Here is a 1,153,433-nt window from a genome sequence, read left to right as displayed (position 1 = left end):
CTAGGATGATGGTGTTGATGTGTGTCATGACCAGCCTTTCAAAGCACTTCATACAGATGTGCTTTTAAATAGTCATTTAGGCATGTTACCTTGGAGTTCTTGGGAACAGGGACAATGGTGGTCATCTTGAAGCATGTTGGGATGACAGACTGGGACAAGGAGAGATTCTAAATGTCTATCAAGACACTTGCCAGCTGATCTGCACATGCTCTAGGAACGCTATTCTGTCTGGCCCGGCGGCCTTGCGAGTGTTTACCTGTTTCAAAGTTTTATTCACATCGGCCACAGAGAGTGAGATCACACAGTCATCTGGACAACAGGGGCTTTCATGTAAGACTCTGGGTTGTTTTCTTCAAAGTGAGCATAAAAGGCATTTCGCTCGTTTGGGAGTTCTGTGTCACTGGGCATCTCATAGCTGGGTTTCCCTTTGTAGTCCGTTATCAACTGCAAGCCCTCCCACATCTGACGAGTGTCGGAACCGGTGTAATAGGATTCCACCTTCCTCCTTTATTGTCCTTTTTCATGTTTTTTGTCTCATCGGCGGTCGTAGCGCGCTTTCTTGTATGTGTCTATGTCTGAGTCCTGTTCCTTGTAAGCGGTAGCTCTAGCCTTTATCCCAGTGTGGTTACTGCCTGTAATACATGGTTTTTGGTTTGGATACGTTCATATGGTCACTGTGGGGAAGACATCTTCTATGCATTTATTGATGAAGCCCGTGACTGTGGTAAACTCCTCAATTCCAATGGGTGAATCCCGGAACATGTCCCAGTCTGTACCTGCAAAACAGTCTTGTAGCCTTGTATCTGCTTCATCAGACCACTTCCTTATTGAGTGCATCACTGGTACAGGAGGATAGAGTTGTGGAAACAGGAGGATAGAGTTGTGGTCTGATTTGCCGAAGGGAGGGCAAGGGAGTGCCTTATATGCATTTCTGTGGGTAGAATAAAAGTGGTCTAGAGTTTTAGCACCCCTTGTGGTGCAGGAGACATGTTGGTAGAATTAATTTAGCATGGTATTAAGTCCCCTGGTGTTAAAGTCTCCGCCCACAAAAAATGCTGCCTCTGGATGTGCGGTTTCTTGTTTGTTTATGCCCCATATAGTTTGTAAGTGCTAAAGTGGTGTTGGCTTGTGGTGGGATGTAGAAAGTTGTGATAATTATGGATGAGAACTCTCTTGGTAGATAAAAAGCTGTGTAGCTTACCATGAGATATTCTATATCAGGTGAGCAAAAGCTTGAGATTTCTTTCACACTGAAATCAGAGCACCAGTTGTTGTTTATGAAGACGCACAACCCTCCCCCTTTGGACTTGCCCGAGAAAGCTGTCGTTCGATCGTGTCGCTACATGGAAAAACTACTTAGTTCTATGTTCATAGATTTAGCCAGCCAAGTATCTTCAAAGCATATAATATTGTTGTTTTCTAGTCTCTCTGATAGGAGACTCTTGAACGAAGCTCATCCATCTTATTCTCAAGTGACTGGACATTTGCCAATAAAACGGAGGGGCGTGTTGGTCGATTTACTCTTCGTCTCAGTCTCACCAGGACGCCAGCCTATGAAACAAAGGAATAGGGTCTGGTGTGAACAAGGGAACAGCTGAGTCAGAGTCGGATTTGCTGTTGAAATCGAGGTTAGTAACTGTAGATCTGATGTCCAAAGTGCTAGGCGGTCAAATGTGATAATAGCATTACCGATGTATTTTTTTTCTCAATAAACACAAAAAAGTCACTAAATAGCAAAGTCAGTTTGGAACTCGTCAAATGTCGACCTTCCCTGTTAGTGCCATCTTGTGTGGGTGTGTATGTGATGTGTTCATAAATGAGTGTGGGTATGTACAGTTGAAGTTGGAAGTTTACATACACTTAGGTTGGAGTCATTCAGACCTGTTTTTCAACCACTCCACAAATTTCTTGTTAACAAACTATAGTTCTGGCAAGTCGGTTAGGACATGTACTTTGTGCATGACACAAGTAATTTTTCCAACAATTGTTTACAGACAGATTATTTCACTTCTAATTCACTGTATCACAATTCCAGTGGGTCAGAAGTATACATACACTAAGTTGACTGTGCCTTTAAACAGCTTGGAACATTCCAGAAAAGGATGTCATGGCTTTAGAAGCTTCTGATAGGCTAATTGACATAATTTGAGTCAATTGGAGTTGTACCTGTGGATGTATTTCAAGACCTACCGTCAAACTCAGTGCCTCTTTGCTTGACATCATGGGAAAATCAAAAGAAATCAGCCAAGACCTCAGAGAAAAAAATGTAGACCTCCACAAATCTGGTTCATCCTTGGGAGCAATTTCCAAACACCTGAAGGTACCACGTTCATGTGTACAAACAATAGTACGCAAGTATAAACACCATGGGTTCATGCAGCCGTCATACCGCTCAGGAAGGAGACGTGTTTCTGTCTCCTAGAGATGAACATACTTTGGTGCGAAAAGTGCAAATCAATCCCAGAACAACAGCAAAGGACTTTGTGAAGACGCTGGAGGAAACAGGTACAAAAGTATCTATATCCACAGTAAAACGAGTCCTATATCGACATAACCTGAAAGGCCACTCAGCAAAGATGAAGCGACTATTCCAAAACCACCATAAAAAAGCCAGACTACAGTTTGCAACTGCACATGGGGACAAAGATCGTACTTTTTGGAGAAATGTCCTCTGGTCTGATGAAACAAAAATAGAACTGTTTGGCCATAATGACCATTGTTATGTTTGGAGGAAAAAGGGGGAGGCTTGCAAGCCGAAGAACACCATCCCAACCGTGAAGCACGGGGGTGGCAGCATCATGTTGTGGGGGTGCTTTGCTGTAGGAGGGACTGGTGCACTTCACAAAATAGATGGCATCATGAGGAGGGAAAACTATGTGGATATTTTGAAGCAACATCTCAAGACATCAGTCAGGAAGTTAAAGCTTGGTCGCAAAGGGGTCTTCCAAATGGACAATGACCCCAAGCATACTTCCAAAGTTGTGGCAAAATGGCTTAACGACAACAAAGTCAAGGTATTGGAGTGGCCATCACAAAGCCCTGACCTCAATCCTATGGAAAATGTGTGGGTAGAACTGAAAAAGCGTGTGCGAGCAAGGAGGCCTACTAACCTGACTCAGTTACACCAGCTCTGTCAGGAAGAATGGGACAAAATTCACTCAACTTATTGTGGGAACCTTGTTGAAGGATACACAAAACGTTTGATCCAAGTTTAACAATTTAAAGGCAATGCTACCAAATACTAATTGAGTGTATGCTAACTTCTGACCCACTGGGAATGTGATGAAAGAAATAAAAGCTGAAATAAATCATTCTCTCTACTATTATTCTGACATTTCACATTCTTCAAATAAAGTGGTGATCCTATCTGACCTAAGACAGGGAATTTTTACTAGAATTAAATGTCAGGAATTGTGAAAAACTGAGTTTAAATGTATTTGGCTAAGGTCTATGTAAACTTCCGACTTCAACTGTATATGCATTGTTTGCGACCGATCAGCCCCCCATCGACCCAACCCATCAGACCTCTTGCCCACAGCCCTTCAGCGTGTTTCTGGCTCTAAGCCCCTTGGCCTGGGGGTGCAGGCCCACTGATGTCTGTCCTCAGTGGATCACGTGAGAGTTTGTTTCTGCTGTGGACCACTGCTGTGTAGACATTGGGGCTCAGGGTTACAGTATATATAGAGACTGGATCTGACCCTGCTGTTGTTCCTCTGTCCTGAGCAGACTGCTATGCCACTGTGCGAGGGGTTGGGGAGGGGTTCAGGCTTCACAGACTTCAGAAATTAAAGTGATGGAGAACGCCAGAGATTCACTATTTTAACACTTTAACATGAACAATTGATCACCAATTCCAATTGTTATACCTGTATTTCAATCTTAAAACCAATACTTTCATTGTTAGCATATGGTTAATTTCTTCATATGTCATATAAAACATTATTATGTAGTAGGTATTCAGGTTATACGTAGGTATGTGCGACAAAGGTTAAATACAGTGCAATCAGAAAGTATTCAGACAATTATATATTTTCCACATTTTGTTACGTTACAGCCTTATTCTAAAATTGATTAAATAATATTTTTCCTCATCAATCTACACACAAAACCCCATAATGACAGTGAAAATATTTTTTGCAAATGTAAAAAAATAAATACCTTATTTACATAAGTATTCAGACCCTTTGCTATGACACTCGAAATCGAGCTCAGGTGCATCTTGTTTCCATTAATCATCCTTGAGATGTTTCTACAACTTGATTGGAGTCCACCTGTGGTAAATGTAATTGATTGGACATGATTTGGAAAGGCACACACCAGTCTATATATGGTCCCACTGTTGACAATGCATGTCAGAGCAAAAACCAAGCCATGAGGTCGAAGGAATTGTCCGTAGAGCTCCGAGACAGGATCGTGTTGAGGCACAGATCTGGGGAAGAGTGCAAAAAAATGTCTGCAGCATTGAAGGTCCCCAAGAACACAGTGGCCTCCATCATTCTTAAATGGAAGAAGTTTGGAACCACCAAGACAATTCCTCTTCCAAACTGAGTGATCGGGGGAGAAGGGCCTAGGTCAAGGAGGTGACCAAGAACCCAATTGTCACTCTGACAGAGCTCCAGAGTTCCTCTGTGGAGATGGGAGAACCTTCCAGTCGGACAACCATCTCTGCAGCACTTCACCAATCAGGCCTTTATGGTAGAGTGGTCAGACAGAAGTGACTCCTCAGTAAAAGGCACATGACAGCCCGCTTGGAGTTTGCCAAAAGTCACCTAAAGGACTCTTAGACCATGAGAAACAAGATTCTCTGGTCTGATGAAACCAAAATTGAACTCTTTGGCCTGAATGCGAAGTGTCACGCCTGGATGCAACCTGGCACCATCCCTACGGTAAAGCATGGTGATGGCAGCATCATGCTGTGGGGATGTTTTTCAGCGGCAGGGACTGGGAGACTAGTCAGGATCAAGGGAAAGATGAACGGAGCAAAGTACAGAGCGCTCAGGACCTCAGACTGGGCTCACATTTCAACAGGACAAGGACCCTAAGCATACAACCAAGACAACACAGGAGTGGCTTTGAGACAAGTCTCTGAATGTCCTTGAGTGGCCCAGCCAGAGCCCGGACTTGAAACGGATCGAACATCTTTGGAGCTACCTGAAAACAGATGTGCAGCTATGCTCCCCATCTAACCTGACAGAGCTTGAAAGGATCTGCAGAGAAGAATGGGAGAAACTCCACAAATGCAGGTGTGCAAAGCTTGTAGCGTCATACCTAAGACTCAAGGCTATAATTGCTGCCAAATGTGCTTCAACACTGAGTTCTGGGTAAAGGGTGTGAATGCTTATGTAAATGTGATATTTCAGTTGTTGTTTTTTTATACATTTGCAAAAATTTCTAAAAAGCTGCTTTTTCTTTGTCATTATGGGGTATTTTGATAGTGTGGATTGATGAGGGAAAAAAGCTATTTAATACATTTTAGAATAAGGCTGTAATGTAACAAAATGTGGTAAAAGTCAAGAGGGCTGAGTACTTTCCGAATGTACTATATACAGTATCTTATCACCCGTGATACAAGTCAGTATTTGACATCCATCTATGTCTGAGGACATTGGGAGATTGTGTGGAAACCAGCCACTAGGGGCAACAGTGAACACAGTTAACTTGATTTTGGTTTTGCTAGGACATGGTGGATGGGCTCCACGTGGTGGATGGGCTTAAGCATCTGCCTCTGATTTCAAAAGTTGCAAGTTTGAAATGAACGTTTTTGATATAGTTGTTTTTGCTATTTTTGTAATCCTATCCCAAACCTTAACACTTACCTTAAAAATGTACAGTTAATGCCTAAACTTATCCTTAAACAGTCCGAAATTTGACATTTGGAACAACTTTGAAGTTTGATGTTTGAGCAACATGGATGAACATCTAAATCTGACATGAAAATGTGAGGGCTGGTAGTTTAACATGCTATTGTTAACATGCTATTTACTCTGTCTATAGCTATTCAGTCAGTAAGTCGTTTTAGGTTATGTTGCCATGTTCCTCTTATGAAAAACAACGCACCTTAAAGGCAGCAAGAAATTACAGCCCTAAACTAGGTCTGCATCACGTCACCAGACAGCATCCTACATTCCGTGAAAAATTCCCCTTTATCATCAGGGTACAGGAAGCTCGGAAAATTGGAAAGCTCTGTCCTTATTATAACAAATTATCATGTTACATGTAGTAGGAAACCCATAAACATTCCCTTTAAGAGACACAATAGAAGGGAGTCCATGTGTTCCTGTAGGTTGTAATGGGTCTTAATTGCAGTTGGAGGGTTGTTTCAAAGCGTCACATGAGCCTGGCGTTGAGTGCTTTATGGTATGAAGGGGCCTGTAACATGAGGACCTCCTCTCAATGGCTAGAACCTCATCGTGTGTCTTCATTTGGAGATCCCCGCTGAAGACTATAGCGTGTGTGTGTGTGTGTGTGTGTGTGTGTGTGTGTGTGTGTGTGTGTGTGTGTGTGTGTGTGTGTGTGAGAGAGAAAGGCAGGCGGACAGATGCAAACCATATTCCCCTGTGTCTTTGGTCAGTAATGTGGAGTTATGACCTCTGGATTAGCTATTCCTACAGTAAACCCTGTCGGTAAATAGCAGGAGGCCTGGGCTGGCCTGACTTCCCCTCATCCTCTCTGGTTACTGGGGCAAAGCCTGGCAGACAGCTCCCAGGGGTTTGGGGCACCCTGGTTCTCATGTTCCCACACTAAGATTGAACACTTTATTTTGATGTTGCTGCTGACCCTACTGACCTCAATGGGATCTGGTCGTTGCACAAGTGTGTGTGTGTGTGTGTGTGTGTGTGTCCGTGCATTTGTGTATGTTTGTCAGCCTTGAGCGTCTGGGGCTTGGAGGTGGACAGGAGGCTACTAATGATCTACACAGACATACACATGTACATTGAACAAAAATATAAACGCAACAATTTCAACAATTTTACTGAGTTACAGTTCATACAGTATGAGGAAATCAGTCAATTGAAATAAATTAATCTGGCCCTAATCTATGGATTTCACGACAGGGAATATAGATATACATCTGTTGATCGCAGATACCTTGTAAAAAATGGGCCTCACAATGGGCCTCAGGATCTCGCAACGGTATTTCTGTGCATTCAAATTGCCTTCAATAAATGCAATGGTGATCGTTGTCCGTAGTTTATGCCTGCCAATACCATAACCCCACCGCAACCATGGGAAACTCTGTTCACAATGTTGACATCAGCAAACCACTCACCCCCTCGACGCCATACAAGTGGTCTGCAGTTGTGAGTCCGTTTGGACGTGTTGCCAAATTCTCTAAAACAACGTTGGAGGTGGCTTATGGTAGAGAAATGAACATTAAATTCTCTGGCAACAGCTCTGGTGGACATTCCTGCAGTAAGCATGCCAATTGTACGCTCCCTCAACTTGAGATATCTGAGGCAATGTGTTGGATGACAAAGTGCACATTTTAGAGTAGCCTTTCATTGTCCCCAGCACAAAGTGCACCTGTGTAATGATCATGTCGTTTAATCAGCTTCTTGATATGCCACACCCGTCAGGTGAATGGATTATCTTAGCAAAGGACAAATGCTCACTAACAGGGATGCAAAGAAATTTGTGCTCCAAATGTTTGATAAATAAGTGTTTTGTGTATATGTAACATTTCTGGGCCTTTTTATTTCAGCTCATGAAACATGGGACCAACACATTACATGTCGCGTTTATATTTTTGTTCAGTTTAGATACATACACTGAGCATTGTCTGTAATCATACTTTAGGCCAGAGTAGTTAGTACTTGTGTCATTTTCTGTGTACTCAGATAACGTTAATCTTTAGATGCTAGTTTACAGCATCTGTTGTTTTGTTAGGCATCCCAGTAGCTCTACTTTCAGTCACACCTTTAGCAGTGTCAAGGGAACTCGCCAGCTCAGTATCTGAACTCTGGCTATGATCAAAACACTACACAGGGTACAAGCAAACAGATTATGTGTGCTTTAGACTGGGATTTGTTGAATAGGTGGATAGGAGGCATTACAGCTTCAGTTTGACTTTTATTTTGTTTTAAGTTGGCACTGACCTCGACTATGTACACAACTCTTGGTTCAATAGCACAATTAAGTGCTTTTTAAGTCAGTGTCTGTGTTGTTATTCTCATTTGTCACTTTGAGACACAGGCAGAGGAAAGCAACTACTGTACCTAATGTATGGGGAAATGGGGAAATGGGTTCTCAATGAGACCATTGCAGAGAGAAGCACTTGTTTCTCTGTTTTTCAATTGTTTCAGTGCAATAACAGCCACACACACACACACACACACACACACACACACACACACACACACACACACACACACACACACACACACACTCACACTCATTGGTGTGCATGAACGCCCACACGTGCGTAAAGACACACACACACACACACACACACACACACACACACACACACCCACACACACACACACACACACACACACACACACACAGAAATCTCAACCTCCCCCAGGACAGTTTCGGACCAGCAGATTACCGGAGAATGACCCCTTCATCCACTCCTCCCCCTCTTTTCTTTCTCAGCCAATCAGAGACAGAGGGACTCAGGAAGTGTAATGTGACACTGGAGCCTATAGGCTTAGGCTTAGGCTTAATTGGGGCCAGGGCTACCAGACTGCTGTCACACTCTTTTCACACACAAACTCACGCACAAACACAACTTGGCTCTCTCACACATACTCACACATACACAGCGCAGACCACCCTCACTCACTCACACACACACATGCATTCACTCTCGGTCAGCCACACATTCACACACAGAGAGAGGCCAGGAGGCGGTAGGAGTATGTGCTGAGGTGCTGTTGAGAATTAGCCAGAGAGGGGGCTGGCTGTGTGTGTTACAGACTGGACTAGATACCCTTTACCTCTATCACATTGCATACTTTAGCCTAGGAGATAGTGGCACAGGAGGGACTAGTGGCTTTAGGGGCCCAGTGTGAGGCTCTAGGGGCCCATCTCTACTGTGACTGGGGAGACTGGATGATGCAGTGTGTGCTCTCCCTACTCTCCCTTCAGCTCAGCGCCGGATCCCCATGCAGCTGTGACGTTGGCCCCGACGGGTCCAAGAAGTCTAAGAAATCCAAGAACCTGTAAGTAACCAAACAACCTTTGATTTACTGTTTCCTGTCTTTGTTTTTTACCCTCTCTCTTCTCATCTTTGTAGTTAATATTGAGAATGTCTTTGTGTTGTGAATGGGTAATCCCATGTCATGTGTTCTAGCAGTGCAGACATTTGGTCAAACTAGCATTAGTAATGCTGCTTTATGGATTTTCCCTATTTTACGTAAATTGGATCCATGAACACTGTTGAATAAGAGAATGTCTCAAAAATTTGGGATTCTTTTGTTTCCCATTCTTGGCTGTGGCTGCTATGAACTCTAAATACACAGTTTCATTTGCTGTAGCTCTATTAAGCTAACCTTTATAATCCAAAGACAAAGAGTTTTTTGTTCATTGTAGGGGTAGTGTGGCGTAATGCAATAATTGTTTTTCTTATACTGCACATGGATGACCCTGCAGCATACAGTACAGTGTCTCCTCATGTCAATGTCTTTAGCCTTAATTCTATGGCCTCATGGCTATCAAACATGGCTGAAGCCACAAGCCCATACTTGCCATTCACTCTCCCACAGACTTGTAACAGAGGTGTCAGATCTAGGGATAGGCATTTGAAATGATTTCACAATTTGAATAATAGAATCAATATCTATCCAGCTAGTCGAAATACAAGTGTTTTAAAGAAACATTATTTTTTTTCAACTTCAATGGGGAGTCGGGACTCAGGAGAGGTGGTGTAATCTGTTGTTTCAGCACAGGTAGGCTGTTCATATTTAAACAGCCTACCTGTTGGGAGACCATTGTAGCCTACTGCTTCTCATTTTAGCCAACTTAATTCTGTAATTGTAAATCCATTTGCATTGATTAGAAATCTCCCACTTCACATGCGACACATGGAGCCTCTGACGGTGCTGCTGCTTCGATTGACTGACAATAACAAGCTACATGTGAAAAGTGTGTAGGGTACCGGTATGTCTTTTTTATGGGTGGCACTCATAAAAACTGTCATAAAACTGTTGTTTAATTAAAATGTTAAATGTCATGTTCGATCCTTGTATGTTTCAATGTCACATAGGTAATTTAATTTTAGACAAGCATTCTCAATAAAATAGCTAACAGCCTGTTTTGAATAAGATGTAAAATGGTGCGTGTGCAGTGCATTCGTAAAGTATTCAGACCCTTTGTCTTTTTCCAAATTTTGTTAATTAAGTTACAGCCTTATTCGAAAACAGATTATATAGCTATTTTCCTCATCAATCTACACACAATACCCCATAATAACAAAGCAAAAAAAAGTTTCTTTTTTTTAAACATTTTTGCAAATGTATTAAAAATTAAAAACGGAAATATATAATTTACATAAGTATTCAGACCCTTTACTCAGTACTTGGTTGAAGCATCTTTGGCAGCGATTACAGCCTTGAGTCTTCTTGGGTAGGATGCTACAAGCTTGGCACACCTGTATTTGGGGAGTTTCACACATTCTTCTCTGCAGATTCTCTCAAGCTCTGTCAGGTTGGATGGGGAGCGTTGCTGCACAGCTATCTCTCCAGAGATTATCAATCGGGTTCAAGTCCGGGCTCTGGCTGGGTCACTCAAAGACATTCAGAGACTTGTCCCGAAGTGATCGTTGGGTTCTTGGTCACCTCCCTGACCAAGGCCCTTCTCCCACGATTGCTCAGTTTGGCCGGGGGGGGACAGCTCTAGGAAGAGTCTTGGTGGTTTCAAACTTCTTCCATTTAAGAATGATGGAGGCCACAGTGTTCTTGGGGACCTTCATTGCTGCAGAAATCTTTTGGTACCCTTCCCCTGATCTGTGCCGCGACACAATCCTGTCTCGGAGCGCTACGGACAATTCCTTCAACCTCATGGATTGGTTTTTGCTCTGACATGCACTGTCAACTGTGGGACCTTATATACAGTAGACAGGTGTGTGCCTGTCCAAATCATGTCCAATCAATTTACCACAGGTGGACTCCAATCAAGTTGTAGAAACATCTCTAGGATGATCAATGGAAACAGGCTCCACCTGAGCTCTGAATACTTATGTAAATAAGGTATTTCTGCTTTTCTGTATTATATTTGCAAAAATTATAGAAACCTGTTTTCACCTTGCCATTATTGGGTATTGTGTGTAGATTGATGAGGGGAAACAACTATTTTATCATTTTTAGAATAAGGCTGTAACGTAACAAAATGTGTAAAAAGTCAAGGGGTCTGAATACTTTCCGAATGCACTATATGTGTTGACGGGGATTCCTGTTCCGTTATCGCCTCAGTGATTCATCAGCTGTTGATTGAGCCTTCGTCACACTATCACATGGAGATGAAAGGAGAATTCACAGCCAGAGGACAATGTCCATTTAAAGTGGCTGCTCAGCCTGAATGCTGATAACTACTCAGCAAATCAACAGCTGATGAAAATTGAAATCAGAAGCGTCAAAAGCCACATTTTAGCATAATTATTAAGTAAATACAATATGTATTTTCAGTTTAGATGTTAATGACGTGTCACTACTTGACATATTTTTTTGAGTTTACATTCAGATAAAGGTGACGCCCCTAGGCCATGTGTGGGTTTACCTGTCATGATCCCCCCTCCCCCTCACAATGGTATCCCTCGCCACTTTTTGAATGCCCCTGGATAGTCTGTTTATAGAGCTGAGAGTCTGAGAATGTAAATGTGCAGTTGTTGAGAGGGATGTACCACACCTCCTATGAGGAGTGAGTGAGTTTGCGTGTGTGTGTGTGTGTGTGTGTGTGTGTGTGTGTGTGTGCGCATGCGTGTGTGTGTGACTAAAGTGTCTGTTCCCAAGTCCTTAAGTGTCACCTCAATGTCACACTTCCTCTGAAGTGAGTCTACAGATGTAGGATCTTCATTTGAGCCAGATTGCTATAGTAGGAAAATAACCCTGCAGCATCAGGAAATGTGAATTATAATTAATGGAACTTTTTGTAAGGGTTGATACATTTTTCAATAGGGCAAATCAAGCCTGAAATGTCAAAGTGGAAATTACAGAATTTAGAAGCCTTTTTAAAACTCAAATACATTACAAGTTTGCATTTCTTGCATTGCAGGAAAAGTCTCAGCAACAAAAGACGGATCAATTTAAATCCTACATATGTACATGTTGAGTGGATGTGTATTGTTGTCGTCTCCTGGAGGTTTTTCCGATTAGAATTTTCTGTCTAGTCTCAATTGAGCCTAATGTGACTGACCCAATTCCAATGTATGTTCTCGATATTTACACCTAGTTAATAGGGACACCAGTTGACAACATCCAGTGAAATTGGAGGGCGCGCAATTCAAGTAAATAATCTTAATATTAAACATTCATGAACATTCAAGTATCTTATATCATTTAAAAGCTTAAATTCTTGTTAATCTAACTGCATTGTCCGATTTCAAAAAGGCTTTATGGCGAAAGCATACCATGCGATTATCTGAGGACGGCGCCCCACATCAACATGTTTTTCAACCAGCACAGGCTTCATAAAGTCACAAATAGCGATTTATTAAATCACTTACTTTTGAAGATCTTTCTCTGTTTGCAATCCCAAGGGTCCCAGCTACAACATGAATGGTCATTTTGTTAGATAAAATCCTTCTTTATATCCCAAAAAGTCAGTTCAGTTGGCACCATCGATTTCAGTAATCCACTTGTTCAACATGCAGACAAAGGAGTCCAAAAAGCTACCGATAAACTTCGTCCAAACAAGTCAAACGACGTTTCTATTTAATCCTCAGGTACTCTAAAATGAAAAATAAACTATAATAATAGGAAAGGAAAATTAGTAAGTGGGCACCGAAAGACAAAAACAAGCCTGAAACCTTGAATAAAGACTGTTGACATGAAGTGGAAGCCATAGGAATTGCAATCTGGGAGACAGATTTACATAGAAACAATAGGTTCCCATTATATTCTTGTTAATCTAACTGCATTGTCCGATTTCAAAAAGGCTTTACGCCGAAAGCATACCATGCGATTATCTGAGGACGGCGCTCAAAAAAAAAAATGTTCCAGTTGGATTTTCTTCGGATTTTTGCCTGCCATATCTATTCTGTTATGGTCTCAGACATTATTTTAACAGTTATAGAAACTTCCAAGTGTTTTCTATCCAATGCTACCAATTATATGCATATCATGGCTTCTGGGCCTGTGTAACAGGCAGTTTACTTTGGGCATCTCAGTCAGGCGGAAATTCAGGAAACTAGACTCTATCCCAGAGCGGTTTTAAAGGAACATACCACTCAAAGATCTACAGACTAACGAAACAAATAACAAAATATTGTTTTTGAGTGGTATTTTCCTTTAACACTCACACATACACAGATGCCTAATTATGGAACACACACACACACACACACACACACACACACACACACACACACACACACACACACACACACACACACACACACACACACACACACACACACACACAAACTGAGTCACTGAGTCACTGAAACACACCAGAGCTCTAACATCAAAGACCTTGTAGCTAAGTGCTTGTGTTGCTACCGCATCCATCCCCCTGGTGATACAGTACCTGTGTATGCTGTCTCGGGAATCTGGTCCTCTCTACAGGCTGATACCCCAGCCTATTCACTGTGAGATGGAGCTCCGGGAAGTTAAAACGTGACACACCAGATGTGGGGAATAATCATCTAAAACAGTATATGCAGTCACTTACACCATCAGGCATATGTGCGTTACAGCGCAGCGGGTTACAAGAACGTAGAATAGAGTTGTTGCTTTTGAGTCATCTCCCAAAAGCATAGGTAGGGAGGATATTGCTGAACCTGGGGATTGACGTGTACAACGGTTGGATTACAATTTAATTGCGTTTGGCTGGGGTTACAGGAGTATTTCCTTTAGGGTAATCACATTTATATCTCTAACATGTTTCCAGTTAGTGTGTGCTACATATACTACCTTGATTAAGCACTTTGCTCAAGATGAATCTACAATGTCCTTTATTCAAACCCGTGACAATCTACTGAGTTACTCAACTATGCAGCTGTAATCTGCACCTGTCCCTACTACCCCATTACCTCTTCTTTAACAGGAATTTCTCTCCTTTTCTCATCCATCCATCAGATTTCACTCTCTCCATTGTTTTCTTTTACCAGGAGACTGAGTTCAGTCTGAAACCTGAAGCCTTGTCTTTGTAAATCATGCCCCTTCTTTCCCCCCTGGCTCTGTCTTTCATTCTTCCCCCCTTCCTTGGTGAAGACCTCTCAACCTTCCCTCTGGGCCTCCGTATGTGTCTTGAGCCTTTCCAGACTTTATCTCCTCATGATCTTACTCCTGGTCCAATCACCAAAGAGTGTATACGCTATACAACCTTCAGTCTTCTCAGAGGCCCCCCATACATACATAGGAGGCCAGGTCAGGATACAAAGCAGGAAATCATTCCTGGGGCTCAAAGAACCCCGAAAGGCAGTCATTTACCGTGTGTGTGTACTTGGATGGAGTCAGATTTTTTTGAGCAATGCACGCCTTTTGGTAACATGGTCTGTGTTTTTTTTATTGTCTTCTCATTTGGGGTGAAAGCAAGGAAGAGTCGTCATCCCTTGCTAGCAGTAGCTAACTGACTTGAGCTTGACAAAAACATAGCAAGTTAGCTAGCCTTTAGTTTTCCACACCTCCATGTGAAACAATCAGATTTATAATTAAATAATATGCCCTAGCAATATTGTTATACTTGCCAGTGTGACTTACAGTAGTATCCCAGTTTAATATGCTGCTTCAATATGTTCAGTTCCATCAGATAAAAATAGAACTTCATATCAGGAGAAGGCACATGGCTACCAGCATTTTTAACATTTTACTCCTCAACAAAATACCTTTCATTGTTTAAACAGTCGCTGAGATTATATTTAGTTATCAATGCAAAATTCTACTTTAGATGCACAGCCTATTTCTGCATAAATTTGACATAAAATTTGATCTGATCTTTGTCTAAGTCACAACAATAGACAAACAGAGTGTGCTTAAACTAATAACACACAAATTATTGTATTTTTCTTGTCTATATTGAATACATAATTTAAACATTCACAGTGTAGGTTGGAAAAAGTATGTGAACCCCTAGGCTAATGACTTCTCCATAAGCTAATTGGAGTCAGGAGTCAACTAAACTGGAGTCGAATCAATGAGACGAGAATGGAGAATTTGGTTAGAGCTGCCCTGCCCCATAAAAAAACACTCACAAAGTTTGAGTTTGCTATTCACAAGAAGCATTGCCTGAGAAGAACCATGCCTCGAACAAAAGAGATCTCAGAAGACCTAAGATTAAGCATTGTTGCCTTGCATAAAGCTGGAAAGGGTTACAAAAGTATCTCTAAAAGTCAGTCCACGGTAAGACAAATTGTCTATAAATGGAGAAAGTTCAGCACTATTGCTACTCTCCCTAGGAGTGGCCATCCTGCAAAGATGACTGCAAGAGCACAGCGCAGAATACTCAATGAGGTTAAGAAGAATCCTAGTGTCTGCTAAAGACTTCCAAAAATCTCTGGAAGATGCTAACATCTCTGTTGACGAGTCTACAATACGTAAAACACTAAACAAGAATGGTGTTCATGGGAGGACACCACGGAAGAAGCCACTGCTGTCCAAAACAAACATTGCTGTACGTCTGAAGTTTGCAAAAGAGCACCTGGATGTTCCACAGTGCTACTGGCAAAATATTCTGTGGACAGATGAAACTAAATTTGTGTTGTTTGGAAGGAACACACAACACTATGTGTGGAGAAAAAAAGGCACAGCACACCAACATCAAAACCTCATCCCAACTGTGAACTATGGTGAAGAGAGCATCATGGTTTGGGGCTGCTTTGTTGCCTCAGGGACTGGACAACTTGCTATCATCGACGGGAAAATGAATTCCCAAGTTTATCAGGAGATTTTGCAGGAAGATGTAAGGCTATCTATCCGCCAATTGTAACTCAACAGAAGTTAGGTGTTGCAACAGGACAACAACCCAAAACACAGAACTAAATCAACAACAGAATGTCTTGAACAGAAGAAAATATGCCTTCTGGAGTGGCCCAGTCAATCCTGACCTCAACCCGATTGAGATGCTGTGGCACAACCTCAAGAGAGCAGTTCACACCAGACATCCCAAGACTATTGTGGAAGTGAAACAGTTTGTAAAGAGAAACGGTTCAAAATTCCTCCTGACCGTTGTGCAGGTCTGATCCGCAACTACAGAAAACGTTTGGTTGAATTTATTGCTGCCAAAGGAGGGTCAACCTGTTACTAAATCCAAGGGTTCACATACTTTCCTAACCTGCACTGTGAATGTTTACACGGTGTGTTCAATTGAGACATGAACAATTATAATTGTCTGTGTGTTATTAGTTTAAGCAGACTGTGTTTGTCTATTGTTGTGAGTTAGATTAAGATCAGATAACATTTTATGACCAATTTATGCAGATGTCCAGGTAATTCTAAAGGGTTCACATACTTTTTTCCAAGCAACAGCTTCATTGCCTCCACAATACTGCCCCCAAAACAGCATAATGAACTTTCCCTAGAGTCACAGATTTGGAGCTGTGCAAAAATCTGTTGATATAGCAACACTGTGATGTAAGCAGGACTATGTTCTACAAGGAGCCGCCCATTTTGTGATATGCGCAGTTTACGTAAGGTCTGTAGACCCCTTAAAGCCCCATGTTTAACACACATTTCCACATACGTACGTAGGGAGACAATCAACACATGAGATTGTTAGGAAAACTATGCAATATGGGCTCAATGCGAGTGGAACTTGATGTTTTGCATAAATTGTGCATTGATGTTGCTGGACATGTTTGAGTTGTGCATTCGTATCTTACATTCCAAATCGACCGGTCCTGAGTAGAAATAAACCAGTAACTCCTTGTGGAATGGAAAACAATTGCAACAATGTTTACTGGTATTTAATACTCTGCTATTCAAGACTATAATGGACATTAAGCTTGGACTGTTAATTGGCTAATAAGTATTAATGAATAGTCCTGGCTAAGGGCTAACTGGTGACTGTGGCCTTAGTGTCTGCTTTGAGGTGGTTGTTGTAGCTCGCACCGGTTGACCGTGCTAGATACTGGCCAGTAGGGGATTATAAGTGGGGAGGGAGCAGAAGTCATCAGTCATACTGTACCTGTGTTAAGTTTACGCAGTGGTGACACCCGGTTTTTGGATGGCCTATAGCGAGAGTCTGTTGTAGCCGAAACGTTAGGAGCCTCCGGAAGCAGAATGTGTAGGTTTTTGAAGAGCATATTTGATTGAATTCCAGACAAAGTTTGTAAGAGGGAACCTGAGTTTAATGCTGAGTAGGTATGGCCTTTATCCAGACAGGCTACTAGACAGGCCACTCTCTCTCCTCACCTAGCCCCCTCTCCCTCTTTCTCTCCTTCCCCTCCTCTCCATACACACACACTTACACACACACACCAGAAGAAAGGATAACTTTTCACCAGATGTGCTAGTATAATATCCACCTGTTGTTGTGCTTCATGACAGGAACAAAATGAAACGGTGGAAATTGATTTTTGAGTCATCTCTAGTTATGTCTGCTAGTGATAGTGAAGATGGTTGTCATATTGCTGTAGTAGTAGTAATAGCTAGTACTACCAGGTCAATATTAGTTGTTGCAGCATTTGTAATAGTCTAGTATTAGAGGGTTTACTACTTGCTGTTGCAGAGGTAATAGCATTAACAGGTGTAGTTGTAACAATAGTAGCTATTAAGTGGTTATATATTTGTGAAAATGAAAGCATTTCCTACCCCAAAAAACCCAGGCTTGTCCGGGCTTAGACAGAATGCAGCTCCATCCTCTCAGAATAACACCTTGTGATTGGGTGAGCCTTGAGCCCGCCTCCCCTGGCCCCTGGACTATATAAAGCTACAGCAGAACCTCTCCGGGTTAGAGGAATGTGACAACTGAATTACCCCTGCCCCGAGCACAGCGCTCTGACGCTCTGACACACACACTATACACACAGGACTACACACAGGACCCTAAAGACTTGTGCCCATGTTCCCCGCTATGGTTGACTTCTCGGAGAAGTACCTGGAAAGGTAAGAAGTTGGAACCCATGGGTGGTATGCTCTGTGTGCTCTCTGCTGCATTAGGAAGAAATAGGGAGAGGGAGGGAGAGAAGGAGGGAGATGATGTTTTAGGCTCTGTGGGGTACTACTGAAAAGCTGTTAGGAGGCCAGCTGACCTCTCTTCTGAATCTCATTTGCCAGTCGCTGGGTGAGAGGACTCCCGTGTGATTAAAACTATTTTGAGGAGACTTCAACTTGTAGCTAAAGATTGGCCTTGTCTTTTAATAATCGGCCTGGATTTCTTATGTGGTCTCTGTGGTTTGTTAGGTGGGTAATGTTGATAATTTAGATTTACATTTGGCAGATGGCAGATGGCTCAGTTAAGGGGGGATGGGTCCGTGCAGTGTTGATTTATACATACTGAACATTTGCCTTGGTTAGAAAAGAACGTACTACTGTATTTCCAGACAGAATTCAGATGCTCTCAGGCGCTCGTGCAAAGGCACATTTCTGTCCCAGTGTGTTTGCCTGCTCTGTTTTTAAACAGCCTACCTTTATGCCATAGAACGACTCTGGAAACCCACATTCTTATTTACTCTGTGGTAAAAGAATGTCAGGAGCCTACTGTCTCTTGCTCTGTGACATCTCCATGTTGTTGTTGTTGTTGTCCTCATAGTGGGGAATAACAGGGACATGTGCAGCTATGCCATGTTATGCAGACGCGCACACACACACACACACACACACACACACACACACACACACACACACACACACACACACACACACACACACACACACACACACACACACACACACACCTTGTTCATTTTAGTATGACATTGCTATTGATTATTGCATTGTTGGGGATAGAGCTTGCAAGAAAGGCATATCACTGTACTTGTGCATGTGACATTAAAACTTGAAACTTGAAACAGACACACAGAGGCGAGGTATGTGTGTGTTCTGTGTACACGGTGCAGGGCCAGGCACATAATCTACTGCAAACAGCCAGAGTGGCAGACGGGGCAAAAACAAGCCCAAAGGCTACCTCCTATCCCTCTACCCTCTACGCCCTCCCCTGGCTGTAGTGGATGGGGGCTGCCTGGAGGTGTCAAGAGGGGATCCAGTACACCGTGGGAAACAGAGCCACCGGGTGGAACAGGAAGGTGGGATGTATAAGGGATCCACTTCAAAGCAACAGCAGCTGTGTTTTAACAAGCCTGACGAACTGACATGGTGGAAACATCTAGTACAGTAGGTCAGTGCTGGACTGACTGTAGGCAGCAGACAATGGGTGCTGATAGGCAGGTGTTTTCTTTGATTCTGTAGTGGGACTTGACAGTAATATGCATTTGTGCATCTTTCATGCTCCTATACATGTATAACTGTGTAGTATACATTGGTGAAAGTCACCCTGTAAAATATTAGTTGAGTAAAAGTCTTAAAGTATTTGGTTTAATATATATTTAAATGTGCACTTTGCAGAAATCACTTCGTCATTTCCTCATTGCTAAAATTCTAATAGTTAGCCTAATTTCAGTTTATGTGACAGTACAAGCAATTATAGTGTAGAGAATCATTGTACCATCCTAACCGCTGTGAAATTTATTTTCAATTATCAAAAATATTGTTTTCAGCTGTTTGAAGCTGGTGTACAAAACCGGACGTAAAATACGCAAAAATGAAATTTAAGAATGGGGAGCATAGAAATAGCGCACATACTGCTTCTTAGACTTGCTTTCAATGAGAATGACAGACCTATAACTGATATTTCTATGTGAATTTGGTCCGTAGCCCAAAAAGTTACATATTGCAACTTTAAGTATCAAAAGTAAATCTAATTGCTGAAATATACTTGACTTCAACGGGATTGGTGTCCCGTCTAATGCGATTAGCATGAGGTTGTAAGTAACAAGATCATTTCCCAGGACATAGACATATCTGATATTGGCAGAAAGCTTAAATTCTTGTTAATCTAACTTCACTGTCCAATTTACAGTAGCTATTACAGTGAAAGAATACCATGCTATTGTTTGAGGAGAGTGCAGAATTGTGAACATGAAATGTTATTAATAAACAAATTAGGCACATTTGGGCAGTCTTGATACAACATTTGAACAGAAATGCAATGGTTCCATTGGATCAGTCTAAAACTGTGCACATACACTGATGCCATCTAGTGGCCAAAATCTAAATTGCACCTGGGCTGGAATAATACATTATGGCCTTTCTCTTGCATTTCAAAGATGATGGTACAAAAAAATACAAAAGAATGGTTGGTTTTTTCTTTGTATTATATTTTACTAGATCTTTTGTGTTATATTCTACTACATTCCTTTCACATTTCCATAAACTTAAAGCTGTTTCCTTTCAAATGGTATCAAGAATATGCATATCCTTGCTTCAGGGCCTGAGCTACAGGCAGTTAGATTTGGGTATGTCATTTTAGGTGAAAATTTAAAAAAAAATTATAATCCTGTATCAAAAGTAAAAATATAAATAATTTCAAATTCCTTATTTTAATCAAACCAGACGGCACCCTTTTCTTGTTTTAATTTATTTACGGATAGCCAGGGGCACACTCCAACACACAGACATAATTTACAAATGAAGCATGTGTGTTTAGTGAGTCCGCCAGATCAGAGGCATTATGGATGACCAGGGACGTTTTCTTGATAAGTGTGTGAACTGGACCATTTTCCTATCCTTTCCTGTCCTGGGTGCTAAGGAAAGTGTATGGAGTAAAAAGTTTGTTATTTTCTTTAGGAATGTACTGAAAAGTAAAAGTTGTCAAAACTTTAAATTGTAGTACAGATACCCCCAAATACTTCAGTAAAAATACTTTAAAGTAGTACTTAAGTGCTTTACAAATGGGTACTATACTATGTTATTACTTTGTTGTTGCACATTTCTAGTACATTAAGGCAGTTCTTTATCTCTCTATGTGATCTAATGTTGGTGTTGACATGCCCCCCTGTAGCCCCCGTGGTTGTTAGTCAGTCAGTCAGTCAGGCAGTCACACTCTAGCACATCTACAGTACATTTGCAGTGTGTCTCTCTGCACCTCCCCAGCGCTCCAGCTCTCCCCTTGAGTTCTTAGTGCTTAGCTAGCTAGAGATCCCTGGGAGCGTGGCCCAGTTTCACGGTACCAGTATTAGCTTGGAGAGAGGCTATTACTGTCTCTAATGTGAGCCAGGAGAAGTGGGAATAACACAGAGACCTGAGATAATTGCAGCGCCAAAGACCCTCCAGCCCCCTCTACACGGACACAAGCACGCACACACACACACACACACACACAGACATACGTCTCTGCCCGGCAGATAGGGAACATGGGAGGTAACAGAAGTATTTTCTGGATGGATGGGATTAGAGAGCATCTCCCATAGAGGGATGTGGCCATTTTTAAAGCAGATTACCCTGTCAGGGTTAGGGCTATGTTTAACGAAGAGAGGAACACACATAATGTCTTCCACTGCCGCTGGTGGGTGGGCGATTAGCTCTGTAGCAAGGGTATGTTATGCAGAGTTAGGAGTGGTGGGAGAGGGGTTGAGGGTTAAATGCAGGAGACAAAGAGATGAGACAAGGAGAGCAGACAATGCTGGGCTCTCTCTCTCTCTCTCTCCTCACATTCCCTTGATCCCCTCTTCTCTTGCCCCCTCACCTCTTTGCAGTACCAGTTGTTCTCCCAGCAGGTTGTTTGTTATCTTGGGGTAGCTAGCCTGGGGGCAGGGGGCCTGACGACACCCAGCCGTGTGGTGAACAAGCTAACTGAGCTGTGTAGAATGTGTCCCCTGCCTGCCCTTTGTGGATGTGTGGCTGTGGTGTCTTCCCTGTGCCGAATGGGAACTCTGATACTGGCCTTTGCTGTAGCCCTCAGCCCCTCAGGCCCAGTGTATGAGCTAATAATCACAGAAGCAACGTGATGGATGGCCGTGGCCAGAGAGCTGCCATGTGCGCAACCTCCTTCTCACTGCCTCAGCCTAAGACGCATTTCAGCAGCCTCACATGTGCTTGGCTCTAGATAACACATATAGACTCATGGCATAGGTTTATAGAATGGCATTAACACAAACAAGTAGAGATGGTTTGAATGGATTGTAGGATGGTCTGTTAAGCAAAATTACATTTTACTGTAGTTTTCATCACTATAGTGTAGTTTATTCCCCCCCAAAAACGGTGAGATTTGTAAATCAGAAGGGGATTTTTACTATCATCATCTTTTAATACCAAACAATTGAATGTTATTAGTTATTATTCTGCTACAGTACATTAAAATGTTGAGAATGCAGGGCCATATCTCTGTAGTACACTAATCCAGCCAGAAAGTGGCAATGTAGAGTTGTGAATTCAGATCCCTCTCCCAGTTCTCACTGACCAGTGTTCACAGCCCTGTGATATATTTCCACCCAGCTCGGACCAGCGGAGTTCACTCAAGTTGTATTGAAACCAGACCTGCATAATAAATGGTATCATTAGGCTTGCAAATATTTTCCAGGGCTCATAAAAAACGAGTCCCTTTTCTCACATACGTTGGCATGGCACCCCTATTCGGCTTTAACCTCACATAGTTATAATCCAAACGGCGATGGACACAAAAAATAGAGCAATCAAATACATTCCACTTCTCTATGATGATTTTATGCCTTTCTAAAACAGCTTTTTATTTGAGGTAGTGATCACTTCACACTGGTGACTGTGGGTTGTTGAGAGAAAAATTGTGCCAGAGGTAGAGTGTAATGTTTTTAATGTTTTTCACCACATCAACAAACCAATTTTACTCCACACTAGAGCTAGCTCCTCATCTGGATAGAGCATGGTTTAATACAGCCCTACTCTGGAATTTTTAAATCATGCCCATTGCAACACCTATAACCCTTTATGGTGCCGTGTTAAAGATCACCTTCTGTTTTTAGATGAATCACAATGGCTGCTAAGCCTGTCACCCAGATAGCCCTAAAAAAAATACACACTAATCAGGGACAGGATTTTAGAAAAAGATTGTTCACATTCCTGGAGGTCCGCCTTTTTTTATTTTTTACAATCAATTTCCTGATCTCGCTCAGTGAGAAATGCAGAGACATCCGGTGTCAGGGGGACGGGATGGAGGGGGTTGCACATGGTCCACTCTCTCTCTCTCTCTCTCTCTCTCTCTCTCTCTCTGGCTGGAGTATCACCCTCTCTCTCCCATCCTGCTGAAGAGATAGGAGAGGAGAGAAGAAGTTCTGTCTTGTAGCCTTCAGAGCCACTTCCAGAAGATTCGCCACGAGGAGACAATAACCCTTTAACCAGCCCCAGCTTGAGGACATGTGTATATATATATATATATATTAATTTTTTTATGGCTGGAAACCCCACATGATCAGGTGCACAGAGAGGGCCTTTGGATACTGGCAGAGAGAGGGTGAGGGTGTACATATGTACAGTATGCATGTGTGTGTTTAAATGTGTGTTAGCGTTTATACTGAATGTGTGTGTGTTTTCAGGCTCCAAATATTAAATGCTTTTTTTTTGGTTTGGTGGTCTCACTGGGGCTCTTGGTGGCATTAGGCCAGCTGACAGTGACTAGGACAGCGGCGTGTTAGCGCGTGAGCTAATAGCTAATACACAGTGGAAATCAACCAGGAAATGGGAATCGTGTGGGGTCGTGTCCCTTTGAGGAAGCATGTGAGGTCAGAGGGAGGAGCCAGGAGCCAGCCAGGGATTGTTGGAAAGCATGGAAGACTAGGGTCTCTGGGGAGATGGTGATGGGAAACGGAGTTGCAGGGTGTTGTTGATGGTGGGGGGTATAGTTTGGGTGATGGAGGTGAAGGGGGTGCAGCTGTGCACCGTGTCCCATCCCGAGGGCCCCGGCCCTGGGTTATCTCCCTCTCAGGGTCCCTTTCGGCACCTGGAGAATGGTGTGATCGCGCAGAGGAGTGAGTCTCTCCTCCTTCACTGCCAGATTCACTCACTCCCTGCATAAGGACCTGCCAGGGATAGAACTAGAGGAGAGATATATTGAAAGAAGACATTGACAACGGAGAGGGAGAGATACTAGCTGTCACTGTGCTATAACTTCCACTGGACACCACTCTACTCTACTGCACTTGAATATCCTGCTGAAGTCTGAAATGTATACAGCCCTGGCACTTTTTCCCTTTTCTGATTTTGAGCATACGGAACTGATCTGAACCACTGGAGTTTGTCTTTAAACTTGAGCTGTGTTTACCATGACTTGGATTGAATTGTTTTGTTTTTAATTTCTGGAAGACTCAACCCCCTTCTCCCCAGTTGGTCTCTCCACATCCCTTTCTTCATTTTCTCTGTTTTTCTCTCTCCATTTCTTTCTTTCTTTCTCTCTGTCCTTCCCATACTCAGGGCCAAAGACATGAAGAACCGGCTTGCTTTCCTGAGGAGGAGGAATGAGTCTCCCGGAAGCAACCCTGCTGGAAAATTCGACAAGTCCTTGAAGTCAGTAAAGTGAGTTTTTTGTTTGCAACTATGTGTGTTTGTCAGTGTGTTTGTCGTGTGTGTTTGTCACATGCCCGCTTTCTGGGTCTCACCCCAGCTGGTGATGACTTGGCACAGAGAGACAGACTATTTAGCACTGTGAAGAAGTGCTTGTAAAGCCACTGAGAGAAAGACAGAAATGAAGGAGGGAAGAAAGGAGGAGTGATAACTGATTAATTACGTCTCAATGTGTTTAACGATCTCTGGTTGATCCGTAAGCTAAGACGGATGTGATAGCCGTTACAGGTTAGGCAGATGTTATGGCTTTGGTTAAGGCAGCCATATAGTTCTTTTATGTTCCTATTTCTACCTGTTTAAATAGAGAACGTTTCAGAGAGTGTATCTCTATTAGATTTGATGTATGTGTTCTGGTGGTGGATTTTGAGTTGCAACATTGTGAAATATTGATGGATCAGTGATGGGTCAACTCTTGTAACAGAGCGATAGGTCCAGTCAGACTACAACAACATCCATGGTTACATGTCTATTTCTATACTGTATTTATACTGTAGCTATATGGCTAGTTTGATTGACAAAACTGATCCTGGTCCTGTTCAATGGCTAATGTATGTCTAATGTATAGTCTGCCATTGCGTCTTTAGAGTATGCTCGCTTGAACACAAGCTGCATCTACTCAACTGCTATTTAAAATAAATTCAAGCGTGCATAATGTAATAAATATCGCCCAGCAACTGTAACAGAGCGAGCAGGAGGTCCATTTGTTTGCATATGTGAAAGTAGTCAGTCATACATTATACTGCATTTTGCAATGTTGTAGAGAGAGACATACATGTTTTGTCCACACACACAGAGAGAGAGAGAGAGAGAGAGAGAGAGAGAGAGAGATTTAATTTATTCACAGAACCAGTTGCAACAGTAACTGATAAAAATGTAAATAAGGTAGAAAATGGAAACAAGGAACCAGTAGTGTCTCTGCATGTAGTGTTATTAGAATGGATTCAAATGGTTGGGTCCTATATTCCTCTGTTGCCATTTCAATAAGGCTGCAGATGTGTTGAAGGAGAAGAAGTTTATCCTGTATCAGAGAGCAGAGCGAATGAGGGAAGCAAGGGGCGGGCATAAAAGCTGGGGGGTGGACCCTCAGGTTCAAACCCTCTCCCCATTGGCTGGCTAAGTCCCTCCCCTCCCTGCCTCCTGAGCTGCAGTGAGAGGGAGTATAAGATGAGTAGTCTAGTGGAGGAAGTTAGACAGTTTTAGGCACACACACTCATACCGACTCACACACGCTTGCTCACACACAGCCCCAGAGCGCCAGAGAGTGTGAAAGAGAGAAAAACAAAGAAAGAGAGAATAAGAAGAAAGGAATAGTAATTGAACAGAGGACTAGCCGAAGGACCCCACTGACGCCCCTTACCAGTACAGTGGAGCACAGAGCTTCGGATGGGTCACACTATGAGAAACCTGGCAGAGATGGGCTTGCTAAAGAACCGCTCCGCTTTCATTTGCAGGCCCACCCCGGAGGAGGCACTCAAATGGGGGGAATCTTTGGACAAGCTGCTGGCCCATAAATGTAAGTTTGCCTTTCCTTCTTATCTTCTCCTTCTTTATTCTCTCCATCCATGTAATCAATCTAACCCAGGGGGATAAAGGAAATGACTAATGCCCATCTGGGTTGATTGCCATATGGTCCAATGTGGATCTGGTTTAAGTTGAACTGAAGCATGGGGAACAATTGCATTGATTATGAATAAGGAACAATGTGCATGTGTTTTTTTTTTGGGGGGGGGGGGTCTGGTACGGGTTGTAAATATGCTCATATTGACGTGCATTAAGCATGCATGCCTTGCTTGTGCTTGTTGCTTTTGCGAAGTGAATTCAGTGTGTGTGAGTTGTTGCACGCCTGGAGTGAATGGGCAGTCTGTTGAGGCACTCTGCTGCAGCTCTCCCACTAATCCCAGTGGATGAATAGAACCATGCATTAGTGTATGGGGAGAGCGACCAGATTATAGGCTAGGTGGCTGATAGAGAGAGGGAGAGAGAATGCTTCAGAGTAGTGTTACTATATTTATATGCTTCCATGATTCATAGCCTTGGTCTGAGTGCTGTGGGGTTGGTTGTTAAAATCCCTATTCAACTCCCTCTCTTAGCGGAACAACACTTTAGTGAGACAACACTTGAATCCCATTATTTTCCTCCCTTTGCTCTTAGTGTAATGTAATCAGCCCAGGGGGGTTCATGTGAACGGAAAGGTGTGTGCAACCAGGCAGGGTGGGAATCTGCTTCCTGCTATTCATATCCTGCTGATGGCTTTTCCTTAAGTAATTAAAAACACCAATCCCAATAGCCAAAGCAACAGAAATGTATTGACAAGCAAACTGACCCCACCTAGAACAAGAAAGGCCTCTCTTTGTTCAGAGACGACATTGAAAAAGGCTTTCCAATTACTGGTGTCGATGACAGGAAAAAGTAACAGAGTATAGTGTAGGGTCAGTGGGGTGATGCTGGATAATTGTTGCATATGGGAGGTGACTGGATAGGTGTCTTGGAGGTGACTGCATGCTGGCTTTAGTCCCCCTTTTAACAGCGTGATTCAATGGACTTGGCTACTGTGCTATTTTAGGTAGTCTCCCACATTGAGAGAGATGCCGCTGTGTTGCCATGGTTCTCCAGTCACGTCCACTAACCCACACCTCTGTCTTTCATCTTCCTTTCAGATGGCCTGGCAGCGTTCAGAGCTTTCCTGCGCACAGAGTTCAGCGAAGAGAATCTGGAATTCTGGCTAGCATGCGAGGATTACAAAAAGATTAAGTCGCAATCTAAGATGGCGTCCAAAGCCAAGAAAGTATTTGCTGAATACATCGCCATCCAGTCTTGTAAAGAGGTGAGCAGCAATCCCCATACAAACACAGACCCGTACCCACAAGGGATGGTGGAAAATACCATTAAACAGCCATTTACCCTCTCCAGCCATTAGGCAATGTTTATACCTAAATGAGCTCTCCATTTCCATTTTCCAAATTGTTTACTTTGACTTACTGGAAAAGACTTAGTCAGCGGCCCCTTAATTAAGATAGTGTTCTCTAATCCCAACCTCACTCATCTTGATTCAGCCTTTATACGAATGTCCGCTTCTAACTCCTGCCTGACAGAAACTAGGCCATGAATGAACTTGTTCCTGCTGTAAATAGAAAAAGCTGTGATTTTGGCAGGCCCCCTCAGCATTGTTCCCCTGCTAAAGATGTTAGGTGATGAATGTGTAATGCCTGTCAGAAGGTGCTCCCACAAGGGAACGAGTGAGCTGGAGAGGACGTGAGATCATTCCAGACAAACTGGCTTTCTTTGGCCGCCTGACATGCACCAAATAGACTCCCTCACTTTTCCCCTTTCCCTTTTTGTTTCAAACCTGGAGAGCTGGGTAGAAACTTCAAATCACAAATCATCCCCAACAGCTTGAACCAGTTGTCAGTAGCACTGAAACTAACCTGTTCTGCTGCTTCTTCCCTTCTCTCATTCCCTTTCTCAGGTGAACTTGGACTCGTACACCCGAGAGCACACCAAGGACAACCTTCAGAATGTGACGCGCTCCTGCTTTGACTTGGCCCAGCGCAGGATATATGGCCTGATGGAGAAGGACTCGTACCCCCGCTTCCTCCGCTCAGAACTCTACATGGACTTAGTCAACCAGAAGAAGGCCAGCACCACGTCCACCTCCTCATCGTCGTAAACACACAGAGAACGAGAGAGAAAGAGAGACGATGACGAAAGAGAGAAGACATTGACTTGAAAGCAGGGGGAGGTTGATTTTCTTATACGTTCGCTGTTTTGTTTCTGCCATCTTCCTGTCCCACTATAATTTGGGTGTGAGAGAGACAGCAAGCTAGGCTGTGGCATTGAGGGGGATGTTGTTTACACAACGACCATAATGACGGGCCGATGGTGGAAGGATGAAGGGATGGAGAGGAGAGCCCAGTCAGGACAGCTGGTCAAGTCATGTGACGGCTGGACGCTTCTCTGATCACTCTCATTGATAATTGATCACTGTTTGTGGTTCATAACGATATATGTTGGTTTGTCCGGACGTACTGTAGAAAGGATGGGGTGCTGAAACCTCCGCAGACATGAAGACAGTCCGGTACTGTTTTGGCGCTTTTGTTGATATTTTCCTTCTTTTTTTTTACACCCCCCATCCTCCTCCTCCTTTAGAGCCAGTTCAAATGCTGTTGGTACGACGCAAAGGTTTGTTTTGTCCTAGATTCTCAATGTCTCACAATGCATTCATGACCATTTCCAAACGGGCTTGCGAGAAAAAGGAGAAACGTGATAGCTGGATCAAAGTCTGGATGACTGGACGAAAAGCTGCTTTTTGTCCGGTTTTGTATCTTTTTTTCTGTTCAAGGTGTACACAACTCTCTCAAGCACAGTCAGCATCTGTTCTGTTCAGCACTCTCTCAGAGGGTCTCACCTTATCGCATTCATCCAAATAATACAGCAAAAGACACTGTGAGACAGAGGGAAAAGAGAGAGAGAGAAAGATGGAAAAATACCAACAATGGAACGGACCAAAACTGCAAAAGCAGAGATGTGCCACTCTCACTCAAAAAGACTTGCTGCCTGTCTCCAAAGACCGTCGAAAAAAGAGAAGTAACACTTGACTGTGTTCTGATAAGCAATTCATTGTAGCGCCACCTAGACTCAACGAGGCAGCATTCTCAGGACATTAAGGCACTTGACTATGAAGCTTCCAAGCTTGATTTTATTGTTATTCATTTTTGTTTTTACACATAAAATGTCTTTTTTTATCATTTTAAGTTCAAACCTGCACTCCATAAGTATACTGAGCAATACTGTTGGGAGGTTGCTCTTTTCATAGACATAAAAAATGTAATAAATGCTTCACCTGTACAAAGGTCTGCCTATTTATTTAGATATCTTGCTGGATGCTTCACCCATTGCACTCAGATGAAAGCTCTCCCTTCCCCTAACCACAAACCAGGTCCACCGCTGTCCTGACTTTAAGTGCAATATGTTTTTGTTTATTTTCCTTTTTTTCCATTTTTATCAGAAAGACAATGTCTTGAGCTCTGTATTATACACTTTATTTGTAAGAGTTGTGTTGCAAAATTCTGCTATAAAGTTGATTTACAGTTTAAGTAATTAATCAAGAATAGATACATTAATTAAGCAAGTCATTCTAACTGTGTACCCTGGCAGCAGGCAGCTAGGGGTTAAGGATGTACATATAATTCTTTAAGAAAATAAAGAAAAAACAAGAAAAAAACAAGAGGTTTCACTTGTATTGAGCTGGAACCTGGCTGTATCTATGTAAATATGAGAGACTCAAAGCTATAAGATGACATGTATTGTTATAAAATGAGGAAGGGTGGCTACGGTCTGCCCTTTCCTGGTCATACACTGCTTGTCAGGAGTTTTCTGAAATGTATTTGATCATTTTCATTGTTTACAATTCAAACGCATCTCCCAAGATAGCAAGCGAAAAAGACAATAGAAATACATTTGGTGTTATTGCTGAAAATAAATAAAACAACCAGCTGGTGAAATAATAAATAATGTCTCTGAATTTTAATTCGCTGTGAATTGTATGTCATATCAGTATGTCCACTTTGTTACATGTTGCTAATCCAAAACAATTAGCTGGAGAAGAAATACATATGCATATCCAACATCTATTACAGTATGAGCGCCAATGTACTAACCACATACTACACAACAGTATTAAAAGATAGCCTGGGTACCTGGGCTCTGTATATTGTGCACATACAGTACAGTGTGTACAAAAAGACTGCAAAAATAAACATCAATGGAAGAGGAGGCAATCCCTTCTTTAATTTTTTTATTTAACTAGGCAAGTCAGTTAACCTCCCTGGGCAAGGCGAGGTCCCACCTAGTCAACAGCCAGTGGAATCGTGTGGCGCGAAATACAAATACCTCATAAATGCTATAACTTCAATTTCTCAAACATATGACTATTTTACACCATTTTAAAGACAAGTCTCTCGTTAATCTAACCACACTGTCCGATTTCCAAAAGGCTTTACAGCGAAAGCGAAACATTAGATTATGTCAGGAGAGTACCCTGCCAAAAATAATCACACTGCCATTTTCAAAGCATGCATATATGTCACAAAAACCAAAATCACAGCTAAATGCAGCACTAACCTTTGATGATCTTCATCAGATGACACTCCTAGGACATTATGTTATACAATACATGCATGTTTTGTTCAATCAAGTTCATATTTATATCAAAAACCAGCTTTTCACATTAGCATGTGATGTTCAGAACTAGCATACCCACCGCAAACTTCCGGTGAATTTACTAAATTACTCACGATAAACGTTTACAAAATACATAACAATTATTTAAAGAATTATAGATACAGAACTCCTTTATGCAATCGCGGTGTCAGATTTTAAAATAGCTTTTCGGCGAAAGCACATTTTGCAATATTCTGAGTAGATAGCCCGGCCATCACGGCTAGCTAATTTGACACCCACCAAGTTTGGCCCTCACCAAACTCAGATTTACTATAAGAAAAATTGGATTACCTTTGCTGTTCTTCGTCAGAATGCACTCCCAGGACTTCTACTTCAACAACAAATGTTGTTTTGGTTCAAAATAATCCATAGTTATATTGAAATAGCTCCATTTTGTTCATGCGTTCAGGTAACTATCCGAGTGCATTTCGTGACAAAAAAATTCAAAATATTCCATTACCGTACTTCGAAGCATGTCAAACGCTGTTTAAAATAATTTTTTATGCGATTTTTCTCGTAAAATAGCGATAATATTCCAACCGGGCAACGTTGACTGAAAGACTGAAAGAACAAAATGGAGAATTCACATGAATGCGCATCTCCAGTGTCACTGTCCCCAGGCAGGCCAATAACAAACTCTGCTGCTGTTTTTCGCCCAGAGACTGCAGAGCTCTCATTCCACTTTCTGGCGCCTTCTGAGAGCCAATGGAAGCCTTAGAAAATGTCACATTATAGCAGATGCTGTATTTTTGATAGAGATAACCTAGAAGGACAACAAATTGTCAGACAGGGCACTTCCCGCATGTAATCTTCTCAGGTTTTGGCCTGCCATATAAGTTCTGTTATACTCACAGACACCATTTAAACAGTTTTAGAAACTTTAGAGTGTTTTCTATCCAAATCTACTAATTATATGCAGGAGTAGTAACCAGATTAAATCGGGTACGTTTTTTATCCGGCCGTGCAAATACTGCCCCCTAACCCCAACAGGTTTTATGAACAAATTCTTATTTTACAATGACAGCCTACCCCGGCCAAACCCTCCCCTAACCCGAACAACGCTGGGCCAATTGTGCGCCGCGCTATGGAACTCCCAATCACAGCCGGGATCCAGCCCGGGATCGAACCAGGGTCTGTAGTGACACCTCAAGCACTGAGATGCAGGTTTTAGGCCAGGATTCAATCCAATCAGCAATAGATAATACCGCGCTTGACACTTAATTTCTGATTGAGCCGATATACAGTACAAGTATAAAGTTTGGACACAGCTATTCCTTCAAGGGTTTTTATTTATTTTCTACATTTTAGAATAAAAGTGAAGACAACAAAACTATGAAAAAACAAATATGGAATCATGTAGTAACCAAAAAAGTGTTAAACAAATATATTTTATATTTGAGATTCTTCATAGTAGCCACACTTTGCCTTGATGACAGCTTTGCACACTCTTGGCATTCTCTCAACCAGCTTCACCTGGAATGCTTTTCCAACAGTCTTGAAGGAGTTCCCACACATGCTGAGCACTTGTTGGCTGCTTTTCCTTCACTCTGTGGTCTAACTCATCCCAAACCATATCAATTGGGTTGAGTTCGGGTGATTGTGGAGGCCAGGACATCTGATGCAGCACTCCATCACTCTCCTTCTTAGTCAAATAGCCCTTACACAGCCTGGAGGTGTGTTGGGTCATTGTCCTGTTGAAAAACAAATGATAGTCCCACTAAGTGATACCAGCAAAGCACCCCTATACCATCACACCTCCTCCTCCATGCTTCACGGTGGGAACCACACATGTGAGATCATCCATTCACCTACTATGCATCTCACAAAGACCAAACCTCAAATGTGGACTCATCAAACCAAAGTCCAGATTTCCACCGGTCTAATGTCCGTTGCTCGTGTATCTTGGCCCAAGCAAGTCTCTTCTTCTTATTGGTGTCCCTTAGTAGTGGTTTCTTTGCAGGAGCTATCGACCATGAAGACGTGATTCACGCAGTCTCCTCTGAACAGTTGATGTTGAGATGTGTCTGTTACATGACCTCTGTGAAGCATTTATTTGGGCTGCAATTTCTGAGGATTGTAACTCTAATGAACCTATCTGCTGCAGCAGAGGTAACTTTGTGGTGAGAGCCAGTTTCATCATAGAGCTTGATGTTTTTTTTGACTGCACTCTAAGAAACTTCCAAAGTTCTTGAAATTTTCCGCATTGACTGACCTTCATATCTTAATAGGGCTAGCGGGCAGTATTTACACGGCCGGATAAAAAACATACCCGGTTTAATCTGGTTACTACTCCTACCCAGTAACTAGAATATGCATATAATTATTGGCTTTGGATAGAAAACACCCTAAAGTTTCTAAAACTGTTTGAATGGTGTCTGTGAGTATAACAGAACTCATATGGCAGGCAAAAACCTGAGAAGATTTCTTACAGGAAGTGCCCTCTCTGACAAGATCTTGTTCTTCTTGTCTCTGTTTATTGAAGACTGAGGATCTTTGCTGTAACGTGACACTTCCTACGGCTCCCATAGGCTCTCAGAGCCCGGGAAAAAGCTAAATGATATTGAGGCAGCCCCAGGCTGAAACACATTTGCGCTTTTGGCAAGTGGCCGATCAGAGGACAATGGGCTTAGGCGCATGCAGGAGTCGACCCAGTGCTTTATTTTCTTTCGTCTTTTTACCTAAACGCAGATTCCCGGTCGGAATATTATCGCTTTTTTACGAGAAAAATGGCATTGATTTTAAACAGCGGTTGACATGCTTCGAAGTACGGTAATGGAATATTTAGAAATGTTTTGTCACAAAATGCGTCGTGCTCGTCACCCTTCTTTACCCTTTCGGATAGTGTCTTGAACGCACGAACAAAACGCCGCTGTTTGGATATAACTATGGATTATTTGGGACCAAACCAACATTTGTTATTGAAGTAGAAGTCCTGGGAGTGCATTCTGACGAAGAACACCAAAGGTAATCAAACTTTTCTAATAGTAAATCGGAGTTTGGTGAAGGCTAAACTTGCTGGGTGTCTAAATAGCTAGCCCTGTGATGCCGGGCTATCTACTTAGAATATTGCAAAATGTGCTTTCACCAAAAAGCTATTTTAAAATCGCACATATCGAGTGCATAGAGGAGTTCTGTATCTATAATTCTTAAAATAATTGTTATGCTTTTTGTGAACGTTTATCGTGAGTAATTTAGTAAATTGTTAGTAAATTCACCGGAAGTTTGCGGGGGGTGTGCTAGTTCTGAACGTCACATGCTAATGTAAAAAGCTGGTTTTTGATATAAATATGAACTTGATTGAACAAAACATGCATGTATTGTATAACATAATGTCCTAGGTGTGTCATCTGATGAAGATCATCAAAGGTTAGTGCTGCATTTAGCTGTCTTCTGGGTTTTTGTGACATTATATGCTAGCTTGAAAAATGGGTGTCTGATTATTTCTGGCAGGGTACTCTGCTGACATAATCTAATGTTTTGCTTTCGTTGTAAAGCCTTTTTGAAATCGGACAGTGTGGTTAGATTAACGAGAGCCTTGTCTTTAAAATGCTGTAAAATAGTCATATGTTTGAGAAATTGAAGTAATAGCATTTCTAAGGTATTTGAATAACGTGCCACAGGATTCCACTGGCTGTTACGTAGGTGGGACGATTTCGTCCTGCATACCCTAGAGAGGTTAAAGAAATGATGGCCTGTCATTTCTCTTTGCTTATTTGAGCTGTTCTTGCCATAATATGGACATGGTCTTTTACCAAATAAGGCTATCATCTGTATACCCCCCTACCTTGTCACAACACAACTGATTGGCTCAAACGCATTAAGAAGGAAAGAAATTCCTCAAATTAACTTTTAACAAGGCACACCTGTTAATTGAAATGCATTCCAGGTGACTACCTTATGAAGCTGGTTGAGAGAATGCCAACATCTGTGCAAAGCTGTAATCAAGGCAAAGGGTGGCTATTTTGAAGATTCTAAAATCTAAAAAATATTTGTTTAACACTTTTTTGGTTACTACATGGTTCCACGTGTTATTTAATAGTTTTCATGTCTTCAATATTATTCGAAAATAGTACAATTAAAGAAGAACCCTGGAATTAGTAGGTGTGTCCAAAGTTTTGACTGGTACTGTATGTAGCTTGAATGCGGTCTCTGCGAACAAAATAATGTTGCCTTTAAAAGGTGCCTAGTCGACAAAGTGCGATCGGATTGAATCCTGGCCTGTTTCCCGGCATATTTCCCTGATCTGCAAAGAAAATGTACAATAAAGTATATTAACTAAGGACTCTATTCAATCTGTATCCCGGAAGCGTTACAGATTGCACAATAGAAATGTAGAGGTAATTTCCGATTGAACAAACATATGCAGTGTTTACCGTGGATGCAGTCTTCACTAATGTGGGAACATTGCCTTTAAATTTCTGTAACTCTGTAATGCTGAATTCACGCGACACGGATTGAATAAAGCCTTTATTAGTGCAGAGAAAAACAACAAACATCACTGATTTAATGACCGTACACTATGAGGAAAATTAAGAATAAGGGCTCTATTCAATCTGTATTGCTGAAGCTTTACAGATGGCTTGCTAGAGATTTAAAGGTAATTTCCTACTGCATTCCGACATCTGCATTGTTAACAGTAAATGAAGTCTCCGATATTTCGGGAATATTGCCTTTAAATTTCAATAACTAAGCAATGTTGAATTTCAGCAATATGTATTGAATAAAGCCACATTCTGCTTCTGTAGCCTCTTTCTGTCCACCCAGTGGAAAAAAGATCTTGTGCCCACTTTCCAAATGGACCGCTGTTGTTGTCAGCTCACAGACGGAAGGAGAGGGGAAAGACAGAGGAAACGGTTGGTGGTCCATGATGAGTTTTAGGGTGGGGGTTGGGTGGGGGGTAAGTAGGGGTGGTATAGGACTTGTGGAAGGAAGGGGGGTGAGGAGGGTGTTTTTAGCATCTGAGCAGTTGGGGGTTTGAAGAGGCAGTTACTGTAGAGAGAGAAACTTTAATCTCCTTCACCAGCTGCCGTCTGTTTTTCACACAGACAAGCACTTGAACATGTGCTCACACACACATACACACTCGTGCAGATACGCACACACACGCACGGAAACATGCACGCACACACACACCACTTGCCCTCGACCTCTCTATCGCTCTTGTTTCCTCCCCTTGTCTGTCTTGTCTTTATTCTACTCCTTTCTATCTCCAGTCTTTTTTTCCTCCCACCATGGAGGCACTAGTCACGAGCCAGCCTCTTATCCTAAATCCTCTTCCTTCCTCCCAGATATCTGTTTCTGCCATATCCCCGCGTCAGTCATTCCCTAAAATGGACTGTTGTTTTAGCTACAGCAGAGCACTTCACATTTCCTGTCTATTGCCTCCTTTGTCCCAATTCAACAATGTATACCAGCGTCCCCTGGTAAATAGTGTCACGTCCTGACCAGTATAAGGGGTTATTTGTTATTGTAGTTTGGTCAGGACGTGGCAGGGGTGTGTTTGTTTTGTGTTGTAGGGGTTTTTGGGTAGTGTTCTATGTTTTGTATTTCTATGTTCTATTTTCTAGTTATTCTATTTCTATGCTTATTTTATTGTTTTGACCTTCAATTGGAGGCAGCTGTTCCTCGTTGCCTCTAATTGAAGGTCCTATTTAGTAGGGGTGTTTTTCATGGGGTTTTTGTGGGTAGTTGTTCCTTGTGTAGTTGTGTTCCTTACAGGACTGGTTCTTGTTGGTGGCGGTTTGTAGTAAGTGTTTTGTTTCGTTTTCTTCTCATTTAATAAAGAAGATGAGCATACACAGTCCCGCTGCGCCTTGGTCTAATCAGTACGACGAACGTGACAAATAGACTTTACATTACATTTTCATATGCTTGAAAACTGAAAATATTCTACCCAGTGAAGGAGAAGCCGTTTCGTTGGCCATCTGGAACAACAGACTTGGAGAAATGTGAAATGTGTTTCATATCTTGAGTGTTTATTGTCATGGTATCCATGTAACATCCTTACTTTACAAACAAACAATGACAAATCCTCTCAGAACATGGAAACTGAACCTCAACTAAGTTTCTTAGGTCGGGATTCAATCAAATACGCATTGTATACAAATGCACTGTACTTGACTTTTAAAGCTGATTAACTCTTGAGCCGACATTTGCAGCGTGCTCCGCAATGCGTTTGACCGCTTGTGTGCAATGCTCTTGACCGCTTGTCTGAAATACGCCTCTGATTGAATCCCGGCCAAAGTGCTGTGTGTCTCACATGCATATCCCCTTAGGATCATTTCAAATGGAATGCTCTGCTTGATGGAGTCACTCTGTTACCATATGACTGGTAATTTATGGTTCTGATCATGGTGACATGATCTGTTCCTAAACATCGTGTTTCAGATAAATTTTCCGTCTACAGTATAATTCCCTAATGTAAGAATTTACAGTCTTCTATCTGATTCCTCCTCACCATAAGGTAATTGTATCATGTTCTATAAATCATGGCATTGACTCACTGTAATACAGCAATTCTAATTCTGAGTGCATGCGGTGGAATATTTATTGTTCATGTGCTCCTATAGTCCATAATTAAACCTCACTGAGCCTTTGACAAGCTCTGCTTTGACATTAAGAAGCAGTCAGACTAGATGCATTTTGGTCCACAACTCAACAGAGTGCTTGTTGACTGCTCTCAAAATCTTCTCTCCCACACAGTGTGAATGCATATACTGTGTGTGCCATCAATAGGGGGCTTTAGACTTGGTTCATCCGTAATACTCAAACCAGCAATCCCACTGGCTCTTGGTGAGTTGCTTAGGAACTGCCACATCTCCCAGCTGCAATTACCCTAACCATGCGACCCCCTGAATCCTGGTTGGCCCGGGAGGGGGAGGAATTGTTGGAGAGAAGTGGCCTCACAGCAGCATGGCAACAGGGTGACTGGGGGTGAGTGGTGGCACTGTGTGTGTGTGTTTGTGTGTGCGGGCATTAGTGTGTGTACGTGCATGTGTGTATGTGTGTGTGTTAATGTCGGGAAGCAGCCTCTCTAAAACAGCTGCCCCCCCTTGAGTCTCAGCCAAAGAAGCCCAATTCCCTCCCACATAGCACAGGAAGGACCCAGCAGCAGGTGTCCTCTCAGTGCCCGTGCAGAATGAGCTGCAGCTTAATGGAACAAAGAGGACAACATTGAGTCAAGACAGCTCTGTTTTTCTCACTTAAGCACATTGTTAATCAAGTCTCTATCTCCCAGAGTTTGTGTGTTTGTGTGTGTGTCAGTGCTGACCAGCCCTATTCAGACAGCTCAGCATAACGTGAAGAACAGGACACGCTCATACACAGTCGATGTTCTTAGACACGCTCATACACAATCGATGTTCTTAGACTCGCTCATAGACAGTCGATGTTCTGAGACACGCACATACACAGTTGATGTTCTGAGACAGTCGATGTTATTTGTTTGTTTGTCTTTCTTTCAGGACTGGTAGATTTCTAGGGAACCATGATGCTAGTGGGGGATTGCATGGATGTGTTTTGCACACCTGTGCGAATTGGTGTGTGTGTATTTGTATGGATGTGAATGTTGTCAAAAACGTTTGTGAGTAATAATGTGTGTTGTCACCAATCCTGGTCCCAGATGGGCATGTGGCTCTGAGTGGGAAGTAGATGGAGGAGTGGGTTGGATTATGGGGCAGCGTAGAGAGGTCTAGGGGCATATAAGGCACCCCTCTGTGCAACCCTGGGACCCATTGGCTGCAGCAAGACCGGCACACTGTAAACACCTTTGAATTGTTTTGAGCGGGTTTCTCACATCCAGACTACTAGCGATGATGGGTTGTGTTTGGTTTCATGTGAGTGGGGCTGCTGTGATGTGCATTCAGAACATCCAGGAACACAATGGAGCTCTATCTCAGAATAGCTTCTCAGGTTATGCCAGTGAGGTTTGTGGAAGGATGTCAAGAGTGTGAAAATACAGTTCCTTAGGACCACACACAGCTCTGACACACACACTTATCCCACCAGACATGCCACCAGGGGTCTTTTCATAGTCCCCAAATCCAGAACAAATTCAAGAAAACGTATGGTATTATATAGAGCTTATATAGAGCCCTTATTGCATTGAACTTCCTTCCATCTCATATTTCTCAAATAAACAGAAAATCTGGTTTCAAAAAACAGATAAAACAACACCTCGTGGCACAACGCCTCTCCCCTATTTGACCTAGATAGTTGTGTGCATGCATTGATATGTAGGCTACTTGTGCCTTTTTAAAAATGTATGTATTTCTGTCCTTGAGCTGTTCTTGTCTAATGATGTTCTGTATTATGTAATTCTCTATTATGTTTTCTGTGGACCCCAGGAAGAGTAGCTGCTGCTTTTGCAACAGCTAATGGGGATCCTAATAAAATACCAAATGCCACAGTATCTGCTGGCACCTCTCTATGACATTTGATTAACTTATCTTTGTCTCAACACCTGACTACCAAGTTATGGATCAGTTGCATTTCAAAATAATAGAAATACATAATCGGCTGATTCTGCAGGACTGGAATCTACTGAAGGATAATGTTGTCTCTCTCTCCTGTAAAGTTGTATTTGTGTTTCAGTCTTGACCACAAAGGCACAATGTGTACGTAAAGAGAGAAAAGAAACCATAGAGGTAACACATCGACCACATCTCTCCCTCATGTAAGGTTTGAGTCAATGCACCACGCTGGATAAAACTAATATCCACCTCCTATCCTGGATGAAGTACAAGTACACCATGTGAACCACGGCTCCCACTGACTTGTAGGTCACAGGTTGACTGACAGACAGACAACTGGATGGGAAACACTGCTGGGGGTCAAAGGTCAAAAGCTGTGCTGATTCCCCTGCAGCTGTGGCCCACTATCCAATTGTATTCAATTTAACCGCTGGGATTTCATCCGTTTGTGGCTGGGGTTCGGCTTTCCCTCGGTGGGTATCTGGGGGTGTGTGTGCGTGCGTGTGTGTGTGTGTGTGTGTGTGGTGTGCACACGTGTGCATGTATGTTTGGGGGTAAGTTTACAGGATAAAGATCCAGGTCCAAGGCCGGCAGCTGCCCTGTCCAGCTGTGCTGAGTACACTACATGTCTTTTAGGATTTGAACGTGTTGCTCAAATGAATGGACCATTTTCTTTCTGTGGGGTTAAGGACCAGCACATTTAGAGACAAGTCTTATCTAGTTAATGCTGACTCAGAGAGAGGACGCATGTGGTTTAATGAGTTTCAGGAAATAGGAAATGCCTTACAGTGCCTTAATAGTCAGAATCTTATTAAAGTAAATGTTATCTCAGGGTTAAGTCAAGCTATAGCCTTTCCCTCTGAGAGTCTAAACTAGTCTCAATGCAATAATGAATGATAATGATCACAGTAATATCACGATCAGTGCTCCGGTCAAAGTTGCAGCGCATTTCAGGCCAGGTCTCTGTGTCATCGCCGTGTGTGTAGGTGGCAGGGAAGTCAGGCGCAGGAGAAACCAACTTGGTATCACTGGAGTTGTTTTAATAAAATAATAAACAAACAACGAACTCCAAAACCAAAACGTACATAAAATAACATGGGCAACAATACCCGTAGCACACTCCTACAAAATACACAACACAAAATAACATACAAACAATCTCGGATAAGGACATGAGGGGAAACAGAGGGTTAAATACACAACAGGTAATGAATGGGATTGGAACCAGGTGTGTGTGAAAACAAGACAAAACCAATGGATAATGAAAAATGGATCAGTGATGGCTAGAAGACCGGTGACGTCGACCGCCGAGCACCACTCGGGCAAGGAGGGGCATCGACTTCGGCAGAAGTCGTGACACTCTGTCTCTTGCTGGAAACATCATGGTTGATATAAAGTCATAGATCTATCCAGGCTGCCAACCTTAATTCAGCTCAGCGGACATCAACGTTTATGCTTGGCCAGTAGTCATCGTGACCACTGTCTCTTGAGAGGAAGAAACTCCAGTGTGGACATTTGTCATGGAGCATACACCAATAAAGTTAACTTCATAAGCGTGCTGAGTGACGCTAGCGAATATCCTGTTGTTGCGTCACCAATGTTCCAGTGCCAGAAGAGGATACAAGGTTAGCGTGGGAGGCAATAAAGGAAATAAATCAGCGATGAGAGATGAGAGATGAGAGGAGGAAGAGCATGTGTTGTGTTTGTGGGTGGACAACGTATTTTGTGTGTTTGATGTACTTGTATATGTGTGTGTGTGTTGGGGTCATGTCCTCATGAAATCCTTTGTTTTGGTTGTGTCTGTCCATCTGTCTCTCCGGGGCTCCTATTCCTAGAGGGAGGATTGTTTACTTCCTCAAATATCATACTGTCTACAAATCAACAGATACCAGACACCCCATTATGTATTCCAATACGAAGAATAAAAGCACAGCGGCATCCTCTCTACATGATACCCCCTGGGCACAGACTTCAGTTCAACGTCTAGTTTTGATTTACATTTGGTTGAGTTGTCAACGAACGTGAATTCAATGTGAAATCAACCCAAAAAAATGACCATGTTATTGGATTTAGGTTAAAAGTTCGGAAAAAATTAAGAAATTCCCTTACGTTGATGACTTTTTGCAAATCCAATCAGTTTTCCATGTTGACTCAGTCATCACATTGACATTTTTGGTTGAAATGGCATGGAAACAACGTTGATTTACCCAGTTTTTGCCCAGTGGGTATGATAAAAGCTAGCATGAGTTATAATGGAAGATATACACGGAGTGTACAACTCATTAGGAACACCTTCCTAATATTGAGTTGCACCCTCTTTTGCCCTCGGAACAGTACTCAATTCGTTGAGGCATGGACTACAAGGTGTCGAAAGCGTTCCACAAGGATGCTGTCCCATGTTGACTCCAATGCTTCCCAAAGTTGTGTCAAATTGGCTGGATGTCATTTGGGTGGTGGACCATGCACATAGGAAACTCGTGAGCCCTCGTGAGCCTACTACCATACCCAGTTCAAAAGCACTTCAATATTTTGTCTTTCCCATTCACTCTCTGAATGGCACACATATACAATCCGTCTCAATTGTCACAAGTCTTAAAAATCCTTCTTTAACCTGTCTTCTCCCCTTCATCTACACTGATGGATGTGGATTTAACAAGTTTCCTAGCTTTCACCTGGATTCACCTGATCAGTCTATGTCAATGAAAGAGCAGGTGTTCCTAATGTTTTGTTCACTCAGTACTTAGCTGGGCATACCAGAGCATACTGGAATTAGGTAATAATGTTAGTGGGCTAAATTGTAGCAACATGCCTGCCTACACAAAGGTATTGTGTAACACTTTTTAAAATAAAATATCCCCGTATGCTGTCAATGATTTCCCACTCTCCTCTACAATATGTGATTCCCGTTGTTAATTCATACTCTATGACCATAATTATACTGTATACTGAAAAGAGATTATGAGTTTAATCATGTATCAGGCCTTCAGGGCTGTAATCAGGGTGAGTAATCACAAGCAATATGTGGGTAGCAACTAGGGACAATCACAAAGGGGGCTATCATCAAGACACTTTGGGAGATTAATGTGGATGATCAATGCGCCGAATACAACAGGTGTAGACCTTACCGTGAAATGCTTACTTACAAGCCCTTAGCCAACAATGCAGTTTTAAGAAAATAAGAGTTAAGAAAATATTTACTAAATAACTAAAAAAGTAACACAAGGAAATTACAATTACTAGGCTATATACAAACGGGTACCGGTACCGAGTCAACGTGCAGGGTTACGAGGTAATTGAGGTTATATGTACATGTACAGTAGGTAGGGGTAAAGTGACTATACATAGATAATAAACAGCAAGTACCAGCAGTGTAAAATGCGAATAGTCCAGGTAGCCATTAAATTAATTGTTCAGTAGTCTTATGGCTTGGGGGTAGAAGCTGATGAAAGTTTCACTAAGCCACAGTCCACTGGTGACACAATTTTAATTGAACTAGAAACCCACTGACTGGAAGAGCTTAGTGACTAGGAAATCTTGTCTTCACATCCATGAACACTCACTTCACTTAAGGGCCTATACTGTGGATATTTTTTGTTTTTCATTTCCACCATTTTGTCCAAGAGATCAAATAAAATACAATTTTATTTGTCACATTCGCCGAATATAACAGGTGTAGACCTACATTGAAATGCTTACTTACAAGCCCTTAACAAACAAAGCAGTTTTAAGAAAGTATCTAAAAAAACAACATTTTAAAGTAAGAAAAAGGAAAAACAAATAATTAAAGAGCAGCAGTAAATAACAAAAGTGGGGCAATATACAGGGGTACCAGTACAGAGTCAATGTGTCAATGTGCGGGGGCACCGGTGTCGAGGTAGTTGAGGTAATTATGTACATGCAGGTAGGGTGTTTAAAGTGGCTATGCATAGATGATAATAGAGAGTAGCAGCAGCGTGGGGGGTGGGGGGGTGCAAATAGTCTGGGTAGCCATTTAATTAGCTGTTCAGGAGTCTTATGGCTTGGGGGAAGAAGCTGTTTAGAAGCCTCTTGGACCTAGACTTGGCACTCCGGTACCGTTTGCCATGCGGTAGCAGAGAGAACGGTCTATGACTAGAGTGGCTGGAGTCTTTGACAATTTTTAGGGCCTTCTTCTGACACCGCCTGGTATAGAGGTCCTGGATGGCAGGAAGCTTGGCCCCGGTGATGTACTAGGCCGTGCTCACTACCTTCTGTAGTGCCTTGCGGTCGGAGGCCGAGCACTTGCCATACCAGGCAGTGATGCAACCCGTCAGGATGCTCCCGATGGTGCAGCTGTAAAACATTTTGAGGATCTGAGGACCCATGCTAAATTTTTTCAGTCTCCTGAGGGGGAATAGGTTTTGTCGTGCCCTCTTCACGACTGTCTTGGTGTGCTTGGACCCTGTTAGTATTATACACCATTTTAAAGATAAACTTCTCGTTAATCCAACCACAGTGTCTGATTTCAAAAAGGCTTTACGGTGAAAGCACACCATGCAATTATGTGGTCAGCGCCTAGCCACAAAAAACCATACAGCCATTTTCCAAAGAAGGAGAGGTGTCACAAAAGTCAGAAATAGCGTTACAATTAATCACTAACCTATGATGATCTTCACCTGGTGGCACTCAAAGAACTCCATGTTAGACAATAAATGTTTGTTTTGTTCGATAAAGTTAATCTTTATGTCCAAAAACCTCATTTGAAATTGGCGTGTTATGTTCAGAAATGCATTGTCTCAAACAAACATACGGTGAAAATGCAGAGAGCCACATCAAATTACAGAAATACTCATCATAAACATTGATATAAGATACAAGTTTTATACATACGATTTAAGATATACTTCTTGTTAATCCAGCCTCTGTGTCCAATTTCAAAAAGGCTTTACGGCTAAAGCACACCATGCGATTATGTTAGGTCAGCGCCTAGCCACAAAAACCATACAGCCATTTTCCAACCAAGGAGAGGTGTCACAAAAGTCAGAAATAGCATTAAAATGTATCCCTTACCTTTGATGATCTTCATCTGATGGCACTCCCAGGTCTCCATGTTAGACAATAAATGTTTGTTTTGTTCGATAAAGTCAATCTTTATGTCCAGGCGCGGGCACTAAGTCCAGACGAAAAGTCAAAAAAGTTCCATTACAGTTTGTAGAAACATATCAAACGATGTATAGAATCAATCTTTAGGATGTTTTTATCATAAATCTTCAATAATATTCCAACCAGACAATTCCTTTGTCTTTAGAAATGAAAGGGAACGGAGAAAGGAACTAAAGGCTTTCAGGCTGACCACTGGTTCCAACAGCTCTTATTCGCTCCCCTTTTATAATAGAAGCCTGAAACAACGTTCTGAAGACTGTTGACATCTAGTGGAAGCCTTAGGAAGTGCAATCTGACCCCACAGACACTGGATATTTGATAGGCATTCACTTGAAAACTACAAACTCCGAATTCCCACTTCCTGGTTGGATTTTTCTCAGGTTTTCGCCTGCCATATGAGTTCTGTTTTACTCACAGACAATATTCTAACAGTTTTGGAAACTTTAGAGTGTTTTCCATCCAAATCTACTAATTATTTGCATATTCTAGCTTCTGGGCCTGAGTAACAGGCAGTTTACTCTGGGCACGCTTTTCATCCAAACTTCCCAATGCTGCCCCCTATCCTTAAAGAGTTTTAACATGATAGAAATAGGAGACAGAGAAAGTCGGGGTAACTTATAATTAAGACATTTGAGAGTGCCCATCCCTGCAAGTTAAAAATACATACAATTTAAATTCTGAATAATGGCACAGCATTTCATCATTTTTACAGCGGGAAATGTCATATGTTGATGTTCTTCAGTTTGCTGCCATATGACTAGTTTCACATTGTCTCCAGCAATTATAAGGTCAAATATATGTAAAACAGGTGTCATTTATATTTACAAGTCCCTTATCCAAACGGATTACTAATTTACCTAGCTCTTATCTATTTGTAAATTGCAGTGTATGGAGAATGGTGTTATTTCAATCTGAAAAAATAAAGTAGATGCTTTTTCCACTTGGAACCGGTAGGTTTGCTAGATTTAATTCATATTTTCGCCGCGCATAAAGGTGGTGGAATTATTTGGGAATTAAGTCAAGGTCAGAATACGGGTATCTGTAGACACACCTCTGCCACACCTTCATTTATTCAATCTCCACCCCAAGTGGATTGCGGGTGAATAGCATGCTATTTTCATGATTAAGTTAAAGGTCAGAATACGCACTGAGCGAAAATTGCATAAAAACGTATTCCATTCCATATACGGGCACATAACTCAGGTCAGAATTGCACATGAACTCTATCTGCACATGGCCTCTATCTGCACATGGCCTCTATCTGCACATGGTCTCTATCTACACATGGTCTCCATCTGCACATGGTCTTTATCTACACATGGTCTCTATCAGTACATGGTCTTTATCTACACATGGTCTCTATCAGTACATGGTCTTTATCTACACATGGTCTCTATCTACACATAGTCTCTATCTGCACATGGTCTCTATCTACACATGGTCTCTATCAGCACATGATCTTTATCTACACATGGTATCCATCAGCACATAGTCTTTGTCTACACATGGTATCCATCAGCACATAGTCTTTGTCTACACATGGTCTCTATCTACACATGGTCTCTATCTACACATGGTCTCTATCAGCACATGGTCTTTATCTACACATGGTCTCTATGAGCACATAGTATTTGTCTACACATGGTCTCTATCTACACATGGTCTCTATCAGCACATGGTCTCTATCAGCACATGGTCTTTATCTACACATGGTCTCTATCTACACAGTCTCTATCAGCACATAGAGACCATGTGTAGATAAAGACTATGTGCTGATAGAGACTATGTGTAGATAGAAACCATGTGTAGATAAAGACTATGTGCTGATAGAGACTATGTGTAGATAGAGACCATGTGTAGATAAAGACTATCTACACATGGTCTCTATCAGCACATGGTCTTTATCTACACATGGTCTCTATCCCCCCTCTCTTTCCAGACACAACATAATCAACACCATGTGGACACACCAGGTTCCTGTCTCTCCTTTTCTGTCCCTTAGCCTTCCCCTTCTCTATATATATCCCCCTCTTTCTCTCTCACTCTGCCGTCACAGCTGAGTGCATTTGCTGGAAGTTGTATCATGCACAAGAGTCACTGGCGTCAGCAGTGTGGCCAAGTGAGGATGATCAAACTCAGAGGCAGGGTACATTGTATGCATTTAGGAGTTCAATGGTGCACCAGTAGTACCTAGCTGATGCAATATGAACAGAGCTGACATAAACCAGGACCTAACAACCCAAAAAACAGACATGCAACACGAGAGAAGCTGTTGTTGGGCATATAGTCCAAAATCTATGGTATAGTCCATATTCTATTCTATTCTAAACTTCAGTGTGCATTTGTGTGCATGTGTACATTGTGTTGCAATAAACTAGGTTTTAATGGATACAGTGAGATCTCTCTTGATTAATATTCAATGAATGAGTCATTGGTGGGAATAGAAAGCAATAAGTCCTAGAATGAATGGTACAAAACTGTATCAGTAACAGTAAAAAAAAGTTGAGATAAGAGATATTGAGCAGAAAAACAGTTTGATACATTGCCTATGCATGAGCTTATCTCTGCGAAAGGATGCAGCTTCCAACAGAGTTATTATTACCTCATCGCTACCGGATGTAGACTGCAAAGAACAACATGAGAACAATACACACGATTTGTTATCACCTATCTGCCCCAATATCGTTACACAACAGAGTAGCAGCCTAACATTGTGAGCAGCTTTTTTTTATGTCAGCTGTTTAGTCATTTTCCACCATATAAGGTCCTTCCGCTGAGCCATAGCCCCTTTACATGGACACTCATTAACTCTACTGTAAAACCATTATTTGTCCTAATTGTGAAATTAGTTGGGAGCGGAAATGAATGCGCATGAATCAGCCTTGATGTCAGAGAGTCAGAACTACAATCTGATCATTACCCAACAGCCATTCTCACAGCGTAATTTCTAGTGTTGATTCAGGAGTTAAATAAACTCTGTAAGTGTTAAATGAACAATCATTGGTGTAAAAGAACCATAGTGTTGGTGCTAATAACCAGAGTTAAACCAAAACCACACCCATCATTATCATATATCCTGAGGGCACACACACTTACTGTGTTATATATTCTGTAATGAATGTATTGTAAAGTTTTTAAAATTGAATAACTGCCTTAATTTTTCTTTGGCAGCAGCTAATGGGGATTCATAATAAATACAAATACAGGACTGAAAATAAATTAATGCATCAACCATGGGCTCTATTTAAAAGGTATCGCTGAAGCGTTAAAGATTGTGTGATAGAAAGTTAAAGGTAATTTCAATTGAGCCTACATATGAAGCACTTACCGTGAATTTCAATCACGCTGTAACGTTGAACTCTATACAATATGGATTGTACAGAGTCCCATGTCTCTGTCACTAGCAAACACAGTCATGGGTGGTAACTCTACAATTCACTCGAAAGGCAAGGCACTTTAAGCAGTGTGTAAATTTAACACTGAAAAGTGTGGACGCATACAGACAAGGGAACAGTGTTAAATGTAACACTTTCAGGGAATTTGCTGTGTAGTATCAACAAAACAGTCTGAAGAGGGGATGCAGAAGCACGTACAACCCAGGAGCAGCCCAGAAATGGTATCGTAGCTACAGGACCAAACACCACGTAATGTCGGCAGCAGGAGCCAATGCTTACTTCCACTTCTGGGAAACAAACTTTTTCTCACTCCTAATCATGTGTTTTTCTTTTGCATTGGATAGCGTACACAAACAGAAGCAAAGCATGTTGCCATATACAGTATATAGTTTTGACTACTGGGATGCCTTGCTTATTATATTACAGTGACTTATTGGTGCTGTTTGACTGAAAATCATGTGAAACTATTTTAGTTAAGGGCTCTGTAGGAAACAACTTAACTCAGAGTTACGTTGGTCCAAAACCAGGAACCGAATAAAAGTACTGTAATGCTCTTTCCAGATAATTTATGTTGACATGGGAAGAGTATTTCCAATTTAATGCGTTGGCTTTGTAAGAAATCAGGTGGCCGTCCTTGAAGAATCTCATCTTCCTTTGACGTTTCTTCTTGGTATTAGCTACAGCATCCAAACCCAAGACCTCATCACCAGTGGTGTCAGCCAAAGGGTATAAGAGAATGGGCGAAACGAAGGCACTAGTAATGGAACTCAGAACCATGGCAACTATACTCCCTTGTATAAATAGTTTGCTGGAATTGTTTTGAAGAGTGAAATTAAGGCCATTGGTTGTGCCAATGGAGAGAAGGTCTGTGTATTACAATACTTTGATGTGACACACTGATACTTCACAGGTTCTTCCATGAGGTCTCTGATGTGCTTGGGTTAGTGAATGAAGCATGGGAACTGCGAGAGAGGAACATGACGCTGTTTCAAAATAGGCAGAGGTAGAAAGAGTGACATGCTCCATCTGTCCCTCTCACTCATTGGTTCTCTCTGGGGTTTTTTCTTCACTCATTTGTTTTCCCAGGTCCTCTGTAAATCCTACCTTTGGCGCTCTGTGTGTTGTGGATAGATCGTGTGGAGTGAGTGGGGATCGCTATGAGTGGCTTTTCTAAGACTGAGGGGAATCGTGGTGCAGCAGGAAAAACACAGAACAGCCTTTGAACATATGTCACTGTGGATTGATTGCCATTAGGAAAGCTGGAATCCAAAACATGGACAAAATTGGCAATTTGATGCATTCAGAATAACAAACTGAGTGCGCTTGGGAAGAAGGCTCTTTTACAAGGGCATAAAAAAGTAGTGTGTGTGTGCGTTAATGTGTATGTGTGTGTGTACAGTCTTGTATTCATATACATTACAGTGACCTTTGTTAAACAGCTAAACCATCGCAAAAGTTTTGGGATTTACAAACTATTTCTTACCTTTCCTGTAGGGTCGTGAGAGGTCCATTTACTGTTATCTAGTGAACTTTTTGCCCTCAGCTATGTCTAGACTGTCGTGGTCCGTGTTTTCTGTGTTCTAGTGTACTATAAAATAGATGGCTCTCCTATTCTTAGCACTTTCCAAGTCATATTCAAGGTTAGAACTACTTTCCTATGGGTTCTGATCATTCTAGCCTTGACTTTCATTTTTGATAACATAATTACAGTATTTCCCTTTTGAATGTGTATAGTATTGCTTACTAGGTAATGTCCAATGAATTCTGTAACCACTCCCTCTTCAAATCACGGTTGATTGGAAAAAGCTGTTCAAAAGAGGACATTGTATTATCATATCGATGTACTCCCTGACAAAGGCCATGCAGCCGAAACGAGTCAGAGTTTTTAAACTTTGTTTCCATTGAACATGCCATACAAATAAAGGCATTTTAATGTCCACTAATACACAACAAATACATTCACAGTCATGTAACCATGCGCACACAAACACACACACACCAGGGTTGGGCTCAATTCAATTGAAATTGAAATTGAATTGGCCCCACCCCACAGGATGTAGAATTTTTATTTCATTTTGAGTGACGGGAAGTAGAATTTAATTCAGTGCAATTCAAAGAAATTCTACTCAGTAATGAGTTTCATTGAATGTGACAGGCCTCACTTCCAGGTACCAAAGAATACGTCACTTTCCTCTGGTAACAATGTCCATATACTCTTTTAACCTTGGTGCTTAGAATAGCCAAATATATTTCCACCTTCTTGACGAAGGCCTCAGGGTCAACTTGAGGGTTAAACTAATGCCTTCTAGGAAATGTGGTATTTCCCGATATTGCAGAAAATTGAAGTGATTAATTTAATATCGTCCAAAAAGTTCTACTTTTGACTCATCTGTCCATAGATCATTCTTCCAAGTCTTGATGATCATCCAGGTGCTTCCAGGCGCTTTTTGGCAAACTTGAGTCAACTTTTTTGGATGAGATGGGTCCCATTATGTCTGGCGAAAACCAAACACTACATTCCACAGTAAAACCTCATACCAATGGTCAAGCATGGTGGGGGTAGTTTGATGGTTTGGGAATGCTTTGCTGCCTCAAGACCTAGACCACTTGTCTTAATAAAAGTAACCATGAATTCTGCTCTGTATCAGAGAATTCTACAGGAGAATGTCAGGCCATCCATCTGTGAGCTGAAGCACAGCTGGGTCATGCAGCAAGACAATGATCCAAAACACACAATCAAGTCTACATGACAATGGTTAAAAACAACAAATTAGACATTCTGGAATGGCCTAGTCAAAGTCCAGACCTAATCCCAATTGAGATGTTGTGGCAGGACTTGAAACGAGCAGTTCATGCTTGAAAACCCACAAATGTCACTGAGTTAAAGCAGTTCTGCAAGCAAGAGTGGACCAAAATTCCTCCACAGCGATCTAAGAGAGACTGATCAACAGCTACAGAAAGCATTTGGTTGCAGGCGTTGCAGCTAAAGGTGGCACAACAAGTTATTGAGTGTAAGGGGGCAATTACTTTTTCACACAGGAAAATTGGGTGTTGCATGATTTTGTTAATTAAATAGATAAAATAAGTATCAATTTGTTTTGTGATTTGTAAACTCAGGTTCCCTTTATCTAATATTAGATTTTGGTTGAAAATCCCAAAATAGAGAAAATCAGAAAGGGGGCAAATACTTTTTCATAGCAATGCATTTGTATAGAGTACACCTAATACAGAAAATAACAGGCATTTCAATTTCACTGAATTCAATTGTAATTAATTTCATTCAAATTTGAATTGCAATTCTTTATCCTGTTTACTGCTTCAATATCTTTATGGCATCATGAATTCAGCAATCACTCAGGTTAATGTCAGTAATTGCAAGAGCAATATGGCACTTCACACAGTAGAGCCCATAACTAGCCATGACAGTCTGTTTTTCTCTCTCAACAGATGTTTCTTGCAACACATCCCAGCTGTCATGTGTTTACACACACTTCGTTATGGTAATTTTGTCAGGGCACGTATAGCGTACAACACACAAAGAACACAGTTCAACAAGTGACAACTTATCTAAAATCTGAAATTGTAGTAAATTAAACATTAATTATATATTTTCTGGGGGGTCAGTGATAAACAATGGCAAAATATTCATTTGATTTAAATGAAATAAAAATACATCTCAGATCTGGTGACATGAAATTAGGAAAATTCAAGTTTCTACTTCAGTTTAACTAAGAAGAGGCATCAAGTGCAGCTAAACTCAGGAAGTCTATTTAAGGAGCAGAGTAGATTGCACAGCTGGAAGAAAGATAACTCAGGGAGAGAGGACAGACTTCATGAAGAACTACAAGCCATATACAATATATTTATATATATTTTTCGTACTCATCTTTTAAATCCAATTATGCCTTGCTACCTTTCTCAGGGGAAGAAGCTATAGGAATACAGAACATCTGCTACTGTTTTGTGGCTGGTTCGCGTGACGTCGGTCCCTTGAGCCTCGGTAATATTGTGCAACCGTACCCCATCACACCATGTACTTCTGTATCATCTACCTGTGAGTGGGAGACAAACATGGAAACATACAGACAAAAATAGGACCTATAGAAAAAAGCCTCCATGTCCCTCTGTCTGAAGCACCTCTTGGTGTATGCCCTACAATGATGCCCATTGATATCTACACCCCGGTAATGATTTACCTCTCATCACCCAAGTTTCTACTTCAGTTGACTCACTGGTGGTGAGTCAGACATGACCAAGTGAGCCCAGTTCCACCTCCACATATGTCAAACTTCTGCAGTCTACTTCTCTGCCCTCAGCGGGGACTTTTATTCCCGGCAGAGATAACTGTATTCTCTGTCTGTTCGAGATGGTGGCTGATAAATTGAATGTTAAGTGTTATTCCTGTGTAACAACGTGGGGATGTTATTTCCTGTAGTCTGGATTAGGTTTGTGAGTCACATCACCATAAAATGGATGAAATCACTGCTGTATATGAGACAACGACCATAAATATATAATACAGCTGTTTATGTGAATAAGGTTAAGGTCTTTAAGTGGAGGGTCTGAATGTTGCATCACTAAGGATGTGGGATAGGACAACTACATGATGTGTATTTTCAGGTGTTAAATACAGAAGCTACCTGTTAGAGTTACCGTAAAAATAGATCTGGACATCCAAAACGTATTGTCTTACACGTCCAGTTAATAAGCCCTTAATGGACTTTGAATGGTGTAGTACAAACCTTCACCGGCCACTAACTAGCATTTCAATGGGACTCCTCAGCACTTCAGCCCTCTTCACTGTCCCCACTCCCCTGAGCCTACATTGTATATCGGTGAATCAATTTCAACATCCATGTCCCTCCCAGTCTATTCCGGGGTTGCGTCGTGCTCTTCGAAATTCAGGTTGACCAATTAATAATAAATAAACACCTATTTCAACTATGACCTGTCAATGTCTGGAATATACAGTTGAAGTTGGAAGTTTACATACACTTAGGTTAGAGTCATTAAAAGTCGATTTTCAACCACTCCACAAATTTCTTGTTAACAAACTATAGTTTTGGCAAGTCGGTTAGGACATCGACTTTGTGCATGACACAAATCATTTTTCCAACAATTGTTTACAGACAGATTATTTAACTTATAATTCACTGTATCAGAATTCCAATGAATCAGAAGTTTACATACACTAAGTTGACTGTGCCTTAAACAGCTTGGAAAATTCCAGAAAATTATGTCATAGCTTTAGAAGCTTCTGACAGGCTAATTTACATGATTTGAGTCAATTGGAGGTGTACCTGTGGATGTATTTCAAGGCCTACCTCCAAACTCAGTCCCTCTTTCCCTGACATCATGGGAAAATCAAAAGAAATCAGCCAAGACCTCAGAAAAACAATTGTAGACCTCCACAAGTCTGGTTCATTCTTGGGAGAAATTTCCAAATGCCTGAAGACACCACGTTCATCTGTACAAACAATAGTACGCAAGTATAAACACGCAGCAATCATACCACTCAGGAAGGAGACGCGTTCTGTCTCCTAGAGATGAACGTACTTTGGTGCGAAAAGTGCAAATCAATCCCAGAACAACAGCAAAGGACCTTGTGAAGATGCTGGATGAAACAGGTACAAAAGTATCTATATCCACTGTTAAACGAGTCCTAATCGACAGCAAGGATGAAGCCACTGCTCCAAAACCACCATTAAAAAGCCAGACTACGGTTTGCAACTGCACATGGAGACCAAGATTATACTTTTTGGAGAAATGTCCTCTGGTCTGATGAAACAAAAATAGAACTGTTTGACCATAATGACCATCGTTATGTTTGGAGGAAAAAGGGGGGATTTGCAAGCCGAAGAACACCATCCCAACCGTGAAGCACGGGGGTGGCAGCATCATGTTGTGGGGATGCTTTGCTGCAGGAGGGACTGATGCACTTCACAAAATAGATGGCAACATGAGGTAGGAAAATTACGTGGATATATTGAAGCAACATCTCAAGACATCAGTCAGGAAGTTAAAGCTTGGTCGCAAATGGATTTTCCAAATGGACAAGGACCCCAAGCACTTCCAAAGTTGTGGCAAAATGGCTTAAGGACAACATAGTCAAGGTATTGGAGTGGACATCACAAAGCCCTGACCTCAATCCCATAGAACATTTGTGGGCAGAACTTAAAAAGCGTGTGTGAGCATGGAGGCCTACAAACCTGACTCAGTTACACCAGCTCTGTCATGAGGAATGGGCCAAAATTCACCCAAATTATTGTGGGAAGCTTGTGGAAGGCTACCTGAAACATTTGATCCAGGTTAAACAATTTAAAGGTAATGCTACCAAATACTAATTGAGTGTATGTACATTTCTGACCCACTGGGAATGTGATGAAAGCGAAATAAATAAATCATTCTCTCTGCTATTATTCTAACATTTCACATACATAAAATTAAGTGGGGATCCTAACTGACCTAAGACAGGTCATGTTTATGAGGATTAAATGTCAGGAATTGTGAAAAACTGAGTTAAAATGTATTTGGCTGAGATGTATGTAAACTTCCGACTTCCACTGTAAATATATGTGTGTTCTTCTCTGTGTAGCTGGGCAGCCAAGCGTCTAGTCCCCTCTCTGACCCACCAACTAGCAATCAATAGGAGTTTACTCATGGATTAGATGTACTGTACCACATCTGCAGGTGGTTATTCCAGATGAATGAACTCACTTCCCCCCACCCTACCTATCTGGGCCACTCGGTTATGTAACCAGAGAGCACTAGCCCTTCTCCATCCACTCTGTTTGTCCTCCATCTCTCCCTCTCACTTTCCCCTCTCTTTTCTGATATCTTATTGAGTCAGTGTACACATCATGCATCTTTGTGCTCCCAGTACATTTTAGACGTGGAGACGGAGACGTAACGGCATTTTGTCTGCCCTCAATACCCACTGTGTGAAGAGGAGAAAGGCAAAGGGAGGCAGGCAGGTAGGCGGTGCAAACATACAAAGTCAACCAGGAAGGAACATCTGAGTCAGTAATAGAGATAGAGGACTCATCATTATATCTGTGCCATTATAGCATCTGTGACAGCATGGACAGCGCCATTGAGGCTATTTGGTAAAAGACCAAGTCCATATTATGGCAAGAACAGATGAAATCACAGTCCATCATTACTTTGAGACATGAAGGTCAATCAATCCAGACAATTTCAAGAACTTTTCAAGTACCTTCAAGTGCAGTCGCAAAAAAAATAAAGCGATATGATGAAACTTGCTCCGACCGCCACAGGAAAGGAAGACCCAGAGTTACCTCTGCTGCAGAGGATAAGTTCATTAGAGTTACCATCCTCAGAAATTGCTGCCCAAGTAAAAAACTGACACATCTCAACATCAACTGTTCAGAGGAGACTGAGTGAATCAGGCCTTCATGGTCGAATTGCTGCAAAGAAACCACACCAATAATAAGAAGGGACTTGCTTCGGCCAAGAAACCCGAGCAATGGACAGTAAATTGGTGGAAATCTGTCCTTTGGTCTGATGAGTCCAAACTTGAGAATTTTGGTTCCAACCACCGTGTCTTTGTGAGAAACAGAATAGGTGAACTGATGATCTCCACATGTGTGGTTCCCACCGTGAATCATGGAGGAGGAGGATGGTGTGGGGGGTTCTTTTGCGTTGACACTGTCTGCGATTTTTTTTCGAATACAGATCAAATCAAATTGTATTGGTCACATACACGTGTTTAGCAGACGTTATTGCGGGTGTAGCGAAATGCTTGTGTTTCTAGCTCCAACATGTACCCAATACACACACATCTAAGTAAAGAAATTGAATTAATAATATAAATTCAGCAAAAAAAGAAACGTCCTCTCACTGTCAACTGCATTTACTTTCAGCAAACTTAACATGTGTAAATATTTGCATGAACAAAACAAGATTAAACAACTGAGACATAAACTGAACAAGTTCAAAAGACATGTGACTAACAGAAATTGAATAATGTGTCCCTGAACAAAGGGGGGGTCAAAATCAAAAGGAACAGTCAGTATCTCGTGTGGCCACCAGCTGCGTTAAGTACTGCAGTGCTTCTCCTCCTCATGGACTGCACCAGATTTGCCAGTTTTTGCTGTGAGATGTTACCCCACTCTCCACCAAAGCACCTGCAAGTTCCTGGACATTTCTGGGGGGAATTGCCCTAGCCCTGACCCTCCGATCCAACAGGTCCCAGACGTGCTCAATGGGATTGAGATCTGGGCTCTTTGCTGGCCATGGCAGAAAACTGACATTCCTGTCTTGCAGGAAATCATGCACAGAGCGAGCAGTATGGCTGGTGGCATTGTCATGCTGGAGGGTCATGTCAAGATGAGCCTGCCGGAAGGGTACCACATGAGGGAGGAGGATGTCTTCCCTGTAACGCACAGCATTGAGATTGCCTGCAATGACAAGAAGCTCAGTCTGATGATGCTGTGACACACCGCCCCAGACCTTGACGGACCCTCCACCTCCAAATCGATCCTGCTACAGAATACAGGCCTCGGTGTAACGCTCATTCCTTCAACGATAAACGCGAATCCGACCATCACCCCTGGTGAGACAAAACCGCGACTCGTCAGTGAAGAGCACTTTTTGCCAGTCCTGTCTGGTCCAGCGACGGTGGGTTTGTGCCCATAGGCAACGTTGTTGCCGGTGATGTCTGGTGAGGACCTGCCTTACAACAGGCCTACAGGCCTCAGTCCAGTCTCAGTCAGCTTATTGCGGTCAGTCTGAGCACTGATGGAGGGATTGTGCGTTCCTGGTGTAACTCGGGCTGTTGTTGTTGCCATCCTGTACCTGTCCTGCAGGTGTGATGTTTGGATGTACCGATCCTGTGCAGGTGTTGTTACATGTGGTCTGCCACTGCAAGGATGATCAGCTGTCCGTCCTGTCTCCCTGTAGCGCTGTCTTAGGCGTCTCACAGTACGGGCATTGCAAATTATTGCCCTGGCCACATCTGGAGTCCTCATGCCTCCTTGCAGCATGCCTAAGGCACGTTAACGCAGATGAGCAGGGACCCCGGGCATCTTTTTTTCTCACACTTCTTTTGGTATTTTTCAGAGTCAGTAGAACAGCCTCTTTAGTGTCCTAAGTTTTCATAACTGTAACTTAATTGCCTACCGTCTGTAAGCTGTTACTGTCTTAACGACTGTTCCACAGGTGTATGTTCATTAATTGTTTATGGTTCATTGAACAAGCATGGGAAACAGCGTTTAAACCCTTAACAATAAAGATCTGTGAAGTTATTTGGATTTTTAAGAATTATCTTTGAAAGACAGGGTCCTGAAAAAGGAACGTATCTTTTTTTGCTGAGTTTATAAATATACGGATGAGCAATGTCAGAGCGGCATAGACTAAGATAAAGTAAAATAGAATAGAATACAGTATATACATATGAGATGAGTAATGCTAAATATGTAAACGTTATTAAAGTGACTAGTGTTCTATTTATTAAAGTTGCCAGTGATTTTAAGTCTATGTTTAATAGGCAGCAGCCTCTAATGTGCTAGTGATGACTATTTAACAGTCTGATGGCCTTGAGAAGCTGTTTTTCAGTCTCTTGGTCCCAGCTTTGATGCACCTGTACTGAACTCGCCTTCTGGATGATAACGGGGGGAACAGGCAGTGGTTCGGGTGGTTGTTGTCCTTGATGATCTTTTTGGCCTTCCTGTGACATCGGGTGCATGAGGTGTCCTGGAGGGCAGGTAGTGTGCCCCCGGTGATGCATTGGGCAGACCGCACCACCCTCTGGAGAGCCCTGCGATTGCAGGTGGTGCAATTGCTGTACCAGGCGGTGATACAACCCGACAGGATGCTCTCAATTGTGCATCTGTAAAAGTTTGTGAGGGTTTTAGGTGCCAAGCCAAATTTCTTCAGCCTCCTGAGGTTGCAGATGCGCTGTTGCGCCTTCTTCACCACAATGCCTGTGTGGGTGGACCATTTCAGTTTATCAGTGATGTGTACACCGATGAACCTCCACTGAGGTCCTGTCCATGTGCATAGGTGGCTGCTCCCTCTGCTGTTTCCTGAAGTCCATGATCATCTCCTTTTTTTTGTTGACGTTGAGTGAGAGGTTATTTTCCTGGCACCACACTCCCAGAGCCCTTACCTCCTACCTGTAGTCTTGTCATTGTTGGTAATCAAGCCTACTTTTATTGTGTCGTCTTCAAACTTGATGATTGAGTTGGAGGCGTGCGTGGCCACACAGTCATGGGTGAACAGGGAGTACAGGAGGGGGCTGAGCATGCACCCTTTTGGGGCCCCAGTTCAAGGCACACTTAATCAGCATGGCTACCACAGCATTCTGCAGTGATACACCATCCCATCTGGTTTGCGCTTAGTGGGACTATCATTTGTTTTTCAACAGGACAATGACCCAACACACCTCCAGGCTGTGTAAGGGCTATTTGACCAAGAAGGAGAGTGATGGAGTACTGCATCAGATTTCCTGGCCTCCACAATCTCCCAACCTCAACCCAATTATGATGGTTTGGGATGAGTTGGACCGCAGAGCAAAAGAAAAGTAGCCAACAAGTGCTCAGCATATGTAGGAACTCCTTCAAGACTGTAGGAAAACATTTCCTGGTGAAGCTGGTTCCGAGAATGCCAAGAGTGTGCAAAGTTGTCATCAAGGCGAAAGGTGGCTACTTTGAAGAATCTAAAATATATTTTGATTTGTTTAACACTTTTTTGGGGTTACTACGTGATTCCATATGTGTTATTTCATAGTTTTGATGTCTTCACTATTATTCTACAATGTAGAAAATAGTAAAAAAAAAGGCTTCCCCCAAAAATTTATCTTTCGTCTCTCTGTGTCTCAGAATTTTCCTTCAATTCTCAGGAGGCTGAATGTATCTCACAGAAGACAGCATCCAAGTGAGCGAAACAGCGCCCCTCTGTCCTTCTTTGTGTAGGCCATCTATCTGATGCTGTCTGGTCCAAACGAGTATGACGTTGTTGCCGTAAGTAGCATTGAAGGTAAGGGAAGCCAGCGAGCATCTGGTCTCCCCTGACAAAATTGTCAAGGAACCAGCTTGTATTAGGCATCAATCCTATCAAATCCCGTTGACAGCATATGACATTGAGAGAATTGTTGCATCTCGCTGTGTTGTTGTCCTCCAGTGGCTAGCTAGCCAGCTAGGTAAAATTTGCCCTTTCCTCAATTAGCCATGGATGGAGACAGGGATTTGGACTTGTGGTTTTACTTAATTCTCCGAGACTGGCTAATGATTATAACGGAGATTCGGATCCAACCACTAATTCATACATTGTTATGCCCCTGGCCTGAGAGGATGGAAGTTCAGCATGTAGGTACTGTCGATGTTAACTCGCTAACGTTGCCCATGAATGGAAGTTAGGCTAGTGACCAAACATTTTAGTCAGGTAGCCTAGGACAACAAAAAATAAAATAGTGTACTGTATGACAGAGTGATAGACCATTTCGTCAACATGAAAGAGAGCAGGATGGCATTGCCGTTTCTTTACAAGTAGGGTGAGTCAACATGTTTTTCTACTTGACTTCCCCAGTGATTTAACCCACGCACCGCTACTGCATGTTCCACACCGTTTGATATGCTGTTCACTAATTTTTCTCTTAGATAATATGAAGGGCTGCTAGTCATCTAATTTAACCCTATCCAATTGATATGTACAAAACAGAGCGAACAGAACAGAGCAAAAATAACAGACTCTAAAATAGAATGGGTTTATGATCCTTTCAGTTTGCGAAGAAAAAGGACAGGAGTTTTCAAACACAACCAGGAATAAAAAATGATATCCAAAGTGTTGCACATCTGCACCGACAGAGCTTTGACGAGAATACAGGATTGCACTCACACTTCTCAGAAATACATCTGGCCCACCACCCCCTCTCCACCCCGCTGATAGAAAAACCTCCTTTTAGAAAGATAAATATTTGGAAGCTGCGTGCCAGCGAGAATCAATCTTTACTCAATTGTATAAAGTTTATCTTCCATCACTAAGAATGTGGTGAATGATGGTTTTGGACGGTGCTGAGGGCTCAAAGCGGAGTCCAACCTGGCAGGGAGGCTGTACTGTCATTGGCTCATCTTCCCCCAGAGGCCCAATCCAAATGGCTAACTGTCTCTCACAGTGTTGCTAGGAGATGAAAGGTCTTCGGGGCAGAGACTGTAATTACGTAATACAAATTGTAACATGTATCTTTCTGTCTCTGTCTGGGGTAGACTAATGATACAATGCATTCGGGAAGTATTCAGACCCCTTGACTTGTTCCAAATTTTGTTACGGATCTCTTTGTACTTTGCTCCGTTCGTCTTTCCGTCGACCCTGACTAGTTTCGCAGTCCCTGCCACTGAAAAACATCCCCACTGTATGATGATGCCACCACCATGCTTTACTGTCGGGATGGTGCCAGGTTTCCTCCAGACGTGACGCTTGGCATTCAGGCCAAAGAGTTCAATCTTGGTTTCATCAGACCAGAGAATCTAATTTCTCATGGTCAGAGTCATTTAGGTGCCTATTGTCAAACTCCAAGCGGGCTGTCGTGCATTTTACTGAGAAGTGGCTTCCGTCTGGCCACTCTACCATAGAGGCCTGATTGGGGGAGTGCTGCAGAGATGGTTGTCCTTTTGGAAGGTTCTCCCATCTTCACAGAGGAACTCTAGAGCTCTGTCAGAGTGACAATCGGGTTCTTGGTCACCTCCCTGACCAAAGGCCTTCCGCCCCGATTGCTCAGTTTGGCCGGGCGGCCAGCTCTAGGAAGAGTCTTGGTGGTTCCAAATGGTTTCCATTTAAAAATGATGGAGGCCACTGTGTTCTTGGGGACTATCAATTCTCAGAAATGTTTTGGTACCCTTCTCCAGATCTTTTCCTCGACACATTCCTGTCTCTGAGCTTTATGGACAATTCTTTTGACCTCATGGCTTGGTTTTTGCTCTGACATGCACTGTCAACTGTGGAACCTTATAGACAGGTGTGTGCCTTTCCAAATAATGTCCGATCAATTGAATTCAACACAGGTGGACTCCAATCAAGTTGTAGAAACATCTCAAGGATGATCAATGAAAACAAGATGCACCTGAGCTCAATTTCGAATCTTATAGCAAAGGTTCTGAGAACTTATGTAAATAAGTATTATGTATTTGTATTTTTAATAAATTTGCAAACATTTCTACAACCCTGTTTTTTCTTTGTCATTATGGGTATTGTGTGTAGATTGAAGATTGAACATTTTTATTTAATCCATTTTAAAATAAGGCTGTAACGTAACAAAATGGAGAAAAGGGGAAGGGGTCTGAATACTTTCCGAATGCAGTGTATATGTCAAAGTGTGTGACTATGTCTCCATAGGGACAGCATCAAGGCTCAGGCAATAATGTGAGAGTTGCGGTTTAGAATAGGATCCCCTGATTATCACAAGGATAATTTATGTGCAATTACTTATATCCATGACTTATGAGGAATCACACATCCTAGCGTCTGTATGACCTCTGAAACATTTGGGTCCTAATAAATATGGATAATTCCTCTTTAGGGACCAAGTCATGGCTGAGGCAATAATGTGACTTTTGTGTATCAGAATTAGAAGAATGTATATGTGAATACATGTTTTAGAATATATTGTACTTTATATGACATAATGGACAGGAAGGTCACTCTTACTTTTTGTTAACTGTGAAGTCTGCATGTACAGTACAAGATGTGCTTTTACTGGCGAGCTAAATCAGCTGATAAGAACATAGATCTGAATGGAAAAGGACAAGGAGCATCCATTACAAAGAGTACCACACTGACCAACACAAGATATATTAGTCTGTGATTATAGCAGTTCAAAATACTCAGAGAAGAGTAATCAGGAACACATTGTGAATCTGTATTTTTAAACCCCTAGAGTTGATAGTGTGTCAATCTAAGTAACATAATAAAAAAATCCCCATCAAAATCTTGGATGCCTCTCAATCCATCGCATCCGCCGACATCGCACTTCTGCATCTGCAGTGAAAGGTGGCAGAGCTAGAGCGGTGTTTGTAAGACCATGAGACGTCCCGAAAATCAGTCTTCTCACGAAAACGTCTGTAGCGTCCGAACGGTTTGGACTACAAACTATACTGACCCCACTATGGAAAGGGGAGACTCTCTACGACCCCCACAAGTGTCACGGATGGAAGTATGGAGGTAGTTTCTGCCAAAAAAAACTCTCTGGATGGTGTTCTCTGTTTTGCACTACGACCCCCACAAGTTCCAGGGGACTTGTCTGAAGTCAGCACCGTCGATGTGCCAACTTCGCTGTGTAGCTTCCGAACCCTTTGGGCTACAAACAAATGTGACACCACTGTGGAAAGGGGAGATTCTCACGAACAAGGTGGCATTCTCCGTTTTGCTCTACAAGCCCCAGAAGTGTCCCGGGACACGTCTGAAGGTAACCGGTACAGGTTTAAAAAGATTCATGGAAAGTAGTTAATGGAAAGTAGTATGAAAGTAATTTTGTGCCTACACAAAAAAAGGCTTAAATATATGTGAAGAAAAAACGCCTCACAAGTCCTCAACTGACAGCTTCATTAAATAGTACCCGCAAAACACCAATCTCAAATTCAACAGTGAAGAGTCGACTCCGGGATGCTTTTCATTTTTACATGAAGTGGATAAAGTTAGTAATCATTTTACGAGCAGAGCGGCATGGTTGGGAGAAGCTTCTTTTCAAGAAGTTTCAAGCGGTCGGAACCATGAATTTCTTTAGACAAGGGTGTCACCAAAGCTGTGTTGTCTTCATTAGGTATGTCGTAGGTCATTTTCAAAGATAAATAACATGCTGAAAACATTGTTCAAAAAAAAAAAACGTAATTTTCTTGACAATCAATCATTACCCCAAATTCCATATTCGTCACAGCCCTATCGGCACCACACTGCTTTCAGACGTTTTTAGCATGGGAACAAGGGACGCTTGTGAAGTAGCTTTTGGCGGTGACATCATCAGATGTGGCCCGGGACTGCTGGGGGATTTACAGGCTGTTGAGTGGATGTTGATGCTACACAGCACTCTTCCTGCCAAAACACTGCAGACCTCATGGCTGAAATATTTGTTATTAGCTTTGTATTTTAACCATCAAAGGTACATGCAGACAGGCAGCCTTCAGCCCCATTAAGAGCTGAGAGGGGTTTTAATCGTCTGTCGTACAACTTCTCCCACTGTAACTCAGCCTTTGTTGACATTGTTCAGTGTTTCTCTCAGCTGTTTTTGAATTTCGAAAGAACATTTACATTTACTGATCATTTCAAATAATGTTTCAGTTCTATCTTAAACCATTTAAAGATGGTTTTGTTTTCTGCCCACTTCATCTTTTGAATAAAGAATCTTCATTGAAAAATTATCAAATGAACTATTCAAATTCATATATGGGTCCATAACAGTTGGGTTAAAATAAAACATAATATCAGTCTTCCAAATAAACATTAACAGTAGATTCCCTTCAAATAAAGTATTGTAACTTAATTCCAAAATTTCTGACATGAGATTAGTCCCAAAATAAACAGTCAATAGTTTCTGGATCACAAGCACAAAACACACATTTGTCATCTATAGAAATGTTGAATCTGTGTACAATAAAGGTCTTTACAGGGAACACTCTGTGAATGAGTTTATATGATACTTCTTTCACCTTGTTAGATATACAATATTTGCTAGACAACAACAAAACGTTGTTCCAGTTCACTTGTCTCAGGGCTGCATTCCAGTACATTCTAGCAGAGGGAATAGTAACACCTTGACAGAGCTTTATTATACACATGTTATTACATTCAGAGTTTTAAATGTCAAATTGTTCAAGCTAAATTGAGGCTACAAATTCCTCAACAGTTGCAGTTGGAGTACCACTATATTATCCTCAGCGAAGAACCTGACTTCTAGGGGAAGCACTAACAATTATTTGAAACTCCTCAGGAGTGACTATAAGTGATAATATTCCAGATTGTATATCTATGTGGGGAAAAGTTATGTTTGTACATGATATTCCAAGTCAGAAGTTCTTGTTTATGAAAGTTGGCAAGTTTAATAGGGATTTTAGCCACATCAAAGTTGCACTTGAGTAAGAACTCTAGACCACCAACATGTTGGAATATTAAATTAGGGATTATATTCCAAATGAAATCCTTATTTCTCACTTTTGTATCCATTTGATCTTAAAGATTATATTAGCTGTTTTAAAATCCAGAGCATTCGGGCCAACTCCTTTTCGGGCCAAAATAGTTATGTGCATATTGGTGTTCAGCGGGTAATTTGTAGCTCAGTTATTCAATCCTGGTGTTCTATGTAAATTGTAATTTAACCACTAAAAAAATACAACACAAATGAATGATAATGTGTGTGATTGTTTGTTTGATGCGGTCTAACAAAGGAATGAACACGTGACACAGTTTCTACAAACGTTTTTGACACATTCTATACAAAAGTAGCCTGCATAATATGATTCATTTTCTATGATGTTCTGCAAGGGGAGGACTCCACATCATTTCCAACAGTGAGCTCATGTGAGGCTGTCAATAAACATTCTATACAACCTTTTGTGACACATTCCATACAAAAAGTAGCCTACTACATAATATTCATATTCTATGAAGTTCTCCACGGGCACAACAGCGTTGGTTGGGTAGGTGAGTCATCACAGTGTTGGGTAGGTGAGTCACCACAGTGTTGGGTAGGTGAGTCATCACAGTGGTGGGTAGGTGAGTCACCACTGTGTTGGGTAGATGAACAACCACAGTGTTGGGTAGGTGAGTCATCACAGTGTTGGGTAGGTGAGTCATCACAGTGTTGGGTAGGCGAGTCACCACAGTGTTGGGTAGGTGAGTCATCACAGTGGTGGGTAGGTGAGTCACCACTGTGTTGGGTAGATGAACAACCACAGTGTTGGGTAGGTAGGTCATCACAGTGTTGGGTAGGTGAGTCACCACAGTGTTGGGTAGGTGAGTCACCACAGTGTTGGGTAGGTGAGTCACCACAGTGTTGGGTAGATGAGCCGTCACAGTGTTGGGTAGGTGAGTCATCACAGTGTTGGGTAGGTGAGTCACCACAGTGTTGGGTAGGTGAGTCACCACTGTGTTGGGTAGGTGAGCCGTCACAGTGTTGGGTAGGTGAGTCACCACTGTGTTGGGTAGGTGAGTCACCACTGTGTTGGGTAGGTGAGTCACCACTGTGTTGGGTAGGTGAGTCACCACTGTGTTGGGTAGGTGAGTCACCACTGTGTTGGGTAGATGAACAACCACAGTGTTGGTTAGGTGAAACATCACCGTGCCACTCAGTGAATGAGTCATCTTCCAACCTGCCAGCCAGTGGTTGCTAAAAAGGTTACCTTCTGTATTTCCACAGTTTCCATTGTTACGCACTGTTATCATTCCTGTCCTTGGCAGTCTGAGAGAGGTCCATGCTCAACCTGTCTATGGCAATCAAAACAGCCAGAACACAACACAATCACACTGAAGTAAGACCCGCCTGCAAAACCCAGACAGCCAATGTAGGCTACTCCAAAATGCCTTCAGAGCCAAGAAATGAGTGTTGTGTTATATACGGTATGTAACCATAACAGAATTAGACATGTATGGCGATGATGTACTGTGATAATGTACTGTATGTGTGTGGTGGGTCTGAATTTTAAAGGCGGGTTATATGTTATATTTGTTTGACCTGAGCTATTACTTTGCTTAAAGGTCAGAAAAGTAAAAAAGATGGATTTGTTGTAAAAAAGCATATTTCTGTGTTTATTCATTCCCTGGCCTTTTACGAAAATGTATGTTTTCCCAGCTATATTTTGTAACCATGGTGACAGTGGTGTGGTTGGCAGAAATGCACAACAGTAAAGCAATTAATTTTATTGTCCTGGTGCCTCCAACACATTGAACTGGTTTATTTTCTCTGTATGTTAAGCCGGGAGAAGCTGAGGAACAGCTACAGCAAGAGAGAACATGTGGGATTTGGAATGTCAGCAGTCAAGGACACATCACCCCAAATCACCCTGACAAAATTATCCAGTAACATTACACGGAATTCCATAATACTCAGAACTATCCTTGTGTCATCTAATGTAATACAGTATGTTGCTAATTTGGTATATCAATTGTAATTTTGAAGTGACCAACCTTTAATAACAGAAAGTTACAATCTTTATGTCTAATGTTGCAGATTCAAAAAATATGTGGAAATAATTCTCTGAAGAACCTAAAATAGCTTTGTAGATGTTGTGTGTACACTACCAATGGCAGATAAATATCTCAGCAAACACTCGAGTCATCCACTAATGTGCTGCTAAATTCATATCGGAGACCTGTTGAACCTCTTGAACTAAGTGCATATTCATGTGATAGCTAATCATTGATGGGCATGGGAGAACAACAACAAGACCTGGTGACTTAGATGATAATAATGTATCTGTAAAACAGACAAAATTCAGATAAAAACACTTCAAAACAAGCTCATACTGCCACTTCCAATAGACCCTGGCCAAATTTGGTGGAAATAAGACTTCAAATGCCATCCAGATTATTTGTAGTAGTCCTGTGTTATGTTTTCCACTGTTGGATCACATTTTGTTGGTGGATAAGTTAATAAGAATATTATCACAGAGAATTAGCTTAATGCTGGCTATGCAGACTGAGGCAGATAGCTAAAGTAATACTGCAAAAAATGTGCAATACACTTTTTTCCCTGAATACAAAGTGTTATGTTTGGGGCAAATCCAGAGCAACACATTACTGAGTACTGCCATCCATATTTTCAAGCATAGTGGTGGCTGCATCATGTTACTGGTATGCTTGTAATTGTTAAGGATTGGGGAGTTTTTCAGGATAAAAAATAAACTGAATGGAGCTATGCACAGGCAAAATCCTGGAGGAAAAACTGGTTCAGTCTGCCAGACACTGGGAGATGAATTCACCTTTCAACAGGACAATAACCTAAAACACAAGGCCAAATCTACACTGGAGTTGCTTACCAAGTTAATGTTCCTTAGTGGCAGAGTTACAGTTTTGACCTAAATCTGCTTAACAATATATGGTAAGACCTGAAATTGTTGTCTAGCAATGATCAACAGCCAATTTGAAAGAGCTTGAAGAATTTTGAAAAGAATAATGGGCAAATGTTGCACAATCCAGGTGTAGAAAGCTCTTAGAGATTTACCCAGTAAGACTCACAGCTGTAATCGGTGCCAAAGGTGATTCTAAGATGTATTGACTCAGGAGGTTGAATACTTATGTAATCAAGATGAGTGTTTTTTTATATACATGTTTTACAAATGTTTGAATTTTTTTTCCACTTTGACACTACAGAGTATTTTGTGTAAATCGTTGACCAAGAATGACAATGAAATCCATGTTAATCCCACTTTGTAACACAACAAATGTGGAAAAAGTCAATGGGAGTGAATATTTCTAAAGTCACTGTACCTAACAGGGTTAGCGAGTAACAGATTACATGTAATCCGTTACATGTAACGAATTACAAAATATTGTAACTTTGATCCGTTACATTACCAACAAAAATATTGTAATCAGATTACAGATCATTTTGAAAAACTAGATGATTACTTGTTGGATTACTTTTAAATTCAGAAAAGATGTTTGCAAAAAAAATCTTAGACACCTTTCTGTTTTCTCAATGACATTCAAATCAGCATTGAAAAAACGTGCAAAAAAAGTGTCCTGCCTGAGCAAGTATGATCACAGGTCAGAGACCACTACAATGACACACCTGCGTTTGATGGATCGCAGGACAAGAGCAGGAGTAGGCTTTTGTAGGCTACAGTCCAAGCTATGTCTTTCAATGGTGCGACTGCTGTTGGCATCCAAAGATTATCCAACTTCAATAAACTCTTGGCGGTAAGGAGGACAGCAGTTGTGTAGCCTACAGGTGACATGGATATCACTTAGGGAGTGGTCGAAATTTACACAATTGTAACCTGGGAAAAATGTGGGAGGTTCATGCTTTTTCAATTTCATCAGGGGGAGGGATTAGAATTTTTGTATTTAGTCCAGAGGAGGGTCATGTAATTTTTTGTCGATGAAATGTCATATTGCTCAGGGTTTGAGAATTAGTTGCTTGGTATCTTGAGAATGTGTATCTTGATGTGTGCCCGATGATGCCCCTCATCCCTGGTTCTCTGTTGGGCACTCAATAATTGGCCCAGCGTCGTCTGGGTTTGGCCAGGGTAGGCCGTCATTGTAAATAAGAATTTGTTCTTAGTGACTTGCCTAGTTAAATAAAGGTTAAAATAAAAATATCAAGTGCACCTAGAGTGGTCTTAATCAAATTATCCATAGCCGATACTATAGGCTATAGGCCTATGCTATACGAAGATCATGCTGGGAGAAGCACAGGGCAAAGTTATATTTCTTAGAAAATGTACTTCCTTCCTGAGTTTTGCACTGCTGGGATGGTGTATATTAAACTAGGCTAAACTGCATTACACACTGCTTTGGGTAGGCGTTCACAATCAAGAGCCCCAGCCTGCCCTGCTTTTTCTGATGTAAACTATTTTGTGCTGCCTAACCAATGACTGTGCTGTGTACGGTGGCACTTCAGGAGGCGAGTCAAAGGCTTCTTCAGAAAAAAATATGTATATGTCAAAAACATTTAATATCGCTGAGCACCTACTGATGTCCTGTTCAGTTTGAGAGGGAGAGGGCGAAGATGAGAAAGAGGACTGCTATAATTTATTTGAATAAAAACAATGTTTTCTTGCCTGTAATGAAGCTATTTATCAGTTATTTACCTCAAAATAAGCCATTTTCGAGTAATTTACATAACTTAAATCACTATGAAGCAGCAACCACGGAGATGGACAGCACATGGGTGCTATAAGAAAGCTAATTTGAGAAGGCCTAATTCATTTAAACAGCCTTTATTTTAATTTCACATTAGGCTACTAATAACAAGAGGGCTTTGTGTTGGAGCCTATTTCTTCCTATTCAAGAAATATGAGGTTAGGCCTATCTGTTTGACAGACAAGAATTATAGTCAACTATCCATAGATTTTGTCAGCCAATTCCTTCAGTCACCATGCACTCCTTAGATATCTCAGTGTCATTGAAGAGCTTGGAGTGTTAAGTTCAACCAAGGAACGAATTGAGGGGGTATGTGATGGTATTCTGATTTTTGGAGACGTTTCCTGCAGTCAAATGTCCAAATTGCCCTCTAGTGGCCTCATGGGTGGAACGTTATTAATATTTTTCATGATTTCATAATAAATAAACAATATTTAATTTTTTTATGCAGAGAATCCGGTGTTTCTATGTCAAACAGTTTTGTAATATTCCAGTCTTCTTTTACGTATATAAAGTGTAATATTTTGTACATTTAAACTATTTCTGACATGGTATAGGTGTGTTCTTTTTTTAAGCCAACAACAAGCACTGCAACAACATGCATATACAGTACATTTCGCATTTAGGCTGTAAAAAATAATTATGTACAATTAAATAATAATTAAGCAAAAAAATGCCTTATTTGGCTATACAGTCATACTTCATTGCCTTTGAATTCACTTTTAGAAACACGAGTTTGGCCAGTCTTTGGTTTGAGGATCATGCAGTGAGATATGTTTGCATTGTTTATTAATTTAGCCAAGCAGATACTCTTGTATTCCAATGCCCACAGTCAACACAAATCTATTTTGTAACAACAATATCATGGAATAAAATACAATAAATTAGAAAGTCATAATTTCTCAAATGAGTGCATATGGGACTACTTCAGTTGTAACTGGTTCTGTAGTGCTACATTTTTACAGTTGATAGACAACTTTAGCACTCTTCCAAACTTAGACTATCCTGATTTTTAACAATAGCCTGTATAGAAATCAAAATGTCTTCGGTGCCGCAACATGTGCTCATTCGTTGTCATGCTCTGTTGTGATATTAAATAACATTGTCCTCAGTGGTCTGTGAATGCACAATCTTCTGTCTACTTTGCCATGTAATGCTTATAAAACGAAGAATAGTTTCTAAAACTATATATCTAAGGCTCTGGTCTGTCTTAGGAGTGACGGCAAATGGTAGGCATGTTCTCTGCTATACACTTTATGTTTGAATTATTATTTTGGGTATGGGGGAGTGTCCCTTGTTTTGTTTTTTCAAGCATTCAGGGAGGGTCAGGTAAAAATATATATTACTGAATGGAGGACCATCCATTTTCATTTCAAAGAGGAACAATTTTCTCAAGGTACCCCTCATTATAAATAACATATAGTCCCTTATTGATACAGTTTCTACATAGCACATTGATGTGAATCACTCTGCTGCTCTCTCATTTAACTATTTGCGCCTTACAGATTGTGGTTGCTGTGGATGGCTGTTAAAACATGCATATATGTATTTTAACCCAATAATGGTTGAAATGAAGAAGTTTAATAACCTTTTAGCATGATTATCAAATCAAAACAAATGTTATTTGGCACATGTGCCAAATACAACAGGTGTAGACCTTACAGTGAAATCCTTACCTACAAGGTTTTAACACAAACAATGCAGTTTTAAGAAAATACCCCCCAAATAGTAAGAGATAAGAATAACTAATAATTAAAAGCAGCAGTAAAATAACAATATGCTATGTACAGGGAGTACCTGTACCGAGTCAATGTATCAATGTGCGGGGGCACCGGTGTCGAGGTAATTATGTACATGTAGGTAGAGCTAATAAAGTGGCTATGTATAGATAATAACAGAGAGTAGCAGCAGCGTAGGGGGTGGGGGGATGCAAATAGTCTGGGTAGCCATTTAATTAGCTGTTCAGAAGTCTTATGGCTTGGGGGAAGAAGCTGTTTAGAAGCCTCTTAGACCTAGACTTGGCGCTCCGGTACTGCTTGCCATGCGGTAGCAGAGAGAACAGTCGATGACTAGGGTGGCTGGAGTCTTTGACAATTTTTAGGGCCTTCCTCTGACACCGCCTGGTATAGAGGTCCTGGATGGCAGGAAGCTTGGCCCCAGTAGTGCCTTGCGGTCGGAGGCCGAGCAGTTGCCATACCAGGCGGTGATGCAACCCGTCAGGATGCTCTCGATGGTGCAGCTGCAAAACCTTTTGAGGATCTGAGGACCCATGCCAAATCTTTTCAGTCTCCTGAGGGGGAATAGGTATTGTCGTGCCCTCTTCACAACTGCCTTGGTGTGCTTGGACCATGTTAATTTGTTGGTGTTGTGGACACCAAGGAACTTGAAGCTCTCAACCTGCTCCACTGCAGCCTCGTTGATGAGAATTGGGGCGTGCTCGGTCCTCCTTTTCCTATAGTCCACAATCATCTCCGTGTCTTGATCACATTGAAGAAGAGGTTGTTGCAGAGACACAGTCAGGTCTCTGACCTCCTCCCTATAGGCTGTCTCAATGTTGTCGGTGATCAGGCCTACCACTGTTGTGTCATCAGCAAACCTAATGATGGTGTTGGAGTTGTGCCTGGCCGTGCAGTCATGAGTGAACAGGGAGTACAGGAGGGGAATGAGCATGCACCCCTGAGGGGCCCCTGTGTTGAGGATCAGCGTAGCGGATGTGTTGTTACCTACCCTTACTAGCTGGGGGCGGCCCGTCAGGAAGTCCAGTATCCAGTTGCAAAGGGAGGTGTTTAGTCACAGAGTCCTTAGCTTAGTGATGAGCTTTGAGGGCACTATGGTGTTGAACGCTGATCTGTAGTCATTCTGTAGTAGAAATCAATAGGTTATAAGAAACCTACATAACCAACCCATAAATTAAAATGAAACGTCCATTTATGGCCAGCTATGTACACTCTAACATTGATTTATCCTGCAGTAGATGTCGTTGACTTTGGTGATATTCATTTGTCTTCTTCTAATGCCTCAAGGGGAAAGTAATCTAAAAGTAAATAGTAATCAGATTATGTTACTGGGTTTTGGTAATCCAAGAATTATGTTAACCTGTCTGGGGTATGTGGAATGCTAGCGTCCCACCGGCGGGACACACTGCCAACAGCCAGTGAAATAGCAGGGCGCCAAATTCAAAACAACAAAAATCTCATGATTCAAATTTCTCAAACATACAACTATTTTACATCATTTTAAAGATTAACTTTTCGTTAATCCAACCACATTGTCCAATTTCAAAAAGGCTTTACGGCGAAAGCATAGCATTAGATTATGTTAGGACAGCACCTAGACAAGAAAAAACACACAGCCATTTTCCAAGCAAGGAGAGGCGTCACAAAAAACAGAAATACAGCTGAAATTAATCACTAACCTTTGATGATCTTCATCAGATGGCACTCATAGGACTTCATGTTACACAATACATGTATGTTTTGCTAGATAAACTTTATATTTATATCCAAAAACCCCATTTTACATTGGTGTGTAATGTTCAGAAATGTTTTGCCTCCCAAAACTTCCGGTGAATGAGCACATCAATTTACAGAAATACTCATCATAAACGTTGATAAAATATTAAACTGTTATTCAAAGAATTATAGATACACTTCTCCTTAATGCAACCACTGTGTCAGATTTCAAAAAAACTTTACAGCGAAAGCACACTTTGCAATAATCTGAGTACAGCGTTCAGACACGAAACCAAACCCGCCATTTTGTGGAGTCAACAAAACTCAGAAATAATATTCTAAATATTCACTTACCTTTGATGATCTTTGACGGAATGCACTCCCAGGAGTCCCAGTTCCCCAATAAATGTTCATTTGTTTCGATAAAGTCCATATATATGTCCAAATACCTCCTTTTTGTTCACGCATTCGGTCGAGTACTCCAAATGCGCTGTGCTCGCGCATTAAGTTCAGACAAAAATTCAAAAAAGTTATATTACAGTTCGTAGAAACATGTCAAACGATGTATAGAATCAATCTTTAGGATGTTTTTATCATAAATCTTCCATAATATTGCAACCAGACAAGACCTTTGTCGTCAAAAAAGAAAAGGAACACAGCTAACTCTCATGTGAGCGCACGCCACTGAGCTCATGTAATTTTCTCACTCATCTACTTCCAGGAGCTCTTATTCTCTCCCTATTCACAGTAGAAGCATGAAACAATGTTCTAAAGAGTGTTGAGATCTAGTGGAAGCCTTAGGAAGTGCAATATGAACCCTAAGTCACTGTATACTGTATAAGCAATCACTTGAAAAACTACAAACCTCAGATTTCCACACTTCCTGGTTGGATTTTTCTCAGGTTTTTGCCTGCCATATGAGTTCTGTTATACTCACAGACATCATTCAAATCGTTTTAGAAACTTCAGAGTGTTTTCTATCCAAATCTACTAATAATATACATATCCTACCTTCTGAGCTTGAGTAGCAGGCAGTTTACTACGGGCACGCCTTTCATCCGGACGTCAAAATACTGCCCCCTACCCTAGAGAAGTTTAAGGATTACAATTTTGGATAGGTAATGGATTACAGTTAGATTACAGTTAGAAACCTACCTACCCAACAATGGATTACAGTTATAAACTGACCTACTCAAACCTGATACCTACCATTTTCTTTGCCTTCTTAACCCTCAGAGAAAAGAAAATGGGATTCATTTTAGAGGTTTAAAATAGCTCCTGAACTCAGTCCCCTGGCCATCTTCTGCTGTTTTTCAAAGGTATGCATACCTTAATGCAATCACATTAGACAGCAACTTAGCAATGGTGTGAATTTTAATGAATAGAGTTGGGAAGAGGGCACATTTAGAGACATAATAGTTCACTGATTTTAAAGGTTGCATATCAATGATGGTTGAGACTGGTGTCTCTTAGACACTGGCACAGGGGGTGAGTGGGGTTGACTGATCTTCACAAGCAGTTTGCAGCTATATCTGGATATAAGATTTTTAATTATGAAAGAAAATGTAGAGTATGGCATTTCCTTCAGTGGCCGTGTGTGCTGTTTAAGATGAGGGAGTACTATTTTATTTTTTCATGAGCATGGCCTTAATTCTATTACAGAATATTGGATGACTGTCATTCATATTCCATTCACCCAGTTCAACGTAATAGTGATAGGTTTAGGCTACTACATGATACTCAAATTTTCCATGTACCCATCATGAGGTTGCTACAACCTAGCCTATGAATGAAAGTTAACCACGTAGGTGCACACAGGTCCAGAGAAAAATGTAAGGTGACAGGGTGTAATCATTAGTCCAACAGATGCAAACAAGAGTTTCTATTGGACAAATTCAGGTATGTTTATCCCCGTTTTGTTCTGTTTGCTTCCATTTAAGAAATGTTTCTCAACAGAATCGGCGGAATGCTACACCCCTGATCATGCAATTACATAGTTCACTTTCATAGTAGCCACGTTGTATTCCTTCTTGCATCTATGCGCTCTCCTCCTCTCACCTTTTCCCTTCGCTTGTGGACTTCAATGCACAGCACATCATCTGTATGTGACGAGGCAACTAAACCTTTCCAAGCCAAACCATATCATAACCGCTACAAACAGCCTACATCGTTGTCACCATATTAGCTAAAGTAACGTCATAGTCAACATAGCTAATAGAACTAACGCGTTAGTAAACCCGCTACAATCATGCAGTAACGTTACAGTATAATTAATTAGTCAAATCTTACCTTAAAATCAATGGGCAAAAAACCTAGCTAAAGAACATTAGCTTACATGGGCTAGTTGATCTGGTATTTCTGACAAGTTATAAATAGCTCTCTAAGGTATGCAATGACCGACATGTCAACAGGAAAACTGATGATACACTACCCAATTTCGAAACGGCACCTTGTGCATTCTACTATTACAACTTGCAAGAGTAAGTTGAAAGCTGGGCTGAGTCCCACAGTTTGGGAACCACTGGTCTATGGGAGATGCTGTTTTAAAGGCAGCTCCCTGGATCACAGTTATTTACGACATGGAGCAGATGAGAGAGCGAGAGAGAGAGAGCGAGAGAGAGCGAGAGGGAGCGAGAGAGAGCGAGAGGGAGCGAGAGGGAGCGAGAGAGAGCGAGAGAGAGAGAGAGAGAGAGAGAGAAAGAGAGAGAGAGAGAGAGAGAGAGAGATGAGCGCGACTATATGGGATTGAAGCTCAGGGTCCAAACCTCAGTTAGCATGCATTAATAAAGCTATGTAAAAAAGCGATCACACTCCATACATGAAATATCCATGCTGCTTTTAGAATCAAAGCAACAACTCTCATTTAGAGAAAATCAACAAGCAGAGCAGAGTTTAGGGGTGGGTGGGTGGGTGAGGGAGGCATAGGGGAAGAAGGAGGGTCTATGTCCATATGGGAGGGTCTATGTCCTGATAACATAGCCTTACATCCTAACTTCAAAGTCCTTGTCCTTACTGACCTGCAAACAACGAGCATGTTCCCCTTTCTCCTCAATTTGAGCTGAAATAGGGCAGGCCAGATACAGTATACCTACTGCACACTCTCCAAGGAAAATGGAGTGCTGCAAACTGCAGCTGTAACTCCTGAAATACCTTCCCTACTTTGACCACCCACAGACAAACACAGGTGATACAGGCTGGACAGAGAAATAACTGTTTATGTGCATTGATAATATCAAAGCTTTTTTTTAAGCAGCCATTCCCTTTTTTTAGCTGCAGTGTATATTTTCATTGTGTTCATTCTCCAACTTCATTCTCTCTTAGATCTCATAAACAAAATGTGTTTGTTCATAATGTGAGTGGGATGTGTGTGTATGTGCGTGCATGTGTGTGTGTGTGCATTCAACTTGTAGAGCCTACAAGGTTCTCATGCGTGTGTTTTCTCTCACCTCCCTGTCACAGTTCAGAGGTGAAGGTAAACTGAGTTGACGCAGAGCTTTGCCAAAACAGGGAAACGTGACTTGGAGACATGACTCTACGTCCCTCAATGCACAAACCTGCTCCAAGACAGATCTTTCTCATCTAGAACAGTAGCTCTTAAGGTCAGTGCTGTGTGACCCATCTAATGCCTGATGGTTGTCTCGTGATCCACCAAACTGATAGAACAACGAATTGACAGACTCCTCGTTCACTCGACCACTTAACCGCTCGATCACAGAGGAGAGAGGATGGAGGAGAGAGGATGGAGGAGGGTCTTTTTCCCAAACGAGAAAACTCCTATGTTGTTGCACCTGTTTGTATGGGCTGACATGAGACTGGCACCTGGTTTTCCCATCTTCATTCACTTTTGTGCAGCCTGGCAGTTTGGCTCAGGGTCGGTCAGCTAGACTACACTGCTCCCCTCCACACCCTGAAAGGCTACCCTTCTGCTTCACTATGTGTCAATGGAGTAGTAGAGGTGTGTGTGTGTGCTTGCGCCCTTGTGTGTGTGTGGCGTGAGAAGTCAGTGTGTGAATAGTGTTTGTTTAAGATGGTGGGGTGGCGGTGTTCTAGGTCTAAGACATATTTTATTATTTTACAACATGATCGTTTGGTTATGTGTATTGAAGTCATTTCATATCATTATCATGCAATCTAAATGGAAGTTTTACCTTTGCTCTCAATTTGTTAATAACCCCTTGGTTTGCAGAGTGTATAACGCGTGAGTGTGTGTGTGTGTGTGATAGCCATGTGTGGTGTGTGTAGAGAGTGCTACAACAACCGTGTACATGAGTGCTGTGTGTTTTTAGCATGTGCGTGTTATGATGACAGTAGTGATCTGAAAACTCCCACTGTTCTTTGTTCGATAGCTCTGCGGTGGTCTATGATCACACTGTCCACTATGGACCTTTGATCAGAAACAGTCATGTGTGCTGCATGCACGGCTGAAGCATCAAACCGTAGCCTCTCAACATGAGAGACAGCTAGACAACAGTGTTTCTAAGAGAGCGCTGTGAGAGTGAATGGAAAGGCCATGGCCCTAGAGACAGACAGAGGAACAGAGTGGTGTGAAGAGACAAGGATCTGAATAGGAGATGAGAATGTGCTCTGTCTCTACATTTAGTCACATGTCATAAATGAACAAGCCAATTGTGTTACAGTTTTCTAGGTGTTATGATGATCATGTCAGGTCATGCTGGAAATGACTGTGTGTGGATGAATTTACTTGGATTGTTCTTTAACTTGAACTTTAACAGGATTATGTACTGCAAGCTTGTTTTATACATGATATACATCACATGTGACCCAGTAAGTTCACTCACCCTATGATCAGATACACCTGTTTTTCTTAGCCTGCTTTGACCTGACAGTGACGAACTGTAGTTCATACCGCATGTGGATGTTCAAATCAAATCTAATGTTATTTGTCACATGCGCCGAATACAACAGGTGTAGACTTTACCGGGAAATGCTTACTTACAAGCCATTATTAACCAACAATGCAGTTCAAGAAATAGAGTTAAGAAAATATTTACTAAATAAATTAAAGAAAAACAATAACGAGGCAATATAGAGGGGGTACCGGTATCGAGTCAATGTGTGGGGGTACAGGTTCGTCGAGGTAATTTGTATATGTAGGTAGGGGTAAAGTGATAATAAACAGTGTGTAGCAGCGATGTAAAAACAAAGGGGGGGGGGGGGGGATCAATGTAAATACTCCAGATGGCCATTTGATTAATTGTTCAAAAGGCTTATGGCTTGGGGGTAGAAGCTTAGACTTGGCGCTCCGGCACCATTTGCCATGCAGTAGCAGAGAGAACAGTCTATGCTTTGGGTGACTGGAGTCTTTGACAATTGTGTAGGCCTTCCTCTGAAACCGCCGAGTATAGAGGTCCTGGATGGCAGGAAGCTTGACCCCAGTGATGTACTGGGCCATACGCACTACCCTTTGTTGAGCCTTACGGTCAGATGCCGAGCAATTGCCATACCAGGCGGTGATGCAACCGGTAAGGATGCTCTCAATGGTCCATCTAAATAACTTTTTTAGGATCTGAGGACCCATGCCGAACCATGATAGTTTGTTGGTGATGTGGACACCAAGGAACTTGAAACTCTTGACCCGCTCCACTTCAGTCCCGTCGATGTTAATGGGGGCCTGTTCGGCCCTCCTTTTCTTATTGTCCACCATCAGCTCTTTTGTCTTGCTCACATTGAAGGAGAGGTTGTTGCCCTGGCACCACACGGTCAGGTCTCTGACCTCCTCCCTATAGGCTGTCTCATCTTTGTCGGTGATCAGGTCTACCACTGTTGTGTCGTCAGCAAACTTAATGATGGTGTTGGAGTCGTGCCTGGCCACGCAGTCGTGGGTGAACTGGGAGTACTTGAGGGGACTAAGCACACACACCTGAAGGGCCCCCGTGTTGAGGATCAGTGTAGCAGATGTGTTGTTGCCTACCCTTACCACCTGGGGGCGGTCTGTCAGGATGTCCAGGATCCAGTTGCAGAGGGAGGTGTTTAGTCCCAGGGTCCTTAGCTTAGTGATGATCTTTGAGGACACTATGGTTTTGAAAGCTGAGCTGTAGTCAACGAACAGCATTCTCACATAGGTGTTCTTTTTGTCTAGGTGGGAAAGGGCAGTGTGGAGTGCGATTGAGATTGCGTCATCTGTGGATCTGTTGGGACGGTATGCGAATTGGAGTGGGTCTAGGGTTTCCGGCATGATGGTATTGATGTGAGTCATGACCAGCCTTTCATAGCAATTCATGGCTGCCGACGTGAGTTTTACAGGGCGATAATCATTTAGCCCAGTTACCTTCGCTTTCTTGGGCACAGGGACTATGGTGGTCTGTTTGAAACATGTAGGTATTACATAGTTGGTCAGGGAGAGGTTGAAAACGCCAGTTGGTCTGCGCATGCTGTGAGTACACGTCCTGGTAATCCATCTGGCCCTGCGGCTTTGTGAATGTTGACCTGTTTAAAGGTCGTTCAGCCACGTCTCGGTAAAACACAAGATATTACAGTTTTTAATGTCCCGTTGGTAGGATAGTCTTAATCGTAGATAGTCCAGTTTATTTTCTAATGATTGCACGTTGGCCAATAATACGGTGGGTTGTGGTAGTTACTTACTTGCCGGCACCCCACCTTCCTCCCCCTTTTTCTCTGTCTTTTCTTTACGCGGATGACAGTGATTTGGCCCTCGTCTCGACAAAGCAGTATATCCTTCACGTCAGACTCATTAAAGAAAGAATCTTCATCCAGCTCTTTTCGGTCATAAGAAACGGAAGCAGCAACATTATGTACAAATGAATTACAAACAATGCGAAAAAAAAGAAAAAAAATAGCTCAGTTTGCTAGGAGCCCATAAAACAGCAGCCATCCCCTCCGGTGCCATTATCATTATCAGAATTCAAGGCAAAAGGGTGCGTGCGTGTGTGCATATACATGTGCATTATTTGTGTACACACACGTGAGCATGTGTGTGTGTGTGTGTGTGTGTGTGTGTGTGTGTGGGTGTGTGTGTGTGTGTTCAATGTGTGGGCGTGGGAAGAGCTGATAAATTACCACTGGTCCCACGGGGCGGCAGGTTGACCTTTGTCAAGGAAACAGCTTGCTGAGATAGATGAACTGAGCTCTGCACCAAGGCTGACTAGAACACATGTTCTCCTCTCCCACACACAGCACGCCTAATGACGGCTAACTGTCACTGTGTACAACAGGTGGCTGGCTGAATGGACATCCTATTTAAGGCACGTCAAAAATACCTAGAGTAGCAATGAAAAAGGCAATGGACTGAATAGGTTCAGCAGACCATGAGATTATTTCAAAAGCAAGGGAGTCTCAGTTATGTGGATGAGGAAGTTTGACCCTCAGCCCTCCCTCACTAACTGGTTGTTTTTTCTAGTATACACATGATACCAGGAACTGGTATCCCAAGAATAATTCATTATCTGATTACAAGTCAAGAATGAAAAAACAAAAACCTGTCCCAGCCTTACACACAACACAATGTCCCAGTCTGTCGCCAAGTGACATAGCCAGGCCCCTCTGGTGACATTTGGTACAATACAGCACTGATCTGAAAAGCACCAATGGATCTTTAATAGAGCCTGGAGGACCAATAGTGAGTATCAGACTTATCCAACCTACTAGTCTTAGTCTCACACTCTATTTATGGATCCGATCGATCTGGGTTGAAAGGCATGGATGGAGCTTCCACTGAGCTGATTAGGACTGCTACTGCCCCTGCATTTATATTACCCTCTCAATATACAGCTGATACCTTTCAGTCACACGCACACTCTATTTTCCTCAGCTCCCACTCTCTCTATTCAGGGCAAGCTATCTAACAATATGGTTTCTGAGTTTGGAGTCCAGTTGTTGTATTTTAAGCCCAGTGTTGTGGGCTATTCTTACTGCTCCCTGAGAAAGAGAAGACTAGATGAATTGGTTCAATCCAACCAGTCCCGTTTTGGCCAGAGGTTGTGTTTGGGTATTATAGTGGGCATGTGGTAAAGGAGACACACACACAATCCAAACGAAAGGGGAGGCATGTTTTGTAGACCCCGGAGTGGATGACATATTATAGAGTTTACATCATCATCATCATCATCATCATCATCATCAGAGAGATCAATATTATCACCGTTGGCTTCTGTCTCTCTCCGTAATAGAGTACAGGCAAGTCGTTTGGTGTTATCACTAGAACAGCCGATTAATGTATTAAACTGTTAAAATAGACGCCCCAATTGGCAATAATTGGTGTTTTTAAGGCCTGGCTATTCTAGTATTACATAAACGGGTGCAAACACACACACAGACATACACACTCCGCGGTCAGTGACTCATTCAAACCATTCCACTAACCATTGACTTTCATCAGTCTCTTAGCAACAACGGCTTGATCCCCAAGCAGCCACAAGGCATTGCATTTCTCTTTTCTTCTGATGTAAAATTAGAAAATAGTATTATTGAATGACTGGTACTGTAACTGTTTTAAGCTCTCTGTTGGCTGGGTTACAAGCCCATAGGCACCATTACAGATTGGACTTCATCGTGTCACAGAAGAAAATGCCTTCCAGGACGTACCAATCAAACGGCTGTGTTTTTGTTTACAAATTGCTCCCGACACATAAACACTAATAGAGCACACCCATATACTTGTGAAGGTAATCAAACATTTTAATCGTAACCTAAACCATTCTGGAATTTGAAACTAGGGTTAGGTTTAGGGTCAATGAAGGGTTGAAAAGGGAGGGTATATTACTGGTAACTTTCAAAGTTTACAAGTAAACTACTAGAATATTGCTAAATTACATCCAGTGGCCTTTTTTGGTTACTTCAGGTTATCACAGGTAATTGAACTCTGTAATTATCTCTGGCCCTCTGGGTTCCTTATCACATATAAAATATATAAAATAATATTATTTTTTTAAATGAATGACAAAGCCATAAAACATTATCCTAAATACAGTATAAACCATCAACTTAGTGAATACCATTGGTGTTTTATCCTTTATCCTTATCCTTATGTGCGTCAATCTAAGTAACAAAATAGAAGAAAAAACATGAAATATCCTTCTTTTTTTTTACAAACTTTTAGTTATTTTACTATGTCTAAATATTTCTTTGTTGTAAATGTTTTGTTGCCAAACTGGAGGCAGTTGTGAAAAAAGTCAATAGTTAGAAGACTTGCAGTGGTGTAAAGTACTTAAGTCAAAATACCTTTGGGGGGTATCTGTACTTAACTTTAGTATGTATATTTTTGACAACTTTTACTTTTACTTCACTACATTCCTAATGAAAATAATGTACTTTTTACTCCATACATTTTTCCTGACACCCAAAAGTACATTTTATATTGTTAGCAGGACAGGAAAATGGTCCTATTCAGGCAATTCTTTGGTCATCCTTACTGCATCTAATGTGGCGGCCTCACTAAACACCCACGCTTAGTTTATACTGTACATACCCCAACAAGAAGCCATGGATTACAGGCAGCATCCGCACTGAGTTAAAGGCTAGAACTGCCGCTTTCAAGGAGCGGGACTATAACCCGGAAGCTTATAAGAAATCTCGCTATGCCCTCCGACGAACCATCAAACAGGCAAAGCATTTGTACAGGACTAAGATGGAGTCGTACTACACCAGCTCGGACGCTCGTAGAATGTTGCAAGGCCTGCAAACCATTACAGACTACAAAGGGAAGCACAGCCGAGAGCTGCCCAGTGACACAAGCTAAACTACTTCTATGCTCGCTTCAAGGCAAATAACACTGAAACATGCATGAGAGCACCAGCTGTACCGGAAGACTGTGTGATCACGCTCTCCACAGCCGATGTGAGTAAGACCTTTAGATAGGTCAACATTCACAAGTCCGCAAGGCCAGACGGATTACCAGGACGTGTACTGCGAGCATGCACTGACCAACTAGCAAGTGTCTTCACTGACATTTTCAACCTCTCCCTGTCCACGTGTGTAATACCAACATGTTTTAAGCAGACCACCATAGTGCCTGTGCCCAAGAACACTAAGGTAACCTGCCTAAATGACTACTGACCCATAGCACTCACGTCTGTAGCCATGAAGTGCTTTGAAAGGCTGTTCATGGCTCACATTAACATCATCATCCCAGAAACCCTAGACCCACTCCAATTTGCATACCGCCCCAACAGATCCACGGATGATGCAGTCCCTATTGCACTCCACACTGCCCTTTCCCACATGGACAAAAGGAACACCTATGTGAGAATGCTATTCATTGATTACAGCTCAGTGTTCAACACCATAGTGCCCTCAAAGCTCATCAATAAGCTAAGGACCCTGAGACTAAACAACTCCCTCTGCAACTGGATCCTGGACTTCCTGGCAGGCCGCCCCCAGGTGGTAAGGGTAGGTAACAACACTTCCGCCATGCTAATCCTCAACACAGGGGCCTCTCAGGGGTGTGTGCTCAGCCCCCTCCTGTACTCCCTGTTCACTCATGACTACACAGCCAGGCACGACTCCAACACCATCATTAAATTTGCTGATCACCAACAACAATGAGACAGCCTATAGTGAGGAGGTCAGAGACCTGGCTTTGTGGTGCTAGGACAACAACCTCTCCCTCAATGTGATCAAGACAAAGGAGATGATTGTGAACTACAGAAAATAGAGGACCAAGCATTCCCCCATTCTCATCGACAGGGCTGCAGTGGAGCAGGTTGAAAGCTTCAAGTTCCTTGGTGTCCACATCACCAACAAACTAACATGGTCCAAGCACACCATGACAGTTGTGAAGCAGGCACGACAAAACCTATTCCCCCTCAGGAGACTGAAAAGATTTGTTATGGGTCCTCAGATCCTCAAAAGGTTCTACAGCTGCACCATTGAGAGCATTCTGACTGGTTGCATCACTGCCTGGTATGGCAACTGCTCGGCCTCCGACCGCAAGGCACTACAGAGGGTAGTGCGAACGGCCCAGTACATCACTGGGGCCAAGCTTCCTGCCATCTAGGACCTCTATACTAGGCGTTGTCAGAGGAAGGCCCTAAAAATTGTCAAAGACTTCAGCCACCTTACTCATAGGCTGTTCTCTCTGCCACCACAAGGCAAGCGGTACCGGAGCACCAAGTCTAGGTCCAAGAGGCTTCTAAACAGCTTCTACCCCCAAGCCATAAGGCTCCTGAACATCTTGTCAAATGGCTACCCAGACTATTTGCGTTGCCCCCCTCCCCTCTCCACACCACTGTCACTCTCTGTTGTCATCTATGCATAGACAAATCCAAGATGGCGTAGCAGTCAGACATCTTTGTCCTTCGTCTTGTCGTGTCCCATGTATATACCTTTTTACATATTTTTCTTCACATATCTTTTTATATTTTTCTAAACCTCAACTTCAAAATACTCTCCTTCAACCCGCCTCACCCAATGTGGTGTGGATCTGTTTTTTCTAAAGTATTTTTATTTACCTCAAAACCGGAATCCCACAACAGAAGCTAGCCAGCTCACTTGCTACCAGCTAGTAGTCAGCTAACCACCGCTAGCGGTCATCAGCTAACCTTTAGCTCAGAAAGCTCTCGCCAGTTTGTACAACGTGACTCAAACCAGAGCATAACGGACCTATTTCTCTCCATATCCCCAGATTCCTACCGCAAGCTCTGAACCTTTTCACCTGGATCTTCACAGCTAGCTAGCTGCTATCCGAGTGACTACTCCTGGCAAACGTCTGTCCCAAAGCAAGCACCAATTAGCCTAGAGCTAGCCCATGCTAGGCCCATTCTCCCGGCTTGCTGAAGAGGCCCATCAGCCACTCCTGGGCTACAATACCCGAACCCCTTCTACTGCCGGTACGGGGCACGGAACCCCGCCGATCCTTCACGGCTGGACTAGGACGTAATCTGCTCACGGGGGTACTCAACTGGCCCCTACATCGCGACATCCCCTGAATGCCCATCTGCTAGCCTGTTAGCCTGCTAGCCGCGGCACGCTAGCTGTCTAGAGCATATTGGACTGTTAGCTGAATAGATCCATCGGCCAATTTCTTGGGCCGCTATACCTATTTTGCCAATTGGACTTGGACCCCTTTGCTACTCGGAACCCTACTGATCCACCACGACTGGTCTATCGACGTCACCACACACAGAGGCTAAGAAAGACTTTCCACCGTCGAGACGTCTCTCTAAGGCCCTTCTGCCAGCTTGCTAGCCCCGGCCTGCTAGCTGTCTGAATGGCCGTTTCGCCAGCCCAACCACTCTCTGCACCCCTATGATCACCCGGCTATGCATGCCTCTCCCTAATATCAATATGCCTTGTCCATTATTGTCCTGGTTAGTGATTATTGTCTTATTTCACTGTAGAGCCTCTAGCCCTGCTCAATATGCCTTAACCAACCATTTAGTTCCACCTCCCACATATGCGGTGACATGTCCTGGTTTAAACGTCTCTAGAGACAATATCTCTCTCATCATTACTCAATGCCTAGGCTTACCTCCAATGTACTCACATCCTACCATACCTTTGTCTGTACATTATGGCTTGAATCTATTCTATCATGCCCAGAAACATGTTCCTTTTACTCTCTGTTCCGAACATACTAGACGACCAGATCTGATAGCCTTTAGCTGTACCCTTATCCTACTCCTCCTGTGTTCCTCTGGTGATGTAGAGGTTAATCCAGGCCCTGCAGTGCCTAGCTCCACTCCTACTCCCCATGTGCTCTCATTTCTTGACTTCTGTAACCGTAAAAGCCTTGGTTTCATGCATGATAACATTAGAAGCCTCCTCCCTAAGTTTGTTTTATTCACTGCTTTAGCACACTCTGCCAACCCGGATGTCCTAGCCATGTCTGAATCCTGGCTTAGGAAGACCACCAAACCCCTGAAATTTCCATCCCTAACTACAACATTTTCCGACAAGATAGAACTGCCAAGGGGGGCGGTGTTGCAATCTACTGCAGAGATAGCCTGCAAAGTTCTGTCTTACTATCCAAGTCTGTACCCAAACAATTCAAGCTCCTACTTTTAAAAATCTACCTTTCCAGAAACAAGTCTCTCACCATTGCCGCTTGCTATAGACCACTCTCTCCCCCCAGCTGTGCCCTGGACACCATATGTGAATTGATTGCCCCCCATCTATCTTCAGAGCTCGTGCTGCTAGGTGACCTAAACTGGGACATGCTTAACACCCCGGCCATCCTACAATCTAAGCTTGATGCCCTCAATCTCACACAAATGATCAATGAACCCACCAGGTACAACCCCAAATCCGTAAACACGGGCACCCTCATAGATATCATCCTAACCAACTTGCCCTCCAAATACATCTTTGCTTTTTTCAACCAAGATCTCAGCGATCACTGCCTCATTGCCTGCATCCGTAATGGGTCTGCGGTCAAACGACCACCCCTCATCACAGTCAAATGTTCCCTAAAACACTTCAGTGAGCAGGCCTTTCTAATTGACCTGGCCCGGGTATCCTGGAAGGATTTTGACCTCATCCCATCAGAAGAGGATGCCTGGTTATTCTTTGAAAGTGCTTTCCTCACCATCTTAAATAAGCATGCCCCATTCAAAAATTTTTGAACCAGGTTCGGTTACTAGTCCATACCTGACTACCCTTGACCAGCACAAAAACATCCTGTGGCGTTCTGCATTAGCATCGAATAGCCCCCGTGATATGCAACTTTTCAGGGACGTTGGGAACCAATATACACAGGCAGTTAGGAAAACTAGCTTTTTCAAGCAGAAATGTGCATCCTGTAGAACATCCTGTTGAACAAACTCAAAGAAGTTCTGGGACACTGTAAAGTCCATGGAGAATAAAAAAACCTCCTCCCAGCTGCTGAGGCTAGGAAACACTGTCACCACCGACAAATCCACAGCTGGCCATGCTTTCCACCTGGCTACCCCTAACCCACCACAAAGCAGCTCACCCAAACCTCCCCCTTCACCCAAATCCAGAGAGCTGAATTTTTTATTACCTTTATTTAACTAGGCAAGTCAGTTAAAAACAAATTCTTATTTTCAATGACAGCCTAGGAACAGTGGGTTAACTAGCCTGTTCAGGGGCAGAATGACAGATCTGTAATTTGTCAGCTCAGGCTTTGAACTTTGCAACCTTTCGGTTACTAGTTCAACACTCTAACCACTAGGCTACCGTGCGCCCCACACAGTAGGTTTACGTGTATTGTTCTGAAAGAGCTGCAAAACCTGGACCCCTACAAATCAGCCAGGCTAGACAATCGGGACGCTCTCTTTCTAAAGTTATCTGCCAAAATTGTTGCAACCCCTATTACTATCCTGTTCAACCTCTCTTTCATATTGTCTGAGATTCCCAAAGATTGGAAAGCTGCAGCGGTCATCCCCATCTTCAAAGAGGGAGACACTAGACCCAAACTGCTACAGACCTATATCTATCCTACCCTGCTTTTCTAAGGTCTTCGAAAGCCAAGTTAACAAACAGATTACTGAACATTTCGAATCACACCGTACCTTCTCCGCTATTCAACCTGGTTTCAGAGCTGGTCATGGGTGCGATATCATAACCGCCATCGATAAGAGACAATACTGTGCAGCTGTAATCATCGACCTGGCCAAGGCTTTCGACTCTGTCAATCACCACATTCTTATCGGCAGACTCAACAGCCTTGGTTTCTCAAATGATTGCCTCACCTGGTTCACCAACTACTTCTCTGATAGAGTTCAGTGTGTCAAATCGGAGGGCCTGTTGTCCGGACCTCTGGCAGTCTCTATGGGGTTGCCTCAGGGTTCAATTCTTGGGCTGACTCTTTTCTCTGTATACATCAATGATGTCGCTCTTGCTGCTGGTGATTCTCTGATCCACCTCTATGCAGACGACGCCATTCTGTATACCTCTGGCCCTTCTTTGGACACTGTGTTAACTAACCTCCAGACGAGCTTCAATGCCATACAACTCTCCTTCCATGGCCTCCAACTACTCTTAAATACAAGTAAAACTAAATGCATGCTCTTCAACCAATCGCTGCCCGCACCCTCCCGCCCATCCAGCATCACTACCCTGAACGGTTCTGACATAGAATATGTGGACAACTACAAATACCTAGGTGTCTGGTTAAACTGTAAACTCTCCTTCCAGACTCACATTAAGCATCTCCAATCCAAAATAAAATCTAGAATCAGCTTCCTATTTTGCAACAAAGCATCCTTCACTCATGCTGCCAAACATACCCTCGTAAAACTGACTATTCTACCAATCCTCGACTTCGGCGATGTCATTTACGAAATAGCCTCCAACACTCTACTCAAGAAATTGGATGCAGTCTATCACAGTGCGATCCGTTTTCTCACCAAAGCCCCATATACTATCCACCACTGCAACCTGTATGCTCTCGTTGGCTGGCCCTCGCTTCCTACTCGTCGCCAAACCCACTGGCTCCAGGTCATCTACAAGTCTCTGCTAGGTAAAGCCCGCCTTATCTCAGCTCACTGGTCACCATAGCAGCACCCACCCGTAGCACTCGCTCCAGCAGGTATATCTCTCTGGTCACCCCCAAAGCCAATTCTTCCTTTGACCATCTTTCCTTACAGTTCTCTGCTGCCAATGACTGGAACGAACAGCAAAACGTTACTGAAGCTGGAGACTCATATCTCCCTCACTAGCTTTAAGCACCAGCTGTCAGAGCAGCTCACAGATCACTGCACCAGTACATAGCCCATCTAACTACCTCACCCTCATACTGTATTTATTTATCTTGCTCCTTTGAACTTGGTATCTATGTGTTGGATTATGCATTTGTTTGAAATTGTTTCAAGTTAATAGGCGACATGGTCCGTTTTGCAATGGCTTGCAGATTTGATGACGATGACACTTGCGATACAATGTAGGTGACCGTTATCTTGTATTGTGTTCCCTTCCTTCCTGCATTAGCACTGACTGTTTGGTTTGTGGTTTGTTCAGGATATTGGATCCAGTAGTGAGGGTATAGTATTGCGTTTGTTTATTCTCCTCCATTTGCCAGGGCCTGCTGCCTTCTCCAGCGGCCAGAATTACTTTAGTTTTATGGTCTCTCAGGGTAATTGATCATGTCAAAGGCACACTTGGAAATGAAATATACATTTAACTTGCCTAGTTCATCGACAAAAGGTACGAACCACTAATACGCTCCCCTGCGCTTGACTGTGATTTTTATTTGCTGTGATAAGGAGTTTTACAGCCGAGCCGTGCAAGGCTGAATGAGAATCAGCATCACACACGTACACATGTACACACACACATGCACACAAATCTTTACACACACAGGTCTTACAGTGTTTTACAATCACTCAGAGTTGAGGTAGGGGAGGGTAGGAACCAATGATTTACACTAGGTGACTATGTAAGCTGTTTTGAAGCCACCATGCTTCCATCTAGGCACTCCCCCAACATTGTAAAAAAAAATTGGAAGCTATAGAAATGCATTTGTTACAGTTTTTTTCAATTGCTAACATGCATTGGTTGAAACTGAAGTCATATTGTCAAAACTCTTCACACAGTCAGCGAAACAGAAGTGTATGTGGACCAAACTGTGAATCATTTTTCATTGCTTTCACACAAAATGCATTCAATGACCACTTTCCCCTCGAAATCTATGAACTCTTTTCTCATTCATACTCCACCACCTGTAAAACTATATATTTGCAGCACATATTTTCAAATGCTAACACACTGTTTCCAAAACTGTTAAAAACACATTCAAAACAGAATGATGGCAAATGTCGTGCATTAATCAGATTGAAACATGTAGAAGATCTCAGCAGAATATTTAATCATTCCAAACACAGCTGATTGCAATTTCAGCTGGAACCCTACCTAAGTGTCCTGTTTTTAGTCTCGTTACCAAACCGACAAAATAGGACGGCTTCGGAATGATATAGTTTGGAAACATGGATCAAGAAAGACAGGTTGGTGGGGAAAGAAGAGTGTCAGGAAGAGGGAGAATGCGTGGAGGACAAAGGAGAGGAAGACCAAGAGCAGTGTTCTCTGATGAGATAAGGGCCACAATTATTGACCATGTTGTAAACCAATACAATAAAGTATGTTCACATTTTTACACGTGAAGGGGTTAAACCAAGGCCTCATACCTTTTAATGGGTTAATAAATTGTGTTATGATAAACTGTAAGGTCCCCTCTTCTAGGAGACCTCTGTGTGTGTGTTGTGCCATTCAGACACTATCAGAAGGCGGAAACCGCCTACGTTCATACATACTCCTCCTGTCTGGGCCCCAACTGGCTATCTGAGGTTCTGAGAATATGACTGGTTTTCTGAGAAAAGAAGGCTGCCGCAGGTCTGATGAAAACAGCCACTTGTCAGAAGATGCTTGGACTCGTTCACCTTGTTTTGACCCTATACTTGTGATGAAAGGTCAAGTTTCGATCAAACCCACTTCTGAGCTTTTAATTGCTGACAATATGGTTGCTGCTGTCAGGGGGAGGTTAGATTTATTAAAATGTTGTTGCCAGGGAAACTCATGCAAGGAGGACTGGGAGAGACTATATGAGTTACAAGATGTCTTAGACATTTTGCAGAACCTGGGGAGAGCTATTAGGTACTGTACTCTGTACCAACTTCTGCCTACAATTGTATTACTAAAGGAGTATTTTAATACTTAAACAAAGAGTCTGTGTTTCCTTTCCATTACTAATGTATGTTTGATAATTATATAGACCTGATCATTTGTTGAAGAAATTGACCAACACATGTACCGACATTTTGAAATATATTGATTGTTTTGTGTTTTTCAATAGGATCCAAAGGTTGCCTCCCACAGGAGGGAGAGGCAGAATATTATCAGATGCCATTGCCGTTGTTGACATGGTAATTGGCAACAATACAATAATACTGTGGGAAATTCAGGACGGAGTGCTGGCAGACAATATAACTTTTGAGAATGTGAATACGGTCAACACAACGACAATTGCCAGAGTCCTAGAGAAACATAAAATAAGGATGAAGCAGTTGTACATTGTACCCTTTGAGAGAAACGGTGAACGTGTGAAAGAACTCCGGTATCAATATGTCCAGGTAAGATGTCTGTTCAATAACCAAACAGGGTACATACACAGCTATGCATAATGTAAAGTACTGTAAAACTGTGGATGTACTGTATTTTACAGAGTAATCGAGATGGAAGCCAGGCAAACTGCACATACATTCATCTTTGTGGATGAAGTTGGATTCAACCTGGCAAAAACACGCCGCAGGGGAAGAAATGTGATTGGACAGAGAGCAACCGTGGATGTCCCAGGCCAGAGAGGAGCTAACATCACAATGTGTGCAGCACTGTCCAATGATGGTTCGCTGTTACACAAACCACTCATTGGCCCCTACAATACAGAGAGGCTCATTTATTTTATTGATGACCTGCATAATCGACTTGTGCCAGCGGTGGAGAGGGGCAAGAAACTCCCCTACCTTCGTTGTTGTGTGGGATAATGTGGCATTCCACCACTCTGATGCAGTCACAGACTGGTTTGCTGCACATCCCAGGATGTCAGTACTCTTCCTGCCTCCATACTCTCCTTCCTAAACCCAATAGAGGAGTTTTTCTCTGCGTGAAGGTGGAAGGTTTATGACCACCATCCAGATGACCAGATGTCCTTACAGGATGCCATGAATGTGGTGTGTGAAGACACTTCTCCTGAAGACTGCCAGGGTTGGATTAGACATTCCAGAAGATACCTTCCAAGATGCATCGCCAGAGAAGACATAAGACATGATGTTGATGAGAATTTGTGGCCAAATGCAGGAGAGGGAGAACTAGAATCTTCACAGTACTATACAGAATGAGTGATTATCATATACATGTTGATGCGAACTAGAACCCTCACAGTACTGTACAGTATGAGTGATTATACTATACAAGTTGATGAGAACTAGAATCCTCACAGTACTGTACAGTATGAGTGAGTGATTGATTATACTATACATGTTGATGAGAACTAGAACCCTCACAGTACTGTACAGTATGAGTGATTATACTACACATGTTGATGAGAACTAGAACCCTCACAGTACTGTACAGTATGAGTGATTATACTACACATGTTGATGAGAACTAGAACCCTCACAGCACTGTACAGTATGAGTGAGAATACTACACATGTTAAATGAGACCTAGAAACCTCAGTGCTGTACAGTATGAGTGATTATACTATACATGTTGATGAGAACTAGAACCCTCACAGTACTGTACAGTAGGAGTGATTATACTACACATGTTGATGAGAACTAGAACCCTCACAGTACTGTACAGTATGAGTGATTATACTATACATGTTGATGAGAACTAGAACCCTCACAGTACTGTACAGTAGGAGTGATTATACTACACATGTTGATGAGAACTAGAACCCTCACAGTACTGTACAGTATGAGTGATTATACTATACATGTTGATGAGAACTAGAACCCTCACAGTACTGTACAGTATGAGTGATTATACTACACATGTTGATGAGAACTAGAACCCTCACAGTATTGTACAGTATGAGTGATTATACTATACATGTTGATGAGAACTAGAACCCTCACAGCACTGTACAGTATGAGTGAGAATACTACACATGTTAAATGAGACCTAGAAACCTCAGTGCTGTACAGTATGAGTGATTATACTATACATGTTGATGAGAACTAGAACCCTCACAGTACTGTACAGTAGGAGTGATTATACTATACATGTTGATGAGAACTAGAATCCTCACAGTACTGTACAGTATGAGTGATTATACTATACATGTTGATGAGAACTAGAACCCTCACAGTACTGTACAGTATGAGTGATTATACTATACATGTTGATGAGAACTAGAATCCTCACAGTACTGTACAGTATGAGTGATTATACTACACATGTTGATGAGAACTAGAACCCTCACAGTACTTACTGTACAGTATGAGTGATTATTCTATACATGTTGATGAGAACTGGAACCCTCACAGTACTGTACAGTATGAGTGATTATACTACACATGTTGATGAGAACTAGAACCCTCACAGTACTGTACAGTATGAGTGATTATACTACACATGTTGATGATGTTCTTTTTGTAATTGTTATTGTAGCCCTGGAATTTCACGAATTTGTTTTTCGTTTCAACATAATGCTGCATTTCTGATTCATTCTTGTTACATAGACTTTAGTACTGTCAATAATGTGAAAATGTGTTATTTTTATTCTATAATGAAATACTGATTTATGTGAAAAATCCTTCAAACTTCAAGAGAAGTTCATCATTTATGTAATGCTCCCTGTTGTTAGTGTTTTGTAGGTCAGTGTGTTATGAGTGACAATGTATACTTTCTGAGTGAGAGTTGTTGCCAGTGTTATGGTCGAACAAGCTTATTTTGAGACACTTATGAAGTGTTTTGGTGGTTTGAGTGAGTTTTGGAGGTGAGATTAACTGTTTGGCCAAGATGTACAGTTGAAGTCGGAAGTTTACATACACCTTAGCTAAATACATTTGAACTCAGTTTTCACAATTCCTGACGTTTAATCCTAGTAAAATTTCGCTGTCAATTAGGATCACCATTTTTTTTAAGAATGTGAAATGTCAGAATAATAGTAGAGAGAATTACTTTTTTCAGCTTTTATTTCATTCATTACATCCCCAGTAGGTCAGAAGTGTACATACATTCAATTAGTATTTGGTAGCATTGCCTTTAAATTGTTTAACTTGGGTCAAACGTTTCAGGTATCCTTCCACAAGCTTCCCACAATAAGTTGGGTGAATTTTGGTCCATTCCTCCTGACAGAGCTGGTGTAACTGAGTCAGGTTTGTAGGTCTCCTTGCTCACACATGCTTTTTTGGTTCTGCCCACACATTTTCTATGGGATTGATGTCAGGGCTTTGTGATGGCCACTCCAATACCTTCACTTTGTTGTCTTTAAGCCATTTTGCCACAACTTTAGAAATATGCTTGGGGTCATTGTCCATTTGGAAGACCTATTTGCAAACAAGCCTTAACTTCCTGACTGATGTCTTGAGATGTTGCTTCAAAATATCCACGTCATTTTCCTTCCTCATGTTGCCATCTATATTATGAAGTGCACCAGTCCCTAATGCAGCAATGCACCCCCACAACTTGATGCTGCCACCCCCGTGCTTCACGGTTGGGATAGTGTTCTTCGGCTTGCAAGCCTCCCCCTTTTTCGTTGCTGTTGTTCTGGGATTGATTTGCACTTTTCGCACCAAAGTACTTTCATCTCTAGGAGACAGAACACATTTCCTTCCTGAGTGGTATGATGGCTCCGTGGTCCCATTGTGTTTAAACTTGCGTACTATTGTTTGTACAGATGAAAGTGGTACCTTCAGGCATTTGGAAATTGCTCCCAAGGATGAAGCAGACTTGTGGATGTCTACAAATGTTTTTCTTTGGTCTTGGATGATTTCTTTTGATTTTCCCATGATGTCAAACAAAGAGGCACTGGGTTTGAAGGTAGGCCTTGAAATACATCCACAGATACAACTCCAATTGACTCAAATAATGTCAATTAGCCAATCAGAAGCTTCTAAAGCCATTACATCATTTTCTGGAATTTTTCAAGCTGTTTAAAGGTACAGTCAACTTAGTGTATATAAACTTCTGACCCACTGGAATTGTGATACAGTGATTTATAAGTGAAATAATCTGTCTGTAAAAAATAGTTGGAAAAATGATTTGTGTCATCCACAAAGTCGATATCTTAACCGATTTGCCAAAACAATAGTTTGTTAACAAGAAATTTATGGAGTGGTTGAAAAATGAGTTTTAATGACTCCAACCTAAGTGTATGTAAACTTCCGACTTCAACTGTATGTTGGTAATGCAGACTGTGTGAAGAGTTTTGAAAAAGTGGCTTCAGTATTGACCGATGCTAGTTAGCAATTGAACAAAACTGTAATGTCAATATTTATTTTATCCACGTGTATTCTATTACAGACACGTTAATACATTCTTTTAAATTATGTTTTGCGGGCTAAACACAAAAAGGTTTACAGTTACTGTCCACACTACAACAACAAAAATACCTAAATACATGTAGTATTGTCCTTTAAATATTTCATTGACATACTGTGGAATTCCATTCGTTCCTATGGAGGACTGCTCCTACTGGGGAGTGCCAATATTACTGACCTGTGGTTCAAAGCTTTTAACTGGCCAATACACAGCATCAGTAATCCAGGTTTAATATACAGTACCAGTAAAACGTTTGGAAACACCTACTCATTCAAGGGTTTTTCTTTATTTGTTATATTTTCTATGTTGTAGAATAATAGTGATGACATCAAAACTATGAAAAGCACACATGGAATCATGTAGTAACCAAAAAAGTGTTACATTTTATATTTGAGATTCTTCAAAGTAGCCACCTGTTGCCTTGATGACAGCTTTGCACACTCTTGGCATTCTGTCAACCAGATTCATGAGGTAGTCACCTGGAATGCATTTCAATTAACAAGTGTACCTTGTTAAAAGTTAAATTGTGGAATTTCTTTCCTTCCTAATGCGTTTGAGCCAAACTTTGTGTTGTGACAAGGAAGGGTTGGTATACAGAAGATAGTCCTATTTGCTAAAAGAACAAGTCCATATTTGCCTAGTTGACTTGCCTAGTTAAACAAAGGTTAAAAAAGTATATATATATATATATATATATATATATATATATATATATATATATATATATATATATTTTATGACAAGAACAGCTCAAATAAGCAAAGAGAAACGATAGTCCATCATTACTTTAAGACATGAAGGTCAGTCAATCGGGAACATTTCAAGAACTTTGAAAGTTTCTTCAAGTGCAGTTGAAAAAAACCATCAAGCGCTGTGATGAAACTGGCTCTCATGAGGACCGCCACAGGAAAGGAAGACCCAGAGGTACCTCTGCTGCAAAGGATAAGTTCATTAGAGTTTCCAGCCTCAGAAATTGTAGCCCAAATAAATGCTTCACAGAGTTCAAGTAACAACATCAACTGTTCAGAGGAGACTGTTTGAATCAGACACCAATAACAAGAAATTTGAAATGTTTGGTTCCAACCACCGTGTCTTTCTGGTTCCAACCACCGTGTCTTTGTGAAATGCAGAGTACGTGAACGGATGATTTCCGTATGTGTGGTTCCCACCGTGAAGCATGGAGGAGGAGGAGGTGTGATGGTGTGGAGGTGCTTTGCTTGTGAGATTGTTGGTGATTTATTTAGAATGCAAGGCACACTTATCCAGCATGGCTACAACATAATTTTGCAGCAATACGCCATACCATCTGGTTTGCGCTTAGTGGGACTATCATTTGTTTTTCAAAAGGACAATGACCCAACACACCTCCAGTCTGTGTAAGGGCTATTTGACCAAGAAGGAGAGTGATGGAGTGCTGCATCAGATGACCTGGCCTCCACAATCACCCGACCTCAACCCAATTGTGATGGTTTGGAATGAGTTGGACTGCAGAGTGAAAGAAAAGCAGCCAACAAGTGCTCAGCATATGTGGAAACTCCTTCAAGACTGTTGGAAAAGCATTCCAGGTGAAGCTGGTTGAGAGAATGCCAAGAGTGTGCAAAGCTGTAATGAAGGCAAAGGGTGGCTACTTTGAATAATCTAAAATCTATTTGTTTAACACTTTTTTGGTTACTACATGATTCCATATGTGTTATTTCATAGTTTTGATGTCTTAACTATTATTCTGCAATGTAGAAAATATAAAAAATTAAGAAAAACCCTTGAATGAGTATGTGTGTCCAAACATTTGACTGGTACTGTTCATCATTGGTAGTAACTCAACAGTGTATGGAGGACTGCTTTTTTGTTTATCCTCAAAGGTTATAGGGTTGCTAGGCTATTAGATATTTTCTGGAAAAATGTAATACACAGAGAGAGTTTTCCCCCCTACTGCTTTCCCCCATAGTTATTTTGGTGGTGCATAAAGGCCTCTCCCTGGGCCTGAGCAAGTCAGAACGCTGTGACTCACCTGCTGGAACCGTCCAGACGTGGTTATCTCACTCTTCCATGGCACACATTTTCATAAGTGTGTTTTCGTATTATTTTTTGAAACAGAGAGGGAAAGGGAGAGGGAATAAGAATGAGAGCAAGAGGGAGATAGAAAGCAAGGGAGCAAAAGACAGACATTCACTCTTTTAAACTGTTGCATGTATATTGTCAACCGAGTGTAAAAAACTGTTCTGCACGGCAGATAAAGTATTGATCTCTACAGGAAGACATTTATCATAAGAGAGATTGAGTGAATGCACGCTAGAAGCCCTTCACTCCAAATTTTATTACAGTGTGACAGTGGATGACATTTTATTACACTGTATTCTCACAGCACTCCTATGCACAGGGGAGAGTGTTGAGTTTTGTGCACTTATGGAAAGCATCTTTGAAGCACTTTTTGAAGCTTTGACTTCATATTGAAAAGTATAACTTGATTGGTGAAACTGACACATCTGTTTGAGATATCACAACAACAAAGTTACTGCAAACGACAAACACTGTTTTTTATCCCCTTGGACATCATTGCACTCGCGAAAGAACAACAGAATATGTACTGCCATAATGCAGGTTAAATCTTTAAGGGAAGGATGCAGGTTTTACCAACAAAATACAATCTAGCATCTGGTAACCGGCAAACCATGACACGTTTTGTGCATCACACACTGAGTCAAATGTAATGGAGTCTGTTGTACATGTTTGGAATGGTTGTTGCTCATACAACAATATGTACATAGCTAGACACAAACACCTTGTTGACCTGATAGACTGAGAGGTGATACAGGTAGTCTCACCAACCACACACATCCATAAACATTATTGTGTAAGAGAAAGCTGGTTTGATGTTGACACTAACCAGGTTTCCATCCAACCTTTTTATGCAAGTAAAGTACATGTCGGATAAAAAAAAATGCCATGACAGGCCTGATGGAAACAGAAAAGGTGGGATCTTGTGTCGGTAAAAAATGTATTATGCAAGAAGTATCTGTGGAAATGCTTTTATGTGTAAATATTGATGTAATAACCATCATATCAAAGTAAACTTGGAAGTCACAAGACTAGGGCGGCAGCGTAGCCAAGTGGTTAGAGTGTTGGACTAGTAACCGAAAGATGGAGATCGAAAAAAATATATGTTTGCTAACTTAGGTAGTTAGCTAGGTAGGTAGATAGCTAAGTTAGCTAAACAACTACGGGTAGAAATAACAATGACAGAAAATAGAAGGGGGTTTACAGTCTGAGATCAACACTGAGTTTATCAAACATTGGGACCCCCTGTGGACCCCCTCAGTACCCCATCATGGACTCTACAAGGTGTCCAAAGCGTTCCAAAGGGATGCTGGCCCATGTTGACAACACTGCTTCCCACAGTTGTGTCAAGCTGGCTGGATGTCCTTTGGGTGGTGAACCATTCTTGATACACACAGGAAACTGTTAAGTATGAAAAACCCAGCAGTGTTATAGTTCTTGACACAAACCGGTGCGCCTGGCACCTACTACCATACCTCGTTCAAAGTCTCTTCCATTGTTTGTCTTGCCCCTTCACCCCTTGAATGGGACACATACACAATCCATGTCTCAATTGTCTCAAGGCTTAAAAATCCTTCTTTAAACCTTGAAGTGGATTTAATAAGTGACATCAATAAGGGATCACAGCTTTCACCTGAATTCACCTGGTAAGTCTATGTTATGGAAATAGCAGGTTATCTTATTGTTTTGTATACTCACTGTATTGCATCTTGATTGTAAAACCTCTTCTCTTTTTAGTTGTTGACATGGCTACTAATCAGGAAGCTACAATGTTACAACCAACCACCTAAAGCTAGGTTTACCAGCAAACATTAGCACTTGACTGGAGTCGGCTAGCTAGTTAGCCTGGCGCCTGCTAAATTGTTATGTGCCACGCCTCATGTTTGTAACTTTTACTAGCTAGTTATGTAACATAATTGATGAGGGTTGACATTGATTATGATTATGACAGTGGATGCATTTTAATAACACAAAATTATAAGCATGACGCAAGATAGAATTCCAAACAATTATGGCTATCCAGCTACCTAGCTAGCTAAGTTTTTACTAGCTAACAGTGAGGAGAAACATTGATACAGCAATTTACTGTTGTAAATATAAAACTGATCAGCTGGTTTTACTACATGTTATGCTGGCACATTACAATTGTTGTTCAAACTGTACAATCGAGTATATTCTATATTTTCTTGTCTTATTGGCGATATCATGTGATGCCTGGGCTTCTTCCTGAGTGGATTCCAGATAGGGCGAAACATAATTCCTCTGCTTTCCTGCGCCATTGTAGCAGAACTGTATCCCGTGATCTGTATCCCTCTGGATTGATTGGACATTATGTTGGATTTCAAGCAGAAAATGACTCTGAATGGCAGTTTGATCATGACAACACTCCTCCCACAGCTGTACAAGTATTTCCTGAACTTTACTACACCAATCATACTGTATTTTCTTACTGTATTTTATTTGTGAATGACAATTTCATCATGACTCTCCCATCATCTGCTGATCACCAGTTGTCTTTGCTACAGATTGTTACACAAGGTAATGTGATTTAACCACAGAGTTTTGGTATCCATTACTGGGAGTTACAGGATAGGTACTGTTTGGTGTAGCACAGAGAATTTTAGACCTACCTTGCAATTCTCTCTATGTCCTCGATTTGTGGAAACAGGAGTCTCATAAAATGTCCGTGTCCAATTGCAGGGGGTCAGTTTGAATTCAGAAGATGCTCCGTTATTAAAATGAATAACTTTTTTTTTGCTCCATGAAGTAATCCAAAAATGTGTACGCTGCTATTTCAAGTCTTCTCTCTTTGATCAAGACAGGCGTCTGTCATCATGACATGCAGCACTTTGGGGTGGACACCCACCTGTGAAAAAAAGATCAGAATTTGGCTGCCTGTGTAAACGCAGCTATAGTCCTTTATCTGGATTCGGTATACTGGCAATGGTGTTTGGCATGGTGTGCTGTGAAAGCAGAGACTATTTGTGCTTGTGGCGAATGGCCTTGTCCTGTCTGCGGTGTACGGCCAGTTGGATAAGACTCTGCGGTGTAGGGTGTAGGATGTGGTGTAGGGCTTCTAGACCGTAGCCCATTCCTGCAGTCAAATGGCCTAGTGGCCTCATGGGTGGAATGGTATTTTATAATTAATAAAATAAAAACATTTTAAACAGCCAAAAATCCAGTGTTTCTATGTCAAGCAGTTTTTGTTATATTTCAGTCTTCTGTGATGTATATCAAGTGTAATATTGTGACGCAAAAACATTTTTTTTAAAATAGATTTAAACTCTATATCTGACATGGTACAGGTGTCTTATTTTTTTAAGACCATAACCATGTGTGAGGTGTATACTTTTGTTTCAAACTAGATTTGTTTAAGACTACCAATAATTATTCTGTGTGACCCAGATTTAGCCCACTGCAGTAAAAGGTTAATCACCAACTGTTTGGACCTCTTGCAGAAGATTTGCTGGTACTGCAACTCTCCTGCAAAGACATGGTTGTGATGTTACCATTTAACACTTTTTGTGGAAGGGACGTAGGGCAACACATCTTTCTTAAAGGTATCAACCGATTCAGACCTAAGTGTTTAAAGACAGACTAGTGGATTGTTTATGGACAATGAGGGACATTGGGAGCTGCTTTTGAGAGGAAAGATCAGTCAACAAAGTAAATGGCTGGGGAGCTGCGGAACGTGTGAATAGTCTTACACAGCATGTATTCTTGTGTATGGGAGATTGAGGAGAAATGGCACCTTTCAATCGTTCTTATAAATAATAAAACATTTACTGACTCTAAGCACAACCCTGCACAACCAAAACGCCATTCCTCATCTCAAAGATCTATCTGTACACCTCCCTCAGCCCATTGACTTTGACAGATAATTGTTGTCAATAGTAGTCCTTTGCAGGGGATTTTTGTAGACATGTCTTTGCATTGTGTTTAAAGAATCTTCAGAAAGAAGAATGAGGTTGTGTCATTACTGTTGTAGTCTTGATTTTATATGTTTCAGTGTCCCTTGCTGGTTTTGTCCCACAATCCTGTTGTGCTCCATAACCGCGAGGTGTGTCCGCTCCCTTATACTCGTGTAGCCAGAATTCCACCGCTTTGGGTTATTTTTCAGCAGGGCCTTTGGAAGGACTCCAGATAACCTGAGTTTTACAAAGAGAAAAGGGGTAGACTAAATTGATTACATGGTCAGGAAGGTACTCTACGTTCCTCAGGCTATATCTAACCACCAGTAACCCCATAACACAAACACAAACCCATATAAACACTAGCCAATACATGTTTTTTTATTTTCTTTATTTCACCTTTATTTAACCAGGTAGGTCAGTTGAGAACAAGTTCTCATTTACAAGTGCAACCTGGCCAAGATAAAGCAAAGCAGTGTGACACAAACAACAACATAGAGTTACACATGGAATGAACAAACGTACAGTCAATAACACAATAGAAAAGTCTATATACAGTGTGTGCAAATGAAGTAAGATTAGGGAGGTAAGGCAATACATAGGCCGTAGTGGCAAAATAATTATGCCACGTTTATGCCATGCTTGGTTCACTAGCAGCCGAATACACAGGAAGTCGAAACGTACCAATTCTACCAGTGAAATTAAAATGCGCTCGCTCTAGTTTGTGGTTTCGATCATTTTTATGTTTATGACAAAAACGTAATGTTGTTAATATAGTAGCGACTATATGCCGTGGCAAAGCCAGGGTGAAATATCCCTTTAAGTCCCACAACATCAGCTCTGACCTAGGGTATTGGCTCATGTGTGGGGGGTTTTCTTAAACTAGTTTGATTTCAATGGTTATTATAAGTGACAAGAAATCATTAGATGAAATTATCCGTGGGCTGAGTCTTTGTATGGCTCAGCATGCAACCTGTTTTTTTTTCTTCTGTCTAATGAAACATAAAAAAACGAGTAACTTTATCTCAAATAGTCCATCTCTGTCTCTGGAGAGGAGGCCTAATGGTTTCCAGATGACCAGTAGAGTATTTATGAAGGGAGAGAGGCCAGTGTTAGGATGTAATGTTCCATTGGGCATAAATTATCTAACCGGGCCAGGCTTGTGTGGCTTGGCTGGGGAGGATCTGTGTGTGTGGTGGGATATGTGACGTGTGTGTATGTGTATGTGTGCATGCGTGCGTGTGTGTGGAGGTTTAACAGGTTGATACTAGCTGCTATTTCAGGATCTTTACCTGTTCATCTGAAACTAGACTTCCATGCTGACTGCGTCGGTGGATCTGTTGGCCATAAGACCACTTTTGTCTGACTTCCCTACGCCAAGGTCATATGGCTCTGATTAGGTACAGTATGTAAGTTAGGTATGTGAGTGACTGAGTAACTGAGTGAGTGTGGGTAGGCAATATGTGTGTGTGACACAGATCCTTGCCAATAGTGCATCAGTGGAAATGTGACTGGTTTCAGGCTAAATTGTGGATGGGGTTGATTATTGACAACTATGAAGTGGTCAGAAATACAGAGTATTCTGGTCTCTCCAAGATTAGACACTTGAAAAGAAAAACACTGGGGGGGAAATCCACCCGCTATGGCAGTGCAACCATTGGAATAGTGAAATGTTGACACCAGAACAGGAGTCCTGTATTTACATTGTCCGTTCCCTAATACACTATAAGATGAACGATTAAAACCCTACACAGTTCATATAAAATACAACATAATCTGTGATATTTCAGAAGGATAACATTAACCATTCATTTGCTGATTCATATCCAAGCTAATAGGAGTGGACACGTGTGCAGCATGCCAAATTACATATCGTTACCCTGTATCAACAGAGCTCTGGTGAAGAATTCAGATGTTACATACATACTTTCTTATTTTATTTGAGCTTTGAAAATGGGAAAGGCAAGGGAATCATAATGCACAGCTGTTCTACATCAATCTACCGGTGTGCAGTTTGATTTGTTAGGGAGAAGCGTAATGGGCTAAAAATAGAGCTGTTCATTTACCCAAGACCTCTGGTAGAGAGATTATCTTTGTTTCTGACAAACAAATGCATGTGTGACATTTGGGGGACTCAGTTGTGGAAAATAGATAAGTTTCCCTCTCTTTTGGATTATTGATATACTTCACACTGGCGGTCAAAGTTTCAGGGCCAAGAAACACCAAGTGGAACAGTAACTGTGAGAACTGTTTCTGGGGAGGAATACATCAAAAATTACTGAAAGACTTCCAAAATGTCCGCCCCATGTGTTTATTATTACCCCTTCTACATATTTCCAGAATCAGAGCTCCTCCAACAATAGTCCCACATCAGTAGCTCCAGCAGAATACTCTTGATTGATTTACAAGTTGCTGTGACAAGGCCAAAAATAACTCTTGACATTCTCTCTCCCTCTCTCATTTTCTCTCACACTTGTTGTTTCTCTCTCTTCTCTCCTCACACTCACATACAAACTTGCACAAAACTGCTTGACACACAAATACTGTAAAAAACAGAAAAAAGAGTGTGAGTAGCCCCCATGCAAATTCTCTCCATTACAATGCATTTAGTTAGGTGCAATTAGTTAGGTTGAGTATTATGCAGGTGGTAGTGCATACTTTTGGCTTCATGTACTTTAATTATTGTTTAGAGAAGGATGGACATCTCCACTCACCACCCGCTGGACAAAAACTGGTTGAGTTAACATTGTTTCCACGTCATAAAAAAAAAATCTATGTGATGATATTGAATCAATGTGGAAAACTGATTGGATTTGCAAAAAATCATCAAAGTAGGGGAATTCTGTATTTTTTCACCCAACTTTTAACCTAAATCAATGACATGACATTTATTTTCTGATTTCACGTTGAATTCATCCAAATGTAGATCAAAACTAGACATTGAAATGACGTCTGAGCCCAGTGTGCAGATGTTCTCTTTCTCTCTCAGCAGGCTGATCCCTCTGAACCACCTGAGACGCTATTCTACTGATTGGCTAATTCTCCTCAGGAAATGGAAAACAGATGCTACTGTTTCTATATTGAATTTTTAGGTTAGGTAGAGTATCTCCCATCGTTTTGGGACGTGTTCAAGAGCGATATTGGATTGGAACTGAATCTGGTCCATGGGGTCCACTGAATGTACGTTTTATCTCTGGGGTTCATTAAAATGTTTCTGTTTGGCCTATATTCCGAGTGTTGTTTTAGAGAGAGTGAGAAAGAGAGAAAAAGAGAGAAAGCGGGAGGAAGTTCAAGGTCTATTCCATGAGACTCCTGAAACTGTGGACAGTCTTTGCGGTCAATTGACCCTGAGCCTGTCTCACTCTGCGTGCCTCATCATGTGTCTCATGAATGGACTGAGCAAGTGCCAGCCAGCCCTACTCCCTCCTTGTCTGTTGTGCCTGAAATGCTCATTGTGTTTTAATTGCTGCCACCAATGCGACCCCAGAAACCAGGCTGACCACAGAAATCATAATTTCCTGTTTATTAGTTTGGACATATTTTTTCATGGCTTTAAACATGATGAGCTCACTAACTCAACAATGGAGAGTCTTCCAATTGCAAAAAAAAAGATTTTAAAGATTTTAAAAAATCACAAGCTGTCCAGATTTGGAAGATGACCGTGTTTAATTTCCTTTAGAAAAAGTAAATAAAGGCTTACTCTTCCATTTGGGTTCCAGTGGTCCCTTGACTTGACCCAATGATTTAAGTGGAGTAGTGGAAAAAATACATTTTGGATTGTGTTATTTGTGGGGAAAAGGGCTCATATAAAAAGGGTAGTAGGAGCACTTCACTGCATTCAACATCCAAGCTCAGACAGAGCCAAGAAATGTCTTTGATCCCACCAAATCTTGACAAGAAAAGCATCTGTGTTTTTCTTCAAAAATAATGGTACATACTGTTTGCCAAGGCTACCTCGGTGAACTCTAGGTGTCACCTACTTGTTGGCATGCTGTTGTTGTCGTCATTGAATAGAACAACACGTGTTGAGCCAAAAGCAGACACTGCCAGGCGGAGACAAGAGGTGTTTAAACTGAAATAACTGATCTAAGCTTTGTCTCACTGTCAGCTGGTTTTGATGAAGAAAGGGCAACGTAAATCTGTTTGTCATGCATTCAGAATGCACGGGGTGTGTCAGGAAGCAATACTACAGGCTGCAAGGGAAGGATCTATGGCATTAATCAAGTTCATTATCAAATGATTCCACTTCACACCACCAAGGTTGAGGCCCCAAGAGGAAGAGTGGGGCTTCTCATTGACAAACCCCTTCTGTCATTCACACCCATTCAGAGCTGCTACCCCTGTTGACGTGGACATACTGTATTGATCTGGTTCAGCTGGATGGTAAACATTGAGAGGCACATGCACACACACACACACACACACACACACACACATCAGATCATGAATTACACATAAAAAAGTATGGTAAGGGACTGATTGAAATTTACAGAATGGTTACCTGGAGGAAAATGGGGGAGGGGCATGCTTTTTCAATTTCAGTCAAGGGGATTTTTGAAATCTAGTCCAGAGCAGGGTCATGTAATTTGTAATTTATGAAAGTTCAGTATTTCTCAGTGTTTTAGAGTTAGTTGCTTATTAGGCTATATATTGATGTGTGCCCAATGCCGCCCCTCATCTCTGTGAGCCTATAGGCTATTTAGTGTGGTCTCAATCAAAAGACCCATAGCCTATAGGCTACAAAGTGCATGCTTGGAGAAGCACAGAGCAAAGTTATATTTCTAAGATAGCTGCTGGGATGGTGTAAATACAACTGGGCTGCATTACACACTGCATTGGATATTCCAGTCCTAAGCCTCTGCCTGCTCTGCTCTTACTGATCAAAAACACTTTGTGTGTTGCCTAACCAATGGCTGTGTTGTGTAGGCCTAAGGTGGCAGTTCAGGAAAAGAGTCAAAGACTGCTTCCAAAAATAATTATTGATTAGGCCCAGACCAAGAAATGCACCATCTTGCACTCAAGACTTGCCTATAGCCTATGTTCTGTTCAGTTTGAGAAGGAGAGCGTGAAGATGAGAAGGAGGACCGAAAGACAACAGAGTTATTGACCTCACAATAAGCCAGATTCTAGTAACTTACATTGTGGTGCTGAAACTTGAAGCAGCAGCCGCAGCACAATCAATCGGAAATGAACAGCTCATGGTGCTGAATGTAGGCAAATTTGAGTAGGCATAATTCATTTCAACAGTCTTCATTTTAATTAGACTTTACTAACAACAAGAGGGCTTTGTGTTAGAGCCTATTTCTTCTTATTTAAGAAATAAGAGTTAGGCCTACCTGTTTGACAGACTATATTAGGCTATAGGCTGCTATATCCATAAATCTGTCTGTCAATTTCTCCACCCACCATGCACTCTTTAAATAACAGACCTTTACTGACACTGAGGTAGGCTAAGTTAAAACCAAGACTTGAATTGAGGAGGTATGAGAGGGTATGCCGTATGCCTACCTTTTATTAAAGAAAATGTCAAAAAGCACAGGCCTGCCCCTTGTTAGCTTAAGATTTTGAAGAAAATAAACCGGATCTGATTATATAAAGTGATTTATAACAGCGCTTTGGTCCGCATTGCTTTATGCTAGAAACAAGCTGTAAAATACGCAGTCAAGATGTGACTCCGATGCATTTGGGAATATCATTGTTTCATTTATTTGACATTCAGAGGCTGAGCTACAACCTTCTATAGCTGAGGAGACAAACAATAGACTTTGCTTGGGACATAATCACTTTCTGTACAATAGAAGATGTTTAAACCCAGACAGCTTTTAGGGAAACATTTGTGAACTCTTCTTGTTGGGTTAAGCCACGGAAGAAGAGTAGCCAGCAGTTAAAGCTTAACATTTTCTGCGTTGGTAGGCAGACTCTGTCTGGATAAGTCAACATTTGTTATGTACCATACTCAGATTCCTGATGACATCTCAGATTTTATTATTTGCAAACAGGGACAGTTTCGTTGCAAACAAGACACACCGATTTGGCATTGGAGAAATATGATAAGATGAACACATAGGCCTATCTCTCTGTCCATTCTAAAACTGTCATTTTTGGTAATATGTGTGGTATTAAAATAGTTCTGCTAATATGTGTTATTAGGTAGAATTGCATGAAATGTTTATAAAAGGCCATTGTTTCCCGGACCTGCAAATATGGTGAAAGATTCATACAATGCTTTTACTATAAAGGAAATCTTTCCACCCTACTCTTGTCTACAGTGGTCTGCAAACCCACAACCTTCTGGTCCACTGCCCTGTATGCTATCAAAATTCCTGTATTGCCATGTAATGCTTACAGGACGAAGAACAGTTTCTAAAACTGCATATCGAAGGCTCTGGTCTGTCCAAGACGTGAGGGTAAAGGGTAGACATGTTCTCCGCTATCCACTTTGTTTAAATTATTATTTTGGTTAAAGGGGAAGATCACTTGTTTTTTTAAGCATTCAGGGAGGGTTTAGGCAAAATATATTTTGCTGAAGGGAGGGCCGTCCATTTTCATTTCAGAGAGGTCTGATTTTCTCCATGTAACCCTTATTATAAATAAAGGTTCACTCCTTAAGATTTAGGTGGCCAAGGCTGTGGGGAGGGGGATGTGTAGGGAGTAAGGTTTGTGTGTGTGGCTTATGACAAGGTGGGGGTCAGAAGTTGTGAAAGAGGGTACAGGCCGTGCAAACAGCCTTATCCCACGGGAGCTCTAATCTGCTGAGGGGTGAGGAGGAGATGGAGAGAAATAGTGAGAGAGTGAGAGCAAGAAAATGACATAACATCTGATGCCCGGTGCCCCCTGGGTCCCCAGCCAGACATCCTATCCCCACACACCACTTATACAACTGCATGCATGCACACACACACTGGCATGCACGCACACATGCATCCCACTCACAGATGCCCAGACACAGGCATCAAGATGTCCCCTTTATTCCAGTCCACCTCTGTTTTCTTTTGTCTGTCTGGATCCATCATGGCATTTTTCTCTATTGACATCAGCGGTGTGTGGAAATAAACTGCCTTAGCTTTGTATCACCAATGTTTGTCTTGGAAATGAGAAAGCAGCAGCCTTTTTTTGGGACCCCCAACATTACTAGGGAAAGAAACAGTATTTTTCGACTGATGTCCCAAAAGTTGGATTTGTTTGGCGAGGCCTCTCTATCTGTCACGGGTGTCGTATAGACGAGACCAAGACGCAGCGGGTACGTGAATACTCATACTTATTTATTAAAGTGAACACGAAAAAACAATAAACAAAGAACGACAGGAACAGTTTAGCAGGCTAACCAAAAGCAGTGCTAAAACAACTACCCACAAACAAACAGGTGAAAACAAGCTCTTTAAATATGACTCTCAATCAGGAACAACGATGAACAGCTGTTCCTGATCAAGAGCCACACAGACCACAAAGAAATATACAAACTAGAAACCTAGAATACAAAAAACAGAACATACACCAAAACACCACTCTACAATAACCATAACCCCCTAACCACATAAAACAAATACCCTCTGCCACGTCCTGACCAAACTACAATAACAAATAATCCCTATTACTGGTCAGGACGTGACATTACCCCCCCCCCCCCCCCCCCCCAAAGGTACAGACCCCGTATGCACCTTAACAAAAAATAAATAAAAATAAACCCCTAACTAAAGGGAGGGAAGGGAGGTGCCCAAGGCATATGATCGCAGACATTTCCTCCGGAAAGACAAGATGGCTGCTTGCTGCAGATGTTTTGGAGCCTCACACGGCTGGCGAGATGGGAACACTCACAGTGGACTCACAACAGCATCCAGAAACAAAGGGACAATGATACTGTACAGTCAGGGATTTTTTTGTGTCCCCTAAAGTTTTTTGTAAAGCATTATTATTGTTACTTATATATTTTTGTCAACAAAGAGTGTAAAATCACCAGGAATTCAGCTGAAAATCTGTTCAATTATATTTGACAAAATAAGAAATGTGATAATGTCTCAATGTGATATGAAATAATGTCTCAAGATATGAAATGGTTGTTATTTTCAAATACAATCTATTTTAGGGCTTAGATGTAGTCAACTTGCAGTGTACAAATTATAATAATTATGATCTGGCCCCCCCGTCCATCCAATCTGACAAAAATCAGCACGCGGCTGAATCTAGCTGCCACCCTGTTGAACACGCAGCACCACGCTTGGATGTCTCTTTTACATGAATGAATAAGATTATATGGACAGGGGGGCCTGATCCTAGATCAGCATTCCTACAATGAGACGCTTTGTGACTATGGGAACAGTCTCAACTCAAACTCTCAGTTCTACTGGAAGTAGCAAGGAAATTGAGAGGGATGAATGTCAAATATGACATGAAAATCTACAGTAGAGACATGGAACCAAGTGCACTGAGTCACAGTAGAGATGGAGTAATGTGTTTAGAATAACATATTTCCACAGGGGGAAGGATTTGCCCTTGGTTCTGTCATGGTGTTGGGAGATTACATCAAGATTTCTGACTTACAATACAAAAGGCTAAAGTGAGATGTGATTCAACCTCGCTCTCGCATTCCTGAGACCCGCCATGACGTTCCGTCCCTCAGGCCCACTGGCGTGAAACCCACAGCTCTGTGGCAGAGTTATGTCCCATGGCCGTACCATTAGAATTGAGACTTATTCAGACCTTTATGGGGGGCTGTGAGTAAACAAACACCCCATGTGTTTCCTCCACCCCCCTGTTCCTCCTCCTTGCCCACTACTGTATATTTTGGGCATTTAAGGTAGGCCCCAAAGCAGTGGCATAGGGGCGTGAAGATGGCGCCAGGGTGTAAGGTTGGCTGGCAAGTGTTGATTCTGGGACTGGAAATTCACTAGGGCACTATCTGAGGCTTAGCCTAGCAGCTGGGATGCTGGGCTAGAGAGGGCGCTCAAGGGACTGGGCTGAAAGAGTGTCCTCTTGGTGGAAATACAGTACATCCTCTTCAGGATGATGTTCATCCTTATCAGTAGTGCCCTTTCGACGGGCTTTCATCAGTCAAGAACATAATGTTTTATGGAAACGTACACCTGATTACATAAATGTGTTGAGAAACAACAGCAACATGATTTTCTACTGTCTCATTTCTGTTGGTCTTCTGGAGGCTATTGCTTTAAAAAATAAAGGGTTTTGTGGAAGACTAGACATTGTCGACATTTAAGTCCATATATTCACTAGGTACAGCCCATTTGCTGATGGTGTGAATATGTTTTGGTAACACTTTAAACTAAGGTCTAGTAATATTATCAATAAAGGACATTGTATTAATGATTTATTTATACATTTGTACTATACATGAAAACTATACAAATAGCATTGTTTATTGTAACTAACTGCAAATAATAATATATATAGCATATAGAAGATGCTTTTATCCAAATGACTAACAGTCATGTGTGCATGCATTTTACGTACGGGTGGACGCGGGAATTGATTTGAGGGTGTTAAGTGTTTGAGGGTGCTTCCAACTCACACCCTCAAACACTTAGATCCCCTAAACGCAGCTCACTTTCCAGCCCACTTTCCAGCTCACACTCTCAAACACCTAGATCCCCTGAACGCAGCTCACTCTCCAGATCCCAATCACCTGAATTCTAATCACCTGTTCACACACCTGTATGTCATTATCACACACTATTTAGTTCAGTTCTTTGCACCCCATCACTGTGAGGTATTGTTTGTTTTGTGACACACGGCTGTCAGAGCCCTCCCTCCCTCCCTCCCTCCCTCCCTCCCTCCATCCATCCATCCATCCATCCATCCAGTGTATGATAGTTTTTGCCTGCCTCACTAATGACACCTTTTTGCCTATTCCCAGCCTGTACTTTGGCCTATCGGATTTCCTGTTATCTACCTATTGCCTGATCTCCCGGACTACGTTACTAGCCTTTTCCCTGCCTGTACTGTTGCCCTTTTGGACCCCCTGTATATGACCTTCTGCTTGCCCCTGGTCCCAGCTACCTGCCTCCTCCTGTGGTCCTCTGTAATAAACACCTGCTGCACCCTGCAACCAGCTCTCTGTCTCCCCTCGTGTTCATTACAATTGAACCCACTATCCTTGTGTTGCAAGTGCCATGCTCTACCAATTGAGCTACAAATGCAAAATGCTGGGATAAAACAATAATTTTGCAGTAGCAAAATCTGATTTTCAACATAACCTTTTACTGTTTTCCTTTTCGATTTGGCAGTATTCTGAAGAACGATCTGAGGCTCGTTGGAATTCGGACAAATCAATATATATATACACTGAGTGTACAAAACATATTGACTTGCACCCCCCCCCACCCCCCCACCCCACACTTTTGTCCCCAGAACAGCCTCAATTCGTCAAAGCATGGACTATGCAAGGTGTCCAAAGCACTCCACAGGGATGCTGGCCCACGTTGACTCCAATGCTTCCCACAGTTGTTTGAAGTTGGCTGGATGCTCTTTGGGTAGTGGACCATTCTTGATACACACGGCAAACGGTTGAGCATTAAAAACCCAGCAGCGTTGCAGTTCTTGACACAAACAGGTGCCCCTGCCATCTGCTACCATACCCCGTTCAAAGGCACTTAAATATTTTGTCTTGCCCATTCACCCTTTCAATGGCACAAGTACACTATCCATATCACAAGGCTTACAAATCCTTATTTAACCTGATTAAAGTGGGTGTAAAAAGTGACATCAAATATGGATAATAGCTTTCACCTGGAATCACCTGGTAAATCTACGCCGTGGAAAGAACAGGTGTCCTTCATGTTTTGTACACTCAGTGTAAGTGATAATGTACAGCTATTGTTACATTTTAAGAGGAAATGTATTTTCCCAGTGCCATGTATCTTTTGGAAGTGAAAACATGAGCACTACAAGTGCAGTACAGATCAGCCTTGTCTTGTTAGCAGGAATTGTTCCTGAAGTCTTTCCGAAGGTCAGAGTCAGACTGTGGTTGCTGAGTGGTTGTATCATCACGTCGTCTGGGGCTTTTTTGTCAGGTGTGGCTTTGGCTTGGCAGGATGTTACATCATAGGATGAGTCAGGCCTGTGTGTTTCTAGCCGTCTGGCCTATCAAGTATGCAGTGAATTTCCTTTGCAACCCCCTGTTCCTCAAGCATTTCACACACCAGCTGGGAGTGTTGTCTTGTGTCACTGTCAGCTTCTATTCTCAGTGACTGTCTGTTTCCATTGCACACTGACTGACCTGAACTGTTCTGTAGATACAATCAGAGCACTTAGCACTGCAAAAGGCCTGTCACTCAATGCACTGAAGTGTTTGTACTTCACATGTGTTATCCATTCCCCTTCTGGTAAAACAAGAAAGTGGTTGGGGGGATAATATCTAAAATATCTAAATAGAATGTACATAGAGTGCAAAGATGATTTAACATGATGTTGAAAGATTGTATGAGTGAGTGTGTGTGCTTATGTGTGAGAGAGAGTATGCAAGAAGAGAGAGTGAATGAGAGGGGCTCTGTAGGGATTCAACTAATTATCTAATTTGCAGGTTATTCCGGGGACTTGATCTAGCATTTGCTGTGCAATTGGGTGTCCTGAAATCGATTCCCAATGCACCGCTGACTGCAGCCTGTGGGACTGGGGAATCTAGGGTTATCTGGATGTCACTTCCGCACAAGGGTATGGTCTTACATAACTGCTAAGCCAAGTATCCCCCTGAGTACACACTCTAGCAAAGATGAAAAAACATTTGCTTCCCACTCCTCACCCTTTATAGACGTCCATTTGCTGCTGCAATTAACTAAGCCGCCGATAACACCCACTGAGTACCTTCAGAAGTGGTTGGAAGGAGATGTGGCTGAGAGTTTATTTGAGAGGTGATTCCCGGTGCCTGATTCACTGTGGCCCCTGCTTCCTCACCTAACAGGGAAAATCTGTGGCAGCCTGATCAGGCTAGCTAATCATGAGTTAGCAAGCCACCAGACAGGCAGAAACTAAAATGATCTATAGTCATTCAGACACATTAAGTCGCCTGCGTTATTTTTGGCAACCCACAGTAAGTTTGTCAGCAGTCGGATGACTGAAATTGGTAAGACAAAAAGGGTGTTAAAGGATCCTTTGTATCCGGATGATCCCCATGAACAATAACACTCTTTGATACATCCTCCCTCTCTTCTCTCCATTTCCTGGGCCAGTAGTTTGCTAGGGGTGAGTTGGATGCAGTGTGTGAGAGAGAAACCATGTAAGATAGAGGGAAAAACAGAGGAAAGCAACTGCCAATGAGGCAGTGGGTGTGAGAGACACAAAGGTCTCATTGTTACATTTGCTACAAACATTGCCAACTGGGCCTGTACAGGCAGGATGGACAGGGGGTTATGAAATCTGCCGATATACACGCCTTCCTGCACCAAACGTCACTTTCAGCAAGGAAAAAGGAATCATTGTTGTTAGGATTTGGATTGATATACTCAAACCAGAGGTTTGTTTTGGGGGTCAATAGAGCAATAGGTCAGAGGTCAAGAAGACATAAATGTCTCTGAAGCCAGTGTGATTGAATATCTGTCATCTGAAAGCTATTCCTAGAATTGAAAAAGAGAAGAGAGTAATTTGAATTGGCCCAACTACCCAATGTGAATTTCAGGTTCCCATCCGACATTATTGTTTACTCAGCTAACCATATACAATATACTGTAGGTGTTCATCTCATCTCTACAGGTCTAGGTCTACAATTGTGTTACAATGTTTGGGTTCTCTATTATGGAATATCTGCTCTATTCCTTTTGAACATGTTTGACCTTCACCAAGTCCTGTACAATCACCATATTTTTCTGTCTGGGAGGTCCTTTAAATTCAAAGCCCACTGTCTGTATTGTAGATCTATGATTGCGTTTGAATTAAGTACTGTACACCCTCCATCAGTGCTTAGTTATAACCCTCTGAGACGTTTTGTCAATACATTGAATTTAATTCATTAAGACTGATGGAATTTGTTATTGTCTGAAATATGTCAACATGTACTGCAATATGATTAAAGGATTTATTAAAGGGATGTTGCTAACCTAAATGATCTTGTAGGAACATATAGGGTGACCACATTTAAAATACCCAAATGAGGTACAACAGAATGCCACATACACACACACACACACAAATAAATCTCCCTCCCATTCATGGTGTAGTGCAAATGTTTTAAGTGCCGGAGACCAATACAAATGTAAATTACGTCATCATTTCTCAACCTTTGTACAGACAGAATATCATTATAGGAATATCGTTATAGGATATGCATAAAATACATCCTCCAACTGTAACGTCTGCCTATGCCCACACACATACTGTTGGAGCTAGGAACACAAGCATTTCGCTACATCCGCCATAACATCTGCTAAATATGTATGTGACCAATAAAATTTGTTTTGATATTGTCTCAATATTTTCATATTATTTTTAATGCCCTCAAGCACCAAGATAGACATACCTAATTTCAAAATAGGCCTATGAATCATCACTGTCAATCGTGAATGATAATTCTTCACATTTTACCTGTGAAATGTCCCAAATCATCTGCCTGACATTCATTTGATCTCAATCAGTTTCACGTTAATATGCATTTAGATCTTCTTGAATTACTGTTTCGTGAGCAAATTAGAGACAATAGTGTTAACAAACTAGGTTATATAGCCTTCCTATTTTTGTTTCAATCCAAGCACCTTCTGCCTAGTGGTGCGCGCTGTTGAGTTTTGGCCGTATGATACATCATAAAATCAATTAAGAAATTAGGTCGTGTTTTTGGTGTAACAGTAAGGTTATATGCTTTTATATTTGGTTCTGTTACGTAGAATACTAACGAATCATTATGTGCTATTCCAAGACCTTGATTCAGCTTTGATCTAACTTTACTAAAAGAGCACCATTGTGAGAAGTGGTGGCTCAGGCAGCAATACACCCCTGCATTCCAATAAACACAACAAGCAACTGAAGCACACCTAGCCAACACTTTTGCCTCGTGCAAAATTTGGCTATGCAGAAACGAGAGACAACGTGTGGCTGTTTTTTGAAAATCTGGGAATATTTGGCCAAAGAAACATTTCTGGTTGGTCTCAGGGAAAGTAAAACTGTTAGGACGGGAGAGTTTTAAAAAAACAGGTTTGAGTAAAGTAGCGGCAAATATCTTAAATTAGCAACTAATGAGCATGGAGAGCCTCACAAGTTTGACGAAATTACCTTAATATCTCTCAATCTAATATATCTATTTACTTACTTTTGTACATCTTCATCAGAAGCATGCTAGTTAGGACTAAATATGACTCGTTTCAAGAACCTAGGCATATGTCACACGTCACTACTTCACAGGAGAGGCATTTGAATGTAAACATACATTTTTTTATCAAAATGCATTTTTTGGGCAGAAAGGCCTTCTGGAACAAGTGAACTTTCATGTGCCTTAATAACAAACTTGTATTCCATACGTAAATACAAATTAAATTGTTAAATTACGAGCCTAATTGGTTTAGCTACGGAAAAAGCCAGGAACCTTCCTCTAGCCATGACTGGCTGGAATAATGAATGCGCTTGTCACGTTCTTCAAAATGAGCGGACCAAGGCGCAGCATGTGTTGGGTTATATCAGTGAAACTAGAAACAAAACTTAGAAAGAACGTGAAGTTGTAGTGTCACAAGCACATACTCAAACAAACAATATGCCACAAACGCAGGTGGGAAAACGGCTACCTAAACATGATCCCCAATTAGAGGCAACGATTATCAGCTGCCTCTAATTGGGAACCCTACAAAAACACCAACATAGAAAATATAAACTAGAACACCCGCTAGTCACGCCCCGACCTACTACACCATAGAGAACCAAGGGCTCTCTATGGTCAGGGCGTGACAGCGCTGGACATGCCGGGAGAGGAGTTTGGATTGGTCTGCCATGTAGAATGCTTCTGTTTATAACGTGAGCTGCTCAGTATGTGTTGATAGTCCTTTCTACTACACCATCGAGAACTACAAAAGTTTTGCTACTTTTCTCAACAACATTGATGCCCTGAATTTAGCAGGCGCTATCGACAGATCAGTTGGTTATTGTGAACTGGAGTGACTTGACATTACGCTGGCCAAACAAGATGTAGCTACAAACAAAACTGAATTAAAATGGTTCCAGTCTGCCGGAAAGCATTCATCCATGTATACGGGTAAGAATCTAGGTACATTTTCAGATATTGTGATTGCGCCAGAGGGGAAGGCTGCCATCTTATCGGCTCTTAACCAACCATGTTATTTTGTTTGTTTTTCGCATTGTTCGTAACTTGTTTTGTACACAATGTTGCTGCTACCGTCTCTTATGACCGAAAAGAGTTTCTGGACATCCAAACTGCGATTGCTCACCTCAAACTGGATGAAGAGTTCATCTTCAATGAGTTGGACGGGAGAGATATAATACAGACACACGACCAGGCCCAGATCCCCTTCATTCGCTGGAGAAGGAAATGCAGATTTCGCAGAAAGAGATCAGGGTGCCTTGTGAGGATCAGGCAACGAGTGGCTAACCTGCCCATGCCTTCCGTCCTGCTAGCTAAAGTTCCATCACTGGAAAATAAATGGGACGAACTGAAAGCACGTTTATCCTACCAACGGGACATTGAAAACTGTAATATCTTGTGTTTCACCAAGTCGTGGCTGAACAACGACATTAAAAACATAAAGCTGGCGGGTTATACACTCTATCGGCAGGACAGAACAGCAGCCTCTGGTAAGACACGATGCAGGGGCCTATGCATATTTGCAAACAACAGCTGGTGCGTGATATCTAAGGAAGTCTCAAGGATTTCCTCACCTGAGGTAGAGTATATCATGATAAGCTGTAGAGCACACTATCTAACTAGAGAGTTTTCATCTGTATTTTTCATAGCTGTCTACATACCACCACAGACCGATGCTGGGACTAAAACCACACTCAATGAGCTGTAAACCGCCATAAGCAAACAGGAAAACGCTCATCCAGAGGCGGCCCTCCTAGTGGACGGGGACTTTAATGCAGGGAAACTTAAATCAGTTTTACCTCATTTCTATCAGCATGTTAAATGTGCAACCAGAGGGAAAAATTGTAGACCACCTTTACTCCACACACAGAGACTCGTACAAAGCTCTCCCTCGCCCTCCATTTGGCAAATCTGACCATAATTCTATCCTCCTGATTCCTGCTTACAAGCAAAAATGAAATTGCATGTCCAGGGTGGAGGTCCGAACAAAGGATCCACTTCGGGAAAGTCGTATTCCTGGTCGTAATGATGGTAAGTTGCCATCACTTTTATATCCAATAGTTCTTCCCGGTTGTATGTAATAATACTTGAGATTTTCTGGTCTAACAATATATGAAATAGTACATAAAAAAGCTTTATTTTCTAAGGACCTGAAGCAAGGCGACCATCTCTGTCGGCGCCATCACCCCAGGAGGCTGAAGAAATTTGTCTTGTCATCTAAAACACTCACAAACTTTTACAGATGCACAATCGAGAGCATCCTGTTGGGCTGTATCGCCGCCTGGTACAGCAATTGCACAGCCCTCAACCGCAAGGCTCTCCAGAGGGTAGTGCGGTCAAAACAATGCATCCCTGGGGGCAAACTACCTGCTCTCCAGGACACGTACAGCACCCGATGTCACAGGAAGGCCAAAAAGATCATCAAGGACAGCAACCACCCGAGCCACTGCCTGTTCACCCCGCTATCATCCAGAAGGTGAGGTCAGTACAGGTGCATCAAAGCTGGGACTGAGAGACTGAAAAACAGCTTCTATCTCAAGGCCATCAGACTGTTAAACAGCCATCACTAACAGAGAGGCTGCTGCCAACATACAGACTCAAATCTCTGGCCACTTAAATAAATTGACTTAATAAAGGTATCACTAGTCACTTTAAAAATCGGCACTTTAATAATGTTCACATATCGTACATTACTCATCTCAAATGTAGATACTGTATTCTAAACCATCTACTGCATCTTGCCTATGCCACACACCATCACTCATCCATATATTTATATATACAGTTGAAGTCGGAAGTTTACATGCACTTAGACATTTACATTTACATTTACGTCATTTAGAAGACGCTCTTATCCAGAGTGACTTAGGTTAGTGTAATTAAAACTTGTTTTTCAACCACTCCACAAATATCTTGTTATTAACAAACTATTGTTTTGGCAAGTCAGTTAAGACATCGACTTTGTGGATGACACAAGTAGTTTTTCCAACAATTGTTTACAGACAGATTGTTTTACTTATAATTCACTGTATCACAATTCCAGTGGATCAGCGGTTTACATACACTAAGTTGACTGTGCCTTTAAACAGCTTGGAACATTCCAGAAAATTATGTCATGGCTTTACAAGCTTCTGAAAGGCTAATTGACATCATTTGAGTCAATTGGAGGTGCACCTGTGGATGTATTTCAAGGCCTACCTCCAAACTCAGTGCCTCTTTGCTTGACATCATGGGAAAATAAAAAGAAATCAGCCAAGACCTCAGAAAAAAATTGTAGACCTCGACAAGTCTGGTTCATCCTTGCGAGCAATTTCCAAACACCTGAAGGTACCACATTCATCTGTACAAACAATAGTACGCAAGTATAAACATCATGGGACCACACAGCCGTCATACCGCTCAGGAAGGAGACGTGTTCTGTCTCCTAGAGATGAATGTACTTTGGTGAGAAAAGTGCAAATCAATCCCAGAACAACAGCAAAGGACCTTGTGAAGATGCTGGAGGAAACAGGTACAAAATACAGTAAAACGAGTCCTGTATCGACATAACCTGAAAGACCGCTCAGCAAGGAAGAAGCCACTGCTCCAAAACTGCCATAAAAAAGCCAGACTACAGTTTGCAACTGCACATGGAGACAAAGATTGTACTTTTTGGAGAAATGTCCTCTGGTTTGATGAAACAAAAATAGAACTGTTTGGTCATAATGACCATCATTATGTTTGGAGGAACAAGGGGGAGGCTTGCAAGCCGAAGAACACCATCCCAACCATGAAGCACAGGGGTGGCAGCATCATGTTGTGGGGGTGCTTTGCTGCATTAGGGACTGGTGCGCTTCACAAAATAGATGGCATCGTGAGGAATGGAAAATTATGTGTATGTACTGAAGCAACATCTCAAGACATCAGTCAGGAAGTTAAAGCTTGGTCGCAAATGGGTCTTCCAAATGAACAATGACCCCAAGCATACTTCCAAAGTTGTTGCAAAATGGCTTAAGGACCACAAAGTCAAGGTGTTGGAGTGGCCATATCAAAGCCCTGACTTCAATCCTATAGAACATGTGGGGCAGAACTGAAAAAGCGTGTGCAAGCAAGGCGGCCTACAAATCTGACTCCGTTACACCAGCTCTGTCAGGAGGAATGGGCCAAAATTCACCCAACTTATTGTGGAAAGCTTGTGGAAGGCTTATCTGAAACGTTTGACCTAAGTTAAACAGTTTCAAGGCAATGCTGCCAAATACTAATTGAGTGTATGTAAACTTCTGACCCACTGGGAATGTGATGAAAGAAATAAAAACTGAAATAAATCATTCGCTCTACTATTATTCTGACATTTCACATTCTTAAAATGAGGTGGTGATCCTAACTGACCCAAGACAGGGCATTTTTACTAGGATTAAATGTCAGAAATTGTGAAAACTGAGTTTAAATGTACAACTGTATATGCATTGTTTGCGACCGATCAGCCCCCCATCGACCGATCAGCCCCCCATCTAGCTAGCTAGATGTCTAAACAAAAGACTACATGTCTAAACAAAACACTTTGCCAGATGATTACATGACCATCAAGTTAGCCAGGTGTCTGGGGGTTGGTTATAGCATTTCCTTCACATGACCCACCAATTTAGACAACTGTGTGTCAGATAAGTGTCATCTATTCATTTTTAAATATTTATGAAATATTTTTATCTGGACACTTTCTGTTTTTGCTATGGCTACTATGCAAGTATCCATTTCACTGTACTGTTTACACCTTCTGTATCCTGTGCATGTGACAAATAAACTTTTAATTTGATTTGATATAGTGTGTGTTTACCAGAGACGTTGTTCTTCACATTACCATGACCTGCACCAAAGTCAGATTAGGATATAGGCCAAGGACTAAATAAAGTGTATTTTTACCTGCGGTTTTTCCTTATTATAGGCTACTACTTTCAGCACTTTTAGTCTTGAAATATTTTGTTGTTTACTACACTAATCACTCTGTTGCGAATCCTTAAGGTGATGGGTGGGGCTAAGGCTTAAAATGGGTGTAGACAAAGAAGAGCCTTCTAGTAGGTGTACCAAAACATTTTAGGGCCATTTTCTCAACAGTGGAGTTACAAGTTTATCTTTCAAAGCAGAATTACTTTCCCATTGTACTTCAACTGCAGTGTCTGATATAGCATTTTATAGCTCGGAGTCTATACTTTTATCCAAAGTAAAAAACACTGTTTCAAATTTTGCTGCATAAGATCGAATTGAGGCGGTCGGTCAAAAATGTCCTCTCCAGAATGGATTTGAGAAATACTGTATGATTGGTTGATGATAGGCCTATAGCATTGGCCTACGTCTCGTCTTGCGCAGAATATCAGATCTCAACAACGATTGGATACATATTTAACATCACCAGTAGGCTAGACTACCACATCCTTATGATATACTTTATATATTTTCATACGCATAACCTGACTGCAAGAGACAGGTTGGGATGTCTGACTGAAATATGGTAAAAATCTACTTTTTTCTAAATTAGTGGTGTTTGAATTCATTGATAATCATGTCCTACATTTTGTTTGGTTGCATGACGTGGGACAAAGGGCCAAAATGCAGCACAGTCTGGGACAGTCTGGGACATGTGGTCACCCTTGGAACGTTCAATATTACACTAACTGTATAACATCTCTCTGAGACACAGAATTTACGACTTTCTAATGAATGCATCTGCGTCACGTCAGGGGTTCTGTAAGCATGCTGGAGACTAGAGAAAATCACATTTCTAAATGCTTCACCTGTGGCTCCCTGTGGCTCAGTTGGTAGACTATGGTGTTTGCAACGCCAGCATGGTGTGTGCAATGCCAGGGTTGTGGGTTTGATTCCCACAGGGGGCCAGTACAAAAATAAATAAAATAAGTTTGCATGAAATGAAATGTATGCATTCACTACTGTAAGTTGCTCTGGATAAGAGCATCTGCTAAATGACTAAAATGTAAAAAATGGTTGCATTCCTCTCTTTAGCACAAAGACACAACAACGGCCCATGTGATCGTCCAATATCCTCTCTAGCGCCCTAGTAACAGTACAGGGCACATTACATTAACCGCAGGAGCGTCATATGTGTATAATATCCAGGAATGGAAATTGTTTCCCCGAAGTGAGTAGAAGGTAAGTTCTCTTCTGGCTCACAGTTCGTCTCTGCACTGTTTTCAATTGACCTAAAGCCATACTATGACACAGAAGCATACTGTGTGTCCTATTTAATCAAATCATTTTCCATATTAAATCTCAGCCTACCTTTCAGTGCAGTCCGAATATGATTTTCAGTAAAAGAAACAATGTCTCCTTAAATACGTTTTCCATAGATCCTATCCACAACCCTATGAAACTCCACAGATGATCCCAATGAAGCAGAATTTGGGAAGTGGGACTATTCCCAGTTACAGTTACCCACCAGGGTGCATCCATGCTAGCCTGCCATGGGGAGCCCAGTCACAGACACACACTGACAATAGGCTACTGAAAGACTGACAGACACGTCACATATGTGTCGCCACCTTAATTCGGGCTTATGTAGCAAAACTTGAAACAGTGTTTTTCACTTTGGATACAAGTAGAGACTCAGAGATAGAAAATTGTATACCATACACTGCAGTTGAAGAATAATGGGAAAGTAATTCTCTTTTGAAAGTAGATAAACCTGTTAACCCGACTTTTGGGAAAATTAACCTTTGGTACACCTACTGGAGAGCTCTTCTTTGTCTACACCCATTCAGCATCGTTCACACCCTCTTAAGCCTTAGCCCCACCCATCACCTTAAGGATTCGCATGTGAGGCATTTTCTAAACAGAGTGATTAGTGTAGTAAACAACTAAATATTTCAAGACTAAAAGCGGTGAAAGTAGCAGCCTAGGCAGTGGGGGTTTATTCGATCGCCTACGATTTCTCAGAAGGCAGCCCACCCTCCGGACCCTTTTTCTCCACCTTCTCTTCACGCAAATTACGGGGATCTGGGCTTGTTCACGGGAAAGCAGTATGTCCTTCACGTTGGGCTCGTCGGACTCGTTAAAGAAAAAAAAGGATTCTGCCTGTTCGTGGTGAGTAATCGCAGTTCTGATGTCCAGAAGTTATTTTCGGTCATAAGAAACGTAAACAGCAACATTATGTACAAAATAAGTTACAAACAACGCAAAGAAAGAAACACAATTGGTTAGGAACACGTAAAACGTCAGCCTTCTTCTCTGGCGTCATCTAACTTGTTTGGCCAGTGTTGTGTCGAGTCACAGTGGTTCACACTGACAGTGGCATTGGCAAAAAGTAGTAAATCACTTTTTCCAAATGATCTGTCGATATCGCCTGCTAAATTCAGGGCATCAATGTTGTTGTGAAAAGTAGGAAAACAACTTTTGAAGTACTCGATGGCTAACGTTATATATTTCAAAAACGGTGCGGTAGAAAAGACTATCAACACGTACTGAGCAGCTCACATTATAAACAGAAGCATTCTACATGGCAGACCAATCTAAACTCCTCTCCCGGCATGTCCAGCCCATCCATTATCTCAGCCAATCATGGCTAGCTGGAAGGTTCCTACCTTTTCCATGACTAAACCAACTAGGCTCGCCATTTAAATGTTTTATTTGTATTTACGGATGGAATACAAGTTTGTTATTAAGGCACATGTAAGTTCACATGTTCCAGAAGGCATTTCAGCCAAAAATTGCATTTTGATAAAACATGTTTATGTTCAAATGCCTCTTCTGTGAAGTAGTGACGTGCGACATACGCCTAGTTTCCTGAAACGAGTTCACATATTCCAGACATGTACGGTCAGTTTTTAAAGAGATTTACATGTGGTAAGGCCTGTGATTGGGGCGGTTTAGCATTTGCGCAATGGGGAGCCTCTTCCACGGAGTGGAATTACTTAAGTTATGTGGAATGAATGGAATGCCAAACATGCTATATAAAACAGAAGAGCTCCATTCAAAAAGCAGGCATTGTGAGTAACATAAAACCTATTTGTCTGGACCGCTTTGGAAAGGTCACCCATCATCCTTGCGCTCAAGGTGGTTCTATAAGCACCATGACGGTAGATAGTACTTACAGTATATTGCTGCCGCTGTATGTTTTTATTAAGTGTATGGGAATCATACGCCATAAACGTCTTCACTAATGTCTGTAGTGCTGGTAATGTTATTATTCAATTCAATTCTTAGAACTTTCCACATGTTCAAAATACTTACCTCCTTTTTCAATGGTCTGTCTCTGTCTCTGTCTGTTGGTCTGTACTTGCATGTGCTTAAAATGTGTGTGTCTATACGTGTGTGAAGTCTTTGGATAAGTGTTCGTAACCACACCATTATGTGTACTGTTTGTGTGTGTGTGTGTGTGCATGTGTGCGTGTGTGTGTGTGTGTGTGTGTGTGTGTGTGTGTGTGTGTGTGTGTGTGTGTGTGTGTCACGACTTCCGCTGAAGTTCGTGCCTCTCCTTGTTTGAGGGCGTTCCGCGGTCGTTGTCACCGACTTTCTAGCTGCCACCGATCCACGTTTCTTTTTCCATTTGTGATGTCTTGAGTGTTCACACCTGGTTCCCATCTCGTTATGATTATTTCCCTATTTAACCCTCTGGTTCTCATTATGTTTTGTGCGTGATTGTTTCTTGTCTTCGTGCCAGTTGTTTGTGTCAGGATTGTTATCCCTGCGTGGATTATTGGCTTATGATTGGCTTTTTGGCTTTTTCCGAGAGTAAAGTACGTTATTTTACTCAGTTCTGTGTCCTGCACCTGACTCTATCCGCACAACTGACATCTGACAGTGTGTGAAAGTGTGTGTGACCTTTTAGTGAGAGTGAGCCAGTCCTCATCTCTGATCTGATGTTGCTGTGATTCAAGTCCCTACGACATCACATCTGATGTAATCCTACTCTGGATTAGAGGACCATTCAAGCGCTCTCTCTCTCACTGTGTGTGTGTGTGTAGATGCACTCAGGCATGTGTGTTACTGTATGACAGATATGAAGGAGTCCTGTTGAGTATTTGACTATTATATTAAGGTTTAGTATATTGTTAAGGTGTACAACATTGGCAGCGAAGAGCTGAATTGCAGTCAATCTAAAAAAAAAAAATAATAATCCCATAAACAAATCAATGGTGAAAATCTGTGATAAATGCCTTTGTGAGGAAGGAGGGAGAGTCACGATCGGCCACAAATAGGTGAAAGCCACTAGAACCTTGGTCAGGGACAGAGTAATACAGATTTGGACTTGGCGCAACGATGACTGTGGTCAGCGGCACAACTGGTCTTTGTAGCCAGTAGCTAGCCAGCTACACCCTGACCACCACCAACCGTAGAGCTCACCACACATTGGTAATAGTCTAAATTAGCCTTGTAGTACTCCCCAGCTTCTGCAAACATCCTCTGCCATCTCAATTGTCCTCTCTGGGCTATTTCTTAAGGCTTCTCTGTTCAACCTCAACCTCGCATTTAAATAAAAAAATCCAGTTAGCCAGCTAGCTATCCAAACAAACCATCCAACCATTTGATTTGCTTGACAGTTTTGAAACACTGTGGTGGTTTCAGACAGTAATTGTTTTGTCAATTCTTAAAACAAAATATTAAAAAATGTAATAAAAAAACAAAGATGACTCATATTTGCACAATTTACAAAAGCGATTATGTGATGCTGCCTTCCAGAAGACCCCCAAAAATAACCAAGACAGGTCAAGGACAACCTGGTGTAGAAGTGAAGTCTGGGTCTGCATGCTCTAATTGAATGCAGTCAAAGCCTGCTCACCTACTCTGTGGTAGTACTGTACTGCAGAGAGATGACTCAGCCTCCTCACTGCGCTCCACCCATTACATGTAAAGGAACAGCACCCTGCAGACCACACTGGAAGACACAGGGCATTTGGAAAGTAATCAAACCCCTTCGCTTTTTCCACATGTTGTTACGTTTATTCTAAATTTGATTGAATATATATTACACACAATACTCCTTAACAAAAAAACAAAAAATTGCACATTTATTCCCCCCAATAAACAGAACTATTACATTTACATAAGTATTCAGACCCTTTATTCAATACTTTGTTGTGTATGACGCTACAAGCTTGGCACACCTGTATTTGGGGAGTTTCTCCCATTCTTCTCTGCAGATCCTATCAAGCTCTGTCAGGTTGGATGGGAAGCGCCTCTGCACAGATGTTCAATCGGGTTCAAGTCCGGGCTCTGGCTGGGCCATTCAAGTACATTCAGAGACTTGTCCCGAAGCCACTCCTGCATTGTCTTGGCTGTGTATTTAGTGTCATTGTCCTATTGAAAGGTGAACCTTTGCCCCAGTCTGAGGTCCTGAGCGCTCTTGATCAGGTGTTATCAAAGATCTCTCTGTACTTTGCTCCGTTCATCTTTCCCTCCCATCCTGACTAGTCTCCAAGTCCCTGCCGCTGAAAAACATCCCCACAGCATGATGCTGTCACCACCATGCTTCACCGTAAGGATGGTATTGGCGAGATAATAAGCGGTGCCTGGTTTCCTCCAGACGTGAAGCTTGGAATTCAGGCCAAAGAGTCCAATCTTGGTTTCATCAGACCAGAGAATCTTGTTTCTCATGGTCTGAGAGTCCTTTAGGTGCCTTTTGGTAAACTCCAAGCAGGCTATCATGTGCATTTTACTGAGGAGTGGCTTCCATCTGGCCACTCTACCATAAAGGCCTGATTGGTGAAGTGTTGTAGAGATGGTTGTCCTTCTGGAAGGTTCTCCCATCTCCACAGAGGAACTCTGGAGCTCTGTCAGGGTGACCATTGGGTTCTTGGCCACCTCCCTGACCAAGGCCCTTCTCCCTCGATTGCTCAGTTTGGCTGGGTGTCCAGCTCTAGGAAGAGTCTTGGTGGTTCCAAAATTCTTCCATTTAAGAATGATGTAGGCCACTGTGTTCTTGGGTACACTTCCCCAGATCTGTGCCTCGACACAATCCTGTCTCGGAGCTCTACGGACAATTCCTCATGGCTTGGTTTTTGCTCCGACATGCACTGTCAACTGTGGGACCTTATATAGACAGGTGTGTGCCTTTCCAAATGTCCAATCAATTGACTTTACCATAGGTGGACTCCAATCAAGTTGTAGAAACATCTCAAGGATGATCAAAGGAAACAGAATGCACCTGAGCTCAATTTCGAGTCTCAGGGTCTAAATACTTAAGGCATCTGTTTTTTATTTTTAATAATAAAATCTGTTTTCGCTTTGTCATTATGGGGTATTGTGTGTAGATTTATATGGAAAATGTTTTATTTATTCCATTTTAGAATAAGGCAGTAAAGTTTAAAAATGTGGAAAAAATGAAGGGGTAAGAGCTGGGCCAGTTTGAATTTTTTTGCGGGGGGGGGGGTTACAGATGAGGATTTAAGGAGGATATAATGATTCATGATCTGTGCTTAGAATAACCTTCAAGCTCCAGGACTATTACAATCTGGGATGAGATTCCTCAATGTCAGTGGTCAGCAACCTTTTCTGAGTCAAGATAACTTTCTGAGTCAAAATGCAAGCTAAGATATACCGCTCAGATTTATTTACACATGACTTAAATAATGTAAGCCCACGCAACATTAACCAATTAAAAAGCAATGAGGTTTGTGCACTAGGCTATCAGCCCAACATATTATCATTGCATATTGACTATGCTTCTCAGATCATTTTGGAATTATATATTTTTTAAATTGGGTATGTGATCACACTGGTAATAGATTATTTGTTGTTTTACTTGTGAGGCACAGCTAAGTGAGCATAATAATTTGTTTCTTATTTTTTTATTGGACTGATGGACCCCATCTGATGGTCAGTCTGAGGGGAGGGAGGGAGCAGAGGTGAGGCTGTCTCTCACCCGACTCACCCTCCCTCCATCCCTCCGCCCTCCAGGGAGAAAATGGGATACAGTCTTCCAGCTGATGATAAAACTCAAGTTGCACTGCATTATTTCTGCCTCATGCACCAATTAATGTTGTTACTGCTATGACCAGAGAAAGTGAAATATTCCTCGATATTAAAAAAGACACAAGCCGCTAATAAAACGCAAGCTTATCGGAAGGAATACTTTGCTATGCTCATTCATTGCATCTGCAGTGCTGGTGGCTTATAAAGCTTATAGGGGTTGAACCAAGTGCTGAATAACAACTTAAACACGAACTTACTGTACACACAAAAACAGCAGCTCTTTGCTGTTTTTGTTGAGTCTCTAGTCATGGTTTTAAAAGTTTTGAAATCTCACAGTATCAACTTTGCTGTGGATTCAAGTTTTTTTTTTACAGTCTATGGCTCGAGGAAACTGTGCAGACACAGTGATCTGAGCTATCTGATTGGCCAGTGGTAGGCCTATAGGTGCACTTGATTTGCTTTCTGGGCCTGCCGGGTAGGCAGAGTTCTACCTTCGGACACATGAAACGGTTAAAAATGGGGACACCTTGCCTTCCCGGCTTAGGGCTGCTGTCGCCCCGTAGCACTCACTTCTGTCATCATAAAGTGCTGAGAGACTAGTCAAGGATCATATCACCTCCACCTTACCTGCCAGCATAGACCCACTTAAATTTGCATACCACCCCAATAGGTTCACAGACGATACCATCGCCATCACGCCGCACACTGCCCTATCCAATCTGGACAAGAGTAATGTGTCTGTCTATCCCTGTTCTCTCCTCTCTGCACAGGCCACACAAACGCTTCACACCGCATGGCCGCTGCCACTCTAACCTGGTGGTCCCAGCGTGCACGACCCACGTGGAGTTTCAGGTCTCCGGCAGCCTCTGGAACTGCCGGTCTGCGGCCAACAAGGCAGAGTTCATCTCAGCCTATGCTACCCTCCAGTCCCTCGACTTCTTGGTGCTGACGGAAACATGGATTACCACAGAAAACACTGCTACTTCTACTGCTCTCTCCTCGTCTGACCACGTGTTCTCGCATACCCCGAGAGCATCTGGTCAGCGGGGTGGTGGCACTGGAATCCTCATCTCTCCCAAGTGGACATTCTCTCTTTCTCCCCTGACCCATCTGTCTATCTCCTCCTTTGAATTCCATGCTGTCACAGTCACTAGCCCATTCAAGCTTAACATCCTTATCATTTATCACCCTCCAGGTTCCCTTGGAGAGTTCATCAATGAGCTTGATGCCTTGATAAGTTCCTTTCCTGAGGATTGTAAAGTCACCCCGCACAATCCTGGGTGACTTTAACCTGTTTGGGATAGGGGGCAGTATTTTCACAGGTTAAGCTTGAGGCCCTGGGTCTCAACCCCGCCCTGTGCAATTGGGTCCTGGACTATCTGACGGGCCGCCCCACAGGTGGTGAAGGTAGGAAACAACATCTCCACTTCGCTGATCCTCAACACTGGGGCCCCACAAGGGTGCGTGCTCAGCCACCTCCTGTTCACCCATGACTGTTGGCCATGCACGCCTTTAACTCAATCATCAAGTTTGCAGTCGGTCAAACAGTAGTGGGCTTGATCACCAACAACAACAAGACAGCCTACAGGGAGGAGGTGAGGGCACTCGGAGTGTGATGTCAGGAAAACAACCTCTCACTCAACGTCAACAAACAAAGGAGATGATCGTGGACTTCAGGAAACAGCAGAGGGAGCACCCCCCTATTCACATCGACGGGACAGCAGTGGAGAAGGTGGAAAGTTTTAAGTTCCTCAGCGTACACATCACGGACAAACTGAAATGGTCCACCCACACAGACAGTGTTGTGAAGAAGGCGCAACAGCGCCTCTTCAACATCTGGAGGCTGAAGAAATTTGGCTTGTCACCTAAAACCCTCACAAACTTTTACAGATGCACAATTGAGAGCATCCTGTCGGGCTGTATCACCGGCTGGTATGGCAACTGCACCGCCCACAACCACAATACTCTCCCGAGGGTGGATCGGTATGCACAACGCATCACCGGGTACAAACTACCTGCCCTCCAGGACACCTACAACACCCAATGTCACAGGAAGTGTCACAGGAATGCCAAAAAGATCATCAAGGACAACAACCACCCGAGCCACTGCCTGTTCACCCTGCTACCATCCTGAAGGCAAGGTCAGTACAGGTGCATCAAAGTTGGGACCAAGAGACTGAAAAACAGCTTCTATATCAAGGCCATCAGACTGTTAAACAGCCATCACTGGAACAGAGAGGCTGCTGCCTACATACAGACCCGAAATCATTGGCCACTTCAATAAATGGATCACTAGTCACTTTAACAATGCCACTTTAATAATGTTTACATATCTTGCATTACTCATCTCATATGTATATACTGTATTCTATACCATCTATTGCAACTTGCCTATGCCCCTCGGTCATTGCTCGTCCATATAATTATATGTACATATTCTTATTCCATCCCTTTACTTAGATGTGTGTGTATTAGGTAGTTGTCGTGGAATTGTTAGATTACTTGTTAGATATTACTGCACTGTTGGAACTAGAAGCACAAGAATTTCGCTAACTGCTAACCATGTGTATGTGACCAATAAAATGTGATTTGTGCACCTACCGCTAACAGTGCGAAACAAATTTAAAAAATAGGAACGCAAGGCTTTATCGTTGGGTTTTTTCAGAAATGTTTGGTGATCGACTAGGAATGCCTTGGACATCGACCAGTTGATCACGATTGACCAGTTGGTGACCACTGCGTGACCACTGCTCTATGTTAATAACAGCTTAGAGCCGAGCGCTAATGTTTGGCCGACAATCCCCTGTCTCTGACGTCAGCAGGGAGGTTGGTTTTGGCTCCGTTTTAGATTATGATGATGAATTATGGAGGATTTTACCCACACAAGATAAAAGGGGATGATGGCTCTAGTTCCCTACATGTTGGTGTGTGTGTGTCTCTCAGTGTAAGTGTTTGTGTGTGTGCACACGTTAGCTCGCAATTCTGCAGCTGGACCATCAAAGTTATTTGATTCCTATTTTTAGAAACATTCGTAGAAATAATACAAGGGGATGAATAAAATATAATGTATTTTCTCATGACTATGCATACCCTTGCCTCAAGTTTAGTATGGCTTAGGGTTAATGTTTTACTACAAACAATTTTTTATGGTAAGACAATGAAACACAGTAATTGAGCTGTATCATGATGAATCCATAAGAATAAAGAGGATAATGCAGTTGTATCTCAATTGAAAACTAACTAACCTACAACGTTAGCAAGGTTAAAGACCTGTTGAGGACCCCTTCGCTATATCAATCCCGGTAACGGGATTCTTTGACAACATCCGGCGAAATATGACATTAAACATTCTTGAAAATACAAGTGTCTTACACCCTTCAAAAGATTAGAATATTGGTAATCAAACTCCGTTGTCCGATTTAAAATAGCTAATACAGTGAAAAAATGGCATGCTTTTCTTTGAGAAGAGCAATCAACAACAACAAACTTTTTCCGCCATGACAGGTATGACACATTCACATTTGACGGAAAAAATAAGACTTACATTCTGATATCTTGCTCTTATTTCTCATCCTGGGGGTCCCAGTGATCAAATGAAGTGCCGTTTTCTTTGATAAAATCCATTTTTATAGCCTAACACGAAACATTTCGTAAACCGCTTGTGTGAATTCCGTGTCTATCAACTTTTGACGAAGCGTTTGATGTAATTACACACACTAAGCAGACGTTTATCTAGTCATGGTTGATTTCATTGCAATCCTCTGGATGTTTGTAACACAGCCAAAACTGATGGGGTTTTTTGTGGGGCATATTGACCGAAATAATCTGATTTGAAGACAACGAGCAATGACGTCATTGCGCACCAATAATATTAGCAATGTTTCGTTGATTGACAGTATTTTTGTCCAATGGTCATTGATTTTCTTGAAATCTAGCTTGGTAGATAGCCAATGAGCTGAGGTAAAAGCCAGTATGTGATGGTTATGGGTTGGAACACCAGCCCTTATCAGTAAATGCACACGTAACGAACTTCATTCGTCATTGAAGATCAGACTTGTTGCAGGCATACACCGTTACGCACAGTTGTATTTTGTGAAGAGTAGTTTCAGCGATTTTAGCGATTCTAAAGAAAACATCATGGCGAATAAATCTGGAAAAGCGAAGTCTAAGGCTAACTTTACAGATTTGCAAATTTGAGAAGAAATAGATAGGGAAAGTGAGACTGAATATTTGCTTGACGATGAATCGTCATCCAGCCATAGCTTTGATTCGGAAGCTGAAGAACTGTTTCTACAGGGAGAGGACATTCTTCTGGATCGGTGAGTACGAATGCCATTGTTTGTAATATAAATATTTTGTTATTTTTTGGCAAAATGTTTTTTTTTGTGGAATTTGTTGGGGGGAGAACAGCAAACAAACACATGGCCACTGTTGGGGGGGGGCAGGCAGGCCCACAATGGCCGTAGTTGAATGAAACAGCACCATAGTGACTGCTCTATATAATACATATGACACATAACCTGTGTGTTTGTTTGGATGTAGGTATGTAGGTATGTATGTATGTATGTATGTATGTATGTATGTATGTATGTATGTATGTATGTATGTATGTATGTATGTATGTATGTATGTATTACATTTTTTATAAAAATAGAATGGGGTAGAACAGCAAACAAACACATGGCCACTGTTGGGGGGGAGGGCAGGCAGGCCAACAATGGCCGTAGTTGAATGAAACAGCACTTGACCATAGTGACTGCTCTATATAATACATATGACCCATAACCTGTGTGTTTGTTTGGGTGGATGTGTGTGTGTGTGTGTGTGTGTGTGTGTGTGTGTGTGTGTGTGTGTGTGTGTGTGTGTGTGTATGTATTACATTTTTTATAAAAATAGAATGGGGTAGAACATGTGTTTATTTTATGTGATGATACAAGGCTCATACATAACAAATATTTTTTGAAATGTTTTCTTTCACAGTGGTAGCGACTCTGACTGGGAGCCCCCGGTGTCAAGGTGCCCATCCCCCGATGAAGCTGGTTCATCCAGCCAAACATCTGCTGTCTCTGGCGCCACACCTACCCCCGTCCGGCCATCTAGAGGTGGGAAGACGTCAAATAAGCGGAGGAAGGGAAGCGTGGAACCTGCTGGCAGAGAGGTAGATGGGCGTTGGCACACTGTGCTGGAGGAGGATGAAGATCAAGTTCCACCAGTATTTTGGCCGAAAAGGCAGCCAGGGCCACAACTAGACATGACAGCGAAGTACAGCCCCCTTCAACTATTTCAGCTGTTTTTCACCCCGTCAGTTATTGATTCACTTGTGTCTAACACCAACAAGTATGGAGCAAAAAAGCAAGCAGGCAAGAAAGATGCATGGAAGCCCATTTTCATGCAAGACCTTTTCTGCTTCCTTTCGATTGTCATTTACATGGGGCTGGTGAAGCTGAAATTCCTCAAGGCTTACTGGAAAACATCCCCGCTCTATCAACTGCCTTTCCCACCCACTGTGATGTCCTGTAAAATGTTTTTATCTATCTGTGGCACCATTCGTACCAACAGAGTGGGTTTTCCGAAGACGAAGGTAAATGACATGCCTAAGCGGGCTGAGCGGGGAGCGATGCGATGGATTCGCCAAGATGGCCTGCTCTTCGTGAAGTGGATGGATACCAGAGAGGTGGTGATGTGCAGTACTATCCACAAGTCCTTCAGTGGCGATCACGTCGTCAGGCGTGTGAAGGGCGCTACTGGGGCATGGGCCACAAAAAATGTCCCCATTCCTGGAGCTATCAAGGATTACAACAAGGGCATGGAAGGTGTGGACCTTTTAGACGCACTGATCGGATCTTACAATGTTCTTAAGAAGACCATGAAATGGTACAAGACATTGTTTTATCATTTCATCGACATTGCTGTGGTCAATTCCTTCATCGTCCAGAAGGAAATGGCTAAGAGCTGTGGACAGCCCCCCATCTCCCAGCTAGCCTTCAGGGAGCAGCTCATCCAGGAGCTTGCCGACTACAGCACAAAGTCCACTGCATCACCTTCTGCCCCCTCTACCTCTGCCCCTTCTACTCCTGCCGCCAGTAGTGTTCACATGCCAAAGTTCATAACTGCAGGCATGAATGTGCCTCGGGGCCAAAAGGGCACAGCATGGAGGCGTCGTTGTGTTCTTTGCCGCATGAAGTCCCCCATCACCTGCAACACATGTTCGGTTTGCCTGTGCTTTACAGCAGAAAGGGACTGCTATGGGACATGGCACCAGCAGCAGAATATTGTGTAGAGGACTGAGGGTCTTCCAAGGGTCTACCTACCCCTGTTATTTTTTTGTAAATATTTGTTCAATTTTTGGGGGGCATTTTGTGTAGGTATTTGCATAAAAATGTACCTTTTTTTTGTCAATATTTTTTGCACATTTTCATTCAAAAAAATGGTTGGATTTGCATTTTCTTACTTTGTATATAGTTATTTGCACTAAAAATGAACCTTCTTTTGACAACTATTTTCTGACCAATATTTTTTGCACATTTTCATAAAAAAAATGTTTGTTGGATTTGTATTTTCTTACTTTGTATATAGTTATTTGCACTAAAAATGTACCTTTTGACAACTTTTCTGACCAATATTTTTTGCACATTTTCATTAAAAAAAATTGTTGGAATTGCATTTTCTTACTTTGTATATAGTTATTTGCACTGAAAATGTACCTTCTTTTGACAACTCTTTTCTGACCAATAATTTTTGCACATTTTTATAAAAAATTATTTTATATAGTTATTTGCATAACAATTTATAAAAAATATTAAAAAGTGCCACATTTTTATAAAAAGTGTTTTTTTATGATACAATTGCATATTGTTATGTTGTATATAGTTAGTGGCATAAAAATATATCACTTCACCAATTCGGCCACTTGGACACATTAGGGAAACTTGTGTGGGACACCTGGGTGACTTCATGCTAAATGTCATGTAGCTCACTCATTTTTGAAGTTATCAATCTGAAACTTTGCACAACTACAGTTGCCCTCGTGTTCGCCAACTAAATTGTCCCCGGCATCCTATCTGACTGTTTGGCATTTGTTGTACATTGAAAGATGATGCTACAACAATAACAAAACAGAATGTATGCTCTTTCTTTCTCTTTTCTTCTACCAGATCTATTGTGTTACATTCTCCTACATTCAAATTTACATTGCCACAAACTTCAGAATGTTTCCTTTCAAATGATACCAAGAATATGCATATCCTTGCTTCTGGGCCTGAGCTGCAGGCAGTTAGATTTGGGTATGTCTTCAGGCAGAAATTGAGAAGGGGGGGGGGGGGGTATTACCCTAAATGAAGCGCTGTGTGAAGTGTTATCTGGCCACAGTCACCCAATTACTGATCTGATCCATTCAATCATTTCACACACATCAAAGGTTGGTCACACTTTATTTAGTCCGGATTGTCCATCTGTAAATCCTCTACAGATTATCATACTATCAACAAACTATCTGTTGATAAGCAACTGCTTGCTAAGGTTACGGTTAGGGTTAGGTTTAGAATAAGAGTTAGGGTAAGGGTTAAGGTTAGGTTAACAGTTAAGTTTGGGTTAGGATAAGAGTTAGGGTTAGGGTTAGTAGATAGTTAGTTGAAAGGTTACTGATCGTCTGCAGAGCATCTACAGATGGACTAGCCAAATAAAGTGTTACCCAAAGGTTTAATAGGAAACCTATCCCAAGCCTGGCCTGTTGAGGAGTGACGGACTCCATCCTAGCTGGAGGGGTGCTCTCATCTTATCTACGAACATAGACAGGGCTCTAACTCCCCTAGCTCCACAATGAGATAGGGTGCAGGCCAGGCAGCAGGCTGTTAGCCAGCCTGCCAGCTTAGTAGAGTCTGCCACTAGCACAGTCAGTGTAGTCAGCTCAGCTATCCCTATTGAGACTGTGGCTGTGCCTCGACCTAGGTTGGGCAAAACTAAACATGGCGGTGTTTGCGTTAGCAATCTCACTGGAATAAAGACCTCCATTCCTGCCATTATTGAAAGAGATTGTGATACTTCACATCTCAAAATAGGGCTACTTAATGTTAGATCCCTCACTTCCAAGGCAGTTACAGTCAATTAACTAATCACTGATCATAATCTTGATGTGATTGGCCTGACTGAAACATGGCTTAAGCCTAATGAATTTACTGTGTTAAATGAGGCCTCACCTCCTGGTTACACTAGTGACCATATCCCTCGCGCATTTGGCAAAGGTGGAGGTGTTGCTAACATTTATGATAGCACATTTCAATTTACCAACAAAAAAACGACGTTTTCGTCTTTTGAGCTTCTAGTCATGAAATCTATGCAGCCTACTCAATCACTTTTTATAGCTGCTGTTTACAAGCCTCCTGCACCATATACAGCGTTCCTCACCGAGTTCCCTAAATTCCTATCGGACCTTGTAATCAGGGCAGATAATATTCACATTTTTTGTGAATTTAATATTCACATGGAAAAGTTCACAGACCCACTCCAAAAGGCTTTCGGAGCCATCATCGACTCAGTGGGTTTTGTCCAACATGTCTCTGGACCTACTCTCTGCCACAGTCATACTCTGAACCTAGTTTTGTCCCATGGAATAAATATTGTGGATCTTAATGTTTTTCCTCATAATCCTGGACTATCGGAACACCATTTTATTACGTTTGCAATCGCAACAAATAATCTGCTCAGACCCCAAACAAGGATCATCAAAAGTCGTGCTATAAATTCTCAGACAACCCAAAGATTCTTAGATGCCCTTCCAGACTCCCTCTGCCTACCCAAGGACGTCAGAGTACAAAAATCAGTTAACCACCTAACTGAGGAACTCAATTTAACCTTGCGCAATACCCTAGATGCAGTCGCACCCCTAAAAACAAAAAACGTTTGTCATTAGAAACTAGCTCCCTGGTATACAGAAAATACCCGAGCTCTGAAGCAAGCTTCCAGAAAATTGGAATGGAAATGGCGCCACACCAAACTGGAAGTCTTCCGACTAGCTTGGAAAGACAGTACCGTGCAGTATCGAAGAGCCCTCACTGCTGCTCGATCATGCTATTTTCCAACTTAATTGAGGAAAATAAGAACAATCCAAAATGTATTTTTGATACTGTAGCAAAGCTAACTAAAAAGCAGCATTCCCCAAGAGAGGATGGCTTTCACTTCAGCAGTGAACTTCTTTGAGGAAAATATCATGATCATTAGAAAGCAAATTACAGACTCCTCTTTAAATCTGCATATTCCTCCAAAGCTCAGTTGTCCTGAGTCTGCACAACTCTGCCAGGACCAAGGATCAAGGGAGACACTCAAGTGTTTTAGTATTATATCTCTTGACACAATGATGAAAATAATCATGGCCTTTAAACCTTCAAGCTGCATACTGGACCCTATTCCAACTAAACTACTGAAAGAACTGCTTCCTGTGCTTGGCCCTCCAATGTTGAACATAATAAACGGCTCTCTATCCACCGGATGTGTACCAAACTCACTAAAAGTGGCAGTAATAAAGCCCCTATTGAAAAAGCCAAACCTTGACCCAGAAAATATAAAAAACTATCTGCCTATATCGAATCTCGCATTCCTCTCAAAAATTTTTGAAAAAGCTGTTGCTCAGCAACTCACTGCCTTCCTGAAAAAAAACAATGTATACGAAACGCTTCAGTCTGGTTTTAGACCCCATCATAGCACTGAGACGGCACTTGTATAGGTGGTAAATGACCTTTTAATGGCATCAGCCCGAGGCTCTGCATCTGTCCTCGTGCTCCTAGACCTTAGTGCTGCTTTTGATACCATCGATCACCACATTCTTTTGGAGAGATTGGAAACCCAAATTGGTTCTGGCCTGGTTTAGATCTTATTTGTCGGAAAGATATCAGTTTGTCTCTGTGGATGGTTTGTCCTCTGACAAATCAACAGTAAATGTCGGTGTTCCTCAAGGTTCCGTTTTGGGACCACAATTGTTTTCACTATATATTTTACCTCTTGGTGATGTCATTCGGAAACATACTGTTAACTTTCACTGCTATGCGGATGACACACAGCTGTACATTTCGATGAAACATGGTGAAGCCCCAAAATTGCCTTCGCTGGAAGGCTGTGTTTCAGACATAAGGAAGTGATTGTTTGTTCTAGGTCCCAAGAAACAAAGAGATCTTCTGTTAAATCTGACAGTTAATCTTGATGGTTGTACAGTCGTCTCAAATAAAACTGGGAAGGACCTCGGCGTTACTCTGGACCCTGATCTCTCTTTTGACGAACATATCAAGAATGTTTCAAGGACAGCTTTTTTCCATCGACGTAACATTGCAAAAATCTGAAACTTTCTGTCCAAAAATGATGCAGAAAATTAATCCATGCTTTTGTCACTTCCAGGTTAGACTACTGCAATGCTCTACTTTCCGGCTACACGGATAAAGCACTAAATAAACTTCAGTTAGTGCTAAACACGGCTGCTAGAATCTTGACTAGAACCAAAAAATGTGATCATACTACTCCAGTGCTAGCCTCTCTACACTGGCTTCCTGTTAAGGCAAAGGCTGATTTCAAGGTTCTACTGCTAACCTACAAAGCATTACATGGGCTTGCTCCTACCTATCTTTCGAATTTGGTCCTGCCGTACATACCTACACATATGCTACGGTCACAAGACGCAGGCCTCCTTATTGTCCCTAGAATTTCTAAGCAAACAGTTGCAGGCAGGGCTTTCTCCTATAGAGCTCCATTTTTATGGAATGGTCTGCCTACCCATGTGAGAGACGCAGACTCGGTCTCAACCTTTAAGTCTTTATTGAAAACTCATCTCTTCAGTAGGTCCTATGATTAAGTGTAGTCCGGCCCAGGATTGTGAAGGTGAACAGAAAGGCACTGGAGCAATGAACCGCCCTTGCTGTCTCTGCCTGGCCGGTTCCCCTCTCTCCACTGGGATTCTCTGCCTCTAACCCTATTATGGGGGCTGAGTCACTGGCTTACTGGTGTTCTTCCATGCCGTCCCTAGGAGGGGTGTGTCACTTGAATGGGTTGAGTCACTGACGTGATCTTCCTGTCTGGGTTGGCGCCCCCCTGTTGGGTTGTGCCGTGGTGGAAATCTTTGTGGGTTATATTTATGCTGCAGTAGTTTGTGTCAGGGGGCTAGGGTCAGTCTGTTATATCTGGAGTATTTCTCCTGTCTTATCCGGTGTCCTGTGTGAATTTAAGTTCTGGTTCCTCTCTAGGTTTCTTCCTAGGTTCTGGCCTTTCTATGGAGTTTTTCCTAGCCACCGTGCTTCTACACCTCCATTGCTTGCTGTTTGGGGTTTTAGGCTGGGTTTCTGTACAGCACTTTGAGATAACAGCTGATGTAAGAAGGGCTTTATAAATACATTTTATTTGATTTAATCACTCTCTTGGGAATATCAATTATGGAGAGGCATGCAATATGAGTTCATGATTGACGTATGCTCTGACTATCACAAAAATGGCTGCAAAAAGTAGCAACTTATGATACACATTTTTTTTCAATTGAAAACATACACATTAGATGTTTCATTAACATGTATACAGTGCCAGTCAAAAGTTTGGACACACCTACTCATTCCAGGGTTTTCCTCTATTTTGACTATTTTCTACATTGCAGAATATTAGTGAAGACATCAAAACTATATGGAATCATGTAGTAACCAAAAAAAGTCTTAAACAAATCAAAATATATTTGATATTTGAGATTCTTCAAAGTTGCCACCCTTTGCCTTGATGACAGCTTTACACAATCTTTGCATTCTCTCAACCAGCTTCATGAGGTAGTCACCTGGAATGCATTTCAATTAACAGGTGTGCCTTGTTAAAAGTTAATTTGTGGAATTTGCTTTCCTTCTTAATGCGTTGGAGTTGTGTTGTGACAAGGTAAGGGTGGTATACAGAAGATAGCCCTATTTGGTAAAAGACCAAGTCCATATTATGGCAAGAACAGCTCAAATAAGCAAAGAGAAATGGCAGTCCATCATTATTTTAAGACATGAAGGTCAGTCAATCTGGATAATTTCAAGAACTTCAAGTGCAGTCACAAAAACCATCATGCGCTATGATGAAACTGGCTCTCATGAGTTAGCTAATCCAAGTTTATAATTTTAAAATTATCAAATTGGATTAGCTAACACAATGTGCCATTGTGATGGTTGCTGATAATGGGCCTCTGTACGCCTATGTAGATATTCCATTAAAAATCATCTGTTTCCTGCTTCAATAGTTATTTACAACATTAACACTGTCTACACTGTATTTCGGATCAATTTGATGTTATTTTGGGGCGGCAGGTAGCCTAGTGGTTAGAGAGTTGGGCCAGTAACTGAAAGGTCGCTAGATCGAATGTATCTCTGATGTTGCTAACCAAAACGTCAGACTATGTTTCCAATAAATTTTGTCCACCTCTTTGGTAATGTCCTTTTGCAGACATGGCTTAGTGCATTCTCTGATGCACCTGGATTAGGTTTTACTTTGAAAGAGACAAAAAGCTTGAAAATGTTATAATTTTTTTTATTAGAAAATTAGGATTGAATTGAAAATAGCTTATTTCATCAATAGCAGCTGATAAAATGATTTGCTTGCTTCATAGAACCACTACTTCATACTATCCTTAAAATGGCACAAAAACTATTGAAGGATTAGTGAAGAAAATGTTACATCATCTCTATCCACTCAATGCGCAAACATGAACTTTACTTTTTACTTGTTGGCACCATTTATATTTAGGTTGTCGGCGACCATAAGAAGGTGGATTTGGCTTCATGCGAAAATATAACACGGCATGCAATTCCCCAAGCCACCATTATGCAATTACACATATGATGAAGAAATATGCTTCCATATGTGTCTTTAAACCGGGCACGCCAGCAACACGGTTCATGCAAGTGGCAGGAGTTGGCCGGTATCCTTATTTTTTCCTTCACTCCAAAAAAAACGTTTTGTAGACAGCTTAATAACCTGTCGGAACCATTTTCCATGGGGAAGGAGGTTAAGACATGAGATATGCTCCAGGGAAGATTGCTACTGTTACGCCATGAGAAAACAAGGCCAAATGGGTTCACTGAGATAAATAGGAAATATTACTCAAAGGTAAAATTATATCATCTCAATATCAAATCATTTCTGGGTAACAATTAAGTGCCTTACTGTGATTGCTTTAAAAAAAAAAGAATGTCAAAAAGAAACTATGACTGCCTGGGAGTGGTCTGAGTAGAGAGGAGAAAACTGAAAACTAGCTATTATTGACAGAGAGGTTTGGAACTCTCTTTCTTATTGGTCTATTAACTAATTTACCGGCGGGTGATGTCACCAGACAGTCCAAAACTCCATCCCACCATAACAGGCAACATTTTCAAACAGCTCTTACACTAAAAGGGAATGATCATCATTTTCATTATTTCACAGTATTATTTCAATCTCAGTGTGGAAATATTTATAACACAGGAAACTCACATTCTTTGACTGCACTGGGCCTTTAAGGGGGAACACTGAGATAAAAAGGAAGTAGACAGAAAAATATCCACCATGATTTGGTATGTAATGATGAGGCTAGACCATTTTGAAAGTACAGTAGTCCTAGGCCATCTGGCCTGGCCACTTCATCCAAAACAGTCACAATCAATGTAATCGGTGGGGGAACTGAGGTAAGGAAAATGTGTTATTACATCAGAATATGACACCCGCAGTCGAAGATTACGAAATGGCCACCTTCACATGGCCAGAAAGGCTTCTGGAAAATGCACCACAAGGTGATTTACCTCAGACCAGGCAAGCAAGAAGGTGTTAGATGAACCCTGGCACTGGGAAGCTACATGTAGCAATTTATAATCCATTTACAAAAACACAAGGCTTTCTCAGAGGGATGGAAGCGCTTACCCTCACTTTCCCCTTCTCTCTCCACCACTCACTGTGTCCATTTTGACTGCTGTGGGCATTAGGCTTCCCCTGTCTGCTGGGAGATAGGGAAGCATGTAAGTAGTCTGGGTAGCCATTTGTGTAGGTGTTCAGGAGTCTTATGTCTTGGGGGTAGAAGCTGTTTAGAAGCCTCTTGGACCTAGACTTAGCGCTCTGGTATCGCTTGCCGTGCGGTAGCAGAGAGAACAGTCTTTGACTGGGGTGGCTGGAGTCTTTGACAATTTTTAGGGCCTTCCTCTCACACCGCCTGGTATAGAGGTCCTGGATGGCAGGAAGCTTGGCCCCAGTGACGTACTGGTTCGTACATACTACCCTCTGTAGTGCCTTGCTGATCGGCAAACTTAATGATAGTGTTGGAGTCGTGCCTGGCCGTGCAGGTCATGAGTGAACAGGGAGTACAGGAAGGGACTGAGCACGCACCCTGAGGGGCCCCCGTGTTGAGGATCAGCGTGGCGGATGTGTTGTTACCTACCCTTACCACCTGGGGGCGGCCGACAGTAAGTCCAGGATCCAGTTGCAGAGGGAGGTGTTTAGTCCCAGGGTCCTTAGCTTAGTGATGAGCTTTGAGGGCACTATGGTGTTGAACGTTGAGCTGTAGTCAATGAATAGTATTCTCACATAGGTGTTCCTTTTGTCCAGGTGTGAAAGGACAGTGTGGAGTGCAATTGCATCATCTGTGGATCTGTTGGGGCGGTGTGCAAATTGGAGTGTGTCTAGGGTTTCTGGGACAATGGTGTTGATGTGAGACATGACCAGACTTTCAAAGCACTTCATGGCTACAGACGTGAGTGCTACGAGTCGATAGCCATTTAGGCAGGTTACCTTAGTGTTCTTGGGCACAGGGACTATGGTGGTCAGCTTCATGAAATAACAGGATGTATGGCTTTCCCAGGCATTTCAGATAATCACATAATATCCCTGCTGGATTGTAGCCGTACTGTAATACAGCTAATGGTCTGTAATTTGGGGCTGTAGTGGGTCCTGGTGGTTTACTTTGTCCTTGTGATGGTGGCTGGGGTTATGGGTGATGAAAGACAATTGGACCACAGCTGCACTCTCCCAAAAACACCCTAAACGCACACCTCCCACTCAACATTGACCGCTGTGGCTGATTTCCCATCACCCCCTGGGCGCTGGCAACCGACTCATAACACTGCGGTTTCCTCGCATCTACCCCTATGCCGTCTCCAAGACAACCAGTTATATACAGTAAACACTGAAGTGTCAAAACATGATTCACTGGGGTTCTATGAAGAGCAGAGATACAAAGGGTCTATAACTTGACTAATTGGACCACTTTTAGGACTAATATGTTTATATATTTTTTTCTGTCGGGTCGTAAGGGAGATTAATTGAACTAGCAAGGGGGAAAGTTACAGCGGAGTAAAAAATGTTAGCATTGAGATGGCGGGCTTCCAGTTGGTCGTATGCCAACCTTCCAAAGTCGGGCTTTTCATTTATGTTTAATTTACTGACTGTTTACTCACAAACTCTCTTTCCACCTTCCATACATATATCTCTGAAAAGAACCCAGTTGGCAATAGTCCATGTATAGTCCTCCTTTACAGTATGGATGTGGGTGCTGTTTTGCTCTGTGCAACAAAAGCTAATAGCCATTCTTTCAGAACAATAACGAGCTAATATGGCTGTAGAACATCAAGTCGAAATCAGTTTTACCAATTCAAAAACAAGTGAAAGCCCTCTGACACTAGAGCCATTTTCGAGCAATTGCGAAGTATAGGTGGAATGCTAAAAATGAAATTCGGACAATTCACTCCAGAACACAATAACTTATTCTCCAAAGGATGAAAGGCAATATGTTTTTTTTATGAAGCTCAGAGCATGTAGGGCAGTGCAGCTAACGTTTTGGCATTACATGTCATATTGGGATTTGGAACTGACTTGCTTATTGTCTTTCTACAGGCTGGCCCATAACATTTAACTATGGCAGATTGGGATATTTTTTTATGATTAGACAGTCTGACAATGTTTACCCCAATACCCTGTAATATTGTTTTTGTTGGAAATAAAATGCTACTGCACAGGTACAAGCTAATTAAATAAGTACAAGTGCAACCAAATATATTGTTGATTAACACATTTTCTCTTTCTTTCTTTGCATTCTTGACTGAACACCTGCCTGGGCATTATGCAGCTATGCAACTTTCTTTTTCTCTATGAACCCTCAACGTAGCCTAACCAGCCTGAACGAAGATGAAGTCATCCCTGACCCCTGTCTTGGCTGTCACCACGGAACTGACCCTAAGAAGCCTTTCACTCTCCAGGTCAGACAGAAACCTGCTTGCCCCTCCATCCGCGTCCACATTCCTCAGGGTCTGTTAACTTCACATTCCTGACCAGCCGCTAAATGCCTCAGGAGACCTGCCCCACTGGCCCCCCACCTAGCCATCCCGACCCCCATCCTATCCCCTTCATCTCCCATCCCTCTTCTCTGGGCTTGTGGTTAGTGATCATACTACATCAGTCTGGTTACATAACCAGCTGTATAAATATTGCAAGTGCTATAGCTATCTCCATATTGTTTTTTCTGGGCTATTAATACTTCAGGGGCTGCCTGGCTAGAGATGAAGAACGAGGGGAGAGAAGAACAGGGCTTTAATGGAAGATGAGAGTGTACACAGTAACTGTCAAGAAAGAAAGAAAATCGGGGCAGTTCTATCAAATCTTTCCTGTCAGCCAGACAATAACACAATCTCTGACAGCCTCGTCAGACCCAGGTTTGAACTGGTAGCTTTATCATGCAGTCTATATTTACCGATACTGAGCGCGTTGCATTTCTCTTGAAACCTCAGTGATAATGAAGTTACAGTAAACTTCACAGTTCACTGAGCAAACCACTTAATGCTGACCATATTTAATTGTGGTTAAAGATTAACCCCAAGCTTTTGCGTGATCTTCTTGTGAGCGCTCGTGCTAAACTGATGTTTTCTTCAAAAAGGAACTTGATCTTTCTATCACGTTTTGTTATCACCCATTTAATCACACACAGACAAATATTTTGAGTCACTGAATTACTGAAGTCAGGTAGTAATAATAATTTGGAGGGTGCTTATATTTGGCCTGTTACACACAAATTCGTTTTTTTGCATATCCCAACTCCCCCTGAGACACCCGCAGGGAGTGGGGTCAAGGTCACCATTGTACAGCGCCCTTGGAACAATTAGGTTTAAGTGCCTTGCTTAAGGGAACTGTGACAGATTTTTTTTCTTCACCTTGTCAGTTACAGTATTGCAACCAGCAACCTTTCGGTTACTGGCCCAACACTCTAACCTCGAGGCTACAGCCGCTCTGGGTCTAAGAATGTAATGTTTTGGTAATTTGAAGCACTTAATAATTGACCAAATGTAGCTCTAGTCTTAAGCTATACCCCTGCTAACAACTCAAACAAGTGTTTTGTGAGTGTGTGTGCACCTGGACCTGCGTGTGTGTTTTGTTGTGTCTGTATAACTTTTTGTTTTTATTTGTTGCATTTATTTATTTTTTCAATCGTAAGTTTTATGTTGTTTTGATTTTTAGTTTTTTTATATATACTGTGAACTTCTTTGAAATGGAATTGCATGTTCTAGGTGTGTTTACCTATCTGTGGAGTCTCATTATTGCAACGTGCAATTTGTATATTTTCTCATGTCTGGCACAAAAACTAAAGCAGTAGAAATGTATTTTCTCTGTTGTCCAGACGCTAGATTGGACCAAGAGCCAATGAATAAATCCACTTATTCTCCCCCCTCAGGCTAGACTATATATAGCTCTGTCTGCATATGATTAGTTATGCTGTTAAAGTGAAAACACACCAAAAACGCTCATTTCCACCCACCAAGATGAGAGAAAAAATAACAACATATTTTCCATTCACACATCAAGGGCTGGACGGCATATATAAACTGAAAGCTAACATTTGGGTTTGTTTATTTTTCTCTGAAGTATTTCATTGTGGCACCTCTTCACTCAAAAAAAGACTGGGTTAAAAATAACCCACTTTTACATTTTAAATGAATCTAGAATCTGATAGAATGTTCATATTTCATGTACCAAGGTTCATATTTGTGTTATTTAAGCCATTGTGTAAAATAGGCCATTTTAACAAGTCAAATCCAGCATTTTACATTCTGACACCACAGGGCCTGAACCATTATGGCCTGTTGTTAGAGATGGAAAATTAATCTGCAAATAAATATATTTTCTTCTCCAAGAGCATATGAATGGAGGTTTTGTTAGGATTTAGCTTTGGCCATTTATGTAAAAATAATAATAAAACTTGTGAAAAGCACAAAATATGACGTCAATAAAATTCCATCCTGGCCTCCAGGATTTGTCTGGAATGTGTCACTGCTTGGATAGTAATTTTATCTCTGCACTTTTTACTAGCTTTGACAATTTCTTGGCAAATAACAACTTTTAAATCGATTGAATATGTGAATCATTAAACACATTCTCAGAAGAGACCAAAATACTACATTGTCCAAAAATAGGCATTTTTGGACTTTTTAATAGTTACGGGCTTAGTTGTGGATTCTCTCCTTGCGTTGGCTTGGTGTTGGCCTATGGTCGCAGGTCTGTTTGTTCTGTCCTGTCAACTACTATGGTCATTGTAACACCGAGACAGCACAAACAGATCTGGGACCAGGCTAGGTATTATCCTGCCCCCCTCTCACATGACTATGGTGACACTATTTACCAGAATGCCGCATCCACTACACTTAAACCTTTGGATGCAGTCTACCATAGCGCCCTTCCCTTTATTACAGGTGACAGTTTTAATACTCGTTACTGGATCTTGTATCAGAAGGTTGGCTGGACCTCACAAAAGGCCCGTAGATCACTTCATTACTCCTTTTTTTTTTACAAAGCTCTGCTCCACAAGCTTCCAACATACCTCACTTCTCTGGTGAAATATAACAATACAGGAGACCAAACTCATTTGCAGGGTTGGTTAACTCGAGGACCCACTTGTCTCCACAAAGTTTGGTAAATCCGCCTTTAGTTTTAATGCACCACAATTATGGAATAGCTTACAAAACAAATTACACCTTGATTCCCTGCTGCCGATAGGGCAGTTTAAATCTCTGTTGTTAAATGAGTTCACTGAAGTGTGCAATTGTTTCAGTTTATTATTATAACTTGTTATAATAACCTGATGTAATGTATTTAGAGCTGTTGAGTAGTTTATATTTTTGTTGTTGCTGAATTGGATGTAATTACTGTCCTCAGTGCACCATTTTAAATGAGACATTGGTCTCGATTGGGTTCCTCTGAATAAATCTAAGTTAATATAACAAAAAACAAAAACATTCCTTCACTAGAAGGTTAATCAATCCAGCCGTGCTGGTCAGTCCTGTTCTTTGAACCCGGGCATGTGGGTGGACACCCCAAGAGGAGGGAGGGACGGAGAGACTCACCCCAGGAAGCCAAGGATGGATATATTCACCTGGGAAGAGAAAAGAGCAACAAAGGACAGGATAAGGAAGACGAAGGGAGAAGTGAAAGATATGACATGGAGGAGAGAGAAAGGAAGAACTAGAGGATGAAGAAAAAGGGAAGAGGAGAAGGGGAATATAGAGAAGGGAGAATTGAAGAGGGCAAGAGAAGAAATAGGATGAAAATAGATCATGAGTGCAGGGGAAATAGCTCAGAGATGGAAGAGAGAGAGGGAAAATGGTAAATTCGTAAGAGAGAGGGCCAATGGCTTTATTTTAGCCTACCCAGACCCTCTTTGGTTCGGTCCAGCCGGCAGAGGATGACGCACAACAATACTCAAATTCAATTCAAGCTAGCGGGAAAAACATGAGAGGAGTCCCAGGGTAGTAGAGTGATCTGCAGTGCCCTGTGACTGGAACCCTAATGGAAGAAATGTAGACTGGGCAGCCAAGCGAGGAATAAACTCAGGGGAAGGAGAGTTGAAAAGCATGAGCTTTCTGTGTATGTGTGTGTACTACATTATGCATGGTCTAATTCAGCGGTAGTATGATTTCCTGTTAGCAGTCATTACTCTGTCTTGTTTCTCTGAGTTAAATGTTAAATACAGGGGGTCTTAACAGCATCTTTCATCTGTCAAGGCCTTATTGCTTAAATGGCCAGGCATTGGATTACCTGTTTATTTCAGGGTCCACAAGGCTCTAGTGATAGCATTTATAAGGAAAATGAAAGCACTTTTATCATGGGTATTCCCCCCACCCTCCTCTATTCTTAAACTCTTGTATTCGATACTTTATAGGAAGCATTAAGTGAAATCATTATCCTGGAATGTTTCGTAACTTTATTTCCTGGGGGAAACCATCTGGCCAATGTTTTGACAAGCTTCTAGGGGGGTTTCATAACTTTCTGACTCATCATTGGTTGTTTTGTTCTAGACGGGGACTTAACATATTTTTGTGTTTGGATAGATTACAATAAAAGGGCACTCTTCTCATTACAGTAGATCCCAGGCCATGTTGGCGTTGTCATGTAAGGACAGATCTTGGATCAGCTTATCCTTTTCAAAACGTAACCTTCCCATCAGGCACCATTGTTTTTATATACACTACCATTCCATGAAATCATACATGAAATGAGATGCAAAATGAATAGGAAATATAGTCAAGATGTTGATCAGGTTATAAATAATGATTTTTAATTGAAATAATAATTGTGTCCTTCAAACTTTGCTTTCGTCAAAGAATCCTCCATTTGCAATAATTACAGCCTTGCAGACCTTTGGCATTCTAGTTGTCAATTTGTTGAGATAATCTGAAGAGATTTCACCCCATGCTTCCTGAAGCACCTCCCACAAGTTGGATTGGCTTGATGGGCACTTCTTACGTATCATACGGTCAAGCTGCTCCAACAACAGCTCAATAGGATTGAGATCCGGTGACTGTGCTGGCCACTCCATTATAGACAGAATACCAGCAGACGGCTTCTTCCCTAAATAGTTATTGCATAGTTTGGAGCTGTGCTTTGGGTCATTGTCCTGTTGTAGGAGGAAATTGGCTCCAATTTAGCGCCGTCCACAGGGTATGGCATGGCGTTGCAAAATGGAGTGATAGCCTTCCTTCTTCAAGATCCTTTTTACCATGTACAAATCTCCCACTTTACCACCACCAAAGCACCCCCAGACCATCACATTGCCTCCACCATGCACCACCAAGCACTCCTCCAGCATCTTTTAATTTTTTCTGCATCTCACAAATGTTTTTCTTTGTGATCCGAACACCGCTAACTTAGATATGTCTGTCCATAACACTTCTTTCCAATCTTCCTCTGTCCAGTGTCTGTATTCTTTTGCCCATCTTAATCTTTTATTTTTATTGGCCAGTCTGAGATATGGCTTTATCTTTGCAACTCTGCCTAGAAGGCCAGCATCCTGGAGTCGCCTCTTCACTGTTGTACTACTTAATACTACTTAATGAAGCTGCCAGTTGAGGACTTGTGAGGCATCTGTTTCTCAAACTAGACACTCTAATGTACTTGCCCTCTTGCTCAGTTGTGCACCGGGGCCTCCAGTTCCTCTTTCTATTCTGGTTAGAGCCAGTTTGCGCTGTTCTGTGAAGGGAGTAGTACACAGCGTTATACGAGATCTTTAGTTTCTTGGTAATTTCTAGCATGGAATAACCTTCATTTCTCAGAACAAGAATAGACTGATGAGTTTCAGAAGAAAGAAAGTTCTTTGTTTCTGGCCATTCTGAGCCTGTAATCGAACCCACAAATGCTGATGCTCCAGATACCCAACTAGTCTAAAGAAGGACAGTTTAATTGATTCTTTAATCAGCACAAAAGTTTTCAGCTGTGCAAACATAATTACAAAGGGGTTTTCTAATGATCAATTAGTCTTATAAAATGATAAACTTGGATTAGCTAACACAATGTGCCATTGGAACACAGGAGTGATAGTTGCTGATAATGGGCCTCTGTACGCCTATGTAGATATTCCATTGAAAATCAGCCGATTCCAGCTACAATAGTCATTTACAACATTAACAATGTCTACACTGTATTTCTGATCAATTTGATGTTATTTTAATGGACAAAAAATGTGATAGTCTTTCAAAAACAAGGACATTTCTAAGTGACCCCAAACTTTTGAATGGTAGTGTATATATCTGATAAGTTTAACCTTCCTCCTACCCCTCTAGATGTTTCCAATCAAGGCTGTGCAGAAACAAAATCAGCACCATGCAGAGTCAACACACTTCCCGCCTCTCTCTCCCCAGAGCCACACACACTACACTGTACACTACTGAGGTCTGATCCCCATTAACCCTCCATTAAGCCTTATGACTGCTAATGACACCTAATGACCTAATGAAAGGCCTGGAATAGCACCAGGCTCCCTGGCTTCATACCCTCCATACCATACTATTACTATCCCACCACAGAGCCACATGCCTGGGCTAGGGACCTGGGCTGGGATCTGGGCTGCATACACAACCCAGCCTACCTCTGGCTAAGGGATAATGCAAAGCTCCTCAGGACTGGAAATAGCCCCTGTTAGAGGACTGGAAATAGCCCCTGTGTGTGTGTGTGTGTGTGTGCTTGCGTGCGTGTGTGTGTGTGTTTGTGCGTGCATGCGTGTGTGTGTGCATGTGTATGTACAGTACATGTTGGCATGCAAATCTCAGATGGACCATCAAGGTTATTTGATTCTTATTTTTAGAAACATACGTCAAAACATTACAACCCTGCATTTATTATCTATCCTGTTGCCTAGTCACTTTATTTGTAGTTATATGTACATATCTACCTCAATTACCTCGTAACCCTGTACATTGACTTGGTACTGGTACCCCTTGTATAAGTAAGTTATTATTACTCATTGTGTATTTATTACTACGTGTTTTACCTTTCTATTATTTCTTTCTCTCTGCATTTTTGGGAAGGGCCAGTAAGTAAGCATTTCACTGTTAGTCCACACCTGATGTTTATGAAGCATGTGACAATACAATTAGGTTGAAATTAGAAAGGAAAGGGGGGATACCTAGTCAGTTGTCCAACTGAATGTATTCAACTGAAATGTGTCTTCTGCATTTAACCCAAACCCTCTGAATCAGAGAGGTGCGGAGGGCTGCCATAATCAACATCCATGTCTTCGACACCCGGTGAACAGTGGGTTAACTGCCTTGCTCAGGGACAGAATTAAGATTTTTACATTGCCAGCTCGGGGATTCGATCCAGCAACGTTCCGGGTACTGGCCCAACGCTCTATCCACTAGGCTACTTGCCACCACAGAAAATGAGGATGAATGAAAGAGGATGAATGAAATAGCATGACTTTTCTCATGGTCATGCATACAGAAGCACCTTTGCATCAATGAAGAAGGCTTAGTCAAGCTTCGTATGGCTTACTAAAGTGTGCATTCGTGACTTAGTGCATGTGTGCTTTTGTGTGTGTCTGCACTTTTGTGTGTGTGTGCATCCTTTTGTGCATGCATGAGCACCCATTCTTTCCAACTTTTCAGCTGACTTCAGGTTTCCATCCTTTTTTGTTTTGTTTTTCTATTTCACAAACAACCCAAAAATAAATAAAAGCCCGTTATAGAAAACATTCCGCATACAATGAGTGCAAAACAATTAGGAATACATCTCTTTCCATGACACTGACCAGGTGAAACCAGGTGAAAGCTGTGATCGCTTATTGATGTAACCTGTTAAATCCACTTCAATCAGTGTAGATGAAGGGGTGGAGACAGGTTAAAGAAAGATGTTATAAACCTCGAGACAACTGAGACATGGATTGTGTATGTGTGCCATTCAGAGGGTGAATGGGCAAGACAAAATATTTAAGTGCCTTTGAACGGGGTATGGTAGTAGGTGCCAGGCGCACTGGTTTGAGTGTGTCAAAAACTGTTGGGTTTTTTCCGCTCAACAGTTTCCTGTGTGTATCTAGAATGGACCACAACCCAAAGGACATCCAGCCAACAGCAGGCCAGTGGTCGAAAACGAGTCATTGATGAAATAGGACAAAGGAGGCTAACACGAATTGTGCAGAGCAACAGATGGGCTACAGTTAGTCAACTGACAGTCCAGTACAACATAGGTGCACAAAGACCCATAAAAAAATGCACAACTCGTTGTACCTTGACACGAATGGGGTATGGAAGATGACGACCTTACAGAGTTCCACTTCTTTAAGCAAAAAAAAAAGAACCTGCATTTGCAGTGGGCTAAGGAACAAAAACACTAGACATTGGAAAACAATTCCTGGTCTGATGAATCCTAGTTCCTGCTGTTTCATGCTGATGGGACGACTAGGGTATGGAAACCTGGTCTCAGAGCATTTTGTATTATTCTGTACTTAAATTCTGACACTCCATTTAGTTTCATATGTTACGTTTCACAAGGTATTTTTTCATTTATGGATGTTCATCATCCATTTCGTAAGATATTGTCACGTCGGCATAAATGGTCGGGAGACAGGCGCAGCAATGCGTAATATGGGTTTTTATTTCCCAAATTACAGCGTGCCGTGTAAAGGCACGGGGACGAAGACCAAACAAACACATATACAAAACACAGGGTTGAGACCCAAACAAAAGGAGCAAGGAGTACCTTGAATAAATAACACAAGCGCATAATGATACCATACGGGACGAGACCCGTAATCATCTGCGCAACACACATGACACAAAAGCAAAACAGCACAGCATAGGTACTCACACGACCAACGGACATTGTAACAATAATCGACAGGACAATGGTAAACCAAGGACACACTTATACAATTACTAATCAAATGGGTTTGGGGACCAGGTGTGCATAATGACAGTTCCGGAGGGATCCGTGACAAATATGTTATGAAATACAATTCGTATATGTTATGAATTGCAAAATGTACAATATGTTTTATGAATTTGCAACGTATGATATGTTACGAATTCCAATTTGTTGTGGCTAACATTAGCTAGGTGGCAAATGCTAATGATAGCTAGCTGGCTAATGTTAGCTAGGTTAGGGGTTAGAGTTAAGGTTAAGAGTTAGGTTAAAGGGTTAAGGTTATGGTTAGAGGAAGGATTCGCTGAAATGGTTAAGGTTAGGTGAAGGGTTAGCTAACATGCTAAGCAGTTGCAAAGTAGATAAAAGTTGTAAGTAGGTAAAATGTTGTCCATGATGAGATTCGAACATGCAACCTTTGGGTTGCTAGACGTTCGGGTTATACGCCCCCCCATCCCCCCATTTAACCACCCTCCTTTTGTTTTTGCCTTGTGTAACCATCTGTCCTAACATAACATATCATAGAGTACCACATAATACCCATAAAACCTAGCAGTCAAACAAGGAAATGGTTCCAATCATTTTTTTCCACCATTCATTTTTCCCATAAGGGATTTTAGAAACACTTAAAATAAGGGCTGTGTTTAGTGTAGGCTTACCCTGGCGTGACATTTTGATAATATTTGCCTGTATTTACCACCAAAACATTAGCTGCTAATGTGGCTATCATAAAGAACTATAAATGTCATGATGATCTGGACGAGACTGCTGAATCGAGGAAAAGGTAAGAATCTCTGGATTCATTTTGTAATTAATAAATTGGTACATTTCTTTACATTGACAATTCTGTGAAATGTGTTGTGCAAGTTTTAAATTGACACAATACCTGTTAGCAAAGGTGTCAGCTAGAGATGATGTGCAGGAGCTTGCAGGGATTTGTAGTCGTGCACGATGTTTACTTTGATGCTAATTAGCATTTTCGAATCTGCGAGTAAATAGAGCCGAATATATTGACAAAAGTCACCTTCTCCGAGAGAGATTTACATGTTTATCAAAACGTCATGCCAGGGTAAGCCTACATGCAACACAGCCCCTATTTTAGGTGTTTCTAAAATTATATATTTTTCCCCCTGGTGCAAAAACTATTGGAACCATTTCCCTGTTTGACTGCTAGGTTTTATGGGTACTATGACACCTCCACTGTATGGGCTCTATAGTAATTTCAGTGTCCCAGATTTACATTTACTCTGTTACTTCTAATCTATGAGATCAGGCTGGGTATGGAGAAAACCACATGAATACACGCATCCATCATGCCACATTGCAGGCTGGTGGTGCAGGCTGGTGGTGATGGTGGAGGGTGTGTTTTCATGGCACACATTGGGCCACTTGATAAAAGTTTGAATGCCACAGGATATCTGAACATCACTGCCAATCAGGTGAATCCCTTCATGGCAGCAGTGTATACATCTGCAAACAGATTTTTTTCAGCATGATAATGCCCCATGCCACAAGGCTAGGATTATCCAGGAATGGTTCCACAAACATTACAGTGAATTCAGCTTACTGCAGTGGCCTGCCCAGTCACCAGATCTCAATCCAATTGAGCAACTGTGGGATGAGATGGAGTGAGCTATTCGAAGGAGAGATCCACTACCAGCTAACTTGAAATAACTGTGGGAAGCATTAACATGGGCCAGCATCCATGTGGAACGCCATCAACACCTTGTAGAGTCCATGCCCTGACGGATTGAGGCTGTTCTGAGGGCAAAAGTGTGTGCATCTCAATATTAGGAAGGTGTTCCAAATGTTTTGTACACTCAGTGTATGTCCTCCAAATTCTGTCAGTTTATTGTTTAACTTTATAATATACAATATCTAAAGGGATGTAACGAGATAGTTCTGTCCTCAAGTTTGTTATAGAGGGTGAGTACAAGACATTCCAATTGATGGCTATACATGTTTTTGCAGCAAATAGACCTAAACTCAGCAAAAAAAGAAATGTCAATTTTTCAGGACCCTGTCTTTCAAAGATAATTTGTAAAAATCCAAATAACTTCACAGATCTTCATTGTAAAGGGTTTAAACACTGTTTCCCAGGCTTGTTCAATGAACCATAAACAATTAATGAACATGCACCTGTGGAATGGTCGTTAAGACACTAACAGCTTACAGATGGTAGGCAATTAAGGTCACAGTTATGAAAACTTAGGACACTAAAGAGGACTTTCTACTGACTCTTAAAAACACCAAAAGAAAGATGCCCAGGGTCCCTGCTCATCTGCGTGAATGTGCCTTAGGCATGCTGCAAGGAGGCATGAGGACTGCAGATGTGGCCAGGGCAATAAATTGCAATGTCTGTACTGTGAGATGCCTAAGACAGCGCTACAGGGAGACAGGACGGACAGCTGATCGTCCTCGCAGTGGCAGACCACGTGTAACAACACCTGCACAGGATTGGTACATCCGAACATCAGACCTGCGGGACAGGTACAGGATGGCAACAACAACTGCCCGAGTTACACCAGGAACACACAATCCCTCCATCAGTGCTCAGACTGTCTCAGACTGACGCAAAGAGAAGAAGCTGGACTGAGGGCTTGTAGGCCTGTTGTAACCAGGTCCTCACCAGACATCACCGGCAACAACATCGCCTATGGACACAAACCCACCGTCGCTGGACCAGACAGGACTGGCAAAAAGTGCTCCTCTCTGATAAGTCGTGGTTTTGTCTCACCAGGGGTGATGGTCGGATTCGCGTTTATCGTTGAAGGAATGAGCGTTACACAGACGCCTGTACTCTGGAGCGGGATCGATTTGGAGGTGGAGGATCTGTCATGGTCTGGGGCGGTGTGTCACAGTATCATCGGACTGAGTTTGTTTGTCATTGCAGGCAATCTCAATGCTGTGTGTTACCCTTCCTGCAGGCTCATCCTGACATGACCCTCCAGCATGACAATGCCACCAGCCATACTGCTCGTTCTGTGCGTGATTTCCTGTAAGACAGGAATGTCAGTGTTCTGCAATGGCCAGCGAAGAGCCCGGATCTCAATCCCATTGAGCACGTCTGGGACCTGTTGGATCGGAGGGTGAGGGCTAGGGCCATTTCCCCCAGAAATGTCCGGGAACTTGCAGGTGCCTTGGTGGAAGAGTGGGGTAACATCTCACAGCAAGAACTAGCAAATATGGTGCAGTCCATGAGGAGGAGAGGCACTGCAGTGCTTAATGCAGCTGGTGGCCACACCAGATACTGACCGTTACTTTTGATTTTGACCCCTTTGTTCAGGGACACATTATTCCATTTCTGTTAGTCACATGTCTGTGGAACATGTTCAGTTTATGTCTCAGTTGTTGAATCTTGTTATGTTCATACAAATATTTACACGTTAAGTTTGCTGAAATAAACGCAGTTGACAGTGAGAGAACGTTTCTTTTTTTTGCTGAGTTTAGATTACAACACTTTTTCTGATATTGATCACCAATATTTACATTTCCTAACAGACATAATTGTGGCGATGGATGAATATAAATTCCTAGACGCAATGAAATGACAGCACATATAGTGCTTTAGGTTACGTTACTTTACAGCCTTAATCTAAAATGGATTACATAGTTTTTTTCCTCAATCTACACACAGTACCCCATGATGACTAAGCAAAAACAGGTTTTTAGACATTTTTGCAAATGTATTAAAAATATACCACTGAAATATCACATTTACAGAAGTATTCAGACCCTTTACTCAGTACTTTGTTGAAGCACCTTTTGGCAGCGATTACAGCCTCGAGTCTTCTTGGGTATGACGCTACAAGCTTGGCACACCTGTATTTTGGGAGTTTCTCCCATTCTTCTCTGCAGATCCTCTCAAGCACTGTCAGGTTGGAATGGGAGCATCGCTGCACAGTTATTTTCAGGTCTCTCCAGAGATGTTTGACCGGGTTCAAGTCCGGGCTCTTACTGGGCCACTCAAGTACATTCAGAGACGTGTCCCGAAGCCACTCCTGCGTTGTCTTGGCTGTGTGCTTAGGGTCGTTGTCCTGTTGGAAGGTAAACCTTCGCTCCAGTCTGAAGTCCTGAGCGCTGTGGAGCAGGTTTTCATCAAGGATCTCTCTTTACTTTGCTCCATTCTTCTTTCCCTTGATCCTGAGTAGACTTCCAGTCCCTGCTGTTGAAAAACATCCCCACAGCATGATGCTACCACCACCTTGATTCACTGTAGGGATGGTGCCTGGTTTCCTCCAGACGTGACGCTTGGCATTCAGGCCAAAGATTTCAATCTTGGTTTCATCAGACCAGAAAATCTTGTTTCACATGGTCTGAGTACTTTAGGGGCCTTTTGGCAAACTCCAAGCGGGCTGTCATGTGTCTTTTATTGAGGAGTGGCTTCCGTCTGGCTTCTCTACCATAAAGGCCTGATTGGTGGAGTGCTGCAGAGATGGTTGTTCTTCTGGAAGGTTCTCCCATCTCCACAGAGGAACTCTGGATTTCTCTCCGAGTGACCATCAGGTTTTTGGTCACCTCCCTGACCAAGGCCTATCTCCCTCGATTGCTCAGTTTGACCGGACAGCCAGCTCTAGGAAGAGTCTTGGTGGTTCCAAACTTCTTCTATTTAAGAATGATGGAGGCCGCTATGTTCTTGGGGACCTTCAATGCTGCAGCCATTTTTTGGTACGCTTCCACAGATTTGTGCCTCGACACAATCCTGTCTCTGAGCTCTACGGACAATTATTGCGACCTCATGGCTTGGTTTTTGCACTGACATGCACTGTCAACTGTGGGACCTTATATAGACAGTTGTTTGCCTTTCCAAATCATGTCCAATCAATTGAATTTACCACAGGTGGACTCCAATCAAGTTGTAGAAACATCTCAAGGATGATCAATGGAAACAGGATACACCTGAGCTGTAACGTAACAAAATGTGGAAAAAGTCAAAGGGTCTGAATAATTTCCGGACGCACTGTACATTTTCCCAGAATGGTGTCAGTTTGTCACAGGACCACATCATATGTAATAGTGTTCCTTTGTGCTTTTTTTCATCTCCAACAGAGAAGTGACATTTCTGGGTGCATTAGATGCATTTTGGCAGGGGTGTAGTAATTATCTTAAATTGCAGTAGTTTATGTCTTAGGTTGTGGGAGCAGGTATGAGCATTTTCACATATCTGTGACCAATGGCTCTCCTCACTTTCTTCCTTTAGTTTCCCATTTTTTCCTTGGGTTCTGAACCATCAGGTACTTTCAATCAACCCTTGATGTACTGTAACTCGGCAATCAACTTCTTTGGCGCAGCAGCTTCTTTCAGTATTTTTTATCTGCTAAATGCCTTAGGTTCATCCAGACTCTGTTGAAGTGATTAAATAACATTTCAGAGTTGTACAAACTTAAAGAAGTCGGCCTTGAATAATCCAAATGTTTCCTGTAATTGACTGAATGACAGTAATGATCCATCATAGCACATGCTCAAAATCATCAAAATATTTCCAAAAGGAAAGAAATAAACATTGAATAAAAAAGTGAATTTGGATCATGGGTTGCCCAGGGTAAATTGGACTGGTGACTGGTTTCTACCATGACATTGGACATTTGATTGAAGCTGGTTCTGGGTCATTGATCACCATGCTCCCCTAGGGCCGTGTATTTTATATGACCTGCTCTTTTCTCCACTTGTTTTCCTCTCTATTTCTTAGATGAACTGAATACCCTCTGTGACATATTTACTAAATCGGCGGACCTTGAGATTAAAAGGGAAGGAATATTAATATTTACTACCACACGAGAGGGGCTTCTCAGGATAACATCACTGTGCAAAAGGCATATTTCTTTCTAGCATCAGTACAATATTAGTTTGACTTTATTTTCCTCAGCAGACAACATTGACCTCTCTAATAGGTTGGCACTGAAATAGCAGTTGGCACTGAAAAATCATTTGGCACTGAAAAAGCCACGGTTTTTCCTATTTTTCCTTGAGTTGTCATGACAACGCTGCAATACCTTAGTTTATTTATCTGTTTGTTTTGGAAGATAGATGAATCATATTTCAAAACCACTTTTACTCTGATGAATTACTGTTCCTGTACATAGAAGTGCTAGATTACTGTCAAGATAAAGATTATTTGTGCATATGGGCTGGTTCAAACATACTCCAAAGAATTTAATCAAAGCATTGGATAGGGGTAGCAACATGCAGGGTAACATTTGAACAATGCTTAACAGAGTATGTCTGAGGGGTACATACTGAGTGGCGGAAAACAACCATTTCTTGTTTAACTCGGCTGGGTGTGACATCTGAAGGAGGTGTGTGTGTGTGTGTGTGTGTGTGTGTGTGTGTGTGTGTGTGTGTGTGTGTGTGCGCGTGTGCGTTCCTGAGTGTGTGTATGTGTGTAATATGTTGGAGAGTGCTGATGGAAGAGGGATGGATGTATGAATGAAGATGTGCTGCAGTGTTTTGTAACATTGCTCCCTGGGCAGCAACATCTCTGTCTCAGCCTCACCCTCAGCCCCTGCCTCCATCAGCACAAGAGGGGGGATGGAGATGGAGAGAGGAGGAGAAAGTAAGGGGAGGTAGAGAGGAAGGAGAGAGAAAGAAAGAATCGGGAAAGTGAAGGGAGAAAGGGGGTGGAGAAACGGAGGGTACCGGAGATAGGACACAGAAACAAAGAGGTGAGAGAGAAACGAAGAAGAAAAAAGAACAGAGGATAGAGAGAAAGGAAAAAGAGGGAAGGATGGGAGAGAGAAAGGGGAAAAGATAGAGAGAATCAGACAGGGGAAAGGAATGAGAGAGACAAAAACAGAGTGAAAAAGAGGAGGGAGGAAATATTGAGATCCTCAGAAGGCATTCAATCAAAAGTAAATTAGAACACTGTGTACCCACATGGCCCTCCACCGTCCCCTGCATCCCCATAACTTCAGACCCTGACCAAGCCCTGCAGGTCTCTACTCATTCAACGTCCCGAAATAAATCATTCTCTAAATTCTATTAAAGGCCAAGTGCAGCCAAAAACTTGATTTCCTGTGCTTTGTATACACAACATGACCAAAGTATTTGGACACCTGGTCTTTGAACATCTCATTCCAAATCATGGGCATTAATATGGAGTTGGTCCACCCTTTGCTGTTATAACATCCTCCACTCTTCTAGGAAGGCTTTCCATTAGATGTTGGAACATTGCTGCGGGGACTTGCTCCATTCAGCCACAAGAGCATTAGTGAGGTCGAACACTGATGTTGGGCGATTAGGCCTGGCTCGCTGTCGGTGTTCCAATTCATCCCAAAGGTGTCCGATGGGGTTGAGGTCAGGGCAGGCCAGTCAAGTTCTTCCACACCGATCTCGACAAACCATTTCTGTTTGGACCTCGCTTTGTGCACGGGGTCATTGTCATGCTAAAACAGGAAAGGGCCTTCCCCAAACTGTTGCCACAAAGTTGGAAGCACAGATTAATCTAGAATGTCATTGTATGCTGTACCATTAAGATTTCCTTCACTGGAACTAAGGGTTCTAGCACGAACCATGAAAAACAGCCCCAGACCATTATTCCTCCTTCACTAAACTTGACAGTTGGCACTATGCATTGGGGCAGGTAGCGTTCTCCTGGCATCCGCCAAACCCAGATTTGGCCGTCAGACTGCCAGCTGGTGAAGCGTGATTTATCACTCCAGAGAATGTGTTTCCACTGCTCCAGTGTCCAAAGGCGGCAAACTTTACACCACTCCAGCCGACGCTTGGCATTGCGCATGGTGACCTTAGGCTTGTGTGCAGCTGCTCGGCCATCTACACCCATTTCATGAAGCTTCCGACGAACACTTATTGTGCTGACATTGCTTCCATAGGCAGTTTGGAACTCGGTAGTGAGTGTTGCAACTGAGGACAGACTATTTTTACGAGCTACGCGCTTCAGCACTCGGTGGTCCCATTTTGTGAGCTTGTGTGGCCTACCACTCCTGGCTGAGCCATTGTTGCTCCTAGACATTTCCACTTCACAATAACAGCACTTAGAGTTTACCGGGGAAGCTCTAGCAGGGCAGAAATTTGATGAACTGACTTGTTGGAAAGGTGGCATCCTATGACGGCACCATGTTGAAAGTCACTGAGCTCTTCAGTAAGGCCATTCTACTGACAATGTTTGTCTATGGAGATTGCATGTCTGTGTGCTCAATTTTATACACCTGTCAGCAACGGATGTGGCTGAAATAGCCGAATCCACTAACTTGAAGTGGTGTCCACATACTTTTGTATATATAGTGTATATTTCCACAGTATGACATTCGAATAATACTATGAAATTGTGATAATTACTATAATGCCCTTTTAATGCAAGAGCTGTTTGAAAATACTGCCAGAAATTTCAGCCTGTTTCGGTGAGGTGGATTTTCAGCCCCTCCCCACTCAGGCCCCTCTCAGACAGTCAAAAAGTATAGTCAAAAGTATAGCTTTTTTTAGGAGGTAGATCAGCTTTAATATTGCAGATCAATTGTTGCTTCCATCAATGTAATTGTCTGCACCATTTCCAATCCCCCGTATATATTTTTTAATATATATTTTCCCCTAACTCTACCACCCCTTCTCGAATTGGAGTGAACTAATAGATATCAACACTTAAGCTTCTACTTCCATCTTACACATTCTATATGCTTTTTACGGACACAGTATTTTTAACTGTGCTGTTTCACAAAAGTTCTGAACCTATGTACATTTTATGGACACAGTATATATTTTTTATTGAATATTTAAAACATACAATACACTTGCAGTGAAGCCGCTCAACAACTACATCACATTAGTCATCTAACAGCCTCCCATCCAGAGCGACACACAGAAGCAACCAGGGTCAACGACCTGCTCAAGGGCACGTCGACAGATCTCCCACAAGGTCAAAAACGGGGACCCAAACCATCAGCCACCAGCCCAAGCTTCCAACAGCCAGGCCACCAGCCTTCCAAGATCCCCCCCACAGTTCCCCAAGAGCTGCCCCTCAACCATCCGAGACCCAACTCCCCTCCCACAGCCCCCCCGAGAAAATAAGATAAAAATAAAATACAAAAACAATTCCATTCCCCACCCCCAAGACCCCCCCCCCGCAATAACCAAGAAAATTAACAAAAGAGAAAGACAAAGGAAAACAACAATGCAAAAATCAAAACACATTAAGGACAACAAAAATAATAGCAGCAAGGCCAACTGAATATGTTTGAGTGCATGTATGGCACAATTTACATGTGTGTTATCTGTCTTTGTGTACCTGTGTGCATTTGAATGAGTGTGTGTGTATAAGCATGTGTACAAACACCTGCACGGCATCAGCCTCAGGCAAACTGGAATTAGCTGTAAAAACACTGCCCCTCAGTGTCATTCAAACTGACTTTTTATTATGTTTTATTTTGACTTTATTTTTTATACTTTTATCTTTGACCGTCATTCTATCCCCCGCCCAGCAACTTCACTCCCACATCCCAACCCTCAGCTTCCCTCAACCCATCCCACCTATCTCTGCTGGCCAGCCTCTTCAGATTTCTACGCACCGTATATCTTTCAACTATGCTGTGATGTTTAACATACAATTTCAATCTATCTATCGAATAGAATCCACAGATTGCGAGTTCAAGAAAAATACTTTTACTAAGAGTATTAATATATTAGTTATTGACTGACTCGGTCTCTCCAGATCTCCCAACAGTCCTATTTCCAGGGTCAATTTTAGATCCATGTTATGCATTTTCAGCCATTCCTGAACATGAGACCAAAAACAGGCTACCTGAGGGCAATACCAAAATAAATGGTCTATTGATTCTGTATCCTCACAACAAAATCTGCACATCAATGATTGTATGCCCCAAATATTCAACATTTTGTTGGTGGCAAAAATTCTAGGTAATAATTTAAGCTGAAAAGCACAAAGTCTTGAATCTTGCTTCATTTAATATATCAACTCATACACCCTGTACCATGGAATCCGTATATCAACAATCTCTTCCCAACTATTTTGCAATCTGTATGGCACAGCCTGGTCCTCAAATGAAACTGCTATACTTTCCTATTTATGCTATTTTTATTCCTCCACCAGTTTTGATACTTTATATTGGGCAGACAGACCAGTTCCCTACCTTCTCCCGCTGCCACTTGCCTCCTCCTTTTTTGGGTAATGCTGTAATCAATTGGTTGTACTCTTGGATTGAGCAGACCTTCCTGTACAATTCTGATAACTCCATGAAAGACAACTCTACCAGTCCAATTTACAATAGAATTTAACCTCTACGGAATCGGTGTCCCCCCTGCGGGAAGGTTGAGCTAACGTAGTCTAATGTGATTAGCATGAGGTTGTAAATAACCAAAAAAATCCCGATATGGGCAAATTTCTGATATAAGCTTAAATTCTTGTTAATCTAACTGCACTGTTCAATTTACAGTAGCTATTATAGTGAAATAATACCATTGCTATAGTTTGAGGAGAGTGCACAATTATGAACTTGAAAATGTATTAATAAACAAATTAGGCACATTTGGGCACTCTTGACACAACATTTTGAACAGATATACAATGGTTCATTTGATCAGTCTAACACTTTGCATATACACTGCTCCCATCTAGTGGCCAAAATCTAAATTGCGCCTGGGCTGGAATAATACAATATGGCCTTTCGCTTGCATTTCAAAGATGATGGAGAAAAAAAAAAGCATGTTTTTTTCTTTGTATTATCTTATTTTTTCACCTTTATTTAACCAGGTAGGCAAGTTGAGAACAAGTTCTCATTTACAATTGCGACCTGGCCAAGATAAAGCAAAGCAGTTCGACACATACAACAACACAGAGTTACACATGGAGTAAAACAAACATAATACAGTAGAAAAATAAGTCTATATACAATGTGAGCAAATGAGGTGAGATAAGGGAGGTAAAGGCAAAAAAGGCCATGGTGGCAAAGTAAATACAATATAGCAAGTAAAACACTGGAATGGTAGATTTGTAGTGGAAGAAAGTGCAAAGTAGAAATATAAATAATGGGGTGCAAAGGAGCAAAATAAATAAATAAATACAGTAGGGGAAGAGGTAGTTGTTTGGGCTAAATTACAGATGAGCTATGTACAGGTGCAGTGATCTGTGAGCTGCTCTGACAGTTGGTGCTTAAAGCTAGTGAGGGAGATAAGTGTTTCCAGTTTCAGAGATTTTTGTAGTTCGTTCCAGTCATTGGCAGCAGAGAACTGGAAGGAGAGACGGCCAAAGGAGGAATTGGCTTTGGGGGTGACCAGAGAGATATACCTGCTGGAGCGCGTGCTACAGGTGGGTGCTGCTACGGTGACTAGTGAGCTGAGATAAGGGGGGACTTCACCTAGCAGGGTCTTGTAGATGACCTGGAGCCAGTGAGTTTGGCGACATATATGAAGCGAGGGCCAGCCAACAAGAGCGTACAGGTCACAGTGGTGGGTAGTATATGGAGCTTTGGTGACAAAACGGATGGCACTGTGATAGACTGCATCCACTTTATTGAGTAGGGTATTGGAGGCTATTTTGTAAATGACATCGCCGAAGATCGGTAGGATGGTCAGTTTTACGAGGGTATGTTTGGCAGCATGAGTGAAGGATGCTTTGTTGCGAAATAGGAAGCCAATTCTAGATTTAATTTTCGATTGGAGATGTTTGATGTGAGTCTGGAAGGAGAGCTTACAGTCTAACCAGACACCTAAGTATTTGTAGTTGTCCACATATTCTAAGTAAGAACCGTCCAGAGTAGTGATGCTGGACGGTCGGACAGGTGCGGGCAGCGATCGGTTGAAGAGCATGCATTTAGTTTTACTTGTATTTAAGAGCAGTTGGAGGCCATGGAAGGAGAGTTGTATGGCATTGAAGCTCGTCTGGAGGGTTGTTAACACAGTGTCCAAAGAAGGGCCAGAAGTATACAGAATGGCGTCGTCTTCGTAGAGGTGGATCAGAGACTCACCAGCAGCAAGAGGGACATCATTGATGTATACAAAGAAAAGAGTTGGCCCAAGAATTTAACCCTGTGGCACCCCCATAGATACTACCAGAGGCTCGGACAACAGGCCATCCGATTTGACACATTGAACTCTATCAGAGAAGTAGTTGGTGAACCAGGCGAGGCAATCATTTGAGAAACCAAGGCTATTGAGTCTGCCGATGAGGATGTGGTGATTGACATATTCGAAAGCCTTGGTCAGGTCAATGAATACAGCAGCACAGTATTGTTTCTTATTGATGGCGGTTACGATGTCGTTTAGGACCTTGAGCGTGGCTGAGGTGCACCCATGACCAGCTCTGAAACCAGATTGCATAGCGGAGAAGGTGCGGTGGGATTCGAAATGGTTGGTAATTTGTTTGTTGACTTGGCTATCGAAGACCTTAGAAAGGCAGGGTAGGATAGATATTGGTTTGTAGCAGTTTGGGTCAAGAGTGTCCCCTCCTTTGAAGAGGGGGATGACAGCAGCTCCTTTCCAATCTTTTGGAATCTGAGATGACACGAAAGAGAGGTTGAACAGGCTAGTAATAGGGGTTGCAACAATATCGGCAGATCATTTTAGAAAGAAAGGGTCCAGATTGTCTAGCCCGGCTGATTTGTAGGGGTCCAGATTTTGCAGCTCTTTCAGAACATCAGCTGACTGGATTTGGGAGAAGGAGAAATGGGGAAGGCTTGGGCGAGTAGCTGTGGGGGGTGCAGTGCTGTTGACTGCGGTCGGGGTAGCCAGGTGGAAAGCATCGCCAGCCGTAGAAAAATGCTTATTGAAATTCTCAATTATAGTGGATTTATCGGAGGTGACAGAGTTTCCTATCCTCATTGCAGTGGGCAGCTGGGAGGAGGTGTTCTTATTCTCCATGGACTTTACAGTGTCCCAGAACTTTTTTGAGTTTGTGTTGCAGGAAGCAGATTTTTGCTTGAAAAAGCTAGCCTTGGCTTTTCTAACTGCCAGTGTATATTGGTTTCTAACTTCCCTGAAAAGTTGCATATCACGGGGGCTGTTCGATGCTAATGCAGAACGCCACAGGATGTTTTCGTGTTGGTTAAGGGAAGTCAGGTCTGGAGAGAACCAAGGGCTATATCTGTTCCTGGTTCTACATTTCTTGAATGGGGCATGCTTATTTAAGATGGTGAGGAAGGCATTTAATAAAAATAACCAGGCATCCTCTACTGACGGGATGAGGTCAATATCCTTCCAGGATACCCGGGCCAGGTCAATTAGAAAGGCTTGCTCGCTGAAATGTTTCAGGGAGCGTTTGACAGTGATGAGTGGAGGTCGTTTGACCGCTGACCCATTACGGATGCAGGCAATGAGGCAGTGATTGCTGAGATCTTGGTTGAAAACAGCAGAGGTGTATTTAGAGGGCAAGTTGGTTAGGATGATATCTATGAGGTTGCCCGTGTTTACGGCTTTGGGGTGGTACCTGGTAGGTTGATTGATAATTTGTGTGAGCTTGAGGGCATCAAGCTTAGATTGTAGGATGGCTGGGGTGTTAAGCATGTCCCAGTTTAGGTCACCTAGCAGCATGAGCTCTGAAGATAGATGGGGGGCAATCAAATCAAATCAAATTTATTTATATAGCCCTTCGTACATCAGCTGAAATCTCAAAGTGCTGTACAGAAACCCAGCCTAAAACCCCAAACAATCAGTTCACATATGGTGTCCAAAGCACAGCTTGGGTCAGAGGGTGGTCTATAGCAGGCGGCAACGGTTTTTAGAGAGATGGATTTTTAAAAGTAGAAGTTCAAATTGTTTGGGTACAGACCTGGATAGTAGGACAGAACTCTGCAGGCTCTCTCTGCAGTAGATTGCAACACCGCCCCCTTTGGCCGTTCTAGCTTGTCTGAAAAATGTTGTAGTTAGGGATGGACATTTCAGAGTTTTTGGTGGACTTCCTAAGCCAGGATTCAGACACGGCTAGGACATCCGAGTTGGCAGAGTGTGCTAAAGCAGTGAATAAAACAAACTTAGGGAGAAGGCTTCTAATGTTAACATGCATGAAACCAAGGCTATTACGGTTACAGAAGTCATCAAAGAGAGCGCCTGGGGAGTAGGAGTGGAGCTAGGCAGTGCAGGGCCTGGATTCACCTCTACATCACCAGAGGAACAAAGGAGGAGTAGAATAAGGGTACGGCTAAAAGCTATGAGAATTTGTCGTCTATGACATCCAGAATAGAGAGTAAAATGAGCAGGTTTCTGGGGGCGATAAAATAGCTTCAAGGTATAATGTACAGACAAAGGTATGGTAGGATGTGAATACAGTGGAGGTAAACCTAGGCATTGAGTGATGCGAGAGATATTGTCTCTAGAAACATCATTGAAACCAGAAGATGTCATAGCATGTGTGGGTGGTGGAACTGAAAGGTTGGATAAGGTATAATGAGCAGGGCTAGAGGCTCTACAGTGAAATAAGCCAATAAACACTAAGCAGAACAGCAATGGACAAGGCATATTGACATTAAGGAGAGGCATGCTTAGCCGAGTGATCATAAGGGTCCCGTGAGATTCAGACAGCTAGCAGGGCCATAGGTAGCAAGCTGGCAGAAGATGGAGGGAGGTCTGTTTTTAGCCACCTTGTGCGTTTCAGTCTGTAGATTAGTGGGGTTCCGTGTGGTAAGGGGGACCAGTCCAATTGGCAAAATAGTTATAGTTATAGTGGCCCAAGAAAATTGTCCGATAGACCTATTCAGATAGCAGCCGATAAGACAGCTAACGATTAGCGGGCCGCAGATGGGCGTTCAGGTTACGTCGTGACGGAGGGGCCAGTTGGATAACTCCCTCGGGCAGATAACATCAGTAGTCCAGTCGTGAAGGCCCGATGGGGCTCCGCATCGGCAGTAAAACGGGTCCGGATAGGCGATTGTAGCCCAGGAGTGGCTGATGGAACTCTTCAGCTGGCTAGCTCCGGAATAATTGATGTTAGCTCCAGGACCGACGTTAGCCAATAGTCACTCGGGTAGCAGCTAGCTAGCTGCAAGATCCAGGTGTAAATGTCCAGAGCCTGCGGTAGAAATCCGGGGATATGGAGAGAAAATAGGTTCGGTATGCTCTGGTCTGAGTCGCGCTGTACAAAACTGGCGATAGCTTTTCGAGTTAAGGGATAGCTGATGACCGCCAACCGTGGCTAACTGAACTCCAACGTTAGCCAGTGAACTGACCAACCTCTGGCTAGCTTCTGTTGAGGATTTCAGATTTGAGGTAAATTATACTTTTTTTTTAATTGGTGAGGCGGGTTGCAGGAGAGTGTTTTGAGGTTGAGTTTTTAGAAAAAAATATATAAAAAAGATCTGCAAAGAAAATATATATATATATATATATATATATATATATATATACACACGGGTGTTACGTTCCCCAGTTTCTGTGTTGTGGTTTGTGTATTATCATGTACAGTTTAGGCAGCGGTAATACAGTTTAGGCAGCGGTAATACAAGCACCTGCTCTTCTAACAATACATTTAACACTAGTTTCTTAACCTCCGCCTTAACTAAATTGTGCGAAATAGACAATGAATAATGGTCAGCCAAGGTCATTAAATCAATTTTACGACACTTATTAAACACCTCCCACGAAGGGTTATCCAAAAAGGATTTTACATCAAAAGTAGCCATTTTAAACTACTACTCCAAACACAAAAGCCAACAAATAGCAAACACTAATGCTATGACGCTCAACACTGAACTAGACCACTACAATAACTTGCATGAGCGGCATGGGTGTCAGTAATGACATATCCCGGATGAGCCCCCAGTTGTTACGTTCCCCAGTTTCTGTGTTGTGGTGTGTATTATCATGTATGTATTTCAGGAAATGGATTCCTGAAATTCTCTACGAGCAGCTGATTGCTGCGGTGTTAGCTACCTTAGTGCTGCGGTGTTAGCTACCTTAGTGCTGCGGTGCTAGCTACCTTAGTGCTGCGGTGCTAGCTACCTTAGTGCTGCGGTGCTAGCTACCTTAGTGCTGCGGTGCTAGCTACCTTAGTGCTGCGGTGCTAGCTACCTTAGTGCTGCGGTGCTAGCTACCTTAGTGCTGCGGTGTTAGCTACCTTAGTGCTGCGGTGTTAGCTACCTTAGTGCTGCGGTGTTAGCTACCTTAGTGCTGCGGTGTTAGCTACCTTAGTGCTGCGGTGTTAGCTACCTTAGTGCTGTGAAGACTGTTTTTTTGAAAGATTGCTTTTGTTTGTTGATATTGTGGGGACTTATAGTAAATACTTTGTTCGCAATCCCCCCTGGGGTTGCTCTTTTAAGGGTGGGAGTGTTACGGATACAAGTGTGTATCCTGTGTTTCTTTTCTCTCCTTCTCCTCCTCACAGGTGACAATCATCACTCCCCAATCAGTCATCAACCAGTCCCCAATCAGAAGACACCTGCTCCCCTTTCCTCACCCAATCACAGCCCCTTTCCCTTGGTTTAAAAACCCAGTCAGTTGTTTTCTCCCCAGCTCATTATCTCGCTAGCTCATTATCACTCTAAACTCATTCTCAATCGGAGAGCAATCTTTGTGTTCATTCTCTCAATCTCTCTCTCCGTATTGATCTCTTTTGTTTTTGCAACTGCATGTCACATTTGTCCGGTAATCCTGTGAGTATTGTTTTGTTGTTTGGTGGGAAAAGGGGGTACCAAGACAAGTCGCCCATGGGCATACATTACCCGTAGGAATACTGTGTCTAAGTAGCCTAGTTAGAACTGGGCGGACCACCCTCTGTATTTTTGGTTAGTTAGCTAACTGTTCTTGAAATAGGCTAGTCTAGCTTAGGGGTGTTTTTTGGCTTATTGTTTCTTTGCTTGGGTCCAGCTCAGCCCCTTTTCTCACACCCCATTACCGTGTGTTTATAAATAAACCATTAGAGTTTGACGGTAGATTGTAGTTGTCTGTGGTTATTGGTTCTCACTGTTTCTTATCACTATTATAATTTGCATGATTTATGTTACGGTCTCGTTGCCATCACCCCTAGACTGCAGGGCAAAAGGGATTCGTAATATAAGCTCCCACCCTTAAAAGAGCAACCCCAGGGGGGATTGCGAACAAAGTATTTACTATAAGTCCCCACAATATCAACAAACAAAAGCAATCTTTCAAAAAAACAGTCTTCACAGCACTAAGGTAGCTAACACCGCAGCACTAAGGTAGCTAACACCGCAGCACTAAGGTAGCTAACACCGCAGCACTAAGGTAGCTAACACCGCAGCACTAAGGTAGCTAACACCGCAGCAATCAGCTGCTCGTAGAGAATTTCAGGAATCCATTTCCTGAAATACATACATGATAATACACAAACCACAACACAGAAACTGGGGAACGTAACACGCCCACCACAAAAAAAATGCAAACATACAGTTTGCAATAATAAAAATCAACGCATCCCCAGTTACTAAACCCGTGATAGAGCGTCGGCAACCACATTTGCCGAGCCCTTCACATAGGCTATCTGTACATTATATCCTTGTACAATCAGAGCCCACCGCATAAGGCGGCGGTTCTGATTGTACATTTGCTTTAAGAACACCAAAGGATTATGGTCCGTGAAGACCATTACAGGCAAGGCACTGGAACCCACATATACCTCAAAGAACTGTAATGCTAGCAATAAAGCCAGCGTTTCCTGTTCAATTGTGGAGTACCTTGACTGACACGAGTTGAACTTACGGGAGAAGAAACTGACGGGTCGATCCACTCCATCTTCATCTTCCTGCAAGAGAACCGCACCCACCCCCACTATACTAGCGTCTACCTCCAACTTAAAAGGTTTGTCAAAGTTGGGGGCGGCAAGCACTGGGGCACTACAAAGTAGCGCTTTAGCGGACTCAAAAGCATTGTTACAGTCCTGGGACCACTTAAATGGTACCTTCGGACTAAGCAGAGATGAAAGGGGAGCTACTACCTTCGAGAAATTCTTACAGAAAGTACGATAGTAACCTGCCATCCCCAGGAATCTGCGCAACTGGCGGCGAGTCGTGGGAGCAGGAAAAGAAACAATTGCTTCCACTTTGCCAGTTACTGGGCGCACTTGACCTCGTCCCACTTGTTTCCCTAAGTAAGTCACTGTAGCCTTCCCAAACTCACACTTGGCCAAATTGAGGGTTAAAGAAGCATTCGCCAACCGCTGAAACACACTTTTCAAGGTGGCGAGATGATCAGACCAAGTAGACGAATGTATTACCACATCGTCAAGATAAGCAGTACAATTTGGTACATCGGCAAACACAATGTTAACTAACCGCTGAAAAGTAGCAGGTGCATTACACATTCCATAGGGCATCACAGAATATTGTACGAAGTTATCTGGCGTAACGAAAGCCGAGATGTCAGAAGCTCGAGAGGTCAGAGGCACCTGCCAATAACCTTTTAGCAAATCTAATTTACTAACGTAAGCAGCAGAGCCTATTCTATCAATGCAGTCATCTAAGCGAGGTAGAGGAAAAGAATCAGACTTTGTAACGGCATTTACTCGACGATAGTCCGTACATAAGCGAGACGTACCGTCAGGCTTAGGAACAAGAATACACGGGGAACTCCAGGAGCTGTTACTGGGTTTTGCCATGTCATTCTGTAATAAATAAGCTACCTCACTTTTCATTACCTCCCTTTTCTTTGCATTAACCCGGTACGGATGCTGACTTATAGGAACAACGTCCCCCACATCCACGTCATGTTCCAAGATGGACGTGCGACTTGGAACATCCTGAAACACAGTGAGAAAACTGTTTATCAATAAGATAAGATCCTTAGTTTGGTCTTTATCCAAATGTTCCATTTGAGATGGTAACTTTTTCAGCATCTCTGAATTACATAAGCGTTCACACTGCTGTAACGTATGACGTAACTCCAACCCATCCTCCTTATCCTCCTCTAGATACCAGCCAGGCTTCAGCACCACCGCAGCCACACTGGAAACGGCGGGCTGGACAGGCTTTCTTGAGGAGCTGTTGGGAGAATCACGCATATAATATGCTTTCAGCATGTTAACATGACACATTCGGGAAGAACGCCTCCGATCTGGGGTCTTTATCACATAATTGGTGTCACTGAGTTTCTTTTCCACAAGATATGGTCCAGAAAAACGTGCTGACAGAGATGAGCCAGGGATTGGCAACAAAACTAAAACTTGATCGCCTGGTGCAAAAGAACGGCCAACAGCCTTTTTGTCATAATGCAACTTCATGCGTTTTTGAGTAGAGGAGAGAGACTTTTGGGCTAATGCACATGCAGCGTGCAGTCTCTCCCGCATCTTACTGACATAATCCAACACATTTTTAGGGGCGCTACTGGGTGTAGGAGATAAGATATGCTCCTTCAAAATCTTTAGCGGACCCCGTGGGGTGTGTCCAAACACAAGGTCAGCAGGGCTGAACCCTAAGGACTCTTGTATTGTTTCCCTAATAGCAAATAGGACAAAAAGCACCCCCTCATCCCAATCAGTACTGGTTTCCATGCAATACTTGCGTAGCATTGCCTTCAGCGTCTGATGCCAGCGTTCGAGAGCCCCTTGACTCTCTGGATGATACGTACTGGAGACCTGATGGGAAATACACAGCGTCTTTAACACACTAGAGAACAGCTTTGACATAAAGTTGGATCCCTGGTCAGTTTAGATTACTTTAGGGAGTCCAAACGTAGAGAAGAACTTCACTAGTGCCTTCACCACAATCTTAGCCGTTATTGTACGTAGAGGAATAGCCTCTGGGTATCGAGTAGCACTGCACATTATTGTTAGTAAGAACTGGTTACCTGACCTGGTTTTCGGCAACGGACCTACACAATCAATTATCACTTTTTCAAACGGTTCCCCCACCACAGGAATCGGGCAGAGCGGCGCACGTGGAACTGTTTGATTCGCTTTCCCAGTGAGTTGACATACGTGGCATGTCTTACAGAATTGGACAACGTCAGACTTCAAACCTGGCCAAAAAAAATGTCGAAGGACTCGGTTATAAGTCTTCGTGATCCCTAAGTGTCCGGACCACGCCTGGTCATGGGCGAGTGACAGCACCTGCTGTCGGAACGGTGTAGGAACAACCACTTGACACACTTCACTCCAGTCACTAACAGTGTCCTGAGCTGCCCATTTACGCATCAAAACTCCTGATTCCATAAAGTAGGCAGTTTCTTTAGTTTTAGCTTCCTCAATGGAAATTACCGAAGCAAAACACTTGCGAAGACTGATGTCTCCCTTTTGACATTCAATCACCTTCTCGGGGGTGACAGACAAAAGAATGTCATGTAATTGGGGCGCGATTTCACTTCCCCTGGGCTGTTTGTCAGAGGTGATCAGCTTCTTAGAGGTAGTACACAACCCATCCTCTTGATCATCTTCTTTAAACAAAACAGTGTTTGACAAATCTATCACGTCACCCATTTGTCTTGCCTGAGCACGAGTGACAGCACAAGCGGGGAACACATGGGGATAACTCTGTGCCAACTCATTGGAGAGAGAGTGGTCACTTTTATCCAACACTTCCAATACGGGTACTACCTTTCCTCCAGCAATATCGTTACCCATTATAAAGGTCACACCTTTTACTGGCAACATAGGACGTACCCCTACTCTGAATATTCCACTGATTAACTCAGAGCGTACATTCACAAAGTGCAACGGCACTGGGACAAAACCCATTTCAATGCCCTGAACTAACACACTGGAACCACAGTATGTATTGTCGGATAAGGGCAACACAGACAATATGAATGACTGCGCCGCACCAGTATCTCTAAGGATTTTAACCGGGCGCTGAGATGCTTCGTCATTCGCTATGGACACAAACCCCTCGAAAATGAAAGGTTCGTAACTGCGGTCGGGTACTGAGACTTTCAAACTACATTTACCCTGAGGCACTTGTTTCATTTCAGACCGCACAACAGTACGAATTAGCCCAACACCTGTTGGCGGCTTGGCACGAATAGGCATCCCTTGTTTGCGTTTCAGTAGGAAGCAATCATTAATCACATGTCCCACTTTATGACAATAGAAGCAGGGACGCTCATTTTTCTGGCGTGCTTGATATACTGCTGGCCGACTAGGACTAAAAGTAGGCAACTCAGTAGCTCTACTCTCAGTATGAGCCGAAAACACACTCTTGTGCGTCAACACAAACTCGTCTGCCAACACAGATGCTTCTGACAGGGAGGATACTTTCTGTTCATTTAGGTATACTACAATGCGTTCGGGTAAACAATTTTTAAACTCTTCCAACAAAATTAACTCCCGGAGAGAGTTGAAATCAGTCTAGGGGTATGATTCTCGCTTGGGGTGTGAGAGGTCCCGGGTTCAGATCCCGGATGAGCCCCCACTTATATTACGAATCCTTTTTGCCCTGCGGTCTAGGGGGGATGGCAACGAGACCGTAACATAAATCATGCAAATTATAATAGTGATAAGAAACAGTGAGAACCAATAACCACAGACAACTACAATCTACCGTCAAACTCTAATGGTTTATTTATAAACACACGGTAATGGGGTGTGAGAAAAGGGGCTGAGCTGGACCCAAGCAAAGAAACAATAAGCCAAAAAACACCCCTAAGCTAGACTAGCCTATTTCAAGAACAGTTAGCTAACTAACCAAAAATACAGAGGGTGGTCCGCCCAGTTCTAACTAGGGTACTTAGACACAGTATTCCTACGGGTAATGTATGCCCATGGGCGACTTGTCTTGGTACCCCCTTTTCCCACCAAACAAACAACAAAACAATACTCACAGGATTACCGGACAAATGTGACATGCAGTTGCAAAAACAAAAGAGATCAATACGGAGAGAGAGATTGAGAGAATGAACACAAAGATTGCTCTCCGATTGAGAATGAGTTTAGAGTGATAATGAGCTAGCGAGATAATGAGCTGGGGAGAAAACAACTGACTGGGTTTTTAAACCAAGGGAAAGGGGCTGTGATTGGGTGAGGAAAGGGGAGCAGGTGTCTTCTGATTGGGGACTGGTTGATGACTGATTGGGGAGTGATGATTGTCACCTGTGAGGAGGAGAAGGAGAGAAAAGAAACACAGGATACACACTTGTATCCGTAACATGGGACACGACAAGACGAAGGACAAAGATGTCTGACTGCTACGCCATCTTGGATATAAGGATATATACACTGCTCAAAAAAATAAAGGGAACACTTAAACAACACAATGTAACTCCAAGTCAATCACACTTCTGTGAAATCAAATCAAACTGTGAAATCAACACTTAGGAAGCAACACTGATTGACAATAAATTTCACATGCTGTTGTGCAAATGGAATAGACAACAGGTGGAAATTATAGGCAATTAGCAAGACACCCCCAATAAAGGAGTGGTTCTGCAGGTGGGGACCACAGACCACTTCTCAGTTCCTATGCTTTCTGGCTGATGTTTTGGTCACTTTTGAATGCTGGCGGTGCTTTCACTCTAGTGGTAGCATGAGACGGAGTCTCATCCAGGATGGCACATCAATGCGAGCTGTGGCAAGAAGGTTTGCTGTTTCTGTCAGCGTAGTGTCCAGAGCATGGAGGCGCTACTAGGAGACAGGCCAGTACATCAGGAGATGTGGAGGACGCCGTAGGAGGGCAACAACCCAGCAGCAGGACCGCTACCTCTGCCTTTGTGCAAGGAGGAGCAGGAGAAGCACTGCCAGAGCCCTGCAAAATGACCTCCAGCAGGCCACAAATGTGCATGTGTCTGCTCAAACGGTCAGAAACAGACTCCATGTGGGTGGTATGAGGGCCCGACGTCCACAGGTGGGGGTTGTGCTTACAGCCCAACACCGTGCAGGACGTTTGGCATTTGCCAGAGAACACCAAGATTGGCAAATTCGCCACTGGCGCCCTGTGCTCTTCACAGATGAAAGCAGGTTCACACTGAGCACGTGACAGACGTGACAGAGTCTGGAGACGTCGTGGAGAACGTTCTGCTGCCTGCAACATCCTCCAGCATGACCGGTTTGGCGGTGGGTCAGTCATGGTGTGGGGTGGCATTTCTTTGGGGGGCCGCACAGCCCTCCATGTGCTCACCAGAGGTAGCTTCACTGCCATTAGGTACCGAGATGAGATCCTCAGACTCCTTGTGAGACCATATGCTGGTGCGGTTGGCCCTGGGTTCCTCCTAATGCATTTACATTACATTTACATTTAAGTAATTTAGCAGACGCTCTTATCCAGAGCGACTTACAAATTGGTGCATTCACCTTATGATATCCAATGCAAGACAATGCTAGACCTCATGTGGCTGGAGTGTGTCAGCAGTTCCTTCAAGAGGAAGGCATTGATGCTATGGACTGGCCCGCCCATTCCCCAGACCTGAATCCAATTGAGCACATCTGGGACATCATGTCTCGCTCCATCCACCAACGCCACGTTGCACCACAGACTGTCCAGGAGTTGGCGGATGCTTTAGTCCAGGTCTGGGAGGAGATCCCTCAGGAGACCATCCGCCACATCATCAGGAGCATGCCCAGGCATTGTAGGGAGGTCATACAGGCACGTGGAGGCCACACACACTGCTGAGCCTCATTTTGACTTGTTTTAAGGACATTACATCAAAGTTGGATCAGCCTGTAGTGTGGTTTTCCACTTTAATTTTGAGTGTGACTCCAAATCCAGACCTCCATGGGTTGATAAATTGGATTTCCATTGATTATTTTTGTGTGATTTTGTTGTCAGCACATTCAACTATGTAAAGAAAAAAGTATTTAGTAAGATTATTTCTTTCATTCAGATCTAGGATGTGTTGTTCAAGTGTTCCCTTTATTTTTTTGAGCAGTATATATATATATATCTTGGATATTTTGGATATTTTACCAGATCTAATGTTATATTCTCCTACATTAATTTCACATTTCCACAAACTTCAAAGTGTTTCCTTTCAAATGGTATCAAGAATATGCATATCCTTGCTTCAGGTCCTGAGCTACAGGCAGTTAGATTTGGGTATGTCATTTCATAGTTTCAGATTGTAAATTAAAGATAGACATTTTAGCTAAAAGTATTATTATATTATGGATGGATTGACTATGAGTTTTCAAATCACCCAGCAGTGCTATTTGCAGAGTTAGCTCCAGGTAAATGTTGCAATTCTTCAGCCATTCCTGGACCTGTGACCAAAAACAGGCTACATACTGTTTGGACTGTACCAAAACAAATAATCTAATGATTATGTCTCTTCGCAACAAAATCTGCAGAGCTGGGATTGTTGTATCCACCATATAACGTTCTATAGGTTGCAAGAATTTTGTAAAATAATTTAAATTGAAAAATGCAACCAGTGGTAATATTACACAGAAAAAGTATTTTGTTGACACAGTTTCTAAAATGGAGTATCAAGTCAAGTATTTAATTAACTGCAAATCCACTCATGTCATCTACAGATTGGAATGTCCACAGTGCAAGGTGTTCTACATTGGACGGACAAAGAAACGCCTTCTAGAACGCTTAGCGAAACACAAGTACACCATATGGGTAGGCAATGAAGACTACCCCATGGCAAGCCACTATAAGTCTTTACATCATGGCAACCTGTAACGCCCTGGCCATAGAGAGGGTTTTTTTGTTCTCTATTTTGGTTAGGCCAGGGTGTTACATGGGTGGGCGTTCTACGTTTATTTTTCTATATTGGTTTGTTTCTTTGGTTTGGCCGTGTGTGGCTCTCAATCAGGAACAGCTGTAGATCGTTGTTGCTGATTGAGAGTCATACATAGGCAGCCTGTTTTTCATTTGGGGTTTTTTGGTGATTATTTTCTGTCTAGGTTTGTGTTAATCCTGACAGGACTGTTTGGCTGTCGTTTTGTTTGTAGTGTTCATTCGTTTATTAAAATCATTTATGATGAACACATCCTCCGCTGCACCTTGGTCTCATTGTGACGACGGTTGTTACACAACCCTGCCTCCCTACAAGCTATGAGTATTGATCATCTTCTGGCCTCAATTCGAAAAGGGGACCATTTTAAACATCTAAACCACAGGGAAAGTTTGGGGATTTACAAACTACAGGCCACTAAGTACCCTGGTTTAAATGAAGATATGGATTTCTTACCTTTCCTGTACGGTCGTGAGAGGTCCATTTACTGTTATCTAGTGAACTTTTTGCTCTATTGCCTTCAACTATGTCTAGACTGTTGTGGTCCATGTTTGCTGTGTTCTAGTGTACTATAAAATAGATGGCTCTCCTATTCTTAGCACTTTTTCCAGTCATATTCAAGGTTAGAACTACTTTCCTATGGGTTCTGATCATTCTAGCCTTGACTTTCATTTTTGATAACATAATTACAGTATTTCCCTCTTGAACGTGTATAGTATTGCTTACTAGGTAATGTCAAATGAATTCTGTAACCACTCCCTCTTCAAATCACGGTTGATTGGAAAAAGCTGTTCAAAAGAGGACATTGTATTATCATATTGTTGTACTCCCTGACAAAGGCCATGCAGCCGAAACGCATCAGAGTTTTTAAACTTTGTTTCCATTGAACATCCCATACAAATGAAGGCATTTTAATTCACTATAAAAAGAGTGCCTTGGTCCTCCTTTCTTTTTGATGATCAATTTAGCCCTTTTACCAAAGAGCACCTTCTGTCTACAAAAATCTACTATTTGGAACCTTAGCAGCTCTTCCCTTTTTCTACAAGAAAAATTCTAAGTTTTGAATCCGGCGTCGTTTTGTATATCAGTTCATAAACCATATGCCATGGAATTGGTACATCAAAAATGTTTTCCCAACTATTTTTCAATCTATATGGCACAGCTATTAAGGAACTGCTAAGATGCTATTTTTGCTTATTTTTTTACATTTTAAATGAAAATATCACACTAAGGTACTTAATTGTTACCCAGAAATGATTTGATAATGAGATCAAACGGCTGCATTGGACCTTTAAGCTTTGTACCTTCCTCTGGTATTCTTATGGTCTTTGACTTTAGCTAGTACTGCTGAGAGAGAGAGGGGCGGGGGGGGGCATGCATGAGATCAATGCTGTTGTGTCCATATAATTATATGAAGGCTTGATGTTAACATGACAGCCCTACTAGAGACAAGAGAGAGGAATGTTCAGAAGGGTTTTGATAATGTGCAGACTTTTGGTCAGTCGGAGAAGACCTACATTAAAAGGACATTAAAGAAGGGAAGATGAATGGTACACAACCTTGTAATGAGGTGTGGGAGCCAGAGTGATTTTGATTTGATTTGTGGGGAGAAAGGAGAAGAAGAGTGCCTCTTAATTATTATTGTGGCTGCTCCTTGGTTCGGTAGGACCGTATAGATTCTTGCTGCTGTTAGTAGGCATTCTTGGTTTTCATCAAAATAATCTGGGCTATTTTTGCTCTCTTTCCATTACCGATCAGATTCACATCCCTACCGCTGAAGTAATCAGTGCTAAGACCAATCTTCAGAGAGGGAATTTACAGTTTAACTGCTCTTGACGGTCTCAGTCTTCATATATAAAGATGATGAATGGATAGTTGGAATATAGGACATGTTTAGATAGTGTCTATATAAACACAGTAGCATGGCTGATACCCATTTAGATAAATCTGATCCATTTAATTCAATTATAAATGGGTGTGACTGGACCTGCCTTGGCCTTATATTTTCTATTCCAATTCTCATTGACATCACTTTGCCCATTCTTAACAGGAGAGTATATCAACTTGATTCAGTCAGAAAATCAGAGGATTGATTGTGCCCAGTTTAAGGCCCTGGAAAATGCATTGTGTTTGTAGCCAGAGGTTTAAAGCTTTATCCCCTTAGTGAGCAAACAAACACAGGTGTCAGAGGAAAACTTCTGATGGCCAGAACTTCACTTTCTTTGGATGAAGATTTGAATAATTCCTCAAGAGCTTGTTGCAATTGACTCGAAAGTAACCTGAAGACATATCGCTTGTTTTCAATTAGCCAAAGCAGCCTCAATTGCCTCACTGTTTGTATCCAATAAGTAAATAAAGCTCAAAGGGCATAATTGACCAAATAAAATGAAGTCTTAAATTGATTGATAGATAGTATAATGATGCTGGAAACATAATTATTAGGAGGTCTTAGGAGGTCTCCACATTGCATCAAGAGTGAAACTCTTAATTCTCTGCTAAATTGTGAGAACAGTGTCTTAAGATGCTTGACCCACAGAGCAAATCACCAAGGACATTCTATTCTTCTTTTGTTTGCAACATAACTAAATTGATTCATGGTGTTGCCAGCTCTCTCTCTTTTTTTCTCCCTCTCTCCCACTTTTTGGCACTCTTCATATAAATGAAACAGACGCTAACTTTGTTGGCACTACTGTCAAACGGGCTATTTTGGAATTTAGCAAAGTTGGAATTCATGTGCAACAAAATGCACTCTTTGGCATGTTATTTGTCCCTATGAGAGCATTACCCAGATACTTTGGTTTGGGAGGAGAACAACATGCTCAGAATGTCATACAGATGTAGGATCATTCTTTTGTAGCTGAGAATTTTCCTGCACAACACGAAATGCAAATTTGTAGTGTATTCAAGGTTTGTAATTTCCACTTTAAAATGTCAGACTTGATTTGCCTAACAGAAAATAAAAAAAATGTCCATTATTTATAATCCACGTAATAATTAACATTTCATGTAGCTGCAGGATTATTTTCCTGTCGCAAACTGTCTCAAATTAAGATACTACATCTGTAGACATGTTTCATTGGCCCTCGTTTGACTCTCAAAAGAGCATGTCTTGCCAGAATAGAGAGTGACCCTTTTATAGCCATGATGATGACTTCTCCAAACGTTGCATCACCACTTTAAAAGAAATTGTCCTTGGACTCCTGAGATTGTTCCTCTCATGTCTCCACTTTTAACGGTCGGGGCTAATGAGCTTCCAATAATAGTTCAGTCATTTGGAAGATGTCAGTGTTCAGGTTACAGCTTCCTGTCTGCTAAACCTCACCGGACCGTATTCCTGATGGATCAGCGCTCTAATTTGCTTTACCTGACGATGAGCATCCCCTTTCCAATCTATAAATCCTCAAACTTTCGTCAGGGGTTCCTCTTGACCCAGAAAACCACGACGATTACAACACACCCCGGTAGTCACATTAGCATTTTCCCTCTTGTTTATACGGTGAGTGGGATTCAAGTATGAGGTCAAAGAATAATGAATCTATTAAGTAGGACACTGTGAAGGTTGAGCTATATATCTTCAAGAAGTGATTTGTATAGAAAGAGACTTGGAGGTCACTAGTGCCTGTGATAATAGATGAACAACCAATTCTTTCATTTTAGTAACTGTCTATTTTACGCAGTGCATACTGTGTGATGTGTTACATACAGTATGATAGAATCCTACTTATAACATCTACAGTACAGGGTAAGTGCATGTGGTAGAGGTAAAAAGACACATCCTTGGAGGATCAACTAAGGGTATACCTTCAACTATCTCCACAATACCCTCGCTCAACACACACACTTTTTTTTTATTTAACAAGGTAGGCTTGTTGAGAACAACTTCTCATTTACAACTGCGACCTGACCAAGATAAAGCAAAGCAGTGCAACACAAACAACAACACAGAGTTACACATGGAATAAACAAACATACAGTCAATAATACAATTGAAAAAGTCTATATACAGTGTGTGCAAATGAGGTAGGATAACAGAGGTAAGGCAATAAATAGGCCATAGTAGCGAAATAATTGCAATATAGCAATTAAACACTGGAGTGATAGATGTGCAGAAGATGAGTGTACAAGTAGAGATACTGGGGTGCAAAGGAGCAAAATAAATAAAATAGATAACAGTATGGGGATGAGGTAGTTGGATGGGCTAATTACAGGTGGGCTATGTACAGGTGCAGTGATCTATGAGCTGCTCTGACAGCTGGTGCTTAAAGCTAGTGAGGGAGATCTGAGTCTCCAGCTTCAGTGATTTTTGCAGTTCGTTCCAGTCATTGGCAGCAGAGAACTGGAAGGAAAGGCGGCCGAAGGAGGAATTGGCTTTGGGGGTGACCAGTGAAATATACCTGCTGGAGCGCCTGCTACAGGTGGGTGCTGCTATGGTGACCAGTGAGCTGAGATAAGGCGGGGCTTTGCCTAGCAAAGACTTATAGACGACCTGGAGCCAGTGGGTTTGGCGACGAGTAGGAAGCGAGGGCCAGCCAACGAGAGTATAAAGGTCGCAATGGTGGGTAGTATATGGGGCTTTGGTGACAAAACGGATGGCACTGTGATAGACTGCATCCAATTTGCTGAGTAGAGTATTGGAGGCTATTTTGTAAATGACATCGCCGAATTCAAGGATCAGTAGGATAGTCAGTTTTACGAGGGTATGTTTGGCAGCATGAGTGAAGGATGCTTTGTAGCGAAATAGGAAGCTGATTCTAGATTTAATTTTAGATTGGAGATGCTTAATGTGAGTCTGGAAGGAGAGTTTACAGTCTAACCAGACACCTAGGTATTTGTAGTTGTCCACATATTCTAAGTCAGAACCGTCCAGAGTAGTGATGCTAGGCGGGCGGGCGGGCGGGCAGGTGTGGGCAACGATCGGTTGAAGAGCATGCATTTAGTTTAACTTGCATTTAAGAGCAGTTGGAGGCCACGGAAGGAGAGTTGTATGGCATTGAAGCTCGTCTGGAGGTTAGTTAACTCAGTGTCCAAAGAAGGGCCAGAAGTATACAGAATGGTGTCGTCTGCGTAGAGGTGGATCAGAGAATCACCAGCAGCAGAGCGACATCATTGATGTATACAGAGAAGTGAGTCGGCCCGAGAATTGAACCCTGTGGCACCCCCATAGAGACTGCCAGAGGTCCGGACAACAGGCCCTCCGATTTGACACACTGAACTCTGTCTGAGAAGTAGTTGGTGAACCAGGTGAAGCAGTCATTTAAGAAACCAAGGCTGTTGAGTCTGCCGATAAGAATGTGGTGATTGACAGAGTCGAAAGCCTTGGCCAGGTCGATGAATACAGCTGCACAGTATTGTCTCTTATCGATGGCGGTTATGATATCGTTCAGGACCTTGAACATAACCACCCATCCACACACACACTTGGACACGTACGCACCCAAGCACACAGACACAAACGTGTGCATATACATGCACACACACACACACACACACACACTACATACATGCACAGATTCATTTAGGTCAGACATTATCCTGCCCCCACATAGAAAGGTGAAAGGTGAAAGATCAACGGAACAGAAGCATGCAGTATGGTCCACTGCAAATACTCCAAGCAATAGTACAATACACTGATAAACAGCTTCTCAAAAGAGATTGATGATCTCAGAAGAGCTACCCTGTTTAATTCCCTTTAATCCTACCTTCACATTCTTTCTCTTCAATCACTCCCATTGTCTTGTATTCCCTTGACTCTGCCTGTTTAAAGTGCCAGGGTCTTTTCTCTGAGCCTTCATATGAACGAGCAGATTGTTCTTAGTGAATATCTGAGTGATCCCAGAAGGGGTCTCTCTCTAGGCGCTCTTACATAAGCCAGACACCGCTGTGTAAAGACACTCTTGTTTCTCAAATAACTAAGCCACATCTTTCACTAGTTCTTAATTTTATCCCTTTAAGGCCCTAACCCATATATCCAGGCGTTGCCTGCCTGCCTCCTTGCACCACTTTAGCCTTCCATGAATGGAGCATTTTGGAAAAACTCAAATTCTGAATGGATTTGGGGCTGGAATTTTTTAACCAAACTCGTTTCCCTCCAGTTAGTGTTCCCACTGCCCTGGTTCTAAGGGGTATAAACGTGGCCAAAATGTGTGGTGGGAGTTGTTTCAGTTGTTGTTCTTTTTTTGTGGGGTTTTACTCTTTTCATCAAGAAGTTTTGGCTGCATTCAGAGTTGCGAGAGTTGGTTTAGGTAATTATTCCATGTCCCTGACATTATTTAATTCAGGTTGAGGAGGGTGACTGTGTACATGCACCTCTCTCCAAATAAACACTGTTGTCAAGAATTAATCAGTCTTACCTAAGCTCTCTTTTTCTCCCCTATGGGGGTTGTTCGAACTTGGACTGTGCCAGATAGTATTGCTTGCCGAGTTTTGGGATAAGATGTTATTTTTAAGCAATGCTTGCGAAGTTTACGTAATGGCACAATGAAAAGACTGTCTAGTAATGCAGTCCACTTTGAATCACATAGATGAAATAACAGAGTCTTAGCGCATACTGAGCCCTCCAAATCATCAAGAGGATGTATCCAAAAAGATCGTAGTCAGGCAGTTTTTCACTATGCACCTGAATACAGTTATTTGAGATGCTTTTATGCAATAGGCTACTGTAGGCCAGTGGCCCATTTTTTGTGCCATAATCAATTTACTGAAGGTCTGCGTAAAATGCTTGCTTTGCACTCAACTCAGCCTTGCAGTGTGTACATTGCACTGCATAGTGTAATGCTGAATGACTTATGAATAGGGTTTCATAGGGTTATTCCAACCCTATGAATCATAGGGTTGTTATGTATCCTACCAATACCTTTCAAAGCATGTTGATGCTTGGAATACTGTATCATTATGATGAGCAAACAAGCTTACACAAGTGAACCAGAGCTGGCATTATGCTTTGAGGTTAAAATGACTCATTCTCAAAGACAGAGGCCCTATTTGATTATTCAATATGTTCTATGAAAACAACATTCAGGAATAGATGCAATGATTGCATGTGATGAAGGATGAACTATTCTAATAATGGTATCATACATATTATGGGATTTTCAAATACATTACCACACAATATCACTGACTGCATCAAATGTGCTTGGAGGAATAGTGCTCTGAGTAAAGTGCACAGAATAGAATGCCGTAAACGAAGAGCATGGAGGCAGACTCAAGCCACTGTAGCTTATTATCCCCCCCTACTGGATAGAAGGGAGCACTGCAAGATGAACATCACTTCACTTATACACAAAAGCCTATTCATTTATTATTGATAAATCAACCATTGATATGAAACGCAATCTCAACTTCCAAACACTTCCCCATTGAGTGCTTTTTATGTGTCTTGTATCAGTTTGTTCATTCAGTATTGCTTTTCTGTGCTTCACTGTGTAACTACAATCACTGCTTCACTGTCTCAAGCTCCTCAGCTCATCAGACACGAGTCACATTCCTTCATTTGCCCTTTTGTCCTATTTCCCTCCAACTGTATGTGGAACTCACAAAGGGGAACACTCACACACTCAGACGCGCCTGGCAGGCCGTCCAGCTTCCGTTCATGCCATCCCTGCTCCCCCACTGCAGATACCCGTTTGGGGCCAAACCTGCCCCCTCTCCACCCCCGGCCTGGTTTCCCATGTGCTCCGGCTGCCAAAGGCGACCACGTAGACTCCTGTATGTGTCCAGACTCCTGTTCGACCTGGCAGCTAATCGCTGGCAGCCTAGGACTGTGTCCCTGTGTGACTCAGGCTGTTCTTGTGAATGAGATAGAGACAGACAGACTGTTACAGACCCATATCCTCTCCACACAAACAACCCACACAAATTCTCTTTGGCCATGACCCAGACACAGTCACACACTGTTTTAGGGGAGATGTGGGAAGGAGTTGACTGAATGACTGGAGTGATTGATGATTCAACACTTTTCATTACAATGGAGTTTGGGCTGAATATCAAGGGTACATTGTTTTGCCTCAACACTTAGAGATGCCACTCTCTAGATATCCCTGTCCGTCTGTCCGCCCATCTATCTATCTTTGTCCTAAGTATATGTGCTCTGTGTATGCTTCAGTTCCAGTCTTCCCCAGGTGTGTGTATTCTAATGTATGGTAATCTCCAGGTCTTCCTGCATCCTTCTCAGTGGCTGCAGCCTGCAGCAGTCCCAGACCAATTTCACATCCAGGTGCTGGGGAAATGGCAGGTGTGCTTCACATGCCTCTGTGCCCGTCTGTGTGTGCTCTGCTTGTCCTTCTGTGTTTGCACTGTAAGCTCTCCAGGCCCACGCGGATAAAGGCCCCTCTGTCTCTGTTCGTGTCTCTGGGACCTAGGATCAATGGCTGGCTCTGGTAGGAGATGGGAATAACTGAAGGAGGTGAAGAATGAGGAAAAGCACTGCAAAAAAACACAAATGCCCCCAAATAATTCACTCTCACTCTTCTAATTCAGTGTGTCCGTTTTTTCTCTTGTGGTCTTTTCTCCCACCTGGTTAACCTGGTGGTCTTTTCTCCCACCTGGTTATCCTAGTGGTCTTTTTCTCCCACCTGGTTAACCTAGTGGTCTTTTCTCCCACCTGGTTAACCTAGTGGTCTTTTCTCCCACCTGGTTATCCTAGTGGTCTTTTTCTCCCACCTGGTTAACCTAGTGGTCTTTTCTCCCACCTGGTTAACCTAGTGGTCTTTTCTCCCACCTGGTTAACCTAGTGGTATTTTCTCTCACCTGGTTAACCTAGTGTTCTTTTCTCCCACCTGGTTAACCTAGTGGTATTTTCTCTCACCTGGTTTACATAGTGGTCTTTCTCCCACCTGGTTTACCTAGTGTCTGTCTCGCGCTTTATTTTTATTCTCTCTTTTTGCCCTTATACCATTTGTAAATATTTTATTGTCACCAATGTTTGTCATTCAATAGTTCTGTATAACTCCTTGATTTTCTTCACTGACTTTATTTTAAATGTCTTTATTACATTTTTCAAAGAACATTGAAACTGCTTGATTTACGCCAAACTCGAACCAACAGTTACTCCTATTTCCAGACAAGGTCTGAGCGAATATGTAGGCTATGAGAACCACATTTTTGCTGAGACATGGCCATGAGGAATTCGAAGCAGCTTTGTTTTTGCTCAATTCTATGATCTCAGTACAATTCATTTTCCTTTGCTTTATTTTGCTTTATTTAAAATAAACGCAGACAGCATCCAGGGGCGGTGGATTTAGCCGACTAACGTGATATACACTAAGTGTACAAAACCTTTCTAACCCCCCCACCCCATTTTGTCTTCAGAGAAGTCTCAATTAATCTGGGCATGGACTCTACAAGATGTCGAAACTTTGTCAGGGCATGGACTCTACAAGGTGTTCCACAGGGATGTTGGCCCATGTTGACTCCAATGCTTCCCACAATTGTGTCAAGTTCACGGGGCACAACCCCTGTGCTATCTTGGAGCACAAGTACAGGACATTACAAGGCTGCTTCCTACCGTTTTACGACAGCTGCCGGGGGCTGATGCTGTCGTAATCCATGTGGGGTCAAACAACATTAGGAGGGCTAGCTCGGAACTGCTGAAGATGGATTTGAAAGAATTTATTCAAGATCTGAAAGTTTCCAAAAAGTGACAATTATTTCAGGCCCAGTCCCTCGCTGGTCCGCGGCTGTGAAAGATTCAGCAGGCTACTGGCATTACACACATGGTTAAAAGACTACTGTAGCTCTGTTGGCATACCTAAATAACTTTAACACCTTTTGGAAACAGAAGGTGCTCTACAGGAATGACAGAGTCCATCCAAATCATCTTGGCTCCTGGATGCTGTCAACGCATTTCAGGGCTATGTTGAGACAATGACTTATCAGTGACCCAAGCACTGCTCAGATAATCCCTACCATTGTGTTGCTGAGTTGTCGTATTGCTGCTGCAAATGTACCTTGTCCCAGGGCTTTGGCAGTCATAACGTAAGTAACCTAATTTATGTCCCTCTAACTCCCCTGAATGCCTCTGTCAATCCTACAGCTATTGTATGCAGTACATGCGCCTATGAACATGAGTTATATTGTTAGCACTGAGGCGGTCTGCCATACTAGGAAGTCCACTGTGTGCAGCTCACCCTGCATTATCTGCTCAAACATAAATAGCACTGTCATGTCTATCTCTAAGCCTCCCAGTAAAGCAATACAAACAATCAAGAATCCCAGAAAAGTGCAAAAAATAGCCCACATTAACATATGTAGAAAGAAACAAGGTTCATGAAATCGATAACTTGCTAGTAACAGATGACATTCATATACTGACTATCTTTGAAACTCACATAGATAATACCTTTGATGATACAGTGGGAGCAATACATGGTTTCAATATCTTCAGAAGAGACAGGAATGACAATGGTGGAGGTGTTGCCGTGAATGTTCAGATTTATATTCCTGTAAAGCTTAGGGAGGATCTCATGTCAAATGCTGATATGGCTACAGTAATTTGGCTACAGGTTCACCTGCCTCACCTAAAGCCAATTCTTGTGGGAAGCGGCTATATACCACCAAGTGCTAGCAGTCAGTATCTGGATAATATGTGTGAAATGCTTGATAATGTATGTAAAATTGTATACCTGCCTTAATTATTCTGGACCACAGGAAGAGTAGGGGATCCATAATAAATACAAATACAAATAGCCTCCACAATCCAGTGGAAGAGACACTGCTTAGACCGCAAGCTGAATTAGCTAAAGTTGGTCACATAACCGGATATCCCAGACTGGTTTGAGTAAGGGCCGCCTGAGCGTGCTCCACGCCGAGACAAAGTACACATTAAAAAAAATGACAAAATGTGGAAAAGGTGAATGGGTCTGACATGGCATGCACTGTGGCTAAAAATGTTTATGCAGGGAAATGCTTGCAGCACTGGTTTTAGCTCGAGAGCCAGAAACATGCTGCACTGAGATTGGAGTCAGACAGCTCTTTTTCTGGTTTCTTATGAAGCCTAAAGACTCAATACTTGACACTAGCATGGAAGTATGTAACGCTGCTTGCCCCCTCGACTCCGCCGCCACCAGCCAATCATTGTAATAGCCGGCGGCTCGTGAGCAATCTGAATTTGTAGACTCGGATGTGCTTGCTGAGGGCACATAGGTCTAGAATGGGATGCATGTTCCTTTTCCTAACCAGGAATACTCTCTGTACCAGCAGTCCCAGATCTTCGACATATGAACCACTCGGGTTTGGAGACGGGAGGATATTTCCTCCCTCAAAACGGGAACTGAGGCCTCGGGAACAGTCGACGTGATGACACTGCATGGGGGACGCACAACAAATTATAGCCTGTACCCTGACGTCACTGTTCACATGATCCAGGGTGACATTGGTTGGAGCAGACAGCAAGAGTCCCATGACATCCCTTCTGAAGGGATCAGTGACATACCCCGATTGGCCGTGCCAGCTGGGAGTAGTGTGGTCACAACGAGCCTCACTCGAGTAGGCGGTAAGATGCGTTCCGGTAACTGGCTGGCACCCGGCACTGGACAGCACACATTAAATATAAACCCAGGGAATAAACATTATCATGGAGGTTACGCTACTGACCAGTCATGGGTACCTAGCAGGGAATGGAATAGACAGTTATGAAAAACTGACCCCTTCTGTTGTAACAAACCGATAGGGGTGGTTCTTAATTTAATATAATTCCCAGGAATTAAAAACATTGAGCTGTAGACAGCTCATTTGAGGGCTCATATGAACCACAGAGACTGTGTGTGTCCGATAATAGCATGGTCGTGTCCAACCCTGCTCATTCCCTCAACTCCGTGTCCAACCCTGCTCATTCCCTCAACTCCGCCAACAACTAATCATCTATAAAGCCCATAACCTGTATCACTAGACAACTCATAGGGACTACTGATCTACAGGCAGGAATCAGCAATGAATCCCAATAATAAGCAACCTATGGGGAGCGGCGCCCCCTTGTCACTCTCACCCTGGGAACACCACGTGAACACTGTGAAACATGGGGTAACAGAGGGGACAGCATTAAACATGGACAAGCTTCCAACTTACGTTGTGCTTCCGTGAAACTTAATAGCCTGCATGAAGCCCGGCCCCTTTACGGCCACAGGGGGCTCTGGCAATGGCTGACGTAGCACCACGTTTGCCAAACGTGGGGTCACTGTTGTCATAGTAATGTTTTTGCGGAGGGGCACACTAGTCACTCAGACACGTGCCAAGGCCCTTCACTCCAGAGGTTACCCAAGCCAAGTGCTAGGGGTGCTGCTTCTTCATCAGAGGTGCATGCAAACCCCATTTCCTTCTCGTCCTAAAACTCCAGGAACTGAAAATAGGAATGGGGCTGCCATAACGCCGGGGGAATAAGTTTCACACACCAGAAGTTAAGCATGCTAGCCAATGTTAGCCAGGAGACTTTTTAGCATTAGCTCGGCTAGCTAGCCTCTTTGACCGCAGCATGGTCCATTTAGAATAACCAAGCGACTTAACACTACATGAGCAACTCCACTGTGGGAAGGCAGGAATAGCTAGTCATAGCTCGCCTTGGTGAGTTAGTCATAGCTCACCTCAGCGAGTTATCCAACCTGGCTAGCACGCTATGAAACACTCCTTTAGCTAGCCCAGTCTCGAAAGTCCACTGGGCCCTTCATCAACAAGTCTGGGAAGAGAGGCAACCAGTGCTTGATCGAGGCAGACACAGACTGCTGGGGGTACCCTCTGAATCTGGCCGCCCTCTCTCTTCAAGTAGCCTCCCGTAACCTGCGACAGATTTCACAGGAGCCAGGGTGGGCGCACTCAGTCACTCGCATACCCCACGCCCAGGGAGACAAGACATTTGCTCCGATCACCCAATCCATTTCCGCTTCCTCCAACTCGGTCCCAGCTGAGGTACCGGCATCTGGGAAATGAAAGTTGCCATTGGTAAATCCAAACTTTCTCAAGAATGCTACATGCCTTTCTAGGGAGTTTGTACGCAGTACGTGGCAATGCACACACGGACTGGTTCGAGTGAGGGCCGCCTGCTCCAAGCCGAGACAAAGTACACATAGAATGTGAGTATCTTTCAGAAAAATGCTATATCCGCATGCCTGGGGGCAGGATCTCGACCCCGAACCCAACATAGCCATCGTCGTATCAGTCGTTTTCTTAGCCATCTTACTCATTGCACTAACAAATTGAAGAATAACTAATTGTTTGTGATTAGAAAACAAGTACAACCTTCAGCTCACAATGTCCAGGGGGTGAGAACGTTCTACCACTATGGGCCAGTTTAGTTGGCGCAATGTAAGACAGTCTCGTTTTCCAATGGTTTGTTTAAGTAGCATGAATCGTTCCTGTTCACACCAAGGTGAAGAGTGGAATAATTGAAGGAATGAATTCGAGACTCATGCTTATCACCTGTGGAAGATGGAGCTTCTAGCAAGTCGAGGATTTCATTGACCTTGTCAGGCATGATTGTAGATCTTTCAACCGAAGTCACGAGAGTGAGACTCCCCATAGTATGTTGTACCGAAGTTGACTGACTGAGAGGGAACATTACAGCTGACGTTTGTTTGTGCACCTCTGGCTCTTTCAGGGTCATATGCTTTCCCTTTTCACATGGAATGATCTGCAGTGCTACACTGTGCATTTAGCATTATTAAGGACTAGGGGCAGGTCACATGATGAAAAAGTATGAATGGGCGAATCAATCAATTTCCTCAAAAGTAGCTAACTATTGGGACAGTGATATTTTTGTTTTTTTGTTTTGGCTCAGTACTCCAGCACTTTGATGCAATGACTATGAGGTTAAAGTGCAGACTGCCATGTTTATTTGAGGACAGTTTAATCCTTATTGGGCAAACCATTTAGAAGTTACAGTCTTTTTTGTACATAGTCCCCATTTTAGTGGACCAAAAGTATTGGGACAATTTCACCAGTCAAAGGTTTCGTATTTGGTCCCATATTGCTAGTACGCAATGATTACATCAAGCTTGTGACTCTACAAACTTGTTGTATGCATTTACTGTTTGTTTTGGTTGTGTTTCAGATTATTTTGTGCTCAATAGAAATTTATCGTACATAATGTATTGTGTCATTTTGGAGTCACTATTATTGTAAATAAGAATAGAATAAACACTACTAAATAGAATAGAATAAACACAACGTGGATGCTACCATGATTAAGGATCATTTTGAATGAAACAGGAATAAGGATGAGTGAGAAAGTTAGAGGCATAAATAATTCATTATTCACCATTCATCCATCTGTAATCATTGTAGCATCCACATTTATGTAGAAGTGTTTAAAAAAATATTATATTCTTATTTACAATAAAAGTGACTCCAAAATGAAACAGTACATTATTTACCATTAATTTCTATTGGGCAAACAGCAAATGCATCCAACAAGTTTGTAGAGTCACAAGCTTGATGTAATCATTGCATGCGAGGGGACCAAATACTAAACTTTTGACTAACACATGTAAGTTAATTTGTCAAAATCTTTTGGTTCCCTAAAATGGGGGGACTATGTACAAAAATAACTGTATTTTCCAAAAGGTTCACCCGATATGGCTGAAAATAGCCTCAAATTAAAGCTGTCAGTCTGCACTTTAACCTCATTGCATAATTTCAAATTCAAAGTGCTGGAGTACAGAGCCAAAACAACAACAAATGTGTCACTGTCCCAATACTTTTGGAGCTCACTAATTACCTTTTTAAACTGTGGAATGGTCAAAGAGCATGTGAGTGTGTGTTTTGCTTGTGGAAGGAAGGAAAACAAAACAAAAAGGATAAAAAGTATATTAATTTATATAAAAAGTATGTATGTAAAGAATGACACTATCTTAAGTGTTACACTATATGTAATGGTCTTTAAGTGGGTACAGTATATCAAGGTCAGACTGGAATACCTCATACCTCTGGAATGTAATGAGAGGATTTCATGGGACACCAGGAGCTTTAGAACAATGATGTGTCTAATAATGGCAGTGGGTCTCTCTCTCCCCTCTCTCTCTCCCCAACCATGAAACAGGCTCAGGAAATCTCTTTCATAGTGGTAGGATAAGCTTGCACTGGTTTCATCAAAGAATGGTGCTCTGACAAAATTACACTGCAAGACACAAGCTCAGTGTAGTAAGAGAATGAAAGGATGAATGGAATGATGGATGCCTCATAGGGAGAGGGGGAGGCAAAAAGGGGAGGACAGGTGTGGTTGGGGGTGTAATACATGTCACTGTTTGCCTGATCTTTGTGACAAGAACACGTAATGGGCTTTAAAAGTCCCTGTCGACCTGTTCCAGTGGAAGAGCTTCTCTGTGGTGCTACTGCAGAAACAGAGTGGGGAAGCACCGTCACTATCTCTCAACTGGGTTATGAGATGCACAGACAGACGTGTGTGTCAGGGGATGAGAGAGAGAGGGGAGACACTGGAGGAAGTGCTAATATTGACTCTGCAAATAGGAGATGGAACGATGGAAGGCTTCCGCTCGACTCTCTGCAAACGTGCACTCTCCAAGGCCACAGCAGAGTGTTTGAAGAGTGGTATGTGTGTGTGTGTGTGTGTGTGTGTGTGTGTGTGTGTGTGTGTGTGTGTGTGTGTGTGTGTGCGTGTGCGTGTCACAAGGGTTGTATTGAGTGGACCAAAACGCAGTGGGTAAAGTGCTCATCTTCTAAATTTTATTAAAGAAAACACTTAATCAAAATAAACAAATTACAAAAACAGTCCAGTAAGGTGAACAGACTATACTAGAAACAACCACCCACAAACACAAGTGAAAACAAACACAACTAAATATGGCCTCCAATTAGAGACAACAACAACCAGCTGCTTCTAATTGGAGGTCATTGCCAAAACTCACATAGAAATAGAAAAGCTAGATTAAACATAGAAATAGGAAAACTAGAACCTAAACCCACAATACCCAAAAACACAAAACAAACACCCCCCTGCCACGCCCTGACCAACTATAATGACAAATGTCCTGACCAGTAAAAGGGGTTATGATAGTACCCCCCCCCCAAAGGTGCATACACCGAATGCACCTCAAACAAAAACCCTACAAAACAACCCCAAACTTAAAGGGAGGGAAGGGAGGGTGGCCACCGTCAACAACGGTCCCTGTGCTACACCCCCCCCTCCTCCCAATCCTCCCACTACGGAGGTGGCTCTGGCTCTGGGCGTAGCTCCCGTTCCGTAGACTCCGGGCTGAGGAGCGTCGCTGGAGACTCCGGGCTGGCTGAGGAGCGTCGCTGGAGACTCCGGGCTGGCTGAGGAGCGTCGCTGGAGACTCCGGGCTGGGGAGCGTCGCTGGAGACTCCTAGCTGGGGAGCATCGCTGGAGACTCCTAGCTGGGGAGCGTTGCTGGAGACTCCTGGCTGGGGAGCATCGCTGGAGACTCCTGGCTGGGGAGCGTCACTGGAGACTCCTGGCTGGGGAGCGTCGCTGGAAGCTCCGGACTGTAGGCCGTCTCTGCAGGTTCTGGAGTGTAGGCCGTCTCTGCAGGTTCCGGACTGTAGGCCGTCTCTGCAGGTTCCGGACTGTAGGCCGTCTCAGCAGGTTCCGGACTGTAGGCCGTCTCTGCAGGTTCCGGACTGTAGGCCGTCTTTGCAGGTTCCGGACTGTAGGCCGTCTCAGCAGGTTCCGGACTGTAGGCCGTCTCTGCAGGTTCCGGACTGTAGGACGTCTCTGCAGGTTCCGGACTGTAGGACGTCTCTGCAGGTTCCGGACTGTAGGCCGTCTCTGTCGGTTCCGGACTGAAGGACGTCGCCGGAAGCACTGGACGGGGAACTGTCGCCGGAAGCACTGGACAGGGAACTGTCGCAGGAAGCTCTGGACGGGGAACTGTCACCGGAAGCTCTGGACGGGGAACTGTCGCCGGAAGCTCTGGACGGGGAACTGTCGCCGGAAGCTCTGGACGGGGAACTGTCGCCGGAAGCTCTGGACGGGGAACTGTCGCCGGAAGTCAGAGCAGGAGATGTTCACCCCTCCGCGTCCAGACTGCAAATGAATCGCTCATGCGGGAAGCCGCCGCTGGCTGATCCCGCTCTGGCTTACATATATATTTTTAACCTGAATTAGGGCCAGACTAGTTACCGTAATTTTCTCACATTGCCATTGACAGTTTTTTCTATTGTCTCTTTTCGAACCATTTAGACTCACGTTTTGTCTCTCCCACGACATTATTCCACTCTCCTACAGCATCCATCACAATTACATGCACATGGACAATTATGCAAATTAGGTGATGACGTCATTTAGCGACTTTTAGGACAGCCAATAGCTACTTTCCTTACTGAGGAGTTGGCAACACTGATCATTCAGCCCTAAGTCACAACGTGAGATAGAGTAGGCATGGTGGTTTCATGTTGAGTAGCTTGCCATAGCCAGCAACAGCGTATTTGAATAAGTAAATCATCAAAAGTACACTTCACCAAGCAAGCAGCCATGTCCTCATCACATTCTCACTTAGGTAACGATAGCTGGCTGGCTAGCCAGCAATGTAGTTAGGCTCTATCTAGCCAGCAAGGTAGATAGCCTAGCTAAATTAGAATGTGTGTTACTAAAACAAGTGCGGCAAGCATTTTCATGCATAAACGTTTTCAGCCATCAACGCATGCCATTGGCAGTTGAAATATATAGCTAATACATTTTGTATTGAAAAACACTGTAATTTACGTAATGGTTTCAGTAAGAAAACATTGTCTTAACGAACAGCTAGCGTGTGCTTGTCATAACACGTTTCTGACTTAGAATATGTGGACAACTACAAATACCTAGGTGTCTGGTTAGACTGTAAACTCTCCTTCCAGACTCACATCAAACATCTCCAATCGAAAGTTAAATCAAGAATTGGCTTCCTATTTCGCAACAAAGCATCCTTCACTCATGCTGCCAAACATACCCTCGTAAAACTGACCATCCTACCGATCCTCGACTTTGGCGATGTCATTTACAAAATAGCCTCCAATACCCTACTCAACAAACTGGATGCAGTCTATCACAGTGCCATCCGTTTTGTTTCCAAAGCCCCATATAGTGCCCACCACTGAGACCTGTACGCTCTCGTTGGCTGGCCCTCGCTTCATAATCGTCGAGAAACCCACTGGCTCCAGGTCATCTACAAGACCCTGCTAGGTAAAGTCCTCCCTTATCTCCGCTCACTCGTCACCATAGCAGCACCCACCTGTAGCACGCGCTCCAGCAGGTATATCTCTCTGGTCACCCCCAAAGCCAATTCCTCCTTTGGCCGTCTCTCTTTCCAGTTCTCTGCTGCCAATGACTGGAACGAACTACAAAAATCTCTGAAACTGGAAACACTTATCTCCCTCACTAGCTTTAAGCACCAGCTGTAAGAGCAGTTCACAGATCACTGCACCTGTACATAGCCCATCTATAATTTAGCCCAAACAACTACCTCTTCCCCTACTGTATTTATTTATTTTATTTTGCTCCTTTGCACCCCATTATCTCTATTTCTACTTTGCACTTTCTTCTACTACAAATCTACCATTCCAGTGTTTTACTTGCTATATTGTATTTACTTTGCCACCATGGACTTTTTTTGCCTTTACCTCCCTTATCTCACCTCATTTGCTCACATTGTACATAGACTTATTTTTCTACTGTATTATTGACTGTATATTTGTTTTACTTCATGTGTAACTCTGTGTTGTTGTATGTTGTCGAACTGCTTTGCTTTATCTTGGCCAGGTCGCAATTGTAAATGAGAACTTGTTCTCAACTTGCCTACCTGGTTAATTAAAGGTGAAATAAATAAAAAATAAATGAAATAAAAATAACAAGCTCATTGCAGGTTGCCATAAAGTGTTTGTTTGCATGAACTTCTGTACTCCATTGCATATACAGTTGAAGTCGGAGGTTTACATACACCTTAGCCAAATACATTTAAACTCAGTTTTTCACAATTCCTGACATCTAATCCAAGTAAAAAATTCCCTGTCTTCCCGGTCAGTTAGGATCACCACTTTATTTTATTCACATGTGAAATGTCAGAATAATAGTAGAGAGAATGATTTATTTCAGCTTTTATTTCTTTCATCACATCCCCAGTGGGTCAGAAGTTTACATACACTCAATTAGTATTTGGTAGCATTGCTTTTAAATTGTTTAACTTGGGTCAAACGTTTTGGCTAGCCGTCCACAAGCTTCCCACAATAAGTTGGGTGAATTTTGGCCGATTCTTCCTGACAGAGCTGGTGTAACTGAGTAAGGTTTGTAGGCCTCCTTCCTTGCACACGCGTTTTCAGTTCTGCCCACAAATGTTCTATAGGGTTGAGGTCAAGGCTTTGTGATGGCCACTCCAATACCTTGACTTTGTTGTCCTTAAGCCATTTTGCCACAACTTTGGAAGTATGCTTGGGGTCATTGTCCATTTAGAAGATCCATTTGTGACCAAGCTTTAACTTCCTGACTGATGTCTTGAGATGTTGCTTCAATATTACCACGTTATTTTCCTGCCTCGTGGTGCCATCTATTCTGTGAAGTGCACCAGTCCCTCCTGCAGCAAAGCACCCCCACAACATGATACTGCCACCCCCGTGCTTCACAGTTGGTATGGTGTTCTTTGGCTTGCAAGCCTCCCCCTTTTTCCTCCAAACATAACAACGGTCATTATGGCCAAACAGTTCCATTTTTGTTTCATCAGACCAGAGGACATTTCTCCAAAAAGTATGATATTTGTCCCCATGTGCAGTTGCAAACCGTAGTCTGGCTTTTTTTATGGCGGTTTTGGAGCAGTGGCTTCTTCCTTGCTGAGCGGCCTTTCAGGTTATGTCGATATAGGACTCGTTTTACTGTGGATATAGATACTTTTGTACTGGTTTACTCCAACATTGTCACTTGGTCCTTTGCTGTTGTTCTGGGAATGATTTGCACTTTTCGCACCAAAGTACGTTCATCTCTAGGAGACAGAACGTGTCTCCTTCCTGAGCGGTATGATGGCTGCGTGGTCCCATGGTGTTTATACTTGCATACTATTGTTTGTACAGATGAACGTGGTTCCTTCAGGCGTTTGGAAATTGCTCCCAAGGATGAACCAGACTTGTGGAGGTCTCCAATTTCTATTCTGAGGTCTTGGCAGATTTATTTTGATTTCCCATGATGTCAAGCAAAGAGGCACTGAGTTTGAAGGTAGACCTTGAAATATATCCACAGGCACACCTCCTATTGACTCAAATTATGTCAATTAGCCTATCAGAAGCTTATAATAAAGCCATGACATATTTTTCTGTAATTTTCCAAGCTGTTTAAAGGCACAGTCAACTTAGTGTATGTAAACGTCTGACCCACTGGAATTGTGATACAGTGAATTATAAGTGAAATAATCTGTCTGTAAACAATTGTTGGAAAAATTACTTGTGTCATGCACAAAGTAGATGTCCTAACCCACTTGTCAAAACTATAGTTTGTTAACAAGAAATTTGTGGAGTTGTTGAAAAACGAGTTTTAATGACTCAAACCTAAGTGTATGTCAACTTCTGACTTCCGACAACTGTATTTACAAATCTTTAAGTTCTATCTAAAAAAGTAAACTGAAGAATTGTTTTGTATTTAATTTCATATTTGTCGAGGATATAGTAGCCCAATAATGGACTAAAGGAGACTAACATTACTCCTTATAGTCCAAGGACCCTACATGTTCTGTTTAGAGGGCGAATTGGCTCTGTGTCACGACTTCCGCCGAAGCTGGTCCCTCTCCTTGTTCGGGCGGCGTTCAGCGGTCGATGTCACCGGTCTTCTAGTCATCGTCGCTCCACCTTTCATTTTCCATTTGTTTTGTCTTGTTTTCCGCACACCTGGTTTACATCTCCTCATGATTACTATGTGTATTTAGCCTACTGTTCCCTCCATGTCGATGTGGGATATTGTTTATTGTCTAGGTTGGCATGCATCCGGCTGGTTTGCGCCGGGTTTTATTTGTACCCGTGATTTGTGGCAGCCGGTACTTTGTACTTTGTTGTTATACTTTGTGCTGCCTCACTTGTTCTTTGGGCATTTGTTTTTGTGATGCGGTTGCGTTCTGTTCTTACAATTGCCTCAGTAAAGTGCTTCTTTGTTCACTCATCTCTGCTCTCCTGCGCCTGACTTCTATGCACCAGCTACACCCACCGTTTGACACTCTGGCAGCCATAACAGCCAAATACTCCATCTAAACATGAATCAATATTCGATTGTGGTACGGTTATAGAAACATAAAGCCCTGTACTTTCATATCACATCAAAATAATTTCACAAATGCTAAATATACACCTTACTGTACACTGTTTTAACCGTTTTTTTAGCTACCTTTTTCTCCCCAATTTTTTCTCCCCTACAGGCTCGGGAGAGGCAAAGGTGGAGTCCTGCTTGCTCCGAAACATGACCCGCCTAACCGCGCTCATTAACACCCGCCAGCTTAATAACCCGGAAGCCAGCCGCACCAATGTGTTGGAGGAAACACCGTTCAACTGGCAACCGGGGTCATTCTGCAGGTACCCGGCCCGCCACAAGGAGTTACTAGGGTGTCATGAGCCAAGTAAACTCTCCCGTAACCCGGATGACGCTGGGCCAATAAAGCCGGCCGGGTATGAACCAGGGTATGTAGTAACACCTCTAGCACTGCGATGCAGTGACTTAGACCACTGCGCTACTCAGGAGGCCCCAACCAGTTTTAACACAGTTGCAGCCGACAGTATTTTTTAGTGACAACACGTTTGTGGAGTCCGACTTCCATTTACAAACAGGTGTTCGGAGATGCATATAGCTAATTAGCCCAGGTAATCGACTTTGTTTCCATCTGTTTTCCGTAAACAAGCATTGTAACATGGACATATGTCCGTGTAGGAACCCTAACCCTGTAAAAAGTGTTTAGTAGGTTAACCTTTTTTTTATTATTCAGTGCTGATATGAAAGACACGTTCCTTATGTTTACATAAACGTACCATGAACGATGTGTATTAACATTTAAAGCAAGTGTCGGGGCACTAAAGCTAGTTAGCATCTATGAATGGGGTAGAGGATTTTATTTAACCTTTATTTAACTAGGCATGTCAGTCGACTATGCAGTGCCTTCAGGATATGCAGTGCCTTCAGAAACATTTTGTTGTGTTACAGCCTGATTTTTTTCACACCCATCTACACACAATACCCCATAATGACAAAGTGAAAACAGGTTTTTAGACATTAGTGCTAATTTATTGAAAATGAAATATCGCATTTACTTAAGAAATATCGCATTTACAGAAATGTAGCATTTACATAAGTTTTCACACCCTTGAGTCAATACATGTTAGAATCACTTTGGCAGTGATTACAGTCTCTAAGAGCTTTGCACACCTGGATCGTACAATACCTGCACATTATTATTTTTTAAATTCTACAAACTCTGTTGTTGGTTGTTGATTATTGCTAGACAGCCATTTTCAAGTCTTGCCATAGATTTTCAAACTGATTTAAGTCAAAATTGTCATCTTATTTGGCCTTGTGTTTTAGGTTATTTTCCTGCTGAAAGGTGAATTTGTCTCCCAGTGTCTGTTGGAAAGCAAACTGAACCAGGTTTTCCTGATGGATTTTGCTTGTGCTTAGCTCTATTCTGATTATTCTTATCCTAAAAAAACTAGCCTGTATTTTTGTAGTGACTGGGTGTATTGATACACTGTCCAAAGTGAAATTAATAAATGGTCATGTCTATTTTAATATTTATGTTTCTATGATTTCAATAGGTTGCCTTTGGAGGGTTGACAGTATAATTTAAAACAACAGATATTCCCATTCAAGTTAACATTTTCCGATGTGTGGACCTCCAACCATTTTTGTGGTACCATTTGAAAGTAGAAATGTCTATTTTTAGCCACAATATGCCCCCCCTGTATTCAAGAGCCTGTTGTGTCTCATCCGATGGTGGGCACAACACAAAAACCTCAGATATAGTAAAATATAGTCTACGCTACAACATATGTGAATATTTCAATATTTTTCGATAATTTATGTTCAATGATAGAAAATGCATTTTTTTAATTCAAAACTATGCTTGCAAGCTTTTAAATGATATTAATCTCAACCATTTATATTTTCCAGTGATGAAGACATGGATGTCTCATGGTATGGTGGGGTATGCAAAATAGGTCAACTTTGACCAACCTTTATCTCTTAAATGTTTTAGCATTCAGGTTTACAAAGGGAAAATACTGTATGTATGGAAGGTTTTGTTCAAATCAGAAGGTATGCTGACAAAAAGTGATTGAATTAGAATGGATTTACCCCATGTGTTCAGTACATGTAATGTCCCAGTAGTTGCTATCCGATATCATTTCCTGATGTCCAATCCTATACCAAGGGAGTTTTATTTCACACTGCAGTCTGTTCATGTGTAATAAGTTTGGATATTTTCCAGGAAAGTCCTTGTTCTTTTTCGAGAATAACACTCACCTATCTATGCTCAGTACTGTCCACGAATTTTTTATTGGTAGTCTTGTCTTGTTGGCTGAGTCTCAATAAGAACAGATAGATACTGGTGTAATCACAACATGGCATACAGGCTATAGCGAAAACTCAATTACCCAGGCTTGGGTTTTAGTAATGTATTGCTCAGTGTGCAGTTGCACAAGCTGCTTATCCAATGTTTTCCCATTACCAATCAAAGATAATCCTGGTTTCGGGAAGAAAGGAAATGAGATGGGGCATTTTCAGAAATTCCCTGGATGTGGATTTCTGGTGTTAATCCCTAATGTGTACCCTATTACCAAACATCTACAAACGCTTCCTGGACGTCTAGGGAAAATAAGTTGGGTGATCTTTAAACACGTATTGCCTAAAAGCCCTGGGGCAAATATTGAACTTGTAACAGCTGTGTGTAATTCTGGGCTGCTACCATAACATAATTAATCTTACTAAAGGCTGATCTCGGACCAGATTATACAATTGAGACATTTTCATCATCAAATCAAATCAAATGTATTTGTCACATACACATGGTTAGCAGATGTTAATGCAAGTGTAGCGAAATGCTTGTGCTTCTAGTTCCGTCCATGCAATAATATCTAACAAGTAATATAACCTACCAATTCCACAACAACTACCTTATACACACAAGTGTAAAGGAATGAATACGAATATGTACATAAAAATATATAAATGAGTGATGGCCGAATGGCATAGGCAAGATGCAGTAGATGGTATAGAGTACAGTATATACATATGAGATGAGTAATGTAGGGTATGAAAACATTATATAAAGTGGCATTGTTTAAAGTGGCTAGTGATACATTACATCAAGATGGCAATATGCAGTAGATGGTATAGAGTACAGTATATACATATGAGATGAGTAATGTAGGGTATGAAAACACTATATGAAGTGGCATTGTTTAAAGTGGCTAGTGATACATTACATCAAGATGGCAAGATGCAGTAGATGGTATAGCGTACAGTATATACATATGAGATGAGTAATGTAGGGTATGTAAACATTATATAAAGTGGCTAGTGATATATTGATAACATACATTTTTACATTATTAAAGTGGCTTGAGTTGAGTCAGTATGTTGGCAGCAGCCACTCAATGTTAGGGATGGCTGTTTAACAGTCTGATGGCCTTGAGATAGAAGCTGTTTTTCAGTCTCTCGGTCCCAGCTTTGATGCACCTGTACTGACCTCACCTTCTGGATGATAGCGGGGTGAACAGGCAGTGGCTCGGGTGGTTGTTGTCCTTGATGATATTTTTGGCCTTCCTGTGACATCGGGTGGTGTAGGTGTCCTGGAGGGCAGGTAGTTTGCACCCGGTGATGCGTTGTGCAGACCTCACTACCCTCTGGAGAGCCTTCCGGTTATGGGCGGAGCAGCTGCCGTACCAGGCGGTGATACAGCCCAACAGGATGCTCTCGATTGTGCATCTGTAAAAGTTTGTGAGTGTTTTTGGTGACAAGCCAAATTTCTTCAGCCTCCTGAGGTTGAAGAGGCGCTGCTGCGCCTTCTTCACCACGCTGTCTGTGTGTGGACCATTTCAGTTTGTCCATGATGTGTACGCCGAGGAACTTAAAACTCTCCACCCTCTCCACTACTGTCCCATCAATGTAGATAGGGGGCTGCTCCCTCTGCTGTTTCCTGAAGTCCACGATCCTCTCATTTGTTTTGTTGACATTGAGTGTTAGGTTATTTTCCTGACACCACACTCCGAGGGCCCTCACCTCCTCCCTGTAGGCCGTCTCGTCGTTGTTGGTAATCAAGCCTACCACTGTAGTGTCGTCTGCAAACTTGATGATTGAGTTGGAGGCGTGCATGGCCACGCAGTCGTGGGTGAACAGGGAGTACAGGAGAGGGCTGAGAACGCACCCTTGTGGGGACCCAGTGTTGAGGATCAGCGGGGTGGAGATGTTGTTACCTACCCTCACCACCTGGGGGTGGCCCGTCAGGAAGTCCAGGACCCAGTTGCACAGGGGGTCGAGACCCAGGGTCTCGAGCTTAATGACGAGTTTTGGAGGGTACTATGGTGTTAAATGCTGAGCTGTAATCGATGAACAGCATTCTTACATAGGTATTCCTCTTGTCCAGATGGGTTAGGGCAGTGTGCAGTGTGATGGCGATGGCGATTGCGTCGTCTGTGGACCTATTGCGGCGGTAAGCAAATTGGAGTGGGTCTAGGGTGTCAGGTTGGGTGGAGGTGATATGGTCCTTGACTAGTCTCTCAAAGCACTTCATGATGACGGAAGTGAGTGCTACAGGGCGGTAGTCATTTAGCTCAGTTATCTTAGCTTTCTTGGGAACAGGAACAATGGTGGCCCTCTTGAAGCATGTGGGGACAGCAGACTGGGATAAAGATTGATTGAATATGTCTGTAAACACACCAGCCAGCTGGTCTGCACATGCTCTGAGGACGCGGCCGGGGATGCCGTCTGGGCCTGCAGCCTTGCGAGGGTTAACACGTTTAAATGTTTTACTCACGTTGGCTACAGTGAAGGAGAGACCGCAGGTTTTGGTAGCGGGCTGTGTCAGTGGCACTGTATTGTCCTCAAAGCGAGCAAAAAAGTTGTTTAGTCTGTCTGGGAGCAAGGCATCGTGATCCGCGACGGGGCTGCTTTTTCTTTTGTAGTTCGTGATTGACTGTAGACCCTGCCACATACCTCTCGTGTCTGAGCCGTTGAATTGCAACTCCACTTTGTCTCTGTACTGACGCTTATCACAGTGTAAGAGAATACCCCGTCCAAGAATATGGCCTATATAGTTTTTAAGATGAGAGAGAGAGAGTGAGATTTAGGAAATAAAATAATTCAGATCCCAACTCATGTAGTTTGCAACCCACATCAGCCCCTTCTAAACTCTTGCCTTGCGTGTGTCCCGGGAGACAACAGGTCTGATATTCATACTGATGGACTTAAGAGAGTAATAATAACCCTTCCAGTGTATCCAGATAATGACAGGCCCCCAGTGTCCGGTCTGGAGCGTGTAGTCAGTAGCTCTGCTGTTCGGCTACTGTGTAGCAACCTAGCGGTGCCAAAAGCCTATGTAAATTACGATCACCAGAACGGCCAAACCCCCAAAAACATTGTTACCCGTTTTGGGCTCTAAAATTTGTTTCTTATGGTCAGGTTCGATCCCCATAGTTAATTATTTAAAAGTAAAAAATCAAGATATTTAATAAAAAAATATTAAAAAATTTATATTTAAAAAAATTCTGACTACAACATTTGTAGGAACCCCCTCCCCCTATATATATTTCTTGCACAGTTCCCAGAATAATTGTCCTGATCTTTGTCAAAGGTTGAGAACTTATGTCCATTTTGATGGGCTATCAACAAGTCTCCTCTCCTCCATTGGTGAAACCGCTGGTGTGTAGTGTGTACCCAAAGGACTCTGGGCCAATGGAGAAAGATGAGTACTTGGTGTGGACCTGGGAAACAGCAAAGTCGTCCATGTCCTCCCTCAGTTCATACCTCTTCCTCAGGCTGATTTGGAAGCTGTTGTCCAGTCCCAGCCAGTGCTCTCCTTCTGCATTCCCAAACCCTCTCTTGTAGTGACTCCAGGGTCTGTAGAAGTTCATCCTCCTCAGGAACACGGTCCACTTCCCCCCCATCAGTGATCATGTCACAGTACACCTTCACAGCCGACGTCAATCCGATGGGGTAGATGGTGTAGACGCCACTGGGTTGCAGGCACATGCGCATATAGGACTTTACATTTGCAGAGCACATGCCCCTTTGCCTTTCCAGTCTCCAAAGTGCTCTTTTGGGTAGTGGTATAATTTCCCCCAAAATGTTATTTTTTTGTATCATTTTTTTTGTCGTTGTTGTTCGGAACCCACTGACCGCAAGCCGTTGTCAAGTTCACCACCCCCCACCCCGTCCGTTGGTTGCACTCAGGTTGTGCCCTGCATAGCACTAGCCTGCACCTGGTTATGACTTTGCTCAGTCTGTCCTGTACGGAGATTGCGCGCACCCGCGTATCCAAACATGCATGGGTTGAGCGATGCAGTCACCGGTTGAGTGTGTATAGATAGCTAGCTATCTATTTGAAATTTCAACAGTACTGCCACAGCAGCAAAACATTTGATTAACCCTTGATTAAGCCTACATCATCATCAATATTCAGTCTGGTTGGCTTATATGGGCAGCAGAGGGAGGCAGAAAGACATAGAGAAGTAAATCACAATCAGTAAAAGAAATCAAGCTAGCTAACAGCAGATTTACATCAATCTTCAGCATCAATGATCAGCTGATAGCCCATCCTCTTTCCCGATAGCAAACATGTTTTTAGGAGGCACTGTAACTAGCTAGCTAACCTAAAAATAATTCAGGGGGAGGGGTGCCCTTTAACAATATATATATATTGCACCTGGCCCTGAAAGGTCTGTGCACGGCCATGCTGGTTTGGCCCAGGAGGTCACGTGTCTGGATGTGTAACTGCAGCTGTCCTTTGCAGCTGGGTAAATTATTGTTACAGTAAAAAAGGGGAAAAGCATCCATACATATGAAACATAATCAAGGGGCTTCTCTCTCATTTCCTCTGGGGGGATATGATTCACTGCCCTTCCTCCTCCCACTCATAAACCACCCTCTCCCACCGCCAACGCCCCGACTACTTCCAGCACCCACTTCCTTCCTCCTGAACCTGTGGAATTATTTGGGGACATCATCATCATCCACGGGTTCCAGGGAATGTGAGAATAGGATGAAGGGGATAGAAGGGAGGGGGGTGGGGTGGGGAGGGGAGGGCGGAAGTAAGGAAGCTGGCACTATGGTGAATTATTTATTTTACAATAAATATAGACTGAAGGCCTTATCATGGACTGAGATCATTATCTTTGTTGTCTCTGTTATGACAGTATGAGGTAGAGAGACTGTAGGACTAATTCTCAGGGACTTTTGATTGTTATCCTATTTGTTGTTGTCCTGTAGGCTACTTCTATTGGCTTGCTGTTGCAAAATAAAAACGTTCATCATCACTCTCATTACTAAAACAAATGTTTAGCTTCCCAACACAAAACTATATGAAAAGTCAGATTATACACTGCGTGCACAATTATTAGGCAAATTGTATTCCTTGGGATTAATTTTATTGTTGAACAAACACAATGCTCTCAGTCAATCCAAAATGTTATTGAACCTCAAACCTGAATGTTTAACAAAGAAAAAGTGAGTTTTGTCTTTCTCAGGGAAATATATAAGTGTGCACAATTATTAGGCAACTAAATTACAAAAATAATTTCTCTCAACTCACTTGTTTATTCTACATTTTTAGAGTAAGTGTAACAGATAAGTAACACAAAATGACAATTATATAACATTTTTGGCCTTTCAAAAATATTCAGTGACCAATATAGCCACCCTTATTTTCAATAACTGCCATGAGCCTTCCATCCATCTGTCAGTTTCTTGATCTGTTCACGATAAATTTTCACTGAAGCAGCAACCACAGCCTCCCAAATGCTGTTCAAAAAGGTGTATTGTCTTCCATCACTGTAAATCTCACATTTGAGAAGGGCCCACAAGTTCTCAATAGGATTTAAGTCAGGTGAGGAAGGGGGCCAGGTCATTACTCAGGCATCTTTGAGGCCCTTGCTGGCTAGCCAAGCAGTGGAGTACTTGGATGCATGTGATGGAGCATTGTCCTGCATAAAGATCATGGCCTTCTAGAATGCTGAGGACTTCTTCCTGTACCACTGTTTGATGAAAGAATCTTCCAGAAACTGGCAGTAGGTTTGGGAGTTGAGTTTCAGTCCATCTTCAACCCAAAAAGGTCCAACTACCTCATCCTCAATGATAGCAGCCCATACCAGTACCCCTCCTTCACCTTGCTGGCACCTGACTCAAAGTGGTGCCCTGTGTCCATTACTGATCCAGCCACGGGCCCATCTATTTGGTCCATCAAGAGTCACTTTCATTTCATCTGTCCATAAAACCTTTGAAAAATCTGTCTTCAGGCATTTCTTTGCCCAATCTTGACGCTTCAACTTGTGAATCTTATTCAGTGGTGGTCTTGTTTCAGTCTTCTTGACCTTGGCCATGTCTCTGAGCACTTGACACCTTGTACTTCTGAACACTCCAGGTAGGTTGCAGTTCTGGAATAGGGTGGCACTGGAGGATAATGGGTTCCTGGTAGTTTGACGTTTAATTCTTCTCAAGTCTTTTGCAGTTAATTTGCGCCTTTTCTTCCCCATGCGTTTTTTGCACCCCAGTTGACTATTCGCAACAAAACGTTTGAATGTCCGGTGGTCACACCTCAATAGTTTAGCTATTTAAAGAGTGTCGCATCCGTCTGAAAGGCATTTTACATTTTTGTCTTTTCAGTGTCAGTTAAATTTCTTTTTTGGCCTATTTTACCTGAGGTAATGAGGCTGCCTAATAATTATGCACACCTTGATATAAGGTGTTATTCACTTTCGCCACACCCTCTGTCACGATTGTCTAGGACCAGTAGATATGTGAAATCAGGAGCAGGAGACAGAGGGCCAGAGCAACTGAGTTTTAATAATAAATACAAGACGCAATAGCCGTTGGGCACAGGGCGCGTGGCGAAGTCCGCCAGGAGAGAACACTTTTCTCAAAACAAATAAGCGCACTAAAAAACAAACAGCGCGCGGGGCGCAGCCCGGCAATATAATGTCTACTTAATCGGATATAATTACAACTGTCCTGAGTGAACAAATGAACAATCCCGCACGAGAACCCCAACTGAAAATACACACTAAATAACCCCCCACTAATGACAAACATAAAACAGGTGCGGGATAGACAGACAAAACCAAAAGACACAGAAACAACGATCGGTGGCAGCTAATAGGCCGGCGACGACGACCGGCGAGCGCCGCCCGACCGAGGAGGGGCGCCACCTTCGTTAGATACTGTGACAGTAGCGCGCCGACGCCGGCCTCGGGGACGGCCCGGAGGGCGAGGCGCCGGCCGATCCGGACGGCGACGGTGGAATTCTTGTAGCATCGGTGGATCTAGAATGTCCGCCGCCGGAACCCAGCACCTCTCCTCCGGACCGTACCCCTCCCAGTCCACGAGGTACTGCAGGCCCCCTACCCGACGTCGGGAGTCCAGGATGGTTCGGACTGTGTACGCCGGGGCCCCCCCGATGTCCAGGGGGGTCGGGGGGACCTCCAGCACCTCATCGTCCTGCAGTGGACCAGCTACCACCGGCCTGAGGAGAGACACATGAAACGAGGGGTTAATGCGGTAATATGTAGGGAGTTGTAACCTGTAACACACCTCGTTTATCCTCCTCAGGACTTTGAACGGCCCCACAAACCGCGGACCCAGCTTCCGGCAGGGCAGGCGGAGAGGCAGGTTCCGCGTCGAGAGCCAGACTCTGTCCCCCGGATTATACACGGGGGCGTCACTGCGGTGGCGGTCAGCGCTCTCCTTGTGTCGTTCACCAGCCCTCCTTAGGCACTCCTGGACACCATTCCAGGTCTCCTGAGAGCGCTCCACCCATGCCTCCACCGCAGGAGCCTCCGTCTGGCTCTGTTGCCATGGCACCAGGACCGGCTGATACCCCAAGACCACCTGGAAGGGTGACAGGTTGGTAGAGGAGTGGCGCTGAGAGTTCTGGGCCATCTCGGCCCATGGCACGAACTGCGCCCACTCCCCTGGCCGGTCCTGGCAATATGACCGCAGAAACCTGCCCACATCCTGGTTGATGCGTTCTACCTGCCCATTACTCTCGGGGTGGAAACCCGAGGTCAGGCTGACCGAGACCCCCAGCCTCTCCATAAACGATCTCCACACCCTGGACGTGAACTGGGGACCCCGATCAGATACGATGTCCTCGGGCACCCCATAGTGCCGGAAGACATGGGTGAACAGGGCCTCCGCGGTCTGCAGGGCCGTAGGAAGACCGGGCAAAGGGAGCAGACGGCAGGACTTAGAGAACCTGTCCACAACGACCAGGATCGCCGTATTCCCCTGGGACGGCGGGAGATCCGTGAGGAAATCCACCGAGAGGTGAGACCAAGGCCGTTGCGGAACAGGGAGGGGCTGTAATTTCCCTCGAGGCAGGTGCCTAGGAGCCTTGCACTGAGCGCATACCGAACAGGAAGAGACATAACGCCGAACATCCTCAACCAAGGTGGGCCACCAGTACCTTCCCTTCAGGCCCCACACTGTCCGTTCCACCCCAGGATGACCCGAGGAGGGTAGAGTGTGGGACCATCGGATCAGTCGATCGCGAACACCAAGCGGAACGTATTTCAGGCCCACGGGACACTGCGGTGGAGTGGGTTCTGACCGACCCGCCCGCTCGATGTCCGCATCCACCTCCCATACCACCGGCGCCACCAGACAGGAGGCGGGAAGTATGGGAGTAGGATCGATGGTCTGCTCCTCGGTGTCGTAGAGACGCGACAGTGCGTCAGCCTTCCGGTTCCGGGAACCTGGAATGTACGAGAGAGTGAAGTTAAACCTCGTAAAAAACATGGCCCACCTTGCCTGACGGGGATTAAGCCTCCTCGCTGCCCGGATATACTCCAGGTTACGGTGGTCGGTCCAGATGAGGAAAGGGTGACGTGCCCCCTCAAGCCAATGTCTCCACACCGTCAAAGCCCTGACCACAGCTAACAGCTCCCGGTCCCCCACATCATAGTTGCGCTCCGCCGGGCTCAGCTTCTTAGAAAAGAAGGCACATGGGCGGAGCTTCGGAGGAACGCCCGAGCGCTGCGATAGCACAGCTCCTACCCCAGCCTCGGACGCGTCCACCTCCACTATGAATGGCAAAGAGGGGTCCGGATGCGCCAGGACAGGTGCGTTGGTAAACAGAACCTTCAGACGAAGGAAGGCTCTGTTCGCCTCTGCTGACCATCGTAGCCGCACCGGCCCCCCCTTCAACAGTGAGGTAATGGGAGCCGCCACCTGACCAAAACCCCGGATAAACCTCCGATAATAATTAGCGAACCCCAAGAACCTCTGCACCTCCTTCACAGTGGTTGGGGTTGGCCAATTACGCACAGCCGTCACGCGGTCACACTCCACCTCCACCCCCGAGGTGGAAATGCGATATCCTAGAAATGAGACGGCTCGTTTGGAGAACTCACATTTCTCCGCCTTGACGTATAGGTTATGCTCCAGCAGCCGCCCAAGCACCTTACGCACCAGGGACACATGCTCGGCGCGTGTGGCGGAGCAAATCAGGATGTCATCGATGTACACCACCACACCCTGCCCGAGCATGTCCCGAAGGACCTCGTCCACAAAGGATTGGAAGACAGCGGGAGCGTTCTTTAACCCATACGGCATGACGAGGTACTCATAATGGCCCGATGTGGTACTAAATGCGGTTTTCCACTCGTCTCCATCTCGGATACGCACCAGGTTATATGCGCTCCTGAGATCTAATTTCGTGAAGAAGCGCGCCCCGTGAAATGACTCCACTGCCGTAGCAATGAGAGGTAGCGGGTAACTGAAACCCACTGTGATAGCATTTAGACCTCTATAGTCAATGCACGGGCGCAGACCTCCCTCCTTCTTCTTCACAAAAAAAAAACTCGAGGAGACGGGGGACTTAGATGGCCGAATGTATCCCTGTCTCAAGGATTCAGTGACGTATGTATCCATAGCCACTGTCTCCTCCTGAGACAGAGGATACACGTGACTCCTAGGAAGGACCGCGTCGGCCTGGAGGTTTATCGCACAATCCCCTCGTCGATGGGGTGGTAATAGAGTCGCCTTCGTCTTACTGAAGGCGATAGCCAAATCGGCATACTCTGAGGGAATGTGCACGGTGGAGACTTGGTCTGGACTCTCCACCGTAGTCGCACCGATGGAAACTCCTATGCACCTACCTGAGCACTCCCTCGACCACCCCGTAAGAGCCCTCTGTCTCCACGAAATCTGAGGGTTGTGCGTGGCTAGCCAGGGGATTCCCAGTACCACCGGAAACGCTGGGGAGTCAATGAGGAACAGGCTGATACGCTCCTCATGACCCCCCCACGTCTGCATCACCAGTGGCACTGTGACCTCCCCTACTTGGCCTGACCCTAGCGGTCGACTATCTAGGGCGTGCACGGGGAAGGGGTGGTCCAGCTGAACCAGGGGAATCCCTAACCTCTTCGCTAACCCAAGGTCCATAAAACTCCCAGCTGCACCTGAATCGACTAGTGCCTTATACTGGAAGTGAGGGGAAAAATCTGGAAAACAAACCGAGGTGTACATGTGGTCGACAGGGGGCTCTGGGTGTGGCTGGTGCGGACTCACCTGGGGGTTCGAAGTAGTGCTCTGCCTGCCCTCCGAACTCCCGGGGGGACCACTCCAGCACCGGTCCACAGTGTGTCCTCTGCGTCCACATCGGGTGCAGGAGAGACCCCCCCCTCCGGTCCTCCTCGACGCAGCCCCCCCTATCTCCATGGGCTGTGGAGCGGGGGGACTGGGAGGCGGAACGAACAGGCCCCGACTGGAACGTCCCCGGGAAGCCAGCAGGTTGTCCAGTCTAATGGACAAGTCCACCAGTTGGTCGAGGGTGGAGGCGTTGTCCCTACAGGCCAGCTCCCGGCGGACGTCCTCGCGAAGGCTACACCTATAGTGGTCTATCAAGGCCCGCTCGTTCCACCCCGATCCAGCGGCGAGAGTCCGGAATTCCAGGGTGAAATCCTGAGCGCTCCTCGTCTCCTGTCTCAAATGGAATAACCGCTCACCCGCCGCCCTGCCCTCCGGGGGATGATCGAAAACCGCCCGGAAGCGGCGGGTGAACTCAGGGTAGTCGCCCCGAGCCGAGTCTGGGCCATCCCAGACCGCATTGGCCCATTCTAGGGCTCGACCCGTGAGACAGGAGACGAGGACGCTCACCCTCTCTTCGTCGGAGGGGGGGGGGCGGACGGTCGCCAGGTATAGTTCCAATTGGAGTAAGAACCCCTTGCACCCAGCGGCCGTCCCATCGAACTCCCGGGGAGGAGTAATCCGGATACCACCGGCGCCCGCTTCAGGGGGTGTGTGTAGGGGCGCAGGGTGAGGGACCGGAGCTGGTCCAGCTGGGGAAGCACCTCTCTCCCAGTTCTCCAACCGGGCCAACACCTGGTCCATGGCCGAGCCTAGGCGGTGGAGGAGGCTGGCGTGTTGAGAGACCTGCTCAGCCATGGACGGCGCTTCTGCTCCTGCTGACTCCATTTGAGGTGCGGGATTCTGTCACGATTGTCTAGGACCAGTAGATATGTGAAATCAGGAGCAGGAGACAGAGGGCCGGAGCAACTGAGTTTTAATAATAAATACAAGACGCAATAGCCGTTGGGCACAGGGCGCGTGGCGAAGTCCGCCAGGAGAGAACACTTTTCTCAAAACAAATAAGCGCACTAAAAAACAAACAGCGCGCGGGGCGCAGCCCGGCAATATAATGTCTACTTAATCGGATATAATTACAACTGTCCTGAGTGAACAAATGAACAATCCCGCACGAGAACCCCAACTGAAAATACACACTAAATAACCCTCCACTAATGACAAACATAAAACAGGTGCGGGATAGACAGACAAAACCAAAAGACACAGAAACAACGATCGGTGGCAGCTAATAGGCCGGCGACGACGACCGGCGAGCGCCGCCCGACCGAGGAGGGGCGCCACCTTCGTTAGATACTGTGACACCCTCCCTCATTACACAAATACATATCACCTGAAAATGATTAAATCCAATAAGCATTCAAGTTTATATGGTTTGGAGTTTGAAAATGTGAATAGAAACAATGATAAGATCAGAATACTCACTTGCCTAATAATTGTGCACGCAGTGTACATGCATTAACTCAACATGATGTAATATGTCTTCAAATACAGTATTTCAAATATCGTTTTTCCTCTAATCTATACTTGCTGTGCTTTTTGTATTTTTTTCTCTACGATTTATTCACTTAGCTTAAAAAAAGGAAAAGCTTTCAAAACTACGACATCTTCAAAAAGGTATTCCTAGAGAAGAACTAGCCATTTTTTATGTTTGTAGAGTGGAACAGGGAGAAGAAATGAGGAAGGCAGATGATTTCAAGACACTGCCAAAGACAGAAACAGTGACATGCAGTAACTTGAAGGACACTTTTCAATTGAACGGAAAGTTATTGACAAGGGCATAATTTAGGCCATTGTAAAAAGGACCAGAATGAGAACTGGCATGTCTTCAGAGAAAATAGAGCTCTGAAAAGCAACAGAGCTGGCATAATTTCTTCTGAGTCCCTCACTGGTATGGCCCAGAGATGCCGGACAACTCATCTCCTTGAAGGCAACATTATTAAACTCCCCCAAACTTCATAGAGGGGAGCAATAGACCTTGTGGAGGAACACTGTCTGCATTGAATCTGCACAGAAGAGGATTTCTATGATAGAGAATGAAACGAGACAAAGAAGTTAAAGGAGGGTTGTGTGTGCGTATGTGTGCACACACTTGCACAGATACACGTGATCATTATTTTCTGCAAAAGGCACAGTATGAAACTACAAACAAAAATGTGTTGCTGGATGAACAAGACTGTCATCAGTAGAGAAACAGATAAGACTGTGATGTGACAGGAAGGCACCCTTATTGATCATAGCAGATGTATCTCCTCTGACTTTCTCATTTCACTCAGAGTTGTCAGAGCCTATTTGTCCACAGTCTCCTGTCGCTCACGTTTCCTCTGGCCTCTGGCCTTCAGGGCTCAGTGACAGTCCTCTGAGGAGCCCATCACAGCCTTTAAGACCTATCTCTTAAGGATCAGACCCTTTTTTTCAATTTTCGCCTAAAATGACATACCAAAATCTGACTGACTGTAGCTCAGGACCTGAAGCAAGGATATGCATATTCTTGATACCGTTTGAAAGGAAACACTTTGAAGTTTGTGGAAATGTGAAATTAATGTAGGAGAATATAACACATTATATCTGGTAAAAGATAATACAAAGAAAAAAACATGTGTATTTATTATTTTTATCATCTTTGAAATGTAAGAGAAAGACCATCATTTAGGCCATAATGTATTATTCCAGTCCAGGCGCAATTTAGATGTTGGCCACTAGATGGCAGCAGTGTATGTGCAACGTTTTAGACTGATCCAATGAACCATTGCATATCTGTTCAAAATGTTGTATCAAGACTGTCCAAATGTGCTTAATTGGTTTATTAATATATTTTCAAGTTCATTATTGTGCACTCTCCTCAAACAATAGCATGGTATTAATTCACTGTGATTGCAGTGTTATGGTTCAGGACAGGTAATGTGTGTTGTGGTGTCACATGGAGAAGACTAGAAGGAAATTGAAAATGAAACCTGTTCTTTATGAAACTGTAACATGAAAACGGAAGACACTGGTCAATTTTAAGTAAAGCAAGTGTATACATGCAGAGTGCTCATATGCCAGATAATTGAAGTCTCAGGATAGCATTATTTTCCTTTTTTAGCTTTCACCTTGGGTTTGGAGAAGTATTTTTAGACGACCATTTGGGAAAACAAGGCCTGACTGGAAGGTAGCTTGGACAGCCCTACAAAAAGGTTCAGATGGCTGACATTAAGGAAAGAGCTGAGGGGAATGGCCCTGCTTCAACTATCTGACTACATCCTGGCTGACTATAGAGCCATAGTGCTATATGAGAGCTTCACTGAAGTCCATTTATTATCTGGTATTTTGAGAGAATCTAGCAAAGTGCACAGACAGCTGGTTTAGAGTGCATTATGGGGTATAAACAACTGAAGTAATGGCAGCTGATTACCGCTATCTGTGTGTTATTTAGTGGCTGAAAGGTTTCTGAGCAAGAAGTTTGTTCATAGTTTGAGGAATGTGCCCAGAGAGAAATTGAAAATCTAGGCTGTATTATCACAGTAGTAAAATAAACATATTTTTCTAAAGGTTTTGAATGTGTATGTATTATGTGTGTTGTTTCTAACACTTGAAGAGTATTGTGTATTGAATTATCTAATATTTTTCAGATAAAACCTCTGACTGATATGGATGAAATCCATACCCATCTGTCAGAACACCTAATACTAACGTGCACGCGGCAACAACTTCCTCATTTCCACTAATCTCTCAAGGATTTGTACATTTTGTTCTATTGGCTATTGGAGCAATTCCTTTTAGCAAGGATATTTTTTTGCCAAATCAGGAGGGACCCCCTAGTAGAGGGACCTCCATTTCAAATTAAAAGCTGAGTTTTGAGCCAAATGCAGACCAGTAGTTCAAGATATCATAACATAACTCATCCATTTTGCACCTCCAAATATTTGCACCTACTTTTTCTGTTTGAAAGTGTATTCCAATCTCCATAGCAATGATAACTCTCCATGTGTTTCGGCTTGGGTGCTAAGAAAACAGACAGCCTACTCGTAATCCCTAGTGGTGGTTAATATGTAGCCATAAATTCACAGACGATGATTCTCCCCCTCTTACTAAGACTAGGGAATGGGGGCGGCTGAGGTCATAGGAAGTCTTTGGTCTAATTGGGATAGCAGTGAGGGAATAGGCTATTCTACTACTGCTGACATGGTTCTGTTTCATCCTGGCCTTGAACACACAACCGCAGTGTGAAACAGTAACTTTGAGGTTCAATGAAAAAGGGAGGGAGGAAGGTTTTTTTCATATCCAGCCCGCCCATGGAGGGGTGGATGATGTCAGGTTGGGTTGTGTGGTATTGTTTAAAATGCTCACCACCAGGGTCAATAAACGGAATTGGGAGGCAGACAAAACAATGCATTCCAAAACAGGAAGACTGGGACTAACAGGAAATGCCATTTTTTTCATGTGTTATTTTTGAGACTGTTGAGTAATCAAGGGCTAAAATTACCTTATTTGGTGGTTACAGTACAACCAGTGGTAGAGGAGCTGTATCTTCCAAATTGTGTCCACAGTGTGATATTAGGGAGTTAGTGTAATGATCAGAGCAAGTTATTTACTTGAATGTGGGCCCTGCATGTAATAGTTCATACATGGAAAAACTAAGTACATGACACATGCAACTGCATAAAAGTACAGCTTGGCTTAACTTTGATCCTAGAGATTCTCTGTAGCTCAGTTGGTAGAGCATGGTGCTTGCAGCGGCAGGTTAGTGGGCTCGATTCCCAGGACCACCTGTACGTAAAATGTATGCACACATGCCTGTCGCTTTGAATAAAAGAGTCTGCTAAAAGGCATATATTATTATTTTAGAACAACCACTGTTTCTGACATGGGGCGCTACATCAAAGCTTGGCAGGCTGTCTCTTTTGAATAGATCTGCGCATTGGAGAGTATTGTCTTTGAACTGCTAGCCATCTGATCTGAAAATACCCATTCAGCAGCCCAGTGAGGGAGCCATCTCTGGTCTATTCAGGAGACCTTAAATGGTATTTCCTATTGTCACAAAGAAGATAAAAGAGGACAGATATTTTCAGAATTATTCTTGACCATTATTAATTGTCATTGATTTAGCTCTTGGTCTCTCCACTAAGCTTTTCAGGTAGTTTGCAATGTTGTGCAAAATGTGTCTGTGAATCAGAAAATGGGAGAGATGCTTTTTTCTGACTGTAAGATTAACCTAAATGTCGTCTTGGTAACAGGGACATGTGCTGCTATAGGACCACCGTAGCCACTATAGCCTTACTAGATGTACTGTATAAACCCATTGTTATGAACAGACAGGACCTGAAGTATGCCTTCATGTCTAAAATAATTTACCAAAGTGCATTAAAAACCAAACCTTCGTACATCAATCATTCAATATTCAAGGGATAACAATAGAGAACGATAGAGACTAGTGCTCAAAGCACATTTTAGCATGGGCAGTGGCATTGAGGACATTCAGCATTTTGAAGTGGTCAACTCGGTGGGCTTTCTATGGGTTAAGGAAGAATCATATAATTCCATTCAGGTCATCAGAAGGGATCAGGCAATTAATTATACTTGTGAGCAAACATTCCATAACTACAAGAGGCAATAAATTGCAAACCTTGGCTTTATACCAGTTCAAACAACACACACCAGGTAGGAGTAGGCACACTTTCAGTTTGTTTAAGTCATAAACGCAGTAGAATAAGAAAAGTGACTACTTCAAAATATAGATGGCCTCAATGGCGCTGCCCATGCACTCACAGACAACATTTATTTTATTTTAATTAACCTTTATTTAACTAGGCATAATGGGGCAGATACAAAGAGAAGTCCTCTATCCTTCTCTGCTGACAGCCGAATCAGCTCATTCATAGTTTTCAGCTTTCCATTCACAATTAACATATAGGAATTAGGTCATTTTAATGGGGTGTTTTACGCAAACCATGGTGGTAAACACGCCCTCTGTGGCCCTGGGGTGACATGGCAGTAGCAGTGGAGGAAGAGGATACCACCCATTGTCTGTCTGGCTGTCCCTTCTCTCCCTCACACTGTCTGAGTCTAGGCCTAAGGGAGGTCATAAGACAGTTGTGGGAGGACAATAATCATAAATGTGACATAATATAGACCCAGTAAACTTGTTATGCAGTGTTAGGATGTTGATTTTAGGTTGCGGTTGTACTTTGTTGGTAACAAAATTACTATATGACTATGACACGATACTACATGTCTAATTCGAGACCATTCATGACTGCAATTAACTCTAGAAAGTGCATGACTGTCATAAAAAAATCTGTTTTATCACTGTGGGAAGACTATCTTTACGTTCAGCCTCAATATCCTGTGTTTGTCCTAAACGTTCACAAAGCGGTAAAAAAGGGATATCATGTCATTCTCTTTTCATTCGGTTGCATTATTTTTAAATACAGTGCATTCAGAAAGTATTCAGACCCCTTGACTTTTTCCACCTTTTGTTACGTTACAGCCTTATTCTAAAATTGATTAAATAGATTTTGTTCCTAATCAAGCTACCAATAATGTGACAAAGCGAAAAAAGGTTTTTAGAAATGTTTGAAAATGTGTTAAATAACTTAAATATCTTATTTACATAAGTATTCAGACCCTTTGCTAGGAAACTCGAAATTGCATCTTGTTTCCATTGATCATCCTTAAGATGTTTCTACAACTTGATTGGAGTCCACATGTGGTAAATTCAATTGATTGGACATGATTTGGAAAGGCACACACCTGTCTATATAAGTTGACTGTGCATGTCAGAGCAAAAACCAAGCCATGAGGTCGAAGGAATTGTCCGTAGAGCGCCGAGACAGGATTGTGTCGAGGCCCAGATATGAGAAGGGTAACAAAAGAATTCTGCAGCATTGAAGGTCCCCAAGAACACAGTGGCCTCCATCATTCTTAAATGGAAGAAGTTTGGAACACCAAGACTCTTCCTAGGGCCGCCCAGCCAAACTGCGAATTCAGGGGAGAAGGGCCTTGGTCAGGGAGGTGACCAAGAACCCGAAGGTCACTCTGAAAGAACTCCAGAGTTCCTCTGTGGAGATGGAAGAACCTTCCAGAAGGACAACCATCTCTGCAGCACTCCACCAATCAGGTCTTTATGGTAATGGCCAGACGGAAGCCACAGTAAAAGGCACATGACAGCCTGCTTGGAGTTTTCCAATATGCACCTAAAGGACTCTCAGACCATGAGAAACAAGATTCTCTGGTCTGATGAAACCAAGATTGAACTCCTTGGCCTGAATGCCAAGCGTCACGTCTGGAGGAAACCTGGCATCCCTATGGTGAATCAAGGTGGTGGTAGCATCATGCTGTGGGGATGTTTTTCAGTGGCAGGGACTGGGAGACTAGTCAGGATTGAGGGAAAGATAAACGGAGCAAAGTACAGAGAGATCCTTGGGGGGATCCTTATTAAATACAAAATCCTTGAAGAAAACCTGTTCGCTCAGGACCTCAGACCATGGCAAAGGTTCACCTTCCAACAGGACAACGACTCTAAGCACACAGCTAAGACAACACTGGAGTTCCTTCAGGACAAGTCTCTGAATGACCTTGAGTGGCCCAGCCAGAGTCCGGACTATAACCCGATCGAACATCTCTGGAGAGACCTGAAAATAGCTGTGCAGCGACGCTCCCCATCCAACCTGACAGAGCTTGAGAGGATCTGCAGAGAAGAATGGGAGAAACTCCCAAAATATAGGCATGCCAAGCTTGTAGCGTCATACCCAAGAAGACTCAAGGCTGTAATCGCTGCCAAAGGTGCTTCAACAAAGTACTGAGTCTGAATACTTATGTGAATGTGATGTTTACGTTTTTATACACTGCTCAAAAAAATAAAGGGAACACTTAAACAACACAATGTAACTCCAAGTCAATCACACTTCTGTGAATTCAAACTGTCCACTTAGGAAGCAACACTGATTGACAATACATTTCACATGCTGTTGTGCAAATGGAATAGACAACAGGTGTAAATTATAGGCAATTAGTAAGACACCCCCAATAAAGGAGTGGTTCTGCAGGTGGGGACCACAGACCACTTCTCAGTTCCTATGCTTCCTGGCTGATGTTTGGTCACTTTTGAATGCTGGCGGTGCTTTCACTCTAGTGGTAGCATGAGACGGAGTCTACAACCCACACATGTGGCTCAGGTAGTGCAGCTCATCCAGGATGGCACATCAATGCGAGCTGTGGCAAGAAGGATTGCTGTGTCTGTCAGCGTAGTGTCCAGAGCATGGAGGCGCTACCAGGAGACAGGCCAGTATATCAGGAGACATGGAGGAGGCCGTAGGAGGGCCAAAACCCAGCAGCAGGACCGCTACCTCCGCCTTTGTGCAAGAAGGAGCAGGAGGAGAACTGCCAGAGCCCTGCAAAATGACCTCCAGCAGGCCACAAATGTGCATGTGTCTGCTCAAACGGTCAGAAACAGACTCCATGAGGGTGGTATGAGGGCCCGACGTCCACAGGTGGGGGTTGTGCTTACAGCCCAACACCGTGCAGGACGTTTGGCATTTGCCAGAGAACACCAAGATTGGCAAATTCGCCACTGGCGCCCTGTGCTCTTCACAGATGAAAGCAGGTTCACACTGAGCACATGTGACAGACGTGACAGAGTCTGGAGACGCCGTGGAGAACGTTCTGCTGCCTGCAACATCCTCCAGCATGACCGGTTTGGCGGTGGGTCAGTCATGGTGTGGGGTGGCATTTCTTCGGGGGGCCGCACAGCCCTCCATGTGCTCGCCAGAGGTAGCCTGACTGCCATTAGGTACCGAGATGAGATCCTCAGACCCCTTGTGAGACCATATGCTGGTGCGGTTGGCCCTGGGTTCCTCCTAATGCAAGACAATGTTAGACCTCATGTGGCTGGAGTGTGTCAGCAGTTCCTGCAAGAGGAAGGCATTGATGCTATGGACTGGCCTGCCCGTTCCCCAGACCTGAATCCAATTGAGCACATCTGGGACATCATGTCTCGCTCCATCCACCAACACCACGTTGCACCACAGACTGTCCAGGAGTTGGCGGATGCTTTAGTCCAGGTCTGGGAGGAGATCCCTCAGGAGACCATCCGCCACCTCATCAGGAGCATGCCCAGGCGTTGTAGGGAGGTCATACAGGCACGTGGAGGCCACACACACTACTGAGCCTCATTTTGACTTGTTTTAAGGACATTACATCAAAGTTGGATCAGCCTGTAGTGTGGTTTTCCACTTTAATTTTGAGTGTGACTCCAAATCCAGACCTCCATGGGTTGATAAATTGGATTTCCATTGATTATTTTTGTGTGATTTTGTTGTCAGCACATTCAACTATGTAAAGAAAAAAGTATTTAATAAGATTATTTCATTCATTCAGATCTAGGATGTGTTATTTTAGTGTTCCCTTTATTTTTTTTAGCAGTATATATATGTATATATATAAATGTGCAAAAATGTCTAAACCTGTTTTTGCTTCATCATGTAGATTGATGAGGGGGAAAAAACAATTTAATTAATTTTAGAATAAGGCTGTAACTTAACAAAATGTGGAAAAGGTAAAGGGGTCTGAATACTTTCTGAATGCACTCTATACACCCTCCAAAGTGATTTATCTTATTTGCCTTTTGATTATCAGATGTTTACGTTCTAAGTCAGTCTAAGTAAGTCCCCTTTATGCAGGCTTCTAATGACTTAACTGTCAATTAGGAATGGTATGCAGAATTAGAGCCTTTAATTGCCTGGGGTCATAACAACATCATCCCAAAATAAGTAGAGTGCTACTCTGTATCAGTCTTGGCCATAACCGCTTTGGGCTTTGTACCTTTAAAGCCTTTAAAGCCACATTGGCAGTTTGAAGTGACTCAAATACAATTTATTTGCATATCCGATTGGAATCGGTTCTTTTTCTTGAAGTCTGAACAGCCAAAAAGCACATGGAATTGGATATTTCATGCCACATACAAATCTGATTCATGAGGGGTATTTCTGTCTATAATGACTCCCTTTTGTGGGGAAAAAAACTAATTCTGATTGGCTGGGTCTGGCACCCCAGTGGGTGGGCCTATGCCCTCCCAGGCCCACCTATAGCTATGCCCCTGACCAGCAATGTAAAATCTATAGATTAGGACATTTATTTATCTCAATTGACTGATTTCATTATACGAACTGTACCTCAGCAAAATCTTTGAAATTGTTGCTTGATGTGTTTATATTTGTGTTCTGTATACATTGCATTTTTGTTGATAGCCCCAAGTATTGAATATACAGTAGGATAACATGTTTAATTATATATGATGGTTTGTATGCTATTGAAAATTATTAAAATCACTTATTCAACAACTGACAAAAAAGGCTTGGGCTAACAGTGTCAATTCACACTGTTTTTATTTGGATATCTTATTGACCCAATCAAATCCACTGAGATGCAGCAACTTGTTTCGGATGGTACTGTAACTGTGAATAAAAATGTTTATCCATTGTGAGTGTGAGGTTAAAATTTTGAAATTGGTTAGTTACAGTCTCTTGTAAATAACAGGTTACACCTGGGTCACATGTCATGTGTTAGCCGCTCTGCCCCCTAGAAAACCTGCAATTATTAGAGAAAGGGTATAGCTAATGATAGGGGGGCATTTACTCGCTTCTATTCACTCCCCCGAACCGATGGGTGAAGCTCAAATAGCTGGTCTTTCTCTTTGACAGAACGCATTACAGGAGGACAATACAGCTGGCAGTGAACCGAGATACAAAGCCCTCGCAGGCATAGCAGGTGAGGTGAAACCATGACACGTGCAATTGTGTGTGTGTGTGTGTGTGTGTGTGTGTGTGTGTGTGTGTGTGTGTGTGTGTGTGTGTGTGTGTGTGCGTACGTACGTGCGTGCATGCATTTGAAGCGGAACGGGGGCCTTGGTATGTGCACGTGGCTGACAGGGAGAAGGGCATTGCTGTCTTTGCCTGTATTTATAGTAGGCAGGGTCAGTTCCTTTGGATGCCCACCGCTCGTTAACGAACAGTCAAAGCAGGATGCTCCCAGTTGCCACAACAGAACAAGTGGCTTGTGAAAATACAGCAACACGATATGTGCCTCGTATCTGTTTATCAATAAATCCAATAGAGAATCAAACCACAGGCTGTCAATCTTTATTTGCACGAGTTGTTCTTTGTGCTTAAATTACATTAAATCACAATTCATTGCTGACTGTTTGTATAGTTGTTGTGTTTCTCTATTGCAAAGAACACGTGTTGTTTGTCATGTTGAAATGTCAAGAACAAATAAAATATAATCGAATGATTTTGATTTGATCCCTTCTAAGACTGTGTATTGTATGTGTGCTTTTGTACTGCAAAATACATTATGTGTATACATGTATATGTGTGTGTGTATGTGTGCCTGTGTATGTATGTGTGTGTGTGTGTGTGTGTGTGTGTGTGTGTGTGTGTGTGTGTGTGTGTGTGTGTGTGTGTGTGTGTGTGTGTGTGTGTGTGTGAGTGTACATGTCTATGTGTGTGTTTGTACATGACGATGTGTGTGTACATGGCTATTTGTGTGTCAATGTGTATGTGTGTGTACATGTCTGTGTGTGTGTGTGTGTGTGTGTGTGTGTATGTGTGTGTACATGTCTACGTGTGTGTGTTCCCACTCTACAGTATATGATTCCAGGTGTTCTGCCCTATTGAGATATTGCTAGATCACACGAGCTAAAAATGGTTCTCTAGCCAGCCAGCAAAATATAAGGGCTAAAATGAAGAGCACATTGGAGTCTCTCCTCTCCTTAGGAGCAAATGTGTTTTTCAATCACTCTAGTCTATTTATAGCCTCTGGAAGTATCTGATTGGCCAATCTTTGCTTTCATTCTCCTCACCCTGACTCCCACTCTGTTCTAAGGCTGCTAACTGAAACTGGCACTAGAGCACTGTAAAACACACTGGGTTACAAAACAATTTAGTAAGTAAACCCACATGAGGAATAGAATTTCACTCCCAGAAAGAAGGTGGTTGGTTTTACTGAAAGCTATTGATTGGGTCTTATTTGGAGAGCTTTAAATGAGTCTCTGGCTTTTCCCAGGATGTGGACTGTGCTGGACGTCCAAAATAGAACAATGCACTTGTATAAATTCTTATAGGGTTTTGGGCTAACAATGGTGACTGTTTTTCAGGACTCATTGGTTGGAGAGACTATCCTGATCACAGTTTCATTTTGTAACAACTGAGGGTTTATCAATGCCTGTGTGCGCATGCAGGCCTCGGCCCATCGATGCCTATTCCTTCTAAGTGTGTGATAGCATTTTTCTGCTTCCGTGTTTGTGTTTGTTTCTGTCTGAGTGGCTAGTGTTTGTGCATGTGTCTGTGTGTTTGTGTTGGGCTTTGAGGGATTCCTCCAGAGGACACATCGCAGTGAGACACAGATTGTACGCACTGTAAACACAGGAGACAGGAGACACAGTGGAAATAAGGCCTTTAGCCTATAACTCAGTCCATTTTGATGCTGATATGGAAATCCTTGTGATAGTGTAATTGCAGACATGGGTTCAACCTTAAATGTTTCAAATACTTTGAGTGTTTGCTTTAGACTGTCTAGAGTGTCAGCGGAGCGAGGCTAACAATTTTTGGTTATATTGCAAGAGGCAAGCCCAGTTTTTCTCAGTTTTTCACAATTCTTGACATTTAATCCTAGTAGAAATTCCCTGTTTTATGTCAGTTAGGATCACCACTTTATTTTAAGAATGTGAAATGTCAGAATAAGAGTAGACAGAATGATTTATTTCAGCTTTTATTTCTTTCATCACATCCCCAGTGGGTCAGAAGTTTACATACACTCAATTAGTATTTGGTAGCATTGCCTTTAAATTGTTTAACTTGGGTTAAACGTTTTGGGTAGCCTTCCACAAGCTTCCCACAATAAGTTGGGTGAATTTTGGCCCATTCCTCCTGACAGAGCTGGTGTAACTGAGTCAGGTTTGTAGGTCTCCTTGCTCGCACACGCTTTTTCAGTTCTGCCCACACATTTTATATAGGATTGAGGTCAGGGCTTTTTGATGGCCACTCCAATACCTTGACTTTGTTGTCCTTAAGCCATGTTGCCACAACTTTGGAAGTATGCTTGGGGTCAATGTCCATTTGGAAGACCCATTTGCGACCAAGCTTTAACTTCCTGACTGATGTCTTGAGATGTTGCTTCAATATATCCACATAATTTTCCTTCCTCGTGGTGCCATCTATTTTGTGAAGTGCACCAGTCCCTCCTGCAGCAAAGCACCCCCACAACATGATGCTGCCACCCCCGTGCTTCACGGTTGGGATGGTGTTCTTTGGCTTGCAAGCCTCCCCTTTTTTGCTCCAAACATAACAATGGTCATTATGGCCAAACAGTTCTATTTTTGTTTTATCAGATCAGAGGACATTTCTCCAAAAGTACGATCTTTGTCCCAATGTGCAGTTGCAAGCCGTAGTCTGGCTTTTTTATCACGGTTTTGGAGCAGTGGCTTCTTCCTTGCTGAGCGGCCTTTCAGGTTATGTCGATATAAGAATCGTTTTACTGTGGATATAGATACTTTTGTACCGATTCCCTCCAGCATCTTCACTAAGTCCTTTGCTGTTGTTCTGGGAATGATATGCACTTTTCGCACCAAAGTACGTTCATCTCTAGGAGACAGAACGCGTCTCCTTCCTGAGTGGTATGACAGCTGCGTGGTCCCATGGTGTTTATACGTGCGTACTATTGTTTGCACAGATGAACGTGGTACCTTCAGGCATTTGGAAATTGCTCCGAAGGATGAACCAGACTTGTGGAGGTCTACAATTTCTTTTCTGAGGTCTTAGCTGATTTATTTAGATTTTCCCATGATGTCAAGTAAAGAGGCACTGAGTTTGAAGGTAGGCCTTGAAATATATCCACAGGTACACCTCCAATTGACTCAAATGGTGTCAATTAGCCTATCAGAAGCTTCGAAAGCCATGACATAATTTTCTGTAATTTTCCAAGCTGATTAAAACCTGTTTGGGATAGGGGGCAGTATTTTCACGGCCGGATAAAAAACGTACCCGATTTAATCTGGTTACTACTCCTGCCCAGAAACTAGAATATGCATATAATTAGAATATTTGGATAGAAAACACTAAAGTTTCTAAAACTGTTTGAATGGTGTCTGTGAGTATGACAGAACTCATATGGCAGGCCAAAACCTGAGAAGATTCCATACAGGAAGTGCCCTGTCTGACAATTTATTGTCCTTCTGTAGCCTCTCTATCGAAAATACAGCATCTGTGCTGTAACGTGACATTTTCTAAGGCTTCCATTGGCTCTCGGAAGGCGCCAGAAAGTGGAATGAGAGCTCTGCAGTCTCTGGGCTAAGTACAACAGCTCTGTTTGTTACTGGCCTGCCTGGGGACAGTGACACTGGAGATGCGCGTCCACGAGACTACTCCATTTTGTTCTTTCAGTCTTTGAATGAATACAACGTCGCCCGGTTGGAATATTATCGCTATTTTACGAGAAAAATAACATAAAAATTGATTTTAAACAGCGTTTGACATGATTCGAAGTACGGTAATGGAATATTTTTTTTAAAATTGTCACGAAATGCGCCCGCGAGTCACCCTTCGGATAGTGACCTCAACGCACGAACAAAACGGAGCTATTTCAATATAACTATGGATTATTTCGAACCAAAACAACATTTGTTGTTGAAGTTGAAGTCCTGGGAGTGCATTCTGACGAAGAACAGCAAAGGTAATCCAATTTTCCTTATAGTAATTCTGAGTTTAGTGAGCACCAAACTTGGCGGGTGTCAAATTAGCTAGCCTGTGATGGCCGAGCTATCTACTCAGAATATTGCAAAATGTGCTTTCGCCGAAAAGCTATTTTAAAATCTGACACCGCGATTGCATAAAGGAGTTCTGTATCTATAATTCTTAAAATAATTTGTTTTTTGTAAACGTTTATCGTGAGTAATTTTGTAAATTCACCGGAAGTTTGCGGTGGGTATGCTAGTTCTGAACATCACATGCTAATGTAAAAAGCTGTTTTTTGATATAAATATGAACTTGATTGAACAAAACATGCATGTATTGTATACCTAGGAGTGTCATCTGATGAAGATCATCAAAGGTTAGTGCTGCATTTAGCTGTGGTTTTGGTGACATATGCTTGCTTTGAAAATGGCTGTGTGATTATTTTTGGCAGGGTACTCTCCTGACAAAATCTAATGTTTTGCTTTCGCTGTAAAGCCTTTTTGAAATCGGACAATGTGATAAGATTAACGAGAGTCTTGTCTTTAAAATGGTGTAAAATAGTTGATTGTTTGAGAAAATTGAATTGTGGTATTTTAGTTGGTTTTGTATTTCACGCCGTGCGATGCCATTGGCTGTTGGCTAGGGGTTCCGCAGGCGGAACGGTGTTCTTAACAGGTTGTCAGGTCATCTGTCCTTAACAGGTTTTAAAGACACAGTCACCTTAGTGTATGTAAACTTCTGACCCACTGGAATTGTGATACAGTGAATTATAAGTGAAATAATCTGTCTATAAACAATTGTTGGAAAAATTACTTGTGTCATGCACAAAACTATATTTTTTCAACAACAAATTTGTGGAGTGGTTGAAAAACAAGTTGTAATGACTCCAACCTAAGTGTATGTAAACTTCCGACTTCAACTGTATATAAAAGTATGTGGACACCCCTTCAAATTAGTGTATTCGGCTATTTCAGCCACACCCGTTGATGACAGCTGAATAAACTTGAGCACACAGCCATGCAATCTCCATAGACAAACATTGGCAGTAGAATGGCCTTACTGAAGAGTTTAGTGACTTTCAACGTGTCACCGTCATAGGGTGCCACCTTTCCAACAAGTCACTTTGTCAAATATCTGCCCTGCTTGAGCTGCCATGGTCAACTGTAAGTACCTTTATTATGAAGTGGAAACGTCTATGAGCAACTACGGCTCAGCCGGGAAGTGGTAGGCCACACAAGTTTACAGAATGGGACCGCCGAGTGCTGATGCGTGTAGCGCATAAAAAACATCTGTCCTCGGTTGCAACACTCACTATCGAGTTCCAAACTGCCTCTGAAAGCAACATCAGCAAAATTACTGTTTGTCGGGAGCTTCATGAAATGGGTTTCCATGGCCGAGCAGCCACACACAAGCATTAGATCACCAAGCACAATGCCAGAAGTCGCCTGGAGGTGTATAAAGCTTGCCAATGGACTCTGGAGCAGTGGAAATGCGTTCTCTGGAGTAATTAACCACGCTTCACTATCTGTCAGTCCAACGGACTACTACCATACGGGGTATGGTAGTAGGTGCCAAGCGCACCTGTTTGAGTGTGTCAAGAACTGCAACATTTTCCCCTGTGTATCAAGAATTGTCCACCAACCAAAGGACATCCAGCCAACTTGACAAAACTGTGGGAAGCATTGGAGTGAACATGGGCCAGCATCCTTGTGGAATGCTTTCGACACCTTGGAGATTCCATTCCCCAACGAATTGAGGATGTTCTGAGGGAAAATGGGGTGAAACTCAATATTAGGAAGATGTTCCAAATTTTTGGTCCGCTCAGTGCATAAAAACCACTCTAGCAAATTACTAAATACCAACAATCTCCATCATTTCTTTCCCTGCCGTCCATACATTTCCACTTTTGCCAGTGAAACCCATTTTTGCAAGTCAATGGACCTAGATCTGACCATGTGTGATATCCATGTCAGTGTTCATTTAGCCTACATTGTAAGACCCAGAGAGCAGCACATGTCCACTGATGGGTGGTGCGGTTAAGCATGCCGCCAAGGTCTGTCAGCTCGCAAGCTAATGTAGGACAGAGAGTAAGAAAATAGCACCCTTGTTGTCAGTCCCTCAAGTCAGTTGGCTTTGCAGCCACTTGAAGGAACATTACCATGAAAGTAGATTGAAGAGGTCGGAGCAAACTTGAGACCTGTTACAATGGGGGAAAAAAACTGAGACCGAGAGACTGCGAAACAGCTTCTACCTGCAGATCAGACTGTTAAACAGTCACCACAAGCCGGCCTCCACCCAGGACCCTGCCCTGAACCTTAGTCACTGTTCTAGCATGCTACCACCCAGTACTCTACCGTGCACCTTAGCGACTGCTGCCCTATGTACACAGAGTCATTGAACACTGGTCACTTTAATAATGTTTACATACTGTTTCACCCACTTTATATGTACAGTGCATTCGGAAAGTATTCAGACACCTTGACTTCTTCCACATTATGTTACTTTACAGCTTTACTCTAAAATTGATTCAATAAAACACATTTTCATCAATCTACACACAATACCCCATAATGACAAAGCGAAAACAAGTTTAGAAATGTTTGTACATTTATTAAAAATAAAAAACAGAAATGCCTAATTTACATAAGCAGTCAGACCCTTTGCTATGAGACTCGGTGGTAAATTCTATTGATTGGACATGATTTGGAAAGGCACACCTGTCTATATAAGGTCCCACAGTTGACAGTGCATGTCAGAGCAAAAACCAAGCCATGAGGTCGAAGGAATTGTCCGTAGAGCTCCGAGACAGGATTGTGTTGAGGTACAGATCTGCGGAAGTGTACCAAAAAAATTCTGCAGCATTGAAGGTCCCCAAAAACACAGTGGCCTCCATCATTCTTAAATGGAAGAAGTTGGGAACCACCAAGACTCTTCCTAGAGCTGGCCGCCCAGCCAAACTGAGCAATCGGAGGAGAAGGATCTTGGTCAAGGAGGTGACCAAGAACCTTATGGTCACTCAGACAGAGCTCCAGAGTTCCTCTGTTGTGATGGGAGAACATTCCAGAAGGACAACCACCTCTGCAGCACTCCACCAATCAGGCCTTTTTGATAGAGTGGCCAGACGGAAGCCACTCCTCAGTGAAAGGCACATGACAGTCCACTTGGAGTTTGCCAAAAGGCACCTAAAGGACTCAGACAATGAGAAACAAGATTCTCTGGTCTGATGAAACCAAGATTGAACTTGGAGGAAACCTGGCACCATCCCTATGGTAAAGCATGGTGGTGGCATCATCATGCTGTGGGAATGTTTTTCAGCGGCAGGGACTAGGAACCCAGCTAGCAATGAGGAATCGGCGCAGAAGTGGCCCTCTTTCGGGGGGCCGGAACTGATTGAATCCGCCCGGAATCGGGTGTCGGACTCGGCCCAGAATCAAAATGAGTGACTGCACAGAATCAGCCCAAGTACATCGGGCCGTTTCTGTCTACTGGCATTTTACCAGAATCCCCCCAGAAGTGGCTCGATGCAAATTTAAATAAATGTACACAAAATTACCCGATTTAGTCATTTTAAATATTACTATTATACATTTTATACATATAAATTATACCCAGCCACAAAGTTTTTCATGATGATCAATTGCCTTCAACAAAGTATCAAAACACTAAAATACTACTTAAACAGGAACGATTCAAAGAATTTAATTAAAATGTTCATTTTATTTTTGATCACAGAAACAATGAGAAGTAGTTTGATTTAGTCTATTTAAGATTTCTTTCTATTTAAGCTATGGTAGGCATTCAGTTTTCTCCATCACTCCTCCAAGGTCTGGCCACTTCTCACTCGCTCTCTACTTTTTCTCCCTCCATCTCTGTCAGGGACTAGCTGCATCCATCATTTTATGTATTTTTTTTATCTCCACAGGAACTTCAGGAACTTCAGAATGGCTGCGATGCACAGCACCTTTGTAAATATTAGATAGAGAGAAAATAGAACACTTATTGAAATATTGCCAGAAATGGCTCACTTTATGCAACCCCTATCCCTACAACACAGTTTTTTCAATGGCTTTTTGTCAAATATTTCCAGTTCATTATATACTTCCTGCCTTACACTGTGTTGTAATAATGAACTTCCTAGCTGACATTGAAATGGACATGCTGGCCTGTTTTATTTAATTAATCACTTGATGCCTCTCTGCCCCATGCAGTGGCCTTGAAAGCAAACTTACCGATAAGAACACTTTAAGGCAAGAGGTTCAAAAGCCTGTTTCCCACTGGCCCCTCCAATTCATTTTCATGGCCAGGCCATTTGTAAGGAGTTTTGAGAGGATTCTCCACACATTTTCCTTGGTGTTCATCCCTCCAGACAGTCCCAAATATATGGTCTGAAAAACAAAAACGCGTATATGATGAATATAATACTAATTTGAAGGAAGCTGGAATGGTACTCTTGGTCAGATTGTGGCTTGGTTGATTACTTTTCAGCTATACATGTAATGATATCTTGTCATACCAGGTTATTTTTTAAGTCTTGATCTGAAAGTTGACCCTCAACTCTCCTCAAGTCTTCCAGCGAGGACATTGGAAGTCGAAGTCTGTCAAATCTGGAACCTCATCCAGGGTTGATCTGTTCGCCTGAAGCTTTTGAAGCTGCAAAAAAATCAGCTTTTGCTGTTGCTTAATCATTTCTATGGAGGTTAAGATCTCACAAAGAATTGCTGCAAAAATACAAAACAGAACACAGTTGTGTTTTATCCCTCATATTCTTTCAGTAGTTAAAGTTATAAAGGAAAGATAAATATATACAACATAATCAACGCAATCTCATTATAGATCAGGGGTAGGCAACTTTGATGTTGGTGGTAGCCACAATATGTACCTTACATGTAACACTTACGATCACACACTGGCTGCTGTTGTTGAATGTTTGGCTCAATCCTTGTTGGCCGATCAGAATTCCCAGGTGTCTCTCTTCTGTCCAATGGAGGTCTGATAACTGGTGCAGGTGGCAAACCCTTAGAGGTGTTTGACTGGCCCTTGAGTGAAAACTTTTCCATTGGCTCCTCATCCTCACTTTCAGTGGCACTGAATATTTGCGTATTTGTGCCCCTGATGTTCAAAATATAAGGTTATTGAACTCATAAGAACGACCAGTGAAGTAAACATATGTTGGATATTTAGGCCATCCACTGAGATTTTTTATTTTTTTTAATCATATTTGTTATTGTTGTTATACCTTCCTTTTCTCTTCATATATGCGGGGCGGTCATCCTCCTCCTCAGTTTGAAGATCAGATTGGACCACAGCCATAGGATGCTTACGGCGAGCCTCTTCATATGTGTCTGTAAGAGAATATTAATGTATTGTGTTTAGATTGCAGATACATATTGTTGTCTCGGGAGGTTGATGTCAGTTATAAATCGTTGACTGCAAATATAACATTAACTCACCTTTAGTGTACCTGATGTTCACATCAAACAAGTCCCATGTTTCGTCAGGTGCTTCTTGCCGTTTCATTGTCCTTGTGCAGTGTTCTGCGGATGTACAATCAAGTATATGGCAATATCTGTTAGATTTTTATACAACCATTTACATACTGATGTTACAAAAAGCAATTTCTCAGCTCTGGCATCCAACCAAAATGCAGCAGTTTTATATATTATGTTTGTAAAATACAATCAAGTATATGGCAATATCTGTTAGATTACAGATTGCAGCTGTTAACCTTCAACCAAATGAAGAAGCAGCATACCCACAAATTTGTTTTTAAATGGCAAGAGCACATTCTTTAGAAGGCTTTCATCTACCTTGACACATTTCAGATTTAAAGACATATGACAGAAGGAAGACTCCCAAATGTGATGATTTAACTGGGTAGTCAAGTCTGTGACAGAAGTGAACTCATATATACAATATATATTAATCAAATTAATCAAAATTATATTTCTAACTAAACCTATACTGTCTTTGCTTTTGATGCAATTGTCACCAGTGACAACCTTGATGCAGAATTTGGCTAGATATATTTCCTTGTATTCACTGACTGGACAGGTAACATGTTGTGGGATAGGACCATCATTGTGACATTTTTTCACTTTAGGGTAAGAAATGTCACTACAACCATCAGAGGTCATACAGTATGTTCCAACTCTGATATTCGTTCTATAACTTGTGCCACAGGAAAGAGTGGACTTCTAACCATTTTTTAAATTTGACCTAAGTTCGTTTTCCATAGGAAAACCAGAGATAGTATCAACGTGACCGTGCTGTTTCACATCATCACTTAGATGTATAAGGTCATGCACATTGTATACCAAATTCTTATCCCCATAGAGCTGGCCAAAGTGCTCTACAAAAGACACCAGCAAACGTTTTAGTAAAGTCACACATCTGAACACATAGGGAAGGACTAGCAAGAATTGATATTGCAACTGAAAGGAGCATGAAATTATTGTACAGTACACCAGTGTACTCAAAACATTGTACAGCACAGCTGGCCTAGTGTACAACAAAAACTGTCTGAATTCAGTAGCCTTCCACCTGTGTCTTTCAGCAACAGCCCTAGACTTTCTTGCAAACTCAGAGTATAGCTTTTTAGAGAAAGTAGATTCTGAGAGTGAGTAACCCTCTGAGATGATTACCGGCATTGAAGTGGACCAGCGCTGCCACTCCATAGCTCTAGCAGTTTTATTGTCACTCCAAGACATACAAGGTGCATGTAGTCATGGGGAAATGCTGTTACCATACCAAAACTAAGTTTGCTTAGTAGGGATGTCTCCTTGTGATATTCCTCATCAGACTGTGCATTAAAGCTCCTATCAGTTTTTAGGGCACATTTAGTCTCAGGAAAGGTCATCATACCTTGAAAATGCAAACCATATTCTGTACATTTATCACACCCAGCATAGCCTGTGTGCGTCTTGATGCCTTTGATGAAATCCCATGCAGGGACATCACACATTACTGAACTAATTGTAATTACATTTACATTTAAGTCATTTAGCAGACGCTCTTATCCAGAGCGACTTACAAATTGGTGCATTCACCTTATGATATCCAGTGGAACAACCACTTTACAATAGTGCATCTAAATCTTTAAGGGGGGGGGGGTAGAAGGATTACTTTATCCTATCCCAGGTATTCCTAAAATGATGAAGAGTTGTTTCCCTTTAAAAGTAAAGCCAGAGTAATTGTTTTGCTTCTTCCACTAAATATTTTAGATACGCTGCCAATTAATTGGGGTTTAGATGTTCCACCAAAAAGTGCAATCAGAAAGGGTTTCTTAATGTTAAATCCTTGCATCAGTCCAAATATGGGCCACATCTGCATAGAATACCTTTTGAAAAGAGGAAGCTCTTCAAAATTGAGTTGTCATTTCAAGGTATACATATCTGTCAAAGTTTGTCAAGCTTGCCAGATAGAGAACTTAGAATACCAAAGTAAAAAAAAGTGCCACCAACAACCCTGTCACCTCTGTCGGTATTGAGGAGGGTCCTTGCATCTTTTGGCAAGGTTGGATGGTGGAACCTCAGAATCGAAAGCAGGGCTGTTAACGCAACTAATGTTATTCCATATTCAAGAGCCCAATTCACCAAGTAGCCTTTGAAACGGTCCGTTGGACTTTCAACCTCATCGTCAACCATCTCCTCGACATCATCACCCTCATCATCAACGTTCTCCTCAGCATCATCAACTTCCACCTTCTCCTACACCTGCAGTGTCCAACAAAGCATCCACAAACAGTTCATCCTCAAAGTCCTGACCACTGAACAACATTTCCTCAGCGGCCTCATTGGACATATAAAATGTCTGAGGAACAGCAGCATTTTCTGCATTAAGTGTAAACTGCTCTTGTTGGATAGATGTCAGAAATCTTGAGACGTTTGCAGTACACCTTCGCCGGATGTTTGAAGTAACACTATACTCAGAATACTTCTCAGTCATTTCTGGCTGACTTTGAGGGCCGGAGCTCTAAAACACACATTGATGAACTGAATTACTAAAGGGCAGCAACGTGCATTAATATTAATTCTTAGGAACCGTAATCACCTTCGTTGGCTGAATAGCTGGCAGGCTGCAGGAGGAAGAGCTGGGGCTACTACTGGAATTAGCTGGCAAGCTAGAGAGACAGAGCAAAGATTTTTAGGTGTCAAAGTGACGGCATTAACATTCAAAAACTTGTCATTTTCAGGGAATACTCACCTTGATTAATTAGAAGAGGTTGGTTAGCCGTTGCTGTAAGTTAACATCACAGACAACACATCTGATTGCTGACTTTGAAACTGGTAACTTAAGCAGCAGTAAAATAACTTACAGTTGAAATCGGAAGTTTACATACACCTTAGCCAAATACATTTAAACTCAGTTGTTCACAATTCCTGAAATTTAATCCTAGTAAAAAATCCCTGTTTTAGATCAGTTAGGATCACCACTTTATTTTAAGAATGTGAAATGTCACAATAATAGTAGAGGGAATGAATTATTTCATATTTTATTTCTTTCATCACATTCCCAGTGGGTCAGAAGTTTACATACACTCAATTAGTATTTGGTAGGATTGCCTTTAAATTGTTTAACTTGGGTCAAACGTTTTGGGTAGCCTTCCACAAGCTTCCCACAATAAGTTGGGTGAATTTTAGCCCATTCCTCCTGACAGAGCTGGTGTAACTGAGTCAGGTTTGTAGGCCTCCTTGCTCACACACTTTTTCAGTTCTGCCCACAAATTTTCTATAGGATTGAGGTCAGGGCTTTGTGTTGGCCACTCCAATACCTTGACTTTGTTATCCGTAAGCCATTTTGCCACAACTTTGAAAGTATGCTTGGGGTCATTGTCCATTTGGAAGACCCATTTGCGACCAAGCTATAACTTCCTGACTGATGTCTTGAGATGTTGCTTCAATGTATCCACATACTTTTCCTGCCTCATGATGCCATCTATTCTGTGAAGTACACCAGTCCCTCCTGCAGTAAAGCACCCCCACAACATGATGCGTGCTTCACTGTTGGGATGGTGTTCTTCGGCTTGCAAGCCTCCCCTTTTTTCCTCCAAACATAACGATGGTCATTATGGCCAAACAGTTCTATTTTTGTTCCATCACACCAGAGAACATTTCTCCAAAAAGTACGATCTTTATCCCCATGTGCAGTTGCAAACCGTAGTCTGGCTTTTTTATGGCGGTTTTGGAGCAGTGGCTTCTTCCTTGCTGTGCGGCCTTTCAGGTTATGTCAATATAGGACTCATTTTACTGTGGATATAGATACTTTTGTACCTGTTTCCTCCAGCATCTTCACAAGGTCCTTTGCTGTTGTTCTGGGACTGATTTGCACTTTTCGCACCAAAGTACGTTCATCTCCAGGAGACAGAATGCATCTCCTTCCTGAGCGGTATGACAGCTGCGTGGTCCCATGGTGTTTATACTTGCGTACTATTGTTTGTACAGATGAACGTGGTACCTTCAGGCATTTGGAAATTGCTCCCAAGGCTGAACCAGACTTGTGGAGGTCTACATTTTCTTTTCTGAGGTCTTAGCTGATTTAGTTTGATTTTCCCATGATGTCAAGCAAAGAGGCACTGAGTTTGAAGGTAGGTCTTGAAATACATTCACAGGTGCATCTCCAATTGACTCAAATGATGTAAGTTAGCCTATCAGACGCTTCTAAAGCCATGACATTATTTTCTGGAATTTTCTAAACTGTTTAAAGGCACAATCAACTTAGTGTATGTAAACTTCTGACCCACTGGAATTGTGATACAGTGAATTATAAGTGAAATAATCTGTCTGTAAACAATTGTTGGAAAAAGTACTTGTGTCATGCACAAAGTAGATGTCCTAACCGACTTGCCAAAACTATAGTGGTTGAAAAATGAGTTTTAATGACTCCAACCTAAGTGTTTGTAAACTTTTGACTTCAACTGTATTATTACAAAAATTACCCAGTTACTTAAAGTCCAAATTGGATAACAAATATTATTTACTGTTGAAGTTTAACGTTATATTGTAAACACAATCACAGAAACACATAACGTGAACGTACTCTGACTTCCCGATAATTTTACCAGACCATTTAGCAAACGATACCACAAACAAAATATAGTAAATAGTTTACCTTTAACGTTAGAACTGTCACAAAATAACAATAATTAGCTGGCTAGCAATTTTGTTTCCATCTTAACAAAAGGGGTATCTACAGTCTTGATGAGTTCTAGTGACAGATTATGACAGTTGGAATACCAAGCGCCTTATTAACTCATGCGCTGGTATACAGGTTGAAGTAGATCTGCTCAAGCGCAGGTGGTGGTCCACCGTGCTCAACGAGTAGCCATACTGAATACACGCAAATTACTTTCAAAGCTGAAGTCTAAAGGTATTTGTCTTCCGTATCAATTCTATTTGAACTACCATTTTATGGTAAAATAAATCAATAATGAAATGTTAATCATAAATTGTAATCATCTGTCAGAGAGTAGCCACAATCGGCCTGAGCCACAAGTAATATATTTTGGCCAGATAACTCACACCGGAATCGGCCCGAGCTCAATCCTCGCATCCTAGCCATAAGTAATACTGCCAAAGGCGGGCCAGACTCAGGCCACATGACGTGCCCCGACTCTCAGCTGGAATCGGCCCAGATCCACTGTGCTAGCTGGGAAACTAGTCAGGATCGAGGGAAAGATGAAAATGGCGAAGTTCAGAGAGATCCTTGATGAAAATCTCAGACTGGGGCGAAGGTCCACCTTCCAAAAGTACAATGAATCTACAGTAAGCACACAGCCAAGACAATGCAGGAGTGGTTTCGGGACAAGTCTCTGAATGTCCTTGAGTGGCCCAGCCAGAGCCCGATCAAACATCTCTAGAGAGACCTGAAAATATCTGTGTAGCGACGCTCCCAATCCAACTTGACAGAGCTTGAGAGGATCTGCAGAGAAGAATGGGAGAAACAGGTGTGCCAATGTTGTAGAAGACTCGAGGCTGTAATCATTGCTTCAACAAAGTACTGAGTAAAGAGTCTGAATACTTATGATATTTCTTATTTTTTCTAAATATACATTTGCAAACATTTCTAAAAACCAGTTTTGCTTTGTCATTATACAGGTATGTTGATGAGTAAAAAAACAATTTAACGTAATAAAATGTGGAAGAAGTAATGTGGTCTGAATACTTTCCAAAAGCATTGTATATGCTCTATTCTAGTCATGGCTCATCCTATATAACTACTGCTGTACACACTGTCCATACTGTCTATGCATTATTTATGTATATATATATTCATATTCCGGTCTCTGACATTTTTCTAGATTATGTGTGTATAGTTTGTTTTGTATTATTGCTAGGTATTACTGCACTGTTGGAGCTAGAAACACAAGCATTTTGCTGCTCCTGCGATAACATTATGCAAATCTGTGTACGCAACCAAATGTTGATTTGATTAGATTTAAGGAGTCCCAGGAATAATGATATAATCAAACACAGGCTTGTATCAAACACAAGAGAGTGTGAGATGACAACAACTAGATACAACGAGAAGTAACCCACTCAGGCTGCAGCTTTATGGGAGTTAACATGGATTTCTTCAGTTATCACGGCAGACCTACAGGATTTTGACAGGAAAGCTGTTCCTAGTAGCTGGAAATGTTATAGTTTGCTGCTCTCTACTGGGCAAGAACAATACTAGCTCAGCTGGATTGACTTGCTACAGTACTAAGGCCAAGATGTCAGCTCTGAGGCCTTAAGATTATTTCCCCACTATTTACACTAGCATTACATTATGATTTTTCACTGTCAAGCCACTGACATGCTTTCATAGGTTTGATGTAATCATTTCAATATTACAGCCGATGATTTAGGAAATCATAGTTGACAATCAGCACTGTGCTGTGATTTGGAATGAGCAATTCAAAGCATGTCAGCCGTAGCAATCTGCCATGACCATATGGAAACGTGACTTGTGTGTATTGATACAGTCCTATTTCAGAACATGACATACTTGGGTTTCTGGATTTTACTTACAGGATTTCAACAACCCTAGTCTACAGTAGATAACATGACTGAAGTATGAAGTTCTTACCTCAAAATTATTCTGGAGGTTCTGGAAGTGATGCCTTCTTAGACAGAGATACTCCTGTGATGTACTCTTCACATCCTGGAAAAAGACAAGACATGCAGAAGACACTGTTTTGATTGCCTATGTACTGTATGATATTTTATATTACCGTATGTTATTTACCCTAACTGTCATTGGCTATTGTAGCCAATACATGCATGGCTGCATTTCCCCCCCATTGTAGTACATGTATTAGCCAAAACACGACACCCACCCTGTATTCAAGAGCATGTTGTGTCTCAACTGATGCCGGGCACAACGCAAAAGCCTTCCATGATGTAAAATAGGGTCTACGAGGTTTTGGATAACAGATGTTAAAGGGGCAATCTGCTGTTGCTACATCCATTTGTGGACTAATACATTTATCATACGTACCCATTGATTCTTCAATAATATAACTTAGAAATGTCTCGTGAGCTTAGTTCAACTGCCTAGTCGTACAGGACCAAAAATATAAGCTTGTTTTACTCCAATGTTTGTAAACAAAGTAAATGTATACAAACACTATATAGCCTCAAAACATGGTTTCAACTATAATTTTGAGATGGTCAATCCATAGTTTACAAGTTTTTATTTGTGCCTAGGATACTATCCCATAGAGTATTAAAATTAGGGCTGGGAATTGGGACCTCACGATATGATAGTATCACGATACTTAGATGCCGATACGATCTGTATTGCGATTTTCATGATTCACGATTATGATTCTATACAGTATGTATACTGCAAATGTATTGTGATTTGATGTTAAAAACATATTGCTCACTATATGTCTGCTGCAGAGAGACGAAAGAGAGCATGAGAAAACAGGCTTTGATCAGTCAGGGGAATAAAAGGGCTGAAAACATGTTGGCTCAGTATTTAAAAAGAAGATGGAGAACACTTTTATTGTAAATAAAAACAGCAAAACAAATCTCTGCCCCATCCAAAATGTGTAGAATTGTGGGGAATTTCCTTTAAAACTGCAACATTTTCTTTCCACCAACAAGAGGGGTGTGAACAGTTTGGGGTCGTATGGGTTGCGGAAGACCCATTTCAGTTGATTGCATTCAGTTGTAGAACGCCGATAAATTACATTATCCGTCTGAATCTGTCATTCAGGGCAGGTGGGGCAGGGTTTGTTTTGAGCCCCACCTGTTTAGCCAAAAAAAGTATATAAACTCAGCAAAAAAAGAAACGTCCTCTCACTGTCAACTGCGTTTATTTTCAGCAAACTTAACATGTGTAAATATTTGTATGAATATAACAAGAGTCAACAACTGAGACATGAACTGAACAAGTTCCACAGACACGTGACTAACAGAAATTGAATAATGTGTCCCTGAGCAAAGGGGGGTCAAAATCAAAAGTAACAGTCAGTATCTGGTGTGGCCACCAGCTGCATTAATTACTGCAGTGCATCTCCTCCTCATGGACTGCACCAGATTTGCCAGTTCTTGCTATTAAATGTTACCCCATTCTTCCACCAAGGCACCTGCAAGTTCCCGGACATTTCTGGGGGGAATGGTCCTAGCCCTCACCCTCCGATCCAACAGGTCCCAGACGTGCTCAATGGGATTGAGATCCCGGCTCTTCGCTGGCCATGGCAGAACACTGACATTCCTGTCTTGCAGAAAATCATGCACAGAACGAGCAGTATTGCTGGTGGCATTGTCATGCTGGAGGGTCATGTCAGGATAAGCAGGGGTGATGTTTGATTGTACCGACCCTGTCACAGGTGTTGTTACACGCGGTCCTCCACTGCGAGGATGATCAGCTGTCCGTCCTGTCTCCCTGTAGCGCTGTCTAAGGCGTCTCACAGTATGGACATTGCAATTTATTGCTCTGGCCACATCTGCAGTCCTCATGCCTCCTTGCAGCATGCCTAAGGCACGATCACGCAAATGAGCAGGGACCCTGGGCATCGTTCTTTTGGTGTTTTTCAGAGTCAGTAGAAAAGCCTCTTTAGTGTCCTAGGTTTTCATAACTGTGACCTTAATTGCCTACCGTCTGTAAGCTGTTAGTGTCTTAATGACCGTTCCACAGGTGCATGTTCATTAATTGTTTATGGTTCATTGAGCAAGCCTGGGAAACAGTGTTTAAACCCTTTACAATGAAGATCTGTGAAGTGATTTGGATTTTTACTAATTATCTTTGAAAGACAGGTCCTGAAAAAGTTGATAAAAAAAACTTTATTTACAGTACCAGTCAAAGGTTTGGACACAACTGTTCTATCATTCAGTAGGCTTACAGTACAATTTCCATTTAACTCAACGTTGTAGACTACACCACTCTGTCATACTGAACGCAACCCAGTTCAACAGTTTGTCAGTAGCTAAACAATTTATATCAAGCAGAAAATCTGTATTCTCCAGCAGGTGGTGGTGTTTTGTTTCTTTTGCTCACCAAGTAAGGAGTTTTTGTATGGACGTCAATGAGTGTCGAATTTGGTCAACAAAAAATGTGATGGTTTATTTGCTACATGAGGTTTATTTGATCAAATAGAAGTTTCATAATGCTTAGGTTGTTAAGACTGTACTAATAAGTAGGACACGCAAGTGTCTTCACTGACATTTTCAACCTCACCCTGTCTGAGTCTGTAATACCAACATGTTTCAAGTAGACCACCATAGTCCCTGTGCCCAAGAACACTAAGGTAACCTGTCTAAATGACTATCGACCCGCAGCACTCACGTCTGTAGCCATGAAATGCTTTGAAAGGCTGGTCATGGCTCACATCAACACCATTATCCCAGAAACCCTAGACCTACTCCAATTTGCATACCACACCAATCCCTATTGCACTCCACAATGCCCTTTCACACCTGGACAAAAGGAACATTCAATAACTACAGCTCAGCGTTCAACACCATTGTGTCCTCAAAGCTCATCACTAAGTTAAGGACCCTGGGACTAAACACCTCCCTCTGCAACTGGATCCTGGACTTCCTGATGGTCCGCCCCCCAGGTGGTAAGGGAAGGTAACAGCACATCCGTCACACTGGTCCTCAACACGGGGGCCCCTCAGGGGTGTGTGCTCAGTCCCCTCCTGTACTCCCTGTTCACTCATGACTGCACGGCCAGGCACAACTCCAACACCATCATTAAGTTTGCCGATGACACAACAGTGGTAGGCCTGATCACCGACAACGATGAGACAGCCTATAGGGAGGAGGTCAGAGACCTGGCCGTGTGGCGTAAGGACAACAACCTCTCCCTCAACGTGATCAAGACAAAGGAGATGATTGTGGACTACAGGAAAAGGAGGACTGAGCACGCCCCCATTCTCATCATCGGGCTGTAGTGGAGCAGGTTGAGAGCTTCAAGTTCCTTGGCATCCACATCACCAACAAACTAACATGGTCCAAGCACACCATGACAGTTGTGAAGAGGGCACGACAAAACCTATTCCCCCTCAGCAGACTGAAAAGATTTGGCATGGGTCCTCAGATCCTCAAAAGGTTTTACAGCTGCACCATCGACAGCATCCTGACAGGTTGCATCACTGCCTGAAATGGTAACTGCTCGGCCTCCGACCGCAAGGCACTACAGGGGGTAGTGCGTACGGCCCAGTACATCACCGAAGCCAAGCTTCCTGCCATCCAGGACCTCTATACTAGGCGGTGTCAGAGGAAGGCCCTAAAAATTGTCCGACTCCAGCCACCCTAGTCATTAGACTGCTCTCTTTGCTGAAACGCACGGCAAGCGGTACCGGAGCGCCAAGTCTAGGTCCAAGAGGCTTCTAAACAGCCTCTACCCCAAGCCATAAGACTCCTGAACAGCTAATCAAATGGCTACCGAGACTATTTACATTGCCCCCCCCCTTCTACGCTGCTGCTAGTCTGTTATTATCTATGCATAGTCACTTCAATAACGCTACCTACATGTACATATTACCTCGACATCTGCACATTTTTTGTTTTTCAATTTTTTTATTTTATTTCACCTTTATTTAACCAGGTAGGCTAGTTGAGAACAAGTTCTCATTTGCAACTGCGACCTGGCCAAGATAAAGCATAGCAATTCGACACATACAACAACACAGAGTTCCACATGGAATAAACAAAACATACAGTCAATAATACAGTAGAACAAAAGACAACAAAAAGTATTTATACAGTGAGTGCAAATGAGGTAAGTTAAGGCAATAAATAGGCCATGGTGGCGAAGTAATTACAATATAGCAATTAAACACTGGAATGGTAGATGTGCAGAAGATGAATGTGCAAGTGGAGATACTGGGGTGCAAAGTAGAGATACTGGCGTGCAAAGGAGCAATTGACTCTGCACACAGCACCCTCTGTATATAGCCCATATTTTAGGTATTTTCTTAACTGCATTGTTGGTTAAGGGCTTGTAAGTAAGCATTTCACTGTTGTATTTGGCGCATGTGACAAATAACATTTTATTTGATTTTGATTTGAGTACTTTTTCCACCACTGATACTTTTGAAGTTGATGTTATCACATGCCCCGTGGACCTAACTATAAACTCCACTCCACATTTAATTCTAAATGTCTACTGCTTGCAAAAAACAACATTTTAGCTATAAGAATGTTTGTTTGCAGGAAAAGGATTGCCCTGACTTTCAAGAATGTGTGAATTGTTTCACCTTGCTTTTCTGGTTGGCTGGCAAGTTTCACCATCCGATTATTTCTGATCTATAGGAGTGCAAGTCTTACCATGGAACAGACCTTGTTGATATGTTGGCACGTGAGATTTATTAGCATATGGCAAATATTTGTAAATTATTGCATTCTATCCATGCTGGCTTTCGTGGCTATCTGAGACATGAAACAAATGCGTGGGAGGGCTTACAGGTTGTCGCCAATTTATTAATGTGTAATTTGTCTAAATGGGTAATGGAAACACTTCAACCACTACATTTTTATTCGACACTAGCTAAGTTTTCCTCCATTTGGTGACAAATTTTCATGCAAATATAAAACAAATCTGAATATAGAAAATGTGCCCATTTTCCCATCAGTGGTGTGTTTCCACCAAACTGACTTGTTGCAGATAAAAATCAGTGCGTGATGATGTAGTGCACACAATGTACTTTTTCGCTTAAGTTTTCATGTACTGAATAAAAATCTAAAGTTCAATGTATTTCCATTGCATTTTCAACCCTACCGATTTACTTTTGTCACACAAACTGTTGCATTAAATAGCAAATGTTCCTACTCTGGTCTTGGCACATGTGTTCTAGCCAACAGCTCAAAGAAGTGCAGGTAGACTAGTCTACATGATGAGACTGTTATGGATGAGATCAATGATATTTTTATTTGTCAAACGGCAGTCAAGCATCAATCATCATGCCACCAGAATAAAACCCTCAATATTTATTGGAAAGGAGCATCAAGATCAAGAATCTGGTGGCATGATGATTGATGCTTGACTGCCGTTTGACAAATAAAAATATCCTTGCTCTCATCCATAACAATCTCATCATGTAGACTAGTCTACCTGCACTTTGTATCACAACTAAAGTGGCCAATTAACTTCTTAAAATTAAACACATTAGTCTGTGCTAACTGGCACACATGAGCAGCACGGGAGTTTCAAGTTTGGGGAAGATCATTTTCACCATAAAAATGCACCATTATAATAAAAGCATTACATGCATAATTGCATTTGCAGTCACATTTGATAATGGTGTTTTCCCGCTAATGGAACATTTGCATTCATAGCCTACTGCCATGTGTGCATTGCTGCGCTTAAAATGTGAAGAAATATCCTAATAGTTAATCCAAATTTTAAGCTAAATGTTCTGATCTGTTGCGTCAGCCACATTGCATAAGAAATATTTTTTGATGCTAGTGGTTGTATTAATTTGGGATCTATTCCATCCCACAACTGTCCCAGACTGTTTGGAATATTTATTTCTCGCACAGAATAGAATAGGTTAACTTTGTACTATATTAGATTGACATAGGCTAGTGCTTTTGCTGTTCGTTAGGCCTACTCATCTTGTTGGCTGACGAAAGTAAATGTGGACAGTTCTTCCAAGAGCTTCAATATTTTTATTTTATTTTTTTATTTCACCTTTATTTAACCAGGTAGGCAAGTTGAGAACAAGTTCTCATTTACAATTGCGACCTGGCCAAGATAAAGCAAAGCAGTTCGACAACATACAACAACACAGAGTTACACATGGAGTAAACAACATACAGTCAATAATACAGTAGAAAAAAATAAGACTATATACAATGTGAGCAAATGATGTGAGATAAGGGAGGTAAAGGCAAAAAAATGCCATGGTGGCAAAGTAAATAAAGTATAGCAAGAAAAAAACTGGAATGGTAGATTTGTAGTTTGAAGAAAGTTCAAAGTTCAAATATAAATAATATGGTGCAAAGGAGCAAAATAAATAAAATAAATAAATACAGTAGGGGAAGAGGTAGTAGTTTGGGCTAAATTATAGATGGGCTATGTACAGGTGCAGTGATCTGTGAGCTGCTCTGACAGCTGGTGCTTAAAGCTAGTGAGGGAGATAAGTGTTTCCAGTTTCAGAGATTTTTGTAGTTCGTTCCAGTCATTGGCAGCAGAGAACTGGAAGGAGAGACGACCAAAGGAGGAGTTGGCTTTAGGGGTGACCAGAGAGATATACCTGCTGGAGCGCGTGCTACAGGTGGGTGCTGCTATGGTGACCAGTGAGCGGAGATAAGGGGGGACTTTACCTAGCAGGGTCTTGTAGATGACCTGGAGCCAATATGCACCTCGGAATTGGATCGTAGTACGAGCGTAGTTGCATCACCGATGTGTCTGTCCTCACTTGTAGCCTGTGAGAAAGCCCGATCACGTGATGGAGAGGCATGTGAGTGAGAGGTGCTTACGAGTGCGCAGCACTCAGGGAGAAGGGCACAATGCAGCACTCCAGGCCAAGGGCACAATGGCCACGGCGCAAAAGGCATGGATCTTTTTAGGGTGCATTACAGCCACAAAGGGGATCTCGCCGTAAAATTTGAGGCATTATCAAGTGCTTGTCAAGTTGTGAATGAGAGACTGATGAAGTGTGTACAGCCTGCTCAACAAACAAAGCAGAGCTCATGCCTTTCAAGCGAGTCGCATCATGCAGCCTTACAATGTATTAAAAATCAAAACATATAGCACAACAAATTATATTAACAACTCTAAATTAAGTGTGGAAGCCAGGAGATGATAAATGTGTTTATGTTAATTAACGGTCAATTACTGTGAGACTGACAGTTATTTGCTTGACAATCACTGGCTGACTAAATTTCATGATCTCAAATGTGTTCAACATGGTTGAGGTCAGGGCTCTGTGCATGCAGTCAAATTCTTCCACACCAATCTCGACAAACCATTTCTGTATGGACCTCACTTTGTGCATGGGGGCATTTGTCTTGCTGAAACAAGAAAGGGCCTTCCCCAAACTATTGCCATAAAGTTGGAAAAACAGAATTGTCTAGAATGTCATTGTATGTTGTTGATTTCCCTTCACTGTAACTAATGGTTCTAGCCCAAACCATGAAAAACAGCCACAGACCATTATTCCTCCTCCACCAAACGTCAAGTAAAAGCTTATTTCTCTCAAATTTTGTGAAGAAATTTGTTTACATCCCTGTTAGTGAGCATTTGCCTTTGCCAAGATAATCCATCCACCTGACAGGTGTGGCATATAAAGAAGCTGATTAAACAGCATGATCAATACATAGGTGCACCTTGTGCTGGGGACAATAAAAGGCTACTTTAAAATGTGCAGTTTTGTCACACATCACAATGCCACAGATGTATCAAGTTTTGAGGGAGCGTGCAATTGGCATGCTGATTGCAGGAATATTCACCAGAGCTCTTGCCAGAGAATTTAATGTTAATTTCTCTACCATAAGCCACCTCCAACATCATTTTAGAGAATTTGGCAGTACGTCCAACCGGCTTCACAACCGCAGACCACGTGTAACCACGCCAGCCCAGGACTTCTACTTCCATCTTCTTCACCTGCGGGATCATCTGAGGAAGGGTGGGAAGGGTGCTGAGGAGTATTTCTGTCGGTACTAAAGCCTTTTTGTGGGGATGAACTCATTCTGATTGGCTGAGCCTGGCTCCCTATGCCCTCCTGGGCCCACCAATGGCTGCACCCTTGCCCAGTCATGTTAAATCCATAGATAAGGGCCTAAATAATTTATTTCAATTGACTGATTTCCGTATATGAACTAATAGTTGCATTTATATTTTTGTTCAGTATATAACTACAAAGTGATGTTCAAGAATTAAAACCTCTTAAGAATCGGTCCCTTTTTTTAAAATTTTCGCCTAAAATGACACCCAAATCTAACTGCTCAGGACCTGAAGCAAGGATATGCATATTCTTGATACCATTTGAAAGAAAACACTTTGAAGTTTGTGGAAATGTGAAATTAATGTAGAAGAATATAACACAATAGATCTGGTAAAAGATAATACAAAGAAAAAAACATGCGTTTAAAAAAAAAGTATCATCTTTGAAATGCAAGAGAGAGGCCAAAATGTATTATTCCAGGTTAGGCGTAATTTAGCAGTGTATGTGTAACATTTTAGACTGATTCAATGAACCATTGCATTTCTGTTCAAAATGTTGTATCAAGACTTCCCAAATGTGCCTAATTGGTTTATTAATACATTTTCAAGTTCATAACTGTGCACTCTCCTCAAACAATAGCATGTTATTTTTTTAACTGCAATAGCTACTGCAAATTGGACAGTGCAGTTAGATTAACAAGAATGTAAGATTTATGCCCACATTTTAATGTCCTGGGAAATGTTCTTGTTACTTATAACCTCATGCTAATCACATTAGCCTACGTTAGCTCAACTGTCCCGCGCGCGGGGGGGGGGGGGGACCGATCCCATAGAGTTATAAAATGCTAAAATTAAGCTAATTAATGTAAATGCTGATTTGTTTGTCCTATAATTGTATAGAGTGGTTCTTCATGTTTCCAGGTCAAAGATGGTGACAGGCAATCGGAAGTAAGTTTGAGAGCTCAATATAATGTTTGGGGTTGATGCCAACCTGTTGATTGACCGGGTGAAATTGAAATGTTGGTATGTTCCATAGAAAATTATAGAGGCCTCTAGTGGCCAAAAGGCTGTATTAGCATGGGCAGTGCAATTGAGGGCTTCCACCATTTTAACTCAGTCAACTGGGTGGGACTTCCTACTTCATTGGTTGATCCCTCCTGGTGACCCTGTTGGAGTCTTGTCAAACCGGGTGGGAGGGATCAGCCAATCATTTAAAATTCTGTCACAGATGCTATAATGGCACAGATACATAGATGAGTCTTCTAGCTCTAGGGAATGTTACATTCTGAAATACATTATTGGGAAAAGGTCTTCAAATAATTCAAACCCCTCATTTATCTGGGGTGTAACCATTACTCCAGACTAGTGTTTCTATTGAACAGGTTCAGCAAACGGGAGGGACCTTTTTTCAACAGTTTGGAGTAATGATTACACCCCTGTAGTGGCCAGGCAGGGAAGGTTGGGTTGTTCCTGCTGTTGCGATTACTAAGGCAATGGTTGCGTTCCCCTGCTCAGATGTTGCATGCATCAACCAATGGTTGTGTGCCACTTCATTGACTGTGTCATCAACTGACTGATCGAGATGATGTGGTTAGCTGCTACCTAAAATACCTTCCAGGCGTTGTAAGATGTAACAGGCATCAGCAACGCCCGTGCAGAGGAACGCTCCACTTACTGAGGCCTTGCTAAGTTAGTTCAGTGCTTGGATACATAAATTGAATTTAGTAAATGTAAATTTGTTATGCGCAAATTGAATCATTAAGTTAATAAATTGAACTTGTATTTCATGATTTGAAACTTAATTAACTGAATGAATATTGCATTCAGTTTTAACAAGTAATTTTAATATTCAAATTCAATTAAATGTATATACTCAGTTTCAATATGGTCGATATTGCATTAATTCCAGGGTTTGAATGCAATACGCCCAGGGTGTTGCCTATGGTTTTGAATTTGAATTTAGAGAACTGAATTTTAAAACTGAATCTGAAAGCATGCATATTTAAAATTATGGAATTGATTGGTTTCAGTTTATTTGTCATGTTTATTGTAAATATTGTACTGTAAGTACTGTTGGCGCAGGCATAGTACTTTTAGGCCCAATGCTTTTAGGCCTATTTTATTCTTCACTTTGCAAATAAAAGCCCTCAGAGGTAGAGGAAAAAGTGAGGGATAGGGAGAGAGGGAATGGGAAAAGACAGAAACAGATAAGAGGATCAGTTGATCACACAATGGTGAAATCAAGTTTTTAACAATGCTGTGGTATAAAACAATGTGCATTAGTAATAATAACAATAATAGGCCTATATAGTGCCATAATAGACTATACATTTTTTTTGTGTAAAGGGTAGGCCTATTGTTAAATTGGGTCTTATTTCAGTTAGTTCCTGAAGTATGCAGCTAATTCTGGCTAGGCATGACTAGGCTGGTATATTACAAAGCCCTATGAGCATGACATCCTGGCATTTAAAGCACACAATATTTTGCAGCACAGCCTAGGCCTACTATCCTTGTACATTCGTGTGTGGCTTAGTTGGTAGAGCATAGCACTTGCAACGCCAGGGTTGTCGGTTTGATTCCCATGGGGGACCAGTATGAATGAATATGTATGCACTCACTACTGTAAGTTGCTCTTGATAAGAGTGTCTGCTAAATGACTAAAATGTATTTGTAAATGTACTTAGCCTCATTTGGACTGAAACTAATGCAGCATTCATAACTAAGTGGGAAGGTGGAAATTACCAGTTGGATGCATTCACATGCTTTAAACTTGTTGAGTAATGCCGTTTGGCTTTGGACAAGCTGTCATTCATCAACTAAAAGTACATGCTTGTAAAAAAAAAAAAATGGTGTTCAAAAACAATATTAATATATTGCTTTTTATAAATAATATTGTGTTGCATTTAACTGCCAAAAATGCTGTTATCAAGGTAAATTCCTTAGTAGGTGATGTCAGCATTGGGGAGAAGTCAGAGCTCAGGGATGTAATTACCAGTTGGGGCGTTCAAGTGGATATTTCAGTCATATGTTACAAATACCACCTTCCCACTTGGTTATGAATGCAGGGTCAGCATACTCTTTGAATTGGAAATCTTCTAAAGTGTTGGCCAACCAAGAAGTCAGCAATTCTCATCTAGTTTCATTAGCCTAGCAAGCTAATAGTATGTTTTTTTTCAACAGCAGTGAAAAAATACATCACTACACATACGTGTGTATGTATGTCTGAATTATATATATATATATATATATATATATATATATATATATTTATTTCAGACATAGACAACTTTATTGAATAAAGAAATGTCGTGAGGGACAAAATATACAACATAATATCCTAATCTGTTTTATGGATTTATAGACTATCATTTGGAAATACATGGACAAAGGGTGCAATTCACAGAATATTTAGAATATTCAACATAATTTGTAATCATGTGTGTCATGAAGCTGTTACTTGTTTCAACTCCAATACAACTTTCACATTATTAGATGCAGAAATGTTATTCTGCATGTGATTTCTAGTCTCTAATTCCCTGCGCAACTTTACAGTCGTTCGACCTTTTTTCACTCTGCCCAGAATCATTTTGATATAACTAGCAGGCGTAGCAATTTCGGAATCTGTCCTTGTATGATGGCGGACGGCGAAAATTTCCACTGGAGAAACCGCAACGCATAGCCTACCCTGAATACTGCAAAAGCTGAGCCTGAGCGGACTAGCCTGCACCTTCGTCAACACAATCATACACTCGGGTTCATGCCGGAAGATGTCAAGGTTGCAATCTTGAAAATAAAGCAGTTTTAGTTTAGATAATTTGAGAATTAATAACTAATTTGTATTTCAAAGCGCTAGTTGTGCAGTCACCTTTGGTGTCCGAGGAGGATTTTGGAGCTCGAGCTATCCTACTCGCATGTGCTGCATCATTTTGGGAGGTAACGTCAAACCATTCTTAATCGTTTTTTCTGATTTAGAAATCCAAAATTTGTAAATTTTATACAGGCCGCGGTTGTTGATAGTTTTCTAGACTGTCTTCATAATTAGTGAGGGTGTGTGTTTTCACCATTGGTTTTCACGCTAATGCATGTTTGGTGAGCTTTATCAAAAGCAAGGGTGCTGGCTTTAGTTTCCGTCGCAAATAATCTGTTGATTTTTAGACAGCGATTTCGAAGAAAGTTTGAATAAACTCAGTTGTCTACACTGGCTAATTAACCCAGTGATACTTTGTAAAATGTTGCTTTAAAAGCGCGTGGGAAATGAGCAGTGGTGGTTAAATGAAGGACGAAGAACAATCTGAAAACACAACCTTGCAGCCATGTTTTGGGAATTTTGCTTCAAATTTCTCTCACATTCTATAATCGCATCAATTGAGTCGTCAGTGTTTGTTGTGTTAAAGCGAAGGTAGGCTATTTGGTTCCGTTTCAATCGGTCGATATGAAGAATTTTCCCATTTCGAATATAATTTCTACTTCTGTTTTCAAAATGGTTGTAGGATTTAAATTCATTTCATTTTGAAATTGGCGCCACCTGTTGGCGGTTATTTTGTGAAATTAAGAAATTCCAATTAATTTGGCTTGTTTAAGCATTTTATTCGAACCTTTTAGTTTTGTGACTTTTTTGTTTGTTTGTCGAACGTGTTTAAAAAAAAAATAGGCTACATTGGTAGCCAATGATAAGGTCCCTTGACTGTTAGTTATGGACCCGTTAGAGCAACGATAGGAGTTGGCTACAGTTTGAATCAGGGTGTGTCAACTCATTTTAACGTCTTATCTCAGTTTGGACTATTTTGTTTAATAGTAACAATATGTCCATAATTCAAATACTTTACTAATTAGCAGGCGCCTACTTAAAATAATAAATAATAAATTCATTATATTACAGTGAAACTGTTGCCCAATCATAACCCAAGATCTAGGCCGTATTAATCCATTGTTGATGTGTTTGTCATTTGACAACAATGTAGGCTATAGCTTCAAAATCAGTTTAGAACTAATCCTTGTTTCTACAGTTTAGATGCATTTGAGTGGTTACATTTACCAAGTCCCACCCAGCTTTACCAAACAGTGGCAGGCAGGGCCTGGCTGTTGAGATGGTGGATTTTAAGCAATAAGGAGCTAAGGGCTGTTCTTACGCACAAAGCAATGCAGAGTGCCTGGACACAGCCCTTAGCCGTGGTATATTGGCCACATATCAAAACCCCCGAGGTGCCTTATTGCTATTATAAACTGGTTACCAACATAATTAGAGCAGTAAAAATAATTGTTTTGTCATACTGTGGTATACGGTCTGATATACCATGGCTGTCAGCCAATCAGCATGCGGGCTCGGACCACCCAGTTTATAATATGGCTTTAATACTACTAACATCCTCTCTGATGTTGCTGGTAACTGTGAAGAGGTGTTTAGTAGGCTACCAAATAAAGTAACAATCAGCCTAATCCGTCGGCTTGTTCTGCATTTCCATACTATTAAAGAAATGGTGACGGTGTATGACATATCTAAGCCCTTAGATGTACATTAGAAGAGGGGGTAAAGAGATGGAAAACACCACTGTACATTCAAGAGATTCTGCATGTCTCCCATTCTAAGATTCTTCTATAAGAATTCCCTTTGCCATAAACAATAGAAATGCATTGTTTGAAAGGTGAAGGTTGGTCATATTCAATTAGTTTTTTTTGTATTTTGAGAAATGATAGAGCGAATTCATGGCCTGCTCAAATGGTGAAACATGGTAAACAAGGAATGCACTGGACTTGTTATGCGTCTAAACTTAGGGGGGGAAGAAAACCCTGACCAAACAAAAGGGAACAGTACACGAAAGAGGACAAATGCAGAGGAGGACAGAGGTGACACGTTTTAAGAAAAGGAAAAACAATCATTACCAATCTCTGCTTTTTACAATCTTGTAGACGCGAAACAATTTTCTGTCTTGCGTGGTTTGCCATTGTAAGTAGATCTGGCCGAGCCATTTTACTTTGTTAATTTTGAAGCTGACCTTCAGAACTGTAGTATGAATTTGAAGTGTTGGTGGAATTTATTTGGTGTGTATGCTAAATTGGAACCCTGACCTTTTCCCTCCACATTCAGTGTAATCAAATGCAGGCTATGAATTACATTAGGAAATTCCATGTTTTTAATAGAAGACCATGAATGTATGAATGACAGAATGTTTATTATTATTTATTATTAAATGTCAGAGCAGCCAAGTAATAAAATGCATTTAGGATTTGCTTTGGAGGAAGGTTGCATTGAAGTGAAAGGCATATATAGTACCAGTCTCAGAAGTTTGGACACACCTACTCATTCAATTTTATTATTATTTTTTACTATTTTCTACATTGCAGAATAATGGTGAAGACCTCAAAACTATAAAATAACACATGGAATCATGTAGTAACCAAAAAAGTGTTAAACAAATCAAATATATTTGAGATTCTTCAAGGTAGCCACTTTACCTTTGCACACTCTTGGCATTCTCTCATCCAGCTTCACCTGAAATGCTTTTCAAACAGTCTTGAAGGAGTTCCCACATGTGGGGCACTTGTTGGCTGCTTTTCCTTCACTCTGCGGTCTAACTCATCCCAAACCATCTCAATTGGGTTGAGGTCGGGTGATTGTGGAGGCCAGGTCATCTGATGCAGCACTCCATCACGCTCCTTGGTCAAATAGCCCTTACACAGCCTGGAGGTGTGTTGGGTCATTGTCCTGTTGAAAAACAAATGATAGTCCCACTAAGCTCAAACCAGATGGAATGGTGTATCGCTGCAGAATGCTGTGGTAGCCATGCTTGTTAAGTGTGCCTTGAATTCTAAATAAATCAAGACAGTGTCACCAGTAAAGCACCATCACTCCACCTCCATGCTTCACGGTGAGAACCACACATGTGGAGATCATCTGTTCACTTACTGTGTCTCACAAAGACAGGATGGTTGGAACCAAAAATCTAAAATTTGGACTCATCAGACCAAAGGACAGATTTCCACCAGTCTAATGTCCATTGCTTGTGTTTCTTGGCCCAAGCAAGTCTCTTCTTATTGGTGTCCTTTAGTAGTGGTTTCTTTGGAACCATTTGACCATGAATGCCTGATTGACGCAGTCTGCTCTGAACAGTTGATGTGTCTGTTATTTGAACTCTGAAGCATTTATTTGGGCTGCAATTTCTGAGGCTGGTAACTAATGAACTTATCCTCTGCAGCAGAGGTAACTCTGGGGCTGTGGTCCAAACACTTAAAAGACACACCCTTGTCCACTTACCCTCGCCTTATGCCCTTGGGGAATCCCTGTCGCCATCTTGGAGGGCGGTCCAAATGATTAGCCAAGCAATGGAAATTTGCAACGTATGCCCCTCAGCCCTCGTTTTTAGTCGGCTTTGCGAGTGTACAATTATGTTCTCTCCGGGGCCCGAAACTCCCCATAATTCAGTTTGTGACGATTGTACATCAGCTAAGAAAAGTCAGCGAAACTTAAACAACATCAATGGAGAAGTCAACATACAAGTGTAAGTAAAAACAAATGCAAATAAGTTATAAATTGTGCTACTAATGCACATGACGGCACAAACGCGTCTCGTAAATATGTTTTTGTTTGGTCATCTTTTGGAAATTGTAGAAATAAAACATTTTCCTTGAAGTTCCAGCTAGGCAGGCTAATGTTAGTTACCTAATTAATTTGCTAGCTATCATACAGTAGGCGTATATTTACTATAAGTAGACCTGCATTCATAATTGACTGTAGTGCCTATAAAGCACCCACAAGCTACCGGTAGCTGAAAAAACAATCATCGCGGGATGGACGAGTGACGAATTAATGGCAAAGGGTGGTCCATTTTTATTTATCATTCCTTCCTTCCCTCTTCCCTTGCCCTACAAGTGTATACTCGTCAGACGTCATGATACGTCATCAGAAGTGTCCCCTTAATTTGAGGGCTGAGGGGATGGGGTGTGTTTTGACCGCAACCTGGGTCTTCCTTTCCTGTGACGGTCCTCATGAGAGCCAGTTTCATCATAACGCTTGATTGTTTTTGCGACTGTACTTTTTTTTGTTTTTGGTTTGCCTGACCTTCATGTCTTAAAGTAATGATGGACTGTCATTTCTCTTTTCTTATTTGAGCTGTTCTTGCCATAATATGGACTTGGTATTTTACCAATAGGGCTATCTTCTGTATACCCCCTTACCTTGTCACAACACAACTGATTGGCTCAAACGCATTGAGAAGGAAAGAAATTCCACAAATTAACATTTAACAAGGCACACCTGTTCATTGAAATGCATTCCAGGTGACTACCTCATGAGGCCGGTTGAGAGAATGCCAAGTGTGTGCAAAGCTGTCAAGGCAGAGGGTGGCTACTTTTGAAGAATTTCAAATATAAAATATATTTTGATTTAACACTTTTTTGGGGGGGTTACTACATGATTCCATATGTTTCATAGTTTTGATGTCTTTACTATTTTACAATGTAGAAGATAGAACACCAGGGTTTCTTTATTTTTACTAACTTTTGTGTGTGGATTCATAGTAGTTTGACACCTTCTCAGACCTAAACACTCTACCCAACCAGGTCACACTGGCTTGCGGGACTCTGCAAGAGGGGAGACCGAAGACTGAGCAGGACAGGGCTGTTTGCACCTTCAGGCACTGATCACCAAGAGGTAGGATGTCCTGGTCTGCTTGTGAACCAAAAAATATCTGCCAGCCCAATTAAAACAACTCAATAGGTCTGGAAAGAAAGATGGACAACGAGATAGTAAACCATCTTGTCAGTTCATAACAATACATGAAGGCCTCCCTAGACCATATATCACTAGCAAGGACTTGGTGTCATTTATTTCTATTGTCTAGAGTGCAGTCACAAACATTATGTAGGCATACCTGTCGTTCAGTAGACCTTGTTGGAATGCAGATAGATGTAATCCTTCTGATGTTCTTGCTGAGAGCTGCAAAAGTTAAGCAATTGTAGTTGATAGTGTTTATTTTTTGGCTTCCGTCCAAATCTGCTAAATGTATCAATATTTACCTTCCTTATATAAGCATTGTTGTCCTGATAAATCTCTGAAAATGATACCACTCAAATTAGGGCCAGCAGGATGGTATTTCAGGTTTGGACGGCTACATGAAGAGCTTTTGGCATTTGGTGGAATATGTGCATTCTGTGCATATTTCTCTCCCCTTCTCTACTTAAAATGGACCTTATTGGTCTCATGAATAATGCACAGGGACGTTCAATTGCTGCAGCAAAGATGATTTAAGGGCCGTCTTTGTGGTTATATGCACATAGGGTGTTTTTGTCAGTTTTCTAAATGTTTCAGAGCTCAATTTGCCTTTAAAAAATATATACATTTTTTACAAAGGAAAATCTAATTTCTGTGAAGGGGGGGTCTTCTCTTGCTCTAATGAATCCATAAATCACAAAGGAGCAGGTTTACCAGACCTCAGACTGCACTGCAATTTAGATTTTCACTAAAATAAAAAAAATCTGCCAGTGTGCAAGGGCTTAGCGGCAGACCGGATGCTGCCCTGAATTTCAAATTTTAGGGCTGCTCTTTCAGGATTTATTTTTTGTATAATTCAAGGCCACTTTTCAATATCTAGTTATTAAATTTTAATTCACAGCATTAACATATAAATTGAAAAGGTTTTATGGGGTTTCGGACTGCATGCGGATGTAATTTCAAGAGTTCACGCAGTTCTGTTTCTATACCTTTCCGGCTAATAGAAGGAAATGTAGGAAGGGGGGGGATATTCTCCCATTTCTCTGCATTATTGCTTTTTTGAAATCGTTGGTTGGAAGCAATTTTGAGAGACATTACACAGAGGAGGCTAGGAAAATGTGCTTCTGATTTTAAGGAGAGGGGGAAAGCATTCAGGCTGAAATAGGATTTGTTCATCCCTGTGGCAGATAATATTCTACTCTGATACTCCTCTCTGCATAGCAGGAATATAGCAAACCAATGTATTGATCTAATTTACATACGTATTCACACCCCTTTGCTATGACACTCCAAATTGAGGTCCGGTGCATCCAATTTCTCTTCATCGTCCTTTTAGATGTCTCTGCACTCTTGATTGGAGTCAAGCCAATTAAATTGTTTGGACATGATTTAGAAAGACAGGTGTGTTCCTATGTAAGTTCCACAGTTGACAGTACATGTCAGAGCAAAAACCGTACCATGAAGTCCAAGGAACTGTCCATAGATCTCTGAGAATTGTGATGAGGCATATCTGGGTAAGGGTATAAAACAATTTCTAGAGTGTTGAAAGTTTCCAAGACCACAGTTGTCTCAGTCAGTGGGAAATGGAAAAAATTATGGAACTACCCAGACTCTGCCTAGAGCTGGCCATCTGACTAAACTGGGCAAGAAGGACCTTGGTCAGGGAGGTGACCAAGAACCCAATGACCACTGACAGAAGTGGAGTTCCTTGGCTGAGATGGGAGAACCTGCCAGGAGCACCACAGTCTCTACAGCACTTCACCAATCTGGGCTATACAGTCGAGATGGAAGCCACTCCTGAGAAAAAGGCACATGACAGCACGTCTGGAGTTTGCAAAATGGCATGTGAAAGACTGAGATCATAAGGCATAAGATTCTGTGGTCTGATGAGACAAATGTCAATGGCCTGAATGCAAAGTGCTACGTCTGGAGAACCAGGCACAGCTCATCATCCGCCTAACACCATCCTTACTGTGCTGAAGCACAGTGAAGCATGGTGCTGGCAGCATCATGCTATGGGAATGCTTTTCAGCGGCAGGGACTGGGAGACTGGTAAGACTAAAGGGAACAATGAATGGACCAAATACGGCAAATCCTTGACGAGAACTTGCTTCAGAGTGCAAACGACCTTAAACCCCCCCGTCTATGCTCCAACAGGACAATGACTCTAAGCATACAGCCAAAGCAATGCTGGAATGGCTTTAGAACAAGAATGCGAAAGTCCTTGAGTGGCCCAGCCAAAGCCCAGACTTGAATCCCATTAGAAAATCTGTGCAAAGACTTGAAGATTGCTGTTCACCGCCGCTCCCCATTTAACTTAACAGAGCTTGGGAAAATCTGCAAGGAACAATGGGAGAAAATCCCCAAATCCAGATGTGCAACGCTTAAACGGACATACCCAAGGCGACTCAAAGCTAGAAATCACCGCCAAAGGTGCTTTACAAAGTATTGACTCAGGGGTGTGAATAGGTCTGTTTCATTTTCTATAAATGTGCACAAATTTCTCAACATGTTTTCAATTTGTCATTATGGGGCATTGTGTGTATATGGGTAAGAAAAAACATCTATCTAATCCAGAATTCAGAACCTTAACAAAATGTGGAATAAGTTAACCTCTCTGGGTAATGTGGGACGCTAGCTAGAAATACCACACAGCCATTTTCCAAGCAAGGAGAGGCATCACAGAAATACAGCTAAAAGTAATCACTAACCTTTGACGATCTTCATCAGATGACACTCCCAGGACTCAATGTTACACAATACAGGTATGTTTTGTTTGATAAAGTTCATATTTGTATCCAAAAACCCAATTTTACATTGGCGCGTGATGTTCAGAAAATGTTTTGCCTCCAAAACTTCCAGTAGAATGAGCACATCAATTTACAAAAATACTCATCATAAACGTTGATAAAATTTACAACAGTTATTGAAAGAATTATAGATACACTTCTCCTTAATGCAACCGCTATGTCAGATTTCAAAATAGCTTTACGGCGAAAGCACATTGTTCAATATTCTGAGTACAGAGCTCAGCCATCAAAGCAAGCTATACAGTTACCCGCCAAGATCTGTAGTCAACAAAACTCAGAAATAGTATTATAAATCTTCACTTACCTTTGCTGATCTTCGTCGGAATGCACTCCCAGGACTCCCACTTCCATAAGAAATGTTCGATAAACTCCATATTTATGTCCAAATACCTCCGTTTTGTTCGCGTGTTCAGATCACTATTCCAAAGGCACGATGCGCGAGCGCAAAACCCTAGACGAAAAGTCAAAGTTCCATTACCGTTTGTAGAAACATGTCAAACGATGTTTACAATCAATCCTTAGGGTCTTTTTATCATAAATATTCAATAATATTCCAACCGGACAATGGCGTATTCATTACAGAGGAAAAAGAAGGAACGGCGCGCCTGCGTGATCTCGCAGTAAACAACTCATTGGCCTCAGGCAGTCCATTTGTTGAGTCCGCTCTTATTCTCTCCCCAGTAACATTAGAAGCATGAAACAAGGTTCTAAAGACTGACATCTAGTGGAAGCCTTAGGAAGTGCAAAATTAACCCTAAGTCACTGTATAGGCAATCACTTAAACTACAAACCTCAGATTTCCACACTTCCTGGTTGGATTTTTCTCCGGTTTTTGCCAGCCATTTGAGTTCTGTTATACACAGACATCATTCAAACAGTTTTAGAAACTAGAGTTTTCTATCCAAATCTACTAATAATATGCATATCCTACCTTCTGAGCCTGAGTAGTAGGCAGTTTACTACGGGCACGCCTTTCATCCGGACGTCAATATACTGTCCCCTACCCTAGAGAAGTTAAGGGGTATGAATACTTTCTGAAGGCACTGTAATTTGTTCTGGTATTAGCCCATGTACTTTCCACATATTGCCTAGTATTTTTAAAGTATCTTGACAAATCAGTACTGTTAGAAATATTAATTTATTTAGTTCCCCTCCAATGTTGACCTTTCCGACATCGCTAGCATTGAGACTGATTCGCTTAGGGCTGTAGTCCAGCACAATATGTTTAATATCCATGCAATGACATTAACTGAACCACTGCCCTCAATATTAAGGAAAGCAGTCTATTCAAATGGTTTAGTTTCAAGCTAAACTATTTTCATAACATGCAGTCTCACATACACACAGTGCCTATTGCCCCCAAAAAACCTTCAGCTTGTATTAATGCTGCTTTTATCCAAGGAATTTCAGTTTGTAATAAAATGTTCAAATGACTATTGTATTAGGGCTGGGAATTGCCAGGGGCCTCACATGTTTATTTATTTTGTTAATACATTTTCAGAAGGATCTGGTCATGTGTTCCTATTTCATGGCCATTTTTCCTATCAGCCATGAAATAGAAACATTTTAACCATGACATATTTATTTTAACGTTTTATTAAATAGGAATATCATTGGTGTTTTGTGTCAAAACAAGGTTGAAAAACATTGATGGGGATTTTTTTTATAGATGCAACAGAAATAATTTATGATCAATAAAAGATGGTTGTTTCACATTTTCAATTCAATAAGATACAGCAAGCCATTTTGTTTGCAGGGTATCCATTCTATATACATGAGTTATACTCAATGGAAACGTTCTATGGGTGCCAAAACAATTCATCGAAATTCTGAGATTCCTGACAGAATTTGACCTAGTTAGAAGCCCAAAGCAAGCATTTGTTCAAGAATTTGAATGGGTAAATTCTTTAGTATTCATTTGATTCCCTTTTTCTCCTCTCAGGGTGAATTTACCTTTTTTAGTGTCCATTTTAGCAAAACCTTATGTAATGGGCTGTACTAAGGCATGAGAAATGTGCTCAATACCTGACCTTTTGGCCATTGATTGATTTTTCATCCATTTCAACCAAATTGGGGGGGGGGGATCAATGCTGCCTTGCCATCCCAGAATTCATTTGTCTATGTCCATGAATGCTATTTCCAGGCTGTGTTCAGTGTGCTTACCGACACCATGTTGGAGTTAGCTTCAATTCTGTTTCACAGCATTAGATTATTTGGACACATTCTGTGGTATGTTTTTGTTCCTGATATTGAATCTTGGAAAGGATATTGTCAAATTCCATAATGTGAATAGCAAGAGGTCTAAATCCTCCATTTTGAATGTAGAGGAAAATGTCATGTGACTATCATGCCTCTAGTTATGTGATGGAATTATTTAAACAGTGATGAAATGGAATAACCAAATTAGGCCTACATGAGGCCTATAAATTAGGTTATTTCTCATATTTATATATGCAGGTGAAAATAACTCATTGTGTGGCTTATGAGAGAAATTCCCTGAAATGGCATAATGTTTTGTAAAATGTGGTTTGTTTTGCTTTCCACCATGAGATTTCACAAGCTTGATTAGATTTATTACATGGTGGTTCCAGCACAGAAGCAAACACAAATAGACTGGGCTAACTCACAATTGCATAGCAGCCGAACAAGCAGCACAGCATTAATGCCTACGTGTGCTAAAAGGAATTTTGTGGAGAAATTAATCACATTCTGCCATTAGGGTATGAAATCCAATCATGTCCAGCTCTGAGAGGGATTTCACTTTTCTGCTTTTTCCTCTCGGCTGATATTCCCCTCCATGTAGCTTCCTGCCCCCACCTGTTCCTGATGGGGCTGTTTTTGTAAAAAAAATAAAAATAAAAAGCTCTTGTCATAATTTCCAACACAACATGGCGCATGGCCGTGACACGGCTGCTGCTGAAATGAACACTCAGCCGTTCCCTTCGCTTCCCAAATTAGCTTTTATGGCCTCCAATCTGCCCAGGCTTGTTGAATTGGCCTCTTTTGAGGGAGATTAGAATTTCCAATATTTACATTGTCGGCTAGCTATATTTCTTTGCATGCATCATTTTATCAAGTAGGCTAATAGATGTCTGAGGTGGTTAATCGTTTTGCATTTATTCTAATACTATATGAGGTTAGTATAGCATCAGCCCCTTAAACTGTTGCACCCATGCTGATATGAAAAACATGGAGGTTCTGCCATTTCTCTAGCAGATTAGGAACGTTTTCCCTACCACGACAAACCAATGTAGGCTAGATTGCAGAAATGGGGCATGAAACAATGGAGCAGGTAACACCTTTTTTTTAAAATTAATATTTAACAAAGTTGGAGTAACTGGGAATTGTTTAAGGTTTTAATGACTAGCCTACTTGCAAGGAGCTTCTTCCCTCCTACCACACATCATTCTATTGAACCAATACCCTTTTACGATATTGCCAGCTTTCTAAGTAACTCCTGACTAACTCATTGCCATCCAAAAATACTCCCTCCACAGCTTAGGAATCTGAAAGTTCTGCACAATCATATTTAGGGTGACAAACAAACATAGCAATGCTGTATTTTTGGGGACAACAGCTGTCCATGTAACTATGATCTGTTTTAATCATTAGTGCCAATGTCAATCAGTTATCCCTTCCAAGAAAAGGTGTTGCCCATGAAAGGTAATTTCTCTTTACACCAAAAATCTGTCATCCTGGTTATAACTCTGATTTGCTTGGTTGCATTTTACTTTATTTGAGCCCCTCATTATAGTCCTAGTGTACAATGGTACTTACTGTAGAAGGCTGGGTAATTTGGATTTTTCTGGAATTAGAACACCTGGGTGCTGTGGATTTATTGTCAACAAAGGTCACTCATACAAAATGAAGCACTGCACTGTAGGGCAGATAATGGGTAATAATGCATATCTCCCATCTATTCCCCTCCTATTTTGGACAAACAACATTTGTCACGAGTAGAGATATGGTATTGAAATATTGTTTTGTTTTTAAAATTTATTTAACTAGGCAATGTCCTAAATAATGTCCTTATGGAGACAATTTATAAACCCATTAAATTGCACTTTCTCTCATTGGTATGCCAGACTACCTCTAACCTTTTGATATACCTTGGACAGGCATATGGCAGTCTGAGTGTCAAGTGCCTTGCTTTAGAACTGGCTAAAGAGATGGTTTGTCAGAGTAACATTTCTTGATGTTATCCCTTGCTGTATTTGAACTGCACCCGTTTCAAAGGAAGGCTGCTGTTTCTTGAGAGTTGTATTAGTAATTTTGACTTGTTTTGTTTCGTCCTCCTTCTCCTACCTTTTGCCTGGCTGTCTGTTGCACTCACTCACAGTCCCAGGAGCGCTGGCCCTGAGCAGTCAGCCATGAGTGCTCAGGAGGTGCCCACCAATCCTGGACAGGAGCAGGTTGACGCGGGGGGTGCAGTCCCAGATGGCCCCTCCCCTACCACCACCGCCACCCTTACTGTCCCGGTAACGTTAAAGAAGGAGCCTGACATGCAGGGAGCCAGTAACGGGAAAGATGTGCCAGCCGAGATCTGTGTGGTCCTCGGAGGAGGAGCAGCAGCAGCAGGAGGAGGAGGAGGAAGGTCGCGCAATGACCAGACCCAGGGTACGACCCCCCCCCCCCCCAACATGTCACCTCCCACTCCACACACAATGGGCATGTTCATTTTGCATCGCCATCTGTGCTCCAGGTTGTTGGAGTTTGCACATTTTAGACCATGATGGAAAACCGGGTGATGCAAATCGAACGCATCCACTCTCTCCATCATGCACCTGTCATTTTAACTTCTCCCTCTGTATCTGTCTTCTTCCAAACCTGTGCACCTGCACCCGGCCATGCAGATGTCCTCATCTCAGCTGCTTCCTTTTTACCTAGTCCCAACCTCTGGGTTCGTTACACAAAACTGTTTTGCACCTGTCATTAGCTACCTCACCCCATTCACAGCCTGCCCTCATTCACACTGGCCTCCTGACATTGAATATTAACTATCTCAGCTGGTATTTACTGTGAAATTACATGCTAGGAAACCGGTACATTTCTGTACCTATTTAGAAGAAAGGGTAATTATTAGGACATTATGTCGTAACTGTCTGACCATGTAATGTATTGATAAATACATGTGAATCAGGACTGGTCACCTATTTTACAGTCTTAAATGATTGCACAAGGTTTGTCTTGGTTAAGTCTCATGTTGTTACACACCAATGTTATCGATGCAGTTAACTCTTGTAGCTTTTGCAGCGCTCTCTATTTTGCTTTTGCTCTCTCATACAGGCTCCTACGTTTGCGGGATTTGTGGGAAGAAATACAAGTACTACAACTGCTTTCAAACACATGTCCGTGCACACAGAGGTAAGGAAGGCCTACCCTGAAACACTAAGGCTTCTTTGTGTGGCGACATGGGAATTGTTTGATACACTACATGATCAAAGGTATGCGGACACCTGCTCGTCGTACAGCTCATTCTAAAATCATGGGCATTAATATGGAGTTGGTCCCTCCCCCCCCCCTTGGCTGCTATAACAGCCTCCACTCTTCTGGGAAGGTTTTCCACCTGATGTTGTAACATTGCTGCAGGGTCTTGCTTTCCTTCAGCCACAAGAGCATTGGTGAGGTCAGGTACTGATGTTGGGTGATTAGACCTGGCTCGGAGTTGGCATTCCAATTCATCCCAAAGGGTTTTGGTGGGGTTGAGGTCAGAGCTCTGTGCCGGCCAGTCAAGTTCTTCCACATTGATCTCAACAAACCATTTCTGTATGGCTCTTGCTTTGTGCACAGGGGCATTGTCATGCTGAAACAAGAAAGGGTGTGAGATTTTCAAAACCTCCCAACGAGTTTCTAGCCAGATGGAGGGTATTTTTTTGCTCCCCACGTCACCGTGAAAATTTGTTTTAACTTTTGATGTCATTGGGTAGAACCATTTTACTTTTATATTTTGTTCTACAAAACATAGAACTGTGGGGATTTCCCATATTTAGACACTGGTATGGTGAAGTTAAAATGGTGGAGTTGCCCTCTAACTTGTCAGCTGCATTCATCTGCTAATACTTTTCAAGTAGTCCCTACTTTCCTTTCTGAATCCATTATCTTTCATGTGATCAATGCCAAATGTTGTGTGTGTGTGTGTGAGAGATCTGAGTGAGTCAAGCTGTTAAGCGTTGGTGCCACGCCAACAGCAGATCTCTTATGCATGTGCCTGTCTATCTCTCCCCCCCCCCCCCCCCCCGCAGAGTCCGACAGCATGCCAGGAGAGGGGGCACCACCAACTCCCAACAGTGAGTACACGAATGTGTATGCACACTAGGGTTGTGAACGTTTAAATGAAATTGAATAGTTAACGTTAATAAAAAATCCCTAACCGAAAAACCATGTCGTCGTCCCCACAAAATGTTAATCACAGTGCAGTTATCATAAAGGTCCTCACAAATGGGGAAAAAATAACAAGTAGGCTTGGGCGGTATACCGAGGTATTTGGAAATAGCCATGGGTATGTTTTTCTATACCATTTAAAACAAGTTTTTCTAAGATTTCAATACATTTTAATATTTATAGCTACTTTTTAAGTTAATACCTGCAGTCAACTTGTGCATACACTAGGAGAAAGCAGATTGCGTTTATCTACCCCAAAAAAAGGGTGCGTTTTTCATTATTTTACATTATGAAGCTTACTGTAGTTCCCCAGAACAGTTGAGCCAGTCACGTGTGTGTTTGTAAATAACACAATGGGAGAAAGCAGGAGCAGGTGTGTCCAGCTGTGTAGTGTTTTTATTTTTTTAATATCTATTTTTTATTAATAGAGTGATCAGGGACGTGCAGCTATAGTTTTTCTTCAAAGAAAATGCATTAGTGCAACACATTCGGCAAAAAATAGCATCATTTTCATCCGATGACAATAAAGTGCAACGCTGTTTGGCTGGCAGCCACACGTAAATTCTTAATGAATTAGCAAGGTCTTGTTTATCATAGAAAGAATGTAGCCAGCTACATTTCCTTAAAGTTAATCTTGCATTTTACCGGTGAAAAGTAGGCTGGCTACACATCAGTCAGTGCTGTCTGCTGATAGATTACGCATTTGTGAGTTTAGAAGTGCAACTGAACAATGAATTGAGTCTGATTCCGAGTAGAAATTACAATGAGAAGCATTTTACATCTGCTTTTACAAAACGCAGCAATATATTTCTTGGTTGGTCTTTTTTCTTTTTTTTTGTGAAAAATGCGAAATTCTGCATTAACACGACCCCTAAATTTAACTTGCTAGTTAATTATGAGTAAGTGGCTGAAATAATGTGATTGCATCATATTGTCTTAGCTTTCTGCTGTGTTTTAGAAGTCAAAGCCCTTTGGATGAGTTATTTGTACAGCTGCCTCTCTTGATTTCTTTTCCTCTCTGTTCTCGACCCCCTCAGTCTGCTCCTCCCTCCTCTTCGCAGAGCAGGCAGGCCCATTGCCTTAGCACAGCATTCCCCAAACATTTGTGTTTTTGCCCTTGCATTACACAAGTGATTTTTAAATAATCAACTAATCAGCAAGCTTTGATTATTTGAATCAGTTGTGTAGTGCTAGGACAAAAACGGTCCCCAGGACCGAGTTTGGGAAACGCTATTCTAGCGAAAAAGAAAGATGCCCAGGGTCCCTGCTCATTTGCGTGAATGTGCCTTAGGCATGCTGCAAGGAGGCATGAGGACTGCAGATGTGGCCAGGGCAATAAATTGCAATGTCCGTACTGTGAGACACCTAAGACAGCGCTACAGGACGGACAGCTGATCGTCCTCGCAGTGGAAGACCACGTGTAACAACACCTGCACAGGATTGGTACATCCGATCATCACACCTGCGAGACAGATACAGGATGGCCAACTGTCCGAGTTACACCAGGAAAGCACAATCCCTCCATCAGTGCTCAGACTGTCCGCAGTAGGCTGAGAGATGGTGGACTGAGGGCTTGTATTCCTGTTGTCCTCACCAGACCTGCCTTACATCACCGGCAACAACGTTGCCTATGGGCACAAACCCACCGTCGCTGGACCAGAACGGACTGGGAAAAAGTGCTCTTCACTGATGAGTCGTGGTTTTGTCTCACCAGGGGTGATGGTCGGATTCACGTTTATCGTCGAAGGAATGAGCTTTTCTCCGAGGCCTGTACTCTGGAGCAGGATCGATTTGGAGGTGGAGGGTCTGTCATGGCGTGGTGTGTCACAGCATCATCAGACTGATCTTGTTGTCATTGCAGGCAATCTCAACTTTGTGCGTTACAGGGAAGACGCCCTCTTCCCTCATGTGGTACCCTTCCTGCAGGCTCATCCTGACATGACCCTCCAGCATGACAATGCCATCACGCACAGAACGAGCAGTATGGTTGATTTCCTGCAAGACAGAAATGTCAGTGTTCTGCCATGGTCAGCGAAGAGCCCGGATCTCAATCCAATTGAGCACGTCTGGGACCTGTTGGATCAGAGGGTGAGGGCCATTTCCCTCCAGAAATGTCCGGGAACTTGCAGTTGCCTTGGTGGAAGAGTGGAGTAACATCTCACAGCAAGAACTGGCAAATCTGGTGCAGTCCACGAGGAGGATATGCACTGCAGTACTTAATGCAGCTGGTGGCCACACCAGATACTGACTTTTGATTTTGACCCCCCCCCCTGTTCAGGGACACATTCCATTTCTGTTAGTCACATGTCTGTGGAACTTGTTCAATTTGTCTCAGTTGTTGACTCTTGTTATGTTCATACAAATATTTACACGTGTTAAGTTTGCTGAAAATAAACGCAGTTGACAGTGAGGACGTTTCTTTTTTTGCTGAGTTTATGTATACATATACGTGTGTGTGTGTGTATAACTTCATGAGCTGTATTATCGGTCTTTGCAATTTCTTTATTTTCATTTGCGCTTGTTAGAATATTTTGCTAGCAGCCTCTATTGAAATTTGCTCTTACTTGGTAGCTAATTTTGGTAGCATTCTGGTAATAGATGCCCAATGTTTTTTGTTTTTTGTTTTTTTTGGTGCCCCCTTTTGTACTAAGCTGGTAATGACGTATATCCCGGTATGAGAGAAGGACAGTATGATGAATTGAAAATCTGCATACCGCCCAGCCTTAATACCTAACGCAACAATTGCTGTAAGGTTAGTAAGAGAGGATATGCATCTTTAAAATTCTATAAGCACATTGTCATTAACAGTTGGAAAAAAGTGTTAATTACAGAAATGATTATAGTTGGCATACTTGAGTTGCGACGTAATTTTCTAATTGAAGGACTGCAAGTGCCATTTGAGCCGCGACTCACTACTGAAACACGTGCGTCTTTCTCATCAAAAACTCTTCACCATTTACTCCTGTTTCAACACAGTGTTATTCCCTTTTTATAATGGGAGTTGAGACATACAGTTTAACAGCATTAGGAAGCTAAAATCCTTCCATTTTTAACCAGTAGATGCCTGTATTTTTTTATTTTTTTTTGCCTTGTATTTGATTTGTGAGCTTTATACTTGGTGGATTGGCTTTTGTTAAACATGAAACAAAGTATGTCCCTAGACTGATAAATCTGTCGTGATTTGGCAAGGAATGCAGTGGTCGTATTGAATGAGACTCGTAACTGAGGGAAAAGAGAATGTAGGGAGAAGAGCTGTGATCACTTGGCTAGGTTTCTTTTTTGTTGTGAGTTGCTAATGCACATAAAAAATGGAAGGAACACTAAAGTCAATGTGAATTAAGGGTTGGCTTTGGGACAAAATTTCAGCTGTATGTTCAGGCAGCCACAAAGCAGATTCCAGATGCTTAAGCCTACTTACTGTATGACTGACAACTTCATTGTCCCTTACACTTCAGCTCCACTATAAGTGTTGTGTTGCTTTGCCATCAGCATTGTCAATCGTCGTAGGGGTGTTGAGGGTGCTGCAGCACCCCCTGAAAATCAACAAAATTATATAAATGCTCAAAATATTGAAAAAATGTATTTATGTATATCGGGTCCGGGTGAAAAAGCACCAGGTCCATTTCGGAACAGGTCCATTTCGGAAGGCCTTTACTGTTTGCACCTTCATCCTTCGATTTACACCAGAGATCTATATATAATGATGAGATGCTTATGTCTCCGCCCTAACAAGGGGAGTCATTGTTCCAAAGGTGGGAAGGCAGGCGACAAGCTTATGTCCAAAATAAACCCATAGAAACACATTGGGCTTGTTTTGGACAGATTTTGGCAAGAGTGAAACCTCTTCCTCTCTGTTAAAACACAGACACACACACACAACAAGCCCCTGCCACTCACAACAAAGTTGAGATCACTTCTTCACCTCTGACAAGCGGTTTCAGCTCGCTATTTGCATTGTAGGTTTGGTCCAACAGAATGGGTCACATGGACACAAACACAGACATTATTTTACTGTAATAGAGAAGTTACCTTTTCGAACCGTACCCTTTTTATTGGGTCTCAACTCCTTAAATTGCTCGCAGAGCTGACACTACTATAACAGTAGTATCAATCAACATTGATTCTGTAAAATCAATGCTCAGTTTGTCTTGTGCCCATTGCGGTACCACGTACCGCTAGCAGCATTTTAGTAAAGGATTCTTATACTTGCTGTCTAGTCTGTTTTTATAAATGAGCAATAAGCATAAACCATTTTATATAAGGAGTTGGCAACTCATTCTCATTCTGAGAAATAAGGTAGCTAAGCCACTTGATTTCAACATCTGAACAAAGTGGACAGGCCAGCATGCTGTTCAAACAGTTGGAGACGGACAGAAGGGTGTGCAAATAGATCCAAGTTGGCTAAACTTGAAATATGAAGGTTAGCTGGCTACTCACTAGCTCGTGGGCTTGTGCTTGAAAGATTGTTTGAGACCTGTGCTCATTTTCTATAATGCCTTCTATAAAACGTTTGTCATTATTAGTGAATGTGCACTATGCATGGTTCTGGTTGAATTTGTAACAAAAGGTAATTTTCGTAGACCGACTTGAAAGCCAGATCGGTGATCATTGCAAAAATCAGGTTAAACTACTGTATTGTGATTAAAAATATATATATTATGAGTGGGTCTTATGGTTGTGGAAGGCTTATATTCACCCTATATAATGTCACAAGCCCTGAATTCAATAGATTATTCCTGACTGTTTGAAATGTAGTGTATTTGACCTTTTAATGGTACAGTAAAGCTTATTTAGAGGGAACATTACAAAAAAATCAACATATGTATTATGAATCGCCCATAAGTTTGGGGGGGGGGGGGGGAATAGGCCATATCATCCAGCCCTATCCACAACACCATCTTAATAGTTTTCCCAGTAAGACATAGGGCTGGGAATTGCAAGAGACCTCCTGATGCAATATTATCATGATATTTTGGTGCCGATACATACAGAATGGCAATACCTATCATATCACAATTTATCAGGTACAAGAGAGAGCAATAATAAATGCTGGGAGTCATGGTAATAAGTGCTGAAAGCATTTTGTCTCACCATTAAAAAAAAAAAATGTTTTTAAGAAGATTGAGTCTTAAGCTATAAGATGAGAAATACTGAAGTCTTGGCGCAGGTACAGCCAACTAGCGCTAGTTAATATTAATTACCTGGCAATTTAAACCTTTTTGAGAATCTGTACTTTGAGTCATAGACCCAATATGTTGTCAAAAATACTGCAATACTCAACTGTGTTGATTCCATCCCTAGTAAGAGAATAGGTCACATCTAAAAACAATAGTTCATATTCTTCCTGTACAAAATGCCAACACTACAAGCAAGCAAAGTCGATGGACCCATAACACAGCAAACCATCCACTGATTTTTATACCTTATTGAGTGATATGAAACAAATCGGTGCTGTGCGCTAGGCTATGACCAGCGGGATGTGATGTCATTGAATGCCAGTGTGCCACAGACCAGACAATGCGATCTCTGTGTATCCGAATGCAGATAGCTTCCGCTACTCCTGTGACATCTGCGGGAAGAAGTACAAATACTACAGCTGCTTCCAGGAGCACCGCGACCTGCACGCTGTGGACGGTAACTGACTACCTACCCTCTTCTCATTTACTCTCCATTATTGCATTCCTACTAGGCCTTTTCTATTCTTTGTCTGTTTGGATTCGAATGGTAGCTTGTTCTGCCTTAGACCTGGCACTGCAGTCGGCATTCCAATTAATCCCAAAGGTGTTCGATGGGGTTGAGGTCAGCTCTTTGGAGGCCAGTCATGTTCTTCCATACAGATATCGACAAACCATTACTGTATGGACCTCGCTTTGTAAACGGGGGCATTCTCATGCTGAAACGGGAAAGAGCCTTCCACAACGTTGGAAGCACAGAATCGTCTAGAATGTCATTGTATGCTGAACCCTTAAGATGTTCCTTCAATAGAACTAAGGTGTGGGGGAAACCATGGTGTAGCCCGAGCCATGAAAAGCAGCCCCAGGTCATTATTCCTCCTTCACTAAACTTTACAGTTGGCACTATGTGTTGTGGCAGGTAGCGTTCTCCTGGCATCTGCCAAACCCAGATTTGTCCGTCGGACTGCCAGATGGTGAAGCGTGATTCGTCAATCCAGAGAACGCGTTTCCACTGCCCCAGAGTCCCCTGGCGGCAAGCTTTACACCACTACAGCCGACGCTTAGCATTGCGATCTTAGGCTTGTGTGTGGCTGCTCGTCCATGGAAACCCATTTCATGAAGGTCCCGATGAACAGTTCTTGTGCTGACATTGCTTCCAGAGGCAGTTTGGAACTCGGTAGAGAGTGTTGCAACTTTATTTTTTTATTTTTTCTTTTACCTTTATTTCACTAGGCAAATCAGTTAAGAACAAATTCTTATTTACATTGACAGCCTACTGGGGAACAGTGAGAACTGCCTTGTTCAGGGGCAGAATGACAGATTTTGCCTTGTCAGCTTGGGGATTCGATCCAGCAACCTTTCGGTTACTGGCCCAATGCTCTAACCTGTCACCCCTTACAGTTGACCGGGGCAGCTCTAACAGGGCAGAAATTTGATAAACCGACTTGTTGGAAAGGTGGCATCCTATGTAGGTCCCATGTTGAAAGTGACTGAGCTCTTCAGTAAGGCCATTCTACTGCCAATGTTTGTCTATGGAGATTGCATGGCTGTATGCTCGATTTATACATCTGTCTGCAACGGTGTTGCTGAAAAAGCCAAATACACTAATTTGAAGGTTTTCCAGACCCTAGTGGATTGGCTGTTAATACCTAGCACTGCCTAGCCTGCTTCCTAGCATCTACCTGATGGCGACGCTAACGTGGCTATCCAAATTATCTTGTTATGGAAATGTACTGTACACCATACCAAACGCGTGCATCCGCAAATTGATTTTGTTCCCCCCCACACCAAACGCGATCACAACACGCAGGTTGAAATATCAAAATAAACTCTGAGCCAATTATATTAATTTGGAGACGGGATGAAAAGCATTGAACTTTTATGGCAATTTAGCTAGCTAGCTTGCAGTTGCTAGCTAATTTGTCCTATTTAGCTAGATAGCTTTGTTACTAGCTAATTTGTCCTGGGATATAAACATTGAGTTATTTTACCAGAAATGCATAAGGTCCTCTACTCCGACAATTAATCCACACATAAAACGGTCAGCCGAATCGTTTCTAGTCATCGCTCCTCCTTCCAGGCTTTTTCTTCTTTGGACTTTATATGACGATTGGCAACTTTCATAATAAGGTGTATTACCACAACCGATCTCAAGTTCATCTATCAATCACCCACGTGGGTATGACCAATGAGATGGCATGTGGGTATATGCTTCCAAAAGCCAATAAGGAGTGGGAGAGGCAGGACTTGCATTGCGTTCTGCGTCACAAATAAAAGCAACTTCTATTTTAGCGCTTGGCAACGCAGACGCTTGTTGGTCCGCGCGAGCAGTTTGGGTGCCATGATTGAATAACATGTGTACATTTATTTTGTAACGCTCGCGCATGCGACGTGAGCGGTGTGGTCAGCATGTAAGCATAAGTATCATTGTTGCCCTAAAAACAGACTTAATTAACTTCCACTATCATGATTACTGCTGTTTTAAATAAAGTAACCTCTGTCAATTAACTTGACATCTTTCTCTCCGTATATCTTTGTCGCCCCCCTTTCACCCCAGACCCATACGAGCAGGTTGTTCTAGGACCTGTGGAAGACGTCAAGGAGGAGGAGCCAGTGGAACCCTTCCAGAAAGTAGGACCAAGTAAGGCTGCACTGTATGCTGGTCTACTGTTGCTTGGCAGATTAGGGGTTTGCGATTGGGCACATTGTACTTTGCTTTATATACACTACTGTTCAAAAGTTTGGGGTCACTTAGAAATGTCCTTGTTTTCCATGAAAACATACATTAAATGAGTTGCAAAATGAATAGGAAATATAGTGAAGACGTTGACAAGATTATAAATAATGATTTTTAATTAAAATATGAATTGTGTCCTTTTAAACGTTGCTTTCGTCAAAGAATCCTCCATTTGCAGCAATTACAGCCTTGCAAACCTTTGGCATTCTAATCTGAAGAGATTTCACCCCATGCTTCCTGAAGCACCTCCCACAAGTTGGATTGGCTTGATGGGCACTTCTTATGTACCATACGGTCAAGCTGCTCCCACAACGGCTCAATAGGGTTGAGATCCGGTGACTGTGCTGGCCATTCCATTATAGACAGAATAGCAGCTGACTGCTTCTTCCCTAAATAGTTCTTGCGTAGTTTAGAGCTGTGCTTTGGGTCATTGTCCTGTTGTAGGAGGAAATTGGCTGCAATTAAGCGCTGTCCACAGGGTATGGCATGGTGTTGAAAAATGGCGTGATGGCCTTCCTTCTTCAAGATCCCTTTTACCCTGTACAGATCTCCCACTTTACCACCACCAAAGCATCCCCAGACTGTCACATTGCCTCCACTATGCTTGACAGATGGTGTCATAGCACTCCTCCAGCATCTTCATTTTTTTCTGCGTCTCACGAATGTTCTTCTTTGTGATCCGAACATCTCAAACTTAGATTTGTCTGTCCATAACACTTTTTTCCAATCTTCCTCTGTCCAGTGTCTGTGTTCTTTTGCACATCTTAATCTTTTATTTTTATTGGCCAGTCTGAGATATGGCTTTTTCTTTTCAACTCTGCCTAGAAGGCCAGCATCCCGGAGTCGGCTCTTCACTGTTGACGTTGAGACTGGTGTTTTGCGGGTACTATTTAATGAGGCTGCCAGTTGAGGACTTGTGAGGCATCTGTTTCTCAAACTAGACACTCTAATGTACTTGTCCTCTTGCTCAGTTGTGCACCGGGGCCTACCACGCTCTCTATTCTGGTTAGAGACAGTTTGCACTGTTCTGTGATGGGAGTAGTACACAGCATTGTACGAGATCTTCAGTTTCTCTGTAATTTCTCACATGGAATAGCCTTCATTCTCAGAACAAGAATAGAATGACGAGTTTCAGAAGAAAGTTCTTTGTTTCTGGCCATTTTGAGCCTGTAATCAAACCCACAAATGCTGATGCTCCAGATACTCAACTAGTCTAAAGAAGGTCAGTTTTATTGCTTCTTTAATCAGAATGACAGTTTTCAGCTGTGCTAACATAATTGCAAAAGGGTTTTCTAATGATCAATTAGCCTTTTTAAAATGATAAACTTGGATTAGCTAACACAACGTGCCATTGGAACACAGGAGTGATGGTTGCTGATATAATTGGCCTCTGTACGCCTATGTAGATATTCCATAAAATAATCTGTCGTTTCCAGCTACAATAGTCATTTACAACATTAACAATGTCTACACTGTGTTTCTGATCAATTTGATGTTATTTTAATGGGCAAAAAATGTGCTTTTAAAAAAAAAAGGACATTTCTAGGTGACCCCAAACTTTTGAAAGGTTGTGTGTGTGTTTTTTATATATATATATATATATATATATATGAGATATAACACACAGTGGTTCTTCCTATAAAAGTTGTCGTACTGCTTGCAGGCTGCTGCAAAATTCTATGTTATGTTATTTAAGTGTCAGCTATTGTTGCCATTAATGGTAGTTAGTGATAGTTTGCCCACCAGAGGGCATCTTTGAGAAGCTAAGTTATTGAAATGACATGGAGCTGATGGCCTAAGAGTCAAAGGGGGCCTTGAATAGCACAGACTATATGGGATAGATTTTTTTGGATTGGATCATTTGATGAATATTATGTTTTTTCTATTCCAAGAAAACAAATGCATTTCTTACTGTAGCTGTTTTAGCGTAACTTATTTGCAGCAAGGCCTACTTAAATAGACAGTACATCAATCAATCATTCATTCATTTGTGCATGTCATCACACAGCATACAAGTCATCCATGTCTTTAAATACAGTCAAGCATTTTAGTTATAAAACTAAATAACAAAGGGAGCCTTGATTCATTTTACAATCACAGCTAAAGTGATTTAATTAAGGGTTTCAGTTAGGAAAATATGGTGCTGTACAACGTGACCGGTCGGAGTAGGCCTAGGCTATTAAGTGACTTTGTGAAGAACAAAATAATCCTTACATTTCCACATAAAAATCTGATTTTTAAAGACCAGTCCCCATGCTCTGTCATTCAGTGATTTTATTCCCATAGTAATTTGTTATGGATCCATCCAGATGTGGTTAGAAAACAGTGCATTTGGTGGGCTATGCAAAAGAGATGGGAGAATTGACATGCCTCGCAAACATTCATTAATACTGTACATTTAAAGTCCCTAAACTCGGCAAGAGTCTATTGTCCTGCTGAGAGCTCACAGGTGTGCCTGGAATGGATTGTGACTCAATCTTGTTCCTCGCCCTCTTCAACGTGTAATTCTCCGCCTGGCACTCCGCCAATGCCGCCTGGCTCTCCGCCAATGCATCAGCTGTAGCCCGTATCGCTGCCCTCAGAGAATTTCTCTTTTTGTAGATTAATTCATTTTATTAATATTATGGTGTTTCTATTCCATGAAAAACCTTTCTTATTGTAGCCGATGTAGGCCTAGGAAAATATGGCGCTGTTCAGTGACATTTATTCCCTATTGTCCTGCTGATAGTTGAAATAAACATCTGCATTTTGAAAGAGTATTTTTATAATTTTATTAACGATGGCATGAAGATGTTGATGAACAAATACTGTACAGTATATGCTTTATCCAACATTTTGCAGTTGCATGAGGTTTGGAGTTAGAAATGTAAAACTTTAGAGTACTTAATACATTGCAAGATTTTTTCCCCACACCTAGCTGAGCTATTAGCCTATCCTTTTGTAGAAGTATGAAGTCTTTTGTCCTGCTAATAGCCCATCATGGAATCGTTGTTTGCAGAATTCACAGCTTGCTACGCTTGTGAAAAACAAAATGCCTCCAGCTGTCCATCACTACTGTAAATAAAAACACAGCATCTACAGTGGTATATATATATATATATATATATATATATATATATATATATATATATATATATATATATATATATATATATATATATAATGGAATTCGATAAAAAGGTTAACGCACATCATTTTCAATTTTATACTAACAAGTGGTTGCCATGGTGAATAATCCAATAATAATTGGTATGACACGGTTCTCGGAACTCATTATGAGGCGGATTCTAAATGAAAATACTTGCAGATCAATAAAATGTCTCTGTAGATCTAATTAAATTGAGGATTGGAGGATTCTAAATTAATATCTAAGGGGCATTTTTCATTAGGGCAAATCTGGTATGTGATATTGAAATGTAAAACCTTAGAGAATATCTAAGGGGCTTTTATATAATTATAATGCAGGAATAATAATCATAATAATCCCAGAACTCATTAAGTGGCTACTATCTTCAATATAATCATTAATTCGGAAGGTTAAACCCATAGGTTTTAGACCTGCAGTAGGTTATAATAACCCCTGCCTTCTGGGAATGTTAAATCCAAAAGTTATGGGTGGAGTTAGAATTTTGGCTGTTAGAAGTATTAAAATCAAACAATGTCAGCCTTTTTTAAATGCTTTATTATCCAAATGTTTTTAAAGTGGGTGTGGGTGACGGAGAGAAACAAAATGGTGCAGCTTGAGGCCATGAGGTGGAGAGTGATGCGGGTGCTGGATATAAAATTAGTATAAAAAAATAAGGAAAAATAAAGCTTGCAACACTCATCTGATTATTCATTATGAATAGGATTTATTTTGTTTACATTCTTCATTGTAACCACAATGTCACAAATAATTGAACACACACATGAGCAGATTAATTTGGTCAAAACATTATTAAAGACTATCAGAAAGAATGTTGGTACTTATGTATTTTGATCCAAAGCCATGAATGAGTGAGTCACTCACTGACAAATCCTCACTGGACTCTTTCATTGCGTTTCTTCATCACATCAGCAAAGAAGGGCTGTTTCAGAAACTCCCTTTTATATATTTATTTTATTTAACTAGGCAAGTCAGTTAAGAACAAATTATTTTCAATGACGACCTAGGAACAGTGGGTTAACTGCCTTGTTCAGGGGCAGAACGACCCATTTTTACCTTGTCAGCTTTGGGATTTGAACTCGCAACCTTTCGGTTGCTAGCCCAACGCTCTAACCACTAGGCTACCCTACCTAGAGGGGCTATCACTCGTTCACACTGGTAAATAAAGCCAGTTTGTTATTTAGAATGATTTTTTTCTGTTTTTAGAGGAAGAGAAACCAAAACCTTTTTTTTTTCCGAAAATCAAGGGTTTTTCTTTATTTTGACTGTTTTCTACATTGTGGAGTAATAGTGAAGACATCAACTGTGAAATAACACATATGGAATCATGTAGTAACCAAAAAAGTGTTAACCTCTCTAGGGGAGGTGGGACGAAATCGTCCCACACTATTCAACAGCCAGTGACAAATCAGAGTGCCAAATTTAAAACCACAAAATGTCATAATTCAAAGTTCTCAAACATAGGACTATTTTACACCATTTTATAGATACACTTCTCCTGAATCGAACCACGTTGTCCGATTTCCAAAAGGCTTTACAGCGAAAGCAAAACATTAGATTATGTTAGGAGAGTACATAGACACAAAAAAAACACACAGCCATTTCCAAGCAACTAGCATGCATCACAAATACCCAAAACACAGCTAAATGCAGCACTAACCTTTGATCTTCATCAGATGACACTCCTAGGACATTGTTATACAATACATGCATGTTTTGTTCAATCAAGTTCATATTTATATCAAAAACAGCTTTTTACATTAGCATGTGATGTTCAGAACTAGCATACCCACTGCAAACTTCCGGTGAATTTACTAAATTACTCACGATAAACGTTGACAGAATACATAACAATTATTTTAAGAATTATAGATACAGAACTCCTTTATGCAATCGCTATGTCCGATTTTAAAATAGCTTTTCGGCGAAAGCACATTTTGCAATATTCTGAGTACATAGCACGGCTAGCTAATTTGACACCCACCAAGTTTGGGACAACCTAAACTCAGAATTACTATTAGAAAAATTGGATTACCTTTGCTGTTCTTCGTCAGAATGCACTCCCAGGGCTTCTACTTCAACAACAAATGTTGTTTTGGTTCCAAATAATCCATAGTTATATCCAAATACTGCCGTTTTGTTCGTGCGTTCAGGTCACTATCCGAAGGGTAACGCGCGAGCGCATTTCGTGACAAAAAATATTCCATTACCGTACTTCGAAGCATGTCAAACGCTGTTTAAAATCAATTTTTATGCTACTTTTCTCGTAAAATAGCGATAATATTCCAACCGGGCAACGATGTATTCATTCAGAGAGAGAAATAAAAACATGGAGAAGTCTCGTGAACGCGCATCTCAGTCTCACTGTCCCCAGGCTGACCACTCACAAACAGAGCTGTTGTACTTTGCCCAGAGACAGCAGACACCCCATTCCACTTTCTGGCGGCTTTAGAGAGCCAATGGGAGCCTTAGAAAGTGTCACGTTACAGCACAGATGCTGTATTTTCGATAGAGATGCAACAGAAGGACAACAAATTGTCAGACAGGGCACTTCCTGTATGGAATCTTCTCAGGTTTTGGCCTGCCATATGAGTTCTGTTATACTCACAGACACCATTCAAACAGTTTTAGAAACTTTAGAGTGTTTTCGTTCCAAATCTACTAATTATATGCATATTCTAGTTTCTGGGCAGGAGTAGTAACCAGATTAAATCGGGTACTTTTTTTTTATCCGGCCGTGAAAATACTGCCCCCTATACCACAACAGGTTAAACAAATTCTAGATTCTTCGAAGTAGCCACCTTGCCTTGACGATAGCTTTGCACACTCTTGGCATTTTCTCATCCAGCTTCACCTGGAATGCTTTTCCAATAGTCTTGAAGGAGTTCCCACATATGCTGAGCACTTGTTTGCTGCTTTTCCTTCAGTCTGCGGTCCAAATCATCCCAAACCATCACAATTGGGTTGAGGTTGAGTGATTGTGGAGGCCAGGTCATCTGATGCAGCACTTCATCACTCTCCTTCTTGGTCAAATAGCCCTTACACAGCCTGGAGGTGTGTTGGGTCATTGTCCTGTTGAAAACAAATGATACTCCCGCTAAGTGCAAACCAGATGGGATGATGTATTGCTGCAGAATGCTTTGATAGCCATGTTGGTTAAATGTGCCTTGAATTCTAAATAAATCAGTGTCACCAGAAAAGCACCATCACACCACCACTTCCATGCTTCACGGTGGGTACCACACATGTGGAGATCATCCATTCACCTACTCTTCATCTAACAAAGACACAGCGGTTGGAACCAAATTTGGACTCATCAGACCAAAAGACAGATTTCCACCAGATTAATGTCCATTGCTCATGTTTCTTGGCCCAAGCATGTCTCTTCTTCGTGTCCTTTTTATTAGTGGTTTCTTTGCAGCAATTCGACCATGAAGGCCTGATTCACGCCGTCTCCTCTGAACAGTTAATGTGTCTGTTACTTGAATTCTGACGCATTTATTTGGGCTGCGCTTTGAGGCTGGTACCTCTAATGAACTTATCCTCTGCAGCAAAGGTAACGCTGGGCCTTCCTTTCCTGTGGCGGTCCTCGTGAGAGCCAGTTTCGTCATAGGCGCTTGATGGTTTTTGCGACTGCACTTGAAGAAACTTTCAGTTCTTAATTTTCCGGATTGACTGACCTTCATGTCTTAAAGTAATGATGGACTGCCGTTTTTGTCTTTGCTTATTTGAGCTGTTCTTGCCATAATATGGACTTGGTCTTTTACCAAATAGGGCTATCTTCTGTATACCACCCACACAATGTCACAACACAACTGATTGGCTCAAATGCATTAAGAAGGAAAGAAATTCCACAAATGTACTTTTAACAAGGCACACCTGTTAATTGAAATGCATTCCAGTTGACTACCTCATGAAGCTGGTTGAGAGAATGCCAAGAGTGAGCCTGTCATCAAGGCAAAGGGTGGTTACTTTGAAGAATCTCAAATATAAAATATATTTTGAGAATTTAACACTTTTTGGGGGGGGTTACTACATGATTCAATGTCTTATTTCATAGTTTTGATGTCTTCACTATTCTACAATATAGAAAATAGTCAACAACAAAAAAGTGAAATCCTTGAATGAGTAGGTGTCAACTTTTGACTGGTACTGTATATTTTATTTATATTCAAAGTAGTTTTTTTATATCTGAACTCCTACTTTTGCAATGTGTTATTAAGGCAATGTTTTTAGTTTTGTCCTCATTTAAATCTTTACCTCGTACTTGCAATGTATTTTGCTCTCAGGATAGGTGTTATTAGTACATATAATTTATGACAGTAATAACATATTATTTAGATGTCTATCAATATCCCAACTACTGAAAACTAAGGAAACCATTTCAGTGAACCAAGGATGCTACTCTTACCATTGCAGAATGAGATTTTATATATTTATCGCATGCAAATGTGATATTTTAGGTAACCACTTTTCTCATTGTCCCCCACAGAAACGGGAAGCTACGAGTGTGAGTTCTGTGGGAAGCAGTACAAGTACTTTAACCCATACCAGGAGCATGTGGCTCTTCACCAACCAATGAGTAAGTAATCTCACAGGTGTACAAAAGGGACTAGTCGTCTGTTGTAGTCTATAACCTCCCTCTCTTACCTATCAAACTCACCAGCGTCCTCAAATCACTTGTGTTGTCATTGGTTCATGTAAAATAATGAACCACTATTTAATTGATGATAATGACAGAACTATCTTCCCACAGATTTCTCCTTTGATAATATGAAGTCGCCGCGATCACGTGGAAGTGTGGATGGAAACATGGACGTCAGCAAATACAGTGCCACTAAATTAGAAACAGGTATGGAGAACTGACCTGGGATCTGTGCTTAAGCAGCTCTCGCACTCTCACAACTGAGACTTTTGCAATCACTGTGTGTGAAAGAATACAGTATAATGTATACCACATAAAGATGTAAACTTTTAGACCATCAAATAGACTTGCAAATTTACCCAAATCGTGGGTAGGTTCAATCAAACCCCATAAACCGTTAGCTGTAACATCATTTGACATCACTGTAAACCCGCGGAACTATTCCCCTCACCCCCACCTATTGGTAGCTGGGTAAAAAAAAAAAGCTGACATTCAATATTTCTTTGAACATGAAGTTATTAATACTTTCTGAAGGCACTGTATCTAAACTTGTAGTATTCATGGTCAAATGACCAGGGCCCACATTGATTTTATTAGCCACTCTCACTGTGATGTCATATTAAAAACGTCAAACATTTCTCTTTGCCCCTTGGCAGAATGAGTAGAATTGCATGAAATTAGTTATACAATTGCAAAATCTTCTCTCTGCCCCATGGCAGAATGTGTAGAATGGCAGCGAACTTGCATTTAAACTAACTGCAACATTTTTTCTCTCTCCGCTGTTAAGAGGGGGGCTGCTAAAATGTTTTGCTGGAAAGGTGGGTTGGGGTGGGGCACTGCAGCCCCTCATGAGGAGTTCACATTTATTGTAGTCCCCATCCCTGCCATAAACCAAGGCTACAATCTCCTGCCAAAGATGATTTGGCTTTGCTTTGTCTGCTGTGATCTGAAACGCTGCCTTCGCGCCTCTTATCTATCATATCGCTCACCTGATCAGTTCCTATCTCTCTCACCTGATCAGTTCCTATCTCTCTCCACTGAGCAGTTTGTCTATAGAGAGCTATTCAAAGCTTGGCAATCTCTCCTAGTGCACAAATGTGGGTCAAAAGAGAGTGGAGAGTACTCGGACCCATATTTAAACGCTATGGGTGAATATTGATTTTATTTAAAAAAATTGTGATGGAAAGGGAGTGAATCATCCCAAGGACATGATAGAATTCAATACACAGAGTACAGTGGTCATTTCGCTATGGATTAGTATTGTGTAGGCTTCGGAAATCATCTATTGCGTCAATATCCCCTACTATTGTATGATATGTATCCACCTGCTTTTCACCCATGTGTTGTCAGTTACTCAAAAAATACAGTAGGTCTGCACTCAGGTATTTTTTGTGTATGTGGACTAACTGGTTCTACGCACCAGGTAGGAAACGTTTCGGGTGCGCGCCATGGTTTTCCTTTTTCCTTGTCAAACAATGTTTGAACTATCTTTCACAGACAGTTCCTTTAGTCGGAAAATGGAGAGCAAAACTCAGTCCAGCCTGGTGGACACCAACAGTTCCCAGAACTCAAGCGGTAAGCACTGAGGCACTTCTCATAAGCTGTGTGCCTATGTGTTTTATGAATGTCTCTCTGCACAGATGTGTTCTTACTGAGACCTGGGTAGAACACTGTGGTAGATGGAGAGTGAATCAGACAGGAGTGTGAGTGTTGCTTTTGTGTCCAAGTATATAACCACATTCAAATTGAGGCCTTAGTTTGATTCTCTACCCCGCTCCCTGAAGTACACACTCATTTTCTCCCCCTTGTTGATAAAAAAAAGAATTGATTGGCTAAGAAATATGGGGTAACATTCTCTAGTCAATGCTTACATCAATCGAAGGCTTTTAACTCCACAAGGGGAGGAGAACAAGTGCACACTCTGAAATTGGTGACAAGTAGGGAATCCTATCAAAAAATCCATGCAGTGTCTGTGATGTCACTTTCTCACACTCTCCCTCAGGTACTCCAAGCCCCCTGGTGGCCGGTTCGTTCCCTGCATCACAGAGTGAGTCCACCTCTCTCGCTGCCTGCCTGAACACAAATGTGACCATTTCACCCTCTCCGTGTTGTTTATTTTGACCATAATGAGATGCAGCTACTGCCACTGATATTTTCCTACTCACTTGTCATTTCTTATCAGTCTCCCTGTTAATTTGGGCTTGTCACAATTGCACCTCCATTTCGTCAATGTTTGTGACCCTGTAGTAGTTGATGGGAAGGTTTGGATTTAGGCATGTTACTCCATGGTGAATTGGAAGAGACTAGGTTGGCATAACTGTTTTTTTAGTGTTGTCGTGGCAGCAGATGACTTATACTTTACTTCAGCTGGCCATAATGCTTCTGTGCCCTTCAGCAATAACCTGTTACTGTTGACAACAAGCCAGTTGGGAAATGTCATGAAAAAGGTATTCAATTAAGCAAGCAATCAAATTATGTTTATTTATTTACATCTTTTTGCAAATGCATTAGTCACAAAGTGCTTCACAACAATCCGGGCCTACAGCCCCCAAAACCCCAAAGACAAGGCGACAGTGGCAGAGACCAAGTCTCTAGGTAGGAAGACTCAATCACTCTTCAATGGCATAGATAGATGATATTAAGTAGGTTTAACATGTGTTTTATATGTGATAAAATTAAACATCTTGTCACAGTGGCCTAGATCTTGCACCACTCAGGGGATAGACTGGGCAGGTCCACAGTGGATGTGCTCTTGTTACAATACGGGAACCCTTTTTTCTGGGCCTTGTGTTTCTAGAACCCTACACATGTGGCGCCTGTGGCATCCCGTTCCAGTTCTACAACAACCTGCTGGAGCACATGCAGTCCCACGCTGGTGAGTTACCTGCACCTCGAGGGATAGATACAGCACCAGACTGGCTGTACCCCCAAAGTGTAACACTAAAGTGTAACACTATCAGTCAAATGGGTTGGAGAGGGGCTTTTACTTCAGCTGGCCATAATGCAGAAGTGGAAATGTACTGTTGTAATGGCTGAATACTTCAGATACTGTATTTCCAACTATTGGAATTGTTTATTCCTTTGCACAAAGCTCAGCCAAATAGGTGGCCGAAATAGCTGCTGTACATCGCACTCCAAGCTAAAACGTACACATTTCTAGGAGAGAGAAGGGATATTTTCATCTACACTTTGATTTTTGCATTTTCTAATTTCATTTTTTGCATATTAAATTGAGTATGCTCTTTGTGTTACAACCATTTCACCCCTGTTGTTTTATAATGTGTAGCCACTATTAGAGGCTACCTGTTCGCTAGTGGTCGTTTCCTAACCCTATGTAACTATCTGTTAACTTTCGAGCTAGTAGCCAATAGCCAACCCTCTGGTTATTAGCTTTTAGCTTAATCCATTGTAGCTTGTTGCTAGCTGGCCCATTAAAAAATGAGTTAACCCTTTAGCCAACCTCATGTTATTATTAGCAATTAACTAACTTGTAGCTAGTAGCTGTTGACCTTCTCTATCACAGTATGCTAACCCTCTATCCCCCCAGCGGATAATGAGAACCACACCAAAGGGGGGTCTCCAAAGACATCACCGGGCCCAGCCTCACAGGACCAACTGTGGAGGTCCCCCCAGCCCCAGCATCAGGCCCAAGCTCAAATAGTTCAAGTCCAGATACAGGCTCAGCCCCAGCCTACACAGAGAAACCACTACACCAACCGTGAGTAGGCTACTATTCATCATCCCTGTCATAGTCATGCTGCTTAGAAATGAACACACTTAGGCCACACTGCCTATGAATACACACACTCAAACTCGTTCTCTCTCTACCTCATTCCCCATATTTTCCATCTATTTTTCTATTTCTCCTTCCATCTCCTTTCACTCTCTCCTCCTCTCCTATGCCTCTCTCTATCCACAGAGAACAGTGGTGGACTACCGGAGAAGGAAAGGCAGCAGGTGGCCGAGCGTCTCCTCAGGGTGATGTGTACAGACCTGGGCGTGCTCAACATGCTCAACAGCAAGGACTTCCTGAAGCTGGCCCAGACTCTGGTGGACACGGGCGCCCGCCACGGTGCCTACTCCACACGCGAAGCCCTGGGCAACATGAGCTCGCTGGCCCTGCGCCAGCTTCCCCGCATGTACAACCAGATCAAGGTGAAGGTGACCTGCGCCCTGGGCTCCAACTCCTCACTGGGCATTGCTGTCACCTGCCACTCCCAGACAGTGGGGCCTGACGCCTGCCTAGTGCTAACAGCCTACCAGGTAGAGGGGTCCAGGCTCAAGCGCTATGTTCTAGGTGTCAAGGAGGCAGACCTGAGGGAGGGACCCGAGCAGGTACACCAGTGGACCCAGAACGTGCTGTCGGAGTTCGTCATGTCGGACATCCGCACGGTGTATGTGACTGAGCCGAGAGTGTCTGCAGTGGGGGTGGGGGGCTCACCGCTGGGTGGAGGCGGGCGGGGGAGGGTCTGTCTGCGATGCGCCGGGTGCTCACTGGGTGTAGTGGTCCAGGCGGTGCTGGGGAAGCGCAGCCTGCAGGCGCGGGGTCTCCACGAATTGACTGAGCTGCTGGCTGCCTGCCGTGACATTGCTGCCTCCACCAGCCTCTCGTTACGTGACGACTCCACCAGCGCCACTATGGACGAGGGCACGTCTAACCCCTCCGCTCCCCCCAGGCCTAGCCCCACCCCTCCCTGCTGGGACCGCACGGCTGAGGCCCTGCTTCAGGTGCATGCCCACTTTGAGCAGATCTGCGAGGCGTACGGGAGGAGCAAGGCCACAGCTTCCACGCTGCAGGGCCTCAACAAACACCTGCTGGGGACCCTGGCCTGCCTGCTGGCCCCTCTACGCCTGGCCGCCCTGGAGCTCAGCAGTCAGAGGAGGCCCACCCTGCAGCAGGTGCTACCTGTCTACCTGCGACTGGAGAAACTGTTCACCTCCAAGGCTGGGGAGGTGGGAACCGCCAGCAAGCTCTGCCACTACTTCTTGGAAGCCCTGAAGGAGAACTTTAAGGTGGAGAAAGCCCACCAGGTAGCCATGGTCCTGGATCCTCAGCTGAAGCTGCGTCCCGTCCCAGCCTACCAGCATGAGGAGATCATCGCCCGTGCCTGCGAGATGGCCACAGACCCCCACGATGGGGGGCAAGCCACCGGCGGGGGTTCTGGAGGTGAGGATGTGGATGGACCCTCAACACCCAAACGGCTTCGAGTGAACGTCCCCGGGGGCGGAGTGAACGCCAGAGCGGTAGTAGCCATGTCGTCGGAGGCATCGTCAGATGAAAGCCAGACCCAGGTGAGACAGGAGGTTTTCCAGTATCTGGCTGAACCGCTCCTCCAGGGCACCACCCCAGACCTCTTCCACTACTGGAGCACCGCGGTGGGTGACCGCTTCCCCAGACTGGCACGCCTAGCACTGTGGCTGCTGGCCGTGCCCGCCGTGGGCATCCGCAGTGAGTGTGTGAGCGTGTGTGAGCAGAGCCTGGCCATGAAGAGGAGACAGCAGCTCACCACTGAGGAGATGAACAAACTCATCTTCCTGCGCTCCAACATGGCCTGAACGTTAGTCTTACCACCAACGCTGACCTAACCATGACCTCTCCACCAATGACTACAGACCATCTACAGAGGGATAGGGGAACACTGAGGGGCCATATTTGTGAACTTTTGCTTAGACCCAAGGTTTATACATGTAGTCTAAAATATCTAGCTGTTAGTGTTTCTCATAGGCCAACCTGGCACAATTAGCTATGATGCTGAGGACAACCAGCTGAGCACATTAAATCCTGTAAAAGATTCTGTATCGGCCTATTCAAGTCATTGACATAGTTGGACGTGATCCAGCTCATTTTCACGAAAGCGTCCTTACCAGAAGTCCACCGGCAAGTTAGTAACTAGCTAGTTCACAGTGTAGAGTGTCTAGTTGCTGACAATTGTCACAACTTGCGGCGTAGGTTCGAATCCCCCATGGGATGTTTTATTTTATCAAACACCTGGACTGGTTGGATACTGTTCAAGAAAATGAGGAATAGGGGGATCTTCTCAAGATGCTGATCTGGTTAGTGCCAAATGCAACAACCAATAATTATCAGCAGTTGAATGGCTTAAAATTCCTAGGATAAATGTCAAGTATGGTAAGGGTGTTGCATATGGTGCTAGCTAGTAACCTCTATTATTCGTTGAGCCTTAAAGATCTCTCTCTGTCTTTCGCTGAATCACTTCTAGCCTAGTCTCGTCCACCAGCCGGCTCTGCTTCTGTCGAACAGTCTGGTTTCACAGCGCCTCAGAATGAGACTTGACTGGAAGTCTATGGCAGTAGCGGATGAAACAAGCACTGGTTTTAATTGACTGGTCTCTTTCCATCACCATCTAAACGTTAGATCCTCCCCCCTACATAGTGCACTTCAAAGCATGAGCAGCGCAACTAATTTAAACAAGGAAGTGAGTTCAGAAAATCTGAAAGTATGCATCTTATAAATGGTTTTCACATATAAAAGGTATATGCCCGAACTCCGAATCAACTGGGCTTCCCAGAAGTAATATGGTCAATGTGATTACATTTTATATTGATATTTTTCAATGTCCAATGTAATACAGCTGTAGCGGCCCACTCGCTCTACATCGACATATAATTAATTTAGCAGACATTCTTATCCACAGTGACTTAGAGTACTGGGTGCATACATTTGTATACTTTTTTTTCATACTGGTCCCCCGTGGGACTCGAACCCCCAGTCCTGGCATTGCAAGTGCCATTCTCTACCAACCGAGCTACATGGGGACCACAGGACCTCTCCCTCCTCGATTTTAACCACACACTTTTCAAGTCCCACTTTATTGCACTGTGTTACCAGGCGAGGTTACTTCTGACCTTAGACATCATAGTCAACATCATGCCTTCACATTATCAAATTGCCTTCTTTTCACCGTTTCATCCATGGCTTAAAGTTGTCTGACTGTAGTAACTACTTGAAGGACTAAGCTAGGCATACATTAGACAACAATACAAATCTTTACGTCGTTGGCGCACTCACATTATGCAAATTGTCAGCATAATCTTGTCACCCTGATGTCTGCGACAGGTGTGCTCACATTACACCAGTTTGCTTCTCATGTCTAGACCCCTCCCTGTCCTGCTATTTCCAGATGTGTCATGGCCACCTCCTACGTTGCTCTGCTACAGCCACATAGGAGGACAAGTTGCAAGTCACATTGTAGCACCCCCCTCACTACACAAGATACGACTGAACATTTTGGGCAGAAAAATAACCGGGACCTAGAATGTGGATCGGGAAAGTGTAAAACCCATAATCGCACTTATTTCACCCAATCACATTATGCGACCTACGACATCTTGGTCAGAGCTTACGACATCACGATTTACCTGCGATTGTAGTGGATCCCAAATCGTGGCAAAATATCAGTTTATAATTGTATGATGTATGGTCAGCTTGAGGCGAGCGTGGCCTCCGGTGGTGTATGGCCTGGCCTCAGATTCGTTCTGGACAATGTTGCAATTAGACTCCACTGTGTTAGAGTGACTATACTGAATGACTTGACAGTTGGGGTGGGTATGTTTGGGATCTCGTTGGCCTGATTGCCCCTGGCTTGTTAGTGGCATCTTTCTACTTTTTCAATGTGGTGTCTTTCAGTCTGGTCCTCAATTGTCTTTAGCCATGTTGTTTTTAGACCGTCTTCCACTACACCAAACATCACGTGTCTTTATGTACTATGTCATTTTCTCATATTTATTAGTCTTTCTTAGACTTCATTTGTTGTTTGTAATTTTTACATCAAAGATAGACCCATGTGTTAATTTATCCAAAAGCAAATAGTCCAAAGAAACTTACTGGTGTGGCTGTTACGGTTTCATGCTTTTTAATTAATGCACTGGATTTGTTTATGATTTCGATTGAAGGATTAAATGTTTTGGCAATGTATGTTCATCCTTCCCCGCACTTGAATTTTGTCTGTCCTCCGTTCAGAGAGACATTTTCTAATTTAGGAGTTGTGTGTGTGAAATCGTTGTTGCCTTTGTACAAACTTGCACAAATTAGTTGGAATGTGCATAACATCTCAAATGGCTTGACCAATACTATATTGGAAGTGAGTGTCACACACCGAGGTACAGCTTGATAACCTTCCCATTCAGTATAGATAGTTCAGACTTTCCTCTGTCCAAAGCAATGGTGTGCTTTTTTTACCTCAAGTTCTATGACTGAAGGACATGCAGTAAAGGCTCTGGTCTGTCCGACATGATGATTTTTGGATCTGTCCAATATAATCAAATAGTAAGTGTAGCATATAGATAATGGAACTGAAATTGATGTTTTAGTTTAAGTGGTCTTTTTTTTTTTTTTTGCAACCGTTGTGAAGGGATTTTACCTGTAGATCTTAAATTAGGATTTCAAGCAAAAAATGATCCTGAACATGCAGTCAGTCGTTGATGTCGGTATCTCCAATACTACTACTACGATTGCCTCATATGCTTTCTTTGGTAAGATTAGAATTATTACAAGATATGCATGTAATCAATATTAGAGTACTATTCTATGCTATCATATAAGCCAGTGTGTTTCTTCTAAGACGGAACAGTTTCAGGGGGTTAGAAGTTGCTCCTAGACACAGATCTAAGATCTGCTTAACCTCCCCAAATCCTAGCTTTAAACCTAAGGGGCAGAGGCACAAAACTGACTTTAGCTCAGTCTAGGGGCAACTTTGTCGTACTCCTTTCAGGGGTGGCAGTATGTAAATACAAGAGAACTGCTGTTTTATTCCACTAGAGGGAGCAAGTGTTGCAGAAATGGGGAGCGCCGTTGATAACACCATACCTCTTTTTATAAACTAGCATTTCAAAGGTTTTGATACACACAACTCAAGCTAAATACTGTTATAGAGAACTAAATTCAAACTTAAAATAATTTAAAAAATTGCTGCTAACCTATGGCTTCACAGAAACACAGGTCGCAATCTTTTTCCATTGGGTGTGTTGAAAGAAGATGCAAATGTTAACTGTAAATACAAGATGGCTAACATGAATAGTCTTTCCCTCTTGTTCAGAATTTTTGATGCTCAATTGGAATTGAGAATACTGTTGTTTTATGGAGACTTGTCATTCTTTGTTCTTTTTATACTCTGCTGGGCTGCAAAAAAAATATTTCAAGTTTCTTATTTTGATTCCATAATTTGTCTTTTTATCACGCTTTGGCAAATAGTTTTGTTCCGTTTTTGTGGATTTGAGTTGTCTTATCGGTAGGCTTAATTTATACTTTTGTAGTGACACTATTTTTATACTACTGATAGGATCAAGAGTTTTTTGTCAGACGTGACAGCGCTGTACAATGTTCTGAAATACATTACCCACTGTAGTATGTGCTGTGTGAATAAACTGGCTGAAATGAACATCATCAGCCTCTGGCTGTGCTCTTATGTGCAGTGTCCATGCATTGAGTGGAGTGTGTGTGTAAGACAGAAAGGGCTCTTAACATATAGACCAAGTTAGTTAGCCCCTCCATTCAGATATGAACATGATGAGAGACTGGTGGCTGCTTTTCAGTGGCATAGAAAGAGAGGGCTCCCACATGGAGAGGGAGAGCAAGGCCTTACACAGTGGCTGAGTGAGAGACTGAGGGGGCGAATAGGCCTTACATAAAGGCAGAGTGAGAGAGAAGACTCACATGCAAGGAGAAAGAGAGCGAGGCCTTACAGAGAGGCTGGTTGGTTGGAGGTGCGTGCGAGGGTTCCCCGGGGGCCACTGGTGAGAGGGGGAGTGTGTGTCTCGGCCTGCTGTCTTTCCTCCTCCCTTCGCACCCGGGTCACTGAGCCCCTGAGGCACTGCACACTGCAGCCATGCAGAAACACCCGTGCTGGTTTCCAAGGTTACTTCCACCACAAGCCTACCCGCGAAAGCTAATTCACAGCACATGCGCCCATCTTGGTCACCCCTTCTCCCTCCCCGCCACACTGCTGAAGGTGAGTTTTTCCACACCGTTTAACCACAGTTGGATGTTTGCTTAAAGCACAAGTGTTGGGGAAACTCATTTTAAGTCATTTAGAAAGAAAAGGGGTGGAGAAAAAAACTACCCACCACTCATAAGACAATTATGTCCCATTATGTGCTAGTGAGAGAAGTTGTTGCAGATCAGCTCTTTCTAGGGGTAGTATCCAAGTACAGATAACTGCCAAAATAAAGGAACACCGTTCTTCCATGAGAAATTCAATAATTTGGTGTTTTGTTGTTGATAATGGTGGGTATATGGTGTCTTGGGCGCCGCTCCAGAATCTCCCATAAGTGTTCAATTGGGTTTTTTATACCATGATGGGATGTTTTAATCACTTAATTAACTCAGGAACCACACCTGTGTGGAAACTGCAGCTTTCAATATACTTTGTATCCCTCATTCAAGTGTTAACTTTTATTTTGGCAATTACTTGTATGTTGTGCACATACAATGCATTTTCACATTCATTTTAGCACCTCTATAACCTGTAGCTTTATAACTAATTTAACCGGACTAGTGCTTCATTACATTGGCAGGCAGGGGTTAGTTTTCCAGGACTCTGGGATTGAGGGGTTCCCCTGTTTACACCCTGGGCCAGCAGGTGGCAGTACTAGGCTTTAGCTCGACTTAGCTCAAGCCATTCTTCAGGGGTGAACTGGGAACACGTTGATAGATAGCCCAACTCCATGTAACCTTTGGCTTTGCTGAGCTGTGCTGTGCATTATGGGGCAGGAAAAGGCGCATGGATCCCTCTCAGACATGCATGTCAGGACTGGAAGCGGGAGGCAGATTTATTGAACAGGGAAACTGCTGCCAAGAGCGGAGGGCCAGCCAATCATAGTTGTTTTGGCTTTGTTTTGCAGCCCCTGTCCAGCGTGTGTGTGTTTATTTTATATTCCATATACATGGAGACAGGAGTGAAACCCGATAGCCAGGATGAGGGAAGTGTGATGGGTATAGGCACTCCTTCTGTGTTAACCTCTAGTTAAACGTGAGATTACTTTCTTTTTCAGCCAGTAGTAGTTTGATGAATGAGAACTGATTATTATTGCACCCGGGAACCGTGCAAAGTCTAATTAAGTAAGCAGCCCACACACTAGTTCAATCTGATGACTCTCTCTGGGCATTATGCCATGTCTTCTACAATACACAACCCTACTAGCCTTTCACACTCACTCTACACCATGGCTGTGCCTCAAGTTTTATGTTCGCTTATTCATCTGCGCTAACTTACTAACACTATCGTGTGTCCCATTGTCATTTTCTAATAAAGTGTTAGCCAGATCCTGCATCTCCAGTCGAAGGAGAGGAGAGGCACTTCAACTCACTCCAGGTCACATCCCAAGTGGACTTCTTGACTGCTACCCAAGCAGAGAGAGAACCACAACTTCAGCTTGTGTTCTGTACATGCATCTCATACCATGTGCCTGACAATGACAAGGGTGCTGGCATCTCCACCGGTGCCCACCTGTCCCTAGCTGTCTGTTCAGTGAGCGCAGGGAGACCGATGAGGATACAAGAACCAAAATATATAGAACTCCTCCTGTCCCTGACCGTGGCAGCAATGCTGTAGTTCTTCTTTACAGGTGCTGACTTTATCCGCGGTGACATGAATGTACAGAAGTGCCAGGGCGCATACACCCCACTGCTGTCAGGTGTCTCCCCTGTTAACACTCCACCTATCCCCCCCGACCTCACAGGCACCCAATGTACCTTCCTGCCTGCTTGCCTGCCTGCATCTCCCTCCCAGCACTCCAACACACACAGAAACACACACACACACCTTGGCCTGGATCCAAATAGCTTTTTGCAGACGATACAGTAAGGCAGAAAGATTGTCAGTGTCCTTTCTGAAGACACATGCAGGCTTTATACTCCTGGGTTACACACATTACTTCTACAACAAATGACAGAAGATGCAGTGTGTTACGCAGTCTTGTCCTATAAGGACACCGCATTCAGGTATCACTGTCATGTTTGCAATAGACACAGTGCTTCTAATAGACACATTATGCAGGTGTATCTACCAACACTAATAGCTACTGTCTAGAGGAAGCACACAGGTCTATCGCTGTCCAGTGATGAAATGCACAGGTGCTACTTTTCCCCCATCCAACCCACCCTCCAAACATACAGTATGCCGGTGTTAATATTTCATAGTAAAGAGGTGAGCGGAAGGTGTGAAAGAATGATGTAGTGGTCTTGGCTTGAGGATGATGACCGTGGTCAGTGTGTGAAGTGAGGTCAAGGTTGAACTGACTGTCTATAAATATAGCCGTGATCTCTACATTATTAATCATAGTTATAATTTGGGGACTCGGGCTAGCTCCCTGCATGATGTCTGACAAGGAAGGAGAGCGAGCGTAATTGAGGTCTCCGTGACCAAAGCTGCACAGATCATATCCCCAATCTTCATCAACATTAAATTTGAAAGTTACCTAATTTCCTACCCTTCCCATGTCACTGGAGGGTGTGCTGCATATGAAATGGTCCATTTTAAGCAAATGTATTATGGAATTCAGCCACTTGGCTTGTAGTGTTTCTTTCTATGTAGAAAAAATCTAGGGTAATTGTGAGTTGCTGTCAATGAGTCAGTCAAGTTTGACACACAATTAATGAAAATGCACAAGCATTTTTTTACTACTTGTTTTGTTGAGCTATACATGACTCCTGTCATTTTCTTGTTCCCCACGTCACCACGAATCTCAGTGTTCTTGAAATTCACTGTTTTTAAAATGTTAACTTTTTATGTCATCAGGTAGAAATGTATATTTTCTTCTACAAAACTTTGAAATGCATTGTTTTCATATGTACACATTGGTATTGGCTGAAGATAATGAAAGTGAGGTTGTAATGTGGAATTGCCCTTCAAGTCTTGATAAACCTTCATCTGACTTGAACTCACGTATGAGCCCCTGTCATAACACAAGTCTGCATCAAATAATTCAAACATTAATATTATAAGACAGCAAAACTGAAAGATGACCGAAACCCACTCAGAGCGATTTGTCTGCTTCCGTGATAGCGTCCGTGTTGTGAGGAGTGAAGGCGGTTAATGCCTTCCACCTTTAACTGCCCAGCTCTTGGCTCCCGTCCATATTATGTCATCCTAGGGTCCCGCTTTGGACTCAACGTAATGCAAGTTCATTATTAATGATTTAGCAATGAGTGGATTTTCTATTCCGTCATCTTATTTCTCTGATTTGTAACTACTGGTGCTCTGCAATTAATCTTTTGAGGAGCATAATTCATTCTTGGAACGAGAACACTGCCCTCAAAATACAACCTGTGCATTTTGTATTGGCAAAGATGCTGAAAAACAGCCCTTATCTGTCTTTTCTGATAATCAAAGCTGACAGATAATTTTGATAGTGTTTAGACAATCATCAGAAACTGAATATGAATCTGGACACATTTCATAATTCTGTCCATATGCATTAGCTAGCTCCCCATTTAGTTAGAAATCTACTTTGATAATGGTGATTTCTGGCTCTTCATTACATGCCAAATCTTTCCTGTGTGTGTGATTATCCCATTAAAATCAATGCCTTATTGGAGATTAATGTTCATTTTACACACACACACACACACTGCAGCTTTATTTGGATTTGGCCTTAGGTACTTACGCTGTACAGAATATCTCTGTTAGTCAAATAGGCTACCAATCTGGGTGAGAAACACAGCAAGTAAGTGTAAATGTCTGGAGATGTGGGTGTTATTGACATAAGGAAATTATTATCAGCTTGAGAGAGAAATCTCCTGTAAGACCCCTTTTTTAGTTCTACAACAAAAACAGCAGGACTCCATGGCAAGGCAGGTGCATCATGACGCACCGCTCTCATCAATGCCTAGTCCTTGACAATGTCAATCAAGGCTCAAATACTTTAGGGATCCTAGAGGGAGGAAGGGAGGAGGCCTCTCTCCCATTCCCCTGTCTCGTTCTATCCCCAGCTCTCTTGTTAAACAGTGAGCTTGTATCTGGTTGGTGGAGAGAAAAAAAAAAAAGGCAGTCTGATCGATCAGGCAGGAGGTTATTGATCAGTGATCCTCTATGGTGACCCCTGACCTTTGACAGCAGCCCCATAAGGACTTTTCTCTCCAGAGCGAAGGATGGGGATTTGGGATCAGCATTTGTGGGAAAGACCTGAGAGGACATGTATTTATTTTTAAATGCTGATTTAAAAACACAATCTGTCAAAATAAAGGAAGATATTAGGTCAGTGTTGACCTGGTTGGGATGAGGGGGAGGGGTTTTGTGTGAGTACTGCACATTTGATTGGCTTAAATGTTTTTGTTTGGAGCATTTCATTCTGTGGCCACAAAGGCGCAATCCTTAATTTCTTTGATGTTACAAATGTCAGTTTGTTCAAAGGTAGTACATTGTAGTCACACAACTCTTCAGACCTGTGGTTTGTCATGGTTTGGATGCAAGGCTGTAAGAAATACCTCAGAGTATATTGTAGATAGGCTATTGTTTTCACTGTTTATCCCTTCCCTCACTGCATACTATACATACCACCCTCATTCAAATACGCTTATTCTTACACAAACAAACACAGCCTACCAGCAAGAACACCACAGATACACAGCAGACGCAGGCATCTGGGTCCAGGCCTGGCTCCAAACCCCTGACCATTAAGAATGCACAGGCTTACATAACAAACCAGGGACAGTGACTTGACTGAATTCTTTTGGCACTCGGGGCTCTCAGGTGACTTGGTGGAAACCTTTCTGTTTGTCTCTTATGTTGCAGATGTTGTGGACGGGTAAGACAGAAATACTGTATACTGGCCAATTGCATTATGGAATATTGACAGGAATTTAAGTTAAATCATTGGTGGTGAGTACCGTAAACTAAGTCCACTGTTCGCACGCATGCACAAACACACTGCAATCTGCTGTGCACCTTGACTCAATTCCTGCACCCACCCTCTTGATGGGAATTTCTATTATTGCTTACGGGTCACACCGCCCCAGCCGGTCCTGTAGTACTTGTTCAAATACAGTGAAACAGGCACACGGCACTTGCTCCGGCGCCACTTATGTAATCGGATGCTTTGTTAAGTCGGCATTCAATTAATCTTTTATTGTTAGTATGAAGGGTAAAAATCTCCTGTGGGTCAAAATCCATCACCTCAAAGATATTATGCAATAACTTAAAAGGGTACTTTTAATCCATGTATATTGACTGGCTGACAGGTTCCTGTGTTGAACTCCACCTACTTTTGACAGCGACTGATTTACTAACTTGAATTCTTTAATCTGCTGGTAGACTGCGCACACAGTCACACATTCAATTTTGCATATGCACACATGGACATGCTTGCTTTGACAGATGTTCATACTTTAGGTGTGCACTCTCTTTCTTCCTGTCACACACATACAAACACCCATACACGTGTGGCTCGACATGCATGTACACACACACACACACACACACACACACACACACAATTGGCATCTGCAGGGAGTGGAAACGCCTCTCAATTGTCTGCGTTACATAGATATAACACCTAATAAAAAGTAAAGAGATCGCTTTAATGAGTCTGTTTTCTGCCATATATTTAAAAAATGTCAGTGGATACCATGTGGTGACCCTCTCACCCTGGGTGGGTGTGTGTTTGTGTGGGAGAAAACATTTGGAACAGTACTGAGGACGCCAGTATTGCAGTAATACCTCTGTCTTGACCCCAATTAGAACCTATTGTGGTTTTCATAAGTACATCTTTTATCTCTCTAGTGACTGAGGTTTTCACTTTTAATTGCCTTTGACAGTGTTACTATACGGCTCTGTGGTTTCCGTTATCCAACCGGATTCATCCAACAGCTTTTCCAACACCCCTGCACTTACAGTAGGACGGCTTATTCCATGTCAGTGGCGATACAGTTGATAATTTTGGCCAAATCGATGCAAATACATAGTTTTGTCTTTTGTTGTAAAGTTGCTCAAAGTTTATGGCTGTACAGTTGTGGCCAAAAGTTTTTGACACAAATATAAATTTTCACAAAGGCTGCTGCTTCAGTTTGAATGATGGCAATTTGCATATACTCCAGAATGTTATGAAGAGTGATCAGATGAATTGCAATAAATTGCAAAGTCCCTCTTTGCCATGCAAATGAACCCCAAAAAACACAGGTGTGAGTGTTGACGAGGACAAGGCTGGAGATCACTCTGTCATGCTGATTGAGTTCGAATAACAGACTGGAAGCTTCAAAAGGAGGGTGGTGCTTGGAATAATTGTTCTTCCTCTGTCAAACATGGTTACCTGCAAGGAAACATGTGCCATCATCATTGCTTTGCACAAAAAGGGCTTCACAGGCAAGGATATTGCTGCCAGTAAGATTGCACCTAAATCAACCATCTATCGGATCATCAAGAACTTCAAGGAGAGCGGTTCAATTGTTGTGAAGAAGGCTTCAGGGCGCCCAAGAAAGTCCAGCAAGCGCCACGACTGTCTCCTAAAGTCGATTCAGCTGCGGGATCGGGGCACCACCAGTACAGAGCTTGCTCAGGAATGGCAGCAGGCAGGTGTGAGTGCATCTACACGCACAGTGAGGCAAAGACTTCTGGAGGATGGCCTGGTGTCAAGAAGGGCAGCAAAGAACCCACTTCTGTCCAGGAAAAACATCAGGCACAGACTGATATTCTGCAAAAGGTACAGGGATTGGACTGCTGAGGACTGGGGTGAAGTCATTTTCTCTGATGAATCCCCTTTCCGATTGTTTGGGGCATCTGGAAAAAAGCTTGTCCGGAGAAGACAAGGTGAGCGCTACCATCAGTCCTGTGTCATGCCAACAGTAAAGCATCCTGAGACCATTAATGTGTGCGGTTGCTTCTTAGCCAAGGGAGTGGGCTCACTCACAATTTTGCCTAAGAACAAGCCATGAATAAAGAATGGTACCAATACATCCTCCGAGAGCAACTTCTCCCAACCATCCAGGAACAGTTTGGTGATGAACAATGCCTTTTCCAGCATGATGGAGCACCTTGCAAAAGTGATAACTAAGTGTTTCGGGGAACAAAACATTGATATTTGGGTCCATGGCCAGGAAACTCCCCAGACCTTAATCCCATTGAGAACTTGTGGTCAATCCTCAAGAGGTGGGTGGACAAACAAAAATCCACAAATTCTGACAAACTCCAAGCATTGATTATGCAAGAATGGGCTGCCATCAGTCAGGATGTGGCCCAGAAGTTAATTGACAGCATGCCAGGGCGGATTGCAGAGGTCTTGAAAAAGAAGGGTCAACACTGCAAATATTGACTCTTTGCATCAACTTCATGTAATTGTCAATAAAAGCCTTTGACACTTATGAAATGCTGGTAATTATACTTCAGTATTCCATAGTAACATCTGACAAAAATATCTAAAGACACTGAAGCAGAAAACTTTGGGAAATTAATATTTGTGTCATTCTCAAAACTTTTGGCCACGACTGTATAATATTTGTTTGGCAACAATTATTAAGATGAAAGGTGGGGCGGCAGGTAGCCTAGTGGTTAGAGCGTTGGACTAGTAACCAAAAGGGTGCAAGATCGAATCCCCGAGCTGACAAGGTAAAAATCTGTCGTTCTGCCCCTGAACAAGGCAGTCAACCCACTGTTCCGTGGCCGTCATTGAAAATAAGAATTTGTTCATAACTGACATGCCTAGTTAAATAAATGTAAAATAAATAAAGGCTCTCAATAAGAAATAACATGTTCTTGTTTCAAGTGAACTAGTAATGAGGACACGCATACACCATTAAAATTGGAGTGCTGTTTGATTATAAAACCTCTCAATAGCTCTGCATACTTTGTCCTGTTTGTAGATTTTACAGGGAGCGGCTTTAGGCCTCCCCTTTTGCATATCGTCAGCTCACCAAACAGATCAGAACTCTTAGGGTCTGAATCAAACAGCCCAGCACTTTTGGGTAACATTATCCAACCCTCAAACTAACATACTTTAGCCATAAAGCTTCCCGTATAGACACACATCCCTAACTTCAGAAGTTAGGGTAATTTGATGTCACCCGTTCAATACAGGTGAAATGTCACATTGTAGATGGTTTTTGCATGTAACCTCATCTTGTAGGCTTTTCTATTTTTTGGCAGAAAGTCCCATTGGTGGATCCTCATCTAGTTTTTAGACAGACAGAATTGCAAAACTTATTACGTCGATCCAGTGAAAGATTTTGCCTTCCCTCAAGCTAGACTTTCGTAATACCATATGTTTTGAGTAAAACCAAGTCATTTTTCTTTCAATGGACCATATCCCATTGTAGGCTACCATATATTTTTTCTGAAAATGTTCCATCCTTCCTCACCCAAAGATGGATGAGTCTACTCCAACAAAGGTTCCAGAAACCTTCCAAGAAAACGTCCTTCCTTCTCCTTTCTTGGAATGCGTTCAGGTTTCAGCCATCACTCGAGCGAACGTGGCCTGTGCCAAGTCTCTGGGGTTCGATGCCTCGACCTGGTTAATGCCACCGCAGAAACCACTCTACTTTGTGCTTTTATGGACAAGCGTCACTGCGACTGTATTTCAAGTAGGCCGACTAATGAGGCTTTTAACCATCTCCATATGGACGAGCCCTACCGACTAGACGGGGTATGGGGCAGACGCGTGTGTGCTGCTGACTGGGCCAAAGTTTGACTCTGTGCCCCTTACACATGTAGTTAATTCGCTACAGGCAGGAAAGTTAAACCGAGAGTAAGTCCTCGAGTATTACTGTATCCCACAGAGCACTACGGCGGTGGTGAAGTTGTAGTTTGATGACTAGAAACACGTTAGTTCTGTAGGTTCTGATTTAGAGATGTCACAATAGACACAGTATCTTCAAAGCAATATTAATCAATGATTGGTGAGAAAGTTCCTTTTTAGAATTGGACACACGAGACATTGAAGCATAACCATCAGCTTCCTTTTGTACTTTTGTGTCAACTTCAAACGGCTATCTGTGTTAGGCTTATTTCTGCATGTCTTTTGCCGTCACTTCAAACAAATCATAAATTCATCTAATTGGCACATCTGGTTACAGTCTGAGGTCCAAAATTTCCATCAAGGATAAACAGCAGTGACCCAACCAAGAATCTCCACTCCACCCTGTTACATTGTGAGCCTAATCTTTGCCCTCCAGTAAAGACAACCTCACTTCTGATGCAATAGGGGTCAAATTTGTCCTGTCATGGCACTGGCTTGCGAGAGAACTGATGGCTGAATGGATGGCGCTCACTGGATTTGTCTCTATCATGTGTTTGAGATTAGGGCAGCCTGGGAAGAGGTGAGGGTGCCAACAGTTGGGCCTTGTGATTCTGATTAGCTTGTTGATTCAGTGTTGATTGTGTCCAGGAGCAGATGGGGCTGGAGAGGGAGGGCGAGAGGATCGAGATCCCGCCCATACCCAAACGCCTCACTGAGTTTAACCGTTTTGCCAGCTCATCCTACAAAGGATCTCTCTTTTTGTCTGCCTTTTCCTTCTTTCTTTTTTTTGTTTTTTTTACATTTTTGTGTCTCTCGTGGTACCTCTTCTCATTTCCCCTCTACATTATGTCAGTCTATGTACAGTGTCTCTCTCTCTCTCTCTCTCTCTCTCTCTCGCTCTCTCTCTCTGCTATAAGGTGGAGTGTTTTATGCATCAGTCGTGCTTCAGTAACAGTGAATGATTTAAGGAAAGTATGTGGGCCATATTGTGAGGTAAAAGAGTGAGTGTGATTCTCCACTTCACCTGCCAGCTTCAATTCATTTCTGCAGAGTTGATGTTGACTGAAATGACACTGTGTTGGTTGGTCAGTTTCCAGAATTGTTTGAGTGATAAATGAGGTGCCCAATGATGGGGCACAGCAATCTAATAGTGCTTGTAATGAAAATGCATTTAATATGTTATGGGAAGCCAAAATGAGTATGATGGTATGTGTGTGGAGGCTATAACATTAAGTGTAACCTAATGAGAAAATGGAGCAACATTGGGTATAGGAATAATAGCAGCGTTTACCTCAGCATATTATGCTGTCATTGTGATCTGGTGAGCAGAGGACAAAATAAGAAAAGTTGTTTGTAAAAGACGTTGTCAAACATGATTTGTTTCCTTCAAATTGAGTTAGTGAGTGACTAAGCGGAAACTACGATTTCTGTATTAACCTTTAGGATGAGTTGCAATTCGCTGCCAAAAAAGCTTGGCCTTGTTTGGATGTGAGCAGGAAATGGGAGAGATATAATGTGATTGGAGTGTAGGATGTCAGGTATTCTCTCTGTGGCAGCCAAGATGAGAAGGAGATGGACAACGCAGTCCCTGTCGCTCTGAGGCTAGTGGCTATGACTAATAATTGATGCATCGCTTGGATAAGGAAAGGACTGGAGGAGTTTGTGGGAAAAATAATGAGAAATTGGTCAAAGTGAAGGGTTGCAATGACTGCAGTGGGCATCTCCCAGGACTCTTGGGGTGTAAATATGATCGTGTGATAGTCATAGGAAATGTCCAGATAAAGTAAAGTAATGAGTCATAACATAATTAGGAGTCATTCTTGAATTGCAGTGGTAAATGCTGTCCCTTGACTTTGACACCATTTATATAAGAACACTTTCAAATGAAAATAACTTTTTGGGAAAAAAATCTTTAATTTAACTTAATAAGAAAACATAAGTAATTTTTATACTGCAAAACATATATTTGTATGCATTGTGTAAACTACTGGGGGCTAGCAAATTGTCTTGACCCACTGGTGATGTCTGTGTAGAGGTGTAGTGACATGTTGGGATTTAGAGAAATCTATATTATTTTGAAGGCTAAGCAGTGAACTAAAGTATTTAATATACTGTATAGCTCAATAAAAGGATATTTAAAATGGGTTGCATGAGTTAGAATACCTCATGATAAGCTGCAGACCATATTTACCAAGAGTTTTCATCTATATATTAGCTGCCCATTTACCACCACAAACCGATGCTGGCACTAAGACCGGACTCAACAAGCTGTATAGGGCCATAAGCAAACAAGAAAATGCAGATTCAGTGGTGGCGTTTCTCGTGGCCGGTGATTTTAACGCAGGGAAACCGAAATCGCTTTTACCTCGCTTTTACCAGAATGTCACCTGTGCAACTAGAAGCGACAACTCTAGATTACCTTTACTCCACACACAGAAATGCGTACAAGGCCCTACCTCAACCTCCCTTTGGCAAATAAGACCATAACTCTATCCTCCTGCTTACAAGCAAAAAGTACCAATGACACGCTGAATGCGGGAGTAGTCCAATGAAGCGAATGCTAAACTACAGGATTATTTCGCTAGCACAGACTGAAATATGTTCCGGGATTCATCTGATAATTTTGAAGAGTTTACCACATCAGTCACCAGCTTAATTAATAAGTGGATCGACAACATTGTCCCCACAGCGAATGTGCATACCCCATCCAGAAGCCATGGATTACAGGCAACATCCGCACTGAGCTAAAGGCTACAGCTGCCACTTTCAAGGAGCAGGACACTAATCCGGATGCTTATAAGATATCCCGCTACGACTTCCGAGCCATCGAACAGCAAAGTGTCAATACAGGACTATGATCGAATCCTACTACACCGGCTCTGACGCTCGACCGATGTGGCAGAGTTTGCAAACTATCACGGATTACAAAGGGAAACCCAGCCGCAAGCTGCCCAGTTACTTGAGCCAGCCAGACGAGCTAAATGCCTTTCTATGCTTGCTTCGAAGACCAGCAACACTGAACCATGCATGAGATTACCAGCTGTTCCAAAAGACCTGATCTCGCGTTCCGTAGCCGATGTGAGTAACAAGGTCGCAGGGCCTTGTTACTCACGGAATACCAGGACACGTACTCTGAAAATGCGCAGACCAGCTGGCAAGTGTCTCCACTGACATTTTCAACCTATCCCTGACCTGGTCTGAGATGCAAAACGTGTTTCAAGCAGACCACTACAGTCCCTGTGCCCAGGAATTCCCAGGTTACCTGCCTAAAATGACTATCGCCCTGTAGCACTTGCATCTATAGCTATGAAATGGTTGGTCATGGCTAACATCAACGCCATCATCCCAGACACCCTGGACCCACTCCAATTTGCATAACGTCCCAACAGATCCACAAATGACTCAATCACTGTTGCACTCCACACTGCTCTCACCCACCTGGACAAAAAGAATGCCTATTTAAGAATGCTGTCCATTGACTACATCTCAGCATTTAACACCATAGTCCCCTCCGAGTTCAGGACCCTGGGACTGAACACCTCTCTCTGCAACTGGATCCTGGACTTCCTGATGGGCCGCCCCCAGGCGGTGAGGGTAGGCGACAACACATTTGCCACACTAACCATCAACATGGGGGACCCTTGGTGTTTGCTTAGTCCCCTCCTGCACTCCCTGTTCAACCACGACTGTGTTGCCGTGGTGCACGATTCCAACGACAACATCAAGTTTGCAAACGACGCGACGGTGGTAGGCCTGACCACCAATGACTGAGACAGCCTATAGGGAGGAGGTCTGAGACCTGGCAGTGTGGTGACAGGACAACAACCTCTCCCTCAACGTCAGCAAGACAAAGGCACTGATCATGGACTACAGGAAATGGAGAGGCGAGTACGTCCACATCGATGGGGCTGTAATGGAGTGGGACGAGAACTTCAAGTTCCTTGGTGTCCACATCATAAATTAATTTTTATTTTATTTATTTCACCTTTTATTTAACCAGGTAGGCCAGTTGAGAACAAGTTCTCATTCACAGCTGCGACCTGGCCAAGATAAAGCAAAGCAGTGCGACAAAAACAACAGAGTTACACATAAACAAACGTACAGTCAATAACACAATATAAAAATCTATGTACAGTATGTGCAAATGTTGAAGAGTAGGGAGGTAAGGCAAATATGCCATAGAGGTGAAATAATTACAATTTAGCATTAACACTGGAGTGATAGATGTGCAGGTAGAGATACTGGGGTGCAAAAGAGCAAGAGGATAAGTAACAATATGGGGATGAGGTAGTTGGGTGTGCTATGTACAGTGATCAGTAAGCTGCTCTGACAGCTGATGCTTAAAGTTAGAGAGGGAGATACAAGACTCCAGCTTCAGCGATTAACTTTTTTTTTTTCTTTTTTTTTTCAATTAGTTCCAGTCATTGGCAGCAGAGAACTGGAAGAAAAGGCAGCCAAAGGATGTGTTGGCTCTGGGGATGACCAGTGAAATATACCTGCTGGAGCGTGTGCTACGGGTGGGTGTTGCTATGGTGACCAGTGACCTAAGATAAGGCGGGGCTTTACCTATCAAAGACTTATAGATGACCTGGAGCCAGTGGGTTTGGCAACGAATATGTAGTGAGGGCCAACCAACGACAGCATACAATTTGCAGTGGTGGGTAGTATATGGGGCTTTGGTGACAAAACAGATGGCACTGTGATGGACTACATCCAGTTTGCTGAGTAGAGTGTTGGAGGCTATTTTGTAAATGATATCGCCGAAGTCAAGGATCGGTAGGATAGTCAGTTTTACGAGGGTATGTTTGGCAGCATGAGTGAAGGAGGCTTTGCGAAATAGGAAGCCGATTCTAGATTTAATTTTGGATAGAAGATGTGAGTCTGGAAGGAGAGTTTACAGTTTAACCAGACACCTAGGTATTTGTAGTTGTCCACATATTCTAAGTTAGAACCGTCCAGAGTAGTGATGCGGGAGGGTGCGGGCAGCAATTGATTGAAGAGCATGCACTTAGTTTTACTAGCATTTAAAAGCAGTTACAGGCCACGGAAGGAGTGTTGTATGGCGTTGAAGCTCGTTTAGAGGTTTGTTAGCACAGCGTCTACTGAAGGGCCAGATGTATACAGAATGGTGTCATCTTCGTAGAGGTGGATCAGAGAATCACCTGCAGCAAGAGCGACATCATTGATATATACAGAGAAAAGAGTCAGCCTGAGAATTGAACCCTGTGGCACCCCCATAGACTGCCAGAGGTCCGGACAACAGGTGAACCAGGCGAGGCAATCATTTGAGAAACCAAGGCTATTGAGTCAGCCGATAAGAATGCGGTGATTGACAGAGTCGAATGCCTTGGCCAGGTCGATGAAGACGGCTGCACAGTACTGTCTTTTATCGATGGCGGTTATGATATCGTTTAGGACCTTTAGTGTGGCAAAGTGGAGACGATACGGTGGGATTCAAAATGGTCAATGATCTGTTAATTAACTTGGCTTTCGAAGATTTTAGAAAGGCAGGGCAGGATGGGATATACAGTTGAAGTCAGAAGATCAAAGACACCCCCCCCCCCCCCAAAAAAAAAAAAAAAAAAAAAAAAAAAAAATGCTGAAACACAGCAAATATATCCAACAACTTTGTAGGGTCACAATCTTTATGTAGTCATTGCATGCTATGAAGATGGGACCAAATACTTAACTTTTTACTACTTTAATACACAAGTGAATTTGGCCAAATACTTTTGCTCCCCTAAAATGGGGGGGGGGGGGGGACTGACTGACTATGTACAAATACGGTTCACCTGAAATAGATGAAAATACCCTCAAATTAGTGACAAGTCTGAACTTAAACAATGACTGTGAGGTTAAATATCAAACATTTTGAAGTATAGAGCCAAAATAAGTAAAAAGTTGCTTTACTTTGCCAATAATACAGATTGCACTGTATATCTTAAAAGTATGCCTACATTCAGATATACTGTTGAAGTCTGAAGTTTACATACACCTTAGCCAAATACATTTCAACTCAGTTTTTTATAATTCCTGACATTTAATCCTAGTAAAAATTCCCTGTCTTAGGTCAGTTAGGATCACCACTTTATTTTAAGAATGTGAAATGTCAGAATAAGAGTAGAGAGAATGATTTATTTCAGCTTTTATTTCTTTCATCACATTCCCAGTGGGTCAGAAGTTTACATACACTCAATTAGTATTTGGTAGCATTGCCTTTAAATTGTTTAATTTGGGTCAAACATTTTGAGTAGCCTTCCACAAGCTTCCCACAATAGGTTGGGTGAATTTTAGCCCATTCCTCCTGACAGAGCTGGTGTAACTGAGTCAGGTTTGCAGGCCTCCTTGCCCGCACACACTTTTTCAGTTCTGCCCACAAATGTTCTATAGGATTAAGGTCAGGGCATTGTGATGGCCACTCCAATACCTTGACTTTGTTGTCCTTAAGCCATTTTGCAACAACTTTGGAAGTATGCTTGGGGTCACTGTCCATTTGGAAGACCCATTTGCGACCAAGCTTTAACTTCCTGACTGATGTCTTGATGTTGCTTCAATGTATCCACATAATTTTCCTGCATTATGATGCCATCTATTTTGTGACGTGCACCAGTCCCTCCTGCAGCAAATCATCCCCACAACATGATGATGCCACCCCCGTGCTTCACGTTTGAGATGGTGTTCTTCGGCTTGCAAGCATCCCCCTTTTTTCCTCCAAACATAACGATGGTGATTATGGCCAAACAGTTCTATTTTTGTTTCATCAGACCAGAGGACATTTCTCCAAAAAGTACGATCTTTGTCCCCATGTGCAGTTGCAAACCGTAGTCTCGCTTTTTTATGGCGGTTTTGGAGCAGTGGCTTCTTCCTTGCTGAGTGGCCTTTCAGGTTATGTCGATATAGGACTCATTTTACTGTGGATATAGATACCTTTGTACCGGTTTCATCCAGCATCTTCACAAGGTCCTTTGCTGTTGTTCTGGGATTGATTTGCACTTTTCGCACCAAAGGACGTTCATCTCTAGGAGACAGAACGCGTCTCCTTCCTGAACGGTATGACGGCTGCGTGGTCCCATGGTGTTTATACTTGCGTACTATTGTTTGTACAGATGAATGTGGTACCTTCAGGTCTTTGGAACTTGCTCTGAAGGATGAACCAGATTTGTGGAGGTCTTTGCTGCTTTCTTTTGATTTTCCCATGATGTCAAGCAAAGAGGCACTGAGTTTGGAGGTAGGCCTTGAAATACATCCACAGGTACACCTCCAATTGACTCAAATGATGTCAATTAGCCTATCAGAAGCTTCTAAAGCCATGTCATTATTTTAGGGAATTTTCCAAACTGTTTAAAGGCACAGTCAACTTAGTGTATGTACACTTCTGACCCACTGGAATTGTGATACAGTGAATTATTAGTGAAATAAACTGTAAACAATTGTTGGAAAAATTACGTGTCATGCACAAAGTAGATGTCCTAACTGACTTGCCAAAACTATAGTTTGTCAACATGAAATTTGTGGAGTGGTTGAAAAACAAGTTTTAATGACTCCAACCTAAGTGTATGTCAACTTCCGACTTCAACTGTAGGTCTATAACAGTTTGGGTCTAGAGTGTCTCCCCCTTTGAAGAGGGGGATGACCGCGGCAGCTTTCCAATCTTTGGGGATCTCAGACGATACGAAAGAGGTTGAATAGGCTAGTAATAGGGGTTGCAACAATTTCGGCAGATAATTTTAGAGAGGGTCCAGATTGTCTAGCTCAGCTGATTTGTAGGGATCCAGATTTTACAGCTCTTTCAGAACATCAGCTGTCTGGATTTGGGTGAAGGAGAAATGGGGAGGGGGGGGGGGGGCTTGGGCAAGTTTCTGCAGGGGGTGCTGAGATGTTGGTAGGGGTAGCCAGGTAGAAAGCATGGCCAGTTGTAGAAAATGCTTATTGAAATTATTGTAGATTTATCGGTGGTAAGTGTTTCCTATCCTCAGTGCAGTGGGCAGCTGGGAGGAGGCACTCTTATTCTCCATGGACTTTAATGTCCCAAAACTTTTGGGAATTAGTGGTATAGGATGCAAGTTTCTGTTAGGAAAGCTAAGGCTAGCTTTTTCAAACTGACTGAGTATATTTGTTCCTGACTTCACTGAAAAGTTGCATATCGCAGGGGCTATTCGATGCTAATGCAGAACGCCACAGGATGTTTTTGTGCTGGTCAAGGGTAGTCAAGTCTGTGGTGAGCCAAGGGCTATATCTGTTCTTAGTGCTACATTTTTTGAATAGGGCATTCTTATTTAAGATGGTGAGGAATTAACGTGGTCCACACACACCCACACAGTTGTGAAGAGGGCACGACAGTGCCTCTTCCCCCTTCAGGAGGCTGAAAAGTTTTGGCTAGGCCCTCAGAACCTCAAAAAGTTCTATAACTGCACCATTGAGATCATGTTGACTGGCTACATCACACCTTGGTACGGCAACTGCAAGGCTACTGACTGCAAGGTGCTACAGAGGTTAGTGAGTACGGCCCAGTAAATCACTGGGGCTGAACTCCCTGCCGTCAGAGGACGGTCCAAAAATATGTCAGACTCCAGCCACCCAAGCCGTCGACTGTTCGAACTGCTACCACATGGCAAGCGATACCAGTGCACAAATTTTGGAACCAACAGGACCCTGAACAGCTTCTACCCCTAAACCATAAGACTGCTAAACAAGACTGCTAAATAGATCATCAAATGGCTACCCGAACTACCTGCAATTTGTTGTCTCTTGCACTTGTTCTATGCACATACACTGGACTCTACCCACACACACACACACACACACACACACACACACACGTACTCTACCGGTCAAAAGTTTTAGAACACTTACTCATTCAAGGGTTTTTCTTTTATTTTGACTATTTTCTAGATTGTAGAATAATAGTGAAGAAATCAAACTATGAAATAAAACATATGGAATCATGTAGTAACCAAAAAATTGTTAAACAAATCAAAATTTTATATTTGAGATTCTTAAAATAGCCTCCCTTTGCCTTGACAGCTTTGCACACTTTTGGCATTCTCTCAACCAGCTTCATGAGGTAGTCACCTGGAATGCATTTCGATTAACAGGTGTGCCTTAAAAGTTAATTTGTGGAATTTATTTCCTTAATGTGTTTAAGCCAGTCATTTGTGTTGTGACGAGGTAGGTGGTGTATACAGAATATAGCCCTATTTGGTCAATGACCAAGTCTCATATTATGGCAAGGACAGCTCCAATAAGCAAAGAGAAATGGCAGTCCATGATTACATTAAGACATGAAGGTCAGTCAATACGGAGAATTAAGAACTTTGAAAGTTTCTTCAAGTGCAGTTTGAAAAACCATCAACCACTATGATGAAACTGGCTCTCATGAGGACTGCAACAGGAATGGAAGACCCAGAGCTACCTCTGCTGCAGAGGATAAGTTCATTCGAGTTACAAGCCTCAAAGTGCAGCCCAAATAAATGCTTCAGAGTTCAAGTAACAGGCACATATCAAAGTCAACTGTTCAGAGCAGACTGCGTGAATCAGGCCATCATGGTCAAATTGCTGCAAAGAAACCACTACTGAAGGACAGCAATAAGAAGAAGAGACTTGGGCTAAGAAACACGAGCAATGGACATTAGACCGGTGGAATTTGAATGAAGGGAAATAACATTGTGTGCAATCATTAATCATACCGTTAGTAAAAAAATTGAAATAATGAAGAATAGATTTGAGTGTTTGTGGCCTCCATTTCAGAAAATCAAAATTTTAACAAAAATGTCTCATTGGTGGTGTTACTCCTACTGGTGGCACAATGTTGTCATAATGGTAACAAATATTTAGTCATTAAGCTACCATATTAGTTGATTTAGAATGGGAAGTACCCAAATGCATTTATTTTTTATTTTTACAAGACTAAGTATTTTTTCGAAAAGGTCGAGCCCAAATGCCGCAGTAATTCAAGAACAACCCTTAGGCATTAAGACTGATGCACCAGGCACAATTACGAGCACGTAAAAATTGCTTTTCCTGAACACTTGTATAGCAAGGAGGTCATTCCACAAGTAGTGGCTTTTGTGTAATTTTGTTCATTTTCACCTAATTTTAACTTTGTCATAAAGAGCACGTGTTCAACTTCATTAAACATGTTTTCTGATTTCCAGAGGTTAAATTCATAAAAAATAACTAAAAGGTGATTAATTAACGTTTCAGGGTTGACTGTAACAAGGTTGACAATTTCATTTTAAATCAGCCATAACTCCCCTTGTGACCGGGGGTATGGAAGCTTGTTGTGTGCAATTGAATATATGCTTACAAAAAAACATTCACTTTAAAACAGAGTTTAATGGGTGTGATAGGAGAAAACAACTGAGGATGGATCAACAACATTGTAGTTACTCCACAATACCAACCTAAATGACAGTGGAAAAAAAAGGAAGCCTGTACTGAAAAAAGATTCAAAAACATGCGTCCTGTTTGCAATAAGGCACTAAAGTAAAATTGAAAAAGAAATAGAAATATTTATGTCCCGAAAACAAAGTTTTATGTTTGGCTTAAATCCAACACATCACTGAGTACCACACTTCATATTTTTAAGCATGGTGGCTGCATCACAGCCAGGTCACCCGTGATACAAGTATTCGACTCCATCCATGTCGGGAGATGACGTGGAAACTGGCCACTAGGGGCAGCAGTGAGCGATATCTTCAAGTTGGTTTTGTTTTTTTGTAGGACGTTGGGGACGGGGATGGTGGATAGGCGTAAGCCAAAGATTCGAATCCAGCAATAGAAAGTTGTTTTAGAGATTTTCATTTAAATCCAAAATTTTAACCCTTACCTTAACCATTCAGAGTTAATGCCTAACCTTAATATTTCGGAGTTAACCTAAACTTAAAAATGTGGAGTTAATGCCTTAACCTTATACTTCCAAATTTGACATCTGGAACAACTTAAATGTTACGTTTGAGAAAGATGGATGAACGTGAGACTGTGAGAGCTAGTTGTGCATCATGTTATGGGTATGCTTGTCATCGGCAAGGACTAGTAATTTTTGGGGGGGATAAAAAGAAACAGAATAGAGCTAAGCACAGGCAAAATCCTAGAAGAAAACCTAGTTCAGTCTGCTTCCAACACACTGGATGACAAAATCACCTTTCAGCAAGACAATAACCTAAAACACAAGGCCAAATATACACTGAAGTTGCATACCAAGATGACATTGAATGTTCCTGAGTGGCCTTGTTTTTACTTAAATCTCCTTGAACATCTATGGCAAGACTTGGAAATGGCTGTCTAGCAATGATCAACAACCAACTTGACAGAGCTTGAAGATTTTATTTAAGAATAATGTGCAAATATTATACAATATAGGTGTGCAAAAGCTCTTAGATTTACCCAGAAAGACTCAAAGCTGTAATTGCTGCCAAGGGTGATTTTAACATGTATTGACTCAGGGGTGTGAATACTTTATGTAAATTTGATATTTCTGTATTTCATTTTCAATAAATTTGCTAATTTCTAAAAACATGTTTTCACTTTGTCATTATGTGTATTGAGTGTAGATGGGTGAGAATTTAAAAAAATATATATATTTTAAATTCAGGCTGTAATACAACAAATTGTGGAATAAGTCAAGGGTGTCTATACTTTTTGAAGGTAGTAAGATGAAATGTCCTGCTGAACTGGCTGCCCTTAGATGCTAAGCATGCATAACTGACAGCTGTCATAAGCATTAGAAAAGATTTAGATATGACTTATGGTTGTATTTTTGTCATGTGAAATGGTTCTTTAGTGTATTCTTAGTTCATATGTAATACATAGTATAGTACATGGCATGGAATTCCATTTTTTTCTCCTTCACAGAAATAACGAAATGTTTTATGGCAATTCTCCATGTGCAATGGTTTTCATAGAAACATGTATGCCTGTTAGCCCTGGTATGATTTTGTAGGTGGCATGGGATTATATTCTTAAAGGCTTTAATGGATGTTCTACAGCATTATCATTTTTTAGAAGGATTCAGGTTCTTACAAGGTCCCAGCACGTATCAATTGTGGCTGCAGGTTTAGGACATTCTCACTTCATCGTTAATTACAATGTTTACAGCTGGTGTAACATTACCCAACTGAACTGTATGTCATGGAATGACATTTTCACCACCTCTTTCCCTAGCGGTGTCCGTGTAATGTATATATTTTTCCTCCTCTGGATCATCCTGAAAAATAAAGAGAGCATTTAGGTTTGCACTTTACCACAGTGGCAGATTAAGCCCAGTGCATTAATGGATTATGGTGGACAGTGACTTTTTCCTGTTTGACTTCAGTCAGTTGACCATTCAGTCCCTTGGATTACAAGTAGTATTCTCCCAGCAACAGTGGTAGATGGGGATGGTGGGGATATACTTTAGGTGGTGTATGCGCGCACACAGACACACACACTCGCGCGCACGCCTCTGCCCATGCTGTCTCTCTCAAAGAGGTCACTCCCCTCCCAGATTGTTCTGCTCCATGCAAGAATTAAGATGTAATCTGGCCATAACAACCCAAATGCCTTTGCATGCATTGGAAGTTGAATGGTAATGGTAATCTTAACTGCATCAGTTAACCGTATCAGATCTCCCAATATGCTTTTTCCAGACACAAATTATTATGCAATATAAAACCAGCGTTGCACCATTGCATTAAATTGCATGATGCTCATTGCTCTGACACAATGTGCTGGATACATGAAAGCATCTCCTATTTTTCCGTAGTAGTGGCAATATCCGGAACGGCAGCATTGTTATTTTTTATTTCCAACCCTGGCCCACCGTTGACCTAAACTACTATCCATGTAAGAGGGCTATTGCAGGCCATTGTTGCTAGTTTCAGTTACTAAATGGCACATGCGGAACAATGACTGACAGCATCACAGGTCATGGGTTTAAGATGGGATGCTATCATCCCTGTATAATTGCCAGGCGTAGAGCCAATTGTTTGATTTTAATGTGATTGATACTGCACTAGAAGCATGCCTGTTTTTTGGGGCCAAGTTATAGTGAAATTGAGAGGAAACGTCATACCTTCAAGCACACTGCCCTGGTTCTCCCCAGTTGATATGTAGTGTGGGATAAATTGAGCCAAAGGGTTAGTTGAGCCACCCCTTGTTTCTAGGAAACACACAATTTATCATGTGACCAAATATTTTGGAAAAGGCCATTTCATGGAGTCTGAAGGAAGAAACAACACTGAAAAATGTGTAAGCAAGTTAGTTAAAAAAAAAAAAATCCCAGTTATATTTTGTTTTCATGATACTTGTGTCTTAACCAAAGTAGATCGTTGTAACCCTCCTGTTGTGTTCGTTTCATATTAATTCTGTGTTCCCGGTCCAAAATGACCGCCCCATTATAGCTGATTATAAATCCATAATAATACATATATTATCACCTAATGTTGTGTTAAATATTTTTATCAACTTAAGTTCTTGTGAACATTACATTTGCTATTTATGGCCTGTAGGCCACATTGACATGAGCTCAAACAACTCGTTTTTGAGTTAAAAAAAAGCGTAATGTATGGATTATTTTGACTATAACAAATACTCAGATGAAACATATTGTGCTAGTTATCACAGACTACTTTGTGTCAAAGTTTAACAAGGACTCCTCCTCACCAGTGTCATGATCAAAGATATGATCAAGAGCCTCACATACAGTATATCGTTTGGTCATTGTGCTGCCGCAGAATGAATTGTGAGCATGGCCTCTAAAAAGCTTTATATCCCAGAGTTGCTAGAAAAGTTCTATATTATTGAAACAATGATGCGATTGTTTGTGAGAATGCCAACAGGTGTGGTTCCCGTGGGGGACAGATTCTATTGGGGAAAGGTTCCTGTGGGGGTTGCCATGGAAGCCAAGAAGGGGAGTGAGGTGTGTGTGTGTGTGTGTGTGTGTGTGTGTGTGTGTGTGTGTGTGTGTGTGTGTGTGTGTGCGCTCAAACACACATGTATGTGGGGGTCTGGGAGGGGAAGTGTGTCCATCTGATGAATGGGCATGTGCCTGAACTCAATTGTATACAGTAATTGTAGACTCACCCATTAATTTCTAACGACCAGTCATTTTTGACCAGAAACACCACAGGTGTACAAAAGTTAAATGAAACACATTTTATGAAAATATGCATAGTATTTTTTTACCACGTGTCATGCATATGATCTCAAGATAGTGTTACAGAGCAGACATCATGCCCTGTGTATACAAACATAAAACAAGCAGGAGTTTAGCCATTGAGGTTATTGAGAGAGCAGCCAAGGAAGTGAGAAAAGGGAAGAAGTCGATTTGAGCAGTAACAAGGGATGAAAAAAATAGACTGAATGACACTGAAGAGGTACATTGACAAAAAAGAAAACGAACATGTAGCCATGTACTTGCCTATGATTTGGCACAATCGAAACAACCTCCTTGTCCCAGACAAATGGTCAAGAAATGGCAGTGTAGGTGATATTGAACAAAGAGATCTACAGTTGAAGTCGGAAGTTTACATGCACTTAGGTTGGAGTCATTAACTTGTTTTTCAACCACTCCACAAATTTCTTGTTAACAAACAGTTTTGGCAAGTCGGTTAGGACATGTACTTTGTGCATGACACAAGTAATTTTTCCAACAATTGTTTACAGACAGATTATTTCACTTATAATTCACTGTATTACAATTCCAGTGGGTCAGAAGTTTACATACACTAAGTTGACTGTGCCTTTAAATAGCTTGGAAAATTCCAGAAAATTATGTAATGGCTTTAGCAGCTTCTGTTAGGCTAATTGACATCATTTGAGTCAATTGGAGGTGTACCTGTGGATGTATTTCAAGGCCTAACTTCAAACTCAGTGCCTCTTTGCTTGACATCATGGGAAAATCAAAAGAAATCAGCCAGGACCTCAGAATTTTTTTTTTTAGACAGCCACAAGTCTGGTTCATCCTTGGGAGCAATTTCCAAACGCCTGAAGGTACCACGTTAATCTGTACAAACAATAGTATGCAAGTATAAACACCATGGGACCACACAGCCGTCATACCGCTCAGGAAGGAGATGCGTTCTGTCTCCTAGAGATGAACGTACTTTGGTGCGAAAAGTGCAAATCAATCCCAGAACAACAGCAAAGGACCTTGTGAAGATGCTGGATGAAACCGGTACAAAGGTATCTATATCCACAGTAAAATAAGTCCTATATCGACATAACCTGAAAGGCCACTCAGCAAGGAAGAAGCCACTGCTCCGAAACCGCCATAAAAAAGCGAGACTACGGTTTACAACTGCACATGGGGACAAAGATTGTACTTTTTGGAGAAATGTCCTCTGGTCTGATTAAACAAAAATAGAACTGTTTGGCCATAATGACCGTCGTTATGTTTGGAGGAAAAAGGGGGAGGCTTGCAAGCCGAAGAACACCATCCCAACCGTGAAGCACGGGGGTGGCAGCATCATGTTGTGGGGGTGCTTTGCTGCAGGAGGGACTGGTGCACTTCATAAAATAGCTGGCATCATAATGCAGGAAAATTATGTGTATGTATTGAAGCAACATCTCAAGACATCAGTCAGGAAGTTAAAGCTTGGTCGCAAAATGGGTCTTCCAAATGGACAATGACCCCAAGCATACTTCCAAAGTTGTTGCAAAATGGCTTAAGGACAACAAAGTCAAGGTATTGGAGTGGCCATCACAAAGCCCTGACCTCAATCCTATAGAAATTTGTGGGCAGAACTGAAAAAGTATGTGAGCAAGAAGGCCTGCAAACCTGACTCAGTTACACCAGCTCTGTCAGGAGGAATGGGCCAAAATTCCCCCAACTTATTGTGGGAAGCTTGTGGAAGGCTACCCAAAACATTTGACCCAAGTTAAACAATTTTTAAAGGCAATCCTACCAAATACTAATTGAGTGTATGTAAACTTCTGACCCACTGGGAATGTGATGAAAGAAATAAAAGCTGAAATAAATCATTCTCTCTACTATTATTCTGACATTTCACATTCTTCAAATAAAGTGGTGATCCTAACTGACCTAAGACGGGGAATTTTTACTAGGATTAAATGTCAGGAATTATAAAAAACTGAGTTGAAATGTATTTGGCTAAGGTGTATGTAAACTTCAGACTTCAACAGTATATCTGAATGTAGGCATACTTTTAAGATATACAGTGCAATCTGTATTATTGGCAAAGTAAAGCAACTTTTTATTTATTTTGGCTCTATACTTCAAAATGTTTGATATTTAACCTCACAGTCATTGTTTAAGTTCAGACTTGTCACTTTAATTTGAGGGTATTTTCATCTATTTCAGGTGAACCGTATTTGTACATAGTCCCCCCCATTTTAGGGGAGTAAAAGTATTTGGCCAAATTCACTTGTGTATTAAAGTAGTAAAAAGTTAAGCATTTGGTCCCATCTTCATAGCATGCAATGACTACATAAAGATTGTGACCCTACAAAGTTGTTGTATATATTTGCTGTGTTTCAGAATTTTTTTGTTTTATGGGGGTGGGGGTGTGTATGATATTTGTGCGTCTAGCTTTGTCACTCATTATTCACAACTCATTCAGGATTATCCATAGCCGTGGTAGCATCCACATTTATGTAGAAGTGTTTAAAAACATTTTATTCTTATTTACTATAAAAGTGACTCAAATGACACAATATATTATTTACCATTCATTTATATTGGGAACAAAATAATGAAACACAACCAAATCAAACAACAAATGCATCTAACACATTTGTAGAGTCACACACTTGATGTATTCATTGCTCATAATCCAAAGTTTTGAAGTATAGAGCCAAAAGAAGAGAAAATGCTTCACTGTCCCAGTAGTTACACTGGGTCCTGTACAATATATCAAACCCCCATTCCATGAATTAAACTTTGACCTACCATCACCCACTTACCCCAGGGTGGCTCAATTTACCCTGTCCCATACTTGGGGTACATTGTACCAAGACACTCCTCTTTTGTTTTTTGGACAAGCTTTGTTTTTGAAACTTATGTTTACACAATGATTTATTTCCAGGGCTACCCAACATCCTGAAATATATGCAGATATCTTTGTTAGAAAGAAAACTATTTTTCCCTTGATGTAGTGATGCTGAATGTAAATAGTTTTTATCAACATACCCCTCTAAGGAGAGTCGAGTACAGGGTTTGAGGTCACTCAGTTTAGAATCTCCTGACCCAGACAAAAGATGAAACCGTACTCGCACGTCTCTACACCAACTGCTGGCGTCGTTGATAGAATTGCAGTGCAATCAATGTAAGTGCCAATCTGAGCTAGAGTACAGTAGGTCTTGCAGGCCAAGACCCAGACCGACACAGAACAAGACTGTTTATGAGGTCACTAGAGAGCCAGAAGAAAGGGTGTATATATCTAGTGTATCGGGGTTGGAGAGGTAGACACATTATCCGTCGTCTTTGGCTAAGAAGTTTTTACTTAACACTTAGTGGTCTACTTGAAACCTTCTCCCAGGGTTGCCCTCTCTCAACATATGTCATGTCCCCTTCCTAAGGCACAAAGGGAAATATGTGGCCACCTTGCCATGACAAAGTCACAACACTGTATGAAGAGTGAGGCAAATATTTAATGTTTGTTCCCTCTTTATGGTAGGTGGCAATTTCCAGCTGACCAAGCATACATTTACACCAAACAACCCACAGGGTGACAAAAGGGAAACATTGACATTCCTGACTGTCTCTGGGGAGAGCAATGAAAGGGTGCCATAAACATCGCATTTGTCAACTTAGGTGGTGGGAAAATATATTTCCAACTACCCAGTAAGCAAAATTACATTGCAAAGACATCTAAAAGACATTAAAACTTGCAGCAATAATACTCAAAGTTGTCCAACCAACAGAATAAACCAACAGACCACTTCAACTACAATAACATTCTCAGTAACGATTACAGAAAAAAAACAATATTGCTATGACTTATGTTGTTGATCTACCTTAGTTGAATGGACTGACTATAAGTCACTCTGGATAAGAGGGTCTGCTGAATGACCAACATTTGTATGTAAAAACAAACACTTGCAAAGTATGCTGAGTATTATTCTAATGAGCTCCGCACCCAGACAAGTACACATTTGGTCGGACCAGACCAAATCTGAACAAATCATAGATGTCTAGGCTATGTTTCACAAGTTTGAACAGAACAGTACCGTATGGCTCAGTACAGTAGAGTATGGTACAGGACAGTAGAGTTTTATTCAGTATGGTACAGGACAGAGTTTTATTCAGTACGGTACAGCAGAGTATGGTACAGTAGTTTAATTCAGTAGAGTAATTCAGAAGGGTAGAGCACAGTACAGTTAAGTTTGTAAAATAGGGTACAATACAGTACATTGTACTGTATTATACAATGTGTGGGTCTAATCCTGAATGCTGATTGGTTAAAACCACATTCCAGCCGGTGTCTGTTCCACAAGTTACCACCGGCTAACTCTATGCCATTGAAATGCCTATTTAATCTGTTCCATCTGACTGCGCAATCCACTGTCTAATCAGCCCAGCCAGTCAATTTATAAACTTGACTCCACTATAAAAAGCATCTAGTCATTATCTCACATTTCTTTTAGATTAACATTTAGTTTACAACAGCGTAGATTTTACAAACCTTGCTGTCTGACTTTACGACATTTGAAAAAAAAATCAATATTCAAATTCCAGCTGTCCCATAGTAATGAATGCCGGAACGAGACAGACAGGCAGGCTGTGTTTCTCAGCCAGTCAAAATCATGAATCAGTTGGAATCATTTTTATGGATATATACAAAGTTATGTAAATTGGAAAAAGGTCAAATGAAAAGAAGTGCAGCTAGTTTGCAGTCTTTCCAGCTTCAGTTTGAAGTGGAAGTGATTCTGTTAGCTGTGTTGTTGGCTAGCTCCTCTGAACAACAGTGTCCTGACGAGAGCACATTTTCTATGCCAGGCGAAATCGTGCCTCATTGGCTCATTGTTATGAATGTAACCAAATAAATGTCACTAGAAAACGGCTTAAACAAATGCAGATACTTTGTTGTTTTTCTGGCTGCACTGTTTGAGGTGACTGTAAGTTAGCCATAGTTGGCTGGCTAGCTAGCAAGCAAGGGATAAGAACGTTGCCAGCCATTATGGCAATGGAACATTTAGAACGACTGAGTCGCGTCCATAGATAAAGAACAAAAATACTGAATGACTGGGTCGCGTCTCTGGCAACCGAACCGATAGAACGAACGACCAGCCGGCTTTTGTAGCAACCCTAGATTTGTGTTGGGATTATATCTTGTGGAAGGATGAAATTCTATGAATAAATTCATCCGAATAACGTTTTTAATGATGTGGAGTATTTGTACACTAACATGCCACACTTCCTTCAGCAGAGAAGACCCTTGCTCCATCCAATGATTGCATCTTGCAACTCGCTGAACTGGTATTATCCAATAACTACTTCATTTTTGAGTCAGACTTTTTCCTTCAAATTCAGGGTGTAGCCATGGGCTCCCCTTTTGCCCCAAACTATGTGAACCTGTGTGTGGGACAATTTGAAAAAGCACTCATTTACAAAACAGAGACACACCCCCTACTTTCTAAAATCATCCTATAGAAGAGATACATAATGTATTTGTGCTCTGGGAAGGAAGTCGGCAGGAACTAAATGAATTCCAAACTCTGAAACGAGAGCACTGAATATCTCAAATTCACCATGCAGACTGATGAGAGAGAAATAAATGACCTGTACTTATGGATCATCAAAGAGAGTGATGCATTACATATAGACTTATACACAAAGCCCACAGATAGCAATACCTTGCTGTGCAGATAGTATGCATCCCCTTCCCCTCAAGAATGGTCTACCATATAGCCAGTTATGCAGGGTAAAACAAATCTGTGGCCACCAGTCAGATTTTGACAGCAATTCTGAGAAAATTACAGATAAATTCAAAATGAGAGGCTGCAAGGACAAAACTCTTAATGCTGCAATTATGAAAATATCTCAAAAACCAATAAATTAATTGCTAAAAACTAAACCAAATAAGAAAAATAACGCAACAGTGTTTTGCTCTAAGTACACCAGGTGTTCGGAGAAAATGAAAGCAATCCTGAAAAAGCACTGGCATATTCTGCAATCAGACACCTATTCAAGGAGCCCCCACTGGTGGGCTATAAGCATGGTCGCAATATTGGAGATAGCTTGATGAGATCTGACCTGCCCACTCAGACACTCTTGACACCCATTCCAAATGGGAACTACAAATGTGGATCATGCGCACAGTGCAATAGCACTACAAAAACATCCTTCAGACACCCACATACAGGTTGAAAAATCCCTGTTAGGGGTATCATATCATGCAAGACAAAGGGGGTAATCGATCTCATCACCTGTTCATTTGAGAAAGCCTATGTCGGACAAACGAAAAGACAATTAAAACAACGCATAGCTGAACACCGCAGCTCAATCAGGTGTAAGAACACAGACTATCCAGGATCAGCTCACTTTGTTGAAGCTTATCCATCCCATCTCCTCCCTTAAATACACAGGCATTGAGCATGTTGCTCTACCAAGGAGAGGAGGTAACATTGAGATCCTACTACTACATAGGGAGGTCTATTGGATATCCTGTTTAAAAACATTGACCCCTAGTGGTCTGAATATTGACTTTGATCCCAGGCCCTTCTCATGACCAATTATGCTTTCTGTGAAGAGGTCTTGTAAATGAATGTATTTTTTCTACAGCTTATCAGAGTACACCCAATATGTTTCCCCTGTTGATGATGCTTATTATGCAATATGGTTGAACCAAAAGATTACATGTAACAATTTTTTTTTAATGAAATTGGAAATATTTAAATATATAGGTGAAATTAAATGAAACAATAATGTATGTTGATGCTAATGCTAATGATAACAATGGCATAATATATTCAACATGCTCTGGGCTTTTAACAGTTTCACTCAATTCATTCCTGATCAACCTAGCAATTATGACACTCCCCTCACTATTGTCATTGGTTGCACTAATTGCACTGTTTGTGTTCATAACCAGGTTCAAGCATTCATGACATTGCCGGTGTTTTCGTCTTAGACCTAACAACACCTGTGCCAATATATCCTCCAAACACCGGCTTCTCGGGCATTATCACTTAACTATACTGTACTTTACTGTATTGAACTATACTTTACTGTACTATACTTTACTTGAATGTATTGTACACTGCTGTGTTCTACTGTACTGTGCTGTCCAAACTTGCGAAACATAGATATCTATGTTTGGGACAAATCAAAGCCGGTCCAGACTGCACCAAAGAAATATGTCTATGATTGGTTCAGATTTGGTCCAGTCAGGACCAAAAATCTACTTCCGTGGACTTTGAAATCAAGGCCAGTCCAGATTGCACAAAAGACAGACAAAAAATGGTCAGTTCTACGGCTTTGTTTCCTAATGCACAATATTTTACTACAGACATGGGAGGTTACAGTACAAGTGGGATATTAAACTGGAATTCTGGATGTAAGGTTTTTGGATGGCTTTGTTGCCCCCTGGCCTACTCTTGAAAGAGAATTCTCCAATCCTGGTTGGGTACACAATTTCATTGATGACTGCTGAACATTTAAGAGTTAAGACATGACATCCAACATTGGTTTCATATATTTTAAATAGGAAATCGTATAGGGATGTTATCCAACTGCATCAAGAGAACTCTTTGAGGGCTTGTCACTTCCCATTCTAAGTCCTCTGTTTTGCCTCAGAATCAGTGAAAGTGTAGAAAATGTGTTAGATTGTTTGAATTGTAGCCACTAGAGGGATACACATACGCTTTCCAAACTCCGTAAACACCGTCCCATCAGTGTGCCATGGAAAAATGGAATTGCAGTGAGTACCTGTGACTTCCCACTTCGGCTGAAAAAAAACACAGCCCGGAACATTCGAAACATCAGTTGCTCGCTCTTAAAAAGACTTTCAGAGTAATTGCTCTTAAAGCAGACGCCCAGTGCTGTCTCTCTCTCCATGTGTCTCTCTGTTTCAGGCAAATCAATGAGGATCGCAATGCTTATTACTTCTGCAGCTCTCTCTCGCTTTACAAGATGATGTTGTGCATTTCAACTTTTGAAAATCAAAAAGCAAGTCAAGGAATTTTTCTTTAATAAAATAATGACAGGTCGGTTTATTTTCACTTATTTTGAATTTTAATATGTGGCATTTTGTATACTGTTTTGCAGGTGGGATAAGGAAACAACAAAACGGTGTGACAAGCGTTTGGCGGACAATTGTGGGTTTCTGCGAGTAACTCATACAATCCAAGGAGTGATGGGGGGCACCATCAACCTCATCCCCCTCTGAATGAGAACTTATTAGTCATCCCTTTGGTTTAATGAGACCCATTGAAAAGACACCGTGGAACATATGCATGAATCAAATATTCCTGTGTTCATTGAATCTCTCCAGAAGAGTCTTACTTTTACATGGGCAAGGAAAGGGGGTCGTGGCTTAACATTATAAAGGGGGACATTACAGTATGCTTCATGGGTTTATTTAGACTGAATCTACGGTTTGACAAGCGGCGGTAAAGAAAAAAACAAAACAAAGCGAAACTCGGGAAGAGCATTGTGGACCTACGAATTTTAGCCTATATTTATCACATTTATTTCTATTCATTGCTATTTTTAAAAGTGGTACCACCTCTTCTCCTGAAAATGAAACTTTGGACTTTTCCCTGGCTGCTTTGCCTGGTGATACTCATCTTATGTTTTGGATCAGAGTGCGGGACTGTCCGGAGAAAGGGGAGATCCAAAAGAGACTTGGTGCGTATCAGGGAGGCGACAGCCACCTTTCCAGGGGCTTGTGCCACACGTCTGCCCCGGGGCAAACGCTCCTTGCCCGGCTTGGAACGACGTGTACCTCGCCAGCGCCGGCGCTCCTCCCAGGCGGAGGAGAACTCTCCAGGTCGGGGGAAAGCTGTTTATTTTACCGGCAGGGGTGACCAACTTCGGCTTAAACCGGGCGTAGAGATACCGAGAGGAAATTTTACGCTGGAGATGTGGATCAAACCAGAAGGAGGTCAACGATCTCCTACGGTGATTGCAGGTAGCCTACACAACTGTCTCAGTTCACAAATTAATGAAGGAATGGTTTTATTAGTCTTATGCGACCTAAAACGCAACAGCATATTTAAAAGTTTAGTGTGAAACCTGTATATTTTATTAAAACGCACACATGAAGCAATAAAGTATGCTATGTTAGTAAACCAAATGAAAGTCATAACTCACCTTTAGCTTTGTAGGCTATTATTATATAATTGTTTAGATCAAACCATGCACGGTTGTCACAGTAAAACAACATGCACTCATAAGTGAGTTGAGAGTGAGTTCATTTCAGAACTGATCCACACCAATGATGTAATGCCTTGAAAATAGCAGTATCAGAGATTTTATACCAGGTTATTCATACAGTATGTGTATAAAATCCATTCATTACAATGAGGACCTTTGTAGTAATATCACCTGTGAACGAAAATCCTATCTGAGTGATCATAACCAAGTATATGCATGCATAAGCCTATACTTGGGTATGATAATTCAGATAGGATTTTCGTTCACAGGTGATATTACTACAGAGTTCCTCATTGTAATGAATGGATTTTATACACATACTGTATGAATAACCTCGTATATTTTTTGAAAAATTCTTTCTATGAACTTTCATGCGTAAAATGACTCAAATATTGGGTATAACAATTGTAGATAAGCTAGCCTATTTTAAGGTTGTTCGATATTGGCATTTATACTGCATCACTTGATTGACAGGTGATGTCATCGTGCGTAGAAATTGTGTTATTTATGAGGCGTCTGGCTATTTTAAACTATGATGTAATGCTAGAAACGTTGAATTCGTGGGCACGTCACAGCAGGCAAAGGGGGAGAGTGAGAGAAATATGTTTTATTCTGAAGTGACTAGAGAGCACTGTGCGTGCCGCAAATCCAAAATGCTTCCCAAATCGACACTTCTGGATTGGCTGTGGAGGTTACGAGACCGGAATAGAGCCGCGGAGTGGCGCGCTATGAGCGTCCGAGATCCCTCAAACCCAGCCGCAGACATAGGCTATGCGCGTAACATTAGGTGACTCTAACTTTGACACAATTAAAACCCTCTAATAGATTGGGGGTCTTGGCAGTACAGTTTAGAGATTTTAGTATGTGGTTTAAGCGTTGTAAAGTGATCGGAGGGAGAAAGTAGCCTGCTTCATCCACGCACAACGCACCTTGTGAATGTTATGCGAGTAGTCTCGGATATCCGAGACCTTGCGCAACGTAAACTAGGCAACGGCACACGGTAGCCTACATTGCCGGAAAGAACCCGCCTGTAGAGACTATTATGTGAGCAGGCACATAACATTATTGAGAAGACACCGAGCTGGCAAAACTATTTTCATGTTACTCTGAAATCCACAATGCCAAATTTTTGACGGCATTTCTTTCCTATTTAGGTCTATGTACTGTTTATATATTTCAGTGTCTGTGCCACTGTTTCTGATGTAGATTGGTATGAGATTCGATCCCATGGGCTGCCAACAGGGAGCGTAGAAAGCAACTGATTGCTTGTGTGCAGATGCGTACTATTGTAGTTTACCCCTTGTGAGGCACTTACCCTTGAGAAGGGAGGGTTTCACACTCACAGACACACACACTTCTGCTAAGGCAATCTTGATTACTGTGTTGTTTAGCACAGTATGTTTATTATGATAGAGCTGTTATTGTACTTAGTGAAGGCCCCTCATGGACTGAGACACACATACTGTATATTCTGGTCTACTTACTGTACCATCCCTGTTTTTGGTGTACCTGTGTGCACGTGTGTTGTATATTTGTGTCTGGATGTGTGGCTACCCCAGCTTTACCCAAACTTGGTCCTTGGGACCACAAGGGGTGCACATTTAGATGTTTGCCCCAACACTGCACAGCTGGTTCAAAGCTTGATGCCTAGTTGATTATTTGAATCAGCAGTGTAGTGTAAGGGAAAACCAAAACGTGCACCCCTTGCCTCCCAGAGGACCAAGTTTGGGAAACACTGGTCTAGCCACTGGACACACTGGTTGAGTCAATGTTGTTTCCACATCATTTCAATGAAATCACGTTGAACCAACGTGGAGTAGAAGTTGAATTGAAGGCTGTGCCCAGTGGGTAGGAGTAGAGCAGGGACGATAAACCAAAAATTATTAACACCGACCACTTATTGTGAACATTTTGCTGATATCGTTCATTACGATAAATAACCTATAGTGCCCTACTAGAGAAATGTAAAGTTTCAAGTTAAATGTTAGCTAGTATGGGTGATTGTTGATGGGACAATTGATAGCTGCAATATTTCAAGTCGTAGTAGCAGTAGTTTTAAGGGTAATATGTTATAAACATAGTGTTCAATTTATCATTATAGTGATAATTCAGTCAATTTATCTGGATATAGATTTTTGCCCATATTGTCCAGGTCTATTAGCTACGCTCTTAGCTACACTCTTTGGCTATCCCCCCAGGAGAACCCTTTTTGGCTCCAAGTAGAACTCTTTTGCGTTCCACGTAGAACTACATGGAACTCAAAGGGTTCTGCCTGGAATCAAAAGGGTTCTACCTGGAACTATAAAGAGTTCTCCTATGGGGACAGCCGAAGACCCCTTTTAGGTTCTAGATAGCACCTTGTTTTCTCAGAGTGTAGGTTTGGCCTGGGGTTGGGGGCAGCCTAAGCCAGACCCTTATTCAATTCTCTCTAGGCATTTCAACTCTTTGGGTAATCTGTTGAGAGCTTTGTGATTCAGATGAATGTCTTAGCCCAACTGAGTAATGTTATATCACTTATATTCAAATCAAATCACATTTTATTTGTCACATGACGAATACAACAGGTGTAGACTTTACTGTGAAATGCTTACTTAAGAGCCCTTTCCCAACAATGCATATTAACCTCATTCTTGTCTTAGCCTATCCTATGCATGCCATTTTATTGTTTGTTTTCATAACATTAAGATTAGTGTGTTTGGGAAAAGACCCTTATAATGAAAAAAGAAAAGAAATTCCCAATCGACAAATATTATAATGCCTAATCTTTTAAATCCAATTGAGACCTCCCAACAATCCCAGGCCTAAAGCAGTCCCATCCTGTTGTTTTGACCCAGGCTTGTTTTCTACAGCTGTTTCACGCTAGTTGTTTTTACCCTGGTTTTTATCACTGTCACTGCTTTTTGATTGAGCGTGTCAACTCACCGTTTGATAATTGAGGGGAGACGAGTAGTACAGTAGTGTGGTATATACTTAGTGTTTACCATACAACACACACAGGGAGACTGCTGAGTGTGACCAAAGTGACTGGCGGAGGACCAGAGATAACTCCTGTAGAAATGTGTCTATGGTTCCTTTCTGGTCTTTATTGACTCTACACCCCAAAACAAGGGCTAGTAGAATACTTCATGAAGTCCTAGTCCAAACCACTTTCACAGCCAGCCAGGTGTTCCAGGGCTCAGGAACCAACATATATATGTACATATGTTGCATGGCTGACATATGTGGGGCCCACGATGTATGTATGTTGCATTGTTGACATGTGTACAGTATGACATGTACTTAGTAATACCTGTTTGTTTGTGGTAGCTAGTATGTAACCTTTGCTCTGAGACACACAGAGAGGCATTCATACGATGGGCACTTGCCAGGATAACTCACTACCTATTGACATGAGGAGATGTGCCCGCTGTCTGCTTACTGGTATCAATCAGTAAGAACAGCTGGGGATTTTAAACTGATCTGTATCACACACACACACACACACACACACACACACACACACACACACACACACACACACACACACACACACACACACACACACACACACACACACACACTTTGTCATTTGTAATGCAGATGTGGCCAATGGAACTGCAGGAGAATGATTCCAGCAGAACAACAAGATTCAGGACCATGAACAGCGCTGACAAAATGAGCATGCGCAAACAGGAAGTTGAAAGGACCACCCAAAAATAAGGGAAAAAAGGAAGCCAGGGTAGATTCCATGGTAGCAGTAATGGAATAGCTCAGTGTTGCGATTTCATTGGCTAGCTGATTTGATTTGCGCACTCGTTCAAACACGAGCAAACCCTATACCAACACCAGTCACTGAGCAGCCTTTCATTTTAGAAACAAGGACGAGGGTTTTTGCTTTAGCGTAGACACTTTGAGCTAACCCTCCAGTCAAAACAATCTGAGGAGCCTCTGTAACTTCTCTTCTCCATATTGTGACATGTTGACATGTGGTTACAATTGGTGTCCCGCTTTTGAAAGCTACATAAAGATGGTCTTTAAAGAGGAAGGGGACACTCAAACTGTAATTTAACTTGACTGAATGCTGCCATGTGCTTTACATCCTCATGGCAGTTCATGTCACACATGTTCTGTGTCCTAATGTGAGATGAATTTTACATCTGACCTTTTTGCCCTTTTACCAGGTCATGAATGTCTGTCCCGCATCAGAGAAAGGAAAATGCAAGACAGTGGATCAGAGTTTCTCTTCCATGACCAGCTGTAGACAATAAATGCCTGTGTTGGCAGATGCATCAGCAGTGATGCACTAGTGCTATGCAGATTTTAGTTGTGAGATGATATATAACTAATAACCAATGACATATAACATCTAAGAAGACATATAACATCTAAGAAGACATATAACATCTAAAACATATAACATCTAAGAAGACATATAACATCTAAAACATATAATATCTAAGAAGACATATAACATCTAAAACATATAACATCTAAGAAGACATATAACATCTAAGAAGACATATAACATATAACATCTAAGATGACATAACATCTAAAACATATAATATCTAAGAAGACATATAACATCTAAAACATATAACATCTAAGAAGACATATAACATCTAAGAAGACATATAACATATAAGATGACATATAACATCTTAGACATATAACATCTAAGACATATAACATATAACATCTAAGAAGACATATAACATCTAAAACATATAACATCTAAGAAGACATATAACATCTTAGACATATAACATCTAAGACATATAACATATAACATCTAAGAAGACATATAACATCTAAAACATATAACATCTAAGAAGACATATAACATCTTAGACATATAACATCTAATACATATAACATATAACATCTAAGATGACATAACTACTTTGGTTAAATGTCACCATTTTGACATACTGTATTTCTAATGAGATAGCTGGGTATTGAACTTGAATACCCAGATATCTAGTTATATAATACATTTGAGGAAAGCCACAGGGCATACAGCAAAAGGCTACATGTAGTCTCTTGATTTCAGACTAGGTAGATGAGCGTTGATGTTTCTGTTGAGATAATCTAAGGCTGGAAAATTCTAAATGTTATTTCCCCCAAGATGTCTGTTACTGTATAGGTTTGCCACGAGATCATTTGCATATTACACAATTCTCTTTTGAATCATTAAACGTAATGAGAAGGTTTCAAGTTAATTACATTGTTGAAAAATGTCTCCAGTTAGTTATAGAGCAAAATGAAATTGACTTGTAATTGACTGTCATTTGAATATTTAATTGAACCCCCCACTGGAGCCTGGTGCTGTTAGGAATTGTGTTTAGAGTCTAAGGATCAATGTACATTTCCAACATGTCAAATACACGGTGTGACGATCACTTGGGGCGGCAGGGTAGCCTAGTGGTTAGAGCGTTGGACTAGTAACCGAAAGGTTGCAAGATTGAATCCCCAAGCTGACAAGGTAAAAATCTGTTGTTCTACCCCTGAACAAGCCAGTTAACCCACTGTTCCTACGCCATCATTGGAAAAACGAATTTGCTCTTAACTGACTTGCCTAGTTAAATAAAGGTAAAAAATACAACTTCACTTTGTCTGAATGCAAAGTCCCTTTCCCTGACTTTCAGAGCCAGAACAGTTCAAAAGCACACACAATGGGCTAGCCTCCATTGTTCCCTCTCCCTGCTTTTCATCAGATTTCTCTGACATTTGTTTTCTTTTTTTTGTACCTTAGTGTGTTTTCCTTAGGGGAAGACAAATGGCAAGTGCAAGCAAGGTCGCCTTCTAAACTGACATGAATGGCTTTTAGCCTTAGCTTCAGTGTGTGTATGCAAATACCTGTGCATGTGTGTGTCCGTGCATGCGTGCATGTGTGTGCCCCATCTAAACACAGAACAGGTTGGGTCTGGAAAAGTGTACTATGTTAGATTAATTGAGCATGGCAGAATTATGACAGCTGTTTACACTAGAAGCCCAACACGCATTTTAACATACCTTTTAGCCTTGAGTGCACTAGCTGACAGATGGAGGAGTTTTTCCTTCCACTGTAGTGGAAACACTGAGGACGTCACACTAAATACGGCTGACCTTGACATTGAACCCCACCAAGCTCTTTGAATGGCTTGGCCATTAGAATATCCCCCTTTCAGCCAACGAAGACATCCTCCTACTTAATGTGCATCATGTTAAAGGGAGTGAAGACCTTGGTCGGATTTTAATCAGCATGATCATATTAATTAATTGAGGAACTGTGGGCTCCCGTACTCTCAGTGCTCGAGGTGTCACTACAGACCCTGGTTCGGTTCCAGGCTGTATCACAACCGGCTGTGATTGGGAGTCCCATAGGGCGGCGCACAATTGGCTCAGCGTTGTCCAGGTTAGGGCTGTCATTGTAAATAAGAATTTGTTCTTAACTAACTTGCCTAGTTAAATAAATAAGTCCTATATAGAGGGCGTAACAAAGATGGGTTGGGGATTGCATCGGATACTCCTACTTGGTTCACATTGTATGAAGAAGTCCTAGCTTGGGTCTCTTTATTGCATTATGTGGATTGGGAAGGAATGGAGATTTAACCTTTATTTAACTTGGCAAGTTAAGTTAAGAACAAATTGTTATTTACAATGACGGCCTACCCTGGCCCTATGGGACTCCCAATCACAGCCGGATGTGATACAGCCTGGATTTGAACCAGGGACTGTAGTGATGCCTCTTACACTGGGATGTAGTGCCTTAGACCGCTGCACCACTCGGGAGCTGCTTTCCCTCGTGCTTGTACATGTGAGTAACGTATGCCCCTGGCAGTGGTGGTCCCCAAAATATTTTGTGAGCACATGGATTCCCTCATGCTTGAGGGGCTCTGGTGTATGTGCATAGGCGTATACACATGAACTGTTCACACATGTATGCACGCATGAACACACACTCAAACACACACGCACACACACACACACACAACAAACACACTAAACATAAACATTTAGCATTCAGAGATCCCCTGGGAAGTGAAAACACATTACCACACTGAACTTGACATACTGTATGCTTTCCAAGTGCAACAGGAAAAAGGTGTTTTGGTGCCTCTAGCATAACAAGGGTTTTGCATGAAACTACATCTTCTGGTTCCCCAAAATGTTAAAATGGCCTCATAATCATGAAATATTCATTGTAAGAGTCTATGGGTCTCCCCAAGCTAAATACTGCATGCACCTTAACTCAATTTCCAGGACATTTTTCTGATGCTATCTTCAAATGTATCGTTTTAGTACATCTACCACATAATCTGTACCTTATTGTTAATGCCTACATCTGATGAATGAGAGAATGTGATTACGTGGCACACTGATGCATTTTACATTTTGTTGGATGAATTATAAGACAAACTTTACAGTAGAGTGTCTACATTTTACTGTTCATTTTACTGTTTCATTTCAAAATATGTCAAATGAACAGTAAATTGGATAAGGGTGACTCGAGGCAGACCTCCTAGGTTGATGATGTTCAGGAGACAAAGCCGTGAAGCCCCTGAGACTAAACTTTAAAAATGTTATTAACTGAGAATACAAATGCTGGCTCCCAGTGCTGCTCAGTGTTGATTAACATCTACTCTTTCTCTCTGTCCCAGAGGTGATCAGTGAACTATCCAATGCTCTGGCTCTTTCTCCCCCTCTCTTTCTCCCTCTGGCTCTTTCTCTCTCTCTCTCTCTCTCTCTTTCTATCTGGATTGTGTTGTTCTCTTTTAATTGAAGTTGCACTATGTAACCTTTTGAGCGACCCGGCCAAATTCACATAGAAATGTGAGTTATAGATCTATTATTCTACTTGAAAGCAAGTCTAAGAAGCGGTAGATCTGTTCAATGTGTGCTATTTCTATGCTTCCCGTTCTTTTGTTTTTGCCTCTCTTACTTTCGGTTTTGTACACCAGCTTCAAACAGCTGAAACAACAATATTTTTGGTTATGGAATATATATTTCACAGCTGTTTAGATGGTACAATGATTCTCTACACTATGCAAGCTTATTTTGTCACATAATTGAAATTTGGCGAACTATTAGAGTTTTAGCAACCAGGAAATGGTGGAGCGATTTCTGCATAGTGCAACTTTAATTGAAGGTGTCTCTTAGGTAACGTACTAAAGAACATCTGAAAGTCAAAGCTTCATTCTCTCTTTTTTTCTCTCTTTCTATCCTTCTATTCTCTGTCTCTCTCCCTCTTTCTTTCTTACCATGTCTCTCTATCTCATGTTAACTGACTCTCTCGCTCTCTGCTTTCTCCCAGGTCTGTATGATAAGTGTTTCTATGCCTCCAGCGACCGGGGCTGGCTGCTGGGCATCCGGGCGGTCAGTGAGCAGGGTAACTGCGACCCACGCTTCTTCTTCTCCTTAAAGACGGACCGTGCCCACAAAGTCACCTCCATCCACTCCAATGGCCAATACCTGCCCAACACCTGGGCCCACCTGGCAGTAACCTACGACGGCCTCTACATGAAACTCTACGTCAACGGCGCCCAGGTGGGTGTTAGCCGGGAACAGTCGGGCAACGTCTTCAGCTATCTAACCAAGAAGTGCAAGGTGCTGATGGTGGGCGGGAACGCTCTGAACCATAACTACCGTGGGGCTGTGGAGAGGGTAAATCTGTGGAGGGAGGCCCGGGGACAGAGGCAGATAATCAGGGATATGCAGGGTCACGAGAATCCTCAAGATGAGCCTCAGCTGGTGATCCGGGAGACCTTTGAGCACCCGGCCAGAAAGTGGCTGACTGTGAAGGATGGCAGCTTCCCCCAGCAAGAGGAGGGTAGCAGCAGCAGGGTGGGGCAGGCTGAAGGGGTAGGAGGAAGTGGAAGTGGAGGGTCCTTGGATACCACCCTGGAACCCCCAACCTGTGGTCAAACTATCTGCGATAACGTGGAAGTGGTGACCAACTACAACCGCACCTGGACCTTCCGGAAACCCAAGACGATACGATACCGTGTGGTCAACGTGTGGGACGATGCTGGGCGCAGGCCCACTGTCACGCCTCATCAGATCCAACTGCAACACCAGGACCTCAACAAGGCCTTCGCTGTCTACAACATCACCTGGGAGTTGAGCGTCCACAACGTCACCAACTCTTCCCTGCGCCACCGTCTGGTCCTGGCCAACTGTGACATCAGCAAAGTGGGCGACGAGGCATGTGACCCAGAGTGCAACCACACACTGACAGGCTTCGACGCAGGCGACTGTAAGAGGCACCGCAGCCGATGCCCCGAATACAAGCAGGGCAATGGGGTGTGCGACCCCGAGTGTAACTGGGACAACTTCTTCTATGACAACGGAGACTGCTGTAACCCCAATGTGACGGATGTGACCAAGACCTGCTTCAACCGCTCCTCTCCACACAGGTCAGCTCTCTGTCTGTGTTTATATCTCTGCTTCATGAGTCCTAAACAAAGATATAGCTTGGTGTTCAATTTTAAAAGTTTCTCACAGATCATGAGAGATTTGCATAGGCATTTGATACAGATATTCAAGACAGCTTAGCGCCAAAATCTCACAAATCATACATTGATGTCAAAGGGAGATTTTCATATCCATTTGATACATATCGTCAATTTACGATTTGCCCATTTGTCAGGGTCTAGTCAACAGTTTTGTGTCAGAAAATTGTTAAAGAAAAAGTAATTGTAAGTACAATCAAGTATTATATACACTGAGTGCACATAAAATTAGAAACACCTGCTCTTTCCATGACATAAACTGACCAGGTGAATCCAGGTGAAAGCAATGATCCCTTATTGATGTCACATGTCAAATCCACTTCAATCAGTGTAGTTGAAGGGGAGAAGACAGGTTAAGGGAGGATTTTTAAGCCTTGAGACATGGATTGTGTATGTGTGCCATTCAGAGGGTAAATGGGTAAGACAAAAGATTGAAATGCTTTTGAACAGGGTATGGTAGTAGGTGAAATGCGCACCGGTTTAAGTGTGTCAAGAACTGCAACGCTGCTGAGTTTTTCACGCTCAACAGTTTTCCATGTGTATCAAGAATGGTCCACCACCAAAAGGACATCCAGACAACTTCACACAACTGTGGAGAGCATTGGAGTCAACATGGGCCAGCATCCTTGTTGAACGCTTTCAACACCTTGTTGAGTCCCACAATGAATTGAGGCTGTTCTGAGGGCAAAAGGGGATGTTTTCCTAATGTTTTGTACACTCAATATATGTTCCTGACATGGCATTCTACCCTCAACAATGTTCTTATTCAATGCTGTGATCCACTGTCCATGATTGTGAGGTTTTGATACACAGTCAGTCAGTCCTACTGTCTCCTGGCTGGTCCTTTTTGAGCAGAGTGTAACTCTACCCCCGGCGGTGTGTGTGTCTGGCCCAGCTGGGTGTTCTCTGGGACTGTTAGTCCAATCTGGCTTTCACACAGGCTCAATCACCGTCCCACACTTGGGGGGGCCAGACAGATCTTTTCTCTTTTCATTTTTCAACCTCTTTTCTCTTCCTTGCTCTCTGTCTATACTCTGCAGCCCTAATTAAGCTAGATTGATTGGAGCGCTAGTGAGATTGGAAACAATGACACTCTAGACAGACCAGAAGGAGCAATTAGAGGTCAAGGAGAGCGGCCAGCATCACTCTGCTAGCGGCAGTAGGGACTCATTTCAGTGTAACACTACCTTCGAGAGACATTTTTGTGGGGGAAGTATATCTCCCTCGGCAGGGGAAAACGGGCGCCGATACGCCTTTGCACCGGTATTGCTCTTCTCCCCGGGAAGAATGTTATAGGACAGGGGTCTTCAACCTTTTCTTGCTCAGGGATCCCCTCCTAGGCAAACCAGCAAAACTAAGGACCCCCATCATATTACAAGTTAGCAACAAATACAGTACCAGTCAAAAGTTTGGACACACCTACTCATTCTTTATTTTGACTATTTTCTACATTGTAGAATAATAGTGAAGACATCAACACTAGATAGATTTACAATTTACAATTTTTCAAAGAGCCACCATTTGCCTTTGCACACTCTTGGCATTCTCTCAATCAGCTTCACCTGGAATGCTTTTCCAATAGTCTTGAAGGAGTTCCCACATATGCTGAGCACTTGTTGGCTGCTTTCCTTTCACTCTGTGGTCCAATTGTGGAGGCCAGGTCATCTGATGCAGCACCCTATCACTCTCCTTCTTGGTCAAATAGCCCTTACACAGCCTGGAGGTGTGTTGGGTCATTGTTCTGTTGAAAACAAATGGTAGTCCCACTAAGCGCAAACCAGATGGGATGGTGTATCGCTGCAGAATGCTGTGGTAGCCATGTTGGTTAAATGTGCCTTGAATTCTAAATAAATCACTGACAGTGTCACCAGCAAAGCACCATCCCACCACCTCCTCCATGCTTCCCGGTGGGAACCACACATGCGGAGATCATTCGTTCAGCTACTCTGTGTCTCACAAAGACACGGCGGTTGGAACCAAACATCTCAAATTTGGTCTCATCAGACGAAAGGACAGATTTCCACCAGTCTAATGTCCATTGCTCATGTTTCTTGGCCCAAGCAAGTCTCTTCTTATTATTGGTGTTCTTTAGTAGTGGTGTCTTTGCAGCAATTCGACCATGAAGGCCGGATTCACGCAGTCTCCTCTGAACAGTTGACTTTGATATGTGTCTGTTACTTGAATTCCATGAAGCATTTATTTGGGCTGCAATTTCTGAGGCTGGTAACTCTTATGAATGTTTTGTCTGTAGCAGAGGTAACTCTGGCTCTTTCTTTCCTGTGGCGGTCCTCATGAGAGTCAGTTTCATCATAACGCTTCATGGTTTTTGCGACTGCACTTGAAAAAATGTTCAAAGTTCTTGACATTTTCCGGATTGACAGACCTTCATGTCTTAAAGTAATGATGGACTGTTGTTTCTCTTTGCTTATTTGAGCTGTTCTTGCCATAATATGGACTTGGTCTTTTACCAAATAGGGCTATCTTCTGTTTACCACCCCTACCTTGTCACAACACAACTGACTGGCTCAAACGCATTAAGAAGGAAAGAAATTCCACCAATTAACTTTTAACAAGGCTCACCTGTTAATTGAAATGCATTCCAGGTGGCTACCTCATGAAGCTGGTTGGGAGAATGCCAAGCATGTGCAAAGCTGTCATCAAGGCAAAGGGTGGCTACTTTTAAGAATCTCAAATATAAAATATATTGATTTGTTTAACACTTTTTTTGGTTACTACATGATTCCACATGTGTTATTATTTCATAGATTTGATGTCTTCATTATTATTCTACAATATAGAAAATGGTAAAAATAAAGAAAACCTCTTTTGACTGGTACTGGTACTTTTGACTGGTACTGTATTTTTTGCACGTCTTGTCTTATCATCAGATGAATGATAATGGCAAGGAGAAGTAATCAACATTTTACAATAAATAGATCAGGTACTTAGTTTTAAATTATTTTGTTCTCCCCACATTTTAATTGGAAGAGGAAGTGTTAACTCTTACAAAGACTATAAACTGGAAAGGTAACTCCAATTTTGTTCTTTAAGAGCATGTGGTTAAACAAAGGTTAGCCATGTGTTGGCAAAAATGAATGTCCAAGTCAAGAAAGCTTACCAGCAGCCAGCGGCACTTGCCACACTGGTAGCCTATTCGTGGGTGCTTTTTCAAAGCCTATGTTAGATACTCCAGTGAGTGTAATTTATTCCATTTTAGTTGAGAAATAAAGTTGACATCATTAGAAAGAAGATATTCTCTTATTTTCTTCTGTAGGTATGTAATTCAAAATGTGTTTATTCTGTTGTTGCTAGTGGTATTCATAAAAACATTGAAATAAAATACATATTTTTTCCAGCAGTTTGTTAGGGTTACTGAGAGGAGATGCTGAGGCCTCAACTGCTCTAATACCTGCCAGTATGTGCAGGATTCCTACTCTGTGCCATGGAGGATGATTGAGCAGCAGTGAGAAAAACGGTTTCTGGTTCTCTCTGGAACTGCTTTTTGTCATGGACCTTGAGGGGCTCCAGTAGTAAAGGGTTTTTCTTGGCGGCCGTGAAACTCGAACACTGAGGACAGAGACATTTTGCAGCGGTTGTAGAGGGTCCTTGTGGTCTTGAATTTCTAGCGGTGACTGGAGAAAAAAAATCTACCAATGTCAGATGCTAGTAGATGTTTTTGGACAGCGTCATGCTAAAGAGAGGGGGGTGGAAAAAGCCCCAAATAGGGCTATTGTGGGGAATATTTGTGTCTTTCTGATGTAGCCAGATTCAAGGCACTAGGCTGTTTTCTATCATGCTCATTGCAAAGGCCTGGAAGCACTGTCTCGCTGGCACTCTCTGTATTTAACATGGCTGCTAAACAACTCTGTGTGAGGCGACATCAGAAAGAAGAAGCAGGTGGGTTTGCCATCTCTTTCCTCCCCTCCGTTTCAGTCATCATCACAAAGTCATTCATCAACAGTCAGCCAAGACGACGTCTCATAGAAATCAGCTATTGGCACACACTTACAGTCCCTTCCATTCAAATCTCCCTGCAGACATATGAAAGATGGGCTCTTAAAAGGGGGGATAAGAGAGATTGAAAGAGAAATGAAGAAAGAGAGAGAATTCTGAAGTTGAAAAGAGAGAGAATTCTGAAGTTGAAAAGAGAGAGAATTCTGAAGTTGAAAAAAGAGAAGCTCCCCGAGTGCTTCTTTATTTTGGTTTGATTATGGTATGTCTAGAGAACCTCATGGAGGGCCGCATTACAAACATTATTCGACATTCCTCCTTAATTGTGGAATTCTGGACGAACTACGCACTACATACGCAAGGGAACAATGGCTGTGAGGTCCTGCATTTATTTTTGTAGCCCTCATGCCTGTTACCACTTAGTGTGTTTAGGAATCTGGCTATGAGGGGACAGTGGTAGGCCGCTCGGCTCAGCAGCTCTGCATCGCTAGCTGCTCTTCTCTGCAGTCCACAGACAGAGGCTCCTCTGGAAATACCACTGATAATACCTAACAATCCCCTCGCATAAAAGGAAATATTTTGCATTGTTTTCACAGGCCTTTGTTGTTATGCTGTTTTACGGTTGTGCTGATATTTGATGTTATTGTCAGGGGATTTTTCATGGGATGACATTCTTACTTATGTCTGGTCCTGACTGTGCTTACCGGTATGTGAAAATCTGAGGTGAAACAACAGTAAGTATCCTTTGCAGAGAGTAAAAGGACATGGTAACTCTGACAGCTTTCTGAGAAAAATAAACTGATGCTTGTCTTTGAAACACTAAAAATAGACATTCGATCTTGCCTGGTTGGAAACTGGATAGAAGTTCAAGTAAGACTCAACTAAATTGAATACATTCTACAACCTATAGAAAAGTATTTCCTTCCATGTAGATGGTCCTACTTACATTTACTGATTGATCTGGAGGCCGTCATGCCTCTGGTCCAGCTTCATCAGGGGTGGAGGGCAATTTGTTTCCGCCTGGCCCCTCCGCGCATTACTGTCTCTCTGTGGTAGGTTAATGGCCAATTCTCTCTGTCTCTCTCTCTCTCTCTCTCTCTCTCTCTCGCGCTCTCTCTCTCTCTCTCTGTGAGTTCACCTGCACTCGTCTTTGTGGGTTCGTCCTCACATGTCATCAGCTGAGGTGGGGTGGGTGGCCCACAGTGGAGGGTGATGGGGGTCATTGGGTGGAAGGTAGACTTGTGCTTAGAGCGATGTGCCAGTAACCAACAATTTGCTGGTTCGAATATCGTAGCTGACAAGGTGAAAAATCTGTCACTGTGCCCTTGAGCAAGGCAGTTAACCCCAATTGCTCATGGGCCACTGGATAATGGTGACCCTGGCTGTGACACCACTCCCTGCGGGTGTCTCAAGAAACACATTTCCATTACACAAGTGTGTAACAGAACAAATATAAGCACACCCCCAAATTATTATTAATATTATTATTGAGGTCAGGGAAGGGGGTGGAGAGGTGGTACGTTTCCATCTACCTCCACTGAAGAGGAAAGACCGTTGAAGTACTGTATTGCTATCGCCTCCATAGAGTTAGACGTAAGGGATGAGTCTAACTCAACTACACAGCACAGGGAAGAAAAAAAACAAAACAAAACAAAAAAAATGTATGAAATTGTATGAAATGTATGCATTCACTACTGTAAGTCGCTCTGGATAAGAGTGTCTGCTAAATGACGTAAATGTAAGATCACAACAGGAATTTAATTGATTTGGAAAAGCTCCAAATCAGGAGTTGATTTGGAATTTACATGGGTGAGATAGTACAGAAATGTCATCCAGTGGCATTCACATGCAACACTGTCATGTTGAATTTGACCTGAGAATGCCAACACATTTTCAAGACTGTCCCACCACCTCTGAAACCCCACTTTAAGGTCATGATTGGTTGGTACGGACACACCACCAACACTATTAAGAGTCTCCACTTAAGATAAACAGATACACTACAAGCACTGGAAACTTTATCATGTCTTTCTATGCACATATTCTCTATACTGTACTTTAACTCTAACTCTGGAAGTCCCAGTTGTCTAGCTTGGGTGTCCAACTTTTGAATCCTAGTGTCAACACTTGGTCTTACGTAGGTTGTGTCCTCCATAGAGCGGGAAAAAGCACAAAAGATTAAGGATGGAGAAAAAGAGCGTGTCAGTGTGGTAATAACGGCACGGATGAATGAGGCCTTTAGGATCTGCAGTGTTGACCAAGCCGATGACAGGAGAGCTGAGGGGCCCACCGATTTAAAAGTGTTCTTGGCGTGAGGCCGCCATCACCATGCCAACTCACCGCAGCGTTTCACACTCAGCAGCCCCAGACGTATGTATACGAGGCAAATTTATGGGCTTATATGAATTATATATGGGTGTAAATGGATGAAGTCATAATCTTTCATTTAATATGTATCAGATATAAAAGCATTAACACAGTTTGAGCTCTCTTTGCACCCTGGACTGCCCCAGAACAGATGCCCGCTGACATCTGAATTTAGTGAAGTTACATTTTCCAATTTATTTTCGCCTCTTCTCTCGACTTCTCTCTCTCTCTCTCTCTCTCTCTCTCTCTCTCTCTCTCTCTCTCTGTGTGCGTCTTTCTAAGTGATCTACAGTATATGTTCTTCCCAGGGCATGCATGAAAAGTCTTCAAATGAATGGAAAATTGTCTCTCCCCTGTGGCTCACAAGGGGCAATGGATGAGGAATATGGGGCAAGGGGCGAAGGATAGAGGATGAAGGGTAAGAGATGAGGGGAGAGGAGCGCTGAGGGGGGTGAAACTGACCCATCAGGTCCTAATTTGGGTTAAACCAGAGACATCCTTAGAGAAGAGACTGGGAGCCAGGAAAGGGAGAGTGGGAGGGAGTATGGAAATAGAGAGAACTGGAGGGAGGGAGGGCGTTAGAGATGGGGAGAGCACAAAAGAGAGGAGGGAGAGACAGGGAAAGTGAGAGCGAGTGTTAGAAAGGGAGAGAGACAAAGTCAATTGCAGGACAGGCTCAAGACTGGAATACTCACTCCCAGAGGCCCCACTGGCTAAAGTAGTGCCAGACACAGTAGCGGTGTGTGGGTAAAATCATTGAGAAGGCCAAACCAGTAAAAAAGCCATATTATAACCTGTGTTGCGCTGTTTGCTCTATAACGCGTTCGTTCATACGCCATTGTGATATACAATTAGGCTGGCCCGTGATATCAAAAAGACAACAGTCACAGTGGCGGAATACATTCAACTACACATATGTTTGTTTCATCACATAACCGGAGAGCAACATCTGACCAGTGAAGTCCACAAAGCAGATATTGCATGTAGCAAACAGTTATGACCTGCAAGGTCAAGCAAGTTAATGTTTTCTACAGTTTACTAAACAACTAGTAATTTAGAACCACAGAGTTACCACAGAGTTACCACAGAGTCAGCACAAAGACAACAGGAGCACTGCCTCCTCTATTCCAGCACCATTTCAACTTAAACATTTCAAATCAACAAGGCTATATATGCTTTAATACACTGAAAATGAACTTCATTATACCAAAAACAATTTAGTCCTATGTTGCTAAATATCATGTGGCTGTCCATGGTACTGACTTCTGTGTGTGTGCACTCAAGCAAAACAGATGTTTGACTCACCTTACTGTACAATGCCATCCTCTCTTTCATGTTGGCAAAACGGTCTATGGTTCTGTCATGCAGTATGCTTTTAGTTTTTGTTATCACAGGCTACCTACAGTGCCTTGCAGAAGTATTCGCCCCCCTTGGCGTTTTTCCTATTTTGTTGCATTACAACCTCAAATTTAAATAGATTTTTATTTGGATTTCATATAATGAACAGACATAAAATAGTCCAAATTGGTGAAGCGAAATGAAAACAATAACTTGTTTAAAAAATAATAATAAAGAAAAAAAACTGAAAAGTGGTGCGTGTATATGTATTCACCCTCTTTCCTATGAAGCCCCTAAATAAGATCTGCTGCAACCAATTACATTCAGAAGTCACATAATTTGTTAAATAAAGTCCACCTGTGTGCAATCTAAGTGTCAAATGATCTCAGTATATATACACATGTTCTGAAAGGCCCCAGAGTCTGGAACACACTGGCAAGGGGCGCCACCAAGCAAGTGGCACCCTCAAGCAAGCGGCACCATGAATACCAAGGAGCTCTCCACACAGGTCAGGGACAAAGTTGTGGAGAAGTACAGTTCAGGGTTGGGCTATAAAAAAATATCTGAAAGTTTGAACATCCCACGGAGCACCATTAAATCCATTATTAAAAAATAGAAAGAATATGGCACCACAACAAACCTGCCAAGAGAGGGTCGCCCACCAAAACTCACGGACAAGGCAAAGAGGGCATTAATTAGAGAGGCAACAAAAAGACCAAAGATCACCCTGAAGGAGCTGTAAAGCTCCACAGCAGAGATTGGAGTATCTGTGCATAGGACCACTTTAAGCCGTACACTCCACAGAGCTGGGCTTTACGGAAGAGTGGCCAGAAGAAAATAAGCAAACATATTTGTTGTTCACCAAAAGGCATTTGGGAGACTCCCCAAACATATGGAAGAATGTACTCTGGTCAGATGAGCCTAAAATTGAGCTTTTTGGCCATCCAGGAAAACGCTATGTCTGGCACAAATCCAACACCTCTCATCACCCTGACAACACCATCCCCACAGTGAAGCATGGTGGTGGCAGCATCATGCTGTAGGGATGTTTTTCATCGGCAGGGACTGGGAAACTGATCAGAATTGAAGGAATGATGGATTGCGCTAAATACAGGGAAATTCTTGAGGGAAAGCTGTTTCAGTCTTCCAGAGATTTCAGACTGGGATGGAGGTTCACCTTCCAGCAGGACAATGACCCTAAGCATACTGCTAAAACAGCACTCGAGTGGTTTAAGGGGAAACATTTAAATGTCTTGGAATGGCCTAGTCAAAGCCCAGACCTCAATCCAATTGAGAATCTGTGGTATGACTTAAAGATTGCTGTACACCAGCGGAACCCATCCAACTTGAAGGAGATGGAGCAGTTTTGCCTTGAAGAATGGGCAAAAATCCCAGTGGCTAGATGTGCCAAGCGTAAAGAGACATACCCCAAGAGACTTGCAGATGTAATTGCTGCAAAAGGTGGCTCTACAAAGTATTGACTTTATGGGGGTGAATAGTTATGCGTGCTCAAGTTTTCCGTTTTTTATTTTATTTCTTGTTTGTTTCACACAAAAAAAAATGCATCTTCAAAGTGGTAGGCATGTTGTGTAAATCGAATGATACAAACCCCCCAAAAATACATTTTAATTCCAGGTTGTAAGGCAACAAAATAGGAAAAATGCCACAGGGGGTGAATACTTTCGCAAGCCACTGTAGCTAAAATGCTTGCTAGCTTAACTTTCTCGCATGGGCAACAATGAACCAGCTAAGTTAGCTAGCTAGTAACATGAGCCTACTAGGCAACATCTAGGCTACATATTGAACTTCAATCTCTCAGGCCAGTGGCACAACATATTAATTTTTGATTAAATCAGAATCGCTGTCATATTCATTGCCTGTACAGAGAATTAAGTCCAAATCCACATCTCCATCCATGGCTTAGAAAAGGGCCGATTTAGCAAGCTAGTTACTGCAGGACATCAGCACAAGCAGATCAGAAACAGACACGTTTTTCTGAAAATGACATTTTGCTTTGGATGTGATTTGATTGTGTGAATCCAAATCCAAACTGGCCTCCCTTGCAGGGCGTTTTGCTGAACCAGGACAACCCAAAGTTGAGCTCAGCTCAACGCTGATTGGCTAGATCTTTTATTTAAAAAATGCATCAAGGGAGTCCAAATTCTTGCTGGCATCAATCAATGAAATGCTACGGCGACAACGTCATACTCTTTTGCTCCAGACAGCATCAGATACATGGGCTACACATACTAAGAGGCGCTGGTTCCCTCGCTCTGATGATATCTCCGGTAAGATTCAGCCACTTGCGAATTTACATACAATTATGAAAACACAGAGAGATGAAAGATAAATTATTTTATAATTCATGTTTTTTTATTGGTCAAATATTTGGGGAAGCCTGGCTTCCCTTGGCATCCATGAATACAGGCCACTGGTCACACAGCCACTGCTCTCTACCCTTTTTTAACAGCCTCCCACTACATCAAGCAGTCAATTACTTTCGTACAAAGCTGATGACATGTATACACACAGAAGAGTGCAAATCCATGCACCCTGGCAGACACATTTGCAGCCGAGCCTGTTTTCATGCAGTCAAGCTAAAGCCTGCATCTGTCCATCCAGTCCACATCTGATGTGTGTTGTGTTGTTGTCACAGAGCCAATACATTAGACTTAATTGAACTCAGTTTAGATGGGTTCTGACCTACAATAGTACTGCTTTTATCTGTTGTTGATTTACTCATCTCACCATTAAACCCCCCTGACCCTTTTTTCCCCTCATGCACGGCCAAAAAGCCGGACAAATATTTTCCGAGGAAATAATGAAATTCCTGAAATTATTAGGAAGAAGGACCTTATATCATGTGCTCTCTGTAGGCCTGGCCCCTGTGCGCGCCTCCAGTTTCCCACAGGCCGAGCAGGACTTTTCCACTATGCCGTCTCTTATTCCAAACACACCTGGCCCAGATCCCATCCCAGGAACTAAGCCTATACAGCATCCTTATCCTTCCTCACCTACTGGTCTGGACTTATTTCTCTGAAGGAGCGGAGGGAAATCAATCTAGAAGAGCCAGATCAATAGTAGCAGGGGTCTAACTCTAGCAACTAACAGCAATAACGACATGTCCCCTGTCTGCACCACTTGATTCATCCTCTTTATTATTCTGTCCCAACGCTTAACCAACCATATCCTGACATGTCCCCTGTCTGCACCACTTGGCTCACCCTCTTCATTATTCTGTCCCAACGCTTAACCAACCATATCCTGACATGTCCCCTGTCTGCACCACTTGACTCATCCTCTTTATTATTCTGTCCCAACGCTTAACCAACCATATCCTGACATGTCCCCTGTCTGCACCACTTGGCTCACCCTCTTCATTATTCTGTCCCAACGCTTAACCAACCATATCCTGACATGTCCCCTGTCTGCACCACTTGACTCATCCTCTTTATTATTCTGTCCCAACGCTTAACCAACCATGTCCTCACATGACCCTGTATGCACCACTTGGCTTGGCTCACCCTCTTCATTATTCTGTCCCAACGCTTAACCAACCATGTTACCTGCCATGACCATTCACTCCAATTATGCTGCATGGCACCCCACTGTCGTCCACTTCTGCAGCACAGAGGGTGGTAGCTTAGTCTATATTTTATCCACTAAGGAGGTTTTTACGGCAACTTTTATTTCTTCTTCTTCCTTTTACGATGTCCTCATTTGTCAGCATGTTTATGGCTGCCCACTTCACCCTTGTGCTCTGTTGTCCTCCTTCCCCACTTACGGATTGTCTCCCAAACTGAGTCTGAGATCTCTCCTTCGCTTTGCTTTACTAGTAATTTGAAGCCGCTAGGGCTCTCTTTAATTAATCATCGATGTAATTACATAAAATATAACAGGTCAGTTTTCTGCCGTCGTCTCCCCCTTCATTTTTCTGGGGCCCTTCAGTTTTCCAGTTGCCCTGTGTGTATAACACAAATGTCTCTCTTCGCAAGACAGCTGACAAATATCAACTGAAGAAACTCAAATTTGTAACATATATCTCTCTCATCCAAGAATTCACTGATCTTGTCAATAGGATTTTCCAAGACCACCAGTTTGGCTATTGAATAAGGGCTTTTGACATGGGTAGAAGGAAGGGGACTGACAGTTTCATGGTGATTGACTATGTGTTGTCATTTATTCCCTGTCCACTTCTAGCATAGTATTAGCCAAGCACAGTAAACACATCTCATTCAGACCTGCTCCACTGGTCTCTTGACTACCAGCCTACATTCTGTCTCAATCTGCCTGTCTAAGCTCCAGGACTTTTCTATTCTGAAATGATTTCGCTACCTCTCTTCTTAACGGTCTTTTGTCTGAAATGATCACATTTTTGGGGAAATATCTTTGCTCTACTAACTATTGTGATGTGAAATGAACTGGCTCTTGTTCCTACATTTGTTTAAATCTCTCTCTCCCCCCTCTATCTCTCCCCCTCTCGCTCTCTCTCTCCCCCCCTCTCTCGCTGTCTCTCTCCATCTGGTCTCCAGAGCCTATTTGGATGTAAAGGAGCTGAAAGAGATCCTGAATCTGGATGGCTCCACTCACCTGAACGTCTTCTTTGCCAACTCGTCTGATGAAGATCTGGCCGGTGTCGCCACTTGGCCGTGGGACAAAGAAGCCCTAACACATTTGGGTAAAGACAGACACACACACACACACTCCTCCTTCTCAACAGCCCCCGTTGTTGATTAGGAGTAATTACAGTGTGAGCCCCGAGCAGTCTCGCCATCTCTACCTCCGCTCTGACAGGGAGGAAGGTGATAATGAAGCTGTGTGGGTCGATGAATAATGCATTATCTCAATCCTACTCCAGTTTCCAGTACTTTCTAGTGTGAATAGGTGTTTGTCTGTGTCTGCTCTCCATTCATAGGTGGTATTGTTTTGAACCCCTCCTTCTACGGCACATTTGGTCACACCCACACCATGATCCATGAGATCGGCCACAGTCTCGGGCTGTACCACGTGTTCCGGGGGATCTCTGAGATTGAGTCGTGTAACGATCCGTGTCTGGAGACTGAGCCCTCGTTGGAGACAGGAGATCTGTGTGAAGACACTAACCCCACGCCCAAGTACAAGTACTGCAGAGACCCTGAGCCTGGCAACGACACCTGCGAGCGTCGCCACTTCACACACACACCGTACAACAACTACATGAGCTATGCAGGTGAGATTTGTAACATACAGACACACACGCACAGACAAATAAAAAAACATAAAACGACATACAAACACGTGCACACTTTCTGACAAGCATAAACAGGCACAGACACATGCGTACACACTCAGATACATCATACAAACACGTGCCGATGTTCCCATAATCCATCACACGCTGCAGTCCCATCACTTTAGAAATAAACACACATAACATAGGAATGTCCTACCATACAGTAAGCTGACCCTGAGTGTCACATAAAGATGTAGGATCTTAATTTGAGCCAGTCTCCTGCACCAGGAAAATAATCCTGCAGCAACAGAAAATAATGAATGGATATTTTTGAAGTGGTTGATGCATTTTTCATAAGGGAAAATCAAGTGTGAAATTTCTAAGTGGAAATTACAAACTTGAGAAGCCTTTCTAAACCTCAAATACACTACACGTTTTAAATGCCCTGCAATACAGGAAATGTATCCTGCAACGGGGTGATCAAATTAAGATCCTACATCTGTGTGTGTGCCTTAGCAGGTGTGGAATGTAGACATTGCACCTGGGTAGATTCTACTGTATGTTCAGGTAACTGACCTGTGGAGACTGTATGAATATTGCTTCCCTTAATAACATTGCTACAGACTCTGTAGATCCGGGCCCTGTTTTTCTTCCTTTTGTACGTATACAGTATATGTACATTACTTCTCAGGCATTCCCTAACCATCCCCTATTGGCTAATGCAACCTATTAACCTGTATTCTGCTATAAAATATAAGGAATTTTAAATCCTACTTAAATCCCATGAATACATAATCTACATCATATTAAACTGTTTCTGATCATCTCTTCCACATAGATGACGACTGTACAGACTCTTTCACCCCCAACCAAGTGGCCCGGATGCACTGCTACCTGGACCTGATCTACCAGACGTGGCAGCCCGCATCCAAACCACCCCCTGTGCCCATGGCGCCCCAAGTGGTGGGGCAGGAGCATGACACCATTACCCTGGAGTGGTTCCCGCCTATCTCCGGCCACTTCTACGACAGGTGAAATGAGCTGGACGAATGGGGCAAGCAGCACAGTCAGGGTCTTTAGTATTTACTTCCACTCTGCAGAGTACTGGAGATATTTCAGACAAATGGGTTGACTGTCTGTTTTGATTGCATCAAAATTAGCACCTGTCTATTGGCCTGTATTCAAGTGAGTACCAGTCCAATTAGACTGTGTCTTAGTGAGTGTGTTTTATAAACTGTATCTAAGTTGGTTGCTGTGCCTGTCTGTTGGTTTCCTAGAGAAGTGGGATCAGTGTGTGATAAATGCACAGAGGGCCGGGTCCTGCTGCAGTACGCATCCAACTCCTCGTCCCCACGACCCTGCGCTCCCTCTGGACACTGGAGCCCCCGCGAGGCCGAAGGTAAGACAGCTCTATCCTGGCTTATTTATTACCACACGACTGACTAACTGACTGACTAACTGACCAACTGACAAACTGACTGAAAGCACTTCTCACCTCTCTGTCTCACCACTGAAACCTCTGTAACCTTCAAAGCTCAGCGCACTTCTCCTACTTACTTTACCCATTCATTTACTTTTACTCTCTTGGATTCTAACCACCCTACCCCAGAACATGCAGTACATACAGTAGCTACTGTAAACCACCCACCCTGCCTTGTAAGGCAGGCCCACCCACCCACCCCACACACATTCTCAATGTATCCCCACCCTGTCAATAACACACCTGAACTTCTTCCCTCCTCTTTCTCTTGCTGATAGCATCTTCACCACATCAGGAACTCTCACTCTCACTAGGCCAGTATGAGGCTCAATTTGGCTTCTGTGTCAACTCTCAAACATGCAAATCATTTGGTCTCTGAGTCAAGCCCCAAGCATGCAAATGATTCATCTGAGTCACGGCCCTTGACACGAGCTGAGGGACGCAGAGGGAGTCAAAGTTGAGCCAGTGTTCCCAACGGAATGGAGATTCCGTATCCCAGAAATACCAAACGTGGGCTCACAGCGACAGGCATGGTGGGAACTGGGAAGAGCTCTCCATGGATCATGTCCGTGACATAATTTCTCCCATTTGTTATCAGGGAATGTGAGGACAGTGAAAGCTTAAATCAACAGAATTCCCAAAATAGTATGCGTTTTTCTTCCCCTCTCTCCTCCATCTCTTGCAGAGGATTTTAGAACAACTGTAGAGGGACCAGCATTAGGGAGGTGGAATTTGGTCTTTATAAATAGTCTGCACAGCTGTGCACCTCTGACCGCTAGCTGGCTCTGGCATCTGCAGTATTAAGCATTGTTCAGAGTGTGTTGGAGTGTGTTTCAATGTATGTATCAGTGTGTCAGTATATCTGCCATTATGATGCCATTCTGCGTCTAGAGGAAGTTTGATGGCTAAATACACAGCTGATAATATCTGTACATCAGTCTATTCAGTCTAGTCTAGATATGGAGATACAGAGGTATCAAAACTCTGTCCAAGGTCTTCTGATAAACTGAAAAGGAATAGATTATCCCTACTGTGTTGGTATGTTGATAGAGATGCCAAGAAGGTACAGTTTCCCAAGATTCAAAGTTATTCCATTGTTATTCCGTGGTCTTTCAGGGTCAGAGCTGGAGTCTGTAGAATCTAGTGAGATCTGATCAATTTGGCAGCTGTCCGACAGCACATGGCTAATAATGAACCCAGTGACTCATTGGGCTGGGGATCAGACTGCCATTAGTGCTGTGTCTGTGTGCATGTGTGTGTGTATGTGCGTGCGCACGCTTGTGCACATGTCTGTGTGTGTGTCTGTTAGCATGGTCCTTGCTCCACACACAGTGTGTGTGAGAGGCAAGTCTGGGCTTGTCTGCGGCACTGTGTGTAAACCTCACTGTTTGGAAGTGCTCCCTGTTAGCAAGCAGCAGATTCCCACTCCCCTGTTTACACACCGATGCTAGTCCATCACAGGCTGCTAACAGCTGCATTCTTGTCTGTGTGTGTGTGTGTTGTCTCTATGGGAGCTTATGACAGTCAAGTAACCGCCACCCACAGACATCCCGACGATGCAAGCATGCAGAATGCCAATGCCATGAGTCTGTGTATGTGGGCATGTGTTAGCGTAGTGTGTATGTGTGTAGTTGAATGGATGAATTGGTGTGTGTGTGTGTGTGTGTGTGTGCGTGCGTGCATGCGTGCGTGCGTGTAGTGGACAGTGGGCATGTCCAGGCATGTGTTTGTGTGTGTGAATAGGCGTGTACAGGCTTATATGTGTGCGTGTGTGTCTGTAACACGCCTGACACCTGTCAGTCCCATGGCTCGTGTTCCAACACTTCTGTAGCTAGGAAACCCTGGCGTGGTCAGAGAGAGAGCTGGAGCACCCCTCGTAAATCTTTACTGCTCTAGACCCAGGAGAAATATGGCTGGGGGAAGAGAAACCAGAGGATGAAAAAAGAGAGGGAAGAAACCATGTGGAAACCACCCAAGATAGTTAAGCGAATTGCATGTGGTTTGTGACATTCACGAGGAGGATCCTGCAGCTGATTGGAACCAGGAGTGTGTGTGGATGGACGTGAAGGATCTGAGATGTGTGTATGCAAAGTCGTGCGTGTGTGTGTGGGGAGTGGGTTTAGTCAATGAGGGCCTTGTAAATTGTCTGTGTGTGTGCAAATACAGTATGTGCACGTGTGTGTGTTCACACATGGCATTTTTCTGTGTGCATATTTATGTGTATATGTGCTCGCTGCACCAAGCCGTGCATCGCCAAGTGTTCCTGTCTGACTGGCCCAGATGTCGGGCCATGCTTTCATTAACAGCGGCCTCCTTTGTAGGCGGGGCAGTGTCAAGCCTCTCTGCATTATGTGATGCTGTGTGTGTGTGTGTGGTGAGTGTGTGTGCTCTCTCTGTCTGTCTGGGAGAACAACACTCACTGGGCTCTACTCCATTGCTGTCAGGGCTGCACACTGCAGGGACTCAGGGCGACAGGGTTCAGACACAAAGTACCTGAAGAGAAAGAACAGCTTCCCCTGCTTTATCTCCACTAGCACTTTAATGATAGTCATGAGATAATGATTTGGTGATGGAGAGGGATTGGATAGAGACATGGATGCACATAGAGACTTACAGAGACATCCACAGTCATTCATGTACTGTACGCTCACATACTCACAAACACACTTATTCTGGAGAATATCAACCCTGACATGCGCTACCTCAACTTAAGGGATGCCCCCTTAAGGAAATACAATACAAATGACAGATCAGCCAGGAACTTGGCCAGGGCCTTGTTGCATTGTGTATGACGCAAAATATTGGAAAAGACTCCCCTGCCGCATGCCCGATTGCATTGACGGATGACCTGTTCCATCTCCAAAACTGTCCAATCCCTCAGTAGTATCTTTTCAAATCCAACAATGGTTTTACTGCTGCAATGCTCCAAATGTTCCAAAAGCTACTCACTATTTCAGAATGTCTTAATGACATTGCTTGTTTCTCTTGTTTGGCTTCTTGGCAAAACTCTTAGCAATAATGAATCACAGTGGAACCTAGAACCCAGAACATTCCAATTCAGTGTTCCGGTTCATTTCATTGTATAATGTCACAGGAATTCCCTCCGATATCCTATAAAAGAGTTGCACTATATAAAAGAATCCGCGCGCCAGGACAAGGTTGTGTTTTTTTCCCCAACATTGGGATGTTGAGTGGAGGCCAGCGAGGTTGATCTGGAAAAGAAGGAGAGGAGTGGTGGATGTGTGTTGAAGGAAATATCTGCAAACTCCCCGGGCGAGGGAGAGGAGAGGAGCCGGACTGTCAATCACCACTCCTCCTTCAGGCCCTCTGCTTTCCCCATCACTCACCCTTCCCGCCACATTCTCCATCCCTCACCCATGTCACCCACTCCAACTGTTTAGACTGCAGATATCATATGCAGAGAGATGGGATGAATGACTGACTGACGTTTATTGGCCTTCTAGACTATGAGGAATCGCTTGATTGATTTTAATGTATCAATTGAAAAATATATGCTGTCATGCAGCTATGACTGTGTTCACACAGATGACACAGTAAGGCTCTCAAGGGACGAAACACAAGTGAGCAAGACATATTTCCATTGTAGTTCCTCTCATGCCCTCTAGTTAGAGGTCATGGCATGAATTCAAGTAGTGAAAGTTACTTCAGTGCAAGTCAGTCAGTCTGTTGTGTGTTTGACTCCGTTCCATTAATTCCATTCCAGCCATTACAATGAGCCTGTCCTCCTATTGCTCCTCCCACCAGCCTCCTCTGAGGACAATGGTTACTTCAGTGCAAGTCAGTCAGTCTGTTGTGTGTGTTATAGAGAGTGTGACGTATGACGGAGAGGTAGGCCCCATTCTTAGAAAGCAGAGTGCATGCCCGGACATATCCCTCTATGTTTATCTATCCGTATCCCAGTTCATTCCAGTCCCCTGTTTCCAGCGCTCCACAATTCCACACCGTCTGATTCCCACATGATGGCGGAGGGCGAAACACTACACATTCAACCCTACAGCAATTAAGCTGGAATTCCTCCAAATGTCTCTTACCTCCTTTCCTAGAACAAGCGATCTCCTAGACAGGTTAATACCCCCATGGGATTAGCAAATCAAGTGAGAAAGCAAGGCCTCCTATTAAAAGGCCAGGTTTGGATTGTCTGAACACCTTGAGGGCCTTTCAGCAACCTGGGAGGCAAGGCTAGGTCAAATGCTTCAGAGCTGTTTTTATAACAGAGAGTAGAGTTAACCCTAATGAAAAGGTGCTGTCTTGGTTGGATTTTAAGGATAAAATCTGTAATACTCAAAATTACTGTACTGGTAATTCTACAGTGTTGAAAAACAGACATGGGTCTTGCCAAGGTTGCATATAATCTTTATGTATTTCTTTTACTTACTCTATAGATGATCTTATGATGGATGACATCCCCATCCTGTCTCATGGTAAATCTGGAACCTCTGGTATCCGCAGTAGGAGTTCTAGAGCAGGAGGACAGCCCATCATAACAGCTGACATTACAAAATATTTTCAGTGGCTAAAACTCCTTTCCTCAAAAAGTCAATGAAAAACTCACCACAGAATGTGAGGGGCACATTATGAGAGAGAGAGGCTGGGTGCAAAACTCTGAGTATCTCAGTTCCTCAGTTTCTTTTCTCTCCTTTTTTTCAAAGTTACCTCTACTCTGGCCACACACACACTTACAATAATAAATGTGTTGAGATAATGTGGCCTGGAAACCGAATTCAGTGCTCACTTGATTAAACACTGGAATTTTGTGCGGTGCCCAGAATTGAGGTTAGCAAATGGGTTTGTCGGTTGCCAGTTTGGAAGTGCACAAAAGGAAAACAGGGAGAACACAGTGTCTTCCATAATGCTGGCTTTTCAAAGCGCTTGATGAATGTTGGTATACGTCACTCTGGATAATACGAGGTAGCTGTGGAGTCCAAATATGGCTGGAGGAGCGCTGTTTGGTGTTGTAATGACTGCCACTGAAGTGAGAACCCTGTGCAGGGCCTCTCTCAAGAGGAACACAGGCAGCTTGTCTGCTGCCTCCCCTGCTTTACTGACAATGAACTCAGTCCCGTGTCTGTCGCATGTAGTCAATTGCTGAGAAAAGCCAACAGCTCATTCAGCCCTGACACTTCACCTGCAACAGCCATTTGTAGTCAGTCAGACCACTGTTCTATATACACATTATATATATTTTATTTCGACATGCACCTGCAGCTCTTCCCTGCATACAAACGAATTCAAACAACCACACATGGTCATGTTTGCAAATGCAATTACCTAACCTTTGTTTTCTATTGTATTTCATTTTCTCTCTGTTGGTTGTGTCTGAGTGTGTATTTACTTTATAGTTGTTTATATGTTATGTTTGATTTGCTGTACCTCTGTCCTTTTGACCCCCAGGACCTCCAGACGTGGAGCAGGCATGTGAGCCCAGCGTGCGCACCTGGAGCCCCAACGCCGGCATCGAGCAGGGGGCCGTGGGACTGTCCGAGTGCCCACTGCAGGGCTGCATGCTCCAGCTAGAGTTCCCCCACCCACTGGTGCCCGACTCCCTCACTGTGTGGGTCACCTTCTTCAGCCCAGAGGAGACGGCCTTTCCCGCCATCCACAACATCCTGCTCCTGACCGTTAGTGGAAACAACCTTTCGTTGGGCCCTAGTAACGTGTTCTGTGATACGCCACTGACGCTGAAGCTGGACGTGGAGGAGGAGGTGTACGGTGTGCAGTTCTTCACCATGGAGCAGCACCTGGAGATTGATGCTACCCTGCTGGCATCTAAGCCTAACTGCCTGCTGTGCCGCCACTGCAAGCCGCTCCACCACCGACTGCTGCGCCAGCCACCATTCTCCCATGCCCCCCACGGTGTGGTGTTGAACGAACCTGCCAGGCGATACACTGACAGGTGAGGGACCAGACCGGGATGGTTAGCGGTTAACTGTCAGTTACACGCAACTTTGAATGTCTTGACTGTGTGGGTTGCACTGTATTGGCCTAACGTAGGTTAATGATACACCAGGATTGCTGCGTTCTCTGCGCAATGGGTGAGACATTGCAGAGTAAGCATTATCTCTTCACACTGCAAATTAATCTGATCTTGAGCCCAATCTCCTCACTGACCTTGGGTCGGGGAAAAAAATCATATTTTTGCACCAAGTTGTTCTTGGTCAGGGGGTGAAGCGGAGCCAAAGTTAATATGCTGAGGCAAGCGCTGCAGCTGCAGGCTGATTTAAGCCTGGGCCCTGCCTGCCTGCCCGCCTGCCTGTGTCCAGAGGAGCAGCTGGTGTGGTCTTCTTGGCCCATACTCTGTCTACCCCAGCCAGGCACCAGAGATCTGGGCTGTGGGCTCCGTATATCTCCCCTCTGGGATGGGCCTCAGCCTACCTCCCCTCTCTCTGGCTCTCTGGCCAGTCCAGTCCTGGGCGGAGTGATACTTGCACCGGTAGAATTAAGTGTTTTTGACGATTTTGACGATCTCAGAAATGTTTCGCAGTTAAATCTTATGTATTTAGGGGTCGGAAGAAATGTCTTTTAAAATCCCAAATTAGAAACCTCTGTGAAAATGTTTCCTATAAAGATAAATGTCATGATGTTTCATTGTGTTCTTTTCAAACACCCTCAGGCGTGTTGGTGGGCCACCACCAGTTTGATGGTTTCAAATCCACTGCCCAACACCCACTTCTCGAATCAAAGGTCATTCATTGCTAGCCACATTTTTGGGGGGAGTTGCTGGGGAAAACAAATGTCTTGTTGACGGCATTATCTGTGCACGGTGGCAGAGTTTTGTGCTTTACTTTCATGGAATGTGCTGACTAGATAAAGGTAGCACTCTCAGTGGCGTTGCCATGTGTTGTGCAATTTCACTATCATGCTGTCAGCATGGTTCACATAAGAAGGAAAGTGGATGATAAGACACGATAGGGTGAGTATGCCTGTTATGCAAGATAGAGAGGGTATGCCTGCGCGTAGCACATCATAATAACACCTTGTAATAAAGCATTTATAATGAATTAGTAAATAGTTTATTCATGTATTAATCATTACTTCTTCATTTGTAAATATTTGTAAGCTAGTTATTCACACATTCATAAACACATTTTCAAGTATGTCATAATGTTTCATAAGATCATTCATAAGATGTTGAATATAGATCTTTATAAACCCGTTACTAATCATCAGTAAAGTATTTTCCCAGTATCTAAAGTGAGGGCTATTTATACTTTATAAATACTTTATAAATGTTTTGAATGCCCAGTGTCATTTCTCACAAAAAGATGGACATGTCATTGGTAGACATTCCAGCAGTACCTGATGCTCCATCATCAGGTCCTGCTCCATCCAAGGTCTCAAAATGGCCCCTGGAACATATCAATGGTTAAACAATAAGCACACAATACAGAGGATGTTTAAGAAAATATATTAAACATTTCATTCCAAAGCAGTCACACTGTTGTAGTAGTGTGATGTGTAACTTCATACACAGTCTATGCTGAGTAAAGTAATGTTTTTCTTCCGAAAATGCTTACATTACTGTTTATTACTGTTTAACTTTTCTACCAAAACCAAAGTTTGGATTGCAGTCACTCCTTCGAGCAGTTCATAGACTGCTTATGAAGTAAGAAAACAAATATCTGAACATCTGATTTTGCTGAACTATCCTAATTACATTTAAAGAGTTACTACCATTAAAAGACCAGTAAAAGTGCAGCCCCCCAAAAATTGTATGTGGTTAAAATACTGAAGCACTGGAAGCATTTAAAGGTTATACATATAACATTTCTATCTTCAAATACCTCTAAATGTCAATCACATATCAGTAGTAATGAAGGGATAAACATCCATTTGAGAAAAATTGTCTGGTCCCGCCAGCTGTTGGGTGCAGGCTACATCTCCCTGTTTAATGATTCGTTGGTTCGCGAGGTTGACAAAATTGGCAAAACATTGGCATTACAACTCTTCCTCATGCCCTTGCAACAGTTGTTTTACAACAGTTTTTGTGAAAATATGTTTCCTTAAACATCCTGTACTGTGTGCTTATTCTTTGATATGCTTGATATGCTCCAGGCTATTGGAATTGTTTTAAGATGGTCATACCAAGGACCTTTTAGATATTTGATTTTTGAATTTTAGGACCCCTGTAGGTATCAAAAAATATTCAACTAAATTATTTGATGAAACATTGAATTTGGCCTTACTGCTATTAGCCCCTAGAAACACATTGAATAACAGATTCATACATGGAACAAAAGATCATACATGGAACAAGAAATCAAATGAGTATGTTGTAAAGTGTCTGTCCTTTACCTGAGAGATATAAGAAAGGTCAGAAAAAAAATACAGTGGAATTATCCGTATACCTTTGACGTGTAAATGCCCCATTCCCTTCCATTCATTCTTCATCCCGGTACCGGATTACCTTCAGATGAGTCCTGTGGCACTTGTGGGGGTCGTAAAGCAAAACGTCAAGAAAAGCAAAACGGAGAGCAAAACAGAGAACACTCGTCTTTCCTTAGAGTGGTCATATTAGTTTGTAGCCCAAACCATTCAGACGCTACGTTTTCGTAAAAAGACAGATTTTTTGTCGTGTCTCCTGGCCTGACAAACAACGCTGTAGCTCTGCCACCTTCCACCGCAGATGCAAAAGGCCAACATTGGCGGATGCGGTGGTATGAGACGCAGCCCATACAAAAAACAGACATTTCTAACTTAAACAGACAGATTTTATTATGTTAATTAGATTTCGGACATCGATTAACGCGGACATCGATTAAGGAGCGTCAGGTACTGCTGGAATGTCTACCGATATTTTTGTGAGAAATGACACTGGCCGTTCAAAATAAAGTATAAATAGACTTCGCTTTAGATTAGACCCCACAAAAATACTTTACTAATGATTAGTAAATGGTTTATAAGGACCTATAATAAACATCTCATCAATGATCTCATGAATCATTACTACATACAGTTATAAATGTGTGAATAGCTAGCTTATTAACATTTACAAATGTGGGAGTAATGATTAATACATTATGAATAAACTATTTACTAATCCATTATAAATGCCTCATGACAAGATGTTATTGGAAGGTTCCTCCGCATGCACTGGTGTACTTAGTGGTATTGTGGCCACAGCAATTGCTCTTGGAGCTCTGAAGCTGGTAGAATGTCAGTTTTGAGTGTCTATTGGTGGTGCATTTTGGTCTATGGTCTTGGTGCATTTCAATGGTTTTAGTGGATTTCGATGGCCTTGGGTGGATCTTCATGGTGATGGTCAGTGTTGGCTTACTCTTTTGTTGTGTAAGAGGAGTTTGACGTCATTCCCAGAGAGAAAGGTCCAGGTCAACCCACAGCAAAGGATTCCTCATCATAGGAGTCAATCTAACACACACGCATGCATGCACGAACGCACGCACGCGAAGGCGCACTCGCGCACACACACACACACACACACACACACACACACACACACACACACACACACACACACACACACACACACACACACACACACACACACACGCACACACAAACAGATTAGATAGGGGTGGTTGAAGAACAGTTTGGGGGTCACCCAGATCTTTTGACATGTTTTGAAGTCGGCGGAAGTGTTGTGGTTGACCCAAGGTTTTTCTGCTGGAGTGTTTTGATTGACCCATGGTTAGTTTGCTGGATCGTCATGGTTCACTGGCTCCCCAGGCCTGTTTCCATAGACAGAGGGCTGACCTCCCACACTCAGCCCACTGCCCTTCCCCTGAAATGGGGCACGGAAGGGGGAGTAGAGGCCTCCCTGGCTCCCTATTCAAGGTTGGATGTATGAGAGGGTGAGGGGTGGGAGGTCAGGCTAGTGGGGGTGAGTTATGAAGGGGTGAGCAGGGGGTGGGATGGAGATGAGAGGGAGAGAGCTGGAATGTTGGACTGGTTGGGGGTAAACCATGGAGTGGTTAGGGGTGGGCTGAGAGGAGGGTTAGTGGGGGTGATGGGGGGACCCTAGCCTTCTGAGACCCCCTGGCCCATAGGCTAATCCTCTCCCTGACCTGGGTCCTCTGGGTCCTCTGGCCTGTCAGGGTCTCAAAACCTATTCAGCTCTGACGTGACGGGACCCCCCAGCCCGGGAGGGAGAGGGCAGCTGCCCCCTACGCTACCCTTTTCACTGGGACCCCTTCCCCCCGTTCTGGCCTTCTCCTTCACACTTTTATCCCCTATGTTCTCCTATGCTCTTACCCCTGTGGCCCCATGGCCCTGCTCCTCTCCTGTCAAGTCCACTGTTGCTCTAGCCCTGAGAAGACAACCTCTTCACCTCTACTCAGAGAACTCTGTTGTTTTCTCAGCTCTGACTGCTTGACTTGTAGGTTTTCTGTTTTCTTTTCGCCAGCAATACCAGATTGGGGATGTAGAATACACTTCCTAGGTATTTGTGAGAAATGTCTGTGTGCTCCAACGGTAATTGTTTTAGATCGCCTCCATGTGCGGATTATTTTCGAGGAGGTTTTTGGTTTTGTTTGTCACATATGCGTGCAAACATTTCAGACTTTTTTTCCTCCATGGCCTAAGCCCATTTTGTATAATACTGGATATGGTTTTAAAGACTCTGTCTACTGAAAATAAAACATACCACACCTCCCCCCTCCACCTAGTGGTTGAGCATTGGGCCAGTAACCGAAAGGTTGCTGGATCGAATCCCTGAGCTGACAAGGTAAAAATGTAAAAATCTGTCGATCTGCCCCTGAGCAAGGCAGTTAACCCACTGTACGCCGGGCGCCGAAGACGTGGATGTCAATTATGGCAGCCCCCCATACCTCTCTGATTCAGAGGGGTTGGGTTAAATGCGGAAGACAGATTTCAGTTGAAGGCATTCAGTTGTACAACTGACTTGGTATCCCCCTCTCCTCTTCACCTCTCTTCCTCCTCTTCTCCTCATAACACATTCTCTCTGTCTCCATGGCCCCCTCCACTCCCACAAAGCCCCACTGTGCCCTGCGCTCCCTCCGCCATCCTCTGCCTGCTCTCTGTCCATAAGGAGCAGCATTAGCACTGAGCCTTGCATAAGCTCTCTAATATGAACCATAATGGTGAGTGGCAGACAGAGGAAGTGGAGGAGGCAGCAGCGGGTCCCGGGATGTCTGGACGTCTCACCCGGATTTCCCAAGGATAAAATTGGGCCAGGTCCAAAAAGTAGATTTGGAGGGACAGTTAAGGTGGAATGTTCAGGAAAGGGTTAAGTTTCTCTTTGGGAAGCAGAGAAACCCATTTTACTGTAAAGTGCTAAATTGAAGTTTAAGGTCCATGCTGGTAAGATTCTAATGGTTGTTATGATAAAGAGGTTCCCTGTAGGGTTCCCACAATGGAGCTCCACAGGTATCTGCAGCCTCAGACTTGGGTCAAATATATACCGTATGTCAAATACTTTTAGGAACATCTATAGGGGATTTAAGGTAAAATGACTTAGCACTTTTTGTTTGACATCAATGGTTTCCATTGTTATTATTATCATTACTTATACTGTCTTTGCTGATATTCCTACTTTGGCACTGTCCATATGTTAGGTTTACTCTCCACTGTCTGATTTGGCAGAATGAGTGCACCACTCAGCAGTGAGTCACTGACGCTAGGCTAGGCCAGTGGAGCTCCTCGCTAAGTGACGTGTCAACATCTGAACCATAGGAGTGATGGAACTTCTCATACGTGTCATCAATGTGAGACAAACTGTTGGTTGACGGGGTGTCTACTGTGTAGATTGTTATTGTGCTGTATTGAGGTAATGTCTCATTCCTTATAATATAGCGGAAAATATATTGGATCTTATGATTCAAGAGAACAGATAGACGAGGCACTGCCGCCAACCCCTTGTTACTCTGTCTGAGGCTGTGCTAATATGAACATCGTCATTTGACATTGTAGAGTTACAGGACATTGAGTTAGGCTCATTGTACCAAAGAAAACAACATAAAGATGTAAGTCTGAGAGGTCCTACTGTGTAGCACTTGAATTTGTTGAAGACTTAATAGACAGGAAACCTCACATGTATGGCAGCTGTCACCATGACAAAAGGTATATTGCTTTATTTATTGTATTAAGGTTTAAACTAAGCATTTCTTCAACATCTCAGATTTTTCTGGCCTCTCATCTAATATCTTTACGGCACAAACACGCACACACACACAAACACACTTCCGCATCAATCAGGTGGTGATATCAAAAACACCTTTGAAAGGCATATTACTGTGCATTGTGCCAGACTCTAAGTCTGTGGTGAGATACGGTCTCTATTCTCACAAGGGCCTTAGGGAAGAATGTCTGGATGAACTGCAATGGAAACCGCCATGACGAAATCTTATCACGCGACAACTTGTTGGCCGTAGAACTAAAGACTTTGGAGTGGCATGGAGAATAGGAACTAGGCTTATATTGTCCCAAGAATACACATAGAATGTTTACCTACACTGGAGCTCAGTGGATGACTACAGGCTGAAATTAATCAGATGTGGTGTCACAACCACCATTTGTGTTCATCTCTATTTGCAACGATGGTATAGAATTCATCACAATACTTTTTAGAAACAAAGATATACATTGTTCTGATTACCTCTAAACAAAATATAAAGGCCCCAATCTGTTGAAGTCTTGGTCCCGCAATGTCATAAGGTGGTTTAGTGAGCTCACAAAAGCTATTTTGAAGCCCCAGGTCTGTCTGGATGGATCAGTGGTCCAGAATAGTCTCTGTGTGACCGAGTATCAGCCCAAAGTAAAGGGGCTCCCAGGGCCATAAACCACATATCTATCACCTGAATGTGTGTACACACATACACACAAATGCCTGAACCACTTCCCATCTAGATATCAGTGCTACAGATAGCCTTGAGTGATGTCAGAGTTTCCCCTCTGTGTCATGACAAAGGTGCTCTTCTTATGTAGGTCCCCCCGGAGTATATTTCACATGCAAGTTATTGTCCCTGCTGGCCCCTGGTGGCCCCAGTGTCTGTTCAGCCTCTCTTGACACTATTTGAATAGTATGTTTTATTTTCCTTTTACCTCCTTTTTTCCATTATCTACTGCATCCCAACGTTTTTTTCTCTTCGTCCTCTTCCTCCTCCTTTTTCTTTTCCCTCCAAGACCGAGGAGCATTTGGAGATGGGAGGCCGAGAGTGGTGGTTGATCTTGGCAGAGGACATGAAGGAAGCCTCAATGTGACCTGTTGCTCTGATATGAGACGCATAGTAAAAATCACCAGAGTTTGTGACGTGGCTCTCCGAGCATCGAGAATAAGTCGTCTGCCTCTCTGTCTCTCTGTCTTGCTCTGTCATTCTCTCTCTCTCCCTCTCTTTTGCTCTGTCATTCTCATCTTTTGATTCCCAGCCATCCTTCCCGCCGTTCCAGCCGATTGCCTTCTCCCGCATGGGTCACGTCCATCCGTTAGGCCCGAGCGAGAAATCACAGTGTGTGTATGTTTCTTGCCCTTGTCCCGTCCCGGGCCTGGCTTAGCCTATCACCCCCGGTGTTCTTGTCCCATCCCGGGCCTGGCTTAGCCTATCACCCCCGGTGTTCTTGTCCCATCCCGGGCCTGGCTTAGCCTATCACCCCCGGTGTTCTTGTCCCGTCCCGGGCCTGGCTTAGCCTATCACCCCCGGTGTTCTTGTCCCGTCCCGGGCCTGGCTTAGCCTATCACCCCCGGTGTTCTTGTCCCGGGCCTGGTTGGCCTATCACCCCCGGTGTTCTCTTTATGACAGATTCGGAGGAAGGGGAGAGAGAGGGCCATGGTTCTTGTTGGCGGCGTCACTCATTCTGTCGCTCCCTCTGCTCGCTCATGTGTCCTCCAGGCTCATGTCTCCCACAGCTTTCCTTTTCCAGAGGCTTGAATAATTCAATTAAGACTAAAGGATATTTGAGAATGACCCCGGAGTTGTCTCGAAGCGGGCCAAGACTGCGGAACACTGAGTAAAACAGAGCGGTAGGTCAGGTCAAACATCCCCTTTGATTGTTGATAATAATCCAGTCAAAACCCAGACCCTCAATCTCCTCCTCACTCCTACACAGCACCGGAGAACATTTGTAGGCCATACCTGCCTTTGTGTGTGTGTGTGTGTGTGTGTGTGTGGGTGTGTTTCCATTCTATCTGGGGCAGGACAGCCAATTGGAACCCCATGTTCTCTCTCCTGCTGTGGGGGAGTAGGAGAGTGACCGGGTCTTTGGGAAGAGAAGGCATGGAACACATTTCATACTGAAAACCACCATGGTAAAAAAGGCTTTCCTGCAGTAAATCTTTTGACACATTTCGAAGGCACGGGCTGTGTGTTCGGTCAGTGTGCTCTGTGCTGTGCATATGTGCGTGCAAGAGTGCATGTGTGTATATCTACGTCTGAGTGTGTGTCTTTGTCTGCATTGCGCCTCTGTCTATGTGACTGTGTGTTTGTGTGCATCTGTCTGCGCCTGTGCCTGCAATGAGCCTCCATCTGTGTGCGTGTCCGTGTGCATGTGTCTGCTTCCCTCCAAGTGTGTGTTTTATTGGATGTGAGCAACTCCATTCCCAGCAGTGTCCCGGTCAGAACAGAGCTAAATCCATGCATAAAAAGGCAGCCCGGGCCATTCATGTTCAGGGCTCATTTGAATGATTTGTTTTGCCACTTAATAAACGTGACTGCTTCCCTGGCCATTAGTGCCGACACCTCCTAAGTCTGCCGATGGCGGCTGGAAGAGAAGGGGAAGGGAAGGGGCGAGGAAGGGGAAGGCTCTGGCCTCGTGTGAACCCATCTGTGAGTGCGATGGATGCCACAGCCATTGCAGCGGCTCTGGAACACAGGGCCGCTACAGTGTGTGTGTGTGTGTGTGTGTGTATTGTTTTGTTGTCGGGGAGTTGCCCGTAATCAACAGGCAAGGACTTATGTTTCCCAGAGGGGGATAGACGTAAATGCTAATAATGAGGGAATTGTGAGTGTTTTTGTTTAACTATCCTTGTGGATACCAGAAGTCCTCACAAGGATAGTAAAACAAGGACAATTCGGACAAGTGTAATACTGTGTGTGTGTGTGTGTGTGTGTGTGTGTGTGTGTGTGTGTGTGTGTGTGAGCTCAGAGGTGTGAGTAATACCAAAGAAATTCAGAAATGAATTGGACTTGATGGTCTATGTGGTTCTATTAACTGGCATTCTATAACATCTTCCCTGTTATTCTGTCTCCTGGAAAATCCTCTCCAAACATGAACCAGCAACTCTCATGATGATAACTGACCATTAAATCAAGCACAATCAAAACCAAGGCCAACCACATGCATCCAGTATCTCCTGATTCCCTTGGCACATTCATTGTAGGTTGTCCAATCAAAAACTCATCTTTTGACCAATGGGTAAAATGATATGTTAGTTGTGTAGATAATCATCTAAGAAAACCAATGGTTCAAACATCATGTCTTTATCATAATCCGTTCAAAAAAAATTGGAGTGTCTACCCTTTTAGGATGGCCAGGATTAGGGTGACTAAATCAACGGAGGCCAGAGAAATAAAGTTGTAAAAAATCTGGAAAATAGCAAGGCGTCAGCTAGGCTGGAAGCTGTGTGAGAATTAAGGCTTACAGTTGAACTCGGTCTTTCTTCTCAAATCCAGAAGTCATAAAACTATATAGAGGTAAGATGGATATCGATTTTGAGACATGATATGTAATATTTTCATATTTTAGTATACCCTATTCATATTAATGCAAAGTTCCTGTTATTTTTTGAAGAATTCTCACATAAACAAACTTTTCTCTGAATTGTCAATGGAGCACAGAGCATACAGCAAGCTTTTTATTTTCAAAACCTTTTACATTTAATTCAGCTCGTGTCATGCTAATTTTGCTATTTGCAACCCTTGGAAACAACTTGGAAGACGACGACCACAAAATCTAAAATTCTCAAAAGTTTCAGCGAGAAAGCTGCACCGCTTTGTCAACAGAGCTCGGTGCTATTATCGAGTGCATTATGTTACGAAATCCGACTTTTTGCATACAATGTTAATGATACGTTAGAGAAAGACCCCACTGAACAATTCAGAAAATGAAGAATCATATTTGTCTTGGTAAAATGTATTTTATAACATAAGGAAGTGAAATGCCATCACCACTGGGCAGAGTGGGTAGACACCCTATTTATTGTATCGTAGGCTACAGTGTTGAGATATCCTGCTGGCTCGGACCGCAGAGAGCACACTGATGCAGAGCTATGCAGCTGGATGTTTTTTTAACTCCCATCTTGTTTTTGGCCTGCGCGGGCCATATTGTATTACACCCACTGAAAGCAGTGCTGAAGCCCCTCGCCAGATGTTTGTTTGTGTCCAAGTGTCCTCGGAGTGGGGCGGAAGGAGAGGTGTACAGCTGAGTATACTGTGGCCCCGTGGCTGTTCCCTCACCTCTATACCTAAACACACACAGATGCACAAAAGGCATACACACACACACACACACACGCATGCGCGCACACACACACACACCCGCATGCGCGCACACACACACACACACACACACACACACACACACACACACACACATGCTGCGGTCACAGTGACCAGCACGCCTTGACTTTTTATTCGAATGTGAACTCACTTTGTCTGTCTGTGTGGAGCGGCTCCATAGATATATCACTTACAGCACAACATAGTAGGAGGGGGAGAGGCAGGAACCCATACAGCCAGTAGGGACAGAGGTGTGGCGAAAGAGTGTGTGAATACTGTGCCATTTTCCTCAATATAATGCAATTGAAACCTACTGTAACAGTCATACCCATCCTCACCCTGCTCATTAATCAATCAATCAAATTGATTTATAAAGTGCTTTTTACATCAGCCGATGTCACAAAGTGCTGTACAGAAACCCAGCCTAAAACCCCAACAGCAAGCAATGCAGATGTGGAAGCACGGTGGCTAGGAAAAACTCCCTAGAAAGGCCAGAACCTTGGAAGAAACCTAGAGATGAACCAGGCTCTGAGGGGTGGCCAGTCCTCTTCTGGCTGTGCCGGGTGGAGATTATAACAGAACATGGCCAAGATGTTCAAACGTTCATAGATGACCATCAGGGTCAGATAATAATAATCACAGTGGTTGTAGAGGGTGCAATAGGACAGCACCTCAGGAGTAAATGTCAGTTGGCTTTTCATAGCCGATCATTCAGAGTTAGAGACAGCGGGTGCAGTAGAGAGAGAGTCCAAATCAGCAGGTCTGGGACAAGGTAGCACATCCAGTGGACAGGTCAGGGTTCCATAGCCGCAGGCAGAACAGTTGAAACTGGAGCAGCAGCATGACCAGGTGGACTGGGGACAGCAAGGAGTCATCAGGCCAGGTAGTCCTGATGCATGGTCCTAGGGCTCAGGTCCTCCGAGAGAAGAGAGAGAGAAAGAGAGAGAGAATTAGAGGGAGCATACTTAAATTCACACAGGACACCGGATGAGACAGGAGAAATATTCCAGATATAGCAGACTGACCCTAGCCCCCCGACACATAAACTATCGCAGCATAAATACTGGCGGCTGAGACAGGAGCGGTCGGGAGACACTGTGGCCCTGTCCGACGATACCCCCAGAGAGTGTACACCTACCCCAGGCAGGATATAACCCCACCCACTTTGCCAAAGCACAGCCCCCAAACCACTAGAGGGATATCTTCAACCACCAACCTACTACCCTGAGACAAGGTCGAGTATAGCCCACGAAGATCTCCCCCCACGGCACAAACCCGAGGGGGGCGCCAACCCGGACAGGAAGATCACATCAGTGACTCAACCCACTCAAGTGAAGCATGGACGAGCACCAGTAAGCCAGTGACTCAGCCCCCGTAATAGGGTTAGAGGCAGAGAATCCCAGTGGAGAGAGGGGAACCGGCCAGGCAGAGACAGCAAGGGTGGTTCGTCGCTCCAGTGCCTTTCTGTTCACCTTCACACCTCTGGGCTAGACTACACTCAATCATAGGACCTACTGAAGAGATGAGTCTTCAATAAAGACTTAAAGGTCGAGACCGAGTTTGCGTCTGTCACATGGATAGGCAGACCATTCCATAAAAATGGAGCACAATAGGAGAAAGCCCTTCCTCCAGCTGTTTGCTTAGAAATTCTAAGGACAGTAAGGAGGCCTGCGTCTTGTGACCGTAGCGCACGTGTAGGTATGTACGGCAGAACCAAATCGGAAAGATTGGTAGGAGCAAGCCCATGTAATGCTTTGTAGGTTAGCAGTAAAACCTTGAAATCAGCCCTAGCCTTAACAGGAAGCCAGTGTAGAGAGGCTAGCACTGGAGTTATATATTCACATTTTTTTGGTTCTACTCAACATTCTTGCAGCCGTGTTTAGCACTAACTGGAGTTTATTTGGTGCTTTATCCGTGTAGCCGGAAAGTAGAGCATTATGGTAGTCTAATCTACAAGTGACAAAAGCATGAATGAATTTATCTGCATCATTATTGGACAGAAATGTTCTGATTTTTGCAATGTTATGAAGATGGAAAAAAGCTGTCCTTGAAACATTCTTGATATGTTCATCAAAAGAGAGATCAGGGTCCAGAGTAATGCCGAGGTCCTTCACAGTTTTATTTGAGATGACTGTAGAACCATCAAGATTAATTTTCAGATCCAACAGAAGATCTCTTTGTTTCTTGGGACCTAAAACTAGCATCTTTGTTTGCCGCCATCCACTTGCCGCCATCCACTTCCTTATGTCTGAAATACAGGCTTCCACGGAGGGCAATTTTGGGGCTTCACCATGTTTCATTGAAATGTACAGCTGTTTATTGTCCGCATAACAGTAAAAGTTAACATTATGTTTCCGAATGATATCACCAAGAGATAAAATATATAGTGAAAACAATAGTGGACCTAAAACGGAACATTGAGGAACATCGAAATTTACAGTTGATTTGTCAGAAGAAAAACCATCCACAGAGACAAACTGATATCTTTCCGACAGATAAAACCAGGCCAGAACTTGTCTGTGTCGACCAATTTGGGTTTCCAATCTCTCCAAAAGAATGTTGTGATCGATGGTATCAAAAGCAGCACTAAGGTCTAGGAGCACGAGGACAGATGCAGAGCCTTGGTCTGACGCCATTAAAAGGTAATTTACCACCTTCACGAGTGCAGTCTCAGTGCATTGATCTGAGCCTTGATCGTACAGAGCCTTTATGGACCTCTCTTTGTAGGTTACTGGAATTTGTTCTTATAGGACTGAACTCAAACTGATGCGTAAAACACACATTTTGTCAATGGGACATGTGTGTGGAAAATCAAGTTCCACACACAGATCTTAAGTTAGGATTCGTCCTTAATTGCTCTTGGTTTTTTACATTTACATTTTTTACATTTTAGTCATTTAGCAGACGCTCTTATCCAGAGCAACTTACAGTAGTGAATGCATACATTTCATACATTCTTTTAAAAAAAAATTTTTTAATCTGTACTGGTCCCCCTGTGGGAATCGAACCCACAACCCTGGCGTTGCAAACACCATGCTCTACCAACTGAGCCACACGGGACCTTTTTCTAGGGCCGCTAGTCTTGGCCACTATATCACTACTCTAGGTCAGTGGGCTGAAGGTCTATTATCTGTGTATGTTTGTAGAGATGTGGTGCCAGCTAAAGGCTTATTCTCTGTGTACGTTTGTAGAGATGTGGTGCCAGCTAAAGGCTTATTCTCTGTGTACGTTTGTAGAGATGTGGTGCCAGCTAAAGGCTTATTCTCTGTGTATGTTTGTAGAGATGTGGTGCCAGCTAAAGGCTTATTCTCTGTGTATGTTTGTAGAGATGTGGTGCCAGCTAAAGGCTTATTCTCTGTGTACGTTTGTAGAGATGTGGTGCCAGCTAAAGGCTTATTCTCTGTGTACGTTTGTAGAGATGTGGTGCCAGCTAAAGGCTTATTCTCTGTGTACGTTTGTAGAGATGTAGTGCCAGCTAAAGGCTTATTCTCTGTGTATGTTTGTAGAGATGTGGTGCCAGCTAAAGGCTTATTCTCTGTGTACGTTTGTAGAGATGTGGTGCCAGCTAAAGGCTTATTCTCTGTGTACGTTTGTAGAGATGTGGTGCCAGCTAAAGGCTTATTCTCTGTGTGTGTTTTGAAGAGATATGGTGCCAGCTAAAGATTGCTCCCCTATATGTGTGTGTGTGTGTGTGCGTGCGGCTGCGCGTGCGTGTGCATGTGTTTCCATTTTATCTGGGGCAGGACAGCTAAAGTTTTCATCTGTGTGTGTCTTTAGGGACGTGGTACCAAGCAGTGTGTACACCTACCAGGTCCAAACCATCTCAGCCCGCAGTGAGAGTGAACCCTCCCCACCCCTCACCCACCAGCTTGGGGCACCATACTGCGGAGACGGACGCATCCAGAGGTAACGTGTGTGTGTGTGTGTTTGCATGTCTGCGTGCTTGCGTGTGAGTGTTCTCCCAGTAACAGTCTCCTGTCTGCCTGTCTGTCTGCCTGTCTGTCTGTCTGTCTGTCTGTCTGTCTGTCTGTCTGTCTGTCTGTCTGTCTGTCTGTCTGTCTGTCTTTTCTGTCTGTCTGTCTCTCAGGTCCCAGGGAGAGGAGTGTGATGATATGAACTCCATGAATGGAGACGGCTGCTCCAGCCAGTGTAAGAAGGAGCCTTTCTTCAACTGTGTCGGTACGTCCTCCTCAGCACCATCAACATGTCAAAATAGAGACATTTTAACCATTGTAGTTATTTGTCCCTAGAGTTAACATCTTAGTTATACGGTATGTCACTTATGGTGACATATTTTCTAAATGTCACGGACACACAACCAATCGAATATAAATAACTGTTATTTAACATAGTGGCTGGTTCTATGACTTAAAATGAATTATTGTCCACAACTGACACAGTATGCATGCTTCAAAAGGTGATTAATTGGTAAGACAGAAAAATACCATTTCCATCCCCATTGAGATCTCTATGAGGGCGGAACTACACAGACACATTTTGCTTTCCATTCCAATTTGACGATTTCATTGGTCCCTTGAACTTAGCAAGGTTATTTTGATTGGCCAGCTGTTACGGCAGTTCCTGTGCCTCTTATCGGTAGGAGGACTCTCCAGTGTGTGTGGTTGAGAGGCGTATGAGTTGTGGGGAGATGTGAGTAACATGCTAGTCACACGCTGGCTCTGTGAGTGACAGCGGCGAGGCATTCGCTAGTTTCACATCTGTGTCTGGGACTTGTCCAAGGGCTTGATGCGTTTCTCATAAGAGCAGATGCCATTGTGTATCATGGTCATGTTGATGTCTCGCTGAGAGTCTGGAAAGGATTGTCGTTTGAAGAGAGAATAAACAACTTCATTCAGTGGATTGGATTCTCTGGCGTCCTCGTCAGTCACTGTTTGGTCAATAGATGGATGATTTCCTGTCCTCCTTCGAGTGATTATTTTTCTCTTCCTCTCCTGTTTTTTCACACAATAAAAAGTCCCATTGTGTCATAGCTGATCTCGCCTCGTCGAGTGATGTGTTTGTATGTGCACGGCAGCGTTGTTTTCCATTGACCGCAGCGCTCTGGGATATGTGTGTGACTGCCTGACATATTCCTAGTTTTTGTGTGGAAATCGGACACTATAATGAAGGGACCTTCTGTCTGTCGGTTTGCCTGTTGAACGAGCGGCTAACACAGAGCATGGTGCAGCCTGACGTGCTCTCAGGCTAGGGAGAAGGGACAGATACTGTACACATACTGTTGCCATAAGGGAATAAATTAAATGTGTATAGGCTGAGGGAAGTTGACTGGGTTCCCTTGTTGAATAGAGTCATGGTACTGCTTCACAGAACAGCTCTCGTTCTCTCTGGCCTCCCCCTCTTTATCTATCTATTCCCAACATTATTCAGCCTCTTTCTACGTCCTTGTTTTCCTCTGTAACCCTTTCTTTCTTCTCCTCTCTCTTCTGGTTCATCAATTTTATCATCGTTTCCCTCCTGAACTCAATCACCTCTTCTCTCAGTCTCTCTCAGTCTCTCTTTCTCTATCTCTCTCTGTTTTTCACTCTCTCAGTTTCTTTCTCTCTCTTCCTCTCACACCTTTTCTCTCTCTACCTCTCATTCCCTTTCACTCTCCATCCGTTTGGAGTGGCAGAAGTGAATTCTATATGCCCCCTCTGCAGCCCCTCGTTTCAACATCGTCAGAGCAGAGTACAGCACTAAGCGGAGCAGAGCTGGGGAGGGCTGGAATTTCGAGGAGGCCCAGCCAACTTGGCACGGAATGCCGCCTTCCCCTTAACTGGAACCCCGACACTGTGAGAGCACACGCACATCCCAGCCTCCTCTAGCCCAGCTCCAGCCCCAACTCCAGCCCCAACTCCAGCCCCAGACCCAGCTCCAGCTCCAACTCCAGCCCCAACTCCAGCCCCAACTCCAGCCCCAGCTCCAGCTCCAGCCCCAGCTCCAGCCCCAACTCCGGGTGGGATGTCTTGAAAAGCCATACTGGTGTATCCTCCTGCCTGGTCTCTCTCTCTCAACTCTCTCTCTAAAATAAAACAGAAACGATCCTAATCTGTCAAGTTCATCAGATAGTGTTACGCTCCTGGAGGCCCTACTCTTTCCCAGCCTTCCCCTGCAGTAGAGGGCACCCCTTGAGTGTTACTTTATTTATGCAGACATCCCATTTCTGTCAACTGAAACGAAAACAATGATGGGAGACAAGCGAGGGAAAGCTGGAACTGCTGAGAGGGCAGAGAGGGCAGCCATGTTTACACTCTGTGAGAGGGGAGGGGGAGGAGGTGAGAAGAGGAGGAGGTGAGAGAGATGGATTTTAAAATACTGCCACTGTTGATACATTGTACTCTTAGAGAGAAACTGATTTTTAAGTTGTGCAGCAATGGAGTTGTATCTTGTGGGATGTGTTTGCCACTCACTGTTGGTCAGTATCTGAGAGATCTGTCTCCATGTTACCCAAGATGCCTTGTGTGCTTGAGGAAAAAGATCCCTTCGATAATGGACTCGTCCACTTACCAGTCCTCAAAGCACACACTCTAACAAATATATATATATTCCATTTAGCAGACGCTTTTATGCATGCATACATTTACATATGGGTGGCCCGGGGAATCGAACCCACAACCCTGGCAGTGTAAGCACCATACTCTACTAACTAAGCAACAGAGGACTACACAGTCAAACATTAAAAGTGTGATAAATGTACCTGTTTCTCAACTTTGTAAAGTGGGGTTCTTCCTTGTGTCACAGCTGGCCTATCAAAAGACTTTTAAAACCACAAATAGATCGAAAGTTCTGAAAAATCTATAGATATTTATTTTAAAACAGAGTATAAAATACCGACCATGCTAAAAGTGCGTATTTAAACAAATAAAAGCTTTTTATCCTAAACAGATAGCATGCCGAGCTTCCTCTATCCCCATGCTGAATGCTCTCTACCAAATAGTTTTGGGACCTCATGAATAAAGCAGGAATAATCATTGAGGTGTGGTACAGTAGTGAGTGTGGCCTAAACATCCAACACAAGACAAGACAATAAACCAAGACAAGATCAACTATTAGCAAATGCAGTTGATAGCTAAAGTGCAATGGATAAGCTATGATATATATATTGCGTAATCTGGGCCCAGTTCAACAAGTTCATTGACATCAACACTAACAGTTTTGAAACAGTATTCAAGTTCATTCAGATAAACACATTTACCTCCACACAATCCAAACGGTTTAAGAGCGAACATTAAGATTGAATCTCTTCACACTTCTCTCTTCTCTCCCTCCCTCCAGAGGAGCCCAGTATGTGTTACTTCTACGATGGTGACGGAGTGTGTGAGGACTTTGAGCGGGAGACCAGCGTGAGGGACTGTGGCCTGTATACCCCCAGTGGCTTCTTGGACCAGTGGGCCACAGCCGTGCACGTGTCCCACCAGGAGAGTCTCTACTGCCCTGGCGAGGTGGCCGCCGGCTACCCTGCTGTCACTAAGGTACTTCCTTAATGTTATAAAAAAAACGTTTACCCCTTTTTTGTGGTATCCAATTGGTAGTTACAGTCTTGTCCCATCCCATACGGACTTGGGACAGGCGAAGGTTGAGAGCCGTGCGTCCTCTGAAACACAACCCAGCCAAGTCACACTGCTTCTTGACACAATGCCCGCTTAACCCGGAAGCCAGCCGCACCAATGTGTTGGAGGAAACACTGCACCTGGCGACCATGTCAGCGTGCACTGCACCCGGCGACCATGTCAGCATGCACTGCACCCGGCCTGCCAAAGGAGTCACTAGTGTGAGAAGGGACAAGAACATCCCTGCCAACCAAACGCTCCCCTAACCCAGACAACACCGCCCCATGGGTCTCCCGGTTGCAGCCGGCTGCAACAGAGTCTGGACTTGAACCCAAGATCTCTAGTGGCACAGCTAGCACTGCAATTCAGTGCTTTAAACTACTGCTCCACTTGGGAGGCCCAGGTACTTCCTTAATGTACATCCATAATCTACGCCACACCACATTATAGGTAGTGTTCAATAGGGCACTCAACAGAAAACATTTTAAACACTTTGCAACAAAATTGGTGTTTGTTATTGGACTAGTCCAAGTAGTCCCTCCAATTTTTCAGCACCAAGTGGTTTTAACACTGACATGGTTTTCCATAAGTGGTTATGACAGACAGATAATGGTAGCCAATTTAATGTGTACATGCCACCTCACATTACCTCGTTGAATATTTTTGGTACAATTATTTAGCTACTTATGAATGTCTGTATCTGTTACTGTGAGCTGAGTCTATGTTCAGGGGCTTGTAAGGTCACGAAGACAACGGATGTCTACACTTCACCTTGACAGGACCCCATGATGTCAGCATTTTGTTTGGGAAGTTTATTGCGCTTTCTCATCTCAGAAGTCTCCAGCTTTTCTTTTTGGGGGGAGGAAACTGAGCCCGAAAAGCTCTTGAAAACGTTATCTGATTCATTTTTGGCCCCGGGGTGTTGTAAAGAGAGAGCTGTCTGTTGTCTGAGGTGAAGTTTATAGCTTTCATTAATGTAATGCTTATGGAGGACAGGAGAAGATATCATTGATTCCACTCAGAGACTCTGGGGCCATTGATCTGTTGCTGTCTTGGGACACAGGGAATCACTGAGTGCCAAAAACACACTACACAGAGAACAACTGCATTAGGTTCTGTCTTATTGAACCTCTCTCTGCTCTACAAGCCGTTACCACAATGTTATTAGATTGGATTTAATGATTAACAAAGTGTTATTTAATTGGAGGCAGGCTTATTAAAGGACCCCACCAAAGGGCAACGTAACTCATGTTCTAGAGTGGAAAAGCTTGATCAGGTTCCACCTCGGAAGAATGACGCAGGTTACTTATACATATTAATGAATTGGGGGTGGGAAGGAACGTCGTGGTGATTTCTCCCTTCAAATAGGGCACTGACAGCTATCAGTGTAGCTAGCTAGCATGCTAACCTTATCTAGCTAGCTAATGTTACCTGTTGTTGCTGTCTTGTTTATTTTTACTACACCATATTCAAAAGATTTGCCAGCTTGCTAGGGATATGGCTGGCTATGGCTGGAGCTGGGTTTGTCATAAGCATTTAAGGGAAAACTTTTCCAACAGATGAAAACTAGTATCTTTGACTTCACCAATATAGTTGTGGCATTTTCCATAAATTGTGACTGTGAATCAGCTAAAGAAATAGTAATAAGATGACTCTCCGGTAATATGGATAACTGTTGAAAGGTTGACATGCGTTTTTCTTCATTGTATTGGACACGGACGGTGCAACATTTGGTAGGTAGGCTGCTGGCAGGCTTTGGCTGCAGTACAGAAAAGCCAAATCAGCCCACGCTCATAGTTCTCATAGGGGAAGTGAAATGATAGTCTACAATGACTTTGCTCAAGATGCACACCGCAAATGACATGTAACATCACCCTGAGCACATCAGACACAAAACACCAATACAAATGTGACAACAGCACAACAAAATAGATAAACAAGTTCCTTGAATTTTCTTTTGCAGCTTCCTTTTCATTATAGGACAGACACTTGTGGTTTCTAGCTGCACCAATCAAAGCAGTGGAGTGTGTAGTGAAACAGTAGTGAATGGTAAAAACCATTCATCTTGGGGCGACGGGGGGAGAGGGGTTCCAAAATGAAATCATATCACGCAATTTTACAATTTCTAAAATGATCATATATATTTTTTAATACAGACTAGCAAAAAAATTATAGCAAATTGACAAATTATGCAATGGATTATGATAATTTTCTGGTAAAAAAGTGGAGGTGCAAAAACATGCGTTTGAATTTGCTCCATGGCTCAGGCGGCCAAGTGGACGCACGGCTGTTTGGCTCAGCTCAGTCGCAAAGAGGAAGAAGTTTGCAGCTGTTTCTGATTAATAAAAAATGTCATAAAATCCAGCCCTGAAGCGAAATTTAGTCTGGAAATTATTTTCACAGTATATCATAACAAAACGCGCGGCATTGACACGATTTCCATGAATGTCCCATTTCGGATTTCCCACTTCAAGCCCAAATATATCATACTTTGAATAAAACAATTACTCACTAGCTAGGTGTCCACCCAATTGGCGGCAGATTTTCATGCAAATATTCTAAAATCTTTAAACAAAATACATACATTTTCCCTCCAGAGATGTATTTACATAAAATGGATTTGTTGCGGATAAAAGTCTGTGCATGATGACGTAGTGCACAAGAAAATTACTTTTGCAGTTAAATTCCCATGTACTGAATAAAAAATACAAGTTTAATGGGTTTTCATCGCATTTTCAACTCACTGATGGTTTTGTCACACAAATGTTTGCGTTATATACATAGCAAATGTGCCAAAAGCTCAAAAGCTCATCACCTTGCACTTTCATCACCTTGTTAAGTTCATCATCATTTATTTCATCTATAGCCTAAGAAACTGTATGCTTTCCTGAGTCACAATGAGGAGAACCACGCAACATATCATATTACTTCGATATGATGGCTATTATATGTGTTTCCACTGATATTTCTCACATAATTAAGTTTACCGACACAATAAGAGCCCACTCTAGCATATTTTGTTTTGTTGACATTTTGAGGGAAACCTGGTTAGTGACTTAAATCGTTGTGTAGCATCGTGAGTAACTCAGACAACAAGTGCCTCTGTTGTGGTACTCTAATGTGTTATATGATTGGACATAGTACGGGGAAAATGGACTGGTATGTAACGGACATTTTTGTATTATTAGTATAATATTATACTGTAAGTATGTATGTGACAATTTCTGCCCGATTGACAGAGATCTTACTGTAAAGCCAAAACAACATTTCAAATAGACAGGAATCGTCTTACAGACTTCAAAAAGAGTGGCATATATCCCACTGAAAGTATTGGGACTAGAAGCACTTCAGTATGGTCCTTTGCAGCTCAGTTGGTAGAGCATGGTCCTTGTAAGACCAGGGTTGTGGGTTCAATTCCTGGGACCACCCATATGTAAAATGTATGCACGCATGACTAAGTTGCTTATGGATAAAAGTGTCTGCTAAATGGCATATATTAATGTTTTCAGAACAGTTTTTGCACAAAGAATGTAATTTAGTCTACGCAGTGTTTTCAATACGGAGAAAGGTGGCCTCTCAATACAAGTGTTGAGCTCCTTTTGTGACGTCAATGTTCATACTATCTACACGAGCTCACAGCTCGATGCGTGTGAGAGAGGAGACAAAGTGTGTTCCCACCAATGTAGTTGCATAAGAAGCTATTTTCCCTGAAGACCCAGCAGAGCAGCACACGTGCTCCATAAATGATTTCTACTGTGAAGAACACAGTGCCCTGGGTCAGCTTGAGATGGTATCACTGCCAAACTGCAAGGCCACCTACTGTAGGCTACACACACACCGTCACATACACACACACACTGTACGCATACACACGCATACACCATACAACAACATCTGAAGCTATCCAGGAACAGCAGCGGCTACAGTAACAGCATGTGTTCCCCCTGAGTTAAGGACCTCGTGGTTTCAGTGTTTTAAAACACTCGGATGGAAACGCTGGGTTTAGTTGAGTTCATCTGACATGCCTTTACTATTGATCGTTACAGTAATGCCTACTTTTCAGCACATGCCTCCTCAACCTGTCAGACTTCCCTCAGACTCCCCATGCCCTCCTGCCGCACCTTTAGGGAGATCCTTCATCCAGACGGGGCACGCACACACTCTATTTGATCCTGGCCTGTGCGCTCAGAGATAATATCTCCCCCAGTCAAGATGACAATAAAGCTGTCTCACAAAATTACAGTACCCAGCTACCTCTTTGTATGGACTGCACGCCCCACACACAATATCCCCTGCCTTCCGTTCTCTCTCCCCCAAAGGTGGGCACAGGAGATGACACGTTCTGATTTCCTGTCTACTGTAACCAGAGCACCTAGGGTTTATTGGTACCAGAAGCGACTTCCACAGACTTGAGTTTGCTCGTTAAAGTTTTCCCTCCATGCAAGGCTGATTGGGGCACTGTCCAGTTCTGCTTCCCGCTGAAGGTTGCTACTGCACTGTACCGAAGCAATGTTGTTCGTATAGGTGTTTTTGGCAATGTTATGTGCTGTAACTAGATAGTTACACACAGGTGTAACAGCTACTTTTCCAGCGATGTTGCTGATACATAGACTTTATTGTTTTCTTTCATGACTTTTCAATGTTTACTGTTTAGTGCAGATTTCACTTGGACATAACAGGTTTACCAGAAACCTACAGTTTCCCACTGTACTGTATACATTGTATGTACTATCTACGCTTTGAGGCTGAATTTCACATGTCATGGCTCAGAGCTGTGAGGTCATGGAAACGAGTTTGGAGCATGGAACCATGGGCACTTCTGATCTGGATCTTCAGTGGTAAACAAGGGCAAGGGCCGCCCACCAGCCAGCAGCCCCAGTGCATCGTGGGTAACTATGTTTGATGTCAGGTAGTGTGGGTGATGGTGGAAGGCTCCTGGCTCCAAACCCTCTTGTTGATTTCTACCACGCTTGTTGTGTCCCCCACCGTGGTCGGGGCGGTGTCGGGCCGGGTGGGGTTTCAACATTTCAAAGCACGGGGAGGCAGGGTGTGCGGGGACCAGAGGGAGAGAGCTAGTGATAGGAATCTGTCAGGATGCATGAAAGGAACAACAGACGTATGGAGGACGAAGGCACTTGGGATGAGTTGGACCTGGTTATTCACGGAATCTGATGTGGACTGGGGTTACGGAGGGTCTATCTACAGGCAGGCCAGACGCACACAGGCAAGCATATGTCTACACCTGGTTAGATACAGTAAATTAACTTCTTATAGGAAGTTCAGGGCAAACTTTTGCCAAGCAAGTCGATGGTGGATCATTCTCATCCACACATCTGCACCAACTGAGCTAAACTCTGGCAGCTTCCTCCTTCCCTCCGTTTGGGTGAGCAACAACCTTCCAGCACCAGGCCATACATAAGTACATAAGAAATGCATAATTTCCCCTGAAGACATATGCACTGTCAGTCTGGCCGTCAGGGCCAAAACCGGGCTGAGAAATGATATAACGCAGCATGCAAAGCCTTGTACTTAGGAAACAGTATATACACACTGCCACTGTGTGTAACAGCAGAGAGCTGAGTAGCCTGCAGTCTTTCTTCTTTCAAGAAGAAATCAGCGATTCAGAGAGACACGCATCTATCAATGGCTACTGGGTTCGCCTGTTGACTTTTCTAGCCCCGCGCGCTGTCGGAGGGCAGGGCCCGCGCGCTGTCGGAGGGCAGGGCCCGCGCGCTGTCGGAGGGCAGGGCCCGCGCGCTGTCGGAGGGCAGGGCCCGCGCTCTGTTTGATTTTCTTTCCTAGTTTTTTTCTTCGGTTGCACAGTGTGCCGGTTGTGCAGGAGGGTAACTTACTCCATCCAGAATTAATGTGGAGGTGGCGCTCCATTGAGATGTCTTGCACTCTGAGAATGTGCAAACGGGATGGAGGGACAGACAGAAGAAGACAGAAGGAGATACAGAGAGTGTGAGAGAGAACAGGAAAACAAATAAGGCACAGAAATAGGATGTGAGACAGAGACAGATAGAGAGAAATAGAGTAGGATTGAGAGGGAGAGAGACAGACATAGAGAAAGAGAGAGTAGTAAGAGAGAGACGGACAGAGAGAAATAGAGAGTAGGAAAGAGAGAGAGACGGACAGAGAGAAAGAGAGAGTAGTAAGAGAGAGACGGACAGAGAGAAATAGAGAGTAGGAAAGAGAGAGAGACGGACAGAGAGAAAGAGAGAGTAGGACAGATACAGAGAGAAAGAGAGTAGGAAAGGGAGAGAGAGAGACAGACAGACAGAGAGAAAGAGAGAGAGAGATGGACAGAGCAAAAGAGAGAGTAGGAAAGGGAGAGAGAGATGGACAGAGAGAAAGAGAGTAGGAAATAGAGAGAGAGACAGACAGACAGAGATATAGAGAGTAGGAGAGTGAGAGAGAGAGACAGACAGACAGAAGAAAGAGATAGTAAGAAAGAGAGACGGACAGAGAGAAAGAGAGAGTAGTAAGGGGAGAGAGCGAGATGGACAGAGAGAAGAGAGAGTTGGAAAGGGAGAGACAGACGGACGGACGGACGGACGGACGGACAGACAGACAGACAGAGAGAGAAAAAGAGAGTAGGAAAGAGAGAGAGACGGACAGACAGAGAGAGAAAAAGAGAGTAGGAAAGAGAGAGAGACGGACAGACAGAGAAAAAGAGAGTAGGAAAGAGAGAGAGACGGACAGACAGAGAGAGAAAAAGAGAGTAGGAAAGAGAGAGAGACGGACAGACAGAGAAAAAGAGAGTAGGAAAGAGAGAGAGACGGACAGAGAAAAAGAGAGAGTAGGAAAGGGAGAGAGAGAGACGGACAGAGAAAAAGAGAGAGTAGGAAAGGGAGAGAGAGAGACGGACAGAGAAAAAGAGAGAGTAGGAAAGGGAGAGAGAGAGACGGACAGAGAAAAAGAGAGAGTAGGAAAGGGAGAGAGAGAGACACGGACAGAGCGAAAGAGAGAGTAGGAAAGGGAGAGAGAGAGACGGACAGAACGAAAGAGAGAGTAGGAAAGGGAGAGAGCGAGGCGGACAGAGAGGAGAGGAAGAAGGCAGACAGTGTTTCTTTGTACTGTGTGCTTTGCTTTCGTCACCAGCTCTATTCCCTTCACTAAAGACCTCAGACAGTTTGTTAATGGATTATGTCTGCTGTCAATTTGATCCTAGCGAATAATGTCTACACCCAGTAACACAGGGAGGAGCAACGCTTCAGATGTGCATTTTATGGAAAATGCCATGGCTTAGAATTAACATTTCAGAACAAATAATGGACACTAATGCATAAATTGGCCAAACCCCAGTTTCACACCCCAAGGACAGCCCTTATTTAATTATTTTAAACAGATTCAAAGTCATCACAACTCTGCTTTTTTATTTAATTAAAATACCACACAGACACAAGAGATATAATTAACTTAAGCATTAAGACAATTTGAGGGTTGATAAGTTTTAATGATGATACAAATCTGCCTCCTTGAACATTTGAAATGTGTTTCTTGGCCAATTCATCTGTAGTGCTAGCTTCATCTTTCCATTGAGGAAGTGGTATGATGTTAGGGTTAGCCATGTATAGATGCATATAGAAGACCAGTGTTTGAGGGTCTGCTTTGGGAAGTTTACGTACATGAACATGTGTTTTTGCTTTCCCATGGAACACATGCACGCACGTTCACACACACACACACCACACACGTCACATACCGTCCGCACAGTCTGTCCAGCAGCAGCTACAGTAAGTCGGCCATGCTTCATGTAGGATTATAGTCGTGGTCCCCAGAGGATTCATTGTACCACTCCTGTCTTTGTGCAGCACTACATAATGTTCACACAGTAACACCATGGGATATTTATTTTAGCTGGGTTAATTGGTGAATTGGGCTTAGCACTAGCAACCAGCAACGCATATTACAGTAAACCATTTAATGGTGAGCCAGGTGATTTCTCAGGGGATGGATGCTGCCCAGCAATCTCTGACGCAACCCTGGTCCAGAGCCCTAGAGAACCCCAGTGTTTTATCATGGATCCCAGGCAGACTACAGGATAACATTAGTAGCAGTCCACCCACGCCACAAATAATCACCAGCATATGATTCTGAGCCCAGGCGTTTAGCATGTTAGACCATGTATGTGCACGGAGCTATGGATAGAGATTCCTTCTCTATCCATAGACAGTGTGGTCCCTCAGGTAACTCACCGTTTACTAGAAGAGGAAGAGAGAAGAACATGAGAGAAGAGGAGGATGGGCAAAAAGTGTCTGGCTAGTAAAAACAAGGAAACAATCACCGTGGTTTTGTTCAGAGTCCCAGAAGTGCAGTGTGCGCAGGCAGCAACACACACACCAAAGCCCATCCAGTAGCTAACAGCTCTGTGCTCTCGGTGAGGAACTACAAGGAAGGGCATGTTTCCCTCACACTATAAACCCACTCCAAACCACACTCCTCGTCAGGCTTGCGGCCAGTGACATAAGCATGTGGTAACATTAAAAAAGCCCCGAATGGCGTTCCGACGTTCTCCTGTTTCAATTATCATTAAGGGGACCATCTGGAATCCCCATCAGGTCGGGTTCTGGAGGTATCAGCAGCCCTCATTTACATTTCGAGCTGTTAACACGTAGGTTTTGGCCGCAGGGCCGAGTGTTGGACGTGTTGAGTGAGGGACATTTATGTGCCAATGGCAGCCTGACAGAGAAGGCCATGCCCAAGGAATCCATCGCCATTCTGAATCCATCTGCGATCGGCTGGTTGGCCTGGCACTGGTGCACCCACCCACCCTGGTCCTGTGGTCGTAGCACCAGCCACTGCTTAGGTCTTGACAGATGAGATCAGGGGAGTAGGTAGACCACACTATTACTTTGCCCTCAGCTCACTCGCTGGGCTGCGGCTAGAGCACGGCCTCCTCTCAGTAGGCCGTATAAGACCCGTTATTAGCTCAGTAGCCAATGGGACGGTGTGCCTGGTGGTAAGGGTGGGGCCGGGGAGCCGTTTCTCCTCGGTGACAGGACATTACCTCACACGTCAGGCGCTTACCAGCATTCCGCTAAATAATGGCGGTTTGAACCTCGCACAGGACTCGACCCGCAAATGTCTCACAGATGCTCGCTTCTTCTACCCTGATGGAGCTCTTATTTATGCTAACTTTCACAAAACAAAGCGGGGATGAAGAAAAAAGAAAAGAAAAAGAAGCCAAGCAGCTGTTTACTGGATGTGTTTCGATGAAATAAATAAACACATTTGGGAGCAGTGGCCAAATAAGAAACATCCGCTCCCCAAATGTGCCGTAATGTGTGTTGAATCCAGTGTACTTAGGGAGGGGCAGCCGGACGTAGAGGAAACCAGCGGTAGTCAGCTAGGGCGGACAAGCTCCAACAAACGCCGTGTTCCAAAGCTGCACTTTTCATGACCAATCCTGAGAGGCCAAACAGGGTCACCCCTCGCACTGAATAGGCCTTTCATAAGCTACGCAGTACACAGGAGCAGAATATGGACCATTCTGTTGAGAAGCAACATAGATGTTTATGGCTTGATTAGATGTCATTCATACTTATGAATGAAAATATTTGCAGAGAAGTGTATACAAGCATGGGCTATTTTCAACTCATAAACTGAGTCCTAGAGATGCTGCATGTACTCTCCTCTGCAGGATGGCCATGAGGTTAGAGAGAGAGGAACTGTGAGATCACCCTGCAGCCAGTTAACATGTTGTGAGTGGGCTGCTCTTGGGTGGCTGAGGTTACTGTTGGGTTTGGGGTTACGCTTGGGGCCTCTCCCTCTTTCTCTCTTCCAGCTAGCCTGACTGTGTGTTTATAGCTATAGACCTGGGGTTGGGGTTAGGGCCCTCTCTCTTCCATCTTGACTGTGTGTGTGTCTCCGTCTAAGGCTGAGGTTGGCTTGGGTTTGGTGTTACGGTCTGGGGCCTCTCTCTTCTCCCAGCCTGGCTGTGTGTGTCTGGTTGTAGAGGTTGGGTGTTATGGTCTGGGGCCTCTCTCTTCTCCCAGCCTGGCTGTGTGTGTCTGGTTGTAGAGGTTGGTGGTATGGTCTGGGGCCTCTCTCTTCTCCCAGCCTGGCTGTGTGTGTCTGGTTGTAGAGGTTGGGTGTTATGGTCTGGGCCTCTCTCTTCTCCCAGCCTGGCTGTGTGTGTCTGGTTGTAGAGGTTGGGTGTTATGGTCTGGGCCTCTCTCTTCTCCCAGCCTGGCTGTGTGTGTCTGGTTGTAGAGGTTGGGTGTTATGGTCTGGGCCTCTCTCTTCTCCCAGCCTGGCTGTGTGTGTCTGGTTGTAGAGGTTGGGTGTTATGGTCTGGGCCTCTCTCTTCTCCCAGCCTGGCTGTGTGTGTCTGGTTGTAGAGGTTGGGTGTTATGGTCTGGGCCTCTCTCTTCTCCCAGCCTGGCTGTGTGTGTCTGGTTGTAGAGGTTGGGTGTTATGGTCTGGACCTCTCTCTTCTCCCAGCCTGGCTGTGTGTGTCTGGTTGTAGAGGTTGGGTGTTATGGTCTGGACCTCTCTCTTCTCCCAGCCTGGCTGTGTGTGTCTGGTTGTAGAGGTTGGGTGTTATGGTCTGGACCTCTCTCTTCTCCCAGCCTGGCTGTGTGTGTCTGGTTGTAGAGGTTGGTGTTATGGTCTGGGCCTCTCTCTTCTCCCAGCCTGGCTGTGTGTGTCTGGTTGTAGAGGTTGGTGTTATGGTCTGGGCCTCTCTCTTCTCCCAGCCTGGCTGTGTGTGTCTGGTTGTAGAGGTTGGGTGTTATGGTCTGGGCCTCTCTCTTCTCCCAGCCTGGCTGTGGCTAAGGCTTCCCTCTGCAGAGGTGATCTAACTTCTACCACTGGCATCCGATCTGAACCGCAGCGGGAAATGCCATGGTAGAGGCAAATTAAGCAATTAAGACCATCATTATGTCTTTGGCTCTGTGTTTTTTTACCCTCTCCCTCCATCTTCCATTTGGTGGGGGGATCATTGTGAGAAACGGTGCTAATAGGCAGTCTGTTCTATTTGCTGCATTTGAGCGGAACCCTGCTCCATGCTCTCTGTCTCTCTGTCTCTCTGTCTCTGTTTCTCTATCTCTGTCTCTCTCTCTGTCTCTCTGTGTCTCTGTCTCTCTGTGTCTCTGTCTCTCTGTGTCTCTATCTCTGTCTCTCTCTCTTTCTTTCTCTCTCACTTTCCCTCTCTCTACCACCCTGAATGATTGCCCTGGCTGCAAGAGTCTTCAAATGGAGCCTTCTCACGTAGCTTGCTAAAGCGTGTGGGTTAGGGCAGCCAACATGTGTCTTGGGATCTGACTGGTCTAGGCTGATATGACTATAGGGCCAAAGGGGAAGTAGGGCTCTCTGCTTCAGCCAGACTGGGTGAACCCCTCCATGGAGGAGACACACAGGAGAATGGCCTCAATGGCCCTATCCCCCCTCCCCCACCCTCTCTCTCTCGCTCGCTCTCTCTCTCAATTCAATTTAATTCAAGGGCTTTATTGGCATGGGAAACATATGTTAACATTGCCAAAGCAAGGGAAGTAGATAATAAACAAAAGTGAAATAAACAATAAAAATGAACAGTAAACATTACACTCACAGAAGTTCCAAAAGAATAAAGACATTTCAAATGTCATATTATGTATATATACAGTGTTGTAACAATGAGCAAATAGTGAAAGTACAAAAGGGAAAATAAATAAACATAAAAATGGATTGTATATACAATGGTGTTTGCGCTTCACCTTTTTCTTGTGGCAACAGGTCACAAATCTTGCTATTGTGATGGCACACTGTAGTATTTCACCCAGTAGATATGGGAGTTGATCAAAATTGGGTTTGTTTTCAAATTCTTTGTGGATCTGTGTAATCTGAGGGAAATATGTGTTTCTAATATTGTCATACATTAGAGGTTAGGAAGTGCAGCTCAGTTTCCACCTCATTTTGTGGGCAGTGTGCACATAGCCTGTCTTCTCTTGAGAGCAAGGTCTGCCTACGGCGGCCTTTCTCAATAGCAAGGCTATGCTCACTGAGTCTGTACGTAGTCAAAGCTTTCCTTAAGTTTAGGTCAGTCACAGTGGTCAGGTATTCTGCCGCTGTGTACTCTCTGTTTAGGGCCAAATAGCATTCTAGTTTGCTCGTTTTTTTGTTAATTCTTTCCAATGTGTCAAGTAATTATCTTTTTGTTTTCTCATGATTCGGGTGGGTCTAATTGTGTCTCTCTCTCTCACACACCCACAATGAGATTGCTCTTCTGGCTGCCTGTCTGCTCTCGGCCCTCCTTCCCTCCTTTTACCTTAAGTGGTGATTTAAAAACAACAGCGTGTATCTGCAGACCGGGTGCTCAATGTTGTCTGCTCGTAAGCAGACAGCTGGTCTGAATTAAGGACTGATGGAGGGGTAGAGGGGGGAAACACAACAGTACAGATCTTAGAGCTCCTTCCCCGCTGTTGCTGCTGTGTTGTTCAGGGAACCATAGGCTTTAGGTGTTTTGCTTCTAACTTCCAAACACCCAGTTTGAGCTGTGCAGAGGCTGAAGGGACGCAGGGGGTGGAATGGAGGGGATGAGAGGGGGGTGCACTTTTGGTGTTTGAGGATGAGAAACGGGTGCCCTCCCTCCCTCCCTCCCTCCCTCCCTCCCTCCCTCCCTCTGTTTACTTGTCTAGCAAGCCCCCCTTGATGTGACAGTAGAAGGGGTCTGCAGCCACATGGCCTTGTCTTTAGGCTGCTACAAGGGTGAGGAAACCGCAGAGGGCTGACAACACTACTCTCACCTCTTTTATAGGGTTATTTTTCTTTCTTTTCTTTCTTTCTCTCGTCCTCTCTCTCGCTCTTTCTCTCTCACTCTCTCTCTCTCTCTCTCTCTCTCTCTCTCTTTCTCTCTCTTTCTCTTGTCGTCTCTCTTGCAACACAGAGACCTAAAATAGTCTCTGGGACTGTCTTTTGTCAACATCTCGTGCGATAATGTTGTAGCAATTCAGTTGACCGGCGCGGCAGAGGACTTTTTTACTACCATAACAAAGTGAACAAAAAAGGCTCTAAGTTTAGACTCAAGTGTTGTTTCTTCTTTCTCCTTTCTCCTTTCCCTTTTCCGACGTACTCTCTCAAACTGCGGTCTCCGGCGATTTATTGTCCGGCATTTGTTTTATTTGTTTATTTTTCCCTGTGTGTTGCTTATGTTAGAGACCTTGCTTGGCTGCTCTGTTGTGGTTCGCTCCGTGATGCAAGGCCCCTGCTATGTGGTCCTCTGTGGGCTCCTGCTTTACACACAAACACACAGGGTCAGTCCTTGGGGGAGGTTGGGGGTTGTATTTACAACCTCCTAATGACCAAATCAAATGAATGACCAATCTTACTTGGACTAGTCTGACTCTTGCCATTGTACAGGAGGAGGCTGGGGAGTAACAGAACTTTGGAGGCTGATGAACCCTCCTACCGGCATTGCTTTTTATAGGTGTTTGCTAGAGGGCAAGCTTGATGTGCAATTACAGTGTGCTAGCTCTGTCTGTCGAAAACTGTGGGGTGTTATAAAAACACCCGAGGGGGGTGGGGGACGACGACTCAGTGCTACCTGTGTTTACATAAATAAGTCATTGGTTGGCTGTCACCTGTGCTATACTCACTCACTGCTTCAGTCTGCAGCAGGGTGAGGAGCCATAGCAACTCTCAACACAAGACATCAGCAGTACCCCAGTGCATTGAGAGGGAAGCACCATGAAGAATATCACCAAACAACAACAGATACGCACAGGTAGCTGGGTCTTCGTCACCTCAGCTCCCTCCTCTGCCTATCCATAACTGTCACCTTGGCAGATCCAGGGGACAGATAGATTACTCCAAGAGCTTCTGGGTAGTTTCCACCACTGCGTCTGGTTCGTCTAGCTCTGGGTGGACGTCTCTGGTTACAGGTGTCTGATTTCACTGGCATCAGGCTCCGGGCGAAACTGTCTGTCCTTGTGCCTGTGTCTGTACACTCTCCCCCCAGGTAGGCAGGTAGCCTGGTGGGTAGGAGTGTTGGGCCAGTAACCAAAAGGTTTCTGGATCGAATCCCGAGATGACAAAGTAAAAATCTGTCATTCTGCCCCAGTAAACCCACTGTTCCCTGGGTGCCGTGGATGTCGATTAAGGCAGCCCCCGCACCTGTTTGATTCAGAGGGGTTGGGTTAAATGCGGAAGACACATTTCAGTGGAATGCATTCAGTTGTACAACTAACTGATGTAGGTATACCTACCTTGGCTCCTGAGTGGCACAATGGTTTAAGGCACTGCATCTCAGTGCAAGAGGTTGCCACTACAGTCGCTGGTTCAATTCCAGGCTGTATCACATTCAGTGTGATTGGTAGTCCCGTAGGGCGGTGCACAATTGGCCCAGCGTCGTCCAGGTTTGGCTGGGGTAGGCGTCATTTTAAATAAGAATTAGTTCTTAACTGACTTGCCTAGTTAAATAAAGGTTAAAAATAATAATAATTAAATACCCCTTTCCCATTGCTATCTCTAACATGGTTCACCAGCTTCTACTGGTCACAGATAACCTCTCTCCTGTGAAGAGAGACAGCAAACAACACAAACAACCTTCCATCTATGCCTGTCCCTAACTAAGCAGCCCTCATACAGAGGATGAAGTAGAGCTGTCAGGTAGAGGCATGGAAGTGTTTAGGCCTTATGAGTTGGCATCTGGCTCTCTGGTTCTGAGAAAAACATTAAAGATAGAAGAGTTAGAGGTGGGATAGAGAGAGAAAGAGAGTGGAGAGATGGAGGGATGGAGAGAGGGAACAAACGAGTGGTGGAGTGAAAGATGAAAAGGAGTAATGGAGAGTGAGATATTTAGAGAGAAAGAAAGAGAGGGGAACTGAAGCTCCCCTTTCCCCGAGACTGCCTGTTTTTTCACGGCGTAAACTTGCTTAGCGCGTTACACTGGCCCTCCATGTGTGCCGTGTCACCTCAGCCTTGTTTTCCCCAGCAACTTCCTCACACCATTAAATAAGTCCAGGTATTACCCTGTTGGCAGGGCTTTGAACACATCTCAACCTTCAAGGCAACAAAATAACAAAATAATCAGAAAAATACACTTTCTAATGATGCCAATACACATTGATTTGCTTCATAATCTGTAAATGAACTATCTTGTTTCAGAAAAAGAAGCAAAGATTATCTGACATTTTCAGAAACATTTTGTTTCCACAAAATGTGTGTGAATTCTATGTACAAATGTTGCAAACATATTTCGTGTCACTACGAATCTTAATTTCTCTCTGTGTCTCTCTGTGTCTCTGTGTGTGTGTTATCAGACATGCCAGTCCAAGGTGTTTGACCTGTCTGACGGGGTTTCCCAGTACGCCTGGTTCCCCTGCAGAGAGGCCCAGCAGTCCTCCTGGTACCCCCAGTACTGGCTCAAGGTATGTCACAGGCCATAGGTTAGAGGTCAGGAGTCATGGGATATGGGTGGGCAAAGGCTGAGACTGACCCCTGTGGACTCAAATATTTATTTTGAAGATTTACGCAAAAGCTGAAGTTACATAAACATATCTCCAGTTAGTAATATGCCCTATATGAATGTGTTGATAGTTTAGGGCACTAAATGTGAGTATTCCCTTCTCACCCAGGCCAACTTTTCCCACCCCATGGTGGCTGCTGCTGTGATTATCCACCTAGCTGCAGACGGGACAGGCTACATCGACCAGACACAGTGCAACATCACCGTTCAACTGGTGGACACCAAGGAGGTCATCCACAGCTTAGGTCTGTAAATACAACCTATGGAACTGTGGAAGCGTGGAACGATCTCTTATGAATCCCATATGAGCTATTTCTCTAACTTTCCACACCCCTCTTTGTCCCTCCTTTCCCCGTCTCTCTCCTTCCCCCCATCCCTCTCCCTGTTCCTTCCTTCTAGGTGATTGGCGTCTGACCTGCAGGACCAACCCCCTGGTAATCCCAGTGAGCCATGACCTGAGCGTGGCCTTCTACCGCACCAAGGCCATCCTGGTCCAGTTCCGCTCCCACCTGGTGGCCATCTCTGGCGTGGGCCTGCGCTCCTTCCAGTTCTTTGACCCAATCACCATTAGCGGGTGCCAGAGCAACGAGATCTACAACCCCATGGGTCAAAGGTGAGGAGGGAGCTGGGGGGCGCAAGGGGAGACACACAAAAGGTCACTGTTATGCATGTAGAAGTAAACGTGTAGAGAAATGTTAAAAATGAGCATGTGTATAACTGTGCATACGCACGCTTGCATGCGCGAACACACACACACACATGGGTGCGCACACACACACAGGCCTCAGAATTTGTCAGGGGGCTGTCATGACAAATAGGGCCATTTTGGCTTTTGTTGTTTGCCAGTGAAGCAAATGAGAAAAGCTAATTGGATGAGGAGGATTTAAGTATCTGCTCTTGTTTGGAAGTTGTTTGATGCCACAAACAAAGACAAGTTGCCCTCCTCAGAGTTGTCTTTGGCTCTGTGACCCATACCACTGAGCTGTCAAACTCAACAACTCACTTGGCGTTATTCAGCTGATATGTGTGGTGGCAATTCTTCAGTTTCCTATAGAGCAGAGATGGGAAGCTGGCAGCCCCCTTTTGTAGGCCTGTGGATCAATTCACAAGGTGCAATCTTAAAAATTTGGTTGTGCATCAGCAGTTTTACTCTTATGTCATCATTGTTAAATCTAGAATTGGCTTCCTATTTCGCAACAAAGCATCTTTCACTCATGCTGCCAAACATACCCTCGTAAAACTGACCATCGTACCGATCCTCGACTTCGGCGATGCCATTTACAAAATAGCCTCCAATACCCTACTCAATAAACTGGAAGCAGTCTTTCACAGTGCCATCCGTTTTGTCACCAAAGCCCCATATACTACCCACCACTGTGACCTGTACGCTCTCGTTGGCTGGCCCTCGCTTCATACTCGTCGCCAAACCCACTGGCTCCAAGTCATCTACAAGACCCTGCTAGGTAAAGTTCCCCCTTATCTCAGCTCACTGGTCACCATAGCAGCACCCACATGTAGCATGCGCTCCAGCAGGTATATCTCTCTGGTCACCCCCAAAGCCAATTCCTCCTTCGGCCGCCTCTCCTTTCAGTTCTCTGCTGCCAATGACTGGAACGAACTACAAAAATCTCTAAAACTGGAAACACTTATCTCCCTCACTAGCTTTAAGCACCAGCTGTCAGAGCAGCTCACAGATTACTGCACCTGTACATAGCCCATCTATAATTTAGCCCAAACAACTACCTCTTCCCCTGCTGTATTTATTTATTTATTTTGCTCCTTTGCACCCCATTATTTATATTTCTACTTTGCACTTTCTTCCACTGCAAATCTACCATTCCAGTGTTTTACTTGCTATACACTGCGTGCACAATTATTAGGCAAATTGTATTCCTCTGGATTAATTTTATTGTTGAACAAACACAATGCTCTCAGTCAATCCAAAATGTTATTGAACCTCAAACCTGAATGTTTAACAAATGAAAAGTGAGTTTTGTCTTTCTCAGGGAAATATATAAGTGTGCACAATTTTTAGGCAACTATTAGTGTGCAGAATTATTAGGCAACTAAATTACAAAAATAATTTCTCTCAACTCACTTGTTTATTCTCAATTTTTAGAGTAAGTGTAACAGATAAGTAACACAAAATGACAATTATATAACATTTTTGGCCTTTCAAAAATATTCAGTGACCAATATAGCCACCCTTATTTTCAATAACTGCCATGAGCCTTCCATCCATGGAGTCTGTCAGTTTCTTGATCTGTTCACGATCAAGTTTCGCTGAAGCAGCAACCACAGCCTCCCAAATGCTGTTCAAAAAGGTGTATTGTCTTCCATCACTGTAAATCTCACGTTTGAGAAGGGCCCACAAGTTCTCAATAGGATTTAAGTCAGTCTGAGGAAGGGGGCCAGGTCATTATTCAGGCATCTTTGAGGCCCTTGCTGGCTAGCCAAGCAGTGGAGTACTTGGAGGCATGTGATGGAGCATTGTCCTGCATAAAGATCATGGCCTTCTAGAATGCTGAGGACTTCTTCCTGTACCACTGTTTAACGAAAGAATCTTCCAGAAACTGGCAGTAGGTTTGGGAGTTGAGTTTCAGTCCATCTTCAACCCAAAAAGGTCCAACTACCTCATCCTCAATGATAGCAGCCCATACCAGTACCCCTCCTTCACCTTGCTGGCACCTGACTCAAAGTGGTGCCCTGTGTCCATTACTGATCCAGCCACGGGCCCATCCATTTGGTCCATCAAGAGTCACTTTCATTTCATCTGTCCATAAAACCTTTGAAAAATCTGTCTTCAGGTATTTCTTTGCCCAATCTTGACGCTTCAACTTGTGAATCTTATTCAGTGTTGGTCTTGTTTCAGTCTTCTTGACCTTGGCCATGTCTCTGAGCACTTGACACCTTGTACTTCTGAACACTCCAGGTAGGTTGCAGTTCTGGAATAGGGTGGCACTGGAGGATAATGGGTTCCTGGTAGTTTGACGTTTAATTCTTCTCAAGTCTTTTGCAGTTAATTTGCGCCTTTTCTTCCCCATGCGTTTTTTGCACCCCAGTTGACTATTTGCAACAAAACGTTTGAATGTCCGGTGGTCACACCTCAATAGTTTAGCTATTTAAAGAGTGTCGCATCCGTCTGAAAGGCATTTTACATTTTTGTCTTTTCAGTGTCAGTAAAATTTCTTTTTTGGCCCATTTTACCTGAGGTAATGAGGCTGCCTAATAATTATGCACACCTTGATATAAGGTGTTATTCCCTTTCGCCACACCCTCCCTCATTACACAAATACATATCACCTGAAAATGATTAAATCCAATAAGCATTCAAGTTTACCGTAATTTCCGGACTATAAGCCGCAACTTTTTTCCCACGCTTTGAACCTCGCGGCTTAACCAATGACGCGGCTAATATATGGATTTTTCCCGCTTTCATTTTTTTTTCTCCAAAATAATACATTCTGTGACGTGCTCAGTTTTTTGGCGGCATGAAGCTTTCATTAGACCAGTGAAATTGCCGAACGTGTTAAGGTCAAACAACTTTTTTGTTTACTGTTTAGATTAAATCGAGCGCTCTCAAACTTCCCATCCTGATTACGGTAGTCATTTTGTCACCCTCATCATGGCAAAGACACGGAGAAATGCATATGATGCAGCTTTCAAGTTGAAGGCGATTGATCTGGCTGTTGGAAAAGGAAATAGAGCTGCTGCACGGGAGCTTGGTCTTAATGAGTCGATGATAAGACGTTGAAAACAGCAGCGTGAGGAATTGACTCAGTGCAAAAAGACAACTAAAGCTTACTGCTAATGTTTTATTTTTTGTTACAAGCCGTGTTTTGTTAAAGCCTGTGTAAAGTGCGGCTTATATTCAGGTGCGCTCAATAGTCCGGAAATTACGGTATATGGTTTGGAGTTTGAAAATGTGAATAGAAACAATGATAAGAATACTCAGAATACTCACTTGCCTAATAATTGTGCACGCAGTGTATTGTATTTACTTCACCACCATGGCCTTTTTTACCTTTACCTCCCTTATCTCACCTCATTTGCTCACTTTGTATATAGACTTGTTTTTCTACTATATTATTGACTGTATGTTTGTTTTACTCCATGTGTAACTCTGTTGTTGTATGTGTCGAACTGCTTTGCTTTATCTTGGCCAGGTCACAGTTGTAAATGAGAACTTGTTCTCAACTTGCCTACCTGGTTAAATAAAGGTTGTCACAATTGTCGTAGTGGAGAGAAGACCAAAATGCAGCGGGAATGTGGATACTCATTCTTTTAATGAAATACGTAAAGCATCCACAGAAAAAACAAACAATAAACGATACTCACAACCAAACAGTGTGGCAGGCTAAACAAGCAGTGCTCACAAACAATTACCCACAAACACACAGACAAACACACCCTACTAATATAGGACTCCCAATCAAAGGCCACTCAACACACCTGCCTTCAATTGGGAGTCCAATCCCAATTAACTCTACATAGAAAACAAACCTAGAACCTATACCCACAACTAACTAACTAAACCTAGAAATACATAAACACAGAGCAGTGCCCAAAACCCCCGGAATACATAAATAAAACAACCTACTACCTACACCACCACCCCGAACCATATAAAACAAATACCCTCTGCCACATCCTGACCAAACTACAACAACACATAACCCTTAACTGGTCAGGACGTGACAAAGGTTAAATAAATACATTGACAGTCACTCAATTAGCCCAGGTCAGCTATATTTTTTAGATTGGTAAGTTAGTCTAGCCAGCTATCTAAACTAGTAGTAGTAATCACGGTCAAATTACTGACACTGCGGGCCCTCATGATGAATTCAGATTTTTTTGTGGCCCCAACCCGATCAAAGTTGTCCATCCCTGCTATAGAAGATTTAAGTACTAAGTTCTGATGTAGTAGATTTACTTAGCAAGCATTCTGCATGCTCTGTAGGCTATGCACGCTCCAAAACCAACTAGCATGCCAGACCTGGAGCTCATTTCATTGTCATAAGAAAGAAATCCTCCCTTGTCCATACAAGTTTGAATCAATAGTTTATTAACACCATTGTAATAGATTACATGCAAGAAACAAAATCAGTCAATTATATCTCTCTTGCAAAACACATTTTGATCTCATTGAGACAAAACCTGGGATGAATAAAGGGTCAAACCACTCTAAAAATGCACTAGTGCACTTTTCATGCCCTTCGGTTGCGCTAAAGCTGGTCTGCATCCCAAATTGCACACAGTTCCCTACATAGTGTACTATGGGCCCAGGTCAAAAGTAGTGCACTATATAGGGAATAGGGTGGCTTCTGGGACGCAGTCCTGGATTTTACTGTTCCAGTAGCAGAGCTTTGGTGGAAGGCTGGCGGTGGGAGTTTCCATGCCGACCCAGAGGAACAACGCATTCATTATTAATTAGTAATTGCCTACTATTACGGATCCTTGTATTGACATATTTGGGGTTTGTTGTGCTCAGCGGCAGCCGTATCCAAAGTGTAAATATGATCTATTTGGCGGGTCCCTGCTTCAACAGCTCCCGCCTGAGCCTCTAGAAGGGATTTAGTGCAGGGAGTCTTAAGCTAGAGCATTTCTCCTCCTCTTATTCCTCATACTCCCTTACCTTAATTTGTCCTCCTCCTCATCCTATTCCCTATCCTCCTCTCTTCTCCTCCCTCTCCATCCTTTTCCCTTCATTCCTCTCCTTCCATCTCTCTTCGCTCCCTGCCTTCTCCCTCTTTTCTTCTGCTTCCTCTTCCCTCTCCTCTTCCTCCTCCTCTTTCACCTCTTCTCATCCATGTTCTCTTCTACCCTCTTCTCCTACTCCCTCTACTTATCCCCCTCTCTTTGCTCTCTTCCCCCCTTTCCTCCTCTCTCTCTCAAGCCAAACTGCCGATAATAATAATTCTACCTCTACAAAACACAAAGTCCCTTATTCCCTAAGTTGTTAACAACACAAGCTATTAACGTGTCCCGGTTTTATGTTCCTTCTCTCTCTTCCTTCCCTTTGTCATCCCTTCTTTCAAATGTGAAGATTTGAGGGGTAATGGCAGATTGTCGGACTGTAAGTGTGGAGGCTCTAGAGTCTTTCTCTACATTTGTCCTCGTCTCCAGTGAAGGTTTAGTTTTTGAGTGATGGGACACTCGTCATAGCCCCTTCTAGTAGTCTTCAGACTATTGATCATTTTTCAAGTGTTTAAAAAATGATCCAGGAGACGGAGCTGAAACCACACCTATAACTTAATGCATACCTTATGGTTCATGTAAAGTAAAGTGGCATGAAAACAACAGTGTTAAGCTCTCTATAAATCCTGTTTCTTTCCACCTACCTAGCTAAGGATCCTAAAATGTAAACACTGTAGCTCAAGCAGGGAGTTTGGTTTTGTTGTGAGTGTCGGTTTGTGTTTGCTCTGCCTTCTCTCTATACGTTTAGAGGTTCATGTTAGGCTTTCGGAGTTTGTTGTTGAGGTGGAAGGAGAGAGAAAGAGGGGAAAAGAGAGGGAGAAAAGCACTACATTTACATTTTAGCAGATGCTCTTATCCAGGGAGACTTACAGGAGCAATAAGGGTTAAGTGCCTTGCTCAAGGGCACATCAGCAGTGTGGTTGTGTGTGTGTGTTGAGACAGTGTGGCTGTGTGTGTTGAGACAGTGTGGTTGTGTTGAGACAGTGTGGTTGTGATGAGACAGTGTGGTTGTGGTTCTTTGTGTGTTGAAACTGTGTGGTTATGTTGAGGCAGTGAGGTTGTGGTTCTGTTGAGACAGTGTGGTTGTGGTTGTGTTGAGACAGTGTGGTTGTGTTGAGACAGTGTGGTTGTGTGTGAGTTGAGACAGTGTGGTTGTGTTTAGACAGAGTGGTTGTGGTTGTGTTGAGACAGTGTGGTTGTGTTGAGACAGTGTGGTTGTGGTTGTGTGTTTGTTGAGACAGTGTGGTTGTGTTTGTGTTGAGACAGTGTGGTTGTGTTTGTGTTGAGACAGTGTGGTTGTGGATGTGTTGAGACAGTGTGGTTGTGTATGTGTTGAGACAGTGTGGTTGTGGTTGTGTTGAGACAGTGTGGTTGTGTTTGTGTTGAGACCGTGTGGTTGTGTTTGTGTTGAGACAGTGTGGTTGTGTATGTGTTGAGGCAGTGTGGTTGTGGATGTGTTGAGACTGTGTGGTTGTGGTTGTGTTTAGACAGTCTGCTTGTGTTGAGAGAGTGTGGTTGTGTTGAGACAGAGTGGTTGTGTGTTGAGACAGTGTGGTTGTGTTGAGACAGTGTGGTTGTGGTTGTGTGTTTGTTGAGACAGTGTGGTTGTGTGTTGAGACAGTGTGGTTGTGTTGAGACAGTGGTTGTGTGTTTGTTGAGACAGTGTGGTTGTGTTTGTTGAGACAGTGTGGTTGTGGTTGTGTTAAGACAGTGTGGTTGTGTTTGTGTTGAGACCGTGTGGTTGTGTGTGTGTTGAGGCAGTGTGGTTGTGGATGTGTTGAGACTGTGTGGTTGTGTGTGTGTGTTGAGACAGTGTGGTTGTGTTGAGACAGTGTGGTTATGGTTGTGTTGAGACAGTGTGGTTGTGTTTCGACAGAGTGGTTGTGGTTGTGTTGAGACAGTGTGTTTGGGTTGAGACTAGAGGTCGACCGATTATGATTTTTTTTTTCAGCGCCGATACCGATACCGATTGTTGGAGGACCAAAAAAAGCTGATACTGATTAATCCGCCAATTTTTATGGATATATTTGTAATAATGACAATTACAACAATACTGAATTAACACTTATTTTTACTTAATATAATACATCAATAAAATCAATTTAGTGTCAAATAAATAATGAAACATATTCAATTTGGTTTAAATAATGCTAGAGAGAGGTTCCAATCATGTAGCACAGTACAGTTTAATCATATGTCCTCAGCTGTGCTTTTTTTCTAATGTCCTCTCTCCGCTGCGTCCCAAATGGCACCCTATTCCCTACATAGAACAGTACTGGTCAACAGTAGTGTGCTGTATAGGGAATACAGCAGGCAAACTGTTGTTAAAGACAGCCTTGAGTGTCCCGGCATTCCTAGAACATTGAAGTCCTCTGACTGCTACCAACGTAGCGCTTGGCCAGACTCTCTCATTGTAGTCTGCTCACAATATCCCACTTCTCTTAATTCATTGACCACACTCCCACGTGTGTGTGTGTGTGTGTTTGTTTGTTTGTTTGTTTGTTTATTTGTGTGTGTGTGTGTGTGTGTGTGTGTGTGTGTGTGTGTGTGTGTGTGTGTGTGTGTGTGCAATCACAGAGACACACACAATCTGGACGCACAGACTGAAAAGCATGCCTACTACTTCTCTCTGACCATATGTGAAACATTTCTAGATTGATTAATTCAGCTTTTTTTCCCACAATGTGTGTGTTTGTGTCTTGTGGGCTTTCAAATACTGATACACAGCTACAAGGAATGTATCTATCTAGCCTACCCAGGGCTACAGTACACCTTGTTGATAACCAGTAGCTACTCCACCAAACCTCAACCCAGTCTGAGCGGAGCAGCTAGCCCCAGAGAATCTTACAGCAGCCCTATACTGTAGTGTGCTGACTCAAGACATTCACTCATCCATTTGTGTTGCTGGTTCTGGTAGCTTAAATCTGTTTAACAAAGTGTATCTCATGGAAAGAGGAGATATAGCACATTCTATGGATAGCTGTGTGTTCTCCATGCTATAATGAAGACATACTGTACTGGATGACATCAGGGATGATGTTCTGTGGGCATTGATTCATTGGTTGCGTCCCAAATGTCACCCTAATCCCTATATAGAGCACTACCTTGGACTAGAGCCCTATGGCTACCCTTTGGGCCCTGGTCAAATATAGTGCACTATATAGGGAATAGGGTGCCAATTGGGACGCTACCGTGGTTCCACTTCTAGGGCAGCCAGGTGAATGCCGTATGGCAGTGTGTGTTTTGAGGCAGTGTGGTTGTGGTTGTTGAGACAGTGTGGTTGTGTTGAGACAGTGTGTTGTGGTTGTGTGTGTGTTGAGACAGTGTGGTTGTGTGTGTGTTGAGAAATTGTGGTTGTGTGTGTGTTGAGACGGTGTGGTTGTGTTGAGACAGTGTGGTTGTGTGTGTGTTGAGACTGTGTGGTTGTGTGTGTGTTGAAACAGTGGCTGTGTGTGTGTGTTGAAATAGTGGTTGTGTGTGTGTTGACACTGGGGTTGTGTGTGTGTGTTGAAACAGTGTGGTTGTGGTTGTGTTGAGACACTGTGGTTGTGTGGTTGTGTTGAGACAGTGTGTGTGTGTGTGTGTTGAGCCAGTGTGTGTGTGTTGAGACTGTGGTTGTGTGTGTGTTGACACTGGGGTTGTGTGTGTGTTGAGACAGTGTGGTTGTGGTTGTGTTGAGACAGTGTGGTTGTGTGTGTGTTGAGACAGTGTGTGTGTGTTGAAACAGTGGTTGTGTGTGTGTTGACACTGGGGTTGTGTGTGTGTGTTGAGACAGTGTGGTTGTGTGTGTGTTGAGACAGTGTGTGTGTGTTGAGACAGTGTGTGTGTGTGTGTGTTGAGACTGTGGTTGTGTGTGTGTTGACACCGGGGTTGTGTGTGTGTTGACACTGGGGTTGTGTGTGTGTTGAGACAGTGTGGTTGTGTGTGTGTTGAGACAGTGTGGTTGTGTGTGTGTTGAGACTGTGTGGTTGTGGTTGTGTTGAGACAGTGTAGTTGTGTTGAGACAGTGTGGTTGTGTGTTGAGACAGTGTGGTTGTGTGTGTGTTGACACAGTGTGGCTGTGTGTGTGTTGAGTCAGTGTGGTTGTGGTTCTGTTGAGACGTTGTGGTTGTGTGTTGATACTGTGTGTTTGTATTGAGACAGTGTGGTTGTGTTGAGACAGTGTGGTTGTGTTGAGACAGTGTGGTTGTGGTTGTGTTGAGACAGTGTGGTTGTGTTGAGACAGTGTGGTTGTGGTTGTGTTGAGACAGTGTGGTTGTGTTGAGACAGTGTGGTTGTGTTGAGACAGAGTGGTTGTGTGTTGAGACAGTGTGGTTGTGGTTGTGTTGAGACAGTGTGGTTGTGTGTTGAGACAGTGTGGTTGTGTTGAGACAGTGTGGTTGTGGTTGTGTGTTTGTTGAAACAGTGTGGTTGTGTTTGTGTTGAGACAGTGTGGTTGTGGTTGTGTTGAGACAGTGTGGTTGTGTTGAGACAATGTGGTTGTGGTTGTGTTGAGACAGTGTGGTAGTGTGTGTGTTGAGACAGTGTGGTTGTGTTTAGACAGAGTGGTTGTGTTGAGACAGTGTGGTTGTTTTGAGACAGTGTGGTTGTTTTGAGACAGTGTGGTTGTGGTTGTGTTGAGACTGTAGTTGTGTGCCTGTTGAGACAGTGTGGTTGTGTGTGTGTTGAGACAGTGTGGTTGTGAGTGTGTTGAAAGTGTGGTTGTGTGTAAGTTGAGATAGTGTGGTTGTGTTTAGACAGAGTGCTTGTGGTTGTGTTGAGACAGTGTGGTTGTGTTGAGACGGTGGTTGTGGTTGTGTTGAGACAGTGTGGTTGTGTTGAGACGGTGGTTGTGGTTGTGTTGAGAGTGGTTGTGTGTGTGTTTAGACATTGTGGTTGTATGTGGGTTGAGACAGTGTGGTTGTTGTTCTGTGTGTGTTGAGACAGTTTGGCAGTGTGGTTGTGGTTGTGTTGAGACAGTGTGGATATGTTGAGACAGTGTGGTTGTGTTGAGACTAGAGGTCGACCGATTATGGTGCCGATTATTGGAGGACCAAAACAAGCCGATACCGATTAATCTGCGGATCTTTATGTATATATTTGTAATGATGACAATTACAACAATAATGAATGAACACTTATTTTAACTTAATATAATTCATCAATAAAATCAATTTAGTCTCAAATAAATAATGAAACATACCCAATTTGGTTTCAATAATGCAAAAACAAAGTGTTGGAGAAGAAAGTAAAAGTGCAATATGTGCCATGTAAAAAAGCTAACGTTTAAGTTCCTTGCTCAGAACATATGAAATCTAGTGGTTCCTTTTAAACATGAGTCTTCCATATTCCCAGTTAAGAAGTTTTAGGTTTGTCACACCCTGACTATAGAGAGCCCTTGGTTCTCTTTGGTGTTTAGGTCAGAGCGTGACTAGGGGGGTGTTCTAGTCATTCTATTTCTATGTTGGTGAGTTGTATGGTTCCCAATTAGAGGCATCTGGTAATCGTTGCCTCTAATTGGGGATCATATTTAGGAAGTCCTTTCTCCCACCTGCTTTGTGGGATATTGTTTCACTTAGTGCCTATGTGCGCACTGTACTTCACGTTGGTTGGATGTTTTGTTGTTTTTGTTGTTTCACTGTGAATTAAAATTATGTGGAACTCAACTCACACTGCGCCTTGGTCCACTCTGTACGACGATCGTGACAGAATATCCCACCTCACAAGGACCAAGCAGCGTGTGACGGAGGTAAAGGAGTTTTGGACCTGGGAAAAAATCATGGGAAGACACGAGACCCTTCCTTGGCGGGAGTCGCAGAGGACTCAGGAAGGACAGCGCCGACGCCGGGGCCCGTGGCCACAGAAACCCCAAGTTTCTTTGGGTGGGGGGCACGAAAGGTGGTCGGCCGAGCCAAGGAGAGAGCCAGATCCCGCCTGGGAGTTGATGGAGCAGTGTGAGGAGGGATATCGGAGAATGATGTTGGCTAGGAGTATGCTGCAGCGCAGGCGTTTTGAGGAGTGTGTTATCAGTCCGGTGCCATCTGTGCCGGCTCCACGCACCAGGCCTCCAGTGTGCCTCCCCAGCCCGGTACGTCCTGTGCCGGCTCCCCGCACTCGTCCTGAAGAGCCAGTGACCGTCAGGGAGGCGATGGAGAAGTTGGGAGAGAGAGAGAGGAGAGAGATGTTGTGCAGGTGTGTTCTGCACCACATTCGACCTGAAGAGCCTGTCAGCAGTCTGGTGAGTCCTGTGCCAGCTCCCCGCACTCATCCTGAAGTGCGTGTCACCAGTCCGGTGCCACCTGTGCCGGCTCCAAGCACCAGGCCTCCAGTGTGCCTCCCCAGCCCGGTACGTCCTGTGCCGGCTCCCCGCACTCGCCCTGAAGTGCGTGTCACCAGTCCGGTGACACCTGTGCCGGCTCCACGCACCAGGCCTCCAGTGCGCCTCCCCAGTCCGGTACGTCCTGTGCCAGCTCCCCGCACTTGCCCTGAAGTGCGTGTCACCAGTCCGGTGCCACCTGTGCCGGCTCCATGTACCAGGCCTCCAGTGCACCTCCCCAGTCCGGTAAGTCCTGTGCCAGCTCCCCGCACTCGCCCTGAAGTGCGTGTCACCAGTCCGGTGCCACCTGTGCCGGCTCCATGCACCAGGCCTCCAGTGCACCTCCCCAGTCCGGTAAGTCCTGTGTCAGCTCCCCGCACTCGCCCTGAAGTGCGTGTCACCAGTCCGGTGCCACCTGTGCCGGCTCCACGCACCAGGCCTCCATTGCGCCTCCCCAGTCCGGTACGTCCTGTGCCGACTCCATGCATTCGACCTGAGGAGCGTGTCATCAGTCCAGTGTAACCTGCGCCGATGCCCAGTCCAGGCATGCTGTCCAGTCCCTCTCCCTGGCAGGAGCCTTCCTCTGCACCGGTGCCCAGTCCAGGCACGGCGTCCAGGCACGGCGTCCAGGCACGGCGTCCAGGCACGGCGTCCATGCACGGCGTCCAGACACGGTGTCCTGTCCAGCTCCAAGGCCAGAGCCTTCCTCTGCGCCAGTGCCCAGTCCAAGCACGGCGTCCAACCCAGCTCCATGGCCGGAGCCCTCCTCTGTGCCGGTGCCCAGTCCAGGCATGGCATCCAGTCCCGCTCCATGGCCGCAGCCTTCCTCTGCACCCGTGCCCAGTTTAGGCACGGCGGCCAACCCGGCTCCATGGCCGGAGCCCTCCTCTGCGCCGGTGCCCAGTCCAGGCACGGTGTTCAGCCCGGCACCATGGCCGGATCCGGGGTCTGGGTGGGGGCTACGACCCGCACCGGAGCCGCCGCCGACACTAGTCACCCCCCCTACCCTCCCCATCCGGTTTCAAGTTTTGCGGCCGGAGTACGCACCTGTCACTCCCTGACCATAGAGAGCTGCGCCTTGGTCCGCTCTGTACGACGATCGTGACAAGGTTATAGTTATTATTATCCAAGATGGCGTAGCAGTTCAGACGTCCTGTCGTGTCTCGTGTATATATATATTTACATATTTTTTTCTTCACTTATCTTTTTACATTTTTTTTATTCAAATACTCAACCTCAAAGCACTCTCCTGCAACCCGCCTCACCAATTTAAAAAAAAAAAAAAAAAAAAAGTATTATTTACCTCATCTGAATTCCACAACAGAAGCTAGCCAGAGGTTAGCCATTTTCACTGGCTAACGTTGAAGTTCAGCTAGCCAAGGTTAGCCGTCCTCAGCTGTCCATTAGCTCGAAAAGCTATCGCCAGTTTTTGTACAGCGCGACTCAGACCAGAGCATATCGGACCTATTCTCTCTCCTTTCCCCGATTTCTACCGCAGGCTCTGGACATTTACACCTGGATCTTGCAGCTAACTAGCTGCTACCTGAGTGACTATTGGCAACGTCGGTCACGGAATTAACACACATTATTGCGGAGCTGGCCAGCTAGCCAGCTGAGGAGTTCCGTCAGCCACTCGTGGGCTGTTCCTGAGCTAGCCAGCTGAAGTGTCTCCTGGGCTACAACTCACCTATCCTGACCCGTTTTACTGCCGATGCGGAGCCCCATCGGGTCTTCACGACTGGACCACCGACGTTATCTGCCCGAGGGAGTTATCCAACTGGCCCCTCCGTCGCGACGTAACCTGATCGCCCATCTGCGGCCGGCTAATCGTTAGCTGTCTTTTCGGCTGCGATCTGAATAGGTCTATCGGACACTTTTCTTGGGCCACTATAACTAACTATTTTGCCAACTTGGACAGGTCCCCCCTTCCACACGGAACCCCACTAACCCACAGACGGAAACGCACGAGGTGGCTAAAAACAGACCTCCCTCCCATCTTCCACTAGCTTGCTACCTATGGCCCGGCTAGCTGTCTGAATCTCACTGGACCCTCTGATCACTCGGCTAAGCATGCCTCTCCTTAATGTCAATATGCCTTGTCCATTGCTGTTCTGGTTAGTGTTTATTGGCTTATTTCACTGTAGAGCCTCTAGCCCTGCTCATTATACCTTATCCAACCTCTCAGTTCCTCCACCCACACATGCTATGACATCTTCTGGTTTCAATGATGTTTCTAGAGACAATATCTCTCTCATAATCACTAAATGCCTAGGTTTACCTCCTCTGTACTCACATCCCACCATACCTTTGTCTGTACATTATACCTTGAAGCTATTTTATCGCCCCCAGAAACCTGCTCCTTTTTCTCTCTATTCTGGACGTCACAGACGACCAATTCTTATAGCTTTTAGCCGTACCCTCATACTTATTCTTCTCTGCTCCTCTGGGGATGTAGAGGTGAATCCAGGCCCTGCAGTGCCTGGCTCCACTCCTACTCCCCAGGCGCTCTCTTTTGGTGACTTCTGTAACCGTAATAGCCTTGGTTTCATGCATGTTAACATTAGAAGCCTCCTCCCTAAGTTTGTTTTATTCACTGCTTTAGCACACTCTGCCAACCCGGATGTCCTAGCTGTGTCTGAATCTTGGCTTAGGAAGTCCACCAAAAACTGTGAAATCATCATCCCTAACTACAACGTTTTCAGACAAGATAGAACGACCAAAGGGGGCGGTGTTGCAATCTACTGCAGAGATAGCCTGCAGAGTTCTGTCCTGCTATCCAGGTCTGTACCCAAACAATTTGAACTTCTACTTCTAAAAATCCATCTCTCCAAAAACAAGTCTCTCACCGTTGCCGCCTGCTATAGACCCCCCTCGGCCCCTAGCTGTGCTCTGGACACCATATGTGAACTGATTGCCCCCCATCTATCTTCAGAGCTCGTGCTACTAGGCGACCTAAACTGGGACATGCTTAACACCCCAGCCATTCTACAATCCAAGCTTGATGCCCTCAATCTCACACAAATTATTAATGAACCCACCAGGTACAACCCCAAAGCCGCAAACTCTGGCACCCTCATAGATATCATCCTAACCAATGTGCCCTCTAATTACACCTCTGCTGTTTTCAACCAAGATCTCAGCGATCACTGCCTCATTGCCTGCACCCGTAATGGGTCAGCGGTCAAACGACCTCCACTCATCACTGTCAAACGCTCCCTGAAACATTTCAATGAGCAAGCCTTTCTAATCGACCTGGCCCTGGTATCCTGGAAGGATATTGACCTCATCCCGTCAGTAGAGGATGCCTGGTTATATTTTAAAAATGCCTTCCTCTCCATCTTAAATAAGCATGCCCCTTTCAAGAAATTTAGAACCAGGAACAGATATAGCCCTTGGTTCTCCCCAGACCTGACTGCCCTTAACCAACACAAAAATATCCTGTGGCGTTCTGCATTAGCATCGAACTGCCCCCGCGATATGCAACTTTTTAGGGAAGTTAGAAACCAATACACACAGGCAGTTAGAAACGCCAAGGCTAGCTTTTTCAAACAAAAATTTGCTTCGTGCAACTCCAACTCTAAAAAGTTCTGGGACATTGTAAAGTCCATGGAGAATAAGAACACCTCCTCCCAACTGCCCACTGCACTGAGGATAGGAAACTCTGTCACCACCGATAAGCCCACTATAATTGAGAATTTCAATAAGCATTTTTCTACGGCTGGCCATGCTTTCCACCTAACTACCCCTACTGCATTCAACAGCACTGCACCCCCCACAGCTACTCGCCCAAACCTCCCCCATTTCTCCTTCTCCCAAATCCATTCAGCTGATGTTCTGAAAGAGCTGCAAAATCTGGACCCCTACAAATCAGCTGGGCTTGACAATCTGGACCCTTTCTTTCTAAAATTATCTGCCGAAATTATTGCAACCCCTATTACTAGCCTGTTCAACCTCTCTTTCGTGTCGTCTGAGATTCCCATAGATTGGAAAGCAGCTGCTGTCATCCCCCTCTTCAAAGGAGGTGACACTCTTGACCCAAATTGCTACAGACCTATATCCATCCTACCCTGCCTTTCTAAGGTCTTCGAAAGCCAAGTCAACAAACAGATTACCGACTATTTCGAATCCCACCGCACCCTCTCCGCTATGCAATCTGGTTTCAGAGCTGGTCATGGGTGCACATCAGCCACGCTCAAGGTCCTAAATGACATCGTAACCGCCATCGATAAGAAACAATACTGTGCTGCCGTATTCATTGACCTGGCCAAAGCTTTTGACTCTGTTAATCACCACATCCTCATCGGCAGACTTAGTAGCCTTGGTTTCTCAAACGATTGCGTCGCCTGGTTCACCAACTACTTCTCTGACAGAGTTCAGTGTGTCAAATCGGAGGGCCTACTGTCTGGACCTCTGGCAGTCTCTATGGGGGTACCACAGGGTTCAATTCTTGGGCCAACTCTTTTCTCTGTATACATAAATGATGTCGCTCTTGCTGCTGGTGAATCTCTGATCCACCTCTACGCAGACGACACCATTCTGTATACTTCTGGCCCTTCTTTGGACACTGTGTTAACAACCCTCCAGACGAGCTTCAATGCCATTCAACTCTCCTTCCGTGGCCTCCAACTGCTCCTAAACACAAGTAAAACTAAATGCATGCTCTTCAACCGATCGCTGCCTGCACCTGCCCGCCCATCCAGCATAACTTCTCTGGACGGTTCTAACTTAGAATTTGTGGACAACTACAAATACCTAGGTGTCTGGTTAGACTGTAAACTCTCCTTCCAGACTCACATCAATCATCTCCAATCCAAAGTGAAATCTAGAATTGGCTTCCTATTTCGCAACAAAGCATCCTTCACTCATGCTGCCAAACATACCCTCGTAAAACTGACCATCCTACCAATCCTCGACTTCGGCGATGTCATTTACAAAATAGCCTCCAATACCCTACTCAACAAGCTGGATGCAGTCTATCACAGTGCCATCCGTTTTGTCACCAAAGCCCCATATACAACCCACCACTGCGATCTGTATGCTCTCGTTGGCTGGCCTTCACTTCATAATCGTCGCCAAACACATTGGCTCCAGGTCATCTACAAGACCCTGCTAGGTAAAGTCCCCCCTTATCTCCGCTCACTGGTCACCATAGCAGCACCCACCTGTAGCACGCGCTCCAGCAGGTATATCTCTCTGGTCACCCCTAAAGCCAACTCCTCCTTTGGTCGTCTCTCCTTCCAGTTCTCTGCTGCCAACGACTGGAACGAACTACAAAAATCTCTGAAATTGGAAACACTTATCTCCCTCACTAGCTTTAAGCACCAGCTGTCAGAGCAGCTCACAGATCACTGCACCTGTACATAGCCCATCTATAATTTAGCCCAAACTACTACCTCTTCCCCTACTGTATTTATTTATTTTATTTATTTTGCTCCTTTGCACCATATTATTTATATTTGAACTTTGAACTTTCTTCAAACTACAAATCTACCATTCCAGTGTTTTTCTTGCTATACTTTATTTACTTTGCCACCATGGCATTTTTTTGCTTTTACCTCCCTTATCTCACATCATTTGCTCACATTGTATATAGTCTTATTTTTTTTCTACTGTATTATTGACTGTATGTTGTTTACTCCATGTGTAACTCTGTGTTGTTGTATGTTGTCGAACTGCTTTGCTTTATCTTGGCCAGGTCGCAATTGTAAATGAGAACTTGTTCTCAACTTGCCTACCTGGTTAAATAAAGGTGAAATAAATAAAAAAATAAAAAAATTATAGGACTATTTCTCGCTATACCATTTGTATTTCATATACCTTTGAATATTGGATGTTCTAATAGGTACTTTAGTATTGCCAGCCTAATCTCGGGAGTTGATAGGCTTGAAGTCATAAACAGCGCAATGCTTGAAGCACAGCGAAGAGCTGCTGGCAAATGCAGGAAAGTGCTGTTTGAATGAATGCTTACGAGCCTGCTGCTGCCTACCACCGCTCAGTCAGACTGCTCTATCAAATCATAGACTTAATTATAATATCATAAACACACAGAAATACAAGCCTTAAGTCATTAATTAATTAATATTAATTAATATGGTCAAATCCGGAAACTATCATTTCGAAAACAAAACATTTATTTTTTCTGTGAAATACGGAACCGTTACGTATTTTATCTAACGGGTGGCATCCCTAAGTCTAAATATTGCTCTTACATTGCACAACCTTCAATGTTATGTCATAATTATGTAGAATTCTGGCAAATTAATTACGGCCTTTGTTAGGAAGAAATGGTCTTCACACAGTTCGCAACGAGCCAGGCAGCCAAAACTGCTTGCATAGAACGCAAGAGAAGTGACACAATTTCCCTAGTTAAAAGAAATTCATGTTAGCAGGCAATATTAACTAAATATGCAGGTTTAAAAATATATACTTGTGTATTAATTTTAAGAAAGGCAATGATGTTTATGGTTAGGTACACATTGGTGCAACGACGGTGCTTTTTTCGCGAATGCGCTTGTTAAATCACCTGCTTGGCGAAGTAGGCTGTGATTCAATGATAAATTAACAGGCACCACATCGATTATATGCAACGCAGGACAAGCTAGTTAACCTAGTAATATCATCAACCATGTGTAGTTAACTAGTGATTAGTTAAGATAGATTGTTTTTTATAAGATAGGTTTAATGCTAGCTAGCACCTTACCTTGGCTCCTTGCTGCACTCGCATAACAGGTAGTCAGCCTGCCACGCAGTCTCCTCGCGGAATGCAATGTAATCGGCCATAATCGGTGTCCAAAAATGCCGATTACCGATTGTTACGAAAACTTGAAATCGGCCCTAATTAATCTGCCATTCCGAATAATCGGTCGACCTCTAGTTGAGACAGTGTGGTTGTGGTTGTGTTGAGACAGTGTGGTTGTGGTTGTGTGTTTGTTGAGACAGTGTGGTTGTGTGTTGAGACAGTGTGGTTGTTGTTGTGTGTGTGTTGAGACAGTGTGGTTGTGGTTGTGAGTTTGTTGAGACAGTGTGGTTGTGTGTGTGTTGAGACAGTGTGGTTGTGTGTTGAGACTGTGTGGTTGTGATTGTGTTGAGACAGTGCGGCTGTGGTTGTGTGAGTTTGTACTTTATATTGTACTGTATGGGTGTTCTACCCACTGTGAATTTAAGTTGGCTGTGTCTGGCTGTGGATGTAGCTACACTGCGATCCTGTTTCTTCTTTGTATGTTCTTCCCTGCTCTAGTTGTATCATTTATACTGTACAACATACTTCATATGGGCAGTTTATATTTAGCTACTATGTTTATGATTATACTGGTACTAAATAATTCATCCATGTGTTTGTGTGTACCCCTCCTTCTCTAGTTGTGTCCATTACTCATGTGAGGCCATCGACTGCCAGGAGCCGCTGATCCGCAATGCAGAGCTCAAGTGCAGCAGTCTGGGCTTCTTCAACGGAGCTCGCTGCACCATCACCTGTAACTCTGGCTACGTCCTGCAGGTCCACAGAGACGATGACATCATCAAGACCCAGGTATACACACACACACACACACACTAGCCATATTCTTCACCTGCAACAGCAGCTTGGCAGTGTAAACCCACTGGGAGGATGACATCATGTCAAGCCCAGGTAGCTAGCTAGACACCTCCTCCTTCCTTCCTTCTCCCTGCTTTATGCACACACACACACACAGATGGACAAAGGCACATGCACGTTCACGTGTATACACACACACACACACATACGCGCATACTCGCACACAGACACACACACACACACACTATATATGTTTAGTCTTTCTGCGCTGCACCATCACCTGTAACAATGGCTATGTGTTTCTGCTCCACTGGGACGATGATATCACCAGGTACTCTCTGCTCACTGCGGCCCCCTTCCTCCATCCCTCCCTCCCTCTCCGCCTTCCTGCCTGCCTGCCTGCCTGCCTGCCTGCCTCCCTCCCTCCTTCACTCCCCCCCCCCCACTCGCACAGTGAAGTCATGCTCACAGAGCACAGATACAACAACTAGACACAGCACTGTCCAGATACTCCATGTCTTTCTAACGTCTGTATGTGTGTGTATTTAATGGATATGTATGTGGTGTTTGCTGAGATGAATTACACTGCAGCTACTTTTCATTACGACACTGTGTAGCGGGCAAGAAAAAAGTTACCCTATGACATACGTGTTAACATTTCTCACATTACTGGAGAAAGAGCTTTCTGGTTACCAAGACATCTCAGCATCCACTTCATGTAGTATCAACCCCCACACACTAGACACTCAACAGATGAGGAGCACAGACATTGGCACACAAAACACTAAAACACAGAAGCATGCAGACACACAAAGCACCCCAAACAAACAGGTTAGTTCACAGGCACACAGCCAACCCATTCACTTCCACAGAGGGCTCTTAGTTAGTTCACAGTCACACAGTAAACCCATTCACTCTCACAGAGGGCTCATAGTCAGTTAGTTCACAGCCACACAGTCAACCCATTCACTCCCACAGAGGGCTCTTAGTTAGTTCACAGTCACACAGTAAACCCATTCACTCCCACAGAGGGCTCATAGTCAGTTAGTTCACAGTCAACCCATTCACTCCCACAGAGGGCTCATAGTCAGTTAGTTCACAGCCACACAGTCAACCCATTCACTCCCACAGAGGGCTCATAGTCAGTTAGTTCACAGCTACACAGTCAATCCATTCACTACCACAGAGGGCTCATTGTCAGTTAGTTCACAGTCACAGAGTAAACCCATTCACTCCCACAGAGGGCTCTTAGTTAGTTAGTTCACAGTCACACAGTCAACCCATTCACTCCCACAGAGGGCTCATAGTCAGTTAGTTCACAGTCACACAGTAAACCCATTCACTCCCACAGAGGGCTCATAGTCAGTTAGTTCACAGCCACACAGTCAACCCATTCACTCCCACAGAGGGCTCATAGTCAGTTAGTTCACAGCCACACAGTCACAACCCATTCACTCCCACAGAGGGCTCATAGTCAGTTAGTTCACAGCCACACAGTAAACCCATTCACTCCCACAGAGGGCTCTTAGTTAGTTAGTTCACAGTCACACAGTAAACCCCATTCACTCCCACAGAGGGCTCTTAGTTAGTTAGTTCACAGCCACACAGTCAACCCATTCACTCCCACAGAGGGTTCATAGTCAGTTAGTTCACAGTCACACAGGAAACCCATTCACTCCCACAGAGGGCTCTTAGTTAGTTAGTTCACAGTCACACAGTAAACCCATTCACTCCCACAGAGGGCTCTTAGTTAGTTAGTTCACAGCCACACAGTCAACAAATTCACTCCCACAGAGGGCTCATAGTCAGTTAGTTCACAGTCACACAGTATACCCATTCACTCCCACAGAGGGCTCTTAGTTAGTTAGTTCACAGTCACACAGTAAACCCATTCACTCCCACAGAGGGCTCTTAGTTAGTTAGTTCACAGCCACACAGTCAACCCATTCACTCCCACAGAGGACTCATAGTCAGTTAGTTCACAGTCACACAGTAAACCCATTCACTCCCACAGAGGGCTCTTAGTTAGTTAGTTCACAGTCACACAGTCAACCCATTCACTCCCACAGAGGGCTCATAGTCAGTTAGTTCACAGTCACACAGTCAACCCATTCACTCCCACAGTGGGCTCATAGTCAGTTAGTTCACAGTCACACAGTAAACCCATTCACTCCCACAGAGGACTCTTAGTTAGTTAGTTCACAGCCACACAGTCAACCCATTCGCTCCCACAGAGGGCTCATAGTCAGTTAGTTCACAGTCACACAGTCAACCCATTCACTCCCACAGAGGGCTCATAGTCAGTTAGTTCACAGTCACACAGTAAACCCATTCACTCCCACAGAGGGCTCTTAGTTAGTTAGTTCACAGCCACACAGTCAACCCATTCACTCCCACAGAGGACTCATAGTCAGTTAGTTCACAGTCACACAGTAAACCCATTCACTCCCACAGAGGGCTCTTAGTTAGTTAGTTCACAGTCACACAGTAAACCCATTCACTCCCACAGAGGGCCTGTAAAGACAACAGCACCAACACTTTATCCCCCTCCCAGGCTCTGTTAACAGACCTGCAAGCTAATCAATTAATGCTCCATAAAACACACACACACACACAGAGACCGAGAGGGAGATGTTTATTTCTTTTCCCTTTTCTACATTAACTATTTGCAGCACTGTATACATACATAATATGACATTTTAAATGTCTGTTATCTTTTGCAACTTTTGTGAGTGTAACGTTTGCTGTTAATTATTTGTTTATTTCACTTTTGTTTATTATCTTTTTCACTAGTTTTGGCTATGTAAACATAAATTTCCCATGCCAATAAAACCTCAGAGAGAGAGAAAGAGACAGAGACAGAGAGACAGAGAGACAGAGAGAGAGAGAGAGAGAGAGAGAGAGAGAGAGAGAGAGAGAGAGAGAGAGAGAGAGAGAGGAGAGAGAGAGAGAGAGAGAGAGAGAGAGAGAGAGAGAGAGAGAGAGAGAGAGAGAGAGAGAGAGAGAGAGAGAGAGAGAGAGAGAGAGAGAGAGAGAGAGAGAGAGAGACCCTACTAGAATCTGAAGTCAAATGTCTACAAAGAGGGCCTACAGCAGCACCTAGATCTTCTGTGCAGATTCTGTCAGACCTGGGCCCTGACAGTAAATCTCAGTAAGACAAACATAATGGTGTTTCAAAAAAGGTCCAGTTGCCAGGACCACAAATACAGAGCACACAAAAAACGATACATACCTCGGCCTAAACATCAGCACCACAGGTAACTTCCACAAAGCTGTGAATGAGCTGAGAGACAAGGCAAGAAGGGCCTTCTATGCGATCAAAAGGAACACAAAATTTGACATACCAATTGGGATCTGGCTAAAAATACTTTAATCAGTTATAGAACCCATTGCCCTTTATGGTTGTGAGGTCTGGGGTCCGCTCACCAACCAAGAATTCACAAAATGGGGTAAACACCAAATTGAGACTCTGCATGCAGAATTCTGCTAAAATATTCTTCGTGTACAACGTAGAACACCAAATAATGCATACAGAGCAGAATTAGGCTGATACCCGCTAATGATCAAAATCCAGAAAAGTGCCATTCAATTCTACAACCACCTAAAAGGAAGCAATTCCCAAACCTTCCATAACAAAGCCATCACCTACAGAGAGATGAACCTGAGAAGAGTCCCCTAAGCAAGCTGGTCCTAGGGATCTGTTCACAAACACAAACAGACCCCACAGAGCCCCAAGACAGCAACAGAATTAGACCCAACCAAATCATGAGAAAACAAAAATATGCACTTGACACATGGGAAAGAATGAACAAAAAGACGGAGAAAACAGAATGCTATTTGTCCCTAAACAGAGAGGACACAGTGGCAGAACACCTGACCACTGACTGACCCAAATTTAAGAAAAGCTTTGACTATGTACAGACTCAGTGAACATAGCCTTGCTATTGAGAAAGGCTGCCGTAGGCAGACCTGAGTCTCAAGAGAAGACAGGCCATGTGCACACTGCCCACAAAATTAGGTGGAAACTGAGCTGCACTTCCTAAACTCCTGCCAAATGTATGACCATATTAGAGACACATATTTCCCTCAGATTACACAGATAAACAAAGACAATTTTGATAAACTCCCATATCTATTGGGTGAAATACCACATTGTGCCATCACAGCAGCACGATTTGTGACCTGTTGCCACAAGAAAAGGGCAACTAGTGAAGAACAAACACCACTGTAAATACAACCCATATTTATGTTTATTTATTTTCCCTATAGTACTTTTACTATTTGCACATAATATGACATTTGTTATGTCTTTATTATTTTGGAACTTTTGTGAGTGTAATGTTTACTGTGAATTGAGATAGAGAGGGTGGGGGGGAAAGAGACAGAAAGAGAGAGTGGGGGGAAAGAGACAGAGAGAGAGGGTGGGGGGTAAGAGGAGGGGGAAAGAGACTGAGAGAGAAGGTGGGGGGAAGAGACAGAGAGAGGGGGGGGAAAGAGACAGAGAGAAGGTGGGGGGAAAGAGACAGAGCGAGAGGGTGGGGGGAAGAGACAGAGGGTGGGGGGGAAAGAGAAGGGGGAAAGAGACTGAGAGAGACGGTGGGGGGAAGAGACAGAGAGAGAGGGTGGGGGAAGAGACAGAGAGAAGGTGGGGGAAAGAGACAGAGAGAGAGGGTGGGGGGAAGAGACAGAGAGGGTGGGGTGGAAAGAGAAGGGGGAAAGAGACTGAGAGAGAGAAGGTGGGGGGAAGAGACAGAGAGAGAGGGTGGGGGGAAGAGACAGAGAGGGTGGGGTGGAAAGAGAAGGGGGAAAGAGACTGAGAGAGAGAAGGTGGGGGGAAGAGACAGAGAGAGAGGGTGGGGGGAAGAGACAGAGAGAAGGTGGGGGAAAGAGACAGAGAGAGACGGTGGGGGGGAAGAGACAGAGAGAGGGTGGGGGGGAGAGACAGAGAGGGTGGGGTGGAAAGAGAAGGGGGAAAGAGACTGAGAGAGAGAAGGTGGGGGGAAGAGACAGAGAGAGAGGGTGGGGGGAAGAGACAGAGAGAAGGTGGGGGAAAGAGACAGAGAGAGACGGTGGGGGGGAAGAGACAGAGAGAGGGTGGGGGGTAGAGACAGAGAGAGGGTGGGGGGGGAAGAGACAGAGAGGGTCGGGGAAAGAGACAGAGAGAAGGTGGGGGAAAGAGACAGAGCGAGAGGGTGGGGGGAAGAGAGAGAGAGAGGGTGGGGGGAAAGAGAAGGGGGAAAGAGACTGAGAGAGAAGGTGGGGGAAAGAGACAGAGAGAGAGGGTGGGGGAAAGAGACAGAGAGAGACGGTGGGGGGGAAGAGACAGAGATATAGGATGGGGGAAAGAGACAGAGAGAGAGGGTGGTGGGGAAAAAGACTGAGAGAGGGTGGGGGGAAGAGACTGAGAGAGACGATGGGGGGGAAGAGACAGAGATATAGGATGGGGGAAAGAGACAGAGAGAGAGAGAGGGTGGTGGGGAAAAAGACTGAGAGAGGGTGGGGGGGAAGAGACTGAGAGAGAGGGTGGGGGGAAGAGACAGAGAGAGGGTGGGGGGGAAAGAGACAGAGAGAGGGTGGGGGGGAGAGACAGAGAGAGAGGGTGGGGGGAGAGACAGAGAGAGAGGGTGGGGGAGAAAGAGACAGAGAGAGAGAGAGGGTGGGGGGGAAGAGACAGAGAGAGAGGGTGGGGGGGAAGAGACAGAGACAGAAGGTGGGGGGAAAGAGGAAGAGACAGAAGGTGTGGGGAATGAGACACACAGAGAGAGCTATATTGTAAGCTCCAAAAAATTGGGAAATTATATTATTTAATACTAATTCAATTGCTCAGATAAATATATTTTCTTTAGTAAGTTTAATTTGTAAAAAAAAAAAATGTTACGGTTAGGGTTCAAAATGGATAGGGTTCAAAATGATGGACAGCCCTGTTTTCAGTACCTCACCTTGCGAGGATAACGGAGCTGAGCCTGTTTCTAGAACCCTTCCAGATCCTTGATATCCTTTGTCAGCACTTATGGACTGCCCTCTTCTGAATCCTACCTTTTTGAGAAGAAAATATAACCTGTTAAACAAAACCTATTTCTCCTAGAAATTGTATTAGTATAATATAATTTCCCATTTTTTTTGTATACAATATAACTCAATATTTGAATTATTTATTTAATACAGTCATTAATGCTTGTCTTTATCAAGAGTGTCAATAACTTCAGACCCGACTGTATGTTGTTTCTCTATTAGCATGTCAACACTACATCCATATGCATATGCACCAACAAGCATGATGCGGCTCATTTCAGTTGAACAGCATGTTGGTGTATGCAAAATGGCCCATTTGGGACACATGCTGTTCAGGTCTATTACACAAGGAAACATGTTACTACCAGCCTACGATTGTGTCTGCATGTGTCAACTCTGACAGATTCACTTCATTACCATCTGACCATCACACTTGTAACGGCATTATGTTTGATTGACAGGTCATAATGTTGATTAATATGTCAATGGTAACTCGCTTCAGGATGAAGGATTGAAGGATCTCCTTGAGAGGGTTAGTGTGGGGGAGAGAGGGGAGAGAGAGAGGGGGGAGAGAGAGGGGAGAGCGAAATAGAAAGAGACAGAACTTCAGCTCCCTTCCCTCCCTTTTCGTTACTTGGGGACAGTACAATGAGTTCCTCTCCTCTTTCCCCCCCCCCTCCCCCTGGTCCCTGTAGTCTATGAGGTTGAAAAGTGCAGCACAAAGCACAATCCTATCTCCTTTCATTAGCCGATTACATTTTTGCTTCACCGGTGTCAAGGTGGTTCTGGGAACTATCAAGGTGGTTCTGATGCTATCTCCAAAACAATCTGTACCCCCATGTCTATTTGTGTATTTGAGGTTTTATAATGCAATCCGTTTGTGTCCCAGATGTCTCCGAGGAAAGCCTGTGTGTGTGGTGAGGGGGTGGGGGGATTGTGCATGTGAGAGAGCGAGAGCGAGCAGCAGACATACTTTAGCCTTTTGTGTGGACACGCTGCAGGTCTCAAGGCGAGTGGTGCTGAAAGGTCCAGATTTTATCTACCCTGGGAAATGTAGCGCTTTAAATTGAGTGAGTCTCAATGTGTTTTATGAGGCGACAAGGTCAGGGTGCTGATGATGATTGACAGCTGAGGGTGTGTTTGTGTGTTAGAAGTTGGGCCAGTAGTGTTTCCTGATCAGGTCACATGGCCAAGGAAAAACTCCTGGACTAACTATTAAGGCAGGATGAACAACAAGACAAATGACCACACTCTCAACTGTTTACCTGAAAGGGCTTCCAGGTAGTATACAATAACGTACAACTGTCTGATACTACTACATGTAGATGTTTTGTAGGGAAATGCAGGTGGTGATTAAGATGAGGATCGGTGCAACAAGGAAACATCACTGGAGTATCTGCTTGGAGTGGCTACATAGTCCTGTCAGAGATGCCAGCAGTACAGTTAGTTTTGTGTAGTGTTACAAATTCCAGTAACTTTCCCAAAATGCACAGGTTTTCCAGAAATCGCAGTTGGAATATTCCTGGAATCAGAAGTGAATGGAAGCAGGAATTCTGGAATTGTCCATCCAGGATTTCTGGAAAACCTGCAAACTTTTGGAAAGTTACCTGAATTTTTCAACCCTAGTTCTGTATGATCCTAGCTGAACTCTAAACAGATAGTGTTATACTGTATGAAGTGTCATCCTGAGTAAGGTTAGGTGGGTTGAGATGAGGAGGGTTGGAGCTGTGTCTGTAAGGGGTGCGTACTGGTGGCAGAGAAGTTAGACGCAGGAGAGCAAAAACTGTGTTTCCAACGGCGCATTTTTTTTTAAACACAGGAAACAGAACAATCAATAAATGGGTACAAAACCCGACGCACACCAGACATAACGTGCACAAGCACTTACAATAAACAATACCGGACAAGGACATGGGGGGGAACAGAGGGTTAAATACACAACATGTAATTGATGGAATTGAAACCAGGTGTGTGGGAAGACAAGCCAAAACAAATGGAAAATGAAAGGTGGATCAGTGATGGCTAGAAGACTGGTGACGTCGACCGCCGAACGTCGCCTGAACAAGGAGAGGAACCGACTACGTAAGAAGTCGTGACAGTGTTTGTCTGTCTGTCTGGCTTGAGTTAGGCCCGGTAGCCAGGGGTTGTTAAATCCACTCTGGAGGAGAGTCAGGCAGCTGTAAAGATTTTAAAGAAGGAAACTCCACATACACAAACTGTATACACACTTGAGCATACACAGTCATAACCCCCCCCCCCCCACACACACACACACACACACACGCACATACATATACACACACAGATACACAATTGGACCCGTCAACACCAGCTTTTAGTCATAGTATGAGTGTACACCGTGCATTCGGAAAGTGTTCAGACTGTTCTGTTCTGTGGAGCGAGTAGTACACAGCATTGTATGAGATCTTCAGTTTCTTGGCAATTTCTCGCATGGAATAGCCTTCATTTCTCAGAACAAGAATAGACTGACGAGTTTCAGAAGAAAGTCCTTTGTTTCTGGCGATTTTGAGTCTGTAATCAAACCCAGAAATGCTGATGCTCCAGATACTCAACTAGTCTAAAGAAGGACAGTTTTATTGCTTATTTAATGAGCACAACAGTTTTCAGCTGTGCTAATATAATTGCAAAATGTTTTTTTAATTATAAATTTGCCTTTTAAAACGATAAACTTGGATTTGCTAACACAACGTGCCATTGGAACACAGGAGTGAGGGTTGCTGATAATGGGCAAATGTACGCCTATGTCGATATTCCATAAAAAATCTGCCATTTCCAGTATTTCTGATCAATTTGATGTTATTTTAATGGACAAAAATGTGCTTTTCTTTCAAGAACAAGGACATTTCTAAGTGACCTCAAACTTTTGAATGGCAGTGTATGTAATTAAAGGGGAAGAAACCCATATACCAGGTTCCTATAAACCCAACATGTTGAAGATGGAACTGAGTTCAGTTACTACACTCTTAGAAAAAAGGGTTCCAAAAGGGTTCTTCTATTGTCCCCATAGCAGAACCCTTTTAGTTCCAGGTAGAACCTGTTTTGATTCCAGGTAGAACCCTCTGTGGAAAGGGTTCTACCTGGAACCCAAAAGGTTTCTTTAAAGGGTACTCCTATGGTGACGGCCAAATAACCCTTTTAGGATGTTGAACCCTTTTAAATGTTGGTCCTTCTGACATATTAGGAGTTAGGGTTAAATGTTGGTCCTTCTGAAATATTAGAAGTTAGGGTTAAATGTTGGTCCTTCTGAAATATTAGGAGTTAGTGTTAAATGTTGGTCCTTCTGAAATATTAGAAGTTAGGGTTAAATGTTGATCCTTCTGAATGTTAAGAGTGGCTAAGCTGAAAATGTTGACTCAGTAGTGCAGTTTGTGATAAAAGCACCACATTTGGCACAGAGGTAGATGTTTGTACCCTGAAAAAATATAAATATGGAGCCACCCCATATTTTGCCTCTGGGGGGCGTGGCAGCCACTATAACTCAAAAATAACTCAAAAATGGAAATACATAATTAGCTTCCAATGTCTCTATACCAAGTTGAGAGTCTCATCTTTCAGATGCAATTGAAACTAAGTTGATAGCCCATAGCCTTTCCACTGTTAGAACTAAAAGTATGATGGCACCAGTGCCCATTTCACCTATAGCCCCATAATGGTGGCCATTTTAGGTCATACTGGTATGTCAGATCAGCTCAATCGCCAACTTCTCAGGCTCTGAATATCACAGAAACACAACACTTTGAATGAATATGTGGCAAAACATACAAAAATGTACTTTGGGCCATTTAAACCATTTTCTTGTGTTATAAAAGGTTAAGTAAATACAAAGTGTTACTGCTTGAAAGACAGTGTCTCTTTGAAATCATTCCTAAATTGCGGTCCAAAAATGACCCCTTATTTACAGCAGGAATGCATGAAGTCTTATTGTGTCCTTAATTCACTGCTGCTGCTAAGTATCGGCTGTAAACAGAACAACTTATTGTCATTTTTTATGAACAACAGACCGCATGACCTTAGAATTATAAGGTTTCTGAAATAATTGGCTTTAAAGGTTCAAACCCTCATTGGTTTGAATGTTGTCAGCAATTTTTATCTATTTTTTTTTTTTTTACTTAACAACGTGATTGGGGTTTGGAGTACAATATTTGCTAGGTAGAGAACATTGTACAGAACTACATTTAGGCAAAAAAGCAGATAGAACCTTGTAATTCCAAGCACTCAATAGAAAGTATTTGTGTGGGTACATGCAGTTGTATTTGTGTGTGTGTGTGTGTGTGTGTGGGTGTGTGTGTGTGTGTGTGTGTATATACTTGTCTGTGTTTGGGCCTCTGAGTGTGTGTGTGTGTGTGTGTGTGTGTGTGTATGTATGTATGTATGTATGTATATATATATATATATATGTCTGTGTTTGGGCCTCTGAGTGTGTGTGTGTGTGTGTGTGTATACTGGTCTGTGTTTGGGCCTCTGAGTGTGTGTGTGTGTGTGTGTGTGTGTGTGTGTGTGTGTGTGTGTGTGTGTGTGTGTATATATGTCTGTGTTTGGGCCTCTGAGTGTGTGTGTGTGCGTGCTTGCTTGCGCTGGTGCATCTGCCTGTCCGGATGTTGTCTCAGTCCAGCGGCTCTTCTGAATAACAGTGTTCGCTGAAGCGAAAGGTGCCAACATTTCTCCGCAGTTGGTATTCCAACCACACAATGCTGTGCTGGGATCAAAACAGGCCATGAATCCATCCTCCCCATGTGGAGTTGGGGATAATCCCCTGTGTACTGGCTCTGGTGGAAAGTGTCCCCTCCCCCGGACTAAATGTGGTTTGCATTAGGATGATTATACAGTAGTTGGATGTCAGCTCTATTGACTGGGTTCTCATCATCAGTTACCTGAGCCGCTGACAAATCCCAGTCAGTTAAGTCAGTGACATTTAAGAACTGCTTGGCTCTGTTGTGTTACAATGATTTGTTGAGCAAACGCTAAATTGACGGACATACTGTGTTTGTGTGTCGTCTTGTTTGTCTGTGTGAGTGTGCAGTATGTACAGTACTGGGTGGGGTTGTGTGTGTATGTGTGTGTGTGTGTGTTCGTGCGTACTTGTGTATATTTGCATTCTTGTGTATGTGTGTATATGTGAGCTTGCAGCCATGTGTGTCTTGTCCCAATTTTCACAATTTTTCTAATGTCTCCCCTCACTCCAGTCGGACTCAACAGTGACCATCACCTGTGCAGATGGTAAGTGGAATAAGCAGGTGTCGTGTGAGCCCGTAGACTGTGGTCTACCAGACAAGTACCACGTCCACCCAGCCAACTTTAACTTCCCTGAGGGAACTACCTATGGCAGGAGGAGCACTTTCCAATGCAGGGAGCCTGCCCAGCTCGTAGGTAAGTGGTTTGGGTTTTGGCTGTGTGAAATGAATTCAGAACAGCTAATGTATTCTACAGTACTGTTCTTAGCTGGCAGATTCATGGCATATATTTTATATCCCTTTTATATTATTTGCTTTGTTCAACTATTTGTTTCTCCAATTTCCCACCCCTCTCTCCCTTTCTCTCCTTCCATCTCTACCCTGTTTACATCTCCTCCTACCTCACTACCTCTCCCTCCCATTTCCCCTTCTCCCACCCCCCTCTTCCCCCAGGTTCTAACAACACTCTGACGTGTCTGGAGGATGGTCTGTGGTCATTCCCTGAGGCACTGTGTGAGCTGCGCTGTCCGGCCCCACCCCACGTGCCCAACGCCATGCTGCAGACCAAGCGCTGCAACGACACGGGCCTCAAAGTGGGCTCCCTCTGCAAGTACAAGTGCAAGCCGGGCTACCATGTCACCAACAAGCCCAAGAGGTGACCAACCACCCACTTGCTGTTGTGAATATAAAGTGACTCACAGTCGGGGTCAATTCCATTTTAATTCAAAATCCCAGACTCAGTTCAATTGACTGGGTTTGAAATGGACCTGATCCAATTGATCATGTTCAACTCTTTACTTCACTTATCCCATCCTTTTAACATGGAGTATGTCTCTAGTCTTTGACCTGTCAATTAAGTTCCACTCATCTCAACCCAAGAAACTTTGTCTTGGTCTTTGGCTTTGTCTAAACTCTTATCCCCTCCTTATCTCAGGCGAGCCTTTAAGCGTCAGTGCACAGAAGACGGCAGCTGGCTGGAGGGAGCGTGCGAGCCGGTGACCTGTGACCCTCCGCCTGCCATCTTCCACGGCATGTATCAGTGCACGGATGGCTTCCGCTTCGACAGCACCTGCTGGATCAACTGCCCCGGAGCCAACCACACGGTGAGACCGCTGCACGCCGCTCCATGCAAGCAGGTCTGTCTCTCTCTACTCCTCCTCCCCTCAACTGCCAGTGTCTGTCTGTCTGTCTGTCTGTCTGTCTGTCTGTCTGTCTGTCTGTCTGTCTGTCTGTCTGTCTGTCTGTCTGTCTGTCTGTGGAGCTGACTGTTTGCCTGTCTGTGGGGCTGTCTGTCTGTCTGTGGGGCTTTGTACAGTTTGTCTGCCGAACTGTCTATCTGTGTGTTTTTGTCTCTGTGGGTTTCTGTCTCTCTCTCTGTGTGTGTGTGTATGTATGTATGTGTGTGTGTGTGTGTGTTGTCTTTCTGTGTTTTCTGTCAATCTGTTATCTAGTTGGCTAGCTAGCTAGATGTCTGTCTGTCTGTCTGTCTGTCTGTCTGTCTGTCTGTCTGTCTGTCTGTCTGTCTGTCTGTCTGTCTGTCTGTCTGTCAGCTTTGCCTTGTCTTTTGGTGTCTTAAAACATTGTACTGGCCTCAGTGTCTAGCTGTTTGTCTGTATCTGTTGTCTTTGTGAATTGTAAGAGGATAATGTGTTAGGGAACAGGAGATGTGAAGATCAACATAATGCAACATACAGTACTGTATGACACACACATATTCACACAGACTGCCTTTCACTGCATTGTCCTTAACCTGAGGATCTCTCTGTGTGGTAGCCTTTAATGCAGAACTGTGTGTGGATTAGTATGTTCTGGTGTGTGTGGCTGGATTATAATGAGAGGATCAGAGGGTGTTAGGTCCAGCGTTTGCATGTATAATTCATGAATCTCCCGTGGGCAGATTCTGCATGTAGACCGAGAGGATCTGCCAGGACTGAGAGGATCTGCCAGCATTGGGAGGGGTGGAGATGTTTTTGTTGCCACAACTCTCAATTTCTAACACGTATGAACACAGAAGTTAATCAGGCAGCTGACCAAATTACGCTTGATCTTACTTCTGGTTTAAAAGAGATGAATGTTTCATAGACAGAATTGATTATCCCTCTCTCACCTTCTCTTTCTCTCATCCCCCTTTCCTCTCTCCTACTGCCTCCCCTTTCTTTCTCTTTCTCTATCTCTCCCTCTCTCCCTCTCTCGCTCTCCCCATCAGTCCGATTCAATTAGCACAGCCAGTTATTAGATTAGAATGATTTTCTAAATAGTTGTGCCACAGACAGATTAATTAAGCCCTTTAATCCTCCTTGACTACAGCTCCTCAGATGATTGTCAGATAAGAGTACCAAGTTTCGTTGTGGTACGGAAGGTGGTTCTTAATGTCCTTTTCTGTGTGTGTGTGTGTGTGTGTGTGTGTGTGTGTGTGTGTGTGTGTGTGTGTGTGTGTGTGTGTGTGTGTGTGTGTGTGTGTGTGTGTGTGTGTGTGTGTGTGTGTGTGTGTGTGTGTATCAGGGGCCTAGCACCAATGTGATCCGCTGTAGGAAGGACGGCAACTGGACTGGCTCCTTCAAGCTCTGTCCTCAGAGCATGGGACAGTGCTCTCTACCTCAAAACCTCAACCCCAGCATACGAGTCAGCTGCAAGAAGGGACATGGAATAGGTCTGTATATGTGTGTGGCATAGTAGAAACCATATTATACACTATGTTTGTCAGATTATAGAGAATCACTAGGGGCCTTGAGGTAAAACTTAGGGACCTTGACATAACAAATAGATGACCAAGTGGATATGAAGTAAACATTTGAAGCGTCTTTAAATAGGATCAAAGGCCATTTTAAAAGCATTATTTGATGTGTGTACAGTTTGTGCAGACACTGATGATGTCATTGGATTTGTTCACACAGGTGAGGAGTGTGAGCTGATGTGCAAGGACAGTAACAACGATGTGGTGATCCTGCCTAGCAACATGACCGCAGACAGCGTACTCAAAGAGCACTGGAGAAACCCACCCAAAGTCAAGGTTTGTGTGTCTGTCACAAGTCCCACAGACGTACTTCACAAAGCACTGCTGCTCATGATCTGTCCTATTAGGAATTTGACACTGTGTGTCTGTATCCTGGTAATATTATGAACTACAGAAGGACCAAACCCTTCACACCTACTGTCTGTCTGGCCAATGCATCTTGGTTGGCTAGACACTGGAAAACAGATGATACTGGTAGGAACAGACAGATAGAGAGAGGGATAGAAAGAGACAGAGAAAGACAGAACGGGAGATCAATATAAGAGGAACACTCAAAGAAAACAAGTTGCAGTGCACTCTGGGACATGAAGTGTTGTGCTCTCACACTCGGCGTAGTCCAGCACCACCCGCTAGAGTATACCCCGGTTACATTCAATTATCTCTCTATTACCAGCACAGGAAGGCAGGTCCCAATCAACACAATAACCACCGCGGCTTGGAAGAACACAGGCAGATCCCAGCCAGTCATCTCTGAACTCATGTGAACCACAGCCAGCGCTGGGGCCAAGTCGTAAAAGTTTAAAAGCGCGTGTCGTCAGTAATCACTATCATTTTAGAAATGACACCATTAGAAACCCTAATAGTTTGATTTAGATATACTTGACAGGGATATTGTATTGATTCTTCCCTGATTGCTTAAATTGGTGGTTGCGATTGGGAAATAAGGGCGGCGGGCAGTTTACAGAAGCGCACTGTAAACGTTGTGTAAACGTTATCCCCCTGGGGGGCGCAATTCACATGGAGAGTAATGAAATACAAAACGATAAGTACCATAATGTCGCTGTATCTAAATGTGTTTGTCAGAGAATTCCACCGCTTCCTCACTTAATTGAACTCGATTTAAGTCAATGGGACCTAATTATTAAATTACAGTTAAAAGCTGTTTTGAAGGTTTTTAGCTGCAGTTGGATGGACCTTAAATAGGGCTAGGGACTAGGCTAACCAATGAGGGCCTTGGGAGTTAGGACTGAGAACACTACGTTTTTTTTCTGGGTGTGTTTTGTTTTCATTGCGAGTCGCGCCGAGTCAGCCGTTTGTTGCGGTACGGGGGAAATAAAATGATCTGTTTGTAATTGATTTGTGTAATTGATATGATTTATTCACTGGGATAATATTAGTCTGGAAACGAGGCAAGAGGGGGAAAGGGAGACAGGATTAATGGGGCATCGAGATGTTCCACAGGGGTTGGATGAGGAGAAATCAATACGCTGTTCTAGTGTGCTCAGCAGCTTGTGCCTCTGTGCCGGCCCATGTCAATCGATGCATATGAATTCCTATGCAACCTGTTCCACCTCTTTGGCTACCAGACAAGGATAGGACCCCCCCCCCCCCCCCCCCCCCCCCCCCCCCCCAGAAAAAAAGGATGTAAACTTTGTCAGTGTGGTTGCGTGCAGCGGATGACTACTCGGTAAGGTTTGCATTAAGAGCTGACGGCTCATGTCATGGGACGTCCAGTTTCTATATTAAAGTGTCAACTCAACCTGTTCCATCTGGGAAACGCTACTGTGCAAGTCGAACACACTTCTGAAGCGCTATCTTGAAATCCACCCTGGTATCTGCAAATGATTGAATCCCGGCCTGTAAGTGTTCTCAGATGAGTGATACTTACCAAATGTGATCCATACCACCTACAATATCACAAGAACTCAATAGTAGACTGATTATGATAAGTACAGTATATTTACATAGAGAACCATCAAATATGTTGATGATTAAATCACTATAACCCATGATTAGATTCTATGGTATTATTCTCATAACATTTTATCTTAAAAGCTCCATCATTCTACTCTAGATTCACAACAAAAAATGCAGCCGTTTCTTTAGTGTTCCACATGTTCAAGAAGAACCTAGGCAAAAAATCCACTTTGCATTTCCATATGTGCTGAGCCAGGGGGTTTGGCCTCTTCATCACTAATAGTGATGTATCACCCTTCCGACCCATTCGTTGTGGGGTTTGACCCACTTAGGCTACCATTCTCCTCCTCTCGCTCACTCTCTGTAGCACGCTTTCCCTGCCTTAGCAGAAATGACACTGCTACCTTTAGAATCTGTCATTTTTTTGTGAATAAAATCTATTTGGGACATGACCTCACTGTGCAAATAAGGATCTATTTTGGTGGGATGTCAGTGCCTCTGGGGCAGGTGTTGGGGGAGAGGATCCCGTGCTCGGAGGTGTTAGGCAAAGCCACAATCGTGAATTCTGCTGATTTACGGCCGAGCAAGTTTGCGGAGGACTTCATCTTAGTGAACATTTTATTTTATTTAACTAGGCAAAAACAGCAGCGAAAAGTTTTTAAACTAAGTCTCTCTAGCCCCCACCCCTCCACTTTGCAGCTGTACATTTACCAAAGTTGAATCACTCACTGTGGTCATCTTAACTGTGGGAGGCTATTTGACCCACCCAACCCCTCAGTGAGCTCACCCACTTCACTAAGGCATGCTGGGAAAGGAGTGTGCTGCTACCCAGTACCCAGCTGTCCTCAGATGCTCTGTTGTTCTTTCTCTCTCTCCGCCGATCCCTCTCTCTCTCTGCCCTCTCTCCCTTCTTATTTTTTCTGCCATTGATTTGCTGACGGCACTGAAATGAAAAATACCCTAGTTTGCAGCAGGGAAAAAGCGCTTCAACTCGTGTGTTATTGGGACGCAGCAGGGCTGGGAAACAGCGCTGCGGCGGAGGTCAGCCAGTCCTTTGCTGTGGATGGCACTTTTGATCCGGTCCGCACTGGGTTGCTTTTGCCTCACTGCATGTACAGGATCTCCTTCGTCTGGGGGCATCATGTTCCCCTGAAAACACTCTCTGGTCTCACACAGACACAGTCTTGTATACACGCGCAAGCACACACACACACACACACACACACACACACACACACACACACACACACACACACACACACACACAACATTCAAATCACCTCAGAAGCCCCCTTTCTTTCTCCATTAATCCCAATGAGAGCAGACAATGAAAAGAACAGTGCAGATTCCACACATACTGTGGAAATATTTGAGAACACGTTTCATATTCATACATACAGTGATGCAATCTCCCTGGGCCATTGCCCTGGTATGAAAGAGCACCTTTATATAAGGATCAAGTTATATCATGTCAAGTAGATTTATTCAGCAATCTGTGGTAATCAATCAAAAGCAGGCTTCTCCACCACTGGAAACATTCATGCATCCATTCATATGGAAAACACTATGGACTTTCCTCCTCCTGAATGTGGAGTGAGTTAAGGTGAACACCTTTTAATAAGGAACATGGTCGTTCCACTGGAGTGTTGGCACCCTAACCTCCTTTTCACAAACCAAGGAGAGAAGATTTACCCGTCCACATTATGTGTCCGAGATCAAAGGAATTGCAGTAAGCGTTATCCAAACAGGCACACATAGCGTGGCAAGAGAGGGAGAAAAAATAATGATTTACAACAAAAGCTGTTTGATTTAGGTAAGCTAGGAACGTTGGAATGAGGTGGAGGCATGACGTGGTCGAGCAGGATAGGTCTAGTCAGCTTCAGTCGCTTTGGTAAAAACATCTCATTGTAAGGTATTTCAAGGTATTTGACCTGTAGAAACACTTGTCGGAACTCACCTTTGTGCAAGTGAATCAGCTAGGAGTGTAATGTGCTTGTGGTTGGGATCAGACGTCACTGCGAGTCGGATCTGTTGAAACAAGGCGCAGAGGTGGCAGACTTCAAAGAACCAACCAATCATCATTAGACGTGTACTATATCCTCCTCTCTAGCTTCATGACAAGTTTATATTTGTTAACGCCCCCTGCGAACCATTGACAATATTAATATAGCCTTATATGGTATAGAGAGATATGTATCAGTTAGTTGTAGGACCAAGGTTATGACCTGAGTCTGGCATTGGAAGAAAGAGAGAGAAAGCTCTGTGCCAGCGTTCCTGTCAACGTTGGCTGGTGGAGACTGTGTGTGCAGCCTAGTCTTGCCATATGACTCCTTGTTTATGTTTGTGTGGGTTTTGGGGAAAGACAACACGATGCATTCACAGCAGCCGGCAACAACATGCCGTTCCACATATACTTTCACTTCACAATCTAATATTGAAAGCAGGAAAAATACTTTTCCCACCATCATTACTAGTACTACTACCACTACTATGGCTACAATGTCCATCCTTACAACTATATCTCCAACCTGTCATTTATATTTGAATCAGTATATCTTATTCCATAGCTCACAGATTGACATTTCATCCATATACAGTAGAGATATTTTGAGTGTCTGAACCACTTTTGACTGTTTTCCTTTTGTCTCCTTACAGAATGTAGTGTGTACAATGGGACTGAAGTGGTATCCACACCCAGAGGTGCTCCACTGCATCAAAGGATGTGAGGTAAGAACGTCTATGAGCTTTCTGAGGATAGTAGATTATCTATGAGATAAAGGTTTCACTTGCGATAGAAGATATGGGGGAAGGGCCTCATCTGTGTGATAGGATGTGAGGTAAGGGCTTGAACTGCATGAGAGGAAGTGAGGTAAGAGGACATGGCCTGCGTCATGGAGGCCAGTGGTGATGAGGGGAGGTGTGTGAGGAGTATAAACACTGTAACAGAATATATACACACGATTAAGTGCTCAGATAACGAGGGCTTCTTTATGTAGTTTGTAACCTATCCTGATATTTTCTAACATGTTATCAGATCAGACATCACCTTCAGTTTCCAGATATGTTGCTTTTTTCAAGTTGTTCTACTCCCCATGGAGTTTGTGCAGACACTAGCTCAGCGGGAGCTGTCAAAATCCAACACTCAGTCAGTTGTTTCAAATGGAGCTGGACAGATAAGAGAGATCAGGCCTGGTCATGTTTGAAAGAGTTGGCAGCCATTACTGGCTCTTACCTGGAACTGACTAGCACTCACACAGATACAGACACAGATACACCCACACACACAGACACACACACTTCTGAACAGACTGCCCTAAATACAATGCCAGCCAGGTAGCTAGCTAGCTAGCTAGCTAGCGATCAGAGAGACATGACTTTTTACATCAGGCGAGCTCATTCGGGAGAGGGTTGTACAATACAATATTGTTTCAGAGCATGTGTAGCTAATTGTTCTCTCCGGGGAGATGTGCTGCTCCTGTGACGTCAGTTACCGTGGATACCAGCACAAGCGGAGACGGTTGTCAGTGGAAGGCAATTAGAGGCGGGTTTGATTCATGTCGTCTCCGAAATGAAACACTTTACCCACATGGGGACCTGGATCTGTTTCAGAGAATCCCTCTGCTAGAGAAGAGAAGCAGGACAGAACTGATACTGGGCTATAGCTTCAGTACTTTGTCTACACACCCTATGTAGCTGATATTGTAGTATGCCAATATTTTTCAGATCAGATATGTTAACAAAATGTGTTCTTTCCTCAGGCAAATATATATTTAGATTTGACTGTGATAAGCTATGTATTTAAATTTTATCGTGGTAAAGAAAGTATCCCCCTTCTGCTCAGTGTTGGTAAAAGGATGATGTCATCATTCACACAGTTAAAGCCAATTGGATAACCAAGGGAGGGGGGCTACCCTCATAAATCACATGATTGGAGTGTTTCTTAGCCTCATATAGTTTATGGTGTCTTCACATTGATTTACATGTCTGGACCTCTCACGACTTAAAAAGGCACATTGTGTCACAAGTGTAAATTATGCACCAGATTAATCAGCAAATTCAGCACACAACCTCAAAAATGGCACTGGGTGAGATGGGGACAAAACAAGTTTACAAGTTTAAAGCTGCACTATGTAACTTTTTGGGCGACCCAACTAAATTCCCATAGAAATATGAGTTATATTCTGTCATTCTCATTGAAAGCAAGTCTAAGTAGTGGTAGATCTGTTCTCTGTGTGCTATTTCTATCCTTCCTGTTCTTAAGTTTAGTTTTTGCGGGGGTGACCTGATTTGTAACTATTAATTTATTTTGGGTCAAAAGGGGTTCATTTTGTCAAACAGATTTTGAACCCAAAAGTGTATTCTAGAGGGGGACAATAAATAGAAAACTAATTTGGTTAGGGTGTAGGGGCAACTTTACTTCATCTTGTTTTCAGGAGATTTTATTGTTTATTTAGTCTGATCAGTGGAACAATTCTCATTCTTAACAATGGGCTAAAATATAGGGGTAATTAATGTGCTTGTCAGCAAGAACCCTGCAGTTATTCCCCACTATTTTTGTATTATTCCACTTCTTCCCAATTTTGCCAATGTAATCACATATTTAAAATCTGATATGCCTAACTTGTGTCTTTGAAAATGTATTATATGAGGATATGAATTTTTGCTGCCATTCATGGAGAGTTTTGAATAAGTTATACAAATAAGCAATGGATATTAAATTCTCCAGGAATCAAATATAATTTGGTATATTTTAGTATTGTGCCCATGCTAGGCAGAGATGGTAGGGGGACTCACAACTCATAAACACATAATATTTTCTATGTAAGTAAGATGATGGCAAGGATCTTCAACTAGTGGCCATAAACCACCTGAATGTTGATTTTCATTCGATTTTTCTTAAAGGTTGGGTGATTTAAAGAAATTAACTGTTTTAACAAGAACATTTTCAAACACCCAGCACTTCAGGGGAGGCCAACCCTCCTGAAGAGCAAGCAGGATTTTCTTCCAGACCTATTTTAAAGAGATACTTTACCCAAATTACAAAATGTTTGTTTCCTTACCTTGAAATCAGTCTATATTTACCCACTGCCATGAACCATTAATATAAACATTTTACTTTAAATCCATCCCCCAAAAATCTGAATGTAACAAAGTCATTGAATTTTGAGTGTTCCTTTATTGTTCAAAGCATCCTGAATACGCCTGACCTGTGGTTTTAATGGTCATGCGCCTAAGCCATGTCAAAATACGTAGAATTGCAGTAAATTAGCTTTAAAACTAAAATGTTCTGTCTAACACCGAACCCAAACCGGCTGTGCGCATGCGTAATCGTGTATACATTTATTTTGTCCCCCTACACCAAACGCGATCACGACACGCAGATTAAAATATCAAAACTAACTCTGAACCAATGACATTAATTTGGGGACAGGTCGAAAAGCATTAAACATTTATGGCAATTTAGCTAGTTAGCTTGCACTTGCTAGCTAATTTGTCCTGGGATATAAACATTAGGTTGTAATTTTACCTGAAATGCACAAGGTCCTCTACTCCGACAATTAATCCACACATAAAAACGGTCAACCGAATCATTTCTAGTCATCTCTCCTCCTTCCAGGCTTTTTCGTTTACCTTATATGGTGATTGGCATCAAAACTTTCATAGTATTACCACGACAACCGGCAACAGTTCGTCTTTCAATCACCTGCTTCTATAAACCAATGAGGAGATGGGAGAGGCAGGACTTGCAGCGCGATCTGCATCAGAAATAGGAATGACTTCTATTTTAGCCCTTGGCAACACAGACGCGCGCGAGCAGTGTGGGTGGAATAATTGAATAACATAGATTTCTAAATTTATTTTGCAACGCTCGCACACGCGAGCGGTGTAGTCAGGGTATAAGGGTTGTGCCAGGGGGCAATGAAATTCACATAGCAAATCTCACTCCATGCTTTCTTCAAAAGTTGGCAGCCCTGAATACAATATTAACTAAATCAAACTTAAACTAATATAGAGCACTTAAGTGGGATAATCAAACACAAATAAATCAGAGGGAATCAGTGGATTTTTCCTCTCTATGTTGTCCATATGTGTAAGTACAGTACACTGTATAGGTTGTTGATGACGTCCTGCCTCTTATTGTCTCCTCTTGTTTGTTGCTGTCTCTGTCTGTCACAGCCCTTCATGGGAGACAATTACTGTGACTCGGTCAACAACAGAGCCTTCTGTAACTACGACGGAGGGGACTGCTGCCACTCCACCGTCAAGACCAAGAAGGTGAGTTACATCTGGACCTGGATTCACTAAACCTTATCAAGACAAAATGTCTTCTTTTTATCTGACTTTTGAACTTAAGTTAAGATAAGAGTTAAGTTAGGATAAGAGTTAAGTTAGGATAAGAGTTAAGATAAGAGTTGAGTTAAGATAAGAGTTGAGTTAAGATAAGAGTTGAGTTATGTTATGATAAGAGTTAAGTTAGGATAAGAGTTAAGTTAGGATAAGAGTTAAGATAAGAGTTGTGTTAAGATAAGAGTTGACTTATGTTATGATAAGAGTTAAGTTAGGATAAGAGTTAAGTTAGGATAAGAGTTAAGACAAGAGTTAAGTTAAGAAAAGAGTTATGTTAGTTTAAGATATGTTGTTTCTTCTTATGTTGTCACTGTGGCTACTGAGAGTTATTTGAAATCGGTTGTGAACTTGTGTTTGCTGCCATGTATTTTTGAACTTGACATTTTGAAGATAAGCTACATAAAGCTTCCATTGTCTGTTGCACATTGGCATTGCTCAGTTGCCCAGCTTTAGGGGTTGAGGGTCTTTACTTCACCAGTTGGTGCTCATGGTTGTCCTTTGCCACCTCTCTCTATGATCCAGATAAGGGCCTATTCCGCTATGTGAACAATACACAGCTGTTCTGTACACTCTGTGTTTCTCTAGCTTGCTGTGTGTATTGTGGTCTTTTCCCCAGGCTGTGTCTGGCTTTCTGGCTGGGTTAGAAGTCTATCATAGTTCCTCTGCCTGAGTCTGTACCATTATCTGTTTCTCTGGCTCCTTCTGTTCCTCTGTGTATCTGGCTGGGTTTTTACTGTAGCTGGGTTTTTAATGTCTGTCTGTCTGTCTGTCTGTCTGTCTGTCTGTCTGTCTGTCTGTCTGTCTGTCTGTCTGTCTGTCTGTCTGTCTGTCTGTCTGTCTGTCTGTCTGGATCCGGAGTCTCTTCATTTCCTGCTGGGAGGCGGGCGCATGTGTCCCCTCTCCCCAGGGTCCAATCAGAACGTGTGTGATTGCTTCCGTTCCACCTTCACTGTTCCTCCCTCACTATTTTAACGTCAGCTTTCCACGGTATCAGGGTCAATCAATGTTTTATCCTCATTGTTCTATGCTTCCCACCATTCCACCCTCCCTGTTCCTCTCAGGCTCCTCCACGTTGCCCTGTTCCACTCTCTCTGTACCTGTTGTAAAAAGGAGAAGGTTCTTGGCTTCTTTTGTGTAGCCAACCTGGTAAAATAAAAAGTCATTTGTAAGTCAAAAACTAAGAGCCAAAACCAGGATCAAGCCAGAAACGGTTGCATCGTCTTTGTTGGACCCACCCATGGTGTGTTCCAAAAGACTGCTGCTTGTTGACTAGCTGCTTTGGCCCATTGACTGGCCAGGGCTTCCAGTAAGAAGCTGTTCAGCAGCACCATGAACAAGTTGTCTTTCACAAACTCTCTGTCTCTAGATATGGAAAACCAGCAGTAGGCATGGACTGACTGGTATGTATCTGATAACGAATGTGTCTGGTATCTGTTAACAGAGCAGTAGTAGTATGCCAGTCACCAGTCTCATGCTGTAGCCTACTTGGCTGATGTTCCATCATTCTTACTGGAATGTTTTCTGTCCATTTCCTTTCATTCAAGTCAGTCATGTACTACTGTATGTTCAGACATGTTGCCCCATAGAAACAGGCTTTGTTTTTGTCCTTCACTCATCTGTTGCGTATTAGCACAGGAATAGGGGGTTTTAGAGGATTTTTAGAGGATTTTTAGAGTCTTAAGTCCATAATTGAGGGTAGAAAGACACTGTCACAGTGTGGGATGTAGCCACTGTGATAAACAAAAATACAACTCCTACCAACAATTGTTAGCTGCATAATATTGGCCACTTTGGTGGTTGGTGTCCTTGGATACCAAATACCAGACAGACAGACAGACACCAGACAGACACCAGACAGACACCAGACAGACACCAGACAGACACCAGACAGACACCAGACAGACAGACAGGCAGAGGAGAAGGCCCATCTCTGGGAGCGCGTGTCTCTGAACGTCGGCCATTTCCGCTGAGCCGCAATGATAAGAGGATCACCTGGGCTCAAGCCCCAAAGCCATGCGCTACTCCCAGGCATTCAGCCTGGCAGCTGTTGAAGCAAACACTTCAGCTGGTATTTCAAAAGTGACTTCCCTGGAAATGGTTAGGATTTGGGAAAGATAGAGAAAATTGCTCTGAAATAACCGATCATAATTTGATTTATCGGCTGCCAGGAGAGAATGGCGAAAGAGGTTACCTGAGTTGAAGACATGAGAAGGAAACATACGGAGTAGAAATGGATCTGACAGGTGGGAGAGGCATCAAACAGTAGTCCATTGAAAATCTTCACATTTCTTATCGAGAATGTATGAGGAACTCATCAATGAATATTGAACATGTGGCATCTAAATTCAGTATAAAGACTGCTCAAAGACACCTTTTAATGCCTCATCTGACTCTGTGAAAACAGTCCAGACCTAAATGGTGTTTCATGCATATGGACTGTATTGTTGTTTTGATAAGCGTGTAGAAGTGTAGCTGGCTGTTGTTGTTTTGCCTTCTAGATGTGGTTGTTTTTCATGTGAGGCAGAGCTCACCCTGACCCTCATCTCTGTCTGATCATCCCAGCCCCAAACAAAACAACACGACAATGACAAAGTAACTCAGACCTCTTTTTTACGACAGTCTCCATCTATTCTGCCCACTCACTGGTGCCACACAGACACAGTCAGTCAGTCACACACTGTTTTCCTGCTTGTGGGAAGTTAGTGTTGTTGTTTCAGCCACAGGCAGAGATTCCATCTAGAGAGCTGCATTCCCGCGGGTGTCCCGTGGGACATGCGGGCCCCTACAGAGCATTGCAGCACGGTTGGCATTTTCCATGCTGTGGGAGGGAGTGGCGGTCAGACAGACCACTTTGGGATGAAAATATGTTTTTGTCCCGCAGATTATTTTTGAAAGGTTGTCTTTTTGTTTTGTATGTGTGTGTGTTATCTGATGTATTAAAGCACCTCGTTGTCACACTATTCTCAATCTCTCATAGGATAATGCTGCTTCAAATTCAGTAACATACTTCTCTTGTGTTGGGCGTGCGAGATCAAATGCACCTATATGTGTGCTGCAACATACTGTATGTGTGGTCCCAATTAAATGACCTGTAGTCTAGGCTATATGGGCGGAGAAGTACGGCAATGATAGGGTTTAGTTTAGACTCCGACATTGACTGTAAATAAATATTGATAACTCAATATTGCTTGCAGATTATTGCGTTCCTTAATAAAGTTATGCAAAATGTTAACTGTCAATTAACTGTCAATTCAACAATATTTTGTTCCAACTATATTCTTTTTCAAACCACATCTACCTTTTGGCTGATGTAGCTGAATAATACTGATAGCCTAATATAATGGGCCACGTGAGCATCTCTGGTATTTTAACCTATTTCTTAGGCTATTTTTGCGCATTTTGATCTTTACTAGCAGTGGGAAAATTGCTGGGACAGGGAATGCAAAGCTGCTACATACACCTAAAATAACATTTTTTGGACCAGTCCTTGCAGGAGCTGGTGGGAGTCAGACAAGGAGTCAGAGTGAGCAGGCGGGCGCGGTATGAAAAGCAGCGGGATTGGGCGAGAGCGTGATGAAGTAATCAGTCCTGCACAGACTTCTAATTCCATCCCTTCATGTTGGGAATATAGGGAATATATAGGCTGTAGTCCAGATGTAGAACACCAGTGTAACAAGGGGCTGGGAATATAGGCTGTAGTCCAGATGTAGAACACCAGTGTAACAAGGGGCTGGGAATATAGGCTGTAGTCTTGGTATACACAGGCTTTGGCAGGAGAGAGGGTTACACATTATCAACTGTTTAGACAATTATAAGGTTTGTGGAGGGACATTATTTGATCAAGTGACTTATAAACCCCATAAGGTCAGGAAAGGGTGTTTGTAGTACTTAGTGAGCTAGCTGGGATTGTTGTGCTGGTCTGCCTTTGTCAGAGGTCAACGGAAACCACCAGCACCCCCATCTCTCCAAACAACCATTTCTTTGTTATTGCTTTGGGTATCCCACCTTACAGCCATGGTTTATTACCGCTATGGGCTGCACTGCTGTGAAGGGAACACCACACACAGAGAGTGAGAGTGAGCATGGTACTGTGGAGTCTGGCAGCCCACACTGTGGCCATAGGGAGAGTCCCCAGAAAGGCTCTCTGGAAACCACACACGCACAGTGACACACAGTATCATACACTGCCACAACTTGTTGTGCCTGTGGGGGGAGTGACTCAGCTGGAATCCTAGGCAGGGTGGGTGACACAGCCCTGCCAGCCGGAGATACCAGAGATAACATCAGAACACCCCATCCTCTCCTCCACTACTCTTTTCCTTCTCCTCCTCCTCCTCTCCTCCTCCAGGCAAAACCTTCACAGCTTTATTTCCCCCATTCTTTTCTGTTCTTTCGTGTGAGCGCGATAAATGAAAAAGAAGAGAAGGGGGAGGCTGAAGTACTTCCCCGCCACCCCATGTTTGTTGTTGTTTCTTATCTCCACTCTTTTTCTTTCCCTCCTTCTTTCTTTCTCCTGGAGATTTACGTATTAAGGAGTTCTGGATGACTTGCGGTGTATTATTCCTCTCAGGGACTTTGAAGGTGCGAGGCAGGCTGCACGTAAGGTCACCACAGGATCCCCCTAATGACTGCAAGCTGTTGGCAGGCAAGGGGGGAGGAGGGGAGGGAAGAGGGAGGATACGGAGTATGACTGAGGCTGCCTGCCTCTCTGCCTGCCTGCCTTGCCGGGCTTGTTCCGTTTCTTCCAGAACCCCATAGAAAAAAATACATATTGGGAAATGGAAGCCACCAGGCATGTCAACCCTTCCTCACCCCTCCACGTTCATAATGCCGCTGTTTGTTTTTGGTATTGTGGACTGGGCCAATTTGATGACTTAAGTGAACTTTTGGGAGCTCCCCCACCCCACGCCTACACCTTCCCCTCCATAACCCATATTCTTCCATAATATGCTCTTGTTTTCCCTGTGGCATTATGTCTCTTTGTCTTTTTCCAGTGTCACAGAACTCTTCCTTTCCATTGGTTTATTTACTGAGGCAGGGCACTTTGCTCCTCTCCCAAACATGCACTTTGCAGCCCGTGTTTTTTTCTAGACATCACTACTACTGACTGTTGCTGTGTTTACATCTAACTCTAACTTCTACAACTTCCACCAGGGAGAAACTTCAAACAGACATACCTTTTGAAGTTTAAAGAAAATGTTGGTACACCAATTTAAAGAGAAAAAATTCTGCTAAATAAATATGTCAGGCCAGGTGAGGTTTGTTCAGCGAAAATGAACCACATTTTTTTGTCACTCTGCTACATTTCTACACAAACACCCATTTAGACTGGCACAGCACACTTTTACAAAACGGTAATAAACTGAGATAGTCAAATCAGCAATACAACAACTTGTTTTTCAAGTCTTTTTTTTTGCTTTTCATACACTTTCTGTTTTTTCCCATAGAAATGACCTTCTCAGATCAGGAGTTCAACCAATTAGCACAGTGTTCTGGTGCTGGGGTGCTGCATCCCTTCTATAATCCTATCAATGTTGTTCAGTTTATATCAAGCAGTAATGATTGAATCAATGACCTTGGAGGTGTGGAGAGTAGCAGATTTATCCCGTTTGTTGTCTTGGGGATTATCTTTTCACACCCGATGACGCACCTGGATTGAAAAAAGTGTATTTATCCATTGTTTATTGGTATGGCTACTACTCATCTGAGAATCAGATCATGATAATCCTTTACTGCATCAAAGGGAGCTGTACGTGGACGTTTACCCAGCCGGATAGTGGGCGAAGGATTAAATTCAGGCAATAAAAAGGCCAGCCTTCCATGGACATTCCTCTGTGACCCACCTTGTTCGGGGCTAGGTTGCAAATACACAAGGTTCCACTATTGCCTCTTACTCTGTATCCCTTGTAACCTTGAAACTGATCATTCTTGGAAATTTTATGATTGCATAGAACACAACTTCCTGGGCTGTTCTACTGTGAACCGGTTCTCAGAACCAATAGACTGCTTTCCGTTTGATTCTCAATGGAAGCTCTGAGAATTACTGAAGTGTCTTTGACTGAACTGTCTTGTGCTCTCAAGTCTTTGGGCATCCAGCCCCATCGCGGCCCATTCAGTTCCACCGCGGTCACAGCGTATATTGGCTAACTGCATGTAGAGAGGGCGCTGCATCAACAGCTCTTATTTTTAAATATCTGAGGGCAACCGAGTTTGACTTCTGGTCCCCATGCCAAGTCAATTAAAGGGAGAGAAGCAGTGGCGGGGGACCAGGGCCCAGCAGTGGAGCAGTGCTAGAGAGTTCTGGTCAGCAAGCATTAAGTGTTGGTTTCGTACCTGCCTTTAAAAAAATAAATAAGGCTTAATTATCAACGTATGTCTGCCCTGCCACGCAATGTTTACGGCAATAAAACCCAATCCCTAAACGAGCAGCTCATGCCTTCCAAATAGTTTCCTTTAATCCTGGTCTTTAAGGGGGAGAGGAGGTATGGTACAGACCGGGAATGGGGGAGAGTAGGCACCGTGTCAGTGTAGGAGTGGAGGATGGAGGGGGTTGTTGAACAAAACAAGCATCTGGGAGGTGGGAGGATGGGGTTTCTCCACAATTGAGTAAAGGTAGTAACTCTCCAGGGGAAACACGCTTCCCGCAGGTTTAGGAGCCTCGGCTGTTTGCTCACGTCGAGTGCCGGGCGCTAGCAAAGTCAAAACCTGCCCTCCTTTCTCTCTGGAACTTTCTTTATCTTTCTTTCTCTCTCCCTCTTTCTCTCTTTCATGCACTCTCTTTCCTGTTCTCTCTTTGTCACTCCCTCTCTGTCTTTAGTGCTCTCTCTCCCACTCTATCCCTCTTCCATGCATACTTTCTCCCCTCCCCTTTCTCCCCCTCTCTCTCCCTCTCTCCTGCATTTGTTGTTATAACAACATGTATCTGGTGTGCAGTGGAGAGTGATCACCAGTGGTTCTCATTGGAATAACACAATTAGTTCTGGTTTGTTTTATCTGCTTGCCTGTGTTCATATGAGACGATGTTATGTGAATATTAATTAGAGAAGGGATCTTTTCCATATCATTACACTCAATGTGTTTAAATAACAAAAACAAAGCTTGATTCCAGATGTGGGATTCTCTTTTTGCATGGTCTGTGGATGAGAATGTAGCTTCTCTCATGACACGTATTATATTACGTTTTTATTTAATGGATTTAATGCATACAATATGTCAGTGACCTCCTCAATCATGGATACCATGGATACCTCCACCTGTAGAAAAGTAATAGCATGTTACCTAACAGGGTTGGTTGTCTTGTTGATTTTAAGGGTGTGTGTGTGTGTGTGGCTGGAGAGTAGTCCTCCCCAGCCCCAGACACACTTTTCTCCACTGAGCACAGACTGACACGCACATACCTGGGGCCTGGCATGATTGTGGCCCTGTTTCTGAGGGTGGGGGTCAGGGGCTCTGACATGCCTGCTCCTTCATGGGGGCTTTCATGTTGCTGTGGCTGTCCTCCTTTCTTTGGCCCTGGGACTTCAACAGGGCTCCTGGCCCCCACTCGGCCCCTGCGGCTGCCCCGTTCCCAGCCACCCTCGGAGAGCCCCGATCAGGGCCAGATGTGGCAGCTGATCCAGCCACCCTGGAGGTCAAGGTCACAGGAAACCATGCCAAATTTACCACCCACCATCTCTCTCGACCAGATAGAGAGATAAACACACAGAGTGAGAGGGAAGAGGGAGGGAGGAAAGGGTGTAGGTTTAGGATTATGGGAGAGAGGGATTGGGTGGAATGGAGAGATAGTAGAAAGAGAAAGGAGCTAGACTGACAGCAAGAGGGGGAGACCGAAGGGAGAGAGAGACACAGAGAGACAGAGTGAAAGTGTGAAACAGACAGCAGGAACGCAAGAGAGCACAGAGAGGAGGGGGAAAAGAAGGAAGAATTGGAGCAGTGTCACGTGCTGACCATAGAGAGACCTTGGTTCTCTATGGTGTTGTAGGTCAGGCCGTGACTAGGGGGTGTTCTAGTTAATTCATTTCTATGTTTGAGATTGAGTATGGTTCCCAATTAGAGGCAGCTGATTATCGTTGTCTCTAATTGGGGATCATACTTAAGGTGTCCCTGTTCCCACCTGCTTTTGTGGGATATTGTTTGTGTTAGTGTTTTGTAGCACTACGTTACTTCACGGTTGTTGTTTGTTTATTGTTTTTGTTTAAGTTTCACTAAATAAAAGATGTGGAACTCTAATCACGCTGTGCCTTGGTCCGTCCATTATCACGAGCGTGACAAGCAGGGTGTTTTTTGCCCCATGCCTGGCTCTAAAGAGGCACAGAGGAAACGCTGTTCATGCGATTGACAGCTGTTTCTGAAGTGTGTCCGGCCTGCGCTTGTAAAGTCGTCACATGGAGAGCCCGTTTTCTCAGAAGAGCCTGGCGCTGGCCGCCCAACCCTCGCCCATTAGGAAATCCCTCTCACAAACAACTTGGTTTAATACCCCATTTCAAAGACGGACCTGCGTCATCGTGCCTCAGCCACTGGTGCACTCTCCCTCTGTCAGCCCCAGGGCCCCCGATGTCCACTCTACAAACCCCATGCCCCCAATGGCCCTGGAGGCCTGAGCCCGAGGGCCATTGTGGGCACTGTACTGTACAGTATATACCACCAAGGCTTACCACAGCATTGGAGGCCATAGGGGAAAGTCTTGACTCTTGAGGGTTCTGAGGAATCTTACCCATTTGCTGTACTGTACTGTATCTCCTTCTTACCAGCCAATGAACTAGCTAATTGTGTTGGCCCATGACTCAGTGATGTTATTACCGTATTCAGGGTTTTGTTGTATGTTGCCGTAACAACAAACGATTCCACTTTCAGATAATAGGAAGATGAGACACTGACTGCTTAAGTCTGAAGTCCCATACCAGCCAACAGTCTTCCTAATTGTGCTAGCTATTAGGCCTAATAATTCTTAATGACTCAGTTTATTTGTTACCCCGTTGCTGTTTTATTTGTTGTGGTGGCCAGTGTTTATCTAGCGTCACTGCTCTGGCCCTTCTGTCAAAGCCACTAATAGGACAACGAAATACAAGCAGCAGACCCAAATCCGTCCAATAAGCCATGGGGGTAAGAATGCAGATATACTCTCGTCTGAATCCTCCAGGCACTTGCTGGAGCCACATGTGTAGTTAGTTTCGAGTGACTAGGGATGCATTGTGTGTACCCAAACAGCTGAAGCAGGCCCTTGGAGAAGCAACACAGCAGCAGCTGGTGCTGTTGACGCACCGCCGACAAGCGCCTGTGACGTCAAACGCTAAACAGCGGCGGCCAATGGTACGCCGGGGCTATTTTGAATGTGCTTGTGGGCACTCACCACTTCTTGGAGAGTTGACACTTCCCAACACTCGTAGTACTCCTCCATATGGCGCGATGGGATTGGCTGGCAGCAGTTGGCTTGTGTTGTTTGTCAAGCGGCGTTTCCCACTAGTGGTGTCGACGGCGAGGCATCGGACACTATTACCACTGTTGTTAATAGGCTGTTTAGGACTGTATCAGCCCTTACACTGCCACAGTCCTCCTGATTGTGTTGGAACCCTGGAGAAATGGAATACAGACTGAATCCTATAACAAGCTTTGTTTATAGAGGTTTCATTGTATTTGTCTCTGTGTGTCCCCTACAGGTGATCCCGTTCCCCATGTCCTGTGACATACGGGAAGACTGTGCCTGCCGAGACCCCAATGCTCCAGAGAAGAGCAAAGACGAGCACGTCCACTCCCTGGGGTGACCCTCCCTCCTCACCCCCCCACTGGATTCCCGAACCCTCGCCCCAAAACTACCGACACCCAGACCGAGGGAGACCAGCCCTCCCTCTTTTCCCTCAAATCCTCCACATGCTGCTTTACAGGAGTACCTCTCCACCCATACTGCACCCCCCTAACATACGCCTGTCTCCTCCTTCTCCACATTGGGAAAGACCTAGATGAACAGACCAGACTAGAGAGGCTATAATGGAAAACCCATTTCTCAAAGAAAGGAACAAACCTGCAAATTCATCAACCACCAAAACTTCTACAGCAAGAGAAAAAAAGAAAATTAAAATACCCGAAGGTTTTTGAATGAAGGATATGAAAAATTAACAAAAAAACGAAACAAACCAAGCCTGGATAGCATGCCTTTTTTCAGTTTTGTGTCAGCTTCTGTGTCCATTTCAATGACATTGCCGTACAATCTCATTATTTCCTTTTAGACCAAAGGAAAAAAGAAACAGAGTGAGAAACATTATCCATATCATATGGAATCTTTTATTTTTTGGGTATGCTGAAGTCATCAATGGTGGCACTGAATGACAGGCAGAAGAGCTATTGCCAAAATAACTTATAGCATGAACACACTTGATGTACCCTCATGTTGTATTACTCCAGAGCTGGCGTGTGTTCCTGGAGCCAGCACAGCACAGGGATCAGGCTGACAGTTTGTGCCCTCTGCCTTCTCTTGGTGGAAATGCATTTTCTTGTTCTTCAGAAATCACAGGTTTAGAATCTCTGCTCTTATACAGATGTGAAATAGGAAAGAATAGGCGTTGATGGGGATATAGGCGGCCATATTGGTAAAGAGATTCAAACCAGATAGGTCTAACTCAATATATCTAACATATAACAGGAAATTAAGACATATTACAATGCCACAGGAACAAGTGAATGTGGGAAAGAGGTAGAGTACTTATGAACTTAAAACCGGTTATATAGGGCTGCAAAAAATGAACCAGTTGTGTCAGCATGGCTGCTGCTGCTATGTTTGCTGCTACTTGCAGACTATTACTACCCAGTGAGGTTGGACGGAGTCAGCCCCGTCTGCCTTAACGCTTACCTCCGAACACCTTCCATTAGTGGACACTTGTTTCTGCGTGTACAGTTCACTCAACTTAAACCTAGAATAAAAACTCCTGCAACATTGCAAACGGTTAGTAGAGAAACAATGCAGTTGCAATAGCCTCAAAAAACATAACACCTCACATTTCCATTTCTCTGTCCTTAGTTTCTGCAGTCCAGTAAGTCTTCATAGACAAATAATCGGAGAATACACCAGAAATGTATCCAATCTTACACCAAAAGCAATGTTGACACAATACAAAATCCAACACATATTACTGAATTTAAAATGACTTCAAGAATGTAATTGATAACACAGTTATAACCTCTTGAATGTAGTCAATGTTCATTCACAACTACACCCTCAAACTGTTTTCAGCAGCATAGCGTAGCCTTGATTTCAATAGGCATAGTTCAATAGCACATACACATAAAAACAAATAGGAGGCTTTCCTCATTTTAGTATAGATGGCATCTGGATGTATTCATTGTCAACAAGTAGCCTTTAGTGCAGCAGTAGTAGAAGTACACTATATGCCCAGGACACTGTTGTCTTGGCTTCTCTTGAGTCCAATGGCTTGACAGACTGCATGTGTTTAGTAGCCCAGTTTGGCCTTTTCTTACCTCTGCAGCAATTCATGCTGAAGGTGCCATCCCTGGCACTTTGTCAGTATTGTGACATTTGAGTGTGTCCCCCGCCATCAACCACACAACCACCTTTACATCAATAGACTTATGGCTGCTATTCTGTGCTCTGAACTTACTCATCTCCTTTCATAGCCCTTGAACGAAACGCCCATCAACATATGGTGATGAAGGCTGCTTGGCATAAGGTCCACAGGTTACTGCCTCATGATTCAACCATCGCTGGGCTATCTGGTTAAAACTCTATACAACCAATAACTCTATACCCCTCGTAAACTCTCTCATCTGGTATGGACCAATGGAATGGTCCCTCTGACTCATCACCCTAGGCTGCTATAAGGCATTCCAGAATATTCCCATACACCGTTCTGACCAATCACAGGTCTTCATAGATACAGACTGGTTAGAGAGATAATAGGACAATACCACGTCACATAGGAAAGTAGGGAGACATTACAACGTCAAATGTAGAATGTAAATATAACATTTTCAGTGTAATACTGCTTTTTACGTAAGAAAAAAAAAACGTAAAATTGTTCTCTTGTTTTAATTTTTCTCATTTCTATTTTATTTTTACAAAATGTTGTCTTAGTTAATCAGTATTTGTATTATTGACCTCAGTTACTGCACTTTTTAGTTGCCATTTAAGAAGAAAAAAATATAATTCAAACCGTTTAGAAGCTGCTATTGTCAGAAAGGTGATTTGATAAAGTGTGTGATGTTTTTGGTCATTGGACTCCTACGATATTACTATTAGCTTTCCTGTGATTAGTGTCTTGTATTCCCACTAGCTTTGCACCTGATATTATCAAGCCCAGTAGGAAGCCAGTGTCAAATATGATTTGTACATTCATCGTAGACTTTCTCAGATTTCGTATCCATTATCATATGATAACGATATTATTGTATCAAGGCTATTTAACCTGGGACATTTTTTTTAATGTAGGTTCAAATATCAAAAAGTCAGATGTACACATTTTGAAATATTATACATGATATGTAAGCATTTACGTATTTTGTGTTCCTCCTGGTTAGGGGACAAACATTTTATTTTCGCTCCATGGTTTGTGTAATCCACCATCTTATGTATTTGTTGCAAATTGTGTCGTGGTAACCATGGAACGTCAAGGAGAATGGATAACTAAATGAAGAAACTACCAAAAATAATGGACTCTTGAAAGTTGGAGATCTTTCAGACTTTGAAAACCTGAGTAACGCAACTGTCTGGACACTACATTCATCATCAAAAAGCCTACATCAGCCTCGACAATTGTGCATTTAACACTTTATATGATATATATCCCTGGTAAAATTAACTGTATTATGTTGATATTATCAAATGGTATGTAATAATACTCCCTATACTGCTGCTTTCATTAGAGATATTACCAGTAGGGAGAGATTCAACAGCATTCACTACACAAAGCCAACAACAGTACTGTGGATCATCATCACCTGCTAACACTCACACAGGATTTCTGAAACGCCATCCATGGAATTCCCCAAGGGTTATCTTGCCATTGGACCCTCCCTTCATCCTCAAACTGGACAAACATTACAGGCTGATGACCAGTCATCTTGTTCATCACCCTTTCTTTCACTCATCTACAGCTCCTCTCTTTGACGCCGTCTTGTGTCGTCATCCTCATCAATGTTATTAAAAAGTCTGTAGACCAGAAACGGTGACTCTCGGAGAGAGGGATATGAGAGTCTCTACAGAATGTGACTGCTTGTGTGTCAACCTGGACACAACCTGGACACGTTAGTTTTCTGATGTGCTCTCTGTATTGGACAAGGTACTGTTCCAAAGCCATAAAGCCAGGATGTTATGAAATGAAGTTTGAATATGAGAACATCACCTCTACTGTAAGCCACCACAGGATCTCTTTGCTGTACCTCATGCCTGTAATGTTTGCTGCTTCTATATTTTGGTAAATTAGTCATTTTTGCGTCTCTTAGCAATGGTGTAAATAGTAAAACTATTTATTAAGAGTGTTATACTTTTTTAAGTTATATTTAATGTTCATGTAAATTATTTTTTACATTGCTCTTATAAACAGACATATTGGTTGTGAGTTAAAAACTGTTGTCATTTTATTTCTGTCCCAATGTCGTCGTCACAAAGCATTGGTCAAGGTTGTTGTCTCATTGGTTGTCTCATTGGGCACTACTCTCGTCCAATGAGGATTTACCACATGTTTATGTAACTGAGTGCAGTGCACAAGTATGTGTGTTTTTTATTTCTACATTACAAATCCAGAATGTACTGTCATTTTTATTTTGTTCACTCATTAACTTTTCAAATGTAATCCGAGTTTGCTCTGAAGAGAGAACCTATATCATGTTGAAGTGGTATGATCCATACTCAATTAACTCTGAGGGCTACCGTGAGGACAGAATATACACAGCCATTCAGAACAACCAGTGGTAGGCAGGAAGGGAGCTGCAGAGGATGAGGAGGAGGGGGAGGAGTAATCAGGCAGCCGGTAGTGCCCCAGGTGGGGTGAGGGAGAGGGTGTAGAGCAGGGGATAGGATGGGATGGGTGAAGCTGGGCTGCTTTTCCTGGCGGGCCTGGGTATTTGTCCAGGTGTGAAAACTGTGTACACACAGAGCTGCCCCTGGGCCAGCGCTGACTGGCAGCAGGCCGAGGCCGATGAGTCAGACTTTCTCCTGGAGGTGGCGGGTGTTCTCTGAGGGACTCCCCTCCTGACACGCCGGGCCATCCGTCACTGTCACGGTCAGGTCGGATAGGGAATGCGGCGGTGGTAAGGTGGGCCGCATGGAAGACCAGGGAGGAGGGAGGATAGGAAGACTACCTAAGATATGAGCCCTAGTGCAGCAGACTGAGGGACATGCCCTTGCCTTCGCTCTCAGACCAGAGGAGTATTTGAAATGCATGGCAGAGTCCGCTTCAATGTCTTTCCATAGACAAATTCATATAGTCCATCTTATTGTGGATGGGAGGTGATTCTCTCAAATCCAAACTAGCTACATACCAGCCATGAGTAGCCTGGGTTTTGGTTAAAAACAGTTGGGTTTCTGTGGCGTTAGCTTGCTCTGCTAAAAGTGGTATCCTTTCAGCCCCTGTGGCATCCCACCATAACCCATGGGAAGCAATGGAGACAGTGGTAGCCTAGAAGTGGCTGGCTGAAGCCCTTGAGTTTGTGGACAGACAGTTGTGGAGAAAGCACTGATGTGCCATGATGTTTTTATTGTTGTTTTCTAAACTTCACTCATCAAGTACCTTTCACAGGCTCCTGGTTAAAGAATGGTCCACTTGTGTTTGTTTCTCATTCCCACTTTCAGTAATAAAAAATGAATGGTCCTTTTTATGTGGGAAAGTATCAAATTGAGTATATACATATTATGTGGATATCTAGTGGTATTATTGCAATGTTTCGTACCCGATTGTTCAGCAAAAATATTTTAAGATGTAAATAATTTTATTCTATGATGATTGTATTTGCAAAACCATGTATTATCTGTTTGGGGTAGCTCTTGGATTTATATCAGAGACAATTTTACGGAAGATACATTGTGCAATGTGTACCATCGAAGTACCACCTGAAAGAAAAGAAATACGCAGTGGCTTCGGATCCAACTTTTCTGGACCTTTCTTCCTGAGCGCTAAAGGTCCCGAAGCTTTTCTACTTCACACAGTTTCTGTTTTACTCGTAGATAACAGGCTACTCTCATTTAATAAAGTTAAACAAAGCTGAATCAATGTCTGCAAGATCCCATAATGATAGTATTCAACAGAACCGAATATAATAGCATAGTATAACATTACACTGTAAGAAAAAAAACACTTGTTTCTTTACCTCTACTTTAGACACACATTTCTGTTGTCTCCAGCCTTTCAAATTTCCCACTGTCAATCTTTAATGATACGTTTTACTGGTGAAACATCCATACAGCATCTGCATACCAAACATTTGATCTCAAACAGTTTCATGGGGATATGCATTTAGATCTTGAGTTATACAGTGTTGGAAGTAGCCTACAGTGTTGTTTTGAATGATGTACAGTGAGCGAATTTTAGAGCAAATGGTGTTAACAAACTGTAGCATAGCCTACCTGTGTATTTTGCCTAGTGGCGTGCGCTGTTGAGTTTTGGACCCATAAGAGAAACATGCGACCATTTGCACAATCATCCTAAAATTTCATAAGATATGTAGTGTTTTTGTCTTACAGTAACGTTATAGGCCTACATCCTATTAAATTTGGTTCTGATATGTAGAACACTCTCATTATGCGATTTTGCAGACAGCTTTGATCTATCTTTATTAAACAAGCACCATTCTCCAGAGTAGCCCGTTCTCTACGAGTAGAGCAGAGACTGTACGTAAATGAGAGAATCCCGTACATGCGCAGAAGCTTCAGGACCTTTAGGGCTCAGAAAGAAAGGTCAAGAAAAGTCGGGTCCGCAGCCACTCTGGGAAAAAAATACAATACCCATAATGCTTCACAACACTTGTCATCAGCAGTTATTCATTCATAAAGGCTCTACACAAACACTGTTGTCAATTGTCTAAAAAACAGTCTTATATGAAATCAAACTTAATTTATTTGTTGTCAAGATTAATAAAGCATCATGTGGTCAGTTTGTGAGTCTCGGAGCAGTCAGTTGAAAATAAATGACCAAAATGTTCCTTATTTTAGAGTGTGAAAACAAACAAAACAAGAGCAAAGCATTCATTTGAAGAGAATATTTAACATTTTACAACACATTCTTATTATCGGACTTGAATGATTCTAACAGTGAACACCATTCCCCTTGAACTCACCCTCAGACTGAATGGCACCAACCAAAAAACAACTTACATATCCTTACTCCTTCCTCTACACCACAGATGTTTGCTTACTCTTTCCTCCCTTGCCTTAGAGTTTGAACTGAAAACACTGTAAAGTTACCCATCAGTACCTCTCTCTCTCACCTTCCCTCGCTTCCAGCACCCACTCTGTTAGGACCATTCATAGTACACCGTTTTTCAGGCACATATAACACATCAGACTTTTGTTTCAGCAGATGTTTCCTCGTATTCTTTGTTTTTTTCACAGTTGCTATTATATTTTCGGTGCTCTGGTACATGGCAAGCAGGGGTCTAATGATGTGTACTATATTTTCATAAGGATGGATCCTCATTCAAGATGAGTATCATGTTCATTTCCCTGTCATGTATTATGTAGAAATAAAACACTGGTTAAGTGGACGTAAGCCAAGGCAGTGTTGTCAATTCTTTGTTCTTTAAAAGAGTTTTCAATACAATGGAATAGAATGCCCAATTTCTACATATAACCTGACTTTTTGCTTAACATGGCTCATGATAACTTTGGGCTCTATTCAATCTGTGAAGCTGAAGCGTTACAGATTCCAGGATAGAAATGTAAAGGTCATTTCTGATTGAGCCGACATATTCAGCTTTACCCACGAACGCAGTCTTCACTAAAGCAGGAACATTGCCTTTACATTTCAATCACGCTGTAAAGCTGAACTTCCGCGATGCGGATTGAATAGAGCCCTTTGTCCAATAGTACAGATGACTTTACATAGCCAATTCCCTGTAGATAATACTACAAACCTTGTATTGTCCAACCCCTTGATGTTTACTTGAAAGTGCATTGAAGTGCTACTCACCTGGCTATCCTCACTTTGATTTTATGGACATGAAAATGTCAAAGCTACTATCAAAACAGTAGTAATGAAGTACGAATCCAAATGTAAGGCCCTCATTGATTCCTTGACATGGAAACCTGAGTGCTGTTCCTGGCACCCCAGAGACGTGAATGGCCTAATTTGTGAGAATGAACATTAGTCTACTGAGTTTTAAAGCACAGTTAATGTTGCATGAGTGGAAAGAGACTGGACCTGAGTGAAGGAATAGTTTGTGTAGAGGAGATGGAAAAAGAGAATGTTTCCCGAGAGAGAGAGGGATACCTTCAGTAATGTTATTAACTGGCATTAGTCATACCTTATACCTGCTCATTGCCACAGGGACTTATTTCCCCCGTGGAAATGAATGCAAATATTTTGTTCGAGGTCCACTATTGATGGTGAAAAAAAACACCAGTGCATGTTGTTACTTGCCTACCGTAAGCAGAGTGAAGGGGTAGATGATGTAGGAAAGTATTCAAAGGTAATCCTGAGGGACATTACATACAAGTTCCCATTCATTTGCAGCTGTTGTTTTTCAATAATTCCATATGACAATGCAGGTGTTTTTACATTTCTCTCCAACCCATGGAGTGTGGTATAGCCTATACCGCAGATGTGAATCAATTGGTTAAACAGAGCTACTTTCTCCTTCTTGTCCAAAAGAATGCAGATGCTTGTGGTATAGTATTTAATATTTCACATTCTCTCAAAAAAGACAATTAAAGCCACATAATAATACATATGTTATTTACAATTTCATATTTACAATATAATAATTTACTATCACAATTGATATAATGTGAAATGAAAATCAAAAAAAAAACAATGAGTTGGATTTTTATGTCCATGGCTCTTGAGAGATGGAAAGTCAAGTAAATGTTTCCTTGAGGGGAGGGATCCTACAAGATCCATACGTTTAAACAGGATTCCTTTATAGCGTTTCATTATTCATTGGCATTCACCTGCCATCACTCTGCAATCCATACATTTAGCATAACATCTGGAAATCATTTGGAATATTTTCCTATGAAAATGTTTTCTTTTTCTTTTTTTCTTTACCTATATTCACCAGTTGACCATATTAATGGACACTTTTTTAAATATGGATTTTTCCTGCGGTTTAGGAGCTCTCCACCTTTGTCAACATTCGAGGAGATAAACAACAATAAACAAACAAACAAAAAATTTAATGACTTTTCTAGCTGCAAAGCGTTACTCACACACAGTACAGCTGATGACATCACAATCCGTCACACAGGATTTCTCTGTAGTCTTTATTATAAACACTATGTTGTCTGCATTAAAAATACTACATTATTGTAGTGGTGATATGTTTAAGTATTACAAATGAATAAAATCAAATCTAAATGATAATACAAATCTAAACGCTCTCTTTCCCATCTCTCCAGCGAAGAGGAGAGACATACAGGGAGTTGTTTTTTTGTTTGTTTGTTACCCTGGTACGCTTCCAGTCGAAGTACCATGAGAAACTGCAATATTACATTCAGTATTTTTTTGCCAACCAATTTGCTCTGGGTTGAATGATAATTTACATGCTCACACCGCTCCTCCTCATTGATAGTAGTGGTCACTGGCATGTACATCCAAACCGTCTTTCCTCTTCAAGCAGTTCTTAGCACTTTTTTCAAAAAAGGAGTTGAGGATGTTTGACAGTAGTTCTAACAATGTCCAGTGGGGTTGAGGTTTCAGGGCTCTCCTGGTTTGGAAAAATACCAGTCAGTGGAGAAACCAGAAGCGATGAGGAGGCGGCTGTCATGGTGTCGTCGGGCAGCTTGTCTCATCGGAGCTTGGCGTTGCCGTATGTGCTGCGTTGTACTGAGATCAGTTTCTCCATGCAGGTGGTGCGGGTCTCATGCAGGGAGCCATGCCACACTTTGCTGGTGGGCCGAACCTCCTCGCTGCGACAGAACACGTAGGCCATAGTGTCGGTGCGGCTCTGGATGTAGGCGCTGTGGAGCAGGGCCCGGCAGTACCGGCTGATCCTCTCCACTCTGCGCAGGATCAGGTGGGCTTTCCTAGGGGAGAGAAACACAGTCATGATTAGTATTAATGTCAGCATCAGCAGCATTGTCATTTTGTCATTCCTTTATTTATTTTTATGGTGATATAAAAATTGTTACACTTTACAGATCGGTAATAACAGGACAATAACTATGGCCATTACCAGTAATTACCAATAATGTGTAATTAGGGCCGGCAACTGGAGGCTTTAACATCCTATATACTATGTACTGCCATTGTGCCCTTGAGCAAGGTACTTTAGCCCTAATTGCCCCAGGGGCGCTGCTTTGCCAGCCTGTGATGTGATGTGTGTGTGTGTGTGTGTGTTAGGTTGGGTACTGTGACAGCAATAAATCAAGAATATATGTGCAAATGGACCAATAACGGAAGTATTGTAGATAAATATGCCACACCCTTGCCCCCTTGTTCAACAGCAATCTAGAAACCGAGCAGGTTCATTCATGTGTTATGTATCTTTTTGCAGGTTTGATTGAATTCCAGACTAGAGTAGAGAGGTCTGTCTCTGATCTGTGTTGGCAGCCTACTCATGTTCCTCGCCAGAGGGGGGTATGTTAGAGACCAGGTCAATGTACAGGACAGGCAGACAAACTGCTGTAAGCAGACACACGTGCATACCAGTGGCAGTCGGTGCCGTTTAAGATGAGGGAGGATGATTATTTTACAGCATATTGGATGACTGTCATTCATATTCCATTCACCCAGTTCAATGTAACATCGATAGGTTTAGGCTACTACATGATACACACATTTTCCCTATACCCACCATGAGATTGCTACAACCTAGCCTATGAATGAAAGTTTGCAACGTAGAGAATTTTTAATAATCAAGGTGACATTCAATACCGCCTTGCACACTCTTGCCTGCATCTAGCTGATCTAGGGAGTAATCATTAGTCCGTTGCAAATGTGAAATTCTATTGGACACATTCAGGTATTTTTATCCCTGTTTTGTTCCGTTTCCATCCGTTTAAGAAACATTTTTCAACAGAATCGGTAGAATGAATAAACACCTGATCACACGCAAACACAGTTCACATTCACAGCAGGCACATACAAACAGCATGATAATTTGCTCGTTGTATAACTCCTTGCATCTATGAGTTTTCCTCCTCTCACATCAGCTGTCTGTAACCAGGCGAAAAAACCTTTCCAAGCCAAACCTTCCATTCATAACCGCTACACACAGACTATATCATTGTCACGTCATAGTCAACATAGCTACTAGAACTAACACGTTAGTAAACCCACTAGCAACAATCATGCAGTACAGTGTAGTTAGAAAGCAGTTTAGCAGTTACATTGGTGGGCTCCGGTGGCAATAAATTAATGACTTGGATGAGTTACGGTGTTGGATAGCCATAGCCAGCTAGCTAACATAGCATCTCGCTCTGCTTGAGCCGGGTGTTTGAGTAGGTTAAACTAGCTAGCTGCATTCTCTAGCTAAGTGAAAGTTTTGTAAAAAAAAAATACAACCAAATATAGCTATCGCTCTCTTTCTCCTCCTCTTGCTTCTCCTTAATTTTGGAATAATATTTTTTTTTCAAAACTGTTCCACTATTCTCTTTGAGTCAACTACTTTTATGCACTGCAGTGCTAGCTAGCTGTAGCTTATGCTTTCAGTACTAGATTCATTCTCTGATATTTTGATTGGGTGGACAACATGTCAGTTCATGCTGCAAGAGCTCTCATAGGTTGGAGGACATCCTCCAGAAGTTGTCATAATTACTGTGTAAGTCTCCTAAGCCTCCTAAGTTTTGTATCGAAGTTAATATACCCAGAGGAAAACAGAAGCTAGCTGTCCTCCGGCTCCACCATGGTGCTAACCTACACAGAGTGCTGCTGAGGCTACTGTAGACCTTCAATACAAAATGTGTGTTGTTCCCACTGTGAAGCATGGAGGAGGAGGTGTGATGGTGTGGGGGTGCTTTGCTGGTGACACTGTCTGTGATTTATTTAGAATTCAAGGCACACTTATCCAGCATGGCTATCACAGCATTCTGCAGCGATACACCATCCCATCTGGTTTGCGCTCAGTGGGACTATCATTTGTTTTTCAACAGGACAATGACCCAACACACCTCCAGGCTGTGTAAGGGCTATTTGATCAATAAGGAGAGTGATGGAGCTGGCCTCCACAACATCAGATGACCTGGCCTCCACAACCTCCCGATCTAAACCAAATTGAGATGGATTGGGATGATTTGGACCACATAGTGAAGGAAAAGTAGCCAGCAAGTGACCAGCATATGTTGGAACTCCAGGTGAAGCTGGTTGACAGAATGCCAAGTGTGTGCAATGCTGTCATCAAGGCAAAAGGTGGCTACTTTGAAGAATCTAAAATATATTTATATTTGATTAACTCTTTTTTGGTTACTACATGATTCCATATGTGTTATTTCATAGTTTTGATGTCTTCACTATTATTCTACAATGTAGAAAATAGTAAAAATAAAGAAAAACCCTTGAATGAGGTGTGTCCAAACTTTTGACTGGTAGTGTAAATGCATTAATGATCTGCATGTAATTGTGGCAGTAAGGGGAAAACACTGCATGAAACCTTTACTTTTCATTTAACACACAGACACACACTCTCCCTCCCTCCCACACAAACTCTCTGTGTCTCCCTCATAAACCCACCACTCTCTCTCTCCCACAAACACACTGCTCCCAACTTTAAAAACGTTAGGCACCCAACAGACTGTAAGAAGCACCGGAAATAGATAGATTTTTGATAGTTTAGGCTTACATTAGGCCTACATGAATCATACCTTTGAAGCACATTTCATGAGTAGAAGACCCTTTTCCTTTCTTCCTGCGCCAATCAAATATGCCTAGACCTACTCTCAAGTTACCTGGTTGTTAGCTAGCTAAGTAACATGACTGAACAATGTTGTTTGTTATCAAAACAATAATTAGCGGCCTGGTATTAGTTTAAAATGGCCCCAACATGTTTTGTGAAATTATATCAAATGTGAGCGAAATCGTGCAGGAAGAAAAAAAGGTAGCTCTGCTAACGAGTCATATGTTTTTAACCGTTTGAGCTAGAGACAAGACGTTTTCTTTGCTGTAAAGCTGCAAGCATGACTGTTTTCTTCGCTGTAAAGCTACAAGCATGACTGTCACGAAGCATTGGTGCGCGACAGCGAACTTGCAAAGCCTATCAGAATGGCCTGTGCTCTTAGTTATTTGGTTATAGGAGGGATGAAATGATATACAATGTATTCACTTCACTCTGCACGCTGCTGTATCAAATGTAACAACAGACAGACTGATCACGGTCTGCATCCCTGCTCGCCATCACGGCTAAATGATATTAAAAAACTGACAGAGAAATTGATGCACAGAGAAGTAGGTGTGTGATGGTGGAAGGGGCAGCCAGGTCAGCCGTGATACAAGTCAGTATTCGACGTCCATCCATGTCTGAGGACGTCGGGAGATGACGTGGACACCGACCACTAGGGGCAACAGTGAGGGCTTCTACCTTCAAGTTGGTTTTGGTTTTCCTAGCGCATTGTGGACTGGGATGGGGGATGTGCATAAGTATCTGCCTCTGATTCCAAAGGTTGCAAGTTTGAATCAAGCAATATAAAGTTGTTTTTGAGATTTCTGTTTTAAGCCTATCCCAAACCTTAACCCTTACCTTAACCATTCTGAGTTAATGCCCAAACTTAAAAATGCAGACTTAATGCCTAAACTTAACCTTTGACACTCCGAAATCTGACGTTTGCATCAACTTTCAACGTGAGGCTGTGAGAGCTAGTTGCATTCTCGAGTACTTTATTCTCAACAATGAAAATGAACCTCTTCTGTATGTGTGTAAGGACTTGAATGTTGACACAAATATTACACATATCAGAAAAAGAGAGCTTGAAGGAGGAGGCATGTTCCATTTGTTTTGAGAAGTGGATGTCTGTTCAGCCTCAGCATCTGTCTTTGGTTAAGCTAGGAGCACAGACAACCTTTTCACGTGTTTAAAAAAAAGGGCAACCTTTTTTCTTCTTTCTCTCTTCAAATTTCACTGCCTACAACAACATAACACCAAACATATGAGCAAGTGGGTCTCAAGTGCAAGTGGGTGAATTGAGGACTGGGAGTTAAGAGTATATATATTCATCAAGACAGGATCACATTGGAGATCATAACTCACAATTCTCTAAAAGTCCTAAAGTTACAGTACCAGAGTCCTAAAGTTACAGTCCCAGAGTACTAAAGTTACAGTACCAGAGTCCTAAAGTTACAGTACCAGAGTCCTAAAGTTACAGTCCCAGAGTACTAAAGTTACAGTCCCAGAGTCCTAAAGTTACAGTACCAGAGTCCTAAAGTTACAGTACCAGAGTCCTAAAGTTACAGTACCAGAGTCCTAAAGTTACAGTCCCATAGTACTAAAGTTACAGTACCAGAGTCCTAAAGTTACAGTCCCAGAGTACTAAAGTTACAGTACCAGAGTCCTAAAGTTACAGTACCAGAGTCCTAAAGTTACAGTACCAGAGTCCTAAAGTTACAGTACCAGAGTACTAAAGTTACAGTCCCAGAGTACTAAAGTTACAGTACCAGAGTCCTAAAGTTACAGTACCAGAGTCCTAAAGTTACAGTACCAGTGTCCTAAAGTTACAGTACCAGAGTCCTAAAGTTACAGTCCCAGAGTACTAAAGTTACAGTACCAGAGTACTAAAGTTACAGTACCAGAGTCCTAAAGTTACAGTACCAGAGTACTAAAGTTACAGTACCAGAGTACTAAAGTTACAGTACCAGAGTCCTAAAGTTACAGTACCAGAGTACTAAAGTTACAGTCCCAGAGTACTAAAGTTACAGTACCAGAGTCCTAAAGTTACAGTACCAGAGTACTAAAGTTACAGTACCAGAGTACTAAAGTTACAGTACCAGAGTCCTAAAGTTACAGTACCAGAGTCCTAAAGTTACAGTCCCAGACAGGCAGCTCTGTCTGGTTAGTGTCAGATGTATTCATTTATCTTATCAGGATGGTGTTAGATGATCGTCTGATTGTGAATAAAACCCATTTGTTTCATCCAATAAAAAGAATAGTGTAACATACACCAGTAGCGCTGTTCGAAGAGAATAAAACACACAATATGTGTGCAAAACTGCTGCTTCAATAGAAATGACTGAATATTAAGATACATGGAGACTTGACCAAAGAATAAAAACAACCTGCAATCAAATTAAGCACAATCGACCTAATGCATGACATAAACACACACTGTACCGTACATGCATGGTGAGAGAAAGAAAAAAGTGCAGTTGTGCAACTGTGAGAGCTGACTGTGACAATGCTAGCAGTTGGTGGCTGGGTCTCAGTGTGGCTCCGTCAGTCTCCCAGGTTTCCTGACATAGTGAGTAAATACTGAGTGCTCACATTTCACTTGGCCACACTGTTACCTTTTAAAAAGGCACCACCGATAGAGCCGGCTCGTAAATTACCCCAACAAGGCCTTGCCCTGCCAATTTCAGGCAGTAAATAACCCTACACTGTCAGTCATCCAAATGCCTTCTCCAGGACTCCAATGTGCTCCCTACTCCCCCCCCCCCCCCCCCCCCCCGGTCCCCACAAAGGCTACCTTCCTCTACCCCAATCACAAAAAAACATAATCTTTCTTTAAGACAAACTTGTTCCACATTTATGATATTATTTATGGCTGCCGGAGAGTGCTTCCAGGCAATGGGGGTGGACAAAACAAAACATGGGGCCTGAAACTTTAGACCCAATGTTGCCATCATTACAAAACTATTGAACCGCTGGAATCTTAACCTGGTCAGACTCACATGCCATGGATTTTTTTTCCTTTTTCTTTTTTAAGTTTCTGTCCAAATATTATTTTTTTTGTCCTGTAGACTGTGTGTTTCTCCATCTCCATATCATGCTAATGTCCCCTGTGTCTATTCACATAAAACTGCTGTGTCGGGGGTGGTCTGTTTCAGGGGGCAGACCGAGGCAGGGCTCTGCAGGAAATCTTTATGAGAATGAGGAGGAAATGGACTTGGAAGTTTAGTTAGTGTTAGTTGACTGTCAAATGTAGTGTTTGGCTTGGCGTAAGAGTGGTGTTTGGCATTGGGGCTGTAATTTGAAACAAGTATGTAACCTTATAGTCAAAGCTGACCTTACCAATTCGCTTCCCCAAATAAACACTTAAAAAAGGCTGATTGCACAACTCGGCTTCTGCTGACAGTACAGAAGGCATGCAAAGACAGGAAAACCCAAATGTCCTAATCTTCAAAAGACATTGGGGACATCTATTGCTTTGTTATGTAAGAGTTAAATAACTGTTACTGATGCTAGTTATCAATCAAACCAACAGATACATAGAACAGTGTTGATGGATTTGGAGACATTCAAAAGTCATTTTAAAATATGTCATCTTTCAAATATGCTGTATTGGTAGAGAGAAAAAAAGTATACCACTTTTACATGTCTGTAGTATACCAAAAGTCCTCACAAGGACAGTAAAACAAGGGGAAGTGGGTGAAAAGGCTATTTTAGGCTTAGGGGTTAGGTTTAGGGTTAAGGAGTTAGGTTTAGGGTTAGGGGTTAGGTTTAGGGTTAAGGGTTAGGTTTAGGGTTAGGGGTTAGGTTTAGGGTTAAGGGTTAGGTTTAGGGTTAGGGGTTAGGTTTAGGGTTAAGGGTTAGGTTTAGGGTTAGAGGTTAGGTTTAGGGTTAAGGTTAGAATTAGAATTAGGGTTAAGGGTTAGGTTTAGGGTTAGGGGTTAGGTTTAGGGTTAGGAGTTAGGGTTAGGAGTTAGGGTTAGGAGTTAGGGTTCGGGTTAAGGTTAGGATTAGGGTTAAGGTTAGGATTATGGTTAAAATTAGGGTTAGGGTTAAATTAAGGGTTAGGGGTTAGAGAAATAGAACTTTGAATGTGAATCAATTGTTTGGTCCCCACAAGGATAGTAAAACAACGTGTGTGTGTGTGTGTACTGTGTGTGCGTGCATGTGTGTTTGCACGCATGTTTGTTCGTTTGTGTGTGTGAGTGTGTGCATGTCTGTGTGTTAGTAATGGTGTAATAACATTCCGAGACATGCCTGGTATGACATGAAATCCATTAGTGTGGTGATACCCTGGATCCCCAGACAGTCCAGTAGATAACGCCTGGTCTTGAGTGCTACCATCTACCTATTGTTTTCATCTAGAGAGCGAGCCAGACACGACCAGCCCAATGTGTATTGAATCCCATTCAGCAAATACATTATAGTACCCATTCTGGGCACAATCCTGAGAACACACATGCAGTCGTAAACACATCCCATAAGTCTTACGTAGATCTCAGATCAATTCTCATCTACAAAAAAATACTGGCTTCTCTTTGGCTCCAGGAACCACTGCAAACTCTTTGAAAACACTTGTAGAAAACCAACCTGTAAATAACCCAGTGCAGGTTGGATTGAATGGAGACCTTGGATTCAGTCTATTTCTTCAGCTCTTTGTGGGTAAAGAGTCTAGTGGTTGTAGCACAGGGGAATCGGAGCAACGCTCTCCTGACGTGGTTATGAAATCATTCCTGAGTTTACTGGGGGCTTCAGGCCTTTACAGGTAACCAGAGAAGTTGGTTTTATGAATGAGTTTTCCACACTATACACAAAGAGTGCATTCCCTATTCAACGCAACACTCGTGAATTGCCAACACCGGAGCGCTTCCATTCGCTAGGGTCCAAGACCATTGGCTACATCCTAGGCTCCCTTGTAATAACAAAGCTGTAATTTGTAGACTTAGCACTTGTGTCCAGTCACCAATTGGGTACAAAATATGAATAAGAAGGTAAATGAGAAGAAATAAAAATATCTGATGAACTTGAGTAAACGAAAACGAAAATATATGGCTGCGCCGTGTGGATTCTTTTATGAGATTTATGTCCTTATAAGATGGTACTCCAATGGAAGAAACCTGGTCATGATTGGTTTTATAGGCCAGGATTTGCAGTGAAAGCCTAAACCAATATTTTGCTGTCCAAAATTACTGCTGACCAGGGTGTTTGTGTGTGTGTGTGTGTGCATGTGTGTGTGAAAGAAAGAGAGTGTATGTGTGCATGTGTGCGTTTGTACAGGCATATGTGCGTGTGTGTGTGTGTGTGTGTGTGTGTGTGTGAGGGTGTGCATACGTGTCTGTAAGAAAGAGTTTGCATGTGTTTGTGTGTGCACGTATATTTGTGTGTGTACATGTATGAACACATAAACATAAACATGTATGAACACATAAACATAAACATGTATGAACACATAAACATAAACATGTATGAACACACACACATAAACATGTATGAACACATAAACATAAACATGTATGAACACATAAACATAAACATGTATGAACACATAAACATAAACATGTATGAACACATAAACATAAGCATGTATGAACACAAACATGTATGAACACATAAACATAAACATGTATGAACACACACACATAAACATGTATGAACACATACACATAAACATGTATGAACACATAAACACAAACATGTATGTCTATATCTACAAATGTTCAATTTAACTGGGTTTGTTTTCCTATTTACTTATTTAATTCAATGTTTTTGGAGTACATGTGTGTATATAAGTACAGTTGAAGTCAGAAGTTTACATAGCCTTAGCCTCATTTTTCAACCACTCCACAAATTTCTTGTTAACAAACTTTGTAAACAACAGGTATGGACTAACACTGAAATGCTTACTTACGGGCCCTTCCCAACAATGCAGGGAGAAAAGTAAAACATAATAATAAATGTAGTAATAAATACACAATGAGTAATTATAACTTATATCTACAAGGGGTACCAGTACCAAGTCAATGTGCAGGGGTACGAGGTAATTGAGGTAGATATTGAGGGCAACATAACACACAAGGTGTCCTTATATGCAGACGATCTTGTTTTATACATCTCTAACCCTGCGGAGTCTACAGTGAGGGAAAAAAAGTATTTGATCCCCTACTGATTTTGTATGTTTGCCCACTGACAAAGAAATGATCAGTCTATAATTTTAATGGTAGGTTTATTTGAACAGTGAGAGACAGAATAACAACAAAAAAATCCAGAAAAACGCATGTCAAAAATGTTATACATTTATTAGCATTTTAATGAGAGAAATAAGTATTTGACCCACTCTCAATCAGAAAGATTTCTGGCTCCCAGGTGTCTTTTATACAGGTAACGAGCTGAGATTAGAAGCACACTCTTAAAGGGAGTGCTCCTAATCTTAGCTTGTTACCTGTATAAAAGACACCTGTCCACAGAAGCAATCAATCAATCAGATTCCAAACTCTCCACCATGGCCAAGACCAAAGAGCTCTCCAAGGATGTCAGGGACAAGATTGTAGACCTACACAAGGCTGGAATGGGCTACAAGACCATCGCAAAGCAGCTTGGTGAGAAGGTGACAACAGTTGGTGCAATTATTCGCAAATGGAAGAAACACAAAATAACTGTCAATCTCCCTTGGCCTGGGGCTCCATGCAAGAACTCACCTCGTGGAGTTGCAATGATCATGAGAACGGTGAGGAATCAGCCCAGAACTGCACGGGAGGATCTTGTCAATGATTTCAAGGCAGCTGGGACCATAATCACCAAGAAAACAATTGGTAACACACTACGCCGTGAAGGACTGAAATCCTGCAGGGCCCGCAAGGTCCCCCTGCTCAAGTAAGCACATATACATGCCCGTCTGAAGTTTGCCAATGAACATCTGAATGATTCAGAGGACAACTGGGTGAAAGGGTTGTGGTCAGATGAGACCAAAATGGAGCTCTTTGGCATCAACTCAACTCGCCGTGTTTGGAGGAGGAGGAATGCTGCCTATGACCCCAAGAACACCATCCCCACCGTCAAACATGGAGGTGGAAACATTATGCTTTGGGGGTGTTTTTCTGCTAAGGGGACAGGACAACTTCACTGCATCAAAGGGACAATGGACGGGGCCATGTACCGTGAAATCTTGGGTGAGAACCTCCTTCCCTCAGCCAGGACTTTGAAAATGGGTCGTGGATGGGTATTCCAGCATGACAATGACCCAAAACACACGGCCAAGGCAACAAAGGAGTGGCTCAAGAAGAAGCACATTAAGGTCCTGGAGTGGCCTAGCCAGTCTCAAGACTTTAATCCCATAGAAAATCTGTGGAGGGAGCTGAAGGTTCGAGTTGCCAAACGTCAGCTTCGAAACCTTAATGACTTGGAGAAGATCTGCAGAGAGGAGTGGGACAAAATCCCTTCTGAGATGTGTGCAAACCTGGTGACCAACTACAAGACACATCTGACCTCTGTGATTGCCACCAAGTACTAAGTCATGTTTTACAGAGGGGTCAAATATTTATTTCCCTCATTAAAATGCAAATCATTTTATAACATTTTTGACATGCATTTTTCTGGATTGTTTTGTTGTTATTCTGTCTCTCACTGTTCAAATAAACCTACCATTAAAATTATAGACTGATCATTTCTTTGTCAGTGGGCAAACGTACAAAATCAGCAGGGGATCAAATACTTTTTTCCCTCACTGTATACCATATCTCTTGGACATGCTACAAGGTTTTGAGACATTCTCTGGTTATTAGTTAAACCTAACAAAAAGTGTGCTCCTCCCCATTAATCACTTAGCAGAAGGAATTGGGTTGGACAATTTCCCATTTAAGGTGGAGCATCAGGTCTTTACTTATTTGGGGCTCATTTAAGGCTCTGTTTAAACATAAATTCAAAACACTCCTGGAGCGCACTAAGCAGGATTTCATAAGGTGGTCATCTCTTCCAATTTCATTAGCAGGTCGCATTAATTCTGTTAAGATGACTGTACAACCTAGGTTTTTGTACTTATTCCAAATGATCCCCATTTTTCTGCCAAAGTTGATGTTCAAACAACTGGACAGCTACATTTCCAACATCATTTGGAATAAGTCAAATCCACAAATGAGAAAGGTATATCTAGAGAGATCTAAGGCCGCATGTGGGCGGGCTGGGCATTCCCAATTTTTTACACTACTACTGGTCAGCAAATATATCTAAATGTGTTTATTGGATTTCTACATTTGAAAACAAGGATGGTCGAACTTGGGCCATCATGGAGTTACAGTCAAGCCTTCCAACTTCTCCTGTCTCGCTCCTGTGCTCCCCAATGCCCATGAACCTTGGAACCCATGTGTTGAACCCCATTGTTAAGAACTCCCTTAAAATCTGGTCCCAATTCCGAAGTCACTTTAGCCTTAAACAAGCAAGCGACTTCTCCCCATGAACATCTAATCATCTCTTCCCAGCGTCACAGATTGACACGGCATTCCAGTTCTGGCGTAGGAACCGTCTGGTGTTTTTTGTGACCTATTTGTTTATCACACATTTGTCTCATTCCATACTCTGAGGGTTGACCATAATATTCCCAATACCCACTTTTTTAGATACCTGCAAACTCGCAGCTTTGTCAAAAAACATTTCCCTTAATTTTCACTCGCGCCTACTAAGTGTCCAGTCGAGAGGTTCTTAGATCTTACCCCTTATCTGAAGGGCACAATCTCCAGATTATACAACATAATACAGAACATTAATCCGCCTTCCTTTGCAAATACAAAATCTGCATGGGAGCAAGACATAGGTGGTGAGCTACCCAATAATATATGGTAACAAAGTATTGTGCGTATCCACACATAATTTTGCATAAGGCATGGGCTTATGCAGTTCACGGCTTTGCACCGACTCCATTGCTCAAATGACAGATTGGCAAAAATATACCTAAATGTTGACCCCAAGTGTTTGAGATGCCACCAGAGTCCAGTCTTTGAGTGGCCTCTGGGACCCCATTTCTGAGGCATTCTCACATATGTGTAATACAAATGTTAGCCGCAACCATGGTCAGTGCCATTTTTGGGGTACTTCCCCTAGACCAGACCAGAATGCTATCACGCATCAGGCAAATGCTAGCTCGCCTTGTCCTCTTTCAATGGAAGTCTGCATAGCCACCCTCCTTTATGCAGTGGGTTAAGGAGGTGATTTCATCTCTGCCTCTGGAGAAGGTTAGGTACACTCCCGACAAAAATTTGACTTAACCTGGTCCCCATTAATACAATACGTGGAGAGCCTGTCTTTTACTTAGTGTAACTTGCATAGTTTGGTAAGCAGTCATGTCTGTTCTAGTGACCATTTGAGCAGATAATAACTTTAATTATCATTGTTTTTGTTTCTATTACTGTTTGTTTCTGTTTTTATTTCCTATTTAACTTACTTTTATAGATGCCTTGGTGGGTGGGTGGTTGGGAGGGAGAGAGCTGGATGGATGGATGGGAGAATGAGGGGTTGGGGTTGTACTGTTTTTGTTGTTATATCTGAAAATCTATAAATACATAAAAAAAATTATAAAAAGAAACAGTGGCGCTACAGTAACAGACAAATTCAACTTATCGACTGGATATAAAACTTCATGTTACAGGGTTGGAAGGCAGCCATTCTCAGATCTGCTGGAATGGAAAGATTAAAGAAAATCAGAAAACTGAAGATGATGGTGAAAACGATCATGTGGTTTTTGTCCAAAGGCCGCCTAGAACCCCAAGGCATTCTTGAGAATGTTAGTGGTTATTGCCGTTTTACTTCATGATCATTAACACTGCAGTTCTGCTGGCTCAGATAGGTCAATTTAGACCAGTAACATATTAAGTATCTGGACCAATTAGGTTGATCGTTACTTATACTTGAAATCTGTGGGCCAATGGGATGATCTCTTACTAATGAAGTGTTTTACCTGAGCCACAAGAAGGAACTTTTGGACATAGACAACAACACGTCACCATTTTCCCAGATACTTCCCATAGTGGAAGTGGAAGACGACGTTTGACACTGACGCCAAACAAACAGTGACACCAGATGTCGTGGGGGCACCAGAATCGCTGTGACAACTTAGACGTCTCCAAGCCTTTCCGAGCCTCACCTGGGTCCCAGCTCATCTTCGCTCCGCCAGACGAAATCTCCAAACTTCTCGTAGTGGGAGTTGTAGTGGTGCTGCACCCTGTAAAGCAGCGGAGGGGGAATCTCCATCAGAGTGTTGTAGGCCGTCTGCTGCTCCTTGCCGCTGGTGTAGCCGTTGTACAGGTTATACACCTTGTCTGCTATCTCTGGCACAGGAGGAGGTGGAAGAGGGGAGACGTTGTACAGGTTATACACCTTGTCTGCTATCTCTGGCACAGGAGGAGGTGGAAGAGGGGAGACGTTGAAGTCATTTGGAAGACACTCATTTGAAAGACACTCATTTGAAAAACACAGGTAAATGTGGGATAAGTATATCAAATGAAGGTGGGCAAGTCAACCCAAGATCACCATCACAAGTAAAACCTAGTTGCTGGTGATAACCCTGGTGCTAGAATAAAACGTGATATTGTATATTGGAGAGAGAAAGGAATGGATGCTGAGAGGGATGAATGGGGAGAGTGGGAAGGTGGTGAAGGAGGGGGAGGGTGGAAAGAGAGATATGGTGAGTAACCTGCTGTAGATTTCAAGGGCATCACAACAGGCTGTTTTAGAGAGGGGGAAGAGGGGTAGGAGAAAGAGGTGAGAATGGCAGGGGGAGGGGGGAAAGCATGAGGGAGAGATGGAATGAAGAAAAATAATGTGGTAAGGAGGGAGGAATGTGATAGGGAAAGAAAAGTGTCTGTGGGGGGGTTAAGAGAGAAGAGATTATGGGGAAAGGAGAATGTATAAAGGACGGATGGAAAGGTTCTGGGATGGACAGAGTGTAGGAAGAGAATATCAAGTATGAGAAGGGAGTATGAGGAGGAGTACCTTCTGCTCTGCTATCATCTACCATTGGACAAGAGGTCCGCACTGAGACGAAGCTAGACTCTGAACGACTCCCTCGACTGTCCACAGCATATAAAGTGAACCTGAGAGAGAGAGAGAGAGAGAGAGAGAGAGCGCAAGAGAGAGAGAGAGAGAATTAAGAAAATAAATAACACAATATAGAAGCTGACATATTTAATATGTCAACAACAATTAACAACCTTTCATATGCACTGTTACAGTATGAGGGAAATCAAAGGAACTCAAAAGAAACAGGCCTCTTTCGACAGAAAAAAATACCTATGTGGCTCCAGCCATTCCATCCCAACCTCCTTTCAAAGCAAGATACACCGAGTGTACCCGGCTCCTACACTTTGCACAGCGTTTTCATGAGCCACTGTTGACAGTAACAGAACTCCTTTTTGAAAATAGCCATAACTCAGAGCCAGGCCAGGACTTGAGACCCAGGAGTATGTAAAGGACTCAGGGGGATTCGATTACGTCTGTAAGTGATCCCTGCGTGGTACACGACAGACCAGCCAGTCGGCAGCAACGGCCATTACACCTAATAGCGCCTTTAAATGGGACTCCCTCTTCCTCTAATGACGTAGTTCCTGCTCTCCACAAATGTAAAACAGATTAAGGCCTCAGTTCCCCTGGACCTCCAAGTGGCCGTGGCTAGTACTGTACACAGTAGCGAGGTGGAAAGACATCCATGTTGCTCCCTGATGATCATGGGGTGCTAATAGATCATTGGAGAGATGGTTTCCTGTGAAGTACTGTACTGTAGGTCGTCCAGTCTTTCTCATAGAAGTAGCTTTTATTGAGATGATGGCTGTGTATGAGACATGAAATGCTCCAGAACTACCAACATGCATGTAGATAATGTGCATGTAACACAAAGGCTGTTGGGTAATCTACAGACAGAGCTGATTGAACACTCCCAAAGTAACCATACCTTAACGGTCCTTTGGCATGGATATGGTCAAACGGTAATTGTTGTTCTTAGTATTCTATTTTTAGGGTTTATACTGTAAGTTGAAATGGTGACTCAGTGCTAGACGTGTGTTGGGGGAGATAAAAAGCAGTATAAAAAGCAGTATTCTGCGACCAAATGATTGTTTTTTAATACATCTGTGAATCATCGAATATGACCATTATCTAAACTGCAAAACCGCTGGGAATAGGATGGTTTGTCCAGAAGAATACATACAGTGCCTTCGGAAAGTATCAGACCCCTTGACTTTTTCCCCATTTTGTTACGTTACAGCCTTATTCTAAAATGGATTAAATCATTTTTTACACCATCAATCTACACACAATACCCCATAATGACAAAGCAAAAACATTTTTTTTTTTTTTTTTACAAATGTTTAAAAAAAAAGAATAATGAAATATCACATTTACATAAGTATTCAGACCCTTTACTCAGTACTTTGTTGGAGTACCTTTGGCTGCGATTACAGACCCGATTCGTCTTGGGTATGAAGCTACAAGCTTGGCACACCTGTATTTGGGGAGTTTCTCCCATTCTTCTTTGCAGATCCTCTCAAGCTCTGTCAGGTTGGATAGGGAGCGTCACTGCACAGCTATTTTTAGGTCTCTCCAGAGATGTTCGATCAGGTTCAAGTCCTGGCTCTGGCTGGGCCTCTGGCTGTGTACTTAGGGTCATTGTCCTGTTGGAAGGTGAACCTCCGCCCCAGTCTGAGGTCCTGAGCACTCTGTACTTTGCTCAGTTCATATTTCCCTTGATCCTGACTAGTCTTCCAGTCCCTGCCACTGAAAAACATCCCCACAGCATGATGCTGCCACCCCCATGCTTCACCATAGGGATGGTACCAGGTTTCCTCCAGACTTGACTCTTGGCATTCAAGCCAAAGAGTTCAATCTTGGTTTCATTAGACCAGAGAATCTTGTTTCTCATGGTCTGAGAGTCCTTTAGGTGCCTTGTAGGTGCCTATGTGGCTTTTACGGGCTGTCATGTGCCTCCGGCCAATCTACCATAAAGGCCTGATTTGTGGAGTGATGCAGAGATGGTTTTCCTTCTGGAAGGTTCTCCCATCTCCACAGAGGAACTCTGGAGCTCTGTCAGAGTGACCATTGGGTTCTGTGCCTCGACACAATCCTGTCGTCTCGGAGCTCTACGGACAATTCCTTTGACCCCATGGCTTGGTTTATGCTCTGACATGCCTTTCCAAATCATGTCCAATTCATTGAATTGACCACAGGTGGACTCAAGGATGATCAATGGAAACAGGATGCTCCTGAGCTCCATTTCGAGTCTCATAGCAAAGGGTCTGAATACTTGTAAATGTAAATAAGGTATGTGTTTTTTATTTGTAATAAATTTGCAAACATTTCTAAAAACCTGCATTCACTTTGCCATTATGGGGTATTGTGTGTAGATTGATGAGGAAAAAAAATATTTAATCCATTATAGAATAAGGTTGTAACGTAACAAAACGTGGAAAAAGGTAAGGGGTCTGAATACTTTTCGAATGCACTAAGTGAAAATGAATATTGTTCATGACTGAACATGCAAAACGACAAATATCAAATAGGAGGCAGAATTTATTTTTCTGTTTCACAAAGCTATTTCACTGGCAGAGTCCATTTTAAAAAACGATGCCTTTTGTTTGAAGAGTCTGTGTTTTAATACCACCAACTGATTGTTTTGTTTGTAATATGGCCTGTTTTGACATTGTTCGCATAGTTTGTCCGATCTTGTTATTCATCAAGAGAAATGTGTGGTATATTGGTATTCTCCAAGAACCTCACAAAAGACAAGGGGCCAGAGTCTGTCCGAAGTTCGCTGTAGACTCTCTGCCCAGCAAAACAACGGCACATATAACAATCACATTGTTTAAATTATGTGGTCACATCACTGGCCAGTAAATGGAGGGGGGCAGGGTGTATTTATCAGGCAATTAGTAGAGTTTAGTTTAGGATCCCGGACGCAGCTTGCCAGCTTGTTGCTGTTTTTGGTTGTTTAAGTGGTTGGCATCGAAGACAGGTACTTTTCTCCGCAGCCTAATCACAGTCCTATTATGTATAGTGAAAGGAGATTACCACAGAAACTTTCTCTAGCCTTTGTGTTTTTTTTATGCGAAGACAACCACAAAAGGTATTTTGGCTGCTTTCTTCCCCTGCAGTTCTGTTAACACTACGGTCAGACATACAAGGCCTGTTGATCAGACTCCTATCCAAAATGTCCAATCAGAAGCGCAAGTAGGGTCTGGATAAACGGGCCTGTCACCCACAGCGCAGTGCAGCGGGGGGCTGAGTGGAGTCTGAGGTGGCTAGCTTCACCACTGGCATCGATAACTGGGAGAACAAAGCGAGCGCCGTGGTCTGCCTGCCACAAGAATGTCAAAACAGAGGGTAACATACTGGCAACATATACCCAACCCCCTACACACCCGCTCTCTCTTGCTCTCTGTCCATTCATCTCTCACACTCTATCTGTCTTGCCTCTCTCTGATTCCCTTTGTCTTTTCCACCCGTTCTATCCCTCGCTCCACTCAGAAGCTGGATGTTTGTAGTGCATGGTTTTGTCCCCGTGCCATCATTTTGAAGGCTCAACAAAAACCATATTTGTTTGAATTAGCAATGCCACCATAAAGTACCGGTTGTCCTCTAATTTAATGAGACAGGAGGGGGTAGAGAGAAGAGAGAAAGTAAGAGAGAGAGGGATAGAGAAAAAAAGAGAGGAGACAGAAAAAGAGAGGTAAGGGGTAAGAGAGAATGAGAGAGGTAGAGAGAGAGAGAGAGCTCTACCTCACTTGCTTTGGCAATGTTAACATATGTTTCCCATGCCAATAAAGCCCCTTGAATTGAATTGAATTGAGAGAGGGGGGGGAGTGGGGAAGAGAGAAAGAAAGAGAGCAATTATGGCAGTATTTCTGGCATACTAGGCAGAGAAGAAGCCAGGCAGCCTAGGGATTCCTGGTTGATGACATCAGACGTTGGTCCGAGATCAATTGAGCTGGTCCACAAATCAATCAATTGCACCGGGAGAATATAATTCAAAACTCATTTACATCTTCGATTTAGTTTCTCAGGTCAGGTCTGTAAGAAAGGACTTACCGCACTTACAATGTAATATCCTTTCTCTACAACGTGTTTTATCAATTACAGGTTAGCTTTACATACTGACTGCTGGCACCTGCACATATTACTGGAGGTTTGAGCAGAAATATGATCATACTACAGTAGCAGTGGCTGCATTTTCTATCTATATCTAAACTAAAGCTCAGAGTCTACACATGTTGTGATTGGGTGATTTTAAGTGACTAACATGAAAGCACCCAATACATGACATGCCTGGGAACAAGGGGAAATTGTAAAGATGTAATTTGCACTAATAAATAAGCCTTGTTTTGGTGTTTTATCTCTCTAAGTCCTGCCATAAAACAGATTGCTCATTCAGGTTTTCGGTACAAGCATATTGTTTGGGTTTGACATGAGATACTACACTTAATAAAGCCCCCATGTTAATAAAAACAAAGAAAGAACACATCGTACTTGTTGGGTAGACCAGATTGTCTTTTCACAGACTAATGAGGAGTTACTTGTGTGGTCTTCAAGTTTTCACATCTTACATCAGACATTATTAGCATGATGAAAGACAGACACAATTTGGTCTTAGTTGTTGCAAGGTTTGCTGGCAAATTATACTTTTTTTGTCTTCACCATTTCTTTGTCTTTGCAATTTCGGCAGCTCCTGGTTATACCAATACAACTATATCACAACTATTTTGTTTATATTACCAATTGGACACCAACACATAGCTCATTATGGTAGGATTGGCTGTGTGTTGGAATTACACTACATAGCCAAAAGTATGTGGACATCTGCTCAGCAAACATCTCATTCCAAAATCATGGGCATTAATATGGAGTTGGACCCATCTTTGCTGCTATAACAGCCTCCACTCTTTTTGGGAAAGTTTCCACTAGATGTTGGAAAATTGCCAAAGAGCATTAGTGAGGTTGGGCACTGATGTTGGGTGATTAGGCCTGGTTCGGAGTCGGCGTTCCAATTCATCCCAAAGGTGTTCGATGGGGTTGAGGTCAGGGCTCTGTGCAGGAAAATCAAGGTCTTCCACACCAATCTCAACAAACCATTTCTGTATGTACCTAGCTTTGTGCTGAAACAGGAAATAGCCTTCACCAAACTGTTGCCACAAGTTGGAAGCACAGGATCGTCTAGAATGTCGTAGCATTCAGATTTCCCTTCACTGGAACTAAGGGGCCTAGCCCAAACCATGAAAAACAGCCCCTTATTCCTTCTCCACCAAACTTTACAGTTGGCACTATGCATTTTGGCAGGTAGCGTTTGCTTGGCATCCACAAAGCCCAGATTCGTCCGTCGGACTGCCAGATGGTGAAGCGTGATTGATCACTCCAGAGAATGCGTTTCCAATGCTTGTGTTGACGTTGCTTCCAGAGGCAGTTTGGAACTCGGTAGTGAGTGTTGCAACTGAGGACAGATGATTTTCACGGGCTTCAGCACTCAGCGATCCCGTTCTGTGAGATGTTTTCTCTGATACCGCACGGCAAGCTTCTACCCCCAAGCCATTAGACTGCTGAACAATTCATAAAAATCATCACCGGACAATTTACATTGACACCCCCCACCCCCACCCCCCCGAACACTGCTGCTACTCGCTGTTTGTTTGTTACCTATGCATAGTCACTTCGCCCCCACCTACATGTACAGATTACCTCAACTAGCCTGTACCCCTGCACACTGACTCGGTATTGGTGCTCCCTGTATATAGCCTCGTTATTATTATTCTTATTGTGTTACTTTTATTTTAGCCTACTTGGTAAATATTTTCTTCTTCTTGAACTGCACTGTTGGTTAAGGGCTTGTAAGTAAGCATTTCACTGTAAAGTCTACACTTGTTGTGTTCGGCGCATGTGGCAAATAAAGTTGATTTGATTTGATATGTGTGGCCTACCACTTCACAATAACAGAACTTACAGTTGACCGGGGCGGCTCTACCAGGGCAGAAATTTGACCAACTGACTTGTTGGAAAGGTGGGATCCTATGGCGGTGTCACATTGAAAGTCACTGAGCTCTTCAGCATGGGACATTCTACTGCCAATGTTTGTCTATTGAGATTGCATGGTGCTCGATTTTATAAACCTGTCAGCAACAGGTGTGTCTGAAATAGCCGAATAAACTAATTTGAAGGGCTGTCCACATACTTTTGGCCATGTAGTGTATCATGCAGGTTCTTTGTTTAAAGAAAGAAAGCTTTCACTAGCTGTTCAAAAAGCCTTCGTCGGTCGTACTCTGCCACAGGTTGTTATGGCGCCCGCGTGGAAGACATATTTGTTGTTCTTCTGAGGGATAGTTGGCAGCGTGTTTTAGAGTGGAGCTGGATCCTGAGTATACAGTATAAAGACAACACCTCATAAGTCTCCAGCCGGGTTGGGTCACATCAGGTTTATCATGTTATGCTGTGTCATTTTCTGTGATTTACACTTGCCTCTAAAGACTTCTATTTTAGGGCTCTGAACTGCTGCTCTGGCCTGAGAGTACCATCCAAATCACTGGGAGGCAGGTGCTGAACCTTGCCCTATTTACTGCAGTAAAGGAAGAGAAGTAAAAGAACCAACCAATGGATCCAACCAATGGATCTAGTGCACTGGAGCCTTTATTTTATTGAACCTTTGTTCAACCAAATGAATCTCGTTGAGATAAAAATCTATTTCTCAAGAGAGACCTGGACCAAGACAGCAGCATCAACACAACAGCTTCAGACAAACAGACACATGACATCAACATAAAAAGCACATGATATATCAATCAATATAAAAAGCAGCATTTCAGTAAAGAACATATACACGACACAAGTCAGAAAACAATACTTCAAAAGACAGTTATGCAGGTCGAATAGGTCATATGAAACAGATATAATGACTGGTATCACTGTGAATGGTTTCTGTTTGTGAGGGTGATGGTAGAAACATTGAGGATAACTTTTACCATGGCTTGAAATTGTACCAATAAAACCTAGAGATGATAATGTAAGAGGATATGATGCCATGAAGGGCAAATATGATGTGAAATGCTAGACTCACTGGTATTGCTGAATCGCCAGATCGACTTTTACTACATTCACTTAAAGCAATAGCTTTTAAGGATATGGTGAAGGTATAAAGTTATCACCCATGATAGAGGTGCTAGGGATTTACTTTCTGCCATATTGCCTGTTTGTCCTGCTATTTGTCTCGGTTCTGTGTCAGCATGTCTGGGATGAGGGAGATATTTATGGGGGAGGTAGATATGAATGCAAAATTGTTATATAGTTTAGTGCTTGCAATAACTACTAAGTACTGGTATGTAGAGCCTCATGATACCACATAAGTCATCAACCATAAATCATAAACTCATTACTCTACTAACTCTGAACTTACTCCACTCCATTCAGCTACAGTCAAATTGTAACAATCCAATACTAATTTGGACCTATTTTAGGATGAAGTGTCATGTGAAAAAGTGAGATGTATCATGTCCATATTGTCACACTGTAACAAGAAAGGCTGCTTCCGGACTACTCCTCAGACTCTGTCGGCAACATTTCCAAGGGAAAGAATTGACATGTTCCTTACAGCCCTGCATGTATGACAGTGGACTCCCCAGCTGAACATCCTACTCAATACAGTGGAGAGGGAGAGAGACAGAGACAGAGAGACAGAGAGACAGAGAAAGAGAGAGACAGAGAGACAGAGAGAGAGAGAGAGAGAGAGAGAGAGAGAGCACCAAGCCAAGCTATGCCAGGGCCTGAAAGGAAACATTAAGGCCTGACAACCTTGGAGTACATCAAATGTAAACCAAACTACCGGCGGCCCGGAAACCTTATCTAGCCCGTCAATTAGGAGAAGCCCAGTTGGCCGCACCGAGGTGTGCCCACAGACGTAATGCCGACGTAAATGGGGCTCTTATCTGGGAGTAACGAAACTGGAGGGGGTGTCTTGACACAGATAACACAGCTACAGAGTGGTACTCTCCCTATCTCTTTTGCTGTCTCTGTCTCGCTCTCTCCGTAAATTCAGCACGGGGGAAGCAGAAGCTTCCAAGTACATTCTCTCTCCCTCTCTTTCTCGGTTGGCTTGACCTCCAAGTTGCGCAAGCCAGATGGTGGGAAAGAAGGAAGTTGCAACCGGTTGCAAGGTAATCTCCTACTACCTGAATCTTGAATAAATCAACCCTCTCAATATACCCTCACTATCACGCTGTTATGATTTCTACTGTTGGCTTCTGGGTAGCGCTGCCCCCAGCAGTACTCCCCGATTCCTTTGTTTAACATAAGCACCAACGACCTATCTGTATCATGCACAGCTGCAGGGGCCCGCTTCCCAAAACAAACAAGTGGAAAACAGTGAGCCAGAACCACAAACATAAAACACCACACAACAGTTGGGAGCGCTCAGAGGAGAGGAACACGGTGTGATGATTGGAGTGTCCCCTCTTCAATTTCATCTGGGGCCTGTTTGGTTTCGGAGCATGCCTTGCCCATCTAACTTGATTTGATTTGAAAAAAATATCCAAAAAAATAACTTGATTTCAAGATCGGGAGACAAGAGGAAGAGGGCTCAGGGAAGTGATACCCAAGTAGAACAAAGTGCTTCTATCAAATGCACATCACAGCGACGGCCTTTGGGAAGGCAGGCTGCAGACCCTGGGCCCTCTGAAGATGAATGTATTGTCGCTGGGAGATCTCCTCCGAACAGCGCAACGTAAACGTCTCCAACTGTGATGATGTATGGATTAATAAAGGCACACTAAGTGAACGACGGGCCTGCCGGGGCCACAGACACACAGAACCATTATAGTGTCTGTTGGCAGCAGGGCAGCTTATGGAACATTCACACAAGTGCCTCCATGTGGACTCAGCTGGTTTCATTTCATTTCTCCACTTTTCCCCTAATAGGCTTTTCTTTTTACTCCATCTTGATACTCACACAAGACAAGGACTAAACTAAGTGAATCTTCTGTGCAAAATGAAACACCTGCAAAGTTGACTAACAGCTGTCCCTGGTATACTCTAGTGTTCTCTGACAACCCTAATACAGGATGTGTGGTTGACTATACCCCTCACACATGCTGAGGGACTCAGGGCTGTACTTATGTCTGTCCATAGATTAAGGAGGGCTTCAACCGCGGAACATATTACTATGTATCAGTGGGTTGGGACGTGTGCATGCAACTAACTGACCTGCCACAGTGTGTGTGTCCTCCATGCATGTCCTCCCTGCTGCTCAATGTGTTATGGTTCTCAGTCTTTATGACTAATTGGATTAAGAGGGGTGGTCTGTTTGTCTGTTTGCTAACCGCCCCAGACTGTAATCACCAGACAGACCGACTGGTCAATGGCTCCAGTCTCCTCCAGTCTCTGTGTGACACAAACAGCACGTTGGTTGTGATGCTCGTTTTTCACTATGACCATGTTTTCTTCCATTGAAAAGGGCCTCATGACAAACGGAACAATAACGGAAACAATAACACCAGCATCCACCACTTCCACCCTGGTGAGACCAAAATATGTGCCGCCCGCCTAATTTGAGCCAGCTGTGTTCTGACTGGAGGGAATTAAAACATGGCCATAAACAAGTCCCATTGCCAATGGGAGTACAGATACTCAGGGAAAATATGTGGTGCTGGCTGGTGATATCACCCACATATTATGTGTTGTCATTCCTCTTTAGGAGAGATGCAAAAATGACAACAATGCCATTGGTTAAGAAGGAGGTTTTTTATGGTAATGGGAAATAGTGAACTCATAAAAGTTAGAAAGTCAGAAAATGATGAAGTCAATCGGGTTAGAACAATACCACAGGTGAGAAGGGTTGAATGTAGCGACAACTCAATGGACTTCTGTCGTGCAACATTTACCACAGAGTTAGCAGAAGTGAACAACAGAACAAAAACATCCGTCTTTTTTCCTATTCTATCCTTCATTTCTACTTGTTGTTTAGCCTACTTTAAATTTCACCCTTAGAATGGTGCAAAGCAATAGTAAATCGGGGCCCGTATTAATAAAGCATCTCAGAGTAGGAATGCTGATCTAGGATCAGTTCTGCCTTTTAAATCATAATGAAAAAGATTACATGGACATAGGGGACCTAGATCAGCACTCTGAGAGGCTTTATGAATATGGGCTCAGGTCCAAAGTGCTTTAGGTTAGGGGATCTTACTTGTAGAGGCTGTCGGGCTCCAGGCACTTGAAGACCAGCGAGTAGAGCACAGAGTGAGGATGGTCTCCGTTCCTCCGACCCGCCACCACACAGGACGAACCAAGACCTGAGAGCAGGTCGTCCACCAGACTTAACAACTCACCTAGAGGAGATGGAGGGAGGGAGGGAGGGGGAGAAAGAGAGAGAAAAGATGAACAGTATGTAAATTGTGCAGTGTGTGAATAGATTTAGAATGTGAGAAAGTGAGTGAATAGATGTATGGAGAGGAAGAGAAAGAGACAATCGCAGGGTTAATACACTTACTGTATGTTGATCTGATTGGAAGCCATTTCCTGCGCCTCTTAAATAAAGTGTCAAATATGCCACAAGTGTGTTGCTTTGTCTTAACATACATTCTCTATTGTTCTTCAGTGAGACGTTTTACGAAACAAACAAAAGCCAAGCTTGCCTTGGGTCACATGGTGCATGTCTCATCAGAAAATAGACAAGTGCAAAGAAAAGTCATGAATTCAGTTTTTAAGAGGGATATTCTTTCCAACATCGATCCTGCCACTTGACACTTAATTGTGTTCCAAGTCATTCTGAGTTTCACATCGGCTCAGCCCAGAGGGAAAGATTTCTGCAGCACGAACATTGAGGCAAAATGAAATCAGACTTGTTCTGGCAGCCAGCCCTACATGGTACATTATAGAACCGTAAGAAAACAGGACTTTGTTCCTTTATGGTCACATGATACTGTTCAATGATATCTCACTGAACACCTCTGTGTCTCACAAACACCAGTTCACAAGTTGTGAAGTATCTTTCATGTCAACTTACAGGAAAATAATGACACACTTGTTCATTCAGACATGCACCAAATCGTTTCCAGCGCTCAGAGGGGTGGTGGAAAAAAGAGAGAGTTGTCAAAACAGTTTAAAAGCAACAAAAAAAAAGGTGGGATTTCAAAGACGTAAAGGGGAGCTTCAGCTTATGTCATGTGGGCCAACTTATAAACACAGGGAATATGTCTGGAGGGCGGGGCACAGGGGGATGGTAAGGAGAGGAGGAAAGAAGTGAACGAATGAATGATTTGACATGTTCCCAGAAAGGGGCCTGTGTTTAAGAGGTTTCCCAAACACATTCCTACACTTGGGGTCTCCCTGTGCCAGGTTTACAAGGTTTTCTTTTTCTAAACATGCAATGCAAACTGGGCCTAGGCCTCTATTTATTCACGGGAGAAGAGCCAGAGACTATGTACAGATTAGGTTGTTTTTTGTTGGACCCAAATCCACTTTTGAGAACGATGCTGAAATTATTGGAATTTTCTTTGAATTTTGTTGATCCTCCACTAATATAATTTATGATTTACTTGAATGTTTATGTTACACTTGTGTAAATTCTCTCCCGGATTAATTCCAAAAGTTGTAAATTAAAGTGTATATATGAGCAGTCTTTGTACATTCATTGTAAATTAAGTCCAATTACAACATTTATTGTGGAGACCACCAACACACTCAGTAAACAATACATTGATGGTGGAGACCACCAGGACACTCAGTAAACAATACATTTATGGTGGAGACCACCAGCACACTCAGTAAACAATACATTTATGGTGGAGACCACCAGCACACTCAGTAAACAATACACTTATGGTGGAGACCACCAGGACACTCAGTAAACAATACATTTATGGTGGAGACCACCAGCACACTCAGTAAACAATACATTTACGGTGGAGACCACCAGCACACTCAGTAAACAATACACTTATGGTGGAGACCACCAGCACACTCAGTAAATAATACATTTATGGTGGAGACCACCAGCACACTCAGTAAACAATACACTTATGGTGGAGACCACCAGCACACTCAGTAAATAATACATTTATGGTGGAGACCACCAGCACACTCAGTAAATAATACATTTATGGTGGCGACCACCAGCACACTCAGTAAATAATACATTTATCGTGGAGACCACCAGCACATTCAGTAAACAATACATTTATGGTGGAGACCACCAGCACACTCAGTAAACAATACATTTATGGCGGAGACCACCAGCACACTCAGTAAACAATACATTTATGGCGGAGACCACCAGCACACTCAGTAAGCATTTCCAAATCCTTCTTTGAAAAATCAACATCAATCTAACCAAAAATGAAATAAGAGAGCAAGCACATCAACACTAGTTCACAAACGCTGTACTTACATATCACAGGCTTCGTCCATAAAGGCCAATATCTTGTTTTATAAGAACACTTGTGAAAAATAACACTTACAATATCACAAACGTCTCTAAACAGACAGTTATCGGCACACAGTAACTTACTGTCCAAAAACCATGTAAAAGTGTTCATACCGCTTGAACATTTTAAATGGAGGATGGGTATGTGAGGGAAGCCATATTGTCTTAGCAGAGCTGAGCAGTCCCTTCACACTGGGCAAAAACGTGTTGAATCAACGTTGTTTCCATGTCATTTCAACAAAAATGTAAATGTGATGACTGTATGATGACTTCATCAACTTTTAACTTTAATCTAATGACATGGTGAAATGTTTTGTTGACTTCACGTTGAATTCTTGTGAGTTGAACTGACGTCTGTGCCCAGTGGGTTTAATCCTGGGGTCAAGGCTGCAGCGTCTTCAGAGTGGTGGAGCGGGACTTGAGTCAACATGGTCCTTAAAATAATCAAAATAATAATACATTTAATTTGTATAGCACTTTTCAATACAGCGTTCTCAAAACTCGACATAGATACATATTATGATTCCACTGTTGTGCGGCCTTGCCCCACATACAACCAAGCTGCTGCTGTTGCTCACGATTTATAGAACAGATCTGCTCTTCCTTCACCATACTCCTCTCCTTTGATTCCTTTACATCTTTGTTTTTTTTTTCTTTTTTGTGCTTATTATTAGTTCGTCTCCACTGTTATCATAGGCCACCTGTTTTGGGTTAACCGTTAATTGCGATGTGATGACAAAGTGTCGTTGGGGGCTACCATAAACTGGAAGAACGACTTGGTGATGATGAATGGGATAGAATGTGTTTTCGAATGTATTTAGCCCAACTAGAATGTTTACTTTTTTATTTTGGTAAAAACATAATAATAATCAAACAGAAAGGCAGGCGTACGGATGCTTTTAAGTTTTACCTTTCCTCACACTTAGCATATTCCAAGGGCCAAGTATGCTAACACTCAAATAATTGGTGGAACAGTAAATTACCCCTTCCAGACTACTTGATCTTTTGCATAAACAATCCCTAATGATGTGTTTAAGATTGACTATTAACCTGATAGAGCTTGCCTCAGAATGCTTTTCAAGTCTGTTTTTCCCCGTTCAATGGCACAACTATGAGAGGAATGCCCCGGACAAGCCAGAAATCTGCTGCTTCATGCAGGCTAAAAGTAGAAAGAGAGCGCAAAAGGAAGGGTGAGGGGTGAGAGGGGGGAGGAGGGAGAGAGAGAGAAAAGTCCGACGTTTTATGTTTCTGGATGTGGTCTATGGAGGAATGATGTCTTTGTATGTTTTGATAATCAGAATAAATCAGGGGCTGATGCGTGACTTGGTGCAGTCTGGGTGCAACCACTTGTGGCTTTGTCGGAGGGGGGTATCTGTAATTAGCACATTATCGTGAGTCGCAAATGGCCAGAGACAAACAGCAAGGCTCACGCTCTCATCTCTCAGCCAGCCTGCCCACCCATGGCTGTCCTGTCCACTCACACAATACTGAAACCCTGCAGGGAGAAAGAGCTCACTGCACTGAGGCTAACTGCCACAAACACACACACACAGGCACAACCACACGTGCACAAACACAGGCAAGTAGGCATGTACACAAACACAAACACAAACACACACACACACACACACACACACACACACACACACACACACACACACCACACACACACACACACACACACACACACACACACACACACACACACACACACTGTCTGCATCTCACAGGAGCCTAAAGGCAAAGAGAAGGAGGGTAGAATAGAAGGGAAACGTAGACAGGTTGCTTCCCACCATCAGGGCTGTGTTTATGCATGGTTAGGTCAACCAACACAGTATTCAGATGTGTTCACATCAGCTGGTCGTGGCATACTCCACATACCAGATGGTAACATCGTCAGTTCTCTCTGAGGACTTTGCTCTCTAAGTGCTAGTCAAGACCAGAGGTCTATCTTTAGACTCTATCAGCAGACAGCAGAAACAGGAGGACAAGAGAAATAACAGAACAGCAGATATAGTTTTATGACACATTCAAAGTAACCTGACACCCTTCCTTCTTACTACTGGTAGTGAAACACCTCACCAGCTGCAGCCCCTTACCTAGCTTCACATTAAAATTGGCCCATTCAAAAATCCACCTCTCTATCCTCAGTGTTAGCCACTGCCCTGCCTTATGCCCAGCCTCAGCAATGTCCCTATATGCAGCCCCAGCACTGCACACACTGCACAACCCTATACCCAGCCCCAGCCCTAGACCCAGTTCGTAATCCTGCCTAAGACGCAGCCCAGCCTCTCACCCCAGCCTCTTTCTCTATAACCATCTCCAGCCCCCTTTCCTGTACACCCTTTCCCTTCCTGGTTGCTCTCTTGCCTGCCTGTGAGTAGCTAGCCTAGCGCTGGCAGAGGCCTCGTTTACCTTAGCTCACCCCTTTTAGGTAACACCTCAGCCCTGCCAAGCCTAGCTGTGAGCCCACTATATGAGAAAGTACACAGCGCAGCACGAGCACTCTCGCCCGCCTTCATTCATTCAGCGCTGCACAGAGAGGGAGAAGGAGGGATGAAGGAGCAGCGGAGGGGGGTGGGGCTGCCAGCACGGTTACGCACCGCTGCTGCTTTTTATTCCAGTCCTTTGGGGCTCCGTGATGGTGGCACGAAAAGTAGATAGAACCACGCCACACCGCACCGCAAGGGAGGGGGAACCTTGCTTTCCTGCGAGTACACATATCCCCACACACACACTGGCCCTTCTTTGGACACTGTGCTAACAAACCTCCAAATGAGCTTCAAAGCCATACAACTCTCCTTCCATAGCCTCCAACTGCCTTTAAATGCTGGTAAAACTAAGTGCATGCTCTTCAACCGATTGCTGCCTGCACCCTCCCGCCCGACTAGCATCACTACTCTGGACGGTTCTGACCTAGAATATGTGGACAACTACAAATACCTAGGTGTCGGGTTAGACAGTAAACTCTCCTTCCAGACTCACATTAAGCATCTCCAATCTCCAAAATTTAATCTAGAATCGGCTTCCTATTTCGCAACAAAGCCTCCTTCACTCATGCCGCCAAACATACCCTCGTAAAACTGACTATCCTACCGATCCTTGACTTCGGCGATGTCATTTACAAAATAGCCCCCAACACTCTACTCAGCAAACTGAATGTAGTCTATCACAGTGCCATCCATTTTATTACCAAAGCCCCATATACTACCCACCACCGAGACCTGTATGCTCTCGTTGGTTGGCCCTCACTACATATCCGCTGTCAATCCCACTGGCTACAGGTCATCTATAAGTCTTTGCTAGGTAAAGCCCCGCCTTATCTCAGCTCACTGGTCACCATAGCAACACCCACCTGTAGCAGGTGCTCCAGCAGGTATATCTCACTGGTCATCCCCAAAGCCAACACTTACTTTGGCTGCCTTTCCTTCCAGTTCTCTGCTGCCAATGACTGGAACAAATTGCAAAAATCTCTGAAGCTGGAGTCTTATATCTCCCTCTCTAACTTTAAGCATCAGCTGTCAGAGCAGCTTACTGATCACTGTACCTGTACACAGCCAATCTGTAAATAGCACACCCGACTACCTCATCCCCATATTACTTGCCCTTTTGCACCCCAGTATCTCTACTTGCACATCATCATCTGCACATCTATCACTCCAGTATTAATACTAAATTGTAATTATTTTCGCCTCTAGGGCCTATTTATTGCCTACCTCCCATCATTTGTACACACTGTACATTGATTTTTCTATTTTACTTTTCTTTTCTGTTATTGACTGTACATTTGTTTATGTGTCACTCTGGTTTTTTTTGTCGCACTGCTTTGCTTTATCTTGGCCAGGTTGCAGTTGTAAATGAGAACTTGTTCTCAACTGGCCTACCTGATTAAATAAAGGTGAAATAAATAAATAAAAACACACGCAGATGGATACACACTCACACGGAGATGGATACACACTCAAACGTAGATTGATATACACTCAAACGGAGATGGATACACACTCAAACGTAGATGGATATACACTCAAACGGAGATGGATACACACGTAGATGGGTACACACTCACACTGTGATAGGCGTCGTAAGGATTGGACCAAGGCGCAGCGGGTAAAGTGCTCATCTTCTTAATTTATTAGAAATAACATTTAAACAAAAGAAACAAACGACGAAACAGTCCCATATGGTACACAGACTATACAGGAAATAACTACCCACAAAAACAAGTGAAACAAACCTCAACTAAATATGGCCTCCAATTAGAGGCAACAACCAGCTTCCTCTAATTGGAGGTCCTAGCAAAAACCCAACATAGAAATAGAAAACTAGATTTAAACATAGAAATAGAAATATAGAACCTAAACCAAAAACACCAAAACACACAAAACAAACACCCCCTGCCACGCCCTGACCAAACTACAATGACAAATAACCCCTTTTACTGGTCAGGACGTGACACACACGCAGATGAATACACACTCAGTGGTTCTTTAAGGGCGTGTGTGTGGGTTACATATTTAGGTCAGGCATTACAGTATGTCTGGGTCACGGACACGGGTGTTATGTGGCCTGCCCGCTAAGACTCACTCAATTCACCCCTGACAATACACACAAATATAACTGCAAATATTGTAGATAACCGCAGTGGCTTGTGGAGATTGTTATTCATTCATTATTTCCAACTAACGCTCGCCTATGGAGGTGCGGATGATGTCAACTCGGTACTGCCTACGCTTTCACCAACTTTCAACAAGTCCAAAACAGAAATAACAAGGCACGGACGATTATCGAACCTGTTAACATGTAATTCGTGTTTTGGCCCCTGTTGCCAAAACACTGCTTCCACACTCCTGTCACGTCATATAACATTGGATCGGCTTCTGGAGGGGAACTAAACAATATAAAGCCCTTTCTTTCACTAACAGGTATCTGGGTTGAAGAAGTCAACTGTAAGCACAGATCTCAGATTCCCCTCACTGAACACAAATCAGTGTCTGGTTGGGGCAACTTGTTTGGAGCTTTGGGATTGTGTGGCCTCCAGCGGAGCCCTGCTCTGGTCCCTGTCAACCTGGCTGTCAATATCAAGGCAAAACCAGCACAGCTGGCAAAGATTAGGCCCCCCAAAACTACCACGGGAGAAGTCATATTGTGTGATCTCCAGTTTCGATGGTGATTAAAACCTCATGGCAAATGTCAGGTCACCTCTCCTTATAGTAAACAGAGAGAGGAACAAATTATTGCCGGGGAACGTGAAGGAGGACAGAGGAAGAGGGAACAGCGAGGCTGCAGCATCTCAGTTCCCCTCACTTCCTGACTCAACCACCTATCCCACCCATTTGAGCTTATTTGGGTGGTGTGTGGTAGCCTGCTGATGCATTGTATTGGGAGGCCATACCTTCTCTTCAGAGAGAATGGCCTGCCTGACATATCGTTTCAATTATACTGTTCGATGCATGCAGAATTGAATTGTTTTAGCCATTAGCTGCCAAACTAACCCTGATTCAGATGACCATCCTACCCATGCTAGATTACAGAAACATAATTATAGATCTGCAGGTAAGGGTGCTCTCGAGCGGCTAGATGTCCTTTACCATTTGGCCATCAGATTTGCCACCAATGCTCCTTATAGGACACATCACTGCACTCTATACTCCTCTGTAAACTGGTCATCTCTGTATACCCGTCGCAAGACCCCTTGGTTGATGCTTATTTATAAAACCCTCTTATCTGAGATATCTACTGCAGCCCTCATTCTCCACATACAACACCCGTTATGCCAGTCACATTCTATTAAAGGTCCCCAAAGCACACACATCCCTGGGTCGCTCCTCGTTTCAGTTCACTGCAGCTAGCGACTGGAACGAGCTGCAACAAACACTCAAACTGGACAGTTTTATCTCAATCTCTTCATGATGTATTGTTCTCTACCTTCTTGACCTTTGTGCTTTTGACTTTGCCCAATAATGTTTGTACCATGTTTTTGTGCTGCTACCATGTTGTGTTGCTACCATGTTGTTGTCATGTTGTGTTGCTAACATGCTGTGTTGACATGTGTTGCTGCCTTATTATGTTGTTGTCTTAGGTCTCTCTTTATGTAGTGTTGTGTTGTCTCTCTTGTTGTGATGTGTGTTTTGTCCTATATTTATATTGTATTTATTTTTTAAATCCCAGGTCCCCGTCCCTGCAAGGAGGCCTTTTGTCTTTTGGTAGGCCGTCATTGTAAATAAGAATTTGTTCTTAACTGACTTGCCTAGTTAAATAAAGGTTAAATAACAATAAATAAATAAAAAATAGCTCAGTATGTGTGCCTCCTCAGTCGGTGTGATGTGTGTGCCATCTTTGACGTTTTCTTCCCCAAGAGGAGGAAAGGGGAGTCCAGACTGTGACTATAGAGAAAGATAGGAAGTTGATGCTTGTTCATTGTCATGTCTGGTTTGAACAGCTGTGGAAATTCTCTTGAATTTAGAAATTTCAGAAATTCTCTTAAATGTTGTTTATCATCTGTTCCCAGTCAGCTCCATCTGGGTCTCATTTATAACTTTTGTGTCAATTTAACACTAAATATCTGCATGTGCTTTTTCTGAAAAGATGGCACACGCTCAAAAATATAGAGATTTACTGTATAAACTTGGCGCGTGCTATACATACGCATGTTTGCCATTATAAATCAGAACAGTTGTGAAACTGTGCGCGTGTGAACAAGCATAACTCCGCCTGAAAAATGTCCATCATTCACCTTTTATGGTGACAATAACGCCCTTATTTGCTGTATACTTTGGATGTATTGGAATTAGGCCAAGACAATATCTAAGGAAATAGCAATGCAAGGTGAACTTGATGTCTTTGTAGGGGTTGGCAGAATGACAAAAACACTTGCATATTGTTGTGGACCTGCAAACAGATCTTTCAATTCAATGTTTTGCATGTACTTTTTCTGGAACTTAAATAAGCTGCACTGCCTGCAAATTCTGAAACATTGTCTACTCTGGAAAAAAAATGAAAACTAGCCTACAGTAGGCATACTTAAAGTGGTAGCCTGTTCATTCTACTGTATGTTATAAAGCGCACTCCCTTTCGGATGCAAAAACTTGAATTTATAATATCTAATAGGCACAATGAGAGATGCGCATGGTAATTTGTTGTATGGCGGCTTCAGGAATATGAACTAATGTCCAGAAAAGGTTACGATACTGTATATGTACTGTATTATGTTTCTAAATTAAATATTGTCTACTCAAGAAATTTGGCATTACAGTATTCAGACGCAGAAGTCCACAAATGTCAATGGAAAAGGTGAATAGTCTGTTCTACCATTAAGTTGCGCTTCGGATTGGGTCAAATATAGCAAAATACTTGAAATAGTTTATCTATTTAGTACTGTGAAGAGGGTCCAATTAAAAAAGAGATGGAACGAGTGGATACACACTCATACGTAGATGGATACACATTCACACGTGGATGGATACACACTCACACGTAGATGGATACACACTCACACGTAGATGGATACACACTCACACGTAGATGGATACACACTCACACGTAGATGGATACACACTCAAACGTAGATGGATACACATTCACACGTGGATGGATACACACTCACACGTAGATGGATACACACTCACACGTAGATGGATACACACTCAAACGTAGATGGATACACACTCACACGTAGATGGATACACACTCAAACGTAGATGGATACACACTCACACATAGATAGATACACTTGCGCTTTCTCACACTCACACGCACAGATGGCTACACTAACACACTCACAGACACACAGCCAGGGATGCTTCTTAAGTACCTGGCTTGAAGGGATACTACACAGTGAGAGAACACAGCAGCTAAGAAAGAGAGGATGCAACCTATACAAGGGAGAGTGAGACGAAGGGAGGGCTCCCCCTCTCTATGAGTAAGGTGGGTTTGGAAGCAGTGGTTCTTTAAGGGCGTGTGTGTGGGTTACATATTTAGGTCAGGCATTACAGTATGTCTGGGTCACGGACACGGGTGTTATGTGGCCTGCCCGCTAAGACTCACTCAATTCACCCCTGACAATACACACAAATATAACTGCAAATATTGTAGATAACCGCAGTGGCTTGTGGAGATTGTTATTCATTCATTATTTCCAACTAACGCTCGCCTATGGAGGTGCAGATGATGTCAACTCGGTACTTACTGCCTACGCTTTCACCAAGTCACTGACGATTATCAAACCTGTTAACATGTTTATTTTACTAGGCAAGTCAGATCAGAACAAATTGGTATTTTCGATGACAGCCTAGGAACAGTGGGTTAACTGCCTTGTTCAGGGGCGAAACGACAGATTTTTACCTTGTCAGCTTGGGGATTCGATCTTGCAACCTTAGGGTTACTCATCCAACGCTCTAACCACTAGGCTACCCTGCCACCCCGTAATTTGTTTGGCCCCTGTTGCCAAAACACTGCTTCCACACTCCTGTCACGTCATATAACATTGGATCGGCTTCTGGAGGGTAACTAAACAATATAAAGGCCTTTCTTTCACTAACAGGTATCTGGGTTGAAGAAGTCAACTGTAAGCACAGATCTCAGATTCCCCTCACTGAACACAAATCAGTGTCTGGTTGGGGCAACTTGTTTGGAGCTTTGGGATTGTGTGGCCTCCAGCGGAGTCCTGCTCTGGTCCCTGTCCTGCTCTGGTCCCTGTCCTGCTCTGATCCCTGGCTGTCAATATCAGACGCAGAAGCCTACAAATGTCAATGGAAAAGGTGAACATCTGTTCTACCGTTATACTGCGCTTCAGATTGGGTCAAATATAGCAAAATACTTTAAATAGTTTATCTATTTACTACTGTGAAGTGGGTCCAATTAAATGAGAGATGGGATGAATGGTAGCCTATCCTCACTTGTTGGTAGGCCTATAGGCTATTTCGCAAATATGAAACCATCACAATCAGAAAGGGTGAGGAATTTATTCTGCAATGATCATGGAAATGAAATAAATAATAGGAAGTAGATGCCTATTTCTACCTATTTTAGAATGCAAAGATAAAATAAAAATCGCTCTTCTCACTAACATCAAATGATTGTTACTATATTTAGCTACCTGTTTTTTTGTTATTGTCACGTCCTGACCCTAGTAAGATGTCATTTTCTATAGTAGAGTGGGTCAGGGCGTGACAGGGGGTGTTTTGGGTGGTTTTTCTATGTTTTCTGTGTTGGAGTTTTTTGGGACGATCTCCAATTAGAGGCAGCTGGTTCGCGTTGTCTCTAATTGGAGATCAAATTTAAGTTTTTTTTTTTTCTATTGTGTTTGTGGGAAGTTGTATTCTGTTTAGTTGTGTTCTGTGTAGTCGTCAGTACCTGACAGAACTGTTAGCTGATCGTTTTCTCTTTGTTATTTTCTTTAGTGTTCTGAGTTTAATAAACAGTAATTATGAGCACTCAACACACTGCGCCTTGGTCCCCTCTATACGACAGCCGTTACAGAACTGCCCACCACAATTGGATCAAGCAGCGTGCCCGAGAGGAGATGGATACCTGGTCTATAGAGGAGTGGCGAGAAAGGATAAACTGGACTTGGGGCCAGGTATTGAACAGATATCGAAGCCTGCCGGGGAAGAACGAGAGGCAGCCCCCAAATCTTTTTTTGGGGGGGGCACACGGGTAGTTTGGCGGGGTCAGGGGTGAGACCTGAGCCAACTCCCCGTGCTTATCATGGTGAGCATGTGCCTGCCTCTTGCACTCTCCCTCCAGTGCGCCTCCATAGCCCAGTACGTCCTGTGCCTGCTCCTCGCACTCTCCCTCCAGTGCGCCTCCACAGCCCAGTACGTCCTGTGCCTGCTCCTCGCACTCTCCCTCCAGTGCGCCTCCACGGCCCAGTATACCCTGTGCCAGTTCTGCACACTCGGTCTCCAGTGCGTCTCCCCAGTCCGGTGAGACCTGTTCCAGCTCCACGAAAGAAGCCTCCAGTGATGATCTATGGTCCGAAGCCTGTAGAGATGATCCATGGCACGAAGCCTCCAGTGATGATCCATGGCAAGAAGCCTGTAGGGATAATCCATGGCAAGAAGCATGTAGGGATGATCCATGGCCCGGAGCTTGTAGAAATGATCCATGGCGCGGAACCTTTGTTATTTTCTTTAGTGTTCTGAGTTTAATAAACAGCAATTATGAGCACTCAACACGCTGGGCCTTGGTCCCCTCTATACGACAGGCGTTACAGTTATGAATAGGAGTGTCATCATATATTCCTGCACTAGCTACTTTTGCATTCTTGCAATGCAATACTTCAACCCCAGAAACTGTGCGTTCACATGGTCTAAACTCACAGGAGGATAAGCACATTCTCACCTCAAGTTCAGATTTTATTATATTCTAACTTTTGCGCAAAAACTGGTGCATGCATGTTTTTTTGCATATTTTGCAGCCACTGGGATTTTCTTCCAAACCTCGCAATTGTGTTTTTTACATTTCTAAAATTACAGACTCAGAGCTTTAAACTGGTATATCATACACTAAAGTTGGGAAAAGCTATGCTGCTTTAAAAGCTGATAAACTTGTAACCCCACTTTTGAGAAAAAGCCTTGAGAGATTTTGTAGAGGTTTTCACACTAGCTAGAGAGCTCTTCTTTGTGTACGCCCATTCAGCATCGTTCACACCACACCCATCTCTTTAAGATTTCACATTTGAATGTTTTTTTTTTTGGTCTCCTTTGTTTAGCTAGCTAAACAAGTTCATGAGCACCAGTTCAATTCAGGGCAGCACGGCCCTGCTGTGAAATATGAACTAGCATCAAACAGCCACCTTCCTGAATCCAGTCACATTAAAATGAGAGCATGTTGGAGTTACCACATATTTCCTATTGGTGTCACATTGCAAAATGGCTTTATTGAGTGCTAAAACATGTTCTTGCAATATAAGATAAATGTTTTACCCTAACTGGAGAAACCTGGAGGCAGGATTTGCTTAGCAGTAGCTTCCTCCTGAGTGTGTAAACGTTCCGTAATGTGTCTCGGCTGACTGAACAGACAGAGGGCATCTCTGAGCCTTGGTCCAGACGTCTCTCCCTCATGTCTTTCCCGCTCTCTAAGGCAATAGTATACTAATCAGTCAGTTTCCATTCACTTATGTTGATGCAGCCACGGCCACTTCTCCCCAGTGTCCACGGGCTCTCTCTCCCCTTTCATCTGTACTGTCAAGTTAAGCCTCAGAGAAGCAACAGAAAATCATCCGTCAGTCTAAATGCTTGCAGAAAACATGTTGGTTTTCATTTCACTTGAGATCAACGCGGCGGCTCGGGGACGCCCAATTATTTCCCATTCATTATAGACCACAAGAAAACACGCCCATGTCATGGTCGGTTGGAAATATCTCCTGCGTATATAAGACTTTAAAACATCCCTTGAAAAATGCGTGGCCTTTCACAGCAGACTGTCAGTAAAGACTAGCATGGTGCAAGAGATCCTTTGAAGATTGTAATGACATTATTTCAAGTAGCTACCAGAGTGGGGATCAATGCCCTGCAATGATATCAATTGAAAGTTGACCCAAACTAAGCAATAGATTGTTATCTTCCTTTTACTTTCTTTGCCAACACATTGCATTGCAGTGGCAGACAGGGCTTGGGAGGTTTATGAGCTAGGAGCATCACACTACAGACCACCTCTCTCCTGCAGCCCTGTCTGTCCCATGGTGGTGCTGGTCGGACAGATACAAGACAGGCATTTAAAGTGGAAGGTTTGGGTCTGTACAGTACACTGGCATTCTGGGTCTATTACAAATGAGGCAGGATGAAGGTTAGAAAGAGCAGTGAGAAAGAGACAGAGAGAGAGACTGAAGAGAAATAGAGAAAGAATTTGAGAGAGAGCAGGGACTTTAAACAGTTTACATTGAAAGCATCTGCAGTAAGCATTATGACAAAGTCCCTCTCCTCTCCCCTCCCCTCCCCTCCTGAGTTAGCCCCAGGTAATACAGACTAGAAAAGCCTACTACAGTATATCAGAGAGGGCCTAGCATGGCCTGTTTGATTTGAGTGCAGTGAAGCTTGGTCAGCCACCACACAGCCCCTCCAGGGGTCTCAGCCTGGGGCAGGGAGCCAAGCTCTCCTAACCTCTCCCACTGACTGGAGGCCACCAGGGATCCCCACAGCCCATGCAGGGGCCACAGGGGCTGACCACAGAACTCGGAACTGGACGACCCTCCACCGATTCAAACACCTTGACCCAGGTTGTCTTGAGTAATCAACCGATAAGGTCTGAGGGCTGGGGGGTTGAGAAGAGAAGAGGCGAGAGAGATGAAAGAAGAGAAAGAGAGAGAGACAGTGGGGAGAGAGAGAGAGAGAGAGAGAGAGAGAGAGAGAGAGAGAGAGAGAGAGAGAGCGAGAGAGAGAGACACAGACAGTGTTCTGACATGTGAGGCGACCTCACATGCATCTCTCCTCCAGTTCACCCTGATCAATGGGTTTCTGGAGTGACTCAGCACTTGCTATAATTGATTCCATATACTACTATATGTAGCGTGTTACATACACATTCCAATGTAATACTAATTTTGATACCATTTTATTCGCTTAACATTCATATTACAAAGTCATATGCCCCTTGCTATGGGTCTTGTATTACAAAATCGATTGAGGTGAAAAAGTTGAAGTTAAGGCTTTAATCTGCCATATTGCAAACAACATAACTGTACAAGCAAAAATGTTTGCCGATCGAAACCTATGATATAATTACCCCCAATGTCTGTCTATGTCAAACTAGTTCAGCAGAGGTAGACTGTAGCAGACAGGCTCATCGTAATGGCTGGTATGGAATCAATGGAATGGAGTCAAACACATTGTGTCCATGTGTTTGGTACAATTCCATCAGCGGCGGCTCGCTCCACTTGTGACTAGATAAAAAAAATATATATGCTCATAAAAGTGAGGTAAATGTGTACATTTTCCTTTTAAATACATATATTGTTCAAAACAAGATGTTCAGTTACTTACTACTCAGTGACTGCCAGCTCTGTGGGCGCATAGGTAATGTGAACATTGCTTCGATTGTTTTGCCATCTATTTGCTATGAGGGGGAACTGACCCAATGAAATCACAGGATTTCAAAGCATAGATTATGAGAGCACAAAGTAAATGGACCATCCTGTGGTGCTCAAATGTGCACCCGTTCAGTCAGAACTGGGTCTGCTCTAGTCTCCCAATGAGTCATTCGCACCAGACGTCTTATGTCCACAAGTGAGACTAGATCTGCTCTATCAGGTATAGATGGTGCTAAAGCAAAAAGCTAATTGTAACTAACTTGTAAATAAACAATCATAATCATAATCATAATACATTGGACAACTACATCCAACAAGAGTCGAAGGACAGAAGGATACACTAACTAGAACCTTCTCATCGCGGATCTGGTAGGACAAAAAGCATGGCCAATGGTATTGTTTCCCCCTGTTGTTTATAAGGTTCTACTGTAGGTGACAGGCCGACATGTTGTGTGGACTAAAACAGCATAAAACCATCTGTATCACAAAGCATGATGAAATGAATTAGCCAGCTACAGCAACTTTGAGAAATATTGAGAAATAGTTTGGTAATTTTCTTGGTCAAATTAACAAGTTAGCTATCTACCTTTGATAAGTAGATAGCTAGCTATAGCTAGCTGGTTGCTTGATAACTAGTTAGCTCCCATGCCAATTTCAAGTCTTTATAAACTAATATCTGTCTAACTCGGGGCTCCCGAGTGGGGCAGTGATCTAAGGCACTGCATCGCAGTGTAAGAGGCGTCACTGCAGTACCTGGTTCAAATCCAGGCCGCATCACATCCGGTCACATCCGTGCCTTTAAACAGCTTGGAAAATTCCAGAAAATGATGTCATGGCTTTAGAAGCCTCTGATAGGCTAATTGACATCATTTGAGTCAATTGGAGGTGTACCTGTGGATGTATTTCAAAGCCTACCTTCAAACTTAGTGACTTTTTGCTTGACATCATGGGAAAATCAAAAGAAATCAGCAAAAACCTCAGAAAAATAATTGTAGACCTCCACAAGTCTGGTTCATCCTTGGGAGCAAGGTAACACGTTCATATGTACAAACAATAGTACGCAAGTATAAACACCATGGGACCACACAGCCATCATACCGCTCAGGAAGGAGACACGTTCTGTCTCCTAGAGATGAACGTACTTTGGTGCGAAAAGTGAAAATCCAGCCTAGAAAAACAGCAAAGGAACTTGTGAAGATGCTGGAGGAAACGGTTACAAAAGTATCTATATCCACAGTAAAACGAGCCCTATATCGACATAACCTGAAAGCCCGCTCAGCAAGGAAGAAGCCACTGCTCCAAAACCGCCATAAAAAAGCCAGACTATGGTTTGCAACTGCACATGGGGACAAAGATCGTACTTTTTGGAGAAATGTCCTCTGGTCTAATGAAACAAAAATAGAACTGTTTGGCCATAATGACCATTGTTATGTTTGGAGGAAAAAGGAGGAGAATTGCAAGCCGAAGAAAACCATCCCAACCCTGAAGCACGGGGGTGGCAGCATCATGTTGTGGAGGTGCTTTGCTGCAGGAGGGACTGGTGCACTTCACAAAATAGATGGCATCATGAGGCAGGAAAATTATGTGCATATATTGAAGTAACATCTCAAGACATCAGTCAGGAAGTTAAAGCTTGGTCGCAAATGGGTCTTCCAAATGGACAATGACCCCAAGCATACTTTCAAAGTTGTTGCAAAATGGCTTAAGGACAACAGAGTCAAGGTATTGGAATGGCCATCACAAAGCCCTGACCTCAATCCTATAGAAAATGTGTGGGCAGAACTGAAAAAGCATGTGTGAGCAAGGCCTACAAACCTGACTCAGTTACAACAGCTCTGTCAGGAGGAATGGGCCAAAATTCACCCAACTTCTTGTGGAAAGCTTTTGTAAGGCTACCTGAAACGTTTGACCCAAGTTAAACAATTTAAAGGCAATGCTACCAAATACTAATTTAGTGTATGTAAACTTCTGACCCACTGGGAATGTGATGAAAGAAATAAAAGCTGAAATAAAAATAAATAAATAAAATAAATAAAATAAATAAAAATTCTCTCTACTATTATTCTGACATTTCACATTCTTAAAAGAAAGTGGTGATCCTAACTGACCTAAAAAAGGAAATATTTACTAGGATTAAATGTCAGGAATTGTGTAAAACTGAGTTTAAATGTATTTAGCTATGGTGTATGTAAACTTCCGGCTAAGGTGTATGTAAACTGTATATGCCCCAGTTAGACATTTTCAAATACCATTGAGAAATGTAACACTGAGGATTATATATTTGTTGCTGGGGATTTTAACTGTACAGTCAGCACTTTAGATATAAATCACAAAGAACCTCATATAGCCTCAAGGACTTTAAAAAAATGCCTTATTGTAACACATGAACTGTGTGATATTTGGCAGAGCCAACACCGAGGCACGAGACAGTACACATGGGCCCAAGTGAGAGAGAACACTATCTCTCTGGCCAGGTTAGATAGGTTTTACTAGGTTTTACTGTTTTGAGCATCAATCTCAAGTCTGTAAATCAAGTGTGATCAACCCAGTGTGATTTTCTGATCATTGTTTAACAACAGAGGTGGTGTACATTAACGCTGTAAAACCCAAAAGTGCATACTGGCATTTTAATATAACTTTATTGAGTGATGCTCACTTCAGGAAATACTCAGGCCCTCAAGAAAAACCTGCTGGATATCAGAGCACATGGGGTATTGGTGAGAAGTAAGTTTCAGGGAATCTCTGAAATGGATCCACATTTTTCTTTGGTTTAGAGAAAAAGAAGGGACAAAGAAGAATTATTCATTGCCTCAAATCAGCTGTTGGACAAGAGCTCACAAGCCCAAGTGAAATTAGAAAGAGGGCAGTACAGTTCTATGCTGAGCTCTGCAAGTGTGAGTACAAAGAGGATATAACAGTTCCTTTATGGGCTCCCACAGGTGGCTGCAGAAGCTCAGGTTGAGCTAGAACAAATCCAATCAAATTATTAGTCACATGCGCCGAATACAACAGGTGTAGATCTTACAGTGAAATACTTACCAACAATGCAGTTTAAAAAAAATACGGATAAGAATAAGAAATAAATAAAAGTATTTAAAATAATAAAAGTAACAGTAACAACTAATTAAAGAGCAGCAGTAAAATAACAATAGCTAGACTATATACAGGGGGGTACAGGTACCGGAGTCAATGTGCGGGGCACCGGTTAGTTGAGGTAATATGTACATGTAGGTAGAGTTATTAAATTTACTGTGCATAGATGATTACAACAGCAAATAGTCTGGGTAGCCATTTCATTAGGTGTTCAGGAGTCTTATGGCTTGGGGGTAGAAGATGTTTAGAAGCCTCTTGGACCTAGACTTGGCGTTCCGGTACCACTTGCCATGCGGTAGCAGAGAGAACAGTGTATAACTAGGGTATCTGGAGTCTTTGACAATTTTTAGGGCCTTCCTCTGACACCGCCTGGTATAAAGGTCCTGGATGGCAGGAAGCTTGGCCCCAGTGATGTACTGGGCCGTTTGCACTACCCCCTGTAGTGCCTTGTGGTCAGAGGCCAAGCATTTGCCATACCAGGTGGTGATGCAACCAGTCAGGATGCTCTCGATGGTGCAGCTGTAGAACCTTTTGAGGATCTGAGGACCCATGCAAAATCTTTTCAGTCTCCTGACGGGGAATAGGTTTTGTTGTGCCCTCTTCACGACTGTCTTGGTGTGCTTGGACCATGTTCGTTTGTTCGTGATGTGGACACCAAGGAACTTGAAGCTCTCAACCTGCTCCACTACTGCCCCGTTGATAAGAATGGGGGTGTGCTCAGTCTGCCTTTTCTTGTAGTCCACAATCATCTTCTTTGTCTTGATCAGGTTGTGGGAGAGGCTGTTGTCCTGGCACCACAAGGACAGGTCTCTGACCTCCTCCCTATAGGCTGTCTCGGTGTTGTCAGTGATCAGGCCTACTACTGTTGTGTCATCTGCAAACTTAATGATGGTGTTGGAATCGTGCCTGGCCGTGCAGACATGAGTGAACAGGGAGTACAGTAGGGGACATAGAGCAACCATTGTCTTTGCAGGAGAAATACACTGCATTAAAAGGCATGGAAAATGGAAGGGCACCGGGCATTGATGGCTTTCCTGTTGACTTTTTAAAGTATTTTTGGGCTATGTTGGGAGAGGATTGGCTAGCAGTAGTTAACGATAGTTTGACCGGAGGGTTACTACCGATAAGCTGCAGAAGGGTTGTCCTCACCATACTGCCAAAAAATGGTGACCCTAGGGAGGTGAAGAACTGGAGGCTGGTGGCCTTATTGTGCACTGATTATAAGACTCTGTCCAAGGCTTTGTCCAACAGGCTGAGGGAGGTGAAGGGGCAAATCATACACACGGACTAGTCCTACTGTGTTCCCGGCAGGCAGATAGGGGAACCATTTCCCTGATTCTGGATTTTTGATACGTCTCTAGGGCTATTGAGTTGGATGCTGGTCTAATTTCAATTGATCAGGAAAAGGCATTTGACCGAGTGAACATCAATACTTATGGCGCACCTTTGTGGCATTTGGTTTCAGCTCTGGTTTTATTGCCATGATCAGAGTGACATATGGTGACATGAAAGTGTATTGAAAGTTAACAGTGGCTTGAGTGCTCCTTTTAAAGTGTGTAGAGGTATTAGGCAGGGGTGTTCATTGTCAGGAATGATATATGCCATCGCTATAGAGCCACTACCAAATAACATTAGGAGTCGCATTGAAGGGGTGTACCTTTCAGAGGATATTCCTCCTATTAGTTTCTCAGCCTATGCTGATGATGTAGTTATTCAAGTGAAAAATCAAGCAGAGGTGGATAGTTTGAGTCTCATGGTTGATCAGTTTAGGGGAATATCCTCTGCAAAGGTAAATTGGGGAAAAGGTTGTGCTTTACAGATTGGGAAATGGTCTGGAGGGATCATGGCTTTGCCAGGGGGGCTGGAATGGTATAAGGGAGGTTTTAAGTATCTTGGAGTGTACCTAGGGGATGAAGGGACTATGGAAAAAAATTGGAATGGGGTGGATGAAATGGTGGAAGGGAGGATGAGGAGTTGGCGTTGGTTGTTATCTCATATGTCATATAGGGTGGAGCACTATTATTGTTAAAAATGTGGTTGCCTCTGCACTGTGACATCGGTTGTCATGTTTAGAGCCACCATCTAACCTTCTGGCTAAGATACAGGCAATTATTGTAGATTTCTTTTGGGATAAATATAATTGGGTTCTACAAAGTGTTTTGTATTTGTTAAAAGAGGAGGGGGGACAAGGTCTTGTAAATCTTGCTAGTAGGGCTGCTGCTTTCCAGTTCCAGTTTATTCAAAGGATGCTTTGTGGACCGGAAAATGTGGTTTGGAGAGGGGTGGCAGGTCTTGTTTTACAGCGGGTAGGGGGATTAGGTTTAAAGAAGGTTTTATTTTTGGTTGATAGTAGCCAGATATATAGGAAGGGAGTACCTCCGGCCTATATCGAATCTTCCATTCCTCTCAAAAATTTTAGAAAAAGTTGTTGCGCAGCAACTCACTGCCTTCCTGAAGACAAACAATGTATACGAAACGCTTCAGTCTGGTTTTAGACCCCATCATAGCACTGAGACTGCACTTGTGAAGGTGGTAAATGACCTTTTAATGACGTCAGACCGAGGCTCTGCATCTGTCCTCATGCTCCTAGATCTTAGTGCCGCTTTTGATACCATCGATCACCACATTCTTTTGGAGAGATTGGAAACCCAAATTGGTCTACATGGACAAGTTCTGGCCTGGTTTAGATCTTATCTGTCGGAAAGATATCAGTTTGTCTCTGTGAATGGTTCGTCCTCTGACAAATCAATTGTAAATTTCGGTGTTCCTCAAGGTTCCGTTCTAGGACCACTATTGTTTTCACTATATATTTTACCTCTTGGGGATGTCATTCGAAAACATAATGTTAAATTTCACTGCTATGCGGACGACACACAGCTGTACATTTCAATGAAACATGGTGAAGCCCCAAAATTGCCCTCGCTAGAAGCCTGTGTTTCAGACATAAGGAAGTGGATGGCTGCAAATTTTCTACTTTTAAACTCGGACAAAACAGAGATGCTTGTCCTAGGTCCCAAGAAACAAAGAGATCTTCTGTTGAATCTGACAATTAATCTGGATGGTTGTACAGTCGTCTCAAATAAAACTGTGAAGGACCTCGGCGTTACTCTGGACCCTGATCTCTCTTTTGAAGAACATATCGAGACTGCTTCAAGGACAGCTTTTTTCCATCTACGTAACATTGCAAAAATCAGAAACTTTCTGTCCAAAAATGACGCAGAAAAATTAATCCATGCTTTTGTTACTTCTAGGCTCGACTACTGCAATGCTCTACTTTCCGGCTACCCGGATAAAGCACTAAACAAACTTCAGTTAGTGCTAAATACGGCTGCTAGAATCCTGACTAGAACCAAAAAATTTGATCATATTACTCCAGTGCTAGCCTCCCTACACTGGCTTCCTGTTAAGGCAAGGGCTGATTTCAAGGTTTTACTGCTAACCTACAAAGCATTACATGGGCTTGCTCCTACCTATCTTTCCGATTTGGTCCTGCCGTACATACCTACACGTACGCTACGGTCACAAGACGCAGGCCTCCTAATTGTCCCTAGAATTTCTAAGCAAACGGCTGGAGGTAGGGCTTTCTCCTATAGAGCTCCATTTTTATGGAATGGTCTGCCTACCCATGTGAGAGACGCAGACTCAGTCTCAACCTTTAAGTCTTTACTGAAGACTTATCTCTTCAGTAGGTCCTATGATTAAGTATAGTCTGGCCCAGGAGTGTGAAGGTGAACGGAAAGGCTGGAGCAACGAACCGCCCTTGCTGTCTCTGCCTTGTCGGTTCCCCTCTTCCCACTGGGATTCTCTGCCTCTAACCCTTTTACAGGGGCTGAGTCACTGACTTACTGGTGTTCTTCCATGCCGTCCATGGGAGGGGTGCGTCACTTGAGTAGGTTGAGCCACTGACGTGGTCTTCCTGTCTGGGTTGGCGCCCCCCCCTTGGGTTGTGCCGTGGCGGACATCTTTGTGGGCTATACTCGGCCTTGTCTTCGGACGGTAAGTTGGTGGTTGTTGATTCCCTCTAGTGGTGTGGGGGCTGTGCTTTGGCAAAGTGGGTGGGGTTATATCCTGCCTGTTTGGCCCTGTCCGGGGGTATCATCGGATGGGGCCACAGTGTCTTCTGATCCCTCCTGTCTCAGCCTCCAGTATTTATGCTGCAGTAGTTTATGTGTCGGGGGGCTAGGGTCAGTCTGTTACATCTGGAGTATTCTCTTGTCTTATCCGGTGTCCTGTGTGAATGTAAATATGCTCTCTCTAATTCTCTCTTTCTCTCTTTCTTTCTTTCTCTCGGAGGACCTGAGCCCTAGGACCATGCCTCAGGACTACCTGGCATGATGACTCCTTGCTGTCCCCAGTCCACCTGGCCATGCTGCTGCTCCAGTTTCAACTGTTCTGCCTGCGGCTACGGAACCCTGACCTGTTCACTGGACGTGCTTGTTGCACCCTCGACAATTACTATGATTATTATTATTTAACCATGCTGGTCATTTACGAACATTTTAACATCTTGACCATGTTCTGTTATAATATCCACCCGGCACAGCCAGAAGAGGACTGGCCACCCCTCATAGCCTGGTTCCTCTCTAGGTTTCTTCCTAGGTTTTTGGCCTTTCTCAGGAGTTTTTCCTAGGGAGTTTTTCCCAGCCACCGTGCTTCTTTCACATGCATTGCTTGCTGTTTGGGGTTTTAGGCTGGGTTTCTGTACAGCACTTTGAGATTTCAGCTGATGTACGAAGGGCTATATAAATACATTTGATTTGATTTGATTTAGGGTTTGGAGTATAATGAAGGTGTCCAGAAGCACTACAGCGGAGTCAGTGCTTTGGCTGCTGGAGGAACCTCTGGTGTATGGGGCAAGACTGGATTGTACAACTGCAGCTGTTCCACATTTCTCCAAGATTCTGGTGAAGGACAAAATCATCACCCTAAAACAGTTCATGGACATGGCTGGGCCCACCTTTAAGGGATGGAGGAAGGGTGGCTGAACATTTGGGGGTGAGGTCGGAAAGGATTGTCGGACAACTGCTGGGAAGCTGCAGGAAAGCTCTGTCAGCAGAAGAGGGGATTATGCTTAACAGTCAAAAGAAAAAGGTACAAGATGGAAACGTCCCATTTTCAAGAATAGGGATTACACCCAATATCTCAGAGTCAGAAAGAAAGGCGTTATTACTGGATTTAAGAGAGTTGGAAGAGGTGGATTTGGATGAGGTGAATGGGAAGGATTTACATAGGTGGTATGTCAAGGTTTTGAATAAAGATACATTGAAAAATAGAAAATACACTCCTTTGAGGGTAAAACTGGGCCTTGATGACAAGGTAAAGCCAGCATGGAGAGCACTGTACAAGCCACCATTACAAAGGGGTACTGGTGATATGCAATGGATGGTTTTGCGTGGCAACATTGCATTTAAATATTTTGTTTCTGTCATTAACTCAGATGTTGGAGATGAATGTCCTTTTTGTAATATAAGAGAAACAATTTTTCACTGGAGTGTGAGAGGATAAAGCCTGTCTTTGAAATACTAGAGTCTTTGTTTACAGCTGTAGGGGAGATTTTCAATAACACCGTTTTTATTTTGGGATTTCAATATAGTAAGCAACAGAAAAGAAAATGTCAAATGTTATATGTTTTTTTCAGACAAGCAAAGATGTCAATATTTCTGAGTAGAAAACATAAGATAGACACGGATATGGGCAGGATGTAAGATGTGTTTTTAATGGGATTAGTCAAAGAATAAAAGTGGATTTTTAGTTCTTCCCGACTGTAAAAGATCTGCCATTGTTTGAGGAGAAGTGGGCTTACGAAGGAGCGGTATGTTTTCTCGAGGAGGGGAAACTATTTCTTGTTGATGAAATAAGTTGAATGTAAATGCTTTTTATTTTATGTTTATTAAGAATGACACATTTGTTGTTTAAATTTCTGAAAAGACACATTGTGCCATTATTTGTGTTAATACTTGAGTATAAAATAAAGGTCTTATAAAAACAAATCTCTCTCTCTCTCTCAGTCACCAACGCCCAGCCGATGCAATTACACAGTGGACCAATTTCAAACGAGCACTTTATATTTGCAACGGGCAGCCAAAGGTGCTAGCGATCTCTTCTGTTTAACTGTCAGCACTTGTTCCCTCAGCTCCACGTCTGGGCTTCTTCTTCTTTCCCAACAAGCACACACACACAGTCAGGCACGCACAAACACAACAACTGTATGTAGCCAAAGGGATCCTAAAAGTAGGAAAAAACAGCAAGGATCAGGGACAGCTCTAGCCTTTTGGAGGCTCTAAGCAAGATTTGGTTGAGGGGTCCCCCACCTCGCGGAAAAGCATTTTACAGCGGAGAGCAATTTTGAACTTTTAAAGTTAATTTCCTACAATTCTACCCATTTTTCCATTAGGTGGAGAGACATTTTTGCAGTTTTAAAGGTAATTTCTTACAATTCTACACATTTTGTCATGATTTATGCCATGTTAATATGATATCTGATTGAGAATGACTAACAAAATCAAATGGGGGCCCTCTGGAGGTCAGGGCCCCTGACACATGCCCTGCGTGCCCGGTCGGTATTTGGCTATGATTACTCCAAGTTTAGATAGCTGGCTAGACTAACTACCAATCTAAAAATGGACATGTCTAATTGTCAGCTAATTGAGTGACTGACATAAGAGAAAAACTGCTGATGCACAACAAAATTTCGAAATTGCATCTGGTGTATTCTACTATTATTACTCTGAATAGTAAGTTGAGACCCTGACTGAGTTCCTAAACAATGGGGACCCCCTAACGGCCGGGGGCCCTAAGTAACCACTTATGTAGCTTAGGCCTGGAGCTGGCCCTGGCAAAGATTTTTTTTTTTAAGTCTTACTTCGTAGTTTAGATCAACTCAGCAGCGATTAACTTGGGATCAACTTATAATATTTAAGGAGGGAGGTGAGAGGATAGGCAGGAACAAGGCACCATCGGAAATGGGAACACATCTCAGTAGGATGAGGTAGTCTCCCAGACCGTAGGCAAAAGCAATGACTAGGGTCTGGTTTCAATGATGGACTTTTTTGGCATAGAGGAACTACATCACTGCCTACGTCGATAAAATTCCAGGGACTCTCCAAACAAATCACAAGGCAGACTTGCCAGAACACTGCCATTCAAAACCAAAGTTTGCAGGTAAAACCTTTGCAAACTAACCACTTGCGAAATGCACTCATAACAAATAACCTCTGTGATATCCATCTTGATAGCAAATATTTAGTATTTTATTCAAGCGGATAAAGTAGTGACGTAGGCAGTGATGTAGTTCCTAAATGCCAAAAGAATCCATCATTGAAACCAGACCCTATATACACTGGTTTTGCTAGGGTCGGGTTTACGAGACTAAGGAGGAGGGGCGCACCCAAAAGGTCAAGTTGCACATAATAGTCCATATTTTTCTAATCATGCTGAGGAGATGTCTGAAAGAGATAGAGTGCAGCCCTCTTTGGAGGTAAATAAGAATCTTTGGAGAGTCCTGTCGAGAGAAACAACACATTGGCAGGATGATGCTGTATTTATTGTTAAAACCATATGTAAATAGACTAGCTCATAACACCAAGGAGAGATGGAGGGCTAAAAGGAAAACAATGGAGAAGTTGTTTTGTTTCTTAATCTTGTTAGAAAAACTCAATACATCTCTGCAAAATACATCTGCTTACAAAAGGCATACCCCCCAAAAAATGCATGCATGTATGCATGCAAATACACCGCAGATATACACACAGATTCCCACACACAGGCGCAAACACATTGTTAGACACACACAATTCACAGTTACCAGGAGTGTTGTTCTAACATTGAGACCGTATCAAGTCGGAGACAAACGAGACCTCACGGTTATTGGGGTTGAAAAAATGATCACTTGGTGTGGGGACTTAAAGAATGTTCTGTAAGATGAATGCCCCAACCCCCCCTAATACTTCCCATGTACGGGGCCAAGCCACAACCACCAGAAACCCTAAATACAACCTCCAGTGGGCCCCAAAAACCACTGCAAAGAAAATACAAAGGAGCTAAAAAAGCGAAAGGCAGAAAAAAACACATGAAAAGAAGAAAAGATGAAGTAAGCTCAGGACACTTCCTCTTTCCCTCTAGATGTCTCATCCAACCATGAGTAACGCAGACATGGTAAAAGTAGCAACACTACTTGTGTTTTTGTCGAAAATTAGGCACCGTTGCCAGATTCTAAACAAAACTAAACAGCATATGTTCATCTGTTACTGTTTATTATCTTGGAAAATACAGGAATTGGTGCATGTGGCCACAACAAAGATAATCAGTGACTCTCACTGAAGATATTTGTACGTAATTCATGGTGTTTTTATAGTTGTTGATAATGCAGCAAAAAAGCTACTAGGAAATCATGTGTCTATATCATTCCTAAACCTTGAGCTGCATCGTTTTTATGCATAGTTCTCTCTCCCTCCCCTCTCTCATTGATAAATATGCCTGCTGACAAAGTCAAAAATTATAAGATGCCCTTTCAAATAAGAGCCGAATAAAAGTGGGCTGGTTGGGGGAGAGAAAGAGGAAGGGATGGAGAAAAAGAAAGAGAGAGAGGAGGAGGAAGAGACCGCAGACGTAGGGTGAACACATAGGCCTGAATTTCAATAGGCCATTTGCTAATCTGACATCATTGGGTCTATTCAATTCATTACCTGGGACACAATCACCATTATGGCTGCAACCCAGAGATTTGAGCCTCTGCTGCCTTGCGTCGATGTTAACTCATTGATTAAAAGCTCTCTAGAGAGGCTAAAAAGGCAGAGCAAGAGAAAAGTATGCTCCCTACATCCCCACAGAAAGATTCCAGCTAACCATCATTGTAAATGGCAAAATGATGGATCCCGATGTGATCATTTATAGTTAAGTGATTCATGACGTAAGACCTTGCTGTAGTAGACTAGTTAAGCTCTATCAACATGTGCATAGAATATACAGTACACATACATACACTACCAGTCAAAAGTTTTAGAACACCTACTCATTCAAGGGTTTTTCTTTATTTGTATTATTTTCTACATTGTAGAATAATAGTGAAGACATTAAAACTATGAAATAACACATATGGAATCATGTAGTAAACTAAAAAAGTGTTTAACAAATCTAAATATATTTTATATTTGACATTCTTCAAAGTAGCCACCCTTTGCCTTGATGAAAGCTTTGCACACTCTTGGCATTCTCTCAACCAGCTTCACCTGGAAGGCTTTTCCAACAGTCTTGAAGGATTTCCCACATACGCTGAGCACTTGCTGGCTGCTTTTCTTTCACTCTGCGGTCCGACTCATCCCAAACCATTTCAATTTGGTTGAGGTCGGGGGATTGTGGAGGCCAGGTAATCTGATGCAGCCCTCCATCACTCTCCTTCTTGGCAAAATAGCTCTTACACAGCCTGGAGGTGTGTTGGGTCATTGTCCTATTGAAAAACAAATGATAGTCCCACTATGCCCAAACCAGATGGGATGGCGTATCGCTGCAGAATGCTGTGGTAGCCATGCTGGTTAAGTGTGCCTTGAATTCGAAATAAATCACAGACAGTGTCTCCAGCAAAGCAACCCCACACCATAACACCTCCTCCTCCATGCTTTATGGTGGGAAATACACATACGGAGATCATCCGTTCACCCACACCGCGTCCCACAAAGACACAGTGGTTGGAACCAAAATTATCACATTTCCACCGGTCTAATGTCCATTGCTCGTGTTTCTTGGCCCAAGCTAGTCTCTTCGTATTATTGGTGTTCCTTTAGTAGTGGTTTCATTGCAGCAATTCGACCATGATTATTAAAGCAGGCTCCTCCGAACAGTTGTTGTTAAGATGTGTCTGTGAAGCATTAATTTGGGCTGCAATTTCTGAGGCTGGTAACTCTAATGAACTTATCCTTTGCAGCAGAGGTAAATCTGGGTCTTCCATTCCTGTGGTGGTCCTCATGAGAGCCAGTTTCATCATAGCGCTTGATGGTTTTTGCGACTGCACTTGAAGAAACTTTCAAAGTTTCCGGATTGACTGACCTTCATGTCTTAAAGTAATGATGGTCTGTCATTTCTCTTTGCTTATTTGAGCTGTTCTTGCCATAATATGGACTTGGTCTTTTACCAAATAGGGCTACCTTCTGTATACCCCCCCCCTCCCCCAACTGTACCAGGCAGATGGCAGACAGAGTGCATGGCGTAGCGTGGGTGAGCGGATTGATGATGTCAACAATGTGAACAGAATGCCCCATGGTGGCGATGGGGTTATGTTGTGCTCCGTGGTCTCCCATTCCTCTTTCTATTCTGGTTAGAGCCAGTTTGCACTGTTCTGTGAAGGGAGTAATACACAGTGTTGTACGAGATCTTCAGTTTCTTGGCAATTTCTCGCATGGAATAGTCTTCATTTCTCAGAACAATAATATGTAGAAATTAACGTGGGCATTGTTTAATGCGTTTCACAGGAAGAACATTCCAAGCATTTCAACGTAGGTAAGCAAGGGGGGTTACAGGTGCCCTAAAGGAACAAAACTAGAATATCAATACACAACAAAATAGTTATAACATTTATTTAACAATCCCTTGCCCCCTAGCAGCCACATCGAACATTCTGCAATGCATTGTGACGTTTTATTGATAACCACCTATATATGGAGTTCCTCCGAAGTAAATTGAATAACGAGTGTCATTTTAGGAGTTAGCATGGCATCCATGTGTCATTAATTCTCACTGGAATCCAAATATTCTACATCAAGATGAAACCGGGAAAGGTTTCCAGTCTGAGGTTGTCGTGCTTCCCAAACAAGTGTAAATAAAGACAACAGGATACAGGAAGTATGTTATTGCATTGTGGTCAAGAGGCTTGGGGATAGTGATACATTACTGTATGTGGTCAAACTGACAGTCCTTTCCGGACAGGCCCAGTATATCTGTAGAGGGTATTAAGACTGCTTGGTCAACAGTGGTCATTCTGGGTCCCTATGGTCATCTGTCACTGTGCAAGTGTGACAGACAGTAACTCACTAAACCAGACCTGGGTTCAAATACATGTATTTGAGTATCTGCATTCTTGTATTTAAAAATGTTTTTCTGTGTATTTGAGTATTTACAAATACACAGCCCAAAACAAGTACTTTTATTTGAGTATTTGAATAGTGTGCCAAATTTTATTTGACAGGATAATATATTATTTTCAAATACTTGGTTTAAATGCATGTGAGTGCATTTGAGTCAGTGTACTTGAGTACTTCAAATACTTTCCAAGTGTATTTCCAATTACATAAAAATATTAAACTACTTTACTTTTCAAATAATTATCAGAACACTTATTTTGAATGTATGTGAAAGTAATTGAGATATTTGAAATAGTATTTGAACCCAGGTCTGCACTCAACATGGAGAATGTGTATAATCTCCCAATGAACATTAGGTTGACCTAAATAATAAAACTAATGCAAACATGAAGTGAACATCCCTACCACAATCTTGGGTGTGTGCATGCACGTACGCCTGTGTGAAATCTAGCCATGCTTCACCTTTATTACATTTGCTTGTCTGTCCATAAATTAGGGCGTGCCTGAACTGCTGAACACATGTAAGGGGGCGTGAGTGGGTTCACATGTGTGTGCATGCAACTGATTGACCTCCCTCAGTATGTTAATGTGTGTAATAATGTGTGCATGTGTGAGCGGCAGTAAGAGAGAGAGTGAGAGGGAGAGAACAAGCGAGCATCAGTGAGAACGTCTGAGAGAAAGAGTTGCCCTGCCTGCAGAGATAGAGAGAGAGAGAGAGAGAGAGAGAGAGAGGGGAAGACAGAGGGAGAAAAAAAGCCTGTCTTGGCCCCCTGCCTGCTCTCCAATCTGCTGATGGTGAAGCTCGTGATGAGGAGGCAACCGGTGTCCATTTTTAGCAATGAGGTCATCTTTAATTAACCAAACAAAGAGAGTCAGCTGTGTCACTCCATTCTGTTATCTGCACTCATCCTCAAGGACACTGTTTATCTCCTTTTAATTGAATCTCTTTGAATGGGGGCTTATCGACGCATCGCAGCGCACTCCTTTTGAAGCAAATAATGGAGTTGTTACATAAACAGGGGAGGCCCCCAAGTAGAAGGGATATGGCTGACCCCATGGGAGAATAAAGGGATAGAGGGATGAGAGGAAGGAGGGATGAGAGCAAGGGGGAAAGAGACAGATATATATATATATATATATATATATATATATATAGAGAGAGAGAGAGAGAGAGAGAGAGAGAGAGAGAGAGAGAGAGAGAGAGAGAGAGAGAGAGAGAGAGAGAGAGAGAGAGAGAGAGAGAGAGAGAGAGAGAGAGAGAGAGAGAGAGAGAGAGAGAGAGAGAGAGAGAGAGAGAGAGAGAGAGGAGTGGGGACAGATCTGACTTAGACAGATCCTGATAAGCTGCCTGGAGTGATGGGAGGATGAAACTTGGACTAAAATAAAAAGATCAAATGGCTCGTCTCGCTGTCTGACAGAGCCGTGTGAGATGACATCATCGTGGCGGGTGACTTCTAACGCCATCCTCTCCTGTACTGTACCCTCCTCTTTTCTAGTCTCCTTTAGTGCCTCCATCCTCCACTCCACTCTTCTATCCTCTATCCCCTTCCCCTCCTCCCTCCTCCCCTCTGCTCGCTGCACCGTTAAATCATGTGTCTAACAGCAGTGATGGGACATAAATAGACTCCCAAGTTTTTTACTACGAATGTGAGAGAACGAGAGAGAAATGAAGGGAGAGAGAGAAAGAGAGAGAGAGTGCTACATTTTCTGATGAGGGTATTCACATGAACGTGTCAGTATGTCACCTTAACCTGGGTGTGATGTCAGGAAGGCAGCCAGTGAGCAGAGAGCCATGCTGAGCCTGGAAGGGAATCCTAGAAATAGCATAGGGATTCTCAATACCCAGAATGACAGGGAAAGACATAATTTGTAATAAGGTGGGCCATTGCTGAAATGAAGCATCCAAAATGCTTCAGCACAGTATTGATAAATGGAGGAGGAAAAAGGAGAAAAAGGTAGACAGGTTTTAGTTGAACTATGACATTGAAGTGAAAGGTAGATACATCAACTGTCTACACGTACATTCACATATTTTCTAAGAGTCATCCAAAACAAAGGAATGAATTGTTTCTGTTTTTTCTTCTTTCTTTCATATGTAGGTACTACTAATTATTACAGAAATGTTATGTCTACTTTTAGTGATTTACATGACCTCTATATAATGTCTTTACAATAGCTACAGTATTTTGTGCTACTTAACATCTCCACCTCAGAAGTCAAAAAGTTTAACCAAGTTTCTCCAACAGTATGGGAATGCTGAGCCCTGCTGTGTCAATCCTACTACCCCACTATGAATTTGCCTCATACAGAGCGGCTGTCTCTTTAGATAATGTAATCTAATAGAAATCCTGCCTCTGCATTGGTGTGCCATCTAGAGGTCTTTACAGGCCTGAATGATCATCCACCTCTGATCACTCACAATTACAAACAGTATGTGTAACGGAAAATAACACCAACACACATAATCGAACACTGCTTAAATAAATATACTGTAACTGATACATAATAGAATGTTAATGATGTTTTCAATGTATTTCAGATATCTCAGTTTCTCCCCTTACTGCTCCAGCCATTTCTAGATTGGTGTAGCATTGGAGTGACAGTACCCCTCCCTGTCTTTGTGCTAGCTTCCTGCATAACAGACATACTAGCTGCAGACTGTCCTATTCTCTCTCTTGCTGTATGCTTGGGGAGGTGGGGACTCCAAAGTGTAGCCAAAGGCCATTGGTGCATTCCTACAAATATTTAGACATATGCTATAGTAAAATATACCAACATGAATTTCAATAAGTCCATCAGACTGAAACAATAAATATTGACTCACATGAACCCACAAAGCCTTTGGCTGGGATCATAAAGCAGCACTATATCAAAGGGGAGCTGCACTTCTTGGGGCCAAAGCGTATAGAAAAAGAGGGACAGAAAGAAAGAGTAATGGAGAGGAGGATATAGGTGAAAAGCACATTGAGTACTCTCTACCCACACTTCTAGTAAGCCTACCCCCTAATGTAAGTACCAGTTTTTATTTGACAAAAAAACAAACCAAAAACACAACACAAAACAATATATTGCTGTTTATAGATTGTGGTAGGAGAACATTGTAATTTTCCCCAGCGTTGGTCAGCTCCAAAGCTAAACATTCTCCTCAGTTTGATTAGTAAATGCAAAACAGATTTGCAGGCAGCCAGTCCAATAGCCTGGGGTTTGTTGTGAAATTTGCGCCGATATCACAACAATATGTAGGGAGTGTGGGCGGGCGGGGGGCTGGAGCGAAGAAAGGGGAGGAGTCTGTTTTGCCAGTCTACAGTTGTACGAGTTGACACTCCAAGTTCCTCTTTTAAAGACTTACCTGTCCCTTTTTTGGGAAGGCACATAACTCCAGTAATACCTCAGTTGAGATTACGGAGCAGACGCTTCCTGTCTGACTTGCATTGAGGGTTAAAGGTCAAAGCAGAGGGATTCAGGCTAAAACACCAGACTAACAGTGCTCTAAAATCTAACATCTAGAAAACTAATTTGTTGAGCCCAGGCCCAATGTACTGTAGCATGTGGACTCAACGTTCTTAGTTCTCTTACAGCCCATGCTGCTAAATGGTGGCCTGGAGTTCAGATAGCATTCTGGGTTTTATGGTGATGAAGCAGTTTCCAGCGTGGCTGAGATCAGGGCGAGCTAACAAGACTGATTCCGACCATGTACCTGTTGGCTGTGCCTGTGAGGAGGAAGTCCCCAGCTTTATGATGTGGAAATGGGAGGCTTTCAAGACGAGGAGAGAGATTTCCTCTAGTGACAAGTGATATGCTCCTTTTCCAAGAGCACAGGGAGAACAAACAGAATCTTCTCTTACCACACTCTTCTCCAATTTGGGCCATATGCCCTGTCCTCCATGGGCCATATGGACGTTACGCGATGAGAAACCCAATACGAAGGTCCAATGTCAAAGTTATTGCTCGCATCTCAAAGAAAACAGAATCCGAACAGCTAGCATCTGTTACCATCATGCAAAGATTCAAGGGAGGGTAACCCAATACCTTAACAAACCAGTATTAATACCTGGACGGCTTCTGTTTGGGTTAGGTAATGATCAAGTGCTACCTAACATTAACATCACATCTTGTGATTCCAAGATGGCGTAGCAGTCAGACGTCTTTGACTTTGTCCTGTCGTGTCCCTTGTATATATCTTTTTATATATTTTTCTTCGCATATATTTTTTTTACATTTTCCTAAACCTCAACTTCTAAATACTCTCCTGCAACCCGCCTCACCCAATGCGGCGCGGATCTGTTCTTTTCTAAAGTATTTCTATTTACTTCGGATCTAGAATGCCTCAACTGAAGCTAGCCAGCTAACTAGCTACCAGCTATCAGTCAGCAAACCACTGCTAGCGGTCATCAGCTAACCTTTAGCTCAGAAAGCTCTCGCCAGTTTGTACAACGTGACTCAAACCAGAGCATAACGGACCTATGTTTCTCTCCATATCCCCGGATTCCTACCGCAAACTCTGAACCTTTTCATCTGGATCTTCGCAACTAGCTAACCACAATCCCGGGTGACTACTTCTGGCTAACGTTTCCATCCCGGAGCAAGCACAAATTAGCCTGAAGCTAGCCCAGCTAGGGCTCCTGGGCTACCACCGAAGCCCACTGCTGGGCTACAATATACGGACCCCTTCTACCGCCGGTACGGGGGAAACGGAACCACGCCTATCCTCTACGACTGGAATAACGACATAATCTGCCCGAGGATTCCAACAGGCCCCTCAGGCACGACGTCCGCTGAAGGCCCATTTTGCTAATCGCGTCCTGCTAGCTATCTAGAGCTACTTGGAACCCTACTAATCCACGACTGGTCTATCGACGTCACAGCACGAGGAGGCAAAAACAGACTTTCCTCCATCGCGACGTCCCCCAAAGGCTCTTCTGCTAACTTGCTAGTCCCGGTCTGCTAACTGCTAGCTTGCAAGCCCCGGTCTGCTAACTGCTTGCTTACTAACCCCGGTCTGCTAACTGCTAGCTTGCTAGCCCCGGTCTGCTAACTGCTAGCTTGTTAGCCCCTGCCTACTAACTGCTAGCTTGTTAGCCCCGGCCTGCTAACTGTCTGAATCGCCATGTCCCCAGCCAGCCCAACCACTCACTGGACCCATACGATCACTTGGCTATGCATGCCTCTCTCTAATATCAATATGCCTCGTCCATTACTGTCCTGGTTAGTGATTACAGTCTTATTTCACTGTAGAGCCTCTAGCCCTGCTCAATATACCTTAACCAACCATGTTGTTCCACCTCCTACATATGCGATGACATCACCTGGTTTAAACGTCCCTAGAGACTATATCTCTCTCATCATTACTCAATGCCTAGGTTTACCTCCAATGTACTCACATCCTACCTTACCTTTGTCTGTACACTATGCCTTGAATCTATGCTATCGTGCCCAGAAACCTGCTCCTTTTACTCTCTGTTATGAACGTGCTAGATGGCCAGTTCGTATAGCCTTTAGCCGTACCCTTATCCTACTTCTCCTCTGTTCCTCTGGTGATGTAGAGGTTAATCCAGGTCCTGCAGTGCCTAGCTCCACTCCCACTCCACAGGTGCTCTCATTTGTTGACTTCTGTAACCGTAAAAGCCTTGGTTTCATGCATGTTAACATTAGAAGCCTACTCCCTAAGTTTGTTTTATTCACTGCTTTAGCACACTCTGCCAACCCGGATGTCTTAGCCGTGTCTGAATCCTGGCTTAGGAAAACCACCAAAAACCCTGAAATCTCCATTCTTAACTATAACACTTTCCGCCAAGATAGAACTGCCAAAGGGGGCGGTGTTGCAATCTACTGCAAAGAAATCCTGCAGAGTTCTGTCTTACTATCCAGGTCTGTACCCAAACAATTCGAGCTTCTACTTCTAAAAATTCACCTTTCCAGAAACAAGTCTCTCACCGTTGCCGCTTGCTATAGACCCCCCTCGGCCCCCAGCTGTGCCCTCGACACCATATGTGAATTGATTGCCCCCCATCTATCTTCTGAGCTCGTGCTACTAGGTGACCTAAACTGGGACATGCTTAACACCCCGGCCATCCTACAATCTAAGCTTGATGCCCTCAATCTCACACAATTTATCAATGAACCTACCAGGTACAACCCCAAATCCGTAAACACGAGCACCCTCATAGATATCATCCTAACTAACTCGCCCTCCAAATACACCTCTGCTGTTTTCAATCAAGATATCAGCGATCACTGCCTCATTGCCTGCAACCGTAATGGGTCTGCGATCAAACGACCACCCCTCATCACTGTCAAACGCTCCCTAAAACACTTCTGCGAGCAGGCCTTTCTAATCGACCTGGCCGGGGTATCCTGGAATGACATTGACCTCATCCCGTCAATAGAGGATGCCTGGTTATTCTTTAAAAGTGCCTTCATTATCATCTTAACTAAGCATGCTCCATTAAAAAAAAATTGAACCAGGAATAGATATAGTTCTTAGTTCACTCCAGCGGTGTCTGCCCTTGGCCAGCACAAAAACATCCTGTGGCGTTCTGCATTAGCATCGAATAGCCCCCGTGATATGCAACTTTCAGTGAAGTTAGGAACAAATATACACAGGCAGTTAGGAAAGCTAAGGCTAGCTTTTTCAAACAGAAATTTGCATCCTGTAGTACAAACTCAAAAAAGTTCTGGGACACTGTAAAGTCCATGGAGAATAAGAGCACCTCCTCCCAGCTGCCCACCGCTCTGAGGCTAGGAAACACTGTTACCACCGATATATCCACTATAATTGAGAATTTCAATAAGCATTTCTCTACGGCTGGCCATGCTTTCCACCTGGCTACCCCTACCCCGGTCAACTGCCCGGCAACCTCCACAGCAACCCACCCAAGCCCCCAACATTTCTCCTTCACCCAAATCCAGATAGCTGATGTTCTGAAAGAGCTGCAAAATCTGGACCCCTACAAATCAGCCGGGCTAGACAATCTGGACTCTCTCTTTCTAAAATGATCTGCCGAAATTGTTGCAACCGCTATTACTAGCCAGTTCAACCTCTCTTTCGTATCATCTGAGATTCCATTCTGTATACTTCTGTATACCATTCTGTATACTTCTTGCCCCTCTTTCTACACTGTGTTAACTAATCTCCAGACGAGCTTCAATGCCATACAACACTCCTTCCGTGGCCTCCAACTGCTCTTAAATGCAAGTAAAACTAAATGCATGCTATTCAATCGATCACTGCCCGCACCTGCTCGTCCGTCCAGCATCACTACTCTGGACGGCTCTGACTTAGAATACTTGCACAATTACAAATATCTGTTAGTCTATTTAGACTGTGAACTCTCCTTCCAGACTCACATTAAGCATCTCCAATCCAAAATTAAATCTAGAATCGGCTTCCTATATCGCAACAAAGCATCCTTCACTCATGCTGCCAAACATACCCTCGTAAAACTACCGATCCTCGACATCGGTGATGTCATCTATAAAATAGCCTCCAATACTCAACAAACTGGATGCAGTCTATCACAGTGCCATCCATTTTGTCACCAAAGCCCCGTACACTACCCACCACTGCGACCTGTACGCTCTCGTTGGTTGGCCCTCGCTTCATACTCGTCACCAAACCCACTGGCTACAGGTTATCTACAAGTCTCTGCTAGGTAAAGCCCCGCCTTATCTCAGCTCACTGGTCACCATAGCAGCACCCACTCGTAGCACGCGCTCCAGCAGGTATATCTCACTGGTCACCCCCAAAGCCAATTCCTCCTTTGGTCATCTTTCCTTCTAGTTCTCTGCTGCTAATGACTGGAATGAACTGCAAAAATCTCTGAAGCTGGAGACTCATATCTCCCTCACTAGCTTTAAGCACCAGCTGTCAGAGCAGCTCACAGATCACTGCACCTGTAAACAGCCCATCTATCTTCCTACCTCATCCCCATACTGTATTTATTTTTTTATCTTGCTCCTTTGCACCCCAGTATCTCTACTTGCACATTCATCTTCTGCACATCTACCATTCCAGTGTTTTATTGCTATATTGTAATTACTTCACCACCATGGCCTATTTATTGCCTTAACTTACCTCATTTGCACTCACTGTATATAGACTTTTTGTTTTCTTTTGTTCTTCTGTATTATTGACTGTATGTTTTGTTTATTCCATGTGTAACTCTGTGTTGTTGTATGTGTCGAATTGCTATGCTTTATCTTGGCCAGGTCGCAGTTGCAAATGAGAACTTGTTCTCAACTAGCTTACCTGGTTAAATAAAGGTGAAATAAAAAATACATTTAAAAAAATCACTGCCGCTATTACTTTAACAAAGCCAATAGGTCATGGCACTACCTGCCATTCAAAACAGAACAGAAGAGAGAGAAGAAATGATGTTCGTCTAATAAAGGACAGGGGGGGTGACAACCATCTCTAAGAGAAGAGGTAAACAGTAAGAGAGGAAGGTGGATTTGGGTGCTTAGAGGCATAGAAGGATATTGGGCTCTGAGGCTCTTCTTCAGGCTCTGATCCTGGGCCTCGTGCCCTTACCTGTGGAGACCCAAGGGTGATTGATGGTCTGCCAGGGATCTGAAGACAGATTTGAGGATTGAAAAGGGAACTAGGTGCTGATGGTTTGGCGGTGGTGCAACAGCTTGATCTCACTAAGCCTCCCAAAGAACAAGATAATCCAGATAGAAGAAGGGAGTAGTACAGTAGAAGTCACGGGAGTAAATGTCACCAGGGAATAGGGAATATGATCATAGAAAGCAGGGAGTTGTAGAAGGTTATACTGAGGACAATGTACACACGTCCTAAAACCCTCAAAACTCCCAAGGTGCAGGTCAGGTGAAGACTAGAATATCACTGTCTTTCTTTGTTTTTAACCCAAGGTGGAATCCATCCAATCCTATCTCAATACCTCCAAATATAGGGAAGTCTTTCCAAGCCCAATGAATCCTTTTGACATAGGCTAGCTGATATCATCTGTATAAAACAACTTGATGTTGATGTTGTTTCAGCTGACCAACACGATACGGCCTGAAGCCCCTAGACTTACATTTTTTGCCAATGTAGGTATCTTTTTTAATGGAAAAGCCATTTAGTTTCCAATGGATTTAACTACTGGAAGGTCTCATACCTGTTACAAAACTTCAGATATATGAGGTATTAAACTGACTCCAGTTTTGAAGAGCACTCAATGACTTGGCAGGTGTATGAAAGCTGGTGTGTGGCCCAGATCAGAGCGGTGTGCTTTTGATCGTCCAGTGCTTGTCTGTGGAAGTCTCATCTGTGGTTTAAAGCCTGCAGGTGATCAGGGACTGGGGCTGAAGTTCAATACCTGCTGTTCATATCTATCCCAGTTCTGTTTTTAAAATAAAATAAAACTACTACACTTTTAATTCCCCTAGAAAGGACTTCAATGCAAGGTCTTAAAACCAAACGATTCGTTGTGGGTATAGAGACAAAAAAACATACTAGTCCTGGTTGCTGTCGCAGTATCTGAACTCGCTGACACTTGTTGTCTTTCCCCTATTCAGGTTAGGGTATCACTACTTTTCCCAAGTCTTGGAGAGTATATGTCCCCATTATTCCATAAATCCCCCCTCTTTGACCACGTCCAACTTTGTATCAGCACGGCTGATCCACCCAGTTTGGAGAACAATAGAGGGTTTGATTCCATCTCTCCTGTAAAACTGGGAGCCACTCAGACGGGTGTTTTTATGGTTTATGATAGATGATCCAGAGGATGTTTCCAATAGAGAGAACCTGAGAGATGCCATGCCAACGCTTCTCTCCCCTTGATTACACACACTAAGATGATAGCTGGGAATTTAAGACTCGCCCATCACTGAAATCCTTTGTTGTTACCGCCACATGTGTTTCAGGGAATCCACACACACATTAAAGCAATAAAAGTATGTTTTTTTTTTACTACAGACAAGTCAATGTCAGTCCAACTTTCTCTGCTTTCTGGAGGAAGTTGAGTAAGAGTTAGAAAGAGAGACAGAGAGAGAGAGAGAGAGATAGCAACAGAGGGAGTGAAAGAGACATACCATAGAATCAAGAGATAAATTGAGAGAAAGACTTTGTCTCCTCATCTGTATCCTGGACTGCTCTGACACTGAAGTGAGTCACACACGCCAATTGCCCTATTCCTGCCACACGCATGGCCGATGACTAAAGCCGACTTCCACCGCCGTACCTCATCTCTTCTCCTTTATTAAATCCCTACCACCCAAAGCTCTGACTCACTCCCCCAGACTTAGGGGTCAGTGCCAATTATGGCTCCTGTCAAATGTCCTCTCATCCATCCGTTCTTCCCTCCGGTTTCGCCCACTGAGTGTCTAACCTTGTCTGTGAGATAATCACAAAGAGCAGGCCTCCACAGATCAGCAGAGCAACCAGTTAGATAATGTGGCTGGTCACTGGTAAATCAACTCATTAGTGTCCCTACAGCTTTCCTATAGGATAAACAACTGTCAATAACTGATGTCGGTGGGACCAAAGTGAAATATACTGTAAGGTTGTTGGAACCATAAGTTGATCATGTCTATCATGTGTAATTTATGTAGCCACCAGCGGCCTAACTACCTGTGTAGATCTCTGCCTCTGAGGGGTCCTCCACCCGCTTGTGCTGGATGATGTAATCAGAGACCTTGTAGCCAATCAGTGGCTCCACATCCAACCACTCCAGGGCCACCATGGTGCTGGAGGGTTCCAGGTGAGGGGCCAGTCTAAGTCTGAGACAGAGAGAGAGAGAGAGAGAGAGAGAGAGAGAGAGAGAGAGAGGAGGAGAGGAGGAGAGGTGGTTCACTTTAATACAATAACAATATGAGAAGTCATCTGACACTGGGGACTAGTTTCCTGGGCACATTAAGCTTACACCTGGACTAAAAAGCGTGTTCAATAAAGAATCTCAGTTGAAATAGTTTTTTAATCCAGGACCAGGCTTACTCTGTGTTGGGGAAACCAGCTCTAAGAGTCTGTTAATAAAATGTTTAGACCAGATATGGAGAGCAAGTTGGAATCCTCAATGTATCCATTCGACAAATCAAACAAGCAAGTAGGTCCATTAAATTTAATGTGAAAATCCACTGGAGAGCCATTGTCTATTCAGTGCCTTGTATCTCTCTCCAAAAGTTCTGAGGGTTACAATAGCTGGGGTGTATGATGACTCACAACAAAGCTGGGGTAAGAGAACAAGACACGATGTTCTTTCATGGGAGTGAGCACCGGGGGTGTTGGGAACAACTGACACAATTAAAGGTTAGTCTCAGACCTCCAACAGTTCTCCCTAGGGTTGGATAGATATGAGGTAGGCTCTGACTTACACAGGCTTCCTCAGGGGACTGCAGTTGGGAAGGCCGTCTTTACTGAAGGCACTCAGGTCACAGCGACACCAGTTGTCGATGACATCGCCCTTGCCTGTGCACCAGTATGAGCTCATGGTGGCGCTCTTGAACGCCTGCGAAAGGTAACAGGTGAGAAAATTGCAATTATTTTTTGTACGTTGCCCTTCTGTGACACTCTGAGTCATCCAGGCTCCAGGATGTCTGTTCCTACACCTCTACGTGTCACCCTTCTCCCCCCAACTGACGTACCCCCGGCATCATCACAGTCACACACAGAGGGCTCAAGTTTCTTACCTCCACCACAGGAAGAGTCAGTGATGGTCTGATGATACATGAGTGAGTATGCTTGGCGATGTAACTGACATGTTCCTGTCTTGTGGTAATTGGAAATGGTGACACATAAAGGTCAGTGTGTGTGTGTGTGTGTGTGTGTGTGTGTGAGAGAGAGAGAGAGAAACAAACAAACAAACAAACAAACAAAAAAGAAAGAAAGGGAAGGAGACAGAGAGCAAGAGAGACAGAGAGAGAATGTCGTAAGTTTCTGTCTCCAAAGTTTTCAAGTTTCTACCAAGGTAAGGGCCAAAAGGCCAAAAAGGTGAATATCCTCAATCTCATTAAACCGAAACATCGGCAAGATCATGATCGTGTATCACTCCAACTCTTTCCATCTCCAACTAAATTGTGCTGTTTCATCAACAAAATAAAGGGCACCATCATGATCATCCCTGAAGGCCAACCAAATGTCAATAAAATAAGGTGACGTCAGTGCTGTGCCAAGCCACGGGCATGTCTAAAGCAGAGTTCAGGGGAGTTCGCAGGCACTTTGGCTCCCCGTCACACCGGCCAATCAATGGAGCACTTAGTTATTTATGTACGGTAATTGGTTGGCAGTGCCGCTCTGCACGGACGGCTAAGAAACGCACGGCACAGACACACCGGAGAACATCCGGAAACAGTAACGCTGAGCAACAGGCCCGTCCAATGATAAAGCCAACAAAGCCAAAGGAAGCCTCCCAATAAGCCATAACACTTAGTCAGTCATCCAGAGGAGAGGGATTCTCCGATGTCTTCTGTATTCCCCTAACCCACCCTATCAACCCACCACCACAAACAAAGAAACATACACGCACATATGCAAGCATTGACATACACACACGCACACAAAAAAGGAATGACACAGGTCATTCTTGAATTGCAGTGGCATGAGCATTACTCGACTTTGCAACAATGTAAAACACTTTAAAATTACAGTTACACATCATACATGTGTTTGTTTATATTGAACTGTTTATCAATGATAAAACATAATGCAAGTCCTTCAAACTGCAAAACTTCACCTTAAAGTAACTGTCCAGATTTCTATAAAATACAACCTATAATTAATGACAAAATGAGTGAAATAGTTTTCCTTCCAAAATAAATATAGTTAAAAAGCAGCTTTTCTGTTTTGGAATGGTGTGGGTGTACCCAAACAAGATAACGGTGTGGGTGTATACCGGTCATTAAACATATTAATGCAAGCAGACCACTGATTGGTTGATCGAATATCTATCTATTATTGAACGCTAGAAAGTAAACAAAACTATTTAGAGCAGCACCGCAGATATTGAGATGAGCGAGAAGCAAGATTTCGCTCTCGCATAGTATCTGTGCATGTGCTGTGTATGGTCCCCACAGTGACCATACATACATATCTCAATCAGAAGCCATGGATTACAGGTAACATCTGCACTGAGCTAAAGGCTAGAGCTGCCGTTTTCATATATACTTTCATTCATTGTTTTATCTGGTACCCGGCTACCTTCAGACCAGTTTTGTGAGGCTTGTGGACATCCTAGAGCAAAATAACCAACATGTACTTGTTCGTGAGAGACTCACCTTTCCATTTTAGCATTTAGCCCAAAATGTTCGGATCTACAGACAAAAGTTGGCACTTCAGATGAGTCCCGTGATGCTTGTGGGGGTCATAGAGCATCGTGTTCGTGTGAGTCTCATCTTTCCATAGAGGGGTCATAATATTCTTGTAGGCCAAACCATTCCTTTTTTGCAGGCCAAACCAGACATTTTCGTGTGAAGACCGTCTCATGAAGATGTCTCATGGTCAGACAAACACCGCTCTAGCTCTGCCACCTTTCATCACAGACGCGGAAGGGCGACATCGGCGGAAGCGGTTGATTGAGACGCAGCACATGCAAAAAAAAAAAGATATCTCTAGCTTAAACTGATGGATTGTGATGGGGATGTTTTTATTATGCTAATTAGATGTATTATGCAACCTTTCCCTCAACCAATCTGTAATACCTACATGTTTCAAGCAGACCAGCATAGTTCCTGTGCCCAAGAGCGTCAAGGAAACCCCCAACAGATTCACAGATGACGCAATTTCTATTGCACTCCACACTGCACTCTCCCACTGGACAAAAGGAACACCTATGTGAGAATGCTGTTCATTGACTACAGCTCAGCGTTCAACACCATAGTGCCCTCCAAGCTCATCATTAAGCTGGGTCTGAATACCTACCTCTGCAACTGGATCCTGGACTTCCTGACGGGACGCCCCCAGGTGGTGAGGGGAGGCAACAACATATCTGCCATGCTGACCCTCAACACAGGTGCCCCACAGGGGTGCGTGCTTAGTCCCTGTTTACCCACGACTGTGTGGCTGTGCATGACTCCAACACCTTCATTACGTTTGCTGACGACGGTGGAAGGCTTGATCACCGACGACAATGAGACAGTCTATAGGGAAGAGGTCAGAGACCTGGCAGTGTGGTGCCAGGACAACAACAGCAAGACAAAGGAGCTGATCATGGACTACAGTAAACGGAGGGCTGAGCGTGTCCACATCACTAAGGATCTATCATGGTCCAAACACAACAACACAGTTGTGAAGAGGGCACGACAATGCCTCTTCCCACTCCGGAGGTCGAAAATATTTGCCATGGCCCTCAAATCCTCAAAACGTTCTACAGCTGCACCATTTAGAACATCTTGACTGGCTTCATCACCGCTTGGTATTAACTGCTTGGCATCCAACTGTAAGGCGCTACAGAGAGTAGTGTGTACAGCCCAGTACATCACTCGGGCAGAGCTCCCTGCCATTCAGGACCTCTATACCAGGCGGTGTCAGAGGAAGGCCCTAAAAATTGTCAAAGACTCCAGCCACCCAAGTCAAATCAAATGAACGTTTATTTGTCACATGCGCCAAATACAACAGGTTTAGACCTTACAGTGAAATGCTTACTTACATACTCTAACCAATAGTGCAAAAAAGGTATTAGGTGAACAATAGTCAAGTAAAGAAATAAAAACAACAGTAAAAAGACAGTGAAAAATAACAGTAGCGAGGCTATATACAGTAGCGAGGCTATAAAAGTAGCTAGGCTACATACAGACACCGGTTAGTCAGGCTGATTGAGGTAGTATGTACATGTAGATATGGTTAAAGTGACTATGTATATCTGATGTACAGAGAGTAGCAGTAGCGTAAAGGAGGGGTTGGTGGGTGGTGGGACACAATGAAGATAGCCCAGTTAGTCTGTTCTGTCTGCTAACGCACGGCAAGCAGTACAGATGCACCAAGTCTGGAACCAACAGGACCCTGAACAGCTTCTACCCTCAAGCCATAAGAGTGCTAAATAGTTTGTTAAATAGTTAACCACAAAGCTACCCGGACTATCTGCATTGACCCTTTTTTCACAAACTTTTTTCACTCATCACATACGCTGCTGCTACTGTTTACTATCTGCCCCTTTATTCCTAGTTACAGTTGAAGTAGGAAGTTTACAAACACCTTAGCCAAATACATTTAAACTCATTTTTTCACAATTTAATCCTAGTAAAAATTCCCTGAATGTGAAATGTCAGAATAATAGTAGACAAAATGATTTCTTTCAGGTTTTATTACTTTCATCACATTCCCAGTGGGTCAGAAGTTTACATACACTCAATTAGTATATGGTAGCATTGCCTTTAAATTGTTTAACTTGGGTCAAACGTTTTGGATAACCTTCCGCAAGCTTCCCACAATAAGTTGGGTGAATTTTGGCCCATTCCTCCTGACAGAGTTGGTGTAACTGAGTCAGGTTTGTAGGCCTCCTTGCTCGCACACGCTTTTTCAGTTCTGCCCACAAATGTTCTATAGGATTGAGGTCAGGGCTTTGTGAAGGCCATTCCAATACCTTGACTTTGTTGTCCTTAAGCCATTTTGCAACAACTTTGGAAGTATGCTTGGGGTTATTGTCCATTTGGAAGACCCATTTGCAACCAAGCTTTAACTTCCTGACTGATGTCTTTAGATGTTGCTTCAATATATGCATGTAATTTTCCTTCCTCATGATGCTATGTATTTTGTGAAGTGCACCAGTCCCTCCTGCAGAAAAGCACCCCCACAACATGATGCTGCCACCCCCATGCTTCATGGTTGGGATGGTGTTCTTTGGCTTGCAAGCCTCCCCCTTTTTCCTCCAAACATAACAATGCTCATTATGGCCAAACAGTTCTATTTTTGTTTCATGAGACCAGAGAACATTTCTCCAAAAAGTACGATCTTTGTCCCCATGTGCAGTTGCAAACCGTAGTCTGGCTTTTTTATGGCGGTTTTGGAGCAGTGGCTTCTTCCTTGCTGAGCGGCCTTTCAGGTTATGTCGATATAGGACTTCATTTACTGTGGATATAGATACTTTGGTACCTGTTTCCTCCAGCATCTTCACAAGGTCCTTTGCTGTTGTTCTGGGATTGATTTGCACATTTCGCACCAAAGTACGTTCATCTCTAGGAGACAGAACGCGTCTCCTTCCTGAGCGGTATGATGGCTGCGTGGTCCCAATGTGTTTATACTTGCGTACTATTGTTTGTACAGATGAACGTGGTACCTTCATCCTTGGAAATTGCTCCCAAGGATGAAGCAGACTTGTGGAGGTCCCCCCAAACAATTCTAAGGTCTTCGCTGTTTTCTCTTGATTTTCCCATGATGTCAAGCAAAGAGGCACTGAGTTTGAAGGTAGGCCATGAAATACATCCACAGGTACACATCCAATTGACTCAAATTATGTCAATTAGCCTATCAGAAGCTTCTAAAGCCATGACATCATTTTCTGGAATTTTTGAAGCTGTTTAAAGGCACAGTCAACTTAGTGTATGTAAACTTCTGACGCACTGGAATTGTGATACAGTGAATTATAAATGAAATAATCTGTCTGTAAACAATTGTTGGAAAAATTACTTGCGTCATGCACAAAGTAGATGTCCTGACCGACTTGCCAAAACTATAGTTTGTTAAGAAGAAATTTGTGGAGTGGTTGAAAAACGAGTTTTAATGACACCAACCTAAGTGTATGTAAACTTCCGACTTCAACTGTATATGCACATATCTACCTCAATTACCTCACACCCCTGCACATTGACTTGGTACTGGTACCCCTTGTAGATATAAGTTATAATTACTCATTGTGTATTTATTACTACATTTATTATTACGTGTTTTACTTTTCTCCCTGCATTGTTGGGAGGGACCATAAGTAAGCATTTCAGTGTTAGTCCATACCTGTTGTTTACGAAGCATGTGACAAATACATTTTTTGATAATGGTTAAAATAATTTAAAGTCAAAAGCTGCCATATTAGTTGATTTAGAATGGGAAGATGTACCCAAATACACTGAAAGAAATTAAATAATTATAGATAAATGAACATAATTTCCCCCAAAATGTCATGGCCAAATGCCATCGCAATTTAAGAGCAACCCACATACACACAAGCAGACTGATTCCCACATGTGGTCATTCTCTTTCACTGGAGAAGCGCCAAAGATGATTTGTGATGTGAATTTCAGTATTTGAGATGGAGATGGAGATGAAACCAGCTCAGGCCATATAGAGGCAGACACTGAGAATGGAATGCCTCCAGAAGCCGATGTTGGCATCTGACGAAACTACGGTAGCATCGTTAGCTCTAAAAGCCCATGGAAATTGAGTTCCCCAGCCTCACTCACTTAGTGCTGTGGATCCAGCTCTGGACAGTGCAGCAGCAAGACAGACTGTGCAGCAAGAGATAAAGAGGAAAAAAGAAAGACTGAAGCAGAAAGAAAGAAAGAAAATGAGAGGAAACGGAATAAAAAAAACAGAGCCAGAGAAAAACTGAGAAAGGAGAAGAGAGTGTGTATTCTTTTAGTGTAATGTAAGAGAGATAGGCTGGGATGCCTCCAGCGAGCCGATAGGATCAACTGGCCTCCAGCCGTCAGTCAGTCAGGTCTTTCCCCTTATTTACTCTCCAACACAACCCCCTCTAAATGAGCCAGCAGAATGAACCCATATTAGGGGGGAGCGCACTCGGCCCTAGCCAACACTGCCATCCACAGCAACCATATAATGACTTTCCTGAGAGTGACAGACAAGGTTAGAGAAATTAAATGGGGATGAAAGTGATTGCATTTCTTGAGATAATGAGATCCCCCGCCAACCATGTGGCTGATTGTTGGCTGAGAGAGAGAGAGAGAGAGAGAGAGAGAGAGAGAGAGAGAGAGAGAGAGAGAGAGAGAGAGAGAGAGAGAGAGAGAGAGAGAGTGAGGAAGACCTCCTCTACAGTCCGCACCTCAGTCAATGGGAACCAGGCCATCAGCAAACACAACAGGAAGCCTTTGGGAAGCACATGCATGCAGACTCATAGACAAACATGGGAAATGATCTCTAATGCTGTGGGAGGCTGGGCGGAGACCCCAGCTCTGGCCGGCCTTGCTTGACTGCACAGCTGCACTCACAACTGAAACATAGACAAACCGATTACGGCCCTGTGTTAACGTTTCAAAGAGTAATGCAATCCAGTCTTAACTTGGTAAACAGGGGGGAATCTAATTGTGGCTCGGAAGGGGTAGAGGAGGTAACACCAACCAAAAAACAACAACAGAACAGCCTTTTAGGGATACATGCGAAGTGTTAATATGTCAAGCATGTTTAGAATATAACAAAATATGTGACACGCAGACACAGGAAAATCCCTCCACATGACCTGGCACAATTCTGCATGCAGCTAAAACACGGGGCGGAACTACATCATGTTATATCCAAGATAGCGTAGCAGTGGGGATGTCTGTTTTGATTGTCTTTTCCCGTCCCTTGTATATACAATTTTTCTTCTGATATATTTCGTATATATTTGTTATCTTTGTTTTAAATCTCATTTTCCATCTACGGACTGAACATACTCTCCTGCAACCCGCCTCACCCAATGTGGTATGGATCTGCTATTTTTACACTTTTGAACTGGAATCCCCTTCAGAAGCTAGCCAGCTAACTAGCTACTAGCTAGTAGTCAGTTAGCCACTGCTAGCGGTCATCCGGAATGCCAGCCTCAGCCCAGGCAACTTTTGCCAGCCTACACAGCGCAATATCTACACAGAGCATATCGGACTGCTTTTCTCCATCACATCTCTGGATTCCTACCGCAAGCTCTGAACCTTTACTCCGGATCATCCGAGTGGCTACTCCTGTCTAACGTCTCTGTCCTGAATCAAGCACCAGTTAGCCTGGAGATAGCGTCAAACTAGGCCCATCTCCCGGCTAGCCGAAGAGATTCCATCAAGCAATCCCTGGGCTTCAATTACCTCTTTTGCCAATTGGCCTGGAGCCTTTGTTTGCGACACAGAGCTCCGCCGATCCATCACGACTGGTCTACCAACGTAACCGTCCGAGGGGGTTTCTGTCCTGCAGCAAGCACCAGTTAGCCTGGAGCTAACCTCAAGCTAGGCCCTTCTCCCAGCTAGCCGAAGAATTCCATCAGATAATTCCTGTGCTTCAATACCTCTTCTGCCAATTGGCCTGGACCCTTTGCTGCCGGCACGAAGCCCCGCCGATCCATCACGACTGGTCTGCCGACATAACCGTCCGAGGGGGTTTCAACATACTCTCCCGTTGCTACGTTCCCCTGAGGTCCATCTGCTAGCCTGCTGCTAGCTCCGGCCTGCTAGCTGTCTGAATCACCATGCCTACAGCTCGCCTAGCTACTCACTGGACCCTATGATCACTCGGCTACACATGCCTCTCCCTAATGTCAATATACCTTGTCTATTGCTGTTTTGGTTAGTAATTTTTGTCTTATTTCACTGTAGAGCTTCCAGCACTGCTCAATATACCTTAGCTAGCCCTTATGTTCCTCCCCCCACACATGCAGTGACCGCACCTGGCTTAAATGGTGCCTCTAGAGACAAAACATCTCTTATCAAGGTTCCATTTTAGGACCACTATTGTTTTCACTATATATTTTACCTCTTGGGGGTGTCATTCGAAAACATAATGTTAAATTTCACTGCTATGCGGACGACACACAGCTGTACATTTCAATGAAACATGGTGATGCTCCAAAATTGCCCTCGCTAGAAGCCTGTGTTTCAGACATAAGGAAGTGGATGGCTGCAAACTTTCTACTTTTAAACTCGGACAAAACATAGATGCTTGTTCTAGGTCCCAAGAAACAAAGAGATCTTCTGTTCAATCTGACAATTAATCTGGATGGTTGTACAGTCGTCTCAAATAAAACTGTGAAGGACCTCGGTGTTACTCTGGACCCTGATCTCTCTTTTGAAGAACATATCAAGACTGTTTCAAGGACAGCTTTTTTCCATCTACGTAACATTGCAAAAATCAGAAACTTTCTGTCCAAAAATGACGCAGAAAAATTTATCCATGCTTTTGTTACTTCTAGGCTGGACTACTGCAATGCTCTACTTTCCGGCTACCCGGATAAAGCACTAAACAAACTTCAGTTAGTGCTAAATACGGCTGCTAGAATCCTGACTAGAACCAAAAAATTTGATCATATTACTCCAGTGCTAGCCTCCCTACACTGGCTTCCTGTTAAGGCAAGGGCTGATTTCAAGGTTTTACTGCTAACCTACAAAGCATTACATGGGCTTGCTCCTACCTATCTTTCCGATTTGGTCCTGCCGTACATACCTACACGTACGCTACGGTCACAAGACGCAGGCCTCCTAATTGTCCCTAGAATTTCTAAGCAAACTGCTGGAGGTAGGGCTTTCTCCTATAGAGCTCCATTTTTATGGAATGGTCTGCCTACCCATGGGAGAGACGCAGACTCAGTCTCAACCTTTAAGTCTTTACTGAAGACTTATCTCTTCAGTTGGTCCTATGATTAAGTGTAGTCTGGCCCAGGAGTGTGAAGGTGAACGGAAAGGCTGGAGCAATGAACCGCCCTTGCTGTCTCTGCCTTGCCGGTTCCCCTCTTTCCACTGGGATTCTCTGCCTCTAACCCTATTACAGGGGCCGAGTCACTGACTTACTGGTGTTCTTCCATGCTGTCCATGGGAGGGGTGCGTCACTTGAGTGGGTTGAGTCACTGACGTGGTCTTCCTGTCTGGGTTGGCGCCCCCCCCCTTGGGTTGTGCCATGGCAGAGATTTTTGTGGGCTATACTCGGCCTTGTCTTCGGACGGTAAGTTGGTGGTTGTAGATATCCCTCTAGTGGTGTGGGGGCTGTGCTTTGGCAAAGTGGGTGGGGTTATATCCTGCCTGTTTGGCCTTGTCCGGGGGTATCATCGGATGGGGCCACAGTGTCTTCTGATCCCTCCTGTCTCAGCCTCCAGTATTTATGCTGCAGTAGTTTATGTGCCGGGGGGCTAGGGTCAGTCTGTTTCATCTGGAGTATTCTCTTGTCTTATCCGGTGTCCTGTGTGAATTTAAATATGCTCTCTCTAATTCTCTCTTTCTCTCTTTCTTTCTTTCTTTCTCTCGGAGGACCTGAGCCCTAGGACCATGCCTCGGGACTACCTGGCATGATGACTCCTTGCTGTCCCCAGTCCACCTGGCCATGCTGCTGCTCCAGTTTCAACTGTTCTGCCTGCGGCTACGGAACCCTGACCTGTTCACCGGACGTGCTTGTTGCACCCTCGACAACTACAATGATTATTATTATTTGACCATGCTGGTCATTTATGAACATTTTTTCTGTTATAGCCAGAAGAGGACTGGCCACCCCTCATAGCCTGGTTCCTCTCTAGGTTTCTTCCTAGGTTTTTGGCCTTTCTAGGGAGTTTTTCCTAGGGAGTTTTTCCTAGCCACCGTGCCTCTTTCACATGCATTGCTTGCTGTTTGGGGTTTTAGGCTGGGTTTCTGTACAGCACTTTGAGATTTCAGCTGATATACGAAGGGCTATATAAATAAATTTGATTTGATTTGATTTATCGTCACTCAATGCCTAGGCTTACCTCCACTGTACTCACATCCTACCATACTCTTGTTTGTACATTATGCCTTGAATATATTCTTCCGCACCCAGAAACCTTCTCCTTTTACTCTCTGTTCCGAAATCACTAGACAACCAGTTCTTTTAGCCTTTAGCCTCTGGTGATGTAGAGGTTAACCCAGGCCCTGCAGGCCCCAGCATCACTCCCATTCCCCAGGCACTCTCATTTGTTGATTTATGTAACCGTAAAAGCTTTGGTTACATGCATGTTAACATTAGAAGCCTCCTCCCTACGTTTGTTTATTCACTTTTATGCACACTCCGCCAACCCGGATGTCCAAGCCGTGTCTGAATCCTGGCTTAAGAAGGCCACCAAAAATCCTGAACTTTCCATCCCTAACTATAACATTTTCCAACAAGATAGAACTGCCAAAGGGGGCGAAGTTGCAATCTACTGCAAAGATAGCCTACAGAGTTCTGTCATACTATCCAGGTCTGTGCCCAAACAATTCGAGCTTCTACTTTTAAAAATCCACCTATCCAGAAACAAGTCTCTCACCGTTGCCGCTTGTTATAGACCCCCCTTGGCCCCCAGTTGTGCCCTGGACACCATATTTGAATTGATCGCCCCCCCATCTATCTTCAGAGTTCGTACTGTTAGGTGACCTAAACTTGGACATGCTTAACACCCCGGCCGTCCTACAATCTAAGTTAGATGTCCTCAATCTCACACAAATCATCAAGAAATCTACCAGGTACACCCCTAAATCCGAAACCATGGGCACCCTCTTAGATATCATCCTGACCAACCTGCCCTCTAAATACACCTCTTCTGTCTTCAACCAGGATCTCAGTAATCACTGCCTCATTCAGCGAGCAGGCCTTTCTAATCGACCTGGTCCGGGTATCCTGGAAGGATATTGACCTCATCCCATCAGTAGAGGATGCCTGGTTGCTCTTCAAAAGTGCTTTCCTCTCTATCTTAAATAAGCATGCCCCATTCAAAAAATGTAGAACTAAGAACATATACAGCCTTTAGTTCACCCCAGACTTAACTGCCTTTGACCAGCACAAAACATCCTGTGGCGTTCTGCATTAGCATCGAATAGCCCCCGCAATATGCAACTTTTCAGAGTAGTCAGGAACCAATATACTCAGTCAGTTAGGAAAGCTAAGGCTAGCTTTTCAAACAGAAATTTGCTTCCTGTAGCATTAATTCCTAAAGGTTTTGGGACACTGTAAAGTCCATAGAGAATAAGAGCACCTCCTCCCAGCTGCCCACTGCACTGAGGATAGGAAACACTGTCACCACCGATAAATCTACGATAATCAATCATTTCAATAAGCATTTTTCCACGGCTGGCCATGCTTTCCACCTGGCTACCCCTACCCTGGCCAACATCTCAGCACTCCCTGCAGCAATCCAAAATTAAATCTAGAATCGGCTTCCTATTTCGCAACAAAGCCTCGTTCACTCATGTCGCCAAACATAGCCTCGTAAAACTGACTATCCTACCGATCCTTGACTTCGGCGATGTCATTTACAAAATAGCCCCCAACACTCTACTCAGCAAACTGGATGTAGTCTATCACAGTGCCATTTGTTTTATCACCAAAGCCCCATATACTACCCACCACTGCGAACTGTATGCTCTCGTTGGCTGGCCCTCACTACATATCCATCGCCAAACCTACTGGCTCCAGGTCATCTATAAGTCTTTGCTAGGTAAAGCCCCGCCTTATCTCAGCTCACTGGTCACTATAGCAACACCCACCCATAGCACACGCTCCAGCAGGTATATTTCACTGGTCATCCCCAAAGCCAACACTTCCTTTGGCCGCCTTTCCTTCCCATTCTCTGCTGCCAATGACTGGAACAAATTGGAAAAATCTCTGAAGCTGGAGTCTTATATCGCCCTCTCTAACTTTAAGCATCAGCTGTCAGAGAAGCTTACCGATCACTGTAATTGTACACAGCCAATCTGTAAATAGCACACCTGACTACCTCATCCCCATATTATTACTTACCCTCTTGCTCTTTTGCACCCTAGTATCTCTACTTGCACATCATCATCTATCACTCCAGTATTAATGCTACATTTTTATTATTTTCACCTCTAGGGCTTATTTATTGCCTACCTCCTTACTTTTCTACATTTGCACACACTGTACATAGATTTAGCAATTTTTCTTTTCTTTTGTATTATTGACTGTACGTTTGTTTATGTGTAACTCTGTGTTGTTGTTTTTGTCGCACTGCTTTGCTTTATCTTGGCCAGCTCGCAGTTGTAAATGAGAACTTGTTCTCAACTGGCCTACCTGGTTAAATGAAGGTGAAATAAATAAATAAAAATAAATAAAAAATCTGTCCAATCCGTTAGTCGAGTCATTGCACGGCAGTGGATGATAGGATGATACACTATCCTGTATTGATTAACAGTAGATTATGCTCTTCCCAGAACACTGATGGATCCATATAAATTGTGGAAAGTGTTACTGGGGGTGGGGAGGAAGCGATATCCCACTGCTTTGCACTTCATGAAAAATGGCCTGTGTCAGACAGTGAGGCCCTTTTAAGGGGGTGGGATTGTATGCTAACAACATAAGTAGAACAAAGGACACATTTTCTTAAAGTTCCAATGCAGCCATTTTTATCTTAAAATCAAAACATTTCTGGGTAACAATTGAGCACCTTACTGTGATTGTTTTCAATTATAATGGTAAAAAAAAGAAACCAACATAGCTTTTTAGCAAATATCAATTTCTCAAAAAAGAATTCTGCTAGAACTGTCTGGGAGTGGTTTGAGTGAACAGGGAAAACTAAAAAACAGATGTTATTGGCAGAGAGGTTTGAAACTCTCTTTTTTATTGGTCTATTAACTAATTTACCAAATGGTGAAGTCACCATGGAATGCCAAAACGCCATCCCACCAAAACAGGCAGAAAATTCAGGCAGCCTTTTCAAACAGCTCTCACACTAAAAGGGCATTATCATACTTTTCACAATTTCACAGTGTTACTTAAACCTCATAGTGTGGAAATATATATAAAACACAGAAAAATCATTGTAATGCCTTCATGACAAAGCATTAACTTATAGATTTCAGAGTCAGGGTTCTTTTGTCCCTCTTAACACTTCCATTCTACTATTCCACACTCATTTTCATTAACACTCATTTGATTTGATTCAATTCTACACACTCTTCTCCACTCTGACCAGTGTGATATCTCTCTGCTGGATGGCCCCAGGCAGTGTACTGCCTATCCTGCTTGGGGCCACGCCACCAGATTCTCTCATATCACACTAGCCAGCAGACAGCGTGGCACCCTGGTGTGACTCACTACGTAGAAAGCCATCGTCACTTACAAGAAGAGCAGGGGATCATGGTGACCTCCTAGCATATTCATCTGTTTGGCTAATCTACGCCAGCCACATTACTGTCCATTTTCTCTGGCTAATATGTGACAACACTGGCCAGCTGGCCCGCACTATTGATTTATTGGAGGATACGGGGTGGTGAGAGTCAGCGAGGAGCAGAATAGCAGCATAGCATTTGACAGCAGTGAGGTGCGGTGTGGTGAGGACCTCTAGATCACTCAGGTTAATACCGTTAAAAATGGATCGAACATCTATATCTCCAGTTTCTAGGAACTCCATCGAATGGAGGACTTCCAGGAACTAGTGGACGTTGGGTGGTTCACAGGAGGGTTAATGGGGGCTGGGGTGGAAGCTAGGTCACTAGGGAACCCTTATAACAGGCCCATATTGAGTTTTAGGAGAGTCGAGCTGGTCTTAGGATGCTCTAAGCTAATTTGATCCAGGCTTAATGGCAACTTGAATGGCATTGTGTTGTGGGTTTCTAGCCTGTTCGTGTTCAAATAAATCAATTTGGTCAAAAGCAGTGGCTTCACACTTTTTTGGGGGGTGACTAATTCTAGCTAGAGGTGGCAGTAGCCAGGTCTGTTGTCGTAACCTTTCTTAGGGAGGCTTAGAGCTTATTGGATAAACCTGCAGCCTTGGTGCACTTGGGGGTAAACAGTTTCCGGGGGGCATTTTTGAAGAGGACATCCAAACAAATACAGTTTCCATTCAATTACACCATCACCAGACACATCCCATCACTCACCCCCAACTCCTCTGATTCAGCAGAAAGCACACAAAAAAACAAGAGCTGAGAGGCCACCTCTGTAAACTCGTTAATTCTCCCTAAACCCTGAGATTAACAAATTTAAGGAGGCTGCATGATCCAAACCTGCGTCTGAACTCCACCTTGTGCAGGACACGGCATTTACGAAAGCAAAAAAATCGTGAGGGGGTGGGTGTCATGTTGGGGGGGGGGCACTCGGCAAAATTTACAGCGTTCTGAGTCATTAGCCTCACAGCCAATTTGTTCAAAAGGTCTGCCATAATTCAATCAGGGCCGTGCAGGACACAGGCCTGCTGGCAACCTCTACTGGCATGAGTTTATTTATTTATCCATTGAGGTATTGGGCTCCGTCACTGAAACAGGGCCAGGGGAGGGTTCTTCTAGGGGGAGAATAGCTAACTGCTTATCGTTAGGGCTCAGGATAGGTACGATATAGTCTCAGTGTGGGGTAGGATCTGGGGTTATGAAACATACATTCATAACAGGCCTGAATCAACACTTCCTCAGAGGTGGTAAGAGGGCTCTGTCATTATCCGTCTGGGAGATAAACCTTGTAGATAACATGTCATGAAAAACCGCTTCAAAGAACATTGTTTTCTTCCTCCTTCTGTTTTCTTTGTCAAATCCTTAAACTAGCCCTCTCGTAATCATAGCATTGGAGACAAGTCAGAGAGTGACTATTTCTTTCTCTTTTTCAAAAATGATTTCCTGGAACCGAGTTGTTGAGGTGAGGAGGGGGACAGTGAATGCCATGTCAATGCCAGGATGAAAACAGGATCAAACTGATACACGAGAAGCCCCTGAACAGACAATTTGTTGTTTTAATCCTTCACCCCATTTTTCCTGTAGGGCTGTTTTTCGAGAAAACAGACAGATGGATAATTCCAGAAAGTAACATAATACCTGTCTACCTCTGTAATGGGCAGATTGACGGAAGGAACATGACAATCCTCGTCAGAGGTAGGCAGTAAGGGCAGCAGCAGCGGATGCTAGACGGCAGCTAGGCATTGAGAGCAGCAGGTAGTTATGCATGGCTGGAGATACAAACTGGATTTATACACATAGGCACACGAGTAGGGACAACATCCTTTTCTTTTCACTTCACAATAGACAACCCTGATTCCCTTATTTTATTGTGCTGATGGAATCATCTCATTTTAGTGAAAGCTTTTTGCATAGCCATCTATTTCTAAGTCGGGGTGGGGGAAAGGGGGGTAAACACAAGGCACAGTCTCAATTAGGGGACTGTCTCTATTGTGCAGTAGAGATGCATGGCCAGGCCATTGTGTCTGCTATGCTAATAGAAGCAGGAGTCTTTGAGAGAGCCGGCCAAGAACAGCAGCACTGGCTTGTCTCCGTAGGGTCGATGACATCAATAACAAGCTAATAATCCCTCGCCAGCGATCCACCGCAGTCTGCCTCCCCACCTGTCCCCAGAACACCAGAGGGAAGAGGAGGGAGAAAAAGAGGACACTTTGCTCTTCCTCACGGTTATGTATCGACAGAGCCCACTAGGGGCCGTCTGCTATTGATTGTGCTTGTTTTTTTTGTGGCTGAGAAAGGCGCTTGTTATGAGTGGCACGTACAGGCTGGGGTCTTTGTTGTTGTGCATGTGTGTGTGTGTGTGTGTGTGTGTGTGTGTGTGTGTGTGTGTGTGTGTGTGTGTGTGTGTGTGTGTGTGTGTGTGTGTGTGTGTGTGTGTGTGTGTGTGTGTGTGTGATATTGCTGCTGTGCTGCCTGCTGTAATGTCAGTCAGGCAGGGTAATTAGATGCTTGATTTGGGGAGCATGGACCGGTATGATCTCGGTGGTTGTGGTGGTGCTGTATGTGTCTGTGTATGTGTCTCTCTGTGTGTGTGTATCTCTGTGCAGCCAGTTCGCTCAAGATCCACTGTGAAATTCGACATCCGTCCAGGTAAGCAGAACGTCAGGAGATGTCTTCAAAACAGGCCACTAGACCAATAGAAAAGAGAGTTCTAAACCTCTCTGCCAATAACAGACATAAGTTTCTGTTTTCTCCTCCCCACTCAGACCACTCCCAGACAGTCCTCGCAAAATTCTTGCTTGAGAAGTTAATCCTTGCTAAGAAGTAATTTTTGTTTCTTTATGGCCACTTTAATTGAAAACAATCACAGGAAGTTACTTAATTGTTACCAGGAAATCATTTTATATTGAGATAAAAACAGCTGTGTTGGACCTTCAACCCTATCTCAAACATTAACCCTTACCTTAACCATTCAGAATTAATGCCTACATTTGTTTTGTTTTAACACTATCCCAAACCTTGATGAATAAAGTTAACCTTTGGAATTGGACGTTTATGGACAAACATCGGATTCTGCATTGTGTGTGTGTGTCTTTGTGTGTGTGTCTTTGTCTCTGTGTGTGTCTCTCTCGTGTGTGTGTGTGTGTGTGTGTGTGGCTCAGTTTTGAGCCAGAGCCAATGCAGGCCAGTTAACAGGTGAGTCATACACAAATACATATACACAAACACGCACGCACACCACAGTGCAGTGGACCTCCCAATTGCATCTCCCTCTCCACAAGACAAGGGATGATGTGATAAACTAAATATCAAGCGGCCCCAGATCCTCAGCTAAATCATCTTAGGGTTGAGATTCCAAAAAAATTACTATCTTCAGGTACACTACATGACCAAAAGCATGTGGACACCTGCTCATTACAGCGGGGACGTGCTTCCATTCAGCCACAAGAGCATTAGTGAGGTCGGGCACTGATGTTGGGCCATTAGGCCTGGCTCGCAGTCGGCGTTCCAATTAATCCCAAAGGTGTTCAATGGGGTTGAGGTCAGGACTCTAGGCAGGCCAGTCAAGTTCTTCCACACTGATCTCGACAAACCATTTCTGTATTGAGCTCGCTTTATGCACGGGGGCATTGTCATGCTGAAACAGGAAAGGGCTTTTCCCTAACTGTTGCCACAAAGTTGGAAGCACAAAATTGTCTAGAATCTCATTGTATGCTGTAGCGTTAATATTTCCCTTCGCTGTAATTCAGGGGCCTAGCCCGAACCATGAAAAACAGCCCCAGACAATTGTTCCTCCTCCACCAAACTTTACAGTTGGCACTATGCATTGAGGCAGGTAGCGTTCTCCTGGCATCCGTCAAACCCAGATTTGTCCGTCGGACTGCCAGATGGTGAAGCGTGATTCATCACTCCAGAGAACGCATTTCCACTGCTCCAGTCCAATGGCGGCGAGCTTTACACCACTCCAGCCAACACTTGTCATTGCGCATGGTGATCTTAGTCTTGTGTGCAGCTGCTCGGCCATGGAAACCCATTTCATGAAGTTCCCAACGAACAGTTCTTAGGCAGCTTGGAACTCGGTAGGGAGTGTTGCAACCGGGGGCAGACGATTTTTATACGCTACGAGTTTCAGCACTGACGGTCCGTTCTGTGAGCTTGTGTGGCCTACCACTTCGCGGCATGAGTCGTTGTTGCTCCGAAACCTTAAACACTTCACAAAAACAACACTTACAATTGACCGGGGAAGCTCAAGCAGGACTGAAATTCTACGAACTGGCTTGTTGGAAAGGTAGCATTCTATGAAGGTGCCACACTGAAAGTCACTGAGCTCTTCAGTAAGACCCTTCTACTGCCAATGTTTGTCTATGGAGATTTCATGAAGGGGTGTCCACATACTTTTGTATATATAGTGTATCTACACTGAACACAAATATAAACGCAACATGTAAAGTGTTGGTCCCATGTTTCATGAGCTGAAATAAAAGATCCCAGAAATGTTCATTAAGCATAAAAAGCTTAATTCTCTTTATTTTGAGCACAAATTTGTTTACATCCCTGTTAGTGACCATTTCTCCTTTGGCAAGATAATCCATCCACCTGCCAGGTGTGGCATATTAATAAACTGATTAAACAGCATGATCTTTACGCAGGTGCACCTTGTCCTGGGGATAATAAATGGCCAATCTAAAATGTGCAGTTTTATCACACAACACAATGCCCCAGACGTCTCAAGTTTTGAGGGAGCGTGCAATTGGCATGCTGACTGCAGGAATGTCCACCAGAGCTGTTGCCAGAGAATGTAATGTTTATTTCTCCAACATCACCTCATGTTTAGCATGATAGTGCACAGCCCCATGTCGCAAGGATCTGTACACAATTCCTGGAAGCTGAATATGTCCCAGTTCTTCCATGGCCTGCATGGTTACCAGACATGTCACCCATTGAGCATGATTGGGATACTCTGGATCGACGTGTATGACAGCGTGTTCCAGTTCCAGCCAATATCAAGCAACGTCACACAGCCATTGAGGAGGAGTGGGACAACATTCCACAGGCTACAATCAACAGCCTGATCAACTCTATGCAAAGGAGATGTGTCGTGCTGCATGAGGCAAATGGTGATCACACCAGATACTGACTGGTTTTCTGATCCATGCCCCTACTTTTTTTTAAAGGTATCTGTGACCAACATATGCATATCTGTATTCCCAGTCATGTGAAATCCATAGATTTGGGCCAAATGTATTTATTTCAATTGACTAATTTGCTGATATGAACAGTAACTCAGTACAATCTTTGAAATTGTTGCATGTTGCTCTTATATTTTTGTCCAGTATAATAACCAAAGGCTCCTCTCAAGGGGGAAACGTCACTCAGAACAACAACACAGTCGTGACAAGACAATACAGTTGAATCCACAGAGAGTAAGGTAAACCATCAAATTATACACAATCACATGCACGCACACAACTCTCTGCATTTATCCCCACCAAAAGAGAAAACCATGATGTCACCTTTGTCGATATACCGGTTTATTTTGAAAGGTAACCCACTTACTCCACCTAGGGGGACTTTTAATAACTACATCTACAGCCAAGCATGATTGTGTCAAGTTCACTGTGTTGAAAGAATGTTCTTAACATACTGTATACTGGAATCTTATCAAAGCAGCTACATTAAGACTGGATGTGTGAAGAAATTACATGGAACTATAAAAATATGTTTCCTTTTCTTTAATTTCCTGTACAGTTACAATGAACTTTGGGATGAACTCTTTGACCAGATGGCACATCTATTTTTACCAGTTCATTTTATATTGAAATATAATTTTATTCTATGAAATTGCTTTAATTCCTGTTCACACCCAGTTAACTGTACTGTTGTCTTGACACTTCCACCTACCTCTCCCTTTTCACCCTCCCTTTTCTCCCTCCCTGTTTCACCTATTCCATGATATCATTCTAAACGTGGCTGTTCCCCCCAAACCCCCATCGTCACCTCTCCTCCACTAACCATCACCAACCATCCTCCTTTCCCTCTCTCCTCCTCCTCCTTTCCCTTTACCTCCGTGGTGACGTAGCTCTTTATCAAACAGAGAAGAGCTCCCCATCGCCCCCTCTCTGCCACTCACCTTCCCTTCATCTCTCTCTACTGCCTCCCTCCTTCCCTCCATCCGTATCCACCAGCGAAGTCTGGAGCTGTAGGAGGACGGCTCAATGTAATGGATGGAATAGAATTATTGGAACGGAGTCAAACACGTTGTGATTGATGTGTTTGGTACCATTCCACTGATTCCATTTCAGACATTTCAATGAGCCTGTCCTCCTATAGCTCCTCCCACTAGCCTCTTCCCTCTCCACTGCCTCCCTCCTTTCTTCCTCCTTCCCTCTCCACAGCCTCCCTCCTTCCCTCTCCACTGCCTCCTTCCTTCCCTCTTTCCCTCTCCACTGCCTCCTTCCTTCCCTCCTTCTTTCTCCACTGCCTCCCTCCTTTCCTTCATTGATTTTATTTCAGACATTACAAGGAGCCTGTCCTCCTATGGCTCCTCCCACTAGCATCTTTTGCTCTCCACTGCTTCCTTCCTTCTCGCCATCTCTCTCCACTGCCTCCCTTCTTTGCTACTTCCCTCTCCACCGCCTCCCTCACCACTGCCTCCCTCCTTCCCTCTCCACTGCCTCTCTCCTTTGAGCCTTCCCTCTCCACTGCCTCCCTCCTTCCCTCACCACTGCCTACTTCCTTCCCTCCTTCCCTCACCACTGCCTACTTCCTTCCCCCCTTCCCTCTCCACTGCCTCGTTCTTTTCCTACTTCCCTCTCCACTGCCTACACCCTCCCTTTCCACTCCCTACTTCCTTCCCCTTCTCTCTCCACTGCTTCCCTCCTTCCCTCTCCACTGCCTACTTCCTTCCCTCTCCACTGCCTACTTCCTTCCCCCTTCCCTCTATACTGACTCCCTCTTCCCTCTCCAATACCTACTTCCTTCCACTTCCCTCTCCACTGCCGCCCTTCTCCCCTAGTTCCCTCTCTACTGCCTCCCTGATTTCCTCCTTTCCTCTCCACTGCCTCTTTCCTTCCCTCCTTCCCTCTCCACTGCTACACTCCTTCCTTCCTTCCCTCCCTCTGCACTGCCTCCTTACTTCCCTCTCCACTGCCTCCTTCCTTCCTTCCCTCCTTCCCTCTCCACTGCCTCCCTCATTTACTCCATCTCTCTCCACTGACTCCCTCCTTTCCTATCTACTGCCTCCCTCCTTCCCTCTCCACTGCCTCCCTCCTTTCTTCCATCTCTATCCACTGCCTATTTCTTTCCCTCCTTCCCTCTCCACTTCCTCCCTCGTTCCCTCTCCACTGCCTCTTTCCTTCCCTCCATCTCTCTCCACTGCCTACTTCCTTTCCTCTTCCCTCTCCACTGCCTACTTCATTCAATCCATCTCTCTCCAGTTCCTCCCTTCCCTCTCCACTGCCTCCTTCCTTCCCACTCCACTGCCTACTTCCTTCCGTCTCTACTGCCTACTTCCCTCCCTCCATCTCCCTCCACTTCCCCCCACCTTCCCTCTCCACTGCCTCCCTCCTTCCCTAGTTCACTCTCCACTGCCTCCCTCCTTTCCTCCTACCCTCTCCACTGTCTCCCTCCTTTCCTCCTTCCCTCTCCACTGCCTCTCTCCTTTCTTATTGCCCTCTCCAATGCCTCCCTCCTTCCCTCTCCACTGCCTACTTCCTTCCCTCCATCTCTCTCCACTTCCTCCCTCCTTCCCTCTCTACTGCCTCCCTCCTTCCCTTCCTCACCTATTTGGTGATGTAGTTCTGTACCAGATTATAGAGGAATCTCCCCCCATCATCCCTATTCTGCTCCCACTATCCTTCTCTTCTTCTGTTCCCCCTCTCTCCGCCCCTCCCTCCCTCCCTCCCTCCCTCTAGCCTCACCAATTTGGTGAAGTTCACCTTTGCACCAGACTGTATAGGGTTCCCCATCCTCCTCCCATCACCCCCTCCATCCCTCCCACCGTCCCCCCTCACCTCCTTGGTGACGTTGTCCTGCACCAGGCTGTAAAGCGGCACGATGCGGCTGACCTCCAGCAGGACGGGGATGGGCAAGGGCTGCTCGCGGCCTGCCTGATGGCACAGGTGGCAGGCCGAGGGGCAGCTGCCCTTCTCCTCACAGCGGATCTCCACACCGCTCACCAGGTCCTCCGTCAGTAGCTGGGTCTTCAGCAGCCCAGACAGGTAGCTGATGAAGGGCATAGATTTGAGCTCGCGCCTGCTGCCCTGGTCTGTCACCTCTGGGAGATGGAGAGGAGAGGGAAGGAGAGATGGCATGTTTAGAAAGTGAGAGGACAGGGTATGAAAACTGAAAAACAGTCTATATTCTAACATCAGATTATATCAGTCCTAACCTTAACCATTATGAGAAATAGCTGACCCTGTGTCAGTGGTTGGGAGCAACACCTACCAATTCAAACACAGTTTGTGAAAGACAAGGGAATTTACCTTTCATTTAGCTTTATTTACACAGGTTAGTCTCATTGAAATGAAATCTCTTTCGCAAGAGAGACCTCATCATTATTGATAGAAGGTTTTCTGAACGATGAGAGGACCAGATCCAAACACATATAGACTGACACACAGAAACGTGCATCAGTGTATGTCTGCCACATGTCCTGAATCGCCATAACACAGGACTGACAGCTACACTCACTTCTTTCTATCCACTCTGTCTCCACTCTCCACTGACTGAGTTTCACATGACCGCCTCACTCACATCACATGTGCCGCCATCTGGATCTACTTTCTATTGCGGTCAAACAAAATAATCCCTCATTGTCAGAAACTCCTCCACCAGGAATGAACGGTGGGTGATGACTTATTCCTGCATAGTGTAAATAAGCATTGTTTGATTTTCTCATCGACGGGGAATTCTCGCGCATAACGTTCTGTGCCAGCGGGCTAACAATGTTACATTGGAAAGGAGTGAAACAGGGAGAAATGTTAATTGAGTGTTGAGTGTTTCCCTGGATGGATGGATGGATGGATGGATGGATGGAGGGATGGATGGAGGGATGGAGGGAGGGAAGGAAGGAGACAGCCATGTGTTGCGGAGGCAGCAGATGTGCTGTCTGTCTGTGTTGATGGGAGGAGAGACCAGACAGGCTGGAGAGAGGAGGCTCTCTCAGCAATGGCAACATTGAATCAAATGTACACTATGGCAAACTGCTGATGGGGGAAATTATATTAATCATGTGCTATGGAGGATTTTGCTTAATTCTTCCCAAAGTGTATTTATTGTGGGGGGTCTTCATAACACCAAGTGGGTATGAATGTTTTCATATCAGAATGAGTAGTGTTTCTTCAATCTGTATACCTTGTCTAAGTAGTTCCATTACCTAAACTGTGCATGTTGCTGCACAGGAGCAATGTTATTGTGGTTGACTATGAGTGAATTAATTCCAGCCTCAGTCTCTCATTGTGTGCCATTATGTGGCCTACAGGTTTACTCCAATTGCAGAGCAATCAACTGACTCATATCCGTCTCATATCCAGACGTCTAGGAAAAAGGCTGAGCTAGAGCTGAATCAACAGGGGGAGGAGAACACCAGGCAGAGCCAGAGGTGGGAACCACTGCATAAACACAATAACATGCAGATGTGTTAGCTTGCTACTCCCTAACCAAAGGCCAAACTCACACAGTCACACGGTTTGTGCTAGCTACACTTTACAGGAGGGAGAGGGCAAAAAAGAGAAAGTGACATTCTTCAAGGTAGAGTAATTGGGACCAGCTTAGAGTAAAAGTCATTTTAGTGCAGCCTTCGGAATATTTCACAAAGGAAAAAGAAAACATACAGTGTGTGAACTTAATCAGCATGTGTGTCCGTTCTCTTAAACCTCACTAGTCTTGCTTTCTTTCTCGACAGCTCTTTAAAAGCCCAGCCAAGTACAGGGCTAGTTATGCCTTCAGGTTCCAATCCCTCATACACACAAACACATTTCGAGCTGTACTAGCTCACAGAACATCAGTGAAAAATAGCTTCCACTGGGGTAGATGGGGGAAAAAGCAGAAATGTAAAACAGGTGCAGATTATCTGATGTTTTCAGGATAAGATCACTAGTCAGTGACAGAGTTCTAAATTAATCTCCTACGCAAAAACAAACATTCCATTGCCACACAGAGAGAAAAGGAACACCGGCTATAATGAGACATATACACTGAGTGTACAAAACATTAGAAACACCTGCTCTTTCCATGACATGGACTGACCAGGTGAATCCAGGTGAAAGCTATGATCCCTTATTGATGTCACATGTTAAATCCACTTCAGTCAGTGTAGATGAAGGGGAATAGACAGTTTAAAGGAAGATTTTTAAGCCTTGAGAGAATTGAGACATGGATTGTGTGTGTGTGCCATTCAGAGAGTAAATGGGCAAGACAAAATATGTAAATGCTTGTGAACGGGGTATGGTAGTAGATGCCAGGCGCACAGGTTTGAGTGTGTCAAGAACTAACGCTCAACAGTTTCCTGTGTGTATCAAGAATGGTCCACCACCCAAAGGACATCCAGCCAACTTGAGTCCACATGGACCTTGTGGTCCATGCCCCGATGAATTGAGGGTGTTCTGAGGGCAAAAGGGGGTGAACTCAATATTTGGAAGGTGTTCCTAATGTTTTGAGACCTCAGTGTGCTGTATTTACTGGACCATAGTAAAAACGACAAACACGGAGATGAGAGCTGCGTGACAGTCGATAAATTTCCTCTTTCATTCAACACATGCAAGTGTGTGAGACAAATGGTACGTCATCAGACAGTGTATTGTACGTGTAGTTTGATAATAGGCTGGTGTTGTGGTGATGCTATGGGCTCCAGACACAGGCCCAGCTACAGAGCAGAGAGAGTGTGAAGGGACTGGAGTAGTGAAAGAGGAGGGGGAGGGATACTCTCCTCCACATCCTATTTAAACAGGCTCAAGGGGTGGACCTAAGAGTCCAATTACATGCACTCAACACAAACACAGAAAGGAGCTGTTATCACTTGGCCCTCACAATAAAACACTGTGATTATCCCAGGTTTACTGCAGGCTTCGCAGGGCAGCTCACATCACAGCCGGCCGCATATACACCCTTCCCTCTTCCTTTCCCCTTCAACTCCATCCGTTACCTGAGACAATAACTTCTGAAAGTTAACATTATGTCACGGTTGTCGTCGGGGAATGAGGACCAAAATGCAGCAGGTACGTGTATGCTCATATTTAGATTTATTAACTTACAAAAAACAACTGAATACAAAATAACAAAACTACTAGAACTAACAAACGAACAACAAAACAGTCTGGCAAAGCCTAGGGCTGAACACAGACTGTTTTGTTGTTCGTTTGTTAGTTCTAGTAGTTTTGTTATTTTGTATTCAGTTGTTTTTTGTAAGTTAATAAATCTAAATATGAGCATACACGTACCTGCTGCATTTTGGTCCTCATTCCCCGACGACAACCGTGACAGAATCACCCACCACCAAAGGACCAAGCAGCAGGAGAACAGCATGGATGGATGGACGTGGGCAGATTTAAGGATGTTCGTGTCCAGGGCTATGGAAGAGTTAAGGGAACCCGAGAGGCAGCCCCAAGAAATTTTTTGGGGGGGGCACAAGGGCTGTGAAGAGGGGCAAGGATGGAGCCCCAGGCCAGCTCCCCGCACTAGCCCTGAGGTACGTGTCTCCAATCTGGTACGCCCAGTACCAGCACCCCGCACCAAGCCCAAGGTGCGTGTCCCCAGCCTCGCCAGTCAACAGTCGTCGGAGCTGCCCGCCAGTCAACAGTCGTCGGAGCTGCCCGCCAGTCAACAGTCGTCGGAGCTGCCCGCCAGTCAACAGTCGTCGGAGCTGCCCGCCAGTCAACAGTCGTCGGAGCTGCCCGCCAGTCAACAGTCGTCGGAGCTGCCCGTCAGTCAACAGTCGCCGGAGTGGTCAGACTGCGCTGAACTGCCGGAGTGGCCAGACTGCGCTGAACTGCCGGAGTGGCCAGACTGCGCTGAACTGCCGGAGTGGCCAGACTGCCCTGAACTGCCGGAGTGGCCAGACTGCCCTGAACTGCCGGAGTGGCCAGACTGCCCTGAACTGCCGGAGTGGCCAGACTGCCCTGAACTGCCGGAGTGGCCAGACTGCCCTGAACTGCCAGAGTGGCCAGACTGCCCTGAACTGCCGGAGTGGCCAGACTGCCCTGAACTGCCGGAGTGGCCAGACTGCCCTGAACTGCCGGAGTGGCCAGACTGCCCTGACCTGCCGGAGTGGCCAGACTGCCCTGACCTGCCGGAGTGGCCAGACTGCCCTGACCTGCCGGAGTGGCCAGACTGCCCTGACCTGCCGGAGTGGCCAGACTGCCCTGACCTGCCGGAGTGGCCAGACTGCCCTGACCTGCCGGAGTGGCCAGACTGCCCTGACCTGCCGGAGTGGCCAGACTGCCCTGACCTGCCGGAGTGGCCAGTCTGCCCTGACCTGCCGGAGCTGACAGACTGCCGAGACTGCCCCGAGCTGACAGACTGCCCAGACTGCCCCGAGCCGCCAGACTGCCCCGACTGCCCCGACCTGCCCGAGTTGCCAGACTGCCCTGACCTGCCCGAGTTGCCAGACTGCCCTGACCTGCCCGAGTTGCCAGACTGCCCTGACCGTCCCGAGCTGCCAGACTGCCCAGACAGCCTGGAACGGCCTGAGCCGGAGCCGCCTCCAATATAGGTGGGTTGGGGAGGGGGGGTGTAGCACAGTGCCGTCGTTGACGGCAGCCACCCTCCCTTCCCTCCCTTTAGAAAGGGGGAATTTTTCTTTTGGGTATTGTTTGGGGGTATTTATATATTTTTTTGTGTTAAGGTGCTTCTGGGGTAGCACCTTTAAGGGGGGGGTACTGTCACGTCCTGGCCAGTATATAAGGTTAATTGTTTTGTAGTTTGGTCAGGGCGTGACAGAGGGTATTTGTTTTATGTGGTTCGGGGTGGTGTGTTTGTGTAAAGGGTGTTTGATTTAGTATGTCCGGGTTTTGGTTTATGTCTAGGTAGTTCTATGTGGAATCTAGTGTGTCTGTTTCTATGTCTGGTGAATTGGTGTTGGGACTCTCAGTTGAAGGCAGGTGTTTTCTATCTGCCTTTGATTGAGAGTCTCATAAATGAGGGTGTGTTTGTGTTTGTGTTTTGTGGGTGATTGTTCTGTGTAAAGCACTATGCTTTGACAGACTGTTAGTTTTCGTATTTTGTTATTTTTGTATGTTCATTTTTGTAGTGAATAAAAATCAAGATGAGCATTCACGAACCTGCTGCGTATTGGTCCACATTTTCCGATGACGATTTCGTTATATCGTCGGAGGACGAAGACAACCGTGACACATTAACCCCAAAGTCTTAGATAGGATTGAGAGTATGACAAGTGGAATACATGCTCCACTGTGATCCAGTCAGATGCATGCTCCATGAAATACACTGAGATTCTAGGCAGACAACTTACACATGACACAGGTTAACACATCCCTTATGCATTAATTACAGGTGTGTAGGATGATTACAACCATAGAAATCCTATTAAATTACTGAAGGGGCTTTGTCATGAACCCTCAAAGTTCCAGAATTTAGTGAAAATAGCAGCCATATTGGTTAGGGAGAAATCCAAACCAGTCTAATTGGAATTAATGGTAGTAAAGGCATATTCCAGATTTTACTTATGCAGGAAAATAGAAGTCAGGCATGTGATACAGTACCAGTCAAAAGTTTGGACACACCTACTCATTCAAGGGTTTTTCTTTATATTTAACTTTTTCTACATTGTATAATAATAGTGAAGACATCAAAACTATGAAATAACACATGGAATCATGTAGTAACCACAAAAGTGTTAAACAAAATATATTTATATTTGAGATTCTTCAAAGTAGCCACCATTTGCCTTGATGACAGCTTTGCACACTCTTGGCATTCTCTCAACCAGCTTCATGAGGTAGTCACCTGGGATGCATTTCAATTAACAGGTGTGCCTTGTTAAAATATAATTTGTGGAATTTCTTTCCTTCTTAATGCGTTTCAGCGAATCAGTGTTGTGAAAAGGTAGGTGTGGTATACAGAAGATAGCCCTGTTTGGTAAAAGATCAAGTCCATATTATGGCAAGAACAGCTCAAATAAGCAAACAGAAACGACAGTCCGTCACTACTTTAAGACATGAAGGTCATGAAGGTCAGTCAATCTGGAACATTAGAGTTACCAGCCTCAGAAATTGCAGCCCAAATAGAGTTCAAGTAACAGACACATCTCAATTTCAACTGTTCAGAGGAGACTGTGTGAATTGCCCTTCATGGTCAAATTGCTGCAATGAAACCACTACTAAAAGAACACCAATAAGAAGAAGAGACTTGCTTTGGCCAAGAAACACGAGCAATGGACATTGGACCGGTGGAAATATGTAATTTGGTCTGATGAGTCCAAATGTGAGATTCTTGGTTCCAACTGCCGTGCCTTTGTGAGACGCAGAGTAGGTGACCGGATGATCTCCGCATGTGTGGTTCCCACCATGAAGCATGGAGGAGGAGGTGTGATGGTGTGGGGGTGCTTTGCTCGTAACACTGTCTGTGATTTATTTAGAATTCAAGGCACACAACCAACATGGCTACCACAACATTCTGCAGCGATACGCCATCCCATCTGGTTTGTGCTTAATGGAACTATCATTTGTTTTCAACAGGACAATGACCCAAAACACTACTCTAGGCTGTGTAAGGGCTATTTGACCATGAAGAACAGTGATGGATTACTGCATCAGATGACCTGGCCTCCACAATCACCCAACCTCAACCCAATTGAGATGCATTCAAGTTTGCTCTGTTTTTTGGTTAATTCTTAAGTAATTATATTTTTGTTTTGTCATGATTTGGTTGGATCTAATTGTGTTGCTGTCCTGGGGCTCTGTTTTTGTGTTTGTGAACAGAGCCCCAGGACCATCTTACTGAGGGGACTCTTCTCTAGGTTAATCTTTCTGTAGGTGATAGCTTTGTTATGGAAGGTTTGGGAATCACTTCCTTTTAGGTGGTTGTAGTTTGAATTCTCTTTTCTAGATTTTGATAATTAGATGGTATCCTCCTAATTCTGCTCTGCATGCATTATTTGGTGTTTTACGTTGTACACAGAGGATGTTTTTGCTGAATTTTGCATGCAGCAGCTCAATTAGGTGTTTGTCCCATTTTGTGGGTTCTTGGTTTATGAGTGGACCCCAGACCTTACAACCATAAAGGGTAATGGGTTCTATAACTGAGTCAAGTATTTTTGCCAGATCTGAATGGAGATGTCGGATTTTATGTTCCTTTTGATGGTGTAGCAGGCCCTTTTTGCCTTGTCTCTCAGATTGTTCACGGCTTTGTGGAAGTGACCTGTGGTGCTGATGTTTAGACTGAGATAGGGATAGTTTTCTAGATGGAATTTTTATTTGTAGTCCTGGAAACAGGACCTTTTTTGGAACACCATTATTTTTGTACACTGTCAGGGCCCAGGTCTGACAGAATCTGTGCTGAAGATCTAGGTGCTGCTTTAAGCACCAGATCATCAGCAAACAGTAGACATTTGACTTCAGATTCTAGTAGGTTGAGGCTGGGTGCTGCAGACTGTTCTTGTGCCCTCGCCAATTCGTAGATATACGTATATGTAGAATAGGGTGGGGATCAAGCTGCATCATTGTCTCACCCCACAGCCCTGTGAAAATAAATCTGTGTTTTTTGCCCATTTTAAGAGAAACACTTATTGTTTGGGTACTTGGACTTTATAACGTTGTATGTCTTTCCCCCAACACCGCTTTCCATCAATTTGTATAGCAGACCCTCATGCCAAATTGAGTCAAAAGCTTTTTTTAAACCAACAAAGCATGAGAAGACTTAGCTTTTGTTTTGGTTTATTTGTTTGTCTATTAGGGTGTGCAGGGTGAATACGTGGACTGCCGTACGGTAATTTGGTAAAAAGCCAATTTGACATTTGCTCCGTACATTGTTTTCACTGAGGAAATGTAGGAGTCTGCGGTTAATGATAATGCAAAGGAATTTCCCAAGGTTGCTGTTGATGCATATCCCACGGTAGCTATTGAGGTCAAATTTGTCTCCCCTTTTGTGGATTGGGGTGATCAGTCCTTGGTTCCAAATATTGGGGAAGATGTAAGAGAGGACAATGTTAAAGAGTTTAGGTACAGGCAATTGGAATTTATGGTCTGTATATTTTATCATTTCATTTAGGATATCATCAACACCACAGGCCTTTTTGGGTTTGAGAGTTTGTATTTTGTCCTGTAGTTGATTCAGTGTAATTGGAGAATCCAGTGGGTTCTGGCAGTCTTTAATAGCTGATTCTAAGATTTGTAATTGATCATGTATATGTTTTTGCTGTTTGTTCTAGAGCAGAAAAAATTGGAGAAGTGGTTTATCCATACATCTCCATTTTGGATGGTAACTCTTTGTGTGGTTAGTTTCTACAGATTCTTCAATTACATTGATCTGATTTCTGTGCTGTTCATATTTTCTTAGTGTATTTCTGTACTGTTTTAGTATTTCACTATAGTCGTAGTGAAGGTTGTAGGCTCAGGTTTTCTGGGTCTGTATGTCTCTATGTTTCTTTTCAATTTCTTTCTTAGGTTTTTGAATTCTTCATCAAACCATTTATCATTGTTGTTAATTTTCTTAGGTTGTCTGCTTGACAATTTATATATTTCAAATCAAATCAAATGTATTTGTCACATACACATGGTTAGCAGGTGTTAATGCAAGTGTAGCGAAATGCTTGTGCTTCTAGTTCTGACCATGCAGTAATATCTAACAAGTAACCTACAAATTCCACAATAACTACCTTATACACACAAGTGTAAAGGAATGAATAAGAATATGTACATAAAAATATATAAATGAGTGATGGCCGAACGGCATAGGCAAGATGTAGTAGATGGTATGGAGTACAGTATAAATATATGAGATGAATATTGTAGGGTATGAAAACATATAAAGCAGCATTGTTTAAGGTGGCTAGTGATACATTACATCAGGATGGCAAGATGCAGTAGATGGTATAGAGTACAGTATATACATATGAGATGAGTAATGTAGGTTATGAAAACATTATATAAAGTGGCATTGTTTAAAGTGGCTGGTGATACATCTAATTACATCAAGATGGCAAGATGCAGTAGATGGTATGGCGTACAGTATATACATATGAGATGAATAATGTAGGTTATGTAAACATTATCTAATATAAATAATATAAAGTGGCAAGTGATAAATTGATTACATCAATTTTCCCATTATTAAAGTGGCTTGAAGTGGCCTGTTTGGCCCTGTCTGGGGGTATCATCGGATGGGGCCACAGTGTCTTCTGATCCCTCCTGTCTCAGCCTCCAGTATTTATGCTGCAGTAGTTTATGTGTCGGGGGGCTAGGGTCAGTCTGTTACATCTGGAGTATTTCTCTTGTCTTATCCGGTGTCCTGTGTGAATTTAAATATGCTCTCTCTAATTCTCTCTTTCTCTCTTTCTTTCTTTCTCTCGGAGGACCTGAGCCCTAGGACCATGCCTCAGGACTACCTGGCATGATGACTCCTTGCTGTTCCCAGTCCACCTGGCCGTGCTGCTGCTCCAGTTTCAACTGTTCTGCCTGCGGCTATGGAACCCTGACCTGTTCACCGGACGTGCTTGTTGCACCCGCGACAACTACTATGATTATTATTATTTGACCATGCTGGTCATTTATGAACATTTTAACATCTTGACCATGTTCTGTTATAATATCCACCCGGCACAGCCAGAAGGGGACTGGCCACCCCTCATAGCCTGGTTCCTCTCTAGGTTTCTTCCTAGGTTTTTGGCCTTTCTAGGGAGTTTTTCCTAGGGAGTTTTTCCTAGCCACCGTGCTTCTTTCACATGCATTGCTTGCTGTTTGGGGTTTTAGGCTGGGTTTCTGTACAGCACTTTGAGATATCAGCTGATGTACGAAGGGCTATATAAATACATTTGATTTGATTTGATTTTGAGTTGAGTCAGTATGTTGGCAGCAGCCACTCAATGTTAGTGATGGGTGTTCAACAGTCTGATGGTCTTGAGATGGAAGCTGTTTTTCAGTCTCTCGGTTCCAGCTTTGATGCACCTGTGCTGACCTCGCCTTCTGGATGTTAGCGGGGTGAACAGGCAGTGTCTCGGGTGGTTGCTGTCCTTGATGATCTTTTTGGCCTTCCTGTGACATCGGGTGGTGTAGGTGTCCTGGAAGGCAGGTAGTTTGCACCCGGTGATGCGTTGTGCAGACCTCACTACCCTCTGGAGAGCCTTCCAGTTATGGGCGGAGCAGTTGCCGTACCAGGCGATGATACAGCCCGACAGGATGCTCTCGATTGTGCATCTGTAAAAGTTTGTGAGTGTTTTTGGTGACAAGCCAAATGTCTTCAGCCTCCTGAGGTTGAAGAGGCGCTTCTGCGCCTTCTTCACCACGCTGTCTGTGTGGGTGGACCATTTCAGGTTATCCGTGATGTGTACGCCGAGGAACTTAAAACTTGATAGGGAAGCTGAAAGGTCAAATATACTGTTTAGGCTTTCTACTGCCAAGTTCACACCTTCACTATGGAAGTGAAATGTTTTGTCCAGGAAGTTGTCTAAAAGGGATTGATTTTGTTGTTGCCCAATAGTTTTTTAGTAGGTTTCTACACTACTTTCCTTCTTAATATTATGCAGTTCCTTTGGCTGTGATGCCTCATGATTGAGTATTACTCTATTCAAGTAGACTGTGATTTTGCTATGATCTGATAGGGGTGTCAGTGGTCTGACTGTGAACACTCTGAGAGACTCTGGATTGAGGTCACAGATAAAGTAATCTATAGTGATACTGCAGTTTGGAGATGGAGAAGCTGTCATCGTTAAAGTATAGGGATTCTATATAGGCAACAGACATGAGGACTTTTCTCTCTGCTGAGATAGTTTGCTTATAAACTTCTGGCCAGATGTAAAATGACCCTGTTTTGACTAATTTACAGGTTTTTTTATCGCTTTGGTACTATTTTAAGTATGTGGTAAAATTTCACAAATCTTAGTACAAAACTCAAAACAGATCATCAAAAAGGCTGTTTTTTTTAATCTTTAAGCACATTTTCAATTGACTAGGTACAATACACAAAATCACAAAGTAACTTTTTCACCTAACCTAATCAGTGTTTCATCTAGAAATAGCTTTCATATAAAATAATTGCCTTCACAATGCAATGCTCACAATACCGTTCATATGATTCTGTTCTCATTTGTTTAAATACATTTGACCATCACTTAATCCAACTGCACTTAATGGTTAATCACTTAACCGTCTAGTAAACCTATAGATTTTAAACTGGTTTGTCTACTATATATGGATTTTGAGAACTACAGAAATTAAATGTGTGTTTTTTCAAAGTATAAACATTTAAATTACATGTATTACACATGGTAACCATATATAATGACTACTCGTTATTGTTAATGGATTTCACATAGAGGCAACCACAATTAGTCACTATATAAAAGGGGGTGTGTGAACACGTGTGAGCACGTTTCTTTCAACATGGAGTAGAATAGACAGCAAGGGAGAGGAATAGGTCAATGAGCCCGTGGACAAGGGGCCCGACAGAGAAGTAGGCATGGGCCCCAACAGAGGTCAAAGAGGTGGGCATGGGCCCCATCAAAAAGGTCAAAGAGGTGGTCATAGGACCCGTCAAAGAGGTCAAAGAGGTGGCCATAGGACCCGTCAAAGAGGTCAAAGAGGTGGCCATAGGACCCGTCAAAGAGGTCAAAGAGGTGGCCATAGGACCCGTCAAAGAGGTGGCCGTCAGAGAGAGGTAAGCAGATGGCATGGAAATGATCTATTGACAGTATACTCTGTTTATACCCTCAGAATTGACAGAAGTCCCCATGGTGGTTGCCATGTGCTGACCGACCAGCAGGAGTGGGCAGTGGTGGAAATGGTGAGGGCCAGGAATGACATTCAGTACGGCTGTCCGAAATAAAGCAGGCCATTGAGGAGAACAATGAAACCTTTGCCAATGAGGCATCCATCAGCCTACCAACAATCGCTCACCTTTTAAAGAGGCACCAGGTATCTATGAAACACATTTACCTGGTGCCTTTTGAGAGAAACAACTGGGTGAAACAACTGCAGGCCTAGTATTTTCAGGTACAGCACTATACACTGTATTGCTGTTACTATTTGATGCACATGCTACTTCACAATATCATATTGGAACTATATTGTAAAAATAACTAACCAAAATATATTTTTACAAGGTGATGGTTCTTGATGCAGCTGTGAACCATCACAGGTTTATCTTTGTTGATGAAGCGGGCTTTAACCTGGACAATACTCGGCACCTTGGGCGGGACCTTATTGACCAACGGGCGACCGTCCAAGTGCCTGGACAACGTGGGGGAGACATCTCCATGTGCACAGCTATCTCTGAAGATGGTATGGTAGGACGTAGAATATTACTTGGATCCTACAACGCTGCACACCTCATTGTGTTTCTCAATTAAATTGAGCAGGCTTGTCAAGGTGAAAGGGTCACCTATGTCATCGTGTGAGACAATGTCAGGATCCACCATGCAGAGGTGGTTCAGGCATGGTTTGGGCCAATTCCTGATTCGTGACCCTTTACCTGCTCCCATACTCTTCTTTCCTCAACCCTATTGAGGATGTGTTTTCAGCACGGAGGTGGAAGGTGTACGACCGCCATCCCCATGAACGTGCCATCCTCCTTCTGGCCATGGATGAGGCATGCGACGACATCAATGCAGACCAATGTCAAGCTTGGATTTGCTATGCCAAAAAGTTTTTCCCACGGTGCATGAACAATGAGGACATTCACTGGAAAGTAATTTATGGCCAACTGCTCAAGACAAGCTTGATGCAAATGAATGCGTGCTAAACATATATTTTTTAATTTTCATTCATTTAATTTGTTTCATTTAATATCTTACATTTTATTACAGACAGTACACCTATGTTGCAATTATATCTGAAAAAATGTAAATAAATGTTGCATTTTAATGATTGTAGAGGATGTCTTCATTGATCACATCTTTGATTTCACATTCAATAGATATTATGGAAATTCTAGATTTTCTGCCAGTTTTCTTGGGTAATGTAAGTAAGTGTATTGCGTAATGTGCAAACTGTAATCTACTGTCATTTACAGCACTGTAGCATATTACTTTCAGCACTCTGTGGGTGATTTGCATCATTTGCTATTAGATAAAACTGGTAGGTAAAACTACAACATTGAAAAGATATCATTATGTTGTGTTTTGGCAATTAAAATAATGTTCTCATTACATTTCACAATTAACTTATATTTTGAATCAATGGTTGTGTGGTGAGAGATGTTTACAATCCAAATGAATGCACAATGACAAGTTTTGAATGAAAGACTGGTTGCGTTACAACTGTGACCAGTTTGGAGTTTTGTACAACATTTTGGTGAAAATAGTACCAATGTGATAAAAAAAGAAATACATGTAATTGCGTGGGTTAGGTCTGCTCTATACCAAGTTAGCATACCCCCTGAGTCTCTTCCCTGTTTCACACCTGGTAGTTTGATGGATGAGACTACCAGCTCTCTGTAGCCTAGAGGGCAACCAGTGGGTTCGTCTCCTCTATATTATGTTTCTTGTAGGATGACAATGTCTGTATTTCCAATTTCTCTCTCTCTCTCTCTCTCTCTCTCTCTCTCTCTCTCTCACTAAATAATGAGCCTTTGTGGATACAGTATATTCTTTAGAACCTACCCTCTGGTCATAATTGTTGCCCTGCAAAGTGTCTGATATCTCTGTGCTAATTTCAGACAGATATTGTTGGTGTTGGCATTGCTATTATTGCCCCATAAAATCTCTCTATTCAGGAGTGTTTTGACGTGCAATCTGGCCTTTTTAACAACTCTGGCACACGTCCAAATCATATCGCCTATTAATTCTCCACAGTCGGTTGATGTATGCATTTTATTAGTGAAAATGCAAGCTCAAGGGAAATTACAATGAAATACACACATGATGAGGAGGGCGAGATATAGATGTGGACAGTTTTTTGGGTTGTTAAACAAAGATGACTCATGCTTCCTAATACCACTGACAATTACAGTAACAGCACAACAGGTTTCTGTTCTGTGAGTCTATTCTTTTTTCAAAAGCCATAATATGTTGAAAATATATTAAAAGCTTACTGAGAAGGTTTAGGGGAAAAAAAATGTTTAATGTATAAGCTAAAGAAAGCATATAGTCTACGTTCATTTCTCATTTTCATTTACCTTTTAGTTATGCATAGCTTAACATTATGATTGCATTATGAAATTGCCAATCAACTAATTTCTATTGATGTGCAGTAGTTCCTTTTCTGAAATGCAATTCAGATAGGCCTGCCCTCTGCGATAGAGCTCTACAAATTGATTTTGAAATAAGACCTTTGCTGCCATCTAGGGGTCAGCTGATATACTATTTCCATGTACTGCAACACTGCACACATCTGTCCAGGAAGAGAACTGTAGCAGACTACTGCTAGACATGAATGCTTTTCAACTTTCAAAGGATACATCAAGATGTCTTCGTACTGTCCTAATTTATTGTGTATATTGTTTCAGGATGTAAGAGCATCATATTACATTTCATATAAAGCCTACAATGCTCTCAAATGGCTCACATAATTTCCCTGATTGATGGATATTTATTTTAAAGTTAATCTATTATCTGGTGCAGCCAGGATTTTAAGAGGTGTACAAAATGGAAAAATTCTGAAAGTATTAAAAAAGCAGGAATTTTCAAATTATGTATAATGCTTTGGCCATTATATTAATGTAGTTTCTATACTAAAACTAGAGACAGTGTTACACAAATTAACAAACATTTAATTTTATACTACAGTATTCAATACATCATATTATGAAACTTCATATACCATAAATATCCCCACTAATATAACTGCCAACCACTTTCGGACCCTGTCCCAGCTGCAGTTGCAAGAACCAATGAAAATAGAGGTGGGTGGGGAATAAGTATTTGCTGGCGTTACGTCAACACCGCAGGCTCGCAGCAGCAGACCTACAAACCCCTGTGCCTTGACAGGTCTGACATTGCAAGGTAAGATTTCAACCAAATAAAACTCGAGCTTTAGCTAGTATATAAATGTGAATGCTTGAATTTGAAAATGGACTCAATCATGAATTCTTACCGGACTGCCCCAAACATGAAGTCACATCGCGATTTCGGGAGGCCTCCCACTAATCAAGCTGTCTAGCACAGCTTGCGCTAGAATCAACACAGCATCATGCCACAATATTATAAATTATTAATTGCATGTAACCAGCTTGTGCGGTTGTCATTTGCATTGGCCGTGTAGTGACAGCTTGATTCGAGCAATCTCTGTTATGCTAACACATTGACCGCACAATAACACAAACTATGGTCGCTGCATTCGTATTGCTACCTAGCGAGCTAGGCAGAACACTTATATTGGTTGTCTGTAGCTAGCTAACTGATTCTGAGTAGTTGTTTACCTGAAAGCTGGCTAGCTGCAGCAATCTAGTGTTGAATGACAGCTGGCTGCTGCTAGTGCTATCCAGTGGCAGTGCAACACTCCCCTCACTTAAATGATATAGCCAGCTAAGTATCAGTGGTTCCCAAACTGGGGCGCGTCCCCATATATAATTATTATTTTTCTTAAAGAAACTCGGTATGGCTTTAAACGTACTCTTGAAAGTTGTAGTAGTAGAATGCACAAGGTGAAATTTTAAAATTGGGTCTGCATCATCAGTTCCTGTTGTCATGTTAGTCATTGCATATTTCTAACTTGTCAGAAATGTCCAGCTAACATTTATTTGTTTTTTAGCCCATAGATATAAAAGTAACAAAACAATTACAACAATATCACATGAATAGACATTAGACATGGCAAAACAAGAAATGACCCTTTTTCAGGACCCTGTCTTTCAAAGATAATTTGTAAAAATCCAAATAACTTCACAGATATTCATTGTAAAGTGTTTAAACACTGTTTCCCATGCTTGTTCAATTAACCATGAACATGCACCTCTGGAACGGTCGTTAAGACACTAACAGCTTACAGACGGTAGGCAATTAAGGTCACAGTTATGAAAACTTAGGACACTAAAGAGGCCTTTCTACTGACTCTGAAAAACACCAAAAGAAAGATGCCCAGAGTCCCTGCTCATCTGCGTGAACGTGCCTTAGGCATGCTGCAAGGAGGCATGCAGACTGCAGATGTGGCCAGGGCAATAAATTGCAATGTCCGTACTGTGAGACGCCTAAGACAGCACTACAGGGAGACAGGCCGGGCAGCTGATAGTCTACCAATGTGAGGACGATGTGTAACAACACCTGCACAGGATCGGTACATCCGAACATCACACAGGTACAGGATGGCAACAACAACAACTGCCCGAGTTACACCAGGAACGCACAATCCCTCCATCAGTGCTCAGACTGTCCGCAATAGGCTGAGAGATGCTGGACTTGTAGGCCTGTTGTAAGGCAGGTCCTCAACGCTGTGCGTTATAGGGAAGGCATCCCTCATGTGGTACCTTTCCTGCAGGCTCATCCTGACATGACCCTCCAGCATGACAATGCCACCAGCCATACTGCTCGTTCTGTGCGTGATTTCCTGCAAGACAGGAATGTCAGTGTTCTGCCATGGCCAGCGAAGAGCCGGATCTCAATCCCATTGAGCACGTCTGGGACCTGTTGGATTGGAGGGTGAGGGCTAGGGCCATTCCCCACAGAAATGTCCTGGAACTTGCAGGTACCTTGGTGGAAGAGTGGGGTAACATCTCACAGCAAGAACTGGCAAATCTGGTGCAGTCCATGAGGAGGAGATGCACTGCAGTACTTAATGCAGCTGGTGGCCACACCAGATACTGACTGTTACTTTTGATTTGGACCACACCCCCCTTTGTTCAGGGATACATTATTCCATCTCTGTTAGTCACATGTCTGTGGAACTTGTTCAGGTTGTCTCAGTTGTTGAATCTTGTTATGTTCATACAAATATTTAAACGTTAAGTTTGCTGAAAATAAACGCAGTTGACAGTGTGAGGATGTTTCTTTTTTTTGGCTGAATTTGTATAGAATTGCAAGAAAATTTACTCTACAACTGCAAAATGTGTAAAACTTCAGGAAATAAGCTTTAAACCTGCAAAATTTTCTCCGCCAAAGAGATGTTTGTGTCATGGACAGTGCTTGTGTCCATAGAAATAAACGCGGTGCTCACACGGGCGCAGGGTGTTCCCCAATGTTGGAAGGGGGTCGCCGAGTGAAAAAGTTTGGGAGCCCCTGAGTTAAAGTGTATGTTTCTCACAGTGAATACTAACTGGGTTGTGCTCTCTCAAATGTATCCCAGCATCAAAAGTGAATTCTTCCCATGTTCTTGAGTTAACTAGTTCAATACTCCCCCCTAGAAACTTGTAAACATGATGTGGTCAAAATGTAATCCACCATTATTAGAGGAATGCTAATTATTTATTCAGCCTTTTTAATGAGAAATCATGACAACATCGTTATTTGACTTGTTGTTAGCAATGCAACCTCTCCTCAACATATCATTGTTGCCAGGACAAACATATGTTCACGATCAGCACCTTTTTGGGCTCATTCAGTAGTTTTTTTTACCTGAAAGTAGTGTCTTGTTGAAAAATAATGTTAAGTACAATTTACCTTACTAAAACATACAGGGACAATTATTCTGTTGATGCTTCCCCTTGTCATGGCGTTTTGATTTATGACCGAGTGTCAAAACCCCAGTTCTAGATGTCAGTCCGTAGAGGGACAAAAACATCTGTTTAAGCAATCCATTTTGTGAGACCGTGATGACTATAAACTTTTTAATACTATATCGGAGGTGTATGTCCTGTAATTCTTTTGTGGTGAGTACTTTAGTTTGTGTAACGTAATAATACTTGGTCCACCATAGGGAAATAGCCATAATATAAAATAATTCAATATTTCAATTAACAATGATAGTAAATGAAGCACACAGATTTTTACAACGACATCTATTTCTCACTACTTTAGCCATGGAGAGAGTAAAATGAATGCTCCTAAACACAATGTAACCAGGCACGAGACTAGAGCTTTCGTAGTGATTGTGCCACAGCCTGAACCTTTGACGTCCCTTTTTTTATTCCTCTCCTCTCAGGTGTGAACACGATGGCGGCAGCTTCGCCAGCGTTGGACCCGGACCTGCTCCGGGAGGTCCTGGAGTGCCCCATCTGCCTGGAGACTTACAACCGGGAGCAGCTGAGGCCCAAGCTCCTGCAGTGTGGCCACACAGTGTGCAGACAGTGTCTGGAGAAGCTGCTGGCTAGCACCATCAACGGCGTGCGCTGTCCCTTCTGCAGCAGGGTCTCCCGCATGAGCAGCATCTCCCAGCTGGCCGACAACCTCACTGTGCTCAAGATCCTGGACTGGGTCAGCTCCTGCACCACCACCCTCATGTGCAAGTCCTGCCACATCCGCCTACCCCGACAGTACTGCCTTGACTGCGGCATTGTGCTCTGTGACCTCTGCAAGAGTGAGGGCCACCAGCAGCAGGGCCACGCCGTCCAGCCCATCCGGGTGGCCGCTGAGCAGCGCCGGAAGGACCTGGGCGGTAAACTGGCGTCCCTCCACGAAGCCATGGACCACATCCAGCAGAAAAAAGTGACCATTGACAGTGTGACAAAGAACATGCGGGTGAAGTCCCGGGCAGTGCAGCAGGAGTATGCCCGGGCTGAGCTGCGTCTGCAGGAGGAGCTGGGGCACCAGCGGCGGACCTTCGCTGCCTCCATGGCCAAGGTGGAAAAGCTGAATGGGCACATCCTTGAGGAGCAGACGTACCTGCTGAACCTGGCCGAAGTGCAGGTGGTGTCCCGATGCGACTACCTCACCATGCGGGTGAAGCAGAGCGACATCACCCTGCTGGAGGAGGACGGAGGGGGAAACAATGAGGAGGAGCTAGACCTGAGGAGCTGCCTGGACCTGCCTACGCTACTCAAGCTCCAGGACCCTGAGCTGGTGACGATGGAGCATCCCGAGGCCCTGGATGTGGCCCACCTCACCACCAAGCCCTGCACCGTCAACACTGATGAGGGGCTGCTGGAGTTTAGAGCCGGGGTTGGGGTTGATGCCATGTGCGGGACTGTGGGGATTGCAGGGGCCCCGCTGGACCTGTATAGAGACATTGATATGTTAATGTCTGTAGAAAAGGCTGTGTGTGCCTCCCCGGGCAACTTTAAGTCCAAGTCCATGGATGAAGGGGGGGCCTCCTCGCCCAGTGCAGAGGCCAGGGCCAGCTCAGGGCCGCAGCACTGCCAGTTTGTAAAGAAGATGGGTTGCAAGGGCAACCTGCCGGGGATGTTCAACCTACCGGTTAGCATCTGCGTCACCCCGCAGGGCGAAGTCCTGGTGGCCGACCGGGGGAACTACCGCATCCAGATCTTCAACCGCAAAGGCTTCCAGAGGGAGATCCGTCGCAATCCCAGCAGCATCGACAACTTTGTCCTGAGCTTCCTGGGCGCCGACCTGCCCAACCTCATCCCGCTGTCCATCGCCATCACTCCTCAGGGCCTTATTGGGGTCACTGACAACTACGACAACTCAGTCAAGGTGTACACCATTGACGGCCACTGCGTGGCCTGCCACAAGAACCAGCTAATAAAGCCCTGGGGCATTGCAGCCATGCCCACGGGTCAGTTCGTGGTCTCAGACGTGGAGGGCGGCAAGCTCTGGTGCCTGGCCGTGGACCGCAACGTGGGCGTAGTCAACTACAACCGTCTGTGCTCGGCAGTGCGGCCCAAGTTTGTGACGTGTGACGCATCGGGCACCATCTACTTCACCCAAGGATTGGGCCTGAACATTGAGAACCGCCATAATGAGCACCACCTGGAGGGGGGCTTCTCCATCTGCTCGGTGGGGACGGACGGCCAGCTGGGCAAGCATCTCAGCCACTTCTTCTCGGAGACAGAGGACTTCCGTTGCATCACGGGAATGTGCGTGGATGCCAACGGGGACCTGCTGGTGACGGACAGTGGCAGGAAGGAGATCCTGCAGTTCCCCAAAGAGGGCGGCTTTAACGTGCTCATCCAGGAGGGACTGACGTGCCCTGTGGGCGTGGCCGTCACTGAGAAAGGACAGCTGATGGTGTTGGACTGCTGGGACCACTGTGTGAAAGTCTACTCGTACCTACAGAGGAGACGCTTCTCCACCTGCTAGGTGCTAAGAAACTACAAATCCAATGGTGTGTGTGTGTGTGTGTGTGTGTCACTTTAATGTAAAAGGCTGCATTCCAAACAACTTTTGCTCCTCCATGATCTGACTTCTAGTCAGTGCTTAGCAGGTCATATAATGAGTCACTGATCCCCAGTCAGTCGGTGGGACTGGCTAGGAGCACACTGGAACCAAGCTGGTGTCTATCTACAATTCGAGCTGCCTCTTTGATTTGATGGATCACAGCACTAAAGATGACAATGAGTGTTGTCACATTGGGGGTGGGGGGAAACTGGTATGTCAATCAACGCACAACATGTTTATATTTTAACTGCTGTAATGTACACAATATTAGGGCCGGGTTGATACCTGTATTGCGATACTCGTTAGTATAGTAGCAAGGACACAAAACACGAAGCAAATTTTACTTCTTTGGGAAAACAGCCCTAATGTTGGAAACAAACATCATTATGTCACATTTATTCTTTTCCAATCTATAGAACACTATTGTACATACAGCAGGTTTTTAAAGGACCAAAGAGTTTGGTCTGCATAGTTTTTTTTTACATTTTTGCCATTGAATTTATTTTTTTTATACTGGTATCGTCACAGCCATACAAAATTATATTTCTGACAATTACTAAGCCTAATGGCATGGCAAGAAAATGTATTGCAAACAAATAATTGCACTTACAGGCTGTCTTTTATCAATTTAGAAGGCATGTCTAATCAAACCTCTAACTTAAATCTATAGGGATGGGATCATGGACTTGCTCGTTATAACCCAGCCATCCAATAAAAAGTATTGTGTTGGAGCTCCTCGGGGTACATCTTCAACGTGCAAATGAGTGAAGTTGCCTGTAGACACACAGCTCTAGGACCAGCTTACCCTCCCTCAAGGCATAACTTTAACATTTAGTGTATGCACAGTTTATTCTAAAATAGGTAGAAATAGGCATCTATTTCCTATTTTTGTTTTCATTTCCATGATTGTTGCAGAATACATTCCTCACCTTTTCTGACTGATGGTTTTATACTCGCGAAGTAGCCTGTCGCCTACGTCTGATCTCTTATTTAATTGGACCCATTTCGCAGTAGTAAATAGATATGCTATTTCAAGTATTTTGCTCTATGCGATCCGGAGCGTAGTTTAACGCTAGAACAGATGTTTCACCTTTTCCATTTATGTCTTTGTCAAATGTGTCGCGTAAACAATATTTAATTTATAAACATATTTTCATAGCCATTGCTGAAAAATTCCTCCACTTTTCTGGCCATGATGGGTTCATATTCCCGAAGTAGCTTTAGCCTACAACAAATTACCATGCGCATCTCTCGTTTTAATTGGGCCTATTAGATTTAGGCATCCGAAAGGTAGCGCGGTTTAGAATATACAGTATAATTTAACAGAAACAGTTGATCTTTTTCATTGAAGTGTGTAGGCTACCACTGTAAGTAGGCCTACTGTAGTTTTATATTTTTACTCAATGTTTCAGAATTCGCGGGTAGTACAGCATAATTAAGTTCTGGAAAAAGTAAACAAAGTATTATTGAATTGAAACGATCTACAGGTTTATAACAATTTCCAATGATTTCTTTCTTTCAGATACAGAAAATGTCACTGTAAAAGTTTAAAACATTCCGCCAACACCTCCAGAGACATTTGGTCAAGTTCGTCATTGCTATTTCCTTTAGAAACTTCCATACGTACATACAATTTGTTCAGTGATTGTGTGTTTTCATTTCTTGTACTCTCATGAGACATTTGAAACCATATTTGTCGACTCACCAAAGGATTTCAATTCAGGATATCATGTCAGGCAGCATGCTAACCTTGTCACTGCAATAGTCTGTCACTATGAAATTATTTCTCAAATTATCATTACAGATATTCCAAACTTAACTATTACATTACTTACAATATAAAAATGCTAGAAAAATCAAGTGTCCTTGTTTCAATGTGATGAATAACAAGACTGTTGCTGTCTGTTTTTAATGGTGATTTTATTGTTCACTCTACTTAACTGGAGGAGAGATGCATTTATTTTAGGGCTGTGAAACAAATACATTTTTTTAAATAAGGTTAATCGCAGGATTTTCTTGGATTAATCGCAAACATTTGAAATTGCTCAACTTGAGCTGTAATTTAAGATGTTTTATACCAAAAGCATTACAAGAATATCAATATCTTGATTTTGTCCAAAGTAACGGTAAGCAAAATCTGGTAAATTAATAAAGCGTACTTTCTTTAACCTCAATGTCAAGTTGTTTTGACATCACATTGTTGTTTTTAGCTCTATAGATTATTTGGGATATTTTCAGTGAATTTTAAACGCTTTCAAACAATGCGATTTAATCACCCCAAAAAATTTGTGCACTTTTTGTAATTTAACTTGAGTTAAAGGCCCAATGTAGACATTTTCATATCAGTATATCAAATAAGGACCTTACTGTAAGATTTACATTAAAATGGGCAAAATAACCTTTTTATTTTTGGGGGAACTCACTATTATTGGTATATTTATGGGATGGTGAAGTCACAATGGAAAGCACACACATAGAGAATGATAGAGGCCTCTAGTGGCCAGAATTCAGTTTTAGCACGGGCAGCACCATTGAGGACTTCCACCATTTTAATATAGTCAACTGGGTGAGACTTCCAACTTCATTGGCTGATCCCTCCTTGTGACCCTGTTGGAGACTACTTTAAAATGGAGATAGTATGGGCAGTGCCACTGAGGCTGTCACAGACGCCATAATGGTACGGATACAATGAGGCCTCTATGGCCAAAACTCCCGCCCATGCAAATCTGCTGATTAGAAGGTCCTGTGTAGATTGTATTTTCAACAAGAAAACATCAGGTAATAACTCAGCTGTTGTACAATATGATACAAAAATAAATGAATTTTGACTCCGCTGGGCCTTTAACTGATTAACTCAGACAGCCTTCATTTCTTTAGACCTACATGTAATTGCCTATTTCCTCTGAGTTTGTGTGTTTTTTAAATATTTTGTTTATACTACTGGGTCTTCTGAGTGTTCTGTTTCTGTATGCATGTGTTGAACCAACCCATGTGTCTTTCAGAAGTTTCGCCTTTGGAGGCAGTGACTTTACAGTGTGTGTTACTATTGTATCAGATGAGTTTCTGTGTAACACGAGGCTCAATTTCATGTTTGTAATGTTATCTATTTAGTGCAATAAACCCAACATGAATGAAGATGTGCATGTTGTGGTTTCAGATTCTCTATGGAGAATTTTTCTAGGCAGGAATTTACATTGTAGGAAGAACACTGACTTCATTGTAATGTAAACATTTAGAAAAGTAAAAACACTTTGCTATACCTATGGTAAATACTTTTGAAATATCTGCGATGCAGCAACGGAATTTATTTTCATAAATGATTCAAGGCATGTGTCTTTGTATTCCGGTGTTTACAGTACATATTTTGAACCCATTTATTTGGTAAAAGATACATTATTTTCATGCTATCTACAGCCTGTCTAATTCAATTTTGAAGGTCTCAGTGGCACAGCATAGTACAGTACAAAAGCTCTTTCAGGTCTTGCCTAATGTTTATGAAATGAATTATGAAATGCTACTGAAGGATTTCAGAGAGGCTATTCTCGGCTCTGTCTCGGGGGCTAGGGCCAGTTAAAAATGAGGAATCATGTCTGCTATGAATCATATTTCTAGCTGCAGCGTCCTGAAAATTGTACCATATTGAATAAGCCCCATTTTTTTGTTTGTTTAACCTTTCTCTGGGATTTAATTGACTCATTTAAGTCTAGCCACTCACCTGGATCCCTGGGTCTAAATTGGTCACTGATTACAGTAGTATTTGTGACACGTGCATCATATGCAGTTTCCCCCTCTCACCTTTCTGGTACTGCAGCCAGAGCTGCTGCTGAGCCTTCTTGCTGGGGAAGTAGATGGTGCAGCTGAGCTCGGAGCCGTAAAGGGCCTCAGACACGTAATGGCTGCCGTACTGCTGGATGAAGGACAGCAGCTCCTCTCTGGTGCTCTCTGCAGTCAGTGTCTTCAGAACCTTGGAGAAGCCTGGGAACCAGGAAAGTGTGGAGGGGAAATAATGTGGAACAAATAGAATTGTAGTTATAGCTGAAGCAAAAAAGAGGCTTTGTAAATGCGCTAAATACTATCCTGTATGGTTTTCCCTCTGAGTTTTCAGTACAATATGATATAGTGTAGTAGTCAAATAGGTTCACCAGGAAACCTGACAGTAAATTGACACTCCATACCAGACCTGGGTTCAAATAAATATATATATTTTTTTATTTACGGTGCCTTCAGAAAGTATTCACTCCCTTAGATTTTTTCCCACATTTTCTTGTATTGCAGCCTGAATTTAAAATGTATTACATTTACATTTTGTGTCACTGGCCTACACACAATATCCCATAATGTTAGTGGAATTATGTTTTTCAACATTTTGACAAATTAATAAAAATGAAAAGCTGGAATGTCTTGAGTCAATTAGTATTCAACCCCTTTTTTTATGGCAAGCATAAATAATTCCATGAGGAAACATTTGCTTAAAAAGTCACAAGTTGCAATAATAGTGTTTAACATGATTTTTGAATGACTACCTCATCTCTGCACCCCACACACAATTATCTGTAAGGTCCCTCAGTTGAATAGGGAATTTTAAACACAGATGCAACCACCGATACCAGGGAGGTTTTCCAATGACTCACAAAGGGCACCTATTGGTACAGTCGATGGGTAAAACATTTCAAAAGCACACATTGAATATCCCTTTGAGCATGGTGAAGTTATTAATTACACTTTGGATGGTGTATCAATACAAAGATACAGGCTTCTTTCCTAACTGAGTTGCCAGAGAGGAACGAAACCGCTCAGGGATTTTACAATTAGTTCAAAACCATTAGAGTTTATTGGCTGTGATAGGATGGATCAACAACATTGTAGTTACTCCATAATACTAACCTAAATGACAGAGTGAAAAGAAGGAAGCCTATACAGAAAAAAAATATTCTAAAACATGCATCCTGTTTGCAATAAGGCACTAAAGTAAAACTGCAAAAAATGTTGCAAAGAAATTAACTTTATGTCCTAAATACAAAGAGTTATGTTTGGGGCAAATCGAACAACACATGACTGAGTACCACGTTCCATATTTTCAAGCATGGTAATGACTGAATCATCTTATGTGTATGCTTTTCATGGGCAAGGACTGGGGAGGTTTCAGGATAAAAAGAAACGGAATGTAGCTAAGCACAGGCAAAACCCTAGAGGAAAACCTGGTTCCGTCTGCTATCCAACAGACACTGGGAGACAAATTCACCTTTCAGCAGGACAATAACCTAAAACACAAGGCCAAATATACATGGGAGTTGCTTACCAAGACAACATTGAATGTTCCTGAGTGGCGTAGTTACTGTTTTTACTTAAATCGTCTTGAAAATCTTTGGCAAGACTTGAAAATGGCTGTCTTAGCAATGATTATCAACCAACTTGACAGAGCTTGAAGAATTTTACAATCCAGGTGTGCAAAGCTCTTAGTAACTTGAGTATTCACACCCCTGAGCTTTGCACACCTAGATTGTAAAATTTTTCAAGCTCTGTATTTCATTTCAATACATTTGCAAACATTTCTAAATACATGTTTTCACTTTGTCATTATGGGGTATTGTGTCTAGATGGGTGAGATTTAAAAAAAAATGTTTAGGCTGTAACAACAAAATGTGGAATAAGTATGAATACTTTCTGAAGGCACTGTAAATACTTATTTTCTGTGTACTTAAGTATTTTCAAATAATGTGGCCTGAATCAACTACTTCTATTTAAAAGTATTTTAAAATAATTTCCTATAAATAGCCTACTATTTCAATTATTTTCAAATACTTGGGTTAAATGCACGGGAGGGTATTTATTTGATGTATGCATGCATGACTAAGTCACTTTGGATTAAAGGGCATATATTTGAGTCAGTGTGTTTGAGTATTTCCAAATGCAGTACATGCCAATACTTTCCAACTGTATTTCCAAATACATTCCAACATTCAACTACTTGTCCTTTCAAATAAAACAAATCTGAATACTTACTTCGAAATGTATGTGAAAGGTATTTTAAATAGTATTTGAACCCTGGTCTGCTTCGTACCTGTAGACAAGGTGATGGCGCTGAGCTTGACTTTGTACAGGTTGCTCCTCACTCTCCACTGCTGAACCATGGGATAGCCCATAGCCTCATTGAACTTTGCATCACCTGCAATGGACATATACATATAAACATCGTTATGAATAACTTCCACAATATAAGTAGGCCCACATTTTTTTCAGAAGATTTGAGTAAATAACTCAGTTTCACATTAATCATGCATTGAAAGCTATGGATCATTTGTGTCGGAGTTTGAGTTATACAAGCACATTTGTAACTGCCTGAAGTGCATTAGCTAGCTTTGCTTCCCTCACACAAACACTGTTCGTGTACAGTGTACATTCTGTTGTTTTCAACAACACCATTTGTCTTAGTACAAAAGTTCCCACCCCGTGTGTAATCAATGGCAGACGGCCGCAGTAGCTCCAATTGAATTTCCAGCATTAAGGCGAGAGCAATCTCGCCTCTGTAATTGCATTATCAAACTTTCATATGAGTCTGGCACAACACAGGGCCATTAGAACACAGGAGCGAAGAGAACAACAACAACTAAATCCTCCCTTAAACCTAAAGCACTTATTTATTCCCAGTGTGTGTTGGGAGAGGAGTAGCCGACACTCCTGGGAACTAGTCACAGGCCAACGGGGAGCGAAGTGCTGCAGCCAATTCAGCTAATGGACGGATTAGGGAGTAGTCCTGAGGTGCGGTTTCAAGCCAACTGACAGAGTAGTCTCGGCCCCAACAGGGGATGTGGGAAGGGAACACGGGGCGAAGAAGGTGCAGGTGTCAGCCTTTAGAGGACCTGGAGAGGTATGCAAGTGAGTGTGTGCCTACTGAAGAGACTTTGGGATGTCAGGAACAATAGCACAATACAGTGCACTGGGAACAGTGTCATTCTAGCTGACCCTTCACTCTGATGTCACTCCTATGGATTTACTGAGCAGAGAATGCAGCATGATTTCTAAGTATTGAGCTTACAGGAAATTCAGCCGTAATTGGAAAATCTGGTAAATCCGGTAAAGTACGGTAAATACGGTAAAGTAGTTCTACATTTTTTGGAAGGAACATCTGAGAAAAAATAAGGATATTTGATGATGAAATATAGGTTACGTGCAGGATATTTTCTGTACACACTGGTATGAGTGTACAAAGATGGGTGAGGCAGGCTAACACGTGTACACACACCTGTGAGGAGCTGTACATTGGACAGTGGCTCAGACAGCACTCCTCTACACTGCTCCTCCACAGGTAACGGGATAACCATCAGTCCATCTGCTAGCTGGGGGAAGTCTTTGATGAAGTTGTTGTCCCTGAAAGAGAGAGCAAGAGAGACAGAAAATGAAAAAAAAGAAAGAAAAACACACAAAACAGTCAGCCTTGTGAGACACTGTTGGGTTTTCATCTCCTCCATCAGAGTACCTAGTGCAATAGTGTGGCTTATCTCATCATTCATCATCCCTTCTCTCCACTGTGTTTCAGACGCTCCAACAAGGAGGGACAGGTGGTACAACCTGATAGTCATAGACACAGTGCAAGACAACTAACACTGGATGGAGAGAGATTCTCAGATCAAACAACACCTTCATATTCTCTCGCCAGTGCCGGTCCTAGCCTTTTGGGGGCTTTACGCGTAATTCTGCAGGCAAAATATTTTAGTGGTCCTGCTTTCGTCGGGATGCAGAGAAAATGTTTCGATTTTAAAGCAAGTTTGCTGCAATTCTACACATTTTGCCATAGGGCGGAGATAAGATTTTAGCAATTTTATAACACATTTCATGCAATTCTAATTGAGTGACTGTGGGTCAGGGGCCCCATATCGGCCAGGGGGCCTATGCAACTGCTTATGCCTAGAGCCGGCCCTGTCTCTCATCACAATGTCTGGGTTATCAAGCAGCAACATAATGTTGCTTTGCACCACATGGATTGCTAGAAGGATTACAGAGGCTTTAAATAAATTGAATGTTCACAGTTGAAGCTACTAGATACAGTTCAAGAGTGATAAATGCAATGGCTTGGGAATGTGGGGTTTTCCTGGTCAGTTCAAGAAAAACTCATGGTACTACAACTCGCTGGTTGGATCAGGTCTCTCAACAGCATACAAGGATGTTCCATTGCAGTGTGATACTGTAGAGGTATAAGTAGGGGCAGTCTCCAAAAGAGACTGGTGCCTGGCTGCAGTAGTATGGGGGAATTGACTGACTTTGAAGTGTGAGAGAGTGTGCTGGTTGGCTGCCCTCTAAAGGAAGGAAGGAGAGAGAGAGACATACTGGGAACAGGACAGGTAGCTGCAGGGAGAGAAACCTCTTCACTTCTGTTTCTCTCTCAGCTGTAAAAGGAATGAGAGCGAGGGAAGGGAGGAGTTAGGGAGAGGGATGGAGGGAGAGGTCGAGAAATTAGATGGAAAGGGAGGAAGAGGCAAGTCCAATGCCACAATCTACAAACCTAGAAATGTGTATTTGTTCTACTCCAGCGCATTGACCCTTCTTTAAATCTGACCTTCCAGTTTCAGACTGAAAAACACAAGTGAGTGTTGTGATGCAGTTCATGCAATACTCATGGCCATGTTGTGCTATTGTGCTGAATAATATGGGGCCATGGAGGAGAGCAGACATAGAGACAGACACACAGAGAAACACAGAGATTGTCTTTTACTTCACTTTTTAATTTCTTCCCTTTCCTCTTGCTCTCTGTTTCACTCTCACTTTCATTTATTCTGTCTGGAGTAGTCTACTGTGTCTACCCCCCTCTCCATCTCCCCTTCTCATTGACTTTCAGGAGAGCTTTCCCCCCAACCGCAGAGCCCGTTAGAGGCAATCACCGCCTCCTTTTACCCCAGGACTGCAGAGGAAACTCAAGGGCAGAGAGAAGTGGAAAGCAGAGGACAGGAGGTGCTGTAAAAAGATTACTGGCTGCTCACCGAAACCATATCGATTACCAAATTAAATCAGAGAGCTGGGAGCTCGGCACAGGGCGAGAACCCGGAGAGGCACGGCCCCTACAATATGAAGCTTTATGGATTTTTCACACCCAAACAAGACTGTGTCCTTGTCGCCCACCTAGGCGCCTTATTAATTCCTTTATTTACTTTGCAGTGGACTTGTGTTCTGGCCGGGAGAACAGCAGGGAAGCGAGAGGTATTTTTGCTGCTCGTTATTGGAGAAAAGTGTTACTGTTTTGTACTGAATACATTAGAGAAGTGGCACATTGGGGTAAGAATGGGAATGAGATTCACAGTGGCACTCGTAGATTCAAGATGTGTCATTATCTCTCAAGGAAAGTGGATAAAGTGGAGTGGTGACCACTTTAGTGAGATTAGGGTCTTGCTCGCTCTCGTCAAATCTTTAAACATGATGGAGGAGATGCCAACATGGACAAAACATAATGGTGGATTAAGGAGGAGAATTAACCCAGCTTTCCAAACACACTTCCAATTTCTCTCTGGCTCTTCCTTTTCCTCTCTGCACAGTAGGTCGTTTTAGTAATATTGTTGGTGAAAAGCTGTTTCCAAGCTGAAATGCAGGAGCTTCAATTACTCATTGCAATATTAGCCAGCTGAGAAAAGCTTTAATCCCAGCATAAAAAGCAGACAATGGGATTGAATGAGGTATGATGAGGTATTATTGGATGTACCCCCCCCTCTTCAGACACACAAACCCCACCCCTCTCTTCTTCTACCCCCACACACAGCTGGCCACCTGCAAGGCGTACAGTGTAGTCTATGTGTTCCACTGTGGTGAGCATGGTGTGTTTACATCCTGTATGTTTCATTCAGTACCCCTGTGTGTTCATTAGGGGAGCTGAGACTAAGCTGTCCTGCCCAGCCTTATCCTTGTGCTGCTTACAGTACATGCCTCCAAATGGGATAAACTCTCTCCATTTAGATAAGGGCTTCCATGTTGAGTTGAGCACAAGTTGTTGTAGCAATGAGACAAGATCTAGGATCTTAAATTGATCACACTGTTGCAAAAGAAATTTACTGCAATGCAGAAAATGTCAAACTTGTAGTCTGGTGTAAAAAAGCTTATGAAGTTTGTATTTTCCACTTTGAAATTTCAGACTTGATTTTCCCTTATGAAAAATGTATCAACCCCTACAAAAATGTAAATGAATTCTAATCCACATTTCCTGTTGCTACAGGATTATTTTCCTGCTGTAGCAAACTGGCTCAAATGAAGATCCTACAACTGTAGGTGCAGTGTTTATAAATATGCAGGCCTACGCTTCGATGTGGAAATTTCAACAACTTTTTATATTTCTCTCTCTCTTGTTTTTCTGTAACTCTTTTTACTCTCTGAATTGCTTCCTTTTTCTCTTGCACGCTCACGCACACACACACACACACAATTCCTCAGACTTCAATAGCATACTGTATCTGAATCTGTATTGTTCTAGACATTCCATTTCCCACCACCCACCAAAGCCTGCATGTTCCCTTCGCTAAACGCAGAAGATAAGCTGTTGGAGCGGATGAGAATAGCGTGCAGCGATTGTTTTCTGCTGTCTCAGCCCGCTCCCTGGTGACTCTCCCTCTCTGTCTGGGCTCTGAGATGTTCATTTTCTCTTCTTCGTCTCTTCTTTCTCCTCTCTCTACCTCTCCTCCCACATCCTGTTGGCAATATAGGCAGGCAGGTACCTCTGGGCTCTGAGCAACCATACCAGCTCCAGTCACACTAGAGCTACTCTCTCTGTGTGTGTGTGTGTGTGTGTGTGTGTGTGTGTGTGTGTGTGTGTGTGTGTGTGTGTGTGTGTGTGTGTGTGTGTGTGTGTGTGTGTGTGTGTCCGTCCCCATATTGATTTTATATCCAGGGAGGGGGATTTAATAAGAAAACAATGTATGTATACCAATTAAACACAGGCTGAAAGGCACACACTTACTCTGCATTTCTCCTTGGCCTTTCCTTGCTGCCACTCACACACACAGCGGTCAGGGACAGGGGCTCGTGTTAGAGCAAACACACATTCAGCAGGCTCACTCCCTCTCAGTACCTACACGGCACTCCCAAGAGACAAAGTAATATGGGATTTATGAAAAGGGTGATGAATAATAGTATGAATTTAGAGATGCAGACATACCTGTCTACTTCATCACATTTAAACAGAGGAGGCTGGTGGGAGGAGCTGTAGGAGGACGGGCTCATTGTAATGACTGGAATGGAATTAATGGAACGGCGTAAACATATGATTTCCATATGTTTGATACCGTTCCATTCCAGCCATTACAATGAGTCCATCCTTCTATAGCTTTTCCCACCAGCCTCCTCTGCATTTAAAATATACACTGAGTGTACAAAACATTACGAACATGAGATAGACTAGCCAAGTGAATCCAGGTGAAAGCTAAGATCCCAAATTGTTGTCACTTAAATCAGTGTAGATGAAGGGGAGGAGACAGGTTAAAGAAGGATTTTTAAGCCTTGAGAAAATTGAGACATGGATTGTGTATGTGTGCCATTCAGAGGGTGAATGGACAAGACAAAAGATTTAAGTGCCTTTGAACGGGGTAGGTAGTAGGTGCCAGGCGCACTGATTTGATTGTGTCAAGAAATGCAACGCTGCTGGGTTTTTCACGTTCAACAGTTTCCCGTGTGTATCAAGAATGGTCCAACACCCAAAGGACATCCAGCCAACTTGACACAACTGTGGGAAGCATTGGATTCAACATGGGCCAGCATCTCTGTGGAACGCTAGACACCTTGTAGAGCCCATGCCCCGGCAAATTGAGGCTGTTCTGGAGGCAAAAGGGAGTGGAACTCAATATTAGGAAGGCGTTCCTAATGTTTTGTACACTCAGTGTATGTACTCTGACAAACGTGTGGCTTTTAAGTTCTATCATGGAACCTTAAATCAGCTAAGTCTTCTACTGGTTTAAGACCACCAAAAATGTCCATGATATCATTTGCAGCATTTTTAAGTGCATATAATGTGTGTGTGTGTATGTGTAAGTTATATCTTAAAGCTCCATTACACTACAGTAATTCCCCTCTTAAGATGTCCTCCAAGCATTGGTGAAATGATCCATTGCCAAATTGTGTTGCTTCGGCATCCTAATATCCACCCTTACTAAATGATATTGGCCAAGGTGAAGGATGATGTGCTCTCATGTCCAAAACCCACCTCTTTATACACTCCTTTAATACAGAATTAATGAGGAGAAGGAGGGGGGATGCAACCTGGTGCAATGTGAATGTCGGCCACTAGAGGCTACTCTTTCTCTGTATTGTGTATATAATAATGCCCTGGCGGCATTGGCAGGGATACAGTATTTTCAATCTAAGGTGTGGGCTGCGCTCTGGCTTCTTACTATGCCTGCTATGTTAGGTTTGGCCCTGCCTAAAAGGTTTCAGCAATTTGCCTGATGACATGCGATTGGGCAACCTGAGATTACATTGAGAACACTGTCCTTCATACTCTATAATCATTAATTACTTATTTTTGATTGGAGTATAAAGTTATTACATAATATATAATAATTTATTCCCCTGTATCCCCAGCTGTGCCAACCATTCTGAAGTCAAATTCCTAACCTTTTAATTGACTCTTAAATTCCTTATTATTTGTTATTGTACTTTTTGCCCCTTTTTCTCCCCAATTAGTAGTTACAGTCTTGTCCCATCAATGCAACTCCCATACGGACTCAGGAGAGGCGAAGGTCGAGAGCCATGTGTCCAAGCCGCATTGCTTCTTGACACACTGCTCATTTAACCCGGAAGCCAGCCGCACCAACGTGTTGGAGGAAAAAATGTACAACTTGCGGCCGAAGTCAGCATGCCAAACCCTCCCCTAATCCGGACGACGCTGGGCCAATTGTGTGCCGCCTCAACACAGCCTGGGGAGGCCCTTAAATTCCTTATTTTACCATAACCACTTTCTTTACAGTGAATAAAATGCTTACAGGCTAACAATGTTATGTGCTGAAGGAGCTTCGTCTCTTCGCCACACACTGGCAACTATTCAAAGCTGAATGAGGGCAATGATCACTATGGCTGCCGACAGCTGTAGCTGTTGAACAAATGGTTGTGTGAACAAGTGAGGCTGGTTGTGAATCCTTATTAAACCACATGTGTTCTGGTAAGGGGATCAGAGCAGCACTCAGGCCCCAATAGAAACCATCAGAGATATCACAGGTTATTATATTCTCTCATCTAGTCCTTTTAACCAGATGTCTTCCAAGGGCTTTGCTGTACGGGGAAATCTAAGAAGCATAGTGGAGGAGCCATGCATATTAAATGAATCACATTACAATATCACCTGGCAGTCTGACTCTTAGCATAATGACACACAATACTATATTGCTATGAGTTCTGAAAACAAATGGAAATGCTGGGATTATTTTTATGTGCTTTTTATATGGAGAATGAATTGCATATCTTTCAGCCAGCCTCAACCTTGCAGTGAACTTCAACAACAGCGTAAACTGAGGGTTAAACACTCCCAAACTGTGTGTACTAATTTAGCCATCCCCTTTCTGAGAGAGCCCTGAGTCCTGTCACACACCCACCTACCTAGCAGCCGAAATGCAACACCACAATTTGTTGCTTTGCTCCTTAGGCTACAGTATACCACCACCACTCTCATACATAATTTGGCGGTGCATTACCATAATAAAAAATTGGTATTACTCACACACTGATTCTGGAAACTCTCTCTCCTGTTCACTTCAGCTTCCGGGAATTGCTCCTCTGTAGCTGGCTGCTTGTATTTGTGTTATTCGTGTAGATATGTTCGGAGCGACTCCTAACACTGACACCCTCATTTAAATAGGCAGGCTTATGAATAATACGAGACTCGATACGGGGCGCAATGCTTGAATATTTAAATATGTATTACTGTAGAAATGCAATGTTTAACTAGATTATGTACAAGTTAAATTATATTTTCCGACCACACATATCTCCTATGAGTCATGTACTGTTTGGTTAAATCCTCCAGACTTCCCTCTCTTGTACCTCATGAAGAACCTGACTGCATGAGAAGTCAATGGAACTTGAGGTGGTCCGGGGTGAAGTTAAGCTTTTATGGCCTCAGTGAAGTCAACAACATGCATACTTAGCTTGCATTCGGAAAGATTTCCGACACCTTCCCTTTTTCTACATTTTGTTACGTTACAGCCTTATTCTTATATTGATTAAATAAAACATACACTACCAGTCAAAAGTTTTAGAACACCTACTCATTCAAGGGTGTTTCTTTATTTTTACTATTTTCGACATTGTAGAATATGAAATAACACATATGGAAGAGTGTGCAAAGCTGTCAAAGGCAAACGGTGGCTATTTGAAGAATCTCAAATTTGAAATATATTTGGATTTGTTGAACACTTTTTTGGTTACTACATGATTCCATGTGTGTCATTTAATAGTTTTGATGTCTTCACGATTATTCTACAATGTAGAAAATGGTAAAAAATTAAGAAAAACCCTTGAATGAGTAGGTGTTCTAAAACATTTGCCCAGTAGTGTATATATATTTTTAAATACCTGACTTGCATAATTATTGTGACCCTTTGCTATAAGACTCGAAACTGAGCTCATGTGCATCCTGTTAACATTGATCATCCTTGAGATGTTTCTACAACTTGATTGTAGTCCACTTGTGGTAGATCCAATTGATTGGACATGATTTGGAAAGGCACACACCTGTCTATATAATATCCAACAGTTGACAGTTCATGTCAGAGCAAAAACCAAGTCATGAGGTCGAAAGAATTGTCCACAGAGCTCCGCGACAGGATTGTGTCGAGGCACAGCTCTTGGGAAGGGTACCCAAAGCATTGAACGTCCCCAAGAACACAGTGCCCTCCATCTTTCTTAAATGGAAGACTCTTCCTAGAGCTGGCTGCCTGGGGAAACTGAGCAATCGGGGGAGAAAGGCCTTGGTCAGGGAAGTGACCAAGAACCCAATGGTCACTCTGACAGAGCTCCAGAGTTTCTCTATGGAGGACAATTATCTCTGCAGCACTCTACCAATTAGGCCTTTATGGTAGAGTGGCAAGACGGAAGCCACTCCACAGGAAAAGGCATGACAGCCCGCTTGGAGTTTGCCGAAAGGCACTTAAAGGACTCAGACCATGAAAAACAAGATTCTCTGGTCTGATGAAACCAAGATTGCACTCTTTGTTCTGAATGCCAAGCCTCACTTCTGGATGAAATCTGGCACCATCCCTACAGTGAAGCGTGGTGGTGGCAGCATCATGCTGTAGGGATATTTTTCAGTGGTAGGGAGACTAGTCAGGATCGAGGGAAAGATGAACAGAGCAAAGTACAGAGAGATCCTTGATGAAAACCTGCTCCAGTGCGCTTAGGACCTCAGGCTGTGGCAACAACCCTAAGGACACAGCGAAGACAATCCAGGAGTGGCTTCGGGACAAGTTCCTGAATGTCCTTGAGTGGCCCAGCCAGAGCCTGGACTTGAACCTGATCGAACATCTCTGGAGAGGACTGAAAATAGCTGTGCAGCGACGCTCCCCATCCAATCTGACAGAGCTTGATAGGATCTGTGCCAAGCTTGTGGAGTCATACCCAAGAAGACTCGAGGCTGTAAATGCTGCCAAAGGTGCTTCAACAAAGTACTGAGTAAAGGGTCTGAATACTTATGTAAATGTTATATTTCAGTTTTAAATGTTTTATAAATGTGCAAAAATATCTAAAAACCTGTTTTTGCTTTGTCATTATGGGGTATTGTGTGTAGATTGATGAAGGAAAAAAAATACTTAATCCATTTTAGAATAAGGCTGTAATTAAATAAAATGTGGAAAATGTCAAGGGATCTGAATACTTTCCGAATGCACTGTACTTCATAGCAGCCAAATGCAGATCCGACTCAGGTTAAATAGTATTTTTAATATTTGAAGCTGTGCTTGGCTGAACATGCCTGGCACAATGGAACCGATGGAATACTCCCGAAAGTGCTAACCCCACCCATCTGGCACTTCAGGCAGGCTCAAGCAAACACTCAAAATATACTAACTATTTCTAACACAGCTGCTGCAGATCCAATCGGATAGCTATAATGCAGTATTCATTTCCCAACTTAGCGAATTGGACCATGAGATCAATAAGGACCATAAATAACATGATACGGACTATTTCAATGCCGATTGAGGTTCAAGGAACTGACAGGGAAGCTGTCTAACATACTTTAAGCAAGCGCCAGAGAACAGACCCACGTTGTGCTGTTCTTAAGTCATTCTTGTTTAAATAAAGCACCTAATCACAATGTGGGTGTTCCCTGGGTCTCTCTGTAGGGGGGATGCTTTGATCCAAACCCCTCAGAATAACTCAGCAGAAAGCCTATTTAGTCTGTGTGTTTTCACTGTGAACAGAGAGGGGGCTGTCACTGTTCGGATCAACTTCATCTGATGATGAAATATGGCAGCAGGTAGCGAATATATAATCACAGGTTGAGTCTAACTTCAACCGTGATTATATACTTGTTTTGGGTCTCTCTCTCACACTCTCTCTCACTCTCGCTCTCGCTCTCACTCTCACTCTCACTTTCACTCTCACTCACATTGTAAATGGCCAGATATGATGTAACACACTTCTTTATGACACTTTCTCTGATTGGTGTTAAAAATCGAAGGCTCCGACCGTGAGACAGTAGCGAATGGTGGTGGGCAGAACCACTTGGCAGCCCGTACTACCGCAGACAAGCAGATTTTTGTACCCTGTACCAACCATGTTTTTGCCTCGCAGACAGGAAGACACAAACTCCATCTCTGTGTCTTGAAAACAGATGCCTTCTCTCAAGGTGTTTCAATCTTTAAAGGTATGGTCCTATTGGAAAGACCATAATTGGTCTAGGCTAGTCCCTGTTGTAAGGTGTAAGAAAAAACTATAATAAAAATGTCAGACACTAACAAAAATGCATTATATTGCATTAAGGTGGGGGAAGAACGGACAAATAAAAAACATTCCACTGAAATACAGATTCGCTATAAAACCCAGCATTGATTTGCCAAAAGTACATTGCTTATGGCTGAGACTAGTTGCTAACAGCTGCAGTTTGTAGAGTATGTGTTAATCAGACAAGATAAACCCATTCCAAACACACAGCCTACTGAAACCATAGTCCCACACACAGAAATGTGACATATTTTGTAGTGCAGAGCCTTTAAAAGCCTGGATTGCAATGGTGTTTTGATGTGGGCCTGAATGGGGTAATTATTATCATTCATAGAGGAAGAGCAGCACAAAAGGCAGTGCAGAGAGGGCTTGTTAGGAGCTGCCACAGACTGAACGAGCACAGGGCACCCACAATCCAGGCAGGGCACCCAAATGGGCATCCAGACAACACAAGCCAGCCAGACAAGCCTTTGTGAGGAAGATAACATAAGCGCTGGGTTGCCAGGTTGTTGGCCAGACATTTTGGTGGTAAAAAAATTTCAGCGCTATGAAATAGCTAGCAGACATTATGGAAAATAAAGAAAAAAACAAAATCATCTATTGACTTGCTGTATCTATTTCTTTTTTTAATGATAAGTAAAATCTAATAAACATACAGTGAATTCACACTGCAAGCTTGGCACACCTGTATTTGGTGTGCATTCTTCTCTGCATATCCTCTCAAGCTCTGTCAGGTTGGATAGGGAGCGTCGCTGCACAGCTATTTTCAGGTCTCTCCAGAGATGTTCGATCAGGTTCAAGTCCTGGCTCTGGCTGGGCCACTCATGGACATTCAGAGACTTGTCCCAAAGCCACTCCTGTGTTGTCTTGGCTGTGTGCTTAAGGTTGTTGTCCTGTTGGAAGGTGAACCTTCGCCCCAGTCTGAGGCCCTGAGTGCTTTGGAGCAGGTTTTCATCAAGGATCTCTCTGTACTTTGCACCGTTCATCTTTCCCTCGATCCTGACTAGTCTCCCAGTCCCTGCCACTGAAAAACATTCCCACATGACACTTGGCATTCAGGCCAAAGATTTCAATCTTGGTTTCATCAGACCAGAGAATCTTGTTTTCTTTAAGTGCCTTTTGGAAAACTCCAAGCAGGCTGTCATGTGCCTTTTACTGAGAAATGGAGTCTTGCGCCTGATTGGTGGAGTGCTGCAGAGATGGTTGTCCTTCGCAAAGTTTTTCCCGTCTCCTCAGAGGAACTCTGGATCTCTGTCAGAGCGACCATTGGGGTTCTTGGTCACCTTCCTGACCAAGGCCCTTCTCCCCAAATTGGTCAGTTTGGCCGGGGGCGGCCAGCTCTAGAAAGAGTCTTGGTGGTTCCAAACTTCTTCCATTTAAGAATAAAGGAGGCCACTGTGTTCTTGGGGGACCTTCAATGCTGTAGAAATGTTTTGGTACCCTTCCCCAGATCTGTGCCTCGACACAATCCTGTCTCTGAGCTCTACAGACAATTCCTTCATGGCTTGGTTTTTGCTCTGACATGCACTGTCAACTGTGGGACCTTATATAGACAGGTGTGTGCCTTTCCAAATCATGTCCATTCAATTGAATTTACCACAGGTGGACACCAATCAAGTTGTAGAAACATCTCAAAGATGATCACTCAATTTGTAGCAAAGGGTCTGAATACTTATGTAAATAAGGTATTTTTTATATATATATATTTTTTTATGTTTTCGCTTTGTCATTATGGGGTATTGTGTGTAGATTGATGAGGATTTTTATTTTTTATTTAATCAATTTTAGAATAAGGCTGTAACATAACAAAATGTGGAAAAAAGATGCTCTGGCAATCCATTTACATTTGATGATAATGATATAAGGTAGGCCTACAAGACAGTGTTATTGGTTTTTGAAATATCACTTCTCAGAACAAGAAAAGTTTCTGCTCAAAGATATATTATGCTATTACTGTATGATAGTACTGACAGTCTTCTCTCACACACTCAGAAATGATCATATAATGGGTCCCATGGCTGCTCCACTAATATTGAGAGCAATGAGCATTCAGAAAGAACTAGCTCCAAAGTCCATCCTTTTTTTCCATCCTACTGCTTCCAGAACTTTCCCACTTTCCCAAATTTGCCCTTGAGAACAATCCACCAATCCACAGCCACAATCTTTACCATATGAGATTTATGAGTCTTGAGATGGATCTAAATGCTGTGTAATATGCTTAATAGCTTTAATATCTTGTTGTTTGAATGATTGGGTAATGAGACAGGGCCAGCAGCCATGCCATAACAATGATGAAGCGGCAATGCCACCCCAGAGTGATTCCATGCTGAGCCTCAGCCCACTCTACACTTTATAACCTTCATAAAAGAGGAAAACAAATTAAGAATTAAAGCGTTATTAGGAGAATGCGGCAGGAATACCAAAGTCAGGGATGTTTACCTTGCGTAAGACTCTCATTAAAATCCATTTAACTCCCACACCTGTGTAGAATGATTTAATCTAAGCGTATCAGTGAAACTTGTCAATGTTGAGTCTATCATTGATTAAACTCAAGAGTTGGTGCCATTGATCAAGTGTGTGCTGCAGGTGAGTTGTTGGTGGAAAGAATGATGGGAATGACAACAGTAGTCTTTGAGGAACAGGCGATCAAAATGACACTGAAAATGACAATGAATCTTGATGGGCAACCATCAAACTAAAGAACCACTGACTGTCTTCACAGATAACCCAGTAAAACTGATACAACAAATCAGCTCATGTAAAGAAAAACAACCAATCAAATGACAAAACATGATATTGTGGGTGAGAAATGCTAATAAGCACTTCAGCCGTCATTATGGATACTTCCAAGTTCTACCGTACCCTCTCCTCTCTTTCTCCGTCACACCCCCTGGCAAACGGATGCACTCTACAGCCAACAATAGCTTCAGTTCGCGTGGGCCTACAGTATATTCTCCTATTCCACCCATTCACTCTCTGACTGAGGTGCGGACTGTGGAGGTCTCTCTCTCTCTCACACACACACACACGTACACATGTATACGTACACACACACACACACACGTAAAATCAGCCATGATGGGGGCCAGAGAACCATGACCGGTAGTTAGTGTGCTCTGGCCCGAAACACTGCCTCTTCATTACACTGAAAGCAATGAGGAGCGCCTCGGATCATTCATTCTCTCTGCGAAATAGAGGAAGAGGGGAGAGAAAGTGGTAACCTAGCTAACACCAGCATGCTCTCGTTGTAGCCTATATGCTGTAGTTAATTACAGCTTCTAAATAGACAGGCGATTTAACAAGGAGAGCAGCATTGCAGTGGGAAAAAAATCTAAGTGAAAGAAGAAGTACTTCTTTTGTTCAATAGATGTCACTACTAATTCAGATCTTAGAGGGCTGCTTGTCCTTATTGTAGGTTCAATGGAGAAAAGAGGAATAGAGAAGGACATGCTGTGTAGCTTTTCAGAAAACAACATTTGCAATAACTTTTATTTTATTTAACTAGGTAAGTCAGTTAAGAACAAATTCTTATTTACAATGAAGGCCTACCCCAGCCAAACCCTAACCCGGATGACGCTGGGCCAGTTGTGCGCCACCCAACTCCCAATCATGGTTGGTTGTGATACATCCTGGAATCGAACCAGGGTCTGTAGTGACGTCTCTAGCACTGAGATGGAGGGCTTAGACTGCTGCGCCACTCGGGACATACGTGGTAGGCGTTTCAATAAAGTACTTCCAATTGATGTATTGTATGGAAGCGTTTGAGTTGAATGGCCCAGAAAAATAGCCTAATCTCATCTGGTGAAAGGCAGCCAATGAGTGCTGGGTATAAGATCAAGGGATTTCTTTTTTTAATATTATGCATTTTAATACATACAGTCTTTGTAAGTCCCTGCACAACTCCCAAGTCACACGCTAACTGCCATGCGTTTAATAACTAGTAATGGGCCAAGACAGCTAAGAGCTGGTTGGGGTGCTTGTTTCATTACAGATTGAGCAGAGTGACATCTTCGGTTTTGATTAAACGTGATTATGCCACATAATATACTACCTCTCAGTGTGAAAGTTCTAATTAACGTGAGATTATGTATATCATTATACCCAATGGCAGAGAGTATGGAAATTGTACCTAATTAACTATAATTTGTCTACTAGCATCAAACATTCATTGATGTGCGAATCTGAAGCAGGTGGTTTAACTAATTTAACTTGATAAACTTAATTTATTCTCTTTAGAGTGAGAGGTCAGTTACGACTCTAGGTTACATGAAACAAGTCAATTGAAAACCCTCTCAGACTTTGACTCCTGCAGTAGATGAATCATTAAACTAAGGCACCATTCTGGGGCTAGCAGTAGCCCTGAGAGTTACCCACAACCCTCAGCAGCTAGTACCCTGAAAGGGTTAAGGCTGTTTTGGATGACTAGCATAACGCTTAACAGGCACGACAGTTAATTTATACACCACATTCTCCGTCTGTCTCCAGGATCATAATGATTTAGTGGTTCCTGCAGGCTCTGGTGTTTTATCAGACTAGTGCACAGGCCTGTGCTTCTGACCAAATGGGCTAATTACTGAAAATAAAGTCATTCTCTCTTTCCATATGAGTGGATAGGATACGGAGAATGTAGAGCAGGAGCGCCCTGATAAACAAAAACATAAAACAGTCATGGTGAGAGACAGGCATAATATCCGGGTGTAAGGGATTGAACACAAATCTGTCGGCAGAATTGGGGAAAACAAGAGGTAAAATAAAGTGGTCTGTCAATTTTAGGGGACATAATTGAAAGGGATGTAAGTTGGAAATGAACAGGCTGTTCAATCCATTCAAAAGACATGGTTTGGTTTTGTAGTGCGTTAAAAATGGGACTCGGGCCCTGAGAGCTGATAACAGCCTATAAACCCATAAATCTCACTTCATTCTCTACAGCCTACACCTCCTTACTGGGAAACATGAATCCATAATTTAGGGAACACACGCTTTTAGAATCTGGCAAAATAGGACCGACGATAACAGTTAGTCAAATGGTGGTCTCATTATTGGTGTTCAATCTACTGTAGACCCATTGCTGAATGACTGGTTTGACTGGTACCTGCTATTGGCTTTTAAGCCACAGCACAAAGTGTGGGTTTCAGTCCAACTGCAGCCGGGCCACTTGGTTTGGAACAAAACATGCTACATTGTCTTGCAACAAACTGTACTTTGATGATTAAATAAACCCACATACATTCTCACAGCACTGGAAGTCTAAGGTTCATTTTAAACAGAATTATCAGGGAATTGAGTAGTACCCAATTTCATTAACATAAAAATGACAGGGCCTGGCCTATGGTAAACTGTACCCTATGAGAACTCTAAGGGTATAATTCCCAATAATCTTATATTGCCATTGGGTCCTGCAGTGGGTGCAGAGTAACAGACTAGCCACTGTTTTTTTCCCATCTCACTCCCTCCCTCTCTCCCACTTTCCCTTTCTCTCAGTCAGCAAGGTTAGTTTGACATTAGCTGACATTATGTCTGTTAGGTCAACCTTGGAGTGTGATTTATCATTGTGGCCAGTGAGGCTGTCTTAACTGCTGCAACTACTGCTGCTATCTCCCAAAGCTCCAAACCCGCATCCTCACAGCACTGCAGTGTGCTGCGCTAGAGGACTAATCATGGGGCTTTCAGTAAATAAACTGCACTGAGAATATCTGTCTGAGGTCCCATTCAGGACATTCCCCCTGCTTTCCCAAGATTAGGAGGAGAAGGAAGCCAACGGAGGAAAAGGAAAGCCCAAGTCCTGAACGCTTTAATAGTGTAGGAGGATACTGTTAAAATGTGCTGGCATGGACAGACAGCATGATAGTGAGGTTGCAATGTGAAGGCTTGAAGGAAGAATCTTTACTTGTGTACTTTGTTGTTACCGGTGTTTGCATTCTGCAATAGTTCTCTCTCATAGCGAGAAACCAGAATCAATGGGTTTCTTTGTGTGCTCTGAGACAGCCAGGACATATGCATTAGGACAACAGAGATAAGAAAGGAGAGAAATAAAAACACAGAAAAGAACACAACAGAAGGACTAATTATCCTAGTAGAAGCCTGAGCCACTGCAGCGGGTATGTGGAGCAGTAGTCAGAAAGAGGGACAACACAGTGAAGTGAGCCTTGGGCAGCTGTGGAGCTGTATACCCTCTATGCTCAAGTTTAACCCTCCACCTGAATAGTCAGCATACTAGTCTCATGGTGTCTCATTGCGTTGGAGAGAGCGTATGAGAGCTGTTGGTAACGGGTGTTGACAAAAGGATGAGACTGTACACTAAGGAGATAAATGCATGAAATTAGCTGAGAACATGGGAGGCGTGGTTTTTGTGCCTGGGAGTACATTCCCAGCCTTTAAAACATAGACACTCATTGTCTGGTAGTCTTAGCATGTAATTTGGAGAGGGGTCTCTATCCTTTATCCTTTCTCTATCTCTCTCTCTTTCGGTGTGTCTCTGTACTGACTCAGGTGGCAGCATAACTCCAAACATTTACTGTGAGCTCTCCTCTGCTGTCCTCTCCTCCTGTGTGTGTGTGCCTTAGTGTGAGCTCATACATACGTGTGTGTGTGTATTTGTCTCCCCACCGGCTGAGTGAATGCTGGGTGATTGAGTGTCAGCTATTATAGATGAGCTCAGTCTCTTTCTCATCTCACGTGTCCCCAGAGTGGCGGCGGTAAAAGGAGCGGGGGTTGGCGGTGACAAGGCCGAACGCTGCCGCCAGGCCTGATAGATGGCCGTCATCACCCCTCCACCCTCTTGCATTGTGAGACCCACCCCGGCCACGTGTGTCGATGAGACAGGATAGGATAACTGGATGGCTAGGCATCAGGACGATTTAGGACAGGATGGACTCAAACACAGACAGGGAAACCTTAAAAGCAGAAGAAAAGTGAAGCTACAGATACCACACAAGGAGATTTTACCCTTGTGGTACAGAGCTTGGATGACAATTTGAAGTTGTGTCAATCTTCACAGATGGTCTTTTGCTTTATTCAAATATGCAGACTTCAATAAAGAAGCACCATGTATTCACATATTGTGATCTGAAAAGAAAAAAAAAGGAATGTAATCTTACTGTATATGGATTACATAAGGATGTGAGTGGATGTTTGACAGTAATACTATACTATACTGTACCTGGTAAGAGTGAGGAGGAGAAAAGTGAACTCTCTGCCTCACGAAGCATACTTCCCCAAAGCAGCATCTGTTGGGAGGAACCCTACATAACCTTGGTCTTCTGTTGGGACTTAGCACTGAGGGAGACCATTACCTGGTCTGGAAATCAACCCCTAGTTTAGTCCCCTAGCCCCTAGTCTCATCCCCTAGCTGTGTTTCCATGTCTGAAGGAAGTGGATAGGTGTAAGCGATCTCCCATAAGACCATTGGTAAGCTACAGGAGGAAGTTTTCTGCAGAGCAGGGCACCAGGCACATTGTTAAAATCCTGCTCCATATATTAGGGCACATCAGCGACTGCTAGCTCCGACTCATATGTTCACAGCAGTGAATGAGATTAAATCTGACAGCTAAGATATGCTCAGATCACTGTTTATTTGCAGGTCATATAATTGTTGTATATTAAAGTCATTTTATAAAAGAGTTATAACATTGCCAATACATATACACTGATTTCCGGGGCATATGTTTACAAACAATTGTATTACGGTAATAATTGCATGAAGTCGATTTACAAATCCAAATGCAAATGCATGCACACAGGAGTGTGGTAAAGCGAGACCAATTTAAATATCAATGTTTGCCAAACACCATCATAAATCAGAAGCAATATTTAATATAAAACACTATTTGTGATCGCCCAGGGATAAATAATACAATTCCCTTCTATCTCCCACATTTCACTCTAGGCTATTGATGCAGGGGAGTGAGGAGGGGGACAGGGTATTGGGGTGGGATAGTGGTGGGGTTGGAATCTACACATCAAATATACTATAGGGGGAATTTGGAGGACATAGCTAGAATGTGCATTACCATCATTCTAGAAATAAATTATAAATATGTCTATAACTGGAGTGGATCCTTCAAGGCACAGAAAAACAAAGAACAACGTTGAGACTCTCTGTATTATTCAAGAAACAAAAGACCGAACAGCCTTGATGAGGATTAAAGCAACTTTGAAAAGATGACATACAGTAATACAAACAGTGTTTGGGAAATAAATGGATCATTTTCTTTGGTGTCTGTCTTTCAATCCTTAAATCCACGACAATTAATACACTAAAGGCAAATGTCAAGTGAAATATTAACTTCTCTTTTTGCCAACCGAAATCAACAATTCTTCATCTGCAGTTCAAACAGTCTCAAAATATGACATTGAAAGTTAAGCTAATATACCATTTAAGTTAATATACCATTTGATAACAGCTTAAATTGATTCACAAGAAATTGGGTATGTGGTGTTCTTTTTCTGAATAATGACATTGTCTAGATAGACAGCGAAGCAACACTGCACCCTAAATTAATGTCACCCTTCAGGCAGTACAACATGTTTTCATCCAAATGAAAACACATTGGTTGTACTCTGTCACACCCAACAGATCAGTCTGTTGTATTCAAATGGCATCTACAGAGCAAAGCATGACCGATACCAGTCCTCACCGGCGGCCATCTTAGAGGAGATAACTTGCCCCGTCATCCCCCAGTGGCTCGCTGGTACACCCATTCTCACCGGATGAAAATGAATCTGTCAAAGTCAATTCTGGTTCTATCTCCACTTAAGAACATCCTGGTGACAAAGCAGGCCTGCTGATGCTGTGATGGGGAACGGATGAGAATGTCTGCCAGGCTTCCCTCAGGCCCCTCCATACACTGCTGCTGGGACTACTGGGTGCTTAGGTTTCGGTTCAACATGACCTTTATAACTTCATTATTATCAATAAGCTAACAGTGGCATTATGTGCTAGTAGTAGTAGTAGTGACAGTAGTAGTGGTATTAGTAGTAACAGTAGTAGTAGCAGTAGTAGTAGTGCTACTAGTAGTAGTGATAGTAGATAGAGAAGTGATGACAATATATACACTCACTGGCCAGTTTATTAGGTATATGGCCGTGGCTTGTTATTTAACTGGCTTCTCAAACCAACGCAGACATTCTGGTTGTAACTGAATCTTGGTTAAAGAAGTCTATACCGGACTCTGATGTGTCTCTGACTGGTAATAATGTTTTTAGATCTGATAGAGTTGGCAGAGGACAGGGTGTCGCCATAGAGCAACTTAAATGTGTCTGTATCCATTACCACCTCTGTCCCTAAGCAATTTCAATGTCTAGTCCTAAATGTGGGCCTTGGTAATAGTGCCCATTTGACACTAGTGGGAATTTATCGCCCTCCCTTGGCCTCCCTATGTGCTCTTAAATTGTCTGACCTGCTGTCTAACTATGCTAAATTAAAATGATTAATATTGGGTGATCTTAATCTGGATTGGTTGATTCCAGTATCTGATGGGCTGAAAGACATTTGTACTGAGCTACGTAAATCTAACTCAGCTAATAGCTAAACCAACTCACCCCAACTTTAAACACACTGAAAAATCAACTGTCTTAGATATTACTCTAAAAAAAACTCTCATAAGTTTACAACCAATGGGACATTTCCCAATGATTTTAGTGACCATTGTCCCTTTGCCTGCATAAGAGATGTTAAGATACCTAAATCTCGCTCATACATTACTACAAAGAGACATTTATTTTAATTGAATGAGCAAATGTTTTTGTCTGAGCTGAGGTTGCGTGACTGGTGCATTGTGCCAAGTATCACTGATTCAGATCAGGCCCTTATTTGTTTTATTTCCCTGTTTAACTCTTTTGCAGATAAACATGCTCCGCACAAACTGCTAAGGGTGAAATACAGATATAATCCTTGGTTCACGCATGAGTTGTCTGTGAAATTACAGGAAATTCATTTTGCTTGGGCTAAGGCTAGACTGAATGATTCTACGTTTGATTGGCAGTCCTTGAGATATCTGGTTAGAAAAGCAAAATCAACGTATTTCATGAATTGTGTATAGCATAGTGGTGGTAATCCAGCTAATTTCTGGAAAGTGGTCAAATCTTTGAAGCAAAACTCCACCCCGTCATTTCCCCAGCAGGTTCTGACAGCCTCTGGTCCCATACTAGACAACATGGAAATGTGTGATGCTTTTAATGAACATTTGCTTCAGCTGGACACCTGTTTAAAGGATACTCTGAAAATTATCCTCATTCCACTAGAGGGTTCTCTAGTCACCTCAGAACAGATTGTAGAGAATGATGCACTAATAGAGTTAAAAAAGGTATTTTTATTTCAGCTATTTGATGTCTGTGATGTACTAAGTGCTTTGCTAAAGATTGATGTTAAAAATCCATAGGGGTTAATTAACTTCTTACTGCAGCTGTCACGACTTCTGCCGAAGTCGATGCCCCTCCTTGTTCGGGTGGTGCTCGGCGGTCGACGTCACCGGTCTTCTAGCCATCATTGATCCATTTTTCATCTTCCATCAGTTTTGTCTCGTCTTCCTACACACCTGGTTCCAATCCCATTCATTACATGTTGTGTATGTAACCCTCTGTTTCCCCTCATGTCCTTGTCAGAGATTGTTTGTTGTTATGTGCTCGTGGATTTGTATTGGTGCGCGACGGGTTATTTTACCCATGTTATTTTATTTATGTACATTGGTTTTTGGAGTTTATTTTATCTTAATTAAACTACTCCAGTTACACCAAGTTGGTTTCTCCTGCGCCTGACTTCCCTGCCACCTACACACACGACAATGACAGCAGCTCTCCGCCCCACTTATTGCAGAACCTTTTACCTATATCTTTAATATGACAATTGTTTCTGGTTTAATCCATAAGACCTGGAAAGCGCCACACATCCTTCCCCTACACAAAGGAGGATTCAGATAACTACCGTCCAATCTCTATATTATCTTGCCTTTCCAAAGTTTTTGAATCTCTGGCCAACTGTCAGCAAATAACTTATACACAGTTGAAGTCGGAAGTTTAAATCCACTTAGGTTGGAGTCATTAAAACTTGTTTTTCAACCACGCCACAAATGTATTGTTAACAAACTATAGTTTTGGCAAGTCGGTTAGGACATCTACTTTGTGCATGACACAAGTCATTTTTCCAACAATTGTTTACAGACAGATTATTTAACTTATAATTCACTGTATCACAATTCTAGTGGGTCAGAAGTTTACATACACTAAGTTGACTGTGCCTTTAAACAGCTTGGAAAATTCCAAAAAACGATGTCATGGCTTTAGAAGCTTCTGATAGGCTAATTGACATCATTTGAGTCAATTGGAGGTGTACCTGTGGATGTATTTCAAGGCCTACCATCAAACTCAGTGCCTTTTTGCTTGACATCATGGGAAAATAAAAAGAAATCAGCCAAGACCTCAGAAAAAAATTGTAGACCTCCACAAGTCTGGTTCATCCTTGGGAGAAATTTCCAAATGCCTGAAGGTACCACGTTCGTCTGTACAAACAATAGTACACAAGTATGAACACCATGGGACCACGCAGCCGTCATACCGCTCAGGAAGGAGACGCGTTCTGTCTCCTAAAGATGAACGTACTTTGGTGCGAAAAGTGCAAATCAATCCCAGAACAACAGCAAAGGACCTTGTGAACATGCTGGAGGAAACAGGTACAGAAGTATCTATATCCACAGTAAAACAAGTCCTATATCGACATAACCTGAAAGGCTGCTCAGCGAGGAAGAAGCTACTGCTCCAAAACCGCCATAAAAAAGCCAGACTACGGTTTGCAACTGCACATAGGGACAAAGATCGTACTTTTTGGAGAAATGTCCTCTGGTCTGATGAAACAAAAATAGAACTGTTTGGCCATAATGACCATTGTTATGTTAGGAGGAAAAAGGGGGAGGCTTGCAATCCGAAGAACACCATCCCAACTGTGAAGCACTGGGGTGGCAGGGAGGCCTACAAACCTGACACCAGCTCTGTCAGGCGGAATGGGCCAAAACTCACCCAACTTATTGTGGGAAGCTTGTGGAAGGCTACCCAAAACATTTGACCCAAGTTAAACAATTTAAAGGCAACGCTACCAAATACTAATTGAGTGTATGGAGACTTCTGACCCACTGGGAATGTGAAATAAAAGCTGAAATAAATCATTCTCTCTACTATTATTCTGGCATTTCACATTCTTAAAATGAAGTGGTAATCCTAACTGACCTAACTAAAGACAGGGAATGTTTACTAGGATTAAATGTCAGGAATTGTGAAAAATGTAGTTTAAATGTATTTGGCTAAGGTGTATGTAAACTTCCAACTTCAACTGTATATACACACATATATATATATGTATATATATATATATATATATATTTTTTAAGTTTATATATTTAAAACATACAATATACTTGCAGTGAAGCCGTTCAACAACTACATCACATTAGTCATCTAACAGCCTCCCATCCAGTGTTACACACAGAAGCAACCAGGGTCAACGACCTGCTCAAGGGCACGTCGACAGATCTCCCACAAGCCCTCCAAGATCCCCCCCACAGTTCCCCAAGAGCTGCCCCTCAACCATCCACCCCCCGCGAGAAAATATAAATAAATACAATAATTCCATTCCCCACTCCCAACGCACCATCAATCAACAAAATAAACAAAAGAGAAAAAAGAGAAAGACAACAATGCAAAAAAACAAAAAATACTTCAAGAACAACAAAAATCATAACAATAAGTCCAACTGAATATGTTTGAGTGCATGTATGACACTATTTACATGTGTGTGTGTCCGTGTATGTGCACATGTGTGCATTTGAATGAGAGTGTGTGTATATTGCATGTGTACAAACACCTGCACCTCATCAGCCTCAGGCAAACCGGCATTAACTGTAACAACACTGCTCCTCAGTGTCATTCAAACTTACTTTTCGTTATGTATTATTTTGACCGTCATTCTATCCCCCGCCCAGCAACTCCACTCCAACTTGTCTCCAATTCCACACCCTAACCCTCAGCTTCCCTCAGCCCATCCCACCTATCTCTGCTGGCCACCCTCTTCGGATTTCTATGCACCCTATATCTTTCAACTATGCTGTGATGTTTAACATACAATTTCAATCTATTTAATCGAATAGAATCCACAGATTGCGAGTAGAAGATAAATACTTTTACTAAGAGTATTAGCATATTAGTAATTGACTGACCCGGTCTCTCCAGATCTCCCAACAGTACTATTTCTAGGGTCAATCACTTTTTACTTCTCACTCTATTCTCACTCTATTCTTATTAATGTGCACCAATCCGTTTTTAGACCTGGACATAGCACAGTTTCAGCTGCTACACTTCTTTTAGATGTGTTCAATTGCTTAGATCATAAAAATAATAGTGTTATTTATAGACCTTTCCAAGGCCTTTGACACTGTCGACCATCATACTCTCATTCAAAGGTTGACTGAAATAGGCCTGGATCAGGCTTCTTGCAAGTGGTTTGCTGATGGTACTGTTATGTATCCCAATGTTTCAGATGGACTACATATTTATTAATTGAATGGTTCTCCCATCGATCAGGTTCCTGCCTATAAATATCTTGGCTTTTGGAATGAAAAGGATTTTTAACGCTTAAAAAAAAAAATGATGAGCTAGTTAAAAAACTAAGATTGAAAGATTTGAAGATTGTACAGTCAACTTTCCTGACAGTTCTTGACTATGGTAACACAGTTTACCAGAATGCAGCAGCCACTACTCATAAACCTTTGGATGCAGTCTACCATAGCGCCTTTTGCTTTATCACAGGTGACAGTTTTAATACTCATTACTGCATCCTGTATCAAAAGGTTGAGTGGTACTCATTAATTTCCCGTAGATCACTTCACTATTCCCTTTTTGTTTACAAAGCTCTACTACACAAGCTTCCAACTTACCTAACATTGTTGTTGAAGTATAAAAACACGAGTTATCAAACCAGTTCACAGGTGTTGAGGTTCCTCGGGTCTCCACCGAATCAGGTAAATCCGCGTTTAGTTTTAATGCGCCTCACTGTAATTTTCAGAACTCATTACAATTAGATGTTCCAGTGCCGTTCGGGCAGTTTAGGGTGTTAACTGAGGACGTAGTAGCTGAGGACTGTAACTTTTTTCATAAGTGTTGTGTTTTGTATTGATTGCTGTTTTGTTTAACATTATATTGGTTGTTCTATTGTGACCAGGGCACCCCTTTGGAATGAGACGATGGTCTCAATGGGTTTTCCCTGAATAAATAAATGAAAAATAAAAATAATAAAGCAGGCAGACAGGCATTGAGGCATTCAGTTACTGTTCGATTGAATGTTAGAATGGGCAAAACGAATGACCTACAGTACCAGTCAAAAGTTTAAACACACCTACTCATTCAAAGGTTTTTCTTTATTTTTACAATTTTCTACATTGTAGAATAATAGTGAAGACATCAAAACTATGAAATAACACATATGGAATCATGTAGTAACCAAAAAAGTGTTAAACAAATCAAATATATTTGAGATTCTTCAAAGTAGGCACCCTTTGCCTTGATGACAGCTTTGCTCTCTCTTGGTATTCTCTCAACCAGCTTCACCTGGAATGCTTTTCCAACAGTCTTGAAGGAGTTCCCATAAATGCTGAATACTTGTTGGCTGTTTTTCCTTCACTCTGTAGTCCAACTCCTCCCAAACCATCTCAATTGTGTTGAGGTCGGGTGATTGTAGAGGCCAGGTCATCTGATGCAGCACTCCATCACTCTCCTTCTTGACATACTCAAATCTAACTGCCTGTAGCTCAGGCCCTGAAGCAAGGATATGCATACTCTTGGTACCATTTGAAAGGAAACACTTTGAAGTTTGTGGAAATGTGAAAGGAATGTAGGAGAATATAACACAATAGATCTGGTAAACGATAATACAAAGAAAGAAACAACCCTTTTGTATTTTTTTGTACCATCATCTTTGAAATGCAAGAGAGGGGCCATAATGTATTAATCCAGCCCAGGTGCAATATACATTTTGGCCACTAGATGGCAGCAGTGTATGTGCAAAGTTTTAGACTGATCCAATGAACCATTGTATTTCTGTTCAAAATGTTGTATCAAGGCTGCTCAAATATGCCTAATTTGTTGTAACGTTATTTCCATCAAATTGACTTGGCTGTGTGAGATGATGTGGTGCACATAAAAATAACTTTTGTGGTGAAATTCCCACCTACTGTATAGAAAATACAAGTTAAATGGGTTTCCATTGCATCTACAACTATACTTATGGTTTTGTCACAAAATAAATTGTATTGCGAATGCGCCCACTCTGGTTTTGGCACGGGTGCTTTAGCCAACAGTTCACAGATACAGTTCGGGTTTAGCCTACATTATGACATTATTATGGACAAAAGAGCAAGATAATTTGTATTTGTCAAAAGGCAGCCAAGCACTGGTCAACATATCACCAGAATAAGATCCTCAATAGTTATTGGAAAGGAGCATCAAGCTCATCACCATGCACTTTCACCACCCTGTGAAGTTCATCATAACTTATTTCATCTGTAGCCTAATAAACTGCATGCTTTCCAGAGTCATAGTGGGAGGACCACACAACATATCATCGCGTGACTTCAAGTTACCTTCGAAAGGATTGATATTATATCAATATATGTGCATAAAAGCGTAATTGATAATTACTTTTACAGACAAAAAGATCCTACCTTGTCTAGTGTATTTTGTTTGGTCGACATTTGGAAAGTTCACCGACAAATGTTCTGTTTCCATCAGACCTGTCCTAACATTTTTTATCAAATGTACTTTTCCTCACATAAAAGGGTTGGATGGAAACCTGGTTAGTGACCTCGCATCACCTTGTATGCTTATTTTATTCTTACTCCCTCCCAGATCTAAGTCCCTAAGAAATAGAAAGTAGATGCTTAGAGGAAAGCCGTGCTATTTAAATACCTTTGGCGGTAGCAATCTTACACAGCAGGGGGAAATCTTTTGTTGTCCCGAAAAAAATCCATCACATTGAGGACGATATAAGCATAGCACAAATTGCAAGAGTTATTCAGAATAAGTTATTGCTCAACCACACTCCTTTTACCCAACTGAGAAAATTATGTTGACGCTTGAGGAAGAGAGGCCTTTTATACTCTTTCAGGTTCTTAGTCACTCACATTGTCAAGGTATTCTTGTCTTAGGGAGCAGAATGAAAAACATCAGAAAGCACATACGCACTGACGGAAAACAAATCAAATCAAAATCAAATGTTATTTGTCACATGTGCCGAATGCAACGGGTGTAGACTTTACAGTGAAATGTTTGAAATGTTTCCTTTCCAACGATGCAAAGTAAAAAATTATAATAAAAGCAAAAGTAAAAACACAAGAGGAGTAAAATACACAAAATTGAGCTACAGTTAGGGCTGTTTCGGAGACCGTATTATCGCCACACCAGCGATCACGAGTCATGAAGGCAGTCAAATTCCACATGACCGTTTAGATATGGTAATTAGGCTTTTCCTAACTCTGATGCTGCTGATGGTCATTAGTAGCCTATCAAACTTGCTAACTGCTTGGTACTCAACACTCTATTGTCCCTCTAATCACTCTGACATCGATGCAAATGAATTCGATAATCTATTCAAACACTTCATGAGTGCCCCTGAGCTCATGTTGCGCAATATTTTTATAGGCTATGCAATTGAGTGATGGCCTCTATTAAAAAGAGGAAGATCCCTTCAGCTTTCTATTGGCTATTCCTACTATATTTATTTCTCTACTTTCCTAATATTAAGCAAATATTAAGCACATTGCTTATCTTTACAACAGGAGTATAGTCTACCTGGCAGGCATGAAAATGAACCACAGGAAAAGCATCCTACATTCGCTATTTAAGTGCAGAGATTACATACTTTTTCCCCTGGCCCTGTTTCGAGACTGGTGCATGATAATGGTCCATTCTAAATCAAAATGAATTCCACACATTTATTATTTAGTATACATAAAGACAAGATTAAATCAAGAATAGTCTGATGGGTAACAATATTAGCCTATCACTTTTGAATTTTATATTATCACCTGTGAATGATGCCCAGCTTAAGGCAAGAAACAATGCCTTTTTTGTGACATTTTCGAATCATAGTCGCACACCTCATGTAGCCTATCCAATACTAAAGTGGCCAAATAACTTCTTAAAATAAAGCACAATCTGCTTTACAACAGGTGTAGAGCCTAACTGGCACACATACTGAATGCAGCGTGTGAGTTTCACGTTTGGGGAAGATCCTTTTCCCCATAAAAATGCACCTTTATAATAAAAGCATTACATGCATTAGTGCACTTGTGGTCACTTTTGATAATGGTGTTTTCCCGCTAATGGAAATTTCACGCTTAATGAGAGACTGATGAAGTGTGTACAGCAAAAAAACAAAGTAGAGCTCATGCCTTTCAAGCAACTTTTTTCAAATCATCATTAGAGTTGCATCATGCAGCCTTACAATGTATTAAAAATCTAAACATAGCCCAACGTTTGTTGAACAACTAAAGTTACATTAATAACTCTAAATTAAGCATATAGGAGTACCTATTTCTTTGTTAACCACTCAACACAGAATAGCCACATATGCGCATATCCTCAAATAATTTGGAGAAAATATCCTTAAAATTTTATTCAGCTTTGTTCAATTGTATTCTTCATACTATAAAATACTATAATATAAGCAAATCTTGTCTGCCTAATGAACTAGTGTAGCCCTCAGCCATATGGCATAGCCAGATCAGGACCTAACATAAGGGCAACTCAGAGTATGCTATTCATCTGAAGTAGACTACAGTTTCTTCATATCATGTTTCTTTAGACCTGTCTAAAATAAATAATGGATTTATTGTGAAGGTGTAGGCTATATTACATGGATTTATTAGACTTTTTCAAATGTAGACGTTCCAATGGTCTGCATCAGTGGCTTGTATGTGTGGAAGCCAGGAGATGCTAAATATGTTCATGTTAATTAACGGTCAATTATTGTGAGACCGACAGTTACTTGCTTTTATTTATTTGTATTATTTATTTAACTTTTATTTTTTATTTAACCTTTATCTAACTAGGCAAATCAGTTAAGAACAAATTCTCATTTACAATGACGGCCTACTAAAAGGCAAAAGGCGTCCTGCGGGGACGGGGGCTGTCCTATATAAAAATATAGGACAAAACACACATCCCGACAAGACACCACAACACTACATAAATAGAAACCTAAGACAACAACATAGAATGGCAGCACCACATGACAACACAGCATGGTAGCAACACAACATGACAACAACATAGTAGCAACACAACATGGCAGCTGCAGCACAACATGGTAGCAGCACAAAACATGGTACAAACATTATTGGGCACAGACAACAGCACAAAGGGCAAGAAGTAAAGGTTGACCGATTAATCGGCATGTTTTCATAACAATCGGTAATCGGCATTTTTGGACACCGATTATGGCCAATTACATTGCATTCTAACTGCCCCCGCGATATGCAACTTTTCAGGGAAGTTAGAAACCAATACACACAGGCAGTTAGAAACGCCAAGGCAAGCTTTTTCAAACAGAAATTTGCTTCCTGCAACTCAAACTCTAAAAAGTTCTGGGACATTGTAAAGTCCATGGAGAATAAGAACACCTCCTCCCAACTGCCCACTGCACTGAGGATAGGAAACTCTGTCACCACCGATAAGCCCACTATAATTGAGAATTTCAATAAGCATTTTTCTACGGCTGGCCATGCTTTCCACCTAACTACCCCTACTGCATTCAACAGCACTGCACCCTCCACAGCTACTCGCCCAAGCCTCCCCCATTTCTCCTTCTCCCAAATCCATTCAGCTGATGTTCTGAAAGAACTGCAAAATCTGGACCCCTACAAATCAGCTGGGCTTGACAATCTGGACCCTTTCTTTCTAAAATTATCTGCCGAAATTATTGCAACCCCTATTACTAGCCTGTTCAACCTCTCTTTCATGTCGTCTGAGATTCCCATAGATTGGAAAGCAGCTGCTGTCATCCCCCTCTTCAAAGGAGGTGACACTCTTGACCCAAATTGCTACAGACCTATATCCATCCTACCCTGCCTTTCTAAGCTCTTCGAAAGCCAAGTCAACAAACATATTACCGACCATTTCGAATCCCACCGCACCCTCTCCGCTATGCAATCTGGTTTCAGAGTTGGTCATGGGTGCACCTCAGCCACGCTCAAGGTCCTAAACGACATCGTAACCGCCATCGATAAGAAACAATACTGTGCTGCCGTATTCATTGACCTGGCCAAAGCTTTTGACTCTGTTAATCACCACATCCTCATCGGCAGACTCAGTAGCCTTGGTTTCTCAAACGATTGCGTCGCCTGGTTCACCAACTACTTCTCTGACAGAGTTCAGTGTGTCAAATCGGAGGGCCTACTGTCCGTACCTCTGGCAGTCTCTATGGGGGTACCACAGGGTTCAATTCTTGGGCCAACTCTTTTCTCTGTATATCAATGATGTCGCTCTTGCTGCTGGTGAATCTCTGATCCACCTCTACGCAGACGACACCATTCTGTATACTTCTGGCCCTTCTTTGGACACTGTGTTAACAACCCTCCAGACGAGCTTCAATGCCATTCAACTCTCCTTCCGTGGTCTCCAACTGCTCCTAAACACAAGTAAAACTAAATGCATGCTCTTCAACCGATCGCTGCCTGCACCTGCCCGCCTGTCCAGCATCACTTCTCTGGACGGTTCTAACTTAGAATTTGTGGACAACTACAAATACCTAGGTGTCTGGTTAGACTGTAAACTCTCCTTCCAGACTCACATCAATCATCTCCAATCCAAAGTTAAATCTAGAATTGGCTTCCTATTTCGCAACAAAGCATCCTTCACTCATGCTGCCAAACATACCCTCGTAAAACTGACCATCCTACCAATCCTCGACTTCGGCGATTTACAAAATAGCCTCCAATACCCTACTCAACAAGCTGGATGCAGTCTACCACAGTGCCATCCGTTTTGTCACCACAATGCCATCCGTTTTGTCACCAAAGCCCCATATACTACCCACCACTGCGACCTGTACGCTCTCGTTGGCTGGCCTTTGCTTCATAATCGTCGCCAAACACATTGGCTCCAGGTCATCTACAAGACCCTGCTAGGTAAAGTCCCCCCTTATCTCCGCTCACTGGTCACCATAGCAGCACCCACCTGTAGCAAGCGCTCCAGCAGGTATATCTCTCTGGTCACCCCTAAAGCCAACTCCTCCTTTGGTCGTCTCTCCTTCCAGTTCTCTGCTGCCAATGACTGGAACGAACTACAAAAATCTCTGAAACTGGAAACACTTATCTCCCTCACTAGCTTTAAGCACCAGCTATCAGAGCAGCTCCCAGATCACTGCACCTGTACATAGCCCATCTATAATTTAGCCCAAACTACTACCTCTTCCCCTACTGTATTTATTTATTTTATTTATTTTGCTCCTTTGCACCATATTATTTATATTTTAACTTTGAACTTTCTTCAAACTACAAATCTACCATTCCAGTGTTTTACTTGCTATACTTTATTTACTTTGCCACCATGGCCTTTTTTTGCCTTTACCTCCCTTATCTCACATCATTTGCTCACATTGTATATAGTCTTATTTTTTTCTACTGCATCATTGATTGTATGTTGTTTTACTCCATGTGTAACTCTGTGTTTTTGTATGTTGTCGAACTGCTTTGCTTTATCTTGGCCAGGTCGCAATTGTAAATGAGAACTTGTTCTCAACTTGCCTACCTGGTTAAATAAAGGTGAAATAAATAAATAAATTCCATGAGGAAACTGTGTGGCAGGCTGACCACCTGTTACGTGAGTGCAGCAAGGAGCCAAGGTAAGTTGCTAGCTAGCATTAAACTTATCTTATAAAAAAACAATCAATCTTCACATAATCACTAGTTAACTACACATGGTTGCTGATATTACTAGGTTAACTATCATGTCCTGCATTGCATATTATCAATGCGGTGCCTATTAATTTATCATCGAATCACAGCCTACTTTGCCAAACGGGGGATGATTTAACAAAAGCACATTCACGAAAAAAGCACAATCATTGCACGAATGTACCTATCCATAAACATCAATGCCTTTCTTAAAATCAATACACAAGTATATATTTTTAAACCTGCATATTTAGTTAAAAGAAATTCATGTTAGCAGGCAATATTAACTAGGGAAATTGTGTCACTTCTCTTCTCGGAACGGTTCCGTATTTCACTGAAAGAATAAACGTATTGTTTTTCGAAATGATAGTTTCTGGATTTGACCATACTAATGACCAAAGGCTCGTATTTCTGTGTTTATTATATTATAATAAAGTCTATGATTTGATAAAGCAGTCTGACTGAGCGGTGGTAGGCGGCAGCAGGCTCGTAAGCATTCATTCAAACTTTACTGCGTTTGCCAGCAGCTCTTAGCAATGCTTGATTCACACGCTGTTCATGACTTCAAGCCTATCAACTCCTGAGATTAGGCTGGCAATACTAAAGTGCCTATTAGAACATCCAATAGTCAAAATGATATAGACAGAAATAGTCGATGCGTCAATGCATAATTCCTATAATAGCTACAACCTAAAACTTCTTAACTGGGAATTTTGAAGATCTGAGAATATTGAACCACCAGCTTTCATATGTTCTCCTGTTCTGAGCAAGGAACTTAAACGTTAGCTTTTTTACATGGCACATATTGCACTTTTACTGTCTTCTCCAGAATTGTGTTTTTGCATTATTTAAACCAAATTGAGCATGTTTCATTATTTATTTGAGACTAAATATATTGTATTTATGTATTATATTAAGTTCAAATAAGTGTTCATTGTTCATTCAGTATTGTTGTAATTGTCATTATATATATATATAATAATATATATATATATATATACATAAAAATCTGCTGATTAATCAGTGTCGGCTTTTTTTGGTCCTCCAATAATCGGTATCGGTGTTGAAAAATCATAATCGGTCCACCTCTAGCAAGAAGGTAGATACAACAATACATCATGCGACTGTCAGTAAGAGTGTCGATGATTGAGTCTTTGAATGAAGAGATGGAGATAAAACAGTCCAGTTTGAATGTTTTTTACAGCTCGTTCCAGTCGCTAGCTGCAATGAACTGAAAAGAGGAGCGACCCAGGGATGTGTGTGCTTTGGGGACCTTTAACAAAATGTGACTGGCAAAACAGGTGTTGTATGTGGAGGATGAGGGCTGCAGTAGGTATCTCAGATAGGGGGAGTGAGGCCTAAGAGGGTTTTATAAATAAGGATCAACCAGTGGGTCTTGCGACGGGTATACAGAGATGACCAGTTTACAGGAGTATAGAGTGCCGGGATGTGTCCAATAAGGAGCATTGGTGGCAAATCTGATGGCCGAATGGTAAAGAACATCTAGCCGCACGAGAGCGTCCTTACCTGCCGATCTATAAATTACGTCTCCCTAATCTAGCATGGGTAGGATGGTCATCTGAATCAGGGTTAGTTTGAAAACTGGGGTGAAAGATGAGCGATTACGATAGAGGAAACCAAGTCTAGATTTAACCTTAGCCTGCATCTTTGATATGTGCTGTGAGAAGGACAGTATACTGTCTAGCCATACTCCCAAGTAAATTGTATGAGGTGACTACCTCAAGCTCTAAGTTAGTAATCACACCAGTGGGGAGAGGGGCATTCTTCTTACCAAACCACATTACCTTAGTTTTGGAGGTGTTCAGAACACGGTTAAGGGCAGAGAAAGCTTGTTGGACACTAAGAAAGCTTTGTTGTAGAGTGTTTAACACACAATACGGGGAGGGGCCAGCTGAGTATAAGACTATCATCTGCATATAAATGGATGAGAGAGCTTCCTGCTTAAGCTATGTTGTTTATGTAAATTGAGAAGAGCGTGGGGCCTAGGATCGAGCCTTGGGGTACTTCCTTGGTGACAGGCAGTGGCTGAGACAGCAGATTTTCTGACTTTATACTCTTTGAGAGAAGTAGTTAGCAAACCAGGCCAAAGACCCCTCAGAGACACCCATACTCCTTAGCCGACCCACAAAAATGAAATGGTCTACCATATCAAAAGCTTTGGCCAAGTCAATAAAAAATAGCAGCACAACATTGCTTACAATCACGGACAATGGTGACATCATTTAGGACCTTTAAGGTTGCAGTGACACATCTATAACCTGAGCGGAAACCAGATTGCATACCAGAGAGAATATTATAGACATCAAGAAAGCCAGTCAGTTGATTATTGTAGTCAGTCAGTTGATTACAAGTTTTTCCAACACTTTTGATAAATAGGGCAAAATAGAAATTGTCCTATAACAGTTAGAATCAGCCTGATCTCCCCTATAAATTAAGGACACACTGTGGCTGCCTTCCAAGCAATGGGAACGTCCACAGAGTCGGTCGTCGTCGCCGGCCTACTAGCTGCCACCGATCCCCTTTTCATTTTCGTTTGGTGTTGTCTGTCTTGTGTTATCACCTGTTTTGAGTTGAGTTTGTTAGTGGGGTATTTAGTCTGCCTTTCTAGGTTTAGGTTTGTGCGGGATTGTTTGTGTTTCCTGTCGTGGGGTTTTGGGGATTGTTTTTCCTCTCGTGTATTTTGTTGAAAGGACGTTTATCCTGGGCTGTGTCCCGACTCTGTACTTGTGGATTTTGCCCAGTTGGGTTTCCTTGTTCCCTGCCTAGTATTTGGCCTCCTGCGCCTGACTTCACCCCTCCTTCACTTCTAGTGCATCGTGACACAGAGAGGAGAGACAGGTTAAAAATGTCAGTGATAGGCTTGGCAATGATAGGGGCAGCAACCTTAAAGAAGAAAGGGTCTAAACCCTCAGACCCAGATGTTTTTTTGGAGTCAAGTTTAAGGAGCTCCTCAGACTCAATGACCGCTTGCAGGGAGAAACTTTGAAACGGGGCAGGGGGAAAAGAGGGAGGAGCATCAGAGCTAGTAATATTAGAAGGGGTGGCAGATTAGGAAATGTTGGACAGGCAGAGGCATGGCTGAGTCAAATAGGAATCCTGACTTAATGAAGTGGTGATTAAAGAGCTCAGCCATGTGCTCCTTGTCAGTAATAACCATATCATCAACATTAAGGGACATGGGCAACTGTTAGGAGGAGGGTTTATTTTTCCAGGTCTTTAACCGTTTTCCAGAACTTCTTGGGGTTAGACCCACAGAGAGAGAACTGCTCTTTAAAGTAACTAACTTTGCCTTCCGGATAGCCTGAGTGCACTTATTTCTTATTTGCCTGAAAGAGAGCCAGTCAGCCTGAGTATGCATGTGCCGAGCTTTTCACCAAATGAAATTCTTAAGGTGGAGTAACTCTGCCAGATCACGGTCGAACCAGGGGCTGCCAGATCACGGTCAAACCAGGGGCTGAACCTGTTTTTAATTCTCATTTTCTTTATGGGGCTTGTTTGTTAACAATACCACTGAAAATATAAAAAAAGAAGGCCCAAGCTCTTCGACAAAGGGGATCAAGCTGATTCTATACCAATTTACAGAGGCCAGGTAATTAAAGATTTATAGCAAGTGTTTATTACAAATCAGGACAAGTCGTTTCACTGAGCAGCCATTACGAACACAGGCTGTAAAACAGTGATCACTAAGGTCATTACAGAAAACACCATACCTATCAGGATTATTTGTGAGGATAACATCAAGGAGAGTAGCCTTTTCTGGGTGTTTGGAGTCATACCTTGTGGGATTGGTAATAATCTGAGAAAGATTTAGGGCGTCCTATTGTTTTAGGACATGGTCAAATGGTTTAAGCATGTCCCAGTTTAGGTCACCTAGCAGGACATATTCAGACTTAGTGTAAGGGGTCAGGAGAGAGTTTGGGTATTTAGGGTACAGGCCAGTGCTGACAAACATAGTTTGTCCCACAGTTGGGTAAACAAGCAAGTTCATAGTCAACAAAGCATGCAGGAGTCATGAGGCAAATAGCATAAAGCACAATAAAAAATTATAACAACTTGGGGCTAGCCATTGTAAGTTCGGAGTCACTCACTCCAACAGTGCGTGGGTGCTGGAGGCGAGTGAAAGCTCAGGAGAGACGGGGGAGTGTGGCGAGGATATCTGTACCAGACAGGGGGAGACAGGCCAGGGCTGATGGTGAATAGATTGCCAGGTGGAATCCATGCAGCAGTGCAGCAGGCAACTGGAGTAGGTGTCACACCCACTTGGGAGAATATCTTTTTTTTTCAGGAGGCATATTCCTTGTAGAAAATCCCAGCTAGCTAGCTAACGTAGCTAGCAAGTCTCTGTCCACCATTTTTTCCCACATGGAAAAGGAGGTCGTTGCTTGACAATCACCGGCTGACTAAATTTTGTGACCGGCACAGTCCTAGCTACAGTGCATTCAGAAGGTATTCACACCCCTTGACTTTTTCCACATTTTGTTGTGCTACTAAGTGCGATTAAAATTGATTTAATTGTCAGTTTTTGACCACGATCTACACAAAATACTCTGTAATGTCAAAGTGGAAGAAAAATGTACTACAAATAAGACACTAATATATCTTGATCAGATAATTATTCAACGCACTGAGTCAATGCGTGTTAGAATCACATTTTCCACACCTGGATTGTGCAACATTTGCCCATTATTCTTAAAAAATTCTTCAAGCTCTGTCAAATTGGTTGTTGATAATTGATAGACAACCATTTTCAGGTCTTGCCATAGATTTTCAAGCAGATTTAAGTTAAAACTGTAACTCGGTCACTCAGGAACTTTCACTGTCTTATTGGTAAGCACCTTCAGTGTAGATTTGGCCTTGTGTTTTAGGTTACTGTCCTGCTGAAAGACTAATTCATCTCTCAGTGTCTGCTGGAAAGCAGACTGAACCAGCTTTTCCTCTAGAATTTTGCCTGTGCTTAGCTCCATTCTAGAAATATTTTATCCTGAAAAACTCCCCAGTCCTTAACTATTACAAGCATACCCATAACACGATGCGGACACCACTATGCTTGAAAATATGGAGAGCGCTACTCAGTAATGTGTTGTATTAGATTTGCCCCAAACTTAACACTTTGTATTCAGGACAAAAGGTTAATTGCTTTGCCACATTTTTTACAGTGTTACTTTAGTGCTTTATTGCAAACAAGATGCACAGGCTTTCTTTTTCACTCTGTCAATTAGGTTAGCATTGTGGAGTAACTACAATGTTGTTGATCCATCCTCAGTGTTCTCCTATCACAGCCATTAAACTCTAACTGTTTTAAAGTCACCCACAATGCTCATTATAAGCAGCATAAAATCTAGCGGGAAAATCTGACCCGACAGGGAAAATGAAAACCAATGAATATAGCGGTTCTCAGGCAGGCTAGAGGCACAATATTGTTACTGTTGCATCACATTGGATGACCACTAGCGACTTATTGCAGCTTTTGAACTTAAAAGCTTATTGCAGTTTTAAAGATGGAACCAGTGCCACTGTCCGCCCCACGGCTGTTGTTATTGTTTTGGTTTTGTTGACGAAGCAGAGGTGGGGAGCATCACGCATCACAGGAGGTTGGTCGGGGTGGATGGGTAGGCGTATAGCAACATCGCACATCTAGCCACCCAAAGGTTGCGTGTTCAAATCTCACCACGGACAACTTTAGCATTTTAGCTAATTGGTAACTTTGCAACTACCTGTTACTTTTTAGCTACTTTGCAACTGCTAACCCTAACCTTCATACTTTTATTCTGACTCCTAACTTTAAACCTAACCTTAACCCCTAATCCCTAGTCTAGCCACCTAACTAATGTTAGCGTTAGCCACCTAGCTAACGTTAGCCACAAAAAAATTGCAATTCATAACATATCGTACTAAATGGAGACAGATTTACATTTAGGTTGCAGCAACAGTTTCACCATTAAGGATTCCAGCTTTAAAGGAAAAAATAACATCATGACAGAAAACTATTAAGACAAAACACATATTTATCCAAGAGTTAATTGGGATGAAAAGAACACTGTGTCAGAACTTTTCAACACCTGCATACTGCTACATGCAACAAACGATAGGCTCTGGACAAAATTATGGACTTTCACACCTCAGCTTGGCTTTGCTATTGTGACATTTGAATAATAACTTATTATATCATACAATAACAGTCATCCTAGTTTACCCTTTTGAGTTAGTTTGTTATGAAATTAATCTAGGAGAGAGTCCCCTTGATCACAGTCATTCAGAACAAAAAAGATTTGACATTTGTCAATGGTGACTCTCTCCTCTGCTTGGACTAATACAGTCATACACACAATATTTAAAGAGTGGGAGAAAGCTGTTCAGACTGTGTGGGTTATCCTATGATCATAATTGGAAAAGATGAGAGCAGCCATATAATCCATAGAACAATTCAGTCAGATCGATGAGAGTCAGGAGAAGCAGATTGGGTTGACCTGATGGCGGAAACAAATCTTCTGGACTGCTTAGACTAGCATTATCATCCCTGTTATCATCCCTGTTATCATCCCTGTTATCATCACTGTTATCATCACTGTTATCATCCCTGTTATCATCCCTGTTATCATCACTGGACGGCGCTCATCAACAGTGCTTGATTGAAAGGCACTTTCTTGGCTTGTTACAAGTCAGAGAATGGGTAGAGCAGTGAATAAGAGTAAGTGTGTGTATATGTGTGTGTGTAAGTGTGTGCGCGCACGTGTGTGTGTGAGCAACAGTGTGTGCACGTGCATCTGTATGCGTGCATGTTGGTGTGTGTGTGCTTCAGACAGGCAGACAGTCCCTGTCTCGTTGTCTTTGATTATGGCAGTGTCCCCCTGCAGCTAACATTTGTCTTTGCTATCAGCCAGACACTGGGGTTTTGAGAGGGCTGACAGTGCTGTCTGTCTCAACACTCATCCTCTAATGGAGAAACTTCATCACTGTGCTGTGTTAGAGCTGCAAATAGGATTGTCCACCGTGTAGATATATCACTCACCAGTACTGATAAAAGAAAACACTGCTTTTACTCATGTTGACACTTATCCTGAAATTTCTCTCTGGAATACATCCTGTGAATTCGAACCGCCAAGATCTCATTGGGAGTCTTATTGTGTAGTGGGACTGATGAGAATGAATGTCCCAAGGATCCAACTTGGATGCATTGTTTTTGGTAGTTTATATGCTGACTTCAACCATACAAAAGAGGACAAAACTTACACAAAGGGTCCATAGAGTTACTTAACCACTGCTTTGGCCTAATTCGTTATCGCTGTCATGCCACCCTGTCTAAAAACCCAGTGGTGTAAAGTACAGATCAAAATAGTCAAAGCAACATGCCCTAAGGGTCAACCCAATACCACTACAGGTGCCACAACATTTTTAGGAAAGCTCCTGCCCCCTAGCTGTATCCAAAAAGCGACAAGCCAAAGCCAGATGTCACAAAGTGATATGGCTTGGATAACATCCCCTGTGAAGGTACCACAGGTACACAACAGTAATATGGATGACATATCCTCCTCTGGGGGAGAACTTACCGGAAGGTCATCTGGAAGACCTGTCCCAGGTTCACTTGCTGGCTCTTGTTGTTGTAGCCGTGCAGCATCTCCCCAAACAGGGTGTCATTGAAACGAATGTCCTGCCTCTGGCACTTTGGCCCCTCACAGTTCTCTGTCTGGAGGAGACAGGAGCGACCGTCGGCCCCCAGCTTGTACTCCTGCACACACCTGGGTTGGGGAGTGGGGTTTATGTGTAACAAGCACATAATGCAGAGGCAGAGATATTAGTATTATGGACTCTACTCACGCACACACAAAATATCCTAACTTCCCAGTAGAGAACGTGTACCGAGCTCAAAGAACTAACAGATTGCAGAAGTATGTATTGTTAGCTGTCTAATATTTCAAATGAAAGCCATTGTGTAAGCACATCAAACATTTAAACCCAGACTTGTCTGCGTTAAAGGAAGACTGTGGTTGGATTTGCACATTAAGCGTTGTCTACTTCAGAAATGGCTGTGATCCACAAAGCACACATTTACTTAATGCTAATGAAACGAACATAGACACACTGGCAGACTCGTGAAGTAGCCTACAGTAGAATTCCATATCAACGTTCTATACTGTAGACCATTCATAAACTGCCAATTAAGAGGTGAACATGAGAATCAATCTCACAGTTCACATGTATAAATGAGGATCACTCTCACAGTTGTTTCTAACAGTATTTTTTGCCCATCCATTTCAGTGAAAGGCTATAGCTGTCTTTCTACCATCTTAGAGTTCAATAGCAGCTGATTTAGACAACCTATTGCAAAGAGCTGCTCTTATGCTCTATTTGTGTTATCAACAATTGCCTAATTATCACCCACAGAACATATTGTTGGACCCAGGTTGCCCAGGAAAGAAGACATTTTAAAGGGGCTTCTTCCCTGATGCTGCATGTATCCTGCCACTGGCTGACTCACCCACAGAACATGAGGATGTTGCTGGAGCTGGGGTTGTCTGGTAGGGGCACCAGCTGTTGGAGACACAGCTGCTCACAGCCCCCATTGAAGCCGTCCGTGCAGTCCGTGCCCTTTGAGTAGTCATAGCAACCCGAGCCGTCCTTCATCGGCCGAAGCCCGTCGGGACACTGGAGGGGCAAGAGAGATGCACAGGAGAGGGAGAGAAACAGAGAGAGAGGGAGAGAGAAAGAGAGGGAGAGAGAGAGAAACAGAGAGAGAGAGGGAGAGAGGGAGAGGGAGAGAGGGAGAGAGAGCGCGAGAGCGAGAGAGCACGAGAGAGAGCGAGAGAGCGCAAGAGAGAGCAAGAGAGAGAGAGCGAGAGAGAGAGAGAGAGAGAGGTCAACATACACTGTTAATATAAAAGTATGTGAACACCCCTTCAAATTAGTGGATTCGGCTATTTCAGCAACACCCTTTGCTGACAGGTGTATAAAATTGAGGACACCGCCATGCAATCTCCATAGACAAACATAGACAGTAGAATGGCCTTACTGAAGAGCTCAGTGACTTTCAACGTGGCACCGTCATAGGATGCCACCTTTCCAACAAGTCAGTTCGTCACATTTCTGCACTGCTAGAGCTGCCCTGGTCAACTGTAAGTGCTGTTATTGTGAAGTATAGGAGCAACAATGGCTCAGCCGCGAAGTGGTAGTCAACACAAGCTAACAGAACGGGACCCCAAGTGCTGACGCACGTAGTGTGTAAAAATTGTCTGTCCTCAGTTGCAATACTCACTTCCGAGTTCCAAACTGCCTCTGGAAGCATCGCCAGCACAATATCTGCTCATCGGTAGAAATGGGTTTCCATGGTTGAGCAGCCACACACAAGCCTAAGATCACCATGAGCAATGCCAAGAATCGGCTGGAGTGGTGTAAAGCTCGCCGCCATTGGACTCTGGAGCAGTGGAAATGCGTTCTCTGCAGTGATGAATCACCCTTCACCATCTGGCAGTCCGACAGACAAATCTGGGTTTGGCGGATGCCAGATAAATGCTACCTGCCCCAATGAATAGTGCCAACTGTAAAGTTTGGTGGAGGAGGACTAATGTTCTGGGGCTGTTTTTCATGGTTCGGGCCCCTTAGTTCCAGTGAAGGGAAATCTTAACGCCTGCACAGAGCCCTGACCTCAACCCCATCAAACACCTTTGGGATCAATTGGAATGCCGACTGCGAGCCAGGCCTAATCGCCCAACATCAGTGCCCGACCTCACTAATGCTCGTGGCTGAATGGAAGCAAGTCCCTACAGAAATGTTCCAACATCTAGTGGAAAGCCTTCCCAGAAGAGTGGAGGCTATTATAGCAGCAGAGAAGGGACCAACTCCATATTAATGCCCATGATTTTGGAATAAGATGTTCGACGAGCAGGTGTCCACATACTTTTGGTCATGTAGTGTATTTATTCAGATCAGGACCCAGCAATTACCAGGAGACAGACAGCGAGATGGTCTGCTTTAATTAACAAAAATGAGGAAAGTGATGAAGAACTCCATCTCCCAGGGTTCCCCTCAAGAGTCAGTGGGGATTTGATGAAGTGTTGATTGGCTAATCAGGGAAAGCAATCAGAACAGAGCTCTCCAAATTAATCTCAACCACATGGATAAACTGCAAGTCAATTATAGAGACTCTCACTTGGATAAGGAATATTGCATACAGCACAAGAGTGCAGCATAAGTGCATACACCACTTCAAAATACCATTCAAATCAGCAAACGGTAGTACTTAGATATAATCCCCCAAAATTGGCCTGATAAAAAGTGACTTATTTAAAATGACTTGAGGCCTATATGGTGTGTGTTTACTCCAGATTAGTAGAGTGATTTGAAAGCTCTGCTAGAGCAGAGCAGAGTTTAGGGAGTTAGTGCTGTGATAACCTGACAGTGCTGCTATCACACAGTGGTACTACCAGACAGTCTCTGACATTTTAGTAATTAGATGACTGCACAATCCAACTGCTGACAAGCTTTCAGAAGTAGGTTTGTCCTAAATGTAGCAGTCATTTCCTGCATGTTTTAACCCACCGCCAATTGCACCTGTTTAGCGTAGGCCTACATTCATGGTGTGATTACACAACAAAAAGGGACAGAACAATAGGTTGTCTGCTATCTTATGTGATTTTGACAGGACAACCATCGTTTTATGTAATCCAAAACCAAATCTGATGCAACACCTACTGTACACACTCACAAATAAAAACCCTTTTCAAATCTTAAAAAACACACTGAATATGCATGGACATTTGTATTAGTGCATGCAAACACCCCAAATACCTCTTATTTGATGAAAATCTAAACAACCCAGTAATATCTCTGCTCTGTGATTGTAGTGGCGGCTGTTATTGTTGTTGGGACATATCTGGGGTTTATCTTATTTGGATGATGGGCAGCCATAATAACAGCAGAGTGATGTTGATGTCAAACATAATACCAGCTGACAGATAATTCGATCCTGATGGATGGCTAGATGTCTGGGAGGCCAGAGTGGAGTGTCACCCCTGGGAATTGTGGGATAGCATTCAGAGTGTGACATCACCCTTTCACTGACATCTCATGGCTGCTAAGTGGCCGAAAGACTGAACATGTGAGGTGATACCATAGGCCTAGGCTATATGGCCAGCTCTGATAAAAAGAGGCATTTTACATATTGTATGATTTCAGTATAGAGTAGTGTAGAGTTTAATATAGAGCCTTAAAATGACATGTATCTCATTGAAATTGGTCAATTTCAGGGAGTGAGATATTTTTGAACTACCTATTTCAGGAAGTGTGCTTAATCTTTCTCAAAGCCCCTTTTATGTCGAAAGCCTTGTGATGATTGCTCACAGCTATCTGCAATAAGGCCATGCTAAAGAGACATTTAGTGTAGCAGTATAACTGTATTGCAGATAAAGTAGCTATGGTGTGTTCCTGTGATAAGAAGACTGTAGACTGATAAGATCCAAGGCTGATAAACACATCCTCAGGCTTTGTTGGAAAAGTGCACTGAATCCTGGTGTGCAAGGGCAATGAGTTCATACTGTATCAGGCTAACATTAACCCTGTGACATCACACACACACACCACAGTCCAATGCAGCTAAACCAATCAATACTGTACTGCTCCCATGGGTGTCTGTCATTCACAGTATCATTCTGGAACTTGACTGTTAGAACTTGTCGTTATGGCGTCTATACAGTAATATATTGCTCATAACATCATGCAGGCTTCTTCATCTTCTCATTGGCACATGGGTCTGATCAGAATCTATCATTTCCATGCCACCAGGATCTTATTATCTAGCCTGTTCAACCTCTCTTTTGTATCGTCTGAGATTCCCAAAGATTGGAAAGCTGCCGCAGTCATCCCCCTCTTCAAAGGGGGTGACACTCTAGACCCAAACTGCTACAGACCTATATCTACCCTACTCTGTCATTCTAAGGTCTTTGAAAACCAAGTTAACAAACCAATTACCGACCATTTAGAATCCCACCGTACCTTCTCCGCTATGCAATCTGGTTTCAGAACTGGTCATGGGTGCACCTCAGCCACGCTCAAGGTCCTAAACGACATCATAACTGCCATCGATAAGAGACATTACTGTGCAGCCGTATTCATCGACCTGGCCAAGGCTTTCGACTCTGTCAATCACCGCATTCTTATTGGCAGACTCGACAGCCTTGGTTTCTCAAATGATTGCCCCGCCTTGTTTACCAACTACTTCTCTGATAGAGTTCAGTGTGTCAAATCGGAGGGCCTGTTGTCCGGACCTCTGGCAGTCTCTATGGGTGTGCCACAGGGTTCAATTCTCGGGCCGACTCTCTTCTCTGTTTACATCAATGATGTTGCTCTTGCTGCTGGTGATTCTCTGATCCACCTCAACGCAGACGACACCATTCTGTATACTTCTGGCCCCTCTTTGGACACTGTGTTAACTAACCTCCAGACAAGCTTCAATGCCATACAACTCTCCTTCCGTGGCCTCCAACTGCTCTTAAACGCAAGTAAAACTAAATGCATGCTATTCAATCGATCAATGCCCGCACCTGCTCGCCCGTCCAGCATCACTACTCTGGACGGCTCTGACTTAGAATACGTGGACAACTACAAATACCTGGGTGTCTGGTTAGACTGTAAACTCTCCTTCCAGACTCACATTAAGCATCTCCAATCCAAAATTAAATCTAGAATCGGCTTGCTATATCGCAACAAAGCATCCTTCACTCATGCTGCCAAACATACCCTCGTAAAACTGACCATCCTACCGATCCTCGACTTCGGTGATGTCATCTATAAAATAGCCTCCAACACTCTACTCAACAAACTGGATGCAGTCTATCACAGTGCCATCCGTTTTGTCACCAAAGCCCCATACACTACCCACCATTGCGAGCTGTACGCTCTCGTTGGTTGGCCCTCGTTTCATACTCGTTGCCAAACCCACTGGCTACAGGTTATCTACAAGTCTCTGCTAGGTAAAGCCCCGCCTTATCTCAGCTCACTGGTCACCTTAGCAGCACCCACTCGTAGCACGTGCTCCAGCAGGTATATCTCACTGGTCACTCCAAAAGCCAATTCCTCCTTTGGTCGTCTTTCCTTCCAGATCTCTGCTGCCAATGACTAGAACGAACTGCAAAAATCTCTGAAGCTGGAGACTCATATCTCCCTCACTAGCTTTAAGCACCAGCTGTCAGAGCAGCTCACAGATCACTGCACCTGTACATAGCCCATCTGTAAACAGCCCATCTATCTACCTACCTCATCCCCATACGGTATTTATTTATTTATTTATTTATTTCTTTATTTATCTTGCTCCTTTGCACCCCAGTATCTCTACTTGCACATTCATCTTCTGCACATCTACCATTACAGTGTTTAATTACTATATTGTAATTACTTTGCCACCATGGCCTATTTATTGCCTTAACTTACCTCATTTGCACTCACTGTATATAGACTTTTTGTTGTCTTTTGTTCTACTGTATTATTGACTGTATGTTTTGTTTATTCCATGTGTAACTCTGTGTTGTTGTATGTGTCGCATTGCTATGCTTTATCTTGGCCAGGTCGCAGTTGCAAATGAGAACTTGTTCTCAACTAGCCTACCTGGTTAAATAAAGGTGAAAAATAAAATAAAAAATAATAACAAAATTGCTCCTCACTAAGATCTAACAGCACCTCAACTTCACTACAGGTTCTATAGGGATACAATCAGACCTTATCTTACCACGGTTCAGTCCATAACATTCCTATAGAGGATTACACGCACCCGTGCACTGCTGCTCAGCTAATCGATACCGGGTCTCATCTGTGACTCCCGTGTACTGTATGGCGATGCAGAGTGGAGAAGGGGGGGACAAGAAATGAAGCACTCAGATGGTGTAGAAAGAGATGGGTGAGGAGGAGGAGAAGTGTTGGAGGGGAGGATAGAAGAGGGTAGAGGGAGAGCTGACTCACTCACACTGGAGAGCCTTCGAAGTGCTGTTATACGAGCCTGTCAGGCTGCAATATTGATCAGCATTGGAGTATGGGCAATAGACACGGTGTCGATGAGGCAGATTAAGAAAACAAATAAAATGAGGCAGTTTAAGAAAACAAATAAAACATGGCAAAACAATTACCCAGCATTCCTAAACGGCAACAGTAAACACCCAATGGCTGCTCCATAAATGACGGCACAGCGCTATATCCTGATCTATCATGAGGCCAAAGTGGATAAATATGGGAACTTAGAGAACAGACACACGCCTCCGAGGCCCAATACACCACATCACGTGACTGTAAGCCATTCATTTTTTTCGAATCACCTTTCAACACGCCAAGTTTTAATCAGGCTCTGTGCAATTTACTAAGATCCTTTTTCTTAATGACTGGGGCCTAGGATGACAGACACATTAAAATGCTTTATTTTTTAAGTTACATCTTAGCACCCAGCATATGAAGTAATGGTCAGGAAGGTGATAGCTGTCGTTGACCCCCATATGTCACCATATACCATATGGTGAGAAAGGAGCTTGGTGGAAACACCAGGGAATTAGCAATGATAGGGCAAGATAGAGGAAATACAGGAGATAACTAGTGGGTTGATAATGAATGGCGATGTACTAGGATGTTTAAGTAACAGAAACCAGGTAGACTATACTTTGAGAACAATACAGGACACACACTTCTTTATTGTAAGGGTACTAACAGGGTGAATCATATTGTCTGATGATAGACATCAAAATGTGTATTTATTTGACAGCTTGATCTGATTTGGAGGTGAAAGAGATGTATGCCCATGGAAATCCATAGGAGAGTGCCAAGAGTGCCAAAAAAACGGATGACAAACGATCCCCTCAGAGGGACGTGAAGTCTCTTCCAGCTGTTTTGTTGTCTATTTTAATTTCTCCAATGCTTAATTTCATAATGAAATGACACAGCTGTATTTAGCTAAGGAACGGTGTCTACCAAAGGCAGTGATGACTACAGGGATTTAGACTGTACTGTCTTGTTTTGGTATATTTCATCTCTTGGTGTCGTCAGGTTTCTCAAAAACTGCTAAGCCTTTTTCTGGAATTAAATATTCATTGGATTTGTCCACAACTGTCCATGTGTAATGCCAGATGGTCAAGTAGCAATGCCTCACACACACACACACACACACACACACACACACACACACACACACACACACACACACACACACACACACACACACACACACACACACACACACACACACACACACACACACACACACACACACACACACACACGCAGAACAGAGAGCTATAGGACAAGAAGGGAGAAATTGTGGCTAGAGCTCAATTCAATAAAGGATGCTTTGTTATTCTCCCTCCATCTTCATCTAGTCCCAACAGATAGGAGATAATATCAGGGTTCTAAGTACAATAATGTTGCTCCCGCATTCATTAAACTATTAGAGGGGAATGAAATTGAAACAGCAATCTTTCGCAGGATATCTAACCCAGCACTGCTCTGCCAGTTGGGAATAAAGTCACTGGATTTAATACTTTTTCTATCGCTTTAATGTGCAGTCGGGCTGTGACTGAGCCAAATTGAATTGCTTCTCTTCTTTTTTTTTTACCCTGACACGATATTATCAGTGAACACATAAAACACAGCCCAGCAGGGGATGAAAGATCTGCCTTGACTCCTTGATTATACTGTGATTATGATATCAAACAAAAGCACTGATTCAATTGTCATTCTTACTGTGTGGCGACCCTTGATTAATCAATGTGTTTACATGCTATTGCGATGCATCCTTTTTTTATTTCAGGGATCAGGGAGGTTAAATGATGTGTGTGGCCTTCCTTTTTCAAAATACAGACATTCAGGATAATACAAAGTACTGTGGTGATAATGCAGTATCTTATTTTATTAGAAATAGCTGGAAAATGTGTGTTTTTCGAGGACTACACTACTAAGCCAAGCAAAATAATAAGCCTTTTGTTATGGCCGATGGAGTCATGACCACTATACAGCACAGTGATCGACTCTGACAATACACTTGAACGTGAAAAACTTTAAAAGTCGGCCTAAAGCCTTATCCCTGCCCTTTGAGCCCAGTGAGATCCATGACCTGAGTTAATATTAAGGACATCACCCAGAATAAAAATATGTTTGCCTTGGAGCATGAATTTGGGTGGAATTCGATCAAGGTTTGCAGGTTACCAAAAGCTCTGGGTCAAAATACTAGTTATTTTTTGTTTCAAACACATTTTCTTGAATCAGGAGCAATGCTATTTTAAGACAGTACGGGTTTGATGTAATTCCAGTGACATGGAGAGGACTTAATGTAAACACTTCACGCAGACGGTCTCTGTGGTGTGCCAGGTGTGTCCCCTAAATAGGGTTCCCCCGTCCTATAAATGACAAGGCTCGATCCCCCCGCTTAACCACCAGTGTGTGCGAAATGAGGTGTGAATTATGAAAAGGCATTTGCAGGAAATTATAACGCATTGAAATGTAGATTAATGAGCAGAGCTGTTCAGCAGGGCAGGAAAAGTTGTGATGTGCATCTTTCCAGAACGCGGGACCTTGGGGACAAGCAGTGATAAGGGGGATAAAGAAAAAGGCAGAGCTCATGGGGAGGGGTAAGAGGCAATGTTTTCCCCCAGACATCTCTTCAATATCATACTAAGTAGGAGCAACAGAACACAGTTTTTACTTCCTGCTCAGAACAAATTATTTAATTCTTGACTTTCAAAGTGTGCTCCACATTCTAATGGGGTGTTATATAATGGGGAAAGTGCTTAGCAATGCATAACTAGCGAACCAAGACTTGTCTATTATTTCCAAAAAATCATTTAAATTTGACAGCCTGAATAAAAGTATAAGATGGGTCTGAAATCAATGACGCATCAGTGCCATACTGCATCCCAAACAACATTCCCAAAGATGTCCCAAAGGGAAAAGTGAACAGAGTGATGTCCTGATAAAATTATGCCATCTGCTCTTCCCTTGACTACACCCATTAAGAAGATGGACACTGTATCTGTAGCTACAATGAATGCAGCAGAACTAACTGAGCCTCTTAGCTCTCGGATGAATACTTCAGCTGTAACCGTTGAAGTTTTACCAACACAACCACAGAGTTGACAGAGTCACGTGAACTTCTCCTGGCAAGACTATTGAGCACATCAAGAGTGTGGAGGTGTGTGCACTTCAGCACAGATCAATGCGTGCTTCCTTGGGGCAAACCTTGCCAATTTAAAGGTTAGCTTAGTCTTTGACTGTGTCAGGGTTGGCACTCTACCGACTCACACCCCCAGGCAGGCTAGTTCTCATGCCTGTCTGTCAGAAGGGGAAAAGTCTGCCTTAACTCAGCCTTAAACTGTGATAGAACAGCACACAATTTACGGAGCATTATTCTATGGTGTGTTTATGTGCAATATCAGCTAAACATGTAGTAATGGAAATGCAGTTACAGTGATGGTTCCACATACTATTTGTATCTCTCAGATTATCTGTGCATTGAGTGAGCAGGGGGGGGGGGGGCATTGATGCAGGACTATTCAATTCACACATATATTTGTGTAGGCCTGTTGTATAGAACAAGCTGAGTCCCTTGCTCGCTTTACAAGCATATGCTTCCAGTAATCTTCCTATACACAGCAATTCCAACGAGAACCCACATTTCCCTCGCTTACAGGAAACAAAGGCAAAGAAAAAACATGAGCGGTGACTTCAAAACATAGACTTCATGGGGAATATATTTCCATAATGCATTAAATAGGTCTTCTGAGTTTGAGACAGGGTAAGGAAATTAGTCACTTAATGGAATTCAAGCCCAAGCGTGGCTGGCAACACCATTGTATGTCACTCCTTTTTGACATGGGGTGTTGTAAAGCAGACCTAAAAGAGTCAAAGAGAAAATACCACCACAACTCTGACCGCTGAGACATGCTGTGCGAGGGAAGTTTTTATCGTTGGCACATATTTGCATTAATCATGTAGGCACAGGCAGGGAGCTTTCGCCACCAGCTTTAATTCAGAATACCAATTAATAGATCATTTCCATTTCCTGGAAGTACAAATGAGTGGTGGGGTAACTAACAGCCTCCTAGCTGGAGATTTATGGCTCAAAGTCCAGACTCAGGATGGGAGGAAATTGAACAAGATGGCCGTGATACTTTCTATCTTTCCTCCTTCCCTCTCTTTTAAGTTTTGACATCACAGGTTGAACACAGCTCTCCAGGCCTTTGATATAGTTGTATCTGCATTTCAATGAGCTGTGAGGGACAGTATTACTCACATCAATGCTGGTGTCCATCCTCTTTGCAAATCAACACTGTGCTAGGGAGTTTGTTGGAAGTCAGTTTGAATGCTGACAGTGGAGGGAAGAGAGAGAGGGAGCAGAGTCTGTGGAAACTTTTAATAAGATTGCCCACTGGTCCAAACATATGCCCCGGGGCTCCATGTGGGGTAGTCTGGGAAACAATCTTATTAGTCCTGCTTCATTTATATTTCATTCACAGCGGACTCTGTCCTCACAGACAGACCAGGAAAAATAAACATTTCATTTGGGTCATTCCACCTCAAAAATAACAAGAAAGAGGATTTTGACACCCACCATCTCAGATTATTCTGACATTTTTTATATTGTTAGAAACAGATGAGACTAGCATTCCTGCAACATTATTTTGTTGAAATATAATTTGATCTAAGAGAAATGAAGGTAATTTATTGCACCCAAATTGGCCATTTTAGTATATAGGATTCACATAATATTCAAGAAATATAGTACCTAACATCCGATTTGGACCAAACTCTTTTCTAACCATGAGTTAGTCCAAAGAAATTGTCAACAGCCACCCACCCACACCACCCCACCACAACAACCAGTATATATAATTAGTTCTCTATGTCAGACAAGTAGTATGGATCTCTGGCTAGAAGTATTGTTTCATCCTATGTAATGTATTCTCAGTGAATTTGGTGATGTTTTATTCCCCTGTTCAAATAAATGTGTAATTGAAGTTGTTAGGTTTATGTCCCAGCCTACATCCTGATACAACCAGGTTTGGACCATCTGGCAGTCTGATGGACGAGTCTGGGTTTAGTAGAAGCAAGGAGAACGCTACCTGCCCCAATACATAGTGCCAACTGTAAAGTTTGGTGGAGGAGGAATAATGGTCTGGGGCTGTTTTTCATGGTTCGGGTTAAGACCCTTAGTTCGGGCTAGCCCCTTTAGTTCCAGTGAAGGAAAATCTTAAAGCTACAGCATACAATGACATTGTAGACAATTCTGTGCTTCCAACTTTGTGGCAACAGTTTGGGGAAGACCCTTTCCTGTTTCAGCATGACAATGCCTCTGTGCACAAAGCAAGGTCCATACAGAAATGGTTTGTTGAGATCAGTGTGGAAGAACTTGACTGGCCTGCACAGAGCCCTGACCTCAACCCTATCGAATACTTTTGGGATGAATTGGAAAGCCAACTGCGAGCCAGGCCTAATCGCCCAATATCAGTGCCCGACCTCACTAATATTCTTGTGGCTGAATGGAAGCAAGTTCTCGCAGCAATGTTACAACATCTAGCAGAAAGCCTTCCCAGAACAGTGGAGGCTGTTATAGCAGCAAAGGGGCGGACCAAGTCCATATTAATGCCCATGGTTTTAGAAATGACACAAAAATGAGAATATTTCTGAACATGTAAAAAACAAAACTAAATTCACTGAGAATACATACATAACATGAATAAACATTACTCCAAGCTGCAGCTCAATACTAAACTCCCTTTTCAGGACCCTGTCTTTCAAAGATAATTTGAAAAATCCAAATAACTTCACAGATCTTCATTGTAAAGGGTTTAAACATTGTTTCCCATGCTTATTCAATTAACCATAAACAATTAATGAACATGCACCTGTGGAACGGTCGTTAAGACACTAACAGCTTACAGACGGAAGGCAAATAAGGTCACAGTTATAAATACTTAGGACACTAAAGAGGACTTTCTACTGACTCTGAAAAACACCAAAAGAAAGATGCCCAGGGTCCCTGCTCATCTGTGTGAACGTGCCTTAGGCATGCTGCAAGGAGGCATGAGGACTGCAGATGTGGCCAGGGCAATAAATTGCAATGTCCGTATTGTGAGACGCCTAAGACAGCGCTACAGGGAGACAGGATCGCTGATCGTCCTCGCAGTGGCAGACCACGTGTACAACACCTGCACAGGATTGGTACATCCGAACATCACACCTGTGGGACAGGTACAGGATGGCAACAACTGCCCAAGTTACACCAGGAACGCACAATCCCTCCATCAGTGCTCAGACTGTCTGCAATAGGCTGAGAGAGTCTGGACTGAGGGCTTGTAAGCCTGTTGGAAGGCAGGTCCTCATCAGACATCACCGGCAACAATGTCGCCTATGGGCACAAACCCACCGTTGCTGGACCAGACAGGACTGGCAAAAAGTTCTCTTCACTGACGAGTCGCGGTTTTGTCTCACCAGGGGTGATGGTCGGATTCGCATTTATCGTTGAAGGAATGAGCGTTACACCGAGGCCTGTAATCTGGAGCGGGATTGATTTGGAGGTGGAGGGTCCGTCATGGTCTGGGGCGGTGTGTCACAGCATCATCGGATTGATCTTGTTGTCATTGCAGGCAATCTCAACGCTGCGCGTTACAGGGAAGACATCCTCCTCCCTCATGTGGTACCCTTCCTGCAGGCTCATCCTGACATGACCCTCCAGCATGACAATGCCACCAGCCATACTGCTCGTTCTGTGCGTGATTTCCTGCAAGACAGGAATGTCAGTGTTCTGCCATGGCCAGCGAAGAGCCGGATCTCAATCCCATTGAGCACATCTGGGACCTGTTGGATCGGAGGGTGAGGGCTAGGGTCATTCCCCACAGAAATGTCCGGGAACTTGCAGGTGCCTTGGTGGAAGTGTGGGGTAACATTTCACAGCAAGAACTGGCAAATCTGGTGCAGTCCATGAGGAGGAGACGCACTGCAGTACTTAATGCAGCTGGTGGCCACACCAGATACTGACTGTTACTTTTGATTTTGACCCCCCCTCCCCTTTGTTCAGGGACACATTATTCCATTTCTGTTAGTCACATATCTGTGGAACTTGTTCAGCTTATGTCTCAGTTGTTGAATCTTGTTATGTTCATACAAATATTTACACATGTTAAGTTTGCTGAAAATAAACGCAGTTGACAGTGAGCGGACATTTCTTTTTTTGTTTTATTTGTCAGACATAGAGACCTGATACTGATACTGTTGGTGTGGGTTTGGCGGGGGTTTGGTTCAAATCTGATTTTAGGTTCTATATTTATTGGATATTATATAAATACACTTTTTTTTTTATTCAAAAATTGCGTGCAGTCAATTAGCTTATTTCTCAGAGATCTAATTATATTTAGACAAAACAATGTTAAAGGAATGCTAATATTTTATGTTTCTAACTGCAGAAACAATTTCAGAACAATCTGAGATGGTGGGTGTCATTGCTTGCTGAAATGACATGGAACGACCCATTTTTGTAATTTTAATCATCATCTCTCTATGCTATCAGAGTAGATACCCTACTGGGGTATGGAGCATGATGATTATATGACGAAAATGTATTATTTATCAAATGCATACATAAACATTAACACACACACACAGACACACACACACACACACACACACACACACACAGTTGCACGTTGATTGCATCATAACGCCCAAACTGGAGCGAGAAAAAAAAATACATTGAAACCGAAAAGCCTTGACAGAGATTGGTAGCCTTTCTTTGCTAAATTAAAAACATATAGTTATTGCTGGGAACACGTGGATTGTATAGCTGTTCTATTAATTGTTCTACCTAGTGATTGCATTTGATCACTGGTACCTTGTGTTGGTGCCAACAAAAAGCAGAAACCAAATAGCAGCCTACTTCCTAGAGAGTAGGAGGATAATTAGCTTCCAGTATGAACAGCAGTTGAAACGGCCATCGTAACCTTTGAACAAATTGAGTTGTTATTTTTTTAATCATCAAAATGACTGCCACCTTTTCAGCGCCTTAAAGGGCATGCTTAGAATCGATTTACAATCGAAGCTCAAACGGTTAGTTATCTTTTAAGGGGACCAATCAGCTTTGTTGGGGATAACAACCGTTAAATTATGTTTAAGATCTGTTGGTAATAAACAAGGATTTATTTCATTCATAATTTAAGACAGACAAGACCTTTAATTCCTATTAAAACACAACATGAATCTCTATCAAACTCATTGCTGTCCAAACGAAGACAGGAACATATTGAGTAGGACCAAGATGGCTCTGTTATAGAGCAGTTTAATATCAATCCATATATCATGATGAGGCACAATACAGGAGGCAATGTACAAGATTATGTGTGAATCGGTAAAGTTATCACTCACTTTGGAGGAATAAACTGCAGTTCTCAAAAACCAATACACTCCTATAAACATGAATAAAGAAAAGTCAAACAGTTTGACAACAACATGCTACCTTTTCATGTATAGCAATAGCAACCAAGTTGACTCTAACTGATGCTTTAAAAAGTGCACTCGGCAATGGGCAGAGAGGCATTGGGATCACATAGCCAACTTGCTTGAATATGGACTGAATCATTTAATTAACAAGCTAGCAACAAATTAGCGAGGTGGAACAGCGGCCATTCAGCAACGTTCCAAATGAGATCTGAATTATGCAAGGAAATTAATTAGAATTTCACATATGGGAACCAGATTCATCCTTATCAACCCAAAGCTAGAACTCAGTTTATTGCACCTCAGTCGATAGTCTGTTAATTAATACGCTTTTAGTCTATCGCTTGTTCTCTTTTATTTCATAATATATTTCAGATGTACTGCAGGAATACTTGATAATGATCCTTGGAGTGCAGGGAAATATACACCAGACAAGATGAGCTTTTCCCATTACTCTGATGCAGTATATGTTAATTCCTTGAAATGAAGGCATATTGGATTCAATTGGCATGGCGACAGTTTCTCTCATGTCTGCAGTTCGCTTTTGTGTGATAAGAATATAGGCTACACTAAATGCACAACTCAAAAACGTCACACTTCTGACAGTGAACTGAAACCATAACAAAACATTGGGTTGTGTCATGACACTAAAAGTGCAATGCAATCAAACATGCTGGTTATTGGACATTTTAGCTATTTCCTCTCTCTGAGGAGTCAGGTTGACACCAGTGTGTTGTGTCATATACAAGGTTTTCGATAAACCATGTGGGTCTTAATGGGGCAGTCAGTAATCGTATCAAAACAGAACCAGTGATATGTCAAGACAGTGCTTTGAGGAAACGAAAGCATGTCAATAAATAAAGAGCAAAGAACATGGAAACCTATGAGGCCTCATTACATTACAGTGCTAATGGTGCATAGCTGCTGTGGGTTTAGTAAACTGAAATATCATGGCTACTGGAGAAATACTTAAGGAGACGGTCCTGTGTGGCTCAGTTGGTATAGCAGCGTTGTGTGTTTGACTCCCACAGGGGATCAGTATGGAAAAAAGTGAGAAAATGTATCCACTCACTACTGACTGTATCCACTCACCACTCACTACTCACTAAGTCACTCTGGATAAGAGTGTCTGCTAAAAAAAAATGTACAAATGTAGAAAATCACAATCATTTGTCATCAGACAATATTATGTATACTGAGCACCATTGAAAAACACCTTGATGTATTGTAGACAAAGCACTCAAAGGCTATTGAAGGAACCAAAGCCGGAAAGTCAGAAATAGAGAGTTGCGCATTGGTAAGTCATTTTTAAGCAAAATATTGATAACCGTTTGCTTGGCATGAATGTTACTTGCAAATATAAAGAGACCAGGGAAAGATCCATAATACTTTAACAGGCATTGTTATAATTCTCTTTTAGACATAAATGTGGCTTGTTGCAGGGTATTTGAATCATCGACAGCAGCAGTCGCAGAAATGTGAGACCATTTAGACGATGGCATAGAGTTCTAGCGTGGTTCATTGTGTTAAATGAAACAGGCTCATGTGATCTCAACGTCCTCTTGTCCTGCCCTTCCACCACTTCCCCTGTTATGGTTATTATTTTCTGTGTCTTCCAAAGCCACCTACTATAGCATTCCCCACCCTGAACCCTTCAAATTGGCCAGTTTAAGAGGTTTATATAGCTGCTTCTCATCCCCTCTCTCAGTAATAACATCTTAGAAAGAGAGGTGGAGGGCACACTTAAAAGGATTCGTTTTCACAAAAAGAGTCAAAATATGATTGCTTTAGCAGAGTACTCATCTCTTTGTAACAATTTCCTAAGTAATTTGGAGATGACAAGGACTCCCAATGATGTCTTAAAATGTTGTGTTATGGGTTGTTAAAAGTCCCTATAAATACAATAACAATATAGTAGAATTAGTCAACAAATGCCTACTGTATTTAAACACTAATTACATAGCTTGATTGAGTACCCATATTGCATCTCACTTTGCTAAGTCGCCCACACAATGTGCTTCCTTCGTTGTCAATCAAAACTATTTTCCTTGACTTTTATTCAAATGCTCTTCTCCCCTCTGATAATGTCATACCTCTTAATCAATGCAAAATCTGTCATGATATTGATGAAAACCATATGGCGTAAGACAAATTATGTCAAAATAATACCTCCTTCTGTTCTCTCTGATAGGCTAGCTGACATTTGTCTCTCTGTCTTGCGTCTTTGCTCTTTGGAAAAAGTGCTACAGTTTAATTCCATAAAAGATGAAGCCATAATTCAATGTCAACCTTAACGTAAGAAACAACATATGAAATGAAAAGCTAGCCTAGCTTTTGAAGGGATCATCACACATTGAGAGCAATGTCTTTCTTAGTAGAGTTGACATGTAGCTCACATCTCACTTTGAATGTTTGAATGAAAAGCGGTAAATGGGGAAAAGAGTGATTACACTGAAAAGACGGTAGAAGAAAAACAACACATGGGAGTATATGTTTCAGAAAAGAACACGTAGCCGAGAGATAATTTACAGCACCATCATAACTCAATTGATGTACCTATACATAGTGCACATTCCGTTCCATAACAATAAACCGTAAGTATTTGAGCCATATGGTTAAGATGTCATGGTAACTGCCAAAATAATGGTAAAACTTGAGTAAATGAGGGATACAAAGTATATTGAAATTAGGTGCTTCCACACAGGTGTGGTTCCTAAGTTAGTTAAGCAATTAAAATTATATTATGCTTATAAAAATGCTGGGTAGGACATTATTTTGGCTACCATGACAATGCCCCCATCCACATGGCACAAGTGGTGGTTTGATGGTTTGATGCGCATGAAAAATATATAAGCCATATGCCATGACCATCTCAGTTAACCAGATCACAACCCAATTGAACACTTATGGGAGATTCTGGAGTGGCTCCTGAGACAGCGTTTTCCACTACCATGAATAAAACCAAATGATTGAATTTCTTGTGGAAAAAAGTTCCAGACACTTGTAGAATCTATGCCAAGGTGTTTTGAAACTGTTCTGGCTCGTGGTGGACCAACACCCTATTAAGACAATGTATGTAGGTGTTTCCTTTATTTTGGCAGTTACCATGTATATCCAGAGATTCATGTTAAAAAAACATGACTTTCAATGAATAACACTACTTAGTGGACACTAGTGCCAACTAATATTTTTCATAGTTATTTTCCATTGTTAAAGCAGATAACTCTTGCCCTATTTGTTACTACATATCTATGAACTTCAGGTTTCAGTTACAGGAGCTTAGGTCATGAGGTTTTATCTAATGCACTCATGAAAAATCTCACCTTTGATGATAAAAAGAAGAAAAAGAAAAGAGCAAGCTCTACATCACCATTTATAAGTCCTGGTGACTAAAGATGCCTTTTTCTCCAGCATGGCATATTTTTATGATACAGTATATGGTTCCGAGAACAACTCAGATTGTCATGGTAACCATGTATGGAGTAAGACCTGAGGGGTTAACCCTGAGTTGTATGCAGTGACTCTACCTAACCCTCTAAAGAGATAAGCATTTGAAACATTATGGAAATGCAATGATTTGGATACAACTCCGCGTATCTATTACCTGAAATAAAGCTGTGCTCAATGCTCTACATGAGTGTTGTACCCTCATGGGCAAGACAAAATATTGAAGTGCCTTTGAACAGGGTATGGTAGTTGGTGCCAGGCGCACTGGTTTGAGTGTGTCAAGAACTGCAACTCTGCTGGGTTTTTCACGCTCAACAGTTTCCCGTGTGAATGGTCCCGTCAGTGTATATGGATGTAGAATAAATATGTATGTTTCCATGTCTTTACAAATTGGAGGCATGTAAAGTAAGCTGCAACAGGTTAACACAATGTTGCACTATAAGAACACCATTGTCCACTGTGTTGGTGAATCCTCATGTGAAAGACCTCTGAGTGGTATAAAGCAATATTTAGCAATAAATTACATTTGTGGGTAAAACAATTACTCTCTGATAGTTGTGTGAGGCAAAATCCCTTTTAAGCTGGCTCTCAGAGTAGCATAGCAAGAGTTGGGCTGTTGAGCAAATCTCTCTCGATTCAGCAATTGTTTTAACAGTCCCAGTAGAAATTGTAGTATCAGTGTTTGGCTCTCATTCTTAGGGACATACAGCCCAGAGGCCAGTCAAATTACAGCAGCACCCTATCCCCTAATGATCAAGCCATCCATCACACAGCTACCCAACTGGCCCATAAATTTAATTGGTTTACGACTCGAGCCCGCCCAAACTCCCGTCAAACCTCTGGCATTGGAACTTTCCCGTCTCTCCTCCATCTCTCCTCCCGATGTAAATATGCAAACAACCAACCACGCTCACACAAATATGTACTGTATTGCATATCAAATCAACTGTAATATGTTTCCTACAGTACACTCTGAGGTGATATCTAGAACCTAAAAGGGTTTTGGAGAACCCTTTAAATAACCCTTTTTGGTTCCATGTAGAACCCTTTCCACAGAGAGTTCTAAGTGGAACCAAAACGGGTTCTACATGTTATCAAAAAGGGTTATCCTATGTGGACAGCCGAAGAACCCTTCTAAGAGTGTAGGCTACAGTATGACAGCCTATAGCTTTTAACGTTTCTGGGTTTGGCAATGTAGCTACTCCTGAAATTTCAGTTTCAGACTATCTTTTTTGGGATATACATGATTTGAGTAAGCTTGGGATCATGACATCTTCGTTTTACACCTGTTTGACTTGCTTTCAATATGCAAGCAGGTGGTGTGAACGTTCACACTTTTGCCAATCACAGATTTAGAAACATGTCCCAAGATCATTATCATCATGGAATGCCTAACACTCTTCAGAATGTGGTGGGAAATGACTGGCGCCTACTCCCTTTCCTCTGTATCAATGTGTATGTGTTAATTAGCAGATCTTCAACTGCCTAAAGCATCTTAACTCAATGAAGCCAAACTGAATCACATAAATCCTCTAAATTATGGGAGGTTATGAATCCTCTAACTGAGAAATTACACATAGCTGAGAAATTACACTTACATATAGCACTTCATTATGTAGCAATTCTCATTGTGTCATACTAAGAATAAATGTGGGAATTACATTTCTTTCGAGAGGTTTTACAGAGGTGACAGTAACTCACCATACAGCCTGTTGAGTCGACTCTGCGATCCGACACACACTTGAAGTTTTTCCGGCAGCCCCCGTTGTCCTTGGAACAGTCTCGGACCGGGCCGAAAGACGCCAGGAGATCATCTACTGTGTCAAAGTAGGTGGACATGATGGCCTCCTCCCTATGATGGGCAGAGAAGAAGAAGACACTGCCATCAATAGCCTGATCAGAATAAAGCCTGAGCACTTAACTGAAAGTGGATTTAGTCATACGTTTACGCCTTGTGACTCAGGCTGTCCTACTATGGAAAACGCACTGGCACTACTTCTGATGGATTTCAGAACTCAATTTGGTTAGTTGTACATAGAGAAAAACAGAACAAATACAGCGGTTGGTCATTTTTGGGGGGGATGCTTCAAAGTCCACATATCTAACATAAAGCAAAGGTCTCCTCTGTGGCTCAATTTTATTACCACAATAACCCAATCTTTTCCTTTCCTAACAAAAACTGTATTACGTCAATTTCCTATTGTTGTGACCCTCATATTAGTGCTATCATATTGTTACAAGATAAATCATGATACAACCATTACTTTGAAAAAGAGAGAGTTTGAAAAGGAGACTTATCGTCCGTTACTTTGAAAAAGAGAGCGATTGAAAAGACATGTCGTCCGTTCTGTCCTTGGTGTGCAGTACCATTACTTCTGCTGGGATATGTTGCTACTTTGTCGTGCTGTGGACTGTGGGAAAATGGTACAGATGGAATCAGATGAATGGTTATGCATTTCAGGAGAGACAGAATGACAGAGATCCGCCAGCCATTTAAAGCTTAAATCAATTCCATTGTGGAATCGATCTCCAAAAGATATACTGGGATGTTTGGGCCATTGTCCAAGCTCTGTATACAACAAATGGATATTTGGTCCTGATGGAATAAAGAAAACATAGAAAGCAATGTGAATGATGAGAGAGAGAGAGAGAGAGAGAGAGAGGGAGAGAGAGAGAGAGAGAGAAATGTATTTAATTCTTCAAGGAAGAGGAAATACGATACAGATCTCAGACCACGATACACACATATTGTGTCGAGGGTAGGAATATGCAATAAGGCTGCACGTTTCTATTGTGAATAATCAGGGCAGGAAGGAAAAAGGTTAGCAGCATTTTAGGCTGCTGCTACATTGTTGACTGACACTATTGAATGATAATTACTACCAGATAGCGAGGCCTTAACCCTTTAAACCTGTGGGAAATGTCTCCAAGTGGCCACACACCTCTCCAAAGTGGGCACAGTTCCTACATAATTTCAATGCACTTTCATAGCTCAAAGAAGAGTCTTCAATGATAAGTTTTTTTTTAATCTATACTAGCTGTGTCATTGATGAACTAAAGCAAGCACAATGGTAGTTGTTTTGTTTGGATCACAACCCTTTATCCCTGCCATCACACAATTACTGTCGTTTTTTACGCAATCCAAAAACGTCCGTTTAAATAGCAATTTGCGTCAGGTGGGCATCATTTGAAAGCTTGTTCTATTGCCAACATGACTAGTTAAGTTATAAAATGCAATCTTACAGTGTTAAGCTTTCACAAGGCAATTCAGAGAAAGAGAGTGTCATTTTGGTGAGCATAGAAAGGAGTCATGTGCATTCAAGTGCTTGTTCCATGGCAAATTTTCTTCACAATAGACAAACATAGGCTCATTCTGTTCAGAACAACCCAGTGTGATGCCATGTCATCTTGTAGCTTATATCAAACCTAGTTATCATAAACATTGATGCTGTATATGACATGAGTTTTATGATATGGAAGTGTGCAAATTTGGATTCACAGGTGTTTGGCTTGCTTGTATGACATCAAAGTGGTATTTATTATAATCCTCAAAGTCTCATCTTTCAGAACACATTGAGTCCTTTTAATTTACAGCCCTTCCCTCACTCAGACAACAAAAAATGCAGGAGTGATGGGGGCAACTTCTTGTCCCGTGCGGTACTCATGTTCAGAACACGTCTGTCAGTCAAACAAAACCCATACAGCGCTGTGAAGCACAGAGCCTGAGCTCTGAAGTCATTTATAGCACGCTACTGTACAGCCACTGCTTTCCAATTGTCGTGTCTTTACTATGTATTCAATTATATAACATGCTATTTTATAAAATCAATTCTCTGTAATTAATATTACCTGATTAAACTAATAATGTAAATGTAATTAACTAGGAAGTTGGGGCACCACGGAAGAATGTTTATAGAGCTGTTGTCTTCCGAATAAACTCTTAAAGACCTGGTAATCTTTTATATCAATAGCAGTCAATTATTAATTGTCATCTTATTCAGTCTCATCTGAACGTCGTAAAATTCTTCACGAACCCTGGCTAACAAGTTGAATCAGCAATACAAAATGTGGTTTATTTATTTACTAAATAATCACACAGATTATTTAGTAAATATACATTACTTATACACATATACACAGGATGGATCATACATTGATTACTAATTATGTCATAAAAGAAAACGTCCCTAGCTGACAAAACCAATATGACGGATGGTTACACAAAGAAAGAGGGTTGGGTTTGAATGAAAGTGCGGGATGACTGAGGAACAAGGATTGGGTCTCTATCGAACCTTATGAAGCTATGCTATCGTAAATACAGAATCTTATGCATTCTAAATAACGCCCATTCGGAAAAGGAAAATGCAAGAAATAGATTTACTCTGAGCTGCGCTTCGATAGATTGGTTGAAGATGGAAGGCTGGGTTGCCCAGCAGAGATCTCCCTTGTACTTTGAAGAATATTTCTGGGCGGATACGTTGTAGTCTGTCATCTTGTGGTAGAACGGATACATTGTAGTACCATCGTCATGTGGTAGAATGAATACGTTGTAGTACCCTTTTGTAGGCCACACACACATTTACAGCTGCTGCTGATAACTCGACGTCTAGGATATATCACTCCTTTAGTGAATAAGAGTTCAAAGTTCATACCAAGTTGCCATACTATAACCTCATGCTATATTCTAGCTGGTATAGTCAAATTTATCCATCCAGCGAGGCGATCGTCACCTCCACGTTGAAATTTGCCCTTCTAAACGTATGGATATCAGTCCTCATGTCATCGGGAACACAATGTTAATTTCGTTAGATTGTAGTGGTTCAACCATTCGCAACCAGAGCTCACACTGAGGTTGGCTTAGTTCGCCCACATGGGGCTCTTATAGGGGCTCTTATAGAAATGAGTCACAGGGGCTCTTATAGAAATGTAGAAAAGGGGTTGGTTCATCATTTCCAACCAATGCCTATTCATGTGGGCGTGGCCACTGACTGAGCATATTTTACTTCTGAAAACAATTCTCTCATTTTAAAAACAAAAATTACATTTCATCTTTTCACAAATAGTTTCATATTTAAACATTTAAATTGCACAACAATTCCATGTGAATCTGATGTGTAGACTTTCCAAGATACAGTTTATGTTGTTCTATCATCAGTAATAATGTCTCAGACAACAACTGATCTGACATCATATTCTTTAAGTACCAACGGATACTTTCAACTGGTTGGATTACCGAAATATTGTTTGGTTCCCAACATTTAGATGTTACAATACTCTCTCTATGTTAACAAAGAGAGTCCATTCTGTAGAGTGGAGAGAAAAAGGGGGGGAAGGTATTTATGGGGGGTCATAAACCTCCCCCAACAGGGCAACGTCATGACACAATGTAGGCACTTCAGTGGCCAAATCAGAAATGCTCAACCCGTATACAGGTACAAGTGTAAAGGGCTTCTAAAGTGACAGAATGAGACATAGCGAAGGAGAATATAAATATTATGGGCTGTGCGAGAGATAAGAACAGGGAGATAGAGCTACAAAGAGAGAGACAGACAGACAGACAGACAGACAGACAGACAGACAGACAGACAGACAGACAGACAGAGAGACAGACAGACAGACAGACAGACAGACAGACAGACAGACAGACAGACAGACAGACAGACAGACAGACAGACAGACAGACAGACAGACAGACAGACAGACAGACAGACAGACAGACAGACAGACAGACAGACAGACAGACAGACAGACAGACAGACAGACAGACAGACAGACAGACAGACAGACAGACAGAGAAATAGAGGCACATACACACAGATATTGAAGAGAAAATACCCAAGGACACCACTCTTCCTGGCACAGTACTACCGGCAAACAGCTAAAACATGTGTGCCACCGTGTCACTGCCACCCGTTTGTTCAAAGCCACCAAAGCTGCCATGTCTGTCCCTATCCTCTGGCCTGTTGTGTTGGGGAGCAGGTGGGAGTCTACAGGCGTAAAAGTGATGAGGGGGATTACGAATGGTGGCTTTTTGGTCCGATCGCTTCCAATATGATTGGACATGATTTCCCAAGGCCAAAGATCTGGCAGTGCGCAGGGGCCTGCCAGCTTATAGTAGGTTCAGGAAGCTGATGCCTGATAGCCCTCTGCCTCACACAGGTGCCCACTCTGCCCAGCTCACAGGAAATTAACAAGTCATTAGAAGTGTAATGACATATAATGAAGCCATGAGTATTCCCTGTGTTTAATCTGAGCTAAACCATGAAGCGCCCTGTTTATTCTCTGTTAACCTATTTGTACATTTTTGAGGTTGTTGCTTGTCAGGTAATGTGGTCTTGTACTACTCAGATCTAGAGTAGCAATTCACCATGGTAACTAATAGAAATAGCTATAAGGAAATGCAGAAGCATGTTTTTTTCAATTGGTATCATCAAAGGCAATACAAGATTTTAACAGAGACAAAAAGAGTGTCCATGATGAAAGGCCATCCATCTTGGCCAGTGCAAAACAAAGAGTAGCCAACCACAATGACAATCTGTTGAGCAACACACAAATAACAATCTGAAGGGGATATTGTTTTGAGCTCCTTCTTATATTGTAATCCTCTGCCAGAAAACAAAAAGCAATCTCTACAGTACCAAAAGTAAAAGATGGATTAGAAAATACTGAAAAAATAGGACAGTGTGACAATATTACAGTGTCTTATTCACTGTAGCTATACAGTATCATTGTGACAGACTTGGTTCACCTACAGTTCTTATTCCAAACGGTATGGTATGTGTGTAAGCATAGCCGCGGGAAGTAGGGGTGCTGACGATGCTGCAGCAGCCCCTGAAAAATCCAAAACAATTCTGGAAAAAATATATTTTCACAAAAGTACTGGGCCTTTAATAGTCCTGTACTAGTGGACCGACATAGCCCCCTCTTGGCAAAAAAATCACAGCACCCCTACCCCCAAACTACTTCCTGTTGATGTGTGGAAGGAAAGAGCTTAACAGTCAAAAGATCACTAAAGCTCTATATTATAATGACCTTGACATAGGTTCCCTCTGGAATTCATTTGAATTCCATTTATTCCTCAGTGACATTATACAGTGCTAGCAATATTTCTCACTGCTCCAGTCTCCTGTTCAAGTGCTACATTAACTTTATGCTCTATGGTTATCTCAAATACACTACAGTTATTCAAACATCCAGTTGACATAGTGCAAACGGTTGGAATGATTATATTTTCATCTCTCTACCTTAGCTCTGCTTGCAATATGAAACACAAAGGCAACACATACTGTACACCTGCATCAAACACACACCCACCCACACACACAGTTATTTATTTCCAGTTGGATCACAGGAGGGAAAGCATTTTGTGAGAAGAGTGTTGAGAAGGAGACGGATGAGTTGGTGGTGAATGCAGCATGCAGTGGTGAATTATTGATCTTAGGCCTGACATGCCTCCCTGCTGCGTTCTGACTCCACAGGGGAGATGGGGTCAAAGGTCAAAACAGAGGTTTGAATCATGCTGCGAACACCTTTCCATGGATACGTCACTGTTTTCCACTGGGGTGGAATGGATATAGAGGCAATAACAGTTAAGTGTTAACTTGAAACCAATATAGCTCCTCTCTGTTTGGAAATATTGTTTTAATCAATGGCAGGTCTCTGAAAATAGCCTTTTATTCATTCCAATGTTTGTTTTCCTGAATCACTATTATGACAAACTATCACTCTGGCCTCTCAATCTTCTATGGAATGGGAGTGGGAACATAATTTTGCAGGGTCAGTTTACGGGGTGGTGCGATCGCACACAATTACAGCAATTTCAATATTTTATGGAGTTGATCCGATGGCAATTTACTATGTATGAAACTGTCATTTGTGAGGCATCGTGGGTAGGGGCTGATGGCAGGTCGCGTCCGGGTTTTAATTGGAGAGCCGGCATTGATTGGACGCACTTGTCAACATGCGTGATGGAAGGCCGAGGATATCAGCATGCTCCATCCATTAACTTTTATTGCTAATAAAGCGAACAGGCACCGCCCGCTGGCATTGTCACAGCCTTTATGAGCTAGAGTGGAGGAGTGAGAGAGAGAAGAAAAAACAACACACATATACATGCACACACACACACACACACACACACACACACACACACACACACACACACACACACACACACACACGTGAAAAAAGGGTTGAGGGCCCCACTTTGTGTACTATTAAGTGGTGTATTAAGGAGCTGACTCCTAGGTGGCATAGCAGTGCTGCTGAGGAAGAATAAAGGGGTCAGGCTGGTGGAGGCCTAGAGGAATGTGTTAGCTCACGGCGGCACCACAAGCCGAGAGGTCGCTTAAGTGTCAACACCTCACCATGCCTGACAATGTGTTAGGAGTGGAGAGAAACAATAGAGACAACACGTCAACAGGTCCATCTAAGGAAAGATGCAGAGGATAGATGATCGCTGGTTTCTCTCTCACCTGCAGAGCACCGGAAAGCATGCCTGACTATGCAGTGTGCTTTTTAAAAGCTAGACACAGCAAGCTATTCAGTAGAGCATGACCTTCCGTAGTTCCGTGACAATAACTTACACGATCTGAATAGAGACGCAGGTATTGTTTTTGTTTCTGTGGCAACCTTATATAATGAGGACTCCCATGTCTTCGACATGAAGAAAATTGAACCATAATTAAAACTGAAAGACAATGTTAGTTTTTTGTCAACCTAACTGACTGCCAAGCTTGAGTGAGAACATTAAATAAAATAAAAAAAACTATGCTAGATACTAAAATTAGAAATGAAGAAGCTTTGTTTGAAGTTCAGACTCTTTTTTTCCAATTTGGCTTTGAGGGAAAGACAACTCTGGAGCTTTATTACAAGTCCTGAATCAAACACCCAAACCACCTCAGCTTCTTATGAAAGACAGTAGCTACATGTTTGGATGTTGGGACCACCTCTGCCGGTCTGTTGAGTCTGGGTACTGAACTCCACGTGTCTACCGTGAGGTTAGCGGGAGGAGAAGGAACTCCTGTGGAAAAAATAGTTTTTTTCTTTCTTGGAAAAGGAACAAAAGTGTATTCTTTGGAACAGGGCCTTGGGGAATAGAGGACACAGGGAGGAACGACATGACTCAACAAAGGGGAACAACAGACTGTGAGTGACAGGCAGATAGGTGCCACTGTGCTAACAAACCATGTACCCCTTTCTAGTGCTTTGTCTGCACTGCTCTTATCGCTGTGGCAATTAAGAGAAAACATTTACAAATACAATGGGATGCATATTGCAAATCATTATTTCAAGGTATCAAAGTAGTTACCTCTATGGGATCGGTGTCCCCCCCACGGGACGGTTGAGCTAACGTGCGCTAATGTGATTAGCATGACGTTTTAAGTAACAAGAACATTTCCCAGGACATAGACATATCTGATATGGGCAGAAAGCTTAAATTCTTGTTAATCTAACTGCACTGTCCGATTTACAGTAGCTATTACAGTGAAAGAATGCCATGCTATTGTTTGAGGAGAGTGCACAGTTATGTACTTGAAAATGTATCAATAAACCAATTAGACACATTTGGGCAGACTACAACATTTTGAACAGTAATGCAATGGTTCATTGGATGAGTGTAAAACTTTGCACATATACTGCTGCCATCTAGTGGCCAACATCTAAATTGCGCCTAAATTGCAATAATACATTGTGGCCTTTCTCTTGCATTTCAAAGGGAAGATTTGTCCCCTAAAAACTCCAGGCAGAGCAAGAAACTCACTGACTTAATGAATCATTAGAGTGAAACAGCTGCACATCAAGCAAGACATCAAGGCGCTTTGCGACTCAGTCTGAAACTCAGTCTTAAGATGAATACATCCTTACTAACAGCACACACATAGACGTAGAGGAACAGTTTACAGAATACATCAATATAGAGAGCTTGTGTGGAGAAAAGGAAAGGAACGGGGGAAGCGCGAAATAGAAGAAATAGAGTGCAAAGATAACAAGAATAGGAGATAAACATGGAGGAAGAGAGAGAGGGGAAGAAAGGACGGCAATATGGGAAGTGCTGTCAAACACATCATTGTGCGATTAAAACATACTGTGCCGTTCAGTCAGATAGCCAGAGGACATGCGATCTGGCTCCTCTGAAAAGAGACATGAAACTCACAGAGTCTCACTGAGTCTTCACTGAGGGAAGACTGTAGCGCTGTATAGTCTTTCATGTGCAGCTGTGCACACAGCTCAACAGTCGGGAGAAGGTCTGATTCACCAAATTGCAGTCTAGGGACACTGACAGCCTCCTCTGAGGATCGCATCAAACACACGCTCTGCAAAATCACAGCCATTTTCTTAGAAACAGCCTTGATGTCATTGAAGGAATGAAAGCGTGCTAAACTGACTGTGCATAATTAGCATGAGCTCTACTGTAATGAGATCAATCCAGCATTAATGCTACATATTTCGTACAAAAGCACATTTTCTTTGTGCTAAATTCTTTTTTTAGTTTTTCATAACTTTCCCATTATGCTGTGAAATACAATTGCCAGTATAATACAATATTGGCTTTTTTAGGCAATTGATAAAATGAGAAATATGTGTATAGTTTTTTACAGTTTTATTTCAAAAGGTATATTATGAGCATCGGTGTAAAAAGCATTGAGGACTATGCCAGGGTGAAATGATCTAATATCTCCATCTCAATGACCATATCTGCATATCTTTCAACAGTTGTCTCTGTGGATTCTTCTCAATGAATAGTATCTAGAGGAGTTTCCATCACCCTCATATCATAGAGATGTATTCCCCATTCACACAGCTCTCCCAGGCTGCCCATGGTCATGCTGCCATGTTGAGTCAAAGCAGACTGAACAGAAAGGGTCCCTCTGGGATGGACAGATAAATATTAAACAGAACACCTTCAAACAAACAGAAATACAATTATTATGTATGAAATTCAGAGTCCAGTTCACACAGAATCCAATCCCGTAAATTATACAATAAAGGAATGTTTGTAGGGTGCTTAAAGTAACACTGTGGGTGAATTCATACATTTGTTCGCAATAGCTTCGTATTTTAAATAGCTTGTTTCAGATTGATAGCGCTAAACGCTGGATGACTCTGAGGTTGTGCAGTTTAATTTTGGTAGCCTTTGAGTGGTCTTGTTACGACCAAAAAATGGCTTGAGAATTTTAATAGAGCGTATGCATTGACCCTCTGCTTGACAGAGAGAGCGAAAGAGAGAGAGAAGAAAATAGCAAGAGAGGGAGAGAAAGATTACTGCTAACTACGTCGTACGTTAATTCAGTGTAGGCCCAATGCAACTGATATGACCTGAGGCCAAGCCAAGAAGTGTTTGTTTGCACCCATAAGTACCATCATGTAAAATACACAATAGTAAAATTGCTGGTAAAAACATAAATCGTTTATGTATTCATACAGGGTGATTTCATTACAACATTTGTTGTAGTTGTTGTTGTAGCAGTAGTAGTAGCAGTAGTAGTAGTAGTAGTAGTAGTAGTAGCAGTAGTAGTAGTAGTAGCAGTAGTAGTAATAGTAGCAGTAGTAGTAGTAGTAGCAGTAACATTACTGGCGATAGTACTGGCATTTTCCTAGTGGTACAACATAAAGTCGTTATAAATCAAACATACATTTCTATAATTATTTATGACTGTAGCTAGTCACAGCAGGAGAGCAAATATCCCAGTCATTCACGTCATTCACGTTCTTCCACTGTCTTCCTCCATATTCACCTACCAGCATAAATCATTACTTAGAAGCACCATAGTGCATAATGCTATAGAATGCAAAGGCACAACTACTACAATCATTTATATTCGATATGACAAGTCCTTCAGCTCTGTAGAGCAGTAAACATGAAACTGACACACTGGACTGACCAAAAGAATGACCTGGCTACCATGCATACTGAATGGAATTGCCATGGGAATTCACCTCTTAAAAAATCCCAAAACATCTATACAGTCTTAGACAGGTTCCAAATGAGATGTCAGAAATTATTAATGGTCTAAGAATGGACATTGATCGTTAATAAGGATGACACCATGAGTGGTAATAGGGAAATGCAATTAAATCAAATCAAATGGTGCCAAACTAGAACCAAAACATTGGAACCCTAAATTGCACCTGCAATGAATATTAGTGGTTGAGTGCTATACACTATAGACCCTCTGTTTCAACTCACATATGCTTGCCTCTGGCACACATTCAATTAAATATAAACCAATAATCGCCCCCACAATATACAGGCATCAGTGTGGGAGTTGTGAGGTGTGGGGGAGGGGATTTTCTTGGTGAAGAAAACAATATTTGCCATAGCTTCAATTTAAGCCTTCTAGAAAGTGTGTGCCCTCATGCCTGGAGGGAAGCTAAAGTCATTCCGCTACCCAATAGTAAAGCCCCCTTAACTGGCTCAAATAGCAGACCATTCAGCCTGTTACCAACCCTTAGTAAACTTGTGTTTGTCCAGATACAATGCTATTTTACAGTAAACAAATTGACAACAGACTTTCAACATGGTTATAGGGAAGGACATTCAACAAGCACAGCACTTACACAAATGACTGATAATTGGCTGAGAGAAATTGATGATAAAAATATTGTGGGCGCTGTTTTGTTAGACAGTGTGGCTTTTGACATTATCGATTTGGAGAAGTCTGTCCATAATAAAGTGCTGCTTTGCCTTCTTAACAACACTATCAACAAGGCAGGTCCTGCAGGCCCTAGCTTTGTCGCACTGAACTACTGTTCAGTTGTGTGGTCAGGTGCCACAAAGAGGGATTTGGCTGAATTGGCAGTACGGCTGGCCCTTAAATGTACACGGGGAGCTAATATTAATCTGTCTGAGATTGACTTCATCACTACTTGTTTTTGTAAGAAGTGTTGACAAGCTGAATGTACCGAGTTGTCTGTTTAAACTACTAGCACACAGCTACTAGCACCATGTATACCCTATAAGACATGACACCAGAGGTCTCTTCACAATCCCCAAGTCCTTAACAGACTATGGGAGGTGCACATAACTACATAGAGCCATGACTACATGGAACTCTATTCCACATCAGGTAACTGAGGCAAACAGTAGAATCATATTTATAAAACAGATACAAATACACCATATGGAACAGCGGAGACTGTGAAGAGACACACACAAAAGTACAGACACACGCACATGCACACACTCTACACACACGTACATTCTAATATTATTGTATGGTGGTATTATAAATGTTGTACAGTAGATATGTAGTGGTGTAATAATATAATAATTATATGATGTACTGTTTTATATTTTGTTTTATGTGTAATGTAAGTTCCTTAATGTGTTTGGACCCCAGGAAGAGTAGCTGATGCCTTGGATCCTAATAAATACAAATACACTGACCTACTAAAATATGGATATGTGAATTAAAATGCATGAAATATCTAAGAGCCTGGATCCCTCAAATATGATGATTTTTTTGGTTTGTTTACATGCACTGTGGGAGTGTCAAAAGATAAAATATGGCTAAAATATTACACACAGGTAGCCTTTCAAATGTGGTGAGATTATTTCAAACATGCTTCTTCTTCAGACTTTGTGATGCAATTCTGTTCATGCAAAGGTTGACTGGACTGCAGTTAGTCCAGATGGAATGGGTGGAACCTTTATTTCAGCTCAAGCTAGTAGTGAGTAATGCAGTGAGTTGGTCACTCTCTATTCAAAGCACATTTCCTCACTCATCTAACCTATTCAAAATCAGAGAGAGAGAGAGAGGGCGAGGGAGAAAGATTACTGCTAAGAAAAAAATTGATAAAATATGATAAGAAAATGGTAGAGAGAAAGACCGAACCAAGAAACCGTTACCTAGAACCAGACTCCCAAGTACATGTGGTTGCTCCTTGCTGTTTTGTGAAATTAGTTTCTAGCAGCAGTGGAGATGACCTATTAAAGTCGCCGCCTCTAATCACTTCCTAGTCCCACTATCAGGAGCTGCTACTCACTTCCCTGTTGTGCCACTAGCGGTGCCTGCACCGCACTAGCGTTGATGTTGGACTTATATCAGAGCGTACACGTCCCTACGCCTTTTAATAAGCCCTAGTGCAAAACAAGGTTTGACTCATCAGCACGTCTGTTGCATATAAACAGGTTCTAACAATGATTATGGCTAGCGTATCTAGCCATGGTAATCACTACAGGGATCTCGCTCTCTCTCCTTATTTATTTCCCCTTCTCTCATGGTATTACTATGCTTGAGAGAAATTGAGTTCGATTAAAAAACCAGAACAGCTTCAGGCCCCTTGATCATTTCAGCCCAAAGTCCCACAGCTCTATGGGGTGACTGTTTAAAACTGAGATGTGTGTTTTGGTACTGAGACAGAGGGCAGATGGCATTTCAATGGACCAGTAGAAGTCCCGTATGTTGTTATGAATAAGGCCATTAATGCCCAAATCAATAGGTAGTTGAAGGGAAAATGGATCAGAAAATACTTGATGTACCTTTGTTAGATGTTCAGTCTTTTGACCCAGTCTAGCAATGCTGTCTTTAGAGTGTGCATCAAACATATCTATTTCTGCTCTTCCCTTCATGTTTTCAAAATAGGAAAAGTACTTACTTCCATTTGAAGTCCCATCTTTTGAACTGCATTAGCAGTCCCATCCAACAATCCCACTTTGATTTTCAGTGATGTCAATTAAGTAAAATAGCAGTTGAGAGACTGGTCCTAGAGATTAGGGTTCAAACCTCAAAGGGCATCTTCACACCGGTAAATATCAAAGTACATGAGTTAGTCTTTCTCTACTATACAAAAGGTTAGACGTTTTAATTAAAATAGAGTAGGTCTATGGACCAAAGCCCCGACAACAATTCCTCCTCTCAACCATTAGTTTCCAAGGAAACTGGTTCCAAATTGTGAGGAAACGGTCAGCTATCTAACACACTCTCACCAAGAAGCTGAACACATACACATGTAGGATCTTAATTTGAGCCAGTTTGCTACAGCAGGAAAATAACCCTGCAGAAACAGGAAATGTGAACTCTTATTTGGATTACACTTCATGGACATTTTTGTTGGGGTTGATACATTTTTCGTAAGGGAAGATCAAATCTTCAAAGTGGAAATGACAAGACTTATTAAACGTCAAATACACGACACGTTTAAAATGTCCTGCATTGCAGGGAAGTTCTCCTGCAACACAGTGATCAAATTAAGATCCTACATATTTAGCAGCAGAAAATGTTCATTTTCACTGTTTGGGAAAACTAAAACTGAATAGCTGTATGAGGGAGAGAGACATGTATTTGCCTGAGCAAGTTGAGCAAATATAACCATATTAGCACCCATGGAGAAGGAGCCCTCTAGCATTGGTCACCAATGAATACAGAGCTTACATGTTGACATCTGCTATTAGAACCAATCTATTAAACTGTGAGCTCTGACAATATTTCTAGGTCCCCTATAAACCCTACTGTCGAAGCTGCTGCAGAATCCGCTGCCTCACTACCAAGGTATATTAAATGCAATTCCTTAAATGACGCTCGAGAGAACCTTCTGTCACACCAGCAATACATCTGAGCATATCCAATGACAATGTACCAAAACAGGGCTCTGAAACATGTGTTAAGCCGAGTGGTGCAACAGTTACGGTAATAAGAAATTTAAGCCTATTAGGCTAATGTAGGCTGTAAAACACGTAGGCTAAGCTAACCTACAGTTTATATCAATGGTGCCTGTTGTTAGAGGATGTTCAAAAGTTTGTCTTTTTTTGAAAAACTCTTAAATTGCGTGAGTAGGTGAACGGAATGGAAGTGAATCACTTCCAACTTCCAAGATTCACTATTCATAACAAACTATTACATAGCTCTCCACATTTCTTATGAAGGAAATGTATATATTTTTCTCTCCAATCCATTTGAAAGTGTTTGAGTGGAGTTTAGGTGGTGTTTCGCCTATTTGTTTGTGTGGATGCAGCAGATGAAATAGTGCATAGCTTTGACCTATTTGAACAGACAGCCGTATATAAACACAAATTGCTTATATGCCATTTGGTGTCTTAAATCATATGGGATCATACTGAATAGTACAGCACATATGCATTTCAAACTTCACATAGGGTAAGATTGAATAGGTTTTACAATTACAACACAAAGGATGAAGGAAAAAGAGGGGGAAAAAACAGGACAGGCTTTGTCAGTATCTGGAAGCTCATTCAGTCTTTATTGTTAACTTTACATTTTGAGATTTTATTGTAAAGTCCTCCAGGTGACACTTCTGGGATTTTGAATGCCTTAGTTACTCTTCAAGGGAGGATGAGAAGAGTAACATGATTATGCAGACGTAAAGTGATATCCCATTTATCAAACAAAGAAAATGTTAAAGTACAGTAATTGCCACAATTCTGTTAGTCGTACAGAAAGCTCATGTGTATTGTTTTGTTACGGACATTTATTCTAATATAAACTCTAAAAGTGAATTTCAATGATCTATTTCAATGTACTGGTGTGTGACAGTAGTGATTTGGTAAGGAGAGAACAACAAAGTTACACTTCTCATATTGTCTATAATGTATATACTGTGTAGTGTGGCGTTTTCAAAGTAGGCATATTGCGTTATGAAATTACAGCAGTTATTTCTATGATTCTATCATTGCCTGCCTTGTAAATAACTTCTGGAATGGACTAGAAATGAGAAAATAGAATAACAATCAATCCACTGATATTATTTTTGGTCTTTGGCCATGCAGTCAATTACTGTTCCATCTCCATTTGAGGCTGGTCATTTGCAGGCAGTAATCCACAGCAGAGAAATGCGCTCAACGAAAGTAATCAGACAAGATATGAGGCTTTTAGCTTTCCCTGAAGGCAAATAATGTGATAAAAAAGAACTACATGTAATATTTAAATAACGTATAAGTGTCTGCACTACTGTAAATAGGAATTTCATTATGACAGGTGGAAAATAGAAAGGAAAAGATGCCTGTAAAGAAAATACAAATGATAAGGAAGATTCTAGGAAAAAAGAAAATAATCCCTTCAAGGCTCCTGGGAAATGTACCTCCATCGTGTAACCTTTCATCCCCATGTAACCCTCTACCCATCCTAGAAGAACCACAAGCGCTGCATCGCTAACAAAACTGCTATACATAGCCCCCTCCTCATCCTGCAACTGGCCAAGTCAAATGTCTCTGCTCTGACACACACACACACACACACGCACAAACACACACGCTCTCACACACACAGACACACACCCAAGGTATGCTGGATCTCTCGTCAACACCCTCAGGGCGCTGCCACTCTTATCTGCCCTTGCTAGTGCCCCTTTAAAGTTAATAAAGAATCATTAGTCATCTGTCACCTCTCATAGCCCTGTCATGCTTTACACACCTACGGCACAATCACACTGAAATGCTTAATGGTGGCACCTTTCTGAAAGCCAACAAATCCATAATAAAAAAGTTTGCCCTTAGCCCGGGTCTCTCCATCTCTACCTCAGACTCCCTCTCCATCCCCCCTCCCACACACACACACCCCATTTGCGCACTCTATTTTTGGCAGCTCTCTTTTCTCAGCTAGCTTACATCCTGCAACAGTAACACATGGCTTTCTGTGCATCATCTGAGCTTGCCATACGCACAAAGCATTGACAAACGACTCCTATCTGGAGGAAAAGACAGAGGGATGAAGGTGAACAGAGAGAAATAACGGGTTGTGTGACCGTGTGGAGTGTGCTAACACTTCTCCTCCTACATGGCTGAGCTTCTAAAGTGAAAGAGAAAACAAACAGAAGTCATCCAAACTCACACCCTGCCCTGGGCATGCATTTGAAATGAGTAACTGTTTTATGTTCTATGTCACGTGGTACTTCCAATGTAACTGCCTGTGTATCATCAATGAGTCTGTCATGCCCTTGAGCTTGTGCCATATGTCAGAGAATACTGATAAATGATATACAGGTAGTGTATGTATTAGTTCACTGGCTAAAGAGTACCTGCACTTCTGCTTCAACCCTGTGCAAATCTACTTCTAATTGCACCTCTGTATCCAAGCCATTATTCCGTCATGAATATATTTTCTGGCACATAGTGCAGATGCTGGACGCAGTAGCATCTAAACAGTGACTCTAATCTACTTGTTATTAATCTGTGTTCTAGCCTTCCCCTTCTGGGTGATGAATCACCTGACTAACGCTGGGAGTAAAGTTAGAGCAATGCCCCAGCACTATAACTGACTCCGTTATTGGTGTGCCCCACACATGATTAATGCTTGTGTTCCAGCTCAGCCCACAAATATGCTGACTCTCATCAGGTACTTTTGTCAGATCGGGAGTACATTACCCAATCTTTCTTTTCCCATTCTTTACTTAATCTTAATAGAGAAATTTGGGACGAATGAAAAATGAGGCACACTGAAGTGATAAAACACAGATTCATCTAAAGGCCTTTAGTTTGAGAGTGGTCGTCCCATAAATAATATTTTTCGACAGTGGTTTAGAATTGGATGTTGATTTATTCATTTGTTTTTGTCCCAGGTCCCCATTTCCTGGGGTAGCCTATGGCTTTGCATATGATGGTGGAGATGGAATGTTTGAGGTTGGCTTGATCATGTGGATTGGGCTATTCATCACCAGTCCAGGCTGTCACAGACATCTCCACATTATCGGCAGCCTGGTATTGACAGAGCAGTGTTCTTTGAGCACAGTTCAAAATGGTTGATGTGCCATTGATTGGAAGATTTATGAAGTGTTTTTTCGACAGCCTGGCTTTATTCATCTCTGCTGGAAGAAAAATTGAAAATAAAACCAATCTTTATTTTGTGGGGGTGATGGTTCATTGAGGTTTGTGATGGACCAATCCTGTTCTAGATCCGGAGAGCCACACCCAACACTGCCCAGATTGACCCATTACAACCCAATCAGGCCAAGAAAAGTCTAGCCTTGACAAGTCTACAATATGGTATCTTAAAAGGTCAAGGAGTTTTCCCATGTTTGATTGAAGTAACATTAAACAGCATGTTTAACACAGTATGTTCACCACTACTGCAGCTGCAATATGCTTCAATTTCAAAACCAACAATAAGCCATTGAATACAGTACAATTAGTACCTCTGATATTGATCTTCTAAAGCATTAATAGCCTAGTGTTATGAGGATATCAGTCTGCTAATCTGTCAGTACCTCACAGCATACCACAGTGGATGGAGATGGTTCATAAAAGGAGATTGTCAGAGAAAGTGTGTCATGGTGTAGTGGTCATATACTGTAATTGGCGAAGAACCTCAATGGAGAGTGGGTGAAAACAGTATTGTAGCAGTGTGCTGTGGAGATGTAGAGATGATGACACTGGGAAGTCAAATAATATGTTCTAGTCACATCATAAGATTTCCTTTACAGTCATATAATCAACACATTACCAAAGAGCTAGAACTGAATCTATAAGATATTTGACATGTTCTGTGTTTAGTATATATTTGTTGGGGGGTGCAGAATATCCTGTATCATGTGTATGCATAACGCATTTATCTGACAATCCAACATTAGCTACATTATCAGCAAACGGGGAACACACTCTTATCATCAAATCCAGTAATCCTTTTTATTCAAATCATCATAAATCAATGTTCAGCAGTAAGCTCTGCCAACATTGCCCCCTGCACTACCATACCCATGTTTTAATGTGACTAGTGTATTTAATTCAGAGAATGATTCTTCCCCACAATTGATTACCATCTGGCTTTAAATGCCAGGGCCTTCTCCAGGGATATAATTGGCTTCTGGAACTTAATTAAAACAGACCAGAAATTAACAAAGTTTCAGAGACAGCCAGACAAATTAATATCTCTCAGCATTTTAACTCAGAAAAGTTCACATAGCCGCTTCAAAATGTGGTTGGGAAGAAATTGAATTAGCAAATTGGCTAATCATTCATTACAGCAAGCCTACTCTATTCTTTAAAATCACTATGAGAGAACAGTATGAATGAACAATTGCTGGGTGTACTCTCTTAAAGAGCAGAGGTTTTCTTTGAAAAGACGTGCCGTTATGACTAGTCATCTGTCTGCATTGTTTGCATGGTAGTCATATCGACATACTGTAGTATACTGCATTGTAGTTGTTTGGTACTTACACCACAATTCATAGTCGTTTGGTACTTAGGCCTCAATTCACAGTCGTTCGGTACATAGACCTCAATTCATAGTTTTTGGTACTTATAGTGGCTGCTCCACTAAATGTTTTGTGATTATACTGCGGGACTTAGAGGTAATTTGTGGTTTAGTACAGTACCCTGCGTCAACACTTCATTGCTCCAGACCAGCGCAATGGGGAGTTAGAGCAATGATTGTGCTTTTGGGTCCTAATGTGTCTCTAACTGACAATGAATGGGCGACTTACACCTAAATAGAAACTGATAATTGTGCACGACTTCAGTACTACTTACTAAAACTGCGGTTACACTAAGGTTTTTATTATTTATTTTGTTATGATTATTTTGTTCTTACTGTAGTACTGTAGGCCACTCCAGACCAGTCATGTTGTACAGTGCCTGAGTGGCGCAATTGTCTAAGACACTGCATAGCAGTGCAAGCTGTGTTGCTACAGATGCTGGTTCAATACCCGTGTTGACCTCTACTGGGAGACCCATGAGATGACTGTAGGTTTCTGGTTTCTCTCCATCTCAAAACAGAAATAAATAACAGACTGGCTTTATTTACAAATTAGTAACAATGTCTCACCCCATGTTCAAGAATGGCCTTTATTTTTGCTCATTTTACGTTATTTGAAAACAAAATCATCTCCAAAATATTGTTATTTTTTAAACAATGCGATTATTATTATTATTATTAATGTAGAATTATATAAAAGCCTGTTCGATATTCTCACAGGTATATTATTGACCCTGTTATTAGCAGGACAATATATATTGGTCATATTGGTCATGGCTCCTGAGTGACGCACATTGGGATTGCCTTGCAGTTCTCCAGCTGTATCCACTAAAAGCGCGCAAGGTTCAGGGGGCACGGGAGGGCCGCAGAGCCACGCACAGAAGACCGACCTAGCCCATGGGGAAGGGAGGAGGAGGAAGGGGGGGGGGGGGGGGGGGGGGGTGGACCTCCACCCCGCCACATTGGCAACACTTTAAGGGGCATTGCACTAATAATGGCGCTAACTAGGGAAATGTTCCCGCTGTTCTGTTCTTAGTGCCAGTCTGCACGTTCAAACTAAAATAATGTAAATAATAATGGCATCTTTATGCTTTCGTTAATAAAATAATGATAAAAATACTCTTTCAAAATGCCAATGTTTATTTTAGTTATGGATCCATAACAAAATATTATGGGGATAAATATCACTAAATTACAGAAATACCCTCCAATCCTCTATATGTAATTATTGACAGAGATTTACGTCATATTTTTCGATATACTGTGGCCTACCGTAGGTGACTTGAGTCTCAGTAGTGTTGAGTAATGTGCTGTTAAAAGTGGTGTAGGTCTTATTTATTTAAAGAGCATATTGAAGTTAGAAGCAATAGGATTTGAAACAATAGCCTACAACTATTTTAGCACCGTTTCGTGCTGCTCTGAGACAAGCATAGGGACTGGTCTTGGTAAATCAATTAGATTTTTATTTTCCCTGAATCTCTGTTTGGGTATGTAAATGGGTATTGGTTAGACTAGAATTAGAAAATTAGAAGGAAGAAATGTTATGCTCTTAGTGTAACCTTTATTTAACTAGGGAAGTCAGTTAAGAACAAATTATTATTTACAAGGACAGCCTACACCTTCCTCCCCGTTGGGAAATTGAACACTCTACTATTATTCTGACATTTCACATTCTTAAAATAAAGTGGTGATCCAAACTGACCTAAGACAGGGAATTTTTAGGATTAATGTCAGGAATTGTGAAAAACTGAGTTCAAATGTATTTGTGTATTTGTCTCCCGCATGCCCACCTGACACGGGGATTCTTTAGCTAAATAGCCCAGTACTGTAGCCAACGACTGTCACGTTGTACAGCGCCATATTTTCCGTTCCATCCTAGCGGAAACCCAGGTTTTTTTTGTTTATCTTGGAATAGAAACACCATAATATTAATCAAATTAATTAAGCAAAACTTCTTAAAATCTGTCCCATATACTGTGTTCGTACAAAAAAAGGTTTTGAATTCTCTAGTACAGCCACTATTGAAGACTATCAGATGCTTCTCAAAGATGCCCTCTGATGGTCAAACTAGCACTAACTAGCATTAATGGTACCAGTGGTTCACACTTAAATAACGTGCCACAGAATTCTGCTGCACCATGCAAGCTGTGCCGCAGTACGGTGTAACTTTAAAAGGACGAACCATTGTAGGCCTCAATCAATAGTCGTTTGGTACTTAGGTCTCAATTCATAGTCATTTAGTACTTAGGCAATGTAATATTTAGACACAATTTATTTTTCCCATGGACAAATACAACAAAATAATAATGATCAGAACTGTAAAAACTCACTGCTAGTGAGTGTGTGGGCAGTTGTTCTAAACAAAGACACCGTGTAGACATGTCAACATTGACTGAATTCCATCCAGCCTTGGATTCTTGGAGCAATGCATCAACGCTCAGCATCAATACATCTATCATGACTATCATGGCTGACTGACGCAGTCTCTGACTGAATACATTTTCTCTTGGAGAGCATCAGAGGGGTGAGCTGCCCCACAGGATTCCCCACCCCCCAACCAAAACGCTTCGCCTAATTATATATTCTCTACAGAAACCCAGTCTAATCACTCATAAAATGTTATGTTCCCTTCGTTAATGTTTTCAAAGTTATTATTTAGTTCCTGGTGTGATGTTAAATAGTAATTAAGGCTGATGAATCATTCAGTAGGCTAGCACTCCCAGCGGACGAGAACACTCGCTGCTACAGTGGAGTTGGTTGGGTTTGTTTAAATAGGAATTATCTATGTTTCACTGAATAACGTTTTCAAACATACATCCACAGCAGAGCCTTTTCATCATACTGCACAACGGAGATACAGTACTGCAGCAATGTCTATAATAAGCATCCGGTTAAAGATCTATAGTGGATCATTATTCCTTTATGGTCAGTGTTCAACTATGCACACACTGTGGTCTTAAATCAAAGGTTTCAAGACTAGGCAACTATTCAAAGTCAGCATTATAACCATTATTATAAGCACAAAAGTAGAGCATTAAGTTTATTTGCTGGGTCCAGATGTCCGCTCACACAGCTGACAGCTGTATTAGTGAGGACAGATTGGACATGTTTGCTTTCACACACACACACACACACACACACACACACACACACACACACACACACACACACACACACACACACACACACACACACACACAGCCCCTCTGAGAGTCCCAGTTCTCTGAAATTATGCCACTGGAATGGAGCAGGGAACATGCACTGTCCTTTCATAAAGACATGTTGGCTTCGAGATTAATTGCTGTAACCCAAATTGCTGTAACGTAAATGGGGCTCTCTGCTGTTCAGCCATAATGGCAAGTCCCCACTCCATTTTAGCTGGTCAATTTGGTGTTCTACTTCTGAACCGGAATTGAACTTGTAATGAAATCTATTCATCACCAGAACACTACTGAGTGATAGTCAAGATATTGAAAAAGCACAATGGAGTAATTACCTTTTTCTCCGGGTAAAAATAGAGAAAAAAAGATCACCTAGCAACACCAGCTTTCTAAAACGACCAATACAATCATGCCTGTACCTGTTCATATGTTTGATAAGGTATGATCAAGTGTTTGTTGAACACTGCTATTGATCTCAACATTGTTCTTCACAGTTTTCTCCCATCACAAGCTTATTCAAATGCACGTCCTAATTAATTGGCAGTGGGATAGTAATCCTCTTTCTGGGACAACAGAACGTTGGAGTAGTAAGCACAGATGTACACTATTGCCAAGGGAGCGCTCCACTCTCAATTAGGCCTCTCCTCCAGAATCACTAATGAAATGCTGCCTGTCGCCATTTTACGTCCATATGTTAATGTTGTGGCAATTAGTACATGTATCGCCTATGGACCACATACTGTAAAGTAGTTTTCAAACCATTATAAAACAAGAAATTGCTGAAAAGTGGTTTTATCAACGTTGCCTGCCTTTGCTAGCATGGTGTATACAGTCAGACAGTATTAGATCGAATGCTTAGCCATATCTATCCATCAACCACCACTTAGTTGTTGACATGAGTTGCTGATGTCACTGTAGGCGTTTGTGCTGTGGCTAGAAGTTCTCTGTTGTGGGATGACAGGATACCATTACAATTTTATTCACACTAACATGACCCAAGTAACATCGTAATATATGAAATCTCTTGTGTGTGTCTTATTAATCCTATGGTTTGACGATGACGGAAGTCTAAATGGTCAGAATCATTGTGGAAACTGCGAGAGAACATGCCCTTTAAGCACAGATCGAAACTGAACAAAAATATAAACGCAACATGCAACAATTTCGAAGATTTTTATAATTTACAGTTCATTACAGTTCATATAAGGAAAGCAGTCAATTTAAATAAATGAATTAGGCCCTGATCTATTCACATGAGTGGGAATAAAGATTTGCATCTGCTGTTCACAAATACCTTTTAAAAAAAATCTGAAAACCAGTCAGTATCTGGTGTGACTAGGGTTGCACATTTTGGTGAATATTCAGAAGTGGAAACTTTCCATGGGAATAAATGGGAATATATAGGAATTAACAGGAATATATAGGAATTCACTGAAATATATGCAAATTCATATTAATACCATTTAAATGTAAATGTTTTTTGCATTGGATATATTTACCATATCATAAGGAGACATAATTGCAAATTATTAAATCCTTCCATTAGAAAAAAAAAACAATTTAGTTACAAATTGAACTTTAATTAAATGAGTTGACTCTTCACATGGGATGATTTCACTGAAAAACAAAAGAAAGGGAATATTGAATGATCCCCAACGATCCATCACGTCTCCCAAAAACATTTTCAACATACATCTGTAAAATGATAGTCTAGAAACTAAAGCTCTGGTTGTCTTCCTCTCAGGCTTCCATGTCTTCTCCCTGGACCTCCTCAATGTCCACTTCTTGAACATCAGACTCTGAGGCTTCATCTTCACTGTCACTTTCCAACCTTGTTGAGGATGGATCGTTGTCAGGCGAGCCATCCCTTGTATTGGTCAGCCCTTGTATTGGTCAGCCAGTTGCGTGCTTTGGTGTGTGTGTTCCCAAACAAGGACCAGTTGCACTCTGAGGCGGCTGATGTTGGTAGGATTTGGAGGATGATGGAGGCAACAGGGGAAAGAGCCTCAGATCCACAAAGTCCCTTCCACCAGGTGGCTGATGAGATATTTTGGCACGACTGCCATATTGCATCTCCATCCCAAAGCCCTTGCATGGAAGTGTACTTCGCCAAACTGCCAAGAACCTTGCTCTCATCCAGGCCAAGGTGGCAAGACACGGTAGTGATGACACTACAGGCCTTGTTGATCTCTGCACCAGACAGGGTGCTCTTGCCAGCATACTTGGGGTCCAACATGTATGCTGCGGTGTGTATGGGCTTCAGGCAGAAGTCTTTATGCTTTTTGATGTATTTCAGAACTGCAGTTTCCCCTGCTTGGAGCAACAGTGAAGTGGGCAGGGCAGTAGGGATTTCTTCTCTTACATTTACAAGCAGAGTCTAAACATCAGACAGGATGGCATTGTCTCCCTCAATCCATGCAATGTTTACTGCTATAGGTTTCAGGAGTTTCAGGCTGCTTACCACTCTCTCCCAAAATACATCATCCAGGAGGATCCTCTTGATGGTGCTGTCCATATCAGTAGACTGTGATATGGCCATTTCTTGGAGACTCCTTCCCCCCCAGGAGACTGTCTATTTGGTAGCGTTGCCTTTTGAATTGTTTATCTTGGGTCAAAGTTTCAGGTAGCCTTCCACAAGCTTCCCACAATAAGTTGGGTGAATTCTGGCCCATTCCTCCTGACAGAGCTGGTGTAACCGAGTCAGGTTTGTAGGCCTCCTTGCTCGCACACACTTTTTCAGTTCTGCCCACGCATTTTCTATGGGATTGAGGTCAGGGCTTTGTGATGGCCACTCCAATACCTTGACTTTGTTGTCCTTAAGCCATTTTGCCACAAACTTTGGAAGTATGCTTGGGGTCATTGTCCATTTGGAAGACCCATTTGCGACTAAGCTTAACTTCCTGACTGATGTCTTGAGATGTTCCTTCCCTATATCCACATTTGTGAAATTTGTGGAGTGGTTGAAAAATGAGTTTTGTAAACTTCTAACTTCAACTGTGGATTGCTACTATAACTCACTGACCCTTCACATACCTAACCATTTTCTTGGCTCTCTTGTAGAGTGTATCCATTGTTTTCAGTGCCATGATGTCCTTGAGGAGCAGATTCAAAGCATGAGCAGCACAGCCAGTGGGTGTGATGTGAGGGTAGGACTCCTCCACTTTAGAACAAGCAGCCTTCATGTTTGCAGCATTGTCTGTCACCAGTGCAAATACCTTCTGTGTTCCAAGGTCATTGATGACTGCCTTCAGCTCATTTGCAATGTAGAGACCGGTGTGTCTGTTGTCCCTTGTGTCTGTGCTCTTGTAGAATACTGGTTGAGGGGTGGAGATTATGTAGCTCATTATTCATTGCCCACGAACATTTGACCACCCATCAGAGATGATTGCAATACAGTCTGTTTCTCTGATTTGCTTGACGTTCAGTTGAACTCTGCATCCAGCAAATTAGTAGATAAAACATGTCTGGTTGGAGGGGTGTATGCTGGGCGATCAACATTCAGAAATATCTTCCAATACAAATTGCCTGTGAGCATCAGAGATGAACCAGTTGCATACACAGCTCGAGCAAGACAATCACCAGCATTTCTCTGACTACGTTACTCCATTGAGTCAAAACAACTTCTGATTCCAGGAGGACCATGAGCTGTTGCTATCAATAAGGTGTCTGATTCATCATTTTCCCCTCAAATAGAAGTAGATGGACGTTTGTCAGAGGTTGCTTGTTGTGAGCGCTGACGGAACTTTATGCATTTGGCCAGATGATTCTGCATCTTTAGTGCATTCTTCACATATGATTTGGCACAGTATTTGCAAATGTACACAGCTTTTCCTTCTACATTAACTACAGTGAAATGTCTCCACACATCAGATAGTGCCCGTGGCATTTTCCTGTAAAGATTAGAAAATAATTGTTTAAATAACCCCAAATATAATTCCATGTACGGATAAATAGTTAAGCAGTTAGATTAAACAACTCCTTTGTAAGATACATGTTTTAAAATGAAACTTGAATGGAAACAGGTGAATTAACACTCCTCAGTTAGCAGGCTCAAGCAAGCTAAAACCCACATGGTAGCAAAAACTAACTACCAGAAATTGTTAAGTTAGACATGATTTAAACACACTTTGCTGTAGGCTACCATTTACTAGTTAACAAAAAAATCATCTATGTCATATAAAATATATTCACCCCACCCAGTATTATAATCAAAACTTACCAGAAAGTATGAAGTCCTTGGCTCAGACAGTGTAGTAGTGTGGCCTCAATAGCATCTCATTAGTGTGCAAGATCACCTGTACATGTGATGGAAGAGTGCACTGCACATGTGACGGAAGAATGCACTGTGCATGCAGAGGGTTGCAATTCCATTGAATTCGGGATAGTTTAAACAAAATATGCCACAAGACCTAGAATTGCCTTATGTGTATCCCACAAAAAAAAGTTCACTGTTATAAGCAAATTTTTGTATGAATTTAAGCAAAATTCTCAAAATTCCCAGACTTAACTTCCCGTGGAAAATTTCTGGAAATTTCCCAGAAAGTTTCCGACCCCAGTTGCCTCAGGCAGCGCGACACATCTCCTTCACATAGATTTGATCAGGCTGTTGATTGTGGAATGTTGTCCCACCTGAAGTGCGGAATTTCTGGACATTGGCGGAAACTGGAACATGCTGTCGTACACGTTGATGCAGAGCATGCTCAACGGGTGACAAGTCTGGTGAGTATGCAGGCCATTGTCCTGTTGTAAAACAAACTATAGTCCCACTAAGCGCAAACCAGATGGGATGGAGTATCGCTGCAGAATGCTGTGGTAGCCATGCTGGTTAAGTGCCCCTTGAATTCTAAATAAATCACAGAGTGTAACCAGTAAAGCACCCCCACACCATCCCACCTCCTCCTCCATGCTTCACAGTGGGAACCACACATGCAGAGATTATCCGGTCATCTACTCTGTGTATCACAAAGACACAATGGTTGAAACCAAAAATCTCAACTCTGGACTCATCAAACCAAAAAACAGATTTCCACCGGTCTAATGTCCATTGCTCGTGTTTCTTGGGCCAAGCAAGTCTCTTCTTCTTATTGGTGTCCTCTAGTAGTGGTTTCTTTGCATCAATTCGACCATGAAGGCCTGATTCACACAGTCTCCTCTGAACAGTTGATGTTGAGATGTGTCTGTTACTTGAACTCTGTTAAGCATTTATTTGGGCTGCAATTTCTGAGGCTGGTAACTCCAACTTATCCTCTGCAGCAAAGGTAACTCTGGGTCTTCCTTTCCTGTGGCGCTCCTCATGAGAGCCAGTTTCATCATAGTTTTAATGGTTTTTGCGACTGCACTTGAAGAAACTTGAAAAGTTCTTGAAATTTTAAAGATTGACTGACCATCATGTCCTAAAGTAACAATGGACTGTCGTTTCTCTTGGCTTTTTGAGCTGTTCTTTTACTTTGAAGAATGTCAAATATAAAATATATTTAGATTTGTTTCACACTTCTTTTGGTTACTACATGATTCCATATGTGTTATTTCATAGTTTTGATGTCTTCACTATTATTCTACAATGTAGAAAATAGTAAAAATAAAGAAAAACCGTTGAATGAGTAGGTCTGCCCAAACTTTTGACTGTTACTGTACATGTGAAATTAGTTTTGATTTAGAATGGACCATTATCATACACTAATCTCGAAACAGGGGGAGCAGGAAAAAATACATGTCATCTATGCACTTAAATAGCAAATAGAGGATTATTTTCCCGTGGTTAACTTTCATGCCAGCCAGGTAGGCTATACTCCTGTTGTAAAGATAAGCAATGTGCTTAATATTAGGAAAGTTGAGAAATAAATATTGTAGGCCTAGCCTATAGAAAGCTGATGGGATCATCCTATTTTTAGTAGAGGCCATCACTCTGTTTTCTCACGCAATTGCATAACCTATAGAAATGTTGCGCAACATGAGCTCATGTGCTCTCATGAAGTGTTTGATTAGATTTTCGATTGCATTTGCATTGATGTCAGAGTGAATAGAGGGACAATAGTGCTGAGTACCAGGCAGTTAGCTAATGACCATCAGCATCATCAGAGCTGGGAGAAGACTAATTACTGCAACAGTCCAGTCAAGACCGTGGTGAAGACGACGAGCATGCAGATGAGTTTCTGAGTTTGTGCAGAAATTCTTTGGTTGTGCAAATCCCCGGTTTCATCAGCTGTCCGGGTGGCTGGTCTTAGACTATCCCGCAGGTAGGAAGAAGCCGGATGTGGAGGTCCTTGTCTGGCATGGTTACCGGTGGTCTGCGGTTGTGAGGCCGGTTGGACGTACTGCCAAATTCTCCAAAACTACGTTGGAGGTGTCTTATGGTAGAGAAATGAACATTGAATGCTCTGACAACAGCTCTGGTGGACATTCCTGCAGTCACCATGCCAATTTTCCGGTAGTCAGAATGCCAATTGCACACTCCTGAAAAACTTGAGACATCTGTGTGACAAAACTGCACATTTTAGAGTTGCCTTTCATTGTCCACAGCACAAGGTGCACCTGTGTGATGATCATGCTGTTTAATCAGCTTCTTGATATGCCACACCTGTCAGGTATATGGATTATTTTGGCAAAGGAGAAATGCTCACTAAGAGGGATGTTAACAAATTTGTGCACAAACTTTGAGAAAAACAAGCTTTTGTGCATATGTAACATTTCTGTGATCTTTAATTTCAGCTCATGAAACATGGAACCAACAGTTTACATGTTGCGTTTATATTTTTGTTCAGTATGTAAATTAAACCTACCCATCATAAAACAGAACCTTAACCACTAGAAGAAAGAAAAATGGACCTCTGATCAGGTTTTCGGAGGCGATCTTCACCCCCACATACAGAGAAGCTTCTATAGGTAAACTGACCTTAGAACAGGTCTCAGAAAATACATCTCTGCCCACACATTGTATTTTTAAAGGTAAACTGACCTGACATCCCCAGGGTCCTCTGTCACCAGCACATCAGTCTTGCAACTGGCGATGGGGTTGATTGACAGCTCCACCGGTGGCACCACAAAGCTCTTACTGACTGGCAGCCACAGACCCTGGCCTAGGCTGTAGGACGACCTGCATTGGCACAGAGACAATGAAATACTTAAGTGTCAAAAACGACAAGCACGTGATCACCCTCCATATTAAACCATCAGCTAAATATAGATCAGTCAGCATTATAACAGCTGGTAAGGGCCTGTCATTTTGACATAGAGCCACAGTCATTTTTGTCTGTTTATATTTGTTATCAATGCCATCTGTATCGAAAGCAATGGGGTGGAGGTGGCACCAAAATGCATATCATTAAATTGTGTTTAGCATTAAACTAAAAAGTTAGTGCTTACATGAGGAAAGTTGAGATAAGAGAATATTGATCCATTCTACTGTGCATAATGTTTAGACTTTGGGCCAGGGGGCTTTTCCTGACCACATGACCTGACCGATGCTGTGTGAGTTCCATCAGTGTTATCAGTCATTCATCAGTGTTATCAGTCATTCATCAGTGTAATCAGTCATTCAACAGTGTTATCAGTCATTCAACAGTGTTATCAGTCATTCAACAGTGTTATCAGTCATTCATCAGTGTTATCAGTCATTCAACAGTGTTATCAGTCATTCAACAGTGTTATCAGTCATTCATCAGTGTTATCAGTCATTCAACAGTGTAATCACTCATTCAACAGTGTAATCAGTCATTCAACAGTGTAATCAGTCATTCATCAGTGTAATCAGTCATTCAACAGTGTAATCAGTCATTCAACAGTGTTATCAGTCATTCAACAGTGTTATCAGTCATTCAACAGTGTTATCAGTCATTCAACAGTGTTATCAGTCATTCAACAGTGTTATCAGTCATTCAACAGTGTTATCAGTCATTCAACAGCGCTACAGCAGTAGTGTTAATATTAGTAGTTCTACCACGGTAATTAACATTATGTCATATTACACAATTATCATTAAACATTTTAAACATTTTACATACAGTTTATGACCGTTAATCCCTGTGTATAGACTCTTACTGAGAACCAGCATTAAGTGTGCAGTGTGATCGCTGATCAAGCAACAAATGTTCTCTAAACGAGTTGGGTCATTAGCTTGAGCTGCAAATGTTTTATCGACTAATGGAGTAGGAATATGAAGAGAAAATGTATTCTCGTAGGCTCAATCAAAACTGCATTTCCATGAATTATCAGTGAATAAGAAACACAGGCATAAATAAGGTATAAACGGAAGTTATGAATACACAGATATTAATAAGTTATTACCTTGCAGAAAGAATTTGTGTAGATTCTCTTTGAGTCTTCAATAATGATACACAAAAAATACATTTGATTTGAATACAATTCTCAGATATTGAGTTATTACTCGATAATGTATTAAAATCAAATGTATATTGTTTGTGTCATTATCAAAGACTGAAAGAGATCTATTATGAATCATAATAACATCTTCTGCTAATGGTTTACTCAACGTGGCTTAGGCTGTTTGTCATGGCCTTGTGACTGACGTTAAAGCCATTGCCAATGCTGCGTTATGTTATGGAGACTTCAGCCAATATCTCATTTTATAAGCTCTTTGTCAGTAGTCATTTAAAGAGGTGCTCAGAGCAGTGGGCAGAGTGCGACCGGCCCTGACCTGGGATATAGACAGGAACACAATGAATCAGGCCTGATCAATGGCCACGTCCACTCATAAATAAGACACTGACAGCCAGTATCCCGCTCACTCCGTCCTCTCACTATGGAGCCCATTGATCGGCCCCTGCTCTTCTCCCCATCCATCACACACACCTGGAGGCTTTATCAAAGGTGTGTGTGTGGGGGGTACAAGTTTGTGTGTGTGTGTGCACGTACATATGCATGTGCGTGAATACAGGAGAGAATCAGAGGGTGATGACAGCTCGGTTAAGAAAAATAAATATGAGATATTCTCAGGGTTTTTTCCCTATAAACTTCCACACCAGGCATTTGATTATGCCAGGGAAAACAGCTTATTCATGAAAAGCTGAGAAAAGATCTGTAGTGATTCTGACAAGAGCGACAGAAAGGCAATATTTGAAATATAATTATCTCTCTCAACTGCAAGGTAGAGGCTCCGAGCGACAAATTCATCATAGGATTTAAGATTATTCTGCGGTGCCATAAAAACCTACAGCCCCATTTCATATTATTTACTGTTTCACTCTTACATCACCTAGTCTATTCTTATTTTGGGAGGTTAAACTATATTCTCTGACACCCCTTCCTTGAAGTCATCATGACCTCCCCAATTACAACACACCCCAGAAAGGGGGTCTTTTGAAGAAAACCACTAATTTGCCAAAGGCATGGGTTAGAAGCCCTTGAATGTTTCTATTGACTGGCACAGCCACATCCAACTGTACAGAGCATTTGTGCTAGCACTCCTCAGGAAAATGTCACAGAGAATGTCCCTGTCAAGAATGTCCCTGTGACAAAGACTGGCACTAAGAGTACTTAAAAGCCCTGTCCATGACATACCTTCTGGCTATTTCTTCACAGGGCCGCATACTGTGTGTGTGTGTGTGTGTGTGTGTGTGTGTGTGTGTGTGTGTGTGTGTGTGTGTGTGTGTGTGTGTGTGTGTGTGTGTGTGTGTGTGTGCATTATTGTGTACTATCGGTCATACACTATTGTGTGTGTGTGTACTTTTGTGTTCAGAGCAGAAGCAGAGGCGGGTGTATGGAGGTGACAATCACACAGTCCCAGATCCTATAGTGTGTGGAAGTGGCTGGTAGTGTACACAACGTTCCAGTTTCTCCAGACTTCAGAGTAGTTGATCTGAAAGACATTATTTTGGCAGACCACCAGCTATGCTCTCAGACGAGGGCGCTTGGATTAACATGTCTCCTCACCTGAAAATCTTTTCTGGCGTTTGCTCCCCTGTGACGAGGTCATACCCCTTCTCCAGGTTAGTGTAGGGCCAGGGACTGGGGAGAGAGCAGGGAGGAAGAGGACCATTCTATGTATACACTGAACAATGCACATTTATAAACACACTCTTCTTATACATTCATGCACGATCAAAAGAAGCTAAATTGCAGAGGCAAAATCAGAGGCAGGAAAATGTTAATACACCATATTACAAAACGAATAGATTAATAAGTAAGTGAGTTGATATACAGTACAGGTTTCTGCTCAGTACAACATAGTTATGCAAGGTCATGTTATACAATTAGGTCTGGCTTTAAATACCAAAGATGATCCTCCTTTACTCCTGAATTGGCGAAATGGGATTGGATCTGTGATTGGTGGGTAGGGACCGCGTTCATGATGATGATGGGGGATTTGCATAGCTAGAGGAGGCTGCCGTTTTATTGGCCCAGCTGTTGGGCCAGTCGAGTTAATTAGCATGCAGAGTCTAAGTCAGGAAGAGGGCTTACACTTGACTGGGCACAAGGCGAGGTGATGAATGTCTCATCTCCCTCTCCCTCTCTATCTCTCTCCCTATCTTACCCTCTCCCTCTCTCTCGCTCTCCCTCCCTTCTCACCCCCTATCCCTCCCTCCCTCTCCATTTCCCTTTTGCTCTCTCCCGCCCCCTCTCACTCTGTCTCTCTTCTCCTCTTGTCTCGTCTGTGAGGTGACAGTGAGTGTGCAGGGCAGAGTCGGCAGGACTCACCCTTCGTTGCGTCCCCAGTCACTGCGAACACAGAGATGTTTATGCACCGGGTCAGTGGAATAGCCCTCATGACAGCTGCATTCACCTGCAGGATGGGGAGGAACAAAGTGACAGATATATGAATTCCTCCCGCAGCCAAATAAATTACCCCGTGTGTCTTCCAGGGCCTCCCTGCTCATCCATAATTAGGCAACAATCAGTTAATCAGTTGGCATTGGACTTAGTTTGGCAGCTACTGCTCAACACCAACCTCCCGCCTCTTCTCTAACAATAGCAAGCCTCACCTCAATCTCCACCTCAGACTTGCTGGAACTCTAAACTGGAGTAAATACGCCCCCCTACAACTTCAACACTCACCCCTGGCATGTTCTGATCCACCCATGGTGTCTTATAAACTTCACATTCTCTTTATTCTAGACACTGTCTGGCCATGAACATTTAACCCCAAACACTCTGGGTTAAAAAAACACTGTGGGACTCCCAAGTGGCCAGCGGTCTAAGTCACTGCATCACTACAGATCCGGGTTCGATCCCGGGCTGTGTCGCAGCCGGCCGCGCCCGGGAGACCTATGAGGATGTGCACAATTGGCCCAGCACCGTCCGGGTTAGGGGAGGGTTTGGCAGGCTGGGATGTCCTTGTCCCATCGCGATCTAGCGACTCTTGTGGCAGGCCGGGCGCATGCACGCTGACACGGTCACCAGTTGGACTGTGTTTCCTCCGACACATTGGTGCATCTGGCTTCCGTTTTAAGTGAGCAGTGCGGCTTGGCAGGGTCGTGTTTCAGAGGACGCATGGCTCTCGACCTTCGCCTCTCCTGAGTCCATACAGGATTTGCAGCGATGGGACAAGTCTGCAACTACCAATTGGATATCACAAAATTGGGGAGATAAAGGGGCAAAAAGTTACAATTTTTTTTTTAATGTAATCAAACCTCTCCACTCTTGACTCCCAGTACTCTCTCCACCCCAAAATCAACAAGAACAACTTTTCAAACCAATGCTGTAACAAGCTCTAATCTCTAACAGCACTCTAACAACAACCCTGTACACATCTACCACACTTATCTAGTTACTCTCTACTTCACTCCCTCCATCCTTAACAACCCTCCTCTACAACAAACCTTCATGTTCTCTCCCTGACTCCATCTCTACCACCACCCATTCCCAAACTCTCTCTCACCTGGTATCTAACTACATGTACTTCACTCCCAGTCCTCTCTTAATGACGCCCATCAGATGTATTCTCTGAGGAAAAAGCATGTATTTACCTCTACAATGCACCACACATCAACAGAGGCCATCCTGTACAGTATTCTCCTTCTATTTTGTAAGCAACTCATATGAAATTGTAGATATAACGGTAGGAAGTACCATCACAACAATATAACATATGACTGTGGTACATCTTGGTGTGATGTATACTTGAAATGGCCAGACTTATTTCTCTTGACCCATCCCTCTATCAACTAAACCACCATTCCTTTTCACTTTGGACCCACAACATTTTCAATGGCAGAAAGCAAACATTTAATTCATAGCTTTTATGGTAGACTACTGTATGACAAAAGCATTGCCATAGAGGAAACAGTGCCTTTGAAAAGATAGACGCCAAGGATAAGGGGGTGGTGCTCTGAAAAGGTAGTGTTCCATAGCATAACATAAACAGTGCAATGACACTTCGCTAAAACAGCAAAGGTGTAAAGCAAAGTGAATTATGAATCTGCACATACTGTATCTACAAAACAACTAAAAAATAAAGAATGAATGCAAAGTCAACAAAAATAGAGAAGATTAAAATGCGGCTTTTGATACTCATTGTATCTTTTTCCCTCTCACCCCTGCTCAGATGAAAGCATCCAAGGCAGGGGGGAAATGGTACAGTGTGGCACATGATGCATCTTTCATTTCACATGTTTTTAATCCATACAGAATCATAGCAGGGGGAAAGCGCCAGGCCTGTTCAACCCAGGCCCCAGGCCTCAGGGAGCTGATTTATGATCTCTCAGTAGATTTAAGGCGGCAGATTCATAAAACATAAAAACATATCTAAAAAACAAACACTGAATAAGGGGAAAGCTCCCTCTGTGTCTTCTGCCATGCAGGCATTATCACTGCTCTGTGGTTTACATTGCCTCTCATCCCAACCCAGCCCTGAGTCTACTGTAGAACATTGTGTTTCTCAACACTCTGATGTTACAGAAATAAGTTGTTTTCTATGGGCCTATGGAACATCTTGAGATGCGGATTGAGGGACTAATACACACATTATCGCTGCACTATGGTTCAGGCTGCCTCTCATCCACCAAAGCCCCAGTCTACTGCTGAACAATTTGTTCCTGAATGTCACTCTGCTGTTACAGAACTATACGGTGTTTTGCTATGGACCTATATAACCATTTGAATTGGGGGAGTGGGTAACAAATGTCTGTTGTCAAATGAACTCCGCTGGGGGCACTTGAGTCTTACTGACATGGACATAATGATCACATTGTTTATCTAACTGCCGACAATTCTTTCTCAGGGAGAATACCTTCCTACTTTTGATATTCTCCTCCTCACCTCTTACTCGTTGAAATGTATATGGGATGTTCACTACTCATTTTTTCATTAACCTCATTAAAGTTTTTTTGGTAAATATTTTCTTAACTATTTCTTGAACTTGATTGTTGGTTAAGGGCTTGTAAGTAAGCATTTCACGGTAAGGTCTACACCTGTTGTTGTAATCGGTGCATGTAACAAATATAATTTGATATGATTTGATAATATTCAAATGGTAGTCAGAGTGAAAAACACAATAAACAAAATAAAAAAACAGTTCTTACTCAGTATCTATATAATAATAATTTGGCGGGTGCTTATATCTGTCCTATTTCACATATGTACAAGTGTGTATTAATTGAATTCCAAATTTCAAAAACGCCGCTTTACCCACATGTGTTCTGGCTCTGGCCCAACCCATTGGATTCTGAGACCAATCAGACGGTCTAGAATGGATTTCCATTCTACAAATCTTCGGGAGGGACTCAGATCCAAACTCACTGAGGAGAGGAAACGTCTGTGGGCATGGCGTAGCGTTTTGGCCGGAGCAAGAAGTTTTGGTAGCCAGTCAATGATTTCATATGGTCAAACTGCAATTATGGAGATGTGTGCACAGTTGTGCATTGCTCCATATGCACCACTAGTGTGAAAAGCCTATAAAAATGCATTGTCATTGGCGGTAAAAGTCGACCATAACATTAGCATTGCACAGAATAACCCTCCTGTTGACTGGCCCATGGTCCCTCATGGGGTTATAACACTGAAATAAATATATTAACAGGAGTCATGAAACACCATTCACATTTTATCACCAAGTTCTTAATAATTCATTAAGTGAGTTTATGAGCCGGGGACATAACGGATTCAGGCACAATCACCTTGGCTAGCAGGGAACAGCTACTGCCTTAATGATGTGAGAATGTGCACCACTTTCTTGTGTTGCTAGCTACCTGCTGAATGGCAGAGACAAATTGAAAGTGCTCGATGTCGGAGGTGAGAGCTTCCTTTGCTCATAAAGGAACATTTGATCCTTGTTTAATCAGAAGCTTTTTATGAGGATTTTTTTTTACTAATATGAATATTGTACCTGTAACCACTCCAACAAAAAATGCCAAAACAAAACTAAATGTTGTCATCAAAAAAAGGTCATATGTTGAGGGATGAGAAATCAGAGCAATTAATTCAGGAATTTCATAAATGTAAGGCAATTATAGAGTCTAAAGTACCGGGGCTGGGTTTCTACTAAGCTGACATATTAAGTTGTTCATACCAAGGATAATTTAACTATTTGATTTTACATTTTAAGACCCCTGTAGGTATACATTTTTTTATTAGTTGATGAAACATTGAATTTTGCCTTACTAAATCACAACAAAGTATGTTTTAAAGTGTCTGCCCTATATCTAAGAGAGATAATCGAAAGGTCAGGAAATCATTTCAATATTTTTTTGTACGCATATTTAAAGGAATACTTCAGGACTTCCCCAGAGTCAGATGAACTTGAATGAGTAACATTGTTATGTCTCTGTGTCCACTATGAAGAAAGTTAGCGGTAGTTTTGCAAGCCAATGCTAACTTGTACTTCTCTCCAGCATCTTCCTCTCTCACTCTCTTTCTGGATCTATCGCTATCTCTCGCTTTCTTTCTCTCACACACATTCACACACACAATTCTGGCCCTGCATTTCTCACTCGCTCATCTCATCTCTAAAATCTTCACAACAAACTCTTTCATAAATGCTTTTGGCAACCAGAATCCCTCATCAGCGCATTTCTTGTTTTCTAAATGAATGCCAAAATGAAAAACAGTAGAGTGAGCGTTAACTGGAGACTAGGGCTGTTGCGGTAACCATATTACCGCCACACCAGCGGTCACGAGTCATGAAGGTAGTCAAATTCCACGTGACCGTTTAGTCATGGTAATTAGGCTTCTCCAAGCTCTGATGCTGCTGCTGGTCATTAGTAGCCTACCAAACTTGCTAACTGTCTGGTACTCAGCACTCTGTTGTCCCTCTAATCACTCTGACATCAATGCAAACGCATTTGAAAATGTAATCAAACACTTCATGAGTGCCATGAGCTCATGTTGCACAATATTTCTATAGGCTATGCAATTGAGTGATGGCCTCTATTAAAAAGAGGACGATCCCTTCAGCTTTCTATAGGCTATGCCTACTATATTTATTTCTTTACTTTCCTAATATTAAGCACATTGCTTATCTTTACAACAGGAGTATAGCCTACCTGGCTGGCATTAAAATAAACGACGGGGAAAAGTGTCCTCCATTCGTTATTTAAGTGCACAGACTAAATTCGTTTTTCCCGCTGCCCGTTTCAATACAGGTGCATGATAATGGTCCATTCTAAATCAAAACAAATGTCACACATATATTATTTAGTATATGTAAAGACAAGATTAAATAAAGAATGGTCTGATGGGTGACAATTCTAGCCTATCACCTGTGAATTATATATTATCACTTGTGAATGATGCCCAGCATAAGAAACAATGCCTTTTTTTTGCTACTTTTTTGAATCATAGTCACACACCTCATGTAGCCTAGCCCATAGGCCTATATGTTTTAATAGGGTTCGTATCACAACTAAAGTGGCCAAGTAACCTCTTAAAATTAAGCACATTACTCTGCTTTAGAAGGGGTGTAGAGCCTAAGTGGTACACATAAGCAATGCGTGAGTTTCAAGTTTGGGGAAGATCATTTTCACCATAAAAATGCACCTTTATAATAAAAGCATTACATGCATAATTGCATTTGTGGTCACTTTTGATAATGGTGTTTTCCGCTAATGGAACATTCATGCTTATAGCCTACTGCCATGTGTGCATTGCTGTGCTTATAATGTGAAGAAATAGCCTAAAAGTTCAACATTTTAAGCTAAACGTTCTGATCTGTTGGGTCAGCCACATTGCATAATTTTTTGTTGTTGTTGATGCTAGTGGTTGTATTAATTTGTTATCTATCTCACAGAACAGAATAGGTTGACTTTTGTACTATAGGGGATAGTAGATTGACATAGGCTAGTGCCTCTGCTGTTCGTTAGGCCTACTCATCTTGTTGGCTGACGAAAAGTAAATGTGGACAGTTCTTCCAATATCTTCAATATGCACCTCGGAATTGTATACGGACACGCGCAGTTGCGTCCCAGATGTTTATGACTTGTGAGAAAGACCCGATCATGTGAGGGTAGAGCCATGTGAGAGAGAGACGCTTTGGATTGAGCAGGGAGAAGGGCACAACGCAGCACTCCGGGCAGCAAAAAGCATGGATTTTTCTTTAGGGTGCATTAGGGCCACAAACGCATTATCAAGTGCTTGTCAAATTGTGGAGAAAATACTTATATTTTGTTCAGCTTTGTTCAATTTTATTCTTCATACTATAAAATAATATAAAATAATGCCACGGAATACTAAGCCGATCCTGTAGGCTAAATGAACTAGTGTAGCCTACAGCCATTTGGCATAGCCACATCAGGACCTAACATGAGGACAACTCAGAGAATGCTATTATTTTCTTCTGAAATAGACTACATTTTCATCATATCATGCCTCTTTAGACCAGTCTAAAATAAATAATCGATTATTTGTGAAGGTGTAGGCTATATTACATGGATTTATTTGACTTTTTAAAATGGCTTGTAGGCTATGTGTGGAATCCAGGAGATGCTAAATGTGTTTGTTAATTAACGGTTAATTACCGTGAGACCGACAGTTATTTCCTTGACAATCACCAGCTGACTAAATTTGGAGACCAGTAACTGATCATCTCCCTCCTTCTCTTTCCCTGCAGCCAACCTGAAGTGACTAATGGCACGTTTCATTAGAACGCTTTCCCGATCTTGCACAGGCCATGTGGACCATTTTCACATTTCAAGGTTCACAGCATAGACACAGGAAAGAGATATTGTTGTCCCGATGCATATTTCCACCGTTACACCATTCCAGGGGGGAAGAAAATCTGTGTCTGGACCTTGAGGAGATTCATCCTCGACATCAGCTATTGGGAGGGTGGGGTAGTGGACTGGATAAATAGGGCTGATAAAGCCGGAACGTTCCAAAACGACCTAGCCATTTCAGCACCTATTAGTTGTGTTAGGAACCTCTGAGTATTTGTTGGTGGAGAAAACGAAGGGAGGGAAAGAAGAGAGTTTGGGCTTGGGTTTTCATGAAATCCTGAACGAGAGAGGTGATGCTATTTCACATGTATCCTCCCCGTGCTGAGCTGTGCTAATGTGGCCGATGGCTGGAGGAGCAGGTGGTGTGGCATTACTGATAAGCCGGAGGGATTTATCTAGAGTGTGTGTGTGTGTGTGTTTGTGTGTTTGAGCGTGTGGGTGCGTGTATGCCTTTGTGTGTGTCCAGGTGCCTGTGCGTGTGTGTGATTGAGCTGGCCCCGGACCAAACCCATTCACACGCCACTGAGGCAGAAGGAGACATCCGTATACACAGGGCCAGTGGAGCCATGTCATTCAGCCATTGACTTCCACTGTGATACCTCACATGAGATGAGGATGATAGTTAAGGCAGGGAGGAAGAGGCCAGGAGATTGTTTATCAAGCCAGGATGACACAATGGTGTGGTAATGACAGTGATGGTAGGCTGGGTGGCATTAAGGGATGGTGGAGTGACACAGAGACGGTGTTTGAGGTAGCTGAGTAAAATGACTGCAGCTGGCCAACTGGTGATACAACACAGAGGGGATGTAAAGTGAAATGTGTTTTCTTATAGGTAGTATAGGAGTGTGCCTGTAATTACAACGTGCACCCTTTATTGGGTAAATAAAGTATTTTGAAAGGAATTTAATTGTTTGTTGATTGATCTGATACATTCTCCCACTCAATTCTGATTCCCCAACAACAACTTTAGACTTACACATCTCTATGTTAAAAGGAGAGGGAACTAAAATTTAATCTGTCATTAATACAGCATCTCCAAAAGAACGTCCCTCTCTGTTATCGGGGTTCTATTGAAGCCTCATCACCACAAATATTTTATCTTGCTTTGAGGCATGCGTTCAGGACCCCCGCCTCAGATAATGCCTTTGCTTAGTATTTTCATAATAGATGTGTTATCAGGTGGTGCGTGTTTGCTTTCTTGAAAGTCTTCGGGCTTTATCTCCTTCTCAGGCATTTGACTTTCATTCGGTGCAGAGGCAAGTTCACACGGCCAGGAAATGAATTTAGATCCCCTCGCCGCGCCTTTTTTTTCAATGACAGCTTATCAGGCGCTCCTCATTCTCCAGCAGTGGTTCGTTTACAAACCTGCACATTGCACCGATTGTTTCCCAGGCCTTACTGTGAGCCAGTAAAGACAAGTTGGAATGAGTGAGCGCAGATGATGTCGGGGCTAGGGGTTAGGGGACTTGTGTAGTGTGCATTTTTAGGTTTTGGAAGGAGTGGTGGATGGATAAAGGCAGGTGTTTAGCTAGGCAACGTTGAAGATACAGGATCTGCTAGTAAACCCACATAACAACTGGTCCATTCACACATCATCTGGAGCATATTTTAGAAGCAGCTGATTTCTAATAAAAGTAAACACTGCTTCTATAGATAAACCGCTCATATTGTTTACCAAAGCATCACTGCATGGATATGAATGCAAATTGATTCAGCTTTATAAAGTTGAAATATTCTGAATTAAAAGAGAAAAAGCTCAACAATAAGCAATTCTGGTGACAGAGGACCATATCAAAACCAAAGAGTGTGAATTGAATCTCAAAAATCTACCTCTAAAATACATTCTCACATTCAGTAACTACAAGAGAGTTAAATATACATGTACATCACTTTAACAAAGCTGTACTTCAGTGTTCTGAACATTCATTCTTTCCATGACATAGACTGACCAGGAGAATCCAGGTGAAAGCTATGATCCCTTACGGATGTCACTTGTTAAATCCACTTTAATCAGTGTAGATGAAGGGGAGGAGACAGGTTAACCTCTTGGTGTTCCCCTAGGATAGGGGGCGCTACAGCGATTTTTGAAAAAAATTCATGCCCATTTTAAACGGCCTCCTACTCAAACTCAGAAGCGAGGATATGCATATAATTAATACTTGTGGATAGAAAACACCCTAAAGTTTCTAAAACTGTTTGAATGGTGTCTGTGAGTATAACAGAACTCATATGGCAGTCAAAACCCCGAGACCGATCGTAACAGGATGTGGAATTCTGAATTGTGGACTCAACTTCACATCTTTGCCTGTAATTCACACAGTGAGCAATGGTTCATTGAGCACTTCCTATTGCTTCCACTAGATGTCCCCAGTCTTTACAAAGTGGTTTGAGTCTCCTACTGTTAAAACTGAATGTATGAGACGCTGTTGAAATTGGTCACATGAGGAGGGCCATCACCATTATGACGCCGGCGGCCCTGGCTTCCCTCCCCTTTCGAAAAGTTTTGAAACACAATGCAATCGTCCCCCTCGAATCTTATTGGCTCTCTTGTTGAAAAAGGCCCTGAAGATTTATGTTATACAACGTTTGACATGTTTGAACGAACCTAAATGGAAAAAAAATGCATTTTCTCGAAATAGCTGTCCCGCGGCCGACGGAGCATTTGGATCAGCCTTCAGACGTGCTAACAAGAACAAGCTCTTGGAACATAAAGGAGTCATTTTTTCGAACGAAAATACATTTGTAGTGGACCTGGGATGCCTGGAAGTGCTTTCTGATGAAGACAACCAAAGGTATGGGATTATTGACAATAGTATACAAGACTAGATGTGATATGCGATTGTTCCAAGATGGCGCAGACCTATATTTACTAGGTAATTTTCTGAGTATCGCATCCCCTTTTATCGCAAAGTGTGATTACCCAGTAAAGTTATTTTTAAATCTGGCATTACAGGTGCTTTCAAGAGATATTCATCTATAAATCTTAGAATGAGAATATTACATTTTAAAAATGTTTTCGAATAGTAATTTAGTAAATTGTAGCACTGTTTCACCAGATGCATTTGAGGGAAAATAGTTAGTCAACGTTATGTGCCGATGTAAAATGCTGTTTTTATATATAAATATGAACTTTATCAAACAAAAGAATGCATGCATTATGTAACATGATGTCCTAGGTGTGTCATCTGATGAAGTTTGTAAAAGGTTAGTGCTGCATTTAGCTGTTTTTTGGTTATTTGTGATGCATGTGGTTGGTCGGAAAATGGCTATGTGGCTACTTTTACGATATACTCCTCTAACATAATCTAATGTTTTGCTTTTGCTGTAAAGCCTTTTTGAAATCGGACAACGTGGTTAGATTCAGGAGAGGTGTATCTATAAAACGATATAATTTGAAAAAAAAATTGAAAAAAATATATATAAAATTTGTTATGCTGGATGTCTGTCCCGTATCACAGGGGTTAAATAAGGATTTTTAAGCCTTGAGACAATTGAGACATGGATTGTGTATGTGTGCCATTCAGAGGGTTAATGGGAAAGAAAATATTTAAGTGCCTTTGAATGGGGTATGGTAGTAGGTACCAGGTGCACCGGTTTGTGTCAAGAACTGCAACGTTGCTGGGTTTTTCACGCTAAACAGTTTCCCATATGAATGATCAAGAATGGTCCATCACCCAAAGGACTTCCAGCCAACTTGACACAAATGTGGGAAGCATTGGATTCAACATTGGCCAGCATCCCTGTGGAACGCCCCGACGAACTGAGGCTTTTATGAGGGCAAAAAGGATGTGAACTCAATATTAGGAAGGTGTTCTTAATGTTTGGTATACTCAGTGTAAATTCCTCTAAGAGTTCTCTCACACACGCTCGGCTGCTTGTGTAAGAAAAAGGGGGCTAGCTCGCTGAAAGCTATCATTTCAATTATGTCGAAACAGCCCTGCTCTTTTTCCCATCTCCATTTTCTCCCTTCATTCGCTGTACCACAATCATGCTTTTCACAGAAACACAAAACACCATACGGGCTCTAGGCAAACGGAACAAAGACCCACTGAGAAGAAAACAGCATAAAGATAGTGTGTCTCCATCTCCTCTCTACTGGGTCCACTTGTGTGCTGGAAGACACAGATGAAAACATGAGAATGTGCTCTTTTGAGGAATGACTTTAATTTCCCTGTCTGAGAAGAGATGAGAAGCCTCCAAAGAGACACAGTACATTTGTTGCCAATTACTGACTGAAACAATCTTTTTAATTTGGATAGAGAGAAAGAGAGAGAGAGAGAAAAAGAGAGAGAGAAGGGGGTAGGGAGAATGCTATGTGCCGTATAACTGTCCATATACTGAAAACATAGGCTTGAAAAATGTAGAGGACATAGAGGAGACAAATAGATCTGCTGAGAAGCATGTTAATTTTGGTAGGTTGAATGTCTTAGCTAACATGGCATACCCACATTATTAGTAACAGCACAAGAAAAGAGCCCGCCAAGAAGATTACAAACAGTACTTAAGATTCTCTGAAAAAGTAATATCTGTATTGTCTAAAATAGCTTACCTTTCAAATACATCGATGTTTCCCAATTTAGCAGAATAGTTGTCTAGGTACTGTATGTTCAGGACAGAGTCTAGTATACTGTATGATTTACCTTCCTCACCATGACACAGACAGAGAGTGCTGCCAGTGCCAAGTCCATCAGTAGTAGTTTATGTGTGATGTGTTGAGCGGCCTCCTACTGTATTCCATTATGCATCAGCCCTCAACATGCCCTTGTCTGGGGTGATATAAATTGCACCTACATTACAGCATGTAATCCATGTTAATAAACTTAGACTGACTCTACTACAGTAGGACAGGGGGAAGTATCCCACCCAGGGGACCAGACACATTCTACCACCTGTGCTTTTACTGTGTTTTTTGTAGGTTTTTGGGATTGGGTCCACATAAAATAATTTATTTGAGGATAAGCCAAATGAAAACTTAGTGCTAAACTGCTTTTGTGTTGTGGATTTCTTGTGGGTTCAAATAAACAACTGTGTGGAACAGAACAATATGTTTTACTGATGGTTCAAACAACAATATCCTATATACTGACCCCCGATAGAACAGGTGTTGACAGAAACTGTTACAAACGTCCCATTATAGCCCCTTTACGTGTCCGGTTAGTTCTCCTACCCAGGACTCCACAGGCCTGCAGTGAAACATTTCCAGACGACTTCCTTTACGAGACAAAGAATCCAGATTGATGATTATAACACAAAGTGATGGTTCTGATGTGATGGTTTTCCACCCCGGCAAGATTATTTCTCTCACGGCTGAGTTTCTTAGGCAAAGCAAAGTCTCTCTCTGTTTACTCTGTGAAAACTAGATTAAAAACTAAAGTGACACTTCACATTTGCATGATAATCGCCCTTCAATGCACACCAGTCATTAAGTGGGGGTAATTGAAAAAGAAAAATTGAGGAGCGAATCAACACATCTGGTGATTCGGTGATTCTGTACCATGACTCTAAGTAGCGAGGGATAGGGCTTTGATAGCGCTCCAACCCATTGAGTCTAATGGTCATTAGCAAGGAGTCTTCTACCTCTTTGTTGGCCATAAATACCGGAGCATGAGCCATTAGGTTGGACTATAGTGGCCCATGTTGACTGATTTAATAAGGGAGAGCAATTGTTCAATTTCAAATCCTACTAAAGTTGGCCAGGCGTCTGGCCCATGTGTGACTGCCTGCGAGCGTGAGTGATGGAGTGGTTATGCAAAATGTGTCAAGGCTGTGGGTAACTGGTGAAAGGAGTCAGGCGCAGGAGAGCTGAGATGCGTGGACAAGGTATTTAATTCAAGAAAACACCAGTATAAACACAATACTATGGTGCTGGGAAAATACCGGTACCACAAAATAAACGGGCGTAATAACAAAACCCGGTAACAATAAACCAGCCGTCAGATACAGCCTTACAATAAAACAAACACGCACACAAACATGGGGGAAACCAGAGGGTTAAATAATGAACATGTAATGGGGGAATTGACACCAGGTGTGTAAAAAACAAAGACAAAACAAATGGAAAATGAAAAGTGGATCGGTGATGGCTAGAAGGCCGGTGATGTCGACCACCGAACGCCGCTCGAACAAGGAGAGGTACCGACTCCGGCGTAAGTCGTGACATAATGTGTGTGTTATCCATTGAAACACGGCAAGTGATCGTTTGGACGGTGGAGGTGTCAGAGTTTAAACACACAACGGAGCGTAAAGTTGAAAGGCACGTGTTCATATGGAGCCAGATATATAGTTAATAACCAAGTTATATTTATAGTCAAGTAATAGTCAAGTATATACTAAGGCCCTGTTTCTCCGGATGCCAGGAAAAACTATTGGCCCTATAATCAAACAGGAACTTCAGCCTACCATAAAAATGACATCACCATTCCCATCAAGCCTCAAACTATCAGAATCATTCTTGAGACCCTGCCATCTTTCAAGAGACCACTTGCCCTCCTAGACCCCCCAAATATTCCCCTGATACAGCATCAGAGAGCCGTATTCTATAGGGCTCTCTGATGTTCCGGAGTTCCAGGGTTTATGCAAATGCAGCAGAAACCCGTGGAGTAAGACATTCACATTTACGTCATTTAGCAGACGCTCTTATCCAGAGCGACTTACAAATTGGTGCTTTCACCATATGATATCCAGTGGAACAACCACTTTACAAGAGTACATCTATATATTTTTTTTGGGGGGGGGAGGGTAGGCGGGGGGTTAGAAGGATTACTTTATCCTATCCCAGGTATTCCTTAAAGAGGTGGGGTTTCAGGTGTCTCCGGAAAGTGGTGATTGACTCTGCTGTCCTGGCGTCGTGAGGGAGCTTGTTCCACCATTGGGGTGCCAGAGACACCCCATTTCACTGCCTCTCCTTCACATTTATGAGGCTAACCTTTACTGTTTACTTAGCTTAGCCGCAGTGCTAATTCATCATCACTCATAATAACTCACATCAGACATCTTTTAGGGTCTCAGGGGGCTCCTTATAGACTTCAGTATTGGTATGAAAAGAAAGGGGTCTGCGATAGAGAAGTATCAAAGCTATCAGACAGCAAGTCTAAATGTCAGCACTCTGGGCCCAGCGCTGTGCTAAAAGCACATTGAGAGGATGTGGTGAGGAGAGGAAGGTAATATTCTCCACACAGTACTCTGTGACATTGGCCACTCTTATCTGTTTGACTCCTAACCGGGGCTGGCAGGGGTTGAATGAGACCCAGAGCCTGAGATTAGCACTGAAGGTCAAGAGCAAATAAATGTATTTGCCGTAGAGATCCCATCAGCGGCTAAACCTCAGCCAGATGTGTTATATATCACCAAATCTTGAGACAATTCTTTCTTTCCCAAGGAACTCTCTGGAGATTGCAGCAGGGACATATACATGTATTTGTCTCCCTGTGTGTGTGTGTGTGTGTGTGTGTGTGTGTGTGTGTGTGTGTGTGGTTCTTCTATTTTCATAGGGACCTAAAATCCCCAAATTTCCCCACAAGGATAGTAAAACAAGGAAAATGTCCCACGTCCCCATGATGACAAAGGCTATTTTATGCTTAGGGGTTAGGTTTAGGGTTACAATTATGGTTAGGGTTAGGGGTTAGGTTTAGGGTTAGGCGTTAGGTTTAGGATTAGGCGTTAGGTTTAGGGAAAATCTGATTTTGAATGGAAATAGATTTTAGGTCCCCATGCAGATAAAAGAACCAGTGTGTGTGTGTGTGTGTGTGCCTCTGGCTGTATGCACATGTGTGTGTGTGTGTGTGTGTGTGTTTGTGTCACTAACCCGTCTCTTGGTCACACAGCTGTTCACAGGGCTCGGTGGTCCTCTGGCCACAGTAGTCTCTGACCCACTGGGTGGAGGAGTTGGTCTGGTAATAAAGGATCAGCTTGGCAGGGTTCAGCCAGTTAGACACGTCCAGGAAACTGCCCATGCTCACCACAAAACTACTTCCTGGAACCAAAAGGGAACAGAACACACTTTTACTCATCACATTTCTCTCAGCAGATCATACTGATGTCGTTTGAAGTACTACAGGATCCTCCATCATTCAACGCTCAGTGTAACATATCCATGTTTATTGGAGTGAAGATCTTTCTACTGCTAACAACCTGGCTATTCTCTTCTTACTAGCTCGATAGGACATAGAACTGGATATTCAAACATGTTCAATGACCCATTAGTTAAAATGTGAAAATAATGAACACTTTATAAAATATCAATATTATGAGGATACAGTTCAATAAAAATATTATCTACAGCACAATTAGCAGGTATTGATGCCACTTCCACTTTAAACTCAGGTGACGTGAAGTGATAGGCCAGTCAGTGGTTCACCCATAGAGATCCTATTAAATTACTATAGGGGCTATGTCATAAACTCTCAAAGTCCCGGAATGGGTGAAAATGGCAGCCATATTGGTCAGGGAAAAAATTCAAAACAGTCTAATTGGAATGAATGGCAGAAGAGGCATAATGCTGTTTTTACTTATGCAGGAAAATAAAACAAAGGCATGTGATATATCAGAAATTGTGTAATAGAATCATTGCCAACCTAAAATATTCATGTCCATTCTAGTATTCTAATTCCTAATTCTATGGGTTCACCAATCAGCCCAGGGAACAGTGTAATAGGGTGCTGAGTGATTCAATCCCTGATTTACTATTCAGCCGTGCCATTCCTACCACAATCGTTAAACTCCAATCACTAAACGGATTATTCTTAATTGATGCTATTGATTATTTTCTCCAGGGGGAGCAGTGAAGAGATTATTTTTCTACTGTCTTCAAGGATATAGATTCAAATAACTAGCACTATGCATGTATGTAGTGTGTTCGTGTGTCCGTTTGCGTTCTCGAGACAGGAGAAAGTGAGAGAGAGACAGAGAGAGAGACAGAGAGAGGGGAGGAGCAAAAGAGAAAGTCACAACCCACTCTGCAAAAACTGGTTGAATCAACATTGTTTCCACATCATATCAACCCAAAAAATCTAAAAAAGATTGAAACCCCCCCCGCTAATATCTGTTGGTGGGGTCTCTGCTCTGCATTTGTTGGGTATTTACACTCCTGAGCCCACTCAGCTCCCTGATAATATCCCCCAATCTGACTGAGTTAGCACCAGTCTGCCACGGGCGGCTGATGAGGGATATTTCTGCCCCCCATTCGCTGCCATTAAATGGCGGCCGTGTGTTTGCTATCTTAACTACAAATGCTCCCAGCGTCCACCAAGAGCTAAAAAACAAATTTGCCCAGGACAGCACTTCACCAAAATAATATCAACCTTAGTCTGGGGGAGTGAGGCATCGGTGACCAGACTACCTGTTCTGTTCTGCTGATGTGTTGGACGCACAGCTTTAGAAGATAAGCGAGTGGCTAATTAAATTGCTTGGGCTCTTCATAATCACTCTCCTCCTTCCATCCATCCCTCCCCATCTCTCCCCTGGCCCTTTAGCTTACGGTGAGGAATGGGGAGTCCTGGTATCTTGCCAACTACAGACCTATACCCATGGACCTCCCATGTCCGAAGACCTCTCAGTCAGGATGGAAGTGGAAATACTCTGGAAACTGGAGGAATTATCTAGTAACTTTGCCTATTCTGTCAGGACGCATGTGGTTTGTCCCCTGATGCAGTTTTGACAGTGTGTGCATGTTTATCTAACAGTGGTCCATAGAAATGTATAGCAATTATGACTGTATTGTTTGTTCCAGCCTAATTAACAAGGATTAATGTAGTATCTCTCAATTATGTGTCGTACTTACTATAGAATGTTGTAGTATACTGTAGAATGCTATAGTAAATACTACAGCATATAATTTGCATATACCCTGCCCATTCCCCTCCCCTATATCACAATTTCTGCCACCCATTAGTGAGAAACCTACATGCCAAGTATAGACCATATAATGTGTTCCCTACTGTCACGGTTGTCGTCGGTGAATGAGGACCAAAACGCAGCAGGTACGTGTATGCTCATCTTGATTTTTAATTAACTTCAAAAATGAACATACAAAAATAACAAAGAAACGAACAAACGATCAACAAACAGTCTGGTAAAGCATAAGGCTGAACACAGAACAATCACCCACAAATAACAACCACAAACACACCCTAATATATGGGACTCTCAATCAAAGGCAGATAGACAACACCTGCCTTCAACTGAGAGTCCCAACCCCAATCAACACAACATAGAAACACACTCACCAGACTAGACATAGAAATACATAAACATAGACTATAAACCAAAACCCCGGAAATACTAAATCAAACACCCTTTAACCAAACACACCACCCTGAACCACATAAAACAAATACCCTCTGTCACGTCCTGACCAAACTACAATACTAATTAACCCTTACACTGGCCAGGACGTGACACCTACAGGTTATAGAAAAGAGCAGAAGCGCTGAACAATCCTTTCAGAACCCAGTCCTATGTACAAGTTATAGAACATTTTCTCTTTTAGTATTTCTCCAGTAGGTTTCCTCAAGGAGAAAGACTCCACTTATATGTCAAATATAATAAAACCAATAACATTGTAAATACTACAGTAATGTCAGCAAAAACACTACAGTAAATACTACAGTATACAACATTATGCAAAAACACTAAAGTATTTACTATAGTATATACACTAGTTATTTTACTACAGTATTTATACTATAGTTAACTGCAAATACTACAGTATACTGTGGGAGAGAGAGAGTCTCTGCCAGAGAGAGAGAGTAGTTAGAGTAGTTAGATGAGGAAGTTTATGGGGGATACTAACCGTCGGCAACAAAGTGTTCGGGCACATGGAGAGTAACCTTGACGGTGAGAGAGCAGGAGAGCTGCGTGCCGTAAACCACAGCCAAGACACACGTACTGATGGTGATCAACGTCAGAGTGGCCTTGTTCATCGGGCTGTGTGGACAACCTGAGGGAGGGGGAGACGGGAGTTAGGTCTCACATCAAAACTCAGGGAAGATGCAGAGAAAACACATGCAAATTATGACTTAAGCTGTTAGGACACAACACAGAAATGGATTCAAAAACAAGAATAAACAGGAATATGAACTCTTTTCTGAAAATGTCTATTTAATCTGAAATGTAGCTTAAATTGATCAGCACCATGTCAAAACCACTTTTGGTGGTCCAAAAACTGTCAAAACAGTTTAATTTCAAACACATTGTTCTTACCACCACACATTCCCTTTTCACAAAAAACGAACTAGATAAAAACACCACATACACTCCAGTTAGCCTCTGGCTCCTGTAGATGTAGGGGGAGTTGTTGTGTTTTGATTGGAGTTTTGGTGGTGAGCTCAGAACCATCCAGGGTTCTTTCTAAACTGATTTATGAACAGCACAAGGGCTGTAGTCCAGCAGAGGCAATTAATCGTCATGATAAAAGATGTTAAGAAGGCCCAGCCTCTTTCCACCAGTACAACATCTAGTGTTGCTGATAAATGACACCATCATCTCTGACAGCGTTATAGATGGATTGTTTTGGATGCCCTTAGGGTGTCTGTGGGCTTCTCTCCACATTGGGGAGAAAGGGAGCTGAAATGAGCTCATTATCTCCCATAGAGTGGAATTCATCATACAGCAGCACGCAGGTGTCATATCAAGTGCCAGCTTACCAGTCACCAAGGTGAGGGCAGAGCTGTTATTGAGGGTCAATGGACAGCCTGCTATTTGCTTCTGGATGACGTGTAATGATACAACTTAACTTTTCCTTCCAGTTAAAGCATCTCACCTTGAGCTATACCTCACTTTAACCCCTGGAATCACACATGTTCTGAAACCAACCTTACACATATGGCTCATACTGTGCCGGTGTTACATTCCAATAGCTGCTATTTCCAGCAAATGTGGGAATGGTTGCTATATGGAAGTGATGGAGCTTGAAAAAAATGCATAGGAAACATTTTTCACTAACGAGAATTTCAGTACTTCTGATCCTGCGAGGCCATTAGACTGCGACTGATAAACAGACAAGACCCTCCAATCACCTGGGTGGACAAACAGTAATGCCCACTGTGTGTGTGTGTGGGTGGGGACAGACATAAAAAAGGATGAGAGAGGATGAGAGAGAGGATGAGAGAGAGAGAGAGAGAGAGAGAGAGAGAGAGAGAGAGAGAGAGAGAGAGAGAGAGAGAGAGAGAGAGAGAGAGAAATTAAGAGACACTCCAATCACCTGGATTTATCTAATGACCCTGCCATTTTGGCTGGACTGGAGCAGTGGGTGTCTATGACAACAGCTCTCCAGCAACTAATCCCATCTGTGTGAACACTCGGGAATGATTAGGTCTGTGAGGGGGCCCTCAATTACTGTAAAAGCCTACAGATAACACTAACAGATGCACACACACGGCCACACATCAACACAGGGGATGATAGGTTGGCACATATATACGGACACTCACACACTTATATACACATTCATTCACACACACAAAAACGGCATAATGGCAACCACACAAACACACTAGCACATGCCAACTGCAAACAAAACAACATAATACTCAAAGCACAAGTACATTTGGTACACACAATCTGAATTTCTACCACACTCAATCACAGGCTCATACTAGCACCCTTCACACTTGTGCGCCCACGGTCTCCAGCTAATACATGTTAACAGTGTCCTTTTTTATAGAGAAGGCTGCAGTACAGCCAACAGCTAAGATAAGCTTACTGTCATAATACACCCATATAACATACACAATCATAAACACAAAAACACAAATAAACATGCATATTATGCAAACATTAATGTATTAATGCACAGGGACGCGCTCACAAACATACAAGAAAGAAAGGCACATTCACAAGGACATCCAAGATCACACACACACACACACACACACACACACACACACACACACACACACACACACACACACACACACACACACACACACACACACACACACACACACACACACACACACACACTATCAAATGGCAGTTTGGTTATGCAGACTAAATCATGGCATCCATTAAGGCATTTGGTTCAGCTTGCTTATCATTCAGACTCCATTTTCCTCAGCTCATGTATCTGCTGAGTGTCATGATGGTGCTATAAAGCCTTCTAACACCACTCTGGGGATGCCAATGTCTTCCCTGCTTCCAGCTCCACTCACAAACCCAAAGATATCTATTCTTACTTCAGTCGGCTCAGTCCCTTCCATGCTCCCCATACAGTTACATTGCATTTTTTTAACACCACCACTGTCAAAACAGTAAATGTAGTCATAAGCCATATTTTCAGAGTTGGATTTTTAGTTACACTGTTATTTTTTCCATAACTAAGTTGTTGTGTTTTTACAGTAGACCCAACGGTGAAATATTCTCTAGTGGTAGGATTTCACCCATTCAATATTCTCTGGTGGTAGGATTTTACTCGTTCAACGGCTTTGGCTGCTTCAGTGAAAATTCAATTCACACACTAGTCTATCAAAGCTTTGGTTCTGTCAGTTATAGAGAATGAACAAATGGGGGTTGAAATCTGGTTGAATTTGGAAAACGAATTTGCATAGCAGCATGTCCCAGGGCTGGGCGGAGGGAGTTGATACTGGATTTTTCAAATCATCAAGCTTCCCAACAAAGTTTGCAGTCAGTACTGAGAAGGTCAGCAGGCACATTTCTATTGAGAGCAAACTTCTCTGTAAACACACTTAAGAAATCACATTGACGAAAATGGGAAATTGCCCTTGAAATCCACTTAGATTAAATTCTAGCCGTAGTTTCCTCTTTCCACACACATACTGTATATGGACAATGACGCACGCACGCACGCACGCACACACACACACACACACACACACTGCTTGCTTAGAGAGTACCACTTCCTCCCAATTCGATCATTACTTGGCGCAAACTCGAGACCTCTGCCTCACAAACACACGTGACCACCCTCCTCAAGCGTCTTAGCCGATCGCGTCAACTCAAAAGCTAGCTTGTGAGGTGACTCAAGCGGGACACTTAAGGCTGAGGAGTAAGTTTGGCACATCCCCATGTTCTACACACGCATGCGCACACAAAAACTCACACACGACTTCTCTAGTCTCACCTCTGCTGCGCCGGCGGCCTCTGTGCTGCTCTGTGTAGAACTTCAGCTGGGTCTCATCATCACCCTCTGATCCCGAGTCTCCTTGGTGCCCAAACACACTACCAGCCACTGGAAGAGGAGAGACAGAAGGCAAGAAATAGAAGATGAACGGCATGGAGAACGATTGGGTCATAAGTGTATATTGTTACCAGTGGTGCAAAACTGCCATTACTGTGTCCGTCTGGGATGGACTCACACAATGTGTTTTTGGAGACAGCTCGTTTCAATCAAGAGCACACCACATTCAATCATAACAGACCACATTCAGCCATTCATTTCTCAGTGTTCCCTCTTCCTTATTCCCACACCCCCCAACTATAGGCCTATACAATACTCACTGACCCATCAAGATCCTCAAATAAATGGTTGACTACCATACAGCAAACATATTGCTTTAGTTTCCAACGACCCTGAATTTCCCACTCAAAACATTTCCTAGGCCCTTGAAAGTCAAATCCGCTAAGTGTTTAGGCTACACTGCAGTCTATTCAAAGTTGCAGCTCTCTGTCAGGGTTCTTCAACTCATCCTAAAAGCACGCTGTTAAAATCTCATCTCTCAAGGACTACAAACACAATCTCCCCATAATGAAGAAAGGAGAAACTAAAAACGCAATGACTGCAATATGCCTTGGCCAACGTGTCTTCAGGGCGAGCTGTTTCGCATTGTGTAGTGAATTAGTAAGTCTAGTTGAAACACCGGATCAAAGGTACTAATTTTGCACCTCACGCAAAAGCGTGCCAAGGAGGCAGGAGTGCAAGCAGCTTTCGCAAGCTGGTTCTTGGAATGAATTATTTTAGGGAAAACAAAATCAGCATTTGATGGAAGTTGATGGAAAGGCCTTTTAGATGTCTCACTTTGTGACATTTTCAGGCCGGCATTATTGAACACTTTCTATTAGACGAGCTGTTTACATGGGCTCGCTAGGCACACCCTTCAAGGAGTTTTATGGAGCGGATCACTTGAAAGGCATGCTGCCCTTTAACCACTGAATAAAGCCATTGCAATGCACATCAAATATGTGATGATCTGCAGAAAAAGAATGAAGCGTGAAGCCTTAGGTCGATGAGACCAAACTTCACCATAGTAAAGAGTAACAATATATAGTATATTGTAGTGAAATGTACTCAACACCTAGCAACGCCATCAAGGGGTTCTAACATCTTGGCATATCGAATTAAGGTGTTGACTTGACAGTCGCCGGACCCGGGTTCATTTCCCGGTTGGGACTACCCCCACCGAATTTGCTACATTAGTGTCAGAAGTGAGATGTCGCCTGTGAGACCATCGGAGAGGCGTGTACACATAAGCTTGGCATAGAGAAGTGTGGGGGCATGCTCTCCCAAAGGAAGGCGGTAATGTAGTGATCTTAACCAAACTGTGATTACAGTGTCTGGGATGGACTCACACAATGTGTTTTTGGAATTGGTTTGACAGTCGCTGGGTCCGGGTTCGAGTCCCCAAATTCGAGTCCCCAAGTCCCCAAACAACAATATGCAGTAGGTGCCCACTGTTCAACAATAGCAGGAGGAAAAGTTAAATGATAGTAATGCAAAATAAGAAAATGTTTCAAAAAGGCAATGAAACAAAATGAAAGGACTCGGCATTATGGCCAATATAACCCACTAGGCACAGGTGGGGTCTACTAGGCTCTGACCACCATCTACATGTGCAATTCTGTGAATGGCAAAATCAAACACTTGTCACACCATTATATATTGACCTCCCCCATGGCCACGTCAACACCTTAGAGCATTCCAAAATGGCCCACAATCTAGCAGGGATCTAATTACTCGCATTTAAAATATAAGCAAAACACCTTCGGAAATCATAGCCATGTCTAAAGCAGACTGGGTAAACACTCTTTGAACATATAAACGGTATTAACAACATATTCATAAATTAGCATCACATAGGCCTAATTCCAAACAAAACAGAAGACAGGAGAATGCCCCCCTGTGCCCAGAAATACTGGCACACATTTGCGTGCACTTTAGAATGCACAGTGGAGCACGGACCAACCGGTGAAGCGCAGCAACACAAACAAAAGAAAGAATGATGATAGAAGCGGATTCAATGGCCGTGGGATAACATAAGTGTGATGACACGAGGGCGTATGAAGTACAGACCTTCGTCTCCTGAGTACAAACCTTTTTTCAATCCGTTTAAGCCTTCATCTCCTGAATACAAACCAACTGGACTTACATGTACAGATCTTAATAATACCCATTTTGTCACAGGAGGAAAATAATCCTGCAGTAGGAGGATTTTAATAAATATTGAATATTTAAAATTGCCGCCAGGACCAGCTGGATGCGGTGTTTGTAGGCTATACAATAACTTCAACTGCAGGTCCACTGGGCATCAGTTCAAGTAGCCTATTTAAGCTACGTGCAGGCCACAGCGTGTCTCGTGTGAATTCTTACGTGGATTATAGTACATTTTCATATTTGTAGGGGGTACACATGTATTTCTAATGAGGGAAAATCTGTTTTTTAGATTCATTGTTTTACTATATGTTCAAGTCAATCAATATGCCAAATAAATTGTTGGTTGCCTCAGTGCTAGTGTGATCCAGAGGTTACAACCACTGACCTCAAATTATGTTAACCGACAGTAACTATGATGATGCAATCGCTCTTCACAAGATCAGATTTGAAAGGAAAAATCTTGTGATTAGTGCTCACATGTCAAAGGTGCTGAATCTCACTCCTGTGAAGAATCCTCTGACCTAAATGCATTGAGGCAGCTATATGATGAATGTGAAATTCAGACTAGGAGCTTGGAATCACTGGGTGTAGTGCCAGAAACCTATGGAAGCCTACTATGCCCAATCTTACTGCATATGATTCCAGAAGACATAGCTCTTGACTATTAGTCATCAGAGGGGAGTAGATGATGAATGGAAAGTGTCTGAGATAGTCAGTTTCGTACAGAGGGAGGTTCAGAACAGGGAGAGAGCACTACAAATGACAAGATCATGCAACCAACAGAAAGAGAGCAAACCATGGAACAAGTCATGCTCCTCCAATGAAATGAAAACAAAAAGACCCAACATGCCATCTGCTGCGGCACTGCACACAGCCAGCCAGAAGGAACAAAACTGTCTATTCTGCGACAGTGCAGACCACAAATCAGAAAACAGGCTCAGACCACAATATTGCTGCACGCAAAGAGAAACTAAAGGACATGGGAAGATGCTTTGTATGTTAAGGACAGAAACACGTAGCAAAATTCTGTAACGTCAAAGACATGTCATGTGCAACATGTGGAAGCAGACATCACATTGCTGTGTGTACCGGTAAGACGAGTGAGGTGCAACCCCCTACTGTTTCTGCAGATGCTGTTATTTCCTCAGTTATTCCCCATTCAGTGAAGATGAAACCAGATGGACAGAACAATGTGTTGCTACAAACAGCAAAGGCATGGGTAGAAGGCCCATCGAGCAGGAAGATAGTTTGTTGCTTACTAGATGGAGGCAGTCAGAGAAGCTTTGTACATAAAACCCTTGTCAAGCGTCTGAAGCTACCAGACAAGAGGCATTCACTCTTCACACGTTTGGATCCTCTGCTCCAGCAACGTCCCAACGCAACACAGTAAAATTAATCTTGGAGAATGTCTGGGACAAACAGCAGAGAATTGAAATAGAGGCAATTGAAACCCCACAAGTGTTCACAGCTGTGATGAAGGTTCCTGGTGAACAGATTCAACATGAGCTCAATAGAAAGGGACTGCAGCTCGCAGACTTTCCAGAAGATGACAATGATCCTGAACTCTCTGTCCTGATAGGAGCAGAGTACTACTGGCAGATAGTATCAGGCTGAGCGGAGCAACTGACAGAGATGCTGTTTGCTTTAGAGAGCACCTTTGGATGGGGCAGTGCAGGGACCAGTGTCCATGGAAAGTGTCTAGTCTCCAAACAGCTGCATGCATTCTGGGAGCTTGAGTCTCTGGGTATCACAAGCGAGAAAACACAGAACCCAGAGGAAAACAAGGCTCTACATAGGTTCGAGAGAACAACCGCCTTCAAAGATGGACGATACCACGTGTAGTTGCCATGGAAACGAGAAATGCCAGAACTCCAAGACAACTATAGAATTGCCAAGAAACAGTTTGAGGTCTGAAGACTGAAGAAGGATGGGACGTTGTGCAGCAGATACAACGAAGTAATAAAGGACTACTTACAACAGGATATGGCAGAGGATGTGCCGAAAGACAGCGCATCAAGCGCAGACAATGTGAAATACTACTTACCTCACCATGCAGTCCTCCGAGAGGACAAGGTGACGACAAAACTTAGAGTGTTGTTTGATGCCTCGTCCCATGAAGATTGCTGTCAATTCCTCAATGACTGTCTACTCACAGGACCAAACCTGAACGTGGATCTGCTCATTGTTCTGATAAAGTTTAGACTACATGAGATTGCATTCATGGCAGACATCAAGAAGGCTTTCCTGCAGATATCCTTAGCAGAGAGAGACAGAGATGCCGTGAGATTCCTGGGGCTCACAGGCCCACCAAGGGGAGAAAATGAAGCGAGAAAATATGCGCGTGCTGAGGATGAACAGAGTGGTATTTGGAGCTTCCCCAAGTCCATTCTTGCTAGCAGCTACAATCCAGAAGTTGTAGAGACATTGAGAGAGTCACTCTATGTAGATGACTTCATTGCAAGTTCATGCGATGTTGAAGAGGCTTACCTTGTGACAACAACTGCAAAGTGAATGCTGTCTACTGCAGGCATGGACCTCTGCAAGTGGATGACCAATTCTCCTGAACTGAAAACAAAATGGGAGGAGAGTACGACAATTGACCACCCGTTGGCGCTAGAAACACAAGGAGTAGTGCCCAAACTTTTAGGTTGAGTGTGGAGACCGGGAACAGATTACTTTGTGTTTGACCTCAGGCTGCTACTGAGCATTCTAAAGCAAAAGGAAAACACAAAGAGAAGTGTTCTGCAGTCGTCTGCACGTATCTTCGACTCTCTTGGCTCCCTGACCCCCTTCAACATCAGTATCAAGTGCATGTTCCAGGAAATGTGGGAGAGGGGACTCAGCTGGGATGAAGAGTTACCACCTGATCGGATACGAGAATGACAAAAGTGGTGTTCAGAACTACCTCATCTACACCAGCTTGCCATACCAAGGTGGTACAGAACAGACATGCAGCTACAGACCAGCCACACTACACTGAAAATGGAACAAAAACAGATCAATAGATGGACATTCAGTTGATATACTGCTTAGAAATATAGATGAACACTTTTGTTCATCGGGGGAATGGGTTGCAGAGTTAATGTTTACAGTGAATTTATTGAGCTGTATCTTAAGATATTTTATTTTACAGTTATTTACATATGTAAGAGTAATTGTATTTGAATTCATGTGATGGAGATTGAGAGAACTATGTACATATTTCTGTTGTATCGGTTATTATTGGATTACGCTATTGACTGCAAGTAACAGAATGCCATGCGACAGGAAGTAAAAAAAAAACTGAATGTGCCAGTTATGTACAAGTGACAAGTGATTATCTTGGCTAGCAACTTTCTTTTATTGTTTTGTAGAATCTAAAATGGTCAAATGTAACGTGAACAAGTATTATTAAAATGAAGCTTTCATCTCACAACCGACGTCCTGAGTCATTATTTCGAAGATAGTTATTCTATATACTCAAGTCATTTCTGAAGGAAGTAACTTACTTTTTACTCCTGTACATTTTACCAAAATCACTTCAGTTACATAGATTTATATTGTTGCTGTCGGATGATAACCTATTAACTTCAAATTTGGTGATTTTAGTTTTCTTACATGAATCAATACTTGATTCCCCTTTATGTCTGTATGAACGTTTCAAGACCCCTTGACCAATGAAATGTATTCAAAATAGCTTTTCATCAAAACTCTTAAGTTCATTGGCTCTTAAAACCTGTTGAGGATCTTATCCCGATCTTATCCCGGTATTGGGATTCATTGTCATGTGACCATGGCGGGGAATTCAAAACTGCAAGAGTAATCATTTCAAAAAATCAAATAATCAACTATTTTCCTCCATTTGAAAGATATATCTCCTAAATCTAACCACGCTGTCCGATTTTCAGAGGCATTACGGAGAATGCATAAAGTTAGGTTATGTGAGGAGAGTACATTGACAATAGCTGCGTGTAATGTTTAGCCAATTCAAAGAAGGGCATCAACAGACAGAAAACTAGCTAGAATTATGCACTTACCTTTGACAATCTGCATCAGATGACACTCATAGGACATTATGTTATACAATACATGCATTTTTAGTTCCATCAAGTTCATATTTATATCCAAAAACAGCATTTACAGTCGCGGTGAAATTCAGAATTTTTTTCGGCTCGAATGCACCCAGTGAATCCAGCATTACAAATCACGGAATTACTATTCGAAAACATTGGTAAATTATAATATTGTCATTCAAAGAATAATATATTATCATCTCGTAATTGCTACCGAATGGCCAGATCTCAAAATAACTTTACTGGGAAATCACATTTTGCATAAACTGGGTACTATGCTAACAATAAGCTATATGCTAAGCTAAGCTAAGCTATACCGTTAGCATTAGCATCATCTAATATCGATAATAACATTCTAAATATCCCCTTACCTTTGATTATCTCCATCAGAAGGCGCTGCCAGAGATCCCAGGTCCAGAACAAATGTGGTTTCTTTTGACAAAGTTCATAATTTATGTCCAAATAGTTAGCGTTCAGTAGGCTCCCACAAAATGAGGTGGGCAGTGTAAAGTCACGTCGAAAAGCTAAAGAAAACCTAGTAAATAATCTATTTACGTTTGTTTAAACATGTCAAACGTTGTTCATCATTAATCTTTTGGTCCATTTTTAACGTGAAACATCAGTAAACATCAGTAATATTTTCACACAACCTATCAAGTGTCTAGAATAAACGATAATGACAAAGGCACTCTTCTCAGATTCATGCGCAGGCGCAAAAAATGAAGTGATGACGTGTCAACTTGTAAGCTTTCTTATTCGGTCTGTATTCATCACAGATGCTTCCAACAACTTTCTAAAGATCGTTGACATCTAGTGGAAGCAGTAGGAGTTGCGAACTGAATCCTTTCTCACTGTGGTATCTTTAAAACAATGACACTAAATAGTACAGTCACAAAATTCTCATTTTTTTTAATCTATTTTTCACAGGTTTTTGCCTGCAATATGAGTTTTGTTATACTTACAGACACCATTCAAACTGTTTTAGAAAATTCAGAGTGTTTTCTATCCGAATGTGTTAATAATATGCATATCCTAGCTTCTGAGTTGGTGTAGGAGGCAGTTAAAAATTGCCACATATTTTTTTCAAAATTCTCAATACTGCCCCCGTGGCCCGTAGAGGTTAAAGTTGTCCGTCAAACCCTGTATACCCATCACGATTCTTGAAGTGAAGCACGTCTCCCTCAAAGGATTTTTTTTTTTTGTGGGTTCTTAGCAAGACGCGATCAGAGGTAAGATGCACTTTAATTACATTCTGCCTTTGTAATATTAGAAATAATTCTGCTGTTGAAATTGTGTTTTGAGAGTGCAAATCAAATGGCTAGGTAGCTAACATTAGCTGGATCCACTAGTCAGTCCAGCACAGCATCCTCCCACTCCATTGCGCTCAGTCTGTTTTTATGACGAGGCCTATAAGCACATCTGTCATACAGTCAGTGTATCATCTCAGTAAGCATTTTGTGTTATATACTATAAATAATGTGTTGGTTTGAGTTTTTTTATTTACAGCTTGTAGCGGCACAACCGAGTGGGAGGAAAATGGTCCAGCCAAGAAAATAAAATACCCTTCAAAGTTGAAAGGAGAGGTTCGGAAGAGAATGAGGATGGAGGGTAAATCCTACCTTGGCAGGAAAAAGATGATTGAGATGACTATGGCAATTGATATATGCACTGTTTAATGATTTATTACTTACATGATTCTTACCTGATTACATACCTTGATGTTTAATTCCATGCTGAAATGTGTTTGACTTGCATACTAGTAACAATATTGATAGTGACATTTCAATATTGATTGTTGTTTGACTGTCGTAACTTGCCTGATTCTCCTTGATATTTCATTCTGCATGAAAGATGAAACATCACACTTGGTGAAATACATTTCATTAATGCTACTGAAATTGTTAAATTATTCCAATGTCTCGAGTACCATTTACCTTTTTATGAAATTGAGCACATTGATAGATACTAAGTCAACTTTGAATAAGACCGTAATTGAAACTGTACAGCTTACGGACTTTGATTACATTGGAGACGTCCTGTGATGGAAGACATCTGCAAGATGGTGCTGGCAGGCACCAATAATAATAAATTCATGTAAAATCAATTGCACTAAGTTGTTGTCCTTTTTGTTTGCTACCGGTCAAAAGTTTTAGAACACCTCCATTTGTTCAGTTTTTATTGAAATTCACACAGTTTAATGTCTAAATGTACTCTGAAATTAAAGCATAGAACAAATGAACAATTGGAGACAAAATAAATCATGGAATAGTTTTGTTTAACAACATTTTCTCTCAATGTTTTACCTATCAATGTAGCCACCTTTTCTAGACATAACAGCCAAACACACTCGTGGCATTCATTCTACAACGGAAAACAAATATTGCTCGGAAAGTTCTTCCTAACACTGTTGCAGATGTTCCCACAAATGTGTTGCACTTGTAGGTTGCTTTGCTTTAACCCTTCTGCCCAGTTCATCCTAAACCAGCTCGATGGGGTTTAAGTCTGGAGACTGTGCTGGGTGTTTTGGGTCATTACCTTGCTGTAGGATGAACCCCATAGCCTGGAGGTATGTTTTGGGTCATTACCTTGCTGTAGGATGAACCCCATAGCCTGGAGGTATGTTTTGGGTCATTACCTTGCTGTAGGATGAACCCCATAGCCTGGAGGTATGTTTTGGGTCATTACCTTGCTGTAGGATGAACCCCATACCCTGGAGGTATGTTTTGGGTCATTACCTTGCTGTAGGATGAACCCCATAGCCTGGAGGTATGTTTTGGGTTATTATCTTGCTGTAGGATGAACCCCATAGCCTGGAGGTATGTTTTGGGTCATTATCTTGCTGTAAGATGAACCCCATAGCCTGGAGGTATGTTTTGGGTCATTATCTTGCTGTAAGATGAACCCCATAGCCTGGAGGTATGTTTTGGGTCATTACCTTGCTGTAGGATGAACCCCATAGCCTGGAGGTATGTTTTGGGTCATTACCTTGCTGTAGGATGAACCCCATACCCTGGAGGTATGTTTTGGGTCATTACCTTGCTGTAGGATGAACCCCATAGCCTGGAGGTATGTGTTGGGTCATTACCTTGCTGTAGGATGAACCCCATAGCCTGGAGGTATGTTTTGGGTCATTATCTTGCTGTAGGATGAACCCCATAGCCTGGAGGTATGTTTTGGGTCATTATCTTGCTCTAGGACGAACCACTGACCAACTAGGCGTACACCAGAGGGTATTGCATGGCGCTGCAAAATGCTGTGGTAGCTGTTGTGGTTCAGGGTGCCACTCTGTGCAAGGCACTGCAAAATGCTGTGGTAGCTGTTTTGGTTCAGGGAGCCACTCACTCTGTGCAACGCGCTGCAAAATGCTGTGGTAGCTGTTTTGGTTCAGGGTGCCACTGTGCAAGGCACTGAAAAATGCTGTGGTAGCTGTTTTGATTCAGGGTGCCACTCACTCTGTGCAACGCGCTGCAAAATGCTGTGGTAGCTGTTTTGGTTCAGGGTGCCACTCTGTGCAAGGCACTGCAAAATGCTGTGGTAGCTGTTTTGGTTCAGGGTGCCACTCACTCTGTGCAAGTCGCCGACTCTAGATCCAGCAAAAGAGCCCCAGACCATCACGCTTCCTCCTACATGTTTCACAGTTGGTATCACACACTGAGGAATCATCAATGGCGTACAAAAACCCTGCGAGATGAACCAAAGATTTAAAATTTTGATTCAGGGGTCCATAAGACCTTCTTTCAGTCTTCAGTAGTCCACTGGCGGTGCTTCATGGCCCAGGCAAGCCTCTTTTTCTTATTTTGCCATCTTAGCAATGGCTTTCTTACTGCCACCCGACCTGTCAAACCTGCAGGTCAAAGTCTTCTCTTCACAGTTGAAACTGAGACTTGCTTACTTCGAACAGTGTTAAGCTGTGCTTGAAGCTGTTGTCCTGTGAGCTGCCTATCACGCAAGCTGTTGACTCTCAGAAACATGTTTTCTGATTCTGTTGTGTCTTTGGGTCTGCCAGACCTCTTCCTGTCAGAGTTTCCTCCAGTTTCCAAGTGCCTTTTGATGGTGTAGGAAACTGTACTCATTGACACCTTGGCTTTCTTTTCAATTACTCTAAAGGAAAGACCTATACTTTTAAGGGTTATAATGGTCTATCTGTCTTCCTTTGTTAATTGCCTTTTTCTCACCATGATAGCAATATACTATTTCCTGCAGTACAATACTGTCCAAATAATGCTTAAGGAAGTCTAGTAACACAGTCTGTTCCCATACTGCTTTTATACAGACAGAGGGTTTGTAAGTAATCAATAAAAGTTGGGGCATCTGTAGGACTTGTTAGCATCAACTTTCAAGGATTAATTTACTTCCATTGCTACAGAACAGCTGTAAATTGTTAACCCATTACTTATTCCCTACTTTTTTTATAACTCTGAAATGAACATTATTTTCAGTTTTTGGTAACCTAAAATGATTATTTAACCTCTGGCAGATTACCGCTTACCTTTGTACCAGTTCAGGTTATTCACTGGACTTGAAGTGCTTACATTTCAATAAAAACTTTTGGCTAGTTTAAATTTGTTTTGTGACTGGATAATTTTTTACTCGAGGAGTTTCTTAAGAGGGCTACTTTTACAAATTACAATCTAATTAACAAAGGTGCAGACCCCGGATGCACGGAAACACAAAAACCCCCACAAAAATAACCCCAAACTAAAGGGAGGAAAGGGAGGGTGGCCACCGTCACCGACGGCTCCCGTGCTACACCCCCCCTCCCCAATCCTCCAACTACGGAGGTGGCTCAGGCTCCGGTTTTAGTCCCCATTCTAACCTGCCCAACCCCCTTGAAGGCTTATGGCTGCAGACCACTGCTGAAGGATCTGGGCTAAGGTGCGTCGCTGGAGACCTCGGGCTGAGGTGCGCCACTGGAGACCTCGGGCTGAGGTGCGTCGCTGAGACCTCGGGCTGAGGTGCGTCGCTGGAGACCTCGGGCTGAGGTGCGTCACTGGAGACCTCGGGCTGAGGTGCGTCGCTGGAGACCTCGGGCTGAGGTGCGTCGCTGGAGACCTCGGGCTGAGGAGCGTCGCTGGAGACTCAGGGCTGAGGGGCGTCGCTGGACACTCAGGGCTGTGGAGTGTCGCTAGAGACTCAGGGCTGAGGAGCATCTCTGCAGGCTCCGGACTGTGGGCCGTCTCTGCAGGCTCCGGACAGTGGGCCGTTTCTGCAGGCTCCGGACTGTGGGCCATCTCTGCAGGCTCCGGACTGTGGGTCGTCTCTGCAGGCTCCGGACTGTGGGCTGTCTCTGCAAGTTCCGGACTGTGGGCCGTCTCTGAAGGCTCCGGACTGTGGGCCGTCTCTGTCGGTTCCGGACTGTAGGACGTCGCCGGAAGCACTGGACGGGGAACTGTCGCCGGAAGCTCTAGACGGGGCACTGTCACCGGACGCTCTGGACGGGGCACTGTCGCCGGAAGCTCTGGACGGGGAACTGTCGTCGGAAGCTCTGGACGGGGAACTGTCGCCGGAAGCTCTGGACGGGGACTGCGCACTGAAGGTCCGATGCGTGGGGCTGGCTTTGGAGGAGCCAGACTAGTGATACGCACCACAGGGCTAGTGCGAGGAGCAGGAACAGGATGTACTGGACTGGGCAGGCGCACTGAAGGCCTGATGCGTGGGGCTGGCTTTGGAGGCGCCAGACTATTTACACGCACCTCAGGGCTAGTGCGAGGAGCAGGAACAGGACGTACTGGACTGGGCAGGTGCACTAGAGGCCTGATGCGTGGGGCTGGCTTTGGAGGCGCCAGAACAGTAACACGCACCACAGGACTAGTGTGAGGAGCAGGAACAGGATACACTGGGTCTTGAATATGCACTGGAGGTCTGGAGCGCACAGCTTGCACAACCCGTCCTGGCTGGATTGTCACTGTAGCCCTGCACAGGCGGAGTGCTGGCACAGGGCGAACTGGGCTGTGCTGAGGCATGATGGCTGCCGTGCATAGAGCAGGCGCAGGGTAGCCTGGGCCTAGGAGACGCACTGGTGGCCAGATGTGCTGTGCCGGCACACTTCTCCCTGGCTGGATGCCCACTCTAGCACGGCACTTGCGGGGGGCTGGTATCAACCATACCGGACTGTGCGTGCGGATGGGCGAGACCGTGCGCACTTCCGCATAGCACGGTGCTCTCAATGCCAAACGCTTCCCATAATAAGCACAAGGAGTTGGTTCAGGCCTATTGCCTGACTTACTCCAACTCCCCGTGCGCCCCCCCCCCAAATATTGGGAGGGGCTGCCTCCTCACCTCCTGAAATGGAGGATATAGTGCCTCATACCTCCGACGCTCAGCCTTTACTGCCTCCAGCTCCTCCTTCGGGCGCCAGTACTCCCCTGCCTGCCTCCAGGGTCCCTTTCCATCCAATATTTCTTCCCATGTCCACGACTCTAAATAGCTTTCCTGCTGTTCCTTCCTCCGCTGCTTGGTCCTTCTTTGGTGCGTGGTTCTGTCACAAGCGTCGTTATAGGTAGTGGACCAAACTGCAGTGGGTATAGTGAACATCTTCTTTTATTGAAGGAAACCAAAACACTTACACAAAACAAACGACGAAACAGTCCCGTAAGGCGCATAGACTAAACAGGAATCAACCACCCCTTTTACTGGTCAGGATGTGACATTGTGTTACAACTTGAACTCAAAAATGATTACATTTACGTTGTTTCTCACCCGTCTACACACAATACCCCAAAATGACAAAGTGAAAACATGTTTTTATAAATGTGTGCACATGTATTAAAAAGGAAATACAGACATGTCTAATTCATATAAGTATTCACACCCCTGATTCAATACATGCAAGAATCACCTTTTGGTAGTGATTACAGCTGTGAGTCTGTCTGGGTAAGTCTCTGAGAGCTTTGCACACCTGGATTGTACATGATTGTACAATATTATTATTTTCCTCTGTCAATTTGGTTGTTGATCATTGCTAGACAGCCATTTTCAAGTCTTGCCATAGATTTTCAAAGTTATTCAACTCTGTGACTGTTTTAAAGACATCATTGGCCTCATGGTAAAATCCATGAATCCATGTGTCTTCGAAGTGTATTGATACACAATCCAAAGTGTAATTAATGGCTTCACCATGCTCAAAGGGATACTCAGTGTGTGCTTTATTTATTTATTTGTACCTATCTGCCAATAGGTGTCCTTCTTTGCGAGGCTTTGGAAAACCTGTTCTTTGTGGTTGAATATGTGTTTGCACTGCTAGATGTAATGCCCTGGCCATAGAGAGGGGTTTTTGTTCTTTATTTTGGTTAGGCCAGGGTGTTACATTGGGTGGGCGTTCTATGTTCATTTTTCTATGTTTTTGTATTTCTTTGTTTTGGGCCGTGTGTGGCTCCCAATCAGGCACAGCTGTAGTTCGTTGTTGCTGATTGGGAGTCACACATAAGTAGCCTGTTTTTCCTTTGGGTTTTTGTGGGTGATTGTTTCTGTTTAGTGCTTTCTGTTTCGTTGTTAGTACCTGACAGAACTGTCGGCTGTCATTTTGTTTATTTTGTAAAGTGTTCTCTTTTTGTATTAAAATTCATTCAAGATGAACACATCCTCTGCTGCACCTTGGTCTTTCTCTAACGACGGTCGTTACACTAGAATGAAGGACCTTAAAGGGGGGGGCTTTTCTTGGCTCATCGCACTCCAGCGACTCTTTGTGGCAGGCCGGGTGCCTGCAGGCTGACCCTGGTCACCAGTTGAAAATCAAATAATACAAAAACAAGCACACAATAAAAAAACATTTAAAAATCATCAAAAATATTTTACAGCAGTAGATATATAAATAGTATGTAAACATTATTAAAGTGACCAGTGTTGAATGACTATGTAAATGGAGCAGCAGTCCTAAAGGTGTATGCGAGAGTACCCGTTCGTAGCCGGCTAGTGACAGTGACTAAGGATCAGAGCAGGGTACTGGGCCTAGGCCATCCAGTGGTGGCTGTTTAACAGTCTGATGGCCTGGGGATAGAAGCTGTTTATCAGTCTCTCTGTTCCAGCTTTGATGTGCCTGTACTATCATCGCCTTCTAGATGGTAGTGCAGTGAATAGGCAGTGGCTCGGGTGGCTGAGGTCTTGATGATCTTCTTGGCCTTCCTGTGACACCGGGTGCTTTATTTGTCCTGGAGGGTAAGCATTAAGCCCCAGATTGTGTGTTGGGTTGACCGCACCACCCTCTGGGGAGCCCTGCGGTTCGGACGCTGCAATTGCTGTACCAGGCAGGGATACAGCCCGACAGGATCCTCTCAATGGTGTGTCTATACAAGTCTGTGTTTTGGGGCCAAGCTAAATTTCATCAGCCTCCTGAGGTTGAAGAGGCGCTGTTGCGCCTTCTTCGCCACACTGTCGGTGTGAAGATATCATTTCAGGTCCTCAGTGATGTGCACACCGAGGACCCTCTACACTGTGACCCCATCAATGTGGATGGGGGCGCGCTTTCTCTGCTGTCTGATGTAGTCCACAATCAGCTCCTTCGTTTTGTTGACGTTGAGGGAGAGGTTATTCTCCTGGCACCACTCTGCCAAGGCGCTCACCTCACCCACTTTGAGGAAAGCAACACCGAGCCACTGACATGGGCCCCCACAGATAATGAGGACTGTCTGCTCCTGATCTCTGTGGCTGACATGGTAATCAGGCCTACCACTGTTGTTTCATCAGCAAACTTGATGATTGAGTTGGAGACGTGTGTGGCCACACAGTCATGGGTGAACACGGAGTACAGGAGGGAGTTCAGCACGCACCCCTGTGGGGCCCACCGTTGTTGAAGATCAGCGTGGCAGAGGTGTTGTTGCCTACCTTCACCACCTGGGGTCAATCCGTTAGGAAGTCCCTGAGCTTAGTGATGAGCTTGGATGGCACTATGGTGTTGAATGCTGAGCTGTAGTCGATGAAGAGCATTCTTACATAGGTATTTCTCTTGTCCAGGCAGGATAGGGCAATGCAATGGCGATTGGTGGATCTGTTGGGGCGGTATGCAAATTGAAGTGGGTCTAGGGTATCAGGTAACATGAAGGTGCTATGGTCCTTAACTAGCCTCTCAAAGCACTTCATAATTACAGAAGTGAGTGCTATCGGGTGATAGTCATTTAGTTCAGTTACCTTTGCTTTCTTGGGTACAGGAACAACGATGGACATCTGAAGCAAGTGGGGACAACAGACTGGGATAGTGAGAGATTGAATATGTCAGTTAACATTCCAGCCAGCTGTTCTGCGCTTGCTCTGAGGACATGGTTTGGGATGCCGTCTTGGCCGGCAGGCTTGCATGGGTCAACACACGTAAATGTCTTACTCACGTTGGCCACAGGAGCAGAGAGTCCTCATGAGTGGCGGGGCCCCACATCAGAGGTTCGGTGTTGCTTTCCTCGAAGATGGTGAAGAAGGTGTTTAGCTTGTCCGGAATCGAGGTGTCGGTATTTCGCAACGTGGCTGGCTTTCCCTTTATAATCCGTGATTGTCTGGAGTCCCTGCCACATGTGTCTTGTGTCTGAGCCAATGAATTGCGACTCCACTTTGTCTCTGTACTGACATTTTGCCTCTTTGATTGCCTTACGGACGTCAAAGTTGGTCGGTTTGTATACGTCCATATTCCCAGTCATCTTGCCGGGGTTAAATGCGGTGGCTCACCCTTTCAGTTTTGTGCGAATGCTGCTATCTATTCACAGTTTCTGGTTTGGATAAGTTCTAATTGTCACAGTAGGAACAGCGTCCCCATGCACTTCCTGATGAACCCAGGTCACTGAGTCAGTGTATACGCCGATATTATTCCCAGAGGCGACCCGGAACATATTCCAGTCCACATGATCAAAACAAATCTTGAAAACATGGATTCTGTTTGGTCAGACCAACGTTGAACAGTCCTTACCACGGGTGCACCCTGCTTAAGTTTCTGCCAATGGGCAGGGAGGAGCAGGCCCTTCCAAAAGGAGTAGCAAAGGAGATGTATTGATAGACTTTCAGTAGCGTTTCCCTCAGATTTTCTTTTTTAAAATCTCTAGCGACAATAAACGCTTCCTCAGGATATGCGGTTTCTAGTTTCTACAAAGTCTAGTTCTTTGAGAGCCGTTAGGGTGTCTACTTGTGGGGGAATGTACACAGCAGTGACTATAACCGGAAACTAATGCGGTCGGCATTTGATGGTGATGTATTCCAGATCTGGAGAACAAAGGGATTTGAGTTCCTGTATGTTCCCACAATCATACCATGAGTTGTAAATCATGAGACATACCCCTCCAACTATGTGTTTCCCGGAGAGTTCTTTATTCCTGTCCACACGTTGAATGGAGAACCCAACTGTCTCAGCCTCCAGTATTTATGTTGCAATAGTTTATGTGTCGGGGGGCTAGGGTCAGTCTGTTATATCTGGAGTATTTGTCATGTCTTATCCGGTGTCCTGTGTGAATTTAAGTATGCTCCCTCTAATTTTCTCTCTCTCTCTTTCTCTCTCTCTCTCTCTCTCCCTCTCTCTTCTCTCGGAGGATCTGAGCCCTAGGACCATGCATCAGGACTACCTGGCCTGATGACTCCTTGCTGTCCCCAGTCCACCTGGTCATGCTGCTGCTCCAGTTTCAACTGTCTGCCTGTGGCTATGGAACCCTGACCTGTTCACTGGACATGCTACCTTGTCCCGGACCTGCTGATTTGGACTGTCTCTCTACGGCACCTGCTGTCTCTAACTCTGAATGATTGGCTATGAAAAGCCAACTGACATTTAATCCTGGGGTGCTGTCCTGTTGCACCCTCTACAACCACTGTGATTATTATTATCTGACCCTGCTGGTCATCTATGAATGTTTGAACATCTTGGCCATGTTCTGTTATCTCCACCCGGCACAGCCAGAAGAGGACTGGCCACCCCTCATAGCCTTGTTCCTCTCTAGGTTTCTTCCAAGGTTCTGGCCTTTCTAGGGAGTGTTTCCTAGGCACTGTGCTTCTACATCTACATTGCTTTCTGTTTGGGGTTTTAGGCTGAGTTTCTGTACAGCACTTTGTGACATCGGCTGATGTAAAACGGGCTTTATAAATACATTTGATTGATTTGATTGAACTGATTGTATGGATGGGGACAATATATCCAGAGAGAGCCACAATTCCATAAAACAGAGTATATTACAGTCCCGTCTGTCTCTCTGGAAAGAGATCCTTGCCCTGAGCTCATCTATTTTATTGTCCAGGGATTGAACGTTAGCGAGAACGTTAGTGGATTGTGTTTTTGTCAAATGTTCAGTGGACATGGTTAGAAGTAGTGATTGTGCATAGAGTTGTATGGCTTGTTTAACTTTGCAAGCATTCTTTTTTGTTTGACATATATTTAAAAGTGAAAATCTGAGACTCTCACTTTTGCCATGGAATTCACCCAATACAAAGTTTGGCTCCCTATATCAAAATCGAGGAGAAAAACGAATAGCCTATAGCAGTGGACAAGCGAGATGATAACATTCAATATAATTCTCATGCAGCAATTGTTGGCTGAATATTTAGAGGGATGTTCCTGAAAAACTCAACCACCATCCTTTTTATCTGGCCTTGGTTGCATAATAAGAGTGGAAATACATCACCCTGAGCTGCTTAATTCAGTTAAAGACCAAGATGTTCTTTTTCCTTAAGCACCCCCGACTGCTTGCTTTTCGATTTCAGTCACGTACCATTAGGGGGGGATTGATGAGGACTTTAATTGTTTAATTGCGAGTGTGCTCGGAATGGAAAGGATAGTTGAGGTGCGACCATCCCTACGGAGGATAAGCTGTTGCCTCTGATCGAATTGGAAGTGTCATAGAGCCATTATCCATTGTCCTATAGATCACGTCTCACGGGGCCACATATTGGCAAGGACCCCATCCCTGCCCTTGTATTTTTATGTCCTAGTACTGTCAAGGCATTTTGAAATGCTAGCTCATTCACCTATGTTAATCTGGCCTATTCACATATGTTAATCTTGTCTATTCACCTATGTTAATCTTGTCTAGGCTTGGGCGATATCCAGATTTTCCAACTGTCCAAGCATTCTTCTACCATCCCGTGATTTATGATATTACCGGCATAGCAGACAAGAGAGCCCTAAAAACGCAATAAAAGCCCATTGGGCCTCTATTACCAAAATGCTCAGAAAATTTGCACAAATAATAGCGAAACCACACTGACGCTGTTAGCGAAATGCTAACGAGCAAAAAGTAACAAACTAAATGCAAAGACAGGCAAATCCAGCTCATAAAGTTATACAAGCTAGTACATAGCTAGTAGCTACACAATTTTATTTTACGTGAGTGTGGACATTTACAATTGAAAGCGAACAAGAGAAATTGTGCAAATGAACAAAGTTATGATGCATGCTTGTCTTGTTGTGCTCTTTACAATGAGCAAGTGACTTGCTCAACTGTTATGGGGAACTACAGTAACCTTCATAATGTAAAATAATGTGACAGATGAAATGAAGGAGGCGATCTGCTTTTTGGTCCTAACATATTGCACAAATTGACTGCAGGTTTTAACTTAAAAAGTATTTCCAAATATTCACATTTATTGAAAAATGTACAATAAATAGTTTTGACGGTATTGACAGTATGTGTCATATACGGCCCAAGCCTAAACTTGTCCGTAAGAGTGTTTACTCTAGGTACTCCAATAGCCCTCCAGTCAATCTAAAGTATTTATGAGGTTTAATCCACAGCAGACAAAACACAAACAGAGGCCAAATTACTTTGAATGGTCTCGAAGGGTCCTTGACTGGCTTCTGCTGGAAGGCCCTCCATTGGCAGAGAAGTGAAATTGTTGTGTTTTTTTTGCCTTAGGACTATGAAGATATTTAAGCACCATGATCCCTGAGATCAAACAAGCCACACATCCATAAAACCAAGAGGAAACTAGGATTGAGATATTATTAGCAACATGCCATATCCTTTGGGTGAAAAGGAAAATAATGAGAATGTGTAAAGGTCTCCAGTACTGCAAAAGAACAATAGTGGGACTATAAAAAAAGAAGTATTCCACTGTTATCTGATCTAACTCTCTGAGGTATGGGATGTAATGACAGTGAATTATCTCTGGGGTAGATTTACGACTGTACACAGATCACAGTAAGATTTTTGGCAAAGCACACGTTTAGCATGTGCATTTAAAACACGTGTTGGAGAGGTAGTGTTCATCTCACCTCACCACTGTTTTTACCCTCGAGGTGGGTTTAGTTGACTTTGTTTAAATGGAACTATTTCTAGGTGGCTTTATACTGCAGCTAGACAGCTTTAAATCCCCTCAGTAGGCATTTTGTTTTTTCGATCTCCAAGCGTTTAGAGGGAACGTGTACTTTAATGTCCTGGTGGCATGAAAGTAAAGAGGAGAAGTGTTCAGTCACACAAGCCTGCAAGCACAATGACACAAACAAATGCACACACACACACACACATGCACCCAGGCATGCATGTACACCACACACACACACTCCCTCCCTCCCTCCCTCCCTCCCTCCCACACACACACACACACACACACACACACACACACACACACACACACACACACACACACTGGGGACGTGTTCCAGTTTGATTTGCAAATTGAGCTCTAGAGACCTAGAGATGACTGCCGAAACACCACAAGCGACTGCCTGATCAAACAATGAAAGTGGAGTGAGAGCAAGAAAGAAAGACAGAGGGAAGGAGAGAGAAATACCAGTTCCTTAAAATACTGAGATATTCATGTAGATATATGGGTGAGTGGAACGACATCCGAGAGCAGTTAAAAAATATCTAGTAGGGGAGCGTGCATATTTTTGTGTCAGTTTGAAGACTACAGTCCCATGTTACAAATGCGGCAGTAAAACTGAGGTCAGTAGTGCCTAACGAGCCTGCAAGGAAAACTGCTACACTTCCACAAACCCACGCTCAGTGCACTGCATGTGTTTGTATTGTATGGGTTGAACCAGACAAACATAGCATGGTTGTGACATACGAACAATGGTGGTGTGGATATTATGAAGTAAATGCCCAGTTCACTATCAAACTCACTATCACAGTGGCAAAGTGCCGCTCCAAAATGGCCCCCAAGTCACCTGACAGCTCACCTGACAGGTCAGGTGGTCATCGGGGGACCATATTAAGATGAATGACACACTCATTCACCACACAAAGCAATTCATTGTCTGGCAGCCAGCATCCAAAAACACTGTATTTTGTTACTATGTACTTTGTAAGATAAGATGGAACAGTACACACACACACAATAACATATGCACTATACATACACATGCATTTAGTACTGTAGATATGTGGTAGTGGTGGAGTAGGGGCCTGAGGGCACACAGTGTGTTGTGAAATCTGTGAATGTATTGTTTTAAATTGTATAAACTGCCTTAATTTTGCTGGACTCCAGGAAGAGCTAATGGGGATCCATAATAAATACAAAAAAATACAAATGGTGCCGACAGACATGGCAGCTCTGCTTCTAGCTCCTAAGCAACCTTGCAGTATTTTGTTTTTTTTGTGGGTTATTTCTTACATTATTAACCCAGAATGTTTTTTGTGTTATTACATACAGCCGGAAAGAACGTTTGCATATCAGAGCGGGGGTAACTCACCAGCATTACGACCAGGAAAACAAATTTCCCGAATTGGATCCTTTGTTCGTACCCCCCAGGGCAATTTAACTTATCCCTGAGGCAGCTTCAAGTTGCCGCCAGCTGAGCAGAGGTTTTCGGAGTGGACTTCTAGTCCGACTCAGGAGGCAGGCACACCATCCACCGCTTTGAGTATATTATTCACTAATGCTCAGTCTCTGATGTCTCTCTGATGTTTTCCAGAGAGACATCAGGGACTGTAACATACTCTGTTTCACAGAATCATTGCTCTCTCGGGATATACTGTCCCCGTCCATACAGCCAGCTGTGTTCTCAGTTCATTGCGCATACAGGAATAAACTCTCCGGGAAGAAGAAAGTGTATGCTTTATGATTAACTACCCATGGTGTGATTGTGATAACATACAGAAACTCAAGTACTTTTGTTCACCCGACCGATATCAGATCATGAATCCATTTTGCTCTTCCCTTCCTATAGGAAGAAACTCAAACAGGAAGTACCCGTGCTAAGGTCTATTCAAAGCTGGTCTGACCAATTGGAATCCATGGTTCAAGATTGTTTTGATCACGCGGACTGGGATATGTTCCAGGTAGCCTCTGAGAATAACATTGACGCTAACACGGACAGGGTGACTGAGTTCATCAGGAAGTGTATAGGGGATGTTGTTCCCACGTTGACTATTATAACCTACCCAAACCAGAAACTGGGACTAGGAATATGGTAGAATACAAACAGTGCAGTTACTCCCTCTGTAAGGCAATGAAACAGGCAAAATGTCAGTACAGAGACAAAGTGGAGTCACAATTCAACGGCTCAGACACAAGACGTATATGGCAGGGTTTGCAGACAATCACCAATTACAAAGGGAAAACCAGCCACGTCGCTGACACCGCCATCTTGATCCTAGACAAGCTAAACACCTTGTTCGCCCGCTTTGAGCATATCACAGTGCCACCGACGCGGCCCAGATGGCATCCCTAGCCGCGTCCTCAGAGCATGCGCAGACCAACTGGCTGGAGTGTTTACGGACATATTCAATCTCTCCCTATCCCAGTCTGCTGTCCCCACTGGCTTCAAGATGTCCACCATTGTTCCTGTACCCAAGAAAGCAAAGGTAAATTAACTGAATTACTATTGCCCCGTAGAACTCCCTTCTGTCATCATGAAGTGCTTTGAGAGGCTAGTTAAGGATCATATCTCCTCTACCTTACCTGACACACTAGACCCACTTCAATTTTCTTACCGCCCCAATAGATCCACAGACTATCCAATCGCCGTTGCACAGCACACTGCCTTATCCCTTTTGGATAAGAGGAATACCTACGTCAGAACACTGTTCATTGACTACAGCTCAGCCTACAACACCATAGTACCCTCCAAGCTCATCATTAAGCTCGGGGCCCTGGGTCTGAACCCCGCCCTGTGCAACTGGGTCCTGGACTTCCTGACGGGCCGCCCCCAGGTGGGAAAGGTCGGAAACAACACCTCCACTTTGCTGATCCGCAACACAGGGGCCCCACAAGGGTGCGTTCTCAGCCCCCTCCTGTACTCTCTGTTCACCCATGACTGTGTGGCCACGCACACCTCCAACTCAATCATCAAGTTTGCAGATGATACAACAGTAGTAGGCCTGATTACCAACAATGGCGAGACAGCCTACAGGGAGGAGGTGAGGGCCCTGGCGGAGTGGTGCCAGGAAAATAACCTCTCCCTTAACATCAACAAAACAAAAGGAGCTGACCGTGGACTTCAGGAAACATCAGCGGGAGCACGCCCCTTTCCACATCGGAGGGACTGAAGTGGAGAAGGTGGAAAGCTTCAAGTTCCTCGGCGTACACATCACTGACATTCTGAAATGATCTACCCACACAGATAGTGTGGTGAAGAAGGTGAAACAGCGCCTCTTCAACCTCAGGAGGCTGAAGAAATTTGGTCCCTAAGACCCTCAGAAACATTTACAGATGCACAATTGAAAGCATCCTGTCGGGGTGTATCTCCACCTGGAATGGCAACTGCACAGTCCGCAACCCTAGGGCTCTCCAGAAGGTGGTACGGTCTGTCCAACGCATCCTCAGGGGCACACTTCCTGCCCTCCAGGAAACCTATTGCACCCAATGTCACAGGAAGGCCACCCGAGCCATGGCTTGTTCACACAGCTATCATCCAGAAGGCGAGGTCAGTACAGGTGCATCAAAGCTGGGACCGAGAGACTGAAAAACATCTATCTCAAGGCCATCAGACTGTTAAATAGCCAACACTAGCTGGCTACCACCCGGCTACTCAAACCTGCACCTTAGAGGCTGCTGCCCTATATTCTGTACACATAGACATGGAATCACTGACCACTTTTTAATAATGGAACACTAGTTACTTTAATAGCATTTACATACTGCTTTACTCATCTCATACAGTACCAGTCAAAAGCTTGGACACACATACTCATTCAAGGGTTTATGTTTATTTTTACTATTTTCTACTTTGTAGAATAATACTGAAGACATCAAAACTATGAAATAACACATATGGAATCATGTAGTAACTAAATATTTTAGATTTTAGATTCTTCAAAGTAGCCACCCTTCGCCTTGATGACAGCTTTGCACGCTCTTGGCATTCTCTCAACCAGCTTCACCTGGAATACTTTTTCAACAGTCTTGAAGGAGATCCCACATATTCTGAGCACTTGTTGCCTGCTTTTCCTAAAGAAAAAATTATTTTGATTTGTTTCACTTTTTTCGTTGCTACATGATTCCATATGTGTTATGCCATAGTTTTGATGTCTTCACTATTATTCTACAATGTAGAAAATAGTAAAAATAAAGAAAAACCAAGGAATGATTAGGTGTGTCCAAACTTTTGACTGTACTGTATATATATACACTGCTCAAAAAAATAAAGGGAACACTTAAACAACACAATGTAACTCCAAGTCAATCACACTTCTGTGAAATCAAACTGTCCACTTAGGAAGCAACACTGATTGACAATCAATTTCACATGCTGTTGTGCAAATGGAATAGACAACAGGTGGAAATTATAGGCAATTAGCAAGACACCCCCAATAAAGGATAGGTTCTGCAGGTGGTGACCACAGACCACTTCTCAGTTCCTATGCTTCTTGGCTGATGTTTTGGTCACTTTTGAATGCTGGCGGTGCTTTCAATCTAGTGGTAGCATGAGACGGAGTCTACAAGTGGCTCAGGTAGTGCAGCTCATCCAGGATGGCACATCAAAGCGAGCTGTGGCAAGAAGGTTTGCTGTGTCTGTCAGCGTAGTGTCCAGAGCATGGAGGCGCTACCAGGAGACAGGCCAGTACATCAGGAGACGTGGAGGAGGCCGTAGGAGGGCAACAACCCAGCAGCAGGACCGCTACCTCCGCCTTTGTGCAAGGAGGAGCAGGAGGAGCACTGCCAGAGCCCTGCAAAATGACCTCCAGCAGGCCACAAATGTGCATGTGTCTGCTCAAACGGTCAGAAACAGACTCCATGAGGGTGGTATGAGGGCCCGACGTCCACAGGTGGGGGTTGTGCTTACAGCCCAACACCGTGCAGGACGTTTGGCATTTACCAGAGAACACCAAGATTGGCAAATTTGCCACTGGCGCCCTGTGCTTTTCACAGATGAAAGCAGGTTCACACTGAGCACATGTGACAGATGTGACAGAGTCTGGAGACGCCGTGGAGAACGTTCTGCTGCCTGCAACATCCTCCAGCATGACCGGTTTGGCGGTGGGTTAGTCATGGTGTGGGGTGGCATTTCTTTGGGGGGCCGCACAGCCCTCCATGTGCTCGCCAGAGGTAGCCTGACTGCCATTAGGTACCGAGATGAGATCCTCAGACCCCTTGTGAGACCATATGCTGGTGCGGTTGGCCCTGGGTTGCTCCTAATGCAAGACAATGTTAGACCTCATGTGGCTGGAGTGTGTCAGCAGTTCCTGCAAGAGGAAGGCATTGATGCTATGGACTGGCCCGCCCGTTCCCCAGACCTGAATCCAATTCCCCAGACCTGAATCCAATTGCGGATGCTTTAGTCCAGGTCTGGGAGGAGATCCCTCAGGAGACCATCCGCCACCTCATCAGGAGCATGCCCAGGCGTTGTAGGGAGGTCATACAGGCACGTGGAGGCCACACACACTACTGAGCCTCATTTTGACTTGTTTTAAGGACATTACATCAAAGTTGGATCAGCCTGTAGTGTGGTTTTCCACTTTAATTTTGAGTGTGACTCCAAATCCAGACCTCCATGGGTTGATAAATTGGATTTCCATTGATTATTTTTGTGTGATTTTGTTGTCAGCACATTCAACTATGTAAAGAAAAAAGTATTTTATAAGATTATTTCATTCATTCAGATCTAGGATGTGTTATTTTAGTGTTCCCTTTATTTTTTTGAGCAGTGTATATTTTTTTTGGGGGGGGACGCACAAACAATTTAGGCAACAGGGCTCTTGATACAGGAGGGATTGAATGTTTCTGCTGTAACCAAGAAGCTTGATCTTGACATCTAGCCACTTAGCTAGTAAGTTAGCAAACCTAATGCAGAGATGGAACCCTGAGCTGGATATCCTTTATTTGACACATCTTAGATTCCTTATAGTTATACTGAACATTTAGATATAAGCAGTGGTGTAGCACACACTCCTGTGAGGTGGGGGTACCCCCAACCCTTTTTTAAAAATCATACCCTCTGCATTTCAAAATATCCTGGTATACCGCCCAAGTCTACTGTACTACTTGTTTGCCTATGACTGCTTAGCTTTAGCATTTAGCATATTGCTCATTTCAGTTGTTACTGCCATTCAAGTATTACTATGTGTACTTACCTTTGTTGTAGAATGTGATGTTAAATTGCTGTAGGAATTAGTCTTTAGCATATAGGCCATTTAAGTTGATGCTACTTCAGTATTGCTATTTATAGCCTTTTGGGTGCAGCATTGTATGGCAAATGGAATGTGTGTTGTTGAACTGTAAAGCCACAGGGTAATTGAAGCCTGATTTTATGTTTATTGTGGATTATGTTGATTATGTTAACTGCCACTTGCTCCTTTTTGTTCTCAGAACCATACTTTCAACTATTCTCCTCAGATGATTGAACTGCCATAATAAAACCGATCAAGTGATCAAAGAGAAGTCCTGAAACTCTCTGACAAGAGCTCTTTGGCAGCCATCACCATTCTCACTAAAACCAGCCATACAGACCTTTCAAAACTAGACCATTTCTTACATGATTCTTCCAGCAGATTTGATGGCTACCAAAAAGGATGGATACAGGACATTCATTCAGCCAGCTCTCTGCCGAAGCAGTATGGCTATAAGCACCTTAACCTGGAGGTTGGCAACCTCCCCAGAACTGATGCACTTAACAGCCTAAAACTGGTGCACCACCCCAAAAGCACAGTAGGGCCAGCATAACCAGCCACCAGTGCTGAAAGGCGAACCCCTGTGCAAATCTCCGTGCAACAGGCAACTCTGAACATGGAGTCATTAAAATAGTTTGTGGAGTCAGTTGAAATGAAAGAGACAGCAGAGGCTGAGCAGCTTAGGAGCCAACTGCTCCAGTGCGATAGGTGTCCGGAGAGGCTCGACCGTGTTTCTTTCCTTTTTGAGGAGAATCCCAGCCCCTCAACAATTGGTCACAGTCAGGCCCAAGCCAGCATCTTAATCCCAGTACAGCCAACCAAACCATCAGAACAGGTGAAAAAGACAGTCCTGCATTTTGGCCCTTTGTCCCGGAACCAAACAACCATGTCCCGTATTTTATCAACAAATTCAAACACACACTAATTTAGTTGCTTTGTCGCGTATTTGTCAGACATTCCAACCTGTCTCTTGCAGTCACGTTGGGCTAATGTTATGAAAATATATACATTGAGTGTAAAAAACATTAGGAACACCTGCTCTTTCCATGACCGACTGATCAGGTGAAAACTATGATCCCTTATTGATGTCACTTGTTAAATCCACTTCAATCAGTGTAGATTAATGGGAGGAGACTGGTTAAATAAGGATTTTTAAGGCTTGACAATTGAGATATTGTATATGTGTGCCATTTAGAGGGTGAATGGACAAGACAAAATATTTAAGTGCCTTTGAACGGAGTATGATAGCAGGTATCAGGCACACCGGTTTTATGCGTGTCAAGAACTGCAACGCTGCTGGATTTTTCATGCAGTTTTCCGTGTGTATCAGGAATGGTCCACCACCTAAAGGACATCCAGCCAATTTTACACAACTGTGGAAAGCATTGAAGTCAACATGGGCCAGCATCCCTGTGGAACACTTTTGACACCTTGTGGAGTCCATGCCTTGACGAATTGAGGCTGTTCTGAGGGCAAAGGGGGGTGCAACTCAATATTAGGAAGGTGTTCCTAATGTTTTGTTCACTCAGTGTATATCATAAGGATGTGGTACTGGTGATAAACACTTATCCAATCGTTCTCGAGATCGGATATTGTGTGCAGCGAAAGAAGAGACGTAGGCCAATGTCATAGGCCCATCGTCAACCAATCAAATTTCTCAAATCCTTTCAGGCTAAATCCCAGCTAAACTTGAAGAGGAGTTAAGCCTAACTATACTGAACAAAAATATAAACGCAACATGTAAAGTGTTGGTTTCATGAGCTGTTTCTGGGATAAAAAAATCCCAAAATTTTTTCATATATATAGAAAGCTTATTTCGGTCAAATGTTATGCACAAATTTGTTTACATCCCTGTTAGTGAGCATTTCTCCTTTGCCAAGATAGTCCATCCACATGACAGGTGTGGCATATAAAGAAGCTGATTAAACAGCATGATTATTACACAGGTGCACCTTGTGCTGGGGACAATAAAAGGCCACTAACATATACAGCTTTGTCACACAACACAACACCGCAGATGTCTAAATTTTGAGGGAGTGTGCAATTGGCTTGCTGATTACAGGAATGTCCAACACAGCTGTTGTCAGAGAATTGAATGTTTATTTCTCTACCATAAGCCGCCTCCAACATAATCTTTGAGAATTTGCCAGTAAGTCAAACCGGCCTCACAACGGCAGACCATGTGTAACCACACCAGCCCAGGACCTCCACGTCTGGTTTCTTCAGCTGCGGGATTGGCTGAGTAGTATTTATGATTGGCTCGGCCTGGCTCCCCAGTGGGTGGGCCTATGCCCTCCCAGGCCCACCCATGGCTGCACCCCTGCCTAGTCATGTGAAATCCATAGATTAGGGCCTAATTTATTTATTTAAATTGACTGATTTCCTTTTATGAACTGTAATTCAGTTGCATTAATGTTGCATTAAAATTTTGGTTCAGTATACTTAGTTTTGTAGCTCTTCGTCAGAAGCACACTTTTATAAGTAAATAGTCGTACTAGACTGAAAGATGTAAAGTAAGTTTGTCAAACTTGTGAGGCTCTCCATGCTCATTAGTTCCTCATTCAACATATTTGCTGCTAGTCAACTCAATCCTGTTTTTTTAAAGCCTCCCTTCCTAACTGTTTTACATTCCCTGAGACCAACCAGAAAATGCTTCCTTGGCTAAATATTCCTAGATTTTTGTAAAACAGCCGCACGTTCGCACACGAGTTCACCGAGGTGTGCAATTGTTTTGACTGACTTAATAATTTGTTTCTGATGCCTGTGATGTTTGTGATGTTCTAATGTAATATACTTCTTATTGTATCTTGCTATTCTATCTTTTATTTTAATTTTATTTCCCCAGGGACCCTTGTCTCAATTGCGCTCCCCTGATTAAATACACGTTAAAATGTGGAATCACCAAAAGAGTAGGCGATGTGCACTTCAATTAGCTCGTCCTCCGCCACTTCTCACAGTGGTGCTCATTAAAGTAAAGTTAGATCAAAGCTAAATCAATGTCTTGGAAGATCACATAATGATTAATTAGTATTCTACATAACAGAACCAAAATATAATAGCATAGTATCATGTTACTGTTACACAAAAAACACCACCTTGTGTATATACAGTAGTTTAACACCATCTGCTCTACATTGCTCACAAAACAGTAACTCAAGAAGATCTAAATGCATAGTCTCATGAAACTGATTGAGATCATATTATTGGCATGCAGATGCAATTTGACGTTTCACAAGTAAAATGTGAAGAATTATCATTCACGATTGACAGTGATGATATCTTATTTTGAAATTAGGTATGCCGAACTTGGTGTTTGAGGTTATTAAAAGTAAATGTTCTTGAGACAATGTGCGTAGGCAGACGTTGCAATTGAAGGACACATTTTTTGCATATTCTATAATGATATTTAATAGGCTACATCTGTCGGTATAAACTTTTGAAATGATGACGTCATTTACAGGTGGTGCTGCCAACATTTTGTATTCATGTGGGCTACACTGTCCCGCAAATGTCCCATAAAAGCATCATGTTGTCCCACATTTGGGTATTTTAAATGGTGTCACCCATCAGCCATCTCCACACCAGTACAGCCAACAGTGCCTGGCCACAGTCAGGAGGTGTTGGGATCTGGCTGGTCCAACACAACTGCTCCACAACCAGCAACAGTACCTGTGCTTGAGAACAGCACTCCTGATGCCCCCTAAGAGGCATGGTGTGGATCAGAACCAGTCCTGTCAGAGTGAGCCTGGGTCACAGGCTGGACAGGAATAAGCACTTTACCCTCTTAGTGACCAAAGCAATACCTCTGACTCAGATGAGTCCTATGTCTAATTTCAAGGTTTGCAACCAGAGCAAGAGGAAGCAGAGCCTGGACCTCAAGATAGACCCCAAACTCCAAGAGACAATCCTCTTCCTCACCTAATAGGTACCTCTACTCCAGGTCCCAAAGACAATCCCCTCAGAGAGTGGTCCGCCGAATCTAAGTCCTACAACTGTTGAAATCCCAACCACAAGGTTCTAGCAGTCCTAACCTGTTATCCTCAGCAGAGGGCACCTTCACCACATACGACCTACATCTTCAGCCTCAGCCTGGCCTTCAGATCAGCATCCTGCCCTGTTGAGAGCACTGAGCAGCAGTGACAAATGTTTTCACCCTCTCCCGACTGCATACCATGGACAGCAGAAAAGGGTGCAACTGTTCAGCAGAATGCAACTACAGCAGAAACCCAAGTCATTTCAACTCAAGCAAGATGGACATCTGACCCACCTCGGTCCCACCATGCAGGCCCACATTGGTGCAGTGGACTCAACAGCCCGTCCTAATGGACAGCTTACCCCCAGTTGAGTTCCAGCTGAGCCACCAGATCGTACTCTCCCTCAGGCCCTACATCTGCAGCTAGAGAGAGTCCAAGCTCAAGGCCAACTGGTCCACTCATAGCCTTCCCTGTTCAAGGTCAGCCAGTGCGCTTTTAACCAGCCCCTGGTCAAGGTCAGGTCAAGGTCTCTCATCCGGTATTCGTCGCATTTGACAAATAGCATTTATTTAATTTGATCCGGTCCCTGCTCAAGATCAGCCAGTGTACTTCATCAGGTCCCAGTGCCAGTCTACCCAGGTCACTCACAACAAGATCCATATCCTGCTCCAGACCCAGAGTACCCAGCTTACCCACAGCAAGTTCCACATATAGCTCCAACCGGGTATCTGCAGCCACCCCCCTTCTGGCGTCCAGCTCAGCAGATGAGTCCAGCCTTCAAAGCAAGTCATCCACAGCCACTGTATGGCGCTCCTAAACCCACCTTTTACCACTGACAGTGAAAGAGAATCTAAAACTGGAACTGGACAATCTCCTTGACTCTCATCCACAACTGAATGAGAAACACAAGTGCCATGTCCTATTGGAACATCTCAAGCTCCCTGAAGAACAGAGGATTGGCCAGTCCTGCCATCATCGCCCATCACCTTACACAGCTAGCATTCAGGCACTCCAGCTCCAGTATGGCCAACCTCATTAGCTTGCTCAAAGTGAGATTGCCACCATCCTCACGGCCCAAGATGTGAAGATTGGTGACTCTCAGGGGTTCCAGAGCTTCGCTCTATGAGTCCATCTGCTGGTAAACATGCTGCTATCCTTGGAAGGTCCTTCTGGCGATAAGTTGAACTGCTCTTCCCATGTTGACAGACTTCTATGCAAGCTGCCAAAGTATCACAGAGACAGCATCATAGAGTTCCTACAGCTCAAGGGTAAGCTACACTCAACAACCCTCAATCCCTACAACCTGCAACACCTGTCAAGGTGGCTTCAGGACAAAGCAGCAGTAGCGAATCTAAACCAAAATAGTTCAGTGCTACCATAAAGTACAGGCGCAGAGAGAGGCAGAATCCCAGTTCCAAGGGTCAGACCACCAACATCTACCATGGTGCAGAACCCCCTGAATCCTGGAGTGCACAGCCCACTCGATTAGCGGTTCTTCCTGTTACTGAAACCTGTAAGAGGTTCATTATATAGACTGACTCTTCTGCAACAGAAATGAACACTTAATCATCAGGTGCCTGGAAATCAAGGAAGAGTCCAAGAACAAGAGAGGAGTAGTGGATAAAAGATGGCAAACATTGTGGTGTGGTCGTGCCCACTTGCCTAAAGAGTGTACACTGAGGAAGCCATGTTGTGATTGTGGTGGGATACATTTATAGGTGCTTCCACGGTTGGCCCAGCAAAAACCCTCTACTTTCCCAATTAAAGTCTCCAATGGCGGAGTGTACCTCGACCATTCCAACCAGGTTAGTCGTGTTCTGCTGAAGGTGGTTCCAGTGCTCTTGAGAAATGGCTCCAAGTCACTTATGCCATTTTGGACTATGGAGCTGACAGAACAATGTGAGTTTTCAGACACACACACACACACACACACACACACACACACACACACACACACACACACACACACACACACACACACACACACACACACACACACACACACACACACACACACACACACACACACACAACCTCCCTCTCCTGTCTACTGGTGTCCAACACAGCACACCTCTATAAAAAGCATTGACTCTGGAGGCTAATGCTGAACGTTTTTTAAATTAGTTTGGCTGCCTCCCTATCTGACTTGTGCCACCCTATGGAAAGTGTCTGTCTGTCTGCCACCTTTCTCACTCCTTCAACCACTCTCCATCTGCCTCTCTCTCCTAAACAGTGTGCGTGTGTATGTGTTGGTGTCTGTGTGGTGTGTGTGCAGCAACACCAACACAGCAGAGGTAGATTCACACCCTTCCTTACTAAAATGTCCTCTGCAAAAAAAATAAAACATTTTCCAATTAAAACTCTCCTGCATGTGAAATTGTTCAATCAACACCTTTACTTTTTTGATTATAAAGGGTCATTCTCTATTCATTTCATGTGCTGGGCCATGTTTGTAAATATCTACTGTTTAAATAAACTCTTAGATTAGTTGACGCTATAGTCTTTTCACAGATAAATATTGCATTCACTTCACTATCAATTACTCTAGTGAATGCTTCTGTCTTTGAATGGCACACTGACTTGCACAGACATTGATTGGAACGTGCACATGTAGTAGTTACGCAGAGCATAAGAGTCATTTATACTGCAGTGACAGTCCCAAATGCATCGCCAGGTAACAAGGCAGGATGGAGCAATATGAGGAGAGGGAAGGGGGAGAAAGGCAATAGAAGGAGAGAGTGTTGGAGGACAGTGAGAGGAAAGGAGGATGGAATGAGAGGGCGTGAATAAGGTTAGATGAAGAGGGAGACCAAGAGTGAGGGTGGGGAGAGAGGGAGGTTACAAAGAAAGGGGAAAGCGAGGTGAAAGAGAGAGAGAGAGAGAGAGAGAGAGAGAGAGAGAGAGAAAGAGAGAGCGAGAGAGAGAGAGAGAGAGAGAGAGAGAGAGAGAGAGAGAGAGAATACTGTGGGAGAGAGAGTGAGGATGGGGAGGAGAGAGAGGCAAGAGACAGAGGATAGGGAGGGGGGAAAGGTACATGGGGAAAGAGAGGGGGAGCTGCATTTCAATCTGCCCTGTAATGGGAGTGATTAAGGGGGTGCAGGCACTGGGAGGCGAGGCAGAGATGATTTCATTCTGCACTATGAAAGCTAATCATTTTTTTTTGTGAGGGAGCACAGATCACCCTCTGCTACTGCCACACATACCATCACAACAACACACTGCCACACACACATCACAACAACACACCGCCACACATACCATCACAACAACACAACGCCACACACACCATCACAACAACACAACGCCACACACACCATCACAACAACACACTGCCACACACACCATCACAACAACACACTGCCACACACACCATCACAACAACACACTGCCACACACACCATCACAACAACACACTGCCACACACACCATCACAACAACACACCGCCACACATACCATCACACTGCCACACCACCACACTCACCATCACAACAACACACCGCCACACACACCATCACAACAACACACTGCCACACACACCATCACAACAACACACTGCCACACACACCATCACAACAACACACCGCCACACACACCATCACAACAACACACTGCCACACACACCATCACAACAACACACTGCCACACATACCATCACAACAACACACTGCCACACACACCATCACAACAACACACTGCCACACGCACCATCACAACAACACACTGCCACACATACCATCACACTGCCACACCGCCACACTCACCATCACAACAACACACCGCCACACACACCATCACAACAACACACTGCCACACACACCATCACAACAACACACTGCCACACATACAATCACAACAACATACTGCCACACACACCATCACAACACCACACTGCCGTACACACCATCACAACAACACACTGCCACACCTAACTGACGTCAGCATGGGTGGGCTAGTGAGGGTGTGTGTGTATGTCTGTGTGTGCTCTGTATGTGACGGTATGAAAGCATGGAAGGGAGTTACTGAGATGGGAACGTGCATTGTAAGGTGTGTGTGGCCGTGTGTGTGTCTTTGTCTGTGTATGTTGACATGGCAGCACATTTTATGCACCTACCCACGGCCCCCTGTGCATCTGTTTAAATTGGAAAAGGTTAAGCGTGGTTTACCCAAAATAACACAGGCTTTAATTATACAGAGATGTGGATAAACAAACGCCTTCTCCGTACATCAGGAGGGAAAGCACCAGGGAAAGGCATGAAAACCAGCATGGCATGACAAGCGGGCGAGTACAGCTTACTCATTCTAAAGGTCAAGGTGTGTATGTGTGTGTGTGTGTATGTGTGTGTGTGTGTGTGTGTGTGTGTGTGTGTGTGTGTGTGTGATTACAGGTCCTAACCAGCTCTGCTAATGGTAATCACATTAAGAAAGAGCTGCATTCAGTGTGTCACTATCTATGACACCAGCGCACTAAGCAGCACTGCTCAAATGGATACAAACTAATACCTCAATTAATTTTGAATGGAAAACCCATGAAGACTATGATATATGATTGAGACAGGATATATCCTATTTAGAACCTGTCTGTATACTTGTTTCTATCCTCATTTCATTACCTCTCACAGGTGGTCATGCAGCAAGCTGCTAAAGTGTGATGATTCAAAATGTCCTGTTTGCCAGAAATCCTAGCAGAAACAACTGCTGAGAAATTGGTTTCTAAGGCTGTGATTATACAGACCAATTCTGATTTTTTTTCCCACTAATTGGTCTTTTGACCAATCAGACCAGCTCTTGCCGCCAATAATTAAGCAAAAGGTGAGCATTGGGCTGCTTTTGTAAACACAGCCTAATGGTTGTTGAGGAGCTCTAGCTCTCAATAGTAGGCTGTGAGACACAGTCAATATAGTGCCTTTAATAGTATAGGCTGCAATCCAAGATAGTGATGGTAATACTATGCATACAGATGCATGGTTCCTTCTCTGAAGCCATTCTAGCAGGGGCTAGTCATAATCACCAAGGGTACTTCTCCTACTCTACATGGGTACTTCTCCTAGTCTCCAAGGGTACTTCTCCTAGTCTCCATGGGTACTTCTCCTAGTCTCCAAGGGTACTTCTCCTAGTCTCCAAGGGTACTTCTCCTAGTCTCCATGGGTACTTCTCCTAGTCTACATGGGTACTTCTCCTAGTCTACATGGGTACTTCTCCTAGTCTACATGGGTACTTCTCCTAGTCTACATGGGTACTTCTAGTCTACATGGGTACTTCTAGTCTACATGGGTACTTCTCCTAGTCTACATGGGTACTTCTAGTCTACATGGGTACTTCTAGTCTACATGGGTACTTCTCCTAGTCTACATGGGTACTTCTCCTAGTCTACATGGGTACTTCTACATGGGTAATTCTAGTCTACATGGGTACTTCTCCTAGTCAAAATGGGTACTTCTCCTAGTCTACATGGGTACTTCTAGTCTACATGGGTACTTCTGGTCTACATGGGTACTTCTCCTAGTCTACATGGGTACTTCTCCTAGTCTACATGGGTACTTCTCCTAGTCTACATGGGTACTTCTCCTAGTCTACATGGGTACTTCTCCTAGTCGACATAGGTACTTCTAGTCTACAAAAAAATAGAAGAGATACAACCAAGAGCTGGGTAGTTTAAACTACAGTAACAATGGACACAACAAACTAACGTTCTTAATTAATCAACCCTGTTAAGTACATGCTAGCAGATACCCATAGACTTCCAGTCATTGTGCTAATGCTAATTAGCATTGGCTCGGGAAACTACCTCTAACTTCCTTCATACTGGACACAGAGACATAAAAATAGTATTCACAAGTTTATCTGACTCTGGGGAGGAATATAAAGGTTCTCATTGACGAAATTACAAAGTCTCCCTTTAAGGTTATAATATTGTAGAGAACAATATAATGATTAGTCGAATGTGGTTCATAGTGACATCGGGCAAAGAAAACTACGTTTAGACATTAATTTAGTAGGGCCCTCTTGAATTTGCCCTGTATTTTCCTACATTCTAGAGTGAACACCCTACATTATAGCTGAATGAATGTGTGTGGGCAACAGCACTGTATTATATTTCACCATGCTTCATTCTAACTGGCTGTTGGGTGCAGTCTGGTCTTGGCAGGCATTATCGTGGGCTGATTAGGTGGAATGATGTCCAAGCGCGGCGAGAGAGTATCGGGAGCGTCAGTTGCCCACGCTGTAGTGCCCCAGGCAGCCAAGTGCATATCAGGAAGCAACAACACTGCAGTGGCTCCACTGATCCCTGATCAACCCTGGAGGCCCCAGGCGGGTGCCCCTCTCTCCTCATTCACACTGCACTGAGCTCAGAGAATCTACTTTCGGTCCAATACTGGTCCAAGGTATATCCATGTGTATGTGTGAATCAAGTCTTTGTTTTTGTCACTTGTTTCTCTGTATTTGTCTCAGTATCTATCACTGTCTGTCTCTGCCCTCTATCAGACCCTTTCTGTTTCTGTCTGCCTGTGGCTCACCTCCATCTCGTTTTGAAACTGGCAAACAGGTGGCAGCACAGTTGCACTTTACAGTATAACAATCAAAAGGATTCAATAATCTCTGAGTTTTCGGAACCTGAAGGCTTTCAAAATAAGACTTTTCTAAAATTGATGTGCCACAAAGATATTGTTGAGGGCATCACAATAAAAGCACACTGACACATTTTACAGCCTGAATCCATTGCTGTGACATGGGCCAGGGTAAAACATTGGAACAGGTGGAGGTTTAATGGTCAGTCTGGTTGCAGCACTCCCACTAACGTGGTCTTCTTCCCTACCCCCATCTCACCTGGACGTTTCTTCCATTTTGATAAATGGATCATTTAGGCTAACGACCATATAAATGGCACACGCAGCACTACGGGTGTAATCGGTAAATGGTGGGAACAGGGAGATAGCACTTTGGTAAATGCAATCCCAAAAGGTATGACTGATGACTGGCCGCCATGGGGGCTCAAATCCAGAGCCTTTAGCACGATGGCACCTTGGGCTATTAACACCTGCCACATGGGGTTTCATTCCTCCATCTTGGGTCATTCTTGCATCTCCCCTATGGCCCCCATACACCCTGTGCAACTCACAGTGAGGCTGGGGACACCCTGGATTGTTAGGGCCCGTCTAAAATGGATGTTTCACTCCTAACACCAGTAAGTGTCAAATGAATCCTATTCCTGTTAGCTCATCAACACTTCACTTGAAGATCCAGCGAGACAGAGGATATGGTACAGGAATAACTGCTGTAGGGCTATGCAGTCAGGCAGACATACAGTACAAGAGACATGACATATGATGAGTAGAAATCCTGTTAGTCTGGTCTGGAGAACAAGTCAGTGTCAGAGTGTGGTAATTACATTGATGGCTAGGAACACATTCCTCGACTTCCAGTGAAGTATGAGTCCATTGATTTAATAGTCTGGACAGGAGTATGCACACACACATGCACATACACACACTGTTGTGTCTGGCGGTAGATCAGCGGGCTGGCCCGTCATAGAGAACCTACGGCTTCGGGCCCAGAGCTGTAATCACTGTGTATTGTCTAGAGGGAAGATTGAAGGGTGCTGAAAGTGCAGCCAAGCACAGAATGGATTCACCAGCCATCAACACTCCCTGAATCAAACACACTCTAGCATTTATTTATTTATCCCTCTCTCTCTCAAGTAATAGGCTTTGCAAATTCAGCCAACTGCCCTCTGTCTCCTTACACTCTCTATAACGGGGGAAGAGACACAAACACAGAACACTTTTATGTGTAACTTCCAAGCATCAATTAATATCAGATAAAAAGGATAATAACCAGAAGGTCAGGTTATCATAGTGGGCCAAAGATGAGTTCTAACACATCAAACACTTGCACAGCTTATAAGAAACACATCAAACAGTATTAGCTTCAGAGAGGGAAACACGGTGCACAAAGGTGTATGCAAATCGGGGCAGATTACAGAAACTCAATGAGACTAAATGCAACTGCGAAGAGACTTCAAAGAGTGTCTCTAAATTGTGGCTTGGGCAGAATGTTAACTAGCCCAATCTTGGAGCACTCAAACTATGCGCGGTGAAAGAAAGACAAAAATATGAAGAGAGAGATTTGTGTCTCTGTGTGTTGATGTCCTTATGCGTGCGTGCATGTGTGTGTGTTTGACAAGTAGCTCATATTTTAAATTGCTTTGGAAATGTAAACCTATATTTCCCATGCCAATGAAGCCCCTATGAATGTAATTGAATTAATAAAATAGAAAAGAAGAGAGAGAAGTGGAGAGAGCGCTTCTTAACTTCAGCACCAAGGTCAGCTCTCCTTTGACGGTTGAGTCTTATTAGTCTTTCACTAAACCAAACAACACTTCAACTGGACCTTTGCTCTGGAGAAACTTTACCAATACAACTACACTGAACAAAAATATAAATGCAACATGTAAAGTGTTGGTCCCATGTTTCATGATCTGAAAAAAAATCAGACATTTTCTATATGCTAAAAAACGTATTTCTCTCAAATGTTGTGCATAAATGTGTTTACATCCCTGTTAGTCAGCATTTCTGCTTTGCCAAGATAATCCACCTGACAGGTGTGGCATATCAAGAAGCTAATTTAACAGCATCATTACACAGGTGCACCTTGTGCTAGGGACAATAAAAGGACACTTTAAAATGTGCAGTTTTGTCACACAACACAATACCACAGATGTCTCAAGTTGAGGGAGCGTGCAATTGGCATTCTGACTGTAGGAATGTCCACCAGATCTGTTGCCAGAGAACTAAATGTTAATTTCTCTACCATATCCAATGTTGTTTTACAGAATTTGGCAGTACGTCTAACCGGCCTCACAACCGGAGACCATGTGTAACCACGCCTGCCCATGAACTCCACATCCCGCTTCTTCGCCGGTGGGATTGTCTGAGTGGGGGTGGGGTGGGGTTGCTGAGGAGTATTTCTGTCTGTAATAAAGCCCTTTTGTGGGGAAAAACTCATACTGATTGGCTGGGCCTAGCTCCCCAGTGGGTGGGCCTGCCTGCCAAGTGAGTGGGCCTATACCCTCCCAGGCCAACCCATGGCTGTACCCCTGCCCAGTCATGTATTAGAGCCCCTGCCCAGTCATAGATTAGAGCTTAATTTATTTATTTAAATTGACTGATTTCCTTATATAAACTATAACTCTGTAAAATCTGTGAAATTGTTGCATTTATATTTTTATTCAGTATTGTTCTCACTCACACTGGACTCAGTCCTTGGTGCTGAAGTGGGGTCTCTCTCTCGCCCTCTTTCTATCTCTCTCTCTCCCCCTCTATCCCTTCATTGGTATTTGCATTCCAGGCGTGGTGATGATGACCTTACTGGACTAATTCTGAATAGTCGAGGGGCATCAAGATACAGACAGGTACCTCACTCTTACTCTGTATTCTTTCTCAAACACAAGCTTACACCCAAACAAGAACAGGAACAAAACTATTTGAAGGAAAGGATCCCACAACTAGAACTGTTTCTCTTCAGTTCTCCCAACAATCTAATTCTAAGGAATGTATTTAGTGTCACTCGTCAGCAAGACTCTTAATAAAGTGCACAGATGGTGTCCTCTCCCCCTTGCCTGTATGGTGTCACTGAGACACCCCCACGCAGCATGGACCCGGTGCCACTGTGCCAAAGGGCCTGTCTCCGCCATGGCCCCTCATTACAATGTAAAAGTCATCAGCAGCAACAATGACGGGGAAAAAGAGAGAAAACCTCACAGCTGCTCTCACGCTTAATCTACTTAAAAACTGGCATCAATGTAAAACATGCAAATGTACAGTGGGGCTCGGGGAGACGGGGAGAGACGGCAGAAAAGGGAACTAATTCACGGCATAAAACGCTGTCAAGCCAGCCGAAATGAAATAGAAAAGTACTTCCCAGCCTCCCTCTCGCCTCGCACATTCCCAGTTCCCGCCTTCTCCATCGCACGTATAATTTGACTGCAAATTAATTTCCTCACGAGGCCTAATCTCCGGGCCTAGCCGCCGAACTCCCCTTTCCCTCTCTTGGCTAATTGAGTTTCCCTTCCGTAAAAGCACTAGTCCCATTAGCATGTTTGTTATCCTGGACTGGCTTCCTCTTTCTGCTGCGACACACACTTTCAACTGTAATTAAAGGTCCTGAAAAAAGTTTATTTCCTTTCTGAGTCACAGTGAGGAAATCTCCTGCGAGTGATTTGCACTGAGACTCTCTAGGATTTGAAAATTTGAGAGCTGGATCCAATGAAAGGATTTGATTTCACAGAGCCGACATTTGCTAACAAAGCTAAGCTAATTCCTGGGATATTCGCTCAGGGTCTCTCAATGACAAAATGACTTCTAACTTGAGAGTTAAAGCTGTAAAGGAAAACAAAATACAATTTTTTCAACACCCCGTTCACGAAAATGGTTCGCTCTTACAGACAGTAGGCCATGGCCGTGACTTGCTATTTACTGAAGACTTATCTCTTCAGTAGGTCCTATGATTAAGTATAGTCTGGCCCAGGAGTGTGAAGGTGAACGGAAAGGCTGGAGCAACGAACCGCCCTTGCTGTCTCTGCCTTGCCAGTTCCCCTCTTTCCACTGGGATTCTCTGCCTCTAACCCTATTACAAGGGCTGAGTCACTGACTGTCACGCCCTGACCAGGTGAACTCTGCTATTTTGGTCAGGGTGTGGCATTTCTATGCTTTATTTTCTATGTTTTGGTTATAGCCTTTTTTTGTGTTTTATTTCTATGTTGGGCTCGGGGGTGATTTCCCAATCAGACAGCTGTCGCTTGTGAAGTCTGATTGGGAATCACATTTAAGTTCCTTTTCCCCCACGATGTTTGTGGGTTGTTGTCTCTTTGTTTTGAGCACGTAACGTATCGACATTTTTTCCTTGAGTTTGTGTACATGTTTAATTCTAGTGTGTTAAATAAACATGTATTCGCTCCCAGCTGCGTTTTGGTCCGCTTCCTCGTCTCCCGACGACAATCGTTACAGAACAACCCACCGAACCAGGACCAAGCAGCGGGAGGAAAAGGAGCGCGAGAGATGGGCTCGCGAGGGAAAGGAGTTCTGGACCTGGGAGGAGATCATGTCGGGGAAAGGACCCTGGCGGACGGACTCCCAGGTCGAGGAGGAAAAGCCAGCCGGTAGACGGAGTCGCAGGCGGCGGTCGAGGAGGCCCGGAAAACAGCCCCAAGAAATTTTTTGGGGGGGGCTAATGGGGTGGTCCGGAAGGGCAGAGGAAGAGCCCAGACCACTGCTCTCGTGGGGGATGACGGCGGAGGAAGAGACGAAGATGATGAGGCAGTTGATTGAGGACCTGCAGAGGGAAGATCTGGAGGAGGAGCCATGGTACGCGGAGTTGCGCGCTGTGTCGCCAGTGCGCCCGCACAGCCCGGTGCGTCCGGTGGACATGCCCAGCACATGCCGTGCTAGGATGGGCATCCAGCCAGGACGAGTGGCTAAACCGGCTCCACGCTTCAGTTCACCAGTGCGTGTTCACAGTCCTGTCTGGCCCGTTCCTGCTCCCCGCACCAAGCCCACGGTGCGTGTCCACAGTCCTGCCCGGCCCGTCCCTGCTCCCCGCACCAAGCCATGGTATGCAGAGTTGTGCGCTGTGTCGCCAGTGCGCCCGCACAGCCCAGTGCGTCCGGTGGACATGCCCAGCACATGCCGTTCTAGGATGGGCATCCAGCCAGGACGAGTGGCTAAACCGGCTCCACGCTTCAGGTCACCAGTACGTGTTCACAGTCCTGTCTGGCCCGTCCCTACTCCCCGCACCAGGTTAGTGGTGCGTGTCCCCAGTCCTGTCCGGCCCGTCCCTGCTCCCCGCACCAGGTTAGTGGTGCGTGTCCCCAGTCCTGTCCGGCCCGTCCCTGCTCCCCGCACCAGGTTAGTGGTGCGTGTCCCCAGTCCGGCCCGGCCCGTCCCTGCTCCCCGCACCAAGTCAGTGGTGCGTGTCCCCAGTCCTGTCCGGCCCGTCCCTGCTCCCCGCACCAGGTTAGTGGTGCGTGTCCCCAGTCCGGCCCGGCCCTTCCCTGCTCCCCGCACCAGGTTAGTGGTGCGTGTCCCCAGTCCTGTCCGGCCCGTCCCTGCTCCCCGCACCAGGTTAGTGGTGCATGTCCCCAGTCCTGTCCGGCCCATCCCTGTTCCCCGCACCAAGCCCACGGTGCGTGTCCACAGTCCTGTCCGGCCCGTCCCTGTTTCCCACACCAGGCCCACGGTGCGTGTCCACAGTCCTGTCCGGCCCGTCCCTGTTCCCCGCACCAAGCCCACGGTGCGTGTCCACAGTCCTGTCCGGCCCGTCCCTGTTCCCCGCACCAAGCCCACGGTGCGTGTCCACAGTCCTGTCCGGCCCGTTCCTGTTCCCCGCACCAAGCCCACGGTGCGTGTCCACAGTCCTGTCCGGCCCGTTCCTGTTCCCCGCACCAAGCCCACGGTGCGTGTCCACAGTCCGGCACGGCCCGTGTCTGGTCCACCGGTGCCCAGTCGTGTTCCGGTCGACGGCTCCGCTCCGGAGCCTGGGCATGCCGCTCCACAGTGGTCCAGTCCGGGCCAGAGGGGTAGGGCTAGGGTGGAGGCAGGGGGAGAAACACGCCCGGGGCCAGAGCCTCCACCGAGGGTGAGGCGCCCACCCGGGTCCCCCCCCAATAGACTTTAGTTTGGTGCGCCGGGAGTACGCACCGTTGGAGGGGGGGTACTGTCACGCCCTGACCAGGTGAACTCTGCTATTTTGGTCAGGGTGTGGCATTTCTATGCTTTATTTTCTATGTTTTGGTTATAGCCTTTCTTTGTGTTTTATTTCTATGTTGGGCTCGGGGGTGATTTCCCAATCAGACAGCTGTCGCTTGTGAAGTCTGATTGGGAATCACATTTAAGTTCCTTTTCCCCCACGATGTTTGTGGGTTGTTGTCTCTTTGTTTTGAGCACGTAACGTATCGACATTTTTTCCTTGAGTTTGTGTACATGTTTAATTCTAGTGTGTTAAATAAACATGTATTCGCTCCCAGCTGCGTTTTGGTCCGCTTCCTCGTCTCCCGACGACAATCGTTACACTGACTTACTGGTGTTCTTCCATGCTGTCCATGGGAGGGGTGCGTCACTTGAGTGGGTTGAGTCACTGACATGGTCTTCCTGTCTGGGTTGGCGCCCCCCCCCCTTGGGTTGTGCCATGGCGGAGATCTTTGTGGGCTATACTCGGCCTTGTCTTCGGACGGTAAGTTGGTGGTTGTAGACATCCCTCTAGTGGTGTGGGGGCTGTGCTTTGGCAAAGTGGGTGGGGTTATATCCTGCCTGTTTGGCCCTGTCCGGGGATATCATCGGATGGGGCCACAGTATCTTCTGATCCCTCCTGTCTCAGCCTCCAGTATTTATGCTGCCGTAGTTTATGTGTCGGGGGGCTAGGGTCAGTCTGTTACATCTGGAGTATTCTCTTGTCTTATCTGGTGTCCTGTGTGAATTTAAATATGCTCTCTCTAATTCTCTCTTTCTCTCTTTCTTTCTTTCTCTCGGAGGACCTGAGCCCTAGGACCATGCCTCGGGACTACCTGGCATGATGACTCCTTGCTGTCCCCAGTCCACCTGGCCATGCTGCTGCTCCAGTTTCAACTGTTCTGCCTGCGGCTACGGAACCCTGACCTGTTCACCGGACGTGCTTGTTGCACCCTCGACAACTACTATGATTATTATTATTTGACCATGCTGGTCATTTATGAACATTTTAACATCTTGACCATGTTCTGTTATAATATCCGCCCGGCACAGCCAGAAGAGGACTGGCCACCCCTCATAACCTGGTTCCTCTCTAGGTTTCTTCCTAGGTTTTTGTCCTTTCTAGGGAGTTTTTCCTAGGGAGTTTTTCCTAGCCACCGTGCTTCGTTCACATGCATTGCTTGCTGTTTGGGGTTTTAGGCTGGGTTTCTGTACAGCACTTTGAGATTTCAGCTGATATACGAAGGGCTATATAAATACATTTGATTTGATTTGATTTATTTAAATCAGGCAGACAGGCATCGAGGCATTCAGTTACTGTTCAATTGAACGTTAGAATGGTCAAAACTAGTGACCAAAGCAACTCTGAGCATGGTATGATTGTCGGTGCCAGGTGCACCGGTTCCATTATCTCAGAAACTGCTGGCCTCCTGGGCTTTTCATGCACAACAGCGTCTAGGATTTACTGAGAATGGTGCAACAAACAAAAAACATCCAGTCAGCTGCAGGGAGAATAGCAAGAATCAAGCAAGCTAACAGGTGGCCGAGAAACAGGCAAATAACGGTGCAGTACAACAGTGGTGTGCAGAACGATATCGCACAGCGCACAACTCGTTGATCCTTGTTATGGATGGGCTACTGCAACAGATGACCACACCCGGTTCCACTCCTATCAGCTTAAAACAAGAAGAATCGACTCCAGTGGGCACGCGATCACCAACACTGGACAATTGAGAAGTGGAAAAACATTGCCTGGTCCAACGAATCCTAGTTCCTGTTGCGTCATGCTGATGGCAGAGTCAGGATTTGGCATAAGCAACATGAGTTTATGGCCCCATCCTGCCTGTTGTCAACGGTACAGGCTGGTGGGGTGGTGTAATGGTGTGGCGAATGTTTTTCTGGCACACGTTAGGTCCCTTGATACCAATTGAGCAACGTTTCCATGCCCTGTAGAATTCAGGCTGTTCTGGAGGCAAAGGAGGGTCCGACCCGGTACTAGATGGGTGTGCCTAATAAACTGCCCACTCAGTGTAGAGAAGGTGGTGTGAGGGTGATAGGGTATGTAGTCAAGAGCAAGAGGTTAGCTGTCCAAGGTTAATGTCTCACATTTCCACAGTGGCCAGTCAGTCTCTTCCAGTAGGGTGTCATGTCAATGGCATGGATGGGTCTTCTACGGTCATATGTTGAGGATCCTTCGGCTTGTTAGGGTTAATGTCACATGCTTGACTTCCGACTTTCTCAGGAACATAAATTCAGATCTTGTCCGTTGCTGTGCACTCAAACCTGTTTTAATCATACATGACCGTAAAAGACCCATCCATGATTAAAAGATGGTTTGAGTGCACAGCAGTGGCCAAGATCTGAATTTATGTTCCTGAGAAGGTCTGAAGTCATGCATTTGACATTAACCCTGACAAGCCAAAGGATCCTCAACATATGCTTGGACTGTATATGTAGCCAATTATGCTGCTCTTACATTTGAACAGAATAGTGACTCATTAACTGTTGTCCCACTGAATACATACTGGATGTCAAACTTGACAGAAATATGCTCTCTGTGCGTTGATAAAAGTTGTCCATACTGAATAGAACAGTGACTAATGAGCTGTTGTCTTACCTCTGGTGTGGCTTGGGCCTCTCTTGCGTCCTGTGGAGGAGCTGTGTGTGACGTGTTGAAAGTGGGCGATCTCCATGGTCGTGTTAGGACGGAAACTCTCCTTAAACCGCTGCATCAATGCCTCGACCGTCTCCTGCTTGGGGTCAAGGGCTGTGGGGGGGACAAAGCAATGAGATGTGTTAAAAGTTTTCACATTTCAAAAGGGTGGATACAAAGCTTGAGAAAGAGACACTGGTATGTTGTAGATGCAAACAGGGAAGATTAAAGCAAATAAAACACATTTGAATGAGAGCAGGTCTATGAAAACACTTTGTTCAGTAGTTTCCTCAACTTTCGTTTGTTTACTGGCTATGACTGAGGGCTTTAATGTGCAAAAGATTTGGAATTCAATGGTATACATCTGGGCAGTTACAATGTAAATTGCAAAGCCTAGTTACAGCAGATCAATTGGGCCTTATTCAATGGGCTTCTCCTCGCCGCTCTGTCGAACACTTCAGTCATCCTAGTTCAACCTCTGAAAAAATAACCGTCTTTGAATGTTGTCAAGTTTAGCATGAAGAAGCAGTTGTGTAATTCACAGCTGAAAAAGAAAATACCTCAGAAGCTTTGCCCTTTTTCAAAGTGTATATCACCGCTGAATCAGGCTGCTGTAAGAGGCAAAGCACAAAGGACTACAGATGAGAAAAGTTGGACAAGTATCTTTCCAGTTAATCTTTCAAAATAGAGCGCTCCAGTTTACAATGGGTAATGGCATGGTTTGCATAAACCCCCTTTGAAAATCATTATGAGATGGAGCAAGTGTGGATTGCAGTGTGGCCCAGGCACATTTCTACTTTTCTTCTACTAGGCAGAAAATCCCCAAACCCCGGGGGACTTGTATGACCCATCTAAACATGTTCTGCTCCATTTGTGCCACCGAGACAAAAAATGAGAGAGAATACTATTTCCGTTGTTTCCTCGGCACAAATCGTAACACGATCCCTAAAAAAAACACAGAAGGAAGCAACTATTTATCTAGCGCCTCAATTACCAAGCGGTGTGCTGTTCCCCGATGGTTCACAATGCATCAAGAGTTCAATTAAAGTGAGATATGTAGACCTGAGAGTCTCTCGGAGGAACGATGATACGTCTGGACAAGGGCTATTTACTCCAGTGCAGTGTGTGCAGGAGCGGAGCAGCCCAAAGTAAGCGACAGAGAGGGAGTTCGGAGATGGATGTGGCCCGGCTCACAGCGGTATAGCCCACTCCACAGACAGCGTCATTTCTCAACCTCCCCCACTCTGTCAGTCTGTCTCTCAGGTGTGCTCACATCATGAATTATTATCATACATCACTTTGCCGGGGACGCTCAGGGAATGCCAACGAGACTATAAAGTGGAGTGCTAAAATAAAAAGTTGTAGAATAAAAGTCAAATAGCGTGAGAATTTGAAGTTATGATGAAGTTGGATATTATGTTTCCTTACTTGTTGTACAATGGAAACACTGTTACATTCATGTGTATGGTTCAGTTAGTTTGTATAAACTGACATTGTAATTTGCTTCCTCAAAAAGACAAGACTATGAACTGTCTTAGTGGTTTCAAAGTATATATATATATTTTTTTAAGTAATATGGACTTATATTATATAATATTAACTAGGATACCATTGTCCTTTAAAAGTACTTTTAAAACACATTTTACAGTTTCATCGCATAAAAATGATTTAATATGTGCGTTAAAATATGAATTAAAAACAAATCATATCGTGCTTTGCTCTATGTTTTCCAGTTAGATGTGCTAAAACATCATCAGAATGTGATCATGACTTTAATACAATACATTTTCTCATAACACTAGAACCGCCTGGCCTTTCAGCCTATAAGTAGCCGCTAGAGAATGTTGAGAACGTTGCCGGGCACCTCATTTAGCATACGCATCAGATGCATATCAACCCACAAGGTGCGCAAACATAAGCACCAAGGCTTGATAAATATTGCATAAACAATGGTAAAGGATGAATTGCATGAAGAAATATTTATGGAGATATATCAATTTCAAATTTAACAATAGTTATTTCTTTAGGTAGAAAGGATTGTTTTGTATAATTTTGTATAATTCTACAAAGTCCTCGAGAAAAACATAAGCCTATAGCCTATTTTCGTTTCCCTTACAATAAGAAATGACAGTGTAATCCATTTGATCAACTTTATTTGTAGATTTGATTAGTAATAGAGTTAGTAATTAAAACCGTTCAGTTACAGCTTCTGACAAAGCAGAAACGAAATATGTAATAATAATATAACCAGTCAGGTGAAATGATTTGCTGTATTCCTAAACAAAAGCACCGGCGCATGAACAATTGTAACGGATCAATTGCATGAAGAAATAATTGTAGCAATATATCCATGGCAAGAAATAAAAACAGTAATTTGTTGATTGTATCGGTCCCTGTATTGTGCCCTTATGCATGAATTAATCACGTCTTCTCTATGCTTTGGGTCCACAGTCAGCACACAGCTTCGGGGCTTTGCGTGAGCAAGCCCCACAAACAAATCGGTTGCACTGTACAGTTTTCTTTGGCATTGTTCCGTGTGCTCCTGCCGACTTGACATTGTGTCTTCTTTTTCCTGAGTTGAAGCTGTTGTGCGTGGGGAAGAGGGAGAGTAGGAGGCGCTTCTTCCCTGGATACCTAAATGACTCCAAATCCATACTCTTTCTGCCGTACGCCCCGCAGACATACAAGCGTCCAATAAATGCTTTGAGTTCATCCATAGACATGTCCCACGTACTGTTTCCTTTTCTGTGTGCATGGGCGACAGTACAATCTCTGATGTGCTGCAACATCTGCATGTCACATAAACAAGGAAAACTGTAGTGTGCTGCCAATTTGTCTCTTTGCGTTAGCTGTAGGACCTGCTCTCTCATTACACTATTGTTCTAAATACAATCATCCTCCGTACCCTCATCATTCAGATCATTGAAATTCAATCCCCCCCTTCACCCACCTCCTCATCATTCAATTCATTCAAATTAAATTGTGAAGTCATATGCACAATTATCTGTTTCTATCTGGTTCCTATTGCCCATTCATCCATTGACAACATTCATTCAGTGAGGAGAGAGATGCATTAGCGCCTGGGTACCAACGCACTTCGGCTCAAATCAAATCAAATATTATTTGTCACATGTGCCAAATACAACAGGTATAGTAGACCTTACAGTGAAACACTTACTTACAAGCCCAACTTCTTCGGGATCGGTGTCCCGTCCACGGGACGGTTGAGCTAACATAGGCTAATGCGATTAGCATGAGGTTGTAAGTAACAAGACAATTTCCCAGGACATGGACATATCTGCTATTGGCAGAAAGCTTAAATTCTTGTTAATCTAACTGCACTGTCCAATTTACAGAAGCTATTAGAATGAAAGAATACCATTCTATAATTTGAGAAGAGTACACAGTTTTGAACATGAAAAGTTATTAATAAACAAATTAGCCACATTTGGGCAGTCTTGATACAACATTTTCAACAGAAATACAATGGTTCATTGGATCAGTCTAAAACTTTGAACATACACTGCTGCCATCTAGTGGCCAAAATCTAAATTGCAGCTGGGCTGGAATAATACATTATGGCCTTTCTCTTGCATTTCAAAGAGGATGGTACAAAGAAATACAAAATAATGTTTTTTTTCTTTATATTATCTTTAACCAGATCTATTGTGTTATATTCTCCAACATTTCATTCACATTTCCACAAACTTCAAAGTGTTTCCGTTGAAATGGTACCAATAATATGCATATCCTTGCTTCAGGGTCTGAGTTACAGGCAGTTAGATTTGGGTAAGTCATTTTAGGGGAAAATTGAAAAAAAAGGGACGGATCCTTATTAGCCAACAAGGCAGTTTTAAGAAAATCCCTAAAAAAGTAAGAGATAAGAATAACAAATAATTAAGAGCAGCAGTAAATAACAATAGTGGGGATATATACAGGGGGTACCAATACAGAGTCAATGTGTCAATGTGTGGGGGTTACCGGTGCCGAGGTAATAGAGGAAATGATGTACATGTAGGTAGAGTTATTAATAAAGTGGCTATGCATAGATAATAACAGAGAGTAGCAGCAGCATGGGGGGCAATGCAAATAGTATGGGTCGCCATTTGATTAGGTGTTCAGGAGTCTTATGGCTTGGGGGTAGAAGCTGTTTAGAAGCCTCTTGGACCTGGACTTGGTGCTCCGGTACCGCTTGCCGTGCAGTATCAGAGAGAACAGTCTATGACAAGGGTGGTTGGAGTATTTGACCATTTTTGGGCCTTCCTCTGACACCACCTGGTATAAAGGTCCTGGATGGCAGGAAGCTTGGCCCCGGTAATGTACTGGGCCGTACACACTACCCTCTGTAGTGCCTTGCAGTCGGAGACCGAGCAGTTGCCATACCAGGCAGTGATGCAACCTGTCAGGATGCTCTTGATGGTGCAGCTGTAAAACCTTTTGAGGATCTGAGGACCCATGCCAAATCTTTTCAGTCTCCTGGGAGGGAATAGATTTTTGTCGTGGCCTCTTCACGACTATCTTGGTGTGCTTGGACCATGTTAGTTTGTTGGTGATGTGGACGCCAAGGAACTTGAAGCTCTCAACCTGTTCCACTACAGCCCTGTCGATGAGAATGGGGGTGTGCTCGGTCCTCCTTTTCCTGTAGTCCACAATCATCTCCTTTGTCTTGATCACATTGAAGGAGAGGTTGTTATCCTTGCGCCACACAGTCATGTCTCTGACCTCCTCCATATAGGCTGTCTCATCATTGTTGGTAATTGTGTCAGCAAACTTCATGATGGTGTTGGAATCGTGCGTGGCCGTGCAGTCATGAGTGAACAGGGAGTACAGGAGGGGACTGAGCACGCACCCCTGAGGGGCCCCCGTGTTGAGGATCAGCGGGGCGGATGTGTTGTTACCTACCCCTACTACCTGGGGGGCGGCCCGTCAGGAAGTCCAGAATCCAGTTGCAGAGGGAGGTGTTTAGTCCCAGGGTCCTTAGCTTAGTGATGAGCCTTGAAGGCACTATGGTGTTGAACGCTGAGCTGTAGTCAATGAATAGCATTCTTACATATGTGTTCCTTTTGTCCAGGTGTGAAAGGGCAGTGTGGAGTGCAATAGAGATTGCATCATCTGTGGATCTGTTGGTGCGGTATGCAAATTGGAGTGAGTCTAGGGTTTCTGGGATAATGGTGTTGATGTGAGCCATGACCAGCCTTTCAAAGCATTTCATGGCTACAGACGTGAGTGCTACGGGTCGGTAGTCATTTAGGCAGGTTACCTTAGTGTTCTTGGGCACAGGGACTATGCTGGTCTGCTTGAAACATGCTGGTATTACAGTGAAAACACTTGCCAGATGGTCAGCGGATGCTCGGCGCACACATCCTGGTGATCAGTCTGGCCCAGCGGTCTTATGTATGTTGACCTGTTTAAAGGTCTTAATCACATCGGCTGTGGAGAGAGTGATCACACAGTCATCTGGAACAGCTTATGCTCTCATGCATGTTTCACTGTTACTTGCCTTGAAGCGAGCATATAAATTATTTAGCTAATCTGGTATGCTCATGTCACTGGGCAGCTCTCGGCTGTGCTTCCCTTTGTAGTCTGTAATAGTTTACAAGCCGGTGTAGTACGATTCAATCTTAGTCCTGTCCTGTATTGACACTTTGCCTGTTTGATGGTTCGTCGGAGGGCATTTCGGAATTTCTTATAAGCTTCCGGGTTAGAGTCCCGCTCCTTGAAAGCAAGTAATCCATGGCTTCTGGTTGGGGTATGTACGTAGTCACCGTGAGTCAACGTACTTATTGATAAAGCCAGTGACTGATGTGGTGTACTCCTCAATGCCATCGGAAGAATCCCGGAACATATTCCAGTCTGCTAGCAAAACAGTCCTGTAGTTTAGCATCTGCTTCATCTGACCACTTTTTTATAGACCGAGTCACTGGTGCTTCCTGCTTTAATTTTTGCTTGTAAGCAGGAGGATAGAGTTATGGTCAGATTTGTCAAATGGAGGGCGAGGGAGAGCTTTGCACGCATCTCTGTGTGTGGAGTAACGGTGGTCTAGAATTTTTTTCATCTTGTTGCACATGTGACATGCTGATATAAATTAGGTCAAACTGATTTAAGTTTCCCTGCATTAAAGTCCCTGGCCACTAGGAGTGCCGTCTCTGGATAAGCATTTTCCTGTTTGCTTATGGCAGAATACAGCTCACTGAGTGCGGTATTAGTGCCAGCCTCTGTCTCTGGTGGTATGTAGACAGCTACGAAAAATACGGATGAAAACTCTAGGTAGATAGTGTGGTCTACAGCTTATCATGAGATACTCTACCTCAGGTGAGCAAAACCCTGAGTGTTCCTTAGATATCGTGCACAGCTATTGTTTACAAATATGCATAGGCCCCCGTCCCGGGTCTTACCAGAGGCTGCTGTTCTGTCCTGCCGATAGAGTGTATAACCCGCCAGCTGTATGTTCTTAATGTCGCTGTTCAGCCATGACTCGGTGAAACATAAGATATTACAGTTTTTAATGTCTCGTTGGTAGAATATACGTGCTTTCAGTTTGTCCCATTTATTTTCCATCGATTGAACGTTATCTAGCAGAACGGAAGGCAAGGGTAAATTAGCCACTCATCGCCTGATCCTCACGAGGCATCCTGATCTCTTTCCGCGAAACCTCTTTCCGCGAAACCTTTTCCAGCGAATCACTGGGATCTGGGCCTGGTCGGGTGTCTGTAGTATATCTCTCACGTCCGACTCGTTGAAGAACAACTCCCCGTCCAATTTCAGGTAATCCCAGTTCTGATTTTCAGAAGCTCTTTTCAGTCATTAGAGACGGTAGCAGCAACATTATGTACAAAACAAGTTACGAACAACACGAAAACGCAAACCAAATATGATTAAGAGCCGATAAGATGGTAGCCCTACCCTCCAGTGCCATCTTGCTAATTTGTCGTGGCCCCTTAAGTTAGTAATAGCTGGGAAATAAAAAATGCAAAAAAACTGCCTCAAATACTTTTCTGTTTACGATAAAAAAATTGGACAACTGAGCAATATAAAATATAAATATTTAGGAAAAGTCATGGCAGGAGCAGGGCGTTGCTATTTTTTTGGAAGATGTTTATTTTTTACAAAATCAATCGTCAGTGGTCATTGCCCTATGGTGGATCTATTGTTAAACTTTTCATATGTGAGTTACAACTATCTCTAATGGTCGCCCCAGCGTGAGCTGTTTTATGCAACTGATGTCAGAATGCAGTCACTGCTCTAAAATGTGATTATTACGCAACAGGCCAGTTAACACGCGCTGCCTGCTAATTATTAATACACTGTTTCAACTTGTCAATTTCAAATAATGAGTTGTATTTTCTAACAACAGTTTGAATTGAGGTGTGTTTCGCCTCCTCATTAACTGACATAGATGTAGCCCATTTCACAGTTGCGGACAATTTATGTTTGAGGCCTTACTGAGCCGGACAAACTTCCCTCTTCGAGGAGAGCCCTTGCCCATTTTTGTATGCAGAGGGCATACACCAGAGGGTGGCAGAGACCGTCCTAGAGACATTAACGACACTCAGGTGTGTCCTATTTACTCCTTATGATTTCCCTCTTATTAAAAGAGGTGTGTTTTCTGTTGTCCTTTGCAGAAGATTGAATTGTTTACAGTGTGCGGTCGTGTCCTGAGTGAGTTTTCGAGACACTTTTTTTTTTTTTTCAAGTGTACTGTGATCCTGCAGCTACCGTTTCTCAGTAAAGTATCATGTTTATCCTTAACCACTGATTCCTCATCTGGTCTCTTCTCTGCACCTGTGTCCAACCTCACCACATCACACACTTTTTTGGTTACTACATGACTCCACGGGTTATTTCATAGTTTTGCTGTCTTCACTAAATAGTAAAAATAAAGAAAAACTCTTGAATGAGTAGGTGTGTCCAAACTTTTGACTGGTACTGTATGTACAGAGCATAATGTATTTACAGTTTTATTCACGTTTTCAATTACTGGTGACAAATAATCCATTCCGATTATTGCATAGATTGTAATGGACAGCTATGATGTGTGTAAAATACTTTTGATGGTTTTACTGATTATAATGAGCTAATCCTAAGCTATTTGCCAGCTATGTGTGGCGCCACGTTTGTTGACATTATACAATGCATTCTGGGTGTCACGTAAATGTCTGTCAGACCAAATGGTTCACTCATCTTTCAGGTAAACTTCCGTAAGTGAATGAAGGGAAGTGAATGATTGTAGACGACACACCCCCTTCAACATGCATACTTCAAACATATCAAACTCATCTTGTCTCCTGTTATTATCTTTGGTTGACGCGAAAAACAAACATGGCGGCGCGCACAAACTACCCATCGTCAGATTACTTGTGATTTCTAGAAAGTGTTTTACTCAATTATTTCGATGTTGAGCTTACCGATGATGTGATGAATTATAAATAGCAATTGCTATTAGGTAATTAATATTGTGGTTTCTGTTAGCCGAGAGTTAACTAAATCTGACCGCTTGTGTTATGTCAGTTAGCGGTAGGTCTAATGTAGCTTATATTTTCCGGTTTGGATGATTGTGTATGCTGTTGCTAGTTCTGTGAATGTCTGAACACTTTGTAAGGACTGTGTTCGCGCAAAATGTTTTTGTGAAAAAACAGTGTGGCTAGCTCATATGCTGACTATTGCGTCAATCGAAACTGGACTTTCGAAATAATCAAACCGATTTGAGCGCATGCTGCAGGGACCACTGTAGAATGATCACACATGTTTGTTGGTACGTGTGAAAAGGTATGCCCTCTGCCCTTTAAAGAAGGGGTGAAAAACACACTACCCTATGCACCATGTCCTTTACTCATGCCCACTTCTTAAACAAGGAGTGATGTAGCCATAAAGCAAACAGCTCACTCCTTCACGTCCACTTAAACACATAATGTACGGATTTGGCATGTTGAAACCCCAGTGGGGGGTTCCGTGAGCCTGGGAAGGCTCCATGAAATGGCTCATCTAATGATAGTGAGACGCTGTATACAGTGAGCTAGCCAGCTAGCAAGCATGCTACGCTAAGGCAGTAAATGCACTGAGAATTCCCCATTGGGCATTTGATGGTGCGCTAGGCTAATCCACGGGCCTCAGCTCAGCAAACAAAAACACAGGGGGGGCCGGGAGGGCAGCAACCACTTAAGCCCTGACTAAGGAGCAGCTCCCTGCCTGGCTGCATGATAGGAGGTTAACTAGGGCCATGCATATTGCATGGGCCCTGGGCGCTCTCTTTGTTCTATCAGGGAGGCGGAGATGCTATCCCAAACAGGCCCAGAGAGGCCCCGTGGCGCACTCCTTCAAACATACATCGCTTGTTTCTTTAGTGTGTTCGACAAATACTGACCTCTCTCTCTCACACACACACACACACACACACACACACACACACACACACACACACACACACACACACACACACCCTCCCTCTGAATGGCTATTGATTATTGTCTTCTAAATGCAATCTAAATCATGCCTGTGCGCTGAGCCTCTGTCTCCCTTGTCTGTCTCTGTAGAAAGATATCATCTGAAGCCACTCCAACTGATATCACTTGAGGGAAAGATGCATGGAGTCCATTTATAATTATGTTGCTTTTTTATCTTTGCCATTATATTACAGCTAGGAATTGTTGAAACCAACAGTCAGTACAGATTTTTAATAATTCCAAAACACAAAGCTAAGAATGGTTTTCAGCAAGAAACAAAAAGATAATAAAAAAAGTTCAACAATCAGGAATACAATTTCCTTTCTCCCTGAAAATGGTTGCTTAAGGAGGATTTGAAGATGAAGCACAGGATGTTAGTGGCACCTTAATTGAGGAGAACAGGCTCGTTCTAATGACTGGAGCGGAATAAGTGCAATGGTAACACATATTTCAAACACCTGGTTTCCATGTGTTTGATGCCGTTCCATTTGCTACTTTCCGGCCATTATTATGAGCCGTTCTCCCCTCAGCAGCCTCCTGTGAGATGCAGGTAAGGGATAGCTTATTGCAGCTAGCAGAATATGGAGGACATAAAAGATTACAGTACATATGAAGTAATAGCTAGCAAAAGCACTAGGCTCTCAGAATAAAATCCCTTTTTCCTTTACTTATTTCCTTTACTTATGATACTTTCCTTTCCTTAGGACACTGTTGAAGGTACTTCTGGGAATGAGGGTCTTTCTCTCCACTGAAAGCCCAAGCTTGCTTCTCACTTACAGCTCAATACAAGCCAGCATCTTCCTTATCTCCCCTAGTCCCTTATCTGCAGCGACAGTGGGTTAACAGTGTGTTAGAAGCATTGGACACAACCACTAGCGCAGTGCCCTGTCCCATGAGATCTCAGTGGGTTCACACCTCCTAGCACCAGAACATAACCTTATGTGTGTGTGTGTGTGTGTGTGTGTGTGTGTGTGTGTGTGTGTGTGTGTGTGTGTGTGTGTGTGTGTGTGTGTGTGTGTGTGTGTGTGTGTGTGTGTGTGTGTGTGTGTGTGTGTGTGTGTGTGTGTGTGAATGAATGCTAGAGTGTGTTTGTTTCAGGGAGTGTTGATGGCTGGTGAATCCATTCTGTGCTTGGCTGCACTTTCAGCACCCTTCAATCTTCCCTCTAGACAATACACAGTGATTACAGCTCTGGGCCTGAAGCCTTAGGTTCTCTACTGCCAGACACAACAATGTGTTTGGTTGAGTGTGTGCACGTATGAGACTTTGTGCGTATGTTTGTTGGTATGTATTGTCACGAACCGGCTCAAAGCCCATAACAATAAGGAAGACAACATGGAGATAAGGAATAACAAAAATATATTTATTAATTGAAGTAACCTATATACAATTAACAATGGTGTGTGTAGTCAGTAATCAGTAGTGTAAGTGAGTGGTTGCGTGTATAGATGTGATAATGAGGAGTATTGAAAGACGCCAAAACAAACAAACAAACCGGCCACAAAAATGCCACAAGCAAAATCTAACAGTGTGTCTGCATGGAGAGAGTCTCCTCAATGAATGGGGAAGAGGTGTATCCAATTTCGCTGACGACCCTCTCGGCTCCGCCCACCGACATCCTAATAAGGAAAACAAGAGCAAAGAGAAAGAATACGGCAGACAGAGTGGGAGGGTCGTCACAGTATGTGTGCATCGGCCTGAAACCAGCCAGGGGAGTCAGAATTCTATTGGGTCTTTGTTGGAATAACACTGGCCCTCAGTGGGCTCTCACATTCAATGTCTGCTAAGGAGTGCGGAACACTGAGCAGGTGAAGGGGATTTACGTCAAGTGGCCGCTCCACACCTCAAACAACCAGCTCTATTTCCTTCCCTTCTCTCTCTCCCTCCCTGCCGTATCTCCCCTCTTCCTCAGCCCTCCCTCCAGATCTCATCAGTGAGATATCGATTGATACAGAAAGAGATAAAGAGAGAAGGAGAAAGAGTGAGGAGGAATAAGGAAGGGAGATCAGTGGTCTCTACTCTCCAGTGGGGACATGGTGGACACTGTCCTTATTCAAAGTTCATCATGACTACATGCACACTCTGGGTAGCTAGGTCTGAGTACAGTAACACCGCAGAAGGCCTGCTAACAAGAAATCTGTCAGGCAATGTATCTTTCAGGTCTATGCCAATGACCCCGCTGCAAGGTTGTTATGCTAAAACGGAGTCACAATATACCTATTTACAATGAGATGTCGTACAGATGTCCAGACACGTTTGCTCATGAATTCGGGTGCGTTTCGCTGCTAAGAAACCAGGCAAAGGCACTGTGAGTTTGGACTTCGGAGGAACAAATCAAATCAGACAAGAGCCATGCAAATTCACAGTGGTGGATGTATCCATGAGGGAGATGTGTTTTTCTTAAGACCCTACAAATCCCTGATGCTTTAGTCTAGAGTCACTCCACAGGGAGGAGAAAGGCTGCGAGCCCGATGATTCAACTCCCTCTCCCTCTTTTTTTTCAGCACTTTTTCTCTCCACCTTCATCGTCCATCTTTCTCCATCTCCCCCTCCCTCCCTTCCTTCTCTCTCTCTCTCCTCCCTCCGCACACTCACTCCCACTTTCCCTGTCTGGCTGAGGGATTGAAGGAGAGGGAGATAAATGGAAGGGAAATGGGAATACACCCCAGCTCCGATTCCCTCTGTGATTTACTCAACTTGCCATTGTTTCAGGATGAGTCTGGAGGGGGTCTGCACCCTGGGATGGCACAGCCATGACAGTGCTGCCTCTGGGAGTGTGACGAGAGAGAATGAAGAGAAGAGGGAAAATGGTGAGAAGAGAGAAAATAATGAAAAGAGAGTGTGGCAGGGGGGGACTGAGAATTGGAGAAGTGGGGACAGGGGGTTGAGGGGGACAGGGGACAGGGGAGAGGAAGACAGACAGAGATTAGGGCAGAAGAAAGGGGGAGATAGATGAGAGAAGAAAGCAACATGAGAGAGAAAGAGGAGATGGAGAATGAACCCGGAGGGAGAGGAAACCATAGAGAGACAGGAGAAGATAGAGGAAAGAAAGGTGAGATCAGGGGGAGAACAGATCAAGAGGGAAAAGGAGGGAGAGAAGAGATCGAGCACGGGGAGAAAAACAACTAAGTTGTGCATAGAGGGAGGAGAAGAGAGCACAAAAATCATCAAACACGACCAGCATGGACATTTATTGGTGTTCTGACGCTTTTAGGGAATGAAACATTGTACATCCCACTGCTATGATGAAAGCAGTGTTTCTAAAAGCCAGCTGGAACTCGATGTAAAAGATCAAATCAAATCTCTCAAATGATGAGAATTTTGTACATACTAATTGGACTATTTATAGGCAAACATGGTACCTGCCATGGCTGTCCTACCTCCTGCAGAAAACACCCACCAGGCAAACATGAATTGAAACAACATTGTGTCCATGTTATTTCTCCATATGTAATCAACATAACCCACTGTCTTTACATGGCTTTTTGATTGAATTTGTACGTAGACAGTTTTTGTCTCAATTCAACAGGGTTTCCATTATGGTTTGCGTTTGCTGATGATTCAATCAAATACCAATCAGAATTGGACATTGATCTGACATCTGCTCAGTAGAAATGTCCCTCTTAATGGTTGATAAGAAGGACCCACTAATCACTTGTCAAGCTTATAGAAAACAAACAAATTAATTCAAACTACCTAGGTACCTCACAGTGCATCCAGCTGTTTCTATTAGTCCTGCCTTGTGTACTGCAGGCCTGTTGGGTTAATGGGTTGATACACACACTCCAAGGGCCCACTGGGGTCTGATCAACAATGTACACAATTCTTTCTGCTTGCCACACTTAACTATCTATCCCTGTTGATGGACAGAAAACTCTAGAGGGTATGTTGTATGTGTTTTTCACATGTAGGACTACTGTAAAGAAATCTCCCCTTGCCCTCTTGCTTATGCAGAAAAGCATTGGCTGTGCTACAGGCTGTGTAACACAAAGTAGGGAGGAAAAGAGGTACCTATCTTCAATCTTTGCCTTTGAAGAAACTCAAATGAGGAGGAAAATAAAAATGGATAGAATGAAGAGCACCAAATGGGTCCAATTGAAGATTTCTGGAGCCTTTTGTTCCCTCCAAATGATGTGCAGGCAGAGAGAGAGAGAGAGAGAGAGAGAGATGGTTGTGTTTGTTTTCAATGCCCCATTTTCCCATCCACCTCCTGTTTCATGCACTTATCTGTGCAAGTTCCCCCCTCCCTGTAATGATCGGCAGGAGCATTAGAACATAGTCAGAATTACTAAGACATCCAGGGAAAGGACTGCTGTTTGAGAAATACCAAGCACAGACACAAACACACATGCACACGCATACACACACACTCTTTCTTCTCCTAAATACTTTCTCTCCAGTGCTTGTACATATTTTGAAATTTCTGTCATTTCCTGCTTCTTGAGAGTGTGTAATGTGCCAGCTTCAGAGTCAAACAATTTCCTTTTGACTAGCACCGCCTTCCTTTGTATTTCCAGCCTCTGCTGTTTGCCGAGGAGCAGAAAAAAGGCTATCTATAGCCTCTTGCCACGGGCCTGAATGAAATATGAATGTGCTTCTTCTGCCTGTGTGCCAGCTGAGGCGTTGCGGGTCACAGTCTGGTCTCACGCTGCTCTGAGAGAAGCCACACCACGGCATTACTGCTGCAAATTGGCCAAGAGTGTAGATATACACCTGCGCAGCCCAAAATATTTGAATATATTTACATTAATTTATCTAGTGTGATGACAACTGGAGGAGGGGAGGACAACTGGAGACTGCTGGAAATATTTATGGACACATTATGGCTACTTTGTGCATGTGTCTGCAAGAGGTAACCTGGCAACGAGGATCTATGTGTCACTCTTGGCAAGAGGAACCTGGCCCCAATGTGGAAGTCTTTAAACACTTTACAGCTAAAGAACAGACCAGATCTGTACACAAGCTGTGCAAGTAGACATTTGGTTCCCTAACATCTGTTATCAAGAGGATCTTCAATTTAAAACAATCTCCAGTTAAAAACCACCAGCATTATATCAGTCAATTCAGGGTTTTGAAAAGGAAATCTCACTATAATGACTGCAGTATGTAACATAACATCAATCAATTGTTTTGCCATCCTGTGGTTGGTTTCTTTTTGACTCATGTTCTCCACCCTTCATGGGAATCTAAAGGTTTCTTATCAATGCATATGTGTTGAAGAACCATGCAAATAAATAATGATCTTCACTGCAAGTGAGGAGCAGTGAAATGAGATATGAGACCATCGGATGAACCTAGTCTATTTCCATGAAGACGTGCCTAAAAAACGCTCATGGACTGTCCAACTGATATGATCTCACAGCCTATGTGACCTTTACATCCCCTGAGACTTCAATTCCCAGCATCAATTAGTGACCTCACTTCCTCTGTGACCTTGGATACACTAGATTGATCAGGTTTGGGTCTGTGGAGGAAATGGAGGGCCATAAAATGTCATGAAGTCAGATTCTAGTTCTTAATGTTACCTACTTAGTCAATTGTTTGGATAAAAACAGTTCCAGGGTTATGTCCATGGCTAGCTACTGTAGCTCCCTTCTTTCTGGCTAGTTTTAGAAGGTAATGAAGCCTAGGAAAATAATCACACCAACCATAACAGACAGCTAAAACAGCTAAGGACGGAGCTGCTCCTGGGTTGACAGCTCACACCCTGTCGTAAATTAAAGGAGAGGAGATTTTGAGTCTCCCTCTCCAGTATTAACCAAAGGGTTGTCTTTGTTAACAGACAGTCATCCCGCCGAAACTCTAACAGGTTCTAGCGCAAATACTGTAAAAATATTCCAAACATAATAATGTGGGGAATGGTCAGTGGTGAGCTATAGAGAGCTAATGTCATATGGGTTGTTATTTTGTGATGTCATTAAAAAGGTTATAAAGGAAAAACGAACTTAAAAAGTATATACACTACAGGTATGAAGTCTCTATCCTTAACATTGTATATGAAATATGAACACTTATGAAAATATGTTTGTTAAGATAGGAATGTGATTTTAGGAGCCATATGAGAATCTATCTCCTATAAACTGTGCATGGTAGATAGCCACGCCCCGAGTAAGATCAGAGAGCGTGTCATTCTGACGGAGCCATCCCCGTCGGCCAGAGTGCATAAAAAGATTAGTGGAGAAATTAACATTAGACCAGAAAAGCGTTCAGCGGTAGCTACACATTTTAAATGGTTGGAACTTTGAAACTCAACACGAGGGGAAGAAAATAAACTCACCTCCCAGACCAGAGAGGCGTGTAGAGCTGCAGCTCATGTCCAGAGTGGTTTGAATCTTGAATATCAACACGAGGAAGAGGCGAGAAGCTCACCTTCCAGACAATCACTGGTACGGCTGATTAGCTGTCAAATATCTAGAATTTTTTTATGTGGGACCATCCTAGTACTCCTCTCCAATCACTGTATCCTACAACTCTCATCACCAATGGGAACCATCGACACGGCTGGCTTAGCTACAGTGAGGGAAAAAAGTATTTGATCCCCTGCTGATTTTGTACGTTTGCCCACTGACAAAGAAATGATCTGTCGATAATTTTAATGGTAGGTTTATTTGAACAGTGAGAGACAGAATAACAACAAAAGAATCCAGAAAAACGCATGTCAAAAATGTTATAAATTGATTTGCATTTTAATGAGGGAAATAAGTATTTGATCCCCTCTCAATCAGAAAGATTTCTGGCTCCCAGATGTCTTTTATACAGGTAACGAGCGGAGATTAGGAGCACACTCTTAAAGGGAGTGTTCCTAATCTCAGTTTGTTACCTGTATAAAAGACACCTGTCCTCAGAAGCAATCAATCAATCAGATTCCAAACTCTTCACCATGGCCAAGACCAAAAAGCTCTCCAAGGATGTCAAGGACAAGATTGTATACCTACACAAGGCTGGAATGGGCTCCAAGACCATCGCCAAGCAGCTTGGTGAGAAGGTGACAACAGTTGGTGTGATTATTCGCAAATGGAAGAAAACACAAAATAACTGTCAATCTCCCTCGGCCTGGGGCTACATGCAAGATCTCACCTCGTGGAGTTGCAATGACAATAACAACGGTGAGGAATCAGCCCAGAACTACACGGGAGGATCTTGTCAATGATCTCAAGGCAGCTGGGACCATAGTCACCAAGAAAACAATTGGTAACACACTACGCCGTGAGGGACTGAAATCCTGCAGTGCCCGCAAGGTCCCCTGCTCAAGAAAGCACATATACATGCCCGTCTGAAGTTTGCCAATGAACATCTGAATGATTCAGAGGACAACTGGGTGAAAGTGTTTTGGTCAGATGAGACCAAAATGGAGCTCTTTGGCATCAACTCAACTCGCCATGTTTGGAGGAGGAGGAATGCTGCCTATGACCCCAAGAACACCATCCCCACCGTAAAACATGGAGGTGGAAACATTATGCTTTAGGGGTGTTTTTCTGCTAAGGGGACAGGACAACTTCACCGCATCAAAGGGACGATGGACGGGGCCACGTACCGTCAAATCTTGGGTGAGAACCTCCTTCCCTCAGCCAGGGCATTGAAAATGGGTCGTGGATGGGTATTCCAGCATGACAATGACCCAAAACACACGGCCAAGGCAACAAAGGAGTGGCTCAAGAAGAAGCACATTAAGGTCCTGGAGTGGCCTTGCAAGTCTCCAGACCTTAATCCCAGGTTCGAGTTGCCAAACATCAGCCTCGAAACCTTAATGACTTGGAGAAGATCTGCAAAGAGGAGTGGGACAAAATCCCTTCTGAGATGTGTGCAAACCTGGTGGCCAACTACAAGAAACGTCTGACCTCTGTGATTGCCAACAAGGGTTTTGCCACCAAGTACGAAGTCATGTTTTGTAGAGGGGTCAAATACTTATTTCCCTCATTAAAATGCAAATCATTTTATAACATTTTTGACATGCGTTTTTCAGGATTATTTTGTTGTTATTCTGTCTCTCACTGTTCAAATAAACCTACCATTAAAATGACAGACTGATAATTTCTTTGTCAGTGGGCAAACGTACAAAATCAGCAGGGGATCAAATACTTTTTTCCCTCACTGTATCTTCTGAGGAGCATCTTCCAGAGTGAACAACAGTCGAAGACGGGAAAGGGGAGACCCCTTTCGGACAATCAGAGCCATACAACCTTGCTAAGGACTGCTGGTTTCCGACAGAGATAAACGGCAAACGAAGGCATTCACACGTAACGTTAAATACATTCATGATTTCTTACTTCAAACGGGCAGAGGTTTGTGTGCAAAGCATATGATTGCTGTGAGAACAGTTTCTAAAATGTATCAACGATAAGTGTCTCTCTTTTCTCTCTCTCCATCTCCATGTAGTTGTGTAAAAAGCCACCATATTGTGTTAATCCACTAGGGACCTTTTTCTCATGTATTAAGTGTGTAAATAATTAAACCAATTTGTGTAGTACTGAATCATAAGTAAGGCTGGGGTTTTTGCAGATCCAAGAAGGGTTTATGATTTAATACGTTGACCGTTTTATGGATGTGACAGGTAAAGACCTTTTAGAGTTTAATTCGGGAGATGGTAGCACTTTAAACAACTGCTCTCGTGGTGCCCCAAGTGAGTTAATTGTTACATGATCCATTTAAAAATCGGGTAACAATTAAATATAGTTAGTTGATTCAATAAATAACAGTTTAATGAAAGTAAAGTCACAACACCTGGGATATGGTATCCATATTATAAATTCCTTTAGCCAGATAACATAGGGTGTTCCTAATATGGATGCCATGCCTTTCAAGAACCCTCAAACTGAGTGGGATCACATGGCAGGAACCATAACTCAATATACAATGATATGTTTTGTACCATTATTAATCATGACTTTACACTAAGTTACTGTGAGCTGTGAAGCATACTGAGTTCCCTCAGCTATAAATACAATAACTTAATGTAGAAGGCTACAATAAGGACTTAACAGTGGGTAGTGCAACAGTGATACTCAGGTATTACCAACACATGTAAAGTCGGAAATAAACCAGGAAATACATTATATAAATGTAATTATTATAGTGTGCCAATTCATCACACTCTGAGATAATTCAGTTAATGGAATGTGCCATAAATTATAATGATTTTCCTCAATTGCATATTGAGTGAATAGGCTGGAAGAGTAAAAGAAGCAGCTCCAGACTCTGTCCTCGACCACTCTACACAACAATAAAAAAATACAATAGCTTGTCTACAACAAGTCTCATTCAGTGTTGTGTATGTGAGGCAGAGACACAGAGAAAGACACAGACTGAAAGACAGAGATGAAGGTGGAGAGAAAAAAAGTTGAATCCTCAGGTGCCAAGCCTTTCTCCTCCCTGTGACTCCATTCTAAAGAACCAATATTATCTCTCTTTTGACACAATGAGAGAGGAATGTATTGATCTGCTGTCATAGTATTAATACATTTAGAGAAAAGCTCATCATGTATAAATTGCTAAATGAAGTAGACCAAATAAGGGCATGTGGAGCCAGTAAAACGTCCATTTTGTGCCCCTCCTGTGTTCCAGTTGCTCACTGTACTGTGCTGTAGTTGAGTCCTCTGGGGAAGTTGAGGTGTGATGAGTCATACCAGGACCCATCTGTGTTCTTGACCTGCAGTTATTGTAGACACTCAACTGCTGAGAGAGAGATATCAATATGCCTTTAGATCAACACAGATATCATATATATCCCATAATCATTATTATCATCATCATCACCACCACCATCTCAATAACAGTAAAACCTAATCGTTTGGCATTATCGTGCAAAAGAGACCTCCCATTAACTTCTATGACTGCAAGTGAGCAAATAGTACCACCCCATGTAATGTCACATCAGTAGAGAAAAATGGCTGCCAAACTTGGAACCTCTCTGGCAGCTCAGGGCAACGCTTTGATTAATATCCAATCAGGGTTGTCAACCTTCACTTTGACAAATGTTTGGGAGTTAAAATAAACTTCCCCTACTTTATTGTTGTTTCACCAGGGCATCTCTCTAACTCTACTGTACTCACTCAAGGCCAATTTACCGCAATGTGCTATCATTATGTTAATTCACTTATGGGAACACACACACACACACACACAAACACACACACACACACACACACACACACACACACACACACACACACACACACAACATGGCTCTGAGAAAAAGTACGCAAAAGACTCTTCAAAATGACTGCAGCATAAAAACAATACTGCCAAAAGGGTGTAAGTTTTATGTGTGAGAAGTGTGTGTGTGTGAGAAGTGTTAAAAGGAGTTGTGTTTGTGTGAAAACAAGGCCGATAAATCACATAATAACATTTGCTTTAACGCATTCATCTTCGCAATTGAAAGACACATATCCCATAAACCTACTGTACATATCTCTCCATCACAGACTGCAATATGACAGGCCAGGATTCCACAGCACGGAGACTTTCTTAACAGCATCAATTTCGATCAATCACAACAGCATCAATCTCCAGTGTAACATGCCTTTTATAAAGCTCAATAAGCATCAAATGAACAGCTGGGCCCAGCACATTTACTGATGAGATGATTTGAAGAGTTTATTTCCAAAATGCTATATATCCATTTTCAGAAATGTTGGTAAATTAGCTTTTATTGTTTAAAGACCTTATGAAAGAGATGAGTGCATTTTTTCACTATCTAATCATGGCATGGGGTTGTTCAATTACAGACATGTATTTGTTTAAAATCTATCACTTGATGGTTTCATTTCAGAGAGACAAATAATCATGTTTTTTGCAAAACACTATGTATACGCCTCACTCTGAGATAAATAAGTAGTACTGCTATGTTTTACACAGTCAAATGCAACAAATAACTACATTTTTAATGAAGAACTGTACAAATGATACATGTGACATCAATATATATATATATATATATATATATATATATATATATATATATATTTATATATAAATAATTCAATACAGTAATATGTATGTAAACATTTACAATTTACATTTGAGTTATTTAGCAGATGCTCTTATCCAGAGCAGCCTAGTTGGTGAATTCATCTTAAGATAGCTAGGTGAGACAACCACATATCACAATCAAATATACAGGATACAAACATTCCATTCCAGCTAAACAATGGATATATAGCATTTTGCAATAAAATACATTGAAATTCACATTCACAAAAATCGATGAATAACAAATATGAGCACAGTAATATTTTACAAACACATGAAGGTACCACTAAGCAATCATTCTGATTAAAAAATACAAGTGTGAAAAATGTGTGGACATGGTGTTTTGGAAATACACCTAATTCTAGGCCATGTGACGTGTGTCTGAACAGTATTTGGCATATCTCATTGCTTGCTAGCTACGTTATTGACAGTTCAATAAGAACATGTGGGAACTAACTAGCTTTCTAATTGTTTAAAAAAAAGATTGTGAGTGTGCTAGCAAGCTAAACAGCTTGCTAGCTTGTTGACTGTTGTAGCTAGCCAAAAATGACTTGTTTTGAAAGTTGGATCACCGTATCCTTTGAGGCTTTAAAAGTGTTCTTACACTATGATTTTGAACATTCATAACAACTGGGAAACTTCCATGGCAGGCATTGTTGTCACCTTAGTTTGCTAAACAACAACTTCTGAGTTAGAGGAAGCACAAGCACCACCACCAATCAGCCTACACCTGTCGTTACTATGACAACTAACTTAGCCTATCAGCAAATGACTACTGTCTGAACACACAAGTCGTGTCACAAGTCCATTTCTAGTGCTAAGAGCTGGGGTTCAACAATCTTTGAAGCTTTTGTATGGTATACTGTAAAATGAAGTAAGGCTAGACTGCCAATACAGTACCTATCTAATATTTGCTGTTGTAGTTAGCATGTTGAATTATGCAAAGGAGAGAGACTTTCTGACAACAAAGTATTCACTGGTCGAGTCCGAGTCGCGTCACAGGTCATGAAACTCGTGAGGCCAACACAGAGAAACAGAATGAATAGAACAAATATTATGTTACAAGTATTACAAGACAGCTAAAGACGACTAGTTTATATGATGTACTGTTAGTGTGACGCCTAGTAGAGTATTCTGACAGCATCAGCCCTTTCAAGGCCACAGAGTCCGAGCCCAATCCATAGAAAATGAATTGAAAGGGACGGAAAGCAATTTGGAATCAATAGCATGCATAGATTGCTTGGCAGCACAGTGGCCATGTTAGTGGGTTTAAACATGGAATGTGTATAGAATGTTCCATGATGGCCGCACAAACACAATCACTGACCAACATATTTTGCAATGTTTTGTGCATCACACATTCACAATCAACAATAATGGTAGGGCTATGTCCAAGAGAACGTAGACCTTCTCTTGGACATAGACTAATATTGGTTCTATTCATTCTGTTTCTACGTGTTGGCCTCTACTAATGTCAGGGCCAGCCAACAATAGAGTGTACAGTTGTGAGACAATGCTACATTTCCAGAGAAGGTCACAGATAATTCCCATTATTGATGAATAATACATAACAGAGGGAGAAATGGGGGGGGGGGGGGGTCCGCTTCATTCAATGTTAATGGGGTGGATGGATTGTTTGCAAAGGTTCCAGACACAGACAGTTAGAGTGTACTGAGTACTGACACAGAGACATGGAGTCTAGAGAAAAGTGTTGTTAATAGTAAACAACAACTTTATGTGAAAGGTGGGGACAGAGGTAGATGGGGGGGGCCAGCCCATCTATATCTTATTTTTATGAGTATTTCACAAGGACTAGATGTAGGGTTAATTTAGGTCCTCAATGTGAAATTATCCAGATGCAAATTCAAGAAAAATAAAAGGAAACCGAGGCATTTCTATCATCAAAGTCATACAGAAAAACTCAGCTGAGCAAAATGAGTTGCTTTCTATCAGTTTAAGTTAGCCACTCGATGCGGATGACACTATTTGCTTAAAGCTGTGGCGATATAAAAGGACAACCACAGTGATCAAAGGGACACTTTGATGCTTTGTGTGAAACACTGGATTTTTTCTCAACATCCCATTTAACTCAGTGGTAACCAAATAAGTGCGGCGGCATACAAAGCAGCCATGACAAATGAAGTTGAAGCCTTAGTTAATCTGCCCAATTCTTTCAATTAGCAGAAAGCCAATCAATGCGACCCTACCCGTTCCATCCCTATCATCTTAGGCATTGGGGAGGGGGGGGGAACAGTTGAGTCGGTGGTGAATCGGATGGCCTTTCATCTTTCATGCAAATGGACTACGTCTGCCTTAATGCAGGCATGCTTTCAACTGTCCCCACCTCACCGGTCATACCCACACACAGATGGGGAATGAGTGTGTCGGATAGGACTACTGAGCACCGTTATCCATGTTAATTGGCCAGGCTTGTCATAGTGAGGTCCTGATTTTCTTTGTGGCCGTGGCCAGATCTCCTCCAGAGCATCTGGGGTAATTGTTAGATTGAGGACATAGAGCCAATGTTCTGTCCTGTTCTTTTTTGTGTTGTGTCTTACCAGAGGATACATTTTCCAATACCATCGCCATCTGATTCGACAGCAATACATTTTGTTTATGTTGGGAGACATCATTGAACATAAATTGCAGTTATTGTAGGTACAGAGGCCAAACAATAACGTAGATAGGAAAACGGAGCAATTAACTGAGGCCTGAATTCACTCCGTTCCGCTCCGAGGGAGCTGCGGTTGGGCATTTACGGCGGTGTTTCTTCCGTTCACTCTTCATTTCTCTCCTTTTATTCCCCTCATCAATGTAAACACGACGCCAGTGCTGGTTGATAACTGGTGACAAACTAACGGCAGGTGATAAAGGCATTAACCCTGCCATCGGGGACGCTACAAATCAGCCAGCCATTGTCACTTATGGCATACGACTGGCATCGCCACAGAAACAAGATTCATTAGAAAGCTCAGTGTGTGACACTGGAGGCAGCACTGAGAAATACTGATTGATACAAGCTGGGCCATGGATGGGTGGATGGATGCTATTTTCAGTCCCCAAAGATAGAGAATCCTTGTTCATTGATTCGTATATTCTAAAGACTAATGCTAGCATTCAATAATATCCGCAATTTTCTCTGTAAGCTGTAAAAGGGGAAGGCTTGCCTTAACATATCCACTTGGGAGTCTTTAGTGTGGGATGGTTTGTAGCAAGTAATTTGTTCATAAGAGCTGGGTCAGCCTAACTCAGGTTGAGCTTTTTTCCAATCAAAACTTTATTAGATCACTAAACAATAATTGCCTTGAATTCCTTTGTTAAAAACATTTGGATTAGACATAGCGTACATGTTCTGAACTTTGGATACCAATAGATATTACATGAATATCTTCCAATGTTATGAAATATAATGTGAAACCTAAAATGCGGTTTAAGTCAACGTTGCGCCTCAGGCACTAAGCCTGTTTTGGGACCGTGCTTTAAGAAATGTTGAGACAAGAGAAGTGGAAATAGTGGCTTTAATGTATGTGAAAGGAATACATTAGCCAGCTGGAGAACTACATAAGCAATTTTCTATGGGCAGGAAATTAAATCTAGCCTAAATAACCCAATATAATCAGGAGTTAGCGCCAGATCATTTGTATGATAACAGAAAATTATACAGGGCTATTTTGGAGAGTACATCCACCTGTTGCCTTAATCGGTGTGCCAAAACGATTGAAATGAGAGAAAGCAAACCAGGCATTTTCCCTTTGATAAAAAATGAGGGTAGAGAAAATATGTGTCGATCTTTGATATAAATGTTCTGGTTTGTTGTATGTGGAGATTGCAGTGGGTAGTGTGGAAGTTTATGACCTGCTACACTGAAGGCATGGATATAAGACAGGAAACATATCCTTGTTTGTCTACAGTTTAAGAAGATGATGCAAGATAGAAGACATCATGATGAGAATATTAACCTGCGGACTGGGGGATGTTTTGTTTACTTGATCTTCCATGAGATCTGAGGCCATGACATGACTGACTCTCTCTCTCTTCCCCGCTCTATTTATTTGTAGTTGTGGGAGTTTTATGTTAATTTATTTACTTGTGTAAACTGTATGTGCGTGGATGCATGAACATTTGTGTGTGTAACTATGTGTAATGCTCCTCACAGTTTCAGCCATCATTTCAAAAGGGACCACCTGTGGAGATAATACAAGCCAAGGAAGTTATTTCACTTGACAGGCAACGAACGCATCAGGGGCCAAGCCAAGCTGCCATTAGCAGTGTTTGTGAAGTCCGACGGAGCCTGGGTAACTTGCTCGTCAGGAAGTCCCTGTACAAGTGGCCAGCGTTGCTCTGCAATGGGTGATTGTACATTGGGTGGGATATAAAGGACAGAATGCTATTTCCTGGTGTACAGTATACACCCTGACACATATCCCTCCGAGCTCATTACCAATCTTGGGACCCTGGGACTGAACACCTCCCTCTGCAACTGGATCCTGGACTTTCTGCCAGGCTGACCCTCAACATGGTGGCCCCACAGGGAGTAAATTAGTCCCCTCATTTACTCCCTGTTCACCCATGACTGTGTGGCCACGCAGAACTCCAACACCATCATCAAGTTAGCGGACTACACGACGTGGTAGGCCTCGTCACCGACAATGATGAGACAGCCTACATGGAGGTCAGGGAACTGGCAGTGTGGTGCCAGGATAACAACCTCTCCCTCAACGTCAGCAAGACAAAAGAGCTGATCGTGGATTACAGGAAACGGTGGGATGAGCAGGTCCCCCATACACATCAACAGGGCTGTAGTGGAGCAGGGTGAGAGCTTCTACAGTCGTGAAGAAGGCACGACAATGCCCCTTTATGGACCCTCATGTCCTCAAAAAGTTATACAGCTACACCATTGAGAGCATCTTGACTGGCTGCATCACTGCTTGGTATGGCAACTGCACCACCCTCGATCGCAAGTTGCTAGTGGTGCGGAGCACCAAGTCGAGGACCAAAAGTCTCCTTAACAGCTTGTACCCCCAAGCCATAAGTGTGCTGAACTGTTAATCAAAGGGCTACCAGGACTCTTGCACTGACTCTATGGAGACCCACTGGACTCTAATCACACACTAACACGGTGCAGCTGTATAACTTTTAGAGGATCTGGGGACCCATGCCAAATCTTTTCAGTCTCCTGGGGGCACAAAGGTGTTGCCGTGCCCTCTTCACAACTGTCTTGGTGTGTTTGGACCACGACAGTTCATTGGTGATGTGGACACCAAGGAACTTTAAACTCTCGACCCGCTGCACTTCAGGCCCGTCTATGTTAATGGGGGACTGTTCAGCCCTCCTTTTCCTGTGGGCCATGATCAGCTCCTTTATCTTGCTCACATTGAGGGAGAGGTTGTTGTCCTGGCACCACACTGCCAGGTCTCTGACCTACTCCATATAGGCTGTCTCATCATTGTCGGTGATCAGGCCTACCTCTGTTGTGTCATCAGCAAACTTAATGATGATGTTGGAGTCATGCTTGGCCAGCAGGCGTGGATGAACAGGGAGTACAGGAGGGGACTAAGAACACACACCCCTGAGGGGCCCAGTGTTGAGGATCAGCGTGGCAGATGTATTGTTGCCTACCCTTATCACTTTGGGGCGGCCCGTCAGGAAGTCCAGGATCCAGTTGCAGAGGTTGGTGTTTAGTCCCAGGGTGTTGAAAGCTGAGCTGTATTCAATGAACAGCATTATCACAGAGGTGTTCCTTTTGTCCAGGTGGGAAAGGGCAGTGTGGAGTGCTATTGAGATTGCGTCATCTGTGGATCTGTTGGGGCGGTATGCGATTTGGAGTTGGTCTAGGGTTTCTGGCATGATGGTGTTGATGTGCGCCATGACCAGCCTTTCAAAGGACTTCATGGCTACCGACGTGAGTGCTACGGGATGGTAATCATTTGGGCAGGCTACCGTTGCTTTCTTGGGCACAGGGACTATGGTGGTCTGGTTGAAACATGTAGGTATTACAGACTCGGTCAGGGACAGGTTGAAAATGTCAGTGAAGAATCTTTTAAGTTGGTCCGCTCATGCTTTGAGGACACGTCCTGGTAATCCATCTGGCCCCACGGCTTTGTGAATGTTGACCTGTTTAAAGGTCTTGCTCACATCGGCTATGGAGAGCGTGATCACACAGTCATCTGGAACAGCTGGTGCTCTCATGCATGCTTCAGTGTTGCTTGCCTCGAAGTGAGCATAAAAGGCATTTAGCTCGTCTGGTAAGCTTGCGTCACTGGGCAGCTCACGGCTGGCTTTCCCTTTGTGGTCCGTAATAGTTTTCAAGCCCTGCCACATCCGATGAGCGTCAGAGCCGGTGTAGTAGGATTCAATCGTAGTCCTGTATTGATGCTTTGCCTGTTTGAGGGTTTGTCTGAGGGCATAGCAGGATTTTGTAAAGCATCCGGATTAGTATCCCGCTCCTTAAAGCGACAGCTTTGGGACTTTAGCTCGGTACGGATGTTGCCTGTAATCCATGTCTTCTCGTTGGGATATGTACGTATGGTCATTGTGGGATCGACGTCATTGATGCACATATTGATGAAGCCGGTGACTGAGGTGCTATACTCCTCAATGCCATTGGATGAATCCTGGAACGTATTCCAGTCTGTGCTAGCAAAACAGTCCTGTAACGTAGCTTCCGCGTCATCTGACCACTTCCGTACTGAGTGAGTCACTGGTACTTCCTGCTTTAGTTTTTGCTTGTAAGCAGGAATCAGGAGGATAGAATTATGGTCAGATTTGCCAAATGGAGGGCGAGGGAGAGCTTTGTATGCATCTCTGTGTGTGGAGTAAAGGTGGTCTAGAGTTTTTTCCCTCTGGTTGCACATGTGACATGCTGGTAGAAATGAGGTAAAAATTGATTTAAGTTTAAGTGTTTGCTTATGGCGTTATACAGCTTGTTGAGTACGGTCTTAGTGCCAGCATCGGTTTGTGGTGGTAAATAGATGGCTACAAATAATATAGATGAGTACTCTCTTGGTAAATGTAAATGTAAAAATGTAATGTAAATGTAGATAGTGTGGTCTAGAGCTTATCATTAGATACTCTACCTCAGGCAAGCAATACCTCGAGACTTCTTTAATATTAGACATCGCACACCAGCAGTATTGACAAATATACACACACCCCCACCCCTCGTCTTGTCCTCATCCTGCCGATGCACAGAGAAGCCAGCCAGCTATATATTATCCATGTCGTCGTTTAGCCACATCTCGGTGAAACATAAGATGTTACAGTTTTTAATGTCCCGTTGGTAGGATATTCTTAAATATAGATTGTCCAGTTTGTTTTCCAATGATTGCACATTGTCCAATAACATGGAGGGTTGTGGTAGTTTACCTACTTATCGGCAAATTCTTACAAGGCACCCCACTCTCTTCGCCCTTTTTCTCAGTCTTTTCTTCACACGGATGACGTGGATTTGGGCCTTGTCTCGACAAAGCAGTATATCCTTCACGTTGGACTCATTAAGGAAAAAATCTTTGTCCAGTTCGAGGTGAGTAATCGCTGTTCTGACGTCCAAAAGCTATTTTCGGTCATAAGAGATGGTAGCAGCAACATTATGTAAAACATTTGTTACAAACAATGTGAAAAAACAAACAAAATAGCACAGTTGGTTAGGAGCCCGTAAAACAGCAGACATCCCCTCCAGCGCCATTATCATAGTTAGCATTTCACGGTAAAGTCTACACCTGTTGTATTCGGCACACATGACAAATACAATTATATTTGATTTGATCCTCTTCAGTACACACAGCTCAATTAGGAATTTTCTGAAATGTTTTCTTGGTGCATAGCCTGTAGAGCAAACAACATGATTCAATATGAGTGGGAATGTAAATACACAAGAAGAAAAAAATGATAATTGAAAAGTGTTTTGCCAGTGCCACGATAATTCACAGAGCCAATAAACTGTGATATTCTGGTTCTTATTTCTGGTTAGAAATTAATCAACTAATTCAGTGTAGCCAAGCAGATGGCTTTAATTGCCAGTGATGTAACATAAGTGGCGGAAACATCTCAAGTACATTAAGAGTAAAGGGTGGTCCTCACTGGAGGGGGGAGAGATGGGTGCCAGTGGGGGCTGATGGTAATTGCGGTCCTAGAGGCCGTCACATGCTCAACAAGGTCCCTGGCACGGTGCTGAGTATGTGGCACCTGATTTATGGAACACCGCTGCCCACCATGTGCCCAGTGCACCAGGGCCCCACTGAATAACCACATGACAGGCCTCATTTGTTTGGATGCCCTGTGTAAAGATTCAGCCACACATAGGAACCTGTGAGGCACGCGCCATAATGCCTCCAGATAGGGCTCTTCAGCGGGCTGAGAATGAGGTCATCTGTCAGCTGAGACAGACAGATAAAGAAACGCCTGGTATTTGGAGACCTTTGGGAGTTGCGCTGATAACAGGTAGAGAGAGTTAATCGGCTCTGTATTCAAATTATATTGCTTTGTAGGGGAGAATGGGTGAAAGCATCCACATAAATGATTGTTGTAAATGGCTCATTATTAGACATGCTTGGAGGTTGGTGTTATGGGAGAAGGACGCTTCAGTATTTAGGGCCAGGAGTTTGTTCTACATTGTGACCTGACCATGGAAAACTCCAGTCCCCAGTTAAGGGCTATATCTACATATAAATGATACGCCTGAAAAGTCTTTACACTTTCAAATACAGCCTAAGGGAAAACAAATCTAAACTAACTAGCACATATTCTATTCTAAAATCCATTATGCACAGAATGACAAGGAGGAGACGACAAGTATTTTTCTCCCTATCAAGAGCCTTTGATGTCAATTAAAACCAGTGTCCCAGACCTCCCCTTAGTAGCCTGTGCCCTGTAGCTGCTCACCCCATTGTGTGGTGACAATACCTTACAGCTAGTGATTAACATAAGGCCAGGTTTGTAAAAGCAGCCAATACCAGCATTCGTCCGTCTCTCCTCTCTTTCGTCGCTCTCCCTCTCAGTCTCTCTCTCAGGGGAGTCAAACTGAATTAACCTCCAACCTGTCTCCTTGTTGCACGATTAAATTACATTTTTCTGCAGTTTATAAACAGGCCAAGCTTGAAGACCTTGTTTTATTTTACTGACTGCGAAATGAGAAGATGGAGAATGAAGGGAAAATGGGGCGAGTGGCAAGGCTAATCTCTCAGAGAGCAGGTTTCAAGTGTCAGGAGTTTGTTTGTTTTTGGAACAAGATGGCACTAGACAATGCAAGTGTTCATCTTTGTTCATGGGTATTTCATTCAGCCCAAAAAGAAAGCAGCAAAAAAGACAGAGCCGAAAAAAGAAAAAAATCCCCCCCCTGTTGATTTCCACAGAGTAAAAAATGTCACACACAAGGTCATGATGCAAATATCCCCAGCTTTGAATTAATTGAGGCGATTACTTATGCAAGCTAGCTGGCCGTATGGTGGATGTGTTTACGCGGAGCTGAACCTGCGCCAAGAGGATCCACTTAATGATTTATTCAAGGAAAAGGATTGTCTGTATCGCTTTGAGACATATACGGAGCATCATTAAGCAAAATCTGGGGGGTGATATTATACATTACATGACCAAAAGTATATGGACATCTGCTCGTTGATCATCTGACAAAAAAAAACATGTGCATTAATATGGAGTTGGTCCCCCGATGGACAACCATCTCTGTAGCACTCCAACAATCAGGACTTTATGGTAGAGTGGCCAGACGGAAGACACTCGTCAGTAAAAGGCACATGACAGCTCGCCTGGAGTTTGCCAAAAGGCACCTAAAGACTCGCAGACCATGAGAAACAAGATTCTCTGGTCTGATGAAACCAAGATTGAACTCTTTGGCCTGAATGCCAAGCACCACGTCTGGAGGAAACCTGGCACTATCCCTATGGTGAAGCATGGTGGTGGCAGCGGCATGCTTTGGGGATGTTTTTCAGCAGCAGGGACTTGGAGACTAGTCAGGATTGAGGGAAAGATGAACAGAGCAAAGTACAGAGAGATCCTTGATGAAAACCTGCTACAGAGTGATCAGGACGTCAGACTGGGGCCAAGGTTGACCTTCCAACAGGACAACAACCCTAAGCACACAGCCAAGACAATGCAGGGGTGGCTTTGGGACAAGTTTCTGAATGTCCTTGACTGGCCCAGCCAGAGCTTGGACCTGAACCCGATTGAACATCTCTGGAGAGACCTGAAAATAGCTGTGCAGTGACTCTCCCCATCCAACCTGACAGAGCTTGAGAAGATCTGCAGAGAAGAATGGGAGAAACTCCCCAAATACAGGTGTGCCAAGCATGTAGTGTCATACCCAAGAAAACTCAAGGCTGAAATCGCTGCCAAAGGTGCTTCAACAAAGTACTGAGTAAAGGGTCTGAATACTTATGTAAATGTGATATTTTAGTCTTTACATTTGTAATACATTTGCAAAAATGTCTAAAAACCTGTTTTCGCTTTGTCATTATTGGGTATTGTCTGTTGATTGATGAGGATAAAGAAAACATCTAGTCCATTTTAGAATAAGGCTGTAAAGTAACAAAATGTGGAAAAAGTTAAGGGGTCTGAATACCTTCCGAATGCACTCTATAGTGTATCATAGTGTATACTAGACCAAGGACATTCCTAACATAGCACTTTCAAAACACTGTTATACGAGAGAAAATGTGCTCTTTTAATATTTGATTATCAACATATGCAATGCTTTCTTCATGCAACTAATAGTTCCCTGTGATTCTTCATATCAGTTCTTAAATTATTCAATCAAGCCAAACATTAAAGCCATTTGAAAACATTTTACTGCTATTAAATTATTATTTTTTAAATCCAGGCACATTTTCAATGACATTACATTTTCAGTGGCATTACACTTGACCCTCTTATGCACAGCAATCTAGCCCTACTGTTGTTGGCTTGACAGAGCACACCTCCCTCCATTGACACTGAAAACTTGGATCACTAAAGCGTTACCCTTTCTGCTACAGATGAATAATGCAAAGTTCCTTTCCCAAAAGAAAATGTATCACATAAATAAACAACATTAAATTAAAGTATAGATGTGTCCTGATCCTTCTCTTCTCACCGGGAGAAGTGTTGTGGAGTTTGGATAAATTGCTTTTTGCTGAATGATAAATACAAGTAGAGACAGGAGGGCAGCTCCAGGAAACAAGATGTTAAACTTTGTCATGCATAATTTAACATGACATGAATAGCGTTCAGACTAAAAAGCCACCGTTGCAATCTGCCATCCCTCAATTATTAAAGATGAACATTCCTGAGGTGCAGTTTGGGGTTCAACGTGGATAGTGTAATCTACGGCTATTAGAGTGACCTGCAGTCACCAGAATTAACTTTTTTTCAACACTTTGTTCTAACAAAAACAAAACAACAAAAAAGTGCTTTGAGTCCATAATATAGGACTCCCTTCCAGGAGTATACACACTGGACAGTGTTTAGCAAGGGTCAATGAGTTTCTCATCGACTAACCCCCATTCGTAAGTGACCAGACCAATGTCAATGACCTCTTCCATCTTGACTTGTAGTCATTACTTGTGGGTGACAGACAGTTGAAGGGTCAATGGCTATGGCCAGACAAGGGAACAAACTATGGATTACAGATTCACCCAGGATACATTTTCTAACATGGCATTTACCAAGAGGATGGAGATGGAGTTTTAGAAGAAAACATAATACTTTTGGTAGATTTCTACTTTTTGAGTTAATCTGAGTCATAAAATAGTAACAGTGATAGGTAAAATCAGTTGTGTGTAGAATATTTTAAGTGTAACATATAGTGCCCCCCCCCCCCCCGCGCAATGCATCAGGGCATGGACTCTACAAGGTTTTGAAAGCGTTCCACAGGGATGATGGCCCATGTTGATGCCAATGCTTCCCACAGTTGTGTCAAGTTGGCGGCTGGATGTCCTTTGGGAAGTGGAACATTCTTGATACACACGGGAAACTGTGAAAAACCCTGCAGCGTTGCAGTTCTTCACACCAACCAGTGCAGCTGGCACCTAGTACCATACCCCTTTCAAGGGCACTTAAATCCTTTGTCTTGGCCATTCACCCTCTGAATGGCACACATACACAATCCATGTCTCAAGGCTTAAAAATCCTTCTTTAGCCTGTCTCCTCCCCTTCATACATTTAACTCATTTAGCAGAATTTCTTATCCAGAGCGACTTATAGTAGAGTGCATACATTTTCCTCCATACTGGTCCCCCGTGGGCATCAAACCCACAACCCTGTGCCATGTTGCAAGTGCCATATTCTACCAACTGAGCCAAACAGGACAGTCCACTGACAGTACACTGATTGAAGTGGATTTAACAAGTGACATCAATAAGGGATCATTGCTTTCACCTGGATTCACCTGGTCAGTCTATGTCATGGAAAGAGCAGGTGTCCACCCTTGCAGTTTTGTTAAATACTCCTTATTTCTTCTAAAATAACTTGGAAGCAAAAATTGGTCTCCACACATTGTTATTGGATTTTCAACATTGCAGAACCAATTTTGCTGGTTCTCTCTTAAGTTTACAATTTTAATGTAGAGAAGAAAAACAAATGGCATGGACAAAGTTAAAGCAACTAGGAGCTAATACTTGGTTGCACAGTCTTTTGGCCAAGATAACAAAAATGTTTTGTAGCCTTCAATGAGGTTGCTGCACCTTTCTACTGGAAGTTGGCCCAGTCTTCAGCTACAAACTGCTCCAAATCTGCAATGTCTGAGGGGTGCCCTCAATCAAATACTGTTTTCAGATCTCGCCATAGGTTTTCAATGAGGTTTTAGATCTGGACTCAATGCTGGCCACTCCAGAACAGTCTAGCGTTTCTTCATGAAACAATTCCTGGGTGCTTTTTGAAGTGTGGCAGATACCCAGTTCTTGGACCCAAGGTTGAACATTGGACTCCAAAAAGCAGGTTGATGTTTGTCATAATCTTGCCCTGGAGGCAGAAGTAAGTGATTTCTGCTAGACGGGCTGGCTGCAAAGTCAAAATTGGCTATATCGTAAAAAAATCCAGATTTATTTATTTTTGCTTTTTGGTCTTAATTTAATGTTAGAGTTAGGCATTAGGGTTAGCAGTGTGGTTAAGGTTAGAGTCAAGGTTCAGGTGAGGCTTAAAATCAGCTAGAGACCACTCTGCAGAGCTGCCTTCAGGCCAAGATTCAAGCCAATAAATGCCAACCTGCCTCTACAAACATTGATAATTTGATTCTTTCATGATGCCTTACACATGTTCAAGGCCACAAGTACAAGAGGCAGAAAAGCAACCCCTCAGCATTATCTAACCTCCCCCATGCTTGATTGTAGGGAGCGTGTTCTTTTCTTTAAATGCTTAATTTGGTCATTGGAGACCCCACTGCTGAAAGAGACAAGAAACCTTGATTGAACTTTGTTTGCAAAACCACCTAAACAAGACTAAATGTTCTGTGGATCGATTTAAGAGCTCTTGGGAATACAAATCAGCTCTAATGTTTACCAAAAACTAAATGAAGCATTCAAAGAAAAGAACACCCTACCTACAATCAAACGGGGGAGGTTCTATAATGGACCTTGAACGTGTGCAAGACATCATTTATCAGCAGATTATCAAGGTGATTTGGAGTCAAATGTTCAACCCAGTGTCCAAAAACTGGGTCTTTGTCAGAGGTTGTGGCTCTTCCATTGACCCAAAACACAACGCTAGACTGCTCGAGTGGGAACTATTGAATCCAGATCTGAATCTCATCAAAAAAAATATGGCGACATCTATAATAATAATAAATATATTCTTGAAACAGCAGTTGGTGGAGGGCACCCAACAAATATTTCAAAATTAGAGCCATTTGCAGCGGAAGTATGAGCCAAACTTCCAGTACAGCAAGTTCATTGATGGCTACAAGAAGCACCTGTCAGCAATTACCTTTTTTAAAATTGTACCTTCATTTAACTAGGCAAGTCAATTAAGAACAAATTCTTATTTTCAATGACAGTGGGTTAACTGCCTTGTTTAGGGGCAGAACAACAGATTGTTACCTTGTCAGCTCTGGGATTCAATCTTGCAACCTTTCGGTTACTAGTCCAATGCTCTAACCACTAGGCTAGCTGCCGCCCCACAATCTTGGCCAAAGGCTGTGCAACCATGTAAAATATAAAGAGTGCATAGGGATTAATAGGTGGAGGATGTCAACAAAAATGGTTGCTTTTCAATAAAAGTATTTAACAGAAATATAGGATATTCTCATTCTCTCAACAATTTGATTTATTTCACCTTTATTTAACCAGGTAAGCTAGTTGAGAACAAGTTCTCATTTGCAACTGCGACCTGGCCAAGATAAAGCATAGCAATTCGATACATACGACAACACAGAGTTACACATGGAATAAACAAAACATACAGTCAATAATACAGTAGAAAAAAATAAAACAAAAAGTCTATATACAGTGAGTGCAAATGAGGTAAGATAAGGGAGATAAGGCAATAAATAGGCCATGGTGGCGAAGTAATTACAATATAGCAATTAAACACTGGAATGGTAGATGTGCAGAAGATAAATGTGCAAGTAGAGATACTGGGGTGCAAAGGAGCAAGATAAATAAAATAAATACAGTAAGGGGATGAGGTAGATAGATGGGCTGTTTACAGATGGGCTATGTACAGGTGCAGTGATCTGTGAGCTGCTCTGACAGCTGGTGCTTAAAGCTAGTGAGGGAGATATGAGTCTCCAGCTTCAGTGATTTTTGCAGTTAGTTCCAGTCATTGGCAGCAGAGAACTGGAAGGAAAGGCGACCAAAAGAGGAATTGGCTTTGGAGGTGACCAGTGAGATATACCTGCTGGAGCACGTGCTACCAGTGGGTGCTGCTATGGTGACCAGTGAGCTGAAATAAGGCGGGGCTTTACCTAGCAGAGACTTGTAGATAACCTGTAGCCAGTGGGTTTGGCGACGAGTATGAAGCGAGGGCCAACCAACGAGATCGTACAGGTCGCAGTTGTGGGTAGTGTATGGGGCTTTGGTGACAAAATGGATGGCACTGTGATAGACTGCATCCAATTTGTTGAGTAGAGTGTTGGAGGCTATTTTATAGATGACATCGCCGAAGTCGAGGATCGGTAGGATGGTCAGTTTTACGAGGGTATGTTTGGCAGCATGAGTGAAGGATGCTTTGTTGCGATATAGGAAGCTGATTCTAGATTTAATTTTGGATTGGAGATGCTTAATGTGAGTCTGGAAGGAGTGTTCACAGTCTAACCAGACACCTAGGTATTTGTAGTTGTCCACGTATTCTAAGTCAGAGCCGTCCAGAGTAGTGATGCTGGACGGGCGGGCAGGTGCGGGCAGTGATCGATTGAATAGCATGCATTACTGACTTTTCTCTAGTCTAGTCAGTGGACTACAGTGGACTGTCACATACTACAGTGGTACCCACCTCTTTTATCCAGACTGTGTTGGAGGCTGTCCTCCCCCTTCCTCAGGCTGTCAGTGTGCTGGTTGTGGGTGTGTGTCCCCTGGCTGGGCCCAAACTCATCCAGGCCCTGGACTTTCCCATCAATCAGCTGGTTGTGGACCTGGTTGGGTGTGGAGGTGTGTGTGTGACCCATCTGATCGTCCTCATCACAGTCGTAGTCATCCAGGATGGGGGTCTCCCGGATGGGCATGCCGATGACAGAGCTGTGCTGTAGCTGGCGGGACCCCCGGAAGCTGTCCCTCCCCTGGGGTCCCAGCAGCACAGAGGGGATGTAGTGGATCTCATGGGTGGCCTCGGTGCTGGCGCTCTTCTGGGGGATACGCCGGCGCTTGCACCAGCGGTGACGGGTGTACAGCACTAGTGTGAAGAGGAGGATGAGGAGGAGGAGAGCGATCAGGCCTCCCTGGAAGAAAGAGGGAGAGAGAGTGAGACAGACAAACACATATACAAGCACACAGACACTTACACAAACAGCACTGACACCGAGCCAGGCAGTCGTTTTAACATGCCAGTGTTCTAGTCAGAGTGAGTCTGTCCCACAGCCCTAGGGTTTACACATGCCAATGCGATAAGGTTGTTAGCCTAACTCGCCCCATTTCCATCTCCAAGCCATTGCATTCCCCTCAAAGACTGCTCATGCAAATTCACCGTGACACATCCATTGCTCCATGGTTTCTACCATTTCATGCCATCACAGACACATCAAAGACTCTCTGGCAGCCAAGCTGAGAGTGAAAAGCACACTTAATCCATACACATACAGTCACTGTGTATGGGCCATAGACTAATAGAGCTGACATATTCCAAGATTAACTGACAATTCTTCACCGTAGTGGTCAATGGAAAAAACCCGGTGAGAATCTGAAAAATTGTGACGACCTTAAGGCCATCCATCCTCTATTGCAGTCAGACACCATTTTTCTTTACGCTACACCTGCCCGCCATTCTCTGTGCCTGCTGTATAATTCAGTGTATAAGAGCAGATAGGGTTATTCATCAAAACATTTAAAATTCTATCTTCATGAGTAAAAACAAACCACTCTCAAATTATAACTAATGCACTGCTGGGTGGCCATAAATCAAACCATGGAGAGGTGGGTAACTCCTAAGAGAGGAACGTCCTACCGACAATAGGAGAGCAGCTTCTGGGAAATACACTCCTCGCCTGAAACAAAGTCGCTCGGCAACAACAACAGATGAGAGAGCTACTGTTTCATAAAACTTACAGAACACCAGAGAAACATTTTGAACTTTTCAGAAATTATTTTAAAAAAAGGATTGTGTAGAGGTGGAATTGAGACTGGCAATGCAATATTTGAAACACAAAATAATAGACACAAACGTTAGTAAGCAAACGATGATCATAGCTGTAAAAGAAAATATAATTCAAATGTAAAATTAGTCTGGTAAGAAAAGTTAATCTTTTAGCACTCTCTTTCATTATAACAACAGCCATGTAAATTCACAATGTATCCATGAGGGAGATGTGGTTTTCATTCATCTTAAGACCCTACAAATCCCTGATGCTTTAGTCGGAAGTCACTCCACAGGGAGGAGAAAGACTGGGAGCCGGAGGATTCAAATCCCTCTCAATCTCTCTCTTTTTTTGTCAATGTCTTTCTCTCCCTCCCTTCATCACTCACTTTTGCTCTCCCTTCAGCTTTCTTTTCCTTGAGCCATCTGCCTTACATCTCTCCCTCTCTCTCTGGCCCCCTGCCCCTCTCCCTCCCTCCCTCCTCCCCCACAGATTACCACCTACTCATATGGTGTATTACTGGCCACAAACTCAGCACTCACGTTTGTTCAACGTCCTTTGGAATCAATTAAGAATAAATAAATTAACAAATGACAGAGCGTTAAAACCATCTGGCAGAATTGAACACGTAACCAAGTCGCTATATCAACACTAAGCCACAATGAATGTATCCTTTTTTTCCTCAGTGGCTATCATCGACATGCTGAAAGCCATTATCCATGTATTCTATAGAGAATAGGGATGAGTGGATCAAAATGATGTGTAGCATCAAAGTGTTGTACAACTGACATCAGATTGCCCATGCCATTATGCTCTGCTGAAGAGGCTTTGAAACTAAAGACAGCTCTTGCCAGTGAGTTTCATCTGAAGAACCACTATAGGTACCTTTTCAATCTACATCAACCACTGGATACTTTGGCAGTTTTGTAAATCATTCTTCCTCATCTGTTATTCCATTATAAAGCATAATAAGCCATGCCCCGGGGATAAACTTCAGGATAAAAACAACAACACACTAGGCCAACCCATTGTGCACCTGTTCAGTTCTGTAGCCACCATCTGGGCACAGGGGAAGCAGCTCCCTCCCTGGCAGGCACACTGAGAAACTAGAGAGCTGTAGTGCATTAATCTTCAGGAAACTCATGGAACTAATATTCCATCCACACTGTATGCAAATATCCGTACATCGGTCTACATACTAACGCATTCATTCATCACATGCACACACGCGTGCACATATGGTCTCACACACACACACACACACACACACACACACACACACACACACACACACACGCACACGCACACGCACACACACACGCACACACACAAACATATGCTCCCTTTCCGTGCCTGGAGGGAATGCAATGCCAATCCAGAGATGTATTTTATTCAGAGTGGAGACTGTGTATACCTCTCTAGTCAGAGAGGGTGTTAACAGTGCTGTATCACAACTAGTGGAGACTCTCAAAAGCCTGTATCTTGGTGAGTAAACCATTGTAGCCTATATGAGATGAAACCTCACTGGAGTGGACTTGAGGGCCAGCTTCACCCTCTCTTTCTCTTTCTCATTCCATCTCTTTCTCTATCTCCCTCATCCCCCTCTTCCACAGCATGGAGTTAAAGGGCCATGTGTCCAGGCAGCTTGCGATCTACTCTCCCCGTCCAACTGCAACTCCTAGAGCCAAGGGATGGAAGACTGACTCGGCTCACTTTTTTCTACACCCACATCCTTTCCCATCAGCCATAGCCATTCAGGAAGTGATGTCACCAGGAGAGTGGTTTCAAACAGGTAGTGTGGCCAGAGGAAGAGATGAGGGGAAAAGAGCAGCATGTGCTGGGAACTTAGAGCCTACAGTAGTTGAAGACCTGTCCCATGTGACCTTTTCAATACAGCTTGGTGAGTGAGAAGGACATAGTTATGAATTGTACATTTTGGTTCAGAAAAATGACTAATTAATTGAACCATAAAGTATACTATGCATGTGGTGAGTTAAGTGTACATTCAACCAAAACAGAGAAAGCTAATTGCAAAATAAACAAATAATTGACCACCCACATAAAAAATATATTCCAAGATAATTGAAAAATGTAATATAGAAAGTCCACAAACTGAGCCATGAAATCACCAGGGAAATTACATTGACCCTCGATGGCCCTACTTAATCATGAAATCTGATTAAACTCTGATTGAAAACTGAATGGAAAATCTCCATTGAGTTTTAACTGAAAATAACAGGACGACCTCTACATTCTGTTCCTCTCTGCAGTATGGCTACAGAAAGGCAGGCATATTGATTGGCTTTGTCTGAGTTCCATCTCTCAGTCCAATCACTGCCCATCCTTGAGCCCCCATCACCTCCCCATACTTCCCCCATGTTTCTCCATGCAGCCCTCCTTGGCCCTGACTCTGATCCCCGGGTAGGGGGAGAGATTTGTGGGTAGATTTGGCTGTCTCTGGCCCTCGCCCTCCTGAATTATAGCAGGGAATTAGTCCTGAGTTACTCCCTCGCCGCTAGCCCACCCTGCCTCCCCTCTTTCTAAGCCAAGCAGCTCTGGCTAGCCCTGGATCTCTGGGTGTCCTCATATGCAGAGGGATGCCCTGCATACATAGATCATCAAGATATACAGTATAGTGTTTTATTTATATTCGTTATGGGGGTTCTTCATGCAGGGAGAAATAGACCATGGGATGATAAGCAGATAGTTTTGTTCTATCCATGTCCTGTTGCTAAGGACATACTGTACTGTCAACTACCAAGTCGTCACAGAGATAATAATAAATCAGCAGACTTGTATTAGACACCATAGCTACATAACAGGCTGCTAGACCACATGCATCAGAGGTATAAAGCCAGTTATTATAAACTGGGAGGTTTGAGCCCTGAATGCTGATTGGCTGACAGCCATGGTATAGACTGTATACCATGGGTATGACAAAATATGTATTTTTACTGCTCTAATTACATTGGTAACCAGTTTATAATAGCAATACGGCACCTCAGGGGTCCGTGGTATATGGCCAATATACCACGGCTAAGGGCTGTATCCAGGCACGTTGCATCATGCGTAAGAACAGCCCTTAGCCGTGTTATATATACAACAAACCCCCTCGTGCCTTATTGCTTAATTATACAACTGATTTACTAGCTAATTGTTTGCAACAGTTGCAAAGCATAAATCATTTTTGTTCCCCAGTTCAATAAACATTTAATTTATCAATATTGAAAGGTAAACCGGAACTTGTGAGAAGGCATACAGAATTAATGTCATGTGTAAATTGAATACACTTTCTGTTTCAGCTGTTTGTTGTGTGTTGAATCTAACTTTGTACCTCAAATAAAATCAAAGTTTATTGGTCACGTACACAGTTTAGCAGATGTTATAGCGGGTGCAGCAAAAATGCTTATGTAACTTGCTCCTAACAATGCAGTAAAATGTCAAACAGGTACACAAATAATCAATTTAAAACAAAAAGAAACAAGAAATCAAGAAATGTCGGGATTGAATCCAAATAACAACCCAAATAGCACTGTAACAGTAATCAAATGCATTTTATACGTACAGTATCTACACCGGATTAATTTCAGATATCTTAGGAATGTACAGCAGTAGATATATTAGAATGAACTATGTAGAGAATCCAAAATGTATGCAACCTGATGCCAGTGCTGTGTGAATGTGGTCCATGGAGTGAATTGAAACAGGGTAGGGTGAGTCAGGGCATTAGAGTCTGATAGACCAGCTGACTCCTCACCTGTCAGGACATCTAACACAGCTCTCACTGACTGTTCACTTCAGATAGAGTCACCGACAAAGAGGAATGATGTCCAGGAAACAGAAACACTAGTATGACATGGTTTTATAGTAATAGATGTGATAACACCAAATTGGTTGAGCTGTTGATTGATAATGGAATATATTACTAGTTTAACTAGCTCGTCCTGCATTGCATATAATCAATGCGGTGCCTGTTAATTTATCATCGAATCACAGCCTACTTCGCCAAACGGGTGATGATTTAACAAACGCATACGTGAAAAAAGCACTGTCGTTGCACCAATGTACCTAACCATAAACATCAATGCCTTTCTTAAAATCAATAACAAGTATATTTTTTTAAACCTGCATATTTAGTTAAAAGAAATTAATGTTAGCAGGCAATATTAACTAGGGAAATTGTGTCACTTCTCTTGCGTTCTGTGCAAGCAGAGTCAGACATAACATTGAAGGTTGTGCAATGTAACAGCAATATTTAGACTTATGGATGCCACTCGTTTGATAAAATACGGAACGGTTCCGTATTTCACTGAAAGAATAAACGTTTTGTTTTCGAAATGATAGTTTCCAGATTTTACCATATTAATGACCTAAGGCTCGTATTTCTGTGTGTTTATTATATTATAATAAATCTATGATTTGATATTTGATAGAGCAGTCTGACTGAGCGGTGGTAGGCAGCAGCAGGCTCGTAAGCATTCATTCAAACAGCACTTTCCTGCGTTTGCCAGCAGCTCTTCGCAATGCTTGAAGCACAGCGCTGTTTATGACTTCAAGCCTATCAACTCCCGAGAATAGGCTGGCAATACTATAGTGCCTATAAGAACGTCCAATAGTCAAAGTTATATGAAATACACATGTATAAAGGGAAATAGTCCTATAATTCCTATAATAACTACAACCTAAAACTTCTTAACTGGGAATATTGAAGACTCATGTTAAAAGGAACCACCAGCTTTCATATCTTCTCATGTTCTGAGCAAGGAACTTAAACGTTAGCTTTTTACATGGCACATATTGCACTTTTACTTTCTTCTCCAACAGAGATTTTGCATAATTTAAACCAAATTGAAAACATTGACATTCAATCCAAGTACAATTTCCCTGTCTTAGGTCAGTTAGGATCACCACTACATTTTAAGAATGTAAAATATCAGAATAATAGTAGCGAGAATGATTTATTTCAGCTTTTATTTCTTTCATCACATTTCCAGTGGGTCAGAAGTTTACATACACTCAAATAGTATTTGGTAGCATTGCCTTTAAATTGTTTAACTTGGGTCAAACGTTTCGGGTAGCCTTTCACAAGCTTCACTCAATAAATTGGGTACATTTTGTCCCATTCCTCCTGACAGAGCTGGTATAACTGAGTCAGGTTTGTAGGCCTCCTTGCTCACACACGCTTTTTCAGTTCTGCCCACAACATTTCTATAGGATTGAGGTCATGGCTTTGTGATGCCCACTACACTAACTTGACTTTGTTGTCCTTAAGCCATTTTGTCACAACTTTGGAAGTATGCTTGGGGTCATTGTGCATTTGGAAGACCCATCTGTGACCAAGCTTTAACTTCCTGACTGATGTCTTGTCACGTCCGGACGAGTAAAAGGGATTATTTGTTATTGTAGTTTGGTCAGGGCGTGGCAGGGGGTGTTTGTTTTGTGTGTTTCGGGGGTTTTGGTGTATGTTCTATGTTTTCTATTTCTATGTGGGTTTTCTAGTTTTTCTATTTCTATGTTAGTTTTGGGAACAACCTCCAATTAGAAGCAGCTGGTTGTCGTTGCTTCTAATTGGAGGCCATATTTAAGTGGGTTTGTGGGTATTTTTTTTTTTTGTATAGTCCTTGTGTACTTACGGAACTGTTGGTTGACGTCGATTTATTTTGTTTAAGTGTTCACTTATAAATAAAAGAAGATGAGCATGATACCCGCTGCGCCTTGGTCCACTTTCTACGACGCACCTGACATGTCTTGAGATGTTGCTTCAATATATCCACATAAGTTTCCTTCCTCATGATGCCATCTATTTTGTGAAGTGCACCAGACCCTCCTGCAGCAAAGCACCCCAACAACATGATGCTGCCACCCCCGTGCTTCACAGTTGGGATGGTGTTCTTCAGCTTGCAAGCATCCCCCTTTTTCCTCCAAACATAATTATGGTCATTATGGCCAAACAGTTCTATTTTTGTTTCATCAGACCAGCATCTTCACAAGGTCCTTGCTGTTGTTCAGTACGTTCATCTCTAGGAGACAGAACATGTCTTCTTCCATAGCGGTATGACGGCTGCGTGGACCCTTGGTGTTTATACTTGCGTACTATTGTTTGTACAGATTAACGTGGTACCTTCAGGCATTTGGAAATTGCTCCAAAGGATGAACCAGACTTTTGGAGGCCAATTTTTTTTCTGAGGTCTTGGCTGATTTTTTTGTTGTTGTTGATTTTCTATGATGTCAAGCAAAGAGGCACTGAGTTTGAAGGTAGGCCTTGAAATACATCTACAGGTACACCTCCAATTGACTCAAATTATGTTAATTAGCCTATCAGAAGCTTCTAAAGCCATGAAATCATTTTCTGGAATTTTCCAAGCTGTTTAAAAGGCATGTAAATGTGTATGTAAACTTCTGACACACTGGAATTGTGATACAGTGAATTATAAGTGAAATAATCTGTCTGTAAACAATTGTTGGAAAAATGACTTGTGTCATGCACAAAGTAGATGTCCTAACGGACTTCCCAGATATATAGTTCGTTAACAAGAAATTTGTGGAGTGGATACAAACTAGTGTTACTGACTCCAACCTAAGTGTATGCAAACTTCCGACTTCAACTGTATATATATAAAAATCGACTGATTAACTGATAGGCTTTTTTTGGTCCCCCATTAAATCGGTATCGGTATCGGCGTTGAAAAATGATAATCGGCTGACCTCTACTGGATGTCTGTTGTGTCATTGTCCTTTTGAAAAACAAATGATAATCCTACTAAGCGCGAACGAGATGGGATGGTGTATCGCTGCAGAATGCTGTGGTAGCCATGCTGGTTAAGTGTGCCTTCAATTCTAAATAAATCACAGACAGTGTCACCAGCAAAGCACCCTCACACCATCACACCTCCTCCTCCATGGTGGGAACCACACATGCAGAGATCATCCGTTCACTTACTATGCATCTCTCAAAGACACGGAGGTTGGAACCAAAAATCTCACATTTGGTCTCATCAGACCAGAAGACAGATTTCCACCATTCTAATGTCCATTACTAGTGTATTTTGGCCCAAGCAAGTCTCTTCTTCTTATTGGTGTCCTTTATCTTTATTTTTCTTTATCTTCTGTATACCAACCCTACCTTGTCACAACATAACTGATTGGCTCAGACGCATTAAGAAGGAAAGAAATTCCACAAATTAACAGGGCACACTTGTTAGTTGAAATGCATTCCAGGTGACTACCTCATGAAGCTGGTTGAGAGAATGCCAAGATTGTGCAAAGCTGTCATCAAGGCAAAGGGTTGGCTATTATATTTGAAGAATCTCAAATATACACTGCTCAAAAAAATAAAGGGAACACTTAAACAACACATCCTAGATCTGAATGAAAGAAATAATCTTATTAAATAATTTTTTCTTTACATAGTTGAATGTGCTGACAACAAAATCACACAAAAATAATCAATGGAAATCCAATTTATCAACCCATGGAGGTCTGGATTTGGAGTCACACTCAAAATTAAAGTGGAAAACCACACTACAGGCTGATCAAACTTTGATGTAATGTCCTTAAAACAAGTCAAAATGAGGCTCAGTAGTGTGTGTGGCCTCCACGTGCCTGTATGACCTCCCTACAATGCCTGGGCATGCTCTTGATGAGGTAGCGGATGGTCTCCTGAGTTATCTCCTGCCAGACCTGGACTAAAGCATCCGCCAACTCCTGGACAGTCTGTGGTGCAACGTGGCATTGGTGGATGGAGCGAGACATGATGTCCCAGATGTGCTCAATTGGATTCAGGTCTGGGGAACGGGCGGTCCAGTCCATAGCATCAATGCCTTCCTCTTGCAGGAACTGCTGACACACTCCAGCCACATGAGGTCTAGCATTGTCTTGCATTAGGAGGAACCCAGGGCCAACCGCACCAGCATATGGTCTCACAAGGGGTCTGAGGATCTCATCTCGGTACCTAATGTCAGTCAGGCTACCTCTGGCGAGCACATGGAGGGCTGTGCGGCCCCCCAAAGAAATGCCGCCTCACACCATGACTGACCCACCGCCAAACCGGTCATGCTGGAGGATGTTGCAGGCAGCAGAACGTTCTTCACAGCGTCTCCAGACTCTGTCACGTCTGTCACGTGCTCAGTGTGAACCTGCTTTCATCTGTGAAGAGCACAGGGCGCCAGTGGCGAATTTGCCAATCTTGGTGTTCTCTGGCAAATGCCAAACGTCCTGCACGGTGTTGGGCTGTAAGCACAACCCCCACCTGTGGATGTCGGGCCCTCATACCACCCTCATGGAGTCTGTTTCTGACCGTTTGAGAAGACACATGCACATTTGTGGCCTGCTCGAGGTTATTTTGCAGGGCTCTGGCAGTGCTCCTCCTGCTCCTCCTTGCACAAAGGTGGAGGTAGCAGTCCTGCTGCTGGGTTGTTGCCCTCCTACGGCCTCCTCCACGTCTCCTGATGTACTGGCCTGTCTCCTGGTAGCGCCTCCATGCTCTGGACACTACGCTGACAGACACAGCAAACCTTCTTGCCACAGCTCGCATTGATGTGCCATCCTGGATGAGCTGCACTACCTGAGCCACTTGTGTGGGTCTCATGCTACCACTAGAGTGAAAGCACTGCCAGGAACTGAGAAGTGGTCTGTGGTCCACCTGCAGAACCACTCCTTTATTGGGGGTGTCTTGCTAATTGCCTATAGTTTCCACCTGTTGTCTATTCTATTTGCACAACAGCATGTGACATTTATTGTCAATCAGTGTTGCTTCCTAAGTGGACAGTTTGATTTCACAGAAGTGTGATTGACTTGGAGTTACATTGTGTTGTTTAAGTGTTCCCTTTATTTTTTTGAGCAGTATATTTATGTGTTTAACACTTTTTTGGTTACTACATGATCTCATGTGTGTTATTTCATAGTTTTGATGTCTTCCACAAGGAATACTTTTGACAATTTCCACCGATAATTTTTACCTTGTATCTGCACTGTTCTTCAAGTCAATGTGTTTTTGCAAAATGTTCAGTGGACATTTTTTAAAGTAGTCTGTTTGATTTAACTTAACAATCATTGTTTTTTGTTTGACATACATTTTAAAGTGAATAATTTGTTTTACCATGGAATTGCCGTAAGGTTAAAATGTGACCCGTTTCAAGAAGCTAGGCATATGTCCTACGTCACTACCTCACAGGAGTGGCATTTGAACGTAAATGCATTTTTTATTTTATTTATCAAAATAAATTTTTTGGACAGAAATGCCTTCTGGAACATGTGAACTGTAATGTACCATAATAACAAATGTGAATGCTAGCTGTAAATATGAATACAAATGTTAAATTACTAGCCTAATTGGTTTAGCCATGGAAAAAGTCAGGAGCCTTCCCGCTAGCCCATGATTGGCTGAGATAATGGATAGGCTGGATATGCCGAGAGATGGGTTCGGATTGGTCTGCCATGTAACATGCTTCTGTCTATAACGTGAGCTGTTCAGTATGTGTAGATAATCCTTGCTACCGCAGCTTTAAAAAAAAGATATCATGGACAACTGCAACTGCTCAACATTGCTGCCCTGAATTTAACAGGCGCTATCGACAAAGATCAGCGGGAAACAGTTATGATGGACTACTTTCTGGAGGAGGATTGTGCAATACTGACTCTCTCTGACTCTAAAAATGAATCAGACGATGAGGAAATCCCTCATTTAGGTCAAAACATTTTCATTGACCCAGACATTGTAGAGTCTTCTGATGACAGTGATGGGGAAGAAACGGCGATAAACAATGTTGTTGTCACAGAAGAAGTTGATAGAGTTTTGAAATTAGTGGAATGCCAGTGGAAGCAGAGTAAGATAGCTAAGGAGATGGAGAAAATTCAGGCATTTGAATGCAAATGCAGAGGGAGTCAAAAAGAGAACACAGAAGGCTGTTGTATAACACCTGTCTCCGGATTACATCTTCAAACTAAGGGCAAACATGGCATTCGTGACAGAGAGAGAGAAGCGTTCATCCATGTATACGGGTAAGAGTCGAGCTACATTTTTTAAATATTATTTGCATCTCAGAAATCCATTTGCATTACTAGTTATAGCCTAATGTTAGCTAGCTTACTAACATTGAACCTAGTTCAATAGCTTTAGCTACCTGCAGATTCATGCATGGTGGCTAGCTATGACAATCAGTTTGTATTGCTAGCAGTATGGATTGGGATTATCGTTCATTATTTAGCTCACTCTGTTTAGCACATGGCCTCACATCCTTAAAGAGATGGTTGGGGCTAAGGTTTAAGAGTGTGAACAATGCTGAATGGGTGTCAACAAAGAAGAGCTTTCCAGTATATGTACCAAAACATTCAAGGGCTATTTTCTCAAAAGTGGGGTTACACGTTTTATCAACTTTCAAAGCAGAATTATCCTTAACTACAGTGTATGATGCAAAATGTTTTGCTACATAAGACCGAATCGAGGTGATGGTCACAAATGTCCAAGGTACGAGACAAGATCACAACAGCTATGAGTCATCCATGTTAGTATGTTTACACAACTTTTGACTCAGGTAACTTTTTTCATTATACATAATTGAAGATCCTGACCAATTTTTGTATGTTTAGAAACAAACAATTACAACATTCAGAGTGGCGCAGTCATATATGTCCATTAGCTTAATTTGAAAGTAATCATAATGCATATCTGACTGAAAAAACAATTGAATCTCCATTTGTTATTCCTGCGACAGACTGGGGAAGGAACATTACGCATTTAATATTCATAGAAAATGTGAAAGAAAGATTGTTTAGATAATATCTCTCTCTCTCTCTCTCTCTCTCTCTCTCAGCTAGGGTATTTTTCTCCCTTTAATGACCTCCCATGATGCTCACTGTTTGCATGGTAACCAAATATAATTGCCTGATGATCATGCATCGCTGCCTGCACATTACTGTGGCAAATTAGTGTGTCTATTCACAACCTAATGCCTTTCCCCTTCTCTTCTTCTTTTCTTCCAAAGATACATGATACACTACATATACAAAAGTATGTGGACACCCCTTCAAATTAGTGGATGCGGCTATTTCTACCACACCAGTTGCTGATTTTCAACATGAAACCATCATAGGATACCAGCTTTCCAACAAGCCAGTTTGTCAAATTTCTGCCCTGCTAGAGATACCTTGGTCAACTGTAAGTGCTGTTATTGTGAAGTGGAAATGTCTAGAAGCAACAACGGCTCAGCTGCGAAGTGATAGGCCACACAAGCTCACAGAACAGAACCGCAGAGTGCTGAAGCGTGTTGCTTGTAAAAATCTTCTGTCCTCGGTTGCAACACTCACTACCGAGTTCCAAACTGCCTCAGCACAAGAACTGTTCGTCGGGAGCTTCATGAAATGGGTTTCCATGGCCGAGCAGCCACACACAAGCCTAAGATCACCATGTGCAATGCCAAGCGTAGGCTGGAGTGGTGTAAAGCTTGCCACCATTGGACTCTGTAGCAGTGGAAACATGTTCTTTGGAGTGATGAATCACGCTTCACCATCTGGCAGTCCGACGGATGAATCTGGGTTTGGCGGACGCCAGGAGAACGCTACATGCACCAATGCATAGTGCCAACTGTAAAGTTTGGTGTAGGAAAAATAATGGTCTGGGGATGTTTTTCATGGTTCGGGCTAGGCCCCTAAGGTCCAGTGAAAGGAAATCTTAATGCTATAGCATACAATGACATTATAGACGTTTCTGTGGCAGGTTCATACAGAAATGTTTTGTCGAGATCGGTTTGGAAGAACTTGACTGGCCTGCACAGAGCCCTGACCTCAACCCTATCGAACACCTTTGGGGATGAATTGAAATGCCGACTGCGAGCCAGGCCTAATTGCCCGACCTCCCTAATGCTCTTCTGGCTGAATGGAAGCAAGTCACGCAGTAATGTTCCAACAGCTAATGGGAAGCCTTCCCAGAAGAATGGAGGCTGTTATAGCAGTAAATGGGGGACCAACTCCATGTTAATGCCCATGATTTTGGAATGAGATGTTCAACGAGCAGGTGTCCACATGCGTTTGGTAATGTTGTGTGTCTTAGAGTTGAAGCAGTGCGAGCCAGCTGCAAACAGACGTGCCCTTTTCTGTGACATTTGGAATAAATAAATGTGATTAGGAAGCTAATGCCAATATTTGCAGCCGTGGCACAAGGGGGTAATACAGATTGCAACTGCTGTTGATAACCAGGCAGTAAAAGGACCAGAACCATGGTGCCCTAGAGGTGGCCCTTATTAGGAAAGAGAAGGGATCGGGGACTGTGGGAGAAGACAGTATGGATTTCACTCTTACAACAGTTGCTGACAGTGTTATTTGCTGACAACATTTTGGTTCATGCTCAGATAATGAGTGGTCAAATGGGATACACTACTGTGACATTCCACATTTCGGTATTCTTGTGAGGCCACCAAAGAAACTAACATCAAAATTGTCATTGCTGTTAAGAAGAGAACTACTGGGTGTGAAAACTTACTTGAGCATAAAACACTTTGTCACTCAGCTACAAAAATGTAAGTGAGTTCAGTGACCTTGCCAATGGAGAGAGTTTAACATAAAAAATAGTATGTTTTTTTTCTTGAGAATGTTTGTGTCTGCGTGCATGTGCATATGTCTGTGTGTCTACTAACGGCAGCTGCGAGCTCAGCCCTTGGTATATTCCCTGTCCTTTTTGTTGAAAAGAGGCCTTTATATGTATTTGCAGCTGTCGGCCAAGTGTTGCTGGAACAGCTTGCCAGAGTAGACCTGTCAGGGAACGCTGGCACCTGAAGGGGGATCTTTGTCCATTCACAGCAGATGCTATCAAAATCTCTCTCTCCCTCTCCCTCATAATATTATGATTAATGACAGTAAGGTTACACAACTCGGTGACCAAGAGCCTTGTGGTTCATATAATGTAATTTGTGGACATAAACCTGAAAAAACATGATCGAACAGTAACTGGTAAAAACCTGTCCATTGACAATAATGTACGGTAGCAGCCACATCTGCTATCATTAGTGTTTAGGGAGAAAAACAATTGTCTGGGAAACATTAACGGGAGATTCTGTAAAGATTTTAATCACTGCAGCTTCACAAAGCCATTAAAAACCATGCTGATAGGAATTAATCAAAAGATATAAAACTATTCCAAAGGAGAGAAAAGTCGGTGCCAAGACGGCGTAGACGGCGGGATGGATATACAGCGTTATCTTAGGGTTTTGAGAGGTTAATGAGATATGAAGACAGGCTCGGACTGTTTTCTCAGCGCTAAACATCCAGAAAGGGATCCATTGAATAAAAAAAATCCCAACAGAACAGAGAAATACATACTAATTTGTAATCAGTCAGGCCAATCATCGGCACACTTGCAAACAATTCATGTCTCCCTCAATATCATTGGATTGTCTCGCAAATATGGTGCCACTGTTAGTAGCACCTGGGGCAGCACACTTTGCACTGTATTCATGGACGCAATGGAAGCCAATGAAGGCCAGACTAAATACATCTACTAGGCTGATATACAGTATAGCCTGTTGGTACTAAATAGGTAACAAGTTAATAACATTGGTAAATCACAGTTCCTTCAGAAAAGTGCCACACATAAGTAGGTGAGGGGGAAAAACATGAATATTACTTCATGTAGGCAGTTATACTGTAAGTGCATATGAAGCCATGTCTGTGTATAATAGCTCTTTCACTTTACCTATCACTTAAGCTCTTTTCATAATACTGAACCAAGCTGAGCTGGTACTGCTGACCTGGTACTGCATCCACCTTAATGGAACTGTGCTGGAAATAATGATACTAAATATATATATATATATATATATATCTGAGCCAGTCCAATACAGTTTGGGTTTGCACTATAGTGCAAAAAGGGTAAAATACTGTCCATGGTAAGATGAACAACCAGGTTTTGGGTGACCTCCACATAATCCATCCAACATTGCCCGGTTGAGCCTGGTTGAGTACATAGAATAGACTAGAAATCAGAGTACGTAGAATAGACTAGAAATCACTTCAGAGCTTTCTCAAGCTAAAATCGCTCATGCATTAAGTGGGGAATATACACAGAGTATATTAAACATTACGAACACCTTCCTAAACCTTCCTAATATTGAGTCACCGCCTTTTGCCCTCAGAACAGCCTCAATTCGTCGGGGCTTGTACTCTACAAGGGGCTGAAAGCGTTCCACAGGGATGCTGGCCCATGTTGATTCCAATTCTTCCCACAGTTGTGTCAAGTTGGCTGGATGTCCTTTGGGTAGTGGACCATTCTTGATACACAAAGGAAACTGTTGACCATGAAAAACACAACAGCTTTGCAGTTCTTGAAACAAACCAGTATGCCTGGCACCTACTACCATACCCCGTTCATAGGCACTTAAATATTTTGTCCCCTTCCTCTACACTGATTGAAGTAGATTTAACAAGTGACATCAATAAGGGATCATAGCTTTCACCTGGATATACCTGGCAGTCTATGTCATGGAAAGAGCAGGTGTTCTTAATATTTTGTACAGGAAGATAATTGATGCATTGTTAGGGGCTGGTAGACTGACTTTTCAAGGTTAATGTTAATTAAATTAATTCTGGTTTCTCTGAGGGAGATACTGCAGGTGTTGTAAGGGTTGTATCCAATAGTCTTTTGCTGCTATGTCTCTGGCCTTTGTGTCATGATGAAAAGCCAGGCTGAAAATGCAAAGTAGGATGCTGTATTTATTCATGGCCCTTTAGTGCAGAACTAATTATATTTACACTGATAACAACGTGTGTACACACACCTAAAGGAGCTGGAGACAAGCATGTACACATACAGTACATGCATGTGCATGTACACTTGCTCAAACACACACACGCACTCTCTTTTGCATATCTTTTTATCTCATCTCTCTTTAGACATTGTGACATGAAATAGCACACCCGATTAACCCCATATCCATTGTAGAGGGATTCAACATAAATCAAATGACTTTTACCATGGTTATCAGATCTGCAATTTGGGTGTCAGACATTCACCAAGCAGAATATTTAATTTGGTTCAGGCATACACTTCAAGCATAGACATACACTTAGGTTGGAGTCATTAAAACTTGTTTAACAAACTATAGTTTTGGAAAGTCGGTTAGGACATCTACTTTGTGCATGACACAAGTATTTTTTCCAACAATTGTTTACAGACAGATTAATTCACTTATAATTCACTGTATCACAATTCCAGTGAGTCAGAAGTTCACATACACTAAGTTGACTGTGCTTTAAACAGCTTGGAAAATTCCAGAAAGTTATGTCATGGCTTTAGAAGCTTCTGATAGGGTAATTGACATCATTTGAGTCAATAGGAGGTGTACCTGTGGATGTATTTCAAGGCCTACCTTCAAACTCAGTGCCTCTTTGCTTGACATCATGGGGAAATCAGCCAAGACCTCAGAAGAAAATGGTAGACATCCACAAGTCTGGTTCATCCTTGGGAGCAATTCCCAAACGCCTGAAGGTACCACGTTCATCTGTACAAACAATAGTACGCAAGTATAAACACCATGGGACCATGCAGCCGTCATACTGCTCAGGAAGGAGACGCGTTCTGTCTCCTAGAGATGAACGTACGTTGGTGCGAAAAGTGCAAATCAATCCCAGAACAACAGCAAAGGACCTTGTAAAGATGCTGGAGGAAACAGGTACAAAAGTATCTATATCCACAGTAAAACGAGTCCTATATCGACATAACCTGAATGGCCGCTCAGCAAGGAAGAAGCCATTGCTCCAAAATTGCCATAAAAAATCCAGAATATGGTTTGCAACTCCACATGGGGACAAAGATGGTACTTTTTGGAGAAATGTCCTATGGTCTGATGAAACAAAAATCGAACTGTTTGGCCATAATGACCATCGTTACGTTTGGAGGAAAAATGGGAAGGATTGCAAGCCGAAGAATACCATCCCAACCGTGAAGCACGAGGGTGGGAGCATCATGTTGTGGGGGTGTTTTGCTGCAGGAGGGACTGGTGTACTTAACAAAATAGATGGCATCATGAGGAAGGAAACTTATGTGGATATATTGAAGCAACATCTTAAGATATCAGTCAGGAAGTTAAAGCTTGGTTGTAAATGGGTCTTCCAAATGGACAATGACCCCAAGCATACTTCCAAAGTTGTGGCAAAATGGCTTAAGGACAACAAAGTCAAGGTATTGGAGTGGCCATCACAAAGCCCTGACCTCAATCCTATAGAAATTTTGTGGGCAGAACTCGCGACGCGAGCATTGTAGTCAGGGTATCAGGTGTACGTAAACTTCCGACTTCAACTGTAAGCCCTGCATTGCTGATGCTATGTATTGGCCATTGAGAGGCTTTGAAGCCATAGGTCGGAATTATTGGTACTCCCCAGTAGGAGCAGTCCTCCATAGGAATGAGTGGAATTCTACAGTATTTCAATGAAATGTTTCACGGACTAAATTACATGCATTTAAGTATTTTGTTATTGCAGTGTGGACAGTAATATTAGTCATTTCAAAAAAAGTATATATTTTTGTTTATATCACATAATATAATTAAAAAGTATGCATTATGGTGTCTGTGATAGAATAAATGTGGCAAAAATGGTGGGGGAGTGCCAAAATGTAGGCACGGTGGCTTCAACACAGTGCCCCCTACCAGTGATCTAGTGCATTTCGTACATTGTTGGTTCAGGAAGGTGTAATGAGGTGGATGCCCCAAAATTAGCTCACTTTCATGTCTTTTAACTCAATTGTTTTAAGATAATTGAGCTGCCGCCTGACAGTATTCTAAATCCCAACCCAGTGCAGTGACTGGCATCTGTTTGTTATGATATTGTGTTCATGTTGATTGCGGTGTCATAAAGGACATAAAGGGAGTAATCAGCTTTCTTATTAACACAGCGTTTCATGTCCTGACCGAATTAGTACTACCCACAGATAGCTGAGGATGTAGTCATATTGCCAATTGTTGCCTTGTCTTCAAGGCCTTGTTCACTGGGGAGATAAACACAGTGCCAAGTATCATTCTCTTTGCTGTTCTTTGTGCTGTGCTGGGGGTTACAATTGAGTGACATTCTATAGCTCCTTCATTACTTACCGCTGGTGTACTGGGAGAATGTGGGAGTGTATACTGCCCTCCACATATCTTCTGTCCCTGTGATCAATGAGTTGACTGGTCACTTTGGCACATTTTAATCTGTGGAGAGGTTGGGATGGGATTGCCTCTGTCTAAGGACAGAGCAGGACTGTAAATGATTTGCTGGTGAACGGGAAGGAAGTGGAGGAGAGAGGGGCTTACTGAGTGCCACCGTGCAGGAGATTCAAATGTGGCCAAAGGAGGAATTTATGACATTCATCAATGAGCCATTGGAAGGGAGTGGTCAGTGTGATAATGGCTTTGAACCAACATAGCTTCCATGGAGAAATATAGTGTTGAGACTTCTGCTTTTGTTACAGGTTTTGTTGGGTTATTTTGTGGAAATTGATTTAAAAGGGACATATGGAAGCATATCACATACTATAGTGTTTTAAAATCCCATATGGTTCCCCAAACAGGGTTAATTAAAAGTAGAGAGCCCCCATGTGAACCCCCAGGGAACTATGATGTGTATATGATGTGTATATGCTGGAATACAGTACATATTCATAATCTGTGATTCTGTAGGCCTATCAGTTGGAAGTGAAATGCTATAAAGTATGTTGACAGATCCACTGAAGGTTGCAGCTTCCTCAGATGAATTTTGGGACATTGCTGTGCTCCAAACACATACACACTCATAAGTGTGCATGCACACACACACACTGCCACCAGCATATAGGCCACAAATCACAGCTAGTTCCATGTCAGTGTGTGATTCACAATATCTCACAGCTTCATTGAACCTTAAGCTCTCCTCTCCCTACTTAAACACAGCCTTCTCCCCAAGGGGGGTGTACAGTAAGACCTACGTCACATCACACATTCACATGGATTCATAGGGAGAGACTGCACTTGACTGCTCTCTCACCTGTCTCCATGTACCTCTACTGAAGATCATCACATCTATCGTTAGGCTGAGCGCCTCAATACGCTTCACTGTTAACCCACCCCCGCTCAATAATCCTCTCGCTCAAGCTCCAGTCCTGTCTTTGTATTCCTGAACTCCTGGTCTCCATCGGTAACCGTTACCCAGGCAACAGATCAGACGGAGGGAAGGTGAGCGGTGAGGCAGAAGGAAGGAGAAAAACAAATTCCAAACCAGGACATGGTTTTCCCAAGACAATGCAACCATGGTACACCGGTTCAATGGCACAATGGTATGGCAATGAACACTGCTTTATGTGAGCTACATGGCATTTTAGAAACTAATTCAGTTTTGGCCATGAATCCAGCTGCACCACAATGGCACCATTCTCCTCAGTGGTGGTGGCGGTGGTGTGTTTGTGTGTGTGCATGTGTTTGTGTGTACTTGTGTGTGTGCGAGTGAGTGGAAGAAGAAATGCCTTTCATAGAGCCTTTAAGACTTGCCAGCCAGATGATCACACAAGTTGTAGCTACTCATTCAATACCAGACTGGGCTGAGTGGAGCCTGGAATCAACACTGTGCTCACAAGCCTAGGTTTAGAAGAAGGAAGCTGAGCCACACAAGATGCCTTAACATAAAATCCCTGAAGCAATTACCAGCAGACAAAAAAATTATCACTAAAAACATAGATCACTCAAGAAGAAATATTAGACACTTAAAACATTCAGGCGGAGAAAAGCAGGAATGGATGGCTTTCCCATAGAATTAGATTCAATATTTTGAGACGAAGTAGCGCCCCTATTTACACAAATGACAACACACGTCGCGCAATTCAGTACTTCCTGGTTCCATGTATCAAAGTTATTTCAGTTATATTAAAACCAGGAAAATCTGGAGAGTCCCCTGGTGATTACAGATCTATAAGTTTAATAAATTGTGACAATAAAATGATAACAAAGCTCATAAGCAATAGAATGGAAAAAGTGTAACCATACTTTATACATATCAATTAAACAGGGTTTAGTAAAAATAGACACTTACAAACAAATACAAAGGCATGTTTCAGTTTAATACAATAAGCAAAATAGCTAGATATAGATTCATCAATAATGCTGTTGATGCTGAAAAAGATTTTGACTGTCTTGAATGGCCTTTTCGATTCAAAACATTGGATGCTTTCAACTTTCCAGCAGAAATAATACATTTAATAGACATTTTATATAAATGTCCTAAAGCAAAAAATACAGACAAATAATACATGATCTGATGAAATAGCTTTAGAAAGGGGCAAGGATGTCCCATCACCCCCCTCCGGTTTGCACTGGCAATTGAACCGCTTGCAGTAAGAATTAGACAGGACCCAAACGTAACAGGTATCAGTATTGGTAAACATGAATATAAACTAAACTTATTTGCAGGCTTATTTGATCTCCTGATATACCTGACCAATATTGAAAACTCAATGCCCCCTTTGCTAAAAAATCTTTTACATAATACTTTAAAATCTCAGGATATGAAAAAAATATAATAATGGCAATAGGAAAAATATCTCACGATCTACAGAAACCCTTTAAGTGGACCACAAAAAATATGAAATACTTAGTATGCTTAATAAGGTGACAACAAACAACACATATATAAATATCTCTTTATTCCATTACTCAAAAATATTAAAGCAGATCTAATTAAATGGAATAATCTTCCCATAAATCCTACAGGATGAATAAACCTCTTCAGAATGGCATGGCTTTCTAAAGTTTTTGTATTTATTTTCTGTAATACCAATTACCACACCGAAGAAAAAAAAAAAAAAAAGTAGACTTGTTTATAACAGACTTCACAAGGGCAAATAAAATTAATACAATAAAAACCTTCCAGACTTGGAATTGCATCAACTCGATACCCAAGTTTTTTTATTTACTTAAAAAAAATAGGGAGTAGATCAGCTTTAATACTGCAGATAGATTGTAGCTTCCATCAATGAAATTGTCTGAATAATTTCCAATCCCAAGGATTTTACTTGCACTAAAGAGAAACAATGGGTACATATTGAATGCATGCTCATCCCCAGAATATTTTTATGTTTCTATTTTCAAAGGACAAAGCTTAGAACATGAATAGCTTAATAGTTAAGAACACTATAACAATATGGAAAAAAATGAAACATATTTCTACAATAACCAATATCACTCCCTAAAAACACAATCTTATGGAACAATTCTTGGATAGCTTTTCAGAATTCACAGATAAATTGGTCCACATGGAAAACTAAAGGCATAGAAACCGTAAAGGACTTGATAATAGGAAATACATTTATTTCCATGACCGCTTTAAAAATATATTTTGGATTGACAAGTGTCAATATTTTCAAATACATGCAATTAAACGTCTTATATCACAAAATGTTGATTTGAAATCTTTTGGACATCAGAGCAATCTTGAGGGAATCCAATTTCAATAAGAAAAGGATATTCATATGTTAGGTAAGCTACACAAAATCTTGCAAAGAGCAAATCCAACTCAAAATCACTTCGAAAAAAATGTAAACTATTGGAACCAAGATTTAAAAATAACTGATGCTGGCACAAGATGGAGGGAATGTTGGAACATAATTTATGAGATTACATTTAACGAAAATGTATGCTTAATCCAGTATAAATTAATGTATAGAATTTATTATACGAGAGACACAATTCACAATTCTACAGCACAACCCGTCTGAAGTGTAAAACTAATCAATAATCCATGCCTTTTGGGAATGTTATGAAGTACAAAGGTTATAGGCGGAGTTAGGAAGTTGGCTATCAGAAGTATTACAATGTAAATTAACTTTTAATCCATCTGTCTGCATATTTCAAGACATGGCATATGAGGGTGCAATGAGATACCCGATGGGTTGGATGATACTTTTCTCGTCAATCATCTTCAAAAAACATATGCCTAAAACTGGAAATCAACCAATCCTCCATCGTTAACGCAACGGAAAGGTCAAATGCTTTATTATCAAAATATTAATAGTGCGTGGGCTACGGAGAGAAACAAAATGGTGCAGTTTGAGGCCATGTGGCGGAGGGTGATGCGGGCGCTGAAGATGGGGGGTTGTGCTAGTGGGTCTGGGCAGGTGTAGTTGATGTTTGTATGATGTTGTCATTTGTATGTGTATGTTTTGTATTGTTTATAAAGTCTAAAATTAAATCCCCAAATTGTAAATTGTAAGATATCTTAACATTTAGGACATAAACATATGCATCCCTATAGTATCCAGCCACTACATTAGCCTACTGTGTGTAGCCATCGTAATTGTAAAAGCAGTAGAAATTCCTAAACTACAATGCACAGCAGAACCATAGCACACGCACACACACACACACACACACACACACACACACACACACACACACACACACACACAACCCCATCATATTCTGTTGACGTTAGCCACAGTGCAGGAAGGCTTCATATGTAAAAACTGTCAAGCCTCAGTATTGAATTCTGATTGGGAAATATGAGAGAGAGAGAGCATCAATCAAAGTGCTCTGAGGTATTACCAAAGCACATCCAGAAGGATGCAGCATTTGTGATGCTTCTATAGGCTTTGAACAGTCTCAGCATAATGCACCAAAGCAATGACTTATCCAGACAAAACTATGAGCTATCCATACAAAACTATGAGCCAATACTTAGGAGAGATATGAGGCATTTAAAATGCAAGTATGAGGGATTTCAAGTTGTTCTCAACTTGATGCAATGTCCCATTAGACAGTATAGCCATAATTGCTGGAAGGAAACTCTACCAGCAGTGAATTCATTGGCATTGGAATTTACTTGCTTTCCTCCTGCTGAGTTCTATCTGTTTTCATGAAGCTCTAGGATAGAAAAGAATAATTCTGTGCAGATCTACAGTGCAATCAAGTTAGGTCTGATGGGCTGGTCTGGAGCTTGGAGATGATGCTCCTTGTGCTGAAAGGGAGAAGACAGGGCTATTCCTTTGACTCCACTCTCTTTCTCTCTCTTCAATTTCTTCCCGCCATCAGTCTATCCTACGTGTTCTCTCTCCTACTTGTATTTCGTATCTCTATTCCACATCTTCTCTCGCTCTCTGCTGTCCCTCACATGATAGACCTCTTCGCCACAGTTTGCAGCAGCCCACACTTCACTGAAGCACTCCACAGTCTTCCACCCACTCTCTCAACGCCCCTACTCTCCAACTATTGATTCCTTCCATTCTTTATACAGGTGGCAGCCATAAGCCAGTCAGCAGGGTTCCCTGAGACTTATAGCAGTCTGCTCCTATTCTCCCTAAAGGACATGTAAAGCTATCTATATATCCTCTATAACCACAGCCTTCACATTGTAAATCCACTCCTATAACACACATCTCCCATGTTGTCCTTCTATAAGTGTCTCTTACAACAATAAAGTGCTGTTATATAGGCGTACGCTAAGTACAGTTAAAATATGTGTGTGAGGAATGACTAGTAATGAAACACCCTATTTAGGCCTAGCTAAGTGTCTGTAGGCCAAAGGTTTAAATGCTAGCGAGTATGGGATCTGACAGTCTACAACAGATGCATGTGTATCTGATAACAGTGGATATTAAAATTTTCCCGCATCAAGTCCCGCTTAAATCGAACATTAATACTTCATCCCCCACAATGATTAGGTGTAAATCCAGTAAAATATTAATTTGCCCCATACACACGTCTAATATATAAGCTCTTTATTTAGATATCCACACAAGCCCTCGCTGGAGAGTGCAGGCAGAGAGGGAGGAAAATAATCTGTTGTGCTTTAAAGGAGGTCAATTAAAAATAACACAGTGGGCCACAGGGGGCTGTTCTCCAAAAGCACCTTAAGCCTTGTGCAAAGTTAATAACTCATGATGAGAAAACTCTGGCTTTGAACTGAGAATACAAATAGCACAGAAGACAAAGTGAAAGGCTTTCACAAAGTTAAAAGTTAATAAAATGAAAGGCGATGTGCATAAAAGGGGGTGGGGGGGTTCTCAGCTTACAAGTACCCGCTAGAGAACACTGTCTGGCGTTCCCCTTAGCCCACACATCAGATTCATCTACAGTGTTGCAGTCAACCTAAATAAATACCATCGTAAAAATGTTTTTGACTCACTGAATGTGGTCATGTTTTAAGAATATTTTGTTTATTTGTATATTTTGAAGTACATAAAATGCTTGTATGAATATGTTTTGTATTATTCTACAAAGGCCTACTGCAACACATATTTTAGTTTTTCTTGCAATGAAAACACTACAATGTGATACATTTTATTAGTAATAGCCAGTAATACAGTCCAGTAAGAGCTTATTTTGACAAAGTAAAACAAAATAATATCAAGCCGCAAGGTGCGCGGTCATATTATTTTCCGGAAACATAAGCACTAATGCTTGGTAACACATGTAAATAATAAATTGCATAAAGAAATATTTGTCGAATGTATCCCTGAAAAGATAGAACAAGAGTAATTTATTGATTGTACGGGACCCTGTATTGTGCCCTTACCCGTGCCTTTACACATGAATCCATCTCCCCTTCTCTATTATGCTCCTGATTTCACAGTCAGCACACAGCTTCAGTGGTTTGTCTGACCAAGACCCAAAAAGAAATTGGTTCCACTCTACAGAGATTTCATGGGCCTTGTTCCGTGTGCACCTGCCGAGCTGGCACTGTTTCTTATTTTCTCTCCTGGGTGTGAGCTATAGCGTGCGTGGAAAATTATGTTTTAGCTGCCTTCCCTTTCTCAATTAGGCCTGTTCTGTTTTTTATTCGGTGAGGCTCGGGCAACTGAGGCTCAAAGTCGACATCAGAATCAGAAGAAGACTCTTGATCAGCATGGTCGACTTCAGGCTCAATATCTCATCCTTCATCCGACTCCAGCTCCTCCAAATTCTGTAACATCTGCAACGCTGTCAGAGCGTCCATTCGTTTGGTTCGGCTTGCCACTATGAACTATACATGCTGTACGTTGAACTTAATGTATGATTTGAATCTTGCCTAGAGGAGATTCATTTCCAGCCTTTCAGAATAAAATAATTAGATAGCCCACAATGGCCACTATTCTTCAACATCATTACACTATTGTTCTAAATTCAATCAACCTCTTCATCCTCCTTCAGATCATTCAAATTAAATCACCCTCTTCCTAACATCAAGACAGCAACAGCCCTTGAAGTGTCTCCACAGCACCTGGACATGTGTTGGAGGCACTGCTGTGAGCTTGGACAGGGGAGGGAGCAGACAAAATGCATGGGAACCTTGCCAGGGCCTCATAACGGAGAGCCCCTGGTACTATTACAACTATTACTCGGTACCCAGAGCACTAGGCCCTGCAGGATCTCCTGTCCTTCCCACATATGGTGATGCTCGCTGGGTGGAGAAAGAGAGCACTGGCTGGAGGCAGACAGCTCCTCGTGTCCTCATTGCAGGCTAATTTGGGATAATTAGGCAGTTACAGCTGTCCCACTGGTACCTGTGGCCTCATATCTACAGTATTCATATGTAGAGGATACAGTGTATAGAGGGGGGAAGACAGCTATGGGGATACTGTGGAATAAACAACGAGTAGGGTGTACGATGAATGGCATTGATTTCAATGAGAGTGCATATATATATATATATATATATATATATATATATATATATACACTGCTCAAAAAAATAAAGGGAACACTTAAACAACACAATGTAACTCCAAGTCAATCACACTTCTGTGAAATCAAACTGTCCACTTAGGAAGCAACACTGATTGACAATAAATTCCACATGCTGTTGTGCAAATGGAATAGACAACAAGTGGAAATTATAGGCAATTAGCAAGACACCCCCAATAAAGGAGTGGTTTGGCAGGTGGTGACCACAGACCACTTCTCAGTTCTTATGCTTCCTGGCTGATGTTTTGGTCACTTTTGAATGCTGGCGGTGCTTTCACTCTAGTGGTAGCATGAGACGGAGTCTACAACCCACACAAGTGGCTCAGGTAGTGCAGCTCATCCAGGATGGCACATCAATTCGAGCTGTGGCAAGAAGGTTTGCTGGGTCTGTCAGCGTAGTGTCCAGAGCATGGAGGCGCTACCAGGAGACAGGCCAGTACATCAGGAGATGTGGAGGAGGCCGTAGGAGGGCAACAACCCAGCAGCAGGACCGCTACCTCCGCCTTTGTGCAAGGAGGAGCACTGCCAGAGCCCTGCAAAATGACCTCCAGCAAATCAAAATCAAATCAAATTTATTTATAAAGCCCTTCTTACATCAGCTGATATCTCAAAGTGCTGTACAGAAACCCAGCCTAAAACTCCAAACAGCAAGCAATGCAGGCGTAGAAGCACGGTGGCTAGGAAAAACAGCCCTCCATGTGCTCGCCAGAGGTAGCCTGACTGCCATTAGGTACCGAAATGAGATCATCAGACCCCTTGTGAGACCATATGCTGATGCGGTTGGCCCTGGGTTCCTCCTAATGCAAGACAATGCTAGACCTCATGTGGCTGGAGTGTGTCAGCAGTTCCTTGCAAGAGGAAGGCATTGATGCTATGGTCTGGCCCGCCCATTCCCCAGACCTGAATCCAATTGAGCACATCTGGGACATCATGTCTCGCTCCATCCACCAACACCATGTTGCACCACAGACTGTCCAGGAGTTGGCGGATGCTTTAGTCCAGGTCTGGGAGGAGATCCCTCAGGAGACCATCCGCCACCTCATCAGGAGCATGCCCAGGCGTTGTAGGGAGGTCATACAGGCACGTGGAGGCCACACACACTACTGAGCCTCATTTTGACTTGTTTTAAGGACATTACATCAAAGTTGGATCAGCCTGTAGTGTGGTTTTCCACTTTAATTTTGAGTGTGACTCCAAATCCAGACCTCCATGGGTTGATAAATTGGATTTCCATTGATTATTTTTGTCAGCACATTCAACTATGTAAAGAAAAAAGTATTTAATAAGATTATTTCATTCAGATCTAGGATGTGTTATTTTAGTGTTCCCTTTATTTTTTTGAGCAGTATATATATTTATAAATATACAGTTGAAGTCAGAAGTTTAAATACATTTAGGTTAGTCAACCACTCCACAAATTTCTTGTTAACAAACTATAGTTTTGGCAAGTCGGTTATGGCATCTACTTTGTGCATGACACAAGTAATTTTTCCAACAATTGTTTACAGACAGATTATTTCACTTATAATTCACTGTATCACAATTCCATCAGAAGTTTACATACACTAAGTTGGCTTTGCCTTTAAACAGCTTGGAAAATTCCAGAAAATTATGTCATGACTTTAGAAGCTTCTAATAGGCTAATTGACATCATTTGAGTCAATAGGAGGTGTACCTGTGGATGTATTTCAAGGCCTACTTTCAAACTCAGTGCATTTTTCTTGACATCATGGTAAAATTCCCCAAAAATCTGCCAAGACCTCAGAAAAAAAATTGGAGACCTCCACCATTTTGGTTCATCCTTGGGAGAAATTTCCAAAAGCCTGAAGGTACCACGTTCATTTGTACAAACAATAGTACGCAAGTATAAACACCATGGGACCACGCAGCCGTCATACCACTCAGGAAGGAGACACGTTCTTTCTCCTAGAGATGAACGTACTTTGGTGCGAAAAGTACAAATCAATCTCAGAACAACAGCAAAGGACCTTGTGAAGATGCTGGAGGAAACAGGTACAAAAGTATCTATATCCACAGTAAAACGAGTCCTATATTGACATAATAAGGCCACTCAGCAAGGAAGATGTAACGTTCGTCGTAGTGAATGGACCAAGGCGCAGCGGTTTGAGTGCTGATATTTAACATTTATTTAACACTTATTAAACAAAACAAGAAAAAACGAACGGACGACAAAGCAGTCTTGCAGGCAACACACAGCTATGCAAAAAACAACCTCCCACAATTCCCATAACAAACACATACCTAATTATAGGACCTTCAATCAGAGGCAACGATAAACAGCTGCCTCCAATTGAAGGCCTCAATCCCAATTACCTAAACATAGATTTAAACACCCTGGAACAGACATAGAAATATACAAACATAGAACATAGACCAAAACCCCGGAATACATAAATCAAACACCCCTCTACATAAACACACACCCCGAACCATATAAAACAAATACCCCCCTGCCATGTCCTGACCAAACTACAATAACAGATAACCCCTTTACTGGTCAGAACGTGACAGAAGAAGCCGCTGCTCCAAAACCGCCATGAAAAAGCCAGACTATGGGTTGCAACTGCACATGGGGACAAAGATTGTACTTTTTGGAGAAATGTCCTCTGGTCTGATGAAACAAAAATGAAACTGTTTGGCCATAATGACCATCGTTATGTTTGGAGGAAAAAGGTGGAGGCTTGCAAGCCAAAGAATACCATCCCAACCGTGAAGCACGGGGGGTGGCAGCATCATGCTGTGGGGGTGCTTTGCTGCAGAAGGGACTGGTGCACTTCATAAAATAGATGGCATCATGAGGCAGGGAAATTATGTGGATATATTGAAGCAACATCTCAAGACATCAGTCAGGAAGTTAAAACTTGGTCGCAAATGGGTCTTCCGAATGGACAATGACCCCAAGCATACTTCCAAAGTTGTGGCAAAATGGCTTAAGGACAACAAAGTCAAGTTATTGGAGTGACCATCACAAAGCCCTGACGTCAATCCCATAGAAAATGTGTGGGCAGAACTGAAAAAGTGTGTGCGAGCAAGGAGGCCTACAAACCTGACTCAGTTACACCAGCTCTGTCAGGAGGAATGGGCCAAAATGTATCCAATTTATTGAGTGAAGCTTGTGAAAGGCTACCCGAAACGTTTGACCCAAGTTAAACAATTTAAAGGCAATGCTACCAAATACTAATTGAGTGTATGTAAACTTCTGACCCACTGGGAATGTGATGAAATAAATAAAGCTGAAATAAATCACTCTCTCTACTATTATTCTGACATTTCTGACACACACACACACACACACCCACACACACACACACTCAAAAGTTTGGTGTCACTTAGAATATTTATTTAAAAAAATATTTAACCTTTATTTAACCACTTAGGCCAGTTGAGAACAAGTTCTCATTTTCAACTGCGACTTGGCCAAGATAAAGCAAATCAGTGCGACACAAACAACAACACAGAGATACACATAAACAAATGTACAGTCAATAACACAATAGAAAAAGTCTATATACAGCGTGTGCAAATGGCGTAAGGAGGTAAGGCAATAAATAGGCCATAGTAGCGAAGTAATTACAATTTAGCAAATTAACACTGGAGTGATAGATCTGCAGATGATGTTGTGCAAGTACAAATACTGGTGTGCAAAAGAGCAAAAAAGTAAAAAGTAAATAAAAACAATATGGGGATGAGGTAGGTAGTTGGATGGGCAATTTACAGATGGGCTGTGTACAGCTGCAGCGATCGGTAAGCTGCTCAGATAGCTGATGCTTAAAGTTAGTGAGGGAGATATAAGTCTCCAACTTCAGTGATTTTTGCAATTCGTTCCAGTCATTGGCAGCAGAGAACTGGAAGGAAAGGTGGCCAAAGCAGGTGTTGGCTTTGGGGATGACCAGTGAGATATACCTGCTGGAGCGCGTGCTATGGGTGGGTGTTATGGTGACCAGTGAGCTGAGATAAGGTTCTTGTTTTTGAAAGAAAAGCAAATTTTTGGTCCATTAAAATAACATCCAATTGATCAGAAATACAGTGTAGACATTGTTAATGTTGTGTATACAGTACCAGTAGCTGGAAAAGGCTGATTTTCTATGGTATATGTACATAGGCGTACAGAGGCCCATTATCAGCAACCATCACTCCTGTGTTCCAATGGCACGTTGTGTTAGTTAATCCAAGTTTATCATTTTAAAAGGCTAATTGATCATTAGAAAACCCTTTTGCAATTATGCTAGCACAGCTGAAAACTGTTGTCCTGATTATAGAAGCAATAAAACTGGCCTTCTTTAGACTAGTTGAGTATCTGGAGCATCCGCATTTGTGGGTTCGATTACAGGCTCAAAATGGCCAGTCTTCTGAAACTCGTCAGTCTATTCTTGTTCTGAGAAATGAAGGCTATTCCATGCAAGAAATTGCCAAGAAACTGAAGATATTGTACAACACTGTGAAATACTCCCTTCACAGAACAGCTTAAACTGGCTCTAACCAGAATAGAAAGAGGAGTGGGAGGCCCCGCCATTAAAAATCTGCCGTTTCCAGCTACAATAGTCATATAATAGTAGATATACAATAGTCTACACTGTATTTCTGATCAATTTGATGTTATTTTAATGGGTATATATATATATATATATATATATATATATATATATATATATATATATGTGTGTGTGTGTGTGTGTGTGTGTGTGTGTGTGTGTGTGTGTTAATGTGTCCAATGGCAGAAAATAACGTTTTGGTGAGACTACAGAAGGCCTTTTTTTCCTTTATCAATACTGTATGAGGGCTGTTTAAAGTTTGACATTTCTTCTGAAGCAGGAAGCATAATCAAAGCAGAGGACCCACAAAACAGAGCGTTTCTAATGTGTCATGCAAGGTTGTTCAAAGTAACTTCTACCGCCAATGACCTAAATTACACGTGGCAAAATGCCCTTTTCATAATATTTCCTGAAAACATATATTGTTTGCGCTCAATTTGAACCAACATGTCAGACCGACAACAAATGCGCATGAGTAATGGAAAAAGGCTTATATTACAAGGGAGGAGATATGAATTATTGCTACGATATACCAGACAGCTTATTTCTTATTCCCTTACTTCAGGGGTTCCAAAACTTCAATTTTTTTTTGCAACCCCACAATTTAATAAATCCAATCAAACTTTTTGTCACATGCGCCGAGTACAATAAGTGTAGACCTTACCGTGAAATGAGATCCTTATCTTTGAGTGATAATATTTTGTAGCTTAAACCATTCAAAAGATAGAGCCACATTTCTAGGAAGAAAACAGAAACCGCTCTGTTTATTACAACCGCATCTAGCAGCTACTGGAGGTTACTGATATAAGCCCGGTTCTATGAACCAAGCAACCCTATTTTAACATCAGGTGACCCCACATGGGGGATGCAGACCTTAGTTTGGGAAACCCTGCCTTACTTCGTCTGGGGCTGTATGCTTTAACCAGGGAATGAAAGCATCTCTCGCTTTCTCTCTCATGGCATAGTGACACAGTCAAAATATCTCCCGTCGTTGGAATCGGAAACGCGGAGACGGCCTAGTTGCTCATCACAGTGCAAGACAGATGAACACACTTTGTTTTGTCGCGGCGCTAGAATAAAAACGCTAGCAACGTTTTAAACATTGATCACCCCTGACAGGCAGCACGGGGAATGATGATAAATTTATGTGGATCGGGTGGAAAAGTGACACTCAGCTCTTCCCATTTCAACAGAATGCCTACTGCTTTATTTTTACTCTGAACATTAAAATGGGAAAAATATTCACATTCAGATTTTGTCTGTCTTGCAAATCATACTCGTGTTTCAGTTAAAGTTTGGTAGCTTTTCAGCAAGTGAATTTTACTCTGTAATCTTGCACACTAAAAGGCTCTGTTCAAGAAAACAAACCTTCAGCAGCTTATGCATTCTAGCCTCTTCTGTATGATACATACAGTGGGATCCAGAATTATTGTAAATATTATTGTAAATATTATTGTCAATAATACAAATACTGAGCTATATTGTACGCAAAACAACGACAAATGATATTATTTTATATTAATACAATTGCTCAGAGAAACAAAAAAATCTCAGAAAGATCGGCGATAAAATAATTTTGACTCGTTTTCAATACTCCAGCACCGTCCCTTTGCGAGGATAAAAACCCTGAGCCTTTTTCTAAAATGTTTTATGAGATTGGAGAACACATTGGAATGGATCTTAGAACAGTTCACTATACAGAATCTTTCCAGATCCTTCATATCCTTCGTCTGCACTTCTGGACTGTCCTCTCCAATTCAAACCACAGGTCTTCAATAATAATAATAACTTTTTGTATAGAGCTTTTCAATGCAAGTAACAACGTGCTTCACATCATAAAATAATAAAATATAAGTACTAACAAAGAAACAAATACAGGAGGAAGGAGAATTATATAAGATAGCTAACTAAAATCATTAATTAAAAGCATCTTTATAAAAGTGTGTCTTCAGAAGGGATTTAAAAAGAGGCACTGAATCTGCAAGCCTGATCTCCACTGGCAGACCATTCCCAATTCTAGGGTCCCTAAAGGCAAATGTCGGGTCTTCTTTCGTTTTCAACCTAGAATTGGAATGGTCAACAGTGCCCTGTCAAAATAGCTCAGGCGCTACAGAATGGGGCTAAATCAAGCCAAGCCTTAAATGTGATCATTCAAATGTTTCCATCAGTTCTAAAAGTGACTGGTAGCCAGTTTAGATAAGCTAAGCTATGTGTGATATGGTTACATTTTCTGGTGCCTGTTAAAAGTCTTGATGCAGCATTTTGAACGAGCTGTAGATTGAGACATGTATACTGTACAAAGAGTTACAGTAATCTAGGAGTGAAGAAATAAAAGCACTGGGGTTCAAGTCCGGAGACGGGCCATTGCAAACTCTTGATTTTGGTGTCAATTAAGCATTTGTTTGCAGATTTTGATGTGTGCTTGGGGTTGTGGTCATATGAAATGAAAACAGAGGTCTCTGCCCAGGCATACCAGCAGTGGGTTTGGCCTTCGAAAGAACAATGCATATGTAGAAAATACCTCATCCCAACTGTAAAATATGATGGGAGATCTTTGATGTTATTTTGCTTCCACTTGTCCTGGGACCCTTATTAAGGTAAGCGGCATAATTAGCTATCCTAACTTCCAGAACATTTTAGCCAAAAACCTTGTTGCCTCTACTAGGAGGCTGAAACGTGACCTCAAGTGAATCTTTCAGCAAGACAATATCCACAAAATCAATGGCCATCTCAGACTTGAACCTCATTGAAAACCAGTGGTTTGAAATGAAGATGTCAGTTGATAAGCGCAGACGAAGGACATCAAGGATCTGGAAATATTCCTTATTTTGTAAAAACATATTTTGCATACAATATAGCTCAGTATTTGTATTACTTATTTTAGGCAAAAAAGACTGTATATCTTTATCAAGAGATCCAATAATTCCGGACCCCACCTTATGTGTTATGTACCCAATGATCTACGGAGCTTTGAACACATCACTTTACAACAGTTGTAAATAGCCAAGGGGAAACTTAAACCACAATTGTTTGCTATGTATTTATCACAGGATGCGAGTGATATATGCTTGTATGTCCCCGAGGAGAGAAAAACTCTGTTGTTTAAACGGCAATAAAGGCATTGCTGCTGACATGGCTTAATGGATGTGTTGTGAGGAACCTCCATTTGTCTTTGGAAGTGAGATCAACCCTTTTCTTTCCTCCCAGCACTGAGATTAGCCAACTGAATATAATCTCCCCATAGGCTTATATGGGCTTGACATTTGATAGGCTAATGTTAGCGAAGCTATCATGGTGTCTGCTGAAATACCACCGCTGTATATTCCCTGTAATGATGTCAGGGGAATATTCATTCCTTTACCTTTGCTCATCATTTCAAGTGAGGAGAGAGAGCGATAGAGACAGAAAGTGTGCGAGAGAGAGAGAGAGAAAGAGAGAGTAGTTACTTATTAAACAGTGTAATTTGAATCTGTCCAAGAGAGACGCCAAAGGGAATAGGAATGGACATAACAATTTTGACTGTGACAAAAAAATGCTGCTTTGGCTGCAAGCGAGCTCAGATACTGTCAATATTGTGCTGCAGGAACGGAAGGCACTGTCACAGTGGACTAATGTGTTTATTTGGCATATTGTAATTTAAATATCTCCCTCTAATTCAGTGGCTGACTGCTAGTTCTCTCCTCTCTGTCTATTCCACAACAACAAATCCTTCAGTCCTTGTCATCTGTTCCTGTCAAGGCCCAAGCAAAGCCTCTAATCAAACACTACCAGGGTGTAAACAAAAGTGTGGAAGCAAGTAATGCCTTTATTGACTGCCAAACTTGAGCTCGCCACCATTGGCTCGCACTCTGACCAATGGCACACAACAGCGTGTCCTTGGCTGCAGTATTGATACCATTCCAACTTCAATGACTGATATTGTTGCCTTGATGCTCCTGAATTAAAGACAAAACCTTAAATGAAAATACAAGATGGCCGCCATAAACCTATCCATCTACAATACAAATGTGGATGACAACAAGTCATTTAATGACAAACGTCTGACCACAGAACCACCCAATTTAGAATGTCAGAGACCATGAACAAGATATATGCATATTACACTGAACAAAACTATAAACACAACATGTAAAGTGTTGGTCCAATGTTTCCTGATCTGAAAAAAAAGATCTCAGAAATGTTCCATATGCACAAAAAGCTTATTTCTCTCAAATGTTGTGCACAAATTTGTTTACATCCCTGTTAGTGAGCATTTCTCCTTTGCCAAGATAATCCATTCACTTGACAGGTGTGGCATATCAAGAAGCTGATTAAACAGCATGATCATTACACAGGTGCACCTTGTGCTGGAGACAATAAACGGCCACTCTAAAATGTGCCATTTTGCCACACAACATAATGCCACAGATGTCTCAAGTGTTGAGGGAGAATGCAATTAGCATGCTGACTACAGGAATGTCCACCAGAGCAGGTTGACAGATAATTTAATGTTAATTTCTCTATCATAAGCCGCCTCCAACTTCGTTTGAGATAATTTGCCAGTACGTCAAACCGGCCTCACAACCGCAGACCACGTGTAACCACGCAAGCCCAGGACCTCCACATCCGGCTTCTTCACCTGCGGGATCGTCTGAGACCAGCTACCCGGACAGCTGATGAAACTGTGGGTTTCCACAACCAAAGAATTTCTGCCCAAAGTGTCAGAAACTGTCTCAGGGAAGCTCATCTGCGTGCGCAATGTCCTCACCAGGGTCTTGACCTGGCGTCGTAACCGACTTCAGTGAGTAAATGCTCACCTTCAATGGCCACTTGCACGCTGGAGAAGTGGGCTCCTCACAGATGATCCCAGTTTCAACTCTACCGGGCATATGGCAGACAGTGTGTATGGCGTCATGTGGGTGAGCGGTTTGGCGATGTCAGCGTTGTGAACAGAGTGCCCCATAGTGGGATAGGATAAAGTAATCCTTCTAACCCCCCCCCAAAAAAAATATATATAGATGTACTATTGTAAAGTGGTTGTTCCACTGGATATCATAAGGTGAATGCACCAATTTGTAAGTCGCTCTGGATAAGAGCGTCTGCTAAATGACGTAAATGTAAATTAGTGGCGATGGGGTTATGGTATGGGTAGGCATAAGCTACGGACCACGAGCAAAATTGCATTTTATTGATGACAATTTGAATGCAGAGATATCGTGACGAGATCCTGAGGCCCATTGTCGTGCCATTCATCTGCCGCCATCACCTCATGTTTCAGTATGATAATGCACGGCCCCATGTCGCAAGGATCTGTACACAATTCCTGGAAGTAAAAAATGTCCCAGTTCTTCCATGGCTTGCATACTCACCAGACATTTTATCCATTGAGCTCTGGATTGACATTTACGACAGCGTGTTCCAGTTCCCGCCAATTTCAAGCAACTTCGCACAGCCATTGAAGAGGAGTGGGACAACATTCCACAGGCCACAATCAAACAGTCTGATCAACTCTATGTGAGGGAGATGTGTCGCGCTGCATGAGGCAAATGGTAGTCACACCAGATACTGACAGGTTTTCTGATCCACACCCCTACCTTTTTTAAAGATATTTGTGACCAATAGATGCATATCTGTATTGTCACGCTTGTCGTCGGTGAAGGAGGACCAAAACGCAGCAGGTATGAGTAAGCTCATCTTGAGATTTATTCACTCCAAAATGAACGCCAAAATAACAAAAGAGAACGAACGATAAACTGACAGTCCTGTAATGTTGACACACACTAAACACGGAACAATCTCCCACAAGTGACAAACACACCCTCATATATGGGACTCTCAATCAAAGGCAAAAGGGAAAACACCTGCCTTCAATTGAGAATCCCAATCCCAATTAATCAACCATAGAAACACACTTACTAGACTAACATAGAAATACATAAACATAGACCATAAACCAAAAACCCCAGAAATACTAAATCAAACACCCTTTTAACAAACACACCACCCTGAACCTCATAAAACAAATACCCTCTGCCACGTCCTGACCAAACTACAATACTAATTAACCCTTATACTGGCCAGGACGTGACAGTACCCCCCCCTTAAAGGTGCTAACCCCGGAAGCACCTTAAAAAACTAAAAAAAACTAAAAACCACAACCCCAAACAACAAAACAAATTTCCCCTCTACTAAAAGGGAGGGAAGGGAGGGTGGCTGCCGTCAACGACGGCACTGTGCTACACCCCCCCTCCCCAACCCACCTATATCAGGAGGTGACTCCGGTTCTGGCCGTTCCAGGCAGTCGGGCCACTCTGGCAGCTCGGGGCGGTCTGGCAGCTCGGGGCAGTCTGGGCAGTCTGGCAGCTCGGGGCAGTCTGGCAGCTCGGGGCAGTCTGGCAGCTCGGGGCAGTCTGGGCAGCTCGGGGCAGTCTGGGCAGTCTGGCAGCTCGGGGCAGTCTGGGCAGTCTGGCAGCTCGGGCAGTCTGGCAGCTCGGGACAGTCTGGGCAGTCTGGCAGCTCGGGACAGTCTGGGCAGTCTGGCAGCTCGGGACAGTCTGGGCAGTCTGGCAGCTCGGGGCAGTCTGGCAGCTCGGGACAGTCTGGGCAGTCTGGCAGCTCGGGACAGTCTGGGCAGTCTGGCAGCTCGGGACAGTCTGGGCAGTCTGGCAGCTCGGGACAGTCTGGGCAGTCTGGCAGCTCGGGACAGTCTGGGCAGTCTGGCAGCTCGGGACAGTCTGGGCACTCTGGCAGCTCGGGACAGTCGGCGCAGTCTTGCAGCTCGGGACAGTCTGGGCAGTCTGGCAGCTCGGGACAGTCTGGCAGCTCAGGACAGTCTGGCAGCTCGGGACAGTCTGGGCAGTCTGGCAGCTCGGGACAGTCTGGGCAGTCTGGCAGCTCGGGACAGTCTGGGCAGTCTGGCAGCTCGGGACAGTCTGGGCAGTCTGGCAGCTCGGGACAGTCTGGGCAGTCTGGCAGCTCGGGACAGTCTGGGCACTCCGGCAGTTCGGGCAGTCTGGCCACTCCGGCAGTTCGGGGCAGTCTGGCCACTCCGGCAGTTCGGGGCAGTCTGGCCACTCCGGCAGTTCGGGGCAGTCTGGCCACTCCGGCAGTTCGGGGCAGTCTGGCCACTCCGGCAGTTCGGGGCAGTCTGGCCACTCCGGCAGTTCGGGGCAGTCTGGCCACTCCGGCAGTTCGGGGCAGTCTGGCCACTCCGGCAGTTCGGGGCAGTCTGGCCACTCCGGCAGTTCGGGGCAGTCTGGCCACTCCGGCAGTTCAGGGCAGTCTGGCCACTCCGGCAGTTCAGGGCAGTCTGGCCTCTCTGGCGACTGTTGACTGGCGGGCAGCTCTGACGACTGTTGACTGGCGGGCAACTCTGACGACTGTTGACTGGCGGGCAGCTCTGACGACTGTTGACTGGCGAGGCTGGGTTTACGCACTTGAAGCCTGGTGCGTGGTGCTGGTACTGGGCGTACCAGATTGTGAACAAGCACCTCCAGGCTAGTGCGGGGAGCGGGAACAGGACGAGTCGGACTGGGTTGACGCACTTCCGGGTCCGCACGAGAGACAGGCGCTGGAAACCCAGGGCTATGGAGGCGCACAGTCGGTCTTGATCTTACCTCCTGCACAACCCGCCTTGGCTGGATGGAACTAGTAGCCCTGTACGAGCGGGGTGCTCGTACAGGGCAGACTGGGCTGTGCAGGGGCCTGATGGTAGCCGTGCGTAGAGCGGGAGTTGGGTAGCCTGGTCCTCGGAGGCGTACCGGCGACCAGATGCGCTGCGCAGGCATCCTCCTACCAGGCTGGATGCCCGCTCTAGCACGGCACCTGCGAGGGGCTGGAATAACGTGCACCGGACTGTGCGTGCGTATGGGTGAGAGTGCGCTCCTCAGCGAAACATAGCGCTCTCCACCCCATACGCTCCTCCATATTACCACGGGTACCTGGCTTCCGGCTCTTCCTAGGCCTAGCCAAACTACCCGTGTGCCCCCCCCAAAAACATTATTGGGGGTGCCTCTCGTGCTTCTCCCTCAGCGCGTCCAAGGCCTCGTACCTCCGCCTCTCTGCCTTGGCTGCCTCAATTTCCTCCCGTGGGCGACGGTACTCCCCAGCCTGGTGCCAAGGTCCAGCCCCGTCCAGAACTTCCTCCCAGGTCCATCTCTCCCACCAGTCCAACTCAAACTCCCCTTTCCTCTGCTGCTTGGTCCTTAGTTGGTGGGAGATTCTGTCACGCTTGTCGTCGGTGAAGGAGGACCAAAACGCAGCAGGTATGAGTAAGCTCATCTTGAGATTTATTCACTCCAAAATGAACGCCAAAATAACAAAAGAGAACGAACGATAAACTGACAGTCCTGTAATGTTGACACACACTAAACACGGAACAATCTCCCACAAGTGACAAACACACCCTCATATATGGGACTCTCAATCAAAGGCAAAAGGGAAAACACCTGCCTTCAATTGAGAATCCCAATCCCAATTAATCAACCATAGAAACACACTTACTAGACTAACATAGAAATACATAAACATAGACCATAAACCAAAAACCCCAGAAATACTAAATCAAACACCCTTTTAACAAACACACCACCCTGAACCTCATAAAACAAATACCCTCTGCCACGTCCTGACCAAACTACAATACTAATTAACCCTTATACTGGCCAGGACGTGACATGTATTCACAGTCATGTGAAATCCATAGATTAGGGCCTAATGAATTTATTTCAAATGACTGATTTCCTTATATGAACTGTAACTCAGTAAAATCTTTGAAATTGTTGCATTTATATTTTTTGTTCAGTATAATTCAGTGAGATGAAGAGTGATTTTAGGCATAGGTCTGAAGGACAATTATCTCTTCTGAGTAAATCACTTTCCTAATAACACTTCATTCTAGAACGTTACACCCCGGTCCCCTTCAGCTGCTGGCTACTGTGCCTGTTTTATTGATTGATTTGGTATTCATGACGCTATACCATGCACATTTGTAAAATGAAAGGAACCGAAAGGTGGCCAAGAACAATTAAACATGGAACAATTAGAACAATTAAAACAGAACAATAATTGAATGTGTTCTTGCAAATTATGTCAGCTTGTTTCGGTAAAGCCGCAATTATGGGCGGACACTGTGTGTGTAGGGACCTGTGAGCTCTGTGTGCCTTAGTGACCCTCCACTCTCTGACCATCGATCACCACTGACTGGTTAATTATAATGTGGTGGTTCCTAGCATGTAGGATGCTCTTTTCCTCTACGCATATCCTGCAGGAGAGTGATGATAAGGATACTATTCCTATACCTTTACACAGTAAACGTAATATGAATGAATGAGCCTAGGAATGGACGGAGTGGTGTGAAGGTTCATGGTTCTAAAAGAGAAATTAATAATTGTCTGCAGTGCTTGTTTAAAGGGTAGCATTTCACACATATGCATATTTATAGTATACAAATGGATGCCTTTTCGATTTCTGCTTTGGAAGATACTGTATGTACACCCAGCACTCATGCCAAGATCTAGTCACTTTTACCCCTACCCACATGTACATACTCTATTACCTCAATTACCTTAACTACCTCATACCCCTGTACATTGACTTGGCACTGGTACTCCTTGTATATAGCCTATTGTTTTTATTGTGTTACTATTTCCTTTTTATTTAGCAAATATTTGTCTTACTTTTTTAACTCTGCATTGTTGGTAATGGACTCGTAAGTAAGCATTTCACTGTAAAGTTTACATTCGGCGCATGTGACCAATACAATTTCATCTCTGAGAGAATGTGAAGATTATGTTCCGTAACATGACATATGAAAGGTTCGGTAGCTGCTAGCCGTTATTTAGCAATTCCACAGTATGGTCAACATGAGCACGAAAAAAAGAAATAGCTTATTTTTCCTAATTAAACTACTTTCATATTTACCTTGAATGTGTGTATTTTGAAGTAAAGACTTAATCTGGCCTTTATATTTGTCAAATTGAATGTTATTGTTACTACAAAATAGTATTTTCACTCAGATTTCATAGCTTTTGGCATTGGCTCACAGAGCTTGTTCTGATACATCTGCCCCCCTATGTTTCTGACCAAGTCGGTAGGTTAATGAAACTATATGTATGGAATTATACAAATCTAGTGAAGATAGAACGCTGATTTGGACAGGCCGTTGTCACATCCATAATGTTTTTGAGGAAAGGTTGTTACTGAGGACGCGTTTCGAGTACGATTGTATTCAAACTTTCTGTGCAAGCTACATTTCATCAGTACTCGTTCTAAGCTTAACAGATGTGACCATTACGGACGCTTCATAACATGATCAGTGACTCACTAGTCAGCATCACTGCATAATGAAATCATGATAAAATGTTAATGCCCTTCCTACTGCTTCTGAAGTTTGTTTATGTTAGCAAATAAGCTAGCGGGCAATCTTTATCTGTGTGTGTGTGATCTATTTCGGGTGTACTCAAGTTCTCATATGAACTGCAATCACGCATTGTTCTGCTAACTGGAGCATTGCTCGTGATCACATGGCATAATAAAGGTCTTAAAAATACATGAGCAACTTTCACTGGTCATGTGGAGTTTGTTTACTTCCTTGAGTAAGTACGGGTAACCGCCAGTGTTATAGCCGCTACTGTATATAGCCTCACTACTGTTATTTTTCACTGTCTTTTTACTGTTGTTTTTATTTCTTTACTTACCTATTGTTCACCTAATAACTTTTTTGCACTGTTGGTTAGAGCCTGTAAGGTAGTATTTCACTGTAAGGTCTACACTTGTTGTATTCGGCAAACGTGACAAATAAACTTTGATTTGATTTGATACTGGTCTGTATCTTTGTAGTCTGCCCTGCGCGTGCTTGTGAATTGCAACAGTCAAGCCTGAGGTGATTTACGATCTGTCAAGAAAGGTCTACGAAAGTGCAAACCCTGTGCCACTGGTAGATTATAATTCAATGATTTGTTTTTTTTTACCATTTCACGTAACGAAAATGAAGAAGTTTAACCCTTCATAGGAAAGACATCAGCATAATGACATTCGTCAAGATATAGTAGAGATGATAAGGGATGAGTGAGGAATGAGTCCAGCAAGCTAAAAAAAAACAAGGGAATGAAATGGGTGTATGAATCACTGAGTCTTGGGTTAGCGGTACAGTGCATTCAGAAAGTATTCAGACCCCTTCCCTTTTTCCATATTTTGTTACGCTAGAGCCTTATTCTAAAATGTATTAAATACATGTTTTGCCTCATCAATCTACACATAATACCCCATAATGACAAATTGAAAACAGGTTTTTAGAAATGTTTGTAAATGTAGAAAAAAACTAAAACAAAAATACCTTATTTACATAAGCATTTAGACCCTTTCCTATGGGACTCAAAATTGAGCTCAGGTACATCCTGTTTCCATTTATCATCCTTGAGATGTTTCTACAAGTTGATTGGAGTACATCTGTGGTAAATTCAATTGATTGGACATGATTTGTAAAGGCACACACACCTATCTATATAAGGTTCCACAGATGACATTGCATGTCAAAGCAAAAACTAGGCCATGAGTTCGAAGGAATTGTCCGTAGAGCTCAGAGGTTGGATTGTGTCAAGGCACAGATCTAGGGAAGGGTACCAAAACATTTCTGCACAATTGAAAGTCCCCAAGAACACAGTGGCCCCCCATGATTCTTAAATGGAAGAAGTTTGGAACCATCACCACTCTTCCTAGAGCTGCCTGCCCGGCCAAACTGAGCAATCGGGGGAGAAGGGCCTTGGTCAGAGAGGTGACTAAGAACCCGATGGTCACTCTGACAGAGCTCCAGAGTTCCTCTGCTGAGATGGGGAAAAACTTCCAGAAGGACAACCATCTCTGCAGCACTTCACCAATCAGGCCTTTATGGTCGAGTGGCCAGAAGGAAGCCACTCCTCAGTAAAAGGCACATGACAGCCCTATACTCTTTGGTCTGATGAAACCAATATTGAACTCTTTGGCCTGAACGCCAAGCGTCACGTCTGGAGGAAACCTGGCACCATCCCTACGGTGAAGCACGGTGGTGGCGGCGTCATGCTGTGGGGATATTTTTCAGCAGCAGGGACTGGGAGACACCTCAGGATCGAGGGAAAGATGAATGAAGAAAAGTACAGAGAGATCCTTGATGAATACCTGCTCCAGAGCATTCAGGACCTCAGACTGGGGGCGAAGGTTCACCTTCCAACAGGACAATGACCCTAAGCACACAGCCAAGACAATGCAGGAGTGGCTTTGAGACAAGTCTCTGAATGTGCTTGACTGGCCCAGCCAGAGCCCAGACTTGAACCCGATCGAACATCTCTGGAGAGACCTGAAAATAGCTGTGCAGCGACGCTCCCCATCCAACCTGGCAGAGCTTGAGAGGATCTGCAGAGAAGAATGGGAGAAACTCCCCAAATACAGGTGTGCCAAGCTTGTAGCATCATACCCAAGAAGACTCATGGCTGTAACTGTTGCCAAATTTTCCTCTAGTGTTATTATGAAAGCGCAAATATTTATATAATTGTTGAGGTATGCAACACTGTAATTTACAATGAAAATATAGATTTTTAAATAAAGAATTGTAAATGCATTTTTTGCACATTTGTGCATTTATGGTTGGTTAAGACGGGACCACTTTGATATCCTATGCAATAACTATTCAAGATACTGGTGATTTCTTGGTTCTTTGAGGTGCACTGCATTTTCAGATGACAACAACAGTATTGTGAGGAAGTTTGGTGAAGAAATCTTTAATATATAAACACTCCTTTTTTACAGTGTCATAACGTCCATAACAGAGAATGTCACAGCCATAACGGTACATTTTCCTCTCTAAAATATACATTACAATTTGTATATTTTCTTCATTGTTGTTTTAGTATGTAGCCAAGCCTTACTTTCAAATTGGCTATTCATATTTTACCCTAAGACTTTGACATTCCCAGACTTTTGCCTATGTGTCTGCTCTCCCAAAAATGTCTGTCCATTTACGTCACATCCATAACGCAAGTTTTGTTGTTCTGTTACTTCAAAGTGGTATGACTTAGAATTTTTGTATTATGTGTCAACACTTCCCCTATAGGGTTCTGTAAATATACATATTAACATTTATGCTTGATAACTCAGTTCTGTGAGACATTTTGTTTCTCATTTTGTGTGCAAATGTCACATCCACAACGCTGGAATTGTGTCCCATTCAGTATACCACCTGTCCTCCAAATGAACCCAAACGTGTCATTTATGTGAGAAATGTCCACCCTACCACCACTATGGCTGACAACAAATAGTTTATTTATTTTTGAAACTAGACAAGAGGATCCTTACTGTGCCAGAAACAGATCAACACTCTACATACCTAGTCCTCATATCCTTATACTCCCCACAGTCTTAGCTCAAGATTCCGACATCATGAATGGATTCTGTTCTGGCCGGAAGGGAACAGAAATTGCTTTTGCTCTCTCTCTCTCTTTCTCTCTCTCTCTCTCTCTGTCTCTCTCTCTCTCTCTCGGTTGCCGGGTGGTTTTGTTTAATGCACGGCGCAGTACATCTCGCAGGCCTGATCAAACAGCCACTGTGACTCTTTTGTGGCGGCAAAGTGGTTAGCGCTAGGTGTTAATAATTCCACGCACCACACTTCCTTCCCGCGCTCCGAGGGGAATGTAAAAGGATCTGTCAGAGACTGATTCATCACTATCGATTCCATTTAATTCCTATGTGTGCATGAATGGCTCTGTCAGATGGGAGGGAAAACATTCTAAAGTACGCCTTTGTTTCCTCTCCTTCCATTTCCTTCTCTTTTTGAGAGCCCAAAATTATAAGCTTGGCAATAGCTGCTCTTCAAGGTTTTCAAATGATCTCCCCACAGCCTTTGCACAATAATAGAAGTATGAAGGCCACCAGAGCAACTGGGTTTACACATAATGCCCAATTACTGGTAAACAACATAGATCGATGGTAATGACAAGGGAGTGCAAAGCAAAACATCCTCTTCTCAGTCCCTATGTTAAACCAACCAAGGTGCTTCCGAAGCTATTATTACATGTTAACTTCTTATGGCTTGGGGGCGCTATTTTCACGTCCGGATGAAAAGTGTGCCCAGAGTAAACTGCCTGCTACTCAGACCCAGAAGCTAAAATAGGCATATTATTAATAGATTTGGATAGAAAACACGCTGAAGTTTCTAAAACTGTTTGAATGATGTCTGTGAGTATAACAGAACTCATATGACAAAGGAATTGTCCGGTTGGAATATTATTGAAGATTTATGATAAAACATCCTAAAGATTGATTCTATACATCGTTTGACATGTTTCTACAAACTGTAATGGAACTTTTTTGACTTCGTCTGGACTTTGTGCTCGCGCCTTGCGCATTTGGATTAGTGTACTAAACACGCAAACAAAAATGAGGTATTTGGACATAAATATGGACTGTATGGAACAAAACAAACATTTATTGTGGAACTGTGAATCCTGGGAGTGCATTCCGATGCAGATCATCAAAGGTAAGTGAATATTTATTATTCTATTTCTGACTTTTGTTGACTCCACAACATGGCGGGTATCTGTATGGCTTGTTTTGGTGACTGAGTGCTGTACTCAGATTATCGCATGGTGTGCTTTTGCCATAAAGCTTTTTTGAAATCTGACACAGCGGTTGCATGAAGGAGACGTGTATCTTTAATTCTATGTAAAACACTTCTATATTTTATCAATGTTTATGATGAGTATTTCTGTATATTGATGTGGCTCCCTGCAAAATCACTGGATGTTTTGGAGGCAAAACATTACTGAACATAACGCGCCAATGTAAACTGAGATTTTTGGCTGTTGTCAAATCAATCCCGTTAAAGGGATTTGAGCCCTAAGTTAATAACACAGTAGTGGGCTGATTTCCAATGGGCTTATTCAGGCTTTATAACTATAGGTCAGTGTTATCCTGACACCTGTCAGCAAACGCCCCAAGGTAACCACCCAAAGAGGAGTGAAAAACAAAAGCCTAGCCGACCACCACTACATTCAGTGTGGTACCTTTAATGCGAGTGTTTGATAACTCGACGTCGAGGATGAGAGCAAAAATCAATGGCGTCCCATAAAGCCCTCCAGGCAAGGCTGCTGGAACAGACACAACATTAGCCATGCAGGGAGCGGAGCTGCTGTAAACGCTTATGTAAAGGGAGCAGACGAGTGCTGGCGCATACTAATGTTCCCCCATACAACCAGACGGTCTCGGACCAGGCCAGACGGGGGGTGACTGAGGCGTGGGAGGTCATGACGGGGGCTCTTAGTCTGACTGATCCTGGTTGACCAGCCTCATAGCACAAGGAAAATCCTTCGTAACGGCAGAAAGGTTACCTTGAATAAATAGTCAATGGTTTTAAATATGCCAGTGAGCAGTCAACATAGAGCAAAGGAAAACATGGCCATCTTGACCACATTTCTATACTGCACACCAATTCAAAGGTATAAATACATTTTTCCTGAGGGGCCATTTCTCTAAAGGCGTAATTTATGCATGTGTCATGTACCCTTTTCCCTAATCAAATCTTTCCAAATAACTAGAAAAGTTAAGAGAGGCCAATGAGAGAAGCTGGTGGTGGAAGCACAGGTGGGAGCCAAATTAAATCACATTCTGGGCAGCTTATGGCCACAGGACCACATGGTTGAGACCCATGATCCGACTCTACTTTTTCTTAATTGAATAACACAACATTTACCTTTTGGCCCTCATGTCCGTAATTTTAACAACCTGTATTTAAATCCCTTATTTACTCTTTATTATGAGTAAGAGCAAGCTCATTATCGGAATCTCTTGCTCGTACAGCTGGCAGCAGCCTATCATCTGAGACAGAGCGAAGGTCTAAGTGAAACCTATAAAATTATCATTATCTTGGCATGCTTTCGCTAGTTCGACATGATTGACAAGCCAGCCAATTAGAGAGGAAGAATGAAAGCATGTCCTTAAGTGAGTTTAATGCGACGCCTGAAGCTTGTTGAAAGCAGCTTCAAGTTTTGCATTTTGTGCTGTTTTTGGGATTGCAGTTCAAATAAGGGAATATGTATTGGGGGGGAATAGTAGTTGGATGTTAATGTTAAGATCATATACCGCATGTCTATGTTCTTATTGATATGGTAATAGGGATATACAAATATTATCTATGATCACTGTAGTGTAAAAGTTTACAACAAGAGTAATTGTGTTTTTATTTAGCACACGAAACTGCATATTTAACTTGTTAGAGCTAAAAGGTATGCGCTAGAAAACTTCACTTTGCAACTAAGTTGAACAGAAGGCAATGTTTCTACCGTCTAAAGATCTCAAATCACTGCCCTTCACTGCTATTGTATAAAACGGTGGTCTTCCATTAACGGGTACGGTAAGTAGAAATGCAAGATTTGCGAAGGAGAGTTATAAAACCCTGAAGGTCTGCTGAAAGTAACGCATCCCCTGGGGCAGGAAATGTGCCCTTGTAAGCTCCATACTGCACATTACTTACGGTGATATGATGCTTAATGTGAACCCACTGTCCTTGAATAAAGACACATGAGACCAGGGAAGATCTGACCCTTAAACATACACATTAATCTGGGAAGTTACTAAGAATTTGAGCTTGAAAGCATACCTTTATTATACTGTATTACATAAGTTTTAACCCAATTTCACAATCCCATCTTTCACATTGACTGATTGGAATCATGCACAAGTTGCAAGGACATAAGCATTCCCTGCGTCAGAGTTCCAAAAGAAACATTATCTAACATAGCATATAGACAGCAAAAAGTACTGAATTGAAAGAGTAACATTGAGGGTATATTGGTTTGTCAATTATATTTTATATATATTTCTGCCATTGATTTAGTGTGGGAAAACTCCAGAACACACAATCTCAATGTAATTTACACAAAAATGTTATATTAACACAAATAACAAAAGCATTTAAATTCCAACAATATGGATGATCTACACGAATCAGAATAAACTGCACGATCAATCAACTTATCAGAGTTCCATGTCAATAAGATGTCTTTCCCTAACAGAGACGGTGATATCCACAGCGGGCTGTGGGAGGCCTGTGATGGAGAGACTGAATGGAGGAGGAATGGAGAGAGTGAGAAATAGACAGCTCAATGCCAAAAGAATAGAGTGCCCGACTTGAACCTGCCACAGAACTGACAGAATTACACTTAATGATGCTCACTCAAAGAGCCAGGAGACATCCTGGGCCCAGAGGCCAGATGTGTACACCTTGACTCCTCATCCCAGTCAGATCTACACTAGATGGGTAAAAGTATGTGGATACCTGCTTGTTGAACATTTCATTCCAAAATCATGGGTATTAATATGGAGTTGGGTCCCCTTTTACTGCTATAACAGCCTCCACTCTTCTAGGAAGGTTGTCCACTAGATGTTAGAACATTGCTGTGGGGACCTGCTTCCATTCACAAGAGCATCAGTGACGTTGGGCACTGATAGTGTGCAATTAGGCCTGGCTTGCAGTCCACATTCCAATTCATCCCAAAGGTGTTCAATGGGGTAAAGATCAGGGCTCTGTGCAGGCCAGCCAAGTTCCTCAACAACGATCTCGACAAACCATTTCTGTATGTACCTCGCTTTGTGCATGGGGGCATTGTCATGCTGAAACAGGAAAGGGCCTTCCCCAAACTGTTACCACAAAGTTGGAAGCACAGAATCGTCTAGAATGTCATTGTATGCTGTAATGTTAAGATTTCCCTTCACTGGAACTAAGGGGCCTAGCCCGAACCACAAAAAAACTGCCCCAGACCATTATTCCTCCTCCACCAAACTTTACAGTTGGCACTATGCATTGGTGATCTTAGGCTTGTGTGTGGCTGCTTGGCCATGTAAACCCATTCATGAAGTTCCCGACGAACAGTTACTGTACTTACGTTGTTTCCAGGGGCAGTTTGGAACTCGGTAGTGAGTGTTGCAACCAAGGACAGACAAAGTTTACACGCTACGCGCTGTGAGCTTGTGTGGCCTACCACTTCGCGGCTGAGCCGTTGCTGCTCCTAGACATTTCCACTTCACAGTAACAGCACTTACAGTTGCCCGGGGCAGCTCTAGCCTTGCAGAAATTTGACAAACTGACTTATTGGAGAGGTGGCATCCTATGACGGTGCCACGTTGAAAGTCACTGAGCTCTCAGTACGGGCCATTCTACTGTCAATGTTTGTCTATGGAGATTGCATGGCTGTGTGCTCGATTTCGTACACCTGTCAGCAATTGGTGTGGCTGAAATAGCCGAATCCACTAATTTGAAGGGTTGTCCACATACCTTTGGCCATGTAGTGTACTTCCTCCCCCTTCCTTACTATTCAATATCCTTCCCCCATTTCACAGATGATGAGATTCCACACAGACACACATGCTGCCATTCACATCAAGTCACAGTAGGAGTATCAAAAGAAAACTAAGAGCGGTGACTGAAAGCATGAAATAAGGTCTGCTCTGAGTCTGAACCCCCTTTAGATCACACAACCAGCTGGCCTGGAATAACCTCTGGCTCATCACTCAGTAGAGTGATATCAGTAGAGCCTGCTGATGTTTATGCCCCGGAACAGCGCTGTGCTAGTCAGCAGAGGCACACACTGAGGGTGGGTGAGAGATTTGCAGACTAAAGCATATCAGTGCATTGGACAGCACGGATGGATGAGACACATGATACAGCAGTTCACCTGAGGACAGCGAGTCAAGAGGCAAAGAAAAAGGAGAGAGTGGTGAAGAGGTGGTAAGAGAGAGAAAGAGAGGATGTGGAGAGATATGAGGATGGGGTGTTGCGGGGTCAAGAGGGGGTAAGAGTGTGTTTCTTACCATAACAGAGATGTGCAGCAGGTGCATGTGTTCGTGCAGGACGTGAGCAGGCTCCTGGGCCGTGGGCATGGTGGTCTGTATCAGCTGCTCAGAGGTGCTCACGGACACGTGGAAATACAGCGTCCCATTCTCCAGCCACTGCTGCTTCCAATGCACCTGAGAGATGTCTGCCCCCAAACCTGACATCTCTACAGAGAGGAAGAGAGAGAAAGAGATTTTGTGACAACCTTAAACAATTGACACTTTTAACAATTGACACAATTTTTTTGTGGGTGTGTTTGTATGTTTGCATCGCTATGTGTGTGGATGCGTGCATGTGTGCGTGCGTGCATGTTTAGCTGCTATCTGTGTCTGAAAGAGGCACATGAGTCTTTGGGGAAATTGAACGGAAAGTTCAGGGGTGACTGAAGTCTGTGATAAGTTTGCATTAACATTCTAGTGAAGTGCTTGCTCTCTCTTAAGGTCAAGACTCGGCTACTCCATAGATCTAGCTGTATTAACAGTCACTCTTAGGAGGGAAAAGGCTACATTTCTGTGTAATCCTACACTGTGTAAAATGTGTAGAGAGGTATTTGGGAACTGAATTGAATTTCCAAGCAGTTTACATGATATCTGTATAATGATGACTGCTTCCCAACCAATAAGTTAAAACTCTGCCGTTAATCCAAAATTGATTGATCAAAACCTCTAGGTCAGTAAAACATCACGGGCCTAACAAACAGCATTAATCATCATGGTGGATAGCTTAGACCTTTGCTTGCATGCTCCCTGTTTGTATGAGCAGACTTAAAATCAGTAGCGTCCTAACTAATGGGGATAAGACAATGGGTATGCCATTCTGTTCGCTATCCGTCACCTAGGATTCAATTTTATTGTCAATAGCAGTTGAGAAAACGCTGCCTCGCTGTGCTCCGTCCTCTCGCTATCTCCACAAATCATCAACAGTCCTGTAAACCTAATGAATACATTAGCGCGAACAGGCCGTCAGCATTAACATAAAGAGCTACGACACCAGAGGGGAAGTGGATCAGTTAAAAAAGGAAAAAGAAAAGGCGCAACCTTGAAAAATGTAAACGAAGCCGGGTGAGATCGGACTCAGAGGGCAAGTTGATGGGAGAGAAATAAAGCAGGCAGGAAAATAACCAAGCTGGCCAGATAGGGATCAAAGCACAGGACTGTGATGCTATCGACTACTGGGGCTCCGCGGTCGCTGGGTACCGAGACAGCCTCTGAGAGCTATGTGCTTGATACAGTATTTGTCAGGGGTGGGTGACAAGGTCAGGGACAGGGGGACGGAGCTGCTCCCAGGCTAGTGGCAGGTACAGTATGAGGGATGGCATTCAATGGCGCTGGTCATTAACCTACTGACTCTGGGGTCAGTGGACACAGCAGGAGAGGATTGCTCTGTGAGCTGCCCTCGTCACTGCCGCTCCAGTACAGGGCACACACATACAGTACATCAGGAGCACCACAGGGCTTTAAAGACCGGGAGAGAAGCAGTCACTTGATATGGTACAGTATGATAAGGAAGGCTGACACCACAGGTCTGGACTTCGACACGGACAGATTTGTAGACAAGTTGTTTACTCAATATTTTTTATGTATAACCTCACTTCTTTGGAACTTTATTAGCAAAGAAAGAATGATCTACCAAGAACACTACAGCAGCAGTACAATCCACAGTGGATGATAATAGGACAAAAGTTATGGGCTAGGCTCCTCATGGGACAATCCGGTGGAAAACTTTTCAAAAAGTAAGCTTTCAGCATCTTTCCTTATCATAAAAGGACAGTGTGGTAACAGTTCTGCTGACTGTACAGTCGTAGGATCAAAATGTGTAGACTGTGAAACGTCAAGCACTCATCTAAAAGAACATCATTGTGTGTTATCTGCAGCTTCTCATATTTGGCGATTGGGCTATTGACCTTGACAGAGGATGTGCTCCTGTGTGCAGGTCTAAAAATGAGGTGGCACTCATTAGAGGTGGCCATTTTAAACCAATAGAGGGGACAGATATAAGAGAGACACTTTGGCTGCCAATCACTTGCTGACTTTAGAGCCTTATGTGGACTTTCTTTTGTTTGCCTCTTCTTGGGCAAATTTAGTGGGTGCTCATGGTGGGTGTCATTTAGGTTCTAGTTGTTGTTGCTAGTCAACTTTCAGTGGACTCTCCCATGAGTGTCTTTCAGAACCCTTCCTTAAACACCACCTCCTTTCCGTTTGAGCAACAGTTTTTGGTTTTCTCGCTGGGGAACGTCACAAAATGCTATGAGTGTTGTTATTGGGCAAACATCCAGACGTTCACATGATACAGAGGTACAGCCACAGGTCCTTTCGCCATTAACGACACACTGGCTTGTGTGTGTGTGTGTGTGTGTGTGTGTGTGTGTGTGTGTGTGTGTGTGTTTGCACGCCTGTGTGGGGAAAGATGTTGTTGAAGCATGTACGCTCCCAGCAAGGGCATCAGGGATGGAATGTCTACCCTGAGGCGTGCCATTGTACCCACAAGCCACTGAGAGCAGGGGAGAAGCGTGGCTGATTTTACACAAATAGAATGACAAAAGGTTCAACCACGAGAACAACCTTCTCAAGACCTCATGAGTGTGGCGAATGCCTTATCACGTCAATAGCAACCAAGGTACAAATAGGTACGAAGGTAACAGTAAAAGCTATTGGTTATTCATACGACAAACCAAAAACAGACTAAAACTGAGTTACTCCATGGTCTTTTTTCACTTTACCTTCTCTGTTAACTCGTGATCTCATTAAGCTTGCAGCACAGAGGGGACGGGATTGTTTGGAGCTTGCCCAAATCCTTGATAAAACCCTGTTAATCTTGGCCGAGGCATCGGAAGGTAGCCCAGATGTCCCTGAGTGAAATCTACTGAACACTTGCTGTCAGCATAACACTTATTACCAGCACTGTGTACCCAAAGAGTCTCCACACGCAGGACCCATTCCCCAGTCACAGCAGAGCCGCACTGACTCTATAATATTGTATTTCAGGTATTCATTTCCATTTTTTGCTCGTGTTAGTCGTCTATGTTGGGCATTTTGGAGAGATTAAATTGATCTAAAATCAACGTGCAAGATTTCATTATGAAGGGAGAATGGACAAATACACATGTATTATTTTAAACTGAGTTTAATTTAAGATCGTTTTCAAATGTAGCATCCAACTGAACTAATCCCTGATGCCTCGGCAGCAGCTAAGGGGGATCCCTAATGGGGATCTCTAGTAAATACAAATACTGTGCCCTACATAGCTAAAAGAGTCTGTGACTGTGTCCTCATGTCTGCTAACTTTACATCATTTACTCTCTTCTGGGCTGAAATGAAATATCCTTGATCACAGCATTCAGTTTGTCAGCAGGCTGGCCTTTGGATGTTGAAATATGTTGGTTATTAAACATAGGCCTGATGTTTAGCTTGCTTAATGCAATTGAACTTTCAACTTTCATTTCATTCTACAGTAAAAACAGTGACAGCAACTAAGTGAGGATTGGGTGTCATGTAGCCGAGGTGGATTCTGAAGAATGTGTGTTAAGGAATTGTAAGTAATAAGGACTATTCATCTCTCTCTTTAGCAAAACGAATAGTGGTCGCCCACATGCTGTAAAGAAATACTATTGTTGTAAAGCAGAAAGGTTGTGGTTATAAACACACACAGACAAGACAGACGCAAACATATACAAATGGGAGTGAGATAAACAAAAACGAGCAGATGTTTGTGTGCTCTCTCTCTCTCTCTCTCTGACACACCCACACACACACACACACACACACACACACACACACACACACACACACACACACACACACACACACACACACACTCCCCAAAGGTCGTTCTCATCAATTTAAAGGTGATCATAGCTGCATGTAGTCAGTAACTGTGTGGCCTGACAGCACTGTGACAGTTTGTCAGTTCAGTAACAAGGCCGTGTCATCCCCGCTTACCCTGATGAAAGTTGGCACCCTAAAGGCACTTTGCGGCTTGTCATTGCCCATGTGGCATGGCAAGCCAGCCAGCAAGCCTTCCGATAATGCTGCTGCCTAGCCTAGAGCCTCAGCCTGCCATGCCTGTCACAGTATTACGGGCAGCTGTAAATTTAATAATTCATAAGTGAGGACAATGATAGACTTCCATAACCTTTGAGATGAATCTAAATATATCAGCTCCAAATGCAGAGGATAGACGACGGTGACAGTCAGTGCCTCATCAGTACTGTCAGAGGCTATTACTAAATTCATTACACATACCAAACACATCTCACTGTGTTTAGGCTTTGACCTCGATAATGTCCACTCTGAATGGCCTCACATTTCAAACAGAGTATTTAGAGTAAAGTCTAACATAAGAGAACTTCACCATATATTAGGGGGAAATGAATGAGCTCGTAGAAGTACATTTGATTAGTCAGTCACCAAATGGATGGATGTCAAGTCTCCCATTCAGAAAATGCTAATGCCTGTAAAGAATGTACCAATTACCATTTCCAAACAAGTTGACGTGAGATATTGGGTATTTAAGCAAATACAGCATTACCGAAAGGCTGCTTCCCATTGAAATGAAACACTTAGCAACTTAATGTCACCCAGACATCTTATTATGCTCCCTAATTAAATTGTTGGCATTCATGGATGTAAAGGTCATTAAAAATGCAAACAATAAAAAACGTATCGCGAAGAGAAGTAAGGCGCATGTTTCAAGGCATTGTAATATGCTAATTTACGCTGGCGCCTTGGCACAGTCGGGTCATAACGTAGGGATCCCCAACACTGTGTGTCTGTGACAAAGGACTTATTGTTAATGAGGGTGGAGCAGCAGGGCTCGATTGGCGGAATATTTCTCCACAATGAGTCACCGCAGGACCAGGCCATTAGATAATCTACCATGCCATCTATGTGAAGAGAGAAATCATATCATCCCAGCCAGGACTGAACAGCTAATAATGTTACCCAGGGAGGGAGAGGGTGAGAAAGCGAGCGAGAGAGAGAGAAAGAGAGAGAGAGAGACAATAGAGATGAGGGAGGCCATCAATGTCATGTTCAGGTCCTGCCTAAGGCCTACAACTGGCATGTCAGTGTCATTAAAGTCAAACATAGCGAGTCATCATGAATTAAGAGTCATCGAGACAAGCAACAAATACAAAGATTCATGGAGGTTATATAATAACGGGCCTGATGTTATTGTATTGTGATAAAGTAAGCACATTGAAAAAGCAATAATTTGATATGTGCACATTAAAGATTATCACCCAGTACATTTGTATACTTTTTAGCTAGAAGTTCTGAAAGTAGCTCGCATGAGCCAAAAATGGTGCCGAAAATTGCATACGTCGTCACATACGTGGAGATATGTACACCTCGTCATTGTTCTCTCTTTCGCTCTGCTGTGTGTGCATCGTGCTAGCCGACACACTCAAATGGCGAGGGGCTAAAGCTCATTGGCTGGAACTTGAATTGTTAGGGTTCTGGCCAACATGGGGGAAAATGTATGGAAAATGGCACAGCTTCCAGAAAAACAGTTGCTTCAAACTGGGGATTTCATGGCTAATTGAGGTAAGATGGTAATTCTGCTCATAGATTATCCATGTATGAACTACACATTGACACATCCATCCCAAAGCAGGAGGTTTAAAAAAAAGACTTAGTAGTCGCCAAAGTTCCGGAGTCTTTAAATCTACATCACAGGCAAATGTAATCAGGACTGTTATAAGAAACCATAAAATGATCTGATATGACGTGGTCATATTCCCTTATATGACATGGAAATATGACATGGCCATTGCACAAAGACAGTCAATAGTACCGTCTGTCTCCTGGATAAAAAGGTCTGTCACCAGGTGTCTATCCCTGTCCTAGGGGTCTTTGAAGGCTCCTTCTGCTGTGACAGCTGTCTTTAGACAGTCAGCACAGCGGTATCCAATTCTGACGACTCATCACTTCCTAGTGGATGACCTGGTCCTGACCTCTGTACCACCCGGACGCCATCACCATCTGACATCTCCACAGATGCATTTTTAAAGCCACCCAACCCTAATCATCTTAGCAATGCACTGCTACATTACTGCAGCAACACCAGCAGTGTGATTTCACCAAGACATATTTACGCTGAAATGTATCTGTCCAATGCCACAGAATGTCATTTGCGCATCTCGCTATTGCTGTTCAGGTACAATGGACAGCAATCACTTTAAATAGAAAAAAAGTAGGCCACGTGGGATAATTTGATTCTACCAGGGTCTAGGGAAGGGTCCAGTGAGAATCAGGTGTTAACAATCAGCCGTGCCAGTGGGACTGAAGGTCCATCTGTACCCCGGCGCCCACTCCTACTCCCACGCCAACTCAAACTGTGCTCAATCACAGAGCCAGCAGCTAGCCAGGGCAGTGCCCACCAGCTCCAGTAGAAACCAATCACATTTCAGACACTACTTAAAATGGTCCCTCATGGAGTGAATCTATCTGACTTATACTATAATATAGGCGATTTATGACAACCAAGATAACAGAGGTAGAGAAAGTCCTTATAGAGGTAAACATAAAGATGAACTCAAGATGATGGCCTTATGTGTAAAACTGGACGAGAGAAAACACATTTATGATCATATATTCATACAAATACAACATACCCACATGTTTTTTGATAGGCTAGAAACCACAACAGATCCTGGGTTCTTGATGATCATTTCCCATTCATTAGAACGTAGATGTAAACAAGTGCATAGACGCCCATGAATTAGAGAGCAGGATGAGTGTTTGGTTTATGGTAGAACTGACTCATCTTTGGGAGTTTGTTGTGACAGAGAACATAGCAGGCCACTATTAGTTTACTCTACTCTATCTACCACTGCTGCTGTGCTGCACTGAGCCCTATGTATCCCTCTCCTCTATAGTGAACACACACACTCCTCCGAGCCCATCGCTCTGCCTCTAGCCCAGCAGCCCAAGGTCACCTCTGTTTTACATCTAATAATAAGCCCCCCACACCTTAACAATGCTGTAAAACCCAAAGTGCCCCCACATTATGAGATTTAATACGCAATTGAGTCATAATATCATTTGGTTTCGGCCAAAAACCCTATTCTTACAAGGGAAATTAGTGTCATTATCCAAAACAATGCCACTCTAATTTATGTGCGGATCTATAAATGGTTTGTCTCATGCTATTTGGGATTAGGGAGGCAGCGAGCCAAAAAGGGCCTAATGTATTTAAAGTGACACATTAACTGGATAAACAGTCCCCTTATCTACAGAGTACATATACTTTTTTTTTTAAACAGTCCAATCCTATTAAAGGGGCCATTCTCCAACTGATTGCACCATCTCCTGCTCTCACGTGCCTGCCGTCAACCCCCTGCTAAAGAGTGAAGCCGGGGGTAATCATACACACATTGAGATTGACATATCCATTGTTCTGGGCCCTCCCCAATGAGACCTTGGTCAAATGTCTTTTTCTGTTGTGATCTCGTAGAGGATGAAATCCATTAGCAGGGATGGTGTAGTGTACTCCCTAGTGAGCAGGAGGAGTTAGTGCCGATACTGCAAGATGGACAGAATCTGTTGTGTACAGTAGAAGCCAGACACATGTAAGCGGTGTTACTGATAGCTACTGTGTAAGATGATTCATCAGCATGGGAGCATATGCTTCCCACTTCACAGAGAGAGTGAGGAGCATATGGCACCCCAAGGGGGCAACAGTAAAGGTGTAAGAACCTGCCTTTCCTGTCTAAAACAGGATATTACGGTATGTGCCCTTCACCTCCAGAGAAGCAAAACACACTTAAGAGAAGCAAATAGCACACAAGCACACACACGTACGCACAAACACACACGTACGCACAAACACACACACAGCTCTCAGCCTTTCATAATGCATTTGCCGTCTTCTGCCCTGATGGATATATATAAACATTGGCTGATGTAAAAAGGGCTTTCTAAATACATTTGATTGATAAACGTATTGGATTTATCATTTCCCTTCTGATCACAGTAGGGCTGGGAATTGCCAGGGACCTCACGATACGATAGTATCAAGATACTTAGGTGTTGATACGATATGTATTGTGATTCTCACGATTCTATACGTGATTCGTTTCAGGAAACTAGGTATTTGTCGCACGTCACTACTTCACAGGAGAAGCATTTTAACATAAGCGTCATTTTTTGTCCAAATATTTTTTGGGGCACTAATGCCTTCTGGAACATGTGAACTTTTATGTGCCTTAATAACAAACTTCTATTCCATAAGTAAAATTGTTAAATTACAAGCCTAGTTTGTTTAGCCATGGAAACTAGCAGGAACCTTCCCACTAGTCATGATTGGCTGAGATAATGGCTGGGCTAGACATGCTGGGAAATGAGTTTAGATTGGTCTATCATGTAGCATGCAGTGTGAACCAGAGTGACTTGACACAAAGCTGGCCAAACAAGAGGTAGCTACAAAAAAAACAGAGTTAAATGCTTCCAGTCTGCCGTGAAGCGTTCATACATGTATACGGGTAAGAGTCTAGCTACATTTTCAGATATTATAATATTCAAATTTAGTCAGAAAGTCATTTTTGTTGCAAGTTAAAGCGTACTGTTAATATTCTTATTTGTATGTAACCTTTATTTAACTAGGCGAGTCAGTTAAAATCAAAGTTAATTTGTCACATGCACAGATACAGCAGGTGTAAACAGTACAGTGAAATGATTACTTGCATAGTAGCAATATCAAAAACAAAGTGTCTGGATAAAAATATTTTAGCATTATTAGATGACGCTTACCTGACACATGGTCTTAGTATTCAGACCCCTTGACTTTTTCCACATTTTGTTACGTTACAGCCTTATTCTAAAATTGATGAAATAGTTTTTTTCTTCTCATCAATTTACACACAATACTCCATAATGACAAAGCAAAAAAAGGTTTTTTAGAAATGTTTGCTAATTTATAAAAATAAAAAAATGAAATATCACATTTACATAAGTATTCAGACCCTTTACTCAGATTCAACTTTGTTGAAACACCTTCGGCAGCGATTACAGCCTTGAGTCTTCTTGGGTATGACGCTACAAGCTTGGCACACCTGTAGTTGGGGAGATTCTCCCATTCTTCTCTGCACATCCTCTCAGTTTCATCAGACTAGAAAATCTTGTTTCTCATGGTCTGAGAGTCTTTAGGTGCCTTTTGGCAAACTCCAAGCGGGCTGTCATGTGCCTTTTACTGATGAGTGGCTTCTGTCTGGCCACTCCACCATAAAATCCTGATTGGTGGAGTGCTGCAGAGATGTTTGTCCTTCTGGAAGGTTATCCCATCTCCACAGAGGAACTCTGTCAGAGTGGCCATCGGGTTCTTGGTCACCTCCCTGACCAAGGCCCTTCTCCCCCGATTGCTCAGTTTGGCAGAGCGGCCAGCACTAGGAAGAGTCTTGGTGGTTCCATACTTCTTCCATTTAAGAATGATGGAGGCCACTGTGTTCTTGGGGACCTTCAATGCTGCAGACATTTTTTGGTACACTTCCCCAGATCTGTGCCTCGACACAATCCTGTCTCAGAGCTCTTGGGACAATTCCTTCGACCTCATGGCCTGGTCTTTGCTCTGGCATGCAGAGCAAAAACTGGGGGACCTTTTATAGACCGGTGTGTGCCTTTCCAAATCATGTCCAATCAATTTAATTTACCACATATGGACTCCAATTAAGTTGTCGAAACATCTCAAGGATGATAAATGGAAACAGGATGCACCTGAGCTCAATTTCGAGTCTCATAGCAAAGGGTCTGAATACTTATGTAAATAAGGTATATATTTTTTAAGCATTTGCAAAATATTCAAAAAACCTGTTTTCGCTTTGTCATTATGGGGTATTGTGTGTTATTTGCTGAGTAAAAAAAAGAATACAATTTGAATAAGGCCGTAACGTAACAAAATGTGGGAAAAGTCAAAGGGTCTGAATTCTTTCAGAAGGCTGCAGAGGGAAAGCCATGAGAGAACTAGTTTTGATCAGTCATGGAAATAAAAATGCTGAAAACAAATTGGCTCCCTTTTTAAAAAGAGGATGGAGAACAAGCTATGAAGGGAAAATCCAGAAAATAATACTGCGATATTTAAAATAATAAATAAAATAATATCCCATATGTAACTGTATCAATTATTTCCTCCATCACTAGATTACATTACTGTATGCTTCTTCAGAACACTACCACTGTATTTTCAATGAAGTGATGTTATTAGTTCTGAAAGAAAGAGTGTGAGGATATATCAGCCCAAAGGAAAGTGATATCACATAGGATATGATGAATAAGAAACTGCCATGAAGCACATCACTCAAAACGTAGAGTACAGTGCTTCACCAAAGGGAATTTGACCTGTAACAGAAATGGTAAAGCCCACATATATACGTAGATGCTGCCTTCATGTCTTTTAGCATGTGTTAAACATTATTAATATATATCCTGTGTAACATAATGGATCTATTGTTCTGTAGATGACGAAAGGAAAAGCTTAACCTTGCGTACACTATTGGAGATTCTCACTATACTGTAGTATGGTTAAATAATTGTATGGCTAATATGAATGTATATTACCCCTTGGAAAATATACTACTTGCTTAGCACTTTGAATACACAGTAACAACTTTGCTAAAAGAGTGGGCACTTGTTTGATTACAGGATAAGATACATAAAACTATAGCACTTACAAACTGCCTCCCTTTAAATATACTACTACTACTAACATTTCTGGCCTAGCGTTAAATGTGTTTAGGTAGCACTACAGTACAAAATGCTGCAGACTTCTGCTCACTATATTGCAAATGCTAAAAGGCATGTCATAATGCTACCAGCAATCAATTGGGAGAGAGGTACTATAAAATGCATAATTGTTTTTCCATCTGTGTTTTGAGAGGGAGTACGGTAGTAGTTTGGTAAAGGAGCTTTTCTTTGCTTTTTGACAAGTAACTATTAAAAACCTATCATTTGTAATGTATATGTTCCAGGTAGTAATCATAGGTACAAGTGCAGCATTTTTGGAGGGGAGTTAGTAATTGCTACTGACTGAAAATATTTGTTACCACTGAGCACAGAGTCAAAAACAGCACTTTTCATTCCATTTCCTGAGAAATGTGGAACTTTTTGAAACCCCTAGAAGCTGAGTTTGATCCCTTTTAGTGCTGACACCCCAAAAGGAGACACTTACTGTAATTGCAATTTCCAATGTCATTTTTGGGTTCTTTTTTAATAAACTGAAAGTGTGGGAACTTTAACGATTTGAGTGCTTCCATAGCAATTAGTCATAAAAATCAGAAGATGACAACAAAGGAATCAAAGCTCTTTAACATTTTCAAAGCTGTTCTGACTGCTTTTTCACGGCCCTAGCAAATTAGGAAAACAAAGACCGGAGATTCTTCATAAGTAGATCTTAGAATTTTTATTAAATAATTGCTTAACTGGACCAACACCAAAAGTCTGTATATTTGTCAGGATTTGAATCATATAGTAGACCTAACAATATTACAACGAGTAATAGTAGTGTATTTGTGACAGCAACAATGGTAGTAATAAGTAAACAAACACTGCATGCATGTTCTGATAAGTTTTGATTAGAACAAAGTTGAGTAAAAACGATCAGGGTGCATATGGATAAAATAAGGTTGTTAATCAAATATAACTATTTCCTGTCTCAGTCAGAACATTTGATGATTCAAATGTCAAGCATTTGCAGCAAAATGAATTATCCCTCGCTATTCGTGTTGACCTTATCCACAGGAGACATCTGGATTCAGAAAGAATTGATGAACATACTAAGCACTCTCATCTAATTTCACAGACTAAAGAAATGAGTGAAAGCGTATAGCATATCAGACGCCACTCTACAATGGTCAAAGTGGTGTCCTCTAGCTGTAGTCAGTAAAACATTGTCCGCGTCCAATACCTATTCAAATTCAGCTTGAGAAAGGCCTCTTAAAAAGGGACTAAGTACCAATAAATTCACTTTAGGACCTTGGTAATTTTCTCCAGTCAATAAAATGAGAGCTGAATATCTATTACACTTCTGTTTAGTCGTTGGACATTCTCTGGTCACAAGTACCTGGGAAATGACAAGACAGGTAGAGCATACTGAATTACTTCTTTAAAGGAGCCTTCCAGACAGTATGAGCGCTGAGATTATTAGACAGTACCGGTCCTCGAGGGTCAGCCAGTTCAGATATTATACTTTTCCATTAGTAACTGATTACGAGCTGGAAAATGGTGGTCTATCCTATTAGTTCAGTAATGAAATCCTTTAGACAATGAGATCAGAGGAATAATTAAAAACCTTGGAATTGTCCATTGGAATTAAACAGGTCTGAAATCTTATGTGGTGACCCTGACAGGACTTGTACATGACTTTCTCAAGCACTTCAATAGAGCTTCAGTTCCCATAAAGGAAGTATCTTGACATAAAGGATGAAACAAATCAATTCAATTGAATACTTCAATCTAGTGAGAACATTTTGTTTGCCGTTTATTGAGCCTTCAGTGACTTGAGAGCTCCATTCGACAGTCATTGAGGACGAGTAGTCCCATTTCATAGAGTGCAACATTTGTGCCCAACCTTGTAATGGAGGGGAATTAAGAAGTATATTGAGAAGTATGCGGTAAGCTGTTAATTAAGGGTGTTCAGCTGGAAAATGGACAGTAATTCAATCTAGAGAATTGATTGGTAATTAAGGAAGGACACTTAAATATCACATCCAATGTTTTAGGTTTTAGTCGGAGCTCTCCCTCCTTATCTTTCTCTACAATCCCCCCCCCCCCCGTGTCTCTTATATCTATATCTCCCTCCCTCTCTCTGAAAGACACCCTGTGCAGGTCTACACATGCCTAATACCTTTGCAAAGTTCAGAAAGCCCAGTTCCTTGACAAAGCTACACATTAGCAAGTGTGAATAGTCAGGCCTATGCTGATTTGCTAAGAGTTAATTAATTTCCAGTGCGCTGGGTGAGGTCTTGCATGATTTATAACAGCGATGCAATTGCCATGCAGAGCCAAGGTCCCTCTGTCAGAGGAGATAAATCAATGGTACATCGTATGCTGTCACACCCTGGCCCTGTCCAACAAGCTCCCTCTGGCTGGATTCATGACCCAGGATGTGAAGGGGGCCAACCACAGCACTGCATGGTTGAGGAACATGCTCTACGATGTCACTCACTAGTCACTGAACCTAACGTGAACCTAAGCTAATGCAGTTTCTTATGTTGATTTCTGAACTCCGGCTTGTGAAACATTAACCGAGTGTGGTTTCCTGGCTCATGGATGTGATTATCTAACATGACCTCCGTGGAATGCAGAGGTAATCGACAGCGTAGTGACATATTCCCTTGAGATGGAACATTTTTGATGTTCACAAAAAGAGCTTCCAAAATAATGAAAGACCAATGATTCAGCTTTCAGGATTTCAACTTTTTCGGGGAACTGTCCCCTCTGTCACTAACTCCACATCCACTTCCATAAGAAACTAATGAATAAAATGCACTAAAATGATTTAAACCTAATGCCTTTCAATTGTTTTTGTATTGCCTGCCTAGCTAAATAAGAGGAGTCAACTTGGCATGATACTAGTCACTATGACTTTATTAGGCTAAGAAGCTTATCGTCAGTATCCAATCCCAGCTTCAATATCACACAGTACACCATATGCTTTTACCCAGCTCACGACGTCAGTAACAATAACAACAATGGAATGAAAAGTAAAAGAAGATTTTATAAAGCAGCAATGCAACTTAAAAAAGCTGCAATGTGACTGATATAGGAGCCAGGGAAGCCAGCAGGAGCCTGGGAAGCCAGCAGGAGCCAGGGAAGCCAGCATGTGGTAGATCAGCAAACAACCCATCATAACGTATACTCAGAAACAGCTAATGAGCGTTATGTTCCATTTCAACATATTTGCTAAATGGCCATATGAATTACTTATGAATGTCATGAATTGACAGAATTTAATTCAGCAATGGATTTACCCAGTTTTGCCATTCCCCATACAATGTTGACTGTAAGTACTGGAGCTTCAGAAGGTAGCAGCTCTAATTTGCAATCCCTTTCACAGGTAGACTTATAGGCAGGTGTTATTGAACAATAATCCTATAATATGTGCATAATATTCAATGTTCGGCCCTCCCCAATACTTTAACCTTCAGTCTGCCATTCACCCAGTGTGTCTGTGATTCAACCTGTAAAGGTGTTGATACCCAGTAGGACCAGAGCTGTGAATAATGCGTAGTACACTTATCTAAACTTACTCAACCTGTGCTTCTGTGACTACCCCGTCATCATTCTGAATGAATTTATTAATCCCAGATTAACCAGTGGTTCAACACATCTACTCCTAATGACACTGGATACACCATTTATTTCTCTTACCTTAGCTTCAAGCATGACAAAACCACTTCTGTATGAATGCCGTTAATAAAAACTACCCTTGCGATAAGGAACATTATTTTTAATTCCTTATGTCATTTTCTAACATTTACCCATTAATTAAAAACATAATTTTCCACATGTACTATATGATTGGTATGTTAAACGAAATCACTCATTAGCACTACGGCTAATTGGGAATCGTTAATGGCGGTCTAGTATTGACTGACAGGCCTATTGGATATCAGGGTTTGAGGAGTAGTGACAGGCCTATTGGATATCAGGGTTTGAGGAGTAGTGACAGGCCTATTGGATATCAGGGTTTGAGGAGTAGTGACAGGCCTATTGGATATCAGGGTTTGAGTAGTGACAGGCCTATTGGATATCAGGGTTTGAGGAGTAGTGACAGGCCTATTGGATATCAGGGTTTGAGGAGTAGTGACAGGCCTATTGGATATCAGGGTTTGAGGAGTAGTGACAGGCCTATTGGATATCAGGGTTTGAGGAGTAGTACCAAGTGACCGGAGCATTGATTTAGATTCAGGCACAAATAAAACATCACGGGCAAAATGTAAATGTTAGGTTATTGACCTATGCTGAAAACTGCTGAGAGTTCCAGTACAGCCCTGCATCTCTATCACTTGCTCTCCCAAAGTCCCACTGCACTTTTCTTTACTATAGTGCTAGTAGTAGTGGCTAAATGTGGGTCAGTAGAAGCTGTTTCTGGGGGCCACCACTGTTAAATCACCTAACACACTGCTGCGTTTCAAACCTCTGCACAATCCCATTCCATCCATCTTATTTTAATAACAAGGGATACTTTTCACGGAAATCCACAAATCCCCTTCCCTGGCACTCCTGGTGCAGTATCTCCCCATATGCACATTACACATTTCTAATAATGTCACACTGTGCTGGTCCGTTGGCCAGAACCTTTCCCAGCATGCTCCATTTCCCAGGAAGGGAGAAGTCATACGTTTCTTTAAGTGATGAAGCAGTCGGCCTGCCTGGCAGCCACAGATAGCGGGCTAACCCAACAGAACAGGGGTACACAGTACACACTTCATATTAAACACAATACCTTACAAACAAACACACACACACACACATCTGCACAGTGTGTTCATGTAGTGTGTAGCAGACTGTGTGAGTTCTTTTGGCGTATAGCCTCGTATCAAGGCCATCTTACATTGCATTAGGTTGCAGATTCTAGATATCAGGCAAAGGTGGGAAGTTTATATTTCCACTAGTGGCTATGTGATGTAATCCGACTTCTGATAGATGTTTTCTGAAGCAGGGGACCGTGCACATATTTCATTACTAAGTGACAACAGTGCCCAAGCCATATGCGTAGGTATGAAATGCAATAACATGTACAGAGCTCAAACTAGTGTACCTCACCATGCACTTATCGCTTAGAGTATAGGTAGGGCCCTGGCTATCACGAAGGGAACTATCCAGGTGAATCAGTCACCTAGCTCCAGAAAGCCTGCCACAGGCCCCTCTCCTCTCCTTCACACCGGCAGGCAGGCTGGGAGGCCATTAATTATAAGTTGGGCCCCTGCAGGCTGCTGGGTAGCCCTGGCTGCTACATCCGGTCTCGGATTACAATAAACAACAGGCCTTCCCAGGCCAAGGGCCCAGCTAGGTGGGTATTAGCAGAGCGGCATGGCCTCCCAACCCAGCAGAGCAGCGCAGCGTGGAGCCCCAGCACAACCTGGAGGGCTGATGCAGAGTACAGAGCCCCAAGCCTGGGTTTAGTCTCCATGCACACAGTGCCATACCTGAACCCATGCCCTTTATACAAGACTCACAGGCTAATGTTGTCTTACAAGGCACAGAGCACCGCACTTGAATCAAGCCTCTTTGTTTGAGAGTGATGGTCATCATCAAGTATTCTAGGGTTCTTTGTTGGAAACAGCATCATAACTGAATTATTGTGCTTTTTATATGACACAGCATCGCACCTGTCAGAAGTCCCAGGTGTTCCCAAACAGGGCACAGCATTACACCTGATCATCCATGCCCCATGAACTGTAGGCCTATGTCTAAACACCACAAACAAAGCAACACCCCATGTTCTCAGAACATCTCACAGTGCCATTTCTGGACTCCTGTGTTCCAACACATCACAGAGAAGCACCATACCTGGCTGAACCTTTGTCGACTTCCCCCTTTCAACACAGTGTCTCCACAATAGAGCTCCATGTTGTCAGTGGAACACATAGCATGATAGCTGTTGTATAACAGCATCATATAGTTAGGAGCCCTTGTGTTCCTTTATAAAACCAGTGTGCAACTGCAAATAGCTGAAGAGCAACCCACTTGGCTGTATCCATATCACGACACCAAACCTGCCTTGAGACCACATGTGCTTACAATCTAAAGTGCCAATACCCTGAATCAAACCACCTTATGGGTTCTTCACAGTGCCCAACCACACAGTCAGAGCCCCCTGGCAGAGTGCACAGCTTCTGGGATGTAATCCATGGCTCACTTTCTGTGGTCCCCCATTGTGACACAGTGGTGTCTAAGGAGGCTTTGGGTTTGAATTATAGTTATACCCGCTGCCAGGAATCTTCCACTACACTGATTGAGATCTGAGGATTCATATCTCTGACAGTCGTCTCACCTGGGTACACTTCACTGGCACATTGATTCATATCTCTGACAGTCGTCTCACCTGGATACACTTCACTGGCACATTGATTCATATCTCTGACAGTCGTCTCACCTGGATACACTTCACTGGCACATTGATTCATATCTCTGACAGTTGTCTCACCTGGATACACTTCACTGGCACATTGATTCATATCTCTGACAGTTGTCTCACATTGATTCATATCTCTGACAGTTGTCTCACATTGATGCATGTCTCTGACAGTCGTCTCACATTGATGCATGTCTCTGACAGTCGTCTCACATTGATGCATGTCTCTGACAGTCGTCTCACCTAGATAGACTTCACTGGCACATTGATTCATATCTACAGATAGAAAGATCCTGCAGGACGGGTGTGTGTGCATTTATTGTGCTCTTGATTAAATATAGTCAGTGTTGTTGATATGAACAGATATGAACAGATAAAGAAGGAACATACACTGAGTTTGCAAAACATTAAGAATATTCATACTATTGATCTGGGCAATTCATCTGGGCATGGACTCACAAGATGTTGAAAGTGTTCCACAGGGATGCTGGCCCATGTTGACGCCAATGCTTCCCACAGTTATGTTAAGTTGGCTAGATGTCCTTTGGGTGGTGAACCATTCTTGATACACATGGTAAACTGTTGAGTGTGAAAAACCAGCAGTGTTGCAGTTCTTGACACAAACCAGTACACCTGGCACCTACTACCATACCCCGTTCAAAGGCACTTAAATATTCTATCTTGCCCATTCACTCTCTGAACGGCACACATACACAATCCATGTCTCAAGGCTTAAAAATCCTTCTTTAACCGGTCTCCTCCCCTTTATCTACACTGACTGAAGTGGATTTAACAAGTGACACCAATAAGAGATCATAGCTTTCACCTGGATTCACCTGGTCAGTCCATGTCATGGTGTTCATAATGTTTTGTACACTCAGTGTACATTACATTTCTACATTATCAACTGATTATCAGCTCCACTACGTTTGAAACATCAAATGATATGACTAAGACCAGGAGTTTACATGACCTGACCAGAGAAAACTATAGGCTATTCAAACACTCCTTTAGCATGCAACATGCTGTTGTGGTCTGAATCATGTTGTGTAAAGTATTCAAATCAGTCTTAATATGGGTGTCAGGGTTGGTGTTTTGTTTTCCGACGTGGAGGTTTGTGTGGTTTCAGCCCGTATATTGAGCAGGCCTCAGTCGCTCTGAGCCTCGGTATCACATGACCACAATAGATGGCTTCTGTCAACCGTCATTAGCCAGCCACTCTATTTCCTTTAAACATTAGAGTTGAGTCACACACTCACAGAGATAGACACAGACACGCTCACACATGCATGGGCACACGCAAACACATACACACACACATACACACACACACACACACACACACACACACTTGCAGTCCTGACACGTTCCACAATGCACAGCTGTTTTCCGCCTTTAGAATAAATTATTCGTTTGGCCACTTTAGTGAACATAGCTCAAAGGAGAGATAAATTAAAACTTGCTTCTTGCACCTATCAGAAGTAACTTTAAGCAGACTTAAAACTTCCTATTGCTAGGTAAGGGGGCCACTAGACAAAGGATTTGTTTCACTTGCATGTACTGTCTGTCACTGCACATGGACAAGGGTATAATGTGATGGAGTCATATCTCATTGTGCACCAGAACAAAAATAACTATTCCTGTCAACTATTATGTAATTCACTCAGTATAACTGTCTGTCCAAAAACGAGCACCCTCATTTGATAGAGTGTATTATGCAATAATTAATTTCCATTCTATCATTCATCATCTTTCCCTGCCATTGATGTAGGAGAGTGGTGAGACAGCAGCTGTCCAACCAGACGTGCTGACAACGGGCCCTTCCACTCACATCTCTCCAGTACTGTGGGGGCTGTCCGGTGCTGAAATGTACTCCAGCTTTCCTGTGGACATGGGAGCTGTCCGGTGCTAAAATGCAGACCAGCACTGATAATGGCCGGGACGGGAGCTGTCCAGTGCTGAAACACTAGGGCACCATTCAAACAGACTACAGTCAAAGCCACATGCTATTTGCAGAGAGTGCACAGGCTGTGGGGCAAACTATTTCCTCACATACAGCAGGGTGGAAAATCACAGATAGCACAATAAAGGGGCTTCCCATTGCTACTCCTAAGGTTGCTCAAAAGGAATTGGTCTCCCTCAAAGTGTTCAGAATCGGCAGCTGGAAATTGCTTTGGGACCTTTTCTTTAACAGAATCGAGGGGAAAAATCACTTGCAATAAGCTGTGTACTAGGAGAAGGAAACAAAACATGAAGTGGATTTAACTTCTTTAGGAAAACAGCCCTAATAATGGAAACAAATATTATGTTGTCATCCAGAGTCACATTTATTTATTTTCCAATCTATAGCACAGAATATTTTACATACAGCAAGTTTTTAAAGGACCAAAGAGTTTGGTCTGCTTCATGTTTTCATTTTTGCTATGGAAAAAATATTGCGATACTGGTATCATTCCGGCCCTACTGTGTACCATATAGGTGCAGTTAGTGGGGAGAGAATAGCATATTGTTGAGAGGTGTGTGTGTGTGTTCATTAAGGAGGTGGTGATGGGAGCTGGCATCCATGCACAGATGTTACAGAGTGTGGTGATGGGAGCTCAATGTACATAAAGTCCCATTTAATTAAAGCCAATCTTTCCCATGCAACAGATATCTAACGAGCAAATACAAAATAACACTCAACGCTATTCCTGATTGGAAATTTAGAGAAAGCGGGAGATGCTCATCATATGACACTGATCGCATGGAACTCAATGGGCAATTTAGAATGTAGAAAAAAACAGACATGGATCCACATAATAAGGAAACAGTGAGAGCATACTGTACAGTAGTTAGGGCAGAGTCAGAGCTGGATTTACAGTGCTACTAACTAGTAGGAGGTCACCCACTCTGCCCACTTAACATTATACAGTAGCCATGGAACCAAGTAGAGTGTGAAAGGAAATTGGTGCTATGCACACACACCAAACCTAGAGATATGTAGATGTATTAGGGTGATCCTGAGGAGCAGTGTTGATCCCGACCAGCGCTAGTGTTCACTGCTTACTGTCCACGGGAAAACATGCATCACTGGGCACAATCAGAGCATGTTAGATATTAGATTACATGTTAGACACTGCTGCACTGTCGGAACTAGAAGCACAAGCATTTCGCTACACTCGCAATAACATCTGCTAACCATGTGTATGTGACCAATGAAATTTGATTTGAAGTGATACAGAGACATTCAACAGCATTGTATCAACATTAAGTTTACAATGAAATAATAATTAGATATCACTCCATCATAATAATTATCCAAAGACAGATTATGTCTGTTGTTGCTCGGAACACTAAGTAACCAGCATTGTTGTGTCAACAGACTGGAAAAATAAATAAAAAAATCATACATTATTTATTTGATAACGATAAACATGATTACTGTGTATTATCGCTCAACGCCTCTGATTAATTCAAATGAACACAAGCATAATATTATGGGTGAGTCTTTATCGGACATAATTGATACTCATGAATTAACTTAGAGGGAGCTATCTGATTAACCATTTTTTTGGTTGAGCAATCACTCAAATCCAAACTATGGTAAGATTTAGATAACCTTTTGTAAGTGGTGGGAGAATTATACTGCACAAGATTCTGCACTTGAAAATGTAACTTCTGGACTACACATTGACACAGCTCACTTCTGGCACTTGGGGAAGTCTGTTACTTACACCAACCTGGGAATTACACCAAACCAAGATTTGGATTGGAAGCTGTGGGGAGTGACCGAAGAACCGTAGTGTGTGGCATCGTCACAATTAGACAATAAATATACATGAAGGGGAGGTGTAATGCCTCTTTCTGACAAAGCAGGTTTGGGATAACATGTACAGTACCATGGTGATAATTTAGTGTATGATAGTATTTATCTCCTGGCCTTAAATGTGAAGGAAACCGATACATCACAAGACTACGTTGATCATCTGTGGTGTGTTGAACATGTCATTGAAGCAGTGACTTGAGAGCCCAAATGTAGAAATTGATCCGGCCTCCTAAGAGGAATATACATTTAGTATCAAGCATAAAGCACATGACATATTAACATAGCAAATATAGCTTACCCTTCATGTTTAATTCATGAAAAAAAACTTTCATCATCATCATGTCCAGAAATGTCCAAAAGGCATTTTGATCACAGCTGAAGTGTCCTGCAGTGGTTACCTCACATGTACAGATCTAATTTGTTCAAATATGAGCTTATTCAGTTTCCAAGTAACTGGATGATTCTATAACAGTGAACAATTATGATTATGTTTATAACAAAACATATATTGGACATTTTAATAAATACAATCTCCCAGTCAGAGCACAGCCAGATAGAAAACAAGTCAATCCAACCTTTTGACATGGCAGTAAACACTATATATGACGCCAAAAGCAGTTTGGGATTCTGAGCCACAATAATAACAGATAATGCCAGTCTGCCCATTGTCATATTTAGTATCACTGCAGGGACCGACATTCAGAACGGTACAATAAAAAGATTACGTCCCAGACAGACAGTCAGGGAAGTGTTTGGGTTGGGGTTGAAAAGAGGACCTTGCAGCCAGACCTTCACAGTGTACTGCAGATTCATCTGTGGAAGAAGCGCCAAGCGCTAATAGCTAACCTTCAGGAAGTCACATGGAGCTTGGCCACCTGCGGGCTTTGTAGCTCCACAACTGGCACACAAAGCAATGTGTTTGGAACTGATAGCGTGAGTGGCCGCCACATAGGGTAGAGAGAGCGAGTGGAACAGTTAAAGGGCTTCTCCGTCTGCAGACGTGGGGCCGCGGGGCAGTAAAGGATGATAACAATGAGTGTCAGTCTAGGGAAAACAAAGAAAACACAGATGGAGATAGAGAGTGGGGTAATTACATGCAGACCGCTAGAAACAGACAAGGACGGAGGAGGAAACTTTTCCCTCATACATAATGATGCACAGTGGAGCATGACAATGTTAAGCTTCCTTATCAAAAGGCCTAGGTTTTCTGAGGATACAGACCGTTGAAGTAGTAGTGACCTTGTCACTGCTATGGACGGATACAAGAGAGCACAAAGTCTAAGTCACCAGACCAAATATTTGTTTAAATCCAAGGGAAATGAACTCTCTCTTGCATCAGCTCTGTAACAGAGCCTGGAGAGGCATGTCAACCAATCTAGTCAGGACCCTCAGCCTGCCTCACTTGACCAACTCAATTTGGAATATTAACTTAGTAGGATTATGTGCAGTGTACTGTACCACAACCTTCCACAATCTAATAGTATAACTAGCTAGAGCTGAGATTATACATGAGAGAAAGGGGAAATCAAATGAACGCATTTTAAAATGTTCCATCAGCCATGCATATCTATATACATGACCAGTTTATTAGGTACACCCATCTAGTCTCGTGTCAGACCCCCCCTTGCCTCCAGAACAGCCAGATTTCTTTGGGGGATCAATTCTATAGGGTGTTGGTATCAAGGGACCTAACGTGTGCCAGGAAAACATGTCCCACACCATTACACCACCCCACCAGCCTGTACTGTTGACACCAGGCAGGATGGGGCCATGGACTCATGCTGCTTACGCCAAATCCTGACTCTGCAATCAACATGACCCAACAGGAACCGGGATTTGTCGGACCAGACAATGTTTTTCCACTCCTCAATTGTCCAGTGTTGGTGATCGCTTGCCCACTGGAGCCGCTTCTTCTTCTTGTTTTTAGGTTATTGGAGTGGAACCTGGTGTGGTCGTCTGCTGAAGTAGCCAATCCGTGAGTTGTGCGTTCCCGAGATGCCATTCTGCACACCACTGTTGGTGCCTGGTTTTGGCCCTCCTGTTAGCTTACACAATTCTTGCCATCCTCCTTCGACCGTTCCAATCAATGAGCTGTTTTCGCTCACAGGACTGCCGCTAACTGGACGTTTTTGTATGTCGCACCAGTCTTGATAAACCCTAGACATTGTTGTGCATGAAAAGCCCAGGAGGCCGGTCGTTCCTGACATACTAGAACTGGCGCTTCTGTAACCGATGATCATACCACTCTCAAAATTGCTTAGGTCACTTGTTTTGCCCATTCTAACATTCAATCGAACTTGATGCGTGTCTGCCTGCTTTATATAGCAAGCCATGGGCACACGACTCACTGTTTTTAAGAGTGAACCATTTTCGTGAACAGGGTGGTGTACCTAATAAACCAGCCACACGCACGCACGCAGGCAGGCGGGCAGACAGACAGGACAGACACACACACACTGCATGCCCCTGTCAACACAAGACCAGCTTGTGAGCTGGATAATAATGCTGCCACCGGAGAGTGATGGCAGCATTATGATCAATATTTAATAAAGGGCTTTCCCTAAGCCCATTTCTTTTCCAGCGCTCAAACAGTCCACAGGAAGACATGAGTGGATAAGGCTTTCCCAAATCATGATCACTCAGGGGGAGTAAATCCCAACTCTCAACTCGCGTGTGGAGATTAACTAAATATAATGTCCATGTTCTTTCTCTGATGCTAGGACAGCTGCAAATAAGTACAAAAAATGTCAAATGCCAAATAACACACAGTTGACTCCAAATGATTAAGCTTTCACTGAACAGCACTGTGCACTCTTTTCCAATACTAAAACTGCTGCTAAGACAGTTAGCATCTGAACTATAGATGAAGTGACACACCCAACAACTACCACATACAGTGGGGAGAACAAGTATTTGATACACTGCCGATTTTGCAGGTTTTCCTACTTACAAAGCATGTAGAGGTCTGTAATTTGTATCATAGGTACACTTCAACTGTGAGAGACGGAATCTAAAACAAAAATCCAGAAAATCACATTGTAGGATTTTTAAGTAATTAATTTGCATTTTACAAAACCGTGATCCATATTGCTGTACATGCATCCAAGTTTCATCCAGAGAAAATAGACCATAGATAAAAATACTACCGACACCCCCCATCTCATCTTTACAGTTTAATGCTCTCAGTTACCTGACAGCCAATGTCAACTAGCAGAACAGGACATAAAATCAATATCTAGACAAATTAGGAAAGACACATTCAAATATGATCCAAGGTCATTTCCAAGCAGGTGGATGAAGTCAATCGCCTTGCACTAAGGGGTTAATTGTTTTTAGGAGCAAATAAAATGTGTATCCAAAGTGAAGGCCTGTTTATGACTTTTCCCTTCTCTATGTCTAAACGAATATGAATATCTACTGTGAATAATGGGGGACCTAGCTTCAGTGTCAGCCTCATTACTGCTGCGTATCACTGCCCAGGGGAGGAGTCAGTCTATAAAACCATGTGACACCTCATTAGGGATCTACCTTGGATCTATCTGACATTATCGTGAATATGGCCCACCACAAATCAAATGGCTTCTGCCAAACAACAGGCAGAATGAAGCCATAGGTGGAATGCTATTTAGCTAGATGGCTATTCTGAACTGTATAGAAGCATTAGGGGCAACTGATTATGCAGAGCACTGACTTCTATGTAATGTACTTTATGTAGATTGGGGAAAAATGCATATGGGGAATTCCTTGGTAACAGAATTGCGCTGAGACTCCGATTTTTCACTTAAAATATGTATGCAAACAAAAATCATTGATTTCAAAGTTGAACAAACCATACAGCTCTATGCACAAGGACAACTTTTAACAATTTACACTGACATGTTTGCGGTAATTCTTATGGTTATTGAATTACAGTATGTGAAGTGGATTTACACCTGGTAACGACATTGTGGTAACGGAATTTCATCATGGGTTCCTGGTCTGAACTATACACAGAAATGTGATCCAATCATAGACGTCTTCAGTGCCTTCAGAAAGCATTCATACCCCTAGACTTACACATTTTGTTGTGTTACAGCCTGAATTCAAGATGGATTAAATGTATTGTTTCTCTCACCCTTCTACACACAATACCCCATAATGACAGAGAGAAAATATGTTATTACAATGTTTTGCAAATGTATTGAAAATGAAATACATAAATGTATCATTTACATAAGTATTCACACCCCTGAGTCAAAACTTTGTAGAAGCACCTTTGCTGTGAGTCTTTCTGGGTAAGTGAGTCTTTCTGGGTAAGTCTAAGAGTTTTCCACATTTGGATTGCTCAACATTTGCACATTATTCTTTTCAGAATTCTTCAATCTCTGTCACATTGGTTGTTGATCATTGCTTGACAATCATTTTCAGGTCTTGCCATAGATTTTCAAATAGATTTAAGTCAAAACTGTAACTCGGCCACTGAGGAACATTCTTGGTAGGCAACTCCAGTGTAGATTTGGCCTTGTGTTTTAGGTTATTGTCCTGCTGAAAGGGGAATTTATCTCCCAGTGTCTGTTGGAAAGCAGACTGAACCAGATTTCTTCTAGGATTTTGCCTGTGGTTAGCTCCGCTACATTTCTTTTTTATCCTGAAAAACTCCCCAGTCCTTAATGATTACAGTGTTCTCCTATCACTGCCATTAAACTCTGTAACTGTTTTAAAGTCACCATTGGCCTCATGGTGAAATTCCTGAGCGATTTCCAACTAGGAAGGACACCTGAGTAAGGAAGGACACCTGTATATTTGTAGTGATTGGTTGTGTAATGAATAACTTCACCATGCTCAGAGATATTCAATGTCTGCTTTTTACAATTTTTACCCATCTACCAATAGGTGCCCTTCTTTTTAAGGCATTGGAAAAACCTCCCTGGTCTTTGTGGTCGAATCTGTTTTTGAATTTCACTGCTCGACTGAGGGACCTTACATACAATTGAATGTGTGAAGTTCAAAGATGAGGTAGTCATTTAAAAGTAATGTTAAATACTAGTATTGCACACAGAGTGAGTCCATGCAAATTATTATGATTGGTTAAGCACATTTGTACTCCTGAACTTATTTAGGCTTGCCATAACAAAACGGTTGAACACTTATTGACTCAAGACATTTCAGCTTCAAAATTTTTATTCATTTGTAAACAATTCCTGAAAGCATAAATCCAGTTTGACATTATGTGGCATTGTGTGGTATTATGGGGTATTGTGTGGTATTGTGTGGTATTGTGCAGTATTATGTTAGGCCAGTGACATAAAATATCAATTTAATCCATTTTAAATTCAGGCTGTAAAACAACAAAATGTGGAAAAAGTCAAGGGGCGTGAATACTTTCTTAAGGCACTGCATGTTTCACAAGCTTGGAGCTTGGGCGACCGGAGGAGGGGCCATTCCCTGCACTATCTATGGCCGCAGAGGGCACACTGCTGGTCGGTACTGGGGGGGTTCCTCAGGGAGTCGAGGCAGCAGGCAGGGCACTATCGTGTCACCCCAGGTGAGTCGGCACCAGGCTCACCCAGAGCCCCCTGTTGCTCACATGTATGTGTTTATAAAATTTCCTGAGTTTTCCCCGCTTTCCCAGAATAAGGCGCTAGTAGATTCAGGCGCAGCTGGGAATTTTATTGACCGGGCTTACCCTGGTTGGCCTGTCATGACCCCACTATTTTGTGGCAACAGAGGGCTCTTAAGGTGTGGTCACGAGAGTGCTCAGGGAGGTGTGTGGGGGTTTCCATCGGTGCGACTACGGTGGAAAGTCCAGATGAGCTCTCCACCGTGCGCATCCCCTCAGAATATGCCGATTTGGCTCTCGCCTTCTGTAAGAAGAGGGCGACTAAATCACCACCTCATCGACGGGGGGATTGTGCGATAAATCTCCTGGTAGACGCAGCACTTCCCAGGAGTCATGTGTATCCTCTGTCACAGGAGGAGACAGTGGCTATGGAAACATATGTCTCCGAATCTCTGGGGCAGGGATACATTTGGCCCTCCACTTCACCTGCCTACTCAAGTTTCTTTTTTGTGAAGAAGAAGGATGGGGGTCTGCGCCCGTGTATTGACTATCAAGGTATCAATCAGATCACTGTGAGGTACAGCTACCCACTGCCTCTCATAGCCAGTGCGATCGAGTCAATGCACGGGGCGCGCTTCTTCACAAATGTGGATCTCAGGAGCGCTTACAACCTGGTGCGTATCCGGGAGGGGGACGAGTGGAAGACAGCATTTAGTACCACCTCAGGGCACTATGAGTACCTCGTCATGCCGTACGGGTTGATGAATGCTCCATAAGTCTTCCAGGCCTTTGTTGACGAGATTTTCCGGGACCTGCACGGGCAGGGTGTAGTGGTGTATATCGACGAAATTCTGATATACTCCGCTACACGCTCCGAGCATGTGTCCCTGGTGCACATGATGCTTGGTCGACTGTTGGAGCATGACCTGTACGTCAAGGCTGAGAAATGTCTCTTCTTCCAACAGTCTGTCTCTTTCCTAGGGTATCACATTTCCACGTCAGGGGTGGAGATGGAGAGTGACCGCATTTCAGCCGTGTGTAATTGGCCGACTCCCACAACGGTAAAGGAAGTGCAGCAGTTTCTAGGGTTTGCCAACGACTACCGTTTTATCCGGAGTTTTGGTCAGGTAGCAGCGCCCATTACCTCACTGCTGAAGGGGGGACCGGTGCAGCTGCAGTGGTCACCTGAAGGCTCTGTTTACCTCGGCTCCCGTGCTGGCTCATCTGGATCCTTCTTTGGCGTTCATAGTGGAGGTGGACGTGTCCGAGTCTGGGATAGGAGCCGTGCTCTCTCAGCGCTCGGGCACGCCACCAAAGCTCCGCCGTTGTGCTTTCTTTCCGAAGAAGCTCAGCCCGGCTGAGCGAAACTATAATGTGGGGGACCGGGAGTTGTTGGCTGTTGTCAAGGCTCTGAAGGCGTGGAGACATTGGCTTGAGGGGGCTAAACACCCTTTTCTCATCTGGACTGACCACCGCAATCTGGAGTACATCCGGGCGGCGAGGACCCTCGCCAGGCAAGGTGGGCTATGTTCTTTACCCGTTTTGTTTTCACTCTATCCTACAGACCAGGTTCCCATAACGCTAAGGCAGACGCACTGTCCTGGATGTATGACACAGAGGAGCGGTCCATGGATAACACTCCCATACTTCCGGCCTCTTGCCTGGTGGCACCGGTGGTGTGGGAGCTGGACGTGAACATCGAGCGGGCGCTACGCCCAGAGCCCACTCCCCCCAGTGTCCAGCTGGGCGCCTGTATGTTCCGTCTGCTGTCCACGACCGTTTGATCTATTGGGCCCACACGTCACTCTCCTCTGGTCATCCTGGCATTGGTCGGACGGTGCGTTGCCTTAGTGGGAAGTACTGGTGGTCCACCTTGGCCAAGGACGTGAGGGTTTATGTTTCCTCCTGCTCGGTGTGCGCCCAGTGCAAGGTTCCCAGGCACCTGCTCAGAGGGAAGTTACAACCCCTCCCCGTTCCATAACGGCCGTGGTCGCACCTGTCGGTGGACTTCCTGACTGATCTTCCTCCCTCACAGGGCAACACCACGATCCTGGTCGTTGTGGATCGGTTTTCTAAGTCCTGCAGTCTCCTCCATTTGCCCGGTCTCCCTACGGTCCTACAGACTGCAGAGGCCCTGTTCACTCACGTCTTCCAGCACTACGGGGTGCCTGAGGACATAGTTTCTGATTGGGGTCCGCAGTTCATGTCCAGGGTCTGGAGAGCATTCATGGAACGTCTGGGGATCTCGGTCAGCCTCACCTCAGGTTTTCACCCCAAGTAAAAGTAAACCAGGATGTGGGTAGGTTTCTGCGGTCATATTGCCAGGACCGGCCGGGGGAGTGGGCGGCGTTCATCCCCTGGGCAGAGATGGCTCAAAACTCACTCCGCCACTCCTCCACTAACCTCTCTCCTTTCCAGTACATACTGGGGTATCAGCCGGTTCTGGCACCTTGGCATCAGAGCCAGATCGAAGCTCCTGCGGTGGACGAATGTTTTAAGCGCTCGGAGGAGACCTGGGACACCGCCCATGTGCACCTACAACGGGCTGGGAGGGCGGCAAAAAGCGAGCGCCGACCGCCACCGCAGCGAGGCCCAGGTGTTCGCACCGGGGGAGCGGGTCTGGCTCTCAACCTGAAACTGCCCCTCTGCCTGCCCTGCCGGAAGCTGGGTCCGAGGTTTGTGGGGCCATTTAAAGTCCTGAGGAAACTGAACGAGGTATGCTACAGATTACAGCTTCCCCCAGATTATCATATTAATCCCTCGTTCCATGAGTCTCTCCTTAGGCCGGTGGTGGCTGGTCCACTCCAGGAAGCTGAGGTGCGGGAGGTTCCTCCGCCCTCTCTGGACATCAAGGGGGCCCCGGCGTATGCTGTTCGAGCCATCCTGGACTCGAGGCGTCGGGCGAGGGGCCTTCAGTACCTCGTGGAGTGGGAGGGGTGCAGTCCGGAGGAGAGATGCTGGGTGCCGGTGGAGGACGTCCTTCATTGCTGCGGGATTTCCACCATCTACATCCAGATCGCCCTGCGCCTTGTCCTCCGGGTCGTCCCCGAGGTCAGTGTCGGCGCGCCGTCAAGGTGGGGTACTGTCATGACTTTCGCCGAAGTCGGTCCCTCTTCTTGTTCAGGCGGCGTTCGGCGGTCGACGTCACCGGCTTTCTAGCCACCGCCGATCCACTTTTCATTTTCCATTTGTTCTGTCTTTGTCTTACACACCTGGCTTCACTCAACCAATTACTTGTTTATTATTTAACCCTCTGTTTCCCATGTTGTGTTTGTGAGTGATTGTTTGTTTGTTGTAATTCGGTCCATCTTTGTGGGCTTGTTATGTTACGTTGTATATTTGTCTTTTTGAGTAAAAAACATTGATTACTCATATCTGCTGTCCTGCGCCTGACTATCTACACCAGCTCCACACAGGACCCTTACAAAAGTACAGCACTGTATAGCTCAGTAGAGTACAACACAGTGGAGTAGAGTTCAGTACAGTACATTAGTGTACTCAACTCTAGTGTGCTCTACTGTGTACTGTACTCTACTGTACAGTACAGCATTGTACTGTACTGAACTATACTCTACTTTTCTGTACTTTACTGTGCTGTACTGTACAGAACGTGTTCTTCTGCTCCACTATCCAGAGTGTTTTGCGGTAGTGCATCACTGCTTGGTACAACAGTGTCACGGTACAGGCAAAAGCCAGTGTGACAAGACTGCTAATAAACTGCCTCAAAAATAATTGGCAAGCCTATCAACCAAACCTTTCTGCACAGCTACCACACAAACATGCTGAGGATGGCAAACAAAATAGCAGAGGACCCTTCCCATGTGCTCAACTCAGTGTGCGCCTGCCATCCAGGAAGTGCTACAGACTGCCCCTGTGCAAACTGGTCCGGTACAAAAACTATTTTGTGCCACACATACACACACTGACCCTTGTGAACAAATAAGGAGGACATTAGGGGCATGGGGATACACTCACTCATTCAGAAACAGGCAATAGTGAAAAGTGACATAACTGTGTAAAATAATCATGGACATTGAAACTATAAGGTTGTGCAATAACATTATGTGCAACGCTCAGGGACATTGGACATTAAGGGGATGTGTAACATTAAGTATAGAAGGGACAGCTATGTGTTGTGGAAGGGAGGGGTAAGAGTACTTAAGCTGTCATTTTTTGCCTATGCCATGTCTCTCACCATATCGCAGTGTATATTCTTGTACGTAAAGTAAATATCTGTGAAAATCAGTTAATAAAAAACGATTTAAATCTACTGTACTGTGCTATGCAAACTTGTGAACCCAACTGTGGTTAATTTCCCACTGTAGCCAATTCAATTGCAGAAATTACATTACATTTTTTTTGAAATTCTGATTTGGTCATCAAATTTGATATCAGTAAAAACACTAACTAATTGGTAGGTCTACCTTTACTTGTTACTTCTGTGAACATTCATTAACCTCCCTCCTCATGATGGAGAGAACTAAGAAAATATCTTAAATATGTGGGGTTTTTGTAACGGAATTTCAAAACACAAACAATGTTTCTTAAACTTACAGAAGGCAGAAAAATGTATCCAAAATGACATAGAAAAAAGTGTTGAGGTTAGTTGGCAGGGGTCTTTACAACATTGTGTTTGATGCATTTCTAATACCTTTTAAGATGTTTTCTAAGTGTAATGAACATGATGGGAGACAGAGAGCTGGTTTCATGCGCAGGACGCAGCAGGTGTTTATTACAGAGGACCACAGGAGGAGGCAGGTCGCTGGGACCAGGGGCAGGCAGAAGGTCATACACAGGGGGTCCAAAAAGGCAACAGTACAGGCAGGGAAAAGACTAGTAACATCATCCGGGAGATCAGGCAATAGGTTGATAACAGGAAATCTGATAGGCAAAAGGGTGTCGTTAGTGAGGCAGGAAAAAAACTAGTGAGGCAATCATACACGGGAGGATTAACTTACGGGAAAAACAGAGCTCCGAATAGAAGTGTGTCACAAAAACAATACCTCACAATGATGGGGTGCAAAGAACTGAACTAAATAGTGTGTGATAATGACATACAGGTGTGTGAACAGGTGATCAGAATTCAGGTGATTGGGATCTGGAGAGTGAGCTGCGTTCAGGGGATATATGTGTTTGAGAGTGTGAGTTGGAAGCAGACGTTACACTAAGACCCCTTTTCCATCTTTTTAAACAGAAATCAAAGACTTTGCTTATTCACATTTTTTGGGGATGGAAAATGGTTGAAAAATGTATATATGAATTAATACAAATAAAAATATAATCTCTCAGTTTTCACTTGACACCCAAATTGACATACTCCTATGACCTTCACATGTTGGCGAACGAGTCCTTTTACATGGAAATGGCCACATAGCCTTGGACTGCATTAGGCCAAAGGCCTACATGGTGGTGGAATGGACAGTGTGTTTAGAAAAGAGAATTAGCAGGCTAAAAACTAGGTAATCCTGCAGATAACCTTCAGTCCAATTATCTCAACTTAAAACATGTCTTGAATTCACTGAAGTGAATAGTTGTCGTGCTGCATTGACTGAAACTGTTAGCTGATCATCTCCGCCAAAGGTTATGACTGTTACTGAAAATGACTTTGAACTGAAGTAAAAAGAAAAACAAGCAGCATGTCTCTTCTCTCTTCCTGCAGACATAATTTCAGTTCAAAAATCAATAACCTAAAAATGTATGTTCGTAAAAATGTTTTGATCTCAGTCCATTAGGAGGTGACTTCTTTAAGCCACGTAACCTTTCGCTGCCACCGAATCGATAGGTGGAAACGAAAGACACATGTTTAATAAATATACTGACAAATAACATTAAGTAGTACAGGAAGTGAATGTTTGACAAGAGATAAGAAAACATAGCACTCCTTTTGCAGTTTGCTAGGGAGAGAGGAACTTTGGTTCTAACTAAATTACTGTACATCAGCTGGGGAGACCAAAACACACCGCGAGTAACTTCCATTATCGAGCCGAGATAATGACATATAAATGCAATTATTGTGACGGATGGGCAGCAACAGCCTGACGTTTATTTGACTCCATCATCATAGTCAGTCTTGCAAGTCTCGATAGATCAGTAGATATAATACTGGAATTCCACTGGAATGTATCCATCATACTTAATGTTGAATCATGGATCTTGGACGGTTATCCCTTGTGCCAGAGGAATAGATACAGTATGACAGTATGAGTGGCAAGAATAGAAAAAGATCAGAATTCATTTATTGACTGCTAATGGCTCTCACATCATGTGTTGTGCTCCATTCACTTATCATATTCGTGAATCTGTGCAGAATTGATGTGAACCTGGTTTTAGAGGGAACATTTTAGAAATAGTTCACCCCAAAATACTGAACCAGAAACATTCTGGGAACCAAAACGGTTAGCTTCAATGACCATGACATGAATTTTTGGATGAAATGTAAACAAACAATCTAACGTTTCCTTCAACTCTTATCACCCTGAATAAACCATGACCCCCCCCAGTTCCAGATTAATTTCACACACATGGAACAAAGACAAGCTAGCATGTAATAGTAGTGAGCTGCGATGGAAATTTCATCACCACGGCTGCAGAGCAAAGCATGCTGTATGCTAATTGTCCTTCTCCAGCTTGTGGGGTGTGTCGATGTTATCAGAGGGAGCTTCCCTGATAGCTCACCCTACCCAAGTCAGCAACAGAAAAGCCACTCGAAACAAGCACAACAACATGGCATCATAATTTGAGCTATATTGTAAGAAGTAATGTAATTTGGTTTCTCAACGTGTGGCACTGTATATTGGTCCATCATTTCTCTCAGCTGACATGACTTATGAAGCATTTTATCTGTACCATGTGTATCAAGGTCCACCACCCAAAGGACATCCAGACAACTAGACAACTGTAGGAAGCAATGGAGTCAACATGGGCCAGCATCCCTGTGGAACGCTTTCGACACCTTGTAGAGTCCATGCCCAGACAAATTGAGGCTGCTCTGAGAGCAAAAGGCGGTGCAACTCAATATTAGGAAGGTGTGCCTAATGTTTTGTACACTCAGTGTATCTCTTTATCACTGTGTAAGCTTGGGCCAAGCAGTACCTAAGACCGTAGTGTGCCAGTCCCTGATACAACATAATAATGAGAAACATGACATTAGTACTCTAACTAACAATACTATAGAGATCTATAACAAAAGAGCTAGGTGGCAGTTAGGCCGTCCTGTTGCATTAATAAAACAGCAATCTACATAGGCGTGCTACTCTCATACTTTACAGCTCATGTTGCAGTAGTACCCCTGTGTCTCTGTTACTCTACAGTATCTTTGAGACCACAACATGTCACAGCTCTGGTGTAAAATATGTAGTGAAACAAATTGGAGGAGAGTGCAAGCTTAAGGGAGTGTGACTATTGGGGGAAACAGATCCCACAGTCCCAGTACAGCCCTGAGAAAAGGACGAAGAGCACAAAGTTACAGGCTATTGTCTGTGGGTATGCCAAGAACTACTGGACAAAATTGGTTGAATCAATGTCGTTTCCACATCATTTCAACAACAAAAAACTCTGTGATGTTGACTCAATGTGGAAAACTGATTGGATGTGAAAAAAGTCGTCAACGTAAGGAAATTGAGTCATTTTTTCACCCAACTTTTAACCTAAATCCAATGACATGGTGCATTTTGGGGGGGATTTCACATTGAATTCACATTAGTTGACAATGTAAATCAAAAGTGAATGGAATCAGAGTGGACGTGATCTCCACAAGGGTATCTATCACTTCAATAGACAACGACAAATAGTGTAGCAAATTTTATAAGCAAGAACTTTTGTCTTCTCATTTTAAAAGCTGTTTATACTGTATACTGTACATATACATGTCAGCAAAAGGGAATCATATCATCATACAGTTAGCATACACAGGGTATTTTTGTTGTTGTTGGAAGAAGCAAAGTTTTAATATAGAAGCCCTGTTAAAAGGTTTAATAAATTCCCTTCTATAAAACAAGAATGCAAATCTGTGGAAACGGGTGCAACGTCCATCTCCTTTACTAATTTCTATTCATGTTAGAAGGGAGGGTATGCATGAACATGGCTCCTAGATAAATAAAAGTGGAAAAAAGAAATGAAGAAAGAGAGGTGCCCTCCATCATTTCCTCACTTCAAAGAGCAGGAGGGGAGGCATGCTGGATCAGCACGTGTTCAGGTCTGTCTTGACATCGTGTTTCTCAGTATAATTAGCCTACCAACTGAACACTGCCAACCTTATCTGCCCCATCAAAGACAATGCTCTTCTCTACAGGCTTAATAGTTCTAGAATGTCTGCACAAACTGCCAGAAACCATCTCTGGGAAGCTCATTTGCGTGCTGGTCGTCCTCACCAGGGTCTTGACCTGACTGCAGTTCGGCGTCGTAACCGACTTCAGTAGGCAAATGCTCACCATGGCACGCTGGAGAAGTATGCTCTTCACGGATCCCGGTTTCAACTCTACCGGGCAGATGGCAGACAGTGTGTATGTAGGGCTGTGGTGGTCACAAAATTGTCAGCCGGTGATTGTCAAGCAAATAACTGTCAGTCTCACGGTAATTGACTGTTAATTAACATAAACTCATTTAGCATCTCCTGGCTTCCACATATAGCCTTCAAGCCACTGATGGAGACCCTTGGAACATCTACATTTTAAAAAGTCTAATAAATCCATGTAATATAGCCTACACCTTCACAATACATACATTATTTATTTTAGACAGATCTAAAGAAGCATGATAGGATGAAAATGTAGTATATTTCAGAAGGACAGAATAGCATACTCTGAATTGTCCTTATATTAGTCTTGATCTGTCTATGCCAAATAGTTGTGGGCTACACTAGTTCATTTAGCAGAAAATGTCACACCCTGATCTGTTTCACCTGTCTTTGTGCTTGTCTCCACCCCCCTCCAGGTGTCACACATCTTCCCCATTATCCCCAGTGTATTTATACCTGTGTTCACCGTTGCCAGTTTGTTTTGTTTGTCAAGCCTACCAGCGGGATTCCCCTTGCTCCTGTCCGTTTCTAGTTCCTGTTTTCCCGGTTTTGACCATTCTGCCTTCCCTTTCTGTACCTTTTCACACCACCCTGGATTACTGACCTCAGCCTGCCCTTGACCTGTGGTTTTGCCTGCCCCCTGTTCTAGTAATAAACTTTTGTTACTTTGACATTGTCTGCATCTGGGTCTTCCCTGAAACGTGATAGAATACTAAGTAAATATTTTCTGTGGCATTATTTTATGGTATGAAGAATACAATTGAAAAAAGCAGAATGAAATAGTAAGGATATTTTCTCCAAACATATAGCTAACATTTGTAGAACAACTAAAGATACATTAATAACTCTAAATTAAGAATATAGGAGTACCTATTTCTTTTAACCACTCAACACAGAACAGTTGAAGTTGGAGGTTTACATACACCTCAGCCAAATACATTTAAACTCAGTTTTTCACAATTCCTGACATTTAATCCTAGTAAAATGTCCCTGTCTTAGGTCAGTTAGGATCACCACTTCATTTTAAGAATGTGAAATGTCAGAATAATAATAGAGAATTATTTATTTCAGCTTTCATTTCTTTCATCACATTCCCAGTGGGTCAGAAGTTTACATACACTCAATTAGTATTTGGTAGCATTGCCTTTAAATTCTTTAACTTGGGTCAAACGTTTCAGGTAGCCTTCCACAAGCTTCCCACAATGAATTGAGTGAATTTTGGCCCATTCCTCCTGACAGAGCAGGTGTAACTGCCACCCCAGGTTTGTAGGCCTCCTTGCTCGCCCACACTTTGACTTTCTGCCCATACATTTTCTATAGGATTGAGGTCAGGGCTTTGTGATGGCCACTCCAATACCTTGACTTTGTTGTCCTTAAGCCATTTTGCCACAACTTTGGAAGTATGCTTGGGGTCATTGTCCATTTGGAAGACCCATTTGCGACCAAGCTTTAACTTCCTGACTGATGTCTTGAGATGTTGCTTCAATATATCCACATAATTTATCTTCTTCATGATGCCATCTATTTTGTGAAGTACGCCAGACCCTCCTGCAGCAAAGCACCCCCACAACATGATGCTGCCACCCCTGTGCTTCACGGTTGGGATGGTGTCTTTGGCTTGCAAGCCTCCCCCTTTTTCCTCCAAACATAACGATGATCATTATGGCCAAACAGTTCTATTTTTGTTTCATCAGACCAGATAATTTCTCCAAAAAGTACGATCTTTGTCCCCATGTGCAGTTGCAAACCGTAGTCTGGCTTTTTTACATTTACATTTTAGTCATTTATCAGACGCTCTTATCCAGAGCAACTTACAGTAGTGAATGCATACATTTCATTTCATGCATTTTTTTTTTTTTGTACTGGCCCCCCGTGGGAATCGAACCCACAACCCTGGCGTTGCACACACCATGCTGGCATTGCAAACACCATGCTCTACCAACTGAGTCACAGGGAAGACTGGTGGTTTTGGAGCAGTGGCTTCTTCCTTGCTGAGCGGCCTTTCAGGTTATGTCGATATAGGACTCGTTTTACTGTGGATTTCGATACTTTTGTACCTGTTTCCTCCAGCATCTTCACAAGGTCCTTTGCTGTTGTTCTGGGATTGATTTGCACTTTTTGCACCGAAATCTATTCATCTCTAGGAGACAGAACGCGTCTCCTTCCTGAGCGGTATGATGGCTGCGTGGACCCATGGTGTTTATACTTGCGTACTATTGTTTGTACAGATGAACATGGTACCTTCAGGCATTTGCTCCCAAGGATGAACCAGACTTGTGGAGGTCTATAATTTTTTTTCTGAGGTCTTGGCTGATTTATTTTGATTTTCCCATGATGTTAAGCAAAGAGGCCTTGAAATACATCAACAGGTACACCTCCAATTGACTCAAATGATGTCAATTAGCCTATCAGAAGCTTCTAAAGCCATGCCATCATTTTCTGGAATTTCCCAAGCTGTTTAAAGGCACAGTCAACTTAGTGTATGCAAACTTCTGACCCACTGGAATTGTGATACAGTGAATTATAAGTGAAATAATCTGTCTGTAAACAATTGTTGGAAAAATTACTTGTGTCATGCACAAAGTAGATGCCATAACCGACTTGCCAAACCTATAGTTTGTTAACAAGAAATTTGTGGAGTGGTTGAAAAACGAGTTTTAATGACTCCAACCTAAGTGTATGTAAACTTCTGACTTCAACTGTATACAACTATGATTAGAAAAAGTCACAAAAAAAGGCATTGTTTCTTATGCTGGTTATCATTCACAAGTGATAGGCTAATATTGTCACCCGTCAGACTATTCTTGATTTAATCTTGTTTTTACAGTCAAGTGAAAATTCCCGAGAAGCCAGTGTTTGGAGGATATATTGGCACGGGTGTTGTTAGGCCCAATATATCCTCCAAACACTGGCTTTGAGGGCATTGTCACTTTTATACAATGGGTTACCAACATATTCAAATAATGGATTGACATATTTGAATAAAAAATGTTATTTTTATGAATTTATTCATACTATTTCATCCTACCACAAGATATAGTCCCGAAACAAATCTAAGGTTGCTACCCAAGCCAGCTGGTCGTTCGTTCTATTGGTTCGGTTGCCAGAGACGCAACCCAGCCGTTCAGTATTTTTGTTCTGTATCTATGGACGCGACCCATTCATTCGTTCTAAATGTTCCTTTGTCATACTGGCTGGCAACGTTCTTATCCCTTGCTTGCTAGCTAGCCAAGCACGGCTAGCAGCCGACAGAACAACAACAGTCTCTTCATTTGTTTAAGCTGTTTTCTAGTGACATTTATTTGGATACATTGATAACAATGAGCTAATGTGGCACGATTTCACCTAGCATAAAAAATGTGCTCTCTCATTAGGATACTTGTTCAGAGGAGCTAGCCAACAACACAGCTAACACAATAACTTCAAACTGAAGCTGGAAAGAACACAAACTAGCTGCACTTCGTTTCGTTTTACCTTTTTTTCAATTTACATTTCTTTGTATATATCCATCAAATTAATGCCAGCTCATTCATGATTTCGACTGGCTGAGAAACGCTGCCTGACTCTCTCTCTCATCCTGACCCCTACACCTTCATTACTATGGGACACCTGGAGATCAAATTTCAATATTGAAATAATGTTCCAAATGTCAGAGACAGACAGCAAGGTTTACACAAATCTCTGCTGTTGAAAGCTAAATGTTAGTCTAAAAGAAATGTGAGATAATGTCTAGATGCTTTTTATAGTGGATATCAAGTTTATAAATTGCCTGGCTGGGCTGATGAGAAAGTGGATTGCGCAGTCAGATGGAACAGCGTAAATAGGCATTTTAACATCATAGATTTAGCTGGTGATAACTTGTGGAATAGACACCGGCTGGAATGCGCATTTAACCAATCAGCATTCAGGATTAGACACACCCGTTGTATAAAAACTATATAATATATGTGTGAAATTTGTTTTGAAGTAGAATGGACCATTATCATGCACCTGTATCAAAATGGAGGACACTATTCCAGTGGTTCATTTTAATGCCAGCCAGGTAGGCTATACTCCTGTTGTAAATATAAGCAATGTACTTAATATTAGGAAAGTAGAGAAATAAATATAATAGGCATAGCCTATAGAAAGCTGAACGGATCATCCTCTTTTTAATCGAGGCCATCACTCAATTGCACAACCTATAGAAATGTTGCGCAACATGAGCTCATGGGCTCTAATGAAGTGTTTGATTAGATTTTCAAATGGGTTTGCATTGATGTCAGAGTGATTAGAGGGACAACAGAGTGCTGAGTACCAGGCAGTTAGCAAGTTTGGTAGGATACTAATGACCATCAGCAGCATCAGAGCTTGGAGAAGCCTAATTACCATGACTAAACAGTCACGTGCAATTTGACTGAATCCATGACTCGTGACCGCCAGTGTGATGGTAATATGGTCACCGCATCAGCCCTATGTGTATGGAGTCGTGTGGGCGAGCAGTTTGCTGATGTCAATGCTGTGGACAGAGTGCCCTATGGTGGCGGTGAGGTTATCGCATGGGCAGGTATAAGGCTATGGACAATGAACACAATTGTATTTTATCGATAGCAATTTGAATGCACAGAGATACCGTGACGAGATTCTGAGGCCCATTGTTGTGCAATTTAAATGCTGCCATCCCCTCATGATTCAGCATGATAATGCATGACCCCATCTCGCAAGGATATGTACACAATTTCTGGAACCTGAAAATGTCCCAGTTCTTCCATGGCCTACATACTCACCAGAAATGTCCCCCATGAGCACGTATGGGATGCTCTGGATCGACCTGTAAGACGGCGTGTTCCAGTTCCTGCCAATATGCAGCAACTTAGCACAGCCATTGAAGAGGAGTGAGCCATTGAAGAGGAGTGGGACATCATTCCACAGGCCACAATCAACAACCTGATCAACACTATGCGAAGGAGATGTGTCACGCTGCATGATGCAAATGGTGGTCACACCAGATACTGACTGGTTTTCTGATCCACCCCCTACTTTTCTTTTTAAGGTATCTGTGACCAACAGCTGCATATCTGTATTCCTAGTCATGTAAAATCCATAGATAAGGGCCTAATGAATTCAGTAAAATCTTTGAAATTGTTGCATTTTGTGTTTATATTTTTGTTCAGTGTACTTTTGTAATACAGTGCAGTGCCTTCATGAAGAATTCAAACCCCTTGACTTTTTCAACATTCTGTTGTGTTACAAAGTGAGATTAAAATGGATTTAAATAAAATACTCTGATGTCAAAGTTTTAGAAAAATTCTAACATTTATAAAAACAAACCATGAAAAAAAAACGAATATATCTTGACAAGATAAGTATTCAATACATGTTCGAATCAACGTTGGTAGCGATGACTGCTGAGTCTTTCTGGGTCAGTCTAAGAGCTTTCCACATCTGGATTGTGGATTGTGCAAGTCAAAACTGTAACTCGAACACAACAGGAACATTCGTGGTAGGCAACTCCAGTGTAGATTTGGCCTTGGGAAAGGTGAATGAATCTCCCAGCGTCTGGTGGAAAGAAGACTTCCTCTAGGAATATCTGTCTGTGCTTAGCTCCATTCCGTTTCTTTTTTATCCTGAAAAACTCCCCAGTCCTTAATGATTGCAAGCATACTATGCTGGAAAAAAATAGAAATTGGTACTCAGTAATGTGTAGCCCCAAAAATAAGACATTGTATTCAGGACAAAAAGTGAATTGCTTTGCTACATTTTTTTGCAGCATTACATTAGTGCCTTGTTGCAAACAGGATGTACAGTTGAAGTCAGAAGTTTACATACACCTTAGCGAAATACATTTAAACTCAGTTTTTCACAATTCCTGACATTTAATCCTAGTTAAAATTGCCTGTTTAGGTCAGTTAGGATCACCATTTTATTTTAATAATGTGAAATGTCAGAATAATAGTAGAGAATTATTTATTTCATCTTTTATTTCTTTCATCACATTCCCAGTGGGTCAGATGTTTACATACACTCAAATAGTATTTTGTAGCATTGCCTTTAAATTGTTTAACTTGGGTCAAACGTGTTGGGTAGCCTTCCACAAGCTTCCCACAATAAGTCGGGTGAATTTTGGCCCATTCCTCCTGGCAGAGCTGGTGTAACTGAGTCAGGTTTATAGGCCTCGTTGCACGCACACGCTTTCAGTTCTGCCCACACATTTGCAATGGGATTGAGGTCAGGGCTTTGTGATGGCCACTCCAATACCTTGACTTTGTTGTCCTTAAGCCCTTTTGCCACAACTTTGGAAGTATGCTTGGGGTCATTGTCAATTTGGAAGACCCATTTACGACCAAGCTTTAACTTCCTGACTGATGTCTTGAGATGTTGCTTCAATATACCACATAATTTTCCCGCCTCATGATGCCATCTATTTGTGAAGTACACCAGTCCCTCCTGCAGCAAGGCACCCCCACAACATGATGCTGCCACCCCGTGCTTCACAGTTGGGATGGTGTTCTTCGGCTTGCAAGCGACCCCTTTTTTCCTCCTCATTATGGCCAAACAGTTCTATTTTTGTTTCATCAGACCAGAAGACATTTCTCCAAAAAGTATGATCTTTGTCCCCATGTGCAGTTGCAAACCGTAGTCTGGCTTTTGTATGGCAGTTTTGGAGCAGTGGCTTCTTCCTTGGTAAGCGGCCTTTCAGGATATGTCGATATAGGACTCGTTTTACTGTGGATTTAGATACTTTTGTACCTGTTTCATCCAGCATCTTCACAAGGTCGTTTGCTGTTTTTCTGGAATTGATTTGCACTTTTCGCACCAAAGTACGTTCATCTCGAGGAGACAGAATGCGTCTCCTTCTTGAGTGGTATGATGGCTGCGTGGTCCCATGGTGTTTATACTTGCATACTATTGTTTGTACATATGAACGTGGTACCTTCAGGTGTTTGGAAATTGCTTGTGGAGGTCTACAATTATTTCTGAGGTCTTGGCTGATTTATTTAGATTTTCCCATGATGTCAAGCAAAGAGGCACTGAGTTTAAAGGTAGGCCTTGAGGTACATCCACAGGTGCACCTCCAATTGACTCAAATTATGTCAATTAGCCTATCAGAAGTTTCTAAAGCCATGCCATCATTTTCTGGAATTTTCCAAGCTGTTTAAAGCACAGTCAACTTTGTGTATGTACACTTTTGACCCACTGGAATTGTGTTACAGTGAATTATAAGTGAAATAATCTGTCTGTAAATAATTGTTGGAAGAATTACTTATGTCATGCACAAAGTAGATGTCCTAACCGACTTGCTAAATCTATAGTTTGTTAACAAGACATTTGCGGAGTGGTTGAAAAACTAATTTTAATTAGTCCAACCTAAGTGTATGTAAACTTCCGACTTCAACTGTATGTTTTTGAATATTTTTATTCTGTATAGGCTTCCTTATTTTCACTCAATCAGTTAGTATTGTGGAGTAACTACAATGGTTGTTGACCCATCCTCAGTTTTCTCCTATCACAGCCATTAAACTCTATAACTGTTTTAAAGTCACCATTGGTCTCGAGGTGAAATCCCTAAGCGGTTACCTTCCTCTCCAGCAACTGAGTTAGGAAAGATGCCTGTACACCATCCAAATTGTAATGAATAACTTCACCATGCTCAAAGGGATATTCAATGTCTGCTTTTTTAATTTTTACCAATAGGTGCCCTTCTTTGCGAGGTGTTGAAACATTTCCCTGGTCTTCGTGGTTAAATCTGTGTTGAAATGCACTGCTCGACTGAGGGACCTTACAGATAATTGTATGTGTAGGGTACAGAGATGAGGTAGTCATTCAAAATTCATGTTAAATACTATTATTGCACACAGAGTGCAACTTATGTGACATTTTCATTTTTACATAGTGGGGTATTGTGTGTAACACAACAAAATGTGAAAAAAGTCAAGCGGTGTGAATACTTTCTGTAGGCACTATAAATAGCCCAAAAAATAAGGCAAATTTTACAAACGAATGTAACATTCAACCTTAAAATGATTAACATCCATGGCCACGTTTTGAGGTTAGTAACTATAAATGTTTTCCTATGTAATCATGTAAAGCGTGCATGTTCAAGATAGCATGCATAGGTCACCGCAGGTCTGTGGAGATCTTCACAATTGCTGTAATAATCTGCGCAGAATCTCGAACGGCAAGGATCAATTCCACCATGTACTTTTAATGTAATCTCAACTGCAATCCAGGTCATTTGCTTCTGCTATTAGATGAAGCACAGTGATAACACAATTTGTTGTATAAATAAAACAAAATATCTCACATTGTGTTCCCATTTGAACTTTGCTGTGCTTTTAAAATGGTTGAAAGCAGAGTAATAGACATTTGGGTGACAACTAAACCAAAAATCAGACATTGTTTTTCCAATGGAATTTGGTTGTGCTTTTAGATGGTTGAATCATAGTGATAACACATTGGAAATTCAACAAACTTTTCGCTGTCATTTTGAGTGGGTGATTATATGTTGTTGTCTCAACCGAATATTGCCCAATTAGCCACGTTGATATGACATATTTGTATTTATTATGGATCCCCACGTGGTGTGTCCAGTTGGTTACGACTGCCATTTCGAATTGTTTCATTAATTATGTTTGTTGAGTTATCGCCATTATAGAGTTAAAAGTGCATTTGCACTGATTGCGTTCATGTTATGGAAGAGCGCTCATACATTTGCTGGGTGCTGATGTGGAGAAGGCACTGTGCATGGTGTGCAACCACCTGTGAAAAGAGCTACAGCATACAGCTTGTTTCTGTTTGTTTGGGTTCTTCTCAAGTGTGTGTGTATTACTGTCAGCTAATGGCTCAATAAAGTAATGGTCTTGGAAATAAGGATATTGAGATAAAAGCTAAAGGATCCAGAGATGTTCTATTTGGCAACACTTGACTTTAGTCAAGCTTTCATCAACATCTGAAAGGATATAGAAACACTTTATTTTACAGCCCTCCATCAGCTCCTATTTCCATGGTATCTCTGTATCCTTGAAGTCCAGGCTTAAACAAATGATAATTCTTACTGTACCTAATTAAAAATCTCACTCATGCTACACCCAGCCTTTTTAATTCAAAGCACATAAAAGAATGTTACAGGAGATTATCAATGGGAGAAGAAAAAGAACGTGGGCAAACAGGACATTGAGGAAGCTCTGGATCGGCTTACAATCCTGTTAGGTATGAACGGGGATCATTAGCAAATAGCTTACTAATCCTGGGGAAATTTGCTGACTGTGACTCTGGTGCACGTTCAATGTTACAAAGCTAATTTGGGCTCATATGGGCTACAGATAAAGTTATGTTGTGTATTCAAAGTATGCTACACTGGGAGGGGGCTATTTTACGTCAGTGTTTTTATAATAAGTATCTTTCAAAATAATTTCCCACAAGATTTAAAAAACATGTATTTTCATTCCTGCATATGAGTGCATATTCATTATCACTATATTGCCATTGTTTGTGTCAGTATAATAATAACAGCTTAATGTCAAGGCTGTCAGAAACATAGAAGTAGGAATTAGAATTCAGTAGGAATTTAAGAGGATCTCTATGGTCAGAGAGGACAATCCACATGAAGATGCCGGCCTGTCATTGCAACTTGTTAACAGCTTCCACATTTCCACTACTTCCTCATTAAACCAAGATGCAAATAACCCAAGCAAATGAAATGCAAATTAATTTAGTGCTTGATTGTGTCCACTAGCTAGCCTTCATGTTTAACAGCAATCAGACCAAATTGCTCTCTGCTGCCTGTTGATGCCACTAGCATTATGTTCCCTAGAAGCTAGGAATTAGAGCAGCAAGTCATTAATATTCCTTCCGTCTTCCCTCCTTCTTTTCACCTGAATGGTAATTGGAGTGTGGTGAATTCTGCATGAGAGGGCTGCTACTTCCTGATCATGGCTGCTCCAGCTCTTGTTCATGGCCCCGGGTCACTGTTTGATTGCATGCCTAAGTGGCACATGACGCGATTACCACACAGCTCGGCTTCGGCTTCAGTTCGACTCGCCACGGGTAGGGTTTTGTGTGTGTGAGGGGGGAATATTTTGTTTTTGAAATGAGAACCTGCCAAGTTTCCTTGGATGCCGTGTTGTTCTGTAAACCGAATGCTTGACTGACTCACATCAACTCATTATAACTTAAATTATGATTCACCTCCATCTTGACAGAAATATTTGTTTGTCTCCGTATTGTTATTCGCAACATCAAAGGTGAGGACGTTCTTGCTAAAAACAAATATGGTGTTACAGTATATACAATGACACAAATAAAAAAAGTTGACTCTGTGGGGAGATGGCTAGTTAAAGCAGCAGTACTTCAGTTTAAGCCCCTCTGGCAGTGGGATTGGGAGATTAACACTTTCCTCCTCACCATCAAAGACACAGATGTTCTCGCCATGGGGATTTTAATACACACAGATGGCTGTTAGGACGACGGAATCAAAATAGCCAGTGGTCACAACGACTCCACAACTAGGCCAAAACACTTTGCAAACTGGCAATTCAGGGAGAGAGAAGCACAAAATCACTGTTTCATTTAGCTCTGTTGGCATCCTGTTCCTGTTGGAGAGCAACGTTCTGCCAACCAAACGAAGGGTGTTATTGCAAAGCATGCTGAATACTGCAGATCATATTTCTTTCTCGATGATTTCTATTGGGTAAAATGCCAAGCCAGATGGAGACACACTGGTTTATTTTTTTGCTACCCAAGGTACAGTGAGAGAGGAGAAATATGAAAGAATATGCCGTCGTATAATTGTCTGTGTGCGCATGCATGTGCGTGCATCGACACAGAACGTTTTAGTTATTTCACAAAATCATAACTTTACTCAATTTCAACTACATATGCTTGACAATTTCCACTGTGTTTGTGTACAGCCTCCATCAAGAAGATTTAACCCTTCCCTGTACACATACTACTCACAAGTAATAATAAAAAACATCAAGCATTCTGTTGTGTCGAGTGGTGATGAAGGACAAGCCGTTTCTATCACCAACCTGTATTCTTAACCTCGGCGACACACACACACACACACACACACACACACACACACAACACACCGAGCAGTAAATTCATGCTACGCACGTAACCGTCGCTCACCTTGACACGGCTCTTAGCCCACTCTAAACACGTGGGACCTATAGGACCTGGGTATTACATAGCTTTGCACTAGAACACTTCTTCTACAGGATAATTAGTGCAAGATCCCAGCTAATCCAGAGGCAGATACAATACCTGTCAAACTCACACTGGGAGTGTGTGTGTGTGTGTGTGTGTGTGTGTGTGTGTGTGTGTGTGTGTGTGTGTGTGTGCGCGCACACTAAGCTTCAGAATGGGAAAGAGAGAGAGAGAGAGAGAGGAGAGAGAGGAGAGAGAGAGAGAGAGAGAGAGAGAGAGAGAGAGAGAGAGAGAGAGAGAGAGAGAGAGAGAGAGAGAGAGAGAGAGAGAGAGAGACAGACAGACAGAAAGTGAGAGAGTTTATAGCATACTAATGAGACTGAATTAGAGATAGTGTATAAGTGTGTGGGGTCCAACTCCCAATGTCCCTCAAGGCTTATCAGAAGTGCATGTTTGGTGGGACTCATTGCAGTAGTTTTTGGCTGTGCTGAATTACAGCTAAGATGGGATCTCACAGAAACATATTGTGAGGGAGGAAATAGAAATGGGACTCTGTAAAATGTCACTGTTAAAACACATCGAAAGTTGTGAACTTTCCTAAACACCTCAGTACCTCACCACATGGCGCCGTTTTCGCTCCAAGGTGTGAAATTAAGGCTGATGTGAATCTAATTGCATGTCTCGTAGCTATCCTTTGTTCTCTGTGTTTAATTTCAAATGAGTGGGATTTTAGGCAGTTCAATGTTTTATTTTTTAAAAATGACAGAAACTGATGAGGTAGGCCAGGGTATATCTGAACAAATACATAAGCATAGATAAAAGGTTTAGGAGCGTCTGTGGGATCCGTGATCATAGGGAGAATGTGTTGTGGTGGCGGCGCTCCAAGGTGTAGCCTAAAGGGAATTCTGTAGGGAATCAAATGCTATGGTTCTTTATATTTACCGGAGTGATAATGTATCTAAGCCAAGACAATGATCAAATTCAATTATGAATCACACTTTAGATTTTGTGCTTGTCTAAAAGTCAATGTCTAAAGTTACCACATGTTGTCACAAGCGTCGTATTGGATAGACCAAGGCGCAGCGTGGATAGTGCTCATACTTAATTATTTAATTAATAACACTTCACAAAATTACAAAAACGACCAACAGTTCCGTCAGGTACAACAACTAAACAGAAAATAACCACCCACAAAACCCAAAGGAAAACAGGCTGCCTAAGTGTGGCTTCCAATCAGAGACAACGAAACACACCTACCTCTGATTGGAAACCATACTCGGCCAAACATGAAAAACAAAACACAGAAATAGAAAACTAGAACAAATTCCCCTCGAAACAAACAAACCCCAAAACACACAAAACAACCCCCCGCCACGCCCTGACCATTATACGATTGCAAATGACCCTTTTCACTGGTCAGGACGTGACAGTACCCTCCCCCGAAGGTGCAGACCCCGACTGCACCCCGAACAAAAAACCCACAAAAACAACCCCAAACATAAAGGGAGGGAAGGAAGGGTGGCCACCGTCTACGACGGCTCCTGTGCTACACCCAGGCCCTTCCGCCAATCCTCCAGCTACGGAGGTGGCTCCGGCTCCGGGCGTAGCCCCCGTTCTGCGCTGCCGACCACCGCTGGAGGATCCGGGCTGCGGACCGCCGCTGAACGCCCTGGGCTGCAGACTGTTACCGAAGGCTCCGGACTGGGAGGCGTAGCCGGAAGCTTCGGACTGGGAGGCGTCGCCGGGGGCTCCGGACTGGGAGGCGTCGCCGGGGGCTCCGTACTGGGAAGCGTCGCCGGGGGCTCCGGCCTGAGGAGCGTCGCCGGAGGCTCCGGGCTGAGGAGCGTCGCTGGAGGCTCCGGGCTGAGGAGCGTCGCTGGAGGCTCCGGGCTGAGGAGCGTTGCTGGAGGATCCGGGCTGAGGAGCGTCGCTGGAGGGCGCACTGGGGGACGAGTGCGCAGAGCCGGCACCGGACGTACTGGACCATGGAGGCTCACTGGAGGTCTGATGCTTACGACTAGCGCAACCCGTCCTGACACGATGTCGACTTTAGCCCGGCAAGGGCGGAGCGCCGGTACAGGACGAACTGGGCTGTGCTGGGGAATTAGGGCTGCCGTGCGTAGAGCAGGCGCAGGATAAACTGGGCCGAGGAGACGCACTGGAGACCAGATACATTGAGCCGGCGCACTTCTTCCTGGCTGCCGGCCAACTCTCGCACGGCAACACTGAGGAGCCCGTACCGACCGCACCAGACTGTGCGTGCGTATGGGCGAGATAGTGCGCATCACATCGTAATGCATTGCTCGCCCCTCTGCACGCCTGCTCCGTCGTGCCCTTTCCGCCAGTACCTCTCTCCGGAATCTCGCATCAAGCTCCGCGCTTGACTCCTTGACTGGCTCCGGTTTGCTCCACGGCTCTCTCCTGTACGCCCGGGCAGTTAGGTCAGGGCTCCCCCTGACCTAGCCAAACTCCCCGTATACCCCCCAAAACATTTTTGGGGGGCTGCCTCTCAGCTTCCTCTTGCTGTCCCAGCCGTTTCTCCCAGTTCCGCCCTCGCTGCCTCTATCTCCTCCGGCGGGCGGCGATACTCTCCCGGCCTTGTCCACGGTCCTGCCCCATCTAGGATCTCCTCCCAGGTCCATGACTCCAAGTACCTCCTCCCACGCTGCTTGGTATTCTTGTGGTGGGTTATTCTGTCACATTCTGAATCCTCAAATTCCCTGTCATAAAGGAGCCAAGGCGCAGCATGCCCGTAATTCCACATCTTTATTTAGGGAAACCGAAACCAAAACAATAAACAGGTACGCAGTAAGAAAGTAACGCACTGTGCCGTACACACACAGAAATAACAATAACCCACAAACACAGGTGGGGAACAGGCTGCCTAAGTATGATTCCTAATCAGAGACAACAATAGACAGCTGCCTCTGATTAGGAACCATACTCGGCCCAACAAAAAATACAAAAACAACATAGACATACAACACATAGAATGCCCACCCCATGTCACACCCTGACCTAACCAAACAGAGAAAAACGACTCTCTCCGGTCAGGGCGTGACGCATGTTTAAATAATGAAGATAGTAAATACAATTTGTCAAATTTAACGATTGAATTTCGTTTTTGCTTTGATGCTGAAGCTGGAGGACGGTCCAACTGAGTGAGTCAGCCACCGAGAGACCATTGATTCCACTGTGCCTTTGATCCTGGTAGAAAGCCCACTCTTCTTCCAACATTAGACATTGTCTAGCTAGCTGTCCGTACTTATGGTGTGGTGAAGCTGATGGTATACTAATACCGTGTAGGCTCTATCTGATATTGATGTTGTTTATTCATGATTACTTTGTTGTCTAGAGAAAATAAATGTATCAAAAGGATTACGATTATTATCGTCTATGACAAAAAATAAACTATGAAAATGTTGGATACTGGGAACATACTGGGCTTTATTGAAAAAAATTGTCATTGTGAAAGAACTATCTGGGAATCTATATGTAATTGCAAAGGGCAAAATAATAATTAAAAAAAGGTGTTATGTAACATGAACGCTTTTTGCAAAGCAATATTTTCTATTCCACTTTCATTTCTCATTTTCTCCTAATCCTGAAAAATTGAATTGCCCTTTTTTTCCTGGTGCCATTGGCTTTTCAGACGTATGAAACCTACTCTGACAAGCAAAAAAATACTCATAGAGAATAAAATACCTGTTTTTTTTCAGCAACTGAAAATGTATGTCCTTAGACGAGAGTAGAATAACCTAAAAAAAAAGAAAGTTGTAAAAAAAGAACAAATAAAAAAATAAACTGACAGTATAAAATAAATAGTGGCATGCTCTGCTAGTTAGAAGAAGCAGGTTTTGATGACGGCATGTGGAGAGGTGCCGTACAATGTTTGAAAGCATCTGACTCCCAGGCAGAGTGGCACAGGAAACATGGCAGGCCGGGGATCAGCAAGGGTACGGAGGGACGTCTGCAGACTAGCAGAGGTGCCCGCTTCCCCTGCCAGGGCTGGATGGATGTGTTAAAGCGGGGGCTGTCTTTTTCTCTGTCTCCAGCTCCGGCCCTGTTTTTTTATTGTCAGTTTATCATGTAAGACAGGCATCATGTCAGCTATAGAAGGACTACTAGGAGACTGACTACCCCCAGCATAACCAGTTCAAATCAAATGTATTTGTCACATACACATGGTTAGCAGGTGTTAATGCAAGCGTAGCGAAATAGTTCCGACCATGCAGTAATATCTAACAAGTAATATAACCTAACAATTTCACAACAACTACCTTATACACACAAGTGTAAAGGAATGAATACAAATATGTACATAAAAATATATAAATGATTGATGGCCGAATGGCATAGGCAAGATGCAGTAGATGGTATAGCGTACAGTATATACATAAGAGATGAGTAATGTAGGGTAAGTAAACATTATATAATATAAAGTGGCTAGTGATAAATTGATTACATCAATTTAACCATTATTAAAGTGGCTGGAGTTGTGTCAGTATGTTGGCAACAGCCACTCAATGTTAGTGATGGCTGTTTAACAGTCTGATGGCCTTGAGATAGAAGCTGTTTTTCAGTCTCTCGGTCCCCGCTTTGATGCACCTGTACTGACCTCGCCTTCTGGATGATAGGGGGGTGAACAGGCAGTGGCTCGGGTGGTTGTTGTCCTTGATGATATTTTTGGCCTTCCTGTGACATCGGGTGGTGTAGGTGTCCTGGAGGGCAGGTAGTTTGCACCCGGTGATGCGTTGTGCAGACCTCACTACCCTCTGGAGAGCCTTCCGGTTATGGGCAGAGCAGCTGCCGTACCAGGCGGTGATACAGCCCGACAGGATGCTCTCGATTGTGCATCTGTAAAAGTTTGTGAGTGTTTTTGGTGACAAGCCGAATTTCTTCAGCCTCCTGAGGTTGAAGAGGCGCTGCTGCGCCTTCTTCACCACGCTGTCTGTGTGGGTGGACCATTTCAGTTTGTCCGTGATGTGTACGCCGAGGAACTTAAAACTCTCCACCCTCTCCACTACTGTCCCGTCAAACTCTCCCTCTGCTATTTCCTGAAGTCCACAATCATCTCCTTTGTTTGTTGACATTGAGTGTGAGGTTATTTTCCTGACACCACACTCCGAGGGCCCTCACCTCCTCCTTGTAGGCCGTCTCGTCGTTGTTGGTAATCAAGCCTACCACTGTAGTGTCGTCTGCAAACTTGATGATTGAGTTGGAGGCGTGCATGGCCACGCAGTCATGGGTGAACAGGGAGTACAGTAGAGGGCTGAGAACACACCCTTGTGGGGACCCAGTGTTGAGGATCAGCGGGGTGGAGATGTTGTTACCTACCCTCACCACCTGGGGGCGGCCCGTCAGGAAGTCCAGGACCCAGTTGCACAGGGCGAGGTTGAGACCCAGGGTCTCGAGCTTAATGACGAGTTTGGAGGGTACTATGGTGTTAAATGCTGAGCTGTAATCGATGAACAGCATTCTTACATAGGTATTCCTCTTGTCCAGATGGGTTAGGGCAGTGTGCAGTGTGATGGCGATTGCGTCGTCTGTGGACCTATTGTGGCGGTAAGCAAATTGGAGTGGGTCTAGGGTGTCAGGTAGGGTGGAGGTGATATGGTCCTTGACTAGTCTCTCAAAGCACTTCATGATGACGGAAGTGAGTGCTACAGGGCGGTAGTCATTTAGCTCAGTTACCTTAGATTTCTTGGGAACAGGAACAATGGTGGCCCTCTTGAAGCATGTGGGGACAGCAGACTGGGATAAGGATTGATTGAATATGTCTGTAAACACACCAGCCAGCTGGTCTGCGTATGCTTTGAGGACGCGGCCGGGGATGCCGTCTGGGCCTGCAGCCTTGCGAGGGTTAACACGTTTAAATGTTTTACTCACGTCGGCTACAGTGAAGGAGAGCCCGCAGGTTTTGGTAACTTGCCGTGTCAGTGGCACTGTATTGTCCTCAAAGCGAGCAAAAAAGTTGTTCAGTCTGTCTGGGAGCAAGGCATCGTGATCCGCGACGGGGCTGGTTTTTCTTTTGTAGTCCGTGATTGACTGTAGACCCTGCCACATACCTCTCGTGTCTGAGCTGTTGAATTGCGACTCCACTTTGTCTCTATACTGACGCTTAGCTTGTTTGATTACCTTGCGGAGGGAATAGCTACACTGTTTGTATTCGGTCATGTTTCCGGTCACCTTGCCCTGATTAAAAGCAGTGGTTCGCGCGTTCAGTTTTGCGCGAATGCTGCCATCAATCCACGGTTTCTGGTTGGGGAATGTTTTAATAGACGCTGTGGGTACAACATCACCGATGCACTTGTTACTCGCACACCGAATCAGCGTATTCGTCAATGTTGTTGTTCGACGCAATGGGGAACATATCCCAGTCCACGTGGTCGAAGCAATCTTGAAGCGTGGAATCCAATTGGTCGGACCAGCGTTGAACAGACCTGAGGGCGGCAGCTTCCTGTTTTAGTTTCTGCCTGTAGGCTGGGAGCAACAAAATGGAGTTGTGGTCAGCTTTTCCAAAGGGAGGGCGGGGGAGGGCCTTATATGCGTTGCGGAAGTTAGAATAACAATGATCCAGGGTTTTGCTATGAGCACAATCGATATGCTGATAGAATTTGGGGAGCCTTGTTTTCAGATTAGCCTTGTTAAAATCCCCGGCTTTAACAACATGCCAGAGCATCAGGTATAGGGCACAGGAGGCGAGGAGAGCAGACACAAATTAAGTTGACTTAGTTAAAACTCAATCACCTGACACCGTCATGTGCATATCATTATTCCACACTGCAGAGAACTGAAAATTCAATCTCCCTGCCGAGGACTGATATTGAGAGAAATAAAATGTACAATAGGAATAGGGATAGGAAAACAATAACCCGTCAAATGGCATCGATGGAGGAAAAGTCAGTGGGTTTAATGGTACATTTCAAGCGCAGGCTTCAATCTGTGCTATGGTTTATCAAATTCTACCTTGGGAGTTGGATGACTTTGCGTCGAAGCCACATATTGGCATTCATTTATACAATATACACAGTAATGAAATGAGGTCCTATTTATTCTCTGTTGTTACTGTTTGTTGCATTTTCATTCTCTTTTATCCTTTTAAGTTCTGAAACACCCAACCCCCCTCCGTACTACTCTCTGCCTGTCACTCAGCTTTGTCTTTTGTTATCTCAAAAGCAGCATTTTTGTCATATCCCAAATCAAATTGTCATTGCAGCAGTGATAGTACTTTAGAGGAAACCCAAAACACAGTACAAGCATCATTGAAACTATTCAATTATTCAACATGTTATCCAAATAGTGTTTTGTTCGAGGAGGAACACTCCTCAATGCAAAGTGACGGAATTCAGCCTAGCACACCCCCTTCCCCTCTCTACTCCACACCATGTCCTTATCCTTTGGCTTCTATTGTAAAAATGATTTTATTTTAAGAGGGCATCCATTAGGAAGTCTACTTTTTATTAAGTGGCAGGGGACACCAGAGCAGACCAAAGTGCAAGCGGATTAACTAAACATAATAACTTGTATAAATCAGTGTCATGTTAATATACATTTACTTTCCACAGACTGCACAGCTCTTTAAAGTTTATGTGTAGAACATTTATACATCTTTGGGGAATTAGTTAGCGGAATACACTCTGGTAGAGTAGAGTAGACTCCACCCAGCACAGCCAGAAGAGGACTGGCCACCCCTCATAGCCTGTTTCCTCTCTAGGTTTCTTCCTAGGTTCTGGCCTTTCTAGGGAGTTTTTCCTAGCCACCGTGCTTCTACGCCTGCATTGCTTGCTGTTTGGGGTTTTAGGCTGGGTTTCTGTTCAGCACTTTGTGACATCAGCTGATGTAAGAAGGGCGTTATAAATAAATTTGATTGATTGACGTGCCACTCCTCCTGTTTCTGACAAGGATCCGGACTAAGAAGAGATGAAGATAAATCATCTGAGATATTCAATCCCCTTACTGTGAATGTTAAAGTTGGCCATAAAGACAGAAGTGTGTAACTGAGGGGCTTGGAGAGAGCCAGTTACAGCGGGATAGTGACACTATATTATATGATAACCACGGCAACAAAGCCCAACAGAAATCTATCAAAGGGCTGAATGTCAGTTTTGGGCTCATCCGGCTAGAGAGGAAGCAAGATTGGCTGGCACTTTATTTTTCTATTGATGTCATGACAAAAGTGTGGAACCCTGGTTTCAATTGACACCGAACAAAGATGAGATAGGTGAAGACGGCAAGAGGCCTCTACTGGCTCCATCCCTGGGGTTGTCACTGAACTTCTGGAAGCTTTCAGAGCAAGAACAGAAAAGAGCCTCTCTTGGTGGAATACAGATTGACAGAACGGTACTTGATTAGTAACCAGGCAACCTGTCATTAGTTCTATACGTATCAAGCTATAGCCTATCTTTAATTGTGAGCCGAGTGTCAATGACATCTCCTCTGACAGTCATATAGCCTTCTGAGTGGTTGTGGAAGAAGGTGTTAGCTACACAGCAACTGACTGGTGATGATGGGGAACAAAGTCTTCTCTACTCCTACGCCATATCTCAATGTGTTACTATTGAATTCTGGCCTCAGTCACACAAAGCAGTATTTTGAAACAAATTTCATGCCAAAATCTAAATGCAGAAATAGCTAGCAATTTTATCCCATTTGCACAACGATTCATTTGTTTTTCTCTAGTCAGATCTTCAAACAGCAAATAGACATCTTGTCAGAAAGCACATGAGCAATGCCAAACAAATGTAAAACAACTGAAAGCAGTGACACTGGAACAAATAAAAGAACAGTCATTCTAACTCAATGTGAATGTTGACGGTTGCCGTAGCACACAGTACTTATTGGACAAGTGCAATGAAAACAATAGAGATGAGCACAATGTTTGAGATGGTTTGCTTGGCGTTAAAAGGCAATGCCACCACTTTTCAACCACATTTTCATTATCTCCAGCACAATACCAGTGTCTACATTATGTGAAAATGTCACATTTCTACATTTTGTAGAAAGAAATATTAAGTTAAAAAGTTCTAACCGATGACATCAAAAGTTATAACTTTTCAAACACTATGAAATTTGCGGTGATGTGGGGAGCAAGAAAATACCCTCCCTCTGGCTAGAAACTCATTGCAGGTTTTGAAAATCAGTTTCTCATTTTTAATCATACCCTATGATGTCACAGAAGCATATTTTAAAGACCTTTCTTCTCATGTGTTTTTAATCACATCATAGAAACACACCATTTTCGCATATGTAGACACTGGTTTGGTGCTGAAGATAATGAATGAGGTTGAAAAGTGGCGGATTTGTCCTTTAAGCTACGCTTATGTGAAGCTATTGTTGGGTTCACCTTGGGGTCATGATAGGGGCTGTACCAAATGTTTGATGTATTATCATAGTTGATTATGCTTATGTTGTATTAATAGAAGGGGAGGGGTTATAAGACCCCTCCCTCCTTACAGTTATAGTGTCCTAGACTACAGATATATATATATATATATTTATTTATTTTAAAGGTTTAATATTGTTCCACAGTCTTTTCTAGTCTCTGCCTCTTATAAAGAAACGGTCTGAGAAATATGTGACTGTGAGACAGAACTCTGCAAGGGAGTGAAGGAGATAAGAGACTAGTCAGACATTCCACTATAAATCAACTTGGGGAGTGGACATTTACTGCTGAGCCTTTAGATAACACTGAAACTCTTGTTTGTATAGCTGTGTATGCATTGGCTTGGTCTCATGAGTAGAAGGTAATGACGTAGGCAGTGACATCACTAAGGCTGGACATCGGGCTTAATAAAATAACTTGGACCCTTTACTATTTTGCAGAACTTACTCGGAAACATGCGTGCTATGTTCCTGTTGTCAACTTCTGTCTGCAATTGCATTAATAAAGGTTTTTGATTGATTTAATTAAAGATATTGTCTGAATGCTAATTTCACCAATGAGCCAATGAGCCAATGATTGACAAGGAACGAACCCCAACACTATTATTGACATCCGACAAATACCTGATTGCAAGATAAATTATTGATCCATCAAGATGCATTTTGGATGGAAGGACAAAGGAACAAACAGTACAATGCAACACTACTACTAACATGGGATAAGATGACACAATTGTGCCAAAAATGTAAACCCTGCAACATTGCCAAAAGAACCAGCTGATTCCAGATTCGAACAACAACCACAACTTGACAGCGACATGAGCGAGCGGTGCTTCCTGTAACACACTCCATTACTAACTCAAGTCATGCTGAGGAGAGATGCAATCATCATGGGTCGCTGACCACAATTCCTTCCTGATTCCGCGGCTGAAGCCATCACTTAGCCCGTTGCAGCCTGGTTAAATTGGCACATTAACTATGAGCTTGAGCCTTGACACTGATTAGTCAAAAACACCCTCAACCTTTCCTGTGTTCACTCACAATGACTGGATGTTTGGCAAGGTGAGAAACAATCTCTGAATTCTTGTGGAACAAAGAGGCTTTTGTTAATAATAAGGGTAGGGCTTTCTTTAAAAAATGCTTTTACTAAGAGTGATAGTCAATACTGAAAATGAGAATGTATCTTAGCTGTATCTAGAATACCCAACCAGAGGTTACACAAAACTGAAGAAGACCAGATAGAACTTGACGGCCTACAAATACAACACCTCAGGCAACTGTACCCTCAGGGCTGAGTGGTGATGTCATTGTTAAGCAATGCTAATCATTTGACTGACATACGACATTGCCGCACTGTTTTACATATTTTCTTATCTTCATAGACAACGAGTAACACCAAGCAACAGATGGAGAAAATTCTGATCACAAACCCATAATGGAACAAATCCAGGGACTCATGACAGATCCAGGTCCTTTATGACAGGAGGCTTCCAGACTCCCATCTTAGCTCCACAGTGTACCCTGACCCCAACTGCACTCTCAACTCCCCTCCCTGCTCCCCCCAGCAGTACGCAGCTCAAACCCTGACGTGTGATTGAGACGTACTGCCGTGAGTACAGCACTCTGGGCCACAGGGTATGTACCTCTCCACTGGAGCAAACTTGCTTTTTCTATTTATTTTTTCCCCTCCTCTTACTCTCCACGGTTGCATTCAATCTCCCCTCTGCCAGACAGGTTTGAGTGAGTGAGTGAGTGAGTGAGTGAGTGAGTGATGGGGAAAGGCTGGCGAGGACAAGCCAATAGAGTGATAAGATGGCATACAGAAACATGATAAGTGCTGGAAAGGAAACAGTGTAGATGTCAGAGAAGATAAAGGAGAATTGAATTTGAACTTTTGGTCTTCCACTAGGTGCCTCAATGCTTTATAAGGTTAGTCGGTAATGAGGTGTTTCAAAATCAGCCAGTACTGAACAAAGTGATTTCCTTTGAGTCCAAGTATCTCTAAAATCTGTCAAATTCATCATCTGGATTTGCCAGTAAGAAGTACATAAGGTGCATTATTTATAGCCTTTAATTTTAAACAGGAAACTTAAAACTGCATACACAAACACACCCACACACAGATCTAACCAAAAACACTAAGGCATAACAAAATGCACCATCTTGCAGATGCCAACACAGAGCAGAGCAGTGGCCGCTGCATATGAAATACCTCTGGTGTGTCGCCCTGCTTTCAAATGATGCACAGAACACATCACGTTGGAGAAAAATGGGAGAGAAAAATGGGGGGAAAAGGATTCCACTGCGTCCTTTTCCTTCTATGCTCATCCATTCTCAATGACACTCATGGTAATAAATCAAGACTGGGCGCTGTGGCCAGAGGGGCAAGCATCTGAAAGACCGGTCAGTCAAACACTCCCTCCCCCTCCAGCCTACCTGTGACCACCATACTTCATTCACAAATTAAAATGCAGAGATGGGAACTGAGGGGGCCAAGTGGAGTCTCACTGTTCTGCTTTTGAATAAAGGGAGATGTGTGTGTGTGTGTCCGTCTGCGTCTCTGTCTGTGTTTCATATTGTGTTAGCGTGTGTGCAGTAAGGCCTAAGTCTTGGTATCATCCTGGGGCGTCAACATTTTGTCGTTATGTAAGAAAGGAGAGGGAAAACAGACAAGAAAATAATACTGATGGGATAGTGTGGGATTCCCTTCCCACCAAGTCATTCTGATTTCATGGTTAATGTTTCCTTTCAATCCCCTCTATTTGCTTTATTGCTCAATCAGAAATCAAACAAATATCCCAGCTATATTGTTGGGAGCATCAGGAACATGTCAGCTACTATTACAGTAGTCTACACCACTTTGAATAAAAACACAATAGTACAATATGATGGCCTCATGGCAAACGTACTGTCAGGAATACCACTAGTGTAATACATACACTGTCAGTAGTACCACCACTACCTGGAGAAAAAAGTAAATATTGACACATAATATCACTGTACTGTATGGCTATCTATCTTCATGTTGACTTGTCAATACTGTCATACTGAGGTGCCCTTTAGTTAAAAAAATAAACCACAACAAGGACATACTGTCGTGTAAGTGGATATCAACTGACAGTTTGGATACAGCTACTATACATTTCCTACAAATAACTACAGTTGAAGTCAGAAGTTTGCATACACCTTAGCCAAATACATTTAAACTCAGTTTTTCACAATTCCTGACATTTAATCCTAGCAAAAATTCCCTGTCTTAGGTCAGTTAGGATCACCACTTTATTTTAAGAATGTGAAATAATAGTAGAGAGAATTATGCATTTCAGCTTTCATTTCTTTCATCACATTCCCTGTGGGTCAGAAGTTTACATACACTCAATTAGTATTTGGTAGCATTGCCAATAAATTATTTAACTTCGGTCAAACATTTCAGGTAGCCTTCCACAAGCTTTCCACAATAAGTTGGTAAATTTTGGCCCATTCCTCCTGACAGAGCTGTTGTAACTGAGTCAGGTTTGTAGGCCTCCTTGCTCGTACACACTTTTTCAGTTCTGCCCACAAATGTTCTATAGGATTGATGTCAGGGCTTTGTGATGGCCACTCCAATACCTTGACTTTGTTTGAAGTATGCTTGTGGTCATTGGTCCATTCGGAAGACCCATTTGCTACCAAGCTTTAACTTCCTGACTGATGTCTTGAGATGTTGCTTCAATATATCCACATAATTTTCCTCCCTCATGATGCCATCTATTTTGTGAAGTGCCCCAGTCCCTCCTGCAGCAAAGCACCCCCACAACATGATGTTGCCACCCCCTGTGCCTCACAGTTGGGATGGTGTTCGTCGGCTTGCAAGCGACCCCGTTTTCCCTACAAACATAACGATGGTCATTATGGCCAAACAGTTCTATTTTTGTTTCATCAGACCACAGGACATTTCTCCAAAAAGTATGATCTTTGTCCCCATGTTCAGTTGCAAACTGTTGTCTGTCTTTTTTATGGCGGTTTTGGAGCAGTGGCTTCTTCTTTGCTGAGCGGCCTTTCAGGTTATGCCGATATAGGACACGTTTTACTGTGGATATAGATACTTTTGTACCTGTTTCCTCCAGCATCTTCACAAGGTCCTTTGCTGTTGTTCTGGAATTTATTTGCTCTTTTCGCACCAAAGTACATTCATCTCTGGTGATACAGTGAATTATAAGTGAAATAATTTATCTGTAAATAATTGTTGGAAAAATTACTTGTGTCATGCACAAAGTAGATGTCCTAACCAACTTGCCAAAACTATAGTTTGTTAACAATAAATTTGTGGAGTGGTTGAAAAACTAGTTTTAATGACTCCAACCTAAGTGTATGTAAACTTCCGACTTCAACTGTACGTCTGAGAATTGCCAGGGATCTCACAATACAAGATCATCACTATACTAAGGTGCAGATACGATATGTATTGCATTTCTTAGGTCTTAGAAACTTAACCAGAAAGACTCACAGCTGTAAATCACTGCCAAAGGTGATTTTTTTTTTACCCCTTTTTCTCCCCAATTTCATGGTATCCAATTGGTAGCTAAAGTCTTGTCTCATCGCTGCAACTCCCATTCGGACTCAGGAGAGGCGAAGGTTGAGAGCCGTGCGTCCTCCGAAACACAACCCAACCAAGCCGCACTACTTCTTGACACAACGCCCACTTAACCCGGAAGCCAACCGCACCAATATTTCGGAGGAAACACTGTGTACCTGGCAACTGTGTCAGCGTGCACTGCGCCCGGCCCGCCACAGAAGTCGCTAGTGCATGATGGGACAAGGACATCCCTGACGGCCAAACCCTCCCCTAACCCGGGCGACGCCGCCCAAAGGGTTAACAGAGCCTGGACTCCAACCCAGAATCTCTAGTGGCACAGCTAGCACTTCGATGCAATGCCTAAGACCACTGTGCCACTCGGGAAGCCCTGCCAAAGGTGATTCTAACATGTATTGATAAGCGATGTGAATACTTATGTAAATGAGATTTCAATAAATTTGCAAAAACAAAAAATAACATTTTTTCACTTTATCATTGTGGGGTATTGTGTGCAGATGGGTGGGAATATTCTTATATTTTTATATTCATTCTGAATTCAGGCTGGAACACAACAAAATGTGGAATAAGAAGAATCTTATGAATACTTTCTGAAGGCACTAATCTAAATCAAGACCTGATTAAATCCATCTCCACCCCCTACACAAAGAGCAGTCATGGCGAGAGCACAGCAAATTTGCTGGCTGGCTGAATGGAAGGACAGAGAGTCCTAACTCAAGAGTCGACGCGTGTCCTTAATGAGAAAAGAAAGTGATTTACAAGCATATGCTCCAGACCCTGCAGTCTGTTTAGTCTGCAGTCTCAATGCTGCTGGGCTGAGAGAGAGCGAGATAAAGTGAGAGCGAGAGAGACACAGAGAGACAGAGAAATAGATAGATAGAGAGAGAGAGAGAGAGAGAGGGATCCACAACATGTGTGGGTTACTATACTATTCAGGTGTTGTGCATAGTCATAACAAGAAATGTGTTGTTCGATTGCCATGGGGTCAAGTTCAAAATGAACGGTATACATCTTTGTTATTGTATGAACCACAACAAAAATCAGGAAAATTAGCACATCTATTGAGTCTATATGATTCATACTCAGGGAATGTGTATGGTTGTACATATCAACTAGTTTGACACAGTCTGTTGTCCCACACACAGATGACTACTACCTCTAAATGTGAATATAAAGCAGTCATGCTGTCACGGTTGTTGTAAGAAACGGACCATGGCGCAGCGTGTGTTGAGTTCCACATATTTAATTACAGTGAAGCTTCTTCAACAAAACAATAAACAAGCAACAACATGTGACTACGTGGTGCAACAAGCACAAAACCAAACAATATCCCACAAACACAAGTGGGAGAAATGGCTAACTAAATGTGATCCCCAATTAGAGGCAACGATTACCAGCTACCTCTAATTGGGAACCATACAAAACACCAACATAGAAATATTGAACTAGAACACCCCCTAGTCACGCCCTGACCTACTACACCATAGAGAACCAAGGGCTCTCTATGGTCAGGGCGTGGCAGTACCCGGCCCAAAGGTGCGGACTCCGGCCGCAAAACGTGAAACCAAATGGGGAGGGTAGGGAGGGTGACTAGTGTCGGTGCTGGCTCCGGTGCGGGTCGCCGCCCCTGCCCAGACCCCGGATCCAGCCATGGCGCCGGGCTGATGCCGTGCCTGGACTGGGCATCGGCGCAGAGGAAGGCTCCGGCCTTGGAGCGGTACTGGGTGCCATGCCTGGACTGGGCACCGGCGCCGAGGAGGGCTCCGGCCATGGAGGGCTCCGGCCATGGAGCTGGGTTGGTCATTGTGCCTGGACTGGGCACCGGCGCAGAGGAAGGCTCCGGCCATGGAGCTGGATTGGCCGCCGTGCCTGGACTGGGCGCCGGCGCAGAGGAAGGCTCCGGCCTTGGAGCGGGACTGGACGCCGTGCCTGGACTGGGCACCGGCGAAGAGGAAGGCTCCTGTAATGAAGCGGGACTGGACACCGTGCCTGGACTGGGCACCGGCGCAGAGGAAGACTCCGGCGTTGGAGTTGGACTGGACGCTGTGCCTGGACTGGGCACCGGCGCAGAGGAAGGCTCCGGCCATGGCACCGGAAGCTCCGGACCGTTGACCATCACTGGAAGCTCCGGACCGTTGACCGTCACTGGAAGCTCTGGGCCGTTGACCGTCACTGGAAGCTCCGGGCCGTTGACCGTCACTGGAAGCTCCGGGCTGGAGAGGCGCAGTGGAGGCCTAGTGTGTGGAGCCGGTACAGGTGGCACCGGACAATTGACACGCACTTCAGGGCGAGTGCGAGGAGCTGCCACAGGACGTACCGGACTGGGGAGGTGCACTGGAGGCCTGGTGCGTGGAGCCGGCACAGGTGGCACCGAACTGGGGACACGCACTTCAGGGTGAGTGCGGGGAGTTGGAACAGAACGTACCAGACTGGGAAGGTGCACTGGAGGCCTGGTTCAATGAGCCGGCACAGGTGGCACCGGACTGTTGACACGCACTTCAGGGAGGGTGCGGGGAGCTGGCACAGGACTCACCAGACTGCTGACAGGATCTTCAGGTCGAATGTTATGCATTACACACCTGCACAACATCTCTCTCTCTGGCTCTTCAGGGCGAGTGCGAGGAACCGGCACAGGACATACCGGGCTGGGGAGGCGCACTGGTGGCCTGGTGCGTGGAGCCGGCACAGATGGCACCGGACTGATGACACGCTCTTCAGCACGCCTGCGCTGCAGCCTACTCCCCGCCAACATCATTCTCCGATATCCCTCCTCACATTGCTCCATCAACTCCCAGGCGGGCTCTGGCTCTCTCCTTGGGTCGACCGACTCCTTCTCTATCGCCTCCCTGACAGTCTCTGGCTCTTCCCTCTGCTCAGCCGCCAGCTCCATGTGCCCCCCCCCCCCCAAAAAAAAATGTATTGAGTTTCTGTGGCTGCGGTCCCCGGCGTCGTTGCTGTCCTTCCATGCTCCTTTGCGACTCCCGCCAAGGAAGGGTCTCGTGTCCTCCCATGACTTCCTCCCATGTCCAAAACTCCTTTACCCCGTGCACACGCTGCTTGGTCCTCTTTTGGTTGGATATTCTGTCACGGTTGTTGTAAGAAACGGACCAAGGCGCAACGTGTGTTGAGTTCCACATATTTAATTACAGTGAAACCTTTTCAACAAAACAATAAACAAGCAACAACTCGTGACTACGTGGTGCAACAAGCACAAAACCAAACAATATCCCACAAACACAAGTGGGAGAAATGGCTACCTAAATGTGATCCCCAATTAGAGGCAATGATTACCAGCTGCCTCTAATTGGGAACCATACAAAACACCAACATAGAAATATTGAACTAGAAACCCCCTAGTCACGCCCTGACCTACTACACCATAGAGAACCAAGGGCTCTCTATGGTCAGGGCGTGACACATGCTGTTTAATATCGCATTGCAATAACACAGGCCTACGGTCGACAGTCACTGTCCAATCACTGAGTTCCCTTAGGTCTTCTAAGGCCTATGGTATTCAATTACAGAACCACATGGGTATACACGTGCGCATATATTATATTCATGGTCAGGAGGTGTGGAAAGCTAAAACCTTGTTTTGCATATAGGATTAACTGTGTGTATGTTATCTGAAGATTGACAACTGTGGCCCACTGCTGTGCTTATAAAGATACTTTTCTAAGGGACACAAATAAACACTACTCAATCAATGCAAGGCAGAGTCAACCTCATATGTGGGCCCTGGCCTAAACCCTTGCAATTTGCAATGAGAAAAAATTATGACACTGTAGCAAGCTTACATTATTATGCATTTCTTAATCTAACTTCCTTCAATGCTGCACATGTCCTAGTCTCTGCTATGAATAATGTGTTCATAAAAATACAAAATACCAATTTCATGCAGATTTGCACAGCTAAATTGCAATCTATGCATTCCCTCACTGCCTAATACTTAAGGCTATGTATGTCACTTACAGTCATAATTTGTCATAGTACACAAAAATGACCCAATTGGTGTGTGTATGTGCGCAAGGTGAGTGAGAGAGCCGTGTACTAATGGTGTCGAGTTCGTTCTTGCGTTTTCATTACGTTTTCATTACATGAGTGGTGTTCAGATACATATATAAGTTCCCAACGCTGTTTTACTCCCTGTACCAGATAGATATGGCACAGTGGCTCTTCCCCTTGATTGGCCAACACACCTCTACTTGGGCTATCATGTTGTTAACATTAAACTGCCATCATTTTCAACCCTAGATGACACTTCACTGTGTAGAATAAGTATTTACATTTTGAATGTACGAAAACAATTATTTTAATTCAGTAAATATAGCCTATACCACCGGCCAGGCATATGTTAGTGGTCCCTATGAGCAACCATTGTAAAGCCGGTGATGGATTGGGGGACAGTAAAGAGGCAGTAAGATTATAATGTTCTTACCCAGTGTGAAGTATGGGAGAGCGGTGTTGTCAAGATCATCCATAACGGAAATTCGTCCAGGTAGGTCTGTTCTAACGAATAAAAGGAGTCGGGACTCCCCTCCTCCTCCGGCCACGCTCCCCGAGCCACCTCCGGTGAAACTGAACTCATTCTCCCGGAGTACAGGCAGCGTAGAAACGGTAACGGTTTTAACTTCACAAGGGCTCTCTGCGTCGTTTTCCTTCTCCCTCTCCTCATCAAGCATCGCTCCCCCTCTGCTTCCCCGGACTGTAGCGGTCCCTGTCAGCAAGAGCCCCATGAGGAGGAGGACGTGGTGCTTTACTCTCCCTGCCATCCCGCTCCCAATGCGCGGTTCTCTAGCTTTGAGTGCGGCTCTTTAACCGCTTGTTCGTTTATACTACAGCCACTGCACGCGCTCGGTAGTCATGTCTGTCCAGGAGGCGGCAGCACAGGTGTAGTCAGATCTGTAGCCTAATACTTTTTTGTTGTTGATGTATACACATAATTTCTCATAATGCGGATATAAGGTTCTGTGAGACCTCACCATAGATATGAAATGAAGGAAAGAGGGAATACATTTGTCTTAAGACAGCTTTTTCATGCAATCAAGGATATGCTTTTCGAGGCAACCAATGGGAAAAGAGGAAGTCGAGTCTCCACGACTGTTATGAAGTTATAATGCATGCTTTGATGGTGAAGTTAGATTTTTCGATTAAGTGCATTTTATAATTACAAAGGGCTTTGCATGTGGGAAATAGCATTTTATGTTTGTGATGGATTGACAAATGTCACTTCTATTTTGCTAGGCTGTCTATTTTGTCATGTGTCTGTGAATGCACTTCAACCAGTGGCGGACTGGGACCATCAATCGGCCCAGGCATTTCTAACACACCGGCCCACTTTTTTCCTTGAGTCCCCCACACCGGCCCATTTGTTTGCTTGAGACCCCCATTATAAGCCAGATACGATCAGTTTGTGCAAAAACACCCACTTTGCTGAAAATGGACCAGCCCATCTGGCATTTGCCCAAAATGCCAGATGGCTAGGTCCACCCCTGACTTCAACTACAGTAAGCCTACTTCAAAGGGTGGAGAAAGGATAGTCTACTGCTCAGAGTGGGAATTACACCATGACATTCGGGGGTCTCTATTGAGTGCACACACTTGAGCCTAAAAATAAAAACGTAAATTAAACGGTATTAACACAACCAGTCATGGTATTTTCATCTGATTGTCAAACAAATCACTTCAAAAAGTAGGCTACCTATGCATGTTCATTCACTCCAAAGTAATTCCATCATACAAACTGCATGTAAAAAGACACTGTTACAAAACACTAAAAAGTGTGCCCACACCCCTTCAAAGGTCACTTACCTTACATTTTGCTACCCCTATGGACATTCCCCCCCTCCCTATACTTTAAATGCATCTTTCTGCAGAAAACACTGAGTTTACTTGCATTTACCCTCCACTAATCCTGCACCACTGCCAGTGACCTACCCTCTCAGCCAAGACAATTTTACACACATTAACACACACAGGTAGTCTACATTCAATATAATACATGAGTTAAATCAAAACATGTTTTACACTCTACTTCATTAGTTGTCCATAATTCATGAGTTAATACTTGGAGTCTTCACAGGTCGTGCGACATAAAACACTACGTTTCTTTCCTTACATTGGTTGTCATTATTAAGCATTTAACAATTGAATTAGAACATTGAATTTAAACACTTTCTAATTCCTGGATCTTGGACATCTCTGAAAATGCACTGTAAGTGTAATTATACCTATGTAACATTTAATTATGTTTAGACATGAATACAGTTCATGGGTACACAAATCCAAAACAATGTAGGCCTATGCCATTTCAAAATTGAATGCTTCTAACTGAACGTTAAAACCTCTTCTAACCAAAAGAGTTACCTTATGGGCCTACTGTCATTAACTTATAGACTACTTGTTGGATGGGTTGGATGCACAATGGTGTCTAGCTGTAGGCTAGATGTCGAGTGATATTGTCAACCATCATCATCAGCTGATCCAGGAAAGAAAACAAATATTGATAGAAAATAAATAATTAAAGCTAAATAAATGGTGTACTACTTCTGGCCACGGATGGCACTGAGAACACCAGTACTCACATTCACCTGAAAACAAAGCAATGAGCACTCTAAACAGCTGACTGACAAAAGCAAACAATGATAAATCAACGGATAAATCTAATCCATTGGAATAAAGGCTAAACAAATGGTGAAAATGAGGTACTAAGGAAAATCTATGCATAAAGGAGCTCAGTTGAGGTTGAAATTCAGCACTGAGTGCCACCACATAGAAATGAATGGTTTAAACCATGACAGAGAAGTGGGGGTGTTTGTTTTCTTTGGAAGCTTTTATTTTCATATTTACCACTGTAAAACATATGTACCACTACATATTCAACAAATAGGAGAATGGTTAACTTAGCATTATTTAGAGACATCCCCCCCAAAGTTGGACTTTTGTTGCATTTAGGGGAGCTATAGTCTCATTCAGGGGAGCGGAGCCCCTCCTGGCTTCCCCGTAATTCATACCTTTCTACTGCTGCTACCAGGGTGCTTGGTCATTTCACTATAATACTGTAATGTTTTGGAGTGAATAGCTTACTGTACAGAGAGTAAGCAGATGTGTCAGTCTTCATGTTTTCTCCCACAGGACACAGCCCTTCAGACAGACAGCTGTGTGACCTGGCTCAGATCAGCCTCTATTTACCACCATTTAATTTTATTACTGTAATGGTATGCATGAAGGGCTGTAGGAAGTCAGGCGCAGGAGAGCAAATAGTTAGTAGCAAAACGGAGCCATTTATTTGGCGACCCAAAAACACACGGCACAAACTAGCACGAAATACAAATAAGGGTTTAACATAGCCTAACGTACACATACATGAACAGATAAACAATCACTCAAACAAACAGAGGGTTAAATAATGAACAGGTAATTGGGGAATTGAAACATTTACATTTTACATTTACGTCATTTAGCAGACGCTCTTATCCAGAGCGACTTACAAATTGGTGCATTCACCTTATGATATCCAGTGGAACAACCACTTTACAATAGTACATCTATATCTTTTTTTTGGGGGGGGGGGTTAGAAGGATTACTTAATCCTATCCCAGGTATTCCTTAAAACCTCTCTAGGGTCGGGGGCAATATTTGCACGGCCGGATAAAAAACTTACCCGATTTAATCTGGTTATTACTACTGCCCAGAAACTAGAATATGCATATAATTGGCTTTGGATAGAAAACACCCTAAAGTTTCTAAAACTGTTTGAATGGTGTCTGTGAGTATAACATAACTCATATGGCAGGCAAAAACCTGAGAAGATTCCTTACAGGAAGTGCCCTCTCTGACCATTTCTTGGGCTTCTACACTCTCTTTATTGAAAACTGAGGATCTCTGCTGTAACGTGACACTTCCTACGGCTCCCATAGGCTCTCAGAAGGCGGCAAAACGGTGAATGATGCCTTTGGAGCCCCTGGCTGAAAAACAGTAGCGCATTTGGATAGTGGTCGATCAGAGAACAATGAGACTGGGGCGCGTGCACGAGGCGACACCATGTTTTTATTTTTTCGTCTTTGAACGAAAACAGGGTTTCCCGGTCGGAATATTATCGCTTTTTTACGAGAAAAATCGCATAAAAATTGATTTTAAACAGCGGTTGACATGCTTCGAAGTACGGTAATGGAATATTTAGAATTTGTTTGTCACGAAAGGCGTCGGGCGCGTCACCCTTCGGATAGTGTCTTGAACGCACGAACAAAACAGAGGATATTTGAACATAACTATGGATTATTTTGAACCAAACCAACATTTGTTTTTGAAGTAGAAGTCCTGGGAGTGCATTCTGACGAAGAACAGCAAAGGTAATCAAATTTTTCTAATAGTAAATCGGAGTTTGGTGAGGGCCAAACTTGGTGGGTGTCAAAATAGCTAGCCCGTGATGGCTGGGCTATCTACTCAGAATATTGCAAAATGTGCTTTTGCCGAAAAGCTATTTTAAAATCGGACATAGCGATTGCATAAAGGAGTTCTGTATCTATAATTCTTAAAATAATTGTTATGTTTTTTTGTGAACGTTTATCGTGAGTAATTTAGTAAATTCACTGGAAGTTTGCGGGGGGTATGCTAGTTCTGAACGTCACATGCTAATGTAAAAAGCTGGTTTTTGATATAAATATGAACTTGATTGAACAAAACATGCATGTATTGTATAACATAATGTCCTAGGAGTGTCATCTGATGAAGATCATCAAAGGTTAGTGCTGCATTTAGCTGTGGTTTGGGTTTATGTGACATTATATGCTAGCTTGAAAAATGGGTGTCTGATTATTTCTGGCTGGGTACTCTGCTGACATAATCTAATGTTTTGCTTTCGTTGTAAAGCCTTTTTGAAATCGGACAGTGTGGTTAGATTAACGAGAGTCTTGTCTTTAAATGATGTAAAATAGTCATATGTTTGAGAAATTGAAGTAATAGCATTTATAAGGTATTTGAATAACGCGCCACGGAATTCCACTGGCTGTTGAGTAGGTGGGACGATTTCCCACATACCCTAGAGAGGTTAAAGAGGTGGGGTTTCAGGTGTCTCCGGAAGGTGGTGATTGACTCCGCTGTCCTGGCGTGGTGAGGGAGCTTGTTCCACCATTGGGGTGCCAGAGCAGCGAACAGTTTTGACTGGGCTGAGCAGGAATTGTGCTTCCGCAGAGGTAGGGAGGCCAGCAGGCCAGAGGTGGATGAACGCAGTGCCCTTCTTTGGGTGTAGGGACTGATCAGAGCCTGAAGGTACGGACTTGCCGTTCCCCTCACAGCTCCGTAGGCAAGCACCATGGTCTTGTAGCAGATGCAAGCTTCAACTGGAAGCCACTGGAGTGTGCGGAGGAGCGGGGTGACGTGAGAGAACTTGGGAAGGTTGAACACCAGACGGGCTGAGGCGTTCTGGATGAGTTGTAGGGGTTTGATGGCACAGACAGGGAGCCCCGCCAACAGCGAGTTGCAGTAATCCAGACGGGAGATGACAAGTGCCTGGATTAGGACCTGCGTCGCTTCCTGTGTGAGGCAGGGTCGTACTCTGCGAATGTTGTAGAGCGTGAACCTACAGGATCGGGTCACCGCCTTGATGTTAGCAGAGAACGACAGGGTGTTGTCCAGGGTCACGCCAAGGCTCTTAGCACTCTGGGAGGAGGACACAATGGAGTTGTCAACCGTGATGGCGAGATCATGGAACGGGCAGTCCTTCCCTGGGAGGAGGAGCAGCTCCGTCTTGCCAAGGTTCAGCTTGAGGTGGTGGTCCGTCATCCACACTGATATGTCTGCCAGACATGCAGAGATGCGATTCGCCACCTGGTTATCAGAAGGGGGAAAGGAGAAGATTAATTGTGTGTCGTCTGCGTAGCAATGATTGTGTGTCGTCTGCGTAGCAACAGGGGCCAGTGCAAATTATTATTTTTTTTAAATGAAATGAAATGTATGCATTCACTACTGTAAGTCACTCTGGATACGACCGTCTGCTAAATGACTAAAATGTAAATGTTACAGAAGGCGAGAGCCAAATCGGCATATTCTGAGGGGATGCGCACGGTGGCGACCTGGTCTGGACTTTCCACCGTAGTCGCACCGATGGAAACCCCCACACACCTCCCTGAGCACTTTTGTGACCACTCCTTGAGAGCCCCCTTTTGCCACGGTCATGACAGGCCAACCAGGGTAGGCCCAGCACCACGGGAAATGTAGGAGAATCAATAAGGAAGAGACTGATTCTCTCCTTGTGACCCTCCTGCATAACCATGTCTAGTGGAGCGGTGGCCTCCCTAATCAGCCCTGACCCTAATGGTCAACTATCTTGGGCGTGCACAGGGAAGGAACGATATCCACAAGTAAAAAGGGGGATCCCTAAACTATGGGCAAATGAACGGTCAATATACTTCCCAGCTGTGACCGAATCTACGAGCGCCTTATGCTGGGAATGTGGAGAAAACTCAGGAAATTTTGTAAACATATACATGTGAGCAACAGGGGGCTCTGGGTGAGCCTGGTGCCGACGATAGTGCCCTGCTTGCTACTTCGACTCCCTGAGGAACCCCCCCCACAGCACCGACCAGCAGTGTGCCCTCTGCGGCCACAGATGGTGCAGGGAATGGCCCCTCCTCCTGTCGATCTAAGCGCAGCACCTCCCAACTCTCATGGGCGTCGGAGCGGAGGTGCTGGTGGATGAAACTGACAGGCCCCGATCCGGACGTCCGCGTGTAGCCAGCAGGTTGTCCAGCCGGATGGAAAGGTCCACCAGCTGGTCCAAAGTGAGGGTGGTGTCTCGGCAGGCCAACTTCCGACGGATGTCCTCGTGCGGACTGCACCGGTAGTGATCAATCAGGACCCTGTTGTTCCATCCCGCGCTGGCGGCTAGTGTCCGGAAGTCCAAAGCGAACTCCTGCGCGCTCCTCGTCCCTTGCCTCAGGTGGAACAGACATTCACCCACCGCTCGACCCTCAGGTGGGTGGTCGAAAACTGCCCGAAAGCGGCGGGTGAACTCTGTGTAATGGTCCAACGCCGCATCTCCTTCGCTCCATATGGCGTTGGCCCACTCCAGGGCTTTGCCTGAGAGGCATGAGATGAGGGCGGATACGCTCTCACGTTCTGAAGGAGCCGGGTGGACGGTCCCCAGGTAGAGCTCCAGCTGGAGTAGGAACCCCTGGCATCCGGCAGCCGTCCCATCATACTCACTCGGGAGCGAGAGCCGAATCCCGGTGGAACCGGGTGAAGGAGGGGTGGACAGTGGGGCCTACTGTAGTGGGGCTGGTGGAGACGTTGGAAGACCTCCTTCTCTCTCCCATCTATCCATCGTCTGCAGCATGCGATCCATGGCGGTGCCCAGACGTTGCTACATGGTCGCATGCTGCTGGACGCGCTCCTCGACGTCCAAAGGGGGTCCATCTGCTCCTGCTGACTCCATCTACGGGTGAGTGATTCTGTAAAGGTACGAGTGAAGGGCTGTAGGAAGTCAGGCGCAGGAGAGCAGATAGTTAGTAGGAAAACGGAGCCTTTTATTTGATGACCCAAAAGCACACGGTACAAACTAACACGAAATACAAATAAGGGTTTAGCGTAACCAGCCTAACGTGCGCATACATGAACAGATAAACAATCACTCAAACAAACATGGGGGAACAGAGGGTTAAATAATGAACAGGTAATTGGGGAATTGAAACCAGGTGTGTATGACAAAGACAAAACAAATGGAAAATGAAAAGTGGATCGGCGATGGCTAGAAGGCCGGTGACGTCGACCGCCGAAGGAGAGGGGCCGACTTCGGCGGAAGTTGTGACAATTACAACCCATCTGATTCTGGTCCAGCAGCGGTCAGCTAGGGTTTTAACATTTCCATATAGGTATGTTATATTATATGGCTTTTAACTTTGCATCAACATTCTGGTAAGAGTGCCTTGGTCCTTTGGATAAACGATGTCCAAATGTTTAGCCTAATATTTAATTAATTTTGAATTGATTTTGGACTATATTGACTATTGTTCAACATAGTCCTATTTTAATGCATTATTTTTTTCATCCCAATATTGCTTAAATGGATGTTAGCATATTCAAGTGTCAAAGCATCTCTCCACCATATCTTTGACTACAAATAATAGCCTAAAAGCCAAAGTACTGACACAATGCAGAAACAACTCTACTGTGACGCCACACATTGTTCGAAACAGAGCACATATCTTTTAAAGATATGACTTCTTTAGCAGCTGGATTTGACAGAACACTGTAGGCCTTTTACATGCAAGTGGTCAAGCGCCATTGGGGGAGATGTCTGTGTGTGTGTGTGTGTGTGTGTGTGTGTGTGTGTGTGTGTGTGTGTGTGTGTGTGTGTGTGTGTGTGTGTGTGTGTGTGTGTAGTGGTACTGCGAGGGGCAACTCTAACAAGGCTAAGAAGAACTCTGCATTCTTAATAGCTAATGGAGGGCTTTTAAACATAGTCCCTTGTTGGTTATATGAGATTTATTGGCAGCGAAATTGCCTCGACCTCCATGCCAAGGCGGCTTCTGATTCCCCAAAATTGAATTTGACAGACAACAAGGCAACGGCCGCTAGTCTAGACGGAGATGGTTAAACAGGTTTCCACAGTGTAATGAGTCCGGGTCTCTTCCCTCTCTTCCCTTCTTCTTTTAACATGACAGCTACAGACGGCTGTGTGCTGATTGCCTAAAAAGGAATGAACAACTTGTCTCCCCTTTTCGGGATTACGGGAGTTGTGCAGTCAACGACCACAATGTAATGGAGGAGAGTGCCCCATGTCACCAACATAATATTGCACATAAACATATAAAATTGTATTTTGGACTCAAATTGTATTTCTCTATGTTCATGGAACAAATACCCTATATTTAACTAGGCAAGTCAGTTAAGAACAATTGAATAAGATATTATTTTTTCATCGTAGACGGGTCATGATTTTACATGCGCTATGTAAAGGCAGGCTCTCAGATTAATCTATGGAGAGATGAGGGGGCCTGGTTTACCTGCAATTGATGTGACTGCACAGCGTGCTGTGACTCAGTGGCCTGGAGTCTCCGGCTTGAAAAGGGGAGGATAGCTCAAATATTGAGCGACTTTGAGCTGCTTTTTACATTTACATTTACATTTAAGTCATTTAGCAGACGCTCTTATCCAGAGCGACTTACAAATTGGTGCATTCACCTATAATATCCAGTAGAACAACCACTTTACAATAGTGCATCTAAATCTTTTAAAGGGGGGGGGGGGGGGGGGGGGTTAGAAGGATTACTTTATCCAATCCCAGGTATTCCTTAAAGAGTTGGGGTTTCAGGTGTCTCCGGAAGGTGGTGATTGACTCCGCTGTCCTGGCATCGTGAGGGAGCTTGTTCCACCATTGGGGTGCCAGAGCGGCGAACAGTTTTGACTGGGCTGAGCGGGAACTGTGCTTCCTCAGAGGTAGGGAGGCGAGCAGGCCAGAGGTGGATGAACGCAGTGCCCTTGTTTGGGTGTAGGGCCTGATCAGAGCCTGAAGGTACGGAGGTGCCGTTCCCCTCACAGCTCCGTAGGCAAGCACCATGGTCTTGTAGCGGATGCGAGCTTCAACTGGAAGCCAGTGGAGAGAGCGGAGGAGCGGGGTGACGTGAGAGAACTTGGGAAGGTTGAACACCAGACGGGCTGCGGCATTCTGGATGAGTTGTAGGGGTTTGATGGCACAGGCAGGGAGCCCAGCCAACAGCGAGTTGCAGTAATCCAGACGGGAGATGACAAGTGCCTGGATTAGGACCTGCGCCGCTTCCTGTGTGAGGCAGGGTCGTACTCTGCGAATGTTGTAGAGCATGAACCTACAGGATCGGGTCACCGCCTTGATGTTAGTGGAGAACGACAGGGTGTTGTCCAGGATCACGCCAAGGTTCTTAGCACTCTGGGAGGAGGACACAAGGGAGTTGTCAACCGTGATGGCGAGATCATGGAACGGGCAGTCCTTCCCCGGGAGGAAGAGCAGCTCCGTCTTGCCGAGGTTCAGCTTGAGGTGGTGATCCGTCATCCACACTGATATGTCTGCCAGACATGCAGAGATGCGATTCGCCACCTGGTTGTCAGAAGGGGGAAAGGAGAAGATTAATTGTGTGTCGTCTGCATAGCAATGATAGGAGAGACCGTGTGAGGATATGACAGAGCCAAGTGACTTGGTGTATAGCGAGAATAGGAGAGGGCCTAGAACAGAGCCCTGGGGGACACCAGTGGTGAGAGCACGTGGTGCGGAGACAGATTCTCGCCACGCCACCTGGTAGGAGCGACCTGTCAGGTAGGACGCAATCCAAGCGTGGGCCGCGCCGGAGATGCCCAGCTCGGAGAGGGTGGAGAGGAGGATCTGATGGTTCACAGTATCAAAGGCAGCAGATAGGTCTAGAAGGATGAGAGCAGAGGAGAGAGAGTTAGCTTTAGCAGTGCGGAGAGCCTCCGTGACACAGAGAAGAGCAGTCTCAGTTGAATGCCCAGTCTTGAAACCTGACTGATTAGGATCAAGAAGGTCGTTCTGAGAGAGATAGCAGGAGAGCTGGCCAAGGACGGCACGTTCAAGAGTTTTGGAGAGAAAAGAAAGAAGGGATACTGGTCTGTAGTTGTTGACATCGGAGGGATCGAGTGTAGGTTTTTTCAGAAGGGGTGCAACTCTCGCTCTCTTGAAGACGGAAGGGACGTAGCCAGCGGTCAAGGATGAGTTGATGAGCGAGGTGAGGTAGGGGAGAAGGTCTCCGGAAATGGTCTGGAGAAGAGAGGAGGGGATAGGGTCAAGTGGGCAGGTTGTTGGGCGGCCGGCCGTCACAAGACGCGAGATTTCATCTGGAGAGAGAGGGGAGAAAGAGGTCAAAGCACAGGGTAGGGCAGTGTGAGCAGGACCAGCGGTGTCGCTTGACTTAGCAAACGAGGATCGGATGTCGTCAACCTTCTTTTCAAAATGGTTGACGAAGTCATCCGCAGTGAGGGAGGAGGGGGGGGGGGAGGGGGAGGAGGATTCAGGAGGGAGGAGAAGGTAGCAAAAAGCTTCCTAGGGTTAGAGGCAGATGCTTGGAATTTAGAGTGGTAGAAAGTGGCTTTAGCAGCAGATACAGAAGAGGAAAATGTAGAGAGGAGGGAGTGAAAGGATGCGAGGTCCGCAGGGAGGCGAGTTTTCCTCCATTTCCGCTCGGCTGCCCGGAGCCCTGTTCTGTGAGCTCGCAGTGAGTCGTCGAGCCACGGAGCAGGAGGGGAGGACCGAGCCGGCCTGGAGGATAGGGGACAGAGAAAATCAAAGGATGCAGAGAGGGAGGAGAGGAGGGTTGAGGAGGCAAAATCAGGAGATAGGTTGGAGAAGGTTTGAGCAGAGGGAAGAGATGATAGGATGGAAGAGGAGAGAGTAGCAGGAGAGAGAGAGCGAAGGTTGGGACGGCGCAATACCATCCGAGTAGGGGCAGAGTGAGAAGTTTTTGATGAGAGCGAGAGGGAAAAGGATACAAGGTAGTGGTCGGAGACTTGGAGAGGAGTTGCAATGAGATTAGTGGAAGAACAGCATCTAGTAAAGATGAGGTCAAGCGTATTGCCTGCCTTGTGAGTAGGGGGGGAAGGTGAGAGGGTGAGGTCAAAAGAGGAGAGGAGTGGAAAGAAGGAGGCAGAGAGGAATGAGTCGAAGGTAGACGTGGGGAGGTTAAAGTCACCCAGAACTGTGAGAGGTGAGCCATCCTCAGGGAAGGAACTTATCAAGGCGTGAAGCTCATTGATGAACTCTCCAAGGGAACCTGGAGGGCGATAAATGATGAGGATGTTAAGCTTGAAAGGGCTGGTAACTGTGACAGCATGGAATTCAAATGAGGAGATAGACAGATGGGTCAGGGGAGAAAGAGAGAATGTCCACTTGGGAGAGATGAGGATTCCAGTGCCACCACCCCGCTGGCTCGATGCTCTAGGGGTATGCGAGAACACGTGGGCAGACGAGGAGAGAGCAGTAGGAGTAGCAGTGTTATCTGTGGTGATCCATGTTTCCGTCAGCGCCAGGAAGTCTAGGGACTGGAGGGTAGCATAGGCTGAGATGAACTCAGCCTTGTTGGCCGCAGACCGGCAGTTCCAGAGGCTGCCGGAGACCTGGAACTCCACGTGGGTCGTGCGCGCTGGGACCACCAGGTTAGAGTGGCAGCGGCCACGCGGTGTGAAGCGTTTGTATGGCCTGTGCAGAGGGGAGAGAACAGGGATAGACAGACACATAGTTGACAAGCTACAGAAGAGGCTACGCTAATGCAAAGGAGATTGGAATGACAAGTGGACTACACGTCTCGAATGTTCAGAAAGTTAAGCTTACGTTGCAAAAAATCTTATTGACTAAAATGACGAAAATGATACAGTACTGCTGGCTGGTGGAGTAGGCTAGCTAGCAGTGGCTGCGTTGTTGACTTTGTTTGACCGTGTAGCTGGCTAGGTGTAGCTGGCTAGGTGACCTCGATAGTTTCAGTACTACACCTTGTCATGATACAAAAGCAACTTTGTAACTAGCTAACATAACACTAATCAAGACGTTCCTTTGTAATGTACTTAGTTTCTACAGTGTTACTAGTTGGCTGGGTTTGGAAAAAATGGCGTCGCGGGGGACGGCAATAGCTGGCTAGCTAACCTCGGTAATTACTAAACTACACAATTATCAAGCTATGACAAAGACAACTATGTAGCTAGCTAGCCAACACTGCACTAGTCAAATCGTTCTCATATGCACGCTTTTTGAATGCACATATCCCCCCCTTCCTCGTCAACTTGCTACGCCCCTACTAGAGAGGTAAACAAGCCAAGCTAAAGTTAGCTAACTAAAACTGTGGGGAGAAAAACTATGATTAATCTTTCTCAAAAGGAGATATAGAGATGACACTGCCACATAGTAACAACGAACATAGGGATTGAATTAAAATAGGAGCAATTTGAAGCATTTCAAGCCTTTGTTCTATGGGAGGATTTATTGGTGGTCTTGCCAACAGGATTTGGGGAAAAGCCTAATTTAGCAGCTAGTTAGCTGGTTCTAGTCTTCAAGAAGCTAGGAAAACAACCTCAAATAATGTCAATCGTCTCCCCGCTAAAGGCTGTGGTGGACGGAGGCAACAGCCCTGGTCTCAGAGCGGTGGTTGTGGAGGAAGACAAGAATGCTATATGGAGGGTGCATGCGACCTTGACTTTGGAAGAATGGGAAGGCTGTTTGGGAAACCCGGGAGAGATGTGTTGGCCTCAGTCATATAGCTCCAACATCGTCAGAATTGTTGTGGATGACGTCCATATGACCTACATATGGTATGTACAATGACCTAGAACTGTACTTTGACGGTATAGAATGGCACTGCGATGGATACATGTAATGTTGGAATGTAAATTATAGTGATGGCACACCAGGGAATGACTGATTGAAAGTTTTTGTATTTGTACAAACATAATGAGTAATAAGTGTTTGTTTGAATGACACCTTTGCATGATAGGCCTAAAAGACATTGACTAGCCTAAGCAAAGTGATAGGACTGCATCATAAATGACAGGGTGACAGGCAGTATAAGGGTACTTATACTGGATTAAACTACTGTATGGGAACCCCACACACAACATTTTCTTATGCAAGAACTACTAGCATAGTAATCAAATGTGCTTCAATATCTTTATATTGTTACCAATTATACATTTATTCTGAATGAGGATGGGAATTAACAATCTATAGCCTACTTTTTATCATGGTCAGCACTCCAACAACAGTATATTTTTGTAGGGGTCAGGGCTCAAAATGAAAACGTACCTTTCGGGAGAGTTTCAGTAAGCTTGGAGAACTGCGTTCTTTGGTGAAATAAGACTATATTACTATATATGAGCACATGATGTTCAGAATTGGTATCAGGGAACATTATTTGAGTGACAGAGAGAATTAAACATGAGGAGCCATGTTGAGAAGGCATCACTTACTATAGATTATAGCCCATTTCGACTGTCTACTTTACTATGGGCCATTGCCACTAATAGATAGTCTTCAATGTAAAACAAAAAGCTCTAGGTATTTTAATGAGATGTTAATGTTGTGTCATTTCCCAATGCCAACTAATTATACTGTTGGTAAAATGTCTTCTTAGTATATATATATACTGTATATAGAGAGACACAGAGAGAGATGTTGTACAACCTGTGTGGGTTATTATACTATTCAGGTGTTATGCATTGTCATAACAAGCAATGTATAGTTCAGTTGCCATGGTGTCAAGTTCAAAATTAACGGTATAAATCTTTGTGATTGTATGAACTACAGCATCATACCCCCCTCGCTTTTCTCTTCACTTCTCCTGCTGTAAGATGTAGAGAAGATGAAGTAGGTAGTACCTGCAAGGGGGTGATGTGGAGGACAACAGACAATGGAAAAGCTCAGAGACCCAAACCAGCAGTCCGCCACTGACATACTAGGTGTGCCACAAATTCGCTGGCTAGGCTACCTAGAACTTTTAGTTCCAAATTATTGACTCAAATGAACCTATCAACATAGTGATGACATACACTAATTATACCAAACATTAAGAACACCTTCTTAATATTGAGTTGACTATGATCTATTCATGTATAGGATACTTCATGTTCATGTATTGCCAAAATTAGGGGGCAGGGAGGAAACTTTCCAGATATGAGCTTGGGTAGTACAATAGTACCTAGCTACCTAGAATGCATGGCTCATTCACATCATTGCCCTACTATGTAAACAGAGGACATCCAAGAAGGAAAACTATTAACTTCAGTGGGGTATGGAAATGTTCAGCCTATAATTAGAAAACCAATTCATTTATAACTAAAACATACATATGATTAGCTAGCCGATTTCGAGTTGATAGCAAGCAAGCTAAAGTTATTAGCTGGCTGGCTTTCTATGGGCGGAACAATGCTAGCTAACGTCAGCGCTGCTCCACAAGATCTTAACATTTAACAGGTTGCCGTTAAAATCAAATCAAATATTATTTGTCACATATGCCGAAAACAACCTTATTGTGAAATGCTTACTTACAAGCCCTTAACCAACAATGCAGTTCAAGAAATAGAGTTGAGAAAATATTGACAAAATAATCTAAAGTAAAACATTTTTATAAAAAGTAACACAATAAAATAACAGTAACGAGGCTATATACAGGGGGTACCAGTTCCGAGTCAATGTGCGGGGTTACAGGTTACAGGTCTCTCTTAGATCCCAAGAGAATTCTTGTCGGTGATTGTCACAGCCGTGTACATTCCCCCTCAAGCCGATACCACGACGGCCCTCAAGGAACTTCACTGGACTCTATGCAAACTGGAAACCATATACCCTGAGGCTGCATTTATTGTAGCTGGGGATTTTATCAAAGCAAATTTGAGAACAAGGCTACCTAAATTCTACCAGCATATTGATTGTAACACTCGTGCGGGCAATACACTGGATCACTGCTACTCTAACTTCTGCGATGCATACAAGGCCCTCCCCCGCCCTCCCTTAGGCAAATCCGACCATGACTCCATTTTGTTATTACTGTCCTATAGTCAGAAACTCAAACAGGATGTACCCGTGATAAGAACTATTCAATGCTGGTCTGACCAAGTGGAATCCACGCTTCAAGATTGTTTTGATCACGCGGTCTGGAAAATGTTCCGGGCAGCCTCAAAGAATAACATAAATGTATACACTGATTCGGTGAGTGAGTTTATAAGGAAGTGCATTGGAGATGTTGTATCGACTGTGACTATTAAAACCTACCCTAACCAGAAACCGTGGATAGATGGCGGCATAAGTGCAAAACTGAAAGCGCGAACCACCACATTGGTGGCTGAATATAAACAGTGTAGTTATTCCCTCGGCAAGGCAATCAAACAAGATTGTCTGTATAGGGACAAAGTGGAGTTGCAATTCAACGGCTCAGACATGAAACGTATGTGGCAGGGTCTACAGACAATCACAGACTACAAAATGAAAACCAGTCACGTCACGGACACCGACGTCTTGCTTTCAGACAAACTAAACACCTTCTTTGTTCCCTTTGAGGATAATACAGTGCCACCGACGCAGCCCGCTACCAAGGACTGCGGCCCCCCCCTCTCCTTCTCCGTGGCCGAGGTGAGTAAGACATTTAAACATGTTAACCCTCGCAAGGCTGCCGGCCCAGACGGCATCCCTAGCCACGTCCTCAGAGCAAAGCGCAGACCAGATGGCTGGTGTGTTTATGGACATATTCAATCGCTCTCTATCCCAGTTTGCTGTCCCCACATGCTTCAAGATGGCCACCATTGTCCCTGTACCCAAGAAGGTAAAGAAAATTTAACTATATGACTATCGCCCCGTAGCACTCACTTCGGTTATCATGAAGTGCTTTGAGAGACTAGTCAAGGATCATATCACCTCCACCTTACCTGCCACCCTAGACTCACTTCAATTTGCATACCGCTCCAATAGGTCCACAGACGATGCCATCGCACTGCACACTGCCATATCCCATCTGGACAAGAGGAATACCTATGTCAGAATGCTGTTCATTGACTACAATGTTGGGAAAGAGGGTTCTCTAAATCAGGGGTGTCAAACATTCGGCCCAATCGTTCAGGGAAGAAAGTCAATATACTTTAAAATGTCTAAAACCAAATCAAAACTGTGTAGAAATTATAAAGAACCTGGATTCATACAGTTGCTTGACTCTTCAGCTCACTAATAATCCCTGTGTGCAGTTAATGGGCCTACCTTCATACAGTTTCTTGACTGTCCAACTCGCTAATAATCACTGACAGTCAGGGAGAATCGAAATTCCCAAAATGATGAATAGAGGACTATTTATTGCAAATTTTGACGGCAAAGAAGTATAACACATTTTCAGTTCAGCCCCCCCTCTATTTTACTGTTAAGTTACAGAGACGTACGAGATACCAGACCCGGTCTCAGGGATGGCTAACTCTGGAGGTCCCTTTGATCTCCACTGAGATCCGTAAATCTGCTTTTAGTTTTTTTGCACCTTACTAATCTCCAAGGTTCTCTAAAATGTGATCAATTGGTGCATCCTGGGCAATTCCAAAGGCTAATTGAGGAGATTTTTACTGAAGAATGTTTTTATTTTCTATGATTGTGTTTTGCTTTTCATGTATTGATGTGAATTTGTATGTGTATATTAATGTGTAAAGTTTATATTGATGTGTATACAGGGATCATCTGTAAAAGAGACCTTGGTCTCAGCATGACTGATTACTTGAAATCACTTATTCAAAATATGTTGATGTTGATCACATCATTAATTTAACCTTCATATGAAGCACGTAAGACTATTCCATCAATTGAAAACAAAAATCACATAATGACTACACTGGAACAACATTATTATAAAAAATGCTGCTAATGCACAGGACACCCAGAAATGCAGGTGTCTCACTGCAAAGATTATGCTTACAGTAGTTCCAACAATGTGTTGCATCTGTTCTCATCCACGTGTATTTGATATTTAGTAGTTTATAAGGATCCCCATTACCTACAGCCGAAGCTGCAGCTACTCTTCCTGTGTAACACACTAAACATAAAACTCAACATAATACATAACATTATTAGACAGGTACAGAACTACATAAATTATTATTTCAAAAAAAAAAAAATATATATACACAATGATGACAATACATAGCATTAATAGACAGGTACAGCACTAGATACATTTAAAATAAGAATACACACGTTCCGATTTTTATGCCTTAGCAATCCGTTCAACATAATAACGGCTACACTGCAGTCATCCATTTTGTTACAGGGGTTTACTGTTACAATTGCAGGTCCCAATCCTAATCTCTCAGAACCAGTTCTGTAAACACGAGCAAGAATCTCACAACATTAGGAACCACCCGTGTCCTTGGTTCTCCAGTTTGACGTCAGCACTATTCATAGAAATAATTTGATTCATAGATGTGAGTGAAAGGAAAACGACAATGGCAATGCAAGAATTCCTCCTGCTAAGGGTGAAACGACAGTTTGTCCCCTACAACCATTCTATTCAGCACATAAATTAGTCACAGATGGAGTTTCCTCCAGCTAAAGTTTACATGTAATCCTTCACTTTAGCTACACATGTGGACTTTACAGAGATCCATCACTTCACTACGTTCAGTAAATTGAACAGTCATCAGATTGGGGCTTTTCCAAAGTCAATCACCCCCTGCTCATGGCAATGAGCTACAGATGGAGTTTCCTTCCTACTAAGGCTTCAATTTAATCCTTCACCTCAACAACTGTGTTGAAGTTTTCTCCAGAACAAGTTTGAATTGAATCCTTCACTTCACTCCATTCAATAAATTGAACAGAGTCATCATTAACATTAGATGTGCTTCACTGATGTCCTTCACCCTGTCTAGTGCATAGAAATGAACAAAACCAAACATTTGCTGTGTTACAGTCTACCGCCCATAAAGGGTTAGCTGCTTGGCCTTTGGACTTATTCATAAAAGGAATAAAGTCCGCTTGATATGGAGTTTCCTTCATATCATAAGCTTTCAACAACCAGGTGTCATATGAAGTGCAGAACCACTAGCTACAAGATGTTGTGTGTTTCTCACAATATGAATCACCAGTCAATATTGTTTTGGGAGGGAAATAACTGACAAAACACCATATTACAGTGAAATTGTTCCAATAGACCTTAACAGACAAAAAATCTATCAATCTCTGGGGACATAAGCTGACATTTTCAGCTCTATTCGTTACATAATGGCATAAAACATAGCCCACACATGCATGCTACTCTGACTCCGCCATCAAAGACCATATATAGCCACAGCGCTATAAAAAACTGTATCTATTGTTTGCGCTCCTCCTGCATGATTGGATCCATAAAAACATTGCTTGACAAAAGGCAGATTATTTATTGTGTTTCTCCACTTCAAGTAAAAAGCATGCAGGTCAAGTCGCCCCTGGGCTATAACATAAAATCTGTGTCAAGAACAGAGGGAGTAAAACATACACCGAGCTCTTTCCACCGAATACATATCACAATGTTAAGTCAAGACATAAAAGAATGTTAGTAAATATGATGGAGGTTGAATCTAAAGCTGCATAATGCAGATTATTTTTTTATTTACACACTTTGAGTAGAACGTTTCATATTATGGTCAAGGTTGGTGTTTTCAGAGAAAGATTTGATGCAATTTCCATTTCATTTTTTTTAATAGCTATCCTAGGTCCCACATTTTCCTTGGAATGTTTTCATTACTCTGCTATCATCTTGATTACCTACCTTCCTATGATTGCCTCTCCCCATGTCTCCACTGTGACCTGCTTGCTGATAAGGTTTCTCCAATTTGAAAACAACTGCACAAACGTCATGCTAAAACACATGAGAACGGAGCAAAGACACTAGTGCTATACCCTATGCACTATTCTGACCTCAGCAATGTTGCTCATCCACTTTCTACCCTGTCAGCAACAATTCTAATGTGTCAGCATATTAACACTTTAGTTAATGCTGGTTGCAAACAGGAAGGCAATGTATGTCTTTGAGCTTCTGAACCACTGGTTAGATGTCATTTATTTTATCCTGCCCTGGGGACGCATCAAGCCCTCATTGGGGTTGGGTGTATGGGTGTGGGGAAGGGAATGTGAACCCTTTTGGTTCCCCAGGACCAGGTTTGAGAAGCACTGGCTCTGAACAATGAAAAATGTCCATGACCTTGAATGTACCTGACCCTCTGACCCATCTAAATGTATGTAACTGTATGAGGTAATCTGAAATCATAAAATGTGTAATAACTTGAAATCTGAAGCAAAAACCCGGAATGCTCAAAAGTTTGGGGTCACTTAGAAATGTCCTTGTTTTCCATGAAAACATACATGAAATGAGTTGCAAAATGAATACGAAATATAATTGACATTGACAACATTATAAATATAGATTTTTAATTGAAATAATATATTGTGTCCTTTTGATATTGCTTTCGTTAAAGAATCGATTTGCAGCAATTACAGCCTTGCAGACATTTGGCATTCTAGTTGTCAATTTGTTGAGGTAATCTGAAGAGATTTCACGCCATGCTTCCTAAAGCACCTCCCTCAAGTTGGATTGGTTTGATGGGCACTTCTTACGTACCATACGGTCAAGCTGCTCCCACAACAGTTCAATAGGGTTGAGATGCGGTGACTGTGCTGGCCACTCCATTATAGACAGAATACCAGCTGACTGCTTCTTCCCGAAATAGTTATTGCGTAGTTTGGAGCAGTGCTTTGGGTCATTGTCCTGTTGTAGGAGGACATTGGCTCCAATTAAGCGCCGTCCACAAGGTATGGCATGGTGTTGAAAAATGGAGTGAAAGCCTTCCTTCTTCAAGATCCCTTTTACCCTGTACAGATCTCCCACTTTACCACCACCAAAGCACCCCCAGACCATCACATTGACTCCACCATGCACCACCAAGCACTCCTCCAGCATCTTTTAATTTTTTCTGCATCTCACGAATGTTTTTCTTCGTGATCCGAACACCTCAAACTTAGATTAGTCTGTCCATAACACTGTTTTCCAATCTTCCTCTGTCCAGTGTCTGTGTTCTTTTGCCCATCTTAGTCTTTTCGTTTTATTGGCCAGTCTGAGATAGCATATGGCTTTTTCTTTGCAACTCTGCCTAGAAGGCCAGCATCTCGGAGTCGCCTCTTCACTGTTGACGTTGAGACTGGTGTTTTGTGGGAACTATTTAATGAAGCTGCCAGTTGAGGACTTGTGAGGTGTCTGTTTCTCAAACTAGACACTAATGTACTTGTCCTCTTGCTCAGTTGTGCACCGGGGCCTCCCACTCCTCTTTCTATTCTGGTTAGAGCCAGTTTGCGCTGTTCTGTGAAGGGAGTAGTACACAGCGTTGTACGAGATCTTCAGTTTCTTGGCAATTTCTCTCATGGAATAGCCTTCATTTCTCAGAACAAGAATAGACTGATGAGTTTCAGAAGAAAGTTATTTGTTTCTGGCCATTTTGAGCCTGTAATTGATCCCACAAATGCTGATGCTCCAGATACTCAACTAGTCAAAAGAAGGCCAGTTTTATTGCTTCTTTAATCAGGACAACAGTTTTCAGCTGTGCAAACATAATTGCAAAAGAGTTTTCTAATAATCAATTAGCATTTTAAAATTATAAACTTAGATTAGCTAACACAACATGCCATTGGAACACAGGAGTGATGGTTGCTAATAATGGGCCTCTGTATGCCTATGTACATATACCATAAAAAATCTGTAGAATAATAGTGAAGACATGAACTATGAAATAACACATATGGAATCATGTACTAACCAAAAAAGTGTTAAATCAAAATATATTTTAAGTAGCCACCCAAGTATTCAGACCCCTTGACTTTTTCCACATTTTGTTACGTTACCGCCTTATTCTAAAATTCACACAATTAAATCCCTCAAATCTACACACAATACCCCATAGTGACTAAGCGGAAACAGTTTTTTAGAAATGTTTGCAAATGTATAAAAAAATAGAAACAATATAATGTAAATTAAATATAATTTACATAAGTGGTCAGACCCTTTGCAATGGGACTCACAATTGAGCTCAGGCGCATCCTGTTTCCATTGATCATCCTTGAGATATTTCTACAACTTGATTGGAGTCCACCTGTGGTGTATTCAATTGATTGGACGAGATTTGAAAAAGGCACACACCTGTCTATGTAAGGTCCCACAGTTGACCGTGCATGTCAAAGCAAAAACCAAGCAATGAGGTTGAAGGAATTGTCCGTAGAGCGCCGACACAGAAGCCCAGACTTGAATCCGATTGAACATCTCTGGAGAGAACTGAAAATAGCTCTGCAGCGACGATCCCCATCCAACCTGACAGAGCTTGAGAGGATCTGCAGAGAAGAATGGGAGAAACTTTGGCAGTGACTACAGCCGAGTCTTCTTAGGTATGACGCTACAAGCTTGGCACACTTGTATTTGGGAGATTTCTCCCATTCTTCTCTGCAGATCCTCTCAAGCTCCTTCAGGTTGGATGGGGAGCATCACTGCAGAGCTATTTTCAGGTCTCTCCAGAGATGTTCAATCGGATTCAAGTCTGGGCTTCCATGTCGGCGCTTTACGGACAATTCCTTCAACCTCATTGCTTGGTTTTTGCCAAAGAGTTCAATCTTGGTTTCATCAGTCCAGAGAATCTTGTTTCTCATGGTCTGAGAATCATTTTGGTGCCTTTTGGCAAACTCCAAGCGAGCTGTCATGTGCCTTTTACTGAGGAGTGGCTTCTGTCTGGCCACTCTACCATAGAGGCCTGATTGGGGGAGTGCTGCAGAGATGGTTGTCCTTCTGGAAGGGTCTCCCATCTCCACAGAGGAACTCTGAAGCTCTGTCAGAGTGACCATCGGGTTCTTGGTCACCTCCCTGACCAAGGCCCTTCTCCTCCGATTGCTCAGCTTGGCCGGGCGGCCAGCTCTATGAAGGGTCTTGGTGATTCCAAACTTCTTCCATTTAAGAATGATGGAGGCCACTGTGTTCTTGGGGACCTGAAATGCTGCAGACATTTTTTGGTACCCTTCCCCAGATCTGTGCCTCGACACAATCCTGTCTCGGAGCTTTGCGGACAATTTATTTGACATCATGGCTTGTTTTTTTTCTCTGACATGCGCTGTCAACTATGGCACCTCACTGTATATAGGCAGGTGTGTGCCTTTCCAAATCATGTCCAATCAATTGAATTTACCACAGGTGTACTCCAATCAAGTTGTAGAAACATCTCAAGGATGACCAATGGAAACAGGATGCACCGGAGCTCAATTTCAAGTCTCATAGCAAAGGGTCTGAATACTAACGTAAGTAAGGATGAGGAAAACATTTTATTTTATCCATTTTAGAATAAGGCTGCAACGTAACAAAATGTGGAAAAAGTCAATGGGTCCGAATATTTTCTGAATGCAATGTAATTTCCTGGTTTTTTTTGCATACAATATAGCTCAATATTTGTATTTATTTTATACAGTCTGTTTTTCTCGTCTTTATCAAGGGTGGAAATAATTATGGATCTGACTGTATATATAAAAAAAATGTCATTTATTTTAGTAATATAAGTACTGTGTATTGAGTACCTAATGATGGCACTTGTATTTTGAATGAACTATATTTAATTAACAGAGGTACATGTATAAGAGCTGCAATATACATTATAATAGTGTTTAAATTACACAACATCCAGTATACATCAACGCTGGATGTGAGGTTCAATACAGTCAAGATAAAATAAGTACAGTACCATATAACTGAAAAGGAGAGATGTTAAGTGGAGAGGTACTGCGACTTCTTCTTGTTGAGAGAGGATTTAAAAACCCACCACTTCATTAACAAGGTGCACTTGTGAGAGCCTGTACATCAATTATGTTGAAAGGCATTAGGCATGGAGACTTGCACTTAGCAGAAAATACATACTTTACTTCAAAATAGCTGATCTTGTAGTAGATAGAATCCCACAGTAAAGGCTTGGCACAAGCAATTAATCACTAAAGAATGATCAAGTCTTGAAAAGGCTTTTTCAAAATGTCAATTGTTGATGTCCACATAATGGGCCTGTACAACACTTAAAGGAAAATTCCATCTAAAAACAATCTTTTAGTATTTGCTTAATTTGTCCATTGTTGATATAGTGGAGTTTTCTTTTCACAATCTGACGTACAATCTATGATAATTCCTGCATAAAGTAAGATTATGCATTTCAAGCATTATTTGGGACCCTGGAACCGCTGAAATTCGTATTGGATATCATATTTCAAAAGCTGTAATTTCATAATGTATTTTTTTTATAGTCTTTGTTTTCTCAAGAAGTGGATAAAAAAAATCACATTTTCATGCCCTGACCTTCATCAATCATTGTTTTAGTTGACTTGCGCTCACATGCTCCTGCGATTCACAATGCTTCTCAGTTTGATGTGAAATATCATTACTTGTGACAAAGAGCATAGTCATCAATTGACCTTAGCGGTCATGGTGAAATGGTATGAAGTTCCACGTCAATGTCATGCATTTTGTACTGTACTCTCTAACCCTTGCTATGTCAAAGACTTTTCCATTTATATGAAATGAAGTAGGTCCCTGGTTTGTTTTGACAGATTAATCAAGAAATATCACCAGTTTAGTGATATTGATGGTTTATCGAAACTGATGGCTTCTATGGTTGTGACTTTACATAGCAGGTTAGGAAAACTAACGCAGCAGGTTAAAGGGATAGTTTACCCAAATTACAAATTACACATTGATTTCTTTTATCCTTTAAGCAGTCTATGGACAAGGTATGACAGCAATCCATGCTTTAGCTTCATTTCCCTGGCACTGAAACTAAACCAAAGCATACATTGCTGTATGCTTTGTCCATAGGCTGCATACAGGGTAAGTCCATAGGCTGCTTACAGGGTAAGGAAACCGATATGTAATTTGGGTGAACTATCCTTTTAAGATATTGAAAGTAGCAGGTTAGGAGAATTAAGTTAAGTTTAGGAAAAGGGTTAGGCTTAGATAAGATGCTACAGTTGTCCCCGACACAACCAGGGTTTGGCTCAATTCAGAAATGAATTGAGAATGCGTCATGAATTCCAAATAAATTCTTGAATTTGACTTGAAATAGTAAACAGGATACAGAATTGCAATTCGAATTTAAATTAAAGGAAAAATAATTGAATTCAGTGATATTCAATGAAATTCAAATTCCATGTATTTTCTATATTAGGTGTAGTCTATACAAATATTCATGTTTTACGTAAAACATCAAACATGTTGTTATTTACATGGATTTAAAATATTGTTGAACATTTTTTTAGGACAAACTCTTAGAATGAATGATCAAGGAAAACAGAATCTGTATGTGAATATTCTAAGTTATGATATTTCATGAATCACTTAAATTTGGTTCAATATGATGAAAATACAACATTTCCGTGAATGCATTAGTTTAACCCTCAAGTTGACCCTAAGCCCTTCAAAAAGAAGCCAAACAAATGAAATGTTTGGTGGAAAAATAATTGGCTATTATAAGCTCTAAGGTTAAAATAGTACAGTCGTGGCCAAAAGTTTTGAGAATGACACAAATATTCATTTTCACAAAGTCTGCTGCCTCAGTTTGGATAATTTGCATATAGTCCAGAATGTTATGAAGAGTGATCAGATGAATTGCAATTAATTGCAAAGTCCCTCTTTGACATGCAAATGAACCGAAACCCCCCCAAAATATTTCCACTGCATTTCAGCCCTGCCACAAAAGGACCAGCTGACATCATGTCAGTGATTCTCTCGTTAACACAGGTGTGAGTGTTGATGAGGACAAGGCTGGAGATCACTCTGTCATGCTGATTGAGTTCGAATAACAGACTGGAAGCTTCAAAAGGAGGGTGGTGCTTGGAATCATTGTTCTTTCTCTGTCAACCATGGTTACCTGGAAGGAAACACGTGCCGACATCATTGCTTTGCACAAAATGGGCTTCACAGGCAAGGATATTGCTGCCATTAAGATTGCACCTAAATCAACCATCAAGAACTTCAAGGAGAGCGGTTCAATTGTTGTGAAGAAGGCTTCAGGGTGCCCAAGAAAGTCCAGCAAGCACCAGGACCGTCTCCTAAAGTTTATTCAGCTGCGGGATTGGGGCACCACCAGTACAGAGCTTGCTCAGGAATGGCAGCAGGCAGGTGTGAGTGCATCTGCATGCACAGTGAGGTGAAGACTTTTGGAGGATGGCCTGGTGTCAAGAAGGGCAGCAAAGAAGCCACTTCTCTCCAGGAAAAACATCAGGGACAGACTGATATTCTGCAAAAGGTACAGGGATTGGACTGCTGAGGACTGGGGTAAAGTCATTTTCTCTGATGAATCCCCTTTCCGATTGTTTGGGGCATCCGGAAAAACGTTTGTCCGGAAAAGACAAGGTGAGCGCTACCATCAGTCCTGTGTCATGCCAACAGTAAAGCATCCTGAGACCATTCATGTGTGTGGTTGCTTCTCAGCCAAGGGAGTGGGACACTCACAATTTTGCCTAAGAACACAGCCATGAATAAAGAATGATACCAACACATCCTCCGAGAGCAACTTCTCCCAACCATCCAGGAACAGTTTGGTGACGAACAATGCCTTTTCCAGCATGATGGAGCACCATGCCATAAGGCAAAAGTGATAACTAAGTGGCTCGGGGAACAAAACATCGATATTTTGGGTCCATGGCCAGGAAACTCCCCAGACCTTAATCCCTTTCAAGAACTTCTGGTCAATCCTCAAGAGGCAGGTTGAAAAACAAAAACCTACAAATTCTGACCAACTACAAGCATTGATTATGCAAGAATGGGCTGCCATCAGTCAGGATGTGGCTCACAAGTTAATTGACAGCATGCCAGGGCGGATTGCAGAGGTCTTGAAAAAGAAGGGTCAACAGTGCAAATATTGACTCTTTGCATCAACTTCATGTAATTGTCAATAAAAGCCTTTGACACTTATGAAATGCTTGTAGTTATACTTCAGTATTCCATAGTAACATCTGACAAAAATATCTAAAGACACTGAAGCAGCAAACTTTGTGGAAATTAATATTTGTGTCATTCTCAAAACTTTTGGCCACGACTGTATATGAAAAGTGATATATTCTTTGGTATCTGGAAGTGTGGCCTATCAGATTCAATGAAACTAATAATAATAAGAATTTGTTCTTAACTGACTTGCCGAGTTAAATAATGGTTAAATGTATATATTTTTTTTAACTCATGTTCTCTGACTGAGTGGAATTTCTTTGAATTGCACTGAATTAAATTCTACTTCCCATCACTCAAATTTAAATTCTGCATCCTGTGGGTTTTTTGGCTATTTCAATTCGAATTCCAACTCAATTCCAAACAAATTATTTAATAAGCTTCCCCATAAATGAAATGAATAAACCATTTTGATCAATAACTAATTTTACCGGGAGAGTAGGCTAGCATTGCCTTACTCTGTGACAAATATATTACAGAAATATTATTTGATAACATAGCCTAATCATTCTAAATCAAAACTGTTGTAGCCTATAAAGTAAAAGTCCTTCCAAGGTTTACAAAAAGGACAAACCATGAGCCAGGAATAGTCTACTAACAGTGTTCCCAATCTTGATTCCTATACCTGACTTTCTAATTCAAAGGCCAAACTGTGATCCTGCAGGAAAAAAAACAAGGCTCGCCTCACGTTTTGTATGGCTCCATCCTTCTGAGTTGTAGGCCTAGTCGTGAAATAACAAATTAACTTTTATTGCTGTATAGCCCAAGACCTTGGAGCATTATAGACTCCTGTGAAACGTTGTATGGTTGTCATTTATAAAACAAATTAGACTTTTCGTCATTTTAGTGCCCTGCCAATTCTTCCCTTTTTCTTTCCCTTTTTTGTTCAGCGATATCTCCCTCATTATTTTTCTACAGCCAACAAGCCTATCTGGGCTTGTTAGATCATATACTACTGGAAGTTAAGGCGTTTACACTTTAGCATCCCGCTCACCAGCTTAAGATATTCTTCCTCTTTTATTAGTTGTCTCTCCCTAACCCCAAGACAAGGAACAATTGTGTGTCTTTATCCAAGTAAAGGGCTTACATCCTATTGAGAAGACACATAGAAATCGACTGTGTTTAAGCTAGGTGGAGGTATAAGTATCTTAATTTGTATATATGGTTTGATGAAATTACATTAACGTCTCGAGACACTTAATTAACCCCTTAACCAAAATGTATGTACCAACCTGTACCAAGTGTCTAAGCAGAATTTATTTTAAATTAAATTAGAATAAGACTGTGTTTATGGCACTTGTAAAAAAAAATCTGTTACACATGTTTCAAGGAGTATATATCAGCCTGTTTTTGAGTGTTGTTTTATCAAGTCCTTTCCCTTTTCTTTTTGCGTTGGGACTCATAATGTACATGGAGAGCCATGACTACTGTATATCTCAAATAGCAAAATGCTAAGTTTTTGAGCCAGTAACCAAAAGGTTGCTTGTTCGAATCCCTCAGCTGACTAGGTGAAATGTGGATGTGCGCTTGAGAAATGCACTTAACCCTAATTGCGTCTGGATAAAAGCATCTGCTAACATGTAAGACACAGGTCTCTCTCTTGTAATATTCCAATGCTGGACTCCAGAAGCCAATTTATTTAGACAGTTTGATGTATTACCGATTTTATATGTTCTTTAAAACTTCCTCTGTGTTTCTTTCAGCATGGCTCCACTTTAAAGAAACTGCAGCAGGAATTAAGACCAATTCAGAGCAAGATAAGGATTAACCATTTCTCACACTTCCCAGGGAAGAAAATTATCTTCTACTTTCTAAATCTATTTTTTTTCTAAATCTTCAATTATGTCTTTTCCATCATGAAATGAATTTACCCAAAGAAATGACATGCCCTTAATCATGTCTAATGGCATGTTCCTGCTAAAATATTTCTTAATTTAAAGTGCATGTTAGTGACCTTGAATGCTGTCTATAGACCTGACAACTCTTCCTCCATTAAATCGTATTTCATTGCTCCAAAGCGCATTCAGTCCAACAAAGAAAGCAGAGACGTTTGAGCAACATAATTACATCACAACAAATAATAAAAAACCTCAACCTTGACTTGTGATAATATAATCATCCAAGCCTAAATAATTTCCCTTATAAAAACTTTTGGCCAGTCTAAGCTCCAGCAAATGTATTTCTTTGGAATACTTTTCAGGCGGTTTATTTAGATTCAACCATGGATAAAAAGCTTTTCTTTAAATTACATAGCCACTTAGATTATTGCAAGGACAAACAATGTGAATGTTTTTCTTCAGTTGAACAGGTCACTTAGAGAAAAACACATTTGTTTTATTATTTCTATTGCACTGCTTTGAAATTGTGGAAAAAGTATATACATTTTACGAATAAGTGATATTTCAAGGCTATATTCTTAACATACCGTGTCAGAAAAACAGGGACACTGACCACAGGAAAATTCAGTGTTAGTACCAGGTTAATAACTGAGTGCAAAGCAGATTGTGGAACAAGATTGTCAAAGACAATGAAATAGCTCTGTCATTAAATGATGTGCATTGTCAAATTTCAAACATTTCTTCATATCCATCCACAACCAGTTGTAGGTAGTTTGAGTAATAGCAGGAAATTAGCTTAAACAATTCTATAAAGTATTTATAAATCTATAAAGCAACACATTTTTTCTCTCTGCTCTATGGCAATATGTGTAGAATTGCAGGAAATTATCTTTAAAACAGCAACATTATCTCACAGCCTCATGGCAAAATGTGTAGAATAGCATGAGATTAGCTATGAAACTGCACATTTCTCTTTTTGCCTCATGGCAAAATGTGTAGTGATGTAAGTTTTTTCAACATCTGAGGGGGGGGGGGGGGGGGGGGGCTTGCTCAGAGCTTGTTCTGGCCTGATTACAGTGGATTAGTCTTGGTTGGATGTTGTCGTGGGTTTGCCACCATCCCTTAATGCTTTTAACTGAAGCACAGATGGCTGTATTTGAACATGCCCTCAAGCATGCGAAGGCATCTAAGCCTGAGCGTTTGCATCTGCATAGCCATGTGCCAGGCATGTGCCCATCTCCCCATCACTTGATGAACAATGTCAGCCAGGCATTCACCACAAGCCACATTCATGGCCAGTGCCACCACTACCCCCTAAACAGTAAAAACTGCATGAATAATCTCCCCACCAGCACTTGGCTGGACAAAACAGGAGGAGAGAGAGGGGAAAAGAGTGCATTCACATGGGGTGAAGCACTGAGCTAGAATGCCACAGGGGAACAGGAATACCCTCCTTCTTGTATTGTCGCATGCTAATAAGTGAGTGAGTTCTGTTTTTGTCGCTTGTCAATTCCCTGCCATTGAAACGATGGCTAAATCCATGACAGTATTCAGGCTGCCCGTGGCCCATTCAGAATGAGAGTGCCTCCGAGACTACAGCGATGTAGATAATCCACCTTGAATCCTGAGAGGTGGACAGGAAATGTAAGCCACACATGCTTCTGATGGCTTTATTCTGTAGCTGCAACAATGAAGGCCTCAGTTTGTGATAAATGAACTGCACAGTGTTGCTGACTTCCAAACCATTGTTGTTAAATCTCATACTGTATTGACTGATTTTGCTTTGTAATATAGACTGTTTATTATTAAGATTGGATAGTGTAACTTGTGAGGGCAGTAGGCAATACCACAAGTATAAATCACACAGGTTAGAAACATTATAGTAACAACAGCTTTTTTGCATACTATTTACTGCTCACGTTGATTGAATCATGCCTGACTGATCTTTTATTCAAGCCCATTGAACCATTAGTCAAACAATATCCACCTGAATCAAATAAATCCAAGTTCTTATCAGTAGTATAATGCTTAGAGCAAATAGGAGCCAATAATGTATGATCTTTGAATACTTTGAGCTCTTTTATGAAAATAGTGGCCATATTAACAATGTCTTAAAGTAACTGTCCAGTGACAGTCCATTGTTAAAATAACATATTATGTTAACTCATACCCCAAAAATGTTGTTGACTCATCGTATACTCGTATTTGTGGCCAAAGCATAAATTGGAGAAAAGCACTTTAAAAACCTCACCAAAAAACAGGCCGTTCCAAAATTGCTTGCCATTTCCTCAGAGGATGATGTAATCCTCCTGAGGAGGATGAACTGGCCAATCAGCAGTCTACTTACAGTTGAATCGGAAGTTTACATACACCTTAGCCATATACATTTAAACTCAGTTTTTCACAATTCCGGACATTTAATCCTAGTAAAAATTCCACTTTATTTTAAGAATGTGAAATGTCACAATAATAGTAGCTAGTGATTTATTTCAGCTTTTATTTTCTTTCATCACATTCCCAGTGGGTCAGAAGTTTACATACACTCAATTAGTTTTTGGTAGCATTGCCTTTAAATTGTTTAACTTGGATCAAACGTTTCGGGTAGCCTTCCACATAGCATCCCACAATAAGTTGGGTGAATTTTGGCCCATTCCCCCTGACAGACCTGGTGTAATTGAGTCAGGTTTATAGGGTTGAGGTCAGGGCTTTGTGATGGCCACTCCACTACCTTGACTTTGTTGTCCTTAAGCCATTTTGGCACAACTTTGGAAGTATGCTTGAGATGTTGCTTCAATATATTCACATAATTCTCATTCCTCATGATGCCATCTATTTTGTGAAGTGCACCAGTCCCTCCTGCAGCAAAGCACCCCCACAACATGATGCTGCCACCCCTGTGCTTCACGGTTGGGATGGTGTCTTTGGCTTGCAAGCCTCCCCCTTTTTCCTCCTAACATAACAATGATCATTATGGCCGAACATTTCTATTTTTGTTTCATCAGACCACAGGACATTTCTCCAAAAAGTACAATCTTTGTCCCCATGCGCAGTTGCAAACCGCAGTCTGGCTTTTTTATGGCAGTTTTGGAGCTGATATGCTGGAGATGATATGTAAAACAGGCTAGTAATTACTGTGCATGAGCAATAGGAAGCATATGAAAGGCCTGGGTAGACTTTCCAATTATCTACCCAACTCTTCATAGGGCATATCAGTTGTTCGTAGGTTAGGACTACTTTCATCTTCAAACATGTTCTATGCTTTGATTATACCGTGTACATGTATTGATCACATTTTTAAAGATTATACAATACTGCTTCAAGGCTTACCATTTTTGACCATTGCATCTGGTATGCCTATGAAAAGGAAAACAGTCATGTTGTATGCACAACAAAATCTCACAGTTTTACCAATTTCAACTTTCAAGTTTTATTAGCCTTACGGTATGTACAGGATACACATGGTATTCACCATCCAACAAAAGACTTACTTGGTTTCTTCTCGACAATGCAACAACAATAAGATAAGAATACGAACATAAAGTAAATGGCTCAGTAGAATAGAATAACCATTTTAGCATCAGTATAATACAGGAAGGCACAATTTATAGTACAATATTTACACATGTATTAGAGAAGGGGGGATTGGGGGCAAATGCTTAAATTGTGTAGTATTAGCAATAGTAAATACGTGTCTGGTAGCAGCAGTTATAGCATGAATATGTATGTATGTCTGTGTGTGGGTGTCTGTGTGTGTGTGCATGTGTGTTAAGGTACGGAGAGTCAGTGCAGGTGGTCAGTCCAGTTGTGTGATCAGTAGTTTGATGGCTTGTAGATACCCACAGGCTCAGAGACGGTTTCTATCAGTCATCATGCTCCGATACTGTCTGCCCAACGGTAAGGGAGTAAACAGCTTGTGGCTGGGGTGTGTGGGGTTCTTGATTATTCTGCAGGACTTCAAGTTGATCTCCTGGATGGGTAGGTACACAGCCCCAGTGATTTACTGGGCTGTCTTCACCACAGGCTGGAGGGCCTTCCGGCTGTGGACGGAGCAATTCCCATACCAGGTTCAACTGGTCAGGGTGCTCTCGATGGTGCAGCGGTAGTATTTGGAGAGGACCCGGGTGGCATGCCACATTTCATCAGTCGCCTTAGGAAGTAGAGCTGTAGTCTTAAAAAGTAATCGGTCAAGTAATCGGTGATGTGGATGCCAAGGAATTTTAAACTGCTGACTCTCTCTACTACAGTCCCGTTGATGTAGATCGGACACACCCTTGTGTTAAGAATCAGTGTGGAGGAGGTGTTGTTGCCAATCCTCACAGCCTGTTGTCTGCCCGTCAGGAAGTCCAGGATCCAGCTGCAGAGGGTTGTGACCAGACCCAGAGCTCTGAGCTTGGAGGGAACAATAGTGTTGAATGCTGAACTGTAGTCAATGAACAGCATTCTCACATAGCTGTTCCTCTTTTCCAGATGTGTTAGGGCCGTGTGAATAGAGATGGAAATGTCATCTTCCATGGATCTATTGGAGCGGTAAAGAAATTGGAGTGGGTCCATTGTCAGGGCATGTGGCCTTGATGTGGGCCATGACCAGCCTCTCAAAGCACTTCATGATGACAGGGGTGAGTGCGATGGGGTGATAGTCATTTGGGCATGTCACCTTGGTTTCCTTGGGTGCTGGGATGATGGAAGTCTACTTGAAGCAAGTGGGTACTACTGCCTTGGACAGGGACAGGTTGAAGATGTCCGAGAAGACACCCGCCAGCTGGTCAGTGCACGCTCTGAGGATGCGGCCAGGGATGCCATCTTGGCCAGTAGCTTGGTGAATATTCACTCTTTTGAGAGTTCTTCTCACATCAGCCTTGGAGAGCGAAAGCACCTGGTCATCCAGAACCTTCCTCGATGGCTCGGTAGCAAGCGTTGGACAGAAGGATTACCAGGACGCGTACTCAGAGCATGCACTGACCAGCTGGCAAGTGTCTTCACTGACATGTTCAACCTCTCCCTGACCCAGTCTGTAATACCTACGTGTTTCAAGCAGACCACCAAAGTCACTGTGCCTAAGAATGCCAAGGTAACCTGGCTGAATGTCTATCGCCCCGTAGCACTCACATCTGTACCCATTAAATGCTTTGAAAGGCTGATCATGGCTCACATCAACACCATTTTTACATTTTTATTTTTTATTATCCCAGACACCCTGGACCCACTCCAATTTACATACCACCCCAACAGGTCCATAGATGATGCAATCTCTATTGCATTCCACACTGCCCTTTCCCACCTGGACAAGAGGAATACCTATGTGAGAATGCAGATCAGCATTCAACACCATAGTGCTTTCAAGCTCATCACTAAGCTAAGGACCCTGGGACTGAACACCTCCCTCTGCAACTGGATCCTGGACTTCCTGACGGGCTGTCCACAGGTCGTGAGGGTAGGTAACAACACATCCGCCATGCTGACCATCAAAAAGGCTCCTCGGCGGTGCTTGCTTTGTCAGTTTTGGAGCCCCTCCTGTACTCCCTGTTCACCCAATACTGCGTGCCGCGCACGACTCCAACACCATCAAGTTTGCTGACGTCTCGACAGTGATAGGCCTGTTCACTGACAACGATGAGACAGCCTATAGGGAGGAGCTCAGAGACCTGGCAGTGTGGTGCAAGGTCAACAACCTCTAACTCAACGTCAGCAAGACAAAGGAGCTCATTGTGGACTGCAGGAAATGGAGGGCTGAGCATGCCCCCATTCACATCGACAGGGCTGTAGTGGAACGGGTCGAGTGCTTCAAGTTAATCCATGTCCACATCACTAAAGCTCTATCCACACACGCTGACACAGTCATTAAAAGGGCACGACGATGCCTTTTCCCCATCAGGAGGCTGAAAAGATTTCTACAGTTCTACAGATCCACCATTGAGAGCATCTTGACTGGCTGCATCACCGCATGGTATGGCAATTGTTGGCCATTATATCACTGGGTCCGAGCTCCCTGCCATCCAGGACCTCTATACCAGGCGGTGTCAGAGGAAGGCCCAAAAAATGGTCAAAGACTCCAGCCACCCAAGTCATAGACTGTTCTCTCTGCTACAGCAAGGCTACCTGGACTATCTGCATTGACCTTTTTTGCACAAACATTTGACTCATCACATAGGCTGCTGCTACTGTTTATTATCTGTCACATTATTCCTAGTTATATTGGCATACCTACCTCAATTACCTCGTACCCCTGCACATCAAATCGGTACTGGTTCCCCGGGTAGCAAATTATTCCATGTGTTATTTCATAGTTTTTCATGTCTTCACTATTAATCTACTGTGTAGAAAATAGTAAAAATAAAGAAAAACACTTGAATGAGTAGGTGTTCTAAAACTTTTGACCGGTAGTGTATATAGCCAAGTTATCATTAATGTAGATGTATTATTACTTGTATTGCTACATGCTTTACTTTTCTATTATTTCTTTATTTTATTTCTCTCTGTATTGTTGGGAAGGGTTTGTAAGTAAGCATTCCACTGTTAGTCTACTCTTGTTGTGTATGTGACAAATAAAATTAGATTTTTAGCATAGAATGTGGAGGGAGGCTTTGGTGGCCACCACACAGCTGGATTTGTATTGTCTTTTTGCATCCCTAATGGATTTGCGGAGCTCGTACCAGCTTGCCTTGTTCACGTCGCGCACTATTGAGTCATCGTGGTTCCTGCTGACATTGAATGGTCTCTCAGCATGGTATGGATTTCTCCGTTCATCCAGGATTTTTGATTGGGGTATGTCCGATTTGTTATTGTGGGTACAACCTCATCAAAACATGTCCTTATGAAGCCTGTGACTGACGATGTACGGTGAGCTCCAAAAGCATTGGGACAGCAACAAATGTTTTGTTGTTTTGGCTCTGTACTTCAGCACTTTGAAATTATTCAATGAGTATGAGGTTAAAGTGCACATTGTCAGCTTTAATTGGAGGGTATTTTCATCCATATCGGGGGAAGCATTTAGAAATTAGGCACTTTTTGTACATACAGTGCATTCAGAAAGTATTCAGATCCCTTCACATTTTCTTATGTTAGTCTTTTTCCCCTCAGTCTACACACAATACCCCATAATGACAAAGCAAAAACAGGTTTCTAGAAATGTTTGCAAATGTATTAAAAATAAAAAACTGAAATTACATTTAAATAAGTATTCAGATTACAACCACAAGTCTTCTTGGGTATGACGCTACAAACTTGGCACACTTGTATTTGGGAAGTTACTCCCATTCTTCTCTGCAGATCCTCTCAAGCTCTGTCTGGTTGGATGGGAAGTGAAGCTGCACAGCTATTTTCAGGTCTCTCCAGAGATGTTTGATTGGGTTCAAGTCCGGGCTCTCGCTGGGCCATTCAAGGACATTCAGAGACTTGTCCTAAAGCACTCCTGCATTGTCTTGGCTGTGTCCTTAGGGTTGTTGTCCTGTCTAAACAGGTTTTCATCTAGGATCTCTCTGTACTTTGCTCTGTTCATCTTTCCCTCGATCCTGACTAGTCTCCCAGTCCCTGCCGCTGGAAAACATCCCCACAGCATGATGCTGCCACCACCACGCTTCACCAAAGGGATGGTGCCAGGTTTCCTCCAGACGTGACGCTTGGCATTCAGGCCATCTTGGTTTTATCAGACCAGATAATCTTGTTTCTCATGGTCTGAGAGTCCTTTAGGTGACTTTTGGCAAACTCCAAGTGGGCTGTCATGTGCCTTTTACTGAGGAGTGGCTTCCGTCTGGCCACTCTACCATAAAGGCCTGATTGGTGGAGTGCTGCAGAGATGGTTGTCCTTCTGGAAGGTTCTCCCATCTCCACAGAGGAACTCTGGAGCTCTGTCAGACTTTGGGTTCCAAACTTCCACAGTGGCCAGTTCTAGGAAGAGTTGTGGTGGTTCCAAACTTCTTCAATTTAAGAATGATGGAGGCCACTGTGTTCTTGGGGACCTTAAATACTGCAGACGTTTTTTGGTACTCTTCCCCAGATCTGTGCCTCGACACAATCCTGTCTCTGTGCTCTACGGACAATTCCTTCGACCTCATGGCTTGGTTTTTTCTCTGACATGTACTGTCAACTGTGGGACCTTCATATTGACAGGTGTGTGCCTTTACAAATCATGTCCAATCAATTGAATTTACCACAGATGGACTCCAATTAAGTTGTAGAAACATCAATGATGATCAATGTGAACTGGATGCAATTGAGCTCAATTTCGAGTCTCATAGCAAAGGGTCCTAATACTTATGTAAATAAGGTATTTCTGTTTATTATCTGTAATGCATTTCTAAAAACCTGTTTTTGCTTTGTAATTATGGGGTATTGTGTGTTTATTTTTATTGAGTCCATTTTAGAATACGGCTCTAAAGTAACAAAATGGGAAAAACGTCAAGTGGTCTTAATGCTTTCCGAATGTACTTTAGTCCCCCCATTTTCAGGGACCCAAAGTATTGGGACAAATTAATTTGTGTGTATTAAAGTAGTCAAAGGTTTAGTATTTGGTTGCATATTCCTAGCACACAATGACTACATCAAGCAACACATTTGTTTCAGATAAATTTGTGCTCAATCGAAATCAATGGTAGATAATGTATTGTCATTATGGAGTCACTTTTATTGTAAATAAGAATAGAATATGTTTCTAAACACTTCTACATTAATGTGGATTCTACTATGATTTTATCATGAATAATGATGGAAGTTAAACACACATATCATATCCCCAAAAAATATACTGCTCATAAAAATCAAGGGAACACTTATTAAACAACACAATGTAACTCCAAGTCAATCACACTTCTGTGAAATCAAACTGTCCACTTAGGAAGCAACACTGATTGACAATAAATGTCACATGCTGTTGTGCAAATGGAATAGACAACAGGTGGACATTATAGGCAGTTAGCAAGACACCCCCAATAAAGGAGTGGTTGTGCAGGTGGGGACCACGGACCACTTCTCAGTTCCTATGCTTCCTGGCTTATGTTTTCGTCACTTTTGAATGTTGGAGGTGCTTTCACTCTAGTGGTAGCATGAGACGGAGTCTAAAACCCACACAAGTGGCTCAGGTAGTGCAGCTCATCCAGGATGGCACATCAATGCGAGCTCTGGCAAGAAGGTTTGCTGTGTCTGTCAGCGTAGTGTCCAGAGCATGGAGGCGCTACCAGGAGACAGGCCAGTACATCAGGAGACGTGGAGGAGGCCGTAGGAGGGCAACAACCCAGCAGCAGGACCGCTACCTCCGCCTTTGTGCAAGGAGGAGCAGGAGGAGCACTGCCAGAGCCCTGCAAAATGACCTCCAGCAGGCCACAAATGTGCATGTGTCTGCTCAAATGGTCAGAAACAGACTCCATGAGGGTGGTATGAGGGCCCGACGTCCACAGGTGGGGGTTGTGCTTACAGCCCAACACCGTGCAGGACATTTGGCATTTGCCAGAGAACACCAAGATTGGCAAATTCGCCACTGGCGCCCTGTGCTCTTCACAGATGAAAGCAGGTTCACACTGAGCACATGTGACAGACGTGACAGTCTGGAGATGCCGTGGAGAACGTTCTGCTGCCTGCAACATCCTCCAGCATGACCGGTTTGGCAGTAGGTCAGTCATGGTGTGGGGTGGCATTTCTTTGTGGGGCCGCACAGCCCTCCATGTGCTCGCCAGAGGTAGCCTGACTGCCATTAGGTACCGAGATGAGATCCTCAGACCCCTTGTGAGACCATATGCTGGTGCGGTTGGCCCTGGGTTCCTCCTAATGCAAGACAATGCTAGACCTCATGTGGCTGGAGTGTGTCAGCAGTTCCTGCAAGAGGAAGACATTGATGCTATGGACTGGCCCGCCCGTTCCCCAGACCTGAATCCAATTGAGCACATCTGGGACATCATGTCTCGCTCCATCCACCAACGCCACGTTGCACCACAGACTGTCCAGGAGTTGGCGGATGCTTTAGTCCAGGTCTGGGAGGAGATCCCTCAGGAGACCATCCGCCACCTCATCAGGAGCATGCCCAGGCGTTGTAGGGAGGTCATACAGGCACGTGGAGGCCACACACACTATTGAGCCTCCTTTTGACTTGTTTTAAGGACATTACATCAAAGTTGGATCAGCCTGTAGTGTGGTTTTCCACTTTAATTTTGAGTGTGACTCCAAATCCAGACCTCCATGGGTTGATAAATTGGATTTCCATTGATTATTTTTGTGTGATTTTGTTTCAGCACATTCAAATATGTAAAGAAAAAAGTATTTAATAAGATTATTTCATTCATTCAGATCTAGGATGTGTTATTTTAGTGTTCCCTTTATTTTTTGAGCAGTGTACTAACCTTCCTTGTCATTGTAATGGTGAGAGGTTAGCATTTTGGGGGGGTTGATATTTGTGCGTTTAACTTTCTCACTCATCATTATTCACTATTCATTCAGGACTATCCGTAATTATGGTAGCATCCACATTATTGAATTTGTCCCAATACTTTTGGTCTCCTTTAAATTGGGGGACTATGTACAAAAAGTGCTATAATTTGGTTCAGTCAATATGGATGAAAATAACCTCAAATTAAAGCTGACAGTCTGCACTTTAACCTCAGTCATTTTATCATTTCAAATCCACATTTTGGGAGTACAGAACCAAAGCAACAAACAATGTGTCACTCTCCCAATACTTTTGGAGTTCAATGTATATTCCTCATTGTTGATGGATGAGTCATGTGTGGATGAATCTTTATTCTAAAAATATTGTCCAGATTCTGACATTTACCCATGTTTCTCCAAACGTCACATTTCAAAGTGTTTTTGAAACACTGGGTTGACTCCTGCTCAGCATCATTCCGTTTCTCCAAAAATCACATTTGGAAGTAAGGTTTTGGATAGGGTTAAAACATTACATTTAGGCAGTTAAGGTAAAACAAAACAAAAATAAATGACTGTATACCGCTGAGACTGAACACGTGAACTCAGGATCCGTAGGGTCCACAACACCCTAGCAAAACCCAAGTCTACTTGATGGTAATAGCGCTCACTGTTGCTGCTAGTGGCTGGTTTTGAAGGCATTTCCCTGCATTCTCAAGGCATGTACAGACGTCCAATTTCGAAGTCAATCTTGAACAAACTGCCTGGTTATGCATGAATGTAGCCATGTTTCTCTTTATTCTCACCGTTTCTTCTCAGAACAAAGGGAAAAGGTACAAAAGGTGCCCAACGGGAAACTATTTATCTGGAATAAAAGAGAGTATATAAAGACTTCAGTAGACTGAAAATAAATAAAACATGTGCATTCTTTTACTGTCGTTCCTGTCCCTTAGCCACAAGTCTTTGGCGTTAGCTTTCATTCAAATTAGCATACCAATTTTGAGTTGCAACTCTTTTCCCTATTAATTCCTAGTACGTCACACCTCTTCTCATCACATTGCATATAGCCTTCTACATCTTTTCACAAACAGTATATTATATATAATGAATAACCTATTTTCTGACTGGCAAATTCAGAGGGTAGGGTAGCTTTCAAGTAAGATTGACGGTAGCAGAATTGCCCAGGCAGTCAGATTTCTACTTAGCCAGAGTTCATCCCAAAGTTACCCCTGCAATTATCAAGAAACATCAGCCACCTCTCCTGCATTCAGTGTCAGAGGTCACTCCATTTACCATAACGTCTTCTTTATACCGACTTTTCTTTATCTGAAAGGGTAGGAGCAAAAACATTAAATGGGTAAAAAACACATTCAAATTTCACCTATGGCTCTAAAACCGAGCCGTAAAACGTGTTCTGTCTTTGGGATGACACTCACTTAGGTGAACCAATCCCAAAGCTTTACAGAATTGCATTACTCTGTTCTAGTCATCGCTTCAGAATTTCACTGGTCACTTTAAGTTTTCCTCATATGTTATGCACCAACCATTTAGATTGCTCGTCTGCTGCTAGGTTACTATTATAAATCAGATGAAGAGGATGTTTGCTAGCAAGTTATCAATGTGCATAATATCTATCAAGGTGAGAGAGGGTAGATAAAAAATAATATGAAATGCCAATCAGCTTTCTGGCCGAGGGACAGCCGATCACCTACCCACTTTGAGAACACACACAGACAAGTCCGCTGCTCCAGATCTGCTGCTTCCTTGGTTTATAAACTCAGCAAAAAAAGAAACGTCCTCTCACTGCCAACTGCATCTTGCTGTGAGATGTTACCCCACTCTTCCACCAAGGCACCTGCAAGTTTCCGGACATTTCTGGGGGGAATGGCCCTAGCCCTCACCCTCCGATCCAATAGGTCCCAGACGTGCTCAATGGGATTGAGTTCCGGGCTCTTTGCTGGCCATGGCAGAACACTGACATTCCTGTCAACAAGGAAATCACGCACAGAACGAGCAGTATGGCTGGTGGCATTGTCATGCTGGAGGGTCATGTCAGGATGAGCCTGCCAGGAAGGGTACCACACGAGGGAAAAGGATGTCTTCCTTGTAATGCACAGCATTGAGATTGCCTGCAATGACAACAAGCTCAGTCTGATGATGCTGTGACACACCGCCCCAGACCACGACGGACCCTCCACCTCCAAATCGATCCCGCTCCAGAGTACAGGCCTCGGTGTAACGCTCATTCCTTCGACGATAAACGCAAATCCGACCATCACCCCTGGTGAAACAAAACCGCGACTCGTCAGTGAAGAGCATTTTTTGCCAGTCCTGTCTGGTACAGCGACGGTGGGTTTGTGCCCATAGGCGACGTTGCCGGTGAGGTCTGGTGAGGGCCTGCCTTACAACAGACCTACGAGCCCTCAGTCCAGCCTCTCTCAGCCTATTGCGAACAGTCTGAGCACTGATGAAGGGATTGTTCCTGGTATAACTCGGGCATCCTGTACCTGTCCCGCAGGTGTGATGTTCGGATGTACCAATCCTGTGCAGGTGTTGTTACACGTGTCTTAGGCGTCTCACAGTACGGACATTGCAATGTATTGCCCTGGCCACATCTGTAGTCCTCATGCCTCCTTGCAGCATGCCTAAGGCACATTCACGCACATGAGCAGGGACCCTGGGAATCTTTCTTTTGGTGTTTTTCAGAGTCAGTAGAAAGGCCTCTTTAGTGTCCTAAGTGTTCATAACTGTGACCTTAATTGCCTACCGTCTGTAAGCTGTGTCTTAACAACCATTCCACAAGTGCATGTTTATTAATTGTTTATGGTTCATTGAACAAGCATGGCAAACAGGGTTTAAACCCTTTACAATGAAGATCTGTGAAGTTATTTGGATTTTTACGAATTATCTTTGAAAGACAGGAACCTGAAAAAGGGATGTTTATTTTTTTGCTGAGTTTATGAAGGACACTTAATCTGAGGGGTATACTACAAAGCAGGATCAATGAGTTAGCCAGGTTTCTTTGAAAGATTAGCTTGAAATGGTCAATCAACAAATTTCAAAGTTTAGATTTCTTAATGAAACAGAAAATCAAGTTATTTTGGGTTGCTTATCAAAACTAGCTGGCTAATGCATTGATTCTGATTTCTACTATACACCTCAGGTCTGATCTATACTTTGATCTTAGGCTTTTCTTGATCTTCATGCAGGTTCCTAGCACCCTCATGTTTTGCGTCTTAATTATTCTCTTTATCGCTCCTCTAGTGTCCATAGGAAAGGAGCCGATTTGGAATGCTAATGAGTTTGCACAGTGTATGCCAACCCTACCAAGTCACATCAGGCTAGGATGATTGAAACATCCAGCACAAAACCAGCATCTCCAGCACAAAAAGGTAACTTTCTTGCATTTATTTTCTTAGAATGATGGATTTAAGAAACATCAGGACATCTTCAACGTAATTGTGAAACAGGCATGCTATAGGTCAAAAGGCTATCAGCTCAATGGAAAACTGAAAACACATTAAATAGTGGGAATACTGTATGATTAATCTGACCGTGATTGTTATGGACATTTTCCCAAAACTTGCATTACAATATTAGAACTTGTCATTAACTACTAGCTCCTCTAATTGCATTCATTGTCCATCTAATTAGCTGTAAGGTGGTGGTTTTACAGCAGGCTGCAGCGTGTGGGAGGGTTGTGTCGAATTGCAGATCAGGGTCAGGTTGAACACCGATGAGCTAGGGGCATTCTGGCAAGACTGCACAGAATGAGAACGCTGCAGCGAGATGAAAGGCTCATCACGCTGTAGTAATACTCCCCCTGCTCTCCCATCACTACCTCTATTTCCTCTCCCTCCCCCTTTTCAGTCCTTCATCTGAACCCCTTTACAGTTACTGTAAGTCTGTTAGTCTCAGGGCTGAAACTCCGACTTTTCAGACTCACTGTTACATATCAGACAAAATTCAGTATGTGACCTGAAAAGAAAGGCAATGTTTATATGACCCCCTTTCAAACAGTCCCTTATTTGATACTTTCACCTTTTCTACATCTCAGTGCAGAGCCGGCATCGGTGAGGGGTGGGAGTAGCTGAGGAGTATGCCGTTCTGGCCATAGCCTACTACTTGTATCTATAATTACATTTACATCTCACATTTGTCATTTAGCAGACGCTTATCCAGAACGACTTAGTGCATTAATTTTAAGAGATCTAGGTGAGACAACCATATTTCACTGTCATAGAAAGTACATTTTTGTTCAATAAAATAGCAAAGTTGGACCTAGTAGGAAATGACAATTGTGAGTGTTTGTTTTTTGGGGGGATTTAGTAAAGATACTCTGAAGAGGTATGTTTTCAGAAGCTGGACTGGGACTCTACTGTTCTGACGTTAAGTCACACGTCTGTGGAACTTGTTCAGTTTGTCTCAGTTGTTGAATCTTATGTTCATACAAATATTTACACATGTTAAGTTTGCTGAAAATAAACACAGTTGACAGTCATGACGTTGCCCTCTTTGAGTACAGGGCGGACAGTTGACCCCCTCCCCCTTGCACCATCCCCCAACCTACATCCCCCCCACCCAGGCCCTGTGTGAAGGGGTGGTAAAATTCTAGAGGAGAATCTCCTGCCACATGGCCCAGTTGAGACACAGAGGGGTTTCATAGAGAGACCAAGGAAATTCTTCCAACTCATAGAATTGGGGAACTGAACGATATTTATGTTCTGGAGAAGGTATAAAAGATTGGTGAAGAATCCAGCTACGAACTGGTCCGCTTGGTACAATTTTGTGATACTCAGAAGAGACAATATAGCCATATTACCATAAACTGTTTATATAATAGCCTCAGCTATGGGACTTGCATCCAAATGGTTGTATAAAATGTATTAATAAGGATAAAGCTATTTGGAATACGTTGAGATGCCATGTACTGATGTTAATGTGATAGAATGTATTTCTGTTCAAAGCTTAGATCAGTCATCGGCACGCCCCCCAGGGACACAGACAGGACCAGGGACACGTATAAAACCCCACCCTGATATGTTCACGTATAAAACCCCACCCTGATTTACTTTCTTTAGACCAGCTTACCTCAGAAGAGAGAGCCAAGGTTTGACCCCCAACTCCTCTGATGAAAGTTAATCATACCACATGGTTAAACTTTTAGACTATCGAGACCGATAGAATAATAACAAGTCTTTGATATTAATTAATAGTCTGCAGCTAGAAATTATATAATTGAACGCGAAGACCGACTAAACATCCATTCTATAACGACATTAATGAATGTCGCTTTGAAAGATCCATTCTAACCGAGAGAGAGAGAGAGAACAGGACAAAAACTCTCCAACAGGACAAAAACTCTCCAACAAGGATCCCGACGACACACTAAGCGTAAATATATATTGATTGCAATTGTTCCCGAATGAGTGAGCGTTCATGTGCAAAGGATTAGCATATCAATTGTTAATATTAATGAACTCTGTGTGCCTCCTCAGCTGCCCTTTATGACCCTTTGTTTAACAAGACACCAGCCATGCCTGTTTAGCCCACTAGGGCACATTACTCTACCAATTCTTTGGGACGATAACTACTGTTTGTATGCTTTCTGTGAATTACTTAGTTTAGTAAATAAATGATTTTAAGACAATTGATGTATGGATGACTTTAGTAAAGGCTGGATTCGTGCAGATACACCAATTTACGACATTTGGAATGAGACTGGACGCGAGGTAAAATACACCATTTAAACCAGAAGATAATCGGCCTATACTATAATATAATATGTTATAATATAGGAAAGTTATATTAGGAAAATTATAACTTTGTAATCTGAATATTTTCCTTGGTTCCCCGATCTCCTAGTTAATTACAATTAAACGATGAATCAGTTTAATCGCGTGATAATAATTACAGGGAGTGAATTGATAAACATGTCTTCAGTTTAATGGTGACCCAAAGACACGACAACAGTGAGAGGACGTTTCTTTTTTTTTGCTGAGTTGATATGCAGAACATTACATTTAACCTCAGGTTGCATTGTATAGCCAAATCAATGATTACACCAAATAGGGCAAAGCCCTCTATTGTCCTGTGGTCATTGTTATAGGTACTGTATAGTGGTTGTCTGCTGAGACAGAGTTTGAATACAGTGTACAGTTTATGATTTCCTGTGCCATTTGTCTGCTGGATTTGTCCAATAAATCCCAGGTTTATGTCAAGAACAGGTTCTGAGATGGCAGGCCAAGACAGACAAGGCAAAAGGTTTTTACTGCAAATCTCAGGGATTACATAATAACAAAATAAATAAACACCATTCAAACAATCACACCAAACTCAGTCCTAGAGAAGACTGTTCGTCCATGCTGCTGGAGGGTCGTCAAGATGGCCGCTGCCACCACCCATTGATCAACCATCCGCCATTGGTTCATTTGTCGGTAGTCGTTCACCAGTCGTTCCTCGTCATCATCAAGCGACTGTGGCACCGAGCCCATGGTTCGGTCAATTACAGGCCACAGATGGGGGAGGGAGAGCATGCATGAGCAGGGAGCTGTTCTGAACAGAAGTTGTTAACCACACATGCTTGGGTCCCCCCTCATCGGTGGCTAGGTGTGGCAGTTCGATGTTGGCGTTCTCAGCAACCCACCAAGAGTGAACTGGAAGCTCCATTTAAGGTGCTCAGGTAGCTTGTTAGTTGATTAGGCCCAGGTGTGGCAGACCTGGGCCAACGCCCGTCTCCAAGAATACCAGCCAATGAGGAGGAGTCTACAATCAATCTATCAATTAGGAAACACAAGAGGGAGAAACACAGCAACCATAGACATAGAGAATCATGCAAAATTAGAATAAGGCATGCAAAATATGTTAAATAAAAGACTGCAAAATCTAAATAATTAATAAAGACTCCAATGGTGGAGGCAACACGTGACATCTACTCTCTCATATAATTTATTACAGTAGCTATACCGAAGAAAGTAGAGCAGGTTATCTCACGATATCTCAGCAGCACATGACTGAAGAATTTACATATCAAACAATCCCAAATGTGCCAATTTTGATAAGGGTGTCCGTTTACTGCCTGTAGACATTGAAGCTCTGCACTTTCGCCCTTCTTTGAAAAGAAGTTTAGAATACCTTATATATGATTCTCTTTTTTAAGAGGGTAGTATTGATGTACTGATATAAATGAGTTTAACAGACTTTCAAAACAAAACATTTTGTCTTATTTTGATGGCTCCTAAATGACTTGTTATCCCCATTGTAAAAGCTGTATGAGAGGAGGAGACGATAAATATAATGATTATCCTCTCTAGCTCAGTTAGCTACCATTATTTTTCCCATTAGATGGCTCTGCAAACGTTATGTCAAAATGTGTCCGTTACTCACCAAATATGGAGTTTCGCATAGCAAGTAATTTACTGCCGCACTTCCAAAAAAGGTCTAAATAAAAATGTACCCCCAAAATAATTAAATAATGCCTTGTCTCAAAATAATGTATTGTTTTTGACCAAGTGTGCGTGTGCCAAATACACCTCTTCGGGAAAGATCACTGTAAAGATCTACCCTGCAGTACATTGTCTACCTAATCTACTTACATGAAATATTATTGCATTCCGTGTAGAGCGTGTGAAACAACAGGTTGATATAACATTCATACACTGTTGTAGGTGATGAAATCAATGATCTTACTTACGGGATACTGTACTGCTGCTGTATCAGCCGACCTGTGCATGGCAGTAATTAGTGATTTTATTGGAGGTGCCGAAGAGGCGGATTTGGCACATGCACACTTGGTCAAAAAACATACATTCTTTCCAGACGTGACATTTTGTCGGTTGCTTGTACATTTAGACCTTTTTTGGAAGTACATACTGGGCGTGACGGCGGTAAAGGACGATAGCTGCTTAACGGATATCCATATTTGGTGAGTAACTAACATATTTTCATAACGCTTGCAAAGCTAACTAATGGGAAAATGAATGGTAGCTAACTGGGCTAGAGATGAGACTCATCATATTCATTGCCGCCGCCTCTGCCCAGATACTGGTTCATATGAGAGTGTGAAATGTTATCATGATGATTACATTCCTACTTTAGGTACACTCTGCTGTACCTCAACTTTGACATCAACCCCCCACGACATCCCCTATACCTTAATCTGACACCCTCGCATCCTCATCTCATAAATCATTTACAGAGAAAATGAAAAGGGCTGAGAGAGATCTCATTGTGTCTCCTGTCAATGTACACATCTCAAATGGTCCTATCAAGGGTTGGAGTAGCATGACACACTGGGTTGAGGATAACAATCAACTACTCTGGGAGATAAGACTAGAGAAGGAGTGGGTTTTCTGCTATTCATTTCCTGATCTGTGTATCCATGTTTGTCTTTGATCCTGCAGTCAGATTAATCTGGAGAATCAGCAGAAAGCACTAAAGATATCTCTATTGCCCAAATGCAAACTGGGACATGTGTAAAGGGTGATGCAATCCATCTGCTCCCGCCCATCTCCCCTCTGTGTCTGAACTCCCATAGTTCTCCCTCTGTCTTTGTCTTTTCTGTCTGTATCTCTCTCTTTCTGTATTTTTCTTTCTTTCTCTGTCTTAACTCTCTCTCACTTGTGACATTGAGAGACACACAATGTATTACTACCCTGTCCCTTGTGCTTCTCAGTTCAAAGTAGGCCTTGCTATTGGATCAAATGTAGCTCTAGCTGAGTAAATTAGATTAAGGCATCCCTAGTCATCCTTGGTGTTGGGTGGTAGTGTGACATGTTGCTGCGTGATTTAAGGTGTTCTCTTTCCACTTAGACAAGGGGCTGGAGCTGGGTCCAGGGCAGAGACTAGGCAAGCTAGTCTAATTGCCAGGTTCTTAAATGGAAAAGCGTTGACTGTTCTACCAGACACTATTAACTCTGACAAGACCTCATTGAGCATTGTGATGAGTTCATAGTCAGGCCGGTGTCCATATATCCCAACAATGGCCAAAAAACATACTGATTTGAGCATTGGAGCAAAAAAGCAGAATGCATAACTGGCAGGCCCCGGCAGTCTCTGAGACTTTAACGATGATGGATTTAGTGAAAAGCCATTCATGTCTCTCTCTATGATGCGCTGTCAGATTGACTCATGGGACCTCTTTGATGAGCCACAATACATCATCACGGGAAATGCACCTGACTGAACGCTCAACATTTTTGGGAAAACAGAAAAAGGGGGCTGACTGACAAACCAATTTTCATCCTGAATGAATTGTTCCGAGGCGGGAGACGTGATGAAGATTAAATACATTGGAGACAGCTGTGTTTCTCTTTAGTGAGAAGGTCCCCCAATCCACCCCTAGTGCAGTCTGTATTAAGACGGTGGTGGGTTGCTTATCTCTGCTAGAATGATACGTAGCATTTGTTTCACTGGAGAACTACAGGATATGTTAATAAGCATCTGTCAGCTCCATAACCCTCGCGTCTCGTTTAGCAATGGATTTGTCATTGAACAGCACCTCACCAAGCTCCAGAGGAGAAATAATGACGTCTTTGGCTACATTTTTTGACTACTTGTACGTCATATACTAGGCGTTGATGTGAAAAGGTTATTTTGTTTTCGCTGGGACTCATAATAGAAATGGGAAACTTTTCTGTTCACAGCAGAAAGTGTTCTATGTTCACAATCCAGCTCTCTCAGGGTAAATGGAAGTGCAGTCCCTTCTCACTGTACTGAACCTCTAGTACATGAGCAATGGCCTCAATTATCATGAAAAGACGCCTACATTATTTCTGCTTGACCTCCTAGTAACCCTTCCTTTTCACATACTTATTTCATATCTGGATGTGTATTGTCTCTAAGAAATATACCAAAACAACCTCCACTCTAGACTCACATTTGTATTCTCCCAAGGGCTGTGTGGTGAAAGCCTATCCAACTGAATTGCCCTCTCCTCTCTCTCCTTCCCTCTCTCTGCCCTCTCTTTTTCTCAACCACATTCTGCCCAAAAAGGAAACTATTCTGCCAGAAACAGCAGCACTCTGATTGCCCCCAGGACCGTACCTGAAGCACGACTCTTAAACAGAGGATACATACTTTGTATACTTTGAGTTTATGAGCACTGGGGAGCAGGGTCACCTGTGAAGTTGATGTGAATCTCATGGCTGGGGAAAAACAGTGATACATCTAGATAGTTACTAGCAATGGGTAGAATGAGGGATGGATGAATTTAGTTTGTTATGGACCATATACCTTTGGTTAAGATTTAGACACATCAAATGGCAAAACGTTTTGTCAATCTAACTATAATCTCAGAAAAAAATTAATCATCCTGAATTGACCTCTTGGTGCCAGTATTATTTAGCTGCAAGCATGATGAAGTTATTTGGGAGTTTGGAGCTTGGCGTGTATCACACTCTGATCAATGTTGTTGAATCAGGGTTCAGAAAATACAAATGTTTTATACATTCTGATTGAGGCAGGCTAGACATAAACACACAGAAGCCAATTATCTTGAAGAATGTAGTTGACCTAGTTTGCAGAAAGGTGATTTTAATCTTTGTGTGTACCAGTGTCCACGCAAAATGTCATTTTGGGAATGAATAAAAAAAGTATATAGTAAGCTCTATTAAACATTTTAATGAGTGCTCTTTTAGTGTTTTGAATCCCAATATTGTTTTATTAACAATGTTCTGTCTAGTGAGGAAATATTTGAAGATTGGAAGTCTAGAAACAAAATTAATGATAGGGGTTGTCAAAATCACACTGTTCCACATCACATCCATCACATGTAGGCTACCCAGGGGTTTTCAGTTCACAGTACTCACAAAAGAAGCTGCAAGAACTTCAGACATTGACCCATTTCCTTGCTCTTTATTCTACTCTCTATCAGTGGAGTTCAGATTTGTCGAGGGGGTAAGAATTTGGTATGGCGCTTTGATCAATGAGACGTTTCTGTGTCATTTACAAACAGTATTATGTTGTTTACTTATGTAATCGAACAAGTTTATTGTTTTAAGCCGTAAAGTACTCCCAACTGAAATTACATTTGAAATCAGAAGTTTACATACACTTAGGTTGGAGTCATTAAAACTTGTTTTTCAACCACTCCACACATTTCTTGTTAACAAACTATAGTTTGCTAAGTCGGTTAGGACATCTACTTTTTGCATGACACAAGTCATTTTTCCAACAATTGTTTACAGACAGATTATTTCACTTATAATTCACTGTGTCACAATTCCATTGGGTCAGAAGTTTACATTTCTGTAGAGGTATAGGCAGAATGCTGCAGTGACTTCCCCAAACTAAAGATGCATGTGTCAAACACTGGCCGTGCATTCTGCAAGATTGATTTTCCTTTCAAACTATTTAAAAGTAAATGCTACATCCCATACTTCTATGCAAAAGATGAATTGTGTTCAATATTTTGTTTATCAATACATGACTGTGTTTCTATCTCCTGCCTTGGTATAGGTGTGACGTGGTGAGGTTGGACCCAGGTGCAGAGAAGAGACCAGATGAGGAATTAGTGGTTAAGGATAAACATAATACTTTACTGAGAAACAGTAGCAGCAGGATCACAGTACACTTGAAAAACACCAAGTCTCATCTCCTCAATCAGGAAACAAATACACACAGTAAACAATTTAAGCTTCTGCAAAGGACAACAGAAAACACACCTCTTTTAACAGGGAAATCATAACGAGTAAATAGGACACACCTGAGTGTCGTTAATGTCTCTAGGACGGTCTCTGCCGCCCTCTGGTGACAGGTGGACCCATGACAATAGGCTCTGAAATTAAATAGGCTAGGCTATGATGTCGTGCTCCTAATCCTATCACACAGCAATATTTTAGCCTACCTAGACTGTCACATACTGTCAAGGCTACCAGTCTATTTACTTTCGAGCATGCTTGGCTATTGAATGAATGATTGATAAATGGTAGCCTACTATTTGTTGTGTAGCGGGAATAATTTAAACCAGTTATGTCAGAAAAGGAGCGACGTCCATAATCATATGATTATGATTTAGGCCTATGTAATGAAAGTAAAATAAACATATTAGACGACATGCTGCTATGCAATCTCCTTACCAATGGAAAATGCATCAATTTTATCATTAGGCCTACTTTTTAATCAGTGGTGTAAAGTACTTAAGTAAAAATACTTTAAAGTACTACTTAAGTCGTTTTTTGGGGTATCTGTACTTAACTTTACTATTTATATTTTTGAAAAAGTTTGCTTTTACGTCACTACGTTCCTAAAAACAATTATCCATACATTTTCCCTGAGATGCAAAAGTACTCATTTATATTTTGAATGCTTAGCAGGACAGGAAAATGGTCCAATTCACTCGCATAACAAGAGAACATCTCTGGTCAACCTTACTGCCTCTGATCTGGCATTTTAAATGATGTCTGAATAAAAAAAATCAAGAAAATTGTGCTGTCTGGTTTGCTTAATATAAGGAATTTGAAATTATTTATACTTTTTGATACTTACAGTTGAAGTCGGAGGTTTACATACACTTAGGTTGGAGTCATTAAAACTCCTTTTTCAACCACTCCACCAATTTCTTGTTAACAAACTATAGTTTTGTGCATGACAGAAGTAATTTTTCCAACAATTGTTTACAGACAGATTATTTCACTTATAACTCACTGTGTCACAATTCCAGTGGGTCAGAAGTTTACATACACTAAGTTGACTGTGCCTTTAAACAGCGTAGGAAATTCTAGTAAATGATGTCATGGCTTTAGAAGCTTCTGATAGGCTAATTGACATCATTTGAGTCAATTGGAGGTGTACCTGTGGATGTATTTCAAGGCCTACCTTCAAACTCAGTGCTTCTTTGCTTGACATCATGGGAAAATGAAAAGAAATCAGCCAAGACCTCAGAAAAAAATGTGTTGACCTACACAAGTCTGGTTCATCCTTGGGAGCAATTTCCAAATGACTGAAGGTACCAAGTTCATTTGTATAAACAATAGTGCGCAAGTATAAACACCATGGAACCACGCAGCCGTCATAATGCTCAGGAAGGAGATGCATTCTGTCTCCTAGATATGAACGTACTTTGGTGCGAAAAGTGCAAATCAATCCCAGAACAACAGCAAAGGACCTTGTGAAGATGCTGGAGGAAACGGGTACAAATGTATCTATATCCACAGTAAAACGAGTCCTATATTGACATAACCTGAAAGGCCGCTCAGCAAGGAAGAAGCCACTGCTTCAAAATTGCCAGTCTACGGTTTGCAACTGCACATGGGGACAAAGATTGTACTTTTTGGAGAAATGCTCTCTGGTCTGATGAAACAAAAATAGAACTGTTTGGCCATAATGACCATCGTTATGTTTGGAGGAAAAAGGGGGGGGGGGGCTTGCAAGCCGAAGAACACCGTCCCAACTGTGAAGAACGGGGGTGGCAGCATCATGTTGTGGGGGTGCTCTTCTGCAGGAGGGACTGGTGCACTTCACAAAATACATAGCATCATGAGGAGGGAAAATTATGTGGATATATTGAAGCAACATCTCAAGACATCAGTCAGGAAGTTAAAGCTTGGTCACAAATGGGTCTTCCAAATGGACAATGACCCCATGCATACTTCCAAAGTTGTGGCAAAATGGCTTAAGGACAACAAAGTCAAGGTATTGGAGTGGCCATCACAAAGCCCTGACCTCAATCCTATAGAAAATGTGTGGGCAGAACTGAAAAAGCGTGTGCGAGCAAGGAGGCCTACAAACCTGACTCAGTTACACCAGCTCTGTCAAGAGGAATGGGACAGAATTCACCCAACTTATTATGGGAAGCTTGTGGAAGGCTACCCGAAACGTTTGACCCATGTTAAACAATTTAAAGGCAATGCTACCAAATACTAATTGAGTGTATGTACACTTCTGACCCACTGGGAATGTGATGAAAGAAATTAAAGCTGAAATAAATCATTCTCTCTACTATTATTCTGACATTTCACATTCTTAAAATAAAGTGGTGATCCTAACTGACCTACGACAGGTAATTGTTACTAGGATTAAATGTCAGGAATTGTGAAAAACTGAGTTTAAATGTATTTGGCTAAGGTGTATGTAAACTTCCGACTCCAACTGTAAGTATATTTTAGCAATTACATTTACTTTTGATACTTAAGTTTATTTAAAACCAAATACCTTTAGACTTTTACTTAAGTTGTATTTTACTGGGTGACTTTCACTTTTACTTGATTCATTTTCTACTAAGGTGTCTTTATTTTTACTCAAGTATGACAATTGGGTACTGATTTGATATAATGACGATCTCAATCAGTTCTGAGTTCATTGTAGGAATTACCTTGCAGCGCATGATTATGAGGTGTTTGAGCTTGACTGGCATAGATGTTTCTGGTCTTGTGGCCTACTAACTGCAGTTCTTGGTTGAGGGGTGTTCCATGTTTCATCATTTTTGACAGATAATCTCTGTCACTCCTCTTCTGACAGGGCATTGCTTCACTGGTGTGTCTACATTAAAATGAGAGTTGTCAGTATTATTTCCAAAACTTTTACATTCAAACTTTCCTATTTAACTTTGTATGTATCTAACCAAGAGCTGCAATTTTGTTCTGAATTAATAATATTGGTGGCTTCCATTTTAAAATAGAAGGGTTGTCTGTTATCTCATTCCATCAGATCATTGGTTAGGAAAGTATGTACTGTAAAGAAAAAACAGTGCTTTTAAACTTCATCATAGTACACATACTTCTCAATTGTATAACACCCCAGAGTTGTGATATCCTTCAAACAACTATAATGTAGAAACATTCAACAGCATACCACATCCATCCATTGCCATTTCCTTCATCTGCACATATTTTAAATCAATACAAATTGTACTCTTATAAAATGAATTGCATGTCATTTTACATGATCAAAGGACATTAACCTTTTACTGCAGTGGGTGAAATCAGGTCACACAGCATGTTTATTGGTAGTCTTGGTACTTTGAAACAAAGGTATACACCTTACACACATAGTTCTGGGCTTTAAAAAAAGAAGACACCTGTACCATGTCAGATGTAGAGTTGAAATGTATTACATTTTGAGGTTTCACCCCAATATTACACTTTATATACATCACAGAAGACTGAAATATAACAAAACCATTTGACATAGAAACACCGGATTTTCAGCGACAAAAAAAAGGCAGAAATTATGAAAGATATGAATAGAATTCCACTCGAGTCCACTGGAGGGTGATTTGGTCTGCAGAAAAGGGCTACATGCCATTGTCAATCCGAATTGATCAGTAGGAGAAATTAAGACTTGTACAAACAGTACATAGCCATTTGGATATTCAGCACACATGTATTGTAACTGACATTTGCAACCACAATAAGCTGTGACCAGTGGAGGTCGGTGACATTTATGATGGGGGAGGACGACATGTTTTTCTTCATGAGTATGGCCTTATTTCTATTACAGCATATTGGATGACTGTCATTCATTCCATTCACCCAGTTCAATGTAACATCGATAGGTTTAGGCTACTACATGATACTCAAATTTTCCCTATACCCGTCATGAGGTTTCTAAAACCTCGCCTATGAATGAAAGTTTACAACGTAGGTGCACATAGGTCGAGAAAGAAATTTGACAGTGACACACATTCAATACCACCTTGCACACTCAAGCTGATCTAGGGTGTAATCATTAGACCAACAGTTGCAAATTTGAGTTTTTATTGGACAAATTCAGGTATATTTCAAGATGGCGCTGGAGAACAAGGCTTTACATATTCCTAACCAATTGTGTATTTTTGTTTGTTTCTTTGCATTGTTAGTAACTTCTTTTTTTTAAACACATTTTGTACATAATGTTGCTGCTACCGTCTCTTATGACCGAAAATAACTTCTGGACATCAGAACTGCGATTAATCACCACGGACTGGCAGAATTCTTTTTTTCTTTTAACGAGTCCGACGAGCCCGACATGAATGATATACTGCTTTCTCGGGAACAGGCCCAGACCCCCGCTTTTTCCATATTATCAAAAGTAACGTAATAGTCAACATAACTAATAGAACTAATGCGTTAGTAAACCTGCTACAATCATGCAGTAACGTTACAGTGTATAGTCAGTAAGCAGTTTAGCAGTTACACCAGCGGGCCCTGGTGGCAATAAATGAGTAAAACCAAAAGCTTACCTTGACTTGGAAGAGTTCCAGGGTTGTGTTGGATAGTCATAGCAAGCAAGCATGGTTTTTTGAGTAGGCTAAACTAGCTAGCTGTATTTGCTAGCTAAGCAAGTGAAATAAAACATGTTGAAATAGCTCTCTATCTCTTGCTCTCCTTCATTTTTGAAGAAATTAATTTGTTCAAAACTGTTCAATTATTGTCTTTCTCTATCTTTGAGTCAACTACTCACCACATTTTATGCGGTGCTAGCTAGCTGTAGCTTATGCTTTCAGTACGAGATTCATTCTCTGATCATTTGATTGGGTGAACAACATGTCAGTTCATGCTGAAAGATCTCTGATAGGTTGTAGGACATACTCCGGAAGTTGTCATAATTACTGTGTAAGTCTATGGAAGGGGGTGAGAACCATGAGCCTCCTAGGTTTTGTATTGAAGTCAGTGTACCCAGAGGGGGATGGAAGCTAGCTGTCCTCCGGTTACACCATGGTGCTACCCTACAGAGTGCTGTTGAGGCTACTGTAGACCTTCATTGCAAAACAGTGTGTTTTAATCAATTATTTGGTGACATATATTGAGTATAGTTTGATACTTTTTAATTGTTTTACAATTGTATTTTTATGAAATTCACTGAGGAGAATGGTCCTTCCCTTCCTCCTCTTAGGAGCCTCCACTAGCTGTGATAAGGATCTATTAATAATTATGCTTTTTGATAGGCAAGCCCAGGTCACATTTTTTTCCTCAAAGTTCAAACCGCGTAGCAAAACCACTATTCAGGCCGAGAGTGGCTTTAAATGTTTATCTTGCTTATTACACAGGTGCTGATGAAGGACCACCAATCAGAAAATGAATCAGGTCATCTTTTTTTTCTCAGAAGTGTCATTTTTGCTGCACTCTGAAATTGGGCTCCACAGTTGATTGAAAGCGCTGGGTTGGCATTTGAGATTCTCTTTTACCATGAAATAGCTTGGGCCCCAGGAAAGGAGGAGAGGATTACCACACCACCATGGTAACAATCACATTAGACAGGAGGAAGGAGGAAGAGGCACTGTAAAAATGTAGGCATGAGCCATCCATGGCTATGCACAATCTATCAGTGTGGACGGACAGTGACACTTGCCTTGCTCGGAATTTGGAAATTAATTCGGAAATACAAAAAGGACCTTGTGTGACCTTAATTTCATGCACTGTAGGTCATTGTCCAATTTCCTGCCAATTAGAAGTCCCGTGTTGAAATGCAGCTTTTAAGTGTGTCAGCACAACCCCTCCTACCTGTGCTCAGTGTGACAGCTTGATGGATGATTGATGGCTGAGGAAAAGTAACTCACTTTGCAGAATGTCCCATTCCTTATTGCTAAATTGGAATACACATCACTGTGATGTAATTTCCGGTTCAGAGTATCTGCTGACAGGGTTGCCATGTTCGCGGTTTTTCCGGGAATTGGGCTACTTTGAAAACTATGTAGAGGGTGAAAAATGTATTGGTCGCAGGTTTTTGGCTGCTTCTAAATTATACCACGGCCTCCATGGCATTTTCCTTTTTTTATTATCTACTGATTTCACTGTGACCTGCTGCTGCTGACCGATAGTCAGTGAGGCAGGCTGCTGTTGCTGAATGAGTGAGTGGTGGCAGGGAAGGAGCTTCATATACAGTCATTGGAAGGCAGGGGCGGGCCGGAGGGTGTGTGTGTGTGTGTGTGTGTAGTACTGTTGAGACAGAGAGCGCTTCTGCTGCAGCAGGCAGCTCAGCTGAGTCACGTCATTGAGAGGAGAGCAGCATGTGCGTACATCATGACAGGCGATGTGAGATTACACAACAAACAGCTAGCTAGCTACATACTTCTTCCTCAAAATTATTATTTTGGATCCTGACCACCCCCAGTCATTACAGCAAGGGAGAGAACCTGATAAAGAATCATCAAACAGTTTCAGAGAGAGAGGGGGAGAGGGTTGAACAATGTCCTTGCTCTCTGGGTATGTAGCTCGCTAGCTAAGAATGGGCAGAAAGTTGAAGTCAGAGGAGAGAGAGAGCAACGTGCAGTGGCTCGAAGGTGAGGACAGAAATGAACCGATTTTACTCGCTAGACACAATTCTACTATCAGAAGGCCAGGTAAATGGGCAAAATATGGGCACCATTTTGCAAACACTGGGAAAGAAAACAGGGTATAATGGAATGGATTAAGAGCATCCCAGGAGATGACAGAAAAGCTTACTGTAGGTATTGCAAATCAGAAATGCGAGCCCACCACGCCGATCTTATTTCTCATGCACAAACGGAGAAATGCTGCTCTATTTTCTAATGCAAGAACATTGTTTGACACAGGAACAACATTTGTAAGAGAGAATAACACAGTTAAACGATCATAGTTACAGATGGATGCACATATTGCATGCCACTCCAGCATTGCAACTGTAAATCACCTGGGATGTGTTGTTGAAGACATTGCAAAGAAAGGAATCAATATCCACAGAACAAAATGCACAGCCTTCAGAAATGCAGTTATAGAGCCTGCAGTACATGAGGAGCTAATAAAGGACATTGGGAATGAGTCTTACTCATTTGATTATTGACGAAAGTACTGATGTCACACCCAAGAAGCAACTGTGGGTGGTGATAAGATACCGCAGCAAGAACCATAAGCACATTTGGAGGAATAATCAACATGCCAGCTGGTAATTCACTGACTATTGGCAATGCCTTGTTCAAGTTTCTTGATTACAGTAAATTGCCCATTGATAACTTCATCGGTCTAGCCACAGATGGCTGCAATACAATGTGTGACTAGTGCTGTTGCGGTGACCGTATTACCGCCACACCGGCGGTCACGAGTCATAATGGCAGTCAAATTCCACGTGACCATTTAGTCACGGTAATTAGGCTTCTCCAAGCTCTGATACTCCTGGTGGTCATTAGTAGCCTACCAAACCTGCTAACTGCCTGGAACTCAGCACTCTATTGTCCCTCTAATCACGCTGACATCAATGCAAATGTAATCGAAAAATGTATCAAACACTTCATGAGAGCCCATGAGCTCATGTTGCGCAACATTTCTAAAGGCTGTGCAATTCCATCAGCTTTCAATAGGCTATGCCTACTATATTTATTTTTCAACTTTCCTAATATTAAGCACATTGCTTATCTTTACAACAGGAGTATAGCCTACCTGGCTGGCATGAAAAGGAACCACGGGAAAAACATCCTCCATTCGTTATTTACGTGCATAGATGACATGTATTTTTTCCACTGCGCCTGTTTCGAGATGGGTGCAAGATAATGGTCCATTCTAAATCAAAACAAACTAAAGTGGCCAAATAACTTCTTAAAATTAAGCACATCAAATCCAATCACATTTTACTGGTCACATACATATATTTTGCAGATGTTATTGCGGGTGTAGCGAAATGCCTGTGTTCCTGGCTCCAACAGTGCAGTAGCATCTAACAATTCACAACAATACACCAATCTATAAGTAAAATAATGGAATTAAGAAATACTTAAATATTAGGACGAACAATGTCGGAGTGGCATTGAATAAAATACAGTAGAATAGAATACAGTATATACATATGAGATGAGTGAAGCAGTATGTAAACATGATTAAAGTGACTAGTGTTCCATTATTAAAGTGGCCAGTGATTCCATGTCCATGTATATAAGGCAGCAGCCTCTAAGTGGTAGCCGGCTAGTGATGGCTATTTAATTAACAGTCTGATGGTCTTGAGATAGAAGCTGTTTTTCAGTCTCTCGGTCCCAGCTTTTATGCACCTGTATTGACCTTGCCTTCTGGATGATAGCGGGGTGAGCAAGCCGTGGCTCGGGTGGTTGATGTCCTTGATGATCTTTTCGGCCTTCCTGTGACATTGGGTGCTGTAGGTGTCCTGGAGGGCAGGAAGTGTGCCCCCGGTGATGTATTGGGGAGGCTGCACCACCCTCTGGAGAGTCCTGTGGTTGCGGGCAGTGCAGTTGCCATAACAGGCATTGATACAGCCCAACAGGATGCTCTCAATTGTGCATCTGTAAAAGTTTCTATATTTCTTCATCCTCCTGATCTTGAAGAGGCTGTTGTGCCTTCTTCACCACACTCTCTGTGTGGGTGGACCATTTCAGAATATCAGTGATGTGTGTGCCAAGGAACTTGAAGCTTTCCACCTTCTCTACTGCTGTCCTGTCGATGTGGATAGGGGCGTGCTCCCTCTGCTGTTTCCTGAAGTCCACAATCAGCTCCTTTGTTTCGTTGACGTTGAGGGAGAGGTTGTTTTCCTGACACCACACTCCGAGTGCCCTCACCTCCTCCCTCTAAGCTGTCTTGTCATTGTTGGCCTACTACTGTCGTGTCGTCTGCAAACTTGATGAATGAGTTGGAGGCGTGCGTGCCCACGTAGCCATGGGTGAACAGGGAGTACAGGAGGGGGCTGAGCACGCACCATTGTGGGGCCCCTGTGTTGAGGATCAGCGAAGTGGAGGTGTTGTTTCCTACCTTCACCCCTTGGGGGCTTCCCGTCAGAAGGTCCAGGACCCAGTTGCACAAGGCGGGATTCAGACCCTGGGCACCAAGCTTAATGATGAGCTTGGAGGGTACTATGGTGTTGAAGGCTGAGCTAGAGTCAATGAACAGCATTCTGACATAGGTATTCCTCTTGTCCAGATGGGATAGGGCAGTGTGCAGTGCGATGGCGATTGCATCATCTGTGGATCAATTGGGATGGTAAGCAAATTGAAGTGGGTCTAGGGTGTCAGCTAAGGTGGAGGTGATACGATCCTTAACCAGCCTCTCAAAGGACTTCATAATGACAGAAGTGAGTGCTACAGGGTGGTAGTCATTTAGTTCAGTTACCTTTGTTCCTGTACCCAAAACAGCAATGGTGAACATCTTGAAGCAAGTGGGGACAGCAGACTGGGATAAGGAGAGATTGAATATGTCCGTAAACACTCCAGCCAGCTGGTCTTACGCATGCTCTGAGGATGTGGTTAGGTATGCCGTCTTGGCCGTCAGCTGTGCGAGGGTTAACACGCTTAAATATCTTACTCACGTCGACCACAGAGAACGAGAAACCACAGTCCTTGGTTGCGGGCTGTGTTGGTGGTACTGTGTTATCTTCAAAGGGGGCAAAGAAGGTGTTTAGCTTGTCTGGGAGCAAGATGTTGGTGTCCGTGACGTGGCTGGTTTTTCCTTTGTAGTCCGTGATTGTCTGTAGACCCTGCGGTATACGTCTCGTGTTGGAGCCGTTGACTTGTGACTCCACTTTGTCTCTGTACTGACATTTTGCCTGTTTCATTGCCTTACGGAGGGAATAACTGCACTGTTTGTATTCAACCATATTCCCAGTCACCTTGCCATGATTAAATGCGGTGGTTCACGCTTTCAGTTTTGCGTGAATGCTGACATCTATCCACGGTTTTTGGTTTGGGTAGGTTTTAATAGTCACCGTGGGAACGACATCCCCTATACACTTCCTGATGAACTCAGTCAACATATCCCAGTCCGCGTGATAAAAATGATCTTGTAGCATGGATTCCGTCTGGTCAGACCAGCGTTGAATAGACCTCAGCACTGGTACTTCCTGTTTAAGTTTCTGCCTATAGGAAGGGAAGAGCAAAATGTAGTTGTGATCTGATTTGCAGAAGGCCGGGCGGTGGAGGGCCTTGTAGGCATCTCAAAAAGGCGAGTAGCAGTGGTCTAGTGTTTTCCTAAACGAGTACTACAGTCAATGTGTTGATAGAACTTTGGTAGCTTTACATGAATCCACTTTACAAGGGGTGTAGAGCCTAACTGGCATACATGAGCAGCACAAGAGTTTCAAATTTGGGCAAGATAATTTTCACCATAAAAATGCACCTTTATAATAAGCATTACATGCATAATCGCATTTGCTGTCACTTTTGATAATGGTGTTTTCCCATTGATGGAACATTATTATAGCCTACTGCCATCTGCGCATTTCTGCGCTTGGAATGTGAAGAAAAAGCCAAATAGTTTATCAACATTTTAAGCTAAATGTTCTGATCTGTTGCTTCAGCCAAATTACGTAAAAAAGTGTTTTAGATGCTAGTGGTTGTATTAATTTGAGATCTATCGCATCCCACAACTGTCCCAGACTATGGAGTATTTATTTATCGCACAGAATAGAATAGGTGAACTTTTGTACTTTGGGGGACAGTAGATTGACATAGGCTAGTGCTTTTGCTGTTCGTTAGGCCTACTCATTTTGTTGGCTAACGAAAAATAAATGTTGACAGTTCTTCCAGTATCTTCAATATGCACTTCGGATATGGATACGGGCGTGCACAGGTGTGTCCCTGATGTGTCTGTCTTCAATTGTAGCCTGTGAGAATGACCTGATCACGTGATTGAGAGCCATGTGAGTGAGAGGTGCTTTGGAGTGTGCAGCTCTCAGGGAGAAGGGCACAACGCAGCACTCTGGGCCAAGGGCACAACGGCCACTGGCCGCAAAAAGCATGGATCTTTTTAGGGTGTATTACGGCCACAGACAGGGGATGCAGCCGGGAAATTCGAGGTATTATCAAGTGCATGTCAAAATGTGAATGAGAGGTGTGTACAGCCTGCGCAAAAAAACAAAGCAGAACTCATGCCTTTTTAAGCAACTTTTTTCCAAATCATCAATAGAGTCATGCAGCTTTACAATGTACTAAAATCAAAACATATAGCCCAACGTTTGTAGAACAACTGAAGTTATATTAATAACTCTAAATTAAGCATATAGGAGTACCTATTTCTTTGTTAACTGTGCACACTCCCTCAAATCGTTTGGAGAAAATATCCTTTCTATTTTATTCAGCTTTGTTCAATTGTATTCTTCATTCTATAAAATAATGCCACGGAATTCTAACCACATCTTGTCTGCAAAACTAGTGTAGCCCACAGCCATTTGGCATAGCCATATCAGGACCTAACATAAGGACAACTCAGAGTATGCTATTCTGTTCTTCTGAAATAGACAACATTTTCTTCATATCATGTTTCTTTAGACCTGTCTAAAATAAATAATGTATTTATTGTGAAGGTGTAGGCTATATTACATGGATTTATTAGTCTTTTTAAAATGTAGATGTTCCAAAGGGTCTGCATCAGTTGCGTGTAGGCCAGTGTGTAAGCCAGGAGATGCTAAATGTGTTTGTTAGTTAATGGTCAATTACCGTGAGACTGGTAATCACCGACAATCACCAGCTGACAAAAATTTTTGTGACCCCCGCAGCCCACAGTGTGGCAAAAACAATTCTGTCCTGACAGGACTTCAAGCACAGAATCTGAATATCGTCTACATTAAATGTGTATGCCATTCCCGTCAACTCTGTGCCTGCAAAGTAGTGAATGTTCTTCCAAATGTTGAATATACTGTATGGTGTCACACACACATTCATGGTTTTCCAATGCCACCCAGCAACTCTCGAAATATGAGGACATATACACCACCATCAGTGTTGATGAAGCCCCTCTGAAGATATTAAAACTCTCTGACACCAGATGGCTTGCAATCAGTGAGTATGTCAATCGGATACTTTAACAGTATGATGAGCTGAAACTGCATTTTTAGATCACCGAAGACAGTGAGAGATAATATGCGGCAGAGCTACTTTACCAGATGTACACTGACCCAGCCAACTTTGTGTACCTGAAGTTTCTGCAGCCAATTGTGGGGGAGAGTTGAACAAGATCAATAAACTTTTCCAGCAAGACTCAGCCAATCCAGGAAAACTCTGAAAATCAGATCTAATTACATTCTACTGCTCTCTTGTGGAGCAAGTCATGGCGCCACAAGAATTCCACACCTGGAGCGAACTCATGGAATTCAACTTGACAGATGAGATTCGCCTGCCGCACGAGGCTGTGGACTTCGGGGTTCAGTTCCGCCTTGCCCTCTCTGAAGCCAGAGGAATAGACCCACAAATAGTACAGGACATGAAAAGCTGGTGCATAGACAACATGGTAGTTCTGACAAGGGAGATCAAGAAGAGACTTCTGGATAACAACAAACAATTGGAGGCACTCAAGTCTCTCTCCCTGAGCATTGTGCTCAGTCACGTCGAGATGCTTTCTCCTTCTTCCCTCTCTTCAAAGGAGATCCTGGAAAGGCTGACCGACAATGGAGAGTGATCCACACTCAAGAAGGGACCAACAAAGAAGACAGTAAAATAGAAGGGTTCTGGTTAGAGGTTGCTAAACATACTGATGCTGTGGGGGAGAAAGATTTTCAGGAACTTGGAAATGTGGCTCTCTCCATGCTTTCTTTGCCATTCAGCAATTCTGTTGTTGAATGTGACTTCTCCCAGATGGCATTGATAACAAACAAGCTGAGAAACAGAATGCAGGAAAGATCCCATGAGAACATCATGAGAGTCCGAGCCCACATGCAAAGGAACAACATATACTGCCACAAATTCAGGCCGTCAGCAAGGATGCTCTCATTTTTCGCCACTGACATCTACTCAGCACAGCAGGCTGAGGTAGATGAGGACAACCCTCTTATCTTAAAGAAGAGAGGAAACAGACTGTAAACAGTTCAATCGACAGACTTTTTGTACATGGTCCCCTAAAATGGGGGAACTAAAAGTATTGGAACAAATTCACCAATGTATTTGGTCCGATATTCCTAACACAAATTGGGCACAAAATAATCTGAAACACAAACAAAACAGCAAATGAATCCAATGCTTGATGTAATCATTGTGTGCTAAGAATATGGGCCCAAATAAACTTTTGGTAACTTTGATCCACATAAGTGAACTTGTCACAATACTTTTGGGCCCCTAAAATGGGGGGGGGGGGGGAGTCCATGTACAAAAAGTGCTGTCATTTCTAAACGGCTCATATGGATGAAAATACCTTCAAATTAAAGCTGACCGTCTGCATCGAAGGTGCTGGAGTACATAGCCGAAACAGAACACACTGTCCCAATACTTGGAGCTCACTGTATCTCTGCTAGAGCTGACCTTATCTGCTATTGTCCCTTCTCAGTGTACAGGGCTTGAGAGGGATGCCTAAGGTAAAGCCAAACATGTTTAATGTTAAAATCTGCTACTCTTTTGGAACGCAGTATTGTCAAGATAACTACTTTTTACCGTGTGTAAAATTGCTTGTTTCATTTGAAAGCTTTTTATAAAAATACAAAAAATGCATGAAATGTATGCATTCACTACTGTAAGTCGCTCTGGATAAGAGCGTCTGCTAAATGACAAATGTAATGTAAATTTAATTTGAATAGTTTGGATCTGTGGAACAAAAAAGGACAGAGAGAGACAGACAGAGTGGCAGTTCACAGCAGGAGGAGAGTGCTCTGTATACGGGCAGGGAGTTTGCTAAACACAAGAAAAAAGCAGGGTGAGTAACTTTTAAAAGCTTCCTTCAGTCGTCTGTCTGTAAAGTTTCATTCCCCCTGTTTCTCTAACTCATCCCTCATTATATCTCTGTATGTTCCTCTACTCTCTGTCTCTGTTATGTAGTGATGGGGAATGGCAGCAGCACCAACTTGTATGGGGAGCACCAGCATGTACCTCGTTTGGCCCCCGACTGGCTGGAACCCTGTTGCTGAGTGACCCCTAAAGTCCAAGAAATGGCTTCAACCTGATAGTGGGGCTCCTGGTTGGCCTAACCCTGCACTTTGTGGGTGAGCAGAACACTTACACACACACACACATTTCCTTCAGTCATCTGTCTGTAAAGTCTCATTCCCCCTGTTTATCTAACACTTCCCTCATTATATCTCTGTCTCTTCTTCTAGTCTCTGTAGAGCAACATATAGGGAATGGCAGCAGCAGCACCAACTTGCATGGGGATCACCTCATCCTCTAGGTGGAGGGCTACTACCAAACCAGCACTACTGTTTTGGTGAGTACTTATCTCTAACTCCATTACTGACTATCAAATATAGTGTTGATGGACTGATTAACAGTAGAATACACTACCTTAATGTACTGCATCTCCTCTCTCATTAGTTGACATTTATTGTGAAATAAAAGTAGCCAAAAAGCAAACTGTTGGGGCTTTAAGATTTTTATACTCCAGTTTAAAGGAATGATTATTTTAGAGCAATGTGACTTGTTTTAACACTATTTCACAATGATTAACATTGTGTTAGCACCATGTCACAAGAATGTTTTCTGAAAAAAACATACCTCTTAACCATTCTCTATCGGTCACTTCTATAGTTCAGATTAAATCATTTGGTGTGATGAACCAATTACAATGGGAGAAGTGTAGAGAAGCAATTTGACCATAAGTATTTCGATTGTCGTTATGGAGACAACTATTGTATAAATGTGCGAACTCCTCTCTTGCTGCTGAAAAAAAGGGCTAGTTTTCAGGCCTTGTGGGCAGGTTTTGAGTGGTCATTGGGCTAGAAATGTTAGCTTGACCTTTCAACACTGTCTGCTGACGTCATGCTTGACTGCCACTTCTCCCTGGTACCTGTTTAGTAACAGTGTCACAACGTCAACTGAAGGTGGCGCCTCTCCTTGTTCGGGCGGCGCTCGGCGGTCGTCGTCGCCGGCCTACTAGCTGCCACATATACTCTTTTCATTTTCTTTTGGTTAGGTCTGGTTTATGCTGTGCACCTGTATTGTGTTAGATCGTTAGTGGGGGGGTTATTTAGTCTCTCTGTTTAGGTTTGGGGATTGTGTGGGATTGTTTTTGTCTGGTTTGGTTAGATTGGGTTTTAGGCATTCCCGCTGCATTTTTGTGTGTTAAGGCATACGAGTTTTCTGGGCTGCGCCCCTACTCTGTTTTCGTGCTCTTACTGTTATTTGTATTTTCGCCCTGCCTTTCATGTTGTTGGCAGTTTTGGACTGTTGCCTATTAAAACGTGTGTTCACGGACCTTACATTTACATTTTAGTCATTTAGCAGACGCTCTTATCCAGAGTGACTTACAGTAGCGAATGCATACATTTCATTAAAAAAAATTCTCCGTACCTTGGTCTCCTGCGCCTGACTTCACCCCTCCTGCTGCTTTGAGTTCCTGACAAACAGTGTTTACTCGTCGGTCTTTCGTTAAGCGTTTGTTTTGTCTACTTTTCAGCCTGTTATTTTTGCCCACTTTTATGCCTGCTGGAGTTTTGTGACTCTTATGACCTGGGATATTAGTGCTAGCTAGCTTCCTTGTTGGCTGTTAGCATATCTCTGTGTCTGGACTGCGCTGCTGTGATGACCTCCACCTGCTTGGAATCTTCCTCTGATCGATGGCCTCCTGTTTCACTGACCCACCTATGGATTATTGCCTTGGGAATTTAACTATTTTGGATTTCCCTCGCCATATACCTCCCTCTGGAATACCTATCGCCTCCCCCCTGCTTATTTACCAGCAAGCTCTATGGCATCTTCAATGAAACGCTTCTCTCCCTGGCTCTTACTCTGTTAACCCAGCCTCCACTCTTTTGCCATCACGTAAGCCCCAGACGTCAATCTCATTGAGTAAGTTTCATCTCTCTTTGCTTTTGCTCTTCTGGCGAAGGTTGTGTTTCAGATGGGTTTTGACTGTGGGTTCTGGTGCTAGCTGGTGAAAAGTAGGTTAGTTGGGCTCTGGCTTGCTGCTTTGTCAACCATAGTAGTCTGTATGTGGATTTACTGAGGTTTTATTGGATCTAAATCACTGTCATACACCTGCCCACTAGCTCCTCTCGGTTCCTCCTGTTTCCTCTGGCCTGGATTACTATGGTTAACTCCTCCCTGTTTTGTCCGGACCAAATACTATTCCCCCCATTGATCTTTGGCGTCTGAATAATAACTATCGGCTCTCCTCTGATGTGCGTATCCCTGTCCGCTCATCATGCATCCTACGTAGATGCCGCTACCTGCATCGTGGCTCACGTCGCAACTGGTCTGTCAAGTATACTACTGGTAGCAACATTAACGCTCTATGGTCTCACTCCAACCTGCTCCCAATCCATAATCTTGTACTGCTCTCGAACTGTAAACCATGACTGCCTACGCCCCCTTCACCCTACCACTATCCATAAACTCACCTCTGTCTCACAATACTAACTTTGCTCTCCTCAACACTTGATCAATGAACCAACAAAGTCCCCTTGCCCCATGAACTAATATCTGACAAGCCTGACTTTTTTCTCCTAACTGAAACTTAGCAACAACCTGGGGATTTATTTCCTTTTAACCAATCTACTCTTGCTGGTTATGGCTACCTTTGTCACCCCCGCTCCACCAGCCATGGTGGCGGCCTCACTGTATTGTACAACCCAAAATCCAAATAACTGAACTCTCTCTCACTACTGTCTCTTCATTTGAATACATTGCTTACAAATCATCTTGTTCAATGAACACTTACCTTGTGTACCACCCTCCTTAAGCTAAGGAATTATTCCTGTCTGAACTATCTGAACTACTCACCATTGCTGAACCACTCACCCACTTTCCTCCTGCTTACTGTTGCTTGGAGATATGAATATTCACATGGACTCATCAAACTCAAAACTTGCCTCTTGATTTCATTGCTGTTCTGGACTGTTTCAATATTACCCAACATGTCAATTTTACCACTCACATCAAGGGACTCATACTAGACCTTGTCTGTTCTATTGGCCTCAACCTAACTCATATTTCCCCCTCCATGTTCCCACTGTCGGACCACAATATCCTTCATTTCTCTCTTACCTCATACTCACCCCACAACACTGACAAACGCTTCATCTCCTTATGCAACATCAAAGCTGTTGACCGTGTCCAACTCTCTGATGCCATCTGCTCTGCTCTGCCCTCCCCCTTGACTACGCCCCCAATTCACCTGATGAACTAGCTGCCCAATTCAATACTGTTCTATCTCCCTCAACTCTATGGCTCCCCTCCAAACTAAACCTGTTTCCTTCTCCTCCCCTGGTTTACCCCTAAGCTCTGCTCCCTGAAGCAAGCTGGCCATCACCTGGAGTGCCTGAGCAAGTCTGGGCTCAATGTCCACGCTGTGGCCTACAAACTCCACTTCTACAAAGATTCCCTCAGTGTCTGGGCTCAATGTCTATGCTGAGACCTACAAACTCCATCTCTATAAAGATAATCAGTGTCTGGGCTCAATGTCCACGCTGAGGCCTACAAACTCCACCTCTGCAGAGATGCTGTCAGTGTCTGGGCTCAATGTCCACACTGAGGCCTACAAACTCCACCTCTACAGAGATGCCCTCAGTGCCGCAAGGTCCACCTACTTCTCAAATATCATCAACAGCTCCAATAAGAACTCCCGGAACCTGTTCTCCACTGTCAGCAAACTAACTTCTCTACTCCCTCCACTGAACTCTGCAACTCCTTCCTTCAGTTTTTCAAGGACAATATCACCAAAATAAACTCATCAATCTCCCTCAGCTACCCATCGTCCTGTCAACCTCCCAACCGTCACACCTGAAACCCGCTCTCTGAATTTTCCCTCATTGACTCTCCCTATATCTCAAAACTCATCATGTTATCCAAGACTACAACCGTCTCCCTGGATCCTTTCTGCACTGTTCTCATCAAAGCCTGCCTGCTCTCTGTCCATATATCACACACATCGTCAACCTCTCCCTCACCCACGGAACTATCCCCTCCAACTACAAAACAGCTGCAGTCACCCCCATCTTAAAAAAGCCAGGACTGGACATCACCATCCATAACTTCGACCACATTTACAACTTCCCCTTCCTTGCCAAGACTCTGGAATGTACTGTTGCCTCCCAATTACAAACCGATCTGCTAATTCACAACTTGTACAAACTCCTCCAGTCTAGTTTCCGGCCCCCTCCACAGTACTGAAACTGCACTCCTCGAAGTTATCAATGACCTCTTCACCTTTGCAGAAGCTGTTATCCTCAACATCCTGATTTCTCCTGGACCTGAGTGCTACTTTTGACACAGTGAACCTTTAGATCCTCCTCACCAGGCTGGAGGGCTTGGGTGTTGAGGGAACTGCACTTCCTGGCTACAATCATACCTCACAAACCAGACCCACTACTTCTCCCTCAATGGCCACACCTCAGACTCAGCTGCAGTTATACAGGGTATCCCCCAGGGCTCTGTGCTGGATCCCTTACTCTTCATTATCTACATCCTCCCTCTTGGTCAGATCCTCCATCACTTCAACCTTGACTTCCACTGCTATGCCGATGACACCCAGATCTACCTCAGCACCAAATCCCTCCTCAACCCACCTTTGACCCACATTGAATCCTTCCTCTATGCAATAAAAACATGGATGTAACAAAACTTCCTTAATCTCAACAGTGATAAAAACAGAACTCCTCCTCATAGGCAACAAATCCACCCTCACCAAAGCTGGCATTTCATCCTCACTATTGACGACACGACTGTCTCTCCCTACCTCTATGCACACAACCTTGGCGTCATCCTGGACTCCACCCTTTCATTTGACCACCACATAAGACACTGTCAAATCCTCATTCTTCCACCTCCGCAACATTGCCAATGTCAGGTCCTCCCTCTCCCATCATGCCGCTAAATCCCTCATACATGCAATAATCTCCTCCCGTCTTGACTACTGCAACACACTGCTTTCCGGCATCAACTCAAGCTCCCTTCATACGCTCCAAATGGTTCAAGGCTCTGCAGCCCTACTCTTCACCCACACTGTCCTGACAGCACATCATCCCTGTCCTCTGTGAACTCCACTGGCTCCCTGTCTCTCAAAGCATTGATTACAATATCCTCCTTCTGACCTACAAAGCCCTTCACCATCTTGCCCCCGAACCCCCTTACCTCTCAGAACGTCTTCTCCCCCACCAACCTACATGTGCACTCCGTTCCACTACAGCGGCCCCCTTGTCATCCTCAGGTCGACGCTCCAGAGCTTCGGCAACAGGGCCTTCTCCAGGGTTGACCCTAAGCTCTGGAACTCCCTCCCTCTAGCCATCCGTACCCTTAAGGCCCCGACACTCTTCTCTTCACCATACTGAGCAGCACCCAAACCCTTACCCTACTCCTTACCCTAAACCGGGTTCGTATCCAAACCCCAACCCTACCCTCTCCATATACTGATACATCACTTTCTTTCCCTTCTTTGAGCCCACCCTTCTCTTTATTCATGTTTTTTTTGTCTGTTTTGTTTTGACATGTTTACTTTTTCTTTTTCAGTCCCATGTATTATTATTATTATTCTGTATCTGCCATTGTTGAAGTATCCACAATGAAAAGCACCAAACACATTTGGACTGACAACAATGTGAGCAGATAATTACCTGAGTGCCCATAGCAGATCATTCTGAGAAGATAGCTGCTTAATAAGATGGTTAATGATGGTAATGAGTATTGGGTGAAGTTCATCATTGTTTTTTGGAGGGGAACTCCGCTGATGAGACACCTGTTTCTTCTCTAATAGTGACGGCAGGTCGATCTCCTCGGGGATAGGGTTCTTATTAACACCATGACCATGGACCATGCACCGTCGAATAAGGGTCTATCGAGAGGCTGTACCACTAATATCCCACTGGACCTGTCCCAAAGCAGCTCCCAAATTCAATTATATATTTTTTCCCGGAACGTCACATTGTGTAGAGGATTTGTAGAGGTTTTCCTAAGCTGCTTTAGACGTTAGAATGAGATGCCCTGTCAACAAAAGAAGGGTATGTTAGCCATCGATTGGATGTTTTCCATTGACCCGCATGGTTTTGGAGATTTCCTTCAGATTAGAGAGCTGGATGATGGGGTAATAGAGAAATTGAAGGGTTAGAGGGAAGCTATTGAAGAGTCGTTTTGGAGTAATTCCAGGAGAATAGATTGAATAGTGATAGATTGAATAGTGATGGTGAAGGCCTTCAGTGTTACTATAAAACACCAAATAAGGGAGGAAGGAACACGCTTGATGTAGTAGACCTTAGGGCAGCAGGTAGCCTAGCGGTTAAGAGCATTGGGCCAGTAACTTAAATGTTGCTAGTCAAATCCCAGAGCTGACCAGGTGACAAATATGTCGGTGCCCTTGAGCATGCCACTTAACCCTACATGTAAGTCTTTCTGGACAAGAGCATCTGATAAATGACTAAAATGTAAATGTAAACCTTGGATATTTTCATTATTTATTCCAATTTATCTTTGACAGATTTTCTAAAGATATTTATATACAATACAGTATACTACAAATAGGTACAATCAAAATGAGGTGTTAGACATAATGCTGAAAACATATTCCACAACCATCTGGGTCAGACCATTGTATGGTTGTATATAATCACCATAGGAAAGGTGACCTTACGACCCTTGCATTGTGAATAGTGAATGCTACAAAAAGATAAAATAGAAAGGAGCCACACTCCATGGAGAAATAATATAGACAACACTGTAGTATAACATAGAAGGCAATTGCTTTTACAGGGGTGACCCAATTTCTATGTGTGTCTGTAAGGTACTGCTGATGCACCTAGATATCCCCAGCAGTGGCATAACGGTAGTATGTTGTATAATGGTAGCATGTTGCATGTGTATTGAGCCATCTGATCACGTCTGTCCGTCAGTTTGTTTGATTAGATAGTCATGTCCACAGTGCCTGAAGGTCATTAATGCCTGAATGTCCTTAGGTACTTAATGAGTCTTGGTGCTGCATACCTAATAATGTCCTTATTCCACAACAACCCATGATAAACCCCTGACTGCTCTGATCAATGTAATTTTGTGTTCGGAAAGGAGAATGCTTCGGAAAGGAGAATGCTTGGGCACTGCTTTGCTTTATCTTGGCCAGGTCGCAGTTGTAAATTAGAACTTGTTCTCAACTGGCCTACCTGGTTAAATAAAGGTAAAATAAAACATTAAAAAAAATGTGAAATCACTTCATACAAGGCAGTACAGTCGGGTTTATATCCTTCAGTTAGGGTCTGGTCACTGCCATACTCTCTTCTGTGCTGTCTCTGCCCCTGTCTCTTTGCATCTGAGGGACAATTTCCTTGATGTCAGGCACGTCCAGAACTGACTGGTGTTGGCAACGCAGCAATTGATAAGAGCACCCATGCAAGGAAAAGGAAAATCTCCACATGCTGTCTAAGTAACAGGGCAAGGTTTTTTGCAGTATTGAAGTAGTATGAATGCTGATATCCGTGCATGTTGTTTGTATCTGCTAAATCGTTTGCTATGCAATAGATCCTATGGGACAGCTTGTCATAAGCACAGCATGTAGTAAGCATTTGTACGTACACTGTCTGTTTCGGTTGCATAGCATTCTACAGTATAAAGAAACGCCAAAGAGCAAAACTAGTATGTTCAATCCAATAATACTACTTACAAGGATATGATACTTGGTTTCAGTTTGTTTCAAGTGGAAGTATTTCCATTTGATGAATGTGTGACGAGTGCAGATCCATGTCATATTTATATGTTATACTGAATGCCATAGATAAGACTTTTTAGATTTGAGGGGCATATTACCTCCATCTACTGGATAATATAAATAATTCAGAATTCATTTTTTTACTTTAACAAACCCAAATATCCCACTGGGCACAGACGTCAATTAAACGTCTATTCCACGTTGGTTCAATGTAATTTAATTGAAATGACGTGGGAACAACGTTGGTTCAACCAGTGTGTGCCCAGTGGGATGTCTGGTTCCCCAAATGTCTGAAATATGCTTATACATTTGACTTCTTGCTATAGACTGCATATTTACTGAAGGCATGCAGAAGAGGGATAACGACAGTCCTTCAGGGTCTTTTACTATACAATGTGGGCCTATACTCATTATAGGCTATCCTGAAAGGTTTCCTTTACAAAGGTATTTTTAATTGCATTATTTTACCTCCGCAGCAGTAGCTGAAAAGAGAGACTGACAAGAACCTTGACATACCTCTGATCAGCTACATTGAAAGGGACCTGTGAACAGAAACATTTACAGAGCAGGGTGAGAAAAAAAACTGTACTGGTATGCAGTAAAAACAATGTAAGAAATGGATTGCAGCCGATTCATGAGTTGAGGAAATTACATGAATAGAGAAAAGCCTTATGTCAGGTTGCTCTTACAGTTGTAGGGAAGGCTACTGAATAGTTTCACATATTCCCCAGTAACTCTTTATGTATATGAATCTGATAAAAAGGCCCATGTAAGACATAGACCTAATGTATTACATAGCCCAATATTAATATAGTTTCTAGTTTATATTCCTTATGCAGCGTTACAATGGGTTTTCAGTTCAAGTACAAGTATGTGTGTTTCATCATAAAAGCACTATAGCAGTCAGCAAGGCGGGATGGAGTGAGTCGATAGAACCAAATAGTCTGGGTGATGGCAAATGTTAAATGCAGCCAGGAAAAACTTGAGGCCAATCTGTTGTCCACACTTGAGGGATTAAGAAAACTAAGCAGACGTGACCCAAAGTGAAGTGAAATCTCCCAATAGGTCAATGGCTATTTACTGTGCCACTGGAGAAGGTATCGATTTGAAATCTGTCCGACTGAGATTTGTGATGGCCGATGTCTCTTATGTGTCTGAATGAATAAAAGTTATCCAATTAGATCTGTACAGCTACTGGGTGACTGAGCATTGATATAACCGATCCGGGTCATGTGAGGTTGTTTAATGTAGCCAGGTGAAGAGCCAGTGTATTAATAGTGAAGGAGTAGCCTAATTAGGTGGTTATGCTTTTTTGTACTGTCTATGAATTAGCCCCATTCATAATAGTCCGTCAGAATGTTGATTGGATGAATACTCTGATTTGTTTGTGTGGAGTCATCAATCTGCTGTTTTCCTTCTAGGTTTTTCCTACAATGTTGATATTGCTCATCAATCAATTAATGTGGTACAGGTAGAGTAAAGTCATGGTCATGCTCACAGGTTGCCTGTGAGGTTTCGTCACATACTTTTACTACAAAAAGCTCATCTGTGTTTACCTAATAGTCAAACTAATTGATGAGGATGATCTGAATTAATTAATATCTGTCTGAAATGTTATCAGCCATGTTTCCTCTTGAGGAATAAGCCAGTGCTTCAGTGTTTCAGTCAACGTAATCAGAGGTATAGCTTTGCAGTCTGTATGCAAGCTAACAGCTGTTTGTCAAAAATAACAATTTCCTTTGAAATAGGACAGCCATTGAGAGCATCCTGTCGGGCTCTTTCACTGCCTGGTACGGAAACTGCACCGTCCGCAACCGCAAGGCTCTCCAGAGGCTGGTGCGCTCAACCCAACGCATCACCGGTGGCATACTGCCAGCCCTCCAGGACATCTACAGCACCCAGTGTCACAGGAAGGCCAAGAAGATCATCAAGACCTCAGCCAACCAAGCCATGGCCTATTCACTGCACTATCATCTAGAAGGCAGAGACAGTACAGGTGAATCAAAGCTGGGACTGAGAGACTGATAAACAGCTTCTATCTCCAGGCCATCAGACTGTTAAATAGTCACCACTAGCCGGCCTCCGCCCAGTACCCTGCCCTGAACTTTACAAGACGGCTACTGTTACTAATCAAATCAAATGTATTTATATAGCCCTTCTTACATCAGCTGATATCTCAAAGTGCTGTACAGAAACCCAGCCTAAAACCACAAACAGCAAGCAATGCAGGTGTAGAAGCACGGTGGCTAGGAAAAACTCCCTAGAAAGGCCAAAACCTAGGAAGAAACCTAGAGAGGAACCAGGCTATGAGGGGTGGCCAGTCCTCTTCGGGCTGGGCCGGGTGAAGATTATAACAGAACATGGCCAAGATGTTCAAATGTTTATAAATGACCAGCATGGCCAAATAATAATAATCACAGTAGTTGTCGAGGATGCAACAAGTCAGCACCTCAAGAGTAAATGTCAGTTGGCTTTTCATAGCCGATCATTGAGAGTATCTCTACCGCTCCTGCTGTCTCTAGAGAGTTGAAAACAGCAGGTCTGGGACAGGTAGCACGTCCGGTGAACAGGTCAGGGTTCCATAGTTGCAGGCAGAACAGTTGAAACTGGAGCAGCAGCATGGCCAGGTGGACTGGGGACAGCAAGGAGTCATCATGCCAGGTAGTCCTGAGGCATGGTCCTAGGGCTCAGGTCCTCCGAGAGAGAGAAAGAAAGAGAGAAAGAGAGAATTAGAGAGAGCATACTTAAATTCACACAGGACACCGGATAAGACAGGAGAAATACTCCAGATATAACAGACTGACCCTAGCCCCCCGACACATAAACTACTGCAGCATAAATACTGGAGGCTGAGACAGGAGGGGTCAGGAGACACTGTGGCCCTGTCCGATGATACCCCTGGACAGGGCCAAACAGGCAGGATATAACCCCACCCACTTTGCCAATGCACAGCCCCTACACCACTAGAGGGATATCTTCAACCACCAACTTACCATCCTGAGACAAGGCCGAGTAAAGATCTCTGCCACGGCACAACCCAAGAGGGGGCGCCAACCCGGACAGGAAGACCACGTCAGTGACTCAACCCACTCAAGTGACGCACCCCTCCTAGGGACGGCATGGAAGAGCACCAGTAAGCCAGTGACTCAGCCCCTGTAATAGGGTTAGAGGCAGAGAATCCCAGTGGAGAGAGGGGAACCGGACAGGCAGAGACAGCAAGGGTGGTTCGTTGCTCCAGAACCGGCTACCACCCAGTACTACCACCCAGTACTAGCCGGCTACCACCCTGTACTTAACCCTGCGCCTTAGAGACTGCTGCACTATGTGCATAGTCATTGAACACGGGTCACTTTAATAATGTTTACGTACTGTTTTACCCACTTCATATTTACATACAGTACCAGTCAAAAGTTCGGACAAAACTACTCATTCAAGGATTTTTCTTTAGTTTGACTATTTTCTACATTGTAGAATATTAGTGAAGACATCAAAACTATGAAATAACACATATGGAATCATGTAGTAACCAAAAAAGTGTACAAAGCTGTCATCAAGGCAAATGGTGGCTACTTTGAAGAATATATTTTGATTTATTTAACACTTTTTTGGTTACTACATGATAAAATAGTAAAAATAAAGAAAAACCATTGAATGAGTAGGTGTCCTAACTGTTGACTGGTACTGTACTGTATTCTAGTCAAGGCTCATCCTATATAACTACTGCTGTACTGTCCATACTGTCAATACACACCATTATATACTTATACATGTATATTCCGGACTCTGACGTGGCTCATTCTAATATTTATATATTTCTTAATTCCTTTATTTTGGGGATTTGCATGTATTGTTAAGTATTACTGCACTGTTCGAGCTAGGAACATAAGCATTTAGGTACACCTGCGATAACATCAGCAAAATATGTGTACGAGACCAATACAATTTGATTTGATTTCAGCTTTTACTCATAACATGATAAAATGGCACCTATCCGTATCCTCAGTGTGGACTGAGAGGAAATATTTGTTGTCACCTACAGGGGGCAGTGTGGTTCCATGTTTAAACTTCTCAGCACCATGCTGCTTCCTCTGTAGTGTGGTGTTACTGCACACACAGTGAGAGGGTTAACAACAGGACAAAGTACTAAAACAAAATGAATGAAACTGCAGAAGAGAGAAATCTCTGTTCTACAGCTGGAACCAACCAAATGCTTTATGGCAGCTTCATTTGAACCATTAAATCAGGTTTCATGCTGAAACTGTTCAATAATTGGGGAATAAGGTGAGGCTAGCACAAAATGTCAGAGTACATATATCAGCACAGGGCATTAGATGCAGGTATACTGTAGCATGACAAAATACAGAGCCAGCCATTCTCATTCCCATCTGCCCTTTATTATTTTTGGCTTGACCCTGCGGATGTAGAAGCTCCAACCAAAGTAAATCTGTTAACTGGGTTCCAATGTTCTCTGTGCTTTGCTTTTGAGAACATCAACATGTACCTTTTTTAAGAACAATCCAGTCAAAGGCTGCCACTTACAAAATCTTTTGATTTTCGTTATTGAGAGATTTTGTTAAAATATATAAAAAATTCCAGTGGTATGTTGGTGGCTCTCACACAAAGACAAATGCATTGAACATCTTAAGATCAAAGAATAAGGCATTTAGCTATTTATAAAATATCTCTGCCAAGTGTAGGAAGTTTGTTCCGGTGGCATGCATTGAAACGCGTGGCTTTCTTTTGCGAAATAACTATGAATTAACAGACTTAGTTTCTAATAATTGTCAACATATAACATCACATTAAGGTGTGGGACATTCACTGTATTACAACGAACAGAAGAAAGTATTTCGCTCAAGCAGCTGGCATATTATGTCCGTTCACAAGTAATCTGTGGGAACATGGTGGCTCTCAACACCCAACATCAGAAAGAGTAGGCCACTACCATCCGAGAGATTCTTTGTGAGGAAATGACCTGAAGTGCATACCTACTCAACTAAAGTTTAAAGTTTGGAGACCATGGCAAATGTGAAAGAGGGGCGACTCCATGACCTGGAAACAGTGCAAACTTAGCTAGAATGGGAAATCAATCTCCTTAAAAAAAAGAAAACAGAATCATACAAATCATTCCCCTAAATTCAATGTTTGGGTCACAGGACTTGAAACTAGTGTGGAAGTGGGCAACCCAACTTCTTTCAAGAGCAATCTTTTCTATGAACTGTTTGGGAAGGACAAGCTTGATCCCATGCTGCTGATAAACATTGCACACAACATGGGTCTTCTCCGAAATGGATCTCGGTGTATAATTGTACAAATCCACAGTTTTAAGTCAGGGGCTCTGACCCATGCGGAGAAGAGGATCAGCATCTACCCAGATCTGAGTGCCGAAATGCTGAAACAGAAGGTGACCTACAACGAGGTGAGATCACAGCTATGCAAGCTAAACCTGAGATTCAGCTTCATCCACAAAAACGAATCTTGACCTTCCAGAATACAACACATTTTCCACTGCCAAGGAGGCTAAAGACTTATTCGAGAAGCACATCAAGCCAAACACACAAGGGGAAAAGCCGACAGATCTAGGCTAACCCCAATTTGACTGGCTCAATATTCAAGTACGCTATCCATGCACAATCACGCAGCCATGGCTGTGATGCTGCCCTCAGCATAAGTGAATGATGAGGACATCCCCTCAATTGGGTAAAAGGAACACTATTATCATTGTTTTGGATAGATGGCCAGTCCCATATGGGCTACCACACAATTCCTTTTTATCTTCCTGTTGATGCCAGTCCCCCTCAAGTTATGCTGCTGAATTTATCTCTCAGGGAGTACTTGGCCTACAGGCCATGATTCATTATTGTGATGATCTAAATTATAGACAGCATGCCATGCACATACCCTTTTATTGAAAACAAAATTGAGGGTACATTGATTTTAGGGTAACTTAGACGATATTGCTAAAAAATAATGGATCAGGAGCTATTGCTCATAAAGCCATCCTGTTTAACTGTTAAGGCTTGCATTTCTGTTAAATTTTTTTCCTTTTCTCTTATTTATTCTTCATTACCCACCCTAATCCATCAAGTCTGCAAACATAAAGATCCCCCCAAAAAATACTTCTTGAGAGATAAGTATGGCTGCCATTCGTCATTATGCCGCCACCCTTTAATGATAGTGCAGGACGGGGGAATTGGGGAGGGAGGGCTCGGGGCAAGCGAGGGGGGACTAGGGAAGGGGGATGGTGGCTGGGGGGGCTAGGGTAGAGGGGTCGGGGAGAGGGAGGGAAGTGGGGAATGGTTCACAGGGGAAGGGGGTGGGGAGTGTTTCTGCGTGGGGAACGACCAATGAGTGGGTTTCCCTGTGGGTCTTGCTTTTTGTTTCACATCCATGGGTTTATTAAAACCAAAGATAACAATAACATAATTCATAATAAATTATTTTAAACAATGGCAATGCTAGATATTCTCTTGGAATTTGAAAGGCCTAAACTGTCCTATTAAACGTTCCAGCTGTCTGTCACTTCCTGACCAGTAAAAGGGGTTATTTGTTATTGTAGTTTGGTCAGGGCGTGGCTGGGGGTGTTTTTCTGTGTGTTTTGGGGTTATGTTCTTCTATTTCTATGTTTATTCTAGGGTATCTATTTCTATGTTGGATTTGTTTGGGGTTGGCCTCTAATTGGAGGCAGCTGAATCTCGTTGCGTCTGATTAGAGACCATATTTAAGTAGGTTTTTTTTTCATTGTGTTTGTGGGTGGTTTATATCAGTTTAGTATTCTTACCTGACAGAACTGTTTAGCTGTTGCACTTTGGTTTTTGATTCAGTGTTCATTTCAATAAATTTCATGATGAGCACTAACCACGCTGCGTCTTGGTCTACTCCCTTCAACAACCATTACAGAACCTCCCACCACAAGCGGACCAAGCAGCGTGGAAAAGAGGACGACATGGGAGGACATCCTGGACGGGAAGGGATCGCCTCCCATGGGAACAGGTGGAGGCAGCCAGGAGAGCGGAGGCAGCAGGAAGGAAGGACCAACGGCAACGGTATGAGGGAACACGGGTGGCAAGGAAGCCAGAGAGGCAGCCCCAAAAAAATTTTTGGGGGGGGCACACGGGGAGTGTGGTAGAGTCAGGTTGGAGACCTGAGCCAGCTCCCCGTGCTTACCGTGGTGTGCGTTGTACTGATTAGACACCGTGTTATGTGGTGGAGCGCACGGTGTCTCCAGTGCGCGGTCACAGCCCGTTACGTTACATCCCAGCTCCCCGCATCTGCCGGGCTAGGGTGAGGATCCAACCAGGAAGGATTGGGCCAGTCCTACTCTCCAGACCTCCAGTGCGTCTCCTCGGGCCAGGATATCCTGCGCTGGCTCTGCGCACTATGTCTCCAGTGCGTCGGCACAGCCCAGTGTGTCCTGTGCCTGCGCCCCGCACGTGCCGGGCCAAGGTCACCATCCAGCCAGGACGGGTTGTGCAGGCTCTCAGCTCTAGACCTCCAGTGCGCCTCCACGGCCCAGGGTATCCGGTGCCTCGGTCAAGGACAAGGCCTCCTGTGTGTCTCCCCAGCCTGGTGAATCCTGTGCCTGCGCCCAGAGCCAGGCCTCATGCAAGTCTCCCCAGCCTGGTGTGTCCTGTGCCTGCTCCCAGAGCCAGGCCTCCTGTATGTCTCCCCAGCCTGGTGAATCCTGTGCCTGCGCCCAGAGCCAGGCCTCCTGCAAGTCTCCCCAGCCTGGTGCGTCCTGTGCCTGCTCCCAGAGCCAGGCCTCCTGCATGTCTCCCCAGCCTGGTAAGTCCTGTGCCTGCGCCCAAAGCCAGGCCTACTGAAAGTCCCGTCAGTCCGGAGCCGCCAGAGCCGCCCGCCAGTCCGGAGCCGCCAGTCCGGAGCCGCCAGAGCCGCCCGCCAGTCCGGAGCCGCCCGCCAGTCATGCGCCGCCAGAGCCACCCGCCAGTCCGGCGCCGCCAGTCCGGAGCTGTCAGAGCCGCCCGCCAGTCCGGCACCACCAGAGCCGCCCGCCAGTCCGGTGCCGCCAGTCCGGCGCCGCCAGAGCCTCCCGCCAGTCCGGCGCCGCCAGAGCCGCCCGCCAGTCCGGAGCCGCCAGAGCCGCCCGCCAGTGCGGCACCGCCAGAGCCCCCCGCCAGTCCGGCGCCGCCAGAGCCCCCCGCCAGTCCGGCGCCGCCAGAGCCGCCCGCCAGTCCGGCGCCGCCCGCCAGTCCGGCGTCGGCAGCGAGGGACCCCGCTCTAGAGGCGCCACCAAAGTGTGGTGAGCCATTCTAGGGTATCTATTTCTATGTTGGATTTGTTTGGGGTTGGTCTCTAATTGGAGGCAGCTGAATCTCGTTGCCTCTGATTAGAGACCATATTTAAGTAGGGTTTTTTTCATCGTGTTTGTGGGTGGTTTATTTCAGTTTAGTATTCTTACCTGACCGAACTGTTTAGCTGTTGCACTTTGGTTTTTGATTCAGTGTTCATTTCAAAACGGCCTAAACCCAGCTGTCAGAAAACACAGAAAATTTTACTTTTTTCAATGTGTCAATCACTCTCGAGTCATCTGGGACCCACGGGCTAAGCCCAAGGGACTACTAGGAGGGCACTTGAACATTCGTAGTGTCATTCCAAAAAGTGATCAAATTCAACATCTACTCACAGACTCCAACCTTGACTTCCTCTGCCTCTCAGAGACATGGCTCCATAAAAACTCTCCATGTGCTGCTTTGATTGTGCCTGGCTACAATGTTTTCAGGAGAGACAGGATTGAAGGAAGAGGAGGGGGTCTGATGATTTACATTAAAGAGCATATCCGATGTAAACAAATTGAGTGGTCATGTGATAATGAACTAGAATGTATTGGCCTGAACGTTACACTGTCTCCCCAAATGTCTTTTACCCTTATGAATGTATAGACCACCTTCCACCAAAAGTGTGTTTTTTGATCAGTTTAATAACATGCTTAGGGAATGTGATTTTGGGAAGGAGGTCATCTTAATGGGAGATTTTAATATTAATTATGAAGACAAGGCTTGTAGGAAAACCCTCAAACGGATCACTAATACCTTTGACCTTACACAGCTCGTTAAAGGGCCAACCAGGGTGACTTGTTGCTCTAAAACACAGATTGATTTGGTGTTCAGTAATAAACCAGAGAGAGTGACTAAATCATTCAATATGGTAACTGGGCTGTCTGATCATAATTTGACACTTATAGCCAGAAAGTTGTCTAAGAGCAGGTTTAAGCTCTCTACTGTTAGAAAGCCGGATCAACTAAGAATACCTAAGAGTGAATTAAACTATTTTGAAAACGCAATTAATGGAATTAACTGGAATGATCTCTTGTCCTATACAGACGTGGAAGCTGATAGTGAGGTTTTTCTATCCACAATCCAGGCTACAATAAATGGTTTCCTAAAGAAAATCAAATTCAAACCTGGCCAAAAGAGCACTCTTCCTTGGCTAAATGGAGAAATTTGGAAATTGATGAAAGAACGAGATTATGCTCTAAAAACAGCCCTAAAATCCAAATTAGAGCATGACAGACGTAGGTTTACCATGTTGAGAAATAAGGTAATGAAAGAAATCAGACAGGCCAAGGCAAACTTTTTTATTAACATAATTGGTGAGGCAAAGGGAAATTCAAAATTGATCTGGGAGAATCTAAAAAAGTTAACAGGGAAAGACCATAGTAAAACTGCAAAAAGACTAGAAATCATGGTGAATAACAATCTAACACAGGATGCAGTCAAAATAGCAATAGCCTTCAATTCCTACTTTATTGACTCTGTCAAGGTACTGACACAGAACCCCTCCACTGGTTTATTGGGCTCAGTGCTAGTGAATGACGCTCAACCTGTCTTCATCATAAGGGAGGTTTCTGAGTCAAAGGTGAACAAGGTGATTAGCTCACTAAAGAACTCTAAATCCAAAGATGTGTTTGGGCTGGACTCTACCTTTCTTAAAAACTACAAAGAGTCACTCATTGGCCCCATTACTAAGGTCACCAACACATCTATTGGTCTGGGGGTGTTTCCAAGGGTATGGAAGTCAGCCATAATAACGGCCATCTTTAAATCGGGCGACCCTGCTGACGTGAGTAACTACAGGCCCATTAGTATACTACCTGTAGTGTCGAAGGTTGTTGAAAAGTGTGTAGCAGAACAACTGATTTCCCACCTCAACAACAGCCCCTTCACATTACACTCCATGCAGTTTGGCTTCAGAGCGAAACACTCCACAGAAACGGCCAACTGCTTTCTTCTAGAAAATGTGAAGTCCAAGATGGACAAAGGGGGCGTTGTTGGGGCTGTGTTTCTGGACCTAAGGAAGGCTTTCGATACTGTTAACCATGAGATTCTCATCACAAAATTGTCCAAGTTCAACTTTTCCCCCGACGCCTTGAGATGGATGAAATCATACCTTGAAGGCAGAACTCAGTGTGTCAGAGTGAGCAATGAGCTGTCGCCCACTCTTAGCTATGATGTGGGCGTGCCCCAAGGGTCAATACTGGGGCCCCTCTTGTTCAGCCTGTACATTAATGATCTGCCTTCCGTCTGCACTGGGTCTGAAGTTCAAATGTATGCAGATGATACAGTGATATATGTGCATGCAAAGAGCAAACAACAAGCTGCACAAGAACTCACTACTGTAATGGTCCAGGTTACAAAGTGGCTCAGTGACTCGTGTTTGCATCTCAATGTGAAAAAAACTGTTTGCATGTTCTTCACAAAGAGGGCAACAGATGCTACTGAGCCAGATGTCTATGTGTCAGGGGAGAAGCTCCAGGTGGTATCTGATTTTAAGTACCTTGGAATCATACTTGATTCCAACCTCTCTTTTAAAAAGCATGTGAAAAAGGTAATTCAAATAACCAAATTCAACCTAGCTAATTTCCGATTTATACGAAATTGTTTGACCACAGAGGTAGCAAGACTGTACTTCAAATCGATGATACTCCCCCACTTAACATACTGCTTGACTAGTTGGACCCAAGCTTGCTATACAACATTAAAACCTATTCAGTCTGTCTACAAACAGGCTCTCAAAGTGCTCGATAGGAAGCCCAATAGCCATCATCACTGTTACATCCTCAGAAAGCATGAGCTCCTGAGTTGGGAAAATCTGGTGCAATACACCAACGCATGTCTTGTATTCAAGATCCTAAATGGCCTAGCTCCCCCTCCACTCAGTACTTTTGTTAAACAGAAAATCCAAACATATGGCAGCAGATCCACAAGGTCTGCCATGAGAGGTGACTGTATAGTTCCCTTAAGGAAAAGCACCTTTAGTAAATCCGCTTTCTCTGTGAGAGCGTCCCATGTCTGGAATACACTGCCATCAGACACACATAACTGCACCACATATCACACTTTCACAAAATGCATGAAGACATGGCTAAAGGTCAATCAGATTTGTGAACATAATCCCTAGCTGTGTATTGCCGCTTTTCATGTTGTCTGTTGTCTGTAGCTTGTGAGGTGTGGAAACACTTTTTTTATGGATTTTGTCTTGTTGCTTTTTGTTCTATGTTGCTCTGTCTGTATGCTACATCTTGCTTGTCCTATGTTGCTCTGTCTTTATGCTATGTCTTGCTTGTCCTATGTTACTCTGCGTGTGCTCACTGTTCTATGATTGTCTATATTGTAATTGTTTTTAATAACCTGCCCAGGGACTGCGGTTGAAAATTAGCCGGCTGGCTAAAACCGGCACTTTTACTGAAACGTTGATTAATGTGCACTGTCCCTGTAAAAATAAAATAAACTCAACTTAATAAATTTCATGATGAGGACTAACCACGCTGCACCTTGGTCTACTCCCTTCAACAGGCATTACACTGTCTTGATATGCTAGCAAGAAACCATGTTGATATAGCAATCTTCCTAGAACCACACCTGCTCCAAAAGGACTAACATAGAAAATAGAACCATTTGCACCAACTGGCTGCTTTTCATCAGCCCCAAACAAAACTAAAGGTGTAATTAAAAAAAAAAAAAAAAAAACTTTATTTAACCAGGTAGGCTAGTTGAGAACAAGTTCTCATTTGCAACTGCGACCTGGCCAATATAAAGCAAAGCAGTATGACACAAACAACAACACAGAGTTCTACATGGAATTAGCAAGCGTACAGTCACTAACACAATAGAAAAAAAGCCTATATACAGTGTGTGCAAATGGCGTGAGGAGGTAAGGCAATAAATAGGCCATAGTAGTGAAGTAATTACAATTTAGCAAATTAACACTGGAGTGATAGATGTGCAGATGATGATGTGCAAGTAGAAATACTGTGCAAAAGAGCAGAAAAGTAAATAAAAACAATATGGGGATGAGGTAGGTACATTGGATGGGCAATTTACAGATGGGCTATGTACAGCTGCAGCGAAAAGATTAGCTGCTCAGATAGCTGATGTTTAAAGTTAGAGAGAAAAATATAGGTCTCCAGCTTCAGCGATTTTTGCAATTTCGTTCCAGTCATTGGCAGCAGAGAACTGGAAGGAAAGGCAGCCAAAGAAGGTGTTGGCTTTGGGGATGACCAGTGAGATATACCTGCTGGAGCGCATGCTATGGGTGGGTGTTGTTATCTTGACCAGTGAGCTGAGATAAGGCGGAGCTTTAGCTAGCAAAGACCTATAGATGACCTGGAGCCAGTGAGTCTGGCGATGAATATGTAGCGAGGGCCAGCCGACGAGAGCATACAGGTCGCAGTGGTGGGTAGTGTATGGGGCTTTGGTGACAAAACGGATGGCACTGTGATAGACTGCATCCAGTTTGCTGAGTAGAGTGTTGGAGGCTATTTTGTAAATGACATCGCCGAAGTCGAGTATCGGTAGGATAGTCAGTTTACGAGGGTATGTTTGGCGGCGTGAGTGAAGGAGGCTTTTTTTGCGAAATAGGAAGCCGATTCTAGATTTAATTTTGGATTGGAGATTTTTAATATGAGTCTGGAAGGAGAATTTACAGTCTAGCCAGAAACCTAGGTATTTGTAGTTGTCCACATATTATAAGTCGGAACCATCCAGAGTAGTGATGCTAGTTGGGCGGGCGGGTGTGGGCAGAGAACGGTTGAAAAGCATGCATTTAGTTTTACTAGCGTTTAAGAGCAGTTGGAGGCCACGGAAGGAGTGTTGTATGGCATTGAAGCTCGTTTGGAGGTTTGTTAACCTGTTGAGGACAGACTTTCCGCTAGCGGAACCCCGTTCCGCCTGCGGAACCCCTAGCCAACAGCCAATGGCATCGCGCGGCGCGAAATACAAAACCAACTAAAATACCACTATTCAATTTTCTCAAACAATCAACTATTTCACACCATTTTAAAGACAAGACTCTCGTTAATCTAACCACACTGTCCGATTTCAAAAAGGCTTTACAACGAAAGCAAAACATTAGATTATGTCAGCAGAGTACCCAGCCAGAAATAATCAGACACCCATTTTTCAAGCTAGCATATAATGTCACATAAACCCAAACCACAGCTAAATGCAGCACTAACCTTTGATGATCTTCATCAGATGACAATCCTAGGACATCATGTTATACAATACATGCATGTTTTGTTCAATCAAGTTTATATTTATATCAAAAACCAGCTTTTTACATTAGCATGTGACTAGCATGTGACTAGCATTCCCACCGAACACTTCCCGGTGAATTTACTAAATTACTCACGATAAACGTTCAAAAAAAACATAATTATTTTAAGAATTATAGATACAGAACTCCTTTATGCACTCGCTATGCCCGGCCATCACAGGCTAGCTATTTTGACACCCACCAAGTGTGGTACTCACCAAACTCCGATTTACTATTAGAAAAGTTTGATTACCTTTGCTGTTCTTCGTCAGAATGCACTCCCAGGACTTCTACTTCAATAACAAATGTTGGTTTGGTCCCAAATAATCCATAGTTATATCCAAATAGCAGCGTTTTGTTCGTGCGTTCAAGACACTATCCGAAGGGTAAAGAAGGGTGACGCGCACGACGCGTATCGTGACAAAAAAATTCGAAATATTCCATTACCGTACTTCGAAGCATGTCAACCGCTGTTTAAAATCAATTTTTATGCTATTTTTCTCGTAAAAAAGCGATAATATTCCGACCGGGAGTCATTGTTTTCGTTCAAAGAGAGAGAAAGTAAACATGGTGTCGGCTCGTGCACGCGCCTCCAGTCTCATTGTCCTCTGATCGACCACTATCAAAATGCGCTAATGTTTTTCAGCCAGGGCCATTCATCTTTCTGGCACCTTCTGAGAGCCTATGGGAGCGTTAGAAAATGTCACGTCATGCCAGAGATCCCCTGTTTTCGTTAGAGATGATCAAGAAGGCCATGAAATGGTCAGAGAGAGCGCTTCCTGTTTGGAATCTTCTCAGGTTTTGGCCTGCCAAATGAGTTCTGTTATACTCACAGACACCATTCAAACAGTTTTAGAAACTTTAGGGTGTTTTCTATCCAAATCAAATTATATGCATATTCTAGTTACTGGGCAGGAGTAGTAACCAGATTAAATCGGGTACGTTTTTTATCCGGCCGTGCAAATACTGCCCCCTATCCCCAACAGGTTAAAGGAAAAAGCTTCTTCCAGTTTGTGGTGAGTAATCGCTGTTAGATGTCCAGAAATTATTTTTGGTCATAAGAGACAGTAGCAGCAACATTATATACAAAATAAGTTAAAAAATAAGTTGCACTTTTTTTTTAAATAGCACAATTGGTTAGGAGCATGTAAAACGTCAGCCATCTTCTTCGGCGCCATCTTAAACCACAGGCATAGAAGTACATTTTTCCTCAATAATGTAGCTGTCAGTAGAGTGCGAGCTAGAAGGGGGAGGCTGGTTACACCATTGGGGTGCCAGGACAGAGAAGAGCTTGGACTGGGCTGAGCGGGAACTGCCCTCCCGTAGGGGTGGGAGGGCCAAGAGACCTGAGGTGGCAGAACTGAGTGCTCGGGTTTGGGTGTAGGGTTTGAGCATAGCCTGAAGGTAGGGAGGGGCAGGTCCTCTTGCTGTTCTGTAGCCCAGCCAACAGTGAGTTGCAGTAGTCCATATCGGAGTGGACAAGTGTCTGGTTTACGACCGGCGCTGCTTCCTGTGTGAGGTAGGGTCGTACTCTATGGATGCTGTAGAGCATGACCCTGCAGGAGCAGGTCACTGCTTTGATGTTAGCAGAGAATGACAGGGTGTTGTCCAGGGTCACGTCTAGGTTCTTTGCACTCTGGGCGGGTGCCACTGTGGAGTTGTCAACCGTGATGGAGAGGTCTTTGAGCGGGCAGGCCTTCCTTGGGAGGAAGAGCAGTTGAGGTGGTGGGCCGACATCCAAGTTGAAATATCTGCCAGGCAATTGAGATGTGTGTCACCACCTGGGTGGCAGAAGGGGGAAGGGGAAAAGTAGTTGAGTGTCATCTGCATAGCAATGATAGGAGAGACCATGTGAGGATATGAAGGAGCCAAGTGACTTGGTGTATTGAGAGAAGAGGAGAGGGCCTAGAACCGAGCCCTGGAGGACACCAGTAGTGAGAGTACGTGGTGCAGACACTGATCTTCTCCACGTGACCTGGTAGGAGCGGCCTGCCAGGTAGGATGCAATCCAAGAGTGTGCATAGCCTGAGACGCCCAGACCTGAGAGGGTAGAGAGGAGGATCTAATGGTTTATTGTGTCAAAGGCAGCAGATAGACCTAGGAGGATGAGAATAGAGGATAGAGAGTCAGCGTTTGGCAGTGCGGAGAGCTTCCATGACACAAAGAAGAGCAGTCTTAGTTGAGTGACCCGTCTTGAAGCCTGACTGGTTAGGGTCAAGAAGATCATTCTGAGAAAGATAACGAGAAAGTTGATCAGAGACAGCACTCTGAAGTGTTTTGGAAAGAAAAGAAAGGGATACAGGTCTATAGGTTTTGATGTCAGATGAGTCGAGTGTTGTTTTCTTGGGGAGGGGAGCAACTCGGGCCATTTTGAAGTCAGAGGGGACTCGGAGGAGTTGATGTCAGGAATGGTAGAAGGTCACCAGAGATGGGTCGAGCGGGCAGGTTGTCGAATGTCCAGACCTCACTAGTTGCAGGATGTCATGTGGAGAGAGAGGGGTGAAAGAGGTCAAGGCATAGGGTAGTTCTATGTGAGTGAGACCAGTGGGCTCCATAGGCTGAGCGAATGAAAAGTTTCCTAGGGTTAACTTCTATGGGCTAGGTGGGACGCTAGCGAGTGAAATATCAGGGCGGCAAATTCAAAAACAACAACATGTCATAATTCAACTTTCTCAAACATACAACTATTTTACACCATTTTAAAGATAAATTCTCGTTAATTTAACCACATTGTCCGATTTCAGAAAGGCTTTACAGCGAAAGCAAAACATTAGATTATGTTAGGAGAGTACATAGACAAAAATAATCACACAGCCATTTTCCAAGCAAGGACATGTGTCAATAAAACCCAAAACACAGCTAAATGAAGCACTAACCTTTGACGCTCTTCATCAGATGACACTCCTAGGACATTATGTTACACAATACATGTATGTTTTGTTCGATAAAGTTCATATTTATATCCAAAAACAGCATTTTACATTGGCGCGTGATGTTCAGAAAATGTATTCCCACCAAAATGTCCGGTGAATGTGCACATCAATTTACAAAAATACTCATCATAAATGTTGAAAAAATATATAACAATTATTTTAAGAATTATAGATAGACTACCCCTGGATGCAACCGCTGTGTCAGATTTTAAAATAGCTTTACGGAGAAAGCACATTTTTCAATATTCTGAGTACATAGCTCAGCCATCATGGTGAGCTATTCAGAGACCTGCCAAGTTCGGGGCAACCTAAACTCAGAATTAGTATTAGAAATATTCTCATATTCATTCAAGAAGAAAAATAAGGAACGGCGTGCTCGCGTGACTGCGCATATCCAATCCCTTTGTTGCCAGGCAGACCACTCAGTAACTGAGCTCCTATTATCTGCCCAGTGACAGGAAAATGCTCAAACCAATTTCTGAAGGCTTTAGACAGTCATTGGAAGCCTTAGGAAGTGCAACGTCCCCCACAGACACTGTAGCTTCGATAGAAAATCAAAAGAAGAACTACAATTCTCAGACTTTTCACTTCCTGCTTGGAATTTTCTCAGGTTTTTGCCTGCCATATGAGTTCTGTTATACTCACAGACACCATTCAAACAGTTTTAGAAACTAGAATATGCATATTCTAGTTTCTGGGCCAGAGTAGTAACCTGTTTAAATTGGGTACATTTTTCATCCGGCTGTGAAAATACTGCCCCCTAGCCCAGACAGGTTAAAGTCAGAAGCTTGAAATTTAGAGTGGTAGAAAGTTGGTTTAGCAGCGGATATAGAGGAGGCGAAGGTAGAGAGGAGGGAGTGAAAGGATGATAGGTCCTCCAGATGTTTAGTTTTCCATTTTCGCTAAGCTGCCTGCAGCCCTGTTCTGTAAGCTCGCGATGAGTCACTCTGCCACGAAGCAGGAGGTGAGGGCCGAGCTGGCTGGGAGTAAAGGGGACAGTGCACGTCATAGGATGCGGAAAGGGAGGAGAGTAGGGTCAAAGAGGCAGACTCAGGAGAAAGAAGGGAGAAGGATTTAGTAGAAGGTAGAGATGATGGGATAGAAGAGGAGAGAGTTGTGGTAGAGAGAGAGCGAAGATTGCGACGGCACATGACCATCTGGGTAGGGGCTGAGTGGTTAGGTTCGGAGGAAAGGGAGACAGAAAATGAAACAATGTAGTGATCAAAGACCTGGAGGGGGTTTGCAGTGAGATTAGTAGGCGCGCAACCTCTAGTAAAGATGAGGTCAAGCGTATTGCCTGCCTTGTGAGTTGGAGGAGATTGGGAAAGTGTGAGGTCAAAAGAGGCAAGGAGGGAAAGAGAGAGTTGGAAAGAAATTAATTGAAGGCAGATATCGGGAGGTTGAAGTCGCCAAGTACGAAGAGCGGTGAGCCATCATCAGGAAATTAGCTTATCAAGGTGTCAAGCTCAATGAGGAACTCTTCAAGGGCACCTGGAGGGCGATAGATGAGAGAGGGAGAAAAGAGAACATCTCCACTTAAAACCTGTTAGGGTATAGGTGGCAGTATTGAGACTTTTTTGAAAAAAGATGTGCCCATTTTTAAATGCCTCCTACACCTACCCAGTAACTACAATATGCATATACTTATTATATATGGATAGAAAACACCCTAAAGTTTCAAAAACTGTTTGAATGGTGTCTGTGAGTATAACAGAACTCATTTGGCAGGCAAAACCCTGAGACAGATTCTGACAGGAAGTGGATACCTGATGTGTTGAATTGACTTTGAGCCTATGCCATTGAAAAACAAAGGGGGTTAGGAATATTCTGGCACTTCCTATTGCTTCCACAAGATGTCCCCAGCCTTTACAAAGTGTTTTGAGTGTTCTACAGTGAGATCTGACCGAATAAGAGCCATGGAACGTGATGGTCCATCATTCACCCTGGCGCGCGATTTGATGGTGGGTACTCTCATTCCGAAACGTTTTAAAAGAAAACCCAATGGTCCGCCTTGAATTTTATTCATGTTCTGGTTAAAAAAGGCCCTAATGATTTATGCGATACAACGTTTGACATGTTTGAACGAACGGAAATATATTTTTTCCGTTCTTGAAGTGAAGTGAAGTCCGGCTGGCTTAGATCATGCGCTACAACACGGAGGTTTTTCGACATAAATGATGAGCTTTTTTGAACAAAAATACATTCGTTATGGACCTGGGACTCTTTGGAAGTGACATCTGATGAAGAGAATCAAAGGTAATGGATTATTTATATAGTATTTTCGATTTTAGATTCCTCCAACATGGCGGTTAGTCTGTATCGCGATGCGTATTTTTCTGGCGCAGTGCTCAGATTATTGCAAAGTGTGATTTCCCAGTAAGGTTAATTTAAAATCTGACAAGTCCATTGCGTTCAAGAGATGTAAATCTATAATTCTTTGAATGACAATATAATATTTTAGCAATGTTTTCTAATATTAATTAATTATTTTGTCGTCATGACTTGACTGCCGGTATTGGAGGGAAACGATTTCCTGAACATCAACGCCATAGTAAAACACTGTTTTTAGATATAAATATGAACTTGATAGAACTAAAAATGCATGCATTGTCTAACAAAATGTCCTAGGAGTGTCATCTGATGGAGATTGTAAAAGGTTAGTGCATAATTTTAGCTGATTGTATGGTTTTGGTGACGCATGTCTTTGAATCGACAATGCATTGCACACAGCTATTGTCAATGTACTCTCCTAACATAACCTAACTTTATGCTTTCCCCGTAAAACCTTTTTGAAATCGGTAAACGTGGTTAGATTAAGAAGATGTTTATCTTTCAAAGGCTGTAAGTTAGTTGTATGTTTGAGAAATTTGAATTTGTACATTTATTTGGTTTCAAATTTGCCGCTCTTGAAATGCACCTGCTGTTGATAGGGTGCGCCACAGGTGGCACGCTAACGTCCCAGGTAGCCTCAAGAAGTTTTAAGAGAAATGAATACACCTGTGCCACCACCGCGACGACCAGATGCTCTCTAACTGTTAGAGAAAACCTAGTCAAATGAAGAAAGAGCAGCTGGAGTTGCAGTGTTCTCTGGGGTTATCCATGTCTCCGTCAGGGCCAAAAAAGGGTAGCATAGGCTGAGATGAACCCTGTCCCTGTAGGCTTTACAGACGCTACCCACCCCTTGGCTGCAACCCTTCTAATTTAGTGACCCTGCGCGCACAACCCATGTGGAATTACGCGGCAGAGACACGGAATTCCACATGGGTTGTGTGCGCAGGGTACACTAAATTAGAAGGGTTGCAGCCAAGGGGTGGGTAGCGTCTGTAAAGCCTACAGGGACAGGTGCGAACAGGTATAAAAACACACACACATAGTTGACAAAGCTACAAAAGAGAAAAATGAGAATCTGTAAATAACTAGGTAAGATACTCAAGTGATAGAGTGGGTTGAAGCCTTCGTCTTTCCTTGAATAACTTGGCAGAACAACACGGCAGAACCATCTTTGTTTCAGCGATGGTATTAGTTTCGCGACCAAACCGCTACTGACACGACCGCCGCTTACAGCTGCCACTGAGAAACCAGGGAAAACTGAAGTACTTTATTCCATGATATTGTTGTTACAAAATAAATTAGTGTTGACTGTGATTAGGGCATGGGAATATAAGAGCATCTGCTAGGCTAAATTAGCATGCAGAGCTCACCGCATGATCCTCAAACCAAAGACTGGCCAAACTGTTGATTCTAAAAGTGAATTCAAAGGCACTGTGGAATGACTGTATAGCTTAATAAGGCATTTTTCATTTCATTATTATTTAATTCTGAGTCATCATTTTTTTTAAATGTCATTTTACATTAAAAATGACCTGTCCAGCTCTCTCATCGGACTCATAGACGGCAGCTTTGAGATGGGTATCAACAATAACATTGAGTTGCTTGAGAATTCATGTAGTAAAAACTAGATACAGACTACAGTATCATCCATTTTTTTGTGGTTCAGAGTCTACTCTCAATACTGTCCATTTTCTAGTAGCTTTGAGAAACTAACTTTGAGAAACTAACAAGGTTAGCTAGCCAGCTAGCCAGCTGTATTCGTTCGTTCGCACCATTTTCCAAATGGCGTCAACATCACAACACCACAGCCACTGCCTGCTAGCCAACTTTACCAACTAGCGGTACTGTAGAAACTAAATACATTACAACGGAACAATTTGATTAGTGTAACGTTAGCTAGCTACATAGTTGTCTTTGTATCAAAGATAAAGGTAAACGCAGCCACTGCTAGCTAGCCAACTCTACCAGCTACCAGCTAGCAGAACTGTATCATTTTTAGTCAATAAGATTTTTGCAACGTAAGCTTTCGAGTTGTGTAGTCCACTTGTGTAGCTAGCAGGACTGACTTTGTGTTAGCTAGCCAACGTTTAATTACTTCTGCGTTGTGAAAGGAACTAGACACGGACACGAATGATCCATTGGTAGTTTGTTGTAACCAAGTATTGGTGCTAACCGTGTGTTATTGGATGCTAGCATGCTAGTTAGCTATGGCGTCATAAGACTGAATAAACTAAGTTTGAGCCTATTCCTGGAAACATTGAACCACTGTAGTTTACATCAATTATAATTTCTAAGTGGAAGTTGGAATAGTTATATTTGAGTGTTTCAGCGAATGGTTAGTGAGGGAGGCCGCATGGCCACTACCACTCTAACCTGGTGGTCCCAGCGCGCACCACCCACGTGGAGTTCCAGGTCTCCGGCAGCCTCTGGAAGTGCCGGTCTGCGGCCAACAAGGCAGAGTTCATCTCAGCCTATGCTACCCTCCAGTCCCTCAACTTCTTGGCGCTGACGGAAACATGGATTACCACAGAAAACACTGCTACTCCTACTGCTCTCTCCTCGTCTGACCACGTGTTCTCTCTGACCCATCTGTCTATCCCCTCCTTTGAATTCCATGCTGTTACAATCACTAGCCCATTCAAGCTTAACATCCTTATCATTTATCGCCCTCCAGGTTCCCTTGGAGAGTCCATCAATGAGCTTGACGCCTTGATAAGTTCCTTTCCTGAGGATGGCTCACCCCTCACAATTCTGGGTGACTTTAACCTCCCCACGTCTACCTTTGACTCATTTCTCTCTGCCTCCTTCTTTCCACTCCTCTCCTCTTTTGGCCTCACCCTCTCCCCCTACTCACAAGGATCATGTTGTCAGGCATGGTTTGTCTGACAGATGTTATTTCTATGTAAAATATTCTGTAACAAGTGTTGTTTTTGTGCTCAATGGTGGATCTATTCATAATTATTTAAGAGATGTTGATACGCTTGACCTCATCTTTACTAGATGCTGTTCTTCTACCAATCTCACTGCAACTCCTCTCCAAGTCTCCGACCATTACCTTGTATCCTTTTCCCTCTCGCTCTCCTCCAACACTACTCACTCTGCCCCTACTCAGATGGTATTGCGCCGTCGCAACCTTCGCCCTCTCTCTCCTGCTACTCTCTCTTCTTCCATCCTATCATCTCTTCCCTCTGCTCAATCCTTCTCCAACCAATATCCCGATTCTGCCTCCTCAACCCTCCTCTCCTCCCTTTCTGCATCCTTTGACTCTCTATGTCCCCTATCCTCCCGGCCGGCTCGGTCCTCCCCTCCTGCTCCGTGGCTTGACGACTCATTGCGAGCTCACAGAACAGGACTCCGGGCAGCCGAGCGGAAATGGAGGAAAACTAGCCTCCCTGCGGACCTGGCATCTTTGCACTCCCTCCTCTCCACATTTTCTTCCTCTGTTTCTGCTGCTAAAGCCACTTTCTACCACTCTAAATTCCAAATATCTGCCTCTAACCCTAGGAAGCTCTTTGCCACCTTCTCCTCCCTCCTGAATTCCCCCCCCCCTCCCTCTCTGCGGACGACTTAGTCAACCATTTTGAAAAGAAGGTTGATGACATCCGATCCTCGTTTGTTAAGTCAAACGACACTGCTGGACCTGCTCACATTGCCCTACCCTATGCTTTGACCTCTTTCTCCCCTCTCTCTCCAGATGAAATCTTGCGACTTGTGACGCCCGGCCGCCCAACAACCTGCCCGCTTGACCCTATCCCCTCCTCTCTTCTCCAGACCATTTCCGGAGACCTTCTCCCTTACCTCACCTCGCTCATCAACTCATCCTTGACCGCTGGCTACGTCCCTTCCGTCTTCAAGAGAGCGAGAGTTGGACACCTTCTCAAAAAACCTACACTCGATCACTCCGATGTCAACAACTACAGACCAGTATCCCTTCTTTCTTTCCTCTCCAAAACTCTTGAGCGTGCCGTCCTTGGCCAGCTCTCCTGCTATCTCTCTCAGAATGACCTTCTTGAGCCAATTCAGTCAGGTTTCAAGACGGGTCATTCAACTGAGACTGCTCTTCTCTGTGTCATGGAGGCTCTCCGCACTGCTAAAGCTAACTCTCTCTCCTCTGCTCTCATCCTTCTAGACCTATCTGCTGCCTTTGATACTGTGAACCATCAGATCCTCCTCTCCGCCCTCTCCGAGTTGGGCATCTCCGGCGCGGCTCACTCTTGGATTGCATCCTACCTGACAGGTCGCTCCTACCAGGTGGCATGGCAAGAATCCGTCTCTGCACCACGTGCTCTCACCACTGGTGTCCCCCAGGGCTCAGTTCTAGGCCCTCTCCTATACTCGCTATACACCAAGTCACTTGGCTCTGTCATATCCTCACATGGTCTCTCCTATCATTGCTACGCAGACGACACACAATTAATCTTCTCCTTTCCCCTTTCTGATAACCAGGTGGCGAATCGCATCTCTGCATGTCTGGCAGACATATCAGTGTGGATGACGGATCACCACCTCAAGCTGAACCTCGGCTAGACGGAGCTGCTCTTCCTCCCGGGGAAGGACTGCCCGTTCCATGATCTCGCCATCATGGTTGACAACTCCATTGTGTCCTCCTCCCAGAGTGCTAAGAGCGTTGGTGTGACCCCGGACAACACCCTTTCGTTCTCCGCTAACATCAAGGCGGTGACCCGATCCTGTAGGTTCATGCTCTACAACATTCGCAGAGTACGACCCTGCCTCACATAGGAAGCGGCGCAGGTCCTAATCCAGGCACATGTCATCTCCCGTCTGGATTACTGCAACTCGCTGTTGGCGGGGCTCCCTGCCTGTGCCATCAAACCCCTACAACTCATCCAGAATGCCGCAGCCCGTCTGGTGTTCAACCTTCCCAAGTTCTCTCACGTCACCCCGCTCCTCCGCACACTCCACTGGCTTCCAGTTGAAGCTCGCATCTGCTACAAGACCATGGTGCTTGCCTACGGAGCTGTGAGGGGAACGGCACCTCTGTACTTTCAGGCTCTGATCAGTCCCTACACCAAAAGAAGGGCACTGCGTTCATCCACCTCTGGCCTGCTCGCCTCCCTACCTCTGCGGAAGCACAGTTCCCGCTCAGCCCAGTCAAAACTGTTCGCTGCTCTGGCACCCCAATGGTGGAACAAGCTCCCTCACGACGCCAGGACAACGAAGTCAATCACCACCTTCCGGAGACACCTGAAACCCCACCTCTTTAAGGAATACCTGGGATAGGATTAAGTAATCCTTCTAACCCCCCCCAAAAAAAGATATAGATGTACTATTGTAAAGTGGTTGTTCCACTGGATATCATAAGGTGAATGCACCAATTTGTAAGTCGCTCTGGATAAGTGCGTCTGCTAAATGTAAATGTAATGTAAATGTAATGTAAATGTACACAGCCTAAATGCGGAATGCATAGGCATGTTGTTGAAGTGCGGTTATTGTGTTGTTGAAATGCTGAGCACTGCTGCCAGCCTCTAGGGTGTCACAAATGCTTCACAATTGATTTCTTAAATGACAGGCCATAGCCTTGAAATAATAATAATAATAATAATAATAATATAGCCTAAATAATTAAGTTTCATTCCTTCTTAGGCTACCTGACTTGCGCCTGACTGATTTAGAGTTAGTATGTTGTTTAATAGCTTGTTGAAATGTTATTGATAATGACAAAATCATAAATTACTTCTATCACTATCAAACGTCATTGATAGTGACAAAATCGCACATTACTTCTCAAGCAAAATACATTTTTGGTCTCCACGGCTATAGGTTGTTAAGCAGCCTCTGAATTGCTGTATATAATCAAGTTAAATCTTAAACTAACAAGGGGTAGGCCTATGCTTGTAGCCACTTTCACATACCCTGTCACATACCCCTCAATTCAAGCCCTGGTTTTAACTTTTTTATTTTATTTAACCTTTATTATTCTTATTTACAATGCCGGACGACGCTGGGCCAATTGTGCGCCGCCCTATGGGACTCCCAATCACGGCCGGATGTAATGCAGCCCTCCACTAGCATATTTATGTAGTGCATGGTGACTGAAGTAATTAGCTGACAAAATCTATGGATAGTGGACTATAATTTAGTCTGTCAAACATGTAGGTCTACCTCTTATTTCTTGAATAGTAGGAAATTAGATCCAACACAAAGCCCTCTTGTTAGTAGCCTAAAGTCAAATTAAAATGAAGACTGTTTAAACGAATTAGGCCTTCTCAAAGTAGCCTACTTTCAGCACCCATGCGCTGTCCATCTCTGTGACTCCCGCTTCATAGTAATGTAAGTTATGTAAATTACTTAAATATGGCTTATTGTGAGGTCAATAACTCTAATAAATAGCTTCATTATGGGCAACGAAACATCCTGTTTTTATTCAAATCAATTATAGCAGTAGCAAGCTTACCTCTGGTCCTCTTAATCTTCACGCTCTCCCTCTCAACTGAACTGGACACCAGTAGGCCTAGTCTGCATGCACAGATAAGCCTTTGACTTGCCTCCTGAAGTACCACTGTAAACAGAACAGCTGTGGTTAGGCAGCACAAAAGGGTTTACATCAGCAGAGCAGGGCAGGCCAGGGCTCATGATTGTGAATGCCTATCCATTGCAGTGTATAACGCAGTGTAGCTTAGTTTTATAAACACCATCCCAGCAGTGAAAAAACTCAGGAAGAAATATAAATATAACTTTGCCTTGTGCTTCTTCCAGCATGCTCTTCATATAGCCTGGGCCTGTAGCCTATAGTATAGACTTTGCATCATTTGATTGAGACCACACTAGGCGCACTTGATATTGCACGCCCAGCAGAGAATCAAGGGCAGCATCGTGCACACATCGAGATATAATATGCAATATGACATTTAATCGATTACCAATTACATTACCCTCCCCTGGACTAAAAAATAAAATACTAACCCCCCTCTGACTGAAATGGAAAAATCATGACCCTCCCCTGTTTTTCCCTGGGTAACGATTGTTAAAATCTTGACCGCTCCATAAGTCCTTTCTAAACGAATTAAGAACACCACTTCTCTCAACAGAGGAAGCCACCTCGCTGGGATCCTAAATCTCTCTCAATGAACTCAAAAGGGCATTGGATAGCATGAATAAAAGTAAATCACCTGGATGTGACAGTATTCCTCCTGAGGTCTATTTTAAAAAAATAAAAAATTAGCTGCACCATTGCTCAAAATGATTAATACAGCCGTTCACAAAGGTTCATTTAGCAGTGATGTGAATACAGCACTAATTTCTCTTTTATCAAAGATAGAGGGGGGATAGTGAGAACTATTTTTGATAAACACAGATATTAAACTGTTTTCCTCCCACCTTGAGATTTACTTAGTCAAATTGCTCCCCTGGACCAAAGCGGGTTTGTTAAAAAGCGTATATCCTCTAACGTCTGTCGACTATTACATATCCTAGATGCTTCATCAGAAACAACCTTGGGCTGTATTGTCTCTCAATGCAGAAAGACTAGAATGGTCATATCTCTGGTCTGTCTTGAAACATATGGGAATTTCATTAACATGATTAAGATACTATATGCCAATCCCTCAGCCAATATCTGCTCTGCTGAGTTCAGAATCGCTAGAAGCAGCAGACAAGGCGATCCAATATCCATGGAACCCCTAGCCCAAGCAATTCGTCAATCTAAGGAAAAAATCTAAAATCTACTGATCACTTCATCTCATTATATGTAGACAATATTTTACTATATCTAGACAATATTTCAGCCCTACTGCCTCTCAAGACCCCGATGGAGGACTCCATCTCTACCTATGGAATCCCAATAATTTCCCATTTTAAATATTTGGGAGTAGATATATTACTTACTTACATTAAACCATTGCCAGAAACTTTAACAGAACGCTCCAATCAATTTAATCTGACCTCCGTAGTTGGAATAATATCCCAGTTGCTTTAACCGGCAGAATATCTATTGTCAAAATGAATACATGGCCACGGCTGAATTTCTGTAGTTCAATGCTTGCCCTTCTGGCTATTGGGATAAAATTCATAGTGCGGTTTCAAAAAGTGTATGGCAAGGTAAACAATACCGGATAAAATGTACAAAGAGGGAAAGATGTAGGAGAACTGTCTGTACCAAACCCCATCGTAAATTGGTTTCAACACTTTTTCTGCCCTCTGGCTGAGTATAGAGAGAAATATGGTGTCTCCAATTGCCCTGGAAGAGATGGTCTTCACTGATATATCCCTTAAACAGTGTAAACTACGCTTTGGTTCTATTATTGCTCACACAATTTCTATTTGGCGCTAAATTTAAAAACATTTGTAACTGGGAATCAAAATGGCATGCTGATACTCCAATATTTCACAATAATGCCTTGTAATCTGGAGGGTGTCATTTTGCATCCCCCAATGTTCCAAATGTGGAATCCGTACACTTACCAATATCATGGACAGTAATGGTTTAAAAATCTTCCAAGATTTGAAAGATAATGTACATAAACATCACCAGGCAACTACTTTTTAGTCGACGGATGTAATTGAATCTGAACAACCCTTTAACTGGTACAGAATATGAAAAAATATGACCTTGGCATCCCGTAATCCGAACCATCAATTTATACATTTTTAAGTTTATTCACAGACTGTATTTAACACCAAGGAAACAATTTAGGATGAATTGGCCCCAACTCCCAACTGTTCACTGTGTCCCCTAAATCAGGTGGGCACATTCCTTCATATGATGTGGGATTGCCCTGCAGTTAAATGCTTCTGGGGCAAAGTTACAAAATAACTTTGAAGTGCATGAATTTAAATATTTAATGCTTTGCATATATTATGTTACTTAACTATGACAGCCCCTTGAATCTCTCTCTCAATCAATCAGAGAAGATTACTGCTGGCAGGCAGCACTGCTGCGAAAGATACAGTATGTTGGCACTAAGATGATCACCACACTCTCTCCTATTTAACCAGTGGATACAGTTACTATTAGAAGTTATAACATTAGAATTATCGACAGAGAGAATGAATGGTGCTAGGCAAGGAACAATTGAGGTCTGGACAAATATACTTGACTCTGGAAAGAACAATCTCAGCTAAAGCCCCACACATACAAACCAATTACAGTGCCTTCAGAAAGTATTCACATCCCTTGACCTTTTCCACATTTTGTTGCATTACAGCCTGCATTTAAAATGTATTCAATTGAGATTTTGTGTCAGTGGCCTTCACACAATACCCCATCATGTCAAAGGGGAATTATGTTTTTAGACATTTTTTCTAATTAATAAAAAATACAAAAGCTGAAATGTCTTGAGTCAATAAGTATTCAACCTTTTTGTTATGGCAAGCCTAAATAAGTTCAAGAGTAAAAATGTCACATAGTAAGTTGCATAGACCCTGTGTGCAATAAGAGTGTTAAACATACTTTTTTTTATGACAACTCATCTCTGTACCCCACACATTCAGGACAATTATCTGTATGGTCCATCAGTCCAACAGTGAATTTCAAACAGATATTCAATCACAAAGACCAGGAGGGTTTTCTAATGGCTCTCAAAGAAGGGCACCTATTGGTAGGTAGGTAGGTAAACATAAAAGAGAATCCCTTTGAGCATGGTGAAGATATTAATTACTCTTTGGATGGTGAATCAATACACCCAGTCACTACAAAGATACAGGCATCCTTCTTAACTCAGTTGCAGGAGAGGAAGGACATTTCTCAGTGATTTTACCATGTGGCCAATGGTGACATTTAAACAGTTAGAGAGTTTAAAGGCTGTGATAGGGGAAAACTGGATTGATCAACAACATTTTAGTTACTCCACAATACTAACCTAAATGACAGAGTGAAAAGAAAGCCTGTACAGAATAAAAATATTCCAACACATGCATCCTGTTTGCAATAAGGTTCAACAGCAACAAAAGTGTAAAATAAATTAACTTCATGTCCTGAATACAAAGTGTTATGTTTCAGGCAAATACAACACATCACTGTTTTTTCAAGCATAGTGGTGGCTGCATCATGTTATGGTTATGCTTGTTGGCAAGGACTAGGGAGTTTTCTTTAGGATAGGAATAAACGCAATAGAGCTAAGCACAGGCAAAATCCTTGAGAAAAACCTGGTTCAGTCTGCTTTCAAACAGACACTGGGAGACAAATTCACCTTTCAGCAGGACAATAACCTAAAACACAAGGCCAAATATACACTGGAGTTGCATACCAAGACAACACTGAATGTTGACCTAGTTACAGTTTTGACTTAAATCGACTTAAATCCATGGCAAGACTTGAAAATGGCTGTCTAGCAATGATCAACAACCAACTTGACAGATCTTGAAGAATTTAAAAAAGAATAATGTGCAAATATTGTACAATCCATGTGTGCAAAGGTCTTAGAGTCTTACCCAGAAAAAGTTTGGGGATGGATGGGTGGGTGGGAGGGGGACTGATGGGCAACCTCAGTTGCTGGTGGGATGGGAAGGGGTCGGAGCATACTTTCATCGGCATGGTTTCCGGGTGGGGGGACCGGATGCGGAGGGTTGGGGGAGTGGATGGGGACTGATGGGGGAAATGGGTTGAGGTTATCTTTGTATGCATTCTTTTACATTTCGTTTTATAACTGTAACGTCTCCCTCAAAAAAATGATAATGACAAAATGAAATATAAAGTTGTCCACAAAAAAAAACTACCGCCACCAACTTTTGCCGGGCACAATAACAATGACACCCCTTATCTATGAAAGTAAGTGCCGACTATGAATAAAACATTCAGCGATGTTAACAGCAACTCTTTGCTTTGGTTTTTACTTTAGGCTTTGTAGCTACCTCTCAGGACCTGGCACGAAAACTAACATCCAAGAGAGTCAGGAGAGCAGTTCAGTGGAGAGTGGCTGTTCTTTTGAAGCCAAGTCTCCCTGGCCCATTGTAAAACACTTTGAAAGGAATAAGGGACATATTGGACCATAACATCTTAGTCCCTCGATGGAAGCTATCTCTGAATTCATCCACTTTATATATTTATTTAGCAATTTATTTAATAGAAAGCAGACTCCCAATGCATTCAAGCAAAGGCAAGTTGGAAGGGATGATTTGCACATCAATGCCCGCTGAGTGACTATGGCACAACACTCTCCTTCTTCTGTGAAAGCCTGTCTATGCAGATGATTAAATGCACTTTTGTTCCAAACTGCCTTGTTCCGTAGATGTAACAGTGGTGACTGAAACATATTTGACTGTGTTTAACAGACATATTATGTGTCCCAGAAGAGTTAAATTGCCTTTCCTCATCTTTTTTTCCTCCATGATAACAGATCGTAAGGTACTTGACAGATGAATGTGCAAAGGCTATTATGGAGAAGGATCGAGATCTTCAAGTTCCTTTGTGTCCACATCACTAAGGATCTATCATGGTCCAGACACACCAACACAGTCATGAAAAGAGGGAACGACAATGCCTCTTACCCCTGCTGTTATTGCGATGTGGAAACATCTACGAGCAACAATGGCTCAGGTGTGAAGTGGTAGGCCACAAATGCTCACAGAACAGGACCACAGAGTGCTGTAGCGCATAACCCGTAAAAGTCGTCTGTCCTCGGTTGTAACATTCACTACCGAGTTCCAAACTGCCTCTGGAAGCAACGTCGGCACAATAATTGTTCGTCCGGAGCTTCATGAAATGGGTTTCCATGGCCGAACAGCTGTACACAAGCCTAAGATCACCATATGCAATGCCAAGCGTCGGTTGAAGTGGTGTAAAGCTCGCTGCCATTGGACTCTGGAGCAGTGGAAACGCGTTCTTTGGAGTGATGAATCACGCTTCACCATCTGGCAGTCCGACGAACGAATCTGGGTTTGGCGGATGCCAGGAGAACGCTACCTGCCCCAATGCATAGTGCCAACTGCTAAGTTTGGTGGAGGAGGAATACTGGTCTGGGGCTGTTTTCATGGTTCAGGCTAGGCCCCTTAGTTCCAGTGAAGGGAAATCTTAATACTACAGCATACAATGACACTGTAGGTGATTCTGTGCTTCCAAGTTTGCGGAAGGCCCTTTCCAGTTTCAGCATGACAATACCCCATGCAGAAAGCGAAGTCCATATAGTGTGGTAGAACTTTACTGGCCTGCACAGAGCCCTGACCTCAACACCATCGAACACCTTTGGGATGAATTGGAACGCTGACTGCGAGCCAGGCGGTCTTGGAAAACAAAGACTCTGCAGTCCTAATAGTTTAGTGTCAGGGGCATACAGACATATTGTTGTCCCTGTTTTTGTTCTGGGCTTACAATGCACTACCGCATGTTAACTTTGTTTACTAAACCTAGGAGTTCTGGATTAGCCACTAGATCTGCAATTCAAATGCAATTATGCCCTATTCCCTTCTCTATGGCGACTCCATCAGCAACTTTATATTTTATTGGTTTGGCTTGAAAAGAGTAGAGGAATGGTCATAGTTTTCACTGATTGACCTTGTCATTTCCACATTATAACCAGTCATTAAGTACACAAAATTGTAATTTTGCAATAGAGTGCTGTTTAGAAGAAAAAAAACTGTGTGAGGCCCTTTAATAATACCTGACGCATTAAGCTTTCAGATCCAAGTCGGCGCGTAAATACTGTACATCTCATTATCCCCACGTGGGTACTGAACCAGAGCTCCCCTGGCCATACTTACAGTGACCACTCTTCTATCTTTCTGCCATACTGACACAAGCATAAAGTATGATGTGCTACCTCCTGTCTGTGTTGACCCCAACATCTCACCACTTATCTCTGTATGTATATCGATTCCAGCACACTTTTCTCTTCCAACCACTGTCCACCACAACAGCATTCTATAATAATAACCATCTCTGTTAAAACGCTTGATGACTTAACCATGCTGAGCTGGGACTACTGCCTGGATTTGCACCAGTAACTGTGTAGCGAGGGGCCAGTATCAGAGAACAAGTTCCTAGTCAACCTATGGCTAACAGTCAAGGGTTCATCACGGCCCCTGGGGATCATGGATCCGTCCCGGGTCTCCACCCACTAATCATCATCACAATAGGAGCAAGTAACAGGGACCTGGGCCCACCACTTTATTAAGCACCTTTATAGATAGGGTGGATAGGATAAGAGTCCATACTGGGGTTAGCTAGCATACTGGTGTCACTGGTAACCACCACTCCTGTCAACCCCATGATAGGAGGAACATTTTATGAGCGTAAGTGTTTTCCTTTAGTGGTTCAGTAGCTAAGTCAAGATTGAAACAACACAAGATTTCTCAACCATACATGATAGCTAATTGTTATGGGAAGTACCCAACCACTCTCTGCAACAACCTCCAGCTGTCTCACTATTGTACGAAAGGATGTTGTCCTATTAGCAGAGATGCATAGGTGTAGATAGCTGGATTAGTTGCTTCAACCTCTATATCAGCGGTATTCAACACCCTAGGACAAGGGTGTCAAACTCATTCCATGGAGGGCCTAGTGTCTCTGGGTTTTTGTTTTTTCCTTTTAATTAACCTAGAAAACCAGGTGAGGGGAGTTCTTTACTAATTAGTTACCTTAATTGATCAAGTACAAGGGAGGAGCGACACATGTGCCCTAGGAGGTCCAGAGTCGGCTGGTTTTCTGTTCTACCTGATAATTATTTGCATACACCGGCTGTCCCAGGGCTAAATCAGTCCCTGATTAGAGGGGAACAGTGGAAAAAAGCAGTGGAACTGGCTTCGAGGTCCAGAGTTGAGATTGAGGCCTCTACAGCATCTCTGTTAGATGTTTCCATATTATCTCACACAACCATTGTCCATCCCATAGATAAATGGCAGTATATTTATGGAGACATCACAAAATACTGTGGGCCGAATGTATTGTATATTACAATCCCCTCACATCCAACTAGAAAGTAGGCTATATGAATACAGTAATAGACTGCTCCTCTAGGGGCCTATTCTAATTTTCTTTGGATCGTCTCTTTATTGTACCTGTGGTCAGGTTTTACAACACCATTTAATATAACATTAACTGTAGTAAATACTGGAGTGTCCTTTGTCTCCAAGAGCTACGCGAGCGCTTCAGAGCCATCATAAATTGTGGCTACTTTTATGAAGCAATCTTACTTTATTCATAGCGGATAACTGTAGAGATCCATTAACTTGTCAGGTTATCCATCTTCCTTATAACCTGCCCCTGCGTTCCATACAAAGTACCTCTTCTCTCACTCAACACCACTCCCTCCTCTCTTGGCTGCTCTCTCTCCCACCCACATACAGTAATTGGAAATACATTGCAGCTACCTTATAGGGCCTGTAACATTGGACAATCTAATTCACATCAGTGTGTGTGTGTGTGTGTGAGAGAGAGAGCATGTGAAATTGTTCAAATCAACTTATTGTTTGTCAAAGTTCTACATTTCATTGAAATCTGGGACAATTTCTCAGGAGTCATTTCCAGCACAGGTGTCAGTGCCTATAATCCTCCCAACCCTGCATGAAAACGTCCACCGTGCCTATAATCTTACATCTGCTTTGATGAGACATGTTGTGTATCATGCTGTTGGTGGTCAGTGATGCCTAATAAAACCATTACTACACTCCTCAGTGATCCAAAAATGGACAACCATACTCCCATTCTCCAATATTTGAGAGTGCTGACATCCCTTTAATATAACCCCTAACCAGTCAGGCCATAAAATATACAGTATGTGAATTATTACATATGAACGTACGCCAAGAGCTATCCTGGGAAAGCATGTTTTATGAATGCTGGGTTTTAGTATTTTATGAACTGGTGGGTCATTGTTTGATATTGGCAAAGACTGGACCCAAGAAAAAAAATGTAAGAGCGTCTTGGAAGTGCCCTAGAGCAGGGTTTCTCAAACTCGGTCCTGAGGCCCCCCCGAGTACACGTTTTGGTTTTTGCCCAAGCACTACACAGCTGATTCAAATGACCAACTCATCAAGCTTTGATCATTTGAGTCAGCTGTATAGTGCTTGGTCAAAAGCCAAAACGTGCACCCAAGAGAGGGCCACAGGACCGAGTTTGGGAAACCCTGCCCTAGAGGGCTTCCCTCTGTTAAACTTAATTTTCATTAGACTTTTTACTGTGTGTTATTATAGAAAGTTGAATGAAGCACTGATTGAACCTCATCCTGGTCATGGACTCTAGTCTGGTGAGGAGGTATAGTGTAGACCAGTGTTTCTCAACTCCAATCCTCAAGTACCCCGAACAGCACACATTTTTGTTGTAACCCCGGACAAACTCACTTGATTCAACTAGTCAATTAACCATCAAGCCCTGGATGCGTTGAATCAGGTGAGTTTGTCCTGGGGCTACAACAAAAACATGTTCAGTTAAATAATTGGAGTGAGTTCAAAGGTGAAGTATCCCAACACAAGTATTATGTAAAAAAAAAATTATGTACAGTCACATCTAAATGATGAGCAAAAAGACCCAATAAAATAAATAATATACCGAGCTATATTGTATGCTATTTTTTGTTGTTGAAAATTGTTATTTTATACTAATACAATTGTTCAGAGAAAGAGATTTTGTTAAACAAGTAAAAAAAAAAAAATCTAGAAAAGATATATGCCAAAATGATTGGCATCCCTAACGAATCTTATAAATAAAATCCAACTTAATGTTATCTGCATTAATTTTTTTTTATTTTACGCTTAAGGAAATGTATTGCTGCCTTTAATAGCTCCTTGTTTCATTGGAGTATAAAAATGAGGTAACACGCATGTGAAATCTATTTGTAATCCATCACCATGGATAAAGGCAAATAAATCACAAATGAAAAGAGACAAATGGTTGTTGAATTTCATAAAATCAGGCAATGGGTACAAAAAAAAACTGAAACCAAATACCACTATTAGGGCAACAATTGAAACGTTTAAAACCACTGGAACAGTGGTAAACTTGCCTGGTAGAGGACCCAAGTGTATCTTGTCCCCATGCACAGTGAGGAAGGTGGTTTAGGGAGGAAAAGATCATTACAGAACCTTACAGGTTGCATCTTGGGGTCACCAAAGCCTTGTTCACACTGCAGGCCTTAAAGGCAGTGTAGCACTTATTTTTCAATGCCAGAAATGCATATGATAGTAATTTAGAGCACCACAAGAAATTATTCCCAAATTACAAACTCTTAAATCAGTTGTTATAATATTATGTTGTTCTAAAAGTTGTGTTTGAGGTTTTCTCCAAATCAGCTCTAACTTTGGAAAAAAATCCACAACGCCCTGATGTCAGCTTCATACGATCAATGAAACAGTTCTTAAAAAGTGTGATACATTTGTGAGAATGAGTCGGGCAAATTGGGCATCTACTCGTTAATCTGTGGGGCACATTTCATCCCTGAGAATTTCCACGGCTGTCAACAATGGAAAGAGAGCTTCAGCAAGAAGTTGCTTCTTAAAGTGGATTCTGTCCCTGCCATCAACGTGGCTTCTAAATCATCTCAAACAGCCAGCAGCACCAGCAGAGACCGTGAGAATAGAAGTGAATTTGGTAAGTGAAAGAGCTCGCTAGCTACTTCCATGCTAACGTTAGCTAGCTATAGTGCATTTAGCTGACGTATTCCATCTAAATAACACTAATAAAACGAACCAAATGTAAACATACCTGCCAGTTGTTGGTAGCTAACTACTGATGCTGTCATACTATAGATAGTACAAGCCTGAATAGTAGTTTTGGCTGCGATGAAGACCACTGTTATTGAATAGAGCAAGTTTTCAAGCTGTTTGTGCGGGTTGTGGTAATTTGGCCATTCTGTGCCTCCAGGAGAGTTTTCTATACAGCCTGCCGAGTGTGGATCTGAGGAGATTTCTGAGAAATGCCTTTGGAAAGGTGGATTATGGATTTTGTGATTTTAAGATAAGTGTTGCCACAGTTTGATCTTGTTGAAGAGCCAGTTGCTAACATTAGCTTGCTATAGCTAGCTATTCTCTTCTTCCGTTTTTGAATTAATTTGTGGCTATTTCTTTCCAGCTGGCAAAATATGTGAGCTCGATTATGGTGTGTATTGCCATATGTCGATAACATAGCTAGTTAAGTTTCTCACTGGTATGAGCTAGTAAGTATCCTAAATCTAGCCAGCTAGACTGATAGCTGCAAGTTTAAACCGGGAGGAGAGAATTAACTTTATTTTTCATCTGCTGCTGGCTTGCTAATGTTCAGTCAAATACGTAGGTAATTGATAAAACATTTTTTAAACAAAGATTGTAAACTAACAACAACAAAAAATTGTCCATGTATATTGGTTAATATACAGCACCAACTACATAAATACCTCCATGCTAATTGGAATGGTGTCCATAAGAAAGCAACTAACGAATGTAAACAGAGTATGCTCAACGGCACTTGGATTGGAACCGGGTGCTGTGGTCAGATGAGATGAAAAAATAACTCACCAGTGGTGGGTTTGGCCTCGAAAGAAGGATGCATTTGCACACAAAGAAATTGTTAATTGACCTCAAAATCAACATTTTACAATGGCAATCTCTGTCTCCGAACTTGAACCCCATTGAAAACCTGTGGTTTGAATTGAGAAGGGGTATCCATAAGCGCATACCAAAGGATATCAAGGCTCTGGAAAGATTCTTTATGAAGGAATGGTCGTAAGATCCTTCCCAATGTGTTCCTCATTCTCATAAAACACGGTAGAAAAAGGTTGTTATCCTCACAAGGGGAGGGTGCACAAAGTATTAAATACAGGGGTACCAATAATTTTGACGCCTATCTTTTTAGAATATATATTTTTTCTTTTTAAACAAAATCTTTTTCTCTGAGTAATTGTTTTAATATAAAATAATATCATTTCCCCCTTTCTTGAGCACACCAATATAGTAAAATATTTTTTGCTCAGCTTTATCAAGGGTGCCAATCATTTTGTATGTGACTGTATGTCGCTCTCCTATAAATAAATAAATCTAATCAAATCAGAGTTCAAATGCACAGGATACAGTGGGTTGTAAATGGTAAAATTTTAAAATGATTACTTACGAGCTCTTCTCTCAACATTGCAGTAACAATATACATATAGTACCAGTCAAAAGTTTGGACACATCTACTCATTCAAAGGTTTTTCTTTATTTTTGCTATTTTCTACATTGTAGAATAACAGTGAAGACATCAAAACAATGAAATAACACATATGAAATCATGTAGTAACCAAAAAAGTGTTAAAAAAATCTAAAAATACTTTTAATTTTAGTTTCTTCAAAGTAACCACCCTTTGCCTTGATGTATGCTCTCGTTGGCTGGCCTTCACTTCATAATCGTCGCCAAACACATTGGCTCCAGGTCATCTACAAGACCCTGCTAGGTAAAGTCCCCCCTTATCTCCGCTCACTGGTCACCATAGCAGCACCCACCTGTAGCACGCGCTCCAGCAGGTATATCTCTCTGGTCACCCCTAAAGCCAACTCCTCCTTTGGTCGTCTCTCCTTCCAGTTCTCTGCTGCCAATGACTGGAACGAACTACAAAAAATCTCTGAAACTGGAAACACTTATCTCCCTCACTAGCTTTAAGCACCAGCTGTCAGAGCAGCTCACAGATCACTGCACCTGTACATAGCCCATCTATAATTTAGCCCAAACTACTACCTCTTCCCCTACTGTATTTATTTATTTTATTTATTTTGCTCCTTTGCACCATATTATTTATATTTGAACTTTGAACTTTCTTCAAACTACAAATCTACCATTCCAGTGTTTTTCTTGCTATACTTTATTTACTTTGCCACCATGGCATTTTTTTTGCCTTTACCTCCCTTATCTCACATCATTTGCTCACATTGTATATAGTCTTATTTTTTTCTACTGTATTATTGACTGTATGTTGTTTACTCCATGTGTAACTCTGTGTTGTTGTATGTTGTCGAACTGCTTTGCTTTATCTTGGCCAGGTCGCAATTGTAAATGAGAACTTGTTCTCAACTTGCCTACCTGGTTAAATAAAGGTGAAATAAATAAAATAAAAATAAATAGCTTTGTACACTCTTGACCTACTCTCAACCAGTTTCAACTGGAAAGCTTTTCCAACAGACTTGAAGGAGTTCACTCTGCTGTCCAACTCATCCCAAACCATCTCAATTGGGTTGAGGTCGGGTGACTGTGGAGGCCAGGTCATCTGATGTAGCACTCCATCACTCTCCTTCTTGGTCAAATAGCCCTTACACAGCCTGGAGGTGTGTTGGGTCATTGTTCTGTTGAAAAACAAATGATAGTCCCAATAAGTGCAAACCAGATGGGATGTCGTATCGCTGCAGAATGCTGTGGTAGTCATGCTGGTTAAGTGTGCCTTGAATTCTATATAAACAGTATCACCGACAGTGTCACCAGCAAAAGCACCATCACACCTCCTCCTCCATGCTTCACGATGGGAACCACGCATGCAGAGATCATCCGTTCACCTACTCTGCATCTCACAAAAACACTGCGGTTAAAAATCTCAAATTTGGACTCATCAGACCGAAAGGACAGATTTCCACCTATCTAATGTCCATTGCTCGTGTTTCTTGGCCCAAGCAAGTCTCTTCTTATTATTGGTGTCCTCTAGTAGTGGTTTCTTTGCATCAATTCGACCATGAAGGCCTGATTCACACAGTCTCTTCTGAACAGTTGATGTTGAGATGTGTCTGTTACTTGAACTCTCTGAAGCTTTATTTGGGCTGCAATTTCTGAGGTTGGTAACTCTAATAAATGTATCCTCTGCAGCAGAGGTAACTCTGGGTCTTCCTTTCCTGTGGCAGTCCTCATGAGAGCCAGTTTCATCATTGCGCTTGATGGTTTTTGCATATGCACTTAAAGACATTTTCAAAGTTCTTGAAATGTTCTGTATTGACTGACCATCATATCTTAAAGTAATGATTGACTGGTGTTTCTCTTTGCTTATTTGAGCTGTTCTTGCCATAATATGGGCTATCTTCTGTATACCACCCCTAAGAAGGAAATAAATTCCACAAATTAACTTTTAACAAGGCACACCTGTTAATTGAAATGCATTCCAGGTGACTACCACATGAAGCTGGTTGAGAGAATGCCATTAGTGTGCAAAGCTGGCATCAAGGCAAAGGATGGCTACTTTGAAGAATATAAAATATATTTAGATTTGTTTAATACTTTTTGGGTTACTACATGATTCCATATGTGTAATTTAATGGTTTTAATATCTTCACTATTATTGTACAATGTAGAAAATAGTAAAAACCCCAAAACTCCATACTGTATAAAAACATCAATAATGCTAACTTAAAGTAAATTAGACAAGATGGAAAAATATGTTAATTAAGTGTTCATTGGTAACTAGTGATTTTTTAAAATGTATTTAATAAACAATACTACTGTTATTCACATAATGTGCCAACTTGTCTGGAGGGTCAGAATGAAGGTAGAATAAAAGAAGGAAAGACCATGTTTATTATCTTACACTTGCACTGTGTGGACCTTTTCACCCCTCACCTCTCTCCCTGGTCGACAGTCAGTGTAACAGGAAGACATTGTCTGGTTATGGTGCGGTCAAAGTCGCTCAGGGACAAATAATTGTGTTTCAGTTGTTTGCTCCTGTCTCCCTTGATCTGTTTCTGCATGGTTTCCATTTTCTGCATGGCTCTGTTTTCTGATCTAGGTCTGCTTTCTATTTCATTCAGACAAGATTATGTGAATTGTAAACCACTCTACGCTCTTCAGTTTCCGGCAAGATGCTTTAGATGAGAGAGGGCTGAGATTCAGAGAGTCATTTTTGAGGAGATTGTTGTTTGGATGTGATTTGATGGCCCTTGTCTAACATTGGGCACACAACATAATTTCATCGTGGAAATGTGGGTAGTATTTCGTTGAGACGTTGATCAATGAGATTTCAACCTTTATTCACCCACTCAAAAATACATCAAGAAGTTTGTTGAATTCCCAATGTGTTGTCACCATGCTTTCAACCATCTAAAAGCACAACCAAATTCCAATGGAAAAACAATGTCTGATTTTTGGTTTAGTTGTCATCTAAATGTTTTATCACTGCGTTTTCATCCATTTAAAAGCATAACAAAGTTAAAATGGTTATACAATGTCAGATATATTTTGAATTTATACAATTGAATGTGTTATCACTGTTCTTCATCTAATGACCAGACGACCTGGATTGCAGTTGAAATTATAATAAAAGTACATAGTGTGTGATCAATACTGTTCGAAATTCTGCACAGACTATTATAGCAATTGTGAAGATCTCCACAGACCTGCGACCTTTGCATGCTATCTTGAACATGATTACATAAGAAGACGTTTATAGTTACAGTAACCTCAAAATGTGGCCATGGATGTGTTACTCATTTTAAGGTTGAATAAATACTGTTATATTAGTTTGTAAGATAGACATAACGTTAGGCTATTTACTGTTTGACAGAAGTTATACTAAATTGTACTTGTTTTTCAACATTTGAAGGAGATGTATATTTTGGAGCTGTATATTCTGGCTTTAATTCCCATTGGTCTATAAATTAATGACGGATATGTTGGATTCACGTCACCATCTCAACCAAATATTGAAGTTAAAGAATAGGACTAAATCAAACTTTATTTAAATTGAAATTAAAGTTTGATTTGATTTAGTTATATTCTTAGATTTTTGAGGGGTTGAAACACAAATCCAGAATATAAATTATTAATTTCTAAGTTTTCTAAGTTTAACAATAGGACTAAATTAAATCAAACTTTAAATGCACTTTAAATGAACTATGACTTGATGTACTCTGATTCTTTAACTTAGATTTTTGGTTGAGATGGAGACGTGACTCCAACATATTAATTATTAAGATTTCAAGTTAAGTTTGAAACTTCTAGGCCTATACAGTGCCTTGCAAAAGTATTCATCCCCCTTGGTGTTTTTACTATTTTGTTGCATTACAACCTGTAATTTACATTTATTTTTATTTGGATTTCATGTAATGGACATACACAAAATAGTCCAAATTTGTGAAGTTAAATTTAAAAAATTACTTGTTAAAAAATTCTAAAAAATTACAAATGGAAAAGTGGTGCATGCATATGTATTCCTCACCCTTTACTATGAAGCCCCTAAATAACATCTGGTGCAACCAATTACCTTCAGACATCACATAATTAGTTAAATAAAGTCCACCTGTGTGCAATCTAAGTGTCACAGGATCTGTCACATGATCTCAGTATATATACACCTGTTCTGAAAGGCCCCAGAATCTGCAACACCCCTAAGCGAGGGGCACCACCAAGCAAGTGGCACCTTGAAGACCAAGGAGCTCTCCAAACAGGTCAGGGACAAAGTTGTGGAGAAGTACAGATCAGGGTTTTAAAAAAATATCCAAAACTTTGAACATCCCACGGAGCATCATTAAATCCATTATTACAAAATGGAAAAAATATGGCACCACAACAAACCTGCCAAGTGAGGGCCACCCACCAAAACTCACAGACCAGGCAAGGAGGGCATTAATCATAGAGGCAACAAAGACACCAAAGATAACCCTGAAGGAGCTGCAAAGCTCCACAGCAGAGATTGGAGTATCTGTCCATAGGACCACTTTAAGCCGTACACTCCACAGAGCTGGGATTTACGGAAGAGTGGCATTTGGTGTTTTCCAAAATGCATGTGGGAGACTCCCCAAACATATGTAAGAAGGTACTCTGGTCAGATGAGAATAAAATGTAGCTTTTTGGCCATCAAGGAAAATGCTATGTCTGGCACAAACCCAACACCTCTCATCACACAGAACAGCATCCCCACAGTGAAGCATGGTGGTGGCAGCATCATGCTGTGGGGATGTTTTTCATCGGCAGGGACTGGGAAACTGGTCAGAATTGAAGGAATGATGGCTGGCGCTAAATACAGGGAAATTCTTGAGGGAAACCTGTTTCAGTTTTCCAGAGATTTGAGACTGGGACGGAGGTTCACCTTCCAGCAGGAGAATGACCCTAAGCATACTGATAAAGCAACACTCGAGTGGTTTAAGGGGAAAGATTTAAATGTCTTGGAATGGCCTAGTCAAAGCCCAGACCTAAATCCAATTGAGAATCTGTGGTTGACTTAAAGATTGCTGTACACCTGCGGAACCCATCCAACTTGAAGGAGCTGGAGCAGTTTTGCCTTGAAGAATGGGCAAAAATCCCAGTGGCTAGATGTGCCAAGCTTATAGAGACATACCCCAAGAGACTTGCAGCTGTAATTGCTTGCCTTTTTTCACAATACAAATATTTTGCATCTTCAAAGTGATAGGCATGTTGTGTAAATCAAACCCCCACAAAAGCCATTTTAATTCCAGGTTGTAAGGCAACAAAATAGGAAAAATGCCAAGGAGGGTGAATACTTTCGCCACTATATGTATTGTCAAATATTTGTTGAACACGGCATTGAATTGAAACAATTGCTGTTGATGCTATATAGGCCTACATAGTATCATTGATGATATATGATTGATAAAGTATGGTTACATTTCATTTCCTCTGTTTAACCTACCCTTTGGAATGACTTTTGATAGCAACAGTGAATCTATTTCGTTTTTAAGAGATTTCTCAATAATTATTCTCACGATAGCACATTGGTAGGAGTCAGTGACAAATGTCAAAGCGAAGCAGGGCTGGGCTGGGCAGGGCTTGGTTAAAACCCTGGACGAGAGACCAATGGATAGCTGTAGTTAGATCAAGTCAAATTTTATTGGTCACATACACATGGTTAGCAGATGTTATTGTGAGTGTAGGTGAAATGCTTGTGCTTCTAGTTCCGTCAGTGCAGCAATATCAAACATGTAATCTAACAATTCCACAACAACTACCTAATACACACAAATCTAAGTAAAGGAATGGAAGACGAATATATACATATAAATATATGGAGGAGCAATGACAGAGCGGCATAGGCAAGATGCAATAGATGGTATAAAATACAGTATATACATATGTGATGCAAGATATGTAAACATTATTAAAGTGGCCAATGATTTAAAGTTTGTATTTAGGCAGCAGCCTCTCTATGTTAGTGATGGCTGTTTAACAGTCTGATGGCCTTGAGACTGAAAAAGCTTCTGTCTCTCAGTCCTATCTTTGATGCACCTGTACTGACCTCGCCTTCTGGATGGTAGTGGGGTGAACAGGCAGTGGCTCGGGTGGTTGTTGTCTTTGATCTTTTTGGCCTTCCTGTGACATCGGGTGCTGTAGGTGTCCGAGAGCGCAGGTAGTTTGTCCCCGGTTATACGTTGTGCAGACCACAGTACCCTCTGGAGAGCCTTGCGGTTGTGGGCGGTGCAGTTGCCGTACCAGGCGGTGATACAGCCCGACAGGATGGTCTCAATTGTGCATCTGTAAAAATTTGTGAAGGTTTTAGGTGACACGCCAAATTTCTTCAACCTCCTGAGGTTGAAGAGGCGCTGTTGCGCCTTCTTCATCACACAGTCTGTTTGTCCGTGATGTGTACGCCGAGGAACTTAACCAGTTTGTGTCCAGTGGATAGGCACTGTAACTCATTTCATGTCTCTCTTGAAATCCAACTATTGTGCAATGTCTGACAAAGCAATCTATATATTCTATGAATATTCAAATATTCTGCTTACACTCTTAAAGCCAATTTACACTTTACCGCGAGGTGTGTGCTGACTCTTAACCCAGGTGTTCCTCCTATTATAACCCTTGTCCCCAAGGGAGCCACGTCAGCTTGCTAAAGGAGCCTCATCGACACCAATTCAGAGCTGATGCTTTTCCGCTCTCATCAACCATTTAGACATCGAGTGACTTTTGGATTGAGTTCTCCAATGTGTGTTATGATGCCCGGGGGGACACATACCAATAATGTCTGTCAATTTGAAGAGGGGGCCAGGAGCAATACAGGGAGCTCTTGAGCGAGATTATCATCCCTGCTCCTCGTGTCAACATCTCCAGCTTTAGGCAATCCTATTACCCAACTACCTTAGCTACCTGACTTCAGAAGTTTTATCTCCCCACGCAGCTGTTCCAGAGAACCATTTCATGGCTTTATTGAAGCAGAGAACACCGGCCTCCTTCAAGGCTGCTGATAAAACTTCCCACTGTTTGTATACCTGTACCTGTACATATACCTTTAATAGGTGAGAGGAGAAAATAGCTACAGACATTTTGTACAGAAAACAGTTGAAAAAGCGCAATTTGGGCTCTGGGTTCTTTGCACTCATGTGATTATGGAAGCTTTGCGTGAATAAGATGCCTGACAACAGCCATTGTCAGCTCCAGTGACGCAAAGAACCTAAGCTTTATACCCCTGACAAGGTATCCTTCACTGTGTTGTGGTTGACATGTGTGTCTGCATCTACATGCTTATGTGTTGCGGAAGACAAAATGTCGCCTCACTTCAGGTCATTAGGAAACTATGCAGTAATAAAATAAAAATAAAAATTATGTATAATTTCTTACATTGTTAGCCCAGAAAATCTCATGTGTTATTACATACAGCTGGGAAGAACTATTGGATATGAAAGCGACATCAACTTACCAACATTAAGACCAGGAATACGACTTTCCTGAAGCGGATCCCTTGTTCGGACCTCCACCCTGGACATGGGATCTTATCCCAGAGGCCGACCCAAAACAAAACGGTCGCCACAGGAGAGGCAGACGGAGCAGCTTACTGGTCAGACTTAGAAGGCGAGCAGACCATCCACCACTTCCAAGCATATTACTCGCCAATGTCCAATCTCTAGACAACAAGGTGGACAAAATTAGGGTATGAGTTGCCTTCCAGAGAGACATCAGAGATTGTAACATTCTCTGTTTCATGAAAACATGGCTCACTCGGGACATGCTGTCAGAGACGGTACAGCCTCCCGGTTTCTTCACGCATTGCGCCGACAGAAACAAACATCTCTCTGGTAAGAAGAAGGGCGGGGTTGTATGCCTTATGATTAATGACTCATGGTGTAATCATAACAACATTCAGGAAGTCAAGTACTTTTATTCACGTTACCTAGAATTCTTTACAATGAAATGCTGACCGCATTCTCTACCAAGAGAATTCTCTTTGATTATAGTCACAGCCGTGTATATCCCCCCACCCCAAGCAGACACCTCGACAGCTCTGAAAGAACTTTACCTGTCTCTATGTAAACTGGAAACCATATATCCTGAGGCTGCATTTATTGTAGCTGGGGATTTTAACACAGTTAATCTGAGAACAAGGTTTCCTAAATTCTATCAGCATATTGAAGGCGCGACACGAGCTGGTAGCATTCTGGACCATTGCTACTCTAAAATCCTCTATGCATACAAAGCCCTCTCCCTCCCTTCGGCAAATCTGAACATGACTCCATTTTGATGCTCCCAGCCTATAGACAGAAACTAAAACAGGAAACGCCCGTGCTCAGGTCTGTCCAACGCTGGTCTGACCAATCGGATTCCACGCTTCAAGATTGCTTCGATCACGTGACTTGGAATATGTTCCAGGTAGCCGCAGACAACAACATTGACGTATATGCTGACTCGGTGAGTGAGTTTATTAGCAAGTGCATCAGTGATGTTTTACCCACTGTGACTATTAAAACCTTCCCTAACCAGAAACCGTGTTTGTTTTTTTTTGGCAGCATTCGCGCAAAACTGAAAGCGCGAACCACCGTTTTTAATCGTGGCAAGGCGACTGGAAACATGACCAAATATAAACAATGTAGCTCTTCCCTCCGGAAGGCAATCAAACAAGCAAAGTGTCAGTATAGCGACAGTAGAGTCGCAATTTAATGGCTCAAACACAAGACATATGTGGCAGGGTCACGGATTACAAAAAGAAAACCAGCCCCGTCGCGTACATTGACGTCTTGCTCCCAGACAAATTAAACAACTTCTTTGCTTGCTTTGAGGACAATACAGTGCCACTGACACAGCCCGCTACCAAAGCCTGTGGGCTCTCCTTCACCGTGACCAACGTGAGTAAAACATTTAAACGAGTTAACCCTCGCAAGGCTGCCGGCCCAGACGGAGCATCCGCAGACCAGTTGGTGCAGACCTCAGAGCATGCGCAGACCAGTTGGCTGGTGTGTTTACGGACATATTCAATCAATCCCTATCCCAGTCTGCTGTACCCACATGCTTCAAGATGGCCACCATTATTCCTGATCCCAATAAAGCTAAGGTAACTGAACTAAATGACTATCGCCCAATGGCACTCACTTCTGTCATCATGAAGTGCTTTGAGAGACTAGTCAAGGATCATATGACCTCCTCCCTACCTGATACCCTAGACCCACTCCAATGTGCTTACCGCCCCAATATGTCCACAGATAACGCAATCACCATCACACTGCACACTGCCCTATCCCATCTGGACAAGAGGAATACCTATGTAAGAAGGCTGTTCATTGACTACAGCTCATCATTTAACACCATAGTACCCTTCAAACTCATCATTAAGCTCGAGACCCTGGGTCTCGACCCGCCCTGGGCAACTGGGTCCTGGACTTTCTGTCAGGCCCCCATGTGGTGAGGGCAGGCAACATCATCTCCACCCCGCTGATCCTCAATACTGGGGCCTCACAAGGGTGCGTTCTCAGCTGTCTCCTGTACTCCTTGTTCACCCATGACTGCGTGGCCATGCACGCCTCCAAGTCAATCATCGAGTTTGCAGGTGACACTACAGTGGTAGGCTTGATTACCAACAACGACGAGACGGCCTACAGGGAGGAGGTGAGGACCCTTGGAGTGTGGTGTCGTGAAAATAACCTCTCACTCAACGTCAACAAAACAGAGGAGATGATCGTGGACTTCAGGAAACAGCAGAGGGAGCATCCCCTATCCACATCAATGGGACAGTAGTGGAGAAGGTGGAAGTTTTAAGTTCCTCGGTTTACACAGCGTGGTGAAGAAGGCGCAACAGAAGGTTTGAAGAAATTTGGCTTGTCACCTAAAACACTCACAAACTTTTACAGATGAGAGACTGAAAAACAGCTTCTATCTCAAGGCCATCAAACTGTTACACAGCCATCACTAACAGAGTGGCTGGTGCCTACATACAGACTCAAATCTCTGGCAACTTTTACACATTTAATAAATGGATTCAATAAAGGTATCACTAGTCACTTTAAATAACGCTACTTTAATAATGTCTACATATCCTACATTACTCATTTCATATGTGTATATACTGTATTCTATACCATCTACTGCATCTTGCCTATGCCGCAGGACTATTGCTCATCCATATATTTATATGTGCATATTCTTAGTCATCGCTTTACATTTGTGTGTATAAGGTAGTCGTGAATTTGTTAGATTACTTGTTAGATGTTACTGCACTGTTGGAACTAGAAGCACAAGCATTTCGCTACACTCGCATTAACATCTGATCACCATGTGTATGTGACCAATAACGTTTTATTTGAATTGAGTATACTGACTGAACAAAAACTTGTTGAATCAATGTTGTTTTGACGTCATTTCACCACAAAAAATATAAGTGATGACGTTGAATCAATGTGGAAAACTATTGGGAGTCATCAACGTAAGGAAATGTTATCATTTTTTCACCCAACTTGTGTCTTAAAACAATGACATGGTGACATTTGTTGATTTCGCTTTTAATTCACATTAATTTATAGCTCAACCAAATGTAAACCAAAAATGGACGTTGAAATGACGTCTGTGCCCAGTTGGTACCTTGTGTATGCACACTGTTTGCATTTGTTTGTGGTTGTGTATGTGTGTGTCTATGTGCTAGCAACGCAGTGCACTAAAGACCTCTGGTCCAAATGGTCACCTCTAAATTCCTGGTTGTAGTAATAAAAGGCTGTGGCGTCTCCATAATTGTTTGGGGCAGCATTTATCTGACATGGCTTCAGTCCACAACTTCCATTAGAAGGGAGTTGATGCTGCATGAAATGCCTCCATATTGAGCAATGGTCTGTATCTCTGTAATATAGGTCCACCAGCTGGACAGGGCATACTGTAGGAAAACAATGCTCCAGGACATTCTGGCGGAAAATAGAGAAAGTTCTGCTAGAACAAAGGTTCCAGACTCCTGCATAAAATTACATTTCCATTTTACCTGTTGACTCTGTAGTTAGGAACATTATGTTGGTATTTACATTTTTGATGCACCTGCCCTGTAAAAACATTCAACTGCTTACAAGTAAATACACACATATATGTGTGTATATATATATATATATATATATATATATATATATATATATATATATATACACACACACACAAAAGTATGTGGACACCCCTTAAAATTAGTTGATTCGGCTATTTTAGCCACACCCATTGCAGACAGGTCCTCGGTTGCAACACTCACTACCGAGTTCCAAACTGCTTCTGGATGCAATGTCAGCACAAGAACTGTTCGTCGGGAGCTTCATGTCATGGGTTTCCATGGCCGAGCAGCCGCACACAAGCCTAAGATAACCATGCGCAATACCAAACGACGGCTGAAATGGTGTAAAGCTCGCTGCCATTGGACTCTGGAGCAGTGGAAACGTGTTCTCTGGAGTGATGAATCACGCTTCACCATCTGCCAGTCCGACCATCTGGGTTTGAGAATGACAGGAGAACGCTACCTGCCCCAATGCATAGTGCCAACTGTAAAGTTTGGTGGAGGAGGAATAATGGTCTAGGGCTGTTTTTCATGTTTCGGGCTAGGCCCCTTAGTTCTAGTGAAGGGAAATCTTAACGCTACAGCATACAATAACATTCTAGATGATTCTGTCAAGTTTGGGGAAAGCCCTTTCCTGTTTCAGCATGACAATGCCCCCGTGCACAAAGGTTTGTCAAGATCGGTGTGGAAGAACTTGACTGGCCTGCACAGAGCCCTGATCTCCACCACATCAAACACCTTTGTGATGAATTGGAATGCCGACTGCGAGCCAGGCCTAATCGTCTAAACATCTGTCCCCGACCTCACTAATGCTCTTGTGGCTGAATGGAAGCAAGTCCCCGCAGCAATGTTCCAACATCTAGTGGAAAGCCATCTCAGATGAGTGGAGGCTGTTATAGCAGCAAAGGGGGGACCAACTCCATATTAATGTCTATGATTTTGTAATGAGATTTTCGACAAGCAGGTGTTCACATACTTTTGGTTATGTAGTGTACATTTTCTCAATTGAACCAAATATATGATTCAATGCCAACTGTTATATTTGATTATTAACAAATGTATATTTCAAGTTGCAACTTATTTCTTTCAACACTCAACTTAATTTCCACTTTTGGTTAAACCTAATAAATAACATAAATACAAACTACACTGAAAAAATATATAGATTTTACTGAGTTATAGTTCATATAAGAAAATCAGTAAATTGAAATAAATTAATTTGGCCCAAACATACGGATTTCACATGACTGGGAATACAGGTAAGCATCTGTTGATCACAGCTACCTTAAAAAAAGGTAGGGGCATGGATTAACCATGCCCCAACTCGACACATCTACTTCGCATAGAGTTGATCAGGCTTTTGATTGTGGCCTGTAGAATGTTGTCCCACTCCTCTTTAATGGCTGTGTGAACTTGACGGTAAGTTGGTAGTTGTAGGGGGGCTGTGCTTTGGCAAAGTGGGTGGGGTTATATCCTGCCTGTTTGGCCCTGTCCGGGGGTATCATCGGATGGGGCCACAGTGTCTTCTGATCCCTCCTGTCTCAGCCTCCAGTATTTATGCTGCAGTAGTTTATGTGTCGGGGGGCTAGGGTCAGTCTGTTACATCTGGAGTATTCTCTTGTCTTATCCGGTGTCCTGTGTGAATTTAAATATGCTCTCTCTAATTCTCTCTTTCTTTCTTTCTCTCGGAGGACCTGAGCCCTAGGACCATGCCTCAGGACTACCTGGCATGATGACTCCTTGCTGTCCCCAGTCCACCTGGCCATGCTGCTGCTCCAGTTTCAACTGTTCTGCCTGCGGCTACGGAACCCTGACCTGTTCACCGGACGTGCTTGTTGCACCCTCGACAACTACTATGATTATTATTATTTGACCATGCTGGTCATTTATGAACATTTTAACATCTTGACCATGTTCTGTTATAATATCCACCCGGCACAGCCAGAAGAGGACTGGCCACCCCTCATAGCCTGGTTCCTCTCTAGGTTTCTTCCTAGGTTTTTGGCCTTTCTAGGGAGTTTTTCCTAGGGAGTTTTTCCTAGCCACCGTGCTTCTTTCACATGCATTGCTTGCTGTTTGGGGTTTTAGGCTGGGTTTCTGTACAGCACTTTGAGATTTCAGCTGATGTACGAAGGGCTATATAAATACATTTGATTTGATTAGAAAACCAGTCAGTATCTGGTGTGACCACCATTTGCCTCATGCAACTCGACACATCTACTTCGCATAAAGTTGATCAGGCTTTTGATTGTGGCCTGTAGAATGTTGTCCCACTCCTCTTTAATTGCTGTGCGAACTTGCTGGATATTGGCGATAACTGGAACACACTGTCATATACATTGATTCAGAGCATCCCAAACATGCTCAATGGGTGACATGTCTGGTGAGTATGCAGGCCATGGGAGAACTGGGACATTTTCAGCTTGCAGGAATTGTGCACAGATCATTGCGACATGGAGCAGTGCATTATCATGCTGAAACATGAGGTGATGGCGGCGGATGAATGACACGACAATGGGCCTCAGGATCTCGTCAAGTTATTTCTGTGCGTTCAAATTGCCATCTATAAAATTGTGTTCATTGTCTGTAGCTTATGCCTGCTCATACCTTAACCCCACCGTCACCATGGGGCACTCTGTTCACAAAATTTACATCAGCAAACCGCTCACCCACACGACACCATACACGCTGTCTGCCATATGCCCGGTTGAGTTGAAACCGGGATCAACTGTGAAGAGCCCACATCTCCAGCATGCCAGTGGTGATCGAAGGTGAGCGTTTTCCCACTGAAGTCGGTTACGACGCCGAACTGCAGTCAGGTCAAAACCCTGGTGAGGACGACGAGCACGCAGATGAGCTTCCCTGAGACGGTTTCTGACAGTTTGTGGAGAAATTCTTCGCTTGTGCAAACCCACAGTTTCATCAGCTGTCCGGGTGGCTGGTCTTAGAAGATCCCACAGCTGAAAAAGACAGATGTGTTGTTCCTGGGCTGGCGTGGTTACACGTGGTCTGCTGTTGTGAGGGCCGTTGGACGAACTGCCAAGTTCTCTAAAACCAGTTTGGATGTGACTTATGGTAGAAAAATGAACAACAGCTCTGGTGGACATTCCTGCAGTCAGCATGCCAATTGCACGCTCCCTTAAAAATTGAGACATCTGTGGCATTGTGTTGTGTGACAAAACTGCACATTTAACAGTGGCCTTTTATTGTCCCCAGCACAAGGTGCATCTGTGTAATGATCATGCTGTTTAATCATCTTCTTGCTATGCCCAACCAAAAGCCATGGATTACAGGCAACATCCGCATCGAGCTGCAGCTTTCAAGGAGCGGGAGTCTAATCTGGACTCTTAAGAAATCCTGCTATGCCCTCAGAGGAACCATCAAACAAGCAAAGCGTCAATACAGGATTAAGATTGAATCCTACTACACCGGCTCTGATGCTCATCGGATGTGCCAGGGCTTGATGACTATTACGGACTACAAAGGGAAACCCAGACGCGAGCTGCCCAGTGACGTGAGCCTACCAGACGAGCTAAATGCCTTTTATGCTCGCTTCGAGGCAAGCAACACTGAAGCATGCACGAGAGCACCAGCTGTTCTGGATGACTGTGTGATAACGCTCTCGGTAGCCGATGTGAACGAAACCTTTAAACAGGTCAACATTCACAAAGCCGCTGGGCCAGATGGATTACCAGGACGTGTACTCAAAGCATGGGCGGACCAACTGTCAAGTGTCTTCACTAACATTTTCAACCTCCCTGACCGAGTCTGTAATACCTACATGTTTCAAGCAGACCGCCATGGTCCCTGTGCCCAAGGAAGCGAAGGTAACCTGCCTAAATTATTACTGCCATGTGGCACTCATGTCGGTAGCCATGAAGTGCTTTGAAAGGCTGGTCATGGCTCACATCAACAGCATCCTCCCGGACACCCTAGAACCACTCCAATTCGCATACCGCCCCAACTGATCCACAGATGACGCAATCTCAATCGTACTCCACACCTCCCTTTCTCACCTGGACATAAGGAACACCTATGTGAGAATGCTGTTCATCGACTACAGCTCAGCGTTCAACACCATAGTGCCCACGAAGCTCATCCCTAAACTAAGGACTCTGGGACTAAACACCTCCCTCTGCAACTGGATCCTGGACTTCCTGACGGGCCGCCCCCAGTTGGTAGCAGTAGGCAACACCACGTCTGCCACGCTGATCCTCAGGCGTGTGTACTTCGTCCTTTTCTGTATTCCCTGTTCACCCACGACTGTGTGGCCAAATACAACTCCAACACCATCATTAAGTTTGCTGACGACACAGCAGTGGTAAGCCTGATCACCGACAACGATGAAACGGCCTATTGGGAGGAGGTCAGATAACTGGCAGTCTGGTGCCAGGACAACAACCTCTCCCTCAATGTGATCAAGACAAAGGAGCTGATTGTGGACTACAGGAAAAGGCGGGCCAAACAGGCCCCCCCCATTAACATCGACGGGGTTGTAGTGGAGTGGGTCGAGAGTTTTCAAGTTCCTTGGTGTCCACATCACCAACAAACTATCATGGTCCAAACATACCAACATACCAAGTTGTGAAAAGGGCAAGACAAAACCTTTTCCCCCTAAGGATACTGAAAGGATTTGGCATGGGCCCCCAGATCCACAAACGGTTCTACTGCTGCACCATCGAGGGCATCCTGACCGGTTGCATCACCGCCTGGTATGGCAACTGCTCAGCATCTGACCGTAAGGTGCTACAAAGCGTAGTATCAATGGCCCTTTACTTAACTGGGGCCAAGCTTCCTGCCATCCAGGACCTATAGAATAGGCGGTGTCAGAGGACACATTGTGGATTACAGGATTACATTGCCCCTCCCCGTTTGTTTGTTACCCATGCATAGTCACTTCGCCCCCACCTACATGTACAGATTACCTCAACTAGCCTGTACCCCTGCACACTGACTCGGTACCGGTGCCCCCTGTATATAGCCTCGTTATTGTGTTACTTTTTATTATTACTTTTATTTTAGCCTACTTGGTAAATATTTTCAGCTTCTTGAACTGCACTGTTGGTTCAGGGCTTGTAAGTAAGCATTTCACGGTCTGCACTTGTATTCGGTGCATGTGGCAAATCAAGTTTGATTTGATTAGATTTTTCAGGTGGATGGATTATCTTGGCCAAAGAGAAATGCTCACTAACAGAGATGTAAACAAATTTGTGCACAAAATTTGAGAGAAATATGCCTTTTGTCCATTTGGAAAATGTCTGGGATTTTATATTTCAGCTAATGAAACATGGGGACCAACACTTTGCATGTTGCATTCATATTTTTGTTCAGTGTAATATTTCATGTTAATACAACCCATTTTTTTCATCTTGCTCCAAGTAGACTTTTCACTTTGGAGAAAATCTTCAATTAAGATCAATTTCCTGTTAATCAAAATATTAAGTTGTTTGCATAACATTTAATAATGATTCAAAATACTCTCTTTAAGAAAGACTTTCACATTTATTGGTTACGATATTGTAACCAAATCATGACCATCTCAACAATGGAAATCACATGTGTATGTGACCAATACAATCTGATTTGAACCATACCAGGCTCTTAAGTATAATTTAGAATTCAGTTCTAGCAGTGTACATATAATCATGAAGAACAAAAAAACTGAACATATTAACTGGTATGACATTCAATCTCACTGGTGGCCAAAAACAACAAATTGAAAGCCATTCCTCCAATAAGCCTTACCTCGATCTCTTCTGACAGGCTGCTGCCGCTACATTGCCCCCACAGTTATGTAATACGTAGAAGCATGAGGTGTTGAAAGCAATTTGGAAGATTTCATTCAATACAAAAAATCACATTGATTTGTCAGATTCATTATTTGATTTCAGACAAACAGAATAGGTTGAACGAACCAAAGCGTACATTTTCGATCATACCAATCAGTTGAACGACAGAGCCGTTCCACGTTTTACAGCATGTGACAAGCAGGTATCATTCTGCAATAACCAATATCTTTCTTATCAGCCTCTGTGTATTAAAGAAAGTTTGCACACATTCAAATATTAATTATTTCATTTGCATGTTTTTTTTTTTGCAACAGTGAACAGGGGAAGAGGGTTTGTGAGAAGACACAACTCTCACCCTCCGCCAATAAGACACTGGACTGATAAGGGAACACAGTGACCTGTAGGGGGTAGCAGAGGTCTATGCAGATGAAGCAGAATAACTCCCAGCCAGACAATGGCAGCTGTGCTGCACCACAATGAGGAGGTCAGTAAGGAACATTCCAAGACCACATACAGCACCAACACACTGGGAGATGTGCTGTGGGGGAGAAGGACTTTGATGCAGCCAAACACAGACACAGTACAACGAAATCTCTCTCATTTTACAACAGCAGTTGTTGCAAAGTGCTATACAGATACTAGCCTAAAACCCCAAAGAGCAAGCAATGCAGCCCTCTGGCCTGTGTTTGTTTCTGGGTTACCATTGGTGTTGGTTTTGCTGCGAAGAGGAGTGTGAAGATATTGTAACAGAACGAACCGAGAGAACTATATACAGTACCTGTCAAAAGTTTGGACACACCTACACATTCAAGGGTTCTTCTTTATTTTGACTATTTTCTACATTGTAGAATACTATTAAAGATATTAGAACTATGAAATAACACATATGGAATCATTTAGTAACCAAAAAAAGTATGAAACAAATCAAAATATATTTTATATTTGAGATTCGTCACTGTAGACACCCTTTGCCTTGATGACAGCTTTGCACACTCTTGGTATTCTCTCAACCAGCTGTGTATAAATTGATTAATGCACTATTCATGAACAATGGCTTGGCAGGAGAAATTCATGTGGGGAATCAATGTTTATAATCCAGGCACTGGGAACATTCTATATTCCCTGGAATAAGCAATACCTATGACAACATAATGACATGCTAATTCACACACTCTATTCTTCAGGAGAGTAACATACTCTGATATTTTACCAAGTTTTACTGACTTACTTCAAGCATCTGAAATACACTGAGTATTCTAAACATTAGGAACACCTTTGTCCCCAGAACAGCCTCAATTTGTCGGGGCATGGACTCTACAAGGTGTCAAAGCGTTCCACAGGGATGCTGACCCATGTTGACTCCAATGCTTCACACAGTTGTGTCAAGTTGGCTGGATCTCCTTTGGGTGGTGGACCATTCTTGATACACACTGGAAAAACCCTGCAGTGTTGCATTTCTTGACACAAACCACCGACTACCCTATTCCGATCAAAAACACTTAAATATTTTGTCTTGCCCATTCACCCTCTGAATGGTGTGCACACACATAATCCATCTCTCAATTGTCTCAAGGCATAAAAATCCTTCTTTAATCGGCCTCCTCCCCTTCATCTACACTGAATGAAGTGGATTTAACAAGTGACATCAATAAGGGATCATAGCTTTCACCTGGATTAACCCAGTCAGTCTATGTCATGGAAAGACCAAGTGTTCTTAATGTTTTGTATACTTAGTGTATGTTCACTGATCATTAATTTGGGATCAGTGAAATGTTATGAATATCCACATTTATTTTAATAATCCCAAAATTGTTCGCAAGAAGGCAGCTCTTACTTATGCAAAAAAAAATGCATATCAAATACTTTACCATGGCAGTAGACATTTTAGGCTGTCATAAAAGTTTGGTATTAACGTCAGGCAACATTAGCACAAACAGACCATGGCTCTACTCTTTTTTTTTATGAAGAAATAAACAAACAACAGCATACCGCTTTTATTTCCTCTCATTTGCAAGCGTAATATTACAGGTGTAATGTAAACTAACAATTACGAACATGCCTCAGACATTTTGACATTCCCCAAGCTCAGTGCTAAAAATGTAATTATGTAATATCTTACTAGCACCTTTACCAGAGCCATTATGCATGACTACCTAGGGCGGCAGCAGCGTTCATCTTTCTGCCTGCTCTTTCAGCTGAGAGGTTGGGAATGAACCAGCGTTGCAGGAGAGAGCGCCTCTGTTCCCGTGGCAGACCAATCAATGGCTAGGATATAGAAAATGGATTCCGTCACAGAATGGATGGAGAAGGCTGGGTCAGAAAATATTGGGTCAGTAGGCTGGGTCAGTAGAATATTAGTTATAATCAGAAGAGGAGACATGTTGCAAATCATAAAGTTGAATTGCCCCTGTTCTCCCAACCCTGAAGCTATGACTAAAGGTTGAATTTTGAATCCTCTCGTCCATCAATGCATTTACCCATGGTAAGCACCATACTCTGTTTTGCAGAAAGTGTCAGATTAGGCAGGGCTAATAGGGTACAAGAGTAGACATTCTCTGACCACAACCCCTTAAATGACTTGAAATCTGCTGCAGCTGTAATGTGGGGTTGAACTTGCCCTTGCTCACCCATTGTTATTACTGTAAGGCATCTCCACAGAAACATTAGGATGTGTTGTCCTGCTCGTCTTTGAGGGCGGTAAGACAACAGTGCTCTCTGGGCCTTGTCCTTTAATGAGCATACCATGTCGCCCCCATCTCTCCACATGATGAAGTGGAGAGGAGAGGGCTGACATGGGCTTTTGATTCATAGCAGACAGGGGAATATTGACAACTGGCTCCGGGGACATAGGTTCTGTCACTGTCCCTTTACCCCGCGCACTGTCTCCGCTGGCTGGTAGGACGAGATGTGAAGTGACAGCTCGGTGGCATCTACAGACGGCTGTTAATATAATCCATGGCACTTCACTCAGTGGCTGCCCTGTATTGTCTGGGAGTTAAGATAGTAATTGAAAGAATAAGGAGAAACAAATAAATGCCTGTATTATTACAAATAGCCTTGTTGGTAAAATGGGATTACAAGAGAAGTTCTGGTACATGTCAATCATGAGCAGAAGTGAAAATGGACTACAGAGGGCCACAAATGAAATCTACAGGATACAATGATTTATTTTGGCTATAACAATCTCAGAACATGAACATAATTCCACCCTCTCCCCCAATCTGTCTCCTTCATTGTATTCTCAGGGATAACTTTGGCACAATAAGAGTATAGAAAATGAATCTAGTCACTGATAGATCCAGTCAAAGCTGTTATTTGTTGAACATATTTGATATAGTGTTTCTTTACTACTAGTGGTACACTTTTTTTATGTATCAGATCCACAGTTATTGAAAAGCAAATGGTGATTTGATTATAAACCTTTCCTTATATGACAGAGAGTACTGGATATACTTCTCAAAAAACTATGACGTTCAATTTTAATAGTCACTGAGCTGGAGGTGGGAAAGAAGTACATACAATGCATTTGGAAAGTATTCAGACCTCTTGACTTTTTCCACATTCTGTTAGGTTACAGCCTTATTCTAAAATGTATCAAATATGTTTTTCCCTCATCAATCTACACACAATACACCATAATGACAAATCGAAAACAGGTTTTTAGAAGTTTTTGCAAATGTATTACAAATAAAAAACATGAAATACCTTATTTACATAAGTATTCAGACCCTTTGCTTTGAGACTCTAAATTGAGCTTAGGTGCATCCTGTTTCCATTGATCATCCTTGAGATGTTTCTAAAACTTGATTGGAGTCCACCTGTGGTAAATTCAATTGATTGGACATGATTTGGAAAGGCACACACCTGCCTATATAAGGTTCCACAGTTGACAGTGCATGTCATGAGGTCAAAGGAATTGTCCCTAGAGCTCCGAGACAGGATTGTGTCGAGGCACAGATCTGGGGAAGGGCACCAAAAAATGTCCGTAGCATTGAAGGTCCCCAAGAACACAGTGGCCTCCATCATTCTTAAATTGAAGAAGTTTGGAACCACCAAAACTCTTCCTAGAGCTGATCAATCGGGGGCCAAACTGATCAATCGGGGGAGAAGGGCCTTGGTCAGGGAGGTGACCAAGAACCCGATGGTCACTCTGACAGATCTCCAGAGTTCCTCTGTGGAGATGGGAGAAACTTCCAGAAGGACAACAATCTCTGCAGCACTCCACCATATCAGGCCTTTATGGTAGAATGTCTAGACGGAAGCCACTCCTCAGTAAAAGGCACATGACAGCCCACTTGGAGTTTGCCAAAAGGCACCTAAAGAACTCTTAGACAATGAGAAATAACATTCTCTGGTCTGATGAAATCACCTTCCAATAGGACAATGACCCTAAGCACACAGCCAAGACAACACAGGAGTGGCTTTGGGACAAGTCTCTGAATGTCCTTGAGTGGCCCAGCCAGAGCCCGGACTTGAACATGATCTAACATCTCTGGAGAGACCTGAAAATAGCTGTGCAGCGACTCTCCCCATCCATCCTGACAGAGCTTGAGCGGATCTGCAGAGAAGAATGGGAGAAACTCCCCAAATTCAGGTATGCCAAGCTTGTATACCCAAGAAGATTCGAGGCTGTAATTGCTTCCAAAGGTGCTTCAACAAAGTGCTTTGTCATTATGGGATATTGTGTGTAGATTGATGAGGAAAAACAGCAATTTAATACATTTTAGAATATGGCTGTAACGTAACAAAATGTGTAAAAAGTCGAGTGGTCTGAATACTTTCCGATAGTACTGTAGATATTGCTCACATGTTTTGAATGTGTTTTTATTATGGTGTTTTTTAAGAAGTGCACACTATACAATACTTATTACTTTTCATTACTTTTTGCAGATGGGAGATTGAGGACAGTGTTTTGTTTAGCAAAACCAATGTCATCTTTGAAATGCAATATCGTCAACAGAGTGTGGGGATAAAAAAACACAATGATTTCCTGCCTTGTAATCTATAAAACAAGTTATTTAAAGGTTATGCCTAGTCAATAGCCATTGGGTGTTTTGTGGTTCAAGTCCTCTTCCTTATGAATGCTCAAGGCCATTTGAGCTGTGCTCTCTCCCGGAAATGAGCGCCTTTTGTTATACAAGGTCTTCGATTAGTCAGACACAAACAACTCTTTGACACCGAGAACAGGGTCAGGCCTACCACATATTACAGGACCATACATATATTTTGTTTATGCCATAATGTAGTTGTACATTTCAGTCCCTCATGAAAAATGAGGACAATGTGAAATAGTCAAATTTGGAAGATCACACAGAAAAGAAAATAACATTTGTTTTGTGATCTTTTTTTTATTCCCTGTTCAACTTCAGATTGCAGTTTGAGATGGTTAAGTGGACGAGGCTTGCAACCTCATGTTCTATTTGACATTTAGGGAGTACTTCCAAAAGCTCAAGTCTCACAGCACCACTGAATCCAGCACTATGTCCTTTCCTCCATGTTACCATGGAGACTCGAGATTCAGCAAAATATTTTCCAGTCAAAACGCAGAAAGAGAAACACCTGATCACTGTAACATGCCTCCTCTTTTGCTTGTACGATGCTAATTGAAAGGAGTGAATTGACTTTCTCATCACAACACCCCAAGCTGCCAATTGGGTTTACAAGTGAGAATCCTTGCAGCTGTTCAGTAGCAAGTGGGGGACTGATTCTACACAGTGGTAGTTCAATAAGTCAGTGTAGGTACCCTGAGAAATGCAGCACTCTAATATTTTCAACACTGGTTTTATATTGACCAGTATACAAATATTGAAGCATCTTGACTCTGTCAGTACTGTCATTATGTAGCACTATACCAATCCATACACTAAACACACTTGCAATGAACATGGAAACATAATCTTCAGATGAACCAGGTCTTTTTCAAATCTTTCTTTCTGTGATTCCCACCCTGGGAATTTTATTGTTAGAGCTTTACCCATACAGTAAATTTACCCATACACTTCCTTTGATTTAATTTAATTTCATTTGAGATTCATTTAAGTCAGATCTGAGTTGGTGGTAAAATTTGTTGGATCTATGAGTAAATCTGAAGCAAAATTGAGTTAATGGCAGACTCCTATGGAGAAGAGTGCAATATATGAATGGCTAATATTTCTTGGTGCGAGCCAGAGAGCAGGGACGGCTGTTTCATCTGTAGTAGCAGCCTGACTGCCTTCCCAATTCCCTCTGCACTCGTGAAGAAAACAGAATTAGGACTCCCAACATCTGCTCTGTGATACTTTGCCTGTTATTGCTCACATTGAACCAGGCATTATGAGGGGAACACAAGAAAGGAAGCAGTGTTTCTCTCTCTAACAGAAAAGATCGTCTTTAGACTCTGAAATTAGTTTGTAAAGAGTGAAGAAACGAATGTAAGAAACAAATGTCTTTGGCAAAGTGATAGTGATGGTAAACTTAAAAAATGTACAAGTCACAGTCAATTGTACTTACTGACTGCACCTTCCCTGTCAGTCAGTCACTCATCTACAGTATGGATGGCCTTTGATACTGTACTTTACAAAAACACCTCCCTCATCCTTTGGTGTTTTGTTATAAATAGAGAGAAAACCTGTTGCCGGTATCTTCAAGACCACACATCCATATTTCAGTGGCTGATTTAGAATACTCTTGTACTTGGTTGGCAAGAGGACGCCCCTGTGGCCCCTTATGTTTAGCTGCTATGAAGGTCATAGAAATTAGACATGCAGCAGTCAGCACGTCAGCTGCATCTAACACTTATTTCTGCCACCTTTCTCATCTGAACCTGTGTTTATAAAATGTTGTGTGAGCTAGGCTACATCCATGAGCTACAGCCATGCAAATGACAATGGTTCCTCTGCTTTTATGATAGACTACAGGGATCTCCTATAAGATGTGCTCAACCCGACATACTGCTTCCAGTTTTCCTGTACACACACCATTAGATGGCAGAGCCTGTCATGTTGTATCAGTTACCTGCCTAAAATAGCCAGCAAAGAAAAATACTGTCTGGATTTACAGTAGCACAATTGCACCTAATTGCCTGATTTGGAAATTGTTGTTTCCTTAAATGGAAATCAGGTATATGGTTTGATGTCTCCTTTCAGGATTTGGTTCAGCCTCACAATGTGTTGTAATAAATTGTTATTTTGCTACCCCCGCCTTGCCTTTGCATTAATAACGCTGAGCTCTTCTCACTCCAGCCCATCTGCCAGGGTGCAAGTCGAGTGACCCTCTCAATATGGAACAGGTCTGTGTTTTCATGATTGCTGTCATTAGTGTTCACTGTTTATCACTGGAAGACATTTATCCTCAGTGGCATACAGAAATGAAGGGTGAGAGAGAGAGAGGCAGCAAATTCTGAAAAATCACAAAAACAGAGAGGGGCAAAAAAAGTAATTTAATTCTGAGCATTTTTCCTGCCTTTGAGTGCAGGGTGACGGAGCTAATTATAGCCTGCAGGATGTTCTAGTGTTCACAGGTATGGTTACGCAGTGAAGGAGACAAAGCAGAGCTGAGGGAGAAGCTGCTCAGCAGGTGGAGGCAGCTGTGTGCTGGATCCTCAGGGGATCGCGGTGCATCCTTAAGCACGTGTGACATGTATTATTAGCCGCATCTTTGCAGTAAGACTGTTCTTTGATGATTTGCATCCTTTTCCGTCCCTCTTGCTTCTCTCCTGTCGACTTGTTCTTGATAAGCTAGCCATTCCTCCTTTCCCCTTTCCACTCCTCCTCTCTCATATTGAATTAGACACATCAATATCGTTCTGCAGCTGCTTGCTTATTTTTACTATCCATGGTGCAATGCTTTGCAGAAACTGCTAATAACATGCTACCAGTTATCGGCAGTTCCAGCGAATGCCAGGTATACACTGCTAAACATTCCAATTATTCCATCAGTATGTGATGTTTTTACATTACCTGGCTAATGGAGCATGAAGGGAATGCTCAAGGGAACTGGAAGGAACTCCAACAGTCTTCAGGAAGCAGATAGCATGCCATGTCTTTAAATAGTGAAATAAATAATGGATAGATTAACACTAATGCACACGCTCTGCAAAAAAGAATGACCATCTCACAACATTCCAAACCCAATGCTTCAATTAGAAATATAATACAGCAACTCATTCCCCTCCTCAGAACCTGGGTGCGCTGTGCGGTGAGTGCAGCTGTTGTCGGATGATTGCCAAATCAGCACTGAGATTTTTATGCACAGCTTGAGAATGGACTAATGTGCGTTTTGAGGAGGATAGCACTGGCGGTGATGTTGGAGAGGGGTGAGAGTGGCACTCCTCAGAATATGAGATCAATCCCCCGGAATGGGGGTGAGTTGAAAATGTCGGCCACCAAGCCTGACGTGACATCCTCCCAGGTGTTTGGGCCTTTTTCATTATTCAGCGGAGACTGGAAAATGCTTTTATACAATAGGCTCTGTCGGGGGCTGAATTGGGAATGTTCAAATTTATGGAAAAAGACATGTTGACTAGCCGGTAGGACCCAAGTCAGAGCAGCCTTCATTTAACTTGTACATAATCTGTCTCCTCCAAGGTCTGTATGGTTCTGGTGGCAGGGAGGTATTTCTGTCCTGTATAATGTCTCTGTGAAGTGAGTGATATCCTTCTGTTTCTTTATAGGCCCGTCCTGTCATACATTCTGTTAGGACAGTGAGTCATGTACAATATATGTAAAAGTATGTGTTGAAATAAAGGTGAAATAAATGTAAAAAATGTGGACACCCCTTCCAATTAGAGGATTTGGCTATTTCAGCCACACCCGTTGCTGGCAGGTGTATAAAATCTAGCACACATCCATGTAATATCCATAGACAAACATTGGCAGTAGAATGGCCTTACTGAGAGCTCAGTGACTTTCAATGTGGCACCGTCATGGGATGCCACCTTTCCAACAAGGTATCACATTTGTCAAATTTGCCACCTTTCCAACAAATTTGTCAAATTCCAGCCCTGCTAGAGCTGCCCCGGTCAACTGTAAATGCTGTTATTGTGAAGTGGAAACAGCTAGGAGCAAAAAGCTCATAGAAGGAGACCGTCGAGTGCTGAAGCACGTAGCTCGTAAAAATGGTCTGTTCTCGGTTGCAACACTCACTACAGAGTTCCAAACTGCTTCATGAAATGGGTTTCCATGTTCAAGAAGCCTCACGTAAGCCTAAGATCACCAAGCACAATGCCAAGCATCGGTTGGAGTGGTGTAAAGCTCGCAGTGCAATGTAAACTCGTTCTCTGGAGTGATGAATCATGCTTCACCATCTGGCTGTCTGTCGGATGAATCTGGGTTTGGTGGATGCCAGGAGAACGCTACCTGCCCCAATGCATAGTGCCAACTGTAAAGTTTGGTGGAGGAGGAATAATGGTTTGAGGCTGTTTTTCATGGTTTGGACTAGGCCCATTAGTTCCAGTGAAGGGAAATATAAAGGCTACAGCATACAATGACATTGTAGACAATTTTGTGCTTCCAACTTTCTGGCAACAGTTTGGGGAAGGCCCTTTCCTGTTTCAGCATGACAATGCCAAAGTGCACAGAGTGAGGTCACTACAGAAATGATTTGTTGTGATAGGTGTAGCAGAACTTGACTGGCCTGCACAGAGCCCTGACCTCAACCACATCGAACACCTTTGGGATGAATTGGAACGCAGACTGAGAGCAAAGGGGGGACCAACTGCACATTAATGTCCATGATTTTGGAATGAGATGTTCGACGAGCAGGTGTCCACATACTTTTGGTCATGTAGTGTACTCTCAGATGCTTCTGGAATCTCCAAGGAATGAGTAAATAATGTTGTCCACTCTTTTATGGAATGCAACACAATTGTACACACTCTAAGCTGTGTTTACTGTGAAAAAGCTAACCAATCATAAGTCAACAAACAATGCAGCTGCCCATTTCATGCATCTTTACCTTTCTTTATCTAACATGAGCAGCGCTGTTCATCTATTATTAAAGAGACATATCAAGAGTAGGAGGAGCAGGCTCGAGTGTGGCTTGTGCCTTGCCAACATATCGCCAAGAGAAATAGGACGCACACTGTACATGTGCCAAGCAGACACACATTTGCCAAGCAAAAGTGCATTTTTACTCCCCAACAGGGGATAGAAAACGGAAGACTGACTACCCAGGCAGCCAGCGGAGGAGGAGGACAGGACACTCGAGCTATTGGCAAAGGCAGCTGGCAAAGGCAGCTGGCACAGGAGCCCTGCCAGAGGATGGATGCCCATTGCCTGGAGTTGTTAGGACAGGAACACTGGACAGCCCAAGAGGCCCATTCACACCGGACGAAGAGATGGCGGAGCCAGGAAAATATTGACTTTCTCACTGCTGTAAATAATTAAACTTCATAAGAGTTGATAAACGACACATGAAAGGAGTACACCTGTACATTTTGCCAGTGTAAAGCACTGAAGACACCAAGGGGAAAATAAGTTGAGGCCCTATTTGTTTTGGTAAAGTGGTATAAATTGTACAGGTAAATTGTAATTACCATTTTTCTTCTCTCTCATAGTAGGCCAGTGCTAATACTGTAACAGTCCAATGTGTGATTTCTGAATGGGTAAAATTAGCCATTTATTGAAGACTTGCTCTACAATACAGAACAAAATTATATTTTCTTAGTCAACTGGTTGGATAATCAAAACAACTCTGATTTGTGGTAATCCTGTAACACCACCTAGCTGCAAGAGAGCCATATTAATAAGGAAATGGATTACTTGGCATTGGTGCCACCAGGATTTTCCATCAGCACCAATAAGTGTATGGCCTGACCATATGTGGAATAATTTAGGTAATTCTCCACCACAAAGACAGTTTCCTCATGTACTACATCCTTTATCAGCGGATAAAGATGATAACGATGAAAATAGATCCTCACATTCTATATGGAGACAGAGCACACATTTCCAAAGGTACAGTTGAAGTCAGAAGTTTACATACACTTAGGTTGGAGTCATTAACTTGTTTTTCAACCACTCCACAAATTTCTTGTTAACAAACTATAGTTTTGGCAAGTCGGTTAGGACATCTACCTTGTTCATGACACAAGTATTTTTTCCAACAATTGTTTACAGACAGATTATTTCACTTATAATTCACTGTATCACAATTCTAGTGGGTCTGAAGTTTACATACACTAAGTTGACTGTGCCTTTAAACAGCTTGGAAAATTCCAGAAAACGATGTCATGGCTTTAGAAGCTTCTGATAGGCTAATTGACATCATTATTTGTCAATTTGAGGTGTACCTGTGGATGTATTTCAAGGCCTACCTTCAAAATCAGTGCCTCTTTGCATGACATCATGGGAAAATCAAAATAAATCAGCCAAGACCTCAGAAAAAAAATTGTAGACCTCCACAAGTCTGGTTCATCTTTGGAGTAATTTCCAAACGCCTGAAGGTACCACATTCATCTGGCCAAACAATAGTACGCAAGTATAAACACCATGGGACCACGCAGCCGTCATAACGCTCAGGGAGGAGAAAAATGCAAATCAATCCCAGAACAACAGCACCTTGTGCAGATGCTGGAGGAAACAGGTACAAAAGTATCTATATCCACAGTAAAACGAGTCCTATATCAACATATCCTGAAAGGCCGCTCAGCAAGGAAGAAGCCACTGCTCCAAAACCACCATAAAAAAGCCAGACTACGGTTTGCAACTGTGCATGGGGACAAAGATTGTACTTTTTGGAGAAAGGTCCTCTGGTCTGATGAAACAAAAATAGAACTGTTTGGCCATAATGACCATCATATGTTTGGAGGAAAAAAAGGGAGGCTTGCAAGCTGAAGAACAACATCCCAACCGTGAAACACGGGGGTGGCAACATCATGTTGTGGGGGTGCTTTGCTACAGGAGGGACTGGTGCATAGATGGCATCATGAGGCAGGACAATTATGTGGCTATATTGAAGCAACATCTCAAGACATTAGTCAGGAAGTTAAAGCTTGGTCGCAAATGGGTCTTCCAAGTGCACAATGACCCCAAGCATACTTCCAAAGTTGTGGCAAAATGGCTTAAGGACAACAAAGTCAAGTTATTGGAGTGGCCGTCACAAAGCCCTGACCTCAATCCTATAGAAAATGTGTGGACAGAACTGAAAAAGTGTGTGCGAGCAAGGAGGCCTACAAACCTGAGTCAGTTACACCAGCTCTGTCAGGAAGAATGGGCCAAAATTCACCCGACTTATTGTGGGAAGCTTGTGGAAGGCTACCTGAAACGTTTGACCCAAGTTAAACAATTTAAAGGCAATGCTACCAAATACTAATTGAGTGTATGTACACTTCTGACCCACTGGGAATGTGATGAAAGAAATAAAAGCTGAAATAAATAATTCTCTCTACTATTATTCTGACATTTCACATTCTTAAAATAAAGTGGTGATCCTAACTGACCTAAGACAGGGATTTTTTTACTAGGATTAATGTCAAGAATTGTGAACAACTGAGTTTAAATGTATTTGGCTAAGGTGTATGTATACTTCCGACTTCAACTGTAGTTATAGTTGATTCAAGTTTAAAAACATTTGAAGTTAGGATAGCCTGAATATGTGAACGTTGGTTTGGTGTCTCTAGCTTGAACGGTTCACGAGTAATTGTTGGTGGGTTATATTATGATACTTTCTGCTAAATTATATAGTTATATTTGATAAAAGTTTTTAAGAATTGGAAGTTGGGATAGCCTGAACATGTTGACGTTGGTTTGGTGTCTCTTGCTTGAATGGTTAACCTTTCTGGGCCAGTGGGACGCTTGCCACCCTAATCAACAGCCAGTGGAATCGCGTCACGCAAAACCTCATAAATGCTATAACTTCAATTTCTCAAACATATGACTATTTTACACCGTTTTATAGATACACCTCTCCTGAATCGAACCACGTTGTCCGATTTCAAAAAGGCTTTACAGCAAAAGCAAAACATTAGATTATGTTATGGGAAAACCCAGCCAGAAATAATCACACAGCCATTTTCAAAGCAGCTAGATGCATCACAAATACCCAAAACACAGCTAAATGCAGCACTAACCTTTGACAATCTTCATCAGATGACAATCCTAGGACATCATGTTACACAATACATGCATTTTGTGTTCGATAAAGTTCATATTTATATATAAAAACAGCATTTTACATCGGCGCGTGACATTCAGAAAATCTTTTCCCTCATGCTTCCGGTGATCAGCGCTACAATTTACAAAATTACTATTCGAAAACATTGCTAAAATTTAATATTGTCATTCAAAGACTTATAGATTAACATGTCTTGAATGCCACCGCTTTGCTAGATTTAAAAATAACTTTACTGGGAAATCACACTTTGCAATAAACGACATGGTATGCCCAGCAAAATAGGCTAGGCTATACATGTTGGAGCCATCTTGGAACGATCAACCATCAAAAATACTATTGTAAATAAAACCTTACCTTTGATTATCTTTATCAGAAAGCACTTTCAGGAATCCCAGGTCCATAACAAATGTAGTTTTGTTCGAAAAAGTTAATCATTTGTTAGCGCGCTCCGAAGGCTACTGAAAATGTACCGTGGTGAGTCGGACTTGTCGTCACGAATGTACAAAAAAAAAATATTTAAGTTCGTTCAAACATGTCAAACGTTGTATAACATAAATCTTTAGGGCCTTTTTCAACCAGAGCTTCAATAATATTCCATGGGGACGTTTGCATTGTCTTTCAAAACGTTTCGAAAGGGGAGGGTAGCCATGGGCGGCCGCGTCATAATGGTAAATGGCCCTCCACCTGTGACCACAGCCTCTCTTTCAGTCAGTTTTGATAGTGGGAGACTCAAACCACTTTGTAAAGACTGGGGACATCTAGTGGATGCCTTAGGAAGTGCTAAATGATTCATAAGCCCCTGTGTGTTTCAATGGCAAATGTTTGAAGTGATATCCACACATCAGATTTCAGTTTCCTGTCAGGATTTGTCTCAGGGTTTTGACTGCCATATGAGTTCTGTTATACTCACAGACACCATTCAAACAGTTTTAGAAACTTTAGGGTGTTTTCTATCCAAATCAAACAATTATATGCATATTCTAGTTACTGGGCAGGAGTAGTAACCAGATTAAATCGGGTACGTTTTTTTATCCGGCCGTACAAATACTGCCCCCTATCCCCAACAGGTTTTAAACAGTTAATGTTGTTTTCCTAAAGAAAATGTGTTGTGCTTGCTAGCTTGTTTTAACGTATTTATGGTTGTGAAATAAGTTATAGTGGTGCTTGTGACTGCAGGAGTAAAGGTAGTGAGTTGTTATATTTGAAAAAGTAGGTAGATGTAAAAATGGATTGATTGATTGATTGATTTGATAGTGTAGCCTGAACATAAGATAATTTGTTTGATATCTCTAGCTTCAACTGTGAAAGAGTTACTGTTGGTGAGTTATATTATGCTAATTTATGTTGATTTATATAGTTATGGTTTATAACAGTTTTTAAGAACTGGAAGTTAGGATAGCCCGACAATGAGAATGTTGGTTTGGTGTCTCTGACTTGAATGGTTAAAGAGTTACTTTTGGTGAGTTATTTTATGCAAATTGATATAGTTATAGTTTCTAATGATTTTAAACAATTATACATTTAAATAGCCTGAACAAGTGAAAGTTGGTTTGGTGTCTCTAGCTTGAACGTTTCTGTTGGTGAGATATTAAATATTAACTTATGCACATTTGTATAGTTATTAAAGATGTGTTTGAATTTGAGGTTACGATAGCCTGAACATGTGAAAGTTGGACTGTTTTTTCTAGATTGAATGGTTAAAGAGTTAATGCTGGTATATACAAAAGTATGTGGACACCACTTCAAATTAGTGGATTCTGCTATTTCAGCCGCACCCATTGCTGACAGGTGTATAAAGTCTCCATAGACATACATTGGTAGTAGAATGACCTTACTGAAGAGCTCAGTGGCTTTCATCGTCATGGGATGCCACCTCGCCAACAAATGCCACCTCGTTTGTCAAATTTCTGCCATGCTAGAGCTGCACCGGTCAACTGTAAGTGCTGTTATTGTGAAGTTGAAATGTCTAGGAGCAACAACGGCTCAGCAGTAAAGTGCAAGGCCACACAAGCTCACAGAACAGGACCGAGTGCTGAAGCGCTTAGTGCATAAAAATTGTCTGTCCTCGGTTGCAACACTCCCTAAATAGCAGAAAAGTCAACTGTAAGTGCTGTAGCCCAGCTCGTTACCTGTATAAAAGACACCTGGGAGCCAGAAATCTTTCTGATTGAGAGGGGGTCAAATACTTATTTCCCTCATTAAAATGCAAATCAATTTATGTAATTTATAACATTTTTGACATACGTTTTTCTGGATTTGTTTTGTTATTCTGTCTCTCACTGTTCAAATAAACCTACCATTAAAATTATAGACTGATCATTTCTTTGTCAGTGGGCAAATGTACAAAATCAGCAGGGGATCAAATACTTTTTTCCCTCACTGTAAAAGATATCAAAAATATTTTCTCAAGCAATCCGAGTTGGGGCAGTTTGGACATTTGGAAGTTTATTTTGTGTTATTAGCTAAAATTTTATAAATTCTAGAGTGGGCTAAAGAAATAAAATAACAATATGACCATATCTGGAGTTGTGCTTTGCATTGCATTGCAAGCACACCTAATAATAAGAGTATGTAAGAAATCTAAAGTTGTGCTTTGACTTCAGCAAGCACACCTAATGAGAGCACAGCAGACATCCCCTGCCACGTCTTTGGCAGAGACCGCTAACTGTGGGGGATTGGTGTAATACTGTAAAACACACCTAGACATAATGCTATGATCACTGGACCACATCGAAAGAGCGAGAGGACAAGTATTTTATAAATCTCAAGACACCTTGGCTGAAGACATTTTATTCATTTCTTTGGTGAAGGATGTTACTCATCGACTACAATGGCCTGAGCTGGGCTGAAACCCTCTGAAATTGTCTTGAGCCCCCCAAAGTCCCAGGAAAAGAGCACAGCATTGATTCTTAGAACATTTCTTTCTCTCTCTCTCTCGATCTCTCTCTCACTCACTCTCTATGTTATTAAAGTGAACCGGATCAGAATTGTTTCCATCTGATGTGATGACATGACGTAGATACTGTAGATCCTCTCCTCATCTCTAATACAGAGGTAAAATGTCAAACAGACTGTAATATAAAACTAAAAGGAAAATATTGATGATTGCAGTAGCAAGTCTGGAAAGGGGATTGAGGCAACACTCAATAATGACACTCGGATAAAAGAGCTAGACAGTGTGATATAGTCTATTGCCTTGCTCTGCAGTCTGCGGCACAGGAGTTACCAATTGCCTGAACAAGCTGAATGCAAGCAGCACACAGACCAGGAAAATAATTTTCCATGCTTGGCTCGCAAGTCAATCTACTCAATTTGTAATCAACATAAATCACTTACTTCTGGTGGACCTGTCTTCTTTAGAGCAATATTGGACTGTTTCACACCACTGTGATTTGATAACAATCTCTCAAATTGCGATTTGCATGCCTTTCACCACACTTCTTCAATGGTGTGTCATACTGTTTTTCACACAGCGTGGAAGAGTGCCATCAGATGGAGAAAGTATCCCACATAATGAGTTGATACTTATTTAACAAGCTCATTTTATAAACAAAGACACTTTGTGAAGTGGGTTTAGTGTGCTTGATGGATCACAGTGTATGCCTTTAGTTCAGAATGTAAACAAAGACATGTACCATATAAAGAACTAGTGGAAGAGACCAAGACATTCCCTGATTGGGCCAAGAGTGTTTCGTGGTCAAGAAAAAATCCTGGCCCTACCTATGATACAGTTGTTTTGTCAGCTGTTGAGTTGTGGCAATTGTGTCAAGTAAAAGCAATTGCAGTTGTGAGGTCAAATCTCGGGAGAGACTAACTCAGATTGTAAAACTGCCTTGCATGTCCAGATTAGGCCAGAGAAAATGCGTGTCCTTATTTGGCCACAGTGAGTGTTGATCGTTCTACCGCCAGATAAGGTGAATTTAGTTGCTCATATAACATTGAGTTATTAAACAAATTAGACACAACTGAAAAATAACACATTTTTACTAGCTAATTAGCATAGAGAATAATTGGTGGCAAACCTGCTTAAGAGGTTTGTGTTTTAAATACATCTGACCCTTGGGGCTTCAAAAACCTTAGAAACAGTTAAAATTACATTTAGGCAAATGGCCACAAACATTTTACTTGGTAACACCCACTCCAAAGCTCATCAGCACGCACACACACACAGTCTTGTACATCTAACCTTGTGGGGGGGACACAATTCAGTCCCTTTCCAAATTATATTTACCCTTACCCTTACTCTAACCCTAACCTTAATCCTAACCTTAACCCTAACCCGAAATCTAACCCTAGCTCCTAACGCTAAAACTAACCCTAGCTCATAACTCTAAACCTAATTCTAACCCTAATTCTAACCTTAAACCCCCTAGAAATAGCATTTGACCTTGAAAGGACAAACAAAATGTCCCCAGTTGGTCAGATTTTTGTTAATTTACTATTCTGGTCCCCACAAGTATAGTTAAATACGTGTACGTACACACACACACACACACACACACCTCAGCATACACTCATCGTCTTCTCAGGTGGCGTTGAGATTGCTATCTTTGGATGTCCCCACTTCTGGTGACCTCATTCATTGAAGTGTCTCTCTAAGCTGGCGAGGCGAGTATGCATCGATGAAAACACCACAGCTCTGTATGGTGTGAACTGCTGTCATCAAAACAGCCCGGTATATGTACTTTCTCTAATCACCATTACTATGTATTTTTATGATTTCTAAATTGTTTTATTGTCGATGTCATTATCTCACTTGACTTTAGCAACAGTGGCCTTGCCATTCATTACGCTTCTCTGAATCTTAGAGAGAGAGTGCAAGTGCAAGTGTGTGTGTGGGAGAGAGAGGGAGAGAAAGAGAGAGGCTCCTGTAAAGTAAACTGCACATAATTAGCATTCAAAGACCTAGGATTTTTTTTAATGTTGTAATAGTGGTTAAATACTGTCTGTAAATGTCTATTGGTCTTTATGCTCACCACTGCTACGGTGTCCATGAAATCATGGCAATAGAACAGATACTATACCATTTCCTACTACAGTGTGCCAGGTAATTACACTGCACTAGAGGGACGTTTCAGCACCATTCCCCACTGCCTATCAATTGACTTGTTCCCTCTCACAAAACAGATGCCAGCTATCTAAATTGACAGGTGGTAGGATCCATTTACAAGTTCTTCTCAGGTAATGGGGATATCCAAATGAGGAAAATTAGGTCCTCCAAAGACAAATTAGCTGCCCTGAATGTCCCCCGGCAGTCAAAGCGGGACGGCGGCCGCCAGCAGGGCCAGCGGGGGCCAAGAGGTCCGGAGTAGGGATGTTACTGTATAAATGGCCCCGGCTTTGATTAATAATACATGTTTGTGGGTCCGGCTGATCTGCATGAGAGACACCTTTTGATCTCCATCTCTGGGGGCGTCGAGCTGAGATCCCGCTCACCCTCTCTCGCTGCTCCGTGCCTGCCCCTCCGTGCCGGGCATTCTGAGCGACTTCCGAATGTGTCAATTATTCATTTCATATCTGCACACACAGTGCCCCACAGTTCCAAATCACTCAACGACTCAGTCTTTCTCTTCTCCAAAAACTGCAGAAGGGAAATGACTTCCTGTGTAATTATGTTTAATCTTGTCATTTGTGGGCGTGCTGGCACTGATCAGCATGAGCTGTCTGTGTGGTCTATAGGATAATCTGAAGAAACTGAGATACCGACAGTTGTTGACTGAGGTCGCCAATCAGCTGATACCAAAGTTATCTAATTGTTGTTAATGAATCAGGGATGGTATTCTGTCATTGTGAGGTAATAGGAAGAGTTTCTCAAGGCTGGAGGACATTGGCTCTTCATGTTCATTTCACTCTACTCAGAAACCTATAGTTATCTTGTAGTCATACAGATTTTTTTTTGTTTTTTTTAATCGCTTTGGTACTATTTTCACAAGTATGTGATTAATTTTAAAAACTCTTTGTACAAGCTGCTAACACTTGTAATGCAGCCAGTCCTACCATTCAAATCCTTTCATTGTGCTTTCATTTAGTTTATGGACATCTTTCACCACACAACCATTGATCCAAAATATACGTTTTATGTGAAATATAATTAGTACATTGGTTTAATCACCAAAACACAACATAATGCTATCTTCTCAATTTAGTTATGTTAAAAAGCAATTAATACAATACTAAAAAATGTAATATACGTTTCAAAATTGCCCTTTGAATGTAGTATGCTGTTACAGTTCATTATGCTGAATATCAAAAGTACATCATTTCTATCCCATGTGTGATCAAAGGCGTGATCATTGAAGACATCTTTCACAATTTAATTAAATTTAAGAAATTAAAGAAACAATGTTTAGCAGCCACTAGTTTACATCAAGCCTGTCTTCAGCATGGCCATAGGCATTGCGAATCAAAGCCTGACACAGGTCTGGATTTAAATCATGTCATGCCTCATCCATGGCCTGAAGGTGGGTGGTACAATCATGGGGATGGCAATCATACATCTTCTACCTGTATTGTAATCATGTATTTTATTTTACAGTATTGTAGTGCTTTTTCATAACAGCGTGGTACTAGCAGCAGCAGAGTTGTGTGTTTGATTCCTTCTGGGGTCACATAGCAAAATGTGTGGACGGTTGTCACTTTGGATAAAAGTGACTGCTATGTAAATGGCATATATTACATTACCGTATTAGCCAATGCAATTTTAGTAAAGCAGTTTGACCCCCCCCCCCCCCCATTAAAAAGACCCCAAAAACTTCATTTTGGATACATGTTTACTGTACAGGGGATGCATTTATTTCTTATTTGTGTATTGATATTGTATTACTGCACTGAAGGAGCTAGAAACACAAGGATTTCGCTGCACTTTCTGTAACATCTGCTAATTTGTATACGCGACCAATCAACTTTGATTTGTTACATACAGTTACATATGACCTTGTCAATTGATTTTAGTCAAATAATATCATAGTAGAACATTCAAGTATATATCATACTTTTATGTTTCTACTTTAGATATATACGTTTTCATTATGTAGTTCTCAGAATCTGTAGTTAACAAACCAGTTAACATGTCAAATCAAATGTTTTTTACCAAACGCTTAAGTGATCATCAATTAACAGCAGTCAGATTAAGTAATAATAAAATGTATTTTAACAAAAGAAGATAATCATACAGATGTAGGATCTAATACTGAACAAAAAATATAAACACAAGTAAAGTGATGGTCCCAGAAATGTTCCACACTCACAAAAAGCTTATTTCTCTGAAATGCGGTACACACATTTGTTTACATCCCTGTTAGTGAACATTTATCCTTTGCCAAGATAATCCATCCACTTAACAGGTGTGGGAAGTCAAGAAGCTGATTAAACAGCATAGTCATTACACAGGTTCACCTTGAGCTGGGGACAAAAGAAGGCCACTCTAAAATGTGCAGTTTTGTCACACAACACAATGCCACAGATGTCTCAAGTTTTGAGGGAGCATGTAATTGGCATGCTGACTGCAGGAATGTCCACCAGAGCTGTTGCCAGAGAATTTAATGTTCATTTCTTTACCATAATCCACCTGCAAAGTAATTTTAGAGAATTTGGCAGTATGTCCAACCAGCCTCACAACTGCAGACCACGTGTGACCACGCCAGCCCAGGACCTCCACATCCGGCTTCTTCACTGCGGGATCGTCTGAGACCAGCCACCCGGGCAGCTGATGAAACTGAGGAGTATTTATGTCTGTAATAGCTAGCAGGACTGACTTTGTGTTAGCTAGCCAACCTTTAATTACTTCTGCGTTATAAAAGGAACTGGACACAGACACGAATGATCCATTGGTAGTTTGTTGTAAGCAAGTATTGGTGCTAACCGTGTGTTATTGGATGCTAGCATGCTACTTAGCTACGGTGTCATAAGACACGGTACACTGGGTGGGTTTCACGGAAGAATACTGTACCAAGTTATCTAGCTGAATAAACTAATTTTGAGCATATTCCTGGAAACATTGAACCACTGTAGTTTACATCAATTATAATTTCTAAGTGGAAGTTGGAATAGTTATATTTGAGTGTTTCAGCGAATGGTTAGTGTGGGAGGCCCTGCTCTCTCGCTTCCCCAGTTGTTTAGTTAATTTTCTTTCCAATCTCCTTTGCATTAGCGTAGCCTCTCCTGTAGCCTGTCAACTATGTGTCTGTCTATCCCTGTTCTCTCCTCTCTGCACAGGCCACACAAACGCTTCACACCGCATGACCGCTGCCACTCTAACCTGGTGGTCCCAGCGCGCATGACCCACGTGGAGTTCCAGGTCTCCGGCAGCCTCTGGAACTGTAGCCTTCCCTGTAGCTCAGTTGGTAGAGCATGGTGTTTGCAACACCAGGGTTGTGGGTTCGTTTCCCACGGGGGGCCAGCACAGAAAAAAAAAAAAGTATGAAATTGTATGAAATGTATGCATTCACTACTGTAAGTCACTCTGGATAAGAGTGTCTGCTAAATGACTAAAATGTAACTGCCGGTCTGCGGCCAACAAGGCAGAGTTCATCTCACCTATGCTACCCTCCAGGTCCTCGACTTCTTGGCGCTGACGGAAATATGGATTACCACAGAAAACACTGCTACTCCCACTGCTCTCTCCTCGTCTGACCACGTGTTCTCGCATACCCCGAGAGCATCTGGTCAGCGGGGTGGTGGGACTGGAATCCTCATCTCTCCCAAGTGGACATTCTCTCTTTCCCCCCTGACCCATCTGTCTATCTCCTCCTTTGAATTCCATGCTGTCACAATCACTAGCCCATTCAAGCTTAACATCCTTATAATTTATCGCCCTCCAGGTTCCCTTGGAGAGTTCATCAATGAGCTTGACGCCTTGATAAGTTCCTTTCCTGAGGATGGCTCACCCCTCACAATTCTGGGTGACTTTAACCTCCCCACGTCTACCTTTGACTCATTTCTCTCTGCCTCCTTTTCACTCCTTTCCTCTTTTGGCCTCACCCTCTCACCGTCCCCCCCTACTCACAAGGCAGGCAATACGCTTGACCTCATCTTTACTAGATGCTGTTCTTTTACCAATCTCACTGCAACTCCCCTCCAAGTCTCCGACCACTACCTTGTATCCTTTTCCCTCTCGCTCTCCTTCAACACTACTCACTCTGCCCCTACTCAGATGGTATTGCGCCGTCGCAACCTTCGCTCTCTCTCCTGCTACTCTGTCCTCTTCCATCCTATCATCTCTTCCCTCTGCTCAATCCTTCTCCAACCAATCTCCTGATTCTGTCTCCTCAACCCTCTTCTCCTCCCTTTCTGCATCCTTTGACTCTCTATGTCCCCTATCCTCCCGGCTGGCTCGGTCCTCCCCTCCTGCTCCGTGGCTTGACGACTCATTGCGAGCTCACAGAACAGGGCTCCGGGCAGCCGAGCGGAAATGGAGGAAAACTAGCCTCCCTGCGGACCTGGCATCTTTTCACTCCCTCCTCTCCACATTTTCTTCCTCTGTTTCTGCTGCTAAAGCCACTTTCTACCACTCTAAATTCCAAGCATCTGCCTCTAACCCTAGGAAGCTCTTTGCCACCTTCTCCTCCCTCCTGAATCCTCTTCCTCCTCCCCCCCCTCCTCCCTCTCTGCGGACGACTTTGCCAACCATTTTGAAAAGAAGGTTGACGACATCCGATCCTCGTTTGTTAACCTCTCTAGGGTAGGGGGCAGTATTTGCACGGCCGGATAAAAAACTTTCCCGATTTAATCTGGTTATTACTACTGCCCAGAAACTAGAATATGCATATAATTGTTTGATTTGGATAGAAAACACCCTAAAGTTTCTAAAACTGTTTGAATGGTGTCTGTGAGTATAACAGAACTCATATGGCAGGCAAAAACCTGAGAAGATTCCTTACAGGAAGTGCCCTCTCTGACCATTTCTTGGCCTTCTACACTCTCTTTATTGAAAACTGAGGATCTCTGCTGTAACGTGACACTTCCTACGGCTCCCATAGGCTCTCAGAAGGCGGCAGAACGGTGAATGATGACTTTGCAGCCCATTGCTGAAAAACAGTAGCGCATTTGGACAGTGGTCAATCAGAGAACAATGAGACTGGGGGCGCGTGCACGAGCCGACGCGTGCACGAGCCGACACTGCAACTCAATAAAAGTGTTGAAATTGTTGCATGTTGCATTTATATTTTTGTTCAGTATAATTTGAGCCTGTCTCCTACAGCAGGAAAATAATCCTGCAAAGAATGTGAATTATTATGTGGATTATTTAATGGACATAAGGAAAATCCAGTATGAAATACTAAAGTGGAAATTACAAACTTTAGAAGCCTTTTTAAACCTCAAACACACTACAAGTTTTACATTTCCTGTGTTGCAGGAAAGTTCTCCTGCAACAGGGTGATGAAATTAAGATCCTACATCTGTATCAAAATGTATATGAACATTGCATTGTGAAAGGCAGTTACTTTATATGAACATGTATTGGAATGTGAAACATGTATTTCTAGATGAAACACTGATTCATTTATGTCTGGTGAAAAAGTGTCTGCATGATTCTGTGTTATTTGAAAATTCTTTCTGAAACTTTTTTACACTATTTTGAGTTTTGTACTAATGTAACCGATGTGAAATGGCTGCTGGTGGTGCGCGCTAATAGCGTTTCAATCAGGTGATGTCACTCGCTCTGAGACCTGAAGTAGTTGCTCCCCTTGCTCTGCAAGGGCTGCAGCTTTTGTGGTGTGATGGGTAACGATGCTTCGTGGGTGTCAGTTGTTGATGTGTGCAGAGGGTCCCTGGTTCAAGCCCAGGTTGGGGCGAGGAGAGGGTCGGAAGCTATACTGTTACACTAAGAGTGAAATTTGCTCCAAAGTGAGAAAATAACAACGCTATTATGAGATTTGCCTTTGAAAATAATAAGGCATACATTTATTGCAAGTGACATTTACTTAGAAGTTTAATAGTCACATGTACAGGGTTGCAGATGTAATTACAGGGTACAGTGACACTCTTAAGCTCCGAGCTCCAACAATGCAGGATAAAGTGAAATAAAAACAATAAAAGTAATAATAAAAAAATAGAAATAAAATATATATATTAACAACTGTGGTAATGATAAATGTCCAGTGGGGTGGGGGCAGGGTAACTGTCTGTTGAGGAGGGGGGAAGAACATTTCCATAGAGGGAGCAGCAGGGGGGAGGGGCAGGGGGACAGGTAGCTTACTAGTGGTAGTTATTCAGCAGCCTGATGGTCTGAGGGTAGAAGCTATTGGCCAGTCTTCCAGTTTTTGCTATGATGCTCCTGTATTGCCCACGTCTGAGGGATGGAAGCAGGGAAAACAGTCTATCGCTCGGGTGGCGAGGTCCCTGATGATCTTCTTGGCCTTCCTGCAACAGGTGTTGTATGTGTCCTGGAGTGCAGGCAGTGTGCACCCAATGGTGCGTTTGGCTGAGCTTAACATCCTCTGTATCTCCTTGCGGCGGTGGAGGTGCCATACCAGACTGTGATGTAGCCCAACAGTATGCTATTGATGGTGGTCCTGTAGAACTTATCCTTCGTCCTGTAGAACACTGAGGACCCTCAGGGACAGACTGAATTTGTTCAGCATCCTGAGGTTGAAGAGTTGTTTTTGTGCCTTCTTCACCACGGTGTCCATGTGGTTTGACCATCTCCACTCCTCGGAGATGTGTACGATGAGGAACTTGAAGTTTTTGAACGTCTCCACGGCGACCCCGTTGATGAGGATGGGGCAGTGCCCAGCCTGGTTCCCCCTTGAAGTCCATAATCAGCTCCTTTTGTTTTTCTGACGTGGAGGGAGAGGTTGTTTAACTGGCACCACGGTCAGAGTGCCTACCTCCTCCCTGTAGGCCGTCTCGTCGTTGTTGTTAATCAACTTGATGGAGTTGGAGTTGTGTGAGGCCACGCAGTCGTGGGTATGCATGGAGTACAGGAGGGGACTGTACTCCCTTGTGGGGACCCATGTTAATAATCATTGTCAATGAGGTCATGTTGCCTAACTTCACCTGCTGGGGGCGGCCCGTCAAGGAAGTCCAGGACCCAGTTGCATACGGAGGAGTTTAGTCCCAGGGCCGTAAGCTTTCTGGTGAGCTTAGAGCAGGGGTTCCCAAACGTTTTTGGCCCACGACCACATTTTGATATCAGAAAATGCTCACGACCCCAACCATGTGAATTTTTTTTGTTATGTAATTAACAGCCAATGTTTACTTTTTATATGGGTGGGTGTGCTTGACACATGTTGCATCGGAACTTCTCAAAGTCAGGGGACGTGGTTGACAGTACACACCTCATCTCTGCTGTCACATCCAACCTGGATCGATATTTGGTTTTGATGTAGATGAGAGCACTGTATCCAGCTTCACACAGACATGAGCTGGTAAAGGGTACCATGAGTTTTAATGCTCAGAGGGAAATTGCAGGGTATTCCCTTTGAGTCAGGAACCAAAACTCCTTTGTAGTGACCCATGAATACGTTGTCTGCAGCATTTGGTCATATGACAGCTCGATCAGCTGTTTGATTTCAGTTACCGGCATGTCAACTGAGCCAGGATCACAGTCAAACGGATTGGGAAGTAGGTACAAAATTGCTCTTCCAAGCGTTGAAGGGGAGCAGTCATCACTTGTGTGGGACACTTCCTGATGCTGTTTGCTCTTAGAAACATGTGCAGCCGAGGGAAGGGTCATGGTTGGCTTTTGAAATAATTATTTCGTCTGAATCTACTGATTCAGTCACTCATCTGTAGAATGTTTTTGTATGTCTGTTACATACAGTAGGCAAGGAGACACATTTTCTTTTCATTACACAAGTCAACCAAGTCTGTTTTTTTTTACATCCATTGTGAATGACAGCAGTTCCTCTCTCAATGCGAAAAATCTTTCCAACACTCTCCCTCGATAACAACCAAGCCTCGGTGTGAAATAGAACATTGTCATGATCTGATCCCATATCTCCACATAGTTTTGTGAACAGGCGTGTGCGCAGCGGTTGTGGTTTGATGTAGTTTACAATGGAAGTTACCTGCTGCAGTATATCTCTGAATTCTGTGCTCAGCTCTTTTTCTGTCAGTTGCTCTAGGTGTATCATACAATGCATCCATATGGCACATTCATAACTAGAGTGCAGAGGCCTGACTGCAGTCCCACCATAGATGGAGCCCCATCTGTGCAAAAGCCCCCCATTTGATCCCATGAAATCTGTTTTTGATCAATATAGCCACGCAGCACACTGAACATCCAGTTTTAAGCTTGGGAATCGTGAGACAGGAAAATATGTCCTCGTGAATAGCATCCCCCGACATGTATAGCGAACAAAAGTCAATGATTGGGCATCTCGGCCCTCACAGCTAACGTTCATTTGGAGAGCATAAACTGGGGAGATTGAGTCGTTCTGTCAGAGTTTCCTCTTGATTGCTAGCAATAACATACATTATTTGTTTAACAGTGTTATCTGACAAAGGTGAGTTTCTGTGCCTTTGCCTCCCCACACATTGTTTCCACAATCAATTGCGGCCGGTAATATCAAAGTCTCTGTAATAGAGTGTGGTTTTCATCGCCATTCACCGTGGGAATGATTCAAGTGGCTTAGAGGGTACTATGGTATTGAAGGCCGAGCTGTAGTCGATGAACTGCACCCTCACATTTATTTTTGTCCTAGTGGGTGAGGACACTGCAGTGCAATGGCAAATGCGTCGTCAGTGGATCTGTCAGGGCGGTAGGTGATTTGGAGAGGGTCAAGTGTGTGCACTATGGTGAACGATATTGCCCACTGGGCAGAAACTGGTTGAATCAAAAAAATTATATGTATTTTAATGTGGAATCTAAGTGGAAAATACATTGGATTTGAAAAAAGACATCAAACTGTTGTTTTGAAGGTGACATTTCAACCACAGTATTATGCCATCATAGTAACCAATTTTTAACATAGACAAGCCTTGCAAAAAATGTTTAATTCTTACCTTTAAAACAACATCAGATCTTCAACGTATCCACTATCAGAAAAAAAGCTGGGTAGCACATCCTACTGGGGAACTGATCTACAGTATCGACAGCAACCCTTTGGTCTCCCATACAGGGTTTTATCCAAGCCCAGCCCTGCTTATCTATGATATTTGTCACTGGCTATTACTAATGTGCTATCTTGAGAAGGATTGTTGACAGATCTCCACTTAAAAATGTAATAGATTCACTGTTACTATCGAAGTCATTCCAAAGGGTTAACAGAGCAAATGAAATGTGACCATACAGTAGTTTATCACGTATACTGTATATCATCAATGATGCTATTTAGGTCTATATATCATTTGCAAAGTCATCAACAGCTATTGTTGAATTAAACCCTAAATTCAACAAAAAATGTACAGTAGGCATAGGGTTTCAAGCTCTGGTTGATTTCAAATTCATGGTATTTAGTTGTTGAACTGTGTTGGAATCACGTCCCCATCTCAACCAAAAAAGTAACAACAGTATGTCTACAAATTATTCATTTGTAGACATACTACAATTAAAGCCAGACTGAGTCAGTGGCACAGATGGAACTAACCAAGCAGAAAATACATCTCCTTCAAATATTTGGTGTGTCAACAAGTTAACAAATGATATATTGGTTTCTCGTCTCCAACTCAACCAAAAATAAAAGTTAAAGAATGGGTAGTAAGCCAGTGGCTCAGATAGAACTATACAACCAGTAGATACATTGCCTTCAGAAAGTATTCATACCCTTTGACTTATTCCACATTTTGTTGTGCTACAACCTGAATTTAAAAAAAGTATAAAATAAAAAAGGTCTCACATCTCTACACACAATAGCCCATAATGACAAAGTGAAAACACATTAGAAATGTTTGCACATTTATTGAAAATTAAATACAGAAACATCTCATTTACACTACCCGTCAACAGTTTTAGAACACCTACTCATTCAATGGTTTTTCTTTAGTTTTACTATTTTCTACATTGTAGAATAATAGTGAAGACATCAAAACTATGAAATAACACATATAGAATCATTTAGTAACAAAAAATGTGTTAAACTAATCAAAATATATTTTAAATTTGAGATTCTTCAAAGTAGCCACCCTTTGCCTTGATGACAGCTTTGCACACTCTTGGCATTATAATTATTTGTTACTTTTATCGAGGTAGACAAAGACGAACCAGTTCAACATGTCACGGAGCACGTCAATGACCAGGGCCTGGAACACTGCGGGAGCGTTGGTCAGTCCGAATGGCATAGCCAGGTACTCATAGTGCATAGCTGTGTTAAAGGCTGTCTTCCATTCATCTCCTTCCTGTATCTGAACCAGATGGTAGGCGTTCCGAAGGTCCAACTCTGAGAAATTGGTCGCCCACTGGAGAGGCTCGAAAGCCGAGGAGAGGAGTGGTAGAGGGTAACGTAAGGCCCTAGTAGTCGATACACAGGCGGCAAGGAGGCGGAAGGACAAATGAACCCTGCAGCCAGAGAGTCCTCAATGTAACCTTCCATGGTCTTGGTCTCTGGACCAGACAGGGAATAAAGCCACCACCGAGGTGGTGTAGTTCCCAGGAGGAGGTCAATGGCGCAGTTGTAGGGTCGATGCGGAAGAAGAGATGTGGAGCGGGCCTTGTTGAAAAGCTCCCAGAGGTCCTGGTACTCTGCGGGAACGGCTGAGAGATCTGAGGCTTTTCCCAAGCCCGCAGGAGGATGCCCAGTGGCAAGCTGTGCCGCCTTGAGACAATGTGCGTGACAAAACGGGCTACAACCCAGGATAGATCCCGTAGCCCAGTCGATCAATGGGTTGTGCCTCTGGAGCCATGAGAATCCCAAAACCATGGATACATGAGGAGACTGAATGAGCAGAAAACTGCATGGACTGTGGTTACCTGACACTCGCAGGTTGATGCGAACCGTACAGTGAGTGACCCTGCCAATAACGCGTCCATCCAATGCTCAGGCGTCCATGGGAATGGAGAGAGGTTGTGTGGATATGCCCATCTCTGACACCAGGGTAGTGTCCATCAAGCTCCCGTCGGCCCCAGAGTCCATGACCGGTCACCCCACAGCAGGATAGCACGGAGAGGAGTGTGAGTAATGGGAGACCCTCTGTATGGCCCACCAGTGTACTCATACCTACTGATAAGCCTGGTCTTTTACTGGACAGGTGGATATGTAATGTCCAGAAGTACCACAATACAGACAACTTTGGAACTCAGTCTGTGTAAACGTTCCTCAGGAGACATTCTAGCCCTGCCCATTTGCATGGGCTCCGGAGGAGGTGAGTCAACAGTCCTCGATGATTCGTGAGGGAACTCGGGTGACATCGGATTCTCTCATGAATGCAGGCATTGGGGACTTCCGCGATTCTTCGGAGGCGAAGGGGAACCCGTGGACGAGTGTGTGTGGCTAGGAACAGACCTCTCTCTCCCTGCTGCGTTCTTGTAACCGTCCATCGATCCTTATGGTCAAGGCTATGAGGGAGTCGAGGTCCATGGGCAGCTCCCGGGCTGCAAGCTCATCTTTAATTCCCTCTGATAATCCGTGAAGGAAGGTGTCGAACAGGCACTCTCGGTGGCTAACACGTGAAAATCTACCGCGTAGATCACTACTGGAGTTTTGACGCAGCCAAAGTAACTTCCGAGCTGCTGATAGCAGGGTTACTGGGAGTCTTGAAGATTACCGTTGTGGCTTGCTACCTAGTAGATAGTCCGCAGAATTGTTCCAACAATGCATAGAAGGCATGGTCATGGCATTCCGCCAAGGTATGCAGTAACTCCTAGTGTCTTCCAATGGTGGCTCCTTGGAGGCAGACAGTGTTGCGGAGCTGGTCCAAGTCTGCTGGGTCAGTCATGGCCAGTTCGTACTATCACGACTCAGGATATGACCCAGATGCAGACACAGGATAGTTTGATTCTCTGAATATTTATTATAACAAAGGGCAGGTTGAGGGCAGGCAGAGGTTCGTAATCCAAGGCAGAGTCAATCAGAGACAGAAGCAGGCAGGCTCAGGGTCAGGACAGGCAGAAAGGTAAAAACAGGGAAGACTAGAAAACAAGACTTGAGAACAGGAGAAACAGGAAACATGCTGGTGAGACCTGACAAAACAAGACGAACTGGCAACAGACAAACAGAAGACGCAGGTATAAATACACAGGGGATAATGGGGAAAAATAGGAGACACCTGGTGGGGGTAGAGACAAATGGGTGATTGTTTGTGCACAAATGAACATAAATTAATGTGCAACTGCAATGAATTCTAATGAATGTGGAACTGCGCTGCTGGATTGCCCTGTGCTAAAGAGCAGAACAAAAACAAAGGATCTGGTTTGAACCACTATTCAGCGAAGCTTCTGAACATATTAACAAGTCATTCAATGTCCATTCGGTGTCGCTATAGCCGGTTGTAGTGGATTGAGCTGTGGTGTTAATGAAATTATTGTGTCCAAATATCAGGCCTACTGTAAAGTTTTTCCATAATTGTTCTTGACATGATTTGTGTTCATACATATCCTAAACACTGTAATCTTTAGTTAAACATCCAACTTAATTCTGACACATTGAGATGTAAACATATCAACGTGAGAAATGTAGAGTCAATTCCATGGTAATATAATGAACGTATATTGTCATGCATCTTTCCCTGGGGGCAGAACAGAGCGATTAACGCTAGATGGGCCAGCTGCAATGTCAAAATTGGCAATATTGTAAAAAATCTGGATTTGTTTGTTTGCTTAATTTAAGGTTAGGGTTAGGCATTATTAAGGTTAGCTGTGTGGTTAAGGTTAGGTTTAAAATCCGATTTTATGAGTTTTTGGCCAGCTAGTGACCACTCTACAGAACCTCCCCCAGGCAAGATTCATGACAATAAATATCAATCTGCACAGAATGATGCTGAGACTCAGACTTTTCACTTTAAAATGTATGTCAAACGAAAACCAATGATTGCAAAGGTAAACAAAGCATACAACTCTATGTAGAAGGACTCCTTTTATCCATTCCTAATTAACATTTTACAAAACACATTTACTTGAAGAACAGTGCAGATGGAACGTTTGGTAACAGAATTACAGTTTGTGCTGTTTGTTCTGTCATTCGGTTACCAAACTTTGCATCTGCACTGTTCTTCAAGTAAATGCGTTTTTATTTTCCGTGGACATTGTTAAAAGTAGTCCTTGTGCATAGAGATGTATAGTTTGTTTGACTTGCTATGATTGTTTTTTGACATATATTTTTTCAGCATCATTTTACCCTGGAATTGCCCCTAGCTCGAACATTACCACTTCATGTTGACCTTGCTGCTTCCAAGTCATTTCACATTTCAAAGTGCATGCAATGGTCATTCCCTTGAGAATTCATAACTTTTTCTTCTGACTAGTTCCAACATTGAACCATATCCCACTGGGCCAACCTATAATCCAGCTCATTAGCACTAAACTGTTGTGCTATCATATAATTAGCGAAAGGGCACGGCTGTCATTGTAGAGTCTCTCCCAAGGAAAGTATGGTTCTTCGCCAAAGGTTCTGAATAATCAACTCTGAAAATCTTCAAGGAGCTCTATCAAATATGTAAAGAGTATGGGCAACCAGCAGGACGCACCACTGATAAGTAGCCTAGTGGTTAAGAGTTTTGGGCCAGTAGCTGAAAAGTTGCTGGTCCGAATCCCTGAGCCGACTAGATGAAAAATCTGTTGATGTGCTTTTGACCAAGGCATAACCCTTAACCCTACTTACTCTGGATAAGAGATTTTACTAAAACATAGATGTACATTTGTATTTTAAAGTTCCTACATTTGCCTTTTCAAATTCAAATACAGCCATTAAACACAGGAACAGCTTCAGATTGTAGAGTAGCCTATACAAATGGAAAAACACTACTGATTGGTTTCAAATATGAATCAATTTCCTGTTGGCTAGCTTTGTTAATGTAAGTCAGACCATTTTCAAAAGAGACTTTACATTGCCAAGGAACTACTTCCTGTAACTACATGGGTCATTCACTTCTAAACAACAGATGAGATAGAGAAGATATAAGTTGCGAAACAAACTTGACTGGACACAAGGTTAAAGGTTATTGTCCTAGAAGCCTTGAAAGCAACAGAGGTGCAAGCTTGATACAGTGGAAATTAGCATTTTTATTAGAAAATGCCAATAGATTCCGATTCTTATCTATAACTTGTTAAAGGTGTCAAAGGGTACACTGGGAACATGACTATTAATCAAATAACATTGATCTCTCGGGTTCCTCTCTCTTTTCAGATAATACTTTCCCAAATGTGTTTGTTAGAGCAACCTGGCCAACTTTCTGAGCATTCATGCACATTCAAAAAATTTGAAAGGTATTGCACTAAGTAATTTTTGGTAATCTCTCATGACACGTACAATAGCATTAAGACTTGGGAAAGGGTTTTACATTCATCCACACAAACATACAGTATTAGTAGTATACATTGTTCTTATCGAGCTATTAGTCTGTCAAGGCTGATCTTCTTTATTTACTCTCAAACAAATGATCTCTCTACGAAATGCCCAAGGATTCAGAGACCAGTTTTTAACAAAAATATGAATACACTCAAGTACAATTCAATTAGAAGGAAAAAATGACAAAGTTTAAAGGTTCTGTATTGTGTGTCAGAACTCACAGTACTGGAGAGGCGCAATGGTTCGTTAAGTTCACTAGGTTCATTGTGGAGGACTTGGAAAATAAATACATTTTTCAAAGTATGTGTAGGTGGAATAGTTCAGTGAATATGTGCTACAGAAAACATAATTATGTATCTGAAACCTCAACAGCAGCTTGCAGTGGTGAGAGAGTCTTGGCATATCAACTCCCACATTGACAAGTTATCAGTGAATCGAATGCATTCGGAAAGTATTCAGACCCTTTGAATTTTCCACATTTTGTTATGTACGTTTTGTCAGTCATCGTGTTCTTATCGGCAGACTCAACAGCCTTGGTTTCTCTAATGACTGCCTCGCCTGGTTCACTAACTACTTCTCAGATAGAGTTCAGTGTCACATCAGAGGGCCTGTTGTCTGGACCTCTGGCAGTCTCTCTGGGGGTGCCACAGGTTTCAATTCTCGGGACTTTTTTCTGTGTATATATCAATGATGTTGCTCTTGCTATGGGTGATTCTTCGATCCACCTCTACGCAGACAACACTATTCTGTATACATCTGGCCCTTCTTTGGACACTGTGTTAAAAAACCTCCAAAAGAGCTTTAATGCCATACAACACTCCTTCTGTGGTCTCCAACTGCTCTTAAATGCTAGTAAAACGAAATGCATGCTCTTCAACCGATCGCTGCCCGCACCCGCCCGCCCGACTAGCATCACTACTCTTGACGGTTCTGACTTAGAATATTTGGACAACTATAAATACCTAGGTGTCTGGCTGGACTGTAAACTCTCATTACAGACTCCTATTAAACATCTCCAATTCAAAATTAAATCTCGAATCGGCTTCCTATTTTGCAACAAAGCCTCCTTCACTCATGCTGCCAAACATATCCTCGTAAAACTGACTATCCTTCCGATCGTTGACTTCGGCGATGTAATTTACAAAATAGCCACCAACACTCTACTCAGACTGCATCCAATTTGCTATCACAGTGCCATCCGTTTTGTCACCAAAGCCCCAAATACTACCCACCACTGCGACCTGTATGCTCTCGTTGGCTGGTCCTCACTACATATTCGTCGCCAAAGCCACTGGCTCCAGGTTATCTATAAGTCTTTGCTTGGTAAAGCTCCGCTTTATCTCAGCTCACTGGTCACCATGGCAACACCCACCCGTAGCACGCGCTCCAGCAGATATATTTCACTGGTCATCCCCAAAGCCAACACCACATGTGGCCGTCTTTCCTTCCAGTTCTCTGCTGCCAATGACTGGAACGAATTGCAAAAATCACTGAAGTTGGAGACTTATATCTCCCTCTCTAACTTTAAGCATCAGCTGTCAGAGCAACTTACCGATTTGCTGCAGCTGTACACAGCCCATCTGTAAATAACCCATGCAACCAACTACCTACCTCATCCCATATTTGTTTTGTTTTTCCTCATCTGCACATCTATCACTCCAGTGTTAATTGCTAAATTTTAATTACTTCGCCGCTATGGCCTATTTATTGCCTTACCTCCTTACTTCATTTGCACACACTGTATACAGATTTTTCTATTGTGTTATTGACTGTACGTTTGTTTATCCCATGTGTAACTCTGTTTTGTTGTTTTTGTCGCACTGCATTTACATTTACATTTAAGTCATTTAGCAGACGCTCTTATCCAGAGCGACTTACAAATTGGTGCATTCACCTTATGATATCCAGTGGAACAACCACTTTACAATAGTGCATCTAAATCTTTTAGGGGGGGGTTAGAAGGATTACTTTATCCTATCCCAGGTATTCCTTAAAGAGGTGGGGTTTCAGGTGTCTCCGGAAGGTGGTGATTGACTCCGCTGTCCTGGCGTCGTGAGGGAGCTTGTTCCACCATTGGGGTGCCAGAGCAGCGAACAGTTTTGACTGGGCTGAGCGGGAACTGTGCTTCCTCAGAGGTAGGGAGGCGAGCAGGCCAGAGGTGGATGAACGCAGTGCCCTTGTTTGGGTGTAGGGCCTGATCAGAGCCTGAAGGTACGGAAGTGCCGTTCCCCTCACAGCTCCGTAGGCAAGCACCATGGACTTGTAGCGGATGCGAGCTTCAACTGGAAGCCAGTGGAGAGAGCGGAGGAGCGGGGTGACGTGAGAGAACTTGGGAAGGTTGAACACCAGACGGGCTGCGGCGTTCTGGATGAGTTGTAGGGGTTTAATGGCACAGGCAGGGAGCCCAGCCAACAGCGAGTTGCAGTAATCCAGACGGGAGATGACAAGTGCCTGGACAAGGACCTGCGCCGCTTCCTGTGTGAGGCAGGGTCGTACTCTGCGAATGTTGTAGAGCATGAACCTACAGGATCGGGTCACCGCCTTGATGTTAGTGGAGAACGACAGGGTGTTGTCCAGGGTCACGCCAAGGTTCTTAGCACTCTGGGAGGAGGACACAAGGGAGTTGTCAACCGTGATGGCGAGATCATGGAACGGGCAGTCCTTCCCCGGGAGGAAGAGCAGCTCCGTCTTGCCGAGGTTCAGCTTGAGGTGGTGATCCGTCATCCACACTGATATGTCTGCCAGACATGCAGAGATGCGATTCGCCAACTGGTTATCAGAAGGGGGAAAGGAGAAGATTAATTGTGTGTCGTCTGCATAGCAATGATAGGAGAGACCATGTGAGGATATGACAGAGCCAAGTCACTTGGTGTATAGTGAGAATAGGAGAGGGCCTAGAACAGAGCCCTGGGGGACACCAGTGGTGAGAGCACGTGGTGTGGAGACAGATTCTCGCCACGCCACCTGGTAGGAGCGACCTGTCAGGTAGGACGCAATCCAAGCGTGGGCCGCGCCGGAGATGCCCAGCTCGGAGAGGGTGGAGAGGAGGATCTGATGGTTCACAGTATCAAAGGCAGCAGATAGGTCTAGAAGGATGAGAGCAGAGGAGAGAGAGTTAGCTATAGCATTTAACATTTAACATTTAAGTCATTTAGCAGACGCTCTTATCCAGAGCGACTTACAAATTGGTGCATTCACCTTATGATACCGCAGTGCGGAGAGCCTCCGTGACACAGAGAAGAGCAGTCTCAGTTGAATGACCAGTCTTGAAACCTGACTGATTAGGATCAAGAAGGTCATTCTGAGAGAGATAGCAGGAGAGCTGGCCAAGGACGGCACGTTCAAGAGTTTTGGAGAGAAAAGAAAGAAGGGATACTGGTCTGTAGTTGTTGACATCGGAGGGATCGAGTGTAGGTTTTTTCAGAAGGGGTGCAACTCTCGCTCTCTTGAAGACGGAAGGGACGTAGCCAGCGGTCAAGGATGAGTTGATGAGCGAGGTGAGGTAGGGGAGAAGGTCTCCGGAAATGGTCTGGAGAAGAGAGGAGGGGATAGGGTCAAGTAGGCAGGTTGTTGGGCGGCCGGCCGTCACAAGACGCGAGATTTCATCTGGAGAGAGAGGGGAGAAAGAGGTCAAAGCACAGGGTAGGGCAGTGTGAGCAGGACCAGCGGTGTCGTTTCACTTAGCAAACGTGGATCGGATGTCATCAACCTTCTTTTCAAAATGGTTGACGAAGTCATCCGCAGAGAGGGAAAAGGGGGGGGAGGGGGAGGAGGATTCAGGAGGGAGGAGAAGGTAGCAAAGAACTTCCTAGGGTTAGAGGCAGATGCTTGGAATTTATAGTGGTAGAAAGTGGTTTTAGCATCAGAGACAGAAGAGGAAAATGTAGAGAGGAGGGAGTGAAAGGATGCCAGGTCCGCAGGGAGGCGAGTTTTCCTCCATTTCCGCTCGGCTGCCCGGAGCCCTGTTCTGTGAGCTCGCAGTGAGTCGTCGAGCCACGGAGCAGGAGGGGAGGACCGAGCCAGCCTGGAGGATAGGGGACAGAGAAAATCAAAGGATGCAGAAAGGGAGGAGAGGAGGGTTGATGAGACAGAATCAGGAGATAGGTTGGAGAAGGTTTGAGCAGAGGGAAGAGATGATAGGATGGAAGAGGAGAGAGTAGCGGGAGAGAGAGAGCGAAGGTTGGGACGGCGCAATACCATCCGAGTAGGGGCAGAGTGAGAAGTGTTGGATGAGAGCGAGAGGGAAAAGGATACAAGGTAGTGGTCGGAGACTTGGAGGGGAGTTGCAATGAGATTAGTGGAAGAACAGCATCTAGTAAAGATGAGGTCAAGCGTATTGCCTGCCTTGTGAGTAGGGGGGGAAGGTGAGAGGGTGAGGTCAAAAGAGGAGAGGAGTGGAAAGAAGGAGGCAGAGAGGAATGAGTCAAAGGTAGACGTGGGGAGGTTAAAGTCACCCAGAACTGTGAGAGGTGAGCCATCCTCAGGAAAGGAACTTATCAAGGCATCAAGCTCATTGATGAACTCTCCAAGGGAACCTGGAGGACGATAAATGATAAGGATGTTAAGCTTGAAAGGGCTGGTAACTGTGACAGCATGGAATTCAAATGAGGAGATAGACAGATGGGTCAGGGGAGAAAGAGAGAATGTCCACTTGGGAGAGATGAAGATTCCAGTGCCACCACCCCGCTGGCTCGATGCTCTAGGGGTATGCGAGAACACGTGGGCAGACGAGGAGAGAGCAGTGTTATCTGTGGTAATCCATGTTTCCGTCAGCGCCAGGAAGTCTAGGGACTGGAGGGTAGCATAGGCTGAGATGAACTCAGCCTTGTTGGCCGCAGACCGGCAGTTCCAGAGGCTGCCGGAGACCTGGAACTCCACGTGGGTCGTGCGCGCTGGGACCACCAGGTTAGAGTGGCAGCGGCCACGCGGTGTGAAGCGTTTGTATGGCCTGTGCAGAGGGGAGAGAACAGGGATAGACAGACACAGAGTTGACAAGCTACAGAAGAGGCTACGCTAATGCAAAGGAGATTGGAATGACAAGTGGACTACACGTCTCAAATGTTCAGAAAGTTAAGCTTACGTTGCGAAAATCTTATTGACTAAAATGACGAAAATGATACAGTACTGCTGGCTGGTGGAGTAGGCTAGCTAGCAGTGGCTGCGTTGTTGACTTTGTTTGAACGTGTAGCTGGCTAGGTAACCTCGATAGTTTCAGAACTACACCTTGTCATGATACAAAAGCAACTTTGTAGCTAGCTAACATAACACTAATCAAGACGTTCCTTTGTAATGTATTTAGTTTCTACAATGCTGCTCGTCGGTAATAGTTGGCTAGGTATGGAACAATGGCGTCGCGGGGGACGGAAATAGCTGGCTAGCTAACCTCGATAATTACTAAACTACACAATTATCAAGCTATGACAAAGACAACTATGTAGCTAGCTAGCTAACACTGCACTAGTCAAATCGTTCCGTTGTAATGTATTAGTATCTACAGCGCTGCTAGTCGGTAATGGTTGGCTAGCTAGCAAACCCACTAGCTAGCAGTGGGTTTGATGACTAGGTGTGTTGACTAAGTCTGGAGTCTGGACAAGGCGTCGTGTCGCGGCTGGCTAGCTAACCTCGATAATTACTCTAAACTACACAATTGTCTTAGATACAAAGACAGCAAAGACAACTATGTAGCTAGCTAACTAACACTAACACTACACTAATCAAGTCGTTCCGTTGTAATGTAATAGTTTCTACAGTGCTGCTAGTCGGTAGAGGTTGGCTAGCTAGCAGTGTTGACTAGCTAGCTAGCAGTGTTGACTACGTTAGGAGGACGAAAAAATAGCTAGCCTCGATAATTACTCTAATTGCTCTAAACTACACAATTATCTTTGATAGCTAAGAAAAATTGCTCAGATCAAACAAACCAAACTGTGGAGCGAAGCGAAGTGCGACTGCTCGCTCCGGACCAGAAGTGAGGGGGGGGGGGGCACCGCTTTGCTTTATCTTGGCCAGGTCGCAGTTGTAAGTGAGAACTTGTTCTCAACTGGCCTACCTGGTTAAATAAAGGTGAAATAAAAAATAAATTAAACATCATAGCCTTATTCTAAAATGGATTAAATAGTCCCCCCCTCAATCTACACACAATACCCCATAATGACAAAGCATTTTATTTTTAAAACCCTGAAATATTACATTTACATAAGTATTCAGACCCTTTACTCAGTATTTTTGGAAGCAATTACAGCCTTGAGTCTTCTTGAGTATGATGCTACAAGCTTGGCACATCTACAGTGGGGAGAACAAGTATTTGATACACTGCCGATTTTGCAGGTTTTCCTACTTACAAAGCATGTGGAGGTCTGTAATTTTTATCATTGGTACACTTCAACTGTGAGAGACAAAAATCCAGAAAATCACATTGTATGATTTTTAAGTCATTAATTTGCATTTTATTGCATGGCATAAGTATTTGATACATCAGAAAAGTAGAACTTAATATTTGGTACAGAAACCTTTGTTTGCAATTACAGAGATCATACGTTTCCTGTAGTTCTTGACCAGGTTTGCACACACTGCAAGCAGGGATTTTGGCCCACTCCTCCATACAGACCTTCTCCAGATCCTTCAGGTTTCTGGGCTATCGCTGGGCAATACAGACTTTCAGCTCCCTCCAAAGATTTTCTATTGGGTTCAGGTCTGGAGACTGGCTAGGCCACTCCAGGATCTTGAGATGCTTCTTACGGAGCCACTCCTTAGTTGCCCTGGCTGTGTGTTTCGGGTCGTTGTCATGCTGGAAGACCCAGCCACGACCCATCTTCAATGCTCTTACTGAGGGAAGGAGGTTGTTGGCCAAGATCTGGCGATACATGGCCCCATCCATCCTCCCCTCAATACGGTGCAGTCGTCCTGTCCCCTTTGCAGAAAAGCATCCCCAAAGAATGATGTTTCCACCTCCATGCATCACGGTTGGGATGGTGTTCTTGGGGTTGTACTCATCCTTCTTCCTCCAAACACAGCGAGTGGAGTTTAGACCAAAAATCTCTATTTTTGTCTCATCAGACCACATGACCTTCTCCCATTCCTCCTCTGGATCATCCAGATGGTCATTGGCAAACGTCAGACAGGCCTGGACATGCGCTGGCTTGAGCAGGGGGACCTTGCGTGCGCTGCAGGATTTTAATCCATGACGGCGTAGTGTGTTACTAATGGTTTTCTTTGAGACTGTGGTCCCAGCTCTCTTCAGGTCATTGACCAGGTCCTGCCGTGTAGTTCTTGGCTGATCCCTCACCTTCCTCATGATCATTGATGCCCCACGAGGTGAGATCTTGCATGGAGCCCCAGACTGAGGGTGATTGACCGTCATCTTGAACTTCTTCCATTTTCTAATAATTGCGCCAACTGTTGTTGCCTTCTCACCAAGTTGCTTGCCTATTGTCCTGTAGCCCATCCCAGCCTTGTGCAGGTCTACAATTTTATCCCTGATGTCCTTACACAACTCTCTGGTCTTGGCCATTGTGGAGAGGTTGGAGTCTTTTTGATTGAGTGTGTGGACAGGTGTCTTTTATACAGGTAACTAGTTCAAACAGGTGCAGTTAATACAGGTAATGAGTGGAGAACAGGAGGGCTTCTTAAAGAAAAACTAACAGGTTTGTGAGAGCCGGAATTCTTACTGGTTGGTAGGTGATCAAATACTTATGTCATGCAATACAATGCAAATTAATTACTTAAAAATCATACAATGTGATTTTCTGGATTTCTGTTTTAGATTCCGTCTCTCGCAGTTGAAGTGTACCTATGATAAAAATTACAAACCTCTACATGCTTTAAGTAGGAAATCCTGCAAAATCGGCAGTGTATCAAATACTTGTTCTAACCACTGTATATATGGTGAGTTTCTCACATTCTTCTCTGCAGATCCTCTCAAGCTCTCAAGCCCTGTATATTGCCTCGTTATTGATATTTTGTGTGACTTTTTATTTTATATTTTACTTTAGTTTATTTAGTAAATATTTTATTAACTGTATTTCTTGAACTGCATTGTTGGTTAAGCGCTTGTAAGTAAGCATTTCGCGGTAAGGTTGTATTCGTCACATGTGACAAATACGATTTGATTTGGATGGGGAGCGTTTTTTTCAGGCCTCTCCAGTGATGTTTGATCAGGTTCAACTCCAGACTCTGGACATTTAGAGACGTGTCCCAAAGCCACTCCTGCGTTGCCTTGGCTGTGTGCTTAGGGTCATTGTCCTGTTGGAAGGTGAACCTTCGCCCCAGTCTGAGGTCCTGAGTGCTCTGAAGCAGGTTTTCATCAAGGATCTCTCTGTACATTGCGCTGTTTATCTTTCCCTCGAACCTGACTAGTCTCCCAGGGTCTGCCGCTGAAAAACATTCCCACAGCATGATGCTGCCACCACAATGCTTCACCATAGTGGTGGTACCAGGTTTGCTCCAGACGTGACTCTTGGTATTCAGGCCAAAGAGTTCAATCTTGGTTTCATCAGAGCAGAGAATCTTGTTTCTCATGGTCTGAGAGTCCTTTAGGTGCATTTTGGCAAACTCCAAGTGGGCTGTCATGTACCTTTTACTGAGGAGTGGTTTCCGTCTGGCCACTCTACCATAAAAGCCTGATTGGTCGAGTGCTGCAGAGATGGTTGTCCTTCTGGAAGGTTCTCCCATCTCCACAGAGGAACGCTGGATTTCTGTCAGCATGACCACCGGGTTCTTGGTCATCTCCCTGACCAAGGCCCTTCTCCCCCGATTGCTAAGTTTGGCCGGGCGGCCAGCTCTAGGAAGAGTCTTTTTAAAAATCCATAGTTTTTATTTATTTGTTGAATATTCGAAACATACAATATACTTGCAGTGAAGCCGCTCAACAACTACATCATACAAGTCATCCAACAGATTCCCATTCAGAGCGACACACAGAATCATCCAGGGTCAATGCCCTGCTCAAGGGCATGTTGACCGATCTACCACCAGGCCAAAAAACACGAACCCGAACCCTCCAAGATCCCCCCACAGTTCCCCAATAGTTGTCCCTCAACCATTCGAGACCCCTCCCACAGTCCCCCCAGGAATAAAAATAAAAAGTACAATGAATTCCATTCCCCACCCAAGAACCCCCCAATGCACCAAGAGAATGAACTAAAGAGAAAAAAGGAAAAGACAGAAGAAAACAGCAAACAACAATGCAAAAAAAAAATCATAACAGCAATGCCAACTGTATATGTTTGTGTATGTGTGTGTTCTTGTATGTATTTATTTGAATGAGAGTGTGTGTATATGCATGTGTACAAACACCTGCACGGCATCAGCCTCAGGCAAACCGGCATTAGTTGTAAAAACACTGCCACTTAGTGTCATTCAAATGTTCTTTTTATTATGTTTTATTTAGACTTAAAAAAAAAATTTTTTATCTTTGACCATCATTCTGTCACGTCCTGACCAGCAGAGGGAGGTATTGTATCAGTTTTGGTCAGGATGTGGCAGGTTTTTTGTATGTTAAGGGTTTGTGTTGGGGATTGGACTCCCAATTGAAGGCAGGTGTGTTGAGTTGCCTTTGATTGGGAGTCCTATATAGAAGGGTGTGTTTTTCTTTGGGATTGTGGGTAGTTGTCCTTGCACGGCGTTGTATGTGCCTGCAAGACTGTTGCTGTCGTCTTTATTGTTTTTGTCCAGTGGATACTTTACTCCTTTTTTTAAATTAAAAAACATGAGTATCCACATACCTGCTGCGCCTTGGTCCATTCTTGACGACGGTTGTTACACATTCTGTCTCCCACACAGCAACTCCAATCCCACTTGTCTCCAATTCCACATACAAACCCTCAGCTTCCCTCAGCCCATCCCGTCTATCTCTGCTGGCCACCCACTTCGGGTTTCTACGCAACACATATCTTTCAACTATGCTGTGATGTTTAACATACAATTTCAATCTATCTAATTGAATAGAATCCACAGATTGCGAGTTGAAGATAAATGCTTTTACTAAGAGTATTAGTATATTAGTAATTGACTGATCCGGTCTCTCCAGATCTCCTAACAGTACTATTTCTAGGGTCAATTTTAGATCAATGCTATGCATTTTCAGCCATTCCTGAACCTGAGACCAGAAACAGGCTACCTGAGGGCAATACCAAAATAAATGGTCTATTGATTCTGTATCCTCACAACATAACCTGCAGAGCTTCGATGATTTTATGCCCCAAATATTCAACATTTTGTTGGTGGCAAGAATTCTATATAATAATTTTAGCTGAAAAGCACAACGTCTTGAATCTTGCGTTGTTTTATATATCAACTCATACACCCTGTACCATGGAATCGGTACGTCAAAAATCTCTTTCCAACTCTTTTGCAATCTGTATGGCACAGTTATCAACATCCTGGTCCTCAAATGAAACTGGTATACTTTCCTGTTTATGCTATTTTTATTCGTCTGCCAGTTTTGATCCTTTACATTTGGCAGACAGACCAGTTCCCTACCTCCTCCCTCTGCCACCTGCCTCCTCCATTTTTGGGGTAATGCTGTAATCAATTGGTTGTACTCATGGATTGAGCAGACCTTTCCGTACAATTCTGATAACTCCATGAAGGACATAACTTTACCATTCCAATTTACAATATCATTTAAGAACAAAATACCATTTTCAAATATCATTCCCATAAATACAGGTATTTTATCAACCAGCACATTTGAGTTCAGCCATAATATTTGTTGTAATATTTATTCTATCTTTTCAGGGGGATGAAATTGAAATTGTAGCCAGCTCTACAATGCTTGTTTGAAAAAGATAGATATTTAGAAAAAAGTATAATTTTCAATTAATCGAAAATGAGACATGGCAATCTGCACAAAGGCAAAAAGGCCATTGTTAAACAATGGATGAGCTTTTCTTAGTAATCTACTTGAGAACCATTTAGGGTTGAAATAAAACTTTTGAATAAGTGAAGCTTTTGGAAAGAGGTTTAGTACATTTATATGTAATAATCTCAACCCACCCAATTCATATTCATTATATAGATAGGAACGTTATATTTTGTCTGGTTTAGCGTCCCAGATAAAGCGAAATATTTTTTGCTCATATGATTTGAAAAACGAATCATCAGGCGTAGGCAGTGCCATAAGTAAGTGAGTAAACTGAGATATGACTAAGGAGTTAATCAGGGCAATTTTTCCATAAATAGACAGGTATTTACCTCTCCATGGTTGCAGGATCTCTTCACCATTATTATTTCTAGTAGTTGTCGTATATTATCTCCAACCTATTGTCCATGTAAAAAACCTGTCTGATCAGGATGAACAATACCTGGTAAAACCCTTTGAATTCTGAGTGCTATGCATTTTGCTAGTATTTTTGCATCACAACATTGAATTGTAAGGGGCCTCCAGTTTTTTAGATAGACCGGGTCATTATATTTGCCATCTGGGTCTTGTTTTAATGATAGAGAAATCAGACCTTCCTGCTGAGTACCTGACAGACTACCATTTCTATAGGAGTAGTTAGAACAATCTAACAATGGAGATTTTAGTATATCAAAAAATACTTCATATACCTCTACCGGTATGCCATCAAGCCCTGGGGTTTTTCCAGACTGAAAGGATTTAATAGCCTCACAAAGATCTTCCTCTGTAATTTGGCCTTCATACTGATCTTTCTGTACATTTGTTAATTATTATTATTTTTTGATTATTTGGAAAGAATTCCTTACCATAATCTTCATTCAGTGGGAAATGGATGAGACGGAAAAGAGAACATCTGCCTAAAATAATTTGCTTCCTCTTTTAAAATATTGTTCGGAGAATCATAGATGACTCTTCAGTAACGAGTTTCTGCAAATTATTTTTGTTAGAATTCCTGTATTGGAGATTCAGTAAGAATTTTGTGCATTTTTCTCCATATTCCATCCAGTTTGCTTTATTATTGTAATTGATTACATTCGTTCGATCTTGAATAAGTTCCTCAAGTTCTTTTAGTTTTTTCTCTAACTTATTTTTTTATCTCTGTAGTATCATTTTTATTGCTATCTAACTGTACTATTAGTTCATGGATTTCCGTTGTTAGTCTTGTCTCTTTAGCCAGAAACTGCTTTTTTTTAAATTATTGATGAATATTGAATTGAATGACCCCTGAAGGTAAATTGAAAGGTATCCCAAACAATAAGGGGATTTGCTGTACCTATATTATACTGGAAAAATTGAGTAAACAATTATTTTGTCTTAGTTAAAAATAAGTTGTCCTCCAGTATACTTTGATTAAATTTCCAATATACCCGTCCACACTCTAGGAAGAGTCTTGGTGGTTCCAAACTTCTTTCATTTAAGAATGATGGAGGCTACTGTGTTCTTGGGGACCTTTCATGCTGCAGACATTTTTGGTACTCTTCCCAAGATCTGTGCATAGACACAATCTACGGACAATTCGTTTGACCTCCTGGCTTGGTTTTTGCTGTCACGTGCACTGTCAACTGTGGGACCTTATATAGACATGTGTGTGCCTTCCCAAATCATGTCCAATCAATTGCATGTACCACCGGTGGACTCCAATCAAGTTGTATTTACATCTCAAGGATGATAAATGGAAAGACAATGCACCTGAGCTCAATTTAAAGTCTCATAGCAAAGGGTCTAAATACTTAGTTGAAGTCATAAGTTTACATACACTTAGGTTGGAGTCATTGAAACTTGTTTACAGACAGATTATTATTATTATTAGACTTAAAATTCACTATCACAATTCCAGTGGGTCAGAAGTTTACATACACTAAGTTGACTGTGCATTTAAACAGCTTGGAAAATACTGGAAAATGTCATGGCTTTAGAAGCTTCTGATAGGCTAATTGACATCATTTGAGTCAATTGGAGGTGTACCTGTGGATGTATTTCAAGACCTACCTTCAAACTCAGTGCCTTTTTGCTTGACATCATGGGAAAATCAAAAGAAATCAGCCAAGACCTCCGAAACAAGTCTGGGTCATCATTGGGAGCAATTTCCAAATGTCTGACAGTACCACATTCATCTGTACAAAGAATAGTACGCAAGGATAAACACCATGGGACCATGCAGCCATCATACCACTCAGGAAGGAGAATGTTCTGTCTCCTAGAGATGAACGTACTTTGATGCTAAAAGTGCAAATCAATCCCAGAACAACATCAAAGGACCTTGGGACGATGCTGGAGGAAACAGGAACAAAAGTATTCATATCCACAGTAAAACGAGTCCTATATTGACATAACCTGAAAGGCCGCTCAGCAAGGAAGAAGCCAATGCTCCAAAACAGCCATACAAAAGCCAGTCTACTGTTTGCAACTGCACATGGGGACAAAGATCATACTATTTGGAGAAATGTCCTCTGGTCTGATGAAACAAAAATAGAACTGTTTGGCCATAATGACCATCGTTATGTTTGGGGGAAAAAAGGGGGACGCTTGCAAGCTGAAGAACACCATCCCAACCGTGAAGCACGGGGTTGGCAGCATCATGTTGTGGGGGTGCTTTGCTGCAGGAGGGACTGATGCACTTTACAAAATAGATGGCATCATGAGGTAGAAAATTATGTGGATATATTGAAGCAACATCTCAAGACATCAGTCAGGAAGTTAGCTTGGTCGCAAATGGGTCTTCCAAATGGACAATGACCCCAAGCATACTTCCAAAGTTGTGGCAAAATGGCTTAAGGACAACAAAGTCAAGGTATTGGAGTGGCCATCACAAAGCCCTGACCTCAATCCTAGAGAAAATGTGTGGGCAGAACTGAAAAAGCGTGTGCGAGCAAGGAGGCCTACAAATCTGACTCAGTTACACCAGCTCTGTCAGGAGGAATGGGCCATAATTCACCCGACTTATTGTGGGAAGCTTGTTGAAGGCTACCTGAAACGTTTGACCCAAGTTAAACAATTTAAAGGCAATGCTACCAAATACTAATTGAGTGTATGTGAACTCCTCAGCCACTGGGAATGTGATGAAAGAAATAAAAGCTGAAATAAATCACTCTACAATTATTTTAACATTTCACATTCTTAAAATAAAGTGGTGATCCTAACTGAGTTTAAATGTATTTGACCTCAACTTCAACTGTATGTTAGTAAAGTATTTTGGTTTCATTTTTAATACATTTGCTGAACTTTCTAAAAACCTGTTTTGTTGCTTTGTCATTATGGGGTATTGTGTGTAGATTGATGAGAAAAAAATATATTTAATCCTATTTATAGTAAGGCTGTAACATAACAAAATGTTGGAAAAGTCAAGGAGTCTGAATACTTTCCGAATGCACTGAAACTATTGCTGCCGTGTGTGTGTGTGTGTGTGTGTGTCTGTATTTGCCAGTTTGTGTGCGTGCTTGTGTCTGTGTGTTTGGGGGTTTGTGTGTATTTTTTTGTTGTGTGTTGTTTTGCCAATTTGTGTGAGTGTGTGTTTGTGATGGAGAGGGGGGTCATTACAAAGGAAAACATGTGAACCCACTTTTTTAATGATTTCATTTGCATATCCAGGACAGCCAGATAGACCAAAGGCAAACTTTGGGGCGAGGCAATAATATAATCTAACAGATAGTGACTGTACAACACAAAGCAAGAGTACTTCAAAGAAAGACACTCTGTTTGTGTTGGCATTGATTGTCCCCATTAAGACTTGGGTTGCTTTGGCTAGGCTGAGAAGCATATTTAATTGCATGGGCATCTATCTAGCTAGATCTAGAGAGCAGAAGTACAGTACTTCGAAAATATACAGAGAAATGCCGGGAACATTTTGGATCACAAGAATAATGTGGATTATTCAGTAAATGTTTTTACATTTCAATGTATATTTTATAAATATGACTTTCGGACGTTCATTACTAAAACCACAATGATGAATTTCACCAACAGTAGAACAAGTTAAACATGTGCGCACTGCTCTGCACTCCTTTCCCATCCTCCTATCAGAGAAAGATGGCTGGCTACACATGTGATATCTCTCTGAAGACCAACGATAATGCAGCCCAAAAACTGCCTGCAATGCTATTTCCAATTTTTTGGGGAGGTTTTGATAACTGCCTGCTAATTATTTATTTTACTAGGCAAGTCTGTTTAGAACAAATTCTTATTAACAACGATGGCTTACCCCGGCCAAACCCAGATGACGCTGGGCCAATTGTATGCTGCCCTATGGGATACAGCCTGGATTCAAACCAGGGACTGTAGTGACGCCTCTTACACTTAGACCTTAGACCTCTGGGCCACTTGCGAGCCCAAAATGACTAAAGTATTAAAAAGTGACTGCCTTTAAAAAGCAACGAATCCCTTTGAAAACTGCCTATGTGGCATCGATTCGAGTCAGAAAACATTATTATAGTATCAAAATTGACAAAGTGTAAATAGGATAATTTTGGTCATCAAGTTGGTCTCGTCTAAAACTGTGGTTTAAACATCCTTGCGTCACAGTGGGTAAATGAAGGTTGGATCTTTATTTGAAAATGTCCATTTGCCCACTAACATGGGGTGAACAGCTGCGGTGATTTCTCTCTATCTAATAACATAGACAGTGAGACAGACCTGACCAGCAGCTTTGACTTTGTTTACATAAGACAACACGTTGCACATTTTTTTACTTCAGAAATACTGCACCAAACACCTTAATTAGATATAAAACTGAGCAACTAAAACATCCTCTGCAAAAACATCTAAATTAATTTCGGATTTATGGAGTTCTATTAGATTCATTTTGGGATTTTGAGGAAGTGAAATAGACTTCCACGTTTAGAGTGTCTCATGAGGGACAAGCATCATTAACCAAACTGAATCGGTCAGGAAACACCACTCCAAGACTGAAATCTAGTTTTTCTAATGAGCGACAGAAAAACAAACGTGCCAATCAGTTTGTTCAGTGGCTCTTTAAAGAAGGCCCTTCCTTAACGCAGCAGTGCAGGTACACAGGGTGCTTTGCCTTAGTGAGCCTTACCTCCTCCAACTAATGGCTTTCATAGCTCACTGTCAGAGAGCCTGAAGGAGAGGGATGGCCATTATGGGTGACTGCCTCAGCCCCGCAGGTATTGGCCACCTGTGAGGAAGTGACTAAACAGGAACAGGAACAGAGAGGCCTGTGGACAGGTGGTGTGCACAATGGGGGGGAGGGTGTAGTAGTCAACCAGACTACTATATTGTGTTCTATTTAATGTATTTTATCCTGACTTGTTTGGCCATTTCATACACATGTAGATTGTACACACACCCACACACATGCGTACAAAAACCACTACACAGTTTCACATACAATACATACAATAGAAGAAATCATCTCTCAAGGCATGCCATCTTAAGCAGAGGAAGTACAGCAACGCAACTTGTGTGTGGGTTGCAATTCTGAATTTCATGACTGCCTGCGAACATAATTAAATATGAGCCTCGTTTTCAAAAATACTACCCATTGTTTGAAGATCTCTGTCATCATTGAGTAGATTATGGGTACGTTCTCATTTTAGGATTTCAGATATAACCTACATATAACCCCAACAGCTTTATTTCACAGATTATTTAGCACAATAGTTGCTTTGCTTCTTTCTACATTTAGAACAATGGAAAGGAGGAACATTTTTATTTTTATATGCTTTGGCAATTTTTTCAGGTGCCTCTTAGTGACAGTCTAGGGACACACATCAGGGTAATCTTGGCAGCCACTGCCAGTATTTAAAATATGAATATATTGTCTGATCTTTAATTTTAATTGCAGCAGAGTTTATGCATGTCTAGTATGAATCACAATGGAATGATCTTAACCACTTCTCAAATCCAAACATTTGGCCTTAGCATATTTACCTGCAAAGTGCTCATAATCTGAATAAACAGGCATTCACATTGCTATGAATGTTGCTATGGAATAACTTGCCTTATTTGCAGCATCAATTATATACATTATTGCTGTAAAGCTGTCATCTCTCATTGTTCTCATCTGAATTGATTCTTTCATATGGTCATTAAAATGAGCTGTTTTTCAGACTGGGAAATATATGGTCAGATGGAAGGGTTGGAAAAGGTACATTAATTGCGATGTGTTGCACCACCTGTTCAACAGCAAATTCAAGGGGAATCACTGCAATTTATTACAAGCCCACTCTGGAGCACAGCTTGTTTGGTACTCCATACCCTCTGGATAGTTTGGAACCCAGCCCACAAGTTCTTGTGGCACTCAGGATATTTCTCCCGATAACTAGACATGAATTATACTCTTTTCTATGAAGTTTTAAGTTAATTAAATAGTTATTATTCGAACTGTCACGTCCTGACCAGTAAAAGAGGTTGTTTGTTATTGTAGTTTGGTCAGGGCGTAGCAGGGGGTGTTTGTTTAGAGTGTTTCGGGGTTTGTTGGGCTATGTTCTTATTTAAGAGGGGTGTTTGTTTTATGTGTTTCGGGGTTTGTGGTTAATGTTCTATGTTAGTATATTTCTATGTTCGTTCTAGTCTTTCTATTTCTATGTGTAGTTTATTGGGTTGACCTTCAATTGGAGGCAGCTGTTCCTCGTTGCCTCTAATTGAAGGTCCTATTTAGTAGGGGTGTTTTTTTCATGGGTTTTTGTGGGTAGTTGTTCTTTCTATAGCCTAGTAGCCTTACAGGACTGTTTCGTCGTTGTTTTTGTATACGTGTTTATTTTTGTTTTCCTTCTTCAGTAAAAAAGAAGATGAGTATACATATTCCCGCTGCGTTTTGGTCCAATCCCTACGACACTTGTGACACGAACAAGAGGTTGTGGTGGGTTATTAAACAAACAAACAAGGAATACAGGAATACAATGTCATGTTGTAAATGTAGCCTGCAGTAATAATAAATAAAACATGTAATGTAGTCCTCTGTTTTAAGAGCTGAACCATGTGTCTGGTTTAAAAGGAGGCTGAATTTCTTGAACACTCGACTCAGTTGGAATTTTATACCCTCTCCTGACACCTTCGTTTAAAAAGGGCATGTTTATTCCAGCTAATGGTTTTAAGGCGTGTAGCAAATAAAACTGCAGTCTCAGATAAACAAGGGTAGGTGTTAGATAATTTCCGAGCCATATCAGCAGAGTGGTTGTAAATCACTGAGAATCGAGAGCACAACTTCCCTGCTTCACATTAATGGATTGTAGGCATCACCTCCAAAGAAAGAAATTAAATAAACTGAGAAAACATGACATTTGTTAATAGATATTTTTAATGATTGAGCAACGTGCTCTCATTGGATTGATACTGAAAGCCCAACATGCCAGTGACATCTGTTCTATTTTATACTGGAGAGGAATTATTAGAACTAAATATGTATATCACCGGGCTTTAACAATCACCTGAATCCAGAACAATAATTATACGCCATTTAAGATAAGCATGATATCTAGAGTAGCATACCATATCCCCATATGTATCTGCAGTGCCTCAACTGTGAATCCTGGGGTCCAGAAGATGGCACTGTCCACAACACATTACTAACATAGAGAGTTAGTGACCTCTGGGTAGAGAGACAAAAACAGGCAGGATAAGGTTGTAGAAACAGGACTATTTTCTTGTCACTGCTATTGCATGGACATGGACAGTGAGTTTATCACTGTGTGTTGATTGTGTGTTGCTCAACAAGAATTTAATTAATTAAATTAGCATACCATCCCATGGCTGAGAGATGCCTTGAAGGATAAATGAGTGAGATTAAATTATGCTCGCACTATATCATATTAAGGGCTAGATCCCATTATTCCTTCCATTGTCTTTTGTCGTTTTCACTCAAAGATGTTTAAGCAAGTGATAATCTTACTGTTGATGTTCAATAACATCTGCATACCGAAAGTCTTTCTGATAATAAGAAGCCCTCTTTTTCAACAAGACTTTACTCTGTAGTAGAGGATTTCTAAATCTGTCTTCTTTCCATGTGAAAGGACAATACATAGTTTATAGTGCAGTAACCATATCATATCCACAACTTTTTAAAACCCCACCCAATCACTTGCTATGGTGTTTTTTAATCAGACGTCTTAGTTAAAAAGTTTTAAAAGAAATTATATAACTCCTTTTACTTTAATCCGGTAATGAATATAGTTTATTATTAATTTACTATTCGAATTCCATTGCAATTAAAGAAAGACACAGGTGGTTCATCCATTTAATCTTCCAGTTATATACCTTTCAGAGTTACCAATCCTGAATACAGGTGTCATTGACAGTGCAGACAGTCTTTGATACAATTTAAAAAAATAATAATATTTCAGCTTTATTTAACCAGGTAGGCAAGTTGAGAACAAGTTCTCATTTACAGTGAGGGAAAAAAGTATTTGATCCCCTGCTGATTTTGTACATTTGCCCACTGACAAAGAAATGATCAGTCTATAATTTTAATGGTAGGTTTATTTGAACAGTGAGAGATAGAATAACAACAAAAAGAAAAACGCATGTCCAGAAAAACGCATGTCAAAAATGTTATAAAATGATTTGCATTTTAATGACGGAAATAAGTATTTGACCCCCTCTCAATCAGAAAGATTTCTGGCTCCCAGGTGTCTTTTATACAGGTAACGAGCAGAGATTAGGAGCACACTCTTAAAGGGAGCTTGTTACCTGTATAAAAGACACCTGTCCACAGAAGCAATCAATCATTCAGATTCCAAACTCTCCACCATGGCCAAGACCAAAGAGCTCTCCAAGGATATCACGGATAAGATTGTAGACCTGCACAATGCTGGAATGGGCTACAAGGCCATCGCCAAGCAGCTTGGTGAGAAGGTGACAACAGTTGGTGCGATTATTCGCAAATGGAAGAAACACAAAAGAACTGTCAATCTCCCTCGGCCTGGGGCTCCATGCAAGGTCTCACCTCGTGGAGTTGCAATGATCATGAGAACGGTGAGGAATCAGCCCAGAACTACACGGGAGGATCTTGTCAATGATCTCAAGGCAGCTGGGACCATAGTCACCAAGAAAACAATTGGTAACACACTACGCCGTGAAGGACTGAAAAAGAAAAGGACTGAAACCCTGCTCAAGAAAGCACATATACATGCCCGTCTGAAGTTTGCCAATGAACATCTGAATGATTCAGAGGACAACTGGGTGAAAGGGTTGTGGTCAGATGAGACCAAAATGGAGCTCTTTGGCATCAACTCAACTCGCCGTGTTTGCAGGAGGAGGAATGCTGCCTATGACCCCAAGAACACCATCCCCACCGTCAAACATGGAGGTGGAAACATTATGCTTTGGGGGTGTTTTTCTGCTAAGGGGACAGAACAACTTCACCGCATCAAAGGGACGATGGACGGGGCCATGTACTGTCAAATCTTGGGTGAGAACCTCTTTCCCTCAGCCAGGGCATTGAAAATGGGTCGTTGATGGGTATTCCAGCATGACAATGACCTAAAACACACGGCCAAGGCAACAAAGGAGTGGCTCAAGAAGAAGCACATTAAGGTCCTGGAGTGGCCTAGCCAGTCTCCAGACCTTAATCCCATAGAAAATCTGTGGAGGGAGCTGAAGGTTCGAGTTGCCAAACGTCAGCCTCAAAACCTTAATGACTTGGAGAAGATCTGCAAAGAGGAGTGGGACAAAATCCCTCCTGAGATGTGTGCAAACCTGGTGGCCAACTACAAGAAACGTCTGACCTCTGTGATTGCCAACAAGGGTTTTGCCACCAAGTACTAAGTCATGTTTTGCAGAGGGGTCTCATACTTATTTCCCTCATTAAAATGCAAATAATTTTATAACATTTTTGACATGCGTTTTTCTGGATTTTTTTGTTGTTATTCTGTCTCTCACTGTTCAAATAAACCTACCATTAAAATTATAGACTGATCATTTCTTTGTCAGTGGGCAAACGTACAAAATCAGCAGGGGATCAAATACTTTTTTCCCTCACTGTACAATTGTGACAAGCAAAGCAGTTTGACACATACAACAACACAGAGTTACACATGGAGTAAAACAAACATACAGTCAATAATACAGTAGAAAAATAAGTCTATATACAATGTGAGCAAATGAGGTGAGATAAGGGAGGTAAAGGCAAAAAAGGCCATGGTGGCAAAGTAAATACAATATAGCAAATAAAACACTGGAATGCAAAGTAGAAATAGAAATAATGGGGTGTAAAGGAGCTAAATAAATACATAAATACAGTAGGGGAAGAGGTAGTTGTTTGGGCTAAATTATAGATTGGCTATGTACAGATGCAGCGATCTGTGAGCTGCTCTGACAGCTGGTGCTTAAAGCTAGTGATAAATAACCTCTGATAAAGATTTTTGACTAGATATGATCTCTTGTGAGTAGCATTATTTCTATATTTACTCTCTAAGGTCAACTCAACAACTCCCAGAAACAGAAAAAAGCAAACTGCCTTTTGAATAGCCATTTTTGTGCGTCATTGATTGGAACCTTTTCTGATGGACTCCGTTGTTTACATGGACACTTCTGAAATCAGACTACCCGATGGCACTCTGTTAAATTCAGAAAATCTGCAATCAAAATAAACGTTCTACCACAGCTAGCATGTTATTTTTGCAAAGCATATTGGATTCTGAGTTCGGACATATACAGTTTGTATGTGAAAACTACTTCTAAGACTCATATATTCCGTTTTTCCAAACACACTTCCCTTGCGCTAAAGAGGGAGGATCTCTTGGTTGGTGCTAGAACATGTTCAGATCAAATACACCTCTGGAATGACGATTAAGGTATTTACATGTCCTAATCATTTGAAAGATTGCTTAGAAAACCAAGTGTTTCAGTCGGAGTATGCTTCCTTCAATTTTGACCTTATGCAGATTGAGATAAGCAGAGTATGGTGTTTACATAACTATGCTATAATCTGCATACTGGCATAATCAGCTTAATATTGAATTATTAGTGTACATGTAAACATTCTGATTGACTGCCAGGCAGCTCCACATCCATGGGCACATAGGCCATGTGACCATTGCTCGGATTGCTTGGATTTCATAACATAAATTATAACAGCACAAAGTAAATGGACTGTCATGTGGCCCTCGAATGTGCGTCCGTTCCGTTAGAACTTCTAGGTCTGTTGTAGTCTCCTCCTCTCAATGAGTTTTTTGCGCCAGATGGTTTATTTCCTCACGCAAGACTTGATCTGCTCTATCAGGTACAGTTTGCGCTAAAGCAAAAAGCAAACTTGTAAATAAATAATCATAACAGTCATGTGAGTCTGGGATTTGATTAATCAAAGAATTATATTCAACAAGAGTCGAAGGACCAAATTAAATCAAATGGTATTTGTCACATACGCCAAATACAACTTGTGAAATGCTTGTTTACGACCCCCTCCCAACAATGCAGTTTAACAAATAAATAGTAAAAATAGTAACAAAAGGAATATATTAAAATACACAAAAATGGAGCTACATACAGAGAGTACCAGTACCAGATCAATGTGCAGAGGTACAAGGTACAGTTTTTGAGGATGATATGTACATGAAGGCAGATTAAAGTGACTAGGCATCAGGATAGATGATAATAAGAGTAAAGTAAATAGACTAGCAACAGCAAATGATTAGGGTAAAAGTCTGTGTGTGTGTGTGTGTGTTTTGTCTGTATGCGTGTGTGTTATGTGTATGCACACTGAATGTGCGGATGTAGTGTGTGTGAATGGGGGTGGGTTTTGTGTGGGAGTGATAATGTAGTGTTTGTGATTGAGTGTGTATAAGGTGTGTGTATATACAGTTGAAGTCGGAAGTTTACATACACTTAGGTTGGAATCATTAAAACTCGTTTTTCAACCACTCAACAAATTTCTTGTTAACAAACTATAGTTTTGGCAGGTCGGTTAGGACATCTACTTTGTGCATGACACAAGTAATTTTTCCAACAATTGTTTACAGACAGATTATTTCACATAATTCACTGTATCACAATTCCAGTGGGTCAGAAATGTACATACACTAAGTTGACTGTGCCTTTAAACAGCTTGGAAAATTCCAGAAAATTATTTAATGGCTTTAGAAGCTTCTGATAGGCTAATTGACATCATTTGAATCAATTGGAGGTGAACCTGTGGATGTATTTCAAGGCCTACCTTCAAACTCAGTGCCTCTTTGCTTGACATCATAGGAAAATCAAATGAAATCAGCCAAGACCTCAGAAAAAAAATGGTAGACCTCCACAAGTCTGGTTCATCCAATTTCCAAACGCCTGAAGTAACCACGTTCAACTGTACAAACAATAGTACGCAAGTATAAACACCATGGGACCATGCAGCCATCATACCTCTCACGAAGGAGACGCGTTCTGTCTCCTAGAGATGAACGTACTTTGGCGCAAAAAGTGCAAATCAATCCCAGAACAGAACAGTTCTTATGCTGATGTTACTTCCAGAGGCAGCGCTACGTGCTTCAGCACTCGGCGGTCCCGTTCTGTGAGATTGTGTGGCCTACCACTTCGCGGCTAAGCAGTTGTTGCTCCTTGAGGTTTCCACTTCACAATAACAACAGTTACAGTTGACCGGGGTTGCCCTAGCAGGGCAGAAATTTTGCGATCTGACTTGTTGGAAAGGTGGCATCCTATGACAGTGCCACGTTGAAAGTCATTGCTCTCAATTGTATACACCTGTCAGCAACAGGTGTTGCTGAAATAGCCGAATCCACTAATTTGAAGAGGTGTCCATGTACACTACCGTTGAAAAGTTAGGGGTCACTTAGAAATGTCCTTGTTTTTGAAAGAAAAGCACATCTTTGGTCCATTAAACTGACAACAAATTGATCAGAAATACAGTGTAGACATTATTAATGTTGTAAAGGACTATTGTAGCTGGAAACAGCAGATTTTTTATGGAATATCTACATAGGCGTACAGAGGCCCATTATCAGCAACCATCACTCCTCTGTTCCAATGGCACGTTGTGTTAGCTAATCCAAGTTAATCATTTTAAAAGGCTAATTGATCATTAGAAATCCCTTTTGCAATTATGTTAGCACAGCTGAAAACTGTTGTCCTGATTAAAGAAGCAATAAAACTGTCCTTCTTTAGACTAGTTGAGTGTCTGGAGCATCAGCATTTGTGGGTTCAATTACAGGCTCAAAATGTCCAGAAACAAATTTCTTCTTGTTCTGAGAAATGAAGGCTATTCCATGCGAGAAATTGCCAAGAAACGGAAGATCTGCTACAACGCTGTTTACTACTCCCTTCACAGAACAGCGCAAACTGGCTCTAACCATAATAGAAAGAGGAGTTGGAGGCCCCGGTGTTGAATGAAAGTTAACTGGTTAGCGCATCATGCTTTGACATTATGTTAGCTAGCTATCCCCAGTTCACTTTTTAGGTCTGCATGCTGCTTGTTGCGTTCTACTTGGTGCACTCGTTCGTTCGTGAGCTGGCTGCCCGTTTTAAATACTATAATCTAATCTTTTCAAAACAGTGGTATCATCTGCAGCAGTGGTCATTTGGTTTTTGACATGGAAAAGTGAAATAGGTGTAGGGCCTATTTATGGTGTTGTTTAAATGCACAGATCGCTTTATATGTCTTCTCAAAGAAACTACCGGTCATTTGAAAACTTGGCATCATATTTTTGTCATGCTGCTTTGTTGACAACTCCAACCACCTCGCCCCCCTGGGTATTCAGCCAATCAGTAACAGTCACTGTTAACTTGTCATGTCCCTCTCTCAGGTTTTGTGACTGTTAATTTACTTACCATTTTCCCAGGGCAAAATATTTTTCTTGAGGTAATAAAATCTAGTTCCCTCAGTGCTCAAGTTTGAATTGGATTTACTTAATTTCACAGGACCATTTTACAATTCATCATCTTCCAATATGCCCGCCATGAAGAAGGTGATTCAGGGTTAATTGTTGTTTAATGGAGAATCACGACACAATAAAAAAACATGGATGTAATTTTGATTATTCAATGGGGGAAAAACAAATGTACGACGTTGAAAGCTGATAACTCACCTCCTGGCACACCCACTGAGAGGATCAATGATGACTCATGTAGATAATGTAATCGAAATTATGGCATCAAAGTTTAGTAGAATGTTTTATCTAATAATTAGCATTTCATTGTCCTATGGATTTGTTAATTCATTTAATTGATACGTTTTCTGAAACTGGTCCATCTTTTGCATATTTTGGCATATAAACTGATGAAAAGAAACTGGAAATGTATGGTAATCTTATGTACTTTTGTTTGATGCATGATACAGCTTTGTTGTAAAAGGGCAGCATACATTGCTTTCAGAAAGAATCCAACAATATTTTGTTGTGTTACATCCTGAATTCAAAGTGGATTAAATAAAAACAATTCTCACCCATCTACACACAATACAACATAATGACAAAGTGAAAACATGCTTTTAGACATTTTTGCAAATTTATTGAAATGAAATACAGAAATATTTAATTTAGATAAGTAATCACACCCTGAGTCAATACTTTGTAAAAGGACCTTTGGCAGCGATTACAGCTGTGTCTTCCTGGGTAAGTCTCTATAAGAGCTTTCCACACCTGGATTGTACAACATTTGCCCATTATTCTTAAAAAAAAAGTAAGCTCTGTAAAATTGGTTGTGGATCATTGTAGATAACCATTTTTAGGTATTGCCATAGATTTTAAAGTAGATTTAAATCAAAACTGTAACTCGGCCATTCAGAAACATTTACCGTCTTCTTGGTAAGCAACTCAAGTGTAGATTTGGCCTTGTGTTTTAGGTTATTGTCCTGCTGAAAAGTGAATTTATCTCCCAGTGTCTTGTGGAAAGCAGACTGAACCAGGTTTTCCTCTAGGATTTTGCATGTGCTTAGCTCCATTCCGTGAATTTTGTATCCTGAAAAAATCCCCAGTACTTAATGATTACAAGCATACCCACCGAAAGGTTGCTGGATCAAATCCCCGAGCTGACAAAGTAAAAATCTGTTGTTCTGCCTCTGAGCAAGGCAGTTAACCCACTGTTCCCCGGACGCCGTTGGATTAAATACAGAAGACACATTTCAGTTGAAAGCATTCAGTTGTACAATTGACTAGGTATAACATGATGTAGCCACCATTATGCTTGAAAATATGAAGAGTGGTACTCAGTAATGTGTTGTATTGGATTTGCCCCAAACATAACACTTTGTATTTAGGATAAAAAGTGAATTGCTTTGCGACATTTATTTAAGCATTACTTTAGTGCCTTGTTGCAAACAGGATGCATGTTTTGGTATATTTTGTATTCTTTACAGGCTTCCTTCTTTTCACTATGTCAATTAGGTTAGTATTGTGGAGTAACTACAATGTTGGCCTCATGGTGAAATCCCTGAGCGCTTTCCTTCCACTCCTGCAACTGAGTTGGGAAGGACGCCTGTATCTTTGTAGTGACTGTGTGTATTGATACACCATACAAAGTGTAATTAATAACTTCACCATGCTTAAAGAAATATTTCATGTCTGCTTATTTTAATAGGTGCCCTTCTTTGTGAGGCATTGAAAAATCTCCCTGGTCTTTGTGGTTGAATCTGTGTTTGAAATTCACCGCTTGACTGAGGGACCTTACAGATAATTGTATGTGTGGGGTACAGAGATGAGGTAGCCATTTAAAAAATGTTAAATGCTATTGCACACTGAGTCCATGCAACTTACGTGACTTTTTTTTACTTACTGACTCAAGACATTTCAGCTTTTCATTTGTAATTAATTTGTAAAGACTTCTAAAAACAATGACAAAAAAATCATAATTTAATCAATTTCAAATGTACATTGCTGCATTAGTGTTGCTACAAAATCTGAATGAAAACGACTGATGGCGGGGTAGAAAGGAATGAGGACATCTATGATGATTATTCTTCTTATTCTGATCCTCAGCCTGAACCTACACCTCCGAGGCCTAGGTGCAAATAGGCCAGAATGGTGTGCACTGAGCAGGTGCCCGCTCCACTACCAAATGAAACAGTGAGACAGGAGAGAGGACGGGATGGCAACGTTTAGATAGAACAAACCAGTGACAATGCTACGGGCCGGTTATCAGCACAAAATGTAATCACTGAGAGAGCAGGACCCTACATCTCAAGCAAAAAAAAACATCAGCAAGGGACCCACCAGCTTTCGTTGTTTATGTACATTCAGGGACTCACTGCCTGAGATCTGGCTGTTGATGAGCTGGAAACAGCAAGTTCTGGCCAACCGTACACACACCATTCTTCAGAATAAAGAAAGTGCCATAACTTTGCAGATATTAACTTCTTGGTTCTTTTTACTATTTCAGGTATGTAACAGAACTTCTAAACTTTCAAATATCGAAAGAATATGTAATAACATGTTATTCAATTAACAAATTTGTCAAGGTATTATCACGTTAGGAAAGGTTTTGTGTTGTTTTTGTGTCGAACTGAGTGAGAGAAGAATGTGATTTACAATAAGCGAGAGTATATGTTAGCTTGGTGCTAGCTGAGGAAAAAACGATTTACAAGTCACAGAGACTATGTTCACTGAGTAGCTTACTTGTATTGGATTTTGTCTAGGAAATTTTATTCTGAGTTTGTTTTACATGTTATTGGTTTTGTGTAAAATTGTGCTCACAAGCTGGTAAACTGGCCGCGCACGCTAAGTATAGAGCGTAGACAGTGAGTGTACATGAGAGAGGGACAATTTTACGGAGGTGCTACTATCTTAAAGCTGAATCTATTGTTGTCAGTTTTCTATATTGGTAGTGGTATATAGAAAAACATGAAGTTATTTTTGTCTTCATATATAAATGTTTCTATTCTATGAATGTGAAATATATTTTGGTTTCATGAGAAATCATACAGTAAGACAGGGATATTGTGGAATTTTTTAAAATTCTGCTTTAGGTAAAGTGCATTTATGTTGTGTAATTTAAATTGTGCACTTGTTTGATGTGGATGTTTTAAAAGTACGAACAAGAAAAAAAACAATTTAACAAGAGAAAAAAAACATTCTTCACAATAAAGAAAGCGCTAGAAGTTTGCAGATGTAAACTTGTGTCCGTTCTTTTTACTATTACAGGCCACCTCAGCTACAGACTGATGCTGGTAACAATTACACTGTTAGAATGTTGCAGTCAAAATGACTGCTCATTAGCTTGAAGGGGGGGTCCCTCGAGGCCCGTCGGTTCTAGTGTTAAACAGGAAAATAGACAGAAAATAAAAAACTTCCGTACCAGCTATAATGTCAAGTTTATATAATAAGAATAAACTCATACAATGCAATGACAATGATACTTGAAGTGCTGGTACTGCTTGATCTGTGGCAACGGCAATGTCCTTTCACCAGCACCGTACCGTCCACCAGTCCAACCAGCTGTGGGATGTTGACCCCTGTCACAGTGCTGCCTTTTACCACGCTAGCAATCTCTGACAAGGTTTTCACTCTGGCCTTTCTGAAGTGCTGCTTGATGAGGCTGAAACACCAGTCGGGGACAAATTTCTAAAAGTGTCTGAAACCCTATGGGGAATTCCATAATTTAGTGTTTTGTTGATGGTGGTAGAAAACGCTGTCTCAGGCACTTCTCCAGAATCTCCCATATGTGTTTAATTGGGTTGAAAACTGGTGACTCGGACACTGGGACACACCCCCTTTAAACCCCCTAAGCTCCTTTGAGACCCCTCTTTCAAAGTCACTGAGATCTTTTTTTCTGGCTATGGTTGCCAAAATAATGAGCAATTGGGTATTTTTATACATGACCCTACGCATGATGGGATGTTAATAATTAACTCAGGAACCACACCTGTGTGGAAGCACCTGCTTTCAATATACTTTGTATCCCTCAGTTACTCACGTGTTTCCGTTATTTTTGGCAGTTACCTGTTTCTTGGCATGGATGTCCTCAGAAGAAAGCAAAGACTTCATATACACCAAATAAGGAATTTTTATGGACATGCACACTGACTCCATACTGCTCAACAGTGCTTATTACAGTTGATATCACATGAGATTTTAACAAACATATATACAAACCTCTTAATTTAGGGCTAGGCCCCTTTTTTCTCAATTTCCGCCTGACTGATGTGCCCAAAGTAAACTGCCTGTTGCTCAGGCCCTGAAGCCAGGATATACATATAATTGGTACCATTGGAAAGAAAACACTTTGAAGTTTGTAGAAATGTTAAAATAATGTAGGAGAATATAACACAATAGATATGGTAGGAGAAAATCAACAACAAAAAATTGAGAGAGAACATGGTCTTACAATGGAAAGTACCGGGGCATACTGAATTCTATTTTGATGTGGGGTGCCGTCCTCAAACAATTGCATGGCATGCTTTCGCTGTAATAGCTACTGTAAATCAGACAGTGCAGTTAGATTAACAAGAATTTAACAAACAATTGTTTTGGCAAGTCGGTTAGGACATCTACTTTGTGCATGACACAAGGAATTTTTCCAACAATTGTTTACAGACAGATTATTTTACTTATAATTCACTGTATCACAATTCCAGTGGGTCAGAAGTTTACATACACTAAGTTGACTATGCATTTAAACAGCTTGGAAAATTCCAGAAAATAATGTCATGGGTTTAGAAGCTTCTGATGGGCTAATTTACATCATTTGAGTCAATTGGAGGTGTACCTGTGGATGTATTTCAAGGCCTACCTTCAAACTCAGTGCCTCTTTGCTTGACATCATGGGAAAATCTAAAGAAATCAGCCAAGACCTCAGATGGTTTCTTTTTAACCTCCACAAGTCTGGTTCATCCTTGGGAGCAATTTTCAAACGCCTGAAAGTACCACGTTCATCTGCACAAACAATAGTACGGAAGTATAAACACCATGGGACAACACAGCCGTCATACCGCTCAAGTAGGATACGTGTTCTGTCTCCTAGAGATGAATGTACTTTGGTGCGAAAAGTGCAAATCAATCCCAGAACAACAGGACCTTGTGAAGATCCTGGAGGAAACAGGTACAAAAGTATCTATATCCACAGTTAAACGAGTCCTATATCGACATAACCTGAAAGGCCGCTCAGCAAGGAAGAAGCAACTGCTCCAAAACCGCCATAATAAAGCCAGACTACGGTTTGCAACTGCACATGGGGACAAAGATCATTCTTTTTGGAGAAATGTCCTCTGGTCTGATGAAAAAAATAGAACTGTTTGGCCATAATGACCATCATTTTACGTTTGGAGGAAAAAGGGGAACGCATGCAAGCCGAAGAACACCATCCCAACCGTGAAGCATTGGGGTGGCAGCATCATGTTGTGGGGGTGCTTTGCTGCAGGAGGGACTGGTGCACTTCACAAAATAGATGACATCATGAGGCAGGAAAATTATGTGCATATATTGAAGCAACATCTCAAGACATCAGTCAGGAACTTATTGTGGGAAGCTTGTGGAAGTCTACCTGAAATGTTTGACCCAAATTAAACATTTTAAAGCCAATGCTACCAAATACTAATTGAGTGTATGTAAACTTCTGATCCACTGGGAATGTGATGAAAGAAATAAAAGCTGAAATAAATCACTCTATTATTCTGACATTTCACATTCTTAAAATAAAGTGTTGATCCTAACTGACCTAAGACAGGGAATTTTTACAGGGATTTAATGTCAGGAATTGTGAACAACTGAGTTTAAATGTATTTGGCTAAGGTGTATGTAGTCTTCCGACTTCAACTGTAGGTAGAGGTAAAGTGACTATGCATAGATAATAAACAGAGAGTAGCAGAAGCGTAAAAATGGGGGTGGGGGGGCAATACAAATAGTCCGGGTAGCCATTTCATTAGCTCTTCAAGAGTCTTATGGCTTGGTGGTAGAAGCTGTTAAGAACCCTTTTGGACATAGACTTGGTGCTCTGGTGATGAAAATATGGTTTTGAACAACCAAAGAATATCTGCACAACTGTCAGAAACTGTCTCAGGGAAGCTCATCTGCGTGCATGTCGTCCTCACTAGGGGCAAGTCGTCTGGCCAAGTGGTTTGCTGATGTCAACGTTGTGAACAGAGTGCCCCATGGTGGCGGTGGGGTTATGGTATGGGCAGGCATAAGCTACCGACAATGACACAATTGCATTTTATCGATGGCAATTTGAATGCACAGAGATACCATGTCGAGAGCCCATTGTCATGCCGTTAATCCCCCACCATCATCTCATCTTTCAACATGATAATGCATGGCCCCTTGTCGCAAGGATCTGTACACAATTCCTGGAAGCTGAAAATGTCCCAGTTCTTCCATGGCCTGCATACTCACCAGACATGTCACCCATTGATCATGTGTGGGATGCTCTGAATCGACGTGCATGACAGTGTGTTCCAGTTCCCGCCAATATCCAGAAACTTTGCACAGCCATTGAAGAGGAGTGGGACAACATTCTACAGGCCACAATCAACAGCCTGATCAACTCTATGTGAAGGAGATGTGTCACGCTGCATGAGGCAAAATGGTGATAACACCAGATACTGACTCTTTTTCTGATCTGTGCCCTTCCTTTTTTAAGGTATCTGTGACCAACATATACATATCTGTATTCCCAGTCATGTGAAATCCATAGATTAGGGCCGAATGAATTTATTTCAATTGACTGATTTCCTTATATGAACTGTAACTCTGTAAAATCTTTGAAATTGTTTCATGTAACATTTATATTTTTATTCAGTGTACAGTACTTTACATCTACTTTCCCAACATGCAAGTGGATCTCTATTGTAGATCATGTGCTATTTACAGAACAGATGGTGGCATTGCTCTAACCCACGTTTGATTGGAATGCATAGAATCCGCCCAACGACAGCCTCCAATTTGTCAAAGAACAGTCTGAAACTCCTTGATTCATGAGATTGCTCTGTCAGGGGAATAACTGTGTTACAAGCCTGTCAGTCTTCCTGCCCTCCCGCTGGACCCAGATTCACAGATACAAAGAGTGAATAGATAAATACCCTCTTGCTTGTAATATATGACTCTTGGTTTGATTATGTGTCTGTGGGTTCAATGCCTGGTCAGCCTGTAATGTCCCACCTGTCATCTCCCTATCCAAAGTCATCCTACAGTGCATGACAGTTAATCCACAGGGAAGGGCCACAGAGGCAGAAGTACAAACTAGCCTTAGCATTGGAATTCGGCTGGGCTGAGAGGAAAATCTCCTTCTTTGCATTACAGTCATTGCTTGAGCAATTTACGTCATGAAACATCCTCAAGCTAGAAGTTTCTTTCAAGAGAGGCAGAGAAAGCGTTGAGAGGTCTTGTGAGGTGGCTCATAAATTGTACTTAAACATCAGTGACTGGCTATTCCTTTCAATAGGAATGGTACTACAATCCTAAGGCCTTTACCTACCCTTGACAGGAAATTAATATTTATGGTGGCTGCTCAAGCATTGATTTATGTTGTTTTTCTTGCAACAGCTAAAAATAATGCAGCAGCTCCACCATAGGCAGGTCTCTCCTCCCCTTGCATCAGAGCTGGATTTGCATACAAGAACACACACGTGTACATTCATGCAGATATACAGAAAAACACATGATGTAGACAGAAACAGCACCTTAACAGAAACAGCAGAAGAGATACATGTAATCTGGTGAAGGATGGTGAGTTAATGAGTTGCTTGTTAGCTGACATATTTTCAGAGGTTCGGAGAGACAAAGGTCTAAGAGGACGTGCCATGACAAGGTGTGAGGCGTGCAAAATAAAGTTAATAGGCACTTTGTCACCGAGCAGACCTCAGAGTGGGGCCCAGCCTCTGTGGCCTATTTAACAAATAAGAGCAAGGAGAAAAGTATTTGCTTCAGTATAATCAGTGGTTATACAGCATCGAGTCAGGCTGATTTGGCAAGGGGAAGGTAGTAAGAGAGCACAGATGAATGGGAGCACAATTAGGGTACAAGGAGGGATGGATTCTCGCCTACTGTACCAGAATAAATGTGAATGAAATTAATAATGTGATAATAACCTACCACATTAGGGACCCACCCAGGACATCTACTTGAAATGGTGACTGAGAAAGTCCTGCATCATCAAACCCCACACACCCCAGCCATGTGGTGTTCACTCCCTAGCCATGTGGTGTTCACTCCCTTACCGACGGAGCATGATTTCTAATACCAATGGGCTCAGAGACAGTTTCTATCTACAAGCCATCAGACTGCTGAACACTTGAACTGGACTGACTACCTGCACTGACTCTCCTCACCTACGCACACACACACACACACACACACACACACACACAGTGCCTTCAGAAAGTATTCTCACCCCTTGACTTTTTCCACATTTTATTGTGTTACAAAGTGGGATTCAAATGGATTTGTCATTTTCAGTCAATGTCAAAATAAAGCGCTAATACATATTGGTTAGATAAGTATTCACCCCCTTGAGACATAAGATGTTCGAAACACTTTGGCAGCGATTACAACTGTAAGTCTTTCTTTCTAAGTGCTTTCTACACCTGGTTTGTACAGTATTTGCCTATTATTCTTTTTACAATTCTTCATGCTCTGTCAAGTTGGTTGTAGATCATTGCTAGAAAGCCATTTTCAAGTCTTGCCATAGATTTTCCAGAAAATTTGTCAGAACTGTAACTAGGCCACTCAGGAACACATTTAATGTCTTCTTGGTAAGCAACACCAGTGTAGATTTGACCTTGTGATTTAGGTTATTGTCCTGCTGAAAGGTGAATTTGTCTCCCAGTGACTGTTGGAAAGCAGACTGAACCAGGGTTTCCTTTAGGATTTTGTTTGTGCTTAGCTCTATTCCGTTTCTTTGTCTTAAAAAACTCCCAAGTCCTTGCCGATGACAAGCATACCCATAACATGATGCAGCCACCACCATGCTTGAAAATATGAAGACTAGTACTGATGTGTTAGATTTGCCCCAAACTTAATTTCTTTGCCACATTTTTTTTCAGTATTACTTAACTGCCTTGTTGCAAACAGGATGCATGTTTTGGAATATTTTTTTATTCTGTACAGGCTTCCTTCTTGTCACTCTGTCATTTAGGTTAGTGTTCTGGAGTAAGTACAATATTTTTGATCCATCCTAATTTTTCTCATATCACAACCATTATACTCTGTTTTAAAATCACCATTGGCCTCACGGTGAATCCCTGAGCAGTTTCCTTCCTCTCCGGCAACTGAGTTAGGAAGGATGTCTGTATCTTTGTAGTGACTCGGTGTGTTGATACACCATCCAAAGTGTAATTAATAACTTCACTATACTTAAAAGGATGTTCAGCAGCAGCTTTTACATTTTTTTTTACACATCTTCCAATCGGTGCCTTTCTTTGCGAGGCACTGAAAAACCTATCTGGTCTTTGTTGTTGAATCTGTGTTTGAAATTCACTGCTTGACTGAGGGACCTTACAGATAATTGCATATGTGGGGTACAGAGATGGGGTACTCATTCAAAATTCATGAGTCAGATTCCATGCAACTTATGTGGTTTGTAAAGCACATTTTTACTTCTGAATTTATTTAGGCTTGCCATAACAAATGGGTTGTAAAAGTATTGATTCACTTATTTTAAAAATGTTCCACAAACAAAATTCCACTTGACACAAAATCTCAATTGAATCAATTGTATATTCAGGCTGTAACAAAACAAAATGTGGAAAAAGTAATGGGGTGTGAATACTTTCATGCTACACAAATCACAATTGCTGCTACCAGACTCATATTTACCATTGAGAATACTGCACAATTTTAACACTTGTCCCCCAATCCCTCCTTTCCCTCATACATGTGTAAATATTGTACTATAAATTGTCACCCTCTTGTATTATACTTATGCAAAAAATGTGATTCTAGTCATTTACTTTATGATCGTATTCTTATTTTTGTATTATTTCCTATTGTTGCTGCATTGTCAAGAAGGAACCGGCAAGTAAGCATTTTGTTTGACGGTGTATATCTTGTGTATCCTGTACATATGAGTAATAAAACTTGAAACTAGATATTTCGGAGGCAAGCATCATTCTGGTAACATATCTGGACACTTAATAATGTATATCAAATGAAAGTCAAAGAGAAATCCATACACCAGTAAGGATACAATGTAATTAAAGCATTAAGATACAATATGAATGGTGGTAGACGGAAGTGTATTTGGCTTCATAGTGGCTCAGCCCCCAGGCATGTAACATTAACTCCCTATCGTTAAATAATTGTCACAGTAGGTGAGCTTTGAGCTACGTTAGGACACAAAGTTATCAGGTTGCCGTCTTCCAGTGGGATCATTACCAAAAGAGGGATACGCTCTCTCCCCCATCTCTCTTCCCTTCCACAAGACATATTGAAGTGAGACGACATGGATTATAGATAACATATAGGAGGACCTCTGCTCTTCGCAATACTAGCTAGAATTTACTGCTGGTGGCAACTGTGTTTAGTAATGAAATGATATGTCTAATTCTGAAAAGAATGCAGTGTCTTTGCAGTGATGGGAAGGCAATTTACATTACCAAGCAAAGGACAGAAGCCATTTTAATATGCAAATGAGAAGACAAGTGTGTTTATCAAGTGCATTTTCTCTGACCGAAGGTTGTCTTTTCTGCATCTTAGGGGGGAAGTTGCAAGAGGATTTTCAATTTAAAAACCGGGATATGAGTTAGAAATCTTGTTAAAAGTTATTAGCACCAACATATCTCTCCAGTGAAGAAAATGGCTATGAAATGACCCCGCTTTTGATTTAGAAGGGGAAGCAGCTCGGTTACAAGCTCAATTCTAGGCAATCACACATAACACAATAAGAATCCAGTGTGGAGCCCCCACTCTTCTCCATTAGATTTTTTTCCATTTGCTCAGAAACAAAGACATCTCACAGGAAGAGATAAAGACTGATGCCAGTGACACTACTGAATCCTCCCACTTTAAAAAAGACTAGCATATTATGGTATAAATACTATAGCATTCACTGTAGTGTTTTTTTTTACTTTACTGTAGTATTCACTGTACTGTTGTGTGGACCAAAGTCTGCAAAAACACTACTGTGAATACTGTAGTTCTTGTGGTATTTACAGTTAACTATAGTATAAATACTGTAGTAAAATACATTTGTAGTATACTGCACAAAAATGTAAATGCAACAATTTCAAAGATTTTACTGAGTTACAGTTCCTATAAGGAAATCTGTCAACTGAAATAAATAAATTAGGCTCTAATCTATGGATATCACATCACTGGGAATACAAATATGCATCTGTTGGTCACAGATACCTTAAAATAGAAAGGTAGGGCGTGGATCAGAAAACCAGTCAGTATCTGGTGTGACCATTTGCCTCATGCAGTGCGACACATTTCCATCGCATAGAGTTGATCAGGCTGTTGATTTTGGCCTGTGGAATGTTGTCCCACTCCTCTTCAATGGCTGTGTGAAATTGCTGGATATTGTCAGGATGTGGAACATGCTGTCTTACACATGTCTGGTGAGTATGCAGGCCATGGAAGAACTGATTAATGTTCAGCTTCCAGGAATTATGTACAGATTCTTGTGAATTGCAATTGTTTCCATTGTCCATACCTTATGTCTGCCCATACCATAACACGCTACTGCCACCACTGGGCACTCTGTTCATAAAGTTGACATCAGCAAACTGCTCGTCCACACACGTGGTCTCCGGTTGTGAGGCTGGTTGTGGACTAAGGAAAAGGTGAAATGCTCACTAACAGCACAGAAAAAAGAAAAAAAAAGAAAAGAAAAAAAAAGTATGATATGTATGAAATTGTATGAAATGTATGCATTCACTACTGTAAGTCGCTCTGGATAAGAGCGTCTGCTAAATGACTAAAATGTAAATGTAAATGTAAACAGCGATGTAAACAAAATGCCAGCCAATTTTAGAAGAATAATACTACTCATTTCTAAAATTAACTGCCAATATGCCAACATTCCATTCACAGAATGCAGTCAATACACAACCATACACTGGCTGAAATTAGTTGATGATAGGACTTATACAAGTTGTAAATAAATTAAAATAAATTGTGTTTGTCACAAGCTTTGGAAACAACTGGTGTAGATTAACAGTGAAATGCCTACTTACGGGTCCTTTTCCAACAAAGCAAAGTTAAAGATAAAGATACAATTCAATAACAAATGGAAATAGTGACAAGTAATAAATACACAGTGAATAACGAATAACTATGACAAGTAAAAAACAACATGTCTATATAGTACCAGTACTGAGTCAATATGCAGGGGTACGAGGTGTCACGAACCGGCTCAAAGTTCGTAACAAAAGGGAGACACGTGGAGACAAGGAATAACAAAATATATACACTGCTCAAAAAAATAAAGGGAACACTAAAATAACACATCCTAGATCTGAATGAATGAAATAATCTTATTAAATACTATTTTATTTACATAGTTGAATGTGCTGACAACAAAATCACACTAAATTAATCAATGGAAATCCAATTTATCAACCCATGGAGGTCTGAATTTGGAATCACACTCAAAATTAAAGTGGAAAACCACACTACAGGCTGATCCAACTTTGATGTAATGTCCTTAAAACAAGTCTAAATGAGGCTCAGTAGTGTGTGTGGCCTCCACGTGCCTGTATGACCTCCCTACAACGTCTGGGCATGCTCCTGATGAGGTGGCGGATGGTCTCCTGAGGGATCTCCTCCCAGACCTGGACTAAAGCATCCGCCAACTCCTGGACAGTCTATGGTGCAACGTGGCGTTGGTGGATGGATCGAGACATGATGTCCCAGATGTGCTCAATTGGATTCAGGTCTGGGGAACGGGCGGGCCAGTCCATAGCATCAATGCCTTCCTCTTGCAGGAACTGCTGACACACTCCAGCCACATGAGGTCTAGCATTGTCTTGCATTAGGAGGAACCCAGGGCCAACCGCACCAGCATATGGTCTCACAAGGGGTCTGAGGATCTCATCTCGGTACCTAATGGCAGTCAGGCTACCTCTGGCGAGCACATGGAGGGCTGTGCGGCCCCCCAAAGAAATGCCACCCCACACCATGACTGACCCACTGCCAAACCGGTCATGCTGGAGGATGTTGCAGGCAGCAGAACGTTCTCCACGGCATCTCCAGACTCTGTCACGTCTGTCACATGTGCTCAGTGTGAACCTGCTTTCATCTGTGAAGAGCACAGGGCGCCAGTGGCGAATTTGCCAATCTTGGTGTTCTCTGGCAAATGCCAAACGTCCTGCACAGTGTTTGGCTGTATGCACAACTACCCACCTGTGGACGTCGGGCCCTCATACCACCCTCATGGAGTCTGTTTCTGACCGTTTGAGCAGACACATGCACATTTGTAGCCTGCTGGAGGTCATTTTGCAGGGCTCTGGCAGTGCTCCTCCTGCTCCTCCTTGCACAAAGGCGGAGGTAGCGGTCCTGCTGCTGGGTTGTTGCCCTCCTACGGCCTCCTCCACGTCTCCTGATGTACTGGCATTTCTCCTGGTAGCGCCTCCATGCTCTGGACACTACGCTGACAGACACAGCAATCCTTCTTGCCACAGCTCGCATTGATGTCCCATCCTGGATGAGCTGCACTACCTGAGCCACTTGTGTGGGTTGTAGACTCCGTCTCATGCTACCACTAGAGTGAAAGCACCGCCAGCATTCAAAAGTGACCAGACCATCAGCCAGGAAGCATAGGAACTGAGAAGTGGTCTGTGGTCACCACCTGCAGAACCACTCCTTTATTGGTGGTGTCTTGCTAATTGCCTATAATTTCCACCTGTTGTCTATTCCATTTGCAAAACAGCATGTGAAATGTATTGTCAATCAGTGTTGCTTCCTAAGTGGACAGTTTGATTTCACAGAAGTGTGATTGACTTGGATTTACATTGTGTTGTTTAAGTGTTCCCTTTATTTTTTTGAGCAGTATATTTATTAACTAAGGTAACCTATATACAAATTAACAGTGTGTCTGCATGGAGAGAGTCTCTTCCATGAATGTGGCAGAGATCTATTTATCCTGGGACACACCCGGGCCCAGGTGTTTCCCATGTAGCTGACGACCCTCCCAACTCCGCCCACCGGCATCCTAATAAGGAAACGAGAGCAAAGAGAGAGAATACGGCAGACAGAGTGGGACACAGCCTCTTCGTCCCAAATTGATGAGGGGTTACCTTCCACTTGCCCCAGCCAACCTCCTCCCCAGACCTCAGCAACCTTTGCGCACAGGAAGCAATGTTTAAGAGGAAAGAAGAAAATGAGACCAGGAGGGAACAAACAGGAGAGATAGAACCTGACACTACCAAACAATACCAAACAATGGTCAGTCACGTAAACATTCAGGAACTGGGCACACGAGACCGTCAACTACAAGCTCCAACGAAAATAACATCTCAGGGTCCTTCCTAATTTTTACAACATCTCCCAATGACAGTCACTTCTCAACGGTTCATAGACACTTCTCAACGGTTCATAGTCACTAGTAAATACTCTAAAATAATTTCGCTCAACCCCTCTGCTGAGCACATCAGACCACAACAAGAGAAATTACAATCACACTGGGCACCACAGAAAAGAGATGATATGGAGCTTCCCCAAAACCTACAATAACTCAACCCTAGTCTTCGTGTGGATAATTATGCACTGTAGCCCACTGGCAAGGAAGTAAACCCCCCAGCACGCTGGCAGATTCCACCAAGCCATGGATGTGCCCCCGAGACAACTGCTCAGTCCACAGACACCACGCTAAAATAACATTAACCATGCCCAACGTATTCCAAATGAAACACGTCACTAAGCCTATCAGGGGAAAAAGAAAGGCTATAACTCCAGGTAGTAAGTTTCACTACCCTACCCAAATCTCCCACCGAGGTACACAGCTGATTGTACTCACCTCCTCAGACCGATGTCCCAACAGCGAGTAGAACAAGAGTTTTCAGGCTGGGCAGGGGCCTGGAAACTAACCGATGTACTCTCCAACGCAGTACACAAACCAAACAAACAAAGGCAACCAATACTGGGCCTATCAAACTCAAACAAACTAACAAAATATGCAAACAGAGCACCTACAGAATTTAACATTAACTCCACGTTCTCTCCCAACACCATACGTTCAAATATCCCGGACGAGCTCCCACTTGTCACGAACCGGCTCAAAGTTCGTAACAAAAGGGAGACAACGTGGAGACAAGGAACAACAAAATATATATTTATTAACTAAGGTAACCTATATACAAATAAACATAGTGAGTCTCTTCCATGAATGTGGCAGAGATCTATTTATCCTGGGACACACCCGGGCCCAGGTGTTTCCCATGTAGCTGACGACCCTCCCAACTCCGCCCACCGGCATCCTAATAAGGAAACAAGAGCAAAGAGAGAGAATACGGCAGACAGAGTGGGAGGGTCGTCACAGAGGTAACTGACTATGTACATATCATCCTGAGGCCTGAATATAACGTGTTTAAGTGTTAAAGAAATATATGTCAACTATATTTTTTCAATAAAATATATTGGTATTTATATTTAATTGTAAGTGCAAAATTGTCCTCTGTAGTGGTCATTAGGACATAAATATTAAGAAAAAAAAAACTTTACAGTCAATGGGTACAGTAGGTGAAAAACATAGTTGTAGCCTCCGGGTGTCCACTACAGAGGAAATTTCTTGATAAGCTCTGATTTAGCTTTTAGCAAACACAATAATTTAGCAAAACAAGCTTTTAGAAAAACAAGCAGTCATTGTGTAGAGAATCATTGTACCATCTGTGAAATATCTTTTCCATAAGCAAAAATATTGTATTTTCCGTTGTTTGAAGCTGGTGTACAAAACCTAAAGTAAAAGATGCAAAAACGAAACTTAAGAACAGGAAGCATAGAAATAGGGCACATAGAAGAGATTCACCGTTTCTTAGACTTGCTTTCAATGAGAATGACCGATCTATAACTCAGATTTCTATTTTAATTTGGTCGGGTCATCCAAAAAGTTCCATATTGCATCTTTAACCCTCCTGCTGTGTTCTCTCTCTGAAAAATGTAGTTAATTTAATCTGATTGTCATAATGTCCCATGAGTTTGTCCACACAGGGCATCTGAACACACAAAATTAATTTTGATGATTTTTATTACATTTGGGGTGTTTTATTTAACTTTTGTACACCTGTGGAGTTCCCGGTCAAAAATGATCGGTCATTAGAAATGAATGGGTGAGACTACAATTAGTGTATACAATTGAGTTCAGGCACACATGCATGTGTGTTTGAGCGCGCGCACACACACACACACACACACACACACACACACACACACACACACACACACACCTCACTCCCCTTCTTGGCTTCCATGGCAACCCCCACAGGAACCTTTCCCCAGTAGAATCTGTCCCCCACGGGAACCACACCTTTTGGTATTCTCACAAACAATCGCAACATTGTTTCAATAATATATAGAACTTTTCTCGCAGCTCTGGTATATAAAGATTTTTTGAGGCCTTGCTCACAATTCATTCTGTGGCAGTACCAAATGACCAAACGATATACTGTATGTGAGGCTCTTGATCATATCTTTGATCATGACACTGGTGAGGAGGAGAGAGTCCTTGTTAAACTTTGACACAAAGTAGTCTGTGATAAATAGCACAATATGTTTCATCTGAGTATTTGTTATAGTCAAAATAATCCATACATAATGCTTTTTTTCCCCTCAAAAATGAGTTGTATGAGCTCAGGTCAATGAAGCCTACAGGCCATAAATAGCAAATAGAAGTTTCAAACTTGTAATGTTCACAAGAACTTAAGTTGATAAAAAGATCTAACACCACATTAGGTGATAATATATGTACTATTATGGATTTATAATCAGCTATAATGGGGCGTTCATTTTGGACCGGGAACACAGAATTAATTAACATTAATTAACGAACACAACAGGAGGGTTAAGTATGTTGTTTGTTTTTTGGAGTAAATTTCAATTCACCCCAGAATAATTTTTCACAGTATAGTATTGACTTTAGGTTTTTCCAGTCAAGTTCTTCCACACCGATATCAACAAACCATTTCTGTATGGACCTCGCTTTGTGCATGGGGGAATTGTCATGCTGAAACAGGAAAGGGCCTTCCCCAAACTGTTGCCACAAAGTTGGAAGCATAGAATCATCTAGAATGTCATTGTATGCTGTAGTGTTAAGATTTCCCTTCACCGGAACTAAGGGAGGGGCCTAGCGTGAACCTTGAAAAACAGCTCCAGACCATTATTCCTCCTCCACCAAACTTTACAGTTGGCACTATGCATCGGGCAAGTAGCATTCTCCTGGCAACTGCAAACCCAGATGTTGAGTTTATATTTTTGTTCAGTGTAGCTTCATTATGGGCAATGAAAGATATTGTTTTTATTAAAATCAATTATTGAAATAGAAAGATTAACTCCAGTCCTCCTTCTCTTCACGCTCTCCCTCTCAAGCTGAACAGGACATCAGTAGGCCTAGTCTGCATGCACAGATATTGCATTTTTTTTTACAAATTGACTCGCCTCCTGAAGTGCCACCGTACACAGCACAGTCATTGGTTAGGCAGCACAAAAGGGTTTACATCAGCAAGAGCAGGGCAGGCCGGGGCTCATGATTGTGAACGCCTATCCATTGCAGTGTGTAAAGCAGTGCAGCCTAGTTTTATATACACCATCCCAAAAGCACAAAAACATCTTGGGAAGGAACTACATTTTCTTAGAAATATAACTCTGCTTCTCCGAGCATGCTCTTCGTATAGCCTAAAGCCATATCCTGGATTCTACACTCGGCAGTGTCATTGGAAAGTGGGATTTCACTGATTTTTGTAGCAGTAGTTGGGCCTAAAACCTCTCGGCAAGCATCCATGACTGAGGGCATGACCAGCTTTTCAACTATAGTGAAAGGAGCCTGGCACTTGGAAATGTTATTAGAGAGTAAGTATGAAAACTTCAGTAAAACCTATTTGTCTGTGAAATTATTGTGCAGCATTTTTGTTTGGTTGGTCATCTCTTTTTTGTAAAAAAAATAATTGTCAGGTTTATCCTTGAAATGTGGATGCGGGCAGCTGTTATTTCAAACAAATGTGTTTGTGTGTATGTGTTTGGTGTAGCTATACTCAGTCATGGCAGCACAATTTGTTTACTGTGGCATGCATAGTTCAGCGCATTGCGCAAGTAGGCCTAAGGCAAGTATTTATTCAAGTCAAATATGCCGAAGACCACAAAAAAACCCTAATCATAGTCAAGACAAATATGCTGCAGATCGGCAAGCATTCCTCCAAGGACTGGTGCCAGTCTACTGACTGGGGTTTGAGAAAGGCTGGTGTAGGCTATGGATAATTTTATTGCAGCATAGTCTCATAGACTAGACGTAACATAGTACATGTAAATCTAGGACAGTGATATTAGTATGTTATGTTTGGTATGGTTACATAAGACAAATGCTTACTTAAGGTAAAAAACAAAAGTACAGTGATTGGTTGGGCTAATGATGTCTAGCAACCCACAGGTTCTCTAGCAACCAACTTTAGCATTTTAACTAATTAGCAACTTTTCATCTACTTACTACTTTTTCCTACTTTGCAACTACTTATCATGTTAGCTAACCCTTTCCCTAACCTTAACCCTTTTAGCTAACCCTTTCACTAACTCTAACCTTAACACTTTAACCTAACTCCTAAACTTAACCCTGACCTTAACCCTTACCCTCAGCTAATGTTAGCCACTTAGCTAGAATTCGTAACATATTATACGTTTTTCAAATTCGTTACATATAATATATATATATATTTTTTACATATTGTACATTTTGCAAATTCGGAAAATATAATCGGAATTGTAATTTGTAACGTAACATACGAAATGGGTGATGGACATCCACAAATTAATACATACCATACGAAATGTAACATATCATACTAAAACTGAGTGTGTCGGATTTACTTTACCGAATAATATGAAGTGCTCTGAGACCAGGTTGTTTATTGAGACAACACTAGGTGCACTTGATATTGCACCCAGCAGTTAATCATGGATGAGGGGCATCATCGGGGACACATGAAATATTATAATAAGCAACTAATTTTCGAGCCCTGAGCAATACGACATTTAATTGATTACAAAAAAAAATACTAAACCCTCCCCCTGACTAAAATTGAAAACGCATGACCCTCTCCCATTTTCCTCCGGGTAACGATTGTGTACATTTCGACCTCTCCCTAATGGAGATGGATTTATTTAGTTAAATTGTTTTGTAGGCACACTTGTCTATCATAATCACCTAACTGAAACAGTTGTTTTATATCATCAGAGCAGCACAGTAGACAGGTCTTAAGTATTTTCAGACACAAAGTAGATGTTTTTCTTGCACACAGTGAGGCATAAAGTCTGCCTCTACCAAACCCAATTACTATTTTTAATTAGCTCTATGCATCTTTGTCTGTTGTCTATTTTGTTGCCTCTGACATGCTTGTATCATTCTGCTGAAGTTATTCTACATCGGAAATGTTCCCAGTTAGTCCTTGCTGTTTTGACTGGACTAGTTTTCATATTTCATTTTCGGGCCTACATTTCAACACAATCAGCAAGAGTTCACCATCCCCGACCATTTGATCTGCAGCTCTGAGAGAGTGAGGTTCCCAGTGGTCATGCTGGCTGGAGTTGAGGGGAAGACTTAAGTAGAGCACTGACCACAGCAACACGAAATAGGAATCTGAGAAATGTCCATTATCTGTAGTGGTTGGGAGTGTGAGATTGATGGTTATAGCCTCATCCCTAATTCCTTATAATAATTAACCTGTCCCTTTAATACCATCTGTGAGAATGTTGTTCATTGACTACAGCTCAGCGTTCAACACCATTGTGCCCTCCAAGCTCGTCATTAAGCTTAGGACCCTGGGACTGAACACCTCCCTCTGCAACTGAATCCCTGGACTTCCTGACTGGCTGACCCCAAGTGGTGAGTGTAGGCAATATCACCTCCGCCACGCTGACCATCCATGAACACGGGGGCCCCACAGGGTTGTTTGCTTTGTCCCCTCCTGTACTCCCTGTTCACCCACAACTGCGTGGGCACGCACGACTACAAAATCATGGTGGTAGGCCTGATCACCGGAGACGATGACATACCCTACTGGGATGAGGTCAGTGACCTGGCAGTGTTGTGCCGGGACAACACCTCTACCTCAACATCAGAAAGACCAAGGAGTTGATCGTGGACTACAGGAAACGGGGACGAGCACGCCGCCATCCACATCGACGGGGATGCAGTGGAGCGGGTCGAGAGATTCAAGTTCCTTGGTGTCCACATCACTAGGCCGTAAAATGGTCTACACATACGTGCACAGTTGTGAAGAAGGGGTGAAGAAGGTTGAAAAGGTTTGGAATGGGCCCTCAAATCCTCAAAATGTTGTGCAGCTGCACCATTGAGAGCATCTTGACTGGCTGCATCACTGCTTGGTATGGCAATGGCAATGGCGAGCTCCCTGCCATCCAGGACCTCTATATCAGGCGGTGTGAAAGGAAGGCCCAAAAAATTGTTAAAGACTCCAGCCATCCAAACCATAGACTGTTTTCTCTGCTACCACACGGAAAATCCTGAACAGCTTTGACCTCCAAGCCATAAGACTGCTAAATAGCTAACAAAATGGCTACACGGACTATCTGAGTTGACCCTTGTATTTTATTTTTGCACACTCACAGGACTCTACACACTTAAGTACACTGACACTCCAACACACACACAGACACACGCACACACACACTTCATTTGCTCTCACACACAACATGCATACACATTTATACTGACTCTAAAAACCTGCAAACACACTCACACACAATCATCATATACACTGCTGCTACTCTGTTTATCATATATCCTGATGCCTGTCACCTTATCCATTTACATATCTACTTCAATCACTCCAGTATCCCTGCACATTGTAAATATGGTATTGGAACTGACCCTGTATAATGCTTACTTACTTCTCCTGTTCTTCGTCAATCTTAATTTTATTTATTGTGTGTTTCTGTTCTATCTTGTGTTATTTTTAGTACTACATTGATATTGGTTACTGCATTGTTGGGTTTAGAATTTTCTTAGAACTTGCACAAGTCCCATTAAAACTTGAAACTTGAAACACCATCTGAGCTTTAAGAATAATTATTCACACCAAGGCTAGTACTCATAGAACCTGCATAGAAGAGGGACATGTTCTGCTATGAGCTGGCAGTCTAGTCTATGCTGCCACTGTCTGTTTCCTTTAGAGTGAATTGCCCATATGGGGATATGGCCTGTTTGTTTTAGTACCTCATGCTCGCTCTTTGGCCTGCCACAGTACTTTCCAAAGGCCCAAATTGCATTCCAAAAACTATTTTTTACAGCTGAATTTAATTTGTTAAGGCTGGTCGAGAGTGCGACAGCATGTAAGTTTAATGTGCCAGGTAGGAACCTCCATGCAAGCCAATCAATATTTTATGGGGGTGTATATTAAGTGTCCCTCAATGGGCGCTGGAGTATGTATCCTACTTAGATCAATGGGCGCTGGACTATGAATCCTACTTAGATCAATGGGCGCTGGACTATGAATCCTACTTAGATCAATGGGCGCTGGAGTATGGCTTCTACTTAGATCAATGGGCGCTGGAGTATGGATCCTACTGAGATCAATGGGCGCTGGAGTATGGATCCTACTTAGATCAATGGGCGCTGGACTATGAATCCTACTTAGATCAATGGGCGCTGGAGTATGGCTTCTACTTAGATCAATGGCCGCTGGACTATGAATTCTACTTAGATCAATGGGCGCTGGAGTATAGCTCCAACTTAGATCAATGGCCGCTGGAGTATGGATCCTACTTAGATCAATGGGCGCTGGACTATGAATCCTACTTAGATCAATGGGCGCTGGAGTATGCCTTCTCCTTAGATCAATGGGCGCTGGAGTATGGATCCTACTTAGATCAATGGGCGCTGGAGTATGGATCCTACTGAGATCAAAATCAGCTTCTCTTACTACTCTCCTGTATTCCTGGATCCTACTGAGATCAATGGGCGCTGGAGTATGTATCCTACTTAGATCAATGGGCGCTGGACTATGAATCCTACTTAGATCAATGGGCGCTGGACTATGAATCTTACTTAGATCAATGGGCGCTGGAGTATGGCTTCTACTTAGATCAATGGGCGCTGATCAATGGGCGCTTCTACTTAGATCAAAATCAGCTTCTCTTACTACTCTCCTGTATTCTTGGTCTCTATTGCAAAATAGATATCATCTCAATGACACTAACCTAGATAGAAAGGTTACATAATTATCACATGGAAAGCAAATGCAATGCAGACATGGCCACTGTATCTGTCCAGCTTTCAGAAATCTATCAATATTTCAGAAATCTACTACCACATGGGTAATTTAAAGATGCTCATGTTATTTTTAACTTGGCAAAAGACAGCAATGATGGAAGCAAAAGCCCTGTGAAATATGTTGCATTCAAGCAGTAAATGTGTAATATCTGATGACTCTACAGCTCAATCTTAAACAACACTTCTGTAGCTTGTCAACTATGTGTCTGTCTATCCCTGTTCTCTCCCCTCTGCACAGGCCATACAAACGCTTCACACCGCGTGGCCGCTGCCACTCTAACCTGGTGGTCCCAGCGCGCACGACCCACATGGAGTTCCAGGGCTCCGGCAGCCTCTGGAACTGCCGGTCTGCGGCCAACAAGGCTGAGTTCATCTCAGCCTATGCTACCCTCCAGTCCCTAGACTTCCTGGTGCTGACGGAAACATGGATTACCACAGATAACACTGCTACTCCTACTGCTCTCTCCTCGTCTGCCCACGTATTCTCGTATACCCCTAGAGCATCGAGCCAGCGGGGTGGTGGCACTGCAATCCTCATCTCTCCCAAGTGGACATTCTCTCTTTCTCCCCTGACCCATGTGTCTATCTCCTCATTTGAATTCCATGCTGTCACAGTTACCAGCCCTTTCAAGCTTAACATCCTTATCATTTATCGCCCTCCAGGTTCCCTTGGAGAGTTCATCAATGAGCTTGACGCCTTGATAAGTTCCTTTCCTGAGGATGGCTCACCTCTCACAGCTCTGGGTGACTTTAACCTCCCCACGTCTACCTTTGACTCATTCCTCTCTGCCTCCTTCTTTCCACTCCTCTCCTCTTTTGACCTCACCCTCTCACCTTCCCCCCCTACTCACAAGGCAGGCAATACGCTTGACCTCATCTTTACTAGATGCTGTTCTTCCACTAATCTCATTGCAACTCCCCTCCAAATCTCCGACCACTACCTTGTATCCTTTTCCCTCTCGCTCTCATCCAACACTTCTCACTCTGCCCCTACTCGGATGGTATTACGCCGTCCCAACCTTCGCTCTCTCTCTCCCGCTACTCTCTCCTCTTCCATCCTATCATCTCTTCCCTCTGCTCAAACCTTCTCCAACCTATCTCCTGATTCTGCCTCCTCAACCCTCCTCTCCTCCCTTTCTGCATCCTTTGATTTTCTCTGTCCGCTATCCTCCAGGCCGGCTCGGTCCTCCCCTCCTGCTCCGTGGCTCGACGACTCACTGCGAGCTCACAGAACAGGGCTCCGGGCAGCCGAGCGGAAATGGAGGAAAACTCACTCCCTCCTCTCTACATTCTCCTCTTCTGTCTCTGCTGCTAAAGCCACTTTCTACCACTCTAAATTCCAAGCATCTGCCTCTAACCCTAGGAAGCTCTTTGCTACCTTCTCCTCCCTCCTGAATCCTCCTCCCCCTCCCCCCCCCTCCTCCCTCTCTGCGGATGACTTCGTCAACCATTTTCAAAAAAGAAGGTTGACGATATCCGATCCTCGTTTGCTAAGTCAAACGACACCGCTGGTCCTGCTCACACTGCCCTACCCTGAGCTTTGACCTCTTTCTCCCCTCTCTCTCCAGATGAAATCTCGCGTCTTGTGACGGCCGGCCGCCCAACAACCTGCCCACTTGACCCTATCCCCTCCTCTCTTCTCCAGACCATTTCCGGAGACCTTCTCCCCTACCTCACCTCGCTCATCAACTCATCCTTAACTGCTGGCTACGTCCCTTCCGTCTTCAAGAGAGCGAGAGTTGCACCCCTTCTGAAAAAACCTACACTCGATCCCTTCGATGTCAACAACTACAGACCAGTATCCCTTCTTTCTTTTCTCTCCAAAACTCTTGAACGTGCCGTCCTTGGCCAGCTCTCCTGCTATCTCTCTCAGAATGACCTTCTTGATCCAAATCAGTCAGGTTTCAAGACTGGGCATTCAACTGAGACTGCTCTTCTCTGTGTCACGGAGGCTCTCCGCACTGCTAAAGCTAACTCTCTCTCCTCTGCTCTCATCCTTCTAGACCTATCTGCTGCCTTTGATACTGTGAACCATCAGATCCTCCTCTCCACCCTCTCCGAGTTGGGCATCTCCGGCTCGGCCCACGCTTGGATTGCGTCCTACCTGACAGGTCGCTCCTACCAGGTGGCGTGGCTAGAATCTGTCTCCGCACCACGCACTCTCACCACTGGTGTCCCCCAGGGATCTGTTCTAGGCCCTCTCCTATTCTCGCTATACACCAAGTCACTTGGCTCTGTCATATCCTCACATGGTCTCTCCTATCATTGCTATGCAGACGACACACAATTAATCTTCTCCTTTCCCCCTTCTGATAACCAGGCGGCGAATCGCATCTCTGCATGTCTGGCAGACATATCAGTGTGGATGATGGATCACCACCTCAAGCTGAACCTCGGCAAGACGGAGCTGCTCTTCCTCCCGGGGAAGGACTGCCCGTTCCATGATCTTGCCATCACGGTTGACAACTCCCTTGTGTCCTCCTCCCAGAGTGCTAAGAACCTTGGCGTGATCCTGGACAACACCCTGTCGTTCTCCACTAACATCAAGGCAGTGACCCGATCCTGTAGGTTCATGCTCTACAACATTCGCAGAGTACGACCCTGCCTCACACAGGAAGCGACGCAGGTCCTAATCCAGGCACTTGTCATCTCCCGTCTGGATTACTGCAACTCGCTGTTGGCTGGGCTCCCTGCCTGTGCCATTAAACCCCTACAACACATCCAGAACGCCGCAGCCCGTCTGGTGTTCAACCTTCCTAAGTTCTCTCACGTCACCCCGCTCCTCCGCTCTCTCCACTGGCTTCCAGTTGAAGCTCGCATCCGCTACAAGACCATGGTGCTTGCCTACGGAGCTGTGAGGGGAACGGCACCTCCATACCTTCAGGCTCTGATCAGGCCCTACACCCAAACAAGGGCACTGCGTTCATCCACCTCTGGCCTGCTGGCCCCCCTACCTCTGAGGAAGCATGGTTCCCGCTCAGCCCAGTCCAAACTGTTCGCTGCTCTGGCACCCCAATGGTGGAACAAGCTCCCTCACGACGCCAGGACAGCGGAGTCAATCACCACCTTCCGGAGACACCTGAAACCCCACCTCTTTAAGGAATACCTGGGATAGGATAAAGTAATCCTTCTAACCCCCCCCTAAAAGATTTAGATGCACTATTGTAAAGTGGTTGTTCCACTGGATATCATAAGGTGAATGCACCAATTTGTAAGTCGCTCTGGATAAGAGCGTCTGCTAAATGACTTAAATGTAAATGTAATTCTTCCTTTTATGTTAAACTCAGGGTTTTTCTAACCTTCTGATAACCTTACATAGGAGACTTCTCACACATACCACTGCCAAAACCAATGCATGCCACTAAATTGAATATTTCACTGATATCATATATGTTTCAAGTACCATACACGTTATCTTTTTGTGAATATATAAGATAAAATGTGGTATGACAGGATAAGAAAATACTTGCACGTTTGTGAGCTCAGGGATTTTACTAGGAACAAAAGCACATAGGTGTATATACATTTTTCAGACTTAACAATATGTACAGTATGACATGGGACAATCTAAAGCATAGCATAAGTAAATACATACATACAATGCATTCAGAAAGTATTCAGACCCCTTCCCTTTTTTCACATTTTGTTATGTTACAGCCTTACGCTAAAATTGATTAAATACGCTTTTTCCTTATCAATCTACACACAATACCCCAAAATGACAAAGCAAAAACACGTTTTTAGATTTCTTTGCACATTTATTAAATATAAAAAACAGAAATACCTTATTTACATAAGTATTCAGACCCTTTGCTATAATACTCGAAATTGATCTCAGGTGCATCCTGTTTCCATTGATCATCCTTATTTAAGATAGATGTTCCTACAACTTTATTGGAGTCCACCTGTGGTAAATTCCATTGACTGACATGATTTGGAAAGGCACACATGTCTATATAAGGTCCCACAGTTGACGTTGCATGTCAGAGCAAAAACAAAGCCATGAGGTTGAAGGAATTGTCCTTAGAGCTCCGAGACAGGATTGTGTCGAGGCACAAACATTTTCTGCAGCATTTAAGGTCCTCAAGAACACAGTGGCCTCCATCATTCTTAAATGAAAGAAGTTTAGAACCACCAAGACTCTTGCTAGAGCTGGCAACCCGCACAAGCTGAGCAATCGGGGGAGAAAGGCCTAGGTCAGGGAGGTGACCAAGAACCTGATGGTCACTCTGATAGAGCTCCAGAGTTCCCCTGTGGAGATGGGAGAACCTTCCAGATTGACAACCACCTCTGCAGTACTCCACCAATCAGGCCTTTTTGGTAAATTAGCCAGACGGAAGACTAGTCAGGATCAAGGGAAAGATGAACGGAGCAAAGTACAGACAGATCCTTGTTGAAAACCTGCTCCAGAGTGCTCAGGACCTCAGACTGGGGCGAAGGTACACCTTCCACCAGGACAACAACCCTAAGCACATAGCCAAGACAACACAAGAGTGGCTTCCGGACAAGTCTCTGAATGTCCTTGAGTGGCCCAGCCAGAGCGCGGACCTGAACCCGATCGAACATCTCTGGAGAGACCTCAAAAATAGCTGTGCAGCGACGCTCCCTATTGAACCTGACAGAGCTTGAGAGGATCTGCAGAGAAGAATGGGAGAAACTCCCCAAATACAGGTGTGCCAGGCTTGTAGCGTCATACCCAAGAAGATTCGAGGCTGTAATCACAGCCAAAGGAGCTTCAACAAAGTACTGAGTAAATGGTCTGAATACTTACGTAAATGTGATATTTCCATTTTTAAAGTTTTATACATTTCCAGACATTTCTAAAAATATGTTTTTGCTTTGTCATTATAGGGTATTGTGTGCAGATTGATGAGGGGAAAAAACGATTGAATCAATTTTAGAACAAGGCTGTAACACAACAAAATTTGGAAAAAGTCAAAGGGTCTGTGTACTTTACAAATGCACTGTACATACAGTCAAAAGTTTTAGAAAACCTACTCATTCAAGGGTTTTTCTTTTTGTTTACTATTTTCTACATTGTAGAATAATAATGAAGACATCACAACTATGAAATAACACATATGGAATCATGTAGTAACCAAAAAAGTGTTAAACAAATCAAAATATATTTTATATGTGAGATTCTTCAAAGTAGCCACCCTTTGCCTTGATGACGACTTTGCACACTCTTGGCATTGTCTCAACCAGCTTCACCTGGAATGCTTTTCCAACCGTCTTGAAGGAGTTCTCACATATACTGAGCACTTGTTGGTTGATTTTCCTTCACTCTGCTGTCCAACTCATCCCAAACCTTCTCAATTGGGTTGAGGTCGGGGGATTGTGGAGGCCAGGTCATCTGATGCAGCACTCCATCACTCTCCTTGGTCAAATAGCCCTTACACAGCCTGGAGGTGTGTTGGGTCATTGTCCTGTTGAAAAACAAATGATAGTCCCACTAAGCGCAAACCAGATGGGATGGTGTATCGCTGCAGAATGCTGTGGTAGACATGCTGGTTAAGTGTGCCTTGAATTCTAAATACATCACTGACAGTGTCACCAGAAAAGCACCCCCACACCATCACACCTCCTCATACATGCTTCACGGTGGGAACCACAGGTGCGGAGATCATACGTTCACCTACTCTGCGTCTCACAAAGATACGGCAGTTGGAACCAAAAATCTAAAATTTGGACTCATCAGACCAAAGGACAGATTTACACCATTCTAATGTCCATTGCTCGTGTTTCTTGGCCCAAGCAAGTCTCTTCTTCTTATTGGTGTCCTTTAGTAGTGGTTTCTTTGCAAAAAGTCAACAATGAAGGCCTGATTCATGCAGTGTCCTCTGAATTGTTGATGTGGGGCTGTGTCTTTTACTTGAACTATTTATTTGGGCTGCAGTATCCGAGGCTGCTACCTCTAATGAACTTATCATCTGCAGCAGAGTTAACTCTGGGTCTTCCTTTCCTGTGGTGGTCTTCATGAGAGCCAGTTTCATCACAGCGCTTGATGGTTGTTGTGACTGCACTTGAAGAAACTTGCAATGCATTCCATGTGGTTTAGAGAATGCCAAGACTGCAAAATGTGTCATCAAGGCAAAGGGTGGCGTCTTTGATGAATCTCAAATGTAAATATATTTTGATGTCTTCACTATTATTCTACATTGTAGAAAATAGTAAAAATTGAGAGAAACCCTTGAATGACTAGGTGTGTCCACATTTTTGACTGGTACTGTACATTTCAGTCTTCCTGACTGTTTTCAATTTTCTTACAGTTACAGTATGTCAACATCTCTGTCTATAAAATTAAGTTAATATGTGAAAAAAGGCTATATTATATAATATTTCCCTAAAAGTGAATGAATAAATTACATTTACAGTGTAAATGCTTACTTCTCACTGGAGTTCCTTTAGTTCAAAAAGAGATTCATATTGTCTGTGAATCTGCAACAAGGATACATTGTGAGTATTCTACTTGTTTATTAATAAGAGTGATATAACCATACATTTTTAAAATGTGTGTTTTATGATCCTGACATTGACCGATTTGAAGCTCATTTTAAAAGATGAACCCCTGACAGAGGTTTACAATTGACCTGTATTGACTTGGCTGTTAATGAAATATGCACCGCATCAGTCAAGCAGAATTAATGAAGTTGTTCATTTAACTGGAGTTATGTTTTAACAAATTTGGGCATAGCTTCACTGAATGTACTAGAGTGGAGGGTGATGGTGATGATGACAAATATGACAAAACAGTTATTGTATTGACAAGGGTATTAACCATAGTGAAACCAACAAATACAATAGTTTTAGGTAGAGTGTAACAATGTGTAGGCAACTTACGCTATACATAGACTAGACCTATCAATGCAACTTATTTTTGTAAAGTTGGACCAGTGTAATTTATGAATGTACTTATTCTTTGTGTTGTTGTTAGAAAGGTTTTCAGATAGATATTAGAATGTGAAATGGATGAGACCTCTCTTGCTCCTGGCTCACTCAAACAAGATTGCGAAAGGATGCTGAGAGGAGAAGACTCAACATGGCTGCTAAATGCTAAGCACAGTAGCATTTAGCAGCCATGTTGAGTCTTCTCCTCACAGCATCCTTTCGCAATCTTGTTTGAGTGAGCCAGGAGCAAGAGAGGCCTCATCCATTTCACATTCTAATTCCTCTCAGAATGGCATGACAATATGCTCTTGCCTTTGCTCTTGTGTTTTTGTTCAGAGCCTCGGAGGGACATCTTCAAAAATAAAGGCATAAGCAATTCCACCTAGCATGTTGATACGAAAAGACAGAATCTCAGGGTTATTATAAAGGCTGCGCTATGCCTTGTTGCAGGCTAAACATATCTCAAGCTGCCTTATGAGATTCATTAAACAAATGAGTTAACATTTAACAAATGGCATTTTGATCTCATCCCAGCAATAACCAATGTAAGTAATCATTTTAGATGTATGTGGGGCAGTAACGGTTGCCAGCGCTGCTCTCTGCTGTTTTAATGAGACTGTCCACTTTTCCCTTTCATCCCAAAACAATTATCTGCTTTGCCTGAGGAACACAGAGAATAATTGCTTTGTGTCTCTGTGTGTTTTACAATCCTGTATTCCTCAAATATTGTGGGTAATTTATCTAAAGAGCTTACAATGTTTTCTGAGTAGGTGTAGAGTCTGAAATTTTAAAATTGTCCTCTCCAATGATACAACTGGATTGATTGGTAGGCACACTTTATATCGAGTCTACTATGTCAGTGCGTACACTAAGAGTATATGCATAGGTCTGTGAAAGTAGAGTATGGGAAGGCTTGAAGATTTTGAAGAAACTTTGAAAGTTCTTGAAATGTTCCGGATTGACTGACCTTCATGGCTTAAAGTAATGATGGACTGTCATTTCTCTTTGCTTATATGAGCTTTTCTTGCCATAATATGGACTTGGTCTTTTACCAAATAGGGCTATCTTCTGTATACCACCCCTATCTTGTCACAACACAGCTGATTGGCTCAAACGCATTAAGAAGGATAGAAATTCCACAAATTCACTTTATACAAGGAACACCTGTTAATTGAAATGCCTTCCAGGTGACTACCTCATGAAGCTGATGCATTCCAGGTCATTAAGTTGGTTGAGAGAATGCCAAGAGTGTGCAAATCTGTCATCAAGGCAAAGGGTGGCTACTTTTAAGAATCTCAAATATAAAATATATTTTGATATGTTTAACACTTTTTTGGTTTCTTCATGATTCCATATGTGTTATTTCATAGTTTTGATGTCTTCACTATTATTCTACAATGTAGAAAATATTAAAAATAAAGAAAAACCTTTGAATGAGTAGGTGTGTCCATACTTTTGACTGGTACTCTATGTCTCTCAAAGTTAATATCCTTCTCAATTAAAGGATGCAAAACTCATATAAAGTTGGTGGGAAGGAAACCTTGGCTGGCATGCTGGGGTGTATGCCTTAGAATAGACATTCAAGTTACAGACTTAGAGACTTTGACTCATAGCCTCATAGTGGTGTCACCCTCAGGATAGCAGCAGTGGCGTCAAACTAAATAAAAACCAAAGCAGCCATTATGATTCGGGGTAATTGATGAAAGGCAAATAATCAGGCATACATCTGTTCATTGCCATGTTCGTTGCCATGGCACCCTAGGGTAGAACAGTATGCCATATTTGACTATACAGTATATAGTGCCTGTATTGATGCATGTACCAGTTTGGGTTTTTCCTTTACCTTCTATAACAGTATTTCAATGTTTGTTTTTTTAAACGGATATAATTTCAGATTTTAAAGTTTAGTCTGTTTGCTACCTGAGTCGTCCTTTTCCATGCCACTTCCCACACCAAGCCCTGCACCGTCACTCAAGAAGAGAGCAGTTGCTCGACCACAGAGTCACAAACATTTTCTTGCCGTTCACTCTGCACTACGCATTGTCAGATAGATGTAGAAAGATGTTTCTGAAAACGATGCTGCTTTCCACAAGTGTTCTACAATTACACTATTAGCTTGTATATCTTACTTTCCGTGAGTTTGTCTTTTCTTAGCAGTTATGACTAAAATAAATCTTGTTAGCCTTTAATGCTAATCACTAGTTAGCTGGCTAGCTAGCTTGCTAAATGTACTAAGAGTCAGAGCAAAGGTAGATAGCTGATACAGTCTGGTATCTTAAAAAAATATGTGCCCATTTTTAACTGCCTCCTACACCAACTCAGAAGCTAGAATATGCATATTATTGTTCAGGTTTGGATAGAAAACACTCTGAATTTTCTAAAACTGTTTGAATGGTGTCTGTGAGTATAACAGAACTCCTATGGCAGGCAAAAACCTGACAAGGTTTCATGCAGGAAGTACCCTGTCTGACAAGGAGTCGTGCGTCTTGCATCTGTTTATTGAAAAGTAAGGATCTTAGCTGTAACGTGACAATTCCCAGGGCTCCGATAGGCTCTCAGAACCCGGGAAATGCCTGAAGGTTGACGAGGCAGCCTCAGGCTGAAACACATTATCGCCTTTGGTAAGTGGCGGATCAGAGGACCTTTGAATGAGGCGCGTGCACGATTCGCTCCTGAGGAGAAATTTAATTCGGCTGTTTAGGCTCATTGCATATTCCCGGTCGGAATATTATCGCTTTTCTACGAGATAAATGGCATAAAAATTGGTTTTAAACAGCGGTTGACATGCTTCGAAGTACGGTAATGGAATATTTAGACATTTTTTGTCACGCCAATGCGCCATGCGCGAGACCGTGATGTAGCATTCTGATAGTGTCTAGAACTCACGAACAAAACGTCGCTGTTTGGATATAACGATGGATTATTTGGGACCAAACCAACATTTGTTATTGAAGTAGAAGTCCTGGCAGTGTATTCTGATGAAGAACAAGCAAGGTAAGAACATTTTTCTTATAGGAAATGTGATTTTGGTGGAGGCTGACCTGGGTGGGTGTCTAAATAGCTAGCCCTGTGATGCCGGGCTATGTACTTAGATTATTGCAAAATGAGCTTCATCCGAAAAGCTATTTTAAAATCGGACATATCGAGTGCATAGAGGAGTAATGTATCTATAATTCTTAAAATAATTGTTATGCTTTTTGTGAACGTTTATCGTGAGTAATTTAGCAAACTGTTAGTAAATTCCCCGGAAGTTTGCGGGGGTTATGCTTTTTCTGAACGTCACATGCTAATGTAAAAAGCTGTTTTTTGATATAAATATGAACTTGATTGAACAGACATGCATGTATTGTATAACACAATGTCCTAGGTGTGTCATCTGATGAAGATCATAAAAGGTTAGTGCTGCATTTAGCTGTGGTTTGGGTTTATGTGACATGAAATGCTAGCTTGAAAAATGGGTGTCTGATTATTTCTGGCTGGGCACTCTGCTGACATAATCTAATGTTTTGCTTTCGTTGTAAAGCCTTTTTGAAATCGGACAGTGTGGTTAGATTAACGAGATTCTTGTCTTTAAATAGCTGTAAAATAGTCATATGTTTGAGAAATTGAAGTAATAGTATTTCAAACGATTCAAAAATCGCGCCACTGGATTTCAGTGGCTGTTACGTAGGTGGGACGAGTTCGTCCCACATGCGCCAGAGAGGTTAAATCAGAAAGGAATAGGTGAAACATGAATATGTTTGCTAGATGGCTAGCTACATGAGGTAAGAAAAAAATGTAATGTAACATATAATTAGGGTCCCCTGGAAACATTGACCAACACTTTGGATCCTACCCTGTCAATTTTCCTCCCTGGCTCATTCATTCGTCATGTCAAACAACAATGCATTCAAGGTGCTGCCCACTATATTCCAACTATTAGAATAATAATTGCATTTTTATGATTCCAACAGTTCACCAATTAACTAGGCCTAGATTGTTTGCCCATATCATGCAGAGCAGGACTGACACAGAGTGGAAATGATAACAAAAGTGAAGGAAATGCAGAAATTGTAGAAAATGCTGAATCTTAAAAAAAAATAAAGTTGGATAGAACAGCATAAAACAATCAGAATGAAGAAAGTGCCGTTGAAATCACTTATAATGTATGTGTTGCCACCCTAGGGTCATGAACTACTCATAAAGCACATTGAGAACTTTTATTAATCAAAAACTGTCATGCCGTCAAAAATGTAAAAAATACTGTGATATGATTGCCAGCTGCTAGATTTGCCGATGCTGTTTTGATTTCAACGTGCGTCTTTGGGGAGCTCATGGATTTACTGAGATTTCCTAGGGCTAGTTTAGCACATGGACTGGTGACTGAGGAGCTGCAGGGAGGTGACTCGAGCAACGATGGTGAGGCAGTGGAAAGATTTGCAAGGCAAAGCAGAGCCAGGTTACAGGTTAAGTCATCACAACCAATGTGGTTTGGACTGTGAAGGATGCTGGCTGACTAGTTCTGTGAGCTAGTCTCAAAAAGAGAGCCAGCACTGTCATCTGGAGGAATATTTAAATGTGTTATTGTTTTGGTCTTTGCATAGTTGTCTATTTTCTGGTGGCCATTTGATGTTTACGACAATTCAGCTTTTAGATGTGAATCTGTAACATGTTTGATGTTTTTGAAGAGGACCACAATGGAAATAAGTTTACTTTTTTGTGTTATCCTCAACACCTTTCTTTATGCATTGTATACACATTTGTGGTTGTAGTGTGTTTTTCATTAGTCAAATAAAATCAATCAATCTTGCTGGCAAGCATCATACCTTTTTATCATCTGTTGGCTCTGTGGCAGCGTATAGCAAGGTAGGAGAGAGAGAAGGCTGGAGAACACAGTCATCAGGGACAGCTACTGGAAGGATGATTGAAGTGCACCGTTGTGTACTGTCGAGACCTAAAAGAGAGTGAGCATGCCGAGCCCATTGACTCAGTACCGATACCCCCTGTATATAGCCTCATTATTGTTATTACATTTATTAAATGTTTTACTTTAGTTTATTTAGTAAATATACTGCTCAAAAAAATAAAGGGAACACTTAAACAACACAATGTAACTCCAAGTCAATCACACTTCTGTGAAATCAAACTGTCCACTTAGGAAGCAACACTGATTGACAATAGATTTCACATGCTGTTGTGCAAATGGTATAGACAACAGGTGGAAATTATAGGCAATTAGCAAGACACCCCCAATAAAGGAGTGGTTCTGCAGGTGGTGACCACAGACCACTTCTCAGTCCCTATGCTTCCTGGCTGATGTTTTGGTCACTTTTGAATGCTGGCGGTGCTTTCACTCTAGTGGTAGCATGAGATGGAGTCTACAACCCACACAAGTGGCTCAGGTAGTGCAGCTCATCCAGGATGGCACATCAATGCGAGCTGTGGCAAGAAGGTTTGCTGTGTCTGTCAGCGTAGTGTCCAGAGCATGGAGGCGCTACCAGGAGACAGGCCAGTACATCAGGAGACGTGGAGGAGGCCGTAGGAGGGCAACAACCCAGCAGCAGGACCGCTACCTCCGCCTTTGTGCAAGGAGGAGCAGGCAGAGCACTGCCAGAGCCCTGCAAAATGACCTCCAGCAGGCCACAAATGTGCATGTGTCTGCTCAAACGGTCAGAAACAGACTCCATGAGGGTGGTATGAGGGCTCGACGTCCACAGGTGGGGGTTGTGCTTACAGCCCAACACCGTGCAGGACGTTTGGCATTTCCCAGAGAACACCAAGATTGGCAAATTCGCCACTGGCGCCCTGTGCTCTCCACAGATGAAAGCAGGTTCACACTGAGCACATGTGACAGACATGACAGAGTCTGGAGACGCCGTGGAGAACGTTCTGCTGCCTGCAACATCCTCCAGCATGACCGGTTTGGCGGTGGGTCAGTCATGGTGTGGGGTGGCATTTCTTTGGGGGCCACACAGCCCTCCATGTGCTCGCCAGAGGTAGTCTGACTGCCATTAGGTACCGAGATGCGATCCTCAGACCCCTTTTGAGACCATATGCTGGTGCGGTTGGCCCTGGGTTCCTCCTAATGCAAGACAATGCTAGACCTCATGTGGCTGGAGTGTGTCAGCAGTTCCTGCAAGAGGAAGGCATTGATGCTATGGACTGGCCCGCCCGTTCCCCAGACCTGAATCCAATTGAGCACATCTGTGACATCATGTCTCGCTCCATCCACCAACGCCACGTTGCACCACAGACTGTCCAGGAGTTGGCGGATGCTTTAGTCCAGGTCTGGGAGGAGATCCCTCAGGAGACCATCCGCCACCTCATCAGGAGCATGCCCAGGCATTGTAGGGAGGTCATTCAGGCACGTGGAGGCCACACACACTACTGAGCCTCATTTTGACTTGTTTTAAGGACATTACATCAAAGTTGGATCGCCTGTAGTGTGGTTTTCCACTTTAATTTTGAGTGTGACTCCAAATCCAGACCTCCATAGGTTGATAAATTGGATTTCCATTGATTATTTTTGTATGATTTTGTTGTCAGCACATTCCACTATGTAAAGAAAAAAGTATTTAATAAGATTATTTCATTCATTCAGATCTAGTATGTGTTATTTTAGTGTTCCCTTTATTTTTTTGAGCAGTGTATTTTCTTGGCTCTATTTCTTTAGCTTCATTGTTGGTTAAGGGCTTGTAAAAAAGCATTTCACGATAAGGTCTACACCTTTTGTATCTGGCTCGTGTGACACATACAATTTGATTTGATTTGTGTAGGAGGATAGTAATAGTGTACCTGTCTACAACGTGCTGCACTAAGTATGGTTTTATTCACGTTAGGGATGCTTTCAGATCTACTGCCTGAACTAAGATGTCAATGGTGGTCCAACTTTACAGTTGCACAACACATGCAAGCAACTTCAAAGTAACCTACTACTTGCGGTATTCATCTCGGCGCCAGTGGATAGGTCGTGCATGTGACAAGGACGAGTGTGACGAGTGCAGCAACCTTTATACAGTGCCTTCGGAAAGTATTCATACCCCTTTGACTTTTTCAACATTTTGTTAGGTTATATCCTTATTCTAAAATTGATTACATTGTTTTTTTGCTCATCAATCTACACACAATAACCCTTAATGACAAAGCAAAAACAGGTTTTTAGAAATGTTCAAAAATATATATTTTTTTATTAAACGGAAATATCACATTTACATAAGTATTCAGACCCTTTACTCAGACCCTTTACTCAGTACTTTGTTGAAGCACCTTTGGCAGAGATTACAGTCTCGAGTCTTCTTGGGTATGACGCTACAAGCTTGGCACACCTGAATTTGAGGAGTTTCTACCATTCTCTCTGCAAATCCTCTCGAGCTCTTTCAGGTTGGATGGGGAGCGTTGCTGGGCCACTCAAATACATTCAGAGACTTGTCCCGAAGCCACTCCTGCGTTGTCTTGGCTGTATGCACAGGGTCGTTGTCCTGTTGGAAGATGAACCTTCGCCCCAGCCTGAGGTACTGGGCTCTCTGGAGGAGGTTTTTCTCCCCCAATTGCTCAGTTTGGCTGGGCGGCCAACTCTAGGAAGAGTCTTGGTGGTTCCAAACTTCTTCCATTTAAGAATGATGGAGGCCTCTGTGTTCTTGGGAACCTTCAATGCTGCAGAAATGTTTTGGTAGCCTTCCCCAGATCTGTGTCTCGACACAATCCTGTCTCTGAGCTCTATGGACAATTCCTTCTACCTCATGGCTTGGTTTTTGCTTTGACATGCACTGTCAACTGTGGGACTTTATATAGACAGGTGTTTTTTTTGTTTTAATACATTTCGAAACATTTCTAAAACCTGTTTTCGCTTTGTCATTATGGGGTATTGTGTGTAGATTGCTGAGGAAATGTTTTAATTTAATAAATTTTAGATTAAGGCTGTAACGTAATAAAATGTGGAAAAGGTCAAGGAGTCTGAATACTTTCTGAAGGCACTGTATATGATCTATAGCAGCAACGCACTGCGAGCAGGGGGAGCAGACTTTTTTCAAGAGTCATGAGTATATGAAAAAGTATCTATTTTAAAAAGTAATTTGCCACCAATGAAAAGGGCACTTTTTTCATAGGAGGGCAAAAGGGCAGATTCTCCAGCACTGCTAGGGCTCTATCTGTGCACATTCCTGAATACAGTTCTCGCCAAAATAAAATGTTCAAGAAAGACACCCTGCCTTGAACACCAGGACCAAGGGCAAATACCCAGAGTACAGCCTCTTACTCTATCGCATGGAACAACAAAGGGCCAGACCACATCCCCTACCGCTGTAAGGACAAGGAAGAGTTACAGCCCTGCAAGAACAGACTGGAAACCAGGACAATATAGGCTCCCTACTGTTCTGTCACTTCCCTTTTTTGCAGATATCTTTATCCTTTCTGAAAATGATAAGAATTGGCTATTCTACCATAGTTTGTCATATTTTCTCCCATTATATCAGATATAAGCACAGATTTACAGTAAATCGTCTTCCTTGCTTGTTAGTTGTCGCTATTGATTTATGTGGAGAGATCCATCTTGATGCAAGGGATTTGAATGTTGAAATCCACTAGGGAGTATTGTGCGTTTGCTATCTGATCCTACTTTCCATTGCAACCTATTGAAGATTCAAGAAAGAACATCTCAAAGCCTCATATGTTTGTTTTTGTCTGCATTCTCCTCAGGCACTGGCCACTGATTGGCATGAACCATGCTGACGTACAGTATACCTGCTCTACTGTAAACTACCATTGCATAACATAGTGATGTTGCTAACACCTGTGTTACATTATTGAAATAACCTTGTTTAACACAGCAACTGGATAGCGAGAGTGTTTTTATTGACATGTGCCAGGAGGGAACTTAACATTGATCTGGGATTATGCTTCTTGTGGCCGATGTCACCCAGTTCACACTTATTAAGCCCTAATATGGCATTTGATTGACAAGCTAATCTGCCAATCAGCTCAGTTAAACATTCCCGCCAGCCACAGTACTAGCTCTTGTGAATATCTAATCGGTCTGTGGTGCTGATTTGGATAGGCGGCCAATGGCTCGGGCCCCTTTGATGTAGTGGCCCAGCAGAAGGGCACTATTTAAAGCAGGATCAGTGATCACAGAACCCTTTCCCTTTCTTGTGTTTTCCATCCTTTTGGGTTCTGGGAAGGGAGAGAGATGAGACGAGAATATTCAAGAGCATCCAAAGCATTCCAAGCTTGAGGTCTGCTGTGTGAGTGAGTGTGTGTGTGTGTGTGTGTGCTTGCTACTGTGTTTTCTGTTTTCTAAATGTTTATATGTGACTGAATTTTTATGAGCGTGCAGGTGACCTCGAGTTTGATTTTGTGTATGTGTGTGTGATTCTGTGCATTTTTTGTATGCTTGTTTTATCAGTGAACACCAAGTTACATCAACAAAGATGCACCAGCAGAAATGCGACATCTCTATCATACCGTGACCTTGCAGCCTGTGGCTGATTGTTTATCATTCACTTGGAAAATGTGTTATGTGATGTGACTAATAAATGAACATTTGAAAAGATTATCATATTTCAACATGGCATGCAAAATATATAAAGAGAATCTAGTCTTTCACCACGAAGTCAGAAGTATGGCTGTGAAATAATTCTCTATGGTGTACAATGCATCATCCCTACAAACAATAATGAGTCATTAGGACGTCCCCGGGACCTCACGAAATTGGCACCTAAAGTCTTCAGGACGTTGTGTCATGGTCCCCTGGAGGTTTTGTTTAGTTTCCGGTTGGTCCCGAGGACGTTCCCGGGACCATGACATGACACTTTCTTGGAGTGTCGTGTCATGGTCCCTTGAAGGTTTTTGGGTCACTGTGTCATGGTCCCCTGGAGACTTTTGTCTAGTTCCCGGTTTGTCCTGGGGACGTCACCTGATGGTCACAAAGAAATGTTGTCCCTCCCCATAAAATAGGTTCTACTCAGGGGACGCTCACCGTAGTTTCATTACACATCACCCTTTGTTACTGTTGCCAAGCCCATCAAGGCCCTGATTGGGGAATGACTTATCCAGTCACAGCTCTTTGTCTTTTGAAAATGCTAGGGACATCCACAAACATGACTTTTAACTTACATATTTGACACACTTTGACGTACATGATTACATTGTCCATGTTTATTCATACAGTAATTATCATTTTACATATCCACAACTGGGATTTGAACTCACAACCTTTTGGTTTACAGCAGTCTGCTCTTCGTGCTACACCACCATGTCTGTATCAATAATTGATTTCACCTGGAGGACTATTCCTACACTTTGCACTACAAAGTCAATCTCAGCTCTGTTAAAAATACACTGCAGAAAAACGATGATATTTATCATAATGATTCAGGAGTAACATTAAAACTATTTTGCTAAATGCAGAGATCTAATTTAGGTAAAGAATTATAGAACTTATAGATCAGCATACCCCAAATCTAGAGGTTGAGAGTTCAAACCCCAGTTTGGGTCATATTGAGGAGTCAGTACTAAGTGATCGGGGGGGGCTGTGGGATTATATAAGATACTCTTTGAAGAGAGAGGGTTTCAGATGTTTTCTGAAGACGGGCAGGGACTCTGCTGTCCTAGCTTCAAAGGGAAGCTGGTTCCAACATTGGGGTGCCAGGACAGAGAAGCGCTTGGACTGGCCTGTTCGGGAGCTGCCCTCCAATAGGGGTGGGAGGGCCAAGACACCAGAGGTGGCAGAATGGAGTACTCCGGTTGGGGTGTAGGGTTTGAGCATAGCCTGAAGGTTGGGAGGGGGAGTTCCTCTTGCTGCTCTGTAGGCAAGCAAGTACCATGGTCTTGAAGTGGATGCGAGCTTCAACTGGAAGCCAGTGGGGTGTGCAGAGGAGTGAGGTGACATTGGAGAACACCAGGCGGGCTGGAGCTTTCTGGATAAGTTGCAGTGGTTTGGTGGCACAAGCGGGGAACCCAGCCAACAGCGAGACAAAACCTCCAGGGGACCATGACACAACGTCCCAAGAACGTCCTAAGAATGTTCCCTTGGGACCATCACGCAGTGTCCAAACGACTAGTAAAATGAAAGTCCTGAGAACGTCCTAAAAAGTTCCTGACATTGTCCTCAGAGACTGCATGGGAACTTAAAAGGATCTGCACAAAGGTCCCCCAGGGAACATTCCCTTGGGACCATCATGTCCTCCGAACGCCAGTGGGATAACATTGCACGAAACCCTTAAGGGACGTAATGGGAACATCGCAGAATGTCCTTAGAATGTCCCCTGTTTGCAGGGATACATTAACACACACACAGCGGTGCTGGACTTAGATAAGAGGTACTTCTGAAGATTGGAAGTCAACTTCTATCCTTCCAGAACTTTACCATCATTGAAATAAATATGTATGTGACTTTTTCCCCCTCATGCTAGTATGACTAAACCTAACCTAACACCTAGGCCTAACCACTCTACAGTAGCATGCCTAAGCCTAACCTTACCTTAACCCTGATCCTAACCTTAACCTTTCGCTAGCATTCAGATAATTCAGAGAATGTTTACATTTCTCAGGCTGTTGCAAATTGGACAAGGCTTAAGGTTCTTGTGAGATCAAGTTGGAACAGCAGAGATGGATGTTGGGTGAGGTTTTCATTGCAAATTGAGTTTGTAATGGTAGGCGACCTGGGGGACAGTATTGTCACGCGAGGGAGATTTGTAAGTGAGAATGTATGGATCAACATTATTTACCCCAGAAGTCACCTCCACAGGTAGAGAGCATCATGGAAGAGTGTGGCCACAATTGTATTTTATTTATTTGTTTCGGAATCTTCCCGATGGATTTATAAAGAACACAGGGTCATCGTACCGCTCATTTCCGAGCAGAGGAGAAACACAATTAAAGGAGAAAGGATAATACAAACGAGACAACCTTCATGTTGAGCACATCCATTTTTAAAATGGCCTCTCTCCTAGATGAGCACTTGATTGTTTTGCATTGTACACACAGCAATGCACTCAGACTAATACATCATAGTTGCATTCCAGAGCGAGTGTATTGACTGAAACTAATCATGAGATTGGTTAATCAGTAATACAGAAACACAGAGAAACAAAGCCGGCGTGACTTCCAAGGTCAAGAGAGGCCTGCATTATTTGTTGCTGGCTCAAAAACCCTTTATAGTGTGCAATGGCCAATTCAGAGCTCTCTATTAAGAATGGATGAACTCATTTCATGTATTAAGGAGTCTGAATTGATTTGGAATTAAAAGTGCTGATTTGATTCATGCTGTATGAAGCTTGAGTGTAATAAGAACAAAAAATGAATTTGTCTTGTCAGAAGAAGTGATTGAAAAATAGTAATCATAGCTCCAACGGCCACATACCCCATCAAACACTTAGATAGGTAAGACTGTGTGGACAGATCAATCAAAAATGTAAGTCTTAGGTAGGAAACCGCAATCTTTAACTTTGAAGCATTGTCCCATTCGTTCCAGGAACATCTTCCATGCACTTCTAGTGTATCACAAAGTTAATTTGATGTCAGGTTGTAATTGTACCACCATGTCTGTCAATGTATTATTTTGATGTGTTTCGGTTATTGCCACAATAGTAACAGATATTGGACTTTAATGTTTAATTATTCTTTATATATTCTTTTCATAACACATTTTATTGACCAATGGTTTGTACAGTATTAACTGGGAAATAATGTATTCATTAAATAATGTATGCATGCCAAAATACATTTTTCCATTACATATTGCTTCATTATCTACACTCTGTACATATTTTAAGAAGTGAAACCAGATTTTAGAGCTCTGTGATATATTGGTAACATATAATCATAAGTGTGCTGTAACAATTAGAACACCTTACCAAAACTTTGAGCACTATCAACATAAGAATTCCTGAGTTGCTAATATTGTCATTACAATTCATAGCACAAAGCTTGTTAACGCTAATGAAATTACCTGGTAGTGTCCTTGTCCTGTTGACTGATGACTGTTAAGTAATCACACAGAAGCTGTCTGTGCTTAAAAGGAATTACAATTAGGATATGTAACCCCACGATTGGGCTTAATGCACCATAAATATTAATACTAGCATCCTCTTGTGTAGTTTTTTGAGCTCTTGAACCATAACAATTGGGGAGATTAGTAAAATGCCTGGTACTCTACGGGGGAAATAACATGCTATACATATTCATATTTCAAGTGTGCCAATAGAAGTTAAGAACAAATTCATTTCAAACGGTCAGATATCGGTCAATCACCATGTCACAGGTGAATATAGCCAGTAGCAGTCGGGATGTTGTCTGCATAGTCAAAAGTCTATCAGAAATAGAAGTTTTGTGGGTCCAACTGAGGTTTCAATTGAAGAAATTAGCTGCATATTCAGTTCAGTGGACACAAACACACTTGCATTACATTAGAACCAAACAAACTAGGACTAACATTGTAAAACCTTTCCATGTATATGTACAGTATTATACTGGCACCAGAGTTGCCAACTTAATATTGTAATTTTTCTTTATAGCAGAGATGCTGTAATATATTTTATAGTACTTTTGTACTTAATGTAAAATCATGTGTAAATTTACAGGGATGATGTAAGGTTTTATGTAAGGAAAATAGTACTGTGAATATATTTTACAGCATCTCTGCTGTAAAGCAAACTTACAGTATTAAGCTGGGAACTCTGGTGCCAAGATAATACTACAAATTTGGTGAAATTCTCCCTGAACTTTAAATATGAAAAAAACAAGATTTGTACGTAACATACATTTATTCAAATTGGTAACATTGACAACAAATTAACAACAGATTTGACAATAGAAGTAACAACAGTTAATGCATATGTAACCAAATAAGAGCATCATTACAGACGCACAAATATCATACCCACAAGACATGCTAATCCCTCACCATTACAATAACAGGGGAGGTTAGCATTTATGGGGAAGGGGAGGGTATGATATTTATGCCTCTAATGCCTCACTCATCATTATTCACAATTCATTCAGGATTATCTGTAATCATGGTAGCATCCACATTCATGTAGAAGTGTTTAGAAACATATTATATTCTTATTTACAATACAAGTGACTCTATTATGACACAATACATTATTTACCATTCATTTCTATTGGGCAACAAAATGATCTGAAACACAACCAAAACAAACAGCAAATGTATGAAACACATTTGTAGAGTCACAAGCTTGATGCTATGAATATGGGCCCAAATACTTAAAACCTGTTGGGGATCTGATCCCGGTATTGGGATTTATTGTCAAGAGACCATGGCGGGATATTCAAAACTGCAAGAATCTAATAATTTCAATTTCTCAAACAATCAACTATTTTTCACCATTTGAAAGATAAACATCTCCTAAATCCAACCACATTGTCCGATTTCAAAGAGGCTTTACGGCGAAAGCATAAAGTTAGGTTATGTTAGGAGAGTACATTGAAAATAGCTGTGTGTAATGTTTTGTCAATTCAAAGACAGGCGTCACCAAAAGCAGATAACCAGCTAAAATTATGCACTAACCTTTGACAATCTTCCTCAGATGACACTCCTAGGACATTATGTTATACAATACATGCATATTTTGTTCCATCAAGTTCATATTTATATCCAAAAACAGCATTTTACAGTAGCGGTGAAATTCAGAATTTTTTACCCTCAAATGCTTCCGGTGAATCAACGTTACAATTTACAATATTACTATTCGAAAACATTGGTAAATTATAATATTGTCATTCAAAGAATTATAGTTTAACATTTCGTAAATGCTACTGCATTGCCAGATTTCAAAATAACTTTACTGGGAAATCACACTTTGCAATAAACGGGGTGCTGTGCTAAGAACAATAGGATAGGATATACAGGTTAGCACCATCTTGTAACCATCTAATATCAATAATACTATTGTCAATAATCCCTTACCTTTGATTATCTTCATCCATTGGCACTTCCAGGAATCCCAGGTCCACAACAAATGTGGTTTCTTTCGACAAAGTTCATAATTTATGTCCAAATAACTCCAAGTTGTTCCATGTTGTTAGCGCTTCTGTAGGCTACTCAAAAGTAGGGCGGGGGGGAAAGTCCCAACGAAAAGTAAAAAAAATAATCTATTTACGTTCGTTCAAACATGTCAAACGTTGTTTAGCATCAATCTTTAGGGCCATTTTTAACGTGAAACATTAGTAATGTTTCAACCCGACCTCTCCTGTGTCTTGAAAAACGTTTTTGAAAAATGTCTCGCCTCACATGAACTCACATGAACTCACATGAATGCGCAGGTGCGCGCCATAATGAAGTGACGACATCCCAGGGACGTCAACTTCTCTTCCTTGTCATCCGGTCTCTGTTCATCATAGACGCTTCAAACAACTTTATAAAGATCGTTGACATCTAGTGGAAGCCATAGGAAGTACGAAATGAATCCTTTGTCACTGTGTGATCTATTAGCAATGACTCGAAAATAGTACAGCCACAAAATTCTCATTTCCTGGTTGTATTTTTCTCAGGTTTTTGCCTGCCATATGAGTTTTGTTATACTTACAGACACCATTCAAACAGTTTTAGAAAATTCAGAGTGTTTTCTATCCAAATCTGTTAATAATATGCATATCCTAGCTTCTGAGTTTGTGTAGGAGGCAGTTAAAAATGGGCACATATTTTTTTCAAAATTCTCAATACTGCCCCCTAGCCCCAACAGGTTTAATTAAAGCTGCAATATGTAACTTTTTCTATATTTTTTTGTTATGTTCAAAAGCTCCAATAAATCACTAGTGGTCGTCCAAAGTGATGCATCAGTAACAATAGTGCGCCCTAGCCGGCCTGAGAACCGCTGTATTCATTATTATTCATTAGCTATTTTGCTGTACATAGCTAGCCTGGCTTGCTGACATTTCTGACGAGTCAAAAACTGTACCCTGTATCTGGTGCATGTATTTCATGACACTTGTTTGCTACAAGTGGCAACTTTGTTTGAAAGTTTCATCACAGAATCGTAAAGTTGCACCATTACCATTGAAACCTTCTCAACTACACATCTCATATTCTTGATCTGAATGCCCCGTCTTTAGTCAGCAGCTGTACAACACAGCATTCTAAAACTAGCTAGATATATCTGATCTAGGTCAGGGATGGTCAACTCCAGTCCTTGATTGGTGACACTTGCCTCAGCCCCAGCTAACACGACTCCAATAATCAACTAATCATGGTCTTCAATTTAGAATGCAATTACTTGAATCAGGTGTGATAGTTCATTCCATAGATAAAATACTTGCCAAATATTATTATCTTTCAGCTAATGGAGACTTTAGCAAGCCTCGAAGGTGAAGTGTCTACACACTGAAGACTGCAAAGGACTATACCGACATCCCAGAACTTCTTAGAGCAGTGTTGAGAAGACTGGACGCTCAATTGGGGCTACCAAGCAGAATGATCCTGAGATCCGATGACCCAAGAATTCCTGAAGTGCCACAACCTACAATGGCTGAGCTGCTACAACTTTGAGGAGACATCACCACGCAACACAGGGTGCAGTAAACACACCTTTGAGCTGGGAAGGACCAGAGCTTTCCCTGTTGTCAGACTTGGTGCTTCCAAGGAAGTGTGAAAACCTACAGAGTGCTTCAAATTGTTGTTGAAATAGGTGGACCAACAATCAAACATATATATCTTAAATAAGGGATGTTTGTGTGGGCAACACTAAACTTGTGTGAGAAACAGTACTTGTGTATTTTTTATCTAATATATAGTCATAATTATATTGTACTTTTGGAATGGTTTTTGAATGATTTACTTAACAGTTCTCTTTTCCTGGATATCTATGCTCTTTGAGGTTTACACTTCAAATTAGCAGACCTACAGGGGGCTAGATATCCAGAAAGACGGATGGACTACCCTGGTGTAAATACAGTACAAAACAAGTCGCTCCAATTACACAGATCAGGTCAAATAGTTTTATTAGAGAGATAAACAAGAATACAAGGTAGTCTCTACCTTCCTCAAAATAACAAAAGGACATTGTATCAGGAATCAAGTTAAGACCCAAATGCAGACACGCTGAATTGACAATGGTTTAACATTCCAACAGGGGCAGGCAATAGACAGGTCAAGGCAAGCAGGGGTCAGTAAACCAGAGGTGGGGCAATGGTACCAGACGGCAGGCAGGCTCAGGGTCAGGGTAGGCACAGGGTCGGCAGAGGTCAACAATCCAGAGGTGGGGCAAAGCTAATTGTCAGCAGGCAGGCTCAGGGTCAGGGGCAGGCAGAGGGGTCAGGCAGGAGGGCTCAGAGTCAGGACAGGCAAGGGTCAAAACCAGGAGGGCGAGAAAAAGGGAGACGCTGGTTGACTTGACAAACAAGACATACTGACAACGGACAAACAGAGAACACAGGTATAAATACACAGGGGATAATCGATGAGACGGGGGAGAGGGGTGGGCATGGAAACAGGAAACAAAGGGCTGTGAGACATAAGTTTGACTCTGAACACATGAAAGGTGGGATGTATACAAAGGGTACGGGGCAACGGAAGACAAACAGCAGAGGGGCTAATAATCTTGTAGATGGGAAATATGCCGATAAACCGGGGGGTGAGAGTTTGTGAGATTCCACCCCGATGGGCAGATCCTGGGTGGATAGCCATACCCTCTGCCTGAGACGATACCGGGGAGCCAGGGTCCAATGGCAATCCGCTTGTCGTCGATACCTGGAGGTGGTCTTGAGGAAGGCCGACCAGGCTCTCCTCCAGGTACGACGACAGCAGTGGACAAACATCTGGGCAGAAGGTACGCTGACCTCTGATACTCCAGGGAACACTCAAATGGAGATAGGCCCGTGGCAGAGCAGGGAAGGGTGTTGCAGGCGAACTCAAACCACACCAGCTGCTGGCTCTAGGAGGTGGCATTGGCAGAGACCAGGCAGCGCAGAGTAGTCTCAAGATCCTGGTTGGCTCGCTCTGACTGGCCATTGGACTGGGGGTGGAACCCAGAGGATAGGCTGGCTGACGACTCAATGATGGCGCAGAACGCCTTCCAGAACCGGGACGAGAACTGAGGCCCCGGTCGGAAACCATGTTCACGGGCAGTCCATGGATCCGGAAGACGTGCTGCACCATGAGCTGGGCCGTCTCCTTGGCCGAGGGTAGTTTGGGGAGAAGAATGAAATGAGCAGCCTTGGAAAACTGGTCGACCACAGTCAGAATGGCAGTGTTGCCCTCAGACGGGGGCAGACCCGTGACGAAATCCAGGGATCTGTGGGACAAGGGACGGTGAGTGACAGGCAGTGATTGCAGAAGACCAGCTTGCCGAGTTGTCTTATTCTGAGTACAGACTGTGCAGGCGGAGACAAACGTGGCGACATCCGGAACCATTGTAGGGCACCAAAAGCGTTGTCGCACGAAGAACAGGGTCCGACGAGAGCCCGGGTGGTACGCAAGCCTGGAGGAATGGGCCCACTCCAGGACCGGAGATCAGACAGCGTCAGGCACAAACATCCGCTTATTGTTGCTCCTTAATTATTTAAATGTTTTTAATCTTTTTTTTTATACTTTTATTCATTTTAGTAAATCATTTCTTAACATTTTTTTTTTCTTAAAACTGACTTTTTGGTTAAGAGTTTGTAAGTAAGCATTTCACCTGTTGTATTTGGCACATGTGACAAATAACATTTGATTTTGATTTGATTAGAACAGTTTTACTCCGATCTGGCAAAGGGTGCCTTTGTCAGATCAAGAGCAACATGTATTGAAGAGGGGGAAAAACACCAGTTATTTCTTTGCACTTGAAAAGAGAAACTATAAAATAAAATCTATAACGACACTCAAAATGAATGATGTATTATGCAAAGATCCCATTACAATATCAACATTTGTCAATTCATTTTATGAAAACCTTTCCAACACAATTTCAGGAAGACGGTTGTGAAAGCTACATTTGCCACATTCAGAATCCCTGTAATTGAGGATGATTTCCACTCAGTTTGCGAATCACCTGTGTCACTCGAAGAAATTAGAGAGGCTCTGAATTGAAAAAAGGGAAATCACCTGGGCCTGTCAGTTGAATTCTATAGGCAATACTGGGAGTTACTAGAAGACCCTATTTTTAATATGTTTCAAAATTGCATTGAAAATGATTAAATGTCTCCACTATGAAACAGGGCCTTTTCTCATTGACAATTGGAGACCAATTACTTCATTAAATATTGATTTCAAATCGATTGTTCTAGTTTATGCCAAAAGATTAAATAAATAATTAGATGCCATTGTCACGTCTGTCACGTGCTCAGTGTGAACCTGCTTTCATCTGTGAAGAGCACAGGGCGCCAGTGGCGAATTTGCCAATCTTGGTGTTCTCTGGCAAATGCCAAACGTCCTGCACGGTGTTGGGCTGTAAGCACAACCCCCACCTGTGGATGTCGGGCCCTCATACCACCCTCATGGAGTCTGTTTCTGACCATTTGAGCAGACACATGCACATTTGTGGCCTGCTGGAGGTCATTTTGCAGGGCTCTGGCAGTGCTCCGCCTGCTCCTCCTTGCACAAAGGAGGAGGAGGTAGCGGTCCTGCTGCTGGGTTGTTGCCCTCCTACGGCCTCCTCCATGTCTCCTGATGTACTGGCCTGTCTCCTGGTAGCGCCTCCATGCTCTGGACACTACGCTGACAGACACAGCAAACCTTCTTGCCACAGCTCGCATTGATGTGCCATCCTGGATGAGCTGCACTACCTGAGCCACTTGTGTGGGTTGTAGACTCCGTCTCATGCTACCACTAGAGTGAAAGCACCGCCAGCATTCAAAAGTGACCAAAACATCAGCCAGGAAGCATAGGAACTGAGAAGTGGTCTGTGGTCACCACCTGCTGAACCACTCCTTTATTGGGGGTGTCTTGCTTATTGCCTAAAATTTCCACCTGTTGTCTATTCCATTTGCACAACATCATGTGAAATGTATTGTCAATCAGTGTTGCTTCCTAAGTGGACAGTTTGATTTCACAGAAGTGTGATTGACTTGGAGTTACATTGTGTTGTTTAAGTGTTCCCTTTATTTTTTTGAGCAGAGTATCCACTTATTCCACTTATTCCGACAAAAATCCACTTATTCCGACATTAATTTCTCTCCTAAAATTAAGAAAAGCAAGAATATATTTAATAATCGGCTAAAACAGATCTATCTATACTTAGGAGATTGCGTCTGTCCAAGGCAGAGGGACTGTCTTGCTTTGTGTACCCCTCATTATCTTTATTTGTAAATCCCTCTACCTGTAAAGAGATGAACAAGATGTTTCTTGAATTCATCTGGAAAAATAAGTCTCACAAGCAAAAGGTCGAAGTGTTGGATTTTGTTGACATAAATTAATCTTTCAAGATCAATTGGTTGAAAAGATGTATGTTCATACAGAATCCATTTGATATTTAATTCCAAACAATGTGTTTAAGTTGGGAGGTCTTCAATTTTTACTGAAAATGTAATTATATTCCTGAAAGATTACCCGCTAAGTTGGATAGGTTTCACCAACAAGCTTTAATGTCATATGTTTCCTGCACAACTTTTCCCCACAAAGCTCTTGTGGAATAATTCAGACATAACTGTAAGGAATAATTCATTGTTCTACCCTAGCTGGCATGAGGAATATTGACTTTGTTTTTGATGTTTCAACAACAGGGGCAATATTCTTTCATTTGAACAATTTATAACATTGAATGAGTTTCCAATACCTTTCAGAGAGTTTATTTCTGTGATCAAAGTCATTCCCAGTGGTCTAATTACCCTAATGATGATCACAGAGCTTATCTAGAACTCAGCTTGGAAGGCATGGGCTTACTCGAGAAATCTTGTTGTAACAAATACATAAGACACATTTTCCATTCACAGAACCAATTTACACCTAGGGGAAAATGTTTATGGAACATGCTTATTCCTGACATTGTGTGGAAAAAAAAGCTTAATTGATGCCTTACAAATATTGTATACCAAACAAAAGATATATCCATGTAATTCTGTTTTTCAATGTTGTTTTTCTACAAAAAAGGTGAAAATCTTACATGTTATATGAATGTAAATCAGTGATAGATTGTTTTTGATTGAATTGAATCATCTTGTTAAGACATTATCCATAGTGAATAACAAAAAGGATAACATCTTCCTGCACTTGAATTTTTTCATATTTTAATTTAAAAAAAAGAATTGTATGTATTTAGTATTTTCTTGTTTCTACCTGTGTTTTGCTTTGTTAGACATGTTTGATGTCTGCCACCACCATGCTTCACTGTGGGGATAGGGTTCTCGGGGTGATGGGAGGTGTTGGGTTTGCGCCAGACATAGCATTTTCCTTGATGGCCAAAAAGCTAAATTTAGTCTCATCTGACCAGAGTACATTCTTCCATATGTTTGGAGAGTCTCCCACATGCCTTTTGGCAAACACCAAACGTATTTGCTTATTTTTTCTTTAAGCAAGGCCTTATTTCTGGCCACTCTTCCGTAAAGCCAGCTCTGTGGAGTGTACGGCTTAAAGTGGTCCTCTGGACAGATACGCCAATCTCCGCTGTGGAGCTTTGCAGCTCCTTCAGGGTTATCTTTGGTCTCTTTGTTACCTTTCTGATTAATGCCCTCCTTGCCTGGTTGGTGAGTTTTGGTGGGTGGCCCTCTCTTGGCAGGTTTGTTGTGGTGCCATATTCTTTCCATTTTTGAATAATGGATTTACTGGTGCTTCGTGGGATGTTCAAAGTTTCTGAAAAATGTTTCATAACCCAACCCTGATCTGTACTTCAGCACACAACTTTGTCCCTGACCTGTTTGGCACGCTCTTTGGTCTTCATAGTGTCACTTTCATGATGGTGCCCCTTGCTTAGTGGTGTTGCAGACTCTGGGGCCTTTCAGAACAGGTGTTTATATACTGAGATCATGTGACAGATCCTGTGACTGCACACAGGTGGACTTTATGCAACTAATTATGTGACTTCTGAAGGTAATTGGTTGCACCAGATCTTATTTAGGGGCTTCAAAGCAAAGGGGGGAATACATATGCACCCACCACTTTTCAGTTGTACATTATTTTGCATTTTTTTGAAACAAGTACTTTTTTTCATTTCACTTCACCAATTTGGACTATTTTGTGTATGTCCATTACATGAAATCCAAATAAATATCCATTTAAATTACAGGTTGTAATGCAACAAAATAGAAAAAATGCCAAGGGGGGTGAATACTTTTGCAAGGCACTGTACATGCTAGTCAAATAATTTGCATCACAGAACCTTAATCGCCTTTTAAATAAATCACACATGGGAGTGTACTCTCATTGACATAAATTAACAAGATCTGTCTCCAATGCCTTGTTTCGTTAGCGTTCTCCTGCACACACACAGTGTTTGGTGATCAATACCCACAGCCTTGCGCTGCATATGAACCAGATTAGGAGCTGCACAGAGGCCAATAATGAGGTGTTTTTGCTCTCTGCACCGGAACACTTCATGATCTACTGACAGACCTGTTGGGAGAAAGCAAGGATGGATGATTTGGCACTAATAACATCTTGTTGATGTTTACAGAGAGGGCCTTGTTGCCTCAATGCATTTTGAATGCTCTGTGTGGCGGGCGCCAGTGCACGCAGGCACAAAGGCGCCTGGGCTTTTTTAATTGATGATATTAAGAATGAGCAAACATTCAGGAGAGAGGACCAGAATTGAATGCAACCCTTTAACTAGTTGCCTTGAACGCAGATCCCTAGCAACTCAACAATCAGCAGCTGCTACTAGTTGACAATCAGCCTCCATGCCTGTTTGCAATACTTACTACTTGCCTTGACCGCAGTTCCTCAACAAGCGTCAGCTGCAACTGATTACTAATCAGTCTCCACACTTGTCCTTGCTCTCCTTAATCACCACTGCCAACATATTTAAACCTGACCAAACTAACATTCCTCCTTTGTTCTGCAGTGAATGTTGTGTTGTATGACACTGTGCCTTACTAGCCTTATTAAGTTTTGCATCCCTCCCTTTTATCTAGTATCTCCTAGGTTCTTCCAAGGATCTTCTGGGGGGATTGCTATCACCACAGCAGCCTAACTACCATGGCCTGACAATGTCAACATGAGACTACAAGCCAAATTCCACCATCAGGATTCTTCATCTGCATCCCTCGGTTTCATCCGGTCCATTTTCATTCCTCTCCTGAATCCTCCTTCTCACATCCATTCCATTAACTTAATAAATATTCTAAACCCATTTCAATGTCTGGTCCTTAAACTCGTGAATTGTGCCTATAACCTTTTACTGCAATGGGCTAAATGAGGGTCACACTGTGTTTCTTGATAGTCTAAACAAATGGGCTTACAAAAAAGAAGACACGTGTACCATGTTGAAATGTATTGCATCCCAAAATTACACTTTATATACATCACAGAAGACTGAAATAACAAAACTGTTTTAGAAACACAGGATGGATTTTCAGCATGTTTTTTTAAAATGAAAATATGAATAACATTCCACCCGTGAGGCTGCTAGGTAGGTCATATGACTGCAGGAAACGGCTACCTTTTGGAGTTTGAGGGGGAGAGAACCACAGAAAGTTCTAAGGCAGACATAACTTAAGCCCTAACTGGTTCTCTCTCTGCTCTAATGTTCTCGATGCTCATTTGCGCAGTCATCTGTGAGTCTTCCTCTGGAAATCTATCAGTGCTTAATGACCCCTCTCCCCATCTTGTAGGCAGTGGCCCACCACCAGCCCATTTATTTTTATTCTAGGCTCTTAATGGCTTAGAACTGAAGCAGTGGAGAACAAGACTAAGAACATGACATTCTCTGTAAAAGGTTTTAAATGGATCCTTTAGAGGGTAGGATTAAATAGCATGGGATAAATAATTGTACACTGAAGGTTTATCTCTGGGACATAGTAGTGCATGTAATAGTCTTCCATTCAGTTCTACAGTATGCTATTTACCATCTGGTTAAGAAAAGACTGCATGACACATGCTCTCTTGGTAGCTATTCAATGTTCCCCCACAGCGTTAGGCCCTCACAACATTTATACTGCTATAACAGAGGGAAGTGCTGTCTAACTTAACACAAGGTCCTTTATTTGACCTTTATTAAAATGGTGGCCTATCATTAAAGAGTGGCTTTAAGTGAGGATAATTTTTTCTGCCAGAATCAAGCCTGCCGACAGGGAAGATGAGTCCCAAGCCTAAACCTCCAGGTGGGTCTCCCTAGTGATCTCTGCCCATCCCCAGCTCTATAGGACTTCTATAGGACTAGTATTCCTCAGTGATCTGTGGTCTTACTCAGGGACAGTGGCAGGCAGAACTGAAGAGGACTTACTCCAACAACCCATAATGAATTAGGTCAAAAAAAGTAGTGGTGGAGTGAAAATAAAATTCTGTCTCCACAAGGTTGCTAGTAATTTAAAGCAACACAGTGGCCTCTAAAATGGCACATGCTATTGCAAATACCTTCAATAATTGAAGAAATTGTGTCGAGACAACAAAAGCTATCTAGTGCTGGACTGCTCAAAGTCAATCACTGAGAGATAAATAATTAAGTTTTATTTTGCTCTGCTCTCTCCAAGTTCTACAAACACACTCTCTCCTAATCTTTGCTTGTCCTTGGGTCTAATCCCAATCGAGTGTCTTAGACAGTATTTTCTTGGCCATAACATCTGGGTAGCTGTAGGAGAATGTTGCTTATGAGTCTTTTTCCCCATTACTTTCAAATCCACTTGGTTCGAGCCTGTTTTGAATTTTATGGCAATGTAAATTGATTTATTCCCCCACTCAAATATATGTCTTGGAGGAAGGAGGCGAATATGAATCTACAAATGGATTTAAGATTTGCCACCCCCAAACCCCCAAAACCAACCCAGACCATTTAGGAACATATTTTTAAGGCTAGATAAAGCAGTGTAATACTTCTGGAAAAGCACACTGGTGTAAAGATAGAGCTAAAATGACTATAATCAGGAGATGAACTGCTGCGTCATTACAACAAAACTGGATGTTGATTTTCCTACATTCTCCATGAGGGATCCATTTATTTTCTGCACCAAGCTTTCTCGCACCCTCCAAGCATCTGTCATAGCCACCAGGGATCCTAAGTACTGTAAATGTATACACAGCACGCTCCCAGATTTCTTAACCCTTTACGCTTGTGGGAATTGGCCTACATAGATAGGGATACATTGAAATGTTTTTTTTTTACAGAAGATAGAAGAAAAGCAATTGGTAGCATATGAAAGGGAACAGTTTTGGAGAAAAATTGAAAAATTATTAAACCAAAGGTGAGTGAACAACAGTTCACTTGACACAAGACTGAATCCAAACATTATATTGTTGATGTTATGTGCATTTTACATGTACTGTACTTCACTGCATTTGTTGATAACGAAATCTGAAAATACTCTGGATACATTCAGTAACATGATAAGACAATTCCTGAAAAATGTGGGGTAGGTGCAACATAAAAAGGGTTTGAGTGAGATGACTATATAATTATAAGGCCCTTTTTTTAGCACTCTTGAGTTTTATTTTTCGGAATACAACCCTACATCCCCATCATAACTCAATTAGTTTTGTTGTTTACGCAATGCAAAAACTGGCCATTATAAATCGCAATCTGGGTCAGGTGGGCATGATTTGAAAGCTTGTTCTATTGCCAACATGACTAGCTAAGCTATAAAATACGATCTTACTGCGTTAGGCTTTCACAAGGCAATTCAGAGAAACTTTGGTGGCCATAGAAAGAACCCCAAGGCACTACAGAGGGATGTGCGAACGGCCCAGTACATCACTGGGGCCAAGCTTCCTGCCATTCAGGACCTCAATACAAGGCGGTGTCAGAGGAAGGCCCTAAAACTTGTCAAAGACTCCAGCCACCCTAGCCATAGACTGTTCTCTCTGCTACCGCACAGCAAGCGGTACCGGACCGCCAAGTCTAGGTCCAAGAGGCTTCTAAACAGCCTCTACCCCCAAGCAATAAGACTCCTGAACACCAGGTCAAATGGCTACCCAGACTATTTACCTCGACTCTGTACCGGTACCCCCTGTGTATAGCCCTGCTATTGTTATTTGCTGCTGCTCTTTAATCATTTCTTAGTCTTACCTCTTCATTTTTTGTATTTTCTTAAAACTGCATTGATGGTTAAGGGCTTGTAAGCATTTCACTGTAAGGTCTACAGCTGTTGTATTCGGCGCATGTGACAAATACAATTTGATTTGATTTGATTGATATGAAATTGATAATCAAACTAACTAGATCACAAAAGTTGATATTTTATAAATGATCTGTTATAACTCATATTGCATCAGACATCATGACCTTATGTACATAGTATGAAGACTATAACAGCATGAAGTATGCTTTGACAGAGGTTCAATAGGAAGGGTTGATAAGATAATTGTTTTTAAACGCTGTTGCATCATGTAGGGTTTCACTGAACTCAGAGATTTATTATCAGGAACACTTTCTAATTACTCTATCCTGCTATGGCTCACAGTCATTTGCTATTTTTAAGCGCCATTAAAACAAGCTTAAATTCATGCTGTTCGCTAATTTTGTTTTAATTGCAGCATTTGACTAAATGTATGATTACTTTTTTTCAGCTTTTAAGATGACCTTGTTGGTATAATTGGCCTCAGACTCTATATTGAACAATGTCTTCATGATTTTAAGTTAATGCACATCTTATTGCCATTCTAAAATACTACTATCGTTACTATGACTACGATGTTACCAATTTTCCATTGTTTGTTCTTAGAAAACAGTTAAAGTAGTGTCAATTGCCACTCTTTTTCCCCAAACCAATATCTGATGTGTACTTGAGGTCCATTAGGTTAAAGTGTCAGGATTCCATTCCTTCTCTTCTCAACTGGTCTCTGTAAGCAGCCTGGTAGATTGTCTGTGTCACTGCTTTTATTTAACACACCACAAAATTTCAAAAAGCGTTAATGGGCTTTTAAAGCCATCCTTCACCAATATACTCACAATTTCCATGATGAATATCGAAGATGAATTACAGCACATGCTGTCTCTAGCAGCTCTTTAAGGGGCGGGTTATGGATTTGGGATGCAAATCCAAATATTTAATCTTAGGCAGGGTAAAGAACTGATATGTGTGACTCAGCTGGTAGAGCATGGTGCTTGTAACACCATGGTTGAGGATTGGATTCAAATGGGAGACCAGTACGAAAAAAATATATAAAAAATGAAAAAATATGCAAAAATAGTGTCTGCTAAATGACCAAAACAATTTCATGTTTTACCCGGTGGCGTAGTGCAGTTTCGACCGGGCCCCTGCAAAGTCCGAGCAAGGTTAAATTTAGAACATTTACATTTTAGTAATTTAACAGACGCTCTTATCCAGAGCAACTTACAGTAGTGAATGCATACATTTCATACAATTATTATTATATTTTTTTTCGTACTGGTTCCCCGGTGGGAATCGAACCCACAACCCTGGCGTTGCAAACACCATGCTCTACCAACTGAGCCACACGGGACCACATAAAGCAAATATTATCGCTTAGGTCTAGCACAGCAAATGTTTTATTGTTTAAGCACATGTGGCAGAACAGTGATAAAAAAAAAAATCTCAATATTGAAAATCTCAATATTAAAAATATTGACCATCAGTGACGGAGTTGGCAAGCCACTGACGAGGTTGACAACAGATACTCAAAACAGACATATTTTTGCCTCTACCAATAAAAGTTTAATACAAACATTTTTTAAATATGGAAAAGGATTCATTTGAAAATCTCCAATAAAAACAACCATTCTATCAGATCTTTAAGCACTCTCACTGAGTTTGTGTTAGACAAAAATCTGACAGAGTTTATTTTATGGAGTTGATAAAAATACGCATTTTCTTCTTCATTTAAGTGGTATACACAGTAGCAATTTTTTTCTCAGTTGCTGAAACTAAAACCTAATTAAATGTAACATATTTTAACCAAAATGTATATTCTATTAGGTAGATGGAGTTAAACATTTATGGTTGTGGTTATGGTGATTCCAATATTGTTGTAATCACCATGGTGACCCTGCTCATTCCTGATTAATTCAGGACTTTAGACAAATCTGATAGAGTTGACGAAATCTCCGGACACATCTCTTAGGAATCACAGTTTGAAATAAATATTTTTTAAAGTGACAGCGGGCTATCGCCAGAAACTACTGTACATGAGAAAATGTTTCATTTATTGACCGTTTATAGAATGTAAATACTTTTTTTGGAGAGTTTGAAAGTGGGATTATTTGCATAGAGCCAACATGAATAATATTGAAAGTATATATACAAAATATTTGTAAAAATCCCTTATTAAATTCCCCTAAATGTACATTTTAAGCTCAAATAATGTAACAAAATAAAAATTTCGAACTATAAAATGAAGTTTCCCTGCCAGACAAGTGTTGTCCTGACTTTCAAGAATCTCTGAGCTAGGTTCCTGCTCTTCTACACATTTTGCCTTGATACTGAGAGAAGATTTTGCAGTTTTAAAGCTACTTTCCTTGTGCTAGCTGGGGGTCTGACCTCCAGGTGCCCGAGGTTGTATGTGCTATGCCAGTGCTTTATCTCACCCCTAACTTGTAAATGAAAAGTCATTGAGGCAGCTGGGCAAAGCTAAGTTGAAAAAAACACACAGCATCCAAACGTGCATTTGTTTATGGATGAGATTTGATTAAATACTTTACTCTTGGCAAGCTATTTCCACTGGGCAAGCTGCCAGTGTTGAAGAAACACTGGTAGAATGGAAATTCCATTAGCAGTATATTTCGGTGGTATCAATGCGGTAGACAGAAAGCAAGCGAAGCACCGAGAAGACACAAATTAGAAAAGAACTGAAAATCCTGACCTCAATCATTCAATCTACTAGAACAAGTTTCCCCATACTCGGAGAGAAAAAAAGATAAAGCCAATGAAACAGTGCTTGAGCACCACTCTACTGCAAGATTTGTGGAGGAAGGGGGATTTATGTGTTAGTGAGCTGAATAAACTTTGCTGCCCATACTGCGCTCTTCCAAAAGTTGTACAGTACAGTATCTTCAACCCTTGAGCTTTCAAATGTCTATTTTTTCTCCATTTGGCTTAATAAAGATTTGACTCCAAACAGTCAACATTTTCTGGTTAGAGTGTCTACGTTGGGTAGTTTTGGGGTAATCTCTGTTTGCATGTAAAGGTGAAAGGTACTTTTGCCATTTGGAATTCTTGTTGATTTTTACCATTACATTACTTACTGTGGATCAACAGATGCAGGCCTGTGTAATAACTATGTACAAGCAGGTCTTTCCCCACTGGGCATACACTGGTTGAATCATTGTTGTTTCATCGTAATTTGTCAATGCATTGTGATGTGGAATCAATGTGTAAAATACATTGGATTTAAAAACAGTACTGTTTCCATCTAATTTCAACCAGTGCTGTAAACATTGAAATTAGGGTACATTCCTACTGGGCACACACTGGTTGAATCAACCCTTCTGAGTGGCATACATACACAATCCATCTTTCAATTGTCTCAAGGCTTAAAAATCCTCCCCTTCATCTACACTGATTGAAGTGGATTTAACAAGTGATATCAAAAAGGGATCATAGCTTTCACCTGGTCAGTCTGTCGTGGAAGTCTGTCGTGGAAGAGCAGGTGTTCTTAGTGTTTTGTACCCTCAGTGTATATATATATATATATATATATATATTATTAATAGCATATACATAAAAGATAATATCCAAGGTAAACGTTTTCTATTAATATCATTAATTTGGCATCCTATTTTTAGGGCTAATGGTAACTATTTCTAAACTACCAAAGATCCAATCAACCCTGGATGAATGATAGTATACCTAGCTTCACATTGAAATGATGGTGTCCTTTGGGAAAATCAGATGTCAATGTAGCGTACACAAACCCAACCTCACCAAAATGTACTTTCATAGAGAGCTTGTGTAAGAGGACTTACTTTCAATTGTTAAATGTTATTTAGGTAGTCGACGCAAATGAATATGGTACCTGATCAATATCTAAATGTGTTGACATGATAGTTTAGCTGAATCGAACAAAGCTTCTTTCCAAAGCTAAGTAGGGTACATAGAGGTGGGCATCTGTATTGTAGAATTGCATGGCATTACCCCTCATATATCAGTAGGAGTCACTTTTCACACAGGAATTGTTGGACTGTGGCGTCACATTTTATTTCAATATACCTCTTTATTTAGGTTTATGGCATGACCTTGAAACAATGACATTGATCATTGAATTGAAACAAGGTCAAATAACATATGTCTAATCAAAATGATGAAATGCAACATAATTTCAACCATGCAAAATGTACAGTCTATTGAATATAGGATGAAAAATATTTGTTATGTTTCTTCGTAGAATTTTCAACGCAATTTCAACGTATACATATTTCTGATTATTATGTTGAAATTAGATTGATTTAACAACCTTTTAGTCAGGTTAGGTCAATGTATTTAAGTTCAAGTTTTAGCCTATTTTCAATGTTTACAATGCTGGTTGAAATTAGATGAAGTTAGATGATTTATTTAACCAGTGTGTGTGTGTGCCCAGTGTGTAGTAATCAACCACATGCTTACAAGGTGACTTGATAGACAGTTATGGTGATCAGGCAAATAACTGTGTTTATACTGTATTTAGTACATCCACTGTTATTGTATAGCCTAATGTAAAGTGAGGCTCCACAGACTCATTTCCACCATGCTGCCACACAAGACTCTCTCTGGCCTGAATTGATTTCTTGTGGCTGTGTCTTTAGTTATTTATATTTTTGTTTGTTTCATCTGTCTTCCTCTCTGAGCTTCTTTGTGTGTGTGTGTGTGTGTGTGTGTGTGTGTGTGTGTGTGTGTGTGTGTGTGTGTGTGTGTGTGTGTGTGTGAGAGAGAGAGAGGTCACACTTTATTTGGATAGTTTGGATTTTCCATCTACAGTATAAATGCTCTACAGATGGTAATGCTGTCAACAAACTGTTGATAAGCAATTGCTTGCTAAGGTTACGTTTAGGTTTAGAATTACGGTAAGGGTTAGGGGAAACACATTACTTGACACCTAGCATCATAACACGTTATGACACGGTCATAACACTGTCATGACCCATATATTTACACCTGTTGTGACATATATTGCGTTAAGAGGGCACGACAAAGCCTATTCCCCCTCAGGTAACTGAAAAACTTGGCATTGGTCCTCAGATCCTCAAAAGGTTCTACAGCTGCACCATTGAGAGCCTCCTGACTGCTTGCATCACTGCCTGGTATGGCAACTGCTCGGCCTCCGACTGCAAGGCACTACAGAGGGTAATGCGTTCGGCCCAGTACATCAGTGCGGCCAAGCTTCCTGCCATCCAGGACCTCTATACCAGGCAGTGTCAGAGGAAGGCCATAAAAATGGTCAAAGACTCCAGCCACCCTAGTCATAGACTGTTCTCTCTGCTACCGCACAGCAAGCGGTACCGGAGCGCCAAGTCTAGGTCCAAAAGGCTTCTTAACAGCTTCTACCCCCAAGCCATAAGACTCCTGAACAGCTAAGCAATGGGCTACCCAGACTCCTCTTTTACACTGCTGCTACTCACAGTTTATCTATGCATAGTCACTTTAACTCTACCTACATGTACAAATTACCTCGATTAACCTTAGCCCCTGCACATTGACTCTGTACCGGTACCCCCTGTATATAGCCTCGCTATCGTTCTTTTACTGCTGCTGTTTAATTGTTTGTTACTTTTATTTTCTATTTTTACTTATCTATTTTTTACATAACATTTATTTTTCTTAAAACTGCATTGTTGGTTAAGGGCTTGTAAGTAAGCGTTTCACTGTTGTATTCGGCGCATGTGACAAATATAATTTGATTTGATTATATTTTCTGACACATAAGATTGTCAAAAACCACATATATTCAAATGTTTTTTCCCTGCCACGAAGTTTCCTTTCGTTTGTTTCTTAAATCCTTTGTTGTTGGTTGTTGGTGTAATGAATGCTTCAGTCATGTTTTTTTCATCATATTTTAAAGAACTTAGAAAATACACTTTATGACACTGTCATGAAGCACTATGACCATCCTGTGTCACTTTACTTGGACTAAGAACATACACTTAGGCACTGTCAATAAGCATTATAACCATCAGAATCATGTAAGCCAGCCTATCACGTACATGCCCATATGTCAGTCATCAGTCAAAAAGAGGGTGTATTGTCCTGCTCCTCAATTCTTCCCAGTCAACAGCAACAGAGCATTGGGGTGCATGTCTAACATCAATGTGTGTACAATTACAATGGTAATTTAATATGGTCAATTTCAGAACATTTTACATAACATAAAAATACTGTTGACAAGCAGGCTATGGTGTATATATAATGTTTTGCCTTGTGTAGTAGGTTATGTGGGTTTTGACACTCTAATGTAGGTATCCAGCCATAAAATAATGCAATATATGTCACAACAGGTCTAAATATATGTGTCATGACAGTGTTAGGATGATATTATGACAGGTCATGACAAGTTATGTCAGTTGTTATGATATATTATTACCGTGTTATAACATGTTATGATGCCAGGTGTCAAGTAAAGTGTTACTGGGTTAGGTTTAGGGTTAGAGCTAGAGTTATGGTTAGTAGATAGTTAGTTTAAATGTTACTGAGCATCTACAGATGGACTATCCAAATAATGTGTTACCAAAAAATATAATGGAGCTGCTGAGAGGTCCCGCAAGACGCAAACGATTGGTTTATTTTAATAAGAAAATAACTTGAGGAGAATTGAGGCTGACATGGTTATTGTGATCACATCTGCTTGCAGAGCCAAGCAAACACCGAGAGAAATGTGGATTTCATGCCCCTGCATTCAGTAAACAGGGGATCTTTAAAGCACAGGCCTACCATAATGGTCTGACTGCTTCCTCTTTAATGGTTTAGTGGTGTGACAGTGTGTTATTAACAGATTACCAGGAATGACATTCTCTCTGTCTGTCAGTGAAGTTCAGGGAAGACCAGTAGCACTACTATTGGTCATGTTGTGCCTGTCTCGGGTTTAATTATCAATATTATTTCCTGAATAGATAACCTTTCATATTGGAGAAGTTGAAAGAAGAGCCATTTAGCATCGTCTGTGTCGAGGAATGGCTTTTGAAGTTTGTATAATTTATTGGTGCTATTGTGGAAAACTGAATTCAAAATATGTGGTATTAAAACAAATATGGTGTACATTGGACATTGTATCTTGCACAAGGGTTACTTTCTCTTGTTTTTCTGCTGTCGATTGGCATAAGTTAAGTTACGCAATCAACAAATATGCACCTTCTCCATGATGATGTGTGATAATGTACTGTGGAGCAAAACAGATTGTGGATTGGAGTAATTGTCAATTCTCAAGCTGAGACAAAAGCAAAAGATGCCTGTGGTGCAGTACGTGTCTTACAAATGATTTGCTGTTTAGTTTGCTTCTGAGTATGGGCTTCTCATTGATGCATATCTCTAGTTCATTTCCCTTTTTAAACTTAGACGCTACAATTACTAATATCCTGTGAGATGAAAGGAAGTATATGTAAGATCATAGAGTGCAGGACGTACTTAATAACAGACCAACTGTTTACCTGACCTCATTTTAGAGGGAAGCCTAGCCTACTTTTCAGCCTCAGTTAGAGTTTCTATGATAAGGGCTAGCTTATTGATCCTATTTCCAGATATATTACTCACAGGTGATTCATGAGAACACTGTGTTCTCAGGATAAAAAAGACAAACACACTGACAAGCACATCCTTCAAGGTATGATACTGAAATCCAGCAGTATTGCCATAAAATACAATATTCCTGCGCATCCATTCATCACACAAGTTCTGAACTGTATGGTTGTCATGTTTGCCGTCCAGAGAAGAACCAACAATATCCACAGAGCAGTTGAGCTAGAAGCACTCTGCTGCAGCCATACCGCAAGCTGTCACTGAGAAATATCTCTTGCTCACAAACCAACGTTGCTCATTGGCAATCTATCTCAGTCCCTCAGCCAATTCAAGTTCAAATGTACTATATGGCCTTCATTCTCCAAGTGTTATCTTCCCTGAACCAGACCCTCTGTCTGCACAGGCCCCATTTCCATTTCAAAAACGAGTGTCCCTCTGAAGAGGATGCGGTGACAGTCAATTAACCTTCATGGATAACAATTCTTTCATAGACTTTTAGGTCATACATGAGGCCTTATACTCACATAAACACAGATGTAGATCTATAGGTGATCTAAGATACTCAAGTGATAGATTTTGTAATTTCACAATTGTCACTCTTACATTGCCCATGGTGAACGATTCTTCACAGCCACCTCACCATTAGATGCTCATTTAATAAGATTGAAGTATTTCTGACCTCTCTTATTTTGACCTTACCATTTAGCATTTAACTTTCCTATTTGCCAATACCTGAGCCCTTACCAATGGAGGCTGGTGGGAGGAGCTATGGGAGGATGGGCTCATTGTAGTGGTTGGAATGACATACATGGAATATGGAAACCACATAATTGACTCTGTTCCATTTATTCCATTTCAGCCATTTCAATGAGCCCATCCTCCTATAGATCCTCCCACCAGCCTCCACTGGCCTTTACCCATTTGAATGTAATTCTGTTGACATATAAGTTCTTGCTCTATCTTCTCCCTTGTTCCTGGAGATGGAAGCAATCTTCCTCTACCTTCATGATTGACATATTCCTCCTGGAAGTAATTTTTTCCCCACTTAATTAAAAACCTGTTGAGGATCTTATCCCGATCTTATCCCGGTATTGGGATTCATTGTCATGTGACCATGGCGGGGAATTCAAAACTGCAAGAGTAATCATTTCAAATAATCAAATAATCAACTATTTTCCTCCATTTGAAAGATATATCTCCTAAATCTAATCACGCTGTCCGATTTTCAGAGGCTTTACGGAGAATGCATAAAGTTAGGTTATGTTAGGAGAGTACATTGACAATAGCTGTGTGTAAAGTTTAGCCAATTCAAAGAAGGGCATCAACAGACAGAAAACTAGCTAGAATTATGCACTTACCTTTGACAATCTGCATCAGATGACACTCATAGGACATTATGTTATACAATACATGCATTTTTAGTTCCATCAAGTTCATATTTATATCCAAAAACAGCATTTACAGTCGCGGTGAAATTCAGAATTTTTTTCGGCTCGAATGCTCCCAGTGAATCCAGCATTACAAATCACGGAATTACTATTCGAAAACATTGGTAAATTATAATATTGTCATTCAAAGAATAATATATTATCATCTCGTAATTGCTACCGAATGGCCAGATCTCAAAATAACTTTACTGGGAAATCACATTTTGCAATAAACGTGGTACTATGCTATTAACAATAAGCTAAGCTCTAAGCTAAGCTATACAGTTAGCATCTTCTAATATCGATAATAACATTGTAAATATCCCCTTACCTTTGATTATCTCCATCAGAAGGCGCTGCCAGGGATCCCAGGTCCAGAACAAATGTGGTTTCTTTTGACAAAGTTCATAATTTATGTCCAAATAACACCAAATAGTTAGCGTTCAGTAGGCTCCCACAAAACGTGGTGGGTTGTGTAAAGTCACGCCGAAAAGCTAAAAAAAACCTAGTAAATAATCTATTTACGTTTGTTCAAACATGTCAAACGTTGTTTAGCATTAATCTTTTGGTCCATTTTTAACGTGAAACATCAGTAAACATCAGTAATATTTTCACACAACCTATCAAGTGTCTAGAATAAACGATTATGACAAAGACACTCTTCTCAGATTTATGCGCAGGCGCAAAAAATGAAGTGATGACGTGTCAACTTACAAGCATTCTAATTTGGTCTGTATTCATCACAGATGCTTCAAACAACTTTATAAAGATCGTTGACATCTAGTGGAAGCCGTAGGAGTTGCGAACTGAATCCTTTCTCACTATGGTATCTATAAAACAATGACACTAAATAGTACAGTCACAAAATTCACTTTTTTTTAAAATCTATTTTTCACAGGTTTTTGCCTGCAATATGAGTTTTGTTATACTTACAGACACCATTCAAACTGTTTTAGAAAATTCAGAGTGTTTTCTATCCAAACCTGAACAATAATATGCATATTCTAGCTTCTGAGTTGGTGTAGGAGGCAGTTAAAAATGGGCACATATTTTTTCCCAAAATTCTCAATACTGCCCCCTAGATCAAACAGGTTAACAAGAATTGTTTACCGTACCTTGCTATGTTCATTCTGTAATCCTTTGTCAAAATACTAAATATATTTCCAATTCACCACCTTGCACTTAGTTGAAATTGAAATACTTAAGAAACATTTAAGAACAAAATGTTTCCAATCTATTTATTTTTTTATTTTCTATGAAAGGCATTGTAAAATCAATTATAATTTAACATGCATTTAAATTCTGTTATTTTTTAACTTTCTACATGTTTACATTCATGGGGTGTACAGCTTCTCATCAGTATCATACATCTCCCTTCTTCCTGTGTGAAGTTCTTCCGATCATATTGCAGTGTGATGAAGTATCTCCCAACAGACAATATTTCTCAAGCTGTTATTTTCTACACTGATATAAATTGCATGACATATGTTATTGTCTCCAGATGGCTTGAAGTGGGATGCACATCATTACTTTCCCCAGGTTCGCCCATCCACTAGTTACCCTGAATGCTAGAACAGGCAATCCGTGATGAGGTCAATACAGGCAGCAGCAATCGCAGGTATGGATTCTGAGTCATAGTGTGAAATGTGAATACACACTGCAGCAGGTCAGTCGTGATGTGAGGCATAATAGCAATCCCTTAAAATCTACTGGCAAGCATTCTAGCTGTATTTAGATTGTAAATCATGGCATTGCTAACCCAACAGGACATTTCCAGGGTTTGAATCTTCCTCGTGAGAAACTGTTCATGCTTCTCTCTGACGGTTGGCTTACATTAAACTGACAGTCTAAAATTAGCAAACACGACACATGGAAGTCAATCGAGGAGGATTGAACATGTTTCACAAGCAGAAGTAACGCATACAAAACTTTGGCACTACATCTTTAGGGCTGGTCATGTGTGTGTATAATGTGAGATGTGTTTGCTGTGACAGAGACTGCTCAAGGATGACTAATAGCAAAAGCCTCAATCAATGATTGCAGGGTGACTTTGCCAAGCATTAAACAAAGCTACTTCAAAATGAGATACTCTTAAAATAAAGTTAGCCCAAAATGAAATGCACTTTTCTCCTTAATTATCACCGTCTGGAACAGAAGCCCATCAGACTAAAACTCTGATTGAGATCTGAGGGAGTGAAAGAGTAATACACCTGTCTCCAGACAAAATGTCAGCTCTCAGCTTAAGGTGTGATATTTAAGGCATTAATCACAGTAATGTTGTGCTGCTTCAGAGGCCCCTTCATGTTCACAGAAACCCAGCAAATTAGAGTGACATATCCTCAGAAATCCACCCGGCACCATAGGTGCATATGCCTGCTAATTAACACATTACAACTTGGAAACCTTGGAAGGTATTTCTGAAGGTTCAGGTATCGTCCTCCAGAGACACGTGTTTGTAATGGGAGCATCTGGACAAGAGGCATACATATGTAAGAATGCTGTTAATTGACTATAGCTCAGCATTCAACACCATAGTATGCTCCAAGCTCATCATCAATGTCACCCGTAACACATTGACTATTCAAACCAATAGCTGTTTCTCTATCTTCGTCTCTGATTGAAAACACAGCAATTCAACAAAATCAAACAAAGTTCAGTTAATAAAAGTGCTCTCCGAGGCCCTTTTCTTTTATCCCATGCTCAAATCAAATCAAATTTTATTTGTCACATACATGTGTTTAGTAAAAATTCCCTGTCTTAGGTCAGTTAGGATCACCACTTTATTTTAAGAATGTGACATGTCAGAATAATAGTAGAGAGAATTATTTATTTCAGCTTTTATTTCTTTCATCACATTCCCAGTGGGTCAGAAGTTTACATACACTCAATTAGTATTTGGTAGCATTGCCTTTAAATTGTTTAACTTGGGTCAAACGTTTCAGGTAGCCTTCAACAAGCTTCCCACAATAAGTTGGGTGTATTTTGGCCCATTCCTCCAGACAGAGCTTGTGTAACTGAATCAGGTTTGTAGGCCTCCTTGCTCGCACACACTTTTTCAGTTCTAACCACACATTTTCTATAGGATTGAGGTCAGGGCTTTGTGATGGCCACTCCAATACCTTGACTTTGTTGTCCTTAAGCCATTTTGCCACAACTTTGGAAGTATGCTTGGGGTCATTGTCCATTTGGAAGACCCATTTGAGACCAAGCTTTAACTTCCTGACTGATGTCTTGAGATGTTGCTTCAATGTATGCACATAATTTTCCTGACTCATGATGCAATCTATTTTGTGAAGTGCTCTGGACCCTCCTGCAGTAAAGCATCCCCACAACATGATGCTGCCACCCCCATGCTTCACTGTTGGGATGGTGTTCTTAGGCTTGCAAGCCTACCCCTTTTTCCTCCAAACATAACGATGGTCATATGGCCAAACAGTTCCATTTTTGTTTCATCAGACCAGAGGACATTTCTCCAAAATGTATGATCTTTGTCCCCATGTGCATTTGCAAACCGTAGTCTGGCTTTTTTATGGCGGTTTTGGCGTAGTGGCTTCTTCCTTGCTGAATGGCCTTTCAGGTTATGTCGATATAGGACTTGTTTTAATGTGGATATAGATACTTTTGTACCTGTTTACTCCAGCATCTTCACAAGGTCCTTTGCTGTTGTTCTGGGATTGATTTGCACTTTCGGCACCAAAGTACGTTCATCTCTAGGAGACAGAACGCGTCTCCTCCCTGAGCAGTATGACAGCTGCGTGGGTCCATGGTGTTTATACTTCCGTACTATTGTTTGTACAGATGAACATGGTACCTTCAGGCGTTTGGAAATTGCTCCCAAGGATGAACCAGACTTGTGGATGTCTACAATTATTTTTCTGTGATCTTGGCTGATTTCTTTTGATTTTCCCATGATGTCAAGCAAAGAGGCACTGAGTTTGAAGGTAGGCCTTGAAATACATCCACAGGTACACCTCCAATTGACTCAAATGATGTCAATTAGCCTATCAGAAGCTTCTAAAGCCATGACATTATTTTCTGGAATTTTCCAAGCTGTTTAAAGGCACAGTCAACTTAGTGTATGTAAACTTCTGACCCACTGGAATTGTGATACAGTGAATTATAAGTGAAATAATCTGTCTGTAAACAATTGTTGGAAAAATTCCTTGTGTCATGCACAAAGTAGATATCCTAACCGACTTGACAAAACTATAGTTTGTTAAAAAGAAATTTGTGGAGTGGTTGAAAAACGAGTTTTAATGACTCCAACCTAAGTGTATGTAAACTTCCAACTTCAACTGTATTAGTGCCGAGAGTGAAATTATAAATATATTTTACATGAGGGATCACGTGATCTTATAAATCAGAGGAATGTGCCTGAGAAGGGGGAACTGTTTTAGATAGTGACAGAGCCTTGCAGGGCTATTTAGTGAGTCCCACATGGAGTGTCGCACTTAACCAGGCACCAGCTGAAAGATATAATACTGGAACTGAGAGCCAAGCTAGGAAAACTCACACCTGCCTTCTGCCAGTGAGGCTTTTTTCTATTCACCTCATTTCAACCTCTCCTTTCTTTCTCTACTTTCCTTTATCCCTCCATCTCGCGCATGAGCCCAATTGATCGCGAGCTTGCAAGCTCAGCAGTCGTTTGCTATCAAAGCCATTTAGATTCGTCTATCGGCCATGCGGATCCATGAGCACTTAATTGTTGTTTTGATGACGTGGCTGTGTTTTGGTTCTCCGGACCACGGCTACCCAGGCCTTCCTTAAGAACATCAAACCCCTGATGGCTTCAGTGAAGGGCCGGTGCATGGTCGGATGGATACAAAATTGGCTTGGGCAGAGAGAGAATGAGATTAAAAAGGAGAGGGCACACTAGGACAAGATAGGAAGGAAAAAAAAGAGGCCGGCCTCTACTGATGTTGTCATACAAAGAGGGCCTCTGTGTAAGCAGCGCTCTGCGCAGTATTGCTGGGGTGCAATCCTTCACACCTCAAGTCTTTAAAGATAAACGAAGGACGAAGGCCAGAGAGAGGGTAGTCAGAGAATGAAGGGGGCGTGAGAAGGGGAAGGGGGAGTGACAGCTACTAGGAGAATCGAACAAGGGATTTTAAATTGGCTCCAGGGAAAGGTAGAGATTGGGTGGGGTTGAGGTGAGTACTTTTCTCCACCAAGTTAGCAGTGTCTGGAAACCTATGTCTCTAGCTATCAAGAAACAAACTATGTACTGTTTGAATTATAACACATTTTTTGAGTGTTCCCTTATCTAGTAAAGTAAAATTATTATCTAATAGAATTAAATTATTCTGGGAAACAGTAACTGGATAGCTACTATAGTGTGACCAATATCATTGCTCTCACATACATATTGCAGGGAGAAACTAGCTTTCCCTTTGTGTGGCTACATCATTGCATTATCATATCATCTCTCTATCATGTTAATGTCTTTGTCTGCAGAGTGTGTCACCAGCCTTGCTCAATAACTGCTATCTGTACAATCCATGACTAATATGTCACATGTATTATCAGTATATCCCTAACACATGCTCTGCTGACAGTACAGTAATGCTAATATCGACATTTGTAGAAGTATCAAGTAAAAAGGAATTATTGTGTTGAATTTCCACACTGTAATAACATTTTCTTATCATTTGAATTGGCCCAGATCGTTCATTTAACTGATTCATGCTCCAGTGATATTGCTCAATTGCCAAATTAATATTCCGGTCATCTTCCAAAGTTCTGTGAAACATATCAGCCGTGTTAGTTGTGAGGCACATTTGGGGTTTTGCAGATTTTCCAAGAAAGTCTCATCAGGATTTAAGTGTGTATTGAATCGTTGTCAATGGTCAACTGACACTGACATCAATACAGTGTCCATGTCTTGCAAGGACACTGATCACTAACTGGGTTTCTAACCAACCTTTTTATGCTGGTCACGACAGGCCTGATGGAAACAGCAAATTTATCGGTAAACTTTCCAAATGTTTCTTTTCACATATTGATATAATAACCATCATATCAAATTAAACTTGGAGTCAAGTAATTATATGTGTGGTCCTCCCACTATGACACGAGAAAGCATGCAGTTAATTAGGCAACAAATGAAATAAGTTATGATCGATGAACTTCACATGATGGTGAAAGTGCAAGGTGATGAGCTTGATGATCCTTTCCAATAAATATCGAGGCTCTTATTCTGGTGACATGATGATCGATGTTTGGCTGCAAATAAAAATTATCGCTTTTTTGTCCATAATAATCTCATCATGTAGGCTAGCCTACCCGCACTGTATCTGTGAGTTTTTGGCTAGAGCGTGTGTACCAAGACCAGAGTGGGTGTCATGTCTTCCGCCGAGGTCGGTCCCTCTCCTTGTTCGGGCGGCGTTTGGCGGTCGACGTCACCGGCCTTCTAGCCATCGCCGATCCACTTTTCATTTTCCATTTGTTTTGTCTTTGTTTTACACACCTGGTTTTAATTCCCCAATTACATGTTCATTATTTAACCCTCTGTTTTCCCCATGGTTTTTGTGCGTGATTGTTTTATGTATGTTCGGTCCGTTATTGTGGGCTCGGTATTACGACATGTTATTGGAATATTTGAGTAAAGTTACTTGTGTTACTCATCTCTGCTGTCCTGCGCCTGACTCCTCTGCACCAGCTACACCCAGATCATTACAGTGGGCAGATATGTAATGCAACATTTCTTGTGACAAAACCGTCAGTAGAGTTGAAAATGTGATGGAAACCCATTTAACTTGAATTTTTTATTTGGTACATGGGAATTTAACCGCAAAAGTTATTTTTATGTGCAATACGCAATCACGCACAGCCTTTTATCCGCAACAAGTCAATTTGATGGAAACAGAACAATGGTGGGAAAATTCCCATATTGTTTTATGAAGATATTAGAATATTCACATTAAAATCTGTTGCCAGTTGGATGGAAGCCTAGCTACAGATTATAATTAATTGGTGAATGAGTTTCCATTGCATGTTGAAAGTACTGCTAACTAAGAAGGTCTCACAAGCAATGGTGATTGTGAACAAGTTCAACTGTACACCTACAGCCTAACATTTGTTTGTGATTGACAGACCATGAACCTGTGACATGACTTGGAGAAGCCTTGAAAAAGCCAGACGGATACCTGAAATACTTGAGTGGCAGCTCTCATATAAAATAGCAGTAAAGTGCTACACGGAGGCATAAAAGAGGAATGCTCCACTCTTTTGTAAGCTAGAGTCATGAAATTTGCATCTCTATAAGAGCTTTCATCCAAAAGAGATGTTTGCTTTTTCAAACATCAAATAACGGAAACGTTTTTGAAATTGCTGTAAAAAAGTAAGTCGCTTTTTTAGGTTCTTAACAAAGGTGAAATAGAAAATACATCTAAAGTCCTATTTCACCATGTCTCTTATATTACTTCCTATGTTCTCTTAGCTATGAAGTGAACAATACATTTCTGGGGAAATGCATGAACAGAAAATGGGCTCCAGATGAAAACGGTAGCCTCATTCAGATATCACAATAACTTCAGACAGATACTTCTAGAAACGTGCAATTCATCACACAACAATCTTCTTTAAACTTTTTTTCCTATAAGTTGGCCGACTATGACCTCACTTTGGAGTTAAAGACATTGAAAAGAAACACTTTTATTCCCATGGTGTCTTCTCACTCTCTCTCGGTTTTGTTTGTCTGTCTATACACTAAAACATGCATAGGGCTTATACAGATTTTGTGTGTTCTATTTATTTGCTGCTGTCTATTTGTTTTTAATGCCTTGGCTAGTCTTTCCCTGTCATATTTATGCTAGGCTTAGAGCAGAAGGTCCTAGCCACAGAGTCAGCCTCCCCACACAGCGCTCGCTCTCTGATCATCACACCAGCAGGATGTCCAGACAAACATGTTGTTAGCAGCTTGTTGCTTATTCATTTTTCTGCAGTCCAATGTGAAAAAGAGATCAAGGAAAGTGGGTCTAAGGAAAGGCACATACATTGATTTATGTAGAGATATTGCATCAAGTTTTAGCATTACGCAGGATCAACCTGAGTTTACTAATACAGTTAATGCTGCTTTTAAATGTTTTCATTTGGTGATGAGCTTTATGTTTCTATTAATGTAATTTCCATTCGGTGGTTAATGCCACTTTTAAATGTTTTCATTTGGAGATGAGCTGTATGTTTTTTATTTATGTAATTTCCATTCGGTGGTTAATGCTGCTTTTAAAGGTTTTCATTTTGAGATGAGCTGTGTGTTTCTATTCATGTAATTTCCGTTTGGTGGTTTTGACTGCAGCATCTAAATCAGAAACAGCTCTCTCTCTCTCTCTCTGGTTTCCTTTTGTTTATTTACAGACGTGACCTTTGGATTCGCTCAATCTCATCAATCTATGACACATTTAAGGTCATCTAGTTAATTTATAAATTAATCTATCTGTTTCATCCTTTTACTTTGATTACAGGACCTATAGAACCTATAGTTACAATAGCATTTATACCTCAGGATGAGATGCATATTTCTTCTTTTTGCAATCACCAGTAGAATAATTGAATGTCTGTTTTTATTTTTTGAACACACAGTGTTCAACTTTTGTTTTGATAAAGGAGGTGAAACACATGAAATGGGCGAAAGAAAACTGTGTTGACTTCCTATTTATCAAAGGCCCTCATTAGCTGAGACAATATTGATCTGGAGATGCTGGAAAGGTAAAGCTAGTGGGAATCTTGAGGCAATCTCTCGGTTTAGCATTCTCTCTGCCCAATCCTAGCCTGTTTACTCCTGTCTAATTCAATGTCTGGCTAGTTGTCAGCAATGTCGCGTCACGCGTGTGTGTCTGTCTGTCTGTATGTCTGTCTGTCTCTCTGTGTGTGTGTGTGTGTGCGCGCACTGTGAAAGGACAGGTGGACCCAGAGCTTTCAATCAACGACCCAAACACTGATCCTCGCCATCACCCCTCCTCGCCATGAGAAGGTCAACTGTCATTGCCTCTGGCCTTGAGGAAAACAAAGGAGGGTATCTTTGTCACTATGTGCTAGGATGACCAGGAAATAATAATGTTTGGGCATTTAGGCAGTTGAGCGAGCAAATTGTAATGGAAAAACATTTCAAAGTAGTCATTAACTATGTTTAAACAATAGTTAGAAGTAATTTAGGCAATGTGGTATTTTCTTTTGCAAAAATGGCATCTTAGTACTGCAGCGGAAGGTCTGACGTATTGGTAGCAGGGATATTTTACTTGTAGAAGTATAGTGATTGTCTCTTTTTATTTCCTTTCACATGCATTAATTACATTGAGAAACGAACAAGAGGTTTGCGTGTGTGTGTGTGTGTGTGTGTGTGTGTGTGTGTGAGAATGTCTGCACATACATGTGTGAGGAAACCAGATCTTATCAGAGCATGCTTGAGAAAATCATGAAATTACATCAGATGTGCTTTTTCCCAGCCTTGACTTGACGCATGGAACATTGTGTGAAACAACGTGTCAAAGTCTGGCAGAGATGAGCTCTACAGTGGTACTGATTATGGACTGTCAAATGTAGATTGACTTCTCCTAATCCAGACTGATACATTTGGCACTGATCACTGATATTAACTGGATTTTGTTTTTGCATGGAAACCAAACCTTGTCAGGCATAACAGACCATATACAGTATATTACTATAGAAAAAGTTTGACTCGACCTGTGTGACTCCGCACCATCACTTTAATGTTAAAAAGGTCACACATCTAAACAAATGCCAACTACGTTTCCCCTCACAATAACATAGAGGCTAACAGAAACAAAGTTTTAGAGACGTTTCTCTGAAAGAGTTGATGTGATAGGAGCTTTAATTAAAGAGTCAGGATTGATTCTATGGCCACAGTTGGATAGAACTGGGGTAAGTAGACTTTAGTATGACAGGCCATTGGCTTCACTAACAAGCACACCAATTAAATAGCTTTTAGGATGTAATTAAAAATGCCATCTTCGAAGTTTGGTCCCTTTGTATGAAAATGATGATTGTTGCTGGCCATTTAACTCTATGAATAGCATTTGAATCACATTCCTTCAAAAGGCAAATGTTTAGATGAATTTTTGTCTTTAATCCAACTAAAATATATTTTATTCAAATGTATGTGTTGTTTTGCATGAACAATTTGACATCTTAGTGTCCGTACTTTGTTTTAGGTTTATTTTACCTTGGCATGTCAGAGCAGTGTGAATGTTTGGTATTTTACCCAACCCCTTTTCAAAGATGAAAGTATAGACAAAAAAAGTGTCAAATTGGTTTCATGCTCCAACCAATCAGTGTGCACATTCAGTCAATTAGCACAAAGTTACTGTAAATCTTTAATTATACATATTGAAGATGATAACATGCATAAATTTTTTTTTATTGTTTTATTGTCACACACCGGATAGGTGCAGTGAAATGTGAAGTTTTACAGGGTCAGCCATAGTAGTACAGCACCCCTGCAGCAAAACAGCGTGAAGTGCCTTGCTCAAGGGAACATCAACATTGTTTGCACCTTGTTGGCTCGGGTATTCAAACCAGCGATCTTTTGGTTACTGGCTCATTGCTCTAACCACTAGGCTACCTGCCGCCCTAGTGGAATCTACAACAGATACATGGTTGGAAAAGGCCTGATACAGTACGTATACTCTGTACTTCACACCAACCCAGGTTGACGGAGCAAGCCTCTAAGGGTATCTCCAGTTTGCCAAGGTTACAGCAACATCTACAGCAGTGGAAATGGTCTTGGCAGCTTCAAGACGGTGACTTCCAAGGAACACAAGACAGCACCTCAAAGCTACACTTGGGTAACTAGACATTGACTGTGTGATGCACTGCTATATCCCCTGACCTTTCCTGCATCCTTTCCTTTCATTTCATTTTATACTTTTTTTCTATTGATATAACACACATTCTTTGTAACTTGTAGATATTAGTGGGACTGCCCATTGATGCTCACATTTGATGATATGTCCTCTAGCTCAGTTGGTAGAGAATGGCAGGATAGTGGGTTAGTTTCCCGGGACCACCCTTATGTAAAGAATGTATGCACGCATGACGAAGTTGCTTTGGATAAAAGTGTCTGCTAAATGGCATATATTATGATACCATATTGTTGTAATACTACTCATACGTAGTCAATCAAAATGACTTTCTTTCTACGTACATAGAATAAAAGCTGTAACAATCCTGCCCTTTTCGGTTTTGAAAGGTAGTTTTCAGTATATAAAATTACTCTTTCTATAGCTCAGACAGAATACAGCAGATCAATATGTTTGGGTCCAACATTGAATAAATATATCTTGCACCAAGTCATTTTTATGCCCGATGTTATGCACAGAGTAAATGAGCCTTTCAGTGCAACATTTTCACTCATAACTCTGGCTGTGGTTGAAACCTGGAATTAAATTGAAGAAAAAAAATCATTTAGCTTTTTCTGAAACTTCATGTCCATAATGGTGCCATTTTGTCAACATAAAGAGGGGGTAAATGGTGTGAGGTAATGACTGCACTTCTTGATTGCAATGGAAATGAAATGTGGATATGTGCCCTTTTTCAATTTCATTGCCAGGTCATTTCTCCATCCCAGTAAATTACATGTATACAATTTTCATCCTGTAATACAGTATATTTTAGTTGATAGTAAGAATGAGGTGATCTCTGCCCTCAAATGTATGTATATCTTTGACCTACATTTTTCGTTATAACATTTTGCTTCTCCCCAAAAAATATATTTCTTTATGTCACACAGATGTGAAAGAAATATTCCCCAAATGGTGCAATTGCAGCACTAACCTTTCACGGCCAACAATCTTGAAAGCAACTACGAGGAAATGACAACACACAAAAGATTGAGAAGCACTTATATTGAAAATACACATCAGCTTACATCCCATTAAATGTCATGCGTTTTTTCATACAGAGATTGGGCTGAACTGGCCATTGCTGATGTAAGAGGCATGTGATTTGGAAAAGACGGACATCTCTTAGAAATAGAACAGGAGGCGAAAGTGCAAGTGTAAATAGTCTGGACCGGTTTTCCCTTGGGTGGGGAGTTAGTGTTGATTGATGCTTCAGTGGAGCAGACAGTAAATGTTTTGATTTAAGGCAGAACATTTGCCACTTCCTCAACACAGTTTATTCCGGTGATAAATTGTTTGAAGGAAACATGAAGAAAAGGATCTCAAGGAACCAATTAAAAACCATCACATGCATAAATATTCAAAACAGAATCTTTGATTCGGTTAGGGACATAACGCCCAGGTCGTTTCGCAATGAACATAAGAACCGCATTACGAATCCTTAGGAAATTGAGGATGATTTTGCTTTAAAGCAATGCTCGACTTTAAGATTTGTTGAGGCCACTCAGGTAATGGTGTCTCAATGTCTTCCTTAAACAATAGAGGGCCATATCAAAGTGGCACTAATCAGATGTGTACCTTTTTTAGCTACAATAAATGAACTGTTACTTTCTATCAACATCTGTTTTTAGTTGAATGGTAAGATTTCTCAAAATGAGAAGTATATCCTTGAGAGTGCAGCACCATATATTAGTATTGGAGTCAGTCACATGGCCATGCATCCCCATAGGAGCTGACTTGTAGGGCAAGGTGTTTCCTGGTGAGGTCACATGGAAAGCCTTTTCACATGTGAGTTCCAAATATCTCTAACGGTCCCCCCAGCGTGAGTTTTTTTTATGCGTGTGATGTCAGAATGCACTCACTGTTCCAAAATGTGATTGTTACGCAACAGGACAGTTAACCCACGCTACCCTCAATCCAAGGCATACTGCCTGCTAATTATCTATAGGCTATGATTTAACTTGTCAATTTCAAATGATTTTTTAGCAAGTTGTATTTTCTAACAACAGTTTGAATTGCGGTGTGTTCCACTTCCTTACTAATTCACATATAAGTAGCCCATTTCGCTGTTGCGGACAATTTACATTTGAGACATAGTGAGCAGGACAAAATTCTCTCTACGACAAGAGCCCAAGGACAAACTTTTTCCTCCCTGGCACATTTTCTGGCTGGCGCACGCAATGCCTTCACAACTAATAATAACTTTGTACATGTGTGTTCCTATCAAAGTAAGTGCCTTATTACACTATCATTATACTTCTGTGTATCGTGTTGTAATTTCTATAGTAGCATTTACGTTTTACATCATTTAGCAGACAATCTTATCCAGAGCGACTTCCGGAAGTGAATGGGGCGGCAGAGCCTAGTGGTTAGAGTGACAGTTAGAGCCTAGTGGTTAGAGCATTGGACTTGTAACCGAAAGGTTGCAAGATCGAATCCCCGAGCTGGCAAGGTAAACATCTGTTGTTCTGCCCCTGAATAAGGCAGTTAACCCACTGTTCCTAGGCTGTCATTGAAAATAATAATTTGCTCTTAACTGACTTGCCTAGTAAAATAAAAAAATAAAAGACCCAACTCATATTGTAACCTCTTATCTTTGGTTGACGCAACAACAAAAAAACATGGTGTTGCACACAAACTACCCCTCGTCGGATGACTTTCCTTAGTTAGCACTACGACTAATGTAGCCTAAATTTTCTGGTTTGGATGAGAATTGTCACAAGAATCAGCCCCTTGATAGTTTTTGGAAAGGAGTATCAAGATCACCTTGCACTTTCACCACCCTGTGAAGTTCATCATACGTTATTTCATCTGTAGCCTAATAAACTGCATGGCTTCCCAAGTCGTAGTGGGAGGACCACACATCATATCATCGCGTGACTCCAAGTTTACTTCGATATGATGGTTATTATATCAATATTTGAGCCTAAAAGCGTTTACACCATTTCTTGCATAATACATTTTCACTTTATCTAGAGTATTTTGTTTTGGAAAGTTTAGCAATACATTTTATTCTTCCATCAGGCCTGTAATTAAGTTTTTATCCAACATGTACTTTACTCGCATTAAAAGGTTGGATGGAAACCTGGTTATTGTTAGGTTTAGTTTGTGTCCCTTACATTAGGTCGGTAGGATTTAGTTTTCCTGTCTAGTCCACTTGAAGCAAATTAGTTGGTATTCAGGCAAAAGATTTGGGGTTCCCTTGGCGGGCAGATTAGTTGAATTTTATATGCTATATGTTTGTTTGTATATTTTTCTTATTTTGTCACCAGTTCCCCGGAGACTTCCAGGGCTGGCTGTTCTTAGGAGGGAACTATTTGGTTAGAGAGCAGAGGCAAGTCTTATACATTCACGTGTGTGCTTTCACATTCTAATTAGCCCATTCTAATGAACATACATGTGTTATCTTACAAAGTGTTTCCTCACGAGTGTACCATCTTAATGTTTCATCAACCGTCTGCTATCGTACTAAGAGTATTTCATTAGAAGTGTGCTATCGTACAAAGAGTGTTTCATCAACTTGCCCTGTTACTAATTAATTGTGTTTGCCCTAGTGAATGCTAATAAACCCTGGCACTTTGGTTAACTCTGTGTTATGTCATTAATCTGACTGACCTGTGTTTTTCTTGTCCCATGTGTTACGTTCCCCAGCAAGAAAACAAAAAATGCCGCTCAAACAGCCGGGAGAAATAATAAAGAGTCACATACCAACAACCAAAATGAAAGAGATGGGGTTTTAGGAAGGGTTCCGAAACACACTCATGGGGTTGTCCACTGAAAGTTGACTAGCAACAACTGGAACCTAAAATACACCCACCATGAACACCCACAAAATGTGCCCAATAAGAGGCAAACAAAATAAAAACCCACACCAAACTTAAAGACAAGAAGTAAACCAAAAACGTGGCACAACATTACATCAAATAAAGGATTGTTTGTCTAGAAATCAAAATAGGGAAAAACAATTAAAGTTGTTAACCCTCCAAATCTATCAAGACAAGTGGAGCACTGGGCCAGCCACCCTTAAATAGCACCTGGGCCAGTGGCGATTTTAGCATGTAAATCTTGGTGGGCAAACTACCCACATTTTTTGGGGATGCATGCCAGCAAAGTCACTACACAACACTAAACAATGCATTAATTGGACTATAACAGTGACAAACGGTGCCCACAAACTGTTAGGGCCCAAATAAAGCTGTACCAACAGAAGAGTCCCAACAGCAGTCCCAACATCTTAACACTGTTACACCTGGCTATCAGCAGAGCCTTGTCTGACAGCGATAAAGATTCAGCCTCATTTACTGGATTAAAAAAAACATAGCTGATATGGCTGACTTGCTTAAAATGTGGTTTCTAATGACAACTGAGATGTACAAACTATGGCATAAGGGGACGATGAGCGGATAAGCGGCAATGCATAATTTCGATTAAGCCATTAGGACAGATGTAGTCAATCTATTTGTTCAGCGACAGAATTCAGAACATGGGCCATTCTTACAGTATTCTCTCTGTACACCAAGTCAAAACCATAGAATAAATAAAGGGGGCATATAAGCAGACAATGAAATCTCTTATAATATTCTATGATGGCATTTCTCTAAAACAGGCAATAGGCTACATGTGCACCAACAAGTCAGAACAGCATGGTAAATTATGAGGGTAAAAGGGACCTTGTAAGGGTGAGGCACATGGGCTACTAACAGCTTACTACACAACAAAAACGTAGTATTACTTTCTTAGCTACAGTATACATATCACCCTGGCATATTACATCATTTATACAGCAGCATACAATACATTTTTGGACTCACCTTGTTGTGCTGTGCTCATTTGAACAGGAAGGTGGCATGGTGGTCCTTCTTGCGCAAATTTTGTCATCAAACTTTTTCATCAAAGTCTGGCATTCTCTGGGTTTATTGTTTTTTCAAGACAATTGGGAACTGAAAAAAACAAGGTTGAATCATGACGTTAGTGACCTTCAGGTTAGAGCTCTAGAAAGACGCCAGAGTTCCAGACATGGAATTCTGAGTTGGATGACCATTCAAAACGTATTTTCCCAGTCGGAGCTAGTTTTTTTCAGAGTTTCCAGTTGTCTTGAACTCACTGAAGTCTGACATTTCCCCGTTCCGAGTTTGTAGTTGTTTTGAAAGCGGCAGAAGTCATGCTGGATTGACAACATGGTGAATTTTGAATGTTTATCCTTTAAAACTTGTAAAAGAGACCCTCAAACACAGACTTGGACCACACATCCACTCCACTGAATAGCAGGCTAGTGATTGCTTTGCAATGCTTGCAGTTAGCCACTGATTCCTTCCAAACCACTCATTGTTGAAATTGCGATTTCCAACTTGTTGTGTAATGTTTATGTCCAATGGCCGATGAGCAGCGATACGTTTTCTCTTTAACTTCTCTTCATAATTTCACTTCATATGACATGGATTGAAAAGGATTTGCCAGCAGACTGTCGACTTGCTTCATGATGATGACTGCTAGCTTGCTAGCTAAGATTTTGAAAGTATGATGTTGACAGTCCAGTCAAAGTTACTGTAGATATAACGGGATTTGACCTTATTTTATGTGTGGCCTTGAGCCTTCTTGGATGGGCACTACTAATGTAACTACGGCAGCACCCAAGGGGTTCTGTCCCCATGAGTGACAGAACACTGAGCCAATCATGGCACAACTAGAGAACATTACCAACCCCTACGCTCCATATTTTCCGCTGGCTGCCCCACCACCACTGAAAGCACTGAGCTAGGCTGAAACACCTGTATGTTGGAGCTGCCTTACTCAAGAAAGCAAAAAAGAGACCATGTTTGTATGCAGTTTTATTAACTCAAATATTAAAATATTTTGAGCCCTACCTAAACAGGTGGGGCTCAAAACAGGGCTCTGCCCCACCTGCCCTGAATGATGGGTCACCTCTGACCTGGGCCAGCACAGGTGACACACCTTCCCACTAACAAGATGGCAACAAGCACAGATGTATCACATACTGACTAACAAGGTGACACAAATCGTTGCACCTTATGTGCGAATGAGCTATACTTGCTAAAGTCCAACCTCAAAACATAAATGGAAAAAAACAAAGCCTGTAACACAAGGACGCCCCCTTGTGTATAAAAAAGGTGGTGTAGGACAGTTTACATTTTGATGCTGGTTTGATCCATCAGCTTCACATTGAGAATCCTGGCATGTCCTACACTCTTTGGACAAACTGTCCAGTGCCTCTTCTCTCTTCCCTGCTGTGCCTTGTGTATGGTGACGTTGTTCCACAGCTGTCCCCTATTCCCATCTTCTGACACCAGCTCTAAATGTTCAGCCTAATCCTATGACAATTGCCATGTGCTAGCACACAGCAATGGTGGCACTTGACATTTAAAAAGACAGTCAAGACAAGTGGCCTGACTAGACTTCAATAAATATGCCCACTCACATCCCTCAATGATTGAGGTTCAGCTTTGGTTTCAAAAGGTTAACCAATGGCTGTGTTTCGACAGGCAGCCCACTTTTTCCACTAATTGGTATGGTGTATCACTGCAGAATGCTGTGGTAAACATGCTGGTTAAGTGTGCATTGAATTCTAAATACATCACTGACAGTGTAACCAGCAAAGCACCCCCTCACCATCACACCTCCTCCTCCATGCTTCACAGCGGAAACCACACACGCAGAGATCATCCGTTCACCTACTCTGCGTCTCACAAAGACACGGAGGTTGAAACCAAAAACCTTCAATTTAGACTCATCAGACCAAAATACAGATTTCCACCGGCCTAATGTCCATTGCTCCTGTTTCTTGGCCCAAGCAGGTCTCTTCTTATTATTGGTGTCCTTTAGTATTGGTTTCTTTGCAGAAATTTGACCATGAAGGACTAATTCACGAAGTCTCCGCTGAACAGTTCATGCTGACATGTGTCTGTTACATGAATTCTGTGAAGCATTTATTTGGGCTGCAATCTGAGGTGCTGTTAACTCCAATGAATTTATTCTCTGCAGCAGAGGTAACTCTGGGTCTTCCTTTCCAGTCGCAGTCCTCATGAGAGCCAGTTTCATCATAGCACTTGAAGAAACTTTGAAAGTTCTTGAAATTTTCCATATTGACTGACCTTCATGTCTTAAAGTAATAATGGACTGTCATTTCTCTTTTCTTATTTAAGCTGTTCTTGCCATAATATGGACTTGATCTTTTACCAAATCACGCTCTCTTCTGTATACCACCCCAACCTTGTCACAACACAACTGATTGGCTCAAACATATTAAGAAGGAAAGAAATTACACAAATGAACTTTTAACAAGGCACACCTGTTAATTGAAATGCATTCCAGGTCATTAAGTTGGTTGAGAGAATGCCAAGAGTGTGCAAAGCTGTCATCAAGGCAAAGGGTGGCTTCTTTGAAGAATCTAAAATCTAAAATATATTTTCATTTGTTTAACACTTTTTTGTTTACTACATGATTCCATATGTGTTATTTCATAGTTTGGATTTCTTCACTAATATTCTACAATGTACAAAATAGTAAAAACAAAGAAAACCCTTAAATGAGTAGGTGTGTCCAAATTTCTGACTGGTAGTGTATATTCTCACTTCCCGAGTTCCAAACTGCATCTGGAAGCAATGTCAGCACAATAACTGTTCATCCGGAGCTTCATGAAATGGGTTTCAATGGCCGAGCAGCTGCACATAAGCCTACGATCACCATTCACAATGCCAAGCATCGGCTGGAGTTGAGAACATTACATTTTTTGGCAACAGCTCTGGTGGACATTCCTGTAGTCAGCATGCCAATTGCATGCTCCCTCAAAACTTGAGACATCTGGGACATAGTGTGTTGTGACTAAACTGCACATTTTAATGTGGCTTTTTATTGTCCCCAGCACAAGGGTCACCTGGGTAATGATCATGCTGTTTAATCATGCTGTTTAATCACAGGTGGATGGATTATCTTGGTAAAAGAGAAATGCTCACTGACAGGGATTTAAACAAATTTGTGCACAAAATGAGAGAAATACATTTTTGTGCATACAGTGCATTCGGAAAGTATTCAGAACCCTGACTTTTTCCACATTTTGTTATGTTACAACCTTATTCTAAAATTGTTTAAAAAAAAAATTCTAAAAATATCAATCTACACAAAATACCCCATTATGACAAAGCATAAACCTGTTTTTAAAAATGATTGCAAAAATAAAAATATGAAATATCACATTTACAGAAGTATTCAAACTCTTTACTCAGTACTTTGTTGAAGCACATTTGCCACCGATTACAGCCTTGAGTCTTGGGTATGACACTACAAGCTTGGCACACCTGTATTTGGTGAATTTCTCCCTTTCTTCTCTGCACAGCTATTTTCAGGTCTCTCCTTCGCCCCCAGTCTGAGGCCCTGGTCGCTTTGGAGCAGGTTTTCGCCAAGGACCTCTCTGTACTTTGCTCCATTCATCTTTCCTTTGATCCTGATTAGTCTCCCAGTCCCTGCCGCTGAAAAACATCTCCACAGAGTGATGCTGCCACCACAATGCTTCTCCGTAGGGATAGTGCCGGGTTTCCTCCAGACTTAACGTTTGGCATTCAGGCCAAAGTTTGGTTTCATCAGACCAGATAATCTTGTTTCTCATGGTGGTCTGAGTGTCTTTATGTGCCTTTTGGCTGACTCCAAGTGGGCTGGCATGTGCGTTTTACTGAGCAGTGGCTCCATGGACAATTCCTTCAACCTAATGACTTGGTTTTTGCTCTGACATGCACTGTCAACTGTGGGATCTTATATAGACAGGTGTGTGCCTTTCCAAATCATGTCTATTCAGTTGAATTTACGACAGGTGGACTCCAATCATGTTGTAGAAACATCTCAAGGATGATCAATGGAAACAGGATGCACTTGAGCTCAATTTCGAGGCTCATAGGAAACGGTCAGAATACTTATGTAAATATGTTATTTCAGTTTTTTATTTGTAATGCATTTGCAAAATGTCAAAAAACCTGTTTTCACTTTGTCATTATTTGGTATTGTGTGTAGACTGATGAGAATTTTTTCTTTTTAATCCATTTAAGAATAAGGCTGTAACGTAACAAAATGTGGAAAAAGTCAAGGGGTCTGAATACTTTCCAAATGCACTCTGTAAAATTTCTGGGATCTCATGAAACATGGAAACATGGTACCATCACTTTACATGCTGCATTTATATTTTTCTTCAGCATATATATACACTGCTCAAAAAATAAAGGGAACACTTAAATAACACAATGTAACTCCAAGTCAATCACACTTCTGTGAAATCAAACTGTCCACTTAGGAAGCAACACTGATTGACAATAAATTTCACATGCTGTTGTGCAAATGGAATAGACAACAGGTGGAAATTATAGGCAATTAGCAAGACACCCCCAATAAAGGAGTGGTTCTGCAGGTGGGGACCACAGACCACTTCTCAGTTCCTATGCTTCCTGACTGATGTCACTTTTGAATGCTGGCGGTGCTTTTACATTACATTTAAGTCATTTAGCAGACGCTCTTATCCAGAGCGACTTACTTTAACTCTAGTGGTAGCATGAGACGGAGTCTACAACCCACACAAGTGGTTCAGGTAGTGCAACTCATCCAGGATGGCACATCAATGCGAGCTGTGGCAAGAAGGTTTGCTGTGTCTGTCAGCGTAGTGTCCAGAGCATGGAGGCGCTACCAGGAGACAGGCCAGTACATCAGGAGACGTGGAGGAGGCCATAGGAGGGCAACAACCCAGCAGCAGGACCGCTACCTCCGCCTTTGTGCAAGGAGGAGCAGGAGAAGCACCGCCAGAGGCCTGCAAAATGACCTCCAGCAGGCCACAAATGTGCATGTGTCTGCTCAAACGGTCAGAAACAGACTCCATGAGGGTGGTATGAGGGCCCGACGTCCACAGGTGGGGGTTGTGCTTACAGCCCAACACCGTGCAGGATGTTTGGCATTTGCCAGAGAACACCAAGATTGGCAAATTCGCCACTGGCGCCCTTTGCTCTTCACAGATGAAAGCAGGTTCACACTGAGCATGTGACAGACGTGACAGAGTCTGGAGACGCCGTGGAGAATGTTCTGCTGCCTGCAACATCCTCCAGCATGACCGGTTTGGCGGTGGGTCAGTCATGGTGTGGGGTGGCATTTCTTTGGGGGGCCGCACAGCCCTCCATGTGCTCGCAAGAGGGAGCCTGACTGCCATTAGGTACCGAGATGAGATCCTCAGACCCCTTGTGAGACCATATGCTGGTGCGGTTGGCCCTGGGTTCCTCCTAATGCAAGACAATGCTAGACCCCATGTGGCTGGAGTGTGTCAGCAGTTCCTGCAAGAGGAAGGCATTGATGCTATGGACTGGCCCGCCCGTTCCCCAGACCTGAATCCAATTGAGCACATCTGGGACATCATGTCTCGCTCCATCCACCAACGCCACGTTGCACCACAGACTGTCCAGGAGTTGGCGGAAGCTTTAGTCCAGGTCTGGGAAGAGATCCCTCAGGAGACCATCCGCCACCTCATCAGGAGCATGCCCAGGCGTTGTAGGGAGGTCATACAGGCACGTGGAGGCCACACACACTACTGAGCCTCATTTTGACTTGTTTTAAGGACATTACATCAAAGTTGGATCAGCCTGTAGTGTGGTTTTCCACTTTCATTTTGAGTGTGACTCCAAATCCAGACCTCCATGGGTTGATAAATTGGATTTCCATTTATTATTTTTGTGTGATTTTGTTGTCAGCACATTCAACTATGTAATGAAAAAAGTATTTAATAAGATTATTTCATTCATTGAGATCTAGGATGTGTTGTTTAAGTGTTCCCTTTATTTTTTTGAGCAGTATATATATATATATATATATATAAATGATTAGTTACAGTGATGAGTACGTTAGTTATGGTAGTGGTTTCATTTCAATTAACTTGTTTTAATGTATTGTCCAGCCATCCAATACTGAAGATGCATTTATTTTTTGCCTATAATGCTTTGAACTTGATTGCAGCGACTGCCACTGTAACGAGTGCGCTGGGAGTCGGGAAGCAAGGGAGTGCATAATTTAATAAACAAATGAACAAAACAAGAAACAAACAACGCACAGACAGGAAACTGAAACAGAAGCAATGACCCCTGAGAATGGAACCAAAGGGAGTGACATATATAGGGCAGGTAATCAAGGAGGTGATGGAATCCAGGTGAGTCTGATGACGCGCATCATCAGGTGTGCGCCGTAACAGGTGTGCGCCATAACGAGCAGCCAGGTGACCAGGAGGCTGGAGAGGAAGCACACGTGACAGCCACCAAGAGCTGTGCTGTTGAAAGGATACTGTTGAGACCTTCATCATCGGATGGGGCCACAGTGTCTTCTGATCCCTCCTGTCTCAGCCTCCAGTATTTATGCTGCAGTAGTTTATGTGTCGGGGGGCTAGGGTCAGTCTGTTACATCTGGAGTATTTCTCTTGTCTTATCCGGTGTCCTGTGTGAATTTAAATATGCTCTCTCTAATTCTCTCTTTCTCTCTTTCTTTCTCTCGGAGGACCTGAGCCCTAGGACCATGCCTCAGGACTACCTGGCATGATGACTCCTTGCTGTCCAAAGTCCACCTGGCCATGCTGCTGCTCCAGTTTCAACTGTTCTGCCTGCGGCTATGGAACCCTGACCTGTTCACCGGACGTGCTTGTTGCACCCTCGACAACTACTATGATTATTATTATTTGACCATGCTGGTCATTTATGAACATTTTAACATCTTGACCATGTTCTGTTATAATATCCACCCGGCACAGCCAGAAGAGGACTGGCCACCCCTCATAGCCTGGTTCCTCTCTAGGGTTCTTACTAGGTTTTTGGCCTTTCTAGGGAGTTTTTCCTAGGGAGTTTTTCCTAGCCACCGTGCTTCTTTCACATGCATTGCTTGCTGTTTGGGGTTTTAGGCTGGGTTTCTGTACAGCACTTTGAGATATCAGCTGATGTACGAAGGGCTATATAAATAAATTTGATTTGATTTGATTTGACCTTCAAAGATTAATCAAGAAGAAAAAATTCTGGCACAGAGGAAATTAACAATATGCAGCTGATTGCTCAGATTGATGAAATCAATCATTAAGCCATTCCATTACTCAACAGTGACGTCTTATGAAATGAGGAAGTCTTGAATATTCCGACATCATACTAATTGGAGCAGTCTTGGGTTATCTTGTTCATGTTAGAAAAGAGACAAAATTTGAGGGTATTGTGGCCTCTTATATTTCAACAATATTCTGATAGTGAATGTATGAGCATTAGTAGAACTACTGGTGTCCATACAATAAAATGTATTTGTCTTTAAAAAAGTGATACTTGTAAGCTAAGTGGTAATTATGTAATTTAGATAATTGTGCTTTATAATGGAACTGTAGTTGTTGAGAGACATTCATTTACTGTATGAATCAGAAGTTAGGTGCGCAGAAATAGCCTAAATAAACAATGTTTTTAATAAATCTCTCTCGGTGGATTGAGAAATGTATGACGTGTGCTCACACACACACTTTGTCAACACCAAGGATCTGACTTGATATATATGGATTTGCTCATTGTAGTATATAAATTCCCCCCCACCAACATAGCCAAATAAAAATGTATGTCACTGAAGTATGGAATATTTTAATGCACACAATCTCATGCATTGCTGTCATTACTTTGGAAGATTGGTGAATACAGTAGTCAATGTAGTGCAATACATTGGCGTTTACCATTTCATACAAATATAATACTAAAAGTAATATTACATCAAATAATGATTATACTGAATATTTAAAGTGCATATTGCAACCAGGTTTGAACCATCCTAATTGAAAAACGTGTTTTTCTTGGGTCATTATTTGAAGATAGGAAATTGAAGGGACAGCAAACCTGGTGAGAGTAGACTGCAAAGGGGTCCATGAACAACAACAGTAAATAGCCTAGGCCCTAGGGTGTCTCCATGAGTAATGGGCAATATTTGCATTTAAAAGGCTTTTCTTTATCTTTATGTCCATAAAATAAAATATGCTTGGTATAATAAAGGTGGTTTGGAGTTTTGAAATGCTGTATTCCATTGGCCTCTACTGAGGTTGTGCAAGGATAAATCATTATTTCTGTTTTGAACCACTGGGTGGTCAATTTTAGACGGTGCGTTTCCATTGCTCTTTTTACACAAATTATAAATGTGGTAGCCTAATTTTGTTTGGAGAAATCTGCAATCTTATTGGCTGAAATTGGGTTCTAAGCCTTTGACAATTCCCTGTTATCCGCACTATCTGAAATGTGTATTTTTTCCCCATATGATGTTAGCACAAACCACACCCAGTTTCTGCTAGGGGCGTATTCCAGCCTCATAAATCTGATCATTGGTCAACACCATGAGAGCGTTGACTGAATAGATTCAGAGACCCTCAGCCAGGCTTGTGCCATCAAAAAGGACAGAGAAGAGCTTGGACTGGGCTGAGCGGTAGCTACCGTCCCATAGGGTGGGGAGGGCCAAAAGATCAGAGGTGGCAAAGTGGTGTGCTCAGGTTGGGGTGGAGGGTTTGAGCATAGCCTGAAGGTTGGGAGGGGCAGTGCCTCTTGCTGCTCCGTAGGCAAGCACCATGGTCTTGTAGTGGATGTGAGCTTCGACTGGAAGCCAGTGGAATGTGCGGAGGAGTGGGGTGATATGGGGGAACTTGGGAAGGTTGAAAACCATGAGGGCTGCAGCGTTCTGGATAAGTTGCAGGAGTGTGATGGTACAAGCAGGGAGCCCAGCCAACAGCAAGTTGCAGTATTCCAGACGGGAGATGACAAGTGCCTGGATTAGGGCCTGCTCCACTTCCTTTGTGAGGTATGTTGTAGAGCATGAACTTGCAGGAGCGAGTCACTGCTTTGATGTTTACAGAAAACAACACGTGTTGTCCAGGATCACGCCAAGGTTCTTTGCACTCTGGGAGAGCGACACTGTGGAGTTGTCAACCGTGATGGAGAGGTCTTTGAGTGGGTAGACCTTCCCCAGGAGGAAGAGGAGCTCTGACTATTTTATTTACTATAGAACAGAGCTGATGATGATTAAATGTCTTACAGCAACAATACCTCTGGATGTTCTGCAGCCACTGAGTTAGCCATGTGTGTAAGCACATAAAACAGACAAATTATGAATATGAGGCAACAATACAGAACGTCATCTTAATTTTAGGGTATTTTTAAGGACATCTATTCCAGCATTTCAAAATGAAAACACATCCAACTGGTTTGAAGAGTTTGAAATCCACATTTGATAAATTCATAAGCATCTGGACAAATTGGTGACATCACACCCCAGCTCGTGAATGACGGAGTAACAAGTTTGATACATTCCTTTTTAACTTTAGAATTAGCACAATTATGTTACTTTTTTGCTTTACAAAACTGAATTATACAGTATAATATTTGTTATGTCTCTAACAGCTACAGTTCAGGCAACGCATCGACTTCAACAAGAGGACCTTGAAAACGGTTGGTTAACCCGTCCATTCAGCCAGCGGGGTTCGCTTTCATCACGTGGACAGGAAGCAAGAACTCTCTGGGAAAAAGAGAGGCAGAAAGGTTTGTTTCATGATTAACGATTAACAGCTGGTAATGTACAGGAACTCAATTCCTTTTGTTCCTTTGTTCTGGAATACCACACCATCAAATGCCGACTGCATTACCTCCTGAGATAATTTTCTTCGGTCATCGTCACTGCCATATATATTCCACCCCAAGCCGACACAACGACGGTTCTCAAGGAACTACACTGGACTATGTGCAAACTGGATACCACATATCCTGAGGTCCCATTTATTGTAGCTGGGGACTTTAATAAAGGAAATCTTAGGAAACCCTACTGAAATTCAATCAACACATTTCCTGTGCTACACACACATCGCAGAAACTTGATCAATGCTACCCTTCCGGGATGGTTACAAGGCCTTCCCCTGGCCTCCCTTCGGCAAATCAGATAACGCCTTCATTCTGATCCTCCCAACCTATAGGCAAAAACTTAAACAGGAAGCATCCGTGGTAAGGACTGTTCAACATTGACCAATCGGAATCGATGTTTCAAAATTGTTTTGATCAAGCGGACTGGGAAATGTTCCAGGTCGCCTCTGAGAATATTATCAATGTATACACTGACTCAGTGACAGGGTTCATCAGGAAGTGCATAGAGGATATTGTTCCCACTGTGACGGTTAGAACTTATCCAAACCAAAAACCGTGGATAGATTGCAGCATTTGTGGAAAGCAGGAAAAAAACGTATTTAACCATGGGAAGGTGACTGGGAACATGGGTGTGTACAAACAGACCTGCTATGACCTCCGTAAGGCAATCAAAGAGGAAAAATGACAGTACAGGGACAAAGTGGATTCGCAATTCAAAGGCTCAGGCATGTGTATGTGGCAGGGACTCCAGACAATCACAGATTCCAAGGGAAGGCCAGCCACGTCGTGGACACCGATGTCTTGCTCCCGGATATGCTAAACACCTTCGCCCGCTTCAAGGAAAACAAGATTGAGCCACCCACGGGGGTCCCCTCCAACGTGGGCTTCAAGTTCCTCTGTGTTCACATCACTGATGACCTGATATGGTCCCTTCAACACAGACAGTGTGGTGGAGAAGGCGCAACACCACCTCTTCAACCTCAGAAGGCTGAAGACATTTGGCTTGGCCACTAAGACCCTCAAAAACGTCTACAGATGCACCTGTAGAGGCGTTGACAGATGCACGGGCTATGTCAACGCCTCGCATGACAATTGCACTGTCCGCAACCGCAGGGCTCTCCACAGGGCGGTGCGGTCAGCCCAATTCATCATCTAGGGCACAGGAAGGTCAAGGACATACACAGGAAGGTCAAGAAGATAATCAAGGACCTCAGCCACCCGAGCCACATCCTGTTCACCCCACCATTATCTAAAAGGAGAAGACTGTACAGGTTGATGAAAGCTGCCACTGGCATTACCAATAACCTGCCACTGGCATTAAACAAAGCATGTGTGTCCATGTATGCTGATGATTCAACCATATACACATCAGCAAACACAGCTAATGAAGTCACTGAAATCCTTAATAACAAAGAGTTGCAGTCTATATTGGAATTGTGGCCAGCAATAAACTGCTGCTGAAAATTTCTAAAACTACATTGTATTTGGTACAAATCATTCCCTAAGTTCTAGACCTCAGCTGAATCTGGTAATGAATGGTGTGGCTGTTGAACAAGTTGAGGAGACAAAATTACTTGGTTTTACCTTAAATTGTAAACTGTCATGGTCAAAACATATATATTCAATGGTTATAAAGATGGGGAGATGTCTGTCCGTAATAAGGAGATGCTCTGCTTTTTTGACACCACACTCCACAAAGCAAGTCCCACAGGCTCTAGTATTATCTTATCTTGATGATTGTCCAGTCATATGGTCAAGTGCCACAAAGAAAGACCTAGTTAAGCTGCAGCTGGCCCAGAACAGAGCGGCATGTTTTGCTCTTCATTGTAATCAGAGGGCTAATATTAATACAATGCATGTCAGTCAATTTTGGTAAAAGTTGAGGAAAGACTGACTGCGTCACTTCTTGTTTTTATAAGAAACATTAATGTGTTGGAAATTCCAAATTGTTTGCATAGTCAACTTACACACAGCACTGACACACACACTTACCCCACCAGATAGGGGTCTTTTCATATTCCCCAGGTCCAGCAAAAAACGCTAAGAAATGTACAGTATTATACAGAGCTATGAGTGCATGGAACTTTTTTAAGTCTTATAGCGCAAGTTAACCGCAAACCTGGTTTCAAAAAACAAATAGAGCAACACCTCACGGCACAACCCCTCTCCCCCATGTGACCTACTTGTTGTGTGTATGTCTGTGTAACTTATAGATGCACACACACACATACTACTTGTTAATGTTCTTAAATGTACACTACATGACCAGAAGTATGTGGACACCTGCTCATCAAACATCTCATTCCAAAATTATGGCCATTAATATGGAGTTGGTCCACCCTTTGCTGCTGTAACAGCCTCCACTCTTCTGGGAAGGCTTCCCACTAGATGTTGGAACATTGCTGCAGGGACTTGCTTCAATTCAGCCACAAGACCATTAGTGAGATCGGGCACTGATGTTTGCCGATTAGACCTGGCTCGCAGTCGGCATTCCAATTCATCCCAAAAGTATTCGATGGGGTTGAGGTCAGGGCTCTGTGCAGGCCAGTCAAGGTCTTCCACACCAATCTTGACAAACCCTTTCTGTATGGACCTCGCTTTGTGCACGGGGGCATTGTCATGCTGAAACAGGAAAGGGCCTTCCCCAAACTGTTGCCAGAAAGCACAGAATCGTCTAGAATGTCATTGTATACTGTAGCATTAAGATTTACCCTTCACTGGAACTAAGGAGTCTGAATTATGAAAAACAGCCCCAGAACATTATTACTCCTCCACCAAACTTCACAGTTGGCACTACGTATTGGGCAGGTAATGTTCACCTTGCATCCGCCAAACCGTGATTCATCACTCCAGAGAACGCGTTTCCACTGCTCCAGCGTCAAATGGCGGCGAGCTTTACACCCCTCCAGCTGAAGATTGGCATTCATTGCGCATGGTGATCTTAGGCTTGTGTGTGGCTGCTCAGCCATGGTGCTCCCGACAAACAGTTATTTTACTAACGTTGCTTCCATAGGCAGTTTGGAACTCTGTAGTGAGTGTTGTGACCAAGAACAGGCTATTTTTATGCGCTACACGCTTCAGCATTAGCGCTTGTGTGACCTAATACTTCGCGGCTGTGCCATTGTTACTACTAGACGTTTTCAATTCACAATATCAGCGTGTACAGTTGGCTGGGGCAGCTCAAGCAAGGCAGACATTTGATGAACTGACTTGTTGGAAGGTGGCATCCTATAACCAGTGGAGGCTGCTGAGGGGAGAATAATGGCCGGAACAGCACAAATGGAATGGCATCAAACACCTGGAAGTGTTTGATGTATTTGATACCATTCCACTGATTCTGCTCCAGTCACTAACACGTGCCCGGTATCCCCAATTATGGTGCCACCAACCTCCTGTGCCTATGACGGTGCCGAGTTGAAAGTCACTGAGCTTTTCAGTAAGGCCATTCTACTGCCAATGTTTGTCTATGGAGATTGCATGGCTGTGGCTCTATTTTATAAACCCGTCAGCAACGGGTGTGCCTGAAATAGCCGAATCCACTAATTTGAAGGGGTGTCCACATATTTCTGTACATATAGTGTATGATCCCTTAGTGATGTCACTTGTTAAATCCACTTCAGTCATTGTAGATGAAGGGGAGTAGACAGATTAAAGAATGATTTTCAAGCCTTGAGACATGGATTGTGTACGTGTGTCATTCAGAGGGTGAATGGGAAGACAAAAGATGTACGTGCCTTTGAACAGGGTATGGTAGTATTTATTTGACCATTATTCTTTGAAAATAATTCAGTCTCTCTCAAGTTGATTGTGTATCATTGCTAGACAACCATTCAAGCCATAGAATTTTAAGCCGATTTAAGTCAAAACTGTAACTAGACCACTGAGGAACATTCAATGTCGTCTTGGTATGCAACTCCAGTGTAGATTTGGCCTTGTGTTTTAGGTCAATGTCCTGCTGAAAGGTGAATTTGTCTGTTTGGAAGCAGACTGAACCAGGTTTTCCTCCAGGATTTTGCCTGTGATTATTTCTGTATTCCATTTCTTTTTATCCCCCCCAAAAAACTAGTACTTGCCGATGACAAGCATACCCATAGCATGATGCAGACACCACTATGCTTGAAAATATGAAGTGCTACTCAATGATGTGTTGTGTTGGAGTTGCCCCAAACATAACACTTATTACATAACATAACACTGAATAACACATATTCAGGACAAAAAGTAAATTTCTTTGCCACATTTTATGCAGTATTATTTAAGTGCCTTGTTGCAAACAGGATGCATGTTATGGAAATTTCGAGCGGCTGGTCCTCCAAGTATTCAGACTTTTATTTGTAATATTCTCAAGGATAGCAAAACAGAGTGATGATGTCTAGACCACTGTCAGAGAATGGGAAAAATGACGAAGGGGTTTATACTCATCTAATTGCTTATGAATAAATTAACACTGCCTTTTGCTCATTTAACAGAATAATTAGTAATTGATGTGTCTAGCAGAGTGTACACTGAACTTATTGGACTCATTACATACAGTGCTATGCCTCATAATTGCAAAATGTAACATAAGTTTAGTAGACTACATCAAAGTTTGGGGAAGTAATTACAAATTAGTTCAAAACTTTGTTGTAATGAGGTTGTTTTTATCATAAATTTATCAAAATTATTTTTTGCTGTCTTCATCTATTGTTCAACTCTTGGTATCCTCAATGCATGGATGAAAGGTGAGTCAATGCTATAGGCCGTTGACAACCTTTTTAATCTGTGATAAAGCACCTCAAAACCATTTAAATCGTGAATACGAGATGGAGGTTATTATAAATCATGCATGAATGAGTTGGAGATAAAACAGTGGAACAAAATGTTCTGAATAATCAATCACAGATAGATTTTACGCCAGGTTTATGCAAATGTTCATTTGATATTCATCAGCTTCCAATGCTGTTGTGCCACCTGTTCTAACATTGAGAACACCAAGAGCAGGCTTTGTACACTTTGCCTGTGCCATCTTTGAGATGTAATGGTGCATGTGTTGAATTGATAAAACCCAGTATGAGGAAGAAGACATAGGTTTTGGAGCACTTCAAGAAACAACAAAAGCTCCCTGTAACCAGATGCTGATTTCAGACAACTGCAGTTAAAAAAAAGAACAAAAAGAAAGAAGAAAATCAGAGGAGATGGGGGGGGGGGCAAAACAAAAAGCGGCTGCCAAACAGGAGAACAGGATATGGTGGCTGCTCTGGAATCACAGGGGAGGAAGCCATCCCTTGTTTTGCCTCTGCAATTTATTCAGCTTCACACTCAGACATAAGTGGAAAGGAGACCCTGCTGACCTTTCCCTCCCTTGTGTCTCGTCCCCACCTGTCCCCGCTCCTCTCCTCCACTCCCCACTAAACAACAGTGCTGGAGGAGAGATAGGTGATGAACTGCTGGTTATTTGATAAAAGATCCATTTCCCCCTCACACCACTGATGTTGATTTAACACCCGGCAACGGTGATAAATAACTGAGTTTTTTTCTGCTAGTTTATGGTGCTAGAGCACCTGTCTCTATATTGGTGTTATAAGTGAGACATTCTCCTATATGCTTGTATATTTACTTATCAGGATTGTTTTTGTAAAACCATTGTGATCTTCAAAATATGTAGGAGAAAAAATCTATACATGCATTTGTGGAATCAGTTTTGAGAAAGCAAGGTACATTATACAGTATACATCACAGATACTAGAATCCTCTCACTTTGATTACTGTAAACTGTATCGATTACATAATTAACCCTAGTCAGCACAATGTACTGTATGACCCTGTTTTAACAGAAAATTATGAGGAATATCAATGTCATTTCAAAGTAAATACTGACACGACCCATTCTTTTACATAGTAAAAACATTTGCCTGTATAAATGCGGACTGGCATTACACCGGGGTCCATGCCAGTGGCCTATTTGGCAGTCCGCAGTCATTTTCTGCCCACTAGGAACCAAACTTTGGGAACTCCCGTCTCACGGTGGGTTCTACTAAGCTAACAATTGGAATTATTTTAAGATGGTCATGCCATGGAAGACAACTCAGCCAAGCTCTAGCTAGCAAGCTAATGTTAGTGTTAGCTGCATTCACTAGCTAGCTAGCTGGTTATGGTAGTAGCTAGTTAGTCAGCTATATGCCACTATCAAAGTACAATGGTCTAGCTAGCTAGGTAAAAATATCAAGTTCTCAATACTGTACATGAAAGCTAAATTGGCTAACGTTAGCTAGTTACCTTACAAACTGTTTCAATTTCGAAGCAGTACATAGCTAAGCATATATGGACCTATATGAATTAAAGCTACTTTTGAAGCACATGTTGTGCCCTAGAAATGAATATGTAAAGACATTTGTTTATTATTAAATCTTAAATGTTGATACGCATCCCTGTCAATCAAATTACAAAGTCATTTGTGGAATGTTATGTTTCTACATTGTGTAAACACACCATTTTCCCATTGAGATGCATTTGAATGGAAATCTTTAAAAACGTCAGGTTTGTGATGAGGACATGCAAGAGATCTGTCATTCATTCATTGCTATTATCTTTGATCTCCTGAAGAAGTGATATATTGGTAAAGTTACCAGGTTGTTAGCTACAGTAGCTAGCCAATGACATGACTGAACAAAGTGTAAACGACGTGAGTAGTTTTAGGGCCGCCAAATGGTTTATGACTGTAAAATGCGTTCCCGGAGATCCGCTATAGCAAGATAAAAATGTTGCGCCGGTAATATGGTCAGATCTTTTGACCTGGTTGGGCTACAACATGCTGTTTTCGCAACCATGACGCTATTGAATCTGCACTCTTTTTTTCTCTCGGGCACTCAGAAACAACAGTACAGCGAAACCTTATCATCAACATAATTATTATCTCGGATAATTAACAAGGCTAGGAGTTGTGTGGGTCAGTGGCAGTGCTAGGTAAGAATGTTGTTCAAGGGAATAGACAAAATATTTCAGAACATTTAAAGCTGCAAATCTTTAGAACCATGCAGAACCATTTATTTTTAAATCATCACTTTATGTTTAATAAATCAGTGTTTATTCTATTTTATATAACTTTTTTAAACAATTTTTATAATTTATTTGCTTGCGCCAATGAAATGCTCAGTCCAACTGTGTGGGCATGGGTATATATATTTGAATATATATAGATATACAGCCCTAAGCTAACATATGGAATTATTTTAAGATGGTCATACCATGGATTATTTAGCAATTTGATTTAGAATTTTTGGTATAAAAAATAAATGAGAATGTTATGTTCATATCTCTACCAAAAGCCACCTCCAACGTCATTTTAGAGAATTTGGCATTAAGTCCAACCATGTGTATGGCGTCGTGTGGGCAAGCGGTTTGCTAATGTCAACGATGTGAACAGAGTGCCCCCAGGCTCTGTGAAGCATTTATTTGGGCTGCAATCTGAGGTGCAGTTAATTGTATCCCAAATAAATGCCTAATAACAGAGTTCAAGTAACAGACACATCTCAACATCAACTGTTCAGAGGAGACTGCGCGAATCAGGCCTTCATGGTCGAACTGCCGCAAAGAAACCACGACTAAAGGACACCAATAAGAAGAAGAGACCTACTTGGGCCAAGAAACATGAGTAATGGACATTGTGCTGGTGGAAGTATGTCCTTTGGTCTGATAAGTCCAAATTTGAGGTTTTTGGTTCCAACCGCCGTGTCTTTGTGAGATGAAGAGTAGGTGAACGGATGATCTCTGCATGTGTGGTTCCCACCGTGAAGCCTGGAGGAGGAGGTGTGATGGTGTTTTGTTGGTGACACTGTCAGTGATTTATTTAGAATTCAAGGCACACTTAACCAGCATGGCTACCACAGCATTCTGCAGCGATACACTGTCCCATCTGGTTTGCGCTTAGTGGGACTATCATTTGTTTTTCAACAGGAAAATGACCCAATACACCTCCAGGCTGTGTAAGGGCTATTTGACCAAGAAGGAGAGTGATGGAGTGCTGCATCAGATGACCTGGCCTCCACAATCACCCGACCTCAACCCGATTGAGGTGGTTTGGAATGAGTTGGACCGCAGAGTTAAGAAAAAGCAGCCAACAAGTGCTCCGCATATGTAGGAACTCCTTCAAGATCGTTGGAAAAGCATTCCAGGTGAAGCTGCTTAAGAGAATGTCAAGAGTGTGCAAAGCTGTCATCAAGTCAAAGGGTGGCTACCTTGAAGAATCTCAAATATAAAATATATTTTGATTACTACATGATTCCATAGGTGTTATTTCATAGTTTTGATGCCGTCACTATAATTCTACAATGTAGAAAATAGTAAAAATAAAGAAAACCCCTGGAATGAGTAGGTGTGTCCAAACTTTGGACTGGTACTGTATGTGTGTATATCTTTTTTTGTTGGCACAAAACTACCTCCATACTCCCATTCATTTATTTTACCGGTACCTTCAGATGAGTCCTGTGGGGTTCGTAGAGCAAAACACCATCGTGTTCGTGAGAGGCTCATCTTTCCATAGAGTGGTCATATTAGTTAGTAGACCTAACTGTTAGGACGCTACAGACATTTTCCTGAGAAGACCGATTTTTGGTCTGTCTCCTGGTCTCCTGTAGCTCTGCTACTTTCCACCGCAGCTGCAGAAAGCCGACATAGGCGGATGTGGTGGATTGAGACGCAGCTCATGCAAAAAACAGATATCTCTAGCAGTGGATGCTGCTGAGGGGAGGACAGTTCAGAATAATGGCTGTAATGGAGTAAATGGAACGGTATCAAACACATTTGATACCATTCCATTCACTCCATTCCAGCCATTATTATGAGCCGTCCTCCCCTCAGTAGCGTTTATTGATCTCTAGCTAAAAGTAACGAATTTTGATTGGGATTTTTTATTTATTTTACTTAGATTGACGCACGGGTGTCAATAGACTCTTAAGATTTTTAATTACATGTCCCAGACTGACCCTGACTGTCAGGGTCCTGGTCAAGGCCAGGAGTGGGAATAAAAAGCAACATGATCCCTTTACAGCAGTGTCTTTAACCTCCAACAGTGTGACTCTCCACTAGTGGCCTGTGTCCAATTATATTTTGCCACAGGGAAGGAGAGCCATGGCCTTTAGCTGTTTTTCATATGTCAAGGAAGAAATAGGATATTAAGGAAAAAACCTTGCCCACTCTAAGATGGACATTGCCAATTATTTCATTAGATAGTAGCAATGGGTATTGCAGCAACAGGCGACATTGTAATTAATATTCTTTGAGGGATGTCATATTTCCTCAATTTGAAATGTCATTAAATTAGTGCAGTGTGACTGCCTACTATTAATGTAAATGTGACGTACTGCCTATAGGAAGAGGAAATGTTTGTGAATGAGCTAACCATTGAGGATTTGTAGCAACATCACATCAAGTATCGCTAGCTACGTGTTCGAAAAAGATTTGACATACTACAACACATAACATCACAGTGGAATTGACATCTCTTGTCTGCATTGTGATGAATGTGTTCCTCAGAGATTTGGGGGGAAGGGGTATGGATAGATGATGGATAGGGGATTTGTAGGGATTGCTGTGGTGGCTTGCCAATCATTTGATGATGCAGCATCTGTTTTCCTATGCCTGCCAGTGGACTGGGCTTAATGTGCCTCTGTGGTGTGACACAGTGGGTTAAAAATATTTCCTGATCAAATGGTTGAGGGAGTAGGCATCTGGAGACCTGGCAGATGTGTGGGCCTCTTGCACTCATTAACCACTGCTACCGGTGATGATGGCACTAAGGTTACCAACATTTGGGACAATCAGTGTGGTGATACAGGGAATAAATACAATGGAGTATTTACACGAATTACATCGCCGCACACGTTATTATCACAGAGGCAAATGTTTCTTCATTGGCTCGACATCCTCTCATGTGTTATTGGGTGTGAAGGATTGTGGGTAATGCTCGTCAGGATGCTTTAGTTCCGTAACGTGATTGTCTTGTTGTCTTGTAATCTGACATTGTCACATAATATCAGCAGGTTAATTCTGTGTGTGTTGGTGGAACTGTATGAACCCACACAAATAAAAAATACATTTAAATATATTTCCTATACTCAACATGTATTCCAAGTGCATTTACATTTAAAATACATGTCAAGAATCTCACATACAGTACCAGTCAAAGGTTTGGACACACCTACTCATTCAAGGGTTTTTCTTTATTTTTACTATTTTCTACATTGTAGAATAATAGTGAAGACATCAACACTATGAAATAACACATATGGAGTCATGTAGTAACCAAAAAAGTGTTTAACCTGTTAGGGATAGGGGGCAGTATTTACACGGCCGGATAAAAAACTTACCCGATTTAATCTGGTTATTACTACTGCCCAGAAACTAGAATATGCATATAATTATTGTCTTTGGATAGAAAACACCCTAAAGTTTCTAAAACTGTTTGAATGGTGTCTGTGAGTATAACAGAACTCATATGGCAGGCAAAAACCTGAGAAGATTCCTTACAGGAAGTGGCCTGTCTGACAATTTCTTGGGCTTCTTGACTCTCTTTATTGAAAACTGAGGATCTCTGCTGTAACGTGACACTTCCTACGGCTCCCATAGGCTCTCAGAAGGCGGGGAAAAGCTGAATGATGTCTTTGGAGCCCCTGGCTGAAAAACATTAGCGCCTTTGGTAAGTGGTCGATCAGAGTACAATGAGACTGAGGCGCGTGCATGAAGCGACCCCATGTTTTTATTTTCTCTGTCTTTGAACTAAAACAGGGTTTCCCGGTCGGAATATTATCGCTTTTTTACGAGAAAAATGGCATAAAAATTGATTTTAAACAGCGATTGACATGCTTCGAAGTAGAGTAATGGAATATTTAGATTTTTTTTTGTCACGAAACGGGTCGGGCGCGTCACCCTTATTTACAGTTCGGATAGTGTCTTGAACGCACGAACAAAACAGAGGATATTTGAACATAACTATGGATTATTTTGAACCAAACCAACATTTGTTATTGAAGTAGAAGTCCTGGGAGTGCATTCTGACGAAGAACAGCAAAGGTAATCAACTTTTCTAATAGTAAATCTGACTTTGGTGAGGGCTAAACTTGGTGGGTGTCTAAATAGCTAGCCCGTGATGGCTGGGCTATCTACTCAGAATATTGCAAAATGTGCTTTCACCGAAAAGCTATTTTAAAATCAGACATAGTGATTGCATAAAGGAGTTCTGTATCTATAATTCTTAAAATAATTGTTATGTTTTTTGTGAACGTTTATCGTGAGTAATTTAGTAAATTCACCGGAAGTTTGCGGGGGGTATGCTAGTTCTGAACGTCACATGCTAATGAAAAAAGCTGGTTTCTGATATAAATATAAACTTGATTGAACAAAACATGCATGTATTGTATAACATAATGTCCTAGGATTGTCATCTGATGAAGATCATCAAAGGTTAGTGCTGCATTTAGCTGTGGTTTGGGTTTATGTGACATTATATGCTAGCTTGAAAAATGGGTGTCTGATTATTTCTGGCTGGGTACTCTGCTGACATAATCTAATGTGTTGCTTTCGTTGTAAAGCCTTTTTGAAATCGGACAGTGTGGTTAGATTAACGAGAGTCTTGTCTTTAAAATGGTGTAAAATAGTCATATGTTTGAGAAATTGAAGTAATAGCATTTCTAAGGTATTTGAATATCGCGCCACGGGATTACACTGGCTGTTGAGTAGGTTAACAAATTAAAATATATTTTATATTTGAGACTCTTGATGACAGCTTTGCATACTCTTGATATTCTCTCAACTAGCTTCGCCTGGAAAGCCTTTCCAACGATCTTGAAGGAGCACTTGCTGAGCACTTGTTGGCTGCTTTTCTTTCACTCTGCGGTCCAACTCATCCCAAACAATGACAATTGGGTGATTGTGGCAGCCAAGTCATCTGATGCAGATAACCTGGCCTTGAATGAGTAGGTGTGTCCAAACTTTTGACTGGTATTGCAGCCACATTAGAATGGCATCACAATTACATAACATTCGTTTTACGTTGGAAATAAGAATTGAAGAGAATGAAGAACAGATTGACACAGATCCATGTGTAACGCTCTGGCCATAGATAGGGGTTTTTGTTCTTTATTTTGGTTAGGCCAGGGTGTTACATTGGGTGGGCATTCTATGTTCATTTTTCCATGTTTTTGTATTTCTTTGTTTTGGGCCGTGTGTGGCTCCCAATCAGGCACAGCTGAAGTTCGTTGTTGCTGATTGGGAGTCACACATAAGTAGCCTATTTTTCCTTTGGTTTTTGTGGGTGATTGTTTTCTGTTGTGTTCATTTGGGACCAGACAGGACTGTTTGCTGTCGTTTCTTTTCGTGTTTTGTATAGAGTGTTTATGTTCATTAAAATCATTAATAATGAATACACATCCTCCGCTGCACCTTGGTCTAATTCTAACGACAGGCGTTACACCATGAAAGCAGGGAAAGCAGTACATTTCAGATTTTAAAATAAAGAGTATCCCACATTTCACTGGCTAAAGCTAATATCTTCAAAAGGAAATGAGTAGTTTACTCTAGTTTTGTTTTTTACAAGAATGTGTGAAAACTGCAAATCTTCAGAACCATACAGAACCATTTTTAAATCACCACTTTATGTTTATTAAATCACTATTTATTTCCTTGAGCTTCCTTGGGCCACTGAAATGCTCAGTCCAACTGTGTGGGCATGGGGGTATACATTTGAATATATTTAGATATACAGCCCTGATTGGCTGATAGAATCATCTAGAGTCCACACTTTACCCCTTCTAAAAAACAACAACAAAAGCAAATGGTATTCACCCTGTCATTTGGAGCTGGAGTTTTGTCACCCTGAAAGCGACAAACTTCCACAAGTGTGTAGTCTGCTTTGTTTAGTCATCAAAACAAAAGGCATACATCACACATCTTAATTTTACACTGCTGCTACTCTCTGTTTATCATATATGCATAGTCACTTTAACTATACATTCATGTACATACTACCTCAATTGGGCCGACCAAACAGTACTCCCGCACAGTGGCTAACCGGGCTATCTGCATTGTGTCCCACCCACCACCCGCCAACCCCTCTTTTACGCTACTGCTACTCTCTGTTCATCATATATGCAGTCACTTTAACCATATCTACATGTACATACTACCTCAATCAGCCTGACTAACCGGTGTCTGTATGTAGCCTCGCTATATAGCCTGTCTTTTGACTGCTGTTTTATTTCTTTACCTACCTATTGTTCACCTACTACCTTTTTTGCACTAATGGTTAGAGCATGTAAGTAAGCATTTCACTGTAAGGTCTACACCTGTTGTATTCAGCGCACGTGACAAATAAACTTTGATTTGACATCACACATCTTAATTTGCTTATCATTGTTGTACTGTTTTCAATAGGTCACCAGGAGATGCAGGACCAGAACAGCCTGGTTGCATGGTGGACTAATCTGGTCTATACTCTGTCTGTCGTATATTAATTGCAGAATGCCATGATTATCTACAGGGCAGACTGTAGGCCTCTGCATCTCAGAGGCCAAACACAGTAAGGTATATTGTGCAAAAAAAGTGTGCAAAAAAGTATTGCTTGCTGTGTTAGGCCTCTGAGACGCAAAGGCCCATGGTATAATATTCAGTATCATCACAAAGTCTATTTAGTCATTTTGCTAAATAGACTTTTTCATGATATGGGAGATTATTACTCATTACAAATATTGAAATAAGTTAACACATTTTGGAATGTTTTCAGTTGTTGAAAGTAAATAAAGAAACCAGACTGCAATGAACGGTTGTCATTCTTCATAAATACTTGTCAGTTTTTTACAAAACATAATAAACTAATTGTAAACAATTATATAATGTGACTTTTTCAAATCCTCTCACAGAGTCACATGCAGTAAGATTCTGAGGTTTCCAAAACCCTTACCATTGCCAAATAACTCAAAATTGAAGAGATGAGCTGTATTTTAAAATATTACTTTTTCCAAGAACGCCACTGTTCCATGTGCTCCACACATGAGCATATCCGGCAGCAGATACAGTAGCCCACTGTAACATAAACTAATGAAAATTCTATTGTGCTCTTTGAAATAATGTTTTTCATATTCTGATGTTACCAAAGACCTACATAAACACAACCAAGATAGCATATATGAAATGTGTTTATAAGACTGTTAGAATTTTTGTGTCAAAATGACTACTCATTGGCTTAAAGGGGGGCTTTTCTAGTGTTGAATAACATCTTTACAGATTAAGAAGTATAGTGTTTGTTACTTTGTTTTATGTTACATTTAATTGAAATAATGTAAAATATATTTTGGGGATGCGGTAAATGGGGGGAAACTTTAACCTATAACATACCTCGTTCAATCTCCTCGGGACTTTAAACGGCCCCACAAACCGCGGACTCAGCTTCCGGTAGGGCAGGCGGAGGGGCAGGTTTCAGGTCGAGAGCCAGACCCTGTGGGGGCCTCACTGCGGTGACGGTCTGCGCCAGCTTTTTGACGTCGTACGGCGCGCTGAAGGCGGACGTGAGCTGCGTCCCAGGTCTCCTCCGCGCACCGGTACCAGTGGTCCACCGCAAGAGCCTCGGTCTGACTGATGCCAAGGGGCCAGAACTGGCTGATATCCCAACACACACTGAAATGGAGTGAGGTTAGTGGAGGAGTGGCGGAGCAAGTTCTGCGCCATCTCTGCCCAGGGCACAAACGCCGCCCACTCCCCCGGCCGGTCCTGGTAATAAGACCTCAGGAACCTACCCACATCCTGATTAACTCTCTCCACCTGCCCGTTACTTTCGGGGTGAAAACCTGAGGTAAGGCTAACCGAGACCCCCAGACGTTCCATGAACGCCTTCCAAACCCTTGACGTGAACTGGGGCTCTCGATCAGACACTATATCCTCAGGCACCCTGTAGTGCCGAAAGACGTGGGTAAACAGAGCCTCTGCCATCCGTAGGGTCGTAGGGAGACCGGCAAAGGGAGGAGACGACAGGACTTAGAAAAGCGATCCACAACGACCAGGATCGTGGTGTTACCTTGTGAAAGTGGAATATCGGTTATGAAATCCACCGACAAGTGCGTCCACAGCCGTTGTGGAACGGGTAAGGGTCGTAACTTACCTCTGGGTAGGTGTCTAGGAGCCTTGCACTGGGCGCACACTGAGCAGGAGGAAACATATACCCTCACGTCCTTAGCTAAGGTGGGCCACCAGTACCTCCCACTAAGACAGCGCATCATTCGACCAATCCCAGGATGACCAGAGGAGGGTATCGTGTGAGCCCAGTAGATCAATCGGTCACGGACAGCGGACTGAACGTACAGACGCCCAGCTGGACACTGTGGGGGAACGCGCTATGCACGTGACGCCCGTTCAATGTCCACGTCTAGCTCCCATACTACCGGTGCAACCAAACAAGAGGCTGGGATGATGGGAGTGGGATCCATGGACCGCTCCTCTGTGTCATGCAGCCGGGACAGTGCATCTGCCTTGACGTTCTGGGAACCTGGTCTGTAAGAGAGGGTAAACACAAAACGGGTGAAAAACATAGCCCACCTTGCCTGGCGAGGATTCAGTCTCCTCACCTCCCGGATGTACTCCAGATTGCGGTGGTCAGTCCAGATGAGAAAAGGGTGTTTAGCCCCCTCAAGCCAGTGTCTCCACGCCTTCAAAGCTTGACGATAGCCAACAGCTCCCTGTCCCCCACATCATAGTTTCGCTCCGCCGGGCTGAGCTTCTTAGATAAGGCACAGGGGCGTACCCGAACGCTTAGGTGGCGTACCCGAACGCTGAGAGAGCACAACTCCTATCCCAGCCTCAGATGAGTCCACCTCCACTATGAATTGCAGAGACGGATCCTGATGAGCCAACACAGGAACCGAGGTAAACAGAGCCTTCAGTTTCCTAAAAGCCCTATCCGCCCCAGCCGACCACTGCAAGCGCACCGGACCCCCCTTCAGCAGTGAGGTAATGGGAGCAGCTACCTGACCAAAACCCCGGATAAATCTCCGGTAGTAATTGGCAAACCCTAAAAATCACTGCACCTCCTTTACCGTGGTGGGAGTCGGCCAATTACACACAGCTGTAATACGGTCACTCTCCATCTCCACTCCTGACGTAGATAGGCGATATCCTAAGAAAGAGACGGACTGTTGAAAGAACAAGCATTTATCAACCTTGACATACAGGTCATGCTCCAACAGGCGAGCAAGCACTTTGCGCACCAGGGACACATGCTCGGCGCGTGTAGCAGAGTAAATCAGAATGTCATCGATATACACCACTACACCCTGCCTGTGCAGGTCCCTAAAAATCTCATCGACAAAAGATTGGAAGACTGATGGAGCATTCTTTAACTCGTACAGCATGACAAGGTACTCATAATGCCCTGAGGTGGTACTAAATGCTGTCTTCCACTCGTCTCCATCTCGGATACGCACCAGGTTGTATGCACTCCTGAGATCCAGTTTTGTGAAGAAGCGTGCGCCGTGCATTAATTCAATCACCGGGGCGATCAGAGGTATCGGGTAACTGTACCCCACTGTGATTTTATTAAGACCTCGATAATCAATGCACGGTCGCAGACCCCCATCCTTCTTCTTCACAAAAAAGAAACTCGAGGAGACGGGTGAGATGAAGGGCCTAATGTACCCCTGACGCAGGGATTGGGAAACATATGTCTCCATAGCCACCGTCTCCGCTTGCGACAGGGGATACACGTGACTCTTGGGAAGTGTAGCGTCTGCCATGAGATTTATCGCACAATCCCCCTGTCGATGGGGTGGCAATTGAGTCGCCTTCTTTTTACAGAAGGCGAGAGCCAAATCGGCATATTCAGGGGGGATGCGCACGGTAGAGACCTGGTCTGGACTTTCCACCGTAGTAGCCCCAACGGAAACCCCTACACACCTACCTGAGCACTCTCGCGACCACCCCATAAGAGCCCTCTGTGGCCAAGAAAAAGTGGGGTTATGACTAGCTAACCAGGGCAGACCCAGCACCACTGAATACGCAGGATTGTCAATAATGAAAATACTACTTCTCCTTGTGACCCCCCTGCGTCACCATAGTCAAAGGAGCTGTGGCCTCCCTAATCAACCCTGACCCTAATGGTCGACTATCTAAGGTGTGAATGGGAAAAGGCACTTTCACCGGTACAATAGGGATCCCTAAACTATGAGCCAACGTTTGATCAATAAAGTTCCCAGCCGCGCCTGAATCTACTAGTGCCTTATGTTGGGAATGAGGGGAAAAAATCAGGAAAAGTGACAGACACAAATATATGGGCAACAGAGGGCTCTGGATGAGAATGGTGCCTACTCACCTGGGGTGGCGCCAGAGCGCCCTGCCTGTTACCTCGATTCCCAGAAGAACCTACCCGGCACCGACCAGCGTTGTGTCCTCTGCGGTCTGCGATGGTGCACGAGTGGGAACTCCCTCCGGTCTCCCTGTGCACCCTCTCTCCTGGCTCCATGGTTATAGGAGAGAGGGTGTGGGAGGATGGAACCACCAGACCCCAATCTGGACGTCCTCGAGCAGTCAGCCAGTTGTCCGACCGGATGGACAGATCCACCAGCTGGTTGAAGGTAAGGGTGGTGTCTCTGCAGGCCAGCCGCCGATGGACGTCCTCCCGCAGACTGCAGCGATAATGATCGATCAGGGCCCCGTGATTCCATCCCGCACCGGCTGCCAGGGTCCTGAACTCCAATGCAAAATCCTGGACGCTCCTCGTCTCCTGCCTCAGATGGTAGAGGCGCTCACCCGCCGCTCTGCCCTCGGGTGGGTGGTCGAAGACTGCCCGGAAAAGGCGGATGAA

The 1,153,433-nt window shown here is 42.7% G+C and overlaps 5 protein-coding genes, 1 long non-coding RNA gene, 1 other non-coding gene and 2 pseudogenes across 22 annotated transcripts in view; 6 read left to right on the top strand and 3 right to left on the bottom strand.

Moving 5' to 3' along the window:
- Positions 1-30,197, top strand: part of LOC115159546 (regulator of G-protein signaling 3) — a 192,598-nt gene extending 162,401 nt beyond the window's left edge. For 9 of the 13 annotated variants that reach the window (XM_029709372.1, XM_029709371.1, XM_029709368.1 and 6 more), the window contains 5 exons: positions 9,094-9,167; positions 24,537-24,638; positions 26,138-26,199; positions 27,344-27,510; positions 28,153-30,197. In XM_029709372.1, the coding sequence (XP_029565232.1) occupies positions 9,094-9,167; positions 24,537-24,638; positions 26,138-26,199; positions 27,344-27,510; positions 28,153-28,353 (606 nt within the window). In that variant the 3' untranslated portion in view covers positions 28,354-30,197. Of the gene's footprint in view, positions 1-9,093; positions 9,168-18,047; positions 18,204-23,835; positions 24,292-24,536; positions 24,639-26,137; positions 26,200-27,343; positions 27,511-28,152 lie in introns of those variants that run through there. The other 4 variants (XM_029709369.1, XM_029709379.1, XM_029709378.1 and 1 more) reach the window with 4 other exon arrangements.
- Positions 30,198-169,412: 139,215 nt separating this feature from the next.
- Positions 169,413-169,817, top strand: LOC115160222 (uncharacterized). Its single transcript, XR_003869040.1, has 2 exons — positions 169,413-169,465; positions 169,627-169,817. It is a non-coding gene; the product is annotated as an uncharacterized LOC115160222 (long non-coding RNA).
- A 32,170-nt stretch (positions 169,818-201,987) lies between these two features.
- LOC115160277 (microfibril-associated glycoprotein 4 pseudogene) lies at positions 201,988-202,467 on the bottom strand (annotated as a pseudogene).
- Positions 202,468-247,346: 44,879 nt separating this feature from the next.
- LOC115159545 (zinc finger protein 618) lies at positions 247,347-286,886 on the top strand. Of its 3 annotated transcripts, XM_029709363.1 has the most exons (15): positions 247,348-247,817; positions 252,441-252,531; positions 259,741-260,018; positions 260,688-260,765; positions 261,644-261,688; positions 267,327-267,416; positions 269,514-269,597; positions 277,331-277,420; positions 277,595-277,690; positions 278,981-279,058; positions 279,486-279,530; positions 279,995-280,078; positions 280,281-280,358; positions 281,031-281,201; positions 281,403-286,886. In XM_029709363.1, exons 3-15 carry the CDS (start codon positions 259,772-259,774, stop codon positions 283,037-283,039), a joined length of 2,823 nt encoding a protein of 940 aa, XP_029565223.1. In that variant the 5' UTR covers positions 247,348-247,817; positions 252,441-252,531; positions 259,741-259,771; the 3' UTR covers positions 283,040-286,886. The 3 variants fall into 3 exon arrangements, with proteins under 3 accessions (XP_029565225.1, XP_029565223.1, XP_029565226.1); XM_029709365.1 differs by lacking the exon at positions 279,995-280,078 and having other exon boundaries at positions 247,347-247,817; XM_029709366.1 differs by lacking the exon at positions 267,327-267,416.
- Positions 286,887-318,087: 31,201 nt separating this feature from the next.
- Positions 318,088-440,556, top strand: LOC115159544 (pappalysin-1-like). The gene is made up of 22 exons (XM_029709362.1): positions 318,088-319,236; positions 327,757-328,858; positions 341,143-341,288; positions 341,526-341,819; positions 342,661-342,853; positions 343,100-343,221; positions 348,715-349,216; positions 363,507-363,635; positions 363,817-363,908; positions 367,005-367,201; positions 382,525-382,632; positions 382,840-382,975; positions 383,130-383,343; positions 402,082-402,250; positions 413,473-413,656; positions 413,914-414,115; positions 414,395-414,596; positions 415,963-416,110; positions 416,355-416,470; positions 420,767-420,838; positions 424,289-424,387; positions 434,116-440,556. The coding sequence occupies exons 1-22, from the start codon at positions 318,846-318,848 to the stop codon at positions 434,218-434,220; spliced, it is 4,923 nt and encodes a 1,640-aa protein (XP_029565222.1). The 5' UTR covers positions 318,088-318,845; the 3' UTR covers positions 434,221-440,556.
- A 1,724-nt stretch (positions 440,557-442,280) lies between these two features.
- Positions 442,281-863,619, bottom strand: LOC115159542 (astrotactin-2). Its single transcript, XM_029709358.1, has 23 exons — positions 863,235-863,619; positions 798,759-798,946; positions 749,452-749,893; positions 713,594-713,743; positions 668,536-668,643; positions 665,248-665,394; positions 662,263-662,430; positions 648,010-648,094; positions 647,245-647,319; positions 644,312-644,449; positions 615,750-615,900; positions 596,632-596,798; positions 595,703-595,891; positions 557,543-557,667; positions 556,361-556,465; positions 554,095-554,274; positions 530,000-530,262; positions 508,362-508,495; positions 507,622-507,770; positions 467,616-467,757; positions 457,406-457,506; positions 456,558-456,741; positions 442,281-443,642 (listed from the first exon to the last, which is right to left on the bottom strand). Exons 1-23 carry the CDS (start codon positions 863,566-863,568, stop codon positions 443,405-443,407), a joined length of 3,963 nt encoding a protein of 1,320 aa, XP_029565218.1. The 5' UTR covers positions 863,569-863,619; the 3' UTR covers positions 442,281-443,404.
- LOC115159543 (E3 ubiquitin-protein ligase TRIM32) lies at positions 545,036-553,434 on the top strand. 2 transcript variants are annotated; one of them, XM_029709361.1, is made up of 3 exons: positions 545,036-545,097; positions 548,168-550,246; positions 551,822-553,434. In XM_029709361.1, exon 2 carries the CDS (start codon positions 548,179-548,181, stop codon positions 550,219-550,221), a length of 2,043 nt encoding a protein of 680 aa, XP_029565221.1. In that variant the 5' UTR covers positions 545,036-545,097; positions 548,168-548,178; the 3' UTR covers positions 550,222-550,246; positions 551,822-553,434. The 2 variants fall into 2 exon arrangements, with proteins under 2 accessions (XP_029565221.1, XP_029565220.1); XM_029709360.1 differs by having other exon boundaries at positions 548,168-553,434.
- A 67,016-nt stretch (positions 863,620-930,635) lies between the features above and the next one.
- LOC115160276 (uncharacterized) lies at positions 930,636-932,504 on the top strand (annotated as a pseudogene).
- A 169,905-nt stretch (positions 932,505-1,102,409) lies between these two features.
- On the bottom strand, positions 1,102,410-1,102,481 carry trnaa-ugc (transfer RNA alanine (anticodon UGC)). Its single transcript has one exon. It is a non-coding gene; the product is annotated as a tRNA-Ala (tRNA).
- Between the last annotated feature and the right edge of the window lie 50,952 nt (positions 1,102,482-1,153,433).

The sequence above is a fragment of the Salmo trutta genome, chromosome 23, assembly GCF_901001165.1.
Source record: "Salmo trutta chromosome 23, fSalTru1.1, whole genome shotgun sequence".
Classification (NCBI taxonomy): domain Eukaryota; kingdom Metazoa; phylum Chordata; class Actinopteri; order Salmoniformes; family Salmonidae; genus Salmo; species Salmo trutta.
Note: the sequence above shows the minus strand (reverse complement) of the source record. Positions and strands in the feature narration are given on the sequence as shown.

Coding starts and splice junctions, on each gene's coding strand:
- LOC115159542 (XM_029709358.1), bottom strand. CDS start 863,568: ATGGCAGGGAGAGTAAAGCACCACGTCCTCCTCCTCATGGGGCTCTTG. Junction 508,496..529,999: donor AGGACAACGTCACCAAGGAG/GTGAGGGGGGAC, acceptor TACCTTTCGCAG/GCGTTCAAGAGCGCCACCAT. Junction 443,643..456,557: donor GAAGATGAGCTGGGACCCAG/GTGAGGCTCGGA, acceptor TCTCTCCCCTAG/GAAAGCCCACCTGATCCTGC.
- LOC115159545 (XM_029709363.1), top strand. CDS start 259,772: ATGAGTGCTCAGGAGGTGCCCACCAATCCTGGACAGGAGCAGGTTGAC. Junction 269,598..277,330: donor CTTCCAGAAAGTAGGACCAA/GTAAGGCTGCAC, acceptor TGTCCCCCACAG/AAACGGGAAGCTACGAGTGT. Junction 277,691..278,980: donor TGCCACTAAATTAGAAACAG/GTATGGAGAACT, acceptor TATCTTTCACAG/ACAGTTCCTTTAGTCGGAAA.
- LOC115159544 (XM_029709362.1), top strand. CDS start 318,846: ATGAAACTTTGGACTTTTCCCTGGCTGCTTTGCCTGGTGATACTCATC. Junction 319,237..327,756: donor ATCTCCTACGGTGATTGCAG/GTAGCCTACACA, acceptor GCTTTCTCCCAG/GTCTGTATGATAAGTGTTTC. Junction 367,202..382,524: donor GCTACCCTGCTGTCACTAAG/GTACTTCCTTAA, acceptor GTGTGTTATCAG/ACATGCCAGTCCAAGGTGTT.
- LOC115159543 (XM_029709361.1), top strand. CDS start 548,179: ATGGCGGCAGCTTCGCCAGCGTTGGACCCGGACCTGCTCCGGGAGGTC.